The 1153433-nt window shown below is 44.7% G+C and overlaps 3 protein-coding genes and 3 long non-coding RNA genes across 8 annotated transcripts; 3 read left to right on the top strand and 3 right to left on the bottom strand.

Annotated features, from left to right (window-relative positions):
• Nucleotides 1-10358: 10358 nt before the first annotated feature.
• Nucleotides 10359-17378, top strand: LOC142775217 (THAP domain-containing protein 6-like). The gene is made up of 3 exons (XM_075876571.1): nucleotides 10359-10629; nucleotides 10786-10984; nucleotides 17238-17378. Exons 1-3 carry the CDS (start codon nucleotides 10559-10561, stop codon nucleotides 17376-17378), a joined length of 411 nt encoding a protein of 136 aa, XP_075732686.1. The 5' UTR covers nucleotides 10359-10558.
• Nucleotides 17379-122214: 104836 nt separating this feature from the next.
• LOC119162423 (uncharacterized) lies at nucleotides 122215-124643 on the top strand. 3 transcript variants are annotated; one of them, XR_005108605.2, is made up of 2 exons: nucleotides 122215-122360; nucleotides 123650-124643. XR_005108605.2 is itself a non-coding variant. In XM_075881472.1 (2 exons), exons 1-2 carry the CDS (start codon nucleotides 122352-122354, stop codon nucleotides 124516-124518), a joined length of 360 nt encoding a protein of 119 aa, XP_075737587.1. In that variant the 5' UTR covers nucleotides 122215-122351; the 3' UTR covers nucleotides 124519-124643. The 3 variants fall into 3 exon arrangements, 1 of the variants encoding a protein (XP_075737587.1); XR_012887943.1 differs by having other exon boundaries at nucleotides 122215-123865; nucleotides 124168-124643; XM_075881472.1 differs by having other exon boundaries at nucleotides 124168-124643.
• A 189193-nt stretch (nucleotides 124644-313836) lies between these two features.
• On the top strand, nucleotides 313837-1152146 carry LOC119162276 (phosrestin-2-like). Its single transcript, XM_075876569.1, has 8 exons — nucleotides 313837-313855; nucleotides 314476-314731; nucleotides 710544-710591; nucleotides 806676-806738; nucleotides 1024970-1025210; nucleotides 1030847-1031138; nucleotides 1137486-1137682; nucleotides 1144902-1152146. The coding sequence occupies exons 1-8, from the start codon at nucleotides 313837-313839 to the stop codon at nucleotides 1145451-1145453; spliced, it is 1668 nt and encodes a 555-aa protein (XP_075732684.1). The 3' UTR covers nucleotides 1145454-1152146.
• Nucleotides 414638-434244, bottom strand: LOC142777142 (uncharacterized). The gene is made up of 2 exons (XR_012887942.1): nucleotides 433783-434244; nucleotides 414638-415076 (listed from the first exon to the last, which is right to left on the bottom strand). It is a non-coding gene; the product is annotated as an uncharacterized LOC142777142 (long non-coding RNA).
• Nucleotides 617334-620285, bottom strand: LOC142776061 (uncharacterized). The gene is made up of 2 exons (XR_012887273.1): nucleotides 619978-620285; nucleotides 617334-619008 (listed from the first exon to the last, which is right to left on the bottom strand). It is a non-coding gene; the product is annotated as an uncharacterized LOC142776061 (long non-coding RNA).
• Nucleotides 858857-862137, bottom strand: LOC142777141 (uncharacterized). Its single transcript, XR_012887941.1, has 2 exons — nucleotides 861717-862137; nucleotides 858857-859043 (listed from the first exon to the last, which is right to left on the bottom strand). It is a non-coding gene; the product is annotated as an uncharacterized LOC142777141 (long non-coding RNA).
• Nucleotides 1152147-1153433: the final 1287 nt, after the last annotated feature.

The following is a 1153433-nucleotide window of genomic DNA, read 5'->3' as shown; positions in this document are numbered from 1 at the left end:
AAATCACGATGATGACTACCCCTGATCTTCTGTCCTGTCAGGCTGCGCAACTCCATCACGTTCTGATAACCTACCGGGATATTTTTGACATCGATGACCACCCTTCAAGTCAAACGTCCGTCGTGCGTCATCAAATACTTAGCAGTCACGCTAGTCCTGTTAGGAGGCGACCATATCGTGTCCGAACGCCAAGTCGTACAACGAGAAGTCGAGAAGATGCTCTCCAAAGGAGTCACAGAAGCCTCTTCAAGTCCATGGGCGTCACCTGTTGTTTTAGTTAAAGAGAAGGATGACAGTTGGAGATTTCGCGTTAAGTACCATGCCTTGAACTAGATAACCCGTAAAGACGTACATCCGCTGCCACTAATCGACGACGTCCATGACGCGCGATACTTCTCATCTATACATCTATGTTCGGGCTATTGGCAAATTTCTGCCGATGACTTAGACCGAAAAAACTGCCGTCGTCACACCGGACGGCTTTATCAGTTCAAGGGTATACCTTTTGGGCTATGCAACGCCCTGGCAACGTTCGAACGCATGAAGGACTCTCTCCTTGGTGGTTTTAAATGGCCCGTCTGCCTTTGCTACCTCAACAATATAATTGTTTTCCCCAACATTTGAAAGCCACCTAACTCGTTTGTCGACCATTCTAGCCATTTTTCGTCAAGCGGGACTCCAGCTGAACTCAAAAAACCCAACTTTGGCCAACGAGAAATCACGGTACTTGATCATCGTGTAAGTGCATGCTAGCGTGCAACCAGACAATGACAAGATTAATGCTGTCAAGAACTTTCTTTGGCATTCTTATACCAAATATGTTCGTTGCTTTGTGGGCTTATGTTCGTACTTCCAACGTTTTATGCGCAATTTCACTACAATTGCACGACCACTAAGTGATCTTCTCAAAACGAACGCACTCTTCACGTTGGGTCAAGACTAAGCAGCTGCGTTTTCCACGCTGATCGACCTGCTCACTTCACCACCAATACTGGCTCGCTTCGACCCGTCTGCGACGACTGAACTTCGCACAAATACCACTGCTCATGGCATCGGCGCTGTCCTCGCTCAACACCAGGGAAGCCAAATGCGTGTTATTGCGTATACCAGCCGCCTTCTCTCCACGTCTGAGCGAAACTATTCGATAACGGAGCGCGAGTGTCTTGCGTTTGTGTGGGCTGTAGCAAAATTTCGCCCCTACTTGTATGGCCGGGAGTTTTCAGTTATTACGAACCACCCACGCTCTGTGTTGGTTGTCGCCGCTCAAGGACCCAACTGGTCGCCTAGGTCGCTAGGCTCTACGTCTCCAGGAGTATAACTTCGACGTGATTTATGAGTCTGACAGGTTACACCAAGATGCCGAATGTCTCTCGCGTTATCCGGTTGACCCTGCTAGCCTCGCTGTTCATGAGAGCGATTCTTGTGTGCTCGCCATATCTGATTACCGCGACATCGGCACAGAGCAGCGCCGGCACGCAACACTCAAGCCGGTCACTGAACGAGTACCTTCAGGACATTCCGACCCTTCGCTCAGTTAATATGTCCTCCGAAACGAAATTCTGTATCGCCGCAACATGAAGCCTGATGGCCTGGAATTTTTGTTAGTTATTCCCCGACACTTGTGTGCCACCATTCTTCGGCAATCTGCACAAAGCTCTGACGGCAGGACACCTGGGTTTTTCACGCACCTATCACCGCGTGCGGTAACGGTTGTTTTGGCCTGGCCTGTATAAATTTTTGTGCCGCTATGTTGCTGCTTGCGAGCGCTGCCAGCATCGCAAACGTCCTGCTCTCCGTACGGCTGGCCTGCTCCAACCTATCGACATTCCCCCAGAACCATTCTCCCGCGTCGACCTCGACTTGCTTGGAACTTTTCCGACATTCATGTCAGGTAACAATGGATTGCTGTCGCAACTGACTATGTGACCAGATACGCTATAACTCGTGCCTTGCCAGGTAGCTGCGCTACAGACATCACAGACTTTCTACTGAATGACGTCATTCTGCGGTATGGGGCTCCGCGGGAGCTTCTGACGGATCGTGGACGCTGCTCCCTCACAAAAGTTATCGGCGAAATCCTTTGTAGCTGCTTCCCCGAACATCACCTTACTACTGCCTACCATCCCCAGACCAACGGTCTCACGGAGCGCCTCAACCGAACTCTTACAGATATGTTTACCAAATGCGTCTCCGATCACCACCATGACTGGGATGCAACGCTCCCCTACGTTATGTTCGCATAAAATTCGTCAAGGCATGACACCGCCGGTTATTCTCCGTTTTTTCTTCTGTACGGCTGCAACCATGTGTTGCCATTCGGCACACTTCTTTTTTTTAAAACTACCGAACCAACGGTGTATGTTCAGGACGTTGCTTCTCGAGCCCGCGTCGCTCGTCAAATCGCACAACTAGGCTCACTGCTTCTCAGACATCACAAAAAGTTCGTTACGATGACTGGCACCGTGACGTTGACTCCACTGCTGACTCTCTCGTCCTACTTTGGACGCCGTACCAACGTGAAGGCTTGTGCGAGAAGCTCCTCCCATAATAAACAGGGATCTACAACGTTTTTCGAAAGGTCACCGACGTCGACTACCTCATCACTCCCGTTCAACCACACTCATCTTCTGCCACACCACCTACTGATGTTGTTCATGTGTCTCGACTAAAACACTACTATACTGCCAGTCCTGATTGACTTACGGCGCCGTGATGGCGCTTCGTCCGCTGGAGGTGGAGGTACAAGGCAGTGGGCATGGCTCCGCCGTCGTAAACGAATCAATGAAGAAGAAACGGACTCGCCGCGTGAGATTCTGGCTGCCCTGGGGTGTCACACCTAGCTGTAAATACTGAAAAATACGCTCGTTTTTCTTTTCAGTGTGTTCGTAATCCTCGTAACAATATGTATTGATTATAAACTGGATATTGAGTAATGCTACCGCTATTGACGTTTTACAAGCATTACAGTCTATTTGAAAAGTAGTTCCGAAACAAGACGCGGCTCTGCGGCAGAATGATTGATTGCCACACAGAATGCTGGGGTTTGATTCCTGTTAGGACCGTGACATTTATTCTTTGCGTTCGCCGGGTCAACACTGCTGATGTCAGGATTTTCTTTACGCTCACGCGTTCAAATTGCGCATTTGTGTTCCTGCCGTTCTTCGGTAGACACTAAGTGTCAGTCACCTGTGGCACCGTTACGCGAAGCATGTGGAGGGAAGGCGACTGTGTTGTAATTTTTGTTACGCGACACGTTATGAAATGACGCTAAATCTATGTACAAATGTTGCCCACTCGGACATATCTTGGTAAGCTGCATGTAGTTTTATAACCGGTTCTTTGCACTTGCGCACACCCGTATACCAGTGCAACATACCCACCCGTGGTTGTGTGTCATTGTCTAGCAGAAAGTGTTTGATGACGTACGCGACGAGATTGTGACATTATTCACATCTTTACCAGAGCGTCATATTCGGGAAACCATCTTGCCCTCCCTTGCTCTATCTTTTGTTCTTGCCAAGTTAAGGGGCTATAACTAGAGCACCCAGCAGACGTAAGCGATTAGATAGATAGATAGATAGATAGATAGATAGATAGATAGATAGATACATAGAAAGATAGATAGATAGATAGGTAGATAGATATATAGATAGATAGATAGATAGATAGATATATAGATAGATAGATAGATAGATAGATAGATAGATAGATAGATAGATAGATAGATAGATAGATAGATAGACGGCAAAAGTGCTTGTATTATGCAAAGAAATGCTTCGCTTTTAAAATTATTCAGTCTATGGCAAGTAATCGCCTTCTGCTTCGCACGACATCGGCTCCGAGAGTGTGCGGGATCTGCTGAATTTTTCGCCCTCGAGTAATTTAAAACTTCGCACTAGGGGTGTGGGGGCGCTACACCTAACGTTTCTCGGTCGATGGTTCAAGTATGTGGGGTTACGTTTTATCTGCATTAGGTGTTACTTTTGCTTTTAACGCATTTTATCATTTGGAGGTGATTCGCGTGACTGTGACTTTTAGCTATACGTACGAACTTATCGTGGTCCTAATGTGCTTCCTCTCGTTTCTTTTGCAATAGAAAGTTCAATCATGAATATCCTGATGAGTGTCTTAGCCACAGGTCGGCATATGTTGCGGATCTTACTAAAACTCGCTCATGAAACATATTTTGCGCTTAGAGCTCACTCTTACTCAGACTAACCAAAATACTTTAGGGCCATACTCACTTCGAGTCACATTCACTATTTTTTATCAACCAGATTCACTCAGACTCCAACTCACCAAAATACTGCTCACACAAACTCATACTCAGATTCTCGGCTTTATATGAGTATGAATGAGTGCGGGAGAGTTGATTCGCCAGTCTGCTATCCTTTAATATGAAGTTTTCTGACCATAGTGTCGATGTGCTCTAACACCGTTATGTGACGTAAGTGGTGCTCTTTGTTTTGATTGTTGTGAACCAGGGTCTTACCGATGCATTCCCTTAGGTGTGGATTGCCGAGACATTAAGGCTACATTGAACCCAGCCTCCTGTGGTAGCGTGGCGCAACTTCGGGTGGAGGAAACGAACGCTGACAAGATGGGGAAACGAAAAACAAATAGGTTTGTGGCACTATTTACAACTATTTACAGCATAGACGTTGGGAGTTTCGCGAACCACGAGCGTATTGGATGAACGGTGAAATAATGGTTCAGAGCAACGTCACGCCCTTTCCAGCATCGTTTTTAAACCTGTCGGGCTCCTCCTCTTTGATTCAAACACCAATCACACATATCACTCCACCAACTGTGGCATAAGCCAATAACACACGACCACCGAATAGACTTCGCAATTCCTGATGCAATGCTCCTCCGGCCAATTTCAGTGAGGAGAGGGGAAGTGGCATCCTTCCTTGAACAAGGTGGCGGTTGGGTTTCTGCTGCCGTTTCTCCTTGAAAGGGCAGCCAAGGAGTAGAGGTTTTAATCGCTTAGACCCGATCTGCGTGGTCGGTCTGCTTCGCCGACTCACCAAACAAGCCATCAGGAGGAAATAAATACCCGTAGAAATAATGGCTCACGAACAGTTGAAGTTTGCCACATTATAATTCCTTTGTTACTTTTTGCTACTGAACTGCCGCCGAGAGGAGAACACGTGGGCTTCCTGACGTAGGAACGCCACTCGGCTCTGCTTCTCATGACCAGCATGGTGCCCACGGACGAGGTTCACAACATATATATCACCCCGCCGTGGTGGTCTAGTGGCTAAGGTACTCGGCTGCTAACCCGCAGGTCGCTGGTTCGAATCCCGGTTGCGGTGGCTGCATTTCCGATAGAGGCGGAAGTGTTGTAGGCCCGTCTGCTCAGATTTGGTTGCAGGTTAAAGAACCCCAGGTGGTCGAAATGTCCGGAGCCCTCCACTACGGCGTCTGTCATAATCATATGGTGGTTTTGAGACGTTAAACCCTACATATCAATCAATCAACAACATAATATAGTACCTCCAAGTACGAGTTATGAGTGGTTTAAAACAAGATATCTTATCTTAGAAGCCATGACAACATAAGATATATTTATCAAGAACTTTCCTGGAAGAGTAAGCGGCAACGAGGTTGAATCAACCGCCTAAGTAATTCACGCCTCTGATCAACAAAATATTGAAATGGTGTATGAACGATACTGCTTTGAATTAAGTGTGAGTAGACGTGAGTATAAAAGTGAACTCACGTAAGGCTGATAGTAATAGTAAAGATGAGTAGATAGAAGAATTTGTCGCCAAATCAAGTTTCACTCACTCAGACTGACTCAAGAAATGTACATTGTGCTTGGGACTCATTCGGAATCAAATTCAATAAACTTCTTCCGAGTCGCACTCAATCGGACTCAAATTCACGATGATTTTATTGAACCGGGCTCACTGAAACTAAATCACTAAACTGTTACTCAGCCGGGCTTACTTAGACTCGCTGTTTGATCTGAGTCTGGGTGAATCCGAGCGAGTCAACTCATGATTGAGTTTGCCAACCTGCTCTTAATTGCAGTCAACAATAATTCTTGAAATAACAAAAAAGCTGCACTTGCCATTGATTGCCAGATAACTGACGAGTACAAGCGTGGAACCGTGAAACTGCAAAACAACTCTAAAAGTGCAGTCTTGTACAAAGGCTGAACCTCATGTTAATCTGCCACAGAAAAACTAAAGCAGACAATGTTATGCAGGAGAGGCGACGGCTTACCACTTATTTTGGTATTGTTTTGGCATTGTTCTGATATATATGTATAGGCGGCTTCGCCAGTGCCTCCCGGTCTTTGGCAACATTATGCGTTCACCGAAAAACCACCCCTGGAAACTTCCGGTTTAGCTTGTTTGGTCGTGGTAGTAGCGTTTGTTGCTGACTTTGGCTGCTAGTTTTCGACGTTTGATACGGATACAATTATGCCGATGAAGCGCCGCCAACTCGACCACAGCTGTGTCAAGCCGGAGTGCTGTCTGCATGCTTGAATTAATTTTATACTCTAGTCGAAACGTTCCGTTTTCCACCTGATGACGATAGACAGAGCGCCTGCATTGCAGAGATCATGCGAGAAAACCGAATTCCTACTAAAAGTGTGTAGATTTCTTTTTCTAACTCCATCCAGCGGCCATGCTTCATCAAAGGCAATGCAAAACTCATCGTGGACTACTGGCACAGAGGCGATACTCGACGCAATAGACTAGTCGAAGGCCCCCAGTTAACGGGTACACACCAGCCACTGTCATCTTCAACCCGTGACAAATAATTATACTGACGCCTGAAATCGGTAGCAAAACGTGAAAGCTAACACTGAAAATCTATCGCAAAGGTGTGTATTTTATAGTTTGAGTGATATAAATATAGTGTACTGTTCGAAACAACATGGGACACAAAGCATAGCCGCGCTTAACAAGCATCACCGCATAAAGTACGTCGTGGTGTCCAGGTTTCGTTGTCATTGCATTTTGATTTTTTTTAAATCGACGCCGGTGAGTGGGCTCTCATCTGTGCAAATGATTCATCGCCTGGCTTTCTGCCGCTAATGAACATCACCGCAATCTAGCTAATTTATCTTTTGCGTGTGAACACAAACTGTTAGTTTAGCTAAGTTCAACTTAAAAGTTTGATTCATGAATAGCTCACTCGTAAATAAACCATAATGTTTTGCGTAAATCTGCAGCTGCAGTTGACGTCATGACATCAATATATTTTACACTTTCACAGTCACCCGACCACTTCGGATCGCGAGGAATTCTGATCGCCACTGATCTGTTTAAAAAGTGCCCGGTGGGACACAGGTACACAAATAAGAGTTTTATCCAGAGGTTATATACTTACTTGCAGCAGTGGCCATGCCTTTACCTGCCGTGCCTTACGTTGAGCCACTTCATGTAGCCGCTAAACGTTGCTCCAAACCCATTTCAAGGAATTCACCATATATATTAGAGCAGCAAAACTCAAACACACCACGAAAACACAACCAGAACAATTGAAAAAAACACTAACGGAAGTGCCGCAGTGGAAGTGTGTAGGGGTAGGCCGTTCAACGCAAGCCTATTTGTTTGTAAACACTGAAACTGTCTATAGCAATGGCTCACCCTAACCTAAATCTTGGCTCAATTTTTACTATGATTTACAATAAATATAGGCATGATCACCACGATGATGAACTACTCGCGTAAGAAAATTTACATTGTTTCATACTTTCTCGAAATCGTTTCACTTCATTTATGATGTATCAACATTAACAAGAGTCTGTGCCCTGTGACCAGCGCTGTCTCATCGCAATACGACAACACCAAAAATTATCTCTGGTTTCTGAAATGCATGTCGAAGGGGCCACTATCTTCAATTTTCGTGCTGAAATATCCCCCCCCCTAAATATAACTTGAGTGGTTGCTCCAATGGTGAAATCAACACGTGGTACCATTTACCGAACGTGCCAACATCCAAAGCTTTTTTTTCTTGTGTGCAATCACATTAGCTTCGCCTTTCATTACCGCAAAGAGGCCGCATGCGCAATATATTGGCGGCCACAGCAGCGCGTCAGACTATACAGTAGCGGTGTCACTGTCAGAGCAAACGAGCCTCCAAAGATGTTTTGCCAAAAACAATGCCCTTTTTCAATTTGCCGTGTCATAAAAATTATATAACCGAATATATAACAGCTGAAGCATAAACATCGATCAACGTACTTAAATTCACTTGACTCAGCAATGCAAAGCGAATATCCCGCTGTCACAAGTCCCGTTAACCAGGCAGGCAGTCGCCGGGATGTTTCCAAGGATGCAAGTGTTGGCCCTACGAATCAAGCCACGAAAGCACAGACAATTTAGAATGAGACCCTTTTAGTGCGCCAGCAGACGCCAGCTGTAGTCCAAAAAACGAGACAGAGCCGAGAGTATAAAACAGAACAAATATATTCTCAAAAATGGCAGAACAATCAACATACAAGCATGTACACTTGGCACTAATCTCATACAATTGATTGATTGATATGTGAGGTTTAATGTCCCAAAACCACCATATGATTATGAGAGACGCCGTAGTGGAGGGCTCCGGAAATTTCGACCACCTGGGGTTCTTTACCGTGCACCCATATCTGAGCACACGGGCCTACAACATTTCCGCCTCCATCGGAAATGCAGCCGCTGCAGCCGGGATTTGAACCCGCGACCTGCGGGTCAGCAGCCGAGTACCTTAGCCACTAGACCTCCGCGGCGGGGCGTAATCTCATACAATATTGCGCCAATCACAAAATACTCAAAACAATGGGCTACACAACCCGACAAGATACAGTCAAAACAATGGGCACAAACAAAACGCGCCACAACACAATCTCATTCATTAACTAACCAAGAAATTACAGACGAAAATGTTCCACAAACTCAGTCCATTATTCTTGGAAAAAGCTTCAATGCTTCTCTTCAAGGAAACACTCACTCAAAGACCAGCGCGAATGTTGAACCAAAGTTTGCACCAATGTATACTGGCCCGACAACCACGGTTGTCGTTCTATTGTGCCCGAGGGTTTTTTTTCAAAGAACATTCGCGTAGTCAAATGTTCGCACTTCAATAACAAAAGTTTTTCACCAGTAACACGTCGGCCACTCACGTGCTGCGACTGCAGAACACGTCTTCACCTACGGATGGTAAACACAGACTTATCTCTTGCTTGTAGGACAAGCCTTTTCCCACAGGTGGAAAACCTCTTCATATCCTCCTGCGGCTCCCTCCGCTGCTGGTTTATATGCACTAAATTCCGGGTTCCCCAAATTTATATGCGTTTGGTCGGCGCGCCGCACAGCTAAGGCTGTGGATAGGGCTCTCTCGTAACGTGACGCAACTCTGAAGCACCACGCCCCTTTCCTTCCAGAAGTTTCTACAGTTACCTTGGTGTTAGATGCGATCACGTTGGTAGGCGAGGCTACGGTACTTCCGAGGGGTAGAAGCGGCACGCGTGGGCGTCTTTTGATGCTTGTTTCTTCTTTACGGCGGCTTCTATCGCGTCTGATGGGCCACTCAATTTCACGTAACGCTTGGAATTTGGAAACGCGTGCTTTTTAAAGCGTTTTTTTGTGACACTGTTCCCCACATTAAGAATAATATCTCATAATATTCAAAATCACAAAGATGAGCACGAACATACAGCTACATTACAAAACTTCTACACGCAGAGTCCCTGACTGAGTTCTTTGCTCATGGCGCGCAATATTTACAATGGAACACTCAATACAACTCACATTGGAATTAAATTTCACAACACATAAATATAACTAGGTGCACGTGAATACAACACTTCATCACACATTTTAGACAATGCTAACGTACAAGGGTCTGCTTTTACAACACTTGTACAGTCATAGCGGTCATTTCACGTCACCGCAACAGACACCCTGGTATTTGAGAACGTCCCTACACTCAACATTTCACATTGCCATGAGAAAGCAGATGCGAGCGCCGTCTCTACGCAGAGCAGGTCACTGTATATCATAGATAGTCTGCAGTGATTCTCGAAAAGCGCACCGTCCTTTTTAGTCGAGTGGCGGCGCAGTGCTTAACGCTGTTAAGTGAAGGACGAAATTCAAGTGGAGAGGCGTTTGTGATTACAGGGGTCTGGCTCACTCACATACACGACATACGATAAAAACACAACGTATTGAGGTTCCACACTGCCAAACACATTCCCGTTTAACTTCAACACCTATCCTGTATGTTTCATGCACGGAGCAAGAAATACAGTAGGGGAAACTTCGGGTCGGCGCCAGCGTAAGCACGCTCCGCGATAACGTCACCCTGGGAGAGGAGGTCGGTAAACGTGCGTGTAGTGCAAGAAGGTTAAAAAAAAAAACTTCTGGAGTGGAAGCGCCTGCCCTCTGGTGACGCCGACGGCCGCCATGTTGCTCCAGGCAAAAAACGTGCCGTCGGTCGTTTGGGCCCCCGCCGTTCGCGCCACTAAACAACAGTTGTCGCGTTTGTCCCTCGTTCTTTTGTTCTGTGCGGATTTTGTGCAGTTCTAAAGGAAGTTGACACGATTCCGGACGTTATGGTGAGCTCGTGTGTCGCCTTCGGCTGCACTAATCGTGCGAAGCAGAAGCCAGGAATCACTTTTCACGTGTAAGTACGCGGGAAAAAGCGCTTTCAATCGCTTGTCTCCTTCGGCGCGCTACCTCATTCGAGAAGCGCCGTTTCAGCTGAAAACTTACTTTCATTAGCATTTTTCAGCTGGCGAGTAGAAGTTGAATAACCTATTTTGTGCGTGTGGTACCGCAGGTTTCCGAAAGACAAGACGCTGCGTGACGCATGGCAGCGTGCTGTTCGGAGGGATGGCCGGGAGCCTAAGAATGCGGACGTTCTCTGCTCGGAGCACTTTGAAGCCAACTGCTTTGACAGGATGGGCCAAACGACCAGACTGCGACCAGGGAGCATTCCTACCATTTTTCCTGCGTTCCCTGCGCATCTCCAGAAACCAGTGAGTACCATCACGAATGTACATTTTTGTTACGGTAAATAGGCTATAGATTTCCGAATGTGTAGGCACAGTTTTTCGTTTCCTACGTGCTGTTCAAAATCACACCACTCTCTGACAAAGTGCACGTCACGTACACTTACTTGTCCAACTTTTTTTTTCACTGTGCGTGCATAAATACGGGCACGCTAAACTTCCGCACCGAAACTTTAAAAAGATCCCCGAGGTAGTAATCCCGTTTCTAGTCAGTCTAAGCAGTGGGTGGGACCATTCTACCCGGCTTCTGAACTTTGGAGCATAACTGATTTTTTTTTCTTGCAAGCGAAAAGAAAGCGAGAGGCCCCTAAGTGTCGGACTGCGCTGTCACCTGTCGTCAGTGCTGAGGCAGCGGTTGAAATGCCATCTGAGCCTTCTTCGCCGGCGAAGGATTGGTACCGTTCCAAGGCAGAGGAGTCTGCACAAGAGGTTCTCCAACTAAAGAAGAAAGTTAAGACACTGCAGCAATCCAAAAGAAGGCTAAGCAAGCGGTGTGATGCGTCAGAAAATTTGATCAAGGAGCTAAAAGAGAGGAAACTTTTGTCAGAAAAAGGCCTTGAGGTCTTTGAAGCAACTTTCTCGCCTGAAATTCAACAGCTTCTTGTCCGAGCCCATGAAAAAACAAACAAGATGTACCCCCCAGAGCTACGTGCATTCGCACTCACTCTGCACTACTACTCTGCGGCAGCGTATGAGTATGTGCGGTCGAAATTTAACAACGCTTTGCCTTCGTAACGTACGTTGCGTGAGTGGTACAAATCTGTAAATGGCGATCCGGGTTTTACCTCTGAGGCTTTTGATTTTATTAAAAATTTAGCCAAAAGCCAGGACAAGCCCCTGATCGCAGCACTCATGATGGATGACATGGCCATCAAAAAACATGTTGAGCTTGTTGGGAAGAAAGTGGTAGGCTACATCGATCTTGGAACCGGTATCTTCGATGATAGCCTGCCCGAAGCAACAAATTTTTGCGTTTTTATGCTGGTCGGCATGAATATGCGACTAAAAATACCTCTGGGGTATTTCTTCATCGAGTCTCTTTCTGGATCTGAAAGAGCTGCACTAACACAAGAATGTCTGTCGAGACTCCCGTCAATAGATGTTGAAGTAGCATCATTAACATTTGATGGTGCCACCTCGAACTTCACTATGGCTCGGTGCCTAGGGGCTGATCTCAAGTACAGCTCCCCTAAATTTGACACAAGCTTTAACAGTTCAACAGAACAAACAGATTCTCCAAACAAGGTGTCTGTAATTCTAGATGCATGTCACATGCTAAAGCTTATCCGAAACTGCCCAGGGTCTGTAGACCACCTTGTTGACCTGAATGGATCAAAAGTCAGGTGGTCCTTTATTGAAGAACTCGAGAAGTTGCAACGGGATGAGGGACTACACTTAGGGAACAGGCTGACAAGAGCTCATATTGAGTGGGCAAAACAAAAGATGAAAGTTCGCCTTGCCGTGCAAACGCTCAGTTCATCTGTGGCAGACGCACTCGACTTTTGCGAGTCCACGTTAAAGCTTCCGCAATTCAAAGGCGCACATGCTACGGCTGAATTCATACGAATTTTTGACCGTCTTTTAGGGGCGAAGCTCCTTGGGGCGTGGGCTGTGCGTCCCCTGTAGCCTGTATGTAGCCACCTCTAGTTTAGTTCTTGCAGTGTTCACTAGATGGCGGTACCGTCCCCTGTATGTAACCACCTCTAGTTTAGTTCTTGCAGTGTTCACTAGATGGCGGTACCGTCTCCTGTATGTAGCCACGTCTCGTATAGTTCTTGTAGTGTTTACTATATGGTGGTACTTGTAGCTAATGATAAAAAGATGCAAGATGTTATAAACTAGAAAGCGGTACTTGTAGTTGATGAAAGACGCGAGATCTTATAAAATAGGAATGATGTCACATATGGCGCGTGTCATTGGTTGAAGGCAATCGTTCGATTTAGTGCGGTGACGTACGCTAGGGGGAGCGATGTAATAAAATCGAGTGGGCAAAATGTACAGAGGATTCATGGTTTACCAGGTTTACCTCCGGAGCTTCGCCCACTCATCATCATTCACTTCGTGGATATGGCGGAATATTTTTTTGATGTCCTCAACTCAAGAAACCCGTTTGGCAGGTCGTACAAGGCAGCTCTGCGAAAGGCAAATGAGGCGTCCATGAGGACCTTTTTTGAGAAGGCTGAATTGTACATAACAAAACTCAAGGACGCAAAAGAAAAACCAGTGATCGAGAGCCTCAAGAAAACCGGATTTGTGGGACTCCTGATCTGTATGCGCAGTGTCACAGCACTCTTCGATAGGCTTGTGGCAACAGGGAAGCTGCAGTACTTGCTCATCCACGAAATGTCTCAAGACCACCTGGAAACATTTTTTGGTTGCGTAAGAGGAAAGGGCGGCTATAACAACAACCCCACTGCCTGCCAGTTTATAGCTGCCTACAAGCGTCTTCTTATTAGAACAGAGGTCGCATCATCAGAGGCTGGAAACTGTTCTCGGGATATTGTGACTGTTCTCTGTCCCTCAAGTGACGTAAGCCTTGTTGAGTCACCAACGTCTCTGGCGTCATTAAGACGATCATCACTGTTGCAGCCACCCGACGATGATAACGATTGCACCCAGCGAGTGGACTTCCCCACAAGCCTTTCGCCTGTTGTCGGCGCAGTAGTGCCATATATAGCAGGATTTGTGGCACGGAAAGTCTATGGTGGCACATCTTGCGATGAATGCTGCTCTGCACTGCTCTCTAGTGAGCTGCCACCACTAACAGCTGTGAAAACAAATGGTGGTCTGGTGGCGCCATCGAAAGACGTCTTGAAGATCTGCCACACTGTGGAGAAAGGGCTTCGTGCCCTACAGGTTCAATGTAAGGACCTAAAATCGTTGCATGCAAACAGTGATCGCCTCATGGTAGAGGTGTTAACGGAGGTGTTTGAACAAGCATTATTTTCTGAGTTAGAGCCTCATTTGTTGGACTGCGATCCACTCGACAATCACATCTACGTTTTGGCGAAAAAGATTGCCAACCTGTATATAACAATCAGGCTTCACCACATTTCCAAAGAAATCAACCGCAAGAACTGGCGCAGTGCGGTACGAACCCAGCTGACAAGGACTATTATATTTAAAAATCTGTAAGGTACAGATGAGAACCAGCGTTGAAGAAAGCGGAGCAGCTGGTATATTCTATATTTTTTGCAATTTTAGTGTGTTGTTATAGAGTTGCCTGATATAACCTGCGTTTTGGGAATCAGGCCGTATTTGTGTGAATTGTTTCTGTTTTATTGTATGTGCTTTTGGAAATTGTATAAAGCCTTGAATGAATAAAAACTTATATACCCCTGTGTTGCTTCCACCGTGAGCCTCATTTCGAGAATGGCAAGCGAATCCACACTTACAGCAGCTAACTGTTGTAATGCATATTCGCTAATACGTAATCGCGTACGGCTCACGTGTAATATCGTAACTGACGGCTTTGTACAGATCTTGTTTATCTAACACGAAGAAAAAAAATGCGAGTGAATTTAATTACACTAAGTGCCCCGTTTCATTCAAAAAAGCCGCCACGGAAGCACGCTGGATACGTTATCTGCGCTCTCTCTTGCCTGGAGCAAGATGGCCGCCAACCGGTTTCCCCGGCTTCACCCGCTTGCGTAGGCGTGAATAGGGGACCTCCACTCCAGAAGTTTTTTTTTAAACCTCCTTGGTGTAGTGATCCTTGCAGTGACGAACAGAACTCTTCGTTTTCCGCCACGGGAGGAGAGAGCACGCGCCCGCGGTATCCGAAGCACCCGAGTGTTGTCTGCGACACCAGCCTCTCACTGACTCCATTATGCTGCTGGATACAGCTATTAAAGTTGTTCACCGGCGCGTTTTGCCAAAACAAAACGAAGCATGTACAGCGTCTTACTGTCAGCATTTTTATTTGTATATGTTAAATCAGATGCTCTTCGGACATCCAAAGGAATGAATTGGTATAATCACACACAAAAAACAGACCATCTGTAATTGTAGCTATAGGCGCGTGCTTAAAATCACTCATTGTGTAGCTTGAGAATATGTTTTGCTCGTTTTTCAATATAACAGTGTCATACACAACTACTGCGCGCAAAAGAAAGATATTGATGAAGCACAATTGAGCAGACGGCAGTTCATTTGAACAGAACAGTGGTGACTGCTTCGAGCTGTGAATCAATTCTGCGTCAAAAAAAAATCAAATTTTGAAAGCTCCGTCTGACCAAGAACAACAATATTGGGCGAGGGCTATATAAAGAGGTTTCGCAGCGGAATGGTTGACAGCCGCGACACTACACTAAGTTTGAATTTACAGACATCCGTGAGCAGCCAAACATCTTGTGACTCGCTGAAGCGGCACCTTAAAATATTGAGTGGAAGCTTTACTTACTCGTGCCTAGAATTGAAGCCAAGAACTGGTTGCAATATTGCAAAGATTACCCATAAAAGCAGCTCCACGCGGGAGCCTAGAGGAAACTGTTCACGAGTGAGAAGTAGTCGGCGAATATTTTAACCATTTATAAACTTCAAGTGCTTCAAGGTATGCTAGATCACGAAAGAAGCATGGTTTTCAGTTTTCCGTGTTTGGTTGTTGCAGCTTGGCATGAACGATAGGTTCTCGGGAAGTTCCAACATAATAGAATCTTCGGAAAAGAGCAGACAGATTAAAAATGTTTTTTTTCTGTTTTTTGTTTCAACTTTTAAATATTTCTATATGCGAAAAGGTCCCCCTGCATGTTTTCTTATTAGCGCATATTGTATGCCACGTTCCCACAACTAGTGTTTCTTCCCTCCCATGCGAAGGTGAAGGAGTGCAAGCAAATCTGTTGAGTGCTTCTGGACAGCTTCGGGAAACTATCGCGGTATGTTCTCTTTGCCAAGGCGCTCTCGCTAACTTAGCGTGAACTCGTCGTTGCAATTTTCCCTCTCGTTTAGCGAGCGTATCTAAGCTATGCTCTATTACACTGAAGAGCGAGAGTAAGCGTGCAAAAAGACGACAAGAGCGGGCTCTACGCTTCTCACGTCTGTTGCTCCGGTGCGGCAGTTTGGCTGCGATTCTGTAGGTGGTGCTGTCACGACATTTGATTTGAGCAGGAAATCGCCAAGAAAAGGATCTATGATAGTTCTCGGGGTAGTTCTCTACTCTTTGATACCAGCACGGGAGTATTGCGAACCAAGACTTATCGGGCGAAATACGAACGAGTAGACACGGTAAGCAGTGCATGTAGAGAGGAGGAGGAAACTCTCGAACACTTATAATGTTCTGTAAAGGACTTCACCCTATAGTTCAGGATGATGGTGCGAAATTTTTCAAGCACTGGGGTTCAAGGGACAGGGAGGGCAAAATAGACTTTAAGCTGGTAGAATTAACTAGAAGGAGGTCATATAGTTGGTAGCTAAAATAAAAGCACGAGTGAAAACTAAATCTTTCACTGCAAAGTACCAGCCCCGCCGCTCAGCTGCTGGTACTCAGCTGCTGGTACTCAAGGTACTCAGCTGCTGACCCGCAGGTCGCAGGATTGAATCCCGGCTGTGGCGGCTGCATTTCCCATTGAGGTGGAAACATTGTAGGCCCACGTGCTCAGATTTGGGAGCGTGTTGAAAAAACCCAGGTAGTCAAAATTTCCGGAGCCGTCCACTACAGTATCTGTCATAACCATATGGTGGTTTCGGGAAGTTAAACCCCACATATCAATCAATAAACTGCAAACTACCAGTCTTCAAATTCACAGTTTAAAAGGTGAAAAAACTCAATTGTAGTTTTTGGTTCACTAAGTATTACAGCTAGGTGGTGTTAGTCGCCGTCCAATCTAAAGGGTACAACCGTATCAATCCATTTATTCATCCATCCGCCACCCTGCAGATCGCGGGATTGAAGCCGGGCTGCAGCGAATGCATCTCCAATATAGACGGAAATGTTGTAGGCCCGTGTGTTCAGATTTGGGCGCACGTTAAAGAACCCCAAGTGGTCAAAATTTCCGGAATCCTCCACTACGGCGTCTCTCAAATTCATATGGTGGTTTTGGGACGTTAAACCCTACATATCAATCAATCAATCCATCCGCTGCTTCGTGGGGTGACACAATCACGGCGCGGAAAGGAGCCAAGTTTTCCTTCCTGTCTATTCTTCCTCCGTGGTTTGATGTGACGCTTGCGCCTTTTCTAGCGGTGCTCGTTTGATTGCTTCTTATTTTTCTTTCTGTTCTAGCGAGGCCTTTCCAGTGACAGTATCTGGGACGGCGTCTCTGCCATTGTTGACACTTTCGACGCTGATAAAGTGTCATCACATTCAACTGGTCATTTCTTGTTCTTTGCCAGGATGCCCACGTCGTGGCTTGAGCCTGGCTGACTGACTCACTTACCGTTTCACTCTTAGTTGATTGAGGTCGTTTAGCTACAGCTCCAACTGCCCGGCACGTTTTCTCGTCCAGGATGATGACGTCCATGTTGTCCTTTCTTTGCACCACAGCTCCAACTTTCACTCAGGTGAAATACTTCTCCTCCGCTGTATCTCCTCCGCTGTATCTCGTGGTTGCTGCGTTGACATTCTCCTCCGCTGTATCTCGTGGTTGCTGCGTTGACGAGGGCTGCATCTTCGGGTTTCCCCCCAAACTTTCTGGATTATTGGCCCTGGTGCTTTATCGACCGTACAAATAATGAGGTCGTACAGGGGGTAGTCATGCGCAGGGCAGTAAATTTCTCACTGAAGTAAGGTGTCTAAACCTATATCTCACCTTCAGGAAGCATCCGAACCGAACTGACAACTATGCAAACCTTCCTTGTTTTGCCTGTTAGCTCGCTGTCACGCCCTAAATTCTTCCGCACGATAACTGTGGAGCTTTATGTGTCTTTTAACGCTTTTACCTTCCTTTTCGCAGTTTTTCTAGGCAGCTTTGGCATTCCCGTCCTTACACCTGTTTGGCACATTGTCATGACAGAACCCACAATAGGAAGTCTCTTGCCGCTTTTCAGCTCCACAAATATGTCACTGACGTCTTCATCGTCATATTTCGGTTGCGCATGCATACAGGCTACTTGGTGGGGTTTACTTGCTTCGGTACGACACGTGTCTGCCTTTTGCCCATTCCGACAACATTTAAAACATTTCGTTACACTGCGACGCGCGAAGTTAGTCCGGCAACTGTTAGCGCGACGACTCACATGATTAAATAGAAATCATCGCGTAACACTCTCCGGTACATGCTTCGTTTCTTCGGGTGCCGATTTTCTCATATCTTCGGGACTTTCTTTTGTGACCCTGTATAGATCGTGCCACCTTGTGCTTCAAAAAATTGATCGGCCAATATGAGCATGTCTTCAAGCGACATAGCTTTCCTCTCTTTCAAGTACAGTGACAGGATGGGGTGGCAACTGATTAAAAATTTCTCTCTCTCTAACAAGGAGCTCTCTAAGCTCACCGTACTCCTGTACTGTCTCTAAAAACACCCTCTAAATGCCATAATAATGTATTAGTCGAGTGGCGTACCGCATGCGGTCTCACCATAAGTGGGCTTTCCCGCCCGAAATCTGTCTCGGAAGCCCCCCCCCCCCCCGCCTCCACAGTGATTTTGAGTCGCTTGAATAAAGCAGCTTCCACTTTTGAATAGGCAGCAGCATCAGTTGGCGTCAGTCTTCTGTACACACTGAGCGCTTCGCCACTCAAACAAGCAGTCGAAAAAGTCGCTCATTCGTGCTCCGGCCAATTCTGGCTCCTAGCAATAGTATCAAACCTGTGAAGGTACGCATCAAGGTCCTCCTTCCTGTCATCGAACGCTACGAGCAGTTTGCTTGGATTCAAGCGGAAGCTATTATCTGCCCTTTCGCTGCTTTTGACTCTAGGCTGGACAGAAGTTTCACTTCACTGCTGCAAACGGAGCTGTTTGCGTACTATTTCGAGCTGTCACTGCTTTTTCCTCTGAATGATCTGCACTTGCATCTCCCTCTCTTGCGCTTCTCTTTCTTCTTTCGCCCTGTCTGCTGCCAGCCTTTGTTCAGCTCAACTGTTATTTCCTCCCGCAACTACCACTCCTTCCCCTCTTTTTCTTCTTTCAGCCTCTTAGTTGCCAACCTTTCTTTCTCTAGCTCCAACTTCAATTGGTGCTCTCATTTTTCTGTCACCCTCCTGCCACCAAGCTCTCTTTTTTTCAGTTCAGCTGCATTTTCTTCGTTGGTTATCTTAGCTGTCAATCTCTTTTTACGCCGCATCTTTCACCTTCTGGCTCATTAACTTTCGTAGTACGGGGCCAAAAAGAGCTACCTTCTCACCGAGAGCAACCAGCTTCTTCAATTCCACCATGTCTTTCAAATACAATGTGACTGCGCGCAGAAAATATCTGCCTAACTCTACTTATCAAAACATTCTACACACTCGTTAGCGAGAACGCCATGCAACACACAAAACTGTTCCGATAGCAATATCAACTACTAGAGAAACTATCTCTCTACTTTGGACAAATTGTGCACTAAAAAGGTCCTCTCGCGGACGCCATCATAATTCTCACTAGAGCTATTATTTAGCTAGGCATTTCGTGGCCTTATTGCAAGGGCGGAAGTGTGGGCCACCCAAAAACCACCACGTGAGCACAAACAATTTAGCATTCATCCCTTTGAATGCAGTAACGGACGCCGGCTGTGGTCCAAAGAACGAGACTGAGCAAAGATTTTATAACAGAACAAAAATATTTCCTCAAATATGGCAGAAGAAACAACACACAAGCATGTACATTTGGCAATAATCCAATACTATAAGTCAAGAATCGCAAGATACTCATAACAATTGGCTACACGATACAAGACACACTTAAACAACGGGCACAAACATGCACCACAATGCAATCTCATGCATTAACTAATCAAGACACTTGTATAATAATATGTTCGTCAAACCGAATTAAGTTTCAAGCTCTTGGAACTTGGAAGTTAGTTCTTGGAAGTTAGAATGCTTCTGTTCAAGAAAACACTCACCCCAAAGTCCAACACTGGTTGTCATTCTACTGTGCTAGAGGTTTCTTTTCCAAGAAATCTCGCGTCGTCAAGCTTCCGCACTTAAACAACAAAACTTGTTCGCCGGTAACAAGTTGGGCACTCAGGCGCTGCGACTGCAGAACTTGTCTTCAGCTACGGGCGGCAAACACTCACTTTTCTCATGTTCGTAGGACATGCCTCCCGCCGCAGGTGGAAAACCTCTTCACCTCCTCTTGTGGCTCCCTTCGCTCCTCGCTTGGCTGCACTAGCTGCCGGGTTCCCGAAAGTTCTAGGCGTTTTTTTTTTTGACGCGCCACACAGCTAAGGCTGTTGAAAGGGCGGGACCTTTTTCATAACGTGACGCAACTCTGCAGCACCACGCCCCTTTTCTGCGATAAGTTTCTGGAGTTCGCTGGGTGTTATATCCGAGGAGGCTGGTCTGCGATGCTACGGCGCTTTGGAGGGGGAGAGGCGGCGCACGCAGGCGTTTTTTGATGCTTGTTTCTTTTTTATGACGACTTCTGCCTTGTCTACTCGGCGCCTAGATTTCACGTAGCACTTAGAATTCGGAAGCTCGCGCTTTGTTGAGCATTCGTCTGTGACACGCAGTTGTTATAATGCATTAGTTATTAAATTTTTTCTTCAAATGCACGGGAAGTAGTTTTTAAAAAAACATGTGCCCTGAGAAAGTAATCAAATGATCATAAGAAATGACAAGGAAAAAATTCGCTAGCTTACGCAGCAACAACCACGCTACTAGCCATGTACACGGAGACATGAATAAGCAAACATGCAGACAAGAGCAAAAGTAAAAAAATTAACATTGCTTAGATTTAACAGCGCGCGCAAGTAGTCAAGAAAAACAAAAAAGAGCAAGAAATTAGTAACAATCTCATTCAGAAAAAATTGCTGACAGCGTTCACAGTAAAGAAAATGCAGATTCTGCATGACTAATGCACATATTGTTCTTAGGTGTTACTTACTTAAAACAACTTCATCACCAACAACAAAAATTGGCCCCGTATCTGCATGTAATCTGCAAATGTTCTCGAAAGACGATAGTCTTGCGTGTGGGGGGAGTGAACAAAACATTTATTTGATGTTCTGCGCAAGGAAATCGGTTAATGGTATTCCAGAGGCGCTGCGTTAGAGTGCCTTGAGCGTGCAGCGGAGGCGAACGAGTGCATCAAGTCACGTCACACGTGAGACATGAGCGCCATCTGGCCGTTTCTTTTAGAAAACAAAGCGCGTGGCCGTGCACGCCCGTCTCAGAGGTGATAAGGTGTAGAACGTGAGGCGACGGCTAGGTGCCACCACCATCTCGTCTTAGCAAAGCGTGGGAAACACTCCCCGTTCCGTGCAAGCGTTGCATGGTAAGCGCAGCGTGATAAGCGCTACGGTCCTTAAAGTACTTATGTGTGCGTTTTCTAGTGAGAGATGCATATGCAGAATAAATGAGTGTTGTTATGATGCCCCAGACATGCGCAATAATTGTTTCTTAATTGACAATTGCACAAGCATGAACGCTCAACCTTGAGCAACATTGGTGGTCGCTGCGAACGGGGTCGGCCGTTTCAAGTACCTGATGCCGGTAAGAGTGGACAAACAGAAATATGTATAGACAGACAGACAGACAGACAGACAGACAGACAGACAGACAGACAGACAGACAGACAGACAGACCGACCGACCGACCAAAATTTTTGCGTCGAAGGTCCCCAAGTCTTTAAAAAAGTCGCAGCTTTGTTGCGAAGGCGAAGAAGCAATGAATGCGAGAGCAAAAAATTAGAAGGTCACACGCAGCATGGCAAGCAGATCGAAACCTGCCCCGCATTTTTCACGCACACAGGACGCAGGAAACGTACTCACAAGAACAGATTAACGCGAATAAGTGTCTCAGTGGTTACTTCGCTGTTTTTGAAAAGCACGCCCTCTTCGCATACGGAGGCTGTGCAATGATTGCAGTAATCTTTGTGCACGCGGCAACTACAACAGAATCTTTTTGACGAAACTCAAAGAATAGCCAAGACGTACGATTCTCCGCACTGCAAGATAAGGGCGCGTGATCGAGCGTACACCCCCTTATTCTCTACGCGGGCAAAAGTACGTGTGAGAGATGACAGTCGCCGCACGCTCACTGAGCCATCCTGCTGATAATGCTGAAAACACGAGAGTCCCCACCCCCCAACCCTCCGTAAGATGCCCGCCAACAGCGGTAAGTGGTATATATGGATAGCTTGCCGTTTTACCGCTAAGGGAGATACTTCTCTGTGGCTCAGTGGTTAACGCCTCGCACTCGCGACGCGGAGGTCCCACGTTCGACTCCGCGCGCTGGATTGTTGTTTTCCTCGATTTTTTTTTCTTTCTTGCGTTTTCATATATATTGACACGTATACATATACGGTGCATGACGCTGACGTCCACGTCGACGCCGATGCCCACGCTAGCGGCGAAATCCCGCCGAGTGTCCATATCATTGCTATCGCAATTAAAAAGATGTCGGTTTGCTTAAGCATTTGATTGATGCTGAGCGGTACACAGAATTTTTTATGGGAATGAAGACGCAATGCAATAGAATGGAAAGGTGGGCTAGTTGGTAATTTATGGTGGTTCAGCGAACTTGGAGCGTGGGAGTAACACAGACACGAAACAAAGAGGAGGCACACAGCACGAGCGCTCGTGCTGCGTGCCTCCTCTTTGCTTCGCGCTCATGCTTTGTGCCTTCTCTTCGCTTCATGTCTGTGTTACTCCTGCGCTCCCAGTTCGCTGAACCATAATGAACACGCAGTTTGTTGTTCATGGCTCATAAATAAAATAGTTCGGAGCTTGCAAGGAACAAATATCCGAGATCGAGTGGCCTCATCTCCCTCCACACCATCTCCTTTACGCGGCAGTCAGTTGAGCGCTTACTTATCTTCAGCGAAGATAGAGTTTAGAGAAAAAATTATCTTTATCTGTGTGTGCAATGCCTTTTCTGGGTTTGTTGGCATAGCGAAAAAGCTATACGTAACAATGAAATCGCAATACTGAAAGAAAAAAAAAACGGAAAGTATATGCTGGGCTTTGCACGACAAAGCTGAAAATGAAACTTCTTACTGCAATTGCATTTTACGTCAGTTTCAAGATATCAATTTTCGGTCACATCAGTTATCACTCTCTAACAAATAAGCAGAAAGCGGGTCTTTTACGTTGGGTCAGAGTAAGTAAATTTTTTTCGCTTTTAGGTAAAAAGAAGGCGCCTAAAGTTAGAGCAGTTGTCAAAATGTTTTTGTAGCTTGCAAGAATATTTATTTGAAATATTTGGCCAGACAGAGAAATAAATGTGTCGAAAATTCGTGGGATACTCGCGAAGGCTTTTGTTCCCCGCCAAGGCTACCTAGTGACACAGGCACAGCAAACAGGAAGCCATCAAGCACTTCCATTTTAAACAACAAAAGTGTTTATGCACAAAGGTATCTTAGTGCACTTTCATCGTCTGCATAGCGATCATTTGGCAAAGGTCTCAAAAAAATTATATTTTCACCTTCTGTGTAATTTGAGAACACCTCTTTTTGGATATACTTCTTGTTTCAATATTGGGTAAGGTAAGGGTAACTGCATCAAATAAGCAAGGTTGGTTTAAGTTATATTTACGTAGTGTTTGCTTCTTTCAGTTTACAGTCATGTGTCTTCTCAACAGCAAGTGTGAGTAAATATAAAGCTTGACCACGTGTCGAGTGGAAACACCCTTTCGGATCATTTACCTGCGATGAAACTTACACGAAACCCAACCTGCCTCCCGTGTCTTCACGTTTCGAAAAACGTATGCTCGAGCAAATGCTACACCGAGTTTCGATTCAAACCATTTTCCCAGGATCCGCGTCGATGTCCGTTTCAACCGCGTCAACGCCATGCGCATCGCTGTTGCTTCATTCCATCAGGCTTCCCTACGCGGAGATGGTTCATAATTTGTCTTTCATTACCACCGCAAATGCAAACATGCGCTTCTTGCGCAACGAATGTTCTTGCAGTCTTTCTATAAGCGCTTCTCACGTGCTTCACACTGTGTGGATGCCGTGGCTGCTGTAGAGCAAGGTCGTAGCAAACTTCTCTGTACGAGAAGCTCGGACCATCCTGAATAGCACCCCTTGCGTGCCGCAAGGCAGTGTGTTTGGTCTTCTTCTGTTTTTAACATACATTAACGACATTTGCTGCTAACATAAGTTCGTAAATCCACATTTTCGCGAAGATTCTGCTTTTTATATAAGAATAACTTGCCCAGATGACGTTGTGGATATACAAGAGGATCTTACCAGGTTAAGAGAATGGCGCAGCAATTAGCAGATGAAAATTCACGTGGAGAAAGTCATGAAGTTATTGTTTAGTAATACCACTTCTGCATGCCCTAGCTCTAATAAAATAAATGATTCTGTAATGGAGAACGTCAAGTTAATTAAGTATTGGGGCGTAATTCTTCCTTCAAATTCAAGCTGCACCGCACGCACAGAGCAAATTTCTGATAAGGCTATTAGAAAACTCCTTAAACGTCACTTTCATTTCACTAATAAGCATACAAAACTGCGCGCTTTCAAATATTGGATTTTGCTATTTCTAAAATACGCTTCAATCATATGCCATCTTCATTTAATTGGTCTTATTGCAATCCTCGAAATAGTAAAGAATAAAGCTGCTCGATTTATTTTGTCATTGTACTCACGCTACATAAGCGTTTCTTCACTAAAAGCAGAGCTTAGCTTTACCACTTTTGCCAAGAACAGATGCCGTACTCTAATATCGTTCTTCCACTCACTCTAACACCGACACTCATTCTTCGCCGAGTCTCACATATTCCTAGCCCCTCATACCTACACTCGCCTCGATCACGCGCATAAGGTGGCCCCTATTTTCGCCAGATACAACAAGTTTCAAAACCTACCATTATCATTATGCATATTCGAGTGGTACTCTCTTGCACCTTGGATTGAGGAGATAACATATCCTTTCATATGTCACTCGAGGCTGCAGGGCTATTGGCATAGCGAGTAACATATCTAACGTTTGTCTAATTGCCCTCGTTTAGGTTTCTATTCTCGTTCACGATATTTGCTCATTGTTCCTCAATGTGATTTTCATAGGTGTTTCTATCACTCTTTAAAAATGACAATATTTTGTAGTCATGCTATGCATTCGAATGATGTAGATGAACGCATTTGACTTGATGCTGTCCTTGATTTACTCGCTCTTTTTGCTTGCAATTTAGATATTTTTATTTCTATTTCCTCATCATCATCATCATCACCCTGACAACTTCCAGTGCAGGACAAATGCCTCTCCCAAGTTGCGCCCGTAAACTTGGTTCTGTGCTTGCTGCTGACAATTAATACCCGCAAACTTCCTAATTTCCTGTGCCAACCTAACCTCTTGTCATCCCTAACCCGCTTGCCTTTTCTAGAAATCCAGTTAGTTCCCCTAATGACCAGTGGTTATCCTGTCTACGTGCTATATGCCCAGTCCATGTCGGTTTCCTCTTCCTGATTTCAATTATGATACCCTTAACCTCGGTTTGTTCCCTAATCCACTTTTCGCTCTTCTTGCCTCTTAAGGTTACACCTACCATTTTCTTTTTCATTGCTCGCTACGTCATCTTCGGTTTAAGCTGAACCCTCTTCGTAAGTCTCCAGGTTTCTGATACGTAGCTATGTACGGGAAAGATTCAGCGGTTACATACATTCCTCTTGAGGGATAGTGGCAATCTAGATGTCATGATTTGAGAGTACTTGCCAAATGTGCTCCATCTCGTTCTTATTCTTCTAGTTACTTCACTATCGTGAATCGGGTCCACGGTTTTTACCTGTCCTAAGTAGACATAGACTTTTACAACTTCAAGTGCACTATTACCACTCACGAAGCGCTGTTTTCTTCGGATGTGGTTGTACGTTACTTTCCTTTTCTGCAGAATAATGTAAAGACCTACTTTACTGCTCTCCTTGTCTAACTCCGTAATCATGTGTTACGATTCATCCCCTGAGTTACTCAACAATGCAATGTTATCGGCGAAGCGCAGGTTTCTAAGGTACTCTCCATTTACTCTTTTGCCTAACTGTTTCCATTCCAGGCTTTAGATGACCTCCTTCCTCTAAGGACGTGGAAAAAAGCATCGGTGAGACTGCCTTACACCCTTCTTGATTGGTATTCTGTTGTTTTCTTGATGAATCACTATGGTAGCAGTTGATCACCTATAGATTGCTTCCAGGATGTTTATATATACTTTGTCGATGCCTTGATTCCGCAATGCCTGCATGACTGCTGATATTTCTACTGAATAAAACGCCTCGTAATCTAAGAAGGCTATGTAAAGTAATTTGCTATATTCTGAGCATTTTTTTATTACCTGAATGATGGTATGAACGTAGTCGATTGTTGAGTAGCCTGTTTGAAATCCTGCTTTTTCGTTTGGTTGATTGAACACTGTTGTAGTAATTGTGTTAGCAATTACCTTTGTAAATAGCTTGTATACTACGGAGAGCAAGCTGATCGGCCTGTAATTGTTTGAGTACTTGCCATCTCCTTTTTTGTGTATTGGGATGATGTTAGCATTTTTCCAAGATTCTAATACTCTTGCTTCAGGAGACACCTCGTAAACAGGGTCGCTTGTTTTTCTAACACAATCACTTCTCCATCTTGCAGCAGATCTGCTGTTACCTGGTCCTCATCAGTAGCTTTGCCTTTTTGCATGTTCTCCGAGGCTTTCCTGACTTCTTCTATCATTACTGGTGGGGTGTCATCTTAGTTACTGCTAGTTCTTATATTGAGAGAGTGATTATGCTGGCTACCGTAGAGATCTCTGTAAAACTCCTCCGCTAATTTTATCCATATTGGTATTTACTTTGCCTTACTTGTCTCTTAGTGCATACATCTGGTTTTTGCATATCCCAAGTTTTGTCTTCCCTGCTTTCACGTTTCCTCCGTTCTTCAGTGCGTGTTCGATTCTCTCCATGTTATACCTTCTTACATCGGATACTTTACGCTTATTTTTCAAATTGGAAAGCTCTACCAACTCTATTTTGTCTGTTGTACTTGAGACTTTCATGCTTTGACACTTCCTAATCAGATTCTTTGTTCCTTGGGACAGCTTACGAGTGTCCTGTGTAACTACACTAGCTTCAACTTCCACTGCACACTCTGTAATGATACTCGTCAGATTATCATTCATGGCGTCACCGCTAAGGCTGTTTTCCTCAATAAACGCCGAGTACCTGTTCGGAAGCGAAACTCTGAATTCCTGTACGTTTCATCTCAGTACTAGCTCATTCATTGGCTTCTTGCGTATCAGTTTCTGTCATTCCTTCTTCAAATCTAGGCAAATTTGGGATCGTACCATTCTAACGTCACTGCATCGTACCTTGCCACATACTTCCACATCCTGCACGTTGCCTGGTTGTGCACTCACTATAAAGTCTATTTCAATCTTATTTTCGTCATTAGGGCTCTTCTATGTCGACTTACAGTTCCCTCGCTTTTGGTAGAAGGTATCCGAAATCCGTAAATGTAGCGTTCTGCGAATTCTACTGATAGCTCCCCTCTGGCATTTCTAGTACCGATGCCATAATTTGCTACTGCCTGGTCTCCAGCTTGTTTCTTCCATACTTTGGCATTGTAGTCTCCCATCAGTATAGTATACTGTGTTTTCACCTTACTCACTGCCTATTCCACGTCTTCAAGGAAGCTGTCAACTGACGCATCATCAAGGGTGGACGTAGGCACATGAGCCTTTACCACCTTTATCTTGTACCTCTTATGGAGTAATTACAATACCTACCACCCTTTCAATATTGCTATAGTATTCTTCTCTTGTTTCCAGCTATGTTTCTGTGGATAAGGAGCCCCACTACATGTTCTCTGGTGTCAACCAAGCCCCGATATCAAAAGACGTGCCCGTTCGTTAGCACTGTATAGGTCTCATCTGTCCTCCTAACCTCACTGAGCTCTATCACACCCCATTTAATGCCCTCCAACTCCTCAAATAGTACAGCTGGAATTCTCTCACCAGATAAGATTCTTGCGTTAAACGTTGCCAAGTTCCGTTCCTAATGGCGGCCTGTCTGGATCCAGAGATTCTTAGCACCCTCTGCTGTGTTGCAGATCTGACCGCCGCCAAAGTCAGTCTTCAAAGCCGCTGGGGACTGAGGGCTGTGAGTTAATTGATGTATGCATGTGGGAAACAGTGGCCAGATGCTGCACCAGGGTGGCCAATTTTTTTTCTGGTGAGGGAGTGCGTTACCGGCGGTGGTAACAGATGAGACCGCACGTCAGGCCTCTTAATGCAGTTCCATCACCCCACGGACTTTTTTTAGTCTGGTTGAGAACTTCGCGGCACCGGGATCCGAACCATGGACCACTTGCATGCGCGGCGAATGTTCTAACCACTATGCCATCGATGCTTTTTCTATTTACGTTTTTGGAATGCATGTATTCACCCCATATTTAGAGCCCCATAGGGCCTTTAAAATATTAAAAAAATATCATCATCATCATCATCATCATCATCATCATCATCATCATCATCCTGACAACGTCCAGTGCCGGAAAAAGGCCTCTCCCATATCTCGCCAGTCAACTCGGTCCTGTGCTTGCTGCTGCCAATTTATACCCGCAAACTATAATCTAATTTGCCCACCTAACCTTCTGTCTCCCCCTAAGCCGCTTGCATTCTCTTGGAATCCAGTTAGTTACCCTTAATGACCAGCGGTTATACTGTTTACGTGCTATATGCCCGGCTCATATCCATCTCCTCTTCTTAATTTTAACTATGATATCCTTAACCCGGTTTGTTCCGAAATCCACTCTGCTCTCTTCTTGTCTTATAAGGTTACACCTACCATTTCCCTTTTGATTTCTCGCTGTGTAACCCTAAATTTAATATAAACTCTTTTTGTAAGTCGCCAGGTTTCTGCTCCGTAGCTAAGTATCGGAAAGATGCAGCTGTTACACATCATCCTCTTGAGGGATAGCGGCAATCTACCTGTCTTGATTTGAGAGTGCTTGCCAAATGTGCTCCATTCAATTCTAATTCTTCCACTTACTTCTGTCTCGTGGTTCGGCTCCGCGGTTATTACCTGCCTTAAGCACACATAGTCTTTTACAGCTTCAAGTTCACTGTTACCGATCTCGATGCGCTGTTCTCTTCCGAGGTTGTTGTACATTACTTTCGTTTTCTGCAGAACAATTTCAAGACCTTCTGTTCTGCTCTCATTGTGTAACTCCGTAATTATGAGTTGCAATTCGTCCCCTAAGTTACTCAGCAATCGAATGCCATCGGCGAAATGCATAATTCTAAGGCATACTTCATTAACTCTAATGCCTAACTGCTTCCATTCTAGGCCTATGAAAGCCTCTTTTAAACACGCGGTAAATAGACTTGAAGAGATTGTAACCTCTGCCTTACACCCTTCTTGATTGGTATTCTGTTGTTTTCTTCATGAAGCACTATGGTAGCAGTTGATCGCCTGTAGACTTTTTCCAGGATGTTTATACATGCTTCGTCGACGCCCTGATTCCGCAGTGTCTGCATGACTGCTGATATTTGCACTGATTCAAATGCTTTCTCGTAGTCTATGAAGGCTATGTATAGTGGTTGGCTATATTGTGAGTATTACTCTATTACGTGATTGATAGTATGAAGGTGGTCTTCGTGAATAGCCTGTTAAAAATCCTGCTTTTTTCTTTGGTTGATTGAATTCTAATGTTGCCTTAATTCTGTTAGCTATTACCTTTATAAATAGCTTGTACACTACGCAGAGCAAGCTTATCGGCCTCTAATTCTTCAAGTCCTTGTCATCTCCTTCCCTAGCTATTAGCATGAAATGTATAATACTAAGAAGTCCATTATATATTTTTATGTTTTCTTTTCAACTTCTCGAGCTACAAACCCTCATCAGGAAGCGATTTACAACTCTCATTGATGAATGAAAGTGCAGGGTCACTTAGCTAGCTTCATATGAAAATTGGGTAGGAAAGGCCAGCTACGCTCTGTGAGTAATGCCGATGGCACATGCAGGCGATGCTTTAGAGCAGTGGTTCAAGAGTGGGGTCCGCGAAACACATACTCGGAGAGAATAATCAAAGAAAAAAATGTGCTGGCATAGTTGCAAGCGCTATTCTGCAGTGTGAAAAGGTTTGGCGACAGAAATTGTTCTAGTTCTATATCTTAGGGAAAATCATCTCAACTTTTGTGATATATGAGAAAGTGTGTGTAGCATGGGCAATCAGTGATTTCTGTGCACACAGTTCCCCCTACTTTGATTACCAAACTGTCGATGGTGTGAATGCTTGAATTAAGCACGTAAGGTTTCCCGGCACGAGTAAAATGTCGTTATTGAGTTCCGAAAAGTCAATGTGCAAAATACGTGCAAGTTTTGCTGTGCTTTTAGACTTCCTGCTTGTTACGGCAGTTGAGATACGTGTCGACGGCAGCAAATCCCGTCAGGTTCTTTCCCACTGCAGGTGTAGCAACAAAGGTACCGGAAAAGCGCCGGTGAAAGCAACAATCGAATTCTTGTCAAGGGGGGTAGGGCTCTTTTGCAAGGCTCCCAAAACAGCTGCTTTTTTTTTTTCAGAAACGTTCTTAGCGTTTAGATTTACTATTTGCGTTTAGATTTACTATTGCGATTACCTCTTTGCTATCTGTTAATTATGTAATGCTAGACTTTGTTCGTTAATTTTAGCCTAGTTTTGCTCATTGCTAACCCTGCGTTGACCGCTTCAATTTGTGTGCGATCATGTCATACGAAATGTATGGATGAACGACAAGCCGCGTCCCTGAAGGTCTAAACGCTGAAAACGCATTCTTTGGAGATACACTATCTAACGCGGCCCCTTCTTGCTTTTGGTACGTTTCACCAAGAAAACGTTTTGCATTGCGTAGTAGCTGACTTATGTTTGGCCTTCTCTGCGAAAACGCTTTACATCTTTTGCAGCAGTTTTACGCCCAATATGCACATAAGCAAGAATAGCCAGAAGCATGTTGAATGTAGCTGCAGACCGTACAACTTAATGACAAGTTCTTGACATCGAAATGGCGTGGCACTTCAGTTCGACCATTTATTCTCAGGGAGAAATTAAGAGATTGATTGATATGTGGGGTTTAACCTCCCAAAACCACCATATGATTATGAGAGACGCCGTAGTGGAGGGCTCCAGAAATTTCAACCACCCGGGGTTCTTTAACATGGACCCAAATCTGAGCCCACGGGCATACAACATTTCCGCCTCCATCGGAAATGCAGCCGCCGCAGCGGGGATTCGATCCCGCAACCTGCGGGTCAGCAACCGAGTACGACAGCCACTAGGCCACCACGGCGGGGCAAAAATAAAGAGACCTACTTTACTTTGAATGTTTTAATAATTTGAAAACTTCATTTTTTGTTACATGAGGGGGTCTTCCATCACTTCCGCTGGTCTAATAATGGTTCCCAAAACATCCATGGCTAGGCCACTGATGTAGAATGACGTTCGACTCGAACCGTATTTTCTGCAAGGGCTTATACGTTGGGGGGCTCCACACAGCCACCATTATCGTATTTTCAGAAACCAAATGCACTTTTATACTGTGTTCATATACGCATAAAGTGGCAAAGAGAACGCAACCATTACTGTGAATCTGCCGCACAATACCATGCGTGCCACTTACTTATTATACTTATTACTTTATTACTTTATTATACTTATTACTTACTTATTATTATATTAGCTTTTGCAAAGCTGATATGGCGCCACTCACACTTTTTGGAAAATTGTTCATAGAAAAATAAAAAAGGTTGACTACACTTTCTGAGCGCATCGACGTGAGCTCACGCCAATGAACGCAAAACTTGTCTACAGGTCACAGCAGGTGACACTGGACTTGGTGAAGAATGCACGAGAAACTGAGGTAATACAAGTACTGACACTGGAAGCATGCGTATTCCATAACAAAGCAAACCCTCTGCGAGCTTCAATGTAATAAGATTTGCTGAAAAGGTGGTTTTTGTTTCCTCTTTGGTGTTCAACATCCCGAATTGTTTCAAATAAATGCGGCGACAAACGAACGTTTGCCCTATATATTTGGTCGTGGTTGTGTATAAAATAAAATAAAAAGATGCGGATAGCGAGGCCTTCGCTAAAAAGGGAAGCTGCAGGATGAGAAGTCGTAGTCTGGCAATGGCGAAACAAGAACTCAACTCAGCGTGCGTTTTACTAGAAAAATCTACATAAGCGCGTGTTCTCAATAAAATGTTACCTTACCTCTCAGCTTCTATATGTATAAAAAAAAGCCTAAAAGTCTTCGAGAAATTTCTAGCATAACAACCTCTCTGTGAGGAAAGCGATCTTCTGTTTTTGGTGGCTTTGACAGTGTTTAAGTTTGTGGCTGCTGTTGGACGACACGATGTCACGCAACCGCAAGCATGAAAAAAAAAAAAGGGGGGGGGGGGGGGCGTTACATTTACAAACTCAAGAATGCATCTAGAGAGCACAATTTTACTTCCGTTTGTTCTATGCAAATTTATGGATCGATATCAATCCTCGTCGAAGGTATAGTAGCTCTCGCGTTTAGTAAACAAAAAGGCCAGACAGGTACAGGGCTTTATACGCAAAAGTCCTGAACGTCGCGTGGTGCCCCTAGCGGAGCGGCTGCACACGCGACGAGGTTTGGGTTTGGCTGGAAGCGCTCTCACATATCTTTTGAGAACACTCGTGACCGCTGTAAACACACACATAGGTGCGCGCACACATGCAACCTCCCCCCACCACACTCACACACGCATGCACGCATACTTTCAAGAACTTGTCGACATTTTCCGACCTTATCGTAACGGTGGTTTCGCCTGGTCTATCCTTATTCCTGCTGCGCACTCTCCTTCACTCAAATGTAACATCTTTTACTTTGTCCTCACATTGTCTTGCTTTAAGTGATCACCTGTTTTTAATATAATCTGAATACCTTGGTTTTTGCGTGATTGGTGCATGCGCTACACTGGGGGGGGGGGGGGGGGGGCTTTCCATGAAGTTTGAACATGTTTCAATTTAATGTATCAGACGTATTCATTCAAGAGCAGAAAGAACTGACGTCTTGAAATATGTTTAGTACATTACGCTCAAGAGCTTGGATGCCGAAAGCAATTTTCTTGCTTCCGGGATAAAGTATTACTCTTATACTTGCCAGAAGCACTATTCAATAAATAACCCGATAATAAAACAACAAAAATGCTTTGAAGGGCGAGTTTAGGAACATAACAAGCTTCTAAACGAGGACCTCTCAGTCCAGCAATAAAAATAAAGAGTTCAGAATATCGGTGTGATTGCCACTCACGTGTCTAATATTATTCATTTATCATGATAACATGACAGTGAATACGAGTGATGGTCATTTATTTCTTGCCGTTCAAAGCAGTGGCCCTCCGCCTCAAAAAGACCCTATAAACATGAATTCAATCATTCACCCTCATGTACAGCTATGTGTTACATATACCCGTCGTTTTTAACGCTGCAAGTGTGCGCTCCGTCATCGCACAGAATTTGTTATAGGCTATATACGTCGTTTTTTTTCGAACAACGACGCCTAACTCAGGCTCGAAAGCATCCCCATGTCATAATATATCTTCCTTCAGTGGCGCTTAACTCTATAGATATACATGTTGGACGTCTCTTCCGAGTTGTGTATACGTGTTCGACCCGGTAATAACAATACCCGAGCAAAAACAACCCACGCCTGAAAAAAGCTCTATATCTTATGGCGGGGTGAAGGACGTGAAAAGGCCCCTAAGGTCAACGTTCTAATCACGCGAGGACGTGAACGTTTGATGACTGTGATTTCGGGCACGCTGTTTCGTGTCTGCGTGCAGCGGTAAAGCAACGCGAGAATCCCGGATAGGAAATTTCCAAAAGAAAGGGTTCTGAGCTGCATCAGTACTGGACAACATCGTCATGAAGGGAAGAGGGAACGAAATAGCACGGAGGTAAATAACTGCCTGCTGTTGCTATTTGTTGAGGCACAGAAACGTGGATGTCCGTACGCGCTTCGCGCAAAAGCGAAAATATTTCTTCACCATGGCCTAGAAGGAACTCTAAGATAAAGAAGAAATAAAAAATATACCCGAATAAATGAGTATACCAAGGGAGACAAAATTTGAGAGCATGATATGTTGTGTTTTGAAGAAGTAAAAAAAAAATGTAGTGATTGCTGGGAGCCAATTTTTTTTACACCCATCTCTTCAAAACGTACTGTTTGAAAACTCTGTCCTTTTCTTTGAACAGTCATTGAGGCGCACAAAGAAACGAAGACAAAGGCATTGGCTCCTCACGCTGCTGTAATACAATCTCAAACAAAAGCGTGACATCAAGCTGTAGTCATAAAAGAAAGTTAATCGGGTTACTTTATGTGGGTAGAACACTTTAGTAGCAATAAAGATTCAGGCCACTACGAACGAATGAACGACTTCTCGAAGAAATATATAAAATGAATTGTGAGAAAAGGCCCAAGGAGAAAGGAGTAGAGTGCTATTATTGTTAAAACCTCTTCAGTCACGTTGGGAGGTCAGAGGTAGCCACTTTTACTGATTTTCATGCGAATCTGATGCTAACGTCTGAGAAAAAGGATACCCAACAACTGGTAAGAAATTAATTTGCTTGGTTGTCTTCAAGATAGCAACCAATTATTAATTCTGGACTTTGTGCGAAGTGCACGCTAAACAATCTCACGTGGTCAAAATTTTTGGAGCGCTCCACTACAGCGTCTCTCATAATGACATCGTGGTATTAGGAGTTTAAGCGCCAATATTAGTTATTATAATGGACTTTGTGGGACGACATATTTATCTTTTTTACCAGTTATGGCCCCTCGATGGGGTATAACATGTGGGATGGGTAATTATGTGCTTGAAGTGTCGACTATAAGGTGATCATTATTTGATGCAAGCTGCAATGGTGTGTGGTGACAGCGGAAAGGTAATTTCAATCCCGCGCTTTCTTCACATAAAAAATCACAACATATCCAAGGAGTGAATGATAATTAGTGGGATGAAGCGCTGGAGGGTTTGATTGCTAAACTGTGAACCATCCGTGAATAGCGCCCACTACATCATCACTGACATGACAAACACTGTATATATTTACACAAAAAAATTTATTATTGTTAAGTGGTAGCTATACATCGCTTCCGTTTCTCCTTTGTTATAACGCCTTTATGGTCACTGAAGTGGTGGATAGGTGATGGGGCGTAGAGGGATCTTTGTGGGGACGAAGTAGTGGGCAGTTTGCAAATGTGGAACTATAGGCGGTAACGTAAAAGGAAGGGATGAACACAGTGGGAAAATCTATTGTTCTTTATTGCGCACTGTGATACAAGTTGACGACCATCTTGCATTTCATAATGGCTACTTTTAAACAGTATTGGCGTTATGGTCGCTGGAGTGGTGGATCAGTCATTGGGTGTAGTATGATGTTTGCAAGGTGGCAACATACACCAACGAAAGAAGGACAGAACCACACGCTAAGGAGCTTCGCCCTTAAAAATAAGATAAAGACTACGCGTGGCCCAGTGATGTGAGCAGGCAGTGGGTACAGACATTTTTCGTAACTTATATGGCAAGGTATGTGGTAGACTGGTGGAGTGACCAATAAACTGAGAGAATAATGCTAACATCAATGATAAAGGCGTAGCGCCAATACGTGATGCATTACAGCAATATTAGAAATTTCTGCCTTACTCTCCGCGGAGCGACAAAAGTGTCATACGATCAGTCAGAAAAACTAATAACTAGGTGGACAAGTGTACTTCGCTTTGAAGCTAACCGTGTTCGTATCGCCCTCTCAATCACTAGGCTTGCGTCACTTTTCGGTGGAGACATAGTAGTGTGTACATCCACCTGGTCCAGTATCTATGCATGCGGTGCAATGAAACATGACTACACGGCCACATGGTAGAGCAACGCCACGTAATAACGTAACCGTGAGCTGTTTGCGCCATTTAGCTTGTGTGTAGTCAAGCCGCTCAACAACATTCGAGATATTTGTACATACAACGAAAAATGATGCATACAAATAGCTCGCTGTAAACAAATGTGCGGTGGCCCTGTGCATAAACAGATCGTGCCACGGAGCAAGAAATCACAGGTTCAAATTCCTGGTTCCACTTGTCAAGAAGAATTTTATCATTTCTTTATTTGCATCGATGAGAGTAGGAGAATGGTCAGGGAAAAAGTCTTAAAAAAAAGGCTCATGATCAGGCCTTCGAATTTCGCCTCGTCGATGTGACCCAGTCTTACGAGAGGAAGGCGTATGCACTAGTGCGCATCAGCAATTAGGGGAGAATATAAAGAAAATGACGATGGTCCGGATTATGACGGCTGATTTAGCGGAGCAAGCGGCCATTTCGTTGGCCGTGCTGGACAATAGGAGGCCTACGGTTTTATAGTGGATGGAGATCGGTGGTCAAAGCATTTGCCAAGGCACCATCTCGGAACCGACCTTGCGAATCCTTCGAGAAACGAATATCACGCTACACACACTCGTCGGGTTACGAGCTCACTTAGAACGGATGAGGGAGCCACACCCAAACTCCATGAGTCGGCCCACATAGTTATGCGAGAACTAGTAGATCACTTTGCTACCACCGGCCACCACGCTGAGGCTTTGGAGAATGAGGACCCTCTCACCTCGCTTAGTGAACTCATAAAACATTCTTTTTACCTGTGGAGGAGACATCAACTACCACCACGCAGAAAATTAGGCAGACCATAATCTCTGGCATTCAGGCTACGTCAGGTTGGGGCGCACCCAAACTTTGCGCTATAGCACACGGTTTATCCGGAAACGGAGCCAACTAATGCATGTTCGTTCTTCGCTCATATAGCCAATCCATGGAATATATGCTGTGGTGGTACCCCACGTTACTCAGCGGCGAAGTCATCACTCATCACGCCATCCAAATGGGAGGCAGACTTTACCAGTTCCGAACTCGAAGAACATCTATTGATAGTTCAACCGGGCCCGCAACACAGCAAAGAGAATTTGTCTGTCTGATTTGATGTGGCAGTGGCTAGCAAAATGCTAAAGCTTGTTCTTAGGGACCATTATAAAGTTTTTCCATCCATCTATCTAGCTCGAGTTTTCACTCACAGACAATTGTGGTTTTTGAAATGATCTCTTTAACGCTACTGTAGTTAGACAAGCGGTGCGGCTTTGACAACTTTTATCTGCTTAGAAATGACAGTTTGGTGTAAGTTTTCAACAGGAAGTGCGTATTCAACCTTAGGCGAAAGTTAGGCGAGTTAAAAAGTTATAATAAACATGGGGTGGCAAAGCGAAAGTTTTAGAGGGAGTAATCAAGCTTCCAATTGACTTCGTTACTAGCGCTCGTAACACAAGGAGGTCAGAAGAATTAAGGTAAATTCTAAGTATTTGCACGGTTCCGCAGATAATACTTCCGAGTTGCAGAGAATTTACTTCATACTGCAGTGAAGCTATCACCGATATTAAGGTATATTAGAAAGGAATTTTTAGAGCTAAGTGACATTAAACACGATTGAGTGGAGCCAAGCAGTAAAATTTTCAATATCATTTTGTAATACGTTGCTAGCAAGCATGGCTAGAAATATGTCTAAAAACCGCAAAAAATACCAATGCTAGAAGACAGTTTAGATGGTAAAAAATAAAAAACGCCAGGCCTGCGCGGAAGGCGCAGCACAGTCACAGCGAAAGGTAGAAGAGCGGCCTATCAGAGCCTTTTCTAAATAATCACGGCGTAGCTACAGTACATTTATAGACACTGTAGCGTAACTGCTGCAAGCACTCATGCTTGATACCCACTACGGCATGAATAATAAAAATTTTAGGGTGGTAGGCCAGCAATCGTTATGCTATTTTTCGTGATTTTTCTGAGAAGCGTGGTATCCTAAACCCTTGCAAGAAATTTTCTGCCAATTGTTCATGCAGTGGCTGACGACGATTAGGAATTATGCCTGAAGTTGGTACGCGCCACAGTTATTAACTGAACAAGAACAAAATTTTGTAATGAGTTGGAGGATTGGACGATCCACTCGTTACGCTATTCGCATTGTGCGACGACTGGTTGTTCCTTCGCTGTTTTAAAAACTCTTCAAGGGTCGTATTGACGCGATTGCTTTCCTGGTATCAAGCCTGCATAAGGCAAGTTTGCGAACAAGTCCCCAAGCACTGATGTGGCCAAGTGGCAAAATACTGGGCTGGCGCTTAGCGGACCCGGATTCAAGCTCCACTGGGTCATTGGTGCTAGTTTTTTTTTCTCATTTCGTGCGATATGGTTACGGACACCGAAAGTGGCACAGACAGCGGCAACAGCGTACAACTGCACGTGACCCGAGTTGTGATATGATAAAAGCTTTCGCTGCATTATATACGTATAAGAAAGTTATGGGGTTTTCGGGACGATAGCATGGGTCGCTTTGGAGAGAATAGAGCTTCTAAATATGGAGTGGTGGATGGAATACACAAACTGGTGTCTTTTAGTCAAGAATTTACGCATCCATTCTAAATAAAACAAGATGACTAAGGTATAAGTCCGAAAGCTTTAAAAGAGGCTGTTGATGCTGAAATTTTTAAAGGAATTTTTCAAAATTTTGATAAAATGACATCTACTGGGATGTTTTGATAAAAATTAAGTGCTCTTTGGTTTATGCACATTTCTACTTGGGTATCCGAAAACAGGCAATTGCGCTTTGTACTGAGAATGAATAAAGATCTTCGTTTGAAGCACAAATCTTATGAGAGACAGTTTTCACAGTAGGTTTCATTCACTGTGAAAATGAGATAATAATAATTGATCAGCTATATAACCTCACACTCGCCACTTACATATACATAGAAATGCGAAAAGATAAATCCACAAGTATTTAACCAGGTATATATATAGTCAATTGTATGTATATATAGTCTAATAAATGGCCACTCCAAAGTTCCTCTTTTAAAAAACTAAATAAGGAACTGATCAACTAAAGTACCTAATGCCTTCTTTTTTGAAATAACAACCTGAAGTTCTAAATTATGCGAATAGAGCCATGTTGAAATCAGTGATTAAGCTTGTTGTTAAGTCTTATTTCTTGTCCTGTGTTCTCTCAGAGCATGAGCAGGGCCTCAAGCGCTCTATGGTGTACATTTGTAATAAACAAATAATCGTTTTTTTAAATTAATTTAGGTGTGTCATAAGCTGTTCTTGATAGTACTGTCGTGTTTTTTTCTTTTAGTGCTGCCACTTTTTAATTATTGTATAACTTATATATGTCCAATACCTCGTTGTACAGTGCTTGGGTGATAGGGCCATTGTTCGGCAGTTAATCTGCCTTTAGGCGTATCATCCTTTGACATGTAATCACTTCAGATGTAGGATGTTGAAAATGAATAATGCATTGTGTATTATATATTATATATTATTAACTCAGGAAGGCATTATTATATGTTACTAAGTCAGTGCCACGAACTCGGTTAGTGGAATTGCTCAAGTCGACACCAGTACGCCAAACTTGTTTTTAAGCAGTAAGGAGGAGAAGGATTAAAGGAGGAAGAACAGGAAGGTGAGCCGGTTCTCAGACCAGCCGCCTACTCTGTGTTCAAGCAGTAATGTTTCTTTTAAAGCAGGCGCGTTAGTTATTTCTGCTCCTAAACTAGGTAAAGCGTCGAATGTGATTTTATTTTGCTGGTAAATGTACTTCTTTGTTTTTTAACAGCTTATATATTTGGAACAAACACAAGTTGACTGCCTGAAATATCCTTGTTGAAGGGCTTAATAGAGTGAGTATCAAGGCATAAAACGTCGCTTAGACTACGTGCGTCGCACCTGTCGATCAGCAGTAAGTGCGGCAATGATTTTTCAAATAAGATCAATTGTGTGTACGACCCCTTAAGGACGACGGTTTTTTTTTTTCATACGGTTTCTTGGGTGCGAGAGTGAGAACATTCAATAAATAAAAAGAAACTAGGGAACCAACCAACGTGAGCAAGTAAGGCATGATATTTCTATACAATATCAGGGGTTCACTTTCTAGTTCTCCAGACGGGTTAGTGCTTGCAAATCAATATGCTGTGAGCGTTCTAACAAACTTTCGTACTACGGTAAATGATAAAGGCCTATTAAGATGAAAAGCATGGTGCTCTTGGTACTGGAATTGTGCTCCTTTACCAGATGTTCTTTGAATAAGTAAGCGCTTGGCGCGTGTTCTACGTCCTCACAATGTACGTACATGTAGGGCGTGTTTTTTTAATGAAGTGCTCTCTTTTACACCTAAAAAACAAGCGTGCCAAAAAGAACATTTACAGCTGTTATTTACACCATCTCGGGCTCTGTGCTCTGGCAGCGAACGAAGTTGCTTTCGGCTGGGCAGGCAATTTCCAGCAAAAGCTCAAACAGTGGATGTGCAGAGAAAAAAAAAACAAAAGGTCACCGAACGCTCAGGTCGAACTCGCAGAAGTAACTCGCTATCAAAGAGTCTGGGATAACTTAAAGGTAAAAAAAAAAGACAAACTGGACCTTTAGGCTGTCCCTCGTATCTCTGAAAATCCAGACCACTGAGCACGCACTGAATTGCAGTGACGGCGAATGCCCACACGCGTACGTGTTTCGACGCCACATCGTCAAGCAAACATAACCGGACAATTTCCAACCTCATACTCATTGTGTCAAGGCTCTCACTCGGGAGCTGAAGTGCCTTTGATTAATATAAAGTTTCTTAATTGGTATTCGTTTATATTGTAGCCCTATGCGATCCCAACCAGGCGGGTTTACGTACAACGTTTAACTTTAACCCTTTCGGCCCTGGTGGTGTCAGTTGACACCACCGCACAAAATTTCCCCTAGTATCTCGGAAACGTAGCCAATACTGCTCATTCTTGGGGGCATAGTTCTTCAATTATCCCCACTGCAATTGACGTCAATATAGCAGCAAGTTTGTGGAGGTAGCAGCCACAAAGAAGAAAAAGCGTGACCGAGGTCTTCTGTGAAGACGAGGCGCGTGAGTTGAGGCGGGTAAGCGCCATTTTCGGGACGACGTACCGAAGCTGTTTCAGTGAGTATTCGGCTAATATTAGGACAATAGTTTCCATTTTATGTACACCATTGATTGGCAGAAAAAAAGAAGCTATTTTTTTAATTTCCCAATCCCTGGGCCCAAATTACATAATTTGATGTCACGTTAATTAATCCGAAAATGCTTGTACCAGTGGCTCAATTTTTCGTTTGTTGACTTCTGAGGTCCTAACAACGAGGAAAATACGCACAGAAAGTGTATCTGACAAAAATAAAAAAACCAGGGCTGAAAGAGATGAGAGCATGGTGCACGTGTTCCGAGCGCATTATACGCTGGTTTCTTGATCCACTCAAGTACTAGACAGAGTCCGTCTATGTCTGCATGACAAGTGGCATCCTGCCAGAACACTAACCTGAGAGTACTTACGCACGCTGTGTTGAGTCACAAGTGGTGAAGAAGAGTATCGCTTCTTGTAAGTATGAAATCTGAAGGACGTTGAAGTTACTGGTTCACTGTGCGAACGACTTTGGTCTTTGCTGCTTTTCTTTGTTCTTTTTATTCGAATGATCTTAAGCGAAGTCTATGCACTTTAGGCGTTTATATCTATCTATCTATCTATCTATCTATCTATCTATCTATCTATCTATCTATCTATCTATCTATCTATCTATCTATCTATCTATCTATCTATCTATCTATCTATCTATCTATGTCTGGGTGCTCTGTCTCGTGCTCGTTCCCTTTGTGAGATAGTTTGATGAATATGCCTAACCCGCAATCACGTGAATAACTTGAATAACATTCCCGCCGCACACGTCGTCAACAAATTTCCTCCAGACACGTGGGGCTCATACCTGTGTACCATGGGCCGCGGTTGGGGGTATGCGCCACAGGTTATTGCCAGTTTATATTAACCCAGCAACGACAAAAACAGACTGGTAATTTGAACGGAAGAGTGTTAAGAGCATTGACATCGGCCCCGTTGACCCTACAAATGCAAAAAAGATATATCAGTGTCTCAACGTCCCAGTGGGAATTGAACCAAAGCCTGCTTCATGGCGATCAAGTATTCAACTACACAGCCACACCATGTCTCAAAACTGCTTTGGAAAAGGGCGCTATGCAGGCGTAATACTGGTGAAAAATCAATTGCGGTTGCAGTGCTGGCTTTCTTGATTCACATAGGTACTCCTACAATACACTAGATATGTACTCCTATGACACAGGTGCGACATCGGGTTGACGTAAATGGACCATTTTCACAATGGCAGCGTCACCTGCGCCGCAATGCGTAGCCGCCAGTCCCGCACAGAAGTGGCTCCTGCAGCGCACGGAAGTGACGTCACTTTTAAAAACTTAGCTAAAAGCTATATAAATATGTATAATATGGTATGTGATGCGTTAAATCTACAAAAATGTTAATAAATAGGTGTATAAAGAGTCAGTCAACGTTTATTTGTTAAATAAACGCATATCGCAAACACATTAAGTCTAGTGGGCGCCATGGGGCGCTTCAGCTGTGAAAGGTAACAGTACCAAAGACAGTAGCTGAGATGTGTGGTGGTGATAAGAACTTTATTGAAAACTGCCAAATTTGCGGCCTGGGACGATGTGGCCCCCGTGTAGGACCGAAGACCTTGTCTTCTCGCTGCATAATGGGCTTGCTGAATGGCCCACATTTGATCCTGGACGTTGGAGCTTCTCAGCGTGGCCTTCCACGGCACCGCAGTTTTATTTGAGTGTGCGCATGATGTTTCTGAGTATGAAGTACTAATTTTTGCTATTGGACGTACTGAATTTTCTACATTAGAATGTCAAAAAGTGTTGTCGTAGGTGAAAGTGTGCTTGCAGTCGAGTACATCATTTCGCATGTCTTGAACAGCAGGTTTGATGATGAAATAAATATTTTGCACAGTTAGAATGTGAATGTCCGGACGAACGAGAAACCCCAGTTTGGCTGCAAAGTGTTGCTACGAAGCTTGGAATTTCTGAAAGCCAATCCTCCTGCATTGCAGGCCTTTTCGTTAAGGGTGAACGAACATGGCTGCTCACATCATTGGGTAGGTAAATGCTGCCGTCGTGTCAGAGACCGTGCGTGTTATTCAGCAAGGCAGACAAACTGTTCGGCACTGATTTTGTAGGTAAGGGGCCTAACGCAGTCAGCAGTTGCCATTGGGCATCGTTTATGAAGTGTTGATCGCCTAGAGCATTGAGGTGGCCTGCCGATTAATTATTACCTCATGAGGTGGGGAGGGTACGTAGAGCGACGTAAAAAGGTTTCCTGTTGCATATTCAGCGTAGCTACGGTGCAATGCGCCCTTGTCATCAGAATTTTGAAAAACTGTGCATATCAACATTGGTGACACGTGTACCGGAGAAACTGATGCAGCCAGCCGCATTTAAATTCAGCGTGTCTTCCTGCGTCTCACCGATGAGGACGTTTATTTCGCAAAACAGTTTATCATACTAATATAACCAATTCTGCGAGGATCATCAAGAGCCTGTAGACAGCACCACCAGCAGTGCAGCAGCAGCAAGTCAGGCTGACGAGAGGCCGACGAGGAAGCACACTGATAGTCGCGTCGAGGGCTTGTCGTAAGCGGACTCGGTGAGTCCTGTCTGATTCGAACTATTAAAACTAAGTGCCTTACAAGAGAAGTGCACGGCGTCGCTTCCGTGTGGTGCAGCAGCCATTTTTGTGTGAAGGTGGCTCGTGTGCCGCACGGTGCAGCAGTCTCCACCTTTCAAAATTGGCAAGTGCGCTTCTATGCACTTCCTAATTTAACAACAAATGGCGGAACATGTGATGCTTCAAGAGGAAACGTGGTCTTAGTTGAATTTAGAAAAGGGTCCCTTTTCGAAATTGTGAGGTTAGCTTTCCTGCTATGCAGTTTGAACTCTTATGCCGGCTTGTCATTTAGTGCAAATAACCCCTTACGGAAATGCCATATATGGCACTTATAGGTTATATGTGGCCACTTATAAATATTTATGTCAGCATATATGGTTTCCATTCTCCATACATGGATGTATATCTGGCGGGGTTGGTTCATGTCTGTGGTTATATAGAGCCCTTTATGATGCGGTTGGCCCATATAGGGAGCCAAATCCGGACTTATAAGGCACGGTCACACCATATATAAAATATCATGTGGATCCTTATATGTGAAATTGCTCCCTTATAGAGGATGAACTACGTATATATTTAGCACGATGATCGCACAATTTATGCGAATTGTAATATATAACAATTCGCACACAAAGGTGACCTGTTTATTTTCTACAACAACAAGATTATTAATTATAGATAATGCTTATGCCATGAAAAAAATTTCAGGTCAGCTTTGTGAACGCGATAATGCATTCGTGTACTTTAATTTGTACAAATTTACCATGCAATTTAGGTTTGAAACAATTGGTTGCAGTTAATACGACGTAAATAAAGTATACAATAGCAGACATGGTTACAAGGAAGGAATCGTGTCTGGTCACAAAACGTATTGAAGCTCCCGAATCTCGTTATTATTATAGAGCAATCCTATATAGTAATATGTAAAAACGAAATGCATGCAACCTATAAGGTTCCCATTAATGCATTGTTTGGAGTAGCAGCACGAAATAGTAAGTTCAATACATTTTAGCTTCCTCATTGGTGGACAAAATTGCTGATTATTTGAAGGTTTTGATGGCTGTATGCTCCCTTCATATAACAAGATTTCAGTTAGTCCTGTTTACAACCAATCTACGATCGCTTTCAGCGACAATTGATCATAATTGCATGCGCAGCGCAATGTTTAAGGGACTATCTTCAAAACATAAAGAACCTATGTGAATTTAGCTCGCAGGCACTATTATGTATAAATTCAAAATGGTAGTTGTACTAATTTATTGCAAAAATACATCTTTCGTTTCTTTTGCCTACATATAATGTTCTTGGCTGTACAGATAGTAAATTTATTGAGCTTTTTATGACTGCACTAATAATAATTATTTGATGTAAAATTTGCAAGCATTAAATACATTTCACGTCATACACAAAGGCATTAATAAGGATGCAACTGACTCAAACGTGATACACATTTAATGGACCATGTATTGAAATGCTGATGAAGCATTATAGTAACATTTACCGTAGGCTGCCAAACTCACAAGACTTCTATTTTCTGTGGGTGTGTCACTACTTGGTCAAGGTCACTAATGCGCGCGTGTCATCATCTGGATTAGCTTAAACACTACCTTCCGAACGCAATTAGTACGACATTTTTGTGAATAAGGGCTAGCGTGATGCCTAAGCCTAACTCTACATTTTGTAAACAGCCCCCCACTGTGCAGGTGCATAATAATTAAAACTGCTTGCGAACATATTCTTTCAACAACAACACAGTGGTCTATTTACCTATAAAATACGTCTGCCGGTACATACCCATTAAAATGCGCAATTACACACTCACGTAAACAGATTCATGGGCACCCACACACTATCATTTTTTTCAATGTGCCCAGATATTCTCGGTCATGTGAGAATGATGTGAGTGTATTATTATTATTATTAATAATATTATTATTATTATTGTTATTGGTGTTGTATCTCGCAAAACGTCTAACGTGTCGGTTCAATGCTATGTCAATACACTGGTGGTATGTAAGATTGACGAGATCAGTAATCTTGGTGTTTTTTTTTTGATAGCATGCTAAATTTTTTCTACGTGTATTAAATGTGCTGCCACGCGAAGCCTTCATTCTCTCCCTGTTGGCAGAATATCTCTCGAGAATCCAGTTCTCCTACAGCCTTCTAAAATTGTACACCACAATTTGTCGTGCTTAACTTGAGTACATATGCATATCTGATCTGCAATGACCTTGCCAAGTCCAGCAGTAACGCCACTGAGTCAGTCCAGAAAAAATTCATTAGCATTTACCCCCATCGTTTCACTAAAACCTTTTGAAGACTGCTAGAATATTATCTTTGCCGTCACTTAATGGCTTAGAAAATCACGCTGAGGTGTTATTCCTTTACAAGCTAGTTCAGTGTGAGATATTCTGCCCTTCTCGGTTATAATAATTTTCAAACTCCGCGTAAGTTATCCAGAGAGAATCGACCATTGCATGTGCCTGCCAGCTTCTTCCAACACTCTATCCTTTACAGAATACCGAGTCCCCCCAACATCAACTTTCTTGATTCGTTGTGTTTTTTATGCTCTACAGTCATCTTTTCACAGTGAGGGCTGCCCTGTCCTAACATAGATTTGCGCATGCACAGATTCTTCTCTTTTCCGTCTTTCAGGAAGCCTTCAGAATGGTTGTGTAAATTCCACATTATTTTTCAGTTTAATTCCATGAATATCTACTCTTTTATTTGTTGTTCTCATTGTGCATTGATTTCTTTTCGACTGTTCATTTTTGCTCTTTTTGATTGATTTGCTTTTCTGTGGACAGTCTGTAATGTATTGTTTTTTAATTTTGTTTTATTTTTGCTCGCGCCAGCACGAAAGACCCTTAGGTTGTTCCTGCATACGTTGAAATGAATGATTGGTTGATTATTATTATTATTATTATTATTATTATTATTATTATTATTATTATTATTATTATTATTATAAATGCTTGAGAAATAAGATGAAAATCTGGCGAAAACTTGTCTTGGTAGCCAGCATACACGAAGCAGCCATTTCAGCTTCACTGAATGCCTGTCTCGAAGGTAATGCACGTGCAGCTCTCTGGGCCCGCGATGGAAGTTGAGGTCCATTATCCGAAAAAACTTGCCTGACTGCACTGCAGCTGTTGGGAAGTTTGCAAAGGATGCACACAGTAAAAAATACAAAAAAGAGCGCCAGTTGGAGGGGTGGAAAATTCGGAGAACTTTGTTCGAAGAAGCGCGCGTAGGTGCCATCAAGACCAGCAGTGGCCTACAGCAGTCGGTCGACACAGCAGGAAAGACAGTGCCGCAGTCCATTTCAAGTAACACCGAAGCAAATAGTTTGCGCAAATATTCAGTCGTATGGAAACAATATTGCGTCAATAATTGTTAAGATATTAAACTTCGTTCGCCAATAAGCTCAGAAAAATTTAGTTCCAGTCAAAAGCGCGTAAATCATTGATCTCAAGGGGTAATGTACGTTTCATTGTCAAGCTTGCACTGTATCCATCCGCGCAATTTTTGCTTTTTCGCTCGCCGGAGTGATGGGTGCAGTGCTGATTGAGTTTGTCACATTTCACTCCTCTTGCTCCTATTTGTGTGTTGAACTATTGTTCGAATTTACACAAGATAATCACGCAGCTCTCGTGAATCTACCTCGTGGTACGTGGTGAAATTGTGGACGCACGTGGAAGTGCTTTTGTGTGCGTGCACGTGTGTACTCCACTGGATCGGCAATAGTCCACTTTTCATGCAAAAGAAAATGGACACCCATGCTTGCGGAGAAGCGTTCCTTCACAACTTCTCCCAAAAGCAGTACGAATAGACGTGGTGACTCTAAGCTGTGAATAGGCTCTCAGGATTTACAGGCTCCTTGAGAAAAAGTCTCAGTTAAATGTTAAGGTAATTGATTTGTGGGGTTTAACGTCCCAAAACCACCATTTGATTATGAGAGACGCCAAAAAAGTTAAGGTAAGTTCATCATTTTCATTACCTTCACACGTTGTTCGCAAATATTATGATAACTCAGAAAACAAAGCACATTGCATGCTTCCTTAGTAAAGAACTTTATAATAATTGTGATTACGTCATTAGGCTGTTTTGTATCAGCGATAGAACACTTTTATTTTTATTTCTATTTTTATTCTTGCAGACAGCGCTCTATTTAATGGAAAACTCTACACCAGAAAAATATGGGTTTCGTGCTAGTTTACTTGTCACACACACACACACATATATATATATATATATATATATATATATATATATATATATATATATATATATACTTGTCTTGTATTTTTCTCAATTTTACACTTGAGGCGATACCAAGAATAAATTGCAACTTCCGCAATTACAAATAAAACACAGTTGTATAGGTCCAACTCCAAGAGTGTCATGAGATTTTTGAGCCCGTTTTCAAATTTGTCTTGCGTTTCAGTTTGTCTTTTTTCGTCTATTTTCCCCTTGATTTTATATTTACGTGTGTTTTGATAAGAACACGCAGCGAAATTTTTTTTGCTAGTTTGTTTTTTCAAAGCAGGGTGCACTGCTCACGGATTGAAACGGAAGAACTTAGAAATAGCGCATAATTTTGTTTCCACTATCTACGAGTTGGGTGGTATAGGTGTAGGTTTCACTGGAATGCCTACTTCACAGGCAACATTATCGTTACAGATGTCGCAACATCGCGTGGTCATCTTGAGGAACTGCACATACCCGCATACATAGTTACACAATATATTGTGATGTCACGTTTTTAATCCGTGAGCGCAGTATATAGTTTTACACAAGCCGACAAATGAAGAGGTCTGATGCTTTAGGGCTTGCTACTGTGTGAAATAACTGGGGAACTATTAAGCTTCATTTTTCAAAGTTGAACACGAAAGCAGTATGCTGTTTCTTGTGCGTGATTCAACCACTCATTGTGTACTTTTTACGTATGATGCGTCTTGAACAATTGTGGAGTAATACTGCGTAATTGAGAAAGTTCAAAGTGTCTTGTCTCAATGAAGGTTTTGCACATGGCTGCATTTTTTGTAAAAAGGGGTAGCATAGTTTAAAGCAAGAGCAATATTACGTTATTACTGCGTTGCGCAAAAAGATTTATATGCAAATGGAAGAAACCTGAACACAGCGCACACTGACAACTGAAACTTTGTTGGAGAAAACAGACATATAAATGCGGTTACGAGAACACGTGTGGTGAAAGAAAATGATTAGATAAACAGACTGATTGTATTATAGATGCACTTCCAGAAAAGCTACCTCAGTAGCAAGCAACAAAACCGAGAATTACGTGGCACATGAATCACCAGCTTTGTTTACCGTGTCCCTGAATTTAGTTTTAACTACCGTATCATCAAACAAGGGCGCGCAGCCACACTCTCTACAATGTGATGATTGGTTAGAGCATGGTTGTCCCTTTAAAGATGCTTTGTGATTCACAATAAATTATTGAATCCTAAATGACACTTCCCGCACGACAGCGCAGTGCCGTACGTCACACAATGTCCACACGGTGAAAGAAAATGATTAAATTTCTACTCATCTAATCATTTTTTTTCACTTCACATATTCTCGTAACCGCATATATATGTCTGTTTTTTCTAATAGGGTTTCAGTTGTTAGTGCGCGCTGTGTCCAGGTTTTTTTCCTTTTGCACTTCATATTTTTTCGCGCAACTTGGTTAAGAAGAATTAACAACTCGCCCAGCACACTGTGCTTCTCAATATTATGTGTGTAAAATGTTTTGGAACTTTATGCACCTACTACGCAGTCGTGAGAGAATATGCACAGTAACGTGTGTGCCTTTCGTGATGGTTGGCTGTCTTCAGACCGCGAAGTCACGTTAGTAATAACGTTTTGTGATGCCCGATGATAATGCACGCTTGTATCAAGCAATATTGCTGCGATATTGCATGTTGTGCTGTCAAACCTGCATACAAGATGCGTGTTTTTGTTAAGCATGACAGGTATTTTACTTGCATTTCCAACCAGGGCCACTTATTAACGCTTTATTTCTAAGCAGACACATAGCTTTGATGTAGACCATTTGCTTGTAATGCAAATGGCCTGCATGATTTCGGTCATCACTCAAATCTAAATATTTATAATATTTGTTTTATTTGCATTCTCTCAATATTTGGTCATGGACAAGACGATTTTCCACTGAGAGCCACCGAAGCCTAAGGCGGAATTTCTGCAAAACGAGCTCTTTACCGCTGTTGCGTCAATGATGCATAATTGGCAGAACGAAATGTGGGTTACGTTCACAAAAGACATTTTTTTTAGTTTCCCGTTGGCAAGAAATATCGCTAAAAGCCTCCGTTCCCACGCGCACAGAGACCTATAAACACAAATTTTAGCAGTCACGCTATAGGCCATTCCTAGTCACAATACTTGTATTTGACAAGCTTGTATACCAATTGCTTTTCACCCAACTCCTTAAAGGTGAATTATCAGCACATTTAGGTTATTCAATGCACACGCAGTTCATACGGTCAACAGCAAGTGAATATTTCGTTTTGACTCACTATGCACGCTCCATTGGCACGCCAGTAAAGCTTTATTTAAACACACTGTGAAAAATCTCTTTACGAAACTCAAATTGGGCTCTTTTATGCTATTTATTATTATGAAGTCAGAATCGATAAAGCAAAATATTCACTTTCCAAGTACTATGTCTCAGACTGTGTTGACCATAGGTTCAAGATAAGAAAAATCGCATGCAAGACTGACGTATATCAAATTGATTTTTCACCAAAGGAATACGAGAATGGAACCAACTGCCTTCTAGCCTTGCCTCTACTATTCCAAAATATTTGCTTTGTTTGATTTTAGAATTAATGTGTTGAAATTTTCTTGGTTGTGTTACGTTTTTATTGATATATGTATTTGTGTTGCAGATTGTGATGGAGGCAACTTTGATTATTTGTTTCGCTGATTATGTATCTTTTTTGTATTCTACTTTTTGCAAACACTCCCCCACTGTAATGCCGATTGTTGTTCTGGGAAAGGAAATAAATAGATAAATAAATAAAGTGTTGATAAATAAGCAATGAGGTTAAACACAAAGAATGGATCTCTTCAGAGAAAACGAACTTACAGTGACATGTGCCCATCAGAAACCTTAAATATGTTGCCAAGTTCCATTTGTTAGGAATTATTGTTTAAAAATAACTCGAGATATAATAAGGATAACTTGAACAAGAATGTTGAGGGGATATGTACTGCCTTTCTTTGGGAGATGATGGAGTGTACATGCAGAACTCTCAACAAACATGTGTATTTCTAGCTGAAGAATGATTTGTGGGGCTATAATTTATGCCGGCAACACAAGCTGAACTCGTATAGATAAATCATCTGAATAGCTACATATAAAGGTATCCATATAAGGTCATGTTTACCTTGATTGGATTGATTTGTTGGGTTTAACATCCCAAAACCACTATTTGATTATTATAGACGCCATAGTGGAGGACTCCGGAAATTTTGGCCACCTGGGGTTCTTTAACGTGCACTCATATCTGAGTACACGGGCCTGCAACGTTTCGGCCTCCATCGCAAATGCAGCCGCCACAGCCCGGATTTGATCGCGCTACCTGCGGATCAGCAGCCGAGTACCTTAGCCACTAGACAACCATGGCGGTGCCCATGTTTTACCTTATATGGATGCTTTTATCTATAGCCACATATAGATGACGGTCATAATTGGCTTATAAAGCAACAGCCATATATGGGTATATGTGGGATTACGTATATCAGGCTCTGTAAGGCCCATATATGGCTGCATTAGTAATCCGGCATATCAGGCGCTATAAAGCCCATATATGGGGATTCTATATAAAGCCTGATATGCCCCATTCCTGATGTAGTCATATATGAGGGTTTTTATATAAGTCCATTAATAGGATTTTTCTAAGGGACCTGTTCAAGCGCGCTTTGCTCACGTAATGTGCAAATTTTTGAGTTGCCTCACTTGATATAAAGACTCAAAACAGACAAGCTCTAACACATCCAACTAGTACCGCGTCTCTCCTTGCCACAATTACTTGTTCAATTATTAAGTGCATGGAAGCGTACTTGCGAATCAGGCGCCACGCCATCAACTAAAGTCGGCCTATGCTGCCCAGCCATGGATACACCCTGGCAAGTGCGCACAAGTGCTACATATCTGCTTACCACTCCTGGTGTTGGTAATATTTATGTATATTTCCAACATCGAATGGACAAACTGGAGGGCCAATGGTGGAAAAAATATTTGCGAATCCGTCGTTTCTCTGAAACCTATGACCCTTACATCGCGAACGGCGTGTGGCCTTCGCTGGACTACACAATAACGACATTCGTTCACACACTGGCTGTCCAACAAGGCTGCCTGCAACTTAACATTGCCGATGAATTCTGCATGAGAATTGTGGGTGATGTGGTCATTATGAGTGACACGGTTCTCGGTGATGCTCCTGTAGCGTGTGTCCTGGAAATTTATGTGCTTTTCTCACTCGAGGAACTGGACGCGGCTCTAGCCACCTGCAGGCGTTCATCGTTACCTGGGCTAGATGGCATCACGTATGCTGCTCTATGCCATCTTAGAGGACGGGGCCTAGACCTGCTACTGGAGGAGGAATAAATGAGGAAGGACAGGGAGGTTAGCCAGTACCTGCTACTGGAATGATACAATCAGTCATGGACTGACGGCGTCGTTTCTTATAGGTGAAAATCCTGCCTCTTGATAACGATCATCAAGCCTGGAAATTCGCCACTGGACCACGCATTATACTGACCTCTTGCGCTGTCCATTTTCGTGGGGAAAGTAATGGAAAGAATGCTGCTCGTACGTGTCAAGTAGTACCTACTACATAGCCACTGAACATATATCCAGTGGCTATGACTAGCTTTCGACTAGGCCGTTCCTCAATAGACATTGTCATCGACATTGTGACCTCTGTGCAACAATAGCAATCCTTCAAGCTCATATCTGACTATGTCCCTCGACGTGCGAAAGGCCTGCGACAAAGTAATGCAGTACGTAACTCTCGATGTTTGAGAAAATGTGGGAATTGGTAGAGAAAAATTTAAATAGATTCGGAACTGCCTATTGAAGAGATTCTTCTTCGTGCATATTGAAAAAGGCCGTAGTGTAGACCATCAAACGTACCTCTCGTGGCGTCCTACGGGGTAGAGTTCTCAGCCCTACTTTGTTTAACCTCACGATTATTGAACTTGCCAGGGTTCTGCCTCGATCAGTCAATTTTTCTGTACACACCGATGACATCTGCTTCTGGGCTTCGGTAGTGACGTGAACCCAGGTATTACGGGCAAGGCTCAAGAAAGCAGGGACAATAATGTCAAAGTGTCTCAATGCTCAAGGGCTGAAAATTTTCACCGAGATATGCGTCTTAGTCTCTGTCAACCGCAAGCCAATATTCTGGTATCCGGTTTCCATAAAGAATGTCAGAATTTTGTATATGTGTCCTCGATTCCTGGGCATCATCATTGGCAAAGATCTTTCGTAGAGTGCTCACATATCGCACTTGAAGTTCAGCTGACCTCTATCGCCCACGTAATGAAATGTCTTGTGATAAAACGTGGGGCACATTCCTGTCAGCCACGCTTGAGATCTACAGAGCGCTCCTCTTGGGATATTTGCGGTATAGCACACCCGCGCTTTCATATGCCGGAAAACTAACATTCTGTTCCTGCAAAGAAATCAAGGCCAAGTTCTTGGCACATACTTGGGATTATATAGCTGTACTAACACGCTCGCAACAATTGCCACTGCCAAAGAGCACCCAATTACGACATACATTCCTGTCGATACACTCTGGGCGCATGTTCGCCAAATATACGGACTGCGTGACTGCCCCCCCTTTGCTAGTCTGCCACTAGAAAGACCAAAAGTGGAGTTCTCCAGAGTGGTTAAGTCTAACCAGCATTCCATTTCCTGACGGTTTTCACCCGCAATCATACCACTATGCCAGGAGTGGTGCTTGCAGAGACCCCCTGTACACCTTCAAGTGTGGAGGGGGGGGTACACAAACAGGCTAGCCTATCATCTGCTACCCTCAAGCAGACCTCATTGGTCTTTTTCCAGATATCATATGATATGTGCCAAACGTATATATATATATATATATATATATATATATATATATATATATATATATATATATATATATATATATATATATCTTGGTCAATTGCAGTCAAGTTAGAGCCTTCACGCGACACAACACTTCTGGGTTCCGAGCCCACCGTCCTTCTAGCCACCATCACATTTGTAATGCAAGAATCTCCAGGTAAATGGGCTGTAATCTGTGACTCTGAGGTGGCCACTCAATGCTTGCGATGTCTATGACTCAGGAACTACTATCAGATGGTGTCTCAAATCAATTAAATATGTCATAGCGCCCTAAACAAGGCCATGACATTATCTTTCAATGGCTACCGGGTCTTTGTGGGATCAGTGGTAACCACCTTGCCGACAACGCAGCCCGCACGACAGGGCGCCACACTGCTTATACCACTGTTATGGGTCGACGCTGCAAGAAAACGTCACCACATCGCGCATAGTGCCACACCTATGCATTGGAATGTTCCACTGAATTGCACTTCACACACCCACAGAACTGCGGTTTATTATTCCAAATACAGCTGCTATTAAAGACTTCGCAACGTGAGGCCACGATGCTGTGTCGGTTGTGGGTCGGCGTTGCCTTTACCAATTAATACACTTATCGCATTATTGGCATGGGTGACCTCTCCAGCTGTAATAGCTGCCATTGCATAGAAAATCTCGGCCATGCCATGTTCCACTGTCCACACAATGAAAAATATCGCAGGTTTTTAAGGAGACTGGGTGTCTCAAGGAGACACCCAGTCACTGGGTGTCTTCTTGCGTGCAGTTTTCCACTTCCATATGCCTGTGTAATCTGGGTTCCTGGACATGAGGGCCTACAGGGAAATGAAGCCTCAGCCGGGCTGCCCTGCTCACGCCGCTGCCCGCGAGCAGGTCAGCCGGGCTGCCCTGAGACCAATCGATACCGGATCTTTGGCTGCAGAGATGGAGGTAGTGGAAAACACCTACTCTTCGCTACTTCAACACTACAAACTGGAGCGACAGCTGTACCCTCCACCCTACCCAAGACTAACCAAAGAAGAGAGCGTGATTTTCAGACGCCTACAAAGCAACACTTACATACATGACATAATAATGCACCGCCTCTACCCAACGACACATGGCTACATGTGCCCCCTCTGCAGCGTACCAGACACCCTGGTACACTTGCTCATGGAATGCCAGTGCCATGCAAACCATGACCTGCAACTGGAGCGGGACCAATCCCCAAGAACAAACAACAACCACATAACGGAAACGTGGGAGGCCAAGCTCATCGTCGAGGACCTGGAAGACCAGCGACAACTCTTCACCAGGGCCAAGAGGGCAGTCCAAGTCAGAGAGTTCCTAGACGAGAGAATCCTCCCACCTTAGGGTGACACCGTCCTCGCTCAGAACACTGTTTCTAAACAAACGTTTATTTCTCTCTCTCTCTCTCCTTCTCTCTCTCTCTTGCGTGCAGGGCGGGAAGAGAGAAAGTATGGTTCTTTGTTAGTTCGTTGTTTTTTCGTCTCTTCCTGCACTGCATGCCAGTTTATTATGAAATACCCACAATATCTCTTACCAATACCTTGCTCCATCTCGGAAATTGACCGCTTTGAAGCTAGCGCCAGAGTGTCTTTCTAATAGAAGCGTGCATAAATACGCAAGCAGCGAGTCACGTAAACAACAAACGTTCTGCAACATTATAAATATGTTTAATAAGCAGTTACGTCTTGAATGCAAGAAAAATGAAAACAAAATAATTGAAACCTCACGGGAGTTGTGGCATATACCGAGAAAGCGTTACGTGTATGTGCAACAAAACGCTACTCTATACTAACGAATAATCGCCCCATGCTCTTGAAACGTACCACCCAACTACAACAATAAAAATCATGTACATTATTGGACGTATATATAACGCTATACGTCCATGAAAGTTGCAGAAAGAAAGAAAGCAAGAAAGAAAGAACGAAAGAAAGAAAGAAAAAAGAAAGAAAGAAAGAAAGAAAGAAAGAAAGAAAGAAAGAAAGAAAGAAAGAAAAGAACAGAAACGAATGGGAGTTACCATATAAGGAGGCATGCCGAAAAGCAATGTGATAGAATTACTGCTGAACTCATTCTCAACTAACTTTTGCCCCCACGTGCCAATTCAAATTTTTCTTATGGTGATAACTTACCCGTACTCCTACTTTCTCACGTATACGGACCGAACCGGATGGCTCAGCTAGTGTGCGTGCCTTTTTGGCCACTTTTTATCGTGCTTTGGCGGTATTGCATGCTTCGGCTTGCGCTCCACTTGATAACATGTATTACTTTGTTAGGTACTTCTAAGGAGCGCTCCTCACCGGCATCGCATACCTTGTTTCTGCATTTGATTGATTGATTGATTTGTGGGGTTTAACGTCCCAAAACTACCATATGATTATGAGAGACGCCGTAGTGGAGGGCTCCGAAAATTTTGACCACCTTTGTTTCTGCATTTGCCGCAGAATCTCGCTCACTGTTTTTTTTTTCAGTCTGTTTTCACTTTTCTATCATTTAGCACACCGGCCTCAGCGCCTTTTATATTTTTAGGCACTAGTTCGTTGTACCTTGAACGATTTGTTTTAAACTTATGTGCCCTTTGGTGCACCTTGCACAATTCTTGCGATAAGAAGCATTGCGTTAAACTCTCGCCCGCTGCTTTACAGGGAAGTGTGGCAATGACGCGAAAGGGAGACATGAACGTTTAATATTTAAAAAAGCGTTATGTTATTTTCGCAAGTTGTCATTTCACCCTAGAGAGCCATCGCGCTTCGCTGTGGTCTGAGTTTGGTTTGCCAGCTTCTACTGAATCTCCGACACTCTTCCCATCTTAGTACTTGTCGTCTTCCTGTTAATTTTGATATTTGGACCAAAGGATATGTACAAAAACGTGACGAAAGTTGTAGGGGTTGTTGTAACAAGGGTTGAGGTTGGGCCAAGAACTCAAAAGCACACAAAACGCATTCAAGCAGAATCTAAGTGCATTCAAAAAAAGTCATGCCAATGCACTTAAGCAGCAAATTTGTAGCCATGTTGAACAAATGTGATGGCATTATTAGCCGTTCCTAAGAAAAGTCCATAGCCACTTTGAATTTTCGGAAAAGCGGCCACTCGTAATGACAGAGAAGCGATGAAGCGAGCCAAAGTTAGCTGGCGAAACCGAAACCGCCGCCCCAAACAGTGCATCTGCCATTCACTTCGACAACGCCCTCAGTGACGACACTGTTTCCCTCGCCGTTATCAACCGTCAAGTTAGACGCATCGCTTCGAGGCCACTTATCGACGCTTGCTTGTTCTTCTCCCCCAATGTGAGGGAAACAGTGTCCCCATGGAGGAAGTTGTCGAAGTGAATGGTAGATGCACTGTTTGGTGCGGCGGTACAGTTTCACCAGCTAAATTAGTGTCACTTCAACGCTCCGCGGTAGTCACCAGTGGCCGTTTTCCCAAAATTTGAAACTAGATATGAACTATTTGTGTGATGGTCTTGAATTCACCCATTTGATCTTGAAATTTTCGTGCAGGCACACAGGGACACAGAAAGGAAGACAAACGCACTCATTTGCCATCCTTTCTGTGTTCCTGTGTGCTTGCGCAACAATTTCAAGGTGGATATGGTCCAACAAGGCCAAATCACAGTTTTGCTTCACTCATTTGACTCGACCGGCTATTAGAAGTGGTTAAAAATTAATTGTGTTCATTCCTATAAAACTTTCGTAAATAATGTTTGTATCCATCTGAAGATTCATTCTGCCATATGAAGACAATGTCGCAAATAGCACGCAGATTCTTCCTTTTTTCATCTTTAAGGAATAATTGACACATTTCTTAAAACACCCTGTATATATGCATTGGATCTTCACCTCCAAGATAGTGCCGGCGTGGGATTTCTGCCGTACGTAGTTGTACCATAAAAATTCGCAGTGTGCGCGTTAATTTGAAGTGGAATATGGTTCTCTGTGACTAATTGGAGTCTTCTGTCTCTCATTGCCCATTAGGAGTGATTGGCCTGTTGCAGTAGAAAAAGTCACAGCTTCGCTGCAAAGGTGAAGCAATTAACGCCATAGCAACACATGGGAAGGCAATGCGTAGAATGGCATGCAGATTGCGGCGTTACCCTGGTTTCTTTTGCAAAATGACGCACGAAACATACTCACAGGTACAGATAACCGTGAATAAGCGTCTCTGTTATTACATCGCTGTGTCTGAAAAGCGCGCCCTCTTCCCCACCGCGAGATAAGCAAGCGCACGCATGAACTTGCAACCTGCCCCCTCTTTACGCGGCTAAGTACGCGTGGGAGATGAAAGCGCGTGGCGCCGCTCGGGACGATATGTCAACGAGCGCTCATTGCGCCATCTTGCTGGTAATGCTGAAACACAATAGTTTCCCCTCGAGATGCCCCTTACCAGCGTTAAGTGGTATATAAATAGCTTGCCGTTCGAACATTGAAGGTGGTGCTCCTTCGTGCCTCAGTGGCCAACGCCTCGCACCGTTCATTCAGAGGTCCGACGTTCGAAAGAATGCGCCGGAGTCTCTTTCCGGATCGTTTTTCTTTCTTTCATTTTAATATATATATATATATATATATATATATATATATATATATATATATATATATATATATATATATATATATATATATATATATACGCACACATATAGGGTGAGTGACGGTGACGCCGGCGGCCAAATCCGGCCGAGAGTGTGCATATAATTGCTATAGCAATAAAAAAGCGCTCCACCAATGCGTGCATTGCACCTCTCAAGAATTCTCTCCTGCGCAACGCCGCGATGAGTGCCAGCGCCAACGCTACCGCTAGAGCAAGCGTTAGCGCCTGCTGCTTCGCATCTACACATGGTTCCCTTTAGCGGAAGATAGTGTAATTTTATTGTGATAACAATTATATGGACACTTTCCGCTGGATTTTACCGCCGGCGTCAGCGTTGACGTCGGCGTCGCCGTCACTCACCGTATAGATATACGTATTGTTGCGACTCCGGGTCTCGCGGGTCTTAGTGTGGTAGGGGGCGCCCGTCTTAAAACCCATCGTCGAAGAAGTCGAATGAGGAGCTCGTAAAAACGACAACAATTTATTACATGGTTAGTAACTGAGAGTTTGAAAGGAGACGTCAAAAACTGTACAAGAGAACTGTTGAACTGCAGAGCTGGTAGATCTTCAAATACACGAAACTGTTCGGCATATATAGCGCCTCGTTGCCAACCTTGGGCACATTGTCCGCGGCTTCCGCCAATAGGGCGCTCCTTGTCTAGGTACTCCACCCACGAAGGAGAGGAGAGACACCACACAATGCATGAGGAGAGGGCACAGTCTACACGATGCCCAATTATGGTCACAAACGCACTGCACCGACGTTTTCGTACACGTCACCAAGTTTCGCGCACGTCCGATGATATTGGCTTCGAAAATTCTTCTGGCAGCTGGGTGAGGTTTGAAAAACCGGGTGCCAGTACACGTGTCAAACTTGCCTGACTGTTTGGGTAGGACAATGTAGTGGTGGGCAGCATATCTTCAAAATATGCCACCCCATTCAGCCGATCCTATGAAAAAAGGGGAAAAAAACAGTCAACTAATTCCTCGTCGCTGAGGTCGGCTCCGGCAAGGGCTGCAGCACATAGTTCATTATCCTTTTTTTCACCCCCACATTTTATTCCTGGTTGTTTGCTAGAAGCTTTGGCGTAGCAGCACATATCCCGGGGCTCCGCTTGTCCTCGCAAGATGCAGCCACAATCAATTTGGCTTTAGCTTGCAGCCTGAACTGCAAATACCATGCTGGTTCCGATATTTCCGAATCCTCGTTGACCTCGAAAATGGCCCAGCTGCCTCCGTGTCTGCTTCGAAAGCCTTGCTCGCAGCAAACACTATGACCTTTCTTGGCTTGTGTGCCTTCCTTGCGCAGACCGGTCCTGGCCCCTTTTCACATTTTGCGGACAGGAAACCAACCCGATTGATTGATTGATTTGTGGGGTTTAACGTCCCAAAACCACCATATGATTATGAGAGACGCCGTAGTGGAGGGCTCCGGAAATTTCGACCACCTGGGGTTCTTTAACGTGCACCCAAATCTGAGTACACGGGCCTACACCATTTCCGCTTCCATCGGAAATGCAGCCGCCACAGCCGGGATTTGATCCCGCGACCTGCGGGTCAGCAGCCGAGTACCTTAGCCACTAGACCACCGTGGCGGGGCGGGGAAACCAACCCGTCTTGACAGCACACCCTTCCTTGGAATTCATCGAAATATTTTCGTCCCATTCACAAAGGCCGAAAAACTTCAATAATGATGACGGTCGTAACAGTATGTATATATATGAAAACGCAAGAGAAAAAAAAAATCCTGCAAAAGACTCCGCCCCGCGGAATCGAACGTGGAACCTCTGAGTCGAGAATACGAGGTGTTAACTGCTGAGCTAACGAGAAGCACGAGCTTGAACGTTCAAACGGCAAGCTATTTATGTCTACCACTTACCACTGGTGGTAGACATATTGGGGGGGGGGGGGGGGCTATAGTGTTTTCGGAATTACGAGTGAGATGGCGCATATGAGCACGCGGTGGCCTGTGTCTCGGTGGGAACTATCGCGTTTTCTGCATTACCAGCAAGATGTCGCAATGAGCACGTGGCAGCTGCATTATCCTCCCCCACACAGAGCAGGCCCCGGAAACTCTCAGGTTCCAGCAATGGCCGTAAAAGGCGACAAAATCGACCATGGCGAGTTTCATCACGTGCGCGTATAATGGGACTATTCTCTCTTAGCGGTCGGATATGTTAGTGGGCATTCTCTCCTTTAGGGGGGCGCTCAACGCAGCTGAAATTTTTATTTCAGGATCTATTGAAAGACAGTAGGAAAAGTAATTACGGTATTGTTTTTTTTATAAAAATGGAGGAAACTATTTTTGTATTACCTTTATTATTAATGCGAGAGTGGTGAATGTTTGATTTCAAGTATCAAGGTTGTCCTGGTGCTAAAGAAGCAGCAGCCTATTAGCATCGATTGCGTATCTGTCGGTCAGTTTGATCAAATCGCACCGCGGTTAGCCGTGGTGCGATTTGATGTTTCAGATTGTTCACAGATTTGATGTTTCAGATTGTTCACATTGTTGTCACATTCACTGATCTTTACTGGTAAAATTCGTAACACAGATCACATCAACACAGCATAAGTTTCACCTCTTACTGCTCTAAATGAGTCTTCTGCGATATATGCTCATAAATTCAATGCAGGGTAGAGCCAATGTGAACCTTTAGTGCATATACGCGTTTGTACACTTTTGGTAAGTTTACAATCCAGCATATTACATTTTTCATGAAGCATGTAGTCCATCCAGTTGGGCATTTACCTAACTTTGTCCTAAGACGAGTGTCACTAAAACAAATTCTTTTATATGTCATCCACAAGAAAAATCCACTAAAACAGCAATATTATGTCCACACCACTTGCCATATATCCTATATACATTCTTCTTAGTCATGCATCACCAATCTGTTCACGCTTCTACCAAAGTAACCAGGACTGTTTCTTTTAACAACCGAACCGCAGCCTCCAAGGAACTGCTCATATCTGTTTGCGCTTGGATGTCTCATCACTCTGAACCTACCTCAAGTCAGCGGAGAATGTGTCATCACTGAAAGCAAGCTCATGGGCCAAAACCCTCGCAAGGTATGGTTGAAGACACTTTATTATTGCAGCTACTTTTTTGTTAACCATTTCTGTCTTACCCTCCTCGTGACTGTGGTTCTGGACAAATGAGAGACCATTGATTCTCAAGCTACCTCCATCAAGTCGTAAGAAGCTCAACAGCTGCAATAGTGGCAACCCCATGCGCGACCAATATAACAGGCTGAAAATGTAAGCCTTATATTGAACGGCAGGAATAGTGTATGGTATGTTGAAGCTGTACGAAATTGGGTTCACAAAAAACATTGTTCCTTGCTTTATGAATTACTCAGTTTACAGTAAATGTGCAGGCCTCAAATTTCTTGGACAGTGCATGTGATTAGGTGCACACCCTGTACTTCACTCTACGTGTCAAACTTTGCATAAAGTATTACATATAACTAGGTAGCAAACGGGCCTGTAGTAGTGATTATTTAGCAGCACTTGTTTTTCACATTGAGTATAGATTGCTGTGATTATGAAGACTGTCGCAACGCAGTGGTCGGTACAGCTACAGCATAATGCTAAAACAAAAGCACTGATACCGTGTGCATAATAGGAGTGACACTGTCAAAGCTCTAAAAAAGAAACTGAGCGAGAACTCATTTCTTAATTCAGGGAGACATGTTTTGCAGAGGTAGCAACCATGAAGCCGAACGATGAGAGTGAATTGACTGGAAGAATAAAAATGAGATGAATCGCATGCGGGAAGCACTCTCACATCTTAAGTGATAATCTGCCACTTACCTTCAAAAGGAAGGTATATAACAGCTGCATTATGCTGGTACTGACCTACGAAGCAGAAACCTGGAGGCTTACAAACAGGGTTCAGCTTTTATTGAGGATGACGCAGCGAGAAATAGAAAGGGAAACGATAGGTATAACCTTGAAGGCCAACTCCGGGATTTTCTGACTATGTCAAGATAAAGGTGATTTCATGTTTCTTAGACACCCTTCTGACGTGCCCGATAACTGAAATGCTCAATAAATTTGAAAATAATTTTATTTACTGAAAAACCGCGATACTGACACCGAAACCCATCCGAGTGTGCTTCTACATGTGACGTAAACATTTGCCTGCCGTTGCCGAAACCTGCCTGATTGCACGTAGTGCCCGCCAGATGCCACTATGTGTTCACGCTGTCCGCGGTGATTGGCTAAAACGCTTACCCTGTTATGGTGAATAAATGTGAATCGCGTCTGACTCACAACTCAACACCACCTGGCACCTATCGCACGCACACCAACATGGAAAAGGAAATCACACGCTCAACCAAGGAAGCGCCAGCTAAACCCACACAATTCATAGCAGACAAGCAGACGCTGCTGTGGCACATCAGTTTGTCAACCAAAAATCTAGGTTGCAAACAGAATGTTGCCATTGATTCTGGCAAGCGAGGCGAAGGTTGCGAGGCAAGCTATAAAATTTATTTGAAAGATATCTGCAAAACTTTCAAACCTACAATTTGGAATGAATGGCGCAAACGTGCAAATGAGTGTGCCCAGTAAATTTTATTGAGTTTCATTGACCTCGAAAAATCGCCAGAGTTGGCCTTTAGGAGACAAGAAGAGAGCAGAGTAGGTCAAGGAACAAACTGGGGTTAAGTATATCATTGCTAAAATCAAAAAAGAAGAAATTGACATGGGCTAGGCAAGTAGCACCTAGGAAGGATAATCACTGGTCATTAAGGGCAACTGACTGGATTTCTAGAGAAGGTAAATGCTTGAAGGAGAGACAAAGTTAGGTAAGCCGATGATACTTAAACGTTTGCAGGTAAAACATGGGAGCAGAAAGCACAGCACTAGGTTGATTGATGGATCATGGGAAAGGCCTTTGCCCTGCTGTGGTTGTGACCAGGCTGATTATGATGATACGCCAAAAACAAGTACCGACATTCACGCAAGCAGTGAGCCCTAATGTTGAAACGTATCTCAATATTTATGCTTCAAAACATGTTTTTTACATGACAGATTGAACGCAATCAAAATGAAAAGTAATCAGTTTTTTTTGCGTTCAATTGCATTTCTTCCGCTGTGACCCCATCTTTATCATTTGTAGCTTGCCCAAGGGCTCCAGTTCAGCATCCGAAATTTCATCTGCAGAGAGATGCTGCTATTCGGTTTGTTTTCTACCACAAGTAAATATAGTTTGGTTCAATTTTGCAAAATATTGTGATCACTCTGAGTAGACTTCTGCGAGTAACAACGAAAACAAAGGGCTCCCAGTTTGAATTAACCGTGGTGGATACCAATATCTTCAAAATATCGAGAGATATCCACCTTAAAAATACACAGGGCTTTGTGCTTTTACTTAAGCGAGTCTGAATAACGACCTTTTACTGTGATATTATTTAATCTATGTAAATTACGAGACACTTGACAAGGAATTTTCAAAGGTATGTTTATTTTCAACAGAACAATGTCTGCGTGCACTCACTAAGTATATTCAGAGTTGGCCAGTGTTTGTACATGTTGATAATTTGACTGTGAACCAACAGATATTTTCTTTATATTGCTGTGAAATATGTAAGCCGAACGACAAGTTTTCTATGACACCCATGTTAAGAGTGAGGCAGGCAGTAAGGAATTAATGAAGAGTTAAAGTGTGAATTTAGCTTCTGACATCGTCTATAGCTTCAGCAGTGTCTTTGATGACTATGAATCAGTGGAACAAAAAACTTACTAATTTATCTGTCAATGCAAAATTTTGAGATTCATTCGAAAAGTAAGGGTCATTTGGTGTCAAATAAGTGAATATTTACTAGCAAAAGCTTTTATTCGTGGGCTTAGTTTAGAGAAAACCTACTTAATTTTTGTACAGAATCAATGTTAACTGCTTAGTACTTTTCGTACCGCCGCATAGTTTCTTTAGTGAAATTGCAATAAAGAGCGCCACCTGGTAGTCGAACCTGTTAAGAAAGGTGATCTTGAATTTCTCACTGTCTTCAAATCATACCCCAATGCACTGTTTCCAGTGAAACAAGAGGAAATAATCACATTGTTGGCTCACGCCCATAGAGCGGGCAATCAGTGCCCCGAATCAAAATATTTGATCTTCCCAATGGTTCCAACTGTGGTGCAAGGATGTGTGTTGTCATGGAGGAGGACGATTCCGGATGAGAATTTGCGACGCCATCAATGTTAATCGTACTTTCTGCTCTCGTGGGCGTTCCAGGGAATACGTCAGCTGAGAATCGGGCCCACATTTTATGAATTTAAACGCTAAAAATGCCCGTTTTATCTTGCGAAATGGTAGCCTTCATTTTCTGACTGGAGTAAGCTAATTACTTGAATTTTTGCGTTTTCGTGAAAAAAATTGGCGGCACCGCTGTGTTGTTTTTGCAATTGCGTACACAATCAAGCATCGTCACTTGTGCAACAGTGTGCGAAAACAAGTCACCTCTGCCTTATTAGTAGCAATCAAAAAACGCTCGTCCATTTGACGTCCTTTGTCGTTTGAGTTGGTCGGTAAGCATTTTCGGAACCCAGATTGGTGATATCTAGCCATATCAGCTACAATTGTGCAAATTGTAGTGAGGACAACAAGGGGAACTTTGTCTTACAGACTACTAACTCTTAGTCGTCAATCAATTGTAATATCCAGTCCACTTGAACACTGGTTGGTCTGGATGCTTGGCGTGGCACTTCATGCTTTGTCGTACACATTGGTGCAGTGATTTTGGAAGGCTATACACCGTTTTCCAAAACTTGTTTCATTCCTCGCAGTTTGTCTATGAACTAGGCACAACTACAGGTAAATTGGAAAAGCCAGTGATTCTTTTGCATGCAAATAATGTAATTACAGTGAGTACCTCAAAACAAGTGGGAGCAACAATATTTGTCAATAATGTTGTCTGTGTTACCCGAGAAGCAAATGAATACTGATCCAGAATAATCACTGGAGATCTTTCGCGGAGAAATATCAGATAGTGCTGTGCATATAACTCTTCAGTCTGATGTGCGAATATTTATTTATTTATTTATTAGAATACCCTCAAGGCCCGTAGGGCACTACAGAGGGGGTGGGTACAACATTTTATAACACACAAGAAAAAAAGACAAAGAAAAGAAACAAGTGTCAGATGCGCAAATCACGAAGGCAACATAAATCAACTAAAAATGTATAAGTAAGAATTCAAGCACATACAAGACAAAGATAGATAATGGAAACTGCGTATAGTTACAAATATTGCTGAGAAATTGCAGTCTTGAATAACAAAGGGTCTGTTATTGTTACAACGGAAGAGGGAAGGTGGTTCCAATCGGCGGCTGTTTTCGGTAAGAAGGCTGCTGAAAAGAATTTGGTGCGGCAAAATGGGATGGCAACCTTATGCTGGTGATCAATGCGCGATGAGTGGTATGACGGTTGTGAAATGAGGTCTCACTTCATTGATGAATTGTGAAAAAATATCTTATGAAAAAAATGCAGTCGCACCAGTTTCCTCCGGACAGTTCAATTGGGCAGGTCAAGGTTAGATTTCATTTCTGATATGCTAGCAGTACGGGAATAATTAGAACAAATGAAACGAGCTGAGCGGTTCTGAAGAGATTCTAACGCGTTGATTTAATTTTGCTGCACGGGATCCCATATAGTGGACGCGTACTTAAGCTTTGGGCGAATTAGTGATCGGTATAGTAAAATTTTGAGGGACAGCGGAGCGCGAAAAAAGTTGCGGCGTAAGTATCCTAGCGTTCGGTTAGCGTTATTACAGATGTAGGTAACATGCGTGTGCCAAGATAGATTGTTGGTAATGTAAACGCCGAGGTACTTATATGAAGAGACATGCTGGAGGGGAACTGCGTTAATTCTGTAGGTACAGGGGGGAGAAATAGATCGCCGGGTTATTGACATGCATTTAGATTTGTTAGAGTTGAGAGTCATAAGCCATTTATTGCACCAGGTTGAGACAGTGTCAAGGTCTGACTGTAGAAATTGGTTATCTGATTCATTGTTTATTTCGCGGTAAATTACACAATCGTCTGCAAATAGCCTTATAGTGGAGTTAATGCTGTTAATATTGAAAGATTATAAAATGGCCCTTGCTTTATGAATAATTGTTTGATTGATTTTTGGGGTTTAACGTCCCAAAACTACGATATGATTATGAGAGACGCCGTAGTGGAGGGCTCCGGAAATTTTGACCACCTGGGGTTTTTTAACGTGCACCCAAATCTGAGCACACGGGCCTACAACATTTCCGCCTCCATCGGAAATGCAGCTGCCGCAGCCGGGATTCGAACCCGCGCCCTGCGGGTCAGCAGCCGAGTACCTTAGCCACTATACCACCGTGGCGGGGCTGCTTTATGAATAACTATTGTAGAAAATTTCACTGTACAGATTTGACTACAATGATTACTCACTGATTATTTTTCCAACATTGCTACCATGACTTCCAGCACTTCTTAGCTGCCTAGTGTTATTAGAGTACCATATGTCTCTATTGTATACGTATATGTGATGGGCAGTTCATTGCGAGTGCTGTACACTGATGTATAATTTTTTTTTACAAATTAGTGCTTCTGTGAACACCAACAGGCATTTTCTATCTCGTGTGTAAGCTGATCACTAGTGGGCGAGCAAGGGTGAGGGTAGCTCATTCAGTAAACTTGTCATCTGTTACAAATTGAACAAGAATGTTGACTTGCTGTAGTGTTTGACTTAGCCTAAGGTTTCATTATTCAGCAACTGTTACTCATGTCCCTGCAATTTTTATCACTTTTGAAACGCAAACTAAGTTTCTTTTGAACATCATCCTGTAAAGGTGTTTTCCCAGGATACATGTATTTAGCACAACGAGAAGTTGGTCTAGTTAGTCGTACAAATATTGGACGTACAAGCAAGAACACAGAATATTAAACACAATATCGCAACAATGTTCTATGCAGAAATATGCAGCACAACAGCTTCGGGTCATTTCTTGTTTTTTTTAAGCGACGTGCCTCTGGCCAATGTGTTTCAAATACCATATCGCGGCTTAGGCTGCTCGTACTGACACCGCACTTTTTTAGGGCATGTGTACTGAGAAAGACAACAAACAGAAAGTTACCGCTACTGTTCAATGGATGTCCAGTGTAAATATTATTATCTGAATGAACGAGACAAGAGACAAAGTAGCCCGATTTCTGCGGGTAATTTTTATAAACACATGGCTATTCCTATTTTTTAGCATGTATTGTTCAACTGCGTTAGTGACGGTGTCTCTTGTTTACATGTACACTGCTACTATTGCTACATTCACGATTCCCAATAAACGCCCCGCCGCGGTGGTCTAGTGGCTAAGGTACTCGGCTGCTGACCCGCAGGTCGCGGGTTCAAATCCCGGCTGCGGCGGCTGCATTTTCGATGGAGGCGAAAATGTCGTAGGCCCGTGTGCTCAGATCTGGGTGCACGTTAAAGAACCCCCAGGTGGTCAAAATTTCCGGAGCCCTCCACTACGGCGTCTCTCATATTCATATGGTTGTTTTGGGACGTTAAATCCCACAAATCAATCAATCAAACGATTGCCAATACACAATGTAAGCTTACTTGCTTGGCGTGTATTTTTGCCAGTTGAAGCTTCTTGCTCACCTGGCGACATAGTGGAAATATTTAGAGTAAAGTGAGTTTGTCGTGCGCGCGAATGCCAACCTGCAACAGCAGCGAATAAACGCCCATATACCTGCTGTCGCGCACCGCGACCACCCACACTCGCCACCAGAACAGACGCCATAATGGCCCAGCACAATGATGATTATAGTCTTAGCAGCACCATCTCTATGTCGGATAAAGTAGTTCACAACGCCACCGCTACTCTTATTTTTGTTGCAGTGTCAAAGGTATAGTTTTCCTTCTCTGAATGGTAGTATGTGAGTGTTCTGTGCGCATACTTTGCCCCTCAGAGGGGAGAACACGTGGTGGAGAAGGTGGATGCTCGTTCACGCGCCCTGGTCTCACGGTGAGACGATCGTACGTCTTGGCTGGCGTTGGGCTTTCACTAGAATGTTTCTGTTGTACTTATCGGGCGCCCAAATTTCACCAAAATCGTTTCAGAGCCTCTGTTTGCGAAAACGGCGCGCGTTTCATACACAGTGACGTAAAACTTAGACGCTTATTTGCGTTCATGTGTCCATGTGAGTGCGTTTCGTGCGTCATTTGTGCATGAGAAACGTGGTGCACGTTCCGATCGGCTTGCCATTCAGCGCGTGACCTTCCAATTTGTTTCTATCGCGTTCATTGCATCGCCTTTGTGGCAAAGCTGTGACTTTTTTCTTGCTTTTAAATATACGTCAGCCATTTGTTCTGATTCAGGCTTGTGCGGTGCCGGGCATGATCGAGTTCTTCAGACTGCCTCGCTTCGCCTTGAGCCTTGGAGATGCGTCTCACTCAGAGAGCAATCTAGGTACGTTGTCGGCGTTAGACAGCAAGAGTGGTTATTGTTGCACTTGACGGCACGCCGTGGTTGCTATGGCACGTGCGCTACGCAGCGGGTATAGCAAGCAGGCACATAGGTAGTTGCTGTGCTTGACGTGGCTGGGGTGCAATAATGCACGCTGATAGAGTTGTGTCTAAGCTACATAAGATTACCAGGGGTGGACTGGCCTCTTTGTGCACCAGCTTGTCAGACAAACCAGACTCATTCATACAGCGCATTTTCCTATGAATGGTTCGAATGTGTAGGTATTTGCCAACCACGTATGATGTTCATGCGGCCACCACGACTAGAATTAGAGGGCAACGAAGCGCTAAAATAACTTGCGTAATAAGAATGAGGTGCACATAAAACAGCTGGAGGTGGTCTTAGAATTATAACATAGTTTTCTGGTTGTTCATCTTTGTTTTTCTTGCATACCTGCATTGTATCTTCTAATATTTCTGTCTGTTTCCTTGTGCGCTTTACGTTCCCACCAGCGTAGAATACCGAACCAGACATTTCACTGCATGATAACGTCTGCCCACCTCACTTATTCCTCTATCTACCTTTCTCTCAGCACTGCGCGAAAATCCATACCTTACCTGTTGCGGGCTCGAGGTGTGTGTGGGCACGAGGCACACCAGGTGTGTAAAAAAGAGATTGCTGGTGCCGGTAAATGTAACTGTGAAATGGGAAACAATCTGATGCAGGGGTGACCATTTTCCTCGCAGAATACTTACAAAGAAAGGGACCGTCTCAGGCACGAATTGTTCGAAGGACCACTTATGTAGCATATCAAAAGCAGCCCGACGGGTCTATCAAACAAATCAAAACACTGATCAGACGTCCAAACTAAAAAAAAGATGAGAGCTTTTTCATCCTTATAAAATTATCAAGGAATATATATTTATCATTATTGTTTTACTCAAGGCTAGTAATGAAGTCAGAATTGGGGGATCCTTGACCTTTGCCTCTAAGAGTTGAACGCGAAGGCGATATCTTACTCGAAAATTTGAATTGTAAACTACTGCAATATAATCAACAAAATTAAAAGTGGCTTGTGTCAGTGAAGCTTTCGCATATGCATACATTCCGTATAAAAGTAAGCTCGCTTTAAATCATGAGCAGTTATGCGCCTGAAATATATTCGAGTTTCCTATGTACTCATCACGTGGTCTTAAGGGAATACGCTCAGTAACGTGCGTGCCTTTCGTAAAAGGTGGCTCGCCTTAAACAACTAAGCCGTTATGATAATCACACGTGCTGACACCCATTAGTGATGTACTCTTGTACGCCATGCACTAATACTATGGTATTACATGTTGTATTGCGAAGCCTGTATACATGAAGTATGGGGTGTTAAAGCATCAACGTTATCTTCACTTCATTTTCCAAGCAGATGAATCAAGTTACTTTAACTGTATTTCCAAGGAGACGCGAGGCTATGTGGTAGAACACTTGCTTGTCACTCAAGCAGCCTTGGTTAGATCCTCACTTGGGCCCAGAATTTTTTATTTTTATTTTATTTGCATATTTCTCAATTTTTTGGTCACGAGCCAGGTGGTGGTTTTTCGCTCACAACCAATGAATGCTACGCCTACGCTGACTCCAACGCCAACACCGGACTTTCAGCTAAACAAGCTCTTTAATGCTAAAGCGTTAATACTGCGTATGTTCTCGCTATACTAAGAGGTAGAACAGGACAGCAATCTTTGTAAAACTAATCCCTAATATAGATGTCCGAATACATCAGTTGGAAGCCTGAAATAGTGATACTGAAATATGTTTCTCGTTGTCTTATCTGGATACTACAGAAATTCTTTTGAAAAAAGTCGCAAAAGGTATTTCGGAATACAGCAATACATGTAAATACATAGTTTCTTTGGGGGTGGGGGGAGGTTGAATTACGCAAGGACAATAATTAGTGCAAAAAAAGTATTGTAAACAAAGCTGTAGCGCATTGAAACTCACAGACTATTTTTTGTTGATTACAGTACACCATTAGGGTATAACAAAGTGGGGGGCGAGAAAATCTGGAAAGTGCATTACAGGTAATAATTCCATAAATAAGGTATCAATTCCAGGTATGAAATGGCTCCACCGAAAAATTAGGCGTGCTGCACTGGCCTTGGGAGACAGTGACTTTAGGAGGCCGACAACACTACCTCCGCAATTCTGCCGTGAGTGGTGCTGCGTGCTTTACCACATAGACATTGTGTTCTTGAGGGGAAACCATCGCGGTCCTATCCAACGTTACCAGAGCTTATTCTAGTAACGTTGTTCCAACCTATGTCGCTGACCAGCGGCACGCCTTTGGTTGACTCGGCACTAAAAAAGGCGAAAAAGACGAGAAAGCTATTTTCATTTTGGAGGTACTGAAAAAGGCGCCTAGACCAAATTCTCCAAAAATAAAAATGAAATAACATACCCGTGCCCTACGAAATATTGCAATACGATCAGTAGTTCACAAAAGTATTTCACTTTACTGAGATACAAATGCATTTTTCAAATTTATGTCAATGCACAAATACAGTTACTCAAAAGTATCTCTGAATTACTATCGCGATACTGCCTATAGCCCTGCTAAGAAGTCAGCAAACACCTGCTGGGCTCGCCTTCTCTTTATAGTAGATGATGACATGCTGAAGGCTATGCTATGAAACCAAATGCCATTGGCTTGTTTGTGCGTCGTACTGTATAAGGGAACACGCAACAGTGAAGGGGCACAAGGAAAAGACACACACATCGGAGTGCATTCGTGATGTTTTTAACACGATACTCTGAATTTCCTGCTGCATGTACTGCAATATTATTTGCCTTGCATCCTGCCATTAGCCTCTTCTACAAATCGGCAACACATTTTTCCAAGCTCGAAAATTGAGTCAGCACTTCTTTAAGGATACGAGTCACGTGGCATCTGATGGGAAATCGTTTAAAGACTTGTGTACACGTATCTGATGAAACTTTATCTTTTGTAATTCATCCCTTTTTTTTCCTACCCATTACCTTTGCACATCGGAGAGTACCGAGCCAGAGCAACCATTGTGACTTGGTAAAAATTAACTCTTCTCTCTTATTATTGCTCTTTCTTTTGTCTATTTCTCCCCATCTTTGTATACTCCTTCCCTAATATATGTTATATTTAGTAGATATATATAGTTTATGTATTATATATAGTATAGTATATCCCTAATATATAGTATATGTTAGCCAACCGGGAGTTTTATAGAGGCAGGTGGGTAGACTCAAACCTACCTATATCTGTTTCTATGAAAATGCTTGAGACCCCTCTTCTTGATAGTGTGCTCCAAAATAATTCAATTGACTGTTTTCACAACGCTCTGCATAACGTAAATACTTATCTAATGCTTTGGTCGCAGCGTGTGAAATACAGTAATGATTTTGTGCTTATCAACCCATCGGCGGTACAAGATAGAAGCGATACCAAAACTGACTTGAACCAACCAACTACCTTTGTAGTCTGATTCGGCAAATCTCTAGACTCCACAAGCTGCCTGTGTTAGCTTGCAGTGATTGCAAGCCGTGTGAAGGTGCCTCTCTTGTCGGCACCTGGCAGCCACGTGCAGCGATCTGCGTTCTACGTCTAAAATACATCAGCCGCAGTGGCTGCTAAGTGAGATAAACCGCATATATTGTTTTGTTGACTTTACTGGGGCCATCATTCTTATTGGCCTCTAAGAACTGTTTCTTTAAGTGGAGCTATTTAAGCATTTAAGCTCGCAGTACCGGCGTTGCAGAAAACACTGCCGGGTGTGCTCCGCAGAAACTAGACAAGCCGCCCTACTTAACACAGCAGGCAGGAGAGGGAGCAAAGACAGTGGAGGGGAAAAGCGGGAGAAAAATGCTTGGAAAGAAGTGTAGCTCTAGGGCTGAGAGGGAATAAAAGCTTCGTAAAGTTAGAAGTGTGGAGGCAAGGAGCTGGTATGCAGGCGAGCGTTAAGTGAAAGCTGTGCTCGGCGAAGTGGAGAGGAGGAGTAGAAAAAACGATTAAAATAAATAAAACTGACTGGCGATGGGGGATTCGAACTGGGGAACCCACAGTCCGATGGCGAGCGATTGTAAACCCTCGGTTTTCTGGATGTGCTTGCTAGCACAGTAAGCATTTATGGGAGCCACACTATTGCGTTTTTATAGGCGAGAGACCGAGAAAAGAGTAAGAAAGGAAGAAAAAAATAGAGAAAAACAAAATAAAACAAAGAAGAAGAGAGAAATAAGTAGAGAGATACACAGCATTAACTTGACTTTCCTGGGCTCAACATGACCATGTCAGGTTTAACTGCTTCCTACGTGCACGTGGATATATGTATACACTTAATTGGCTATCTCTAGGCTAGGATTGGCTTGCATGCTAAGGAAGGTCGCGCAGCTCCGCTGCTCCTTCATGCTTGGCCCAACCAGTATACAAAGCTGCCTGATTTTTATCAATTTTTATTGCGTTTTTATTCTTTCATGATGCTTCTATGCATTACGTGGCTCGCAGTATCAGCCCATTTCAGTCATTTTGCAACCTGGGACCTTGATACTGGCACAATGCCTCTGAAGTCGATGTAAATGACCTTGAGGTGATTTCAAGGCTAAGTCGTTTCAAAGTGACTATCGGGAAGAGGCAAGCAAACACGTAAATTGAGACGGAGCCCTCCATATAAAAGCCAAAGGTCCTTAGCGCTTGGAGTTTTACGCGTGCTTCCATAAATGAGGCAAACATTCGGCGCCGCAAGACCTTTGTTGATGTTGCACTGCTAAGGGTTATCTTGTCTTGAGAGCTCGGCGCCGTCAACGAGCCATCAATCTCATGGCAGCCACAGGCACACGCTATTCCATTTCTCAGAGCCGATACTTTCAGGGAAAAACGGCGTAAAAATCTACCGCAGGCGAGACGAGGAGCAAAAGAAGGAAGACAGATACTTTGACGGCATCAAAAACAAAGGAAACGCGCCACCCGGGATCGAAGAGTGTGGCCGGCCGCCCATCTTCCTTCCGCACGAAAACCACGACGGCGTGCAGCCTTCATGCGCCTCTTACTCAAGGCCACGGTTTGCCTTCGAGGGTCGTACTTGAAGATCCTCGTGAGCCATTGAGCCCGCGGGTACGTGAGTAGCCTGAGATAGCGGTGCCGCCGGGACCTGATTCAATTACCTTGGCCGTTTGGGTGATGGCGGTGGCTGCGTCGGATTCGACAACGTGACTGTCTTAAGTGCAGCGGCTGGCACGCAAACGCGGTTCACAGATTGGTTTTCTACATAGGTCTGCGGTCCAGCCTTATCGTGGGAGCGCGCGACTTGTATGTGGCTATAGCATCGATTCAATCTACTTACGCACCCTTAGTCCATTCCTCAAGGGTCATATACAGACGAATTATATATACGAGAAGTGCTACGGTGACCGATGAACGAGCTGTGTGCTTCTGCTTCACCGTACGGCTGTAAATTTTTTCTTAGTTTTTTAACTTTTACGTAATTCCGTCGCCGTTACCAAACTACGGAGAGAATGGATGACTTAATCAAGACCATGGCATGGTCGATACTACAATCGGTTAAACAACTATTCAATAAATGAAAAATGGCCATATACGAATGTTTTTATACTAGTGACAGATAAATAAGAATTGTCTGTCAAACGTAAAAGAATGGTGATATTATCTGTAAAGAATGGATAGAAAGAAGACAAGCAAGTAAAATAGTAGCTGGAATAAATGAGTTAGATTTCAGAGTTTTTCTGTTCAATTTATTTGTGCAGCTTTGTTATCAATAGTATAGAAACACCGCTGACAAGCACGGCCACACAAGAATTCATACACAAAATAGTGAATCTACTATTGATACCAAAGACACTAAAGAGAAGAACTTTCTCTGTGTAGTAACATGTTAAGCTATAGCTTTTAGCTAGCAATTAAATCGTATCTTACTTGCCATGAGATATCCCGCTACCAGCGTCCAATAAAATCTCAATACAAACTATTGGTCACTTTTTAAATATAACAAGCAACATATGTGACTAAGGCATAAACCGATACTTTTTAATAGCCCTGCAATAGCCCAAGTTAGGGCTAACAGCATTCGTAAATAAATAAATAAATAATAACATGGTCTTGCTGCTATCGCGGTGGTTTCGTTTTCATTACAAATCTGGTATGGTACGATATGACTGAATGGCGAACATAAGTGACAGACCCTAACGCGGAAATCATGACATGCGTGTTATCTAAAACATGACTACATGCTAAAATCTTAGTGCGCTAGCGGTTGTTTTGCGAGCTTCATTTATACAAACTTGGGTGTTATGTGACGTCAATTAATGACGAAGCTTATGACTATTGGAAGCATAATTATGTCGAGCGTGTCATGTAACAACATTACAAAATACAAACTCATTACACGCCCGCGGTCATTTCGATAGCTTCACGTATACAAAATTTCGTACTGCGTGACGTGAATGGACGATGAAGGTATAAGACGAGTGCAAACATGATAATCATGAGATGCGTGTTACGTAAGAACATCAGTACATGCCATGCTAATGATGCGGACGCGTCCGTTTCGCTAGCTTTTCACAAACAAAATTTCGTACTAGGTGACGCTAACGAACGATGAATACATATATAACAAGTCCAAACATGATAATCATGACTAGATTGTCATGTAAAACATGCCATGCTTTTTGTGCGCTCGTGGTCGTTTCGCCCAGCTTCACGTATACCTAATTTGGTGTTACGTGACGTCAATGGGTGACGAATGTATATGACTGGTGCACTTAGGATAATCATGACACGCTATTCAAGTAAAAGTATGACAAGATACCACGCTCATGATTCTGTCGCGGCTGTTTCGATAGCTTCACATATACCAAATTGGGTATTACGTGACGTGAATGGATGACGAAGGTATATCAGTAGTGAAAACATGGCAATTCTTAGATGCGTGTCATGTAAGAACATGAAAACATGTCACACTCATGATGCACTCGCTTCGGTTTTTCCTAGTTCCATATCAAATTTGGTATCATATGACGTGAATAGACGATGAAGGTAAATGACATGTCCAAGCATAATATTCAAGATATGCGTGTTATGTAAAAGACGACTATATGCTACGCCTTTAGCGTGCTCGCGGCCGTTTCGCTAGCTCCATATATACCAAATTTCGTATCACATCACGTGAATAGACTACGAAGGTAAATGACACGTTTAAACTTAATAATCATGACATGGAAGTAATGTACGGCATGAAATATGTCACCTCGTAACACTCTTCTGAATTTAAAGTGACATAACAACCTTCCTCATTCGTGCTTTGCTTACGATCACTTCCCACTCTACGCGGGATCCGCCATTTTACATCAAGAGATAAACCAAGGAAAACGCAGTGTTTTGCTACTGACAATGCCATTGCGCCTGCTGTAACAATTCTGTCGCCAGTGTGCTCATGTCCACAAAATACCCCAAAATTTATACTGCGTTTAAATCTACATGTGTAGCCTGCTATTGTTGGTATTCAGGGGTATATTTAAATTTCTTTACCTTGAAGTACCTGGTAAAAATTCTAAATCACAGCGAATGAACAATATGGATACAATACACATTTTTGCTTCGAATATTAACTATACCTGAGTTTTACGTGCCCCGACCACAATATGAATTCAAGCCACGACGTATTGGAGGGCTTGGGGGATTTTCGATCGACTGGCGTTCTTTAACGTGCAGTGACATCGCATAGTACACGGGCTTTAACCGCTTTGGTCGGGATCGTTGTCTTTATTTCGTTCGTCCTATTCCTTAATAATGTGTGCCACTCGATCATCGGTCACTAATTTAAATAAGTGTGTGGGAATCGAGGCTAGCCCGCCGCCTTTGCGCGGGCTTTGCCACCTCTTTCTGCGTTCTCATGTCCCGACATGACTCTCCTCTCTTCCAGGGCCTGCTGCGCTGGGGGAGCGGGGAGTGACGTTTCATTCCTCTCATGCGGTAGCGAATGTCGACTTTGTGTCGCTGTGCGTGGAATCTCTCGGGACGTTGCACACGCGCCCGTCGGCAGCGAGAGTGCGCCTCTCCAGGACGACATGGGGTAAGCACGCATTTTGTTTCCGTCCGTCGGCTCTCTTTGTTTAGGGCTCGTTCAGACATCGTCAAAGGCGCCTTTCGCCTGTGGTGTACCCTTACTTTTTAGTCGCCCATTCCTTACGCTAGGCCAAAGAGCTGTGTGGCGTCCTATTACGTGGTCAAACTACTCCGATACGTACCTTTTGGAAGCTAGCACGAGCGAAGTTTTTGCCCTCGCATGAGCGACCGGGCCCTTTATCCTGGTGTCACCGTCAATCACTTTCGCCCATTTCAATAAACCCAGTTGCTTTCGCGCTGCCCTTTTTGCAACGGGCTCTGTACTGCGTTTTTGGTGTTGCCGCAGGCAATAAAGGGTTGCGACCTTCAGCAGTACCATGTTCTCGCCAGGTCGACGGTTAACGCGTGCCCGTCGGCCGCTAAGACCGTACCAACGCTAGTGGCCCTCCTCCTTCGGGAAGTCAGTTTGCCTGCGCGATTCGGGCTCGTCGCAACATGTCTGCTTCGCGGGATTTTCGTCCGCTGTCCTTTTTTGGGGATGCAGCGTTGCACAGGAAGGTCAATGCCTCTATTGACGGGAGCCCTTTGACACCCGTCCGTGTCGACACCGCCTATTGCGGTGAAGATACGATGCACCTATCCGCTCCCTCTGGAGATGGTGTGTAATTTCGGAATGGGCCTCTTCCCCTACTCGAAGGGTACGCACAAGCACCTCCGACTGCTAATGCGGCCTTCGGTATGTATGGCAGTTCGTCGACACAACTCTCGCAGTCGTTCTCTGCGTAATTGACGGGACGCAGGCTTTGGCCCTCGCCGACTTTTGCCCACCATCAGCCGTGTAATGGACACTTTGAACGCACGCTGAGCAGGCGCCTGAATTGTCGACGGTAGCCGCACCAGGTGCGCATTATCTTCGACAGCAGGCGAATCCCACAAGGTGTCTCTTTTGCTCTGGGAGTGGTGCGCAGAGCTGTGGTTCGTTTCAAACCGCCCCACTGATCGAGCTGGGAGATGGCTCACTTGCGCTTGAGCACGCCGCTAACGCACCAACGGTTTCCTGCAAAACTGGCGCGACGACGCAGATGTTGCTGCAAAACGCCGTACAGATGACCCAAGCACTCTCGGGAGCTTTGCAAACGCTTTCGGCTAGCCCGAAAAACGGTCACCCCGCTGTTATTTTGCCTGTGCCAATCTACAGCGGATAGAGTGAATCTGCTCACCGCCCGAGATCACCTCGATTTACTCTATCGCTCACCCCCGAGCCTCGAATGAGGAGGGCGCCGAGCAGGTGATACCGCAGGCACATCCGACTTTTTCGGCATACCCGCGCGGCGGCGGCTTCCGTGATTTGAAGGAGTCTGCCGACTCGCTTACTGGATTCCGTGCCGACCAGTTGTGTCCTCGCGATCTCCGGCGTCAGCGTACCTCTGGCCGACTGGGCTCACCCTACGTCATCTCCTGACGCCAACGACCTTCAACGACAGTGTAGCTCTGACCAACTGGACTTGCTCTACGCCATCTACTGTCGCCGACAAGAGCTCTCGCAAGTGGTGCCCCGTCCTCGGACTCCTGTGACCGTGTTTCCATCTTTCCTATCTCTCCTATCCCATCGATATGTCGTCGCTCTCACGCTTACCACCTCACGCCTCTTTCTTTATATCTTTTTTCCTACCCTTTTAATCCCTCCTAATCCCCATCTCTTGTGAGCTACTGTTGAGGTGTCGCTCGCTCAAGCAAATAGTTACCGGGCTCATTTTTCTTTTCCTTTCTCACTTAGAACCACTTAGAAGGAGTCGGCCGCTGAGGCGAAGCGCATTCAAGGCGACCTTCTCACTTCGCGTGCCTACCGCTCGCCGCCGCCAGCAAGCGATGTCCTTGGGCCGCGCTGCGCTTGGAGACGGGTCATGAACATGTCCCAATGGCAACAGCCTCATGGCGCTGCCTTTGCGGCTGCAACGGGCTGTGAGTGGGAATTGAGCGATCAGGCCCTTGATACTTCCACGCATGAAAGGTGGGCAGCCTGCGCTGCACCACCTGAAACCTCCACACAGGGAAGCTTTCTGACTCAACGTAATGTGGCAGGTGACGCTCGCAGAAACGTATCCTGCGATAACGTAGTGAGCCAATCACGATAGCTAGAGGCTACTCCGTCTGGGAAAACAGATCGTGGAGTGCGCTGTTACCGCTGCCGTGAACGAGGGTGCATAGCAAGGGAGTGCACCTGATCCAGGCCTCCTGCGAGGCAGGGAAACGAGTTTGTGGGTTTTTCGGGAATGCACGAGTGACCGAACCTTTGCTTCTTCCCTCTGAGTGCAGGGCAAGCACTCTTCTTGCTGATGTGCCACGCCGTTAATTTCGGTCAACGCGGCCGTGAATTTTCGGCGTTGCTGGACACGGGCGCTAGCGCCTCGTTTTTCGGCGAAAAGGTGTTTTCCCACTTGCAGACGCACTCAGTGCGCTTGCGGGACAGCCAAACTACATCCCCCAGGCGAAAGGCGTCGCCCATTTGGCGCGCACAGCAAGGTTGACTGTCAGATGGGGAGATGGAATCAGACGCTGCCGTCTTGTTCATCTTTTAGGGCTAAAAGTTTCACTGATTCTTGGTAGGGACTTCCTCCTTAAAACTTAGATCATTGTGGACATTGAGAATGGTGGCTATCGGGATGGTCCATTTTTCCACCTCAAGCTTCTATTAGCTCACCGGCGCTTACCGTTTTCTTTGCCGCAGAAGCGCCGGAAACCTACCCTGTGCAGAGTTCGGGGCCAAGCTCCTGATCAACAAATTCGCCCTCTCACAGTCCTCTTCGGGAACGAGAGGCACGGCACGAATTGTGGCACGCGCTAACTTCTGGGTCGTACCATGGCATTCCGCGCTTGTCGGCTCAAAATCCCTGTTTGGATAGCCTGAAATGACAGGAAGAGGCACTACATCCTTTGGTCATCTGCACGACTCAGTTGGATTACACAGAAGGCTCGCCTGTCGACACTGTTACGTCACTACGACGAGCTCTTCAGTGATCAACTGGTCGGCACTGATTTTTTCAGCTACGTGATCAAAACTGGTGACGCGCTTCCTTTAAGTGTAACCCCAGGCCCGTCAGCTTCGCCAAAAGGCAGATTATTGATGGGTTGCTAGACGACATGCTTGCGGCTGACATTATTCGCCACTCGTCTAGCTCCTGGGTGTCTCCCATTGTGTTGTTGTCTGAAAAAAATGGCAGTCAACTCTGTGCGTAGACTATCGCCGTCTGAATGGAGTGACTCGTAGGAATGCCTATCCGCTCCTCACAATAAACTCCATCTTAGAAAACTTGGTTAATGCATGGTAGTTTACCTCGCTTGACGCCTCTAAAGGTTACCTATAGGATCATATGGGTGATCTCTACCAGTGTAAAACAGCGTTCTTACAGAGTGTTGTTGGAGTTTACTCGTATGCCCTTTGGTCTTTTCAATGCTCCTGCAACGTTTCATAGACTCATGGATTGCGTCCTCGGGTAAGCAAAGTGGTAATACTGCATGTGATAGCTCGACGACATCGTGGTTTATTCACAAACCTCCGAAGAGCATTTGGCCCATGTTGCCGATGTACTCGAGAGGGTGAGGACCGCAGGGATGAGCTCAAAACCCGCTAAGGTCCAATTAGTGCAGACCCGTATTCAGTTACTCGGTTTTACGCTGGGCGGAAGCTCCATAAGGCTGGATCGGGAGAAACTTCGAGACATTATCAATTTACCCGTGCCCAAGAACGTACGTGGCCTTCGCCGATTTTTAGGAATGGTTAGTTTTTACTGTTCCTTCATTTCATTCTGTGCCTGACTGCACGCGCCCTTGAGCTAGCTCTTGGGTAAGTATGTTGAGTGGCGATAGGGACCTGAGCAGCAGGAGGCGTTTAGCTGACTGTCTAAGGCCGTGGCGGAGACTTCGCAGCTCAAGCTTCCCGACCTGACCAGATCGTTTGTTGTACAATCTAATGTGAATGATCTGGGTTTAGAAGTAGTTCTCCTACAAAAATACAATGGCGTGTTACAGCCGTTCGCCATTGCCAGCCACTCCTTGGTCTCTGCGGAGAAAAGTTATTCCGTGACCAAAAAGGAGTGCCTCGCCATCTTGTTCATCTTGTTTGAAGTGTGGAAGTTTGATGTAGCCTGTTCACGAAAGCGTGACAAAGCACTGATCAGAAACTAGTTCAACTAAATACCGCCCTCTGTGGCTGAAGAAGCTTAGGGAGAAACACATGCTTCGCTGATAGCTAGCACCATGGCCGATGCGGCGGGTTGAAAGGGAACTAGAGCTCTCGCAGGTGGAAGGAGCATTTGGCGGGCCGCACCAAAAGGGCTAAGCGAGAGGCCGTGGTTGTTCCTTCTTCATATGCTGATGGGAAGGAACTGAACCGGCTACTCAGGAGATAGGTTTTTCACATGGAGAAACCAGGCCACTGGGTTGCCCTTGTAGATTGTAGGGAGACGTGTCAGCAGGGGTTGCGCCAGGAATTCAACTGAAAGGGGAGGTGGAGAATGAATCCGGAAACGGACGATGTTGAAGTCAGGCGATGCTATTTTGTATTTTTTAGTATGGTGAAACACAGCTTGCCAGGATTATTATGTATATGTACACCCTGGTTTAGCAAATTTACAAGACGGCAGACAGGAACCTCTCGCTCATATGTATGACCCAGGTCACGCGCGCGCTGTTTTGATTCCAATAGCTAGTATAGGATCTCTTTCTCTCTCTCTCTCTCTCTCTCTCTCTCTATATATATATATATATATATATATATATATATATATATATTGTAACGAGGGCAGGGGGCATGGAGCTCGAGTATAGAAGTATAGAAGAGGAAGAAGAAGACTTGCTGTGATCGCAAGCTTGCGTTCAGTTAGCCCTTGTGCTAAATAAAGCTCTCGTTCGCCGAGTCAGCTCCTGCTTGTTCAACAACCCGTTTCAAGTGGTGGAGGATCTGGGTACATCTGGTCTTCACCCTGGAACTTCGCAGCCGCACACTCCAACGACCTCCTACAATTACTGATCCGGGACCATCTCATGCCGCTACTCCAGATCTCGCACCTGTGCCTGTCTTTTGCGCTGGCGCTCTCCGGCAGCGCAACCCCCCTCCCCTATTTGGTGGCACAGAGGAGCAAGATGTGGACAACTGGATTGCCGAGTATGAACTGGTGAGCGCATACAATAAGTGTATCGCAGCCGATAAGCTCACAAATGTGAGTTTTTACCTGACCGACGTGGCAAAACTATGGCACAGAAATCATCAAAGTGATTTCAGTACCTGGTCGGAATTGGCAAAAACCCTCGCGGAAGTCTTTGTCCGTCCTGCTGTCCGCCGCCTTCGTGTTGAACAGCGCTTGCGGGGCAGAGTACAGAGAGCAGATGAAACTTTCACGAGCTACATCGAAGATGTGCTATTTCTCTGCAAGCTCGTCGATTCGACTCTGGACGAGGCAGGCAAGATCAAGAACATCATCAAAGGAATCGACGACGGTGCACTCCAAATGCTGGCTGCGAAGAGTCCCCAGACGGTCGCCGAGGTGATTCAGCTCTGCCAAAGCTATTATGAGCTGCGTAGGCAGCGCGCTTCTACACGTTGCGCTGCTCAAGACACCGCGGACATCTCATCCCTCGACTATCACCAAGACACCGCCGACCACTCTGCGTTGATGCCAGTCATAAAGCAATTCATACGCGAGGAGGTCGCCCGGCAGCTATCTATAATCACAAGAACTACCGAGCCGATGGCACCCTTGTCGCCTTCGCTTCGCCAGGTCATTCAATCGCAAGTTGCCGAAGCATTGCCGCCAGCTCAGGCTCCACCAACTGTTACCGCACCACTAACATATGCAGCCGCAGTTGCTCGGCCACGTGCGCCAGCGTCTCCGGCCATCTACGAAGCTACTCGCCACGTTTATTCGTCGACGCCACCTTCCCGCTGGCTGACCGTCCCGTCTTCGGCTGTATATGAAACAGGTGAGAACGTTTATATGACGACGCCGCCTGCACGACCATTTACGGTACCTTATTCAGCGAACAGTGCCCCTACCGTCAGCCAATGGCGCACTCCGGATAATCGGCCCATATGTTTTTCTTGTGGCATCCCAGGCCACGTAGCTCGTCACTGCCATCGTCGCAGCTTCCCTTCTCACGACATTGCGGGGGCCTCACATTACATGTTCACCATGCCCACTCAGCCGCGATATCCCGTTCCTGCCGATTCACCTCTAGACGTTCGTCCCGGTCACCGACCATCCGGCGCAAGCCGTTCACCTTCTCCTCGTCGTCGAACTATTTCTCCGATGTTACGTCGCAACAGCCCACCGCGAGGGGAAAACTGACGGGCGCAGTTCCGGAGGCAAGAACTGAGTTGGCAGCAAAAATTTCAAGACCTAACTGCTGTCGCCCAAACGAAATCGAACTCTATATTGATGGCATTAAGGTGCACGGACTTGTTGACACTGGAGCTGCCGTATCTGTAATTAGCGAGAAACTGTGCCGAAACTTGAAGAAAGTGACCACGCAACTTACCGACCTATCTTTGCAGACAGCTACGTCCCATCATATTCAGCCTTCAGCTTTGTGCACTGCACGAGTCGTCATTCAAAGTGCGATGTACGTCGTCACATTTGTAGTTTTATTCCGTTCTTTGCATGACGTTATCCTTGGATGGGACTTTCTTTCGTCAAATTCTGCTTTGGTCGACTGTGCTCGTTCTGAACTCGCGATATCTGTGCCGTGCTATGACCCCGACAATGGTGCTTCGTGTGGAGTGTTTGCTGCTTCTGACGTTGAAATTGCGCCTTTCTCAGCTGTTGTTGTCTCGGTGTCGTGTGCCTGCCCTCCGAAATCGCCTGTGTTGTTTATGCCATCGGTCCCATCTGCGTGCCGTCGAAATAACATGCTTCCGTTTGCCGTCGTCATTTTTCGCAATGGTCACGCTGCCATTTATGTGTGCTATCCCTCGGACAGCCCGTCATCCGTACTACGTGGAGAATGCCTGGGAAGCTACGAACCTTGCGAGTGCATTCTTCCGGCTACTATAGCCGATTCAATGGTTTCGCTCCCAATTTATGCTGTCACTCCTACCAACGCGCCTAATGATGCTCTGGACGTATTCTCGGATGCCATTGACTCTGAGCTCGCACCAACTCAGCGTGAAGAGATTATAAATCTTCTTCTCCGCTTTCGTTCTTCATTCGATCGTGACCAGTCAGGCTTAGGCCGAACCTCTGCGGTCGTTCACCGTATTGACACTGGTCAACAAGCCCCGCTAAGAAAGCGTCCGTACCGTGTGCCATCTGCTGAACACCGTGTCGTCGACGAACAAGTGGACGACATGTTGAAACGTGGCATCATCGAGCCCTCCAACACTCCCTGGGCTTCACCGGTTGTTCTCATCAAGAAAAAAGATGGATCCATCCGGTTCTGCGTTGACTACCGCCGACTCAACAAGATAACGCGCAAAGACGTATACCCTCTGCCGCGCATCGATGATGCTTTGGACTGCCTACAAGGAGCAGAGTTCTTTTCTTCGTTAGATTTACGCTTCGGCTACTGGCAGGTGCCCATGGCAGAGGGTGACCGCCCGAAGACAGCCTTTGTAACACTGCATGGACTATATGAATTCACCATTATGCCCTTTGGCCTCTGCAATGCGCCTGCCACTTTCGAAAGGATGATGGATACCGTCTTGCGAGGTCTGAAATGGAAAACGTGCCTCTGTTATTTGGATGACATTGTGGTATTTTCAAGTGACTTTGCGACCCACCTCAGCCGCCTCGAGCAAGTTCTTACGCGTCTTTCCACGGCGAGACTTCAACTTAACTTGAAGAAATGCCACTTCGGTGCTCGCAAGGCTGTAATTCTCGGCCATGTGGTTTCTAAGAACGGCATTCTCCCGGACCCTACGAAACTTAATGCAGTCGCGGCGTTCCCAAAGCCAACCACCATCAAAGAGCTTCGAAGCTTCATCGGCCTATGTTCTTACTTCCGGTGCTACGTCCACAATTTCGCCTCCATTATTGCCCCCTTGATCAATCTTCTTGCCGGAAGTTCTGATTTGTCAGCGTGGTCGCAGGCGTGTGATGATGCATTTCAGGAACTCCGACGGCTCCTCACCACGCCTTCCATACTCCGACATTTCGATCCGTCTGCTCCAACGGAGCTTCATACGGACGCTAGTGGTGTCGGGCTAGGGGCCGTACTGGCCCAACGCAAGGAGGGCTTTGACGAGTACGTCGTTGCCTATGCCAGCCGCACCCTCAGTAAAGCCGAGAAGAATTACAGTGTAACTGAAAAGGAGTGCCTCGCCATTATTTGGGCAATCGGAAAGTTTCGGCCTTATTTATATGGATGTCCGTTTGATATTGTAACAGACCACCATGCGCTTTGCTGGATATCTTCACTAAAAGATCCTAATGGTCGGCTCCCTCGTTTGGCATTGCGGTTACATGAGTTCGATATCCGTGTTATCTACCGTTCTGGCCGGAAGCATTCCGACGCCGATGCCCTGTCACGTTCGCCATTGGCTTCAGAGCCTGTCGGCTCGCCTATCTCCACCAGTGCTGCCTTGGCCATCAGCATTTCGGACATGCCTTCCGAGCAACGCAAAGATGCTTGGGTTTCTTCTCTTTTGGACTTTCTCTCAAACCGGACGCCCGCTCCAGTTTCCAGGACGCTTCGCCGTCAAGCAGGACACTTCGCTATTTGGGATAACCTGCTTTACCGCCGAAACTACAGCTCGATCGGCCGTAAGTGGTTGCTCGTCATCCCCCGACATCTGCGCTCTGACATCTGTGCCACGTTCCACGATGATCCGCAATGTGGCCACGCTGGTGTGTTAAAAACATACACTCGCTTGCAGCTGCGGTACTACTGGCGCGGTATGTACCGTTTCGTTCGCCGTTACGTAAGGTCTTGCCTTACGTGCCAGCGACGCAAAATGCCCACTCAACATGCAACAGATCTCTTACAGCCGTTGCCATGTCCAACACGAGCTTTCGATCGTGTCGGAATCGACCTTTACGGTCCGCTTCCCTATACTTCGAGTAGCAACCGCTGGGTCATTGTCGCTATCGACCACCTAACGCGGTACGCTGAAACAGCTGCGTTACCTTCTGCTACCGCAAAAGACGTTGCGTGTTTTATACTGCAAAACCTGGTTTTAAGGCATGGAGCACCTCGGGAGTTACTATGCGACCGCGGCCGCATTTTTCTCTCCGATGCCATCAAAGCGTTGTTGAGCGAGTGTCGCATCATACACCGCACTACCACAGCCTATAACCCGCAAACTAATGGGATAACATAGCGTTTTAATCGTACACTTGGGGATATGCTGGCCAAGTACGCTTCATCCGACCAGTCAAATCGGGATAGCATACTCCCTTCTGTGACATATTCTTACAACATTGCAACGCAAAGCACCACTGGATTTTCGCCTTTCTTCCTTCTTTATGGACGCGAGCCATCATCAACAATAAATACCATTCTTCCTTATCGACCGGACCCTTCAGAGATGACTACTGTTTCTCGAGCAGCAGCACACGCTGAAGAATGTCGGAAGCTTGCTCGTGCGTTCACGTCACATGACCAGACGCGCTAAAAACATGGCCACGACGCGTCAACCACGCATATGAGCTTTGCTCCGAACTCACTGGTGTGGTTATGGATTCCTTCTACTCCTCCAGGACTCTCCCACAAGCTTTCGTCCAGGTACCATGGCCCTTATCGAGTTGTACGCCAATCATCCCCTGTCAACTACCTTGTCGAGCCGCTAGATGCATCTCCGGACAAGCGCCGTCGGGGACAAGAAATCGTACACATCTCTCGGCTCAAGCCATACCATGACCCTTCTGTGTACACCTGTCCTTAGGTCGCCAGGATGGCTCCCTCATCGGCCGGGGGTGATTGTAACGAGGGCCGTGGGCATGGAGCTCGAGTATAGAAAAGAAAGAAGACTTTCTGTGATCGCAAGCTTGCGTTCAGTTAGCCCTTGCGCTAAATAAAGCTCTCGTTCGCCGAGTCAACTCCTGCTTGTTCAACAACCCGTTTCAGTATATATATATATATATATATATATATATATATATATACATATATATATATATATATATATATATATATATATATATATATATATATATATATATATATATATATATATATATATATATATATATATATATATATATATATATATATATATATATATATATTTAAAGAGAGAGAGAGAGAGAAGGAAATGTACACTTGAGGGCTCGTTTTTCCGTGTTGGACGATACTTACGAGATTTATCAGACAATATTGCCAAGGAAAGTATAGGGAACATTATTAGGCCGAATTGTAATATAAATGTCAAAAAACAAAAGTGGGTGGAAAGATAACTTCCGTGAGCAAGAACTAAACCTGTGACCATCGAATAACGTTTTCGATGCTCTACTACTGAGCTACCACAGTGGCCACTCCCCTACCCAATTTATTGGGTATATATGCGTATTTAAACGTGGGAGTGTCAGTCAGTGCCACCAGTAGCCATGACAGTGAGTTCGGCACGCTATTTATGAGCCTGTTTGGCGTCACGTAGCACGTGAATTTATTACGAGCTGGCAGCTGACCAATAGTCCCTCGTATACAACCTAAAGACATCAAGTCAACCGGTGCAAGACCCTTCTTGATAAATAAGGAAAGATACGTATACTTAAGGGCTCGTTTTTCCGTGTTTGACACAATACTTGTCTAACAGAAAATAATGCCGAGGAAAGTATAGGGAAGCTATTAGGCCGAATTGTTATGTAATTGTCAAGAAAGAAACGTGGGTGAAAAGATAGATAACTTGCTGTGGGCAGGAATCAAACCCATAGCTAGAGCACCATATATATATATATATATATATATATATATATATATATATATATATATATATATATATATATATATATATATATATATATATATATATATATATATATATGGTCCCAGTGATTTTTAGCCAAAGTTTAAAATTATGCTAACCCGCACCATTACGACGCTACCCAATGTTTATTGCTGGCCATCGCCTGGAGTTAGACTATTTTTTGTGCTGTAAACTAGTGTTTAATTAGACCTGTTTAGTTAGCCATTAGCCAACTTTTGGAGCAACGAAGATACATAACACATTTCAGTGGGGAAGTTGTAGATCGGTTTGCGAAACCTCCCATTAGACTGTTTTGAACTTCATAACTGTCAAGTATTTTAGTTTTTTCTGCTAACTACTACTCCCCGCGATATAAAAATAGTGGCACGTGACAAACGCACTAGCGTACCTACACGCGCCATAACGTTTCTTAATATACACTAGAGGGAACTCTGGTGCTAGTGTTTATGGGAGCTGCAACACACGGCGCGTCAGCAAGCATGGCAATGATGGGTAGAACACATTTGCCTAAACTTCGTACTTGTGGCCTGCTTCTCGCTCCGTGTGTGTTCGTGTGGCTTGGAGCTGTTTTTTTCACGAAAACATAAATTAGCAAATGTTCACCATTCGCGCTTCACAACCTTATTCCTTTAGGCTTACCATTTCAAATCAAGTCACTAAGTTCAAAAGGGTGCGTTCTTTCTTTCAAAACAAAACTGAAACACAGCAATAAACGAAGCCGCAAGTACTATTCGCCGCCCGCAAGTATGAAGACTAGGCAAATGTGTGTACTACCCATCATTCTCATGGTCGCTGAACGATCGCAGCGCCACAGTGCCCTCTAGATAATTTTGGGAAACTCTATGACGCGCGCGGCGATTCTGGTGCTCCCTACCGCTCCGCGTACGAACGATGTGCTTCCCTCACACCGGTTCATGACAGTGATAAGGAGTCACAGTGGTGAGATTGTGACCCCCTACCCCTTCAAGGCGATCACGCGAGAGCCGGTAATCCCATTGACGGGGAGGGGTTCCAATGTTGCCATTCTATATCAGCAACGAATGGTTGTTTGGCTCGTCGCGGGATGACGTTAAAAGGGAGTGCGGTTGCTGTCGCTTCCGCTTGAACGCGCTGCCAGCAGCCGCCGGAGCGCGAAAGCCACACGTCGCCGTTTTCCCTTTCATAAAAATTGACACTGCGGCACATACCCACTCTAGAGCGGGTATGTGCCACAGATGATGTGAGATGGGAGATGGCGGTACTTGGAGCGTTCACTAGATGAATGCATGAACGCATGCACAAACAGAGACAGACTAGCAGACGGACGAACCGATGGACTAAGGCGCGAACGTACGGATATATGGACGCACAAACGGACGGACAGACGAATGGAAGGACTCACGCACGGACAGGCGAACGGACGCATGGATGGACGCATGGATGGTCGCATGGACGGATGCAAGGAAGAACGAATGGACAGACGGAAGCACGGACTGGCTGATGGATGCTTCGCTCCATTCGTCATCATTCACTCCGTGGATATGCTGTGATTTTTTGTATTTCGTTGGCATTTCTTGTAAGCAGAAAAACACAGATAAAAAACAGGTATTAAGTTCAAAGGTTTCTAATCGGACGTTTTTCAAACCGTTCTATAAATTTCTCATTGAAATTTTCATCCATATTCGTTCCTTCAAAAGTTAGTTAATTAAACATATTTATTTAACGAACATTTTAAAATACAAAAACAGTAAAACTTCAGGCAACCGTCAGCAACATGCTTTTGGTCGTGTCGTAATTGAGGGTGTCGGCATATTTTTAAGTTCTGGCTAAAGATAGATGGGGCACCGTGTATATATGGGTTATTCCATGCCAAGTGTCGCGGACGTGGCACTCGATCATGGCAGATTCTGCCGATAAAATTTACACCTTTTTCGTATACCCCATGGAGTTTTTTTGGCCAAAAAATGTTTGCTCAAACAATTTTTGAAGACCGTGGGGCCCCTTCAAAGTTGGCTTGCTTTTGCCAAAGTGTGCACAATAGAGAAATGTATATAAAATCACTATCTCTTAGTGAAACTTCCAAACAGCGCTTGAGCTACTAACTAGAATTTGTTTAGTTGTGCTACTTAAGCATTCAGAAATTTTTGCATTTGCTTAGCAGTTAGGCCATTTCAAGAACCAGAAACATTTTGAAAATTAGGTTTGCAATTTTTCCTTTGCTAGCGGGAACTATCTCTAAGATTCCATAATAATATTGCGGTTTTCAGAAAAGGTTGCTATCGCTAAAAAATGTTCAGCGGCAAAATAGACTTAAAATCTTCCAGGAAAAAAGTTTCAAAATGGCAGAAAGATCAGATTTGTCACGTAATTGACTGTGATTTTTCGTACTGAAACGGTCCAAGGAAAAATTATTTCGTAATTATCCGGTCCATGTATTAACGTGGCTCACGAGCGGCAAACCGCACAACTGTATTTATCTCTAATTATAAGGGCGTGAACTGTACCATGCAAAGCACTGCTGGCGTTTCATCAGGCGCATATAGTGCTGGCAATAAGTTCGTAATGGGCATCCGACTCGCCTATATTATATAGTAGTGGTCCGCAATAACACGCAGCTCGATGAACCCATAATATTTATTTTGTTGGCGAACATTTTGCGAACGCAAATTGGGAGGGGAGTGCTTATTTCCGTCCAGCCTAAGTCTCTTCACACAACGATGGCTTTTGCGAATAAGCTGCAAAATTGATAACACTTCAATACCAAAGCCGCGTACACTGCACCGAACAGCGTAGAAGCAGGACGCCGTGAGAAACCGTAGAATTTCTTAACTCGAGAGCACTAGCTCCTACTAAAATCTCGATTGATTGATTTGTGGGGTTTAACGTCCCAAAACCACGATATGATTATCAGAGACGCCATAGTGGAGGGCTCCGGAAATTTTGACCACCTGGGGTTCTTTAACGTGCACCCAAATCTGAGCACACGGGCCTACAACATTTCCGCCTCCATCGGAAATGCAGCCGCCGCAGCCGGGATTCGAACCCGCGTCCTGTGGGTCAGCAGCCGAGTACCTTAGCCACTAGACCACCGCGGCGGGGCCCTACTAAAATCTCAGCATCCAGCTATGTACAATATGAGAAACAAAAACAGAAAAACTTCGAACAGGCTTGAGCTTTTCCTTCAAGAGTAGGAGCTAGTCGATAGCGTGATTAATCGGGCCACAGGCGCATTGTCTTCTTATGAGGCATAGATTATTTTCGCTTCCCGTTGGACAGTTGAGCCACGCCACAAGAATAGGAACATGTGCGTTCGTTTTAAACTATCATGGAATGTCTACTGCACGACGACTAAATGCCCTTTATGCTGTAATAATTTCTTTTGCCAATCGGCAAGTTACCCATTATGCCTCTGTAAAGTGCTGCGTGCATCTGCACGATTTTTTTTTGCTGCTGATGGTGATCAAATATGTCTGAGCGTTTCATGTAGTAGATCAGCCATTGAAACACCCACTCGATGCGGCATTCATATGATTTGACACCTTGTACGATTCTACGTGTCTGCCACAAATTACCACTGGTGGCCCCGCCGCGGTGGTCTAGTGGCTAAGGTACTCGGCTGCTGACCCGCAGGTCGTGGGTTCGAATCCTGGCTGCGGCGGCTGCATTTCTGATGGAAGCGGAAATGTTGTAGGCCCGTGTGCTCAGATTTGGGTGCACGTTAAAGAACCCCGGGTGGTCGAAATTTCCGGAGCCCTCCACAACGGTGTCTCATAATCATATGGTGGTTTCGGGACGTTAAACCTTACATATCAATCAAATATTACTTGCGGTATTGTGGCTTCTCTGGCTACATGACATTCACACAGTTTTTCTCGAAGATTTTACAAGCGGTGGCGTGGCTGTTCTTGAGAACACCTGCTCGCCACGCTGACGGCGCGTGTTCGCATCTCATCATAGCAAAATAATGTTATTACTAAATTATTAAAAGTACAGCAGAGCTTTCAATGTCGAGGTTGATCATATGACGTAGATAAAAAAGGATCATCGTCATAGACCGGCACGCACCAACTTCGTTCTTTTCTTCCTCATCTTACTCTACTGCTTCGCTCCCGGAAGCTCTGCGCCAATGTTTCCAGCGAATGATGCATTTACTTGCAAAAGACAGCACTAGTACAATGAGAGAGGGAAAAAAAGCGAAATTCATGGCGAAAGACGTCATGTTTATTTTTTTTCTGTCGACGTGATCTTTTAACTCTCATTCCGACGATTCCAAGGTGTGCGTACGTAGCCGCTCGGCTACCCAGGCGTGCTAGCAGAGCGGAGCCTTGCATAGTATAATACAACAAGGTGGTGGGAAAGAGAAGTAAGGGTGAGGAGCAGAGTCGGCAAGGTTACCAATAAGAAAAGAGGATGGAAAACGAGTTCTGAAAGAAGGACAGGGAGGGAGAGACAGAGAAAAATATCAACAGAGAAATATTTTTCCACGGCCGCCGCCACCGGTGTCCATAACCAGTATTGCAAGAAACAAGAAAAAATACTCTGTAAATATAAAAAAAACACCTAGAACACAGTAGATATTAGAGCCCGCGTCCATTTCGTCCCAGCCCAGTTATCCACCACTGAGCCACGCCAGTGATTGGACCTTGTGTGCAAATTTGTTTTAGGCACGCTTGATGTCGGGAACGAAATCGCCTTAATATGAGTAATAAAGTGTTTTTCGACAAGAACAGCAAAGGAGCAACCAGGTGTCACACACTACGAATCGCGTAAGAAGTGAGTCGTCAAATGCTCTAACCAATTACAAAAGCTTGTTCTTGATGACCTAATACCTGTGGCACATACCAACTTTAGGCATTACTCTTTGTCGTCACCATTCACTGCATGAAAACTATTGCACAGAATTTCTAGCAAGTGTGCAGCGGATACTACGCTTCATCGATCGATGACAAAGAATAGCATAGGGAATGCCAGCCTACTTCACAAAAATTATAATTATTGATGGCGTAGTGAGTACTCAGCAAGTGTGTTTGTAGCAGTTACACAAAAAGTGTTTAGAAAGCGTTCTGGAAGGCCGCTCTTCCAGCTTTCACTGTGAATGTGTCATGCAAGCCTTCCGCGCAGGCCTGGTGGTTTTTTTAGAACGATTTTTGGTTAGGCGTATTGGTGCTACTCGCTTGCAACTATAGTACGTCTGAAACATCAGGGAAACAAATCGCTTTTGCAGACTCATGCGTTTCCGCTGTCGGTTTTTGATAATAAAGCATTTGTAACCACCTAAGGGAATGCCTATAGCGCTGCTGCTGCGCTGAAGGCCATCATAATATCCCCGTTGGTCGTGACACACCGTCGCGTACGTTCTCTAGAGATGACAAGCTGAGTAGAATTGGATATATGGTGCCCAGCCATCACGCCAAACACCTTGAAAATTCACTTCATTTGCTAGTTCGGAACTTTTCGCCGTTTCATTGAGCGAGTCTAAATTTTCAGAGGAAGCATTTAGCTTCCTTATGGACCCAACATCAAAAACGTTTACGCAACAAATTTTTTAGCAATATTTTTCTTGTGAACTCGTAAATATATAGAACAGAATATACTGGGACTTTAGCTATGAGCACCCTGCATCGCTTATAGCTAACAGCTATACCAAGTCGAGACGTTTGTACTGAACAGTGCCGCACTCGTTATGTCGCTTCTCCTGCGGCGTTGCCTTGACTCAAGTACACGTCGTGGTTGCACGTTTTAAGAAGAAGACTGTGCAATGTTTTTTGTTGTGATAACATGTGGCCCACCCACTCTGTGGGTCGAAGGATCACATCCGTCAGGTGTCACCAGTGCACCTGTGCAGTTTTTTATCCCGGCTGTGAAGGTCATATTTCGATGGTGGCACAGTGGTAGAAAAGAGTGACCTTAGATTTAGGTACACGTTAATGAATAACAGGTGCTTGAATTTTCCGGAGCCCTCCACTGCAGCGTCTCCTATCATGTGGCGGCTTTGCGACGTAAAACATCAGTTATGCGTTATTCTCGGTGTGGGAAAGCACGTTAGCAACGTGCAGACATATCGTAATAAACTAGGCAGCTTCTGGCACATACATGCAGCACTTCACGTTTTCGAACAGCCGAAGCACAGGGGTAAAGGTAGAGGTAATACAGGAAGACGTTATCTGTGAGCCACGCGGAAGACGTGTTAACGGGAAACAAAATGAACGGCTCATAAGATGTCTTAGGCAAAGTTTTCAAAAAGCTTAGTTATACAGGTTGCGTGTTGCACTACCTCGTTGAAGGTCCCCGTATCTACTGCACAAGGTGCAAGAGAAACAGGCAGTAAGAAAGCACCTCTGTAACGGCACACCTGCTCATTATAGATGCCAGCAGTTATGGATAAGGCTTCCTTGGCACCAATTACAACAGCTGTACTGTGTGCGCCTCGCTGGTTTTGGCAAGTTCATCCAAAACATCATCTCATGGTACTTCGCATGATCTTGACAAGAAAGTAATATTGGTGTAAGGTCACGTTGTAGGCTGCAAACTGGGCACGCGTTATCAATTTTGAGGGTGACAGTCTTACAGTCTGGCACTCAGGGGGCGCGCTGGATCCAATAAAATCTCTTTGTGATTTTGTTCAACGCAAGTTATCAAAATTAAGTTCTTCTGCTGTTGCAAAAGAAAATATAATTTTAAGTTTTAGTAGAATGCAGGCTCATGGACAAGCAGTGAGGGCAATGAACCAAGCACCCTCAGCAAGGGCCACTTTGACTCGTTCTTTTCGCGAACAAAGCAAATGAGGACTTTTAATATTGTAAATATATTTTGAGTGAATTAGTTGCACTTCGTTAAAAATTGTTGAAATTGGGACCACTTTTAATGATCATTATCAAAAATAGGCTTTTTTTAAAATACTCGCTTATTCAACTATTTTTTTCATTCCATGTCTAGACAAACAATCTTCTTCGGGAATGTTTAAAACACAATGTTTTACAGTTGTCACATTTTTTAACGCTTTTATGATCGCGAGAAATTTGGCTATTCTTAGGTAGTCCAGAAAAGCTAACTTATTATGGCACCTAAAGTTACTGATGTTAATGTTTATGATGTCAAATTGTGCAGTTAGAAGTTATCTTTCAAACACGGTCAGTTTGAAACCACCAACCTATCAACAACAGTACGAAAAAATCATCAAACGAAAAACATTGTAACATGAACAAAGAAATTTCATACAACCATCAACACTGCTCTGAGCAGGCCAAGCAAAACAAGCAACCGAAATATGCATTTCAATTGAAAAGAGCACATACAATTGTCCCGTAAATACAAGCGCTGTTTTTGTGTACATAAAATAGCCTTTCACGTAGAGTCTTTCATGCCACGCGTGCGAAACAGTTTCGCGATGCGGTAAAACACAGGTTTGCTACGCATGTTTCACAGAAAACACTTGCTTTCTGTTCAGCTTTTTTTTCCGTACCATTATATACAGTTGATGATTTTTTTTTGCTTGTCGGCTTCTGAAAAATATGCATCGAAGCATATTTATTTCCGCTTTTGCATAGCTCTTCAATACCTTGAATAGTAAAAAACAAAAATCGACAGCGCTCACGAAGCGCCACGCGGCACTACGTAATGGGGTTCCAAGGCTCACTCCTCGCTGCCTCCGCGCACGAAACTGCACTCTCTGCGCTGCCGCCGGCTAGTGGTCCCGCCAGAAGGGAAGTGGACGCCCTGCAGAAAAGAGCCCTAACCTTCAGAACGCGTCGGATCAACTTGCACCAACGCGCGCCGGCAATAACGCACCCCGAGCACAAAGCTAAACTAACCGGAGGACGACCACTGATGTTCCCTGGTGGTTTGACGAACTCTTGTCGTGTGCGCTGAAATCAAAAGTGTCAATGTCGTCTTCCAAGCCTGTGCTGTTGTGGTCATTTGAATATTCTAGCAAAGATGCACAAGAATCCCCCGTCATTGATTGATTGATTGATTGATATGTAGAGTTTAACGTCTCAAAACCACCATGTGATTATGAGAGATGCCATAGGGGAGGGCTCCGGGTATTTCGACCACCTGGGGTTCTTTAACGTGCACCCAAATCTGAGCACACGTGCCTACAACATTTCCGCCTCCATCAGAAATCCAGCCGCCGCAGCAGGGATTTGATCCCGCGACCTGCGGGCGTGCAGCCGAGTACCTTAACCACTAGACCACCGTGGCGAGGCCTAATCCCCCGACATTCGCCGTTTTCGTGAAGTGGCCACACGTGACGTCGACGCCATCATTGAAACTATGCATGCTCACTCGGGCGCATGAAAAGGCGCTTTAAAATCACCACACGGTGAAAAAGCGAAACAGAAAACCGAAACTAATAAAATACTTTTTCTTTTACGTGTTTTACAGCGCAAAGGGTCCGAAAGCGTTCAAAACAGGGCAAATATTGAAGTTGTAAACATCGAAAACATACTATCGATGGGGATAGGCGTGGTCACGAAAGTGTTAGGTGGTTGAGTCTAATAATAAAGGCGTCAAGGTGCATCAATTATGACAAGATTCTTTTTTGTTTGTCAATGTTTCAGATTTTTTTTGTTCAGCAGACAGCTTTAGAAAATCATGGATGTCATTTACTCTATTTCGTATCAAAACAACAAGAAAGAAATTTCGACACAACATTTACAGTGCGCATTTGATTCGCATGCGAAATCGGGACATGTGGCGGCAAGCAATAGCGAGATGCACGTGCTGCTAGCTTATATAGTTTTTGGCGCACTCGGATCACAATTTGAAAATATAATTTCTGATTCTGTCCATTCTGAATATATCCAATAACATATAAAAAACCTAGCCAAAAATATTATCCGCACATGTATGTTCGATCTCTCGAGGAATCTCCCCACAGCGCAAATGACGATGGAGACAACGAAGAGCATCACACACAGCGCTGTGTGTGCGTCGCCTTTCTTCATAACCATCTTCTTTTGCGCTGTGTTCCCTCGTATGTCTAACTAACATGCCCAGTTTTGATAGTGAAACTTCATTTAGCTGCGTCTTCACTTAGAGGCCGTAATGCGCACAAATCAGGCGTGCTTTTGATTACTCCGGGCTCTCCACGCGAATAAATTAACCAATCCCGAATAATTCAAGCTGTGAACGGCTTGTAGTTGCATCAATTAGACAGTAGCTGCCACATTTACAGAGATATGAAACGGCCGAAAAATTCAAAACACGTGAGGCCTTGTCGCTCAAAAATGAACTGCACAGCACATGGTGCGACGCCGATCACACGAACAAGCAAAATGAAGGAAACTATGATGCCTCGATTCAGCTGTAACAATGGCCTCTACCTCATCAAAGCTAAAAAGACTACGCATTTTACATCCTTCATAACATTATTTTAGCTGCCGCTACAAGTCATATCATGTTGCTTGCCCAGCCAGGCAGTTTGTGGCTGCCTGGCCAATGGCACCTAGTTACTTTCAGGCCTGTCTATACTGCTTCTTTCGTGAGCTCTGGAGTCACTCCGTTTAGACCGGTGTGTTTCGCTGCACAGACGTGCCTAAGCTTGCTCGCGTCGCTCGACAGAGATAGATTGTCAAGCCCGAAGAACGTGTGTTTTTTTTTAGCATGCTGGTTGGCGACTTGAGCAGACCGTGACTTTTTGTGTCGCTGAACTGCAGCGTGGATATGGGATGCTCTTTGTGCACTGGATATTCGAAATCTGTACGGCTGCAAATCTGAATGCCTGGACGATGCTGCGTGGCGAATCCTCCCGGCAAAAAGACCAAAGTTGCGAGTGTTCTCGTTTTCTAAGGACAACCGAAGAACGAAATGGGAGCGTGCGGTTCGTCAAGCTGACATCGACATTCTTTTTCTTCGGTACCCGAAGAAATATGTACGTAGTACATATTTCTACGCCGTTCTAATGGCACCATCTTCACCATGTTTCGTCCTTGCTTTAAAATAAAGGTGTCATGATTGCTTCTGGCTTGTTAACGTAAGCCCTGGCATTAAAATAATAAACGCGCGTGGCAGCACGTTTTCTGAACAGGCGTTTTTCTTTCAAGGTCAGTAAACATTTTGCTACAACCAATTAGCGCAGCGGACTTCTTGTATTGCCTTTGTTTACATGACCATCACCCTGACATTGTGCTGAATAACATACTTGTAGCAGCAGCACACACTCTTAATAACTACGTGTCTATGAAGACAGATGTTCGAAGACTACAAAGAAAACTGCAGCAACTTTGTGAACGAGTAGAAACAGTTTCTCTGCATGTTCTAGATAGTGTGTACATGTGTGTGTGTGTAAGTAAACACTGAATAAATAAAATTCACCTTACTTATTTCTACACATTCTTGGTCGATCAAACTTTGCTTTCTTATATTGACCACACGTGCGATAGCGCACATTTTCTTTAATTTTTCGCTGAAGAAATCGCTCACACATAAATCTCCAAACAGTTTCAAGCATAATGAATGACTTAAACCAGCGCCTTTTTTTAACGTAAAAGGCATAATAAAGATTTAGGCATGTAAATTTTGCCCCGAACCCTTCATCTTGTAACGGTAGACGCTGATGGCAAGGGATGCACACTGCAGCCTCCTGTACGGATGTTTCCTTTGGTAAAGCGAGTGACGTCACGGCGCCAGTGAGCAGGCCTAAAAATATTTATTTTTTTTTTGGTGGCATTGGCCTGGCATAGCCTGCCTTATCGTCGCTCGACGCTAGAGGCTTGTAAACGTAAGCAGTTATATCATGGCAGGTAGAAATGGTCTGAATCATCAGAGGTGAATTTATCGCTGGTATTAAAAGGTCACGAGACGATGCACACCATGCTAGATATAACTGGTAGCTAAAGTTCCATAGGAGCCCATACGTTCAAAAAATGGCAGCTCATCAGCTGGTAATGGAATAGAGCTTCTTGAAGGACCACTCACCAGGCTCCCAAAATACAACTAAGTGCAATGTTCTTTTCTGATATTTCTCGTTTTTGGCGCACTACTGGAACATAGACAGTAGTCTCCGCGACGTCTACAGCGTACATGCTCTCGATTCGTCGATATACGGGAAATATCAGATGTGATTTGTCTCCTGCACTGCTTTGCCATGCAGCCGCTCATCCGTTCTTTTTCTCGGATGGATATTGTGTACAATCAACAAATCCAACTTCATTTTCAGTGTTCACAACTGCGCAAGCGGCGATACAGCGTGCAGCCGAGAAGCGCCAAACCCTGATAGGCTCTAGTGCTCAGTGCTCATATTGTTCACGTTAATTCAAGAACAAAGGGGCGAGGAGGATGTAGCATGTGTATGAAGAAACGAAGAAAATCACCCCCTCGTCCTTAAACGTGGGGTGGTGTGGTAAGTGGCCCTTTATATATTTACTAGAGGGAACTCTTGCGCTATTGTCTATGTGATCTGCAGCGCGTGGCGCTTCAGCGAGCATGAAATTGATGGGTGGTATACGGATTTCTCTAATTTTCGTACTTCTGGCTCCATGTGTGTTCTGGAGCTGCTTTCTCGCGCAACAAAAATCGGCAAATGTTCAGCGGTCACGCTTCACCACCTTAATTTAGCCTCACCTTTTAAAATCGGGTCACAAAGTTCAAAAGGGTTCGTTATTTCTTTTGAAACAAAACCGAAACCCTGCAATAAACGAGGCCACAAATACGATTTGCCGCCCGCAAGTACGAAGACTGGGCAAATTTGTGTACTACTCATCATTCTCATGGTCGCTGAACAATCGCAGCGCCTCAGTTCCCTCTAGTTAATTTTAGGAAACTCTACGACTAATGGGGCTTAGCGGTATGAGTTGCTGATCATCGCCGAGCCGCTGTGAGGAGGGAACACTTTCGGCGGAACAAATAGGTTGGATGTGACGCAATAGCTGGTCAACAAGTGACGTCGTTTTGTTGTCACTAATGTGAAATTTGATCACAAAATACTTTTCATAGGCCCCTGATCGCTAACGACTCACACTAAGGCGATCGCTGACGAGTTCTCTACGAATGCGCTTCAAGTTGACCCCAGCTAATCTAATATCGACTCATGACTAGTTTGTGCTGTTTAAATATGCTACCTTTAAGTTTGCCTCTGTGTTCAATAAAAAAACGTACTTTTGAAACATCTATTCGGCGTTATTGGCATCTTCCGCAGATAGATTAAAACAACTAACAGTGTACCGGTCACATCAGCAGCGTTGCTCATTTGCTTTGCACATAGCCAATTTTCTAGCGTGCAGTATGCTTGTGTTCTTCACTTCTAACAGAAAAAAATGACACTTAGTCACGCCAAAATTATGAAATTGCAGTTTTAATCAGTGGTCACAATAACTAAAATTTAGTACTCTGCACACAATGGTAATGAGCACAAAAAATATCTGCAGACACTACAAGCGCTATGTTTATCGTTATTACTGTTATGTATTTATTTATTTATTTATTTATTTATTTATTTATACATACTGCAGCCCCAATTTGGGGCTATGGCAGGAGTGAGCATTTACACAAACAAACAGATCAACAGAGCAATAAAACAAAAGAACACTTAACGCAAATCAGCAAGGGCAAGTAAAAAATTTTCCAGCAAAAGAGAGCGAATATCACCGGACAGTTGATTCCACATTTCGGCAGTGAAAGGAAGAAAACTAAATTTGAATGTGTTAGTTCGACAATGGTAAGGCTTGATATTAAGGTGGTGATTACTTCTGGTTGTGGACGGCGAGGCAAATGAGATGTAGGTATTGTGGGACATGCGATAGACCGAGTTTATAAAACAGTAAAGCAGTTTCATAGAATCCTTTATACGGCGCATGCGTAATGTGGTTAGTTCAAGAGAAGAAAGGGCAAGGGGAAGGTGAAAAGTAGCGATCATAGCGGTTACAAATAAATCTGATTGCTTTTTTTTTGAATGGCCTCAATTCTATCGATTTCATCCTGCTTGTGTGGATTCCATACGGGGCATGCGTAGTCAAGTATAGGACGAATCAGTGTTTTATACATTAGTAATTTAGTGCTTTTGGGGGATTGGGACAGTGTTCGTCTTAAATAACCTAACTTTTTTAAAGATTTTGTGCAGATAAGGTTAATATGCTGAGACCAAGATAAATTGCTAGAAAGAACAACACCAAGATATTTGTATTCTGTTACTTTTTTTTAAGGTGGATCCGTTAAACGAGTACGTGAAGCAGAAAGGGGACTTACTATTCGTGAAAGACATAAGCACAGATTTGTTAAAATTTATACTCATTTGCCAGGTTGCACACCATTCACAAAATATAGTAAATGAGTCATTTAGACGATAATGGGCTTCAGGAGAGTCGATGGGTTCATACAAAACACAATCATCCGCGTATAGACGAATTTTACAGGTGACGTTATTAGGTAAATCGTTTATGTACAGTAGAAACAGTAACGGGCCAAGTACAGAATCTTGTGGAACGCCTGAATTAACACTAACAATGTCGGAGTCAGTTGAGTTATAACAAACGTATTGCGAGCGTTCAGAAAGAAAATTAGAAATCCAGGTAACTAGTTGCGGGTTGTTTAATATGGCATTTAATTTGCATAGTAATTTAGAGTGAAGTACAGTGTCGAACGCTTTCGAAAAGTCGATGAATAGTGCGTCAATCTGATTACCAATGTCTATATTACAAGAAATGTCGTGCACGAATTCGGTTAGCTGCGTAACAGTACTATAACTTCGTCTGAATCCATGTTGGAAGCTAGACAACAACTTGTTAGATTCGAGAAATGCAATATGTTTGTATATAATATGCTCTAATAGCTTGCAGGAATGAGGGGTAAAGGAGATGGGCCTGTAATTGCTGAAAGCTTGCTTGTCACCAGATTTATGTAAAAGTACTATTTTGCCGTTTTTCCAAGATCTGGGAACGGTTCCAGATTTTACGGATTTATTGAAAATTATTGTAAGGTATTGAGAGGTCCAAAGGGAGTAGCGAACGAGAAACATGTTGGGGATACCATCGGGTCTATTACACGTGAGGGCAGATTGGAGAATTGTAGCGCGATAGATGACTTGGCGATCTGCTCACCGATAAAACGAATAAAATATACTAGGGACCGTGGTTTCAAGAAGGAAGCCGGGCTGCAGAAATACTGACGTGTGAAGGCGCAGCCAGGGGTGCCTCCTATATTTATATATGCCAGCCAGATGAGCCCGATCTAGCTATTTCCCACCCCCTGCTCTGCCCTTTTCTCACTCTCTCTCATCACCTATAGCCTTCGGGTGTGCTTTGCGGTCATAGTGGAGAAACCCATCTTGTAGTGCCTCGCAACGGAAATCATGAAGTAATTTTTTTTATCAGTGGTGTGCAGATACATGGGCCAGCATCTTGCATTTTCTGTGTTCACAGTATTGGTGGCTACGCTGAAACTGGTAAAGATACGGTCTTTAAGGGGGGGGGGGATAGAATATCGCCGTTCTTGGCGCTAAGCCGGAACCCAATAGGAAACGTCACTGCAACGCATGCGCTGATTTTAGGAGCGCTGTGATGTGGCGGCGGCACCGATTCGAGCCACAAAGAAAGAGCACGAAGGAACAAATCTCGCAGATGTGTGGTATGGGAGTGGGAAAAACGTCTATCGCATATCCGGGTGAAAGCGCTAGGACGCAGGTCTGGCGAAAGCAGTGCTACCCCTCATATAGCGTCGCATCACGACCACTGCTCCCGCTGAGGAGCGCGCGTTTGCACTTGCATTGAAAAAAATAAAAGAGGCGTTGGTCCAACGATCCCCATATTTCAAACCGCTGCCCTTGATTCTTATCTAGAAGACATGAATCACAAGGCATACAGTTGTTGTTACTCCATCTTTGCACAGCACACCATTTTCTCAGGTACCGACGCAAGCACTCGACGTTAGTAGTAGCAGTCATATACTTTTATTCAGCCACAATTTACAGGCCAAGCATTTCGACCGCCTGTGCGACCAGTCGACGCTGTTCTTCTTCCCCTTCGGCACACCGATCCAGTCGAGCCAGGAGGTGAAGGAAAGGGATGGGGGATGGGAATAGCTGCATTACTGAGCAGTTGGTCAGTAAAACAGGCAGTGTGACAGATCGGCATATGGGGAGGGGCAATTGGGAGAGCAGGGACTAGACCTATATTTATAATCGAAAAGGCGAGAGAGGATTATCAGGAAATTCATTTGGAGGTGCCGTAGAGTTCAAGCGCAATGGGTGATGGATGAGGGGGAGGGTATAGACGCTTGTCAAGCCGGAGCTGAAGATATATACCTTCTTGATAGTGTGACGCAAGGAGATTTGCCCATCGTTATTCGCGGAGCTCTCACTGTCTTTTGAAGGTGTGTGCCAGGGACTGAACGGCGCCCGGCAAAATATATCGCGGGCAAGCTAATGAGCCAGCTAATTTCCGTTAATACCTGAATGCCCAGGAACACAGCAGAGGAAAACAGAGGAAGGTTGAAGAGCAGGGACCACTCGCTCGACCTCCTGCTGAAGGGCAGGGGGCAACGTGTTGTACTGTAGGTGACAGATGGTGGCGTGAGAGTCAGAGTAAATAATGTACTCGGGGATAAAAGGGAGGGAGGAGAATGATTGCATGGCGTGGACTACAGAAAGGACCTCGAGCGAAAGTACATTTGGCGGGTGCAAGTATGGCCCGCTGGTGTGCGTGTCAGGTGCCGAAAGGTGTGGATGGTAGATAAAATAGCCACACGCGCCCCGAGGAGCCATGTATGAGGCATTCGTGTTGGCAACTCCTGTGTAGAGAGAGGAGGGGAATGATGTTGTGCTGCTGCATGACGCCGGTTGGCGTGAAGAACGGGAGACATATTGGATGGGAGGGAAAAGAAGCGATGGTTAGAAGCAGGAGTGCTAGTGGCGGAAGGCAAGGTGGAAAGGGAAACGGGAATGTGAGGGATACCCGCTTGGGTCAATAGCCATTGGATTTGACGAGCAAAAGAAAGACCGGCAATCTGAGAGTCGTGGTGTAGACAAATAAGAGAACGTAATAGATGGAAGAGGCCTGTGGCAAAAAGCTTAGTGATTGGGGTATTGACAGGAGGGTTTAGAGCTGCCTTGTAGAGGCCTAATAGAGCTCTTTCGAGTATGTTCAGTTGCGTTTCGGTGAATTGAACGTAGGGTACAAAGTACAAGAACTTGTTAAGGGTGAGTGCATGTGCAACCCGGCGCGCATGAGCCTCGTGGAGCCCCGACTGCCGAGTGACAACGCGTCGCAGGAGGTGAGTCACCGAGTGGCAAGTCCTCACAGTGTGATGTTGGGCCTGCGCGTTCTCTGTCGCGTGCAAAGAGAAGCCAAGAACTTTGCATTGCTGAAGAGTGTAGATGAGAGAGCTAGAAAGATGTAGGAAGGTGAGGGTGTTGTGGGAGCACTGGTACGCACAGCAATTTAGCAAAAGTAGCTTAGATTTATCCGGTGCAGCAGGCAGGCCAGCAGTAGAGAGAAAGGAAGCAATAAGGTCCAGGCTACGTTGCAATGTACCCTGCACGTGGCCGGGACATCCAGACGTACACCAGAGACTGATGTCGTCTGCATAAAAAATATGGTGTAGGTGGTCAGGTATTTGGCACAATTGGGAGGCAAGGGGGGCCTTAGCCATATTAAATAGAGTAGGAGATTGTACGGCTCCTGGAGGAGTGCCGCGGGTGAAGGAGTGTGGGTTAGACAAAATAGTATCCACTCTAAAGCGAGCTATTCGATATGAAAGAAAGAACCGTATGTAGGAATACATGCGGGAGCCACACAGCAGGGAGGAGAGCTGAGCGAGTATGTGGTCGTGACTCACGCCATCGAATTCCTTTCGCACATCGATGGTTACAAGTGCATGGATCTGACTGCGAGAAGGTGAAAGAAAAGCGTGCTGAAGAACGAGGAACATGTCCTGTGCACAGACATGGTGTCGAAAGTCAATAAGAAAAGGAGAGAAAACTCTTTCGCCTCAATAAAATCAGACAGCCTAGTCAAGGCCATTCACTCAAGAGTTTTGCCAACGCACGGCGTGAAAGAGATAGGGCGAAGGTTAGAGAGAGATGGAGGCCTGCCCGGCTTCAGGATCATGCAAATTAGAGAGGATGTCCAAGAGCTTGGAAGACAGCCGCTGTTCCATGCTTGTAATGTGTGTAAGAGAAATTCCTTCGCGTTGTCGAGAAGATTACGTAGTGTAGTATACGTTATCTCATCCTCACCGGGAGCCGAGCGGGTAGATTGAGTGGCTAAGGCAGCTTCCAGCTCCCTGAGTGTGAATGGGCGGTCCAGGTCTTGGTTAGCTTCGCCCCAGTAATCTGGGTACGAAGGTGTGAGGGGGGTAAGAGATACAGAGATTTTAAATTGTCAAAAACGTCAGATGGAGTCCTTTGAGTGAGAGCTTTAGCTAGGATGGGAGCAATGACAGGCGTGGTACCTAAGAGAGACCTAAAGACCAAGTAGAGCGCAAGTGCAGTTTGGAGTCAAGGTCGTCACACAGCATGTTCCAACGAGAGTGCTCGAGGGAAGTGCCGTAAGCGATGATTTTAGACCTGAGAGCATCAATGCGTGAGGAAAGTTGGATTATATGTGGCTGGGAGTGTAGGGAGCGTTTAAAACGTTGATGACGTCGCCATAAACGGAGGAAGTGACGATCAGGGTCAGGAATGGGGAGTCGAAAACGAGTGTGTTGACTACAGGATGCTATTGCTGCGGAGATCCACGATGTCCAGTCATAAGTTTCAAAGGAATCAGACAAAAGGTTATTACGGATTGCTTCCCAGTCAGTGCGAGCGACTCGTTGTTTCAGCCTGTTGTAGGAAAGAGGGGTGGTGATATGTATGAGAAAGTGATCACTGAAACTGTTTTCAACAGACACCTGCCAGTGAAAAGGAAGGGAACTCCGAGAGAAAGTGAGATCGGGTGTAGTGGAGCACTGTGAAGCAGTGCCCGCTCGAGTAGTGGTGTCAAGGGTATTAGGAAGCATGAGATGGTGTTCCTGGGCGAGGCAGTGTAGAAGGCGACCTGGTTTGAGTGTTTGGGGGTAAGCCCAGAGCCTATGGGGAGCGTTAAAGTCACCCCTAAGGAGGATATGCATGGTAGATTGAAGGGAGTGCAGGAATTCGCCAAGAGCACTAAACAAACAGGATATGACAGGGGGGTTGTAAAAGGACATCAGAGCAAGAGAAATACGGGTAGATGATTGGTAATAGACAACTCGCACCAACTAAATATTTCAGGAGGGTGTGGGTGCGTCTAGTGGTTCAACGGGAACGTCATTGCGTACATAAGTGAACGCAAGTGGCGTTCCCATCGTAGTGAGATATGTATAGTAGCCCGAGACGGTAAGGGCCGTCCGAGTCTCCTGTATAAGGAGAAAATGGGGTAAGGTGGGAGCTGGAGGTTGGGGCAGTGAGGGTGGTGAGTTGCTTATTTAGCTTCGTGAGTTGAGAGGTAAGAGAGGATGTGGTAGTTACGAGTGTCTGCGTCAGTGCGAGTATTTCCTTTTGTAGCTTATCTGAGACGTACTTTTTCTCGCGCTTGTTGAGCTCCAACATAGCCAGTCGCCGATCGAAGGAGTGGCTCTCGTTAACCAAGGATGGTAACAGTGTGTTTGATGAAAAAGGGCACACAGGAAGTGTGCCCTTCACCTTAGCGGCATAGGAGCCCGGGGGGGATGTTGCTAGAGGTGAAAAGAACTCATGTGCTAAAGAGGAGGACGGCGAAGGCTGAGTGGCTCGGCACATGACTGTGCGACGGAGAAAGGCGGCTTTGACACAATCGCATTGCTTGGGTAGAAGGTAGGGGCAGGTGGAGTCGAGAGATGAGTGCGTGTTGACTTGGCAATGGGTGCACCATGGTTGGGCACAAACGTGAGCATCGGGATCTGCTGGTAGAGGAGACGCACAGCGGCAGCACTTGACCGGAACGCTGTGTTGAGGGCATTGATGAGAACGGCGCCCTATAGCAAGGCACCGAGTGCACGTAGGGGGCTTAGGTTTATGTGGACGGCATCGGAAAGAGACGCGTTTAAAGTACGCAAAGCGAGAAATGACGGTTCCGGCAAATGTTATGAGGACGGATTCACTGGAGCCCATCATACGTGCAGCGAGTAGGTGTGAAGTAAAAGATTCGAGGTCATGCAAGAGCTGAGATGATGTGAAGTGACCACCGACGTTCTGTGTGACGACGACACATTATATTGGAGGACTGGGGGCATAGGGCTTAATGTTGTCCGGCTTAACATTAAGTTCCAGACTTGTAAGGGACAGTAGGTGAGGGGCCGTGAGGGGCGAGTGCGATTTCACAAACACATGGCTTTGAGCTGCTTTCGCCTGAAGGGTGACCTCCTCCCCAGTCCTGGAAGAGAGATCAGCGGCGGCTATGATAGCAGCAAGCAGGTCGTACAGAGGCACTTTCGGCGTGAGTGTTCCGGGTGGAAGTTGGATTCCGACGGTGATGATCTGGGAGCAGGGGTGGGTGGTTGAGGCGGGTTTTCGAGTGGCACTAACGGTGTTCCAGCTGCCTTCAGTGGATGGCGTATTGTTTTTGTTAACCTGCGACGCCGTGAAGTCCATTTCCGTCGATGAGTCATCAGCTGAAGTGATGGAAGGCAAAACTTCGGCGATGGAAGGAACGATGCTCGCCGAAACACCCTTGTCGATGGACTCGGAATTCCCAATGGGTAGGCCAGGTGCAGATATGGTGGGAACAAAAGCAGGCGTGGTTGTTTGCAACGCCAACCCTACATTAAGGCTCTCGGGATCCGGCGTTTGCGTGGTTATCAAGCTTGGAGTAGCAAAGACGCTGCCAGCGCTGCACGTTACTGGACCATGCGCGCTGTTGAGGAACGCTGCCTGTTGCTGTATTGTAACCGGCGCGGGGCTGGTGACATTGCCAGTTGACAGCAGAGGCACGGCTGTATCAGCGGCACGACTGGAGGAGGCTGAGCTTACCGACAGGGCGTGAGTTGTAGTTAGTGTCGAGTGCTGGGCGGGATGCTGCATCGCGGAAGTGCAGGCGCGGCGCGTCAGGGTTACCGTGGCGCCGCGCCGCTTAGTACTTTGGAAGGGGCCTGGAGGGCCAGCCTGGGGTCGCACCGGGGTTCGGATAGTGTCGGCGTGTCCCGGAAGTCTTCTAGAAGGAATAGTGAGCTTGTCCAAACACAGGCAGGCCGTGTAACGGGCTAACAACACGTGAAAGTGGAGCACTGTATGCAGCCAGCCAAACAAAACGGCACCAGTCTCCCTCGACGTTAATTGTAAATGTAATCCGTGTCGTTCTGATACTCATTGGAGACAGCACTCGAGACATCCAACAACAATAACACGTGCCTCACAACGTTGCGCGCCGCAGATAACGCAAGCTGTGGGAATTGAGACTAGCCCACTGCCATTGCGCGGGCTTTGTTGCCTTTTTCTGCCGTTCTCTTGTCCCGACATATCTCCCCTCCTCGCTGTCTGCAGTGCTGGGGGAGCGGAGTGACGTTTAACCCCCTCACCCGGTAGCGGATGTTGACGGTAGCGCCGCGCGTGGAGTCTCCCGAGAGGTTTTCGCGCGCTGCGTCGGGAGCGGGCAGATAGATACTCTCCGGGTCTGCAGACGGTGAGCCACGCAACTTTTCCGTCCGTGGACTCCCGTCGCTCGGGGTTCGTTGGATTCGCTGACGGCGCCTCGCGCCCGAGGCGAACGCTCACCTTTTGTTTCCCCACTGCGTACGCTCAGCCGAAGGGTGGTATGGTGTCCTAGTGCGTGGCCTAGCTACGCCGACCCGTCTCCCTCCGAAGCCAACGCGAGCGCCTTTGCCCTCGCTCGAGCAACCGGGCCCTGGTCCCGGTGTCTCCGTAGATCACCTTTACCGCGGAGACGTGGTCGTGGAATTCTGTGTAGTACTTTTATGCCTGTGGCGTGGGTAAGCCCATTTGCTTTCCCGCCGCGCCTTTGCAACGGGCTTTACTGCGTTTTGGTGTTGCCACAGACAATAAAGTGTTGCGACCTTGAGCAGTATCGTGTTCTCGCCACGGCGACGGTTAACGCGTGCCCTGCGGCTCGCTAAGACCGGACCCACGCTAGTGACCGTACTCTTTCGGGATACGTGTCCCTACAAAGAAAATGCAGGAAACTCAAACACGTGAGAGGGTGTGACATCCCAGACGAATTTTTCGAGTGTACCTTTCTATACAGAGCAAGGGCTGCACTGAGTAATATTGAGGTCCATTCGTTTCACAGGCGCTTCGTGAACCGGTTCACGGAGACGATGCACTTCAGCATTCATTTCATGAGTTCAACAGGGCGGCAGCGGCACCACAGTATTTGTTTCGAAAAAGTGCAGCTGTCGTGCCAGGCTAGTTCACAAATTCCCTGCACCTTCTCTTAGGCAGTGCAGCACAAGATAGCTGCAGCTACAGCAGACGACATAGCCGACTGTATTCATGTCTGTTTCAATGGCATTCGACAAGTACGACAGGGAACGTTTGCCGGTAGACGTATGCCAAGCAACGTTAGTGGTGCCGTCATTACGAATCACAGCCTCCACAACCCGCGAGACGACAGACGAGTAGCATAGGACTTGCATGACATCTGCACTCCCGTATTTGTTTTCGCGTCTCGTCGCTGCTGCACTTGCTGAAACGTGACCTCGCAGAAAAACAACACCCAGAGAGCACCACCGAGAACCCGTTCTGGAAGTTCAGGGTGAATCGAATTGGCCTATGGTTCGGGCAGAGGGCGCTAAAAAAGATGTTACGTAATAATAAAAGCCGTCGTGAATTCTCTGCTCATTAGCTTACATATTATCTTGAGGAAAATAACTTAATTTATGAACAACAGCAAATGCTTGGCCTTTCAATAATCTTGCTTTTGAAGACGATAGTCTTTCTGCGGACCTTCGTAGCAAAAATTTTGGTCTGTCTGTCTATCTCTTTATCAACCCTTAACGTTACCGGGCACTTTAAATGACACCAGCGGATACATCACATGGCTGACCCGATCCGCAGCGCCCACCAAGGTTGCTCAAGATTCTGCGTTCATACTTGCGCGATTGTCAATTAAAAATCAATTATCACGCATATCTGAGGCACCATAACAACACGTATATATTCTGTATGTGCTTTTTTCATTAGAAAAGGCATAGATAGGTTATTCCAAAGACCATAGCCCTTTATTACGGGGCGCTGACCTTGCAACGCTTGCACGAAAAGAGAAGCGTTTCCAATACCTTGCTAAGACAACATGTTGTGTGCACCTATACCCATCGCCTTGTGTTTTACACTCTAAAAAAATATCGAGTAAAAAGGGTGCCTTTTTGTCCCACAACAATAGTCATCAGGCTTGCGTGCGCTTCCTTTCTTGAAAACTCGGCGCTGGCCACTTTCCTATCGAGAATGCAATGTAACCCTGATAGTGGGCATGTCAATCGTGACCGGGATGTACCAGGCGCGGGGCAATAGCGCAGAATGGAACGCAATATAGATGACGATTATTGCTGTGGGACAAAAAGACACCCTTTTTACTTGCTCTTTTTTTTTTATTGTACACGTTATCACCTCCGAGATGGGTGCGCACACCCGTCTCAGAGCCGCATATATTGATTCCCAAGATAACTGCCAAAAAGCGCTCATGTCTCACGTGTGACGTGACTTGCGCTCGTTCGCCTCCGCTGCACGCTCGAGACACTCTAACGCAGCGCCTCCAGAATATCATTCACCGATTTTCTCGTGCAGAACATCAAAAAAACATTTTGTTAAATCTCTCCAGACCCAAGACTATCGTCTTTTAAAGACATTTGTAGATTAAAAAGTGGATACGAGGCCAATTTTTTTGTTACTTGTCTTTGTTCCCTTCCAACATAGTCGCGCTTCAATCGCAGTACGCATAACTTCCCATGCTGACGTTACTGGTAACAGCTTCTGAACCGTCTTTCAATCGAACTTCCCCGGCCTATTTCAATATGCCATACGCATACTGTGCAGTTATGCTATGACAGGCGCTTGGAGAGACCAAGTCCAGCCCGCCAGCTGCCCGAACAAGAGGTTGTGACGTCGTACCTTACAGCTCGTGTTGCTCGAGTGGCTTGGCGAACTCTCGCAAAAACTTAGAACATAAGACCAAGTGTTTAGAAGTTCGCTATTATTTTCGATCAAACCAACTCTGAGAATGCATTTGCAGCATTTACACAAAATTTTAAGATCTTGGTTCAGTACCTCCTATAGGTAAAAACAGGGAAGACAGAAAGATAAAGTAAAAACGACAGGTAAATAAACAGAGTAAGAAAAATAGAAAGGAACAAAAAAAAAGACCAGACACAGAAGGCGAATGAAAGCAATTATGGTTCACTGTGTGGTGTAGAAAAAGTATCATCTTCATGAGGCGACACCCACTCTGTTCGTCATCTTCTTCACTTTGGCCCTCTTAATCCTCTTCCACCTTGATCCCAGAACAGGTGCGTCAATTTGTCTGACGAGGAATGCAATGTCTGATCAACGAGAGCATGAGTACGCACAGAGATAAAGAAATATAAAGAAAAAATTGACCCGAATCTACATGTTACACTGCAAATGTCGTCAAAAGACGATAGTCTTGCGTCTGGAGATAGTGAACAAAACGTTTATTTGATGTTCTGCGCAAAAACATTGGCGAATTGTATTCTGCAGGCGCTGCGTTGGAATGCCTAGAGCGTGTGGCGGAGGCGAACGAGTGCATCTAGGCACAAAAGACACATGTGCCATCTGGCAGTTATCTTCAAAAACGAGGGCGTGCAGCCCGGGGAGAAAGATGCGCGCCAGTCTCGGAGGTGATAAGGTGTAGAGCGCAAAGCGATGGGCAGGTGCCACCATAGAATTTCCCAATATACACTAGAGGGAACTCTGGCGCTGGTGTCTATGGGAGCTGCAATGCACAGCGCTTCAGCAAGCATGGGAATGATGGGTAGTACACACATTTGTCTAAACTTCGTACTTCTGGCCTGCTCTTGGCTCCGTGTGTGTTCGTTTGGCTTGAAGCTGTCCATTCATCTTTCTATCTTTCTATCTATCTATCTGTCTATCTTTCTATCTATAATTAACAAATAATAATTATTAAGTTATTATATAATACCTCAAAGGAACCTAAAGATGGAGGTTTTGCATGAGGAGTGGGCATATCTGCAAAAGCAGCTTTTTTTATGGTGTGTTTGAAGGTGTCTAAGTCGCATTGAATCATTGCCCTTTTCGGAAGGTCATCCCAGTCTCTTTATTTCTGGCTGAAGAATAAGGAGGCATGGGAAACAGTGTGAGCTTGTCGGTGTCTACGGCCTTTTTGTCGTTGACTTGACTTGAATGGCGATGTGCGGTAACAATGCTGTCGGCTTAGGGTGTGGCTTGTGAAAGAACTTGCGAAAGAGAGAAAGAAGACGGGTAACTCAATGGTGTGATAAAAGGCTGGGAAAGTAGGCTTGGCATTTCAGATTCAATGAGCTAGAGTGGCGGGAATAGTTCAAAAAAATAAAACGTATGGCGTGTAAGGTATAAAACGCATGAATCTGTACTGATTCTTGCACGGTAATGCAGTTATGCTTGTATGGGTCCCACAGGACACATTCATATTCAAGTTTTGGTGTGACTAAACAGCATGCAGTATAGGTTAGAAGTTTGAATGAAAGGCGGGGGGGGGGGATACTAAGCGGGTATTACGTCGCAAGCAACTGATTGATTTGTGGAGGTTAACGTCCCAAAACCACCATATGATTATGAGAGACGCCGTATTGGAGGACTCCGGGAATTTTGACCACCTGGGGTTCTTTAACGTGCACCCAAATCTAAGCACACGGGCCTACGACATTTTCGACTCCGTCGGAAATGCAGCCGCCGCAGCCGGGATTTGAACCCTCGACCTGCGGATCAGCAGCCGAGTACCTTAGCCACTAGACCACCGCGGCGGGGCGTGTCGCGAGCAGCTAACAACGAGATTAGCAGAATTTGGTATGCTGGTTATGTGGGTGTGCCATGAAAAATAAGAAACGAGATTTATTCTTGAACACTTCTATGGATCAACAGCATGAAATAAGGAGCCACATGTTATGTAATCGCGAGCAGGGTATGACTTATTTCGATGAATAGTAAGAAGGGAGGTTTTTGATGCGTTTGATCACTTGAGCCACTTGCGGCACCAAGCTTTAAAGCGGCCCTTTAATGCTTCAAAACATCGGTGCTGATCGCGTCAAGTCGTAGTGTCGCTCACCAGAACTATTGCGATCAGATATGACAATGGAGCGCGCAGGCTTGTGATTGGATAAAGGCAACGCTATAGTTAATCGCGGCATTGCATGTAAATAAGGATTACTATCTCGTTCCTTCTTCTTTGGCAGGGTTTTTCACTGAACTCGAAAGAGAGTAAAGCTCTTCGACTTTTTCAGCTTGAACACTGCAATGCTGGTCAAAGAATACATTGAACGCCACGTTGCTGGGAGAAACGCGCCGGGGCCGCTCCAGGTGCCGTTGTTTGAAGAAACTAAAAGAAAAAAATGCACGAGCGTTGATATATATAGAGACGCCATTGGAGGAAGCACGATCATTAAGGCTATAAAACATAAAATCTTTCGCGAGTTGTCTCGTTTTGCATAGGCCATTCACTCTTCAAGTACCACACTATTTGTTACCATCGCAGCAGCGTCTTAAATAGGTTTGACACATTGTTTGGAAATAACGGACAATACGGTATGCAAGCTTTCTGTACGATAGGAGTTTCAGTTCATTTCAGTGGGCAGCCATCCGACGTCCCAGGGCGAAGAAAACATGGTTAGTTGAGCCCGCGAAAATGGAGTTGAGGGTGGGTGTTCATTTCTTTGTATTATGATATCACTATGCTGAATATCTTTGAACGGCATGCCCCTTTTGCTGCCGTTCTTGTGGCGCTTAGATAATAATCGTTCAGTGTACGCAACCAGCTTGATGAATATATCAAACAAAGAAGTGTTGAAAAGTGTTGAGGGCCCCTTGAATTGGGCTTAGGTCAGGTTGTACCTCCTATTAAACGCGAGCTACGGATAATGAGTCCTTTTGGATGCGTAGGCCGCTCTTCCATGCTATTTTTGTACAAACGTTTCTGGCACACGTGAAAACCAAAGAAAGAAAAATAGTTGCGAAAGAATGACATGCCTTTCGAAAAAGAAGGGAACGAGGTAGGCAAGTCATTGAGTGTCACTTTCAGCCAGAGGTTGTCTTCATGAGGAAGTTCGATGTAGCCGCCATGGTATCCTTCACCCGGGTCTATATCTGAAATATATCAATGTAGGTGAGTACGGCCACATTTACCAGAGAAGCGACGGTGAATTCAGCGTACTAGATTGGGCGAATCGGTGCACTACATTGCTGGTCTTCTGCCGCCGACCAGCTCGTGTTATCTTTTTTTTTCGTGCCTCTTAGCAATGCCACCGAGAATCACGCCGATGCACTCTATAAGGTTTGAGTTGCTACACAAAGTTGCAGAAGCGAATCACCGTTCTGCATCGACCCGCAATTTGGTGATATCATGTTCGGCGGTAATGTCACCTATCGTTCAAGAGTGGCTACGTATAAGAAAGCTGGAAGTATGCCGTGGCATAAATTGTGTTAAAGTGGTCCTGAGGCACTTTTTCAAGTAATCATTGAATAACCTCTGTATAGGGATCAATCTCTTCACAAATCAATCGTCGCGAAAAAATTTCTCGACTCAATCAACAACGAGCGAAGTTACAAGTATTAATTGTACACTTTAAGCGTTTTCTCTCTTTTCTCCTCACAACGAGCACCCTGGAAGATACACAGTCAGAGTGCGTCATGTAGTTAATGCGGTCGTGGCGAAACGCGATCTTTCTCTACCGTTATAACCCCTGCGCGGGTAGCATGACTACCACGTGTAATGTTAGGAGACTATGCAGCACAGGGCCGCCTACGTGCGCCTCCCCCCCTTCTAGCTAGAAATGCACCCGATCCAAACAAAATTCTTGCTTTACGACGGCTATTGGCTAAAAACGCGATATTTGTTGTTCCTTGTCACACAGCAGGCGCCAGCAACTCTGAAGAAAGTGAGCACAGGCCTCTGTATGAAAACAGGGTGTCCGAAAAACTGGCAACTTCGAGCTACACTTTTAAACTCTATTTGACGCAAACACCTCCAAGATTAGGATAAAGTGTTGGTATAGCAGTGCATGCGTGCACAGCTGTAAGGTCCTGTAGACGCATACTGTGGAAAGCATGCTTGCTGCACCGTGTGTTTTCATCAACCACGAGTAATATTTTTAAAGCGATGAATGAATGACGATAAGTGAATTGTCTCTTTACGTTGGTGATTGAATGATTCATTTAAATTGATAATTTTGACAAGACTTGATATGAGAGAAAATAATGATATTTCTTCAAGACATGATGATGTCATGACATTCCTAACAAGGATCTGAAGTTTAGACAAGACAGTTGAAGTTCAGAGGAATGGGGTCACTTGAAATTGAAAAGAAAAATGTAAACAAGTAGTGACTCGAAAATATGAAAGTGTGAACAATTTTGGTCAAACCTTTGGATTGAGTTTTTCGACAAGTGATTTCGTTTTCGGTAAGACAGCACCAAATTTAGCACTGGGGCATGTGCGAGTCTGTTCAAATTTTTTATTGCTTCCCCCTTCAGACAATGTCACTTAGAGTATTAGCTAAACCTCCCGGTACAAACCGAGAACACATTTGCATGTACGTTACCTTGAAGCTCAACCAAGGTCAACAGTGGTGAAATACTAAAGTGGTACACTAGTGTGGCGCGCTCATCAAAACAAACCGTGACTCGTGATGAGTATTTTGTGCTTATAGAATTCATTCACCCTACACTCTGCGTTCGTGCCTAGAGAGCTGACGAGATTCAATACAACACGTCATCAAAAGACAATACGTCTGTGTGTTGCCTTGCAATGCAATCGGTTGGCCCCTTTGTTGCGGCGTGTAGTCGAATTGTGTAGACTGCTCGTCATCTTTCTTGAACCACTGCGTGCAATGAAATGCAATATATGAAGCAATGGTCTTTTTCATTACAAAAGCAAGCAAATCTGAGCTATCCCTTGATGAACTAGGTCTAACCACGTTCAACCATGATAACTTATTTATTGCGATAGCAGTTATATTGACCGTCATGGCTCACGGTAGCAGGTATATGAACCGTCATGTTCCACAAATTATATCAAGGCGCCCATCGAATATTGGATCCATCAAGCCCTCGCTCTTCAGCACCCTGCAATAACCAACTAAGCCACGCCCCTCATACTGTCCCTCTTACTAACGGAGAGCTATTTATATACACCATTTACCTCTAACTTGAAAGAACCTAAAAGGAACATTCCTCAAGAAAGCATGTACTTGCTTGGACAAGCCATAGGTGATTTCACTAAACATTGACTTGCCCGATGGTTTGATCAATGGAGGTGGTGTTTAGTGAAGCACATACTGATGGTTGAAAGGGGCCTGCTAAAATGTATCTGGTTTCACTTTCGTTCTAAAGCTACAGAAAAAAATGCTCGCATGAAGTGCCGGAATATTCGGCAAGTTGCTAGTCCTGTCATGCTGGTGAATATGGTTCCCATCGAAATGCGCACCGCCACTATCACTCCAGACAGACGGACTCATCTCACTGCCCCAGATGTGTTCCGGTGACAATTGCGCTGTTAAAACAACGCACGGCTGCGTTGCCCTAACAGTGTACATCTCACCAGAAACTCTGCGGACAACGTGGTCAACTTCTTGCTGCACTATTTCCGTGCAGTGTACTTACAGGATGTGCCGGTGATAGTTACTGGAAACTTCAACGTTAACGTATTTGGATGTGAAAACTAGTGGTTTGTCACGTTTCGCGATCCCAAAATCGGACTTCGCCTTCTGCCAGACGTCCCGCTGTCAACTATTCGCAATAGCTGTTTAGATATTATGGTTTCTGCATTGTGGTCAAATCACGCACAATCGATAGTATTCACTACAGTTCGTGCGGTTCACAACTTTTTAGACTTTGTATATCAGCGTCATGTGTTGCTATCGCATTCATTGATTTGGTCTTGTGCCAAAACTGTGACATTTTTTGAATTCAGAAATTTCATTAGGTATATGCATGATCCCTGTGTTGATAGAGTCTCACATACTGTAAGTGCTTGCTCACCTAGATATTTCTGTCTTTCTTGGTCTTATCTTCAAGTAACGCTAGTGCCCCGATATGGTTTCCTCTATTTTAACACAGCGCCCAAACTTCTCCTTGACCCATCTTCGTAGAAAGCGCAAAGCGACCCTAGCCTGATCTACGTGTTTATTCTTTTCACCCTTTCTTATTTTCGTTTCTTATCAACACTTTCTCATTTTTGCTGAACTGCTCAACAAGCCAGCGTAGTGGGAAAAATTTACTGAAGACACCTAAACTTGGAAATATTGCATGTCATCGTGGTCATCGACTGTACGTGCTTGACCGGTTTCTCTCGACCGGATTTAATTAATTCAGACTAGATATCCTGGCCAAAGGAGATCTAATTTTAATATACTGCCCTCGTCTTAACAATAAAATTTTGAAATTGTATGCTTCTTTAAAATGAACCTGATGCAAGAGCGTTCACTGGAAATAATTGCCTATACTGCATTGTGGACGCTATAAACACTGTTCAGCTTTCTGATGGCAATCGATATCTTTGACAGCCTGTTCGGTAAACGCTGCTGTGTGTACACGCGCATCACTTTCTCTTACCTCCTTTCTTATTGTTTATTTGTCTGCTTGCTGTGCCATCTGCTCCCAAAATAAAAATTTTAGCTTAGATTTCCTTTCTAGGACTAATAATCGAATATGCAAAACAACTTTTCAATCCCTATATCAAAACAAACTGTTTGAAAGTAGAGAAAATACAGCTTCTTAGTTCAATGTTTATATTCAATAAATACTGCCGTTTTTATTCACCTACTGAATTATGTAAAGTTGCAGAGCTTTCACGACTTCAAAAACGAACCAAAATTTAAAGGATTGACTTTCTATACTTAGTAAATAATATTCACGAGAAAGTAAGCTACAACAAGTATTTTGAGACCAAAACAATAGAATCCTTAGGACACAGACACTGTATATTCATACTGCCTCACAAACCTCATAACGACCGCTTTACGTACAGCTTCTTCCCTAGAGTGATTCAACCGTGTAATTTGTTGCCAAATCCAGTTGTGAAAACTAAATCCCTTACTGAGTTTTAGAAGCTATATGTTCCATAGTGTTTTATGAGTTTATGCACTAAGATTATGATGCCATGTGTGAATTACATGTCTTGTGATTAAACTACGATATTTATTACATGTTTTGATAAGTTGTACAATATTTGTCTCAACAGCGATGTGTTTTTTTCTTTTATTACTGATTGGCTTGCAATTATACTGCTTTTCTGATCTGAACTTTGATACATGCTGCAAAACGATGTGTTATAGTAACAAAGATTCTGTTCTCCTCTTGTTACTATGTTGTTGTTGTTGTTGTTGTTTCCCTGTGCAAATGGCTCGTACCCAAAGAAGGAGATTGGCCGGTTATAGGGTGAATTCGCCCTAAACTTTCAGCAATGCGTCATTCCTACAAATTTTTTGTAACCTAATTTTGATTTGAAATACCGATATCAAGTTGGCAGAAAAAAAAGAAGAAAAATAGTGAGACAGTAATTTAGCAAGAAAATCGTTTAGTCGCAGTGATGTATTCTTGAACAGCGAATAAAACATCTGTGGCTGAAACCCAGTGTAGAGGCTCCAAATGAAAGAAGATCAGGTTGTGATAGTTGCAAGCTCAGCCTTTGAAGATGTGGTGCTAGTATGCTTTGCCCGAATAAATTGAAACGGCGACAATGTAATAAAAAATGACTGATCGTTTCCTCTTGATTACAGTAAATGCACATAGGGGAATTCAAAATGCCTGATCTATGCAAGTAAAAATTGAGGGAAGTTCCTATGTACTTGTTTGGTTAAATACGACTTGTTTCTACTCCTGTATTAGCCCTCCGAAAAGGCTGACAATATCAATAAATTAAAATTTTAAAAAAATGAAATGCTTTCCTTTCCCCTTGTACGGTAGCAAGCTGAAAATATACAGCCTTGTTGACCTCCAGTCCTTCATTCATTATTTTTCTCTTTCTAATCTTCCTAAAATCATATTTACAAAAAAGCGAGACAACTTCCTGTCATGGTAATATTTTTTCAAACAAACAAGTTTAGGTCTTGAGGACCATTCATATGCATGGAATGATTCCACAAGTATCACATAAAATAGTTTACTGAGTTTACAAATGTCTCTTCGTTGGCTGGTTGCTGTTTATTTTATTGTCCTTAATGTACTTAGAGTTGATGATTTTAAAACGAATGAGCTTTACGACTAATAGTGATTTAAAATGCACGCCACACATTCATATTCTATGTTCTTGTAGGTTGCCCAGTGGTAACCATTGCAGAGTACAATAGAAGGTAATTTATTATTTTGGCCATCCATTGCTACTCACCCATGGGCTGTGACCTTTATTCATTATCGAGCTTCATTCCCGTTTCTTGTGATTCGTATGCTGATCTAGATATGTCTTATTACAATATATTCCTTGCACACCTTATGGATATTCTCCTTAATGGAATAAAATTTTACCAGGTCAGTACGCACTACAATTTCTTAATTCATTGCAACCAGTCTTTGCTGGTCAGGGTTGCCGTTGAGTGAACTTGAAAAATAACGGTAACTTAGTAAAAGATGCTTTATAGCCACACTTTTCCTACCCCAACAATAAGCTTTAGATGCAAAGCATCTAATGATGGGGAATTGTTCGTTCCTCCTTTCTGCCATGCCTACAACTCCCCTGAACATGCACATACCCCTGCCCCTCTATCCTATCTTTCGCTCCCTTTACTTCTCCTGAGTCAGTGGCAAAGACAATGAAACATGGCCTCAGAACACACGACTACTTCGCTGCCGTTGATCATCACTCTTGCAGCGTTCGACGTTACCATGAAGCAAAACACGTCTACTATGGTTAGCACGGGATTGCGTTCGACGTCACTGGCGTTGGCGTGGAGGAACCAACTGTTTAGCAGTGCTATAGTCAATTTCACCGGCAGCATTCACTGCATCGGTACCCGGCGGCATCAAGCGATAGTCACCAGCAGCGTTAGTCACTTAGAGCTTCTGAATGCGGGTGCGCCTGCTTAAGGCCACGTATAAGAGCTTCCGTGGGTGCTGTTCACTATCTCCCTACTGCTTCACAACCACACAGCTTTCCTTCAGCAGAAGATATGGTAATATTATAAATAACTATGATCATAAAAATAAGAGCGCAATTTTTTTTCACTTTCATTCGCGCAAATGCCAAAGAAAAGGTGCAAATAGATACATTTTAACAAATCCTATGCGCCTACGTGTAGCTTGTGTAGAATGATACAAAATAATATTGGAACTTTCCAGCCAACAAGTCAGTAGGACCGTTAAACGTCGAAGCAGTGCTTTTGGCGAAGCCATACAACGAGTTCAATTAACTAGCAGGGTTTCCTTATTACCAGTACAGCTACAGAGAGTGAAATGTATTGAAAGATGAAAAGTCTAACTATTATGCAGGCAAATTGTCAGATGCCTATGCGTTTAGATTGAGGTGAAATTGAAAAATATCAGAATTTTTAGAGCCGGCCATTACGACATCCAAAATAATCATGCTGTGGTTTTGAGTCCTAGATCTCCGAAAATTATCGTTGGGATGAACATTGCCTCTTAAATTTGTTGAATATATAATTTTCAATTTTTGTTTCTATTGTCATATTCTTAGGAATGGAGGAAAAGCAGAATAAAAAGTGTCACTTGAAGATTTGGACTCTCTCTACAAGGCCTACAATAAGGCGGCAATTTGTGCACACCTATACATAGACATAATAAAATATCACAAAAAATGTAGCAAATAAGGCACCAAGTTTTCGTCGCCAAATAAAATCGTAAAGTAGTCAATAGGGCTCAAAGTAGTCACTACTGGAAGCCAAAATTCCGTAGTACTCTGTGACGACCGCAGTGGAACCATACGCGATTACTTTTCGGTCATCACTGTCTGAATGAGCGGTGAATGATAATACCTATCTGTGTGAGCATGCGGCTTGTTCTTTCTTTCTTCCTTGCCTTTTCCATTCTTTTTTTCTCCTCCCGGCTAACAAGGTACCACCTTGTTAAACTCCCTACCTTCCCCCTGTCTCGTTATAGACCCTTTCACTGTTTACAAACACAGCCCTCGACGACATTTGATTTCGTGCCAAAATAGAATCGCTGGGTAAGAACAGCTTTTGAAAATCGCGCACTGATTTTCCTACACCTTGTTTTCCTTATTTGGCGAAATCTCTTTAAGTATATGTTTTTTGGAGGTACATAAAGATTGTAAGATATTCTTTTGAACTCTACGCACGTTTCTTTTATCGGAAAAACTAAGGAGAGACATTTCTTACATTTAAAAGAAACTTGAATTCGACGTTAGGAGCTGGTAAATGAGACCACCGGAAGTTCTCTCAGGTACAACGCTTCTGGCCTTGAAACCATCTATGATCCTTCTTACTAGAAAACAAATCCACTTTCTAACTTGGCGATGGTGCATGCCTCCGCACTCCAGCATACCAAATAACCTCACGTGAACATTCCATATAGCTAAATATAAACTATTCGCATCTTCTTGTCTATAACACCACTTTATATAAATATGCACCTTCATCCTGAAACCACACACACTTGTTTCCACGACATTGCTCCTTTTTTAGTACTGTTGTGTGGGCCACCAGCATAAAAATTATCTCTCTCCCCTGTTGACTTTGCTGACGTTCCACCGTCATTGCTACCTTTATAGACACATGACCCTCACAAATAACAACGTTGCCTGCTGGCTTCTTAAAATGACATTGCAAAAGGTCTACTTACATAATTTTTAAGTTTGGTTTTGATGGTGCCGGAGCGTTGTGTATTGTTGACGTAATTATCTGAATAAAAAGAACTCTGAATCAAAGTTCAACGGAAAGTGTTGGCTGCTTTTTCGATGGAGCCAAAAATGGTGTAGGCCGGTGTGCTCAGATTTGAGTGCGCGTTAAAGAACCCTAGGTGATCAAAATTTTCATTGCCCTGCACAAGAGCGTCTCTAATAGTTATATGGTGGTTTCGGGACGTTAAACCCCTTAAATCAAATAATCAAGGTTCAACGAAAAGACGCAGCACGTCGGATCCAATGCAACTTCGACTTCTACTTTATGATTGATATGATAAGCAATGCCGATAATGGGAGTTACGTGCACACTCACATCGATAACACTTAATGCAATTTATAGTCTTGCCATCATAATATTTGTGATAACGCCTACTGCGTGACGTTCCACTTCGCCATCAGCTGCGCTGACGCGGCAGCGGATAAGCGACCGCATGCCTATAAAAGCGTGGCCCAAGAATAAATCAGGGGATTCCTTGTTCTGCAACTGACACTGTTGTTCCTTTGAGTACGGCAGCTCGGCTGCCTAACTCTACTACACTGGCGACGAGGATGGGATCCGGTCGGCTTTCCACGTGCTTCTGTTGCTGCTGAAGTCAAGACGGCGGCTGCGTGGGCGTCACTGCAATGGCGAAGGTGGGAAAACTTGACATTTTTGATGAAAAGAGGGATAGCTTCGAGTCCTACCTGAAATATTTGAGCTTTACGTCTCGGCAAATGATGTGACAGAAGGCAAGAAGCTAGCTGTATTCTTGACAGTTGTAGGCCCTCGAGTGTATGAGGTCCTGAAGAACCTGTTAATACCACACTCGCCAGCCAGCAAAACGTATGACGAGGTGACGACTCTATTGAAAGGTCACTACAGTCCCCGAAAGGTCGTGATAGCCGAAAAATGCCGATTTAACCAAAGAGTGCAGTTGGAACAAGACACTGTGGCTGAATTCGTGGTGCAGCTAAAGCAGTTAGTCAGAAGTTGCGAGTTTGGAAAGTTCCTCGACGAAGCGCTTAGAGACAGACTTGTCGCTGGGCTGCGCTGCACCGATACACAACGCGAGCTGTTCGCAGCTAAAAACTGACATTCGAAGAGGCGTGTAAAATTGCTTTAAACCGTGAGCTAGCTTCCACACAAACCCGGGCATTGTCGTTGGAAGGACACCAAGGTAGTTCACAAAAGCGCTCCGGCCTAGAAGTTGATGCTCTCAGGCAAAGCAGTCGTCGCAGGGACAGCTGTTGTGGCAGAACGGAGTGCCCAGAGTGTTTCCGTTGCGGCAAACGCCATACTTCGGAAAGTTGCCGGTATCGCAAGTATAAGTGCCATAATTGCGGGGAGCAAGGTCACTTGCGAACAATGTGTAGGCAGCACCCCGGCAGAACAAACGCACTGAATGCAATCGATAGTCCGGCAGAGGATTCGGATGAAGAGCAAGAAATATACAGTATAAAAATCCATAAGTCTGCCTACTTTGTCCCTGTCAGGATTGAAGGACGAGCCTTCAAGATACAAATAGATACAGAGGCGTCCGTCACCATCATGCCGAAATCCGTTTTTCAGCGCAAATTTCCTCAACTGACTATCAAGAAAACGACTGTTCCTTTAAGGACATACACAGGGGAACTAGTGCCGGTGGTAGGATCAGTGAACGTGCGAGTTGAACACGGTGATCAGTCTGATACCCTACCTGTGTTGATAGTAGATGGTGGTGGTTGAGAGTTGCCATGTCTGCTTGGTCGCAACTGGTTGAGGAAGCTTAAATTAAACTGGCTAGAAGTTCGAGCCGTAGAGCAAGATCAGAATGTGGATCGAAGTGTTTCCTATGCAATCAACTACAGCCGCGAAGACTATTGACCACTTGCGGAGCTTGTTTGCTACTTATGGCTTCCCTGGCAAACTGGTTTTTGATAATGTTCCCCAGTTTTCTTCGCAGGAGTACCAAGACTTCTTCGATGCTTGCGGTATCCGGCGCACCTACAGCCCGCCGTACCACCCTGAATCAATGGGGATGCTGAAAGAGCAGTGAAAACTGTTAAGAGGAGCCTTCGCAAGCAGCTAATGCACGACAAGGGGAGTAACAGCAGGCTGCTGAGGGAGAGACTGGACGACTTCTTGCTTGCCTATCGGACCACTCCTAACACGGCAACAGGCAAGTGTCCCGCCGAACTGTTTCTGAAGCGAACGCTGTGCACGAAGTTGTCCTTACTGAGGCCATCGTTTCGAGACGACATGCAGAGAAAGCAGGAAACTTCGAAACGGCAGCATGACGGACGGAGATCGACTTTTTTTTGTATTTAGTGAAGGAGACTGGGTATACGTGAAAACTGTCGGGCCAGAGAAGGTATCGTGGACGGAAGGGCAAGTGGTGCGGCCAGTTAGTCCGGTGACCTATCTGGTAGAGACTCGGAACACAGTCCGGCACATTCATGTTGACTATTTGTGCTCACGCAGGTATTCCAAGTATGCAGGAGCAAACATCGGTACAGAGGCCCTGACACGACCCGCTACCGAGGACTCTGCAGGTCATCTGGAGGCTTCCACCACGCCCAGCAGGCGCATCCGGAGGCGAACACGGCAGAACATCTTCCCGATGACACAACAATGGTGGTCCCGCCGCCAACAGGGGGGCAGAAATCGCTCCTGCCTGTGGCTCACGACGAACTTCCTCAGACGCCAGCGGAAGAGCCTTCCGACTCTCCACCAGCCCTGCGCAGAAGCCAGCGTACACGAAAGAGCCAGATCGATACGTGCCTCATGATTTCCGTCACTGAAGATAAACAATCTTGGGGGGAAGGAATGTGATAACGGCTACTGCGTGACGTTTCACTTCGTCATCAGCTGCGCTGACGCGGCAGCTGATAAGCAACCGCATGCCTATAAAAGCGTGGCCCAAGAATAAACCAGGGGATTCCTTGTTCTGCAACTGACACTGTTGTTTGAGTACGGCAGCTCGGCTGCCTAACTCTACTGCAATATTGTACTTGTGCAACTGTATTGCGTATAAAAACAGCAATAGTAAGGATACTTGATGTTTCACATCTCTGAACAAAAATATGATTTTGAGAGGTGCCATAGTGGAGGGCTCTAGAAATATTGACCATCTAGTGTTTTTTAACATGTATTGACGTCGAACAGTACACGGGCCTGTATCATTTAGCCCTCATCGCTGCAAAACAAAGAGCGCATTCTCATAAAGAAAATGACCTTTTCTGTACAACTAAAGAAACAGTGTTGCGAAAGATTTCGAGGTATTACCCGTTATTTACAGAGTGCGGGTAGTTTGTGCACATGGGTGCAATGTGCTCAATTGGACCATAATAGGATTCCCTAAACGCCAGATATTCAAAATTAATCACTTCGCAGTTTTGATGTGCTAGTAATCACAATTCAAGATTGCCTTGAACACTTCTTTTATTGTTACTAGAGTCAAGAACTCCCACTTCCATCTTAAACAGTGTTCGTTATTGCGTTTTTGTAAGACAGCAACATTTCCTGGAATCTTGAAAGAAACTTCTAATGCTCTTGTCACAGATTTATATGTGGTAGTACGAAGGCACGGGAAGCATGACGAGTCAAAAGAAGGCAGTGCAGTAGAGAAGTTTCTTCATTTTCTGCTTTAGCAGAGCGATTTCTTCTAACCGGCGTGGCCCGGTTGTAAGGCGGCGTTCGCTTGTCCCTCGCATATTTACTCTCGCTTTGAGTCGAGGAAGCAACTTCGTTGATTGAAGCCATTTGCCATCGATCGAGCATTAGGGACACAGGTTCGGCCTATTGCTCCTCTTCCCGTGGAGTCGAAATGTCGATGGCATGCACTTGGCTGATTGCACCATCTCGCTCGTCCTCTCTGCTGCATAATATAGGCAGTGCAGCGTACATAACTATATTGCGCACGCAACAAGCATTCTCTGTGTACACGACTGCGTGTCGGGCCGTATGTCCGCTCTGCTTCTCGAGAGATAGTGCACCCACTGGTCTGGATAGGACATAGGTCACTCGTTACTAGTCTACCTGACAGGGAAAAAAAAGAAGCTGGCCATCGGTGTAGTGCGAGAATTTGTCTGAGCTTCACTGCAGGTGGTTGTTTTTGCGCCCCAGATATGCCTTATATATCTTCGCTAATGTTATACAAGGCACCACAGCGATCTTTTTTGAATACTTTTTTATTCTTATTTACTTGAAATGGTTGAGCTTAGCTGTTGTGATTTGAAAGCCGCAAAGTTACCTTCGCTTGCACATTGGGTCTTGAGCGATACATCTTGCCTACAGTGCAAAAAAAAAAACGCTTCAAGGACATTAAAAAACAAACAAGCAAACGAGAACTTTTGGTTCTAAAAGAGATGGGTCTACAGCAGCCAAAATAAAACAGTTCTCTTAAGTTCGCATGACACTAACCCGAATACCGACACGGTTTATCATCTTCGGGCTCTTAGAATAAATATTCTGCCAGTTAATTCATACTATTCGTCGTTTTTCCTAGACAAAACAGAGTGACTCTGCGGTACTAAAGATACATAGAGGTTTTGTGAATGCGAGTCGTGGTCTCATTCTTTGTCCGTGCTTCACAGCCTTACAACAGTCTCTAAAAACACGCTGAGCAAAGAGACTTTGCAATTGTATCGAGACAGGATACAAGAGGCAAAGATGGTAAGAATTAGAGATACAAATACAAGATATATATATATATATATATATATATATATATATATATATATATATATATACACGCAGAATAACTGTTTCTGATACGATACTTCCTGCTTTTACTTCAAATTACTTCATTGCAATGTTTTATTCTTTGTAGAGTTCCCTTTCTGCGGTTACAAGTTTACATCTGTTTGCTTCTTGACATCGCTCCTACAGACATAGTTTATTATTTCGCAAACTACAAGAGCAGGCACAGAGAGACGACGTTAATTCAATTCATCTTTTACGTTTGGTTGCAATTGGGGAAGCCGGGGCACAGCTACGCAACCGGTTGCTAGGCGACGCGTAGTCACGTAATCTGAACATCAACTTCGAATAGCTTCCCAAAATATCCAGGCTGGATGACATTCAAAGAAACGTGCTATCTGCTAAAAATAAATTATAGAAAAACCCCAACAAACATAACGTTCGCAAATGTATCTGCTATACTGCATATGTATCAATGTTAAACATCACGCATGTCTATACCGGATAACCACGAGGAAATTCAGCTACATTATGTCATAACGTCAAATCAAAAGTTAGAATTTGTGAGGACATTAGAAGCGCCGGATTCGTCTGCATGTTCAAACACATATAAACATGCATGCTTGAATATCCGCGTTTAGTGATAACGTAGAAAAGTTGGCGACAATGAGTATGCTTCGGTAGCTTCTGTAAATGGTGGCAAAACTTTCACCATGTTTTTAGTACGTATAACCGTTTATTCAGGAGTAATTAAGAAAAACGTACAGCGTCTAGAACCCCGAAATAAAGAAAAAAACCGTTAAATTGAAAGAAATTTCAAAACAGTTTACTTGAAAGAAAACAGCCGATAGGAAATACACGTGGTGATCTTTTCTTTTTGTACGGTACAGATTTTTATAAAAATCCCAAGACAGAGCCACGTTGTGGCGCAAGTAGGCTGTGACAGACAAAGTGATGTTGACATGAACAATCAAAAAATATACCGGTTGGATTAAGAGGAGACTAGTAAGAAGACTGGCCGCGCTGACTTAATAGAGAAAGTTGTAGGACGGTACAGTTCATGCGGCGCACTGTAGTTCGAAAATTAAAAATGTTCATATATATATATATATATATATATATATATATATATATATATATATATATATATATATAATCTGGAACGACCAAGGTTGCGTAAAAACACAGGTTATTATTCGAGAAACGTTAGCCGCAACAAGCTGGTACAGGCAGGAACCCGGCAAGCACGAGCCAAACACGGACGTCAACGTCTTCCTTCACGCTGGCGCAGGGCTGGCGCCACTATGCTTCGGTACAATTACTCCCCGCGCAGAAAGGAGCCAACCCTGCGACTTAGGGAAAGGACACGACAAGGGGGTCATAGCACGGTTTGAGGCGTGATACGTGTACTGTTTCACGCCCACGGCAGCGTTGGTCCGAAGGTGGATCAATGGGCTCAGCTTCATAGTTGACAGGAGATGTTTGCCGCACCACACGGTAGGGGCCATGGTATTTCGACGAAAGCTTCGGGGAAAGACCGGAAGCGGTAGACGGGACCCAGAGCTAAACCAGCATTCCTGGGTTATAGTGTACAGTAGACGCCGAGGAATCGTGGTCAGTTTTCTGGTGCCATTGGTCTTGTGCGGTAAATGAGCGAGCGAGTTGACGACACTCTTCGGCATAAGCAGCTGCTTCGGAAATAGGCGTCGCATCGGAAACATCAGGCCTGTAAGGGAGAATGGTGTCCATGGAGCATGATGGCTCACGTCCGTACAGGAGTAAGAAAGGAGAAAAGCCAGTGGTTGTTTGTGGCGCAGAGTTGTACGCGTACGTTACAAAAGGGAGCACTTGGTCCCAATTAGTATGGTCGTCAGAGGCGTACATGGCAAGCATATCTCTAAGGGTACGGTTAAAGCGTTCCGTCATGCCATTGGTTTGAGGATGGTATGCTGAGGATTTCCGATGGAGAGTGCGATATGCCTTGAGCAGCTCGTCGATTGCGTTCGAGAGAAACACGCGTCCACGGGCACTCAGTAATTCACGAGGTGCACCGTGTCGCAAAATGAGATGGTGAAGAAGAAAGGACGCAACATCTTTCGCAGTGGTAGCAGGCAGCGCAGATGTTTCAGCGTAGCGTGTCAAATGATCGACGGCGACGATAATCCACCGGTTGCCTCGAAGAGAGTTGGGTAGAGGTCCATAAATATCAATTCCGACGCGGTCGAATGGTCTCGCTGGGCAGATTAAGGGTTGCAAAGGGCCAGCAGTGCTGTGAGAAGGCGTCTTGCGTCGTTGACACGTGGTGCATGACCAAACGTACTGGCGAACGTGCCGATACATGCCGCGCCAGTAGTATCTTAGACGAAGGCGAGAGTAAGTCTTAAATACTCCAGCGTGGCCACACTGGGGGTCATCGTGAAAGGCAGCGCAGATGCCCGAACGCAAATGACGAGGGATGACAAGGAGCCACCTACGGCCGTCCGTCACGTAATTTCGGCGATACAACAAGCCTTCACGGACAGCAAAGTGTCTTGCTTGACGAGAGAGGGAGCGTGAAGTCGTTTCTGACGAACTGTGAGAGAAGACGTCGAGCAAAGAATTTATCCAAGGATCCTTGCGCTGTTCGGATGGCATGCCAGTGATGCTCAACGATGACGAATCGCAAATGGCAGTTGATAAGCAGGCAAGGTCAGGAGTCAGTGGAGAACGGGATAGTGCATCGGCGTCTGAGTGTCTGCGTCCTGAGCGATAAACACGGATATCGTATTCCTGAAGGCGTAAAGCCCAAAAAGCGAGGCGGCCAGTAGGATCTTTCATGGACGCTAACCAGCATAAGGCATGGTGATCTGTGACAACATCAAACTGGCGTCCGTAAAGGTAAGTGCGAAATTTTCCTATAGCCCAAATGATAGCCAAGCACTCCTTTTCCGTGACAGAATAGTTGGACTCTGCCTTCGTTAGGGTACGGCTGGCATAGGCGACAACGTACTCGTCGCAGCCATTTTTGCCTTTAGCGAGAATGGCACGGAGGCCGACCCCGCTTGCATCCGTGTGAATTTCAGTGGGTGCATTTTCAATTCAATTCAATTCAATTCAATTTTATTTCATCCCAAGGATGGGGGCAGGCTCGGGAGAAAAGTGACGTTTTGTCACTTGAAGAGAACCCGAGCCTCCCTAATACATGGCAAGCAACGTGGACATGAGTAAAGAAACATAAGCCATGAACATATAGGCAACGAACATAGGCCATGAGATGTTTAGCGCAGTACAAGTCGGAAGATGCACGTACAGTAATGCTATATACAGAGACCAATATGCGTAAGTAGTTCGGCACAAATTCCGAAGTACAATGCAAAATATGACGAAATACAGAATAATATATATATGACAACAATGCTATGCATAGAAATTGCGTGTACACACATACACATAAATATACACACACATATGGAGATGCATATACAGACACATATATATACACATACATACACACATATACATATATATATATATATATATATATATTTATATATATATATATATATATATATATATATACGCACATATGTACACACACATATACATATATAGAGAGTTCCATGAATGCCTGGACCACCATTTTCTCAATTTTCACGATAAAAGCACTTCCCTAATGTCACGTGCACTGCATTTCTCAAGGATTATTTTTGCCTCCAGTAATTTATTTATTAACAAAGGAACACTAAAACAAAACATTTGTCGCCCAAAATTTGTTCTACAGAATGGAAGGTTCCAATGTTGTTGGTGACGAGTAGGGTACGGATTAGCATGCCTTTCCAGTTCAAAAATATCTAATAAGGCACGATTGTTATGAAAAAGAGATTGCTTATATCTCATTGCTAGGGAATACTCGTAAAGTTTGTGAATTGGGACAATATTACAGCGCTGAAACAGTTCATCTGTGTGTGCATAGTAGTCAACATTTGCTATAAACCTCATCGTTTTCTTTTGTAGTCTGTATATTTTATTTATGTTGGTTGCTGTCGTACTTGCCCATACCAAAAGACAATTATTTACATGCGACAAAAACAAGCTGTTATAAAGTGTTAGTTTAACAGAAACTGGAAGAAAATAACGCATTCGTGCAAGTATGCCCACACATTTTGATAGGTTGGTAATTAGATTATTAATCTGAGGATCTCACGACATTGTGCAATTAAAAAGTACTCCTAATGTTTTAACGGTTTTTACGATTTCAACAGCCGCGCTACCTATAAGTAATCTATTGTCTAAGAAAATCAGTCTCCGCGAATGAAAAACTACAGCTTTTGTCTTTGTTGCATTAATAAGTAATGAATTTCGTTCACTCCATGTGTTTAAGCTTTCTAGCGTAGTGTTTATAAGTGTGGTCATGGCAGTCATGTCGTTACCTGTAAAGAAAATGCTGGTGTCATCCGCGTATATTATGTATTTAGCTTTGTCACTGACCTTGACAATGTCATTTATGTATAGGTTAAAAAGCAGCGGTCCTAGAATGCTACCTTGCGGAACCCCTGTGGTTATTGCCTGGAGAGAAGAAAGTGAATCCTTAATTTTTACACATTGTGAGCGGTACTTGAAGTAAGATTTCAAGAGGGAAAGTGGAATGCCGCGAACACCATATACTTCTAATTTTTCAAATAAAGTATGATGACAGAGACGGTCGAAAGCCTTAGAAAAATCTATGAAAACACCAATGCAAAGTTCTTTACTCTCAAACGATTTAAGGATTATTTCTTTTTGAGCTAGTAAAGCAGTCTCCGTCGACCTGCCCTTCATAAAACCATGTTGAGATTGGGATAATATGTTAAACTTCATACAAAAATTCATAAGTCTTTTAAAAATAATTTTCTCCAAGCCTTTCGAGAATATGGGTAATATAGAAATTGACCGATAGTTCGTAAGATCATTTTTGTCTCCTTTCTTATATAACACGCTGACAACGGACGTTTGCATTTGTTTTGAGAAACAGCCTGTTGATTGGGACAAGTTATAAATGTGAGAGAGCACGGGAGCTATGATATCGATTGCATGTTTGATCGGGGAAATCTGAATTCCATCTATGTCACGAGCGCTGCTCTGTTTTAGCGCGGAAAAAATTGAAACTATTTCTTGTTCATCGGTTGGTCGAAGAAAGATGTTCTTTGTCTGTCTTGTCATTGCGTCAGTTATAGCTGTCTGCGCTGTTTGCGTCGGCTGTGCAACGTTTGTGAGAAAATGATTAAATCTTTCTGCGAGTTCTAAGTCTGTAACCGCTCGACCATCTATATTTATTTCAGTAACCCCAGGAGAGATCGGTGTCCTGTGAAGCAAAGCGCTAAGTTTCCTCCACAGTTCTGCACTCCCTTTGCAGTTGTCTGCATGAAATTGTTGATTTAAGTAATTTCTTTTTTCTTTCTTGATAAAGGCGTTCACCTTATTGCGGTATTCTTTAAATGTGGTTAAGTCTGACGCATCCTTAGTTTTTAAAAACCTTCTGAATAACTTTGATTTCTTTTCGATCATTCTTAAATACTCACGATTGATCCATGGTTTGCGACTTCTACGGCATTTCTGTATAACTTTTTCTTTAAAGTGTCTAAAATAAACTTTTTTAAATATAATCAAGAATGTTTCATAGGCTAAATCTGCAGTTTCTGAGTGGTATACCGCACTCCAGTCTGTTTGGGAAAGGCTTGTGCTGAATGCTGTTAAAGTGTGAGGTGTGATATTTTGAACTGTTCTAGTGGGCAGTGTTCGGGACTTCTTGATTGCACTCTCCATAACAAAGTAGAGTGCAAAGTGGTCGCTGATGTCACAACATATTACACCATTCTCTACGTTATCTTTGTTTACGTTAGTGATAAATAGATCGATTAACGTTTGTGAGGTAGGTGTGATACGTGTGGGAGTTTCCGTTACTATATCGTAGCCACTCGACTCGACCGTAGACACAAATGTAATGGCGGCAGCAGACGACTCCAGTATGTTAATATTAAGGTCACCGCCAAGAATAAGTTTTAAATTGTTGTCATTTACATAATTTAATAGTTCTTCAAGGCTACTACTAAATCTATTCACAGATGAATCGGGTGGTCTGTACATGACAGCATATACGTAATTACGTGTAATCAAAGTTAAGCACTCAATGTCAGCACTGACATAAGAAAATTGTGGTATTATTTGAGCGTCTATACTGTTTTTCACTAGAACCATGAGGCCACCGCCTTTTTTCTTTGTTCGGTTAAGAAAGAAGGTATTATAACCATCTCGCTTAAAAATCTCGTCGTCTGAAGTATACCAAGTTTCCGTAATCATTATTACGTCGAAAGAAAAAGAAAACGTATCTAGAAAAATAGATAGCTCATCTTCCTTGTTCCGTGCTGAACGAATGTTTAGATGAAGGCAGCACAGACTATCGCTACACCGATTTCCTACAAGATTATTGACGTCACAAGGTGATACCGCCATGGCGAAACAGAAGCTGCACCGCTATTCCGGATAGCGTTTTTAGGCAATCTTTTCAATGACGCTTGCGTCGCGAATGTGCAATACATGTGAGCCTTCATCTTTTCGCGCGAGAATACGCCCATCATTCGTCCACACGAACCTCCAGTTTGCTGCTTTCTTTTTAGCTATTGCCGCTCCAAGAAGCTGTTTTAGGGCTGGGCATAAGTGTTCATTGATGAACACAGGTGTGTTTGAAGCGTGACCAAGGTCCTGTCTTGAGATGCGCGTCTTCTTTGCTTTCTCTAGCACCAAATCACGTTTTGAACGGCTGCGAAATTGGACTATTATGTTCGGTATTGAACTGGCATTCTTTGCTGGTACACGGTGACATTTTTCAACATCATCTTTGGTTACAGGCACATTCAGCAGTCCGCCGATCCTGTGAAGGGTATTTCCAAGATCTTCCTCAGCAAGTTTGGGTATTCCCTTAATCTCAAGGTTGCATTTGCGGGAGTATTGCTCAGATGCAGTTATCCTCTGCTCTTGTTGAGAAATTTGTTTCTTGCAAGCTTCGCACTCGGTTCTCAACTGCTCATTAGCGCTTCTGAGTGACTTGTTATCCCCCACTAGATCCGCATTCTCTTTCTTCATTTTCTCAACTTCGTCGTTCAAAAAACTCACACTGTTTTTCAGGTCTCTAATTTCCTTTCTTAGCTCTCTTTCAATTGACGACTTGAATTCAATCATCTCCTTTCTTATTTCTTCTCGCAACTTAGTCAAATCACTCATGACTACAGCAATACTTCACTACTTCACACAAGAAATGTATCACCACTTTAACAGCAGAAAGGCAGCAAAAAAAGAATAATCGTTGTTTAGTATGTAAAAAAAAATGAATGCAAACCTGAAATAATCGAACACAGACGTATGAGGAACAAGCTTTCGCTGCCCCCGCTGCTGCCAAGTGAAGTTCAGGCCTCCGCTGTCACTGGTTTTAAAGACGGTTTCCTGGTGTTGCTCCACGGCGGTAGCTTTTTGCTTCGTCAGGATTGGGATCGAAGTGGCGGAGAACTGGCGGAGACGTGAGTAGCCGGCGCAGCGCCGTGAATGCTTCGTCGTAGTGGGAATTCCAGCCAGAGAGGTCCGCGCTTCGAGAGAGAAGCTGAGTCAGAGGGGCAATTATAGAGGCAAAATTGCGAGTGAAACGCCGAAATTAGGAACACAAGCCTACGAAACTACGAAGCTTCTTTTGGTAGTAGGCTTGGGGTACTCGGCAACGGCACGAATTTTGGCAGGGTCTGGCGATATTCCTTCTTTTGAAACGACGTGGCCGAGAATTGTGAGTTTGCGGGCGCCAAAACGACATTTCTTGAAGTTTAGTTGCAACCCGGCTGCCGTAAGGCACCGGAGAACTTCTTCCAGACGGGAAAGATGAGTTTCGAAATTCACCGAGAATACAACTATGTCGTCTAAATAGCAAAGACAGATGTGCCATTTAAGTCCCCTGAGGACACTGTCCATCATTCTTTCAAAAGTCGCAGGCACATTGCAAAGACCGAAGGGCATTACATTAAATTCATATAAGCCGTGTCAGGGGTCACAAACGCCGTTTTTGGACGATCTGGTTCAGCCATTGGCACTTGCCAATATCCAGAGCGCAGATCCAGTGAAGAGAAAAACTCCGCACCTTGAAGGCAATCCAAGGTGTCATCAATGCGTGGCAGGGGATAAACATCCTTGCGTGTGATGTTGTTTAGTCGACGATAATCCACGCAAAACCTGATGGAGCCATCCTTTTTTTCGCACGAGGACCACTGGCGAAGCCCAAGTATTGTGTGAGTGCTGAATAACACCACGTTGCAGCATCTCGTCGACGTGTTGAGTGATGACGTCACGCCCAGCCTGCGAGACGCAGTAGGGGCGCTGACGAAGTGGAGTATGATGACCAGTGTCGATATGGTGAGCGACAACTGACGTGCGTCCCAAGGGAGGTTGTCCGTGGTCGAAGGAGGCGCGGAAACGGTCAAGTAGTTGAATGAGCTGATTGCGCTGGTCTTGAGTAAGGCCGGTGTCTACGCTGCGCAACGGAACGTCTTCATCAGGTAGTGCGGGCGCGGTGGCAGCTGTGACAGCATCCACGGACATCAGTGTCGCATCAGAACGGGCATCGAAAGGAAAGATGTCATCATAAGTGTCAAGACTCGCAATGCATTCGCCATGCAATAAGGTAGCGGGACAAGGGAACGGATTGCACACGTAAACGGCACTGGAGCCATCGGCAAGTGTTATGACGGCAAACTGGACGACAAGGTTCCGTCGACGAGCGAATTCTTGTGACGGCATAAAGAGGGCAGTTGAATCGAAAACGGAGTTGCACAAAAAAGATACCGCGGCGACCGAAAAAGCAGAAATGGCGACGTCAGCGGCGACGATCACTTTTTGGGTGAGCGAGGGAGATCTATGAATGTCGGGCTGAATCGAAACAAAACGAGTTGAGCACGAGCGCAGTCGACAACCGCATGATTAGCGGAAAGAAAATTTCATCCCAGGATGATTTCATGAGACGCATGCGGAAGGACGACAAATTCAACGATGTAAAGCACTCCTTGAATAACAACACGAGCAGTGCATGTGGCAGAAGGTTGGACGTGTTGCGAACTCGCTGTGCGTAAAGAAATTTCAAGCAGTGGAGTCGTCACTTTGATCAGTTTGCGGCATAACACTTCACTGATTATACAAATAGCGGCACCTGTGTCGACAAGAGCAGTTGTGGCGAAACCGTCCACAAACACGGCAATCTCGTTAGGGGGCGAAAGATGAGGCCTTGGAAATTTCGTCGATGGCGCCGCTCTTGCCTCAGGAACTGCGACTGTTAGTTTTCTTCCTGGGCGTGGTTGGAACGGCGAAGCATGGGGGAAGGAGACCGAAGACGGGGTGAAGGAGATCGGCGTCGGCTGAAGTCTGGTCGACGTGAGCGGGGGTCATGTGAATCAGGTGTCACATGCGATTCTGATTGCCGAGGTATGTTGCCGGAATGCGGAACATCATTTAAATAGAATCCACAGCGACGACAGTAGCGCGCGACATGTCCTGGAATACCACAGTTGTAGCAGACGGGCCGGTTATCCGGAGTACGACAAGAGCTTACAGGTGCTCGAGGTGGTGGAAAGGACCGATTTACCGGCTAAACCGAAACTGGTGACCTCTACTGAGATGGTCGCTTACGACTGCGGAGCTGCAGAACGTTACCCAGCACCTACACCAAATGCAACGAGCAAGGTTGCGTAAAAACACAGGTTATTATTCGAGAAACGTTAGCTGCAACAAGCTGGTACAGGCAGGAACCCGGCAAGCACGACCCAAACACGGACGTCAACGTCTTCTTTCACGCTGGCGCAGGGCTGGCGCCACTATGCTTCGGTACAATATATATATATATATATATATATATATATATATTGTCACGTGCGTCCCGCGAAAAAGACGAAGGCGACAGCGCATACGCGCATCTGCACGCTTTTATGCAGAATGCAACAACGACAAAGATGAGGAACTCTCTCTCACGCGGTTAACAAAAAGACCGACCCGCTGCTGTTTTCTCAGCGTCTTCTAGTACGACCTCTCTCTTGACGTCGGGACACTGGTGGAGGTGCTGGGGCCTGCAACCTGATGCAAGAAAGCGTTGTTCGGGACCGTACACCCAGTCCGGAGCCTCAACGTCTTGTTGCGACTCCAGTACATCGATTCAGCCGGCGCCTATTAGGCCTAAGCCCAGAACTCTTGACGGCATCTCCTGTTACCAACATGGCGGCCCCTTCAGCGTCTGCGAATCTTCCCCCGGCCCCGGCCCAAACGACTCACCCTTACCAGGTAACTTTTGAGACTCCTCGTGTTCCCGAAGTCTTCCGTGGAGAACCGTATGAAGATCTCGAGGACTGGCTCGACCAGTTCGAGCGGACCGCTGTGGTGAATCGTTGGAGCGTGCAAGAAAAACTTGGCCGTGCCTACTTCGCAATGGAAAATAGCGCTCGCACATGGTACGAGAACAGGGAGCCTACTTTCCAAACCTGGGACGATTTCCGCCAAAAGCTTCTCGAGACGTTCCTGAGTGCGGACCGACGGGATCTCGCACAACAGATGATCGAAGCCCGCATGCAAAAGCCGAACGAAAGCGTGGCCATGTTCGCTGAGGATATGGTCCGCCTATTTCGCCGCGCTGACCCTGACATGCCCGAGGCAAGGAAAGTTCGTCATCTGATGCGGGGAGTTAAGGAACCGCTTTTCGCCGGCCTTGTACGAAATCCGCCAACAACAGTGGAAGAATTCATCAAAGAGGCGACTGTCATTGAGCGGGCGCTCCGGCAACGATGCCGCCACTTTGACCGCCTGCCCGACCAAACGCCTGTTGGTGCCGCCGCTCAAAACGCTGCCGTTTCCGAAAACTCTTTACGGCAAATGATTCGACAAATCCTGCGGGAAGAGCTGCGGGCCCTCGGCCTTCCGTCTACCGATCCCCCAGTTGCTTCTGTTGCAGAAATCGCCCGCCAGGAACTACGGCAAGCCTTTCCATCACCGGCGCCACCACCCGAACCACGTCCACTGTCCTATGCTGATGCCGTGCGCCGTCATCCGCCTGCCCCAGAAGAACCACCCTTTCAGCCGCGGCCCGTTACCTTGCCGTGGTGGCAGCGTGAACCTGTGCGGCGACCACCAGTACGTCGGACCGACTTGTGGCGCACTGCCGACCGTCGACCCCTTTGTTTCAACTGCGGCGAACCAGGCCCCATCTCGCGCTACTGCCGTCATCGAGAAACCCGGTTTGGAAACTTTTCTCGGCCCGCTTCTTTTTACTCTGAAGACCCTCGTGACCATGGTGCTGATCACCTACCGACCAACCAAGCGTCTTCACCAAGTCGTCGCTGGCGGTCTCCCTCACCTGCACGAGGTCAGAATTCCCCGAATCGCCAAAGATACGCGGACGCCATCAGAAACCGCTCCCCAAGCCCGTGCCAGGGAAACTAACTGCCGCGACCTCCGGGGGCAAGGTTGCCAATTGCCGAGACGCCAAAAAGACCCCCTTGCCTCTACACAAAGACGACGTGACGACGGTGATGACGAAGACGATAACAACCACGAGTACTACTGCCAATGAATTTGTACGTGCCGACCTCAGCGTTATTATAGACGGACACCACGTAACAGCACTGGTTGACACTGGTGCTGACTTCTCTATTATGCGACAAGAGCTCGCCGACCGCCTTAGGAAGGTTAAGACGCCGTGGAGTGGGCCGAGCATAAGGAGTGCTGGTGGGCAGCTAATGACGCCAACCGGTAAATGCACCGCTCGGCTCGTAATCGATGATTCGAACTTCGTCGCCACATTTGTCATTTTACCGGACTGTTGTAAAGAGTTAATTTTGGGTATGGATTTTCTGCGAGAGTACGGTGCTATCATCAACATCCCAGAACGTATCGTCACCTTTTCCTCCCATCCTTACGTCGACGCCACCACTGAAGAACAACTGCAACGTTTACGTGTAGCCGATGATGTGATGCTCCTGCCGAGATCTTGCTGCCTTGTGTCGGTGTTGTGTGAATGGCCGTGCCGTAAGGAGGTGATAGCGGAGCGAATAGACACGCTATTGCTTACGCAAGGTGTTTCCATAGCGAGAGGCATTCTGGCACTAATTGATGGGCGGGCAGAAGTCCTCATCACCAACTTCAGCAACGAGCGTCGTCACATCCAGAAGGGCACCGCGATTGCCTACTACGACGACGTGGACCAAGCCAGAGATTGCTTCGCTTTGCAACCGGACGAGGCGACCATCCCAGCCTCGACACCTTTGTCTGTCAACATTTGCTCAACCCTGTCAGCCTCGGAAAAACAGCGCCTACTAGAGCTGATACACCAGTTCAAAAATTGTTTTTCGTGCACGTCGAAAGTCAAGCAAACACCACTGACACGGCACCGAATCATCATTGAAGAAAATACGAGACCGATCCGTCAAAACCCATACCGTGTGGCTCCGAAAGAACGTGAGGAGATCCAAAAGCAAGTTCAGAAGATGCTCCAAGATGACGTAATACAGCCTTCCAAGAGTCCTTGGGCATCCCCCGTGGTATTGGTTAAAAAGAAAGACGGCAGCTTGCGTTTCTGTATAGATTACCGCAAGTTAAACCAAGTAACGAAGAAAGACGTCTACCCACTGCCACGTATAGATGACTCTCTTGATCGGCTGCGGCATGCACGCTATTTCTCATCGATGGACCTGCGAAGTGGCTATTGGCAAATAGAGGTCGACGAGAGAGACCGTGAGAAAACTGCTTTCGTGACGCCCGACGGTCTTTATGAATTTAAAGTGCTTCCATTCGGGTTATGCTCAGCGCCAGCCACTTTTCAGCGTTTAATGGACACTGTGCTATCAGGACTTAAGTGGCAGACATGCTTGGTTTATCTAGACGACGTTGTCGTCTTCTCAGCTACATTCGAGGAACACCTAAGTCGATTATTCGCAGTTCTACAAGCTATACGTTCGGCTGGCCTGACTTTAAAGCCAGAGAAGTGCCATTTCGGTTTCAACGAACTTTGCTTCTTAGGCCACGTGGTCAGCCAAGAAGGTGTTCGACCTGACCCGGACAAAATCGACGCTGTCGCAAAATTTCCCGCACTGCATGACAAAAGAGCAGTGAGACGCTTCTTAGGCCTCTGCGCTTATTACCGACGATTCATCGCCAACTTTTCGTCTATTGCGGCGCCTCTGACGCGGCTCACACGAGAGAATGTCCCCTTTCTTTGGAGCGAAAAGGAACAAACAGCGTTCAACGAATTACGCCAACGCCTCCAAACACCTCCGGTTCTGGCACACTTTGACCAGGAAGCGCCAACAGCACTTCACACCGACGCAAGCAATGTAGGCCTGGGCGCCGTACTGATACAATGGCAAGATAACTCCGAGAAAGTGATAGCCTATGCCAGCAGAGCTCTCTCTCGCACGGAAGAGAACTACTCGACTACCGAGAAAGAGTGCCTCGCCGTGGTTTGGGCGGTTCTCAAATTTCGACCGTATCTGTACGGCCGCTCATTCAAGGTCGTCAGTGATCACCACTCGCTTTGCTGGCTCACTAACTTGAAAGACCCATCCGGCCGTTTAGCACGCTGGAGCCTTCGGCTTCAGGAGTTTGATATGACCATTATTTATAAATCAGGGAAGAAGCACACCGACGCAGACTGTCTCTCGCGGTCACCCGTTCAGCCTGCCGCTACTAATGACGAGTCTATGGACGCCGCATTCTTGGGAGTCATCAACGCGGCCACTATCTCACAAGAGCAGCGCCGTGACCCTGACCTGCTTTCGCTTATTGATTTCTTAGAAGGACGACGGGAAGACGTGCCGCGAATTTTTGCGAGAGGAGTGCCATCTTTTTGTTTAAGGAACGACGTCCTATACAAGAAAAACTTTCCTCCCACCGGCAGCCCATACTTGCTCGTCGTCCCTGCATCACTGCGAAAAGAAATTCTGGAAGCCTGCCATGATGAAGTCACCTCTGGTCATCTCGGTTACACTCGAACATTGTCCCGTCTGCAAAACAGTTACTACTGGCCTAACCTACCTGCTGCTGTAAAACATCACGTCCAAACATGTGCCGACTGTCAAAGACGCAAAGCACCACCCGGCAGGCCGGCAGGCTTATTACATTCCGTTCAAGTACCAGCAAAGCCATTCGCCCAAATCGGAATGGATTTCCTGGGCCCATTCCCAACTTCTACCACAGGAAACAGATGGATCATTGTCGCCACTGATTACTTGTCTCGCTACGCAGAAACTAAAGCCATGCCGAGAGCCACAGCAGCAGAGGCGGCTCATTTCTTCATAGAAAACCTCGTCCTTCGGCATGGTGCTCCAACAGTTCTCATCACGGATAGAGGAACTGCGTTCGTGGCAGAACTTTTGGAGTCGGTTCTCAGGCTCAGTGGTACAGCTCACCGGAGAACAACGGCGTACCACCCACAAACAAACGGACTAACAGAGCGGCTTAATAAGACCCTCGCAGACATGATCTGCATGTATGTCGACACAGAACACAAGAACTGGGACGAAATCTTGCCTTATGTGACCTTCGCCTATAATACTGCCCGGCAGGAAACTACCGGAATGACGCCGTTTAGTTTAATACACGGGCGCGAAGTCACTACAACGTTGGACGCTATGCTGCCGCACGAGTGTGACGACACTCACGCTGACGCCGAAGAATTTGGTCAGCGTGCCGAAGAAGCCCGACAGCTAGCCCGCGTGCGTATTTGTCACCAGCAACACAAAGATGCGAAACGGTACGACCTACGACATAAATTGGTAACCTACAAACCAGGCGACAAGGTATGGGTCTGGATCCCAATACGTCGACGCGGACTTTCAGAAAAGCTATTACGACGATACTTTGGCCCATATCGAGTCACCCGACGATTGAACGACATCAACTACGAAGTTATTCCTGACGGCAATTGCAGTTCCAGTCGCCGAAACTGCGCACCCGAAATCGTGCATGTCATCCGGATGAAACCCTACTTGTCCAGCTAACTCTCGTTTGTCCTGTGCGTGCCGGTGCATATGTGCGTTTTTATAAGTAGAGTGCCTTGGCTACGCATCGGGACGATGCCATTTTTGGAGGGAGGCAAATGTCACGTGCGTCCCGCGAAAAAGACGAAGGCGACAGCGCATACGCGCATCTGCACGCTTTTATGCAGAATGCAACAACGACAAAGATGAGGAACTCTCTCTCACGCGGTTAACAAAAAGACCGACCCGCTGCTGTTTTCTCAGCGTCTTCTAGTACGACCTCTCTCTTGACGTCGGGACAATATATATATATATATATATATATATATATATATATATATATATATATATATATATATATATATATATATATATATATATATATATATATATATATATATTGTCACAATGACGAAGGCTGGCCCACCAGCCGAAACGTATGTGATTATTAAAAGTGTTTCCTCGTTAGTCGTGCTTTTTCGCTTCCGTATATATATATATAAAGTACATGAAAACCAAAACAAATATACTCAGAAATAACAAACTAGAGGACACGAGTGAAGTCATCAAAAAATGCAACCAAAAACACACCCAACAACTTAATCATTGAATGCACTACAGTATGCAGAGACGAATAAAGCATTCATAATTACAAACGAGGATATGTACTAGGTGTTTTAAAAACATATCTATGGATGAGCTTGAAAGGGCTTCGTCGCTCAACGAATGCCATTCATTGATGGCTCTTGGGAAAAAGCTATACTTAAAACAATCGGTGGAAACAGCAGGTGCAGAATAAACATTGAATATATATATATATATATTTATATATATATATATATATATATATATATATATATATATATATATATATATATATATATATATATATATATATATATATATATATATATATATATATATTGTGAAGAAGAAGATGTGCCTGCAGCGAGCAGCATCGCCAACGCCCGGCTCTCTCGGCTCGTGCTTCGGTTCGTTGCTGTGCCGATCGCTGGACGGTTCTTCACGCTGTCTCGTCGCTGCCTTTAGCGGCTAATAAACCTCCTCACATTTGGTGGAAGGTGCTGTTAATCCCCGTTGCTACACCCTGGAGCTGCGAAGCCGCACGCTACCACCTGTCATGACTGCCAACGCCACTACATCGACGCCTTCGCTCCAGTTCAACTGCCCTGGCCATTCTACGCTACGGGAGCCGAAGGTCTTCAGCGGTGCGGATGGGACCGACGCCGAAGACTGGCTCGAGCACTACGAACTGGTGAGCGCCAACAATAAGTGGGATGAAGCCGACAAGCTGGGCCGTGTGATATTTTATCTCACTGGCGTCACCGAATTGTGGTTTAATAACCACAAACACAACATCCCCACATGGAGCGTCTTCAAGACGTCGTGTGCTGAAGTGTTCGGTCGGCCAGCTGTCCGCAAGCAGAGGGCAGAACAGCGCTTGCGCGTCCGCTCTCAGCAGACTGGCGAGACCTTTACCAGCTATATTGAGGACGTCGTCGACCTTTGTCGACGTGTGAATGACACCATGCCCGAATCTGACAAGGTCAGAAACATCCTGAAGGGCATCGACGACGGCGCATTTCGAATGCTCTTGGCAAGGAATCCAAGCACAGTTTCTGAAGTCGTCAGCTTGTGTCAGAGCTACGACGAGTTGAAAAAGCAACGCACTCTGACTAGGCAGCCTCAGCCTGGTGGTGAGTCGCTGTCCAGTTTCGACTCCATGCCCGACAATTCACCATTGCTTCAGCAAGTCCGAGCCTTCGTCCGTGAGGAAGTCACCCGCCAACTTTCCCTAGTGCCCTTTACTCACGAGACCACCACCCGTCTACCTGCCCCGCTTCGCACTGCTATAACGGAAGAGGTTGCACAAGCTGTTCCTCTTGCGCACTACGAGCCACCTCTATCTAGCCGTGGTCACTGCCCGGGTGTCGCACAGCCGGTAGGCGCTCCTGTCACCCATCCGCCAGCCGTTGAGCCTGTGGCCGCGCCCCTAACCTATGCAACGCAGCCTGTGGCTCCTCCTGTCGCATTTTCGCAAGAGATGCAGCCCGTAGCCGCGCCGCTCACATATGCAGACGCTGTACGTAGGCACCCGCAACCACCCTACACCACGCGCTCACAGCCCGCACACCCAGCTGCTTATACTGCACCTTGGGCGGCAGCACCAGTCGCCAATCCCTGGAGGACGCCCGATAACCGACCGATTTGCTACGCTTGTTTCACTCCCGGACACGTTGCTCGCTACTGCCGCCGTCGACCTCAGACGTTCGGCAACTATGCCCGGTCGTCGCATCCCGGCAGCCAACCCTTCGTCCAATACGGGCCGGTCTCGCCACCTCGCTATGCGCCTACTGACCACCTTGCCTTCCAGCCGCAACGCGCACCCTCTCCTCGTCGGCGATCGCCCTCCCCCATGCGTCGCCGGCCCGGACCCTCCGACCAGGAAAACTAAGCAACAACGCAGTTCAAGAGGCAAGAACTGCGCCGTTTTCGAACTGTCTAAGCCCTCGCTCCTCTCCTGCTAACGTGGTCGCAGTAACTGTTGAAGGTTATTGTACTTTCGCCCTTGTGGACACTGGCGCCGCTGTTTCTGTTATTGCCGCTAATCTCTGCCGTTTATTACGCAAAGTAACGATGCCGCTTTCGGAACTGTCGCTTCACACCGCAAGCGCACAGCAAGTAACGCCTCTCGCAGCCTGCACTGCAAGAGTCTCCATCGAAGGCATTCTTTACATCGTGGAGTTTATTGTTCTTCCTGTCTGTTCGCATGACGTCATCCTCGGGTGGGACTTCCTATCCCGCCATAATGCCGTCATTGACTGAGCACGCGCCGAAGTTGAGTTTTCACCCTTGTGTGATGTCCAATTACTGGACGCTCCTCATCAGCCGCCGAAGTTGCTCGTTCATAAAGATACCGATATTCCGCCTGGAAATTTCGCCCTTGTTCCCGTTTCATGCAACGCCTACACTGACGCTACAGTTCTTTTTATGCCTTTCGATATCTTCAAATGTCGTCGAGCTTTGCCGCTGCCTTTCGCAACAATTGACCTTGCCGCCGGAAGAAGCAACATGTTCGTAAGCAATCCGCTTTCCACACCTGTTACATTGCTTGCGGGGGAATATCTCGGCCGCGTGCAGGATCTCGACCCTTCGTTTTTGTTTTATGTCCCGGACGACTACTGCAACCACCCAAAAGCATTGTCGGCACTCGGGGAGTCGTCCCATGATACGTTTTCCAGCGCCATCGCCGACACTCTCACTCCCACCGAACATGCCGACCTGCTGCATCTTCTGCATGAGTTCAGGAGTTCGTTCGATGTGTCGCAACCTCAACTAGGCCGCACATCACAAGTCTAACATCATGTTGACACCAGCCTACACCAACCACTGCGTCAAAGACCATACCGTGTCTCCGCTGAAGAGCGCCGCGTCATCAACAATCAAGTCGAAGATATGCTTCGTTGAGACGTCATTCGACCATCTCACAGTCCCTCGGCGTCTCCCGTCGTCCTGGTGCGTAAGAAAGACGGATCTATCCGATTTTGCGTGGACTATCGTCGTTTGAATAAGATAACCCGCAAGGACGTCTATCCTTTGCCGCGCATTGATGACGCCATTGACACCCTTCACGGAGCGGAATTTTTCTCGTCGCTAGATTTGCGGTCTGGCTACTGGCAGGTCCCAATGACAGAAGCCGTTCGCGAAAAAACGGCATTTATTACACCAGACGGACTATATGAATTTAACGTCATGCCCTTTGGGCTTTGTAACGCACCTGCCACGTTTGAACGTCTTATGGATAATACGCTACGTGGACTGAAATGGAATATGTGCCTCTGTTACCTCGACGATGTCGTGGTTTTCTCCCATGACTTTCCTACGCCCCTCCTTCGCCTCAGGCACGTTTTGAGTTGTCTGACCAACGCTGGTCTGCGCCTTAACCTGAAAAAATGCCGCTTCGTTGCACGCGAGCTCATCATCCTAGGCCACATCGTGTCCAAGCACGGCGTATTACCAGACCCAGCAAAACTTCGAGCAGTCGCAGAATTTCCCAAGCCGACGACCATGAAAGAACTTCTCAGTTTTGTAGGCCTATGCTCCTATTTCCGGCGCTTTGTTCGCAATTTTGCATCTATCATGTCACCTTTAACCCAGCTTCTTCGCGGTGACGTGAACCTCACCTGCTGGTCCCCTGCATGTGACGTTGCCTTCACTACTCTGCGCCGTCTGCTCACTTCCCCACCTATTCTTCGCCACTTCGACCCGACGGCTCCTACCGAAGTGCACACCGACGCCAGCGGCGTCGGGCTAGGCGCGGTCCTCGCTCAACGAAAGCCCGGCTATTCAGAATACGTTGTAGCCTACGCTAGCCGCACTCTGACGAAAACCGAAACTAATTACAGCGTGACAGAAAAAGAGTGTTTGGCCCTGGTATGGGTGCTTGGAAAGTTCCGACCGTACTTATACGGCCGCCCGTTCGATCTAGTAACTGATCACCACGCGCTTTGCTGGCTCTCCACGTTGAAAGACCCTTCTGGCCGCCTTGCGCGATGGGCACTCCGCATCCAGGAGTACGACATTCGCGTCGTATACCGCTGCGGACGCAAACACTCTGACGCTGATGCCCTGTCCCGCTCACCTTTACCACCAGATCAGACGTGCGGAAACACTTGCCTCCAGACCTTGTCATCGCTAGATCTCGACTCGATTGCCACCGAACAACGTCGTGACCCGTGGATCGCCTCTCTTATCGAATATTTATCTGGCACGCCCAACCTTCCAGTATCTCGATCCCTCCGACGTCAAGCTTTCCATTTCGCCATCCGCGATGAACTTCTTAATCGACGCAACTACGCTCCCGATGGCCGCCGGTGGTTGCTTGTCATTCCACGCACTTTACGATCGCAAGTATGCGCATCCCTTCACGACGATCCGCAATGTGGCCACGCCGGAGTGTTCAAAACATATGAACGCCTTCGCCATCGCTATTACTGGCGCGGCATGTACAATTTTGTACGTAAATTCGTGCAGTGCTGTCCTGACTGCCATGCCAGCGACGTAAATCAACACTGCCACGTGCGACTGGCGCATTGCAGCCACTTTCATGCCCTGCCAAGCCATTTGATCGCGTCGGCGTTGACTTCTACGGTCCCCTTCCATTGACACCAGATGGTAATCGGTGGATTATAGTGGCGGTTGACCACCTGACACGCTACGCCGAAACAGCCGCTTTGCCGAGCGCTACAGCTCAGGATGTTGCTTCTTTCATTTTGCAACGCTTTATACTTCGACATGGTGCACCTCGAGAGCTCCTTAGTGACAGAGGCCGCGCTTTCCTTTCCGAGGTCGTTGAAACTCTGCTTTCGGAATGCCACGTCATTCATCGGAAAACGACAGCATACCACCCGCAGACTAACGGACTAACGGAACGGTTCAACCGCATGCTAGGTGATATGCTCTCAATGTACGTGGCACCTGATCATAGCAACTGGGACCGTGTTCTCCCATACGTCACGTTCGCATATAACGCCGCAATAAAAACCACTACGGGATTCTCACCTTACTTTCTTCTTTACGGACGTGAGCCTTCCCATACAATTGATACCCTACTTCCTTACCGTCCTGATGCTTCCGAGTGTCCACCTATCTCCGATGCTGCTAGACAAGCCGAAGAGTGCCGCCAGCTCGCCCGTGCGTTCACCTCGGAAGAGCAACAACGCCAGAAAGAAACCCGTAGCACCTCTCTTCCGGATCCCAGCTATGCCCCAGGGTCTCTTGTGTGGCTTGCCATCCCATACCAAACACCGGGACTCTCCTCGAAACTTGTCCCCCGGTACGAGGGGCCTTACACCGTTTTGAAGAAAACCTCTCCGGTTAATTTCCTAATTGAACCAGTTTCCCGATCGGACGACATGCGCCGGCGTGCACGTGACATCGTCCATGTTTCCCGACTGAAACCGTACCATGAGCCTTTGCCTGAAACTTCTTAAGTCGCCAGGATGGCTCCTTTTTCAGCGGGGGCGATTGTGAAGAAGAAGATGTGCCTGCAGCGAGCAGCATCGCCAACGCCCGGCTATCTCGGCTCGTGCTTCGGTTCGTTGCTGTGCCGATCGCTGGACGGTTCTTCACGCTGTCTCGTCGCTGCCTTTAGCGGCTAATAAACCTCCTCATAACATATATATATTAGTCAAATAAGCATTGGTGACTTAGTGCATCATTAGTGCATCGCAATTCTTACTGCACCAAGCGCTGACAATAGCTTACTCGACAGCGTTTATATGTGTGTAGCGCATCTCCCCATCTCTGACACAAGCAAGAACCCGGAATCAGCTTCAGGTGTTTGCGTTACGTCCAATAACGGATGACTTCACGTGATGACATCCATCTGACTTCCTTTTTCTCTCAAGGAATCACATCGGCAAAAGTAGGGATGCCCCGCTCTTCTCCCCACCTCTCTGAACCTTCCCCCTATTTAAACATAACTTTTAAGAAAACTAACGTGGAATTTCAACCAATATAGATAACAGAGCATTCGTCTTCAACTTCCTTCGTGCTTCAATCATCTGACAGTATATTTTATTGCATATTAATTCCTGTGCAATCGGTGGTGTCAGTTTGTCTTGTTCTAGGCTGAGAAAACCCAATCAAAGGTGTTCATACACAAATTGCTGGTCTTAACAGCTAACCAGGAGGGTCGCTTTGAGTTGGCAGCGTAATTTAACGATGCCCTTCATGCAGCCGTAGTATTTTTGTGAGAGGGCAAGAAGTCATTCATAAATGCAGGTAATGCGCTGATGTCTGCAAGCTATGAAACGTACCATAAGTAAGAAATAGTGGGTATAGACAATGCATAAGCATAACGTTTCGTGCTCTGCAAAAGTGCCATTGCTTATATAGAGCAAGCAAATACATTATCACGATTTTTTGTAAAGATGCGAACGCCACACGAAGAAAAGGTAGTTGAATGGTCGTCTCACGAAAAAGCCAAGTGGGTCAGCTGGCAGCAGACTTTCAATCATGAAAGTCCGAAAGGAAATGCCATATAGGGAATACAAAAAAAGTGCATTGAGGTCGCCATTCTATGTAGTTTGTATTGAAATATAAATTCCAGCAAACAAGCAGAATAACTTTCAAAGTATCCCTACGTCTTCTATATTGTTTTCCCGCTGGCCCCTCAGTGGTATATGCGCAGCAGGTAAGCGGGACCGAATGTTGTTAAAATGCAGACACTGGGTACTGCGCTCCACATTGAATATTCAGCGCAAGCTCCTTTTCATGCTTAGTGTATTAGTTCTATTTGAAGTTTTCTCTCATATATTTTGGCCCTGAAAGTTCCCCGCATGAAGGTGCGTCTTACGGTGCGTAGTCACCATTTCGCTGATTTTTGAACAACGTGCTTTTTATGGCTTTTTTCTCTGAAGTCTGCATTACAGTCGCCAGGAATGTATATTTGCCTCTCTGTATGCACCCTCTTTTCTTGCCCCTTCCGGCAAGAACCTCTTTTAAATTCAGCTGTACCGAAGTGAAAAGTCAGGGACAAAAATGAAAAAAAAAATAGCATACTATAAAGGGGTATTAGGCCAGCACTTCGGATGTTCGAATGCATCCACCGGCCTGGATATACACCATTGATGGTCGTCTTCCTCTGAGGCGCTTCTTTTTTTCTACCTGCAGGGCTTGTCCAGGAAACGCCGGCGGAAATTTTGCTGCTATAAAACGTGCTTCAGCGAGTCCGCGTGTCGCTGTGTTTACTCTTGCTGCGTTTTCATATAGGGTCGTGCAAAAGCAAAAGCACTGCAAGCGACGCTTTTATCTCAGCGGTCGCAAACATTGACTGCATAGTCGTTCGCTGACAAGAAATTCTTGTAGAAGGTCATCACGTGATCCAAAATGAGTATCTGGTTTTTGTGGGCCGTGTATTTCCGCAATTGTTGGGCAAGTTCATTTTCATATTTATCCGCATTTACTGCAGTTTGTCACTGGCTATACTGGGCTCTTGATGTGAATAGGAACAATATAGGTCGAAATATGCAAAAAGTTGAAAGAAACCTGTACTATATCCGTGGAAAATGAAAAGCAAGTTACCAGCTACATATAGGAAAGACGTTATGTTCATTCGTTGATTCTGTGACTGATGACGATGAAGAATAATGATTGAGCCCTTTGTAATGGGTGGGAAGCATTAATGCAACTCACCTGTTAAGCGATCGGCAAAGTGTGACGCTTGATTGTTATTTTACTCTTACGTCTTATAACATTATGTGAGCGGGACTCCCCACCCGACAGCTCCGCCGCGGTGGTCTAGTGGCTAAGGTACTCGGCTGCTGACCCGCAGGTCGGGGGATCGAATCCCCGCTGCGGCGGCTGCATTTCAGATGGAGGAGGAAATGTAGGCGCGTGTGCTCAGATTTGGGTGCACATTAAAGAACCCCAGGTGGTCGAAATTTCTGGAGTCCTCCACTGCGGCGTCTCTCATAATGATATGGTGGCTTTTGGACGTTAAACCCCACTTATCAGTCAATCCCCACCCGACATGATACTTGCATGCACTCTCAGTCAGATGCCGGATAACCAACGGCATATAGGCGGCGCGCTCCTGCGTACTGACTAAAATTCTTTCTATAGGGATCCCAGCAATAAAAAATACCCATAACAGCCGCGCGGCGCGGAAGTAACACCTATGACTTGTAAGAGCGGGTGCTATAAGAAATAAAAACAAAAAAACTGGCCCCATATATGCATGTTGCGCCGCAAATGTCGTCGAAAGACGATAGTCTTGCATCTGGAGAGAGTGAATAAAATGTTTATTTGATGTGCTGCGCGAGAAAATCGGTGAATGGTATTCTGGAGGCGCTGCGTTAGAGTGCCTCGAGCGTGCAGCAGAGGCGAACGAGCGCATCAAGTCACGTCGAACGTGAGTTATGAGCGCAAACTGGCATTAATCCTGGAAAACTACCTCCAATTATCGCCTCTGAGACGGGGCGCGCGCCGTGCGCACCGTCTCAGAGGCGATAAGGTGTAGAACGCAAGGCGACGGGTAGGTGCCACCACCGTGTCGTCTTCGCAAAGCGTTGGAAACACTTGCCGTTTCGTGCAAGCATTGCATGGCCAGCGCAGCGTTATAAAGGCTACGATCCTTAAAATGACTCATGTATGCCTTTTCAAGAAAAAAATACGCATGCATAATATTGTCGTGTGGTTATAGTGCCTCAGATATGTGCAATATTTGCTGTTTAATTGATAATCGCACAAGTATGAACGCTGAACCTTGGGCAATATTGGTGGGCGCTGCGGATGGCGTCGGCCATTTGGAGTACCGTTTGGTCGGTTTGATGCCGTTCAGGGTACCGTTAATGGTGGACAAACAGACAAATGTACAGACAGATGTACAGACAGACAGACAGACAGACAGACCAATGTTTTTGCGTCGGAGGTGCCCAAGAAACACTATCGTGTTTAAAGAGGGGAGAGCCGCTGTTTTTGTCGCGCCAGCCTGGCGTCAGGAGCCGGCATAAACTTACGCAGAACCGTTCAACGACAAACGTGAGCGCGAAAAAAAAAAGAAAGAAACGATCCCCTCCCCCCTCTCTTCTTGTCACTGCCTCCGCAGCTCGGCGTGGCGCCTGCATCACGTTCACAGTCGCCTGCATGCCGTGGCGTTTGTTTGCGCCGTTTCGTCCCGCTGTCTTGTGATGATTGTTTTTCTACAAGATGGCCTGGGACGGAAACATTTACAAGTGCCTTATGGCACACCTTATCCAAGATATCATACATCTCCCTGCATTTGGGCAAACACTGGGAGGTGCAGTCCCAGTGTTACTCTTTCGATTTCGATAAAAGAGTACAAACTACTTTCTGTTTCTCAGTTGTCGAGGTATGCCATTGTGTCTTGCACGGAATAAGAGAGTACTAGTGCATGCGTGACAGCTTACTGAAACACTGGCCTATGTATGGTGATGCTCGTGTTCTACGAAATAAGTTAAACTTATGATTTTAGGAAAGCATGACAAAAAAGAAACAAACCGAAGGCAGCGAGACAGAGAAACGTCAAAATTGAAAATCTAGTGGTTGGTGTTTGATTAGTGGTTGCGTAATTTGAGAGCAGACATCAAGTACAGAAGTCAGATGTCAGGCGCAAAAGTCAGCAGGAAAGCGTATGCCACCAACATTTGCTCACTCTTTTGATTATTAAGTACAGTTTTTATATTCCATCATGGATTTGTAACAGTGAACCGCTATCATGACAACCAGTGTACTGCTGTGGAGATAATGTATCAGCTAACGAAAATCCCTATTTTCTAAAGAGCATTTGCGTGAAGTAACAATAAAGATTTTGAGGTTCGTTCTGCACCATTTCTCGAACCAAACTGCACGCAGACGTTCACGGAAGAGATGTGCAGAAGCATTCTTTTTTTGGAGGGACACCAACCCGTCTGTCGCTAATTTGTGTACGTCATACTTGACCTAGGTGCGCGTTTCGGTCTTCACTTGAACAACAATGTGATGCTGATTAAAGGTAGGAGTAGGCACTCCTCATAAAAAAGATTAGTTAAAGAATAAAAATGAGTAAAAGCCACTCTATAAAGCGAAATAATGCGCATAAATTCTAATTGAACAAATAAGTAATCGTTGAAATGCTAACATGTGCTGCTGCCCCAGCGTGCAGCTTGCGGCAGGTCGCACGTACGAAATGCAAATGTTGGAGTAGGCACGCTAAAACACACATGCAACGCTTACGTGCGAAAGCGCCTTGTCTTCAAGCAGCTGAGAATAAATAACTGACATGCGTATACGTCCCGACACAAATCAGCAAAATTGCTCACAGCACACGCATGTGCAAGAACATACGTATGTTTTGACAGCCGAACACAGCCTCGTCCGCAAATTTCGGTGAGCGTAACACCCTCGGTTCACGGGGAAGCACTAAAACGACGCAAAAACACACGTTAATTGTTTTTGCGGAACAGCACACCACGAACCGAAGTCGGAGCCGAAATCGCTCACCGTGGTTGTCTCGAGTTCATGAAGCCCTATCCAAACTATTCGCGTATCAAATGCATGCATATGGCACAAAAACAGTTCAATGTTCCGCCGACGGATTGCGAGAAGCCCCTTGGTAAACCCCCGCAAAAATATTCGCTTTCATGCGGTGGCGCTGTGGTGCAAGGGGTAAGACGTCTGCCTCACGTGTATGCTGTCCCGAGTTCAATTTCAGGGCTGTGGATGCTTTGCGTGACAATCTCGCAAATGTAGATAATTGTGATACTAATGGTTTTATAATTACCTGTAGTCATAATATGCATCACGTTATCGGCGAGGAACCGCGCTAAAAAAGCGTAAAATAATGCTTTTTTTCCACCACAGCATCAGGGCCGGGCCGCCTACAGAAATGTCACGCCTAACCGCAGGCCTTATATTGCCAGGAAAAATTTGACCTAAAATGCCGGCTAATCTTTGTCCCGACTCTTCCGAAGGTCACTTCAAATTGGGCCTGTTTCTCTGGGACGCTGCAACGAAGCCGCGTAGAAGCAGCGATAATTTGACTTGATTGCCTGCCGGCAGTCACATGTAGTCTAGTCAGGGTTTGACTAAGAATTTAGGGTCTTTTCGCGACGAAGTTTAAATCATCACCATGGCTTTTTGGTAGAATACCTGACAGCCACGCAGAGTGCTCAGGTTTCAAAATTATTTGATTCTGAAAATTTTCTTCTAATTTTGCTCGTTAGTGGTCAGGTGCACTGGCGGCGGTGGACAGCTAAGACTTTGAAACCGATTGCTGTGAGTTCACAACAGAATCTACTGTTGAATTGTTTCAGAATTGCATGTTCATTGTCAATGAATGATAACTGTTCACTGAAATCATTATCTTCTGCTCACTCGTTTACTAGAGGAAATCGGCCTTAGTGCATATCTGCTGTTATGTTGTCAATTAATAATTATAAACACTTGAAAGAGCTGGTGTATCACATCATAGATTTTCCATCAAATCTGATGTGATGGAAAATTCAACTGATCCCCTTATAAGTCGGCCATAACATGAGAAATAGAGTGAGGGAGTAATGTAATAAAGAAAGACCGAAGGGATGTCAACCAGAAGATAACTCTCCGGTATGGCACCACCATCCTCTAGGGAAAGGGTAAGGGAAGACGGAAAAAGGAGAAAGAATCACATAAATATAAAAAAGTATTTTTTAAATCTGCCCCTCCTTTTAATGATCCTCAATAAATGTTTATCGATTTCAAATATATGCGACATATACTCCAGATAGTTCTGCATCGCAATAATTGTTGCGTGCTTTCTTTCATATTAAGTTGTGGATATTGGGCACGAGCACTGCAATTGCTTTGACGTGCATAGTTGGATCACGTGATCTCACCTTACTCTGGCGAAAGAAAGCTGGTGGTTAGATGCGTTTTTTTAGCGTGACTTTGTGGTGTTTTTTTCTTTGAACACCATTGCTTTGCTCTGGCTTCTTGCGTGCGGATTCCTGCAGACTACACAATCTGGAAAGTTACAGTGAAGGTTACCGGCGGCGTGCCATAGTGCGCCACGTACGTCACGGTCCTTGGCTGTGCTACTGTCACCTTTCTCTTTGTGTTTTTTTTTTGCGTTGTGGTCTTTTTGGGATGTGGTTTCTATTTCGAGCCTATAGGGTTAAAATGAGTGCCTACCTTGAAGGATCACATAAAAGTTTTAGAAAGCTTCAGTTTCTGCACGGGAGCCTCGTTCACAACGAAAAATGAACATGCAAACAGTCAGATTACGTATATATCGAAATAAGACGTAGGTGTGTACAGTGGGGGAAGTTAGTTGCCCTCATTACAGTCAAGAATGTGCGCCATTGTCTCGACTGTCAGAAAGTTAAGATATACCCCAAAAGTCAGTTCTTTTCCCTTTATTTTCGTTATTTTACCCTATTCTGGTCTATTTTGTGGCTAGTTACTTCTGCGTGTTTGGCCAGCGCTTTCGACGAAACCTGCGTTCTTACATCATGAATGTGCCACTCCAGTCTTTGGTGAAGCTTACTTCTCTCGCCAAGGTAACCCAACCCACAGTCTGTGCCATTCCCACCCTGCTCCTCGGCTGTCCACCTCCATATGTGTATCAGATCATAGGGGTTTTCATCCGCCAGTCGTAGCTAGTGAGTAGCACACCAAGCCCATGTCTCTCTCCCCCCCCCCCCCACCCCAAAGCACAAAATAACGGTCTATACCACATCTGCCAGACCGGGCCTAATTCTAATCAAGGTCGCGCCCCTTCAAAAAAAAAGAATTATGCCAAAGCCCAGGATGATTGCGACTTCATCTCACAGGGTTTCTCGCATATATATTATATCTGAACTAGGGAGCCTTCATGTGGGCGACATCTCCGTAGGTCGAGGCGCAAACATGAAGGCTCCCTATAGTCTGAACGCGTCCATAGCCACTGTCACTTTCTCTGAATGTTGTTTTGATCTACAGCTGTAAACGTGGTCAGCTTCGAAAACTGATTCATCTTCGAAGAGCTGTCGCGAAATATCACACAGCTTATGAATGAAGCGGTAAAAAAAAAAGAAATCTGGACACTGACAATTTCACTGAAAATTGAAATTGCCGTTCAGATCACGGTACGCAAGAAGTCGCAGCATGCTCATTCATGAACGCAAAATGATACGGCTGGCTGATGACATTTTTTATCACAATTTACCCCTTGGTAGAAGCTCTTGAAGTGAACCAATCATTCATATTTCTATTTTCACTCGTGTGTAGATCGATGTCGGTAGAATGTGCAACGTGTGACCACCATAGAAGTTTAGCATAATAAATTTTAAAATTGTGCCACAGATAGAAGTTACAACTCTGAATGAGGCACGCGCTTGCGTGGTTCTCACGTTTGTCCACGATCCTAACAGAAAGGTTGTGGCTGTAAGAATGTTGTGCTACTTCCCACACAAAGCGCTGTAATTCGTGGGGCTCTGTGCGCTAAACGAAAATGTAAATTTTCCCATGCCTGTCATGTCAACCGCGGCCCGTCTTTATATGCAAACCTACAATGAATGAAGTAGAGTAGTTGCATGAATTTTTCGCAGCAAAGATAAGTTTCTTTACCGTTATTACCTATTTTATGCTTCATTTCGACGCGGAATTTCTCGTCTACTTTTACAGAAGCAGTGCGCTCGGCCCCCGTGGTTTTCATTTCGGTGAGCACAGCAGACGACGCCGGCCGTCAGGCGTTATGAAAAGCGCAAAGCTTTTCCGGGGTAGTTTAGCACTTCGTAAAGTCAGGGAAGGAGCTCGTGTACTACTTTACTGATTTCGTTGAGTGAAGCACCATAAGAATAATAATAATAAAGTGAACGCGACAGCGGCCACGGGAGCGTGCAGGAGGGCAGCGGAGCTATCCAACTACGCACGTCACAGGGATGCTTCCCCACAGTGGCGCCACGGTATGTCCTCGCGCCCAATAGCTCCCTTCGGGTGACTACTGTGAACTATCCACAGCGAAAGTGTAGCGGCTACGGCCACTCGGCTGCTGACCTCAAGGTCGCGGATTCGATACCGACCACGCAGGTAGCATTTCGATGGAGGCAATATGATAGAGGCCATTTCAATGTGTGGGCCTCCAGCATATCACGGGGTCATGACGTCGGCGAAGGAAGCAGACTTTGAGTCGAAGATGAAACTGTTTATTCGGTTGAACCTGTAGCCGGTCAACAAAAAGTCACGATGCAGCGATGCATACAGCACTGATAGCGGCGAAATGAGCGTCGGCCATCGATCAACTGGCAATGGGCGAAGCGCGTCGGCAGTTATACGCATGCCATCAAAAATTCTAGCGTTATTACTAGCAGCCACGTAGGTTAAAGAATAATCTGTGATGTTCACGAAGTGGGCGTAGTCTTGATTGATTGATATGTGGGGTTTAACGCTCCAGAACCACCATATGATTACGAGAGACGCCGTAGTGAAGGGCTCCGGAAAGTGGGCGTAATCTTAACACAATGGTCTACTACAGTCCTGAAGCTTCTCGAACACTACAGGCGTGATTGGCGCTGAGAATTACTGACAGTGTAACAAAGCGGTAACATAACTTGAATAAGGAATGTCGCAATGTATATGCACGTTAAAGAACAGCGAATGGTTAAATTTCTCAGTTTCCTCCACTTCAGCATGTCTAATAATTACTATTTTATTTTTTGTTTCCTCATTTGTGCAGCAATAGATTATTGTCATGGTGCTGGCGGCTTGCCTTGATGTCGTGGTTTCGGTACGTAAAACACCAGATATTAATATTACAATAAACGTCAGTAAATCTTCACCTTTCCTACATTTTGTTATTTTAACATTTTCGAGATTCGCCTTTCCTGCCCCATCGCAGTGGTCTAGTGGCTAAGGTACTCGGCTGCTGACCCGCAGGTCACGGGTTCGAATCGCAGCTGCGGCGGCTGCATTTCCGATGGAGGCGGAAATGTTGTAGGCCCGTGTGCTCAGATTTGGCTGCATGTTAAAGAACCCCAGGGGGTCGAAATTTTTGGAGCCCTCCACTACGGCGTCTCTCATAATCATATGGTGGTTTTGGGACGTTAAACCCCACATATTAATGAGATTCACTTTTCTTTTGCTTTCTCAAGAACTTTCATTATTTGTCTTTGTGAATGTAGTCGTGTTAAGCTGTTTCTCTAGCTTCGGTCTATTTACCCGCTTATTTTCCACCCTTGTCATTCAACTTCTTGAAACTATTGAGTTTACTTATTACAGGAATAATTGCGTTGCAATTTGCCTTGTATCTCGCTTTGGGTCTCGGTATGAGAGCATTGCTCGCAGCAGTAGGCCAAGGCTTATCAAGTACACATGACTGATGAATCAAGAGTGCCTTATATAGCGAGCGATGTTCCGAGTGGTAAGTGCGTTGGGAGTGGTCTTTCGCCTCATCCAAGCGGCTCGTGAGTGCCATTCGCATTTGGTCCCGTAGCGACGGCCGTGTCAAATAAAAGTTATCGAATTCTAACTAGCTCTTTCTGCACCACTGACTGGTTCAGTGGCTAGCAACTCCGGTCACGTAGCTCAAAAATTTAGAAGTGACAGAGTGAGCCAAAATGGTCGCTTTTTTCAACGAAATATACAACCCCCTCTGTCACTATTCACGACAGACTTGGTCGCGGAGCCATATTGACCGGGCTATGCGTGTCCCTAATGCCACCTATTTTCTTAGTGAAGTTACCGCACGCCTACATCGAGAAGATCGGAGAGCGTGCGGGGCTCTTTTGATCTCCTAAGCTTGCACGAAGAACATCCACGCATAAATTGAGACATACTGAAACCTCTGCATTAGGGGTACAGTATATATTAATTCGTAGAAGGAACTTTGGTGGAGCTTATGACTTCGGCCGCCATTTAATTTTTGATGTCATGTTTTTGATAGCCTCTGTGCAGAATGCGCAACTAAAGTAACGCATGCCTGCCTGACTGATGTGTTGTCGTTGGAGACTTGGCAACTCGACTTCCGGGGTAATGTGATGGCCCTGGATTTAAGCGCGGGCGCTTCATTACTGACTACAGTTATGACCAATGGGTAGATAAATTGATGAAAAAACTTTATTATTGTACAATAGGTCACGCTAGTGTTCTAGCACAAAGTGAGCCACCGCCACGTTCAGACCGAAAGACCTAGCTATTCATCTGCTTACCGGGCCTGTTGGACAGTCCATAATCGTCCCTGTAACGTAGAAATACGTAAAGCTGCTTCCCATAGCTCTTCAATACTTTCTTGTCACTGCGTAACGCGGAACAATGCCAAAGCATATGAGAAAGATCTATGGTGTAATGGAATTTATTGCATATTAAACGAACAGAGAGCTCCAGGTAAACCATGGTAACAGTAGGTTCGGGTTGGTTCTTGTCTATGATAGCCTTAGACTAATAGCCTGTGATAGCCTTAGACTAATAGCCTCTGTTTAGTGTGCGCAGGGCGAAAACCCTGCATCCTAGATAAAAATTTTTCATTATCTCATTGTACGAGAGGATGTAGTCTTTGCATTCGAAAACTTCAGCATCTTTTTACCTTGTGGCTGCATGGTTGACAAGTCCTCCTGTAGCATTGTTGGCAAGTTTATTCAGTTTCGCGCGGCACCATTGATTTCCCTCACGTGAGCAGAAAACCAAACAATCGTCAGTGTGGCTTGATAACATCTCTGCTGAGCATTGTCAGTGCCTGTCTAGAGATTACTTCTTTGGCAAACGCTCGCGTGGCACCTCTGAAATCACTCTGGATCCTCGATCTATTTCGGTCTAAAATTGCCAATTCAATAGCTACTTGCTCGAAAATTTCTGATTTTGTGGTGTAGAGGGAAGCCAAGTTGACTAGTTCATCTTTATCGTTCACAAGTATGTTGTGAAGCTCGTTCATGTCGCATAGCTTTCACCTTGTTCTTTTGCAATACAGAACGAAACTGCCGCTTACGTGCATCAGCCTGATATTTGTGAATCTTGAAGGTGCACTGAGAAGAAGCGTTTGAAGTGGCACACTTCAAAAGATCATATAAAACTTGTCAATCATCGTGGTAAACACGCAGAATTCCTGTGGAAAATAGCGACAGGAAACGAAGTAAATACACGTTGTTTACCCTGTTCAAAAACACATGTTGCCTCGCTTTTTGTGCCGCGGAAGACGTTTCGCTCCACATTCATGATTCTAGTGCTTTGAAACTATCTGCGCTGGTAGCCAGCACAAACCTAAAAGCACCAACAACTACTTACACTGCACGGCACCCATGTACACTTTAGACCGAAGCATTGGGTTGCTCCATGTGAGCAATGGGGCTCAGAAATGGTCCTAATTTTTCAACATGCGCAATGTCACTTCCCATGTTTTCTGCGAGTATTCACGGGAGCCAGTTTGTTCACTATCTTGTGAGGTCAGGTGTACGATGTAGCTGTTTTCACACCGGAGTTTAGAGCCTTGAGGAGCACCAGTTGTCCTCTTTCAAATACAACGTCCTTGTGGTGCTTGTCAAAGAGCCACTTTTTTTTTCTTGAGCTAATCAGATGTGCGTGGCTGCGAGCTCCCTGGCTTTTTGTAGTCGTTCACACGCTACCGCGAAATAGTTTGAATCTTCTTTGAGCTCTTCAAGCTCTCGGTACTTGTATACAACATCTAATGGTAGCACCGGGTCCCTACCGTAGACCAGGAAGAAGGAAATTTGACAAACCGGGTCTTGGTACCCGGTGTTGTAACAGAATACAATATAAGGGAGGACATCGGTCCATTTTTCTCCCCTGGTGTTAATCATGGCAATCATTTGTTTTGTAGCATTGATATTTGGCACAGGCCGGAACGCCAGCTGAAGAAGAGAAGGAAGAGTGTTGTTGCTGCTCGCGCTCGCTCCGCTTGACAGCTGGTCGGTTCTACCGCTACGTTTTCCACAAAGTAAACGTCTCTTCTGCTCACCACTAAAGGTGTACTAACAAGTGGTGGAGAGTGCTGGGTACCTTTTTCCATCCTGGAACTCCGCAACCGAACTCTACCTTCGCCATCAACAATGTCCATCGACGCTGCACAGCAGACGGCTCCTACATCTCCACCTGTCCACTGTCCCGGCGTCCCGAGAGAGCGAGATCCAGACATCTTCAACGGCACCGATGAGCAGGACGTCGAGGACTGGCTCTCTTCGTTCGAACGAGTAAGCGTCAACAACAGGTGGGACGAAAACGACAAACTGGGCCGCGTCCACTTTTACCTCAGAGGAGTAGCAGAGCTCTGGCTCAACAACCACGAAGCCGAGCTTACCGACTGGGCCACTTTCAAGACCACCTTCGCGGACGTGTTTGGCCGACCGACAGTGCGCAAGCTCCGTGCAGAACAGCGCTTGCGGGATCGCGCCCAACTGTCGGGAGAGGGTTTCACGTCCTACATTGAGGACGTCGTAGGCCTCTGCCGTCGCTTTGATCCTGACATGTCGGAAACCGCCAAGGTAAAACACATTATGAAGGGCATCGAGGACGATGCCTTCCACATGCTGGTGGCTAAAGACCCGCAAACAGTTTCGGAAGTCATCCAACACTGCCAAAGTTTCGATGAGTTGCGAAAACAGCGCATTTCAACGCGACGGCCTACTTTCGACATGACCAGCACGCCAGCATTGACCGTTGGTGCAATATCTCCAGAACAGACTGTATTGACCCCGCAAATCCAGCAATTTATCCGAGAGGAAGTGGCACGCCAGTTGTCCCTTGCCCCCTTGCTTCCCAGCAATACGCATGGGCTGACCTCGTCACTGCGCCAAACCATCGAAGAGCAAGTCTGCGAGGCACTTCCCCCCACGTACCAGCCACCACATGTGTCCGCTCCCCTGACTTACGCTGACGTCGCGCGAAGGCAGGTACATGCGCCGTCAAACGTCGTCGACCCTGCCCACCAAGCGAACGCCTTCTACGCAACACACGTACCGGCAGGCTCGCATGTTCCCATTTACCGCCGTCCTTCAACGCTTCCCAACAACCCTTGGCGTACATCGGATAACAGACCTATCTGTTATTACTGTCGTCAGCCTGGCCATGTTGAGCGGTTCTGTCGCCGGCGCGTCCCTCACTCAGGCATTATTGATGGCACCTACGGCTACGCCCCCACAGAACCACCACAGACGCTGCCGTTCCATGCAGCTTCGGACACTTCTCCGCCGAGCCGCCGCGCCTTCAACCCACGCCGATCGCCTTCCCCGCGCCGACGTTCGCCTTCACCAATGCTTCGGCGTGCACCACCTGCCCAAACGGAAAACTGACCATCGCAGTTCCGGAGGCAAGAACTGCGCCACCGTCGAACTCCACAAGGCCTCGTTCTCTACCGAATAATGAAATAACTGTCTTGATTGAAGGTATCCCCGTTCAAGCATTAATAGATACCGGAGCTGCCGTGTCTGTATTGAGTGAAGCATTGTGTCGCAAGTTAAGAAAAGTTACGATTCCGCTTTCTGGTCTCTCCCTTCGTACGGCAACAGCGCATCACGTGAACCCTTCTATGACGTGCACGGCTCGGTTAATCATCCAGGGCGTTCTGTACGTGGTTGAATTTATCGTGTTTCCGCACTGCTCACACGACGTCATATTAGGCTGGGACTTCCTTTCCACACATCATGCCGTTGTTGATTGTGCCCGGGCCGAACTAGAATTGTCATCGCTCTCCGACGACGATTATAATAAGCCTTCTATTTCTCGTGTTGTCGTCGCCGCGGAGACTGATATTCCACCTATGTCTTCTGTTATTGTGCCGATCTCGTGCGACCATGCCGCTTTTTCGGACGTCATGTTCACGCCGTCAGAAGACTTCACTTCTCGAAAAAACGTTCTTCTGCCTTTTGCTCTTCTGACGGTCGAAGCCACTTGCGCAAACATTTATGCCACGAATCTCCTTTCTGTACCAGTCACCCTATTCCGTGGCGAATGCATCGGCCGCCTTGAGGACATCGATTGTGTTTGCACCAGTCAACTGCCCTATCAAGCAAAAAGCCTTGAGATCGCCAGTGTTACTTCCGCTCTCACATCCGCCACCTCTTCCCTCGACGTCTTCCTTCCATCGATTGATCCTGACCTTCCTGTTGACCAACGAACTCAACTCTTGACACTTCTCGACCACTTCCGCTCATCGTTCGACTTCAAACAAACCAGTCTGGGCCGAACATCTGCAATTGTCCATCGTATTGACACTGGCACCCACGCACCATTGCGTCAGCGTCCATACCGGGTCTCCCACGCCGAACGCCAAGTTATAGACGATCAAGTGTCTGATATGCTCAATCGTGGCGTTATACAGCCGTCTAACAGTCCGTGGGCCTCCCCGGTGGTACTGGTCAAAAAGAAGGACGGGGGCATCCGATTCTGTGTGGATTACAGGCGCCTTAACAAGATCACGCGCAAAGATGTTTATCCGCTCCCCAGAATTGACGACGCTCTCGACTGTTTGCAAGGTGCAGAATTCTTTTCTTCGCTGGATCTTCGATCGGGATACTGGCAGGTACCCATGGATGAAGCTGACCGCGCCAAGACTGCGTTTGTAACTCCGGACGGCTTGTACGAGTTTAACGTGATGCCGTTCGGCCTTTGTAACGCCCCAGCCACCTTCGAGCGTCTGATGGACAACATACTTCGAGGCCTTAAATGGCAGACGTGTCTTTGCTATTTGGACGACGTCGTCGTTTTTTCAAAAGACTTCGATACCCATCTTCTGCGCCTCGCAAGTGTCCTGCATTGCCTTACACATGCTGGGCTCCAACTAAATTTGAAAAAGTGCCATTTTGCCGCCCGGAAGCTCACCATCTTAGGGCATGTTGTCAGCAAGGACGGCGTTCTACCTGATCCTGGAAAACTCCGTGCTGTCGCCCAGTTTCCGAAGCCATCGACACTTAAGGAACTCCGGAGCTTTATCGGCTTATGTTCATACTTTCGCCGATTTGTCCGTAATTTTGCATCTGTCATGGCCCCTTTAACACGGCTACTTTCTGACACCGAGGGCATTTCGGCGTGGTCTTCCAATTGCGATAAGGCATTCGCGAAACTACGTCAATTGCTGACATCTCCACCGATTCTCCGTCACTTTGATCCTGATGCCCCTACAGAAATACACACCGACGCAAGTGGAGTCGGACTTGGCGCTATTCTTGCTCAACGCAAGTCTGGATACGACGAGTACGTCGTTTCTTATGCCAGTCGCACTCTTACTAGGGCTGAACAGAATTATTCAGTCACAGAAAAAGAATGTCTAGCCATCGTCTGGGCAATCACAAAATTCCGACCCTACGTCTATGGCCGTCCATTTGACGTCGTGACTGATCACCACGCCCTCTGCTGGTTATCGTCACTAAAAGACCCATCTGGCCGTCTCGCTCGTTGGGCGTTACGCCTCCAAGACTATGATATCCGTGTCGTCTACAGGTCAGGCCGCAAACATTCAGATGCCGACGCTCTCTCCCGCTCTCCACTTCCCCATGAACACGGAAGTACTTCTGTATCCAGCCTCGATGCTGTGGCACTTTCGTACGCGGACATGCCCTATGAACAGCGCCAAGACGCTTGGATAGCCTCTATGATAGAGTTACTGTCTCAGCCGTCCCAAGTTACGCCCAATCGTTCACTGCCGCGCACAGCTCGACACTTTACCATCCGCGATGGACTCCTGTACCGTCGCAACTACCTTTCTGACGGCCGCAAGTGGTTGCTTGTGATTCCTCGCCACCTACGTGCCGACATTTGCGACTCTTTTCACGCGGATCCTCAATGCGGCCACGCCGGTGTGATAAAAACGTATGCACGTCTCCGGCTGCGGTACTATTGGCGCGGAATGTACCGCTTTGTCCGACAGTACGTGCGTTCGTGCTCCAAATGCCAACGCCGAAAAAGCCCACCACACATAGCCAATGGACAACTGCAGCCGTTGCCTTGCCCCTCCCGCCCTTTCGACCGCATCGGAATTGACTTGTACGGTCCCCTTCCCTATACGCCTAACGGGAACCGCTGGGTGATTGTCGCCATTGATCACTTGACACGCTATGCTGAAACTGCTGCGCTGCCAGAGGCCACATCACGTGAAGTTGGCTTATTTATCCTTCACAATCTCATTCTACGCCATGGCGCGCCTCGTGAGCTACTCAGTGACCGCGGCCGTACGTTCCTCTCCGAAGCGGTACAAGCCCTTCTTCGCGAATGCAACGTTGTGCATCGGACAACCAGCGCATACCATCCGCAAACGAATGGAATGACCGAACGGTTTAACCGCTCACTGGGCGACATGCTATCCATGTACGTGTCCGCTGATCACACCAACTGGGACCGCATACTGCCCTTTGTAACTTACGCTTACAACAGCGCCACTCAGTCTACGACAGGATTCTCTCCGTTCTTCCTCCTTTACGGGCGCGAACCTTCCTCATTCATGGACACCATTCTCTTGTATCATCCAGACGCTTCGGAATCCACAACTCTATCTGAAGTCGCCACCTATGCAGAAGAATGCAGGCAACTCGCGCGTTCCTTAACCGCCCAAGATCAAGCGTACCAGAAGAACCGTCACGACGAAAACCTGTCTTCGCAGTCATACTCGCCTGGCGCCTTGGTATGGCTTCGGGTTCCCTCATCTGTTCCTGGTCTTTCCACCAAGCTACTGCCGAAGTACGAAGGCCCCTACCGAGTCCTACGTCAGGCCTCACCGGTTAACTATATTGTTGAGCCGGTTCAACCATCAACAGACCGACGGCATCGAGGCCGCGAGACTGTTCACGTAGATCGATTGAAGCCGCACTACGACCCACCCGTCGTACCCGTTCCATAGGTCGCCAGGATGGCTCCTTTTCTGAGGGGGGAGTGATTTGTAGCATTGATATTTGGCACAGGCCGGAACGCCAGCTGAAGAAGAGAAGGAAGAGTGTTGTTGCTGCTCGCGCTCGCTCCGCTTGACAGCTGGTCGGTTCTACCGCTACGTTTTCCACAAAGTAAACGTCTCTTCTGCTCACCACTAAAGGTGTACTAACAGTTTGATTGTCGTATTGGCTCTATCGCACAAGCCGTTTGCGGCGGGGTGATATGCGGTAGTGGCAGCATGTCTGATGCCCCGATGTTTTAGGTACGCTTCAGTAGAGTGTGTCATCATTTGAGTACCGCGGTCTGTGATAATTGTGGCTGGGCATCTGTGCTTTAGGATGATCCGTCGTTTGACAGACTTCTGGATGGTTGCGGCCTTTATGTTCCGGAGTGTTTTGCCTGCACAAACTTAGTGAGGTAATCAATGGCTACAACGATACACTTGTAACCACTTGAAGTTTTAAATGTCCCTATTATGTCCATTCCAACCGTGTGAAATGGGCTGTGGACTTCTCTTGTCTTTAATAGACCGTAAGGCACCAATGTCGACGTCTTCATTCTTTGACAAAAGTCATAGGGACGCACGTACCGTCTGACATTGGCATAGAGCTTCGGCCAGTAATACTTAGACCTAAGGGCATCGAATGTTCGCCTGATGCCCTTGTGGCCACCACATCGTCCTTCATGAATTTCACGGGCTGCCTCAGCTTGTAGTTGTGCAGAGAGGCCGAGGAGAAATCTATTGCTGTCTGGGCTTTTGTCTCTTTTGTACAACACGTCGTTATGAATGATAGACTTCTTTTGCACACGTTTCTGTTGCTTTTTCGTTGCCAGTGCACCCCTAAGCATATCCAGGACTTTAGCGCAAAATGCATCCTGATGCTGCCCCCTCCCATGTTGTCACAGAATCGCATTGATGACTATCATACTGCAAGGATTGCTTCAGCATCATCAACAATGGGGGGATTCCTGTAAAGACAATCTGGTGCACTGTGCAGAATTCCTTATTTGTAGATGACATCAAAGTCAAATTCCTGCATAATCAGTGACCAAAGAAGAAGGCGTTAATTTACTTCGTTGTAGCGCGCGACCTAGCAGAGTGCATGATGGTCGCTAACAACTTGAAATTTTCCGGCCAATCAGGTATGGTCGTAGCTCTTCTATAGCCCATTTTTCTTCAAGGGCTTCCTGTTCTGTTGAAGAATAATTAAACTCTGCGCCTTTGAGAGATCGACTCAAGTATAGCATTGGACAATATCAACGCTCTTCATCCTCTTACAGCAATAGACCTCCAAAGCCGAGCCGAGATGCATCTGTGTGTAATTGGACACCAAAGTGTGGTTTCTCGGAAAATAGCCTGAGGACAGGCGGCCCGCACAACGCGCGCTTGGATGTACAAATTACCCCTCACTGATCTCATTCCCATGAAAAAGTAGTGTTTTTTTAGGAGTGATCGAAGAGGTGCTGCGATAACGCTGTAATTCGGGATAAACTTCCTGAAATACGATGGCCGCCCAATGAATGATTGTAGTTCCTGAACATTTCGAGGAGGCCAGAAAGCCTGAACCGCTGCCAGTTTCGATGGGTCGGGAGATACACCGTCTTTTGTGACAACGTGCCCAAGGTAATTGATGGCAGTACAAAAAAAAAGAAACACTTCTGTGGCTTGAGCTTCAACGCAGCTATTTTGAACCTTGTCAATGTGTTCTGAAGGTGCTAAACGAATTCTTCAACTATCCGGCTGAAGACCACGCAATCCTCTATATGAACCAGGGCATGGTCGTATATATTGCCGTCAATGATCGTATCCACGGCTCGCTGACATGCTAATGGGGCACCTTCAAGGCCAAATAGCATCCGGAAGAATTCGTAAAGACCCCACGGCGTGACGAAGGCAGTCTTCTGTATGTCATCTGGATGTATGGCGATCTGTTAAATCCAGACACCAAGTCTATAACGGAAAAGTACTTGCTTCCGGTGAGTGCCTGTAGCACATCTTCAATTCTTGAGAAAGGATACACAATGTCCTCAGTGACGGCATTGAGACGTCGATAATCAACGCACATGCGCGTCATCCCGCCTTTTTTTTGCTATAAGGACAAGGAGTGATGCCCAAAGTTTGCGAGAAAGTCACACTATATTGGCATCGATGAGGTCCTTGATCATACTTTTGACGAGTTCACGCTGTGCTGGTAACAATCTGTGAGGACGTTGCGATATTAGCTTTGCGTTACTAGTTGGAATGCAATGTCGCTCAACTGTGCAAGAGCCTACATCTGTACTTGACTGTGCAAAGCAAACCGAATCTTGCACCAACAAATCCATCACGACCTGCAGCTCATCGGAAGATAACGTTTTTCCAATGTTAAATCTGACGTCTCCTGTTGCGATTGAACGGTGCTGCGGATCGATGACCGTATGAGCTGATGGCGCATCAAAGTACACAGGAGAAGATGGTCAAGTTCCGGATGACTGGGTAACTGCTAAAGTCAAGTCCCTACATAAGAGTGGAAATCCACATTCTGTTATTAACTATCAGCCAATCTCAATAATTTCAACTTCCTGTGAACTACTTGAGCATATAATACATAAGCATATTTCAGAATTCCTAGATAAGCACAATATTTTGTCAGGTTCACAACACGGATTCAGGAAAGGATTTTCTACTTGTACTCAGCTGGTAACTACAGTTCATAATTTCGCACTACCTATGAATTCCGGAAAACAGGTGGATGCAGTTTTTATGGATTTTGCTAAAGCTTTCGATACGGTCGCTCACAATAAATTACTCTTCAAATTGGGTTTAATTCTTAAGAATACTCAGCTTCTAAATAGGATTTCCGGTTATCTTTCGAATCGAAAACAGTACGTCTTTTTCAATGACCATTGTTCTCGTACAGTACCGGTTGACTCGGGTCTTCCCCGAGGCTCTGTGCTCGGACCCCTCCTCTTTTTATTGTTTATAAACGATATAGCACATGATATACCTGTAAAAGCTAAGTTATATGCGGATGATTGCATCCTGTACTCGGAAATAGAAAACCATACTGATCAAATTTATTTAAACGATGCATTTCAGAAGGTCATTTGTTGGTGCGCTAAATGGCAGATGTCAGTTAATTTTAAAAAGACCGTTTTCATGAAAATTTCTCACAAACGTAACACTCTTCATTTTGCATATTCAGCCAATAATGTTTTTTTTGCAGGAGGTACAACACTACAAGTACCTTGGTCTTTGGATTTCGAATGACCTTAACTGGACGAGACATATTAACACTGTAATAAGCTCGTGCAATTACAAATTATTTTATCTTAGACGAGCTCTTAAGCACTCCACTCCCGCCGTTCACCTTGTTGCATTTAATGCAATTGTTCAACCTACTTTAGATTATGCATTCATAATTTGGTACCCTTACACCAGAAAAAATATCAGCGAAATGAAGAAAATTCATAAGAAAGCTGTTAGGTTTATTTATAACAGTTTTGGTCGTACTTCAATAACATGTTTATTAGCAAAAGCTAACCTCCCAACACCTACACAAAGAAATAAAGTATTGAGATTGAAATTTTTCTTTCAGTTAGTTCAAGGTTATTTTAAGTTAGACTTATCACATATACTTCATTTGTCCACAGGATATACCACAAGGCAGAGGCATGCCTTTACAAGAACCCCATTTTCCACCCGTAGAGAAAGATAGAGAGAGAGTGAGAAAGGAAAGGCCGGGAGGTTAACCAGATATTAGCATCTGGTTTGCTACCCAGCACTGGGGGCGGGGAAGTAGGGGCAAGAAAGAGGGGGTAGATTGAGAGAGAAAAAAAAACGCACGCGCACTCATAAAAAAAACGAAAACACACACAGGATGGGCGTCCAGCTACAACCGTTCAGTAAGGCCGGTCGATCGCAAATAGTGCAGTAGCGCCCTCAGGGCCCTCTTCTGTGAAGTCGCATCCGGACGATACGGCAGAATTCCCTGCTCCGACAGAGGTTGATCATCTAATTTGTGGAGTTCCTTGCGAAGGCATAGTCGTTGTTTACTATACGCTAGGCACTCACAAAGAATATGTTGAATTGTTTCATCTTTGCCACAGTGGCCACATGCTGCGGTGTCAGCCATCCCAATGCGGAAAGCGTAGGCGTTGGTAAACGCAACGCCCAACCACAGCCTACATAACAGGGTCTGGTCTGCTCGGCAAAGCCTTGACGGGACTTGAAGACTTAGTGTAGGGTCGAGCGAGTACAGTCGGGCATGCTTGAAGTGTGGCTGATTCCATTGTGATGTGGTTTGCTGGCGAACAAGCCTGCGGAGCTTTTGTGCAGCATCTGTCCTAGAAAGTGGTAGTCGCAGTTTATGATCTGTGTGGGCTGAGCGCGCAGCTTGATCGGCCCGTTCATTGCCGATGATTCCGCAGGGACTGGGCAACCACTGAAATGTAATTTGGTGCCCTTTCTCAGTCAGGTGGTGTGTAACCTCTGCTATCTCTAGTACCAGCTGCTCGTGTGGTCCACGGCGTAAGGCTGATAGTAGAGACTGCAGTGCCGCCTTCGGTTGCAGAAAATAGTCCACTTGCGTGTAGGTTGATCAACTACAAATTGCAACGCGGCACGAAGTGCTGCCAATTCTGCTGCCGTTGATGTTGTTGCGTGAGATGTCTTGAATTTAATTGTCGTGGCCAACCTTGGTATCACTACTGCTCCTGTAGAGCTGTCCGGCTGAACCAATCCGTCAGTGTATATATGTGTGGAGTCTTGATATTTTTCATACAAGAGAAGTAGTGTGAGCTGTTTAAGAGCCGGTGACGACAAATTGGCCTTTTTCTGGACGCCAGGTGTGTTAATATTAATCATTGGTTGAGCGAGGCACCATGGCGGAGTCACAGGTCTAGCGGCAGGAGAGAACGAAGTTGGGATCGACTCACCATGTGCGGTCACTGTTTTGCAGTAAGATGTGTATAGTCAGACCACTGGTAGAGAGGCTAGGTGATGTCGAGAGGTTCGAGCAAGGTGTCGTATATGTGTCCTCAGCACTTCCACATTAATGTGGGTCTTGATGAGGTTGTCCCTTGTGATTGCGATAGTTGCCGCTGTTGACGCACTTTGGGGCAAGCCTAAGCATATCCGGAGTGCTTGAGCCTGGACACTTTGAAGCATTCGTATGCTTGTTTTACTTGCGTTGGTTAACACAGGTAGGCTGTACCGAAGTAATCCAAGGAAAAGAACCCTGTATAGTCGCAACATAGCAGTTGTGGACATTCCCCAGTTCTTTCCAGCGAAGAACTTGAACAAATTACAGATGCCTGTCAATCGCCTTTTCATGTATGATACATGTGAGCTCCATGAAAGATCTCTGTCAATTATAACACCTAGGAACTTGTATGATCGGAGGTGACGTATCCTTTCGCTGTTTATCACAACGCTGTAGTTCTGCATTGGTTTGCACGTAAATGCCACAAGTGCACATTTCTCAAAGGAAATTTCCAGACCTCGTTGACGGAGGTAAATAGCAACTTGAGTGGCAGCTCTCTGAATTTGCGCTCGCAGCTGTAGACGTGTTACGGCAGACGTCCAAACGCAGATGTCGTCCGCGTACATTGACAACCTGACAGTACTTGGCAGATGCTCATTGAGAGCTATTAGCGTCAGGTTGAATAGTACAGGGCTAAGTATGCCCCCCTTGGGAACACCACGGTGGCTGTAATGTAGCGAAGTGTCACCATCCTCGGTTCTCACGAAAAAGGATCGCTCAGAGAGATAGCTACGTAGACACTGAAACATCCGACCACCCACTCCTACCTCCTTGAGAGCGGTGAGGACAGCTTCATGTGTGGCGTTATCGTACGCCCCTTTAACATCAAGAATTAAAGAAGCGCAGAGACGCTTATGGCCTTTTTCGTGTTGCACGTAGCTGACCAGGTCTATGACGCTATCAATTGATGAGCCGCCACGGTGAAATCCCGTCATAGCGTCCGGGTAGATGTTGTGATGCTCCAGGAACCATTCTAGCCGTCCAAGTACCATCCTCTCCATCACTTTGCCCAAGCAACTAGCCAGTGCAATCGGGCGGTATGATGTGAGCACCAATGGTGACTTGCCAGGCTTCAGTAATGGAACCAGACAGCTGGTCTTCCAGTTAACTGAGAGGGTGCCCTCTCGCCACGAATCGTTGTATATCCCGAGGAGGGCAGTCCTCGCACACTCACTAAGGTGACACAGTGCTCTGTATAATATTCCATCAGGCCCGGGTGCTGATGTCCGTCTACACAAAGCCAGTGCTGCTTTAAGCTCATGAATAGAAAAAAATTGGTCCATGTGGTGATCGTGTGACGTCGTGCCACCACGTGAGAGCGTGGAGATGTTGGGATCTGCGAGTTGACCAGATAAGTTGGCACAGAACTCTTCTGCCACGTCGACCTCCGATCTCTGTTGAGAGAGGGCTAGAGCCTTGAATGGAGACCGCTGAATGGGAGCTGTCTGGAGCCCTCTTATCGTCCTCCACAAGTGTTATATAAAGGCTTGCGAGGATCTAACGAAGCGCAGAAGGCTGCCCAACGTTGTGACTCTAGCTTGTCTATGCGGCGTTGTATCTTCTTCTGAAGACGTCTAGCGATTCGTAAATCGTCGATTGCTTTCGTGCGTCGGTACCTTCGTTCCGCACGCCATCGGAGAGCCCGAAGTCGTTTTAATTCCACATCAAATGCGGTTACTCTCGAAGAGCATGTGAGGGTGCACACTGTGTCTTGCACTGTGGACTTGGTCACCTTTTCTAAGTCAAATGAGGTGTTCTCTTGACAGCGTTCTTCCATGAGAGATTCAAACTTGGTCAAGTCCACTCTTTCGATAGTTTCGCGTACCTTGCAAGGTGATAATCCTCTTATCTTGACATATGTGGGGATGTCGTCGCTCCCATGTGTTTCTATGTTAAAATTTGTATTGCCCCTTGATTGCTATTATTTATCATAATTCGTGCCCTCCTTAGTTCATTTTGACCTCGTAGCTTTTAAGGTGAGTTATCAGTAGCAATTCAGTAAGGACATTTTTATTGAAAGGCAAATCACATGCGATAATTTTTAATCAAAATAACGTCCTGTGAAAGAGATTGTAGGCTAAGGCCAAAAACCCACTAGCGTAACTTACTCCTCCTATGAACAAGTATTTAGATGGAGTATAAACTGTCATTAAATGAAGCATGCGGGTAGGCACAATCATTAACATAAGCTGCGATAAGACTGATAGTAATAAAGTTGAGTAGATAGGACTATAATTCCACAGAAAAGTGGAGCTCATGCATGCTCACTCAAGAAATATAATTTTGCTCATGGCTGACTTGAACTCATCCCCCAAATATTTCTGAACATGACTCTTTGACTAAAACTTAACAAAATGTTACTCACCCAAACTTACTCAGACTCAGACTTGCTGCTTGATCTGAATATGAGTTAGTTGACTCATGAGTAAGTTTACTGACTTATGTATATCCTACTGGTATGCCATATTATTTTGCACAAACCAAATCTTCATGGGGCGCAACACAGCTAGCCTGGACCAGGTGATTTTCATATCATCAAAGAACACAATACAGTCCTACTATTTACTGGGAACACGAAGTCTGTACACGTTGTGGAACTGATGACCGACAAAAGGTACAGAAACCGAAGCCATGCAGTAGTGTGTATACTTTATTTCAGAATACATAGTTAATTGCACTATACAAAGCTTTTCTGCAGCAGTTGATATGTAAAAGATACTACATAATGTAGTATACTTGGCCAACAGATACTACTAATAATAAATCTATTCGAAAATTCAACAGAACACGGTGCAAATTAGTTACTTCAATATGAGAGCACCTATATTCTGCATTGTATTATTTCGTAGCCTTCACTTAGCATTAAAGGCAAAACTAGATTTAAAGCGATAATTAGTACTAAGCTCATGTGTAAGTGTGGTGCATGGCAAACACATATCTGTATATATGCATGAGGGACAATTTGACATGGCATCCTACGTCCAATGACAGCATAAGGTGTTCACCAGTGCAGCACATTCCGCAATGCAAAGAGCAACCCAATTATTGTAAAAATGTATTAGTTCCTTTCAGAAAGTGAAGATTTGACTTCAATGGGCTCAAGGTCCTACTGACTGCAATGTTTACAGGTGATGCAGACTGCAAATAGTTTTATGAATTTCATCCATTTATACGTGGCTTCAAAGCTTGCCAAAACTTTAAAAGTACCACAAAAATGCTTTAGATTTTGTGAAATCTGTATTCAAAGGTAATAATGCAAAAACTACCAGTTGCTTTTTTTAGCTTCAAATACAAGACAAAGCCTGCAAGGGCTTTAGATAGCGCACTAGTGAGTACCAGTGCACCTTGAAAAATTAAGTACACATTAGTATCAGTTTCTAACATACTCTGACACCACGACATAATACAAGTTTTTCATCACATCTTCACTCAACTCAAGATATTTACACATTTTTATGGTTGCCTTTGTTGGTGACGTACAAGCAGCCATTTTGTTTGTTTTGTCTCTAACATCATCAACACTACCCATACTGGTGAACGGGGCCACCAGAACCACACTCTCTGGTCAACATCTCAACGTGCACCAAGATAAGTTAATATTCTCCACCTTTTTCATGTTTCGCACTAGCTCATAGTCATGTTCATATAAAGGAGATTGGTCTGGCAGAGTTGGGTCAGTTTTTAAAATTGGTGTTTGTACCTATTTTATTAGATGCAAAAAAGTTTTTCAAAATATTGCATTATGCAGCTTCAGCAAGCTATCCACCTGTTTCCGTCGCAGTCCAGTTGTTGAAACAAAGTCAACAGCCAGCACAAAGCTTAGAATCTACTTACAGTGAGGCCAGAAGGCATTACTGCTGAATTTTTTTATATAAAATTTAAGATTAGCATCCCCATCGATGACTTGAGCATCCTCAGGAGCTTTTTGACTACTTTCCGAATCGCCGTGAACTTCACTGGCTGTTAAAAAAAATCATCCCATAGACTTGCTTCATCTTCGAGCCCAACAATGTCCTCAACTAGCTCATTCGAACTTGCCTGCATAAAAAAGAGCAAAAAAAGAGCAGTAAGACAATATTAAGGATTTATCTATTCAAATGTTAGATCATGAAGTATAAGCCCATAAGCGAATCTGTAGACAACAGAACAAACGACATGAGAGCGACATGACAAAGTTAGCCGTCACCTATGGAAGCTGAAGCCCATGACAACGGCAGTTGTCGAATGTTGTCGGTGCGAAGGCAGCAGTACACACTGAAGCTGGCTTGACACATGCTCTAACAAGTTAACCATGTTTGTTTGTTTTTTTGCTCCTTCCATGTGACCACATGTATAGTATGTTAATAAAAAGTACATACTATTCAAACTTCGTGCTACTGACTGGTCTCTTATAGCAATTCTGGACAACAAGCAATATATTCTTGATTTCTGCAACTAAACAATCTAGCAAGGAGACAGGCTAGAGATCAGGTCATGTTATAGTTCATTTCGTTGCATGCCACTTTTGCATTCAAAAAAGCCTTCATGATATTTGGGCTTCAGTTGCACTCACAGCATGACAGCTGGCAGATGTGAAACTGAAGTGAGGAGAGCAAATTGATGCGACGATAAAGAGACCACAGAAGCTTTAATACCAGACAAGTCATGAGAACATACCATTTATGGTTCTGGTAAAAAATAGTATTAGTCTTATGCACACAATTTACTCTATCACTGTCTTTTCAGATGCTAAGCGTTTTGAATAACTAGCAAGACCGAATAAAAACGATAAATTGACAACCCAGCTCACCTAATATTCTTTACAACAATTTCTTATTAGGTTAGCTTTTTTTTACAGGAAAACATTTTTTACAGTTTACACATTAGCGTAAACTGAAACATTCCACGCCAGAATTCTTCCTATCTCAGCATTCACTGAGCAATAATTACTTCATTGTTTTCATTAAAGTAAACTTCATTAAAAGCTCTCTATATGGCTGCGGAATTCCCGTTATTAGACTAGAATTTTCATTATTACACTATTACGACCCCCCTCCTGCTCCTCGCGCTGGGCGCCCAGCTGATGCATAGATGTGAGACAGTTGACTGCATCGTCTCGCGTAGCAAAGCTGTCAGTCACGGCAAAAAAGTGGTTGCCTCACATGAGCGCGATCGTAACGGCTCCATGTGAGAATCGACATTGCCAGATAACAATAGTTACTTTAAAACAGAACCTAACTAAGTGGCATCTGGGGTAGCAAACGATCCTTTTTCTGCCTCCACACATTCCGCAGAGGAATTTTTATGAGTCGCTACGCAGCGTTGACTGTGACTGGCCAACACTACCTGTACCTTCACAGGCCCATCATCTCAACAAGTGCAAGGTACTTACGCAACAAGAAAAAACACCTGCGCACGCACGTATAAACAAACACACGCACACACACACACACCAAGCTATAGCAGTGAAAAAGCACTATTTTGTCGTGCAGTAGTACATGTGCGGTTATTGTACTTATCTGCTTGCCCTGCTGCGATAGATCAGTTTGTTGGCGCGGTGCCTCAGATTACATGACTCCTCATGTCGGAAGTTCAAATCCCAGATGCAGTAATTTTTTTAATTTTTTTTTGTCAACTGACGGAGAATTATCTTGACTGCTTCAAATAATTCATGAATTTTCTTTATAGGAGAAAATCAGGTGGAAGGCTGAAGTTGTATTTAAAATGCCCGACACATATGTCATTATTGATTTTTCTGCAGGTCCGTCATTTGAATGAGGCACCAGTGTGCATGATCTTGACAGCTTAATCTATTCCTAGGAGAAATAGTTTTGAGCCAGAAAAAAGAAAAATGGAAATACAACGGGCGATAATAAAAAAATCTTACTAGCTTTGGTGTCGTTTGAAACCGAAACTGAATGTACAAAAATATGACAACATAATAAAATATTGACAGTGTTTTTACGCTTGTTACTGCTATATTTATGGTTTAAAGTTCTGGTTCTTTTGGTTGACATAGCAAAGTAGATAAGATAAGAAGATTTATCCTAATACACCTTTTTTATCAGTGAAACATTCACTTTTACGGCTTTGTTAGCAACAGTGACGTGTTTTATTTATCATGGTTTCCTAAAAAAATATTGTGTGCGTGAACAATCGCTCGCATGTCAGCTGTTGCCGAGACGCAGTTATTTTGCATAATATACCAGTTTGAGAAGATCAATAAGGTTATAAGTGCGAAGAGCATGTGGTTGTAGTTGCCACCTTAGTGCGGCGATGATTGAGCCGCAAGGACGTTGAGTTCACCCCTGGGGACGCCAACAGTGCTTACAGGAAGCACCGATGAGAAGACCTAAGGCTGCCGCTACGACATCGTACTTCTGCATAAAACAGGTGTAGTAGAATTCGCAATTCCTTATTACATGGTTCGCGTTTTGTATGCGCATGTTTAACGTATTTTCTCGCTATAGCCTCGTCCAAAAAGAGAATCCCCCCCACCCCCCGTACTTGCGATGTGCTCAACGACGCCGTGTTTAACCAACGAGGTCATGTTCCATAGCGCTCGCTGACCAGTAGCTACATATAACCTGCGTATAAAATACCGTACGCAAAGCTTGCAGGTGTAGCTTGGCGAGCGTCATGTAAAGAGAGTTCGCGAGAGGTTGGCGCAGAACATACGAGCAACGCAGATGCGAAGCTTTGCGCGCGCTGTTCTCAAACTGCATATTCAACAGTATGTGCTTCCACCGACCTGCCGTGGACGCAAGAGAGATATGTCAGTGGATGCTATGCTTTGCACAGAGTGCAAATCCATGGAATCATGGTTTGTGAAGATTTTCCTACTTGGAGTAATCCTAAAATAGTGTTCAGGTGACTTGCCGAATACCGCAGTTCTTGGTCACGTGTTTTGTCCCAAATGGAATGTACGCGACAGGTGCAAGCGACCGATTATTATTATTGAAATATTTTTTGAGTACTGCCGCCGAATGCAGGGCTAATACAGGAGATGGGTCATAAATACAATAGGAAAGAATAGCGATAACAACACAAGTTCTTCAACAGAACAATTATTGTTACATACTAAGCACAGGGGGGTACAAAAAGAAAGAAATAAACCATATAGATCATTCTTGTAAACAATATTGCTCGGGAAAAAACTGTTTGAATATATTAGTACATGCAAAAAAAGCCTTAACATTGTGCCTACGTATCATTGAAAGAGCATCACCATACGCGATGTAATTATTATTAGCTAACGGACTTATGTTCTTCACTGCGCTGCCCCACAGTGCTCATGATTCAGGAAAAGCTCGAAACAAGTATGCGACCTGTGATGCCCGAGCTTACCAGCTTTTAGGTTCCTTTAGTACCACTCATACAATATTTCGCTCCGTGTGAATATAAATATTTCTTCAGGTGCTAGTTTATTAGCAATTATTGTCTGCTAGTGAAATGTTTCAAGCTCAAACGTGTAAGCTCCCCTGTGTGTCGACACCACCCCTGTTCGTGTGCTTCTTGTGTCACTGATCATGAACGCCTTATCTTTAGATGCTATCATCATTTCCTAATCTTCCCAAACAATGTGATAAGCGCATGCCAATCGCATGCAATTTAAATAAATATATATATATATATATATATATATATATATATATATATATATATATATATAATAACTTTTGTAGCTGGAGTTTAAAATATGCCGGAACACTTGTATACAACGCGACCAAATATATGTTCTTCACCGTTGCCTGGATTTAGTCAGACTATGTTTTGTATTCTCCAATATTGTTTATTAGATATCTTCAATAAGCAGCTTTTGAAGGAACAAAGATATTTATAATATTTGAATGAGAAAGTTGTAGATCGGTTTGCAATACGTCCAAATAGATAATTTTGAACCTTATAATTGTTTTGCTATTTGCAATTCCTGCGAAATACAAAAAATACCACTTAAAAAACCTGCTGTGGCGTCAGTGCGCGCGATGAATATAGTGCTCTCTAACGTTCCACGTACGAACGAAAGGCTTCCCTCACACCTGTTCATGAAAGCGTTAAGCAGTCACAGCGATTACCGTTTTTGTTGCCGCTAGCAAAACGTGTTCATAGTAAAGCCACCACCATCATTGCGGCCCTGCCGAGACAGAACAATTAGCAATGAGCCAATGCTATGGTCGTTCGTAGGCGGAACGTTCGATTGATTGATATGTGAGATTTAACGTCCCAAAACCACCATATCATTATAAGAGAAGCCGTAGCAGAGGACTCCGGAAATTTCGACTAACTGGGGTTCTTTAACGTGCGCTCAAATCTGAGAACACGGGCCTACAACATTTCCGCCTCCATCGGAAATGCAGCCGCCGCATCCGGGATTCGATCCCGCGACCTGCGGGTCAGTAGCCGAGTACCTTAGCCACTATACAACCACGATGGAGCATAGGCGGAATGTTCGGGAGCACTAAAATCATGGTGCGCACTGGCGCACGAGCGGGTTTGTCACGTGGTATTTTTTTGTTTCTTGTGGGCATTTGTTGATTGATTGATTTGTAGGGTTTAACGTCCCAAAACCACCATATGATTACGAGAGACGCCGTAGTGGAGGGCTCCGGAAATTTTGACCACCTGGGGTTCTTTAACGTGCACCCAAATCTGAGCACACGGGCCTCGACATTTCCGCCTCCATCGGAAATGCAGCCGCCGCAGCCGGGATTTAAACCAGCGACCTGCGGGTCAGCAGCCGAGTACCTTAGCCACTAGACCACCGCGGCGGGTTGTGGGCATTTGTGGTTAACAGAAAAACACTAATACCTAACGGTTATAAAGTTCAAAACTGTCTAATAGGAGGTTTAGCAAACCAATCTACAACTTTCTCATTGAAATTTCTATCTAATTTTGTGTCTTAAAAAGGCAGGTAATTAAAAATATCTAACTAAACTATTATTAGGAACACAAAAAGTAGTCTGACTAACTGCAGGCAACGGTGAACAACATGCATTTATTTGCGTCGTAATATTTTTGAACTCTGGCTAAATTTACCTACTATATATATATATATATATATATATATATATATAATGAGCTTCAAACAAACCAGTATGAAACTGTCGTCCAGGAAACTCTGACTGCAATCTTTGAAGACAAAGAAATCAGCTTCCTCACACTGAAAACATTTGTACGATTGTGTCCAGCAGCTGGCAAGTTTTACCTCCTTCCCAAAATTCATAAAAAAGATATTTCCGGTAAAGCAATCATTTCTGGAATCCGAACCGTGACAGAGAACATTTCTGTTTATGTAGACAGCCTTATCTGCACCCTACCATCTACATTTTCTTCTTACATCAAGGATACAAATCATTTTTATCAGATATTCTTGACCCACAGGTTCCTCAAAGTTTGTTTCTCGTTACGCTAGATGTTTAGATGTTAAGTCACAATATACTAATATACCTCACTCAGGTGGCATCAAGGAAGTCCTGTGCGCGTACAACGATTGCGATGCCAACAAACCAGTTTCCGCATCTACGTCAGCTGCAATGCTTCAGCTCATTCTGAAACTTAATCATTTCGAGTTTCATAGGACAAAATACTTTCAAGTTAGTGGTGCATCTATGGCCGCAAGAATCCGACCAATCTGTGCGAATTTATTTATGGGGCTCTTTGAAAACAAGTTTCTTGCGGACAACTTACATAAGCATTTTTGCGACAAGTGGTTTATTGAGGACATGTTTCTAATCTGGCATCATAGTTTACCACGGCGTCTTTCTTTCATAGCAGCTTTTAGCAACGCTCATCCAACAATATCTTTTTCATACTCGTATTCACCTGTCAGCATAAACTTGCTTGATGTCAAGGTCACTCTACGTAATGGGAAGCTGATAACTTATCTTTACAGGAAACCCACAGATCGGCAGCAGTATCTTCTTTTTAGTAGTAGTCACAGTAAGGACAATAAAACTAGTATTCCCTACAGCCAAGCAGCCCGTTTTTGAAGAATATGCTCTGATAAACGTGATTTATCCCGTAACTGCGCACAACTTCGTAGCACGCTTGAAAAACAAAGCAATCCACCCAGCATAATCACAGACGCTATCAAACGCGCAGAAGAGCTCTATCGTTCAGGTTTTTTGGCTACTGACAAAAGACCTAAAGTTACCTCACGTACAATCCTAATTTTGACACATGTGGCCTCGGCTCCGAATGTCAACCATATTTTAAAGAAACATTTCAACACATTAGTGCAGAGTGAGCAGCTCAAAGAATTCTTCACAGAACAACCTCAAGTGTTCTACCAAGAATAGCAGAACCTCCGCAATTTACTAACTTCATCCAGCGTTCAGATCATCAAGATCATCATCCCTGCAAAAAACCACGTTGCAAAGTGTGCGCGCACATAACCAAATCCAAAACAGTTTCAAGTAGCCCATCCAACTTTTCATCACCAAACAATGGTGACTACACATGTGACACTGCCAATGTCGTCTATCTACTAGAGCGTACAACTTACGAGGCTCAATACATTGGTCATAAAGAGACTAGTTTTCGAATTTGTTTCAATAATCATCGTGCACATGCCGTAAGCATCCCCGATGTACCATTGTCCAAGCATGTCAGTAGGCCTGGTCGTGGTTTTGTTAAAATTTGGGCCACCATTATCCAGTCCAGCTTCAAAACGAGTCATAACAGGAAAGTAAGGGAATCCATCTTGAGTGAGTGAGTAAAAACTTTATTGAACATGTCCGGCGTCATTGAGCGAGGTGGGGCTACAAGCACCCCGGCCCATCTTGATTCATAAATTTATTACCATTCGTTCAGGTATCATTAAAAACGTTGCAAAGGTCCCCTGTCTCGCAATAAAATAGCATGGCTTTTCCTATCATTAATTTCCTCTCATATATATATATATATATATATATATATATATATATATATATATATATATATATATATATATATATATATATATATATATATATATATATATATAACGAAAAGAAGTAAGAAGTGCATACTTAAAGGCTCGTTTTTTCGTTTTTGTGTGATTCACACCACCTAATGAGATATAACGAACATAATACCAACGAAAGTATAGGGTAAGTATAGGGGAAGTAATTAGACCGAATCGTAATGTAAGTGGGAAACAAATTTGGGTGAAAAGTTAACTTCCCGTGGGCAGGAACCAAACATGCGACCTTCGACTAACGCGTGTCATGCTCTGCCACCGAGATAACACGGCGGCCATACCCCCAGCCACTTTATTGGGTATACACTTGAATTAAACTTGGGAGTGTCAGTCAGCGCCTCCAGTAGCCATGGCGGAGAGCATGACACACTCTTTATGAGCCTGTTTTGCGTCACGTAACACATGAACCTACTACGAGCTGACAGCCGACAAATAGTACCTCATGAACAACCTAAAAGCACCAAGTCTGCCCGTACGAGACCCTCAGTAATGAATTAGGGACTGGTAATCACCACAGAGTGATGCAATAAGCGTAAATAAGCTGGCGAAACTGAAACCGATGCACCAAACAGCGCATCTACCATTCACTTCGAAAACGCACTCAGTGACGACACTGTTTCCCTCACCATTATCAACCATCAAGTTAGACGCTTCGCTTCGAGGCTGTTCATCCACGCTCGCTTATTCTTCGCCGCTAATATGAGGGAAACAGTGTCGTCATTGAGGGTGTTGTCGAAGTGAGTGGTAGAGGCTGATGCGTCGGTTCCGGTTTCACCAGCTAACTTGGCAAAATTTCAGAACACCATAGTGATTACCAGGGGCCGTTTTTCCGAAATTTCAAAGTGGATATTGATTATCCGTCGGAAGGGCTGGAATTCGCCCATATGAATTGACCATGAGTTACCACTGTTTAAAAAGGTAATTTTGTTAATTCTTGTAATTACTGCAGTAATTATTGTCTATAGCCATCTGAAGATGCCTTCTGCCACAGAAAGGCAACGCCGCAAGTATCACGCAGATACCTCCTTTCTGTAATTTTATAAAATATTGGACAAATTTCTTGAAACACTGGTATAAGCCATCACTTAGCCACAAAAAGAAATTTTTGGAGTTTCTTGACATTGTGTTATCATCAACTGTTCCCTGGAATACTCTTTGCATATAACCATGGGTGATATAAGTATTGACCTCTATCCCACTGACCCCTATGCCTAAAATTTTGAAACCCTCTTACTTACATATGGAAGTGCAAATTTTATATGTTTAGTATCTAGAGTTACATGAAGAGCAGGGTGTGCCCCAGGGCAGCATATTAGGCCCACTTTTGTTTGTTATATATATAAATGATATTGTGAATGTTGATCATTCAGCTATCTACATTATCTGCACGAATGACACCAGTTTTTTCGTTCCAGGAACTAAGGATGATGAACTTATACATCTGGCTAAAGAAATATTAAAAAAAATAAATAATTGGTCGGTGAAAAACTCACTTCATCTCAATTGCTCGAAGACAAAAGCAATACTCTTTAGAGCAAAATCTACGCCTTGCGATCACACAAAGTGTCTTAATTGCGCTAAATGACTCTAAAGTAGTACTCTCTGTGTCGTCTAAAACATTGGGTGTCATCTTTCACGAACTGGTAACTTGGGACCACCATACTGATAACTTAAAATCTAAGCTTTGCAAGGCCTTAGGTATGCTGCGCAGATGCCAGAAACTTTTATTATTACAACAGAAACTCATGATATATAATGCACTCTTTGCTTCACAACTGCGCTATTGTAAACTATTTTGGTCCAACTGCACTAAACAATCATTAGAAAATTTAGTCACACTACAGAAGCAAGCCCTACGGGCTATTGCTGGTGTACCTTATAATGACCACACGCGTGACCTATTTTTCAAGTTCAAAATTATCCGAGTTGACCACTTTTATGAGTATCAGCTTATAAGTTCTTTTAAACATGAAACGATTAAGGGCTGTACTCGCTAACGTGTCATAAGGAACATCGCTAACTTGTCAATAAATCAATTATATCGCATAAACCGACACACCAAACATTGGGCAGTTTCGCGACCATGCACAAACTATGATATTCAAGCACTCTCCTACCGCCTTCCTTCAATACTAAACAAATATAAACTAAGTGATGACAACATACGTCATATTTCCAAAAAGAGATTGCTTCAACTAATTTTATAAACACCACTGTTTGTTGTTTATGATTGTGTCTTTTGAGAATGTTTGTTTCATACTTTTTTGCTTCTTCTCTTATCGCTTTGCTTTATGTGTTTCTATTTTACTATTGTGACAAGTAAGAATGCTTGTTAATGTTTGCTGCTGCTGTTATTATTCTATAGAAGATGGGACTAGTCAAGCTGCCTACATGCAGCTTTTATCCCACCATCCTTGTTGTTTAAACATGTTTTGATATATGTGGCAATAAAGTTCACTTCACTTCACTTCACATTACCAATTACTACACTCCATGATATATGTGCTTCAGATTTAAGTTTGTGTTATATAAAAACCATCATACTTTCGTAAGACATATGTGATCATATGCCCAACGTATTGCTTGTACCACTTTTCAAAATTTTTCAGCAAAAGTCAAGCACATTTTGTTCATTAAGTTAAAAACATGTGGCGACTGCAATTCCGATGGAGGCGGAAATGTTGTAGGCCCGTGTACTCAGACTTGGGTGCACGTTAAAGAACCCCAGGTGGTCTAAATTTCCGGAGCCCTCCACTACGGCGTCTCTCATAATCATATCTTTCACTTTCACTTTATTTCCTTAAAGACCCCACAGGGGGGTGTTACATAAGGGTGGTTTACATAAGGGTGGTTACATAAGGGTGGTTACATAAGGGTGGTTACATAATGGTGGTTTTGTGACGTTAAACCCCACAAATCATCAAGTTAAAAACATGGACTGGACCACTGTGCATAGGCAAGACAACTCTGATAGTGCTTATCAGATTGCAGCATCTGTTGCGTACTACTTATGATGCAGCATTTTCACTTCAAAAGCGCTTGCATGATAGAAACAAAAAATGTAGAAAGACTTAGATGAATTCTTATCTTTACGGGCGCATTCAAGTAAACAATAAGTTGTACGACAATTTCATCCGTTTGTGGAACACAGATGCTTTACCTGAATATAGGAAGGGGATAGATATGTGGGGTATAACGTCCCAATATCATCATATGAATATGAGAGACGCCATAGTGGAGGGCTCCGGAAATTTCGGCCCCCTGTGTTGCACCCCAATCTTAGCGCACAGGCCTACAACATTTACGCCTCCATCAGAAATGCAGCCGCCGCAACCGGGATTGGATTCTGCGACCTGCGGGTCAGCCGCCGAGTACCTTCGCCACTATAAAACCGCGGCGGGGCTCCGATTCCTGGCTTCCGCTGTGCTGCGCAAACGTGAGTGGTGGAGAATATTCTCGAACTCAACCGTGGCCTGATATAAGTGGGTAGCTACGGAGAGTCAAGACGGTCAGTTAAGAGCGGCAAGAGCCATTTCCAGTGACGCAGGGAACAACAACCAGCGTGGAATCTTGGTGTTGCCTTGAAGATAAGCATTCGGGTCTCTTTTCAAGAACTTGTTGACTGGCGTGATTGGTGAATATATGAAGACTTTATCTGTTCTGAAGATTTTTAATGCATAGGATTGAATTATTTGCGTGACTGGTTTTACTTCCTGTTGTATTCAATATCATCTGCAGAGTGATATAGTGAATTCTATAGCAAATACTGACTAGCAGAGTGTGCATGTATGTTTATGTAATGATTGTACTGCCTTAAATAAGAATATATTTCGTTATTGTTGTCAACTCAGCTCTGACTTGGTCTCAGGAAAGCAACCGGCGTTTTCTCGCGAACCAAAGTGGCCTACCATCAATCGTCCAAGCTCTCGTGGTGCGTTGCGGGGGGCTGATACGTCAACCTTTGAAATCTGCTCAACGATTGCCTTCGCAATCACAAAATTAGTGGCAGTAATAATTATAACATGTGGGGTTTTATGTCCTCAAATCACGACGTGAATATGATATACGCCGTGGTGAGGGCTCCAAAAATTTTGACCATCTGGTGCTTTTTAACGTGCTCTGACATCACACAGTACATAGGCCTCTACTATTTCACCTTTATCGAAATTCGACCACCACAGCCGGGATCGAGAAAGTCAACTTCGGGTCAGCAGCTTAGCAACTTAGCCACTGATCCACCGAAGTGGACAATAAACAAATTTTCCTCACACTTATTCTTTCGTTGGCACCGAAACTTGTACCGTGTTCTCGCTTTTTCGCAAAGCCTTCCTGGCGCAAAAACTGATCGCCTAAACGCGGATGTGACTTTTCCAATCGAAAGAAGTCGAGACTGACTTCCTTCAGCGCTGAAAGGACAGCAGCTCACTTCAATCGAGCAGGACGACATTAACCCACATGTCACCTAGGCCTGCCTGGAGTCTTCACGCAGAACGGGGTCCGGCATCGACTGCAACGTGTTCACTTTATTTACTTGATAATATAGTCACCTGGTTTTTATAGTTAACGCTGCTACATGAAAGTATAGTGCCTGCGCTAAATTGGCAGAACGTGAACTTTAGCAAATATATGGATGTAGTCACGATAAGATTACTAACTAGGATCTGACACAACCTACCTATATGGTCTTTGCCGAGCGAAACTAGCCCTTTCGGAGTCAATTTTCAGAACACACCGTGTAATTTACTACAACAAAAGACGATTCACATAACACGTACGCTGAGAAGACAAAATCTTTTGCTGCTACGCCCATAATGAACTCTATCAGTGCATATACGGTCGTAAGAGGCAGCTCTGCATTGAAGTCCTTCAACAAAGGTCGCTAACGTTTAAAAATAACCAGTTATTCAATTTGCACGTGTATGGAAATAAAGCCTGAGCGACTAATCACAAATAATGTTGACCATCAACGTTTATGGCATGAAAGGACTGTTTTCTTTCTAGCATGACAGGTACAGGTTACATGTGCCTGAACTTGAAAAGAAAAGCACCGAAATGTAAATATCTCTATAAGCACAGCAATGAAGCACGGTTTTGTATTCATGAAATTAGTAAACACAGACAACTGACAGGGTATTCCTTACACTAAACTAAGATGACTCGCAGGTGAAAGCAATCTGGTATAGCTACGTTACAGCACTCATTTTATAACGTGGAATGCGCAATATAGAAAGTGACCGCATAGATAGCGGGCCAGGAGCGTGTTGGGCCAGAAAAGAAATGTTGCATCCCATGATGCTACTTTATTGTTCAGACTAGGAACACCAATAAGTCATTGTGCTTAGAAACCTTTAAAAAAATCATTTGTTTCAAGTTGTTGCATGGTTGCTGGTTGCTCCATAACACATCCTATGGTATGTGTTGGTATGTTCCACTGAGACTTGCATTCAAGTAGGCATTAGCCGCTGTCGCATTCACTGATTCCATGGTTAGTTCTGAACATACTCTTGCCACATAACTATGATCTGGTAAAAAGCAAGGCACTTGAAGGGACGTAGCCGAGTTGATGGAGATCTTAGGATGAGCTAATTTCTCGGTATTTTCGTGATTTACCTCCTATGCTCCTATTATGACGCGAGAAGCAGCAGCGCTGTGGCTAAATGCACAAGGCGAGATTAAACGAGAGTGACATGCAGTGCGCTGGTAGAAGCTTATCTTTTAAACTTAGCCTGAATAATAATTCGTCAAAAGAAAGTAAGTCATTTTGTCAAGCTAAAGTGAAGAGACATCGTGTTCTAACATTCGTTTTCACACAACCCCTTGGCAGGGTACTCAAATCGCAAGCTAAAACATGCGACGTAAATACTCTTCGAATGCATGATGTTGACGGCTCACATAAAAAAAAACTCTAAAATGTTTATAAGGAGGGATCTTGGTAAACAAAACAAAAAAGGTGTTTAGACGCCTCACTGAGTGCAATATGTTCATTTAATAGATCTGCTGGAACGGCGTGACGAATTAAGGTTCGGAGCCAATGACACTCTGCTAACTTCTTCACCAGCCTGCGAGTTCATATTCATGTACTCTGAGAGGTGGTGACTAGAAAGCACTCTGCTCTCGGAAACCGCAATTAGTGGGGCGGTTTAGGTGATTTTCGAGGTACGTTCACAATCCATGGCAGTATAGGGACTTGATCTCATCATTTTGCTTTATTGTATAATGCTTCGATTTCGAGGTCTTCCCCAAAGGCATCTGAACCTGCCTGCCGCAGTGGCCGTCAAAGGTTTCTATTTTTTGTAGTTTCCTTATAACAGAAGTTACTTGCAAAAATCAACCCCCCATAGAGTTGAAAGAGCGTCACTTATTCGCTCATTTTTGGGTGCAGCAGGTGTCCCGGCGCGTGCGTTGCAGCTGAGCGGCTAGCGCGTTGACAGGCACTCGGCTGCTGAGCTGCAGGTCGCGGGAACGAATCTCGGCTTTGGCGGCCGCATTCTCAATAGAGGCGAGAATGCTTGAGACTCGTGTGCCTAAATTTAGGTTGACGTTGAAGAAACCCAGGTGGTCGAAATGTCCGAAGCCGTTCACTACGTTGTCTTTCATAGATTGAGTCATAAAGGGTGCTTTTGGTACGTTTAACCCCAAAAATTATATATATTTCCGAAATTATTATGGTAAAATTGCCACACCCTGCATGTTCGCAGTGATCTTTGCCTCACAAGTTTTGGATCACGAGGTTGTGAACTGGCCTTTCAAGGCAAATTGCTTGGTGCGTACGCTCGCTCCATTATGCAGTTTCTTTAGACAGTGATAATGTTTGGTAAAAATCTTGTGACAATCAAGTTCCTCTCACCGCTAAAACAGCACTGAAGCGACTAATCATTAAAGAATATTTCCACAATTTTCTAAATGGTCAATTTACGCTGAGTACACTAGAAATTTGCAGTCTGTATGAATTTATGACACAGGCATTTCTTAGATATAACTACATTTACAAGTATTTAGACATATTCATATGCAAATTTTACTACTGAAATCAAAACCGATCACACATTGCGGGCAGAAAACGCAGCTACTCTGTTTCGTGAGATCGATTCCTCCCCTTACAAGGAAGTGAAGAAATTTGAACGAAAATAGGTTGGGCGGTATGTCATGATTGAAACCGGCAAGACATCTCACTAGCGTCAACGGGCCTTATCTTTGCGTGTTATAATCACTGTTGCTCTGTTTATTTGTGGCTGTGCACAAAGAAGTCATAGATTTGCCGCAAAGGCTACGCAATGAACGTAATAGCAACAAGTTGGAAGGTCACGCGCAGAATGGTGAGCAGATCGAAACCTGCGCACGGTTTCTCACGCACAAATAACGCACGAAATGTACTCACAGGTGCACAGATTAGAGCGAATAAGCGTCTTGGATGTTACTCCACTGTGTCAAGAGCGCGCTCTTTTCGCAAACGGAGGCTGCGCAACGAATGCAGTAACCTTTGTGCGTCCCGTAACTACAACAAAATTGTTCTAGTCAAGCCAAAATGTATGATTCTTTCCACCAGGAGATAAAGGTTCTCGAGAGATTGTCCTCTCCCCCTCCTCTCCGCGGGCCAAAGTAGGCGTGAAAGATGATGAGAGCCGCTGCACGCTCACTGCACCATCTTGCAGATAATGCTGAAAACACGATAGCCCCCCCCCCCCCCCCGAGATTCCCGCAAACAGCGGTAAGTGGTGGATATAAATAGCTCGCCGTTGAACGTTGAAGGATGTACCCTTCGGTTACTCAGTGTTTAACCACTCGCATTCACGGCGTGGAGGTCGCACGTTCGATTCCATACGATGGATTCTTCTTTAGGGGCGAAGCTCCTTAGAGCGTGGGTCTGTACATCCCATGGGGTTTGTTGTTGGTGATGTACGTAGCAACCGGTGGCAGACACCCGCTCTAGAGCGGGTATGTGCCACAGGGGATGCGAGATGGGAAATGGCGGTACTTGGAGTGCTCACTAGATGGACGCTCGGACGGATGGAGAGACAGACTAGCAGCCTGATAGAGGGCTAGATGGACGCGTGGACGTACGAACGAATGGACAGACGGATGGATGGATGGACGCAGATGGGAACATGAATGTATATAGTATGACCGTATGGAACAAACCACGATCCGAGGAACATGGATTGACCTTGTATTTGCAAATTTCCTACTGAAACTTATACAGGAACCGCTCACCATTAATTTCACGGACCATAAAGCCGTCATAATGAAGGGACATCGCAAGCCATCGTTCGTCTTTAGGAACAAATAAAAGTTGCTTTGTATATATATATACATATACAGTGTTCCTCATGATGTGTTTACACGATGATCGACTGGGTGAATTACAAATGGAAGATTCACGATTTTACCGATGATTCTCTTCGGAGCTTCGCACATTCGTCATCATTCACCCCTTGGATATGCTGTGATTTTGTTTCTGGATTTTTTTTTCTTTCTTGCGTTGTTATGTATATAAGTACTATAGATATAGGGTACATGATGCCAACGCCAACGCCGGTGGTGCTATCCAGCCGAGAGTGTCCATATAATTGCTATCGCTATAAAAACAACCAAAATGTGCTTGGCATTTTCCTACATGAAGCATATAAGTCAACGACAGAAACTGATGTTCTTCTTCTAGTATGGAATGATAAAACTGACCTTCGCTCCTCGTCATTATAACCACTACACATAGCACGCAAAAAATATTGGTCTGCTTGTGTATTTCAGATGAATTGCCGTTATCCTGCCCACAGTCTGCTTAGACGCGCCGTCATTCAAATTTGTTCACTTGTTTGTAACGTGAAGTTCCTGTGTGACGTAGCACAGCAGCCACGTTTCCCGTGCACCGGAAGTGGTCAGTTTTGATATCCCCATTGAAATTGGATGATGAATATCGAAGGGCAGCTAGCATATAAAAAAAACATAGTGGTTGCGCTATAAATGGTCTTTGACTACAACTTTCTTTATAACTGCCCACAAGTAAAGAAATATTTAGTTGACGAGTTTTTGATATTCAGCCAGCCTTTTTAGCATCAAATTAGCTGCGGTAGGTATTTCCGCCTGCACGTAGAGATATATGAGACAAAAGACGAGAAGTTTGACTCCCAAGAGCTTTTTTATGCAAAAAAAAGGTTGTGCAATAAAAAAAAGAACGAAGCGTGTGTGCAGTTACGCATGAGTTGTGCATGAAAAGCAGCTACGTGTTGTGTTACCTGTTGTCCTGTCTCCAATGATCATAGCTGTTAGTGTCTCAAGCCGTCAAACATGGGCAGGGTTTTTGAGCATGTTCTTTCCAATGTGACTTTCGTCAATGCCCTTTCTTCCCTCATGGTTTGATTTTTCTAGCCAGCAATCAATTATTGTCTTGCCAAATTGAAAAGCGCAATCCAAAATGGTGTCTTAATTGTCATAGCAAAATACGTCTTGATGTAGTGAAGCTGCTTAGCATTTCTGAAAATTTCATCCACATTTCACCTTAAAACTACATTTGGTTATCTATGAAATTATTACCTACAATTTATTTGGCGGCCTACAGCGAAACTAATCGTCTGCGACATTACGCTGTTTCTTTTTTTAATATTAATTCGATAGCGTTAGAGAGCGCGTGTCGCAGATATTCCACCGTCTGCGTCGGCACCGTTGGTTGTAAGCGAAAACTCGTTCGTGAGCACAAAATTGATGAAGAAGCAAATAAAGTAAGGGATAAAAATATTTAGTCCCATTAGGAATCGAACCCGCGTCATTCGCGTGAGAAGCAGCTGTCTTACCACAAGGGCACGGTGTTACTTGCAGCCACTTCGGGAACAAACACTACTCAAATGCCATGTAGTGGAAGGCGCTTCCATAACGCATTTTGTTCGACTGGTGTCATGACGAAAGCGAACCCATTCAGAGATTTCTAGGCACATTTGGGAGGTCATAAAACAACGTCAAAGAAGACCAGCATAGTGCAGTTATCACCGCTAAAAACACAAGTTTTTCAAACAGCTCTAAAAATAGACATTTATGTCCATCTTGTGGAAAACTTATGCCTTCCAAGAGGTGTTGATAAAGCAAACAGCAAATGCTAGATAATGTGCTGCCTGCCGTCTGTGTGGTGTTGTGAGACTATGTATGGCCTCCAAGATGGCGAGTCCGCGGCGTGTGTTTTGGAGGCCATGTGACTCTTGCTTTAAATCAAAGGTATGCACTTAGCAGTTGAAGGGCGCACTAGGGGCCGGATTTGGCTATCGCGTTCAACTATTGAAGGCGAAGCTTAAGGGTCCCCCCATTTTTTCGAAAGACAGGTGCTTTTAAAAGTTTCGAGAGTATACTGTCTGCCCGGCCGGATATTGCGGGCAGCACCGGAAATTACCATAGTGTCAAAGCGTGACCGCGCTCAGCCTGGTATATATAGGCTAATTACGGTCATCCCACGCTTGGTTCCTTTATACAATGCATTCAGCGCGAAAGCTGTCATGCTACACTTATACTTCTCCTACATTATATTATGAAACGGAATTAACGCACGTGCTCGGGGCACGCCGAGTGCGATTACATGCAGTGCTTGCGATAACAGCTTCCATGTGCGTATACATGTGTAGAAAGTACTGCGATCGGCAACACAACAAATATCTATTTATTTCATCTTAACGTTTCGAATGGCTGACCAACTTTTATCAGAAGACGTATGGAAATAAATGAAAGAAATCGTAGCACAAATCACACCAGAAAGGCCTGCAGTTTGGTCCGCACACGTTAAAATCATAAAACAAGAAATTCCAATAAGAAAGGACAACTTTCTCACTTATTTTATGTCAGAATGTATAATATTCAACGTTGAATCTAGAAGAAATTTGAGAATATTCAATATTTAAGTCCCTTCTATTAATTTCATTTATTAGTGTGGTGTAGAATGAAGGGCCGTCGGAAAACTGAAACATTCTGTGGCTGAACCAAACCAAGGGGATATCAATCAGGAAGCACCAATTTTAGTGAAAACTTCGTAGCATGTTTTATAAGAAAGTGACGCACCCACAAAGTAACGTTTGTTCGCATATATAGTTGTCGTGGGTTTCATAAAAGCTGGGTGTTTCTACCGGAGCATTGTATCATCGACGAGAGTGACAAATCCACGGCTCGTTTTCATCATTAAAGTGAAATGGTGTGACCCTGACAGTAAACAAAAAAGTAAAAAAGAAGCTCGAAAAAATAACGCAAAACTATGTCGCAGGCGTAACAAAAGAACAGAACAAAAATGTAAGTTTTTAAAAACGCTTACTTTTAGAAAAAATACTTTTTATTTCATTTCCCCGTAACATTGCAACTTATGCCCTATATATGACAAGTGGAATTACTTAGAAGTTATCATTCGAAGTGCGCATCATATCAAAAGTGACTCATGAGATGTCAAAACTGACCATACATCGCTTCCACCTAGATGTTCTTGCCCTCACGTTTAGTGTTTGGTGTTGGGAATGTTAATGCTTGATAATATAGTACAAAACTTTTCATGGTGCAGCTGAATATAAGTATAAAGTGGTCGCAAATGCACAAACATAAACCCCGAAAACAGAAATACACAGCGCCAGTGTGTGCCACAGATATTGGGCAAACTCCACAACCACTCAATAACCCAGGAGGGGGGAGGGGGGAGGTTCCCACCAGTGTTGTACACGTTTCTTTAAAACAGGAACGAGATATCGTTCCTCGTTTCTTGCTCATCTTGGAACGAGTTCCTGCTAGAACTTCCTGAAATGCAAAACGAACTTGTTACACTTGCATTTCGAAAATTGGAACATGTCGGTACATTAGCGTAACATCTCACTTTTTCCCGCCGCGCTGGTCAAGTGGCTAAGGTACTCGACTGCTGACTCACAGGTCGCGGGATATAATCCCGGCTGCGGTGGCTGCATTTCCGGTGGGGGCGGAATTATTGCGGGCCCGTGTGCACAGATTTGGGTGCACATTAAAGAACACTAGGTGGTCGAAATTTCCGGAGCCCTCCACTACGGTGTCTTTCCTATTTATATGATGATTTTGGGACGGTAAACCCCACCAATCAATAAATCAATCATTTTACTTTCTGAAAAAAATATGCAGCGTCAGACAAGCACGTAGCCAAAGGTTGTGCCCTAGCACACCCCCTCTTCTAAATTCATAAGGATGGGGGTGTTTCACCGAGAAAAAATAATCAAAATAGATGTTTTTGAAAGCACACAGCTACTGCCCTTCCCCCCTGCAAACAAAATTCCTGGCTATGGGCCTGATGCCAGATAAAGATGAGGCGAAATAAAAGCAGCAATTTAAAGCAGCCATGGAGCTACATATATCATACAAATTCAACAATATTGACACAGAATAAACATAAATAAAGGTTATCTAAATAAACACTTCAAGCCAAATATTAAGAGACAACAGTCCTTATTAAAGAAATGACTAACCACAAATTTCAAGCTTGTCTATTTCAAGTAAAACACACGTGGCACTGTCCATGACGACCTCCCAAGATGCAGCAGGGATGCTGCACCTCAAATCAATATCTCCACCTGTGCAGCAATCTAACTAAATTTCTTGCAATTGAAAGCATGCCCGAAATGACAATACTCAAGTGTTTATTGAGTGCTGATTCAGTATTTCAGAGTGAGTAGAAAATGATGTTTAAATGATGTTCGTTTAAATGATGTTCGTGGTTAAATGATGTTCGTGGTCAGCGAACAAAATTTTTGATATTTTGTTCTCTGTATTAGTATGTTTTTCTCTGTTTTTTTCTTTGTGTTTTTTCAATTATTCTTCATATATATTGTCCCCCTGTCTCTCTCTGTAGTCATTTACTCACGTATCTTTTCTCTCCCTCTCTACACTTGTATGCCACTCCTCTTTTTGCTCTTCCTCACCCCGGTGACTTCCCTTCTCCACCTTCTTCTTATACTATACTATACAAGGCTATGCTGTGCTTATGTAGCACCTGGCCATGTTACAGAAAAGCGCATATGCAATAATTACTTCCTTATCTGAATTTATTTGCATCATCCCTCAGCTAAGGGATGTATACGAGGAAATGGAAAGGGCCCAAAAGGCATATTGCATTGCTGAGGTGTTTGTACTTACCACCTCTCTTGTGTATAATTGGAAATGGCCGTAAGTTGATGCATTTGTTTTTGGTGTGAATGCGAATTTTTTAGTGCTCTGTGTTGCTCATTGGTTCATGGCACAAGCGAAATGAACATAGTAGTTCCCTGTGTATACTAACTGCTTAAAAATGCCATGCTTACGTTCAATATTTACCACGAAACAAAAATTGAATGGCCAAGCGGTTATTTGTAACGTTTGCCTTCAGATCATGAATAGGTTGTGTCGCGTCTCGTATCGCCGAAAGCTTTTGGGGGGCCAGCATTTACCTCTTATTCTTTCTCTACAACTCGTTATTTCGCTCTCTCTGTACTCGTTCTCTCGTCTCATAAGAGCCATTGCATCAAGCGCCGAACAAATCAGCGTCTTTTTGGGTACGAATCAGAAAAGAAAGTCGTGCCGGCCAATGATCATGTTAATTTTTTATTAGACACGCGCAAACCTCGAGCATAACAGGTGTGCTGTAAAAAGTGAACTGTTCCTGTCGCACCTGGTCCGTTTCAACGCATTTTGATGCGCCGAAACGCCCTTGGCGGGTGCCGTGACATCAAAGCTAGGGTGAATCATAGTCACGTGATAGACGAGTGCTACATTTTCGCCATGATTTTCGCGCTTCACATGCACGGTCACCCATCCATGCTCTTCAGCATGATGTGATGCGTAGGTAAGAATGTCGAATTCCTTGGAACGTTCATTCAAAGAACGCCGTTTGCACTACCATTCCTTCTTAAACGTTACGAGTTACCATTACAGCTCCAACGATCCTGAATAGATCGCTGCCATTTAACTGTTCTTCCCGAAAGGACCTAGTTACTGGAACGCCCTTTCGTACAACGCTGGTTCACACCCTCTCTGAATATCTCAGTTTTGCATGTGTAAAAGTGCAGGCACATATTCAAGCACACATAGGTAGAAACATAACTGTTGCTTAACCTCCCCCCTGCCCCTCCCGTTCTCCCGGAAAAAATTCTGGCACAACCTCTATCCGACCATTGCTTACCACTGGCCCACTATCAGCCCCGTATGCTATGAGCGTCCCTTTTAGAACGGAGCGGCGACATATGTGCCACCAGGCTCAAAAGAAATAAAAGAAAAACTTTATTTTCATGTTGGCCTAATGCCTTATCTACTTCAACTAAATAGATCCTATTATAACAAAGCAAAATATAAATTAATGATTCATATATCTACCTCTTCAGACAGAACGTCCTCATTTTTCTCAACTATTTCTGTCTTTTATATCAACTTTTCTGCCACCACTACTCCAGCCGTCTCTTACTTGCTTCTATCGCGGACGTGGTGGCTTTCAATATTTGTGCCTAAACCCAAAGCCTTATATAGGCTTGTACCCATACGTATACCTGAGTTGATACCGCCAAACTCAATCAGAACATGTTCCATTGTATCCTTAGCGCCCCATAGCCTGTCCAACATTGTTCTTCTTGCTTTATGGCTACGCGTTCTAAGGCAAACCGACGTCTCTTCGAACAGTAAAGCGTTTCCCTTTGAATTATTATTAAACCTCTCCCTCCTTATTTCTTTCTTGCCCTTTCTGTAGTTACTGCAATTGTGGTATAGTTTTCCTTCGCTGTCATCGAATAAATACTCTCCGCTTCTCTGACTTATAGTTTCTCTCACTTATATAGCCATATATTTACTCTGGAACCTCCTAGTTTTTCCTCTCAACTTGTGTCCAAGCTCTCTCTATATAAATACCTACACACTATCTCCGTCCAAGTACTCGCCTTTATTTTCCTGAGCCTCTCTTCAAATCTCATTTCGCTCTAAGCTTTCATTACTTTAAAGCCAGCCCATCCCATATTCCCCCTTACAGCCCGTTTTGTCGTCTTCCCGAGAGTGCCTACCGTGAGGCGTCCCACAGCACTTTCATTTACAGCCATTCTTGATTGCTCCCCTGTCTTCATGCACACCACTGAGTACCCGAATGTAAGCCCTGGAACCATCCCGCCTTCACACAGATCTCGAAGCACTTCGTACCTATTTTATCCCCAATACGCTCTGTTTTTCATTTTTTGAGCATTCCTTTTTCCCTCTGCTGCCAATGTTTTTTCCTGTACCTTCAAATATCTCTCTCCCTCATTTACCCATACTCCGAGGTACTTTCACTCGCTTACCCTCGGTATTTCTTGGCCCTGTATTGAGACTGCCTTGTCTTCGTGATCACTGAATACCATCAATTCATACTTTCTTCCTAGTCCTAAAGCATCGCCTTCCCTTCCGCATATATCTGCCAGCTACTGTATATCGTCTTGACTCTCTGCAAATAAGACAATATTGTAAGCATAAAATAGACCTGCAAGTTTCTCCTCAACCATCGCGCCGGCCTGTTTGGGTGACAGATTAAACCCACTGGCGCTTTATTATGGCGCCTTTTCCCTTCTCATCTGTCGCGACATGAATAACAGCGGCGACAAAGGACATCCCTGTCTCAGCTCCTTGCTAGTTTCAATACTGTCATTGCTACCTATTCCTTCCGATTCTATGCAACATGTATTTTCTCACTATATCTCTCTAAACCTGTATACTGTCGTTCACTATGCCCCCTTCTTTCAATATATCCTACAAAGTTCCCTGATTGACGCTGTCATATGCCCCAGTGATGTCCAGATAATTTACATATAAGGGCCTGCAAAAATGTTCCAAAAACCGAGTTCATAATTAAAACTTTATTCTGGCTTAAAAGACCAAATTATAACAACTGCACAGACGTTTCACCAGCTATGTGGGTGGCATTGTCATTATGCACTGTCATAATATGAGCGAAGGTCACCGAGTCTACTTCTAGTCACGCATGTCTCTGTAGACGGCCGGTAGGGAGCCACGGTTGTTGTTGCACGCAGACTTGTCGCGGAGAATGAACCATGACTTAAAGTTGTGTTCTATTTCACATATTTCTATACACTGAGTAAGAACAAACAGCTTATAGTTTAACCGCCTGTCGGTTCGGAATCTATTCTGATGTTCTCTCGAAATATCATTATGCTCTGCCCACATTTATGTTATAATTTTACTGCCTGCATCGCTAACCTGTGTAGCACTGATGTAATGGTTAGAGGTAAATAATCTTTTCTTACTTGCCTTTATCGATAAAGTTCAATCTAGTTTTTCGCCAACTGTCTGGTATTTCTCTCTCCTGTAAGCACTTCTATATAGATTTCAGCATTGCTTCTTTAGTGCTATATGTCCTAGTTTGTTAACGAGGGTGACGGGGACCCCATCTAAGTCTGGAGTGGTGCACTTGGAAATTTTTTTCGGCCTTCTTTAATTTGAAATTCTCATGTACTACCTCTTCCTTGGTTGTACTCTTTTTCATACTTTTACTCACCGGGGAAACTTCCTGGGCGACCTTTTTAAACGAATCTGCTGTCACCTTTCGCATGTAACCTAGAGCTTCGCACTCTTCCGATTTATTTCCTTTTTCATCTACCATATAATGTTGCATTTTGACAGACTTCCTACCGAGCTCTTCTATGTCAGTCCAAAATATTATAGGCACCATGCATGACCTTCTTTTCGTTATTCTTTTTCATCCAGCGTTCACTGTCACCCTTAGTTTTCGCGTCAATCAATTTATGCCCAATGTTTTTTTTTTCCTTTGAATGTATTTATCATATTTGGCGGACTTCATTCTTTGGCTGCATCTCCCTTTTTGCCTGTCTGTGCCCCGAGAGTTCTTTAACAGGCACCTTATTTAGGCACATGGGCCTCAAGACTTTTCACCTTCATCAAAAATGCGGCCACAGCGGCAGCACTTTCTACTTTGAGCCATATGTTAGCTACTTTGAGCCATAACACAGTAGCACCGTGCTATTACGCGAGACTGAATTCACTGCCACATTTCGATGGACGCAATCTTCTAGAAGCCCGTGTCCTCAGATTTAGAAGCACGTCCACCCCACATTTTCGAACAATGAAGCTCTCCACTATGACATCTCTTACATTCATATCGCGTTCCCTGAAAGCCAACCCACTAACATATATTTTAAGAAGTATAACAGCTTTCTGTGCAGCCAGAGAAGGCTAAGTATTGGAAAATAAAAAAGCTCGAAAAACATTGAGACGACAAGTTTACCAACTCTACAAGCTAAGTAACCTAGAACTCAACATTGTGAAATGCTTCCATTTGACCGTCAAGTCAATAAATGTATGCCAAGCCCTTCTATATCCGCCATCGACCAAGCCTTTCGACACAATAAAAATTTGTTCAGCTTTGGCCAAGTCGTACAAGGCTGGCGCGGAGCAAAGCTATAGTCGGCATTGGCTTGTCTAGGCCTGCCTGGCCACACGTTCTCTCACAAGAACATGCAAAAAATGTTCATACGACTAAGTATCGATCAAGTTCCATTGAGAATCGCTTTTCAATCACAGCCCCCAAGTACCTTGTTTCTCTAAATAAGCAATTGCCCGAATTTTCATATATAGGCTTGGTCTTGTATAGGTGATATTTTTGTCAACCTAAGTCTAATTAGCTAAATAAACGAATTAGCCTAAGTTAGACTCAGTCTTAATTAGTATTAGACTAAGCTCTGCGCATCTTACATTGCTCGGCATGACTAGGCGTACAAGAATCTCAGGTCGCCTTAATTCAGGTTTATTGCAGTATGATTTCAATATTGTACAACCTCGGAAGAAAACAGTGCTTCAAGATAGGTAATAGTGCACTTGAAGTTGTAAAAGAATACGTCTACCTAGGACAGGTAATCACCACGGAAGCGAACCATGAGACTGAAGTAAGTAGAATAATAAGAATGGGGTGGAGCACATTCGGCAAGCACTCTCAAATCATCACTAGTAAGTTACCACTATCCCTCAAGAGGAAGGTATATAACAACTGCATATTGCCGGTACTTACCTACGTAGAAGAAACCTGGAAGCTTACAAAAAGGATTCATTTTAAATTGACAATAACGCAGCGAGAAATGGAAAGGAAATTGATAGGTGTAACCTTAAGAGACAAAAAGAGAGCAGAGTGAATCAGGGAAGATACCAGGGTTAAGTTTATCATAGTTGAAATCAAGAAGAGGAAATGGACATGGCTTGAGTATGTAGCGCGTAGGCTGGTCATTCAGAATAACTTACTGGATTTCCAGAGAAGGCGAGTGGGTTAAGGGGAGACAGAAAATTAGGTCGGCAGATGAGATTAGAAAGTTTGCGGCTATAAAGTGGAAGCAGCAAGCGCTAGATCGAGTTGACTGGCGGAACATGGTAGAGGCCATTGTCCTGCAGTGAACGTACTGAGGCTGATTATGATGATGATGATGATTTCATTAGCCTAGTTACACGTAGCTAATAGGTTTTAAAATGCTCAAAATGGCTTTATAAGGCTTGCCTAGGTTACATTGGTTCAGCTAGGCACAACTGTTTTTAATTTTGGTACACGCCACCGCCGCGCCAACGTGATCTACAGTTTTTCTGTATGTCCCGACCCGGACAAATGGCGGGCATATCTTCGATGCTGTACAAAAAGAAAGATTACGCTTGGCTGCCTTTTCAGAATTTTTTATGCAGTAGTGTAGCGCTTTTTTTTTCGTCTAATACGTAGGATGATTAATTCGAATCGGGGAACGACTTGCCTCTTTTAGGGGCGAAGCTCCTTTTTGGTGGCACCCGTTCGTCCCTCGTAGTAGGGCGTAATATGTTTTACGCTTTCACCTGCAAGGTGGTGCCGGTGGGAGATTTCTTCCGTGCGTTGTTGAACAATAAAACATTCACAGCGTGCGCGTTAACTAAAAGCCAAATTCTCCTCTCACTCCCTAATAACAGCCATTGGCATGTACAATGAGCACTATCTGACAAGAAAGTGTTGCTATGTTATACTCGCTGGGCGTAACCTCCTTGGTTTTAGAAAGGTTTAGCGAGCATTGGGCCGCAGTGCCATGAATGCAGTGAACTAGTATATACCATGAACTCGAGGTGCTTAAAGGTGGGAAGTAGACACGAAGCTCAAGCCGTAAGAAAGTGTGCGTGTGCCACCTCTCGTTTAGTCTTTGGAAGTTCCGCTGGATGGCAGCGCTTCTATATGCGGAATATATGATGAAAAGATGCGATATGGTGGTGCTTGGAGTGTTGACTAGATGAACGAACGGACACACAGACAGATGCATGGACGGACGCACGGATGGCTGCACCGACGGATGGACGCATGGACGGACGCAGGGGCGGATGCACGGACGAACACATGGATGGACGCACGGATGAACGTGCGGACGCATGAACGATTGGAAGCAAGGATGCTTCGCTCCACTCTCCATCATTCACCCCGTGGATATGCTGCCATTTTTTTTACAAGTCGCCTATCATATCTATGTAGCCATTAGCGACAAACAGCGGCAGACCAAGCCATGTCTCTATCTTTTTTCTTTCTTTTGTTTCTTGTCACGACGCATTTCTTGACTTCGCGGTAGATTCAAAAAGGTGAAAGTCATATGGCACGTTGTGGAAGGCAACCTTACTAGATCCGTCTAAGAATCTAGGAACGTTGGTGGAAGGCACGCAAACAAAACGCTGAATATCCGTGAAAGCTGGATCTGTCCCGATGTTTTTGTTCCACCAACTTTTTGGCTTTCTCTTTCCTTTCCAGCACCTACAGCTGGCCGGAGTTTTTGATTAGATAATAGTAGAAACAAAAGGAGCATGAGGCCCTGCCACGGTGGTCTAGTGGCTAAGGTACTCGGCTGCTGACCCGCAGATCGCGGGATGGAATCCCGGCTCCGGCGACTGCATTTCCCATAGAAGCGGAAATGTTGTAGGCCCGTGTGCTCAGACTTGGGTGCGCGTTAAAGAACCCCGGGTGGTAGAAATTTCCGGAGCCCTCCACTGCAGCGTCTCTCACAATCATGTGGTTGTTTTGGGACCTTAAAACTCACATATCAATAAAAAAAGCATTAGTTATAGTGACATATTTCTGCATTTTTTTCGCGTTTCTATAAAGATTAATAGTTTGAAATCGTGCTTAAAATTATAAAAAAAACCGCTTTTGCGCTGCCTAGAAAAAGAGCCTTGAAGTTGGACTATGGAAGGTGTAGTCGATCACTTTGCTGAATGTGGTCGCCTTGCCTGATGCAGTCGTGCGTGCCAGCCCTCAAAAATAAAGTGTGTACGTTATTATCCTACCGCGCTCAATTTTGTGCTGTTTACGGCGTAAATTGAGTAGCATGATGACGAGCGGCGATGCCGTCGTGGCGACCTTTGGATCCAGTCGAGCCGTGGCGCATGCGCGCGGAGTGCACGCATACGTAGTAAACCACCACACGCAAGCACGAACCGTCCTTTCCGATGGAGTCGGAAATGTAGTAGGCCCGTGTGCTCAGATTTGGGTACACGTTAAAGAACCCCAGGTTGTTGAAATTTCCGGAGCTCTCCACTACGGCGTCTCTCATTATCATATGGTGGTTTTGGGACGTTAAACACCACTGTTACAAGCTGCCACTCTAGCGTCGCCAGCGCGAAGTCGGTGACGGGAATGACAGCAGGTTAGTTCGTTCCGTACGCAAGCAGAGACAGTGAAGAGATCAGAGACGTGAGAAAACAAAACAAACTTTACTCTAGTGATATTGCAGCACACGGGATCTAGTACAACACTTCGATACAGCTAACAAAACACATCAACACTTGATACAACAAAAAATACATATAAAAACAATAAATCAGCTTACGAGAGAGAACTATTACAAACTACACAAACTAACAACAATGGAACTACGGAGGAGAAAGTTCGAAGATATAAACCGGTGAAGGCATACGTGTGATGACCAGCAGCGTTGCGTCCGCGACGATCGGATGCGAGAAGTCGAAGAGAGTTCTGGCACGACTGCGATGTCGGCGGTGTTGCAACGCTGGTGGCTCCGGGAGGCTAGTGCTCGCAGGTGACCTCGGGCAGGTTGAGCTAACTCGAGGCGAAGTCCCGATGTCTGCGTTGCAGACGTTAATATCGCGACACAACTAGACGAACGGCTAAGTTTAGGTGGCCAGCCGATACAGAGCCACACTAAAAACTTCTAGAAGAGATACTTGTTGATCTGTTTCTAAACCATGCTGGTCAGCGGCTAGCCTGCCTAGCAGGGCAAAATCCTGCGCTCAAATCCCCCTCGTGTCCCCTCGCTCTCTTCCTTGGGGACAAGAGACTTCTACATGGGTCGAATCATGCGCGTTTCATTGTTGGAAACTCCGCCCCAAAAAATATATTGACCCCACCTCTTTTTAATTAGGAGAGGGCCCTCAACTAGCGAGAGTGACAACCTGTTGGGGTGCTGTCATACGGCTTGGCCACCAGAAGTTTTCCCGTGGGAACGGTCAGACTGTTTGGCTCTCAGCCGGTGCGCCCCGTAGTCTAAACCTTGTTCGGGGTACATCGCGGCCTTCCACGACCCTGCAGACGCCGCCGTAGGTACAAAGGATCAAACGTCGGCGGCGACGTTCGAAGAAGAACACCCCATTCTGCACTTCCCGGCTCTCTTTCATGCGCCCGCCGTTCCCGCCGGTCAACGGGGTAGTACGGCGCCCGTTAATTTCCGTGACGCCGGGTCGCAAAAATGGCAGTCCGTGACAACCACATATCAATCAAATCAAAGCACGAACAGTCCACACGCTCACTGTAGCATGTGAGCATACGACTTTATATTCACTGCAGATAGAAAAACTGCGATTACAAGTGCTTCACGGCGTGTTCCGCTTTACCATTTAGGGATGAGACTCACTGACGGGTGAGATTTTCTTCGCACTAAGAAAAATAGGCACTATATGAACTGGTTTTAGGTTTTTTTTAAACATACACAGCGCGGAAATAGAACGACTGCGCCACTGTACAGTGCTCGCAAACGTGATACTCGTAGCGCCTGGTTGTTGACACTGACGGTGAGACCGTATACGTGGTGCACGCGTTGTTACCCATCCCGTAAATAAAACAGTCGTTTAGTCTGTGGTCGTGGTGGTGCTGCAATCCTTTCTAATGCACGCCTGACAGCTCTGCCGCTGCGACAACAGTCACTGAAACTTTTGCTGCGGTGTACGAACTATATATAGAACCCTGAAAAGGCTAACTTCAAGCTAGACGTTTTCATTACCTTTCTATATTATAAGATTTGGTTTAGCTATTTTTTTCTGAATTTAGGCCTAATAAAAATCCACATAAGTTTTTTAAAGAACCTTTACTATAGTTATATAGCGTATGTCCTGCTGAACTACCATAGCCCATGTGTTCAAGCTGAGAAAGCATGTTGACTCATATATGACATAGTGAAAAGGAATTGAACTTACCCCAAAAAAATACGCTGCATGGCGTTCAAACATATATATTGCATTTATGATGCAGGCAGTATTACGTGGACCTCTGTCATGTTCGACACGCCTTACCTGATTCGATATTTTTTGCTTTTGTCAATAGCTACTTCTATATCTATCATGTGTTTTAACAGAAACGTCGGGATCTGCAGGCTGTTATGCCTAAATAACTCAATCTTTAAAGCATGTGCAAGCAGCATTCTATACAGAACGTTTTTTTTTTGCAAAACAGTTTTTGTTTTTGCTTTATTAAAAACGCTATAACAGTCAAGCTGCTGTCGTCTTCAAAAACGAAATGTACGTCAGTGTGCAAACGATATGCCAGAGCTAAAGTGAGTAGTTGAAATTGAATTTTTATTCCGCAACAAAGACATATTACAAGGAGGGCAGGTAAGAGCTGCTTTCCTCGTAATAACAAACACTCACAAAGAAACGTTTAGGTCTTCTTTGGAAAGCCATTCTCTTTATTATTTAGAAAGTTGTATTCAGTGATCCCTTTTGGTGTATTACTTTTTATTTCTGAAACGCGCCACGAAGGTGGAAGGATTATGGGGATTAAATGCGGACTGAAAAGTCGAGGTATAAAATCCCGAGCACGCCGGCTGCGTGTCGACAAATATTTACATATATTTTGCTCAGTCTACTACCTAGATGCCCTGCCGCCGTGGTCTAGTGGCTAAGGTACTCGGCTGCTGACCCACCGGTCGCGGGATCGAATCCCAGCTGCGGCGGCTTCATTTTCAATGGAGGCGGAAATGTTGTAGGCCCGTGTTCTCAGATTTGGGCGCAAGTTAAAGAACCCCAAGTGGTCGAAATTTTCGGAGCCCTCCACTACGGCGTCTCTCATAATGATATGGTGGTTTTGGGACGTTAAACCACACATATAAATCATGTACTACCTAGATTTCGGGGCACGTTCAAAATCCCCAGGTAGTCGATATTTCCGCAGCCCTCCACTACGGAGTCCCTTATAATCGCCCAATCGTGATTTGGGACGTAAAACCCCAACAGTCATTGTAAGCTGTTTTTTAGAGGTTACCAAAGCCTGGAATACCTCAGCTGCTGACCCGTAGGTCGCGGGATTGAATCCCGGCTGCAGCGGCTGCGTTTCCGATAGAGGCGGAAAGGTGGTAGGCCCGTGTGCTCAGATTTTGGTGCACGTTAAAGAACCCCAGGTGGTCCAAATATCTGGAGCCCTCCACTACGCGTTTCTCATATTTATATGGTGGTTTCGGGATGTTAAACCTCATCATCAATCAAGCCTGGAATATAATTTCACATACTTATAGTGTAAATCTAATGATGTAGAAATTTACTGTGAATGACGCACAGGAAACGCGGCTGCTCTGTTACGTAAGATCGGAACTGTCCGGGATGAAATTTGAATCTAAGCGCTTTGACACAGAATCTGGTAGGGAATATCAGCAAGTATTCTGAAATACACAAACAGACAGCTCTCTAGTTGCGTGTGATATGTGGTGCTTATACTTCTTTTGTTGAACGCTAATCAAGCACGAACAACTATTTTGTCTATCTGCCCGAAAATGTACCACGCGAAGTAGCAGCCCCAGTGTTTTATGCTTCAGGAAATAGGAAAGGTTCATATTGTTGTTTTCTTGCGTTTTCTTACGCAAAGTTTAGGCGGGCTGCCAACACGAGATTACTTGCTTTTTCAAATGAATATAGATGGTCACGACGTGCGTTCATTCAAATTTGGAAACTTTTTTTGGCAAGGAAAGCTCCGGCCTGACGTAACAGAGTTGCCACGTTTCCAGCGTCCCATGAGCGCGATCAGTTTTAACTACGCCTTTGAAATTGCACTATGAATATTTCAAATTGGTTTTATATATATGTGGGGTTTAACGTTCCAAAACCAACATATGATTATGAGAGACGCCTTAGTGGAGGGCTCCGGAAATTTCGACAACCTGGGTTTTTTTAACGTACATCCAGATCTGAGCACACGAGCCTACAACATTTCCACCTCCGTCGGAAATGCAGCCACCACAGCCGGGATTCGATCCCGCGACCTGCAGGGAATATTTCAAATTGCTTGCGACATCAGTGGTTTCCCACAAAAAACGGGTATGTCACAAATTGTGACAATTTACAACTTTCTAATATAAAGAGCTGCTCTGCAGCCAATAACTAAAAACGAGCCTTTGTAAATCAGTCACTTCGATGCCCTTTTGCCTGCGTCCCTCCGCGGCGATCTAGTGGCTGAAGTACTCAGCTGCTGACCCGCACGTCACGAGATAGAATCCTGGCTGCATTTTCGATGGAGGCGAAAATTCTGTAGGCCCATGCTCTCAGATTTGGTTGCAGATTAAAGAAGTCCAGGTAGTCGAAATTTCAAGTGCCATCCACTGCGGTGTCTTTCATAATTATTATGATGGTTTTGGAACGTCAAACCACACATATCAATCGTTTTGCCTGCGGTGACGTTTTTTCGCTTCGCCGTAAAGCTCGTGTGCAGAAATTACAAGATATTTGCTCTTTTATGATTAGATAAAACATCTGTATTATTGAAAAAATGCATCTGTAGTGCAATTTTCCTGGCATTATTACCTGTTATTACTGCGAGATCAGTAAATAAAGGCCACAAGCTGTGCGCTCACCATAGAATAGAGCACGAGTACGTCCTATCAGCGTGACATGACATTCTTAATACGAAAGTGTCGGGCTCCGAGTTTTCAAGAAAGAAAACGCAAGTTAGCCTGGCGACAGTTATTTTTACCACACAAAATGACACTCGTTTTACGCGGCCGTTTTTTTTTTCTTCCTTTCAAGTGTATCTGCAAGTGTGACGTCGAAAGCACGTGAATCGGCCACTGCTTCGGCTTCCGACGTTTTCCGTTTTCAGTGACACACTGCTTATCGAAATAAGCCAGACGCACGAAGCGGGCGCGTTCGTCCGTCGCAGCTAGCCGCTTGTCTCAACACCCGTTTCATCGTGGGCTCATGGCTACACGCTGGCAATCGACACCTCTACGGCCGAATGAGCCCTCGGACCAGCGACCTCCTGAAGACGGTGATGCTTGCACCTTGCGCCTCTTTGCTGCTGGGGACAGAGCCAGGCATGTGTCGGAATGTGAATGGAGCAGCATTGGAAAGGCTGAAACATGCACGCTTTCGCATCCCACTACGATGGACGCGGCAACAACAACAGAATCTCCCGAAACGGATTCTCTGGAAAGGATGAGCTCGGACGTGTACCTTCCCGATGTTTCGATAGGCGGTAAGGCGTTCGAGACCAGACACTACAGACGCCGACTCACCGCGCGGCTCGTGTGCGCCTTCTGCGTGCTGCTGCTAGTCGCCATCGCGGTGTGCCTCGCCTGCGTCGCAATGCTACTGCATGTCGAGCCACCTCGCGGAGTGTTGGTGGCTGTCGAAGGCTCCCTTGAAATGGCCCCAAATAACAGCAACTACTGCGTGGTGGGCACACCTGCTGCAATTTCGGCTTACAAGTTAGATACTGTCAAGAGCCTGGAAAATAAGCTGGATTCCATATACGGAAATAAGACTGTGGCCAGCAGGTACAGTGGCTCACTGGTTGAAGACTTCAGGTGCCTGCTACGTCCAGGACACGAAGGCGTACGCATTCAAGTGGACTTCACGCTGTTCTGGCGACGGCGGCGCAACCGTTATGGCGTGCTGTCACCCTACCCAAGCACAGACGACGTCGCCGACGCCCTGCACGAAGCGCTAACGCTGTCCGACGGTTGGCTGGCCGGGTTCCAGGTCGATCTGTACAGCATCATTGTGGGCGACAGCCGGACAATCGCCTAGCGGTCATGTCGGTGTACCGTATAAGGCCTTCTTGGAAGCCATTTTTTCACGTTATCAGGACCTGAAAAGGACACCGCAAACTAACACCAACCCACCATTTGATTTAGGGACTAATATGTGTAATAAAGCACCGTGCTTATAAAAAAACTGCACCCACCGGTGTGTTTCCTGTTTTCTTTTACGTCGGTTTGCGCTACACTGAACATGCTCCTCATATTTGCTTTTCGCGGACACAGGATCCCCCTCTTAACAAACGAAGAAAGGTAGAAATCCACTCCAGTTAATATTGATACGTATAATGCTACGTAGCTACGTTATCGTTTGCCTTGAACGAACAACCCCCCTTTGAGACTTGGTCACATACCCGGTCTTCAATTTGCATGGACGTTAGGGCTGGTGCGAACATTATAACGAACTGCGGTGATCACTTTGTGCTGACGCGTGCATGTCTGCAGCGTTCTTAAAGGGCCCCTCCTACCCGCGTTCAAAGACGAGAGAGTGGTTTCCACATCTCCTCTACTACCCTTCGCACATGCGAATGCATCCTCCTCGTCACTTATTTATTGAAAGCACGCGAACAATGTCAGCACTAAGCGCTCGAGCCTATCAAGATTTCACGTTTCTCGGCTACACGCTGCTATCACAGCTTGCACAGTCGTAAACACACAAAATCAAATGAAGTCAGCTGATCGCGCAGGATAGTCATGTGAAACAAGGTAGAACGAATGGGCAGCCGCATGGCAAGGCAGTGCCAGCGAAAAAAAAATATGCTTATGAGGAATACCGTAGTGGAGGACTCCGGAAATTTAAATCACCTGGGGTTCTTTAACGCGCACCTAAATATAAGTATACGGGTCTAAAATATTTTCGCCATCTTCAAAAATGCAGCTGTGATCTCATGTTTCGCTTACATGGACCAATCGAGAGCATGCCGCTAAGCGACGCCACAGAAAGTACAGTCTGCGTCATGATGTGCGCAATAAACAGGAAAAACGCCAGGAGTGAATAATGCGCTCGTTTTTTTTCTGTTTGAAGAGGCTGGGTGAGGGTTCTTTAGTGTAAATATTAAGTATATTTTAGGAGTTTCAGGCAATGCAAGCTCGATGCTCTATTGCACAACAATGGCCTTCACTGCTATAGAGGCCGTAATTACGCGCTGTGGTTTACCTACGAATATGTGAGCTTCTTCAGAGTGCACATATAAAAAAATTCAAGAGCTGTTTTACATTCCGGCCCCGCCGCCGTGGTCTAGTGAATAAGGTACTCGACTGCTGACCCGCAGGTCACGGGATATAATCCCGGCTGCAGCGGCTGCATTTCCAATGCAGGCAGAAATGTTGTAGGCCCATGTGCTCAGATTTGGGTGCACGTTAAAAAACCTGAGGCGGTCGAAATTTCCGGAGCCCTCCACTACGGCGTCTCTCATAATCATATGATGGTTTTGGGAGGTTACACTCCACTTATCAAATAATCATGTTATATATTCCGTCTCCATAGAAATAGGGCCGTAGGTTCCGTGCATCAGCGCGTTACCACGCGATGGCTTCTTAAGACGCTTTGAATAGCCTACAGTGCTTTAAATATTTTTTAATTATTCCTGCTGCTGCAAGTAAACCTTTCAATTTTCTGATAACATTTTTTATGGTCTTGACACTGGCATACTCTCCAGCAATATTTTGTGCTTTCGAGTAACGAACTCGTGCTCAATTGTCTCGCTCAATTTTTATTTTCCAGAGCATGCATTTTTAGGCAGCTTTGAAACCTGTCCATTTGCACCTCACTGGCAAAGTGAACCACACAAAACATAAAACATGGACCCTTCCTGGTTACTACGGCCTCCATTCAGACTTAGTCGACGCGAGTTCACTTCACGAAGGGATGCACTACATCGATTGTAAAGGCTGGCAGTGTTATATGCGACTTGCATGGCATCGAGACAAACAGTGACATCGACTATGTCATGTCCTCGATGTACGTTTGAAAGACAAGCAGTTGAGCATTATGAATCAGTTAGCCCGGTAACAAGTTTTTATGAGTGACAAGCACTTTTTAACTTGTTGCAAGGACTGAATGATCGGTCACTCTCCGTTCAGCTACTGCTAGTACAATGCTCCAATCAGCTACCGCGCCCCGAGTGTGCGAAGACACTTCATTGCGCATCTCGGGAAGGTGGCCTCTTGACAACGCTCTCAACCATAGCGAAAAAAATATAGGTTGAGGACACTCGGGCGATTCGGGCGTGAGGAAGAGCGGTCATGATTACCTGAAAACGTATTCTTACACGCATCCACTAGATGGTGTGAGTGTTGTAAAAAATATGTGCAATGTTAGGTTGATCATCAGTGTTAGACATGTAAGTGTTTGTTGCTCATCGGGCTTCACAATTTGTCTGAAGTATTAGGCTGAATACTTGTGACTGCACGTTCTTGTGGTTCTTTATTCTATAGCATAGAGTCAAGTCATGCCTTGCCTAGCAAGGAACCATTAGTGTTAGTGCGTTTCATGCTGTTTCGACTAGCTTTTTAGACAGCGTGAAGCCTCGTCAGATTTCCCTCGGGCTAATTTCAGTCTGTCGTGTGAAAGAAACTGCAAGAGATATATCCACCGAAACACACACTGACAGCCCCGGCAGAAACCTGCGGTAGACGTTGACTAGACCTACGTAGCTTTGTGAATGCCTTGAAAACTTGGGTTTAGAGCCGTTCAGCATGGCCACTGGCTCGACAGGGTTAAAAACCTCTGCTGCTTTCGTATCGGCATTGTTCTTCCGTCACCCCACCACGGTGGTCTAGTGGCTAAGAAACTCGGCTGCTGACCCGCGGGTCGCGGGATCAAATCCCGGCTGTAGCGGCTGCGTTTCCGATGGAGGCGGAAATGTTGTAGGCCCGTGTACTCAGATTTGGCTACACGTTGAAGAAACCCAGGTGGTCGAAATTTCCGGAGCCCTCCACTACGGCGTCTCTGATACTCATATAGTGGTTTTGGTACGTTAAACTCCAGAAATCTTCATCATCATTGTTTTTCCGTCTCTAACGAAATGTAAAACATTTTTTTAGCGCACAGCTCTTGTTTGTCTGTTGCACCCAATTCCAAGCAAACATGGAGGGCACAGACGAAAGTGCAAGCGTATGGCGCGAGTCTTGTGGCCGTGTAAAACTCAGATAATTCGCGACAAGCGTATATTAGGGACCACTGTAGAAATTAACCTGCGATTGAGTGGCCGACAGCACTTTCAGCCCCGCATAACAACCATCGTTGGAAACATTGCACGTGTCCTGCATGTGTCCTTGTGCCCTGCGATACGCTCTTAGCGTTGAGCATCATAGGCACGCCTACTCATGGTCTGCTAGCCATATTTTTGTCTGCTAAGCTGATGCATCCTGCATTTCAAGGTCCGTCTAGATTAAAATCTGGTGCGTGAGTGAAAAAAATGAGTATATGGGACAATTTATATTGGAACTCTTTACTGAGCGAAAAACTATAATCTTGCACATAAAGTTAAGCAAACGCATGACAAGAAAAAATTATGAACAATTCTAATATCTAGTCATTCTTGGAAACACTTCCACATGCCCACAATAGACAAGAAAAACGAATGCGAAAAGATAAACGGGCGCGACTTTCTTACAAATACATATTATCAAGTCATGTCACCACTGACAGCAACAACTGTAGCTGTTCTGAAGGGCAGTGAGTCAACTGCAGCTGTTCTGAAGGGCAGTGAGTCATAAAGTTATTCAACATATTTGTGGTGATCCTTTCGCATTAGAGGTTGACTGCAGCCCAAGTGGTGAGAAATTTAGGGATAGAGGAGATAAGGCAGCTTTGAAGTGGGCCCACATGTTTTCGATACCATTTAGGTTCACCCTTCTCTAAGGCCATTACAGTAAAGGTGTGTGCTGCTCCACCTGGAAGTCCTTTGGAGCCTGTGACGAGTGCATCGGTGACAGGTCCTGTTTGGAAAGATAATTGTCATCAGAAAATAAACCACTCATGTGCGGCAAGCACATTGTTCAAAATACTGCAGTAATGTTTCCACGATAAGTGCTCAGGTATAGGTTCCATGAAAACGTATACGTATCTCCGCCATAGAGAAATATACCTTCTTACAGAGTCGCCAATCGAATCTTTTCACGGCCGAGCAAGGAAGGGTCTGACCAACCTTTAGATTGCGCACCCATGCTCGCTTCTACTCGTTAGTCAACACACGTAATAACCACCTCAGAAGTACTATGAAGATCTACTTTTGCAATCAATTTTTTCCAAAGAAATAAATTATTGATTTGTGAAGTTCTCTATATCATCTCTACATCTGTCCTGCTGAGGACGTTTAATGCGTTACTACAAAAATAAGTCACGTCCGACAAGAAAATGTTGTCCTTTTACATTTTTTGCACAATGGGTGCACATTCATATATTTAGATGTAGTGTACATATATTCTCTTTGTGGAAGTATGGGTGTGTAGCCTAGTAAAGACACTCGCTTTTGGAGCATAAAAATACAGGTTCAAATCCCAGCATCGGAACAAAATGTATTGGTTGTTTTATTTGCTCCGAAGACAATATCGTGTCTGGCCTGCTGCTAGTGGCGCTGAAAGCAGTGCAGTAGCTCGGCCGCAAGGCCATGCGGGAGTGTCGGCTCTTTACGTAAGTATGTTTCTGTATGACTCCGCTGTGCACAAAGGCTCCTCTAGCGGCCACAAGCGCAAGCTGGGCGCGATGCTCTCACGCACTCGCATAGGGCTGTAATCACGGAACAATAACTTTTCGGATGCAAATGTTTTTTTCTGCTTGGCCTGTGGTTAGAGCGGCGGTTCATCCACATTATCATATAACGCGATCAGCCAGCCATGAGTGGCACGTTTATATTTTCCTTCGAGAACGGCATGGCAGTCACAGTCGCTCGCACGGATGTCCCTGCTTTCATCGTCATCGATCAGAAAGACAAGCACTATGCATGAACTATAACTAAAGAATTCACAGCATATCCACGGAGTGAAGATGATGAGTGGGGCGAAGCGTCCGTCCGTCCGTCTGTCTGCTGTCTGTGTTCTTTAAGTCTTTAATCCATTCTCTTTGTTCGTCAACCTTACGAAAACCACTGGCACCATCTAGTGGTTTTATTTCCTAGGGCATATACACACAACGTCATCTAGCGAGCGATTTGTAAACAAGAGGTGGGTACATACATACTACATAGGAGGGAACGACCCACACCCTAAGGAGCTTCGCTCTTGAAAAAAGCGAGACTCGAAACTTCAGACACATACTTCACTTTTCAGGAATCCTATCGGCGTGTTTATTAACGTCTGTAATAAGCATGTGCCCGTGATTGACGATCCGCCGAGCAACACCTCTTCTACGACGCCGTGAACATCCCCCGCTTCGAGAAGCTCTCCGCCCTTATTCCTATTCACTCCTCGGAAGAAACTGTTTACAGCACGTAGTTATCTGAACCGAAAGATAAAAAATAGTGGGTGCACTTTGCAGGGACATGGCTATAGCGAAACTCGTGCCGGGACAAGTTATGCTTCACTGGTTGACATCGCCACAATGAATGCAGTGCCACGGCCGCTCGACGGAAAACTTTTTTTTTTATTCAGTGGCCGTGACAGCCACTGGTGTCTATTACGAGCTGCCACCAAGTTTGCTGCCACGTTAGCCCGAGGGTGATAAGCTGTGATTTTTCAGTGAGCTAAGCAGTCCACGCTACACGCGTGCCGTTTCGCTCCACAGGCTCGTCGGCCCCGTTGCCGTCTTCCCCTCGGCCCATGCATTTTATGTTGCCGCGTTTGCCTGAGGATGCACGAGGTGCGGCGAAAAGAAGCAAACGCGTTTTCTGACAGCTGCTAACAAGTTAATGCCTTTTGAAAGCAAACGGGAAAAAGATAAATGCCTCAAGCGAAGCACCAAATCACGGTGCAGTCTCTTGTCGCCACTTGCGACGTCTGCTCTTATATGTCAAATTTGCTGCCATAGCCACTTTTACAATGAAGGCAAGCACGATATTGTGGTGCCTCCTAATGTATGCACGGTGCCCATACTTTACAGGGACCAGAAACCATATTTCGAAACCCCATCCCACGCGCTCACATGTGCACTTGGTCTCCCGCTGGCAGAAACGCGTGGGACTTTGCCCGGGTCGTAGTTGCGTGGCGTTCGTAAATAAAGCAGAGCACTCGTTCTTCAAAGAAGTAAGTTTACCTTACCGTGTGCATCGAAGTCTCTAGACACACAATATTTGGTCTTGCTGGATCGAAAAGGTGGAATCATCCGGAAACATGACATGGCTCCATTTCGCAATGATTTGGGCCGCTCAGCGAAACGCCATCGTACGTCACTGTTGGCAGCCGTAAGTACTGGCTTCTTTGTTGCGACGCTACTACAAAGGCCTGCACTACGAAGGGGACGCTGAACAGTGTTATTCCAAATGTCAAACTCTTTATTGATTGATATGTGGGGTTTAACGTCCTAAAACCACCATATGATTATGAGAGACGCCGTAGTGTAGGGCTCCGGAAATTTCGACCACCTGGGGCTCTTTAACGTGCACCCAAATCTGAGCACACGGGCCTACACGTCTACTCTTCGCGAACTGCTGTGATAGGCAAGAAGGGGTTTTAGACAACACCTGGAACCATGTTGGAGTCTTCGTCATCTGTAATAGCTTTAGGGCGTGGTGCATCATGAACGCAGCCTTCATACTTATCAGCTTGAATTATTCGATTCACAGCCTTCAGGTGCCTAATAGCTTACGAGCACACATATCACTGAGAATTACCACTTAGTGAAGGATAAAAAATGAGGATGATTGAGCTTCGCGTTCAGGAGCAGATAGTGCGAATCACCTTCTGAACTGGTATAGCCGGCTTCGGTTTTCGGTGCATACCTCAAACGTGGCGTATGAAAACGAACGTCTGTGCGCGTAACATTGGAAGTTTCATACTATTCTTTTAATGTCTACTGCAGCACAGCAGTCAAGTGCCCCCTTCGGCATCATTAATTCCTTTGTGGATCAGCGGAGGCATTGCTACGCGTCCATGGAGAAACATGCGAACCTATGCATGTACCTGTTCACTTTGGTGGTTCTACTGCTTCTGATTATTGAACACCTCTGGGCGTTTTTTAATGGGTACGTGGACCTTAAGTAATCCACTAGTGTCTTAATTCACATATTTTGATGCCCAGAGCAATTTTACGCTCTTGTCATCCAGTATATTATGCCACGCCACCGCGGTGGTGAAGCAGCTAAAGTACGGGCTGCTGACCCGCAGGTCGCGGGTTCAAATCCCAGCTGCTGCTGCTGCATTTCCGATGGTGGCGGAAATGCTGTAGGCCCGCGTGTTCAGATTTGGGTGCACGTTAAAGAACCCCAGGTGGTCGAAATTTCCGGAGTCTTCCACTATGGCGTCTCCCATGATCACAAGTTGGTTTTGGAACGTCCAACCCCACATATCAATCAAATCAGTACCTTATGAATTAGGGAGATTCTGTGCACTACATGACATCGATACTGTGTTCCGTTTAAATATTATGACCATGTGGCAGAACACCACCTTGCCGCGCAGACGACCTGGGTTAGTCCTTTACTCTGACTCGGAAATTTTTATTTATTTTATTTGCGTATTTATCTATTTTTCGGTAAAGAACAAGATGATTTTTTTTGCTCACCGATGGGAACAGCACCAAACTTTCTGTGAAGCAAGCTCTTAAGAACTCTCGTCTTTGATTGTTGGGAACGTAAGCTATAATTAAAACTGACGGCAGTATGAACGTCTGCGAAAGATCCTGCATTGTTTTATATGCGGCATTGCATGCGGAACAATTCTAAAAGAAACAAGTAGGCACGCCTAATAGTTATGCACGTTCTTTGATTTCTCTTGTTCTTTTCAAGCATAGATGTTCCATGAAAATAGTTTACTTGGGTACTGACACAAAATTTCGTGGCTGAGATAGCGGGCTGGATGAATTTGGGTGAGCATGCGTATCTCATCTACAAACTATCAGCAGTGAATGCAGCTTAGAAGATATTTTACATGAATTTAGAAGTTTGCGTAAGCAATCGAGTGCTGCCCCCCGTACCTCGTGACATTGGCGCCCTCAAAAGCTACCCCATGGTTCTTTCCCTACGGTCGCTTACCTGTACACGTGGGCTCGCGTGATCGATACTCTGTCAAGTGGTAAAATCGCAACACCCTCGCCCACAATGTGAATAAAAGTGCTTGGCACAAGTTCACTGGGGGCACTTAGGTATTGTTAGTTATCAATATGTTGCTGACACACGAATGTTAAAAGACTGTCGGCGTCTTCATGAGTGGAAGCCCCGGGACATGATGTAGCTTTTAGTGACAAGAGAGGGATTTTTAGGATGCTGGTGGACTGCCACAAGAAGACAAGTCTGTGAAACCATGCCGGCGCACTTTAGGCGAGTAGAACTATTCGATGAATCTTCAGCAGGTTGGGATAGTTATAAAGAACGCCTCCAAGAACTTCTTCTTGCTAACAAAGTCTCGAAGAATCACGAGGCTGATACCGTGTTAAGCTTGATAGAGTAGCGAAAATATACGTATTGTTGAAGTCGTTAAAATCTCCTGTGACTCCTATTAAAAATACGTTTGAAAAACTTCTCGGCTTACTGCGAACCACTTTGTTCCCCAACTGTCCATTATCGGCGAAATAGCCAATTTCATTGCCGCTAACAATTGCTGCAAGCGACTATTACTCAGTATGCCGCAGAACTACGTAGGCTCGCGCAAACAAGTGAGTTCGGCATACTTCTCTTGACGAAGCCTTACGGGACAGATTTGTTTGTAGTTTGCTGTGGTCTAACATACAACTCCGTCTATTTGCAGAAGACAGTCAGTCTAAAGTTTCAGACAGCACTTGATCGTGCGATAGCAACTGAAACTGCTATTCATAGTGCATATGCCACGCGCTCAACATCACAGGAAGAACTTCAGGTGCACAAAGTTAAAACAAAACTGGGCAAGTTTCTATTTCGTCATTGCGCATCAGCGAAACACTGCGCTAGCTTTTGTCAAGTTACTAATGCCAAATTCTTTCATTGCAACAAAAAGAGCCTCATTAGGAGTTCTTGTCGGAGCATGCAGCTAAATGAATCGAGAGGTATAAATAACTGGCATGTTAGTACCTTGTCGCTGCCACACAACAACTTGAAAAATGTAAAATCTGGTACAGACAGAAGACAAAAGCTAATCATGGTCGAGGTCACTACCGACGACGTACCATGGAACATGCATGGAAATCGATCCAGGAGCATCTGTATCCGTTAATTCTGTCTCATGGTTCAGTCTTATTTTTCCCAAAGCTCAACTACGCAGGACAAGTGTCACGTTAAAAATCTACACGAATGAACCCCTAACGCCTTGCGGGGTAGCATTTGTTGCAGTTCAGTACAACGCACAGTGCCAGCAGTTGCCACTGTACGTGCTACGCCAACACGACCAACCGCTGCTTGGACGCAGTTGGGTATACAATTAACACCTCCAGATGAGTGGGCGCAAATACAAGGTCTTCACCACATGCAGGTAAGAAACACAAGTTCCTGACAGATCTTCTGAACTCAAGCGCTTGCTAAACTACTATCAGGACCTCTTCAAGAACCAATTTCGTACAGTAAGGGGATAAAATTCTACGCTCTTCCTAAAGGGTGATGTGAAGCCAAGATTGTCAAAAACCTGAGTCATTACTATCACTCTAAAAACTTATGTCGAGCCAGAATTGTCCAAGCTGCAAGAGCTAGAAATAATTACACCCGTTATAGGAAGCGGCATGCTAAGCTTGTCGTGCCAATTGTCAAGCGCAGTGGTTCAGTCAGACTCTGCGGTGCTTACAAAGACACGCTTCGAAAGGTATCCTCTACCGAAAGCGGACGAGCTTTTTACCGTGCTGGCAAGCGGATAACATTTTTTAAGAATGTACCACAGAGCGTACCAGCAAGTTGGAATAGACTAAGAGTGTACACAATACTTTACGCTGACCCCACACAAGGGCTTCTTCTTGGTCAACCACCTACCGTTCCGCATTTCATATGCTCTCGCCATATTTTAGCGTATTGTGAACAACGCACTGAAATGACTAAACAGCGTATCTCATCACAATGGCATACTGATCACGGGCTACGCTGAAACAGAACAGTTGCTCAACTCTAAAGCAGTCCTGAAGCGGCTACCGGAACGTGTCCGGATTTCATGTGCTACCATCAAAATCAATTTTTTTTCGCAACGAACTGCAATACTTTGGTCATGTCATCACAAAAGGTGGTGTGCGCCCCACGGATGAAAAGTTGTATTTCCAAATGCACCAGCTCCAGTAGACCAACAGCAGCTGCCGTCAGTGCTGGGGCAACTAAATTTCTATGGAAAGTTTGTTCCGAACCTCTCACCAATGCTCTTCCCATAGCAAAAGCTCTTGAGTAGGGACGAACCTTGGCAATGGAACACCGCTTGTCAAAGTTCGTTTGCACAAGTAAAACAAGCTATGGTCGCCAAAGCTTATTCAGATTCCTCCCCTGTTTGCCATTGCAGTTGGCATGTGACGCTCTCCTACGTAATAGGGGTGGTTTCGTTGCACATTTTACACAACCTAGCTCATTCAATTGCTTATGCTTTGTACACGCGTTAACAAAAACTGAAGAAGGTTACAGTCAGAGAAAGAACATATAGCACTTGTTTTTGGAGTCAAAAACTTTTAATATATGTTTACACGCTTATAGGTTTGCATTGCCCAGAAACCGCAAGCCACCTGAGACAATCTTTGGCCCCAAAACAGGTACCCCTGCCATCTCGGCCACCAGACTGCAACGCTGGACAGTCATGCCTTCTGCATATTTTTTCTTGTTGCAGTTTCACCCTTCAGCGCAAAACTTGGACGCTGACTGCATATCGCGCCTCCCACTGCAGCGATTGGGAGCAGACCGGGCAAAAAAACCTCTTTAGTTTTGCATTTCAATCAATCAATAACTCAGTCAATCAATCAGCTCTATGTCAGACAAATGTATGTAGTGGGTGCAAGGACAAAAGGCAGGTGCGCTCTACCTGACGGGACCCCAGCACCCGAATGCGCCACTCGGAGCATGGTCAAAGAGGTACAATATAACACCCCAATAATACATGCGTCTCGTAAGCATGTGGGAACCACGACCTTAATACTATAAGAACTAGCAGTAACCCAGATTGCACCCCACCAGTAATGATAGAAGTAGTCAGAAAAGCTTTGGAGAGCATGCAAAAGGGCAAAGCTGCTGGTGAGGATCAGGTAACATCAGATATGCTGAAAGATGGAGGACAGATTGTGTTAGAAAAACTAGCCACCCTGTTTACGAGGTGTCTCCTGACGGGAAGAGTACCAGAGTCTTGGAAGAACGCTAACATCATCTTAATACATAAGAAAGGAGATGACAAGGACTTGAAGAATTACAGGCCGATCAGCTTGCTCTCTGTAGTATACAAGCTATTTACAAAGGTAATTGCTAACAGAGTAAAGAAAACATTAGATTTCAATCAACCAAAGGAACAAGGAGGATTTCGAACAGGCTACTCAACAATTGACCACATTCATACTATCAATCAGGTAATAGAAAAATGCTCAGAGTATAACCAACCACTATACATAGCCTTCATCGATTACGAGAAGGCGTTTGATTCAGTAGAAATATCAGCCGTCATGCAAACACTGCGGAATCAGGGCGTAGATGAAGTATATATAAACATTCTGGAAGAAATCTACAGGGGATCAACTGCTACCATAGTGCTTCATAAAGAAAGCAACAGAATACCAATCAAGAAGGGTGTAAGGCAGGGGGACACAATTTCCCCAATGCTATTTACCGCGTGCTTACAGGAGGTTTTCAGAAGCCTAGAATGGGAACAGTTAGGGATAAGAGTCAATGGAGAATACCTTAGTAACCTGCGCTTCGCCGATGACATTGCATTGCTGAGTAACTCGGGGGATGAATTGCAACTCATGATTACGGAGTTAGACAAGGAGAGCAGAAAGGTGGGTCTTAAAATTAATCTGCAGAAAACGAAAGTAATGTACAACAACCTCGGCAAGGAGCAGCGCTTCGAGATAGGTAATAGTGCACTTGAAGTTGTAAAAGACTATGTCTACCTAGGGCAGGTAATAACCGCAGAGCCGAACCACGAGACTGAAGTAACTAGAAGAATAAGAATGGGGTGGAGCACATTCGGCAAGCACTCTCAAATTATGACAGGTAGATTGCCACTATCCCTCAAGAGGAAGGTATATAACAGCTGTATCTTGGCGGTACTTAGCTATGGAGCAGAAACCTGGAGACTTACAAAGAGGGCTCAGCCTAAATTTAGGACGACGCAGCGAGCGATGGAAAGAAAAATGGTAGGTGTAACCTTAAGAGACAAGAAGAGAGCAGAGTGGATTAGGGAACAAACGGGGGTTAAGGATATCATAGCTGAAATCAAGAAGAAGAAATGGACATGGGCAGGGCATGTAGCGCGTAGACAGGATAACCGCTGGTCATTAAGGGTAACTGACTGGATTCCCAGAGAAGGGAAGCGGGTTAGGGGGAGACAGAAGGTTAGGTGGGCAGATGAGATTAAGAAGTTTGCGGGTATAAATTGGCAGCAGCAAGCACAGGACCAGGTTTACTGGCGGAACAGGGGAGAGGCCTTTGTCCTGCAGTGGACGTAGTCAGGCTGATGATGATGATGAATACATGCGTAACGTTATTTTTATACAGAGTAAATGAAATCCATACTTGTGCAGTATTAATCAGTAAATATTTGAGCAGCATGCCCATCTGCAATGAATATATCTTAGAGGAAACGCCACAGGATCCAACTTTCCGTCAAGTGGTGCAGTTGATCTAGTCAGGCTGGCCTTCTAATGCATCAGTAAATCTGAAACCATTTTTCTGCAGGAAACTAGAGTTTCCCTTATATCAAGGTTTTGTGATGTTGAGAAGGAGTGTGGTACCTACCACAGAAATTCTTTTAATTTGTCCTAGAATAATTACATGAAGGACATCCAGGAGTGGTGCGCACGAAAGAGCTTGCAAGAAGCTATATGTGCTAGCCGAATATCGATCATGACATAAAGACGTGTCGGGGATTGTCACTCATAAGCAGCAGTACGCAGTTTGCCAGTGAAAGGGCCACTTCTTTCTTGGCCGATGCGTCCGTGGCAACGCCTACACGTGAAATTCGCAGCTCCGATAAAAGGTATCATACTTTGTATTCGTCGACGCCCATTCCAAGTCCCCAGAGGAGTATCGCATGATCACCACTACTTCACTGCAATCATTGCTTGCATTTATGAACTGTTGTGCAGGGTCCAGATACACAAGTATGACAATGAAAGCCAGTTCATTTATGCAGAATTCATCACTTACCTTAAGCAAAGCAGCATACCACACGTAAGGACCGCAACCCACGCAGCAACAGACTGGTTGAGCGTTTCGTTCAGACATTAGACACTTTTAGTTGGGCGTACGGTGAAGTTGCGGACGCTGTGAAAGTTACGTTGCGCACGCTGCAGGTAAAGCGTGCAACGACACTTTTAGTTTAACGTACCTTGATGTGTTTCACTCTACTAGATGAGTTGTATTTGAGATGCCAGGGTATGTAATACTTAGAAGCGCCACCCACGCTAGAAGTATGCTATAGGTCTTAGTAATAACTTGGCCTTTGTGATCTGCGCAAAAACATCCTGACTTCCAGGGTAAGGGCCACCAGCGTACAAGTCAGGCCGTGGCGTTCGCTCAGTAGATATTTAGCATGTTCTTAGACTTGCTGTTTTGGAACTTCGGTGCACAATGTACGAACGGCGTCTGACAGGGCACGGCCACACTGGATCGACCTCAGCATTTTATCCAGTGCTGATGTGGATGAGGCTTAGCGTATACCCCACAGCAGGTGGTCGCGTTCCAAGTATTCATGACCTTACGATGTGCTACCAGCACATTGAAAGCATGAAATCTCGCATAATGTTCAAGGCTGTTACGTTGCATCATGATTAAAAGTACGTACAAAGCTGCCGTTTTATTTACGGGTTCATTCGCCGTGAGGCCTGGCAGAAAAAGACGCGTTCCCGTACACCACCTATCGAAGATGATTTTTGAGGATTTTCGTGAGACGCCAGGGAATTTCTTGTGAATCATCAGGATGCCGGAGCGCGCCGCTTGAATTTACCTTCATGAAAACACCGTCTTTCATTGTGAATTACACATGCCTTGAATCAGGTTCGCTGAAGCTGTCTGCGTCAAACGCTAATGCTGTCACCATATACTCTAATTCTGGTTTCTTCGAGGTCTCACGAGAACGTAACATAGTAACCATTGCGTTACGTACGCAGCATCTTGTTTTGGGCGTACGCGCGCATCTGTGAAATAGATACGTTACGAACTGCACATGCGCAGTTCTCTCCCGTGGCAATGTTGCGTACGTGGGCTCGTTACGTGCGCCCAACTAAAAGCGTGTATTGAAGTTAGCACTCCACAAGACCAGTCAGAGAACATTCCGTGAGGAGTAAATTGATTTAATTCTGGCGAGTCTGACTTGGAGAGACCCTTTCTAATTTGCTGCTGAGGAGACGCCTCCGGACCAGGCTAGACCTGATACGACCTGCATTTGTAAACATGGTGCTCTAGAGACGGTTTGTCCGTACAAGGCGGCACCAAAGTCACGACAATGTTTTCGCTGTTGGTGATGCAGTTCATCTTCCCAATTTCCGTCCTCACCCGCATGAAACCAGTGTCATATTTTTTCGTCTAGTGACTCCATGTGGTGTGTTCTAGTGGGTGCGTCACAAAAATCACGCCTGCACCGGTAACACTGACATCAACGTGGAGTTCAGTCTGTGACCTTTGGTGGAAGACGGCAAAAGTTTCCAGCACACCCCGGTTACCGACTCATCAAATGATGTCGACAGCACGCCCACCACATAAAGTGAACCAGCGGGCACTTATAATGCTGCTAGCCAACGACACTACCCGCAGAGACAGTGATCGCTTTGTGCCGTAAACTTTCCAGACAATGCTTGTAGATACAAATAAGTATGGGGAGCTGGGGGATGTCTCATATTGGTACACGCCCACTCACGTGATGCTCTGTCACACAGCAGCATCGGAACACCCTCACGCACGATGAGAATAAAAAAATATTTTGCCATCATTATTGCACCGCCTCTACCCAACGACGTATGGCTACATGTGCCCGCTCTGCAGCGTACCAGACGGCCTGGTACACTTGCTCCTGGAATGTCAGTGCCATACAAACCACACGTGCAACTGGAGTGGGACCAAGTCCCAAGAAAAAACAACGTCCACCTAATGGAAACGTGGGAGGCCAAGCTCGTCCTCGAGGACCTGGAAGACCAGCGACAACTCGTCACCAGGGCCAAGAGGGCAATCGAAGCCAGAGGATTCCTGCACTAAACAACCCTCCCACCTTAGGGTGACACCGGGCCTTGCTCGGAACACTGTTTCTAAATAAATGTTTATTTCTCTCTCTCCCGCCATCTCCCGCTAAAGGAAACCATCAGTCGAGGTGAAGCAGCAGGTTCTAACGCTCTAACTGATGGAGAGAAACCTGGGGAGGCAAAAGCATGCAATGTTAGACTGGTGTTTTTTAATGGAACATGCCAATCACTGCCAATAGGCCGTGAGAGACGGTAGACTCCGATTAGACACAGAGACCCGCAGCCCGCTACTAGTTAACGCGCCCGCTGCGTAGTTAACTAGCGCCCTGTAGTGGGGTAGCATTTGAGACCACATGTGCTCAAGCTTCAGCGATGCTGAACGTGCTCTTTTCAAATAGGGGGACCCACGGGCGATCAAAAATGAAATTAAATGAGTGCTTTGAACGTGTCTCCCTCAGAAGAAAGCAAAGCATGCCTGGTGTAAGCAGCCAAAACCACCTTGAAAGCAGCTAACAGAGCAAAAAGGGTGACGAAAAATAGTCCCTGCCAAGTGCTAGTTGTGGTATTGTGCGCATCCATGCTTTCTGAAGCCAACAATACTTACTTGGCCTCTTCAACATGAGGAGAAAGCCTCTGTCCACGTCAGGCTACAGAAAATATCGATGGGACTTGAATATTCGGATGAGGATACACCCCTACTGTAAAACAAAATTTAAATATGTTATAGGCAACGCTCGTCACTAATAATGGGTCAGAACTTAGAAGTGGCCCTGCATGCAGGACTATCCCTAACACAAGCATCTTTAGTTTTTATATTTGGTGTCAGGGGTCCTTTAATCAAGAAACATTCCTTTTTCACATACTGTATTGGGAGTATAGGGTTACCCTAAAGAAGCACATCTTAAAAACACTCGAGACATATTACAACACTTAGCCCCCGAACAGACTTATTCAAGCCTTTTTTTTTGGTTTGGAGTATCGTTGACTGCAATCAATTACCTCAATACATAGTCAAATGTTGCAATTTACAAAGTTTCGAACAAGCTCTGTCAGAATATTTGCAACCAAATTGCATTGCTCTTTCACATGCTTGTCCTTTAATTGTTTTGTTGTAGGCTGCTTACTGCTTGAATATGTTCAATGCACTATATAACTTTAAATCTTTTTTTCGCGGTGTCAACGGATTGTATTCAAATATTTTACTGTTTTCTTTTTGTATCAGTAAAGCTTTCACAAAACACTAATGGTGTTTGTGAAGATGGCACTTTCCCTTTCATATGAAAGTTCTTCTATGGAGTGGCATTATTTCTGTGCGCAAGAAATGCTTCGTGAGGAACATAAAGGTGTAGTCAGCTGTAGCACAATGTTAAGTGTACGCAGCAATGTCCTCAGGTGGTGTAGTTGCAGAAGATGGTGTTGCAAACAAGGAGGGTGACATTGTTTGAAGTGCAAATATTAGATGGAAATAAGCCTTGAAGAAGACAAAGAATAAACAATATGGCTTATCAGATAATGAAAGAAGGAAGAGAATTGTACTCTTGTGAAAGAGGTTGAATCACAAGAACAAAACTGATAGAAGACACTTTCCTCCATGGTCTCTACTGCTGCAGCAGCTGATTGCATCTTTGAAACAGTAAAGGACTTGTTGGTGCAAATTAGCCAACTTTTCTGTTTGTAGAACAACATTTATTGTATTTTATTGTTTTTATTTTAAAGGATTCTTTTAGCCTATCAGCCTAGAGGACATTATAAAACCGCATGATCTGATGTTTACGCGAGTGCTCCCTTTTATTTCTATTGGAAAGTTTTTTTCTGTGCTTATGGACCACAAATTAGAACCATTCTTGAAAACCAGGGAAAGTCAGGAAATTTGTAAGCATTTAATTAGTAAACACCCTGGTTTGTGTTTGTATGTGTTTTATGTTGTTTTGCCTCAAGTATGGTTTATAGTAGTCTGTTGTAAAACTTTCCTTGAGTTTCACATGCTTCAACTGTAGTAACGGTTCTACTCTGTGGTCACAACGGAAGACAAGACTAGGTTCCACTGAGCTTCACACCAAAAAGAGGCGCGTCAATATATTATCAGGACGGAGTTGATGACAATAAAACGTGCTTGATTGGACTCGTGTCAATATTGCATTTCTCCCTAGCAAGAGAATGAGGATACATGAAGGGAAATTTAAGGGCTAGCTAACGCCGGGCTAATCAGTCTAGTGGCTTGTCTTACATGGTGCATAGCTGAGTGTCATTCCTTAAGCCTCCAGTTTATCAGCTGCTTTACCGCAGCATGATTGTGCCAAGTAGTCTGCATGATAATTTGTTCACTGTTCTGCTGAATCTTCAGCGATCCAAGCACTGCGCTATAACTCTTGAGTACTACGTGCCTCATGTCATGTCCTGTGTTTGATGTGCTTTTTGTCTGCATCAACTTTGCTCTAATTACTCGTACTAATTTTTCCCAACTTCCATGTGCTCTCCATCATTGAGCCGAATGCTGTGTTTTTGCGCCTTATGTCTGAGATGGGGTGCATTTTGAATATTTAAACATGGAAACTGTTTACACCAGCCATAGTCTGTCCAATGCGAACAAAAATGTGTGGCGAGTATGAATCACAGAAATTGGGCAATCACAGAGACCGAGTACAGCAGATGCATGCATTAAACAAAAATTAACTCAATAGCAAAAGAGAAAGAAAAGAAAAAGATCAGAAGAAAGAGAAAATATAGTGAAGAGATGTGAAGAAAGAAAAAAAATGGAGAGCAATATAATGAATATAGAAACAAAGATACGCAAAAAGAAAAAGATAAAAACGGGTTTAAGAAAAAGTAAAACAACAGAGCACGATATAAGAAGAGAAAGAAGCAAAAAAAAAAGATAGGAAGAATGATACTAAAAAAGAACAAGTTAGAAGCTGACAAAAATGGGGTAAAAGAAGTTGGCATGGCGAAGCGGCAGGGAACATGCCGATAACCAAGCAATTCTTGTTCACTGTCCAGGTTTTTCTGCTAGTCATCTCAACCAGCACGTGTCAAGCGTTTCATGTGCATGACGCAAGATACTACAGCGTATTCTGCCGGAACTGGTCACCAACGGTTCTACATCTGATTGGACCTCGTGACCTACTCTCGACCAGGACAACACCACTGCTGGCTATAAAAGACGGCCCACAGCATTTCTTCTTCAGCAGGCACGGCGAAGTGGCAGGGAACATGCCGATAACCAAGCAATTCTTGTTCACTGTCCAGGTTAGTTCAACCTATTCCAAAGTACGCAGTGATGATCGTACACTCCTTGTTCTGCCGTGCCACAGACATGTGTTCTCATTGCGTATAGTTGTTTTCATGCCTGTAAACTCGCTGTCTGTGGTGACGTAGAAGAAAGTCCTGGTCCAACAGGCCAAGAAATGTTTGAGCAACTAATGACGGCTCAGTCATCAATTATAACAGAGCTTTCTGTTATCTGAAGTAGGCTGACAGACACCGAAAATGCTGTCACTTTGTTAAATGATTGTTGGACCGAACTGGATAAGGTATTACACGATGTACGCGAAAAATCTTCGCAAGTTGAGACGCTACAGGATAAAGTACTTTCTATTGAGAATATAATTGAGCAACAGATAAACAAACTGACCTTGAAGACCGCAGTCGATGGTCCAATCTTGTTGTCTATGGTATTGAGGACCAGGCTGATGAAAGTGATCAAGTGTTGCGTGCGCAAGTCATCGATAATGTGTTCACAAAAATACTCAAACAACCCAGCACATCTATTGCAAGAATTCACCGTCTCGGGAAGCGAGTTGGAAATAGACCAGTGATCATATATTTCCAAGATTTTCTAGAGAAGGAAGCTGTCCTACGTAGTGCCAGCAAACTCAAAGGTACGAATATATTCATCCAAAACGATTTCAGTCAATCCACACGACGCAAGCGCAAACTGTTATGCCAATCCGCGAAAGCCGACAAGGCAAACGGCAAAAGCGTCTCACTTATCTATGATAAGCTGAAGATCGATAGTGTAAGTTATACCTGGGATGACGCTAGGCAAGAACGCATTGCCTTGAGCACTCGTGTAACTCATGTTAAACCCTTTCCAGGTACTGCGCACATCGCATCTGCAAACAAAGTCACACCTGCCGAGCCTTGACGGGAAGCTTGCGGTGCACCAAAACAACTAAGGATCCTGAATGTGAATGCCCGAAGCATAGCAAATAAAACTGCTGAGTTAGAAAGTCTCTTGTACAAATATGATCTCCATCTGACGGTCATAAGTGAAACATGGTTGCACGATGGTGTCAGCAACGACTGTATTGTACCTAACTCGCACCAAATTATCCGTCGCGACCACTCTTCTCGGGGAGGAGGAGTTTCTGTCATATTAAAAAAAATCGTTCTCACTCGCTCTGCTTCTGCAGATTGATTCTCATGAAAGCCTCTTTTTGAAAGTATCTTTCTGGGGTCATGTGTTTATAGTTTGCGCAGTGTACAGGCCACCGTCTTCCCCACCCGAGTTTCTAACGATGCTTTTGGATTATATGACAGCAACAAATCTAGGGAAGATTATTATGGCGGGTGATTTTAACATGCCATCTATCAACTGGACGAGTGACCACCTTTCCCAAACAGATGATAACCCACTTCTTGACATAATGATAGCATGTGACTCGGACCAAGTGGTAAAGGAGGTAACCCGTCTGTCTGGTGATGGTGGCACAATTTTGGATCTCGTTTTTATCAGCAAAGCTACGTTACAGCATGATGTTTGCAAAGAAGAGGGTATATCAGACCATAAGGTCGTTTTTGTTACTTGTTCCGTTGAACACTGTGCTAAAAACGCGAAGCCCAAGCCAAGGTTCTTAGTAACTTTGCCCGTGCTGACGACCAGGCAATCTTAGACGAGCTTTGGGCGTTTGCCGACAACGTATCAAATGAAAAACCCCTCTCAATATAGCTTGAATTTAAGAGGATGGTCCTCGATTGTATTCGTACCTATGTCCCTCGTAAAAAAGTCAAAACAAACCGAGCTAGTCCCTGGGTAGACAGGAATATTGTTCATTTAAAGCGGAAACTGAAACGGGCCAAGAAAACAAAACCACCTAGAGCTGAACTAATTCAGAGTCTTAAAACACAGCTTTCAGCAAGTTTATCTACAGCCAGAAAGAAATATTTTTGACCACGTTGCCAAATTTTATAAAAACGCAACCACAAAAGTTCTGGCGCTATCTGGGCGGCAGTAAAAAACGCTTGAAACTAATTGAACAAAACAACGTCCTTATAACTCAACCGAGGACCATTGCTAATACAATGAACGAGTATTTTCATTCGGTCTTCTCTCCCCAGACTGAATAAAACGGGCTGTTCACGAATGTGACTGATAATGATCCTGAATTTATATCTTGCGAAGGCGTTCTTGCACTTCTGCTGGATATGAATGAAAAGTCCTCAGAAGGGCCAGACCTAATTCCAATTGCTTTTTTGCGCCGTTATGCCGAGCTGACATCGCACATTTTGACCGCCATCGTTCGTTTATGCTTGCGCCACTCAGTCTTGCCTGATGATTGGCGCCTAGCTCGCGTTGTGACTGTCTTTAAAAAAGAAAATAGCTTGAAAATGAAAAATTATCGACCCATCTCACTAACATCTACCTGCTGAAAATTTTTGGAACACATAATCGCCTCTTTTATTAACAAATTTCTGGAAACAAACAGCGTCCTTTCCGAGTTCAAAATGGGTTCCGCAAAGGCCTTTCTACTACTACTCAACTTGTTACAACCACTCGTGAAATCGCACAAGCTTTAGATTCATCCAGCCAAATAGATTTAGTCTTTCTTGACTTCAGTAAAGCCTTTGATCGCGTACCCCATGGTAAACTACTCACTAAGCTTTCTTCTCTGGGCCTTCCTGCGTTTATAATTAACTGGATCAAGTCATATTTAACAAACAGAACAGAGTTTGTGGAAGTCGATGAGTGCGCATCTGAAAGACTTGGTGTGACATCTGGCGTTCCACAGGGCAGTGTTTTGGGACCGATTCTTTTTTTAATTTACATCAATGACATAATTATGCTATTGACCCAAAAGTTTCCATAAAATTGTTTGCAGACGACTGTCTTATTTTCAAGGAAATCACGGGCACCGATGACCAAGTCTTGTTAAACAGCAGTTTGACGGGAATCGGTCAGTGGTGCACTACCTGGGGCATGAGCTTGAACGCTGACAAAAAAGTTCTACTTCGTGTAACGAAGAAAAAACAACCCTTTCAGTTTTCCTATTCATTAAATGGTGCACCAGTGGTAGAACAAAGCCAGTACAAATACCTTGGGATAACGTTCACCAATACTCTGTCGTGGTCAAAGCACATAAAAAACATCTACGCATCTGCCACACGCAAGTTAGGCCTTTTACGGCATAAACTCAAAGCGTCACCAACTCATGTCAAATTACTGGCCTTTAAAGTGATAATACTTCCTAAAGTGCAATACGCTTCGGTCGTATGGGACCCCTTCCTTCAAAAAGATAAGTACCGGCTTGAAATGGTGCAAAGACTTGCTATACGCTTCATTTTCAACAAATATAGGACCACCGACTCGCCAACTTCTCTAATGCTGGCGAATAGCACTTCAGCCCTGGAAGATAGACGAAAAACTGATAGGCTGAAACTTCTGTTTGCTCTTTATACTGGTTCCACAAAGGTAAATGCATATGTATACATTCAACCATTTCAATCGCGCCCCACGAGACATCGGCACACGCACAATTTGCTTCCGTATCGAGCCCACACAAACATGTTCAAGAATTCATTTTTTCCCACGTACAGTATCGGAATGGTACTCACTGCGTGAAGTGGATTTCACATCCCAATCTATTTGCCATTTTGAGCGTGCCATATTGTCTGTACTGTAGTCTGTATTCGACTTGCTTTACTGTTCATCGCAATTGTGAATGTATAATAGGGAGATAGACCCATCACCGTTGTTCTGAAGGTCGTATTGACCGGTGTTTAAGCTCATCTATATATCTCTGTATATTGTACTTATCTTCTCTATTTTGTGCACATCATTCATCTATCACGCTTACGTGTGTTTTCCACTTAATGTTTGTGCCTTTCCTGCTTGGTCTTTTTCAAGACCGCAGTATGTTGTAAATAAAAAAAAAAGTGCAGAGAACGAAAGAGGGAAAAAAATAAGGAAGGTCTTGAAATCCGCTCTTCTTTCAGGCTTTGCACTGATTCTAAAATATTTACTGTGCACTGTCATTTGAGACGCTCGTTAGAAATCTTCAATCATCTTCCTGATGACAATTTATGGGGTTTTGCATTGACTGTATGCTCAGTAATGCGTGTGGTTGTATCTGAAGTTCAACTAACTTTACAAAACGGACAACCTATATTTCACTATCATCAATTGCAATATGCTTGATTTCCATTTTGTATAAGTTTTTGCCAACGTATAATGTGGTAACGTAACATTTATACGCTGCAACATGCATTCAGTGAAAGCTACATTTCCAGAACATACATCGTATGGGATTAGGCATTCTGTTCATTATTAAATGATTCGTGAAGCACAAACTATGACACACACAAAAAAAGTAAGCACATGGTGGCAGAACCATGTGCTTCTTTGTTTTCCATTTTTTTATTTTGCTATCTACGCATTATTTCAAAATCATACATGACCAACAAGCCCAGCTCTCTGTTGTGTTATTCTGTTTTACATATTGTTTTTTTTTTGGAGCAATTGCACTTTCATATATACCGTATATCTTTATTTTTATTTTTGCTGTTTCATGTTGTTTTGTATTAAAACTTGAGAAAAGTACCCTTCTGGACTATTTGTGACCACACAATATTGTTCGTTTTATTTTTAATCCTCTGCAAGGTTATCGCAATCTCATGTGTAAGCTATGCAATAAAGTTTTGCTGTGAAACAAAAGTTTGAATGCTAATATAATTTTTATTCAAAATGTTCCAGGTAAAAGTATACCACAATGTGTGAATCACATGTTTTTTAGCGGATTTTGTCTCTAAACTGAGCGTCTAAACAATGTATAATACATCCGGCATTCAACTGTATACAACGTCCCTTCAGCCTAAAAGCGTATATTAGCCCATCTGCCGTTTTAAACATACAAGTTGGCTTCACCGCTATGCTGTACCGAGTGGTGGCAGAGCACATTCACGGCATTCGGAATTGTCAGCCCAAAGAGAGCAATAGTAATAGCTTTCCGGTAAATATTGAGGGCTGAGTGCCCTGGCTCTGCTAAAACTATATGACCAGAAAATAAAAAGAATCTCGAAAGCCCAGGTATGCCTGTGCGTAAAATTAAACTGCAGCTTCATAAATGCGCGCGAGTCAACAGAAAATAAACCACTTTCCAAAGTAAGTGGCCAGTGTCACCCTTTCCACGCTTGTTAGGCAAAAAAATTGAGCCTTACATGGCACCGTGGGTGAAAGCCAACGTTACAAATTTTACGGGTAAAGTAGCTCAAGCTAAGTTGGGCCACACCGCTTCGAAAGCGATTGTGAAACGTAGCGCTGGTAGAGCTAGGGCCACGTGACTAGGGACTAAAGGGACATCTCGCTCGGAATTTTCTAGGGACAGCACCAAAAAGAGGTCTAGCAGCTTGGGCGTGTTTTGGTGGCTTTCTGGTCGCTCCGTTTTTAAGGACTGTCGGCGTCCTCATTACCGCAAGCCCCAGGACACGACACCTTATGGTGTATCCCTATGACACAAGCTTCTCTCGCGGCATCACGCTGCACTTTAAATAACAAGTTATGATGATGTCACTGCCACCATTTTTCCTTGGCAGCGATTGCACCAGCCCTATATTTTTCGGTGGCTGCTTACGAGTTCGTGGCTGCTGCTACCACAGCGCAGACATTGAAAGCTTTTTTTCGTTACTCTGCTTTCTTGTTTCTAGCATTCGCTGCCGTGCGAGAAATTTTGAGGTGCGTTTCATTGTTGGTGAACGTCTGGAGTCCTGTGTTCAACGAGCAGCGGATCCCGTGTGCTCAGATTTGGGTGCACGTTAAAGAACCCCAGGTGGTCAAACTTTCCGGAGCCCTCCACTACGGCGTCTCTCATGATCATATGGTGGTTTTGGGACGTTAAACCCCACATATCAATCAATCAACGGGCAGCGGAACGATGCGGTTGACGGTTAACGCCGAGTGCTTTCGTCAGTGCCTGTGGAGACGATGTGCTGTGCAAAGATGTCGTAGCAACAAACTTATGCCTGGCTACCCATGTCTTCTAGATTACGAAACAAGGACAATACTTCAGAGAAAAGTTCTCGCTATACTTTCATGCGTCAGTATTCCTGCAGCCCGGTTTCTTTTTTTCGCATGCAGTGCCTACTATTATTGGCGTTATTGGCGATCATATCGCCACGTTATCTCTCGTGCTACTGTTCGCATAGCTGCATCCTATACGTAGGCGTAATTTATGTGAGCATAATTCAAAATAACATAACGCGTGTAGTGGCTACAGACTTTTGTGCGCTTATTACCATTGCGTACAGGGAAATAAATTTAAGTTATTCAGACCATTGTTAAAAACTGAAATGTCATAATTTTGGCGCAACTAGGCGTCGTTTTTTTCTTGTTGGAAGTGAAGAACACAATCAATGCCCCGCCGCGGTGGTCTAGTGGCTAAGGTACTCGGCTGCTGACCCGCACGTCGCGGGTTCAAATCCCGGCTGCGGCGGCTGCATTTCCGATGGAGGCGGAAATGTCGAGGCCCGTGTGCTCAGATTTGGGTGCACGTTAAAGAACCCCAGGTGGTCAAAATTTCCGGAGCCCTTCACTACGGCGTCTCTCATAATCATATAGTGGTTTTGGGACGTTAAACCCCACAAATCAATCAATCAACACAATCAATGTGCTTGCAGAAGAACCCGGGTATGCGTGAAGCAAATAAACAACGCTCCAGATATCACATGTATACGCTGTTGGTTGCTTTATTTTATCTGCGGAAGATGCTACAAACGCCGAATAAAAGTTTGAATAATAATTTTTCGTGTAAAGCAGAGGCGATGATATCGATAGTACACTTAAACATCACTATCTAATTTTAAGTTTGTATTATATTTGCTGGCGTTAAGCTGAAGCACACTCGTGGATGATTTGCAGGCTATTGCCTTAGCGCGAGTCCTTAGCAATCAGGGGCCTATGAAAAGCAATTTGAGATCACATTTCGCACTAGTCCACACAAAATTACGTCACTCGTTTACCATCTATTGCACCACATACGCCTTATTACTTGTTCTGCCGGAAGTGTTCTCTCCTCACACAGATGAAGCTAAGCCCCATGAGCTGCTGATGCCCCGCCATTTTCTGAACGTATGGGCTTCTAGTCATCGCTACGAGTTGTATCTACCTTGCGTTTACGCTTACACAAGGTATGCAAGGTAGATACAGGTTATTACAGCACCACCTGCATGCATGCATCAATGTTAGCCAGGAAAAAACACTGTCATTCGCAACTGTCGATAGCTGTTTTTACGTGCACTGTAGATATCTGGTCACCCAAGACACGTCACCATTGAGCTTATAGTTATCGTTCTTAGATGTGACAGGCGCTTTTTCAGTGACTTTATGTGAAGTCGGAACCACCAAAGAAGCAATAACTGCTCTTAAATTTCTGTTTATATAGCATAAATATCTCTGGGCAATTTTGGCGCTTTTCTTGTACTTCCAGGCTTTGCTGTAGGCTAACTTTCAAATATTTCATGTTTTTTTTTTTCAGGCGATGCCCTCTGGTATAGTTACCACATGTACGGCGTGCTCTGCTGTGCGCCATGGAGCCCGCACAGTTGACCAAGTGAACCTACGCCAAGCCCCATTACAAGAGCTCATATCTTTCTCATACCACGTGATACCAGGTTCGTTGGTTTTGTATGTAATCATTTTATAGTTCGCAGGTTTACGTGTTAAGATAAAAAAGATAATTCCCTATAGGCAGCATAATTTATATTGCCAAACCCTTGGTGGCTGTTGTCTAATCACCATCTCGCATTAGACGTGTGGATATTTAGTATTCATAGCAGTGCGACCACCCGATCACTGCACAAAATTGGATTGGCCATTATGTTGAAATCGTTGGGAACGTGTCATGAATGTGGTACATAAAACAGTTGTAGATTGCTCCTTTTCTTTCGCAACCGGGGAAATAGTGTCGTGTTATCACCAATCTTAGCAGGCCATTTGTTGTGAAAAAATTGTTTCATTACATTGATCACATATGCTGGTTGACGACATGGGTGGCATACACTGAAATAGATTACCTGAAAAAGAGCCAACCAGCCACCCATATTTATTGTGCCGGGTATGCAGCATCCATTTTAGCGAAGTAAATTTATACGGAATTTATATATCCGAAATATTTTAATGTTAAACATTGCAAAGAAAACTACAATTTCACTTTACATAGTTTCTGTAATTTGTTAAAGCAGTTCACTGTCTGTCTTTTTTTTGTCGAAAATTTTGAGGCGTATGGCGGCAGTCTGCTAACAAGTGCTTGTGTTTTGTTACACGCGTTGTCGGGTCGTCAAGGCATCTCCCACACTTTTGCATAAAGATTACGCGTATCTTCCGCAGGGTATTTATGTGTTTCCTCTCGCAACAGTTAAGGGAAGCCGCAGGATAACCACTACAAATGCTTTCGATGACGTTAAATCCAGCATGCCCACACCCAGTGTAAGGGTAAAGGCGGCACGCCAATTAAACGAAGAAATTCTGCGCGGCGTAAGGCTGCGAAAGTGATTATATTGCGCCTACCGTTTCGCACTAGTGGTTTTACTTGATTTGGCGACGTGTGTTTTTTTAAATCCTCTGACATTATTCTCTTCTATCGTTATATTTAAATATTTTTATTCATGAAGTATTGGATGCATATTTCAGCACACCACATGGCTAATAAAACAAGCTTGCCTGTCAAAATTTTCGTTATCTCGCTTTTCTCTCGCAAACTTCTTTAACACAGCCGTGAACTTTTAGTAAAGTTGCTTAGTTATCAAACGCCAGTAAGAGAGCAATACAAAAAGGACGGAGCAGTTTTGCGACATGTAGGGTAAACGCAATGCGTCGCTACCACTTCCAGTTGTGACGTCATATTTTATTTGTGTTTTGGCTTGCTGGTGATTGTTCCCCCGATACGTATATGGCACTATTCGCGGATTTCTTAACGCACAGATGTCTGCTGAAGCTTCGCTTCCAGTACACATATACCTTGATTTTAATGCACAGGTCTACATGGCCCCTGACCACACAAGGCTCACAAACATAACCGTGCTTGCAGCCTACAAGCGAAAGACATATAACGACTTCAATTTATTGCCACTCAATTAATATTGATTTATTTTTAGGTGTCCTTTGTATTTGGCTCCAAAATAGGTTGAACAGACAGCATAACGGATAGCATTGTCATGGCATTTGTCGGGTGACATTCCACTAACATTTAGGAAAATCGTTTTCTTTTAAAATCATCCTTCATTAAACCAAGACGGAGGCGATGTTAAAATAGCTCAACTGTCTAACAATCGCATAAAAGAGCATCAAAATACCATGCGGCTATCTGTCACTGAAAGCAACGCATTCCAGCATTTCAACTGTATGCTCTCAAGCTGCCCATTTTTGCCCCGCGCCGGTGCGGGAAGCAACCGTGAACCCCCGATTATGGTCATGTCCTTGGGTTCAAGCGGTTCGTCAGCGCCATCTGCAGTGAGCAAGACTCCAGCACACCAGGCCGCTTCACTTGCAGCAACGTACTTATGGTCCGAACCATAGGTTCCTCCTAGACTTCATGGAGGGAACGGCGCTGCATAATTTTGTGTGATATGTATCGATGCCATAGGGCAAACTTACGCTATCAAAAAACGGTGCTAAATGAAGTATGCTATAGGAAACCGTAATCAGAAGTTGGGTGTTAGTCTTCCGTCCAGCCACAATGTTCTATTGGAATGTTTATTTATGTTTTTCTAATACTCGAGTGGCGGAGACTAGCGTGCGTTAGCTCATTCAACACAAGTTTCCTTTTTTCATTCTTTTTACTCTTTCCGCCTTTTCTGTTCTCCTTTGTCATTTTCCGAGCATAGGGTAGTTAACCAGATGAAGAATAAGAACAAAACTTCATTTTATGGGAAGGGGTAAAAAAGGGGAAACTCACGGGCACGTTGGCTGGAACCCCAAGTCTGGAGCCCCGCTGGCTTGTGTCATTCGTCTAACATGAATCAGAAGCACTCATTGCGCTTATGGTTAGAATTTGGCAAATTGAGGCTTTCACCGCTCAAAACTGTCTACACTGTTCTTGCCTAAAAATGATTTTTTGAGGTTGTCTGGCTTTCGATCACACTCCCAAGTGATGTGGTACAAAGCTGGCAAACCACCACTCCACCGACAGGCGTCACGGTACAACGTAGGATATTTATATTGCTCAGCCCCCATCAATTTAAAAATACTCCCGTCTGTACCTCGCAGAGATCCTCAGTGTCCTCCTCTCCAAGTGATATATGGAGGGCGCTATATTTAATTGCAAAGCATTTCTTAGCAGACTTAGCGCCTTGAGCGTGTCTATCTATCTATCTATCTATCTATCTATCTATCTATCTATCTATCTATCTATCTATCTATCTATCTATCTATCTATCTATCTATCTATCTATCTATCTATCTATCTATTTATTTATCTACCTATCTATCTATCTATGTATCTATCTACCTACCTATTTATCTATCTATCTATCCTTCTATCTATTCGTCCATGACGTTTAGCTCTCCTGGCCTTTTTGATAATGGTATCTATCCCGAAATTGGCATGGCATAACATGACTGTTTGACGAGCATAAGTGTCTAGTCATAACATGAAAGTAATTACATTCATGTGATTGATTGATTGATTTGTGGGGTTTAACGTCCCAAAACCACCATATGATTATGAGAGACGCCGTAGTGGAGGGCTCCGGAAATTTCGACCACCTGGGGTTTACATTCATGTGATGAATGTCATTATTTATATTTCATGGTTTGCTGCTCTTGCGGCCGTTTCAATTACATGACACATTGCAAAACTGGTATCGGATAACATGACTGCATTGCGAACTTAAGTGACAGACCCTAACGTGAAAATTATGACGTGCATGTCATGTAAGGTATGACTGCATGCCACGCTCATGGTGCGCTCGTGGTCGTTTAACTAGCTTCACACCTACACAATTTGGTATTATGAAACGTGAATTGATGGCGAAGGTATATGACTGCCTCAAACATGATAATAATGATATGCGTGTCACGTAAAACATTACTATGCTATACGCTCATAGCATGCTCGCGGCCGTTTCGCTAGCTACACATATACCAGCCCCTGTGTGGCGAAGGCAAATGACACGTTTAAATATGATAATCCTGACATGCCTGTCATGTAAAGCATAACTACATGCTACGCTCATTGCTTGCTCACGGCCGTTTTTCTAGCTCTACTTATACAAAATCTGATATCGCGTGACGTGAATAAACGACAAAGGTAAACGATATTTTCATACATAATATAATCATAACATGGGAGTTATGTACGGCATAGTATACGTCCACCTCGTAACGTTGTGCTGATTTGACAGTGACGTGCCAAACTTCCTCATTCATGCTTCGCATATCATCCATTCCTACTGTACATAAGATCTGCCAATTTTCTTTTTTTGTCGTGTACGCAGCTAGTAAGCGCGAATGTCATTTTGGGGTCATTAATTGGGGTATGACTGTGGGAGGCTGACACTCCGCTCGGTTTGTCTAATTTCGAGCTAAAGCTTCCGCTCTCTCATTACCTTCTTGGCCAGCGTGTTCTGGGCACAAGATTAGCCGGTGTCTCTTGGTTAAATTCGGTTTCATCAATTCAATTATTTTGGCGGGTAAGCGTTCATTTATGTCAAGTCGGCACGCATCTTGAGATTCTTAGATCTTGAGTGATTGCTCTTTCTCTCTATGAATATGGTCACGAGTGCTTCTCTATACACTTCTTGAGTTGTCAAGGTTGAATCTTTTGACAACCGGGTGTTGTTCTGGTTAAGGTGTCTGCATTACTGCTTCCTTTCTTTTTTATATTACGACATGATAACATTAGAGTGTTCATGCCGCAGAAAGGTCGAATAAAGGAGTAGGAAGGAGAGGAAAGGCAGTGATGTTAAACAGTCTAGGGGTACTGGTAAGCTACCCTACACAGAGGAAAGGGGTGGGGGAGTTTTCAGGACGGGTCGTGTCGCAGGAGTTTCGGTTTCGGCTACGGCGTTGTTAGTTATGGGCAAAAATAGCGATGGACGCAAACAAAGGAAATTGCGGGGCCGAGGCGCAACAGAAGCCAGTGGCTTTTACGTGGCAAACAGTACTTCCCGTCAGAGTGACGTACTAATTCAACTCAGCGTCTGTGATAGAAACTGTTTTAAAAAATAGGGTGTGGGGAACATACATGTCTCATGAATTCTGAGGATCTACGTTAATACATGCAATATTGTGTTGCAGGCATTGGAAATTATAGGACTAAAAGGTACAGTTCAAGTAGCGGTCATGTTGTGTGCGTGATTGTTTCAGTTTTCGCTGCCATTCTTTTATGAAGCCAGACTTCTAGGTACGGATCTCTTGTTCGTGTTTCTTTGCGACAGGAGAGCATACAATCGCTCCCGATGTCAAGCATGAATTGTGTAAAAAGTGTGGTGGTGATCATAATCAGCAACAGCATCAACAAAGTGTCCAACTGCTTAGGCGAGCGTACTGCTCTACAGATGCGTAGATGGTACATCAGTAATTTACATGATGTAGTGCATTTTGCGAGAACCACACACGACCAAGTTCGAGAAACAGCGCCTCTGGCTGTGCAGAGGCCACGTACGTGGCCCAGATGAGTGAAAATAATAGGAGCAGCCTGTGCGCTGCCCAGGAGCGGGTTCTTTAGCGGCGCCGACGGACGGGCGCTGCCACTGGATTCAGCAGCGTCCGTCATCAGGGCAGCACTGTTCCCACTTCTTCGCCTCTCTTGTACTGTCTCGCGTCTGAGAGCTATCATGCTCACCTTTCCCTGTGAGCCGTCACGTAAACAGATTGTTTGTTGTGAAGCCTCCATCGTCCTTTGACTACGAACAGATGTAGCAATCTCGATAGCCGCAACTTGCAGCACAGGCATGTGTTCTGGTATCATTTAACTTTCACCGCCTAGAAAAGACGCTATAGTATAAATCTATTATATGGCTATTGTTTGGGGGACCGGACAGCCAACGCCGGATAGTGTGTCCGTCACTTCTAACGAACTGCGTAGTCTTTTCGGCTGCAGCCACTGTGTTGTCAAGGCTTTGCGTAGACGGTCATCGGCTCTACAATTTCTCAACCCCTCCCCCCTCACTTGGTGTGTGGTGTATTGTTGAAGGAGAAGCTTTGAACGCCAAGCATATCGTTTGCTGTGGTGTGATGGAGTGCACGCACAGTGACGAAACGATAATGGTAAGCCCACTTACTGCTCTGGCTTGTTTACTATTCTGAGGCGTATGCATCTTTCTGCGATGGGGGATTCTCGCGTGCTTTGCATGAGCGACTGCACCTATGGAAGTGTAGTTACTTTTTTCTACCGGCAGATAGTACATAAACACCTGTTTTTTATCCGACCCAAATACTGCGCATTGAATTAAGCACTTGCTTATTATGCATGTGGCATGGAGTATATGCACACAGACGGTAGATCTTAGCTAGATCATGCGAGTGGATGGTGACGCTCGTCTGAGGGTCAGTGCGTCTGAAACACAAAAGAAGCACAGGTATATAACAACCAGACGCTCCTGCTTCTTGTCAATGTCGTTTGGCTTCTGTGCGTGGCTATGAAAGAAGCAGTGAAGCTCTGAAGAGCGCACCATGATCTAGCTAAGACAGTCGCGACGTCGATGTTTGAACACTATGATCGATTTGCCTCACAGACTCTGCGCTCCTTTTATGCGCTTCTAAACAAAAGGCACTTGATTGTATTTGCCTACTGAAGCGTAATCAGTGAAGTAGCATAGCATGCGGCGAAACCTCAGGCATGCTTGGTTGGAAGCTCACTACATCGCTGTAGATGTAATAATTTTAAATAAAAGTTTACTATACCTTTATTTTCCTACAGAAAAAGGTAAACAACAAAAAATAATTCCGATAGGCTCTTCTCCTAATCACCAACCCCCCACAATAGTTGACTTGTGTGCAAAGCAATAAAAACTAGTTTATAAGCAAATGAAGATATGTGGTGAGTGCAGAATAAAAGTAAATAAATGTAAAGAAAAACGTATTTGATCGGAAGTGCTTATTGAATTCTATTCATACGAGTTGGCATGGTGTGAGCAGAAGGGGGGCTCAATGTCTTCCCAAAACAATGGTATAATGAAAAGGGGGGACGCATCGGTGAACCTTCACCCTCACCAGTAGAACACAGGGCACGCTTATGTTTCAACTGAAATGACATGAGTACAAAACTTTTTCTCTCTCCCACTCTTGCAGGGTTACTGCACGTGCGAAACAAGACACCTTGCATTTGACTGCACGCCTGTGCACAGCGACATCCAGCACATTTTTTTTGTTATTGTACCTGTAGCTCACAGTGAGAAAACAATAAAAATTATATCATTCCTACTACGACTCTCAGTACCTGTCCAACTTCGGTAGTTCACTACTGAATTAAAAAAGGCCGTCATACTCGATATGCAGCGCCGGCATCACCCAAACGACAGTTATGACGGCTGCCGCATGGTCACAACCATTTGTGAAAGTTACAAATTACGCGCACAGCCATTCCTTTCCTCGAGGCATGCCTGATGTGTCAACAGAACAGTGAAGACTGGCTATCCAATACGAAGACGATGCGGATGGTCGCTTCCTAGTCTTGGTGCCGAAGCTCAAGCATCCTAGAAGGTTTTGTTATTTATGGTAAACCCAGGGCAATCATTATAGGGTAGAAGGCATGAAAATGTAATATACAGAACGTCTATTCAGCATTTTGATATATTTTGCAGAGTGTTTGAGCGTTGTATTGACGTGATACGATATTACTGCGAAAGCGTGTATGGCTAATATCTGGAAAAGGAAAAAGAAGGTCTCCTAAATGTTGAAGAAAAAAGAAACTATGCGCGCAGAATGGTCGCGCCACCCCCGAGAGATGGCACGATGACATGTGTCTTTTATATATATATATATATATATATATATATATCTATATATATATATATATCTATATATATATATATATATATATATATATATATATATATATATATATATATATATATATATATATATATATATATATATATATATATATGTGTGTGTGTATATGTATATATTTATTTATATACACCACGCACTGTTTCGGGGTCCTCAGAGCTTCGAAACTTTATCACGTTTTCGTTATGAGCGGCCAGATTGTGCGACGGGCTCGAGTTTGCCACACTCTCCAAGGTTGTCGCCTCTACGAAGCGCGGCCAGATCCCAGAAACGTTCTAATTCCAGCAATGGCCACAAAGGCAAAAAAAATTGACTGCGTCAGGTTCCATCGAGATGCGCATTCATCGGAGCAACTCATTCATTTTTATTGCAATAGCAATTATATGAACAGCATTCAGTGGAGCTACTCATTTCTTTTATTTGCAACAGCAATCACATGGACTGTCTCGGCTGGTTTTTACCGTCGCCACCACCACTGTCGTGATTCACGTATATATATATATATATATATATATATATATATATATATATATATATATATATATATATATATATATATATATATATATATATATATATATATATATATATATATATATATATATATATATATATATATATATATATTTATGTATATGTATATATATATATATATATATATATATATATATATATATATATATATATATATATATATATATATATATATATATATATATATATATATATATATATATATATATATATATATATATATATATATATATATATATATATATATATATATAAGGCGAAGGATGCGCTAGCCTCTTCTTTCTGCGAAGCCAACATCTCCTTTCCGGCCGGGTTGCGCTTATTTTTGAGTGAACTCAGCGCATGGCTTGTGCCTCCACAGCAGGAGGGTGCTTCTACAGGCTGCGCTCTCAACACACACTCAGACAACAACAAAAAAAAAACTGTGCCAAAAGTCTACCTGGAGCGACCATGTTCTCTTACACCACCGTTTTGTAGAGTTACGTGAGATTGGATCTAAAAGAGTTGACTGCCAGCCTCACTTCCTATATCAACGCCTTGACTATGCACAAGCCTTGTTGTAGTCAACTACTGTGGCCGCGCTGCAGAAAATTTGGTTACTTTGCAAACGCATGTTTACTAGAATTACTATTGCTCCTAAAATTGCTGGCCTTGCTTCATAAAACATTCAAATATGTTGCTCTCGCACTGATTGCTTCAATCTGTTGGCAAAACTGTGACTTTAATTTAGGTGTATAAGTTAGGGTGTATTTTCCCTGTCAAAGGCGCTCAATGCGGCTAAAGTTTTCATACCAGGCTGTCTCAAAAGATCGTTAGAATCGTAGTTAAGCCGTCGTTTTTCATAAAAATAGTGGAGAATCCCTTTGAAAAACTTCTACTTTTAATACGAGAGCAGTGGTTATTTAACTTCAAGTATTGATATTAACCTTACGCTCAAAAAGCGTAGTGCAATGGCATCAATTGCGTTTCGGTTGGTTAAATTGTCCAAATCGTACCGCGGTATTTTTTTATCAATCAGAACTACGAAGTCTCGTTTTAAATCAGCTTTGGTATCTTAATGCGAGTGTGCCTGTCAGACGTTACGTGCTGCTACGACGAAGTAAACTTGTCTAAAGCCTGTTAACCACGTCAGATGCAGCATTTCACTGACATCGGGCTGCACAGCCTTCAGCGTAAAAATTCAACGCCGCTAAATTGCCTACGAAAACAGAATTATCATGGAAAATGTGGGTGTGAACATCAGTGAGTAAAAATTCACTGCTTTACAAGTAAACACGGCCCTTTTCTTCTGCATGCTCTTGAATTATTGCTATATATTAAGCTTTTTGATTTGTTCAGCTAATAATATGTACACCTTGCGAATGTTTGGCATTGTTATATTCTCTGAAAATATTTTTACTGCTGAACATTGCAACACAGATCATATTATCACTGCATACGTTTACCTCTTTCTCATCAAAATGAGTGTGCTGCAGTATATTCTCACAAATTTAATGCATGATAGAACCAACTTGACTTTTAATACATAAACTCATTTTTACAATTTGCATAAGTGTACACTAAAGCATCTTATATTTGTATGAACCGTAAAGGTCATCTGGTTGGGCAAGGAAATTAACTAACTTTGTCCTCTGCAGAACGTTATTAAGACAAATTTAATAAAATGCCATCCACAAGACAAATTCACAAAAAAGTAATGCTATGTTCAAGCTACCTTTCTTATAGGTAGTGTTTCTATATACATTCTTCGTAGTCATGCATCAAATATTCATTCATGCTTCTGCTAAAGTAACCATGACCACTTTTTCCTTCTTGAAGCCTTACCACAGCCTCTATGGAACTACTCATATCAGCGCACGCTTGAATGCGTCTTCGCTTAACCTACCCCACGTCAGCGGAGAATGTGTTGTCTCTGAAAGCAAATTAACAAACCGAAATTCTTGCAGGGTATGGTGCAAGACGCTTATTTATTGAACCTATTTTTTATACATTCCTGTCTATTGTCCTCAAGACTCTGTTTTATTTTCTTCATGGAAAAAAGGACAAAAGAGAAATAATTGGTTTTGACGCTAACTACTTCATGTCATAAGCTCAACGGTTGCTATAGTTACAACCCCATGCGATGTCAATATATATGCAGTGGAAAAATGGAAGCCTTATACTGAAAAGCAGTGATGGTGTATGGTATGTTCAAGCTGTACGAAATTCTGTGTACAAATTGTTGCTTCTGGCTCTACGAATTACTCAGTCTACAGGAAATGTGCAGGCCTCAATCTTCTTAGCACTGCATGTAATTGGGTTCACGTACCCTGTGTGTCAAACTTTGCATAGGGCATCACATATAGCTAGGTAGTGATTGGGCATGTAGTATTGCATATTTAGCAGCTCTTCTTTTTCATACTGTTGGTAGATTGCTGTGAATGTGAAGACGGTTGATAGGCAATGGCAGGCAGATCTACAGTATAGGGCTCAAACAAAAAGTTACTGATACCGCGTGCTTGTTAGGAGTGACACTGTCAAGGTTCTAAGAGAAGAAACTGGGCAAGCGTCTGTTCCTTCATCAAGCGGAACATGTCTAGCAGATGTCACCTGCAGGACATGGTATGGCTCACTACTCTGGAATGCATAGCGTTTGATGATGGGAGTAGGAGAAGTAAAGCGCGTGCATAAGGAAATTTTGGGCAGAGTTCTATGGAACATGCTGAGGAAATTATAAAGCGTATGAAATATTTATTATTAGCTCTGTTCACTGAACTTCGCATATACATTGTTAGGTTATGATAACACAGTCTCCGGAGAAGAGGGTACGTCACTGTTGCGTTTTCGTAAGCGATTTGTTTTGTATGTGAAGTTGAGCCACACAAAAAGAGAACGAAAAGTAAAAGCTCGTTCATTCATACTCGAAGGGGACTGTGAAAGTGTTCGAAATAATGAATCACTTCTATAATAAACGGACATTGCACCACAATGCATCGGCATAATTACAGGCAGTCACATCTTCACCTATTATGACGAAGCGCTATTACAAACTTGTAGCAGGGGAATTTTGAATTAGGTTCGTGAAGCTCTAGCAGTGCCCAGAATTGGCTTATCATTGATACGCCAAAAGCGAGCACAAACATGGACGCGAGCAGTGAGCCTGAATGTTGAAACTTCAGTTGATATTTATGTTTCAAATTATACATACTTACGTGACAAAGTAAGCGCAAACTGAAAAGAAATCAGCAATGTGCATTTGGTTTCATTCTTTTATTGCGACTCCTTGATCATCATTCATAGCTTGCCGTAGCGCTCTAGTTCAGCATCCAATATCTCATCTCCTGAGAAATGCTGCTGTTCTGGTGTTTTCCACCTCTAGAAAATTTAGCTTAGTTTGATTTTGCAAAATAATGTGATCACTCTTGAAAGACTTCTGCAAGCAGCGACGAAAACAAGGGGCTTCCCGTTCGAATTAACCGTTGTACATACCAATGCGTTCAAGTTATCAAGGTGAATTTATTCTCTGGATATACACAGAGCTGTGCTGGGACCTGGATGTCATTTCAAATTAGCAGTAGATTTAGTTAATATAGTTCAAAAAACGAGCTTTTGATGTGATATTTGTTTTATGTAAATGACCTGACATGACGATGAATTTTTAAAGGTATGTTTTTTAACAAACGAGTAATTGAGTACACTCAGTGGGTATAGCTGGAGTTGGCAAGTGTTTGTACGCGTTGATGATTCAATATGTACTAACAGATATTTCCTTAATATTGCTTTGAACTATAAAGCCAGAAGGGCTAGCTTTGTATGACACCCATTGTAAGAGTGAGACAGACAGTTATGAAGTAGTGAAGAATAAAAATGTGAATTCCGATTTTGCCATCGTTCATCATTTGAGCTGGGTTTTTCATGAATATGTACTACTGGCACAAAAATAGACTAATTTATTTATCTGTCCATGGAAAGCATAACAATTTTATGAATGTCGTTCAAAAAGTAAGGGCCATTTGCTTCCTACTTCCTAACAAGTAATTATTCATTAGGAAGGTTTTTATTCGTGTGCTCAATTTAGCGAAACTTTCTTCAATTTTCTGCAGAATCATTGTAAACTTCTTGGCACTTTTAGAACTGCCGCAGTAGTTTCCTTAGCTCCTCTTAATAAAAAATTGCCACCTGGAAATTGAACCTGTTGTCAACGGTGATCTTGAATTTCTAAATGTCTTCAAATCGTTGTACCCCGAGTCACTGCTTCAAGTGAAAGAAGAGGAAAGAGTCACATGGTGCTATGTCAGGAGAGTAGGACAGCTGATCAGTGTTTTCAACCAAAATCTTGGATCTTCCCATTGGTTCTGATTGTGGTGCAAAGATGTGTGTTGTCAATGAGCAGGACGATTCCATCTGAGAGTTCGCGATGCCATCAATGTTGATCGTACTTTCTACTCTGGTGAGCGTTTCAAATCAAAGAGAAAAAATGCGCTTTTTCACTTGGAAAATGGTAGCCATCAGTTTTGAAGTTGAGTAAGCTAATTGCTTGTGTTTTTTTGGTTTTGTGAAGGGGAGTGCTGGCAGCACTGCACTGATTGTATTAGAATCGCGTACACTATGAAGCTTCGTCCCTTATGCAACATTGTGTGAAAATAAATCATCTTAGTCTTATCGGTAGCAGTCCAAAAACGCTCGTCCAGTTGACATCCTTTGGTGTTTGGTCACCACTACTCTACGGATACGCAATTGAGTCAAATAGAAAGGAAACTACGAGACGGTTAAAACTATAGGATCTTCAGCTGTTTTCAATTTAACAGGTGGAATGCGCGGTCATAACGAAGGCCTTGTGAACTGTGGTGGCAAATAAGCTGGTGAGACTCCTGGAAGGTTCTAGAAGTCATGCACCGTCTGTACTTAATATATCGTCCGATATGCATAGTGTGCTATGCATAGCGCAAATAGATATGTGTCGTTTAGCCTACAAAAACCACCATAGGCATGTGAAAGAAGCCGTAGTGGAGGTCTCCGAAAATTTTGACCACCTGGGGTTCTTTATCGTGCACCTAAATCTGAGCACACGGGCCTACAGCAGTGTCACTTTCATCGAAAATTCATTCGCCACCGCTGAGATTCAATCTCGTGACTGGCGGCTCAGCAACCTAGTACCTTAGCCACTTGACCACCGCGGTTTGGGTGGCAAATTCAAGGAGTTGCCAAACTAGGTAATTAAATTGCAGATGCCAAAGACACACGCGGATGCTTAAGCAATGATATTACGTTTTTGTACAATACACAAGTTATAAAACATATTAGCAACTATGCACCTAAAAAAACATTGCAGGAACACGGGCTTCTCTACAGCGCTCCGCGTGACGAATACGGTCGTCAATAAACATGTTGTTTTTTATTTTTCAAGTAGCCTTTCTGATTGCGCAAGAATTAAAAAAAGCCCAGTGCACACATCGTATTATTTGCTGCTGCGAGATAACTGCTTCAAGGCTAACGGTGACAACTGCGCTTTCTGGTCAGCTCAGCTCACCGGCAAGGTGAAGTTGGCGGAGGCACCGCAATGCAGATGTCACGCTCATTGCAGGCTTGAGTCCACGTGATATCGGGTCATGGTAACTTGTGGCAATATCTTACTGCGAAGCTTGAAGAAACAGGCTAAATGGCGTGCGGTCATCGTGAAAAGCATTGCCTTATACGTGTGCTCTTAAAGAGGGTTTGCGTAATAAACATTAAGTATGTTGCTACTAATGTACGTTTGCATTTATATACTATGGGACGTAACTGTATAGCGCCAGTAAAAGCAGCGAAAGCAAAGTGTTTGATACATTAATGCATTGCAGATATTGATTTCCGCGCCCATTGCAACGTCGTACATAGAAAATTATTGGCAGTGCACGGGCAATGCTTTGTGCTGAAGGTGATGACTTTTCTCGAACTTTTGAAGTTTTATGCCCCGAAACTATGATTTAATTATGAGGAACGCCGTAGTCGAGGGCTGTGGAAATTTTGATTCGCTGGCGTTTTGTAACGTGCACCTAAATCTAAGCACATGGTCTAGCATTCTGCCTTCATTAGAGTGTGGCCATTTCGGCCGGAATTGGATCGCGTGACCTTCGAATCGGAGATCTTGCTCTATAACCACAAGACCGCCGTGACTGGTCATAGAAAGTGCACATCTATTTACCCATTATAAGTCGTATATTGAATTGCTTCAATGCAAGACAGAGAGAGAAAGAGAGAAATAAACTTTATTTATGGCCAGACGCGCGTTCTCTTCGCCAGTGTAGAAGTTGGTGACTTCCTTATTCCAGATAGCTATGGCTAGTCACACACAAAAAAAAAATGTTATATGCAATGTCCGGCTTACATGTCGAAAGCGTTACGCACGCCATAGTGGATCAGTGGTAAAGATGCTCGGCTGCTGACACAAAGGTTGCGGGTGCGAATTCGGCCTCCGCGGTTGCATTTTGGTGGAAGCAACATGGTAGAGGTCCGTGTACTCTTCGATGTCAGTGCGCATTAAAGAACACCAAATGGTTAAAACCACATTACCCCCCCCCACTTCCGCCTCACTAGGACATCTCCCATTTTCACATCGTGGTTTTGAAACCTAGAGTTCGGATATTATTATTAACCGGAGTTTGACAAAACTACTATCACTGACGCTCGCACCAAGCGATCTGTAAAATGAATCATTGAAGCGCGCTGAGTTAAGAAAGCAAGCGGGCATGCGCCACAGAAATTGAGTAAATCCAACTTCAGATATGTGTCCCTTCTCACTCTATTCTGCCAATGTTGTAGGCCCGTGTGCTCAGACTTGGGTGCACGTTAAAGAACCGCAGGTAGTCGAAATTTCCGGAGCCCTTCACTACGGCGTCTCTCATAATCATACGTTGGTTTTGGGACGTCAAAACCCACATATCAATCACTTTATACTGCCACAACTCTCCGCTACTTCTACCAATTTAATCTTTTACTTGATTCAGCCTACTTCTTTCAAATCCAACTTCATTCAACCAGCTAAGATATTTAGCGAAGTGACGGCTTATTTCTAAGCAACCAGCTTCGCTGTTTCATCAGTGTCCACCCAGCAGAGCTGCCTGAATTTTCTAAATTTATTTTCATTCTCTTGAGATTATTTATTCATTATGTTTTTCTTTTTCATTGAACGGTGATGTAGGCTATGTTTATGCTACGTGTAAGTGGGGCGTTGTTGCCATATAAGCTTTCAGTAGCTAGCAGTGCTTTGTCCCGTGTTTTTCTAATGCCTCCATTGTTAGTAGCGCAAACAGTCTTGACGCCGAGCTACAGGCCTGCCTGTTTTTGTGTTCTCCTTCAGGCTTTTTGGTACCAAATACATAGGGCTCAAGTTTGTGTTGTGGGTCCTGACTTGCCTGAAACGGTCTAAATCCGCTAAAACTGCTGCTAGGGCGAGTTAATTCATGATGAAGATTTACCAGCGCGAAAAAAACAGACGGAAGGTGTTATCTTTTTATTGTTTCGACGATTGCCTACAAAGAGGCCTTGCGTTCGAAATAATAAATTAGGTGCGAGTTCATCGCTGTATGTGGGTGTGTCCTTTCTAAATGTGCTGTCTTTTTTTTTGCACTGCTAAGTCTGTCTTTATCTATATGCCCCAATTTCACAAAGTTTGTGAAAGGGGCAAATTTTCTAGTTTTTTTTTTAGTCACTTCAACCGAACGTGCCGTAGGTTCGTTTTATTTATTTTTCAAAAAAAGAAAGGTGGAATGCGAGGGGGAGGGGGTTCAGGTTTCAAAGCCGAGTGTGCTTCCCGCCAAGTGATTGCGTTATAAAAAATGCAAAGTAAGTGAAATAGGTGCAGTTTTGGTAATGCCTCATCACGGAAACTGCAAGGATGGAAGGAGAGGGGGGCACTGGGCGGGGCGTTAGGATGCTAAGCATAAACAGCCTATTAACGCACAAAAAATAATCAGCCAAGCGTGTCTACCCGCTGAAGAACCTCCAGACTAATATTTATTGGACCTGCTGTTTGCTGCTGCTACAATCAGCTTATCGCTGCCATAATTAACTTAGTCTGCAAGAGTGGATCTGTATGTTGCGTTTTCCCTTGGTTATGTTGAGCAACCTCCCGAGTATAAAATATGCCTTCCTTCTATAAAAGCCTCCCTGACACCGGACAGCGGAACGAGATTTAATTAGAAGTCTCGTAAATACGGCTTTTTTCGTCACTGGAGCTGTCGCGTTTGAAACTCCCAGAATAAAGGTATTTAAGCAGATGCGAACGGGACAATAGCTTCTGTAGGTGCAGCCCTCCGGTGCTCCCAAAACAAACTAAAACACTTTTCAGTGAAAAGTAATTTACCTGTTTAGCGCTGACCTGCCATCAGTATTTTTTTTTCATATGCTCAAACAATTTTCGGTTAAAAGCAATTTACCTGTTGGCGCTCACTAGCTATCGGTATTTTTTAGACGCTGTAATCACCATGCCTCTTCCGGTCGAGAGGAAACGGCAAGCCGGGTTTCTCTCTTCGCTCTCACCCACACATTTTTTTTTTTTTTTGCAATGTAGAACGGCCCAGTGGCCATAATGCGGCTGCACTGAGCATAGCTAATCAACCAGTGTCAAAAGAGCACTCACGCGCGCTCCCACTTCAAAGTTGCACTCGTTTCTCGAGCGAGCAGAGATACCGCCTCACGTCGAATCGAATTAGCGATCCCGACTACAGCGTCCACTCGTGTGTATTTGTGCAGCACCTGACACACACACACACACACACACACCCAACAACCATCGGTGCTCCCTGCTTCTCTGCGTGCGCGGACAGCGCTAGGTATGGTGCGTGCGAGTCGCCCAGTGCCTCACTTGTCACCTGTGGCAATTGTTTCACCTTCTTTTACGCGCGCAGTGACGATTCTCGGTGAGCCCACAGGGGCAACTTGAGCGACTTCACGTCCAGTCGGCAGCAGTCTTTCTCAAAGGCAGTGTCTGCAGCCAACACCACACATCAAGGCGGTAGTTCCAGGCTACTCCAGTGTGATGACAGAAGCCGCAACAGTCGCACCTTCTGACAAATGATCCAGCTCGCAGGCGTCCTCGAACATCGCTTCCGAGGGCCAGGTAGCCAAATTACGATGCCTTTCATGTTTCTTTTTTTGTGTTCTTGTTCTTCTTACATATAACGATTTTACTTTTGTTGTCTGCTGCACGGGAACCCAACGCTGGAGACCACGCATGTCGTGAAGGTGATGGATCTTTTGTTGTAGCAATCTGTTCCCAGAACAAAGAAAAAACGCTTCCCTTGCGCAACGACAACTAATATACTGTGCAAAGTTTCACGCATATTTGCTTTTTTTTCTTTTAACTGGCAAGCGGCGTTTTACGGAAGACTGCATGGCTGACCAACAGGCTTTGTTGAAACAAGGACACTATTTCTCACTTTCTAATTTTGTGACTCAGCATCAGCTTTATCCTGACGAACTGGTGAGCACGTTTCGCTGGTTGGCCCAAGGGTAAAAGCCACTTTTAAAGACAATAGCCTTTCTTTGGGACCTTCGACGAAAAAATTTTGGTACGTCTGTCTGTCTGTACATTTGTCTGTTTGTTCACCCTTAACGATACCTCAAACGGCACTAATATGGCCAACCCCATCCGCAGCGCCCACCTGTATTGATCAAGGTTTAGCGTTCATAGTTGTGCGACTCTCAATAAAAAGCAATTATTGCGCATATCTGAGGCACCATAACAACACGTCGATGTTTTGTATGTCTGCCTTTATACTAGAAGAGGCACACACAAGTAGCTTAAAGGGTTGTAGCGTTTATCGCACTGCGCTTACAGTGCAACGTGATGCTCCAAAAGGAAAGTGTTTCCAACGCTTCGCTACGACGACACGGTGGTAGCACCTGCCCGTCGCTTTACGTTCAACACCTTATCACCTCCGAGATTGGCGCGCACGCCTTCGTTTTTGAAGATAGCTGCCAGATGGCGCTCGTATATAACGTGCCTCCGCTACATGCTCGAGGCACTCTAACGCAGTACCTACAGAATACCATTCAGCGATTTTCTTGCACAGAACATCAAATAAACGTTTTGTTCACTCTCTTCAGACACAATACTATCGTCTTTCGACGACATTTGCAGTGTAACATGCAGATTCGGGCCCCTTTCTGCCTCATGTCCTTCATGTTCGTCATACACTCACACGAGACAATACCATTTTTATTGTCTGACGTTTCAATGGCATACGACTGTTTATTAAAATATATTTTTTATTATTTATTTCTACACTCAACATGTTTCGGCCGTGGAAAGGACTGTCCTGAACATCGCTGTTTTTCTCGACAATCTCGCTCGCGGGGAAGTTGATGCAACTTCTTATTAGAAACCACTCATTTTTAGGTGATCTATATAACCGAGCAAACTGAATAAAATGTACAGCTTGCCACGCATCCTATCTGTAGCAGAAATACTATTCACCTGTCTTACTGCACCTCGCAGCGATCGTGAAGAACGATTCAGTTCCCTTCATTTACCAAAAAGACGACAAGTGAAAGGCGTTTGTTCTTTGCAGAAAGGAAAGGCCAAGAAAAACAACGAACCGGCCATGGAGACCTCACGGAATTTCTTTGTCTGGAATTTTGGAAAGCCAGGCGTTTGTTCTGCTCAAACTGACTTGCTGTGGAGAAGAAAGCCCTGCACGGAACCGGGCCGGCCCGAAAACCCGGGCCTGACCCAGGCCGCGGTTCAGGTCGGGCCGGGTTGGATCTAGCCCGGGCCAGGTTTGAGCCTGGAAGCTTTGGGCCTGGGTCGGACCTGGGAGCTTCAGTACCGAACCGGGCCCGGATCTCATACGAATCGGTATAACGACGAAGATACGCTGTTTCACTTTGGGTTGTGGAGTTTAACGTAGCAATATGACACAACTCGAAACGCTACATGTGAGGGTTTTAGGTAATTTAGAACACTTTAAATCCATGAGCCTACAGGGTAAATGCACAGTATTTTGCTCCATTGGCATGCTACACGTAGTATTAAGAAAATCTTAATACGACTTTATACCACTGAGTGAAAGACGCTCTTGAGTACCGTGTAGGGATAGGCTTGCCTGGTGGTATTGCTGCCAGTCCAACGATATATTGCCTAGAGTAGTGTACATGTTATGTATGCGTATCTCGGGAAACATTTCGAGTATGCAGCTATGTTTTCTCGCCCAGCGCTCCTGTTTTCAGCTGCGTGGCAGCGTAGACTTGTAAACACAATGATAGTGAGTAATTATTATATTATAAGCTATTTTTCGTGCACTTGAAGTGCAAGATGTCGAGTCACTCTTATCCCAGACGCGCCTATCGAAGTCACTGCTGCCAATTTGTTGTGTTAGTGAGGCAGCCTCATATATGTAGCATCTGGTAATTAGAAAATAATACTTAGCTTGCAGTCCCAGGTTATAGAGCATATCTTTTGGGTCACTTTCACGGCCTCCTTCGCCTTTGCCATGTTTTGTCTGTTATTCATATGTGTACTATTTTGCCAAAGTACAAGCGCAAAGAACGTAAAATCTTTCCCGTGGCGAAAGTGAGAAAAAGCTCTAATAACGGTGATAGTTATGATTATAATTTGCTTCAGTAGCCTTTGTAACGCGGAGTTGTAGTGTCATGGTGGTGTCGGCAAATTTTAATTCATAAATTTCTAAAGGCCCTAGTGACAACCCATGCTGAGGATCTTTTAATTCTTTGAAACTTTTTCCCGTAGCTTCTACCGTTTTTTATATCAATGGGAAAGCAAAACGTACCAAAAGTGGTGACAGGATCCCCATCTCTTGTAAAAAATTTACGTATACAGGTTGTACGTGCTTAGCTAATCTCTTCTTGGTGTGTGCAGAGGTCTAACTTGCTTGCTTCGCATAGTTTCGCAAGCTACATAGTTGCTACGTTATTGGGACCTGAGGGGACCGCGTGCACTGCATACCATATGTTTGTTAAAAATTCCAAGGATACCTGTCGCTTTGCAAGTCGAATTGTGTCTGGCGGACACGTGGCTTCAATTTGCGAATAATTTATTTTCGTGCTGCTGGCACCATTTCTCTATCTATCTATCTATCTATCTATCTATCTATCTATCTATCTATCTATCTATCTATCTATCTATCTATCTATCTATCTATCTATCTCTTGCACCTGGGTGCTCGCGTGACGAGACCTAATTCAAGTGTAAAGGCACACATACAAAACATTTACGTGTTTGTGGTGCCTAAGATATGTGGAATAATTGCTTTTTAATTGACAATCACACAAGTATGAACGCTGAAACTTGAGCAATATTGGTGGGCTCTCCAGATGGGGTTGGTCGTTTGAGGTATTGTTTGATTGGTGCGTTTAGGCGGATCATTACCACGGACTAGCAGACAAATGTACAGATAGACAGGCCAAAATTTTGGCTTCAAAGGTCCCCAAGAAAAACTATCGTCTTTGTGTGCAACACAGACACCTTCCCTCTGCAGGCTTCGCATAACATCGGTTGTTATGTACGTGGGATCTGCCAATATGTTTTTCTTTATTTCTTCCTTTTATTTCCCACCATATTTGCCACTTTTACTTTTTGTCACGCATCTCATTCTTTATTGTCTCTGCCGCGAGTTGCAAGTCTGCAACCACTATTTAGGCCACAGACAGCCATACTTCACTCCCCTGATCACACCGAGGCCTTCGGTCATCGGCTACCCACTCTCCAGCTTCCGGTCCTGGTGAGGAGTCGCACTCCGGACACTCGACACACTGCGTACTCCGGGGAGGGTAGCGCCAAAGATACCGTAGGCAAGTTAACTTTGGTGCCCTAACAGACATTTATTTGAAAAGCTGTTAATCTAGTCTTCCTTTGAGACATAACACTTTCGAAGATCGAATGTGGTTCAGTGGCTCGCTTTCACAGATCTATGGCAAGGCGGTGGCATTGATTCGGGAAAAAAGGGTGGGGTGAAAACCTTTCTTGTTTTTGGAGGGAAAACATAGTGTACATTGAGGATAGTTGCTTATCAAGGAGCCGACACGACAGCTTTATGTAATGCTACCCATCCTGGTGTTTCTCTGCCAGAAGCAACCTCTGCCAGAAGCAAAAAGTGGCTTCGAAAAGAGGAAAAAGGAAGAAATAAGCGCTGTTCCGTTACTTCCTCTCTCAATGGAGGGCACCTCCACAGTTCTGCGCAGGTAAGGGGGGAATGCGAATGAAAGAGACAGAAGAGAAGAGGTAAAAGAAGGTTAGAAATAGCATGCGCGCCGCATCACATATATCGTGCGTCCGAAACCACTGCGATGATCCGCAACCATCAGGAAAAGCCGCCGGGAAGGCCGGGGAAATAAATCACCGAAAAAGAAGAGGATGAGCCGAAGAGGCGCATGAAACGACGGTGAAAACACTCGCGTGAGCACGTAGCGCGAGCACAATAGGAAAAAAAAAACAGAATTGTTTCAGTTCAACACAGTTAAAGCGTGTTTTAGATGTGCACCATGTGCTTGTGTTAAAGTGTGGAGAATGCGGATTGATTGATATGTGGGGTTTAACGTCCCTAAACCACAATATGATTATGAGAGGTGCCGTAGTGGAGGGCTCCGGAAATGTTGACCACCTGAGACCAACGTGCACCCAAATTTGAGCACACGAGCCTGCAGGGCCTACAGCATTTTCGCCTCCATCGGAAATGCAGCTGCCGCAGCCGGGATTCAATCTCGCGACGTGCGGGTCAGCATGGAGAATGTGGAGCATGTGTTTTTATGTAAAGGGTGTGTTTAGAGCATGCGTCGCATGTGTCTCGCGTCTCGTGCCGGCCCATGAAAACAGCCGCAAAACTGTCGCTCCCCTGCCCCTCTCTCGCCTCGCAAGACCGACGAAGACAGCGTCTGCTAGTAAAAAATAAAGAAAGAAAAACGACTGCTCGTGCTCTGGATCGCGCGTTCGGAATTCAGTAAAGGGCGTCTTTACTTAGCTTTCACTTGACGTTGAAGGCAACGCTTCTCCTTCATTCAGTGAATAAAAATAATAAAGACGAAATAAGAACAAGAAATCGATGTGGGCCGAGCACGTTGCATGTAGGCAGGATAGCAACTGGCCATTAAGAGTAACTGATTAGACTCCCAGAGAAGGCAAACGCACGAAGGAACGACAGAAAAATAGAAGTTCACAGGTATAACTTGGCAGCAGAAAGCACAAGACCGGTTTGATTGACGGATCTTGAGACGGGCCTTGGCGGAGCAGTGGGAGTAGTCACGCTGATGATGCTGATGATGTTGAAAAATTAGGCATTCTGAAACCATACCCAATTACGCATTATTATCGCGATACCACCCCTCCTCCTGTCACTCTGCGATGCATTTACTTGAGTTGTTTCACTGGGTAGATACAGATGGGAATTTTCTTTTTCATTTCATTGTGCATTAAATGAAATTCGCAGGACACTTACTACATTAACTCAATAGCCACAGCTTATGCGCACTTCATGTAGAATCGGAGTATAAATGCCTGTCAATTTTTCTACTTTATGAGGGTTTTAAACTTTGCAGTCTTTTTTTTTTGAAATGCAAAATTAACGCAGCGTGGTTAGCACTGCATAGATAAGAGAGCCAGCTATGACTCCTGCTTTATTCAACCTTGCTCAAAAATTATTTTCCAAGAGTGTAACCGGTGTAATTAACCAGAAATATAAACAGAAACACTGAAACTTGTTGCCCTGAAAAAGATTCTTAAAACACTCTTCAGAAGATTTTTTTGTGCTGCAGTTATCTACGCAATAACCGAAGATTGGACAGTGCTTCATTCATGCTCAAGGCATATTTGGCTGAAACTTGCCGTGGCGGGCCGGGCGCAAACCTTCCGGGCCCGGGCCGGGTACGGGCCTTATTTAGAAACCTCGGGCCAAGCTCGGGCGGGCCGGCGCACGGATTTTTCGGGCTGGGCTGGGCTCGGGCCACAAAAATCGGCCCGTGCAGTGCTTAGTACGAGAAGTTGAAGCTTTTTACATCAGCTACTTCACGTCTTCAAGTTTCGCAGCACAAAAAAATAATAAATGGGCCAAATATGGTTACCAAGAAGCAAAACTTCATGAAAAAAAAAATATCCGACTGAAATAAGAAAAATGACGTGACAGCATGAACAGTTCGCTGGCAGTTTCATTTCCGATAGAGCGCACAAACACACACACTTTTATGTGAAGGTATGTTAGGACTAACACAGCATTTCGTCTAATAGCTACATGCAGCCGCTAATCCTAAGCGTTTATATCTGATCCAATGTCCACTTACAAGTATTTCAGGGAAACGTTCGCCTTTGCAGCACATGCCTTTCAGGCCACAGTTCGAGTAATTTACGTAATGTAAGAGGGAGTTTGTCACAACTTTCCTAATTTATGCATTCTACAGCCTTCATTTCGTCAAAGAGCGAATGAAAAATAAAGCGCGAAAAGGCCATCAGCTTGCAAATGTTAACGCGGGTCATTCTCTCAGTGGGAGAACGTCATTACCACCGAGTAGACCACTCGGCAACGGTTTGACTGGAACGATTGCATTTTGCATTTGCGACCGCTTACGGCGCTCGTAAGGACACGTGTCCAATTTGCATTATAGAACAGCAAAAGGTCCCGGTTGGTTGAAAATAACGAGCGTGATGGTCATACACCACACGGGAAAGCTTCACGACCCTCACCGAGTGAAGCCAGTGGGACTCCATTGTGGGGCTGCTTACTTATGTAGAGATTGGCACTGGGTACATTAATCGTTTGAGGCTTTTATTTCTTGTTGACGTACTTTGCTGTAAGGCCGTCAGCAGTTAATTAGTTGACCCCACAGCAAGGCAAGATGGCTATGGTAAAACATATTAGAAATCTTGTACACGCGCTGCTTTTGAAAGAAAAGAATCCAGACAACGTGCACTCGCGAGCATTCGAGGCTTCACTTACCCAGTTCTTCGTGATACTATTTTTTTGCATACCATCCCATATTCTCCATGCCCGAAGTACTAATGTTACAATAGGAAACGGGGAAATGAACCACGTTGAAATTTTCCTAAAAGCCTCCCTTGCGCATTGCGCGACAGAACGCACTTGAACGTGTTAGTTTGCAGTGATGTAGCACTGTTGAAAAATAAAAGTTTTTCATTAGGAACTTTTAACGCAACTCGGCTGGCGGGTCGAAGTCACCGAGTTTAATCTCTTGCAAGTGCCGGCACAATGAAGAAGGTTGGAGGGCAGTTTGAACGAAATGTTGGCCTATGTTGCCCTTTCGAAGAAGGTTTTTCTCATATCTTGTATACGGTCATTTTTGAAGGGAATCTGTCTGCAGGTTTTGAATAACATGTACCTATAATGGTTTCGCTTCCTAATTACAAAGGTGTGAACGGTGATTCGGAAATATGAAAGTTTTTTTTTTCGTGGTTATGTTTCAACAGAACGTGACCGCGTATACATATAGGGTGCCTCACAATATAAAAGCTATAGGCCAGACACGTCATTTAGCCTGTTAACATAGTTAGTAAGAAAAAAAACACGGTTGATTCTTTTTTATGAATCCGTATAACACACAAAAGAAATGCGTATTTAGCGAAATAGCTAGCGTTTATTTTGCATAGTTTCGCCACAAGAGCGAAGAGCTGAATGCCACAGCAACAAATTGCAATTTCATGTGAAGAACGGTAAGCAGCTTGAAACTTGCAGTGCGCACCTAGTGCCGAAAGCTCGCACGAAATGAGCATAGACAGTACGAGCGCGAACAAACAACTGTCTCACCTCCACATTCGAAACACGTTGCTCAAACATAAAGAAAGACGCATGAAACACACACAAATGTATACACAGGACGAGAACCAACAACTGTGACAATTCTCACTTCATCTTATGTGAGCAGCGTGCTTCTTCCGTAAAGGTGGCCACGGCAGCAAGTGAGGCGATCTGGCAACACTTTCTCTATAGGTCTATTCGAGACACCCTGCACTTCCAGAATTGGTTCAGGGTGGTGCTGTGTGGGTGTTCTCTTCGCGTAGGTGATGCTTCTGTAAATGCAGCTGCAACGAGACGCAGAAGCGAATAAGGGAGTGCAGATGTCGTGCAAGTCCTTGCTACTCGACAGCTGTTTCGCGAATTGTGGAGTCTGTGATTCGTCCAAGATGACGCCCCCCCCTTTTCATTTCTTGACATGTGTCTACTGGAAAATGTTCACTATCTTACTTGTTCGACGACATTAAAACAGACATGATTGCAATCGGCTGTGTCATCTGCTGTAACTGCAGCCATCTTGTGCTTCACTATCTCATGAGCAGGTGCAAAGAATTCGTGAACCAGCCTTGCACAACAGCTGCACTTTTCCGAAATGAATACTGCGGTGCCACTGTCACCATGTTAAACTCGTGAAACGAATGCTGAAGTGCAGCGCTTCCATTAACTGGTTCACGAAGTGCAGGTGAAATGAATGGACCTTATATTAACCACTTTACCAACGCGCGGCCTCTGCGCCATCTCGCTACTGATTACGAAAACGTGGTGAAGTTGAGAAGCTCTAAGGACAGGCAACGGTTTGTTGTGTATATGAATGGCTTGCCGCTAGCAAGCCATTTATATGTACGCTAAGCCATTTACAATGTACGCTCGGTGTCATAGTAGCTTGCGTGGCGCACTTCAAAGTGAGGTTTCTGGCTCGACATCACACTAGAAAGTTTTTCGTTCTCGTTTTTTCTTTGAAATCTCTTAGCGTATGTTTTTCTACGTCATATCCGTGACGGTAATACGTCAGTGGAGCAGTTATCAACTTCGACATAAAACACTTTCGTGTTAATGAAAAGAGCTAAGTGACGTATAACGACATGTACTACATGGCAGCTCTATTGACTTCCTCCAGCAACCCCCCCCCCCCCCCCTTAGCCGATTTGCTTCCACACTAAAGGGACCCTAAAGTCACATAACAATTTGCATTGGAGTAAAAGCTTAACGTAAGGCAATGTCTAAAACGAGAACATTATCAACAGCAGTGCCCTACTTACCGATAAATTAAAGTAAATGCACAAGAATACACGCGCTGTACATTCTCAAAATTATCGCGATGACATTAAACGAACCGTCTAGAATTATTCCCTTGTATTCGAACTAGCTGCACTAAATAAAGAGCCTTTCATGCATCAGGAGACGTAATAAAACGCTGCTTTTTCGTTTCTGTTTGATTTATGGAAAAAATAACCACCGGACGTTACTATGGGGAATTGCGCGACTGGTTCAAAAACTAATTTTTCGCGTAGATAAACTGGACAGGTCGTGCCATCTGGTTAAGCTTAGTTGAACCAATACTGTCTGCCATCTTAAAGGCATGAAATCTATGAATCACCGTTGTTGCTTCTGCGGCTCTTGCTGCTTTCGCTCAGCTGCTACTAGTGTAGACGGTCGCGCAGTAAAGCTAGGCAATGTTGTGCACAGGAACAGTGACGTGAGACGTTTTGTTTGGGCGGGTAGTTCGAAGTGCGCTAACCCAATGCGGAACACTAAAATGTGATTTTATTTCAAAATAAGCACTTCCTTCGCACAATCTTAACACTACGAGGTTTCTGAACCGCCATTTCCGCAATAAACGTCGACTTAATAATTGCCTTTAGTGTCCCTTTGAAGGGACTATAAAGTCAAACAACAATTTACGTGAAAGTAAAAGCTCAATGCATGACACTATCTAAAACGACAATATTATCAACAACAGTGCCCTACTTGCCGAAATGTTACGAAAAATGCAGAAGAACAGAAGCGCCGCAGTAGGACATTTTCAATACGGTCCCGATGACATCAGATGGACTGCCTACAAATAATCACTAGTAATCGATCTAACTGCACTAAATAAAGAAACTTCCGTAAATCAAGGGACGCAATAAAATACTGCTTGTTCGTTTCTGTTTCATTCATGAAAAAAAAAAAGAACCGCCGGACGTTACTATGAGGAACGGTGCGAATGGCTCATAAACTTAATTTTCGCGTGGTTACATGGGACAAGTTGTGCCATATAGTGAGGTGCAGTAGAACCAGAAAACGTGTGCAGTCTTGAAGCCAATGGCGGGAAATTAATCAATGGCCGTTGTTACTGCTGTGGCTCCTGCGGCTTTCGATCTGCTGCTACTAGCCCAGTAAATCCGAGCAACGTTGTGCACGGCAACAGTGACGTAAGTCGGTCCGGTCAGTCCGCTTCTGAAGTGATCTTACTGAATGCAGACCACTAAAACGTGTTTTTATTTCAAAATAGGCTATTTCTTGGCACAAAAGTAACACTACGAGACTCCTGGACCGCCATTTCAACAATCAACGTCGACTTAATGGTTGCCTTTACTGTCGCTTCAAAGCAAGATTCAAATAGGGTTCGTTTAACCAAGCAGCGGCTTGAATGTGCTGCATGCTGCGTTAAATACATAGTTCAGGCTGAAACACCTTTTAGGATACGCTTTCAAACCTTCCACTATATAAACCTGTTAACATATGATATCCCTCCTTTACCAAACTTAAGGTAAATATACTCGAATCTCTTTTCAGCGAAAGCCATGATCGTGAGCTTTACCAATCGTGTACCTCATTCATACGTTTACACGCTCAATGCCATTTCATATCAAATTAACCGCAACAAAAGAAAGCTAACCTGTCTAACACTAGAATAAGTCCAATTTACGGTTACTGTACCGTGCAACGCTTGTCTGGTGTTCTCCATGTATTATTATTTCTGGGTTTTCTTTCGCACTTGTTGTCTTTATATTTTCATTTTACTTATTGTGCATTTGATTAGCATTGACAGTCTATTTCCGACACTCATTTTGCTTCCACGGCTTTAGATCATTCACGACTGCACTTTAGAGTTCGCATACAGTGATTACTCTTATGCATGTGTACAAGTGTCATTCTGCTCTCACCATACAAAGTTGTTGGAGACTTCAGCTTTGCCTTCAAGTGTAGAACGCGATTGTGCAACCAGGTCCCATTCACTTTGCTTTTTCAATCACCGGCCTAGCTTCGCTTCTCGGCAGACGTCTACACCACGCCGCATCGAAAGGAGTGTCTGCGAGCGTGAAATGGGCCGTACCCGTATACAGTTGCAAAATGGCCTCTGCGCCATAAATCTTCCTATTGGTAATTGGCGAGCTACATACACACTTCGCGTCTGCATTGCAACACGCGCACCTACGCATCTGGCCACTTCGCTGCTGCTGTTGTTGATAGTGACGATTATTTGGCATTATGCTTAAAATGCTGCTGCTGTTGTTGATAGTGACTTATTTGCATTACGCTTCCAATGATTATTAGGTTTATTGGATCCCGGCCACGGCAATTGCATTTTAGTGGAAGCGAAATGGTTGAGGCACATGTGCTGTGTCATGTCAGTGCACGTTGAGGCACACCAGATGGTAGAAATTTCTGGAGCCGTCTAGGACAGCGTCTCTCGTATCCATATTATTGTTTTTGGACGTAAAACCTGAGATAATAATAATAATAATAATAATAATAATAATAATATTAACAATAGTAATAATATCATTACTCTCAGTAATATAAATTAATATTATTATAATAGTAGTAGTAGTAGTATTTGAGGTTTACATAAAACAGGTGAAACCCGCGACTTCAGTTTTTGTACCATAAGACATCTCTATCAAAAAAAGAATTTAGGTGACTTTACTGGTATATTTAGGTGTCCTTAATGGCTCTGGCCCTTATTTTCACCTGTACGTTAACATTTGTCAGCGAGTTCTATATCTTCAGCATAAAAACACAATCTGTTATTCATCCCGAGATCTTTGGGTGGCACCTTTTCATGTGTGACGCCAGAAGACTCGGGTGTCGCTTTTCGGGTGCGCCCTCGCTGCGCCAAGGCTTCTCGACGCTACCAGCAAGTATGTCCTGCTCGAGTTACTGAAGCATTATTGGGCGAGCTCATGAATTGATTTCTATTCAATCTTCAAGTGGAAATTTCAGCGAAGTCGAGTGCATGTTGCCATCAGGAGCCATGTCGATTTCTTATGGTGTCGTCTGCCAGCCATCATTGTGTGCATCTTCATGTATGGCGAGTATTTATTTTGTTGACTGCTTTTATGACCGCTATGCACTTGAAATAAATTTCCGGTCTATTTGAGATTACAAACTTCAACGTTCAGGCTTCGGGTTTTGTGTCTGTGTTATAGCACAACGTATGTATACCACGATAGCTGCGCGTGTACGGTTGCAAAGCCTGCTCCTTTGGATCAGTTCCGTTGTTCGGAGTTTGCAGTGCATCATATAGGATATGTGATGTCATTCACACATATTAAGGGGTCGTTTCGGTCAACAACCTTTTATTAGATCTATTTCTTTCAGCATGTTCTATGTAAGTGCATCGTAAGTACCTGAAATTTAAACAAGCAATAAAAAATTGAGCACACGACGAAAAGGGGGATGCACGACAGTGATATGGAATATTGGCAAGTTGTGTGAAGTTAATTTTTGCAATATATTTTAATACCCGCGTTATTAAATCGGCGTTTGCTGACTCGTCCTTGTTCGTCTAAAAGTACGCCTAATAGAGTAACTTTATTCATAATAAATATGATAGATAAAAAGCTGCCGCATCAAAATATCATAATATGATCTGTTTGCAATTAAATAGTGTAAGTCGCTTTCATTGGCCGACTGCTGAAAGGGTGAGGGGGGATAATAACGCTAAAATGTCGCACAGGGTCCCTTATGCATTCATCGAAGAAAAATTGAAGACGAAAGCCATCAACTTCTTTTTCTTCATTAGATGTGTTGTCCCTCCCCCTCCCCTTCACCCGTGCCCCTTCGAATGTTTTCTCGATCTAACGTGGTTTTGGCCCTGCCTCCGGGTTTGCAGGCATTGCAAGCTGCCTACAAATCACCTGGCTTTGCAATGCTTCTGTGATCGATGGTCAGATCACGGAGGCAGTGCCAATCGATGATTTCGTGTAGTGACGTCATTATGAGACGTTACCAGATTTCTCGGTTTGTGATGTCATTAAAACGTCGTATGGTGCGTCATCAAGCGTGTTGATACGAACGACGCGGAATGCCCGACGTTGCAATACGGGTAGAAAAGAGCTCAATTTGTCTTGTTCCTGGAACCCTTCGGCAATTTTCTCATTGTTTCCCGAGCTCTACTCTCGTTATCGAAAAAGAGTCAAACAGTGGTGCGCATTGCCGAGACATATGGAACTGTATAGTACGTGCTGGCCTGTCATTACCACCGGCAGGCCCACACACTAGATATGTCAGCACTCCGCAAACGAAAGCATGAATGTGGCTCAGGATTGCCAAACCACCGGAGTGATCAGTCTCTAACCATAAGGATGTGAACTGTATCACGCGCAGCACTGATTGAGCTTCTTTCTGCGCCAGCTTGTAACAAAGGCGAATGCGCATCCAACTTGCCCAATCTACGCTAGTTATCCGCAATAACACACAGGTTGATGACCCTTTGAATTTCATTTCGTTGGCAAACTTTTTGACTACCAAGTTTACATTACTACAATCAGAGTCCTTCAATGCTTTTCTGGTCACGAAACTCCGCCCGAAGGTTGATATAGGGACAAAATCTGTCGCTAGAGGCGCCACCCGTCGTATGGGGGCCACAAGCCGCCGCCACTGCTGGGCTTGTATGCGCACTGCGGCCGACGTTTTGACGCGATTATGTGCGTGCTGTTCTTCCTGTTACCTTTTTTTAAACGTCTCTGAACGCATCAATGCCACCAGATAAATAAGTTGAAACGGGATCCAGTGTCGACAACGAATGAGAGCTGTTTACTTTGGAACGCACGCGTAGTTTACTTGGAAGTGCGGGCCCACCTTATAAACAGCAGTGCATTAAAAGTGTTCTCACACCGCGCGATAACGCATTGTGTCAATAATTGTCTCATAGCCCAATTATATGCATACTTACGATGCCTCGAAGCGGTACTTGCGAGCTATAGCTCGCAAGTGGTGAAAGACTATGCTTATGCTCCATGCTCTTGATGCGAGCAGCTACTGCTTGATCTGCTCGACAACATGTTTGTATTTGCGCCAGGCCAAAGGGCGATTATGTTTATGCGGTAGGTGAGCTGTATATTCTGGTAGGGCCGATAATAGGGGGAGGAAGGTGAACGAAATGAAACACGACTGGTAGTACAGGAGCAATCACATTGGTTTATATCCGGCTCGCCTCTCGCGCGCTACTACCCAAGTATTCAAATGAACTGAATGGTTGAGCCAGAAGTTTTATTCCAGACCTTTAAATTGAGTTTATACTCAAATGCGCAGTTGTTTTGGACACACGTTTGTGAGCGCCGATCGCTTTTTTGACGCGGGGACTTTCGATGCCGAGGGCTTTCGCGACCGCTCTAAACGTGCCCAACATTTGATTGATCACTTCTTTCCACGCAGTTTACACGGGACACCCGCCGCTTGACGTTTCCTTGTGTTTACTGTTTAGGGCATTATTATTTACCGGCCGACAACCCATGATTTCTCCGGGAACGGAAGTACAGCAGCCTAATCTGGAAGTTCCTTTTGATGCCAGTGCTAGCCGCTTGGCCGCCTCTGCCACTACCAAGGTACCTCATCACACATTTGTTTTTATTTTTTGGGTGGGAAGGGGGAAGGGCGGTTATGATTTAAGGCATGCAGATATACAACACTATATCAACACTGGCAGATATACAACACTATATACAAATGGGAAGGCGTGGTCACATACACAGCCATTATGCTTAACACTGTGGCTTCCGTCCACCACTTGCAGGCCGTGAACGCGGTTTCGGCTTTGTCAGGTACGCCGGGAGCCCGTCAAAAAATTCTTGGAACGGCGTTCGTGCGAAGCCTCGGTCTCTCTCGCTGAAGCGACACGACCACCCCGTTCACGATGTGCTCGTCGGTTCTCACAACGTCGCTAGCATCAAAATGCTTTTCGCACACCCAAACGTTCTTACTTTCGAAGCTGAAACCGCCAGCTTCCAACCGCGGTATAGCTCGCTTCCATTTCTCTCGAAATTCGGCGCTACTTGGGAAACAGAAGAGCGACGCCTTTCCTTTGTTGCTTCGGTATCCGGAGCTGCAACCCGTCACACAGCACGTCTTAGGCATTGTTCATTCGAATTTTCATGCCGTCCACCTTGAGCACGGTGCACTGGCACATGAAGTTCGCGTTTCGCTGGTGATAAAACCGCGAGCTGCCACCACACAACGCCGTCGGGATGCCGCCGCGGCCAGTGCGTTCCGCCGGGCGCAGCGGGGCGATGGCCCCCCTAGGACGGCTTGCGCCGCGTAGCGGCCGCTCTTAGCACCATATCAAGCTCTCCCATAGAGTGACGGAGAAGTTTCGTGACCAGAACGGTATTAAGGGACTGTGCTACAATTAAGAGTGGAGTGTGAACTTTGGTTGCACTGAAGGTCGTCTAGACAAATGTACCTTTTGCAAATAAGCCGTAAAATTGATCTCGATTTCCTTTCAAAGCAGCGTAGACTTTCGGTAACTTCATAAGACGGACTTTGGTGCCTTTACCAAAGCTGTTTCAACGCCATCCAGCTCTGTTTGTTACGCTACTAACTAGGGGCATGAACCCAACTTGGCGGCGGGGTATATGCAAGATATGTTAAATGTGAACATTTCTTAACCTCTTTTGATACTGACAACCATCTAAGAAATACCACTCGAAGAAAGTGGAGCTAGTAGAAAGGAAGGAAACGCAACGCGAGCGAAATATAACGAAAAGGTTGCTGTTCTAGCCACAGCCTTGCAGACGCCCAAAGCCGAATCCCCCTATGAATCCCCTTTTCAGCATCCCCGGAACGCCGTTCGCAGGGATGCCATCGGTGGCACACGAGGTGAATGGAATCATCTTGTTCACCGTCGTCCACTTGAGTCAGTCAACTGATGCGTTAATGAACGTTCTGTGCATTCTTGCCACTTACAGTGCACTGCGTGCGCTTGCTTCCCTCTCTTATTCGTTGTTGTCAGAAAAAACTAGACTTCGTTGCAGAAAATGCCTGCCTATCTCGTGCAGCCCGGCTGTAAAGCTCATTATTGACTTCAACTTGTGCTCTGATAGTATAAGTGCGCTGTACAACTCTTAACTTGAACCATTATCTCCTTTCTATATGAGTTATAATTTTTCTTGATTGGCGCTTCGTAACATTGGAGCTGTTGCTCAATGTTCGTTTGGCTGGGGGCTAATTCTGGCATGATTCTTGAGAAACATTATCGCCCTTTGTACATACCAGTGTTACAATACCAAAAGTATAGATGTTGTGGAAGGCTTGTTCAAACATGCGTTACCTTACACACTGAAAACTAGAGAAGAAAACAATTTGATTGTGACAGGAAAGCACAAAAATTATCTAAAAAATCATTGTCACTATATAGTAGACAGCAAGCCTAAGCCACAGTTCACAATGAAAGAAACTGCATTGCACTTTTCAACAAAAGTGCTACAGACAGCAGACTAATATTTCTGTAGAAATGTTAGCTCGCTGTAGTGACCTAAAACGAAGGAGTACTCAGTTGAAAGGCAGAGAATTTAGGCGGTGTATGCAAATCGCTGACTAGCTACTTGACGCAGATAAGGGAATCAGGGTTGGAAAAACATGAAAAGGAGGTGAAAATAAACAGATAGAAAAAAGTGAAAACAGGATGAAAAGTATGTAGAAATCAGAGTTTCGGGATGCTGGGCGGGGACGTGCACTGATAGGCTCTCATTCAAGGTGCTACTAGTGTTCGTCGGGCTCACCAATACTATCAAATGTGTAAATAGAAACTTCATCGCACGTCCGTATTGCGTGAGGCAGGCCAGTGATAGATTTGTCTGGTGCTAAATGACTGTATCGCTAAATAGATTACATAGAATACGCACTAAATCCAACCACGCTAGATTTTAAACGCAGAAACAATGTCCGCCTTGATGGAACAGTGGCTAAGGTGCTTGGTTGCTGACCCAAAGATCACTTGTACGATCCCGACCATGGCGGTCACATTTCAATGAAGGCGGTATCGTAGAGGCCCTTGTGCTGTGCGATGTCATTGACATTTAAGAACACCGGACAGCCAAAAATTTCGGAACCCTTCACTACGAGATTTCTGATATTCATGTGGTAGTTTTGGGATGTACTAAAACTCAAGATGGTACTAGACATAGATTAGGGTTGGAAAAGAGAGTGGGCTTGGAGATAACGTTGCTTCTTTGCGTCTATACTTCCGCGGTTATAGCCAATCAGCAGAATTCGAAAATACTGACTCAAAAAGCAATCTCTTCGTGGTACCATACAATCGCTGACGCTCAGACCTGCTAAATTTACGCAAATAAAATAGCCTGAGAAATTCAGCCGCGTGCTTGGCGTATCTCTTGTGTACTACCGGGCTCCAAATACCAACTTATCAATTGTGAAACAGAGAATCAGGATGACGTGTGTGTGTGTGTGTGTGTGTGTGTGTGTGTGTGTGTGTGTGTGTGTGTGTGTGTGTGTGTGTGTGTGTGTGTGTGTGTGTGTGTGTGTGCGTGCGTGCGTGCGTGCTGCAAAGACGAGTATTGTCTCTAATATTATACTGTATCACAGACACTGCGTAGTTTCGGCGGCTGATAAGCTCAAGGTGAAGGAATCTATGCACCGCCGCTGCGGCAGCCATAGGTGTGGACGAAAAGAAATAACCTCTTACTTCAATTTAGGTGGCTATGAAAATCTCAGGTGTTCAAAAATAACTCCGAAGTCTCCCTCTTCAGCATGCTTCTTAATCAGATGCGGCTTTCAGCTCCTAAAAATAGAGTAACGTTTACTTTTTGATGGAGGCAAAAACGTTGTTGGTTCGGTTGCTCAGATTCGGGTGCACGTTAAAGAACCCTAGGTGGTCGAAATTTCCGGAGCCCTCCACTACAGCGTCTCTTATAATCATATGGTTGTTTGGGGACCTTAAACCAACATATAAATCAATGAACAGTAGCGTTTATTAAAGTTTAGTACAGTTTCTCACAGTTGAAATGTTTTTGCAGATCAAGTGATGGGCGTATGAAGAAAAGAGTGATTTACGCCACAGAAAGCACGTACAGAGCCAGTCCTAAGTATAGTTTAGGTAGAAATAATGTTAAATTGGATAAGTGTAACTAGAGGAAGACACAAGATACCGTACTAAACTTCCTAGAGGGACGACCTCATAATGATATGTGGGGTTTAACGCCCTGAAACCACCATACGACTATTACAGACGCTGTAGTGGAGGGCTACAGAAAGTTGGACCACCTGGGCTTTTTTAACATGCACCCAAATCTGAGCACACGGGCCTAGAGTACTTTCGCCTCCATTGAAAATGCAGCCGCTGTAGCCGGGATTCAATCCCGCGACCTGCGGGTCAGCAGCCGAGTATACCCTAGCCACTAGACCACCGCGGCGGGGCAGGACGGCCTCAGGTTGACTGAGTTTCGGCAAGCAGCTTTTAATAAGTGCCGTATTTTAACCAAGAGAAATAAACCAAATGCAAGCCTGTGCGTAACTTTCATGAGTTCAAATGTTTTGCCCTTGCGAGAGATGCTTCCGAGTGAGACAGCACCGACAGAACTTCTAACTACCACAAAGAAACAAGGTGACTCCAAGAGGAACTTTGCCAAGAGTGTGTACGTGCTGGAGCGCGCATGCAAATGAAGCAGATCTTCGTGGAGAGAACAAGACAAGAAGAATGAAGACACGCCGGTTCGCCCGAACGGTGTTGTACGTCGACAGCAAGTTTGCTTCGCTCGCAAACAAGGAGGTGCCCTCTTTGATCCTGTTTGTGAGGGAAAGAAAGGAGAAGCTAACCACACGTGAAAGTTGCCACAGACTCCAACCAATTTTCTCTACAGGTCTCGGAGCCGGCGATTAATTCAAGCTGTCGTAGAAACCCGCGCTGTTTGTAGACGACGAGTGTTTGGCATGGAATGACGAGAAAATGTTTGACGAACACTTTTCGACACCCGAGAGATTACTTCTTTTTTGTTGTTGTTCTTGGAGCCGCAAATTCGGTGGCATCGGCTGCGGCCTGTATGCTCGAATAGAGCGAACTGTTCTTGACACGAAGGGAAAGCCAGGCTGTATAAATTATTTATGACAGTAACTTGCTGCCTGAGGAAAATGGGACTAGATTGGTACAAGCTGTATGGTAGATAATAATGCTGCACGTGTGGACTTCTGTGGCAGCGCTGTGTTAACTGTGTAGGGGAGGCCGTAGTTCACTATATAGAATTCCACGCATTTGAATCCATTACACTATATTACCAAGGAAGATTTTGTGCCCGTGAACTTGCCCCACCGCGGTGGTCTAATGGCTAAAGTACTCGGCTGCTGAGCCGCAGGTCACGGAATCGGATCCCGGCTGTGGCAGCTTTTCCGATGGAGGTAGAATTGTTGTAGGCCCGTGTGCTCGAATTTGGGCGCACGTTCAAGAACCCCAGGTGGTCGAAATTTCAGGAGCCCTTCACTACGGCATCTCTTATAATCATATGGTGGTTTCGAAACGTTAAGCCCCACATATCATCTGCCCGTCAACTCCTCTTATCCTCCATCTTCACCGAGTAAAATCGTTTCTGGTTCTTTTTTGCATAAAATTTGTCCAGTAAGTAAAAAAAATTCTTCCTTGTCAGGAATCACGGAAAGAGAACTTTCGTTACTTACGAGAATGGTTTTTAGATTCGGAGGCCTATACTGGGTAATTTTATCAGCTTCGTGCTCATCAGCGAAAGACTAAAGACTATTTCAACAACTTTAAGCATCACCCCTATGCCGAAAGTTTTTTTTTTCAAGTCCGGCTGAATTAACTTATCTCTCTATAGATTAGGACTTATAATTGAAATTGGTATGTTATTGAGTCGTTTTCACCCGTGCAAGCGCTTTATAAACAAAAAGATAAATTGATTCATAACCGTATTGATGTGCCAATATTCCATTCCTTTTTCTCTATAGTTAAATACAGCCAGATACAAACAGATTCAGCCGACCTCGCAGAGTTTCCTCTAAATACAAGGGAAGGAACTCTGGCGCTAGAATCAATGGGAGCTGCAACGCACGGTGCTTCAGCGAGCATGGGAATAATAGTAGGTACACATATTTGCCTAGTCTTAGTACATCTGGCTCCAATTGGCTTCGCTTGGCTTTAATCTGCTTTGTCACGAAACGACAATCAGCAAATGTTCTGCTGTTGCATGACCCCTTAGCCTTTTAGGCAGACCAATTCAAATCAGCTCACGAAGTTCAAAACAGTTATTTCTGTCATTCATTATAAAACCACAACAGAACAATAAACAAAGTCACACGCGCACTTGAAGCCAGCAAACACAAAAACTAGGCAAGACTATGCAAATCTGTGTAGTTAATTTCCATCATGCCCATAGTCGCAAACAATCGTAGCCCCAGAGCCCCCTCATTAGGAAACTATGGCTGACACAACCAACTTGTGCGCTGAATATGCAAAGCTATACCACATCAAATGGAGAACGATATGGAAAGTATGTGTCCAGAAACCTCCATCGCCACACAACTAGGAGACTAGAATAAAATATTTCCGGTATTTTAAAGAAAGAAAAATAAAAGAAGAGTATGAGCAAGGTTAACCAAAATGAAATATCCCCGTTCTGAGCCAGTACAACCGTTAAACAAAAGAATTCATGACACATCAATGCGTTCGACAAGTTTAGGCATAACAACATTTACGAATGTCGGGTTCACTTATGTTTGCTGTGAAGTTCCCGGAATTATGTGTTGTACACGAATACGTCCTGTAGAGTACAGTAGGGAAAGAAACGTGAACCAGGCTGCATTACAGCCACCAGGAACTGCCGTCGCCCTAAGATGCCTACCTGATTTGACTTCTGCGCTGTTTATAAAAGTAATGAGGTGCGCCATGTGATTGGGTGACGTGATATTCAATAACCATTACTAAACAAACATCAGCGTCATTTTTTGATTAGTGGCCCTCAGATATAAAGGGCTCGGGCATGTGAAAAATAAATATGGTTTGAAAGATGTAGCTATAGTTTGCCTACTTTGTAAAAATGGAAGATCTCGCACTAAATAAATAGTAGCACTCACTGAAACCCAATTAGTCCTCTAGACAGCTGCTACCTCTCTCACTGGACACTGCATGCTAATGTGATCTGCTTGTTCCTGGCAGTATGTTGTTTATACTGCGTCATTAGGCTACTTAGAGACAACCTAATACCAAATCAGTGTCTACAAGTTTCTTATCATTCCTGCAAGCACTGTGCCCCTCCTCGTTGCAGGTGCCATCTAGATCTTTCTCATCTCTACGATTGCTTCTTTCTGTACCTCCTCGCAGGGGCATCTGAGCGAGCAGGTGTTTGGTCAGTGGCGTCACCGCGGACCCGAGCCAACAGGGTAGTATTGATTCCCCCCCATGCCTAGCCATGCGTGGCTTAGCTGCATCCGGGGAAGGGGTTCTGGGAAGGGGTTATAGCTGACGCCAAGTCATTGGACCTATAAGGCCCTCCTGCAGAGGCAATAAACCCCTTTGACCCAGGCTTCACGTAGACGGCACTCCTGGGCTGACCCACCCCCGGGTAATCGGCAATCGCCTTTCGCTGCCTCTCCATATTTTTCTTTCCGTGCATCTTCATCTTGCTCTGTTCGGTCTTCTCCTCTATTCTGCTTCAACTTTTTCTGGTGGCAATTGTTATCCGTGTGTAGATGACCCGCCTTAGCTCATGATATATGGTTAAAGTGGTGCTGTATGGCTGGCGCTGGCAGACTTGTCTTCAAACATTTTCTGTCCCGTCCCCTTCTTTGGCTCTATGGTGGGTGGTTGGCAATGCCACTGAGACGCTACACGCATGCTTTGTTAAGAACATCTTTTTTAAAATCCCATCTTGACCTGAAAAGGATACGAAACGAAGTATCGCTCTTACTATTTTCTAAAACCCACGAACATTTCCCCAAGTACAACGTTATTCACAGAGAACAGTCAGACGAAAAATCACGAACCATCTCACCGTTTCTCGTGCCGAAAAGCTAAACGGAAAAAATGGCGAATCCCACGTGTAGTAGAGATCGATACTATGTGAAGCACGAATGAGGAAGGTTGATATGCCAATTCAAGATCCCCATATCATTCCGAGGCGTATGGATGTAGTACACAGTACGCAAGTAGAAACGTTATGCGCACTCTGGTATCTAAATAAGATGCAAGTATGTCGTTTATACTCGAGTAACGATGGCACAACTAACGTTTGTAATACCAGCTCCAGCAGTGGTAGGCATATAAATTAAGCCGTACATGACTTCCATGCCATGATTATCATGTTTGCACGCGGAATTCGTGCTCATCGTTCATTCACGTCACGTGATAGTAAATCTGGTATATGTGAAGCTAGCGAAACAGTCGCGAGCGCGATATGAGCATCGCATGTAGTCATGTTTTACATGAGATGCATATCGTGATTGTCATGTCTGGACGTGTCATTTACCTTTGACGTCCATTCCCATCTCGTTATACCAAATTTGGTGTTTGGGAAGCTAGCGAATGGCCGTGAGTGCATTATAAGCGTGGCATGTCGTCGCTTTTCTTCATGCCACGCGTGTCATGATTATCATGTTTTCACCAGTCATATACCAAAGTAATTCATTAACGTCACGTGATAGGGAACTTGGTATATGTGAAGCAAGCAAAAGAACCGCGAGCGCACCATGAGCGTATGACGTTTATGACTTACATGACATGAATATCCTAATATCGACGTTAAGACCTGTGACTTATTTTCGCATTGCAGTCATGTCCTACCATACCAGTTTTGTAATATGTCATGTGAATGGAACCACCCCAAGAGCAGCAAGACCATGACATGTAAATCATGACTTTCATGGCATATGTATCATGATTTTCATGTTATGATTAGTCAGTTATGCTCGTCATACAGCCATGTTATGCCATACGAATTTCGGTTTAGATCCCATCATCGAAATGGCCAGGAGAGATAGAAGTCGTAGGCGGCAAGATAGATAAATGGCCAGCCAGCCAGCCAGCCAGCCAGATGGATGGATAGATGGATGGATGGATGAACGGACGGACGGATGGATGAATGGACGGACGGACGGATGGATGGATGGATGGATGGATGGATGGATGGATGGATGGATGGATGGATGGATGGATGGATGGATGGATGGATGGATTGATGGATGGATGGATGGATGGATGGACGGAATTTCGATAAGAAATGCTTCGTATTTTAAACTAGGGCATGGTACAAGGTTTCTAAAGGGGCTAGTGGTTATCTGCTCCGTGATCTCAAAGCGGAAAGCAATACAAAAAGCTCTCCAGTTTTACATCATTCGGTACTATCCCTGTCACAGTCACCCTACACAGGTCCATGAACACTATTCGTGGTGTCATCTCACATCAACATCTCTTGAACCTCTTTGAGCTTGATTACCTTGATGGATGAAAACAGCAAAACGCCATTATTGCAAAAATAATAAAATTGGAAAGGTCAATGTAGACAAACTAACCAAGCACTCAATACCTACATTGAGATTGAGCAAACTATCAAAGACCAAAAAAGCAGTCTTCACAAATCTAAGAGTCTGCCCATACAATCTGATTGCACGATGCCTTAACTGCCAAAGGTACGGCCACAGCATGCAAGGAACAATCTACTTGTGCCATGCGTGCCTCTAAAGACCCCATGCCCGACAAGTGAGAGGCTGTGGCTCACTGTGTGAACTGCGGTGATGACCATCTTGTGTACTCAAAGCCACGTGCTACGTGACAAAAAGGACATTACTTGATTGAAAGTGAGAGGAAACATCTGTTTTATGGAAGCCAGAGAGAGATGTTCATCATTCTGTATCACAACGTATATGAATGCGACGTGTCAGGGGGCAAGGTCGCACCAGCCTACACACTTCCCGGCCCATCCTGAGTGGACCATCGCCTGTGGCACCATTCCAAGACGGCCATACTTCACGCTAGAGCACTCCACGGGAATGATTTTTCGGCCTGAGCCCGTTCCAAGCCCGTAGTTCCAAGCCCGGGCCCGGGAGCTCATTACTAAACTTACTTTTTTACAATCGCTTCCGCCAGTCTCACTCCCTGAGAGAACTAAAAATCAATAACAAAATTCCAACTTTAGAATCTCGAAGAAAACTAGCTAGACTTAAATTTCTTTTTCACCTATCTAAGAAAAACACTATCATAGATCTTTCGCACGTCCTCACTCCGTTATCTTCCCGTCCTACTAGAGGATACCATTCTTACCAATTCATACCTGCCTTTGCGCGCATTAGCAACTTCAAGTACTCTTTTTTTCTCTCGCACAATAACAGACTGGAACGAGCTGCCGCACCATAATTTCGAGTCTGCAAATGTACTAAAATCTCTAGAAATTTACTTTGAGGTGCGAGTTATGTAACCCGCGAATATATTGTACACCTGTTTGGTTTATTTTTTTCTGTCATTGTTGTTGTTTTGTTTGTTTCTTCTTCACTCTCTACACCTGTACATAAATTAAATGGTCATACCATTATCATTGTGCCACCTCCCACTCCTGCTTGGGCCATTTTGATGGCCTGCAGTACTTTATAAATAAATAAATAAATAAATAAATAAATAAATAAATAAATAAATAAATAAACATATGGCGCATGTCGTCACGACCAGGGGCCCTATGCAGGATCGGCCGAGTTCCGCCCAATTTTCGCGAAACTGGGGATCTTTCAAGATCTGGCGACAACCCCTAAAGAACGAGCCAACAGTACGAAAAAGTCAAATCCACCTCACACCGCGCTGCATTTCATTGCTTACGATGAAAGCAGTCATCGCGTCAAAGATGGTCGACTAATTTGGGTGGTGTTTTCAAACCGTACGCGTCTTCTATCATTTGTTTGTCGTTCCACTGAGTGCAGAAGTGCACCCATGCATTAAACGTGTCAGAAACTTTCACGACACTGTTTTTTAAGGACACGGCGTCTTTAAATTTATTTTGAAGCTAATATTGCCTGCACTAAATCTGTTTTATGATATTCAGCATGGTTGTCTGCTAAATCAGTACCGGCCGAGTGTCTTACAACATCGCGACCGCAGTTAAACACGAGGTCACGTGTTAAGCATCATGGTCAGCCTGCACATTCTAGCGCACTACTCAGCCAGTGCACGTAGTTTTTGTTGTCATCGCCCACTAGCGCCCGAGCAGGTGCGGCCGGCTAATTACCCATTAGGGGCGAAGCTCTTAAAGACATGCGTCTGTCCTTCGAACCACCTAGTTCAATGACGCACTCAGGAGGTGCGGGCTGACGGACGGACAGACAGACAAACAAGCAAACGTATGGACGATTTACGGTTCACTGATAAAACCTTCGGAAGCATCGCCCCCCTCATCAGTATTCGCTCCATGGATATGCTGTGATTTTTTGGCTGAACGGTATATTTGGCTAGTTAGGCTAGAACATTCCATGGCCAAGCTAATCACGCCAAGTCATGGTAAGGCTGAGGTAATTACGCCACATCTTGAGGTCGTGCTAATGAAGCTATAGAAAGCTAGCACAGGGCTAACTAAAGCATGCTAGTTGTTGAGGTAACTAAACTATGGTAATTAATGGGACGTTATTTATGAGGAAGCTTAATAAAACCTTGCTAATGAGCCCTTACTTACACGTTGCCAATTAGTACTCTGCTAATCAATAATACGTTTAATAGATCCATACTTCTCATCACCTTCCTCTTTTCTCCAAAGATAATTGCTTTTTAATTGAAACCTCATCAACGAAGATAAAGCAGCTCAGTGTAGTGGTCATTAGGCCTCAATGAATTAGTAAAATCAAATTTAAGACAGAGCTGGTGCGGTCTTCACTTTGAAGCCGACCACTTCACACCTAACGAGCTGCTCGAAGCTTGGTTATCACAAGCTTCTCTATGACTACAGCCTTGCAGAAGTAGTGTTAGCTCACTAAATTACTTTATATGCAAAAAAGTTGCCACTTAATGTTCACCGCATCAAACGCTTTACAGTCAAACCAGCACCATCACAGTCACGAGTTGAACTCGGGCCTTCCCAGAATCAACGAGTTTTTATGTGGGTTCACGCGTCGATCATTTTGATTGACAGGCGCCCGCGAGAAGGATCAGGTACGTCCACCACGTTTGCTCTTGCTGAGGAGCCGTACTCCCGTCGAGTGGCGTGTATAATTTATGAGCTTTATCTCGTAGACTATGCACATACGCACGCAGACCTAAAAGTGATATCACAACGCGGCTATGGTGTCTCGCACTCGTTTTCACCGCACTCAGAACATATCCAATCACAGCCACGTGGCCGCCATGATGCGAGTGCCCTTGATAACCGCCTGTCCTTAAAATTATCTGCAATAATCTATAGAAGCGAAACGAGCAGCATGAGAGTGCGTCGTGAGCACCCTTGCTGCGTTCGGAGTGGAAATTTCTATGCTTCAGGTGGCATAGAAAACCTCTTCGAAAGAGGACAAACACCCACGAACACCCCTGTGCGAGGCGCGCGTTGAGTTGGCAAAAAGATAGCGTGACAATAACGCTGCAGGACGTCGCTGCACTGTTAAAAATGTTTGACTGAGTGGAGGCGCTGACGTGTTCGCACGCAGCGTTTCTTTGCTAACCACCGCAAATGTCCCACATGCGTTTCCAATGCCCCGCGAATTCCTGTATCTATGCTGCTATCGTGCGCTCCACACTGTCTTAATGCCACGGCCGCCGCAAAGTGAGCTCAAACACACTAGTTTAACCAATAAGCTCGGGCCATCCTGCATAGCACCCCAGGCCCCGCCCGGGTACGCTAGAGAATATTATTAGTAATTATGAATAATAATTATTTGTTGCGCTTTGTAGTGGCTAATCGGACGGAAATATCTGGTGTGTACATGCATAGAAATGTCGCTTTCGGCTTGGGTGCAGCTCTGCGGTTGAGTTGTTTCACTCTTGAACTTGAACTTAGTCATTTACTTTCCAATACAAAAATGTTGGAAGTTCCCCGGCAAAAAGCTGTGAAAAACAACTTGAAGAAACTGGAGGCACTTTAAAAGCAATGAGTAAATAGTCACAAAAAAGCTATGTTCTTAATATGGTAACTAACATAGCTTAGAATACAAAGGAGGACAAACTTAGAATCTCACAATAAAAATAATTAATACAGTTTGGTGTGCACTACATGCATGAAGATACACAAATAAATAAAAAATGAAAAATATATAAAACTGCACATTCAGGTAATGAAAACTTATGTCTCTCCGCTTGCATGAAAAATAATAATGGTTAGTGTTTAACATCCCAATACCAACATATGATTATGAGAGATACTGCATGAAAAATATAAATACATGAGCAATTTTGTAGTGATGTAAATGGGCTTATATTTACGGCTGTAGAATGATATACGAAGAAAAGTCTTATTTGTTACTTAAATTTAGGGAGTGGAACTTCAAAGATGATTTGGGAAGACACACAATATATAGCTGTATTCATGCGGGGTATTCAATGGTGGACAGGCCACCATTGGAATCTGTACTTGGCTGTCTTTAACACTAAACCACTACTAGGTGAGGCTAGTCGATCTGTGATATTAGAGAAATCAGAGGGTGGTAAATGGGTGTTAATGAAATGTAATAGGACTCAGCGAAGATAAGAGGACACAGGGACACCTGAGGCTTATACAGTGCGGAAGAACGGACATGCGCTATGGTACCACGCATTATTTGACAGAAAAGAACTAGGAGTGGGGTTTATTTTTACAAGAATATCGCTGGCAGCATAGATGAGTACTACAACATTAGTGAGAGGGTGGCAGGTACAAGATGAAGGTACAAAAGGTACAAAATGTACATTTGTACAAAGGTTCTTTGTGTAAATGCACAAAGGTGCATGATGAAGGTGGTACAGGTCTATGCGCCTTCATCCAGCCATCATGATCATTCGGCTGAATGCTTCTATGAAGACGTAGAGTCAGTCATTATAAAAAACACTGTATACTACTCCGATGGGCAGCTTTGATGCCAAAGTAGACAAGAAACAGACTGAATGCCATGTAGGGAGGGGGGGGGGGTATATGGCATCAACTTTAGAAATGCCTAAGGGGAGTTATTATTAGAGTTTGCAGAGCGCAAATATTTACAGATCTTGAATGCGTTCTTCAGAAAACGGGTTAACCGTGAGTACACGTGGTGAAGTCCTAATGGCGAAACTAAAAATGAAATAAACTTCCTTCCACGTGCACACCCATGCATTGTACAGAATACAAATGTAATTGGCAAGATCCGATGCAGTCACCATAAAATGGTTAAACCTCGTATTGACCCACATTTATGAAAGCAAAGACAAAAAATGATACGCAAGAAGCCAAAGAATTAACTATCGGTGAAAGAGAAAGTACAGGAATTGAAAGTTTCACTTCAAAATAGATTCAAATCAATAATTGAGGTTACCGACGTTATCATTGACATAATGAATGATAATTTTACTAGTATCAACAAATAGTGGGCAATGTCATCTACAGGTACAATCTCTAGACAGGACACTGACAAATATCTCAGAAGACTAAAAATCCTAATAGTAGGCGACAAACCATGAAAGCCACAAATGCAACCGACAAAATAGTGCTAGTGGAGCTTTCGAAGTTAATGAATAGGCGTAAGGTAGCCTACATTTGAAGGTATAACATGGAGAGAATTGAGTTTCAAGCTGTAAAAGTGGTGGAAGGCTAAAATCTGTGAACACATACTTGTGCATAGGCGAAAATCGGATGTAAGCGTTAAGGAACAAGGAAGCCAGTGTCATAACCAACCTTGATAGGATAGCCGAGGTGGCGGAGGAGTACTACAAAGAGTTGCACTGAAGTCAAAACAACCATAATGATATATTTTGAAGCAATATTGGCCCAGAGCAATTCGACATGCCAGTAATGACAGGAGAAGTAGGAAAAGCTCTTGAACAAATGAAAAGAGGCAAAGCTGCTGGTGAGGATAAGGTAATAATAGACCTCCTTAAAGATGGCGGAGAAATTGTGTTACAAAAACTGGCCACCTCATATAGGAAGTGTCTCTAGACGGAAAGAGTACCAGCCTTAAAAGAACGCCAACCTATCTTAATGCAAAAGAAAGAAGATGTCAACAACTTGAAAATTACAGGCCGATCAGCTTCTTGTCCGTTATCTACCAACTATTTACAAAAAATAGTTAATAGAACTACGGCGATATTAGAGTTCAGTCAACCAAAGGGCCAGTCAGAATTTCTTACAGTCTACTCTACAATAGACAATATTCATACTAGCAATCAGGTAATCGCGGAGAACAACCAACCCCTATACATAGCCTTCATAAATTACGAGAATGCGTTTCACTCAGTCGAGGCATCAGCAGTAATGCAGGCACTACGATATAAGGATATCGAAGAACCCTAGATAAACATACTGGAAAACATCTAGAGTGGATCCACAGCCACTATAGTTCTCCATAAAGACTGCAACAGAATGCCAATGAAAAAGGGTATAAGGCGGGGAGACACAATCTATTGAATGCTATTCACCGCATGTTTACAAAAGGCTTTCAGGTCCCTAGATTGGGAAAAATAAGAGTAAATGGAGAGTATCTTTGTAACCTGCGTTTCGCTGATGACATTGCCTTGATTGGTGACTCAGGATTGAACTACAGCTCATGATCACTGTACTGGACACGGAATGCAGAAACGTAGGTCTGAAAATGGTTATGCACAAAACTAAAGAAATGCTCATTAGTCTCGACAGAAAACAGCACTTTGCGATAGGTGGAAAGACGCTGGAAGTTGTAAAGGAATATGTTGACTTAGCAGGGGTAGTACCTGCGAAGCCGAATCATGAGAGTGAAATAGCTAGAAGAATAAAGATGGGGTGCATCACATTTGGCGAGAATTCTCAAATCATGAACGGCAATCTGCCACTAACCCTCAAGAGGAAGGTATATAACTGCTGCGCCTTGCCAGTACTTACCTACGGAGTGAAACCCAGGAGGTCTACAAAGAAGGTTGAGCGTAAATTGAGGACGACGCGACGAGCGATGGACAGGAAATTGATAGGTGTAACCTTGAGACAGAAGAAGAGAGCAGAGTGGGTGAGGGAACATACCGGGGTTAAGGATATCGTAGTTCAAATAAAAACAAATTGGACATATACCGTGCACGTAGCAGGCAGGCCGGATAACCGCTTGTCAACAAAGGTAACTTTTTAGACTCCCAGGGAAGGCCAACGCTTGCAGGGAAAACAAAAAGTTAGGTGGGCCGATGAGAATAAATAATGTTCGATGGTATAACGTGGCAATGAAAAGCATATGACCGGGTTGTTTGGCGGTCCATGGGAGAGGCCTTTCCACTGCGGTGGGAGTAGTCAGGATGATAAAGATGACAATTTCTTAGGGTGGGTATCTCATTAGTTAGGGTCGATATTTCATAACTTGTGTCTGTTGGGGGTATTGATATTTCCTTTTAACGTAGGTATATCGTCCAAATGTTTTTTGAGTCACGTTTGACAGAATATGTTTATGTACGTGCAGGAGAAGTTCTTAGTGGTATAATTTACTCGACTAGAGCAAATCACCTTTAATAAATAAAATATTGGTTAGTAAGCCAATTGGTACACAAAATAATTCTCAAGCAGCCTGAGCACTTTCTTTTACATTATCTCCAGTTTACTGTAAATGGTAGTCGTTTTGGTGCCCCAAACTACTGCGCACTAGTGTATGACACGCTGCAGTGAAACTTCGCGTAATATAGGGTGATTCCACGCCAAATCATCCAATAGTTTTCCGACCATCACGAATATAACTGAAAATATTCCACATATTTTTCGAAGGGTGAAACTCGTCCTGGGCATTTATTTCTGTAGCCATAAATTTTCTTTCCTAATAATAAGAGTCTGTAGTTTGGCAATGACTGAGCTAGAAGGTGTCGAAGAAAGACAGAAGTGAACTTTATTATATCTCTCTCTGACACCCTCTAACACAGTCAGTGCCAAAATACACTCTCATAAATAGGAAGGAAAAATTTTGGCTACAGAAATAAATGCCCAGGATGAGTTTGGCCCTTTAAAAAATATTAGGCATTTTTAAGTCACATTTGTGATGGTCGGAAAACCCAACAACCATTTTTAAAGACGTTTTCAAAGACACTAAATAAAATGGTATTTGCGGCGAAGTGATGAAAAGATCTAACATTATAAATATTGATTTACATGCGTATATCATTTCTTCGAGGGCTTTTTCCACGAACAATAATGAATGAAGTTGAAAATTTTAGAAGTTTTAGAGAAACACAGCAAGCTCAAAGAACACAAATAAATTATGTGCTGGTGGCCTGTTTGCCATGCTATATATTAAAAATATATTAGGTACTAAAGTGATAGAAGATAGCCTGAAAGAAAATTTTTTGCGCAAAAGTAAAGCATTCAATGTCACATAACTTGCCTTGTTGGTCGGACTAAAGATCTGATCGGTATTTTGTTTGAAAGCTCTATGTAATAACAAAAAGTACCTGAAGTCACTAGAAGGTATTACTTCCAAAGAGCTTTTCACCAACGTCACTCAAGCAGCAAGACGCACTCGCAAAGGCAATCTTCAGCATAAGCCCAATGAACTATGATACAGACAGCAAACTTGCCTCTCTCAACAAAGCAATCAAATTAAGAATAGGGTTATCATATACGTTCTGATTGTCAACATAAATACACTACAAGGAATGTTGCCAGAGTGTGGAGACCATTAGGGTAGCAACAAATATTTTTGGGTGGGAGGAAGGTGGTTTCGAGCATGCTTTATGAGCGTTCGCATGTTGATGCATGTTTACGCGCATCCGTGCACATGCACAACTGAAAAAAAAAATTCGCGGATCCTACGTACAGTGGGAATCGATGATACGCAAAGAACGAATGAGGAAAGTGGATATGTCACTCTAAAATCAGCACAACGCTACCAGGCGGATGTAAATTATACCGTACATACCTTCTATGTCATGATTATCATTTTTGGACGTGTCATCATTCACGTCACGTGATACCAAATTCGGTAGATGTTGACTTAGCGAAACGGCCGCAAACGCGCTATTACCTTAGCATGCAGTCATGTTTTACATCGAACGACTACGATGATTATCATGTTTAGACGTCACTCAATACCGAATTTGGTATATGTGGAACTAGCGAAACGTCCGCGAGCACGCTATGAGCGAAGGATGTAGTCATGTTTTGCAAGGCAAGCATATCATGATTATCACGTTTGGATGTCTCATTTACCGTCGTCGTCCTTTCAAATCACGTCGTCCTTTCAAATATATCAAACTTGGTATATTTGAGACTAGCAAAACTACCACGAGTGAATCATGAGCGTGGCATGTAGTTATGTTTTACATGACAGGCGTGTCATGATTATCGTGTTTGGACGTGTGACTTACCTTCATCGTCTATTCAGGTCACGCAATACCGAAATTAGTATATGTGAAGCTAGAATTAGTATATGTGATGATTGTCATGTTTGGTAATGTCGTTTACCTTCGTCGTGCTTTCACGTGACGTAATACTAAATTTGCCATATGTGAAGCGAGCGAAATGGGGGCGAGCGCATTATTAGCGTGGTATGTTGTCGTGTTCTCACATGACAAACACACCGTGACTCTCATGTTTGCACCAGTCGTATGCCTTTGTCTTGCATTCCCGTCCCGTAATACAAAATTTGATGTATTTGGAGCTAGAAAACGGCCACGAACGCATTTTGAGTGTGGCATGTAGTCATGTTGTTACACGACACGCATGTCATGACTATCGTGCTTGCACCAATCACATACCTTTGTGATGCATTTACATCCTGTATTACGAAATTTGGTGTATGTCAAGCTAGCGAAACTCCTTCCTTCCCGAGTACGCCGCTGGTGATGACACCCAGATGAGCCTAGCCGCTAAAAAGTATACAGTATACAATACTAAGTTGCACACAACCTAAACGAGATTGTCGGCTCGGCTACCAGTTCGTAATATAAAGTTGTTTTTGACTTGTGTAGTCATATGACTGGCTTTGGGTCTCAGAGAACGGGGTGTTCTCCTGAAAGCCGCATAAATTGAAACATTTGTATAAAGACGGATTTTACTAGTGTATTGCGTTTATGCTACTAGCGCGCTGTATGATTTATGTACTCAATATGAATAAACATTTGTTATAAGTGAACAAAAGACACACTTTTAGCATTCGCAGAACTCCACAGGAAAGTGGAATTTGTGACTTTGAATCATTAATGGCGAATTCCACTGGTGAATCCGGAGCGGCCGCTGAAATCCTGGAGTGAGCACTCGGATTGCGACAAGCCATATGTGCGAGTGGAACACGTGAATACCCCTTGTGAGGTCGCTGAGGAAGTGTTTCGCTCATACGTGAATAAACCGGCACCGGAAATTCCCCCGATGTAGCCGATTATCTTCGGCCGTTCACCGGGCGGGCGAGGAAACATTTCTCTATACAAAGTGGGAGCTCGCAGTGGGAAACGCCACTCTTTTAGAGTGAATGGACACAGCAGGCGTAGTCGGAACGAACGAACCAACACACATTTAGTTAACTACCTTTAAATCGACGATATCTTCACACGAATTAATAGACATCAATTCTGATCAACCCGCTAACACAGCCTTACACAACCTTACACAACACTCAAAAACATGACAAACACAAGAAAACACACAAGGTGGCTTCGCCAACGCTTGACTTACCAAGAGGGCCCACGGCAGACGGCTCGTGGTGCCGTGGCACCGGAAACACACCACAAGAGACAACCGTTCGCGCCAACCACCACTCGCCAAAGAGACCCGCTAAAGCGCTCATCTCTCCCCTCATCTCCCCCGTGCCGCTTCCCTCCTCCGGCTTACTTCCAGGCGTCACCATTCGAACAATTACATCATTGTGGTGTGGGTCATATACGCTCACGAGCACAACACCATCTACCGTTCAATAGTTGTGATCCCTTAAAGGCGGCCTCAATGCGAAACACTTACGCCACGCGACGTGAACAACTTCACAAGGCGTGTCCGCATTCTCACATCCCTCCAACCTTAATTCAAACTATATCCCCAAAAGAACAAAGTAATCCGCTACAAGCTCCAACAAACGATGACAACACAAGTCAGTAAAGAATTTCCGGGCACTACAACAGTGCCGCGGGTTGATACGGCTGCACTATCCGGCTTAACGACTGCACCTCAGTACCGGTCCCGCAACGGCAACGTTGCCATTGAGGCGAGGAACCGTGACTCGCCCCCACACGTATTGTGGTTATGACCATCACTTATGAGGGCACTAAACTGCAGGCATCTGCGCAAGTCCCAGACATGTTCATCGCCCGATCTCACGAACGCATTCCTGGCCAACGGCGCTGACGATGTCCTGAAGACAGCCAGCCGCAGGTTACATCACTCCGGCTGCGTACACTCAAAACATTAGAAAGAACAATGCAGTGGGCCAAAGGGAAAGGACCCTCGGGGTCCTCGTCTACGTGGTACGTTGGTCAGTACTGCTAGAAAATACATCGGCGGTGGCCGAGACGCCCAGCTCAAATAAAAGAGTCACTTTTCTTAACTCATGCATCGCAAGATTAAAAATGAGAGAAGCAGAGTGCAGCGCGTCAACGTCACGATCCACCTAGTTGTGCCACGTGCGACAGGAGCCTTAGGCCTAATGAGTCTTTTGACAACAACTGGTATCCATCCAGCAGCCAGCCTAGGCGCAGAAGAGGCAGCTGCAAGGAGACATCTACTCGGTAAGGCGGCATAACTCACTCGCCGCACACAGCAGCTTACCGAGCGATTGGCGCCCACCGTCGTGGACGGTGTCACGATGCCCCGGTGTCGAGCCGCAAGACATGACAGCAACGACGCCCGGCTTTCTGAGCCTAATGAGATATGAGAAGCTGTTTACAGATATTCGGACCACCCACGAGGCTTCAGTACTCATTCGCTTCGGGCCTGGCCTACCATCCACATGATCTAAGCTTTGGTCACCCCAAGATCCAGACCACATGGCTCTCGTCCCAACTGAACAACGTTCTTTAAAATCAACCACAAAAAACACTTAGGGAGAGAAGCAAACTGAAGGTGCAGACAAGCTCAAACACGTCACAAAAACAGAATTCCTCGTATCAAAAAAGCACAGCGCCGACGTTCGATATGGAAGTCCCCCTAAGCAAACTCCACGTACCCGGCTCAAACAAGAGCACATACCGAACCACGAGAACTGTTGTCCGATTCTCCAAGAGCCGCATGTTGGGCAGCCAGTGTTAGATCTCACTGTGGAAAACGTCAAGCTCTTGGAGTGAATGTACACAGCAGACGTGGTCAGCACGAAACAAACAACACACATTTATTTACCTACTTTACGATCGACGATCTTTCTTTCAGCCGCATAAACATACATCAATTGTGATTAACCCACTAACACAGCTTTACACATTATTACACAACACTGAAAGACATAACAAACACAAAAACACACACACGGCTGCTTCGCAAACACTTGACTGACCGCGAGGGCCCACGGCAAGTGGCCCGCAGTGCCGTGCACTAAGGCCCACCGCGAGACATAACCATTTGCACCAACCACCACCCACCAAAGAGACCCACCCAGTGCGCTCCTCTCTCCCGTGCCGCTCTTCGTCTTACCACCAAGTGTTGCTGCCGGCAATGCCATTTTAACAACCATGATGATGATGGTGTTGGTAATAAACGCATTTGAGCACAACGCCACCTACCGTTGGCGTTGTACTCACCGGAAGTCGGCCATGTTGACTGGGCAAATTTTCCTCTTTTTTGTACATCCGCATGTGAAGCAGACGGCGTGACTATCACTCCGACTGAAAAAGCACATTTGCTGCGCGGCGCGCGTGTTATGTTGATCCGAAACCAAGAGAACGGGGTTCATCATGCTGGGCCAGCGTGATGTCATTAGCGAGATCACTTCGTCCGAGTATTAACAGTGAGTATAAGCTTGTCGACAACGACGCAAGCACAAAAGAACGCAAACAACGCGCTCTAGATGCACTGACAAAGGTTAGTCTGGTGTCAGTGTTTGGACGTCATTAATTCGCGCACTGTACAGACAACATGGTCGGCCGGGTGTCGCCTTCTACGGTTGCATTCCGTCTCTCACGCGGCTTACGTGGCACCCGATTACGGTGCCCGTATTTCACGTAAAACCGACCGGCGTCAGCATTGTGCAACCGCAGTGATCTTGTACACGATAAAGTGACACTCGAACGTGGTTGCCCTCATGCCGAAGGGGCGAGCATAGCAAGTAAAGAAGGCAAGGTGTTTTAATGCGCACGTGCTAGCTGTTACTGTGCACACATCGAACACAAAACCACACACATGCGCATAACGTCCTCAGCAAAATGTTTCGTCCATTGTCCCAAGCAGGCATACTGCACGACGTTCACAGGCTGGCGAGGAGGTCGTCGTAGTTCCGTTTTGTCATGTTGCCCGAACGCAATTTCGCTGAGCATTTCAATTACTTGATCCGCCACGCGACACACGTATATAAGCACTCGTTCTGTTCACTGTTGAGGCCTCGTGGCAAAAAACAGGTCGTGTAAACGTTGCCAAAGAGCACGGCGTAGCCAACAACGCGAAAAAAGTACGGATATTCATCGCCGCGCCTCAGTACGGGACCTATGGAGGTGCACATGCCACCGTCACACCCTGTTAGACCAACTACACTGCACAACACGTAACTATAGCAATGCCGCCATGGTGCCCTGTAGATATTGCCACGTCTCTTTCGTCAAGTTTTGTGATCATGCCCCGCCACGGTGGTCTGGTGGCTAAGGTACTCGGTTGCTGACCAGCAAGTCGCGGAATCGAATCCCAGCTGCGGCGGCTGCACTTCTGATGGAGGCGGAAATGTTGTAGGCCCGTGTGCTCAGATTTGAGTGCACGTTCAAGAACCCCAGGTGGTCAAAATTTCTGGAGCCCTCCACTACGGTGTCTCTCGTATTAATATTGTGGTTTTGGGACGTTGAACCCTATCAATCCATCAATTAATCAATCAATCAAGTTTTGTTATCATCCTGTTACACTACGTTCAGTGCGAACCGCGCCTACAATGTTCGAAAAGCTTCGAGGCTGTAGTAGATCATAGGAGTGTGGCAGCTTGGGCTAGTTGGTATGACATGACAATAGTTATAGCGCGAGAACAGAACGACGACACAGAGAGAAGAAAGACACGAATGACACGAGCACTAATTTTCAACTGAGTTTATTGCGCAGAGACCGAAAACATATAGAGGAGACAGTAAATCATCTGACAAAAACCATGTGGCACAAAGAGCAATACATGGGTGAGGGAAAAAAAACAAAGCACAGAAAAAGGCAGAGAAAAGTCTATAAGGAAACGAAACAGAAAATTAAAAGTAATATAACTACTTGCGCGCACCGAAACCTTCGAGGTACCTTAGTTCTTTTTCGGAAAAAGAAACGGAGGGCTTGCTGATGTATGACATTTCTTCGCGTGTCATCTGCTCGGCCTCGACGATGACTCGGATGCGCTCATCCCTGTGCTTGTAAATTGTCACTGTGTCTTTGAAAAGGGGCACACAGTTGCACTCAATGCAGTGCTGAGCAAGAAAACCATCTTCTCGTTTCTAAAATTATTAGCGTGTTTTCTCAGTCGATCGTTTAGACATCTTCCGGTCGTTCCGGCATAACAAGCACAGCAGGCGAGGTAGGTCCTATAGACAATTTCTTGAGAGGATGCCACGTACCTGTTTCTATGCTGAACTCTACATTCATTTGATGATTGCGTTTTCAGCGGGGTTGTAGATTTGGTAAGGCTGAATAATTTGAACGATGCAGAAAACAGAACACGAACTCCCACTCGTTTTGCGATTTTCTTGAGCCTGTGTGATATCTAGTGTTTGTATGGACCACAGCTATCCTTTCACGCTCTGTATCCGTGCTGCTCAGCACTGCCTCTGCTCTGCCCCATTAGTCCCCAGGATAGTCTCAGCAACGGAAGCAATAAATGGCTCAGGAAAACCCGAAGCCTTAAGCCGGAAAACTTGAGCTTTTGAGCTCGCAGAGATGTTGTGAACGTATGACCTGTGTTTCTCTTCGTCAATCAGTCCCCATAACCCTCATCGCAGTCTCCATTTGCCGTGCGTGAACATTTACCTTCTGCATTTACACCAAGCACCTGCCTCTGGACGTTAAAGCCTTGTTGGGAGGTTACCACCCCTCTATCGGCCATGGTATGCGGGTGTGCAAAATTCTGTGGTCTGATTGGCACTAACAAGAGCACACGTACCACGACGCCCTCTTTTTAGAGCTTCAACAAACAGATCTTACACCGGGAGTGAAGAAAAGAAGATGGCGAGAGTACTGCGACCAAATCGAACACACTGCAAACAGCTTGTGGTCACGTGAGCTAACTAGCCTTCGTGCGCAGTCCCCAACGCAGTCACGGCAATCGTGTGTGGCCCACACCTGCAGTGATGTCGTCCTCCCAGACTACGTTCACAACACCCTCGTCTTAGGTCCGAAGTTCGCCGTCGACCGAGAGAGGTCCGCACCCGAGCTTCTTTCAATGCTGCGCTCTGTTGCTCGCCGCGCCTCACCAGATGATTCGGACAGATGCACCTCAGAAGGCATCGACCAAGGCATATATATATATATATATATATATATATATATATATATATATATATATATATATATATATATATATATATATATACATATATATATATATATATATATATATATATATATATATTAAGGTGCTTATTAGCTGGTGGGTAGCTCCACTAGAAGGTACTCAAGAGTTTGACCCATTTCGGAGTTCCAAGGCTTCGCTACAATAGAAACAAATATAGACCATCTCTCTGAAGGGAACCTTGATGGGATGCGAAACAGCAGCGGTGTGCACGGCGTCGACCCGGTTGAAATGGTCGTCGACGTGGGTGCGTTAGGCCTCCCTAGCTTACGCCCCGTCGGTTTCATGTCGCCATTCGCTAACGCCATTGGCTTCGCTAAGCATCGCAACACCCGTGACCGCCGGGAAAGCTACGCGCCCACGAGCGGGAAGCATGCCGCGACGGCGTCCCGCCATCAGCGCAATCACACGGCAAGCAGCGGCGCGCTGTCTACATTGTTGACGCCGCGAGATTTTTGAGAAGCCCACCGCGCACATACCCACCGTCTCGCGGCTTCTTCACGGTGACAGATGGAGAAAGGAGGCGCGGGTGAGATGATGCGCAAGTGAGGAGTGTGCTCAAGCGTTGCGAGTGGTGGAGAGGGTGAAGCGAGGGTGAACTGACATATGGGGTGAGCGCGCAGCAGGCGAAAGGGAGAGATGTAACCGGGTACTGCTAAGAGGGCGTGAGCTACTTGGCACCGCTCCAACACCGGTGGTGAGGAAAGTGGAGCGGACGAACGGACAGCGTTACACAGGTTAGTCGAATAGTTGCTTCGCATCTAAATATACCATGTATAATAAGAGACCTCAGAACCTCGAAGACATACGGGAACTCCTCCACGAATTTAATATAAGAATGAGGTGTGTACAGGAGACACATTTAAAATACAATCATACTGTCTCCGTTACTACGTTATTTATGGAAAAGGCTGTAATAAAGCTGTGGCGTGATTGGGTGACAGCTATTACAGAAGTAGGCCAATAGAGTGAATTTCCTTTTCTAGGGGGGGGAGGGGGGCTTGTTGAAGGCCTTAGAAGACACCTATTTTCATCATATATTCTCGGTATAGCTCGCCTCTCCATGCAAACTCGTGAGGAGAGAGGGGCCAGGACACCTTTTTTTCTACGAACCTAGACGGAAGGGTATACTGCGTACTCATTTACTACTTCAAACATGCCTTCAGGCAGATGTAATTCAAGCCATTTTTTCTAAATAAACTCACTACCATTTGCTCACTGTACATACCTGCTCATTGTCAGCGGCACTAACGAGAGCTCAAATAAATGATATATGAGCTCCCAGAGCTCTGTGTCTTGAAGACTACGAACCTATGTGAACGCCTTTGACAGTTTCACAGTACCACCGCTTTGTACGCGCCAGCCCAAGTACTGACAATTTTCTCCACTCCTTCTCTTCTTTTTCGTCTCTATCTCTCTCATCTTTATACCACCCTTTCCCATTCCCACAACGTAGGGTAGCATACTGAGCATGTGCCTGGTTGACCTCTTTGCCTTCTCCTGTGACGCTCGAGGCACTTGACGCAGCCCCTTCAGAATATCATTTACCGATTTTCTTGCGCAGAACATCAAAAAAATGTCTTTTTCACTCTCTCCACACTCAAGACTATCGTCTTTCGACGACATTTGCAGATTACGTGCAGATACGGGGCCAATTTTTTATACGTTATTGTCCTAATGTAAAGAGACCCACATACTTTACCTTCGCAAACATTCCATACTCCTCCATCAATATTAGCATTTCATCACCGTCGCTTTTAACCTATAATAAATGAATTGTTCTTGAAAAACCTTCATTAGAGCCACCATTTCTCGACAATCCGTAGAGCTCCGAACCAAAACAAACTTCTTCCCCGGACTCTGTGGTGGAACCTCGACTCGATTGATTGGACACGGTTCCGAACTATTATTCACATGATGTGGGTTTAGATGTCCGGACTGACGATGGAAGTTGTGGTGAAGTATTTAACAGCTCGTTTGATTGATGCTACTTCTCAAAGTATTCCCAAAGCGAGCTGCTCAAGTTCTAAATAACATGTTCTCTGGTGGAACAATGAATGCTAGAAACCGCGGAACCAGCAAAGCAAAGCGTGGAGGTATTTTGAGATTCTCCAGCAGTGGAGAACCTACCAAATTTTGAAAATGTAAAATACCAACGAAAAAGGATACGCCACAAGACTTTGAGAGAATGTTCGCAAACGTTCTTGTCAGGAATTAACTCATACAAAGACGAAGGCAAGGTCTGGAACAAGCTTAATGGGGTACATGGGCGAGAAACTCATCAACTTTGTTTGAGTAATATGCAAGGTGTTAGAGGACCAATTAAACTCATTGGGCTCTAACTTCGAACACTTCCCGAGCTCAGTGTACAATTCGGAAATAATTGAACGCCATAAAGCAAGAAAAGAAGGGCACAAACCTGAACGCAGGTGGAGAAAACAGGAAGAATAAAATGAACATTTCTGCTTAGATGAGTTGCAGGCGTCGCTAAACAGCTGCTACAAATCCTCCCCATGTTCTCAACGTGTAAATTATGACATGCATACACCTACTTCTTGAAACGCAAACTCTCTTTTCCCGCTACAATTCCATATGGTTTCCCGTTGTGGCTCCTGATTTCTGGACTCGGATATTCTACTTTCTATACCATAGCAGGGCAAATATCTATATTTTGTTTCGAGCTAGAAACCTGCAGCTCTGAGAAGTTGCCTCTGTGATATTTTCGAAAAAATAATCAACTGTCAACTGTTACGGAAGGACGACAGAGACCGCAGAACCGATACATCTTCGGTTGATTGTTGGCAGAGCGAGAATAAAAAAAAAAATGTACAGAGCATGCCCCACACCACGTCTTTTTTCTCGCCTTTGAGTTCCAGCTTCAACCTGTTTTTTACACCTTCACGCCGGCCAGATGTAGCCAAAGCAGCCTTTGAGCAAATACAGCAGTTGAATTGGCGTCTTGACCAGTTTCCTTCAAGTGTCTGAAACAAGCATGTTCTCACTCGTCCATCGTTGCCTGTAAAAACGTCTTGGACCTCGCATGGTTGCCATTGTGGTCTGTTTTGCGCTTCTCCAAGCAGCAGTACATCTTCTTTTATAGTTATGGAAGCTTCTGTATTTCTGCCGGCACATTTATTCTCCTTTAGATACTCCCTTTTCTATCTTCTCCACCATATTTTCAGTGTCTGTTTTCTTGCACTTCAGTAATTAAGCAAACTGTGTTTTCCAAGTAGGTTGTGTTCCTGCTTGGTAATTTCTTGCCTGCCTTCTATAGCATCCCCTGGTGTGATGGGTTGGGGCTCATTAGGATCGTCATACACTCAAGTAAGAGGCCAGTTGTTAATTACTCCTTCTGCTTCAACAACCACAGTCCGCGGTTTTTCAACGAAAAGTCGAGCTCCTATAGTTTTCGCCATGGACGTTTTAGAGCTTCTGATCGGCCTTTCATAAAATCCTCCCCACCATGGAGATAACTCTGCAAGCAGGTTACTGGTGGTATACCAGGCTCTTGGTAAACTGTTGCACCTTTTCATCGGTCACACTTAATATCTCGTTTATCTCTTTGTCAGATTCGAAGTGGCTTTGAAAAGAGCAAAATGGAAGAAAAAAGCGCAGTTCCGTTACTGCCTTTCTCACTGGATGGCACCTCCACAGTTCTGCGCAGGGGATGGGGGAATGCGAATTAAAGACAGAAGGAAGGGGTAAGAGAAGGGTAGTGAAAAGCATTCGATCGCTCGCATCACGCACGCACGCGTAAGAAACCAAACGCGGCCCACGCAATCCACCGAAAGACCGCCGAGAAGCCGGAGGTGAAGCAATGCGCCCGAGAAGGAAAAAAAAAACACCGGACAAGTAGAAAGAAGTTATGGCGCTTCCCGGCAGTGAGAGAAGGGGAGAGAGTGTCTGCTCTGACGGGGCAACGCGCCCGTGGGGGAGAAGGCAAAAAAAAAGAAATAAGCCGTCAGGCAGCTTGGAGCAGCCTACGTAATCAAAGTCACGTGGGACTCCGAGGAGGCGTGGCACGCGGCGCGATGTAAACAAACGACAACGCGTGTGTAACGGGCCTCTTTGAGGCGCGTAAAAAGATATGCGTCGCCGAAAAAGTCAAGCAGCGCATGGAACGCCCGGCGGAGTGTGGCAACGTTAGCCGAGGGGAACAACAGGTGTTCCGGACTCACGCGTGGCAGCCCGAGTTGCGCGTAGCCGTTGGATTGACGGCAACGAATATCTGCGTATCCCGGGAACTGGCACAAGATATGTTCGACCGTCTCGTCTGCCGGACCCTGCACGCACGAAGGGATGCCACTGCCACTCTGTCTGAAGGGTTGATGCGCTGTTCGTGGTCATCCAGGTCGAAGGCGCAGCAAGAAAGCCCGAGCACGCCGACCAAATCCTGTTGACGGCAGGCGTGCGACAGAATTGCCGGTTGCTGTGCGGGAGTCCGGGTGAAGGTCCGGACGTGGCGGGCGATAATCTACCCCACCACATCGAAGCTGTGCACGAAGTTCGTCGCGGGTGTGGACGGGTGGGGGGGGGGGGGGCGTTTTTTGCCAGCGCGTCGGCTGCCTCGTTGCCGCGCACTTCGACGTGTGAGGGCACCCACTGGAACGACACATCACACCCACTTCGCACAATCACTGTAAACTTGCGCGAGAGGCGCTGCGCTAACAAAGGGCCATTTTCACAATTCGCTAGGGTGAGGAGCGCCGCCCGAGAGTCCGAGGAGACGACGGCCGATGGCGGCAAGAGCTCGGCCAGCTCATCGGCAGCTAAGTTCAGTGTCGCGAGCTCAGCGGTCGTCGATGACGCCGGGAGGGGAAGACGCCACTTCCTCTCATCTCGGAGCGCCGGAATGGTGCTGGCGGCAGCAGCCGAGCTGTCCCTATTCACCGAGCCATTGGTATGCAGATGCAGGTGGCCGGAGTACCGCTCCTTGATCAGGGCGCAGGTTTCTTGTAGTAGACCAGCCCGAGGTGTGTGCCCCTTGCTGCGTATGCCTGGAACTCTGGTTGATATGGCCAGCCAAGTGTTTCAGTGAGGTGGAATTAATAGGCCGGAGTCAGGCGACAAGGACTCCTGAGATAAGGCCGCCGTACTCCAGCGCGCTGCAGCCCATGCCAGTGTTGGACAGCAGCAGAAGCCGAATAACCGGCGCCTTGCCCCCTCGCGTCATGTGCATGTGCCTTGGCTCTGTGCGAGAGGGGAAACTGGCTGGCTTCGGCGCATGTCATGCCCACTGGGGAAGATCGAGGCATTCCAAAGAGGTGGCGTATGACGCCGCGATGTTCCGTTTCGAGAGTCTCCCATTAAGACGCTCGCAATGTGACCAAGGAGAACGCATAGAGGGCCCTGGCTCCGGCAACGGCGTTGTAGATCCTCAAGGCGATGTCAGGCGAACAGCCTTTGCCCCGCGCGAGGAGAGAGGATGCTGCTCCAGCGACTTTGCGAGAGCTGAGCCGGTGGCTGGCAACTGCTGGCTTCCAGCTCAGGCGGTGATCCAGCATGCTTCCGAGGTATCGCACAGATCGTCGCCACGGCAGAACGCGTCCCCGAAACATGAGGCGGCCAACCTCGTATCGCCCCCTGAGGGTGGGGTGAACGAGAAGCACTTCGGTCTTGGCAATGAAGAGCTGAAGCCCAATGCTCAAGATGAAAGCATCCACGGCCTCGAGAGAGCGCTTGATGCTCTGTCGCACCTGTTTTCCACACGAAGTGGGTCCACTCGCGAAGAGGGTGACGTCGTTTGCATAGATGGCAATGCGCGCCGCGTACTGGAAGTCGTGCGGGATGTAGTCGACGATGCGCGCGAGGGTGAGATTGAACTGCATGGGGCCCAAAATACTGCCCTGCGGCACACCATCAGTGGATGGGCGAGGTGCGCTGAGGTCACAAGCAATGCGGACACGGAAGGTTCTGCGACCGAGGAACACCTCAAAGTACCCGAGAAGCCTGCCGCCCACACCAATTGCACGTAGAGCGTCCAAAACGGCCGCATGAGGCAGGCAATCGAAGGCACTCTTGATGTCGAGGAGAACCAAGTATCCAGCTTCACCGCAGAGCTTTGCATCCTCCTGGGTGGTGACAACGTCGTAGATGTAATCCGCGGTGGATCAGTGGCAGCGGAAGCCGCTCTGCACGTCCGCCAAGAAGTTTAGGGCCGCAGCTATCTATTCGATACGCTTGAGAGCGATGGCCTCCATCACCTCTTGCATTGTCACTGTATGTTGTTGTACAGAATCTTCTTCTAGCTACAAATCTTCCAAATGCTTGAATAAACGTTTCCGATGACATCCTCTTGACCGACTCCAGTTGTACAGCTCTTGTTAATGCACACGCATATATCACAATGTAGAACTTTCTGACTTAGCTGTCTCTCGAGCATTGAGCAGTCCAGCAGAGACTATACCAACTATGTCGAATGGCCTCGTCTGCATTATCCTGTCAGCCGGTACTGATGTTTCTTGCGCCATTGGTCTTGAATTAAACACACTACATGTGATGCATTTGTTTATAGCTTATGTCGTCATCTCTCAGCCACGACCAATCATAAACATTGTTCTTAAATTTGTCAATGTTGCCAAGACGCCACCATGCGTTGTCACCTGATGCGCACGAAGAACTGAGAGTTCTGACAAGCGACTTTCTCTTGGCAATACAATAGAATGCCTCTCATCAAAGCTCAAATAACTCCACTGAAGCCTCTCTTTCACTTTGTTTTCGAAGATGTTCATGCTGTGTGGATTCATTGTCATATATTTGTGTCGCTGCATTTTGTAACGTCTTCTGCTCCCGCTTTATCAGCACAAACTTTGCCTTGTCCAGTTCTTCTCCTGTGAGCGAACATGTTTTCCCTTCTCATATTTCTAATGTAGTACATCACTCATGCTGCAACTCGTAACGCTTTCTTCTGCGATCTCAACATGTTCACATTGATTATCTTTTCTTGATTCATGGTGGTAGCTAAGCTTGCCATGGTCTCTCTATTGTCTTTGTTGCCATCATTGTCCGCTTTAAGCGCGATGTCACAATATGGCTTTTGTTTTTCATTCCTAATCCACGTGGGGTCTTTCCACCATAATTCACTGTTCAACAAACGTTTCATCTTTGTGCCCCTTGTCACCAAATCTAGAGAATTTTAATCAATTTTACATAGGTCCATTGACTCTTGTTGAATTGCTGTTTATCCAGCATGATACGATTGGAGAGTCAATCCAGAATTTAACGCTTCTTACTTTCCTGATAAAATTGTATGACTGGCCAATCTGACTGATATGATGGCAGCCACCAACTCCATTTTTGCTTTGATATCTTACTTTGCACCCTCCTTGTTGATCCCTCTACCTAAATCTTCTTCATTGTCAAACAGTTTTCTAAATTCAGCATCATTTCCAGTCCATTTCCTTAAATTCATTCTCGCACAACGATAAATGTCCTTTGCTTCTTTGTATAGCTTTGCTGATGTCGAGTATTGGTTGGCTCCTAGTAAAGCGCCATCGACGTAAATTATTTTCTGGAGTTTCGCCACACTGCACGATATTTTTTATGTATCTAAATATTGATGAATTTTGGCCACTAAAAGAAAGATACTTGGTGTGGTGCCGAAAGTAACCCTCGTCATCCTCCATGTTATTATCTTCAGGTTTAGCATATATTCGTTGAGTAGTCGTTCCCACTACAGAAATCGCAGTGCGTCTCGGTCATTTTCGTGTATTCTGATCTGTAAAAATGCTTTTTGTATGTCGGACGACAACGCTATTTTGTGTGGTCAAAAGTTCATCAGCAACCTTATGATGTTGCGGTTAATGTTTCGCTCATTTTCTTAAGTTGTCATTCAAAAAATCCCCTGGTTTCTGGCTTGCCAATGCGTCAAAGACTATCTGTATCTTTGTTGTTCTTTGGTGTTTCTTGATTACCGCCTGATGCGGCATGAAGCACACAAATTTGTTCGGTATATCTGATCCGACCGCTTCTTCGACGTTTGCTGCTATTTCTTGCTCGAAGTATTCTCGAATAGACTTGTCGTAGGCTTGGAGGTAATTATTATCTTCGCACAATCTTTTTCTCGCCTGAATAAACCTCTTTTCTGCAATGGTGGTGTTGTTGCCCAACGTTACGTTTTGCTTCCTTGGTAGCCACCCATGGTATCTTCCTGCTTTGAACTCTATTGTTTGTCGAACGTACTCTTGCATATGATTATCGCTCAGCTTTGTTGCTGGTTTCTCTTTGATTACCATGGTTTTCAAGTCCCAGAATCTCTCCAATTCACCGACGATCGTGTCAGCCTTGGCACTCACCTTGAGTACCACAACCGCCGATCATTTCAGGGGAGCACAAGGAGGTTCTCAGAAACTTGGACCGTCCATACCAACATCATTTCTATCGCCATGACTTTTGAATGTCTATCGCGATTGCGATCATTGACAGCAGTCCAGTAATGGTCTGTTCCAGTTAATATTGAGACTTCCAGATTTTTGCTTTCATTCCCGTATTCTCGTTATCATCAGCATAACAAATTCTTATGGATCTTGATTATTCGTGTATTGTCAACGGTGGCAATGAGATTACGTCCCAGGATATGACTTCTATCTCCAGTGCCTCAGTCGTGACGTGTTCCATTGTAGGATCCCTTTTTCACGTTAACTTCGACGACTTTCATGTCGAGTTCTGTCTCTCTTCCTCCAAACAATGCAACTGTGATGTTTTCGGATTTTTTTTACTTTGCACTCCAGTTCCTACGACAATCTTTTGAAAATAAATGTCTTCTGGCTACCATTGTCCGGCAAAAGCCACGCGTAAGCACCCGCTGTCTTTTCTCTTCCTCCACGGGACGGCTGTCAGCAGTAGTATGCACTTCTGTTCTCCAGGCTGGTGTGCGTGCATGTTGAAGGACTTCCTAGTGTCTAACCGGTCAGGTTTCGCGCTTGTACGTACGTTTTCATCAGCGCCGCTATGCTGTTGAACAGACTTTCCTGCAGGCGTACGTGGTCGGAAGATGGATGTCGCGTACCTCCCCTTGTACGTCTTACAGCGTTCGTTATCACGACATATCTCCGTCATATGGGGAGGTCTAGTGCATCTCAAGCACCTTCACTCCCACAGCATGACTTCTTTTTTCATTGCCATATTAATGCTTCTGCAATCTTCTGTGTAATGTCCAGTCATGTCACAGAGTATGCATTTTTTAAACGACATGCTTTGAAGCGTAGACGTTCTAGTCCGCGGTGTGCTGTGCGCTGACTGCAGTAATGTCAAATTTTTCCTCACCAGTTTCTTCTGTGCTCTGTTTAGGTAGGTTTATTGACTCCATAACTTCTTTCGAACTACGCTATTTGCCTGTAGACACTGAGTCCAACTCTGTCGTTGCTGGTCTGTTGGCGCCTTTCTCTATCCCCTTCATCTTCATCTCAATCCTCATGCCATAGGTAGCGCAGATTTCGCAACAGGAGTTATCACTGCGGCGTAACTACTCATTTCCACTCCTAACGACTGCAATGCTCGTGTTTTCACTCGCAACTTTTGGAAGAGTTGCTTCAATTAATGTACATTTTTGAAACTCTTCACTGCTTCCATGTTTACTTGCTCTTTTATGTATGTCTCTCTTAAAATAGTTTGTGTCCGAAGTTTCTTTCAGAAGGGATTGCATGCTCGTAATTCTGATCAGAAAACTTCAAATCTTCAGCTAGAGACGCAGCCTGTCTACTGAGAGACACCAGAAGGTGTTTGAAGTTCCCACTATTCGGCATGTTCAATCTGTTAAGCACCGATGTCTCGAACAGATGCGAAAACCTCGACCACGCCGTTCCTTTTCTTTTTTCATTCAACTTGTTCTTCACAAGACGTGGCAATTTCATAAGCTCTTACGTCTCTGAGATGTGTTTAGTAGCTTGCACTGAGCTCGCCTGTTCCGTCACTATTATCGTATTCAGTTGCGTCACTTGTTCTAACTCTCGTAATCGCTTCTCTATCTTTATCGCGGTGGTGATGATCTTCATCTCATACTGCAAAACTCTTTTAAAATCTGCCTCCGCGTCTTCTTCTTCGATGAACGGTTTCATTTGTTTGTTAACATGGCTTAACATCTGTGACACGTTCTTCATTTTCTTTTAGAAGCATCATTAGTTGCTTTCGATGCGTGTCTTCTTCTATCTTCCTATCAATTCCTCTCGTAAGCGTTGTCACATTTGCTCGAAGCGTCTTCCGAATCTTCGACAGCACCTCTCTATTCATGCTTAAAACTTGTTGAAAGAGCTCTTGTCCTTGCATGTGCGTCGCGAACAGTCATCTGTCATGATCCTTCCTGTGGTGGTTGGTCGTTGATCCAAACGTCGCTGTTTCGTTCTTCAACCCGTTTTTGTGAAGGTGTTTTATGTCTTGGCGTCTGTCCTCAGGTATCCTGGTCACGGCACCACGTTTCAGAAGGACCAGAGAGACCGCAGAATCGATATCTATTCGGGTTATTGTTGACAGAACAAGAATATAAAAAATGTACAAAGCCTGCCACATGGCACCTCTTCTTTCTCGCCTCAGCGCTCCAGCTTCAATCCCTTTTTTTACAGTCGACTAATGCATTTCCTGTAATCAAAGTGTCTGCTTGATCTGCATCAGTTTGATTTTCGACAGGTATGGTAAACCACCGTTGACTTTTTCATACGGATTGAAACACACATTCGTGATCATCTTTTGCGACGGCCCTCGCTACAATGCGCAGAGAAAATCAATCACGGTCGCTCTAGCTCGCATAAATCACAGACTGATGAGGGCAAAAGCTATTCTGTAATGTCGTCCTGGGAGGTCACTGCGGGTGGAGGCGATGAAGACAGTGGTCAACCTGTCATACTTTCACAGGCGGTTGCAGACTAATGACGTTATTATGACTGTGAGGCGTTATATTGTGTGTGCGAGCTTCCCCTTCTCTTCCTCTCTCTCTTTCTCTGTGTTTAACACTTCCCCATTTCTTTCCCTAGTGTAGGGTAGCATACCAGCAATTTTGTATTGGTTATCATTCTTGCCTTTCATTTTTCTACTGTTCCTTCCTTCATTCGTAATTCTCTCATTCCCGAGCAATTTTTTCTGTCTGTGTTTCGAGCCATGGAAATAGCGTATGATATGAAATACTCAGAGACCTATCGTAAGTGGGCATTCCTAGTAAAATGTTTAGGTTAAAATGAGCTGACACACAAATGTTGGCTTTGCGTTTTTTTTCTTGCTGAAATGTGTTTTTGGAGGCCTGTTGGTCACAAAATGACACATTGTTTCCTGCAGTGCGTGAAAAATAATAATTGCTGATTCCTTACTTCCAACCGGTCTCACTTTCCGTTTGAGAGAGCTCCGAAAAGCGAACAGCCACCGGGTGCAGCTACCACCACGTCGAAAGCTCAACGCTCGACCTAGTCAGCACAGAGAACTGTGACGCACGTCCACATACTAAGCGTCAAGAAGTTCGTTTCAACTGAGGATAAGACATCAAAGCCACGAAACACAAAACTTTCAACGCGTGCGCTGTGGCCATGGACTCGGGAGCACCCACCGAGAGGTAGTCTGCTGCAACGAAGCGGGGCAAAAAAAAATGCCTACTAAGACGTCTTTGTAACGTGTTGTATTGACTGCTTCGTGGTGACGTGATGCAACTTAGATGGGCAATGATACATTGAAATTATATCGCGATACAAAACAGGATACTCAGGCAAAGCGTTTTCGTGATACAAATACAACATACTGCCACCAAAAGTGTATTCGATACGACACTTGCAAATTGTACCTTAAGATGCTTCGATACACTCTCAAATTTATTGTTATAGACCCCGACAATCTAGTAGTTAATACGTATGCAATTTAACAACAGCTTAAAAATTTCTGAAATGTGTCCAATTGTATTTTAATGACATGTTCGTTGGTACCTTAAAGGTTTTTTTCCAAAATAAACTAGTTTACTGCCTAAGAAATTATCAGAATTTGCTTTAGCGGCTTAACAGGACAGCTCTGCCGACCTTTCACTGACAGCAGTTTTTGCTTGTAATTTCTGTAATAAATGGGAGTGGCTGCTTAGATTGCCGATCAGCTTGCGGATTACCATCTAACATGAGCTTCAATAAAAAGCATTTGCACGATGGCACAAGTACCGGTGTGCAGTTTCAGCTGGTACATAAAATATTGTTTTGTAAACCAAATCACCGATGCACAGAAGCACCAACGTTGGTAACGACCATATTGTGGAACATTGTATACATATGCCTGCATTGATCGCATAAAGCTGCTATTACCTTTCTTAATCTTCTTATCCGCTGGCTTAGAATATTCGTTATCTCTATATTCTCTAACGTGCAATCAGTTTTCTTGAGCGAGAGACTCACCTGTGCACCTAAAATTTCTGAGAGCTATTGTATTCTCACGTGGTGGTGACAATGAAGCAATTGGTTGTGACTCTGATAGAAATGAAACTCACTAAAAAGCTATTTACGGCCCAGAAAACTAAGTAAGCGTAATTAAAAGAATCAAAATGCGCTGCACTCTGATAGTGGCTATAGGTGTCGTCAGTCTTCGGTAATCAGATCATCCGCTGAACGCGTCTTGTATTTATACAGCAGTGATCCCACTTTCCAGCGTTATCGCTGGTGCACGCGTAGGCTTGCAAATTGACATTTATCCTCACGCTGTGCGTAATCTGAATAACACTTACGTCCTAAAACTACGATATGATTATTAGAACGTGGAAATGGAGGGCTTCAGAAATTTTGACAATGTGGCGTTCTTTCACGTGCAATACAATCGAAGTACATGCGCGTCTAGCATTACACCTCTATCGACATGTGGCCGCATTAGCAAAATTTACGCGCAATGTTATCAGCCTAATCTCCTACAATCTCCAAGTTTACGAATAATTGTGGGTGGCTTACGCCAATCGGTTGTAAGTGTTTTGTGACTTGGACCCAATCACACAAAAAAAAAATCATAGCATATCCACGGAGTGAATGATGGTGAGTGGGGCGAAGCGTCCATCAGCCCGTCCGTGCTTCCGTCCGTTCGCGTGACCATCCGTGCGTCCATCCGTGAGTTCGTTCATCCATCTGTCTGTCTGTCTTCGTGCATCCCTCCGTCTGTTCGTCTGCCAGTCTGTCTGTCCGTCCATCCATGCGTCCATCTAGTGAACACTCCAAGTACCACCTTATCCCATCTCGCATTCCCTGTGGCACATACCCGCTCTAGAGCGGGTATATGCCACCGGTGGCTACGTACTACTACATACATACAAGGGATGGACAGACCCACGCCATAAGGAGCTTCGCCCCTAAAGAAAGAAACCAGTAATGACCTGGATAGGCACCTTTAATATTCTCGCTTCATGATACCATATCGCGAGAACAGTTTCAATTGTCTTTTTTGTTTTTTTTCTTTTTTCGCTTAATCGTTCAAAGCGCTTTGGCGGCCAAAGTAGTTGTTGCATCCACGGTGATAAACAGGGATCAGTATTGCAAGCCAGGCACATCACTGGCGCCGCGCAAGCTCAGACGTGGCGTATATTCAACTGCAGATGTCGCCCGTGCTGTTTTGAGCGCGATGCTTCGTCGTTATAAACATGTGAGTTGAGCACTGTACTGTACATCAGCTCAACAAGACATCACGTCTGTCTTAATTTAATTACACTGATTAGCCAGGGCTCAATGCTCATAACATAATATAATTAATTGTTGCGGCTTAACGTCACCAAATCCCCGAATGATTACGATCTGGAGTGAAGGGCTCCGTAGTGAAGAGCTCCGGAACCGCCGGCTTCTTGGCCCATCCCTCTTAGTTGATGAGAGCCAAAAGAAAAGATCAAGCACGCAAGCAAGCAAGCAAGTGCGCTAAAATGTACAGAGCGACCGTGATACTTACACACGTGCTCTGCCACGGTGGTCTAGTGGCTAAGGTACTCGGCTGCTGATCCGCAGGTCGCGAGATCAAATCCCGGCTGCGGCAGCTACATTTCCGATGGAGGCGGAAACGTTGTAGGCCCGTGTGCTCAGATTCGGGTGTACGTTAAAGAACCCCAGGTGGTACAAATTTCCCGAGCCTCCACTACAGTGTCTCTCATAATCATATGGTGGTTTCGAGATGTTAAACCCCACATATCAAATCCTTATACAAGCGTCCTCGGGTTTAAATCAGGTTTCGATGTTGTATGGCGCTTGGCCAAAATAATTTGAGAGGCCACAGTGCTCACTGTTTTAAAGGATACTTATTGCAGGCACTAAAAGTTTCAAAACTAGTTTAAAGAGCCCGTGCCTTTTTTAAAAATTATTCTCAGGGAATGTTCGTGGGGCATTTCATGCGTGGGTAAACTTCTGCTTTTAAAGGAACGACAAACAAATGAAAGAAAATGCCTCTGGTTTGAAAACACCGTCGGCCGTCCTTGACGCGAAGCCACGTTTCATTGTAACCAATGGAACGAAGCGCCCTGAGGGGTGGATTTGACCTTTTCGTACTGTTGGTTCGTTCAAAAGTGGGTGTCGCCATAGCTCAGAAAGTTTGTAATTTTCACCAAGCTTGGGCCATGCGCCGCCCTCCACTACCAGGTGTCTCATATTCATATCGTAATTTTGGATCCACAGTGGCAACGAACAAACCATTCGGCATATAATTTGTGACTCCCTAGAGCATATAGTGCACAGCGACTATGCCTTCGCAAAGAGCTCAGCAAATTAGATAATCAACCTCTGTCGGAAGAAAGAATTTCACACCAGGTTCAGGATGCAACGTTACACCAGTGTCCTGCAAACCCTACTGCTCCTTTTGCGATAAACCAGCTTTTCTGAACGGTTGTCGCGAGAACACCCTTGCTGTGTGTGTTTTAGATGCTCTTTGATCTCTTTGAAGAAGCTCTTTGATCAGCCTGTGTAACGTTGTCCTTCCGTCCGCACCACTTCCCTTGCCGCAGTTGTTGGAGCGGTGCCAAGTAGGGCACACCATCCTTGAAGTGCGCGGTGACGTCTCTCTATCTCGCTCACCGCGTGTCAGCTCTCTCTCGCTTTGCCCTCTCCACCGCTCTCAGCCCTCGAGCCCACTCTTCACGAGGGCGTCACGTCACCCGTGCCACCTCTCTCCATCTGTTGGCGAGAAGCAGCCGAGAGAAAGTGGGTGAATGCGCTGTGCCTGCCTCGAGAACCTCGCGGCGCCGACAATGTCGACAGCGCTCCGCTGCTTGCCGCGTGCTCGTTCCGACAGGTGGGAGGCCATCACGGCATGCTTGCCTCTAGGGAGCGCGTACCTTTCCCGGCTGTCGCCGGCGTTGTGAGAGATAGCAAAGCTGACCGCGTTCGTGAATGACGACTTCAAAACTGACGAGGTGGGAGCCAGGAGTCAGGGAAGCCGAACGCGAGCGTCGGCAGTGGAAAACCAGTGACACTGACGAGGTGCGAGTCAAGAACAACGATAGCGTTCGAGAATACAGACGGCGAGCAGGTAACACCGACGAGACATGAGCCAAAGAGGCCGAGCGCAAGCGTCTTCAACGCGTCCCACCTCCCATGTCCTTGCGTTTTACACAAATGTTTACTTGAATAAACGCTGCATTGAGTTTCGCTTCAAACCATTTCTTTAGCAGCCACGTAGACGCCCGTTTCAACCGGCTCAACGCCGTACGCATGGCAGCTGCTTCGCATTCCATCAACGTTCGCTTCGGGGAGATGGTCTATACTTTTTTTTGTTTTTTCCTGCGTGCATAACGCGTTTTTTCTCCTTTTTTTTCTCTCTCTCTCTTTTCACAATCTCTTTCTTTCACCTATTTTCCCGCCTTCAGTGCTTGGTAACAAACCAGATGCCAATATCTGGTTAACCTCCCGTGCTTCCCCCTCTCTCTCTTCTGGATATGATTATAATATTATCAATATTATAATAATATTATTGTTAATCTCTCACTCAACTACAAACACTACTATAGTTTTTGAAATATGCGCATACTTTTAATGTCATATGTCTAGGTAGTCGGTACCACGTCCTTTCTTGGGGCTTCTGCTGCGATACTTGCATTGTAGAGAGCGTCTGCACCCCATTCCTTGGTCTCAAGGGTATTGACAAGGTATTTGTGCTTATTCAATATTGTCCCAGCTTTATTCACATCAGTAATTTTCGTTATGCTCCCTCATGTCACTGTCATGAATTTATAAAGAAATATATTTTCGCACACCTTATATTTGCGTAGAATTTTAGGCCGCCATACACCCACTTACACTATCATTGTTCACATGTCATATCATCACTGGCGCTTTGTGGCCACCAGTGATCCTTGCGCCATAAAGCACCATTTATCATCATCAATTTTCTATACTTGGATAACCAGTAATCAGTAATATGATGCGTGCCACTGACAATTAGTAGCATTCTCGCAGAATTGGTCATAAAAATTAAAATACCAATGGAAAAACTACGCAACGACGCACTGCAATGTTAAAAAAGTAAAAACAAAAAGCTTGTATTGAATTGCAATGACTTGGTTGCAATATCAAACACAGAACCGCTCTAAACAGCACATCGCACAACCACTCTAGCCACGCGCAATTCGCAGAATTTTCGTGCTCGCTGTTCTCGCTCTATCTCTTGTTGTTCGCACGCTTTTTGCTCTCTTCGTGCGGCGACAGGTCTGAGCACGCATACACACACGCTGACACACCCTCTAGGGTGCGCGTACCTTTCCCGGCTGTCGCCGGCGTTGCGAGGGTTAGCAAAGCTGATCGCGCTCGTGATCACATTACACACTGACACCCACTAAAAGTTTCACGAAGTCGGAGGGCGCGGTTTTTTGCTTCACCATTCGGGAAAACCTATAGTGTCAAACTCCCTCCAGGCCACGAATGGCCCAATTGTCATCTTTCATCTCTCGCATTCGAACCAATAAAGCGCAGAGAAGTGGGGCTGCATCTGTCGTTCTGCCCCGGCGCAACGCAGCGACGGAAGGCTCGCCGATCTTAGCCACCCATAAACAACAAGGAGGCTGCTGAACACACACACACACACACACACACACACAAACACACACACACACACACACACACACACACACAAAGAAAAAGGTTATGCGAAGCATGCAGAGGTAAAGTGTCTGCGTGGTAACTTTTTATTGAGGGAAACGTTACTAAATGACGTTATAAAGGTATACGTACCAATGCTGTACGCACAGATATAAGTTGAACAGTAGCATGTTTACTGTTACGTAATGATACAAACAACAACATAGGTATTTGAAACAATAGAAGTCGTAAGCCGATATATAGCGCTTGTGCCAATGAGGAAGGCGGCCCTGGACACTGCTCGATAAATGAGCTTTAGCGAACGGCGCTTTACTACTATTGCCGTTAAACCGACGTGAAAGCTGAATGATAGAAGTACGTATGTGCTGTTTATAAGATTAGATAGCCACCACTGCAACCACAATTGACGTTTTATGAAAATTAAGGTCTACTTAAAAAGCAGTTCTGAGACCAGGCGTGGCTCTGTCGAAGAACACTTGATTGCCCCGCTAAATGCTGGGGCGCGATTTGTATTGGGACCATTATATATGTTCTATGCGTTCGTTTGGTCAACGCTGCCGATGCCAGCTTTGGAGCCAAGATTCTTAGAGCCGACATAGTTGGCGTCCACCACACCCCACAAAAACTTAACCGAAACTGAACACTTGCACAACAACAACAACAACAAAATACGGAAACATATTCTAAACAGCCAACCTTATGTGTAATCAACTATACGACCACCCAATGCATGATCACCCGCGCCGCCCGTCGGTTCGTTCATCCATATGTCCGCGCGTCCATCTATGCATCTGTGCATATGGCCACCTGTTCGTCCACCCGCGCACGTCCAAATTTCCACCTGTGCGTCCATTCAATCTTTATACTATTCACTGACTTCAACGTAGACATTATATATCTTAGGACCTATACCATTGTCCACTGGTCGTAATTCACTTAGTAGACATTCACTGATAATTTTAATGCCCTAAAATAAAACTACCAGTGTTTGTTCACACCGTTACTTTGTTTTTATAAAGTGTGAAACAACTTCAGTGCATTGCGCTTAACTACAGTTCTCAACCCGATCGAATGGCTGTATCGTAGGAGTACACGTGTAATGTTTATAAATATAAATACCCATCACTGCATCTCAATTACGTTTTACGAACGTTACGGTCGTTTTGAGAAGCAGCTGCGCAATCTGGCATGGCTCGGTGGTATAAGACTTGGTTACCACGCAGAATGCTGGGGTTTGATTTCTGCTGCGACTCTGGTGTTCTTCATTTACATTCACCGCGTCAACGAAGCTGATGTGCGCTTTTTCTTAACGCGCACACGTTAAAAATACCCATATGTGTTCTCAGCGTTTCTGAATAGATATGAAGTGTCAAGCACCTGCGGTACATACCCGCCCGCGGGTATGTGCCACTGTCTGGCCGGAATTGTTTGACGACGTATGAGACGGGATTTCGACGTTATTCTTGTAATGACCACGGAGTCATATTTGTTGAACTATCTTGACCTCCTGAATTGCCCCGCCGTGGCGGTCTAGCCACTAAGGTACTCGGCTGCTGACCCGCCGGTCACGGTATCGAATCCTGGCGGCAGCGGCTGCATTTCCGATGGAGGCGGAAATGTTCTGGGCGCGTGTGCTCAGATTTGGGTGCACGTTAAAGAACCCTAAGTGGTAGAAATTTCCGGAACCCTCAACGAAGTTGGGGACGTTAAACCTCACGTATCAATCAATCAATCATCAACCCTCCAAAACTAATTTTTGTTTACCCCAAGGTAATGTGGTGATCACGAGAGCGCCCAGACGTAGGTGCATAGATAGATAGATAGATGTACAGAATGTGGCTGTACAGAACAACTTCAGCACTGCGTACTGTAATAGCGGCATGCGCTCACTCTAAGTATCCCATAATCAATGTACCGAATTTTTCTAAAAGTATATAGTGTTATATGGCAAAATAATGTTACAGCTTCCGCCATGAAAGACTTGGAATAGGGCGTGTTGCTGGAACCGACGTTTAGACAAGAAGACCTTCTTTGTATAGCCTCGCCCTCGACTTCTATCTTGTTTAGAGCTCGCTGTCAGTAAAAGACACCTATGCCAACAACGGGTCCTTCAAGTGAACAGCTTTTGCAACGAAGTTGCAGCCAAAATAGAGAATACCTAGGATGATGATGGGTTCCCTAGGAAATATAACTGCTTCAGTGATAATAATGTCTATTGTTTTAGGTGCCTATGCATGATACAATTAGAGACGCTGAAATTTTGACCACCTAAGATTCTTTAACGTGCATCTAAATCTATGTCCATGAGGCTCAAGCATGTCGCCTCTATTGAAAGGCAGCCGCCACGGCTGGTATCCAAAACAAACCTTACGTACCAGCAACCGTGCACCATATCCACAAATTCACCGCGGCGGCTGGGTTGCAGTGATCAGAATAAGGTGCTTTATGTATAGTAGTATTATTTTGCGTTGTGTTTGACATGACGTCCACTAGTCATGTGTCTGCTGATGTGACCAAAGAGTCATTCCAAGCCAAACGTCCCAGACATTTTGGCAACTCTCTGAAATGTATTTGAACAAAATCCTGTTTATTTACAGCATCGGAAACAGCGAACTGCAAGATTTCGGAGATAAAACATTTTTCGTCACGTGGCTGCCTTCTGCACTTCCTGAAATGTCCTTGGGCTGTTTTTTTTTGTGAAAAAAAAAATAATTGAAAAGTGCCGCTTCTCTTTCCTTACCAAGTTTTATATACAGGTTAAGTAAAGTTGCTTGTGTAAGGTGTTTGAAGGTCAGTAGTATTAGTTCAACTTTACTGGCACATACGTCTCCAAGAATTTAGCCAAGATGTGTTACGTTTGCAGTTTTTTCTATTGCGATACTGCACTTTGTAGGAACATCTGAGTAGTAAATACTTATGTCACTAAAAGTATACTTTGAGAAAAAAATATTTTTATACCTCTACAGCAGTCTAGTTTTAAGAAAAAAAATCAGAAATTGCATAAAATTGCCATTTTTGTCCTTATTAGGAAGCAAGTTGCGCCATCTGGTAGTCTAATTGAAAATCACCTTTATACCTAAATCAAAAGCTAATAAGCAGTTCATTTGATATGGTAAATCTAATTATTACCTTTTTTTCCTTTTAAGAGGGAGAATAATTTTTTAACGTTTCCATTGGCGCCTATCTTCCCATTTGATATATATATATATATATATATATATATATATATATATATATATATATATATATATATATATATATATATATATATATATATATATATATATATATATCCTAATCAGATAGGTCGGAGAGATCAGTGGCGTTTCGTGCGCGAGACATGACAAAATGGGCAACGCGTTACATAGGTACCGATGGGAATTCTCGCATAGAGGTTCGCTATATCCACCTTTGTTTAAACAGCCGTATGAAGCAGATCGTGGTTAGGACAAATAAGAACGCTTTAACTTCGCAGCTAAAGAGCATGTTGATACTGTCAAAGAACGTAGTATCAAAGAACGTAAACTACTCTAGGCACCCTAAAGAGGCCGGGAAAGAGAAGTAGCGTAGTTTTCAGCGTCGCTACGAACAGGGCGACAGGGGCGCGGCTGGCATTGTTCTGGCTTGTGTAAACCCCTCGTCATGGTCTCCATGTAGGTGACAGCGGATGCTCCCTCGGTGCTCTGTGGCACGCAGTCGTCACACGTAGAAGCTATGCAACGCCAGCAGCAAACGAAAGGTGAAACATTTTCTTCTTTTTTCATGAGTGTGGGCTTGTAACGAGCAAGATTGCGCTGCCTGTACATGCATGCTGTTCATAAGAACTGTGGCACCACAATGGGCTCTGCGTGTCGGAACGTCAGCGCTGTACCGCGGCTCCACATCGTTAGAACACTCGAGGACCAGGAATCCTGCAAGATCCTTGTTTCGCAATGGGTCGGAATAATAGGATACGTGGTGAAGTGATATACGAACGTAGCAAGTATAATCCTTCATGATCTTCTGCAGAGCGGAAAATTCAGTTTTAGCACCCACATTCCTAAGCAGAGATTTTTTTTTACAGACTGAATGTAGATCTTTAAACTTGACGCGCTTTGCCCTTAGCCGAAATAAAGGTGTCGCCATCATCCTTCTAATATATCATGCGAAAAAGCTTTCTGTTCGGTAATGCTTGCGCAGAAGTTTATGTAATATTGCTTATACTTCAACGGTTTTAATCATCGCAGGCATGCAAGAAGGATGAATGAATATTATAGCAAATGTATGTATAGTTCTAGAATGGTCTTACGTTCACCGGTAGGGTACTGTTTTTACAGGAAGCAATGGTATTGTGCGCATGTCAGCGCATAGCCAAATTCACTTACGCAGTCCCCCCAATTAAAATTGATTAGTCTTCCAGGAAGAAGCATCAGTAGCTCCTGGAAGTCTCAAATAAAACCTTTACAAGTAATGCGTGCGTGAACTATATATTCATTTCCTCATGTAAAAGAGAGGTTTCTGTGCAGCATGGTACCGATAAACAATCATTTTCTGTATTGTTCTGTTTCATTATACAATAATGAAAGCTTGTGGTCCAAGTGCTCATGCGCTCTGCTGTTCTACGTATTAACTTCTCTTAAAATATTTAACCTGATGGCGTGGTGCTATAGCACAGGTCTCTAACACTTTTGATTTCCATGTTCGACGTTCTGGGCATTCTAACCATTCAAAGTGTGGATCTCGTCGTTGAGTGAAAAGAATGGTGGACCTATGTGATCATTTAAAACGATCATGTGGTTTCAGAATCTTCTCAGGATACGAATTAAATTCTTCGATATTGCTTCACGCAAAAAGTGTTCTTGCTAAGGACGAAAGCGTGTTACTGCTTAGTTCTTTTTTTTTTTTTTGCGCAAGCGTTTTAACTGCCTGTGTAAGCTTGCTTGTGTACGCACGCACCACTTTGTCGGAGTAGGATGATTCCTGTTTGGCAGAACTTCCTAAGCATTTGTCCAGGGAAAGTATCTTCGCAGCGTTGCCTAGCAAAAGCGGTCTCACTGGAAGACTATGTATGTATTCTCTTCTTAGGCACGCCTGCAGAAAAAAAAAGTGGCTTATCGGTGTCGTTCAATTGCGAGCCGCTACGCATCGAGTTTATTATTGCATATGCTTCACCACTTGTAGAAGTGTGCAGCGCACTCGAAGAAAAAAGTACGCGCCATCTTCTTACGCGCTTGGCAGGACAAACAGAAAGGCCTATGAGTTTTCTCCGGCATTTATGGACCCAAGCTTCTTTGATGAATGAATCTCACTAATATGTGATGACGCACGCTACCTACTGCCAGTGGGCCTGTTTATGCCTAACAAGAGGCTGCGATGCCGCTGGTGTGCGCGGACGTGATTTTAAATTGATTATTATTCAGGAAGTCCCATTTAAGCTTCTGCTTTTAGTATCGTCTCAAGCCACTATATTCAAGAATGATCTTATGCAAAACGTGTATAAGTAATCACGTAGCCGTCACTATGCGCTCGATGTAGCGTACATGTTTTGGAAAATGACGAAGAACGGGCAGCTACTTGACGTGCCTTGTGAAGTTTCACTTGAAGCTCTTGAGCGAGAAGTTGAGCATTATGCCGTCGCCACACGGCAGAAACAAAGCTGGAGTGTGGGGTGCAGTTTTTCCCGACAAATCTCATTGTCGATTTCAAAAGACACATGGTTACAAAAAATGCATTCATAATTGCACGTGTAATGAACGTTCTTGTTTGCGTGATTGAGTTTTAGTGTATTAGCGGTATTTCAGCATTTCCTGAGCTTTATTTTTTGATTGTACGGCTCACATTTTTCTTATTGGAGACCAAATCTTTAGCTCGTGAATTTTCGATCACAAAGCACGTGTTCATCTCATCGAACAGGGCGTGTTGTCGATGCGCACTCCTGACATACTCCGCTGCAGATAAAAATTGAAACAAAAAACACAAACAAGTAATACATTTCTGAAACAGTCACGATTTTGCTTCACGCATACCCGTAGTTTCCTCTCTGATATTCCAGTGCAACAAGCGCCCGGGAAAAGCATGAAATTCAAAAACTTCAGCAGCGTTTTTCACCAAAATTGCCACTATTTCCATACGCGACACAAATGGGCACTTTGTTCCTACAGCATGCACTTTTCATCTGAGAAAAAAAAAGTGATGTGCAGCTCGTTCAGTCTTTGAATAAATCATGGCACTTTTCTCTAGCCGTTCAGTCAAGTCTAACGACAAGTTGCACTTTACTCTTTTATTCCTTTCCTTTGCACTTTCAGAAACACTCGCAAGGAAACATGGACTCTTGTTCTACCAACCTGCCTGTTTCTATCGCGCGGAGAGGGTTGTCAGAGCTGCAGGAAACAAAGCACATAATTCTTGAGAAGTGATAAAATAAATAGAGGGCAAAGAACAAAGACACCAATTGGTGGACAGCGAGGTACATAAAGAAAGGGAAGCGAACCGGCAGCGGCCAAGTAAACCTGTCGCACCGCGGAAGGAAGGGGAGACGTTGCCGACAAGGAGGACACGCGGGAATGGCGAGGAAAGTGCTTTCCCTCTTCCTTTGGAGCGCCCCTTGCTCTCCTCGACGTGCGCATGCGCCGGACGCGCGTCCGATTTCGCCCCAGGGCCGCGTGTGAGCGAGCCGCGGGCTCAGTGCGATCGCAACCGCGCCGGCGAGCAGGTGAGCGGACTCGAAAAACACGACGCGGAGCGAGGCCGCACGACGCTTCGAATACGACGACAGTGAACGCAAGTGGATTGTTTTACCTTGTTTCGTGCCACGAGTTCCCTCACGTTTGTTCTTATTTCGCGTAAGTTGTTCGCCATTTGTTGTTCTTTGCACTTGGCGCATGCGGACGGTCAACAGCACGCGCGCCGAGTTTTCGATTGCATTTTCATCACCCGCTGCGCGGCCACTGCCTTCAAGGCACGTTTCAAAGCTTTCGTGGTTCTCCGCCGCCGTTCGCGCAAGTGCGCTCAACACCAGCAGGTGGGCAACGCAAAGTTTTACCAGACGTATCCACGTTTCTCGCATACAAGAAGCGTTTCTCAATCGAACGAACGGACGATCGCCCCCACACCTTCTACAGTCATAGCATCATCGGGACCAAGACAAAGGAAGAAAAGGTGAAATTACTAAGGCTAAATGTGTCGTCACACCGAGGGATCATACAGCGCACAAACCACTTATGCGACGCACAGCACCCGCTGCTCGTCCACTTTATCTCTTTCAAGAAAAGACACCAACTGACTGACAGCCTCGAAAAAAGAGGATCACCACACCACAAGGGAGATTGCCAGGGAAAAGTTCAAAGCGTCACCGCTATTCGCCACTGCTGACGCAAGAGTTGTTGTGTGCACGGACAACGTCACCCAGTGTTACAGCGCACTTTGGACTCTGTACGTGCTTGTACTGAGGGGGTTGCACGCATGTGGTGCTCGTGATTGTCGCTACGCATCCCGTTTCCATTCTCTGTCGCTGCCATCAACGCTGAGTGCGCGTTTGACAAATACCGTGACTCTAAATCTCTTTCGCCCACCTTGCAGGAGCTTCTCAGAGTTATCCGAGGTGACCAACTGTTAGGCGCCGTCCTCAGGGCTTTGACGTCTGGCGGTTGTCACCACGTGATCTCGGCAAACTTCTGAAGAGTTCAGGCGCAGTAGGAGAAGTGTGGCCTTTCAGCTGACCACGCGGGCGCGCATGACAATCTCACCGCTGTAAGCTTTCACTGGGGTGCCACGTTTGCGATAATTGTTTTTTTAGCTCTGTTTTCCAGAGCAACAATTTGAAATCTTCGCAGTTAGTATAACCTTAAGCACAGCGTTTCTTGACATAGTACATCACTGTGGCTTGAGCGGGCCTAAGAACACCTTTCACAAAACTGAAGCGAGCATTGACTGCGGTGGGTGACATTATCTTCGTAATAGGGCAACATCACGCCACATAATACTATTGCTAAATTATCTACTGACAAAGTAGAAGAGTTACCGTACGACTCTGTCAATTTTAAATGGTGTCCTGAATCATACAAGGTGCTTCTATAGAAGTTGTACATAGGAACATGGCGCCAATTATAAGCTGTTAAAGTTGGGTAAGGCAACATAGATACTGCCTTCAGTGAGCTTAGAGCTCAACAACTATTCACTGGAGTACAACTGCATGGTCTAAATTAGGCTATTTGCCAAGAGGGCAAACATTACAAATAAGACAGGTATTTTGAGTCATTTGATTCTCCATGTGACATCACGGGAGAACATCGAGCACTTTTTTAATGAGCTACTAAATACAATACTTTTACTTTTTTGTGTGTGTGTCCTCCCTGCAGACAGTAAAGAAAAAACGTTTGGCGCAATACCGTAAGTGGCTGAGAAATCGAGTATAGTTCTCTCAGGCGCATTGGGCCTTCTGCACAAAAAGCCGTTTCATTGAAGTGGGTGGCAGGCACTTTCCGTTTGGTCAACAAGTGCTTCGAGTGACGCCGAGTACAGGAAGGTCGCTAGAGGCAAGAACGCCGCGTGCACCTCACGGCCGTCGCAGGCCATAAACCTGCGCGATATTGTGAACTTTCCCTCATCCTGTCGTATACTTGTGCGCCGGACTGGAGGTGAACCATTAAGTGGTGGCAGACTTTTAGGAGAACAGACTCGTCCAGGAACACAAGTGTAGTGTGGCGGTGGCCCCGGGGAAGACGTGTCTTAAGCGCATGGTGCGCGTTCATCCTACGAAGGAGTGCGCGTGACGGTGGACGGCGCCTTGGATATTCTGGCCCAGGGCGGGATCTCGCCGCCGGGCCACGGTCGCGACGGCGCGGCCGACCCGGCCGGCCCGGCTGGTCCCTCGAAGGATGTGGACACCACGGTCACCGATGCGGCAACGGCGAGCACATCGCGCGAGGACACAGTCGTTGCCGAGACACCGCTGGAAGAAGTCGATGAGGATGACATAGGGACCCAGACGTAAGTACCCCACTCCTAATCTGCGGCACTTCGCCAAATGGAAAGGCATAAACATATTGCATCCTTTATAACTTGTATTAAATTCGAAAGAAAAAAAGGATGTTGCGACAGAACATGAGCCCATTTCTATTCAAATAGAAATACCACGTTGCCTAACATTACAAACACATTAGCTAGGCTATGATCTGCACACGTCGCTGATCAATATGCCTTCATCTGTTTATCATATTTTTGTGCTTTGTGCCGGAGTTGTTCTTCTTTATTGCACGTTGATTTTTGTTTGAGCCAACAGTGCAAATACTCCGGAGCTAAGCGATGGAGTCATTGCGCCTTTGACTCATAAACACAATTGAATAAACCTCTGTCTTTGCCAGTCATTCTTTTTTACTAAGCCATTGAAAGCGTTCACCGAAAGGAGACTGAAGACTGGAACATTTTTCTCGTGACTTTTTTTTTAATGTGTTATTGTGCGAATTCCCACGATGACTTACCAACCAAGATGTGTCACTGACGACACGCTGCTAGGAAACAGTGTTGCATTTTCTCTATTTCGCTATATCAACTGTCAAGCTAAATAGAAAGATCTGCTAACCTTCAGAGTGATCACTTGCTACCTGAACGCCCGCGTGGTGTAGCATGCAACATTTAAAAGCACCCTCACGCCGTAAAGACAATTTAATTCTCCAGTTGTCTTTGATTTTTCACTGGCTTGATTCTATGTTAAAAAGTGCCCATACAGACAAAAATAGGTCTTACAGGTTTTAGGGCAGCGTTTAAATATTGTGGTTTCATTGCAGCGTACAGCTTCATTCACGAGGTGCCATATTTTTGGCGATTTTGCTCGGGCAACGGGTTTACCCACCACTCTTATTATAATCCTCTTTTCATTATTATTGGGGGTGTGGAACATGTCAGTATAATTGCACTTGCACTTCAGAAAGGGCGCCAATAAATATGTGGATTGCCATTGAAGGTTACCATAGCCTGGATTCTCATAACTTGCTGAACTTGACTACCTTCTCCTATATTTACTTGTCTTTTTTTGTTTTCACCGAGTAGCGAGTTCGAAAGCACAAAGTAAAAAAAGACAAGAACGTCTTGCTACGACTAATTACAGATTCGCTTATTTCACCAAAGCTTGACTCAGCAAGCGTACGTCAAGAATAATTTAGCCTACCAGGAGGTGACCAGAAATGTGGAAGTCGCTGCCGCGAAGTCTGGTGCATGACGTCACGGCGACTTCCGCATTTTAAGACATCGCAGCTGTGAATAACATAGTGCATATTTGCAGCTTGTAAACTGTAGCGTCATAGAATTCCTCCGGCAAATACAGCAGAAGTGTACAGAGATTATTTTACGATCTTTATGCGGAAACTATAGCAAAAAGCATTGAAGCATATTTAAAAAAATAGTGTCCACTGACATCAATATAATATATACAGCATTAAACTAAGCGAGAAATGAGAGCTTTAATTTTTATCGCTTTTATTACGCGATATTTTCTTTTTTTTTGCTAATTTCAAGTCCAATTTGCTCATACAAAGTTTCCAAGCTTTGTGTTGTTGATTATCTTTTATGTATTTTTAAGGCTCCAGTTTGGTTACTAATTTACGGAAATTTTCTGTCAATAAAGTATGCCTCCACCATTATAGTTTTTGCAGCACTGACATTTTTAACATTGTTGGAAGGATCGCCAGTTTGTACATGATTGAATTTTTCTCCGCCATTGTGTTTTTCTTTTTCTACGCCAGAATAACAACAATATTCACAAGCAAGTTCAAGGACACTTAAAAGTGCATTGCTAGAATTTTGGACCTCAGCCAGGTTTCACTATGTGTGGTGGTTTTCACACATCCGAATCAAATAACAAGGATTCATTGTTGAACTACCATATACCAGTCGACCTAAATTCAAGTGTGTCTTCAATATAAGCTTATCACAAGCAGGAAAAAAACTATGGACCATCTCCCCAAAAGAACCCTGATGGGATGCGAAACAGCAGCGGTGGGCACGGCGTTGACCTGGCTGAAATGGGTGTCGACGTGGTTTTTAGAAGAACGGTTCGAAGCGAAGCTTCATGTAGCGTTTACTCGAGTAAACGTTTGTTTGAAACGCAAAAACACAGAAGGCGTAACGCATTGAAGACGCTTGCAATCGGCCTCATTGGCTCGCGTCTCATCGGTGTTACCCGCTCGCCATCTGTATTTTCGAAGGCTATCGATGTTCTTGACTCGCACCTCGTCAGTGTCGCTGGTTTTCCACTGCCGACGCTTGCGTTCGGCTTCCCTCGCTCCTGGCTCCTGCCTCGTCAGTTTTGATGCAGTCATTCACGAACGCGAGCGGCTTTGCTTACCCTCGCCACCCCGGCGACAGCCGCGAAAAAAAACGCACAGACTAGCGGAAGCATGCCGTAACGCCATCCCAACGGTCGGCACGATCGCACGGCAAGCAGCGGCGCGCTGTCTACATTGTCGGTGCCGCGAGACTACTCGAGGCGCGCGCTCCTACCGGCTCGCGGCTTCTTCGCGCCGACAGATGGAGAGGTGGCGCGGGTGAGATGATGTTCGCATGATTGGGTTGGAGCGTTGCGAGCGTTGAGGAGGTTGAAGCGATCGAACATTGTGAGCGGTGGAGAGAGCGAAGCGAGTGAGATGACACGTGGCGACAGACTAGGGAGATAGTGACGTCCACGCGTGCACACTGCGAGGGAAGGCATGATCTACTTGGCACCGTCACAACATCTGCAGCAAGGGGAACCCAGTGCGGACAGAGGGACGGCGTTACAGCAGCTATTTAAAAAGCTGCTTCACATCTGAAAGCCTAGAACATGAACGAGGAAACGCAGACATGTGGACTATTCGGAACAAGCGATAAGCTTTCTATCGCAGAAAAAGCTTTATTATGCACATTGTGACAAAGAATTGTAGGCCTCCTTAATACCGTTAAAATCGGACCCCTGGTGCGTGTTTTAGAATAAATTTTAACGATTTCTTATTATTTCTCATTCATGTTCTCGCTTTGTTGGTTTTACCAGTCCGATGGACACGTCGCCTGTTTCAAGACTTCATAATTTTCGCCATTGAAGTACAGTTTAAAGTTTGTGATTATGAATGTCCACCATACTCTGATAGTCAGCGCATGTGTGTGTCGTATATATATATATATATATATATATATATATATATATATATATATATATATATATATATATATATATATGTATATATATATATATATATATATATATGTGTGTGTGTGTGTGTGTGTGTGTGTGTGTGTGTGTGTGTGTGTGTGTGTGTGTGTGTGTGTGTGTGTGTGTGTGTGGTCATAAGTCTGGAGCGTTTGATGAAGTGCTAGTTGACATCCTTATATTGTGCGTGAGATCATTAGCTATGAAATTGAAACTACATGGGCTGCCATCTCAAGCGTCGGTTGCGTTTGTTCAGCTCTGTCATGAACAGGCGCAAGGCATATGGTCAGTTTCAAGCTATGCCTTTTAACTGGGCTCAAACTGCAGAGCGAAACCAGCTCCCTTTATATTTGCGCATGCTGTATAGGTGCCGTGACGTATGGAAAGCTAATGTCCGAGAGGAAAGTCGCGGAAGTTCTACTCTCGAGTCATTATGGGAAGATCGTGCTGCGACGAGGCAACTGTATCCACCCTTTCACCTGTCCATTCTCATTGATTGCACTATCAAAAACAAAACATCTCTTCATGTCAGCGATTTACCTTTGCCGAGAAAGTTTTTTTAGTTTGTGACGTTGCACCGAAAAAGCAACTACAATAAACGCGCGAAGCATCAAAAGATACAGAAAATATTTATCATTCATTGCATGAGGCCGCTCTTTTTTTCTGAGTGTCTAAATTATCCTACAGAGCGCCGAAACGACCACACATGGTAACGTGGCACTGTGAAATGTATATGGGCATTGTACGAGCAAGATTTTCGGCTCAAGATTAGGAAACGACTGAAATAAAATGCAAGAAATTAGACAAAATGCGACAGCACAGAAATGTTACTGTTCTCGGTTATTGTCAATGCCAATTGCATTTGGATAACACATTGGTAATACATTCTTTAACAGACTACTAACGTTTTATGCAATGTATACTCGCCTTTCTTTAGATATCTTTCTCATATTTCATTTGTTCAATTATTTACTCTAAGTTATTTTTTGCTTTAATATTACTTCCTCAAAACGGATATTTTATTGTGCTTCTACGTTACTCATGATGCTATTCCTGCACCTGTTGCTTGAATCACGATTGCCATTTAGAAATACGCTAACTATCGACCGACACATAGTGCAGTAAACGCTTTCTAGTGATCGAGGTTCTCGATCAATGACGTGGTCAATGACGCCTCTCTGTTATGACACATGTTCCGAGCACAGCTGCGCTGACGGCTTGCTCGTAAACACCCTGATAACAGCAGACATTTGTTGGCGTCACACGTGTGGCCACATCGTCCTAAAAGCCACTCGTGCTAAGAAGGTATTAGCCCCGTTGAGCACTCGCTGCCTACATCGCGATTCGCTGACGTTTGTATCAAGTCTTCTGCGCTGTTTCTTGCGAAATGTGTACTCCTTCATGATATCGCCACGCACTATTCTCATTTTCTGAGTTATTCGACCTTGCCTAGTGCTCGCGCTGTGTAAACTGGGCATGCAGAGGAGAGGAGTATGTTCGCGTGTGTGGGGGGCACATGCGTGGCGTACATGTCTTATTTCCGACGTCGTTGTCTCTAGTTTCTATTTGTCGCACAAGTCATGCGCGCAATATTCTGCGGCACTGAAAGTGAGAGAAAAAAAAAGTAATTCCTTATTCACGAGCCCCCCCAAATTGAGAATGCCTCAAAATAAAGGTCTTCGAATATGAATTGTTATGTTCGCAGAGAAGTACTGCACTACACCTAATCAAATAAATAAATAGATAAATAAATAATAAACACGACAACTCAACAGCAGATGTTTTGTGCATAAACTCCTGCCAAAAAATGTGTCAAATAAGCACCATTTTCACTAATTTTGATGATGGAATGCTCTACAAAGAAGAGTGTTTCTTCACCAAACGCTCTTCTCTAGAAGCCTGGATTCTATAAGGTACGAGTGGTGGTGTAGTGCACGTGCTCAAGATACGTGCATGACGTGGTTATAAGAAGCGCAAGACGTTGTGGGCATAGGACGGCAAACTCACTCTTGAGTAGACTCACTCGGACTCACTCAGACTCGCATTGATCCGCGAGTGTGAGTCTGAGTGAGCCCGGGTGACGAGTATTATCGTGAGTCTTAGTCCGAGTGTGTCCCGTTGAAGAAAATTTTCATGAGTGTGAGTCCGAGTGAGTCCAAAGCTCAAAGTATATTTCATGAGGGAGTCTGAGTAAAGTCCACAAATTTTGCCACCCTATGATTGTGGGACGCCTTTTTCATAGTTGCTCACTACCCCGATAAAGTTACTGAAAACTGACTGGTCGCTGCCGTATTAGTTCTCTACCGAGGGCGCATTGTTCCAGTTCCCGTGGAACAAAAGTAAAAAAAGGAAGCCTTAAAATCGAGTGTTGCAATCGGGCTTCATGTGAAATATGTTGTAAGACATCCGCAATTCCGGCCGTTTTGAGCACTTGTTCACACCAGGAGTGACTTCGTAGATCGTCACTTGGTGGACAACTTCACAGAGACCATAAATGGCTTTTCTTTTTGGCAAATAAAAAAAAAGTTTTTTTGACAAACACGAGAGCACACTGGTGCCCATATTCGCATATATTCTTTATCACCTAGCTAATACTGAACACAACGTGATTATAGTTGATAGTCGACGTTTATGTTGTCTGGTTCGATTCTCACCCGCCGCGGTGGTCTAATGGCTATAACACACTTGACTTCTGATCCGCAAGTCACGGGATCAAATACCAGCCACCGTGGCCGCTTTTTCGTTGGAGGCGAAAATGACTTTATGCCCGTGTGCTTAGATTTGTGTGCACGTTAAAAAACTCCAAGTGGTCGAAATTTCCGGCACCTTTTATAGGCACCTATTATATTCGTATGGTGATTTTGGGTAGTTAAACCCCAGCAATTATTACTATTAAATATTGATGTGGTGTAAAAGAGAAGAATACAAGATCAAATTCCGTGTCCACCACCCTTGTGTGGAGAACGGGTCATTAATTGAAGCTGGTCGCCGTAGCGGAGATTCAAATGGAGCACAATTATTATTATTATGATACTGAATCTTTATGTGGCGCAAGCTATAGTAGTTGGAGTCTCTGAATTGTTATTGGCGTATTGTCAGCCTTGATAGATCAGTGGTTATGGTGTTTGGCTGCCAACGCGAAGGTATCATGTTCCATCCCACCCGTGGTGATCGCATTTTGATTGAGAGAAAGTGGTGGAAGTCCATGTGCTGTGTGATGTCGGTGCACGTTGAAGAACACCAGATGGTCCGAATTTCCGGAGCCCTTGTAATCATCCTGTCTGCTCGAGACGTAAAAATATTATTATTTTATGAATATATTCGGCATCGAGCCAGCTAATGGTTTTTATTTTTACTTTTTCAGAGACTCAACAGCATCGCATAGCTGTTACCGTTAGCCCATCATCCAATGTCATTATGACACCGTGGGCGCCAACAACACTAAAGAAAGAAGGGAAACGAGTGTTGTGTTGTGGAGCTTGAACTGTGTTGAAAGAAAGAAAAGGGGGGAGGGAGACGGGATTTAGTTGCATGTGGCATATATGCTCGATGTCCATATCAATGAACAGCATGTCAGCAAGGGTCCGCTTGGTATGCCGTGCTGCTCCTCTAACTCGTGTGAGTAGGGCTTCAATGTCATTCATGTCGGTACCCGTTTGCATAAAAGATCAAAAGAGGACTACTGAAAGGGTGCGATATATAAAAAGCTGCAGCTACGTCACTCTCAACGCTCTTGGATAGAAAGATTAATAATTAATATCTGAGCTGTAACGTCTCACAACCATGATATGATTATGAGAGACGCCGTAGTAAAGGGCTTCCGAAATTTCAACCACCTTGGGGTTGTTTAACCTGCACCTAAATCTAAGTACGCGAGCGTTGTATAGGATGATTGGGTTGTATAACCCATAGCTGGCTTATTCAGCAGATCACAAAGTTCGCACCGTCTTTCTATGATTGGTGTCATAAAGGTGTACAGCCGCGGCCAGGTCTGGGTAGAGTACGCGAGCAGCCGGTTTTCGCTCTGCAGGGTGAAACCTTGGGGCAGTATCAGGCTGGCTTTGACGTGGGCAGCCGGACAACTAAGCCGTGTATGCTTCTGATACACCACTTCAGAGCCCGAACCTGCCTCAAGGTTTCGGCCCGCAGAGCAAAAACCGGCTGCTCGAGCACTCTACACAGTCGTGGCTGCGGCTGTACTTGTGCAGTTTCGACGCAGTGTGCGAATTGGTATTTAAATGAGAAGTATGTGATGGGCAACCAAGACAAAAAACTTCACATTACTGTTACGCTTTGAAAAGTGTCATAGCAAAACCTCTGTTTAGGCCAGATGGAACGTGTGAGGTGAGTCTCCTGGAGCAGTAAATCCCACGTACCTTTTTATTCTGCCCCTTTGTCCTGCAAATGAAATTGGTGTGCTCGCATGTGCCATCAGTCTCCCGTGCTATGTAGTGTGGCATACATGGTGATCCCCTCAAAGGTCAAACACCAAAAAGTTCCATACATAGTTATATATGCTATTGTGTACTGTAGCATTATTTGTCGTGAATATGTTTTATTTCCGAAGTATTTTACGGTGAAGACCTCAAAAGAGAACTTCCCTTTGCGTGTCATTATCAGGTTCATTCTGTTTGCAAATGCCGCCTATAACACCGCATATGAAAAAATAATTAAAGCAATTTAGGTGCTATTATGCTTTACCAATAAGGAATTTTGATGGTCCATCACGCAGGCTCATAAATCCTTAAAAAAAGGGAAAGGGAACCCGGCAACTAGGTGAAGAAAGACGGCACGTGGCTGTAGGAAGGGCTTCGTTTCAGGGAAATAAAATTGACGGAGGTGATCACGACCATTATTGTACAAGTGAGGTCTGAAAAAAAAGTGTGGGGTTTAACGTCCCAAAATCATCAGATGATTATGAGAGACGCCGTAGTGGAGGGTTCCGGAAATTTCGGCCACCTGGGGTTCTTTAACGTGCACCCCAATCTGAGCACACGGGCCTACAACATTTACGTCTCCATCGGAAATGCAGCCACCTGCAGATCAGCAGCCGAGTGCCTTAGCCACAGGACCACCACGGCGGGGTTACAAACGATGCCTGTGTGATGACACAGCTTCAGTATAGAGAAGCCGAAATGGTTGAAAACATGATGGCAGAGCGCACGCTGCAGTTTCACTGGCAGTTCGATCAACCATCCTGTATATCACGCCCTCCCCGGCTGTGCTAATTGTGGCCGCAACGGTCTGACTCTATACACAAAGCACCGCTACGTATGCGCGAGCTGATCGAATTATGGTGCTGCTGGTAAACCATTGTTTTACCTCAAACAGGTGTACATGTATATGAACCATCTGTTCTGTTGCCCGGCGGGAATCTGTCATCTACATAGAGATTCGCGTTGAAGCAGTGAGTTCTCCTGAATGTCTGTGTCCCTATATTCCCACTCTTTCTTTTCCCGAAGACACGGCTTACGGGGCCACCTCTGATGAGACTGTACCGGGCCCATTTCTCTCTCTACAGCACTCTCCCCTTTGTTAATTATTACGCAGTGTATACCCCTTATTAGAGTGACATGTTTTGCTTGACTGGAAAAAGGGAAGGTTTCGTAAACCCTGCCGGCATTGGTCGCCGAAATTATTTATCTTCACCCGAACAGTGTATATTAATGCGTTTTTGTTTCTTCTCACGAACGCAGTCCTGGCTTGGGAATTATTGGCTCAGAGGTTTCTTTCTGTCGACATTTTGTTTTAAGCGAGCATGCCTCGTCATCCCGCGTCGCCCACGATGTCACAATGATAGCGCCGGATGCTTGACGTGTTTTGCCGTGCGCGTCTATGAGCTTGTTGATCCGTGAGGCTACAGTCGCGGGTGCGTGATTCCTGTGGGATCAGTTCATTTGCTTTCGCACATGCTTTGTGGCTCACAATAGAGACATATGAGCTCATCCCAGACTAGTAAACAGCCGCACACAGCTCAATTATCAAGACACAACTGCTGCTGACTGCGTGTGACATGAGAGGTCTGCATATTCCCCCCCCCCCTCCCCGTCATTTCTATTGGGCTCAAACTTGCAGGCGGTCCCTAGAGGGACCCCTTGACTCAAGTCCGACACTCAATGTAGCATGAACGTTTCAGCAACGGCATGCATTGTGTACCCTGTTGCTCGTGCGGAAGTCGCCTTCATCATTAGTAATCAGATAACTTGATGCAGAGTAAGCTGCCATACCCCTATTTACACTCCATATACATATTTAACATTTTAATATCAATTTCTGTTCCAATATAAAAGTGCCATGGCTTAATCCAACAATGACACATTGACAATCAGGGGCACAGTATTGGCTTTTTCAGATATATAACAGGACAAAATACCAACGCGTGAAGAGGTTTATATTTATAATTAGTTCTTGAAAGCTTTCTAAAGATAATTCACTCCAACTTGCAACTACATAGGAAAAGCCAGATGTATGGCAATCTGAGCAACTTGCATCACAATGAAGCTTTACACAGCTGAGTTCTCGAGCCTTTCCGAAGTTATTTGGATCGGCATCGTCGCTTCCCATGTGTTTCTACCCCTTTTGAAACCCTTCAATTCAATTCAACTTACTTCCCAGTATAAACATGCTGGATGGTTCCGTCAGGTTAAAAGCTAAATAAGTAGCTTGACGGCACCCAACAACCCGACTATACTATATTACACTGGGCAGTAGCAACAAGCAGTCCGAAAAAAAAATTGGAATGGAATATTATAAGTACATACACATCGAGTTACATATATATTCAGCAAAAGAACTGCACGAAAAAAAGTGAGCATAAAATAGTTACATGTGCAGGAAAAATTTGAATAAATCTTACATACAATAAAATACTGCTTTGGCATAAGCAATAAAGAGAAGAAGTAACAATACAGAATAATAACACCCTACTACATTGCAATACTAACTGTTTACTAAATAAAAAGTATTTCTTTCACTGCATGTATCCGGTGCATCTTAGAAGAATGCATTGTGCCCGTGTTTGGAATGTCTGTATATCCGCAGCCGTATCTGACGAACGCTCCTTTGCGTTGCACAGTTTTATTCACGCCACCGTCAGTATGTGGTGACGAACGCACATAATGCGGCACACCAGACTAGGTATCATTGCGTCATGAGCGTGAATGTTTGATGATTGATATGTGGGGTTTAACGTCCCAAAACCACCATATGATTATGAGAGACGCCGTAGTGGAGGGCTCCGGAAATTTCGACCACCTGGGGTTCTTTACAGTGCACCCAAATCTGAGCACACGGGCCTACAACATTTCCGCCTCCATCGGAAATGCAGCCGCCGCAGCTGGGATTCAAACCCGCGACCTGCGGATCAGTAGCCGAGTACCTTAGCCACTAGACCATCGTGGCGGGGCATGAATGTGAATGTTTAAATTCACTTCGTTGAGTAATCGAATGCCAAGTGAATTCGCGACAAGTGAAGACGTCATCAGACACTGCGAATTCGAAGCTTCTATTGTGAGCACCTCCTCCCCCTCATATCGTACAGCACCAGCTGAATTGACACCAGGCTTAGAGAGGCAACATTGATGACAGCAAGAACATTTTGCGTGTACTTCTTTTGTTTCTTCTAAAGGTATAAAACTAAGTGAAATGTGTATACGGGTGCATTCTCAGTTGAGTGCATCCCTTTACGCGCGGTGACTTATTGCTGCATTGATACCGAACTAACTTGATGTATGTGTTTTTACAAACTCGCATGCTTCCCTTTTATCCTTAAAATCGTCCCGTGCAAATGACCAGATTTCTAACTACGCTATTTTCAGCAACGTACTTATTGTATGCCCCCCCCCCCTTCCGCCCTTTTTTTGCTATCAAAAAAAGCCTGTGAAACCTGAAAAATATTACGTGACTGTACTGCAGCAGGCATTAGGAAACAACGCCCTATAAAACAGGATCACTGTCAGGTATAGCAAGTCGGGACTATGCTCCCACTTTTTGCAGGTGGGAGTGCAGTCACATGTTATTTTTATATTACGCGTGCTTTCTTTGTCAGCCAGAAATAGTCAGCTCACTATTAGTAGGTTGTTAAATATAGCGCAGCTGGACCTCTCTTTAGCTTGCCCAAATCTTAATACGTGTTATTTCATCACTTTTTGTCTTTATACAGTTGTTTTTCCCATCGCAGCTATGCGCTTCATGTATTCACAGTACCAAAACGTGTTTTTTTATTCATTTTGCATCAAGTCTCTTGAATTGATGCCTCCGGTCAGAAAGTATACAGTTCAGCGCCGTCTGTGTTGCTTTCATGGTAGTTTTATTGCAGAGCCTCGGCGCGACGTTTTGTCAAATTTTCAGACAGATTTCGACACAGGAGTATTATTTGCGAAATAGCCCGCTCTTATGTCTGTGTGTGAAGCAATGTTTGTTTGTGCTACTGTTGTTTTTTCTTGAAGAGGGTGGGGTGAGGCAAAATATGGATTTTCTTTGCAGCCATATACTCTTTTAGCCCAGTGACGTGATATGATAGCTGTAGTTGCGCGTGTTTGCTTTTATCTAACTTGCTGTCATTTCAAGTTTTCCAGTCGGCCGCCCATTGGTCTTACCACAGTTGAAACAGGGGTGACGCTGTAGCCTGCCAGCTGTCTGTATGACACGGGACATTTAAAAGCCAAGCTTAATGTGGGTATTTTTTTATTATTTTATTCGAGAAAGGGGACGTAGATTGTAGATACTGCTTTCGAAAGCGTCTCCACTGATGACAGCGAGGAGGTGTAAGGGATAGTGATGCAAAATATTGTTCCGTGTTGGGCATTATTATCATATAAAAGGATGATTTCCCTTACAATGTCACCCCATTCTCAAATTTTATTCCAGTGTAGCTGGTTTCAAAATCTTGGTTTGGAACCACCACGGTAGTCTCGACTGCTGACTCGCAGGTCGCGGGATTGAATCCCGGCCACGGCCGCGAATTTTCAATTGAAGCTAAAATGCTTGAAGCCCGTATACTTAGATCACGATGTACGTTAAAGAACCCCAGGTAGTAGAAGTTTCCTCAGACTCATATTATTCTCGCGGTCTTGGCACGTAAAATGCCGGGTATTATTACTATTTTTCTTTCTTTTATTAGTGCGCACAAGGATCCAGCTGCTGCTCCATTACTACTGTTTAAATAATAGTATTTATCACTCGCTGTTAGGCATGATTTCTATATATGTAAAAGTTGCAGGTCCACTCAGAGAGACACAGTGATTTTTGTCCTCAAGAGATTTTGTATTTGTGTGGTATTAGTTTCAAAGAATTCACAATTGTTTTAGAGGTTGGAGAAATGTCACTGCTTGTTCGCGTTCTTGATACACCCTTTGCAGTGTGTTTCTTTTTCACCTTGAACTCACCGCAGAAGGAGGTGTATGGACAGAGGTAAAGTAAATGGAAAGAAACTAAGAAAGAATGAACGAAAAAGGAAGATGTGCCAACATGTTTTCATTGCTTTATGGTATCGGGCAATTCCTCATTATTTGTGGCAGTGGCAGCGTCTATACTGTGAGACTAAAGAGGCTTAGCGACTGCCTGGTCTGAACTGGACAGCGGGACCGGCGGATTTTTGGCGATGGGCGAACCGACGTCATTTTATAAAAAAATACAGTTGAATGAATTGTGGAAGAAAAGCAAGGTAGGCAATCACGCCTGATGCCACATTTTTATATTGTTTACCTAAAATATTGCCGTAATTACTCGAATGTAAATTTTTACAGCGAAAGCTGTTGAGAGATCACAACTCGGGTTACGCGCAGTTGTCCACCGCTGCCGCGGGTGTCCGTAACCCTACCGCGCGAAACTAGCAAAGAAAAACCTAGCACCGACGACACAGTGGGGCTCGAACCCGGGTATGCTTGGCGCGAGCACAGTATGCTATTACTAAGCTAGGCCGGTGTTCGCGACTTGTTGCCAAACTTGCCTTAGGCAGGCTTCATGTCTGGAAAGCAATAGCGTTATTGCGGCTTATGAAGCGTTTTAAAAAAGCGAAAGAACAACCAGTCGTCCCTCAATGCAATTAGCGTAACGAGTTGGTCGTACAATGCTCGAACCCTTTACAAAAGTTTGTTCTTTTCCCCTAATAAGTGTGGCGCATCCCCACTTCAGCCCTAATTACTCATGGTCATCAGTCACTGCATGAACAATTGGCACAAAATTTCTTGCATGTGTTTAGCGGATACCAATCTTTTCAGTAGAAGGACAGAAAATAGCATAGCGATTGCCGGGCTACTGCCTAAATAAAGTTGTTATTAATGCCCCAGTGAGTATCGACCAAACGTGCTTTCAGTTACCCAATGAGTGTTTTGAAAAGGCTCTGAAGGGCCGCTTTCCTAGCTTTCACTGTGAGTGTGATGCGCCTTGCGGGCAGGCCTGACGTTTTTCCCATATTTTTGCTACGTAAAGTCGACTTCCGCGTTATAATCGAATACCGAAATGACTATTTTTTTTTCTTACAGGAAGCAACCAAAGGTCATCCCTCGCATTACAATTGTGGTCGCGTTACAATCGTGTAAATACGGAAATACGGTATTCTGAGAACGTTGAAAAGAGGAACACACAAAATATTAAAACAAAAGGAACCTTTGGCCGCTCCCCTTGTAAGCCGCCGTAGTGACCTAATGCTTCCGGTGCTTGTCTGCTTACCCTGAATACGTGGGTTTGATCTGGACGACGGTGGTCGCATTTCGATAAAGGCGTAATGCCAGATCCCTATGTATTGTGCGATGTGAGCGCACGGTACAATGACACTAAAGTGAAGCAAAATATAGGTTTATATTCATTAGTTGTACTCGGACAACAGCAATGGTGTGTTTCGGAGTAAACTTTGCAACTTCTCTGTCATTGCCCTCGCTACAGCCTGCACGGAAAGCCGCTAGCTGCTGTGTTAGCCCACCTTGACGACAGACCTTTGTCAGAACAGTCAGTGCTCAAAAGCTGACACGATTTGTCTTCGCGCGGAAAATCAGTCAAGGACATATTAAACGTTCTGCGTGGTGGTGGTCTAGTCCATAGGCACCCCCGCTCTTTTTTTTTTTTGCTCTTCGCATTCTTTCTCATCTTTCTTCCCTTAGTCCAGAGTAGAAAACCGGGTGCCCTGATTTCTGGTTGACCTCTCTGTCTTTCTCTCATACTATTTTCGCTCTTTTTTACTAACCGAACATTACAGGAAAAGAAATGTTAGAAAATACTCTCCAGAGTCTAATCACGCTACCTTCGTCAACCGTTCAAAAGCAAAGACGTAAGGAGAAATAATAGGCGGCTCACCTAAGAAAATATGCTATCAGGTGTGTAAGTACGCAAAGTCTGCATATAAGTAACAAAGAAATGCAGTTTCTGTATGCTCACCCAGGATGTTTATTGAGTTGTTGATACGTGAGCATGTGTAAAAGCGGGCTTAGTGTTTTGTAGTATTTAGGTAGTAAGTCAGCGTCAGTCTTTGTTTTTATGTGGCTTCTGTTGGCTTTGCTTGTTTACGCTGTTCCTACTCAGTATACATCAAGAAGAGAGATTTCGATGGCCTTAAAGTGTGGTACCAGTCTGCTGCTTTGTTTATTGGGTTCTCTGGGTGAAATATAGTAAGGTTAAATTTAGGAACATCAAGTTTGTTAGGCAGGCATGCGAGCCTTTTCGAGATCAATACAGAATTACAGCAGATGGTATTTGTTCTAGAAGAATTATTTTTAACCTATATGATTGTACATAATTGGCTGTCACACATTAACGAAAGAATATGACAAGTACAAAAAAAGAATTTGATTGATTAATATGTGGGGTTTAACGTCCCAAAACCACTATATGATTATGAGAGACGCCGTAGTGAAGGGCTCCGGAAATTTCGACCACCTGGGGTTCTTTAACGTGCACCCAAATCTGAGCACACGGGCCTACAACATTTCCGCAAGTACAAAAAAAAAAGACAAAGACAAGCGCTGCTCACAACAGCTTATAAATAGGAAATAGTTACGCATAAAATCTAGACATGTAGGGACCGCACAGCATGCAACTGAAAGGAAAGTGTTGGGTGTAACTCCAGGAGCTGGAGAAACTGCAAGGTGAATCAGCGAACAAGCATGGGTAGCCGATATCCCAGCTAATTCTCAACAGGAGCAAACGAACTCGACCAGATCACGCTATGAAAAGGACAAATAAATGATGGTCAATCAGGTGGTCAGAATGGATACTAATAAATAGGAAGCGTGGCTGAGGATGGCAAATAGTTTGGCGAGTGAGGAAATTACGAAATTCGGGGGTATAAAATGGAATCAGCTCCCGCAGGTCAGTATGTGTTCAAGATATCGGGCGAGGCCCTCGTCCCTATGTGAACGTAAACAGTCTGATGATAAATAGTAGACAATCAATGGTAGCCAGCACTAGGCACTATTAACAAGAGCTGATACTATGCGAGAAAATACAATGAGCTAAACACCTTAAAAATGACGTGGGACAATATCAATGTTTCTGTCTCGATTATACTTTTATATTAAAATATTATTTGCTGCTATTACATCACTACATAGTTTATTTACTCATTTATGGCTTCGAAAAAAAATTCGTGTTGGCGTGAATCTGAGATTAGTGTGCAGCTTTAACTAGTTAGTGGTGTAATGCTCAAACTGACAGTGGAGTTCTGGTAGCAATGCTAAGCTTTTGCTCGATTTTCTGAGTTTTAGTTAGTGGTACTAAGAATGCGGGGAATTGGCGATTCTCCTCCGGTTTCCGTCGGTTCTCCACAGTATGCATGGCTCACAGAGTTTTAGAGGAAACACGTTGCGTAACTAGTTACGTTTTTTAATGTCAATTTAGTCACGTGACTAATTTTAGTTCTTTAACTAACTATGTGGTTTTTGACCGGAACGTCTCAGGTGAATAGCTGTTACGTGCCTTTTGATGAGATCGTGCCACGTAACTAACTCTTCTCTTAGGTGAGAATACATAATTTTAGGCTCATCACCATTTGTCACGTGGTTTATAATTGTAACATGTCACGTAAGTAGCTCTTACATGATGTGAATTCAGTCATATGTCTTCTGGGAGGAATTCGTCACATAGCTAGTTGATACGTGTTAGCACTCGTTTTGGTGTCATGATTACCTGTTACGTGATTTTAGTGCTGTGACCAGCTGTTATGTGATCTCACTTGCCTGAGAAGGGACATGTTAGGTGACCTTTAGTTACGTGAGCGTTGATACGTGATGTTGCATGATTTCAGTAACGCGATTAGATGCTACATGATCTTACGAGACTTTAGCCGCTTGACTAGCTGTTACGTGATTTTACGTAGTTTTTAGTCACCTGTATTTAATGTGGCAGAATTTTTAGTCGGTAAAATTCTCGCCTATCATAGCTTTTGCATCCAACAGCCGGACAAATCAGCCCACTTGCTGTGGGAGTGAAGCAAAAGTTGAAGATGATGAAGCGAGCACGTACCGGTTCATAATGTTGATAATTCCTGCTCGTACTACACGGGTCAACTGAGCTCCACTTCTAAATTTCATTTTAAGAAGAGTTTCGCACTAACATGCGGTGCACAAGAATAACACCTGCTTACTCTTAGACCAAATTTGCAAAAAATTTTATTCATGTTGCTGCCAAGTGATTGAGGCTTCAACCTCTAGCACAAGTATTGTGCGACTGTGCATGTGTTCCAACAAAAGACGCCGACTTAAAATTTGGTCGGCATTGGTTTGAACACTCTAGGTAAACTAGCTTATTGACCGCAATGTCCAACCAAACAGTATGGATGGCCAAGCACATTGTGATTACCAGGATCTGATGACAACATCAGCCCGGTGACAGAGCACAAACGAGCGTGCCGATTCAATAGTCTGCTAACAGCCACAATGCTCGTTTATGTTTTGTTATTGAAATTTAATATAAGTTTTGATGATTTTCTGTTCAGTGAAAGTGTCTAGTTTGCATAGATTTCTACGATTCGTACGTTCCAGCCAAGAAAACATCGCTTGTATGAGATTAGTAGAATGTGGTCATGCACAATTAAGCTCCTCCCCCTACCTTTCAATAAAACTTTTCACTGAGTGCTCATTAAGCGTAAACGCTAGTGTATTTTGAAAACCAGGTATGTTTCAAGCACTTCATTGTAAAAAATTGACGTCTCCAATTTATTTACACGTATTCCACACCTTTTGCACTAGTTTATTGCATATCAATGTTTTATGTCCAACAACTTTTTAAATTTATTCTTGAAATAAACCTCCTATAAATCCACTTCAGTCAAGGCATACATACTTGTGTACGCGAACTTTGAAGGTGCGTCACATATGGCGTATTTCTTCAGATAGCCTAAAACTCGCTATGCACATTCCTGGTTTCCTGAATGGAGAAATATTAGTCAATTATTTCAATTTGCTGCCTAATGACGTAGACGATGACTTTGCTAGAAACACTCCCATGTTCGATAATTGTTTGACGCGCCGCGTTCCAGGACCAACGTGAAAAGTATCTTTTTTGGCACTTGCATTGAAGACAATCAATCAAGAAACTCTGCAAGCGTTTTGACTGAAATAGCTGAATCTCTTTTTCAATTACAGAACCTGACTGGTGACAGAGTTGTAAGATAACTAAGTACGTGATAATTAACTTTAATTTCTAAAACTGACACAGAACAACACATTTCTTCATTTTTTTCTTTGCATGCAATGCTGAGTGCTTTGGAATTATATGACACAAATTTCATGCGTTTTTGACAGTCCTCTTTAATTCGTGGATGAAGGGGATAAAATTTATCGCTTGAAGTGATATATTTAGATACGCATATGAGTGTCCAATTTGTTTTCTCCGCCTTTGTTCTTGTCCATCATAATATAACATGAGTGGCCACTGTGGCCATCAATATTGACATCCGCTTTTATTACAGCGAAAGCAGTTTCGAGATCAAAACTCGGGTCTCGCGCAGCGACTTAATTGTCCCCCGCCGCCACCACCGGTGTCTGTCACCACATCGCGCGAAATCAGCAAAACAAAAAACTAGCACCAATGACACGGTAGGGCACGAACCCGGGTCCGCTGGGTGCCAGCCTAGTATTATACCATAGAGCTACCTCGGTGCTTGGGACTTGTTGGCAAACTTGCCTTAGGCAGGTTTGATGTCGGAAAAGTAATCGGGTTAATACGACTTATAAAGCGTTTAAAACAACGAAAATACAAGCAGTCGTTGCACAACGTGAATAGCGTAACGAGTGGGTCGTCCGTGCTCCAACTTATTACGAAAGCTTGTTTTTGTTGAGCTATTGGCTGTGGCACATACCCACGTCAGGCATAATTCCTCATCGTCATCAGCCACTGCATGAACAAGTGGCACGAATTCCTCGCAATAGTTTAGCAGATACCACACTTCTGAAAAGAATGACAGAAAATAGTGTAGCGAATGCCGGCCTACTTCGCCAAAAATTTTTATTATTATTGCCGTAGTGGGTATCAAGCAAGTGTGCTTGCAGCAGTTACCCAATGAGTGTTTAGAAAAGGCTGTGAAAGGCCGCTCTTCTAAATTTTGCTGTGACTGTGATTTGCCTTCCACGCAGGCCTGGCGTTTTTTTTTTCGACATGAAATGCTTCTTCTTTTTTCTAATGTCTCCTGGAGTATGTAATTAGGACCCAACTAAAGCGAGTTCAACGCGAGGTTTAAGCTATCGCCAGTATTATTCATTTGCCGTGACAGATGCTAATCAGTTGGCTCGAATAAAAGTAATTCTTAGATAGTGCAGCCCCGGTTGTTCTAAATAATATGAACCTTCCAAGCCCTAAGCAATCGCCGCACAAACACTATTGATATTCTTAAACGCAATAAGGCAGCACAAACTTAAGTAGACTGCAACTCATCCGACGCATCACGAACGAACATGCGGGCATGCGCGAAGGCAGCGTCATACGACTCATACAAGCCTTTGTTATTTCACAACTAATGTACACGGCACGGTTTCACAAATGGACAGTTGCGGAAAAAGACGAGCTTAACGCCCTTATACGCAAGACGTACAAGTTCGCGTTGGTACTGGCGCCCGGAGTTAGCACCAGCAAACTCCTAGAGCTAGGGTTGCATAACACCCTCGAGGAACTCGTGGAGGCGCAACAAGTTTCTCAGCTCGAGCGCCTATCCAAGACCCGCCCAGGCCGACACCTACTCGACAAACTTGGCATCACGTACCATATGCAGCACGGCATCAAAGTCGAAATTCCAAGATCGGTACGCGAGCAAGTATACGTACCCCCATTGCCTCGCAACATGCACCCCCCCCCCCCCCCACCATACGGGACGGCGTAAAGCCAGGGCACAACGCATTACTCAAAGCTACTCCGACGACACTGAAGCGGTTTTCACTGATGCTGCGTGTTATACCAATAAAAACAGTTTCGTGGCGGTAGTTACCGGCCATCGTGGCAAGTACATCGCAAGCCTCACGGTGAACACGGCACACGCTGAAGCGGCAGAGGAAGCGGCTATAGCACTGGTCCTCACACAGACCAATGCCACATACGTGATTAGTGATTCGCAAACAGCAATTCGCAATTTTGCCAACGGACGCATCTCGCAAGAGGCGTTTCACATACTCCAACGACATCCCATACATCCAGGAGAGGTCGACTTCGATAACCGAAGGCACCTGTTATGGATCCCGGCACATACCGGACTGAGCACCCCCAACGAAGCGGCTCACCGCGTTGCTCGAGGCCTCACTCACCGAGCATCGCATCGCCGGAGGACGACGAGCCCCCGCGGGGAACTGCAGACATCTGGGCATGGGAGGATCGTATGACCAGGTTTCATGACATCGCCACACATTACCAGTTACAAAGAGGCTTATACCTATCTCCTGACGAAAGGCTAAACAGAACGCAAGCGGTACACTTCAGACAATTACAAACATATTCATACAGAAACCCCACACTCATGCACGCCATGTATCCAGACATATACACTACAAACAGATGTACGTCATGTGGCGAGGTTGCCACCCTTAGTCACATGCTGTGGGCGTGTCAGGGCCTAATAAACAATTCAAACAGTGCCGATTCATCTCACTCTTCCACCGCCAGCCTCCACTTGCGTTGGAAGGCCGCACTGCTCAGCTCGAACCTGACAGCACAACTCTGGGCAGTCCAACGGGCCAAGGAAGCCGCTTCGAGACAAGGTCTCGGAACCGCATCCGCGGTGGGTGCCCAGGCCCACTAAAAAACGCCGGACTCGAACCGTCTGGATTCGACAAATAAAGTATATGTTCTTCTTCTTCATTGGCAATCCCTGTGCTGCACGTGTTCCTTTGCTGTGATAGTGCGTGGTGCCAATTGTACAGGATCACGTGTCTTTGCTCTTTGTCTCTCAGTAGTACCTTCTTATCGTTCTCGCCTGTTACCACTGCAAGGTATTTAAAACCGAATATTCCATTCTAGTTGACCTGCGTGACATTCTTCCTCTTTTTTCCTCTCCCTGTTCCTCTCATTCGGATTGTTGGAAGTCTGTTTTAACTTATTAAGAACGCGCCAATTCAGGTTTCGAAAGAGATGAAAACTTCAAAAATTCTAGTCCACATAATAAATTCACTGCATTGTCTTGGGTGTCTGTGGTTTTACGAGTGCACAAATAAACCTGTTGTTTCACCTTGCTGCCTTGCGAAATCGTAGGTAGGTAGCTCAGTAGTGCAAGTAGTTTTGACAAAGATCACTGCAGGAAAAAGCTTTATTGAGGTACCTAGTTCACTGTCACACACCGGTTTCATTCTTTCTTTAGTTCCGTTTTTTTCCCAAGTTCTCTAAGACTATTTCATTCGTATTCTTGTATTCTTGCCTGTCAAGTGTGGAAAGGGTGCTTCAGCTAACTGCGAATGCAATGAGGTCGGTGTTGATTGTTCTTCAGCATTTTTTAACGTTCCACGCGGAGCCACCATTATGTTTCAACAAGAATTAGGCCACTTTTTAACTACTGACTTTTACGACAAACTTAGGTGATGTATTCTGCTTGCCGTATACTCGGATGGTGAATTCATACTTTCACCACGTAAATTTGACGTTGAATTCTTGATTTACCTTGTTTCTAAATAAATGAAAGTGCGTAGGGCCTAAAAAACTGTTGATTTACACACACACACACACACACACACACACACACACACACACACACACACACACACACACACACACACACACACACACACACACACACACACACACACACGCGCGCGCGCGCGCGCACGCTCACAAAAAAAAGGTGATCATTTGGGTTTGTGTCAAATAGCTGAATCTTCCTTTGTTTTTGTGGTCACCTTCGTCAAAGAAAGAAATCACAAAATATGAGCCCGGAAATTCGCACTCAAGTTGAAAGGGGAGGTTCTCGCTGGTTTCCCTAGCGAGCTCCAATTTTATCGCTTCAGCGTCGGTTGTGTACACGAGCTCTTCTAAAGTAGAAGGCACTCGAGATAACTCAATGTGTCACTAAAGCTCTGGTCCCGCTTTGTGTGAATTTATGGCGTCCACCTACTCTGGACATTCCAGGCGCTATGTCGGTCCAAGACAAAAGAATGCGCGAAAAAGCTCAATCAGTGCCCATCCGTTTGGGGCAAAAAACGCCCTCCCAAGGAAACAAAGAGAGGGACATGTCCACACACTCGGGAACCGCTTCGCGCTTGCGCGAGGCTATTTTCATCGGGTCACAACGTGCTCCGCATGATGGGCTCCCACGACGAGTCTTTGCGCGCCTGTGCTAATGTCGTAAATGGGCCCACACTGCGCCCGGAAAGAAAGGAAGGAAAAGAAAGGATAATGCAACTGCACTCTCGTGAGCTTGCTTCATAGTACGAAAGCCACTCTGGTTTCCAGCTCGTGCTACGCTACGGAGAAGAGAAAGGAGATGTCCACCATGACTCTGACCGCGTAGTTCGCTTTACCGCTGTCTCACTCGCCACACGTTATTTGGTTCATCAGTGTCCTAGCGTATTTATGCATTGTTACTTCGGTTGTTGATATTAGTTCCCCCCTGACGCCGGGCGATGACGCATCCTGTGGGAGGCGGCGTACCTTTGCTGCTCACTCGGCACACGGTACAATGTGGGAAAAAAGCTCGTGGGCTTTCTCCCTGAGGAATGTGCCGCGTGTTCACCGTTTTTCAGGCTTCGGTGCCATATAAGACGTCTTAACGGTCCTTGAAAAGGGGGGGGGGGGCAAGGGGGTGTGAAGCTTTATTGACGTCATGCTGCAAAACACGCATTGGCGTGCACTGGGTGACATTCATGTCGGGACCGTCAGGATAAGCCCACTGTGCCCTCCGCAGGTCTGGGTCTTTGACCAGTATCCAGGAAAAACTGATATTTGCTGGCATGTGTCGAAAATATTTGCCATCTTGAACAAACAATTCTATCGAGCAGCGCTCATTCTGATTATAATTTATTCAACATGTCCTCTCGACAGCATACATACAAAGCCAACCCACAGATGTATGGAGGGTTGCAATAATGAAAGAAATTACTATATTTTGTTGCCACCTTTTTACTTTTCATCAAGTACCGGCTGATCTTAAAAAGCTCATCTTGGGGGTAAAGTATTAATAAAAATGTCTGCTATACCAAGAAGAGAAGCTGAATTGGTAGAGAAGGCATCACAGGGAGGTGAACCAGTCCAGGAAATTTGGTTTGCTACCCAACACGTGAGAACGCGAAGGGCGAGATTGAGGCAGGTAGAGAAAAGAGTGGAAATAGGGAGCAAGAAAACACAGCACATGCACAAACATGAAGCCAGTTACATGTCCATCACGCTCGCGTGGTACGAGACACTGCTGTGATAGCCGTTTCTCCCAATTAATTTTAAAGACGATTGTCTTTCTTGGGGACATTCAACGCAAACATTTTGATCGGTGTGTCTGTCTGTCTGTCTGTCTGTCTGTCTGTCTGTCTGTCTCTCTGTACATTTGTCTGTTTGTCCACCCTTAACGATACCGGGTACCCTGAACGGCACCAGCCGAAACCCCAAACGGCCGACCCCATCCGCAGCGCCCACCAATGGTGCTCAAGGTTCAGCGTTCATACTTGTGCGATTGTCAATTAAATAGCAATTATTTCGCGTATCTGAGGCACAATAACAACACGTATATATTCGGTATGTGCGTTTTTTACTAGAAAAGGCATACATAAGTAATTATAAGGACCGTAGCGTTGATCATGCTGCGCTGACCATGCAACGTTTGCACGAAACGGCGAGCGTTTCCAACGCTTTGCTATGACGACATGGTGGTGCCATCTACCCGTCGCATTGCGTTCTACACATTATCACCTCTGTGATGGGCGCGCACGCCAGTCTCAGAGCCATGCGCTACGTTTTTCAAAAAAAAAAAGATGCCAGATGGCACTCATGCGTCTCGTGTGACGTGATTTGATGAGCTAGTTCACCTCCGCTGCATGCTCGCGGCACTCTAACGCAGCGCCTTCAGAATATCATTCACCAATTTTCTTGCGCAGGACATCAAACAAATGTTTTGTTCACTCTCTCCACACGCAAGACTATCGTCTTTCGACGACATTTGCAGATCAACATGCAGACACGGGGCCAATTTTTCTCAGAAATTTTAGAAAATAGATAGATAGATAGATAGATAGATACATAGATAGAGAGATAGATAGATAGATAGATAGATAGATAGATAGATATGTGGGGTTTAATGCCCCAAAACCACCATATGAATATGAGAGACCCCGCAGTGGAGGGCCCCGGAAATTTCCACCACGTGGGGTTCCTTGGCGTGCATCTAAATCTGAGTACACGCGCCTACAGCATTTTCGCCTCCATCGAAAATGCAGTCACCACAGCCGGGATTTGACCCCAAGACCTGCGGATCAGTAGCGGAGCACCTTAGCCACTAGACCACCGTGGCGGGGCAAGTCTCTCAACATTGTATACTGAACAGTCACACAGCATGTGGTGTAGCAGCTCCTCGCAACGACCGGCATCGCAGATCGCGTTGTCGGCCGTCCCAATGTGAAAGGATTAAGATTTGATGAATGTCACACCTAACCACAAGCGATAAGTAAGTATGGCATCACTGCGGTGGAGACCAGTTGGCACATGGATCTTTATCAAAGAACACAAGTGGTGTTTATGATGAACTGGTCTGGTTGGTCAGGCTGCTTGTTGAGCACCATAGAGATGGTGTGATGTCCACTGCAAGCCTTCGAAGTCTGATGGCAGCGTCAGACCTTGAAAGTGATAGGGTATGTTCCTGTGTTCCTTCAAGAGCATCCCGAGTGGCATCGTAGGCTCGTCTATGACGCCAAATGACCTGGAAGCCACTGAAGGTACAACTACTTTATCGTTACAAGCAACATTAAAAAAAAGCTTAGTACCTTCTTACCTACCGATCTACCAACATTGCTTTGTAAACTCGCATAATATTGCACTTGTATTAACACTCTGTGTCATAATCTTACTTTTTTGAAATTTATTTATGTTTTTATTCTTAGTTTTGGATTCAGTGTGTGGCAAAGCATGAACGACGAGCGTTGAACGACAACAGCCTGAGAATATAAGTGTCCTGCTGTGATTGCCCAATAAATATGATGATTATGGTGGTGCATTTGTACGCAGTTGATTTCAGAGAACACAAATGTGTATACGTACCACTCAAGAATTGAAAAGCGGCATTTTTTCAAACGTCACGACTGCTATAAGCGATTGCTCGTGATAACCGCATCATGTCGCTAGAAATCTGCCTGTAACGGCATTATTGTCGGTGATGCATGTGTTCGAGTTAAAGCTGGGCTGATATAGCAACAAACGTACACGCTGAAAGCGAACGTGCACTGTAAACCAGTTTGCACCCTTAGGGTGCTTTGCGCGCCTGTAAGTAACACCCTACAATAACAGTGTTTTAGTATGTCAAAACACCCTTATTTCAGGGTGTTAATTATAGACACGCAATTCACCCTTAGGGGTGCAAATTGGTTTACAGTGTCCAATGCTTTATGCACACTTCTCGGTGTGGTGATTCATGAATAGCATGCTTGTAGTCCGCCACGGTTTAGCAGTGGGTACGGTGCTCACCTGCTGACCTGGAGGTCGTGGGTTTAATCCCGGCCTCAGCGGTCGCACATTGACGCAGGTGGAACGGCCAAGGGCCGTGTGCAGTGCGACATTAGTGCACCTCAAACAACGCCAGACTTTGTAAACTATCGGAGCCCCCCACTATGGCGTCTCTCATATTCATATCGTGGATTGGGGACGTAAATTTCCTAGATATCATTAATAGTTGTGAGTGTAGTAATGTTTTTTCGTAATATTCTGGCGTTGTGAAGTTGTGTCATACGGCAACTGCCCGCCTTATCGATTGACCTGCTCTATGTTCAAAATACCACGGCGGGCAGTTGCACATGTTTCCAGTGAAATTTAGTTTCTCCATTTGTGTGCCCTGTCGACAAGCATTACCACTCTTTGTTGAAACATTCAATATTTAGTGTCCATTAGATGGTCGATATAGCTTTTGAAGCCGTATAAGAGTCAATATTGCTACTTGCCTAATGAAAACAATCAGTGACGCAGTGACGCCGCTTATTTTTTTTGCTGCACCAACCAACTGCGGGAAGAAAAAGTATTGCACTGAAATAGTTGTGTCATCCGCGAAAGATCATCGTCGTCATCATCATCATCATTATCATCAGCCTGACTACGTCCACCGCAGGACAAAGGCCTATCCCATGTTCCGCCAGTTAACCCGGTACTGTGCTTGCTGCTGCCTATTTTTACCCGCAAACTTTTTAATCTCATCTGCCCACCTAACCTTCTGTCTCCCTCTGACCCGCTTGCCTTCTCTGGGAATCCAGTTAGTTACCCTTAACGACCAGCGGTTATCCTGTCTACTCGCTACATGCACGGCCCATGTCCATTTCTTCTTCTTGATTTCACCTATGATATCCTTAACCCCAGTTTGTTCCCTTGTCCACTCTGCTCTCTTCTTGTCTCGAAATATAGTTGTGGCAAATTGGCTGCGTGGGCACTGAAACATGACACCTCCATGAAGACAGGTTGATTTCTTGCGTAATGCGTTACCACCTGCGCAATAATTAGATTTAAAAAGGAAATGAGAAAGAGAGAGAGTGACACGCGGAAAGGAAAGGCCGCGGGAGCCTCGTCCCCTTAGTCTTCCTAGTCATTGGTACACGGATAAACTGCAAGTTTGCTGCCTTGGGGCAGAAAAACTGAACTACTTGGTATGGATTCTTATGACGAAAGCATTAGGTGCCTCATCAGTTCCGAAAATTTAACGGCAGTGTCAGCGGCATCAACATAATTGACGCGAAAAATCACCACAGACGTGATGAGGCCACCGCATAAGACATCGTCGCTTGGTAAAAGGTGAGCCGATCTTGGAGGCCGTGCGAAAACCAGCTGAGATACAGAAATCTTGCAATGAATCTGATCCTGGAGGCAAGAAAAAGTACGCTAGCTGCAAAAAGCGTTCGTGGAGAGGTAGGAGGGGGTAATTACTAATCAGTTCATTGACTCAAAAGAATAGAAAGAAGTAGTTGGCTGTCGCCTTGGAGTCTTCTGAGGTATAAATGACGGTAGTTTTTGAAGGTTGGGTAGCACTCACACGTAGACGAAGGACACTATTGTCCTCCTCCTGGTCCTTCGTATTTATGTGAATGCTGCACTACATTCAAAATTATTGCACGTCCACCGTTTAACTGACGTGGGCTCGTATATACTTGCTTCTTTTTTATGTTACCAGCTGTAACCACGCATAGTAAGCAGTAAAAGTTATTTCTTCTTATGTTCTGACAGTAAATGGGCCCAACTTTTACCTAATCACTTCAACATACCGCGTTGCTTCTTCGCTATATATGGTTTCTCGAAATCGTTTTTTACCTATCATGTAGAAGGGTAGCAATAATTACAGCCGTACAGGAATGTTTATAAGTTGATCCTTGTGTTCTATCAGTATGTCATTGTTTCGGGCTTATAACAATATTTTAGGGTAATTGACAAAGCTTTAAACAGAAGACTCAGGTTAAGCTCTATTCTACGGAAATTGTTATCCTCGTACAATACCAGCTACGGTATTTAAGCGTGAGCGGCTTGGCATGGCTGACTTCTCGCTTGCACTCGGAAACCTCGACCGAAGTTAATGTCGGGGCGAAATTCAAGAATACTCTTTCACTTATGTTTCTTCGCACTTTATGGAACCCCAGGTAATATTGTCACAAGCAATTGCAAGTGTGACACTACGCGTCTCTTAATTAGAGTGCATTTTTGTCTCGTGGATGGTGATACCATTCAAAACAAATATTTATACATATTTATAAATCTTTCAGTAAATTAATTGGAATGTATCGAATTCTCTGTTTCAAATATAAAGAAAAAGCTGTAGCAGAACAATATGGAAGTAAAAGAATTCCAAAGTACCCAAGAAATATAATTTTCATGAAGCAAGTGCTCAGCATAAGTCAGTGCTCATTGCCGAAATGATTGTGCGTTGATCACAATATTTCAGTGACCCTACGTCTTCATGGAGCAGGATAATAACAAAGACAGCACCAGTTGATTGTTTCAGAATATGCAGAAGATGAGTGGTTAGCAATATTACCACAATTACTATTATCATATGCATTTCGGTGTATTTTGCATCTTTGTACATAGTAGCAATCTGAAGAATATATATTTATTTCTTTACCTAATATTTCTTGTGAATTTCATACCTTGCCTTTTTTTCTCATGGTATATTTTTGTGCTCAACGGAGTTATTTAAATATTGCTTTCGTGTTGTTCTACCGGTACTTTCAATATTTTTTCAAGGCAGAAATTTTCGAACTGCCGGCATTTCAGTCACCAAGCTCGCCATGTTTTACAGCTTATAAAAAAGAAAAAAAATATTGATGTGGTATGCAGCAGACCTGCGATTGCCTTTATAGGGTCATTTCGACACAGCGGAATGTTAGAATGCATCTTACTGATAATGAGGATGTTCGCCAATCTGACAGTTTCACCACGTTTCAAACATTTCTTCTGTCGTCTCCAAGTTATTATCACCTAAACCCATTTGGAGTAAAGACACCTAGCTATCCTATTCGGTTTCAGTAGTCTTTGCCACTCGGAAGACAAAGGAATTTGCCATCACTGCTGTTTTGACGAAAAAGTTCAAGCTATATTGTTTATACTTATAGCACAGGAGGAATGACTTCAGTGTAAACAATTATCTAGATTGTTTCCACGGGAAAAGAGGAATGCATTGAGCGCGCCAAATGTATAGTATTTTCGCCATAGAGGCAGTCATGAGCTGACACTATCATCGGTGCTCGTCAAAATTTGATTGTATCAAAATTGCCCGAATGATTTCAATTTTCTTTCATTGGTTATGCTGATGTTAACGTTTTAGAGAGCAGCTACACAACGTACACGATTCTCTTCACTTTCCCTCTTCGTAACATTTTTTTCTGTCTCTTTAGACAAAGACAAGGTGGCCAAAGCAAAGCCGTCTCACCAAGAGGCGGGAAACGCAGCGCGAAAGCCCAGCTATAAGAATCACTCCAGCAAGCTAAATAAGAAAAACGTGCGGCGGCGGAAGGAAGCGACGCTGCATAACAAATAGCCTGCGCGGCTACCAGTGCTTGCACCAGAGCGTAGCAGGCTACCAGGTCGTGCAGGAATAAACTGAAGTGCATTACGCTACAAAGCTTTGCCTGCAGAGCGTGAATAACAAGAAAGAACAAAAAAAAAAGCCAGGCAGACAACCTTGTCATCAGCAACAACAAACGCTCCACGGCAGTGCCAGTCTGGCTTTCGTGTTTACGACTGGTGTTCGTGGCGTGCCTACGAACCATTTCAGTAGATAGGTTGCCTGGATTTTCGGAAGGCTCGCGTTCAAAGGCAGACACGGTGGCCTGTTCGTGACATGCTAGTGGCCAGCCGAGCCCGCGCTCACTGTATACACTATGGCGGGCGCACCGGTGGTCCCCAAAAACTGTTTAGTGCGTTCATTGACCGTCGCTTCAAATATCCCGCCCCCGCCCAACGTTGCTGCTGCTCTTCTACGTATGGCAGTGTTTTCCACTTGCTGTAGTCCATTAATCTAACCTTTCCTATACGCGGATGTTCGTGTTTGCCTACAGTTGCATGTGGGCTGCATATCCCAGCAATATGCATAACACGCGATTGAGGATGCTCACCGACCTATACAGTACTTCCGGTTGTCTCAGTGGCCATAAAAAGCAATGCTTGTGTGTGCTATTAGTTGGCCGACGGTGCCCGAAACACTATTTGTGATGACGACGCATTTGAAAGAAGCGAATGCTTATAAGCGTCTAGTGCGAGTGCGTTGTGCGTGCCGCAGTAACTCGGTTTCCTCAACAGGTCAATGAAGTGCGAATTTTGTTTGCCTCTCCGAGGAAAAACAGCGGTGAGAATTGAATGGCTACTAACATCGCACGTTTGGTAACCTTGATTGATGTGTGGGGTTTAGCGTCCCAAAACCACCATATGATTATGCGAGACGTGACGTTGGGCAAACTGTCAATGGTAAAAACACTGGCTGTGAATGAGCAACATTCACCAAAAAAAAGTGACAGCTCTGCTACAAAGGCGAAGCAATGAACGCGATATTAAATAATTGGAAGATCACGTGAAGAATGGCAAGCAGATCAAAACGTGCCCTGCATGCCTCATGCGCAAATGACGCACGAAACATAGTCACGGGTGCCGATGAACGCAAGTAAGCGTCTCAGTTCTTACTTCGATTTGTCTGAAAAACGCATCTTTTTTTCAAACGGAGACTGTTCAACGATTGAACAGACACATATAGAATATTGACGTGTTGTTATTGTGCCTCAGATATGCACAATAATTGCTTTGTATTGACAATCGCACAAGCCATCATCATCATCAACAGCCTGACTACGTCCACTGAAGGACAAAGGCATCTCCCATGTTCCGCCTGTCAGCTCGGTCCTGTGCTTGCTGCTACCGCTTTACACCCGCAAACTTCTAAATCTAATCTCCCTACCTTACTTTCTGTATCCTCCTAACCCACTTGGCTTCTCTGGGAATTCAGTCAGTTACCCTTAATGACCAGCAGTTATCCTGCCTACGTGCTACAAGCCCGACCCATGTCCATTTCCTCTTTTTGCTTTCAACTATGGTATCCTTAACGCCGGTTTCTTCTCTGATCCACTCTGCTCTCTTTTTGTCTCTTAAGCCTACGTCTATCATTTTCCTTTCCATCTCTCGCTGTGCCGTCCTCAATTTAGGCTGAACCTTCTTTGCAAGTCTTCATGTTTCTGCTTCATAGCTAGGTACCGGCAAGATGCAGCTGTTATATATTTTCCTCTTGAGGGATAGTGAAAATGTACCAGTCATAATTTGAGAGTGCTTGCCAAATGTGCTACACCCCATTCTTATGCTTCTAGTTACGTTTATTTCGTGGTTCGGCTCCGCACTTATTACCTGTCCTAAGTCGACGCAGTCATTTACAACTTCAAGTGCACTGTTGCCTATGTTGAAGCGCTGTTCTCTTCCGAGATTGTTGCACATTACTTTCATTTTCTACAGATTCATTTTAAGACCTACCTTTCTGTTCTCTTTATATAACTCCGTAATCATGAGTTGCGATTCGTCCCCTGAGTTACTGAGCAATTCAATGTCATCGGGGGAGCACAAGTTACTAAGGTACTCTCCATTAACTCTTAATCTCAACTCTTCCCACTCTAAGCCTCTGAAAACCTCCTTTAAGCATGCGGTAAATAGCATTGACGAGATTGTATCCGCTCCAACTTAGACCCTTCTTGATTGTTATTTTGTTGCTTTCTTTATGAAGCACTCTGCTGGCAGTTGATCCCCTGTATATTTCTTGCATAATGTTTATATATGCTTCTTTGACGCCCTGATTCCACGGCGTCTGCATGACTGCTCAAACTTCTACCGAATCAAACGCCTTCTCGTAATATATGAAGGCTATGTATAGTGGTTGGTCGAATTCTGAGCATTTTTCTGTTACCTTATTGATAATATGAACGTGGTAGATTGTTGTGTAGTCTGTGCGAAACCTTGCATGTTCCTTTGGTGGATTGAATTCTAATGTTGTCTTAATTCTGTTAGCGAGAACATTTGTAAATAGCTTTTAAACGACGAAGAGTGAGCTGATCGGCTTGTAATTCTTCAACTCCTTGTCATCTCCCTTCTTATGTATTAGGATGATGTCAGCATTCTTCCAAGGTTCTGGTACTCATCCCGTCAGGAGACACTTCGTGAACAGTGTGGCTGATTTTTCTAGCACAATCTCTCTCCCGTCTTTCAGCAGATCTAATATTACCTGGTCCTCACCAGCAGCTTTGCCTCTTTGCATTCCCTCCAAGGCTTTTCTTCTTCTATCATTACTGGTGGGATGCCGTCTGGGATGCTGCTAGTTGTTTTATTAAGTTCCTTGTTGTGCCGGCTACTGTATAGCTCTCTGTAAAATTCCTCCGCAATTTGAACTATCCATCTCCATATTGGTACTTGCTTTGTTTTCCTTTTCCTTTAGTGCGTACATCTGGTTTCTGCCTATCTAAAGCTTCCTCTTCGCTGCTCTGACGCTTCCTCCGTTCTTCAGATCGTGTTCAATTTTCTCCATGTTATAGCTTCTTACGTCGGATACCTGACGCTTATTAATCAAGTTCATAAGCTCTGCCAATTTTGTTTTGGCTGTTGTATTTGAGGCTTTCATGCTTTGACGCTACTAAATGAAAGTTTTTTTTTCTCCTGGGACAGCTTTCTAGTGCCCTGTCTTAAGTACCATACCTCCAACTTCTATTGCACACTTCGTAATGATACTTGTCAGATTATCATTTATTGGTTCAACGCTAAGGCTGTTTTTTTTTCGATAAGAGGCGAGTACCTGTTCTGAAGCGAGGATCTCAATTTCTATACTTTACCTCTCAGTGCTAGCTGATTGATTGGCTTCTTGCGTATTAGTTTCTGTCGTTCTTTCTTCAAGTATAGCCGAACTTGAGACCGTACCATTCTCTGATCGCTGCATCATACCTCACCAAGCAATTTCACATCCTGCACAATGCCTGGTTGTGCACTCAGTATAAAGCATATTTCGTTCTTACTTTTGCCATTAGGGCTACTCCAAGTCAACTTACGGTTCCCTTGTTTTCGGTACACGGTATTCAAGACCTGCAGATAATTACGTTCTACAAATTTTACTAATAGCTCTCCTCTGGCATTTCTAGTGCCGATGCCATAATCTTCTACTGCCTGATCTCCAGCTTGCTTCTTCCCTACTTTTGCAATGAAGTCACCCATCAGTGTAGTATACTGTGTTATTAGCTTACTCTTTGCCAATTCCGTGATGCGGGCAGTTGATCCTCTGATGGTGGCAGTGACTTCATAGGAGCTTTTAACTCACACGTCTTCATGGCTGGACGTAGGCGGAGAAGCCTTTATCACTTTCATCTTGTATCTCTTAGTTAGTTTAATTACAATACCTGCCACCCTTTTATTATTGCTACAGTATTGCTATATGTTGCCAGGAACACCACGCCCAGTTTTCTTCTGTTAGCCAGCCCACGATAGCAAAAAACGTGCCTAATTTGTAGCACTGTATTGACCTCATCTGTCCTCCTAAACTCACTCAGCCCCATTACATCCCATTTGATACCATGTAGCTCCTCGAATAGTACAGCTAGACTCGTCTCTCTAGGTAACGTTCTAGCGTTAACCGTTGCTAACTTCAGGTTTCGATGGTAGCCTGTCTACAACCAGAGATTTTCAGCAGCCTCTGCTGCGTTGCAGATCTGACCGCTGCTGTAATCTGCTTCGCAGACGCTGGGGACTATGGGCCGTGAGATAATTGACGTATGCATGTGAGAGGTAGTGGCCAGATACTGCAACAGGGTGGCCAGTCCTTGTCTGGTGAGGGAGTGCGTTACCGGTGGTGGTCATCATTGAGGCTGAACGCCAGGCCTTTCAATACAGTTCCAGCACCACGCGTATTTTTTTTCAATCCGGTTGGAAACTGCACAGCACCGGAATTCGAACCACAGAGCTCTTGCAGGCGAGGCGGTTGCTCTAACAACAACGCCATCGCTGCTACATTGCACAAGAATGATTCCTGAAAGTTGAGCATTATTGGTAGGCGCTGCGGATGGGGTTAGATTCGGGCCGTTTCGGTTATCGTTTCGGCAGACATACAGACACTTCCACCGACAGACAGATAGGCAGACAGACAGACCAAAATTTTCGCGTTGAAGGTCCACAAGAAAGACTACCGTCTTTAAAACACGAAGCGAACATTTCGAGATTATGCCCTGACAGGCTGTTCGTTACCGGGAAAAACTGTTTACCAAGGCTTTGTAGTCTAATCGCAAATGAAATCATAGTTTTTTTTTGTTCCAAACATCAAAGCATACTTGTTGTTGCCGTGTTCTTACGCTTTCTAAATGCATTCGACGAAATCACTGCTCAAGTTACTGCTTCTTATAAAACTTTCATGATTAGATCGCAATTCTCCTGTTCATGAATAGCTATGTAACATTGTAACCGTCAGAACTTGGCTTACGCTAACCAACACTTCTTTCCTTCCTCACCTGTTTTTCCGGTGTGCCACAGAGCGCTGTTTTGGAATCATTGCTTTTTTATACCAATTGACGACTTATTCAATGGTTGTTCTAGTAAGATCCGACGCTTTGGCAATGACTGTATAAATTACCATACCATATTGGTGCAAGCCATGATGAACATCAAGGAATGGTTCATCAAAGCGACGACCCCGCGACAATGTTTACGCATGCATGATAGCTGTATCACAAATATTTACTGTTACATCGTACAAATACCTTGGTGTGAACTTATTGCGTAATCACCTGCTCAGTTCAAATTTCTAACTTCAGCAATGCAGGTCATCATGTACTTCACTGTCTGCGCTGAAATATCTGCCGTCCTCCTCTATTATCGAAAAAATATCACAGCATATATAAGAGGTGAAACATGATGATTGGGGCGAAGCGGATGGACGGATGGATAGACGCAGGAACGGACACACGCACGGATGGGCGCACGGACGGACGCATGGATGAACGCTTCACCCCACTCATCATCATTCGCTTCTTGGATATGCTGTGACACCGTTTTTTATTGACATGCAATGCGTTTCCACTGGCTACTACGACTACGACGACTACGATTGATATGATGAGTGGAGTTTAAAGTCCGAAAACCACCATATGATTATGAGAGACGCCATAGGGGAGGGCTCCGGAAATTTCGACTACCTGGGATACTACGGGTGGCTATGACAGACGCAGGGAGGACCCCAACGCCACCCACGAAACGTGAGCCAAGGAAGTCGAGCGCAAGCGTCTTCAACGCACCCACCACTCTGCTTTGCCATTGGGAGAAGCAGGGGTGGTTACTATGATGGACGCAGGACTAACCGACAACCTAAGGTCTTCGCCCTTAAAAAACCACTCTCCTTTTTAACACTTCTTCAACCAAAACTCGACTACGCATGCTCAGTTTTGTTTGCACGTTTTTCAAACGAGTTTGTCTACAGCTCTGGAGTTCGTACGAAATCGAGCAGCTAGGCTTATTCATTTGTATGACTCTTATCCTAGTAGTGTCACCGAAAATAAATTGTCACTTCAAAGTCACTATAAAACTGATAGCTGGGCAAGTTGGTACGAATTCATGTTAAAAACTTTGTAGCAAGCACAAAAGAAGGAGACACAGAGAAGAGGCCCGAACGAGCTCTCACTCACGACTGAGTTGTAAGTATATGCACTCATTTGGGCCTTCTTTTTGTGTAAGACAGGCACAAGAGCGCTTCTTGCCTGGTGCTTGGTAAAACAAACTGCACATATAGCCACTTGAAAGGGCACCCACCCAGTGCAAAACTGGTGGCATGAGACCATCAAGTCTTTTTTGTGAGTTAAAATTGTAGCCCTGCCACGGCATGACGGCATGGATGTAGCTGGCATCGCAACGCTTGTTCAGCTATGTCACACTGAAAATAATAGAGGCTGCGCTTTCACAGGCTGAAGCCACAATATTATGTGACACATGTGGGGATCTTTAACGTTCGCGTAATTCGAACTTTATGGGTGTTTCTGCACACCGCTCTTATCGAAACGTGGCCGCCTTCGTCGGCAACTCGAAGCCGTGTCGTACAACTTCACACCGCTGCACCACACACGCTAAGCTATACCATGGTCGGTGATGATCGAATGGTCATGCAACGATGCATCACAATGAATAAATAAAATAAATAAATAAATAAATAAATAAATTGCAGGAGAGCATACTGGGCTATAAAGAGTAAGCCAATTTGAATACTATGTGATGACAAAGATGGCCGTTTCACTGTTTTTAATGACAGCAACAGTTTCGTCTCCTTTGTATATTATACAGGCTCTCCTGCGGGGACATGCGATGTGGCTTTGTAAAGCAGGCCCTTGCTTTCGAGTTCGTCACCTGATATATATACAAGCACTGTGATTTAATCCCCTTTTCTTCAAGTGTTCAAAAATAAATAAGGTTGAGCGAGTCAAAATTGCTGTATGGGTGTTCTGCTATTGCATAAATTATGTTTTGCTTGAGCAACCTAATTATTATCCTTATTGACTTCTACCAACCTTTTACTTTGCACGTTCTATGACTGAGATGTCTTCTTCTTCTGTGTTATCACATTTAACAAGCTCTGTGTGGTATGGCTTAATTGCAATATTCATGTCTGTCTCTTTTTGCATTTGTGATTGCTGCCTAAGAAAGAAGCGTTTGCGCAAAACTCGTGCACAAAGTGATGACGCATTCATAGAGAGCCTTGCCGGAACTGGTATAGGAAAAAACATTGTGACGCGAAAGTGTTTCTGATACTGTTCTTTTCATATACCATGCGCACGTTGCTGAGCAGTTTTAAAAAGCTAGGAGGCTTATGAATGTTTGGTAAGCTTTTCGGTCAGCATTGTGACGTGACACATGCGTGAGTATATAGAAGAGCGGGGCCTACTGCCCCATGCCCATAATATAAACGTATGCAAAGTAGCAATTTTCCCAGTGTTTTCCATACGTATATCCACATTGTACAAGTGCATAACTCTGTAGCCCGGTAGCCACTAAAGTTGCCTACGGTGCGCGGGGGCATTAGTTCAAAGCCAGCCACATCGTAATTTGTGTGTGTGTTATAAATTCGTTTTTCTATGGTAGTGATAGTGTTCCGTGACATAGGAATAGACTGATGGATGGTGTTCTCGCCAAGTCGGCGCACAAATAATAATAATAATAATAATAATAATAATAATAATAATAATAATAATAATAATAATAATAATAATAATAATAATAATAATATAATGCAGTGTGCAACTCGCCACGGTGATCTAGTGGCTAAAGTACTCGGATGCTAACCCGCAGGTGGGGATCTTATCCCGGTCGTAGCGGCCACAATTTCTATGGAGGCCGGTGTATGTACTGAGATTAAAGTGCACGGTGAAAAGCCCTAGGTGGTTGAAATTCGTGGAGCCCTCCACTACAAAGTCTCTCATAATCATATTGCGGTTTCGGAACGTTAAACCGCAGCAATTATAACACTTATTATTAATTAGGTGTGGTGGTCGTGGTTGTTGTCCCGCTCGCACGGTAATAATTCATGCACCTAACGCAGGGTAATCGACATTTGCTGCAATGTGACCTTGCGGAATAATATGATGGACAACACGGACGGAAAGAAACGTGCTCTATCGTACAACAACCGAGTGAATTGTAATGAAGGCCATTTGGTTGCGGTGCTATACCCACGCGGGATGCCTTATTCAGTTTGCGATCGATCAAATCATGCCCTGAAAGATTTGCAACAGGCATAGAAATAGGCCTTCTCGGGTTGAACTGACTGGTTGGCTACTGCGCGCACTTGTTTCGTGTGTGACAGGAGTACTTGGGTGGAGCTTATCTCATCTTGAAATGGAGCGCTGACATCGCCGTTATTGTCATGTTCTGTCTCTATACCGTGTATTCAAAGTTGAGCTTTATGATTTTTCTTTTTTAAGTTAGGCGCTTGAAGGCACGTGAGAACCACTTGTACAAATAAGTTAAGTGGCCAGAGGGACAAAAAGTTAGATAATAATTATCGCTGTTAGCAGCCCAATTACCTAAAATGAACTAAACTTTTTACTGGAGGCGGTAAGTTGCCATGTTTATATTGAAATAAAAATGTAGGCATTGGTGCTCGTACACAGTTTCAGTTCGAAGATTTGTTTCTAGTGCGCCTGTGCTCCGAGATATCTGGCCCCAAAGTTTGTCTTTCGCATGATTACGCATTCAAGAGGGTGCGGGTTCGCGCAAAAGTCCTCCCTAAAGTGACGCATTTGTTGCGTTAGGTGTTTAGTGCGTGAAGAGGGTGGAAGTGTTGGCAAACGTGATAACAATTACCCTTGCCCTCTTGGCCAGTGAAATGACAGCGCGGTGTGCCTTCAGCCTTACACATGATCCTGATGAACTTGATAACAGTAGATTATTTTTCACTAAGTTTTATCGCAACTTTACATCACACGGAGACATCTTGTGAACGTGTTACCTTGACCGTCCTGTACAAGGGCGCCTCCGGTAGCACAGCTTCTCTGCGTTGAAGGTCTACCTAGGAAATTCACGTGGAGTCCTTTTGAGCTAATATGGCTGCTTCTGGCTTGAGGTATTCTACAAAAAAAAAATAGACGTAGTGCTTGCAATGGCTGAAATGAATGGCAACGTTTCGTTAGCGATGGAGCTTTACGCGCCTCGCCACCCACACCGTCCCCATCCATCAAGGCCCACTTTCATAACCCTTTTTCGACGCTTCTGCACAACATGCTCTGTCCGCCTGCCAAGACGGACCATGAAGGCAATTGTCGAGGAAGACTTTGAAACCGACGTTATTGTGTGCTCAACCTCGATGCCAGAACTCGGCATCCGAAAAATTGCCTATCAGTCCGGTTGAAGCGTCGGAACAGTCACAAAAGTTCCTCGGAAGTTGAGACAGTATATCAATTGAGACAGAATAACATCTGCCTGTGCGAGTATTCCTGCAGAAGTAGTGCGCCGAGTCAGCTGAAGTTAACAACATATACGTAGACGCATATCGTGCATCCCACGCAAAGATAGCATCAAGAAGCACGTAATAAACAATGTTATTCGATCGGTGTGCATTCATTCAAAGCGTCATCAACTGAGCTGAGAAACAGCATGGTTAGCACTGCCAAGCAATGCATTTTCTTTTAATAATAGAGTCATTTATGCTTGTGCACCTGCATACACTATACCACACTGGATCTCAGTAATACAGTAGGTAGAGGTTCGTAGCTGCAGTTGTGAATGCGCCGAAGCGTCCCGATTTTCGTGTGCATCCGTCTAACTCCACCGAGACACAACATTCCGCCGTCAGCATCGTGGCCCTTCTGCTGCGCTTGTGACAGCAGTCTTGATAGTTTGTTCTATCGCACTTGAAGCAGTAGGCGGCTCTGAATTTCCGAGAACAAGCCATCACACGCTAACACGAAGCGAAATGCAGAGAACATAACGGCGTCTAGGACGACTCCTCGATGCTAGAGTAGTGATCGTTCCTCGGTGACATCGAGTCGCTTTAACTGCGTCATCGCTGAATCGCTCCCGATACTTCCCATCACTTCACCGCTCACACACGGCGGCATCGCCGCGCCCCGCCTTGACGTCCAAACGGAGAGCACAGCGCGAGGAAGGACACAAAGGATATATAAGACTTTTTTGTGGCGCCTTGAGTGCGTTCTCCCATGGCGCAGTTGATACAGCACTCTGTCTTGTCGTCACTGACGGAGAGGTCGTGGGTTTGATTACCGATGGCGGAAGATTTTGTTCTAGTACTTTGTTTCGTGTGTTTGTTTCTCACCCATTAGTGTGCATTTGACAACGTCATATCGCTACAGAAATACCTCAGCAAAATCTTCGTGGATCCCGGCATAAAACGTTTTCGGGTTAAAAAGAAGATCGAATGAAAACTTGCTATAATAACACACGTTGCTAATTGCAACCAGAGTGACTGGTGGAGGAGAGAAGCATGCCACAGCCACATCTTAGCAGCAGGATGAGATATGTGTCTGCTGCAACAAAAATTTGCGAACTATCTAATACATTTTATTTATCCTCATATTCATTTTCGTACAACGAATTACGTCGTAGCCTTTAGAGAATGCTGGGGTATTCCGCTAGCAACACTTCTAAAAGGCGTCCGCCATTGAGAAGCTCTCATTTTTGAAACGGATGGAAGCATTAGCGGGTCATCGGTTGCGACAAATGAATTATGTTTAGAGAACATTGTTGGACAAAAAGTGAAGACGACATAGATGAAAGCCGAGGCATTACAACAGAATACAGTAGCCCGTTGAATAAATATGGGCTTGGATAAAAAAAAATGAATGAATGAGCCATCCCGCTTTGTGAAGACGAATGACACGCGAATGGCGCGCGCCAATGCACTTAGCCGCACGCACGCACACACCAGCTTATTCTTTATCGGCGGTCATTATACTTGTCTTGAAGTTATATTGAATATGAAGAATGGCAGCTTGTTTTTGTGTTCAACAACCACGCAAGCAACCGAGACAAATACGAAAGGAAGAAGGATGAACAAGGCTCTCGCTCGGCAGTCGGTAAGAGGAGGGTTGCCTCGGAAACCAGCCTTTCCCTCTTCGCTCCAGCTGCAGTTATGCACTTCAACAACCACAAATTCTACCTAAATATTTTCCATCATCTCCAGCTATTTGACACGTTCGCATGCCAGGCCACTCTTTCGACCAGACCAAAAGCAACCATTCTTGAATATGGTTTCTGCTCAAATCATAATCGGGAGGGCCGGGAATGGTACCTGATATTCAGGACTAGTATAATACTTTAGCAGATGGTATCAATGTGGATGCAGGCATATTGACGTGTCTTTCTTTCACGTAAGTTATCTTGCTATACAGTAACAAGTGTACGCTAGCCTCCTTCTTTATAACAGCCGAGAATCTTGACAGGGGAACACTTCTTTTGAAAGTAAGAAACAGTTATGTCTTTTGAAATGTCGCGACGTACACGTGTATCCTGTAAAGCCGCATCACTTGCCAATGACTTATGCAGGGTGATACACACAGTGCTGTATATATATTTTTATCAGTGAAAGCCGTTTTTGTGCTGACACAGAATAGTCTTGTTCATATACTGGCAACATGTTTTTTGGGGGTCTTCGATCATTGATACATATGTAAGTACGTGAATTTTTATGCTGAGGAAGGCCGGTCCCGCGGCCAGAACGTCAGGCGTGATAACTCCTATACTTTATATATATATATATATATATATATATATATATATATATATATATATATATATATATATATATATATATATATATATATATATATATATATATATATATATATATATATATATATATATATATATATATATATATATATAAGAATTGGTAGGCTTTGGGAGCCCTATGAAAAAACGTATGTGAGGTGGCACTTATCAGGAATCGTGGCACTTGCTGAACCAATATATACAAGTATATAGCTGCATAGATTTTTTGAGTAAGGACTTTCTGACTCTAGCTAGGATCGTCCTCTAACTGAACAGCTTTGATTTTGACAACCAATATTTTCTTTAAACAAATGGAACGGCAATGGAAATGAGCATGGAACTGAATTATGCCAATATATTTAGGTACAATACCGAATCGAGGTTTTCTGTTAAGATATACCCCGCGCTCCGCCTTCTATGAGCGGTACCTGAATGACATCTTCCTAATTTGAACGGACACTGAAAAAGAGCTCATTAGATTTATGGACACATTTAACAATGTCCATAGCGAAATTTCTTTCATGCATACCTATGCTAGAACTGAAATGAACTTTCTTGATGTTAATGTTAGGATGGAATAGATTGATAGGATAACTAGTCCTTGCACGAAATCTACAGACGCGCAACAATACCACCATTTTAGAAGCTTTCATCTGCAGCATTGCAAAACCAGCATCTCATACTCCGATGCACGCCGATCTTAAGAGAATCTGCTCTGAAACAAAAGATTTCACAGAGAACACGGACCGCCTATGCAGCGTCCTTATAAAGCTGCATTATCTTCCTCCAAACATTGACAACACGATGCAAAAAGCTATAAAGCTTAACCGCCACCAAATCTTACACAATCAGAGCAAAGAAAGAAAAAAGAACGGAGCAACCTCAATCTCCCATTCACTAGTAACTAGCCGAGTGTCAACAAAATCTTAATAAAAACCTTCACTTATTATTGAAGAAAGCAACCGCCAAAAAAAGCGCTTCCCACTTCTGGCGCAGGTGGTATACAGGCTCCCGAAAAATTTTAGCAATTACGTCGTGCACTCTCAAACGAACGAAACAGGACAAGCAGGTTGTCATCCCTTCGGGAAAAGTAGATTTGAGGTGTGCAAAGCCAACGCAAATAACCACTATAGCTGAAACTACGCAAAGTAACTTTACACAAAAAAGGCAACCTTAACTTTGAATATGGTCTGCCCATTGGAATGTGGCGTCTGCGCTAAATAATGGATTTGACAAACTTATACGCCTTTTTGAATCAGATTCAACGACCAGCGCTCGTGGGAAGATACAACTGAACCGTTCCGGTTACAAACATATAAGTCAGAAAGTCACAGCTTTGATTCCATTAAAATGTTTCTATGAAATTTCCGCTGGCAGAGAAAGCAGGAACAGGACGAATCATATGTTATAAAAAAACTCAACACCGTTGAACATGGGATGAATGATCGTCCGGGTGCTGTTTTACGAGCCTATTTAAAGAGCAAATAAACTCAAAATGCCTAGCAAGATGGCCAGCAAAGATACATGTGCGAGCCAGTGCTTTCGGTGATCGCACCTGAAGTGTTTTTTTACCCTTTCAAGTATGCCGCCTTTTTCATTTCACTGTGTTGTATTGTAGACTCTTGGGGAGAGCCATTTTCGATCATTTAAAGTGGGAGCTCCTCCCCCCCGTCACTCCTTTTTTGACCAAACCTTTTTTTTATTTTTTTCTATACTCCTCTCAGTAGTTCCTTGACCGGAAGTTCCTATGCCGCTCAATGCATTCTTTCTCGCATTACAAGTGGGCATCGCTTGTCAGACAAATGAGCAGGCCCAGCAGGTGAAGCTGTAGAGACGACTCTCATTCTGCATTACCCTAAAGGACAATACATCAATACATCATAGCAACAGATCTCACCGACACCAACTTTCCGATGCTGTGTCTACAGCTGCATCCACTTTAACCCCTACTTTCTAATCTGCCGGTTTGAATTGCGCACCGGTTGTTTTTCAATTACGCCAGCTCTTCGAACTGCCCTCCGTGACAGAATAGAGCGACGACTTTTACCGAGGAGTAATAGCCATCGCAAAAGTAAGATCTCTCGCGAAGTGCTCCGCTGTCGACGGTGTTGGTTGTGATTAGAGGAAAGAAAAGACGCCTAATTTCTGCAGCCTGTCAGGGAGCACGGTGCAGTATCTAAAGTCGGCGCCAGTGTCTAACTTCTGGTCCTTTCTCCTAATATCTACTAAGCAAACTTTCCCTCTACCTATCTCTCTCACACATTTTCTCCTCCTCTCGTTCATTACGTATATAAGAGTGATAATAAATACGAGTTTTATCTCGATAAAGGTTAGGCACTGCCCGAAATGTCGATGCAATAAATGAAGCTTTCTTGAAGTGCCACATCTCATACGTATACTTTCAGCGGCTGTGTGTACAACCGTAAACAAACTTCTATGGCGCATCACACCCCTCGTGTTCTTCAAATAGCTTGAAACGCATTGTAAACAGTCGTGCAGCTTCCTGAGGGGACATCCAGCAATAATTTAACTTCATTGCCCAGCGTATTCGGTCATTCCAGCGACGCAGGCGGCGCCATGCGGCCCGCATCCCAAGATCCTACACGGTGACAACAATCTGCAACACGGTTTGTTCGGCGTTTGGTCTCGCTCTCGCGGTAGTCATGGGCGCTCCTTCGCGCGCTGATACGCTCAATCCTTGCAGTGGGCTCATGACCACGTATTTATCTGCGACATACATTGTCGGGAATCGTTTAATATGTAATATAGCCTTCCCCCCCCCCCCCCCCCCCCGCAAAAACAAGCGCAAACAAAGGCGAGCTCCGCCGCATCCAGACGATAGCATCAAGCCACCATGGTGACCATTCCCCTGAACGGGTGCTCGCAAGGGGAAAAACCAGAAGCATCAAACGGCACCTAGGATGTGCCCTTACCCTCTAGCACAGTGTAAGATACAAATTGTTTATATTTTACACCGTACCCTCTACACACGCGACTGAGGCTGATTCCCGCGCAGATTGGAAGAATTCGAGACATCGTGGTTGGGCGGGCCGGCCTTTTCCGCAGGCGAACCGCCAACACGAATTCATTTTTCCTATGTAGCTGTCGCTGTGGTACGTGCTACGCGCCCGACAATCATTTATATGTTTGTGCAACCGAGAAGGGATCAAGGAGGATTGGATGGAGGGCAGGGCGAGTGGTGAACTCGAGCAAGAAGTTTTGATGTTTCGAGTGGTTCGTGTGAGCCGTGCAGTGTGGTTAGTCGATCTTGATGAATCGAGTCATGATGCCGTACGTGCACTGTTGTGAAGAGAGTCGCCGAGACAACGATCAGCTCTGGCGTTTGTTTGAGTGTTTCTGGATCAGGGGCCGAATTCACAAAGCTTTCTCTTTGGCTACGCATTTTCTTAGCCAAAAGTTCTCTTATCTGGAGGGATTACTATAGCGCGGGTATGAATTTAACTTATTCGCCACTTAAGAGGGCAAGGAGGACACACGATAGCTGATGAAACGATAAGGAAAGAAAGAAGTGTGTGCCGATAATATCAAGGTAGCACGCAAAGCGTCTAGCATCGAGAGTATACGATGACAGCCAATGATTTGCTGCATCTAAGTTTCAGTTCCGCGAGCGTCTGCTACAGCGCTTACGGGATGCCGCGTACGTTGTAATAGGCGTTTTGGCGGGCTGTGCAAAGCCAAGCACTCGCCTTTCATCAACGACTGTAGCTAAAAACGAAATTGCTCGATAGCCTTAGGTCATCGAGCAATCCATGCACTATCTCGCCAAGTACAAGTAAACAACACTCCAGGTGTACCATATAAATGAAACCACACATAAATCGATGCATGCAATGTTTGAAAATGTGCCTCGAATGTCTTCCCCTATTTAACGCGACCAGTTACCTTACATTTCATTGAAGCTGCGCTGCTACTTAACTAATTTGGTGCAACCTACCACGGTATAGTGGTGAACGTAAGGGTGTTTTGTACCTATAGTCAAAGGTAGCCTTTGTTACAATATTCTTATTACAAGACACATGAGCGACTTTAGTGCCTGCAGACGAATTGTGCGGAAATAGATAACAGCAGTAATCAAATGAAATTGTGAGCGCAATTTCGCTGGTTCCATGCACCGCAGCATTTTTATAAAGCCGGAATGCGAGAACGTGCATACGCTTACGCTTAGATATATGTCTACGTAAAATGAGGGAGACTTGTCGGGAGGTGTCTCAGTGCTAATGCTTTTCACAAAACACGGTGCAAATATTTCGCCCAGCGTTGTTTGAGTGCACAAAGCAAGGGACGTGTATACGAGTCTTGAGGTGGAGAGACGTTATCACACGTGCGAAAAGGATGAAAAGAGAGAGAGACTCTCGTTTCGGTTTCGCGAAAGCTTGAAATTGATAGATTATGAAGACAATTTTCTGGCCCAGCAGACGTCAGAGAAAGTCTCCGCAAAACAGGGTCAGATGCTCGGAGAGCATAAAAAAGTGGAGTACGCATTATATGAGAGTGACAGCCACTCAGAAAGCGAGATGAAGTGTGACTGTTTAGGTGTGAGAATCTATGCTAATTAAGAGAGTTGAGTTAATGAGCCAAAGCTTTCCTAAATAACGATAATGAAAGCAAACTGAGCATTCATCTAGTGAAAGTGACACTAGTGACAGTGAACTCATAATTGTTGATTAGCGTTGTCACAGGCCGATATATATTTTTATTTTCTTATCTATTACTGGAAAACTATGAGAAGGTAGCGTACGTTAGAGCCGGCTATCCCAACGTCATGACAGTAATGTACAAGAATAAATAGCGCACGGTTATACAATCACACGTGGCGGTTTCTATCTTCTAGTAACCTTGGGAAAACGCATTCTAACTATTTTTTCTATTTTTGACAAAGTTTCACGGGACGTTTTTGCATTTGGCTTCACTCGAAGGAATGACGATATATCAGCAATAAGGCGAACACAAGCACTGCTGCAGTGGACGAGCGGTTACAGCGCTCAACTACAATCTAGGAGGTACTTGGTTCGATTCGCAGAATCACTGAGCACTTTTTTTTTTCAAGAGGTTGCCCGGCCTGACATTATGCGTGGTGGTAGGTACTAAGTTTTTGAGAAGTAGGCTTTCGCACTTGCTTCTTTCACTCCCCTTTTGATCCAAAAGCGCTGTACTGTGCTCCTTCAAAAATTAAACAATTCAGGGTTCATAATTTTCTCCTCCATCCTCTCTTATCGCAAAAGTGTCCAGTGCTGAAATACCAATATCATACCGGGTATATTACTTTTCACGTGTTTGAATATTCGATCAGCAATCAGTCTTCACGGTGTTTTGAAGAAAATCTACACATGCAGTGAGCTAACTGCTTGCAGCCAAGTTGACTGCCTTTGTAGGGACACGCTTTCGTGCTAATTTGGTGGGCATCATCACATGCAGCAAGACGAAAGAGCACGGACAGTTAGAGCTGATGCAAACAGAGTGATTAGTTTGTGTCTTCTCTCCCGCTATTTGTCATGCTGCACGCTTCAGTGTAATGTCGCTGTCAATGGTTAAAATGAACTATAGCAGTTAATCGAGTTCTGCTGAGAGGGTCCCGTATTGTCCAGAATGAAACAGAACAATGGCAATTTGATTTGTGTGATAAAGAGATACCCTGCTTTTGGCTACTAGAATAAATTTCTAAACTGAAGTTTATTTTTTATTAACAACAGTTCCAGTGCAGATGAAAGGTGCATGGACAAAAATCGTGTATTCAGCTTGACTAGGTTTGTGACCTTAATTGTAATTGCGAACCGGTATCACAGTATGCATAAATATCACACACATATACAACCACAGGTGATAGCTTGCTTATTCTGATTAAAATTGAAAGGTTGAAATCGACATATTCAACCAACGCAATGTGTACGAGATATGCCATGTGGAGTAGCTATGCTCGAAACTAATCTTCGCAGGTTCGTTCCATTTTACCCAATTTCTTGCCCATGACTGTAGGTTGGTAAATGAAACTTCTTCGAACACACATATTCTGTGTAAGGTTACATTTATTTTTATGCAGTACAAAACAAATTGAAATGTATAATGGCTCAAAAGAGAAATAACTAGAAACAAATTCCGCCAAATCATTACCAAACTTACTCACCAATGATAAACAGATTCTCATTTAAAAGATGCATACATACATACATACATACATACATACATACATACATACATACATACATACATACATACATACATACATACATACATACATACATACATACATACATACATACATACATACATACATACATACATACATACATACATACATACATACATACATACATACATACATACATACATACATACATACATACATACATACATACATACATACATACATACATACATACATACATACATACATACATACATACATACATACATACACTCAGGTGTAAATATTAAAATGAATGGCTATAAAACAACAATTCTAATACACTCATTTTGAATATACTACAGAAAGTAACTTACGAGAGATATCCACCGGCACTGTTATGTCTGAACATGGTGTTTCTCGAATCATCTCGCAAAAGCTTGATGCATAGTTTTCTGCTGTTGCCCAGTGACAAGCAGTTTTTATAAAAAACACAAGAATAAAGCCCTTGACAATGTCATGCTAAAGAATAGGGCTGTGCATCAATATTTTGTACATGTCTGCAATATCACTCTGTTTATTTACATAGCTTGGCTCATTCACAACCTACTAACAAAGCATGTTAGGACACTTGGGCTGAAAGTTGGCACAGCACGAGTAAATTCTAGACAAAACATGAATAATACAATTATAAGCTACTAAGCTCCTTGGTGCAAACAGCGTTTATATTGACAGCTATAGGTGCCATTTCGTTTCCCCAAAACACTTCTCAAAAGTAGAATCAACTTTATTTAGCTAAAAGTTTCTATTCTGGTGCGTCGTGGTGGCTCAACGGTGGAAGCGACTCTTTCGGCCAAGAAAGACCAATTATTTTTCCAGTTCGTGAATTCACCCCATGCTAACATTGAGGCAGCTGGTAAGAGTGCTTTTGGAGAGAGGAAACCACCACATTCCCACCAGTTGTGGCCTTGGGTAGCTACTTCACTTGGACAAAAATGATGAAAAACACTCCTCAAGAAGACTTCAAAGTTTGCACATCAACACAGTTCCCATACAGCTGTCTATTAGTCTGCTTGAAAAATATTGAGTTTACTGGTGGGCAAAGACTGTACACTATGTGAGGTGATGCTCCAGTGCACTGCATGTATGTCTTGCTGCTGGCCTCAACTGCGATGTTGCTCAGCACATATGTGTAAAATAACAACTAATACTATGCCACTGCAAAGTAATTATGTGTCATTTGCATGAAACAGGGACCACAATAAAAGAACATAACAACATTTGCCTTCACAAAGTTCAAAAAATGTAAATAAATTTCCACAGAGTTTTCACAGTTCATCTGAGGATAGTAATATGGATTGTAAACACATTCTTACTTCCACTAACAAACTGTTTTAAGATGCCAGATTCAATATTAGAGTATACCAGCACTTTTGTAGGGCTAAACAATTGTACAGGCACCTAGAAAAACACAAGTGAATGCATGGTATAGCTACATATAAAAATAAGTACTTTTATTTTTAGTCTGAGTAGAGCTGCATAGATGATAAGTCACTTGCATTACATTATGAACAAATCTATCCGAGCAAAGTATACATTTAAAAAGTTACACTTACACAGTAGATAAGTGGACTGTTGAAGGACGGACAGGCAGTGGGATAATACCCAAGCACTAAAATTTTATGTTAAGATATACTAGGAGTGGTGATGATCTACTTCCTTCCAAATAAAATAATCCACATAGATTCACTTCCCAGAGCTTATACACTCATAGCATCATTGGTGCTATACAAATGAGTGTACACTGAAGGATTACATCGACTAAGTACATGATTACTGCATCCATGGCTTTACTTCTTGTACTACAAAGAATGCAGACACAGTTACCATTGGCGACCATGGATGCTGTGATTTCTGGCATGTAAATGTAGAGGCACGCAGGCACTTAACACACATGTTAAAAACTTCAGCTCAAAAATATTTGCCCACTAACACTACAGCAGCCTTTAAATTAGTGTCATAGTTTGGTATCTTCCATGCAAAATTTAAATAATTTTGAATGCAAGCAAATGAACTGCTGAATAATGCACTGCTAAGAAGTTAAGCAGCAGCTGCTCCTGACATCACAATGTGCTCTTTCTGCTGTAGTAAACTTTGAGCAGGAGAACAGTCACTGGCAGTCCCTTTATACTTGTTGGTCTTCTGTGCTCTGTTCTTGATACACTGTACATGACCGTGGAGCACCAAACCCCTTCTTACTGCTGGAACTTAGAAAAATACAGATCATTGTTACAACCATGCTACATGCAAGAGTGTATAGTTGTCAATTATGTGCTCATATTTACAGATATTGTATTTTCAGAAGCCAATGACAAGCCTCAACACACACACACACAAACAGTGAAGACTGAAAATATATTTATTAAGATACAAGAGCAAAACTACAACGTTATAGATGAAGGCATGAAACTTCTGCCAGACATAAAAAGCCAATAAAGTTTCTTCTATTTTGACTTTACACTAGGTGCGAGAAGCAGACCACAAATAAGTTCACTAAGAAATACAAGTTAGACTGCATTACAACGCAACAGCCAATGTTCCTAACTTTAAGGCTGTCTAACATAGCCAGCTCACCGTACTGCGTATAGGAGCAAATGGGCAGTCTAGAAGACACAAAGAACTTGTGGATTATGAGTGTGCTTGTTGCTGACATCTATTATTCTAAATGAAGAAAACCTTTCAAAAATGCACTTCATCAGGGGAAATAATCATATGCAACAAACACAACGGGCTCCTACAGGTGCCACCAACACTCACCATTATTGTTGATACCAGTGTCTTGCCGGATGGATATGCTGCGTCCTGCACAGAACACCAAAGGAGCGCTCCATGACTTGGATTGCATGTGTGCTAGCTGCATCGCTCTGCTGCTGAAATAGGCTAGTCACAGACAAAGAAATGAGAAGCCATGGCTTTGAAACACACTGAACGTCACCTTTAGAGATCAACAATGCATACTTAGGTCAGGTACAATTTGTAGAAAAATATATATCACTATGCAATCGTGGTGAACATGTTCGGCTGAAACATAAGCAACAGCACTGAGAGAGAAAAAGCTACATTAGGTAAAAGATGCAGTTACTGGCCCTATGTCATCTGAAGCTTCTTCAATAGGTCTTTCTCCTTACAAGTTGTCAACAGCCAGGAAATTTTCACCCACTTGCTATTTCCTTCCAGAGCACTTGACCCACAGAGGGAGTCACAAGCTCGAGAGCTCAATAAGGAATCAAAGTATTTGTGCTCGTTTCAAAGCACAAGCTTTTGAGTCTCAGATTATTGGAGTTTCATTCATAAGCTGCAGGCTTTCAGCTTTCAACATTCTCAATTATCTTGCAATTTAGTTCTATAAATGTTGAATAAGAATTATGTGTAAGAATAGTACAGGTATCCACTGAAAGCGACCATGCTTGGGTTTTCAATTTGTGCACACTAAGTGGTGCTCACGTAATCGTATGTATTAAAGAAAAACTAACTTTGAAGCCAGCCGTTAAGCAGTTTTGTGCCCTTGAAGCTCCCAAGCAGATCGCAGTCTTTCCAGATGAGGCTGCCTTGCATGCTTCCACGCCACATCCGCTGAATGATAACAGTCCCAGCAGTGACATAGGCTTGCATAGTTAGGGAGAACGTGTCCTTCCTATTTTTGTACAAGTGCTCCAAGTAATGATGAGGATCGATGTGCCATAATGTGTAACCGATGCATCACAGGACCTTAACAAACCATACTCTGCGATCTGTAGAGAGCCAAAAACGAGATATTTAAAAACAATCATTAAAGCACTCACTTCTAATACTTATTTGAGGAAGCTATCACTTCGTTTATGTGACCAAAATCTGCTATAATCACTTTGAAATAAACTGAAGCCTCATGTAAAATTTACGTACCGCAATATTTATGTCCTACTGAAGTATAGTACTAGCACAGTGGTAATCGTCTATAGAACTAATTTTCCAAAATAACATAAATTTTTTAAGCGCAACCTGGCTTCTGAAGAATAAATTCACATTAACTTTCCAACTATCAAACGTGGTTAATCGACAGGCCCAACCTCATAATCAAACAAGAGCTCACTTGTGTCAAATCACAAAAAACTTTTTATGTATTTGCTCCATAATATACGTATGTATATGACAGTAGTAGTATATTTTTCATGCTTCAACTTACCATAGAGAAACATTACATCTGATGGGCTTAAAAACTTGCACACGTTATAGAACTGCGTGAATTATAGTACTGGTGAAATTTAGTTCTGCAAGGTGAACTCACCGATGGCAGCATTTAGTAGCCGTCGGTGTCATGAGGAACCAAGTACGGCCAACAGGCAAAGGGCATCTGCAGACTGGAAGCTGCCAATGACAGCAATGAAGGGCTGGCCAGGCGTGCACGTCCATTGATAAAGTGTAAGAATTGGCCATGACCGGCTGTTGTCAAGGCTCTAGTGCCGTGAAAAACGATGGCCAGACGAACTCGGAAACGTGTAGTTAGGCGATATTGGCCTACAACTTCATCCAAACCAAGGCACCGGTGAAATCTTTGCTTTTTCTGGGGGCCGAAGGGAAGCTTGACGTTCACGGGCTCTCGCTGCCACATAGAACTCTCAAGTTGTTACCGAAGAACAGTCTAGGCGCGCTTCCAAAGCAACACGATCCACAACAGAATGTAGCATCTCGCAGTTTTGGTTGATCACATCACAGCGCTAGGACTATGGTTATCACAAAAAGGAGAAGTGACGACTTAATAAACAAAAGCGCCAAGCTGCCCTACCATAACTTCGCCGGGCAAAACAGTTATCAACGCTGTCTTTCAATTTTCGGTCACACGAGCACAGCTTGTTCACAAGTCTTGGAACGTCAACACAGCACCACTGTTCACAACGAACATCGTTTCACTTCCGAACAGTACATTGCTCTCAAGTAAATAGAAGCGTACGGGCTAACTAGTGGCGAAGCAAGAACCGAGCGCGTAGTTCATACGTTTCCGTACGTACTTGGGGTCACTCAAGTAACGTGTCAAAACGCTGTCAATCCGAAATGTCGCACAGCACCCAACTGAGAGACTGGAAAGTCAAGCGAACGAACTGTTACCGGCACAAAAACACACATTGCAGCCTTCTCGAGTGCTAGTTGCCGTCGATACATCGACGCCGATCCCCGCTTGATAATCACACCGACGCACAGGCTTCGCTGCGCTTCACCGTACACCATTGCACTGCCACAGCTTTCTGCACTGCTCACACGCACTGAAAGAGCTGCTGTAATCACAATACATCCGGTCAAACGCTGAAGTAACTCGTGTGAGAAGCATTTGCTGAAAGTCGCACCGACCGATATGCTGTTTACGACGCCATGTTGTTTTCGACAACTGCACCGCACGTAAGAGAGCTCTTAGAAAGTACTTGCACTATTTTCACGGCGTAAAAAAAATTTCTCTTATGAGCGAGGGGGGTAATATGACGAACAGGACAGGCGTGCCAGATGAAAGAAGTGTTTTGGCAACGTCACGGAGTGAGCTGATGTAGAGGGCATTGCTTCACAACCAATCACAAGCTGTGCCTGTCGGCCAAGCCGTCGTCTGCTCGCGTTTGTCGTCTGCTTCGATCAGAGCATGCGACAGGGGATTCGCCTTCGCAAGGCTATTATTCTCAGGTCAAGTGGCCGCTGCGTCGCACAAAATACATGTCAGTGGCTTGCTCTACCTTTGAACGATGTTCGTGCGCCAAGTTAAATGGCTGGTAATTGACGCAGGGATGAATTCAGCCAAGGTTTGCTCCAGAATCATGAGGGTTTGCATATTTTCGGTGTCATACAAAGTTACTAGGGTCATTTTATTCCGATTGCTTGCCATATTATCATGGTGCATATCGGTGTCTGAACAGTGAGGGTGAAGATGCATGATTTGTTTGTAGTTCCATGCGTAATCACGCGCACCCCTAATAGGCTTTGGTTTACAAAGTACGCTTTGTTCCAGATCGTCCCAAAGTGTATCGACAGCTGTATTTCAGAGATCGCAACCATTGGACAGTTGGAGCCAATGAAAGTACACTAGAGCACAAACTTTATGAACCACTCACTGAAAACTTCCTCTCATTTTTATTTCCAATAGCGTGCAAAGAATGTGCTCCCATTAACTTCTTTGGTGGTAATTTCCACCAATGAGGCAAGGATCTCAAGTCGCACTTTAAATTGGATGAGATGGGGCGCAACACAACAACATAACAAATAAGGTTGATCCTATGTCATGTCGCGTTCGAATGCACCGACCATTCACGTATCACATTGGTTTTCATCCAACCACAAATCTTTACATGCTTAGTTTTATGCCATTGACGCCCAATAGAATTCTTCAATTACTGCGACTTCGAACTTATTGGACGGTGGTGGTTGTCAACACCATCCACTGCGTACAAGGGAAACAACACGCGAAGCTCAAAGCGCCGAAAGAAATAAAAGCGCACCAGCAGTCATCAAGCAGCCCTTAATGGGCGTGAAATAACTCAAAACCAGCCAGGGCACCAAAGTATACCGCTGCGGCAGCAGGTTCTAAGTAGCCACATTGTTCCTAAGAGTGGTCCGGACCACTCTTGGGATTTTCTCTCAGCCATGCTGTTTTTACGCACAATTTCGCTTCGTGAATCCACTTACGAGCACTTTTCAGTGACGTAAGCAAATATAGCAACTGCATCACCATCGCTGACATGTTCCCGGGCAGTCACAGCGCGCTTTATTTGCAGTGGCCGATGGGACAACTATGGCCTCTTACGACGTTTTTTCGTTTCGTGAATCGACTTACGCAACAAAATTTCTCTTGCGCAAAAATGTTTTCGTAAGTGAGTTTTGTGAATCCGGGCCCAGAAATACTTGAGAAACGTTCGGAGAATTGTAGGCGGCTGCCGCGCTGGTCCAGTGGCTAAAGTACTCAGCTGCTGACCCGCAGGTCGCGGGATCGAATTCCGGCGGCGGCGGCTACATTTTTTATGGAGGCGAAAATGCAGTAGGCCCGTGGGCTCAGATTTGGGTGCATGTTAAAGAACCTCAGGTGGTTGAAATTTATGGAGCCCTCCACTACGGCGTCTCTTATAATGATATGGTGGTTTTTGGACGTTAAACCCCAGATTCAATCATTCAAATCTATCAGAATTGTGGGCTACACACACGTGGTAAATATTCGAGGCCTCGAAGTGTTCTTTACTGTGCACCTAGACATGATTACACAAGTGTTCTTGCGTATCAGGCCCGCCGAAATGTGGCGATTTCGAGTTAGTCACTCACTGCCTGTGCCAGTACCTAATGTTAACAGAACTAACAGACAATATAGTCAAGGAAAGTATAGCGGATGTCATTAGTAGTAATTTAAGTGTGAAGAAAGAAAATTGCACGAAAAGATAACTTGCAGCTTGTAGAAACTTTACCTGCGTGTGTTCGCTTTACACAGCCTCGAAGGGTCCCTCTATAATCTTTTATATATGTGATTCTATTTGTAGCACGGTAAGTTTGTTCGTGTTCTGTCAAATACCCTGAAAGTGATATTAAATTTGTAATTTCTATCTGCTGAGTGTGCAAATTTGTGTAATACACAGCGGGCAGGAGGTAAACTATTGGCCCGAGACACCGCTTCGGTGGCCCGTAAAACGTCAGGCCTTCTTTTTTTCTTATCCAGCGGTAGGGCAAATGATGTGGCTGATTTCTTCGCCTTCATTCAAACATGTATGCGCCTCTTTATAGAAAGAAAGTATGGTCTACGGCGAAACTACAGGGCCTGAAGTCCTTTGCTAGCCTTGACGCGTACGCTCGCGAGATCGCCTCATCAACGACTCGTGTGCCATTTTAAACTACCGTTGCGCCGCCTACAGTCGCCGGTATGATCGAAATGCTGCAGAGGATCGCTTCGCTGACGACACTATATACCATGCTCGACAATTCTTTGACGTGTCACATTCAAGGACCATGACATATTGATTCCAGGACATGACATACTGCAAAACTGGTAGGGTTGAGATGACTACATGGCGAACATAAGAACAGACCCTAACGTAAAAATCATGACATGCATGTCATGTAACACATTAGTACATACCACACTCATGGTGTGCTCGCGGTAGTTTTGCTAGCTTCACATATACGAGCTTCGGCTAATTTACGCCACGTGAATGGATGACGAATATATATGACCGGTACGAACATGATAGTCATGAGATGCGTGTCATCTAAGAAGATGACTACATGCCACGCTCATGATTTACTTGCGGCCGTTTCTGCAGCTTCACATATACCAAATTCGGTATTGCACTGCGTGAATGGGCGATGAAGGTATATGAAATGTCTCAACATGATAATCATGATATGTGTGTCATGTAAAACATGACTACATGCTGCTCTCAATACGCGCTCAAAGCCGTTTCGCTGGCTCTACATATAAAAAATATGGTATCGCGGGACATGAATAGACGACGAAGGTAAATGACATGGCTAAACATGATACTCATGAGATGCGTGTCATGTAAAACCTGACTACATGCTACACTCATAGCGCACTCGCAGCCGTTTCCCTAGCTCCCTATATACCAAGTTTGGTATCAAGTGACGTGAATAAACGGCGAAGGTAAATGACACGGCCAAACATGACAATTATCATATGCGTGTTATGTACAACATGACTACATGTTACACACTAGGCGCAATCGCGGCCGTTTTGCTAGCTCCATATATACGAAATTTGGTATCACATGACGCGAATAGACGACAAAGGTAAATGACGCGTCCAAACATGATAATCATGACATGCGTGTCGTGTAAGAACACGACAACATACCACGCTCATGATGTGCTCGCGGCCGTTTCGCTAGCTTCAGATATATAAAGTTTGGTATTACGTAACGTGAATGGACGACGTCCAAATATGATAATCATGACATGCGTGTCATGTAAATCATGACTACATGCTACGCTCATAGCATGCTCGCGGCTTTTGCGCTACCTCAACAAATAGCAAGTTTGATATCACGTGAGGTGTATACGCAACGAAGGTAAACGACACGTTCAAACATCATAATCGTGACATGGAAGTCATGTACGGCATGATTTACGTCCACATCGTAAGGTTGTGCTGATTTGAAAGTGACATATGTCAACCTTTCTAATTTGTGCTTCACATATCATCGACTCAAAGTGTACGAGGGATATGGCAAATCTTTAAATTAAATACATGTTAGGCATGAATGCACGCACAATTTGAGTGCGCATTTCAGACCTGATATTTCTATAATTTCAAACTTTTTACAATATTGTTGCCATCGAATTTTGAGCTGGCTTCAATCGACGCTAAATTGCACGGTATTAGAGATTCTTCAAATTTTATAAAAGTTATATCGCTCTGAAAGCAAGTTAACTTTCGAGGTTACATTTAGGCACGTTTTTCAGTTCCGACTCGTACTGTAAAACTGCAGCGCTGCTGCCACTCATATTCCCACACATGGTCGAAAGAGCCTAGCTGCTGCTCTAGTTCAATTATCAACCTTTCGCAGAAGCTTTATGACAGGTAAAAATATTGAAGAACTCTGGTAAGGGTACGGGAAATCATTCTGTCAGTACCCAACATCCCAATTTCGTCTGTAGTATTCATGACCCCATGAACGTAAATCTCAATCTGAAAGAAATTGTCTATCCAAACCTGCCTCACGCTAACCCGTGTATAGAACGGTGATGTCAGTGCAAAGAGTAAAGTTCTGGCTAAACGTTTTATATATTGTTTCAATGTTTCCGTGCTCTAATAATTTTGTCTCAACAGCAGATGTTGTTTTTTCTGTATGCGTATAAATGATACGAGCTATCCAAAAGATTTCGGCCAAAACAAAGTTTTTTGTTGCCATTACTCGTTTACCCGGTATTTCTAAGAACAGTATGTAGTGCGCTGCTGATTACAGATGCATTAATAGCCCTCAAATACCTTTCTTTATTCTGGCGTTCATCCCATGTTCAAATATAACGAGACTTCTATTTTCCTTGGCAGCAGCAACCCCCCCAAAAAAAGCGCCGTTTGTGTCCGCTTGAATATCGAGGTACACTCGGATGGATGGTTTGCAAAGATCATCTTACCCAATGACAGTGGCCGCTGCTCACTGCCGCAAAGTAAAGCACTCTCGTAAAGGCGCCGCATACTGCAACTCTATATAGTGCACGCTATATATGCGCCAGCTTTGGGCGGGGACCCAGCAGCAGTGGTGATGCAGCGGGCCAAATCGGACCCGCCTGCACGCTCGACAAAGCGGGTTGGTTCGTGTGGCCAGAAGTATACGCTCGTTTATTGAAGGCGCCCCAGTACTGCGGTTGCGTTGCTGATGTTGCGTTAGCGTTGGCATCGTCAATATATGAGGGTGCAGCGCTTCGGTAAAACCGAAGAAATGCGAGACAGCAAAAATACAGGACCCGTTTATTTTGCTTTGCCTCGTCGGCGTGCTCACGGCCGTTACCCAGAGTGCTAATACGCCGGCACGAAAATGCGCGCTCCCTGTCGGCGACGAGTATAAAAACGCTAACCGAGAGTTTATGAGGCGTTAAAAATGATGCCTCTGCCGTCTTTGGTCGGCCTGGTTCACGCCGACGCAAACACCCTGAATACCGCCGGAAAACAGCGAGTAGGTTCCGCGAGCTGCCTGTGAGGCTGAAAAAATAACTGATCGGCACTCGCTTGAGCACGTATGTATATACACCGATTGCGGTTCGCAAACAGCCTGCACACGCGCGTATATATATATATATATATATATATATATATATATATATATATATATATATATATATATATATATATATATATATATATATATATATATGTGTGTGTGTGTGTGTGTGTAAGTGTGTGTGTGTGTGTGTGTGTGTGTGTGTGTGTGTGCTGCAAAGCTCTGCCGGCTACTGCCCGTTTTCTTGGTGGATCGGAAGTCCACTTTTGTTCACGTCACGGTTCTTGCTATTCCTGTCTATCACTACCTCGGCATCGTGTAGTCAAATATGGCTCCATGAAAGTGGTTATATGTAGTAGTATCCCATTTCTTGATCACATGCTCGAGAGAAGCTGTGTGGCCAGCGTATTATGTGTACTTGCCTTACGAGCCATCGTATAAAGCAGAACAGGGTGAGTGAAACAAAATAACACTGAAAATGTACTACCATCTGCGAATGGAAGTTATTCTTTTCGTGTAGGTTATACGAGTCAAGCAACACCTAGTGAGCACTTATCCGGAAGTTTATTTTTGGCACATGCAAAATACTGCAGATACCTAAAGGGCTAGTGCCACCAAATATTGCTGGGTTAAAACAAGCCTCTTGTGTGATATGTGGTGTTTAACGTCCCAAAACAACCATATGATTATGAAGGACGCCGTAGTGTAGGGCTCCGGAAATGTCGTTCACCTGGGGTTCTTTAACATGCGCCTAAATCTCAGCACATGGGCCTACAGCATTTTCGCCTACATTCAAAATGCAGCCACCACCGCTGGGATTCGATCCCGTGACCGGCGGGTCAGCAGCCGAGCACCTTAGCCACAAGACCACCGCGGCGGGGCAAAAAACGAGCCTCTTGGGGGTTTCCTCTGTGTGCTATGGACACTCCACTCGTACTGTCGGATACAGTAATCACTTGGAATATATTTACATTTACCTCCAAGGTGTACCTAAAAGCTCATTGCAAGCACGTCCAAAATGGTCAGAGCTCTCGAGGTAGGCCAACGAAAGTTGCAGTGGCGTCACAGCAGATCTGCAGTGTAGTGAGCGACGCGTAAGGGGGAGCAGGTTTCTTCATCAAGGGGAAGAAAGGTTCGTCCCAGCGCACCCCCTCCCTATTATGTCAGCCTATGAAGCTGATTTTGCCCCCCTCCCCTCGCAAGTCGCAGTGCCCCCTACCAACTATGTCAATGCGCGGGGCTGTGTTTGCACCCCCTCGTATTTGATTTTAAAAGTGGCCACCCCCTTATCATCCTCCCGTGCGTACGCCTATTGTAGTGAGGTGAGGAACCTCTGGAGACCAGAGCTAAGCACGTACCGTCGATTCATCGCGACTGCTGTACGTCTGTTCTGCAGATGCTTGTGTGGCAGATCTCTGCGAGAGCACACAATAATCAGCGTGACGTGCGTTAGATTCTTGTGTGGTCACGGGACCAAGTCATCTACACTGCAACAACACAGCCCATTTTGGCGTCCAGAAACCGAAACTAAAAACTGTCCGCATCAAAAAAGTCGACATTAATTTATTCAGTGAGAATAAATTCAACTTGGTGCGTGTATTTGCCCTGGAGCCAAAAAAAAAACGCTTACAGCAAAGAACACGCAAGCCACAAATATAGTGGCACCATGCCCTTATCATAAAGTACTTATTTTAGTGACGCCATACTGTTTTGGTCAGGTCGAAGAAAAAAAGCAGTACTGTGTCATAAAATGTTTCTTTAATTATTTATTCAGTGCTACTTTGTCAATGTAGAAGTAAAAATCGTTTTTTTAAGTGCAAAAGAAAGAATAGTAAGATCTTGCTAACATACAATTTGCTTTTACGCAAGATGTGTTCCTCAAAGGCACACTGCACTCATTGTCCCCCATCGTCAGCCGACGTTAAAGTTTGTATCATTGGAAATAATGATTATGTGTTGAACTTACTTCGATGCTTCCTTTATAAGAAGCATGCTATAAAAGAGATTCGCATCAGTTTTTCTATTGATTGATTGATATGTGGGGTTTAGCTTTCCAAAACCACCAAATGATTATCAGAGACGCCGTAGTGGAGGGCTCCAAAAATTAACAACACCTGGAGTTCTTTAACCTGCCCCGAAATATGAGCACACGAGCTTACAGCATTTTTGCCTCAATCGAAAACGCGGCCGCCAAAGCCGGGATTCGATCCCGTGACCTGCGCGTCAGCAGCCGAGATACTTAGCCACTAGACGACCATGTTAGAATGGCTACCATTTTTTGACGCTGCATACTCGACCGCCAGCAGTTATAACATCAAAAGGTACTAATAACTTCTTTAGAGTGGCATTGCTTTTTGTGCACCCTACTTTGATTTGAATCGCGGCCACAAGAAAGTAGCCTAACACTAGCCAAATAACCAAGGAGCTTATTCTGCTCCCCCCCCCCTCGCCTGCATCCTAAAAAAATAGTCAAATTGGCGCAGAGTAGCCAAACCTGACAACCCTGAAAACCAGTCGCATTAAGCAATAAAAGCTGCAATCAAAATTCCAAAGTTTTGCATTCAAACGGCCGTAATTCATTCTCGAAATTATGGAAGGAAGCTTCATTATCCACATGTCGAGTCAAAGCAGAAAACTTGACAATGACGACTATTCGTGTGTAGCATCTGGGAGTGGCATGACGTATATTAACGCATACCATGAAACTGTTCAAAATGCGCGTGCCCTTCTAGCAGACGACGGCGCGCTGTAGCTACAAAACTGGCCACGACTACACGCGTCTTCAACGCGTGGGATTAGGTCGTGGAGGGCTGTGGCCAGAAAAAGAAAGAAGAAATGATGAGCAGATGATTTTTTGCTCCTTGGTTGTGGATTGATCATCATCATCATCATCATCATCACCAATCGAGCAAGCAATGTCACTCTTCTTGGTTTTGCCTTGTGTTTGACTAGTTAGCACAAAAAAAAAAACGTTTTCTGCAGACTACCTGAATAGTTCGTTACAATTCTTGTGGAGGTGCTGGGTAGTGATCTCAAACTCTATTCCATTTGAAAAAGGAAGCACGGAGCCCCGTCGAATGGGACCCAACGAGCTCACGCCTGTTCATCAGCGTACCAGTCGTGGTCTCTTGATGAGCTTCCCAAATTTTTTCTTCGTCTGAACCTACTGGGCAAGCACCAGCTCTTCTAGGCAATACTGAAATGGCCCCACCAGCTGCTGTGACCCACGTCATCGTTGAAAAACCGCGAATCTATGAGCCTTTCCACGGTGAAACGTTTGAAGACGCCAAAGATGGGCTTGCGGGTTTCGAGTGGGTTGCGATTGCAATGAATGGGCTGAAGACCGGAAGCTAATGTGTGTTTACTTCGCTTTAGAAGACAGTGCATGGACATGGTTCGAAAACCATGAACGTGCTTTCTGGTAATGGGACGATTTCTACCGGGAGCTGCTAGCTACGTTCCCATGTACGAACTGCAAGAGCTGAGGCCGATCTGCAAGTGAGAAGCCAGCGGAATAACGAAAACGTGGCAATGTACGTTGAAAATATGTGTCGCTTGTTTCACCGGGCTGACCCAGCATGAGTGAAGAGAAGAAGCTTCGGCATCTGATGCGTAGTGTCAAGCAGGAGCTTTTTGCCGGTCTGGTTCGAAGCCCTCCACCCAACCACTGTCGCTGACATCCCTCCTAGGTGAAGAGTATAGGGAAAAGACCCTCAAACATCGTGCAAGGCTGTACAACCCACAAGTGAGCGTCGCATTTCCAAAGGAATTGTCCGCATTATTAGGAAAAAGCATCGACGTCTAGCGAGTACTCGTGCGGTCAGTAGTACCAGAAGAGCTTTAGAGGCAGCAGCTAAACACCAGCCCACCAACGACCTTCTCATTGGCTGAAATGGTCTGTGAAGACGTCAGGCACATGAACCATGAGTAGCAGCCTCAAAGGCATCCTCAAGCGTCGTTATTGGCGCAGCCAGCAATCTTGTATGTCGAGGTGCTAAGGGGAACATCTGGACGTAGCTTTGTCCCAAAGCCTACACATCAAACCGAACCGCGGTTCACGCTGCCCTCGCCTGAGCCAAGAGTCTGGAAAACAGGCATATGGTGCACTGCCGACCGAATCCCACTTTGCTATCATTGCGGCCAACCTGACCACTTCTACGCGGTGTGCGAATACCACCGAGCAGTGCTTCGGAGTTTCTCCGCAAATGCTGTCTGCCCACGAAAGGCAGACCATCCTTGCGCAATCTAGGAGTACTTGTTTACTGGCCAGGGCTTTCATGCCACACAGCAGTATAAGCTCCGGTCAACAGCGCCCCTGAGGCTCGCAAAGTCTCCGCGAATCTTCAAGTTCCCTCAGGTGACGCTCCCAAAGTCCGCTTTAGGAAAACTGAAATCGGCAACCTTTGGAGGTAAGGCAACTGTCGATAAAACTGAACCTCCAGCGCTAATTTTGCAATATCACGACGAACGCGAGCAAACGTGTGGGAACAGTAACATTGCGTCGGATTTATACGGGCTGATAGAAGGCTGTGAAATTTCCACTTAAGTGGACATAGTTGCAGACAATTCAGTTATAAGTAGAGAGCTTGCCCGAAAACTGAAAAAAGTGCTGACTCCATGAACAGAACAGCAAGTGCGTACCGCAGGAGGACACCTGATCTATACAGCTGGCAGATGCGCTTGTAGAATTAGAATACGTGGTTTCACATACGTCGCCAATTTCATTCTCCTCTCAGAATGCTCCAGATATTTATTAAATGTAATGACCTTATTGCAGATAAACGGTGCTCTTATAAATTTGTTTGAAGCATTGATGTCGTTCTCCACGAAGCACGTCATCGCGAAATTTGAGTGTGATGAAAAATACGACGCATTCTGGATTCTGGACGACAATGTAAAGGTTCCACCAAGATGCAGCATAGCTGTTGCCTTAAGAAGTAAATCATTCAGAGACCATGAAGGAATGGCGGAAAGTAACTCTGCGCTCCTGTTGAAAAAAAAAGGAGCTTTGTTGCGAGAGGTCTCGTTCAGCTGCGCGCGATAGGTGCGCGAATGTTTTTTGGACTAATTTCAGAAATTAGGTGCAGCATATCACCGAAAAACCGTAAACGCCCACTTGACAAATTACAATGAAATTACAGATTCGAATATGGCACCACTCAATCTTGACAACGTATACCACACACTTGCATCCATCGACACAGCCCTGTCACCAGGTCAGAAGTGGTAGACGAGAACCTTGTACGAGAATTCGCCTCCCTCGGCGTCATCGAATGTCCAGGGGACATCTATAGCCAAACACAGCATCATAGTTGAGGAATCGGTGAGGCCTATTTGTCAGCACCCTTATTGGGTATCATCAAAAGAAAAACAGGTCATCAGAAGCCAAATTGAAAAAAATGCTTCGAGTCGATGTCATTCAACCGTCAGCTGAAGCCCGTGAGCTTCACCTGTCGTGTTAGTAGAGAAGAAGGACGGCAACACTGTGATTTTTTGTAGATTACAGAGAGTTTAACATCAAAACAGGATATCTATCCACCCCCAAGGATCGATGACGCCCTTGAGAGGTTACGAGACGCGAATTTTTTTTCCTCTTTGACAAAAGAGACCACGAGTAAACAGCGTTTGTCACTCCAGATGGACTGTACGAGTTAAAGGTACTCCCGTTCGGCCTTTGTTTTGCACCTACCACGTTTCAGCAGATGACGGACACTGTGCATCCAGGTTAAAATGACAATCCTGGCATGTTTATCTGGATTATGTCGCAATCTTTTCGATCACTTCCGATCAGCACGTGAAACGACTATGGACTATTTCTCAAAGCTATTAGTTCAGCAGGACTAACAATATATTTTTAGTCTGGTAGATTAAAAACCAAAATGGCCCTTTGGTGGCTCCATAAAGCCACAAAAGTACCACTTCGGTTTTCGCCAACTCTTTTTCCCAGGCCACGTAGTTTGTTCTGAACACATCCGCCCCGACCCTGAGAAGACTGCCGCAGTAAGAAATTTCCCCAGACCCACGGGCAAAAAAGGCTGCCATGTGATTTTTAGGGCTTTTTGTCTATTACAGATACTTTATCAAATGTTTTCCAAAATTGCGGAACCATTAACACGACTCACAAAAGACGACGTACCCATTGTCTGGACGAGTGAGCACCATGCGGCATTTCATAAGCCACAACGGCGGCTTCAAAACGACCCTGTACACGCACACTTTGATGATGAAGTGGAGACATACATACACGTGGACGCAAATAATTTGGAACTCGGTGCTGTCCTCATTCAGTGGCAAAATGTAAAAGAACGAGTGATTGCTTACGCTAGCCGCACTCTTTCGAAGGCGGAAACTAACTACCCAGCGTCAGAAAGAGAATGCGTCACAGTGATTTGGGCCATAGGAAGGTTCCGACCATACCTATACGGCAGATTATTTCGTGCCGTGAGCGACCATCACTCACTCTGCTGCCTAACAAACCTCAAAGACCCGTTTGAGCATCTTGCAAGATGGAGCCTGGGGCTGCAAGAGTGCGACATGGCGGTCCTGTGTATGTCTGGCCGCAAGCACAGTGACGCTGACAGCCTGTCATGCGCGTCTGTCCAATACGCGCCTGTGGAAGGGGCAGATGGCTGTCCGTTTCTTAGAGCCGTCACCGCATCATAGATGGCCGAATATCAGCAATCGGATACCGAGTTGCTTTTGCTTATCAGGTATCTGCAAGGAAACCCTGTGTGTCTTCCACAAGTGTTCACGCGGAGATTGTCAGCGTATGATCTCTGAAATAACATCCCGGTCTAGAATAATTTTGAGCAAAGCACCGAGAAATTGCTACTCCTCATCCCTTTGACCCTACAATCCGCAATCTTAGAAGCCTGTCACAATGCCCCTCGTCAGGGCTCCGAAAGCGATTCAAACCTTCGCTCGCAATCGGACCAAATACTATTAGCCAAGGTAATTGAATACAGTACAGCATTTTACCAGAACTTGTCGCAATTGCCAAAGACTCGAGACGCCTCCAGTGAAACCGGCAGGCCTCTTCCATCCAATTGAACCCCAGAAGCTCCGTTTGAGCAAAGAAGAATGGATCTGCTTGGTCCTTCCGACATCATCCTTAGGGAAAGGATGGATTGCAGTAGCGACGGTTCACTTGACAGCCTTTTTGGTCAGAACGACAGCCATCAAAGTAGCAGAATTCTTCGTCTTCTCCATAGTGCAACGACATAGTACCCGTTAAGTTATTATTACAGACCGAGGAATGTCATTTACAGCAGATTTGACGCAGTTCATTGTGAAGCTTACCCATACCTGCCACAGGAAAAAACTGCTTACCATGCACCGCAAACAGTCTAACCGAACGTCTTAGCGGAACACTGACCAATATGTTGTCAATTTACGTAGAGTTGGGGCACCGTACATGAGACACGATACTACTGTATGCCACATTCACATACAACACCACTTTGCAGGAGACTGCTCAAGTGAGGCCATTCCAGCTTGTTTATAGCCGAACAGTGAATACAACTCAGGATGCAATGCTGCCCGTTAGCGACAGCACTGACCACAAAGCTGACGTCAGAGATTTAACTCAGCGGGCCGAAGAAGCATGTCAGCTGGCACAATACCTTCATTCAACAACAACATCGAATCGATGTGGACCGATAAAACTTGTGGCAATGAGAAGTCGAGTATGCACCAGGTGGCAGAGTATGTATATAGACCACCGTGCGAGCACCTTGCCTTTCCGAAAAGCTTCTCCATCAGTACTTCGTTCCTTACCGAGTACTCCGCCGAATTAGCCCATTGAGCTTCAAAGTTTCAACGGAAGGAAAATTTAGTTCATCTAGGTGCCGACGTCCCAGGAAACTGTTTACGTTGTTTGAATGAAAGCATACTACGACCGGCAGTGAACATTCTTTACTGTGTTGAATGTCACTATTACGGACGCAGTGATACCAGCATTCAGATCACACCATCTAACTCACTGACGTACGCATCAAGACAATGCGTTTGGAGGGGGATTAATGACGAATACCATAAAACTGTTCAAGATACGCACGCCCTCGTTGCAGACAATAGCGTGTTGTAAATGCAAGAATCAGCCATGACTTCACGTGCCTTTTAGCGCACGGGATCGGATCGTGGAGGACTGTGGCCAGGAAAGAGAGAGAAGTGTTGAGCCACTCGAGCAAGCAATAGAACGCTTCTTGGTTTTCCTTGTGGTTAACTAGTTAACAAAGAATAGTTTTCTCCAGACTACGTGAATTGTTTGTTGCAATATTCACCAGATGTTTTTTTATTTTACTAAACCATTCATAACGCGGTCAAAAACGGCATAACTGTTTTCAGGCTCCGGCGTTAAAATGTAACAAAACGGAAGCAGTCTAATGATAGAAGAAAAGGAGAAGACCAACTCCGTTTCGCGGTCACCGATAAAACTGGCAAGCAGGGAGCGTTCCCTTCGTCAGGTCGACGCATTTCTATAGTTTGCAAGACTTGTAAGTATTTTCATCTGTTGTATTACTGCTCTTTATTCAACACTTTTGTTAAGCGGTCAGGGGGCAGCATAGCCATCGCCTTTATAGCCACATATTATCGCGATACAGTGTTGTTGCTATGGTAACGCAACACACTGGGAAACCTTATGCTAACAAACATGCCTTTTGTTGGGCTATAGCTGGTGCCATTTTCTTTTAATTGGAAGTTGTGGGTCGCATGGATTACCCGATTTTTGTGGCACACGCGCGTTTGTGATAGCCACAGTTTTATGATGGACCACACAGGTATATCTGGTATAAATAAACGTGAGTTGGCTGAATTGTTGCCTTCATCTTTAGTGAACCAGTAGCAAGTACTGAGCCAAGCCGACTCTTTCACACTCCTTGCTTTTCTACACTAATAAGCTTACTCTCTTTCTTCTCTATCTTTTTAAGCCTACTTCTTTTTTGTCTGCCTTTGTTCCCTTTTTTTTCGTTTTCTCATTATCTTTCTTTGTCTTTCTTTCTCTCTACCCGTTGTCCTCTTTTCCTTTCCTTCTTCTTTTTCCTCAGTTCCCATTCCCACTTCCTTGCTTTAGTAGAAGGCTATGCGATTCATAGCTTGTGTGCCTATTGAAGACCTTTTCTTGTATTTCTTGACTTGGCTAGTATATGCGCATGGAAGCCTTTCAGCGCTGAAGAAGTGCTCTGTCATTGTTATCACTGAGTGAATACATTTCTTGGCTTGTATAGTATAACTGCATGTAACCCTCTAAAGGCATGTGCAGTGGTTATGCCATGGTTGTCATTTAGTGAACGCATTTCTTGACTTGCATTGTATATGTGCACGTAAGTCTTTGAAAGCTTATGCAGTACTTGCGCCATCGTAGTTGCTGAGTGAATGTATTACTGCGTCATAGCATTTGTGATAATTTTAGATACGCATTATAGTAAATGCCATGAGACAAAGAAAAAAAAGAAAAAAATTCACATCTCCAAGGAGTGTATAATGATGAGGGGGCAAACCTCCGGAGGTACATCGGTAAACAGTTATTCTTCCGTAAACTTCGCCCAGTCAATTATGAAAGACGTTAGACACACTGTATATATAGACAACGTATTTCATTCGTAAGTGGTAGCGAGACGTGACTTCCGTTACCCCTTCACTATAAGGGGTTTGTGGTCGGTAAAGTGTAGGAAGAGTGGTTCTTGGATCGGCCATAGTAGAAAGTTTGCAAAAACGAGATCGATTTGGGTTCCTCGGATAGTGGTTGGTTGCATGTAATCGTACGATATTCACGTGATAGAATATCGAGATGCTCTGTGCGAGCGCGTGCTGCAGCAGCTTTCCGAGTCCTCCACCCCTCATACACCACTCATACACTAAGCGTGCTGACTGCCGAGCGAAAGAGGAAGCGTGCCAAAAGCTAACGCAGTTTATAGCTGTGGTCCCTAGCAGTCACCTATCACACATCGGAGCGAGCACATTCATTCATGGATGTATAGATGCTATAGGAACGTCCCCATTAAAAAGAGGTGGTGACATATTTCCCACCAGGCTCACAGAAGAAAACAAAAACTTTCTTTTCATGTTGGCCTGATGACTTCGATTAAATAGATCTTACTTTAACAAAAGAAATTATAGATTTATGGTTCATCTCTCTGCCTCTTCACACAGAATTACCTCATTTTCCCACTACTTTTGTTCTTTATTTCTGATTTTTTGTCAGCAATACTCTAACCGTCTCTTACTTGCTTCTATCGCGAACGTGTTCAGCTTTCCATGGTTGTCCCTAAAACCAAAAGCCACATGTAGGCTCGTACCCACACGTATACCTAAGTGGATATAGCCACATTCATTCAGAACTTGTTCCATCATATTCTTAGCTTCCCCACAGCATGTACATTCTTCTTCTTTTTTACTGAATCTCGCTTTATGACTATACGTGTTATAAGACAACGCGACTTTGCTTGAAAAAGTAAAGCGCTCCCCCTTGAATTATCATAGAACATCTCCCTCCTTATTTCGTTTTTGCCCTTTCGGTAGTTACTGAGAGCCCGCTTCTTTCCACCACAGTCATTCGAAAAATTGTCTCTGCCTCTCTGACTTTTCGCTTAATTCTCCCTGTTGCCATATTGCCCACACTGCCAGCCATATATTTACTGGTGAGCCTCTTAGTTCCTTTTCTCCTGTTAGTGATCACGCCCTTCCTGTACAAATTCAATGAGAGTGAAGATCCGCTAACTGCTGGTCTCCTATCACACTAAAGCACGGATCTCCTACGTATCGGAGTTGAGCGAGTGCCGAAGTGTGATCTAGTGAGCTCTCCAAATACTAGGGTTGGCTACGATAGAAAACGAGGGACTGTCCTTTGCCCTAATCAGCTTCGCGCCGGAATGTGCTCGGTTAGCCGAGGGGTTAAGACGCTCACCTTCGGATCGTGCGTACGCGAGTTCGAATAGCCCCTCGCTAAGAAATTCTCTTGTTATTCCTTCCTGCCCTCGGTCTCTTCTATCATTCTTCCTCACTGTACTTGTTCTTTCTCTTTTCACCCTTTCGGCCCTGGTAACCTATAAAAAAGACACGAAGAAATCTTGCTGTAAATTATAACAAACTTAACTTCAAAAGTGAAAAAAATGTGTCTAAGCTATCCTCACAGCCCCTGTGCCAACATAGACAATAATTTTTTTCCTTATTGTTTTGTTCAGAACTGTGCAAAGTGGAGCGAAAGATGGGGGAAGGCGAAAAAGACGACACTCGACGCCACCAAACATTTCACAACTGCCTGATTAACTATATCAATAGCTGTCGTATTTTTTTATACAATGCTCAACTTCCTATCTACAAAATGAGCCTTCCTTATTATGAACGCATCACCCGCACGAATAAAAAGTTTTCAAGTAATAATATAAATAATATTAATTATTAAGGTTTAACGTCCAAAAACCACCACATGATTATGAGAGACGTGGAGGGCCCCGGAAATTTCGAGTGCCTGGCATTCTTTACCGAACATATAAATCTAAGCACATGGGCATGCAGCATTTTCGCCTTCATCAAAAATCCAACTGCCGCGGCCTGGATTCACCTCCTAAACCTGTGGGGAAGCAGCCGAAGTAAAATGTTCATGTCCTAAATATAGGACACCAGCGTTCAGTTGTTCGAGTTGTGACTGCACTTAGGGTAATTCAAAGCTCTAGCTGTTGCGACAGGCCCAATTTCTTGTTACTCTAGTCAAGAAAGCTGTCCAAATTACTTAAGTACTAATACGTAAGGGGTCTGCCTCAGCGAAATAGTGCGTGATGATTTAGAATTCGTTGAGGCGAAGATAATATAGGGGTGATGATAAAATTGGGGCGTCAAAGCAGGATTCAAAGATCTTTTATCATGTTGGAGCTTTCATGGTATAGTTTTACGATATTTGATTTTACAAAGCGTCAATCAATTAGACGACCACCACGCAAATGAAATGAGGCGCTGTGTATCAAGAGTGCGGAAGCTTGATTTTGGACTTTTTATGCGGCGTGACTTATACATAGTTGCTGCACGCTAGTTTGCCAACAATTACAAGTGTTAAAAGAGTAAAAATAAATAGAACTATTCAATTTCACCGTATTCCTTTTTACAATCACTAATCCCTGGTATCCCATATATACGAGATGGCAACCTATGTCTTGTATAACGACGGGGTGGTCAGAAAACATTTCCTTCACACTCTTCAGGTTGTAGTAAACCCAAATCAATAAGAAACGAAATTTATGCCAGTTAAAAACGCCAAGCCTGCAAGGAAGGCTGCAACCAATCTTGCTGGGTACCCACCACGGCAATAATAATCGCAATTTCTGGGTAGTAGGCCGCCATTCGCTATGCTACCCTTCGTCATTTTTCTATCAAGCATGGTTTCCGCTAAACAATTGCAAGGAACTTTGTGCCAATCGTTCATGCAGTGGCTTACGACAATGAGAAATTATGTCTGAAGTGGGTATGCACCCCAGTAAAAAAGTGATCAAGAAAAAGCTTTCGTAATAACCAGGAGCATCAAATGACCCATTAATTACGCTGTTTGCATTTTGAAACACCAGGTTGATGCTTTTCTGTTGTAAAACACTTTGATACTCATAATTTCGCGATTCTTTTCCCGACATCACGCCTGCCTAAGGCAAGTTTGCGAACAAAACCCAAGCACTGGCGGGGCTCAGAGGTAGAGTACTGGGCTGGCACGCACAAGACCCGGGTTCAAGCTCCACTGTGGCCTTAATGTTTTCTTATTTACTCAGTTTTTTTTTCTTATTTCATGCGATACGGGTCACGGACACCGGCGGCAGTGTCGGCGGTGGTGGACAACGAGGGCGCCACGCGTGACGAGAGTTCTGAACTTATAACAGCTTTCGCTGTAAAAAATGCAGGACTCCAAGGTTAAGAGTTATTCTAATCAACGCCGGACAAGTCAGTGCACGCGTTCTGGCAGCGAAAAAAAAAGAGAGCAAGAAGGAAGACAGAGAGAACATGTGGCAGATCATGATTTTGATAATTTTTTATCTGCGATGCCCGCCGAACCACAAAAAGAACAGCTTTGCTGTGATACGCATTGCCTAAGATGGCTGGAGTCCGTAGGCGTAGACTCTTGAGCTAATGCTAGAATGATGTAATCTAGCAAACTGTTTTCCTTTATTCAATAGTGACTTCAAACAGCAACTGACCTAAAAGAGAGATCTAGGTAAAGACGACCGAAGTACCCCTGCCAACCGAATAAATATAATAATACATTGCTTTTCTCTTCAGCACCGGCATGCTTTGTAAGTTTTGAATGGTAATATGAACGGCATTGTGTATTTAGCTGGTAGCGAAAGAGCTCTAGCAAAGTTCAATCTAGGTACCCAATATTTTCAAGGAAATATATTTCTCTTCTGTATAAAAGGTATCTCTAATTGGCAATGTATTTCATGTGGGCTACTTAGCCATAACAGAAACTTCGTCTATGATCGACAACGATCGTCTGATTATATGGGGCACCTCCTAAAGCAGCACGCACACCAGCGTGAGGCGAGAGGATCGTTCCCACCCTGTGTACTTACTTGGTCGTGGATTGCCTCGCCGTTCCAGGGCGCTCTTTTAAAAGATAAGACCTCGCTGCGTGGTGGTGCACGAACGCTTACACCGTCAAGAATCTCGAGACAGTCTTTTGTGTGCATATTGTGGCTCGTAGGAAACATTCGAGCCCGCATTCATTTCACAGCGGGCTTTGCTGACTAGGAGTATCATTTTTTTAGATTGAATCGAGTGACCGTTCCCAATCATTTTTTCAGAAAAGGGTGTGCTTCTCGAGCAAACTAACACTCTCGAGATTTGCCGACTTTTTTAGACCAAACTAGTCTGGCCACTCGTATACACTTTTTGCGTGCGGCAGCTTGGGCTAGTTGGTATGGCATGACGGTAGTTAGAGCGCGAGAACAAGTCCTTCTTGTCTCTGTGTCGTCGTTTTGTTCTCGCGCTATAACAATCGTCACACTTTTTGCGTATTTTTACTCATTCTTATACGTCTTTGACATTTTCCCCTTTCCTATAGCTTTCTTGCTTTTTCTTTGCTTTTATCTTTCTAATCTCTTTGTCTTCTCTCCTCCAGAAAAAGTAGGCAGGTGGTGTCTCTTTAGGTGGAGCTTACTCTCGGCCTATTTTTCTCAGTGACCTTGTGTATGTACTGAATGCGAAGCTTTGCTTAGCGAACTTCGGCAATTTTGAATCTATCTATCTATCTATCTATCTATCTATCTATCTATCTATCTATCTATCTATCTATCTATCTATCTATCTATCTATCTATCTATCTATCTATCTATCTATCTATCTATCTATCTATCTATCTATCTATCTATCTATCTATCTATCTATCTATCTATCTATCTATCTAGCCGCCTACGACATTTGGCTCTTATAGCCGTTTCAATAATGGTATCACTACCAAAACTGGTATGGTATAACGTGACTGTGACCAGCATAAGAGACTACTCATAACATGAAAATCATGACATGTATGTCATAAATGTCATCATTTACATTTCATTGTCTGGCTGCCCTTGCGGTGGTTCTGTTCACATGACATGTTGCATAACTGGTATGGTATGACATGACTGCATGGCGAGCACAAGTGACAGACCCTAAAGTGGAAATCATGACACGCATGCCATGTAAGTCACGACTACACGCCACGCTCATGGTGCACTCGTGGTCATTTCACTAGCTTCGCAAATACCAAATTTCGTGGTACGTGGCGTCAATTAATGACGAAGGTATAATACTTGTGCAATAATGATAATCATGACATGCGTGTCACGCATGAATACGAGCACATGCCACGCTCATGATGCGCTCGCGGCCATTTCGCTAGCTTCACGTATACCAAACTTGATACTACGTGACGTGAATGGATGACGAAACTAGATGACACGTCCAAACATGATAATCATGTCATGTGTGTCATGTAAAACATGACTCCATGCTACACTCAGAGCACGCTCACGGCCGTTTTGCTAGCTCCGCACATACCAAATTCGGTACCATGTGACGTGAATAGACGACAAAGGTAAATAAGAGGCGCATACATGATAATCATGACATGAAAGTTGTGTAGAGAATTATATACGTCCGACTCGTAACGTCGTGCTCATATTAAAGTGACATACACACTTGCCTCACTCGTGCTTCGCATATCATCGATTCCTATTGTACTGCCAATTTTCGTATATGCAAATAATAATAATAATAATAATAATAATAATAATATTTCATGCAGCATGGCAACTTGTTGGGCTAACTTTTTGTTATGATTCAACATTTCACATGTGAATTACAATTAAGAAAAAAAGCCATACAAAATATCCCAATAAGAAGTTGTATTACCCCACTAAGTCACCTTACCTCTTTGCGACGACATGGCGGTCTCATTCGGAGACTGACTTTTGTCATTTCTTGTGCAATATTGGCAAGAAAGACACGGAAAACACTGAGATAATGGTCAAGTAAGCATTCTTCCCAGCCAAGGTTCTCTTTTATCACTTCCAATTTAGTTATTTTGCAGCACATCGCCACTTTGGTGAAGGCAGTATCGTGGTAAACGAGACTTCGGACTGTGCGTATTTTGGCAGGAATCGCAATCTATTTTTACCTCTCTAGGCATGCTTGCTGCTAGCAGACAACTATCGCATGTAATTGGAGTTTGTCATTGAATTCGGCTAATGCAGAAATATAGCGTGAGCGACTGTACAATAGTGAAAACATTTGCGTCGTAGTTACAGTTAATTGCGTACGATCACTTATAGTTTATTCCAACACTCTCGCTTGCTTTATATTTCCTCTCTGAAACATTTGAATCAACTTATTCCAATTTGGCGCGTTTATAGACAGTCTATCACAACGTGCATTGTGAAGGGCTACCGTAGTTTTCAAGCATCTGGTCCTCCTGCTTTCTTGAAGGGGGTGGGGTCTTGGAGTAATTGCTCGTCGTTTATTTCTGTCGCTCTTCTAGGAATAAAGTGGCCGTGTCCACTACCTCGACGAGTCGGTGTTCTCTTAGCACATTGCAGTGAAATTTCTCTCCTTCCTCTTTCCTTGAGCCGGCTTACTGAATGTAAGCGTCGTTGTTCGTCAACTTGCGGCGCTATTTGATTTTGGCCTTGCTTCTGCATAAAACTCGGTTCCCAGGCTGTCTACATTTGTACGTCTTGACTTCGCTAAGTCGAGCTTCCTGATGTATTCTATACCTTGAGATGCAAAATACTTTGTACGACGTACCGAAAATACAGATGCCCATACACTCTCATCTTATGAAGGTGCCGTTACGCACCTACAAGATAACCAAAGAGGGTTCACTACATTATATGTGACGCATACTCGGCAGTGCTGAGTAGTGTCTTCAGCATACATGACAGTGTAGTGGGCAGTATACGCGGTATCTTCGATACTCTACTCCGAAGGCTATCCCAAAACTTGAGTCTTTCCTACCAAGTTTTTGGCTAGAAACGATGTGATAATACCGAAGTTTTATTTTGCAGGATTGAACGAAGTCTTTTGAAACGTCTAAGAGAGTATTCAAAAGCGCTAAATGCGCTAGGTACACCCGTGATGATGTTAAATAATAATAATAATAATAATAATAATAATAATAATAATAATAATAATAATAATAATAATAATAATAATATAACAACCATATAATTATTACTAATGTGAAAAAGATGAGCCACACCACACTACACCGTGGTAAGTGCTATTACCTCTTCAGTGCTCGGTGCAGAAATGCCCCTTTTAAATTAAAGAAAAAATATATCCGCTGGAAACTGAGTCCTTGAAAACAAACCTTTTAAAAAAACCCAGGTGGTCGAAGTATCCGGAGTCCTCCACAATGGCGTTTTTCCTTATCTTATGGTATCCGGGACGTTAAACCCCATCTATCAATCAATCGTCAATCAAACAAATCTTAGACGCGCTGGTCGTAGTTCGCTTACATCCCAAGTCGTCCACTGTCGACACGTTGGCACTTTGTCATCGTTCGAATCTGATAAATTGGAGTGGCTATGGAGTGTAATGCAGTTGCTGCCACGGACATTTGTTAACTGAAATTCATTCGTGAATCTATAATGAGCAAGGGCATTTTTTCTTAACAAAGCTTTTCCGGCACGCGCGTATAGGATGGCGTTATTTTGTATTGTTTCACTTACGTGAATCAAGTCTTCCTTCGACCAAAATGTATTCTTCGAGCATGTTTGTATCTTTTTTTCTGAAGCCAAAGAGAGCACGGGAAAATGTGTATAATTAGTGCAGCTCCTCCGAATGCTTCTTTCATGGGAAACGAGCCCAGCTTGTCTTCGATAGGAGCGACTGTGTGGACCAGCTCAACTCGTCTTTCGTGAGGAAAGGGTTGAAGCGACAACAAATAACTTGTAATATTCTATACATACAAGGTGCAATGCCAATAACCCACGGACATGACGTTCCAATAGCAGTAATTACTCGAAATAGAGAGAGAGAGAATAAAACTCGATAAATTGATTGATTGATTGATTGATTGATTGATTGATTGATACGTGGGGTTTAACGTATCGAAACCACCATATGATTATGAGAGACGCCGTAGTGGAGGCTTTCGGAAATTTCGACTACCTGTGGTTTTCTAACGTGCACTCGAATCTGAGCACATGGGCGTAGAGTGTTTTCGCCTCCATCAATAGGAGGATAAAGCTCCCTATTTAAAAGCGGGATGGTTAGCTGCATAGATTAGCTTGCTTGCTCTTCGACTGGGGATGTGGAAGAACGAGGAAAATGCCGAGGGAGCAGGTGTGCACAAAAATGTGCTAGGAAACAAGGTCAATAAAATAAATTAAATCAGGTATATAAAACGTGCAAGTATTGTACCAGATATTCTAGGTGATCAAGCAAGGGGTCTGAACAGTTTATGTAAAGTATTTAGAAAGTCACGATCTAAGCGATCCGTACAGGTGGTTAGCCACTGAAGCTGAAACAAGGGGCCACATGCGGTTGCAGACGTCAAAGCCTTAGCAGAAGTGCCGCTCGGCAAACTCCCGCTGTAAGCGCGCATCGGCCCAGGCGAACTCGTTTTCGCCATTGCCACGTTGACGCTGCTCTGCATGCAACATTGCGTCTTCGGCTCACCGTTGTCTTTCGCAATCGGTTTGAAAGGCTGACGGATCCTCAGTGCGCAGTGACTGCTTGCTTGCACTTCGCCACCCGGTCTTGTTCGTGTTCCCGGACTGCCGCATCAACCCGATGAACATTAATGCTCTCATGTATCAGCTGTCGACGCTCTTCTTGGAAAATTGTCTGCTGTTCGAAAGGTGGAAAACGACTTCAATGACGGAGCAGTCAATAGAGACCATCATCGCATCTCGCGGCGAACCGTTTCTCGTTTCTCCTAGCCATTGGCAGCTTCCGCTGTAAAAAATTCCAAGCCTTTTTCGTAAACACAAGTCCCTGAACTCCAAGTTACTCCCGTGAAAACTGAAACAAAGTGAATGTCTAAAGCCAGCAACCACTCTGCGAACCCAAGAAGTGAACCCAAGAACTTCTGAGTGATCCAATGAGATGAGCCTGATTTGATGTCTTGTTTAGTATTGTATTTCTTTAACGTTTAAGTTGAATGACAACACGTTTCGATAAGCTGCATACCTTTATTTGAGGTCTGTAGCCGTTGATTACACGGATTACACTTGCACCGTGTTTATTGCTTTATAATCGCTCTGATAGACGGTTGGAGGCTCTGCCGTAGTAACGGGGCCGACTCCTAAATATGTGCACAGCAAGCTACCTACCTAATACACAGCGATTGCTTGCGTCTATTCTCGGATGCCCGAAGGTTTGCCTGAGCCGCGGAAAAGCGACTGGTTGAGCCTCGACTGCCGTTCATGTGCATCCGGTGCTTGGCTCACATCCCCGATACAGGTATGGCAAGAAGAGACAGATCGTTTATCGTTCACGCACACAATAACATACTTTGGTTGAGGCGCAATCAGTCGCGATCCTCCGCAGCGTTCAGCTTGTGTAGAGCTTCGGGCATCCCAGAATACATATAACCATTCGCGGTGCTGAAGGTAGATGGCTCGCAGCAAACAAAGGTGGCCTTGAACGTGCCGCACATTCGAAGCCCACAGAGGTCACCAAGATCCGGATGGTACTCGCGAATTCCTCCGAATGCCTTGCCATGCTGTTCGTCTGACTGAATTAATCTCGATTGCAAGGATTCCTGATTTTCGAGTGAAAGTCGATGGCAAACGACGCGCTTGACGCAATGCAGATATATGCAGTTCGTCTGGGTAGCGTGGCGTTGCGATTTACATTGTTCCTATCGATACAACGACGAATGTAAGCTGTAGTGTTCTGTGATGCATATGTCGTGTACTGGTGTTCTCTTGTGAGAACAGATGCGCAGATAGTTTGGTCATATATGTGGCGCTTTCTTTCTGTTTGTCAAAAAGAGAGAAATGCAGAAATTGAAACTGTGCTGAATTTCAAGGGAGTGTACAGAGTGCCTCAGTATCTGTGATTCCTAAAACACATAAAATCAAAGTGGTGTGATTCCTAATTGTAACGTCAACTCGAAAAGAAAGGTAGTATCTAATCAAAAGTGTGCCAACTTCTGCACCTGTTTCAAATAAACTGAACCACAAACCTGCGCTGTGTCAATAATTGTCACCGAAACAGCCAACATTGTTTCATCTAGTTTGTTTCATTTGTTCTCTAGTTGCTTTGCTATCGCGTTTACGCTTAGCGATTTTAGGGCTAGTTGGCACTCAGGACGAGAAGGACATGACGTTGTAGGGCAAAACTCGAATATAATAAGTAAGAAGCCAACTTTCTTACTTTTTGTCCTTTTAGTGCTTCTTTTGGAGTGCAGCGCTACAGTATCATGTCCTTTTTTTGCTCCAAGGTGGTATCTTCCAAATAGAAGACAAATAAAATGAGGATACATGCGCCGACACGTTCCCTGCAGAAGACTTAGTTCACAATGGCACAGCATGAAAAAAGCTCTGAAGAAGAAGAAGAGTTGCGCTTTTCAAAGCCTTCAATAGTTTATAAGTCGTAGCTATGTCTGTAAGAAAGAAGAGATGATTTGGCTGCTTGCTCAGCGACCATTTTAGTTTATTCGCAGTATTATCTCTAAACTAATTTTTCGGATTGGCTTTAATTTCATTTTAGTTTCATTTAAACATCCTGCCGCCCGGTTCATGGCCATCCGCCCCTCTGTGTGGGAGCGCCATCCATCTGAGGTCATCAGCATCAGATTCAAAGAATAAGAAAACGCTGCCGACAGTCCGGAGTAGTGCGTCTTTTGCTAGGAAGGACCACTCGCTCTTCAAGTCTAGTTATCGTCATTATGCCAATGAGACGAATTATGGCACCAACGGAAGCACGTGGATGGTGATAATGTTATGGCAAAATGTTGCTATACCGCACATTCGAATTCTTATAGACGTCTTTTACGAGCTAATTCATGCTCAGAAGAAGTGTTCCAATATATAAAACCAATTACCAATTCTACTCTTAGGTACCGACAATTGTAGGCTATATACTTTAACCGTGATATAGATTTGATGACTTTTTGGCACAGGAACACAATAGCAAAGGGTTGTTGGAGCAGGCCTGACTTTATTGTCACTGGCCAAAAAGTTTGTTTATTCAGTTTCAGTTAAACTTCACTCGGTTCTTCCAGAAAAGAAAAAAAGAAAAACGACACTACAAGCCCTGTGTGCATCTTCTTAGTTGTCGTGATGTTCTTTTTTTTAGTTGCTCATCCAAGTATCACTTGATGTACTACGACAAGAGAAATGCATGAGACATCATCAATCCTCTCGAAGGTATGCTGGCCTCGCGGTGGCCTGTAACTTAGCTGAAAAAACACGTGTGGCTTGCCAGCCAGATGACGTGGCAAATGCAATTAAATTTTTTAATGAATATATTTAATTAGTTTACATGCAGTATTGGATACAAAGCAATGGGATAAACAAATCGTAAGCGCACTCATCACCACAGAAAGGGTGAATTCTTGTGCAGACAAAGGCGGATTGATGTGATTTGTGGGGTTTAACGTCCCAAAACCACCATTTGATTATGAGAGACGCCGTAGTGGAGGGCTCCGGAAATTTTGACCACCTGGGGTTCTTTAACGTGCACCCAAATCAGAGTACACGGGCCTACAACATTTCCGCCTCCATCGGAAATGCAGCCGCCGCAGCCGGGAATCGAACCCACGACCTGCGGGTCAGCAGCCGAGTACCTTAGCAACTAGACCACCGCGGCGGGGCGCGGATTCATATGTGAAGTCCGGGTTTTTTCTTTACGCCCTAGGAGAATGAGCAGAAGTGGTTCGTAGAGTGACGAGCAGCGTCGCTCAGCGCATGGTGAGGGGTCGCCTCTAAAGTTCTCGGAACCATCAGGGACGCTGAAGGCACCCTGCTGTTCAGGAACCACGTAACGCGCAACACTAAACACATACTGACAAGTGCTCGCGCGCACACAAAACCCCACTACTCGTCATTATGCACCGCGTCTGCTCCAATATGATAATGACAGAAAAAAGTTGGCGCATCGACGCACAGTGTGCTATGCGCGCAGAACGCAATGGTGCAAGCACGGCAATGAGGCAGTGCACAGGAGTGACTAAAACGATGCAGACTCCCGGCTAAACACATTGTACTATATATGTGTTTGCGTCAGGAATGAGGCAGCCCGCCCTTTCCTAATTACTGAAACGAACAGACAATCAATTTGACAGCGCTCGAAAACTCCACTCGTAAATCTCGTGAATCAAGGAATTAGCTGACGCTGTTCTTGAAACTCCGGTTTACGGCACGCGCATGCCGTACCTTGCGCATTTCACAGAACGTTCAACATTAAAATTGAATCTCAACTGAAAAAGTTTAATAGTTTTTTGACGCGACGTTTATTGTACAGAGGTAGTAAAAATTCGAAGTCACAACACAGCGCGTAGGTAGCCAAAAAAAAAAAGATATTGGTTAAACGCGTACTCCACATTGGAGCACACACGCAGTGCAGGCGAAGCTGTGGCAGCGCGTTACAATGAACACTATCGGCCAGTATATTGAATCTCAAAGGCCACATGTTGGGATTTAACTACCTAGTAAAGAGCGAAGAAAATGGCCTCACCGATATTCACATTACAAGGCTGTCTTTGTATGCTTTCTTGTACTGAGCATCCCACCTTCAAGGAGGAATACGTTATTCAAAGCAAACATGCTTCATTACGTTTCTAGTGCACTGTTGGAGCCACTACTATTTGTTTTTTGAATGATATTTCATTTGTGAGCCGTAATCATATTTTTAAATTGACAAATACTTCCCTGAACATCAAGACGCAAATGAGGTATTTCTAAACGTATTTTCAAATAGCATCTACTTGCGCTAATAATCAACTGAGTGTGCTCTTTTTTTTGTATTGATAAATAAATGCCGCAATATCTAGAAGGTGGCACGAGATTAGACTGTTTCGTGCCTAATAATGCGGTGCTCTCAAAGAGGCTCACTGTAAGGCATCCAGTATAAAGGAAAAAGTATAGATTGCCCCACCTGCGATTCCAGGGGCGAAGAAACGCACCGACTTTGATCTCAGAGAATCAGAACAGCGCTCCTGCGGGGTTATGAATGAGAACAGTCGTCTGTAAAATCAGGATAATGATAGCGGCTTACAATGGAGTGGACTAAATCCCTACAGGGAATGTTGGCGTTCGTCTTGCACCCTTGCCGAAAAGCGGAACGCTGTCTTGCAACCGACAAAAAGAAAAGCACTGCTTCCGTAAGCTTATTTGAAGGCGCCCCATTCCTTTGTGTCTGAGAGTGCAGTCAGGTGTTATTTATCATATTTCGCAGGCTTTCATTATCGACCGCAAAAAAATGAACGCGCAATTCGTACGCTGTTAAAAGTAGCGCTACTAGATGTCATTTCAACATGCCTACGTATGCGTCATTTAAGCTTTGATAAATACGTGATTAGCTTGTCGAGTCATCAATACAAGTATTACAAATTAATTTAACTTCATCGGGAATAAAAGTAGCGGTGTCTACTCCAGTGTATCGGAAACAGTATGTACTAGGTTTGATTCACGTAGCGCTGTTTGCCTATTTTAAAGTAATTTGCGTGATAGTTGGGACACCCTGTGTGGTTTACATGCTTGTCCTTAAGGTTACTTATTTTTTTATTGCTTAATCTGGCCTGCTAAAGAAACTTTCTGATTCAGGAGAGTTAGGTTTCTACTAATGGCATGGGTAATGACCGTGTAGTGAACTGCATGGCACAGCAATGTTTCATTAGGCTTGCCAAAAGCATGTGAAATCAGACATATGATGCAAACTTCGTCGCGAGAATTCACTTGTTTTTTATCTTTATTTGACAATTTATATCATTTGTAAAAATCACCTGTGTAGATAGCATAGCTGCGGTCTTTTAGCTCGGATACTCTAAGTGATCGATATTAGTGGCGCTAGAAATCTGAGATACCTGATTGGCTAATCAACAATAAAAATTTGCCAGTTATTTTTTTATTCATTACATTTGCACGTATTATTCTTTTTTACGAAATGAATCCTTTAGGTTCGCAAAGTGTATTCACTTCAAAAATTTTGAAAGGAGGGGGGGGAGGCGGAGTCATCAGCTTTGAAATATTGATTACCAAGGTGAACGTAAAATATGCCTGGGTACTATACTTACTTTTGTCCTTCCATGCACAAAAGGTTCTTTCATTAAAACAAAAAAACAATACTTTAAAAACACTGAATTGCAAATGCGTGTTTAGAACGCAAAATCACCACCACTCTCAGATTTCAACAGAATATATCTTGCAAGCTCAGCGGCTACAATTTTATTAAGAAATGTATATCGTAAAGGGATGAATCAGTCGTTAATCACAGAATTTACCTTATGAAGACAAACTACGTATTTCGGTCTTCCAATTAGTGTCCACGGTCTGGTATAACAGCTTTACAGAATAAATTATGCCGTTTATCACAAGCAATGTTTTGAAAATTTTGTATTATTTGAAAAAAAGGGTAAACTATACATGCTCGGTTTTGAAGAACACTGCATCATCTGGGGCTTCGAACAAAAAAAAAATAGGGTTGGGTTCTGGTTTGTGGTCAAAGCACCCCATTTCGCTCCAGTTCGGTTACGGTTCAAAGGTGGTTGGCAAACTTGCTCGCAACACCAAACAGATTAATGATTCGGTGAAGCAACGGCCACCTTTTTTTATATGTATGGCACAGTACTGCTGACTTAAACAAAACGAGTTGAAATCGAGACAGCAATGCTCAGGTGACTTTCGTCTCCGATACAATTCATCAGGAGTGGCATTTGTAGCTTTTGATCTAACTTTTTGTCTCTATGATGATATGATGCACTGAGTGCACGCACTTGTGCATGTTGTGTAAGGAAGTGGAAGAAATTAGCCCGTTGGAAATGTTAGGAGTAATATCAAGATAATGAAAGTTAATAGAAATGACGAGAGAATAAGAAGGCCTAGTTGATAATACGATTGATATGAAGGAATTGAACCTTAGTTCGCCCCGTATGGCGTAAAACAGGTTACCGTTGGTCAGAAGAGCAACGGAATGTATACATTAAGAAATGGAACACGCAGCCAAACCTGACAGCTAGTTAGATGCAGAGAGTAAATTATGAAGAGAACTGGCATAAACTGAAATCAGCTCGCTCAAAATAAGGTAGAATATAAATAAATAAAAAATGTTTTCATATTTGAATGGACCAAAAATAGGTGAATCTATGTTGATTATCATGTAGTCATACAACAACTTTCCTCCGTGGTGTTTCTCGCTGGTGTGCTTCGTCATTTGCATATTAAATTTCGGAACGCTTTGTATCTTATTTCTTGTAAGCTTATTTTCTGTTGTTTTTCTACCTTTCTTCATTAAACGTTTCTATCTGTCATCAGACTTTTCTAAATTTGCATTTAATAACGATGAAGAATTTTGCTTCACTTCCCATCTTTGTGAACTGTGGGTGAGATTCAGGTAGTCAGGAAACAAATCAAAATCACATAAAACTATTTTATACAATGTATAAGGCATTTCTTACCACTTTCATAACATTCCCATCAGTTCAAGCAGTAAAGTGACAGGAGTGGTAGGTCTTGGGCCTAGTAAGCTAGATAGAGGTTAGCTGCTTGGCCAAGTACTTAGATCCTGCCCATGGTTATGCAAAAACTAGCGCAGGTTTGTTTCATGGTCTAAAAATGTCATTTTTTTCTGCCGCGGTCATCTGTGATCCCCTGCGTAGGTCAGTGAGGTAGATGCTCGATTAATTTGCTCCGACAGCGTCACGACAAGCTCGCCTAAAAGGATGATCACCTACGTGTTCATTCCACTGTGCGCTGCTGTCAGCTCGGTTATTACGTCATCGTTCAGACAAGGAAGCTGTAACCAGCTAATGGAACTGCTGAAGTGGAATTGACAGCTTGTCATGCTTGCTTTTGCGCGTGCAAGCTTTTGACGGTGCTATCAAAAAAAGAAGACGAATGTCTAGGCCCACATGACGAGGTACATATTCTCATAAGAATAAAAAATTGAGATAATGGATATGCCTTCATTTTTTGTTGGAGCACCGCACATACGACGAGTACAAAGAAGTAAGAAGCATGGGGCAGGCGCTGACTCGCAACTACATTTTTAGTAAAAGGCACGCATAGCGGTATATATTGGTAATGTACATTGTAACAAAGAGCGACAAGCAACATACATAAAAAGCATCTTATGAAGTAATTTTTCTGGTAATGAAAATTAGTTGCATGTCGGTGCCGGTCCTGTGCTTCTTTTTCTTCGTACTCCTCCTGAGCGCTGCTTCAAACATGAAAGGATGTTCAGTACAGTCCGTTAACCACTGATATGTCCTTAATCGTTGAAGCAAATCAATAAAATTGCTAGAAGTTGGCTCCAGGTTCGCCTGTGCTAGTTCGCTTTATATGTATTGCTCTACTCAACACAAACTATTGACGTAAACTATTTTTGGCTAACTCCTTTGCCTTTAGGTCAAAGTGCGAAATCAAAAAGATAATCGTGGACTATGGCAAGCACCTCATGTATAATTGATGCGGAGCTGTAGAACAATATCGAATGCCTACCCGCAACATTGATGTAGTAATCGCATTTTTGATTCAGGCAAAGATGTCAAAGAGCCGCGTACTTAAATTTAGGTTCACGTTAAAGAACTTCAGGCGGTATAAGTTTCCGAAGCCTTCCACTACGGCATTTCTCTAAATTGTTTCGTGGTTTTTGGGGCATTCAACCCTAACAATTATAGAACAACATCAATTGCCTAAAATGTTTTAAAAACAAAGCCAGAGCGTGGTAACAGAGTGGCCACTGCTTGTATCTGTTGGTACCCATCAGATTGGGGGCGTTCAGGACAGATACCAAGCGCATGCCTCCGTGCCCTAGATCTCGGCACTGCGGCGGGTACGGTACTGCGGGGCTTTACTAATCCCTTCATATCCCTCATAATTACAAGTCCCTACCGATTGGCTCTAACAAAAAGAATAATGGCTGCCATTCTACCTACCACATAGCTTCGTGTTGTGCAATGAAAAAATACCAGACAGTCGCACTGGCAGTCTCTGTCAATGTGTTCTACCTAGACCCAACTGGAAGAAAATAAGGCAGAACAAGAGCCAAGCATAAAAATGCAGAAAATAAGCAGGCAGGTTGCAATTTTACGCATGCTGGCTGTTGTAGGTTCTCCGAGCATTGGCTCCCCTTCACCAATCAAGAGTACACGAAAGAAGAGCTCAGGGAATCGCGCCTCGCTGCACTGGCAAATCAAGAAGTTCTTTCCGAATCAGGGGATGGTTCAGATAGCCCGTTATGAATAGATATTGATCTCATGCCATACGCGGCGACTGTGAGCAGCCGAAGAATCAAGAAAGAAGAACAACTATGGAAAAGATTGGAGAGACAGGACGAAGCTTTTTCGATAGGTAATCACTGCTGTGCTCACAGATCGTGTACCATGGCAGGGACTTCATTCCAGCTCTTCTTATTATGATATATATATATTTATCTCCAACAGGAAAATCTACGAATGGACGAGTTCGCTGCACTCCTGCCGCAAGTTTTTGATATTCCGCAGGCAGGGTATTCCAGTTACGGTTACTCTTTGCTAAGACTGCGCCTGAATATCTACGTAATACCGGTAGCAATATACGACACGAGAGGATTTTACCAGCGCCTGTCATGCATTGTTGCATTTTCAACTTCATCTCAGTCACCTCCTATGCGGAACGATTAAGAAAAGCGTGCTTTTTTTCCTTGTCCTTTTGTGGCCAACACAGTATTTTCTGTTGTCCTTGTCTCAAGATCGCTAGATATTCCAACCCCGCCGTGGTGTTCTATATAGTGTTTAAGTTGCTTGGCTGCTGACCCGCCGGTCGCGGATCAAATTCCAGCTTCGTCAGCTGCATTTTCAATGGAGGCGAAAATGCTGTAGGCCTGCATGCTCAGGTTTGTGTGCACGCTAAAGAACACCAGATGGTCCGAAATTTCCGGATTCCTTAACAATGGTGTCTCTTATAATCATCTGGTGGTTTTGGGATGGTAAGCCTCTCATATCAATTGATCGATCGCTGTATATTTCAATATGAAAAGTTCTTTTGTTAAAACTTATTGTGGACATGTAGTGAGCTTGTGTCGCAATCGCGAGCGTCCTATTTTTGAACAATACGCACAGGCATCCACAGTTGATCAAGCTTATTATCCGCAACAAATGCCAGTTTTGTATGATTCGTTTGTGAGGAACACATATTAGCTTCCTTCAAATTGACCCATGTAGTTAACCAATAGCTTTTTAACAGCCATTTATTCCCACAGAAGTAGGAAAGGCTGCGACATCGCAATCAAAGGTCCGAGTGATGAAGTCGCATAATGTCATAGAAGCTGTGGCCTCAGTGACAGTGACCAATTGCCATCTTTTGGTCCTGCAATCCCTTTCTTCCTTCCTAGTTTCATTTCCTTACCCATAGTGCAGAACCAGACGTGTGCCTGTTTTTCCGTCCTGTTCTTCACCTTCTTGCTTTCTCTATCTCCCTTGATCCGCCCATGAAAGCTTGCATGTGATGCCTGCGTGCATAGTGAAGCGGCAATGTCTGGGCCACTGATGCATGCACTAAAGTTATCTGTAAGAAGTACGAGAGAAAACTCTAATCCATCCACAAGCTCCCAAGCCTTCGCCCTAAAACAGGAGCCAGAAAATAAACACAAGTTTGTTTGAAGCAAATCCATGTACAGGCGAATCCCTGTGCAGCCTACAGCATTAACTGAGCATTCACAGCCCCGAGTAGTTCTAGAAAACTCAACGGTGCATGCAATGCGTCAACGTAGTTAGTCGCGTAAATTAGCGTAGCTATACTGTCAGTGACAAAAGATAAATTCAATGGCTGCAGTGGCTGCGCGTTTTGTGAGCGCCCATGCTTGCACGTCTGTTCAGCAATGTCATCGAAAAAAGCATATCACAATTTACGCTCAGATCAAAAAGAAAGAAAGAAAAATAGGGATAGCCAGATTAGCTCCTGGGGAAGTCTGTCTTGACTCTGGGGACAAAAGACGGCTAGTGCATAGCTCATATCTAAGGCCACAAGTATTTTAATATTTATAAGCTTATTTCCTAAAATATGCAGGCCTCAGCCTTCAAATAGAATGCTAGGAGGAGTTTCTTGTTCTTTCCCACCACCCCCACGCCATAGTTCTATATCCTATCAGCCCTTTTCAAAAGAATAAAGGAAGTAGGCTGCATTAACATTTTACACTATACGCGTACACTACCCTATATTTCGACGCCACAGCTGAACCTCTGGAGTTGAAATTTTTAGCTTCAAAAAGAGACATTAGAACGCTTCAAATATTCTAGTTGTGTCGTGAAGAGAGAGAGAAAAAAAATATTAGATAGGTAGGGAGGTTAACTGCTTGTGTGATGAATAGATACGACTGCTATTAAACGCATGTGAGGGAAACTCACGAAAAAAATTAAGATATATCACTGATGTCATGTAAGTGATGATACTTATAAATGCAGTTGCGAGTGACTGGAAAAAAAATTTCCTGTAACGCTAAGGTTCTCAGGCTGAGCACCACAATATTTCATTCCTAGTTTTGACAACCAAGTTCCCTGGATCCCTGGTGGATCAAGGAACATAGGCGAGATTTAGGGTCGCAACAATGCTGACAGGAACTCCATAGTGTTTCAGAGCAGGCTGATGCTCACTATGACAGACGCCTTGAATATATTTGTTGAGTTATTTTTTACTGCAGTTTCACACGCGTGTCTGTCAGAATGCTTGCATGCCATTTTAAGAAGAGGCAGCTCCGCGTCAAGGACTTCGGGCTAATAGGCTGCTCTCTTGGACAAAAGTGTCACCATCCGGAACCCGGCAAAACGCCGCTGACTTTGGCGCGCCCTGATTCCGGCCAGGGCCCTATATACCCTTCGGGAAAAGTTGGCAATGCTTTCATCTTGCCGCTGGGTGCTCCTCGCCACAGCCCCACCCACTTTGCGTGACGTACCACCACTCTTCCTAACGGCCATGGCAGCGCCAAGAGGAGCACCGGATACGAGCCCGCATATTAACACGACCCAAGCGCAGCGCGCCTAGGGCTTGTGAATTCAGCCTGGCATTCGCGGGTCAACTGGTTGCGTGGATAGGTTGTGGCACTCTTGTGTCCTAAAATCGCAGCTCTGAAGGAATCCGATCGTTTAAGCTTCAAAAAAAAGTGAGGGGAGTGGGGGAGGGAGCTCAACAAATAAATAAAGGTCGACGAAATGCTACGAGCTATGCAACGTAATTGTGCCGTTCACTTAAATATATCAGACAATTATGATACATTGTATATATGACGCGATCCCTTCGTGCTCACAATCATTCAAAATCATTTCGGTACGCTGAAAGAAAATTGTTACCGGATTCCAGCGTTTAAAATGTGTGCACAGCTTTCACCATAGTGGTGCAAGGCTGTAATCAACAGCAGAGGTATCAACGTGACTACCTCTGCTGTTGTCAAGGGACAAGGGCCTTTGTCAGGCTGTTCACCTTTAGCCCTTTGCCCCTGCAGTGAACTCTGTATCCGGCTTACTGTAAATAAAAGTACTACTACTACTACTACTACTACTACTACTACTACTACTACTACTACTACTACTACTACTACTACTACTACTAGTGTTATGTGATCTTTTAAGCGGGAACACGTCACGTGGCTAGTGTTACATGATTTTCGTTGGAGCATGTGAAGTGACTGTGTTGCGTGATTTTGGTGGGTATAGTACACATGTAACAAACACGGGTGGGCCCGTTCTGATCACGCGATATCGTAATCGGGTTTCATCCCCTCACCTTCGCAGCCGCCACTCGAGGTTCGCTTCGCGGTGACAACACAAGCGTGCCGTGATTGAAGCAACGTATGTACGCGGAACATTGGCCATTTTATACTCTCCTACATTTCCTATAGTGTAAGTACAGTGGAGAGGATCCCACAATGCCATTATTCATCATTTTGTGAATTATCGAGGTAAACACCACTCATACGTTAGGCAATACCCGCACGTACATAGCTGCACAGCTGAGATTGTACCTGTTATTGTGGATTGTCATTTATAACTGGGTGCCCTGGGTGGATCATCAATCCATACACTCGTTGCGCACTTCCCTTGGTCTGCAGCCCGAGGCAATTCTACGCGTTCGCCACGCGATATAACTTGCGTTAACGTGACTACTCGCCTTGCGTCTTACCTGTAGAGAATACTGAATGAAATGAAGCTCAATGAACGGGGAAACAAAAGAAAAGACACAAAAAACAAAGTACTTCAGATACAATTTCTTTTTGTAGCTGTTTCAAGTCTGATTGAGCAAAAAAGGCGTGCTTGTATCTTCACTTTTTAGTCATGCCTGTGACGTTCCACATACTATATAGAACATGGCCTACGTCATTGCTTTCTCCCATGCAGTACTTGCCGAAATTTTCTCTGACCCACAATACTGCCAGAGTATTATTATTTATTTTGAAAATATGACTTCTCTTCTTCTTTTTTTTGTGTTGATAACGATGGCGTAGTTTTAGGTCTTTCAAGTGCACGCAGCTACCAGTTTTTGTTCGCAAGGCACAAAGCTTCCACCATATTCCAGCCCATTCTCAAGTTAATTTTCAATAATGAATGTACATATAAAAATTACAAATCAAAGCAGACTTCAGATATTCAGCAGACTTCAGATTCAGATACTCATGCATAGAATATGCTTTCGCACAAGTTCAGTGCAAAAGCTCCATCTCTCGTCTGCCCACGTGAAGGGGCAACTGCTAAAATATGCATTGTAGCCACTTATGCGGCGTTTCCGTTCGCTCTAGAGGGGCACGTCAGCTATTATGCTTGCACGTATTGGTAGCATAGCTGATGCACTGCTACCTATTTCTGTGCCATTGTCGGCATCATAAATTTAAATGCGCTACCTCAAAACTTGTTCCCTTTCGCTTAGAGTGCATGTTTTTTTTGTAAGGTTTTCCCTTTCTCTACATGCAAAACTGTTTCTTGCTTCTCGGCTCTTCACATCGCAAGGCAGCCATAAGAAATACACATTGCTAGCTAGCCACCTTGCCATTCTTTTCTTTATTCTTTACTTCATTTGCAAGACACTTTTAAAGCTGTAGAGTGCGCTTTTAACAGTAGAGCTGGCCATGCCGACTGTTGAGAGAAAACCGTCATCATGAACGGCTCCTACCTTCGAGCTTTCATTATGACGAATGGTTTCCATCGTCAAAGTGCCGAACGTTAGCAGAATACACTGCGCGGTAACGTCCAGAGGAAAAATGACGAAAAGAAGAAAAAAGGCAGTTCTCTAGAAAAATTATAAAATAAATAAAACAAATATTTTTGGCGAGGCAGGATTGAAAACCGAGTACCCAAAGCCGGAAGGCTAGCACCATAATCAGTGGATTGTGAAACACGCTTGCTCAACATGCATTTATGAAAATCATGTGAGTGCTTTGCTATATTGGTTCTAGGGAAACGTTACTATAGTACTATTGGCGAGAGAGAGAGTGACTGATAGCGAGAAAGAGAGATGCAAAAACAGAGAGTACCAGAAAGAGAAAAAAGAAGAAAAAAGAGATATATATATATATATATATATATATATATATATATAAGTCAAGTAGATCCTCCAAGAGAACGGTAACAACGGAAGTGTTTAATTCGACAGTTTCGGCCAGAGTCTGGCCTTCATCAGGAGTCATGGTACATTCTGTTTGCGCTCACATTTATAGTATTTTGGGTAAAAAATGAGAGGGAAGGAACGAAAAAAAACAGAAAGAAAGAAAGAGTTTGAAAAACGAGAGAGGAAAGGATATCCAGAAAGTTCCAGGTTCCACTGTGCTTCGCGAGTGGCGTCGTCAGTGTGTATTTTCTTAGTATTGCGTTCAGTGCAGTTTGGTGGCGGTCCCTTTATTGTAGACGGGGCCTGGCTAAGGTAAGGGCTTGCGTGTCGCGAAAAATGCTTTTTTTATTATTATTTTTTATTTTTTATTTTTTAAAGACCGTCACTAATTCGGCGTCGGGGACAGCGTTCCGAGGCTCCAGGAAGTCGGCGCGGGAGAAAATGTTTCTTAAGGCGCTGTCTGTCGTTTTGAATGCTATTTTGCTCTGCGAATCCGCGTTTGGGGGTTTTAATTGTGTATGGGGTGGCCCTTCTATATGTCGGGCTTTGTTGTCGAAATGCGGGAAGGGTTTCCAAACTGCGAGAAAGGACTGTTTGAAGTGATTGCTATTTTGTACTGGGAAACCGCGTTCGGGGCGTTTAGTTGTGTATGTGGATGTCGGGCTTTGTTGCCAAAATCGGGGAAGGGTTGCCAAAAGGCGAGAAGGGGCGTTTGAAGTGATTGCATTTTGTTCTGGGAATCCACGTTCGGGGCTTTTAGTTGTGCATGCGGTGACCCTTCGACAAGTCGGGCTTACAACTATTGTTCGGTTATTCAGAGAAATAGAAATAGACGACAGTGGTTCACTGAAACACGCAAAGATATTTGTAGTTGTCCAGTCCTCGTCGCCGCCACAGTGCCGCGAAATCTTGAACTGTTATGATTACAATTATAAACTTACATATACACACATACACCCCCATACATATGCGCATATGCATAAGTACATATACACATATAAATGCATATGTATATATTATAGTGCTTTGATTGCTGCAAGTGTACCCGGACTTTCATTTATGCCTTTTTCGAGGGTGTTAAATCGGTGTATGAGGTATGATTCACGTTGTTCACGTTCCCGGTTTGATTTAAATCCTGTTTCTAAAAGTGTGACTGACAATTTGTCGAAGGAGTGGCCGGGAAGGTTAAGGTGTTTTGATAGAGGTAGATTCGGCGCTGATTTCGCGTGGGCTCTGTGATTATTGAAACGAATCCTAAAGGGTGTTTCCGTTTGTCCGATGTATTGCATGCCGCACACGTTGCATTCAAGTAGATATACCACATTAGGGGAATCGCATGTTAGATTTCCTCGTATGTTAATTGAAAAGTTGGATTGTGTGCTGCTTGCCTTGCTTGTATCTCGCATCGCTTTGCATACAAAACATCGAGGCTTCAGACAAGGTCGGCATGAACTGTCGGAAGTCACTTCAAACGCCCCTTCTCGCCTTTTGGCAACCCTTCCCCGATTTTGGCAACAAAGCCCGACATCCACATACACAACTAAACGCCCCGAACGCGGTTTCCCAGTACAAAATAGCAATCACTTCAAACGTCCTTTCTCGCAGTTTGGAAACCCTTCCCGCATTTCGACAACAAAGCCCGACATATAGAAGGGCCACCCCATACACAATTAAAACCCCCAAACGCGGATTCGCAGAGCAAAATAGCATTCAAAACGACAGACAGCGCCTTAAGAAACATTTTCTCCCGCGCCGACTTCCTGGAGCCTCGGAACGCTGTCCCCGACGCCGAATTAGTGACGGTCTTTAAAAAATAAAAAATAAAAAATAATAATAAAAAAAGCATTTTTCGCGACACGCAAGCCCTTACCTTAGCCAGGCCCCGTCTACAATAAAGGGACCGCCACCAAACTGCACTGAACGCAATACTAAGAAAATACACACTGACGACGCCACTCGCGAAGCACAGTGGAACCTGGAACTTTCTGGATATCCTTTCCTCTCTCGTTTTTCAAACTCTTTCTTTCTTTCTGTTTTTTTTCGTTCCTTCCCTCTCATTTTTTACCCAAAATACTATAAATGTGAGCGCAAACAGAATGTACCATGACTCCTGATGAAGGCCAGACTCTGGCCGAAACTGTCGAATTAAACACTTCCGTTGTTACCGTTCTCTTGGAGGATCTACTTGACTTATTGCAACGCTACGGCCATTTTCGCCACCATGCCTGCCTATATATATATATATATATATATATATATATATATATATATATATATATATATATATATATATTCCTATTGACCGACACGTCACTTCTCGGTCAAAAATGACTGCCTGTCAACAAACCTTTACAAAAAGCCTACAGACCATCAAATGTACCTACGTTTAAACCGCAGCCATCCAAAGCATTGCAAAACGGGCATTCCATATTCTCATCTTGGTAGTAAGCGCAGCAACTATTATACAGAACACACAACACGCGGCTTGTGCATAGCTCATATCTAACGCCAGAAGTATTTTATTATCTATAAGCTTTTTTCTTGTAATATGGAGGCGTATGCATATTTTCAGGCCTACCGGTACCGAAGAATATGCACCAATAAACGGGAATTCGACAAACACGCAGAATACCTAAAGCATTCCCTATTATAAAAAAATTATCCCGAAGACAGTAATGACGATGCCATACTACGTGCTCTCAACGCGAACGGGAATGATGCAATTAAGCAGCCAAGACGAGTAGCTAAAACGACTTCCCAAACAGAACTCGTACTAACTTACTCTTCATCAGTGCCACGAGTCAACAACATACTATCACGCCATTTTGACGTAATCAGCAAAGCAATTGACTAATTTCAATTTTCGTGGAGCGACCTCATGTGGTGTATCACAGGGATAAAAACCTGAAAGACATTCTTGTCAGAGCAAAAAAAAACGCCTCCAAAATTCAGTCAGGGTGCCATCCCTGCAGAAAAGCTTGATGGAAGGTATGCCCAGAGATGGTCACAACAGGTTAATCAAAAGCGAACTTCTCGGATTTCAAAATCTGCATAACTGAAAGCCTTAATTGTGACTCCAGTAACGTAATACACATGCTACATTGCAACATCTGCGGGCAAAAATAAATCGGCAAAAGAGACACGCCATTTCGGCTGCGGTTCAATAATTCCCGGTACCACGCCACTTCACTGCTGAAGCTACCTTTGTCTAGACATCTGCGCCTGCCAAGCTACAGTTTTGAAAATATCGGCGTAAGTATTTTACAGTGCGGTTTCTCAAACAGGAGTGTGGTAGCTTGGGCGAGTTGGTATAATATGACGATAGTTATAGCGCGAGAACAGAACGACGACACAGTCTCCTTCTTGTCTCTGCGTCGTCGTTCTGTCCTCGCGCTATACCTATCGTCATCTTAAACAGGCGTGAGCGCGAACAGCGTGAGGCATATTTTATTTTCAAATTGATAACATTAGTAGCCGGCATCAACGAGGACCCCGGAAGACTCTCCTGCCTCCGGGAAGTAAGCCACGAGGAAATTGGCGACAAAGATTCGTAACTGGAGACCATGCTTGTTTTTTGAGTGACTCGTACGTGTACAGTGCCCTTTATTGTTTTTTTCTTTTTCATTTTCACGTGTACATACAAAGTGAAGCGTTTACGCTCCCCTACCACTTGAGGGCCATTGAGAGGAAACGGGCGAAGATGAAAGGTAAAGAGCCGACCGACCCATTAGGGAAACTCTTCTCTTATGCACGCTGTCGTCGGATCCTTCCGCCACCGCGGTGACAATCTTGCGTGGCCCGATACACGTCGAGGAACTGGCCAGCACAAGATGAGAACCAGATGTGGACTTTCATCGACATTTGGATGCGCACATTCTGGTTTTTTACTCAGCGTTTAGAGTGTTTTTTGTTTTGCTTTTTTTCTCAGTCCTTTCTCAATCTCGCAAACATCTTTCAAGGCGAGAGGGACGCGGCAGCAACAAAGTTTGAACGTCTACGTTAGTCTAACTCATCCCCTGACGAAAGAAGTACCCTTCCCAAAACTGTTGGGAAATACATACATTTATCCTTGTTGACAACGCTGTCGTTATGCTATATCTCATATCTTCACGAAGGCAAACTGGCCCATTGCAGTATTCCTCTAAGTATATATTGTCACGTGATGTCAGCTGACTGTAACACGGCAGGGTCGAACATACCCAAAAAGGGTGCCTCAGACTGAGAGTGAAGAAGTGGACGTTGTCGGTGAGCTGTGTTGTGGCTGCGGACTGACTACTGTTACTTTCCACTTAACAATTTGGTGAAGGTTCTCGGTGCTCTTTTGACAACGGAGCTACGCAGTGGACTGCTCCTTAAGTCTCCTCCCATGGCTCTGTATGAGGATACGCCTTCGCCACCTACCTCGGAAACGACAGCAACACGGTACGTCACCCTAACGCAACCCTGTGATCCAGGTACTTTTACTGGAGAGGACAACGCGAACGTGGACAAGTGGCTTAGTATGTACAAGCGCGTCAGCATGCAGTATGGCTGGGACCCAACCGTTATGTTTGCGAATGTCGTTTTCTATCTTGACAAGACCCCTCGCATCTGGTTTGATAACCACGAGCACGCAGTCCCAAGCTGCGAAATGTTTAAAGAACAGCTCGGCGACTTTTGGCAACCCGTTTGGTCAACAGCTTGATGCCCGAAAGCAAATGGGCCGTACGTACACAGACGTCCACCGAGCCCTACTTGACTTATATTCAAGACGTATAAGCGTTGTGTCAAAGGGCCGCTCCCAACATGAGTGAGGCTGACAAGATATCGCACATTTTAAAAGGAATCGTCCACGATACGTTCAGCCTACTTGTATTTATGAACGTAACGACCATCAACGCCGGGATCAAAGAGTGCCGCCGTCTCGAGCAGGCGAAGAGTCGACACATTTTACACCAGTTCCAGCGCCTACCCAACACCACTTCAACGTCGTCTTGCGAGGCCGCACATTATCAGCTGTCTACAACCGAAGACGTGACGCGCATCGTCCGACATGAACTCGAGGCCGCTTACGCGGCTGCCAACAAACCGACATTGTCCGACGCCTCAATGCTAGTTGTCTCCTTGATCCAGGTTGTTGTCCGCCAGGAATTCGCTAACCTGGGTATTCTATCCACTGCACCCACCCTGGATAATACTGATGCCTTGATAGCTTCTGCGGACATGAGACGTCGCCATCCGTACTATCTTCGAACTGAGAATCCGTCTGAATGGCGAACAGCAGATGATAAACCAATCTGTTTCCGCTGTGGTCGCATGGGACACATCGCTCGTTACTGCCGCAGCCAGTGGCCATCTATGCTTTCTGGCTCGTACGCCACTTACAGTAACTCATTAGTCCACCAAACCACCGTTATCCGACCCGCCTGAAAGCCGCCCTTCTCGTTCAAATACGCGTTGCCCTCTCCCTCGCCATCGTTTAACCGCCGCATGTCCCCGGAAAACTAGGCTGCGCAGCTTCTGGAGGTGAAGCTGCCCTGTCGACCTTTCCCAAAAGTCATCTGTTGCCCTTACGTTTGAACCGGAACACTCTTAAAGTAAATGTTGATGGCACATCTGTAGAAGCTTTGATTGATACGGGCACTTGCATCTCTACTGTGAGTTCGCATTTTCGTCGTCGCACGAAGAAGGTCCTCACGCCCCCTTGACCAGTGTCGTTCAAGTTGCAGATGGCGCAACAGTTCCTGTCGTCGGTATGTGCACAGCTCAACTTACCATAGCCGGTCATGAAGTGGTCGTCCTTTTTACCGTTCTTACAACATGTCCCCACCACCTCATACTAGGCCTCCATTTTCTGGCCGCCAACTCTGCTCTGATTGATTGCTCTGCTGGTATGCTCCACCTTGAACTGCCGCAAATCAGTGATGCCCCTTACCAACCTACATACCGATTACAATGCAGCGACTTTGTTCACCTGTCCTCCAAAGCTGTGGCGTACATCGATTTTCTGTGCTCACCAGCTGTGCCCAACGGTGACTATTACGCTACGCCTCTCACCGACGTACTCCTTGGGCTTAATGTTGCAGTTCCCTACACGGTGCTCAACATGACAGATAACAGAACTTTTCTACCACTTGTAAATTTCGGCTACATGAATTAAGTGCTTGCACAAGCCATTTCTGTGGCCTACCAGTGTCCGCTGCTCGATTCACAAACTGAAGTTCTTGCCTTAGACACCATTGTTTCAACGCAGCGCACACCACTCGCAGCACATTGTGGCAGCCGTAAAATTGTAGACATGATCACCACTGATCTTCCACCTCCGCAAGTTGAAGCCCTACAACATCTTCTTGAAGCCTACCAGGACATTTTCGATTTTTATGACTGACCTTTAGGGCAGGCGTCCCTTGTCCAGCATCGCATACACACAAGTGATGCCACCTTGTTCACCACCGTCCCTACAAAGTGTCTGGCTCTGAGCGAAGCATCATTCAGGAGGAGGTGAAGAAGATGCTAGGGAAGGACGTTATTGAACCATCCTCTAGTCCTTGGGCCTCCCTGGTGGTACTAGTTAAAAAGAAGGATGGATCGTGGCGATTTTTTGTGGACTATCACTATCTTAACATCACCAAGAAAGACGCATACCCTCTGCCACGAATTGACGACGCCCTTGATTGCCTCCATGGTGCCGCCTACGTTTCTTCCATCGATATTCGTTCTGGTTATTGGCAGATTGCCGTGGACCCCATGGACCGAGAGAAGACGGCTTTTGTAACACCTGATGACCTCAACCAATTCAAGGTCATGCCTTTCGGCTAATGTAATGCCCCCGCCACCTTCGAACGAATGATGGACTCCCTAACCATAGATTCAAGTGGTCTACATGTCTTTGTTTTCTGGATGACGTGATTGTGTTTCCTCCCACTTTTGAAGCGCACCTTGAGATACTGTCTAAAATTATTGATGTATTCTGTTTCGCTGGCCTTCAGCTGAATTCATTCAAATGCCGGTTTGGTCACCGCCGCATTACAATACTTCGGCCTATTGTTGACGCTTACGGCGTACTGTCTGAGCCAGAAAAAGTTCCAGCTGTGAAGGACTTTTCTGTGCCAAAGACCACCAAAAATGTCCGCAGCTTTGTGGGGCTCTGCTCCTACTTTCGGCGGTTCATGAAGAACTTCGCGGAAATCGCTCGGCTTCTAACAGAGTTACTCAAACCAGATGAGACGTTTACCTGGGGTCCCTCGCAAGCAGCAGCATTCTTCGACCTCACCACTTTGCTCACTTCCTCTTCTGTTCTGGCTCACTTCGACCCTATGGTACTCACCGAAGTCCACACCGATGCCAGTGGTTATGAAATAGGCGCTGTGTTGGCTCAGTGACAACGTGGGCAGCATAGCGTGATAGCTTATGTCTGCAGGCTGCTGTCTCCCTCAGAGCGTAATTATTTCATCACAGAGCGCGAATGCCTAGCGCTGGTGTGGGCAGTCGCGAAATTTCGCTCTTATACGGTCGACCATTTATGGTTCGCACTGACCACTACGCTCTCTGCTGGCTCGCCTCCCTCAAAGATACTACAGGTCGTCTCGCCCACTGGGCTCTGCCTACAAGAGTATTCTTACAACGTAGGGTATAAATCAGAAAAACTGCACTAAGATGTGCATTGTCTGTCACGTGATTCTGTGGGCTGCGTCCTTTCCATCTCCCAGCTGCTTCATCTCGGGGACAATCAGCGTCGCGATCCGGATATCAGCCGCTTAATACAACAGCTTGAATCATCACCGGAAGACGCTTCTGTTCGCATGTTTACCTTAAAGGACCACGCCTTATATCGGCATAATTTATCTCCCAATGGTCACGACCTACTTCTGGTCATACCAAAGCACCTGCGCTCCCCAGTCCTCCGCGAGCTCAATGACGTGCCAACCGTGGGTCACCTTAGTGTCTCTTGCACATATGACCGTGTGCGCCACTACTTATACTGGCCCAGCCTTTCACGCTGTGTACGTTGTTATGTCAACGCTCGTGAAATTTGCAAGCGCCGCTAGAAGCCGTCGGGACTCCCTGCCGGGTATCTTCAGCCCATCGAAATCCAATCGGAGCCATTCTTCCGTGTTGGTTTGGACCTTCTCGGTCTCTTCCTAACGTTCGCCTCCGTAAACAAGTGGGTCGCGGTTGCTACAGATTACGCGACCCGTTATGCAGTTACGCGAGCCATGCCAACAAGCTGCGCTACAGACTTCGCTGATTTTCTACTACGCGATCTCATTTTAGTGCATGGAGCCCCTCGTCAACTGCTGACACTCCGAGGCCGTACGTTCCTTTCGAAAGTGGTCGACGATATCATGCGTTCCTGCTCTACCCAACATAACCTCACGACATCGTACCACCCCCAGACAAACGGGCTTACAGAACGTTTAAACTACACCCTGACGGACATGCTGTCAAAATACGTCTCGGCCAACCATCGTGATTGGGAACTTGCACTGCCCTACGTGACGTTCGCGTACAATTCCTCCCGGCATGACCCTGCTGGTTACTCGCCATTTTACCTTTTGTTTGGACGCGAACCAACATGGCTGTTGAATACCTTCCTGCCAGCCGCTGCGCAGTCTACTTCTGAATATGTACGTGACTCTATTGCCCAAGCTGACCATGCTCGTCAGCTTGCCCGCAGCAGATTACAGCGTCCTAAGACTCGCAGAAGCATCGTTACCACGAGCGGAATCGTGACGAACACTTTCCGACAGGTTCTTTCGTTCTTCTTTGGTCCCCTACGCGACATGCAGGCCTTTCAGAGAAGCTTCTCTCTCGTTTCACGGGCCCATACTGCGTGCTTAGACGAGTGACCGACACTACATATGAAATTGTGTCTGATGATCCATCAACCTCTTCTGCTTTGCTGTCCCGGGACATCGTCCACATATCAAGGTTCAAGCGTTACCACACTGCTCCTGCTGTGGCCCCGTAAGCTCGCCGTGATTTCAGCTGACTGTAACAGGGCATAGTGGGACATACCCAAAAAGGGTGCCTTAGACTGAGAGTGAAGAAATGGACGTTGTCGGTGAGTTGTGTTGTGGCTGCGGACTGACTACTGTTATTTTCCACCTAACAATATATATATATATATATATATATATATATATATATATATATGTGTGTGTGTGTGTGTGTGTGTGTGTGTGTGTGTGTGTGTGTGTTTGTTAAGTGAAGAAGTGTATACATAATGACAAAAGGGCCGTTTTTTCGTGTTTGCCACAACAATAATGAGATCTAACAGACAATAGCGCCAGGGGAAGTTACTAGATGTACATGTAATGTAAATGTGAATAAATAAAAGTTGACAAAAATCTCACTTGCCGTGGGCAGCGACCAAACCTGTTGGCAGCTGCCAGCTCATGAGAAGTTCACGTGCTACGTGACGCCAAACAGGCTCATAAAGTGTGTGCTACACTCGACGCCTCGGCTACAGGTGGCGCTCACTGACACTCCCACGTTTAATTCTTAATATAAACCCATTAAATTGAGTTTAATTACGATACCTTACACCCTTTTCGTTAATGCTATAGTATCCCTCTATATTGCCAGCTATGTTTCTGTGGATAAGGAACCCTACTCCCAGTTCTATTCTCTCAGGCAAGCCTCGATAGAAAGGACGTCTCCATTCTGTAGCACTGTATGAGCCTCTTCTGTCCTCATAACCTCACTGAGCCCTATTAAATCTTATGTAACACCCTCTAGCTCCTCAAATAGTACTGTTAGACTTGCCGCACTACATAAGGTTCTCACTAGATAAGGCCCATCGTCCCGGATGGTGTCACGACGCCCCGGCGTCGAGCCACAAGACAGCAACGACGCGCGGCTTGCTGATCACAAACAGATAGGAGAAGCTATTTACGGAAATTCGGACCACCTACGAGGCTTCCGTACTCACTCGCTTCGGGCTTGGCCTACATTCTACGTGCTTTAAGCTTTGCTCATCCCAGGATGCAGACCGCAAGGCTCTCGTCCCAACTGAACAAGGTTCTTGAAAACTAACCACAATAAAAAACCACTTGCGGTTAGAAAAAAATAATTTAACGTGCCGAAAAGTTCAAACGCCTCACAACAACCGATCTCCTGGCTCTCTATAAAGCACACCGCTGACGCTAGCAACAAAAGTCCCCATAGGTCTACGCTTCGCCTGCTGAAAAAAAAATGGTTTCTCTGAACCGCTAAAACTGTCGTAAGATGCCGCAAGGGCTCCACGTTGGGCAGCCAGTGTGGGGTCTCGAAATGGAGAGCTCGCCACGCTCTTGGAGTGAACGGACACGGTAGACACAGTCCGAAGGAACGAAACAACACACATATATTTAACTGCTTTTAGACCGACAATGTCGCCAGCTGAATCAATACACATCAATTGTGATGAACACGCTAAACAACCTTAAACCATATCACACAACACTCAACAACATACCAAACAAGAACACACACAAGGCGGCTTCACCAACTTTTGACTCGCCACGAGGGCCCCCGGCAGACGACCAGCGGTGCCGTACTCCGCGGGCCCACGTGAGACACAACCATCCGCACCAATTGCCACCCACCGAGCAGACCCGCTCATCTCTCCCGTGCCGCCACCAAGGCTTGCCGCCAGGCGTCACTCCCGATGCCACAGTTCTATCCATGATGATGATGGAGGTGATAAATGCTCTCCAGCACAGCGCCCCCTTCCGCTGTCACCCCTGAATGCGGCTTATGCGCAAGACACATGGGCCATCTAAAGATAGAGAAAAAAGAAAAAGGTTTGTTGGTGAGAAGGCAGGTAAGCCCGGCTGTAGACACGGTATTAGGGCGAGCACTAAGAGACGGCACATACAAATAGTTAGCTGCTGAAATTAGGTTTGGCTTCGCCAAACGATATCTTCTTTGCTTCACTTTGCAAATGTATATAGGCACCCGAAACTCGGCTGGTGTCTAATGTTTGCGGTAGCAGAAATACGCCTTTTTTGTCATGAGCGATAGCGCTTACTCGTCACCGCACACTATGTAAAAATATAAGAAAATAGCAATCGCAGTGCTTCTGCATCACTCACAAAAAAGGTAAGTATGTTCCCGCGTACACAATGTTCTCACTTTTTCTACTCTACAACTGTTCGCACGGGCCACTGCCATAACACTACGATGTTTAACATGCGTTATACAAAAAGTATGTAGCTTATCTTGCTCCAATATGCTTTGCATATGTTCACATTTAGGACTAAGAATATGTTCACGGCCACTGAAGATGTTATTGGGCCTGAACCATACAGCACATTTTGGCTTGAAATATTATTTTGCATTTAACTAAAAACTTTGAGAGAAACTGTTTGGTTGATTACACCAGCTGGTCATACAAGGCAATGTAGCTGCTAGACGTTCACTTTGAAAGCGTGTTAAAATTTTGAATAATAGAAACAAATTTGTTCAATGAAGTATTGGCCCTATTTATTTATATATTTAGAGCGAAGCTCCTAAAGCTCGCGGTAAAGCATTGGGTGTCCGCAAAAAACCTTCTACATCATTGCCTATCAGCGGCACTAACCAACTGGGAAAGACCATACAGCCGCCAGCCGAGTTTCCTGCCGTGGCACGAGCTGATGAGAAACGACGAAAGAACCGCGCTTCTACCGGGGGCGCCACAGCCTGCTTTGAGCATTAGTTTTGGGGCTGGAGTTTGGACGTTCTTGCCTAATCGGGGTGCAGGTTGTGGTACGACTCTTCTTTGTCTACGCCTAACAAAGACCTAGCATCAGCCAAGAAGGCCACGTAAGCCTTTCCTAAGACCAACCAGCCTCTCTTTTAGGCTTTACACGGCTAGTGTAAACTCTTTGCTCTTATTTATTTGATTTATTTTGACATACAGAGAACACAAACACACAAAGGAACTAAGGATAAAACAGGCTGATAACTGTCGCCTAAATGAGCACAAAGCTTGCCTGGTCTTTCGGAAAAGAGAAACGTAGAGGAAAGGAAGATAGGAGGAAAGAAAACAGGCAAAAAAGAAACGCATAACACACATGTAAACCAAAATAACAAGTCACATATAGAAATCTGACAGTGTAAATGAAACAAAGCAAATATAATGCATTTCCTTTCACAGTTTAACATTAAGATATTGCACACCACCTGACTTATAAGATATTATGATGTTAACTGTAGCTCTCTGCGGGCAGATGCTCTATTCAGAGTATTGGACACAGTGGAAGCATGTTCAGCAAGGTAAACTAAATGTACTACGTTTAAAGGTGTTCAAAGAACATGATTTGAAGCCGAAATAAACATTCAGTTATTAGGAGGCGTTCTGAAATGTGTCTTGTGGCAGTTGATTTCGCAGAACTCTTTATTTACAAAATAGGCCATAAATTTCACACAAAATAGTTTTAGAGAACAAGCAAAGGTGGACGGCCAGTACAAAAACAACTGACCCGCTACGGTGGTCCACTTGGTAAAACACTCCGCTGCGGACCCGCACTTCGCGAAACCGCATACTGGCTGTGAGCGCGTCTGCATTTTCGATGGAGGCGAAAATGCTTGAGGCCCATGTGCACGATAACGAACCTCAGGTTGTCAAATTTTCAAAGCCTTCCACAACGGCGTCCCTCGTAATCATATGGTGCTTTCGCGACGTTAAACTTCAACAATTATCATTTAGAGCACCTGAACTAACGAAAACCTGCGAAATGCAACTGTTTATGGCTTTATTTTTTATCACGCATAAGCTTTGACCACTCACATACCCCAAACTGTCGCCAATTCTCGTTTTTTTCACTTTCTTGTATGAATCAATGGGTTTCTGTGTTTCCTTGCATTAGTGTCATTATACACATTCAGTTTGAAAAAAATAAACATGGCTGATCTTTCTGTCTAGGAATGCGTTAGACACGAAAGTGAAATTTGTATTATGACATGCCGTTGAGCGTTTATACAGCATTTTTTTTGCCACAATAGCAAAGATATGAGTGCGACAGCAACAAATTGTTGTCACGTGAAGAACAGCAAGCAGCTCGTAACTTGAAGCGCGCTCCTCAAGCAGAAAGCACGTACGGAATGAGCATATACAGGACAAAAACAGACTCAACAACTGTGACAGCTCGAAACTTAAATGCGCTGCTCTAATACAACAAAGACGCATGAAACCAACGCACAAGTACACAATCTAGGAGCGTGAGCAGCTGATATAATTCTTACTTGTTCGTGTGTTAAAAGAGCGTTCGTTTCATAAGCGAGGCCGCAGAATGGTAGGATGCCACCTTCGGGCTCTTTTTAACGACTATAACTTCGAAGCAAACTTGTGGTAGAAGCAATAGACGCACGAAGCACCGAAATCATGAGATAAGCGCAAGACAGACGTGCAATTTTTCAAGCGACACAGCGTGCGGCGTCGCATGGTGCTGCATGCCGCATGCAATGTTTCGGGACACACAGGGGCGAGGAAGCTATCAGCGGCAGGCTCTACCCCCAAGTGGCGCCTCGGCATGCACGCTCGGACGACTTCGTATCCTCGTAATGAAGCTCGAAACAAACAATGCAAAGTCACGTTTCGTTCTATAAAACATAATTAATGAAACGCCTTCGTTGACGAAAAGCACGTCGCAACAGCGGCAGCAGTTGATTATTCACGACTCCGACAAGTAAACCTAGCCTGGCGGACGCCGGCCGTCGCCTACGCCAGTCCCACGCGAGCTCGTCATCAAGCGTTTGTTTTTGACAACCCTATTAAGCTTTGCACTCGTATGTAATGCGTTAGCATACGCTTTTACTTTCTCAATGTCATCGATGGGAAGCAGCAAAGATGGAAGCGAAGTCAGCCAGCGTAGATAAGCCGGTAGCCTTGTTAACCTGCGAACTGACCTTGCATCGCTGCTCACAATCCATGATCTCGCTAACGGTTTCGAAACGGGCGTTGTCGTGCCGAAATGGCGCACTTGAAACATCACTTTATTCAATCCGGAATAATACCACTTCGCCAGGGAAATGTACTCGATGTTTGTCACGCCACCGAAAACGGTGATGTCAACAAATCCACGCTCACAACGCTCCATCGACTCGCTTGAACTGTCCTTGACCACGCGTGGTGGGAGCGGTGACAGGGATATGGCGCCACTAGCGGCGTGACGCCACTCGTCTGCTCGCGCTGTGATCGGATGCAGTGACGAAAATATCTGGCAGGTTTGATGCTTGCCGCACCGGCTATGGGGCGGTGCGATGTGGTGCGATGCGGTGATACGTCACGAAACCTCACCACTCCGGCTGCTGCATTGTCGCACCACACGCTGCATTGCACGGAAAATTGCACCATTTGTTTCGCGCTATAAGTGCACGAGCACGAGCGATTCCTCCTCGTCGAGGCACGCGCGCCTCAAAATGCACTGGGCGATGACCTTAAGAGGGCGCCCAACGTGCGCCGTTTGCGCCATCTCGCTACTGATGACGAAAACTCACTGGAGTTGCTGAGCTCTGAGCATTGCCAACGGTATATAGAGTACATAAACAGCTCACTGTTAGCAAGCTGGACAACGTACGCTTTGTGGCTTAATTGGCATGCTTTCTTTTAAATACTGCCTTATCAACTAAGCCACAAAGCATACGTTTCTTGAGGTAGTAAAACAAATGAATGTGTTTCTTCATAGTTAGAAAGGGTAGAAGCCTTGCTTATTAAAGCAGTTTTAAGGTGTGATGTGCTTTAGCAGTGCTTGACAGCCGTAGTAATTTTTCTGTCATGTTTGTTGTGTATTGCAATGTAATTACCTCGTTATCTTGTGCGAACTTTAGCCGGAAATAGAGAAAAGAAAACGTTTTGTGGCTTAGTGGTTTTGCGCTGCGAGCTGTGGAGCTAGAAGTCACAGGTTCGATGCCCCCGAAGAAATTTCAGGTTTTTTTTAATTTGTTGGTTAATATTTTACGGCGTCATATCTGTGACGGAATTACGTCATTGAAGCCGTGGTTAACCCCGGTGTAAAGCACTTCCGTGTTAAAATTGAGCCCCCATTTCATTGTCGAACTATATATTTGTACCGAAGCGGCCAAGCAACATCACCGCAATCATTTACGTTGGAAAAGCACCATCACCACAATTTTGGTTAACAGCCGACGCTCCAACTGCTGCCTTTATTTCTTAATGCAGTAGAATAATTTTATTTGTAGTCACCCTGCGGGCACTGTGATATAATGTGTTAGATTAAGTCATCAATTTCGATACGCTTGTGAACAATTAAGGCCACCGCATCTAGCCACGATGTGCGCAGATTGGTTGTTTGCTGTGGGTCGTTTCTATAATCGGTATACTAGCTGAGAGCTACACAAGGAAGAGGATGACAAGGGCAGCAAGAAGATGTGTTCGCGTGCAGTGGTGTTTTGGGTACTTTTTTTTCTTTTCTTTGAGTTCGCCGCTTACTCCCAATGTGGTCTCGAGCAGGCGCACTGGGACGTGGCAGTACCTCGCGGCTGCCGCGGTAACCGTGCAGCTCGTGATGCTCAAATTAGCCAACAGCCGTAGACTTCGGGTACATGTCGTGGGCATTTGGGCGTAGACCATCATTTGTAGAGAGAAGAGCGAGTGATTTGTGGTCGACTTTGAGACTTAAGTGTAATTTTCAGGTCACTTAGTGTGCTATATGGTTAGCCTCGCGTGTTCTCGGGAACCTCCATAAGCTGCTGATAGGTAGCATTTTACGACCATACTTAAGTGGTGTTGTCACGTTCATTTTAAAGATAAAACATACAGGGTAGAATATTTATTCGTTTTTTTTTGTTCTTCTAAGTTGCTTGCGTGCGTGTTAAGCTCCAAGTCGATGACGGCATTCATTTCGCAATAAAAAAAAAACTTTACCATAGTGACACCAGGCGCTGTGGTACTGCCCAGAGGGTAAAAAAGAGCTTACAACATTTCAAAGCATGAAGCACTCAGGCCAGGTAATTTCGAAAAGTGACAATAGTGCCGATGTTTCCAGGAGAAATCAGGAACAGCCACATATTTGAAGCGCCGCTTTGCTTAACGGAATCACGAATGTCGCTAATGAGCATGTTAGTCTGAAAGCCTTTCTATCGGTTTGAAGCTAATGGCTCTCCAAGCAAACTTCGGGTATTTTTAAAAGGTGATGCTGGTCGCAACTTTACAATTAACGTCACAGACCTCGTTTACTGCCCTAAAAGGTAACCGTGGCTGTGAAGACGGCATTATTATTGTAAACTGTTTCTTTGATTCCTCGACACGTGCGGAAATAAATAACTTTGCTAAAATAGTTCGCAAAGAGACACACAGGCACGCAATATATATATATATATATATATATATATATATATATATATATATATATATATATATGTGTGTGTGTGTGTGTGTGTGTGTGTGAAGCGTAATACAGTAACAATGCACGAAGAAAGAAGGTGGGAACTTCTAACTATATCGCTTTTTCTTGTCTTGTATTTATCAAAACCTCGCTTAATCAAAGTTTTCATAGTTTCCTTTTGTCTTTTTACTTTTTTTGTATGGAGCCTCACTTAGGTGAGAGTTCATTGAGAAAAAACACAGCCGCGTTAAACATGAGGCTCTGTAGTTCGCCAGTCTGGGTGGAAACAAATGATGTTACACTCAACGGGAAGCAAAAGTGTAAAGGCGAGACAAAGGAAAGACAAATTACGACCTCAGGAGCTTGGAAACCGATTGTGAAAAAAAAGAAATGAAAATTTTTGGCGCAAAAAAAAAAACACGAACGGGAAGAAAACGTTTCGACGATGAGGGAAAACGAGGCGCCACAGCCGTCATCAATTAGGAGCACAATGAAGAGTTTCGCGTCCGTCGGACTCCACGCGGATCGTTCGGCTGTATCCTTTGCGCTTCCTCTGCTCTGTCCGCTTCCTCTCTCTCGGCGCTGCAGCTGATCCTTTCTCTCGGCCAATCGTCTAGCTCCCTCAGTCCTACTGACGCACCGAATGCCTTTATACCCGAGCATTTCATTTCTTTTGCTCTCTAATTGAGCTGTGTTTATTGTCGAGTTATGCTGAACGCGGACAGCGCTCAGAGTGAGCAGGCCTTGAGACTTCGTGAACTTTCAAAGTGTAACAGTCAGACATTTCATAAATATGAGAAAACAGAGAAAGGCGAGCAACAGAGCCTGCGTACGTTAGAAAGACGTTGAAAAGAATGGGCATTAAAGCGTTTCAGCCCGGCCCTGCTTTTTACCGTTGTGTTAGCTGTGTTTCACAATTTAACTGGTTTGGACTCTCACTACTGGACGGCTTTGCATAATACCGATTTAGAAAAGCAAGGAAGGTCTATACATTTAAATCGATAGCGTAAAGAGCCTGTGGAACAGAAAATCTGGTGTAGGTGGCGATGTTCGGAAGTGAGAAATTCTGATGGTTGCAATAAATTGGGCTTCGAGCGGGAATGAAACCAGGGTATTCCTATTGGCAGTTAAATACTGTCAAACTCATATGTACTAAACTAGCGAAAAAAACAGAAAAGACTTTGATATATCCGACAAATGAATATAGCAAATTGTATGAAGATTTCATAATTGCTCTGCGAATTTCGGTGCGGAAGTGTGCTTCACAGCACTGGCCCATGATAATGTACAGAATACTCTCATTTGCGGCAATACACCTTTTCTGTTTATTTCGCATTTTTCTTTTGTTTGTAGACGGGCATACCGGGTTACATGCAGAGGTGGGTAGTACGAGACAAAGATTCTACGATTACTGTGGTCTCAGTGCCCATAAAAAACACCTTAAGTTACTCTGCAATACGCAACAGTATGATATCGATGTAGCTATTGCCTTAGAAGCTTCTTGCGTAGCTGTGCGTATTCATCGGGCACCGGAAGCGTCTAGTCTGGCTAGCCCCTAACGTCGGCCTTGTTTTTTAATATCATACTCAGTGTGCTTCTTGGGACGCAAGACGCAGCGGTGAAGTATGTCTTCTTTTCCACAAGTTCAACCGTATTAATTTTCGGGGACTACGCGGTGAACAGCAGGTTTTTCTCTTTTACGGCATCCATTGAGTTAGAGCGCAGAAGCGAATGGGGAACCCGCCAAACGCGTGCCAGCGACGCGACGACGAGGAATCATGGGCGGGTAAAGCATGTAATGGCAAGTAGCGGTTTCCTGCGCAATGCCCTCCTAACCACAGCACAAACTCCCCTAAATGCACGCGGGAAAGTCCCCTTCCACCAGGTGAAGCCGAAGGTTTGCGAAGGAAAACTAACGTTTCGAGGCATCTCCCTCTACTCGATGTTTCATATATATATAAAGTGTTTCGGCAGTTTTTGTTTGAAGTACTAGTAGATTTTCCTTAAACCTTGACGTTAAATAATTGCTGTGATCTAAAATGGTTTGATATAATTCATCATTAGATTCAATCTAGTTCGATATATTTAGGTTCGATTCTATCACAAAGCCACGCCAATGCCTGGAAAAAAAATCTAATACAGGCGTCATTTCGAGTTAGCGATTAGGTTAACAGATGCAATACTGCGTGGAAGAAGTGTGCAGGACAAGTAGCCTAATTAAGGCACCGTGTAAACAATAAAATAAAGAGATAATCTTCTTAGGATGTTTTCAGAGCCTGTCTCGATGACACGAACTGACTTGGTTAGCAGCGCTTGAGCCAAAAGGTGTTCCTTATCAAAACCTAGGAAACGAATGAGTTTGTTCTGTTTCACAGGTTTTTATAAGAAACAAGATAGCAAGTTTAGTGAGTTGGGAAGACTCGCTTCAACGTTTCATCAAATAAACAAATTAATATTGGCAAAAAAAAAATGCTCAAGGTAGCAGCAAAAGGGGCAAGCATGATGATCCCTTCTAAATGCGAAGCACTTTCTAGCGAGCATCGCTGACTTTGAGAATATCTATCTATCTATCTATCTATCTATCTATCTATCTATCTATCTATCTATCTATCTATCTATCTATCTATATATCTATCTATCTATCTGTCTGTCTGTCTGTCTGTCTGTCTGTCTGTCTGTCTGTCTGTCTGTCTGTCTGTCTGTGTGTCTATCTGTCTATCTATCTATCTATCTATCTATCTATCTATCTATCTATCTATCTATCTATCTATCTATCTATCTATCTATCTATCTATCTATCTATCTATCTATCTATCTATCTATCTATCTAGCCAGCCACTTACTACTTCTGGCTCTCCTGGCCGTTTCAATAACGGTATTAATACCACAATTGCTTTGGCGTAACATGACTGTATTACGAACATAACCGACTAGTCAAAACATAAAAATCATGACACATATGTCATGAATGTCATGATTTACATTTCGTGGTCTTGCTGCCCTTGTAGTGGTTTCGTTCACATGACATTGCAAAACTGGTATGGTATGACATGACTGCATGGCGAACATAGGTGACAGACCTTACCGTAGAAATAATGACATGCATGTCATGTAAGTCAAGTCTACACGACAATCTCATGGTGCGCTCACGCTCGTTTTGCTAGCTTCCCATATACCAAATTTGGTATTATGAGACGTGAATGGATGATGAAGGTGTGTGACTTGTGCAAACATGATAATCATGGCATGCGTGTCATCTAAAACATGACTAAATGCTACTCTCATGATGTGCTCCTGGTCATCTCGCTAGCTTCACATACACCAAATTTCATATTACGGGACTTCAATGGATGACGAAGGTATGTGACTGGTGCAAACAAAATAATCTTGCCATGCGTGTCATTTAAGAACATGACTATATGCCACGCTCCTGGTGCGCTTGCGGTCGTTTCACTATATTCGCATATACCAAATTTGGTATTACCTGACGTCAATGAAAGAAGAAGGTATATTACTGGTGCAAACTTGATAATCATGACATGCCTGTCATCTAAGAACATGATAACATATCACGCTCATTATGCGCTCGCGGCCGTTTCCCTAGTTTCACATACACAAAATTCGGTATTACGTGACGTGAATGGATGACGAAGGTAAATGATACGTCCAAACATAATAATCATGACATGCGTAGCATGTAAAAAGTGACTACATGCAACGCCCATAGCTTGCTCGCGGCCGTTCTGCTGGCTCCACTTACCCCATTTCGCCTCACGTGATGTGAAGAGACGACGATGGTAAATGACACGTTCAAACAAGATAGTTATGACATGGAAGTCATTTACGCCATAATGAGCGACTAGTCATAACGTAAGAATTATGACATGTATGTCATGAATCTCATGATTTACATACCGTTGTCTTGCTGCCCTTGTGGTGGTTTTGTTCACAACACATTGCAAAACTGGTATGGTATGACATAAGTGACCAACCGTAACGTGGAAATTATGACATGCATGTCATGTAAGTCACGTCTACACGCCAATCTCATGGTGTGCTTACGGTTGTTTCACTAGCTTCACATATACCAAATTTGGTATTATAAGACGTGATCGGATGACGAAGGTACATGACTTGTGCAAACATGATAATCATGGCATGCGTGTCATCTAAAACTTGACCACATGCTACGCTCATAGTGCACTCGCAGTCGTTTCGCAAGCTTCACATATACCAAATTTGGTGTTACGTAACGTCAATGAATGAAGAAAGTATAGTACTGGTGCAAACATGATAATCATGACATGCCTGTCATCTAAAAACATGACAATATATCACGCTCATGACGTGCTCTCGGCAATCTCGCTAGTTTCACATAAACCAAATTTGGTATTACGTGACGTGAATGAATGACGAAGGTAAATGATACGTCCAAACATAATAATCATGACATGCGTGACATGTAAAACATGACTACATGCTACTCTAATTGCTTGCTCGTGGCCGTTTTGCTGGCTCCACATATACCCAATTTCGCATCACGTGACGTGAAGAGACCGAAGGTAAATGACACGTTCAAACATGATAATCATGACATTTAAGTCATATACGGCATAATTTACGTCAGTCGTGTAACCTCGTGCTGATGTTAAAGTGACATATCAATCTTCCTCATTTGTGCTTCGCATGTCATCGATTCCTACTCACGTGGGATTTGCCAATTTTTAAAACACTGTTTATTTCTTCATTGTGGCAGCGGCAATAACTTGACCTTCCAACTTGAAAATAATTCACTCAGGGGATCTCAAACTCATCTCAGATAGTAAGCCACAATCACGAAATGTAGTCCTGCAAGGGACGAGACTGCGAAGAAGATCGGAGGAGGGAGGTGAGGTGGGGTGAACCAATTCCACGTTTATTGGAGGCAAAATGTTTGATCCAGGCAAAAATATTTGTGGATTGTGTGTTTATATGTAGGCCGATGTTAAAAAACTCTATGTGGTCAAAATTTTTGGAGCCCTTGACTATGGCGTTTCTCATAATCAAATGGCAGTTTTGTGACGTTAAACCCCAGCAATTTTTCATCTATTTTTCTCTAATACCAACGCCTATACACGCCTACATCTATGCTTTCACGACATTATGATAAAATAGCAATGTCATCACTTGAAGGCTTTATACATTACCAGATTAGAAGACAAATGCGTCAGCCAGGTGTCGGTTACCGTCCTACCAAAAGCACTTGAATACCTCATCAACTAGCATGTAGCTTAGGGCCGATTATAATGTAGTTTGTAGCCGTGTATGTTTTTCACTAGGATATGTCCTTTCGGCTGATATCATCGTGATGTGGTTCGCTTTGCTCCTGCAGTTATGTTTATATTTGTGTGATAATTCTGTTTGCATATAACAGACCTTGTTTTTTCAGTAAAACCTCAGTGGTAAGTACAGCTCATGTCCTGTCTTTCTCGTTTGCTGTATTCTCTTTAGGCACTACTTTTTTACATAAGCATGAACCCAAAGCAACACGCCCACCGATCTGTCAATCTGCAACACTGGTTCCGTGTCAGGCAACGTTTAGCTTCAACAAGTAGAAAGCGTTCGCATTAATTTCTTGTCCGTAAACGATCATCATGTTCGATTGCAAGTATCCATCAGTTATCCTGGATTGGAGAGCCTACTTGTTCACCATCAGCAAGGATAGCAGGTTTTCGCACAACTAGGTACTTACGAACATGGCGATAATCTTAACAGCCTGTCGACGTAACGCCTGTAAGCTTGCAACATCAGCAAATTCAGAAAAGTCTGGCACACTCATACAGCCATGTGCGTCCTGAGCCACGATCGAAAAATCAGGGAGCCGCAAGTTTCAGAATCCTAATGATGATATATGAGATGGTAGTGCGTATATGGGTCAGTGATGGCCAAAGAGTGCCATGTTTGTGAACCCTACATTATGGTCTTGCTCGTCTGTTAGGCGGATTGTACGTTCATTACCTGTTAATTTCCATTCTACTTGATGGTATCTAGATCAGTGTAAAGTAATACATAACTTAACCGAATGATAAAGCCCTATGTTCATTGGACTGTTCAGTTTCTGTCTGGTGTGCCTTTCTAGCTCTAGACGATGTTTTTTCGATTCTTTGTAGATAGATGATGGAAGCCCTGTAGGCTAAATAATTACCGTCATGACGGTAAAGAGCACAAGTAGTCGAATCGGCAAAGAGCAAATTATTTATTGATCCAACTTGTTACCGACCGAAAGAACACTTATAGCAGAAATAACACTCGGGAACAGAGCTAGCGGCTAGCGCAACTGCCGGCCACTGGATTGTTGAGGGAGCACACATCGGCTTTCAAACATGCATGATGGAACATTCTAGCGCGAGGGTACTTGCGTTAGCTCCAGAACAAAGCCAACAACTTGCGTCGTGCACTCAATCCTAAATAAATAGTGAAAAACATTGGCAAAGTTCCATGCTCATTGATGGTCACACTTGCAGCAGTCCTAGTGGGCAATCACGTGAAAACCAAGAAAAAAGCGTGCGTAATAATTAGACCTTATCAACAGAAACACATTCTTTCGATTGTGACATGAATTTATTTCTCGTTTGGTCATTGCGGATGATCACAGGCATCATGTAACTAAAATTGGGGCAATTGTACAAATATGAGCAATAAAAAGAGAGGTCGTTATAAATTTAGGAGTGTTTTGGTGGCTACAAATGCTAGACCCCGCCGTCTACTGGTAATTATCTAAACATAATGTTCAAAACGTAAGCCTAGGCATATGGGTGCAATTTAGAACTTCGAAATAGAATTTTACTTGCCATAAATCATCCCCCCTTTCTTTAATTTTGGCAAAAATGCACGCAACCCACAGATGATCCTACGTCTCGGCAAATTCCACGCTTATTCGGGAAAACATTAGAATGGCAACTGTGCGTGCCGCATATAAGGTAATCGATTTGTGGGTGGGGCAATATGTAAGTGGTCACGTGGACAGTAATGATTTAGATTTGGCTACCATTAGGTTTGCATGTAGGGTATGCATCGTTCTTTTTTGTAATACTGGTTATTAAAACATTCATTGTTAGTTCTTTAGCCTATCTGCCACAGACTTTTTGTCAAAAGAAGGCGTGAATGCCAACAGGAAAAGATAGAAAATAAACAGTGACATAACAATGAAATTATAAAATTTAAATGTTTCTGGTGAGATGCAAATGAGAAAATCCGTCATAGTCACCCCTTTTCAACTACAGTGGCAAACATAGAAACAAGAGCCTCAGAGAAATCGGAAGAGAAAATGAACCCCCAATGAATAATAAAAAGAAGCATAAAAAAGATTCAGAATTACTCATTGAGGGAAGCATCAGCTGAATAAAATCGTGAACAAGCTGCCACGTGCGCACCTGTAACCGTTTTGTACCCCGACTGTAAGCTTGCACTAGTTGCATATGCACATTTGGGAAGTGGAATAAAAAACCTCACAAGCAAATCAGTTCCGCGGACGCTTCAAAGGTGGAAGAAGGATCATGAAAGCGAAAAGTTACCGTTCACTTATTTGTAGCGGAATCTACAAGAGAATTTTCCCGAATTTATCAGTCCTCTCGAATAAAGCTTTTCAGCCAACCAAAAAAAGAAAAGGAAGCTTGTCCTGGTGTTCGAATACAACCCTAGTGACTCTCCAGTACAGTCGATATGCCAACTAAGCGAACCAAGAGGCTGTATTTGACGTCAGCAGTACCGTTATGTATCTCACAAATATGAGCGATCATTGAAACAGAACATATTATAGTAGTTTTTGAAATATTTGGTTTGGAACTTACGTTGATAGGCAACCAAAAATCAACCCACCATAATAGCCATGTGAGCATGGCCTTTATTTTTTTCTTTTATTGTGACGAAACTTTGCATTCAGCGCCGGTCCGACACTGCGAAGAACGCCACTAATTTCAAGGTACTTTTCTTTCTTTGAAAGAGTTTTCACTCGTTAAACGTTACCAATAATAGCCGAGTTCATTTTTTTTATTTTTGACAAAAGAATGTAGTCTGAGTTGGACGACGGTAATTTAATTAGGCCCGTGCAGGTGTCCTGCAATCTGCCAAAAGCTCGGTTTTATGGAGGCAAGTAATACGCGTGTTAAAAGCTTAAGAACAGACAGTTGAGTGAAGTTTATTTCACAAAGCAAAAGCACGTTTGGCAGCTGACGGTAGATGCATGTTATTGTCGGCGCAGCTGCCTCAATACCGATAAAAAGCAAGGCATAGCGACCCTGGGGCGAGAGTAACTGGCTTTCGGAAGTGAGGAGTCATGGACGGTTGCTAAATATATGATGACATGAGCCGCAGTTCTTATGGTAGCTTCTACGTGGTGTTGTCAGCCCTATTTCATTTTTTTCTTGCTTTGAGCTAGCTATCAAGATTCTCTTAACGATAAACGTGGCTAATGTTGCTACTGAGCTATGGAAATTTTCGACTACAGCTTTACTCACTTTTCTCTCAATTACTTTTAATTTGCATGTGCAGCCCTTCACATCAGTTTGGGCTGCGATTGTGTACCCAAGGTGTTCAATGGGATGCCACTTAGCGTGAATATTCTTTCTATGAGTTTTTACGGTCCAAGTTGCGATGTTTTACATATAGGCAGCCATTTCTCAACATTTTACAGTGCTGCATGTCTATCCTGTTCCGCGACTCTTGTCTGTATTGAACGATAATCGTTCTGCCGCACAACATAACAATCTATCTCAACGGGGCAATGTTATCTGTGTCTCCTATCCTCTGTCTTTTCGCTTAGACAGCTATCGATAGACGTGGCATATTTTAAAACATGTGCATCCACCACCCAAAGGTATTTATTCTTTTCGACCCGTGCATGCTATAAAACGAACAGAAAGAAATTTCGCTGCTGAATGTGACAAAACTAGGTGATAAATTGAAAAATAAGTTGTCTCAACTATCTTCGGTACACCTGAGCAAACATAGCTAGTAATTTTTTGTCGTTGTTTTGATTCGAACTCTTCAAAGCGGAAAACAAAATAGGGGAATCCAATAAAAACGGCACTTGCTGCAATAAAATAATAAGATATGTGAGGCTCTATGTCCCGAAACCACCATATGGTTGTGAGAGACGCCGTAGTGGAAGATTCCGGAAATTCTCACCTCTTTAGGTTCTTAAACGTGCCCCAAAATCTGAGCACACGGGCATTTTCGCCTCCATATCAAATAATAAATAACACTAAGCGTTAGTTGTTCTTCCGCATAACATAACGAAATCTATCTCAACATGGTAACGTTATTTGTCTCTCATATCTTCCATCGTTTCGCTTATGCAGCTTTCAAATGGCATGACTTATTTTCAAGTATGTATTTACACCAAAAGTACTTTATACGTCGTATTATGTCACACGTGTGACGTCAACAACAGGCCACACGGGTCAACTATGAAAAAATTTGAGAAAAAGTCTGAAATTTAGCAATACTTGTCCGAAGAATTCAATTTCAAACACGGAAGCCAGAGATGCTGACCGGTACGCCAAAAAAAAAAAAAAACACGCGACCAGTGTTCGTGGCGCGAACACATGGTGTTTGTTTCCTGCTTTCACAGGGATGGTGCCGCCATCTAAGTGGCACAGCGAAATATTGTACTGAAGTACTGCGGGAGCACATTGGCGTGGCCCGGGGCACTGGTGACGGCGTTGAACAAGCGAGATATGCATGAGCAGAAAACACAACGCTATAACGCATTCGAGAGGCACACACTTTAGGCTATGCCTTTCGTATTCGCGAATATAAGTTCGTAGAAACCTAGCGAACTGATAAAAAAGCCATGGAGGGGCACCAAATTGACCAGCGAATATGTCCTAGTACGTGCCAATATGAGTTCACTCACATCGAAAGCTGCCGACACAATACAAGACAAACTGTGGAAATTTCATTCACGTCTAACACTGCTATAACTTAAAATATGGAGACACGTTTTGCTTTCGGGTTATGTACGATTGCTATAAACGACAAATCAACAATCTCTTTTTGTTATTTTATTCTATCAACGCAGAAGAAGCAAGCACACATTTGTGCATGTTTCTTAGCAATAAATGACAGCTTATGTTCTGCGTTTACGTTTATTTATTCTTCACTGCCATGCTTGTATTCATCTGCGCTGCCATATATCATTACTGTCTAGCCAAAATCTGTGAAGCTCCGTCTCAATAAACGACTGTATTTAAATAATGGTAGCAGTTATTTTTGAAGAAGAGCTGCTATTGTTGGCTTAGCACCAGTAGTGGTTAACTATACTTCATTAAACATGTCTTTGTCAGCACACGCCTCTAATATCAATGATGAATATACTAACTGACAGAGGCCTGTACTAAAGAAAAGGAGTGACTCGTAGTTATAAAGTAGTGGCTTATGCGCTGCTATAGCCCGGTATATTGTAGGCGTGAATTCTGGCTACGTGGTAATGCGGTTTAGTGAGTTGTAATTATGGGCATTCTTTTTGGTAGCGCAAAGAAAGCTAAGCAAGCAAACACAGGAGAACACACATAAACAGGATGGGTGTTAGGCATCAAGTGGTTTTACTGCCAAGAGATACATAAAACCTAGAACCCATCGGGCAGGCGCGCACGCTCAACAACACGTTTTGGGGAGCTCTCATTTTATCACTTTGTCCACGTCATGACTTTGCATGTTCAAGAAACTTGTTTCTATAGCAAGTCTTTTTCTGCGATAGAGCACTGAAAATACGCTTACGCAAATGCTCTTATCAATGCTGACTGGAAACGCTTCGATAATTTCTCGCGTTGCCTGGTCTTTGCCTCCTCGAAGAACACGTAAAGCAATGAATTGCGGAGCGCAGGCGCACCTGCAGCGATATAGTCCACAAAAAAGGCTACTCTCTTGAGCAATATGATCTCGAGCATGCGAGGGCGTGGCAAATAGCATGAAAACCGTAATAACGTGACACGTGAATGGCGGTGCCGAAAGAGAGGAAAATTACAGCATATCCACGGAGTGAATGATCATGAGTGGGGCGAAGCGTTCGTGTGTCTGTCCACCTAACCCCCCTTTGATCATCAGCTATAAGAATACTTTACCACTTCCTATTGATCTCATTCACATCTTTACTTATAGACACCCAACGTCTTCTAGTGAGCAATTCATAAGCTAGAGCTAACTTCATACAATATACGGAGGAGAGAACAATACACACCCTTAGAAGCTTCGCTCCTAAAAAAGCTTGCTCTTCTGCCGACTTTTGGCACTCCCGCATGATCGTTGTTGTGAAATAGCAGCTTATCGCACGCCATCAGCTGTCAGCAATAATAACACTAAAAAATAGCCCAAAAATATATCTGAAGGATGCGTACCAAAATGCTCAGCGAGCGCTATAATACCTGGATATAACAACATACTATGCACGGCATCTGTATCAAGGCCGCTACGCCACAGACGATATTTTTGCAGCTCCATGCATAGCCTGCTGGGTCATTCGTGGTGGCTCTGCACGTTAATGTGAGTTCATATCACCGCTAGCAGGCACTGACCAATTCCCCCTAGATCATTTCAGGCCTGCATGCTCAGTGTGCCTGCCGTGGGCTCTGACGTCACTCCGTTTTGGCGGTCGTGTTTTGGTTTGATTGATTGATATGTGAAGTTTAACGTCCCAAAACCACCATATGATTATGAGAGACGCCATATCGGAGGGCTCTGGAAATTCCGACCACCTGGGGTTCATTAACGTGAACCCAAATCTGAGCACACGGGCCTACAGCATTTCCGCCTCCATCGGAAATGCAGCCACCGCAGCCGGGGTTCGATCCTGTTACCTGCAGGTCAGCAGCCGAGTACCTTAGCCACTAGGATACCATGGCGGGGCAAGAGTCGTGTTTCGATGCACAGACGTGCCTACGCTTGCTTACGCTGCTCGACCGGAATCGGCTGCCAAACTCGACGAACGCTTTTGTTTCTCTCTACGAACTGCGGTGTGGATATGTGATGCGCATTTTGCACTGAATATTCGAAGTCTACGGCTGCAAACTCTCAAGATGGGGCGATGCTGTGAGCTGAACTTTTGCGACAATTACGACAATGGACCGAAGCTGCGAGTATTCTCGTTTCCTAAGAATAACTGAACAACAAGATGGGAGTGTGCCGTTCATCGAGATGGCGTCGAAGTTCGTTTTCTTCGTGACCCGAAGGTAAGCACAGTCACATTTTTTTTTTTTTTAGTAAACACGGAAGCGCGTTGTTTTTGGAGCTCCCATTGCTGTAATAAGCGGCAGCGGAGGGAAGCATCGCTCATACGCATTGTAGCCGGGCTGCGAGAATTCTACCATCGGGGAGGGGCCCACCATGGCGGGGCCCACACCAGGCCAAGAAGGCCCGGAAACGTATGAAATATTTTCTCTAATTGTTTTCGTCGTTTATTCCCTGTCCTGTTTAAAGATTTGACAATCAGTGTAGCTCGGAAAACTGGTACGAGTATTTTGGGACCAACGTTTCGATATCGTGGTGCATCAGTGCTTTCGCAGCGCGTGAACCATCCACGACGGCGTTTCCCTAGAAACACCACGTTTCTCTTCGCTAAACGTGAATGAAGAGTAAAGTTCTAAAGAAGTAATCTTGGTGAGCGGGAAGTACGTGGGCACGAGGACTGCGCGGACTCGTATGTGCACGGCGCACTAGGTTTAAGGTCTTTAGCCTGTTAGCCCGTGGGCGCAGCAGACGTAAAGGGTGGACTCCTTCGTATACTCAGGAGAAGAAAACATGAACGGTGAGGGAAGAAAATTGTAAAACTTGGTGAGACAAAAGGAATCAGCCAGGCGTCCGCAGACACGGTACTCTCGAAGGCCCGGCCACATCGATCGTGTGTTCGTGTTTCGCCGCTGGGCTTCTCTTGACTAGCATGGGGAACTTGTGTTAAAGAACCATTGACGAAGACTTCAAGTGAAGACGTTAACAAAATTGATAAAATTTGGGGCGTGGATGAACAGCGAACACCTGGAGATGAACGCAGATTCCTTTTCACTTTTCAAAGGCCTCTTCTCTTATTATTATGCGTAAGAAATTCAAAAGTATTTCAACTGCTCAAAGAAAAAAATGATTGCCTCCACTTTACGCGTCACCCCAGCTGCTGCATTTACTTACCTTGTATCCAAGCCACTTGGAGCAATAGAGGGCTGGTGTAGTTCCTTCCGAAGCAACGCGCTTCACTGATTTTCTGTCATTTGCATACGAAACAGGAGATTGAGTGTCTAACAAGTACTGAAAGAATTCAATGAATCGAATCTCTAAAGTACTCTATTCTTCTTCAGACGTTTCAACGTTCACTACACAAATGCACACTTCCATAAATACACGCATTAAGGTAAGCACGCTTCTGTTGGTGCACCAAGTGAACGTTCTTATTTTTTACAAAGGGAAAGATTGAGAGACCATCCAATTTGCTAAAATAATGGGTTCGCTGTCAACTCTCCACTTGATGGCTATTTCACGCATATATATCCTCACAATACCGGAAAAAAATAACGTCAGGCGTTCCAATTACGAACTCTTTTCCGAGCATGAAACATCTTTTCTAACTTTAGGGCCTGAACACGTGCTACGTGCACAGCCGCACTGCACGTGGTGAGACATCTGCCGCACGCAAGCGGATGGCGAAAGAGCGTCGCTGGCTCGCCCTTTGGCCCACCGCTTGAGCACGGCAGGTGTTCCGCGGCGTGCGATGCACATGTGCGGGTAACGCGTGTACAGGCCCTCATAGGTGCGTATGTATTAGCAGATGAAAGCGCTCACGTTTTGCGAGGCCACATTGTTTCTGGCTATAGATTGCCGCAGGAAGCCTGGAAATTCCCGGCGTCGGGGCTGCTGTGTGGAGTATTTTGTAAAGAGTTTTTATTTCTGTGCAGCGAATCATCTATTGTTGAGCCGTACGACCCCCTATAGAAAAGATAACGCAGCGGAAAAAATGCAAGTAGAAGGATGCGACCGTAAATAATTTTATCTTTAGTGACTTTCTGACGAGGAGGATTACCAGGGATTTCGAGCTGCAGACTTCGTGTCACCAGGAAAAATCGTAGCATCGGCGTTGGAAGTAACCATGGCCTAAATGTTTCTTCTCCTCTTTAATTGGAACTATGAATAAGTAACCACATCTTTTTCCTCAAGATCTACAGTGGCGATGAAAACAAGACAATGTAGTAAACTGCGAAAAAAAAGTTGCTAAACGAAGATAAATAAGTTCTATGTCACTTTTTTTGGCCAGTGTTGAGGTGATTTGTGGGCTGTTTTGTGCGAACCAAGATTGGGCTATGTGCGTGAAGTCCCTACTTCGCAGTAGTAGCTTAGAAAAAAGTCACAGCTTTGACGCAAAGGCGAAGCAATGAACGTGATAGCAACGAATTGGAAGGTCACGCGCACAATGGTGAATAAATCGAAACTTGCCCCGCGTTTCTCGATCACGAAGAAAAACGCACAAAACTTACTGACAAGTACAGATGAACGTGAATAAGTGTCTAAGTTGTTACTTCGCTGTGTCTGAAAAGCGTGCTCTTTGTGCCAACGAAGACTACAATGATTCCAGTGACCTTTGTGCGCCCGGTAACTACAAGGGAATTGTTCCGGTAAAAGCTTAAGGACAACCAAGATATAACATGATCCTAACGGCGATATATGTGGTCTCGAGTGTGCATTTACGGGCTTTACGACCAACCGCTCATCTCCGCGAGGCGAACTACGCATGGGAGTTGAGGGTGCGCTGCCGCGCGCTTATTCTGCCATCTTGCTGGTAATGCTGAAAACACGATAGTTCCCCCCCCCCCCCCCCGAGATGCCCATCACAAGCGGTAAGTGGTAGATATGATAGCTTCCCGTTTGTACGTTGAAGGACGTCACTGATTGGGGGCTGAGCGTTTGACGCCTCGCACTTATGACGCAGAAGTTCCAAGTTCGATTTCACGCGTGCCGGAGTTTTTTTTAGGATTGTTTTCTTCCTTGCTTTTTCATATATATATATATATATATATATATATATATATATATATATATATATATATATATATATATATATATATATATATGTGTGTGTGTGTGTGTGTGTGTGTGTGTGTGTGTGTGTGTGTGTGTGTGTGTGTGTCAAATGCGTCAGAGCAGCTTCCTGGTCATCCGTCGAGACCGGCTCTGCCATTGGTGGTGGTGGTGGTGTCGGTTAGAAGACGAAGGCGCCTACATTCTGCAGCCTGTTAGCGTGCACGGCGCAGCGCCTAATTGTGTCGAAGCACCCGCACTGTGCCGTGGCAGAGACGATGAGCCCAGTGGTTTTTGTGAGGTTTCTCAGCGTTACCAAGAGTCACCACATTTGGCCGGTCGGCGAATCATTGTCCTCCGGAACCAGAACCCCATTTTCTGCGGTACCCGCCACTGTGGCACGAGCTCACCCTCCCCGACTTGACTAGGGGAACATAACGCAACACCAGTTTGGTGTATTACATAGGAACGCTAGGCAGTTAAAACACTAGACAAACAGATTCAAGAGCTTTCCAAGTAAACAATAATTTTATTTACCCAACTACCTTGAAAGCAAAAAAAAGATTACAAGTAATTGACAGCACTAAGAATAGAGACACAGAAAGAGGGTGTCTACCATTTCTTGTAACAATTATTATAAGCATGTTCGTATGTTCCTCTCTGACTAAGACCCTTTCTGACGCCCTTTGGACTATTTTTGAAATAGGAAAAATAATGAAATATAGGCGTGCGAAAGTTGCTTATAACGGCGTCAGGCTGAATCACAGCGAAGCTGGTAGTTTCTTGCTCTTCCCGGCTTGGGTAAGTTATTCTTGGGTTATGCTAAGTTGCTGTGAGGTTCTGTTAAATTATACCAACTGATACATCACGCATGAACACAAAGTCGCGGTGTACAGCTTCTTTGATTATACATAATTATCATAATTGGCCAAATGTATTCCTAGAATAGCTGTTGTACCAGGCTCAATCATACACAACTCATTTATTTTCCCATAGCCTTAATTCACCAACCTATTAACTGTACCCGACCTTGTGAAAAGTAATTTGCGTCACCTTGTAGTTGGTTTCACTAATTTAATTATAGTTTTACTTGGATAATCTTTACTAAAGATTATGGGTTATTTACTTTTAATTATAGTCGGCTTAACTAAGTGATACCATACTCAAACATGCTTATTATTTTGGTTACCCATACGCTGGTTCAACTAGTACAACCTAAGCATAACTATGCTTAACATTGCAAAGGCAAGATGGGCTTAGTTTAATCAAGCTAGTCCTAAATTAACCTATTCAGGCTTGCCTTAAGATATATTAAGCTCATCTAAGTTAAACCAAGATTGACTATATCCTCGCATTGACGTAACTAGGTACATTTAAATTAGAACTGGGCCCAATGGGGCAAAAGAATGCAAGGCTGAGTTTCTATTCTCGCGACGTGGTATAACAAAAAAAAATTAACAAAATGCTGCGATGGAAACAGGACAGCGCACCCTCCTGTTGTTCCGTTTTTCTTCGCTTCCGTCTTTGGTGCAAAATATTGTTACGGGTAACTTATTTAATAAATAAATACGATGCACCGTGCTCTGCGAGCAAGATGGCGACAGTTCATCAACAACCAGCCACCAACGTCGTCTTTCTCTTTCTTGTAGCAAGGCTGTGCTGGCTGTTGTGTATCAATAATATGCAGTGCTGCCCCTGAGATGATTTGAAGTTACATAATGTGACGCCTACATATAATAATAAGCAGATTAATATTAGGTTACATGAAGCTTTGACTTACCCTTTGTCGTCAGCGCTCATGCATCATCATCATCATAATCATCATCATCATCAGCCTAACTACGCCCACTGCAAGGCAAAAGCCTCTCCCATGATAAGCCAATCAACCCTGTCTTGTGCTTTCTGCTGCCACGTGGTATAACGATAGCTATAGCGCGAGAGCAGAACGACGACAAAGGGACATAACTGCTATAACTATTGCATCCCTTTGTCGTCAATCTGCTTTCGCACTACGACTATCGTCATGTCAAACCAACTAGTCCAAACCGCCACACTTCTAAGCCATGTTATACCTGCAGAATTTTTAATCTCATCGACCCACTTGACTTTCCGTCAGCCCTTCGTGTGTTTGCGTTCTCTGGGAATCCAATCAGTTACCCTTAATGACCAGTCGTTATCTTGCCCACGTGCTACGTACCCTGCTCATGTCCATCTCTTATTCTTGACATCAACTATGATATCCTCAACCCCGGTTTGTTCCCTGACCCACTGTGCTCTCGTCTCTACGCTGAACCAGTTTTGGAAGCCTCCAGGTTTCTGCTCCGTAGGTGAGTACCGCCACGATGCAGCTGTTATATACCTTCCTCTTGAGGGTTAGTGGCAAATTACCATTAATGATTTGAGAATGCTTGCCATAGGTGATGCACCCCATCCTTATTCTTATAGTTTCATTGCAATTTCATGGTTTGACTCCGTGGTTACTACTTGTCCTAGGTAGACATATTCCTTCACAAATTCCAGCGTCTCTCCACATATTGTGACATGCTGTTTTCTTCCGAGACTGTTGCACATTACTGTAGTTTTGTGCATGTTTACTTTCAGGCCTACATTTCTGGTTTATGTGTCCAGTTTTCTCATAAAGAGCTCTAACTCGTCCTCTCAGTTACTCGTCTAGGCAATGTTATCACTGAACTTCAGGTTACTAAGATACTCTCCATTAACTCTTATCCTTAACTCTTCCAAATCTAGGGCCCTCAAAACCTCCTGTAAACACGCGTTGAATAGCGGTGGAGAGATGGTGTCCCTCTGCATCACACCCTTCTATTCTAAGATTCTGTCGCTTTCTATATGGAGAACTATGGTGGCTGTGAATACACTGTACATTTCCTCTAGTATGTGTTCGTAGCCTTCATCGATGCCCTTATTCCGTAGTGCCTGCATTTCTGCTGATGTCTCATCTGAGGCAAAAACCTTCTCGCAATCTATGTAAGCAGTGTATTATCATTGGTTATATTCCTCGCAATTCTCTATTACCTGAGTGATAGTATGAGTGTGGTCTATTGGAGAGTAGCCTGTATGAAATCCTTCTCGGTATTTTGGTTGATTGAACTCCAATGTCCCACTAATTCTATTAGGTAATATTTTTGTGAAAAGTCTTTAGAGAACGGTAAATAAGCTCATCAGCCTGTATTTTTTCAATTCGTAGACGCCTCCTCTCTTCTGTATTAAATTGATGTTGTCGTTTTTCCAAAATTCTGGTAACCTTTTTATCAAGAGACACTTTGTATATGAAAGTTCCTATCCCCCCTTGGCCCTCGATTCCCAGCTACTGCAAAGCAACTGTCCAAAAGGGTATGCATGCATCATTCCCAATCCTATTGGGCACCCACGTCAAGAAACAAAATAATAAACCTACGCAACGACCCCCAAGTTCACGCACCCTTTTCTAAAACGGCCTATTACCCGCCGCGATGATCCACCCCTCATGCATGGTGTTAGAATGCTGACCCACGTGTCGTGGGATTGAATCCCGGCCACGGCGGCCACACTTTCAATAAAGGCAAAATTGACCAAAGCCCATGTACTTCGGTATAGGCGTGCGTTATAGAATCACAGGAGGACAAAATGTTCGGAGTCATTGACAACGGCGTCTCACATAATCATATTGTGATTTTAGGACGTCAAAGCCCGTATATTACCATTAAAATTGCCTATGGTGGTAAGCGGATATGTGGCAGCTACAAAATGACGGTGAATGACCACAGTGATTGTAATGACGGGTATCCTTCTCTAAAGCGTGCAACGTTTTGATTATGTGTCTTTAGGCTATAATTTATATAGCGGCCTATATAATTGTGTATCCGATATACAAACGACACCTGCGCAGGGTGCGAAATGCTCCTGACATTTCCTTTCAAACCCCCTATGCTTTTCATCTTCAGACTCAGTGATTTAACACATCTGGCTTAACTTCTCTGGGGCCAAAAAAACCCCTTGGACGTTTACTTCTGTGGCCACCTTAATTTTTGGGATCTTGCATTCAGCGCTGCAAACTGCTGTGCAAGGCGCACGCGGTCACTCCGCTCATCGGGGTGACTGCTGGGTACGAGCTTATGCATCAATGGGCTTGCGTTCTCTGATAATCATACATAACTGCTTTTTTGACAGGATGCTTAGTTAAATGCAGTTTCTAACATGCACTATGACTAATGCCACTTTGCACCAATGATATAAACACTGCAGCGTGTGTTTTTTTTCAAAACGAAGCACTTTTCAACCTGAGCGCGTGCGTCGCAGATTATGAGCGAGCTTGGTTCAAAAACGTTGTTCGTCAATAGCTCGATTTTCACAAGTTGGGCAACACGTGAGAAGTTTGAGTACATGCGGCCCATATGTCTAATACGTTAAGATGATATGTGGGATTTAACATACCAAAACCACCATATGATTATGAGAGACGCCGTAGTGTAGGACGTGAGACATTTCGACCACCTGAGGTTCCTAAAAGGCGTACTCCGGCGATTTCTTGATCATGTCAAGAAAATAATGTTTCTACGTTCCTTAGGCACTCTTGTCACGAGCGGAATAGTTGAAATGCTCAGGAAACTCGACAATGACTTTTAATAAGCAAAAAAGTGCAATACCAAAACCGAAACCAAACCAGGCGCCCTGTCTGCATATGAGGCACTATTTGGTAAGAACAGGAGGTCAAATCCTGGTCTCGGCGGCGCGGAGTATGAAAACTGTGAAAGCCAGACCAGCGAAGCGCCGGCCAAACACCACAGAGGAAGTAAGAAAGCTTACCCGTGCTGAAGCCGTGTTAAAGACCTCCACCGTTGCTTTGTGGCCAGCACAATAAACGCTGTAGCGGCCAAAGTAGCGATGCCATCGGCTGCGTCACTTCCGTTGACATGTCAAACATGACGTCACAGAGTGCTGCCAATAATTCTAGCAAGTGAGGTGAGCTTTTTGAGGCAATCTCTAAAATTGTTTTGCAACTCATCAGTGCATCTCTCAAGCCTGTAATTTGGCATAAATGATGGAATTGGGCAAAGAAACGTACCCAGCGAATTTCATTGACATCTATTGACCTAAAAAAATCGCCGGAGTTGGCCTTTAACGTGCACCTCAATCGATCACATGGGCCTACAGCACTTCAGCTTCCATTGAAAATGCAGCCGCCGCAGCCAGGATTCGGTCCCGCGACCTGCAGATCAGCAGCCAAGTACCGTAGTCACTAGACCACCACGGCGGGCCCATGCAAGGTACGTTAATGGATGCGACCACATAAAGAAAAATAAATCACTTCACGTTGTTCAATCTTTGTTGGCTTAAAAGGGCTCAATATATAACCTGGGCCAATGTAAAATGACCTGTTGCTAAAAGTGACCACTGAATTCGTAGTCCCCTAGGCATCGGAAAGGTTTTGAGCAGCCCATGAGTGCGTCTTCCCCTTCTTTTCCTTTCGTTTTCTCTTTTCTTCCTTCTTTTCTTTTTTTAATATGAGCTATATTATTTTATTTTTTATTATTCAAAGAGCATGTCTTTTACTTACATAAAGTTTATAATTTATGTACGTATATAGCAAAGACCTCTTCTCGACAGCTTGGCCCACAGCGAGTGAGAGAATCTGTTGACTTTGATCGAGCAGCCAAGGCGGGATACATTGTTTCTGGCAGGCATGCTGTGAACGTCATATGAGGCGCCGTTTTTGTCAGACAGGGAATATTTCGAGCATATGAACGTTGCTAATGAAACCACAGTAAACCCCTCGAAGTGATTGATTTACTCCGAGCGGTTTGCAGTAGCTCCATTAGCAACGTTCATCAAATGTAAGAACGCGCAAATGTAGGTTTTCCACAAAAACTACTTGATGAAAAATTAATACACCGCAGTGTCCCCATATTGCTGGAATATTATGATAACCTTAAGCCACGAGCCTCTACCTTAGTCTCATCAGTGACGTGGCCTGTACGCTTTCAAGCCTTCATTTATTTATGGGACTTGGTACTTCTTTCAATAGGGAATAATATTCCTCTTAATGTGTTTCGGGGCGTAAAGAAGTAGACATGAACTCATAAAAAATGTTGTCGAGATTCCACTATTGATGACATTGGCACATTTGCATGTCATTATGTCACGGCAATGCAAAAAAAACCGTGAGCAAACAATAAATAATTATCTTATCAGAGACGTATTGCTTGTCAAATTTGATCACAAGCCTGACACGCATATATTCAGTGGGCCTTTTTACCGAATAGCAAATCTTAAAAAAAAACATGTTCATCATTTCATTTGACTTCTAAAAAACGTGAAATTGAATTTTTCACAAGCTGGGAGAAACAGGGCAGGCGCCTGTCCAGCGTCTCTCGGCCTATATATTTAATGCCTGTTTAGCGCTTTATTTTTCCCCGAAAGCAGTTACCCTCTTGCCTGATAAGGTTTTCTTAAATTATCGTTTTACTTTACGCAGTGATTGCAGCTTATTCTGTTCGATACCATATTTAGTAATGCTGGAACAACTGAAATGTATAGCTATATATGCCAGTTCTCTCTTTTTTTCTTTTCTACGGCAAAAATTGCTTATAGAAACAGTGCCCCTAACTAGCAATTGCGTTCGATTTGTTCCTTGCCTCCAAGTTACGGGAATAATGAAAGTGTTTCGTCATTGCCTGCACCCACACTCTCACTAAAGCAGAGCGCGTACTGTGTTGCCCAATCAGTACAGCTCGTCTGTCACTGCCTTTGCGAGATTGCGCCTCTGGAAGACAGAGTACGACGCGAAAAGTAAACACAGCTTAGACAGAGCTGCCTTCAGGAGAGCAACAGTCGATTATAGTCACTAGACAAACGCTCACACCTACAGCAGGCACCTTCTCTTTCTTTGTTGCCCGTCTTCAAGAGGCTGATAAATAGTCGGAAACAACAGGTGAGAGAATAAGGGGCTTCGATCACAGAGCGTTGTGGTTACTGCTACTGTATGTTGCTCAGTTGCGGATTCATTTGAACACGATAGCGCTAAATAGCTCATGTCGCGGAAAACCGTGGTGTTCGTGTAGGCAGTAAGTTTCCTGTACATCGGTATGTCGAGTTTATTCTGTCCTTGTGAGTAACTTGTATTTAAAATCCTCGTTACTGAATACTTTTGGTTGGAAACAGCATACCGAATGACTTTCGAACAAATTATGCATGGAAAGGTGTTACTCTCACATTCATAAGTGTACCTCATGAACACACGTATACACTGGGCCCTTCCACATTGCTGACGTTTGCATTTGTGCTTACCTTTTCGCTTTTGAGAGCGAGCTCAAGAGGCTGACCGCAGAACATGACTGATCACGTTCAGGATGACTGTTGATGACGAACATGCCGAGGATACCCAGGGTCAATCGGCTGCCTTGGTGACAAGTTGCTTCTTAATCACCTTTATTTGGGACCTCTTCGCGTTCTCATTTACTGTCCTCATTTCCACGATGAAAATAGCGTTAGTGAATTCTTGGTTAAACACTGCAACAAACACTTTGTCTTGCAAAAGCCCGCTACAAACACTGTCAAATGTTTATAGGGATACCGAAGTGAAGAAATAAATCAATTTAAACTGATTTTTTATTGTGTGGCAACTATATTATCGATATTTTCACCATCTGCTGGCTCTAAGATCACGGGGTCGAATGTGATCACGGCAGCCGAACTTCAACAGAGTCAGAGTGCTGGATAGACTTAGGTGCGCATTAAAGCACCTCAGGTGTCCGAATTTCCGCACCTCTCCATTACAGCACCTTTCATGATCATATTGTGGTTTTCAGATGGAAAACTACAAGGGTTATCTTCGCCATCATAGGTTTATTGAAAAATAATAGTAACAAATCTTTATATTCATTTTTAAATTTCGCAAAGATAGTTCCTGAAGCTTAGTTTGTTAAGAATCGGTACTTTTCAGAGCACAATGTCCTTCATTTGCATCAATTCAGAACTGTGCAGGCCCTAGCAAACGCAGTGCAAAACCTGAGGCATCACGGTGAGTTTGCGCGAGAACTTCAGGGACGTTTCCACATGATTCACATAAAAAACAGCGCCAATAATGAGGGACAAGAAAAGAAGGAGACACACTGAAGAAGCAGTTCCGCTGTCTGTCTGCTTCTTTTCTTGTCCCTCGTTATCGGCGCTGTTTTTTACATGGAATCATGTCGTACCAACTCGCCGAAGCAACCACGTTAGTTTCCACATACGTTCCTCAAAAACAGCTGCTCCCTCAGCTGTTTTCGCACAAATTTTGGGGTTTTGGCCTTGTTTAAAAGTAACTTACTATAAAAGAGAAAACTGTTTTTTTTTATTTAGTGTCTCTTTAGCAAGAGTAATGTAGACGCATTGATACATTCCCGGCACTTAAGTGAAATATAGGAAAGAGCGGACACAGTAAAAACGTCTAGTGCCCTAACTGTCCCTTTATCTTCCATTATCTGCAATTTTTTTCCTATCTAGCTTTATGCACTGGAAATGCATTCAAGTTCAGTGCTGTAACAAGCACAACAAAATGCTTGCAGTCAGCCCATTGAGTCCCGTTGCATCGCGAAGCCCAAAAGCATGCGCTGTGCGAGGAAGGCCATGCGCTATAATATGCTGAAGTGCTGAAGCATCTGTATATATGCTAAAGGGCTGAAGTGTCTTTCTTGAACCACAAATTCCACAAGAAGGGCTGTCCATGTGTTCATCTTTATGCAAACGTCCAGAAACCTGGACACAGCCAGTGCTGTTCCTTGTGCAAATGCACTCTAGCACGATCAAGTAGTCATCGACCTCGATCACAGGGCGGAAACTATTCTTGCAACTCGCTGGTCTATGTGTACTGCTCGTGAAGGTAGCGTCTTGTCATCCTAAGAGCCTCGTAATAGTTACTCAAACTCACGGGCACTCCTTTCAGTGACTACGTGTCGAACCTCGTTTCTACATTTCTGATTCCCAGTATATACGTGCTACGACACCTGCTGCGGCGAATGACGGATATTGCAGGAGAATAAATGTTTGGGGAAAAATCAATAACGTGATGTACAACTATTGTTCAGTGTAACTGTCTTTAATGATCTGCTAAGAGCGCCCTGTGATGAGGTTAGTTTTTCTCGTACACCAATCCCCGCTTGCTCCACGGTTGCTGATGATGCCGGTTACGGAACAAGAAGTGCCTATACCATAATAATAGTGGCCTGTAAATTGCGGAAGCACCTCAAATATCCAACAAAACATTGAAAGCAATCAAAGCGCGAACGTAAGTATAATGCCAGAGCACTAATAGGACGTGGGCAAGAAACGTAGCCATAGGTAATCAAGTTTCCATAGATCACCGTAGGTGTGTAGGTTTTTTCCGAGACCCTGTGTAGAAGATGAACCGCAAAAGCACTACAGCCTAATTATCCACAAGGCCTTCATGGCGTGAGCAAACAATCTAGGAGGCGGTGTTACTAGCAGAGTGTTACTAGCAGAATGTTACTAGCAGATGTTTCTAGCAGAGATGGACGCTCAGATGACAGGCGCGTGTCACGATCATTATGGGACTTGGGAGTACGACGCCTGACTATGCCACTGCGGCTAATTTTACCTGCCCTTTTTCCAAAGCGGAGCATCTGTTCTGTGAACATGCATTGATGCTCACAGCCGAACGCATATTAAGAAAATTATTTGAGGAGGGTAATGATGATGATATAGGGTGTTTCTTGGGGCAAAGGCCATGTGATAGCCTAAGAGCGCCAGTTCATCATTTAAAAAGACTACAATAGATGCATCGAACAGCAGCTGAACAGATGAGTTGGAACACTTTATTATGCCCATATGCCGCTATAGCATCTGCGTAGGCGCATCTTTAAATTCATTTCAATTTACGTCACAACTATTACACCACAGGACAAAACAATAGTTTTGTCCCCTCTGCTTCCCGTTGTTTAACTGTCTTTTGCGTTCATGTGGTTGTATCTAATATAAAAACGAGCCCCTGAAAAAGTTTATTTTGTTTCTTTCGATGCCATGGCAACGTGGTGACGCCTTAGATATCATGAAGTCTTACTAGGTTTTTTTATTGTACTTTTTTGCTTCTTCTTTACTCTACGTCCGAATAAAGAGTGTTCGCGTCAAAAAATCATAAAGTGCACATGAAATTACTTTACTGCTAAGTTACTCATCTTTGATAAATAGGTTGCTGGGGAGAAGTTGAGGTTAAAGAGCCCCTAGCTAGGTATACGAACGACCAATGCATCTCTGGACTGGCAACTTCAACCAGTATGCGTAGGGGTTGTGCCTGCGTTCACAATTCTCTTTCCACCACCACCCCTTCGGCTGTATGCTCTGTTTATGTTGCGCTGAAAAAATGAAAGGATAAATCTCTGAAGCTGCTCGCAAACTTATGCTGGTTAAGCCAAATTAAATCGCGTTAACGTATAAATTAAATTGGCCCTAAAGACGAAAGGTAAACGAAAGTTGTGCTCATTGTCTTTTTTTATATAGCTCGTCATTATATCATAAGTATTTATGTACAGTTTTCTGGACTTTGTTGCAATCATTGAGGGTGTTGTTATATTTTTTTCAGCCTGTGTGACAATTCTAACGCGTCAGCGACCCTTATAGTATATCAAAATATGCACTCCACGAAAATTCTAATGGTCCTGCGATTCAAGAATAGTTTCAATCAAAGGGAATAAATACAACTCAGGTGCAGAACCAAAACGCGTTGGAATGACATGCAGAGCTCATGGCGGTAAAATAAGACAGACGTGAATACGACCGAAATAAAAAACTATGCTGTTTCGTGAAATGACTTGTGGTGTGAATCAAAACAGTTACTTTCATTATCTTCTCTTCATATTATCAAGACAACGCCACCTAAATTGACATCCAATACACTGCAAGGTGATGAATGCCACCTTTGGGAATATGCAGAAACCTTTCAGTTTGACATCTGTGGTTTCTCTTGCTTTCGCTTCGCTATATGAGTCATTTATGAGTGTCAGCATGCATAGCCTCTGAAACTCATTTTCATTATCAAAGCATCGACGTTCATGCGGGCGCTGCATGCAGAAAGAAGCGTACTGAAATATACCGGTTTTTTAAAGAAGTGTTTCTAAAATTTTCACAAATCAGGGAAATGTTCTGATAATTCGATTCCTTGCCCCGCCGCGGTAGTCTAGTGGCTAAGGTACTCGGCTGCTGACCCGCAGGTCGCGGGTTCAAATCCCGACTGCGGAGGCTGCATTTCCGATGGAGGCGGAAATGTTGTAGGCCCGTGTACTCAGATTTGGGTGCATGTTAAAGAACCCCAGGTGGTCGAAATTTTCGGAGCCCTCCACTACGGCGTCTCTCATAATCATATGGTGGTTTTGGGACGTTAAACCCTACATATCTAACAATTCGATTCCTTCAAACTTACTTTTCCTGTTCTCTCATGCATTTTGAAACAGCTAGAGACATCACTTATAACCGTAATTCAAAAAGTTTATTTATACTAGACTTTGAATTAGTTGAGTTAGGTGGTTAGTAAAATAGGAGAATCGAATATCTTATTGCGAAGCAGCGATTGCTGCTTTAAATTAATGAAAAAACGTCTTTTAGTAATAATTGCGAGGTAATGAAAATAAACCCGATTCAGCAGAGAAACCGAAACTGGAAGGCGGAAAATCGCAATTGCCGTATTCTTCTGCGAACGCCGAAAAACTAGACCTCGGTGATCACTGCCGTGAACAGTGACGTTTTTCTGGTCATCTGCTTGTTGCGGTCATCGGCCCTTCGGTGTCGCTGTTGAAATTTATTACGCCAAAATCATTGCTAGAGATCAATTTTTTCATGTAATAAAGCTGTCATGGCTTCTTCGCATGAAGTATACTTCTACTCTCCCATTGGACATAATCGCTTGGCTCCAGAAATTGAACTGTTAATCAATTTGAATTTGTTATTTACTGAGTCTTTCACCATCTTAATATTCCTGATTTTCCTGATTCTAGAAAAAGGAATGGTAAACACGGGAGAAAATGTGCCCTTTTGCCGTTTTTCAGGATTTTTGGCACATTTTTTGAAACACCCAGTATATAGGCCTAAGGTATTTGTGCTTTTAGCGCGAAGTTTGAATAAGTGATAGGTACATAGATAAGTATGTGATGTTTAACATGCCAAAACTACCACATGATTATGAGAGACGCCGTAGGGAAAGACTCCGGAAATTTCGTCGAGCTGGGGTTCTCTAACGTGCACCAAAAGCTGAGCACACGGGCCTACAGCATTTTCGCCTCCAACAAAAATGCTTTCGATACGTGAATTACTTGAGAAGGCGTGGCCTTTACGTCATAGGATGCGAGTGAAGGTTACCCCTCACTACATATAGGCATTCACGTGGCAGCGTTAAAGAGCTTATTTTACAGAAATTTTGGTGTTGGCGTCGTTGGTTTTGAGCAAAAAGTTTAGGCATATGTATGTAAAAATCAATAAAAATATTTGGTTTGAGTGGAAGCGGTAAATAGAACCACTCGGCTGCCACGCTCACAGCTTTGAGCAAACTGATCTCGAACAATTTACGGGTGGCTTTTCACAAATCTCGCTGGTGCTTTGTAGAAGAGGCTTGACTATCACTCGCACGATTGCTCAAAGAGCCTACGGGCGCGCTTTAAACCAGAATTATTTATTCATACTAGTTTCAAAACTCTCTATAGGCCTTATCTGGGAAAATCCGAACTCCCCATTGGATGAAGTTTGCGTCAACCGTTGACTAAAACAATCACTGCCCAAGCACTCCCTACAGACGGTTGACCAGCGTAGTAGAAACGTGCAAGCTCAGGCGGTTGTGGACGTCGCAGTCGAAACCGAAGTGCCGCTAGAGAAACTTCCACCGAAAGCTGGCGTTGGCCTCTGCGAACGCGTTTCCGCCATTGCCAAGTTGACGGAGCTCTGCCCACGACGCCACTTCCCCGATTCGCTGTTGTCACTTGCATTCGGCTTGGTAGGCTGTCGGATACTCGGTTCGCAGCTGGCGCTCCACCACTCGGGCCTTTTCTTTGGCTTGGATGGATGCGTTTGCTCGGCAATATGAATTATCTCATGAATCTCACGTCGGTACTGTCATTTGAAACTTCTTTGTTGTTCGGGCGTTCATGCGATGCGTGTCGTCTCTTTGTGGAAATTTTAAGTTTAGACTGCTGCGATTGGGCTCTGTGGCATGGCTGCTAACAAATCAACGGCGTAACTGACGGCGCAGCCAATGGTACGCGTGTGAAGGTATGGCAGACAATGGCATCACTATATAGCGGTGCTGCCGATGGCGCGTGCGCTTGGGTGAGACGTAGATAACGAAGTAACCGACGGCGCAGCCAATGGGGACCATTATCTAAGCCCACGGTAAACGGTGTTTCGTTTTGTCTAGCCTTAGACAGTTCTTTCTATAATAAAAAAAACTAATTAACTCTACATCTAACGTCGCGCAGCCGTGGGCGCCACTGCATACAGCCAAACAATATGGCAGCGCATGGGGCAGCGGCGTATTTGTTTTGGTGCGTCCACAAGGCGCCAAAATCTGCAAGCCCCCGCAGAATCAACCAGTGGCATTTCTGGGTTTCAGCACGCACTTTAACAACTGGTATCATTGAAGAAGACTGCTTTAAATGGCTGCGCCCCGCCGTTTTTTTTTTTGTGGGGCCACCTGCATGAATAGATGAACTGAAGGACGTCCACACTTTCGCCTACGTTGGAGACTGGCTTAGCTGTACACCGAAAAGCGAAGCCAGGCCAGCAATAGGAAAGGCAATAGTAACACGGTCAGATCACGCTACCACGTAAAACTCTTGAAAGTAAAACTCAAGCGTCCTCCAAGTTTCAGCGCTCGATATAGTCGCTCTCATCCTGTCGTGGCGAACCTTTTATATGCCCTTTGGGACGTTCGACATGAATGATGCTCTGATTGCTAAAAATTCAATGAAAGTAATGTAGCTGGAAGAAGCAAGAACAAAATAATGACGTGAATGTGCAGGAGTTTCCCGGTCTACCTTACAGATGATCGGGCCGGCCGGGGAACCCTTCCTTCTCTTCTCAACCATCCACTTTCCTTGATGCAAGAGCAGCGCATATTGAATTGTAGGGCACTTGCGGCATTCATTTTGTATTCTCCGTACAATAAGTGCTTTCTGTGCTAAAATACAGCACACAAACAAAACGACAAAAACGCAAATGGTGTTCGCCAGCATGCGCGCTCGCTTATTGGTCGATGCTCCAGCCTTGTTCTTTTTCGTTTTTTTTTTCTTCTTACCTTTTCATGAATAATGTGACGTCTCTCTTTGTGCTTGGCTGTCGATATGTATACGTACGCCGCTTTAGTACGATCGCACGTTCCCTGTTCACCTTTCTTTTAAGTTCCTATCTCTCTACCTCCCTTTTTGCTCCAAGTTCCAGAGACCATCATTGCTATAGTGGTTTGAAGCGCCCGATTGGAAGTATAGCACTGCTAGGCAAACAAAAGCAAAAATATAAACCCTGTAACGCTAAGATGAAAAGCACGTCCGAATTTCTCGGGCGTGATGGAGCGCCTCAAGCTTTTCTCACTTTCTTGGCACCGTATCTATTTTTTTGAGAGTGTCATGAAAAAACTTGGCGTCGTCGCGAAGTGCAGCCTGACGAAGGAACTAACCGTCTCGTGCCCACTACTCCCCACGATTCTCTCAGAAATGGTGCAAAGTGGCAACAAGACAAGGAAGTGCCGAAACAAACTCTAGTAGCACAAATTACTCTTACACATATAGTCACGCAAAATGCCGATTGAGGTGAGAGCGTGCATGTAGAACGGAAAGAGTGGTCTGTTGAAGAATTTCAGGAATGCTCAAAGTTTTGCAGGTTTGACTCATCTCCTCAATGTTAACTTCGAGAGCTGTAAGAGACTCGGCTAACTTACAAGCTTATTATACAGTGTCGCAACTATATGTTCTCCTAGAGAATTCAAGCAGTTTTTTTTTCTACAGCTGTAGTACGTCCAACATTTATTCGACAGTTTTTTTTTCTTCGTAATAGTACTTCATACGTAAATGTAATAATGGTTTAGACAACGAAAAAATTTACCTTACTTTCAGCGTTTTTTAAATATTCCTTTTGTTGTCGTTCTTCACCGATGTCGTTTGCAAAATATCTATCCAACGCAATTTAGAGAGTACCCACTACTTGCGCAAGCGCAATGTTCTTGCATAGATGAAAAAAATAAAGTAAAAGATAAATGCACTGGTGTCAGCAATTCAACTTTCTAGCAATGCGTCATCGAGAAAGCTTTTATATCCCTCACCTTCCCTGTAACTTCCGTATACTTGTACATCGAACACGCTGCAGTGATAGGCCTACATATGTTGAACGAATGATTCGCAACCACACTGTACTTCAAAAGTATTTTGCAAGAAACAAATTAGTGGACACATTTAGGCAACAGACCCTGGAAAAGCTAGCATTGCAGCTGCGGCAGTTCGTCGCTGAGCGAACAGTTCATATAGAAACAAAAGCTATTAAATCATCAAAATTAGTCTCATACATTGCAAATAAAGACGTATTGTGCACTACGTCAGAGTATCAATTACACAAGTGTTTAAATCCATTCAAAGGGACCATCTGCCAGATTTTTAGAGCAAATTTTTTTATGAGATTACAACTCGGGTCTCGCGTAGCGCCGTAGTTGTCCGCCGCTGCCACTGCCTCCGTTGTACGTAACCACATCGCGCGAAATTAAAAAAAAAATAAACCAACGACACAGTGGGGCTCGAAGGCTGGTTCACTAGGTGCCAGTCCAGTATTCTACAACTGAGCTACGATGGTGTTTGGTACTTGTTGGCAAACTGGCCTTATGCCATCCTGATGTCGGGGAAATAATCGGGTTAATACGACTTATAAAGCGTTTTAAAACAGCAAAAATACAAGCAGTCGTCGCACATTGTGAATAGCGTAACGAGTGGGTCGCCCAATGCTTCAACCTACTACAAAAGCTTGTTTTTTGTTGAGCTATTGGCCTCGTGATCCTGTAGTGGCTCCATCTAGCGTGTGACGTCAGTTTGTAGACTCCACTCTGAGCCGCGCTGTTGCAGCCGCTGCTCCTGTGTGTGATTGTCTCCTTCTGGCGAGAACTTTGTCGAACGAACTGCCTCGCGAGGGTCAAATAACACCCGCAATGAATGTTTCGTCCGCAATTATAAATTTGTTTAAGTTGCGACCTAATGGGGAGGGCCAAGAAACCTTCCACATGTTCCGACGAGCACAGTAATGCCGCCGACAGCATGGCTGGTAAGAAAGTGAAACCATGTGCGAATGTTCTCGGTCGTCGAGTCGTCACCTTCAGTTACCCCGTGCAGTACTAATTAATTCGGGTGTTTCTTTCGAAATTTGAATGAACGTGCCTTTTTCCAGCATCTACAAGCGTGTAGATACAGCTTGCAAAACGTTGAAGTATCTCATTGACGGTGCGGTAGTGTACGACGCCGGCCGCGTTGTTGAATACGCAGTCGAGGTCATCAGTAGAGATCGCATCACCGTCGCAGTTCATCAAACACGGGGACTTGCAAACCCGCCACACAACGTCCCCGTGGCGATTGAGTGCTGCGCAATGGTGAAGTACTGCTCTGCGCCTCAGTGTGTATCGTCCGCCCGTGAGAAAGACATTAGCTTTCACAACAACTCTAAAGTGAAGGGCATGCCTGCCCTTCTCTTTAGGACATTTTTTCTGCAGTGTAACGATAGTGACAGTGGACACGAGGACATCAGTGAGAATCTCTGATTTCTGCCAGTCTGTGATTCGCTATCAACGCAAGAGATATTTACTGAAGCAGCTGTTTAAATTGCTGCTTCGGCAGTCAGTCGACCATTTGTGGCCTCTACTAGAAATGGAAAGCAGCATCTAATTGCCAAATTTGACATAATCGTCCTTGTATTGCATTTATGGGCTTCGGCAAAGCGCAAGTCCGTGTTGTATCTCAGTAAGAGGAGTCTTGAGGTGCAAGTGCTGGTGTGACTCAAGGAGGGGGCAAGTTTCGCCCTAATACACACCCTGACCAATGTAAATGACTGCACTTTGTGTCAGTAATGTTTTTTCAGTGAGAGCGACATCACTAAGTAGTTGATATTCATACTGCACAGGCCTTCGCTTGGGTACAGGAATAGAGCAAATAGTTATCGCCGATTATATAACGGGCTAAATACCACAAAGGTTAACATTACAGAAACAAGCTGGGTGAGGTACCATTCACGCACGTTGCATAACAAGAAGCTTAAGTAGCTCCGCTTAAAGTGTCTGTTTTGACTTAGGTGACAACCTTTAGTGAATGTGCACTAAACAGCAACAACATGTTTCGCTTAAAAATTTATGGTGAGCAGTGCGCTGGCGCACGCTTATCTTTTCCGGAGCCCTTCACTACAGCGTCTCTCATAATCATATGGTGGTTTTGGGACGTTAAACCCCACATATCAATCAATCACGCTTGTCTTGATCAGCATACTACGTGATATGTGCGTACAGCAACCAAATAAAGCCGTACTTTCAGATATTCTGCGGTGCACAGCTGCGCTCACGAGGTGCGCTGAGCCGACGCGATTCGGAGGCTGCGTCGTCGGCTCCCTAACTGTTTACGGGTCTTCGTGGTAGCTTTTAGAACGGCACCTCGCATGGTGTGTGTCGCCTATGCTTGTGGCCGGCGTGCAATGAATGACTGAAATACTGGCGAGGCACTCAAACACTGTTGCCAGCTTACCGAAGAGTAGCGCCTCGGGCGTGTATATTGCAAAAGTCACTATCAGCGAAGTGCTTTTTGTATATTCGATGAAGGCGTGGGGCAGTTTCTCTAAGTTTGACTATCCACTTCTTTTCCAGCCTCGAATCCTTAGAATAGTCGTGAAAGCTAACGCCGTTTTCACGGGCGGATGATCATATATAAAGAAGCATAGAGCAGTATACTTATCCATTGCGCAGCGCTCTCCGCGGAGACAAGCGGCCGCAGTTTTAAGAAACAAAACGCTGTGCTTTTAAAATGAGCGTTAAAAGCAGACACCCGCGGTTGTTGGAACAGCATCGGTAGCCACCAACACAAAATATAAACAATTGAACTGCTTCTTTGTCAAATTTATCTCGACGGTTGTTCTACACAGCGCCGCATCTCGAAAGAGGGTGAATCCTCAAAGTGACATATACAGGCGCGGTTCGCAGCACCGCCATCGGTCGCACACCAGGCCAAATAATTGTGGCACATACCCACTTCAGGAATAATTCCTCATTGTCTTCAGCCACTGCATGAATGATTGGCACAAAATTCGTCGCAATAGTTTAGCGAATACCACGCTTCTCAGAACAATAACGAAATATAACATAAAAGATGCCAGCCTACTACCCTAAAATGTTTGTTATTAATGCCGTAGTGGGCATCAAGCAAGTGTGCTTGTAGCAGTTACCCAATGAGTAGATAGAAAAGGCTCTAAAAGGCCACTCTTTTGAAGCTTTCACTGTGACTGCGCTGTGCCTTTCGCGCAGGCCTGGTTTTTTTTTCAATATGGCGCTGCGCATTGTGCAAAGTAGTACTGAGCTGTTTTTACACTTTAAAAGGTCCTTTGTTCGCGTTTACACGATACTATTATTTGCAGCTATGCATTTGTACGCAAGACACATATACTTCCACTTGCTATAAGTTTATTATTGTTACATACCAAAGCCATAGTGTAAATATAAGGCATGTCAGTGCGGGGGGATTAATATCTGAGCACCTAGCTATGTTTACTTAACATGTAAGTACAAGGGGCTTTATTTCACTTCCAAACGAAAGACAGCGGACGTGACGGGAACGTTACCGTTACGTTTGTGTTCAGCTGCGCGACAACTTAGCCCCTAAGCAACCAAGGCAATCGTATAATATTTTAATGGCTTTCAAGCCTTCATGTCAAACATGTGTTTCGCGTTGAAAATATTGAATGTTGTGCTTTATAGGCTGTAGAAGTTTTCTCCCAACAAGGACGCTGATGAAATGAAGTTACGGAAGCATTCAGCTCTGTGAAGATCAAGGACCAGTGAAACCAACACCTAAAGGTGGTGTTCACTACTGAGTAACCCTGTGCTGCCACAGCCTACGCCTCAGCATATCCGCACAGTATGCGGGTAATGCGGAGAAAGCACTACTTCGGGCTGCCAGGGTTTGTGCATTTGCGTGATATTAAAGTTGAACCGTTTCTTGCACCAACAATCCGTCATCACGTTTGATTGTGCCGTATTTATGTGCAGCTATTGAATGCAAGGGTCACGAGCCTGAGAAAGCAAAGCTGGTTAGGTTTTGTTCCTCGCCGAATGTTATTCGCGGTCAATGTAGCCATACACTAGAGGTGGCGGCGAAGCGTTGCGACGAACGATTCAGCCGTCTTCGCCAGGCTGATTTTAACAAGGCTGTGGGGTGAGTGCTCGAGAGTGGCTTACCTGCGAATTGAAACTCAGTTAAGTTGGCATTCTAACAGCTTTGAGTAATTCAGTCATGAACAAAACACTAAAATAAATAATTTGCAATAACACAGTATTATAAATGCAGTCAGTTTCAATGCTCTGGCGGAGATGTCTACGAAAAGCACAACCCAATGGAGGACGTCTGCCCATATTAACACAAGCACGGTACATTGTGAGCTAATATGAGACGCACACATTTTTGTTTTTCTAGCTAAAGTGACCTGGCTAAGTACACTTACGTCAAAGCAAAGGTGTACCCTTAGTCTAGTAAATAACCTTACGCTACAGATACTTTCCATTCGAATAATCGAAGCTGCGGGTGAGCCAACTGCACCAGAATTTCAGTCTCGTATGCACTCTACGAAAATCGAATGGGCCCCGTGCAACGGCAGTTTTTCTTTCATAAGCGCTTTTTTAAGCTCGCAGCTTCGAATAGATTTTTAAAACATCGCACTAGTCAGATTTTTAAAACATCAAATCAATGGGTGAACTCGAGTTCACCCATTGATTGTGCGCGTGATCGGGGCGGTTACATAGAGAATACCTTCTGACTATCTTATCTTGCGCGCACAGCGATGCAGTCACCGTGACATTTCAGTGAGGGTTTCTGCACAAACCCATTAGCCGAGCATCCAAAGATTTCTTAGCTTTCAGTCGTTCGTGCGTCACAAAACTTGTAGTGTGCACCTATATAATAGTCCTTTATTAGTCAGAGTTCTGCCTTATAGAGAATTCCGGGGTTGAAGGCGGCTTCTTCGCTCGTCAGAATGAGTGGGTCAACGCACACCGCAGAAAGCCACTTATCCGTGTATTGATATTCAGCATCGGCGTTCAAGTTCTCGGCGTACGTACACACTTATGTGAGCCGAGCATGCCCATGGCTGCAGCAGCTTCACAAATGGTAAGCCTTGTACCTTTTAAAGCGAAATAAAATTAAAACAAGTGCATCGTGCCCGCAGTAAATTGTGTGCACCTGTAGGAACTGCCGCTACAGTGGCCTTCAAAATGGTTGCCACGCGGTTGCCAACGCAGCTGGCACACTTTTTGCTACCGCGCCCGCTGACCTGACGTCAGGTGAATGCAACATATAGGTGACAAAGAATTTTGATAAAAGGAACGCACGCACGGATGCACGCTCACATACACGCACGCGCATATACACACACACGTGCGTTTTTTTCTTGTCTTGATCGGGGCGTTGCTGCCCGTAAGAGGAGCAACGCCCCGATCAAAAAACAAAAACACTTCTACTACTCATTGCGCTAAGTGAAATTCAGCATAGAGAGTACCAGGCCAATTACTGTCGAAAAAGCGTGCAAACAACCGAGACCAACACAGAAAGAGGACGAACGAACAGAGCCAATGCTTTTCGTGGCACGCTCGTGCCGGCTGGTAGGAGGAAAGTTGCCTCGGAAATTCTTCTTTCCCACTTCGCTTTAGCTGTGAGTGAGCGACTGTATGTATCTTTAATCAAAGTTTTTCCTTTTGGATTTGGCTTCTTAATTCTCATGTTGCAGGGAAGAGTTTTAGGGCACCGATGCCTTAAAATCCCGTACCCTATCTATAAAATGTTTCACTGTATTAGATGTTTGTTCATTGCAGAAATACGCTGCGCGTCTCTAGACTGGTCTTGCTGCTCTTTTCGCATCTTGGTGCCATGACGTAAAATGTGTGCCAAGTGAATTTTGAGCACATTGTGCTTTGTGATTGAAGGCGTTTTAATACCGAACAAAACTTGCACGTCCCCTGCATACTTTGCCATGGTTATTGAAAGCTTTTTCACGGAAATCTTCAGGGCGTTTTTTGGCTTGTTTCCTTTTGTGTTGCTGGCTCATGAAAGCTTCATATCGACAGAGTCGTGCATTGTGGGATTTGATTTGTTTTTCTTTCCATTGAAGGAATTAATCTTTCCGTAGAATCCTATTGTATCGCACCATGTACCAAAGCGGCTGGGTGAGCCAACCAGTGTATCTGTCTGATAAAAAAAACGCCTCGGTGATCAGACGGGTGATTGTGTATGCGGTATTATGCAATGGGCAAGCTGCAGGGTCAATTTGCGCAACCAATAAACCCACAGCATGCGCATGGTGTTGATTGATATGTGGGGTCTAACGTCCCAAAGCCACAATATGATCATGAGAGACGCTGTAGTGGAAGGCTCCGAAAATTTCGACCACCTGGGGTTCTTTAACGTGCACGCAAATGTGAGTACACGGGAGTATAGTGTTTTCGCCTCTAGCGGAAATGCAGCCGCCGCAGCCGTGATTCTAACCCATGACCTGCGGTTCAGCAGCCGAGTACCTTAGCCACTAGACCACCGCGGTGGAGACCACAGCAAGGTCAATAATAAAGTGTTTATTCCTTTACATGTTCTTTAACAAAACCGGTATTGTAATATGCACTCCTTGTTTTAGTGCCAGATAGTTGCTTCAGTCGTTCACATATATAAAGAAACTCTAGAGAAATTACAAGAAATAAATGGTTCTTTTAGATTATGTGCTACCAACGTTGAGGGACGTAAGCGGGTGCACAAAGGACCTAACTGAAGATGTGGAAAATCGTTTGGGCAAAGTTTCTTAATGTTACCGAAGGACGCAAAAGCCTTAAAGTACGGAGGAAGATTGAGGTTGTGTGACAAAACAAAACAAAAAAATTATTGCACAAAAAGTACAACGATACGCCCGAACGATACCATATCTTATAAATATGCGATCGAACGTAGCTTAGTTCTGCTTAGAGCTGCTATTGTTGCACATTCTACATAAGACAGCATGAAAAGCACCGCATGCCATTCACCTAACAGGCAGATAATTCATCACAGGTGCTCTGTTGGTCACTACGTCATAGTGAGTCATATCGAAAACGGAAGGAGAAGACAGGCTGGTAAACGGATCAAGAAAAACAGAGTTCACAATATACGCTGAACCAAAGCAGAAATTAAATGTCGCCTTCAGCACCTATCAATTAGGACTGGGAAGAGAGGGTAAAAGGGGCTCATTTGGATTTTTTTACAGCGAAAACTGTTATGAGATCACTTTTCGGGTCACATGCAGTTGTTGTCCGCCGCTGCCGCCGACGTGGGTTTCGGTAACCACATCGCGTGAAATGGAGAAAAAAAATCCTTGCACTAATGACACAGTGGGGCTTGAACCCCGGTCCGCTGCATGCCAGCCTGATATTCTACTGCTGAGTTACGCCGGTGCTAATAACTTGTTGTCAAACGTGCCTTAGGCAGGAATGACTTAACACCAATGGCACAGTGGGGCTCGAACCCGAATCCGCTGGGTGCTAGCCCATTATTCTACCACTGATCTACATCGTACTAATGACTTGTCAAACTTGCCTTGGCATGCTTGATGTCAAGAAAGCAGTCGCGTTAACACGACCTATAAAGTGTTTTACAACAGCGAAAGAAAAACCAGTCGTCGCACAATGCTCCAAATTATCACAAAAGCTTGTTCTTGTTTCCCTAATAATTGTGGCGCATACCAACTTTAGCAATAATTCCTCATCGTCGTCAGCCACTGCATGGACTATTGGCACAAAGTTACTTGCAAGTGTTTAGCGGATACCACACTTTTCAGAAAAACGACAAAAAATAGCATATCGAATGCCTGCCTACTACCCAAAAGTTTATTAATAATGCCGTAGTGGGTACCAAGCAAATGTGCTTGCAGTAGTTACCCAATGAGTGTTTTGAAAAGGCTCAGAAAGGCCACTCTTCCAGCTTTCGCTCTGACTGTGCTGCGCCTACCGCGACGGCCTGCCGTTTTTGTAGCAAAGGCAAGGTGCATAATGTTGCAAATTATATACGAAGTCATGGAAGTCATCGTTGGACCAACAATTAGGTAGAAAACTAGGTGGGAGCAGAGTTAGGCAATACTTCCGGCAAATACAACAGAAGAGAAGGCAGCAAAAAAAGAGGTATCTTTTCACGCTTTTGTTGCATAGATGACGATGTATAAAATGTACAATTTGCTGAAGGCACCTAAGTTAAAAAGCTGAAAGAAAAAAAGTTTGACAGATGTTACTAGTGTAGAACCGCTTGCAGACACGGGCCACTCCCCACCGCCTGCTCTTCAAGAAGGGAAACGAAATATATAAAAGCGTAATGAAGGATGTGAACTTTGCTGCAACGCTTTACAGGGTAGCTGCAAAAACGGCATCAACATTTGGGCTCGAATGATCTTCGCCGGAAGGGGTCTCGGACATCCTTGAGTGAAGATCGAAAGCCGAACGGCCAGAACGTAAGACCCATAAGCTTTACGACGAAGCCAAACTGTCAGCCCTCGGGGGAACGTCAAATCGTAGATGAAGTCACGAAGCGGAACTAAGACACGATGAAAGACGAAGAAACGCAAAAAAAAAGCGGGCGAAAGGAGGCCGCTGGTAAAACTACAAACGATGAGATGAAGACTTGATTGACCAAATTGTCGAGCAACCATCAGTTTTATTTTACAATAGTGGCTCTTGAAGTCGTGGCGTTTGACATCAGTGCGTTCTTCGTAGGAGAGAGAAAGAAAAAAAACAAAAAATAAAAAATATGTAGGTAAGTTAACCAGACGAAAAAGAACTGCATCTTCCGCTACACTAAGAAACCGAGGAGGGAGAACTTGTGTGACAGGAGAAAAACGGAAGCATCAGACGCAGCACTCGTATCAGTTACTATTGCCGTCTAGCATGCCCCGGTGCAATACCACTTCACTATCAGAGCAAGGAGCAGTTGAAGTTCAGTCTCTTGTGCAAGTATGTTGTCCTTGAAAACTGAAAATTGTAGTTGCGTTCCCTGAAACGTGTACATAATGCACAATGCGTCGGTGCCCATTGGACCCTTCAAGATGGAACAAAAGGGGTATCAGTAAATGAGTGCATGAGCATGTTTGTAGACATAGACAAATTCATGGTTTTCTTATATATATATATATATATATATATATATATATATATATATATATATATATATATATATATATATATATATATATATATATATATATATATATATATATATATATATATATATATATAAATAATGATGTAGCGGACAATAATGCAAAGGAATATATAGGGAAAGGTTTTAGACCGAATGGTAATGTAAATGTGAAGGAAGAAAAGCGAGTTAAAACATAACAAGATAACTTGCCTTGGACAGGTACCGAACCTGCGACCTTCGAATACTGCGCTCGATGCTCTTCCGCTGAGCTAATACGGCCACCATCCCCTCAGCCACTTTATCGGTCATCTATGTGATTTTTTTTAAACGTGGGAGTGTCAATCAGTGCCACCAGTAGCCATGGCGCTGAGTGTGGAACAATCTTGATGAGCCTGTTTGGCGTCATGTAGCACGTGAACTTATTACGTGTGGGCAGCTCACCAATAGTCCCTCGTATACAACCTGAAGGCACCAAATCTGCCAGTACGAGACCCTCGTTAATGAATTACCAGCCTCTCTATTGGCTAGAAATCTACTAGGCATGCAGTGCAATTTAAAGTAACCTTAATTTTATTTAGTGATTAAAACCTTAAAATCGACCACTGAGAATATATGCAGAGATTCTAGTTTCTCCAACAAAATTCTCGTGATTGGAATGACGCTTTTTTACTAATAGTATGTGAGCTTCTGGCTATTTCTCTGAATGCGCTTCACTGAAAAGGAGCCACCTGTACTTCATCCGTAAAGACCTCTCTCTTCCTTGCGTCTGAATGCACAAGGCAGTGACATTATTGATACAAAAAAACGTTAAAGTGTATATATAGAGTCCAAGTGTTACAAAATTTAAGGATATTCATGAATACATAGACTTGCAATAACATTCGTTCCAATGATTGCTGTGGCTCAAACTGGAAACCGAAAAAGTGACATTGTTGCTAACCGCATCGACATCGACAACGCGCGAATACAGAAAGCTGGTTTATATGCAAGACTTGAAGATGGGTGATCGTGATACTTCATGGAAAATAGAGTCTACAGGCACTCATTCACAAGCGGGATGGTTAGTCAGTGTAATGGGGCATCTGTTTACCGCTGAAATATGTATGAAAAAATTTCTGCTTGTGCATTCGCCTAAAACGCGTCTCGCAGATCAAAGTCATTTGATTTGGCTATTTTAGCGTTGACGTTATATTGCGCAAACGCCGTTTTATTTTTATTTTAGTCACATGAGTGCCGCAAAAATGATTTGAATGTCCAGCTTCCGCGCCTCTGCAGCTACGAGAACCGTGAGTGGCCATGTGCCCTTTTGTAAAACGTGCCGGATTTTTTTATCATTTATTTTATTTGGGCATTCTTACAAGAATGCCCACAAAGGGGGAAAAGGAGAGAGCGTCTCTTGACTAGGCCCCCTTTTCGTGAGGCACCTCGGGCAAGTACAGCAAAACAGTACATACAAAATTCAAGATTATACATACAAGTTATAAAAAAAGCAATGATCATTACAACAAGCGCAGAAAATATCGGTTGAAGATTCAAACAAAGCTGTTCCTTAGCAATAAATACAAAGACGTTAAAAGCAATATTAATAAATATTGAAATACATACAATTTGTGCGTATATGGCAAACAATGATAGAAAACAAAGATTACAACAGATATATTTGATACATTACCAATCTTCAGCACATGCGCCTTATAGAATGTTTTGGATGATTACATTCGTAATTTGTTTTTTAAATTTGTACTCTTTTTCGTCTCCCTAGCGTATTCTATTACTTAAGGAATCTTGTTGCACAGTAAAACAATTTGGTTATCAATTGACTGTATGCCATTGTTTCTTCGACAAATCGGCCCCACGAACGTACAGTACGTAGATTGTATGCAAGATCTCCGCTTAAGTATATATGCATCAGAAAGACTCTGAAAGTTGTTCTTAATTTTTTTATAGATTAACATGGCTAGTTGTACCTTGTAGCACTCTGGGAATGGTATCACATTGTGCAGGCGAAAAAAAAAACGTATTTGGGGGGACCGAGGTACTTAGCCGACTTAGTGCACGTTTTTCTAGAAGAATATTACTTTCACTGTTTGTTTTGTTACACGAATCGCTGACTAGAATACGATATATGATTTTCGAGTTGATAAAAGAAAAGTACAGCTGCCGTTTCACTCTCCCTGGAAGTAGACGCTGCAATCGTCGAATTAAACCGATAGAACTTGATATCTCATGAGTCGTTCTCATGAATCGTTCGAATCTTTCGCCTTTCAAACTGAACACGTCTTCACTTTAGCTCCTCAGCCAAGATTCATAATATTGACTTGATTATTTGATATGCGGGGTATAACGTCCCAAAACCACCATATGGTTATGAGAGATGCCGTAGTGGAGGACTCCGGAAATTTTGGCCACCTTGGGCTATTTAACCTGCACCCAAATCTGAGCACACGGGCCTACAGCACTTTCGCCTCCATGGAAAATAATAATCATAATGTAGCTCAGTCACTGTTATAGTACTCTCCTCGTTTGTTGGAGCGAACACATTGCTAGCAGAGAGAAGCTTGTCAGTGACGAATGCTTCTCGAGAGTGACAAACACCATGGTATTCCAGCGGCGATGGCTAACATTCTCGGGATCCCACGTAGAGAAATACCCAAGAAGGGACATGATGGAGCGGCCACCGCTACAGCCAGACTTCACTACACGCGCCACGCGAAAGTAGCTTATATATGGTGCCCACCGCCAGCAAGTTATTTTTAATCTATTTTCATTTATCTTGATCTTATAATAATAGACTTTTTTTAAAGCTACTAATCACGTCCCTTACACATTCTATCGCTTCACTGGGTTCATACGGTTGTATTTATTGAGAAAATGGGTACCTTGTACCCATTCCCTTCTATCGTGTATTTATTTATTTTTTATTTATTTATTTATTTATTTATTTATTTGTTTATTAGCGCAACCTACATCAGCCAAGTGGGTAATATTGTACGGAATAAAGGAAAAAAAACTGTTCTAATTATGAAAAGGGCTAACATTTTTGCAGTCGGAAATTGCATACAATTGCGTTGCGGCGTCTGCGCATTCACAAAAAGCACACATCTTGTAGTGACAAACAAAAAGCATCGCCTAAAAGATCAACAACACATGCATCTAACTTATTCCGTTCACATATAGTAAAAGGAAAGAAAGAATTAGCAAAGACACCAGTAAGACAGCTGACCTCGAGGATTTGTTGTTTTTTAGTGATTATCTTTATGGTTTATTATATATAAACACTTCGTAATGCAAATTTCATCACAAAAAACAGAAGAGAGAAAATTTAATCGCAACAATTTTTTGCGCTGCTCAAGTGATTTGCATCCTAAGCTTTTTTCCGAATGTCTGCCCCTGGGCATAATAATTTTTTATTGAAAAATACACATACAAGTTTATTCATGCACAACGTCTAGTAGAGAACGGCGGTGGTCCACGAAGCCAGCGGCTACAGTCTGGTGGTCGTCCAGGCCTGAGACCAGTTGCACGGGGGTGACGGCGACAACCTAATTGTAGACCAGTACAGGTCCACAGTAAGTGTGAGGCAGTCACATATTAGATTGGGACATCACAAAATGGGCATGATGTGTCGTGCGGGCCTCAGTACTATTGCACCCAAAGGTGGTCACGGATGGGATAAGCGCAACCCCAACACGTAGCCTCCGCAACGTAACCTCCTCTCGGCGGGTTAACCCACCAGGGAGATCAGATTCACACGAAGGTATAAAAGCTCGTGTGGCCCGTCGGAGGCTTTTTTTTTTCCCCGGAGCATCTGTCCTTGAGTGTCCTCAGGAAAACGCGGTAGCGAGTACGGTGTAACTTGAGGGTGGGTTGCCAAATCAACTTTGACAAGGTTTGGCAAAGCGGCCCGTGGGGCTCACTGAACACGTATTTGCACAGATGCGGAGGCAGCAAAAACGTGAACAGTATCCGAGAGTGAAGTAAAGCGATATACTTGTCGTATATCGTGAATAGCTTGTGTCGATTCCGTACGAATGATGAGCTGAGAGCGTCTGCCTGGTTGTAGAAGCAGCAGCAGCGCTGCCAGTCCATCACGTATGGCGGCCAGCTTAGCAAGGTGAGCCGGTGGTGCAGGATCCGGAAAATATGAGCATGTCTTGGCCAGCCTCTGGTATTAGTTGACATACAAGGGCGGTATGAATGGTGGTGCCACTCATACTGGCATCCGTATAAGCGACGACAGCAGTGGTGTCTGGGTTATCGGTGCGAAGCAGGCGAGATACTTGGGCGTTCACCTGAACCGGGCTGTAAAGGCGGCCGAAAGGTTTGTTTTCAGTCAGTTGCATTTTGTTCCACGGGAAATAGTGGTCATCTCTGAAGGTGTGTGGTGAACTTCTTGGCCCATGTACCACGCCTATGCAGCCACCGCACAGAACGTTGATGGCTTGAGGTTCCGCGAACAGCGACGCTGATGTACTAATTTATCAATTGTGTTCAGTTGGGACTCCTGTTGAAGAACTGTCAGTGCAGATTTGGGCGCACGTTAAAGAACCCCAGGTGGTCGAAATTTCCGGAGCCCTGCACTACGGCGTCTCTCATAATCATATGGTGGTTTTGGGACGTTAAACCGCACAAATCAATCAAGAACTGTCAGTGGAGTGATGCGTGGCAGTCCAGTTGTGGTGCGCATGGCTTCGTGGTTGATCTCCTCTAGACGTGCCAACTCTGCAAGCGTGAGGTGAAGAAACTGGGATCGGTAAACAAGCCTTGGCTACAATATCGCACGGACAAGGAGGCGAGCCATGTTGGACCACCAGATTTTTTTCGCAATCCTTCGTATGACGTGTATTGTTTCTGATGCCTGCTGCTTGGCACTCTTGTTCAAAGGTCCTGCAGATCCGGTGGCGTGAATTCCAGGCCAAGCACGCGGAGATTTGAGGCTTCGTGTAGTGGCTGCTGATCCAGAATTAACTGCAGAGGCCGGACTTCCAGTTTACGACGTCCATACTTGTTCGCAACCGACATGAACTTCGGTTTTTTTTTTTAGATTTCGAGACCAATCTGGGTGCACAAGTTGTGGGTTATGTCGAGTGCCTCTTGCAAAGCTTGCTCTTGACAGCTAATTTCTGGGTGTATTGTCTAAAGAGTGATGTCGTCTGCATTCATAATGTATTTTGCGTGGTGTATTACCGCTAGCTTTGATGCCAGCGGGAGCAGAGCCACGTTAAAAGTACTAGTGCGAGCACAGATCTTTCTGGGACACCTCTATTGGAAAAAAAAACTTTCCAACTAGCTGACCAGTTAGGCGAATGGAGAAGCTAAAATTGTGAAAAAAATCTTCGATGAACGCACACACTCTACTGGGAAATTCGAGCCAGTGGAAAATTTCTAAAATAGCATCATGACTCTCATTATCTTAAGCTGTACAGATGTCCATAGACAAAATGGTGCGAATCTGTCGAGATCGACCTTCAACGAGAACCGTGTATGAGAGGTAGGCAAGGCCATCCTCAACGCCCAGATGCGGACGGAACCTAATTTTGCCAGGATGATACCAGGAGTATCTCTCGAGCCACGACGTAATGCCTGTCGCTAGCATACGCTATGTCTCTTTGCCCAATGTTGACGTGAGAGCTATCTGACGCATCTGTGCGATATTTTCTGGAAATTTTCCTGGTTTAGGAATGGCAACCAGTTCTGCATGCCGCCAAGAGTCAAGAATGGTTCCAGTAGCCCAAGCTTTGTTTATGACCTTTAACAGCACAAGTAGAACCCTGTCTTCCGTGTAAAGTTCATAAGGTTTGCCATCTGGTCCCGGTGCTTTGTTCGTTTTGATATGTCTATTGCTGATAATGCTAAGTTGCTTTTTAGGCAAGTACACGGCGGTAAAACTGTAATTGGCACTGACAAAACGTGTTGCACGGTTTGTATGCGTTCAAGTTTATGGGTTAGAGTTTGACCATGAGGTTATCCCACATTGAAGGATAGTTCGGAAATTTGTAACATACAAAACTTTTTTCAGACTTTTTTGGGCACACTTGAAGTTGCGTATACACACTGTTAGCTTTGCAAGTTCCGTAACCTACATGTTTATTCCATGAGAAATCCAAATAAATGCTTGAAACGCATATACCGTTTAATTAAAATAGATCACGTGACTGTTTTTTTTTTCTTTTTATGGGAGTATTGTGCGATCCCACGAACACTAGTGAAAATAAGAGTAAATGATAGGAAAAAGTTTAGCCTAGCATCAAAATTTTATGATGGAGGCGAAAAAGCTGTAGGCCCGTGTGCTCAGATTCAGGTGCACGTTAAAGAACCCCAGCTGGTCGAAATTTCAGGAGTCCTCCACTACGTCGTCTCTCATAATCATATGGTGGCTTTGGGACGTTAAACCCCACAAATCAAATCAACAAATTTACTATGATTTGTTGAGTCGGAGGCGTGCAAGGTATTTCGTTCTATGTCCGCTTCCTAGATTTGATCGATACTTTGCTGTTTAGTGATGATATCGCATGCAGCCGTATCGTTTGGTAGTTCAATATGAGCCTTCATGCTGTTAAGAAGGAGAGGTCAACGGCAGGTACGGTGGGTATCGTTACGGAAGCTGGCTCCCCGCCGTCGTCTTCATAGCCAGTGAGGAGACACGTTCTTGAAGACAGAACGAACGTTTATTTACATGATGGGAGGAGATGTAACTGTACACTGATTCCACTCTCATTTACAAAAGTATTTGGCTTCTTTAGCCCATCGTTTCCTGTAAACGACCGTCCGTAGAAGGCGGTGAGCACCGTTGCCGCGAATCAGGTGACGTGAAGTCTCGGTGGTCCGCCCACCAGAAAGGGTGCAGATATTGGACCACTCGGCTGATTAGAAACACAGGCGAAAATTTCCAATGCGCAGCACGAGCGCACTTCACAAAAACGCATGTCATTGTGATTTCTTGAACGCCCACGCCTTCAGGACATCGCTCCAGCTGCGAACTCGCCACCAACTCCCAAGCCACCCCACAATAATCGACAACAGCAAGACAAACCACACAACACAATACCATGCTGCAATCAAGTGCATTGGACTCGCATAAAAATCCTCCAGGCTTCTCAAGAAAGAGAAATTAATGAAAAACCCGCTACTCTCAAATTTTGACATAATTTCGTGCCGCCAAAGTTACAACACTCATGCATGTGGAGATGCTTACTGAAGATGGATCAATTTTTGTGCGATTGATTTATTGATATGTGAGCTTTAACGTCCCAAAACCACCATATGATTATGAGAGACGCCGAAGTAGAGGGCTCCGGAAATTCGGACCACCTGGGGTTCTTTAACGTGCGCCCAAATCAGAGCACACAGGCCTACAACATTTCCGCCTCCATCGGAAATGCAGCTGCCGCAGCCGAGATTCCATCCCGCGACCGGCGGGTCAGCAGCCGAGTACCTTAGCCACTAGACCACCACGGCAGGGCAATTTTTCGTACGAAAAAAGCACAAAGCAAATACAATTTTGCCCCAGATAACCTTTAACAACTTCTTTCAAAACTAGCTATCTCCTATCGTCCTCACTACTATGTTGTCATTCACATCTGTCATTCTGATGACTTAATTTTAATAAACACAACGAACTACAATGGTTTCACCCGAAAGCTGCCAGACCCCATACACAAGGTATCTGGGCGAATTGTTTATTTTTTTTTTCAAAACATACTGGAAACGTAGACACCTACCTATTTGTGGGACACCTTGACGCAAACGCAAACTCTCTCAGAATAGTTCAAACTGCGTCGTTTACCTCCTTGAAATGTATCCCTACCCTCATCCATCGGTGAAGCACTAATACTCATCTCAAGTGATCACATGACCCCGATAAGCACTCACTAAGATAACAAAAGGTAATTGACATCGTGTACTAACATGCTAATTTTTAGTCCATGATTTTAAAGAACGCACAAGACTCAGCTATGCGCTCTAGCATAACATCATACTCCTATTCATAGAGCGGTAACACACCTAACCATAAGCCATTTCTCTTTAACTCAACTAAGCTGAACTACACATGCGTCTGAACGTAAATGTTCACAAGGAACAACATGCAGAATAACACTAGATGCCATACACGTCAGGAGCACCTTACAAAACCTGCGTAAGCTTTGTGTTAAAAAACTTGTTTTCGATGTTTTTGAAACATGAGCATTTCGAAAATCGTTTTTAGTTTTATCCTAAAGCTTTCCTTGAAATGCTCATTTAGTCCTTTAAGATGGTATACAACTTCGCGCTACACCAAAAGGCACGAAACATACAAACTTCGGCTCCACTCGACAACGCTACCCCGCTTTCAAAATTAGCGATCGTACAAATCTTCATTCCTGGCTAACGTGTTTTTTTTTTTTTTAAGGAAAAACTCATTTAACGTAGTCGGATGACTGATGCGGGTGACTGCTTCTGCATAACGCCTAAAAATTTAACTCAGAACTCTTACAATGCTTTCGAAAATTCAAGAAGGGAAAATCTGTAAATAAACAAACCAACTGCCGAGATCACACAGAAAGGTAACTTCAAAAAAATAAACAAACAAACATGGTTTTAAGAAAATTCGTGCGTCCCACTCTTCAATCGTACCCGCGGCAGTCGCGGTCTTGGCAGATTTCGGAAACATCCGAGACAACAACGTGTGCGTCCTACCAGCTGAAATGCGCAGTCACGCCTCATTCGTGATTTCAGCCTGCTTTTGTATATATGGCCGAGGGGACCCCAGCTACGCGTGGGAAAGAGGCAATGCCCTCTCTGTGCTCGCTCTCGCGCAGTGTTTAGCTACTGTGGCTTTTCATCGAGGACACTTCCGACACTCGTGTCCACGCAAAGCTGGAAATTTCCGGCGCACATTTCGTGGCGAGGATGCATGCTGTGGCCCGTCATTTCGTCACCGGCACCTTACTGCATGCCACAAAGTTTCTTTCGTTGAAATGGCCGATGATCTACCCTTCTTTCTTTCGCCCAGCTGTTCACCACTTCTTTCGTGCCTTCGCTTTGTCCCGCGCATACCCTCCACTCTTTTACGGGTACGTTTGCGACTGACCTTTCTCGCAATGCTGTGAAATTTGTCGTGATTTGAGTCATCGAGGGTGTTACAGCTCAAGGGCGCCCCATCAAAACTGCTGTTGATCGAACGGGAAGTCTGGTGCTTTCCACGTGATTTCATTTGCAACCCCACTTTCTTTTTACTTTTCGTCAGGCGGCTCAGACGCATGAAAACCGACTTTGACGCCGATGCAAAACACCTAGTCTTGCTAGCTAATTTCAAACGATTCGAGCCTTTCCTAACACGCGTAGGGATCTTTGTTTCACTCGTGACTCTTCGACATCTCTTTCGTCTACGCCGCGTCTTGCGGCTCATGTCCAAGCTTCCCAATCGCATCTCAAGCTCGCCTACCCTCTCACAGAATTCGTAAGCTTTCAGAAGCGCGCGCCATAAATGATTTTTTAAGAAATCACCCTTTCACTCTCCAGACTGGCGGACGGCTTAACGCGCTTAGGAACAGTGCCGCTGTTTCGCTTAGAACAATCTAGCTGGCATTGCTGGAAGCTGTCTACAACCACACTGTTCTCCTCACTCTTCACTTTCGCTGCTTCTACTGAGCTTTCTCGGCTGTTCTTGCCTATAGAGTCAACGTACCTTTCAACTTCGTTTGCAAAATCCACTGTTGCGACAACCGCACTTGAGGTCTGTACCAGATTGTCTACAGCGATCATAGCTGTTTCACTAGCATTCAGTTGGCACAGCATCTCGTCGCACTCACTCTCGCCATCGGCGGTTTTTCTCAATAGAACGGTGTCTTTCGCAGATCTCACATTTGGTTCATCTTTGAACCTGCTGCTGTCTTCACACGTGCTAGCCTTCTTTGCGGCTCTGAACTGCACTACACTCACTTGTTCATCCCACGCCTCGTATGCTACCCTTGCGGATGGCTGAATCTTCCGCCGCATTGCTTCAACTGTTTGTTCCGATAGTTTAATCTCTAGGCCGAGTGCTCACTCACGCTCCTCACATCACTCCCGTTTTTCTGTCTCCCATTTTCGCTCACTCTCCACCTTGGTGCTATCGGACACTCACGCTTGATTTTACTACGAGCATACTGTCACGCGTTCTTCCCCGCAGGAGCGTTCGTGAGCTTGTCATACTCGATAGGCTTACTCTTAACTCTGATGCTGAAGCACCCCCTTAAAGCTGCCTTAGCTACTTCACATTTATTGAACTATTCCTCGAGAAGGTACCTTATCCTACCCATTAAGTCACACGTAAGGACGCTGAATAAGCCAATAGACCAATAGTCTCCGTCGAGCTGCAGTATGTGAAAACCTTCTCGTAGGAGGTCAGATTACACTCTATATTATCGCCCTCTCTGAATGCATGGATCCTCAAACTAACATGAGACTATCTAAAACATTGCATTTCTTGTCTTTCTATTTCCTTCTCCTCTCTTTCTCTTTCCTTCTCTCTTTCTCTCTCCTTCTCCTCTATTTTTCTCTCCTTTTTTTGTTCCTCCAACCTTTTTAAAGCTTTTAACGCGCATTCAATATTCTCCTCAATGTTTTTCAAAATCAGCTTTAAAATTTCTGACCCAGCTGCCCATTTTTTCTTCAATCTCAATACGTAGCTCTTGACGAATAAACAAAAGATTATTTTTTAGCAGTATATTCACATACATGATTGCTGTTCTACTTTGGTACAGCATATCACATATTCAGGAGATTCCGCTAACTTACTCAATACTCACAAATAGGTGACCTCCCTAACTCACACACCATCCAGCTTCTAAACAACTCACACTCACAAGATGAAGCCTGGAAAGTCAAAGCAAAGACCATGTACTCAGCACAACAAAGCACAATGTCGCGAGGTCCATATAACCGCTGCTCACCACTAGTAAGGGGTATGAGGTCGATGGCAGATACGGCGGGTATCGTTACGGTAGCTGGCTCCCCACCATCATTCGCATAGTCAATGCTCGCCAGTGAGGAGACGCGTTCTTGGAGATATAACGAAGATTTATTATTATGGTGGGAGGAGATGGAACTGTACAGTGATTCCGCTCTTAATTGCAAATGTCTTTGGCTTTTATGGCCCACCGTTTCCTGTTTATGACCGTCCGAAGAAGGTGGTGAGCACCGTTGCCGCGAATCCGGTGACGTGAAGTCACCGTGGACCACCCACCAAAAAGGGTGCAGATATTGTACCACTCGGCTGATGAGAAACATAGGAGAAAATGTCCTACGCCTAGCATGAGCGCACCTCACAAAGACGCACCCGGTCCAGGCCTTCAAGACATCGCAGGACGAGGAGGTAGAGTCTGGTGGAGGGGGAAAGTTGAGCTGCTCTGGGTAGGAGATGGCCGCTGACACGAACGTCCACCGCGGTCGATGGCTGCGCTCAGCTACAGTGTTCCGGAACTTTCTCGAACATGGCAGTCTAGGTGCTCAATCCCTAAGAACTGCTACTGCGACGCCTTCCCACGCGTCCGAACTGTTGGTTCTCTGTCACGACCTCGCGTAGGTGACAATGGCTGTGGGGAGAGGTTAACTTCATGAGAACTGCAACACTGTCACCATCTCATGCTGTTCGACCTCGTTCAACAAAATGCTTGTTCGCGAAGCTTTTGTCGAGTTCACTGCAAATCGACCACAGCGAACTGCCTGCTGGCCCATCTGCAGGAGAGCTTCGCGCGTGGTGCTACCAACCGGTGGCACTGATATAGGGGTGAAAGCATTATTAATGGCGTCGGATGCGGTGAACTGCCGGGCCAAACCTAACAGCGCGTAAGTCATTTCATTATTTTTTAATGCGTATTCCTTTCTTATGAAATAGCATTGTAACTTCGCCGTAACGCATCTATATTACTAAACCTTTTGTTAAATGCAAGCCCATTCTGTTAGTCTTGTGGCTAATCCGTTAACACCACCTCTTCATTTTCTCCATACACTGCTAGCTCGATATACTGGCCTCACTTTGAATTTGGTGCGAACACAATTCATTCCTCTTATTAGGCTTATCAGAGAGTTCGTCTTAAGATATAGTGAAATTACTGGAAGTCCACGCGAGTACACTCTCCAGTGGTCAATATTTATGTTCGAAAGAAACGTGTTATTGACTATCATTATGTAGTGCTCAATATAGCTGTTAATACTCTATCTCGAAATCTAATTTTCTCATAGTTATTTTCGAACATCACAACTGTCCTCCACGAAAGTTCTATCAAGTATGAGTGTCGTGTGCGATTGGCCGTCACCGATGTGATTTGCTCATCATCAAAGCATTCACTATCATGAAGTGGTCACGGAAGTGCCAGTTAAAGACAAAATCTTCTTGCTTATAAGAAGTGTATGCTTTGACAAGAGTAACGCAAATAGAAAGAAACAGAAAGGAACCATATGCGCAGCTATTGCGAGAGCATCAATCGACGTTCACAGGAAGATAGCGGCATTCTGAGCAGTGATGAACGCTTCATTTCCTTTGCCTCTCAAGCTTCTATAATGCTCTTCCTTACGTTTGTAGGTATACACACACTGATCCACTTTGGGCAAGAACATTAGCGAATGCAGTAAGCACACAGCCATCAAGCCGATTCCCTGAGCATCCTCCGGAAATCCACTGTTTTTGATCATGTAATATAACCAGGTTTATCTATCTTTTGCGCATTTGTGTTTTACATTCCAGTCGCATGACTGCTGTTATAGTGTGTGTGTGTGTGTGTGTGTGTGTGTGTGTGTGTGTGTGTGTGTGTGTGTGTGTGTGTGTGTGTGTGTGTGTGAGAGAGAGAGAGAGAGAAAGAAAAGAGATCTCAAAGCCTTACATTGATATCGTGTAAAAAACAGTGCATCTTGAATTTGTGCGGCGCGAGTATATGGACTGGCTACTCAGTCTTAAATTTTCTTTCTTTTTTAATTTTCTCTCTTTTTCTACCCTCTCCCTTTTCCCATCGCGTTGTGACTGACTCTTTTGCCCCCAATGAGGCAAGTGACCTATCTCTTCTGCCTACCATATCGGAGGTCATTTATTTTCGCATGATTTGTGTAGTGTCTGTGTGTTTGCATGCACGCTGCACGCAACCAGCCAGATGATGAATGTTCATGGAGTGTACACGACATGCACAATACGTCGCCGACGTACCGACTACTTCGTACATGTGATCATTTTCTTCGCTACACCCTTGACTATTGTTTCAGCAAAAGGATGCGCAGTCTCGATGATGAAGTGCCCACAAAAGTTGAGTGGCGAACACTTGGCTCAGGAGCGTAGTGAACGATGTCTACTTCCGTGCAGACTAAAGCTAGCTGGGAAAGAGATTTAAGGTTGAAGTATAGCGTGTTCAAGCCGCTTTTTTTTTCTTGGTTCACGAGGTATATCTTGACAAAGCTCGTAATGTGAATTCACAAGACTGTTTATATGCTAGCAGCTGGTGTGCACCTGTCAAACTTATACGCAGAGCTATAACAGAAACACTGAAGATATTGTAATAAATTAACTTCCGGTTGACTTTCCCCGAAGGCTTTAAACAAAGGGGCATAGCAATGTTTGTTGTAACAAAATTCTGAATAATGATGTCAATCCACTTTGTATGAGCTTTATGTGCGTACATATTCTGTTTCTTAGAATGATTGTGACTAATCAGAAATAGATATTTTCAGATTCCTTCCTTCATCTGATTCAATATTAAGGCTGTTGCAGATAACGTTCTGGGGGACAAATGGTAACTTTTTCTTGTTTCATATGCCACAATGTTAAACGCAGTCGTCGAACTGGTATCTGTCACCATATGCCACCCAACCCCGCCACGGTGGTCTAGTGGTTAATAAGGCACTCGGCTGCTGACCCGTAGGTCGTGCGATTGAATCCCGGCCATGACGGCTGCATTTTTAATGAAGGCGAAAATGCTTGGGACCCGTGTGCTTAAATTTAGGCCCAGGTTAAGAACCCCAAGTAGTCGAAATTTCCGGAGCCCACCACTACGGCGTCTCTCATATTCATATGGTGGTTTTAAGGCATTGAACTCCGTTATTTTTACTATACCGTCCATCATATCAATCACAGTTATTGAACATAATCCAACATATGCTCACGATCTGCGTCTTCGTGCTCTCTCTGGCTGTGCCCTTGACTGTATAGGCCAAAATCAGCATGGGAAGATATCATGAACATGATTAGTCGATAATCATATTAAAAACGATTTGTGATTGTCGCGTATGCAATATGCGCTTGTACCCTTTCCCTCGCTCTCTTGTGGCACATACCCTCATAAAACTGCTTAAGCAATGCGTGTACGTATGCACCACAGGTGATTGATTGATTGATTGATTAAAACTTTATTTTTGTCCTGAGAAGACACAGGGGAGACCCCGCGCCACCCGGCTAATCCCACGTTGGGACCGTCAAGCCGAGCTTGGCGGCCCGTTCGCGGGCACTCTGGACGGCCAGGGTTTGATCCTTAAGTTCGGGGCTGCGTAAGAGCGCAGCCCACCTGTCCTCGCTGAGGGCGGACCGATGGCTTCACATTCCCACAACACATGGTTGAATGTTGCTAACAATCCACAAACGGGGCAATCCGCACTTGGATACCGTTCAGGGTAGATGGCATGAAGAACCACAGGGTTGGGATACGCACTGGCTTGCAATAGTCTTAGGGTGACTGCCTGCGCCCTGCACAAGGCCAGGTGTGGGAGAGGGAATACCCTTCTTGACAGATAGAAGTGCTTTGTTATTTCGTTGACGTAAGTAAGGGTTCCCAGCGAGGCAGAGGGACTGTTGAGGCAGCGCGGTCAGTGAGTCCTCGTGCGGCCTCGTGGGCGCCCTCGTTCGGGTTAGAGGTAGGGCCCTCAATCGACCCCAGGTGAGCGGGAAACCAAGTGAGAGAATGGGGCGTGATACTCTTGATGCTTTGGAGAATGCGGAGGGCGCACCACAGGTGACTCACAGTCTATATCAACTCAGGTAGAGCCGGAAGACTTGGGAAATATTAACACAACATAGAATGGAGTAACCCGAGTTGTAGAATTGTTCTGCCACACAGCAGCGCCAGTGCATCAAACTGCTTCAGAAAAACACCCGTCCGGTCAACGTCAGTTGCAGTATCATTGTTGAGTATCTGATTTTGCGATATTATAATGAACATTACATGGATACTCCCGTTACTGGGAAAGCTATTCGCGACTCCAGAAAACGCTTTGTGTGCTGGCCACATTGATCGAAAAAACAAAGATAGCTACGCTGAACGGGGCCAACACAGCACTTTCACTTGGCGCTGTGCCGAAGTTTGTTGATTGTGGCGTCGGATCGCGTTGCTTCGTCAAGGCGAAAAGGTGCTGAGCGTGGACCGTACGATTCTCATAGGCATAAAATATTTCATTGGCGAAACAGCGGAAATAGTTGCGCTGTGCGCGAAAACATCAAGTCTCTTTGGCAAACCGCATCATATTTAATCACGGTAAACTGAATAAGCTGGCTGGCTAGCCCGCGGAGTTGAATAACGCAAATGTTCATGCGTTGCGGGCCTATCCAAAAAGGACTAGCACTTTTGCCCTGCGTTGATGCACTGCTTCAGGCAAGGCATTGACAGTTTTTGAGGCGGCTTCACTACGACTCACGCTGCAGATTGCATGTATCCCATTCAGTTCTGTTGTGCAATTAAAAGCTGAAAACGCATGCCGTTGACTTGATTACATAACGGAGCATTGCCGATTGTATCTTGAGATAGGGCAAATGGTAGTTTTGATTGTAATAAGAGTGCTCCTTTCTTTTGTTCGCCAATTCATGTTGTTAGATTTCTTTCTTCTGAATAAGGCCATGTGCTTCCTTACATTCACTTGTTGTGTTGGCATTAGTTGATATTCAAAGGAGATATTTGCACGCACACTACGCGCGCTTCAAATGCACGAACGTGATATACATATACATGCATAAACATACATACGCGCACGCGCGACCTTTGCGCGCGCGTTTATGTGCGTTTATATATACACACATGCAAATGAGAAAGTGACCGCAGCTTAATTTCAGAATCGATAGCACTGCGACTTGTGCAGAAAAGGAACGTATGCGAAAAATACACTCACACACGAAACGCAACACATATCATCAAGCGTTTGCTTATATAAACAAACTATGCTCCCTGCTTAGAGAAGCCCGAATATTGATAAGAATGTACACGCGCTACGTAATGATGCACTCACCGAGGAGAATTCAGTTGCCGTAAGCGAATTGAATAGAACGAACTACTGTAGTGTCTGTCACCTGCTTTCGAATGCGCAAGTTTTGCGATTTGCGCTGTTCTTCGCCGCACGTCATCTGCAACTTTTGGAAAGTGATATATCGATACGTTGAAATCTTTCCACCACGATGCCACGCTTTGCGGAACACTTCAATGGTCCTTGGACGTCGCTCTCTTCTTTTTTATGCTTACGCGAGCGGCATAATAATTTATAGGCACTATGCAGCCGCTTCTCAAAACGCGCAACGTGGTAACCTAGCTGCTTTCCAGGTTGACCAGTGTTGCCAGCTGCCGCCGAGCAAACAAGCAAACAGTAATCCCAAAACAAGCCCCCCCCTCCCACCCCCCCCAAAAAACAAAAGCGACTACGCTTCTCCCAATAAGCACGAAATAAGTGGAAGTTAAAGAAATGTTTCTGTTCTTGAACATTTTGTTGTAGTACAAAAATTACTGTGAACACATTTGGAAGGTATGCAAATATTAATTTTGCATAATAAAAATAGGTGCACTAATAAAGGTGAGAATTGCTGTAGCCTTACACGCAGTCATTATCGCTGATATCTGGCAGATAAGGATGTGTGCGCTAAAGTTCCAATATGCTGTAAGCGCCGACTGCTGTAAGGAAGCGTAGTATAGCAATGTTTTTTATAAGAAATTGCGTGCTGGGCGATCCCACAATTTTTTTATTTCAGGAAAACTCAGGTCAGCCCCAAAACACGCGACAAGCGACCATGAAAATTTGCATGCGTACCGGAGAAAAAACAAGCCCAAATACGCTTATAATGGGTGGAACTCTCAACTCTGAGGTTGACCATGTTAGCGCCATTTCCAGGCGCAGCCGCTAGGTTTCGTATATGATTCTTAAAAAAGAAAAGAAGATAAAAGTTAGCCCCATAACTGTATCACAGTGCGACACCTCAACAGTAGCTCACGAGGGATGGGGGTAAGGAGGCAATAAAGGGATAGGATTAACGGTATGGACATAGAGAGAGGGAAGGACAGAGCGTGGCGCAGGAACACCTACACCCAGAAGCAAGGAGAAGATAAGAAAGATAGACATGGTCGCAGGAGTCTGAGGACGGGGCACTACTCAGCGAGAGCTCTTGTCGGCGGCAGGAGATGGCGTAGGGCGAGCCAGTCGGCCAGAGCTGAGCTGTCGTCGGAGATCGCGGGGGCACAACCGGTCGGCACGAAATCCAGAGAGCGAGGTTGCTAGGTGGTTCGATCAATCGATATGTGGGGTTTAACGTCCCAAAACCACGCTATGATTATGAGAGACGCCGTAGTGGAGGGCTCCGGAAATTTAGACCACCTGGGGTTGTTTAACGTGCACCCAAATCTGAGCACACGGGCCTACAACATTTCCGCCTTCATCAGAAATGCAGTCACCACAGCCGGGATTTGAACCCGCGCCCTGCGGGTCAGCAGCCGAGTACCTTAGCCACTAGACCACCGCGGCGGGGTGGTTTTTCACTAGGTGGTGAGCGTTTAGTTGGAGTCCCGAATAAACAAACGTTGCTTCACCTTAAAGAAGACCGCGACTTGTATACAAAATGCCAAACATCGCACAATAGTGTGCTGTTAATTTCAATGAAATCGATGCCTAGCAATAAACTGAAGTCTGTTGTGATGATATATCGCCTCGTAAGCTATTGAGGTGCCAATATAGCAGGCATGCCTGGAATGCACTCGATGTGCCCACAAGGACGCAATGTGAGCAAACGAGTCAGTTCACCTGGTAGAACGTTGCTTCAAAGAAACAAGCATAAAAAATATGCTGTGTGCGAAACTGTGTGATTACTATCGGTTTATACAATGCGTGGGGTCGACAGCAACTTTTTTTTCACGAGTACGCAAAAATTAAAATAAAAACTGCGCGTAGCTTCTTTGTCTTTACACTCGTTTATCCAACAACGTAGCCGTGGTTAAATTTTAGTAAAATGCTCCTAGTGGCCTCTTATCCCTCTATAGTAGCGAAACCGATGGTCTCCTTGGTATATCGTGTAAGTTCTGCTTCACGCGCTGTTATTATATTTGACACCTACGTAGGAAGGCTGATATGTACGTGTAATGAGGCATCCACGATTGCTTAAAAACGTGTATACTGGTTCTTAGAATCTTCGTATAAACAGCACACAAAAAAATCACTAACCCCGGAATGACTTTATGGCCAAAAAGCGACTTCTTTCAGGCACGATTCCGCTTCTTCTCGTAGACGTAAGCTTCGTGGCATCAAAACGTCCTTCATATCCCCTAGGACAGCTCGTCATCGGTCATTTCGTTACCCGTTCTTTTTCTTTTCTTTTTGATCAAAGAGAGAAAAAACATCAGCGTAAGCTGCAGCGTAGAATAGAAACTGAGACCATCGAGAAAAAAAGCAAAATGCGTATCAAGGTTTACATAAGTATCTATGCGTTACATAAATGTATGATTGGGAGGCGCCGCTATTTATGACTGGCGTGCCCTACTCAATGCCATGCGCATACTTACAGCTTCACAAGGAGCCGCCACATTCTCGGGCTTATGCCACGTTTTGCGATTCATGGGCTGTCAACGAACAAAAAGAGAGAACGAAAAGAGCATCGCTGCGTGACCTTCCGCCTCGCTCTCCTTGTCAAACAAAGCACTCTGCGGACAAATGTCCGGCTGTCATCTGTCCCCTCCCCGCCCTGATTTCGCACTCTGCTTCGCTCCAGCGCACCACTGACGACGGCTCTCGTTTCTTGAGCGGCGTCCGGACGAGAAAAGTGCTTTATGTCAGCGCGGCTTCGTCCGCGTATTGCGAAAATCAAGCAAGCAGTTCTTGAAGGCGTCAAAAAAAGAGAATAAGTGCACTTCCTTTCCGAATGCGTTTTTATTTTGTCACAATGTGTACTTTCTGAAAGCGTCCATGTTGCTGCGGGGCCTGCGGCATAACACTTATGTATAACAAAAATTAAGCTTTCGTGTCTTTACGCCTTTCGCTCTTGCGGTAGCCAGTCAATTTCTTACAGGTTGCATTACAAGCTGCAAAAGATGGTGCTAAAGCAACGTGCAAGAAGACTGATACAGGGCAGAATAAAAAGAATGCGGCAGATTCCACGTACCTGGGAATTCACGTTATGTGAAGCATGTGGAATAAATGTGACCATGTTGAAATTTTTCGATTGAGCGACACGTCATAAAAGACGCTAAATTGTGTTCAAATTTCGCATACACAGATACATGTTGAGGAGTTGCAGATGTTTATATAACCAGTTGTTCGCACTTGCGCAACTATGCCAACTGGAACATGCGTATTAGCAATACCAGAAGCTGATATGAAGCGCTGATGCTCGCGAGGATGCTGGTCCTAGACACGGCGGCTACATCAATCAACTTCAGCGCATGGTAACTAACCACAATTGACGTTCACCCGACGTGACGCCTGTATGAAAAGAGTACATATGTAATGTTTATAAAATTGGGTAGGCAGACTGCAACCACTATTGACGTTCCACGAAGATTACGTCTATTTTAAAAGTAGTTGCGAGACCTGGCGTGGCTCTGTGGTAAAATGCCCCATCCGTGCCCAGAATGCTTGGGTTCGATTCCAGCTGAGGCTGGACGGGTCAACGCTACTGACGTCGGACATTTCTTAACACTCACGCGTTAAAATTGCCAGTGTGTGTTCTCGTAGTTCATAAGCGGATACTAAATGTCAATCACTTGTGGCAAATACCGCATACCAGTGGAACATACCAGCCAGTAAGTATGTGTCACTGTCTGGCGGGAAGTGTTTGATGATGTACGTGTCGGGATTGTGATATTATTCATGTCTTGACAAGCACGACAAGCGCGTCATATTTGTCAAACCATATTACCCTCTCATGCTAATTTTGCTTCACGCGAAGCAAATGAGATGACCACGAGAGCACCCAAAGGTAGGCGGCTAGATAGATAGATAGATAGATAGATAGATAGATAGACGGGCGGATGCATGCGGTCTAACTCGCCGAAGTTCACTAAATAATGCTTCGCATTTATTATATCGTTGTTATTCCCTATATTATGCCTATATTATTTCATATATATATATATATATATATATATATATATATATATATATATATAATGAAAGAAGTGTATACTTAAGGGCTCGTTTTTCTGTGTTTTGCACAATATTATTGAGATCTCACAGACAATAATGCCAAAGAAAGTATAGGGGAAGATATTAGACCGAATAGTAATGTAAATATGAAGAAAAGCGGGTAAAAAAAATGACTTGCCGTGGGCAGAATCCGAACCTGCAACCGTCGAATGACGCGTTCGATGCTCTAACACTGAGCCACCACTAAAGCTATTCCCCCAGCCACTTTATTGGGTTTATATGTGAATTAAACGTGGGAGTGACAGTCAGCGCCACCACTAATATATATATATATATATATATATATATATATATATATATATATATATATATATATATATATATATATATATATATACATACATATATTGAAAGTGTGCACCATAATGCTACACTGAATATAAAACCAGGAGATTTGCATATAGCTCAAAAAGCAATGAGGAATAGAAACGATAAATAAAGACCACAGACGATGTCCAATAGCTACATTTGTTTTGTAACTCCGCATACGCCAACCTCTCAGGAAGAAGGTTCCGCTGCCGATTAGCTGCTAAAGACCACCTCATGCTCGTATTCCTAAGCTTATAATTAGGTAATGTCTTAACTGTTAAAAAGTACAAGAAATTCAAGGTTAAAAAGTTGGTGAACAATAATATTGCTTCACAATTACGGGCTTATTCACCGGAACTCTGGAAGGGCACTTTCTTTTTTTTTCGGCTGCGCTGATTTTTTTTCCTGCTTTTTATCAAAAGATAAAGTTGACTCGGCAAGTAATATTAGCTAAGCGTTCAATAACTTCGGACACGGTGATTTCTACACTGCTGTGGGGGCACAGATGAGCCACACCAACCATACGTTCTCTCTGCTCGAAGTGGTCACTGGAAGTGTTACTAGAGTCTTCAATAGCTTGTACACATTTGAATAAAACCTGCTGTCGAAATGAGAGAGGGTATCTGTTCCTATATTGGGGCGCTAGTTTGCTGCTTTGTTCTGTCACTTTCTGCACCATGGCTCGAGTTCTCCCATATCTCAAAGCAGCCCTCATCTCGACATCATGTGCAAAAATGGTCAGGAGATTTTCTGCTCCTTTCTTTCAATCATCTTGCCTTAGTGGTAATCCGCATAATACTATTACTGAGAAGTCCTTTAGGAGTGTCCTGAGTTTTTTGAACCATTGGTTTAACTGGGCTATTAGCCCCGAGAAGGAACACCAGCATCGCTGCGTTCACGCCGATGTAACGTCAGGGCAAGGACTCACTTTCTCCGCCGCAGCTTGTCTCCATTCTCAGCGCCTGACGCGTACGCGCTCATTAAAGGTACGTTTGATACGTTGGTTCCTCCTTTGGGCGACGCATCTGGTCGGTGGCGAATGAAAGCACGAAAATTTGAGGAGGAGGGGTGGTCTGAACCATCATAACATCATCCTCCCCTGTGCCTATACGCCGCTGCTACTTTGCACATAACTTCCAATATCTATGGCTTCACAATCAATTAATTGGGCAGTTCCCATAAAAATGATAATACATCAGCCACAAAACCAGTTGCCACTCGTGGATGAAATCAGAGTTCGTGAATTCTGACTTCATCTGAACATTTCAATCAGTTTGTACATTGGGCGTAACAATCTGCAATCGAACACACACACTTGTGCAGCCATTTAGAAAGTGCTGACCCCAATGGGTAATTTTTCCTTGAATCATTACCACAACTTCACAACAATTTCCGCCTGGGATGCTTCATTTTAACACAATCGTTTGTGTTCAAGAAACTGGCGACAATTCAAACTGGCCGGGATGGGGAATGCGTGGACAGTTGTCTTCAATCGCGCACAAGGCACGAAATACCTAGTTACAGCAATACTTCAGTGCTATCAGTATGACAATTTATGCAACACTTTGTGTGCGTCAGTTATTCTTTGATTGTGCAGATTCTAAATATGGTCATATGGCGCTTACTTTTTGATTATTGAGTGACGTTGCTACGCAGAAAGCTCAAGAAAAAAAACCTGTACACGCTTCTTGTTTCAATCAAAAATATTAGGTTAAACTTCAGCTATGCTGAATATCCAGCACTCAGAAGAAACAGAAATCGACTACATATGAGTTCAGAAATGAAAAATACCTAATTATTGGCGATACGTAAATGAAAAGGCGGACTACACCTGAGTCCTCTATTATCTCTACATCCGCTTTATCATTTCTAGATTTTAAATAAATGAGCTTTTTTTCTGCGCTTTCCTTGGCCTCTTTTTTGTTAGCGTTTTTTGTGCATTCTTGAGGCTGCCGGAAATAACAGTACTTTCTTGCTCATGCACGCACACTTGCTAACAAACAAGAGGCCAAGTATACATGGAACCTACAAAAAACGCAACGCACAAGAAGCGCGTATCGCCCAAGTTAAAAAACTTTCTGCGTGCATCAACACTTTTTACGTGCTTAGGGGAGCGCGCTGTGTATCATAGAATAGTTACGCCACGCACGTGTGCATCCTTACGGATGAAGAAAATCAAGCCTTAAGGAAAATGGCATCTCAAGCAGACAAAGGCAAAAGAGAGACGGCAGACACCAAGGTGCGCTTTTTATGACGCCCAAGCAGCCTTTTGTCCTTATCTGCAGGCGCTGGAGTGTTATCTATAGGCTTGTCTGCTAACACACCCGAAACATAGCCGAGCTATGTTTTTTTTTTATCAGGCTAGCAGATCAGAGCGTTTTCAGTCAAGGCATGGCCAAAAAGTTACAATATAGTTAAGTATAAAAACTCAACCACATAGCAGCAACATTCCAAATCCTCTCTTGCGTACCGAGTCTTTGCCATCACCCTTCCCGTTACAAACTTTGCTCCATCGTCACGGATTAATCTTACAACGCCGACAGAAGTCTGTTTGCTATTGGAGAGGAACTGCGTATTAGGGATATGCAGGAGAAAGTAAAAAGAAAACAGTAAAGGACAGCAAAGTAATGAATTTCTTATGGCATTGACTAGGGAGGGTCAAGGACATTCGCGTAGACACAATAAAGTAGGGAGAAAAAATTGACCCCTTATCTGCATGTTTCACTGCAAATATTGTCGAAAGACAATAGGCTCGGGTATGAAGAGAGTGAACAAAACGTTTTTTTTTTACGTTCTGCGCGAGAAAATCGGTGATTTGTATTCTGGAAGCGCTGCGTTAGAGAGTCTCGATCTGTGCAGCGAAAGCTAACGATCGCATCCAGGTACGTTAGACATGAGCGCCATCTGGCAGTTATCTACGAAAGCGAAGGAAGGCGTGCGCGCCCACGAAGAAAGATGCGTACCTGTCTCGGAGGCGATAAGAAGTAGAACGCCAAGCGACGGGAAGGTGCCACCACCGTGTCGTCTTAGCATAGCGTTGGAAGCACTTGCCTTTTCGAGCATCACGTTGCAATGTCAGCGCAGCGTGATAAAATCTATGGTCCTTAGAATTACTCGTGCGTGCCTTCTCTAATATAGGTGCGCAGATACAAAACATCGACGTGTAGTTATGGTGCATCAGATATGTGCAATATTTGCTTTTTAATTGACAATCGCACAAGTATGAACGCTGAAACATGAGCAATATTGGTGGGAGCTGTGGATGTATCAATATTGATGGTAGCAATATTGGTGGGAGCTGTTTGAGGTATCGTTTGGTCACTTTGATGCCATAAGGAATATCAATACCGCGGACGAACAGACAAATGTAAAGACCTACAGAAAGACAGATAAATCAAAATTTTGACATCGAAGGTTCCCAAGAAAGACTAACGTGCTTTAAAAAACTTGCATTATACTAGGTTAATGGGGCCATCCTCATAACAATGTAGAATGCGTCGAGTCTTGCGTGCGTGATGAAGACACTGCGAGAACATACAGCTTCACATAAAGACCAGTTTAACTATAACCGATATCCTGTACTGGCGGGCAGGGACAGCGTACAAGTAATAAACGTGTAGAATGTAGAACAACTTTACTCCACCAATATTGTAAGAAGAGAGATGGTGTTATTTGTGTGGTATTGCTAGCAATCAAATAAATAAGCCTAGTATATTCTTGCATGGAATTCACGAATAAAACATAAGCTGACATTTTCTTTTTGTCTTATACCGGTGTCATACGGGCACTTTTAATTGCCATCAGGGTGATCCGGATCGGAATTCTTGATGGCGATAAACTGACCGCTGCTACACAACCCAAGCTAATCCGGCTCAATCTTGGGTCAGATTAAATGTGCCAGGGGGCAATTGCATTGCGCAAAACCTGTCATTGACAAAATTCGGGGTACGATATTTCTATGGAGCCCTTTATCGGCTATGTTATTTGTGCAAGAGCCGCTCGAACGTCAAAAGCTTTGCGTGCCACTAAAAAGTATTTTTATAAATCTATCATTCAGTAGAGTTTTTTTTTTGCACTTACCCGTGTTGCTGTGTGAGATTCATACCATTCGCTTTCATTTCTGACGGCCCCCTATCGTAGCCGTCCAGTCGCAGCGAAGCGTCAATCTCATTGTGCATGCCATAGTTTCCCTTCTGGGGCCTCATGTCTCTCAGTTGCTCCCGCCAGTGGTCAATTGCTATTCGTGATCTCTCCGCCAGATCGCGATGCGTGGATCGCAATAGTCTTGATGTCTATCGCGTCAGATTGTGATTAAAAACGACCGTGTAGCGCAACCTAATCCGGGTCATTGTTAATCCGCATCGACACTGATCACGAATAAACGTGCCTGTGTGATACCGGTATTGGTATCTGGGCTGTCACGTGTGAAAAACACGAATGATTATAAGGGACACCGTAGTGTATGGCTCTAGAAATTTCTGCAATCTAGTGTTTGTTAACGTGAACTGGCGTACATCTCACAGTACAAGGGCCTTAATCATTTCGCGTCCGCGTTCGATCCTACGACGTTCGTGTCAACAGTTGAGCACTGTAACCGCTGCACCACCGCGGCTGACAGCTACCAGTTTTAATGCGAAAGTCTTTATTGTCCCATATACTCCGTCCATTTCTCCGTCCATTCGTGCCGTGTTGCGGTGCCAGCTGTCAACTCTCCCCCTCCTTCTGAGCCATCACGTGATGGCATCGTGGCGCATAGCAACAGTCGTACCAGTCCAGCTTTGGCCTCTCCCCTTTACATTCCCTTATCAATCAAGCGGTTCCTCAGAGTGTGCAGAAACAAAACAAATAAAAAAGACTTGGCACAGTTAATCGAATGGCCACATGGTTTCGCCGTGCACATATTAAATTTTACTAATTTTCTTCAATTTTTATTCAGAATTTCTGTAGGTTACGTGACACAAACCCAAGGCCTTGGAAAACCCCATTATTAAGGTTAGATTAATTTTTCTCCACAGCAAGCACATCAGTCAGCTCTCATCAATGATTGGCACACAGGCGGTCTTTCTTCGCGTCCCAGTCAGGTTGAAGCTATTGTGACCCACATTCCGTATCATAATGCTGCAATCTGTTTCATAACATCATAGATACTAAATGTCCTGGCATGTTCCTGGCATGTTCTTTTAACGGTGAACTTATATAAACGTTTACCTTCAGTGCACTTAAAACACGCGCTGTTGTAACGCTCACCAAGATTTTGTGCAAGCCTACATTTTCGTGCAAGCCTACACGAAAATGTATTGTTACGTAAGTTTGAAGAAAAGAAGAAACGCGGGCAAAGGCACAGCTAATTTTAAGGGCTTGTTTACTGCATCTCAATAAATGTTTACATGCAGCTACCTCACCGCATAGCAAGACGATGCTCGTGCAGACATTTCAGAAATATAGCTTAGCAATGTTCGGTTTTCGCGAATCAATCGTTGATTGATATGTGGGGTTTAACGTCCCAAAACCACTATATGATTATGAGAGACGCCGTAGTGGAGGGCTCCGGAAATTTAGACCACCTGGGGTTCTTTAACGTGCACCCGAATCTGAGCACACGGGCCTACAACATTTCCGCCTCCATCGGAAATGCAGCCGCCGCAGCCGGGATTTGAACCCGCGCCCTGCGGGTCAGCAGCCGAGTACCTTAGCCACTAGACCACCGCGGCGGGGCGCGAATCAATCGTTACCCACTCTTCAGACAGAATTTCCTCAAGCATATTTTTTTATACCGAACGTTCAGAATGGAGACATACTCCGCGTGGTGCAGCTCGACATCGACTTGCGCGAGATGTCTGCGCACTGCGGCCACTTTTCATAGGGCAGCTAGTGCGCGTGCTCATGTGCGGCCGAACGCCAAGTGCGGAGACTGACTAAGTCTGCAGAAGCTGAACTTAATGAGGTCTCGACGGTCCAGAGGTTCTGTAACGGCACGTGCGATCCACTTACGCGGTCTCGCCGCTCAACGCTAGTTTCTTCGGATGTTGGCTTAGCGTGCTGTAGCGAACCGTGTGCGGCGTCTGTGGGCGGCCGACACAGCGAAACTATAACGACGCTCGTGATAAGGGGGCTGTGTTGGCCATCTGGTACGACCTTTTTCTCTTTGTGCGAGGACGTCGTGTAATCCGCTCGCGGCGCAATGACGCCCAGAACGCGGCGCGCTGCGTAAGCGGATGTCACTGTGCCGACCACATTGTTTTGTTTTTATGCGCTGCTACAGGGTAGCTTTGCAAGGTGCTCTTGACATGAAGGAAGTGCCCTAACAATATGTATGGAGAAAGCCTGCTGATGGGGTAGCGAAACAATCGCTTTATTTTTATTTTTCTTTGTTCTTTATTCACGCGTATGTCACGTATGATTGGTATTCTATAGATAAATTCCACCGTACACACATCACGAAAATGAGGTGGTGCTGTTGTCGCGCGTTTGGTTTCGCTTGCTAGGCAAAAGCCACTGCGCTTGCCGCAGTAACTGCTGTGTTTTCGCTGGTGCGTGCGCTATTTATCGTTGTGCACAGAAACAAAAATGGCGTGTTCACGCGCTTTCACGGGGATTTGCGTGGTAATGCTCAAGAAAGATGTGGAAGGTATTTTTTTCTTTTTTTTCAGTTTTATGCTGACGAAAACCGTCACAGATCAGACGCAGCTGTGAAACGCGAGAACTTGCCTTCAACGTCGCTGCATCAGTTATGTTTTGGAGCGGCTTACTCAGAAAAAACGATTAGCTTTCTCAGGCATTATAATAAGCCGTGAAGCCTTTTTTTTTTCAAATAAGCCACGGAGGCGTATCGAGCACGTTTATTTTAAAGCACGTTAACGTTCTGGGTAGCATTGCCACGAAGCATTTTTCACTGTTGCCATTTCTCATACAACTGCAAAAGTTTTATACGCGTGAAAACAATTTCGTAGTACTCGCATGAACTAAAGGTGTCACTCGGTCATCAAGCATTTGTTTCTTTCTGCATGGGTACGGTTCATTAAACTAGGAGTGAACGAAAGAATTACTTAGACTATAATTTTTCTGAATATATGAAGCTGCGATGACACACCCGACAAAAGAATATCGGGCAGGCCTGTTCTGGCTGTGGCACGCTTCACGAGATTTTCATGTATGTGTGAACTCGCAGAAAAACAACACTCTGGAAACTTGCCCAGTCTGTCTACGGTCTGTACACATTTCGCGGCATCGGCTGGAACGAACTAAATGAGCCGTAGGCTTAACAGGTACGCAACCGTATTCTCCACAGCATGTTGTTGAAACATTATCGCAAACGTATTGCGGATGTAAGTGCCGCCGTGGTCACCCTTGTTGCTCGCATGAATAACTTGATTGATTGATTTGTAGGGTTTAACGTCCCAAAACCACCATTTGATTATGAGAGACGCCGTAGTGGAGGGCTCCGGAAATTTTGACCACCTGGGGTTCTTTAACGTGCACCCAAATCTGAGTACACGGGCCTACAACAATTCCGCCTCCATCGGAAATGCAGCCGCCGCAGCCGGGAATCGAACCCGCGACCTGCGGGTCAGCAGCCGAGTACCTTAGCCACTAGACCACCGCGGCGGGGCTCGCATGAATAACTTCTCCGGCACATTTGTTCCATGCAAGGTTTTACCATAATGATTCGTAGCTACGTATTTTTACACCGCGCATTCGTAGAATTTACCCTAGAGCCTCTTGCGGAAGGAGGTTTCTCCTTGCGTTAGTACAAATAAAATGTGCGCGTGTGACGTAGGCTACAAGAATTAGGATGAAATTTCTAAAATGAGCTACATTTCTGCCGTTAAGATATCTCATGTGTTTTGTTGAGGTTCTGAAAGCCAGAGCTACACGTCAACATAAGTCACATGTTCATCTCAAAACCTATCTACAGCAACTGCAACTTCCTTTGTTGCAGCCGCCGCTTGTAAGCATACGAGAGGCATCCCGACGCGCTATTATCGAAGGCAGCTTGTGCATTTGCTGCACTGAACGTCACGTGATCATAGAGGCTGATTGCCTGCTTCTATAGCTGGGACGACTAGGCAGAAACAATGCACCGTGACGTCACTCAGCGCGCCTCGTGTCTGCAAACATGGAAAAGGTTTATAAGAAGTTATTGAGTTCATTGAACTTTACGCATCGCTCAAGCGAGAAACTTCGCAGTTGTAATTGTATAGTTGTAGACTTGAGCTTACCGTATCGGGGATGGTTCTCGTCGTCATGAAGATCACAATACGTGAAGAACTTCACGCGAAACATTGCGTCAGATTTCTTTAAATAATGGATTCAACGGACGTGAAAACTGATCAACATTTTAAAAAATGAAATTCCTGTTGTTGCAAATAGGCAGCAGAAAATTTGTAAGCACTTCTGCACTTGTCCTTCAGTGTTTAGAGAGAGAATTGGAGAGGAAAGGCAGGGTAGTTTGTCAAGCTTTGTGTTGATAGGCTACCCTAAACTTGGGGTAGGAGAAAAAGGAGTAATAAAGAACAGAGATAGGGAAAACGCTAAATTAAGAATAAGAAAGAGATGGATAAATAGGGATAAATAGTCAGCTTGGGACTACAGAGTCCAGTCTCGCGACGTTCATTCACAAGTGCTCGAGAAGTTCGATGGTGCTCAAGAAGCGCATGAGAGCTTCCGTCGTGTTGCTCATGGGAGACCGTCAGCCAAGGTCCTAGGATCTTGCATATTCCTTACAGTTATCACTAGCAATTTAATGAAAAGGAGGGGTCGTAAGGGATATTTTTGAATAGGTTCTGCCACCAATATTCAACTCCGATATTGAAAAGCCAGTGGATTTACGAAGCTAGTGAATGCATAATTTGTGGGCTCTTGAAAAAAAAAAGATATAGTGGAGGGGGTATTTTACCTCTTCCGGCGAGTCCTGACTTTTCATGTATGTGACTCCGTTTATAAGCACACAGATTGACTCTATTCAAGCTCTCACAAATGCCCTCCGCCGTGATCTAGTGGTCATGCTGCTTGATTGTTGATCTGCAGATCGCGGGGGCGAGTCCCGGATGTGGTGGCCGCGTTTTGGATGGAGGTGAAAATACTCGAGCGACGTGTAGTTAGGAACGCGTCGAAGAACAGGTCAAAATTTCTAGAGTCTTCCAGTGCGGCGTCTGTCGTTATCATATCGTGATTTGGGACGTTAAATCCCAACAATTATCATTATTAGGGTACCCCAATTTTTTGATGAGAGTGTAGCTCTCACCGAAGATTGTTCATGAGGCTCTTTAAAGAGAGTAATATAGGTGACTATTCCCGACTAACAAAGAAGAGTAAAATGATTCTTTCTTAGTATACGGCGCTTTCGTTCCACCCCACACAGAAACACAGGCTGCCTCAACTCTTGTGTGATACTGCATTCGTTTGTGAAACACATTTACCAAAATGTCGTTTTTATGGGAATTTTTCTATTAGTATACTATTATTATTATTATTATTATTATTATTATTATTATTATTATTATTATTATTATTATTATTATTATTATTATTATTATTATTATTATTATTATTATTATTATTATTATTATAAGAGATTGTCCATGAGTAGTACTGTAAGACTGGAAAAAGAAGACACGTTAGAGTTATAATAAGAGAGAGCAGCACTAGTTAGCAAGCATTCCTTCTTACTATACAATCCTATAGAAAGAAAAAGAAATGATCAGTTAATACTCACAATTCGCATATCTAAAGATATGACAGCTGATAGAAAAGCTACACTTCAATTAGGACTTCGGTAGCGCCAAGGTCCTATGCATTATTCAATACCAAAAAATTGATATTGAAAGGAGAACTTATTTTAAGCCACGCATGTTCTCTGTTCCTGCTAGTTGGTCTTCTATTCCTCATACATACCATTAGCATAATAAAGACCATCGACCTTAATCCTATAAGCTTTTTTTGAGCATAGCTTTCTAACTTTGTTTAAGTGCATATTCCTAGCTTGCAACTTCAGGGTACAGCCTCCAACCTCATCTACGCCAGTAAATTATACGCAGTTCTTTTACCAACTCGTAGCTCTATCCTAACATCTATAGCGCTCACTGTTTCTGACGCGAATGTAGGATGAGCGTCACATCGATCGGTGGCCAAGATGTAAAAAAATGATTGGAATGAAAGAGATACATTAACAAAACTGTCATAGTGTGCTAGAAAATTGTTTTCGCAAGGCCTCAGTTGTAACTAAAACTGCAAACAGACTAATGATTTCTACCCTGACGAAACTCCTCCAAATACAGTGATCATCTCATTAAGCACGAGACTACAAACACGAATCGAACATTGTATTTTTAGGACGTCAGACGTGTATACAACGATCTTCTGACAGTGAGTTATTGCAACTGGCCTCAGCCACACAGCTTCACCCATTATATTGTGCATTGTCCGAAGTTATGCAAATGGCACCGGCCCTGAGTCAAGCCCAGACTATCCCGCCGTGATTACTTTGCACATGAGCCTAATTTTTGGAATGCTCATTCCTCGCTAACGGAAATAGTCGAGACATCAAACGTGGATTTCAGCGCGGATACCAGGGCTAAGCAGTATCGTGATAGTATTTCATAGATAGTTTTGAGTATCTCCATTTCTGTATCAAGACAGAACTATGGTGTTCCTATCTAATAGGTTAAACGATTACAAAGTGACGGTGGAAAATGGTATATCAGACCACAAGATGATCTGTCTTGAGCTTCCTGTTCGAGCAACGCAATATGTGAAGAGCTGCACACAAGTAAAGGTAAAAACTATGCTAGGGCGGACGATGCTTCATTTCTTGACTATATGGAGGTCCAATTTGAAAACTTCGAGGTCACCTCTGGTTTGAAATCGGTAGAAGAGCTATAGCAAGACTTTAAATGTGTTGTAAGTTACTGAATAAACAATTTTGTTTCATCACATGTTAAAAAAACAAAACAAAGAACTCCTTGGATCATCCGAGATAATTCATATGAAAAGGAAAACTAGGAGACTGCGTAAAAAGAGCAAGTCGCCAGTGGCTCTGAAAAATCTAAAAATTGATCTTAAGCACGCTTTGGCTGAATAAAAAAAACATTCCTTAAAAAAACTTTAAGTGAATTCCTTATATCTTCGCCGGAGAAATTCTGAGGGTATTTTAGCGATAGGAAAGAAGTAGTCAACGAAATACATGTCGGTAGTGATATTATAACAAATAAAGATGCGATAGCAAACAATTTTAACCAATTTTTTAGTCAGTATTTAACCTGCCAGAAACTAAAGCAAGTACAGAAGAAGCCTTGATTGGTTCTACTGCTTCAATGGAAACACTTGAAATAGCTAGGGAAGGGGTATTTGAACAGCTACTCTTACTAGATACGAAAAAGTCGAGTGGTCCCGATGATATACCAGCTGTGTTCCTCAAGTGATACGCAGAATAGATGTCACATTATCTGACTATTATATTTGAGAAATCTTACACAACGCACTCACTGCCACGATATTGGCGCACTACATTCGTTATTCCTGCATTTAAAGGTGGCAATCGCAAACTGGAAACAAATTACCACCCAGTATCACTCACTTCCATTGCTTAGAAAGTGTTTTAACACATTATTGCAAAACACATACTCGCATTTCTGGATCAGAACGCCTTGCTATACCCTTACCAACATGGCTTCAGGATGGGGTTCTCAACAATGACCCAGTTAATTGAAACAATTCATGATTTTGTGAGTGCCATAGATATAAGACAAGTTGATGTGATATATGTGGATTTCGCGAAAGCGTTTGATAAAGTATTCTATGTACAATTAATCGTCAAATTACGTCATGCAGGAATAAATGAACTTGTAATAAAATGGATTGAAGCTTATTTAATACATCGTACGAAGGTAGTGAAACTGGATGGTTACTTATCACAACCCTTGGCGGTACTTTCGGGAGTGCCCCAAGGCTCTGTGTTGGGACCACTATTGTTTCTCCTGCACATCAATGATATCAGTAGTGTGGCAGAAGAGGGTGCTCATGTTAAACTTTTCGCAGATGATTGCTTAATCTATGCCGCAATTATTAACTAGACGACCAAATCAAAATTCAGAACTCTTTGCATAACTGGTGCAGGAAATGGAAAATGACAATAAATTATTCTAAATCTACATTTACACACATCAGCAATAAGAAAACAATCCATTCCTTTGTGAACACTTGTTGGTAAATATGACCCGCTTCAAGTACCTTGGGGGAAGAATTACGCAAAAATTAACATGGAATGAGCATATAGATAACGTTTGCACGAAAGCCTATCAAAAGTTGTAATTATTGAGGAAAAAGTTGCAGGATGCATCGCGCGACGTAAAACATATTGCATACACCACCTTCATTAGGACAGTACTAGCATATTCATCAGTTGTTTGGAGTCCGCACCAAGTTTTTCTTAAGAAGAAGCTAGAAAGAATAGAGAGCGCGGCGCACTTTATTTGTTCAACGTACTGAAGGAAGGAATCAGTCACACTGATGTTACGGAGATGCAACCTAGATTCTCTTGAACTACGCAGAAATATATGTATGCTGAAAGTACTGTTTCAAATATGCACGATCAACTGAATATAGATAAGCTCAAATATTTACATTCTCCAGGCAAAATAAATCCGCGAAATAACCACGTTTGCGTCTTAAAACCATACCGTACAAATACTGACACATTTCGATATTCTTTTTTTTTAGATGTCATAGAAATGTGGAACAAATTGCCGAACAAAATTGTTGTTTTAAAAGATGTCACTGATTTCGAAAATGCTGTAAAAGCGCATTTACGTGATAGCTAAATTAATTTTTTCAGTGCCAAGTGATGTAAGCGACTTCATGTTCATAGCAAATATTTTGAAAAATGACTGTGAATTTTGAATTGTTCTTGAATTGTTGTTTGATTGTTGAGTTGTTAAGTAAGAAAATACCAATTTTCAATGTGAGTTTTCAAGGTATTAACAAAGTTTACGAACATTGTACCTTCTTTATGTATGTCGTCTCTGTTATGACCCTCCATGAGGGTTGACAGTATTACCAAATAAATAAACAAAATAAATAAATAAATAAAACACAATTGAAAAATGTATTTGTGTCTCTGCAGTGAAATACCTTTATGATGTATCGGTATTATCGCAATAAATTGAAAGACACATGTACAGCCATCATCATCTTTAACTCGAACGCTCCGACGCATGGCCTCGACTCACTTGGACTTAGGTCAGCGCCGTCAAGCGTTGTAAATCATATGTTTGCTGCAGTTAACGGCAGATGGAGCACGGGTCGGTTTCGCCAGTAAATTTCTGTTTTCAGTATGCCTGACCAGCAGGTCACACGCACTCACTGGGCATTCCGTTTCCGCTACGTTTCGCTCGTGTTCTATACGTTATCGCGCTCGCCTATGGTGCTCATTGTCCTATATGTACATCAATAATGAAGCCCCGCCACGGTGATTTAGTGACTAAGGTACTCGGCTGCTGACCCGCAGGTCATCTCGGCTGCGGCAGCTGCATTTCTGATGGAGGCGGAAATGCTATAGCCCCGTGTGCTCCGATTTGGGTGCACGTTGAAGAACCCCACTTGGTCGAAATTTCCGGAGCCCTCCACTACGCCGTCCACCATAATCACATGGTGGTTTTAGGACGTTAAACCACTCATATCAATCAATCAATCAATCAATCAATTGATCAATGAACCATTGCGTGTGACAGCTTACGCACCTTTGGAGTTAGAATTTCCGACTGCTGCTCAAAAGATATCACATGTATAAAGACCAGAGTAAACACACGTTCATAGCTTTTGTAAAAGTTGCACAATAGATAAATCTGAAATACGGTGGCGTTGTTAATGTTCTGACTCACTAATTTTCAGACAGCGTTAATCGAACATTTCTCGCTATTCAGAGTGTCCCTTCTTGTTCGGTTCACACTGCAAAAAAGAGCTTGTCTTGGACCACAAGATTTGTGCGTGTAGTAAGTATTACCTTAAGTTTGAAGTCTCACAACCAGGATTTAATTATGAGAAGCGCCGTAGTTAAGTCCAACTGAAATTTTGATACGCATTAGGAAAATGTGATAGGGCAACGACTTAGTGTATGTGCACATTCGCACTGCTACTGTCTTGCATATTTCATTTATGATCAGTATTTTTCTTTTCCCGTGAAGAGTTAGTATAGTATTGGCTAAGATGGCAATTTGAACTTTTCTGCAATAACTACGCATGAGAATTGCTTTTTTGCGTTGTATTCACACGTCTTCATGCTGAGAATGCGCACAAACATTGCGCTCTAAGACCACCTCATTAGTGCAGCGTGAACCAAAAAGAAGGCGCACTTGTAAATTGCGAGAACTGATCAATTCACGCTGTCAGAAAATAATGAATCGGAGCATGGAGAACGCCGCCGCACTTCAGATTTATTTATTGCGCAACTTTTTACAAACGCCATGAACGTGCGTTTGCTCTGCCTTTTATACGTGTGATTTTTTTAGCAGCAGCCGTGAGTTTAACTCAAAAGGTGCGTAAGCTGTCGCACGCAATGGTTCAGTGTCGAGATAAGTATACGACAACGAACGCCATGGGCGCGCGTGATAAAGTAGCCACGAGCAAAACGTGGCGAAAACGGGATGCCCAGCGAGTGCATTCAGCCTGCCGGTCAGGCAGACTGGGAATGAAAATGTACTGGTGACAACGACGCACACTCCATCTATCATTAACAGCAGCAAACATATCATTTTCAACGCTTCTCGGCGCTGACCTCAGTCCAAGTGAGCCAAGGCATTGCATCGGAGCGGACGAGTTAATTGTGTTGACGGCTATACCTCGTTACTTTTTTTTTTTTGGAAATGAGCTGAGGAGTGTTATAAATAAACAAAAACATACACCAGTTGATGAAAAAGTGAGAGCCGCTATGGCTTCCCACAGGCACAGAATGACCCACATGCCAAAGCACCCGATGTCGCGGACAGCAGAACTACGGAGGCCTAAACGGCCTCTGGCGAAGAAAGTCGCTCTCTTGGCCAACGTTTATAGAACCTATTAACGTTAGTCTTGAGTGTCCGCAGCATGACTCCTCTTTTTTTTAGTTCAGTGGCCAGCCTTTTGTTCATTCCTCTTGAGAGGATACCCTCTTGATACACAGGCAACGCACACGTTTCAGTTTCTAAGTTGCGGCAACCGGTAGGCGCCATCGATATATGAAGGTTTGTTGTAGCGACGTCTCGGTGCGTAGGCTGCGCCTGGTCGTCCCAGCCAAAAGTGCGCTAGTACCCTCTCTGATTACGTGACAAGTGGCGCAGCAGAGGTAAAAGCTGCCTGAGATAATGGTATGTTGGCACGCCTTGCGGCCGCAGCAGTGGCAGTTGCAGTAGGAGTAAGAGGGGCTCTGAAATGAACACACAAGCCTTGTTGACGTGTAGCTCTAACTTTGAAAACCATATGATAACGACGCTTATGAAAACACGATGTATCCTAATGGTGGGCATGTGGCTCAATTGTGAAATGTCATCGCCATTGCGGTAGTATATACGTCATACGTGTGCATGTTGATTTGTTAACTAATGCAAGAATGACAAACCCAGTTCAGCAAGAAGCTCTACGGTAAGATATGCAAATGCGTGGTGTAAAAATGCATAACCACGAATCACAACGGCAAATCCTAGCCTAAAACAAATTTGCCGAAGAACTTATAAATGCCAATGGCCAGGGATATCTCGCCGACACTCATCCTTAATACGCTTGCGATAATGCTTCAGCTACGTGGTGGGGAAAATGTGGTCACGTATCTGCCAGGTCTGCTACTCGATTCGTACGCTCAAGGTTAGCCCTCGAAATTCGTTCCTATTACTGTTTCTGTTTTATGTGTGTGAATTTTCACAGACGTGAAAAGCTCGTGAAGCGCACCACAACCACAACGGGCCTGACCGATACATGGGATGTCAGGTGTGTCATCTCCGCCGCACCGTGTGACACATTTAGTTCACGGAAGTATAACGAAGTCGTTTTGACGCGTCAAAACTTCCGCATTTATATCAGCAATGGCAACTGCCACATTTTTTTGCGTATCTTCGCATATTCCAATGATATCTATAACGACAACGTGATTTGAGACAAGCATGCTTGCTATGCCTCCACTCAAGGCTCATTCAAGGAAATCTGGCATGGTACATTACAAAGAGAAATGCTTGACAGGGCTAATCATTTCGCTGGGTAAGCCGCTCCAAACAGAACAGATGAACCGGCGTCGAAGATAAGTTTTCGCGTGGATAATCGTCTTGCGATCGTTTTTCTGAACAAAAACAGAAAAAAGACCCCATATTTTTTTTTGCGCCTTCCGACGCAAAATAACCGTGACAGCTCGCCGGTACACCGTTTTTTGTTGTGTTTTTTTGCACGGCGACAAACAGCGCACGCACAAGTGAAAACACAGCAGCAACTGTGGTATGTGCACCGGTTTTTGCCTACCACACGAAACTACACTCTAGGGAGCCTTCACCTGGTTTCCTTCAACGTTGTGTCAATTCCCACAAGTGTAACCATAGACATGGCCGTGAACGTGTGTGTCACCGCACTTGACAAGGACCCGACATTTCCTGAGAGATCGCCCCACGAAGTGCACGACCTAGGCAGGCTACCAAAGTTTTGTCTGCTGAACACCTATTTAACTTTTCAGAAGAAGTATTACCGCCAGGTCTACGGTACGGCAGCGGGGGCGTCATTTTGGAGACTGTCGCTATTCTAACAGTGGAGGCTGGTGAAGCTCGGGAACTCTCCTCGTTTACGCCAACATGGTGGTCTAGTGGCTAAGGTACTCGGCTGGTGACCCGCAGGGCGCGGGTTCGAATCCCGGCTGCGGCGGCTGCATTTCCGATGGAGGCGGAAATGTTGTAGGCCCGTGTGCTCAGATTTGGGTGCACGTTAAAGAACCCCAGCTGGTCCAAATTTCCGGAGCCCTCCACTACGGCGTCTCTCATAGTCATATCGTGGTTTTGGGACGTTAAACTCCACAAATCACATCATCATCGTTTACGCCAAAAGCGAAGTGCTTTCTGAGGTACGTCAACGACGGCTTCAATGTTTTGCAGTGGCAGAACCTCCCCCTAGTCACGGTTCACCTCAACAGTATGCATGAAGCAATTCACTTCACAGTCGAAGCAGAGTCTGAGGACTAGCTACCATTCTGGACGCCCTGGTGAAATAAGTTGGACCCTGGCTTGTCTTTCGAGGTGTTTAGAAAGTTCATTCACACTGGACGAAACCTTCACTGCAGGTCGGTGCACCCGGACTCGCAAAAGCGGTTCGTTGTCGGCTCTGTGCTTCGTCGCGCGGAAAGAATATGCACGACAGGGGAAGACCGTGCGGCTGACAATGCACTGATGCAGCAGGAGCTGATGGCGTGTGGTTACCCGGAGCACCTAATTCACTTAGTGGGGTGGCCTTTGAGTCGCGTAGTGCCCGCTCAATCTTTACTCCCACAGAGACGGACCGCACGAGGTCTGCGGTCATACGACGTGCAGGCTGCGCACGTCCCATCTAGCAAGCTCCGCCATGACTCCTATGTGTGAAGGACATTCTTGATAGGGAAAAGTACCTGGGTGTTGTGTACGTGATCCCCTGCGCGGACTATCCTTACGCCTACATGAATAAAACCGCTCAAGACAAGAACCAACTCGCTCAAGCTTCCATTCTTATTCAAAACAAGACTTCAACAGCACCAGAATGACGCCAAGAATAAACTTGCGTCCAATTCTGTGGCCGAACACTCTGCAACTACGTCACACGCTATCACCTGGAGAGATACCCGTGTGATAGCCAGTGAGAGAAATCATGCTATACCCTTTTATTTGGTGTCCCTGATCATCCAAGCCACACCGCACACTTCTAATCGCAGCGAGGGCGATCTTCATCCTATGTGTCCTACGTGATGGGACGCACTTGAAAAAAAGGTGAACTGCTGTGCCGATCTGGTTTTTGTGAACATGGTTCCTGTGGGGGAGCCGAAACGTCAAAATACATTCGCTTTTAAATCAAGTGGTTGGTGTCCGGATTCCTTCAACTGAAATCTCTGAATAGTGCAGTTTTCACATATATACTGTACTCCACTGCACGTATAGACCTACTCTATGTTTGCAAATACGCTAGGCGCCGAGTGGCATCACGGTGCGTTGGCTCCTCCCAGTCATCCTAGCTAAAAAAGCACCAGGAGCCTCTATGATCACGTGACGACGAGCGCAGCACGTGCACAAGCTGCCTTCGAGAAGAGCACGTCGGGACGCCTCTCGCACGTTAACAAACGGCGGCCGCACCAAAGGAAGTTGCAGTGGCTGTCGAGGAGTTCGGAAATAAACATATGAGCTATGTTGACGTGTAGCTGTAGCTTTCAGAACCTCATCAAAACATATCAGGTACCTTAAAGGCCAACTCCCGCGATTTTTTGACCATGTCAGGATAATGGTGCTTTTATATTCCTTGGACACTCTTATCACGTGCCCGATAACTGAAATGCTCGAAAAATTCAAAAAATAATTTTAAAATTGAAAATTCGCAATACCGAAACCGAAACCCAACCAAGTCAACACCACCTAAACACTCAAGGCCTCACTACGCCACCGTGACGTCACGGAGGGGAGGTAGGCCTGGCAGTCGGCTTCACTGCGCCGAAACGGTATCGAGTTCGCTGCCTGTCTTTTCACATGCGAACAGTCCGTGAACCTAAATTTACCCTCAGCATTGGTTTTTTTCTTACGCAATGGTTTTTGAATATAACAAATTTCAAGAATGTCTTCTTTCTGATTCTCAAACTGAGCTTCGGTAGACCAGTGGATGTCGGCACGCAAGCAGGCCATCCCATTTTTTTTTTCAGGCATTTATCTAAACAACCCTAAGCTTTTTTTGTTTTGTCTTTCCTGACAACCGTTACCGGTGGGGAATTTAGTAAGCACACGTATGCTGACTTCGATACTTCAAGATTGGATGCAGAAAGTATTTCGAACTTGACTAATGCAGCATTATCTAGTGAGACATTTAAAATTACAAAGGAAAGTGCACATTTTCATTCTATCATTTATTCATTACATCCTACAACACCTCAAAATGAACATAGCCTACCACTACCTAGAAACAAAGCATTTAAATTGCAAAGAAACAGTACAAATAAACAACAATATATTCTGGTATGCATGAGCAGCTTCTTACAAAACATCCTGGTCTGAATTTGCAGCTAAAGAAGGTGAAGGTTGCAGTTTTTTTAGCTTTTGCTTTTCTTTTCTTGTTTACTGGCCATAAACTTGTCATTGTTCTGTTTGCACAGATTGCTTAACAAAACATTCGAAGGAGCACTAAGACTGTACTTCATGACGTGCGGTGATAAATACCCCGGGTCACAAGTGTCAAGGTCTTCATCATTGTCGGAAAACGATGCTGTCAAGGCAACAAGGTCTTTTTGCTTCGGAGAACCATAAAACTCGGTTGCATTTTTCTCGCTTACTAGTTGCTCAAGAACTATTTCTATTGTCAAAACTTCCTGCGCAACTACAGGTTGAGGAAAATTGAGGACAGCTCTCGGGGCACTAGTGATAAGCGAAAAATCATCATTCTCACAACTCTCGTCTTCTAAAACAAGATTGTCCTTGCAGGAGGTACATGCAAGCTTTTTTACAGCTGCATGTGCGCAGTAGCCGGCCACATAAGTAATGGCAGGGGGCATCGGCTGCTTCTTTGTGATGTCGTGCTCCCTTACGGCAACACCAAACTGTTTCATATACTGTGGATCATGAAGAGAGCCACATGTGGTGAGAACATCTAGATGAGAGAGTTCGGGGAACTCGAGCACTTTTTGCAATTTGAGCTTGTGCTCTGACTGGTACATCTGCCTTATAGACACGTGGTACTGCGCTCCTGACAATTTCCGATGTTTCCCAATTCTGTCCTCTAGACAGTCTGTCTGAAACTTCCCCAGCAACACGTGCGAGAAGCCGAGCTCTTCAATGCCGTAGCGGGTTACTTAAAGAGCAATGTTGCTGTTTGTGGCTGTACGTGTGCAGAAACCACCTTTATATTCGAAGTAGGAGCGTAAATGAATCTCGTCTATCATGAGCGTTACAGTCCGTTCATGGTCCTTCAGTGCTAAGGTCATTTTTTGCATACGACCAGTACAAATCATCTTGTTGCTTCAATGAAAGACTAATGCTGTATCCGGCACAAACACGCCTACTAGTGTTTGGATGTGAAAGCCTCAACTGTGATGTACTTCGCATAATCTTGTCAGCGTGCGGTTATATTTTCAACATAATACTGGCGAATACAGGTATTTAGGCTGGATACCCCGCTTTATTAGTCAAACCAATCTCAACTTGGTGCCTCAGAAACTTCATGACTTCTGCGTGCCAGTCAAATGGAAACTGTAAGGATGACAGTTCCTCTAAGTGCGCAACGAAGCTAAACAAAGAAGCTCAACAATTCCCTTAAGATTTTGGGAGCATTTTACTTTTATTCTACACTGTTAATTGTAAAACCCAGTTGTATAATGTCCGAAATCTAAACGGGGAACACAACGGTGCCTACCTTTTCAATCCGTGTCTCTCCAAAGTATACTTTGAGGCAGAAATCAGCACATACAACTACAGCACAACGCACTACCGGCGCATGTAGGGGCATAAAGTTCAAGAACCACACATTGCCTTTCACAGTCGCCTTGCTTCAGAAGTCTCCCACCAAAAGCTTGTTCGTTTGACACAAGAGGTCCTCGAAAGAGGAGATAGCGTTGCGCTTCTCTTTCTCTTAAAGTGTAACAAGTGACTCTTGTTACACTTGCAGTATTTCGGCCTCCATACGAGCCCATCTTTTTTCTGGGCATTCGTGAGCCGCACTTTGTGTTGAGAAAGATACGTGGGGCAGCCAGGAAAAATGCTTGGAACAGTTGCTGGCCTTAGACGCCTGAGTTTAAGCGGAACCTGAATCACTTTGACAGTGACCGTGTCCGTGTAGCTCGAGGTGAAGAAGTCAATTGGGTGAACGTACTTTTTCACAGAGCTACAAACAGACAGAACGTTATATTTAGGTTAATGGCAGAAATATTGAGCAGTCTCATAATAATGCGACAGCGAATGCAAACATGAAAACAAACTGAATGGAAAGAAAATGCCGATTTCCTTACCACTGTGAACTTTGATAGCGCAAAGTCCTTACGTGGCACGGCGCGCGTCCACACTGCTCTTTCAGTGGCGTTGGCGGGGAACCTGTAGGCGCGAATGGTAAGTACTCCGGCATAATTAGAATTGGTAGTCAGCGCACAACAACAGCCAGGCATAGTCCTTGGGTTCTTAATACATTTTGTAACAGCAACAGTGAGTGGCGCGAAAGAGGCAGCTCGTTTGCTTGCAACTGCCAATAAACGACCTTAACAACGAGTTTTTAGTGCAATGTTGCCAGAGCACAACATACTTTCCGCTACAAACAGAACTTCAAATTTTCAAAGGCTGAAATACAGCGCCTGTTGTAAAATGTGTCATGCACAGTGGTAGTATTAAAGCCACGAAGCAAGAGAAAAACCTGTTTAGCGAAGGAAGAGACTATGGCAACAGGTTTTTGTCAACTTTTCTGACAGAAAAAAAATGCCGCTACATGCGATTGGCTGCACATTAGTTCGCAGCCATAAGCCGTAACAAGCCTAGTCGTTCTTTTATCGTTTTGGTTGGCTCTCTCGACCTCTCCTAACCTCCTCTCAATCCGCCCCCGATATCACTGTGGTGACGTAAGCCTGTTGAGGGGAGGGCAGGGGAAGGCCTTGTATAGTCTAGGTACTGTTGACCAAATGCGCTTCTACATGTGACGTAAAGACCTTCCAGATGGTGCCGGAACGAACGTTTCTAGAACTAGGTAAGTTGCAAAACTGAGCGATGTTGCGCGGCGCCGCCGCTGGCAGTGACAAATGTGGCGCTGCTGTCGCATCCGGATTATCTCACTGAAGTCTCACTCATGTCACTCCCGTAACCTTCGTCGGCCGTGCATGTTGCAGTGCGTCAATATCCGTGGAGGCTTTTTTCTTCGTTAACAGTTTTGTGCTTCGGCGGGCGCTGTTCTGCTTTGTATGCGTTGCGTGTTTTCGTCATGCCCAGATTTTGCGTTCCCGGCTGTACGAGTGGCTACAGGAAATGAGAGACACCACGACATTTCTTTTGTGCCCGCGTGTACTTGGGCAGTGAGAGCTATGGGACCACGCTATTCCTCGTGCGGATAAGAAACTGCCCAGCACATCACACGTTTGTGATAGGCACTTTCATGAGGAGGACATCCTGAGACTTTCACTCACGTCACCAATGGTAAGAAGGTACAAATCGCCAGAGGAAAGTGGGACCTTGTCGAAGGATGCGTTCTACGAATATTCCTCAATTTGCCCACTTACCTTTTAAAACTCGCGATAAAGAAGCGAAAGCTGCCCGATAGAAGTGGGGTACATTCCAGAATACCATCGATGAAAAAGAATAGACTATTTCCGAGCACTAAGCTCGTAGAGAGTGAAATAAGTCCCGACATGCCATCAACCAGTGGCGTCATGTCGCTTCAAGATTTGGAAAACGTTTGTTTGCCTAGTGCTTGCTGGCGGAAAGTTGTTGAGAATGGCAAGACAAGACGTGGTGTTTCTAGTGCTCAAAGAATATAAAAGAGCGCTATCTGTGGAGAAATGCGTCGTCGTCGCAGAAGACATGACAGTCATCATCGCGTAGCCAAGTTGCCCGGCAATGCAGATACCACCACCCAATTGGGCGAACTTCTGGAGAACATAGAAAAGCTGAAAGTGTGTTCAAGTTATCCCAATGCATCAGTAGATAGCCTCGTGCATAATGACTACGAAGTACTCACCGATACCCCAAAGTGCAGTCCCTGCTCGAAGCTTTGGCTACAGCTGTGTTAACAGGTTTTATTAGAGGAACTCGAGAAGAAGCAGAAAGAAGACATGCTCATAAAAAGGGCGGCGCGCGCAGCTTTTAAACGGCCTAAGTTGCTAAAGATTTTGACTGACCTGGAAAAAAAAAGCTGACCACAGAACCTGACAAAATCCACGAGATTGCGCCAAATAGTTCTAATTTACATTAAGCACGAAAAACACAGTCATAAGAGAGGATAAAAGGCATTGTAATTGGGTTTCTCGCGTCTAAAAATCAATAGTGAACGTGCACCAAATAGCAACTAACAGACAGACTCGTATGTTATGCTATATATATTAGGCATCGTTAATTCTGGACAGTTCAGAAAGCCATAATTAAACTGTATTTTCCTTACACCACTAAATATTACGCAGTATTAAGTTTCTGCAGCAGTACACCAAATCTCGATAATATACTGTTGGCAATGCTCTTTCAAAACGACCGCCCGGTGTCTTGCCACCACGACTACGCATTTTCGTCTGCTAGCGGAAGCTTGGTGCGCCGCCAGCGCCACCAAACTGGAAGCTCTACCGGCACCATGTGACGAGTAGTCTGACGCGGGGAGTTTTGCAACTTACCTAGTTCCAGAAACGTTGGCCGGAACCTGCCTGATGGCACCTAATGCCTACCAGAAGGCACTACCTATCCACGCCGTCCGCGGTAATCGGCTAAAACACTTGCGCTGTTATGGTGAATATATGGCGAATCATGTGTGGCTCACAGCGTAACACCCCGTGGCACCCATCGCGTGCCCACCAACACGGAAAAGGAAATTGCACGCTCAACCAAGGAAGCGCCGGCCAAACCCACACAATTCATAGCAGACGCTGCAGTGGCACATCAGTTCATCACTTCGCCAGACAAAACTCAACGTCACACACAATGTTGCCATTAATTCTGGCGAGCTAGGTGAGCATGTCGATGCATATTATAAAATTAGTTTGAAAAGATTCTGCAAAAATCTCGAGCCTGCAATTTGGCACGAATGGTGCAAACGTGCAAATGAACGTACCCAGTGAATTTCATTGAGATCCACTAACCTAAAGAAATCGCCGAAGTAGGACTTTAATGGAGGAAAGATAGCTCATTTGCGAAATGTCATCGCCATTGCCGCAGCTTACGTCACATGCGCACTGTTTATTTCTGCTAATACAGGGACAGACCCGGTTCAGCAAGAGGCTCTAGGGTACAATATGCAAAAGCGCTGTGTACAAATACGTGGCCACGAATTGTTAGAGCAAATCATCGATTATAACTAATGTGCCGGAAAAGTTACTCATGCAAACGCCCAGAACGACCTCGGTGACACTTACATCCGCAACTCGCTTGCGGTAATGCTTCGACAATATGCTGTGGACAATGCGGTTACGTACTTGTAAGGTCGGCCGAATAATATTAGGTTGAATAATATTATGAATTATGTTAATAATTAGTTTCCCGAATGATGTTATCCTGTAAATTCACAAAGACATCAAAAGATTGTGAAGCGCACCACAGTCAGAACAGCACTTCGCAATACACTTTTGTCAGGTGTGTCATCGCAGCCGTATATAATCAGAAAAACAATAGTCTAAATCATTCTTGCTTTCGCTGCTACTTCAATTAACCATAGTCCCGCAGCAAGAAACACATGCTTGATGACCGAGTGAGAGCATTAGATCACGCGAGTATACTACGAAATCGTTTTCACGTGTTTAATACTTTTGCAGTTATAACAATGGAAACCGTGAAAAATGCTTCGCATATGTCAATACTATCCAGAACGTTAACCTGCTTTCAGGTAAAGGTGCTCGATACGCTTGTAGGCCTCATTAACAATGCATAATTCGGTGACTTATTCCAACACCTGAAAGAGCTTATTACTTTTTCTGGATAAGCCACTCCAAAACGTAACCGTTGAAACGCGTCGAAGGCAAGTTCTCGCGTTTAACAGCTGCGGCTGATCTGCGACGGTTTTTGTCAGCAAAGAACTGAACCAAAAAAATTGCCCTCTTTCTTGTGCCTTCTCTCGCACATAATTGTGACAGCTCCTCTGTACACAGTTGCTCTTTTTTTCTTCTTCTTTGCATGACGACAAACAGCGCACGCACAAGCGAAAACACAGCAGCAACTGTGGTAGGCGCAGCGGCTTTTGCCTACCACGCGATGCCAAACGCCCGACGAAAGCGCCATCACACTGTTGTGACGTATGTCAGGTGGAATCTGCAACCGTCTGGCCCTGCTCCGTCACAACTCGTGAGGCGGCTTGCATGGTTGATGTCTTCGGCCGAAAGGAAGTCATTTGTCACAGAGTACCGAAGCGCCCATGTCGTACCCGCCTATAGTGGTGGCCCTTTGCTATGCAATCGTGGTAAATGTCTGTGCGTATGGCCGCTGGGTGCGGCGCCCTTCGCACCGGCGTCCACATGCCCTCCAGTCACTTATCGAGTCACAAGATCTGCCGTCTTGGATAGGGCGACGACGAAAAAGGCACCATGGAAGCACACATCACAAGCCCGAGCAACGGTGAATGGTGTAGACCGCACACACGTTTCGAACCCGTAAAGGACGAATCCTATTCTCCGGTGCCCAAAGCAGACTGCAGACCTTAGGGAAAGGTACTTTTTGGCTCGCAGACATTGACGTCAAACTTCGAAGTACCTCTCATGGTAAAAAACACGTATCTTTATCCCCGTTGGTGTAGTTTTCTCTTTGTAGTTGTTATGCGTTCCTTTGCGTTAGGGTACGTTTTAATAATTCTTAAACAGCGCATTCAAATCGTGCATCAGAATATGAGCAGTACTTCAAGACGCTACGATGGTGCAGTTCTGTGATAATTTCCACACTCCTTTCTCAGTTTTGTTATCGCCCCATTTCAGATGTGTGTGCTGCAGTTGGCGAACCACGCTGATAGGCTAAGAACCATCGAAATAATAGGGAGTTTTATAATAGCGCACCGCGAGCCCTTGTGGTGCTGTCGCTGCCAATGTGCATGCGTCGTAACGCGAACCGCCGTTCACGTTCACGGCCCACCCGCAGAAAATACGAAATAGCGTGCGGCGATTGCGGTCCGTGAGGCCCGCAAAGTGCTTTGTGTAAGTTCCGTGCATTTGGGTTTGCGGTCGGGGCGAAATTCCCTAGACTATTCGCTAGGGGCAGTAAACGGTATTCTAAATCTGATATGATGCCCTATATGCCCGCAGCGCCTGCAGACGTTATTTTAAAGCTCCCTATTCTAAAGCTTCCTCATCTTAGAACCTTCCGATGCGATTACGAGGTCAACATGGACATTGCACATTATTCTGTAACTTACGTAAGCGCTAGCGATTACACTGGAATATTCGACGGTACATGCATATACGCCGACGCGCGTCACCGCTTGTCTGATCATCGAGGCTAACGCTCTGTTCACCGCTCTCGTTGTACAGTGTTTTGCTGTAGTCTGACTTTTCGTTACTCTGCCATTAGTTGGGCAAGCTACTTTGACGTGCCCACTTCTACCTTCGCCAATGTCACGACTATGCGACAATGAATAATTGCAAGTTTTAATTGCCGAAATGACTGCAATATTATGCTGCACGTAATAAATATTTTTGCGGAGTATGAACATCCCCAAAGTAAAAAAGTAAAAAAAAAGTATTTCAGTATCTGAATTACGGAACAACATCTTTCGTCTTTGTTGAAGAAGTGTATCCGAAATATCCCACAACCTTGAAGACAGATGCATCTCAGTATTTGTATTTCAGGCTTCCAACACGTATTTCGGTATGTGTCCCGGAATACTTTTTCGAGTATCTCTGCGCAGCTGTGCTGGATACTAATTTTTCTGTGAGCTCCCAAACTTCGAAACTAACCTCCCATTGGTGCAGTCAGCTTTGCTCCTACGGTAGAAAGAAGAGTGTGATGAATGAGACATTCTCTTCTGCCGCGACCTTTCACGCAGCCTCGCCTGTGAGTGAAAGCGGATCGCTGGTTTTCAAGAGCTCGCATTTTTAGGTGAAGCTTGCTCTTCTTTCTCCACCCACCAATAAGTGGCATCCCTCCCCATCCGGCTTCGGCACGTGTATTGCTGCTGCTGCTGCTGCTGCGCTGGTCAATTGGTATCCAAGGATCTTATTTGCGTCAAATGCAAGCTGCAGCGAACAAAATTTCAATATTTTCTCCTGCATGCCGACCCATAGAGTGGGGGCCTATGAATCCTGTTTTTTCAACCATCGTGAACATTTTGACGTAATGCCTCATATATAACGTCGACTCGTATTGCACACCTACATTGTAAAGTACACCTACTTCTAAATGTAACAGGGATATCGCAAAAGGACAGCGTAATTATTTCCCCACTTCGCAGACGGTGTGGCACTGTGCACTATACATCTGCCTTACTTTGTGCCTACATTTCAGAGAGCTTTAAATGGGACTGTTTCTTGACGTGAACATTGCGCGTGTTTAAGGAGTTTATTATTATAATTAAAAGTGAGGTTAACATCATGCGTGGTGCCTACTATGCCTTCTTTCTTAGACTAGCTGCATGTAGCAAGGATTGCATGACTTCAAAGAAACAAGTAAACGAGGCAGGTACAGGACCCAGCAAATAATCATTCACCCAACCAACCTCGCAAATAAAATAACAGAAAAAAACCCGAGTCTCCTTTACTTTACTCTTAAGGGCGGATGCCTGAGTGGCGATGCTTAGTAGTTTGTTACGCCAGGGGCACGTCTTCTTTACCTCCTAAAATGAAGGCAGCGGACGCACGGCCTGAACAAGAGACAAGGTGAAGACGATGAAATGTGACTGCAACGCATTTCGTCTTTGCAACAAATTATCCAAACCAGAATATAATTATTGAATATGCTGAAATGTCTTTCTTAAAGAACTAAATTGCGATATCTCAGATTTCTAAAAACCGCTCACAAGGTTACCTCGTTCATGTACAAGCAAAAATGACACCTGCTAATGACGTATTTGCGTAGCATGACTCATACGTGAATGTCATCTTCCTTTTTTGCGTATTCTTGTTCTCAGTTGGTTATATGATTCTATTTCAGCTCCTCTCAAAGCTTTCTGCAGCTCACGTGGTTTTGCCGCGTTGCCTCCCAGAGTGGCCCACGTTTTGCCAAGCAACTATGTCGTCGGATGATGTCATTAATTTTGGCACCCAGTGACCCAATGACTTCCTATGATGATGTGACCGCAAGGCAATTTTTTTTTTAATTACTTCGTGCTTGCACCAACAGCGATGGTCTATAGTCACTCTTCGAGCTTGATAAGGCAACTAAGGCCTTTGCCTGAAACTGTTATAGTCCAAGACGCTTCCGTGAGAAAAGAAAAGGCAAGCATAAAAATCACTTTTCTAAGGTAGTAATTCTTCTTTAGGCTCCCAGGTTTCACTTTCGTTTTTGAAGCTGACATCTTGGCTACTGCTCTAGCGTGGCGAAAACTCCTTTCAATAGCAGTCAGAGGGATTATCGTAGCAGAATATTTTTAAGATTTTTTGTGAGTCCTAAAGAAGTGGCTCAAATCCATGCCTCCACAGCTGATTCTTGTAAAACTGTTGTGGGCTCAACGATACTGTAGATTGGAGATACAGAAAAGGGCCTATTTATTACATGAGCGTCGAAGAATATACCAGTAATATCAGTTCCTATGAGTGAACAGGTACAGACTATTATGAATTTTTTAGATAGTATAGAAACAGCAAAAAAATAGACATGATGACAGTGTACCTAAACGTTTAGTAGAAGCGGTGGAGGGGTCAAATTAATTAATCAAGACCTATAATAATCAAATTTCGTTGCGTATATCTTTCCAACTCTTACACTGCGTTGTTTACTGGTATTATCCGTTTGTCGCTTCTTCACAGAAGCAGCAAATATTTAACGTTACTTCAGGGCATATTTATTACATAAATCACTCGGGAAACGATTGTTTATTGTTCTACTTCCGAAAGTACAATAAATCTTAACATCAGAATTTGTATCGTACATATATACATTCTGTGATTCAGTGCACAAACAATGCCGCAAGGATGCCATTGTGACGGTTTGACATTTTATTCAATAAACTCAACGTACGTGATCTTAACGTTTACTTTTGGAAATATTCAAAATTGTTCTGATGAGGCTCTTGATGAAGCTATCTCGTTTGATTGCGCAATTGTACAATAATTGCATGTATTATTCCATATATTTTTTCCTCATTGCATTTGATTGTCTTCAATCATTGTGTACTGGCCCATTGAACATATAAATATTCAGATGACCAAATCTTGGCTAATATCCCAGAATAGGTATATGCCGTGTGTATCGAAAAACAAACAAACGAATTAACTAAGTAACTAACTGACCACAAACACGTCTCGCGTCTAGTTAGCGCTTGTGGTTTAGGCGAAGCCGGGCTCACTTGAGAAGACTCATATGAAAGCTCTTCCTTCTGAACTGGTGGAGATGCAGCTGCTCACAAAACAGCTTTCAACTATGAAGCGCACAGCTAGCAAAAACAATTTTTATTTATTGTGGAAGAATGTTCGTGTCCCTAAATAAGAAAGGTGATCATCTGTGGTTCATCCTGTGCCTTTTCAGGATTCTGAGAATTCATGAAGAAAAGTAGTGTTGTTTCACAGTTTTAGTGGTCAGACAACGCGCACAAGGACATCATATCACCAAGCGCACGATTATTACCCTTTGTCATGCTTTTAATATGTGGATAATGGTAGTGTGGTATATGATTAACACTCCTTCAGCAGTGCTATGATAGGGTCGGAATAAAAACGTTAACATTGTTGTTTTCTTTCTTTAATGGCTAAATGAACACCGTTACAGTAAACCTATATGCATAAAATTGATTGAGTTGGTGCATACGGTGTTTCACGGTTTTGTTAATTCACGTCACAATACACACATAAAAAAAGAAAGCATATGCTTAATAGTCCACGATGGTGGTTGTCACGTGTATTAGGTGAAATTTTCTATAGGTGAATGCCGGCGTCGTTGAAAGCTTGGGTTGGACCCGGCAAAGGTTTCAAGGAACCGGCAGTACGTTAAGCGCTTGAACCGGCACGTTGGACATGACCTAACTCACTCGTGAACTAAAGGGTACACTCCTGTCTTATTACCTTGGCTACGCGTGAGAGGTCATTTTAGTACCATTTTGTGCTCAGTGGCTTTTTGCTCAGACCCACCTGTGGATGAGACCTATTTTCTCTGAATCTACTATAAATCTAAAGCGTTCAGCTTTGTCTCATTTTATTAGTCGGCGTCTCTTTTTGCAACGGAACTAGAATTGGCGTTGTATTTCAAACGTCGACTTTTTGCCAGTTTTAGTAAAGCCATTGTTTCTTTTTGCTTTTTAGGAAAAAATGTCGAAAGATGACAACTATTCCGTGTACTCACACCGTCCTAGTTCAGCAGCTTTGTATTTATGTTTCGTTTACTCTGGTGAAAAAAATAAGCGAAGTGTTTTTTCACTTTCTTTTGATAATGGGGCAAACGTAACAAAAAATGTATTTTGTGATATTAAAAGGTAAACAGGAATGTATTAAATGTTTCATTCAAAAATATGTACTGAACAATTCATTTACTAGCACTGTTTCTTATAGTGATCAAACAAATAAGCTTTTCGTTTCTTTATATTTTTTCTTGGCTCTCTGGCTTATTTTGTTATATCGTACATCTATCTAAAGACCAAATGCTCTTGATGGCGGTTGATCTCGTCGAACAGTATAGAAGTGTTGCGTTTCATAGATACACCAAATGGTCTATAAAACGTTTAGTCAGGCCATGAATGTTTTTTTTTCAAAAATTAAAAAGGTTTCAGAAGTGGCTGGCAATTCTGGCGGTTTTCATTCCAAAGAACAGGGTTCATGGTATTCGTGGCGAGTGCCACCATTTCTCCACATTGCGTGCAGGCGCAATTACTCGTATTTCTGTTTAGTTGAAGCTCCACAGCAATAAAAGCGTACAGTGCTTTTAGAGTTAACATGTTGTTCTTGCAGCCACGTGTGATGCGGACAAAGATTACTTGCGGTAGTGCTCGCTCAAGACCTCTCAATCTGCTTTTCGTTTGTATCCGAAGCGTGAAAATTTCCCATTATGCTGCGCTTTTTCACCAGTTTCTTTGACTCTTTCACACGAGAGTATAATTTCTTGCAAACTAAATCAACAAAGACGCAACTTGACGCAAAATAAATGCACAGAACCACGTCTACGTGTGCATCTGACACAAACATGGCAAGTAGGCTCGGTCAATGGCAAACATGTTAAAAAATGCAAATGATGCTTTAAATAGCCGGAATACTTTTTTTCAAAAACGTGCTAAGGTCAAAGACACTGCCAATTTCAATTTCGCGCGATTGCACTGAGACAGAAAGCCGAGGTTGTGCCAGAGAAAAACGTGCTTGTATGCTGGTGAATTGGTCTAAAAATCTCGGTATTGTTATCTCAGTCAAAACACTCCAAAAAATGTGGAGCACTGACTAGATAGTCTCAAGAAAGGCCTTATCATTCCAAACTAGCAAGAAACTGGATATTTAGTTTTTTTTTTCAAACAGCTTTTCCTTCTTTGGGAGGTTGAAGTGAAACATATCAGTGTTCTTACGTGCCAAGGCTTGGATAATTTTATTAGGGGCACCATAGATGAGTGCTACTAGAATTTCGACCATCTGGATTTTTTAACGTGCACTGACAGGCACAGCACACGGGTCTCAGCACTTCGCCTTCGTCGAGATGCGTCAGCCGTCGCCGGCATTGAACACGTGACTTTCGGATCAGGCGCCGAGCACCGTATTCGCGACACCACCACGGCGGGCTCGCTTGTACTGTGTAGAATACAATATGTTCTCTGCATTTTTCATAATGTGGACTTCTATATAGAAGAGATTGGACAGTAAGGCGCAGAACCTGTTTCGAAGTTACCTTGAAGAGACTTATTACTAAAACATTGTTAATCATCATCAACTCGAGGGCAGTTGTTCATATGGTAAAGCTTTAGCCCTTCACAACTCAATGAAGGATGATTTTATCATGCAGCTTGAATGTTTGTCGTGAGTCAAAAGCTATCATCATCACAAACAGACATGTGCCTCAGAAACCTTGCGCAAATCTTAAGCTCCCCGAACGTATTCGTCCGATATATAGCAAGGGAGTGAGAAAAAAGGACAGAGAAATAGAGAGAAAAAGAGAAGTTCTCATGAGGCGGTAGTATTGCAACGTGCGCACCCACTACCCGAAGATGAAGGTCCAAGCCATTCGGCTATCTAGACACTTTTTTTGCTTTATTGCTGGCAAGTAAACTATTACACTTGGATCTACGCCTGAATATTAGTAATAAGGCCTAGTTAAATGCAAATAAAACATGGGAAACCAGTCTATAGCGTCACTAGAGCGTTCGTATATCCTGCTATTTTGTTTGTTTTTTCCTGAAATGAGTGAAAGAATAACCTTTATTTGAAGCTCGGCAGTGCGCTTTTTTGTAATGCGGTGTGTTTTTGAAATATTCCACTGTGAACAATAAGTTCCTTGATATAAGAAATGGCAGGGCACGACCAACTAACGTTTTTTTTCTCAATTCCTGCATAGTATTTTGAGGAAAATACTGATTGACAGAAATGCTGAACTTCTGCGATTGTGTATCTGGACACGCTGTCAGAACATAGCATAACCTTTTATGGTAGTATACCAAGGGGGTAGGAGAGAGGAATTATGGTTAGGATGTGAGATACAAACAATAGGAGGAAGAATATAAAGAATCAAACAGCAAGAAACCGAAAGAAAGAAGTGCAAAAAGAGAAAGAAATAGAGATTCAGAAACAAAACAAAGAAAAAGGAAGGATGACAGGAAAACATGAAGAGAGACAAAGAATCGAATGAAAGGGGAACATGAGAGGAGCATGAAAAAAAGAGAAAGCGAGAAATAGAAAAACAAAAAAGTGACCTAAAATATAAAAGTAAGAGGGAGGAAGAGAGAAAAAGCAAACTTACGAGACACAAAGAAGGCCAACAAACTTTGCCGGCTTGGTAGTACTAGTGCGAACAGCAACTTTGCTCTCTTCAGCTTTACAGCTCCAGTGCAAACTACGCACTCTTTTTTAATCCAGAAAATGGTTCCTAATTTGGGTTAATAATTATTGAAGTTCACTGGCGATGAACGCGCTGGGCACCCAGGAAAGGCGGCCACTCTGTCACATTGGACCAAAACTTTGACGAAATTGGAATAAAGGCGAATCTCCAGAAGAGTACGTCACTTAAATAGCAAGTAATCTCAAATACAGAAGTGAATTTCTTATTCATTGCGTGTGATTTACAATTTCCACTACTTAAAAATAATAAATAGGCGCAAAGTACTCTTTGGACTGTCACACTGTCTGCAAAACCAACCGTGTGTCGCATTGTCTGCAGCGACTGCCCCTGAGTAATGCACGCTGAACAGTTAAATAAAAGCGGCCAATCACGGATTTATTGTGCAGAACATAAAAGAAACAGGGTAGTAGCCAAAATGTCGCATGAAGAGGCAAGGTTATCAGCTAGTAAAGTGGTTGCTTGGGTGTGTTGGTACGACATAGTTGAAAAAACAAACAGCGCGCAAAACGACAGACCAGACGAAGAAGTACACATGCAACGCTCTGTATGTGTACTTCTTCGTCGGGTCTCTCGTTTTTCGCGTTGTTTGTTTTTTCAACTATGATCAGCTGGTGCCATCAGAACAACTTTCAGCTTTTTACGACCACATACAACGCGTCTTCATAAAAAGTTCGTCACGTTTTGTTCCGGGAAGATCTGGCCCGACGTAAAGCACCAGGCGCTTTTTTTTTTGCGCACCAGACATGCTCAGTATTGATAATGTTTTTGAAGTTCCACGGTAACATATCAAATTTTGTGCAATTTTTTCAACCTACAAACGATTATTATACCATAAATTGTGACCGCCTTCCAGCTTGCTACGTGAAGAACTATTTAAATTATTATTAAATAGTTATTTACAAAGTCTTGTTTATTGGTCTCTTTGAAATGTCGTTATGGCCAATTTCACGTTGAGTGCGAAGAGGACCAATGCCTTTCCGTCAAGAGCTTGTTTGTAAGAAAATTATAACGTGTAAAAAATTTTGTACACGAGGTTATATACATTTGACCTCGTGCTGCATAAAGTTAAACATTGCATGAGTTCACACCTTGAATAGGGAAAAAAGCAAACATAAGTATCGATTTCGTCATTAGTCAAATTTTGTTTTCTGAACCATTTCAACAATACCATGTTCGTCACGTTATTCCGAAACGTGCATAAAATCCTCGTGATCAATTTTTTGTAACTCTAGCCGTGTCCTCATCTTTATCTTCAACAGGCTGTAGTGATCTTGAAGTTATCGCTAACTTGATAAAATATATATAATACAGTAAAATGTTGGTGCTAGCGCCGCCAATGCGTGGTACTTTCTGAAATACACACAGAACACGCCACATACTTGCGCTGGGTAACATTTAGCACATGTTTCTCTCTCTCTCTCTCTGTTTTCTTAACGCCTTATCCGCGATCCACTCATAGCGCTTCCTTTTTTTCCCCATCGTGTTCCTCTCTAGGCGCCGAATGTAATGGTGGTTGAGCTACTTTATTTGTTACTTTGGATAGATGTGCTACTTCCCAAGATTTATGTCGATGAACGGTCGGCGCGACGGGCTTGATTATATTGAAGGAAATAGTGACTACGTTGCCAGACCAGTGAAATAGCGGCCACACCGAAGCACCATGTAGCAGATGCGGCTTGCACTGAACTTATTTTTTTTTCTTCCTCTTCGCTACGTTTAGTACATTAATCAACAGATCGTTACTGCCGTATTGCGCTCGTGCGTTTCGGTTCATTTCCTTCGCACGGTGTTGATGAAGATCCTTTCTCGTTCTAGATATTTTTTCCTTATTTTTTTCTATCGTATTTCCACGTTGATGACGACCGTCATGGTCTATCCTTTTTTTTTTTGCACCCCACATCTTTCCATACGAAATGTTAGACCTTAGATCTGCAAGTTTTTAAACATTTTATTTTCTTATCGTGACCGGTGTTGTATTGTGTGTGGGACGATATTTTCGTTAGGCAAATGACATCAATCATGTGTTAGGGAGCATACGGATGCGACCCAAGTGCGAGAAAAAAGAAACAGGTCCTTCTTTGGGAAGAAGAGACAAGATAAATGACAGAGTTCTCGTGCTCGTAGGTTCGAGATCGTGAACAAAAAGTTCAAGCGAAGAAATATTCTGAGAAAGAGGTAGATATTTTCCAAATGCGAAATGTATACGCTTTCATAAAACAGCTCTGAGCACAGGTAGGTAACAAGCGACATATTGGCGAAGAAGCAGCGAGATATTGATGCTTGCGTCACATTACATAGCAAAAAAGTATCAGCAAGTGAAATATTTACAGGCTTCAGATTTCTGACAACACGGCGCGAGAAAAAGCAGTTCCTTGTCCTGCTTTCTAAATGTTTATAATTTATTCATTTTCCTATTTATTTATTTATTGGCCACCTTTTTATTATTTATTTATTTTTATTTATTTTTTATGGTATCATGTTGTGTTTTGGTGGCAGGCTTAGCCTGAGTATCGAATTGCTCTGCCAGACCATTTCTTGAGATTTAGCTGCCCATGGAATTATTCATTTCTCGAATAAATCAGTGTCTCCTAAAAGTGAGAGAAAGGTGCGAGGCTTTCTTGCATGCTAATGGGAATGCTTTCGTGAGCACATGGTTCTGCCGACACGCATGCGCAAGTGGCTTTTTTTATTCTAGAAGCATCTGTAGCTTGCCCCCCTCCCCCCGGTTTACAGTATTAGCATGGGCACAAACAGTTTTCGTGACGTCTGCATAAAGTACAGAGGGGAGAATTGGAACGGATTCACTAGAATAAATATGCAGAACTATGTTCTCTCCATATCCCTACTCGATGCAGCAGAAAACCACCTTATCCGTAAGCACTATGTAAGACTCTTACAGTAACGAGGGATAGACACGTGTGGGAATTGTGACGAATAAAACAGCAAGACATAGCGAACAAATAGCACCTAATTTGTGCGCCAACATCTGCTTACGTTACTTCAATGAAAAAAAAACATTGCCAATCAATACGCATGCGTAAAGAGAGTTCACTTAAACCGTCAGCAAGAAAGTTCCATAAAAACGTTTTCTTTCGCAAGCAATCACAAAATGCGCATGAGCTTTTTTGTATGGCATGCTCATTAGCATACAAAGTAAGCCTCCACAGTGGCCACATATTTAATACCTTTGGTTTTTCGGCATAGTTTTAAAACTTTTTTACAACATTTTCCTTGCAATGAAAGTACTTATTCCACGAACAGGAACCATCACGTCATGATCAATAATCTTTCCCAGAGAGGGAAGGAGTGTGTGTGTGTGTGTGTGTGTGTGTGTGTGTGTGTGTGTGTGTGTGTGTGTGTGTGTGTGTGTGTGTGTGTGTGTGTGTGTACAGAATACGAGTCCTTCTTTGCAAATTTAGCTGATTTTGAAACGTTCTGTATAACTGAATCGTTGGATCTTCAAGTAGGTTTGTCTAATTAAGCACGCAAGAAAATTTTACTGCGAAGTCCTAATTAAATAAACGCACAAAATGGCAACACAAGCACAATTACGCGAAAATTGTGATTATGGGACTATTCATTATTCTAATACTTACTAATGACGTCTCCCAGTTACTAAGAAGCTACGTTATGGTTTTAGTTTTAATGATGATGTGACGCTACTTAACATTACAAGTTTAATTACACTAAACATGTTTTTTTGCAATATCAGTTGTTGTATCACGATATGGATACATATCAAGGATATTTATCTGCCACTGAGCACATGCAAAATAAAGATAATCTTGCAAATACATCATTTATGTCCGATTCATCTTATACTATCAAAAGTCATGGTCTTGGTCTCGATGTCTTACCCCTGTATTCACAAACGCTACTCGACACGACCTTCATTTTTCACATTTTTCACTTGACAGAGTTGAGCAGTGCGCCACTGCTCGGTTGAGAATGACGCTGCGCTACTCGAGAATCGCAGCAGAATATTGCTGATATGCAGTGACTTGTCGTGCCTACAGGCAGCGCTCCCATCGTCATTCTCAATTGAAGGTGAAGCGTTGAGTGAAGGGACGTTCTTGAATACGGGGGTTAGTCTTGGTGTTTTGGTGATCATTATAAGATTAACCTCACAATGTGTAGCTTTGATTCCAATTGATTTTTTAATTCTTGTTATGCACACCTAATTATGGATAACTATCTCTCTCTTTTGATGATACATTTAGAGCACACGTGCTCTTATCAAATGCTCGGCATCAATTCGTTTATACACAAAAATTGCTTCTTTGCGGAAGGACGAGGTATGTAGTCATTTTATTGAAAATTTATTTGTTGCTGTGGTCTTTCTTTTTTTTTCAATTTTGACAATCCCCTTGTTTTGTTACAAGATAGTAATTGGGTATTTATATGTTTTCTGCAAACCGACTTACTTTTTTGTAATTTTTGATGGGTGGTTCCCAACAGCATACAGTGCTATCCGACCTCCTTCTGTATATTTTTTATGTACATGCTGTTGTGTAAGAGCTTCGCACGTCTGAATTTCGCTCATATATATTAAAGTATTGCCGATGGGTTCTTTTTTCGCATGCCATCTCAATTCTGGCGTGCTTGCAAAACAAGCCACAAAAACCGTCCCTCCTGTAAAGCAGAAGTAAACTTCACCTTTGAAAGAGTGTTTGTGCGGCAAAGTATGCTTAACGAGCCATGTAACACCATTTATCGAAGTGCCTGTATTTTATTAGGACGGCAGCCTTAGACGCAACATCCGACGTGAAATGTGACCATCGGTGTCGGTGGTGTCATCGCCGTCGGCATTAGTGACGCCAAAAATCCAGATTAGAATGACGTCATGGGTCGCTGAAATCTGTGACGTCATCAAGACTTACTCACGACGTCACATACGACATCGTCGCTTCAACGGTAGGCCCATCTCTAAAGCGCTGCATGTGAGAGAGGAAAGCTTCCAAAACCTCGATCCCGGAGGCAGTGCGAACAACTAGGTTGTCTGTGTGAAAGCGTCTCAGTTAGGGGAGGGGGTACTAGTACATTCGACTGAGAGCAATTTTATGAGAAAACTTTTTTTTTTCTTGCGAAAGAAACTATGTGGACACTCCAGCGGCATTTCTGTAATAGTCCCACGCGTTGTATTTTTCATGTGCGAGTTAAAGCACTGGAGGGCAGCTGAAGATCACGGCTCCAATGGAGATGAAGTGCGTCGGCCACCTTTCGTCTCGCAAAAAACCAATTGTGACTCCCGAAGCGGGTACTGCATCGGCCCGGCAGACACTCTGTTGTCTGAGCAACTGGGCGCGGTCTCTCGCGATTGCGCGCACCCTATAATTACAGGCACCAGCAGATGACTCATAGTTTTCTGCATGCTGTGTTCTCCTCACTTCAATTACGTTGAATCGATGAACAGCACGATGACCACTGCACTTACTGCAGCGTCCACGTTCTCTTAAACCATCGTTCCTGTGTTGCGCTTGATCGGTTGCTAAAATGGTTAGCTGCTAACATTACTTCATATAATATTCCAGATATCGCAATAATTCATTAGCTTTCGCAGCAAAACTGCAATTTCTTTTTATTTATTGACATTTTCAGGGCCCCTGTATGGCGTATTATATGCGGGATGAGTAATTACGTTAGTAAAATATTGACTATACCGCTGTCTATTGCTTCACTCATGAAGGTTGTTCATATTTGAGTGCATTTTAGGTGCTTGTTTTGGAGTTGAGTAGGGCCGGAGTCGGCGTAACTGATAGAGCAAACGAGGACAAAGGTTGATAATGCGGGATCTCTCGATAGCACGGGCAGCTTTCCTTTAACCTCGCTTTCTACCTTCATCACGCTCCTGGACCCTCATTGGGAGCTTGTGCGCTAGCAGCGTAGAAGCACACTGCGCCGGACTAGTCAGTTCATATTCATGCACAAGCACGTAACACAAAAGTGCGGCTGTTCTTTGCGGGACGAAATAACGAGGGCAGTGGTCAAGGGGAGCACAAACTTTCGACGGTTTATTCATCGTATACTCCAACGAAATGTATAGGCACATACATCTGCAGCAAGCTAGTTACAGAGAGAGAGCATACCACTCTAATCAAAACCTGTGATCCGAAAAAAAAAACATGTCGTCTGCCGGCGAGATTAACAATGAAGTATTACCGATACAAGAGGAACGTCGTGCTTTTACGTGGAACGCCTCCTACAATTTTCGAGCCGTGGTGTTCTTGCTTTTACTGAGAGTCTCAATATTATCCAGGCATGGCTCACACGTATGTGAATTGCAGTGGGTCGGCGAATGGGCCTCATATATACCTTTAGCAAAAGATCACGTTCCCGCGTGCGCAAATTGATGCACCGTCCTGCCTGGCCGACATATGTCTTGTCGCAAAAGAGCGGTAACGTATAGAAACACAAAAAACTCCGGAGGCTATTTATGTACGTGTAGCACACTTCGTAGTGAGGCCCTGCCGATATAAGTGTGGCGTGCCGCAGACTAGCAGGCTTCCACTTTACGCTTCGCTCTGCGATGCCTGAAATTCCTGCGAGTAGTAAATCTCAAATTTATGTGCTGGCCAGTCGACCCGTGTGGAACGGCACGTGTAGTAGTGTTTAAGTCTGACTGGTGTACCTATAGAGCAGACATGGACATTTGATTAGGCACAAATATGCTCTTGATTAACACAAGGGCAAAGGCAGGAGTTATCAAATGTAAATTAGAAAGAAAAACACAAACAAGTGTGATGAAAACAACATGCTCTAAAAGAGCATTACAAGTACAAATATACAAAGAAGAAATTACGAAAATACAAAAAAAGAAAAGAAGTCGTGCTCACGCTTCTGACGTACTTTGTGCGACGCAGCGAACACTAAAACAATTATTTAGAAGCTGAGAATAATTAAAAAACAGGTGAAAAAAACACAGCTTTGGCGCAGAGGCGAATCAATGAACGCAATAGCAACAGACTGAAAGGTCACGCGCAGAATAACAAGCAGATCGAAACGTGCCCCGCGTTTCTCACCCACAAATGACGCACACGAAACGTACTCACAGGTACAGATGAACGCGAATAAGCGTCTTAGTTGTTACTTCGCTGTGTCTGAAAAGCGCGCCCTTTTCGCAAGCGCAGGCTGTGCAACGATTGCAGTGGCCTTTGTGCGCCCGGTAACTACAACAGAATTGTTTTGACGAAACCCAAAAGATAGCCAAGACGTACGAATCTACCCACTGCAAGATAAGGGCGCGCGATCAAGCGTTCACACCCTTATTATTTACGCTGGCCAAAATACGCGTGAGAAATGAGAGCAGCCGCGCGATCACTGTGCATGCTTGCTGATATTGCTGAAACCACAATAGTCCCCCCCGCCCCCGAAATGCCCACTAACAGTGCTAAGTGGTAGATTTGAATAGCTTGCCGTTGGAACGTTGGAAGAGATGCCTCTCGGTGGCTCATTGGTTAACGCCTACGCAGGAAAAACAAATCCCAGAAAAAAGACTCCACGACACGCAAGCTCGAACGTGGGACCTCCGTGTCATGAATAAATATATATATAAATATATATATACATATATATATATATATATATATATATATGTGAATATATATATATATATATATATGTGAATATATATATATATATATATATATGTGAATATATATAATATATATATATGTGAATATATATATATATATATATATATATATATATATATATATATATATATATATATATATATATATATATATATATATATATATATATATATATACGGTGCATGACATCGACGCCGGCGGCGAAGTCCAGCCGAGAGTGTAAATATAATTACCATCACAATAAAGAGTTCTATACGGACCAGTTCAGCTCGCGGTTCACCTAAGGGAGTTTACGGGGTGTCGCCAGCAGGGTGCCCGGTGTTGTGGCCATCTCAATACATTGCGCGGGAGGCGCCATGCTTGTCGCCTCCTCTCCTCTCTCTCCTGCATTCCTGCTTCCTTCATTCCTCCTCACCCCCCCCCCCCCCAACCTCGTCATTGAGGGGACCTCCTCGAGGGAGATAGTTACTAGGACGTGCTTATCTCTTCTGTTCCCTTTTATAGGAACCTCCACATTTACGTGAGACTCGCGACACCGATGACCGCTCTTCTTGCTGGTTGAACGTCAACTGCTGAAGCAAGTCTATTTCTCTTCGAGGTGTACGCATCCCCTCGAGGTCACTTTCCCAGAAAACTTTCGCGCCCCTTTTGCTGCAGGGGCAGGAAAGATGCGACGGCGTCGTTGCGGAGTCGTTAGTTGCCGGGGCGCATATAGAAAAATGGTAGACATTTGTGACAGTACGACTTGGCGGGATTCTTGTACCTTTGTTTCTATCATCCGTGGGCAAAACTGAGGCAACTTTCGCGGCACAGAGAAAAAAAAACAATTGGCGCGCCGTATCTGTTTGCAACACTTTTTTACGTTGTGTGCGACCCGGTGGATTTACGTCTCACCGTTCTCGCTCTTGCTCTACCCCAGTCGCTGCTATTCACTTAAGTGTCAACCGTGCATGAATAAGATTAAGATTCTCGGTAAAAGCAGGAACACCACGTCTCAAGAATTGCAGGGGCATTCCATATAAAAGCACGACGTTCCTTCCGTATAAGTGTTACGTCGGTCTCCTTCTCGCAGGCAGAGAGTAACGTCCGAGATCACAAGTTGGAATTAGGGTAATATGCGCTTTATGTGAGCCTAGTTCGCAGCGCATGTTGGTGCTTATGCATTTTTTTAGAGTACACGATCAATAAACAGCCTAAAGCTTGCTCCTTCTTTGACCCCGTTCCTCGTTGTTTTGTGGCGCAAAAAAATACCACACCTTTGTATCGCTGTTTCAAACACAGCAAAGACTTCCAACGTGCAAACTTGGCTTGATGCCAACAAAAAGCTGCACTAGGAATTCGCATTAGAGCATATCGTAATCTTTGGTGAGTTTTTATGTCAATCATCAGTGTCATGAAGTTCATTTATACTACGTAATCTTCATTTTTCATTTTCTTAATTATTATGATTTCTCTCTATTTGATTGGCCCGTTCACCGCTTTCTCGCCTCATCTTTCAACCAGAGCTTAGCTATATTTCTTCTTTTGAAATAGCAGTTTAACAAAAACTCGCGAAACTTGAACTCGAGTAGCGGTGCGTCTTTGATTAGAAGACACTTAATCGCATTTAGAAAAGCAACGGAGACAGCACTTTCACGACGGGGTGGTTTCAAAAGCAGTTTAAGACATGAAATGCGAGACCGCATTGTACAAAATGTACTACCCTCGGCATTTGTGTGTCTCGTAAAGGCAGCACCGAATCGAAAGTTATTTCAATGAAAGATTTGAAAGCAGCTTTAGACAAGATTTCGAGGCTGAGCCTCGGGATCACGAGAAACTCGGGGTCATGAATCACTAGGCCACACCATGGATCATTAGCCGAGCGTTCACCGCTGCCCTCGTAAGAACTGGGCACCCCTCATTACCGTCTTCTGAAATTCCCCTCGAGCCTGCTCTGACAAGATATTGCTTTTTTTCTCTCTTAGTAAAAAACGAATGATGCGGACGTCAGTGAAAGTATTTAATTGAAAAACATGCAAGGGAAGATATTTCAACCTCTGTTCCTCGACAACCGCATTCATGTGGTATATCTTCTTCGTGTAAATTTGACAAGAAAAGAACAGTTTGCTGTGGGGCGCAAATAATTCACGGTTCTGGGCAACAAACAGAGTTCCTTGTTTATGTCGTATCAATTTGTTTTCTTTTAATGAGCAAAATACCAGATGTCAGGCAGCTTTGCGAGGGCTTTTATTTACACTGAAAACTTTAGTAGCAACCGAATCATTTGAAAAATTTTGTAAGTATCAACGTTCCTTCAATGATACTTCAAAAACACTGAACTCTTTATTAGAAGGTGTACACACTTGCAGTGTTTATATTTTACCTTCAATTGCTTCAAGTATTTTTCAAAATACATCAATATTTGGTGGCAAGTTTTCTTTTCGTCCACTTTTTTCACAGTTATATTATAATTACTACTAATAGGGTACTCTATACTTTCCTTGGCATCATTGGCAATTAGTTCTCATTATTATTATTTATAAAAAAACAAACGAGCCCTTAAACTTACTCTTCTCTCCTTCACGTAATATTTGCCTATGGCTCAACTGAGTTGTTCCTGGGTGTGCGTAGCGAGAGGTATGTTTAGCTTGGTTCTCTATACGTTTACACTGCTCAAAGCGGGCGGCTTGTACTTCCTCCCTTTACTCTTGTCACTGCCTTCTCTCAGTTTCGTTCCAATGAGAAAGCCTGACTTATATCGGAATATTGGACTCGCTTCATGTATCTGCCGACGAAGCTGAAAAGAAACGCCGACTACTGCTCTGTCGGTGCTGCGCGGTTTGACCTGCTCCTCCTTTGACGTCCTGACAGATGGCACGGCGAGCGAAGCTGCCAGCGCTTTTATGTGCACACCACATTTAAGCATGCAATTTATTCTCTGACCTTCTGATCTGAACCACAAGCGTGATTCGCCAGGTAATCTTGCTGTCCTAAACTACATTGGCATAAAAAACTTCAAAAACTAAACATTCTGGCGATACCATAATAGCACTGAGTCATGGCTGGTTATACTTAGTACTTTGAATTTTGCAATCTATGCGTCTATGGCAAAACCTATAATGCGCGTGGCAGAGGAGTCATCTCTCTGGTTGACAGTATAACTTAAAGAACTTGAGTAGTCATCGGCAACCATCATTATCAAATTGTCATGTACATTCGAGTTTCTTATACCAGACACCTTCCTTTGAATTGCTTTTCTGATCTTCCTATAACAGGCACAACTCGCGCCCTTGGAAGATTTGCCTGGATCCAATACATTAATATAGGCTTTGAGCACATTGTGTTCAAAGATGTTTTCCGTTATCCAGACAGTGAATGTAAGTTGGAACCACGTTTTTCATTAGTGATCTAGCTTATAATTCACATCAAAAGCTTATTATTAGTCATCTATAGCAATAGTTTAAGATGCCTTGTATAATTTATATCGGATCAATATTTCTTGTAATTGCTCCACTATTTATAAAGTCAAATGGAAATATTAGAATTATAACTGGGATAAGTGACGACGAGATAGTTGTCGGAAATATTGTGCGCAAAGCTGTTGTTTAACGATCATGATGGCGATGTTTTATAATATGCAATGACAACTGCAATTTAACTGTGCCTTGTTTTCATATGAATGGCATCCGGGAGATCTTGTTGGACATTGGACAACGTCAGCTCGAAGCGCTCTCAAAGTACTGGACGCCTTAAGCTCAATACTTGAATCGCTCGAGTAGAAATATGGCTAACGATCGCCATAATTTCTAAAAAGTCAAGGAAGCATCCGTCATTCAGTGAAACGCCATTGGACCGATATCGCGTCTTTTCCGACTTTCGTCAGTTAGCTCACGTCCACATGTTCCAAGTCTTCAGCATTTGTGAGCCCAACGTGTGTGCGTGCTCTTCTATCTATCCCTTTTTCCATGTTTCAAACTTCCTCATCCCTATTCCCAGTGTAGGGTAGCATAGCAGTCGCTCCGGAGGGGTTAACGTGCCTGCCTTTCCTTTCCCTCCTGTTCCTCCTACTAACTATATTCTCAAGTTCAGAAGCTGTATGTAAGCGAAAACAAAAAGTTATACCAAAAATTTCAGTGTCTTTTGCTGACTTCATGCAAGAGCTGTTCTCTAGGCCACGTACCATCGTAGCCTCCGGTTATAACTTAATGACACCTCAATGCGCGATTGAGAATTACAGGTATTTACAAAATATTTGCAACGCTTCTAAAAAATACTCAGTCATCAAATGTAAATTGTGGTAGAAGACAGGTACATACACGCTCTATAGGTACCATATGGCATCAATGCTGTACACACTAAGCAGTGGTTACTGTAGATATCTAATACACACGCAAATGAAAACCACACCAGAGAAGAATATTCCACAACCGATAATATTTGTATACAATATTATGAATGAACGAATCAAGCAGCCAGTGTTGCGAACTGACAAGGTTAACATTGAAACAGCGTGCTCACTGAATGTACAGTATACTTACACAGTCAAACGGTACATGAGGTTTTTTCTTAGTATAACGACTTGTATGTGTGATAGCTCGAGATAACCACATAATGTCACCACAAATCGTGTATCTAAAGTTAATGTAGGCTCTTATCTATGCGTTCGAGTAAAATTACACTATGACCTGAATTAAAGGCGGTGAAAATGGTATGTTTATTGCTTAGCCCTAACTTGTCCTGTTTCATTGCTTGAATATATACACTGTTTCAAACAATTTTTGGCATATTCTTACTTTTATATTCATTCATATTATTCCTTATCATTCGGTTCCGTTCAGGATATTTTACCGCGTGCATCTCGCGAATTTCTTTTTCTAACATCACCGAAAGTCACCTCAATTGACGTGAACGCTTTGGTCTATGAATATAGATTTTATTAGAGATAAGCAGTGCATCATTTCATGATCTACGGAAAGGCAGCGCAAATTTAAGTCACAAGGACAAAACGATTCGCGCACAACATGTTCCTCAACTAAATTTTATTGCAGCGCGAAAAATAATTGTAAGTGCTTCTTGAGATAAGCCACGCAAGTGCCGAAGAGAGGGGTGGATGAGGAAGATTAGGGGCATCACGTGGAAACTGATATCATCTGGAAAGGCCCCGAAAATGGTATGCTTGCTAGGTTATATATTACATTTCATCAATAAAACTAATGAAAAGGCACACGCCCACACAACAAACACAGTAATAGCGTTGGACAGATGACCAATTAAATCTGATGACTTCGGGTCGTCAGATACATAAGAAGTCATTCCCTTCAAAAGGCAGTGCATGGTCGTGTCTTCGTCTTCTTTGAAATTTCATTCGTGCCCTATATTCCTCCCGTTAATTTTCCTCTTTCGTGCACATAACTTCAATGTTTTGTGCAGTTCACTTACAAATACAATTGTAGAGTGAGCTCTTTGTTTTATACGAACGTTGGTGTGACGAATATTTCAGAATAACATATTTCAAAACTCTGCGGCGATTTTCTTGCGCATTTTATGAAAAAATGCTTCAGTTAAACAAATTGTTGAATAGTGAATATTTCAATTGAAGCAACATTATATGCGGCTCCCGGCTCATTTCTGAGATCAATTCAATGCAGCTTTCCGCATTGGAGTACTGGCGAAGTCGATGCGTGCTGCCCTAATCAAATCACCTATCAGTCGGCTGTGGGTAAGCGAGCCACATACTAGAGAGTTGCGAAACTTCATGTCACAGTAGCAAGCGCACCAGAGGCAGTACACAGGAACGTACTTGCTCTGGACAGATTTGTATTTGATGGGCCAATTTTAAGCGTGCCAGACCTAATAAAAATTATAAAATTCTTTTCAAAATGATCTCTATTTCAAATTTTGACATTAATATTTGTAGTGCCCATCATGCTCCGTATTTTAGTGAATATTCAGTTTAGTGAGGTTTCAGTTCAGTGAACAATTTATTTAGGTTCCTTGAGTTTACTAAATTGAGAGTTCACAATTTGTCCGTCCTTGGAATTGAAACTTGCACTAATGTTTTAGAGATGGTGTGCAGCCAGTCAGTTCGCCAGTACTGTTATGATCAGCTTCCATGGCTTGGCGCAACTTGAACCCGTAGGATCGTTTCGGCTAAATCTACCCTAACTCATTCCCGCTCCACACCCTCCAAAGTGTCCAGAAGCGGCGACAACTAGACAGTCGTACTTCGAATTATCCAAGCCTTCGAATTAGCACGGTGCAGCACCTCAGAGAATGACAGGTTTTGTTAGCGTTGTTGCCACTTTACTTTCTGCTCGTACACTGTAAGTAGAAACTGTCCAATTTTAGCGTTTTTGTGGCACGTGACCTTCGAAAACTCTTTCGGATTTAAAATTACTACCTCGTGTTGGAGTGAAAGGCATGCAGTATTTATAACACAGCTCTACTCTGATGGATGGGGTAAAAGGATGTCAAAATGCCGTTTTACTTTGTGGGGAGTTTTCTCTCAGGTGACTTTTAAGCACAATTTACGAGTTTTTCACCACATGACGGCAAGTTGCGGCTGCTTCGGTGGTTTTTGACCACTCCTTCTCCGAGTCGTGGGCAGTATCGTCAATCGCGAACGTATTAGAGTGCCACAGATTCTTTTTTTTAATAATTGGTGTGGCATTGTTGCACCTCACGGCTGAACTCGAGACGTTCAACTCATCCCTTTTCGTAAAAAGTTACTTTATTTATTAGCAACCTCTTTGGGGATTACTTCATCCTAGCGAACAATGTTTCGCGCATGGTACTAGTTGCATTCAATCAGCTGCCGCTTGCAGCGATCGCCTCGGGAAGGGGGTCGAGTACCCGCTATGAAGACACTCGGTCACTGATCAGCCAATCTGCCGTGCTTCAGCAATCCTGTAATTATGCACTAGCACCCTAACATGCCATGCATACAACACAAGAAAAACACGTTAAGCAAGAAAGCTTGCCGTACTTACCACCCTGTTCAGCTCTGTTTATTCGTCGCACCCATTCCTGTCGGAGCTTCGTATCCTTCGAGAACACAAAAAGAATGGCAGCATATCCATGGAGTGAATGATGGAGAGTGGGGCGAAGCATTCGTCCGTCCATGCGTTCGTCTGTGTGACCGTCCATGCGTCTGTTCGTGCGCCCGTCCCTGCGTTCGTTCATGCATCCTCCCCTGCGTCCGTTCATGCGTCCATCCATGCATCTGTCTGTGTGTCCGTTCGTCCATCTATTCAACACTCCAAGTCCCACCATCTTGCATCTTTTTATCATATGTTCCCCATATAGAAGCACCACCATTCAGTGGACATTCCAAGGACTAAACGAGAGGTGGCACACGCACACTTTCTTACGGCTTGCTCTTCGGGTCTACTTCCCACCTTCAACCACCTTGAGTTCATGGTATATACTAGTTCACTGTATTCATGGCACTGTGGCCCAATGCTCGCTAAACCTTTTTAAAACCAAAGAGATTACGCCCAGCGAATATAACGTAGCAACCTTTTCCGGTCAGATAGTGCTCAATGTACATGCCAGTGGCTGCTAAGGTGAAATGAGAGACAGGAGGATTCAGCTTCTAATTTCTTACGGCTTGCGCTTCGTATCTGCTTCCCCCATTTAACCACCTCGAATTCATTCATGGTATATACTAGTTCATTGTATTCATGGCCCTGCGGCTCAACGCTCGCTAAACCTTTCTAAAACTAAGGAGGTTACACCCAGCGAGTATAATGTAGCAACCCTTTCTTGTCCGATAGTGCTCAATGTACATGTCAATGGCTGCTAATGGGGATCACAGCGTGTGCGTTGACTAAAAGCCGAATGCTCCTGTCTCTCATTCCCCATTAGCAGCCATTGGCATGTACATTGAGCACTATGTTAAACAACGCACAGAAGAAATCTCTCACCGGCACCACCTTGGAGGTCAAATGTTATACCTGTTTCGAGTATGTGCCACTGGTGGTTATGTACTACGAGGGACGCACAAGCCACGCCATAAGGAGCTTCGACCCTAAAAATCTCGTGTCCTTATGGTTCAGGCTCTTCTTGTAGCGTCCTGGCACGCAGCAGGTGAGCCCACTCATGGCGGTCAATCTGTACAACGCGATGAGACCTCAATAAACAGCTCTGGGAGGTAGCACCTATGCAACCGCAACGATGCCACCACGGCCGAGAACTCCAACTACCGGCATGCACTGCGGCAGCGGTCGTGCAGAGCAACTTGTGGTGAGATTGGTCTATTGCAAGGCCCCGCCGCGGTGGTCTAGTGGCTAAGGTACTCGGCTGCTGACCCGCAGGGTGCGGGTTCGAATCCCGGCTGCGGCGGCTGCATTTCTGATGGAGGCGGAAATGTTGTAGGCCCGTGTGCTCAGATTTGGGTGCACGTTAAAGAACCCCAGGTGGTCTAAATTTCCGGAGCCCTCCACTATGCCGTCTCTCATAATCATATAGCGGTTTTGGGACGTTAAACCCCACATATCAATCTATCAATCGGTCTATTTCAAGGAATCTTGGGAAGACGCAGGCTTTCAAACACGAGCGCTGAGACTTTCTAAAGGTGCTATCATCATCAATGTATTATCAGGCTACCGTCACTAACTAAATACTGTAAGTAAACGTTCCTGTTATCAGCTTCGGCTCATGTGCTCATCTTCGCCTCGAGACTTGGCTGGCTCCGGTTCGGACACGTTCCCCTAGTTACAGTAGTATACTCTTAAGCAAAATTGCGAAGTGTAACTTTTACCATTAGACTTGTTAAAATTCAACGCTAGCTTCGTTCATTAGAGCACGCGCCAGCGATAAAATGAGATAAAATGTTTATTGAACAAAGAGCAGAACTTAAAAAAATCTCGTCAAACGAACTTGACTAGTAAATACGATGTTCTGAGTGTTCACTCGGAGGTTTGAAACGCATCATTTCCAACATTTTCGATTGATTGATTGATTGATTTGTGGGGTTTAACGTCCCAAAACCACCATATGATTATGAGAGACGCGTAGTGGAGGGCTCCGGAAATTTCGACCACCTGGGGTTCTTTAACCTGCACCCAAATCTGAGTACACGGGCCTACAACATTTCCGCCTCAATCGGAAATGCAGCCGCCACAGCCGGGATTTGATCCCGCGACCTGCGGGTCAGCAGCCGAGTACCTTAATCACTAGACCACCGTGGCGGGGCAACATTTTCGAACACAAATCGATTCACTTTATACATTATTCCTTGATAGTGATCCGTCTTGCGTGACGGATGGATAGACGGATGGATGGACAGGTTTCCCGACTGGGTCAGTATAAAATAAAGAAACCGAACTTCCAATAATTTATTGCTTATGTGTAAGAAACAGACCATGCTCCTAATGTATTTGTCTCTGCTGGCCCTATACAAGAGGCTTTCGTGGCTCCGTTTTCATTGGCTTCGTATATATGTAAGGTCAGTGTCATGATTCCCGCGATTGACCTTCACGTAATGATACGAAAGCGTACGTAGTATTCTGTATTCTGCCTCGGTGCTTGTTCTCCGTTTCGATCACTTCTTCCTCAGTAGCAGCAGGAATGGTTCGAGAGTCGTGAATGAAAGACCAGAGTAAGGCATTTTGGGACCCCTCTCGCCAGCCAAGCGAGGCGGCGTAAACGGCCCGCGGCGGCTGCAGTGCCACGCCGGCTGTTCTCGAGTAAGGAATCGCCCTCCCCCGGCTTCCGTGCGCTTCGGCCGAGCAGCACAGGCGGACGGTGCGGGGTCATTACGGCGGTCTTGTTTTCGCCTCCGACGGCACGCGTGCGTCGACAGTAGAGGCTCGGCGAGCCGCGGCCATTACTCGTCATTCAAAGGAGAGGCCTGCGGCGGGCGCCTTTGCTTCCGTGTCATTTCTGCGCTTGCGTGTCCACACGTTCTCAAAAGTGCATGGTCAGTTGGCGCTTGTTTGAGCACTTCCATCCACCATTATGCAGACGTCCACCCGTCTCCCACGAAATCGTCTGAACGTCACTGCGGCGGTGACCACAAAAACACGTTGGTTGTTTTTGACAAGTAGCACGATGGCTCGTGCCGGAAAGTGCATTCGGTTGCCTCTCCTCGAAAGACAAAATAGGTATACCTTCCTGGGTTGAGATTCGGCGCATGTTTTTCTACGTGAGATTCTACATGCCAAGCGTTTCGAACAAAATGGTGGGTTTCTTGGTGATTTCATTTATGGTCGGTGTGTCGGCAACGAATATGACTGAAGGTCATGGATTTTAGGCGCGAAGCTCCTTAAGGCGTGGGTCATGCGTCTCCTGTATGTAGTACCCACCTGTCGTTTGAGTCTTTGGAAAGTCCGCTGGATGGTGGTACTTCTATATAATGAATATTTGAAGAAAGGATGCCAAATGGCGGTACTGTGAGTGTTCACTAGATGTACGGATGGATGGATGGAGATAAATACAGATAGACTGACAAACCCGTTTGCAAGAACGCCCTATCCTCCCTTCCAGTACTGCGTGAATTGTTGTGTTCTTAATCATATCCCTACGAAAAAAGATCTGTGAGATTAAATTCTACACGAAAGCAGCAGTACTACGCTTCAATAAGTATCGCTTATAAAATAATACCGTGAATAGCTGGTTTTCTGCACACACACATACACACACACACACACACACGCACGTGTGTGTGTGTGTGTGTGTGTGTGTGTGTGTTTAACATTGTGTGACCTTTTCTGAGTTCATGAGTGTAATATCAGTCTGAATATATATAGAACTGCGCGTGGTAAATTGGGCCTGTAGCTTAAATATTCTCACGTCGCTAATGAAGTGACTTGTTTTTACTTCTACGCTCTTCACGTGGAGTTCGCAATACTAGACAGATCGAATGAGAACTGGCCATGATGGCGAAACAGCCCCGACAACGAAACAAGGGAAAGTGCCATCAGGAGAAAGAGCCGACTATCACTTTTTTGTGTAGCTTAGTACATAAAAAGTAGAGAACGAGCACTGCTTTGGCTAGCTCATACTTTTAGTTCTCCCGTCTTTTTCACTGTTTCGCCATAATACACCTAAGCCAACTAGTCTGGCTTGGAACTCTCAGCCTATGCAGCTCCGAACGGTGAATAATCGTAGACGTCTGGAAGATTAGGTTCGGAGCGCAAGGACATGAGCTACAAAAGCTCTAACTTGGCAAGCGTGACCTTACACCATTACTCTCCCGAGTCCTTCAGCGGAATGTACTGTGAATGTTGTACATGTACTTGTTATCGCCATGAAGCTGTATTTGTTTGCTGTTTGTAAGATGATCGTCTGATATTTCACCCGCAGGGAGATTCCTCTAACAAGCACTTATCCACGTGCTGTTACTGTGACTATTTTATCACTGGTTATGGGCACAACTCAGGCGATTTTCTGTGCTTCTGTCTCTGCTTCTTCAGCTTTTCAATTTGTACTTTAATTCATTTTTCACTGTTTCGATAGCCTCCTTTCTAGCGGCGTATACCTTTTTTCGAGAGTTCATTATGTACTCTAAAGGAAACAGCACTGCGCTTTTGTGCCTCGTTCACTCGTGTGCTGGAGCATTGAAGCTGAAACCATATTTTGCTATTAGAATTCGTTTTTCAAAACAATGGCGTTCGGTGAACTGAAACGTAAAAATACATTTTTGTCAATAAAATGGGAGCGAGACGCCATCTGCTCATTCACGGGTGAAATAGCAAGAGGTATAACCAGAGGCCGAGGGAGACACCTTAAGTTATTCTATTTAATGAATAACTTAATTTTAATGGCTGAGAGCTTTCGTTCAGCGCACCCACACGCAAGACAGCGTAAATTAGAATGCAAAATGAGCCCATGAATTAACGTGCATTTACACAGATCAATAATAAAGAAACCCTTTTATACACGGTACATAGGCAGCAAATGCACGCAAACACTTCTGGCAAGAAAGAAAAAAGGACGCTATATAAGCCGTGATATGGCATCACAACTCTTTCGTTACTGCTCTAAAATGGCTACTTTTCATCGGTCTCGGGAAAATACACTTTACCAGTTTGGAAAGCACTTCAGCACGCATTGCAGCATACCTAATCTTCCACAATAAAATGTTCTTTCCAAAAAATACGCGTTTTTAGCAACATAAATGTTTCCTAATGAAGATAAAAAATGTGAAATTTTGGTTTCTAGCTGGAAAACAGGGCCATGAAAACACTATATATATATGCTAAAATAATCAAAACAGAAGAATTTAGATATCTAGAATTTAGAACCTTTGAAGATAAGTGACCCAGAAACAGTATAAAAATAATAAATTTAGTACAAAATTTTTCTACATAACCGAGGCGTGGCTTCGTTGCCCATGCCATGTCGCGAAGCAATGCTTGGCTTTTCATTAGACACAAGTGAACTTGTACAGTTTTTTCAGTAATTGTTTTTTTCTGGTGATAATAGCCTGCAGGAGTTCTACTATAGAAGAATGCCCGCAAAGTAAATATTCTCTCTTTAATTCAGACGTGAAATGAACTTCGCTATTTCATATAGTGTCACTTCTTTCCGTGAGCCACTTCACTCCGCATAAGTTGGCGTTTCAATATGTGCGTCCAAGCATTATTCTTTTCATTTTTTCACATCTGATTAAAAAAAGAACAGTGTGGCGTGCAGTCGTCCTAAAATGTTTAGCGCTGCTCCTTAGTCAGGGCCAGGATGTGCTCCAGTCGCCTTCTCCCGAGGAGAAGCCCTGCAGCCTGCGCCAGCATACCACGCAACAACGACGTGAGGACCTCACGCCATAACTAAAGTAGCTATAAGATCGTGCACAAAGGTCAGCAGCTAAACACTTACGGCGGAATAGGCAATTTGAGACTGTAAACAAAACAAAATCATGAATGGCTGTGGAAGTCTCAGGCTGACTCATCATCGCCATAAAACGTGAAGATGAGGTGCTGTCATCCTCGGACTCTGAGCTCGTCGTCATTCACTTTAAGTGCGATTGCAAGACAGTTTCAAGCGGTGCGTGCTTTTGTGCAGTGCTGCTGGTGCGCATCTATGCGCGCGTGGTGACGCCATAGGGGCGAATAGCGAGACTAGATGCGGCGCTGTGTCTGATGTAGCAATACAAGCGAAACCAAAGCTACTGTAAACTGGCTTAGAAGGCCACCTACACACGTTTTGCTGCGGCGCACCTTCCGAAATATTTTTTGTGAAATATATTTTCGCTAACTCTCAGCAACAGCTCTCTATTAAATAGCTGGCAAAAATTTCTGGCAACTACTACTCGTCAGCACCATCAAGTTGCGAAGCTGACATCTTAATTTGATATTAAACTTGCAAAGGTTCCTTTTATTACAGAACTTGAATTTTACTGTAGCATAAGCACGAGGGGCATGCACTTCTGTGAAGTCTGCCAGACATGTGCATTTTCTCAACAACACACGCCCATTCGTTTTTGCAAAGGTCTGTCAAAAATCACTATGTTGCTAAAACGGGTAAATTCTTTTTGGTTCTGACAGGTAAGTGGCTTAACTAATTACTAGAAAGATCTGGGCGCACCAGAAAAAAACTCAACATCCAAAAATTGACGATTCAAAGTGTCGATTCCCGTTGAATAATTTGAATAGGCGCGGTAACGGAAGATTTATTCTGTGTATACTTTTGCTGAAAACATTATTCGCTTCTCGAAATTCTACATGTGCTCGCACTCAAACGCGCTGCCCTAAGGGAATGCAATAACTGAGAAATGGTTTCAGGTGAGGCTTGAGGGCGTGTTCAACACGAACGTTCTTGGTGGATAACTTTTGGGTGCTTAATCCCGACCTTCAATTTCGTCTGTCAGTTTTGAAAAAAAATGTGCCACAAAAGCTCTATATTGATCGGTTATCGCTTCAAGACGAGATCCCGGGGGTGCCTTTAGCGTGGTGCCTGAAAAAACTTCAATTATTGCTCTGGTGCCTCAAACGAAATGACGGAAGGCACGCCGCTGGATTCATCTGGTTGACACCTCAGGAAATTGTACTCACGTAAGGCTGCCGGAGGATCGTTACCTGTCCAACACGGTTTTTACCTCTGGTGCTACAGAGCCACTCGACCACCCTGTACTGCACAACCGACTTTTTTCCCCTGCTGGGTCTCATTGCAGAATCCTGGGTAATTTTCAAGTAATAATGTGTCTACACTTATCCAATGTTGCTCATGCAGCGCACACTTCACGGTTGCAGGTCAGCGACGTGCTTTGTGGATATCTTCTTGTCGGACTGCAATATTAAACTAAGAAAGGAAGAAACGTATTATATTTTCTTAGACAGCCCTTACTTCTTTTTTTCAGAAATGTATTGATTTATTGTTAGGGTTTGACGCCCCGAAACCACCATATGATTATGAGGGATGCCGTCATGGAGGTCTCCGAAAGTTTCGAATTCCTGGGGTTCTTTAACGTGCACCCAAATATGAGTACACTGGCTTCAAGCACACAAGCCGCAAGCAAAAATAACAGTAAACGCGGCCGCCGTGGCCGGGATTCAATCCCGCGAATTGCGGGTCAGCAACCGAGTACCTTAGCCACTAGACCATCATGGCGGTTTCAGGAGCGTATTCTGGAACTCCAACTTACAGTTCTTTTTATTCTATGTCATCATGATGATCATCGGCCTGACTATGCGTTCAGGAGCGTTGCTTGTCGGGCAAGTTGGTACACACTCAGTTAACTATAAAAGCTACAAAACGTCGAAATCAGAAAAGGCAAAGAAGCAGAAACAGAGACAGAGGGCAGAGACGTGGTAATAATCATTAACACGAATTAGTGCTCGTCCTGTGTTTTCCTACTTCTCTGTCTTCATTTTTCGCGCTGTTTACCTTGAAAAATGAACCGTTACCAACTTGCCCAAATTTCAATACCACTATGTGAAGGAGCGAATTTCAATGGGAAGTGGAAGCGCCTCCTCTATTTTTAAGGCTCGTTGAAATGATTTTGTTTGTAGGTAGTGGTAGGCTATGTTCATTTTGAGGTGTTGGAGGATCTAATAAATAAATGATAGAATGAAAAGGTTGAGTTTCGTGTGTAATTATAAATGTCTTACTAGATAATGCTGCATTAGTCAAGTTCGAAATACTTTCTGCGTCCAATCTTGAAGTAGCCCGCCGTGGTGGTCTAGTGGCTAAGGTACTCGGCTACTGACCCGCAGGTCGCCGTATCGAATCCCGGCTGAGGTGGCTGCAATTCCAACAGAGGCGGAAATTTTGTAGGCCCGTGCGCTCAGATTTGGGTGCACGTTGAAGAACCACACGTGGTCGAAATCTCCGGAGCCCTCCACTACGGCGTCTCTCATAATCATATGGTGGTTTTGGGACGTTAAACCCCACATATCTATCAATCTAGAAATAGCTTGAAAGAGAAAATAAAACGCGAATGCTGTAAAACTAGAATGAATATATCAAACCGGTAGCATGGCCTGACAGGCTGCCTGTGGAATACTTACAGTGCGCATGCAAAGAAACGCGGACATGCTCTATCTACCTCTTATTTCTGTTTCGCAATTTTTTAAGCGTTTTCAGCCTGTATGATTGATAAAAAGACAGAGTTATACATGTGACAAAGACCATATAGCATTCTTTTTGTTGTTGCAACTACAGTCAGAGCCTGGTGAGAACAGCGCGCCGCTATGTTCGTGTTACTTTTCATCCCCCCTGTACCCGTGAAAGCCGGGGGAACCACGCATGCAAATAGCTTTCATAAAAACATGAAAGTGTGAGCTTATACACGTGGTCGTTCAGCGCCAACTTCCCGTTGTCTACTGACGCAGCGCTGCCATGCGGCAGCGGCGAGCGGACGCGGAGCGCTCGCTCGACGGCCTGAAGAAAGCATTCGCCTAGGCAATGAAAAAAAAATATAGAGGCAGCGCTACCCCGGTTTGTTCCTCGCATAGAGTTTCCTAAAATTAACTAGAGACGACTCTGGCGCTGTGATCGTTCAGGGACCTTGGAGATGATGGGTAGTGCGCAGATTTGCCTATAGTCTTCGTATTTGTGCGCGGCAAATTGCACTTGTGGCATCCTTTACTGTTGCTTTTTATTTTGTTTCAAAAAATAGAACAAACCCTTTTGAACTTCGTGACACGATTTGAAATGGTAAGCTTAAAGAAATAAGGTGGTGAAGCGAAACCACTGAACACAAAAAAACAGCTATAGGTGTTTTTTGTTTTGTTTTTTTGCGAGAAAATAGCTTCAAGTCACACGAACACGCACGGAGCCAGAATGACCAAGATTAGACAAATCCGTGTACCACCCATCGTTTCCATGCTCGCTGAAGCCACCTGAAGCGCCGTGCGTTGCAACTCCTATATACATTAGTGCAAGAGTTCTCTCTAGTGTATATTTAGGAAACTCTGTGGTTCCCTGACCCACTCAGCTTCCTTCTTGTCTCTTAGGGTTGCATCTATCATTTTCTTTTCCATCGTTCGCTTTGTCGTCCTTGAAGCTGAACGCTCTTCGTAAGCCTCGAGGTTTTTGCTCCATAGATAAGTACCGGCAATATGCAGCTGTTATACAGGGTGCTATCATTAGCCAGCGTTTAAAAATATGCCGACACACGCAATTACGACGTGACCAAATGTATGTTGCTGGCCATTGCCTAGTGTTAGTCAAACTAGTTTTGTGTTCTGAAATATTCTCTAATTAGATCTGTTTAATTAGCTAACTTTTCAAGGAACAAAATTGATAACAACTTTCAATGAAAAAGTTGTAGATTAGTTTGCAAAACGTCCGAATAAACACTTTCGAGCTTTGTATCTGTTAATTATTAGTGTTTATCTGATAACTACAAATGCCCACGAAACAAAAAAAACTACCAAGTGACGAACCCGCTCACGTGCAGGTGCGCACGATGATTTTAGTGTTCCCTAACGTTCTGCATACGAACGACCATGGTATTCGCCCAATTTCGCTGCCTCGACATGGCCGCAACAATGGTGGTGGCTTGGCGATGAACATGTTTTGCTATGGGCCACAAAAGCGATAACCACTGTTACTGCTTATCACTGTCATGAACCGGTGCGAGGGAAGCGTATCGTTCATACGAGGAACGTTGCAAAGCACCAGAATCAAGGCGCGCGTAGGCACGCCAGTGGGTTTGTCACGTGGTATTTTTTTTGTATTTCGCAGGCATTTGTAGGTATCAGAAAAACACTAATAATAACAGATATAAAGTTCAAAACTGTCGATTCGAATGTTTTGCAAACCAATCTCCAACTTTCTCATTGACATTTTTTATCCAACTTCGTTCCTTCAAAAGTTAGTTAAACATATCTGATTAAACAATATTTAGGTGCACAATAAAGTCTAACTCCAGGCAACAGTCAGAAAAATGCATTTGGTCGAGTCATAATTGCGTGTGTCGGCGTATTTTTAAACTTTGGCTAAAGAAATCTGGGGCGCCCTGTATACCTTCCTCATGAGGGTTAGTGGTAGATTACCATTAAACATTTGGAAATGCTTGCGGAATGGAATATACCCAACCTTATTCTTCTAGTTATTTCACTCTCATGGTTCCACTTCGCGGGTACTACCTGTCCTAAGTAGACATATTTCTTTACTACTTCCAGCGTCTTTCCACCTATCGCGAAATGCGGTTGTCTTCCGGGATCGTTGCACATTACTAGAGTTTTGGGCATGTTTATTTTCAGACCTACTTTTCTGCTTTCCGTGTCCAGTTCTGTCATCATGAGCTGTATTTCGTCCCCTGAGTTACTTATCAAGGCAATGACATTAGCGATTCTCGGGTTACTAACATACTCTCCATTCACTCTTATCCCTAACTCTTCCAAGTCTAGAGCCCTGAAAACTTCCTGTAAACACGCGGTGAATACCATTGGAGAGATTTTGTCGGCCGGCCTGACACCCTCCTTTATTGGGGTTCAATCACTTTCTTTATGGAGAACTATATATATATATATATATATATATATATATATATATATATATATATATATATATATATATATATATATATATATATATATATATATATATATATATACGGTGGCTATGAATCCACTGTAGATTTCCTCCATTATGTTTATGTAGCGTTTGTCGGTGCCCTGATTTCGTGGTGCCTGCGTTACTGCTTATGCCCCCACTGATTCAAACGCCTTCTCGTAATCTATGAAACCTATGTACATGGGTTGGTAGTATTCCGCGCATTTATTTATTACCTGATTGACAATATGGTAATGGTCTACTTTGGAGTAGGATGCACTAAATCCTGCTGGGTCCTTTAGTTGACTGAACTATAATATTGCCTTAATTATATTAGCTATTATTTTTGCAAATATTTTGTAGAGAACAGACAGTAATCTGATCGGCCTGTATTTTTAAAGTCCTTGACGTCTTCTTTCTTATGGGTTAAGATGATGTTGGCGTTCTTCCAAGATTCCGGTACTCATCCCGTCAAGAGACAGTTCGTGTTACGGTGGCCAGTTTTAAAAGCGAAGCATTTCTCAGTGAACTTCGGTGACTTTAAGCGTATACCTATCAATCTATCTAGCCGCTTACGTTTGGGTGCTCTCGTGGTCACCCCCTTGACTTGGGGTGCACCAAAATTAGCATGGGAGGCTAAGATGGTTCGACAAATAAGACGTGCTGGTCAAGACATGAATAATGGGACAATCTCGTCGCGTATGTCGTCAAACACTTCCCGCCACACAGTAGCACATACCCACACACCGGTATGGGCCGCTGGTATGTAGGTATGTGCCACAGGTGATTGACACTTCGTATCTACTATGGAACGACGAAAACACACATTGGCAATTTTAACACGCGAGCGCTAAGAAATACCCGACATCGGTAGAATGCAACGGTCCTAGCTGGAGTGAAACCCAAGCATTCTGTGTCCCAATGAAGCATTTTACCACAGAGCTGCGCCAGGTGTCGGAACTACTTTTTAAATATACGCCAATCTTCGAGACATCAATAGTGGTTGCAGTACTGCAAACCCACTTTTATAAACATTACTTATATACTCCTTTGATGCAGCCGTCACGTCGGGTTAACTTCAATTGTGGTTAGTTACCATGCGCTGAAGTTGATTTATGTAAAAGTGTCCAGGGCAAGCATATTCACGAGCATCAGCGCTTCATATTAGCTTCTGGTGTTGTTAATACGTATGTTCCAGTTGGCATCGTTGCGAAAGTGCAAACAGCTGTTTATATTAACATCTGCAACTCTTCAACGTATGTCTGTGCATGCAACACTGGTACATACATTTAGCGTCATTTTATGACGTGTCGCTCAATAAAAACATTGCAGCACGGTCACCTTCACTCCACTTGCTTTCCATGACACCGATTCGCAGGTACTTGGGATCTGCCGACTTTTTTAACACAATTTTCGCCATATTTCAGGAGGTCCGTTGTTACCTTCACCTCACCAGCGCCTTTCCTTTTTTGCATTATTTCTAGGGCTTTCCCTACTTCCCCTGTCGTTACTCCAAAGATGTCGAATTTCTGTTGGTGATTATTGCTTCTTACGATATCATCCTAACTGTTCCGACATTTGTACACCTCTCTGTACAACTTTTCGCCACTTGAACTATCCTTTTTATATTGGTTATGGCATTGCCTCCCTTGTCCCTAATGCATATATCTGATTTTGCCTATGCATAAAATTGCCTTCGCAGCTTTTAGGCTTTTGCCGCTTTTTTTACAGCCTGCTCAATTCTCTCCATTTTCTACCTTTTGATGTCGGCTACCTTACGCCTATTGATCAACTTTGAAAGCTCCAATAGCTCTATTTTGTCGGTTGTATTGAAGGCTTTCATGCTTTGTCATCTCTTAATGAGATTTCTTGTCTCATGAAATAGTTTGTCTGTCTCCTGTCTAGTGCCTGTACCTCCGACTTCTATTTACCACTCTCGGATGATAATAGTAAGAATATCGTTCATTGTGTTCACGAACATATCTGCGTAAGATCCAATGTTAATCTCTCCCTGACACGGTGGTCTAATGGCTGAGGTACTTGGATGGTGACCCGCAGGTCATGGAATCGAATGCCGGCTGCGGCGGCTGTGGCGGCTGCATTTTTGATGGAGGCGAAAATATTGTAGGCCCGTGTGCATAGATTTTGGTGCAAGTTAACAATCCCCAGGTGGTCAAAATAGCTGCAGCCCTCTTCTACGGCATCTGCCATAATCATATGGTGGTTTTGGGACGTTAAAAGCACTTATCAATCAAATCTATACATATGTTGATCTCGCCGTTTGTAGGCATGGGTATCTATTATTTCATTCTCTAAGGGCTGTCATGTGCTACACACACACACGCACGTGAACACATTCACGCACATGTAGGCATGCACACACGCACGAACACAGGCCTCCAAAAAGCAGTTTGAAAAGTTTGGAGTAACGAGATACGAAAACGGAACAACAGCATTTTATACTTCAGAAGCTTTCCTGAAATTTCTGCATAGCTAATTATTTGATGTCATGCATTATTCATTCAACACTTGTATCATTCTGTAACCTGTATCGTTACATTGTGCATAGCACTTGAAAACATCATTTTCAATTGTTTCCCCAGCTCACTACTTTCTCTGTAAAATATAGTTGTTTATCACTTTCCAAGTCGCGACGCAAAGTTCCAAAAATAAGGCGAAGAGCTTCCACGTAATGAAGTCAGCGCATCCTAGGGTTTCATTTTACTTTATTTTATTTTTCGCTTTTCGGGCGTGCGTGACCACCGCGCTGTTGGGAGGAATCACAAACACTAACTTCATTTATTTGCTCGCTCACTTGGTGGCAACGTGTAAGCGAAAAAGCGGTCATTTGTGTAGCAACAATCATTACCAACGTACCTTATTCATTTATTTATTTAGCTTCGTTTCAGTCGCACTTTAATAATCATGGCCTTAAGCTGGCACGCACGTTCTGCTTCAGAATACAGCGTCAGATGACTGTTTACTCGGGGCATACAGCAGTGAACCACCATGCCTCACCGCTTTTTTTCACTCTAGCGGCATCAGTCGTTGAGTAATAATTTATTTGTTTAAAACCGCTTTTCGGGAGCGTTGCTCACGCACGCACGGCACGTGGATGCCCGCTATCATTGCCCCCTTGTTGGGGTTTCTGGCGCTATTTAAAAGCACGATATAAGAAAACAAAAAGACTATACGAAGCGTAACAATATATGGTGGTATTTTGAGTGTGACTCAATATTAAATATTACAATACACAGAATCACGGCAACATGGATAAACTACTAACAATTGCTAATTACTTTTTGTTGAATAACACCACCGTCTCTAGAGCATTCGCAAGGTGAGTGCTGACGTAACAAAGTTACTAGAATAAACTCACTTTCAAAGCTCCGTATCTCTGCCAGCGGAGGAGGGTGGGCCAAGCGGCAGTCGCGAGAACTAGTGGCGCTGCAGTCAGATCTTGAGCTACTCTCAGCGCATCGTCTGCTACGGTGGCGTAACGTGCGTTCCGCCACGCTTTTGCTTATGCCCACTTTGAAAGACAATGGTCTTTCTTGGGAACCTTCGACGGAAAAATTTTGGTCGGTCTGCCTGTACATTTGTCTGTTTGTTCACCCTAATGGTACCTTAAACGGTACCAAAGTGACCGAGCGATATTCCAAACAGCCAACCCAATCCGCAGCACCCACCAATATTGCTCAAGGTTTAGTGTTCATACTTGTGCGATTGTCAATTAAAATGCACATATTGTGCATATCTGAGGCACCATAACAACACATCAATATTCTGTGTGTCTCTTACTAGAAAGGCACACATCAATAATTCTAAAGACCGTAGCGTTTATCACGTTGCGCTGAGCAGACAACGCTTGCACGAAAAGGCAAGTGTTTCCACGCTTTGCTAAAAGGACATGGTGGTGGCACCTACCCGTCGCCTTGCGTTCTACACCTTATCACATCCGAGACAGGTGCGCAGGGTGCGCGCGCTTCGTTTTCCAAGATAACTGCCAGATAGCGCTCATGTCTCACGTGTGACGTGACTTTACGCGCTCGTTCGCCTCCGCTGCACGCTCGAGGCACTCTAACGCAGCGCCACCAGAATACCATTCACCGATTTTCTTGCGCAGAACATCAAATAAACGTTTTGTTCACTCTCTCCAGGTGCAAGACTATCGTCTTTCGACGACATTTGCGGTGTAACATGCAGATACGGGGCCATTTTTTTTGTTGTACTATCATAAAACATAAACATTGATCATTCTTCCAGTCGACATTCTTGCGTCAAATTTGTGGGCTGCTTATGCGGATACGCACAAAGTCGCCTTTATAGATTGGGCCGGAGGCACTGCCCATTACAAGTTGGCTGACACTCGATGTCCTTCCTATATTTGAGCTCTCTGCATTGCATTTAACCTTAAAGTACACTCGGCTCTACGTACGTGAATGAGGATTTTCAGCGTATAGTTTTTATGACAACCACTACCATTTTAACCACAGTCATCTGGCCTTCACGAAGAAAGACCGAAGACGTCTGTAAAAGCCTCAAACAAGTTGATTTACTTGAATACAAAAAATACTTTAGAAAAACACCACTGATGTTTTCTAGTAGTTACAAAATAAAACACTCTTGAAACAACGGTACTCATGATTTACACTCTTGCTCAGACAAGTCTTCGCGATGGCTATCAGTCGAGAGCACAATCTAAATGTTGCAGCAACTTTCTCGTTCTTTCCCATATTTTCCACATTTTAAGAAAGCTCCTAATTAGTTTTCTTGCAAAATAAAGGGGGAAAACGATATTCTCGTCACCATGTAAGACATCAGTACTCTAGCCATCTCGTTCTCATCATGAGCGGTATAAATCAAACGATGCAGTGGCAATCACTCCAGCTTTTCAAGTGCAACCCAAAAAAGGTCACCAGCTATGAAGTTTTCATGAAATGCCTCTAGACACCTTTCTCAACTGCTTTTAATGTAGAAAAAAAAGGCTGATGTAAGCAGTCTGCTTGAAAATACTTCATCTGAGTGAGTGCGCTTTCCTGTGGTTTGAACGCGGTGGCCCCTGGGGTAATGTGAGAGATGCAAGGCACTTTTTGCACGTTGTCACTTATTCAATATTTTTTTTTTTTTGCTGACAAACCCACATCTATAGTACACTCATGATGTGTCACCTACTGGGGCACTTCGTTGCTCCCGGAAGAAGTGACGCCGACATGTTCCACACTTCTTTAGCTGCTCTAAGGTTCAGAAATGAGAACACTACTTTTGAGAAAAATATTTATTGCTGTGATATCATGGATATGCAACAAAATGAGGCTACTGGTAAAAGATGGCCACTTAGATACAATCGTGTTGGTTCATATTGAATATATATATATATATATATATATATATATATATATATATATATATATATATATATATATATATATATATATATATATATATATATATATATATATATATATATATATATATATATATCAAAGGAAAATATCCAATGCCTAAAAGACAGTTGACAATTGATCGAATATCAATGTGATGCAACTTTCTCAGCTCGACAGCGTTGCTCGTCGGGAGCCTTTCGTCTTGCCCTTCTATTTTTGGCGGCTCCTCCAAACTGGGTACTGGGAATTCGTGGGGCGCCATGCGTTTTCGGGAGTATTGGAGCCTTGGTTGTGAGCATTTTGGCTTCGATATATGGGGTAGAATTGCTGTCAACAAGCGTGGAAGAATATTGGGCGCGAGCTCCCACTTTCCACGCGAAATCCATGGGCGGTGCCAGCGGGGCCCGGGGCGTGGGTGGGCTGGAGCCCCACCAAAATTCACATTTGCCCCCCCCCCCCCGCCTTCACCAGCCCCGCAGAAGCAAGCATATTCAAAGCACAACACATAGGTTCTGTGCCTCCCTGCTCACCCCTGAAGTAACACAATGGTCGTTGGTGCCCCCACCCCCACGAAGAAAAATCCTCGCACCACCCATGGTTAGGTCACAACTTCTTGTCCAGTCAAACATAGCGGCAGTGCGTTACGATGTCATCATTCTCAAATTGAAGATCATACACCGTGTGATTGGCAGTGAGCTTTCTTTCTTTGACGACGCAAAGCTTGCTTCCACCTTATGATTTACGTCGGCTTTCTTTGGAGGTCTGTCATGGTCAACATTAATTAGGTTATTTCCAATAAAAAAATTATGGCATGCAAACGGATCACTTGAACAGGCCAGATTTCAAAACGCGGTTATAAAATCCTGGTCTCAACGTGTTTCCTGGGTTATTTTTGTTCGAGGCTACACCTTCCAATACGGGCCTTGGTCATGCTTTCAAATTACAATGCTGGATAAACTACTGTGTCTTAACCTATACTTATATTTATAAACTTTACACGGTGTATATTACGCAATGGTGGTCATGTCACAGAAATTCCGGTGTCGGCGTCACTATTGGCGTTTCCGGTAGTGAACGAGAAACTACCATCTTGTCTGTGACATAAAAAGAAGCCTATCAATAAACTAAATAATCTAAAATTCAGTACGAACGAGAATCGAATTCAGGCTGTCTGCATGGCAACCATGTGTTATACCACAGAGGCGCGCCAATGGTCGAGACTGACTTGGTAAAGAACAATATTAATGTCATGCAGTAGACGTACTCATTGATATTGTGTAACCGAAAACGTGAGGCCTTATGTCTACATTTCTTTTCTTCGTGTAGTAACAGGAATCTGTTTAACGCACGAAATATTACGTGGTAGAAGCGTAGAATCGAGCCAGGCGTCTAAACACGTAAAATGTGTGACGAGGCAGTGTTTGAAAATCCCACTCATCACAGAGCGCTCAAATATATGTCTGCGTGTTGCCGTACGCACGCGTGGCCCTTTGTTGATTAGCGTAAAGAACAGTTATGACGCAGTTGGCCCTTATCAATTGTACTTGCAGTAGACATGCTACGACAGTTGGGAACGACCAGTGTTGCACGCGCAATTGTTGCACGTATGTCACGGCATGGATGACGCATACACATAGACCAAAGATAGGCTAGTACTTGAGAAGGTGATTCGCGCAGGGCTCGATTACGCTATCATGGTCTACTCTTGAAGGTGAAGCTCAAGCACCGTCCAAGTTTTGTAATTGTTCTGTTTGTGTCCTGTAAATGTCAAATAATATACACAATATACATATATGGTGTCACCTCTGCCATATCTGCTAATTGCTACCGCATGCATATTAATAATAATAATAATATTAATAATAGTAATAATAATAAATTCAATTTGCACGACAATATGAACTTTCGGGTAACACATAAAGTTGGGCAGGAAATTTTCATATGATCGTCCGTCTGCTAGCCCATCACTACACGCCGAAAAAGACAGGGAGATTTGCATATGAAGTTCTCAAGCTGATTATAGCAACTTTTATCTTTACACTTGCTAATGTGTAAGCATGTTTGCAAAGAAAAGAAATAAATGAATAAACGATCAAATAAACGAGTGGAGTCGTTATTGCGGTCAATACTGTTGGAGCCCTGCGCAAAGCATGTCGGCGTACCCCACTGGAGATAAATCTGCTCCTCCTCGTTACGCTTCATACATAACAAACGCGTTTTCAGTAGGGTTGAGAGCTGGGCTAGTTGGTGAGACATCATTTAACCATATGGTGTAGTAGCGCAAAATTGACGGGGACGAAGAGGACAAGAAAACACGACACTCGCTACACTCGCTTCTGAAATAAAAATTAGTTGCGAGTGTAGCGAGTGTCGTGTTTTCTTGTCCTCTTCGTCCCCGTCAATTTTGCGCTACTACACCATATGGTTAAATGAAACGCGTTTTAGTACAAGAAACTACACAGTCCCAAGAACAGTCTGAGAAGGGACGTGTGAATACAGCGCACCATTCGCATATTCACACACAATGGTGCGCTGTATTCGCTGTGATCGGTCGCGGCGCTGGTGCGCCGCCACCGATCACAACACGCGTGCCCAGGGCCGCGGGACCAAAATCTGACAGCAGCGCCACTAGTTCTCGTGACCGCCACGGGGCCACCTCTCTGGCAGAGCTTTGAAATTGGGCTTTTTCTAGTAACGGTTGAACGAAACACTATTGGGGCAATGCGCGTGTATTATTGGTACCCATTGGAAGTAGGTTGGTCCATGTCAATTGCGACGTGTACTTTTTTCTTCTGTTCAGTGAACAATGTAAAGAAGCAAGAAATAGAGATAAACTTGTCACCTATAAATATCTTTCACGTTTGATTGATATGTGGGGTTTAACGTCCCAAAACCACTATATGATTATGAGAGACGCCGTAGTGGAGGGCTCCGGAAATTTAGACCACCTGGGGTTCTTTAACGTGCACCCAAATCTGAGCACACGGGCCTACAACATTTCCGCCTCCATCGGAAATGCAGCCGCCGCAGCCGGGATTCGAACCCGCGCCCTGCGGGTAATATCTTTCACGTTAGACATGCTTCCACGGTGATGTCAGCCTGGGCGTTCGCTTGGCTGGCTTCACCTGATATCGAGTGAGGACTATAGCATATACTAAGATCACGTGTGCGCACACACACGAATTAATATTTTTTAAAACCTTATTGTCCTTAGGTATATCAGCAATTCTTTCGTGTTGCCCAGAGCACGAGTGGTATTCTGCCACTGCCCGACTCCGAGAAGGTAGCTCCACGCAGTAGAGTAGCGATGGCGTGGCCCTTCCCCTTTCCCCCGCATAATTTTTTTTTGCCATAGCCTACAGAGCAGAACATGACACTCGACCGAATCTCCCTGCCTGGCCACCCTTCTGATCAAGCTGATGCCTCCTCACCCCCCTCGAAAAAAAATTTTGCTTAAGCCACTCCCTCCACGCTTCAAACTCTGGCAGCATTGGAAGCGCAGTACTACTTGCAGTAAAAGCTGCGTAACGTCTGATCCACTAAATAGGCCCGTAATCGTGTGTGCGTAAATATCGCGGCATATATAAGCTACAGCCCCGCCACGGTGGTCGGGTGGCTGAGGTACTCGGCTGCAGAATCGCAGGTCACAGGATCATATCCCAGCTCTGGTGGCTGCATTTTCGCTGGAGGTGAAAATGCTGTAGGCCCGTGTGCCCAGATTTGGGTGCGCGTTAAAGAACCCCAGGTGGTCCATATTACCGGAGCGGCGTCTCTCGTAATCATGTGGTGGTTTTGGAATGTTAAACCACACATATCTATTTCTATCGATATAAAAAATACAGAATGTGTTTTTTGTGTACCTGTCCGTACCCGTTGCTTGCGCTACACCATCAAGACCGCTGCATACGCTCAGCAATCGTGGTTGCCTGGGCATGGTTGCGCCGTTTTATGAGAAGAGTGCAGGGATGGTTGCCCCCACCCCTAAAACAAAAAAGAGAAACACGCCTTAACATGTGCATACTGCCACGGGATATTTTATATTTTGTTTATTTTATTTGCATCGTTCTCGATTTTTTTTGGTCGTGCATAGGATGATAATTTTTTGCTGACAACCAACGACGCCGATGACGGAATTTTTGCGAAACCAGCTTTTTAACGACGTTAAAAAGAGCTCCCAAGTGCATGGTATTGAAAAGACTTATCTGTTTCTGTTCTCTTGATCTGTGTGTTGTAACCTGTGTCATGACGTCGCTTTTTTGTATGCAAACGTCATGCAAGTTAACACGAACATCGGTACCACCACTCAATCAGATGCCACTGCAGAATTTTCGTCATCTTATACCCTTGTCACACGTGGCACAGGAAGTGCACTTTGAGCGAGTTTACTTACGCTCACAAAGTGTCATTTTGGCGGTTCACTGCTGCATGAGAAAGTGAAGTGTACTTTAGAAATTATGACAGTGACAATTGTTGAGTTTGTAGCGCAATACATATTTGTTACTTTTGCACTCGTGTCTCATCGTCGGAACACGTTGTCTTCGTCTAAGTAGCAACAGTGGCACACATTATCGTAAACGGCTAAATATGACTCGCCAACACATGTGCAAGTGAGCCGGGAAGTAAACAACGTGACAGACGCAGCCATTGCACAGCATATGCTGCCGCATCCCCCTAGCAGACAACTGACCGAGGGTTAGATTAGCGACAATATTTGTTGATTTATTCTTTGTTTATTAGAGAGAAGTATTCACTATAACGAAAACAATAGTTTAAAAATTATATGAGTGCCGCTTTAGGCAACCGCGTATTTCTGTGCAAGCCACTGGTACCGAAGCTACGCACTTCGTCACAGCCGTAGCAGCGAAGGGAGGTTGGGAAACACACTAGCTGGCAAGTGTAGCGAGTGACCCGAAACTTTCTTGTGTGACCGCACGCAAGTGACATTCGCGGCGAAGTGTACTCGCTCAAAGTGCACTTACATTGCCACGTGTCACAGGGATATTATTTACATAATTGTATCTTAATAAAGAAATTTTGATTATCTCCCTAAATATCGCACCCATATCGTGGCCGACGAGGCAGTTCAAGTGGCTGAAGAGTAAGGAGAACGGGAGGAACTAAAACAACTGGTATATTAAGGCGATAGTATTATGTGACTCATGAGTAACGGAAAAATAATGCGGGGCTAGGCATTCGTGGTGCGAACTCGCAGAACGCTCGTTGGGCACACGAATTATACAGAAAGTCAGTAATGCAATTAGTGTCTCGTGAGATTGTATACACATATATGCTTACACCTGAGCTCTCCATCCCGTTAGCTAAAGGAACTCTTGACTTTTATTGCACGTATAAAAGTTCTTTTCTTCACTCGTTATCTTGCATAACGCCAATAAAGAGATGGTAAAGCAAACAAGTGCATAATGTTAGCAAATATGTGTGACGACAGCCTCATGTAAGCGTGTAGTAGAGCTTTGTTCGTAATTTTATTTCTTTTTGTGTACTGATTATCCAAATATATGGCACGCCCAGCTTGTATGGAGAACGTGCTTTTGATTTTTCGCGGACATGGAGCGCCACCCTGTCGAGCGCGGCCGAAAAAATTTGGGTGTACGAACAAATACTAACGTGAACCATGCCGCCGTGTGCGATGATCGGACAAAAAAAAATGACGCCAGGCCTGCGCGGAAGGCGCAACAGACTCACAGTGAAAGCTACAAGAGCGGCCTTTCAAAACCTCAAAACTACTGCAAGCTCACTTGCTTGATACCAACTAAGGCATTAATAATAAACTTTTGTGTAGTAGGCTGGCATTCGCTATGCTATTTTTTGTCATTCTTCTGAGAAGCGTGATATCCGCTAAACACTTGCAAGGACTTTTGTGCCAATTGTTCATGCAGTGGCTGAAGACTATGAGAATCATGGCTGAAGTGGGTATGCGAAGCTTTTCTAATGAATCGGAGCATTGGAGGGCCCACTCGTTACGCTATTCATATTGTGTGACGACTGGTTGTTTTTTCGCTGTTTTTAAAACGCTTTATAAGTCGTATTAACGCGATTGCTTTCCCGACATCAAGCCTGCCTAAAGCAAGATTGTCAACAAGTCACAAGCGTAAAACCCCTCTAAACTGGGACCTATGGAAGCTTAACGTACAGTTGTTGCGCGAAGATTGTTTTGTTAAAATAGTAAAAGAATCGGTACAAGAGGTAACACAGTGTCGACAGCTGCCAATTTTCGCTCAATGGGAAAGGTTCAAAGAAAGAGTCAAGTATCAGGCAATTAGTATTTCATGCGAAATAGCACAAAAAAAGCTGAAAAGCGCTATCTTTATGAATTACTTCATAAGCTCCATACTTTTGAAAGTCAACAGCCGGGATTGTACGGGGACGAGATAAATGTGATTCAAGCACAGATACAAAAACATGATACAGATTTATACAGAGGAGCTAAGATTCGCTCCCGTGTTACCCATTTCACTGTAGAGGAACCCACTAAAAAATCCCTCGGGGATGAAAAGAGATATGCACTTTCTAAAGAGATACTGCAAATTGAGTCGCGGGGTTTCCTTTGCACAGAGACATGTGAAATAAGAGCCGCATTTGAAGATTATTACAAATGTTTGTTCACCGCGACTGAGCTTCAGGAGAATTTTGAGGAAGAAGCTAACCACTTCATTGCCCTTGTGCCTCAGTTACAAGATGATGATAGACTCCCCGTAGAGGGGCCAATAACCAGAGAGGAAATTAAATTTACAATAACAACTTTGCAGAAAAACGAAACTCCTGGCCCAGATGGCCTTAGTGGCGAATTTTACATAGCTTTTCAGGAACTTCTGATACCTTTCCTTGAGCAACTTTTTAGAGAGGCTTGTGACCGTGGTCAACTTCCTCCTTCTTTCTATCAGAGCCATAGAACATTAATCCCAAAAAGTGCTGATTCTAACGCATTAAAAGGAGTTAACGAATACAGGCATATATCGTTATGTAACATTGACTACAAAATATTTGCTAAATTGTTGACAAATCGGCTACAGAAAGTGATTACTAAAAGTGTAGGTGACCACCAAACATGTGGAATTCGTGGTCGCTCTATACAGACAAACATTCATATTGCACGTTCAGTTCTTGAGTGTATAGATGGTAGCATGGACCAAGTAGCCCTCCTTCAAATAGACCTTGCTAAAGCATTTGATAAGGTACAGCATGCTTTTTTGTTCCGGCTCCTAAGACACCTGCAGTTGGGTGATGTACTATACAATGGTATCTCACTCTGTTATAAGAAGTGCACAACTAGGCTAATTGTAAATCGCACACTTTCCAATATAATAGAGTTAAATTCATCTGCACGTCAGGGATGTCCGCTGTCACCTTTCCTTTTTGCAATTTATCTGGAACCATCATGTTTAAGTGTGCTTCTAAAGTCCAGCATAAGAGGCTACCGATATGATGCTGAGGAACTTAAAGTTCTAGCTTATGCAGAGGACATTGCCTTCTTTTGCGCGGATAAACCCAGCGTTCAAGAAGCAGTCAACACTACTTTACGTTTCTGTGAAGTCGCTGGCGCCAGCATAAATTTTGATAAAAGTAGTGGATTCTCGCTAGGCATGTGGGCTACAACTCCTTCGGTCTTCGCAAATATTCATTGGAATGCGACTCCTATGAAATACCTTGGTGTGCCTCTTGATAACTATCGTAACAGCGGCCCACACTGGACCGCTGCGATAACTACGATCCGCCGAAAGGTGGCAACATGACACAGACGGGAGCTTTCCATCTTTGCCAGAGCAAAAGCGTGCAATATATTCCTTGTATCGAAGCTTATTTATATTCTACAGGTGTTGCATTGCTCTCGGGTACACATTCAAGCCTTTCATAGGATATTTGCCTGCTTTATTTAGAGCTCTTCCCGGGAACCCATGAGAAGAGACAATCTTTTTCTTCCACTCGAAAAGGGTGTCCTCGGCCTTGTGCATTTGTTCGTGCGACAGTTGGTGTTGCGATTTTTCTACCTCAAGGATGTGTGCCACCCATTTTTATTAGCGGTTCTTCGTAACCGTTTATGTTACCACCTTCATTTTATTCATGTCACAACAAGCGTTGCTAAGGAATTGCCGTTGCAGGGATTCCTAAAAAAATTTTTTGATACTGTCAGTTTTTTGAAAGCCAGGTTTACCTTAGAGTATTTGTATACTATTGACAGAACGAATTCAACCACTGCGCTTGTGAATAACATTTTCCCCGAACCTGTTTATCGAAAGCCATATTCGCTTCTGTCTGGTCACGATGTATTATTTCATGTACGTAGAATGTGTATATCTCCTCCAGCCAAAACTTTTTTCTTTAAACTGCACACTTCCACGATGCCAGTGAAAACGTGGCTGAAGGAAAAATCAATATACGTACCCTGGACAGCGAATTGTAGACTCTGTAACCAACCTGAGACTATAGAGCATTGTTTTATTCATTGTCGTGATGCTTTTTATTTTTGGGTCATTCTAAAAAGAACGTTAAGAAAAGAACTTCCAATCACAGCCCATGGTATTAGGTTCCTTCCGTTCAAAAAGAGTCTTACTGATAGTACTCCTTATGACTTGTTTATGTTGTTGGGACTTTATTCATTATGGAAAAGTCGCATGATCGATAGACACGCCGAACCACCACGGTCGACGAGATCTGTCTTCCGAGAAGCAGCTGCTCAAGTGCGCAGTGTTGTCGAGACTTTTGACCCCGTTCCGGAGTGGCTTCCCGTTCTTGACGCGTGTGTGTGTTTGCCTGACTTCTGATGACGTATGTTCTGTGTACTTTACTGGTGACAATGTCATTCATTAAAGAAAAAAAAAGCACCGGCGTAGCTCAGTGGTAGAATACTGGGCTAGCACCCAGCGGACCCGGGCTCGAGCCCCACTGTTTCATTGGCGCTAGGTTCACCAATAAGTCACAAACACCGGCGTAGCTCAGTGGTAGAGTACCAAGCTGTCACCCAGAAGACTCAGATTTCTGGACTCACTGTGTCTTTAGTGCTAGGTTAACTTTTTTTTCTACTTTCGCGCGATGTGGTTACGAACTCTGACGGCGGCGGACAACTGTGCGTGACCCTAGTTGTGATCTCATAACAACTTTCGCTGTAAAAGAAGCTCTGAGACCAGCGTTATTGTTGTATTCACGAATGCCAACAACCACAAAACGTTTTTAATCAAAGAAAAAATTATCCAGAGGACGCATAGTTGACTCTTCCCGGCGTCGATTTCCACCATTGCGCAGGGATTGGTGCTCTGGAAGATATCACAAGTCTTTTAAATAAAACTTGCCTTGAAAACGTTCAAAAAAGCACATGAAAACTTCGGTTGCGTGAGCATCGCGCCGTTTATTACACACACTGTATGTATTAAAGAACCCCAGGTGGTCAAAATTTCCGGAGCCCTCCACTACGGCGTCTCTCATAATCAAATAGTGGTTTTGGGACGTTAAACCCCACAAATCAATCAATCAACACACACTGTATGTATTAGATTGTAACACGACCACGATTTTCTCATGAGCGGGGAAATTTCGTTACGTCTAAGAAGGAAGAAAATAGAATGTCGATACTCGGTACGCGAGGGTCGGCTTTGGTCGTAAAAATTTTAAAAATGCCCCTACCTCCCCGAAGGGAATCATGAGGAAATCAGAATGCATTGCATAGCGTTCATTATGGCGTTTCGCACATGAGAACCCAGCGTTAGAGAATAATGTTTAACTTTTTTTCTTCTTACACCGTGCAGCCAATAGCACCGTCTGCCGCACGTTGCGTTTTTCTGTCGCGTAAAAACGCGGTATGCTTTTCTAGCTCTATTAGATCGCGTGCACGGTTAAAATAAGCGCCTGCGCCCGCAGCTGTTGCTGACAGCTGCCGACGCCGAAGCGTGACATGGTGGGGGCTCCGGTTGCTAGGAACGCACGTTACCGCAGCTGTTCCTATGGGAGAGGGCGGTGGACTGCGAATCCCGACGGACGCCTGACAATAGCCCGACTAAGAAATGCACTGGCAAAAAAAAAAAAAAAAAAAACTCGCGTCACATTAGAATGAAAACGGTATTACATGCTACTTTCACGTGCACAGTTCCACACCGGCTACCAGACGAAGACTGCTAGAAAAACCGTGATGATCTATGCCTGGTGCATTACTGACCACACACTACATGTAAACCACGGAATCACCAAAGCCAATTACCCCCAGGTTGTTCAAAGGCATTGTTTTTTTGTGTGTAAGGCATAGACGAAGGCTCACCGCAAGCTTGCGAATGGTCTGCGGTTGACGGCGAGCGACTTCGTTAAAGCACGACCGCTGCGACATTTGCACTAAAATCATTATTCTCCTCTTTGCACTAACCTTTCATATGAAGGTTGCCTTGGACATTAATTTCACGGTTCACCATCAGATTCAAAAACTTATTTCAAAGACTACAATACGAGAATTTTGTGGGTTCACGCTAGCAGTTGAACACACCATAAAGGAAAGCGCGTAGCGAAACAGTTTTTGTATTATACATATAGTGCAACAGCTGCGACTACCAACTACATAATGTGATGTTCTCGCTCCAAAGAGCTGTCATTGGGCCAGATGCCGCCTTAGTGCTGCCTGAGAAACTACTAATTTTACTTCAAACTGAGCGCATAACGAGCAACTTGTCTACTGCGTCAAGCTTTGCAAGCGCTATATTTCAACACACTTACCTGTAAGTTTACGCTGTACAACGCTTGGCACTACGTCAAAAGATCACTCTGTTTATTCCGCGGCACATTGACGTACTTCACATCAGACAGCGTACGTCCTACCGACAACACATTTTCGCGAAAGTATCCGACCGCGCACACCACATCGCTTAAACCGTAGCGGAGAATAATCGCTGGCATGGCTGCTCGCCCGCCGCGTCGCAGTTTTCAGTGAAGTGTCCAATTATTCGCAGGTCTTGCACGTTCCAAAGTACCTATATACAACACGACGCACGTCGGGCGAGGCCGAGGGCAGTGCCGCACGCCGTTCACCATGCGTTTCAGCGTGCGCGACGTGTACGATGGAAGTTAAAACACGCCCGTGTATAGTACACCTCGCAGCAGTTCTGTCCTACTAGCTGGTTCTCAGCCAGCTTGCCAGGGCGGGCATCGTGTAAATTTTAGGCGCGCATGGAGAAAGTGTAGGTGCGCCACCAGGGCAGCACTGGCTTCCCATAAGCAATTTATAGAATGGCGTGGAATGGTATGCGAGTTACCTATATTCGAAGCATCATATTTGACGCCTGTCGTATATTGTTACAAGCACCGTGAAAAGCAGAATTCCTGAAAAAAGAAAACGCGATTGTTTTGGCTTATCGCTCACGAGAGACCACAAATTAACAAACAAAGCTGAACCAAAGAATTTGGCACAAAGTTCGCATATTTTTAACTGTTTTAGTGCAGCCAAAAAAGCCTGAACAGGGAATTTCTGTGGGCCTTTATTATGTCAGTTATTCAACTTATCTCTATGATGCATACATACATCTGTTTTCGTTTTGTCACCTCCTTATAGTATGTAGTGCACAGCCAGGCACGAATGCGCTTTCGCATTTTACACATATAAAGAAGCACGACTACATGCCCATCGAGTGCACGAGAGCGATGCTCTGTGCATCGATCGATATGATTGCAAGAAAAGTGAATATGGTCATGCACAAGCGCGTCAATCCATGAAAATTGAATTTGCGTTGTAAGACGAGGCGCGCGGCAGCGAAGGGATAGGAAAGCAATTTTGCCTATGCCGATGCGGCGATTGCCTCGCTCTTGTACTTGCAATGACAGCCTAACCTGCATACTTTGCTGGTTCTTCAAAGGCGCTTACTTTAGCAGGGTGATCTTGTCGCATTTCTTGCTGCTGCCTTGTGCTCTCATTCTCATCCGTAAATATTTATTGAAATATGAGGAAAAGTAGCAGGTGTGTAATGCTTCTGAATTGGGAGCTCCACGTTTAGGCAACGAGGTTTACGCGATCAATTTCGTGTAAGTGCACGCAGGTGGGCGAGTGTGAACAACATAATGGACAACTGGCGTTCTGAACACAATGGTGGGCCTCCTGCCAGCTCTATAGCGTGTTTAGGTAAACACGAGTTCCTAAGAAATCTCCGCGGCTTTCTTAAAAATATATATCGTGAGAAAGTATCCCAATTTCTTTATGCATGCAGTGAAGGCCCGGTGAAAATATGCGTTTAAAGACGTTGAGATGAAATGCTGATCTATGCATCGGATTCCACGCATGCTTAACAGTACTTAGCAAGGAACGATGTAATTAAGGCACTTGTTGAGGGGAAGTAAAGGAAGTGAGCACTTTAAGGGAAGCGAGCAGGATTCTACCCATGTTTCCCGAGTCGAGGATTAGGCTTGCCACTAATGCGTAACACGCAGTTGCTCCCCTCAATATCGCGCGCGCACACACATGCACACGCAAAACACATGCATGTACTGATCGAAGAGCGATTGTTTATTTACACACAAAAACACGCATTGCATATCTGTCATTAAATACAATCTCGTCACTGTGTGTTAAAGCGCATCACTTTTTCGGGCCCGATGTGAACATGCGCCTAAGTTGTTGTTTTTTTCTAGCCCTCAGCGACCACCGCAAAGCAGAGACGTTATACGGCGCAAAATATGCTTTTCCGTGCATTTTATGCCGTGCTTGGGAAACACTACTTGGTCTCGGGAGGATAAGCTCCGGAAATTGTAATCTTAAGAAAAAGAAAAAAAAGACCATTTCTGCAAGCTAGTCTGTCTGATGTTTGGGAAGAAAGAGAAAAGTTAGCGAGGCTACCGAGAAACGTGGATGCGGAGTGTGCCGTAAAGAGGATTGTGTATTTCATACGTCCTGTGTGAGACGAGCGGAAAATCGGAGCGATTTCTGAGGCTGAAACGCGCCAAGGCAAATGTTCGTAATGCTTTTATGATTTCGTTTTCGGATGTCGCTTTTCTGCTGGCGTCTTTAAATTAACACAACTGGATGAACAGCGAAACACAGCGACCACATGTGGTACGTGAGAGAGTCATCACTTCCAATTTGTTGCGTTTGGCGCAAAGTGCCTGACAATCTAGTTTCCAAAAAACGTTTGAAATACGGCAGGAAGCGTGATGGGGCGCGCTTCTCGGATTTGTAATAAGAAGAGTAGTGACAGCCAGTCTCGCAAGAGAAGAGAACCTGGCGTGCCTGTTTTCTCCGGACAGTTCCACTCTTATTTAAGGTTCACAGTGGTGCTTAAACTGAGTCCTTGTGAATTTTAACTAATTAGGTTGGATTTAGTAATCGCAACTATGGTCCCTTACAACCTCAGAGAATTGAAGTACCACCAAAAGTGGTGCCGCTACCTTTTTACTACTCTGTAAGGGTGTCGTGCCAGCTGGTTTCCTTTCGTTCAATGTAAGTACCAGGCGCACTAGAAAATAAACGTTGGTCATTTGCGTGTGAACGAATTGTTTGGCTGAGCAGTGATCTAATAATTTAGGACAAAAGCTGTAACGACGTTTGAAAATTGTCTGAAGCCAACGATTCAACTGTATTATCTGTATGGTGAAACCAATCGTCTCGAGTACTCAGAGGTTCTTTACGCCACGATATTGAGTGGATGTAGTTAAAAAATATCATAGGGTAATTCAAAGTCGCTTGTGAGTCAACCTAAGGCAGTATGACGCATGTTGGCCGCATGTTTGAGTACGCGCCTAGTGGCGCCAACCAAGTGAAGTGTTTGTTTCAAATGTGTGCTTTTTTTTCCCTTAAAAGTAATCCATAATCTATTACTTTAAAAAAGTACTTAAAGTACTTATTACTTTAAAAAGTGCCACAGACGAGATGGTAACTGTCGTCACGTATGTACACTCGCACTCGCTGTATGCAACATGTGTCTGTTATCACTTTCTTCACGCGCACAGACACACACACAAACATATATATATATATATATATATATATATATATATATATATATATATATATATATATATATATATATATATATATATATATATATATATATATTATGTCTTTGCGTCGTCGCCACGACTTTGCGTCGTCCGACTTTGCGTCGATCAGATGAGTCCATCATGCGCACATCAGATGCGCACATCAGATGCGCACATCAGATGAGTCCGACTTTGCGTCGTCGACAACGACTTTGCGTCGTTGTCGACGACGCAAAGTCGGACTCATCTGATGTGCGGTCTGGAATACCACAGGGATCAGTCTTGGGTCCCCTGTTTTTTCTACTGTTCATTAATGACATAGTGCAACACATACCAGTTAAAATTCGGTTGTTTGCAGACGACTGCATACTCTACAATGAAATCCACAGCGAGGCAGATCAGGCTATCCTAAATTCATCGTTATCAGTTATAGCTACTTGGTGCTTAGAATGGCAAATGAGCATTAACCTCAGAAAAACAGTATCGATGACCATAACACGCAAACAGAAGTCATTACCTTTTGTGTACAGCATTAATGGCCATAACTTATCGTCTGTCACGCAATATAAATACCTCGGTTTAGTGATCACGTCGGACCTTAGGTGGAGTAACCATGTAGCTCACATTAAAAATAAGGCCATGAAGAAACTTGGATACCTGAGAAGAACCTTGGCTAAATCTACGAGCAATATAAAATTGTTGGCCTACAAGACATTCATAAGACCATTACTAGAATACGCTACTCCTGTCTGGGGCCCTTACACCCAATCAAACGTAAGCGAAATCGAAAACATACAGCGGAAAGCAGTCAGATTTATCTTTAATTCTTACCGTCGTCATACATCCGTCAGTGCTCTTTTACAGGACGCGAACCTCGAAACTCTAGAGGTACGACGCTATCGAGACAGGCTCAAGATGTTATACCTGATTTATCGACAACATGTCAAAATAGATAGGGAATTGTATATTAAACCGTGTAGTAGGCGCCCAACCCGTTCATCTCATTCGTTCAAACTAATCGAATACTCGTGCCGAACCAACATGTTCAAAAAATCGTTCTTCCCTCGTACAATCCATGAATGGAACGCATTGCCTGAAAATGTATTACAGAGCCCAACCATATCGTCGTTTATGCACGCTCTCGCTCATCTATGACCGAGATGTTTCCTGTGGCGTCTGTCGCTTTCCAGATGGCGTGCGACATTGAAACAAAATCATTACACCCTTCTTATCGTTGTCGAGCAGACTACTGCGTGAACATGCGCTCTTTTGCACATTCTTCTCTTTTTTTTCCCCTTGTAGTTATTTTATTTGTCCTAAACTGAAACATTTTTTCACCCTGTGGTCCATGTATTTTCTTACCAGTATTTTCAACTGTATTATCGTGTGTGTTTTACTGGAACCTGTTGTTTCTTGTTTCACATACTGAAAAGATTGTTCAACACTGTTTTTAGTTTTATTCCACAGATTTGTTTGGAACCGTTCTCACAGATTGTTCATCATTTTCTTTTGTGTACAATCCACTCCTGCCTATGGCTTGTAAAGCAAGTTGGCAGTATTAAAATAAATAAATAAATAAATATTAGAGCAGCGTGCATGGTAAAGCCTACAACCAGTTGCTGATCTCTGTATCTCTGTCCTGCGTAATGTTTACGTCGTTCTCAATATGCAAAAAGTTATACGTGATAGCTCGTCCCGACACCAGCAGTGCTAAAAAATATATAGAAGGAAGTGGGTCTGTATTAAGAAATGAAATCTGTTGGTATTATTGTCTCTGAAAACAGTTTTGGGCAGGGCACATTTAAATATGATGACCGCTCCAAATACTTGTGTCCTTGCGTTAATACACATACATAAATTAAGTTTCCACACTCTGCAATGACATCTGATAAGGTTGGCTTGCATAGGGCGAACTTGGTTTTTGAGATCACACGAGTATTTCACACACTGTTTCTTGTTGGACGTTTTTTTTCTGTTGTTATTGATGTTGTTTATATTAAACAAAGCTACAAATATTTGCCAGTCTTGCTGGCCATGTGAGAGCAATCACAAAATGTTTTTAGATTCGTGTAGTATGCAAGTGCAGCTGGGGCCACGTTTGTGTAGAGCACGCGAGCAGCCGGCTTTTGCTCTCTGGGGCGAAACATGGAGGCAATATTGTGCTCCGACTTAGTCAGCCTGACAACTAGGCAGCTCATGCTCCTGGTAGACCACTTCAGAGCCAGAAACTGACTCAAGGTTTCGCCCCGCGCAGCAAAAACCGGCTGCTTGAGTGCTCTACGCAGACGTGGCCGTGGCTGTACATTTTTATTTGTTTTCAGAGTGTTCTGTTCTTTTCGGCAGGATAAGAGCACCTTGTCATAAGAGGCTCAAATTAGCCCAAAAAGTGAGGTAAAATTTTTCTTTTTCTTTCATTCTTTCTGTCCAGGTGGCAAAACTTTTCTGACGAGAGAAAACATTATTCCACACAATCGCGCAGCGTACATGTTTCAATAGCTTCGCTAAAGTTAGTTGGGACATCCTACATACGTAGAAGCCCTGAAAACGTTATCAGATAACGCAGCTGTTCAAAAGAAATTACAGTCAGCACGCAGATTTCCTCTCAAAAGGAAGGAGTCGCTCCAGGGCTGGACGTCTGGCCTGACCACACGCCCCCGTTGCAGCGCGTCAGTACGGGGCTTTCTGGCGCGGCGCCACGCCCTCTTTCTATAGCGGAAGAAGGCGCTTGGCTACGCGAAACTGTGCGCTTGGGCTCTCTATAAGTAGAGCGCGCATACAACGTCATAATTCCACGCGCTGACACACTAGAACGGCTGCGTGTGGTCAGGCCTTTACAAAACCACCGACGCAGAACGTCTATGGCCTACAGTGTAGCTTTGGCAATACAGTCTGATGCCACTTGCTGGTTTGGGTTTGTGAAGACAATAGTCTTTCTTGGGGACCTTCGCCGCAAAAATTTTGGTGTGTCAGTCTGTGTGTCTGGCTGTACATTTGTCTGGCTGCTCTTAACGGTACCCTAAACAAAACCAAAGTGGATAAAACATACTCCAAACAGCCGACCCCATCCGCAGCACCCACCAATATTGCTCAAGATTCAGCGTTCATAGTTGTGCAATTGTCAATCAAAAAGCAATTATTGCGCATATCTGAGGCACCATAACAGCAAGTCAATATTCCGTATGCGTGTCTCTTACTAGAAAAGTCATACATGAGTAATTATAGAGACCGTAGCATTTATCACGTTGCGCTGAGCAGGCAAGGGTTGCACGAAAAGGCAAGTGTTTCTAACGCTTTGCTAAGACGACACAGTGGTGGCACCTACCCGTCGCCTTGCGTTCTACACCTTACCTTCTCCGAGACGGGCGCGCAGGGAACGTGCGCCTTGTTTTTCAGAATAACTGCCAGATAGCGCTCATGTCTCACGTGACTTTATGTGCTCGTTCGCCTCCGCTGCACGCTCGAGACACTCTAACGCAGCGCCTCCCGCATACCATTAACTGATTTTCTTGCCCGGAACATCAAATAAACGTTTTGTTCACTCTCTACAGACAAAAGACTATCGTCTTTTGACATTTGCAGTGTAACATGCAAATACAACGACATTTTTTTTCCAATTTGACATTATTGAATCCGTATTTGCATTTCATAAAAAAGTGATTAACTTCCCTGGCACATTTTTTCTCATATATTTATAACAAATGGTTCCTAACTCACGCTCTCAGACGTGCAGAGTTTATGCCTCAAGGAGCTGTGCGCACTCGCGTGCAACATTTGACTTTTTGCTCTCCCAGGACGTGATTTAAACTCGGAAACTGGAAACACTTTCAAACTAATCTAACTTAATTCTAAACAATCTTAATAAACGAGAGACGCATCTTTGGAATCGTTGCTCAAGTACACATCATGCAAAAACGTGCTGTTGTTTACAAAAGCATGAAAATCTGCGCATGGATTTTCTACGAATCTCGAAAAGCCTTACCACTCACCTTAAAGCCAAGCCGCAACTTTCTAATAATATCGAGCTTTTATATCGACACGTTCGCGGAAGCTCCAACAAAGAACCAATATCAATATTTAATGGTTGTTCGGGGATATTTTGTTGAAGAGAATAAGGTAAATGACTCGCCGTGAAAGCAGCTGGCAGGGCACGGTGAGTTCGGTGGCAGTTCATGATGTTCAAAAAGAATGATACGATACACACAGTGTACATCTCCCTAAAGTTAAAAAACATTTGTGCAAGCATATGTGCGTGGGCTCACTTGTATTATGATTTGTCGCAATTGTTGCGTGAACAGATCCTATATATAGACGATCAATGAGGAAGTTTTACATCCTGAGCTATGTAATAGGTCAAGTGTCCTCCTAGAACTAAGCCATTGCCAGTGGATGCAGACAAGATTGGAAGAGTCCTGCATTCTTTCAGCGGCAAACATGAAAAACTACGGGAAAGCATTGGTCATACATTGCCTCCTTCCCGTATAAACCATAGTATGTTCATGTTATTCTTCACTGTGTGCGTGCCTCTTTGATGTTTACGGAACAGCTGGGGTGCGATCGATTACCGGGGAGTACTCTCCAGAATCTCTAGCTTAGATGGGTAGTATTTGCCATTCGTCCGTTCGTTGTTTGCCTGTCCGATGTCTCTTCCGTGCACAATACCATAGTCCCTCACAGAATGAATGTGTCGGCTCAGAGTGCACAGCTAAGTTGGCGCCAGCCCTAAACGAAAGGACAAAAACACGAATAAATGCGACTGTTGAGTGTGCAAGTGAACTTTCTCTGAAAGCCTATGAATTCACTCGTAGATAGACAGGACTTACTTTGTGATAACATCGAGACAAATTTGGAATCAAATTTTACTGTAGTCACCTGTGATAGCTCCAAGTCTTTTGTTTAGTGGGATAACAATATATATGTCATCTTGGTTCACACTGTTCATACACGACTAAAGGAAACATGCATGAAGTGATCCTGGAAGTTGTGTATTATTAAACTGGGGTTCTGTATTACGATGACACGTGATGAGTGCTCGCAATGTTTCAAAATAGAGCGTATAAGATCAAAATATTTATTGTAATGTCTATAAAAATGAACTTCAGCCCTTTTGTACCTACATGAGAAGTTATTATATTCTTAGTTTTGCGGCATGCGAAAACCATGATATGGTTATGAGTAGCGCTGTAGTGGAGAATCCTGGTTTAGTTTTTTCCGCCTATTGTTGAATAGCGGGACCTTGACGTCTTTACGTTGGCGTTTGTGCTTTTCACTCCCGTCAAAATGCGAACACCGTGGCAGGGCATCAAAACCAAGCCCTCGTGCTTAGCCATAGCCGCAAAGCTACCAGGGCGGGTGAGTAGCTAACACAAAACATGCGCCAATCGTGAAGGCAAAACAGCCTAACAAAATATCCCAGAGTGATGCAATGGGGTAGAATTGCCCCGCCCCGGTGGTCTAGTGGCTAAGGTACGCGGCTGCTGGCCCGCAGGTCACGGGATCGAATCCCGGCAGCGGCGCGCAATATTTTCGATTTAGGCTGAAATGCTGTAGGCCCGTGCGCTCAGATTTGGGTGTACGTAAAAGAACCACAGGGGGTCGAAATTTCCGGAGCTGTCCGCTACGAATTCTCTCATAATCATATGGCGGCTTTGAGACGGCAAACCGCGCATATCGAAGCCTTAGTTTGCACATCAGCTAGTGTCTTTTTCTGCAACACCAAAAAAGTTTTTGCATAAAGCTTTCCTCTAGGGGCACCATGTAATAATATCCAGCAAACTGCGTCAGCCACAACACCAAGAAAAAAAATGGCTTCTTGGCAAGACGACTATATCCTGACTGCTAATCAACCTAGAAAAATGGCTTGCGCTATAATATATACACACTTTGTTCATGGCTGTGTGTTTGTGAACGTTTTATACCGATAGCAATTACATGGACACTCTCTACTGGATTTCACTACCGCTGTCCGCGTCGATGTTATGCATCGTATATGTATACGTATTTATATATACGAAAAGACAAGAAAGAAAAAAAAAAGACTCCAGCGCACGGAATCAAACGTGGGACCTCCGCGTCGTGAATGCGAGACGTTAACCACTAAGCCATCGAGAGGTTTTTTTTCTTTATTACTAGTCAACCGAGAGGTACCTATTTCAACGTTCAAACGGCAAGCTATTCATATCTACCACTTACCGCTGTTGGCGGGCGTCTCAGGGGAACTATCATGTTTTCAGCATTATCAGCAAGATAGCGCAGTGAGCGCCTGGTGGCTCTCATCTTTCACGCGTACTTTGACCCGCGTAGAAAATAAGGAGCTGTATGCTGGATCACGTGCCATTATCTTGCAGTGTAGGGAATTGTACGTCTTGGCTAGCCTTTGAGTTTCGTCGGAACGATTCTGTTGTAGTTACCGGGCGCACAAAGTTCACTGCAATTGTTGTACACAGCCTCCATTTGCGAAAAAGGCGTGCTTTTCAGACACAGCGAAGTAGCAACTGAGACGCTTATTCGCGTTAATCTGTACCTGTGAGTACGTTTCGTGCCTTCTTTGTGCGTGAGAAACGCGGTGCACGTTTCTATCTGCTTGCCAATCTGCGCGTGACCTTCCAATTTGTTGCTATCGCATACATTGCTTCGCCTTTGCGGCAAAGCTGTTACTTTTTTGTGAAAAGCAAAAAGCTGTCTGCAAACTTGTCACTTACGAGTTGTCTTCTTGATTTTTTTTATTTTCATATCATTATTTTTTCGTGAAGGTAAACATTCATTTCTCTATTTATTTTTCACAGAAGAACTCAGAAGAACGAAGTAATTGATGTGATTTGTACCACAACCCCCCCCCGCCCCCCCCCCCCCCCCGCGGTGTTCTAGTGGTTAAGGCACTCGGCTGCTAACCGGCATGTCGATGGATTGAACACGGGCTGCGACGGCTGCGTTTTTGATAGAGGCGAAAATGCTGCAAGCATGTGTGCTTGTTACACACTTCGTCTGAGGCCCCACCGATCTAACATCGACGTGCGGCAGACTCGCAGGCTTCCACTTTGCGCTTCGGCCTGCGACCCCTGAAAGGCCTCGAAGTGGCACATTTCAAATTTATTTGCAGGTCGTTCGACCCGTGTGGGGTTGCTGGTGTGGTGATGTGTGAGCCTGACCGACGTACACATAGAGCGGGCACGGACATTTGATTAACACACAAACAAGCATTTAATTAAAACAAGGGCGAAGGTATGAGGCCTTTCAGGTGTCGCAGGCCGCAACGTAAAGTGGAAGCCTGCGAGTCTGCCGCACGTCGATGTCAGATCGGCGGGGCCTCACCCTAATTGTGTGACAGTGCTCAAACTTTAGTGCTCGTTAAAGAACTTCAGATGGTTGAAGTTTCCGGAGCCCTCCAATACGGCGTCTCTCGTAATCACATGATGGTTTTGGAACGTGAAATCTTACATATCAATAGATCTATCTATCAATGCAATGGGGTAGAATGCAGGAACTTGACTCGCTATACAAGCACCAGGTGCTTGCAAATGCGTCCTTCAAAGAAATGGTGTGCTATTGTAACCTAGTGGTTGGAGCACTCAGTTACTGAGTTGGAAAGCAGAGTGCCGAACAGAAAAATTGACTAGCATCTTTTTATATGAAAGCAATATTCTCCAACCTTAGATTAGAAATAAACAAAATTTTGTATGTGTCGAGCGCATAGAAGTGCGATTGAACGGTGCACACAATCAGCATGTACGAGGTGCGAAGTGCACAGGATCATCACATAGATAACTCCGAACGTGCACTGAAGCGCACGTCTATGGCAGTTCAAAAGTATCGATCCAAGTATATATGTTATCGAATTTTTCGGAAGTTAGCGGTGCGAAGTTCAAGTTTACTTCTTTGTTATTTTCTTGCTTTGTCTAACCAGACAAACTTTATTTGAGAGGCAAGCACAAATTGGAGAAATGGCTTCAACGTGACAATCAGCTCACCGAGTGACCAGGGGCCGAATTCAAGAAACTGATTGATCGAGAGAACTTTTCACCATTGATCAGCAGTCTTTTTTAATACCAAAATGTGCCGAGTTAAAATAAACTGAAATAATTTATTCGAATGCTTACATCGTAGACAAAGTTTTTTAAAAAATATATTGCTTTAGTTCAGTTATTGAAGCACCTAACTTGCATACAGATAATACATACGCATTAAAAATGGTAACATTTCCACGCTCGCACAACTCCCCTCCTGCGAAATGCATTAAAACCACTGCACCGTTGGTTTACTGTGCAGTTCTTGGCATGGTATGTTTACAATAATTACAGAGAAAACACAAGGGATCAAAAATATTATGGTACTGCAGCGCCGAAAGGATTTCTCTAAGTGTGTCTGTCTTATTGTGCCTATACCTAAAGGTTGACATTTTCAAGGGTCATGGACCTGATTCGCTAATAATCAAAGCTTGCACACACGTGATTTTTTCAAAGTGAACTGCTCCTACTATGTGTTTGACGCATACATTTGTCCTGTGCCCCCTTGCACGGTTAACACCTATTCTCAACTTATTTTATTATTGCTATTCCGCAATTACAGATAGCATTCAGCCCTGAATAAAGTTAGTTTCATCGTCTTCCCAATCATTTTCGTTCATGCTCGTACGACGGATGATCGGTTGTAAGTTCTCAAAGACGAGGATGTTGGTGGTAAGGCGTTACGAGTAATGACCTGTCGCCATCCATAACACATCAATTTTTATTTAGTAACTGAATAACATACTCCAATCCAAACTGCTAGCGGTAGAGTATTTGGGTTGCCATTTTTCGGTAACGTTAATGATAGCGTTACTGCATACATTACCCTGAATGGAAAGTTCGCCACGTGTTAGGCACCCGATCCTATAAATTCAAGAGTACGATCAAGTGGGTCTGTCGATAAATTATTCGGCATTGGTAGGGACGTGTTTAGTTAAAAGCAAAGTATGATATGTACTGACAGTTTTGAAATACCACTCCTGCTCAAATTCAACACCAAGTGGTAGGTATATAAATATATCATGCGCACAATGCTGCAGCACTGCCCGTGAACATTGTTTTTACAAAAGACTTCAGTTCTGTTTAAATGAGGCTGCATTTGCGGTTATTCGATTCTTGGGCAGCCGAGGCTGGCCATGAACACCTTCATATAAGTACTCGCGAGTTTTGCAATAATCATGGCGCTCAAAATTTATAGGAAGTTTGCCTGCGCTAACATTTTTGCAACAATGTCACCTAAGCACTTATTTATTCTTGCAAGATTTGCAACCTTGTTTCGCTAGTAGAAGCACTCTGAGCATTTTGTAAGATCACTATTTTTAAAGGATTACGTACCATAAGTTTGTCAATAGTTCATCAACACTTGGTTAGCAATTTCGGCGTGGAAGAAAGTAAGACGCATATACCTGGACTTAACAGAAAAAATAACAGACAACGCAAACTGTCTAGTTCTCAGCCTCAGAGCTCAACTCTTAGATGATAGTTTTGTTTTGTGCTTTATTTCACGCCGTTAAAACAGCTTCACTATCTGCCACAGAAGTAGAAGTATAATCAAATATAACTCTAAAGACAGCCACATAAAGCCACCAACAAATATTACTAAAATAATGCATATTTCTGAAAAATTGTCTGGTTGATTCAGTATTAACTGTAAAAAGATGTTGTTTGAGAGAAGTACTGTAGATTGGGTGAGTTAGTGCATGATGAGATTATACATTTTCTGGTAACGTGTGCTGCACCACACGCTTACGGTTTTTATCATGTGCGTGATACACGTCTACAACACGTTGAGCTATGTAATGAGCTGTAGGGTCACACACTAAACAAAAGTTTGAAGTCTAGTGCTCCTCCTGTGGTCTGTATTTCCCTTCTTCACTGGCTTTTTTTCTTCTCGCGTAAACAGAGCTGTGCTCTAACCATAGGATTTCATCATTTTTTGAGACAGAATACGCATATAAAATGTGACATTTTTGTAACATACATTCTCAAATAAGTTACCATTGTGACCCTTCTGGTCCCGAATGTTATACTTTTGGATTCCTGCAGTGATGACAGACTACCCAAAATGTTTAACTAAAGACGTACGTTACTTTCATTTTTCGAAACGGCAGTGGCAACATTTTATCCTAATCGATAGATAACGTTGGGAAACGTTGCATTACTTTTTGTTCATCATGTTGATTGGTAGCGCGTTCTTTTTTTCTTTTTCACTAAACCCTTTATACGGCACTTTGCGACACACCAGAAGTAACAAGTTCTGCTGTCCGCAGCTCTCTAGTTGACGCCTTTCGCCCGGATATTGCGGAATGCTTCGAAACAAACTTGACCACCCGTATCACTTGACAGCGCCGCAGAGGGCCCGTCAATTATTTTACAGACACTGAACAACGGTAACAAACGGGGAGAACGCACTAGGTCGATTAGATAATGCTCGGTACACAAAGGCTGCAACAGGCGAGCGAATCACGAATAAAGCAGCTGTCAGAAGTTCATTTTTTTTTCGCTATGACAAAGCGATGAATAATCCAAACGCAATCAAGTGGAAAGAAAAAAAAAGATCTACAATAGAGACGCTAACAGAGAAAGAGTGCAAAGGTGCCACTCGCGATGACAGGCTTTCACTCGAGGCGACACAAAACAAGTGGAGATGCACGAAAGCAAAACGAGCGCTACATCACAAAGAAAGGAAATCGTTTATTTACTTGGGGACAACGTGTCATGTCACAAGCTATGGTCCATTGAATATGTCGCTGAAAGGGTTGCGAGCAAGCCATTAACAGAAATTGTTGCCGCAGCCACATCAGCGCCTGGCAATATAGTTTTGTTGACGCGCATACACAGCGTGCCTTCAGTATCCATTAAAGTAAATGCTCGTGTAAGAAGGACACAACGGGATATTGTCGTGTGCATATGACAGAAATTTGTTATGTAAATAGAGAAATTACTGAAACTTCCCATATAGTGTTCAAAAATATCTTTTGCATATAATACATTAGCGGTGGCAAAGAAAGATGATCCTATTGCTTGGTTCCGCAGCTCCATGTAAACACTAAGGGACTGTGGTCGAGCAAGATGTTACAGTGAATAATAGGAGAGAGTACAGTGAATAGAGGAGAATACAGTGAATACAGGAGAATACAGTGAATAATAGGTGTCTGGTCGACACAGCCCTGTCCACAAAAATGCGAAATCTCGAAATATATATAGTATATAAAAGGAAACTACGGCTAAAAGGATCATTGTAACAGCGCACGACTTAGTTCTTGTAGACTCCGACAGATAATGAGGCCAAGTAAAGCATAGTAACCTCTGCTGCTTTTGGCTTCATTATCTGTTGGCTTTATACACTCTTAAAAAAATAGTGCTACTTACTTACACACATTGTGTGAGGTAGTAAATATCTGTTGTCTACTACCTGCAGTTACTACTTAGGTAGTGAATGTTGTAACAGCACTTCACGACTTCAAAAGTTAGTAAGTAGGACTACCAATTTTTAAGAGTTTATGGACATGTCTAGTAAGAAAAGTGGGCCCCTCGGTTCTGTCCCCCTTTTAATTTTTGTTGTCTGCAGTTTACGTACTGAGGTATTGAGGTGAGTTATTTTGCCGATAGCTTTCCGTATGACACCAGAACAAGTTACATAGGATTACGCAATTAGGTCTCTTGCATGATATATATATATATATATATATATATATATATATATATATATATATATATATATATATAAAGAGAGAGAGAGAGAGAGAGAGAGAGAGAGAGAGAGAGAGAGAGAGAGGCTAGCGAAAAAAGGTAAAGGTAGAGAGGTTAACCAAATGCATCTCCGGTTTTCTATCTCGCACTGTAGGAAGGAATCTGACAAAATAATCGAAAATGTTCTGTGCAGCTGCGCTAGCTATGACGCCCAGCGATGCCCACTATGGATTGTTTGAAACCAGCTGGACTCCAGACCACAATCTGTAGAGAAGATTCTAGGACCCTGGACATGTGCTTTCAGAGCACATAATGCAACTAAAGCGCTACTGAAGTACCTGAACTCAACAAATCTGAGTGGCCACCTGCCTGTAGACTGAATGTATTCTGCCAAGTGCACTCACAATTCTAAGTATTTCTCTCACGACTAAAATCTACAAAATACATTTAGATTGCACCATAGAGTCAATCCTGTAGCTTTCAACATTGTTGTGCTCTCGCTGCTCATGTGCCGCTGAAGCACCAGGACAAAAGTGTTATGCTGCCTAAAACGAGTACGTTCACTTCAACCACCAAGACCGAACATTGATGAGATTGGAATGTAAAACGTCATCGCATACCGTGCCTTGGGTGTCCGCTAAAGTACCACCGGCAAAGAACAGCCATCGGATAGCCTTCACTACGATGTCTTTTCTACATATATAAAGTAAAGACCTTATACGTTTAACATCATAAATTCAGTCATTTTAACACGCCTATGCCGCGCCAATGACAACCTCTTGCTCTGTGTTATGCAGACATCTAGAGGCTGTGAAATGAGCACCTAAGGCAAAAAGGATAAGATTGTCTTCTTTTTCATCTGCAAGCTGAAGTCCGCTGGATGAAGTTGACTCATTACCTGACAGTAAGTGAATAACCCGCAGAAAGTAAGAGAGAAGGAAGAAAACGGAAAGGGAGACGGCAGGGAGGTTCGCTAAAGAAAATTCCCGTTCTATACTAAAAGATACATAACAATATATGTAAATTTGGTGCAGCATGTGACACGGCATGCATAGATCAAAGAGCAAATGACACACATGGGTATACGTTCAAGCAGCCGTATATAGTCAACACTTTCTATTTGTGATAAATGAAAACAAGCCAGCAATTAGAACTGATGCCGGTCTTCGGAAGTAGTAGGCAGAAAATGCTGTTACTGACACTGTAACAGACATATGGACCTCATTAAACCCTCGGCCAGCGAGCTGACTCATTAGAAACCAACGAAAACACGGTGCAGCTAGAGAGGTCTAAAGAAAGGCAAGTAACGAAACAATAATATAGAGAATACGCTGATTCAAACGGAGGGCAACAGGGCAACGTATCCGGTTTGGAAATACAATGCAAGCAGCCCTGGCCAGAAACTTGCGCATTCAGAAAAAAACAAAAGAGCTAACCGTAGATAAACTAGCCGCAAAGGGGGAAAGTGAGGTTGAAAGACACACAATCGATTGGTGAATAACAACGCGTAAGAGGGTTAGCCGGGCACCATAGATGCCTCACTGGATGCTGGAGCCGAGCAATTAACGGGATTATGCAGTGATCTGCGAGTCCAGCAGATTTGGGGACTGCTATGAGCAGTGGGCCAGAAGTGGCGAGAGTAGATGGCTGGCAGAAGCGGCATGGAGACATCGAGATGCCCCGCGGACTCGCGAACGGATCGACTGTATGAGCCAGACGGTGTCACGGCGGCCACAGAAACGGGTGGTGGCACGCACTGGCAGTTTACCCGAACCCACTTCTTGACGAACCCGCAGCGAAGGACGCCGAGTACACCGAGTTCGAGCTTCACAGGTCTGTTCTTGCCTCAAATTACGCTCTGCGCAGCCGTCCGCACGGATTAATTTAGCCATTTCTTTCCGCGGAAAAGAAAAAGGGAAATTGAGAAAGAGAGGAGAGTTGCGAGCCTTTTGAAGGTTTAATATTATTATATGCGTAATATTGTCCATTTTATGCATGCGAAGTTTGTTCCTTAGTTAAAACAACACACGCTGCTTAATAAGTCTCTTCTTGGGGTTTACTACTTTTCATTATTTTATCATTTTCGCACGTCCCATGGTTTGTATTCTGGAACGCTACCGTTATCGCCGCAATCGGCACTCGGGACACGTCGCGACGAAAAAGCAACGAAGAGCATAATACAAAATGGACCTACAGAAAATGCGGCATCTGACTTAATTCCTATGTTTTCGTCCTAACGCTTTGGTTATGTAGTTTCTAAGAGAGCTCTTGTCGTTTTTGCTTCCCTTCTTCAATTATCTGGTCTGTGCACTGAGTGACGAAATTTCCGGCAATTACTTTTCGCTTAGTGGGACGGAAACAGCTCTCGTTTTTTGCCCTTGTTTCTGAAGTTCGCGTCAATGGCGGTGTTTTTTTTTTAAGTGCTATTCTGTGCAATTTATTCGTGTGATACATCTAGTTTTGTTTTGTTTTTCTCTCCCTCTCGTTCCCTATCTTCTTCAATCTCAGTGTGTCTATAAAGTAAGCGGCTTTTTTTTTTTTTTTGAAGATAGCAAGAGCTGTGTTCCGCATGCAGAAGCAGTCAAAGCACCTTCTTTCCATTTTTCATTACTGTTGTACACCATTGAAGTTTTACATCGAATAATGGCCTTCGTCGTATTATTATTCATAATATTTATTATTATAGCCCCCCTATTATCTGTGAGGTCTTCGTCATGCAAAACGTGACATCGGTGTCCATTGCCAAGTGATACACTTGTCACTGAAAATGCCACCGAACATAATTTCTATCGCCCCTTTCATTTCCAAGATCCTCGTGACCTACCTCAACAATTCCTACAAAAAGGCATGCACAAAAATGGGTACCGACACCATTTTAAGTAGTGTGCTTACGCTACAGTCATACAAATCTATTGCATACAGATAGATTCGGAGCAAGTGTGAGGCTCCGCAAATGCTGGTAAGATATTGTTGCGGCCTCAAGTAAGCGTTTGGGGGTTTATTGGTGCACGGTTTGGATTACGAGCCGTGAAGGACCAAGATGCAAGATATATATTCTTTCTCGTTCATCCCCCTTTGCTTCTTCCTTCTTTTCTAGGGCGGAACATACGCCACGTAACACTTCCCTTTCGCAGACGAAGCGTGCCGCGCGTTTCATGCAACGTCTCACTGACTGAAAGTTTTCAGGCGAGCCACATGCTTGACATCTGCCTTGCGTGAGCGTCTCACACTAGCTGTGAGGCGTGTGATGCCGTAGTCGACGGTGCTCAGGCGGTCAAGAACAACGAAAGGTGCGGTGTAGTGGGCAAGGAGTTTTTGGCACAAGCCACGCTTGCGCAAAAGTTTCCACACCAACATGAGGTCTCCCGGATTATACGTGACTGGTCCGTGCTTGCTGTCGTAATAAATTTTCGATCTGTCTTGCGAGGCTATTGTGCGTAAACGGGCAAGGCGGCGAGCTTCTTCGGCGAGACAAAGAGCTTATGCTAACGGCGTAGCGTCATAGTCAGAAAAGAAAAAAATGGTATCCAGAGTATAACTTGGGGGTCGAGCATAGAGGAGAAAGAACGGGATGTAACCAGTGGTCTAATGTTGGGCAGTATTAAAGGCGTACGTGACGAACGGTAAGACGTCGTCACAGTTCTTGTGATTCGAAGCAACGTACATTGAAAGCATGTTCACCAGTGTTCGAATTCTTCGCTCGGTGAGGCCGTTGGTCTGCAGTTAATACGGCGTCTAGTATATGAGTTTCGAGCCACACGTATGGAGAATTTGCTCTGCAAAGTGAGCCGTAAACTAATGTCCACGGTCGCTTATGATGACGCGGGGAGGTCCATGACGCAGTATGATGAATTGAAGAAGGAAGGACGACACTTGACCAGCAGTCGCGGATGGCACGGCGGCCGTTTCGCTGTACTGAGTAAGATGGTCAGCACATACCACAATCCATCTGTTGCCTTTCGATGAGAGTGGAAAGGAGCCAATCAAGTCCATGCCAATTTGTTCAAACGGAGAACTAGGAGGCGTCAGAGGCTGTAGGTGTCTGGCTTGAGCCGCTGAGAGGGATTTATGCGTCTGGCATTGGGAACAACTGGCCACGCACAACTAAACCAAGCAGCGCATGCGCAGCCAGTAAAAGCGTTCCTGTGTAGGATGAAGAGTGTCCATTGTTCCCAAATGACCTGAAGTGGCGTCGTCATGCATGGAGTGCAACACAGATGAACGTAGTGCCTCTCGAAGTACCAGCAGAAAACGGGCACCAATGCCGGTGATGGTTTTCTTGTACAATAAGCCATGATGAACGCAAAACTGGCCTTCCAGAGTGGATGCTCGTGCAAAGACAAATAACGGACTCACGCGCACGTCCTTCCATTGCTATGTTTCAAAGGTGTCTTTATCTGGGAACGTTGGTGCCACGGACGCAATGAGATGAGCGAAATTGTCAGCGTCGCAAACTGTCGTATCAAGCGGCATCCTCGAAAGGCAGTCTGCGTCAGCGTCGCAAACTGTCGTATCAAGCGGCATCCTCGAAAGGCAGTCTGCGTCAGCGTGTTTCCTGCCGCTCTTGAACATTAATGTGAAGTCGTATTCTTGTAACCAGAGAGCCCACCGTGCAAGACGGCCTGACGGATCCTGAAGGTTGACCAGCCAGCACAGGGAATGGTGATCCGTAACTACTTGGAAAAGACGACCATACAGGCATGAGTGGAATCGTTGTACAGTGAAGACGAGTGCGAGACATTCTTGCTCGGTCACAGTATATTTGTGTTCCGGCAATCTTAATGTACGACTGGCATATGCGATCATATGCACGTGTTCCCTTTGATTATATCGTTGTACCAGGACTGCACCTATGCCGATGCCGCTTGCGTTGGTGTGAACTTCAGTCGCCGCAGAAGGATCGAAGTGCTGAAGTATAGGCGATGACGTGAGCGAGAATTTTAGTTGCTTGAAGGGAAATTCGCAATCAGCAGTCCAATAAAAACTAGCACCTTGGCGGAGAAGACAGCTCAGGGAAAAGGCAGCTTCAGCAAATGCGGGAATAAATCGGCGAAAATGAGAGCAGAGGCCCAAGAATCTCTGAACTTCCTTCGTTGAGCGAGGTGGTTTGAAAGCTCTGACAGCCTCTGTCTTATTTGGGTCAGGCCTGATGCCATCCTTGTTGACGAGGTTTCCAAGCACCAATGTTTGTCGTGCGCCGAAATGGCACTTGTTTGCATTAAGAACCAGGCCAGCATTTTGAATACACTCCAGGACAATCTCTACCCGTTCGTTGTGCTCGCTGAATGTACACCCGAAGATCACAACGTCGTCAAGATAACACATACAGTTGCTTCACTTTAGACCTCGCTCAATAGTGTTCATGAACCTTTCAAATGTAGCGGGCCAATTACATAGACCTAAGGGCATCACAGTGAACTCATATAGTCCGTCCGGAGTAACAGAAGCCATCTTTACTTTGCCCTTCAGATGCACATGTATTTTCCAGTAGCCTGTACATAAGTCTATGGACTAAAAGTAGGTTGCTGAATGCAGGCAGTCTCGAGCATAATCGATTCATGGGAGAGGGTAGACATCTCTCTTTGTGATAGAGTTCAGAAGATGATAGTCCACACTCAATCTCCAGCTACGATCCTTCTTTTTGACGAGAATCACTAGAGCTCCCGAAGGACTCGATGATTCTCTAATGACGCCCTTCTGCAGCATATCACGAACTTGTTCGTTTATAATCTTGCGCACAGAGGGCGAAACTCGGTAGAGTTTTTGACGAATGTGGTGTGCTGTTCCTGTGTTTATCCTGGGGCGAGTACGAGACGCGGGAATGAAGGGAGTTTGGTCACTCTGGGAAAAAGTGAAAACTGCCACGTAGTTTAACAGAACATCTAAAAGCATTCGGCGCTTGTCGTTGGAAAGTGCTTTGACAATCATAGGCGAAATATTTCAATTGTATGAACAAGCATAAACTGGTGCCCCACTTACAGCACCACTGAGGGCAGCCACGGTCATCGGCGAGTAAGTTTTGAACACGGCAAGGTCCAGTCCTCCTTATAGAACCATTGACTCAGCTGAACAGTTTACCACCCATAGTCCTGGGCGTCATTGAACGACTCTCGCCATGCAATGTGGCACCGATGTGTTTTTTATAACGCAACTGAAATGAAAAGGCTCCACTAATGCATCGAACACGGTGTCATTGTCTTCGATGCGTGAAAAATATACCGGAACATATACTGCAGAGACTGCCGGGAGAACGCTAGCTTCACTAAACCAGAGCGCGCCGTGCTTCTTGTCCGAATTCTCTAACAGTTCTACAGGGACAGCATCACATATTTACACTTCCTCATTTTTACAATCAACAGTGGCGCCACACATTCGAAGCGAAACAGCCCCCCCCCCCCCCCCGGATTATGTCATGCGTGCTCCTTGGAAGAATTGTGAATTCTGTGGCAAACACTTTATTACCCAGGGGCACTTCTACCCTGCAATCTCCAATGGGACACAGGGCGTTTCCGCCAACGCCACAAAATGTTGTCACCTTCTCTCATAGAAACGTCACCTTGCGCCCTAAACGGTGTTTAAAAGTAGTACTCATAATGGAAACAGTAGCACCAGTGTCCACCAAGGCCATCGTACGCTCGTAAAAAGCCGGACTTGGCGGCTGAATACGCCGGGATCCTGCAACCTCCGCTGCGTTGACGGATGGGTGTGCACGAACCATAAGCTGTGGGGCAGCAGCTTCCTGCGGAAAGTAGGATAAAGAGGTGGCAGCTGCCATTTCGCGCGTCGTTTCTTCATGTCTAGGCAACTCCTCCCGAACAATTCGACGGATGGTTGCCGAAAAGCCAACCATGTAAGTTATGTCATGTAAGTCATGTAAGTTATGACGACATGTAAGTTATGACATGTAATGTCATGTAAGTTATGACGACACGCCATACGCTCATGATGCACTCGCGGTCATTGCGCTACCTTCACATATACCAAATTTGGGTTTTACATGACGTGAATGAATTACGAAGGTATATGACTGGTGGAAACATGATAATCATGACATGCGTGTCATGTAAAACATGACTGCATGCCACACTTATGAGGCGCTCGCGGCCGTTATGATTGCTTCACATATACTGAATTTGGTATTGCGTGACGCTAAGAGTCGATGAAGGTAAACGACACGTCTAAAGATGATAACCATGCCATAACTGCCATGTAAAATATGACTACATGCTTCGCTCAAGATGCGCTCGCGGCCGTTTCGCTAGCCCCACAGATACGAAGTTTGGGACTACGTGACGCGAATAGATGGCGAGAATAAATTATACGTCCAAACATGCTAATCATGACGTGCCTATCATATAAAACATGAGTGCATGCTAAGGTATTGATGCGCTCCGGTCGTTTCGCTAGCTTCACGTATACCAAATTTGGTAATACGTGACGTGAATAGATGACGAAGGAAAATGACTGGTGCAAACATCATAATTATGACATGCTTGTGCGCCATATAAAACATGACTACATGCCACGCTCATGATGCGCTCGCCGCCTTTTCGCTGGCTTCACATAACCAAGTTTGTTGTTGCGTGATGTGAATAGACGATGAAGGTGAATGGCATGTCCAAAGTTGATAATCATGATATGCAGGTCATGTAAAGCATGATTACAATCTACGCTCATAAAGTGCTCGCGGCCGTTTCGGTAGCTTCACATATACCAAATTTTGTATTAGGTGTGAATAGATGACGAAAGGAAATGACACGTCCAAACCTGATAATCATACATGTGGATCATGTAAAACATGACTACATGCTACGCTCATAGTGCAGTCACGGTCGTTTTGCTAGATTCACATATACCAAACTTGGTATACGCGACGCGAACAGACGACGAAGGTAAATGATAGGTCCAAACATGATAATCATCATATCGAAGTCACGTACGGCATAACATATCAACCTTCCTCGTTTGTGCTTCGCATATGATAGATTGCCGCTGTACGTTGGATGTGCCAGTATTTAGACAGCAAACCCGACCACCAATACTATAACACTACTCAGTGCTGCACTTATATGTCGTGGTACAGTTTGAACAACTGCGTATCACGGTTTATTTCAAAAAACCAGTGCGGCACCTATAGCAAACTTGGTGGTATTGTCATGCTGCTAGAGTTTGAAAGCGTGAATATTCTTCGGCTACTTCGCCAGTCGAATTGGAGTAAAACCAAGCCCACAACGTGACACATTTGGCAACGAAGTTTTAAGGGAAGGTATGTGCAATTTGGCACTGTCTGGGAAAGTCTTGTCAGGATTTAGCAAAAATTGCTGACCCGCAGTTCATGGGATCGAATCCCGGTGGTGGCGGCTGCATTTTCAATGGAGGCGAAAATGCTGCAGGCCCGTGTGCTCAGATTTGGGTGCACGTTGAAGAACCCCAGTTGGTTTAAATTTTTGAAGCCCTCCACTACGACGTCTCTCATAATCCTACGGTGGTTTGGCGACGTGAAACCCCACATATCAGGATTTAGCAAGAGTATCTGGAAAACATAAAATCCCCAATATTTACTTATAATAATAATAATAATAATAATAATAATAATAATAATAATAATAATAATAATAATAATAATAATAATAATAATAATAATAATAATAATAATATTAATAATATGGGAAGTTTGTGAACACTTAGAAAATTGGTAAAATATTGATGTGTACCCGTTAACCAACATTAACGAAGAATTACAAAATAGTTAGCAATGACGATGATTGGAAAAATTGGCATGGTAGGATCAAGTTTGCTTTCTTTACCAAGTTCCGGTGAGGTTTTGACGGATTTAAATACTCATTATACAGGAATTTGTTTAACTAAATTTTTTAGAATGCATGGGAAAACTGCCGCGAATATTCGGGAACGTAAATAGATCTTCACACAAGTGTTTTTTACAGCGACGTTCATATTGATAACTTACTGTATACATGCTCGGGATAGACGGTTTTGGTTTAGTTGACGGTGGGCTACTTGATTTGATAAGGAAAGATACTCCGCTATCTGCCTGATTACTTGCATACAGCATCCGTAGCGGTGCGCTCACGTCTGTCCTTAATCTGGGTATGCTATAGTCGCCGCTGCGGATGCCTTAGCGAATAGCAAATGGGCTAAGCGTAGTATCATAAGTGCGTTTAGGCAACAACAGTTCGCGAACTCTCTTGCAAATGAAAGTGTGGTAGCTTACGTGCAGGTACCGGAGTATCTTTATCAGATACTAAGAAAAATTTGAAGGAAAATAGTATGTTTCCCTACTGCAAAGGATATAGGTTCGAGCAATTTCTTTGAATAAAAGGGGCTCGTGCGGGAGCCTGTGATGCACAAGATGGCGAGTTTGAAAACTTCAGTCCTCAGGCATGCATGCATAGGCGATAAAATAAAATAATTAAGTAGTCAGGTCGTTGAGAAAGCAGAGCTGTAAATGTAGGCGTCCGTCTGCAAGCCTGCGCATCTCACTTCTGGACCGCGAAGAAGAAAAAAAAAGACAGCCGTGGGATTGGGCTTTGTTATGCACTCGATGCGCATGTCTCCTTACGCCATGCCTACATATTTGCTTTTATTCCTGCTTTCTCTCTTGTCTTTGTGTCGTATGCTGATCGCATGCACAGAGCACCCAATCGAGTAAATACTATTGACTTACATGTCTGCGATTGTTTCTGCATTTTACATAGGACGGAATCAAGGTATACAGCGCCTATAGCTAACACAAGTACACGTGGGTGCTGTTCTGCAAGACATGACGCAATACAAAAGAACAGTTATTTCTCCAATACTTCAATATTGTCTATTTGCGCTGCTCGCTTTGTGTATTCAACCTCATACACAGTGGCCTAGCAGTGTCACAGCCAGTGAAAGTGTGCACTCGGGTACAACAGCACTCTAATATCGCAGACGGTAACCTCCGCTGGGAGAAACAGTCATGGCGCTGCAGTATTTTCTTCGTTTTTTTTATTTCAAAACCATTCCGTCTATCACAATGTAAGAAACGTCATGCATCCATGACTAGGAGGGTGGGGCAGGGTTGTGGCTAAGCACTTGAAAGGAACGTCCTTCATTTATTTTCCAATGACAAAATATACATCTGAAATTATTGCAAACATAAGGGCGTGATCATTTATAAACGGTTTATTTCAGCGTATAGCTCAAACATATTCGTGTTTTTCTCCGAGCGCCGTGTAGGCGGCGATGAGCTGGCGGTATCTGTTGGCTCCTCTTGACGCAAGTGAGTACTTTACGAAACGCGCATCAGAGTGCCACGCAATGATTAAACTCTGACCGTTTTCGCTGCATGTAGCGATTTCCAAAGACCGATGAAGGCATTTCGCCGCGAATCGAGTAAGATGAGGTATTGGGATGCGCGATGTCGTAACACCCTTTAAACACTTTTGGGATACAAATCCAAAACAGCATCATGTTCGGGTCTCGCTGTTTGCAATGTAGTCGGCATTTTTCGCCCTGACATGGTTAGCGCTATTGATATGTTTGCTGACTACCTAATATAATTAGTCATATGCGAACAGTAATATTTCCTCTCGGATAGAATTCGAATCAGAGTGCCTAATAGTAGCCAGAAGTAAGAAGTATAGAATAGGTTATCGAGTGCAAAAATAATTAAAAACTGAAAAAAAAAACACGAATAACGGCAATGTTGAGATTCGTCGCCAGAGAAGTTCCGGACCTCAAAGTCTTCAGACGCCCACTCACAGCAACGTTTCAACTGCGTACGTGGACGATAGGTGTTTCTGATTGAGTATAGTGCACTGCGGCAGTGCCGGCTGTATCGCGTGGACCAATTTTCAATTGTGGAAACAACGAGGGCTTCGCGGGCCAAAGAATGAACTTTTTACGGCCCTTGTGGCATACGTGACCGAACTAAACAAACTATACAACCGAACTAAGTTTGTCTTCGTTTCTCAAGCGAAGTTTTGAAGGACTTGAGTTTTTTACTGCAATTTTTGCTTGCGGGAGTGGCGTAATCTTCTTTAAAATAAACCTAACCTCCCTTTTCAATCAGTATATTGGTGAAACTTTTGACGGAAGGCATACTGTAGTGATCTTAGTGTTAGTTTTAGCCGCCCTATATAGAAGTTGCACCATGTCGCGTTTTAGGTATACTTTCAGTCGAATTCTTTGAAACTTCCAATCCCAGCTATTCAAAAGTGGATTCAAACAATGAAATCAGGTAGTCTTTGGTTAGAATTCAACATCGCATATTTTCGCACGCCTTACATTATAGCTTCTCGGCTTGGTGTTCATTACCCCGATTAAGCTAAGCAACACCTTCGGTGAGATAACAGCCGTATAAAGCACTCCTCAGAATCCCTGAGAAGCACTGTGCAGTTTCATCACGGCGTATTCACCGCTGTTCCCTTGACTTCATCCATGACCTAATGCGCACGTGTGCGGTATACCATACAGTCGGGAAAAATTTGTACAGCAAATAGCTACAAATACTTCAAGCGACTTATTCGCAGCAATTTCAACTTGGTGAGTTACAAGGCGGTGGCGCATAAAAAAGCGATTAACAGCTCTGGCTCCATTTGTTGCTACCCATATATAGAAACTCTAGTGACGGATCACTTTGCACACCAGCTGCAGATCAAGAGTACTGCTAACAGACTTTTCGTTGAAATGTTGGCTCAGAAACGAGTATGCCATCCTGAGGGTTCGCCAAACGTTACACGTGGCATTTTCTTCGTCTATCGGGGCGCATTGAAACGCAGATGAACTAGAATGCTCATCTTTCCTTCACAGTTAGATGAGCCGATTTTTTAACACAGGTACCAGATCTACACAACCTGCCATAGAGACCGCCGTAAAGATGTATACGTTCCGAGAGAACTTTGACCAGCTCACATTTTTGACACCGTAAAGGTATATTGCGAGCAGTCTGGCGATGAGCCGGTGTTCTGCTCGCCGTGAGTCGGGCCCGAGTCTGCTGCCTCGTCGTCAGCAGCAAAGCGGCCTTGAAACCGGCTGCTATGCGAGTATATCATGACCAATCAATATAATTTCCCGAAATTCTCTGTGTCATGTTGCTAGTAATTTTTTCCATCGCGTTTTTTTTCCCTTTTGACTGAATGCTCCATATGTCTCCAAATGCAAGCGCCACGCATGCATCGGAAAGCAATAATTAGTTACGAATTTCGTTATTTAGAACCGGCATGGTTTTTTTTCTTTCATTCCTTTCTTTTTTGCAGAATATGAATCACTACAAGGCGCGTTCACAGCGGAGCGACCGCTTGTAAAAGTCTATTTCTACCGCTTCACAAGCAAAGCCACACTGCGCGTTGCTATCAGACTTGATTTTGAAACAGCGCCACCTTTACCAAACTTGTGCAACAAAAGTGGCAAGTGCTGTGTAACGTCCAATTTGAAATATCGGTTCTGTATGCACACAAAGCCGCTCTCTCTCTCTCTCTCTCTCTCTCTCTCTATATATATATATATATATATATATATATATATAAATATATATATATATATATATATATATATATATATATATATATATATATATATATATATATATATAATAAGGGAAAGAAGTGTATACCTAAGGGCTCGTTTTTCCGTGTTTTAACACAATATTAATGAGATCTAACAGACAGTAATGCCAAGGAATGTACAGGGGAAGTTGTTAGAACCAATGGAATGTAATTAAGAAGAAAGAAAAGTGGATGAAAAAATAACCAACCGTAAGCAGAAATCGAACCTACAACCTTCGAATACCGCGTTCGATGCTCTAATCACTGAGCTACCACAGCGGCCTTCCCTCCATCCACTTTTTTTGGGTTTATATGTGAATTTAGAAGTATGAGTGATAGTCAGCGCCATCTATGAGCCAAGCGACGAGTGTGAAAACACTCTTTTATGCGCATGTTTGGCGTCACGTAGCACGTGAACTTATTATGAGCGGGCAGCTGATTAATAGTCCCTCGTATACAACCTAATGACGCCAAGTCTGACAGTACGAGACCCTCGTTTAATGAAATAAGGGAAAGAAGTGTATACCTAAGGGCTCGTTTTTCCGTGGTTTCACGTGCTACGTGACGCCAAACATGCACATAAGAGTGTTTTCACACTCGTCGCTTGGCTTATAGATGGCTCTGACTGTCACTCCTACTTCTAAATTCACATATAAACGCCAAAAAGTGGATCTAGGGAAGGCCGCTGTGGTAGCTCAGCGGTTAGAGCATCGAATGCGTTATTCGAAGGTCGTAGGTTCGATTCCTGCTCACGGCTGGTTATTTTTTTTATCCACTTTTCTTTCTTCTTATTTACATTCCATTGGTTCTAATAACTTTCCTTGTACATTCCTTGGCATTACTGTCTGTGAGATCCTATTATTAAATATATATATATATATATATATATATATATATATATATATATATATATATATATATATATATATATATGTATATATATAAAGGAAATAATTGTACATTTAAGGGGTCCTTTTCTCGTGTTTTGACGCAATATTACTGAGATCTACCGACAATAATACCATGAAAAATATAGAGGAAAGTATAAGACCGAATTGTAATGTAAATATGAACAAAGAAAAGTTGGTTAAAAGATACTCAAGTTTGTTGCATTATAATACGGAATGTCTTGCAATAAAGTTATGTATATTGGATGCCTTTCTAGGCAGTCCGACACCCGCACTTGAACGAACAACGAGATCGTTTTAGCTCTTTTCGATCATTTTAGGTCTTCTGAGTGCAATATTTCAATTCTGCATACGATGTCTCAAGTTGCCGTGAATAGTATTAGGTCAAACATCGTGTCAAAGTTGCCGCATACTTGGCAAGCCTTCTCGGCCTTCTTCCAGGTTTTCACGGCATCCGCAATCAGTCGGCGCACGATATCATCTGGCGTGCATGGTGGCATCCTACGCAATTGCAGCAGCCTACGCAAGGCGGCTGTTGCTTCGCCAAATGCTCGGCATGCTCCTATGTCGTGCCACTAGGTGAAACACCTCACTTGTAGCGGTGTGACACCTTCAGTAGTTGTAAACATCACGTCTTAGTTTTCTTTTGCATGCACTACACGGTGTCTCTCAATCATATATTGGTTTTGGGACGTTAAAGCCCTTGAATTATTACGTATATTTCCATGTACTATTACGTATTACATACCATTGCATTACGTTATTAACAGTCCTTATACTCTTCTTGGCATCAATGTCTGTTGTTTCTCATTAATATTACGTCTCACGAAGAAAAGAGGCGCTTTCATTTGTACTTCTTTCCTTCATATATGTACCGCGAGGGCGTAAACTACGCAGTACGTTATGAACAAATTATCACAATCTCATTTAATAAGGTCACATACGCTGCACTAAATGCTTGAAATTGCCGCATAGTAATGCTGGTATCGGCGCTGCCCAACACGCTCACATGAATGCGTTACAACAGTGGCTCCTTAATTGCTTCTATGGGACAGAGGTAAGTAAATAGGGACATTGCCAAACCGGCACTGCTACCAACATCTACGCAACCACTGCACAACGATGCTTTTTGGCTGGCACTCACGCATTGCTCTATCCACTGCGAAGAATTGGCAGCCGCGCGCTCTTAGGCTCATTACTTTCCACACCCACTTTGCGCCCGCGCAGCTTTGTGCTTAACCTATTTCTCGCAGCCGTACTTCTCTGTTTCTTGTTGGGAGAGTGAGTTCAGTGGGTAAGTTCAAGTTGTGAGGTTCTGCTCAAGCAAACAGAACAGAAAAAGATACACCAATGGCGATGTTGAGCGGGACGACCATTGCACGCCTTTCCGCTACGTTTTTTGCGCGTGCGCGCACTTGCTGATTTTGATTCTGTGCTGCCAGGGGCGCTGGCATAGCGGAAAGTCGAAGTTCGCCTTATATTACGTTCGTTGCTCCGAAAATAACGTCGTCTATTTTATTATTGCAGCCCTCCTTGGAGCAGGCAGCTATCGACGGTGTGACAGCATCCATATTGCCCCTATACTGGCCAATATTATGTAAATTTTGCTGTTGTGACTTGCAAATCAGCGCGGATGTAGCAGGTCGGTAATTCGTTGTCGAAAGATCAAACGCAAACAGTAATAAAAAGAAAGTGTGTAACAGTTTCTCCCTGGCATGTAGAAATAATTAGGCGCGTTCATTACCACGAATGTTTGCAAAATGTTTGTTTCATTTCACTTACCCTGAAGACCCAACGCGTAGGTGCTGATGGAAAGTTTTATTGCAGTCAACACTAAAAGTTTAATGCAGAGTATAAAATAGACAGCATTTCTAATAATAGTTTTGTAAGCAAACATGTATGCAATCAGTACCGACAGTGAGCTTGTGCAAACAAAAAAATAGTTACAGAAAAAAAAGCTTGTGAAGTAAAGTATATATCACTGATCCACCAATGTGAGAAAAAACAAACAAAATAAAATGGAAAAACAACAGTGATTCAGACATGTACATATCCATACGTGGAATAATTTCTTTTATGAACTGCAATACTCCGTAATAGAGTTAGAATCAGTCAGTATCTCTGAGAATGTTGTGGTTATATTAAAATATTGTGCTAATAAATAGGACTTGTTTCAGTGCTGAAAATTTATCAGAATTCGCCTATTGATCTATTCGCAACTCCAGAAAATGCTCCGTGGGCTGACAACACTGGTAAAGAAACAAACATGGATACGCTAAACAGGTTCGACGCGGCACTTTCGCTTAGTGCTGTGCTGAGATTTCTCGATTGTGGCGTCGGTTAGTGTTGCTTTGACGAATGCGAAAGAGTGCTGACCACGTACTGCCTCACTCGCATGGGCATAAAAGATTTCACTGGTGAAACAGTGGAAATAGTTGCGCTGTGTGCACGAACATCGAGCCTCTACGGCGAACCGCATCAGATTTACTTCAAGTTGAAGAACCTGTCTAGCGAGCCCATGGTTGAAGAAGGGAACTAATCATGTGTAGCGGGCCTCTTCGAAAGATACCAGCACTTTTGCGTTGCGTTGCTACACTGCTACAGGTAAGGCCTTATCATTTTTCGTGGTAACTTCGCTGCTACTAGTGCTACCAATTGTATCTGTCCCTTTGAGGTTCGTTGTCCCATTAAAAGCTGAATGCGCATGCTGTTCACTTGATAACAGAATGGAGCTACGCATAGTACAGTGTATCTTGAGATAGGGAAATCTTAGTTTTGATTGTTAAAGGACTGCTCCTATCTTTTCGTTATTAGGCTTCTAATAAATAAGGTCGTGTGCTTCCGTACACTTGTTTGTTCGTGTTAGCAGTAGTTTATATGCAAAGCACATATATGGACGCACTCTACACACGCTACGTATGCATGGACGTGATATATATGTGCACGATCATTTGTGTATACAAGTACGCAACAGACCCGCGACCTTCGCGCACACATTTGTGTGCGTGTATATACACACATGCAAAATGGAAAATCTTCGGAAGGAAGGATTACAGCAGGTTAATTTGAGAGGGGATAGCACTATGACTTGCGCAGAAAACACATCCGAAAAATAGTCACACAGAACAAATTTCCTCAACTGCTTGCTTATATAAACAAAACGAAACACCGCGCTTAGAGATGCCCGAATATTAGTAATAATGCACACACGTCAAGTAACGGCGTATATTCATCGAGGAGAATGAAGTCGTCACGAGTGAATCGATAGGGACAAACTAGCACAGTGTTCGTCACCTTCTTTTCAATGCGTAAGTTTCTTGTATGCGCCGTTCTCCGTCGTGCCTCGTCTGCATCCTTCGGAAAGTGATGGAATTATACGTTAATTTTCATCTTTCAACCACGATGCTCCACATTAAGGCACACGGCAATTGTCTTTTGACATCGCTTACTTTTTTTCGGGCTCACGCTGGCATGGCGAAAAAAGAACGGAGCGTATGTGGCACTTTTAGCCTTTCAAGGCCGACCTTGTTAGCACCATTTCCAGGCGCAGTCACTTAGTGCGAGTGCTCAATTGGAGCTGCGAATTGGTTGTGGCAGTTGATTTCACTCCTGTAATGCCAAATACCAAAAAAACGAAGTAGATCAATACGGGTGATTAATTAGTGAACTTGAAAGAAGGGTTACAAGCGTGAAAACGTTGCATGTGAAGTCCTTAATAATTAGGTAGTATGAGTTGTAGGATTGTGATATAACTTATCGGATAATATTAAGCGAGAAACCTTCAGTCTACAGTGTGGTGTTGCAGGGCCAAGGCAGTGTTCTATTTTAGATGCACTCGAATAAGAAGAGTAATCTAAGACGATGAACCTAGCAGCTTTGTTTTGTAACAGTTGTACCATCCATTATGCCTCTTTAAGGGGTATGATGGGTGAGTGCTCAAAGTTATTTTGCAGTATTTAAGTTTGGAATACACTGTGAAATTATTGACATGAAGTTCTGTTTTTTATTAGCTTGGTGGAGTGTTCGTCGAAAGAAACGGATAGCTCGATTTGATTTACCAAATAAGCCGTTAATATGTATGCTCTTGGGGAAGTGAGAAGGTAAATAAACACCTAAGTAATTAAATGGCTCAACTGGTTCAATTACATTATTATTACTTATTTCAGCGATGTGTAGCAATTAGATGCTAGCAATCAGATTTGTTTTTTATTGTCAATGAACACTCTCTATTAGCTGGAGGAAATTTTGCGAAATGGTGCACCACTTTTTTCCGGAAAGCGCAACAGCAGCACGAAGAGGAATTGTGAGCGGGATGTTAGGTCAGAGCTCCTGCCATCATCGCGATTAGGACGATGCGAAAAGGCCCCACAAATTGTTATTGAGTAGATTTGTCCGACGCCTGCAAGGAAAAGAAAATAATGCTAGCGCTATTTTCTCCGCGCAAAAGCCGCATGCTGATTCTTGTACATTGCCAGGGAAAGTACATCGGACGTTTTGTGTCTATGAAAAAAGACTGCAATATGCTGCACTGTTTACTTTACTGCTGTTTATTAAAACCGACTGTTTTCTAGCACAAAAAATAATTCACAGAAAAAAGAAGCTGCTTTATTCGTTGTCAGTGGCGTCGGTTTGTCAGCTGTCGGGCCTTTAGACTCTAAAACGATGCTATATCGAGTGCTCTTAACACTGTAAGCACTCACTCCAGGAATACGTGAATTGTACTTTTCTTGCTCGATGGAAGGAGAAATTCTGAAAACTCGTTGCGCGTTCACCGCTTCTTTTCTTTAGAGTTTCCATCAGCTCGCTTATATATGCACACAGTCAATATGCAGATCTAGCCGAGATTCGGGTGAAATTAGATGAAATCGTTTAGTACTAACAAGACCACAAATATTCCAGGAAAACTTTCTAGGAATCAAACATAACATGTGATGCAAATTTAATATTAAAGCACGAAAAGCATAGTCTTTGCTATGCTTTATTGTCATCCACGCCAGAAAGAGAACCGACAAAGAAGCGGGATTCGCAGTGAGTGTGTGTATGTATGTATGTATGTATGTGTGTGTGTGTGCATGTGTGTGTGTGTGTGTGTGTGTGCGTGCGTGCGTGCGTGTGTGTGTGTGTGTGTGTGTGTGTGTGTGTGTGTGCGTGTGTGTGTGTCACGTATACCTGAATGGACGCGAACAGTTTTAATGTGACGATCGGAATAAACTGGCGTAGAGGTGCCCCACTCACTAAGATACAGTCTGTCACTAGCTCATGCACAGCGTTCCTTCCTTTTGAACATCTGTCTACGTGAGGTTGACACAATCATGGCTCGTCAGACATAAACGAAGCTGTCCAAGTAGCAGATGCGAGTTGAGGTCGTCTTGTGCATCATAAATGGGCTGTGTCCTAGTTGGCTCGAGACGTCAGCACAGCACAAGGTATACGCCTTGAAGGAATGCGAGCTTGGGCGCTATTCACCCGGAGATTGAGCAGAGTCGCTGCGTAGTGGTCACTGGCTGAAGCACGCCTAGTGTGCATTGATCCATGCGTCGTCTGTTAGCCACATACTGCTAGCATGTGAGAGTTTACGTTATGTTCATCATCAAGGGGTGGTTTTTACCACTATGTTGGTGCAAGCTTAACTGCTTGTACGCTTGTCTAGGACGATCTACAGACACATTTGTCCATGCTATGATGTAAATGCACTGCAATAGGATCAGTTGAGGCACTTGCCGAGAGGGCTGCGTATCGAGAGTGCTGTGTCGCAGCAAGCAGCTGTACATGCCTTCGTGCGTGAGCGCGCAGTAGCGATTTCATGATGGCGGCATTTGTATCTTATTCACACACTGTCACTAGTGTTAAAGAACCCCAGGTGGTCTAAATTTCCGGAGCCCTCCACTACGGCGTCTCTCATAATCATATAGTGGTTTTGGGACGTTAAACCCCACATATCAATCAATCAATCAACTGTCACTAGTGGCGTAAATAGGGAGGCGGTCACTGGACTAATTCCAAGGCTGACTTATCGGTCCCCCAAAATGCGCGACGAAAACGCGGACAATTCAGTGTTTGTCCTTTTGGTGCGCCAGCTAACGCCAGCTGTGGTCCAAAGAGCGAGGCAGAGCTGAGAGTTGAAACAAAACCAAAAATATATCCTCAGATGAGGCGCAACAAAGAACACGCAAACGTGTACACTTGGCAGTTACCAAATACAGTACGGCATCACCCACAAGGTACTCAAATACATTGAAAACAACGGGCACAAACAAAAATACGCGCTACATTGCAATTTCATCCATTAACAAATCAAGACACTTATAGACTAAATTGCTCTTCAAGCGTATTCAGTCCAATGTTTATAGATCAAAGCTTGAATGCTTCTATTTAAGGAAACACTCACTCAAACTGCAGCGCTGGTTGTCCTCTCCCTGCGTCCAAGGTTCCTCTTCCAGGAAACTCTCGCGTTGTCAACTGACCACACTTCAATAAGAAAACTTAGCCGGCAACACATCAGCCACTCACGCTCTGCTACTGCAGGTTCCGCCTTCTTACATTAGTGGAAAAATACCCACTTCATCTCCTGCTTTGTCATTGTAGGACAAGCCTTCGCCTGCTGGCGGAAAACACTTCATCTCCTGAACGCCACCCTCGACAAGTGGCTTTGAAAGAGGAAAAAGGAAGAAAAAAGCGCAGTCCCGTTACTGCCTCTCTTAATTGAAGGCACCTCCACAGTTATGCGCAGGGAAGGGGGAATGGGAATGGAAGAGACAGAAGAGAAGAGGTAAGAGAAGGGTAGTGAAAAGCATTCGCACCGCATTACATAGCGTGCGTCCGAAACCACTGCGATGATCCGCAAGCATCAGGAAAAGCCGTCGGGAAGGCCGGGGAAATAAATCACCGAAAAAGAAGATGATGGGCCGAAGAGGCGCATCAGATGGGGAAACACACTCGCGTGATCACAAAACGCAAGCACGAGAGAGGGAAAGAAAAGCCGAATGGTTCCAGTTCAATGAGAAGGAAAAAAAATCAGTTGAACTCGCAGATTGGTGTCATAACATGTTGTAAGACTTTTGCGTGAGCACGTAGTGCTAGCACGAGAGAGAGAGAGAAAAAAATCAATAAAAATGGTCCAGTTCAACGAGAAGGGGAAAAAACTGTTGAACTCACAGATAAGTGTCCTGTTGACCTTGGTGGAATAATCCAGCGGGTGCACAGAACACTGGCAAGGGCGCGTAGCGCGAACACGAGAGAGAAGGGGAAAAGGAAAGGAAAAAAAAGTTCAGTTCAGCCAAAGAAAAGGAAAAAAAAGAAAAGAAGAAAAAGAAAATAATGTTTAGCTGAACACACAGATGCGAGTCCCGAGCAACTCAATGTGTCAATCCCGTCGCCTTAGTTCGCCGGAACGATCGCTTCATGCGCAGCGATAGCCGCCACACACAGACCACAAACCGGAGAATCAGGGGGCAGGAACACCATCACACCGCGGATAGCCGCAACAAGTGCAGAGATCACCGCGTCCCTCGGGTCTGCCTCGGAGAACGCCACCCTCGAGTGCTTGCTTATACACGTTTGACGTGGGTTCTCAAAGTTTCCAGGAGCGCCGCACAGCCAAAGTTGTAGAAAGGGCGGGACCTTTCTTGAAATCTCCGTGACCTTTTACGCAACTATAGGGGGTGACTCCCTCCTTCCTTCTCTAGTGGCTAAGGTACTCGGCTGCTGACCCGCAGGTCGTGGGTTCGAATCCCGGTTGCGGCGGCGGCTGCATTTCCGATGGTGGCGGAAATTGTTGTAGGCCCGTGTTCTCAGATTTGGGTGCACGTTAAAGAACCCCAGGTGGTCGAAATTTCGGGAGCCCTCCACTACGGCGTCTCTCATAATCATATGATGGTTTTGGGACGTTAAACCCCACATATCAATCAAATCCCTTCTTCCTTCTGAATATTTATAGAGTTCGCTCGGTGACAGATTCGAGGAGATTGGTAGGCGTGGCAGGCGCGTGCGTAGCACTTGTTATGCTTGTTTCTTTATTGTGCCGGTTTTGTCACGTACGCCCGGCGCCTGGTTTTCACATAGCTGTTAGAAATCGGAGGCACCCGCTGTCTTGAGCGCTCGTTTGTGACAACACGGTTGTCCATTATTTGCTAGACATATCATGACCCCTTATCACTCGATCGTTTTTCGCCAACTGGTCTGTACTGAATTCGAACTGTTTAGAGGGAGGGGCTGGTACACAAGAAGCGATGCTGATGTTTAAATGCCAGCGCGCTTCTTTTTTTTGTTTTTTTTTTAAGAAGTGGTGTTTCATTACATTGCGACTTGGATAAAGTGAAGATAGAGCTCATTCTGTCTGTGAGACGCGAAGCGCTCCCGGGCTTCAGCCTATGATTGACATAAGAGCCATTTTGTGTTTGTTCTTTATTATAACTTTGTCTACCATGTTGTATTGCTTTTATGAAAACTTGGCTGTCGTTCGCAGAACTAAGCAGCGAAACTGACAGTTATAGAAACGACAACGGCAACCACGCTTTTTTTGTTTTGCTCCTAAAAGAGAATTAACTATTGTATTTTATTACGCGGCTTGTCAGACACGGCTCTTGACCACGCTAAAAATTGTCTTCTTGAGGTAGTTATTTTTAACATTAAATGACAAAAATCCTTTTTGTCACTATTCAGGCTTTATATCGCACATCGTGCACGATATATTCCACTGTCTTACGTAAGTTGTACACTTACGACAAGGATTCTGCCACGGCATTTTTATGCGAAATTCAGTGAATGGTAGGGCTTCACAGGCGCGGAACAAATGAAATGTGCCATGGCGGTAACCCCTCTCTGAAGTGAGGGGTTTCTCGTTCGTGTTATTACAGGTACATCAACTACATTAATCACCATATTAGACCGAGCTACTAAGCTAATTCTTTTGACCGAGCCCATCTTACTAAATTATAATAATAAAACGAAGGGAAAACAATTGTGTGCAGTGGTGGTTAGATGCTTTACACTTTAGCGGACACATTTAAATAAAATAACGGCAAGTTATTTTTTCACCCACTTTTCTTTCTTCTTATTTACATTACATTGGTTCTAATAACTTCCCCTACACATTCCTTGGCATTATTGTCAGTTAGATCATCTCATTAATATTGTGTCAAACACACACACACACACACACACACACACACACACACACACACACACACACACACACACACACACACACACACACACACACACACACATATATATATATATATATATATATACCGGGTGTTCAAAATTAAGCTTTATGATTTTTTTAAAATTAGGCGCTCGAAGGCACGTGAGAACCACTTGTGCAAATAAGTTAAGCGGCCAGGGGGACAGAAAGTTAGATGATAATTATCGCTGTCAGCAGCCCAATTAACTAAAATTTAATAATTAACTTTTTACTGGCTGCGGTAAGTTGGCATGTTTATATTGAAAAAATGTAGGCAGTGGTGTTTGTACACAGTTTCAGTTGGAAGATTTTTTCTAGCACGCCTGTGTTCCGAGATATCCGGCTCCAAAGTTTAATTGTCTTTCGCACGATTACGCATGCAAGAGGGTGAGGGTCCGCGCAAAGCTCCTCCCTAAAGTGACGCATCTGTTGCGTGTGGTGTTTAGTGTGTGAAGAGGGTGGAAGCGTAGGCATAGGTGATAGCAATTACCCTTGCCCTCTTCGGCCGGCGAAATCAAAATGTGACAGCGCGGTGCGCCATGAGCCTTACGCATGATCCTGATGAACGCGATAACAGGAGACCATTTTTCGCGACGTTTTTTCGTGACTTTAGATCACACTGAGACATCTTCTTGTGAACGCGTTAGCAGGACCGTCCTGCACTAGGGTGCCTCCGGTTAGAGCACAGCGTCTCTGCATTGAAGGTCTACCAAGGAAATCCACGTGGAGTCCTTTCGAGCTAATATGGCTGCTTCTGGCGTGAGGTATTCTACCAAAGTAAAAGTAGACGTGGTGCTTGCAATGGCTGAAATGAATGGCAACGCTTCGTTAGCAATGGAGCTTTACGCGTCTCGCCACCCACACCGTCCCCTTCCAACAAGGCCCACTTTCACAAACCTGTTTCGACGCTTCTGCACAACAGGCTCTGTCCACCTTCCGAGACGGACCAGGAAGGCAATCGTCGATGAAGACTTTGAAATCGACGTTGTCGCGTGCGTAACCTCGATGCCAGAGCTCAGCATCCGACAGATTGCCGATCAGTGCGGTCGCAGCATCGGAACAGTCACAAATGTTTTAAGAAAGCACAAGTTCCATCCATATCACGTTTACCTTCATCAGGACCTAAATGAGGCGGACTTTGAAAGGCGAGTTGACTTCTGCAATTGGGGCCTCATCAAAACTGATCAAGAAAATGACTTTTTGCACAGAATAATTTGGACTGATGAAGCTCGGTTTTGCCGAAATGGAAGTGTTAATCTTCACAACGCCCATTATTGGGCACAAGAAAACCCACACTGGCTGAGGCAGCACAAGCATCAAGTTCGCTGGAGTGTGAATGTGTGGTGCGGCATACTCGGGGACAGGATCATCGGACCTCACTTTTTTGAGGACAACTTGAACGGAAAGATGTACACAGAAGAAATATTAGGTGTTGTCATTGATGATCTTGTCTGCAGTCTTTCCCTGAATGACCTGCGCCAAGTATGGTTTCAGCACGATGGAGCACCACCACATTTTTCTACCAGGGCGAAGAACTGGTTGGACAGACGTTTTCCACAACAGTGGATTGGGCGCGCAGGAGCGATGTTTTGGCCACCAAGATCACCTGACCTTTCTCCGCTCGACTTTTTCCTTTGGGGCTACGTTAAAGATCGAGTTTACGTAACAGAGCCCAGCGATGTTAATGACATGAAGGACAGGATAACATCTGCCTGTGCGAGTATTCCTGCAGAAGTACTGCGCCGAGTCATCGAGTCGACGCGACAGCGGTTCATGCTTTGCGTTGCTGCCGAAGGCAGGCATTTTGAACACTTTTTGGGGCATTGACGTCTTGAGAGGTGAAGAGTTTCGATGAGATTTGTGCATGACCGAAATATGCTTATGTAGCAGCAGGAAATATGCGTTAGCAAGGATAAAACTGTTTCAGTTATTATTGGTGGAGTTGTTGCTCTTGTTTCAATAAAAGTTACAGTACTCGGACATCAGCAGTCACGCTATTCGCGTAGCCCAGGCAACGACCACGCATGCTTCTCTAGTGATTATTACGCACGCGCACTGGCATCCAGATTCTCCGCTCGCACCATTATCTCGGCATGGTATCTGCCACTATCGTTAGAGGCTCTGCAGTTGCGTGTTACGACACTGGTTGCAAGCGTTCTTCGATTTTTGATTTCGCCGGCCGAAGAGGGCAAGGGTAATTGCTATCACCTATGCCTACGCTTCCACCCTCTTCACACACTAAACACCACACGCAACAGATGCGTCACTTTAGGGAGGAGCTTTGCGCGGACCCTCACCCTCTTGCATGCGTAATCGTGCGAAAGACAATTAAACTTTGGAGCCGGATATCTCGGAACACAGGCGTGCTAGAAAAAATCTTCCAACTGAAACTGTGTACAAACACCACTGCCTACATTTTTTCAATATAAACATGCCAACTTACCGCAGCCAGTAAAAAGTTAATTATTAAATTTTAGTTAATTGGGCTGCTGACAGCGATAATTATCATCTAACTTTCTGTCCCCCTGGCCGCTTAACTTATTTGCACAAGTGGTTCTCACGTGCCTTCGAGCGCCTAATTTTAAAAAAATCATAAAGCTTAATTTTGAACACCCGGTATATATACAACAAGAGTTTGTACGCTACTGCTGATGGTCCTGCCTGCAGACATTTTGATAGTGAATGCTTTTTGACCCTCGCAGTATTGGCTATTTTTAATATGATAAACTGCTCTGCGAAAATTGGTCTTCATCGGCGAGACGCAGGAGGACACGCCTAATTGAAATGCAGCTCGCTGCATCGGTTTCTCCGGCACACGCGTCAAGAATCTTAATTTGCATGGTTGATCAAAGTTCTCATGACAAAGGCACACTGCACTGTAGCCACGCTGAATATGCAACAGAAAACCTTTTCACGTCATTCAGCATACCGTCACCACCTAGCGAAGTAATCGGCAGGCTCCTTCAAAATGCTGATGTGCCAGCGTAATGCTCTAGGCGATTAGCGCTTGATCCTGAGCAAAGCAAATCCTGACCTGAGCAAATTATGGGTGGAGGGACCTCAGTTAGGCAGAGGAAACTTGCCTTTTTAGTCCCTTCAACCTAGGCAATCTTTGTTTTTGTCTGAATAAACAGTGAATGAATGAATGAATGAAATAATGAATGAATAAAATAAGGAATGATGACCAAGGGCAAGTGCCGACTGTGCTTGCTCACCTACCTACAAAACAGTGCCAAAGAGTTTGTCTGCCTTGTTTAATAACACGGACGGCCTGTGACAGTACGGCAGAATTTACCTCGCAATGGGTGAGCACAGCCGTCGGTGCTCGCACTAAGCGAAATGCCTGCAATGCAAAACTTTGGCCTTCAGAGATCACAGGCACCGTAAAAACACTCCGCAGTCAAACTGGGGTTTCATGGGCGTTCGGGCATTCACACGTGAACTGTGCAAAAACAGGTCGATGATTTCCTTGTCGACCTTGCCCTTCGCGACAAGCAAAATGAAGTACTCGGCAGTAAGGGCACTTTCACCTTCGACAATGCCACGTTGCCATTGCAATCTAGAAAATGCAGTACATCCAATAGCACTAATTCACTTTTCAAACTGTTAAACTTCATGACGCAATAATTCACTTTTCAAACTGTTAAACTTCATGACGCACACACCCAGATGAAGCGGCGCTGCGGCATATAGACGGCCGCGCTGCGCAGCTCGAGCCTCCAGGATCAATTGGGAGCCATCTAGGAAGGCCGTGGGGCAGCGAGGAGACAGGGTTTCTTGTCTTTCTCGGAGGCTTCCTAGCCCGGGCACCGAATTTGCCGAAGTTTTCATTAAAGTTCTGGCGCCGTATACAAACACACACATATCTCTGTCTTTCGTTGAAACATGGCATTCACCCCGCAAAGTACAGCGATAGCTGCCCGTAGTGCGGAGGCAAGCCCACTCTCTCCCGCATAGCGTGGGATTGTCAAAACAGGCCCACCAGTATTAACTCGCCACAAATAACCTGCAAAATTTTCGCAAGGGAGCATTGGAAGACTTAGGAACTACGGGTGCAGCTATAGCACTCCTCGACCAGGCGCCGCGGGACGTGACGCTCGGTCACGGGCGCGCGCTCGGCTAGGAGAAGACGAGAATGATGGATAATAGAACAAATGGCCAACGAACAGGCGTTGTGTCTATTTCTCTCGTTACAATGGCGCAGTTGTCGAAAACTGCCTTGAACCAGACGCCACCAGCGCTCGTGCGTCCTTGAAAGCCGTCCGCGCTCCTGGGCCATGGAACCCGTCTACCAACCTTAGCACCCAGTAGAGTCCAAGACAGCGTATATGCCTCATTGTTACGTCTAAACCATCGGGCGCTGCGAAAGCCATCCGAGGATGGCGTTCAGGCCTTCTCGGCAACACCACTTTCCTTCGTCGGCGCCGTAACACCAGTGCATGCCAGGGCACCGACTGGGCTCCTCTCGTCTGGGACTGCAGCCAACTCTCCCATCTGCGTGTATCCTATGAACTGGATTCGATCATCTCATCAGCCTCTCACTGACGCCGTCCACATGTTCTTGGCTTTTAGTTGTGCCGGCGTTAGTACAGAGGTTGCTCTACCTTTCGCATATGCTGGTTTTGGCTTTCCATTCGAATCATCCGACAGCGCCGCGGAGTTTCAGGTACAAAATTGCAACTCCGCGTAACTACTAACACCTTAATAGAGTCGAGCCCCAAGCTACCTACAGCCACCTTACCAACATTATACGCAAGCAACGCCTTGCTTACTGCAGCCGTCTCACAAAACCAGCATGAGAGCCGCCGTGTGCTCCGGCATTCTCTCACGGAGCTATCGGAGCAACTATTGACTGCTTGGCACGCGTCCTATTCGGACTTTTGTTCACTGCCCCGCCATGGCCGGCTCGATACGATTTAGCATTGTTCCGTGGTATCCAGGAAGACGTGTTTAAGTGACTCAAGACCACGATTTACTCGGCACCCTCCATATCTGGCCGGAATATCGGAATTGGGCAGTTGCCATCGACAGCCTATGTGGTGCTGCCAACGTGTGGCATGGCTACGAAGGCATCAAGCAACAATCATGGACGGAAGGGTGTGCCCGACTGATTACTGTCTTTAGACCACTGTCACTCAACAGCAGCCGTTTACTGACCAAACTAGTATGTACGACTCATAGGAGCTGCGAAACGCCCAACCTCGACGGTACAGCCCCTGCCATTAAGAACCGGCTCTCCCTCAGAGACCGAGGTCAAGAGAACAGTCACGAAGCCGTCACCGTGCCCTCCACAAACATCCCTATCTTTAGACGTCGAGCTCCTGAGAAGCCACCACCTGATGCTACAGCTGTATCTTGCAACTCATTTATGGCAAGCAGCGCGGAATGCGCCGCGACAGATACCGATAGAGACCGCGAGGTGTGTTTCGTGGCCGAGGTCCCAAACTCGCTAACCACTCTCAGGCCAGAGCAAGCAGAGGTGCAGACCCCAGTTTCGCCTTCGCGGGAACAGGCACCGGTGGCAGTTCCTATGGTGCTCGGCATGCCATCAATGAAGGCACCAAACCAACCTACGGCATGCATCGCCGTACTCAGCGACAAGGTGTAGCTGCTTTCACAGCTTCGAGAGCCACCTCCAGAGCTGTCAGTGGCACGTGATCATGCCCCGCTGAGTGATACGGTTGAACCTCTGATTAGCTTAAACCACTGCCAGCCAACGTGCCATATGAACGTTGTGTTATTGAGGTAGAAAATATTGTTGCAGGAAAGGCGTTCTCCACTTTCGCAATGCTGAGAATGATTCATAAAGAAGCTGATGATATTCCCCCTCCCGTTTGTGACAACGATGTAAATTTGAGCAAAGTCGAAAAGAAACATCGAAAAGCCATGCCGACACTGACAGCTGCTCGGATGCTGTTTAGGTGCCCTCCTCCAGGCACGCCACCGTCGCCGTTACCACCACGACACCGCCGAAGCCGATCACCAGAACCATATTTCGCAGCCCATCAAGTCCAGTCGCTGAGTCCGGCACGCAACAGCCAAGGCCGCCCTCCTGAGACATCTGAGGGGTTTACAGTGACAGACAACATAGACACCGACATACGCGCGTCTAGCCGACTGGCTAGGACTCCAGAGGCCAATAAGGCAACAATTTCGCAGCGTGGCCGAATGTAATGTGGACGAAGCGATGCTCGGGCACGGGCACCCGCTCGGATAAAAGAGGACGAGAAAGACGAAGGAGATTACATAGCTTGCACGTGCCGTCACTGTTGCTGCGGTCCTATTGCGGCGGCCATCTCTTTATCTCGACAGCCATACGATTGCAGTTTTCAGTACGAAGGAGCCACACTGCCACGGTCGCTATCTTCCTTGCGATCGTTTTTTTTTTTTCGTGTGTGTGCATAATGCCGCCGGTTGGCACAAAGCAGCCGTTAAATGTGGCGTACTACTAAGAGATGTTACGAGAAGCGCGTACTCGCTACGAGGAGAAGGTGCACTCATGCGACAGATTAAATCCGTACACACTCCGACCCTGAACAGACACTATATATTTTTTGTTTATTTTTATAATAAAAGTTATATAATAAATATAATAATATATATATATATATATATATATATATATATATATATATATATATATATATATATATATATCACAAAAAAGCAGAGGTGTCGCATGGTGACATCGTGAACTATTTGGCTTTTAGCGCCAATTTTGTAACTTAGGCGAAGTGAAGGCTTTCAAATCAGTGGATGCGCACAACTACTTCCCTAGCGGCTGAAAAAAAAAGTCTGTCTACTAAAGAGCTTCGTGACCATAGAGTGATGGTCATCGCAGAGGTAAGTTCAATGATTTATTAGATCTACACATACACCAGCTCCGAGTTATAAAATAGCGATCTATGTACGCTGCCTAATCAAGAAATGTGGATGCTTGCGCTCAGTTCTCACGCGAGCACAGCGAGCTGCTCACGCGGCAGCACGTTTTTCGATCGCGCAGCCCCGTTTGCGTGTTGCTGCTTCCTTTGTCATGAACATCGCCGCATGTACGTACGTGTGCGTGAACGTAATACTGAGAATTTAGTCACTGCATGTGGACTGTCGATAAGAGGGAGCCGCATTTAGATTTATTTAGACGAACGAATGCCTTGAGCTTGTTCAGCAGCAGATATGCGCGATGACATTTCGAAGTGGTACAGGGTAAAATTAAGTATGAAAGTGCAATGTACTCATTCGCGTAGGTCATGGAGGATTTCCTAGAGACAGAAAGGTTCGTAATGCAGCATTGTTTGCTTTTTCGTTAAAAGGTGAACGGGCAGCGGCGACGTGGGGACACCGGTGGCAGCACACGTCTGCAACGCCGGCTCAGCTGCTGCGTCCACGATTGCCGGGTTGGCATGTCGTCGGCACCGTTCGAACTTGATTGATTGATATGTGGGGTTTAACGTCCCAAAACCACTATATGATTATGAGAGACGCCGTAGTGGAGGGCTCCGGAAATTTAGACCACCTGGGGTTCTTTAACGTGCACCCAAATCTGAGCACACGGGCCTACAACATTTCCGCCTCCATCGGAAATGCAGCCGCCGCAGCCGGGATTCGAACCCGCGCCCTGCGGGTCAGCAGCCGAGTACCTTAGCCACTAGACTACCGCGGCGGGGCGCGCCGTTCGAACTTAGCTTTCCACTTATCGGGGCGCTGCTTTTCCTCGCACTCGTGCCACGCAGCGCCTGTATGCTTGGAGCCATAGCTGAGTTTCAGAAACGGCACACCCAATCTGGGTTCGTCTCGTCGAACAACGTGGACGACTTTCCTATGGTCACAAAAGCATCCACGTTAATTATTGTCTGTATGCTTGCTGTCTCTGTCGCTTACTTGCTACGAAGTGAGCTCCACACCACCGAACGTTGTCGTTTTGTTCATCGGAATGCGCATGCTTTATGCGTGCCAGCCAGGTCCTCCGATAGTTCGTGCTGATCATTTTCGCCACACTCGCACTGGTTTTCAATAACCTTCGTCGGTATTCGAAGGAAGCTCGTACTTGTGGGATCCTTTTTTTTCTTCCGCAACTGTCGCTACCATTATAGCATCCCACTATTGCGCAACTGTTGCGGAGGAAGAAACTCGTAGGTCTTACGAGACGCGGCTGACCAAGGCCTGACCGCCATTCATAAAAATGGCCAACTCGCTCCGAGCAGTGACGTCGAGTGACGTAGGTGCAAGCTATGTATAGAACAACCGGCCAACGATCAGGCGTTGTGCCTATTTGTCATTTGTCTCGGTACAATATATATATATATATATATATATATATATATATATATATATATATATATATATATATATATATATATATATATATATATATATATATATATACTACAGATTGCAGCTCTCGCAGCTTCTGTTTTTACGCTTGCGATATGTTTTCAATACACTTGATTAGTAACATCATTGTAGGTTTAACGCAATGTACAATAACAATTTACACTGTAATCATATTGTTAGACGCCATGCCGGGGTAAGGCAACCGTTTAATGTGCCGAGCAGCAGCAGCAGCAGCGGCAGCAGCGGCAGCAGCGGCAGCGGCGGCGGCGGCGGCCGCCTCCGCCTCCGCCACAACAAACGTCTTCTTCGTCGTTCCTATAGCAGAGCCCGTATTTGTCGCTACAATGACTCCCTGGTGCAAAAGTAGCCATCCTGGCGACCTATGGAACAAACAGGACTGGTGGGTCGTAATGAAGTGATCGTTTCATTATTATTGTTAGCTTTTCTTTTAACTTGGCTCTGTTCCTATGACTCGGTATATGTCCGTGTTTACATCCCCAAGTAAAAAGGAACGCATTGGGGAGGAACGCATTTTGCAACACCTTTACTGGCCACTATTCTAATGTCATGCTCAAATTAGTCATGTAGGAGGGCAGGTTGTATCGAACTCGAAGGCCACAACGCATTCTCTAGGTCCATGTTTATTTCGCTAAAGTGAAGGTTAGGCGTAGTGCAAAAGTCTGAATCATCTGCCAATTCGTAAAAGAGAAACCAAATCATAAGTTAGCTAGAAACAAAGACATTATTCCAACAGATACTGAAGGGAGATACGATTGATCCCTGCACGTTGGTTCTCATTGATATACCCGTACACACAAGTAGTGAACACTCGATACACAGCCTGGCCTTTATCTTACGACAGGCTTAGTACATGACACACATAACCTTTGCGACAAGAAATAGTTCCGCACAGGCGAACACGAAATTCTCCTCACTCCGTTCATGCTGGCGAGGCGCGCTTGACAAGCGTGACTACTGACGAGCAGTGTGGCCCAGTGTTCTGCATTCGATGCAAAGGCAAAAGGTACCCGAGTAGTGGAGCAGTGTTCTATCTAATACCTGCAGATCTAGTGCTTTTGGCTCCATTAACTAAATTTTTGTTTTCTGCGTATTCACAACTTCTCCTGACACGTGCTGAAACTGCTTAGTCTTCTTAAACACTAATTTTGTTAACACAAAATTACGCTATCATTAACAAATGTAAGCTTACACAAGCAAAACATCGCCACTCCTTGAAACATGCTGAAAACGAAAATGCTATATGTAGCGGGAGAACTGATCATATGGAAATTAGTTGGGTGGTTTTTACTGCACGAGATGTGCACCAAGCTTCTATCCCTCGATCTTGTTAACGTGTCTTGCGTACTTTTGCAATTCTTCGTGCGCCTGATGCCACCATCTTTGTGGGGCGTTTATTTTTAGCTCAATAAAACTATCAAGATGTATTTCCAACACTGAGGAATTGCAGTACTTGAATTTAACTGCCCCGCCGTTCCCGGAGGTGAAATGGACCAAGTTTTTTTTTCATTCTTAGAAATTGAAAGAAATAGAATTGCGGCTAATCATAATTCCCCCGGAATTGAATTGGAATGAAATGGAGGCGCCTATTCCGCAGCACTGGTTGCGAGAGATTGTAAAGAGAAGAACACTGTGGGTGGTCCCACGTGATGGCATCTGAACAATACCGACGCGCCGGCCTCGGAGAATTCGGAGGAGGAAGAAAAAAGAAGAGGCAACCGAATAACAACATACGTCCCTACTTTACGAAGTTTTATGGGTTTGAAAGGACCCGTAAACCACCCAGAGGTCGAAATTCAGTTACAGTAGGGAAATCGTGCGTGAGCGTACGACGAACACGCAGCCGTAAAAACTTTTCGAAACGGTGCAGTAATAGCGCATTTAGGTGCGACTGATAATCAAAAACGTGCCGGCCACACATTTTGCTTTCTCCTGCGCATCCCTCCGCTGGTATCTTCTCCCACTCCACTTTGCCCTCCACTCCCACTTCACTTTGCCCTCCACTCCCACTCCACTTTGCCCCTTCATTACCCCTTCCAATCTCTCGTGGCATACGTCATCACTGACTCGCTGCTTAAAACACCGTCTACTTCCGGTTACCGCGACTCCGGCCGTTGACTCCGTCAGTTCCGAGCTTGTTGGCAAACCGTGGCTGCCGTAATAGTGCCGGTATAAAACCTGCGTTGCGCGCACGCCTTCAAAGGGTTGCCAACGCGGTGAACTCGTAAGAGGACACGCCATGCCCCGCACGTGTTACATGCACGCGGTGTTGCGACCGGGGTTTGCAGACACCGGAGGTCCGGGATGAAGTTGTCGAGGCAGGAGGAAGAGAGACTTGAAGAGGGTTTATTTACATTATATATAAGGTGAGCTCTCGTACATGACGAGCTCTTTCTTACATGGCGAGATTTCGAATCTGGCGTTCCTCTACATGGCACTCCTTCGAATGAGCCGGGTGGCTCAATGAGCCGGGTGGCTCAAGTTGTCGAAAGCCCCGTTAAAATCAAACTTTTTGCAGACGATTGTTTAATTTACGCTCCTGTAACTAACGCAAACGACCAAATCAAAATTAATCGCTGTCTGCAAGCCTTGCATAATTGGTGCGCCCAGTGGGGGATGGAAATTAACTTTTCCAAGACTACGTTCACCCATATAACCAAGAAAAAATCCGTACTCGCATATGATAATAAAATCGGAAATAGCCTTCTGACCAGAACACACAGCTTTAAATACCTGGGGGTGACTATTACCAGCGATTTGGGGTGGCACACTCATGTTGAGGAGGTGTGTTCAAAGGCCTACAGGAAGTTGTTTTACTTGAGGAAAAAACTCGAACATGCCCCTAGAGATGTCAAATTACTTTCATATAAGACATTTGTTCGCCCTATATTGGAGTATGCGTCTGCTGTATGGAGTCCTCATCAGCAGTCACTGAGAGATAAAATAGAAAAAATTCAAAGGCTAGCAGTGCGCTTCATTTGCTCGCGGTACCGGAGGACAGAATCCGTGACAAATTTGTTAAAATCATGTGCGCTAGAACCCCTGCAAGTGCGCCGCGAAAAGCAAAGGTTAAAACTGCTGTTTCAAATTATAAGAGGCGAAATGAAAATAAATAAAGACACATACATACAACCTGCACCCGAACGAGGAGCTCGGTTGAACCATAGTCACCCAATAAGGCCTTTTTGGGCGCGTCTGGATGGCTTTAAAAATTCTTTTTTTCCGTATAGTATCGAAGTGTGGAATAGACTTCCAGAGTACGCTGTTACTAGCGCAAATGTCAAAGCGTTTGAGTGTTCGCTAGAATTGTACTACCGGCAACATGAAACGTAGTGTCTGTTTTGTCAATATGTATTGTTTTTGTTTTTGTGTTTATATTCCTCCCTGTAATGACCCTCAAGTGAGGGTTACAGTATAAATAAATAAAATAAATAAATAAATAAATAAATAAATATAAAGGGTATGTACTCCCTAGATCCCTATATCAGGGAACACGTGCAGATGGTACTGTCCAATCACAGATCACACACAACTGGTGAGGGGGACGAGCATGCACGGCCCACGTGAACGTCCAATATTGAGGCGTGATCACTGTTTTCCAAGGTGGTGCCAGCGGGGCTCTTCCTCGTCGTGTGTGTGCCGCTGGTCGAGGGGTCCCAAGGTCATGACAGCGTACTTCAAAGGGTCCGCCGAACTGCTCGCTTAATTAGCGGGGCGATTTGCGGTGGCCGCCGCGGTCTCTTCTAAGGAAGATGCTGTGTTTGTTGTCCTCTCTCGAATGGCTTATGGCATCGTGGTGACACGACGTCGCACCCTCCGTCTAGGAGGGACAATGCCTGGCGGACATAGGCAGCCGGCCGGTCGGCTGCTTGATTGAAGATCCAAAGAGCGCCGCTCCCCTGTCAGCTCTGGCACCAGTCACAACAGCTCGTCCGCCGGCGGGAGATTCGACCTTAGAGCAGCACAGGTTGCCCGAAGTGTCGTAGGGTGGTGCATCTTTCAGGCCACTGCCGATGACGCCAAGCCAAGGACTCTTTCCTGCTCGTTCCTTGTGGCTCTCTTCTGGGAAAAGCATTTATACAGACCACCACAGGCACGGGAGAGCACCCTGCCCGCACTGAGACACATCGAGTCCTCAACATTTGCAAAAACAACCTTCCTTAAATGGTATTACGAAACACAAAGCAGCAATCACAACGTTTTTCTGAGCTTTCACCAAAACTCCCCATCCCGATTCGAGAATATTCTTCCCATTAACTGCTTTCAAATAAACTGTCAAGTGATGCGTTTCTCGTGGCATACCCGTGTGCAAGTGTGAGTAATCCGCTGTAAACTAGCAGGCCTTATACTCATAAAATGAAGCCTTTTGCTTCACGCTATATTTAAGTTCCCAAAATTTTGTGCCGCCAAAGCTAATCGTCAAATCCCTCAGAGCTGACGAAGAGACAACTGTCATGCTGCACCTGCGTCAGGAACATCCACATCCGCTAATGCACGTCACAGTGCTCCTGCCTGGATAAACTACTACTTAACTTCTCCTTGCGGTTTCTGCTGTCACAAAGCATGCACTTAAGCTAATGACTTAGCTTTTCTTACTCACACACCGGACACATGCGAACAAAACATTATATTAACAACAAAAAAACTTTCGCATGAACTCTGAAAAATTCCCAAGGAATATCTTTGCGTCTCTGCGCTCAGTCCTACTTAGTTCCTAACGTCGCCCCTGCTCATTTTCACGTATCTACCATGACGCAGGCTCCTATGCGTGTCGTTTATGCAATCGCACAACGCTTATTTTAGTGAAACGTACAACGCCTAAAGAAATTAACAAAACCGAAAATGGGTTACCTAAACATTATCTAGTAGCCGAGATACCTAAAGAACACATTCTAAAACCCAAACAAACTTAAATCGTCAAAAGCAAATGTCAAATCAAAACAAACACACTAGTGACCATCGTCAAAAGCCTACGGTTGTCTACTCCCTTTTCAGACGAACGCGCGGTGTCGCGTCCTGCATGTGGGTGCTTCTTGGCGAACGGGAGATGGAACAACAGCAAAACCTATTCGCTTCGCCTCCGACCCTCGCAAAGCTCCTCGCTGGCAACCAGAGTTCTTACTCTTGCTCAGTTAGTATTAGCGAGCCACGGGCCTCGGACTGATGCGGCCAATCAAACATGCTGTCAATAGCGCAACGAAAGGCTGACGGTACCCTTTCTTCCGTTTGCCTTTTTAGCCAACGTGCTTTTTCTCTTTCGTTTTGTCCGGTGGCTCGAACGCATACAAAGCAACTCCGGCACCGATGACAAATGCCTAATTCTGTAAACTGCCCTCTGAACGTTTACCAAGTTTCTTCAAGCCGGCTGTGCTCTTTGTCATATCCTGTGCTTTACGACGCCACTTCCGTCTACGCTTCTTAAGGGGAACCTCTCGCTCGCATCTTCTGTGCACTCTGCTCGACCGAAGCTGGTGTTTTTGCCCAGCGGGTATGAATCCACCTGAACCCTATATGCACGATTCACCATCGGGACAGCCTCACTGTGTCTGTGTCAGATGTTCTAAAACTATCTCAGCTGTTTCGCTAGATTTAACCTGGAACAGCACCTCGTTGTACTTCTTGTGGCCTTTGTCGGCTTCTTAGCGTACCAACATTCGCAGTTGTCAAATTCAGTTCATTCTGGAACCTGTCGTTACCCTCATGGGTGCCAGACTCTTCTCTACGGCTTCCATCTCAACTGTAACGTAGTCACTGTTCAACTAGTCGTACAATATTATGATATTTCTTTGTTTCAACGCATTACACGCAACGGAAACACCATACACTAATTTCCGTCAGCTGCCGTCACCTTATTTTGAAGTAGCTCATCTCTTAAGTACTGAAACTCGCTGTAATGCGTATCACTATCCTTGCGATAGATATATATATACAACGCATATAGGCTACCAAAACGATAGAGCGCTAACGACAACAAAGTTCAAACTACTTATTTACTTTTAAAATCACTAAAGTAAACAAACTATTCTGCTCAGCAGTTCTGAGTCAATATTTTTGAGAAGCTAACAGCTGTTCTCAACAACTTTGTGTCGAACTCGTGGTGGTCGTACCCGGAAAGCTTTTCTCGTCAAGCGGGGTGTACAACACGCGTAAAGGTAAATCCCATTGTTACTGAACCCCGCGACATTCCTCGAAACAGACTTGCTGTCGTTCCTTCTCGCCACTTCGTGAAAACCACTGACCTCTGTGTTGCGCACCCTGCCCAATGCACCCTGAAAACAACAAAAGGGTCCCCTGCCCTTCGACCGCTTACGCACACAATGAGTTTCTCTTTTGTTTGCTCCTCGGCCGGTCGGACGCTTCTGATACGGCAACTTTCTCAAAATTTAGCTCCACCATTCGAACACATTACTCAAACACGTCACGATTTTCACCTGCTTGTCTTTAGGACGCTTTCTCCGTTTTGCACTCTTTTCGGTGCCGTTTACGGAGCCTTTCGCCCACCTCTGATGCTCATCAGCACCCACATGCTTGTTAGCTCTTTCGCACGCACTGTCCTGATGATTGCTTAGCAATTTATCATGCGAACACGGCCGCGTACGATGTGCTTTTCTTTTCCGGCGGCTCGGACGCATACGATACAGACCCGTCAGAGATGACAACGGCACTTTCTCGCGATTTCACTCCGCCGTTTGAAGCCCTTACTCAAACGTGTTGTGTTCATCGCGAGCTTTGCCTTACTGTTGCCCTTCGGACGCTTTCTTTCATGTGCACGCTTCTTTGCGTGGACCTGGGAGCCTTTCGTCCCACTCTGACGTTTTTCATCATCGATATTCTCCTCCGCTGTCTCGCGCGCACAGTCCTGATGATCGCCTATTAGTTCATCGTTCGACCGCGGCCGCGTAGATTGCGCTTTTCCGTTTTTTACTCTCCGGCCGCTCAGACGCATGTGATTCAAGTCAGTCAGAGAAGACAACAGGCCTTTTCTCGCGAATCCGCCACGCCGTTCGAAGGTCCTCGTCAAACGCGCCGCACTGATCGCGAGCCTCACCGCGCTTCCGTTTTTCGGACGCTTTCTCCGTTCGGCACACTCCTTGGTACCAGCTTTGGGGCCTTTCGTCCGCCTCTGACACTCATAAACATCGTCTATAGGGCTGGAAGGTTCAATTCTCCTGGAACACTCTGTTAATATTAACTGCAGTTCCACAACCATGGAACCCTCACACCCTGCTTCGACCGCGAGCTCTTTTTCTTCGGAACGGGTTTGAATCTGAACCTTGTCCTTACAGTTACTAGCCTTCTCTTCGGCCTCAAATGGCACCGCCACTACATCGCACCATTCGTGCGCTACATCTCCGGATGTCTGGCCTCTTTGCTGCAATGTCACCCCCTTGCGATGCATGTTTTCTAACTCCTCATCTAATTCCGGCATCTTCTTCTTAAGTTCTTCCTTTCTACGCTCGTTCTTCTCTTCCTCTTCCTGATCCAATAAATACATATTCACGAAGTGCTCTATTTCCGCCTTTTCAATTTTGCTTTCAACAATTATTTCACTGAGTTGAGATGCAAGCATATCGTCGTTAAAGTTTAGGTCAAGATCGCAACACAGGTTCAGCAGGTTCTCTCTTGTCAATTTCCTGAGGTCCATGACCACTACTTTGTTTTGGCTCAGCTGTGACAAAACAAACCCACCAGCGTTTCAATTCTGGGTCTGGAGAAATTGAAGCCTGTAAAATCCCACAGCAGAGACCACAAGCTTAAACACACAAGTAGCGCTACGTGGCCAACCTCCCTATCTAACCTGTTTCCTGTTTATCTATTTATTGATTTTTATAACATCCAAAATTTTTCCGCAACGTACACTTAAAACTCCCACAAAATTTAACACTTGTTCCTACCGAATTACCTAAGCTTCTTTTCATTAACCTACTTGCTCAGATAAACATTCAGTGCTGCTCTGTGCCGAGATAACAATCACAGTGGCCAGGCAGTTGTTGGCCATATCTATCTTTAATTGGGTCTAAGCTAAAAGACTCGATATATCTCAAGCACAAAGCGAGGCACTCACTCCATTACGTGTAGTCGTGCTACGCTGCGCCGATCCAGCCAAACTCCAGGGCTTTCGGCTGTCCTCCGGTCCATGTCATAAACCGTCGCTGAGTTGTATCCCAACGCTGCCAACCAGTTGTTGCGACCGGGGTTTGCATTCACTGGAGGTCCGGGATGAAGTTGTCGAGGCAGAAGGAAGAGAGACTTGAAGAGTGTTTATTTACAATAAATACAAGGTGAGCTCTAGTACATGACAAGCTCTTTCTTACATGGCGAGCTTTCGAATCTGGCGTTCCTCTACATGGCACTCCTTCGAATGAGCCGGGTGGCTCAAAATAAAGGATATGTGCTCCCCAGATCCCTAGATCAGCGAACACGTGCAGATGGTACTGCCCAATCACAGATCACACACAACTGGTGAGGGGGACGAATATGCACGGCCCACGTGAACGTCCAATATTGAGGTGTGATCACTGTTTTCTAAGGCGGCGCCAGCGGGGCTCTTCCTCGTCGTGTGTGTGCCACTGTTCGAGGGGTCCCAAGATTATGAGAGCATACTTCAAAGGGTCCGCCAAACTGCTCGCTTAATTAGCGGGGCGATTTGTGGTGGCCGCCGCGGTCTCTTCTAAGGAGGATGCTGTATTTGTTGTCCTCTCGCGAATGGCTTACGGCGTCGTGGCGACAGGACGTCTCACCCTCCGTCTAGGAGGGACAATGCCTGGCGGACATAGGCAGCCGGCTGGTCGGCTACTTGATTGAAGATCCAAAGAGCGCTGCTCCCCTTTCAGCTCTGGTGCCAGTCACAACAGCGGGCAACACGACAAACAACAAGCAGCGCGGGCAGCTGCTTGCAGACTGACCGGAATTCGTAGGCTCTTGCTCGACCAGTCACAGCATATTTGTTTGGCATATTTGGCTCCGCACGTGAGAGATGTGGCACGGCGCGTCACGCGGAGGCCCGAAAGGCCCAGAAAGGAGGAAGAAATGTGTCTTGGAATCGGTGGCGCGCAGGTGGCTCGTAGCGCTGCCGCGTGCAGAATCGTTGATCGCGGCGCATTCTGGACACGATGTGTGCTTTTATTTAAAATTCTTGAAAAAATATCACAGGTAGTTTACGGGCCTTTTAAGGGTGCCTCGATGCACGCTTCCTCGCAGGGCTAGGACAACCGTGTCGTCTGCTAGCGCGTCCACCCCATGTTCTTGCATCCGCTGGTCGCGAAGCAGGCGTTGGCTGCAAGACGAGCTTCGATAGCGGTGGTTCCTGCTCGCAGTCAGTGCTTGCGCTGTACTTTATCTTTTATAATTCATTCATTCAATAGAGTAGGTGATAAGCAAAAGTAAAGATTCAGTGACGCGTTCACTATCGCGATTGTTAGCGAATGTATAACGATTATTATTCTCTCTGTTGCAACAGCTGAAAACGGTGGGAACTGCTCGCCGTTGTTGCCACACCATCGCCGTGACTGTTCTGTCGTTGTGCATACGCATGGACATCGGCTTCTTTGATTTCATCAAATCAGATTTTCACGAGCAGTGTCAATAATGAAACACCGTCAAACAAGCTACACAACTTATATATAACAATCACTCCCATAGCCACAGCAAAATGTCACCTATCATGTCAAGGTTCAAGATACCGTTGAGCATTTCTGTGGACGTGGCATAACTGTATTAGCAAGACCATTTACATTGCTCCAGATAATGATTGCTTTTGTAAGGCTGTCTTCAAGGTAGAATGTACTTTAATTCGAGTATTATGAGGATGTGACGCAAGGTTAGGAAATCATTTGGCCTGGCCACACTGCTGCACATTTTCCATATGTAGTCAGGTTGAATCTTCTGGCAAGCAACATTGTATCAGCTGATAACAAATAACATGAGTATACACTTCTAATTTGCCCAGTATTCAATTATTTCAAAATATATTACACATTTCAATTTGGCTTAACTGATCAGCTAATTTACACCATAGGGTGTATCAAGATGTTTTTTTTTTTGTTGGTGTTGTTGTTTTCAGAGGAAGGGCTCTTGCAACTTCACGGTGCGCAGTGCAAACGCGGAATTTTTTTTTTTTGCCAAAAGCGCGCACTCTTTATTCTCCTTCTCTTGATCTGTAACCCTTAAGTGCAGCTTTCAACGCAAGTGCTGATTCCACCAAACCAAAATTATAAGTTCGGCCCGCGTTTTCTAAACTCTTGTTTAGGTTGCTGCACATCTGTGTATGGCTTCGTCCTGTCCCACGGGTTCAGCTGCATTGGACTCTTGAGACCATTGTCGCGACAGCGTCTGCACCAGCCCTTTCGATTGAGGCATCTTGGCCGACATCTGAAAGTAACGACATTATTAAACAGCGAAACAAGCCCGAAGCTAGTGTCAGTATTCGTGCTTGGAACCTGTTGTAAAAGAACCGCTGTTTTGTTTGGTCAATCTAGACACCTCTTCCACTTGTTATTTTCAATAACGAGAACACGTCATCAGTACCATTCTGATTTTTGATAGATTCATCCGTGTCTAGACTTTTATCACCAATATGAGAATGCTACTGGCTTGCAGTTTTAGGGGCGTAGCTTCTTATGGCGTGGCTTGTGCGTCTCGTAGTCGTAGCACGTAGCCCGTGGCCCATACTCGCATATCCACAAGTTACGAAAAACGTAGCAGGGCATCGTTACCCCGCTCTCGGTGTTGACGAAGCGCTAACAGCAGAAATGTGGTACATACTCTGGTTTAGTCCTTGGATTGTCCGCTGGATGGCAGTACTTGTATATGATGAATATATCTTAAAATGAAGCGAGATGGCGGTACTTGCAGAGTTCACTATATGAACGGACGGACACATGGACGGACGCACAGACGAACAGACAGATAAGCAGACAGACAGACAGACAGACACACAGGCGGATGGATGGACGAACAAACGCACGAATGGACGCACGAACGGGCACGCGTGCAGACGGACGCACGGAGGGGAAGCAAGGACGGATTGATGGACGCTTCACCTTACTTATCATGATTTATTCCGTAGATATACTGTAATATTTTAAATGAACGCCTACTTCGCACACTTACCCAATATCGCAATTATGTGAAGTGACCAACAAAAAAGAAATTTCTCGGTGGTTCCGTTGGAATTGCACGGACGACTTTCTTTGGTTGTGGGTGGTGCTGCGCAATCCGGAATGAATTTAGATTGGAGAGCATTTTTAAATTACAACACATGCGGGCTCTTCGCCGCCGTTGATGAGAAGATTACATTATCATAATGGGCAGATTGATATATTACATATGGAGAAGTTGATGTCGGCTGAAAGAACGGCAGCAAGCAAACGTGCGTGCGGTTGCAGTGGCTGAGCGAAAATCACAGACCATTCGCAGCCTATGTGAAACCAAACCGCTATTATAGGCGCTTATGAAGAAGGCGATTGGAGCATTTTTTCTTTTTCTGGAATCGCAGCCTTCAAAAATTGTCGCTCTTATTATTGGCTCAAGGTCACTGTATCCTGCACAGTGTTGAGAGAAATTCTAGGATGGAGTATAGTTGTTTAGGATGTTCCAATCGCTTCTTTTTGTATAAATGAATGCAGCTCACCTCTCAAGTTAGGTATACTGCAGCTTCATATTAGCAATGCAACAATGAAATATTCTGACCGAAATAGGACAGAAATGTGCATATGCCTTGCGTCCTATGTTTAATAATGTATCCCGAGACAGTTCCAATATGTTCGATTTTTCTGGCGGAAGCTGCCTGGGAGTTGAACTTCTAATGCGTGTCTCTGAAATAGAAAAATAAAAAAGAGAAGGGAGCAGTTCCCTTTGATCTCACAAAAACGAAAACAAAATCAAGGCTTACTGCCAGCTGGATAAGAATAGCAATAAGAAGAATAACTGGAGCTTCTCACTTGATATTGATGGGATTCACTTTGCCCTCTTCTTTATTATTCAGAAAGAAAGCTGCGTGGGTGGAACTTTATTTGCTCAGCGAGAGAACTTGGAAGAACGAGGCGAAATGCAACGTATGCAGTTGGCTTTGAGGCTTCTCAAACTATGGAGTGTGCGAAACAAAAGTAATCTTGGTAAAAAGGATGGGGGAAGAATATAATGTTCACACTGAAGATCAACAACAGATATGCCCCTGAGGGGCACATCTGTTGATAAACTGGACGAAAAGTTGAAGGTTTTGATGACAGTTCTAGCTTCGAAAAAGCATGGGCAGGCTCTGATGAGGGCGAGATAAGATGAAAGTTTCCAGGACATGGTTGATCTTTTCAGAAAGCGGTCGCCTGAATTTAGAAATTGGCATATTTAAAAGTGAACCACAGCACGAAAAACAAGAACGCAGAAAAGAACTATAGAGACAACACGAGAGCTGAACCATTTTGGAGAACTTGGCCTTGTAACTCCTTTGATTTAGGGTCTTTTTTTGTTGTGGAGGCGGCCATTCATTATGACCGTTGGAGATGCTTAGCGGTTTTCAATAAATACGTGTCGAAGTGTCCCAATGAGAAATGACCCCATTAAAATAAACTGGCCTGGGGTCACAGACAGGGGCGTAAATTTAGAAAAATCAGAAGAAGGGGCACGCAGCCATTGTGACGGTCGTTCGTCTATCTAAATATGCGCTTTATTTTTGTCTAAATCAAAATCTAGTTTTTGCTTTGGAAGAAAATGATGAAAAAAAAACTGTGGGTTCCCATCCCACGCAATTCCATTCATTGTTATTCTATTGAGTCTTCTCGGAAATCTGTCGAACTGCGCTTGGCGATTTCGAAACATTCTCATGCACTTTAGGCCTATTGAACATGTGAAACTGCCAAATAAACAGGCGTCAAAATTTTGCATGCGCCCCACATTTCTGTCCAGCAATTCAAATATATAATGTTTGAAACATAACTCAAAGCCCAAAGGAGGGGGACTTGCAATGGGGCTCTCGTGATTTATTTCACTGGTGACAGCCACAAGTTTCAAAACCACACATGCATTTTTCGTTGTTGTACAAATGTGTTAGTGGAGTAGTAGTTTCGGGTAAGTTGGTGTTAATGAAGGTGGTGAAGCGCAAAACGAACAACATTGACGAGGCGAGAGGCTCCTACTTGCAGCTGATGTATATTTCTGAACGCAACCGAGTACATACGTGAGAGCAACAGTGTCTGATAAGTAGAGACCAGATTATAGGAAAATGCATATTTTGTTTCTTGCGTTCCTATGGTACCATTGCAATATGTGAGCATGAATTGAAGGTTAAGAAGGGTTCTTATAATGTTTTTGTTGCAATAGCAACTATGGGGACACTCTCAGCTGATTTTTTCCGTCGCCGTGGCCGTAGCATTGCAAGTAGTCAAGTAGATCATCCATGAGAAGTCACAACCTAGCCCCGCCACGGTGGTCTAGTGGGTGAAGTACTCGGCTGTTGACCCGTAGGTCGCGGCATCAAACCCCGGCTGTGGCGGCTGCATTTCCAATTGAGTCGGAAACGTAGTGGGCCCGTGTACTCAGATTTGGGTGCACTTAAAAAAAACCCAGGTGGTCGAAATTTCCGGAGCCCTCAACTACGGCATCTCTCATAATCATACTGGGACGTTAAACCCCACAAATTATCAAGTCACAGCGTAGTTTATCTTTCGACGTTTAAGGCGGTTTGGCCTTCATCACGATAAAGGCCAGACGCTGCCTGAAACGTCGAAAGAACTAACCTGCGTTGTGACTTCTCATGAAGGATTTACTATATATATATATATATATATATATATATATATATATATATATATATATATATATATATATATATATATATATATATATATATAGTCAGGACAAAACATTCTAAGACACCCACTGTGGATTCAAACCAGCGACACCTCTCTCCTCAGCACGCTGCAATGACCAGCTAGGCCACGCCGATCATACTGTGCGTGACCCTAACAGCGAGCTATGTATATACACCATTTACCACTGGCTCATTGTCAATGGACTCTAAAGTAACATACAAGCCATACATGCTTTCCCTATGTATTGACACGTCCAATGGCTTCATATATAGAGGAGTGGATTCACTGAAGCTCATACAGTTAGATGAAAGGGGCTATCCAAAGGTCTTTGGCTCCGTTTTCTCTCTAAAGCAACAAGAATATTGCTCGTACGAAGCCCAGGACTATTCCGAAAGTTGCTGGTATTGATTGATATGTGGGGTTTAACGTCCCAAAACCAATATATGATTATGAGAGACGCTGTAGTGGAGGGCTTAGAAAATTTCGACCACCTGGGGTTCTTCAACTTACACCGAAATCTGAGCACACGGGCCTACAGCATTTTCGTCTCCATCGAAATTGCAGCCGCCGCATCCAGTATACGATCCCGTGACCTGCAGATCAGCAGCCGAATACCTTAGCCACTAGTTCACCATGGCGGGGCAGTTGCTGGTCCTGTCGCGCCTATGAATTCGGATCACAACAAAATGCGCATTGTCACTTTTGTTTTAGACGGACAAATTGAATTCGCCGCACCAGATGAGTTGTGATGATGCTCGAGCCGCTAAAACATAACACGGCTCTGTCGTCAAAACAGTTCGCATCTCACCCTGAACCTTGCGAGCAGACGTTATAGACGTTTTACTGCACAACTTCCGTGCGGTGTGCCTACATGATATGGCAGTGATAATCACTGAAGAATTCAAGTTAATGTACGTCGGTGTGAAAACCTGTGGCTTGTCGCATTTTTCGATGCCAAACTTGGACATCGCCTTCTGTGGGACGCCACGCCGTCAACTGTTAACAACACCTGTTTGGATGTTGTGGTTACTGCATTAATTTTAATTCAAGAACAATCAACCATGTTCACTACTTATATTATGGCTCCTAAATCTCCTAGTCTTACTTCGTATAGAGCCCGATGTGTTGCTATCGTGTTTATTGCTCCGTACTTGTGCCGAAACTGTGAATTTTTATAGTCCCTCGGCGTTTATAGCATGATTTTATAGCATCTCGGCGTTTTGCACTGTCGACGGAAATGTCCCACTCGTTTGCAACTAAGACACAAAGGAGGCCTACCGGGAATAAGCTCGAGGCACTGGTGGCGATAGATTGACTGAAGGTGTGGTATTCAGCTCATGGTGATGGTGTTCTTGAGCTACAAGGCAACGTCCCTATTTTTTGTCACCCATTGTTCCATTTCTGCAGATGTCCATGCCTCTCTCTGAACGGACTTCACAACACCGTAAGCTTGGAAAGCCTCTTCAACACGTCGCAATTCAAGATGAGGTGGAAGCCAAAGAACTTTCAGCCTAATATTCTTTGTTTCCGGATCTAGCACCATACACTCTAAGCCAAAACGGAGCAACAGGGGTATAGGGGTTGCTCCTTTCAGGGAGCAATTGCATTGCCACTCCCATTACTCTCCTAAAAGGAGTAACTGCAGAGGGAGGAACCGTTGCTCTCCTTTCAGTTCCTCCTTCGGGGGATGAACAGTTACTCCCTCCAGTTCCTCCCTGCAGGCCAACAGTTACTCCCACCAGTTGCTATCTGCCGACCAACCATTACTCCCACCAGTTGCTCTTCTAAGAGCAACAGTTACTCTTTACCGTTCCTCCCACGTGTTCGCAGTTACTCTCTGAAAACCAACTGCACATGCTTCCAGTTACTCCTTGGGGAAATGAGTATTTATCTCGAGTATGCTTGTCACACGCTTAACACATGGCGAGAGCTCCTTGGAAGAGCACTGCTTGGGTGCTTCTAACACAAAAAATGGACAATATTGAAAGGAAAATAAATGCTTTATTGTTCTTTTTATAAGGCGACGTTTGACCACACGTAAAAGTAGACTTCGCCACACCACAGCCAGCACTAAACAAACACCATAATACATCAAAGGTTTTCTGCGTCATCCGTGGAAAAACAATCTTGAATTTCTAGCATAGGGCAGTCTGTGTCATCATTGGTGAGAGAGGGGCAACTTCTCCAATTCTGAAGAACTCAAGTTTCGCAGCTGGTGTTTCCATCAGGCTAGCGCAGCAGAACGTCACCGCAGGCATATGTGAAGCATCTCATTGCTGCAAGAAAAAAAATAGAAGTGTGAGATTAAACATGCCAGAATCAATTCATAACAATGAGTCACACACACTGCAGCAGCGCTTACATTCTAGGATGTCTACTGCAAAACGAAATGTGAAAAAAAGGAAGGTTCGGCCAAATGTTACTTGGCAAGCCATATAAATGCTGATGTGGTAGACGCTCTTCACATGATGTCTCAGACAGCAATATTCTGGAAGAAAATGTGCAGCACCTCAACAAGGCATATTTGTAGTAGCTAAAGATACCCTTAGGTTCAGTTAACTTGTTTCCTATACACAGCTGAGTGACATTTCTATGAGCCCATTCACCAATGGGCATTCTAAATGAGGTAATGTGTGTGGCAAATAACACGTACTGTCCGCTCATGTTAAAATACTTATTTAGCTCGTGCACATAGTTGCTCTCGATTCTACTGTTCTATCATACGCTGCTGCGTCTTGAATTGTGCAATACCTGTAGGCGCAAGCCAAGCATGCAAAGCCTGCTTGAAAGCAACCATTTGCAGAGGCTACATGATAATCTTCAGTATATTTCTTTGTACCTAATGCAATTGGCTGGACAAAACTATAGACAAATAAATGTAGACCGTGCTACCTTCAAAATGCTTTAAATTTAGAAAACTAGGGTGCATTTGTTCACTCGGTTGACGAGTCACAGCCACGAGATATGTAAACGAAGCAATATATCTTAAGGCACGCAGAGATATTCTGATTCTTTCTTTGACAGTGTCACAGATAGCTTGCCAATACATATATATTTGAGAGCAACAAGATGTGAAGCTTTTATTAGTTCAACGTCTTGTTGGTTCACAGCCAAACAGGTTACTGCTTGTTAGACAAATTGGAATAAGCACACCATGGTTTCCAAAAAAAAAAGCATTATTAGAAGTTAGCTCCCGGTGTGAATGTCTGCCTATTTATTTTGTACTGCCTTCTACATGTGCCACAAAGACATTTGTTGAGGATGTGCTACCAGTCAAGCCAAGATCGCATACTTGGTCAATGTGATGGAAATACAAACATTAGAAACACTGCCACCTCTAGTAAGAGCATAACACTTCAGTATCTTGGACTAGCAAAGCGGTGCACAAGAAAGTTAAGCCCATTTTTGCGGAACTTTGAACGCGAATATTTCAGAGTGGGGGAGGTCAACATGCTGTGGCACTTTTAAACCCACGAAACATCTGCAGAAAACAGGGTAAAGGCAAATCAAGAAACACTGTTATGAAGGCCTGCGCATGGACAGCTTTGTGAATCTAGGCCCAAGTGTTATGCTTTGTGCAAGCCAAAATCCATGTAAATAGGGAAAGCATACTTTTAGGAGTACCAGCGTAAAGAAATCTTGGCAGTTGGCTTTTTAGTACAAACAGCAATCCCTGCAATGAAAACAAACATTTTATCTTAACGGTAACAGTGTGAGCACACACACGGGCCAGCGGAGCCATGTCGAATTGTCAGTGCCAGTGTAACCATGTGGCATAATGAACTATTCTCTGGCCAACACATGCACAGTTTGCCCCTAAAAAGCGATGCTTTCATATACGTAGTACAAAAAGTCTGCACTTACCAAAATTCACTTGCTTTCGGTACTTTAGCATCGTGGGGAGCATCTTTATCTGCAGTATAACCAAATTTGTGTCATATCCCTGAAAAAAAAGTAAAAGACATGCATCAAATATTGTTTAATTTGGTAGCAGTGAAGTCAGGTTAAGAACAGCCAAGTGGGAATCAGCCTAATTATGTGCATGCGGCAAATCCCAAACGGCGTTATTGAGGTTGTCGAAATTTTCATCGATTGGTATTAACGTCGATATGTGACTTCAACGGCATGCCAAGTTTTCACAGCGCATAAAGATTTCATGATGCAGAATAATGACAGCGCTAACGAGAACATACAGCATTTATGATTGTCTTTTACAATATTCAGTTTTGCTAAGGTTTTGCATCACTAAAGAAATCTGAAAGATTTGGGTCATTCTTCCTCCAATTGTTCTGTCAATATGTAAACTGCTCGCTTGATGGTGCGCTTATAAAATAGTACGTTCAGCGCAGAGGTGAAGCAAGTGACGCAGTGATGTGGGCAGATTTTTTTTTTTTAGGCGTGCGGGGGGGGGGGGGGGGGGTCCGCTTATCTGAATAGGCCGGGCAAGCGAATATGGTCGTCAATTTGGGCTCCCTACGCCCGGCCTAAAAAAATTCTGTGCGCAACCGCCTGGCTATGCCAGTGAAGTGATGCGACAATGATTTGTTCACTTACTGATTTACATACACTTTACATCTCTAAAAAATGCGGCCCAAGGCCCCAACACTCAGCCGTTAACAGTACATAAAGCCAATGGTAGAAAAGTGCCAGTATGAATGCAGCTACAACCCCGCCCCAATGTTTTTTCAAGCGAGGTAGTGTTGCGGAAATGAACTTTTAACTGCAAAAGTACACTGGCACTGCAGTGGTGACAGGGGAAGCAAGAGTGTATGCAGGCGGTAATAGAGGTAATTTAGTCCGATACGGCTAGCAATGGATACGGTGAATAAGAGCAAATCATTTCTCTTTCAATAGCGCAACCACTCAACAATGTATTGTAAGAGCATTAAATGTTGCAGGAAATGCCACTCACCTGCACGCTGATGCATGCACAGTCCTTTGTCCGACGAGCGAACAGGCTTGCAGATAGCTGAAGACGTATTTACGATGTGTTTGTTCCACCCAGCAGCAAAATCCACAACTACTTCGCGCTCCATAAAGATAAATATACACTAACCTTCATCACGAATAAGTAGAAACGCAAATCTGCGACACACACACACGATCAAAACATAGCTCACAAGCCCGCACGTCCATGTGCTCGCCAACCACAGACCATATGAAAATGAGTAAGTAGTGCGAACGCGAACCTAGTTGCGCCGAAAAAAAAAAACGTCGAGCAGTGGCAGCACAAGCGTCAGCGCAATAATTTCAGTGTGTTCTCTTAATACAATTATAAAAAAAAACTGAGGTACACTAAAACTCATAAATAGATATAAAAAGTTGACTGTAATTTTTATTTAGAGCTAGTCAACATAAACATTGAATAAAAATTACTTTGTAACTTACATCGTTTGCTACACTAGCGCCACACTTGTCGTGCGGGCGCAGATGGCGCAGATTTGTCATTCTGCCCTCAAACTACACGGTGAAGCGTGCTACTAAGTGTATGGCTGATGAGAAGCGCGTCTGGGTCCGCTTTTTTTTTTCTTCTCTGATATATCTGGGCGGGGGGGGGGGGGCTCCTTATGCACGTGTTTCGGTGCTTGATCGACTTTGACGCCCTTACTTCGCGGACGAACGGCGTGTCTAGGCTTTTTTTATCGTTGTTTTGCACGTGTTTCGGCGTTCGGTCCGCTTTGACGTGCCAACTCTCCATTCTGCTGCTGCGTGTGTTAGGTATTTGCCGTACTGTATTCTCAGGCCTTCTGTGTTCAGCCAGCGCTGCTATCTTATTATCTACGGATGCTAAAATAAATCACTGTATTGGTTTGGTGAAGTTTGGCACACAGAACAAACAATAATCTGGCCCATGAATATCAATGTGGGCGGCATGCATATTTGTGTGCGGTGTCCTGCCGGGGAGTAACCGTTGCGTGACGAGAGCATTTACAGCGGTTCCTCCTTCCGTTGCTCCCTTACAAACTTAAGATGAATACAGTTGCTCCCCCATTCTCGAACAAGTCGGCCATCTTGTTCCGCTTGGTCTTTTCGGAGAGTAACAGTCGGTCTGAAGGAGTAAAAACAGCCGTTGCTCCCATTTTGGCCATTTTTGGCTTAGAGTGTACACTTCAGCCCTTTTACACAGAGCTCTCCACAAGTGACAAGTTTCTGTTTCAGCATTCTGCTTTCACACGTAACAACCCATAAAAATCTCGTTTGATACTGGCCAACTCCTATGATGTCCGCTGTGCTCACCACTTCGAGCAACGCGTCATGGAAGTTTGGGCAACGGTACAGCCTACCACTCACGTCGGCATGAAGGAAAATGGAATTCAAAGCGTCGTTACCGGTTGGAAGACGTGACAGGACGACTTTATAGCTTAAGTGTTCATCATGAAACGGAGTCGATGATCTTCGGCCTTCGGCCGATACACTGTTCCCAGCAGAGAGCGTTTTTGAACACAGCCGATCAGTGCGGCTTCTTCTTCTTCTTGCCATAGGCAGGCTTGATATCGGGAAAGCAAGCGCGTTAATACGACTTATAAAGCGTTGCACAACAGCGGAGGAACAACCCGTCGTCGCACAATGCGAATAGCGTAACGAGTGGGCCGTCCAATGCTGCAACCTATTACAAAAGCGTGTTCTTGTTCTCCTATTAACTGTGGCACCTACCCACTTCAGCCATAGTTGCTCATTGTCATCAGCCACTTAATCGACAATAGGCACGAAATTCCTTGCAAGTGTTTAGCGGATACCATGCTTTTCAGAAGAATGACAAAAAATAGCATAGCAAATGCCGGCCTACTACCCAAAAGTTTATTATTAATGCCCTAGTGGGTACCAAGAAAGTCTGGTTGCAGTAGTTACCCAATGAGTGGTTTGAAAAGGCTCTGAAAGGCCGCTCTTCTAGCTTTCCCTGTGATTGTGCGGCGCCTACCGCGCAAACCTGGCCTTTTTGTTTTGTTTGTCATTTATTTCTTAAAAGGCGCTTCACCAGGTCACATGAGAAATTCCAGTTAGACACAGGAAATTGCTCACGATGAAATAAGCGCTAAATAATACACACACTCAGAGTGTGTATTTTTGAGCGCTTGTTTCATCATGAGGTTATACCAACACGCCCAAGGGGCAGTAATCCAAAATGGAAGTTTTTCTGAGCCACCGCTTTGTTCTACCAGAATTCTTCAATTGGTTCATTACGAGCCGGAAAAGCATGATGTCGAGAAGAAAAGCTTGAACCATTTGCCACTCGCTCGGCGTAGACTTAAGTCAAATTCCTTCCTTGTCATTCTTGGTATTGACACAAGCGCATCAACACGTCGTGTAGACGCAAGGTTACGTTCGCCTGACATGTCCTAGTTGTTTCGGCGTTCTCTGTATTGTACTTACTGCCAGTTTTTGTTAGGATGGATCCCTGTCTGTGAGCACGTTTGGAGAGGCTGATATGGATCATGTATCCTTACCACAATACACCGAGTCGCTCCGCTGCAACTGCTTCTCGGGACGGTGCACCAAAACTACGCCAAGCACTGTCAGAGCTGGCACCGGCACGATTCGAGAAGGGTGATAACAACAACGCAGACGACATGGAGGCTTCTCAGCCTCACATCTCGCTCAATACGAAGAAAAAAAAGGCACACAGATTCCGTTCTAGTGTGTTAATATTTTTTTCAACTTTTATTTTTCTATGCTATCAACAAATCGCACAAATTCCACTCGTCGCCTCGAATAATTTTGGCAGTGTCACGTACTACTTCGAAGCACGTAGGACGAGTCCTTGTTGTAGGTCGTTTCCTCTATGTTGTGGGCGCGCTATGAGATAAAAAGCAAGCCGCGTTCAGTCTGCTATATGACCTCTTTCCTGGGCGCTTAGCGTTCCAAATCTTGGCTGACAAGATCGTGAGTTCCCAGCGCATACGTTTCTCTTGCCTGCTCGAAATGCTCAAACCTGGTGAGTGGCCATGTGAGATGTTCACATATAAAGGAGAAATTTATTCCGTGCGATGAGACTCGGTTAATACCAGCCAGGCTGCTATAGTGGTCTGGCGATTTTCTCCTGTGGGCCCTTCTCAGCCATGCTGAAAAGCACGCCAGAAGCGTGTTTGTTTTAGCCCGCAAGAGTTTTAAGCAGGAGCCCACTACGGCTCCGCTGACGTACTTACGTCACGGATGTGACGCTGAAAATGAATGCTAAACAATTGCAAAGAAAAATAACCAACAGGTCAGCATTAGTCACGCGAAATAAAATCAATTACGTCTCGCTTCTCAGCTCCCCGTGCTAACCACTGCACCACAAAGCGTACGTTGGCGGGAGGGCGGGGAGGGAGGAAGGAAGTTAACGACAAGCTATTTAATACACCATGCACCGTTTGGCAGTCTTCAGACCTTCGAAACTTCAGCGTGTTTTCGTTATCAGTGGCGAGATGGCGCGATGAACTCCTGTTGGGCGTGCTCTAAAGGTCGTCGCCTCCGCGAAGAGCCACCTACACCGAGCGTAGTCTCTTCGGCGCACGTGCTTATCAGACTTATCGGGAGCACACTGCTGACACACGACGCAGGAAATGTGTGACAGTTGTTCGCACCTGTCCTGTGCCTACTTGCGCACTCATTTTGTGCGTCTTTCTCTCTGTTAGAAGAGCACACTTTAAATGTCAAACTGTGACTGTTGTTCGTCCGCGATCGTCCTGTGTATGCTGATTTCGTGCGTGCTTTCTGCGTGAGGTCTGTACGGCACGTTTCGAGCTCCTGCCCCGCTGCGGTGGTCTATTGGCTATAAGGTACTCGCCTGCTGACCCGCAAGTCGCGGGATCGAATCTCAGTGGTGGCGGCAGTATTTTCGATGGAGGCAAAAGTTATGTGGGCCCGTGTGCTCAGATCTGGGTGCACGTTAAACAACCTCATGCGGTCGAAATTTCCCGAACCTTCCACTACGGCATCTCTCATATTCATATGGTGGTTTAGGGAAGTTAAACCTTAAAATCATTCAATCAATTAAGTTTCAAGCTGCTTGCCAATTTTGACGTGGCCTAGCAATTTGCTGCTGTTGCTGAAACAATGCACAACAAACGCTCAACTACAGCTGTAAAGACACGTTTCACTTTAGTGCTGTACTGATTGCTGTATACTATAGGGGGATCAGCCACGTTTTTTTTTTTTTTTGGATGGTGGACACCTAAGTCACCATACTGGAAAATACAGGGAGACACCATGTTCTACAAACCCTGCTGTGAAAAAATTGCATGGCTATGTTAAGTCATTGGTGCCTTGTAATCATCATAAACTAAATAATTTCTTATTGCTTGCCTGTCGTGGAAACAGGTTCCACACGCGTGTTTTCGAAAACTTGTAAACATTTATTTTGCCTATATTTTATATTTCAGGGGCCTAAATCTGTTTTGCCTGCCAATTTAGGCACCTTAAACCCAATTTTTAGTGCTTATAAATTCGGCCTCTACTTATAAGGTACCGCTAGCAGTTATTCCACAAGTTCATCGCAGTTTTCGGCACCATTCCTCTCGTGTATGTATTCTTTGTGTGTTTTCGCAATAAACCTTAGAGGAGAGTAAATGCCTCGTGTTTGTACACCCTCGCCCGCGACGTCCGTTTAGCGCTTCACTACCAGCAGTAATAGGACTATAATCGTATACGTTTTTCAGCTTTTTAATACTTACCTCTTCCAATGAAGTGACGGGGTGCTAGCTAATTTCTCTTTTCTGTTTATGAAGTTAATTTTAAATATTATACTTGTCTACTATTTGCGCTTCTATGTACCTACAAAAGTTGTCGGTGCAATTTTTTATTAATATTTAACAAATGGTTCAAATGGTTTGACAACTCTTTTCTCTTCGCAGATGTCATGCTATGCAGTGATCATGATCTAGCAAACCTAAAATGCCTGCTTCAATATTTAATCCTATTTTTGGCCCTTTATTGTCCACGTATTGTGCAAAGTTGGTCGGTTTTCTCGTCTTTTGAGCGCTTGGCGACCTTTTAGAGAATGACCATTGGGTAGATTGAGTGGTGGCGCTGAACCGTTAGCATGCATTCAAATAAATCTTACAAGAGACACGAATGTAGAATCTCAGAGAAGCCACTCGTTTCATATTAGTTGCGAGAGTTGTTGACAATTTCTGTGTTCCCTTACTGGTGTCACTTTCTCTAAGAGCATGCATATTTTGCTTGTTCCATATGCAGATTGAGTGGCGGAATCGTAATGAACGCGCTTGAGTTCCACTCATATAGCCTCCAACAATGGGACCATGTTCACTTTTTTCTGTGTGGTATAGCTGTGAAAGAGACTTCAACTGCCAGCGTTCGAAGTAATTTATGTGACAACTTATCCGAAGAAGCCGATGTACTTGTAAGCGCTTGCATGTCTAAAGATATCACATCTTCAATTAGTTTTTTGTATAGATGCTGTTTGAGATTTTGCTTCACGCTCCCAATGATAATGATGACCTTGGTAGTGGGACTGGGTTGAAAATCTCGTCAGAAGTGTTTTGCTGCAGGGGCTCATGCGGCGGCTTGAATTATCGGAGGTGTAGACATTACCCCAGCACAGAAGTGCGTGCCGCAATTTCGGCGTATTCGCGTGATTTCGACACACATTAGCGTGCCTCTGGGCAATGAAAAGGCAGCTCGGTTGTTTATACCTTGGAAGCTCTGATAAATGAAAGTGCTAGATTTTACATCTCATGCAACCACGCGTACGGTATATCTGTTATGTAACGTGCAGACACCGGTATGGTTGAGAAATAACACGCTGTCTTCATACTTGCGCTTTGTGGTACCTGTGCTTATAAAGGTGCAGGCTAGAGCAGAATCTCAATTGCACAATGCTAAAATAGGACACAGGAGAAAAAAAAACATAATTTCTTCCACTGCTGGTGACTGTAATACCCGCGGGCGCTGATAACGATTCTGAACACGGTGTTGCAATTCGCTTGGCTGGTTTTTATTAAACGATGCTAGAGGACTCCGGCCAACACGTGGACGTTCCATTTGCATACCCGCCGTGGTGGGTGGTTGTGGTGTGCGACTGCTGATGGATGGAACCCTGCACATAGCGGCCGCCTTTCTTTGGAGGCCTGATGCTCCGAGTGCACGTTAAAAAACCCAAGGGGGTCAAGACTTCCGGAGCCGTCTCCTACGGCTTTCGTAAGTCATTATCATAACGTAGTTTTCATGTGTGAAACTGCGGCAATTATCGTTCTTAATCCCTTGACAACTGAAAAAGAACGTTTTGAGAAATAATGTCTCAACTTCTAGAACTGTCATATTCGTTATTTAGAAAACGTAATCCTATTGTAAAGCAAAACGAAACTTTACTACAATGTGGAGTTGAGAAGAACACTCTAGAAATATTTGTAATTTGTTACGATTTGCCATTAGATGCACAGGGAAAGGTTTCAAGTCGTAGCTTTATTGATAAGATTTTTAAAAAAAACATCAAACTGGAAGGGGGGTGACAGGAGGTATATGCAGTTGAACAGATACTCAACAAAAATTGGAAAAAATTTACGCAGCTTTGAAGTTAGGCTCGGAAGATACCACCGTTTAGAAAAATGGAGTTTATTTCCTGTATTTTTTGAATTGTTTGTTGTATATTTGATGTAATGTCAGCGTGCAGTGGCTCCTATCGAGCGTGAGCCGTGACGTCAAACTCACCGACGCGCGTGCAGGAAGCACTATAGTTTTTGCCCTCCTCTTCCTTTTCTCCACCTCTCCTTTCATCCCACTCTTTCTCTTCCACAAAAGCGCTGGTGCTTTGCGCCAGCCGGAAGCATCGTTCGGTGCTGTTGATGTTCATACCAGTTCTGGTAACCGAAGTAGAAGATGAGCGACCGAAAGACGCAGGCGATGGATGGCATTGTTGGCTTGCCAGCTTCGGGTGAAGCGGACATCACCAAACGTCACCTTCTCTAGTTCACGGTGCCACCGCTAGACGCAGAGTTCATGAAAAATGCATTAAATTCATTATTTTTCTGTAGTTTCTGCTTGGAATGAAGGTTGTCTTTGTCGTTTTCAGGATCCCATCTAAGAATTTGGCTGAAACATTGGCGGCAAAACTTTTTTTTCATTATCCCTGTAACTTTCCATGACTCTCTTCAAGCGGTATCTTTGGACTACCGGCTTTGGCAAGTTCATATAATTTGAAGAAGTAAGTATAGGTGGCATTGAAGACAAATAAAGTGCCGAGCTTGCGGCGCAAGAATGTTCACGAAGATAAGAAACAGGGGGCTTTGCCCCACGCAGTGATTCTGTAGACGTCTAGCCCAGCTCCATTTGTCATTTGCGCAGCGCATATTTCTGCCGACCAGCCTTGCGAAACGGCGACAACCCGCCTGGGTGAACGAAAATCTCGAGCGGAGAGAGCCATACTTCATCATTTACCGCCATCATTATTTCCGCGTGGCTGCCAACGAAGCTCGCCACTGGTATGCGTAAGTCCTCTGACGTTGTCGTCCCGCTGGCTATACCTCGGATTGAGTCCACCTGCCCAGCATCCCCGCTGTGGCTCCATACATCTGAATGCGCTGACGCGGCAGGTCCGAGAAGCCAGCTTCATCTGCATACTTCTAACGCCCCGTTCCCAGATAGCCGGAGGAATTTCTTGCACATATACGCTTTGGTTGACGGCGTCCTCTTGAGGGCCAGGTGATAAGGCTGTGGCATACAGTTTGCCCACCCGCTAATGGGAACAGCGTACCACGGTTGCGTAGATTATATAAATCGGCACGAAGTACACTTTCCTGGAGCATTCATCTCTTCCCTTTATTTTTTTCGGCGACTACAACTGTTATAAAAGCAATATGGTGATAATTTTTTGTCGTTGTCATTCAAATTTTCTGTCATCGTCCATCTCGTTGTCTATTCGAATTGACCCAGGTCTGTCCTTCGAAATGTTGTTAGACCATGTATCTGTTTCAGATTTCAGCTTGGGCTTGTAATTATGTCGAGCAGTTAGAAAACCTTAGCGTAACATCAGCGAAGTTATGTCTGAATGAAAGTGACGCCTAAAGGGCTCGTTTCTCTTCCTGTTAAACACAACAATAATAAGAACTAATCGACAACCAAGCCGTAGCAAGTAAAGAAGATATTATTCCCGGTAATTATGACGGTAAATGTGAATAAATTGAAAAAAGATAAAAAGACAACTATCTGTAAGCAGAGATATTATTATTCGTACAAATACCATCACCTACACATTCCTTGGCTTGGTTGTCAGTTAGATATAGTGAATGGTGTGTCTAACTAGGAGAAAAAAACGAGCCGTTAGAAAATTTTGTTTCTGTTCGTTCATAGCGAGAGTCTCATTCAGGTAGACTTGATGCCTTCAAGATATGCGAAGGATTATTGTTCAGCTGCCGGCTCATAAAATGATCACGTGCTAAGTGATATCATTACGAGCCGACAGCTGACCAATAATCCCTTGCATACTATGTGAGGGCATCAAATCGTCTTGAATGAGATTCTGAGAGACGCTTCCACGTTCAAAGGCGTGTATATATCCTAATACGTGAAAACTTCAGCCTATACGACTCTCATGAGACCTAAATTAGAATAAGCCTCCATTATTTGGGATTTTTTTACCGAAAACAGTATTCATGCTCTTCAGAAAACAGAGAGAAAAGCCATGCGACTCATTTTCTCTAAATACAGCCGCAACGATTCTGCAATTGAACTTTTACACTCCAACAGATTTATCTTTAAATGAGGCGTAAGATTTCCCGACTGAAGTTCCTCCATTCTTCTTCGGTGTAAATTTTTCATAGATCCGAGACCTTACATAACCCTTTGTGAGACTAGCAAAACTCGTCGTTCCCACTCCCTGACACCCGCTCCTTATCTTGCCAGAACTGAACTCTTTTACTATTCTATCTTTCCCTGAACTATTGAAGAATGGAACCTGGTACTTTTTCAGCATATGTACTCGCGTGAATAAATACGAACTTACGTCCTCACTGTTTCCCAATCCAAAGAGGACTGAAGGGATGGTAAAAGGGAAAAAAAATTAGGTAAAAAAAACAGATATGAAAAGAAAGAGAAAAACAATGGACCATATTCCTGAAGGGAACCCTGATCAGCTGCGAAGCAGCAGCGGGGCGCACGGTGTTGCCCCGGTGCAAACGGGCGTCGATGCGAGTGCTGAAAGAACGGTTTAAAGCGAAACTTTGTGTAGCGTTTATTCGAGTAAACGTTTGTTTGAAACGCAAACCGGCGCAAAGGCGGGACGCGTTTAAGACACTTGCGCTCGGCTTTCTTGGCTTGTGTGTTGTAGGTGTTACCCACGCGCCATCTGTATTTTCGACTGCGATCGGTGTTCTTGAGTCGCAACTCGTCGGTGTCGCTGGTCTTGCACTGTAGACGCTTGCATTCGGCTTCCCTCGCTCGCGCCTCGTCGGTGTTGACGTCGCCATTTGCGAGCGCGATCGGCTTCGCTAACCCTCGCAAAGCCGGCGACAGCCGGGAAAGGTACGCGCTCACTAGTGGGAAGCATGCCACGACAAACGGGACACCGTCGCGGCATGCTTCCCGCTAGTGTATACACGGTAAAATGAGGTAAATAAAAAGGTGGGAGGGGGTAAGGGGGCAAGTCAAGGAGGAAAAAAAATTTGCGTAATGGAAAAAAAAAACATCCGGAGGGTTGCTTGGAGAGAGGGCAAAGCGGTTTTGCGAGAACGTACACTGCAATGGCGACTTCCACTGGTAGATCCGGAGCGGTGCCGCAATCCATAAAGTTTCCCAAAATTAACTAGAGGGCACTCAGGCGCTGCGATCGTTCAGTGACCATGGGAATGATGGGTAGTACACACATTTGCCTAGTCTTCGTACTTGTGGGCGACGAATCGTACTTGCGGCTTCGTTTATTGCTGGTTACTGTTTTGTTTTGAAAGAAAGAACGAACCCTTTTGAACTTAGTGACTTGATTCGAAACGGTAAGCCTAAAAGAATAAGGTTGTGAAACGCAAACGGTGGACATTTGCTAATTTATGTTTTCGTGAGAAAACAACTCCAAGCCACACGAACACACACGGAGCCACAAGCAGGCCAGAAGTACGAAAATTAGACAAATGTGTGTACTACCCATCATTCCCATGCTCGCTGAAGCGCCGTGTGTTACAGCTCCCTTAGACACTAGCGCCAGAGTTCCCTCTAGTGTATATTAAGAAACTCTGTGCCGCAATCCTGGAGCAAACACTCGGATAGCGCGAAGTCAGATTGGCGAGTGTAACACGGGAATGCCCCGCGGGAAGTCACTCAGGAAGTTGTTTACGTATACGTTACTAAACCGGTAAAGAAAACTTCCTCGACGTAGCCGATGATCTTTGACCGTACACACGGTATAACACGTATTGCTCGTCGTCCTCACTGCTGCTACTGGTAGCAGAACTAGTGCTCTCGCTGTCGCACAAAGGGAGACGCAAACCAGAAACAGCACGTCCAGAAGAGTCAAACAAACGATGCCATTTTACAATGCACACAAGTGGACAGGGTGACTAGACACCACCTCAAAAAAAAAAAAAAAACAACGCTGAAGACAAACAACCTAGCCGACCGACTGTGCCGGAAATGACGGCAGCGCATTCTAGGTGTTCCGGCGAAATCCGTGTCCGCAAAAAAAAAAAAAAAAAACACGCCGAACTCTCTATCGCGGAGTGGGCTGCACCGAATCTGACAGGAGAAAATGCGAACTTGCTCCGAATCTACCAGCGGAATGCAGACTCTCGGCCATGGAGCAAAAAAACTTGATCCTGCTCGACGAGTGGAATTCGCTATATGCTATACAGCTTATTATCTTAAAATTAATAACTAACTATGTATAGGAAACAAGCTTCTCTCTTTTTCTCACCATTAGTTAAGAAATGGGCTATTTACTGTCCCTCAACTCACAGAGACTATACATAACTGTAGGCTGACAAAAAACGAGAAGTCACGAAAATCTTTTTAGACTTTTCTAAGGCCTCTGAGCACGTGTCTCAATCAAAACTCATCACTAAACTCTTGAAAACGCTAGGCAATGACCCAGTATTTGAATGTATCAGTGATTATTTTTTGAGATCGCTACCAATGTGTGCACTATAATGGGCATAGTTCTAACACAGTTAAGGTACTTTTAGACGTGCCGCAAGAATCTGTTACCTACCCGCTCTTGTTCCTGTTATTCATAGAGGACATTGTTGAAACAGTAAACCGCTAAAATTGTGTTGTTTGCAGATTACTGCATATTTACAGTAACTTTCGTTAACTTCATCCCAGTTACTGCATTCGTCCAAAGCGGCTAGCTTGATGTACTAACTACGCGCTTCATTTCACACACTCGACAGGTAACGCACGGACACACAACGCATCGTTGCTCCAAAATATCGCTCCCAGTGTTCACCGGCCGCCCAACCCCCATACGTGGGCCGGGGTCATATGTGTGTTGCTGACGGTGAGATCCACGTGTTTTATGCTAGGAAAAAATCAGCACGTTTCTGCAGGCAATGCCGCAGTGTCCTGCGACTTTAATCAAATGCTGCGTGGCGTTGGCTGCTTATCTCACACACTAAGACAGAAGTATGGCTGGATGTCGCACGCGAGTCGTGCAATATCGCGCCTTTCGGTAACAGTGACATCCCTATACCGATTCCCATCGTTATGTTGTGTCTAGGCTGTTGTTTACGGCCTCTGGTGTATCCTTGTCGGTATTGATAACCCTGAAAGAGAAGCCCCGTTGTGCAACTGCTTCGCGTAGGGCAACGTACTATACTTGCACGAATCCATACGTAAATGGCCACAATATAACATCTGATAACATTTAGCAATTCAAGATAACGTGTGCATCGAGTTCAGAATGCCGTCGTGATTAACAATACCAAACGCAACAGCACTGTGAGCCTCGGACACGCCTCAAATTTTGAGAAACAATTCTGTCTTCTCTTCAAGCCTTTCTGTAATCCCCAGCGTTGAAAGTGGCCCCAACGTTGGTGTCTGGTCATGTGATGCACAAAAAGAACTTGTCTGCCCACTCGCAGGTATACCTGCGCTTGCCGCTCGTCCTCCTCGTACAGCGAAGGAGAGCACTCGGCCAGGAGGTGGGACGAGCCGATGAACGGAGCCTATAGTGAATGGAAGAGCGAAACGAGCGCGTGCCTCTTTGAAATCATCAAACGCGTTTGGAAACATTCTCGCGGCAGCGTGTTTGCTGAAAGCTACTGCAATACCACAAGTAAATTTTGACCTCTGGTTGGCTCAGAGGCCCTTTAAACCTGGTTCAAGAAACATAGCACTTGTGTCTACTTCTAGGGAACACCTTGAAGTTTCAGTGTAACACATAAAACGTTGTGAAGGATAAAGAGAGCAACGTGGACTTTAAAGGGTTACTGAAGTGGTTTTGCATTCGCGATTTTTAGCGAAAATTGGTTTTGGTATTTTTTCGCGATTTTAGAATAAACAGTGGTGGTATACGCGAACTAACTTTAACCATAAAAATGAGCCCCCCCCCCACCCTCTGGCACGCACGGAGCGAGTGGGCGTAGAGCGGGAGTATGGCGGGCTCGAGCCGGCCGCCATGCAGGGCCGCTCAGCCTGTTAGCTTCGGGATTGTGCATTCTTTCTGCTGCGATCTGCTGCCTAACAAACCACCAGTTCTGCCGATTCTTAGAAGTTTCTTGTCTTTGCATCGTTCTCTTCTGATCATAGAGTTTTATCATTCGACATTCACTAGTTGTTTTCGTGCGATATCGAAATGGACTCGCGATGCCGAATTTCTGTGTGACATATGGCTACTGCAGCACTTTCAGTCGCGATGAGGTCGCTTTTTACAAGTTTGATCGGGATCAGAAGATGGCTGCAAGATGAGTCACTGCAGTTGAAGCAAAAAATTTCAAGCCTACGAGAAATCTGCTGGGATTGAAGATCCATTTTGTGCGACTGAACAGCGACGTGGTTCCTTCTGTGTTTCCGCACCTGCGGGGGCTCTCGCAGCTACCGCGAGTTGCCATCGTGAAAAGCAATGAAAAACGTGAGGCAAGGCTGTAAGACTATTTGTGTGCCATAGCAGCGCGTTGTTAGTCGATGAGCACGCGCTTACCGCAGCCGCGATCAGCTCACTGTTCTGCTTCACTTTCACGACGCTCACTTCGAAACTCTGTGGAACACGTGGATCGCGAGTCCTTAAGCACACACCGTTCATCGTAGTTTCGATCTATCGGGGACCCAGTATATTTTGCGATCTCCCTGTTGTAGCGACAGCTCGCGATCACGCCTTTAAAAGATTTTTTTTTCAGAGCCAGTCTTGATCGATAACGAAAGGAATCGTGTAACACGGGCGCTTGATTTCGATTCCTGTTCAGGTAATACTTTTCAATCACTATCTAGAATCATCAATGGATTGATGCAGCAGTCACTTATACGATGATTCAGACAACATTTAATAGCCATATCGTAACATTCGATCACTACAGAATGCCACCACATGAAGCAAAATTGTAGTCCAAGCTGTCCGCGTATAGCAGCGCTTGAGCTAAATAAAGGCTTTCGCGATTTCGATCATTATATGTGTGACAGATTTGATAACAGTGAATACTTCCGAATGCGCATATTATAAGCGAACGTACTCCTGGCACCTACAGTGTTCATGCCCCTAGCTTTCTTGTTCAGAAGGTCGGCCTGCATGACATTGTTTTTCTGCTTGGAATCTACACTGTGCTGAATGGGACTCGTCGTGGCAGTAGCGCTGAGATTGATTTTTGCAGACAAGCTACATATCAGTATATTTAAACGAAGGTGGTGTTATTTTTATTACACTGCGCAGAAAAGAAAATAATTGGGCTACAGCAAACAAATATTACAGCACGATTCTTCAGGAACCTTTTGTTTTGTCGATCCTCCTCTTTCCTCATTCGGACTGCCGGCGAGACTCGCGATGGCGGCCGTTGCACCTGTTCCTTGTTTTAGGCAAAATAAAGTTATTTGCGTTTGTTTATGGAAATTTTTTACTTGATCTCTTCGTTCACCGCACGAAATTACGTAACGTGACTCCATAACCTCATTTAAAAAAAACTGTTCAGTGTTTCTGACTTTATTGAATGAGTTTGAAAAGTATGTATAGCAATGGAATGCAAATAACGTTTGGTGTACGTTTCTTGTATTATTTACAGCAGCTAGAAGTACTGCTCACATGACAAAAAACGTGTGGTGGTGGGTGCTCTCACATACACCCGACGCACCGAAGGTACGCAGCATTAAAAAGGGGCCCTGAAACACATTTATAAACAGTTGTCCAATGACATCACTGTCAGGGTTCATGGCTCACGAATCAATTGCCACAAAAATTTTAGAATCCGTCAAGTCCCAGTCCAAATACAAGAATTTTCGGCGTGCATTAGGTGCTTTTTCTTCTTTTTTTGGGGGGGGGGGGGAAGGGCGAAGCTCCTCTTCGTCAAAGCTTGTCATGCGTCACGCGTTAATGAGAGAAGAAGAGACGAGAAAGAACAGAAGGCAGTATCTCCTGAACAGTATAATAGATGACGCTGTCTCATAGAAGTACGTAGAAACTGCAGTTCAATGAGAATATTCTAGATGGCACTGTACTGCTACTCTCCGATTGGCTGCTACGCGAGCTGTGCCTCGGTACGTGGAGTGCCTGGCTCAGAGTCCTGGATAGTCTCCGTACGTGGCGGATTGTTGGTGGGGCATGGACGAAGCAGAGCGGCGGGCACGTTGAAAATGCTTGCGCTCGGCTTACTTGGCTCAGGTATCGTCGGTGTTACCCGCGCGCCCTCTGCATTCTCGAATGTAATCGGACGCGTGGACGCATGCATGACCGGATGGACACATGGATGGATGGATGGATGGATCAACAGACACGCGCTTCGCCCCCCTCGTCATCATTCACTCTGTGGACATGCTGTGATGTTTTTGTCCCGACGGGTGCGCTAGAAGCTACACCTGGCAGAGGGTATGACAAAGAAGCAGGAAGCTACGCCAGCTCACCATATGACTTCGAGAAGGCTTGCGCTTATCAAACAAGCCAATGGCCGTGCCCTGCCTTCCAATGTTGCAGTCGGACCCGTCAGAGATGTATATTTTCAACGGAACCGCATCTGATTTTCAGATAGGGATTCGCTTGCCATGCTTCGTGGCGAACGGAGGCGCTGTGAGCGCGCTCCGTCGTTATCTGATTATCTGGCAGGCGGATGCTGACTGTTGGCCTCGAGCAATTAAGTGATTGCTGTGCAGTCAGGTGAACTTTTATTCGCAGTTCGGCGTTTCGAAAATCTGTCTTTAAGAGTGTGTATTGACCGGGCGAGTCAAATTACTTGAACCACCAGGAACCCGAATTCCACGGTAGGGGACCACTTGTTCGCAAATTAGAGGACTTTGTTATGCCCACGGAGAGCGCCCGCGCTGAGACTAACAGCGCCTTCGGCCCTGGCCAAGAGAAGAACTAGGTCTATCTTGGAACCCGGTGACACGTACCGCTAGCCGAAGATCGATTCTTCAGTGATCACGCAAGCGTGCAATTACCTACAATGTCTACCGCTATGCGAGTAGAAGTGGACGGCGGAGAAATTTCGCCGGATCAGTTCACTAGAGGGCAGGGGTGGAAAACCACTGGCAAAAAAGTGAAGCAAGATGACGTGGGATTGTTAAACGTAACGCCCGCAACCAAGCGAGCCAATATGCCACTCAGGCCACGACTAACATCAACGGTCGGGGCAATGAATTCGGTGGAGCTATTAGCAACGGTACGTCGGCAGAGAACGAAGAAAACGAATTAACATGGGCAAGGTGCTGGAGGGCGCGCGCGCATGCCACACCTGCCACGCGGAGATATGAAAATCATCATGTGGCCACGAGATCGGCTCCGCATAACAACGTGACCAGCGAGGAAATTAGCCGAGCTGTAAAGGTGGCGGCGCAAGTTGAAGCAATTGCTGCGAAAGAAGATGTAATATATGCCTAAACCACCAGCAAAACAACATCATAGTCATGAGTACCTTGAAGAGGGAGCATGCAGACATACGCCATGTTTGAAGCGAATTGACATTCGGGGAACGACCCACGAAGCCACCGCGTATCAGTCGGCCCTTCACAGAGCTGTTGTTGGAACCGGGATTGACCAGGATCCCACCACTGTAATCCGTTGTTGAAGTGCGAAGGCTTTGACAGCGATCCCACCACTGCTATCGGTTCTTGAGTTGTTGGGACTTTGCCGTTACCGGCACCAGGAACTCCAGAAAAAGACGCCGAGCATGATGAAAACTGGTGAGGAAAGCTGTACAGAGGTTGATTTTACAATATGTACAGGCCCGCATTTCTCGCCACAAGACGAACATCTAGACGAAGATGCCGCCCTAATAGTGACAGTCCCATCGAAGGCTCTCGCTGGAGCCCACGGCGGCTGGTTATCAAGAGCTCTTTTTCCCCTTACCTTTAGATGTGTTAAACATTGTGAGAAAGGCGAGTAACGGCTATCACCATTAGGTTGAGATCATGTCGGAACAAGAAATGAAGAAGAGATGGACGGGTGAGCTTCGCCATGTGGGCGGGAGCTCGTCCTTTTCTTCACATTTTGGTGCCAAAACCCGCGAGAAAAGGCCTAAAAGGTGAGACAGAGCGAACTTTCACGACATCTCGACCACATCTGCAGCCTGCAAGACTTTTGTTGAAGCCACCGGTGAGTGAATCTCATGGTCTAGGCCTAATCCTGCTCGTGACCCAGACCGTGAAGCGTGACATGTCGACGACGCCCGGAGCTTCATCATGCGATGCTTTGTGACGGATAGCACGGTGACGCCTTCGCCTCGTGGCGTAGCCGGCCAGTGATTTTTTCACGTTTCCCTAAAGTGTACTGTATTATTAAGGCCCTAATCGGAAGGCATAGTCACGCACGAGAGACCGTCAAGGAAGCTATCGCCAACGTCAAAAGTCTCCTGCATCTGGATCGCCCGCCAATAAATGAGTTGACAAATTTTCACCGAATTTCGACTAACGAGTATAAGAATCTCAAAGAAATTGACAAGGAGGTAGAAGATCTTATTCCCATTAAATGTTTAGAAGTAGAGATAAAGGAAGCAAACTTTTCAGTTTACCAAATTATTCGAGTGAAAGTCATAGCAGAGTACAAGATTGAAGACGCATTAAAAGCTCGGCAAGCTGTTCCGGAATCAACAAAAGAGCGGATTAGAACAGAAGGTAGAGGGAAAATGGGCTCCTCGTCTATAGCAGTAATCACCAGCTAATGCTTCTTCAAAGATGATATTATCGCACAGACGCTTGATGAGTCGACTTCACGACAAATAGAGAAACACACGGAAAGCTGACAGGCAAGAATTTCTTCTGTAGAGAGTACAATATCGAATATCAGCACCGAAAGACTGCTTCAGAGGCTAGAGACCCCTTCCACGACTTTAGAAGTCTCATCAAACTGCTGCACTAGTGAAGAGAATTACAAGATATAGCATCAGCTATTCAAGTGTACTTGGTGGGAGAGACCTGTATGAAGGAAATTCAGAAAGCATTTGAAAATCAAAACGACGACCCACCAGATCTTGAAGGTGAGTGCCCGCCGAAGACGACAAGTCGCCGTTCTGGTAAGTTTTTACAGCAATGCACACAATGGCCTACAGATAGTAAAACAAAGCCAGCTAGTCACTCGAAAAGAAACGGAAGGAAGACTACCAGAACGCCGAAGGAAGCCCGCTGTACTGATCGTAGCTGATGCTCTTCGAGAAATCCGCATACGTCAGGGTTGAAGGAAATGCAGATCATACGTTTTCTTTCGTCTAAGAGGAAAATTACCCATACAGCGTCAAATTCAAAAGCAGGAAAGCTCCGAATAATGCAAAGGAAGAAGGCCGATGATACCAAGGCCTCTGTAGACAGGACGAACTACTCGAGAAAGCTTCTCAGAATAGCTCCTACAGACCTTCGTGAAACAGAGAGCATCATCTATTTTCATAGGAACAAAAACTGCTAATCCACCACACAAGTACATCAAGGGGAACACGTTTAAAGGTACGGGAGTGAAACAAACGTCGGAATCAATGCTGGAAGACCAAGCACCGGTAAGCAGTCTGACTGACCTAGATGAATTAACTCAGGTCTGATATAAGAACTCATGAACAAAGTATGTACTTAGAAACTGTGTGTATTAGTGCTCTCCGCCGTCACTCGCTATTGTTTGGGCGCGAAGGATGTTAAATATTGTGAAAAAGATGACGTGTGACGGCTATCATCTTTAGATTAAGATCATATAGGAACAAGGAATGAAGAAGAGGTGGACGGGTGAGCTTCGCCATGGGGCGGCGGCTCGTCCTTTCCTCCACATTTTGTCTCTGTGCAACCACCCGACCACGATGTTAGCACCAGACACATATCACTTTTCACGATGCTGCCCACACCCACCCACGTCAATGTCTTTGAGCGTGACGTGGCCACCACACTCCCCCTCCGGTGCCAAGTCGTCTCTTCCTTGGGGTAAGAATGCTGCTGGGCACTGGGTCCCTCATTCATACTACCACATCAAAGAACCCCCGCTCGCCATGCTCATTTTGCGGAGTTGCTTGTCAATCATTATGACGCGGCCGTTTCTTCAAGAAGGCTGTCGTGACCGAAACCATTTCGGCCACCCCGTTACACTCTGCTGTGTCGCGCCTGCAGGCGCCTCGCTTCCCGACTGCGAGGACAATAGACAAATTCGGATGGCTGTCCGCATGCCCGCATTCTTTCGGGAACTTGTTCACAGAGCCGTGAACACCTTTTACTTGGCTGCAGCAATGATCCTAACACCGTGAAAGGAGTAATAAGGGGCATCCCCCTGGAGGACACCACCCAGGAGATACAAGATTTGGTCGTGCACAGGCACCATCCGACGACGTCACAAGTGAATCGAATCGGGAAGACCCGATCGGTGGTCATCACCTTCAAGGGACACAAAGTAGCCAACTACGTCCGGTAGGGAACTTGCTGATCGAGTGCACCCTGCATAGGAAGCATATTGACGCGTGCTACACATGAAGCCAAGTGGGGCAAAGTATTGGCGTGTACCCAAACATTCAAGGCAAGATTTGCCGGGGCTGTGGCATCGCCAAGCCAGGAAAAGACCACGAATGCGAGCATAAGTGTGGCCTGTGCGGGAGAAACATCTCACCGCCGACAAGACTTGCCGGGCGCATTTCAAAACGTCTTAGGTCGTCCGTCGCTGGCACTGGCAACGTCACCGGGTTAAATATGGCAAGGACTTCAGAAATAAATTGAAAAGGGTTTTTTTATGTTGAAACCAATGTAACGCCTTTACGCAGCGGGGTCAGTCCCAAACGCCGGTTCACAGCAGTAACGACGGCGGCCATCAGAGCCGCACTCGATTGAAGTCTCCATCTGAGAGGGGCGGCGGCGCCAACCACCGCGAAGAAACAAGTCAAGGCTCGAGAAGCAGATCCGGGTCCCGGACCAAGTCTCGTTCGAAGTCGAGGGCTGGTTCGACACCACGGGCCGGGACCAGACACCAGGTCGAGTCAAAGTCTCAGACCGAGTCTACCAGACGACGTGGGATAACCGCAGAGAAAAAGGTGGGCTGGACCAACAGGTCTTCCATCGCTCAGGTTAGCGAAACAAAATTACCGCTACTCAACACCTCCCAACCTCCTAACCCAAGCGCTAGCACACAATGTGCTCGTAATGAAGTAACATAACCTAATAAAATCATTGAACAACAGGATGCTCAAATAAAAAATTACAATATCCAAATAAGGACCTTAATGAGGAAAACTGATGCGCTAGCGAGCGCCAGCTCAGCAAACGCGGGACCCTAAGGTAGGAACAACGTAAATGAGAACGGCGGAGGAAAGTGCAAGGCGCCGCGGAGGAACTCCTCTCACCCTCGACCCACTTCACTATGATGGGCTTGAAAACAATTCCCGATGTAATTGCATTACAAAAAACGCACGGTTAGTCGAGACTCCCGGCGTATATGACTTACACGGACCCGACAAAGGAAGGGACGGCGGTGCTTGTCCGCAGCAACGTGGCGGCAACTCAACATGTCACGGCACAGGGCCGATGCGAGGAAACGCTCGTCGAGATTCACAAAGGAACAATTGGCAACACAGGAAATCTATACGTCATGAACGCATACTGCCGCCCGTCACAGAGAGTGTACGATTTTGATCGAGTGGTTAGCTAGGCGAAAAGGTTGGCGAAAGCAGGGCGCTGCTGGTCCTCGGCGACTTCAACACCACACCACGCAACGTGGGAATACAAGTACAAATCCAAGAGGGGCAAAACATTAGACAAGACATTGTGGGACCATGAGATGGCCCTAGTGAATGAGCCGGACGTGGCCACCAGAAGGGCAACAGTACCAATAGGGACACAACACGGACTTGTCGTGGGTGTCAGGGACACTGCATGTGGCCTGGAGAAACGAAAACGTGGACCTGGGCTCCGGTCACACCATTATCAGCATTATAATCCCGGAAAACCAATACTGAGCTGTGCTTGGGGCGGCACGTGTAACGGACTGAGAGAAGAGGCGGAAGTACACGCATGAAGCAGAAGAGACTACAGAGAACGACCAGGGAGACAGTAGAAAGCAAGTATACACCGAATGGGCGAAACATAAGAAAAAGGCACCCAAGAAGTTTACGCAGGAAATAACGACAACGGTGCCAACACGTTTCGTGGACGCCATGCTGGCACATATGTGGGCGGCTCGGCACTCGCTAAGCGCACGCGTCACAACAAGAACTGATCAAAGTATCGCAGCCTTCAACAAGGAGATCACTGAGCACGCGGCCAAGTTGTATTGAGAGACCTGGCTGAGCACTCGGGACGGCTTTCAGGGCAAACTATCGGTACGGAAGACGTGGTGCCCACTCAGGCACCTAATTGACCCGCTAAGTAGGAAGACCACATCCAACCGAAACCTCACCAAGGTCCTCAACACGTACAAGGGGGATGGCCACGAGCTACTGGAAGACCTGACGAAAAAATGACTCAAGACAAAGTGGGGTGACTACCCGGTGTCTGAGAGGTAAAAAGGAATCACCAAGGCGGCACTCTGGTCCGTTCACCATGGCGGCACTCTGGTCGGCCATTATTGAAGGCAATAGGAAGGGTGCTCCCGGAGGGGACGTGATTGCGTACAAGTTACTCAAAAACATGAGTGAAGTGGTAGCCAGTGACCTCCTGGGGCACATCAATGAAACCTGGGAGAGCTCCCGGTTGCCGGAAAAATGAAAAAGAGTCCGAAGTTCGATTCATCTTAAACCTTGCAAAGCGCTGAGAATCAACAGCATGCAGCCCGTATCATTCATGCCGTGCGAGGGGCAGGTCATGAAACGTATGGTCTTCGCAGACTCAAAAACGCTTGGAAGGAACAAACCAAATTTCCGCAACCATGTATGGGCTCATACAACACTTGGGTACCCAGGACGTCTGTATCCAACTGCAAGAACTCGTAGCCAAGAAGGAAACAAGGAACAAGCCACGGGGTATACTCGCCTTAGACCTCAAAGGGGCCTTCGATCGCGTGTCTCACGCGAGCGGGTTTTGAAATCCAAACAAGACGGGGTGCGGTCAGAAAACGTTTGGATACATTAGGGACGCCCTAAAGAGAAGACAGTGATCATCAGGATCGGGGAGAAGAAGTTGGAACTTATCAAGCTCGGTGAGAGGTACCCCTCAGGGGTTGGTCCTGGCGCCCCTCCTATTCAATCTGGTTTTCGGGCCCCTACCCAATTTATTGCAGCGAATTGAAGGCGTGGACCGCGCTCCCTATGCTGATGACATTGCGATGGGAATTAACCAAGCGGGGTCTAATGCCTGGGAGGAGGGTGTATTACAGAGGGCGGTAACGACCATCCACGACTATGCAAAGACCTGCGGACAGAGCTGCGCTCCAAAGAAATCTGACCTCCTCATGGTTCAGCCGGGATGACCCAAGAAAGAACAACCACTGGATGTGACCATCACTATCAAGGGAGCAGCTGTCCAACCATTGCAAAAGATAAGAATCCTCGGTCTGCTGCTGAAAATTGACGGACGAGTGCGTGCGACCATCACTAGCACTGAGAACACCTCGTAGCAGATATTAGGTATGATTTGAAGGGTCTCTAACCGTAACAGATGCTGAACTTATCGTTCCCCTGTAATAATCCCCATGGGGGATTGACAGTATTCTGTAATTAAATAAAATAAATAAAGGAAGACGATGCAATGCGCTTCGTGCGGGAATTCGTCTTGTCGAGGGTGACCTTACTCTGCCCCTAACTCCAGCTAACGAAGGCAAACAGAGACACCCTGAACACGATGCTGAGTAAAGCAACCAAGCAGGCAATGGGCCTGCTGATGTAGTCGTCCACGCAGAAACTGCTTGGATGGGCGCCCACAACGCTGTCGAGAAGCTGATCGAGGCTCACTTGTCGAGCCAAAGGGTACGGCCAAGCCAACCGGAGCATGGGCGGGCTGTCCTACGAAAAATAGGACGGCAGATAGAACCACAGCCAGCCAGGACGGCCCTTCCTGAACAGTGAAAAGAGACCATTCAAGGCAAGCCAATCTGTATAGAACATGTGACTGGGAATGACGCAGGGATATGGACAACGTGAGCCAACTGGCCCGACAGATGGAGGAGAACCCTAGCGTATTCTACGCGGATGCCTCGCTCAAAAAACACGATGACCGAGCAACGGTGGTAGTCACGTGCATTGGCAAACTTATCGTCATCGCGCCGCTGCGGATGGCAGATTCATCCGTTGAAGAAGAAATGGCTGTGGCCCTCACACTCGTACAACCCAGCGTGGACACCATGGTCACACTTTCAAAGTCAGCATACAGATGCTTCCGCAGGGCAGTGATCTATCCCGCGGCCTGCGCCATTTCCTCCAAGCACAAGCCTCCTGAATATGCCAATAATTTCGTTTGGGTCACTGTTCACTCAAAGGTGGATGGCAACGCCCTCGCCGACCACCACGCTGGAGGACTGTCCATTCGAGCTGAGGTTGAGACGGCTAAGCTAACACATCCCGTGACGAGCTTTAATGAGATTACTCAGATGTACAAAGAAACAAGGCGCAAACTTCCCGAGCCAGACCCGCAAATAACCAGGCAACTGCAAACAATCGTGCAGCGTGCGCACGCGAAATGGCTAGCACATCCTGTTCTGTTAGACCGAATGTATCCGGCTGAGCCCGATACGCTCTGCCGTTGATTTAAAAGGGAAAGATGCACTCTAGCACACATAATGGCTGATTATAAGGACCTTAAGAAGCCTTTACCTCCCCTTCCCCTTAATACGCTATATCCCCCCCCCCCCCAACCCGAGTGACGGGAGACCTTGTTGTGCAGCCCCGCCCTGCCAACTCAGCTTGCATTGACGGCCAGGGGCACGGGATTGCTGAAAACGTATGGCTCCCGAGAATAGAGAACCACCCCGTCTGGTGCAAACACGCACCATCGAATATTTGAGCTAAATGAAGTTGATTCTCCCTCCCTCTCTTTTTCCAGCTGTCTTTGAAACGCAATTGTGAATTTCTTGCTACGTCCAGTGCTATGTTTCGTTCAGACGTTCACAGAAGTCTAGACTACCGATCAAAAATATTTTCTGGCCTAGTTAAAAAAATGTTGCAGGGCTATTTTAAAGGGTAGATGGCTGCCCTTGTATTTGCTCGTGCCAGCTATGAAAACATAGAAACAAACATACAATGAAAGTGCGGCGCCTTCAGATGGAATAAAATATCGAATCAAATCATTTTTTTATTTCCCAGAAAAAGACAGGTTCTGGAGAGCTTCACTAGCTAAAAGCTGTTTATGGGTAGGTTGACGAGGACAGTGAACTCCATTTAAGCAGTTGGCACGATGACAAAGATGTGTAACAATACCTTATATATATATATATATATATATATATATATATATATATATATATATATATATATATATTGCTACGAACGCATACTGCCACTAAACATAGCAGAGAAGATAGTTACATGAACGCGAGAAAAAAGAAAGAAAACGGAAAGAAAAAACACAACAGAAAAACCCAACAACCATAACACAACTATCGCGAAAAAAGTAATGACAAACTTCCAGGGAAGGTATATACAAAATAGCTTCGTGTGTACGACCTGCATCATACCATGTACATCAAATGTCAGACAACAAAATTACACACACGTTATTATTGTTATACGTTTTCCATCATAAAACCTACTTTGTATGGTACGCATGCACATACTCGAAGATGAAAATGAAATCGTACAAAAACAACACATATCACAACGTCAAAAAGTTAGCCTATATTTACAAAAAAAGGATCGCAGTTCTTTTAATGAGAAGATGGTTACGTGACTGTAATTAATGAGAATCATTCATGTATCATATATCATGCATGTATTGAGCATGAAATACCCCATTCGAGCGACTGAAGAAAATGATCGCAAGTATGTAGGAACCTAAATGTCTACCTGTGTTGCTAAACTATTACCGTGCCCCTGATGACGGTGATATGAGAAAATGGCACACACAGTTTGGGTTCTTTTATCGTGTATCTCTTGTGTGTGCTCAGCAAATCAATTAAGGTCCTTCCCATCTATCATTGATCAGAAAGCTTGTATAGGTGGTTGGGGGAGCTGCTTTCAGCGACTGCCTTAAGGGAGCACTTTCGCTCCGTGTCGCGGCGTAACAATAAAGAAAACTAGGTTTTACCAGCAGCGCGTTCGTCTCCACGCACGCCACATTTCCTCTCGAGAGGCATGCACACTTCTCGGCGGGGCTACAGGCATACGCATTAAGCACCATCCAGTGCATGTACAGACCGCTAGGCGCCATCCAGTCGTAACGAGAGCTAACCATCCGCGAAGCAGAAAAGTGGGCGTTCATGGGGACGGATGACGCCTGCTGCTCGCGGCTGATGTGCCCGAAGGGAGCCGCTCTGAGCCGTGTGGTTAATTAAAACAACCATTACGACGAGTGCTTTTGCGGCCGTTCTCTGTGCCCTTGGAAGCACGCGTTGAAAGGGGAGAACCAAGGGAATTGTGAAGCTCATTTTGAGATGTTGTCCTCTTGAAAAGGAAAACAAACATGGGCTCACACCGTCATTCTCATGAATGTTTCGGATGACGTACGCTACACACACACACACACACACACACACACACACACACACACACCGACTAGGTCTCAAAACGTTGGGACAGTTTGTATTATAGTATTAAAACGCTAGACTAAATGTGGCTGGAAAGCTGCTTGTATTCGTACCTCTGTCATATATGTTTCCCTTAAAACGTGATTGATTGATTGATTGATTGATTGATTGATTGATTGATTGATATGTGGGATTTAACGTCCTAAAACACAATATGTATATGAGAGTGGAGGGCTCCGTAATTTTGATCACCTGACGTTCTTTAACGTGCACCCAAATCTGAGCATTTCCGCCTCCATCGGTAATGCAGCCGCCGCAGCCGAGTACCTTAGCCCCACTAGACCACCGCTGTGGACGGGGCTACCTTGAAACATACACACCCTTACAATATATATATATATATATATATATATATATATATATATATATATATATATATATATATATATATATATATAAAGGAAAAAAGTGTATACCTACGCGCTCGTTTTTCCGCGTTATGACACAATATTAATGAGCTCCAACTAAAACTAATGCCAAAGAATGTGTAGGGGAAGTTATTAGAATCATTGGAATGTTAATAAGAAGAAAGAAAAGTGGGTGAAAAAATAACTTGCCGTGTACAGGAATCAAACCTACGACCTTCCAATAACGCGTTCGATGCTTTACCACTTAGCTATCATGGCGGCTATACCCCCCAGCCACTTTATTGGGTTTATATGTGAATATAAACGTAGGAGTGTCAGTCAGCGCCACCTGTAGCCATGGCGGCAAGTGTGGCACACTCTTTTTATGAGCCTGTATGGCGTAACGTAGCACGTGAACTTATTACGAGCTGGCAGCTGACCAATATTCCCTCGTATACAAACTAACGGCACCAAGTCTTCACGTACGAGACCATCATTAATGAATAAGGGAAAGAAGTGTATACCTAAGGGCTGGTTTTTCCGTGTTTTGACACAATATAATGAGATCAAACAGACAATAACGTCAAGGAATATATATGGGAAGTTATTAGAACCAAGATAATGTAAATAACAAGAAATAAAAGTGGGTTAAAAATAACTTGCCGTAAGCAGGAATCGAACCGACGACCTTCGGATAACGTGTTTCATGCTTTACCACTGAGCTATCACGGCGGCTATGCCCACAGCCACTTTATTGGGTTTATATGTGAATTTATAAGTGGGAGTGCCAGTCAGCCACCTTTAGCCATGGCGGCGAGTGTGGCACACTCGTTTTATGAGCCTGTATGGCGTCATGTATATTTATATATATATATATATATATATATATATATATATATATATATATATATATATATATATATATATATATATATATATATATATATATATATATAATGTTAATATGGGATCAATTTATCACAAATAAAATTTGGGGGACCCTAAGGCTTCGCCCTTATTAGTTCAACGCGCAATAGCGATATCATGTTTATAATGCATACTTCAACCACTGCATATTTTTATTGTATGCTGTTATTCGAGAAGTTTCAATTGTAGACTACTACAATGCAGTCGATTGGGTTGAAAGTGCCTTTTTCGCACATGGCTTCTTTTCTGTGTATTGAGTATAGCATGCTTCAAACCACAAGCAATCATTCGCGTAAAATATTCTCGAACTTGCTATGTCCCCGCTACGTTGCCTTAAGGGAACATGTGCTGTAACGTTTGTTCCTCTTGTAGTTGATATGTGGGGATTTACGTCCCAAAACCACCATATGATTATGAGAGACGCCGTAGTGAAAGGCTCCAGAAGTTTCGACCACCTGCAGTTCTTTAACGTGCACTGAAATCTGAACACAATGTCATGCAGCATTTTGGTCTCCATCGGAAATGCAGCCGCTGCAGCAGGAATTCGATCCCGCGACCTTCGGGTCAGCAGCCGAGTACCTCAGCCACTAGATACCGCGGCGGGGCGTGCCTCTTGTAATGAATGGCTGACTTTAGACCATTACGTCATTATGGTAATCACATGTGCTGGCGCTCACTGCAAATTATGCTTGCACCACGCACTATTACTGTAATATTACATGTTCTATTGTGAACCATGCATATAGGAAGTGTGTGTTAGGGGGTTAAGCATGAAAGTTATCTTTACTGCATTTTCAAGCAGAGGGGGTTGTTTTTACTGTATTTCCAAGCATACACTTGGCTGTGTGGTAGGACACTTGCTTGCCACGCAGACGACTCGCTTTCAATCCTCACTTGGACCCGCAATTTCTTATTATATACTAAATTTGCATATTTCTCGATTTCTTTGTCCTACTCAATGTAACAATTTTTCGCTCACAACCATCGACGCTGACGCCGGAATTCGTGCGGAACGAGCTCTTTAATGCTATCGCGTTAAAGTCTTCCTAAGTTAAAAGCAAACGCAAGAATTCGTCTAACCAGGCACAGAGAAATGCGGACATTACCCCCCTCTTACGATTCTTTATGATGAACAATGTTTGTTATTCAAGCCACCTTCACGGCTAAGCTTGTCAGCCATTGAAGATTTTCATCGTTCGTGTTATTGAAATGGTCGCATGAGACACTTTGCTCAGCCCCCTTTTTTTTTCAGAAAGATGACATGCATGCTATTTCTTGAATATGTCAACTGGTTTGTCCATATTAACTGGTATTTTGTTAAATAAATAATGTTGTGTTCGTTGATGCTATGTAATGCCTGAGTTTATGCTCTTCGCGCATGAGTGACCGTATGCTTGCTGCTTTTTTTTGCTTGTAACATTGTGAGGTCCTCGTCAAGCTTGTCGAGCTTTTAGTGTCTTACTTGACCTTTTTAAATGAGATCAAATGGATTGATTTATTGTTTGATAGATATATTTGAAAATTAAAAATAGGAGAAAATTATTGTTCGGATCTCCTTCATTCAAGTTATTGATGACATGACAGTGAAGAAGTACCCTATAAAGAGTTATAGCTTTATTCGGCATTACGCAAACACCGTTTGCGCAGTGTGTATCGCTATTTGGCTGACACAGCAGCTTTTGACGCTTGTGTAACCACGTTGATGCTGTTGTGCCACATGTGCCTCTCCCCAACGACATTACATTAAAAACGATCAGTAACCTCTTTGTTACAGCTGAACATAGTGTATGGTGAATCACTGTCGCTTGCAGAGCGTGAGAGTGAAACCGAGACGGTTGATTGTAAATGGCTTGTGGAATATCAATCCGCGGGTACGAAAATAACACTATCTTTTGGTTAGTGGCCACTCCACTAAGGTGGTGATGGTGATGCAGTACTATGGCACACCACGTTCATACGGTGGGGCCAACGTTATCAATAGCACGAAGCTAAATATGTCGTCCGTATCTCAGTATTATATACGTGCAGCAGCGGTTTTAATGTTAGACCATCCGGAGGCTCTGGTTGAGGAAATATATGTGTTTGAATTTATATTCCCAGATAAGACGTGTAAGACGACCTTTCTCGTCGCCACCTCTTGCTGTTTTCTTCTACTGACGTGACCGAAAAGACTCGAATCAATTCTCGAAGAAGGCTAGATCTCGAGCATGTAGTACTTTCATCGGAAGTATGAATTCTTAAAAACCGCGTGACATATTGCTTTTTCTGTTGACTGGTTACCTGCGAAGTCATGTAGCAAGCCAGCATAAAAAAAGCGTTCGCAACTAAAATATTGAATTTGGACTCACTGGGCCCAGTCTTGAATGTATTAGTTTTCCCAATTACTGCACGTATGTTGCGCCGTATTTTTTAAAATCTTTACACTCTGTCACAATCATAAAAAATGCTAGCTCTGCCCACAGAACTGTGGCTCTGCTACCCCTCATCTGCGAAAGGCAGCCATGCAAGCTGGTTTCTGCTCGGACTGTACGTACCCTTTCTCGGCTGAAAGAATTACTATACGCATATGAAGAGTAAAGCGCTAGTCGTTACTACCTTAAATATAATGTTTGACTGAGCAGTGATGTCAGAATCCGGCCTCGATGAAATTCGTCAAACGCTGAAGTTTCGGCCTAAAACCAGAGACACACGCGCGTCCCTGAACGCGAATGTACGGCTGAAAGAAGTACGGCAAAAGTGTACGGCGTCTCTGTATGGCAATGCATATGAAGAGTTAAGCGTTTGTCGTTACTACCTGAAATATACCATTTGGCTGAGCAGCAATGCCGGAATCCAGCATCGATGAAATTTACCACTACGCACAAGTTTCGGCCTAAAAACAGAGGCACAAATGCGTTCCTGTACCTGAAACACACAAGAAGTCCTTGATGTCACAAAAATCAATGGGCCTGCTTGGGCAGAGAGTTTATGAAAATTATCTGTGAGAGGGACAGTGGTGGTAAGAAGCGAAGCTGATGTGTTGTTTTTCTTTTATAAGGCTGTATAACCAGTAATGATGATACTTGTTTTAGGTGCTTTTTGATTATTTTGCCTCTTAGCATTGTTTAGCGAAGCATCAATTTTTTGTGCTTTAGTTACTTTTTTTGTCTTCTCTTTGTTTATTGCGCTATGAAATCGGGCTTCGCAATACTCCATCAAAGTATGTGGGTGTAGGAGGGCTAGAAAGGACAACTTTCTTTCAAAAAATTGAGGTTTTGATTACTCCGAAATATCACCATATTAAGCATTGCACACATGATATCAGCCGCGTTTTGTGAAACGGCCTACGAAGGTTTTATACCCAGAATCATCCTGCGGCGGCGCAGTGACAAATACGTGTAGGTGGAGGTTCTGGCCATGCGTTCAACGATGCGACTAAGCTGCAATATTTTCCTGGCTGCTTCGGTTTCACTAATGCAGCGCACTTAGCCTCATCAGCATTTTTCGTCACATGCGTGATAGTTTCCGCATGCGCTTGGTCGCTTCAATGTAACCCATACAAGAGTGCCGCCGTAAAATCTTACATGTGCTTCGTCTAAAGCAATATTGAATAGCAGTATATTTATCAGCGGCACTCCGGAGAAACAGATACCTATAATTTGGGGACATTAGTCTGTCCAACACGTTTTACTTTAATATATCCTCTGATATTGGCTTATCCACCCGCTGTTCAACTATGTACGCTCTCAATTTGCGCGCAATGCACAGTAGTGAATGTACTCTGTAGCAACCCATGCATTTCAAATTGTGAAAAATCATTGCAAGCACATTTACTGAAGTGAGCCATATTATATTGAAAAAACATTGTCCACCATTGAAGTGCGCACTTATGTATTCCACATTTAAAAAAAGAAGCCATTTCGAAAATTCCGAGGCGTACCAAGTGGACGCTGCACTTTTTATGTGGAAAGTGAGCGCAAATTCATTAGCGAGAAGTGATGATACATGAAAGTAATAATAATAATAATAATAATAATAATAATAATAATAATAATAATAATAATAATAATAATAATAATAATAATAATAATAATAATAATAATAATAATAATAATGATGATAATGATAATGATAATGATAATAATAATAATAATAATAATCGTTTTAAGTGGAAATCGAACTCTGTACACTTGCGTGGCAAGCTTGTGTGCGCGCTCGTGCTCGAAATCACTTTAAAAAAAACTCGATGCGAATGTTATTTAGTGCGAGGAGTTTTATGAACACTTACAATAATGCATGGCAGTAGTGTAGAAAAACACGAGGTGTTTTACTGTACAACGAGTGGCTGCTCTAAAGATCTACCAATAAAGAAGTACAAAGTCATAATGGCCATTATAAGCAACAGCAACCAACGTGTGCAGCTGCGCACATGCTGATGTTGTTGGCAGGCGTGTTTGTCACTGATCCGCTCATTGAGAAGGTAATTTCCAGACATATTCAAAGGGCCAACGTCTGGTCCCCTAAAACACACCACGGAAGCTTGGAAAATGAAGGGTAGGCCCCCTTATTGAGCCAATAAACGCTGGTTCTCATCCAAAGACTGAGTTAGAGCCAAAAGTAATTAGCAAGAATAGATACATCCTTTGTTCAGGCAGTACAAGCATCACATACTCTTGTGCACAGTTACTTTCGGCTGATCAATTCACTATATAACTCAGAATATTATTAAAACAGTGAAAACAATCAAAGCAACCGCGCTACAAATGCAGTCTCATGCATTACAAAATCTTTAAAACACTTCAGATCTTCAAATATTTACCGATCATGTCCAGTTCTTAATTTCTTGGAATGTTTCCCGAATGTTTGTACCCGGGGGGGGGGGGAGGGACTCCAGCACAGATTGTCGTAGTTCCCCCTATGGCTGACAGTTACGTGAGGGTGATTCCACGTAAGATCGAACAAAGCACGGCTGATCAACTTCTTGGATTTCGTTCAAAAAGATTTGGTATTGTTTCCTGATTAGTGGAAAGAAGATCCGCAAATGGTTTTCCGGAAAAACTTTTTTTCGAAGCGAAATAAATCAATAATGACGACGATGTGAAGTGCCACGCTTACCTGCACTGCTGTTTTTTTTTTCAAAGTTGACGATGAAATAAACAAATTATACTAGAAATACGTAAATCACATTTGTTTAGCTAAATATAGGTATGCATGCGTTTACGATCAATTATATTTCAATTCTCTGCGTAGTGTACACATTTTTAACTGAAAATTTACCAATTTGAAATAAGAAACGTTTTTTTTTGCCTAGTTTTCAGGATTTAATTTCAAAAAGGGTCTATGACAGTGCAGTAAAAATTCAGCTTTACTTTCTAAGCATGTTTAGTCATATAACTGCCAAAACTGATGTTAATAAAGATTTTTGAAAACAAGATATAATCGCGCTTTTTTCAAGAAAAGAGCATGCAATCGAAACTTCTAACGACAAATAAAAAGCATTTTTGATATGTTTATACTTTCCCCACTTATTCTCCTGCACATATGCTTTCACAATCAATAAAAACATGTTGCATAATATGGCTTCACTTGCAGTTACGGCCCGTCAAATAATTTTCTTGCGCAAGGATACGCAATGGTATAGATCAGGCTTCCTGCCCGCTAAGTATGAAATGCAGGCCTATACTTCAGTTTCTTAAAAGGTAAGCAGCGCTGAAATAGCTGCCGACTGCACCAAGGACGCCTCTTTCGGAATGGTTTGGTAACGGGAGCGGCCATGAGTGCTGCATTGACGAGCAAGCAAGCGTGCACAGTCGGGCGTGTTACGGGCCAAAGAGGGCTTGGTTTTGTGTTCTCAGACGGATAGATTGCGATACAGCTGGGAGGGGGAGGGGGGGCACGCGCTGTTAACTTCGCAGACGTAGCAGACATTGTTCGCTTTTTTCGTGTGCCCAAAGTAAAGGCGAACAAAAGCACATCCACAACACTTGCTTGTATATTTAAACAAAAGAGTCCTGGCGGGACTTGTCTAGCTTAGGCACGGCAGGATTCTAATGCACGCGCTTCGTACGAAAACAGAGGCAAACGGCCAAGGTAACAAATTTGCTTTCTCTATAGAAACACTTCGAGGCATAGGCGTGAAAGTTGAAGTTCGACTGTGTTCGCTCTATGGGAAGCCCCTGAAAACTCTTGTCAGTGTGTTGTGAGTGATCGCTTTCCGCATGCGGGTGACAGCCGCTTTAGCTATAGAGAAACTACGCTGCACGAATTGATCTCAGTGAAAACAATAAAGGCCGTGCTCCAAGAGCCAAATCGAATGGGAACAAATGCCAAACTATAGACAACAGAGTGAGCCCAGCCATCTCGGATCGCGGCAGCCAATGACTTGTACTGGCCGTGCGCAGTCCTCTGCTCACAGTTAATTGGACACTGATAGTTCTCACGCTTTATTCTGCTTGTGCGCGTTTCGTGGCGGCAAAATATAGCTCCTAGCAAAACTATTGTGCAGACTACCATTCGAATCACAAGAAGCTAATTTCAAAAAGACAAAATTTTCGCAGAGTTACCGACTTATACATGAGAGCTTGATGTCGCACTGCCTCAATGAGCCCCACGCGTACAAAACTAAATTCTCATTATTAACTATTGTGTTTATCACTGCTAATTTGCAGTGGCAAGAGAGAATTACGTCGTACAATATCACGCGAAATTGAAAAGCCGTACGCGATCACAAATTTAATACAACCTTCAGACCCACATGTTGGGCTCAGTCATGCGCAAAGGACTTATTCGACGGGCGTTCCTCACACCGGAACACGCCGGACTGTGCGCGCTTGCTTGCTCGGTAATCTCAAACTGATGGCCGCTCCCGTGACCCAATCATTTCAAAATTGGCGTCCTCAGCGCAGTCGACAGCTATTTGATTGCTGTTTGCCTTTTAAGAAACTGAAAGGTCTGCATACCATACTTAGCGGGCATAATGTCTGATCTACCATTGCCTATCCTTACGCAAGTGCATTATTTTACGGGCCGTAGCTGCAAGCGAGCCGTATTATGCGACCTTTTTTTTTTTCGATTGAGAAAGCTGGTATGGAGGAGAATAGGTGAAGAAAGTGTAGAAATTATAGCACCGCCTGTGCTCCTATTTTCCCAGACTACCACAGTTTTAAAACAGAACAGTGGAAGGAACCTAAATACGCGACTTTTTGTCGCTGCATCCGCTTCTATTACTGCATGCCGCTTCTCTATGCATAGTAGACTATTGTTCAAGAGGAACCTCTTCAGCAGTGGCATTCTGCTGGGGCCAGAGAGCCTGCGAACTGTTAGTGCCATGCGCGACGACCCTACATATGGACATGATAGTTCGCCATGAACGCTTCACCGGACTTAAGAACGCTTTTGTTGGCCTGGTATGCAAAAAAGTCTGCTGATATTTATGTGGCAAGCTGCAATGTCAGCGTCAAAAACATCCATTTACTGCTCCCGCTAGTCTTCTGCCGCCAATGCTAACTCCAAGCACGCCTTTAGAACAAGTGTGGATTGCCTTCCTGGGCCTCTTTCCAAAATCAGCTAAGGGCAACCAGGGGATAATTGTTTGCATCAACTACGACATACGCTACTGCAAGACGGCGGCCATCCACTCCGCAACTGCCAGTGACGTCTCGTTATTCTTGCTACAGTACATCATCCTCTGACACGGCCCACCTCGCCTGATCATTAGCAACTGTGGACGACCATTCACAGCGGATGTCGTGGATAAGCTGCTTCGTTTGTGTCAATCCCGCCTGTGTCGCTCGACACCCTACCACCCCGAAAAGAATTGGCTGACGGAGCGTACCAACCGCACATTTATCAACACGATGTCTATGTATGTTTCATCTGACTACAAGAGCTGGGATGCCGTACTCTCGTTTATTACGTAAGCGTTCAACACCACGAAGCACGAAACTACAGGTTATTGTCCATTCTTTTTGCTATATATGCATGTTCACCCTGACACACAATATGATTGGCACAGCCTTACCTTTCTGTGATCACGACAACGTCACTGTCGCTGAGACGCTTTACATCGCCTAAGAGGTGCATTGCATAGCTCGACTACGCACATTGGCATCGCAAGACAAAGCGAAAGCACGCTATGACACCCACCACCGACCAGTGACTTATCGCCATGGTGATTTGGTGTCATTGTGGACTCCCATGCGCAAGCGCGGGTTATGCCAAAAGTGTTTGACCACTTATGATGGAGCTTTTGTCATTGTCGACAGACTTACAGAAGTCACCTATATAATAGCTCGCCCCACGGCGAGTGCTCGACGAGCTGCCAAAACTCAAGTGGTTCATGTTGCTCGCCTGAAACTGTACACGCCATGACAACTCGACTGACTTGTCCGGCGGCCTTCGTCTTCGCGGAGAGGAATGTTGCGCACATGGCCGAAGACAACAAAGATTGCAGTGAATGCACTTGCCACTCCGAGTTAGAAATGAAGAAGGGGATTAGGAGGATCTCATACTAGTCGGCTGCTTCTGAGCTCACCATCACGACCTAGTAAACGGCCCCTCTCTACTATTGACCGTATCCTTCAAGCGTAACAGAATCGTGTGGATGGTAGACAAAGACAATATAAAGAAATGTTTCTTTTTTGTCGTCATCAGAAGTTTCCCTTGCATGCTCCTTTCTTAAAGGTAAAGCGAAAATATTTTTTTCTTGATAAGTGTTAATAATATGAGCTTTGGCAGTTTTATGAGTAAGCATGCTGAGAAAGAAATGCCGAATTCGTACGCTCTGTTATAGACTTTTTTGAAATAAAGACCTGCAAACTAGGCAAAAAAAGCCTTTGTTAAGTTGTATTTGAAAATTCTGATAAAAATAGCTACACTACGAGGAGAATCGAAATATAATTGAACGTAAGCGCAAGTACGCTTACGTTTAGGTTAACATATTTGAGGTACGTAGCTTTAAAATATTTTATGTAGTTCTTCGCCAAATTGAAAAACAACCAGCAGAGCAGTTAAGTGCGGCACTACACCTCTTCGTCATTATTTGATTAGTGTGCATCAAAAAAGTTTTTTACCGCAAAAGTAATTCCGAAACTCTTTTTTCTTCATTCATCAGGCCACACTATATAAAATTATGAAAGACGTTTAAGATGTCAACCAGCCATGTTTTGTTTGATCTTACGTGGAATCACCCATGATTGCTTTCCCACTTCTTCACCAACTTCCCTGACTCTCCGTTCGTGGCTGCGGTCGAGTATCTTCGACAGCACTCGGGTGTGCGCAGCACAGTGAAGGCGAAGGAGTAGACTAGATCCTTCTAGAATGTTCTACTGAGCAGCCGGATGCGCGTCGTTGGCAGCCGAATTAGCTTCTCGAATTCTATCAATGTTGCCCGGTGAACGCTCTCATGGCGTGCGTTGTTCTTGGAAGAGCTGAAGTTGTGTACGGTTTGGAGAAACGACCGTCGCTGGTGCCTTGAATTGCGGTGCTTCATCGGTTTTGACGCACTTTTGAGGGTGGTTGCAGCGCTCGTTTGAGACAGTGTCACTTTACGGACACCTTTAGTCTGTACCTCGCGAGCTCGAAAAACGTACAAATACGTCGTAGTGGGAACTTCGCCCAGTAGTTGCAGTAGGCATTCTAGCACATAATATGAAAACGCCAATTCAGAGGCACGCAGACGTTTCTTACCTTCATGCATGGTTTAGGTGGCCACCGAAAATCAAGCGAAAGCAGTCTATAGCGATTGACGAGGCGATGCGATCAGAATCTATCTACTACCCTTGTCACACATGATGCACTTTGAGCGAGTACACTTCTCCGGGAGTGTCATTTGCGCACTGCCACACGAGGAAGTCAAGTGTAACTCGCTGCAAAGCACACTTGCCAGCAAGTCTGTCTCCCAACTTTATTTCGCTGCGACGAAGTGTGTATACTCGGCCCCAGTGGTGAGCACATAAATGCACTGTTGCCTAAAGCGGCACTCATATTATTTTCTAACCACAATTTTCATTATAGAGAATACTGATTTGTATTTAAAAAACAAGTCATAATTCAGCACGAACCTCGCAACACTCATCCTCGGGCAGTTTACGGCCACCTCCGTTAGGGAGATGTGCAGCACATGCTGTACAATAGGTTTACGTTCGTCATGTTTTAGGGGCGAAGCTCCTTATAGCGGCACCCGTTCGTCCCCCGTAGTATGTAACAAGTATAACATTTTGACCTCCAAGGTGGTGCCGGTGAGAGACTTCTTCTGTGCGTTGTTGAACAATAAAAAATAGTGCTCAATGTACATGTCAATGGCTGCTAATGGGGAATGAGAGACAGGAGCATTCGGCTTTTAGTTAACGCGCAGGCTGCGATCACCATTAGCAGCCATTGGCATGTAAATTGAGCACTATCTGACAAGAAAGGGTTGCTACGTTATACTCGCTGGGTATAACCTCCTTAGCTTTAGAAAGGTTTAGCGAGCGTTGAGCCGCACTGCCATGAATACAATGAACTTGTATATACCATGAATGAACTCGAGGTGGTTAAAAATGGGAAGTAGATACGAAGCGCAAGCCGTAAGAAAGTAAAAGCCGAATTCTCCGCCTCTCATTTCCCATTAGCAGCCATTGGCATGTACATTGAGCACTATCTGACTGAAAAAGTTTGCTACGTCATACTCGCTGGGCGTAACCTCCTTGGTTTTCGAAAGGTTTAGCGAGCGTTCGGCCGCAGTGCCATGAATACAGTGAACTAGTATATACCATGAACTCGAGGTGATTAAAGGTGGGAAGTGGACCCGAAGCGCAAGCCGTAAGAAAGTGTGCGTGTGCCACCTCTCGTTTAGTCCTTGGAATGTCCGCTGGATGGCGGTGCTTCTATATGGGGAATATATGATGAAAAGATGCGAGATTGTTAGTACTTGGAGTGTTGAATAGATGGACGAACGGACACATAGACAGATGCATGAATGAACGCATGAACGGACGCAGGGGCGGCTGCATGGACGAACGCGGGGACGGGCGCACGAACAGACGCACACACGGACGGGCTGATGGACGCATGGACGGTCACACTGACGGACGCATGGACGGACGGATGCAAGAACGAATGGACGGACGAATTCTTCGCCCCACTCTCCATCATTCACTCCGTGGATATGCTGCCATTTTTTTTACTTCGAGGCCCACTTGCACATGTTTGAGTTGTTTTCTAGTCATTTGCGAAGGCATGTACCGCTGGTGCTGCTTCTACGAAGACAACAGAGTCCAATGATCAGACTCGGGCGCAAAAATAACAAATATATCTTGCGCTAAAAATGCGCCGATTGCCACTGCCATAATTTTCAAAGTAAACATCGCTTGCTCTCTTAGCAGCGAACCGCTATAGTGACACTTTGTGGGAGTAAATACACTCGCTCAAAGTGCACAAGGGTCCGTAAACCCTTCAGAGGCAGAAATTCAGTTGTCGTGGGAAAATTGTGCACGAGTGTACAACAAACCCGGAGCTGTGAGAATTGTTCGAAAAGCCCCCGCTGTGGTGGAATAGTGGCTAAGGTACTCAGCTGCTCACCCGCAGGTCGCGCGATCGAATGCCAGCTGTGGCAGCTGCATTTTTGATGGAGGCGAGAACGCTGTATACGCCCGTGTGCTCAATTTGGGTGCACGTTAAAGAACCCCAGGTGGTCAAAATTGTCGGAGCTTTCTACTACGGCGTCTTTCATTACCATATAGATTTTTGGGACGTTAAACCACACATATCAATCAAATCAATCATTTTTTTTAAACGGTGCAGTCATAGCAAGTTTGGACGCGTTTGATTGACGAAATCACGACGATTACTCCTTTCGCTCTCTCCTGCGCTACCCTCCTTGGTATCTTCTCCTAAGCCGCTTTGTCCTCTCGCCGTGCACCCCTTCCATGCCCCTCCCAATCTCACCTCGCATACGCCATCGCAGACGCGCTGCTTTAAACACCATCTACTTCCGGTTGCCACGACTTCGTCCATCAACTTCTTCATTTGCGTTGTAGCTGCGTTCTTGTTGGCAAAGCGCGCCTGCTGTGCCTATACCAATCCTGCCGGTACGAACACTGCGTTGCGTACACGCCTCAAAGGATTTTCAACACGGTGGACCCGTACGGGGACACGCGTGTGCCAGACAACCTCTGCAGCTGATTCGTGAGCGGGCGCATGTACGCGGGCAACACTACGGAGAAACAACAAACAGTGCGGACAGCTTCTTGCAGACTGACCGGAAGTCGTAGGCTCTTGTTCGACCAATCACAGCATATCTTGATCGGTGCATCGGAGATATTGGAACGACGCGTCACGCGGAAGCACGAAAGGCCTAAAAAGAACGAGGGATTGCTTCTTGTTAATTTGTGGTGCACTGGCGGCTCGTAGCATCGCCACGTGTAGAATCGTTGATCGTGACAGCATTCTGCACATGATGTGGGTGTTTGCTTTAAATGTTTGCAAAAAATATCGGAGCTGGTTTACGGGCCCTTTAGGGTGGCACGTGTGACAGGGGTGTCAGCTATCACGGTCTACTCTTGAAGGTGAAGCTCAAGTGTCTTCGAAGTTTTCACACTTTCTTTTGCGTTTGATGCTGTAGGCAAAACTTTGAATGGGCAACAGTACGCTCGTATTCAAACAGTGTTCTCTCAAAAACTGGGATCTATCATTTATACCCGTATATGAACGTCAGTGCAATGTACGCGTGAGAGGTCGCCAAAGTGATTATATCTACTGGAGTGAACAGCCGAGAATGCCCACCTATAGTATTCCATGAAATTTCTGGAAATGCTCTGTTTCTCTAGGGGCGAAGCGTCTTAAAGGCGAAGCTTACATGTCCATCGACTGTGTTCGTTATCACGGCTACATTATGTGGGTAACGTACAGTACAGTCGAAACATTGAGACAAACAGAAAGTTTAAGTATTGACTATAGGAAGAATCATAAATGGGACAGAACAATAATAAGTACCTACAAGCACTAACTCTCTCAATTAGGTCGGTGACTTCAACGTAGACATCATGGACCTTAGGACCTAGCTTTGTCATTCACTCTTTATGCCACTTTAGGTCAAATCATATTTTAGAAAGTGTTGTTATAACGGGAAACAGCAAATGTAACGATTTAGTGTTAGCGTTCACGTTGCGTGCTCCGAACTGAGCATGTGCAGAACGTTAACGTTACCCGAACGCTTTCGTACGAATGCTACTTCTGGAATATAGCGGTCAACGCTAACGCACGCAAGAAATCCCGTATGTAGAAAAATATGCTACGGGGCCTGTTGAAGCGAGATTTGTCTCTCTTCGAATCTTTCTAGTCATCGGCCTGCATTGTTAAACTTCATTATTCCTAAATACTTGCCGTATTTGATTTAAATTTAAGTAATCAGGCTTCGTCATTCTTATACTACTGATAAAATAGCTACGATTTTCAGATACACAGTCGATTTGGCTAACATAACGCTTAATATAACTTCTTCTACAATGCTCGCTCATGTATTGGTAGCCGCGAAGAGAGGACGACGCTCTATTCATTCGCTTGTTTCCAAGACGAGGCGAATGCGGTCATAAGTCAAGCTGAGCGAGGTAATAGTAGTTTTGAAGAATACTCTAATACGCCATATGTTGAAAGAACACGATGTGTTTTGGCCCGTCAGACGCAACACTGCACGAAACATGGCATGGATGCGTAGCAACGGTGACGCCGACTCAGCTGAATTCAGTGGCGTACTTGAGGTTTCTACAGTGCATATGGCGTTTTTATAACTAGATGGTGCCGTATGTGCTGCTAAAATTTCCGAAGGCTACGTCCGGCCTTCCCGCCGTACAGACGCCATCGAAGAAGTACATCTTGGCCACTCAATTTCACTGGTAGAGAGAAGGGCCGCCAACACAAAGCCGACAGAAGCGAAGGAGGTTTCACCCGCACCATTCCCACGGTAGTCTTCGTGGGACCGGTTCCGATATTTTCTTCTTCCTTTTCTATCTATCTCTTTTTTTTCTAACCTTCTAGTCACATTCAATAAACTAGTCTGACGCCAACGAGCTGAGTTGCTCCTTTTCTAGGCGCGCACGGCCCCAACCGCCCTGCTACCGCGCAGCGAAGCATCCGCTTTTCAATTAGAGCCAGCCGACCAATATTAGAGCGCGAGTAATAATCTACAGGCGTTTGCATTACCAAGAACGCCGCTGTGCCAAACGCCCACCAGTTGGCATGCCACGCGTTCCCTTTTAGCGTTAGCGGTGAAACGCACGATAGCGCTGCCGTATATAGGCCATTTCCGATATACTATACTCTCTATTATATGGGGGACCGCTTAATCACCCATACAATAGCCAGAATTTCGCCCACTCGTCATGGTTCACTCCGTGGGGATGCGTGGATTATTTTTCACCTACTCGTTTTGGTTGCAGTTGTGTTTGCACACTGGTGCCAACTCGCTGAACAAGGCCATGCACCCGACAGCAAATTGGTGCGTCGCGATTTCATATGTGGCGCCCATTTCACGAAACACAGAACGATGCGTCTCACGTTATAGTAAGGAGCCAACAAAACATCACACAATATGCCACAGTTTTCACTCGCTTCTGTTGGAAGCATTCAGGTTGATGTACGAACAGTCTCCCGTTATTCTTGCTAGCTGAAACCCAGCGACGCCATCTTTATTTACAGGAGCAGGTAAACAGCAGACATGGAAACTGGGAAGCCAAGAGACTATATAGAAGCAGCGAAATTCCTCTCTTACCCACATTTCTTTTTTGATTACGGGCTGAAATCTTTCAGAAAAGAACACATATATACACGTGTTAATTTTTTCCCGCTAAGTCTGTACATAGTCTATCATAGCAGTCGAAACGGGCTGCAGGCATATTCACATGCGTAAACAAAGTGCACTTCGGCTGCGCGTTTGGCTACTCTACCAAAGAAAACTGTCGGGTATACAGAGCCAACCTTTTGTCTTTCTTCGACTCGTCTATACAAACAAAACCTCTGCTCACTCTGACGCTTTTCTACATGGCGCTCTGATTGGGCTGATGAGCCGTCAGGGGCACGGTAACATCTCCCCCACCCGTGCAGCTGTGCACGCGGAGATATGTGGACGATTCATCGCCAACTCGTATATATACAACTTCCCTACTACCCAGACAGTGCGTGTCGCTGTATAGGCTATTAAGGCTAAACAACAACCACAAAAATGTGCCTCGTCGAAAGCACAAGCACACGGGCAGGTCATTACAGAACTCGCGAAGCGCTCCTATAGCTCGGTGCTCCATGTTGATGATGATATGGAATAGCTTAGGCGTCTAGCGTAGTGCACCGCTTTCGTTAGTAGTCCATCCCGCGTGAAAAGTTTTGATATACACCAACGGAATTATTCAAAATGACTGACAAATAAAAAAAAGCTGTACATATTAATATATATATATATATATATATATATATATATATATATATATATATATATATATATATATATATATCACAGCATGCAAAGGAAACGTGAAGGTAGCACATAATCCGATCAACCCAACAGACCAACACTGCAGAGGCTGCCACGAAAAAAAATGCACTTATTCATTTTCCGCCACTCCTCTTATTCTTGGAGCTCCTGTGTTAATTATTTATTACCAACTAGTCCATCAGTCTATCCTCTTGAGCGAACACTTACAATATAACCTCTGCATCTTTTTCAACGAGAGCCTCACTCCTCCACCTCGGTGAAGGATTCCGCTTGGCAGAGGGAAAAAAAATAAAATCTTGGCGTGTGACAGTGCGTTCTCACACAACTGATTGTTATCATTTCTTCCAGTAACTTAGCCTTCAATTTCACGTTTCGATTATCCCCAACCTTCACACCCATCTAAATGTAGGTTAACGCGGACAAGAGCAGGGTCGATGTACTCGACTATATGCGCAAGTACTCTTGTTGATGCATGGAAGGGGGTATCTACAAGACCTATAAATAATGCCTTTCTAAGCGTGAAGCTGTTTAGTCTCGCGAGTCAGTCGCAGGAGACTGCCAACCTCTTAACGGGTATTTTACACTGAGCGGCCTACCATTTAACTATCATCAATCAAAAGTTAGCCCAACAACAAATGGCTGTAAAGCAATGGTGATCAACCCAGTACGTACAACGGGAGAGCACTAGGGAACAAGAAAGGCAACGGCGACTGGCAGAAGACGCCGAAGTGATGAAAGACCTACTACAACGACGACGTGCACGTAGATTTATGAGAGGTGCGAACGCTTGGTTTCAGCAAGGGTTTCTATCTGTGACTGTCAGCGACCTAACTCCAACCTCTCTGCGCTGAGAATCAGCGTAGACACAACCTATCATCCCCTATACCTATAGCTACAATGCAGAGGCAACCTAGAACCTGTATCATCATAGGCAAACAACCTTGAAGCAACCAGATTAGAACTCAGGATCGTCCAGTCCCGCTGCGTCAACCCTTCCACGGCATTCTGCACGCTTCGCAATTTTTTCCCTTAGGTCCTCTGCTGGGAAAATGTTTCAACACATGGTCAACTAGCGGCTTACCTTAAAACTCAAAGAAAATGGTTACATTCCTAACACCATGTCCGGCTTCCGTCCAATGCTCTCCGCACAAAACGTCCTATCGCGGTTAAAGGAACAAATCCTTCTCCGTTTGAGCAAACACAGTAAGTCGTCAATTCAAGCTCTAGACGTAAAAGGTGCCTTTGACAACGTGAGTCATGAAGTCATCCTTCGTAATTTAAAAGACATTGGCTGCAGTGCCAAAACATAAGCCTATATGCTCGCTTTCCTCACCAACCAGCCACGGTGGGGATAGCCAACATCAGGAGCAAGCTTTTTCACTTGCCTAACAAAGGTACGCCACAGGGTTCGGTGGTCTCACCACTCCTATCCAATGTGGCGCTCCTCAAGCTTCCCCCTCTCTTGAATACTGTCCCAGAGATACATCACATGTTATACGCTGATAACATTGCTCTGTGGACGAGAGGCGCGAGCACGGGTGAACAGGAGGACCACCTTCTGAAGGAGGTTAACATCATTCAACGACACGTCAAGACATGCGGTCATTAGCGTGCTCCGGAAAAATCCATACTGTTAGTCCTTGAAGCACGCACCCGGGGCAGACCACCATGTTACGTTGCACCAAACAGACAAATTTTCCTACAGTGCAGCCAAATACCGCATGTTGACTCGCTTCAAGTGCTTCGGCTCTATATAGACAAGAACGGGTCCGGCTCTGCTACCCTAAGTCGGCTTCAGAACACTGTCGCGCAGCTCACTGACCTCATCCGACGGATGGCCAACCGCCACAGTGGCTTCAAGGAACATGACACCTTGCGAATGACACAAGCTCTTCTATGTAGCCGCATAACATACGGAACTCCTTATCTGAATCTAAAAACAGTGGAGAAACAAAAACTGAATTCATCTTATACGAAAAGCCACGAAGCTATACTGGCTGTTGACGTTTTGCACGCAAGTGCTTTGGGCGTTCTACGCAGTGTAACTGACTTGGATGGCAGTCAGCTCCACTCTCATGTTCCATTGAGATTTGATGTAGTAATCGACGTGATCTATGACATATATGTGGCTATTTCAAATAATGACTTACAATTTCTTGTCAAGTCAACAGCTGATACTACAATTGTTGATTTCACCCTGTTGGACAAGTCTCGCTGTGTGAAGATTGCGTTTAAAAGCGCACCCCTTCCCTTTTATGTGAAGGTGTAGTATTTCAGACATACTGTGCGGCCTTTCATTCCAAAGCCTCTCCAGTGCCGTAAATGCATGAAACTTGGACATGTGAGCAGCGTCTGCGAGAATTCGGTGGTATACCACCTCTGCGCCGAGCCCCACGCAGCGGATAAGTGTGTCGCTACTCTCAAGAAATTCTCGAATCGCAACGGATCCCATGAAGTAACATCGATGGACTGCCCGCGTATTCAGAAAGAAATTGCTATCTTGAAGGAGATGGTGCGCGATCACTCATCTCATCGAGAAGCCGCAGCTAAAGTCAAAAGGCGTCGTTCACGTCCACGTCGGTCTTCAAGGACACCCACTACCTCCTCGATGCGTTTGCCAGCTCTCTCATCATTACCACCTCTTTTACCTCCCAGACCACATGCTGTGGAAAAGACTGTGAAGGACAAAGCCATTGAGCATACCCCAACTGCGACAGAGTGACCTGCACTTCAAAGGGAAGCAGCATTAAGCGAACCGAAGGAGTTTCATGACGGCCAGCCCGGGATACCGGTTCGAGATCTTTCCAACCAAGACAGGCAAGTGACTGCAATCATGCAATAATTAATTGCCACGATTCACGCGCTACTGAGCAGCATACAATCTCCGTCTGCTAAGGGTGCACTGCAAATACTGGATGCACTGAATCCAGTGCGTGCTAACGTCGTACAAGCACAATGGCTCAACAAAATCTCATTTTCCGCACTGAAGTTAGAAGTGCGTCGATTTTTCAATGAAATGCCAAAGGCATGAAGTCCCGTATCTTGGACTTTCGCCAATTTGTTCGAGCCAATCAATGCCCTATACTTGCCATATGTGAACCAAACGTATCACCGCCTTATATATTGCCCAGTTATGAAGCTATTTGTTCCACCGCTTGCAAAGAACGAAGCAAAGTAATTGTTTACATCCGCACGGACTTTACTTATGTTTCACACCCAATAAGTTCAAATGACGACAATCAGTACGTGCGTCTTCGTTTAAAGAAGAATGTTGTTCCGTTCACACTTATTGGTGGATATACATCTCCGTCATCGCGATATCACTGCGACCGAATAAAAGACATCCTAATGAGGACCGATGGGCCTACGGGTGACTTCAACGCCCATCTCATGCTTTGGAGGAGCACTAGGATGAATGCCAGGGAAGGAATATTGTTACATTCCCTTCCGACTACGACCTTTCCATCATGAACGATGGTACCCCAACATATCTGCGAGGTCTCACGTATGACAGTTGCCTTGACCTGACATTGGTGTCCCGGTGCTTCTCCCACAAACTTTAATGGTTTTGCAATATTGAGACTCATGGGAGTGATCACATACCCACCTACATGAAGATCGATGGTATCAGAAAAACTTTCTCTTCGGTGTTGTAATTGGCACTGACTGGTCGACTTTTACATCGCGTGTTGAAGACGCTTGCCAAGAAGGCCTTGCCTGCAGCCAGGAAAATACATCGCGGAAGCAATGCGAGCGTCCAAGTGTAAATTATCATTCTCGTTTAAAATAACCCAGTTCGACATCAAAATGGAAAGATTACGAGCTATACGATGGCGTGCTGAACGACGATACAGACGCACAAGATCAATTTACGACCTGAGGGAAGCAAGACGGCTCCAGAAAAATATTCAACGACGCATTGACAAGCTAGACAGCGAAAGCTGGAAAGCAGTCTGCGAATCTCTAAACCCTCATAAACCGCTGTCATATATCTGGAGAACAGTTCGTTATCTTCGCTCCTCTCCGCAACAACGGCACCCTTTTAAAGCTTTGGCACTCCATCATGAAAAAACAGATCTCGAGGTGACTGAAGAATTTTGCACAAAAGTAGCTGGGGATATTACGAACGAAAGCAACGACGCCGTGATCGTTCCTGAGACGCGATTACCAGAAATGGACATTCTATTCACCATGGAAGAACTGGAAGGTGCGTTAGTCGCTTCTATAGGGGCACGTCATCGCCAGGTCCTGATGGTATTACTTATAGTGCGTTGGGACATCTTGGACAAAAAGCCAGAAAAGAGCTTTTAACATGCTTTAACAACTCCTGGCTCAGCGACAGTGTTCCCCAAGAATGGAAAATAAGTCCGTTAATACCACTTCTGAAATCTGGAAAATCACCATTCGACTTGACAGCGTATCACCCTATTGCTCTCGCAAGCTGTTTCGGAAAAGTGATGGAAAGAATGGTTCTATTTTGTCTCTAGTGGTACTTGGAACGATACACCAACTACCCTTCCCGCATGGCACGTTTCCGTCGGGGCCGCTCCTCCATCGACTGCGTCCTTGAATTATCAACATTTGTTCAGCAAGAAAAAAGTCGCAAGCGCATATCAGTGGCACTCTTTCTTGACGTGAAGGGTGCATATGATAATGCAGCTCACGATGCCATCCTCACTTCTCTCGCAGCAATGGGCATTGGTGGACGAATGTTTCGAGGAATAAAAGATTATATAACTGGCAGGGGTTTCTTTGTGCAAACAGTTGAGGATAAAACTACTGAACATTACACCTACTGCGGAGTACCTAAAGGAGGTTTTTAAGCCCAACATTGTTCAATGTGGCCATGATTGGTCTGGCGGAGGTTCTGCCGAAGTTGGTGTGCCTATCCATATACGCCGATGATATTTGCCTCTGCAGTGCTGCAGTTACTCGCCCTCAGGTGCGTGCATGAATACAGCGAGCAGCAACCCTCACAACAGCCTACCTTCAGAAACAGGGCCTAAATATATCAACTGTGAAGTGCGCGTTGATGGCGTTTACACGCAAACCAATGACGCCATACCCTCTTTACATCAATGGGCAGAGTGTCAAATATGCACGGACGCATCATTTCCTGGGCATAATTATCGACAGAAGTCTTTCGTGGAGCCCACATTGTGCGTACTTGAAGAAGAGACTGCTATCTATTGTGCATATCATGAAATTCTTGTGCGGTAAAGCATGGGGAACTTCTGTGGCCTCCATGCTACAGCTGTACAGGGCCCTATTTCTGGGTCTATTGCGCTACAGCTTGCCGGTACTGACTAACACTTGCAATCGAATACTCATTCATTGGAGAGTTTGCAGGGTCAGGCACTGCGTATCTGCCTAGGAATGCCCCGATGCGCTTCTACTTATGCCACAATCATGCTTGCCAAAGACCATTCAGTCAGGACATATATAGTTGTGGATTGCCTCAGAGCGCACATTCGACATGCTAGCCGTGTCCCCGACCACCACGTGGCCCTTCTACCTTCCGGAAGACCACGTGCTACGTTTTCAGACGTCATAGCCAAGCACCTAAACAGCATTCCATCAGGACATACGCCAGCTGCGAGAACGGCATGCCCTTTGTGGTGCCTCGACCAGCCGCAAGTACGTCTAGAAATTCCGGGAATCAAAAAGAAAAGCAGTCACTCCAGAGTAGCATTGAAGCAAGCAACACTGCTATTATTACATGAGTTGTACTTAGACAGAACGCAGATATACACTGATGGGTCCGTCTCGTCCAGCAGCTCATCAGGTGTCGCTGTGATTTCGGCTGCAGCAATGACAATTAATTTAGGTTGTCGCATAGGACTACGTCTACGGCATCAGAGCTTGCTGCTATAAGAGCTGCGTTACAATATCTTGTTCAAGAGCGTCCAGGAAAATGGGTCGTATTCTGTGATTCGAAGGCAGCACTTTGGAGTTTGCAGTTTGCCATGCGTAGGATGAATCATGAACAATTGGTACATAAAATAAGACATTGTCATCATCAAGCTCTAGCTCGAGGGCATGATATTATATATCAATGGCTGTTTGGACATATCGGTATTACCGGAAGTCAATTAGCTGATGATGCAGCCCGATCAGCCCATGAAGGAACCCGTGTGGTCCCGATTCCTCTATCAAGAATTGATGCAGCAAGGCAACTTTACTTGCTGGCTGGAGATCTTACACGCACGTTCTGGTCGCCTACCAGCTTCCAAAGGTGTCACTTATATGAACTGGATCATTCACTCAAGATACAGCTACCATCACAACTTTCTCGCTCCGATGCGACACTGTTATGCCGCCTTTGGTTGGTTGTTGCATTCACGAAGGTGTACTCCTTTCGCATTGGTATGGCAGACACCTCTACATGCGACTCCTGCGGAGCTGAAGAGACCATTGAACTCGTCCTGTGCAGCTGTGCTTGCTGCGACACGCAGCGATGCTTGCTCCGGATGGTTTTGAATCAACTTGACTCTAGATCATTCTGTGTGCAGAAGATCCTGGGACCTTGGGCATCTGCCTCAATTGCGCAGAAAGCGACTAAAGCACTCCTACTTTACTAAAAGACAACAAACCTGAGCGACCGCCTGTAGACTGTGTGTGCTCCCCCAAATGTGCTCGTGATTGTCTGTACCTTCTTATCTCTCTGCAACCTCTTTTCTCCCCTTCATTCCTTTCCCAGTGCAGGGTAGGAAACCGGTTGTGCGTCTAACCTCCCGGCCTTTCCTTACACCTTTATCTTTCTCGCTTGCGCTAGGACTGCCACCAAATGTTTGAACAGACCGATTACTTTGAATGAGTGTTCAGAACACATGAGGAGAGCTCGCCGAAGCACACCTCATCATCCAGGTCGAAAGGCTCAAGCTCTCATGCGCTGGCCGAGCAGTCCTCCAACGCACAGAATACACAACCATCCTAGAACCCGACGATGAACAGAAGTGCCAGATACCGCCACAGATTCACAAGTGCCTGGAAGTTCAGTGCATCCCTCGCAACATGCACCCTGAACATCATCGAGGAAGGTGACTTGCCAGGCTAACCAATGTCTTCAACAAACACTGCAATGACCCACAGGTACAATACCTGGACGCTGCCAAGTATCCGGGACGTAGCGCCTTCGTGATTTGCGTCACGGATAAGGGGACGACTATCTGGGCCAAACGTGCGCATAAAACTGAAGAGAATGCTATAGCACTGCCTGTCTAAACGAGTGACGATCCCGTAGTCGTCTTCACCGACTCCGAAACAGCGGCACACCAATATTTGAAAGGAAGGATCTCCACAAGAGCGATAAAATTTTTGAAATGCCTCGACACTCCTCTACCACACCTGCATAATCTGGGTTCATGGTCACGAGGGCCTCGAGGGAAATGATGCGGCACATGCAACGGCCCACGAATACATCAACCGGGCTTCCCCACTCGAAATTCCAGACACCTGCCACATCAAAACACTAACAGTAAAAACCGAAGCGGCGACTTTAACTTATCATGAACTGCTGCAACACTATCGGCTGCAAAGCAGGTTCTACCCTCCCCCACATCGCTATCTTTTCTCTCTATCTCTGTACCAACATCTTATTAAGCGGGCATGTTAAATCGCTCATTCTCCATAAATTATCATCTAAATTACGTTCGTGAGGTGTAAAATTTTATATATGAGACAAGCACAGAAAAAATATTGAACCATAATGAGCAACGAGGGGAAGCCTGCATCCGATCGGCACGTGACAAACCCCACTAGATAGGCTTCATGTGTTTGTTTATTTCGGCACGCGACTAAATGTGTGAAGTGATTGTCACCTCCATAAGCCATTAAAGTATGCGGTAAAGCCGCAGCAGATGTGTGAAGCATTCATGTCCTTCGAGATGGTGCGCGAAAAAGCGCCATTTTCTCCTACTAAACGAGAAAAAAAGAAAACAAAAATTGGTGAGCACCGTGTCGTGGACAATTACACCAACTGAACAGAAGAGAAACGACTCTTATTTAACATGTGCTTTGTATATGTTTTCCTTCATTCATGTTTCGCGAGGTTTTACAAGAAACAGTGGTCAGGAATTGTTGGTTTTAAGCTACACCAAAAATTATATGGGAATGAAGATGGAGTAATTGTTTTGGAACGAATATTGCAAACTATTAGATGTATTACTGCCTGCGCTTACTAACGCGTTACGACGAAATATTTACCTTTGCGAGTGCTCCGCTGTCGTGTAGCGGATACGCTGCTTGGCTGTTGACCTGGAGGTCGCTGCTTCGATCCCAGCCGCGGCAGTCGCATTTCGATGAAGGCGAAATGGTAGACACCCGTGTGCTGCACGATGTCCGTGCACGTTAAAGAACACCAGATGGTCCAAATTTAGAGCCCTTCACTATGGCGTCTCTCATAATTATATGTCGGTTTTGGGACGTTAAACCACAGATGTTATTATTATCATTCTCTGGGAACACGTTTTCCAAGAACTCATTACACTGTATGCTTCGGCGCCTAACATGTGCCATGTAGGAAACCCATTTTAGGCATATAAAGAGATGTGTGGTATGGCAGTCGGCTCTCTTTTCATACTGCATCAGATGGGGATGTTTATTCATTTTCAGCCGGCTATAAAGGGATGAAGTAGTTTAAATACTAACAAAGTACTAAGTATAGCGCTCGGGTTATTTGATGGTTTTCAGTTTGTCCTCGTTAATGTAAACTCCCGTCGTGATCTCCACACGTAATTTAAAACCCGACTTCACTACATGCGCTGTCTTACGTTTCACAATAAGGGTACTGCAGCTCATGAACAGCGCAGTTCTTTTTTTAACGAGGTGGACATGCGATGCATTTCTTGCAATGATACCCGGAAAACCTAACGTGCTCCCAATGGCCGAATGATAGGCTTTCACCGAACATTCTCCGCGTTGACCGGACTCGAGCGGCTGCAGGGACCTTTGTCATCTTACCTGCAATTGGGCTAATGCAGGTATGCGCGTCCCGACATCCACCCTCCCCCCTAAGTTTACTCCTATACCACGCGTATTATGGTAATGGCAACGAGTGTGGGCTCAATGGAAGTGGCTCCCAAGAAGAATAAGCCCCATTGGAGAGTTGCCTGTTGTGGACGATGATGGACTGGCGTACGGCTCTCGAGTTTCTTTCTATACAGGCTTGCAATTAGTGTGGAAAGAACTAAGCCGTTGTAAGGTCACTCGTGGCCCCGGCGGCCCGGGTTTAACATGTAAATAGGATGTCGAATGCATATCTCAGTGAGCGAGCATTAGTCACTCGCAACGCACCAGACCGTGTGTCGTCTTTTACTGAACCGTATCTAAGCTCCTTAAACTGAACCGCAGTTAACAGTTCAGAGACTTGTCCTTCGAACAGCTTCTTGCTATTGGAATTTTCTAGAATATCGTGACGGAGGCATGGTAAGCTCCCGCTATGCCAGGCCCGCAAGGGATATATACCTGGGGCCATGAGTTCAGTCAGGTTCTCGGAGTCTGATTGACACTCATGGAAGTCCGAACGAATGATGAGCCGCGTTATGCAAAATGCTGCGTTCATCTTGCCTATATTTCTCATTGTCGCTGGTGCACACTGCTCATTGTCTGAGAGCAGAAAGTTGTCGCCACGTGTCACTCGCTGATACTTCCGCTATACCTGGGCGACATCTTTTAGAATTGGGACTTTTACGACAGAGCTATTCAGCTTTTTTTTATGCCGTGTGGCGACACCAGAAAACTATCATCATCATAGATCAGCATGCGCTCTCTTCATCTTCAACGTCATCTCCTGCTTAACTCCCAAATACGGGCGCCTATTTGTCCGGCGTGGGATGCCATAACTCTTATGGATGAGAGAATGCGTTCAGAGAAAGAGAGAAATAAACAAAAAACTGAGAGAAAAATGAAACTATGGGAGAAAATGATAGAAGGTGAAAGAACAGAGAGGGAACGGGAGACAGAAAGGGATGAAGAAGATGCAGATAAAAAAGAAACAGTCACCGGAAGATAAAGAAATTGACAGACACATAAATGAAATAAAAAAAGAAACCGCAAGCATAACCTTTACAGTATAACAAAGGGGGGCGGGGAGTGCGAGTATGGTAAGCCCATATGTTGTAGATAATACGTTTCTTAATTATTTTTACTTGCCAGCAATCTCGCTGTCTTCTAAAAAGACGTTTCCACGCTTTAAAAGCGTACGTCTGTAAAGCTGTAGCTAGGCACCGGCCCAGGAATTTCTGTATACTGAACGGTCGGTGGTTTAACACCATTAGTTTCGATTTAAGACGGCGTCTTGGTGTATCATGACGTGGTCAGCTCCTGAGAAGGTGGCATACATCTTCATGTGTGAATTCACATTCAGAAGTATCCGTTATACCAATCCTGTGCTCGCAATCCCGGCTGCGGCGGCTGCATTTCCGATGGAGGCGGAAATTTCGTAGTCCCGTGCGTTCACATTTTGGTGCACGTTGAAGAACCCCAGGTGGTCGAAATTTCCGGAGCCCTCAACTACGGCGTCTCTCATAATCATATGGTGGTTTTGGGACGTTAAATCCCACAAATCAAATATTTTCTGTATGCGGTGCCTAGTCTTAACCGGTGAATAAGTGTTTGCTATACTTCTACCTAATGCTAGCCCCTGCTTTCTCAGTTCTCGTACTAGTGGGTGGCTGCTCCCATTTCCTCTTCTTGTCAGGGGCAACACAAAAAGGAACAACCCCTTTCGGGGCCCGTGAATACTTTCTCATGTCCTTTCTTTGTTTAATATCTTTAAATGCGAAGCATTTTTTAGCGATCTTCGGCGATTTTGATAGTATCTATCTATTATCTATATATCTATCTATCCACCTACGTTTAGGTGCTCTCGTGGTCACCCCCTTAATATGGCGTGAACATGGGTAGGTAAGATGACTTGACGAATATGACGTGCTGGTTCAGACATAAATAATGTCACAATCCCGTCGCGTACGTCGTGAAACACTTCTCGCCAGACAGTGGCACATCCTCACGGGCGAGTATGTGCCGCTTGTATGCGGGTATGTGCTATAGGTGATTGACGCCTGGTATATACCCAGGAATGACGAGAACACCCAGGGACTATATTAACGTGCGAGTGTAATGACAATATACCCGACATTGGTAGCGTCGACCCGACGAATGCAAAGAATAAATGTCGGGGTCCCACCTGTAATCGAACCCAAGCAATCTGCGCGGCAATGAAGCATTTAATCGAAGAGCTACGCCAAGTTTCGGAACTACTTTTCAAATAAACGCTAATATTCATGAAATGTCAATAGTGGTTGTAGTGCTGCCTACCCAATTTTATAAACATTACATATTTATTCCTTTGCTACAGCCGTCACGTTGATTTAACGTCAATTGTGGTTAGTTGCCATGCGCTGAAGTTGATTTATATAACAGTGTCCAAGGCCAGCATCTTCGCTAGCATTAGCGCTTCATATCAGCTTCTCGTGTTGCTAATACGCATGTTCCAGTTAGCATCGTTGCGCAAGTGCAAACAACTGGTTATATAAACTTCTGCAACTCTTCAACATATGTCTTTGGGTGCAACATTTGTTCATATATTTGGCGTCATTTCACGACATGTCACTCAATTAAAAAATTGCAACATCATCGCCTTCCCTCCGCATGCTTCACATAACGACGAGTTCCAGGCAAATAGAATCTGACAAATTTTTCGTTTATATGTTTTGCATTAAGAATAAGAAATACATTCAGATTCTTCTCTGTAACAAAACACATGTTTAAGGATGGGGGTATACATGCTTGTTTGTTTGACTAATAATCCACTTCCCAGTGGTGCAAGCTGACTATACCGGTATATTGCAAGATCGTCCCGTAGATGGAACACGGTTTTCTGTTTTTGTGTGACCTACCTAGTGAGATCGTCCGTAAAGGAGCAGTAATGCAGACTGAGGCGGTATCAGATGGCTTTCTCGTTAATTCCGATCTGAAGGTTGCCGGATGAAATATTCACCGAGCAACCACGTCCGCTGTATTTCTTTTCTATTACGGAGAAAGGAAAGCGGGCTGCGAGAGACGGTAGGCATGCCGAAGTGAGTGAGACGCGAAATAAAAAGGCAGTGAAATGTAAAATGTGTTTCCGGCAAGATGCCTCGGGGCTGGTGGGGCATTTGCATACAAACGACACCCGTGTCGGCAGGCGCTGAACTTCGCTTCCACGAAAGCAGAGGGAACGCGGCAGAAGATGCACGCCAGCACCAGATAGGCGTTGTGGGGAGAAAATGCGACGCGAATGCGCTTTCTCGCGCTCTCCATCAAGATATAGGATGCTGCACAGATCGTGAGTCGTTGCCTGCTCGGAGACCCCGAAACGCGGCTTTGATGAGGGCGAGGCAATTTCCTAATGCGGAAGAGCCCGAGCACCGAACGACCACGAGGCGGCGCCAGGAATGAGTGGCAGCGGGTGGGCACACCCCAACAGTGGTAGCCACGCACCGACGCCCTTAGTGCTACGTTCTCCATTCGATTTCTTCGACGGGCATTGCGTCGAGGTTCATGGAGGAAGAACAAAAGTCGCTGTTATGGCTTCTTTTGTTCTGAAAGCAGGCCACAATAAATAACGCGTTGAATAAATGGAGAAACATACATCTTAAGATGATTAAACGTATGTGCTGGCTGAAAACGACGCACGTAGAAAATAGAAAAAACAAAATCCGCTCATCTCCACGACGGCTAACATGACGAGTGGGTGAAGTTATATGGCTTAATGTTCGTAATGTCAACGTTCAAGTCACCAACTAGCATAAAGGGTTTGTGCTTTAAGGTGCTTTATATTGTTCTGTCACAATTCTGATTCATGTTAGTCAAATGTTGAACCATTTTGTGGCTCACATATGTGACATGAGCGTTGCCCTCTGTAATGCTAATTGACTGACAGAAAGGGACATAATATTAATGAGAGCTAACAGACAATGATGCCAAGGAAAGTACATAGCAGGTTTTATTAGAAGTAATTGTAATGTACATGGGAAGAAAGAAAAGTGGACGAAAGGGTAACTTGTCATCGGTAGGATCCGAACCTGCGACTTTCCAAAACGCATCCGATGCTCTACCACTGAGCTACGGTCATGGTCATTCACGTTGTCCACTTTTATAGGGTATATATGTGCATTTAAACCCACCAATTTTGTCTAGTGGCTAAGACATTCGGCTGCTCACCTGCAGGTCACGGGATCAAATCCCGGCCGCGGCGGCCGCAATTTCGATGTAGGCCTAAAAACTCGAGGTCAGTGTGCATGCTTAACTTAGATTTAGGCGCGCTTTAAAGAACCCCAAAAGGTCGAAATTTCCGGAGCTTTTCACGGCGTCTCTCATAGTCATATGGGAGTTTTGGACGTTAAATTCCGATTATTATTATTATTATTATTATTATTATTATTATTATTATTATTATTATTATTATTATTATTATTATTATTATTATTATTATTATTATTATTATTATTATTATTATTATTATTATTATTATTATTATTATTATATGTGCATTTAAACGTTCGAGGATCATTGAGCACCATCTGTTGCCATTGCATTGATGTGGAACACTATTTTTTTTTGTCTATTGACGTCCCCTAGCACGTGATCTTATTACGAAGTATATTAATATGCCACTCCGTTCAGTCTTCCCCCGCGATGAATCCCTATAAAAAGACTTCTACGCCAGAACGTATACTAATAGTGTGTACTACATTTGTGACGTTGTATCAGCCCCGTGCTAACGGATATATGGCTTGCGCGACAATGCCTTCGATTACTTATATGTGAACGCACAAGTGGTGATAACCAGTGATACCCGACTAAGATGCTCATCAATGTTATATTTTATCTTGGCTTAAAACCGTGAGTTAGATATCGGACCCACGAGGCTGATCCTACCAGCTGGCATATTTTCAAGAAAGATTGCCTAACACGTTCTTATTGGGGCAAAACTTGGAACGTGAAGATGTCTCTTGATTTTCGGCTCTTCATGTTCCAAGCATTGCGCCACAAATAACATGTTCAGCAAACTTACGCATGAACTCTCCCAGAAAAAAGTTTTAGAAATTCAATAAAGACTTCCGCGGCCTCTTCAGCAACTCCTTCGGTCATCACCGTGCTGCTAAAAAGGAATTCATCGACAAGCGAGCAGACTTTGCCCGCACAGTATTGCTGTTGTATTCAAGATGTTTTGGCTCAATATTTTAAGATTGGCAGTAGAATGACCGACAAAATAGACCATCTGATAAATCTCGCAGGATGAGCTTGACTTAAAGTGCTTCTCACGTTTAGCTAAATTGCAACATTAAAACCTTATTAAAGTAATGTCTCCTGTTTCAGCAAAAGAAAAGTAGCCACCACATTCATCGCTTTGCGCGACTTCCTAACGCTGCCGCGACGTAATATAAGGCTTCCATTCAACTCCTAACTTGCGGCATCACCGGCTTCAATCGGCGGAAACAGAAAGCGGCATATCGGATGCTTTTACAGGCAGTGTACCCTGTTCAATGCGCCAAGACATCAGTAAGAGTTTTTTTTTGGGGGGGGGGGGGGTGGAGTACCGTCAGCGAAAATTTCACCAATCACCTGTGTGGTGCTGTGATTATAAAATGTAGAAGGTTGGTCGCACTCTACCACGCAAAGTAACGTAAGAAAACGAGCGATCGCTATAGTCCTCTTACGTTTTTTGTACTTCTACGTAACCGTCATGCTTTTTGGAGAACTGCCGACGAAATGCCCAGCTGTGTCACGTGAAGCTGCATTGGTTGATTTCATCGGCACTGCTGTACCTTTGTATAATAGAAAACCGCAACAGAGTAATTACTTGTACTGATCAAGTAAGCATGGATATGAAGTGCAAATATTGACTTCCCTTTGACCATTGAATTTTCAACGCCCAAGTCAATGTACCATGACCAGCTTGTTGCAAGGGCACAGGTGGGACAAAGACACGAGGAAAAAAACGTGGCAAAGACGACTGAGAGCCTCGTGGTGAATGAGACTGCATTTTTTCCTGGCACAGCATATATAAATAGTGTCAATGTAACTTTTAAATAGTCTCGCATTTGTGATTCTACGTAGCCTTATCACGTGGTCTCACCAATACATCATCATCATCATCACCACCAGCATCATCATAATCAGCCTGACAACGTCTACTGCAAGACAAAGGCCTCTCCCGTGTTCCACCAGTTAACTCGGGCGTGTGCTTGCTGTTGCCAATTTATACCCGCAAACTTATTAATCTCATCTGCCCACCTAACCTTCTCTCTCCCCCTAACCCACTTGCTTTCTCTGCTATTTACCGCGTGTTTACAGGAGGTTTTAAGAGGCCTTGAATGGGAACAGTTAGGCATAAGAGTTAATTGAGAGTACCTTAGTAACCTCCACTTAGCCGATGACATTGCATTGCTGAGTAACTCAGGGGACGAATTGCAACTCATGATTACGGAGTTAGAAAAGGAGAGCAGAAAGGTGGGTCTTTAAATTAATCTGCAGAAAACGAAAGTAATTTACACCAACCTCGGAAGAGGGCAGCGCTTCGAGATAGGCAATAGTCCGCTTCAAGTTGTAAAAGACTATGTCTATTAAGGAGAGGTAATAACCACGGAGCCGAACCACGAGATTGAAGTAACTAGAAGAATAAAATTGGGGTGGAGCACATTTGGCAAGTACTCTCAAATTATGACTTGTAGATTGCCAATATCCCTCAAGAGGAAGGTGTATAACAGCTGTATCTTGCTGATACTTAGCTACGGAGCAGACACCTGGAGACTTACAAAGAGGGTTCAGCTTAAATTGAGGACGACGCGGCGAGCAATGGAAAGAAAAATGGTAGGTGTAACCTTAAGAGACAAGAAGAGAGCAGAGTGGCTTAGGGAACAAACGGGGGTTAAGGATATCATAGCTGAAATCAAGAAGAGAAAATGGACATGGGCCAGGCGTGTGGCGCGCAGACAGAATAACCGCTGGTCATTAAAGGTAACTCACCAATACAGGTAGCAGAAAATACAACATCAATGATTCAATTAGGTGAGTGCAGTGCAAGTTGTTCGTTGGCTTTGTATTTCGCAACACGCGGCCGATTTTCACACCCGGTAATAACGCCGCGGCCGGTTTATGCATGCCATATAGCACTACGCTGTCGAGATCTACTGAAAACGGGAGATCGAAAGAGAAAGAAATAAGTGGAAAGACAGGCAGCTTAGCCAGTTCCCAGACGGGCTGGCAACCCTGTGCTCGAAAATGTGGTAAGGAGAGTAAAATATCTTATATTAAGAAAACGGTAGTAGTATGATGACCAAAGGGTCAGTGTAGATCGTTCTGTTATAGGATGAATACATTTGTTTAGAACTCGCCATTTTTGCAAGAGGTTTCAAAACCATTCAGATGACAATGGCTACATTGGCGTAAAATGGGTCCTTTTTATTTGTCTTGAAGACGCCTCTGCGTAAGTTGGCTGATAGAAATAAATCCCATCACTATACGTTTGCCCATTGTAAAAAGTCACGTTATATATAAGTACAGAACGTTGACCATGTTGGCAGAGTCTCATGCGAACAAAAAGCCAGGTCTTCAGCTAAGGGCACACGTGGAGTGAACACGCAGACACTGGCGTTCAGCCGAAACGTTGTACAGCAGCACGATAATAAGGCCGTCGCAAAACTTGCTCACGCACCCGCACTCAAGCATGGTATAGCGCTACCCGTTAACCAGGAACCAGAGTGGATCCTCACAAAAAAAGCACTGATTTTTTTAAGACATTTCCTCTTTATTCAGGGTAACCGAAGGCTTCTAGAGTTGGTACTTCAAGTCAGCCATCATCTTTGTTTTATTAATCTTTTCAGCCTTTTCACCTATATGACTAACGATTGGCGCTTCCATTTTTGATCATGCAAACATAAAATTCTGATTCTGGAATCTCTTTCACACCTCAATGACCTTAAGCTTGATATTCGGATTCCGTGGCAGTGCTGTATTCATATATAGCGAATAAAATGAGAAAAAAAATGTGAGGACAAATTACAAGCACTTGAATATAATTCTCGAAAGGCGCACTCGCACAAACATGCCTGATTTTCAAGCTGCTATTTTATATTCAAATATTTTTCCCCGCTGTAAAAGGTAGTGTCTTGTTTTGTTTGTTTTTCTTTATTTACAGGATTTCTGCTGGCTTCAAAGTGAAGCCATAAGCAGGAGTGTGTAACATATAAATATTTGGATATAGGATATAGGGATCTTGTTTGTAATTATAAAACACAGAACGACAATAAATATTTCCGATTTCTGCAACACTATTAAGGAGGGAAGGCAACAAAAAGCAAAAGACAGGATGGCTAATCAGGAAGTCTTCCATACACTGGAGCAGCACCTAACTGGGAATTAGGGAAGGGGATTAGAAAGATGAGGGACAAAGAGAAAGAAGTCTTGCAGAGGAAAATGGGCAAAATTCACTGAAATGGTCGAGACAGTACCACCAGTCAGAGGTGGTCACCCAGATCTATCACACTTAAATAGTTCTACAGTGCCTTCAATGCCTTGTAAGCCGACGAGAGATGGGAACGGTGTTATGTTACTATACTGGCACCTGCACGGAATGTGGCCGATCATTCAATCATCACCATGCGGTGTAAAGTAGGGCTACTTGTTCCTGCGAGGCAAATCGAGGGCAATAGTATAAAAAGAAGGAGTTAAATAGTAAAAGTAGTCAATAGTAAAAGAAGAAGTTGCGTTCTATCACCGGGATATAAAGATGCGCTGGTTGTTAGTTCATATTCGCTCAGCGAACTGGGAGCACGGGAACACTTTCGCGAAAGGAGTCTTTTGTGTGTTCGCGCACTCCCAGTTCACTGAACGAACATGCGCACCATCAATCAGTCCGCAATCATCTTTTCCTTCCAAGTATGAACCTGATACTGAGGGGAACAGCGCAAAAACGGGACGGAGAAATATTGAACACATGACTGGCCTTACAGCAGGTATTATTGATTGTCGTATATTGATTGATTGATATGTGGTGTTTAACGTCTCAAAACCACGATATGATTATGAGAGACGCCGTAGTGGAGGGCTCCCGAAATTTCGACCACCTGGGGTTCTTTAACGTGCAGCCAAATCTGAGCACACGGGCCTAAACATTTTGGCCTCCATCGGAAATGCAGCCGCCGCAGCCGGGATTCAATCCCGCGACCTGCGGGTCAGCAGCCGAGTACCTTAGCCACTAGACCACTGCGGCGGGGCTGATTGTCGTAGAAAGTGGTTGATTTTTTTTTCTTCTGTGCCGCAACTATCGCTGGCCACACTATCATTCATTTCAATTATTCTTCCGTGTAATATCACACCTGCCAAGCCAGGAGACTCCAGAACTTCGACCCTTTCTTACGTTTGTGCAGTTGTCATTAAAATCTCCCGGTAATCGAAATTTTCGTGCGAAGTCTGGCCGCACTTACAGCAGGTCAATCCTCTCCTCACGTTTTGCGAACCAACCACATTTGATTATAAACAAATTTATGAGGCGTTCATCTGAACGTAGAGTAGAATCGCAGTAATGACAAAATGTGGAAAATATGAGTTTGTGAAATTTCCCAGCCGCCCCGCCGCGGTGGCCTAGTGGCTAAGGTACTCGGCTGCTGACCCGCAGGTCGCAGGATCGAATCCAGGCTGCGGCGGCTGCATTTTCAATGGAGTCAAAAATGCTGTAAGTCCGTGTGCTGAGATTTGGGTGCAGGTTAAAGAACCCCAGGTGGTCGCAATCTCCGGAGCCCTCCGCTACGGTGTCTCTCATAATCATATGGTGGTTTGGGGACGTCAAACCCCACATATCAATCAATAAATCAAACAATCAATCGAAATTTTCAACCAAATTACACTGTGTTCGTTGGGACAAAAATAGAATCTTCCAAACACTTTTCCTAATCGCGGCGGGTGATATGAACTTCCGTACGGAAACCATCGAACGAAGGACAAGAGCAGCGTTCTTCGAAAATACGCGTGCGACCAACGCACGCACTGTCTTCTACAGTGCGTGTGGTGGTCGTTGCCACAAACGCTGCAGACGAAACCGCGGTCGATGTTGACAAGGTCATGTATGACGATGACGTAACTCACTGAACTCCGCAAGTGTGCTCCAACGCTCGACCAGTCAAAGCAGCGATGCTTTATGGAGACTATGAGCACAAAAACGTGGCAGATGCGATGATACATAGCCCAAAACGGCTTAGTTTTGAACGCACGTGCGCGTGCACCCAGCTCACGCGCATTGAAAATGAAACTATTGTGATGATTAATTGATATGTGGGGTTTAACGTCACAAAACCGCCATATGATTATTAGAGACGCCGTAGTGGAGGGCTCCCGAAATTTCGTCCACCTGGGGTTCTTTAACGTGCGGCCAAATCTGAGCACACAGGCCTACAACATTTCCGCCTCCATCGGAAATGCAGCTGCTGCAGCCCGGAACTAGCAATTGCCGCAACTCTCACCACGCGCAAAACAGTGGTCGCAGCGACGAAATAGTTTAAAAGCAGCAAAGACGTACAACGCAGCGGTAGATTAAAGGCAGCAAAGACGTAAAAAAAGCAGCATTTTGGCGTTCCTGTTCGAAGTAGTAGCGAGCAAAACTTTGACCCGCGCTTTCGCAGCAGCCAGCTGTACCGTCCCATCCGTTCACGTGTCCCAGAAAGACATATGTGAGTTTTTTTGACGGAAATAGATTTTGCTAGTTGTTTCGATGACACAAAATTTTGGAAGTGTTTACGCTCTTACTTTGAGACTCTCACCTTAGTGGACACCCTACCCTCGTTTTTTCCGCCACTCCAAACCATTAGAAGACCCCAACCAGTCAACGCCGATGATTGCGATTGAACCTTTCCCCCTCTCTTATTTTTTGCGATGTTATTTTTTCTGTGTGCCAATGAATAGAAGAAAATAATTCCGTGTGACGACCCCCCCCTTCTCCTTCCGTTGCGGAAATCTCCCGGAATGAGAAATATTTGAACTGGGCAGGTATGTAATATGACGAAGGCAACTCTCAAGCGAAGCCTATATAGAAATGCAAAACTAGCCATCTATGAAGGTCGTATGGAGGTCAGATAAAGGCTGGATAGAAGCACTGATGTTCTACAGCTCCAATGTATGCAATCTGGTATGCCTCATATTCGGCATGTTCCACTCCGTCAGCGTGCGGCTGCGGGCCAGTCGTCGAGTCTACCTTGCGGCATCTGTTCTTGAAAGCTTGAGATGGTGTCCACTTCTTGATGAAAGGCTCCGCACGAGATTTAGTGCAACTATCTACGTACACGGCTCATCGTTTACGACGGGATACGCATCTGCGGCAAAAGCCAGCGTCTCGTCCATGGTGTGTGAGTCGCCCGTGAGTTCACTTCATGTCTCCAGGAGTGCCGAGAAGGACAAATCTGTTGGCACATGCACTAAAATAATTAACCGTACTCACACAGTACGAAAGCTACAGTAACCACGTTCACATCAAAACCGATGGTTGTTTATGACACCACAAGGAGTGATGCTACCGCTGAAGACATCCCATCCATGCGACCATTCATGCTGGCCGAATCGCGGCTCTGCTCACTGCACCACGATTCACTTAATTAGAGACACCAAGTAAATGGGCCGTGTTTTCTTAGTCAAACTGATGTTACAGTGCATGCAGCCAGTTCTTCGACGCTGATGTCACGAAGAGTTGAATTACGAAAGCATCCAGCTTCATACCGACGTAAAACGAAAAGGTTACGAGATCCCAATTTAGTCGTTACCTTGTCATTGCACTATCGGGCACAATGATTCCACAGATAACGCTTATCGTGCATCACGTGAAGACTAGCAAGATACGGCGCTGTTTATACAAGAGAGAGTGTTTTTGTGTTTGACGTATATTAATGACAGAACTTCTCTGGTTTCAAATAATATGCACGGGTACCTAATTGTATGAATGCTACATATTTGGGTCAATTTATAATAGGTATTATTGTGCTACACTTTTTAACACCTCCTATTGGGCTTTGGAAAATTATGTGGGCTTGGTGGTAGTACACCTTGACTAGGTATTTTTTTCGTAGCGTGAATAAGCACAACTCTAACGAAGGGAGATGGACACACAGGGCGCTTTGAGAGCATTCTGTTACATGTTCTTTGCAAGGGCGTTTGTGGTAACCATTAGTACCTAATCATGTGCCTTTGCATGTAGTCACTCGACAAAAGTATTGTGTCATGTAATGCCGATATAGTGGGCAAGGAATCAGTGCCTATGATTCCTTGAGATCTCGCGCGTTCCTCTGGTGTATAGCAAGTGCCACAAATAACATTCTAGCTTCCAGTCCAGCTCCATTTCAACCGGCTAATTTTGTTGCTAACTTACCATATATTTAGGCAGAGCACTGGGCCACTGCTTAAGCACTCTAAAAACTAAGAGAGTTCTGGGCACATTTTTCGGGAGAGTATTTTTTCTTCCCATATTTCACTCTATTTTCCAGAGTAAATCACCTCTTGTTGAGGCAGAGTACAGTGATTCTACCGAACGGGTCAAAGCATTCCAGCTGAACAGAGTAGCATAACGCTGCCCGAAGCAGAGAAGCATGACCCCAACACAATGAGTAGCAGTACACCTCACGAAAACAAATATCAGAATGCTAACCACTGCACAACACTAACAAACGCCAATTAGGCATTTATTTCTTTATTCATAAGTAATTTTGGTGAAATATCTGCAATTTCTTGTTTAGACGCATAGATTGGAGTGTCTCAGCGCCTCTCAAAACCAGCCGGACTGTAGTTAATGTGTTTACTGTGTTTGTTTTGTGCTTCGTGCGATTACAACGTTTATACTACACGTTTTTTTACACTAGAAACAGGAAGATTAGCGCAACCAATTATATGAACGTCATTTACACTATACATCTCGATAAGTGGTTAGTCATTTCTGCGTACGAAACATTGTGCTTCTGAAGTGTACACTAAACAATTTTGTTTTTTTCACCACCTTGGACGTATTTTCGGTCATTCTTGTTCACCTTCTACGACTAAAGCCACAATACTTCATTGTAGCCGTACCGTACGTTAGGCTTACGGCAACATCGCCCGTGTGCAATGCTCGTAGTGAAAAACCATGAATATTAATATAAAGAGTATGTCAAAGCCGATTGCGTTGAGTTGAAAACATGAACTATTGAATGAGATAGTATTCGCTTATTTCATTACACATATCCAAAGCTAAAAACGTGGATATTAAAAGTTCCAAGTGCCTTCCAGTGCGCGTAAATTCACTGGCGCGCGCTGGAAACGCTGTTATTTTGTGAAAACGTCTCTAACGCCTCAACAAACAAATGCAGTACGTTTTACTGCATATATGTGTGGTTATTAGGTAGTGTTAATGACTCATGGTGTGCGGACGCATCTAAATGTAATCAAGGGCAGGAGTATAATCACGTTTTGCTCTCTTATGCCTGATGAGTATACGGGCATTTCACTCTCTCATAGATGGGAAGAGTAGAAAGCTGTTTCATTCTCTCGTTTCATACAGAGTGAAAATTAATTTTACTCTATCTGATGTTTCACGAGAGTAGAAGAACACTTTGAAGAGTAGCTTGGCCTTTCTACTCCAACGATACCCTCCACAGTTTTTAGAGTGCGCTCTTTTTGGAATGTCTGGTACTGCCTCAAAGCTTCTTTAAAAGCGTTCGGAGCAGAGTTTGCTAATAGATAATAAGGTCCAACGTAATTAGCCTAAATAATTACCACGTCAGCAGACACCATTGATGCACTGAATTTCAGGAGCAAACTTTTTGTAAAAGCATACTTGATCTGCTTCGAAAAACGAGTGGAAGCTTGGTCTTTTGATAAAGCAGAAGCAGCACTACAGAACATTTGTGCAATGCATGCTACGCATAGGCGTAGAATAAGTTAGCATTTCCATGTGTCGATAAAAGCGAGCATATACAGCGAGACTGAAATGACAAGGCGTACGTGTAATATATAGCGGGCTTAGCAGCTCTTAACGGCTTCAAGGCGGCTTCTTCCGAGGAAGGTCATGACAACGACGGAAGCGCATTAAGGCACACTATAGCTTCCGTGAACTGGTAACAGCTTTGCTAATGCCTTTCGCGGGCAGTGCAGAATTCAAAGTCGTGCCACATTTTTTTTTATTTTTTGAGGAAGATAATAAAGAAGGCTTAGGAGCATAACGTGTAGCGAGATTTCTATAGTTCGAAAGACGTAGTCTTCTGTATTGGCCTTTGTTTCATTTTTGCCATAAGGCCATCTTTTGCACATCAAAATTCCTCGAAACCTTCAACCAGGAATTTCGTAATGCAGGCTTTTGAAGAATATATACAAAAACGAAAAGTGTATTTTCCCGAGGGCACAATGTCAGTAACATATTCTTTTCCTACTCACACCAAAGAGGTCCAAAGTTATAATGTACTTTAATAGGTTTTTTATAGCTATATTGCTAAAGCGCCTGTGCGTCATTGAATAAGAAGTGAAAATTATAGGGTATATAAATATTGCAAAGTAACAAAAACGCCGATCATGCTAAAATACACAAACAATAAAAAGACGTTTCGGCTCCCTACAGCATTGTTCACAGTGAACAAGGCTCACGTTTGAAGAGCCGAAACGTCTTTTTAATGTTTGTGTATTTTACCTTAGTCGGCGTTATTGTTTGCTCAATGTTTGTTCCCGACCAGACGGGATTCCGTCGGACTCTTGACTATAGGATATATAAATGCCAGGAGTTGTGTGTTGGTTCCTATAAAGGTGCAGCTTTTCCTTCTGTACAATACAAAACATTAATGCCTAGAAACAGATTTTGTGCCGCTTCCAAGGAGTATTACGCTTTCTCAAGCAAGGTCATAAACGCTGTCAAACGCTTTCTTGACATTTAGCGTTACCTTTTGCGGCAATGCGTAGCAACTGAAGCTAGAATTAAGAAACAAAGTCAAACCAATACAACTGTACCAAGTGATACTAAGAATAAAAATCCACTGTCTATAGGTGCAATTTGAACCCCAGCCTTTTGAGTGGGAAGTGGGCATTTTATCCCTGAACCACTCTGGCGGAGCAGCACGCAACTCTTAAAACGACACATTGCAGACCACCGACAGCAGCGCCACGAGTTGATTGAGCCTGTTTGGGCTTCATTTTTTGTACATTGTGGCGTGGTTCTTCCGGGAACTCCCCTGTTCTAGTGCACTCCAGTTCGGCGTTTCTTCCCTTTATTACGACATACGCAATGCATGCAGCCGGAGGCTTGTCAAATTGGCATGTCTTCTCTGCTACGGTGATCTTTGAACACCGTTGTGGTTTAAGCGGGCTATAATCTGTCCAACGGGAACAAAAAACTGCGCTTCGCGATGACGTCACCTCGCGATGCGCAGCAACTAGTTGCAGAGCTTTACACCTGCTGCACTATTCCATACAGAGCTCCGCCAACAGCCAACCTGCCGGGACACAACGAGCCACCGCTCGGTCACGCCAGACGTCACGTCGTGGTCAACTGTGCATGGGCTTCTTTATTCCTTGTAAAGCCGGTGCGTGAAGGCGGCGCACCAGACACATGAATTGGTTCGAAATGTCGATAAAAAATCCGCTTACTGCGAATCACGGCATGCTGCTGAGTAAATACGAAATAGACGCTACACCGTCATATCGGACATCCATGACTTAGTACGGTCGAAACAGGGAAAGGCGACTGTGCTGATCTCGACTGGAACTTGGCACCACTTGGAATAACCTTGTATAATTATAGATGATTTTCCTCAGCGTTGAGCTGGTGCTGCCAGATTTGAACACGTGATCTATTGGCCTCCTCTTTTCCACTTCTTCACCGTCACTGATGGCCGGCCGATTCACCGCCACCACTCCCGGGTTGAAGGCCTGCAAAGCGGGTGCAGCGCATAGTCCACGCCATCTGTATCTCTCTCTTTATTTTTTCTCTTAGGCAATTTCGTGTCGCCTTATGGCTGAAAGAAATTGGGTACCTTTTTTCGTCTTCAAGAATGACTACCACCACCGTTCCTCGCCGTAGGCTGCAGGGCAACACCCTCCACACACCACATCGCGGCCGTGCCACTGAGGAGAAGCCCATGGTTGGATGGATGGATGGATGTATATGGCTGTACCCTTTAGATCGGGCGGTGGCTAGCACCACCAAGCTGTAATACTTAATGAACCAAAAACTAGATTTATTTTTTCCCTCAAATAGTGAGGTTGAGGATTCGTACTTTGCAGTGAAGGGTTTAATTTTCACTCATGCCTTGACTTTAGCCACCAATCAGATAACCTCCTTCTAGTTAATTATACCCACTTAAAGTCTATTTTGCCCTCACTGTCCCTAGAGCCCCAGTGCTTCGAAAAACTCTGCGCCATCATCCTGAACTATAGGGTGAAGCCCTTTACAGAACATTATCATGTGTTCGGCAGTTTCTTCTTCCTCTCCACACGCACTGCATACCGTGTCCCCCGTTAACCCCCGTTTGTCCCCTTGGTATTTGGCCCGATATGTCTTGGTTCGCAATACTTCCGTCCTGGCCTCAAACAGTAGAGAACTACCCCGAGTATTATCATAGATCCTTTCCTCGGCAATTTCCTGCTTAAAAGTTCGATAGATCTCTAGTGCGGACTTCTTAATCATGCCAATTCTCCACATATTGGTCTCGGCTTCCTTCACCTTTTTCTTAACCAATAATGCTTTTTGGTTTGGCCCCCTGCGTTTTTCCAAGTATTTACCAGTCAATTTTCTGGTTCGCTTCCGCCATTTTTTATCGACATTCTTCATGTACAAGTAGCTGAATACCTTCCTAGCCCAACGCTTCTCCCCCATTTCTCTCAATCGCTTCTCAAATTTTATCTTGCTGCTAGCTTCCCTGCCCTAAAATAATGTCCATCCCATATCACCTTGTACTCCCTGATTTGGTGTATTCCCGTGAGCTCCTAAGGCAAGTCTACGTATTCCACGTTGCTTAATTTCTAATCTTGCTTGAACTTCTGATCTCACGCACAAGACCGCATTGCCGAACGTCAGACCAGGAACCATGACCCCTTTCCATATTCCTCTCACAACATCATCATCATCATCATCATCATCATCATCATCATCATCATCATCATCATCAGCCTGACTACGTCCACTGCAGGACAAAGGCCTCTCCCATGTTCCGCCAGTTAACCCGGTCCTGTGCTTGCTGCTGCCAATTTATACCGGCAAACTTCTTAATCTCATCTGCCCACCTAACCTTCTGTCTCCCCCTAACCCGCTTCCCTTCTCTGGGAATCCAGTTAGTTACCCTTAATGACCAGCGGTTATCCTGTCTACGCGCTACATGCCCGGCCCATGTCCATTTCCTCTTCTTTAATTCAACTATGATATCCTTAACCCCCGTTTGTCCCCTAATCCACTCTGCTCTCTTCTTGTGTCTTATGGTTACACCTACCAGTTTTCCTTCCATTGCTCGCTGTGTCGTCCTCAATTTAAGCTGAACCCTCTTTGTAAGCCTCCAGGTTTCTGCTCCGTAGCTAACTACCGGCAAGATACAGCTGTTATATACCTTCCTCTTGAGGGACAGTGGCAATCTACCTGTCATAATTTGAGAGTGCTTGCCGAATGTGCTCCACCCCATTCTTATTCTTCTAGTTACTTCAATCTTGTGGTTAGGCTCAGCGGTTATTACCTGCCCTAAGTAGACATAGTCTTTTACAACTTCAAGTGCACTATTACCTATCTCGAAGAGCTGCTCCTTTCCGAGGTTGTTGTACATTACTTTCGTTTTCTGCAGATTAATTTTAAGACCCACCTTTCTGCTCTCCTTGTCTAACTCCATAATCATGAGTTGCAATTCGTCCCCTGAGTTACTTAGCAATGCAATGTCATCGGCGAAGCGCAGGTTACTAAGATATTCTCCATTAACTCTTATCCCTAACTGTTCCCATTCTAGGCTTCTGAAAACCTCCTGAAAGCATGCGGTAAATAGCATTGGGGAGATTGTGTCCCTCTGCCTTACACCCTTCTTGATTGGTATTCTGTTGCTTTCTTTATGAAGCACTATGGTAGCAGTTGATCCCCTGTAGATTTCTTCCAGAATGTTTAAATATACTTCATCTACGCCCTGATTCCGCAGTGTCTGCATGACGGCTGATATTTCTACTGAATCAAACGCCTTCTCGTAATCTATGAAGGCTATGTATAGTGGTTGGTTATACTCTGAGCATTTCTCTATTACCTGATTGATAGTATGAATGTGGTCAATTGTTGAGTAGCCTATTCGAAATCCTGCTTGTTCCTTTGGTTGATTGAATTCTAATGTTTTCTTTACTTTGTTAGCAATTACCCTTGTAAATAGCTTGTATACTACAGAGAGCAAGCTGATCGGCCTGTAATTCTTCAAGTCCTTGTCATCTCCTTTCTCACAACATCATATCTATTGTAATTCCACAGTGCCCTGATTTTCATTACCGCTGCATTCCTGTTACCTTTAGTCGACACGTATATTTCGTGCTCCCTTAGGTACTCGGCCCCATTGCTTATCCATACGCCCAGATATTTGTATTTATCTGTTATCTCTAGCGTGACCTCCTGTATTCTAAGCTCACTACCTTCATTGTCATTAAAAATGATGACTGGTGATTTTTCCTTACTGAATCTGAAATCTAACCTATCTCCCTCATTACCGCAGATGTCCACCAATCTCTGCAAATCTTCCTTGTTGTCGGCCATTAGCACTATATCATCTGCGTACATCAATGCTGGTAGTGCCTGTTCAATGAGTTTTCCTTGTTTGACGAAAGAGAGGTTGAACCCCAGTCCACTTCCCTCTAATTTGGCCTCTGATCCTTGTAGGTACATCATGAATAATAAGGGTGACAGGGGACACCCCTGCCTAAGCCCCCGTTTTACCTCTGCAGGCTTGGATACATGTTTTTCCCACTTTATAAATACCTTGTTACCCTTATAGATATCTTTTGAAATATTAGTGACTACATCATCTACGCCTAGTGTGTCCAGTATTCCCCACAATTCCTCTTGAACCACGCTATCGTACGCTCCCTTGATATCCAAAAATGCTAGCCACAGGGGCCCGTGTTCCTTATCTGCTATTTCGATGCACTGCGTCAGTGAGAACAGATTGTCTTCCAGCCTCCTGTGTTTCCGAAACCCATTCTGCAGTTCCCCCAGCACCCCCTCATCTTCTATCCATGCCTCTATCCATCCTCTATCCGTGCTTTGGTGTTGTGGCGCCCTCTAGTGCTGCTTAGACAAACTAGCTGAGGAAAACAATCTAAATGGACTGGTCATAACAGCGTGTAACTTGGCATCACATGACCTTACCTAGCATCACTTGATATGGCCAGCACCAGCTAGGAAGCGATCAGTGTGCTGCGCCTTTAGCCTTGCGCCATGAGTTCAAGCTACGCCAGGTTCTAATTTGCACCTTCGGCACATTGATAAAGTGAATTATTTCATGACATAACAAAGGCACCTTGACCGCATGTCTGGGCCAAAATTTGCATGGCATGATCTGATTGTAAGACTAACACTAACACCAGCAGTAGGCGACTAAATGAAGGGCGTGAGGAACAGGTCACGTTTGTTACGCCTCAATTATTGAGGGGATGTAATGATGCTTTGGGGGCTGTTTCACTACCTTGGTGTGTATCAGAATGCATACCACTCACGCACGGGTGTGACTTGAATGGCTTGGCATGCACGTCATCCCTGTCCTGAGGTGAGGGACACAAATGACAGTGAAGCCACCTTGGCTGCCTCTTTACCCGGGTATTATACCAGGATGCGTATGCATGCGTGACAGACATGCCGTAGAAAATAGGATGTCACGATATGAGTGGCACACAGTGCATGTCATGTGTTACATGACTACAGGCGTGCGCAAAGGGGAAGAGGGGCAGGAGAGTCTTTTAGTGTGCACCTTGATGGCCGAATTGATGTTTCGTGGTGGTCTGTGCATAGTAGTTTTTGCTTTAGGTGACACGTGAGCAACCTGTCCTTTGATACCAAACTTGCGGCGATCCAACATCTCCCCTTGTGTGACTCGTGTGCTAAACAGCTTCCCTGGTAATACAGCTTCACCAAGTGGAATGGCGTAACTTTTTTCGCTTCTTGAACAGGAAGCTTTCAATACAGTTATATACTATAGACACAAATGTATGACAGTTATATATGTGTAAATGAAGCCGAGCTACGATACCTGAAAGTATATTGTTCGCTCACTGCTTTTTTGCAGGATTGAGAATCAATATTCAGGTTTCTCAATTATGTTCATGACGCTAAATAATTGTAAAAGTGCTCAAAAACTATGACGACCATCGAATAATTCTGCATTAGTCGACAATTAATAAGTTTGTCTAAAACGAGAGATGCTACTAATACTTTTCAAGGCGGTGTTTGTGTCTTATGCCACGGAGTGTTATGTGCGCAGACACATACTTTTTATGTGAAACTCTCAAGAAGGTTATTTTAATTTCGAAGGAATATGAAACACCGTTGAAAATAACGATGAATCTAATACACCCGAATCTTTCACTTTTGTTTTTTTTTGCATGCCGCATTCAAATGTGCGAGATATGTGCGCAGTAAAAATCCACATTGTTTTTACTGTAGGTAAACTTGATAAATTGACAGTATATAAAAACCTGCTTGGCCTTTCATATTTTGAAGTTGTCTATATTATTGAAGTCTCTGGCAGGCTATAGCACCTGTTTATAACAGGCAAAATAATATCTTCGTCAATTGATAATAATATAAATGTATATTTGAATATAATAACCATATATCGACAACACAAGCCGACCAACAACGTGAAACTTGTGCAGCATTCTAGTGACGCGTGGAATCACACCGTATTGTCACATCAAATGACGTGTCTTAAGATGATACCTTTTCGAGTGTTTGATGTTCTTCGAAAGGACATTGAGGCAAACGCTGGGTTAGTTTGATGATCTAGTTTGTAATTAAGTTAGAGCTCTCATTTTACACTATCTGTAAAAAAACTTGCTGTTGGGCTAGTTGGGACAACATTCCAAAAATTTTATTCAAGCGCAAGCACATGACAAGATCCCCCCCCCCCACACACACACAGGTTTCAAACACGCGTGCTTGATGCTTGGATGTGTGTGTGTGTGTGTGTGTGTGTGCCTGTGTGTGTGTGTGTGTGTGTGCGTGTGTGTGTGTGTGTGTGTGTGTGTGTGTGTGTGTGTGTGGTGTGTGTGTGATTCTGTCGTGTGTTTTCGCTCGAATTAATTTTTGAAATGCATACTACCTACCCACCGTAAATTTTTATCTGGTAAAGGAAAAACACATAATTGAGTGGATATATGCACAAGGATTACTTTATCCTCGTGTCAGGCCACTGAACTTCCAAGTGAATTTGGTCTTTTTATGACGCTTGATTTTGTTATTGGTCTTGCGAAAACAATTTCATGCTCCAGGCGCATAGGTCGGCAAATTCATTAGTCGACTCACTATGAGTTACTCAGACGGAGATCTGGCATGCACAAGATATTGGTGTAATCACTACATTTCTCGAAAAGTGAATGGGAAGCAGAAACTACGGGAAAAGTAAACGTTAAAAACTTCAGGGTAACACACGAAGAAATATAAGAACCATGTTTGCTGGCATCTTCGTGAAATTTCATTTGAAAAACTACAAATCGCAGATTGCATTCTTAAACTAGAAAGTATAATAACAAAGGTGAAGAGCCTTAGGAGAGAAAACACTTAGAAACTGGTTTTAACACGAATTGATTATTACGCTTTTGCCCTCGTATAAGACGTGTTACCTGCATACCGTATCTCCACAGCCCTTATTAATTTCACAAAGAATGTGCTGTTTCGCTACAACGAAGCGCTTCACGTACTCCACAGCGGCTGTTCCTTAAGCAGTAAGTGACGCGGCGAACATTGGAGAGTACTGCTTATGCAACGAACTGAAATTTTCGTGTTATATATATATATATATATATATATATATATATATATATATATATATATATATATATATATATATATATATATATATATATATATATATATATATACCTTAATGTGTGTGCGTGTTCTTGCAGAAAACACCTCCAGCAAGCCCAAAGAGGCCGCAGCATATATAGGCGCTAGATAAACGACCAGAAGCCTGAACGGGTTTTTATGAAGCAAGATTTATGACCTGCGGCGCATTAAGCGCTAATGCCAATGACACGCGCCCTGCAGAGACAAAAGCAAAATGCACCATTTTTCTTTTGATTCGTGTTTTCGACGGCTTCTCTTTTTTTTTTTCTTCCGCCATTTGCGCCACCACCAGAGCGCCTTTTTATTACCGCTATAGCCGGTGTACCTATATGGCCACCGCTGACCCCAAGCCGTCCTTTATTGCGTCTCCAACTGCCAGGAGAAGGCCAGAGCAAGGTTTCTCGGAAGTGCGCATTGCAGCCGGGAAGCCGTGGTGGGCGATACACGTGAAAAAGGTCGTACGCGTTAGTCTTCTCTTGTTCTCTGCACGCTATTAGCTTGGCCGCGGTACTCATGTGCACGGTGGTTATGATGCATGGATGTTGGAGTCAGACAGCCGGCAATCATTCTCATATCATGAATGATACTTTATCACTTTCACCCGCCTCGATGGTCCAATGGTCACGGTGCTCGACTGCAGACCCGCAGGTCGCGGGATCGAAACCCGGTGGTGGCGCCCACATCTCCGATGGAGGTCAAAATCCTCGACGCCCGTGTGGTTTTAAATCAAGGTGCACGTTGAAGAAGTCCAGCTGGCCGAAATTACCGGAGCTCTCCACTACAGCATCGTTCATAATCATATGGTGGTTTTGGCGCATCAAACCCCTATAACTTTTATTATGATGATGATTAAATTGGGGACAATGCCACGAGCATAAGGGGTATGCAATTGACGTCATCCGCAAGGGTCATCTTGCTGGTCATATTACCGTCATCTTGCTGGTCTCGGTGGTTCGATGCGCTTACAGAAGCTGTGGTGGCATTGTGGAGATATATTTATTAACGCGACAGCGTTAGAGAGCTCGTGTCGCATAAATTCCGGCGTTGGCACCACTGGTTGTGAGCGAAAAATCGTCCGTGAGCTATAAATCGAGAAAGAAGCAAATAAAATGAAATAAAAATTTCGGTCTCATTGAGGATCCAACGCGGGCTGTTGCGGTGGCCACCAGGTATTCTACCACAAAGCCACGACGTTACTCGCAGCTGCTTCGGGAAAAAACATTACATAAATGCCATGGGGTGGAAGAAGTTTTCTTAACACATTTCTTTCGACAGGTGTTACGACGAAACTGATCCCACTCGGTGATTTGTTAGCGCATTTGGGGGACCATCAAACTACGTCTAAAAAGGCCGACATAGTGCAGCCATCGCCTCTAAAAACACACAGTAACTTTTAAACAGCTCTAAATATGGACAACTATGTCCATCTAGCGGAAAACATATCATGCCTTTCGAGAGGCGTTCATCGAGCGAACAGAATTGCTAAATAATGTGTGTCTGTGTGTGTGTGTGTGTGTGTGTGTGTGTGTGTGTGTGTGTGTGTGTGTGTGTGTGTGTGTGTGTGTGTGTGTGTGTGTGTGTGTGTGTGTGTGTGTGTGTGTGTGTGTGTGTGTGTGTGTGTGTGTGTGTGTGTGTGTGTGTGTGTGTGTGTGTGTGTGTGTGTGTGTGTGTGTGTGTGTGTGTGTGTGTGTGTGTGTGTGTGTGTGTGTGTGTGTGTGTGTGTGTGTGTGTGTGTGTGTGTGTGTGTGTGTGTGTGTGTGTGTGTGTGTGTGTGTGTGTGTGTGTGTGTGTGTGTGTGTGTGTGTGTGTGTGTGTGTGTGTGTGTGTGTGTGTGTGTGTGTGTGTGTGTGTGTGTGTGTGTGTGTGTGTGTGTGTGTGTGTGTGTGTGTGTGTGTGTGTGTGTGTGTGTGTGTGTGTGTGTGTGTGTGTGTGTGTGTGTGTGTGTGTGTGTGTGTGTGTGTGTGTGTGTGTGTGTGTGTGTGTGTGTGTGTGTGTGTGTGTGTGTGTGTGTGTGTGTGTGTGTGTGTGTGTGTGTGTGTGTGTGTGTGTGTGTGTGTGTGTGTGTGTGTGTGTGTGTGTGTGTGTGTGTGTGTGTGTGTGTGTGTGTGTGTGTGTGTGTGTGTGTGTGCGCGCGCACACGCTCACTTAGTGGTTGTTGGGTGCACTAGGGGCCAGATTTTGCTATCGCGTTCAACTCTTAACGACGAAGCTTAGGGGACCGCCAATTTTTTTTCTCACTTGGTGCACCTGGGGACTGCAATAGATGTAAGAGAATACGCACGTTTTTCAGGTAAACCTGTGCGACAGCGCTACTCGGATAAAGTGCACCTGTGCGGTGACGTTCCACTTTAACTTCAAAACACTGTTGTGATCAGCCCCCGTGTCTTGTCTCCGCTTGTACGCATGAAAATATTTTGACTTTGCCGCGCTTCCGGAGGTATCCAGAAAGTGACAGCACGAAGAAATATTTCGGTCCGTCGGCTGGCCTCAAGCCCTTTGGGCCCGCATGGCCAACGGATTATCTGGAAAGTACTGTTTTGCTGTCTGGGCTGCTTAGAAAGACCAGTCCTCTGTGCGTTGTTGGAATCGTCGTAATGCACCTGACAATGAACCGAGTGCCGGAGGAACCGGAGTGCCTTGAGACATACTATTTTCTTGCGCTCCACGGACTGCCTGGGGACGAGGCCTCCTCCATGAGTGATCCTTGAACCTTGCCAAACCAGAGGAATCTACTCTGCGCGTGAGCTGAAGGTCAACGCCCCATGCCAGCTGTGTCATGGTTTTTGTGCGTACTGCCCCCTTCCTGTAAGACATCAGTGTGTGCCTTTCCCTCTTTTCTGGGATGAGCTTGGGACTTTTCCTCTTTGTGAGCGCAGTGAAAAATGGTTGTTCGCGAGCACAGTGAAGGACGACAATCTTATTGGAGGATCCTGGACACCATTGTCTTCCCTCGCACGGAATCTTCAAAACGGAGCTTATAAACAGCGAGCGTAGAGATGCTCGGGTGTGCTATTCTTTTTTGTACTTTACCATGCTACCTAATCTTTTAAATACCGTAAATAAACGTTTCAAGCTTTCAACTCCGGTGCTTCGGTTCATCTTCGCCCTGACTTTTGGATGGCCCCGTGTGCCGACTAAAGTGCCCCAACCGCAACAACGCTTAACTCCAACGTGATGTTGAATGGCGGCCGTGGGTCGACTTCAACGACATATTGGACTACCTTGTTCATGCAAAAAGCCCCACCGCGGTAGTCTAGTGGCTAAGGTACTCGGCTGCTGACCCGCAGGTCGTGGGATCGAATCCCGGCTGGGGCGGCTGCATTTTCGATGGAGGCGGAAATGTTGTAGGCCTGTGTACTCAGATTTGGGTGCACGTTAAAGAACCCCAGGTGGTCAAAATTTCTGGAGCACTCCACTACGGGGCTCTGATAATCATAAGGTGGTTTTGGGACGTTAAACCCCGCATATCAATCAATGTGTATGTCTCTCTTTTTTATTCCGCGTCTTATGCACTACCCATTCGAAGTTATCTACCGCGAGGATTTAACGCTTGTGACTCGCTTACGTATAATCTGGGGTGAATGTCTCCTGCCACCCCATCTCGCTACCTGTGATACTCGACATTATTTTGATTAAAAGGCTGACCTTTCTTTGCTTACTGTGGTAACTAAAGCAATCGAGGCTAGTTCGGCATACATCATTACTGTGTGCACGCTATATAAGCACTCCCGACAGTGCTGCGTGCAGCCAAGAGAGGCTCGGTAATCGTTTGCTCGAATGGGTGTTTGCTGTCCGAATACACCTGCGCTTCACTCTTTTCAAGAAGGCACGCCATAGCGCGTGCTCTCGTACTTTGCTTACGTATGATCAGACGCGCACGCTCGACGTACTTGGCAGAGGCCCGGCATACCTTCTCGCTCTGATTGAAGGCTCTGCAATTTGTTGCACGATAGGGAACACCGAGAATGCGAAGCGAATGCGCTAATGGCTACGAGCCTTAAAACAGCCGTGAGCTTGTGCTTGGTGTTTTTAATACTACACCTACTAAAAACAGTATTATTGATGTGCTCAAGCGTGCACTCGCATCGGATCTTAAGAACGCTATAGCTTTGCTGAACAGGAGAAGCAGAAACAAGGCTTCACAAGTGGCCAGTGACGCACCTGAGATCTCTTCACTCCACCAGGCCGTCTTCCTTCGGGTTCAACTCTACCGACCACAAAAACATCCTCTATAGGATCTCCTCTGAAAGTTGAAGCAATGCTTAAGCGTTAAGTACTAATTACCCGCTATTTAATGGACGTATAATGTTGTATGGCCACCCTTTGTTTCCGTTGAGGTACAGTATCACGTGATTCTGTTCTTGTTGCAGCCTTCTATTGGGGTGTTTCTGCCGGGAGGCCTGGTATCTTTGTTCTTTCTAGTGTTAGCTTCTGAAACGACTCAATCGAAGGCGCGTCCTGTGACCTCCGAAACGTGCTAGCTATGGTGATGTTCGGCATGATATTGGTGGCTAAGATATATGTTCCTGATATGCGCAATGTTCTATGTCGCCTTTACAGATGTCCTAGAGCGGAATGTTATTATTTTTACTATCTTGAAATATTTTACGAAGCCTTGTTAAAAAGTGTTCTTTTAAATTTGTTTGATGCCATATGTACAATATATTTATATGATTCACATACACTCACATTTTGCAAGCTCGGGTGTCTTGCCTTTTGCGTAATACGCTCGATCAGCTTGTGATCATAAGCCATTCCATATATACATAGTTTCAAAGCCTAAAACAAGAAATTGTTTGTTTAATAGATTTGTTTTATAGTGCCTCGTTTTACTAGACAGAAGGATAAACAACTTTTTTTAATTTACACAGCAATGTTTGAAATACTGTCAGCGTAGAAATGCATGAACATGGGTGGTTATAACACGATCATACAAGCACGCCTACATATCTTGAGTTTCTTGCGTTTTTACTGTCAAATAACCAGTTGTAGATCTTAAGAAATCATCTGTCAATTTTTTGACACCATACTTCAATGATACGAGTGGAAGCGTTCACTAAGAATAGTACCCGTTTGAGCTTACTGTCCCATCTAACACATTGAAGGGAGCCAAGACCAATAATCTTTCCCGAAAAACTGCTGATCATCACTAAAATTTCTTCATATGTTTACTGCGAAATCTGGTATGATATCTGAACATGGGTCACGTGCGGCGCCGCAGTTGTCCGCCACCGTCGCTGCCGGGGTACGTAATCAGTATTGAAAGGAAGAAAAAAGAACTCAGTAGTTAAAAAAAAACTTCACAGACACAATGAGATTCAAACCCAGGCCCGCTGAGTGCCAGCCCAGTATCCTAACCCTGAGCCAGGCCAGTGCTAGGAACTTATTTCTAAACTGGCCTTTGGCAGGCTTGATGTCGGGAAAAGAATCGTGTTGTTAGGAGTAATCAGCCGTTTTAGAACATCAAATGACAGCCAGTCATCAAATAATGCGAATTGCGTAACAAGTGAGTCGTCCAATGCTCCACCCCATGAGAAAACTTGCTCTTGATCACCTATTAACTCTGATTACCTATTAGCCCACTAAAAGCACATTTCATCATCGCCGTCAGCCACTGCATAAAAATGCACAAAATTGCTAATAAGTGTGTAGCGGATTCCACAAAAGCTTTGTGTGGGAACTGCGCAGTTACCCCTGGAAAGGGCTTTTTGCTCCTCCTCAAGACGGAATGCGCACAAAAGATTGCACGCGGCACGGCAAAAGGGGCACTTTCCTCCTTGTGGAGTAAAGCACCTGTTTTTTGGAGTAACTGCAGGAATGTTTGCGCCGTGTGCAAACAATCCATCGGTGTCTACACAAGCCTGTTTCTTTTCACATGGCGCCGAAGCGTGGTCTAGTGCAGTGGTTAGTGTACCCGCAAAGTGGTCGTGAGTTTGAATCCCCTGTGTTTGGTGCAAGTTTTTAAAAATTTACTTCCGATTGAGTTGCTTGTATATTGATATTACATCTAATCAAATGTCAGCGCGCACTTTTAAAGGCTGGTTAAGCCAACTAAAAACCTGATTTTTCTTTTGCTAACAGTTTCACCTTTTAGGAGTAACTGCGAGACTGTGGTTACTCATTCACAGTTACTCCCAAAATGGTGTGATGGGTGTGGCAAATTAGTTACTCCTCTAAAGGAGCAACCTCGATACCCCTTTTCCTCCTTTACTTCTTAGAGTGCACTCTTATTCAAATAGTGACGATCGAAAATCACAGTGAATACTAGCCTACTATAGAAAACTTATGATTATTTGTGGCGTAGTGGGTACCCAACGGTGCGCTTGTAGCATCCCAAAGAGTGTCTGAAAGGCCGCATCTTCTAACTTAGGCTATGACTGTGCTGCGCGTTGCGCGCAGACCTAACTTTTTTATTGCGATAGAAATTATATGAACATTCTCGGCTGGATTTTGCTGCTGGCGTCGGCGTCGCCTTCCCTCACCGTATGTGCTTGCGTATCTAGATATATGTAAACGCAAGAAATAAAAAAATCCAGAAAAAAAGACTCCGGCGCTGAATCGAACTTGAGACCTCTAAATCGTGAGTGCGAGGGGTTAACCACTGAGGCGTTACCGTTAAATCACCAGGCTAACTACATCTGCCACTTACCACTGCTGACAGGCACCTCGAGGGGGGGGGGACTGTCGTGTTTTCAGCATTACCAGCAGGATGGCGCAATCAGTGCGCGTTCCCACATCGTCACGACGTGACGGCGCGCGCTCCCATCTCTCACGCGTACTTTGTGCCACAGATAGGAGGAAGGCGACGCTCTCTCGCGCACCCTTATCCCGTGGTGGGAAGCTTCGTACGTCTTGGCTGGCCTTGGGCTTTCATTGGAACAATTCTGTTGTAGTTACCGGGTGAACAAAGGTCACTGCAATAGGTGCACAGTCTTCGTTCGCGAAAAGGACGCGCTTTTCAGACATATAAATTGACAGCTTAGAAGCTTATTCGCGTTCATCTGTACCTGTGAGTACGTTTTGTGCGTAAGTTGTGCGTGAGAAACGCTGGGCAAGTTTCGATCTGCTTGCCATTCTGCGCATCACCTTCCAAGTTGTTGCTATCGCGTTCATTGCTTCTCCTTCGCGACAAAGCTGTGACTTTTTTTTTTCATTTTGACTGCTTCCATTTTGTTCTTTCAAATCTCTGCGCTGGCTTCTTTCATGTGAAGAATGCAGTGTCGTGCTTAAAACGCAAATGCATTTTGTGACCTGGGTTTACCAGACGCGCGGCGTCAGAGTACGGAAACGCACGCTAGATGACGATTATTGTTTGAGGAGAAAAAAGAAGACCTCAGAGGGTGCGAACTTTTTTAGTGCTGTGGAGAAGTTTGCCACCCGTGGTCGCGTGTAATACCGACCACTGCATTCTTCAGTTCATTAAAGACACTCTTACACTCCTCGGCCAACACCAGGACCATCTAAAAATATTGTTTCACGCCAATGCCTTGGTTGACCCATAGGCAGACGCGATACGACATGGTGGCACGCTAATCTTTTTGGTCACGCATGGCTGTATGACGAAACCGGGATATAGATCGAGCATCTAGACAACTGTTCTCATGGGACTTAAAGTATATTACATGTTCAAGGTGTTCAAGTTGTCATATTCTTACATGTAAATACGCATCCTTATTTATTATGTTATTACTGGCGAAAGTAAATAATACATGCTTTTAGTGTAGTTAAAAGGTCATACCAACAGCTGACTAAGTGCAGCCATTGGCGACACTGACAGACATACAGCTTGTTCCATGGCTTCATTTATAAGTCTCTTTGAAGTCTCCCGCGGGCTGTTGACGTAACGAACCAAAACGTTCCCTTCAACACGATGAGGTTAAGCCGTCCAGTCTCGCTGAAGAGCTTGCTTACGAGAACTCTATACCCGCTCTGTAGACGGAGAAAGAGAGAGAGAGAGAGCTACTAAGGCATAATTCAGCATAAATGTATAAGGTTACAACCTAAAAAAGGCTGTGGTGATATGAAGTCGCTTTCTTACACTGTGATTTCATATTGCGCCAGCGGTAGTACTTCATTCGTTGTGCCGCATGTGGTTCAACGACACGAGTCACGCACTTAGTATTAATGACATAATTCTATGGCCGAAAAAATGGCATGCGGAAAAGGACAAATAAAAAAACGCAGCGCCTTCTCCTGTTCTCTCTCAGTAGCAGGGAAGGAGTGCTGTTACATGCAGCCGATTATCACGTCTTTTTTTTTTCTTTTAGGACTTCTTACTATCGATGTAGCAGGTTTCATCTATGTCCGAACTTCTGTCTTTCAGTGCATAGCTTACTGAGCGCCTTACAGAAATGACATGCGTGACATAAGTAGCGAATGCGAAAATTGCGGAAAAGCTTTTTGGAAGGACTGTACTAACTACAGAGTTTCCTAAAAGTAACTTGAGGTAGACTCTCGCACTGCGATCGTTCAGTCACCATGTGACTGATGGGTAGTACAAAAATCTGCCTAATCTTTGCTTGCGCGTTTCGAATGCACTTGTGGTTTTCTACTGCTGCGTTTTGGTTTTGCTTCGAGCAAAAGGACAGACCGTTCTCAACTTCGCGAGCCGATTTGAGTCGGCGAGCTTAAAAAGGTCGTGGTGGTGAAACGTAACTACTAAACTTATGCTGAACTTCGTCTCGCGGCCACACGGAACCATACGGAACCATACGGAACCTAAAGAGCAAAGATTAGACAAATTTGCGTACGCTGAATCACCGTGCGTTGCAGCTCTCATGGACACTAGCACCAAAGTTCTTTCAAGAGTATTTATAAAAAACACCACAGCTCGAACTTCTCATGGAAAAGACCGATACACATTCGCCCGTATCCAACACTCTCGCTAATTATTATGCTGTGCTAATCCGGTAATTTTCGGTTGATCGACTATGAATCACTGCTTAGGGACTTACCAAAGCTGAAGATATCTACCCATCTGCGCAGGCTCCAAACCATGTCGAACATCTGCCCATGCATGACGACCAAATTAGACGCAGGAAAAGTTAGCGCAGTGTGTAAATTCTGTGGCAGCCAGGCTGACTTGTTTTACGCATGGTTTGGTCTTGCCAGTCTACTAGAAGCATCGCACCACTTACGCAGTTGACGTGGAGGCTTTGTCTAGCCCAGTTCTCGAGGATCACTGGCGTCTCGTGAAACGGTTGGGGGTTGCCATGCAATTTGACGAAGTCCGGAAATAGGGACCCGCACAACCCTCTCTAACACTGATTCTAGTATACCATTATCTGCCATTAATTTTTTACTCATTCGTTTCCGTTTCATACACCGGTTTACTAGTAAATTGTTGTACTTGACAACAGTGATTAAAAATAGCACAGTTTATGCGTGAAAGAATTGTAGTAGATGCATTGCTAGAGTGCGAATTCGGCAACTCAAGTGAGGCCCTCTCTGAAGTCAAGTGTATTCTGTGCCCGTGACAGTCGCTGCGACCGCTACTTTGTGGCGTCCAGCAAGCTACGTCAACTCTGATATGACAATTCTTCTAGCAAGCAATACTAGTGGCCTCTGCTATGTAGTAAGTGCGTTTATACTTAGGGAGGTTCAACGTCAAGATTTAAGTTCGCCATATCGTTCGGAACATTCTGGGGTGTTTCGGTATTATGAAGATAACAGTACAATTGCAATTCAGCTTATAGCATCGTAACGCAGTGCTGTTGCTTTTAGAACAGCAGCAAGATAGCTCCAATGGAACACTCTTATTGCTGCAGGTTGTTCTGGGTGCATCGAAGGTGCATTGAGACATTCGCATTTTCTTCTGCTTATGGTGAAGAACTGTATGCTAAGTTACCATGTTTGCTGCTACCATTTGATAGTCTACTACATCCGTCATGGAATACACTGATGCAGTGACCGAATGTGATAGCCACTGAAATATAAAATTAACTTTCATCAGAAGAAAGAATATTGCGTAAGTAAAATAAAATTACATTATTAGGGGTGCATATAGCGAACGACATGCTATGCAGGACTTTTCGCGGCAGCGGTGAAAGCCGAATGTGAAGAGGCGAGTCATCATGAAGTGAGCGAACCTATTTATAAAATAACATCGAGACTTCGGTGCAAGTGAACGGAAAAAATAAATCAATTGATTTATTTTTTGTAGTAAGTGACCTAAGTCGCTTATTTTTGCAGCCCCATACTACAATTGCGGTGTTTTGTTTCTGTTTTTGTGCACGCTAGCATGTTTTCACAGCACGTATAGCCTAAATTTAAGAAACTAATTAGACAGGTGAAAAAGCGTTGCTGCCTGTCATAAATAAAATCGTGGCCTTTTGTGATTGTGACGCCCCTTAGGGTAATTCTGTCTGTTTCAAGGGTATGACACTACAAAACTTTAAAAGTACAACTGAGAATGTTTCAATAGTTTGGCAATTAATTTGCCTCACTGGAAAAATTCCGCCAGCTACGCTTCGCGGACACAGATGAAACAGCGAAGCCAGCTGTCTCTCTTCCGAAATGCTATCACATTTCTATGTTTTGCAAGTCTTTCAGATACGTTGCCTCAATGCTTTTTGTTGAGCTTAGAGGTGGTCGTATTGCCACCCTTTCATAACAACAATGTATCACGTGACAGTGGTGTGACTATAGTAACACGCACGCCAGTCGTTGGGTTAGCTGTTGCCTTATTCTTTTTTTTGTGCAAGTTCGGCATGGCGCGATTTATTCAGTCTCTCTAGCACACACCCGATGATTATTATGATAGCTTTCCTAAAGGCTTTACATATTGTTACGAGTAACATGTTTAATGATCTATATACAGCGCACAGAACTCGACGAGCAAGATGGCGCCAGAGCAGCATCCAACGAAAACTCACTTCGTCCTCCTCTTTCATGCAGCCGTGTTTAGCGGCTGTTTTGTATCATAACCCCCGGCGGTAGAAGCACCGTCCCAGTGCTAAATTTACGCAGATGATGTCAAAGGGGGGTAATAAGGCTTTAGCCGAGCCACGTGAACGGTGTCGCTCGGAGCTGACGATGACTTTGTTGGATCGGTTGGAACAATCTCGTAGGTGACGTCTGTCACTTGGCGAACGATACGGAATGGTCCAGTGTATGGCGACAACAGTTTTTCAGACAGTCCCACACGCCGAGTAGGTGACTAGAGGAGCACGAGAGAACCCGGAGAAAAGTGCACGTCCCTATGGTGAGAATTGTAGAGCTGTTGTTGGCGCGCCTGTGAAGCCTGTAGATGGTTACGGGCGACTTGGCGCGCGTGGTCGGCGCGGGCAATGGCTTCCCCAGCATATTCAGTGGCCGCAGGTAGTAAAGTGTCTAAGGGTAGAGTTGGGTCCCGGCCATATAGTAGATAGAAGGGCGAATAGCCGACAGTGTTCTGACAAGATGAATTGTAGGCGAACGTCACATACGGCAAATGAATGTCCTAATCATGGTGGTCTGGCGCAACGTATTTAGCAAGCATATCGGTTAGGGTCCTCTTTAGGCGCTCCGTGAGGCCATTTGACTGGGGATGGTACGAAGTAGTAAATTTGTGCTTGGTATGGCAAGACCTCAGGATTTCATGAACGACGGCTGATAAGAACGTGCGGCCACGGTCGGTGAGAAGTTGACGGGGAGCACCGTGCACTAATATTATGTCGTACAGCAGAAAGTCCGCAACGTCGGTAGCGCAGCTGGTCGGGAGTGCTCGTGTGATTGCGTACCGCGTCGCGTAGTCCGTGGCAACAGCAATTCATTTATTTCCGGCTGTGGAGAGTGGAAAAGGGCCCAACAGGTCGAGACCAACTCGAAAGAAAGGCTCGTTGGGAACGTCGATCGGCTGAAGGTAGCCGGCTGGGAGGGCAGACGGCGTTTTGCGACGCTGACAGGGCTCACAAGCGGCGACATAGCGTCGAGCAGAGCGGGCAAGTCCAGGCCGAAAAAACCGACGTCGTTCCCGATCGTATGTGCGAGAAACGCCCAAATGGCCCGTCATGGGAGTGTCATGAAGTTGATGCAGGAAAGTGTAACGCAGGTGCGCTAGGATGACAGGAAGTAAGTCTGATCCGAAGAAATCAAGGTTACGGCGATATAGGATCCCGTCTTTCACCAAAAACATTCGTAGGGACGGGTCGCGAGGCGTTGACTCCAGTTTGTCAATGATGGCTCGTAAAGAAGCATCCCGACGTTGCTCTTCGCCAATGTTTAACAGCTGCGACACGGAAAAAACGTCCGTGATAGCGTGAGTATCGGTTGGTTCGTCAACAAGGTAGCGGGATAAACAATCCGCATCCTGATGTATTCGCCCTGTTTTGTACATTACAGAGAACGTGTACTCTTGAAGGCGTAGAGCCCAGTGAGCGAGACGTCCCGTGGGGTACTTCAGGGAGGCTAGCCAGCAGAGCGCGTGATGATCCGTGACAACACGGAATGAGCGCCCGTACAGGTATGGACGAAACTTGGCGACTGCCCATACAAGGGCGAAGCACTCGCGCTTCGTGATGGAATAGTTGCGCTCGGCTGGAGATAGCAGTCGACTTGCGTAGGCTAAACACGGTCGTGTCCGCGTTGTTGCTGCAATAGCACAGCTCCTATGTCGTGTCCACTGGCGTCCTTGTGAACATCGGTTGGGGATAATGGATCGAAGTGAGCCAAGATTGGTGGCGTTGTAAACAGTGTCGTAAGTTGCGAAAACGATGGCGCTTGGTCATGGCCCCAGGTAAACGAGGCGTCGTTCTTCAAGAGGTCTGTGAGTGGGCGTGCAATGGTCGCAAAGTCCTTAACAAAGCGTCTGAAATATGAGCACAACCCCACAAAACTGCGGACATCCTTTGTGGTCTTCGTAGCGGGAAAGTTCGTGACTGCGCGAATTTTTTCTAGGTCTGGACGCACGCCTTGGGCATCGACAAGGTGACCGAGCACGGAAATTTGACGACGAGCGAAGCGGCACTTGGAGGCGTTAAGCTGGAGTCCGGCTCGACGAAAAACGTCCAGAATGGCTGACAAACGATCAAGATGCGAGTCAAATGTGGGCGAAAAGACAATAACATCGTGAAGGTAACACAAGAAGGTGGACCATTTCAACCCTTGGAGCAATGAGTCCATCATTCTTTCAAATGTGGCTGGTGCATTGCAGATACCAAAGGGCATCACCTTAAACTGATAAATACCATCAGGAGTGATGAATGCGGTCTTCTCGCGGTCCATCTCGTCGACGGCTATCTGCAAGTACCCTGACCGAAGGTCAATAGTTGAAAAATAAGTGGCACCGTACAGGCAGTCGAGGGCGTCGTCGATGCGAGGTAAAGGATAAACGTCTTTTTTGGTAATTTTGTTAAGGTGACGGTATTGGACACAAAAGCGCCATGTTCCATCTTTCTTTTTAACAAGGACGACTGGAGAAGCCCAGGGGCTGCATGAAGGCTTGATAATATTTTTCGCAAGCATTTTGCTGACTTCATGTTGTAATATTGCACGCTCCGACGCAGACACACGGTAGGGGCGTCAGTGAATGGGGTTTGCGTGGCCAGTATTTATGCGATGGGTGACAATGGTCGTTTGGCCTAAAGAGTTGCTGGCAAAGTCGAAAATGCTATGATAGCCCTCAAGAACGTGGCAAAGCGCTGCAGCTTGCTCAGACGTGAGTTCTGATGACACCATTTGCTCGATGTCGGCACCCCAAGAACGTGATAGAGTGGAACCACTGACTGAGCTGCAGCAATCGTCAACTCTGAAGGGCTCGACATGGTCATCTTGGAGAGCAGTAATTTTGGCCAGGGAGATACCCTGTGGCAGAACTTGGGTGGTGAGTGAAAAGTTGACCAGTGGAAGGAAGATGCGGTTTCTCTTAATCGTCAGAATCATATGCGGCACAGCAACTCCATGCGTAAGCATCACGGCAGGAATCGGGGCCACCATGTAATCACCATCAGGTACTGGCGGCGTGGAGGATAAGTCGACATGTGTGACAGAGTTAGGAGGGAGGCGGGTGAAATCAATGCAGCAGAGGCTGGTTTGCGGTGGGCTAGGCGGGTCGGAAAAGAGGGGTAAATCGAGATGGAGAGAGCCAGCTGAACAGTCTATGAGGGCAGAGTGCATGGCTAGAAAATCCATACCGAGAATGAGTTCATGAGGGCAATGTTCGATAACGGCGAAAAGAACGACAATGCTTCTTTCCCTAATAGACACTCGCGCAGAGCACATGCCAAGAACTGCGGCAGTTCCTCCATCGGCGACTCGTACAGCTCGATTGAGGGCGGGCGTGATAACTTTTCTAAGTCGGCGGCGAAGGTCAGCACTCATAATGGACACATGCGCGCCAGTATCTATCAATGCACTGACACGAACATTGTCGACAGTAACGTCCAAAAGGTTCCGGTTCGTTGTTAATGTTAATCGAGGATTTCTTACGAAGGTCGTCAACGCGGCTCCACCTCCAAAAGCTGCACGGCCTAGTTTTCTGGTCGGAGATGCTGAGAATAGGTCGGGGAGGCAGCACGGCGTTGTGGGGGCGACCGAGACTGACGACGAGCAGGGGACGGTGACCGGTCGTAGCGAGGTCTGCTCAGAGGTACTGTAGGAGTGCAAAATATGGTCGGCGTTGATGGAGAAAGTGATAAGGACGACTGGCGAGCAGAAGTGGCGTGATACTGAGGTGCATAATGGGACGGTGGAGCCCAGCGGCTGCGGCAGTGACGAGCGATATGACCAACGCGTCGACAGTTAAAACATATGGGCCTGTCATCAAGAGTACGCCATGCGGACGGATTGCGTTGTATGCGAGGCGCAGAAGGGGTACGATAAGAAGGCTCAGCAGAGTATACGGTAGGAAGAGGATGTAGGCTGACATTCGATAGCTCTTGACGAACGACCGCTTGTATTAAAGAGATCGTGGTCGGGGAAGGCGCAGGCGTTCGTAATGGCGTGGCTACCGGTTGTGCTGCCTCGACCTCTCGACGAATGATGCGTGTAAGGTTGTCACATCGAGGGGCTTGGTGGAAGACGTCGTCACACGAAGAAGTGGCCGCTGTGTTCGGAAGGCGCACGATGCTTTGGGCTACGCGGCGGGCTTTCGCTTGTTCGAGACGTCGGCATTCTTTAAGAATTGTGTCGATGCTCGAGAGGTTGTTAAAAACCAGCAGGTTGAAAGCATCATCAGCAATGCCTTTCAAGACGTAGTTAACCTTTTCGTCTTCCGACATGGACTTGTCGGCCTTGGAACAAAGAGCCAAGATGTTAAAAATGTAGGAGACGTACGGTTCGGTAGAAGACTGGGCCCATGTGGCAAGAGTCTTCTTCGAAGCGAGCTGACGACCAGATGAATCGCCAAAAGGTCACGTATCTTTACTTTGAAGAGATCCCAGCTCGTTATGTCGGCTTCGAGGCTTTCAAACCATGTTCGGGGAGTGCCGTCCAGGTAGAAAAACACGTTGGCGAGCATGAGCGCGGGATCCCAGCGGTGAGTAGCACTGACGCGCTCGTACCGCTTCAGCCAAGTGTCAAGATCGATCGTACTATCACCGGAGAAAGTGCCGGGATCCCGGAGGTGCGGGAGTGTGACGTAGGTGGTGGCTTGGACTGATGAGAGCGGTGTAGAGGAAGTACCAGCATTCGCAGCAGTCGAAAGGTCGCCGATGGTGCGACCGCTGGGCGTCTCCATTGAGGTACGGGGATCGGCCACCTCCACCAATAATGTTACGAGTAACTTGTTTAATGGTCTATTTACAGCGCACAGAACTTGACGAGCAAGATGGCGCCAGACCAGCATCCAACGAAAACTCACTTCGTCCTCCTCTTTCATACAGCCGAGTTTAGCGGCTGTTTTGTATCAATATTTTTGCGGCACATGTCCGTTTGTTGCCTTCATCTTTAGAGGACCAGTGGTGCGTTCTGTATATTTACCTAATGTCTCCGACACATACTTGTTCATGATGACCACCTGCGTTACCAACAAACCCGGACATGAAAAGCTCGACCAAGAGCAGTTCCGCTGTTAATATCAGAGGTACAAATCAAGATATTGTCACTTTCTGCTGAGTCCCCTCGAATATTTTCTTTAAAATTGCCACCTTTCTGAAGGCCTTCTATGTGATGATTGTGTACTTTTGCGTGTATTGCTCTATAAACGTGTCCGATTGGTCTCACAACTACGAAAAAAGGATAAAAAAAGTCAAGAAGAAGTAATACTCTTTCATTAGAGCCAGAATGCTGTAGATAGAAGTTGGACAGAAATGTGTGCGTGTCAACTTTTCATTACAAAGTGATCTGCTGCAAGCGAACTTTACATTGCCATATTTTTTACTGTTTGTTCTATGTTTTTTTCGTTACCATTCTTGATTTATGCTATAGAGCAACCATGTTTTTTCCTGCACTACAGCACTCATAAACATATAGTAGCTGAGGTGATATAAACCTCAAGCTTTTTAAAGCGAGTCAGTTCGAAGAGAACAACTACACCCTTAGTACCTTGAAGATCCTCGCAGTGCGTCACAAGTTTTTGTCATAATACACAACTGAACGATTTATGGTGATTTGTGTGGCATATTGCACTGAGTGGTTATGTCAGATAGAAACCTCATTTCTAGCACATTGCGTCTGGAGAGAGTGAACAAAACGTTTATTTGATGTTCTGCACAAGAAAATCGGTGAATGGCATTTTGGAGGTGCTGCGTTAGAGTACCTCGAGCGTGCAGCGAAGGCGAACTAGCCCATAAAGTCACGTCACACGTAAGGCATGACCGCTATCTGGCAGCCATCTTGGAAAATGAAGCTCATGGCGTGCGCGCCCGTCTTGGAGGTGATAAGGTGTAGAACATAAGGCGATGGGTAGGTGCCACCACCATGTCGTCTTAGCAAAGCATTGGAAATTTATGCCTTTTCGTGCAAGCATTGCATCGTCCGCGCAGCGTGATAAACCCTACGGTCTTTAGAATTACTTATGTATGCCTTTTCTAGTAAAAGATCCACATACAGAATATTGACTTGTTGTTATGGTGACTCAGTTATGCGCAATAATTGCTTTTTAATTGACAATCGCACAAGTATGAACGCTGAATCTTGAGCAATATTGGTGGGCGCTGCGGATGCGGTCTGCCGTTTGGTGTATCGTCTGGTGCCTTTTAGGATACCAATAAAGACCGACAAACAGACAAATGTACAGACAGACCAAAGTTTTTGCATTGAAGATCCCCAAGAAAGACTATCGTCTTTAAAAAGAGAAGACAAGTAGACAAGAATGGGCGCCCGTTCCTGTTTTTCTTTGCACTCTACTATTTTTTTACATTCTATCTATGTGGTGAACAAAATGCAGTTCCGTGAAAACATTGGGTAATCGGGCTTGTTGCTTCGAGCATACAGATCTGTAAGCTGTGCAGGAACTGGACACACATTGAAAGTAACGCTACACGGTGCCTCTACCGTGTGTTTTTTATTTAGTGTCCCGTTTTTGCACTCTTACAGTCGCTGGCACTGTTATATCGCTTTGAAGCGCATGCACTCTTCAACACACGATGTTTGTTTCTTTTTCTTTACGCAGCGCTAAGGACGCTGGATTGACGGCGGTATCGTCGTCACCGAAGACATTGTAAGCTTCCTCATTTCCATTGCATGGTGCTCGCTTATTCTTCCTCTATGCATGAACCCGAATGTGGACATGCTATGCAGCTTTCATCTCTGATGTCGGACTTATATATGATCATCAAACTAACAGTCCGACGCCATGCTGACTCATTGCGCGGCAATGTCTAACCCTATATCCAAGTTAAGATACACGTTCACAGATATATATATATATATATATATATATATATATATATATATATATATATATATATATATATATATATATATATATATATGAAGGTATGGGATATGGCACAACGGAAGCGTTGTCAACAAATATAAATATATTTATTTCCCAACAGTTTCGGGAGGGGTCCTCCCTTCATCAGGGGATGAGTTATACTGACATGATCTTCCAAACTTCGTTGCTGCCGCGTCCCTCTCATCTTGAAAGATGTTTGCGAAAGTGAGAGGGAACTAAGAAAAGAAAAAAAAACAAATACAAAAAGGGGAAGAAAAAAGACAAAAAAGAAAAAGAAAGTAAAAATGAGGAAGAGCCACTGTCAATACTGAGAATGAAACCAACTGTCCGTGTACGTCAACATACGGTTCTTATCACGTGCTGTTCAGTTCTCGACGTGTGTCGGGCCACCCAAGATTGTCGCGGCGGTGCCGGGAGGGTCCGTGACGGCGTGCGTAAAGAAAGGTTTTCGCCGTAATGGGTCGGTCGGCGTGCGTAAAGGAAGGGTTTCCCGTTAATGGGTCGGTCTGCTCTTTACCTTTAATATTGGTCCGTTTCCCTTCAATGGTCATCAAGTGGTAGGCGAACGTAAACACTTTGTATGTGCATGTGGAAAAAAGAAAGAAAGGAAGAAAAAAAAAGAAAAACAAAAAGCAAGAAAGGACAGTGTACACCCACGAGTCAGTCAGAAAAAAGCATGGTCTCCAGCTATCAATCTAATATATATATATATATATATATATATATATATATATATATATATATATATATATATATATATATATATATATATATATATATATATATATATATATATATATATATATGAGATCTAACAGACAGTAATGTCAAGGAATGTACAGGAGAAGTTATTAGAACCAATGGAATGTAAATAAGAACAAAGAGAAGTGGATGAAAAAGAACCAGCCGTGAGCAGGAATGGAATCTACGACCTTCGAATAACGCGTTCGATGCTCTAACCACTGAGCTACCACGGAGGCCTTTCCTCCATCCACATTTTTGGGTTTATATGTGAATTTAGAAGTAGGAGTGACCGTCAGCGCCATCTATAAGCCAAACGACGAGTGTGAAAACACTCTTATGCGCATGTTTGGCGTCACGTAGCACGTGAACTAATTATGAGCGGGCAGCTGATTAATTGTCCCTCTTATACAACCTAAACACACCAAGTCTGCCAGTACGAGACCCTCGTTCAATGAAATAAGGGAAAGAAGTGTATACCTAAGGGCTCGTTTTTCCGTGTTTTAACACAATATTAATGAGATCTAACAGAGAGTAATGCCAAGGAATGTACAGGGGAAGTTATTAGAACCAATGGAAGGTAAATAAGAAGAAAGAAAAGTGCATGAAAAAATAACCAGGTCGAATTTCGTAGGTTCGATTCCTGCTCACGGCTGGTTATTTTTTCATCCACTTTTTTTTCTTCTTATTTACCTTCCATTGGTTCTAATAACTTCCCCTGTACATTCCTTATTGTATTGACAAATAAATTCTTCACAATGTCATCCGGAAGACGAAACCACATTTAAAAGTGAGTGAAAATATTTTTCAAACAGTGCCCGCAAGGTGTATGATTACTGTTGAGAGGTTGAGAGTATTGACTGGACATCTTCATGGGCCCATTCAAGCACAGAAAAATCGCTTGACAATATTGGCAATATTTAATCAAGAACATCATTCCGGACAGGGTATAAATACCGACAGCAAAGTTTCAAGAGAGATCAAGTCATTTAATAACCGTAAATTAGTGGGAGCGTAGACAACATTAGGACCAGCTAATACAATGAATAAAAACAGGTCCACACCCCAACAAAAAATATAAGGAGGGAAGCACATATAAAATAGACTTCATGAACAACACTATAAAATGTGTGTCCTTATGCTTCGTAGTTGAAACAGTCAGAAAGCATACATGTGCCCAATCATGAGTGCTAATTACTTAAAATAGGTACAAGTAACATGTGAATTACCGCTAGTAAAAAGTATTTACAAAACAACATAATCACTAATAGATAGATAGATAGATAGATAGATAGATAGATAGATAGATAGATAGATAGATAGATAGATAGATAGATAGATAGATAGATAGATAGATAGATAGATAGATAGATAGATAGATAGATAGATAGATAGATAGATAGATAGATAGATAGATAGATAGATAGATAAAAGGGTGGACGTAAGTGCGATGGATGGATGGATGAAATTTTAATGACACTTATGGATTTGCTATACATGTTTATCGCCTGGTTTACTACGCTAGGTGCCGGGTGCAGGCTATGATATAAGAATTACCACATGTACATAGCAAATGCTACGTAAAGCCACAAGCACACATATATCTTGTATTTATGACCCATTTATGAAGTTTCGCTAAGGTGAGTACTCAAAAAACACCAACAGTGCTTTTGTGTTGTATATATACAAACGCTGCTCAGCCAGGGGCCGAGCAGCACAAACAGCCTTCTGAGGCAGTCAGAAGGGCTGCTTTCAGATTCTGTTGGTCGGTGTCGTGACGGAAACTGTTTCACTGGACGTGTTTTAAATTCTTTTGAGTGTTACATGTGGTGCACGTAGGAACGTACACCCTTCGTGTCGGTTTTTTATGCTACAAGGAGGCAAGAAGAGCCATGCATTCGCCGGCTGAGCCTCGATGTAGCCTTTAAAAACTTCTTCAAGACAAGGCCAGTAAGACTGACTATTACAAACTGTTGGCTTTGTCTTATGACAAGTAGAATTGGCAGTATAATTACATTATCACTTTCCACTGTCTAGTTGCCTGACGGCGTCGAGCCTTTCGTGGTCACACGAGATGATGTCGTTTCGCTTAGTTATACAAAAGTAATCCCTCTCAAATAATTAATCTTCCCCGTACGACTGGTTGCCGGGACACGCCAAAAAGGATTGAGAAATTATAACGTGCCCACGTCACGTCTGTACTTCCTGTATATTAAGAGAAGCCGGGCATATCTATTTACACTTGTCGCTAAATTTAAAATGCAAAGACACGGCTTTTTCTGGCTCAACTGAAATGACATCTATAAGTGGGCTCAATAAAGCAACGTGTGACGGCACGTCGGCCTAGAAGCTTGACCTTATTTTCGAATTCTTGTTCGGGACACAGTAATGCAGCGCTTCGCACACGTATGTCAATGCTCAATTCAATTGGCCTATCATGTATTTCGGCTCTAGATTGCGAGCAATATTTGGTGTGATTATTTCAGAAGTGCATGCCAGGTCTCACAGATAACTTGCCTCAAGGATATCATCTTTCTGATTTTAATAATATATTGAACAGTCCTTTTCTAACCAGGTCCAGAAAAAACTAGCGCCCTTGTATAGGGTTGTGCTAGTTAACTCGCATAGCTTTTGTGATGGGCAAGACAATAATATATACAAACAGAGTGCTTGGAAACAAATGGGCTGCATAGAGCTACACATTAAATTCTATGTATTGCCGAATGATTCAGTCGTTTTTATGTGTTTTAACAATTAAGAGTGCAACTATGGAATTGTAGGAACATGTCCATAGTATATACTGGTGGTATAGTTGGTTCAAGTTTACGCCTTTTCATTAATTCTATAGATTATTTGCCCAGAACACTTTGCCGAACACTAACGAGAACACATGGACTTTGTTCCTCTAGTTGAACCAGTGTGAAGCACGGAGTGAGGCAGTACACTTCTTCGTGAATACCTACAGAGAAGCAAACTTTCTTATCGGTCGAATAGGGGATACATAGCACGTAATAATGCGACCCAAGGCGTTCGCATAAGCCCCAGAAGGGGACTGTGAACTCACTTGCCGAAAGTCTATATAAAACGAGTATCGAGTGAATATATGTACAAATATTGGGTCATATTTGTCCTCATATCTAAACAGGAAAGGTTTAAATATAGTCTATAAAAACTCCTAAAGCTAAGAGTGTTAGGGGAGTATTAGGGAAGGTGTTGCGCCCTATGTAGGGAGAAAAAAAGAGCAGAAGGGGAAGTCACGTGATAGACAAACACTACTATTGGTCAGCTTGTTTTGTTTGCGTCTGCGATTCGAGTCTATAATTTCACCAAAACGGCTTCGCGCACACTGGGTACCGAAAGCGGTAGGCGCGGAATCAAACGAGAATGGCTTGTTGATGCTGGCAGATCCACGTGACACTCGCTCCCTGTCCTTTTATTTCGTTCATGGCATGCACGAAGCCACCGTCCTAAGCTCAACCTCACGTGAATTTCATCGTACACACAGCGTGCGGGCTACAAACACTTTTGAACTTTTGACGAATGTCATGGAGACGGCGACGAGAAAAGTTTGTAGAAAGCACCGTGTTCTAAAGTTTCCATGTATTCGCTGAAAAGACCGACCTTAAGCGACAATAAATAATTGTCTGCTCTTATTAAATGCGCAGCATTTGTCACTGAACTTCGACAATTTTGAGCGTGTCTATCTATCTATCTATCTATCTATCTATCTATCTATCTATCTATCTATCTATCTATCTATCTATCTATCTATCTATCTATCTATCTATCTATCTATCTATCTATCTATCTATCTATCCACTTGTGACTTTTAGCTCTCCTGGCCATTTGGATAACCGGATCTATAAAATAATTGTATGGCATAACATGATTGTATGACGGGCATAAGTGACTAGACCTAACAAGAAAATCATGTCATGTATGCCATTAATGTCATGATTTACATATAATGGTCTTGCTGCTCTTGCGGTGGTTTCGTTTACGTGCTGAAAACTGGTGTGGTATGACATGAGTGCATGGCGAACACAAGTGACAGACCCTAACGTGCAAATAATGGCATGCATGTCATGTACGTGCATGCATGTCATGACGCATGCCTATGCACACCATTCTCATAGTGCGTTCGCGGTTATTTCGCTAGCTTCACTTATATCAAATTTCCCATACGGGACGTGAATGAATGACAAAGGTTATGACTGGTGCAAACGTGATAATCATGACATGCGTTTTATGTAAGAACATGACAACATACCAAGCTCATGAAAGCTCGTGGCCGTTTCCCTAGCTTCGCATACACCAAATTTCGTAATACGTGAAGCGGACAGAAGACGAAGGCAAATGACACGTCCAAACATGCTAATCATGACATGCATGCCATGTAACAACATGACTACATGCCACACTCATAATGCGCTCGTGGCCGTTTCGCTATTTTCACATATACCAAATTGGGTATTACGTCACGTGAATGAATAACGAAGGTGCATGGTGGGTGCAAACATAATAATTGTGACATGCGTGTTATGTAACATGACAGCATATTAGGCTCATGTTGCGCTCGTAGCCGTTTCGCTAGCTTCACGTATACCAAATTTGGTATTACATGACATGATTCGACGACGAAGGTAAATGACATGTCCAAACTCGATTATCACAATATGCATGTCATGTTAAACATGACTAGATGCTACGCTCTTAGCGCACTCGCGGCCATTTTGCTAGCTCAGCATATACCGAATTTGGTATCACGTGACGTGAACAGACGACAAAAGTAAATGACACGTGCAAACATGATAATCATGATATGGAAGTCATGTACCGAATAAGTTACGTCCGCCTCGTAACGTTGTGCTCATTTTAAAGTGACATATCGACCTTCGTCATTCGTGCTTCGCATATCATTTATTCCCACTGTAAGTGGGATCTGCCAATCTTTTGTAGTCGACAATAGATTGACTCATAACGTGCGCTGATACCATGCCAAACAACACTGTTATGTTCAGCCTATGCTACATTTTTTAGTATGACTATTGGACTGACTTTGAGCTTCTTCGGAACTCAGGGTAGTGATCATTAAGGAATTCGGCCTTAATCTTTAACTTGCAAAAAAGTTAGCTCCGTCACAACTCTCCATCCGGCGATTGCTGTTCCTGCTGAAAGCGTTTCATAGTATTTTAGCTTCTTAGAGTGAAAGTCAACTTGTCTGCGACAGGAATGAGAAACTACAAATATACTAACTAGAAGAGTGCAAAAAATATTATGGTGGCCTATGCGGGCACTCTTGGTAAAACTAATAGAATGAGTGCGTCGGCAATTCTAAATCCATGTTGATGCAGAGTTAAAATGAACATGTCGGCATTTTCTCATGTATTTTTAAATTTATTCAATACCGACAACCTTTTTTTGGCATCGCGTGCTCTCTGCTGAACATTGCTGACAAGGACGGAAGGCAACGATTTGTACGTTTGGGCCAAAAATACAACCAGCCATCCGTACCATCCTGTGCGCGGCAGGCACTGGAAAGCATCCCAATGTGAACATACCCCCGATTAGTCGTTAAATCATGTTGACCCTTGGTAACATGGGGCTGGAGGAAAATGAGGTAGTGGGTAGGGTTGCTCGAGACATACGAGTCGATAATCTTCAACTCTTGTTCCAAGGTTTCCGTTACCTGGTATTTGGCCATATTTCATTACTACAGGGGCTTTTGGCGAACCTACTTCCTACCCCACGAAACTCAAAATAAAGTAGAAATGGTTGCCACGAGGCAAAGTTTACTGGAATATATCCCAGAGGGGCCCTCTTACACTATTGAAGAACTTATTTTTAAAGACGATATTCTTTCTTGGGGACCTTCGACGCCAAATTTTGGTCTGTCTGTCTGTCTGTCTGTCTGTCTGTCTGTCTGTCTGTCTGTCTGTCTGTCTGTCTGTCTGTCTGTCTGTCTGTCTGTCTGTCTGTCTGTCTGTCTGTCTGTCTGTCTGTCTGTCTGTCTGTCTGTACATTAGTCATTTTGTCGGCGCTAACAATATCCTAAACGGCACACGAGGATATGTCAAACGGCCAACCCCTTTCGCCGCACCCACCAATATTGCTGAAGTTTCAGTGTTCATACTTTTGCGATTGTCAATTCAAAAGAAATTATTGCGAATATCTGAGGCATCATAACAACACGTCAATATTTTCTATGTGTGGCTTTATACTAGAGAAGGCACATACAAGTTTTTAAGGGCCGTAGCGTTTATCACGCTGCACTGACAGTGCAACACGATGCTTAAAAAGTCACGTGTTTCCTACACTTTGCTAAAACGACGTGGTTGGGGCACCTCCCCGTCACTTTGCATTCTACACCTTATCGCCTCTTTCTCCGTGGGCGCGCACGCCTTACTTGGTTTTTGAAAATAACTGCCAGATGGCACTCGTATCTAACGTGCCTCGATGCGCTCGTTCGCCTTCGCTGCATGGATCTAGACTCTCTAAGGCAGCGCTTCCAGAATACAATTCACCAATTTTCTCGCACAGAACATCAAATAAACGTTTTGTTCACTCTCTCCACAGACAAGACTATCGTCTTTCCACGATATTTGCAGTGAAACATGCAGATACGGAGCCAAATTTTATTTGTGGTTTGCGTAGACAGACAACTGGAAGCAATTTTAGCCGAGGTATAACCAATGACATCAAATAATTCTGTATTTTAATCATGCAATAATGTCACCACAATGCTGCCGACCGCATCACCGCGTAGTGGAGCTTATCAGAACCTTGCGGGCGGAAATGGCACTGGAAGATTGCCGCCATATAATTGGATAAATATAACGTTAGAAGCGATCGTGGTGTAGGATAAAGAAAAAACTCTGATTACTAATCTGTTTGATTTTTCGTCACTGTGCTTTTCCATCGAACCCCGAACAAACGCTGCCACAACAAAGAAATTGGGGGACCCTTAAGTTTCGTCTTTAAGAGTAGAACGCCGCAGCAAAGTGCAGCCCGTGGCGCGCTCTTCAACCGCTAAGTGCATACTTATTATTATGTTTGGTTACACACACGCACAAACACACACACACGCACAGAGCAGATTGTACCAGCGCATGAACGAATGGTACATACAGGTTTTTAATCTGAAGCAACAGTCTCATGGCCTCCAAAATACACGCCGCGCGTTCGCCATCTCGGAGACCATAAAGAGTCTCACAATGCCTGACAAATGGCAGTACAATATCTAGCGTTTGCTGTTTGCTTTATCAATGCCTCTGAAAAAGCATCTTATGTTTTCCGCCAGATGGACATAGTTGTTCATTTTTAGAGCTGTTCGAATGTTCTTGTGTGTTTTTAGCGGTGATGGCTGCACTATGGCGGCCTTTTTCAACGTAGTTTGATGGCCTCCCAAATGCAACTACATATTGACGAATGGGCTCGTTTTCGTCGTGACACCTGTCGAACAAAATGCGTTAAGGAGACTCCTTTCACTACACGACGTTTATGTAGAGTTTTTTTTTTTTCAAAGCAGCTGCAAGTAGCATCGTGGCTTCATTATAGGACACCTGCTTGCTACGCGAACAGCCCGGCTTCGATACTCAATGTAACCAATATATTTATTCTCTATTTTATTTGCTTCTTTCTTGACTTTTTGCTCACAGACGATTTTTCGCTCACAACCAACGGTGCCAACGCTGACGGCAAATTTCCACGACAAGAGCTCTCTAACGCTATCACGTTAAAAGATTGCTGTGACTACAAAGCACGGCAAAGATGCTGGCTGCCATTTCACCACTGGATTTTTGGCTTTTGCGTGTTGGATGTCCATACGAAAGACCTCTTTCTCTCTTTCATCGATTTCTTCCATTTAGCTTTTGGGAGCTTGCGAGCTGTCTCTTTCTGCACAAGCGCTATTGAAGGGATGCAGTGCACCATTGTTATTCGTTGGGCGGCTCACCGAACAACGTTCGAGGGACAACAGCATTTCACTGTCCTGGTCGGCCAACGGGTTCCTTTAAGAGAGTGGTTAGGAGTGTTGTGAAAAACAGCAGAAAACACCTCGCTTCGACACAGTAGCTCTCGCTCACGTTCTGGCACGCCAGACGTCAGGCACCATGTTTGTTACTGTGGCAACAAGGTCAACATAACTTTGAAAAAAAAAACAATGGAGTGCGAGCTTCCCCTACGTAGGCACTTCCAGCTTATTTTATTGTGGCATCCCTCCGACGTCACGGGTAATAAAATGTGGTTGACTGTCGGCACTTTTTAACTCGAATAACTTCAGACTGCATGCCGTTATCACTGCCGTTTCAGTTGTATTAAATTGTTTGTACTTCAGTGTACACTGTCCACGAATAAAACACGGGGAGTTAAATAATGTTGGAGGGCCCTTTAAATTGAAACGCTCAAAAAGTTCATCCTTCGGCTCTGCCCGTAGTGTTAAGCTAAAGGCACGCTATATCACGCCATATGGTCAAGTTAGGCGACCACTGGCATGCCACTCATACAGCAACGCACAACTGAGCGACGAAAAGAGCTAATTTTCAGCTAGTGCTTGGACGATAAGTCAGGTTTATTGGACCCGCAGACTGTCAGTCACAAGTGAAGCCCTAGATTGACCCCCCCCCCCTTTCGCACACAATATCAAAAGAACTTTCGACAGCCTGGAGTTTCTTCACGACAACATTACTGCCAGTAAATATTCTTCCACCATCACTCAGCCCATTCTCTTATGCCACAAGGCTTTCACAACTAAATTCATGGTGGTACGTTCTGAAGGAAATCAACTAAGGGAACATGTCATGAAGTTATCCTAACACTCAGAGTCGAATGGTCCTCCCAGCAAAGTCACCATGGTACTCATGACTTATAAAGAAACTCAAAATGGCCTACAATCTTGCTGTATATATGTATATGTTGTCAGGAAAATGTCCCGATAGCTTTCTTGGCAAATAAAGCATATACTTGTCCCAATTACTCACAACGTACTAACATAAAAAATTAGTCCTTCATTTCTAGTTTATGCTCTAGTGCAGACGTTGTATAAGGTACACTGAAAATCTCTTCGACGTGTTTGATACCATCATTCTTTGGGGTGGCGTAATACGATTATGACTCTCTACTGCTACTCCTATAGAATTCCTCGTCCTGCTTACATTGAGAACGCCGAAAATGTGGTGGCAGCCCACTGCATTACAGAGTGCTGTCTGTCGGCTTTGCTGCTATGTCGAAACACAATCTCTTTGATGTGCAGGGCTTTTCAGGATGAATACACGTTATATGCGTCCCGAGGCACTGGCTGGCCACAAACGCTGCTTACTTCTAGCAATTCCACAACTGCCTTGCAAGCGAATTTCGTATTCAATACCTGTTATTACTTAAGACTAGTCATTGTAGAGTACTGATTAGATACAAAAACAGTTGGAGCTCACAAAGTTAATCATAAATGTAAATAGGTGGCTGCTGCTTTGGCAGAATATTCCAATTATGTGTGCGTCTGACATTAGGACAAACGTTGCCTTTTGGAAAGCTCCAATTAGCGCTATTTAAGTTTCCTCCTGCCTAAGTCGGTGAAATTTACTAATCCCATCAGCCCATGTAATCTTACACCTTACTCGAGTGTGTTTCTCTTTTCTCGTTCGTCATTCATTCTGCAAGGAGCGTTGAAACGAGATGCAGGAGGGAAAACCCTCCTCTTACTGCGTTACACAACGTCTCTCTTGGTGCATGTTGCCGCATCACCAGTTTATAAAGAAAATAATGGGATGCAGGTGGGGTATTAATTCTATAAGTTTTCAAAGTACAAACTTCAGCCATCGCCGCATATTACTAGGTTGTGCAGTCCAGTGCGAGTTGAACTCTGCAGCCAGCACTAGCTATTCATCATATTCGGTTATTCTGGCCCACTGATGCATTCGCTATTCAATTAACGCTTGAGCCTTGTGTCTAATAAAACGTAAGCCTTTTTAACGCAGTTCACTAACAGTCCTCGCCCTCGTATACACTCTCGGCAAATTCACGCCAAATCCAACAGGCTTTGCGCTGGTCTTCAATCTGAACCACTTCGCTGCTGCGCACGCTACGGCTTGAGTTTCTTGGAGAGCGCCCGCATTAATTGCGTTACTCGCACGGGCTCTGAAGTTGCTTGCATTATTCATAGCCCGGCACGCTTTTCTGGGGATCTAGAAGTCTGGCCTTCGAGGGCCCGCCGAACAATGCCTTAGAAGCAGCAGTTTTTGCGTGATGTAGATACTCTTGCACCACAATCTAGCGGCTGAACATGAAACGGGCTAGGCTGTCAGTGTCGTCTAGCCACTTGTTACCAACTTAAGGAGGATAAATTGAGAAAACAAGTAAGGAGGTTTCTTACTTTGCCCAAGTGTGGTGCACTGATATAAGAGAAGAGAGAGCGGGCAGTAACGTTAAAGTATAAAACACTGCATATATAATGAGTACCCGTTCTTTCCATGTCACTCTATCATTCTCCTTTTAAAAAAGGGCCGCCTCAAAGCACATCTTGCCAAGGCTTTTTGCTTTTGCTTTTCAGGTGTCCAGCGTTTTCTTTTGGTTTCATGAATTCGGGGCCACTGCGTGCTCATGAAATGAGAGACAGCAGATACACTTTTTTTTTGTACGTTCATGTTCTTCTTCAGTCAATGCTTTTCACGAACGTGTTCTGCTCTAAACATCTGTAGCCCTTGGACTTAAATGAGCTTGTGGTTCGTCTCCCGAGATGCTTCGACACTTGTCAATGGCGCAATACATTGCCACAAAGAATTGCGAAAGATCGTATCGCAAGAAAGGCGTTATAGAAGTGGTCTGCAATACTTCACCAAATTATAATTTTTTCACTTTGATGTGATGGGAATACTAGTGCAATGAAGTCTAGAGAATGTCACCGACGACGCACGCTTTTTATATGAAACTCGAAAAGCAACATAACATAGCATACAACACTTACTTAAGGCCAGCAGATTACTAAACAGTAGGAGATATATTTTGCCCGAGCAAACAAAAAATGAATATAATAATGATTACATTGCAATAAGCCCTTGTTCTTGAAGCCTGTTTGGCGAACTGAGGTTGAAAACTGCTATTACGTTTTCCCGTGTGAGGATTTATTAAATAATAGCGGTAACTACAGTATATAGCTCAATACTGACTACTTTTCTCGCCCTTCTAAAAGGTATTCATTACATTAAAATGAAAGTCAACAAATCATGCACGTGGGGCATAGGGCCTTTGAATCCAATCACACGTTGCAAAATGCATTTTTACAAAAAAATTCACAGCATATCCATGGGGGAATGATGGAGAAAATCATCGGTAAACCGTGAATTTTCCGTGTGTAATTTGCCCAGTCGATCATGATATAAATACATCATGAGAAACACAGTGTGTGTATATATAGAAATCACCTTTTATTTGTTCTTAGAGACGATAGTTGGCTTGCGATGCCCCTTCATTATGGCGGCTTTATGGGCCGTGAAATGAAGGGTGAGTGGTTCCTGTATAGGTTGCAGTGGAAAATTCGCAAATACTATATCAATTCATGTTCCTCGGATCGTGGTTGATTTCATATGGTCATACGATATACATCAAAGTGAATATCTAAAAGCCACATGTTGGATAAGCATATTATTGGTCGTGTCTGCGATATCAACGTTGAAATCACCAACGAGTACGAACGGTGCATTTTTGTATTCTGTATTGTACTCTTTTAATTCCTGGTCTATGTACGCCTTGACATTTCCGACCGACAGGTTAAGAGCTAAATACATGGCCTTTATACATTAATACTATACAATATTACGATTCCAGACTCAAGGACTTCGATGGTGCCAATGATACGCGCCATATGTGACATTCTTATTATAACATCAGGCATCTTTCATCGACTGCAAGTAACGCCATGTTGTTTCAAATTTATCAAGTTTTAAATTTATCAACTACAAGTATAGCTATCTAGTTTAAAATATGTCAAATACAAACATTATCAAGTACATGTACCGCCATATAGTTACACATACAAGTACCGCCATTGGTGGCACATACCCGCTCTATAGCAGGTTTGTGCCACCGGCGGATAGGTATATCACCAACAACGAACCCCATGAGATGTACAGACCCACGCCCTAAGGAGCTTCGCCCTAAAAAATTTAATTACTTGTGTATTTCGAGGTAATTTCAAAATAGTGGTTGTCATGGGCACTCCGCTTGTCTACATTTGAATATCTCAAAATATAGGCTCCCTAGGCTACATGCTCAGACAGAGTTACAACCCAGCTTTTGAGAATCTGTATAAAAGTGAAAAAAAAAAACACAAGGATTGTAACTTGTTACGGAGCATTTCATTGGAAACTTTACTCAAAGTAACGCGACGTCTCGTCCAGACAGCCAAGTTTGTAAGGCTTTTTGTGCAGCGTCTCCCCTAATTGACACTCCTGAACCAGAGCATGTGATGAATATCAGAGGCTAGAAACTTTTAATATACGCTGTCGTTATTTGGGAGTAAATATAAAGCTCGAATAGACTTAATCTGCTGCCCTATGTGAACTGTGCCTTCCCAGATATTCTGCCTGATTATTTTTTCTCTGCACGAATACAAAGTGAAACACCGCGTTGTCATTGATTATCAGCTCAAGAAGTATACGTGGTAAAGAGTAGAATCACTCGAAGGTAATTCAAATCTACCTCTCTGTACCTGTATGTTCAGGGTTTTGTGTGTTCGGCCCATCTGCTTGGTGGACCTTCCACCAGTTAAGTGTTGCACATGTCTAAAAAAGCTAACTGTGGGGGCCACTCTGAATTCTCGTTCTCCTACTCAATACTGAATACTTCTACATAAAAGATCGCACATCGAATCGAAGCACAAAGGTGACGCCACAACATTTCACTCCCCCTGTCTGCTGAACCATTTTATATCGTGCATCAAGCAGCCAGACCCACTTGACCAATCATCAAGACCACCTGCGCTCTTTCATGTATCACTATTCGCCAGGTGGACTCCACCGAAGAGAGGCCACACTGCTTCATCGTTTAGGGTTAGGAGTGGCATTTACGAAATCATATTCCTTCCACAATGGAATGGCCGACAATGCTTTCTGTAGTGCCTGTAGTGAGGAGAAGCTACGCCAAATCTTGTGCGACTGTTCGGTCTATAATGTGCGGAAGCAGTCACTGGCGTTTTTTTATAGCGTGCCTTGACAATCAACAAATGTCTGTTGAATCTTTTCCAGCGTGTCGTCGATAAAGGAAGTTGCAGCTGAAGGCAACCAAAAATCTGGTCGTGTTTTTTGAAAAAAAAACTGGCCTGGACAAGCGGCAGTAATAGTGATGTAGCATTTGCATGCCAGGTTGATGCACCGTTACTGCCGTGCTTGTGCACGTGCTGTGTGACGTGTTATCTATCCGTCTCTTTCCGTTCATTTTTTTCATCTCTCTCTTCCTATTCCATCGTGCAGGGTAGCAAACCAGTTATCCTCGACTGGTTGTGCTCCCTACCTTTCCTTTTATCTCTACTTCATCATTCTCCTTTCTAGAGAACGTGTCGGCATAAAAATCAAGGCAAGCGTCTTTGTATAATTCTACAATTGTGCACGCAAGAATTCCCACCGCAACAATACACGCGAAATTGTCATCCTCTATTTTTGTTTTGTTTCTCGATACTAGTACAAAAGCTTCGCCGAGATATGAAAGCCATCATGCGCGACTCACCGTTCATATGCACGAACAGTCACAACAGCCGTATTAAGCTGAAAGGTGCTCTCGGTCATATCAGGCTTGGCCGCCCTTCATCCAACTCAAAGAAGTCGCCAGGTATATGAGGATCACAGTACGAGTGCAGCGCGATGCTTCTATTCCTTCTATCTTACGCAACCTGGGTTCTTTATTGTCATATAACTTTTGTCTGATCAATACTACAAGCTCCTTGCGAGCTAAGTAAAAGCCAAAGAAAATGTACAGATAAATTAACATTGAACACAGAAACGGAATGAATCATTTAGTTTCGTTCATTATCCTACGTTGAGTGGTTCTACAAATATGTAGGTCACCTTGTCTGGAATGCCACGCAGTGCTTTTCACGTATGTATAGCCATATATTTTCCTAAATATACACAAGAGGGAACTATGGCGCTAGTGTCTATGGGAGCTGCATGGCACGGTGATACAGCGAGCATGGGAATGATGGGTAATATACAGATTCACCTAATCTTCGTACTTCTGGCTCCGTGTGTGTTCGTATGGCTCGGAGCTGTTTTATCACAAAATAAAATCAGCAAATGTTCAGCGGCTGCGCTTCACCACCTTATTATGTTAGGCTTACCATTTTTAATCGGCTCACGAAGTTCAAAAAGGTTTGTTGTTTTTTTCTTCGAAACAAAACCAAAACCAGCAATAAATGAAGCCGCAAGTCTAATTCACCGCCCGCAAGTACGAATACAAAACAAATTTGTTTACTACCCATCATTCCCATGGTCACGTAAAGATCACAGTGCCAGAGTCCCCTCTAGTTAATTTTAAGAAAATTTATGGGTACAATGAAACAAATGAAATTTTTAAGGTTGATACGCATACGAGACAAGCGTCATAGCATATTAGAGTTTGCTCTCACATGCAGTTATTCGACTTCTGTGGTAGTCTTATTGCGAAGCTATGAATTTTAGAATCAGGCATGCAAAGGTTTCAGTGTTCCTTTTATAGCAGGTGCGTTTTCCTAAATGATGCGTAAACTGTCGATAAATATAGTTTTCAGACCCACCATGATGGCGCACTTGATTATGGCGTTGCACCTACAAATGTAAGGTCGCGTGTTCTATTCATTTTTCGAGGAGGGTTAAATGTAGGGATTCCTTAAGCATTTAGATGCACATTATGAAACCTCGGAGTGCTACATAGCGCCATAGAGAGGTATCTGTTGAAGTACATAACATTGCACCCGTCCAATCGTCGATCACAAATGACGAGCCACCATCTTACTACGCACAAAGATGAAACTCTGTGCACAGTGACCTGCAAATCGTCCCGGACTGCAACTCGACTTCGTTGGACGTGTACGAGTTATATATAGCTAGCTTGACGTAATGGCATTTTCGCCGGCATTACTCGTGCGAAAATCACAGTGCATAATCAACTAATGAATAAAAATGTGCTTAATAAAGTTTAACTGATTTTTTACTGTGCATTACAATGTACCTCGTGAACTTGTAATGCATATTGAAAAAGTTTCAGGGTCACACCATTTCCTAGATATTTAATCCCGAAGAACATGGACGTCCTATTACCTCATGTGCTTAAATGCACGCCACATCGCAGCAAGGAAATGGATACTCGTTGAAAAAAAATTTCATTATATACAGCTCATGCACGCCACTCTCAGATTTAATTTCAAGTTCATCTTGCCGGCTCAGCAGCTACAAACCACATTTCGTGATATCTGCCATAACACGACTAATATAAAAGCTAAGTTGTGAACCTTAAGTACAGCTTATTTTAAATATTTAAATATTCTGAGCGAGTGATGTTCTTCAAGTGTCGTATTCCAAGTCAAAAACTGCAGTTGTGTTATCTGTCAGTGACAATTTTTCATTAGTGGTTATTGATTTTTAAAAGGCGATAAGTGCTACATATATTGTTTCTGTAACGCTGATTTCTCGTCTTCTACCTCTAAACCTAACACGAATGAAACAAAAACCACATAACCAGGGCAATGCTATATCTATTTATTCAAGTGTACGTGGGTGTTTCTTTTTGTTAGGAAAGTGCACTTGTACTGACATCTGCATGATTATAGTGTGCTTCAAGTGGATTGCGATCGACATGCCACCAGAACTAGCGCCAAACGTTTCTGTTTTGAAGAAACTCACTACACAGTTGAAAAGTCTGGCTTTCCACTTTTAGTACAGCGATGAAATATGCTCTTGGAAAGTCGTGCCCGCATCGCATGCAAAAAAGCTTTGATTGGCAAGTGACCCACATTTAAGGGTATACGCTACCTTTCGATGACCATTGTAGCAGTCACCAAGTCGCTCTTGCAAATATCCAGACATGAAGCTGAAAAAGTGAGTACTGGGGTTCTGAATGGGAGGCCAGAGGTCATGCCTTTCGTGCACATTTTGTCACATGGTCTAAAAAAAAACAGGCCAACAGACATGACGTCCCTTTGGTTTTCTCGACCCCCATAAGCTACAAAAACTGCCCGTGAAACTGCGTACAAAGCAAAGGAGGACACACCATCGGACATGAAAACACTTTCGTTGAATACTCTCTTAGTGTTGTTTACTCCATGCTCATGTCGTGAGGAAAATTGTACATCGGTTAGTCCGAAAGATACATCGATGACCGACTTGGGGACCCGACGACAAGTTTGTGCATTTAACGCGTCATCTCATTATTTCGGTGTGAGGCAATTTTCTGTGGTACCAAAATACTTGGAAAAAAGAAGAACTGTTCGCCTCGATCTGCTTTCGAAGAGTTCTTTATAAAAAAAAAACAATAGTTCCTGCGAAAGCGATGCTTTGATATCCTTGCATGTTTTTTTTTTAATATTCATTTCCGCAGGGCTCTGTTGCCATGCGCAACAGCTGCTTTTGTAAACTGCAGGTGCACCCTCCCCCCCCCCCCATATGTATATTTGTATAAAATTTGTTTTTTTTTTGTTTCTAACGAGATGTTGCGCATGCGCAACACCATGAAAACGCGTAATTAATCTCGGTGAAAACGGCTCAGTTGTTAGTAGTGCTGCCCCGTAGTCTGCTTCCTCTTTGTGTGCTCGACACTTTTTCGCGCTAAACTCTTTTAGTGTTCATGTCCGCCGCGTGGTGAAGCTGTGTCGGTGCTTGGTTGCTGAGCCGAAGGTCACGGGTTCGATCCCGGTCGTGGTGGTCGCATCTTGATGGAGGCGAAATGCTAGAGACTCGTCCCTTTGCGATTTCAGTTCATGTTAAACAGCACCGGATAATCAGAATTCCCCGAATGCTCCACTATACGACATGCATCAAAATCATATCGTGGTTTTTTTAACGCAAAACTACATATATCATCTTTTCATGACCATGGGTAGCTAACTTGCCCAACAGTTCGTTCGGCTAAATTTCAAGCGCCGCTTATTGTGACCGTGACGAAAGAGCGGCTTTCTTTGCATCGATGGTATTCACGGGCTTCGCAGTTCAAATAGGCTTCACCCACAGGAATAGATTGTGATGCTGACGATGCTGTAGTTTCATTGTGTAAATATGCAAATGTATTATTGCTGGAACAGTATAGACACACTTGGACGAGTTGGTGAGGTTTTGTGTTTGACAAATTGCATCGCTAGAGTGCAAGTGATATTCAAAATAGGTGGGTCACTACAATACTCAGTCTTTCATCTGTTTTTTTTTCGAACGACAAGATGATACAATAAGCAATTGCCAATCATTTCAAAAGTAAGCAGCCATGTTTATACAAGACTGTTTATAGTTGATACAATTGGCAAATGTGCACTAGTTGTTTCGAAGAACCAGTGTAACAGAGAGATAACGGAATCGGTACACACATCGATTGCAGGGGGTAAAATACGTAAACAAACCGTCTATCGCAGAAAGCAAAAGGAAATGTACATTTTCGAAAAAAGAGCACAGCGCCTTAGCTTAGAATCAGTATTCTCGGACACAATGTTTTTAATCGGTTTTTGTAGTGATATGTAGCTAAACTTTTATTTTGTTGAATTTTATGGGACATTACGCGGGGGACCCCCTTATTTCTTTGTGCACTTGTGCTGATGTTAAGCAGATAATAATTCGCAGCATACTCCTGTATTAATTATCTGTGTGTGCCATTGATTGCACTTGATTAATTTTATACAATCATTCAAGTTGTACTGCGCAACCTTCTGCAATAAACTTCAACTTGGGTTTTGAAATGAATTATGAAAGTGGTGCACACCTGAACAATAGGTGGTGTCTCCACCCGACTATAGAGGGAGGCGCTACTGACGACCACTGACGACATCGAGGCACCCTAATTCAGAAAAAAGCGTCACGCCATTTCGTGGCGTCGTATGAACTGTCACGGCTGGCAGGATTTTGAAACTTAGGATTGTAAAAACCGCGTAGCGCACATCGCTTCTCGCTGAACCACACGTTTTGCTGCTTCATTGTATGACATATAACTCACTCTGCGAATAGCCAGCTGATCGTGTCCGTGCTAGCAAAGCAAGCACGCTGCGATTGGCGAAACGGCCTTTAGTCTTAAATACGTCACATTAGCCAATCTTATTTGTATGTCCTATCGTGACGTAAGAGATTACGCTAACGACGTGTTCAATTGCTTTTAGGGACGAAGCTCCTGTTAGTCAAACCTTGTCCTGCGTCAGGCGTAACAGGCCAGACGGACAAACAGATGGACGGATGGGCAGATAAAAATACATACAGACATACAGACAAAGAGTCATACGGATGGGCAGACAGACAGACTAACTGACCGACAGACAGACGGACAGACTGACAGACGCTTCTTCGCCCCAATCATCATGATTAGCTCCGTGGATATGCGGTGATATTTTTGGACTCTCCAAGGGTTGGACTAAAGCTCCTAGAAATGTTAGGTCGGGCACCTGTCGTACATTTTAAAGAGGAGCAGTGGCGGTATGAGGAACGTTGGCGCGCCCAGAAGCGCGAGTGTGCACGTTGCGTCGAGCCAATGCGACCGACGACGATCAGGCAAGCGCAGCTAAACGCATGCGTTACGCCACGCCATCAGCGCGCTTCCTTGGCATTAGATGCGAAGCATCTCTTTCACTCAACGTTACTAGAATAAACTCAGTTTCAAAGCTCCGTTATTTAGCCAGCGGAGGAGGATGGGCCGAACGGCGGTCGCGAGAACTAGCGGCGCTGCAGTCTGATCTTGCGTAAAGTTACTGTATTTGATCCCTACCTAAAGGTAGCATATACAGTATCTCTAATCTTGCGCTACTCTCGGCTCATTGTCTGCTACAGCGGCGTACCGCGGCGGTTCGCGGTGCTGTTCCTCACGCCTGCTTCCCTGTTGTACTGTTATCGAACTTAACCATTCATCATGCGCTTCCTGTCGACATTCTAGCGTCGCACTTATGAACTGGACAAGGTCTCCTAGATAAATTGGTCCGGATGTGTTGCTCACTGCAATTTGGCTAAAAATTAACGTCCTGCCTATATTTGCGTTGTCTGCATGTGGTTTAACCTACACGTACGAGAAATTTCGCATGAATGAGCATTTTCAGCGTGAAAATTTTATGACGAAGCTCAAATTTTAACAACTGTCACCTTGCTTAGACAAAAGACAGCCCAAAACGTCTGTAAAAGCTTCAAACAAGTTGAGTTACTGAAACACAAAGATGCTCTATAAAAACAGTACTCATGTTTTCTACTAGTTACGAAAAATTAAAAAAAAACTTTCTTCAAGAAACACTACTCGTGCATGAATGAGTCAAGTCTTCGCAACGTCTATCAACCGAGAGCAGAGGGCAAAATGTTACAGCAACTTCACCTTCTTTCTCGCATTTTCCACCTTTTCAGAAAGCTCCCGATTGCTTTTCTTTGACAAAAAAATGAATATTCTCATCACAATGTAAAACATAACTCTCACGTTCTCATGATGAGCGATATAACTCCAAAGATGCAGTGATAACCACTGCAACTTTTGAAGCATAATCCAAAAGAGGCCCTCAACCAGGAGGTTTCGTGAAAAGCCTCTCGACAGTTTTCTGAATTACTTGTAATGTAGAAAGAAGGCCATGAAAAGGATCATCTAAGCAGCCTTCTTGAAAAGACCTCATCTGAATGAGTGCACTTTGGTTTGAGCACGCCTGCTACAGAGGTACTTGTGAGAGATGCTAGATGCCCTCTTTGCACGTTGTAATTTATTCATTTTTTCGCAAAAGTACCCACAGATGAAGTACACTCATAGTGAGCTACTTCCTGGTGCATTTCACTGCACCGAGAAGTGACACCGGCATGTGCCACCCTTACCTGATATAAGGTACAGAGATGAGAATACTGCGATTGAGAAAAATGCAGATTGCTGAAATATGAAATAAATGTAACGAAACCTGGTCACTGTCAGAACACCACCACTACAACCGTTGGTGGTGATTAATAAGGCAAATATATATTACAGCAAAAATATCCACTGCTTTTAGGGCAGCGAGATAGTTGGCAATTAATCGAATGTAAGTATCAACAGCGTTGCTCGTCGCGTGCCTTTCATCTTGCTGTTCTATTTGGGCGGCCCTCCTATTCGGGCCCTGAGCATTCGAGGGCCGCCATGTGTTTGGGGGTGGGGGGTGGGGGGGACTTGGGGCTTTGGTTATGAACATTTCGACTTCAATATATGGGATGGCACCGTTGCGTACAAGTGCGGATGGGTACCGGGTGCGAGCTCCTACTTTCCACGGGAGATCAAGACTTGTCCGCCAAGACACTACGGTTGTGGATTAAATCATTCTCACACTGAACGTCATAGACTTTGCATTTGGCAGTGAGCTTTCTATCTTTGCGACGCAAAGCTTGGTACCACCTTCTGAATTGCGCCGAATTTCTTCGGAAGTTTGTGACGGTCAACAGTAATTGGTTTATACCCCAATAAAAACTAAATGATGGTGTCGAATTGATTCACTTTACTACAGCTGATTTAAAAGTTCTACTATAGTAACATGGTAGTAAATTGTTTTGACGTCACCACTGGGCCAAAGAGATCGGAGGCTACATATATGAGGTTCTCAAACTGCTTATAATAGCTTTTATGTTGGTCTAAGCCACTGTGTAACCGTGCTTACTCAGAAAATAGATATTGAATAAACAAACGAACAAACAAGTTGCGTGAAGAGGAGTTGCCATTGCGGTCACCGCTGTTGCAGCCAGGAGCAATGCTAGTCCGCGTTCCTCAATGTAGATAAATCTGCTCCTCGTCGCTACACCTCATATATGACAAACGGATTTTCATACAAGAAACTACGCAGTGCCAAAACAATCCCAGAAGTGACGTGAAAATACAACGCAGCGTAGCCGCTTGCACGTCGCCGCCGCCGCCGATCACTACAAGTGCGCCCGGCGTTGCTGGAGCAAGGTCGTACTGCAGTGCCACTAGTTCTCATGACCGCCACGGGGCCCGCTTCTCCGGCGGAGCTTTCAAACCGAGTTGTTCTAGTAACGTTGCTTTGACAAGCCTGTGTAACACTGTGCCTGCGTCCGCACCGCTCACCTCACCATAGTTGTTGGAGTGGTGCCAAGTAGCTCACGCCCTCCTAGCAGTGCGCGACCTGCCACGCGCTCGCCGCGTGTCAGCTCTCCCTCGCTTCACTCTCTCCACCACTAGCAACGCTCGAACCCACTCCTCAAGGGGGTATAATTTCACCAGCGCCACCTCTCCATCTGTCGGCGGCAAGAAGCCGCGAGCTGGTGGGTGCACGCGCTGCGCACGCCTCGTGAATCTCGCGGCGTTGACAATGGACAGCGCGCCGCTGCTGGCCGCGTGAACGCGCCGACTGGCGGCACGCCGTCGCGGCATGCTCCCCGCTAGCTCGCGCGTACCCTTCCCGGCTGTCGCCGGCGTTGCGAAGGTCAGCGAAGCCAATCGCGATCGCAAATGGCGACGTCCACACCGACGAGGCACGAGAAAGGGAAACCAAACGCAAGCGTCTTCAACGCGTCCCGTCTCCGTTATCTTCGCGTTCCAAACAAACGTTTACTCGACTAAATGCTACACCGAGTTCCGCTTCAAACCGTTCTTCCAGTACCCACGTCAACGCCTTTTCAACCGGGCCAACGCCGTGCGTACCGCTGCTGGTTCGCATCCCATCAGCGTTCCCTTCAGGGTGATGGTTCATAGTTTCTTTATCCGATATCCCCGCCTGAGTTTATCGAGAACCTTGTGTTGCTGCGTTTGTAGTTCTAACAGAAGTGTTCAAAGAAACATTGAACTTTCACTGTATGTCTATTTAATTTCGAAATGTAGGCAAACGTAGTCTTATCAGAGTTCCAAAAAAGTACAGACCCAACAGCTTCGTTCGTCTTCCTTCTTCAGGAGCAGTTGAAAGGCTCTATTTTCTTTAGACAAGAAGCGTCTTTTATGGTCAAGCTCAATCTGGTGTGCAACGTGACTACACCCTTACAGCCATGGTGTAAGATTATTCTTACACTGTGCTTACCGCACGTCTCATCCCACTCTCTCCCTCCTACGCATCCCTCTCTCTCCTCTAGGCATCCCTCATAGCAGCGCTTACACCACACCCGCATTGCGCATTCGCGTCCCCTCCCCTATCTTTCATTTTTTATTTTCCTCCTCTCTCACCTCAAAACGACGAAGGAGGTAGCGTGTGCTAGCGAGTTTCTTGATTGACAAAAAAACGACGGCTCGCGCTGCACCTACGTTCACTGGCCACCCCGATCTTGACATTCAAAGTAATGCCGGTGGGAGATTTCTCCTGTGTGTTTTTGAACAATAAAAATTCGCAGCGTGTGCGTTAACTAAACGTGAACTGTGGGTCTCTATGTGCAATCGTAGTCTTCTGTTTTTTAATGCCCATCAGCAGCAATCGCCATGTTCCAGTAGTAAACATAGATCCATCACCGCGTGCTTGGCGCCCCTCCCCCTCCCGAGGTTTCTCTCCTGCGCAACGCCACCATGAGCGCCAGCGTCAACGCAGCCACCGGTGTAAGCGTTAGCTCTCACTGCTTCGCCCCTACACATGGTTCCCTTAAGCGTGACATTGAGTAATTTTTTGTTTAAGTGCAGCTGCGAGAGTACTACATGAACGTGTGAAACTGCTGTATGCGATTTACGTCACGTAAGTCACTCGTTAAGGTACACTGAAACGTCACCTCCTCACGGGTTAAATCAATTTCAGGAATTTCGAATAAAAAAAGTGGTTAAATTTATTCGTTTGTTCCTCATACATATCGCGAGTCACCATGTAAAGAAAAAAACGTGATTTATTGGTCTTAAGGATGGTGTCGACCACTCAAGTTCTTGTTTGTTCGAACAAGATGCAGAAAATAGTAATTGCCACCACTGCATCATCAATGTTTCATTTTTTTGTTATTGGATACCGTTTTTGATTACGCTAGCGAAGCAATCGACATCGCAAACCGGTCACGCAAACTCTCAGTGCCCGCGGGATCACCGTTCAACGCACCGCTCGCGACAAGTGGCCCTGGGGCACCGAAGTTGTGTGGCGAAGAGGGGGGAGAGGCATCGCAGAATGGAACTGCGCGCGCTCATTGATTCATTGTTCGAAGGTCGAGACAGCGAAGTGCGCGGAGGCCGGCACACTGTCGCGCTTATGAAAACAAATGAGCGAAGTAGACGGGCTCGGGAGGGCACCAGCTCCTACGCTGTTTCCCTCTACTTACCCAAGGCTGAGCGTAATATTCCAGGCATCATAAAATAATAATAACTCTGGTACAGAACTGGACGACACGCTGGCTCAACTAACTCCGTTCTTTAACGAGATTAGCAGTGGCAGGAACACCAGATACCTTGTCTCTAAGTAATTGAGTTTCCAGGCGCTTGCTTTCACTTTCTTTGCGGGCGTTCCTCAACCTCAGCGGGCAAGAAAATATCATTCGTAAATACCCAAAGATAAGCTCAATGTACAGCTGCTACTTGGAGACGCCGCTGCGGTATTTGGTATGACGGCGTGCATAATATATCTATACGCTTTTTATTCAACTATACTTAAAACAAGTCACAGCTTTGTTGCAAAGGGGAATCAATGAACACAAAGCAACAAATTGGAAGGCCACACGCTGAATGGCAAGCAGATCGAGACGTGCCCCGCGTTTCTCACGCACAAATGACGCTTGAAACGTACTCACAGGTACAGATGAACGTGATTAAGCGTCTCAGTTAATACATCTCTTTGTTTGAAAAGCGCACCCTTTGCGCAAACGGAAACTGTGCAGCGATTGCAGTGATCTTTGAGCGCCCAGTACCTACAACAGAAACGTTCTAGTGAAAGTCCAACGTCAGCCAAGGCGCACAATCGTCGCCACCGCGAGATAAGGACACGCGAGCGAGAGTCCACCTTCGCCACTCTGAGGGGCAAAGTACGCGTTGTCGATAAGAACGCGCGCCACACCGCGCTCATTGCGCCATCTGACTAGTAAAGCTGAAAGCACGATAGTCCCCCTCCCCCCAAGATGCCCATCACCAGTGGTAAGCGGTAGATATAAGTAGCTTGCTGTTTGAACGATGAAGGATGTTCTCCTGAGTGGTTCAGTGGTTAATGCCTCGTATTCATGACTCAGAGGCTCCACGTTCCATTTCGTGCACCAGAGTCTTTTTCGAGATTTTCCCTTTCTTGAGGTTTCATATAGTCATGTTACACTGTAACTGCAACCTGTAGATAGCAGCTCTCGAGGACGTCAGACTCGATCGATCAACGGAAATACAACTTTATCGTCTTTTCCGCAAGCGCATCTTCGTCCTCTTTTAAACAGTGGCACATACAAGCTTGCCAGCATCTATGGAAACAATACTTGTAGAAAAATTTGTAGGATTGACGCATTGCTGAAAGTTTAGGGCAATTTCACCTTATTATCGGCCAATCCCCTTCTTTGGGTACGAGCCATTTGCACAGGGAATGAACAACAACAACAACTTGTACTAGTGGCATTACCCTCTTCCCAAAGAACATCGTCCCAATGTCACAACATAATTTCGAGATGAAAAGAAAACACATACAATAACCAGTACACATGGGGTGTGTTCACAATCGCTGTAAGTCAACTCAAGGGAGTTTGACGAATAGTCCGCGTTGGTAAAATGGTTAAATTCTCGAAACATCGACGACGTGTGGCTGTTGTGAGCGGCGGGGTCAACGAGCCATGTCCTCGTCAAGAACTTCGTAGTTCACTTTGCTGAGACGACGGGGAACTCTATAGAGACCAAAATAGCGGTATAGCAACTTTCCCGTCCGGCCCTGTTGTCGAATGGAAGTTCACAACCGTGCTCGTTTTCTGGGTTGCTAAGAGACATCGCTACGACGAGCGTTGTACCGCAGCGATTCGATGCGTTCTTGCTTATGAATTCCTTCGACAGCAAGCTTACGAGCTGCGTCCGCTAGTCTGGCAAATTCGTTCGTCTTGACACTAATCTGGTGCCTGTCTGGTAGAAGCATGGCATCCAGCATTGTAGTGACCTCCCTGCCGTAAAGCAACCGGAATGGTGTGAATGCAGTTGTTTCTTGCACAGCGGTGTTATAAGCGAATGTGACGCAGGGGAGGATATTATCCCAGTTTTTGTGGTCTTGGTCAATGTTCATGAATTAGTCACTTTGTAAGGTCATTGCTTTGTGGGTGGTATGCAGTAGTTGTTCAATGTACTGTCCCTCTAAGCTGCATATCGTCTAGTATTAACCAGGTGGTAAAAGCTATGCCACGATCAGTTACGACAACTGCTGGTGCTCCATGTCGGAGGACGATGTTCTCCATAAAAAATGGGCAGTTTCAATCGTGGTGTCACGCTTTAATGCCTTCATTTCGCAGTACAGCGCCATGTAATCACTAGCGACTACAATCCAGCGGTTGCCATCACGAGACCGGGGAAAAGGTCCGAGCAGATCTATGCCAATTTGTTGAAACGGTTGTGTCGGAGGAGCGACGGGCTTCGAAAAGCCGGCTGGGCGTTTATGTGGTGCTTTACGACGCTGGCACTCATGATACGCATTCACATGATACTTCACATCCCGGTTGAGCTTAGGCCAATAATAGTGTTGGCAAATCCGGCCCAAGGTACGTGTAAATCCTAAGTCGCCTGAGGAAGGCTCATCGTGACAGGCGGACAAGACATCGGCTTGTACCGCTGGCGGGACGAAGAGCAGCTACTCAGTCGCGTAAGGGTCGAAGCTTCTTTTATAGAGGATATTCCTGCGAACGCAGAGTGATGATAGCGAGAGTGCAAATGCTGGTGGTGGATGCGGACTGCGGCCTTCAAGATATTCAATAAATTGTCGAAGCTCGGAATCGTTCTTCCGGTGTTCAGCCAATACGGATACACTAACGGCGCAGAGAAAACGGCCGTCGAGATTGCGATCACCTGACGCTGTCGTAAGAGAAGCTCGGCAAAAGCAGTCCGCGTCAGTATGCTTCCGACCAGACTGGTCCACGACTGCCAAATCGAGCTCCTGAACGCGTAAGCTCTACCTGGCCAGACATCCGGAAGGGTCTTTGAGGTTAGCCAGCCGGCAGAGCGCATGATGATCTGTAACAACTCTGAACGGGCGATCATGCAGGTACGGTCTGAATTCAGCAATTGCCCAGACAAGAGATAGGCACTCCTTTTATGTGGTTGTGTAATTCGCCCCCGCAGATGATAAAATCCGGATCGCATAAGCAATGGGCCTTTCGACGCCGCCTTGCCACTGAAGGAGAACTGCACCAAAACCGATGTTACATGCGTCTGTGTGTAGTTCAGTGTCGGCATCTTCGTCGTAGTGTCCGAGTGACGCCTCAGTCTGGAGACGCTGCTGGAGCTCAGAGAAAGCGCGTCCTTGCTCAGGGCTCCACACGAAAGGAACATCTTTTGTCAGACGAGTGAGGGGTTTGGCAATGTTTGTGAAATTTTGCACAAAACGTCTGTAGTATGCACAGAGGCCTAAAAATTGACGCACAAATCTGCGACAGCCAATGTTTTGCATGGGTCCGGATGAATACCTTCGTGGCTAACAAGGTGGCTGAGGAACTTTGGTTCGTTGTAACCAAAGTGGCATTTTTCTGGTTTCAGTGATAGGCCTGCCCTGCAAATTGCAACAAACACAGATCTAAGTCACTGCAAGTGCTGCTCAAACGTTTGTGATAAGACAACGACGTCGTCTAAGTAAACAAGGCATGCATCCGGACAGCACTGTATCCATTATTTTCAGAAATGTCGCAGTAGCAGAGCACAGACTGAAGGGCAGCACCTTGAATTCGTACCAGGCGTCATGAATGCTGTGTTTTCTCTGTCGCGTTCATCAACTTTTATCTGCCAGTAGCTGCTGCGTAAATCTATGGAGAAAAAGTATCAGGTGCGTCGGAGGCGGTCTAGTGAGTCATCGATGCACGGAAGAGGTTAAACGTCTTTCTTTGTCACTTTGTTGAGTTTGCGGTAATGGGCGCAAAATCGAAGAGTGTCGCCCTTCTTCTTTACTAGTACGACGGGATACGACCATGGACTGTTCGAGTGTTGGATTACGCCATCTTCGAGCATGTGCTTCACTTGAGAACGTATCGCCTCTTGTTATTTTTGTGATACTCGGTAGGCTTGCTGACATATGGGTCATTCAGCATGGTCTTTGACAATGCGGTGCTTCATGGTCGGTGTTTCCTTTATCTTGAATGTAGACGCGAAACAGTCGCTAAACATGCCGAGAATACAGCGTATTTGCTCTTTCTGCGCATATGACAGCTTCGGATTGACATCGATTGTATCGGCTACCGTGGCGTCACTTTCAGCGGCTGCAGAAGTAGGAGCCATTGTCACACACGCTTCATCGTCAATGGGTTCGAAATGAGCGATAGGTGTTCGCTTCGCCAAATGTTGGTATGTTCCACTAAATTGGTGACAAACAACTCCGTCATTCCACGTTTAAATTGGATTATGCCGCGGGCAACGCAGATTTGCTGAGAAAAGAGCACTGAAAGGTTGGCTTCAGCGATACTACTAATGTCATGGTCTATGTCACCCTGCACAGTAACGAACATGCTGGTTCGTAGCGGAAGTGTGACGGTGTTATCTACAATATGAAGCGCAGTCCTCTGCGGATCGGTATCTCTAGGCTTCGGAGCATAGTCGTCAGCAAACAGGCAGTCTCGAAGATCTATAACAGCACCGTGCTCGTAAAGGAAATCTATGCCAAAGATAACTTTACGGCAGCATTCAGCATGCACAACGAAAAAAGCAATGAACGTCGACTCACAGATTTGCAGCCTTGTGGTGCATCTCTCGATCGGTGGCAAGAGATGACCATTGCCGTCCGAAGGTTAAGTCCATGCCCCAAAGGAGTCGTAATCTACCTAACTCGAGCCACAAGTTCAGCGCTGATAACTGAGTAGTCGGTGCGTATGTCGACCAGAGCAGTTACCGGATGGTTGTCGACAAGAACGGCAATGTCATCAGAGACGGGTTGGTTGGCGATGAGAAGTGTTGGCTTAAAGGAATCGTTGAAGGTCGGCGGATGGGTCAGAGGAGGCTGTTTTGACAATACCCTAACAGCGGTCTCACCCGCAGAGGCCACTGATCCTAGTTTCCCCTGTGGGGGCTTGCGGTTGTTTTGAAATGAGAGCGCACTACTTAGATGCAAACAGAAAGACAGGGACGAGTGCTTACTACCAACTGAAAATTTATTCGGAAAACTATAAAATATATACTAACAGATGAAACAGTGTCATGGCAGATACGATAAGGAAAAATTATGGACCAAAGTAACAGAACCAATAAAAGATTTATGTACGTCAGCCCCACCTTACCAACGCCTACTGTTCCTTAGAGTGATTATTTAACTCTTATGGCATCTGCTACATTCTAAAAATGCTAGCTCCTTATTGAACAGAACTACTGTTAATTTGCTGACGCAAGTCAAGTGTTCACGTGCTATGTATGCTGCTTTATTTATAAGCCTTGTGCACTCATCTTTGCGTTTGTTAAGTACGACTGTGTTATCAAACTCTACTTCATAGCCACATCTTGTGGCATGCTGGGCCAGAAAACCATCGTTGCTGCTGCGAACATTGCACGCATGCTCACGCAATCTGTCGTTGAGGCATGTTCCAGTTTGCCCAATATAACAAGCACCGCACTAAAGTATGATCATGTAAACAACGTTGCTAACGCAATTGACAAAACGGCTTTTGTGCTTTATTTTGCACAGCTAGCTGTGCAAAATAAAGCACAAAAATAAAGCACGAGACACATGAAACAGCTGTTTCATGTGTCTAGCGGCACATATCAGCCAAGCTAGCTTAAAAAGTTTGCGTGGCGTAAAGGAAACTACACGGACTCCCATGCGTTGCCCCACCTTTTGCAGGCGGTGGGTAATATGATGCATGTAAGGAACAACAGCTATTTTTTTCTCTTTCTTTTTTCGCGATTGCTGTTGTCACGTCCTGCTGCATCATTTCTTTGGCCACCTCTATCTCTCCGTTTTCTGAGGATACTTTCGGCCACGGAATCCCAGACCGCCTCAGAATACCCAGTTGACTTGAGCCCAGCAACTTGATTGTGGAAGCTGGCTTCCATTGAATGAACACAAGAATGGTCAATTGCATTAGTGAAACACGTACTCACTATGCCTCTTTTGACAAGTTTGCTATGAGCCGACGTGCACGACAGCAGTGGTTTTCCCGCGCGTGGTTCATACGTCGAGCAGCTATGTTCTGCCCTGAACGTAAGCCTAAACCCAAGAAATTTGATGAACGAGTTTTCCGGCATTTCAAGGGTTAATACAAGTGGATCAAGACATTTCACAGAGAGCGACAGCACATTAGAGACCTGAGACACAAGACCTTGCGGATCACACTTGACTATGACTAAAAATAACATCAACAAACCTAACACTTTCTTTACTGCAGAGATCACTGTTTTTTCATTAACCACTCTGTTCAACTTAGCCAACAACAAATCGCTCAAAAGGGGGACCTAGCCTATAGTCCCGCAACAACATCTGCGAAAGTGAAATATTGATTCGAGGACGTAGAGCGTCGAGGGGACGGAGAGCGTGATTCGCGGCGCTGAGTAGCCGGAGACGGTAGGCTTGCCGAGTATTCTGCAGTGGTGTGGGGTCGTTCTCCAACTCAGGGCTGATGAGCGTCTGACCGAAATCAAGACAGGCCCATCTGTCTGTGCGAGCACACTCCCGGTACAAGTCACCTGGCTCACCACAGAGGTAGCGAAGTGGCCGATTGTCGGAAGCGTGCCACACGCTTGATTTCCGCACATTAGGTCGCAGATTCTCATAAAGTGGCGGGCTCGAGAAGTACTGTGGCATCTGCAGGCTCGTCGGTCGTGGTTTTTTATTGTGCGGCAGGCCCTAGAAGTAATGTGGCGTCTGCAGGCTGGTCGGTCGGGGAAAATAACTAGCTACCGGCGCATGAGTGCGTACAGCTTCCGCATACGTTAGCAGAGGAGCTTCGGCTGGATGCGCCACTAATGATCGTACCAGCTGCCTTATCTTTTCACGGACGACGTCTGTCAGAGCAGCCACTTGAGACTTTGAAGGCACTGTGCAAAGCTTTTGCGGCTCATCGTGTACAATTCGACAGACTAGCTCAGCAAGGTCTCTCACGCTCGTGACGTCGGGTGTTGCCAAGGGTGCTGACAGACATGCAAGGTTGGTATAACTATCAGTTAAAGCGCACGAGGGTGCGGCAATGGCGTAGTGGTTAGAGCATCCGCCTCGCATGCAAGAGGTTCGTGGTTCAAATCCCGGTGCCGCGCAGTTCCCAAACGGATTTTAAAAAAATCTGCGTGTTGATGGAACTGCATTAAGAGGCCTGGGGTGCGGCCTCACCGGTAACCACCGCCGGGAACGCACTCCCTCACCAGAGAAAGATTGGCCACCCTGGTGAGTATCTGGCCACTACCTCCCACATGCATACGTCAAATAAATCATGGCCCTCAGTCCCCAGCAGCTGCGAAGCAACTGACCACGGTGGCGGTCAGATCTGCAACGCAGCAGAGGGTGCTAAGAATCACTGGATCCGGACAGGCCGCCATGGGAACCTGAATTTGGCAACATTTCACGCTAGAACCTTGTCTAGTGAGGGAAGTCTAGCTGTACTGTTCGAGGAGCTAGAGGGTGTTAAATGGGATATAATGGGGCTCAGTGAGGTTAGGAGGACAGGTGAGGCCAATACTGTGCTACAGAATGGGCAGGTCCTTTGCTGTCGGGACTTGGCAGACAGAAGAGAACTGGGAGTGGAGTCCCTAATTCACAGAAACGTAGCTGGCAACATAGAAGAATACTATAGCATTATTGAAAGGGGGGTAGGTATTGTAAATAAACTGAATAAAAGATACAAGATGAAGGTGGTACAAGCTTACGCGCCTACGTCCAGCCATGATGGCGCTTCAGCTGAAAGCTTCTAAGAAGACGTGGAATCGGCAATGATTAAGGTAAAAACGCAGTATACGATAGTGATGGGAGACTTTAAGGCAAAGGTAGGGAAGAAGTAGGCTGGAGACCAGGCAGTAGGAGATTATGACATCGGTACTAGAAATTCCAGAGGAGAGGTTGGCAAGGTGTGATGCAGTGACGATAGAATGGTACGGTCTCGAATTCGCCTAGACTTGAAGAAGGAACGACAAAAACTGATACGCAAGAAGCCAATCAATTAGCTAGCACTGAGAGGGAAAGTACAGGAATTCAGAGTGTCGCTGCAGAACAGGTACTCAGCTCTTAGTGAGGAAACCAACCTTAGCGTAGATACAATGAATGATAATCTGACGAGTATCATTACGGAGTGTGCAGTGGAAGTTGGAGGGAGGGTAGTTAGACAGGACACTGGCAAGCTTTCCCAGGAAACGAAGAACCTAATTAAGAAGCGTCAAATCATGAAAGTCTCAGGTACAACAGACGAAATAGAACTGGCAGAGCCTTCGAAGTTGATTAATAGGCGTAAGGTATGTGATGTAAGAAGGTTTAACATGGAGAGAATTGAACACGCTCTGAAAAACGGAGGAAGTGTCAAAGCAGTGAAGATGAAGCTTGCGATAGGCAAAAGTGAGATGTATGCACTAAGGGACAAAGAAGGCAAAATAACTACCAATATGGATAGGATAGTTAAAATACCGGAGGAGTTTTACAGAGATTTGTACAGTAGCCGAGACAACCACGACCTTAATACTATAAGAACTAGCAGTAACCCAGATGACACCCCACCAGTAATGATAGAAGAAGTCAGAAAAGCATTGGAGAGCATGCAAAGAGGCAAAGCTGCTGGTGAGGATCAGGTAACATCAGACCTGCTGAAAGATGGAGGACAGATTCTGTTAGAAAAACTAGCCACCCTGTTTACGAGGTGTCTCCTGACGGGAAGGGTACCAGAGTCTTGGAAGAACGTTAACATCATCTTAATACATAAGAAAGGAGGTGACAAGGACTTGAAGAATTACAGGCCGATCAGCTTGCTCTCTGTAGTATACAAGCTATTTACAAAGGTAATTGCTAACAGAGTAAAGAAAACATTATAATTCAATCAAGCAAAGGAACAAGCAGGATTTATAACAGGCTACTCAACAATTGACCACATCCATACTATCAATCAGGTAATAGAGAAATGCTTAGAGTATAACCAACCACTATACATAGCCTTAATAGATTACGAGAAGGCGTTTGATTCAGTAGAAATATCAGCCGTCATGCAGACACTGCAGAATCAGGGCGTAGATGAAGTACATATAAAAATTCTGGAAGAAATCTACAGGGGATCAACTGCTACCATAGTGCTTCATAAAGAAAGCAACAGAATACCAATCAAGAAGGGTGTAAGGCAGGGGGACACAATCTCCCCAATGCTATTTACCGCGTGCTTACAGGAGGTTTTCAGAAGCCTAGAATGGGAACAGTTAGGGATAAGAGGTAATGGAGAATACCTTAGTAACTTGCGCTTCGCCGATGACATTGCATTGCTGAGTAACTCAGGAGACGAATTGCAACACATGATTACGGAGTTAGACAAGGAGAGCAGAAAGGTGGGTCTTAAAATTAATCTGCAGAAAACGAAAGTAATGTACAACAACCTCGAAAAGGAGCAGCGCTTCGAGATAGGTAATAGAGCACTTGAAGTTGTAAAAGACTATGTTTACTTAGAGCAGGTAATAACCGCAGAGCCTAACCACGAGATTGAAGTAACTAGAAGAAAAAGAATGGAGTGGAGCATATTCGGCAAGCACTCTCTAATTATGACAGGTAGATTGCCACTATCCCTCCAGAGGAAGGTATATAACAGCTGTATCTTGCCGGTACTTAGCTATGGAGCAGAAACCTGGAGACTTACAAAAAGGGTTATGCTTAAATTGAGGACGACGCAGCGAGCAATGGAAAGAAAAATGGTGGGTGTAACCTTAAGAGACAAGAAGAGAGCAGAGTGGATTAGGGGACAAACGGGGGTTAAGGATATCATAGTTGAAATAAAGAAGAGGAAATGGACATGGGCCGGGCAAGTAGCGAGTAGACAGGATAACCGCTGGTCGTTAAGGGTAACTAACTGGATTCCCAGAAAAGGGAAGCGTGTTAGGGGGAGACAGAAGGTTAGGTGGGCAGATGAGATTAAGAAGTTAGCGCGTATAAATTGGCAACAGCAAGCACAGGACCGGGTTAACTGGCGGAAAATGGGAGAGGCCTTTGTCCTGCAGTAGACGTAGTCAGGCTGATGATGATGATGATGATGATGAAAGCGCACGAATAAACAGAAAGGAAGAGAGGACAAGCGCTTTCTCGCAACTAAACTGTTTATTTGAAATGGCAGAGTATATACACGGGCAATTAAAAAACACCACGCATGCGTGTGCAGGCAAAAAAGTACATCCGTGGCACATCGAGAACACATAGTAAAAGAAGAAAGATTATCTCGGAACATAATCTAGAAAAACAAACACTTTATCATGCAGCAAAACCGAAGGCTGGCTGATGCATTGTTCCCCTCTTTTTCTTATGTGAAAAGCTTCTGTCAACTCACGAGTTAATTTATTTTTAGACCGAAAAACCACTTCAGTATCCTGAAAAAGTGGATAACAACCGCACTCTCTGCAATGAGCCGCGAGATGCGATGCACCCAAAGATTTCAAAGAAGAATCGTGCTCTCTGAGACGAACATTGACGCATCTTCCCGACTGACTGATATACACTTTACCACAGCTAAAACGAGTCATGTAAAGAACGCCCATTGCGCAGTCCACGAACTTTTTGCTGTGTTTCATGCGACATTGCGGAGACTCTCTGCGCATGCGTGAACAAATGGACTGCAGTTCGCCTTTGGCTGAGCAAAGCACACCGAATTTATATCTATTAGCTAGTTTCTTAAGTTCACGTGATGTCTTTTGAAAGTAAGGAATCACTGCTATCCTCCTACCTTTTCTACTCTCTTCACGACGACCCGAGTGGTTCCCTTCAAATTTAAGTTTCTTAATCATGTTGTTACAAACGGACGTGATGACATCATTAGGATACCCTGCTTGTACTAGTTTCTTTACATCACTATAAAAGCTCATTTTCATTCTGTGTTGACAGGACTCTTTTAGAGCAAAACCCAAACTCGTAGTAAAGATACCTCTCTTCACCAGCTTACAGTGGCTCGACCTGTAATTGAGTGTAGGCTTTACGGATCTGGGACAATAATACCAGCAAACATGCTGGGGTTTGAAGACCAAGTTAAGGTGGCGGTCCCACTCCAGTGGCAAGAGCTCGACATTTTAGTCGTTGTTTACTGGCTCACTGTGCTTGCTCTGCTCAATGGAAGAATATGAGTTCTATTGCATTAGAAAGTTTACGTTCTCCGCTTTCTAAAGACAACTAGTATTTTCGCCTAGTCTGGAGTGTTATTTCATGGCAATTAAAACAGTGTGAGCAAAAAACAGCGTTTTTGCTGTACAAGCCTCCGTTGTACTGCCAGTGCAGCAAAACTGTCCAACATAACAAAATGAAATTTGCTGAGCCTTTTAACGAAGCGTTATGCAAGGTTTCTATGAAGAGATATTGCCAGTAAAGCAATTAGAAATTGATGCACGCTCTAATAAAAATGGGCAAAAGAGTGAAAGTTTATGAGTAAATAACTTTTTTTCTATTTTGTGCAGAACAACAATATTGAATGGGTTTCCAGGCTACAATGTACATTATGTGTATGCGAAGTTGTTTTGTGTTCTGATGAACAGTTCTTGAATTATTACTCCTTCAATACGGCAATTTATGGCGCTACTTGGTCAGGCATTACTGACGAAGGGACAAAACTATCCAAGCTGAAACTCTGAAATCTTCAATAATAAATCAGCAAGCCTTCCCCTGGGTTTCTATGAAGAGAAAATTGTCGTAAGTTAATTAGAACATTTGTAGGACAGCAGTGAATTTAGCTCATTTTTCTGCTTGCCAGGTTCGTGCAAATTTCCTTTTTTTGTCTTTTGTAGGCTAATTCACAACAAGTATTGCACATTAGCAGGACCATGTAGTGTCTTGTAATCACCAGTACTCACTAACTTTACGAAGCGGTGCTTGAAACAAAAGATTTTTCAAAAATAATAAAGCTCGCAAACACTTTTTGATGGTGGCGCCATCTGTCAAAAAAAACATCAAGTTGTTTCACGTCAGTTCCGACGTTCGTCAAAAGTGGCGCGTCTAAACATAACTAAGCCGCCAAAACACGGATGGACTTCTTTAGACTTCACTGGCTAAATCCTGCTGAAAAAGAAAGAAAGAGAAGGAGAGAGAGAAAGGAAGAAGGGAATAAAGCGTGTTGCACTGTACATCAGGAATGCATAGCCAGCAGGTTAGGCTATTGTGCCAAAGATTCCAGGAATTGCTTGGTTGCTCGCCTTTGTACTCAGGTGACTGTAGAAGCGTTTTTGAAGGACACAAAGAACTGGACCTTGCCTCCCCATATTTTTGAAGCCCGTAGGACATTATCTGAAGCGCGCTTTCCCATCGCAGGGAGGTGACGAGTGTCTGGCAGTGTATGTGTGTTTGAATATTTCACGTGACGCCGGTTGAACTAGGATAACAATGGACTTTTTTTCGGGAGACTAGCCTGCGCATGCGAAGTGGTGCAAGTGGTGGTGACTTGACGCCATGTTTTGGGGGAGTAACAGAGCCAAACAGCTTCTATAAACGTTGCACAGAGCGGCGACAGGTGCGAACTGAAGGGCACCTGGCGTCGTTTGCAAATTATCCGGAAAAATACCAGGCCTACGAGATTTTTCTACCGGGCCGTGGCGGATAACTTCGGAGGCCATGGACTCCCAAGGCCCGTTTACATTGACCCGACGATGGCGCGTTGAGACGAAATAAACAGGTTTTCTGGACTCGCCCTCCCCATGTATAAGCGGACACGTCGGGGCGGAGAGTCGTCGCGGCGAGTCCCGTCGACCCGGAGACAGGGGGTAGGTTCACCGAACTCGCCGCGCTGAGAAAGGGCTTGTATAACCAGTCGCGCTGAGTTGACGGCTCGTGACCTATCCCGCCCGTCGCGGTCTCCGCTTCCCCTGTCCCCATCACTCCGACGTTGCTCTTTCTCTGTCGGCCGGTACGCGCGCGCTAGGCGCGATGACATCCTTACGGGCTCCACGCACCATGTGGACAGATGATTAAATAACGACGATGCTAGCTTTAGTCAACGAGAAAAAACTGAGTGACTTGCTCGATAGCAAGCGGCAAAAAAATAAGGACATATTCATGGACCTGGAAAGATGTTTGAAGGAACAGGGCCTGACGTGGACATGAGAGCAAATAAGGACCTGTTGGAAGAATTTGAAGAAACGCTTACGTAAGCCGATAAAAATTTTACTCAAAAATGTATATTGCATTCCAATTGAAATTACAAGCCCTCAGTTTAAAAATTCATCGTGTAAGGATCTCACTGTCCAGTCCAAAAGCCACAGAAATCAGATTAGCCAAACAGGGTGAGCGTATGAGGCAAAAGGAACACGGTGCACTTAATTGTGGTGGAACTGTACACTTTAATCCAACAATTGATGAGGGTCTTTAGTCATTTTCATTTAAAAACTGCTTATTGCTTTCAATTTAAAATTTTCAACGAGGTTCAGGGCGCCGCTTAATTCGTATTAGCGACAAGCCACAAAAAGCGACAAGAAACCAAGACAATCATAAAGTACAGCTGGTGCAAACTGAGAAAAAATACCAAGACAGCCATCGCAGTGGCGGAGCGACCACTGCGTAAACAACCGCAGCCCACAGCGGCGAGAGCGCAGGCTTGGAGGAGCGGAAACCGGTACCGTAAGACGGGCTTTCGGCTCGCCTCGACGCAAAGCGTCGCTGCGATCACCGCTCACCTCAACTCGTCCGTGCGAGTTCATATAAACTCGGGCGCGTCGAGGTAAGCTGAACCCGCCACTCAACTCAGCCCGCCCCCGTCGCGTCCATGTACACGGGCCTCCAGTTTCGAGTTCGGTGATCTCCACTGGAGGCGCTGTTCGGACCTGAAAAAGGCCCATTGACTCTGATGATTTGAGGCTGATCCCTTTGTATCGGGCGGGCAAGATTAATTCGCCCTAACCAGAGAACAAAAAAAAAAAACACCTATCAAGTAAATAAACTAAAACACTCCACAGGCGTACACACCCCGTACCAGTTCGTATAGTTAGTCTGCACGCCTTCAATTTTTGTCCACCTCTGCGTCGCGCGCCACCACTGCAACAGCCTTGTTGGATGGATGGATGATATGAGCGTCCCCGTTATAATGGGGTGGTGACAAGTGTGCCACCTGGCTCGACAAAAAATATTTCTTTTTTTCTTTTTTTTTATGTTGGCCTTTGCAAAATAGTGAGCGACCCCTGGCCAATACCCTCTAGACTAGCTGAGGCCTCTTGACGTCATCACACTACGACGGGAGCGGATGCCGCATTCTCAGAAATGCCCATTGCTATGCGCTCGTTGTGTACTCAACGGCGCGCTGCGAATCCATTCGTTCATGCTGTCTCCCGTTTCCCGAAAGCGCCGACAAGGCAACTCCCTCGTAGAGGGTGTTGCACCTGGCGCCCACTTTGCAAACACCTGTAAAACTTCTGCTCCCCTGACTGCTTTTCTCGCTCTAAACGTGTTCACCACTCCACATTCATACGAAGGGGCAGGATCAGCACCAAGACTTCTCAAAACGTACTTCAGGAATGTCACGCCTCATTGTAAGTTTCCTCTTCCACTGAGAGAAAGGAGAAAACGAAAGAAAGGAAATACAGGGATTAGTGGTAAATGGAAAAAAAATTATTCGTCTGCTAGTCTGTGGTTGAGGCTTTCGTGTGGAAAACAAGTTTACTCGCATATGCGCAGTAACTCTTTTGCAAGCCGTTAGTTAGCGAGCCATATTTCCCCGACTGCAGCGAAAAGTGCGGATGGCTGCGTGAACTCTAGCGTTCCCAGCCATCCGTTCTGTTTATTTATCTCTTATTTTACGTTGCTGCTATCTAGACAGCTGAAAATAATGCACATTGCCCAATGTTGCCCGACTTTGCCATTACCAGCCAACCTGCGGGATGAAATTATAATTTTAGTACAAGAACAATCGCTTCCGTGTGCCTTATTGGACAGCCTCTTGGAAAAGCTGAGCTAGTTTTCGGGTGTCGACTCTAGGTCTATACAGATAGGTTGGGTTTCGCTGAGAAAGAGCCCTTACGCATTTTATTATTCAATACTCCCAAAAGGACGCAATTCGCATTTGTGTTACGACTTGCGCTCTTCGGTGCGGTGCAAGGAGGACTCGTTTTATAGATGAAAAAATTGTCTCTCATATGTTTCGCTAAAGCTGAGCAGCGCATTCGTGTATACGCCTTGTGCACCGCCTATAGAGGCGCCACTGATAGCCACCTGCGCCCCATACATCTGTTTACAGCTGCGCCCCATACATCTGTTTTGGGATGCATGAGGCTCATAGTGTTCTCGCTAGCAAAAAGGCAAAGCCCTTATGTCGTTCATGCATACAAAATCACCATTTTTTGCTCACTGCAAGGCACGGAAAAGGGGCTTTGTGTAATGATAGCCAGGAAGTAGTGGAAAGGAGCTTCCTGGGTAGCTTCTGAATGTAGCGACATAAGTATCAAGCGGACCATGCGCGACACCCACGCTACATTCACAGTCGAACCAAAGCTGCTGACAGTGGAGAAATCTAAAATTACAATGCACGTGCACAAGGTCGGCGTTGTTCCACGCGACCCAACACTGCCGGTATTCAGGGCCACTGAAGAACTTCCTCGAGAACTACTGTTTTTCTGCTCTTTTTCTTTCTACTCTTTTTTAGTGAGGAAGAGAAAGAGTCGGTTCAGAAACCAAACCATTATTTCAAGCAACCCTTGCGGCAGCGCGGTTCAGCGCTCTATTGTAAATAGTTATACGTCACCAGGAGAGAGTGAAGCACCTCTTTTCCAGACAGTTGCACGGGAGTACAAAGGCTCTCGGGTCCCTGCCTTTTTTTGTTGCTGTTGTTGTTATTGGGGAGCGGGGGGAGGGCGTCACGCACATTTGAAACGTTTCAAAGGAGATATGGGAGCAGCTGCACCCCCGAAAAGAATGGATTAGTTCCAGCAGGAACATGCTCTTCGCCACTGCATGCTACGACGGCGGAGAGTGCATTTTCATCCCTTTTTTCCAAACGTGACTTAGTGGCGTCTTCTGGTGGCTCAAGCAGAAACTACTCGCAAGATGGCGACGGTGGTACCGTCACCTTAAGATCTAGAAATTGCAGTTGATATAGACGCGGCAATTCAAAAGAAAAGTTTAGTTTCTTACCTGTTTCTTTAAAAATCTTGAAAATATTCACATCTCGCGTAAAATCTGAGGACGTAGTGAACACAAGAAAATTGTCGAAGTATAGGAATACGCAAAGCGGGAGTCCTGAAAAATGATTTTGAAGTGCTACATCAATTTTTGCGAGAAAAATTTCGCTTAAAATCGGAGCTACTGAAGAGCCTATGCATATTCCTGATCTCTGGACAAAAAGATTGCCACTCCAAGCCACAAAAGTTGACTCCAGGTAGGAGCTAAGTAATTCTAGAAAACTGGATATAGAAGTTCCACACTTCGGGCTGAAAGACAATTCATCATCATCTTGCACGATGCAGCTTTGAACACTTGCCATCAGCTCATCTTGAGGTATCGAATAGTACAAGTCCTCAATATCTATACTGGAAGCCCTGCATTTGCTAGAACTATCGGTGTCCTCTTCCTTTCCTCTGTCCTCTCTTCCTTTCTGTTTATTTGTGCGCTTCAACTGATAGTTATACCATGCATATCCAACTAGCCCAACTTTTGATTCTGATGCAAGGTTGTCCGACCGCTCATACTGCGAAGACCACTGTCTTAGCATTCGCTCCATTGTTGTCACTTCACGGAGGAATTCCGCCACAGTAGCTGGTGGGCTTCGCACAAGTCCAGCAAATGGCTGCTTCTTGACGTCCCGCATCAGAAAGCGTACTTTCTAGTCTTCAGTCATTGCGGAATCAGCTCGACGGAACAGACGAGACATCTCCTCAACAAACATGGCCACGCTTACGTTTGGTATATGATTGCGAGAATCGAGGACACATTCTGCTTCTTCCTTCCGGTCGGCACTGCTGTACGTGTTACGCAGTTGAATGCGAAACACCGGCCAGGTTGTCAGGGCAGCCTCGTAGTTGTCAAACCAAATACGCGCTGAATCCTCCAGGTAGAAATAGGCATACCGGAGTTTCCGGTGCTCGTCCCACTCGTTGGTGACGGCGACTCAATCGTATTGGTCCAACCAGCCTTCAACGTCTTCGTAGAGCTCCTCATGGAAGAGCTTTGGGGTTCGAGGGGCTGGTGGCCATGGAGCTGGTGGAGTCAAAGTCTGTTCAGTCTGGCTCGCAGTAGTCGCACTTTTCATGGCTCAGGAGCGTTCCGGTAGGGGGCCGAATCGGGGTGGTAGGCCTAGTTGCCACCGACTGCGCCGAAAGTTGGCTGTTTCTAACAAGGCGTTGATTTGGGGCTGAGTCTTTCCGCGTGGTAACAGTGCGTAGACTGTTACCCAGCACCTTCACCAGTGTCACGTTAAACCGTAACTGCAACCTGTAGATAACAGCACTCGAGGACGTCAGACTGGATCGATCAACACCAATACGACTTTGTCGTCTTTTCCGCAAGCGCATCTTTGCCCTTTTTTAAAGAGTGGCACATACAGGCCTACCAACATTTTTGGAAACAATACTTGCAGAACTTTTACTAGCGGCAATATAGGTACATATATATATACGGTGAGTAGCGGCGACACCACGCCGGTGGCAATATTCAGTGGAGAGGGTCCATATAATTGCAATCGCAATAAAAGTACACAAAAGATAGCCCGTCCTGAGCAGGCCATATATAACCCAGCCCGTTTGATGTACCAGATATGGCGAGGTCTATAAAGTAAAGCTGTCTGTCTCACCATGAGTTTGTTCAAATCTCCTGGCGGCAAGGTTTTGTGACTGCGAACGCGATCATTTACAAAAATCCTCCAGCCTTTCTGATCACTTCAATGAAAGCTTTCCCTCGTCTATAGGTGTCCCAAGTTATTTGTTTTTAAAGCTATAGTAGCATTCATTCGCCTCACCGGCTGAGTAGAGTAGGGGAATGCGCCATCACTTCACTGCTGACTAAATCGCGCGGATCTGGGATTTCTTTACAAGCTAGTTCACGGCATGCATCCTACCCTTAACTCCTCAGTTGTATTAAAGTTGGAATTCCACCTCAGTTAAACAGGCAGAACCTACCATTTTATGTACCTTTCATTATCTTCCACCACTCTACCATTCACAGAATACAAAGTCTCTATAATGTAAGCTTTCTTGATCTTGATGTTTTTATTATTGCACAGTCATTGGTTTTACCCAAGCTGAGCACTGTATTAACTTGGTTTTGCACAATGTACAGATTCTTCCCCTTCCAATCTTTCAGGAATTCTTCCCCATAGCATCTATTTCATATTATTTTTCACTACCATTTCATGATTGCAGTGTTGTCTGTTTATCCTTGTCATTTCGCTGCGATTTCTTTTTGTCTGTTCGTTTTCGCCCTTTTTATTTGATTTCCTTTGTTGAAGCCTGTCTGTATTCTATTGTTTATTTTTATTGTTTTACTTTCGCGTGCGCCTGCAAAAAGACCTCATGGTTCTTCTTGGGGACGTTAGATAAATGATTTATTTATTAATTATAATTTTCGCATCTGTGATTTGGAATTATATTTCTGTAGAAAACAGTTATACTAATGAGCGGATCCAGAAAAAGTAATAAACATATAAAACCATCGGTCAACTAGAAATGACCTCGGATTTCGTCCTAACGCGTTTAGCTTAATACCATTGCCATCTCTTGACTGCCAACAAAATCGAGTGGATCAGATCATACTTTTGAAGCTTCTTCGCGGTATTACTACCAGGCCTTAAGTTCTCAGCCTATTTTGTGAATTCTGCGTAAAATAAGCTGAGAGCACAGACCATCTTGTGTACTCACCTGCCTCACTCAGCCTTCAACCAGCCACCGAATGCAAAGTCTGTGTAGTTCTTACTTTCTCCATCGCGATGTTTTTCATTTCTCGCAGTCGTTGTTTTCCTGCAAGCTTTATGGTTTGTTATAGTGTCACACATTGTGGAAATTCTTTCCCTACTTGTCGTCAACCCACTTTACACCTTGTATGTTGTTATTCCCCTTCTACAATTTCTTGTGTTGTGTTGGTGTTTTCCCTGTTGTTCCGACTTTTTAGTTTTATGATTTATCTCTTTGGTCTTTATTTTTTATCCGGTGGGTACTCTTCATTATATTGTTTATTATTAGTTATTATTTTTAGCGTGCCAGTGTGGAGACCTCACACTGGTTCAGGCACATTACAGAATTGATTGATTGATTCATTGATTGATCGATTGGTTCTGATAGAATTAAAGCACACTGCTGCATCTGGCAGTAACGCTGTCACTGAAGTTTGCACACTGTAGTCATGTTACGCGTGGCTCGCATCGCGTAGAAACATCCGTAAAGTACTCATTTGTGCATAGTCAAATAGATTTGCGCTCTTCTTTTTGTTGAATTGCGAAAAAAACAATGCTTCAAGTCTTGCCAGCCGATGAGCTTTCGTGGTTCTTTTTTCTTTTTGCTCACACTAATGTCACAAGGATCGTTCTTTTCTAAAAAAGTGACAGCTTTGCCTCAAAGGCGAAGCAATGAACGCAACAGCAACAAATTGAAAAAAATCACGCGCACAATGGCAAGCAGATCGAACCGTGCACCGCGTTTCTCACGCACAAATAACGCACAAAACGTACTCACAGATACAGATGAACGCGAATAAGCGTCTCAGTTGTTATTTCACTGTACCTGCAAAGTGCGCTATTTTCGCAGACGGAGATTGTGCAATGATTTCAGTGACCTTTGTGCGCCCGGTAACTACAACAGAATCGTTTTGGTGAAAGCCAAAGGCCAGCCAAGACAATCCTCCCCACCGCAAGATATGGGCGCGTGACTGAGCGTTCACCCCCTCCTCTCCGTAGGACAAAGTACGATGTGGCGACGCGCACTCATTGCGCCATCTTGCTGGTAATTCTGCAACCGCAATAGTCCCCCCCCCCCCTGATTCCTTTCACCCGCGGTAAGTGGTACATATATTTAGCTTGGCTTTTGAACGGTTACGGACGTTCTTCTTTGTGGATCAGTAGTTAACGCCTTGCATTCACGTTTCAGAGGTCCCAAGTTTGTCTCTGCGTGCCGGAGCCTTTTTACAATTTTTTCTTGCGTTTTTGCGGTGAGTGATGGCAACTCCCACGTTGACGCCGGCAGCAAAATTTAGCTTAGAGTGTCCATCTGATCCCTATCGCAATAAAACTTGAAAACGTCAATGACGAAGCTGCGAGTGCCTTATTTACACGCTTATCGCATTTTCTGTCCACGAGTTTATCGCTGAACGTTACTTGCAATAGGCGCTTCCGAGAGACTGCACCATGACTACAGTGCACTATAAGGGGGCAGTGGAATGAACGAGGCGGCCGCACCGCATCTAGGCTGATTCTCCGTCGGGTGACAGTAGTGGTGGCGCTGTAGTTTCATAGTGCTGAGGTAAAACGGGGGCTTAGGCAGGGGTGCCCCCTGTCACCTTTATTATTCATGATGTACCTACAAGGATTAGAGGCAAAATTAGAGGGAAGTGGACTGGGCTTCAACCTCTCTTTAGTCAAACAAGGAAAACTTATTGATCAGGCGCTACCAGCATTAATGTACGCAGATGATATAGTGCTAATGGCCAACAACAAGGAAGATTTGCAGAGATTGATGGACATCTGCGGTAATGAGGGAGATAGGTTAGATTTTAGATTCAGTAGGGAAAAATCAGCAGTCATGATTTTCAATGACAACGAAGGTAGTGAGCTTAGAATACAGGAGGTCACGCTAGAGATAACAGATAAATACAAATATCTGGGCGTATGGATAAGCAATGGGACCGAGTATCTGAGGGAACACGAAATATACGTGACGACTAAAGGTAACAGGAATGCAGCAGTCATGAAAAATAGGGCACTGTGGAATTACAATAGGTATGATGTTGTGAGAGGAATATGGAAAGGGGTCATGGTTCCTGGGCTGACGTTCAGCAATGCGGTCTTGTGCATGAGATCAGAAGTTCAAGCAAGATTAGAAATTAAGCAACGTGGAATAGGTAGGCTTGCTTTAGGAGCTCACGGGAATACACCAAATCAGGGAGTACAAGGTGATATGGGATGGACATCATTTGAGGGCAGGGAAGCTAGCAGCAAGATAAAATTTGAGAAGCGATTGAAAGAAATGGGGGAAGAGCGTTGGGCTAGGAAGGTTTTCAGCTACTTGTACATGAAGAATGTCGATACAAAATGGAGGAAGCGAACCAGGAAGTTGACTGGTAAATACTTAGAAAACAGCAGGTGGCCAAACCAAAAAGAACTATCGGTTAAGAAAAAAGTGAAGGAAACGGAGACTGACATGTGGAGAATGGGCATGATTAAGAAGTCCGCACTAGAGATCTATCGAACTTTTAAGCAGGAAATTGCCAAGGAAAGGATCTATGATAATACTCGGGGTAGTTCTCTACTGTTTGAGGCCAGGACGGGAGTACTGCGAACCAAGACATATCGGGCCAAATACGAAGGGGTCGACACAGTATGCAGTGCGTGTGGAGAGGAAGAAGAAACTGCCGAACACTTGATAATGTTCTGTAAAGGGCTTCACCCTATAGTTCAGGATGATGGCGCAGAGTTTTTCAAAGCACTGGGATTTAGGGACAGCGAGGGCAAAATAGACTTTAAACGGGTAGACTTAACTAGAAGGAGGTTATCTGATTGGTGGCTAAAGTCAAGGCACGAGTGAAAATTAAACCCTTCACTGCGAAGTACGAATCCTAAACTTCATTATTTAAAGGAAAAAAAAAGATAAATGTAATGGTTAGTTCACTAAGTATTACGGCTAGGTGGCGTTAGCCGCCGCCCGATCTAAAGGGTACAGCCACATCCATCCATCCATCCATCCAGCTGAAGATCTCAGGAGCGCCTCCATTGGAAGCGTGCACGCCGTGGTCTACGAAAACATGTAATTGCTCGTTTTTAGCGCGTTTCAAGCGTTTCTAAGCCTTTATCAGTGGACGCATCTGCTACGTGCCATGGTGAACGATTGAATATGCAGGCACGCCGAGATAGCGTCATTACATTCACTGTTTCAAGAGCCTGACAACCCACAAAAAAAATGTCGATTGGGGTTTGTACGAATACGCCTAGCTTCTCACTCAAACAGAGCTTTGAGCTGTAATACATTATAAGTGGCTACTGGCGAACTACAAAGAGAGGAGAAGTATCGAAACCGCAATTAAATTATACGCTTGATTGGTCGGCAGTCTCTACAATATCCAGAGCACAGTGTTCCTCATATGAGGTGACATGCGCTCAATTGTTTCATAAGAAACCGTAATATAAGTAACGTTGTTATAACATTTATGTCGGTAACGACTAAGTTTTATCATGGCAGTTTTGCGGAAGATAATAATTATTGCTTACTGAAAGGTTTATTACATAGTAAACCTATTAAAACACACAATCATATTAAAAAGTGCCAATTCTATATGTAGTCCATCTGTTGATCTACGTAAATTCATTGTAACCAGTTGTAATTTTGTATCGACAGCCTAAATTGGGTCGCTTTCTAAATACCCTATTGGCGTAATGTCATTGCAACCCAGCAAATTAATGACGATGTTTTGTATTGTAAGTGTAGGTCTATTATTAGGTGTCAAAACTGTAGGCAGGCACTAGTGATTTTTGTTTTGAGAAATTTAACTTGTATATGTACACAGTAAACATAAAGACACCACACACACACGCATACACGCACACACATACACACACACACACACACACACACATATATATATATATATATATATATATATGCCAATTTAAAACCGCAAACTTTTAAATCTCATCTGTCCACCTAACCTTCCGTCTCCCCTAACCCGCTTGCCTTCTCTGGGAATCAAGTTAGTTGCTATTAATGAACAGCGGTTATTTCAACTATGATATCCTTAACCCACGTTTTTTTCCTAATACACTCTGCCCTCTTCGTGTCTCTAATGGTTACACCTTCCCTTTTTTCTTTGCATTGCTTGCGACGTCGTCCTCAATTTAAGCTGAACCCTCTTTGTAAGTCTTCAGGTATCTGCTCCGTAGCTAAGTACCGGCCAGATACAGCTGTTATATACCTTCTTCTTGAGGGATAGTGGCAATCTACCCGTCATAACTTCAGAGTGCTTGCCAAATGTGCTTTACCCCATTGTTATTCTTCTAGTTACTTTAATCTCGTGGTTCGGCTCCACGGTTATTACCTGCTCTAAGTAGACATAGGCTTTTACGACTTGAAGTGCACTATTACCTATCTCGAAGCGCTGCTCCCTTCTGAGGTTGTTGTACATTACTTTCGTTTTCTGCAGATTAATTAAGACCCGCCTTTCTGCTCTCCTTGTCTAACTCCGTAATCATCAGTTGCAATTCGTCCCCTGAGTTACTTAGCAATGCAATGTCATCGTTGAAGCGCAAGTTATTAAGGTACTCGCCATTGACTCTTATCCCTAACTGTTCCCATTCTAGGCCTCTGAAAAACTCCTGTAAGCACGCGGTAAATAGCATTGGGGCGATTGTATCCGCCTGCTTTACGCGCTTCTTGATTGGTATTCGGTTGCTTTCTTTATGAAGCACTATGGTAGCAGTCTATCCCCTGTAGATTTCTTCCAGGATGTTTAAATATGCTTCATCTACGCCCTAATTCCGCAGTGTTTGCATCACTGCTGATATTTCTACTGAATCAAACGCCTTCTCGCAATCAATGACGGCTACGTATAGTGGTTCGCTGTATTCTGAGCATTTCTCCATTACCCTATTGATGGTATGAATGTGGTCGATTGTTGAGTAGCCTGTTCGAAATCTTGCTTGTTCCTTCAGTTGATTGAATTCTAATGTTTTCCTAACTCTGTTAGCAATTACATTTGTAAATAGCTTGCATACTACGGAGAGCAAGCTGATCATCCTGTAATTCTTTAAGTCCTTATCATCTCCTGTCTTATGTATTAAGATGATGTTAGCATTCTTCCAAGACTCAGGTACTCTTCCCGTCAGGAGACACCTTGTAAACAGGGTGGCTAGTTTTCTAACACAATCTGTCCTCCATCTTTCAGCAGGTCTGATGTTACCTGATCCTCTCCAGCATTCTTTGCCTGTTTGCATGCTCTCCAAGGCTTTTCTGACTTCTGCTATCATTACTAGCAGGGTGTAACGTGGCGATAGCGTAGTGATTAAAACATCCGCCTCGCATGCAAAAGGTCCGTGGTTCGAATCGCGGTGCCGCGCAGTTCCCAACCGGATAAAAAAATCCGCGTGGTGATGGAACTGCATTAAAAGGCCTCGGGTGCAGCCTCCCGGTGACCACCATCGGTAGGACACTCCCTCACCAGAGAAGGATTAGCCAGCCTAGTGCAGTATCTATCCACTACCTCCCACATGTATACGTCAATTAATCGACGGCCCTCAGCTCCAGCAGTTGCGAAGCAACTGACCACGGCGGCGGTCAGATCTGTAATGCACCAGATGGTGCAAGAATCTCTGGATTTAGACAGGCTGCCATTGTAACCTGAACTTAACAACATTTAACGCTAGAACCTTATCTAGTGAGCCATTTCTAGCTGTACTATTCGAGGAGCTAGAGGGTGTTAAATGGGATATAATAGGGCTCAGTGAGGTTAGGAGGACAGATGAGGCCTAAACAGTGCTACGGAATGTGCACGTTTTTTGCTATCAGGGCTTGGCTGACAGAAGAGAACTTGGAATCGGGTTCCTAGTTCACAGAAACATAGCTGGCAACAGAGAGGAATACTACAGCAATAACGAAAGGGTGGTAGGTATTGTAATTAAACTCAAAAGAGATACAAGATGAAGGTGGTACAAGCTTACGCGCCTACGTCCAGCCATGATGGCGCTTCAGCTGAAAGCTTCTAAGAAGACGTGGAATCGGCAATGATTAAGGTAAAAACGCAGTATACGATAGTGATGGGAGACTTTAAGGCAAAGGTAGGGAAGAAGTAGGCTGGAGACCAGGCAGTAGGAGATTATGACATCGGTACTAGAAATTCCAGAGGAGAGCTACTAGTGGAATTCGCAGACCGCAATAATTTACAGATTTTCAATACCTTCGACCGAAAACGAGAAAACCGGAAGTGGACATGGAGGAGTCCTGATGGCAAAAAGAACAATGAAATAGACTGTATAATGAGTGCACACCCAGGCATCGTGCAGGATGTGAAAGTGGTTGGCAAGGTACGATGCAGTGACAATAGAATGGTACGGTCTCAAATTCGCCTACACTTGAGAAAGGAACGATAGAAACTGATACGCAAGAAGCCAATCAATGAGCTAGCACGGAGAGGGAAAGTACAGGAATTCAGAGTCTCACTTCAGAACAGGTACTCGATTCTTAGTGAGGAAACCAACCTTAGCATATATACAATGAATGATAATCTGACGAGTATCATGACGGAGTGTGCAGTGGAAGTTGGAGGCAGGGTAGTTAGACGGGACTCTGGCAAGCTTTCCCAGAAAACGAAGAATCTCATTAACAAGTGTCAAAGCATGAAAGTCTCAAGTACAACAGACAAAAGAACTGGCAGAGCTTTCGAAGTTTATTAATAAGCGTAAGGTATTCGATGTAAGAAGGTATAACATTGAGACAATTGAACACGATCTGAAAAACAGAGGAAGCGTCAAAGCAGTACAGAGGAAACTTGCGATAGGCGAAAATCGGATGTATACACTACGGGGCAAAAAAAAGCAAAACGACTACCAATATGGATAGGATAGTTAAACTAGAAGAAGAGATTTAGTTTTGTTTTGCAGAGGTCTGTAGAGTAGCCGGGACAACCACGACCCTGATACTATAAGAACTAGTAGTAACACAGATCACACCCTATAGTGATGTATATATATATATATATATATATATATATATATATATATATATATATATATATATATATATATATATATATATATATATCCACAAGCACAGGCATTTAAGTCACACGTCACCGCCACATTAACTTGAACTAGTTTTATGACGTCACACTATCGAAAAAGGGAAAGTTGCAGTGCGCATTTGTAACAAAGACACACTTTATGCAGCTTCGCCAACTGTGAACGTTCAGCGCCAGGCTACCCAGATTTTTTTTCTTTTTTTTGAGTGTGGGAGAGCGTAGCGCAACGAATAACTTTGGCAATTGGTGTTCACTGTGGATGAATGTAAATGTTTTAGTATACCCTGAAAAGTCAATTGAAAAGAAATTTCGTGGGGCAGGGGTCTCATAATTCCTTCCTCTCCCCTCTCTATTTACGGCCTCCTGGTTCTGAGTGTGTTTGAAACGGTATTTTTATCAATCTCGCAGCTCTCTGAGCAAAGCTAATTTCCAATAAATCGGATCAGTTATTATGAATATTGTAGACGCCTAACCAGCGAAGAAGGAGTCAAGACAGAAGAAATCAGTATAAGACACGCCCTTTCAGAATTATTTTCGATCTCTCACAAGGGGTTTTATGGAGCTTAAATTCGATAGATTGGCGTGTCATACTTCAAGAGCTATGGCGTAATGTGCTAGACATGAATGATGGGCAGGTACGAAGAAATCTGCATCGAGAAAGCGCGAGCGAGGAGCCGAAGCACATAGTAGTTCCTGCACGGGGCGCGAGGCTCTTTCAGTACTATTCAACTGCAGCGCTGCCTCTACGGGCAACGCGGAACTGATCTGGCGGCGAGGCGGAGTCACCACACTCAACACATCTAGTGCACTCTACTGTGACAAGATGAAGTTACTGTTTGCGGTTAGAAGGCATCCATGAGCTTCGGCGCTGCAGTTGAGTGGACATAGACGTCGGAGGCTGATGCGTTCGCGTACTTGTCCCTTCACTGCAGTCTCCTTTACGCCATTCGGAGCCCGTCATCTCTCCGCTGTAAATGCCACCGCGAGCTCATCATAAGTCGTAGATCTTTTTTCTCTCTGTCATTGCCGTCATCACCATGGTTGTGACTTCGCGTGTTCAAAGCCGCGCTAGTCTGGCCGTCTTGTAGAGCTGCGACCCCTACCCTCCGTCCATTTCCCTGTGTCATTTCGACACAGCTTAATTTTGACCCAATATAGTGCCGAGTTCTGAAAGGCAAGCCATCACATCTACCCAGCCACCGCACTACCACTCTCGTTATTACATCTGAAGTCTGCTCATTCTTTCGCTGCCTCTTATATTCAGTATGCTTGCAATGGCTTTCTTATAATAATACTGCCTGACGTCTTCTTGTTTTACGGAATTCGCATTGCTGCCAATTGCATTTTCTTTATATATCTGTCGTTGCACTTCTGTTCCAGAGTGTCTTCGGTGGAACAATGTAAGAAAGAAAAAAAAAGCTTCAGCGGACAGTGGGTATGCTTCTCCACTGCTGACCCGAAGGTGGTGGTGTCGATTCCGGCCTCGGTGGTCGCATTTCGATGGAGGCTGAATGGTAGAAGCCATGTACTGTGCGATGTCAGGTAACGTTAAGAAGCACAAGATGGTGAAAATTCCAAAGCTGTCTACTATGGCTCTCTCATAATGATATTGTGGTTTGTGGGCGTAAAACCCCAGATATATTTATTGTTTCAGACCGAGTAACCCCAACACAATACCCTCGGTACATGGGCAACTCATTAGCATCCAAAGCGTGAACCGGTGTTTTGTTTTCTGGTTCTGCTTTTATTGTCACTTACAACCTAGAAATATATCTAAGCCCTACCCACAACCGCAGCTGCACCACGCAAAGAAAAAAAATGATAGTGCACGGTCCCCTCCAATGTCATTTACTTATTTCCCGGACGTCAAACATTGTAGGTGTACTTCAGGTCAGTCATTTTCTTATACATACACATGTTTGGGTCACTGGCTCCGCCATGGAGGTATAGTGGCTGAGGTACTCGGCTGCGGACCCGCAGGTAACGGAATCGTGCCCCGGCTGCGGCAGCTGCAATTTCTATAGAGGCAAAATTGCTGTAGGTCCGCGCACTCAGATTTGGGTGCACGTTAAAGAACCCCAGGTGGTCTAAATTTCTAAAGCCCTTCACTGCGTCTTTCATAATCATACGGTGGTTTTGGGACGTTAAACCCAAGATACCAATCAACCATCAAATGTTTGTGTGACTGTTTTTCGATCGAAAACGCTCAGGCGAATTGTAGAAAAGGTTTGTATATAACAGCTTGGGGAAACCTAACATTTTAAGTAAGTGACGACGAACTCTTAGATATTAGTAGGCGTATTGTTTACATTAGCGGCAGCAAGCCCCGCCGCGGTGGTCTAGTGGCTGAGGTACTCGGCTGCTGACCCGCAGGTCGCGGGTTCAAATCCCGGCGGTGGCGGCGGCTGCATTTCCGATTGAGGCGGAAATGTTGTAGGCCCGTGTGCTCAGATTTGGGTGCACGTTAAAGAACCCCAGGTGGTCGAAATTTGCGGCGCCCTCCACTACGGCGTCTCTCATAATCAAATGGTGGTTTTGGGACATTAAACCCCACATATCAATCAATACATCAGCGGCAGCAAAGTACTAACCCATACAGCGGCAACCACATAGCACGGCTCTGTTCCACATATGAATGGCAGGGGGAGGGGTAGACGTATTTATGTTCAGATTGTAAGCGACTAAACCGCTGTAACATTATCACATTTTGAACAATAACTTTAGCTCGGTTTCATTTTTCTATGTGCATAATGACTGATGTTTGGTACGATTACAATCTATTTTAAACTTCTAGCACACATCCTGCAAAGTGACGCACGGAACCAATAATCGAGTACATCCCAATAGGTGCATCACATACACACCCACAGCAAAATTACCCTGTGACATGCACGCTTTCGCGCCGTACAGCATTGCTCATTAACGTTCCGCGTGAAAACTACCATAGCATTTGGGCGTGTGTGTGGCTTCGACAAAGCTATGTAATGACCCACGTTTTGCTAGCAGCAACACAAGCGATAACCGGCTTATCGTTGCCAAGAACCCCCGTGAAGGAAGAATATCATTTGTGTGCGGAACGTTAGGGAGTGTAGCGGAAGCTGCTCAGCACCACCGCATTCTTTTCTATCCCGTCTGCAGCCGGCCGTCGACGGTGCGCCTACTCGCGGCGCCAGCGCCTCCTCCTCCGTGTTCGGGGAACAGCGTGTTGTCGGGGCCAGCTCCGGGGATTAGCAACGGCGGCATGCTACGTCTGCTCGCTCGGGGGCCCCCTTTTCCTCTTTCTTGTAGAAGAACGCGGGGGTGCCTTCTTCTCTCCCTCGTCGAGGGGAACTCTCGTCATTCGCACGGTGTGGAACTAAACAGTCTTGCCCTGCAACTCCAAACCAGCTTCACGTCTCCTTTCTAGCTGCCTCCGGCAGCCGACACTCCCGGCCGCTACCAATTGGTGACCCGAACGCTTCAACGAACACGCCGCGATGAGCTCTGACGACAACGCTGCTGCCTCCACGCCTGCGGTCATCGCCACAGAACTGAAGCTACCAAATTTTTGGCCGAAAAATCCAAGAGTTTGGTTCAGCCAAGTGGAGGCCCGTTTTCAGCTCCGGCACATCACCTCGCAGTCGACAAAATACCTCGATAGCGTCGTCGCAGCCCTGCCCCCCGAAATTGCCGACGCTATTGACGACATTTTGGTTTCACCCCCCGCGCAAGAAGAATATGACACCCTCAAAAAGACGGTGCTGGACCGCCTCGAGGCGCCTGAAGAAAGCAGACTGCAGCAGCTCTTGTGTCGCGAAGAGCTGGGCGACCTACGACCTTCCCAACTGCTGCACCGTATGCGGCAACTACTCGGTGTGCACGCGCGTCAGGACGGCCAGCTCCCACTTCTTCGTGAACTTTTCCTGCAACGCCTCCCCCAGTCGGTGCACGTGGTTCTCGCGGGTTCAAATGAGACGTCCCTTGATTGACTAGCGCAACTTTCCGATCGCATCACGGAATACTCAACTCCAACCTTTGCGCCCATAGCTGCTGCAAGAACACATGAGCAACCAGATCGACTGTCGCGCCTTGAGGAGAAACTGCAACACTTTACCGAGACCATGCAGAAACTTGTGCTATCTGGCGCTCCCCAACAGGACGAGCAACGACGCAACCGATCCCCTTCAAGACACCCAAGCTCTTCCCAGAGAAGACAGGCACGAGATACACAGGACGGAGTTTGCTGGTACCACCGTCGTTTTGGCACGGGTGCTAGCCCCTGCACTCAACCTTGCTCGTTTCCGGGAAACGCTCCGGCCAGTCGTTAATGGCGGCTTACGACATCGGCCCTCCACCCAGCCACCTGTTTTTTGTAGTCGACCGCGAAAGCAACTCGCGCCTGCTAGTCGACACGGGAGCCGAAATCTCTATTGTCCCGGCAACCCCCGAGGATCGCCGACGTAGCAAGAACACATCGTCGCTGCAGGCAGTGAACAACACTGCCATCGCTACGTACGGCTTCCGCTCACTGACAATAGACGTCGGACTCAGGCGCCTGTTTCGCTGGGTCTTCGTGGTGGCGGAAGTTAATTTCGCCATACTCGGAGCAGATTTTCTCAGCCACTTCAACCTGGATGTGAGCGTACGTGACCGTTGCCTCAAGGATAACAACACATCCCTTAAAGTACGTGGTTTGGAGTCAAACATCTGCTCATCTGGCATCTGCGCCTTCCAGCCAGTATCAGCCTACCACCACGTCCTGGCCGAATTCCCCTCGCTCACCAAGCCCCGCAACATGGAACAGCCGGTGAAACATAACGTGACTCACCTTATCGTCACCACCGGGCCGCCAGTCACCGCCCGGCCACGACGGCTGTCCAGCAAAAGGCTTCAAGCTGCACGCAGGGAGTTCGAGCATATGCTGCAGCTGGGAAATGTTTGCCCTTCGTCTAGCAACCATTCATCGCCGCTACACATGGTGCCTAAGGACGACGATTGGCGCCCGTGTGGGGATTACAGAGCCTTGAACGCATCGACAACGCCGGAACAGTATCCTCTGCCACACATTCACGATTTCAGCACGCGGCTGGCAGGTACGAAAATATACAGCAAGATCGACCTTGTAGCGGCATACCACCAAATCCCCGTCGAACCGCAGGACATACCAAAAACAGCCATAACAACTTCGTTCGGCCTGTTTGAGTTTGTCCGCATGCCCTACGGCTTGAAAAATGCCGCACAGACCTTTCAAAGGTTCATGGATTATGTCACCCGGGGTCTTCCTTTCATCTTTGTCTACCTGGATGACATTTTGGTGGCCAGCAGAACGCCTTCGGAGCACGAAGAGCACCTCCGCCAGATATTTCAGCGTCTGGATGAGCACGGTCTGGTGTTGAAACCTCAAAAGTGCGTGTTTGGAGTAGAGGCGCTCAACTTCCTCGGCCACCACATCACTGCTGAAGGCATTATGCTATTGGAATCGAGGGTGGAATCCGTCAAGAAGTTTCCAGCTCCAACATCTTTTCGCAAGCTGAGGGAGTTCCTCGGGCTCTTAAACTTCCACCGGCGGTTCATTCCGTCTTGTGCTCGAGTGCTCCAGCCATTGACCGACCTGCTGCGCCGAGACGACCAAAAAGCACCAGAATTTTGTTGGTCTGACGAACACCAGAACGCTTTCCAGAAAGCTAAGGACGAGCTAGCCGCGGCTACCCTCCTCATTCATTCACGGCCTGAAGCTCCTACACGCCTCATGGTGGACGCTTCCTCCACATCGGTCGGAGCAGTGCTGCAGCAACAGGAGGGCGCCCAGTGGAAGCCACTGGGCTTCTTTTCGAAACGTCTGAAGCCTGCAGAAGCACGGTACAGCACTTTTGGAAGGGAGATGCTCGCAATCTATTGTTCCATTAAGCATTTCCGCTACTTCCTCGAAGGCCGTGAATTCTACATCTTGACAGACCACAAGCCCCTCACCTACGTATTCAAAAACAATAGTTCCTCCTACTCAGAACAAGAGATCCGTCAGCTCTCATTCATCTCCGAGTTTTCTACAGACATCCGCCACGTTCCCGGGGTCGAAAACGAAGCAGCTGACGCCTTGTCTCGCGTCAACGCTTCCGGCACAGAAGTCCTGGACTTCGAAGCTATGGCCGCAGCTCAGCGGGACGACCCCGAGTTGAAAAGACTGAAGGGAGGGGGATCTTCACTCGTGCTCTCGGAGGTTGCACTTCCCTACGTCCAGAGCACGATAACCTGCGATACCTCCCAGGCAGCACCACGACCTTTCGTCCCACTGAACTTTCGCCGAGTGGTATTCAACACTTTCCACTCCATCAGCCACCCAGGTGTCCGCGCCACCCAGCGGCTGATAACGCAACGCTTCGTTTGGCCCGGAGTCAACGCGGACGTGCGACGATGGGCTCGGACATGTGAAACGTGTCAGCAAGTGAAAGTGACTCGCCACAATCGGGCTGCACTACAGGAATTTCGGACTCCTGAGTCGCGGTTTGACCACGTTCACCTCGACCTCGTGGGACCATTACCGCCCTGCCAAGGCTTTAGGTACCTGCTCACATGCATCGACAAGTACAGCCGGTGGCCCGAAGCTATACCAATTGCGGACATATGAGCTGAGACCGTCGCGCAGGCCTTCATTCAAACATGGGTGTCCCGCTTTGGCTGCCCCGCCCGCATAACAACTGACCGGGGACGGCAATTCCAGAGCAACCTCTTTTCCGCACTTTCAACGCTCCTCGGCACGAAGCTGCAGCATATAACCGCCTACCACCCCGCCAGCAACGGAATGCTTGAGCGCTTTCACCGGCAACTCAAAGCCGCACTGGCAGCGAAACTCGACCGCCAGCACTGGGTGGAGGAGCTCCCGCTCCTTCTTCTTGGCCTACGCTCAACGGTGAAGGAAGACCTCGGCTTCAGCGCAGCGGAAATGGTCTACGGCTCAACAGTGCGCCTCCCGGGAGAATTCTTCTCCGACCAGACACCTTCCGCCCGAACAGCCTCCGATCACATCGAGAAGCGCTGCGCGCATGGCTCGCGCAACTCAGGCCAACAGCACCTCGCGTCGCCCGCAACAGGAAAGTTTTCACTTTTCCTGACATAGACTCTGCTACCAATGTGTTCGTGCGACACGACGCAACGAAGCCGCCCTTTACTCCGCCGTACGATGGCCCATTCAAAGTTTTGGGACATACTAACAAAACCATCGCAATCGACGTGCGGGGGAAACGAGAAGTCGTCGCCGTTGACCGCGCCAAGCCTGCTCATATTGAGGTTTCCATTCAAGCAGCCTCTCACGTACGATTTCAGTGCTAACCATTGGACTGTGACCTTTCACTATTCAGCCGGTAACTGCTGTCCTTCTTTAAAAGCTCCGCAATCTAGGGGGGGGGGGGGGGAGCCTTTGTAGCGGAAGCTGCTCAGCACCACCGCATTCTTTTCTATCCCGTCTGCAGCCGGCCATCGACGGCGCGCCTACTCGCGGCGCCAGCGTCTCCTCCTCCGTGTTCGGGGAACAGCGTGTTGTCGGGGCCAGCTCCGGGGATTAGCAACGGCGGCATGCTACGTCTGCTCGCTCGGGGGACCCCTTTTCCTCTTTCTTCTAGAAGAACGCGGGGGTGCCTCCTTCTCTCCCTCGTCGAGGGGAACTCTCGTCACTCGCATGGAGTGGAAATAAACAGTCTTGCCTTGCAACTCCAAACCAGCTTCACGTCGCCTTTCTTGCTGCCTCCGGCAGCCGACATTCCCGGCCGCTACAGGAGCACTGCAATGACGGCGTGCGTCGATGCGCAGACAGACATGTATTGGGGTTGCTTGTTTTCTTTCTTTTTTTTCGCAGGCATCTGCAGTGATCAGAAGGACACTGATATTTAGTGGATAATGAGTTAGCAACTGTCTAACCGTAAGTTTTGCGAACCTAAACAACATCCTCAGTGGAAGTTCTCGCCCAGTTTTGTTGCTTTTGAAGCTGGTTAAATAAGGTGGCTAATTTAAATAATTGATCAAAACAAAGGAAATCTGTCTCACTTCATGCAAGCCGCCAACAACTTACATTAGGTCACGTCGTCAATGAGAATGTCCGCATACTAAACTAGGGCCAGAATTAGCTGGTGCACCCTGCACAGTGAGATATTTACACCTATTGCCACACTCTTTTCTCAACTTTTCTTATCGCCTCTTCACACGTGAAAGTGATGCATTGCGCCAACGACGCTGACTGATTCAGAAACCTCGAGATAACCTTGGCACTTTCAAATTTCATTACACTTACAACGCGAGCATGAAAGCCTTCCGGAAACTACGTGGCCGCCAGCGATAACACTGAAATATTTGATGGCACATGTAGAAATGCCGACGCGCTTGATTACATGTTAGTCTCTTCGACGGCCGACGCTCTATTCTGCGATATCAGTGTGAAGCGCGCATTGCTTGCTGTAGTTTGAGCTCCCGTTTTCCTGGCCACAATTTCGGCCAAATTAAGGCTTTTTTCGGACACGCCGTCTCTGCCTTCGTCAGCGTCATGACCCCGTGACAACATCACACGCGTGCCCCGAGAAAGAAAAGGGGGAGGGGGTAACACAATAATTTTCTATAGTACTAGTTTCTCAGAGCTCATTCATTTTTCAGTTTGCCCCAATTTGAGAGACACCAGAAGTTAAGAACTCAATACCGTCTCTCTTGCAAAGAATAACAGGCAAAAAATAAAAATTTTTGGTCATTTTTTTTCTTGAGAACCACGATATGATTTTGAAGGATGCCGTAGAGGAGGGCTCCTGAAATGTCGACCACCGGGGGGTGTTCAACGCGCACCCGATTCTGAGTACATGGGCCTCAGGCATTTCCGCCACCATCCAAAATGTGGCCATCACGGCAGGGGCTCAATCCCCAGACCTTCGAATCAGCAATCGAGCACCATAACCACCACATCACCGTGGCGGGCCAATACACAAGAAAGTATAATTTTTAGGCTTTTAGGTTTCATTATATGGCATACTTGTATGAATGAATGAATGAATGAATGAGCACGGTTTATTGTAAAGCAGACATTGTACAAAAGGATATTGATAACGCATATAGATCTCTAGTCAGGTAGGTATAATAATGAATGTATTACATGATACCTGCAAGGGCATAAACAAGCACGTCGAAAAGCTCTAAAACGTGCGAATACATGTATATATATATATATATATATATATATATATATATATATATATATATATATATATATATATATATATATATATATATATATATTAATGAGGCGTTTTAGAGTGGCACTCTTTTATAAAACAGGAGAGCGGTCACGACACCTCAAGCGGTAAGGGCGGAACTAGCCTCAGTACCCAGCCAACCAAACGTCGTCTTCTTCACCGACTGAGTCATCCCCCCTGCCGTTCTGAGTAGCACTCATCCTCTTCACTACATTTTCCTCCCCTCCGGAAAAGAGCCATCCTGGCGACTCATGGGCAGGAGACAATAGAGGGATCGTAATACGGTTTTAGGCGGTCTATGTGGACGGTGTCACGTCCACGGCGTCGTTGATCATGGGGCTGCTCAAGCGGCTCCACGATGTATTTGACGGGTGAAGTTTGTTTGACCACACGGTAAGGTCCGTCATACTTGTACATCAGTTTCGTTGAGAGACCAGGGCTGGTTGAAGGGATGCGAAGCCAGACAAGGTCATCTGATGCATAAGAAGACGGAGGCGTCGGGCTATCTCGGTGGTGTTTCTGGCGTTGCTGTTCAGCACTTGTGAAGGAGCGGGCAAGCTGACGACACTCTTTCGCGTATTTAGCAGCTTGTGACATCGTCGTCGACTCAGCAACATCTGGGTGGTAAAGAAGAATGGTGTCTAGCGTGCAAGAGGGCTCGCGACCAAAAAGGAGGAAATGTGGAGAGAAACCAGTGGTTGTCTGGACAGCAGTATTATGCGCGTAGGTTACAAAAGGGAGAATACTGTCCTAATTGATGTGATCGGTTGCGACGTACATTGACAGCATATCTCCTAATGTACGGTTGAATCGTTCTGTAATGCCATTAGTTTGAGGATGATACGCGGTGGTGGTGCGATGAATGACTTGGCATTCCTTGAGAAGCGATTCGACAGCGTCCGATGAAAAAAAAACACACGCCCTCGGTCACTCAGGAGTTCACGTGGTGCACCGTGACGTAAAATGATCTGATGCAGTATGAAACGACCAACGTCACTGGCTGACGCAGAAGAGAGTGGTGAAGTCTCTGCGTAGCACGTAAGGTGATCGATAGCGACGATTACCCAGCGATTTCTAGCCGGTGTAATCGGAAGAGGCCCATACAGATCAATACCAACACGGCCAAGCAGACGGGCAGGAGAAGGTAAGGGTTGTAGTGGAACCGGTGACAAAGACGTGGAAGACTGGCTCAACGAATACGACCGGGTGAGCAAGCACAATAAGTGGGACGATGCGCACAAGCTTACTGTCGTCCAATTTTATTTGACCGACGTCGCCAATTTGTGGTACCGTAATCACGAGAGAGACCTCCCCACCTGGTCGGCCTTCCGAACGGCGTTTGCGGACTTGTTTGGCCATCCAGCGCTTCGCAAACTACGGGCCGAACAGCGCTTGCGTACTAGGGCTCAGCAGAATGGTGAGAACTACGCCAGTTATATCGAAGATGTGGTCGACCTTTGCCGGCGTGTCAACTCGGCCATGACAGAAGCCGAGAAGATCAAACACATCTTGAAAGGCGTGACTGATGACGCATTTCAGATGCTTGTCGCCAAAAGCCCGCAAACGGTAGCGGAAGTGATCCAACTTTGTCAGAGCTATGATGAGCTCTGGAAACAGCATGACACCACTCGTCGTGCCAGCGCGCCATGTGCAACAATCTCCGCTTTAACGTCGGCTGGCACTGCTATAGACCACACCACTTTGCTTCTCGAGATCAAGCAATTTGTACGAGAGGAGGTCGCACGCCAGTTGTCCCTCGTGCCTTATACCTCCGAAGGTGCCCCATCTACTTTAGCGCCATGAATACAGCGAGTAGTCCAGGAGCAACTGTCCGAGGCGCTACCAACAGCTCACGCACCACCTGTGGCTGCTCCATTGACTTATGCCGAAGCACTGAAAGGAACCCGACTTCCGCCTGTCACGAACGGTCACGTTTCTTTGTCGCGAACTCCTACGTCCACGCGTTCTGTGTCCTACCGACTGAGCCTATGTACCAGGCTGCCCTTCCTTTCTCCCGACCACCACCTTCACGCTTTCAGAACCCTTGGCGCACTCAAGACAACCACCCCATATGCTTCGCCTGTGGAATTGCGGGTCACGTGGCACGATTTTGCCGACGGCGCGAGTTTTTCTTGCGTGACGACGTCAGGCCCAACAATTACGATTTCCCACCACGATCGGAGCCTGTTGTATATGGCGACACTGCCACCTTGGACACATTTTCACCTCGCCGGAACTTCAACAGACACCGGTCGCCTTCACCCCAACGCCGTTCTCTTTCCCCTATGCTACGTCAACCTCGCCCTGTCCCTGAGGAAATAGGAGCCGCAGTTCCTGGGGCAAGAACTGCGGATCTTTCAAACTCCACAAGACCTTGTTTTTCGCCGTCCAACGTCGTTGCTGTCTCCGTTCAAGGTATACCTGTTTTTGCATTGGTCGATACTGGCGCCGCAGTGTCTGTAATGACTGAAAAACTTTGCCGTCGACTAAAAAAAGTCACAATGCCTCTTCACGACTTTGTTTTGAGCACTGCGAGCGAGCAACAAATTCGCCCTTTTGCTGCATGCACAGCACGTGTCGTTATTGCTGACAATATTTATGCCGTCGAGTTTGTAGTGCTCCCGCAGTGTTCCCATTACATTATATTGGGCTGGGACTTTCTCTGCACTAATCATGCCGTCATCGACTGTGCTCGCGCCGATGTGGAGTTCGCGCCGTTATGCGACGCTGCTTCACTCGACTCGTCCCTTTCACCTGCAAAAGTTTTCGTTGCCGCCGACACTTCGATACCCCCGTTATCGTCCGCCCTAGTTCCGCTTTCCTGTGACGTCTCCAGTAGCTCAACTGTTCTTTTTACGCCTTCTGAAACCGCTGTTCGCCGCAAGTGCTTCCTGATTTCTTTCGCTGTTCTGAATGTTCCCGATGGATCAAGTGTAATTTATGTTTCAAATCCGTTCCCTCACCTTCCAAGTTAATGTGCGGAGAGTGCCTGGGCTTTACCGATGACATTGATCCCTCGAGTGCACGTGTAGTTCCTGACCACTCGACTACGCTACCTATTGACGCTGTTGATTGTTGCGCGTCATCCTCTTCCCCATGATTCACCGACGCAATTTCGCGCTGCATCGACACCAACCTTACGGCCCAGCAGCGCACCGACATCATCGCCCTCCTCGAGCGCTTCCGCGCCATCTTCGACCACCAGCAACTGACTTTGGGCCGTGCTTCCACAGTATCTCACGAAATCGACACTGGCCTTCACGCTCCTTTACGTCAGCGTCCGTATCGGGTATCGGCATCTGAGCGTCGCATAATCGCGGAACAAGTTGACGACATGTTGAAGCGAGGTGTTATTGAGCCCTCTAACAGCCCGGGGGCCTCCCCAGTTGTTCTAGTCAAGAAAAAGGATGGCTCAATAAGATTCTGCGTCGACTACCGCCAGTTGAATAAGATCACGCGCAAAGATGTTTACCCGCTACCTCGCATAGACGATGCCCTTGACTGCTTACAAGGCGCGGAGTTCTTCTCGTCACTAGATCTGCGTTCAGGTTATTGGCAGGTTCCCATGGCTGAGGCTGATCGCCGCAAGACGGCTTTTGTTACACCTGATGGCTTATACGAATTTAATTTCATGCCATTCGGGCTCTGCAATGCGCCTGCCCTTTCGAGCGCATGATCGACAACATCCTCCGTGGCCTGAAATGGCAGACATGTCTGTGTTATTTAGACGATGTCGTGATATTTTCAAGCGACTTTTTAACGCATCTTCAGCGGCTCGAGACAGTGCTTACTTGCCTCGCCGCCGCCGGTCTACAGCTCAACTTGAAGAAGTGCTGCTTCTGTGCTCGAAAACTCCTAATTTTGGGCCATGTTGTGTCTACAGATGGCATTCTTCCGGATCCGATGAAACTCCGTGCCGTTGCCGAATTTCCTAAGCCGAAGACCTTAAAAAAACTTCGCAGCTTCCTCGGTTTATGTTCATATTTTCGTCGTTTTATTCGCAACTTCGCCTCCATCATATCGCCCTTGACTGACCTTCTTGCCGGCAACAACGACCTTTCTAGTTGGTCGTCAGCTTGTGATGATGCATTTGCCACACTCCGCCACCTTCTTACGTCACCTCCTATACCGCGACATTTTGATCCTCTTGCCCCGACAAAAATACACACGGATGCTAGCGGAGTTGGCCTCTTTGCTGTGCTCGCCCAGCGTAAACCTGGATTTGATGAGTACGTCGTCTCTTACGCCAGCCGTGCACTCACAAAAGCAGAAGCCAACTATTCAGTCACCGAAAAAGAGTGTCTAGCCATCATATCGGCCATAGGCAAGTTTCGACCCTACCTTTACGGGCGCCCATTCAGCGTGGTTACAGATCATCATGCATTATGTTGGCTCTCCTCGTTAAAAGATCCCACCAGCCGGCTCGCCCGTTGGGCGCTTCGGCTACAAGAGTAAGACATTCACGTCGTTTACCGATCTGGCCGAAAACATTCCGACGCAGACGCTTTCTCCCGATCACCTCTACGATGTAGTGACAAGTCGCCGTCTTCGCCTGCCACCGACGTATCTGCACTTAGTGTCAGCGACATGCTACAGGAGCAATGAAAAGATCCTTGGATCGCTTCACTCATCAACTTGTTGAGCCGAACTCTTTCGCAAAATATCCCTAGAGGTATGCGCCGTCAAATACAGCACTTCGTTATCAGAGATGGTTTGCTATACAGACGGAATCATCTCTCCGAAGGACGCCAATGGCTCCTGGTCATTCCCAGACGTCTCCACTCAGACATATGCGCCTCCTTTCACGCCGACCCACAATGCACCCATGCTGGAGTGTTAAAAACCTACACCCGCCTGTCCCACCGCTACTACTGGCGTGGAATGTATCGCTTCGTTCGTCGCTAAGTACGTTCCTGTCTCGGTTGTCAACGCCGGAAGATTGCCACTCCAAGTTCTCCAGCTCCACTACAATATATATATATATATATATATATATATATATATATATATATATATATATATATATATATGAGGCGATAATATGTTATTAATAATAAAGATAAATTTTAACGGGCTGTGCGTACCAAAAAAGGCCAAGTGCGATTCCAGGATATTTCTGAAGTGCGCCCATACACTTACTTATAAACGTGCATACACGCATCTATGTAGAAAAGTTGAAATCTTACACGTAGCTTTATAGTTCACATTGATCACATCATGTTATGTAGTATTTTTCAAGCAGTTGTTAAATTCCGGTATTGCCTAATCATCAGAGGTAGTTTGTATCCCACTTCGGGGACCACAAAAATCATCACAGAATAGCCGGGAACATGATTTCTTTGCCGACCTGGCCATGATTCATCAATTTTCCTTCGCTGATATGTGAGTGCTGGAATAAACAAGCAGTTTGCGTATTCATTTCGAGGTGTGGGGCAATATAAAATAAAGGAAGAGGAGAAGTGAGTCGGAAAACTGCCACGCAAAACTGTTGTAGATTTTTCGCAATGAAATTGAAACAATTGAACATTCATTTCATTCTGTAGTCGTTATTCTTATCAGAGAAAAAAGATTTTTAGTAGCCTCATGACAGAAGTTAGGAATACAAGTAAATTTACACCAGTACTTTTATTACTTGGCGGCACTTTATTTGGTGTCGGCCACAGGGATATATGCTCCACTGTGTTTGACTTCATTAGGTAAACAAAAAGATTACCATGCTAGTGAATCCTAATCTTTTCAGATCTTAAATTTAGAATTTGTAGTTATGTCCGTCAGGAACAAGAGATGGTTTGCCCAGTTGCTCAGCAACCATTTTTGTTTATTCGCAGCTTAATCTCTAAACTAATTGTTCAGATTTGTTTCAGTTTTATTTAGATATCCTGCCACCCGGTACTTGGCCCATTCCCGTTTGTGGGTGAGGGCCATCCATCTGAAGTCATCATCATCATCATCATCATCATACAAGCTCAGACGTGCGAAAGATGCGGGCGCCGAAGGGCGAGTTTTTTAGATTCGAGGCCCGTCGTTTATGCGTGTCGTCCGCCTCCGTCCAAGCGTTGCGTGCAAGGGGGTGATAACCCGTGATGGGCCCAATATTGGGCAAGGGCGAAGCGAGCCGCAATAACCAAAGACGGAAAGTATCGAAGAGAACATATTAAAAAAATGTCGAAAGAAACTGGCCTGTCTGTCGTTCCATCACTTCGCTTGCCTGCAAAATCAGCGAGTCCATAGGATAGGATTGAACGCCACACGCCGTGACAGCGTCAAGCGAGCAGCGCCGTGTATATAAATACGCCTCTCTGGTAATAAATCGTTGATCGAAGCAGTCGCGATCCAGTTGAGTTCCTCCCAGGGTTTTTGATGCAGTGAGCGGGCAAAGCCTCAGTGGCCCGCACGCGGCGGGGACAGACTTTCGACTTGTTTCCGTTTTCGTCTTTATGTGTGCGTGTGTGTCTGTGCGTGCGCGCGCGCGCGACAGTGGTCCACTGTGGACCGCGGCATCCTATCACGCGCCGCGTCACGGATGCCTCCGTCTTTGGTAGGTGCATTCGCTTTGGCGCTCTTTATTATTACTCTTGCGTTTCATTTTTCACCACCCACCCGCCCCCTGCCACTCTCGTCGCTCGGGCTTCATGTTGGGGGGCTGGAATATACATGGACTGGTCTCCACTCAAGAAATAATTTCTGAAGCAAAGAGTTTCTCAAGCACGCGGCTTGTCACGAAACCCGTCGGGTGTTCTATGGTGTACTTTACTGCAAGTTTCGAATTTCCGTGCTGAAACTCAGCTTTGAGGTCGTTGCACTGAACACCAGCACTACAGTTTCCCGTTAATTTCCGATCGCTACTTTCAGCTACGTTGCAATTCAATTTTGTTTTTTTTTTCCTAAAGTGAAAGGGTGTAAAATAAAAGAATATAAATAGCATCAATTTATTAGCAATTTTTTTGAAGTTGCACATAATGACTATTTTAATGCACCAAGAAAATACCAATATTCGCGCGCGTAATCTCTGAACTTCGCCTGCTGTCACTAGCACCATTGGGCACTAGTGAACGATGACCATTTAGAGGAATGTCTGAGTGAGCGCGCCTTCGAGGCTTCAGACCCGTTTTTCTTCTATTAGTTCTAAAAGAGATAGCAGCCTGTTGCAGTCTCTAATACGCATTTTGTATCACACATTGGTGGTCCACAAATTGGAGGGACCTTGTGCTGACAAACTGTGACACAAACGCAACAGAACGTTAGCACTGCTCTGCACTACAGTTAACTACCTCTATGCTATAAAGTGAGAGAGAGAGAAAGAACACAAGCGGCTTACCTAAAGGAGAACTTTCCCTTTGCTCAAATGTTGAAGTGCGAACTCGAGAGAGGAGGAAATTGCGTAAATTTCAGTAACTACTTGGTGAACAAGATAATTTACTTTTAGTTGGCTAAAGGCACCACCTGCTACGACATCAGCCTGAAATATTTCAGATATTGCCTACCAGTAGATAGCAAGTCTCAGTTACGCAAGAAATATTGTAAACAACGAAAGTGCACGTTGAAGAATAAAATTATTGCGTTTTTTTTATTCACCAACAGCCATTCATTTCTAAACCACCCTAATACTTTACAAATTTTCCCAACATTTATGTTTCTGTACAATCGTAGATCATAAATAGAGAAGAGTCGAAGTGTATGCTTACATAAAGATGTAGGCGCGCCTAAAAATTCACTTTCACACCAACACACATTCGTAAGCATGCACAGCTATATTGACAAATCCTTCTAACTATAGCTGACGCTCACACGCACGTGTGCTAGCTTGCAAACACTACTCACGCGTAAAATAATTCACGCGTGGAAAACGCGGGCCTAGAAGGCTGTCAACAAACGTATAGAAAATAACAACTTGACAACAATAGTACAGTGCAAGTTAATATATATCACGGGAAGCGCAGTCTGGACCAAATGACTGGAGCACTAGATCCATGGACACACATGCTGACTCGCAAGTCGCGGGATCCAAATCCCGACAGCGGCGGCTGCCTTTTCGACGCAGGCGAAAATGCTGGAGTACCGTGCTCAGATTTCGGTGTACGCTAAAGAACCCCTGCGGGGTGATCGAAATTTCCGTAGCCCTCCACTATGGCGTCTCTCATAATCATACTGGTTTTGGAACATTAAACATCGCATATCTATCGAATTCATTTACACACACTCCTTTCCACAGTCCGCCGTGCGGTTACGGTGCTCGGCTGCCGACCCGAAGGTCGCGGGTTCGATCCAGGCCACGGCGGCCGCATTTTGATGGGGGCGAGAGGTTCGTGTACTGTGCGATGTCAGTCCACGTTATTAACTTATAAGGGGACAGGGTGAGCAAATATATTGATTTTTTTTTACTTTTTGTGTTAGTTAAAATATGCAGCCTTTTCTGAACCAGAATCAGGTTGTTTGTCTTAAGGCAATTTTTTTTCTCTAAAAAAAACATATTTCAAAACTTCTGCAGTGGCCTGCCATGCCCCCACTTCTCTTACGTAGCAAAGGATTCTTTGCAGTCGAGGCGTCATAGCCATATGAAGAGGTTACAGTTTGCAGTCTGAAGTGCATTGGGCACATTCAGAACCGAATGAGTCCCAGACTGCGAAAACGAAAAAAAAAAAAAAAACAGGAGCATCAAGCTTTCTATCGAGAACCCTATATCTGGCCGGTGACTTCTAGGTGGTTTCATCATTGGCAAGCCTCAAAGCTATTATTGATGGACAAATTAAAAAAGAGAGCTAATTTGGAGGAAATCTTTTCGGTCCACATAATTTTTTATAAATCAAAGGATACCAATTAGTCACACTGTGTTTGCTCGAAGGACGCCAAAACTTGGTCAAATTCAACAAAGCCCAGTTGAATTATGAATCACTCGTTCATAAAAATACCTTCTAGAACCTTTTATTCAGGCTGTTAAGGCAAATTGTCTGGAACAAGCTCATCCAGAATTGCTTGCTCATTGCCTCCTTGGGTAAACTCAAAAACATAATGAGTCATTACATTTCCGTGAGGCAGTGCTTTTAAAAAAGCGTTTCACTTGGGTACCAGACACTGCAGATATGCACCCTTGATGCTGTGTCAACTTTTAATGATGGCAATATAGGCAGTGTGAAGGCGTTGAGCCATTTTAGAATTTCGCCAGAGTACTGCAAAGTGCAGGACCTGCGCACCTTTTAACTCTGTCGACATTACTGTGTGGACATGACTGCATAGCAGGCGAGAAATGAGCCTCGTGAGGCAAACGTTTCAACACAAGAACAAAAAAATATAATAATGGTGATGAGTATACGGTTTCTGTTTATTGAACTGGTTTGCCAATTTGCTATTATCTTGTTGTACTTCTGAAATAATCCGGATTGTGAACTTTAAGTGCGATTATCTCGAAACGTGCTTTTTTCATATTGGTGTTCTTTTTTTATAAGCAACCACAGTATCTATAATCATTGATTTATGGCCAGTATTTAGATAACGTACTAAAGAATATGCTCAAGCAAAAATATTTTTGTGTGAGTGAGTGCTTTTCTGCAACACGACATCTAATAGGTATTATTGTATGATACTTAGATAACTGAAGTAAAAAATTTACAAAAAAATGAGTCTTATAATTTTTAGTCCAAAATCTGCTTCAGTAAGAAGAAGATTGGCTCATTATCGCAGAGATAGTAAAATAATTATTGTAGCTCCTATGCTTGTGGGGAGAACGTAAATAAAGTTCACCTAAAATAGATGGCGGGTGTAGGGCTTACCCTACTTTTTTAAAGAACGCAAGATGCAACACATTCTCAGTGCCCTACTACGACATTTCTCATAATCATATCGTAATTTTGGGACGTACTTATACCCCAGATAATATTAATATTATCATATTTATCATTTGAATGCTACTTTGGCAGGGCTTTCAGCAATACTACCTTGCATCTTATGATAAACTGCATGAGTGAATAACATTTTAGGAAACTTCAAAAATATTTTTAGATGTGCAAGTAAACAGTAAATTACCACAAGGCACAGTGCCGCACTTTTGCATTGTTGGTGGCTGCCTATGATATTTGCTTTCAAGAACAAAGAAAGGGAAGAGAGCGAGGCTATTCACCACAAAATTATACTGTGAAGAATGTATTGGAGAACAAATCTCGGCGTTAGCAACGTACTAGCAAGGTGCTTTTTATGTATTTCAATTTTTATTTTTATTTGTAAAACAAGTACAATTTATAAAGGTTATAACGCAGTTTTTCAGTGCCAGCAATACGACATGGTTTCGGAAACGCCGCAGATCGCGTCTATGCCGCATCTGTAGCGTTCTTGTTCAGAAAACCCGCAGCGAATAGATTTTTTCGTTGTCCCCTACATTCAGTCCAGCGTGACATTCAAGCTTGATTCTAGAGTGATAATCTGAACACTATACTCCGTAAGTGCCAAGCCCAGCGAAAACATCGCGAGAAAGAAATGTAAATGTGAGTACAAATTACAGACTCACACCATGCTTCAACTACCCTCAAAATAAGCTTCTCAATAATTGATTCAGATTTTTCTTCTTGCTTTGTAATCCCTGCTTACAATTTCTCAATGCAGCTTCTGCTTATCGATCATTTCATTTTTTATTCAATCAATCTTTTTTTCTTTTTGCTTCATTTTTATCGCTTAACACCTCTAGGGTAATTTAAAATGTTCAATTTAAATCTACAAGACGGGAGTATTTGCTTTAGTTCGTGGTTCTACAACGTTCATCCGAGGTGCTCTCCCGCATTTCATACATGCTTGACAGCGTGCTTAGAATTATCGAGTTTAAGCGCTTTAGCGTATTTTATTGCACTAGTTTCCTCGCTTTCAATAAGATAAGCAGATTTCTGCTGCTGCTGCAGTCTGTCCTGGCGTTTCACATTCATGGGAATAAAACTTGTTTGCATCGAAAAGTAATGGAGAAGACAAATAGAGAAAAGTGACGGGATTGAAAGGCAGCGTCACATGCGATTACATTATTCAGTATCCGGAGCAAAAAAAAAACATGTTTTTTTTTTCTCCTTTCGCTCAGCATTTCCGTTGTAGAACGCCCCGTATCGGCTTTTACAGTGGGACTGCTTTCTATACGTCAACTTACGTTTTCTAACCCACTGTTTGCTGAGGAGAGGTTGAGGTTTACATCTCCTGATGTACTACATTTGTATTTTGTTTTCTTAATACATCATGTCATATTGAATTCTGGCTATTTTATAAACAGATCTTGTTATTCTTTTTCTTTTGTTTAGTTTTAATTGTATACCTAAGGAAGATGTTCTGTTTGATGGAGGTCGAGTAGCGCATACCTGAATGAACTCACGGAAACACCTCAACGGCTACGTTTCTTGTGTGGCTCTGGGAAACAACGGGTGGAAATGATTTTGCGGCGCAAGTTGTGCTACCACCGTGGTATCGTTACAAACTTTGGTTCGGGACAATGTCAGCTGGCCTTTGATGCTTTTGTAAATTGTGAATGATTACCATCGCGTGTCCTAATGGAAGGTGTGGGCTCGAACTGCGCTACTGTGAGGAATGAGCGTGTGCTCGTATGTACATTCTTCGTCTTTGTCAGTGTTGCGTTACGGAATCACGAAAGTGTCATGAAAAAATTGTCTGTAAGTTTTGCTGCGAAATGAATTACTGCTACGGCAATCTGTTGTTGCATTACATTTCCCCTCCATTGACATGTAGTACGTACGTTGACAGAAATCGTCATGTATTTTTTCTACAAATTTTCGGGGCCTTTTGCTTTTCAAACTGCCACTATATGCAGGCGTTCTTAGGTCATTGTTCTGGTACTAACATCCTGTGGTTCGGTCAATATACAAATAATGTTTACGTATCAAATAAAGAGGCAATCAGAAACATTATTTAATCTGTACGCGTCGACAGTTACCACGAAAATTGTGCCGCCCATTATATACTACTTGGAGCTTGGTCAACATAAAAGTGGACGCAAATAATGGATGCCATCACAAGTCATTTTCCGCCTTCGGTTATTTAGCTGTTGCCGAATATATTGTCTTCTCACCATCATTCGTAAAACATTTATAAGTGTGGCGCCACAATAACTGAAGCATTCTACTTGTATATGGGTGATTGCAGCTGCCTTTCTGCATGTACTTCTGTGCGTGATGCAGTCAAAGAAATGAGGTGATAGTACCGAGATTGGGCATCGCAAGACGTTCGAGTGTTTAACATGCCAGAACCTTCCTGAACTGGTAATTTAGTTAGTCGTGTTTTGTATTGAGATATCCTCAGTTTCACTTGTGTATGGGATGTTCTTGCAATGAAAAGGTGCAAACTTTCAGCATGTGAGCTGTTTACAATCGATAATTCTGCCCGAGTACTGTGCGTCAGTGTTGAAGCTTGCGTGCAAGAAACGAGAAAAGAGATAACTTATACTGGCTCTTTCAATACATTTACTGGTCGTGAAGCTTCTCCGTAATTCTCAAGAAGAGCTTTGTGCGTTGCGAGCGGAATCCGTGGGGCAGCGCGGCATTACCACACGGGGCATCAGGCAGACCGGAAGCAAGCTGGCTGCTGGTGCCTCTACTGGGTCAATCCGTAATATCGTGGCATGCCATCGCGTAGTTTTTCACCTTATGATTACCATTGTGCCTAGTGTTTTGTGCCTGAATATCGGGAAAGATATTGTGTATTTTCGGGGTACTTGGTTGTCGATCCGGATACAAAAACAATAAAAAAAGTCTCTGAGTTCTCGCTGCCTACAGTGATGAGCGGGAAAAGCGTAAGCACGCAATGCAGTGACAAGAAACTGGTGGTTCCACATTGTTTTTCCCGAATTTGCACATGTAGGAAAAGCAAGTAGGTTATACGGAAGCCCCATGAGTGAAATTCTTACCATTTTTGTTTATACAGACACTGAGATTACCAAAAGTCATATGCCGAACAGCCTAAGCTACATGCCGCTCCTCACAGCTTGAAACAATCAAGACACACATTCGTTGCATAGAACAAAGACTTCAGCGCTGCCAATAGATGTTTGCTAGGGTGATGGCGCAAGAGCCGTTGTACCACAAGGATGTACGAAATTTGCGTAAGCTTTGAAAACGTGAAAGGTTAATTTTCAATATCAATGCGTCATGAGCACGAGAAGGTAACTTTTGCGTCACATGTTGGCGCCTCCATTGTGGGGCGCAGTCGGTCAATTTTCCCTTTTGAGGAGACATGTAAAGCTTTCGCCTTTATAACTAGAACAATAAAGAAGGAAAGAGAAAACACAGCATTAGTAAGCTGCACAACAGAATAAAGGACCGACAAACTACATTGCATGGCGAACCGACCTTAGAATGCGCTACGGCACCGTAGTGATAAATGAACACAAAACAAAGCACGAAAACGAGGCAAACGTCCTATATATATATGAAGTATTGCTTGATCATCATCACTTGCTAAATCAAAAGCACTGATTCATTTAAACTACCTGTTGATTTATTAAGTGCGAGGCAATTTTAAGATATATATCTTCGTAAGTAGAAACATCGAATGTATATATAACCTGGAAGGTTGGATACGCGCTGTCAAAAGTTGCAACCACTGCACTTCTGCGATGAGTTAAGAACCACCAGAGTCATTGAGCAACTCTGCGTTGTACACTAATGTTCACTAGATGTCTTAGAGAAAAAAAATAAGCACGCTTTTGTAGCGGTAGCATATCTTACAGAGCAATCAGTGTTCTGTCGAATTTCTCGCTTCAAGGCCTCATTCGACGCTAAATTTCACTGTATTAGAGCTTTTCCGTATTTTCTTGAAGCTAACACCACTCTGAAGAGGTATTCAACCTTCACGGCTACATTTATTAACGTTCACAGCCCCGGCGCGTGCCATACAGTTGCAGAGCCGTGGCCACTCTAATGCCCCGCTGTGGGCGAGGGCGCCCCTATCGGTTGCTCCTGCCTTATATCAAAGTTTAGCCGAAGCTTCATGAGCGGTAAAATTATTGAATGACTGTGGTCGTTTGATCTTGACGGTGGACCATTGCTAATTCTTTAATTGAGTTGATTGCACTTTACAGCCTCAGGCGCACGGCTGGAATCTAATGCTCTGTAAAAATAATAAAATGCCACCCACACAATCTTCACCTCCACCATATGAATGCAACAATAAGGAAGCGAAGAAAATTACATGGTGGCGTTATTTGTATAATTTTGTTTCGTATTCACAAAATAAAGAGATACGATCGCGATCGAAAAAGAAAACTTTCTGTCGGTTGGGACTGCCAACAATTTTCGCTTTCAGAGTGCAATCTTCTACCAATTGAGCTAAGGCGGGGTTTGTTCCAAGAAAGCGAGGAAGTGAACTATTGGTACCGTAAAGTACTGCGCTTCAGAACTGGAAGTTGCGTGCAAGGAAGGCGCGCGTGCCCCACTGTGCGTGTGGGGCATCCTACGCACAAGTGTGAAGGTTTTGGGTTTGGTTCACGGAGACGGCAAGGTTGCATATTTATTTCCCTTCATTTTTCAACTACTACAAGTGAAACCTACAAATAACGCACCCTAATCATCTTTTCTTCCCTTGATTACTTGATGCCTTCATATGGTTGCGTTCAACAAACCAAAACAAATCAACTTAAAATTGGGCCTCTTGATCTATTCATTCTCATACCAACGAAATATCACATCAAAGGGACTACTCACCATTATAAAGAAACCTATAAAAAAGCATTTCCAGTCAGTGACGCTAGTAAATGCAGTTTCGTTCTGTTCTTGCTAAGTGCAGACACTATTAAAATGAAAGTGGCGGATACTTCTTAAGGTCTAAAACCGCGTTGTCAGCAACAGAAAATTCCAATTTGTGAAGCAAGTTGAATTACCGCATCCAACACTACAGCTCAACTGCTCTTATGGATGTCATTCTGACAAGTGACACGCACTTCTGCCTCGTTACAAGACATCTAAGAAGCTGGCTTCTTCGCATTGAGGCCGTTCGTGGGGATAAGTCCGCTTCTGTGGGCTGTTCCGTTTTGATTTGCTGGATGATAAACGAATAGGATATGTCTTTTGTCCGGAAACTTCTGTCTAGTTATAAACACACTACAGTGCTAAACTGCTTACTGATTCAGACTTTAGAAGCATGCTTAAAGCACCCACAAATCACTGCAGACGGGTACTTCCATCTTCAACAAATTCTGCCTCGAGATCACCCATTTAGATGAAAGTTCCTTCGTTAACGTCGACAAAACATCATTAGCGACGAAAGTTTGAGTGGCGCCCTTTCGCAAGGGACGTCAATTATAGCTGAGATGGCTTAGCAAGCTGTTGCATTAGTTGGCTGCTATGTTTTACCCCCATTTTCATCCCTATTCACAGCGAAGCATGTGTGCGCTAAGCGCGAGTTGGGAAGGAAGTTTTGGCTGCTTACTTCCGTCGTGCTTGAATCGCGCTCCACATTTGGAAGCCTCTTAGCTCGTGAAAACTTGCGACTCGAAAATTTCAAGCTAGACTGAGGCTGACGTCTATATGTTGTTGTTGCTCTGCGGGGTTTTTTGTTTGTGACGATGTTTTGCTCAAGATATCTTCACGTTGTTCAAGTATCACAGATACTGAAGTCGACCGATACTATTACTGTTTACTGAAAACGTCTGAAGGTCGACATTATATAGGTAATATCCTCGAATGTTTTGTCGACCCTTATTCCTTATTGTGTTCTTTTAGCAAAAAGTCTGCCATTGTCGTGCTATTGACCAGAAGGTCGCGGGTTTGATCCCAGCTATGGCGGTCTCACATCAATAAACATGAAATCTAGACGCCAATGCACTGCGAGACGTCAGCGCATGCTATAAACACAAGACAGCCAAACTTTCCAGAGCCCTCCACTACAGCGTGCCCCACAATCACATCACACTCGAAACTTTAGACATATAAATTTTATAAAAAGTGTATAATATAACGACGCATAAACCGAAGAGGTAAATACGCATTTTTAATGTTTTTATTAATGCGTTTGCCACCTATGTCGCAGTTCTCTTGAACAGCCCCGCTGGTGTCTTAACGTGACTGAGCGTCATCGAACCTGCATAACAACTACATACAAAAATTTTAGAGCTGAGACGGGAGAAAAAGTAGCTAATTTAAGTCACCAAATAAAAACAAAAATACGTTTCTGAATCGCTAAAAATCTCTCATACACAATGGAAACATCTTGACAGGGAAGAATAACAGGCTGCTTTTCCGTGACCACATGCGAACAGACACTCCGTCGAACACTCCGTCACACCAACCAAGAATGAGTGCGCATCCTGAAATGTGGTAATGCATAACCGCAACATGGAGCGGCCGAATTCAAAGTCTATCTCGAAGCATGTTTTCTTTGAATTAGAGGCCTAAGAAGCCGCATCAATTTACCGAGTGGAGAACGAATTCTATGTTTGCGCACATGTAAGCGGGGGTGAGAAACTACATGTATGACCAATACCTGTTCTCTTTTCCTGTCCATTCACAGCACCACTATTTTGCAGCTGCTGCTGCATCAAAAATCACAAAAAATCGATTTCAAGCGCTTGAAAAGTGTGAGCAAGGCTGCTTAGGCATATGTGGCATGACTGAGCAAGTGCCACCACTATCGTGCGTCGCGCACGCCGCCAAAGTTTTCACCATGTAAAATGCTCGTTGAGTGATAGTGGGACAAAAAAAAGCAAAGGTGAAAAAAAATTATTCTGAAACCTTATATTACGAAGTGCTCATATGTGCGTGGCACTAGTGGGAGCTGCTTAGAGGGTTTATGTTGTTTTGGTTAGGATCACTGCCATGGAAACGTAGTTGCAATGCGAGACGCGTAAAGAATACCACTTACGCTGCAAGATATGACGAGCCTCCAGGGAGACCGTTTTACGACGAATTGCGTGTTTGGCGACATTAAAGCGGCACAGGCTGGTGTTCTCTGCTGTTCTAATAGCGCTTTCTTCAGCGTAAAACCTGACCATTCACGCGATAGCTTTAGTTTTAAGTGCGCAGCTCGGTCTGTAGTGGCCACACACACACACACACACACACACACACACACACACACACACACACACACACACACACACACACACAACACACACACACACACACATACACACACACACACACACACAGAGAGAGAGAGAGAGAGAGAGAGATAGCCTTGCATCCATAATGTGTCCTCACATAATGTTTCTTCTGAGCTGCGTGCCATCAACTCCTCCGCAACACCTGTCTGCTGTTGCTGCACTTTTTCGCATGGAGCATAAATGTGCAAGCGTTGTTCCACGTTTCGAGTTTATTGTTAGACGACACAACACAAGCGGATCCGAGGAAATCGGCAGACACCTCCACAAAACATGCTCCAGAGTTTAAAGGACATGGGCATCTGTGGCCACTGGAACAGTCAGAATATTATCATCTTCCTAGATGAAGAAATTTTGAATGAAACGTTTCATCTGTATCTCTTCTCGCTCTCTTTTATTCACCTTTATTTATAAATAATACACAATACCAAGTTTATTTTTTTCGGGGGGGGGGATCATCATCCCTGTCAGAAATCTCGCTGGTATCTAGACGCTCATTCGGGAGAAAACTGAGATTACACTTTTTACCAACGACTCTTTGTTCGACCTATCTGTGGCAACAACGCACAATCATGAGGTGTCATTGAGAAGAATTTTGTCTTTGATCGATACTCTATTAGAACCGCTTACATATCTTGCCTTTTAGGGACGAATTTCATTAGAACCCAGCCTGGGGTTCATGTTGGTCTTGGTATACAACCACTGCTACGATCTAAACTTATGTGACACACAAAAGAGGGTTTTGAAATACAATTCAACGTTGATATCGGCTAATTATTGTGTAAAATATTGCTGTTCCCGTTGAAAATAACCCATAGAGAAGAGAATATATGAGTTGATTTTTACATAATTGGGCCTAGAGGCTGACGCTTCTTGAGGAAACTTGTAACACAAAGGCACAAGTAAAGCAGTTATATGTCCCAAGGAACTACCCATATTAAAATGGTATCTTGCCACCGGTAATATCACGGGTTCTTCAGTTCACTTTCGAGACATATCTTCAACTACATAACTTTACTAAATCCTCCTTCACTTGCGAGAGACGACTGGAAGAGGAAAAAAACTTACATTTCAATATATATTTTATGTCACTCAGTGCACGGGTAACGTACAATTACTCACCGATACGATATCCAGAGCTTCGCCCAGTCGTCATGATTCACTTCGTCGAGATACATGGATTATTTTTTTTTGTATCTTGCGGCAGCCTATACTATATTGGTGTTGTGTCTGGTGATCTGTTAGGCATAGGTAAAAAACAAAATGATTTTCGTCACTTTGACAGTATTTATTTTTGCTTTATACCCCCCCCCCCCCAAAAAAAAAGGAACTTTTAAATCTAGATCAGATACTGTTGCTTGAATCAGTGCATAGTGCAGAAATGAGGAAGGGTTCTCCATGGAAGCAAACACAAATGCAGTTAATGTCCTTTGCTGATTGTCATCGAATCAAGTTTTAAACAGTGGTTCACGCGTTTATACAGGCCAAGGGGAGGATATAAAGAAGAGGCTGCGAGTTGAGCTGGGGAAGTGTATAAAATTGCTCGATGAGATTGATGTCTGATATGCGTGCCAGCGTCAACAGCCGCAGAGAATTAAGAGGCTAACGATCCTTGTAATTCATCCATATCTTCTGTAGCCGTTATTATAGTGTATATAGAAGTGATCATTGATAGGAAGTAGTTACGCAACAAATAATCACTCGAAGTACTTACGTTATAAATATGTATAGGTTAGCGATGAACAAACCCAAACAACCATGTCGTGTATTTGCATTTTCTATCCCCCCCTGCCCCCTTAACTATCCTATTCGTGCACAAATATCAGTTACATGCCTGTCTTTTTTCATCCCGCCAATAGGGTCTTTTTATGCTCGGTTTAACAGCTCCAATTAGTGGGCCTGGATTTTCGACGCTCTTTCAAGTCCCCCCCCCCCCCCAACCACAACAGTAGATCGCTGCATCACGCCTCGCCTGCGTTCGCTACCGCCGCATTTCTGGCATCGGCACTTTAGTGACCATCGCCGAATATAAAAAGCAACTCCTCGATTAGACGTGTGAAAGAGGCGTCTTGCCGATCTGGCGCAACACTTTTGGAGGCGCGCTCATTGGAAGAGCGGCCTACAGTGCATGACGGCCACTACGGCGCCCCTGAGAGGCTTCAGCAGAAAGTGCGCACTGATCCACGCAAACAAGAGGCACAATCTTCGGGACTCGCTCCTTTCGGCCTCGTTACAGTATAGCGCCCCCCAAAACATTACCGAAAGCATCCGGGCAGCGTCGGCCCGACAGAAGCGTTTGCTCAGGAAACGATCCACTAGCTGACGGAGGAATGAGCCTTTTACTACTAGCACGCCGCTCCTTCTGGCGCAGTGTTTATTATGAGGCGCAGAGACGGTTGCTCCGAACTCCCGCTCGGTGTCGTTAATTGTAACAGGCAGGGGATGGGGGTCACGAGATGCTCTCGCTTGCATGCGCGCGACTCATTTCCGTGCGGCGTGTCGTACGGAAGCCACACGAATTCCATGTCTCACGCGTGTGCCTGAGTATGAAGATCGAGTGAGAGCCACAACCACAACGCCTTTGAGTGCGACGTCTGATTCGATTAAATTGCACATAGTTTAAACTATGGATGTACTTTTGTGCTCGTTAATCCTCGCGCACAGTTCGTTCCTTGAAATGAACGGCTGTCTGTGCGCTTGCGCGAAAGCATCATTTTTCCGCGTCATTTGATCGAGGCAGCTTCTCCGGCTGTTCATTGCTATTTTTTTTCTCTGCGTACTGCGGCAAGTCCATGTATGCGCCCTATTGATTGGTGCTCGTGCGCACGCTAAGCTTCTTTCTGGCCATGTGGACAAACATAAAAGCACGCATGGCAAAGGCGAAGTTGTGTAGAGTTAGCAAAGATGACGCATTCAATGCTATGACAAGAATATCTATTTTGGGTCAATTTTCTTAACAGGATTATTCTATCCGTGAATCTTCTACAAGAAATAAAGAAAAAAGCATAAGTCATTCTCATTTTTTGGGGGTGTAGCCTTTCCTCACATTTTTTCCCTTCTAGTTTTTGGATGTGTAACTCTGTTGTGACCATAATGTCACAATTATTGTTAATTAGCATATTTCTTTCATATTTTTTATTCATTCATGTGTAGATGAGTTTGCCTGTGTAGTGTGACTTCTATCGAAGGACCCGAACCAAGTGTCTTCCTACCTGCTGTAGTTTCGTGTGATAATTTGTTTCTTGCTTTCGAGCTGTTTTCTGTCAGTACTAATCCCACATGCTTTAACTTCAGGAAACCGGATAGTGGTAAACATTTCACTGATCTAATTTCTAATGCTTTGACGGGAGCTAATTGGCACGACATCGTTTGTTTGCTGTGTTTTACTGTTACACCCGGAAATCTTGAAAAGACCTCGGCACATATATGTCTAGTTTATCCATTTTTTCCGGCGCAACAGCATGTGGGAGAATAATAATAATAATGATAATAATAACATGGGGGTGTTAACGCCCGCAAACCACCATTAGCTAGTGAGAGATGGCCAGGTGGGGGGCTCTATAAATGTTGACTATCTGGTGTTCTTAGACGTGCACTGACATCGCACAGTACACGGGCCTCAACCATATTGCCTCGATAAAAATATGACCGCCGCGGCGGCCATCGAACCCGCGACCTTTGAGTCAGCAGTCAAGAACCATAGCCACTGTTTGACTGAGGCAGGCTGTAGCAGAAGAGAGATGACCAAATTAGAATTGTGAAGTTCAAGGTGTCATGAATTACTATACAAAGACAGCGTCATGACAAGTAAATTCGCCTAGTGAATATTTGTCAGTAGTGTTCTTACCGCCTTGCTTTTATTTTTCTGGCTGGTAGTACACGTGATACGATAAACAGTTTATTTTTTATTTATTTGATTGTTTATCAAAGAAATTTTTGGGACCCAAGGCAATACAGAAGGCAGTGGGAGAAAGAACAGAGCATACGCATTTGGTAAAATGACAACTGTCGGGTTTAAACGTTCAAAGGCCACTCACTAATGATTAGCAGGGATGTCGTAGTTGAGGTCTCCGGAAATTTCGACCATCTGGTGTTCTTTAATTTGCACTGACATCACGCAGTGTAGATAGGGCTTGAGCATATTCCCATCGTAAATGCAGCTGCCGCGGCTGGTGTTCGATCCTGGGACATTCGGCTCATCAGCCAAGCCACGCAATCACTAATTTACCAGGGCAGGTGCAGTTGAAACAAAAATAAAAGATGTTACGAAGCATTTTGCAAAGTGATCTTGAAATCTTGATGATTCATTATGCTGGCAACTGAAGAGGGAAGGTGGTCCCGGCAATGCTTATCCGACTAACGAGTCATGGCACAATTTTTCGTGACGTGGTGGTGGTATACGACGACCGCAAAGTAATGATCCCTCCTTCACAATGTGTAACAAAGTGGATAAAACAGGACATCGTTCGAGTAGTTATTAGGGCAATAGGTCTCACGAGAAAAGACAAAGAAAATAGCCTTTTCGGGGCAACAAAATATTATGTGATTTCCGGGCGTCCTTCAAAGACGTGACACTGAAACGACGTGAGCAAAATAATATGAAGCATTCTCTATCATTTTAAATAATTTCCATAGTTCGAATGAGAGAAGTATGAGTAGGACCACAAGGAACGCGTCCGTGGACTAATTTAGAATGCATGTAGTCAGCCCAATTCCTAGCTAGTGCGCATGAGTGTCACTTTTTCCTGCGTGTATTCTAATTATGACTGAATTGAGTTCTAGAAATGGTAAGGACAAGTGAAGACCCACAAAACGCATGGCAAAAAAACAACTTTTTTGCGACTTCGTTCCATCATATGGCGCTCACACACAGAAATATCGACGTCGGGCATGCTACATACATATTTAAGTTTGTGTACCGAGGTTTTCTAGAGTGTTAACCTAGAGGACGATGGGGCAGCGGAAAAATTTTGCTAAAAATATCTAAGCATGCAGTTCGCGTTAGTATTCACATATTCTGCATGCATAATCTACAAAATATTGGTTGTCTTGTGTCTTCAGAAAACACTGTTCGCCTGTTCTGTTCATCGGCACATCCGTGTACCCTAGAAGGCAACGACCACGCAGCGGTCGCATTTCGGCTGAGGTCATGGTGCAAGAATGCTTTCAAAGGTGAGCGAACGCCACGAAGCGAGCGCTTGGCGGGGAGGGACCGATTATGTTCTCGTTCAACGTTACTAGAGTAGAATATAGTAACGTTGGTTCTCGTTTGCGGCATGCCGATGGATGGCTCGCCGAACTGAGGACCGCGTCGGGCTGCTGGTGAATTCTGCTAAGCACATCCGTCACTTGGGCGATGGTTTCCAAATCTTAGAAAACCGGGATATCGCGCGATGTCAACCACGCGACACGCATTGAGTATCGCTGCGAAAGAGGGGGTTGTGGCGGGGATACATGAGCGAAGGGGAAGGGGAAGCAGGGGCAAAATTTATAGAGCTATCTCTCAGGCTCCTTGCGAAGGGGAACATAATCGGGCAGCGGACAGTCCCGGAGTTCACTCACCTAAAGTATTCTTGCCCCGTGGCTGAGCTGAACTGCAGAGTGGTCGACATCATTAGAGGCACTCCTCTGCAGCTTCATTCATGCGTTGCTTTGGGACGATACACTGTATAAAACAAAAAACCACAAAATAGTACATAGAGAATGGTGATCTTACTACATTTCTAACAGCGAAGCATTTTAAGATGTGAGTAACTTGTAATCCTTCGTGCGAAACTTCACAGAGGGATATTCGTCACAGCAGGGTTACATGCCGAAGTTCTTTGCTTTTTTTTAGGGGGAAGGGGCAAGGAAGCACCTCCTTTATCTGAAGTGGTGGCCGGGCAGGTAAATCATCATTTTGCGCTGCGTATGCATGGCGAAAAAAATTTCGAAGGGGGGGGGGGGCGGTTTTGGATTGTCGTTCTCTAGCTACTCCACTGCGCCACAGGAATTCGGCAAGACCCACTATCGAGTACTGCAGGTTCGAAAGTTAGAACTCTCTATGCGAATTAAAGCCCGTGGAAACACGGAAAAGAGGAAGAAAGAGAGAACAAGATAGATATAAACAGAAAAAAGAGAAAAAGAAGCAAAAGATGAAGAAAAAGAGAGAAAGCTATAGAAAGTGAAAACAAAAATTGAGAGAAATAAAGATAATGAAGACATGAAAAGATAGAGATATAGAGAAACAAATTGAAAGGAGAAATACAAAGAAACAGGTAGTCACAAGATACAAAAAAAGAAAAAAAAGAAATAACGAGAGACAAAGAAAAAAAGAGAAATAAACAGATATAGAGAAAGAGAGAAGAAAGAAAATTGATGACTGAAAGAACAAGGGAAAAAAATTGAAAAGAACAAGTACAAAATTAAGTGCAAGAAACGATGATAAAAATAGGAAAGAAAGAAAAATAAATAAATAAAGACAAGGAACGCCAGCATGCTTTGCTCCTCCTTCAGGCTTCGCAGTCAGGCTTCGCACCTCTAGCGCGAGGCTGCTATAATACTTTTTAAAGAAAATATCTGGTAACACACTGATGATTCAAAGAGTTTAATAATTTGCAAGGTTTACTGTCGAGCGCATTCTGCTGCTTGCAATGATTGTCTATGCCGTTAGAAGAAGACTGCAGCTGTCTTCTGTGGTGCGTGCGGCACATCCTAGGGGAGGTGTTGTTTTCTCTTCTCTGCATTAACTAAATTTTGCTCAGAGACCAAATTTTTATATTTCCTCAACGTGAGATGCTTGTCAGCTTAGTCGAAGCTTTTAAATGTCAAATAAGGTCATCTTGTGCAGGTAATGTGCGGGTGTAGGTGTCAAGTATGTGCCACACTCGTGCCTCTGTAAGTTATGAGCGATATCCTGTATGTGATCACTTTTGTTGGGAAGATTCTTGTGTGATAACATTTCTTTGCAAGTTTCAACGATTCCTGAATTAGCCAGCACAGAAAAATTGAAGTCAGTGCCTAGCCTGAAGGAAGTGCTCAGCTGGGTGGCCGTATTTGTTTCGCTTCAGTTTTCTCTTTCGGTCCTCCTCTCTTTTCTATCTTTTTTTCTATGTTTCGGTTTATTTACATATTATTTCTTTGTTTTCGCTCTCCTTCTACTTCTCTTCTGCTTTCTGCGTTATGGGAAGGGACGTCCGTGTTAATGTGCGTCCTTCTTGAAGGTAGGGTGATCATTTATGCTGGTCACAATATGTTTTATACGGCGCCAGACAATCTAGAGACAACACTTACAGCTACGAGCAAAATCAAAAACAAAAGGAGATGTCATATCTGTCCGAGAAACGAGTTTAGGGACTCGGGTGCTGTCACACTTTGCAGTGCAACAAAAAGGAAGCCGTGGGCAGCCAGAGCCCTTGCCGCATGAAAAGGCCACAATCACCACTTTGATTAAGCCGTGATATTAAGTGTAGCCAGGCATCGAATAAAGTAGACGAAGCGGAATACAAATACACGAGTGCCGGTTTCAAGTATTCGCGGAGCAATATGGGCTAAATACAATTAGGCTGCCTTCGCGAAGCGGCATGCATCGAAATCTCCGAGATGTGGGCTTTTCCCCTCCCCTCTTCTCGCGTAGAACGGATTACGAGGAAGATAGGATCTGCCTTTTCGCAACAGTGAAGTCGTTATGCTTCGCTGTATTCTCTGAAATTGGGTGATGGCTTGCAGCCGCGTCGTTGCTAGTCAACTGAATGGAAGAGAAGTTATCAGCGATAGAAGCCACTTCTTTGATGCGGATTGTCAACGAAAAAACATTCTTAAAGAAGCATAAAAATGTATTAAATCATTCCCAAGGAAGGAAAGTAATCATGTATCACTATCATTGTTTTGTGAACACGCGGTAATAACAGCAACTATTATAGATAACTGCCCCCGGGAAGCGGGCGGTGAAGGACTACGAAAACTTATAAATGTTGGTATAGAATCAATCTATAACGCGTACTTTCATATCTGTTGGCTCTCGTGTGTGTTTGTGTGCATGTGTGTGTGCATGTGTGCGTGCGTGTGTGTGTGTGTGTGCGTGTGTGCGTGCGTGTGTGCGTGTGTGTGTGTGTGTGTGTGTGTGTGTGTGCGTGCGTGCGTGTGTGTGTGTGTGCGTGGGTGTGTGTGTGTGTGTGTGTGTGTGTGTGTGTGTGTGTGTGTGTGTGTGTGTGTGTGTGTGTGTGTGTGTGTGTGTGTGTGTGTGTGTGACAAAGCTTCTTCGTCTTGTTACCCTTATACTATTGCCCCGCAGGGCGTTGCCGGTGGCCTGAACATTATCACCCCATTAAGAAGAGCTTCTTCAAAAGTGCAGTACGAAAAAAAGAAGACCAGAGAAAACGCACTTCATTCTCAACGCTTGTAATATGGTTGTACGTTTGTCCTTGTACTGCTTTAAATGCGAAGCATTTTGTAGCGAACTTCTTCGATTTTTGCGGTATCTATCTATCTATCTATCTATCTATCTATCTATCTATCTATCTATCTATCTATCTATCTATCTATCTATCTATCTATCTATCTATCTATTTATCTATCTATCTATTTATCTATCTATCTATCTATCTATCTATCTATCTATCCATCTTTCTTTCGTTCTTTCTATCTATCTTTCTATCTTTCTATTTATCTATCTTTACTTCCTTCCTTCCTTCCTTCCTTCCTTCCTTCCTTCCTTCCTTCCTTCCTTCCTTTCTTACTTCCTTCCTTTCTTACTTCCTTCCTTTTTTTCTTTCTAGCCGCCTATATGACTTTTAGCACTCCTGGCCGTTTGGATCATGGGATCTATACCGAAATCGGTTTCGCAGAGCACGACTGTATGACGAATATAACTGACTAGTCATAACATGAAAACCATGAAATGCATGTTATGAATATCGTGATTTACATATCATAGTCTTGCTGTTCCTGTGGTAGTTTCGTTCACATGACATATCACCAAGGTGGTATTGTACGATATGACTTCATGGCGAATATAAGTGACCGGCTCTCACGTAGAAGTCATGACATGCGTGTCATGTGAGAAGATGACAACATGCTACGCTCACGATGCACTCGCGGTCGTTTCGCTAGCTTCACATCTACCAAATTAGGTATTACGTGATGTGAATTGTTGACGAAGGTGCGGGACTGGTCTAAACATAATAATCCTGGCATGTGTTTCATGTAACAAGACTACCTGTCACGCTCATGATGCACTCGCGGTCTTTTTGCCAGCTTTATATATACCAAATTGGGTGATACGTGACGTGAATGAACGACGAAGGTATATAACGAATGCGAACATCATAATCATGGCATGCGTGCCATATAAGAACATGGCTACATGCCACTCTCATAATGCACTGGCGGTCGTTTCGCTAGCTTCACATATACCAAATTTGGTGTTACGTGACGCGAGTTCAAGACAAAGGTATATGACTGGTGCAAACATGATAATCATGACATGCGTGTCATGTCAGAACATGACTGCATGTGACGGTCATGATGCGTTCGTGACTGTTTCGCTAGCTTCACATATATTAAAATTGGTATCACGTGACGTTAAAGGATGACGAAGGTAAATGGCACGTTCAAACATAATATTCATGACATGGAACGTACGCCATAATTTACATCCACCTTGTAACGTTGTGCTGATTTCAAAGTGACATATCAACCTTCTTCATTCGTGCTTCGCATATCATCGATTCTCACTGTACGTGGGAACTGCCAATTTTTGTTCGCAGTGCGCTTCTTATGAAGTATAAACTAAGCCCCACATTTCAAAGCTGTTCTGGGATAGGGTAACTAATAGTATTTTTGACCTTCTTAAGGTAACGGCAATTATACCATCCAGAAGCGCCTCTGTCACTCATTTGATTCTAGAAGTGTCAAGAAAATTGGGCGACAGTCCTAAATAAGCCGAAGTCGAAATACTGAAACCCAATATCAACCAAACGCTACTTCTTTGTGTGACTTGTGTGCATACAAAAGCTCGGACGGCCCTCAAAGCACGCTGGTTTGGTGTGTTTAGAGAACGAAAACATGAGGAAATATCTAGCAAACAGGTGGCACATTGGTGGCATCTGCGTATGACACCATGTTTTGAAGCTGTCAAATCAAAACAGTAACCGAATTCGGCAGTTATTGATGTATTTTGAATTCTCACGACCTCCTGCCAACAGAGCTCTTTGATGACAACGCGGGTAATTCCGTCCAGGCTCCTGCACATCCAGCTGAAACATTAGGTATAAGTACAGCGCTATAACACTGATTATTCTCCTATTTTTTGAAGGCTTGTAATGCTCAGTAGGAGATGTCATAAATCGCTGCTTCTCTGCTTTGCATGTTTGCCCTGTAATAAAGCCAGTGATGGTTGATGGTACAAACCAAAATTCGCTGAATTTTTCTACAAAGTAGAGTGACTGCTTGCTGTTCGCATGGAATGTAATAAAAGCTGCATCCCAGTGACTTTAACTAATGCCAAGACACGGAAAAACATGCTTATGTTGAGGTGTGAGCCCTTTAAAATATGTGGGTCTGCTGACCAGCCACGGCTGGTGCTGGTTACCGGAGGAAGTTGAAACAACGATCGGCTGACTAGCGTAGAATAGTACGCGTGTATACTACGTTACAGTACGCGGTGTTAAAGTTTGCCTATTTAATATTCTTCGTATGACTGACAAAGAATAGGACAATACAAGAGGTGTGTACCAACTAGCCCAAATCGAAGCATTGCTGAACCTATAACTTAGCTAACACAGATAACTTGTTTGATTCAGCAGATGGAGGTAACTATTTTCGCGTATGACCGCTCACCTCTAGACCACGATGAATTTGCAGTATCACTTGCATACCAGCATGGTGCCGCGCCGAACACTAGTTGTGTGTGATTCTTAGGAAAATCAGAAAGAATTGAAGTACGGATTATTCCGTGCTACAGCCTGCTTAGCTGACTGCGTCAATTACTATTCGAAGAACTACATAGGAAGAGGCACACAGATCCAAACGGCCTGTGGGGCTTACGTCAAGAATCAGTGAATGCCTGCTCAGTATGGTAATCTACTCGATGTCGTGAAAGCTAACCATGCATGGCTGCCCCCCTCTTTTACCATTTCTTTTCTCAGAGATAGCTTTCAGAAAGGAGGCAAAATAGCGCGTTGATAGTGAACTTCACGTGCCGAGCTCTGTGACAAAATTGAGCTTACGTGTTCGTAGCTTTGTCTTCTTTCGATCCACACAATGTGTTTGCTCATCAAGCCTGGTGAGTATTTCAGGGCAGCTAGAATAAATATACGTAAATATAGACACCTTCTTAGAGAACTGACAAAGCATGCAGAGAAGGGTACTCCCGCAGAAAAAGCCAACTATTCACCGCCAGGCATGGGTGCGAATGCTAATTCAATCCCGGAAAGAACAGGTTATAGGCTTATAATTTGCTCTCATTCTGCCTCAGATCAGCTCAGGAAGGGCGCGATATGTGCATTTGTTTCCGTCCTGCCTAGTGGCCATATTCTGCGGATGTCCAATATGCTACCACTCGTGCACTGGCATCCTTGGGACATCGGTGGTGATCGGGAGCCCTGGGCAAACACCGGAGCTAAAGCATCAATAGCCACTGGGTCTACAACGATAGCACTCCGAAAACGCGGCAAGATCACAAAGGAAGGAGGTGTTCCCGGTTCCAGCGGAAGGAAAGTGCTGGCCGTTAACGAAACTGTGCAGCCACGACTGGGGGCAGCACACTTCACTTTGCTAGTGGTGGCTGCAAAGAGAGAAGAAGAAAAAGTTTCGCACCGGAAGCCAGTTACGTTTTCACTTCTCCTTTATCAAATGCTTTATTTTCCCGAGAAATGCTAACTGTTACCAGAGTCTGTCGTAGTAAAAAAAAAAAAAGGCAAGACATAATGCAAGTTCGGTCTTGCGGTCTCAACAAAGAGAATAGATGGAGCGAATAAAGCAAACCCGCACGAATTCATACTGGCGTTCTATTGTTTCCTTCATATTGAGTTAACGAAGCGCTTCCGTTTGGTATGTTCTAGCTAATGCTACCAAAGCTTTACGAAAACAGGAGAGAAATTGTCGTATTCGTCATGCGTTAATTTTAGCGTTCACACTCTATTATTATGCACTGAATATCGGTCTAAATAAACATAGTAAAAACAAACAAATAGTGACTGGATTACACTAGCTGGGATGCCCCTATTTAGGTAAATAAATGATTATCAGCCACTTGTTTGCTTACTTTTTGTTTATAATTGAGAGACGGCTATAAAAGACTCCACAGTTGTGGTGTCCAGACTAATTTGGACGAATATTGTTTTTTTAACCAATTCCTCTTTTTTTGCCACACCACAATTTTGAACGCTCTTAGATTCTAACCCCACAGAAATTGAGTAGTTTTGAATAAAAACAACGATCTCATCGTACTTAGTAGCATAACGCTCCAGCCACTCAATTATACCAAAGAGATTATAAGAACTAATTCATTCGCCTTATAAGCCGAAGGATCAGCGAGAAACTGGTTCTTGTACCCACGCAACGTTGTTTTACTGTCTGTGTCAGTGGCTTGTACTTGCAAAAATATATTCTCTCAGCATCCTAACCGTTGACTTTGAGGAACGGAATTAACTACCTAACGCAAAGTGCCAACCTATCTATATCATAGAGTTTTCTGCAATATTTACTGGAGGGAACCCTGGCGCTGCAATCGTTCAGCCACCATGGGGATGATGAGTAGTACACTGATTACTTATAGTCTTCGTGCTTGGAGGCTTCGAACACACTTGAGGCTTCGTTTATTCTTGTGTTTTTAGACTTCTGTTTCAGATTAGAGAAAGGATCGTTGTGACCTTAGGCAGCCATTTTGAATTGGTAAGCCTGAAAGATCAAGTTAGTGAAGTGGAACTGCCGAACGTTTGCTGAGCTTCGTATGACGACAAAGTATCTCAAAGCCACATGGAACCAAACTAAGCCAAAAGGAGGAATTTTAGACAAATTCTCGTACTAATCTTCATTCCCATGTTCACTGAATCACCATGCGTTGCAGCTCCCATAGACACTAGCGCCAGAGTTCTCTCTAGTATATTTTTAGAAAACTCTATGCTCCGAATAAAGAAAGAGATGAAATAGAGGGCAAGCACACACGTACTTTAAATTTCCCCCATCCTTTCCTCCTGTACAGAGTAGTATACCGTTGTGCCAAACTGGCCAACATCCCTCCCTTTTGTCTCTTTCTCGTTTTCCTTCCTTCTATGCTCCCAATGGCTTTGAACCAACGGGAGTCACGACCGCCACCAAAAGCGAAGATTATTCTCCCATGTGCAATGCTGGTCGCTTTCAGAATCTGGGAAGACGCCACTATGGTGCTGAGTATCGACTGGTCTTCACTACTGTTTATGGTAGTGATAGAAGTGCTGCTCCAATTGCTCTAAAATTCTCCAAAAGAACAATGCTGCTATATGCTGCTTCAAATTGTGGTTTTTTTACTACCTGCTCTGAACATGCTCCGAAATGTCACTGAGAAATTGAAGATGAGCAAATTTATCTGTGTTACCTACTTGTAAGCGCCAAGAGAACTATGATCCTGTAGCATAATACGCAACTTTGTTGGCTCTTATTTTTGCAACAAGAACTGGCATACTAAGCTGTCAGATCATTAAGCTATTTTAAATTTTACATTCAAGCTATTGCGGGGATATTTAAAACTGAACGACATTGTAGTTTAAATATATAGATCATACCATGGGCATTCGATAAGCAACCTAATGTTTCCTTGTTTACTACGTTGATTATCGGCTGTGCAACATATATTGAAATAAATATAATATTTATTTGACACTACAGTGACGCTTTGAATGATAGGAGTTGTATGGCATATTTTGAAATCTGCTCCTAAAACACCAATAGCCGCTCCAAAGTGCACTTTTTTTGCTCCAAAATTCTACTACAGAAAGTAACAAGTCATTTCCATTGCTAGCTTATGGACTTGACCCGCTCTTTCAAGAACGCGCGAAACTGTGGTTCTGTCTCATATCTGCTTCGTCTCTTTTTGCCCCTTTACATCTTTACCTAAATGAGGGGTAGTGAACAAGACAACCGTCAGTTTACCTATGCCTGCCTTCTAGTGTTTTTTGAAACAGGCAGCACAGATTAATTGCTTTTGTTTTTTCAGATTGTTTGGTGTGCTTGTTCAAGCTTGTTATTTCACTGAACTTCATCAATATACTACTAAAGTCGAAAGTGTGTTCCTACAGCCATTTCAAAAGTTGCTTGAGTAATATTGTGCAGTCAATACCAGAGAAAATAAACAAAATATTCGTGTCTTTTTGTTGCTCAATCATACTGAATTACATGCCCAACACTCTTAAAAAACAAGGTTGTAGTATACTCTAAAAAATATTGAGTGAAATGTTGTCTTTTTGTCACACAACAATAATCGTCATCAGGCTTGCCTGCGCTTCCTTTCTTGAAAACTTGGCACTGGCCACTTTCCTATCGAGAATGCAATGTAGCCCTGATAATGGGCATGTCGATCGCGACCGGAATGTACCGGGCGTGGGGCGATAGCGCAAAGATGGAACGCAATATAGACGACGATTATTGTTGTGGGACAAAAAGACACCCTTTTTACTCGCTCTTTTTTTAGAGTGTATACTTACTAAGTTCGACTCACTAACTACTTGTCACATTTGTTACTAACCGGTTAGTAAGTGAAGTTAGTAAGGGAGGGGGGTTAGTAACCATTACTACCTTTTTGTTACTAATGCAGTTACTCATGGTTACTAACGTAGCTAGTAATGGTTGCTAACAAAAAATGTACTAGATGCGACCATTTCGCCTGACGAATCACCTTTTTTATAACGGCCCCATTCGCTAGCATCAATATATTGATATATCACTGAGTAATTACGCACATAATGTCATAAAGACGAACAGCACACATACAGATATCCACGCGAGAAGAACAGCTCCTAAGTGTTTCCGAGAGTATTTATAGCCCTAACTTAGGGAATGCAGCTGGTGTCAGTGGGTGACTATGCTGTAGGATGTATATTGAAGTTCGGCGCATTTATTTGTACAAAGCACAGTTTTTTTAGGTGCGCGAGGTAACGTAATGTAAGACTTTTAATTAGGCATAATAATAAAAACAATTAGTTATGTCTATATTGCCCAACATCACCTCAACACGGCCTATTATACAAGACATATGAATGGGTATTAAGCTTACACATATTGCCTCAATGAACATGAATGCATCGCCGTGCTACTAAATAGGCTGTTAGACGCTTGTAGTAATAACTTCTAAGGTTTTTTTTAAGAAATTCAATAAACGCGTACATGACAAAAAGTTAATATTGGTGCGCAAAAAGTAGTATAACCGTTACAACCTTCAAGCGTCTGCTAACGTGGGTAGTAAAATGGTGTTAAAAAGTTAGTAATGACCCAAGAATGTTAGCAAAAGCTGCTGTTACTAACTTTTTGCTCGTAGTTAGAAGCTTTTTGCAAACTTTTTTCAAGAGTGAAAATTCTGCTTTGATACTTTTCAATGTTTGTTTAGAGCTTCAGTTTAGCGGGAGCCTAATTGTGTTCGAAAAATTCGAGCAACTTGAAAAATGCAACGTCCTTTTCTGTAGCAGTTTTTCTTTGAACATATCAAGCACTAGGTTGTCAAATACCTGTGATTATGATGGTTCGTGAAGTGCGGCAACTAGCATCAGATTTGCAAACTGTCAGCAGCTCAGACATGAGTCTTAACATGGTGCCACCTGACAGAGTAGCACTCAAATAAATTACCTCATCGTGTTACTTTAAACCGGTATTTCTGACAACGTACGCGCTTATGATATAGTCAACAGTAGGGCAAATGACGTGCTCCCCCTCTCCCTCACTTTATTTAATGCTGTTGTGAATAACTGCACCTTGTCATTCGCGGCAATGACACAAAAAAAAACACGCTGAAGTCACTGCGGTTAGAACTGCTGTGCATGGTTAATGTGACACGTTTTCTCAAAAGACAACTTCCTGGCTTACGGATTTATTTATTTATTCATATACCCTAACGGCCCATGTGAGCATTACCATAACGGTAAAAATAAAAAAGATAATTTCAAAAAACACAAGAAGTTTGCATCAAAGAAAACATGGTAATGCAATGCAGTACTCGATACGGCATGAAACGAGTTATGCAAAAACACAAGTATTATTGGCACTAGGCTAAACAAAACAAAGCTACAAAATGTCACAGTTCTATATTTCACATTTCCTTTGGTTTTCTAACAAATGTGTCGTGATCGCGCACAGTTGCAACATCGCTTGACAGTTTACTTCAATGATAAATCGCAAGAAACAATGGTGAGTCATGAAAGAAGTTAGTATGGGCCAACATGTGCTGTATTTCGTAAGCACGATAGAGGCGTGGAAAAATGCGATGAGCTGGTGTAATAGGTGAATTTAAGAAGTATGAACCACTGAAATAAAACATGTATAACTGAGACAGTAGTACGATAAGCCTGTGCTTTTCTAGAGTAGGTAATTTCAACGACGTTTCATTTGCTGGTATGCTATATTACAGAGAATATCTTACTGTGATAAAGTGGACTACTTTTTTTTAGGGGCGAAGCTCCTTATTAGGCGTAGGTCTGTCCATCCTTCATCGTTGTCGTATGTAGCCACCTGGATGGGAGATCGCGGTACTTGGAGTGTTCATTAGATGGACGCATGGAAGGGTGGACAGACAGACTAGCAGACGGGGTCGCGGAGCGGGTATGTGCCACAGGGGATGCGAAATGCGAGATGGCGGTACATGGAGTGTTCACTAGATGGACGCATGGATGGATGGACAAACAGACTAGAAGACGGATGGACAGATGGATAGACGTGCAGACGTATACGGACGCATGGTCGCACGGGCAGGTGGAGGACGGACGCATGGATGGACGCACGCATGGTCGCGCGGACGGACGGAAGCAAGAATGAACGGACGGACGGAAGCATAGATGGGCTGACGGACGCTTCACCCCACTAATCATCATTCACTTCGTAGACATGCTGTGATTTTTTTAATGTCCTCAAGCTTATGAATGCGGTTTTGTTGCTAAGGATTCCAAATAAGGGCGACGTATTCCATTTTTGAGTGAATAAAGCTACGTAAGCGAGAAGTTTAGTGGACTGATTAACAAAGTGAAAATTACGTCTATTGAATCGTGAGATTTTGAAGCCTTACTGTTTGTTGCCTCAACCATTTCATGAGAGGATGTGTGAAAAATGAACGCCTAAGTATTTTATTGTGGGCACGTTCGGCTAGTCTGTCGTTAATCATGTAAGAATGCAGCTAAGATTTCGCAGGTCTTGTAAAGTGAATGTACTTCGTTTTTATGACATTAATTTTCATATGCCATTGATAGCACCAGCGGGTGATTTGATTAATGTCAGACTGCAGCGCACTCACATAAATATGGTTAATAATTTGTCTGTAAATTACACAATTGTCAGCAAGAAGTCTGATTAGTGATGACAACTGGTTACTTATATCATCGACGTAAATGATTTTTATTTACTAATGGAAACAAGGTATTATTAAGAAAAGCAGACTGATAACAATCAGACAAGAAATTACCAATTCATTTAGAGATATTAGGGTTGATGTTCCGGGCGCTCAGTCTCATATTTAAAAGGTTATAGGGGACCTTGTCGAAGGCATTGGCGAAGTCTATAAATAGAACATCAATGTCTGCCTTATTGTGTATGGCTTCGTGAATATTGAATATTGTGAACTTCGCGTTGTAGAGGCCTGTTCTTTAAAACCTCTTGCTTTCCTGCATTGAACAGTTCTTTGTGTACCTTGTGAAAGCCTGGTTCTACAGCCAGCATTCCTGACTGGCACCTCTGTGATGCTACACACTGCATGCTTTGCCTGCCCACTATTGCACGCAATGCACAAACGCACATGCGACATGTGTTCGCATTGTTTTAAGGTGTAACGAGAGTTTCTAAATGATTCAGGTGTTTTTTTTTTTGCAACTTTGGTTTCCAAGGTGTACCAACATTGCAATAAAACTTAAACATGCACCTACACTTGTAGTGCATAGCAATCAAACTTCTGGATTTCTAAAAAACTAAACAAACAAGGCCTTCCTGCAAACGACTTAACATTTGACTCTTGAAGCATTTGTCTATCCTGGTAAAAGAGAGTGGGAAGCCGCTTAGCGAAAAGAAAGAGAGGGAGATTTTTTAGGATGTTTACTACCGTAGCAGTGATGGGCAATGTTTAAGCTTTTAGTTACCTTTATACATTGCTCTGCCAAACGCTCCTGTTCAGCGGGAGCGTCACAAGGTGGCGTTATAGTTGGTCGCCACCTAAAATTAAATATAACCTCCTCCATCGTGGATCTACTGTGCCTTTTTTGCGTACATCTGCACTGCAGAGCAAGTATTTCACAAAAAAAAATAAATGTGAATTTGGTGATTTCAGGGCGAGACCATTGGTGCGTCTGAGCTGTGAAAAAAAAAATACATGTGATGTTTTCCACTTGATGCTGCCGGAACAGTGGCACTCGATAGACACTCTGAACAGTGCCGTAGGCAGCAATGTTTTTCGGAAACGCGAGGGGGGGGGGGGGAGGCGGTGGGGTGCTCTACTTTAATATGAAGAGGAGGCCAGGCAGGCAGGTGTGGCAGAGCGTCACTTTGTGCTCTATGTGCCACGGCAAAATTATTTCAGTGGGAGGGGGGGGGGAGGCACGGGCCTGATGTGCCCCTCATTCTAAACTTCAATGTTTCATTTGATAAAAGACATGCAAACATAAAGCTGCGCGAAAATTTTTTCCTGCAATAGCATACCAGGTTAAAAGCCACTGCGAAATAATCATATGGTGGCGTTTAATTAACACCCACTGCCTCTCCCCCACCGACTCCGAGCGTCCGCTTTTACTACATAATTCGAAAGCGGGGTGCAACCACAAACTTCTACTGCTTAGAATGATGACTTGACTCTGGGGTACGAGCGGATAACAGTACAAAAGACCTTCTTCCGGACGAAACAAACGCAACAAAATTCGAATTGTGGCTGCCGGTGCAGTGGTCTCTTGCCTCCTGTCTCAATAAACGACTTTATGGCGCATTTTTTATTGCTTCTTCTAAACATTTACGTCATCAAAAGGAGCGGCTGCAATTAGACGTGAATTTTACGCATGCACATCGGTACATTTTACGTTTTATTCTTTGGCTGTCGCCGACTATTGTTTCTCAGCTGAACTCAGAGATAACGCGGCTAGAATACATTGCGCGTGGCATTTCGAGTTATGGTGGAGATCAAGAGAAGCTTCGGTAGCCTCTATCAGACGTTAATCAACAGCCAATCGACGTTTTATTGGCATTATCGCTTAGCCTGTGACGCAAACGGTAGCAATGTACTGTCCACCAACCATGGTCACTAGCCAGAATAGTTGAATAAAGGAAATATAGCGTGCTTCGTTACTACAAGAAAAGACCATACGAAAACCCTGAAAATCCTACACGCCCGTATCCCCGACGTGCGCCTTCAATGCACTGACGTTCTATGCAGACGCTTTCTAAAAGTGGCCATCTGATTTTCATCAATGCAGGAAGCAGACCGAGGGCAATGTGCAACCTGGAGCAAGTGCCATTGAACGCATTCACGGATACAGGTGAACTTCATTGACTATACACCAGTTCCCGCATCTATTGATTCCGTGTTTACTGTGCGGCGCGCTTGAAGACGTACTGCCACATTCATCTTCTTAAGCATTGGGGGAAAAACGAACACAAAATGCATAATAAGCCACGTAAGCGTTTTCCCGGATACACTCCTCGAAGAGCCCGACGAGGCAATAAGAAGGAAATCCACCGCTAAAAATGAGGATATGTAGTGCAGGTGCCTTCTCAGCCAGCAACTAACCTAATTATTTTTCTATCAAATTTTATTCATTATATACCCTTTCCACGGCAAACGGTATCCAGCCAGCCTGAGCACTAACTCACGTCGCTGTCCGTACGTCCATGTATTCTTTATTTCCTTCTTTCCGCCTGTGCTGCTGTGCGGTACGGAAGGTGTATGCCTTCTCGCAAACCTGGGACCATGAGACACACCGGAACAGTCCACTGATCTGGGCGCAAACAACGTTTTACACTCCTCCCTCGGCGCATGCCTGCTTTTCACGGCGCTTCTTGCATATTGTTGATGGTTATTACAGTATTTTATTCGTAATGGATGTGTGTCCGCGAGCGTGAGTGCGTGCATGTGTGTGTGTGCATGCATGTGTGTGTGCGTGCGTGTGTGTGTTCGTGCAATGCGAGAGATTACATCGTTCATCTTCTCGAATTTATCATGCGTAAGTCAACTTCGTTGATAACATCAGACGTCTCGCTGTCTGTAATACAGTCTTAAACACATAACAAGTGGGCTGAAGAGTGCATATGGGCAATGATGCATCACGCTCGGATTCAAAACTTGAAGGGCGACTGTAATGAAAATGCTATACTTCTGTTTTTTTTTTTTTTTACATGTACATCGCGTGAATGCTTGCGCCTGTATTGATCAGCAACAGTTCATTGGAGAACCACTGGCGCTTCGTAAAACAGAGTTTTCTCGGTGAAAAAGTGCGGAAAACCCCCGTACAGCCACGTTGTCTTACAAAAACTGAAATTTCGGCGAGTTTTTAGGTGTTGAACAAGGAGCACAATGAAAGCATCTACGCACGTACTTGTGTGGTTGTTTTATTGCACTGAAGCACTCACGCTGTCCTAATGGCTGTTTATTCAGTTCGTAGCGTAACGCTTACAAAAAAAAAAACACATTGCCAACCTTTGAACCATGCGCTGAAGCCTGTGGCTGCTTCTCACATTGCTATCGAAATTACTGCTACTTTATGCATTTGACTTAGAATGCTCAGTGTAAGCGAGAATTCAATAGAAATCGAAGTTCACCGGTGTGCGTTCATCTCCGAAGTTTTCTTCACGTTGACACTGTGGCACATACTGTTGAGCAGGCTATGTCTTGCAATTCAGCATGTTTATTGCTAAATAGAATTTTCAGTGGCACGGTAAACATTGACGAGGAACTGAATGACGAGCTCGTCAATGAAATATACAGTGCGTTTGTTACCGTAGCGCGTCATTTTGCCTTGCTAGCTTGTGTAAATTTAGCGTGCATCAATTCTCACAGTAGGTGGGATATACACAATACTTGCTGTCACATGACGTAGCCATAGGCTACATTAAACTACACGACACGTGGCTATAGATAACATGTGCAGGGATACAATTTAGAAGTCGTGCATCAGGTTGGGCAATTGTGTAGGAAGAAAATTACGTGCACAACGAATGAAGTGTCTAAAGAAAGATACTTCATCGAACAAAAACTGTACGTGTTTCAACTAAATTTACGTAGTCATTCTCCGCAAAGTAACCATCATACGAAAGCACCATAGAAATGTCAAAGTTTACCAAGAACACATTATAACCACAAATCATGGCGGTACAGAGCAGGAAACAAGCTGCTGTTAAAAGTCAGGTGTGTGAAATCACAGATAAATGTGACATCAGAAATTCGGCTCACGAGTCAAGAAAGTCGGAACACTTTCGTACTGAATTGTTCAGCTGGTGAAATACAAGGGAATATCTCCTGTGTTGAAATTCGTGATTGGAATGCAGTCGCTGGGTAAATTTGAAGAACTGAAAATTATGTCTCCCGAAACGCCCCTAGAAAGCGCGAGCAATCTACGCTTTAGGCTGTGTCCTTCACTGCGTTAGCGGTTTCCGATTGTGATTTAAAGAACTAACTGAGTATCTAGGGGCTGAGTAAGGCGGATGAGCGAACTTTAAGGTGCCCGCAGATAGGCACTCTACACTGTCCTTAAGTTCTAAAACACTTTGATCCGAACACGAATGGGTGGTACCGACGCAGTAGGGAGACCTGTGGTATTATCCGCAAAGTGTGGGCTGGAGCTAGAACTTGCCAGCTGCCCCCTTCTTCTACCCCGTCCAGGTATGCATGAGAGACTGCACGCCCACCTCAACTGCTTCTCGCTGAAATCTCAACTGACTCTGGTGAGACGGGCGAAAGTCGGGGCGTATGGTGGTGCCACGGACTATATAGGGACACACCGACCATGTAGCAGTGCCATGCTTTGGCCCTCAAACTGTCGTCTTATTTATTCACAAATGATGTACCTATATATATATATATATATATATATATATATATATATATATATATATATATATATATATATATATATATATATGTATATATATATATATATATATATATATATATATATATATATGTGTGTGTGTGTGTGTGTGTGTGTGTGTGTTTGTGTGAAATTAGATGCGCTTTCACGTAACATCTGTTTATTGTGCCGAAGTTTCGACGGGAACCCCGTCTTTTTCAAGGCATTATGCCTTGAAAAAGACGGGGTTCCCGTCGAAACGTCGGCAGAATAAACAGTTGTTATGTGAAAGCGCACCTGCTTTCATATTTATAACCTTGCGGCAACCGAAGTTATTCTTGTTTATATATATATATATATATATATATATATATAGTGTTCAGACAACAGAAAAACAAAAATACATTTATTCTGAATTCAGATTTTAGTACATGCGGTTAACAACACAAAAACTAAAGATAATTAACCTGCACAAATGTTGTTCCGAGTCAGGAGTTCCCGGCGTTCAACTAGTCAGCGCCTGTTCTCACTTACAGATTGTATCTTGCAAACGTTCCCCTTCCTTAGTTAGGCTACTCATATAGCTGTTCTGACGGAATCAGCGACTGCCCTCGCCTCAGTCTTCACTAGCTTATATCGACTTCCATCTGCAATCTAGAAATTTTGATCGTACACAAAACGTGGGAAGCCGGGGAACGAGCGAAGACTTTCTTATACCTTTCCTTGGCGTTAGTTCGTCAACCATCTCAAGCGTGCTGGTTATGCAGTAAAGTTATTTTAAGTGTTCTTGAGATTCCACGTTCGGTTAGTAGATGGGTTGCCTCTGTTGCGAATTTACGTCTTTCCAAGAATATATATATTGTACTGTGACGAAGGCAGGCCCTCCGGTCGAAACGTTAGTAAAAACCGAGTTTCGTACGTTTGTCTTCTTTTTTTTCGACGGCATTTTCTACCGAAACCATTGAACTTATTACTCGCATATATATATATATATATATATATATATATATATATATATATATATATATATATATATGCAGGCTTTCACATCTATGCAGCCGAAATTTCTGGCGCATGCATGCAGCTGGCGCAAGCCTCATGAAGCAGATAAAAGGCCTTGGCAGTCAGAGTCTGGATGAAAGCCACAAAGTGACACTTATGCCATATTACACACGCTGTCACATCAGCCAAATAAGACAGCTCAGTGATTTGGGCTCAAAGTAATGTTTTTTTTTTGCAACTAATAAGCTAAGTAGGCTATCTTCGATGGTCGGCAACGGGCTTGATAACGTTGTGACACGAGGTTGCGCCAATAACTACGCAGTTAGGTTGGTGGCTTGTGGAATGAACGTCGTATATTTCATACTTCTGTCCTGTGGACATACGTGTCTACGTTGGCCAGACAGGCCGAGGAGTGAGGACACGCCTAAGGAGCCACCCAGTCTGCCTTGCAGGGAAGATCACAAACACACTTGGTGATGCACTGTGCCGAGTTCCGGTGCTCAGACATCAATCTTCTGCGACACGTGAACTTGTGGAAGCTTTCCATATTAATACTAGGTCGTTCATCTTCATCAGCCATGCATAATTGGCCATATCTGTCAAAGAAGTCACACTACTCGAGGAGAGGAGATCGTTCGAGGGGAAGAGCATGCTAATGTATATTCTGTGTTTCGCTTCGACTGACCGTGAGCATGTGCACCTACTAGGCGACGATTGATTTTAGGTACATACTTTCTTTTGGTGAAATATTAATTGTGGTTGTTCGTAAGCGCTTCTGTTGTGCCTTTTATTATTTCTGCCATCATAGTTTTTTTATATGTTAGTACGAGCCACTACCAAGTAGCTGACCTTTCCGTTTCGTTTAAACTTACTGTTACGTCAGGCTATCTATGGGCAACAATGCGTTGCTTGGCGGACTAATGAAAACCGAAGATATGTGGGGTATTGTTTTACCAGCAGAACTGTTTAAGCTCCGGAAGTATAATGTGTCACTAAATTTGAAATCTATGATCATGATGAACCGGTACATTCTGTTTTTTTTTTCGTAGCGTGGTAGGCATTTCAGAGATGTTCCAGAGTGCGGCAGGTGTTCTATACTCTATTTCGCCACTTTGGTTTGGCACTATGAAAGCTACGGGGTTCTAATATAAGCTGTTCCTATATAAGTACAAAACATACCTTTTTATTTCTTGTAAGCTTTAGATAGCATGTTCCACCATTCATTTATTGCTGTCATGGCACCGGGCGAGTTCGGGTCGAAGCAAGTGATCACGTCTACATGGGTGCTGTAATGTTTTTTTCACCATGCACCGCACCACATTAGGATGGCCGACGTGCACCGCAGCTTGTGACCACTGTGACAACAAAGAAACCACTGGGCATATCTTTGGTGACTGCCTGCGGTATGGTGCACAGAGACTATGCCTTTGCAACCATCTCAACAAATTACATGCAAACCTCTGTCGGAGGAAATAATTTTACATCATTGTCAGGATGCAACGTCACAAAACAAGGCCCTGCAAGCTCCACTGCGCTTTTTTTGATCAACAGAACTTTCTGAACGACTGTAGCCAGAACGCACTTACTGTGTTTCTGTGTTTGTGTTTCCTTCTGCGTGAACATGTGTTCTTTTTCTCCTTTTTCTCGCTCTCTGTGTACAACCTCTCTTTTGCTCATATTTTCCCACCCCCAGCAAACCGTATGCCAATATCTGGTTAACCTCCTGGCCTTCTTTTTCTCTTTTTCTCGCCACCACCATTACTGGCATTTAATAAAGATAGTTATATGACGTACACGTGAATCGCAATTGGTGTATCACGTATTATTGTGACATGGCACCGACCAAAGAAACGCAGTTGTCGTAACCTTGCCACTTGTAATGCAATTACAAACATGATCATGTTTTGCTGCGCAAGCAAGTGGCTTGCATGCACCTCGTAGCGCCCACTCTGCTGCAACCAATGCTTGTGAGATCGAGTGCAAGGGAGGCACGTGTCGCGAAACCTTCAGTGACGTACATGCTGCACAAAGAGGCTTGATGGGTACACACCACCAAGCTAATCTGTCTTCTCATTCCTAGTTTTTTCACCACATTATTATCCGATCACATATGTATCGGTCGTCTCTATAAAATTCTCAGCTGATAATTTGCGCTGCATCGTGACTCATATTTCTTGTGTTAGTATTCTTTTTCGCTCTTACCCCTCCACAATTAATTAGCAACTCGCCCAAGTGTCTGTCTTTTTTTAGGAATTAAGTATCGCTATATATTGCTAAATGTACAAAAACAGGGGTGCTATCAGATTTTTTCCCCTAGAGGTATCGTAAATGGTCGCAAATCCTCAAGTGCATGAAAAAAATCTAGGCATGCATGGTGAGTTTAAATACATTTTTTTTCTACAATTGGATGGGCAATATTTGCAATTGTCGCTGGATCCTAATTACCGAACAACTGCCGCTGTGTAATGAAAGAAAACTACACGTGCGCAAGTGCTCACGACCATGGTGCGTGCTACAAACTTTCGCTGTTCAGACATCTCGGAGAAAATCGTGGAACACTCAGTTTCAACAAACCCTCGATCGACAGAGTGTCCAGAATCACTGTTCTTGAGAAAGAACGCCATTTAACAGAGAAATGGTTATTTCGAACGGCTGACTTATTGCCGGTGAAGAAGGCCTTCCACGCTTGCCTGTCTCACGCATATTTTTTTTTGTTGCTTTCGTTTTACACGTTAAACGAAAAAAAATTATGGCGCAAGAATTTCGAAGTGGTTACACGTTGTCTCTCGAATAGGCAGGTAAAACTTTATTTAACCGAGAGATTCGGGCTCACACATCGCAGGATCCCCGCATGGCCCCCCTGCGCTAAGCGTTCATGAGTTCATGTACTTCCATGACGTGGGCGGCCAAGCTCAACGTTCTCATTATCTCCCCCTCAATCCGGCCGCCGATACAGGGCCACCACCACCTAAAGTTGTTTTGTGCATAACCACCAATAATACAAAGCGCTACGTAAATTCTGCGAAGCACAGGCGTGGAATGCAAAGTTATATGTCTTAATTTAAATCTACATCGACATGAAAAAGGAAGGTACGAAGTAAATGACTACTGCAGATACACTTATGGCCAAACATGTATTTTCTCGTGTGTTTTAATGCCCTTTCCAACCTCGCGCATTGACGATGTGCAGAAAAAATTCCACTAGGTCATGAACTGTAAGCCGAAAAAGAAAACCACGTTTGCTATCTAGCGTTGAAACAAAAAAAAAACAACATTTTGATACTGTCATGCGAGCACCTTCGTCTACACTCAACTTCTCAGCCATCCTTCAGCGGCCGCCTCACTTAATGAGACAGCGGCGCATTGGATTTCAACGAGCTGAAGCTACTTCTACGCCAGTGCTGCTCATGCGGTGCGTTGCGCAAGCGAGCGGCAAGCTTCGTTTCCTTGCCCCCTTCTTCTGAATATTCAATGTAAGATATAGGATGCTTCGCTAAGCCTATTATTAGCTCGCTTCCACCAATTTCGCGGGCTCCTTCCTTTTTAGCAATCGTTCAATGGCCACACGCGCTGCGTTAGCATCCAGATTAGTACAGGCGAAAATGTCACTGAGCTGTTCGTGCGTCACAGACCCGTGGGGTGACAAAAGTACTGAAGTATACAGAGAAAGTTGGAAACAGATGGATGAAAGTTGTGCGAGGAAAATGAGGGGGGAGTTAGATAAAAGGAGCCTCGATTGGCTGCCGCGACTGGCTTTTATCCACGACTGTGACGCATTTAGCACGGCCTGCAGCGCCTGCGGTCTAATCACGTCTGGCCCTGTCGCCATGCATAACTTTGGCGATTCTGAATCAATTACTCGCATGCGGATCGCGCCTTTTATTGCAACCCTCGCTGGCTATGCGGGCTTCATTCCCGAGCGCACCTCGGAAATTTGATTACCGGAACGCGCTTTCATTGTTCTGATTTCTGGTCGATGCATCAATTCTTGCCGTTGCGAACGGGCACCGTTACCAGCGAACCTCTGCAAACAAGAAAATTGGGTATATCACACAACTTAGCCCCAAGCTAACCAGGTTGGTCGTCAATCTTTTCGTTCTCTATACGTATATACGGTATATCCGGGTAAACTTGATCACACTAAAAGCCCGTGCTTCAGGCATAGCAAAAGTGAGTGAATGCGTGCTGAGCCACTAATGGCCGCACCACCGATTTCTTTTTATTTTAAAATAGACCTATGGTATTTGAAGTAAACGTATTTTACACTGGTGTGGGGCTGGACAAGGAGAAAATTGAAACTCGTATGCACGCTTATATTCGCGGGTTTCAACGCATTGACGGTCGCTCACAATCTTATAAAGTGGCCGTCAAACACAGCATCTGTTGTCAACACCGCACAGCATACGTTTCAGTTCAACCAATTAGTAGCCCTAAGTGTTCAGCCCAAGGGTGGAACACTAAGCATGATACCTTTCCCTCGTTACCCACCCAAAAACTCTGCGTCATCACAGTACAACATCAAGCATTAAATGACATAACAGCCGCCTCTCCAATGTAGTCTTCCCAATCAAGGGACTAATATCCTCTTGATTGAAATATTTAATGGGAAGCGGCCTTTCGTGAATAGCCGGGACGCCTCTTGCGAATCTGAGAGTATGGTGATGTACGTCTGGCCGTCGTTGCACTCTCGACTTTTAATCGCCAATGCAATGGTGAAACTCTCGGCCTTGGTGATCGATGTAGTGTACAGTGATGCGCTGGACGCCATGCTTCTCGTGTCGCTGCTTACCATTGTGACGACGCAGCGCTTCCAGTTATACCTGGAAGCGTAAACGTATAGCACGTTCTCATTGCCTCTGACTAATTTTCTGATCCATTTTACACGCTCCTCTCACCTTTCGTGATGCCACTCCTTGAGTCATGTTCATGGGAATAGGGGCGATCGAAATATGCCGTCGTACTGGGTCTGGTACGTCTACCAGCTCCTCGTCTAAGTTTTGGGGTTTTGGTGGTATGCCCGCCCTCATCAGTATCTCTCTTCCCGGCTTCGTCAGGCTGAGGCGGTTCCGCAGTGAGAGCAATGTTGCTGCTTTCAGTTCAGCGTACGTGTTATGCAGGCCGATCTCAAGAAGCCTGTGTGTCGGAGTGCTTATCAGTAAACCTAATGCTGCCTTTTAAGCCCCTCTGATGATGGAATATACTTGCTCTTGCTTGCTCTTGTTCAACGTGTGGAAAGGCAAGCTGTATGTTAATTTGCTCATTAAGAACGCCTGCACTAAACGGACAGTATCACTTTCTTTCATGCCCTTTTTGTGGAAGGTGATCCTCTGAATCACCCTAGCCACGTATTTAGTTGCCGATTTAAGGAGACCGATAGTGTGATTTGCCCTACCATTGCTTCGAAGCAAGAAACCCAGGATGTGGGCGCCGGTGACTTCTTTAATTTTCTGCTTTTCAATTTTGATTTCTATTCTAGCATTACTTTTGTAGCGTTTGCTGTGTATTCTGATCACCTCCGATTTTTCGGGTGCGCAGGTGAGACCACTGGTTCTGGCAAAGTTTTCTACAGCCAGTGCCGCCTCTTTCAGAGTCTGCTCTTTGCTGGCCAGGGACCCCCGTGTGGCCCCTAGAGTAATGTAGTCCGCGTAGAGGGTATAACCTAGCTGTGGTACACATTCCAAGACCCCAGCGAGTCGGTGCATGGCGATATTAAACAACAGAAGAGATATTATGGCTCCTTGAGGCGTTTCCTTGTTTGTTATTCGGAATGGCTCAGACCTAACGCTTGAGATACCAATTATCGCCTCCCGATCAGTGAGAAAATCCTTTATATTATTATATATCTTTTCCCTGCAACCAATTACATTTAGCTCTGAGAGTATAGCTTCATGAGAGATATTGTCAGAAGCTCCCTTAAAGTCTAGAGACAGCTGCAAATGCTCTCCACCTTTGGCAATGCCTTTGAGGACCTCTTCTTGTATAAAGATGAAAGCGTCCTGTGTTGAAAGATCACTGCGGAAGGCCAGCATGGTGGCGGGAAACAACCCCCTGCCCTCTATGAAATTCTGAAGTCTGGTGTGACCGACCCCTTGAAAAAGCTTCCCCATACATGACGTAAGTGATATAGGTCTGAGCGCCTGCAGGGAGGGCTTTTTTCTGGGTTTCGGAATGGTTATAATTTTGGTGGTTTTCTATTTTGCAGGGACCTTCCTTTTGAGCTGATAGGCTTCATTTAATTGTTTTGTCAGGCCTTCGATGGCTTTGTCGCTAAGGTTTCTTATCATTGCATTCATAATTTGGTCTTCACCGGGGGCTGCGTTCGTCTTGGCTGCCTAGGCTGCCGCAAAGACCCCCTCCTTTGTTATCGGCTCGTCTAGTTTCTTATTTCTAGCTCCGCTGTAACTAATGTGATTAGCCGAATTACTTGGTGAACTATCGCCAATATATCTCTCCTTGAGGGCCTTCACGAGGTCCTCATTCATGCCCGGAAAGGTTTTTGCAGTTTTCTGCAGTGTTTTGCTTGTTGTGGATTTGGACTTGTCTGGATCAAAAATATATCTTAGAATGGACCAAGGTTTCGCGGTGCTCAGTGTGCTATGAAGCGAACTGCAGAACTTGACCCATCTCTCGGTAGCCAATTTGCTTGCATAGTCGTTTGCTTCTTCTGCAAGAGCAGCGATCCTACGCAGCAGTGTCTTATTCAGGCGTTGGCGTTTCCAACGCTTTAGTAGGCTGCGCCTGTTCTCCCATAGGTGTAGCAGGTGGCTGTATACTGCTGGCGTCTCTACGGTTCTGGCTATTTTTGTAGTGATTGCGTGTACCTACTGTATGTACTCCGACCATGCCTCTATTGAGTCCGGTACGAAGTGTGGTGGAGGATCTCGTTTCCTGAACTCAGTCCAATCTGTAATCGCCACGTCGCCTATCAATCTGCGCAGTTTCGGAGTCGATATAGAGACGCTTATAATGTAATGGTCGCTTCCTGAATTTTCCTCCAGGTTTGTCCGGAATGCGTCTTTGAAGTTAAAGGCGAAAGTGAGGTCCGGGTACCTGTCTCTACATACGCTGTTACCCACTCTCAAGGACGTGATCGGGAGAGTTATTAAACTCAGGCCGAGTCTAGAAGCATTATGTTCGAGACGCGTTTTCTTCGGTGAGTTTTTTGGGTAACCCATGTGGCGCTGGGAGCATTAAAATCATCCAATATCAATAGGCGGTCTTTGTTGCCTGCGATTTTAACCATTTCAGCAAGGAGCTCATTGAAGTTTTCGCCTGTGTCTTTTGGAGGACTGTATAGGTTCACTATTATAGTTTTTGCTTTGCCTCTCTTTTGGGGAAATAAACTGATAATTTGGTGATTGATCTGTAGCGTTTCCATGTACTCATCTGTTGCCGCAATCATCTTGCTCACCAGTGTCTCTACGCGGGGATAATTTGGGATTCAAAAAACATAATAACCCTGAAGCTTCATTATTCTGGCACCGATTTCTTGGAAGCATATAATGTCGGGTTTAATTGTTGCCATATTGATACAACTCTGGAGTGCTGCGGCACGTTTGGGAAAAGCGCGGCAATTCTACTGCCAGATCGTTAATTGTTCCACACTTCCCTGGTTATTTTTGGCCATGATGTATGGGTGCTTCAACGTCGTCGAGATTCCCCTTATATTGTTTGCTATTTCTAGGGGAGGTCGAGCGAGAGCGCTTGTTTATTGCCCTTCGCAAGCTGCTCACAGCGTCGTTCACGTACTGTCTTTGAGATTTGAATTCCTCGCCGACGAAAGATTTTATCTCAATCATGAAATTCACTCGCAGTTTATTAACGTTAGCTATACCTTCCCTGTTTTTGTCTAACTGCGCCTGTATTTGCTGCGTTATTTGGTCGTGGTTATTTACTGTCGTGCTTGGGGTAGGAGTAGTTGTACCTGCGTACACCACCCCTTCCTCAACTTCAGCTGACGCCGCGCTGCCCCCCGAAAAAGTGGGTTTTATTTACTGTTGATATGTCGTTTTCCGACTACATCCTCCAGCTATTCCTGTCGAGTTTTGTGGTCGTAGTTTAGCCTCTAGCTGTCTCTCTATTGAAGATATTGCTGCCTGTGAGTTTTTTCGCTCTTCGGTCATTTTTTAGCTGTTTGATCTCTTGAAACAATCTCTTATTTTCTTCCAATATTTTCTTATATTGTAGATTTTCACTTATAGGAGCATTGGAAGGCACTGCCCCCGCAAAGCTCACCTGATTTATGTTTGTCCGGCCGGCGGCTAGGGCGTCTTGTGATTTTTGGCAGAAACCCATCTCCTCCGGAGGTCGGTGGTGCTTTTGTTGGTTCTTAAAGCTGGATTTCCCAGGTGCCGTGTTAGTGTGATGTTGACTGTCACTCCTTGAACGAGATCTCGATCGCGACCTTGACTGGGATTACAATCAGGACCGTGAACTTGACCTTGACTGGCACTGTTCCTGCCGGTCCGAGCTGAACCATCGAGGCATGCCCAGCCTTAGTGGAGGGGATTTTTCGGACGACTTGGCATCGCCACTACATTCAGGTTCGCCTACCCAGCCTTTTGGCTGATCTGTCCTCAATTTCTTGAGAGGAGTGATGTTCTTAAGTTTTTTCTTGCACAGACTATCTCCTGTGGGTTGTTCACCATCACAGATGACGCACTTGGGGATGCAGTCGTGTCCTTGCATTGGTTCTCTTGCCCCGCACCTGAGGCATACATTGACATTTGGAGTTGGACAGACGTCTGTACGGTGTCCGGTCAGGAGACATATCTTGCGCACCTGTACTGTTCGCTTGTATGGGTAGCATATTAACTCGGCACCCATTATGTAAACATGGCACCCATTATGTATAGCACATTACCCGTGAATGTGATAATTGACGTTTTAGAGGAGTACAACATTCTTGCTCTCTCAATATTCATCTCTTGAGTCCGAACACGTAGGTTCTCCACTAGTTCATCTTGCGAAGTCCCGGCCAGTATTCCCCATAAGACGCCTTCAGGGTCGGCCACCTATGCATTGAAAGCGTAGATTGGTCCTATGATCTTCAGTTGACAGATACCTCACAGCCTACTCACTACCTTCATGCTTGGCGTAGATAGGATTACAATGACCCTGGGTGAACACGCCACAGAAAGTCATTGCCATTGAAACTTCATTGGCAGGCATCTGTCACAGCCCTGGAGAGTTCCAGTCCCAATATGTTTTTAAATCAAAGACCCTTTTATGCAGCCTCAGAACAATCTTGATGTCCTCTTTCGCTAGAGCAAGTGGGCCGCGTCGCTTTCTCCGTAGGAAACCCTGCGTTAATTCACGTTTTTGTTTTTCGGCGGGAGGATTGCTTTCCAATCTCTCGTTGGCTTTCACAGCCTTCTACATCTGGAATTTCTGCTTTTTAACTGTTTTTTTTCTTTTGCCTGCGCGATAAAACTGTATGCCAGGCATCCTCAGTCCATCCACGGCGTTCCGAACAAGTCTCGTCGCCTGTCTCGTTTCCGAGAGTCGCGTCAACAAACGCCGGTTCGTCATCCTTTGCCTGCCGAGACGAGACGCCACTCGCGTCCATGTCAGTGGCAAGGGGTTCCGGTGCCCGAGAAGGGCCAGGATAAGCTTCGTCAACTTTCATAAGGCGAGAAAAGGCGATCGGCCCCGGCCAAGCAATGCTTGGCAAAATAAAGGAAAAGTGACCGCCGCTCCTGCCAAGTTAATCGGAGCGCTTAGGCTGGCGCAGCTTTCCCGCCGGCATTTTGTCGTGTCAAAAAACAGGTCAAGAAAGTGAGGTAAACATCGCTCACCTTCAATCATTGTCCCGTGGCAGCAAAGCAAGTTCCCAAAGTTCACTGCTTGCTAGTCCGTGCTCCCGCAAACGCACAACACCATCGTGTTTCGCACATTGGAGTGCCTTCCAAGACGCGCGACGCCGGCCGTGGTGGTTAAGTTGAGCGTCTCCAAAAGGTCATCCAATCTGCCTGCGATGGTTTCTTCTCGTGAAGTTGATTCTGGCACAAGCTTTGGGTACCCGTGGAATCAGCAGAACCTCACAAAGTAGACTATAAAATTGTTAGATGAGTTTGCGTAAAGTTGCTCTTAGAAAAGCTTCGAGAAAGCTGAGCGCACTGGGAGCTTGCCTTCACAGCTTGGCGCCTCCTGGCGGTCCCCGAGCATAGCAGAATTCCTGCCGTATCGCACGTAGCATCCATTAGGGAGAAAGCCGTAGGGGCCTCATGAAACGCTGAAACAGCTTGATGCTCCACACTGAAGAATCATGCGCTGTCGTTATAAATGGAGGCATCACGATGCATTGATAATGAACACGTCACATGGAAATGAACCCCGAAGGCTCTCCGGAGAGCGTGCTGAATATGGTCAACATAATTTAAAAATTCAGGGCTTTCACGTTGGAAATCAGTGACATGGTTCTGAAGCGCGTCGTATAGAGTGGTTTCTGATTATTCTTGCTCCCCTGGTGTTCTTTTACATGCACCTGGGCCTGATGACACATGCGTCCGTCTTCCTTTATAATGTGGCCATCATGGCCGGCAAGAGACTCGGTGCCTTCATGCTTAGCTCCACAAAACTCTAACAGCTAAGCTATAAAAAACGGGTGTATTTCACCTGCTTACAACTCAGTGTAGTTTGTCTACATAGAACGTCTGTATACACCGCACTACCTCAAACTTTGTGGCGTTCCAACAGCCTCATTAGCTGCCTTAACGTAGATTGACCAAAGCTTTGCAGGCTAGAGACGGTTGGGGTAACTTAGGATCCTACGTAATGTCCGCGCTCACGTTAGCACAGAGACGTCAGTTTTATCATCGCGAAGTACAAGATTCGGTGTGATGATGATGTACTTGCGCAAAGCTTGACTATACTTTTCGGAGTCTTAGTTGTACGTAAGTAATGTTTATTATGCTGAGAAGCGGACACTGTAACTACGTTTAGCTTTGTCTTGGTATGATGCTTGTATTGAACTTTTGTTTGCCAAACCTTTTGATGCGCTGACATCGCTCTATAGTAGAATGCTTGACTGTTATGCAGAATTCTTGGGTTCAATTATGGCCTGAGTCATTGATCGATTATGGCCCAAGCCGGTTGTCTTCGCATATGACCGAACCCCCCTCTTTTCTATAAGAAGTAGTTGATGGTATTTAGGCCCTCTTGTAATGCTGTATAAATGAATAGAACATTAGTTCCAGATGTCCAAATGCACACATCTTCATACTGGGAGAATCGAAATGAGTTGGCAGCCTCCTTGCTTAATCAGTCATGGCGCAGTTGATTAGAAAAGGGATCAGGCCACTTTCCTGCGTCAATCCCGACTTGACATCGTGTTCTGCCTCTTTCTTTCACCTGCCTGGACAAATATATGTAGGTGCATTTGTTAAAGTCCACTTTCTATAACATAACTGAGGCTGAAGGCAGAGTAAGAAGGAAACTGTTGAGGTATTTATTTATATATGCTTAGTTTATTGAAAATGGTTCTATGGGTTGTTAAGTAATAAAAATTTTATTAATAAAACTACTCTCATTATACTTGCAAACAAATAAACAAATCTGGAGATATAGAGATGAAGTAGCATGATTACTTAAAGATATGAATAAACAGAATTGGAGCAGCAGATGGGAGGAAAGAGACTGCTTACACTCCCGCTGGCGCACGCGTTGCGTCAGGAAACAATGTGTACAAGGTGGCGTGGTGTAACTGTAGTATATCACAGTAACGCCACGTCACACTTGCTCTCAGAATCCATGAGCTATCAGCGCAAGTTCCCACTTGCACTCGACCTTCACCTCGGTAATAACCAGGATGAAAATTACTGCATAAAAATTGCTGACGCTTCAGAGGCTAAAAGTTGGTGAATTTTTCTCCGTGCACTTTAACCACCTTCAAACATTGTGGCGACTTTAACGTGCTAGCACCGCGCAGTTGAGGCCACACTCACACGTTTGACGCCAGTGCACCCCCCGAACTTCAACCGACACCCCAAAAGTGTCGAAAACTGGGAAAGCAAATATGGGCCTTCAAAACCAGTCTTCTGCTGGTTTTCATTTTCAAAGCATCCCACTGGGCGTCTTGGCGCCCGGCACTGCGGCTTCAAGAATATGACTATTCTGCCTCCTACAAATGAGGTTGATTGCACCACGACGCTCACCGTTTGTCCCGATATTATTCGATTCTCCTGAGGCTTTGTATGCAGTGCCAGCATGTCTACTTTTACTCTCCACTTAAAGCGCTCCTAAACCACAACGAGCTCAAATGCAGGTAGGTAGTTCATTTCTCGCCTTTACTACAATTCCTATACAAGCGTGGTCTTCTCGCCAATTATATTGTAATAAAACACGTGGGATGTTAGCACTAAGCGTTCAGCTAGCTATGATTTCGTGCTTTCTAATGTCACGTTGCTATCTTTGCTTGCGCAACCACAAAAGCATGAAACAAAGTGAAATCAATTTATCGCTCACGATATCCGCATCAGACAATGCCAAAAGGCATGTAACTGCATGGAAAATCAGAGCAGGAGGCAATTCACAACAGATATCTTTTAGACTGACCAACTGAGACCCTCTTTCATTCTAAGGTTAAGTGAGCAAAGTGCTGGAGCCATGAATTGTGCTCCAAAGACAAGAAAGGCAAGGAGTGATTAACGCACTTGTTTGTTTTTTTTTTGTATTTTGAGAGGCTGTTTCGTGGCCCTTTAAAGCCGCATTTATGATGGACAGCACCGAGATGCAGTCTTATGCCAGTTTATTCAGAAGCTGCATTCCGCAAACCCAACCCGCCCACTCGCTTGTTCGTGTTAATCGACGGCACCTCAAGCACCACAACACTGACATAATCCGTCGTTGGGCCTTCTCATACGTTCGAATGCTATCGGCAAGTCATACATAGGAACTCTATTACCACTCACCTTGTCACTCAAACGTGCGACAAGTCTACCCTGCCGTCGATTTTATTGATCTGGTTTTCATCGGTTTGTCCGCTGTTATGCAGACGCATGCGATGCGTGTCAATGCCGAAAAAAAAAAGAACATTAAAGTATATTTTCTGCGGGATCCTCCAACCACTCGACTTTTACTTTGAAAAGTACTTCCGGGTTGGTTTTGACCTCTTGGCGTTTTTCGCAGCCTGCGCTTCAAGGTGGAAGTAGATTGCCATGCGAACAGACCATGATCATACGGGTAATTTCGCTGGCTCTATCAACCAGCTGTGCCACGGTAACTGTCAATTTTCTGCTACACGACTATTATGGTGCATTTTGTCAGCTTCTGACATCTTACACACTCACATTTGTTTCTTTCTATATTTTATGTTCCCGGCTCATTGCACGCGTGGATGCTGCCTTGCGCAAACCACGCTATAATGTGCCTGGTAACATTCGAGATCATTTTAGGATCATCTGTTATAGTTTGAGCGCGAACAGCTCACGTTATTCTCGAACGAACGCGGCCACCAGTCACCACGCCAGAAAGTTCAATGCCGCACGCATGAATGCCGACCCGCCTTGCCGCGTATCAGATTTTCAACGACCCACGTTCTGTTCGCTGTCCTCCGTCTACAGCGTGTCTTGCTTTTAGAGAGACGTTTCGTTTTCGTGGCACAGGTTTGTCCAAATAAAAAGTTTATTTTTGAAAACACTGACTGCTGCCTTCGTCAAACGTCATCTCTCCTCGACAATACCGTTCTCGCTACTTTTACTCCTTAGTTATTTCGCTCCTACTTTCTCTCCCGAGTTGATGACCTGTCTCGTTCTTGAGCAACAAAGCAGAACCTCATTATGGCTTCCCACCCACAAATGCATGGCTTGACCGGAGAGTGACCAAAATGTATTGTACACATATATACCTACGTTTCTTATGACGATCAAATTTTGCACGCTGCGTTAGCCTTTGTTACAAATGTGTGCCGTTCTACCCGCCACGATAGACTTCTATTGTTACCACTGTGATGTTTAGGACGGTTCGAGCGCTTCCACTACTGTGCAGCAGCGCAGGATATAGACAGAGAGACGTGTTGAAACGCTTATATACAAAAGAAAGAATATGAAAAGTCGGTGATGTGGGCGCCGTCGGGACGACCACCATGGCACATGAGAAAGAAGAGTCCCGTGGTCTCACGACTGTCGAGCAGCGGTGGCGTTGTCTAGGAGATGCCTGAACCAGTGTGACCTCGGACCTCGTTTCCAAGCTCTTGATCACCGCCCGGGCGTAGCGGTTCCACGTGCGGGTTCTGGCTAGCACAGCACCGTCTGTGCTGTGCTGAAATGCTGCTCGCCACAGCTGCGGTGCGGCAGCTCAGTCACCGGCGTTCCCCGGCTTGGCCAGGGCACCGCCAGGTACCTTCGGGTGCACAGCTCATGAGCTCGCGGCCCACGTCCGAACGTGGCGCGTCGCTCGGTACGGCTCGGCACCACTCAGCGATCCTCGATTCAGCCAGCAACTCCCCTAGCACCTGGATCTTCGGCCACTCTGGACATCGCACGGCTCCGTGGTCCTCCGTGCACACTCACGCGTCTCGCCCGGCAGAACATCTCGCTCGTCCGAGCTCAGAATTGCAAGCCTTACCCGAACACTGCGAGCGCGCCTCGTGCCACCGTGCTCTTCGTTTTTGTCTCTCAGTGTTCGGCGGTCCGCGTCGACGTTTTTGCGGTATTTAGACGAGACGATTGAGTGAGAACTACTTTATAATGGTCCAGTGCAGATGCTGGGGTGGCCACGCGTCACTCGGCTACTTCCACGTGGGGACTCTAGCCTGACGGCCGTGTCGCGGGTACACTGGACAGCCAGGATTTGGTCCTGAAGTTCTGGGCTGTACAGAAGCGCGTCTCACTGGGGTTTGCTATAAGTCGGTCCAAGCGACCCGCACTCCCAGAGCATGTGTGCTAATGTAACGGTCTGGCCGCAAGCGGCGCAGGCAGAATCAGGAAATTTGTGAGGATAAATTGCGTTTAGGTATGCTAACGACGTGTACGAATGGGTTTGAAGTAAGCGCAAAGAGACGGCCTGGGCTCTATTGAGTTTTGAATGTGGCATTGGGAATGCCCGCCTCGCCATGTAGTAATGCTTCGTAATCTCGTTGTGTGTAGTAAGTATGTCTTCATGTCCCACGTCGTCGGCACTGGAGCCGTCGCCCAGGTCGAGAGCAGCGCGGTCAGTGAGCGCGCGCACTGCTGAGTGGGCCGACTCGTTCGGGTTATGGGCAACGCCGTTTACGGAGCCAACATGCGCGGGGAGCCAATGTATGGTGTGAGGGACAATCGTATCACTGGTGGAGCTGCTCAAGATCCTGGCTGCCTGTGTTGATATGCGGCCCTTTTGAAAGGCTCTGACTGCGGCTTTCAAGTTGCTGTACACATCTTCGCACTGATCATTTAGCAGAGCGAGTACAATGGCCACTTGTTCGGCCACCTGGGGGTTCGTGGTGCGTACCGTGGCGCAGTTCGTAGTCGAGCCCATCTGGTCCACGACCACCGCTGCGAACTTTTTGCCGTCTCAATATGCTGCAGCATCAACGAAACTTGCATTTACGCCACCTTTTCCCAGTTGCTTCAGCAGACCCGTCGCCCTTGCCCGACGACGTCCCTCGTTGTGTACAGGGGAAGTGTGACGGGGTATTGGGGCAACAATGACGTTTTCCTGTATATGTTTTTATATACGCACGCTATTTGTTTCCAGCTCCATAGGGTTAAAACCTAGCTCTCAAAGTATGCGCCGACAAGCCGTCGTAGTGGACAAGCGAGCCAGCTGCGAGCGTTGCTGCGCTTTCGCTATCTCGGCAGCAGAGTTGTGCACACCGAGAGCGAGCAAGTTCTCGGTGTGTGTGCGTACAAGAAGCCCCAGTGTTTTCTTGTCGATCTTTCTGATAATCACGTCGAGCTCGTCCCACTCCAACCTAAGCCAGTTTTGCAAGGCAATGTAGGTAAAATGGCAGAGCATAAACGCATTGATAAGCCTTAACAAATTGTCTTCCTTAAGGCCTCTATGTCTCCCAGAGACTCTTTTGACGAGTCGAAAAGCGTTGTCAGTCTTGGCGACAATCTTCCGCAGAGCGGTGCCGTTGCCACCCTTCGCTTCAATAAACATGTCGAGGATCCGGATGGTGTCTACCCTCGGGGTTTCCTCCCCGTCACTCATGTAAATGTGTATATCGCTTTCTTCGACGGGTTTCCATCACTTAGGTGGGCCACCTCGTTCTTTTCTATAGAGCAGGAGCTCCGACTTGGCGGGTGAGAATCTGAGTCCCGTTTGGTGCAAGTACGATTCCACCTCGGCGACTGCTTCTTGAAGGGCATCTTGCACCCGGCCTATGCTGCCGCCAACGCACCAGATTGTGATGACGTCGGCGTAGATGGTATGCTTGATGCTCTCCACGCTAGCCAGTCTTTTCAACAGCCCGATCATGCTGAGATTGAACAGCACCGGAGAAATCACAGGCCCCTGGCGCGTGCCTCGTTGTCCGAGTGGTACGTCTTCAGAAAAGAAGTTCCCGATGCACAGCCTCGCTTTTCTTCCAGACAAGGACTTGATGTAGTTGTACAGCCTGGGCCCAAGCTCGAGTTTCACCACCGTCTCCAAGATGAATTCGTGCTTGATGATGTGAAAGGTTTTCTCTAGGTCTAGGCCAAGAAGAGCCTTTGTATCTCTAGAGTAACCATCAAGAACTTGGTGCTTAATAAGCAGCATGGCATCCTACGTTGAAAGGCCGGCACGAAACCCGATCATATTGTGCGTATAAATCTCATTTCCCTCCAGGTAGTCGTTAAGTCTGTTGAGAATCGCGTGCTCTGCCACCTTGCCCACGCACGACGTGAGGGAGATCGGGCAAATATTCTCAACGCTAGGAGACTTTCCTGGCTTGGGAATCAGTACGGTGTCAGCTAGCTTCCATTCCTCAGGAACCTTTCCCGTTTTCCATGTTTGATTGATGAAACCAGTTAGACGTTCTATGGATGCGTCGTCGAGGTTTCTGAGGGCTCTGTTCGTGATCCCGTCTGGCCCTGGTGCCGACTTACGATTGAGCATTTGTATCCCTCTCCTGATTTCAGCCTGTGAAAAGTCTTCGTCTAGTTCAGATAGAGGAGGGCCGCCATACTCTGGGAACACGCCGTCTTCGTCCTCTCGTTCAACCGGCAGGTACTTGGAAACTAATTGGGTAACGAGTTCATCAACCCCCTGTTCTTTGGTGGCTTCGTAAGGGCACGGGCTAAAGTGTGTCTCTGGTTGGCTCTGGTGGTGTGCTCGTCCAAGAGGTGCTTCAGAAGGTGCCAGGACTTGCCACGTGACATTTTACCCCCCCCCCTCACTTTAGAAAGTTGCTTCTCTTCAACAACTTTTCTAAGCATGATGATAGAGAATGTCCACAGCCTGAAAGGTGGAAAGTGTGTGCTTGTTAACAGTTTTTTTTCACACGCATTCACAGGTTGGTTCACATGCAGTTCACGGAGTTTACATCGAGTTCACAGTGTCCAGAAAGAAATAAATGCCTACATGTGCGTAACGCTTCAAGTTTACACTCGGCTCATGTAGTCAGCCCCAACGTTGTCACTTCTTTTGATATATTCCAAAATGAAGTCGTATTCCGTAAGTGTCAGACTCCAACGCAGAAATCGGATATTTTTCTGCTTGGCCGAGTTAATGTAGCGCAGCGGCTGGTGATTGCTCGGCAGTACAAACTGCTTGCCGAAGAAATAAGTGTGAAATTTTCGGACAATCCACACAAGCGCAAGCCCTTCTCGCTCTACGGTTGGGTACCGTGACAGTTGCACGGTCCATCGTGTCTGTCAAAGGTGGTCTCTCCTCGTACTTCTTAAGGAGGTTGATGTGAAACAAACTGGTTATGGTTCCTAGATCAACGACATAGTCGTTCTCGCTCCGCTTCTCTAGTACAGTGAAGGGGCCTTTAAAGTGAGAATCAGTTTGTTAGTGTCGGCAGGTAGTAGCTGTAATACATTGTCTCCGACGCAGAGCTGACGAGGCTTCGCTTTGCGATCGTAGTATTTCTTTTGTGTCAGCTTGGCTTTCTGCAGCTCTTCTTGCGCAATTTGCCACGTCTCATACAAACGATCGCGAAGCTCCATGACGTAGCCGTATGTATTCTTTGTTTGGGGATCTAAGGTTTTTCGTGTCCATAATTCGTTCAGTATGGACATTGGACCTCTAATGTATCGTCAATACAGGAAGTCGAACGGCGAAAAGTCGATGCTCGACTGAGGCACCTCTCTGTATGCAAATAATAATGGTGCCAAGTACCTGTCCCCGTTTTTTGGACTTTCGTGGCACATGCACCGTATCATTTGCTTCAAAGTACCATTGAAGCACTCCACAAGACCATTTGCCATATATAGGGTGGTATGGGGAAGTTGAAAACTGTCGGAAAGACAGTATTATGCTGACTTCCTGCATTAGGCGTGATGTAAATTACTTTCTGCGGTCACTCATGGTTTCTCGTGGTATTCCAACTCGCGAGAACATTTCCACCAACGCTTCTGCTATCATCTTCGTTTCTATGCTTGGTAATGAAACAGCGTCTGGATATCGCATTGCGCAGTCGACCATTGTTAAAATGAAACAGTTTCCTTTGGCCGATGTCGGTGATAGTGAGTCGATTATGTCAATCGCTACACGTTGGAATGGCACGTCAATCACCGGCATTTTTTGCGAGGGGGACACGTCCGACTAAGTGCTTTGGCACAGTGCGCTGGCAGATGTCACAAGAGCGCACAAATCGTGTCACCTCAGCCTGCACGCCCGGCTAATAGAATTCTTCTAGAATCCTATCAGTTGTTCGTTTAATACCTTGGTGACCTGCCATAACTCCCTCAAGCGCCACCCTAAGGACAAACTGGTGGAGGCTTTGCGGAACAACCAGTTGGTCAACTTCCTTCCTCGTTAGCGATCTGTAGTGTCGGTGAAGTATTCCCTTAAGCAAAACATACTGTATGCTTGCTGATGGCTTCGCCATCATCTTCCCGATCGCCGAAAAACAGCTCTCCAAGGTGCGATCTTCTCTCTGCAACTTTTCAAGAACTTGTGGGGCTACATATAGTTCATTAGATGCCGACACAGGCAACTTCATGTCCCTGGTCCTTCTTGTTGTCGCTGCAGTCAAAGTCGGTAGGTCCGATGACACGCTTGAATATGGAGCAAGCTCCCCGGCTGGTGCCGACTCCTTATGCAGTCTTGTGACATCCGACAGGTGTTGTGACGTGGTAGAACCAGAAGGGAAGATTACCCCCTTGATGTTGCCGAGAACGACGTCATAGAGTGGCTTTTCGATGCAGAGTGCCAGTGTCGGTCCTCGGAAGAACGGAGAGTCGATGTATACCTTTGCCTCGGGAAGCTGCCTCGATGAACCGTCGAGAAGGTGTACAGTACGTGTGATACCGGTGAAATTCTTTTCCGGTACCAGCGAATGCTTCACCACCACGGTATTGCATCCTGAGTCTCTTAGCACCGTCACAGGCTGTCCCTCGAGATATCCGGTTGCCGTTGGCATCTCTTGTCTTAGCAGACAAAGACAAATATCTCGTTTATCCGATGGTGCATTTTCCTCTGTTGATGAAGGGGTACAGTCCAAGTTCTCCTTGTTTCGAGCAAAACGTGCATGGTCATAGTCGGCAACAGCACTTGACGCCTCCTTGTTGTGGATCTTTACATTTGGACACTATTCCGCTTGATAACCGTGTTTTCTGCACTTCCAGCAAGACGAGGGCTTCGGGCTTTTTGACAGCGTCCAAAGTCTGCAGCGTGATTACCTTGCTTGCCACATAAAAAGCATTGCACTTTTGCTTTTCCGGCCTCTTTATCGCGGCTCTTGCTCACCGATTCTGCTTTTTCGTTTGGTCCTTCCTGTTTCCCTTTCGAGATATTTGTCAGGTCTTGCGCCTCCAGATAATGGTCAGCCGTTTTGGCTAGCTGATCGAGCGTTCAGCATCCTCGCTCTTTCAAGATGATGGCGAGTTTCTCATCGTAGCTTAGCAAAAACTGTTCTAACACAAGGCTATCTCTCAATGCGTCATACGTTTTTTTCTGTTTTCGCCATCTGCTGCCAATGATCCAAGTAACCGAGCCGCCAACCAGCAAATTGTTGTCCTGTCTCAAAATTCTCAGGCTTAGTTTTGCGAAACTTCTGCCGATATCCCGCTTCTGTGTACCGAAATATTTGCAACAAGGTTTGCTTCAGCTTTTCGTAGTCTGTGGCATCCTCCGCAACCGTATGTCCTACAATACTCAGGACTTCACCTAAGAGGCATAAGCTTAATGAGAGCGCCCACCTGTGCCTGGCCATCCCTGGCTCGTGGCTACCTGTTCGAAACGCTGAATGTACGCGTCGAGTTCGTCGCGGCCCTAATTATAGGGAAGAATAAGCTTGTGGGGGCTTCTGAACGCTTCGCTGCTGGCTTCCACGCTCTCTCCACCGGTTCCCACCGTCCCAGCCGTGAGCTCATCAAGACGATACTTAGCCTCCAGCAGACTTTGTTCCGCCGCCAGACGAGCAATCTACTCTTCGTGCGCTATTCCCGACGCGTTCCTATCCTCAGCTCATCTGTCATGCTCTTTTTTCCGCTGCTCCTCAATCCACTCCTTCAGTTCGTTACCCGACAAGCCAAGTTCCTTGCAAATCGGAATATACTTCTTCCAATCCATTTCCGCCCACTGCACAAAAGAGAAGTGCGGCTCTGGAAGTTGGAGCTAGAGTTTGGTCCTACGTCGTGGACGCCAGAAAATTGCGATGTTTAGGACGGTTCAAGCACTTCCACTACTGTGCAGCGGCGCAGGAAACAGACAGGGAGACGCGTTCAAACGTTAATATACAAAAGAAAGGGTATGAAAAGTCGGTGATGTGGGCGCCGTCTGGATGACCACCACGACACATGAGGAAGAAGAGTCCCGTGGTCTCGCGACTCTCGAGCAGCGGTGGCGTCATCTAAGAGATGCCTGGACCATCGTGACCTCGTTCCAGAGCTCTTGATCACCGCCCGGGCGTAGCGGTTCGACGTGCAGGTTCTGGCTAGCACAGCACCGTCTGTGCTGTGCTCAAATGCTGCTCGCCACAGCTGCGGTGCGGCAGCTCAGTCACCGGCGTTCCCCGGCTTGGCCAGGGCACCGCCAGGTACCTTCGGGTACACAGCTCATGAGCTCGCGGCCCACGTCCGAGTGTGGCGCGGCGCTCAGTACGGCTCGGAACCGCTCAGAGATCTTCGATTCAGCCAGCAACTCCCCTGGCACCTGGATCCTGGCCACCCTGGACCTCGCCCGGCTCCGTGGTCCTCCGTGCACACTCACGCGTCTCGCCCGGCAGAACGTCTCGCTCGTCCGAGCTCAGAATCGCACGCCTCGCCCAAACACTGCGAGCGCGCCTCGTGCCACCATGCCACCGTGCTCTTTTTTTTTCTCTCAGTGCTCGGTGGTCCGCGTCGACGTTTTTGCGATACTTACTCGTGACAACCACTTCATTATTCATTATTGCGATAACAATCACGCGGACACTCTCGGCTGGATTTCTCCGCCGGGTGTCATGTACCGTATATGTATACGTGTCTACATATATATGAAAACGCAAGAAACACGTTCACAAAAAAGACTCCGCCGCGCGCATTTGAACGTAGCACATCCGCGTCGTGAATGCGAGGCGTTAATTACTGAGCCACTGAGAAGTACGTCCTTCAAAGTACACAGCATTATCAGCAAGATGGCGCAAAGAGCGCACGGCAGCTCTTATCTCTCTCGCGAACTTTGGCCCGCGGACAGGAGTGGAGTGGACAATCTCTCGTGTGCCCTTATCTCCCGGTGGAGAGGATCATACTGGCTGTGGGCTTGACTGGAACAATTCTGTTGTAGTTAAGGGGCACAGAAAGGTCACTGCAATTGTTGCACAGCCGCCGTTTGCGAAAAGGGCGCGCTTTTCAGACACATCGAAGTAACAACTGAGGCGCTTATTTGCGTACATCTTTACCTGTGAGTACGTTTCGTGCGTCATTTGTGCGTGAAAAAAGTGGTGCACGTTTCGATCTGCTTGCCATTCTGCGTGTGACCTTCCAATTTGCTGCTATCACGTTCATTGCTTCGCTTTTGCGACAAAGCTTTGACTTTTTCTTTTTGTTTCGCCGTGAGCCAACGTCACCTTTTCACACCATGCATCTTTCAGGCCGCCGTTGATTAACTAACTGAGTGCGCATGTTATGCCAGTTTCATGGCTCGAACAGCACGTGAAATTGTTCGTAGTCACCTTATAGTATTGGAAGAGCACCACAAACTGCATTATGTCTATTGTCGCGACGTTTCTTTCTCCAATGGGGCGCTTGTACATTGGTGCACTTTGACTGTCTCAGATATTACTTTCCCGTTAAACATGACTTTATACCATGCAATATACCAGATAGGCCCACCCGAGTCTTCATCTCCCTACGACTCAGCGCCTACATATGTCATTCATGTATCCCGCCTTAACTATACCGCCCAGCCACACCATATAAACCATTGAAGGTGCGTCAGCAGCCACGTGACGTTACCTAATATGCATGATACTGAAGTACAAAGAGTGGCTGTCAGCCATCTTGTAATTTATTCATTTCTCCATGAAAAACACCGCAAGGTAGGCTACGTTAGAGCTGGCTATATATCTTCACCATGATTTCAATATTGAACGACATATAAAAACAAAAACTTGAAATAATAGTAGGCGCTCACTGCACACCCATTTTGTCCTGGCGAAATCATGGAACAGAGGTGATAAAGAAAATACCGAAGACGATTCCTTAGTTCACTTCGCTAATGTAACGAAGACGATCCCTCAGCTTTTTGTTCACATATACATTGACCGCCGACTTTTAGGCCAATCCTCAATAGTGTGTAGAAGCCATATATAAATAACTAGCAATCAAGCAAGCAAGCGGATGTTATGAAAACATTCCTTGCTTCCAAAATAGACAAAGAAACGGCGTTCGCACGACTAAGCTGCTTATTGATGTATATGGTAGCGAAAGCCATACAAAATGATGTCAAAGCGTCATTGGCATGCATATGAGGGTAATTAAAGCAAATGAAGTATGCAAGATTATTGAGTGAAAGGTTGTAAAAACCAACGCCCCTTTCTTTAAAAAATATTGTTTGGCAGGAAGCTCTTTCTTATGCAAACTTAAAAGAAGACGAAGTGCCCAGCCAGCGACCACGAACAAAAGCAGGAAATGCTGTACAACCCGACGGGAGGCGTATGTTACTCGGTTGCTTGTATAGTGTTGTAGTTTTTAACATTGAAGTTAGATGTAGACACCCTTCGATAAGCTCAAGAGCGTTCGTTTTAGATCAGGTAGTCATTGATTACACGCACACTCACGCAATCACAGGTTACCCTATACACTTATTCAGTGTTGCCTTGTGATGGCTTTGACAGACGGTCGGAAGCTCTGCCATCGTACCAAGGTAATTTTTTGACGAGGTGAGCGGCAAACTACCTATTTTACGCACCACATCGGCTGCCTTTAGCCCCAGATGCCCGAAGTGTGCCATCGGCTGTCCTATAGTTTACCTGAGGTAAAGACCGCGGTAGAGCAACTGGCGGCGCCTCGGGTGCCGTTCATGTGCATTCGGCGCCTGACTGACAGACCCGGTGCAGGTATGGCACGAACGGACAGACCTATCATTATGCGCACCTGGCAACACACATGAACGGCAGTTGAGGCTAATCAGTCTTTATCTTTCAGAGCATTCAGCTTGTGCAGAGCTTCGGGAATGCGAGAGTACACGTAACCATTCGCGGTGCTGATGGTAGGTTGCTTGATGTCGTTGCATGTGTCACACAATCGAAGCCCGGCTAGATCGCCATGACCTGAATGGTACTTGCAATTTCCTCCAAAAGTCCTGCCGCACTGATCGTACTAGTGTATTCCCGACAGTGAGAGCACCTGAATGTCGAGCAAAACTCAGTCGCAAAAGTCGCACGAAACTCACTGCATATATATGCGGTTTATCCTGGTATCTTGGCGTTGCAGTTTTTATTGTTCTTATCTGCGAATGTAAACTGCATATTGCTTGCGATGCATATGCCGGGTACCGTTCTGCTATGTGCGCAAGTAGTTGGTAGTTGTTCTGTGAATTGGTTTTCTTGCGTTTTATATATATATATATATATATATATATATATATATATATATATATATATATATATATTTATATATATATATATATATATATATATATATATATATATATATATATATATATATATATTTATTGCTACGGGGTGCCACAAGTGAACATTGTATTGTAGGAAAGAGGACGATGTTTAGGGCGAGCTCGTGCAGACTGGACTCCATTATGTATGCCTGCCTGTTTACCAAAAGTAAAGGTATTTTTCAGACGCCTTCTCGCCGTAACATTTTGGTGGAGGTGCGGGTCTTCCCACAGTCAACATCCACGACGATTCTACGCAGCGGACGTTCCTTGGCTGCCTGTGCGATGCCTGATCAAGTCGAGAACGAGGATTCTTCGGAGACTACCCCAACCGTGCTTCGTCAAACTACGCAGCAACCAACAGCACCGCATCCAGCTGCTACTAACCACACCGTCGTCCTGACACAAGATATATATATATATATATATATATATATATATATATATATATATATATATATATATATATGGAGAGAGAGAAATGTTTTGGAAATAAGAACTAAACGACACAAAAACAGTAGCCTTCCTATGGGCTAGCTGTTCTTATTCTGACCTTCGTCGTTCTCAGCTCGCCCAGCGCGCGCCCTTGCAATAGCGGAGCTGTCTTCTTTTACACGCGGCTACGTTGTGACACAGCATGGCGATCGAGCTGCAGAATTGTTGCTGGTGGGCGAAATCGACTATACCTCGGTGGTCGGTCTCCACCACGCTGCTACTTGATTTCGAGATCGGTCAGAAGTGTGTCTGGTGGGTGACACTGGGTGTGACGTAATGAACGTCACACGCCTTGTGTGCCCAAGTGTGGCGATGCGGTAATTACGCGTGTGAGCGGGCCAAGCCAGAAAATACATGGGCAACACAGAGTGAGTGTGAGCGTGGGAAGACTGCGAGACGTGATCATGGTGCGACGCTGCTGCATCTTGCTTTCTCTCCTCACTCTCCCTTGTTCTGTGGTCACGGTAGTGAGAGATGACGTTTCGTGGCTCAATACGACGTATCCTTGAACGCAATCATTCCTCGAACCCACTCCAACGTTGTTAACGTATTCAGACGAAACAACGTCGTTGCTCTGGTCAACCTGATCGCTGTCCGCTGTCCAAACGATTGGTGATTTTTTGTGGTAACAACAAATTTGTTGTGATTTTTAACAACAGATTCGTTGTGATTCGCCGGCAGTCAGAATAGTGTGCTTGTAATTTCAAGCAAGTTCGCATGTCATGTTAAAATAGCCAATGTTAGCTCTATCTGTCTAGGCTGCGATGGAGCTCACACACACGGCCAATGACTGCTACGAAGTCTGCAGAAGTGGTACCGACCAGTATGAGAGAGTCTTCCTGCTATTAACGGTTAGATGTTCTTGTGGTGGCTGAAGGTCTACCCAGTTACCGAAGTTCACTCGAAACGCCAATGTCTGGTGGGATACGTAAACCATTGTTTGGAGCATCGTATCTTGATGCGAAAACAAACTGCGGGTATGGGACTACAGGAGCTCTGGCTTGGTGGTAGTGTTGATCGCTGGCAAGAAAGTTCGTGAGATGGTTCTCGAAGCTAAATCTGATTTCAGTACCAAGGTGAGTAACTTGCCACCTGTATCCGTGTTCCCCGTGAGTCTTTTTATCAGTGGTCATCAGATAAGCTGCACGTCGAGGTGATTGTCTGCGGCTGCGTCATTGGAGCGATGCCCTTCACGAAGTCTGTCTTGGGTAGTGGTCTCTGGCCGTGCTGAACTTGAGTTTGGTACTTGAGAAGAGTCGGGAAGCTCCGTTGGTGAACTGAAGCACATAGCTGCAGTCTCGAGATAAAACCCTTCTTGCACTCCAATCTCGGTACTTGTCAGGTTGATATAGGTGATGGCAGAGAGGTGGAAGGGCGCCCCGCAAAACGAGTGATGAGCTTGAAGCTCCATTCCGTCCAGGATTGCTGCCGCATGCCTTCCTACTTATTCCACGCCGCGGCAGCAATCTGAAGGCAGTTTATGGCCATACATCGCTTCTTTTGGCTTGTCCAGGCTTCGCGATCTCCGAAAGCGTTCGCGGTCTCCACTCAATTTTCAGCGTCCTCCTGGAAGCTGTGAAACTCTGGTAGTTTGAAGGCAGCCAGTGGTGGTGACATGCCATGCGAAACTAAATATATATATATATATATAATGACGCCACGCAGCCGAGTTGGTGAGAGAGCGCTGCTAGGGAATAACGGAGCGTCCTGCGGCTTTCGCAAGAACTTTCTCTGTGGACTTGTGAGGTGGCTGCGGGCAACACCTCATTCATCGCGTGCAGTCTTGGCAAGACCACAAGAAACAGGGCAGACGTGGATGCTGTCAAAGCGTTGACAACGACGAGGAGTCGGGCGCTGGATCGGGAGAGCTCGGTGGGGCTTTCAGCCGATTGGCATGCGGAGCCAGAGGTGACGACCGAAGATATGGAGTACTCCTCGTTTAGCGTACTCACTTTGGTGGTATCCTTGGCTGAGGCAGCTTTGACAGCCCCTCTAAGCAGCTAAGGGGCCAATGGAGAACTGAGTGAAGCACTATAACGGCGGGAAGCGTGAATGATGGCTTGATTTGGCGGCATCGCCATCCTCGAATTGTGGCATGGGTGCTCCCGGCAGTAAGAGGGTCGTGGGCTCCATGACCGTGGCGCTGTGCATGGCGTTCGCTAGTAGGCAAGCCCACGGCAGCGATAACCGACGGGACACACTTTTGTGTCGTAGGTTGTAGACTGCGCTATTGTAGAGATGAGAAGAGACACCAGAGACAGCACCCTTGCTACAGGCCGTCTGTTTTTATGCTTACACACACACACACACACACACACACACACACACACACACACACACACACACACATATATATATATATATATATATATATATATATATATATATATTGTCACGGTACAGCGTGAACCAAAGGCAGATAAACGTTGACACAGGGACTCTCAGCAGCCAAACAGCAAGATCGCCTTCTTTATCTACAATCAGCCAGAGCTCCACTACCTGGTGTCCGCCAAATCACCTTATTGTCGTTTTGGTCCACCAGTACACACGCGTCATTTGCCCCCCCCCCCCTCTTAATGAGCAAAGCCCCAATGGTAAACCAGTAGTGCAGTTTTTTTCTGTTCTTTAAGAAGTGTCTTGCGCAGTCACTACCTTTCGTAAGGCTTCATGCGCACAACGTGAACTAGTTCAGGACGGTGCTGGCTAAGCCTCGTACTATGTGAACTGTCGGGGACGACCTCGTAGGTAACATCACTCAGTCGTCGCAGTACTAGATATGGCCCAAAGTATCTCCTTAGGAGCTTTTCAGAGAGTCCTCGTTTCCGTGTGGGCGTCCAAACCCATACTCTGTCGCCGGTCTGGTAAACGGCTGTTCTGCGGCGAGAATTGTAGCGGCTCGCGTCGTACTCTTGTTGTTGCTGGATTTGCAGGCGTGCTAGTTGTCTTGCTTCTTCCGCCCGTTCTTAAACATCTTGGCGTCCGGTTCGATGTCGTTGCATTCGTGCGCTAACATGGTTCGTACTTCCCTTCCGTGAATTAGGCTGAACGGGGTCATCTGGGTTGTTTCTTGCTTGGCAGCGTTGTATGCAAACGTGATTTATGGCAAGATTTCGTCCCAATTTTTGTGTTCGACGTCTACGTACATAGAAAGCATGTCTTCAATTGTTTTGTTCAGGCGCTCTGTAAGCCCGTTCGTTTGCGGGTGGTAGGCGGTGGTCTTACGATGGGTTCTTCCACTCAGCATGAGGACTTGTTCCAAAAGAGCTGCCGTAAATGCGGTTCCTCTGTCTGTGATTACGACGCTTGGTGCACCATGCTGCAGGACAACGTTCTCGATGAAAAATTGTGCCACCTCCGCTGCTGTACCTCTCTGGATAGCCTTTGTTTCAGCATAACGGGTAAGGTAATCAGTCGTGACAATAACCCAGCGGTTCCCAGCAGTAGAAGTAGGAAGTGGGCCCAAAATATCCATGCCAATCTGGTCGAATGGTGTTCTTGGGACCTGCACGGGCTGCAGGAGGCCAGCTGGTTTAGTCGGTGGTGACTTCCGTCGCTGGCAGTCGAGGCAAGTACGAACATGGTGTTTTACGGCTATGGTCAGTCTTGGCCAGAAGTAGCGCTGCCGTACTCTGGCCAACGTTCTTGTGTAACCTAAGTGGCCTGAAGTCACCTCGTTGTGGCATGCTTCGAGTACTTCGGAGCGAAGGGCTGCTGGGATGACGAGCAAATACGCAGATCCCGTCGAAGAGAAGTTTCTTTTGTACAGTACTCCGCTCCGTAAGCAAAATGATGACAGCGCTCTTACGAAAACAGTTGGTGCCTTCTGAGATCTTCCCTCCAAATAATTAATTAGGGCAAGTAACTCAGGGTCGCCACGTTGTTGCTGTGCAATAGCGGTTGAGTCAAGCACCCCGAGAAATGCTGTTTCCTCCTCATCGGATAGAGTTGCCGATTCAATGGGTGAGCGGGATAGACAGTCGGCGTCCATGTGGCGCTTTCCTGACTTGTGTATGACAGTCATGTCGTACTCCTGCAGCCTGAGACTCCAACGCGCTAATCTTCCGGTAGGATCTTTAAGATTTGTCAACCAACACAGTGAGTGGTGGTCGCTGATGACTTTGAAAGGGCGGCCGTATAAATACGGACGAAATTTTGTGACCGCCCGTACCACGGCGAGGCATTCCTTCTCAGTCGTGGAGTAATTGGTCTCGGCGCGTGTTAGTGTTCGGCTTGCATAGGCGATTACTCTTTCTGTGCCTTCTTGCAGCTGGACAAGCACAGCTCCCAAACCAATATTGCTGGCATCAGTGTGTAGCATCGTTGGGGCTTTCTCATCAAAGTGGGCAAGCACTGGAGGCGTCTGTAGTCGCTGGCGGAGGTTCTTAAAAGCAGCTTCCTCTTCGTTGCTCCATTGGAAAGCAACGTCTTCTCTCGTGAGGCGGGTCAACGGTGATGCGATGCGTGCGAAGTCTGCGATGAATCGCCTATAATACGCACATAGTCCGAGGAATCTTCGGACAGCCTTCTTATCAGTCGGCACCAGGAACTGTGCAACAGCTGCGATCTTTTCAGGATCAGGACGAACGCCTGCGTGACTGACAACGTGGCCAAGAAATTGCAGCTCTTCCTGCAAAAGTGGCACTTTTCAGGCTTCAACGTCAAGCCCACAGACCGTATGGCTTGTAAAACTGCCTCAAGTCTATTAAGGTGCTGGTCAAACGTTGCGGCGAAAACTACGACATCATCAAGGTAGACCAAGCAGGTTTTGCACTTCAACCCAGAAAGTACGGTATCCATAAGTCTTTGAAAGGTAGCAGGCGCTGAACATAAAGCAAAGGGCAAGACTTTAAATTCATATAAGCCATCTGGTGTCACAAAAGCAGTCTTCTCGCGGTCTCTTGGGTCTACCTCGATTTGCCAATACCCACTCCTTAAGTCCATCGATGAAAAGTAACGAGCATGTCGAAGTCTGTCGAGAGAGTCATCTATACGAGGAAGTGAATACACATCTCTCTTTGTCACCTGATTGAGTTTTTGGTAATCTACACAGAAGCGCAAGCTGCCATCTTTTTTTTAACGAGGACTACAGGTGACGCCCAGGGGCTTTTTGAGGGCTGAATGACGTCACCTTCTAGCATTTTGTCGACTTGCTCTTGTATCACTTCGCGTTTCTTTGCAGCCACACGATAGGGGTTTTGGTGAATTGGTCTCGCCATGTCCTCGGTAATTATTCGATGCTTGGTGAGAGGCGTGCGGCCAACTCTTGATGTTCTCGAAAAGCAGTCTTTGAATTCGGCCAGTAGCTCAAGAAGCCTCTTTCGCTCGTTCTTAGGCAAAGCAGTGCTAACGTCAAGGACTGGTATCGAATCAAGTTCTGGCGCCTCGTCGACTACTGCCAAGCAGCCTTCTGCGTCTGTGATATCGTCGAAGTAAGCGACGGCCATGCCTTTTGGAAGGTGCCGGCGCTCATCACTAAAATTTGTCAGAAGCAAGTCCGTGCGTTCAGCGGTGACACTGACGATACCTCTTGCGACGGAAATGCCGTGTGTGAAAAGCAGCGAGGTTATTCGGTCTGCTACTCCTTCGCCGTCAAACTGGACAGCGGCTGCCACATAAACAAGCGTGCATGACCGAGGAGGGAGAACCACATCGTCATCAGTTAGACGCAATTGGTTTGGTCGCGCCTGTGTACAATCAGGTGCGCCCGAACTGTTGCGGAATGTAATCAAATGGTCTGGGATATTGGTGACGGCGCCGTACTCTCGTAAGAAGTCCATACCAATAATTAGATCCTTGCAGCATGCGGCGAGAACGACGAACGACGCAACGAAAGAAGAACCTCCTATGTCGATTCTCGCTGTACATCTTCCAGGGCGCATCAATAACTGACCACCTGCTGTCCTTATTTGAGGGCCTGTCCACGGTGTCTTCACTTTCTTGAGGCGGATGGCGAGGTCCTGACTGATGATAGAAAAATCGGCACCGGTGTCGACCAAGGCTGTCACTTTCTGGCCGTCAAGAAAAACACTCAGGTCAGCGGTCACAATGTCGTCACTCTCACGTCTTGTCGGATTTACAGCGTCGTGTAATGGGGGCTTTTCGTCGTCATCTTCATGGCCTGCAACCTTACCCCCGGAGGTCGCCGCCCTCAGTTTCCCCGTCGCGGGCTGGGTGACCTTCTTGCGTTAAGGTCCGCGGAGGTACATCGGTGTGACGAAGGTGAATGAGCAGGAGAAGGAGAGCGGGATTGACGTCCCAAACCTGGCTGGCAGGTAGGTATTGCCTCCTCGTCAGTAGTACGGTATTCGTAAAATTGAGAACGGGCTCCATGGAAAGAGGCGTCCTCCCGGCGTGGTATGTATTCTTCGTTCGCACGTCGATCGTCAGACTATGTTCAAAGAGGGCGGAACGGATCACTGCGGTGCCAGCAATGACGGGCAATATGACCTGCACCTCCGCAGTTAAAGCATAGTGGACGTCGATCGATTGTGCGCCATGCGTCTATTCTTCGGAGGGGTGGACGTCTGAACCTCCCTTCTTGCGATGATGTCCATGGTGCTGCCGTGGACGCCTGGTGGTACGTCGGTTGGCTTGGCGGTCGGCTCAGGGTCTGCTCTTGCCGTGGTGACGTAGGGGCCGTCGGCACTGGGTGATATGGCGGCGATGTACCAGATGGTGAACGTCGCAGAGCATCGGCATAGCTCATGGGACGGTGCTCGTCACCAGGACCAGCGGTAGAAAATGCGTGGCGGATTTCGTCGCGTACCAGTTCAGCGACGGACGCAACGGAGGTTTGAGCAACTGGATTTCAGAACTTTTGCAGCTCTTCGCGAACTATCTCCCTAATGAGGTCTCGCAGGGAGCTTTGATCCACAGGTATGGCGGCAGCATTCATTGAGGCGCTGCTAGACATTCGATGATACTGCCTGCATCGTTGATGGAGCGCACGCTCGATAGCCGTAGCCTCCTTGATGAAGTCAACTACGGTACTTGGAGGGTGGCGCAGTAGCCCGGCGAAAAGTTGCTCCTTAACGAGGCGCATGAGGTAGGTCAACTTCCTATCTTCACTCATGTTCGGGTCAGCTCGACGAAAAAGACGAGTCATATCTTCAGCAAACATAGTAACGCTTTCATTGGGTTTTTGAACCCGTAGCTCCAACAGCTGCTGCGCACGGTCGCGTCGATCGACATTGGTGAACGTATCGACAAGCTGTTGTCGGAAGTCGCCCCAAGTTAACAGACTGGCTTCTCTGTTCTCATGCCAAATTTTCGCACCGCCGTCAAGGTAGAAATAGGTGCGTGAGAGCTTTTCTTGTTCAGGCCACCGATTAATTTTGGCGACACGCTCATAGTGCTCAAGCCAGTCGTCCACGTCTTCATGGGCGCCGCCACTAAAGTGATAGGGAACCAGCGGTTGAAAGATGGTTACCTGTGAAGGCTGTGTTGGCAGGGGGCCTTGGGGTGCCGGTTGCGGACTGGCGTTGGCCATTTGGAGAGGTAATCGGCACTTGCGAGGTTCCGTGGAAGGCGTGAACTCTGGAGCGAGGCCTATCAGCCGCCGACTGAACCGGTGCACGGGAGTTGCAATGGGTGACAATGCGTCCGAGCTAGAGGAACGGCTCCCAGTGGGAGTATGGAGCATTAGGTAGGGTTGCGTCCCAGCACTTCCACCAGTGTCACGGTACAGCGTGAACCAAAGGCAGATAAACGTTGACACAGAGACTCTCAGCAGCCAAACAGCAAGATCGCCTTCTTTATCTACAATCAGCCAGAGCTCCACTACCTGGTGTCCGCCAAATCCCCTTATCGTCGTTTTGGTCCGCCAGTACACACGCGTCAATATATATATATATATATATATATATATATATATATATATATATATATATATATATGTGTGTGTGTGTGTGTGTGTGTGTGTGTGTGTGTGTGTGTGTGTGTGTGTGTGTGTGTGTGTGTGTGTGTGTGTGTGTGAATAAATGGATCTTTCAATGCGATATCAATCAGATACTGCATCTATATACTTGAATGCTCAGCTTGAAAATTTTCATATATAGGTCCCACTGATTGATTGATTGATATGTGGGGTTTAACGTCCCAAAACCACAATATGATTATGAGAGACGCCGTAGTGGAGGGCTCCGGAAATTTGGACCACCTGGGGTTTTTTAACGTGCACCCAAATCTGAGTACATGGGCCTTCAACATTTCCGCCTCCATTGGAAATGCAGCTGCCGCAGCCAGGATTCGATCCCGCGACCTGCGGGATAGCAGCTGAGTACGTTAACCACGAGACCACCGCTGCGGGGCATATAGGTCACACTGAAATGCCATTTGGATTACGTTTCAATATCCACAAGGCACACGTGACCACATATCCTAACGTGCCCTTTTTGAAGCACGTCAGCATACCGGGGCATTCGGTGGACCAACTTACAACAACGATATTAGAATGCAGTTTTCGATGAAACCACGAAAGAGAGGTGCGCGAATCCTTCCTTATCTATTTATTTAGGGCCGTATCATTTGGTAATAATAAAAGCGCTGCAAAAGTGACATTCCTGGCCACGTAATATATCAGCCATTCTTGCATACACCTGCTAATTGACCGCATTTTCACAATTTCTCTGTTTGTTTAATTCCTATTCCCACCGGCTTTTGTGGCGCATCTTGCTCAGTTCATTTTCATAACTTTCACCATTTATATATTATATATTTCTAGATTTTATAATTTACCTTTTATTTTATTCTTGGTCTGTTTTTTTTTTCGCTTCACACTTTGTGACCGCCTGCATTTTCCTACTTTATAATGTTCTTATACACACGAGAAAAACTCTCTTTTCGCCCTTTATTATCCTGTATTTCTTAAACAAGAACAAATTGCTTTCTGCGCGCTGCTCTAAAATATTTTTGGCTACGTGTGTGCTAGGTGTTTTTTAGTAAGTGTATTGCGGATATTTGTTCTCCTCCCACCAGCAATGTTCCGATGTCTAACTTCAAATGACTTTTTGTACATTCTCTCTTTAGTGACATATAACGCGTTATTTTTTGTTGAGTTCTTTCAAAGTTTGATGTTTCCTTACGGTTTTGTCGCGACACTCACCCTTTGTTCCCCCCTTACACAATGCCCTGCAACAAGGGCCTGTAAGGTATTTTTAAATAAATAAATAAATACCCTTGCTACCGTTGGCAAAATACATTTGTTATACACCTTTATCGCTCATCTTCACCGTTTTATAATTTACCTTTTGTTTTCTTGTTGGTTTACCCTTGTTACCGTTAAAACACTTCATTTGTTATTCGTGTTCACTACCCATTTGCACCACTGTTGCTGTTTACCTGCGTGTTTTGTTATTTTACACTGGTTTGTGTTAGCCTTTCAAAACGTTTTCTTCTTTTTTTCTCCACTTCATTTGTCGTACATCTCTCCTGTGACGCGCCCTGGTGCACCTTGCTCACTGCACGTATTCAGCGCCATGACAGTGTAAAATTCTTTTTGATTGAATCCTTTTTATTGATTTCTTTCCTTACGTAATTTTTCGTGCCCACAAGTAAGCCTGTACATGCGCATAGCCCACACTTTTGATTTGAAAACTATCTCTTGCCCACAATTTTTTTTCGTGAAGTCTTAACCATATCGTCTTAACCATATTGTGCTACAAAAACCACCCCGTTTACGAGGTGTCTCCTGAGGGGAAAAATACCAAAATCTTGGAGATCCCAACATCATCTTAATACATAAGAAAGGAGATGACAAGGACTTGAAGAATTACAGGCCGAGCAGCTTGCTCTCTGTAGTATACAAGCTATTTACAAGGGTAATTGCTTACAGAGTAAAAAAACATTACAATTCAATCAACCAAAGCAACAAGCAGGATTTCAACCAGGCTACTCAACAATCGACCACATTCATACTATCAATCAGCTAATAGAGAAATGCTGAGAATAAAACCAACCACTATACATAGCCTTCATAGATTATGAGAAGGCGTTTGATTCAGTAGAAATATCAGCCGTCATGAAGGCACTGCGGAATCAGGGCGTTGATGAGGTATATATAAACATCCTGGAAGAAATCTACTGGGGATCAACTGCTACCATAGTGCTTCATAAAGAAAGACACAGAATACCAATCAAGAGGGGTGTAAGGCAGGGCGTCACAATCTCCCCAATGCTATTTACCGCGTGCTTACAGGAGGTTTTCAGATGCCCAGAATGGGAACAGTTAGGGGTAAGAGTTAATGGAGAGTACCTTAGTAACCTGCGCTTCGCCGATGACATTGCATTGCTTAGCAACTCAGGGGACGAATTGCAACTCATGATTACGGAGTTATACAAGGAGAGCAGAAATGTGGGTCTTAAAATTAATCTGCAGAAAACGAAAGTAATGTGCAACAACCTCGGAAAAGAGCAGCGCTTCGAGATAGGTAATAGTGCACTTCAAGTTGTGAAAGACTATGTCTACTTAGGGCAGGTAATAACCACGGAGCGCAACTACGAGATTGAAGTAACAGAAGAATAAGAGTGGGGTAGAGCACATTTGGCAAGCAATCTTAAATTATGGCAGCTAGATTGCCACTATCCCTCAAGAGGAAGTTATATAACAGCTATATCTTGACAGTACTTAACTACGGAGCAGAAACCTGGAGACTTACAAACAGGGTTCAACTTAAATTGAGGACGACGCAGCGAGCAATGGAAAGAAAAATGTAGGTGTAACCTTAAGAGACAAGAAGAGAGCAGAGTGGATTAGGGAGCAAACGATGTTAAGGATATCATAGCTGAAATCAAGAAGAAGAAATGGACATGGGCCGGGCATGTAGCGCATAGACAGGATAACCGCTGGTCATTAAGGGTAACTAACTGGATTCCCACAGAAGGCAAGCGGGTTAGGGGTAGACAGGTGGGCAGAGAGAGAGAGAGAGATAAATAGAGAGGAAAGGCAGAGAGGTTAACCAAGCTTGGCTGGGTTGGCAACCCTACACTTGGGGTGGGGGAAAAAGAGAATAATAGAACGAAAAGGGACAGAAAAGAAAAGGAGTAAGAAAGAGAAGCATAAATAGTCAGCTCGAGACTACTCAGCACGGCCTCGCACAGTTCTTTCACAAGTCGTCGTGAAGTTTGGTGGTCCTTAAAAAGTACAAGAGGCCTTTCGTGGCTTTGCGCGTATGGGAAGCCGTCGGCCAAGGTCCCAGGATCTTCTCTTCTGTAAGCGGCCGTGAATCCAGCTGACAGAGCTTGGCTTCCATAATACGTCGTTCAGTCTGGTATGCTGAACAATGACATAGAATGTGCTCAAGCGACAGGTGGGCAGATGAGATTAAGAAGTTTGCGGGTATAAATTGGCAGCAGCAAGCACAGGACCGGGTTAACTGGCGGAACATGGGAGAGGCCTTTGTCCTGCAGTGGATGTAGTCAGGCTGACGATATATATATATATATATATATATATATATATATATATATATATATATATATATATATATATATATATATATATATATATATATATATTCATTCATTTATTTATGGCCACGAGGCTGAAGCGTCCCGGTGGTGGCCGCATGCGAACAACTTATCTGCCAGCGCTTTCTGTACACCCAGGGGACTGCACATCCACAGACACACGGCTGTCCTCCTCATCTGCACGGTTAGCTGGCAAAGGCCAGCGTGGTTCTACATCCCTTTGCTTCACGTTCATTTTCTGCGCATGTGTGTGTTACTGCTAGTAATATATACATGAGGTATAAAGGCTTGATATCTTGTAACTTCCGTTGTCTTTATGCGTTTCACGCTCGTATACCAAAACTGAAACGACAGTTTACCGATACATAAGGTCGTCTCTAAATCTACCAGAACACGCTTGAAGGAATGTAAATCGCACCTGTAGACTTTTGGATTCTGGAGTCTTCATTTCCTGAGGCAACTAAGGGCAATAGAAAGGTTATTCTATGATAACTTGGAAAGATTTTCAAGGGCCTACTCATGTTTCTTCCTCAATATTTCAGTGCCCCCACAAGTGCAGGCGAATTTGAAGCTTATGCACATTTTACAATTTACTTAGTAAAACTTTTACGTATTGCCTTCTGGGTTTAAACCTCGCAGTCAGAGCACTCTGCGCCTCAGAAGAGCAGAATGGAGGACTACGAAAAGGAAAAGGTTCGCACCGCTGACGTTAAGAATTATGAGCGCCTACACAGGAACATCTCACTCTAACAAAGAAAGTGTGGGATTTCTACGAATGAATAAAAGAGGGTCACAAACTTTTTCTGCGTGACACTAATTTGACACTGTGGTACGTGCTTCGCAAAGAAATGCTTCGCACACGTCGTGTGTTTCAGACATGTTTCAAGTAACAGCAGCAATTACAGGAAACAAGCTACCATGCCCTCTGTAGTTGGCGGAATTAGGAAACCCAAAAGAAACCGACTGGGGCGCAACGTGTCGAGTAGGCGGCTTTCAAGCGAACCACTCACGCAAGCATAAGGCCCAATTTTCGGGACACTCGAAAGTCCGTGAAGACATCTTTCCGGTCACGCGTCAAGGAGTCAGTTTTTGATTCGCGGAAACGCTACGAACTTGTACTATCGCGTTCAACTTTAGTGAAAAAAGAGAAAAAATTAGACCTTTAAGTTTGAGTAGCATTTGTAAATAAGAAAAAAATTGATCTTTTTCCCTCTCATCTCTTGTCGTTACGGTTGTGAAGAAATTCATATCAATTTGAATGTGAAGCGTTCTTTGCACTACAATATGGAAGCAACTTTGTGTACTAAGGAGGGCTTAGGCATCAGAACATTTCTTTCCCAAAAGAAACCTACAGAATAGTGGGCTACACACATTTTATTTTTTTTCCAAAGCATTACATTTGATTTTTGTAAGGACGCGCTGGTTTCCTGATGTGCACTTTCAACCCTGATGTTGGTACGTCTGATTCAAACACCTCTCACATATATATATATATATATATATATATATATATATATATATTTATGTATATATATATATATATATATATATATATATATATATATATATATATATATATATATATATATATATATATATATATATATATATATATATATATATATATATATATATATATATATATATATATATATATATATATATATATATATATATATATATATATATTGAAGTAGTTCGACTGCACTGCTGACCCGCAAGTCAAGGGATTGAATCTCAGTTGTGGCGGCTGCATTTTCAATGGAGGCGGAAATGCTGTGGGCCCGTGTGCTCAGATTTAGGTGCTCGTTAAAAAACCCCAGGTGGTCGACATTTCCGGAGCCCTACACTACGGCATCTCTTATAATCATATGATGGTTTTGGGACATTAAACCCCACATATCCATCAATCATAAGAGGATGGGCAGAACGAAAACTTTTTCCTACGTTTCTGCCGGGGACCAGCTTTCATCGGGAATTTTCCCTGTTGAAGGCCGGTCTCTGGCTGATTCGTAAGAAAAATAGAAAGTTTTCGTTATGCCTGTCCGGTACTTCATAGTATTGTTGCACTAGATCAAAGGGCACCTCTTTTTTTATATAGACGATTATCCGCAGATGATTTGCTTATTTACAACTAGATGGCGCAACAACACCATGGACGTCTCCTTACCATGGCTGTCTTTGTGCAGTGGCCTTCTGCTGCACAGCTCAGCAACCACTTCACGTCGTCTGCTCAGCGTCCCATTAACGTCTGCGCCCACGCGAGTAAAAGCAAAGCAGGCGCTATATGGGGACGCCGAGCTGATGACGCGACGTGGATGTTCAGCAGCGCTGCAGAATGCCATGGCAGAAAGACGGCCACGATAGGGGGAATCAACAGGGCGACACTGTGGGTGCAACTTAATTCCACGTCGATTCATATCTTGTCGTTGTCCTGCGCTGTGTGGCCCGTATGCCCGCAACGCACGCGTTTATTAGCTTAATATTTACGTCGTGAAGCTTCTACAGCAATGTATTCGTCGGTATTTAGCAGTGTTTTCTAAATTTGTTTTCAAATTTTTGGAGACAAGGCTTAGTAGGCATGGCTCATTATAAACACAGCTAATCTCCCCAATGAAGACAGTACGTACCTGATGTCTGGTGCCCATCGTGAGATGTTACGAAGCGGTAGCTAATTTCACCATTTATTTATTGCTGTGACGACAGTGGTCAAGTAGCAAGCGTGAGTTACGATTGAATCGGGAGGTCGCGTTTGCATGGCTGCTACCATGTTGGCTTCTAAACCTAACTACCGGTGCTTATGCCACGGCCGCTTCGCTCGCCCAATGCGTTCGCTTAGGGAACTGGCTTGGAGAAGGCCAGTTTACGGTCACGAGATGAAACATGGCAGCGTGCGGGCGCTGCTGCGGAAAATTCTTCATATACATTAGTTGCACGTGCCTCACATCCGGGAACAAGAGAACCGAGAACCGCCATGTTTGTCAACATATACAGCTGCTTCTAAGCGTAGGCAGAAGCTTTGAAGCAGCTAGAGCTGGTCTTCGCTCACGCTACCGGCTTCACCATGACTATTTGTGTTTTTGGATGTATAATAATACTCGCCATGGTGGTTTAGTGCCTAAGGCAGTCGGCTGCTGACCCGCAGGTCAGGACATTTATTCCCGGCCGCATTTTTGGTGGAGGTGAAAGTGCTTGAGGCCCGTGAGCTTGGATTTAGGTGCATTTTAAAGAGCTGCGGGTGGTCTAAATTTCCGCTGCCCTCCACTACAGCAATTCTCACAGTCACAGGGTGGTTTTGGCACGTTAAATCCCAACAATATATACTATTATAAATGCAGAACAACAAGTGCAACTTCTGCTTCTAAAGGCGAGGCTCAACTACGCGTTAGAATGTTTAGTTTCTCCGTGGTTCTTACAAATAAGTGCGCTCGAGCAATTATGTTGATCAAAAAGGGCCGTATCGCTTGAGTAGCACGTATTAACCAAGGAAACCTGATGAAAGCGAAAGACCTCTATGACTACAATAATCACTTCATCATAGGTAAGGGTATTTTCGAATTATGTCCAGGTTGCCATGTTTACTGACGTGATCGCGTCGCTTTCTCCAGAAAGCCACCTAGATTCACAGCAATATACAGACGACCATTACCCTTTGAATAACTGCGTACCATGTTGTTAGATGAGGTAAACGGTGCAGCGTATGTGAATGTGTCTCATTTCACAGGACAGCCCGCAAAAATAGCGAATGAGATGAACCCCGACTGGGCCCCGAGCCTACTACGGAGCCGTAATGAACTGACTGCGGCCGCAGTAAAAGCGCATTTTCACCACTCTAAAAAGCGACAGACGAACACGCTGGATGCAGTCGCAGCGGGCGCGCCGTCTAGGAGTCTGGAACATTGCTCAAACTGCCTGCCATAGACGCTGAACCAGAGCGTGATAAGCCATCGCTTGTAGATCTCGCAAAACCGTAGCTTATGAGATGAATGTATACCAAGCATTGCGACACTACTAAAACAAGAACAACTGCGGTGGTGTCTGAACATTGAGCGTAAGCAGCAGCATACAAAACGGGCATCAGCGGCTCCCAAACAACATCGAAATTTTCCCCACCACGATGTGACACGGGTTTGCACTCCTCACTTAAAAATCCTATAGAAGCCCATGTGCCTTGAGAAAGACGAAGTTTTACTTCGACCATGCATAACGTAAAAAAGTGTTATAACTATCCTCGCTTAGAACAACGACCCGCTGTTATAGAAGCTGCTCTGCAGCTATGCTCTTCGCCCATCCACTGGTGAAGCAGTTGTGGCCATTCTGCGATTTGTAGGCCTTCATTTGTTGCAGCGTGACATGACTTGTTGAAGGCCCCACCAGTTCACGGTGTCTCCGTGCGTCACGGAAGGCAGCAGATCAACGTTCGGTGTAGCATCCTTAATGATGCGCAGCTCGTACGGGTCGATGCCATCACACCATTCAACTTTTGCTCAATACCATGCAGTATTCAGTCCCACAAGCTCTTTGAAGTACGACGGGCAAAGCGCCTGCATGTTTTCTTTTGCCATATCGCACGAATGACACCGACAAGCTTCTACACCGCGGTAAGTTGCACGCACAGTCTGGCTGGCCAGACTAGCCCAACTCATCGTGGACAAATATGGCGGTCGCTCACTTTTTCAGCCGGAAATTATGTCACGTGAAATCTACGTATGGTTTCCATCTAGCTGGATACCAAGACTCTAGGCATTATATTAACAGATATCTGTTGTTACCTTGGATAATTGCGGTGGGCTCTCTGTGCATTTCATCCAAGCTAAATAGCATGCATACATGATGTTGTGAACGGTGCAAGTTTTCCTTTTGTTGTGGGGACTCGGCGACTAACCCTTTTTCTGCTACACCACTTCAGTGGGAATGCTAGGGGTATGGGGGCGCCTATGGGGCGAAAGGGGGCTGCTGCAGAGGGGGGACAAGTGGCGGCAGAGCAAGGGGTTGAAAAGACAGAGCGCTACGAACGTTCCGTCTCTCGTGTCTCGTTCTGTTTTATTGTGATAGGAAATATATTAGCACTCTTGGCTGGATTTTGCCGCCGTCGTCGGCGTGGGTGTCATTCACCGTATACGTATTCGTATCTATATATATGAAAACGCAAGAAATCGACGTAATCTAAAAAAAGTCTCTGGTGTGTGGAGTCAAACGTCCGACCTCTGAATTGGAAGTGCGAGGTGTTAGCCACTAAGCCACGAAGGAGCACCTCCTTCAACGTTCAAACGGCAAGCTGTTCTATCTACCACTTACCGCTGGCGATGGGCATCTCGGGGGAGGGGGGGCTATTGTGTTTTAGTATTACCAGCGTGATGATGCAATGAGCGCGCGTTGCCGGATCCTCACAACGCGGCGGCGTGTGCTCTCATCTCCCACGTGTACTTTGCCCCGCCGAGAGGAGGCAGGGTGAATGATCACGCGTGCGCTCACTCATCTCGTGGTGTGAAAATCGGAATATATATATATATATATATATATATATATATATATATATATATATATATATATATATATATATATATATATATATATATATATATATATATATATATATATATATATATATATATATATATATATATATATATATATATATATATATATGTTTGGGAAGAAAATACTGGAGGGTCTTGGTGAGAGGTACTCACGTTGTAGTGAAGCCTAAGTGGCTGAGAAAGAGTGGTTGCAGAAGCGGACGCGTTGGGTTCCGCCATCGCTGTTGCTTGAGGGCATAACCGTCGACCAGACCGGAGCTGCAGGGGTGACGGGTAGAGCAGGAGGACGTGGGAACCAAAGCACGCTCTTCCACTTATGAGACGACGTCCGGTACAGCAGCAACCAAGTTATATTTTCAATGCAGATGCACGATCCGAAGAGACCCAGCCCGCGTGACATACAATTATGATCACTACAATGTGGTTTGGTTTTGTCATACAGATGAAGATGAAGTACATAGTCAGCGCTCACAATATATATATATATATATATATATATATATATATATATATATATATATATATATATATGTTTCCGGTTCCACACCCAAAGTCTTCCGCCCAGCGATGGCATCCTTGCCGCAGGCCAGCTGTTCTTATTTTCACTTTGTTTTTCTCGTCTTCGCGCTAGCCGAGCTCAAGCCCGTGCCCGAACGCCGCTTCGTCTTTTATACATTCGGCCACACTGCTAAATGGCATGTGAAGTTGCCGGAATTCTCTCTGGCGTGCGGCATGTGGAACCGAAGCTGAAGTGTACAACGCAACGACAGCGTTGCATTACGGCTCTGGAGGCACGTGCTGGTGAAACTGGGAATGGTGTGGCTGACCATGCATGTTTCATGACCGACAGCGGCGGCACAATTTTCAGTCGATGCGGGGAACTTAGGCCTCCGTGCCTAGCCATGTCGTCTGCTTCGCACGCTAAACCGAAAGGCTTGCCCCCCGCAACATTGCATTTCCGCGACGGCAGAAGCAGCCCCTCAAAAGAGGAAGTGAGGTCAGAAGTATTGCTGTGTCTATAGTTACATAATAACAATGCAGGCAACCCCAAGACACGCTATCCAACTGTAAAACTCAATCAGTTCTCGGATAAGTCGTTTGAGGAACAAAGGCGACAAGTGTGAATTGCCGCACTTCAAAGAATGGAGTAAATTCTAGCTCTGTCTGGCCTTGTGTTTTGACTGTCTCAATTCGTCGCTTTCGTTTGTTTCAACTGCCTGAATCAGTAGGAGACGCGGCGAGTAAGTGCAACGACTGCAGTAGTCTCCTAGACATGGAAACAATCAAGTTTGTGCTTTGATTGCTTTCGTTTGTGAAATTTAACCATCCTTGTTCAGTGTTCCCACTCACACATGCCGTATGCAGCTAGCGTTGTGCTGTTGGTTGAATTTAGCTGTTCTCCGCGCATGGTCAAAGGTTCGTCGTCCCCAATTCGCTCGTCGGGAAAGCTGCTTTATCGCGCCGGAATAAACGTCTGTACATATTTTGTTAGTTTCCTTTGCATTTTCACTTTATTATAGTGGTACTACTTAAGCCGCTAAGTTTAATGTGCGCTAAGACATGAGTTTTAGTTGCCACTCTCAAAGATCACTTTTTTTCGTGCATGCACGTATCCATGAGTGTTAAATTAAGGCTCCACACAGTGCTTCAACTGTGCATATACGAGCGCGCTAATTGCGTGACTCGAGCGCATAGCTCCCCTTGTACTACATCGCATTTTAAAATCTGCACTTGGTGTGGAGCCACGCTTGCGCAACAAATCTACGATAGGCCTGCAACGTCAATATTTTCTTTAAAATAGTGCAATAATGACTCGAAAACCGAAAACAAATGAGGCGAGCAGTGCAACTTCCCTCGCAACTGGTGGCTAATGAAAGCTAAGTTCGCTGCTTCGCGGCTGTGTCAGCAAGTGATGCTGCAGACGCACAGAGCACCTGACTTGAACCTTCTCAGGGTTTTTAGTGCCATAGCCCTATTAACTAAGTTGTTGTTTTTTCTAGCTCAGCACACCTTCGTTCGCCATAGTACGCAGCTGCTGCTTCTAGAATGCCACATCAAAACATTAATCACATGTTTTTCATTGTCGACAACGCAGAACAATGAATATGGGGTGCGCGGCTTTATTAGGTATAACAATTTATGACATATTGGAATTTCCCTAGAATAGACGTATTGTATACATCGTACGCGGTAATATCGCGGACTTGGTAAATGAGTTTGGCGCTAAGTCGGCTGGGTGTCATGTTGTCTTGCGTCGGCTCTGAATAATCATCGTGATATACACACTTTTCTCTCTTAAGATCGTTTGTCGGAACTGCCCGTTGAATGGGGAGATCTTTTTGAAGTCGCACTGCAGGTGGTACATCGTGAGGCACCGCAAATGGACCTTGAGCATTAGTACTCTCACAGGGCCAGCTCACGCTCATCAGTACTGACTCGTGTTTATGTATGTAAGTTGCCCACTCGTCATGCATAAATCAAGAGAGGCAGATATCACCTGACTAAACTGCAGAAAAGAAAGCTTGGCTCTCTCCTAACTTCTAAGTCACTATGATCTTAGAAATTTTGACTTGTTCAACTGTTCATATCGGGATGTTCCAAAGTTATTTTTCTGGGTGTGAAACTAGAGTTCAGCTACATAGCACTTGTTTTCGGTTACGCCACTTGTTTCAGCGTAAAAATTAAAATTCTTGTGTCTGATCATTTTGTTTTGACTATATGTAGTAGGTTTTTCAGGGAAGTAGTATCAATACTGCTTTTGTTGAGTATGATTATTTCTATATATTAGTAACTGAATAACACTTAAATCAGGATGTCACGGGAAGCCAAGTTATGTTTAAGTTTTTTATCAGAAATACTACACAGTCGGTTTGAACCTTAGGTAATGCAGTGAGAAATGCATAATTTAGTTCTTTATTGAGTATGCATTGTTGAATTATGCTATCTGTAAAATTTCTGTTTATCTTTCTGTTTACAATTGTTCTGTAGCCATTACAACGTTTCTTTTTCTCTTTTTTGTATCGGGCTGTAAAACAGTAAAGTTCTTCGAAAGACAGCTTGTTGTCACAGTTCTTCTTTCTGTATTAAAAAATCAAAATAAACTTGATTTGACTCGAAGAATGCTCGCGCCTACTCACACTCGTGGTTGCTCAAACCTCGCTACGCACTCATACTAACCATGTCTTTTGAATGAGTATGATTTAGTGTACTTAAGCTGCGAAGCTATGCTGCCAATCAACAAATGAATGGTAAAACAGCACAAGCAGCCTGAACTGCCTACATGACACGTACTTCATGTATTTTTTTGTTATGATACATATTCTGAATATTTGGAGCAACTAGAAAAGACCAATTATTTCACACTATGAGAAATGTGTCACTGCACTGTTGTCATTAACAAAAAAAAGTGTACAGCTGTCAAACTAACGAGTTCAACTTCTCGAGGCTTAGCTAAATATATCGTGCTTTCATGCCACAAATTAAGTAAGGTACTCATTCAAGCTGTACAAGCTCAGATTAAGTTGTGCATGTCACTCAGATTTTGTTTACACTGATTTGTCTGCAGATAATATCATGGCAGAGTATTTCTGTACAATATGTGCATTCATTACCATATGCAAAATATCTGTACGTATTTTGTGTTTGTAATCACTTGTATACAACGTATTTGTTTTCCAAAGTAATCTGTAGCATTCAGACCATCTATGATGTTCGACAAATAATGTTTTGGGTTGGTAACACCGCCATTTAAACCACTCTTTGTATCACTTAGTGAGCCCAAATACTGGTGTTGCTGGAACCCTTCTTCTGGAATGTCCTCAAGTGAAATGTAGGTAATGAGTGAAGAAGTAAATAAACAAGGAAAGAGCACATGACTAATGTTACTTCATAACATGTTATACATTTTATTCTTACTGATTAGGTGAATCACATGTAGACACGTGTGCTAGTTTGACTGTTAAAATAGGACAGACTAATTTTCTTTAAATACTAATGACTGTGATTGGATTTATTTGTGGTTGGCTGTGATAATTATCATGTTCTTTATGCAGATGTAGTTCTGCAACAAAGCGTGTACTTTATAAAACAATATTGGAACAAACGAGAAATTGTACCTGATGTGTTATTAAATGTTTTGTTAAAGAATACCATTTTTTTCTTTGTTCATGTTTACTTCGTGAAGCAATTTTATGTTCAGCACGTACTTCTTTGCTCAATCTCACAGTACTCATGGGGTATTCTCATTTCCTTCGGTAGTTGTGTGGTGACAAGGTGATTATAGAAGAGGTCCAGCTTACACGTTTAAACAGAACATAATGTGCATTAGTCTCAAAGCATCGCTTTGTTGTTTTGTTATGAAAGTGAAGAATGGCAATAATTGTTTTCTCAGCCTCTTAGCTTACCTTGAGCTGGGTGCTGGTTGAAGAATAAACGCAATTTTACGTGATTTGAATGATTTCTTACAAACTATTATTGATTACACAAACATTTCACGTTATAATTATGAAGATAATACTAATATGCAAGATGCATTGATGCAAAAACTATTTATTCTCTACACATATACATCACTATGATCTGAATCTGGTGTGACACCTGGCACTACTTTACGCTTCATCTTCTTTCTTGTTTCGCATAGTGTGAGACAACTCTGTCTCATTGTACTCAGTGGAAAGCTCAGTTACATTGTTTGAGTGGGCTGTGAGATAAAATACAGGTACCTGGGTGCACTAGTACCTTAGGTAAATGCTGCTATATATATATATCTGTGAACACTGCTTGCCCAACACGACTAAATCTGTAGTGAAATCGATCAAACGAGAACATATACGTGGCTGCTTTTAACAGCTTAACAATCATTAGTCAGTCATTCTAAGATGCAGAAGTGCAGTCGGGCAGTTTTTTTAGCGGGGAGGGGTGGGTAGGGGGGGGGGCTGTTTAACAATACATTTTGGTATACCCATGCGTGCGTTTGTATGCTTGCGTGTATATATACACACACAAAACTGAACATGTTTGGAGGACGTGGGGAGAGGTGCTCAGATGTCATCACTGCAAAGAACAAGAACATACATGTCATGGCACAGCTCTGGTTCAGCACTTTGGTAATGTATGATCCATTGTTTACTTGTTTCATGAAGTATAACTAAGTGAATCAAAGGGACAGCATAATAAGCCAACAACCAGAAATATGAATTCAATCTTCACTGCAAACCACTATTGTAGTAATAACTCAATGTAATTGCTTTATGTAAGTACTATATATTTGAAAAGGTCTGACAAGCATCTATGTATAAAAAGTAACTAAATAAATTGCAAGGAGTTACATGCGTAGGCAACTTTCACTTAATTACTCGATCAAACTTACATTAATATAGAACATCTTTATGCACAGGCAAAACTGCAGGCATGGCGAGAAATATTTTGTGTTCCTGGTAGAGTAGAATTTTTACTTATTCTGTTCAGAAAGAAGTGCCCTAGATCAATCCACCAGTAGAGCTACGGGACAGCATTGGACGCCAAGGGTGTAGGAAGACATTCTTTACAAAAAAAAAGGGGGGGGGGGGGGGGGAGGGCACCTTCTTGAACTGAAGTGCTGACTGGGCAGGCAGGTGGGGTCAAGTGTCAATTTGTGCTCTGCATGCCCCAGTCAAAACAAAATTTCTGGAGGCAGGAGGCACGAGCTAGGTGTAGCACTGTCGAGTGCATATTCTGAAGGTTGGAGGCTTCAGTCCCTGCTAGTGGCAAGATTTTTTTTCCGGCTACTTTACTTTCTTCACATCAGTGTAGCAATTATGACGCATTTGAAACTCTACATTTAACGTTTCTAGTACTTTATTTTGCCTCATTGTCTGGTGGCTTTTATTAGGGTGTTGTCAAAAAAAGAAATTAGCCCCGAAGGATTTCTTGTTTTATTGATTGCATATTTGGCTCAATGGGAAGCCAATGCGCCCCGCCATTGTTGTCTATTGACTAAGGCACTCGGTTGCTGATCCGCAGGTCGCGGGATTGAATCCCGGCAGCGGCGGCTTCATTTTTGATGGAGGCGAAAATGCTGTAGGCCTGTGTGCTCAGATTCAGGTGCACGTTAAATAACCCCAGTTGGTCGAAATTTCTCGACACCTCCACTACAGCGTCTCTCATATAGATATGGTGGTTTTTGGATGTTAGGGACGTTAAACTGCACTTATCGACATTATCATGGGGAGCCAATGCAGACATGGTGAACAGTTCATCGCCTCTGTAGGTGTTTTCAGCTCGCATTGAGCCTGCCACTTTCAAATCACCATCTGTCACAATGAGCACGTTGCAAAGAACTATCTGCATTGCCACAACAGTGTTGTCTGTTTTTTGTGTCAATTTGAGTGAATCGTTCTAGGTAGAGGGAATATCTAAAGTTATTGCCAAAAATTATGGGGAATGTTTTCCTTTATGCTGTGTAGTTTACTTTGTCAAGCGTATTGGGTGTGTCTACCAATAAGACTCGGTGTGAGTCGGACAATTGTACTATTCTTAGTGATCAGTATCCATGACGATCTTTCCTTGAGAAACCAGTTTGGTAGGAAGTTGCATAGAGCACAATAAATGAAGGTCTGCAATAGGCATTGATGTAGTCGGTTTTCTGTCCAGAGAACTGGAGCCAGCCAGAGTCTCGGGGATGCCCCGCCGCGGTGGTCTAGTGGCTAAGGTACTCGGCTGCTGACCCGCAGGTCACGGGTTTGATTCCCGGCTGCGGCGGCTGCATTTCCGATGGAGGCGGAAATGTTGTAGGCCCGTGTACTCAGATTTGGGTGCACGTTAAAGAACCCCAGGTGGTCAAAATTTCCGGAGCCCTCCACTACGGCGTCTCTCATAATCAAATGGTGGTTTTGGGACGTTAAACCCCACAAATCAATCAATCAGAGTCTCGGGGAGATGTCGATGAGAGGAGCCCGGAGCTGTTAACAGTATCTTTTATTTTCAATATTTACAGGTAGCATGTTACATGATGGTGGTAGCATTGAAGCTCTCGATGGAAGCATGATGGGAGCTTCTCGGAGCTTGTGAGAGCTTGTCGGGAGCGCCCCGGCGCTTGCTTTTTATGTCCTGGCCTTCTTAGGCTTCCCTAAGAGGAAAAAAAAACAATTTAAGCCAGGACTGTTCAATGAATTTTGTCATCTTCACTTCCACCCCCGAAAGGAGAAGATGAAACGCTACTTCTTCCCAACCCACGAAAGGGGGAAGAGGTACGCACAGTTCAGCCCATGGCGACGGAGAAATCACTGCACACCACGTGCGACACAGCACCACACAGAGACGTTGAGGTGTTTGCCGGCTATTGAGTTCTACGGCATTTCATCTGATTCTGCCTGCATGAGTTGCTTGACAGGGTATGCACGGCGTATATACGAGTATGCACGGCGGGTATGCACGGCGTATATTTGTATATGTATAGTTTTTGCAGCTTCGCTATTATGTGTAACATTGTCAAATGCCGACATGAAACCAAGTTTAAGGATAACTTCGATATCTGCAGTGCCGCGGGCATTGTTCAGTTCAGTTTGTATAACAATGTTGTGTCTGGACCAAATTGGCCCTAACCTGATCATAGTATGCAGGTACAGATTCCTGTCCCAATGTCACTTGAATCTACGTATGATAGCTTTTAGCTTGATGTGCATTTCAGCATGTCAATTAAACAACATCTAGTCGATTTGAATGTAGTCCGTTATGTGAGCATTACATGATAAATAAGCCGCGTGCCTGTGCACGTTGTTAGTGAAATGGGCTCGATATTATCTAGTTGGCCCTCCTTTTTTCGCTTTGGGATTTTTAGCATGTGTGCAATTTAGCAATCATGTAAGCAGCTGTCCTTGCCAGATTTCAATCAAATACCCTGTAGAAGTCATAATAGAATCCTCGAAAAGATTTTTCTACTTCTAGGTAATGATTATGAGGGGCTCTGCGTGGATCGCGTGCGAAACCTAAGAAGCAATAACCTGTCAATCCTCAATAATCGAACTTTCTATAGGTGCCTCTATTTCTGCTCTGTTGTACATAGTATTGTGCCTTGGTTGTACAGCAAAAGTATCATGACTGTTTTTCTAAGAGTGTCATTAATGTTCAGAAGTAAAAAAGATCTTGTGTATCTGTGCATTTTATGTGGGCAGGGTAAGAGAACATGAATCTCAGTTGCTCACTGGCTTGCACAGCTAGGTGAAATAAACAAGATAGAATGACAATTTGTTGCTCTAACTTCTAATAATAAAAGTCACTACACCGGATTATCCCACTTGTTCCACTTTTCTCAGAAGTTCATATGTCTTTCAGTGAAATAGGACAGCCGAGCACAGTGACAATAATTTTAGCAGGCACATGGTCTTTGCTATGGCCACACATTTATGACGCAAGGTTGAACTGAGCTGTAACACAAGTGTGCCTTATGAAAATTCTACAACTTGCAGCTTTTTAGCATCATGTGTTTGTTACTAACAGCGTATATTTTGCTATTCTAGCAGGAAAGGGAGCATATAGTTTGTGCAAGTAAGCGTTTTTTTGACAGCGCAGAGCCAACCGGTGTCGTAGCGAGAAAATTTTTTTCGAAGAGTCGGGTGGAGGGTGGTTCCACCATACTGTATGCGTGTTTGCGTGTGCTTTCATGTATGAGCGTACAGGCATGTGCAGGATTCCCCATCAGGGAGACCAAAAGTTCAGTGCAGCACCCGCCACTTAGCTGACTAGGGGGCTCCCCGCACCCCTCTCCCCACCGTGAGCACGCCTATGTGTGCGCGTATATTATACGTGCGCGTGTATATATACGCATACCAAATTGATAAAGAATTTGTACTGTTTTTATTGTGCACTAATGATATGTTTTTATTTGTTAACTGTTTTCCTATTCTCTTGGCCACACGCCAAGCAGGTTTGGCTACGGACTTAACCGCCTCTCGGTAGCTTTTTTTTTTAGTTGCCCTTCATCTGTGAAAATGCACATGGTGCAAATAAATATGTGATTTGATTAGTTTTCTTTTAGGGGGGGGGGGGTGTCGAACTTTTATAGCAACCCTTTTGGCTATGTACTTGAGGCTAAAGGTATGCAGGGGTCCGCCGTTACTTTATGGTGCTCTACCACCCTGATCCGGCACTGCACACATAGGCGTGAGCAGGGTCCCCTTCACAGAGGGGGCAGGGGGGACAGGCTCATTGTACCGCCCCCATTCCCAAATTAAGTCAGTGTACGAGACAGACATTGCACCCACCCTTTCAGGTAACAAAGGGGGGTGGCCATGCCCTTCCAAACCGTACCCCCCCCCCCCCCCGCCCCTGTGCAAACGCCTATGACTGGGCACATCTATGACATAAAGAGCTTGAAATTTTATTCGTGACCTATGCGTCCGCACCTCGTGAATGATGGCGTCATCGTTGACAGTGAGCAAGAATGTTGCCACGGCCGGCTACCTTAATCGTCTGGTTACATGCGTGTGCGGGGACGCCGCCTTTGGTCTAGTCGACGCACTCATACCTTCAAACGCTTCCGTGATACCCCGGGTGTGATCTAGCGAAGATAGGTTGATTGATATGCCACGAGATGTGGCAGAAATAACTGAATGTGAACTATTTCACAAGTTGCTAATCCTCTTTGTGCAGCATTTCAGGCGTCCGTGAGCGCAAACATGCCATTTGTGTTGCTGCAGAACAGAACGTAGCAGGGATAATGCTTTGCATACGCCACAACACTGAAAATTGGACTCACATGGGAAAAAAGGGTAAGTTTGTGTCGTCCGCTAGTATTACTCACCGCCATAGAACTCTTCTTCGCTGCCAATTGGCTCTCCCTTATCGTCACCAGCACTTCGGAAACGCCACGCCATCCAATCAACATGCTCACGCCAGCCACTCCGAAAAGTCTCACCGAGAACGGCCGCCGCCACCGGACCGGTCAAAAAGAAAAAAACAGAACGGTATACGAGAGACAGAATGGTCGTAGCGCGGAGGGTGGACTCGCTCGCTGGATTCCGTGCCGACCGGTTGTGCCCTCGCAATCTCCGACGTCAGCGTATCTCTGGCCGACTGGGCTCGCCTTACGTCATCTCCTGACGCCGACCTCCGACGACAGTGTAGCTCTGACCGACTAGACTTGCTCTACACCATCTCCTAACGCCGACAAGAGCTCTCGCAAGTGGTGCTCCGTCCTCAGACTCCTGTGACTGTGTTTCCATCTTTCCTCTCTCTCCTATTCTCTCGATATGTCATCGCTCTCTGGCTTACCTCATCTCTCTTTCTCTCTCTCTAGACCTTTATTTCTATCCTTTTAATCCCTCCTCACCCCCATTCCTTGTGAGCTACTGTTGAGGTGTTGCTCCCGGAAGCAGACAGTTACGGGGCTCACTTTTCTTTTCCTTTATCTCCTAGAACCACTTTGTGTGTGTTTAGCGCGGAGAGGCCTCAAAGACTCATGGACAGCCGTTCAGATGTTTTCCTTGTGATGTTCGGAAGTGCCTTTTTTAGGGCCTGTAAATAGTGCAAATAAATCCAGTGTACTCTTACCGAACAGGGATTTGCCTGATCGACATCTTGTACAAGGAATTCACTACACATGATGCTTTGTTTCGACATCCAACGCTTCGTATTCATGAAACCAGAATTCCACTCATCCTTCGTCTGCAGGTACAAAGTCATCGGGACGCCGTACGACTCTGCAGTCGCACTTCAGCGGGCATAATGGAGCATTTGAAATATTGTGTAGTAGTAAAGTGTGTTCTCTTTAAGTCATCCTCATATCAGTGTCCAAGCAGCTAGCGCAGCGTTTGTCTTGCGCCTGCGTTCAGAGCGCTCACCCTTGCTTCTCGAGCTGTGCCGCGATTTCTTCTGTGAACTCTTTTATCAGGTGATCGCCATTTTCTCCTTCATTCACAATTTTTTTTTTACTTTCCAGTTCGCGTGAACACCAGAGCAGTGGATTATAGTAGAGCTGTCCGCAACATCTGGACGCAAAAGAGACTAGAGTAATGCCGACGCGTGGTATAATCTGCCTTTGCTTTTAAAAAATTGGGCCGGCTAGTTTGTCTCTACATTTTAGCCTTTACAGAGCTGCTGGTCTTTCGAAGGACTTAAAGGTGGCCCAAAAACATTTTCCTCGAGGGAACAGAATCAGTCAGCCTGCTTGAGTTAATTAATGCGCCCCGCAAACCGGCCTATAGCCTGCAACCCTTCAGCTGCGTTTGACAGCTAGCGGATAGCGGGGAGCTTTTCTTCTGGCTGCTGAGACCGGCTCGCTGTTGCTCAGCGCAAGTGAAATATGGCCCTCTAACTTAAACTCCATCATATTTTGACCAGGACTTAGCTCGACGAAATCTACTTCCGACGGGTTTACGAGGCACCACTCTGCGCAATGTCCTTTGCAATCCGACTCGCCATTCCAAGGAGTCAAGTCACGCGAAAATGAAATAATGCGAAATATGGGTTCGAGAGAAAGAAGTAGTAACACCTGTAGATGGCGCCTGTCTTAAAATTTATTTTCGCCAAATGGCTCGGATAATTCGTCAAAAAGAAAAAGTAATGGACGAGAAAATATCAGACGAAACATAAAACCGACACTCACTTTTGGAGTTCCAATAAGGAAAAAATGAAAGTTTCATTTGAAATCCCGTTTCCCGTGCAGCGCTTTGAGTAGAGCCAAACTAATGCCAAATACATCGTATAGAGTGCATACTTTTGTCTGTTCGAGAAACGTGACGGTAGTTTTGTTAAAATACAACGAGTTAAAAAGGAGAAAACACCCAGTTCTTGACCCATACCTTGAAACAGTCTTTCTCGTGGAAAGAGAGATTGATGCTGAAGACAAAAGCACCTTTCCAATTGCGGCGCAATTCGAGTTTATGAATAATCTCTACCGACACCATCAGTGTACTCCGTGTTTTTTTTTCATTTTCATGCGTGGTTCTACCTTTCTAATTTTTACGTATTCTGGCCAGGCGAAATAGGGCACAGCCACCAAAACTAAAGCCACATATTATACTTAATAAGTTTCCAATGTTTTTTTTTTAAGGATTAAGCTTCATGCCACCGTTGCCTACAGGGAATTGTTTTACTGTTCAAATTTCAGTGAAAGGAAGTTGCTCAGCCTGAGTATCGGCGTGCGTGAAATTGTAGGGCTGTGGGCTGCGTTATCTAAAAGCTAGTCATGATGCCACTGAAAGAACGTTTCTATTATTTTATTGCGACGCGAATTATATGGACACTTGGCTAATGTTTGCCATCACGATCAGCATTGCCGTGACGCCCCGTGTGTGTGTGTGCATGTGTGTGTGCGTGTGTGTGTGTGCGTGTGTGTGCGTGTGTGTGTGTGTGTTTTTGTGTGTGTGCGTGTGTGTGTGCGTGTGTGTGTTTGTGTGTGTGTGTTTGTGTGTGTGTGTTTGTGTGTGTGTGTGCGTTTGTGTGCGTGTGTGTGCGTGTGTGTGTGTGTGCGCGTGTGCATGTGTGTGTTTGTGTGTGTGTGCGTGTGTGTGTGTGTGTGTGTGTGCGTGTGTGTGTGTGTGTGTGTAAGTGTGCGTGTGTATGTGTGTTTGTATAGTGGTGAGGTTTATTAAACTAGCGAAGCCGCAAGAAGGTCGGGACGGAAAAGCACAATACGGCAAGGCTAAAGGTGGCGGAGGTTCTCGTGCAATCATAACGTGGGGTTTTCTTCCTCTATCGCAGCACATACACGTTGGTTATATATATATATATATATATATATATATATATATATATATATATATATATATATATATATATATATACGACGCCTAGGGGATAGCGATCGACGACGATGTGGTGGAAAACAAGCACTTTCTGAGCGGTGATCCGAGTTGGAGTGCCTGAGTTCAGATGCACATGTGGTGGCACGTTGCAGAACGTAGGTGTAGGCAGGAGTTCCGAGGGAGGTGTACGCAGGTTTCCGCGCGCGATATGGCCAGCGATGTCACATGCAAAAGGGCGGTTGTCATGGTTGTGCCGCTCATAAGATGGACGGAAGAAGCGTGGCGGATGGGGTGGTTCCGATATATAGCCTATGCGGAGGGGTGAGCACGACTGCAGCTGCGAAGCTGAGAGGTGGACATCGAGCAGGCGGTGCCACTCGAGAGAGGAGACGGTATGGAAGAGTACGGGCTCGAACTGCAGGAAGGGCATCACAAATTTATGTGCGATGTCGCCTGCTGCAGTGTCGGAGGCAGGCTTGCCGTGAGTGCGTCGCTATGAGACAGCAAGGAAAGCTGTCGGGTCACTTCCCCTCTGATAGAGTCCTTGATCTGATTGAACTAGTGTTACCTGGCGAACGTTGCCATTTGTGACTGTGACGACCGATATCGAATCTGGTGGGGGACATTTGGCGAGGTGACGGGACGCTAACGGCGCTATTCGTCAAAGCTCTAGCACAGGCCTTCGAAGACGGCCACAGTGTCGGACTTTTCGCCAGCAACATCTGGAATGCACCCTCATCGATACCCTTATGAATGTGTCGGATGTTCCTGTTTTCAGGCATTGATGGGTTAATCCGCCTGCAGAGGTCGAGCACATCCTCAATATAACTGGGAAATCTTTCGCCAGGCCACTGTGCTTGGTGGCATAGACGCGGGTCAGCGCGGAGCTTGGGGACCTATGGTCGACCGAATGCTTCTGTCCCGAGAGTCTTGAAGACTGACCAATTGGCGATGGCGGATTCACGGTTGGTGAACCAAAATTTAGCTGGACGTCAGCCAAGTAAAAAATTCACCCCGTATCAGCATGTTACACCGCAAATGTCGTCGAAAGACGATAGACTTGCGTCTGGACAGAGTGAACAAAGCGTTTATTTGATGTTCTGCGCAAGAAAATCGGTTAATGGTATTCTGGAGGCACTGCGTTAGGGTGCCTACAGCGTGCGGCGGAGGCGATAGAGCGCATCAAGTCACGTCACACGTGAGACATGAGCGCTATCTGGCAGTTATCCTGGAAAATGGGGCGCGCGCCGTGCTCGCCCGTCTCTTACATGATAAGGTGTAGAACGCAAGGCAATGGGTAGGTGCCACGACCGTGTCGTCTTCGCAAAGCGTTGGAAAAACTTGCCCGTTTCGTGCAAGCGTTGCATAGCCAGATAAAAGCTACGATCCTTTAAATTACTTATGTATGCCTTCTCTAATAAAAGATACACACACAGAATATTGACGTATTGTTATAGTGTCTCAGATATGCGCAATAATTGTTTTTTAATTGACCATCACACAAGTATGAACACTGAATCTTTAGCAATATTAGCGGGCGCTGCGGATGGGGTCAGCCGTTCGGAGTATGGTTTGGTCACTTTGGTGCCGTTTAGGGTACAGTTAAGGGTGGACAAACAGACAATTGTACAAGCATACAGACAGACAGACATACAGACCAAAATTTTTGCGTCGAAGATCCCCAAGAAAGACTATCATCTTTAAAAATAACGTAGCCGAGCTTAGAGTCATCGTCCCACTTGTTGCTTGCGCTTACGCGTTTGTGTGTTTGCGCTTACGCGCGTGCGCGCGCGCGCGCGCGTGTGTGTGTGTGTGTGTGTGTGTGTGTGTGTGTGTGTGTGTGTGTGTGTGTGTGTGTGCGTGCGTGCGTGTGTGTGTGTGTGTGTGTGTGTGTGTGTGTGTGTGTGTGTGTGTGTGTGTGTGTGTGTGTGTGTGCGTGCGTGCGTGCCGAAGATGGCATCAAAGGAGAGCCAGTCTTCGACGTCTTGCTCACCACAGCCGCTGTAGTTGGGCTGGTCCTGTTGATGGGTAGCGCCGGTGGTGCTTGCTGGGTGGCGACTGCGTTAGTCATGTTACCTGGTGGTGTCTCAGCCAACTTGCGAGAGTGAAGCTCCAGGTCTGTTTGGGGATCTCAGAAACCTCCACCAAATGTGTTGAGATTTGTTGAACTACCAAATTCGCAATCAGGTTGCAACGGAAAGAACGATACGGCAAGGCTGGCAAAGGTTCTCGCGCAATCAGAATGTGAGTTTTTCTTCCTCTTTCTCATGCACATTCACGTTTGTGCACCACTGCATTATATAAATGACACACAGAAAAATAAATTTGAAGAATCTTTCTTCGACGCATGGATTGAAATGGGCGACGTCTTCTCGCTCCACACCACGGGGCGTTAGACAGCTCGGTCATGAAAGCGAACGTTCATCAAAACACTAACGGCGAGTTATTTATATACACCATTTACGGCTGGTGGTAAGCGAATCCTGGGAGCTTTTCAGTATGTTATCTGCCTTATTTGCGAGATGTCGAGAAGTGCGCTTGAAAGGTTGATGACACACTTGTTGCGATGCTTGTGCAATTCTCTTTGCGGTGATTTTATGTGTACTTTGCTCTATGGGGTGTGGTCGCCTGTGTGCGCGATCTCACCTCGTGATGGGGCAGGTTTGTGCGTCTTGTGCTTTCACCGGAAAGACTGCGTTGGTGTTCCAGAACACACGAGTGTCACATGGCCTGCTGAAGGGGCTCCGTTTGCGAAAGGCGCACGCTGTTCAAACACAACGAAGTTAGAAATTTCAGAATTGCTAGTTCGCGCTCATCCTGTGTATACCTGTGCGTTCGTTTCGTACGTCTCTTTTTGTGTTTGAGCAGCGCACTGCCCGTTTCGAACTACTTGCAGCTCTTTGCGTGAAGTTTCAAATTGTTGCTTTGGCCAAGCAGCTACACTGTGACTTTTTTTTTTGCTGTTCGCGAAAGCAGAACTTTCGACAAAGGCAAACGAAGCTATGAAAATGTGGTAACCCTATTGAAAAAAACGTCCACCATAGGCATGGTGGATTACACCATCCACCATTTTGGTGGGACATGACGTATGGTGATGTATGGTGGCGTATGGTGGCGTATGGTGGCGCATAGTGGCGTATGGTGGAGCGGATGGTGGATGGTGTGCTTCAGCCGGCCTGCAATGCTGGAGTGCGAAGCAGCTTCAGAACCACCGGGACGAGCTGTCACTAAAGAGATATTAAAAATAATTGTATAAAAAACAATGTAGAGTGCACCCATAAAAACAACATCCGGCAGCGCGAAATCGAACGCGTCGCCTTTGGGTTCCCAACTAAGCACACTAACCATTGCGCCACACCGACAGATGGCACCGTCGGTGTTAAAGAAAGAGTCAACTCACAAACTTACTGTTTAACTTCAGTTCTGTTTGTCGCTTACTTGAGATGGACGGGATCTCCATCTTCTACTAAAATTTGCACATTTGATAAACACAAACAACTGCTGCCTGTAACGATTGCCACTTTGATTGATTACCACTTCAACTGCCACTTTAATGTTTTTGTTAGAACTTACAACCGCAAGAAAAAACAACTCAGTTGACGGAGAAGCAGGTAGAGTTTATTGGCGGTTTCTGCCAAGTTTAATATCCGTTTCTCGCTCATTCCAAAGGGCGAGATCTGTTCAGGCTTTATGAAGCTTCTACGCTTATTCGATAGATACGCCCACAGAATTGATTGTGATGTTTTTCTCGCAACGCAGAGTGCAGTCGTCCCAGCGCACCGCTGTTGCTCTGTAGTTAAGAGAATCTACATAACGGCTTGGCCAAAACAAATGCAGTGTGCCGGAAACATTATGCTATCATATTGATTCAGTAAGCATACGAATTGACGAGTCTGTGTTCTCACATAAGAGCCCGTGAAGTGCCGGCGAGTGCGGCCGGCGGCTGTAGGTAAGGTGAGGCGTACATTTGGTGGAATTGCTGCAAGCACGTCGTATCGGTGTTTGTCGCTTCTTGAGTGGACACCATACTCTCTTAGGCAAAAGGGTGTCAAAAGGGTGTGCGGTTCGTCCTTTTGTGGACTAATGGGGCAGCCACAATCATTATTCACTTTAAGGACTAACGGCACTAGGTCTAAGAGTTAGTCACCACAGAGGAGCTCCAAGGACTAACATTTAGTCCTCACATTTACAGCTCAGTGAGTAACCGTTAGTCTCACAATTCACATCAAAAGACTAACATCTTGTCCTCACATTTGCACATTATAGAGCAGCTGTTAATCCCCGCATTTACACCTTACCGGGCAACCATTCGTTCTCACAGTTGCACCTCGCTGCACCTGGTTGATCCACTCAAATACTCCAATCAAATGAACTTTTTAACCCCAGTTCAAACATTGTTTTCTGTTTATTTTCCGCCAGGCTTGATACTTTTTTCGCGTGTTTTTCTGCGCAGGAAGCGACAAATTGTGCAAAAAAGAACACGCAAAAAGTAGTTAACCACCTAAGTGTAACTGTTTTCACAGTCACGGCAACAACAAAAGACAAAAGTGAGACATCGAAATCTTTTATTTTTCTACATACACATGAAGTTTCTCCATTTTTCTAAGTGAATGCATGGTCAAGTGTACAAGTTCAATCTCGTTGTCACATCTTGTTCACTCCTTGTGGAGCTCCTCCGACGGAAGCGATAGATGGTAGGCATTGCAGACGCCAGCGCGCGCAGCCTTCACCCTTTTGTGTTCCCACGGCTGCACGTACAATAATATAGTAAAAATAGTTAGACACACGTGGCACAAGATGACGATGCACGCGTATGACAAGTATGTGCACGTTAATAAAAAAGCGTGCGTGTAAAATATAACACACAAATAACTTTACCTTCACATATCGCACAGTCCTTCTGAATCTGCTCTAACGAAAGAGATGGATCACAGGCATCGCAGACGGCAGTGCACAGTCTTCTGCGCGGTGTGTGCCCACGGCTGCACAATAATTATCTGAAAGAGTGAGTCACACGTGACAGAGGATGAATACAAATGCATATCAGAAATACGTGCAAGGTGAAATGAAAACATACGTGAGATATGACATGCTAATAATTCCACCGTGATGTCAAACATCGTCAAAGACTGATTTCGACTCCCGTAGCGCAATAGCTTAGGAGCGGCGGCCGCAGGTACAACTCCGCGAACCACCGTGCCGCTAACAAGTCGGCGAGTCTTAAGCGAGCGACGTCGTTGAGCTCGAGCAAGCGAACGCGAAACCAAACATGGCACTGCACGTGGAGTGTCTGCCGCCAGCGAACTTCGAACAGGAGAGCGAGCGAGCTGGTTTAGAGTTAGAGCCGAAGAAATGGACGGTAATGCGGCCCTTTTCCACAAACTCGAGCGAGTGCAGCGCACAAACGCGAGTCCGCCGCCGCGGCCAACGGACAGCGCCGAGCTGCTTGCGACCGACTAACGGAAAAGCCAACTGTAATGGCGACCAATTTTCAGTGAGTTCCGACGCTAGCGAAAGCCCCGCCAGCCCATGCTGGTGCACTTACAGCGCGCGACACACTACAACCAAGCTTCTTACGAGAACCCGCAACGTGTTTTCGACGACTCTCAACACAGCGACGAGGTCTCAGCCGAATATCGTCAGCCCGGAGCTCATCGCGGCGGCGAAGACAGGCGAGCACTCGATGAGCGAGCGTATGGGAGGCCGACGGCATTGGCGGCTTATTTCCAGGCGATCGCAAAGCACAGGCGAACTGCAGACGCCCAAGCTGCCCTTCGCGGTGCATTTCGTGCGTGTGATATACAACACGACCGAGTCCATTGCCGGCAAGTGCGATCCGTATCGCACACGCGACACGTATAGTAGAACAAAGAATGATAACCTACTTGCTTAATATTCTAGCGCTGATTTCTGCCCTGAGTTGGACTGAAGTATATATCCGATAGGCCTGCTGTCTTCTCGGCCGCCATATTAGCCTTCCCAACTGTTGCTGCAGTGTGTTGATTGTGGCTATCTTGAAGCCAGAGATATACAGCGCGGCGTGGTGACGTGTAGAGACTTGCTCCAGACTTCCTGGGTGCAGCGAAACGTAAAAGAAGCAGCCGACGCTCATCCAAGTGTACACACAAGCACCACGTCGGAATTCCTAGATCATCGAATCCAGGCGGCCATGTCGAGCACTTTGAGCACGACGCAACGCGAACCGTCGCCAGCAAAATACGGGGAAAGACTGAGCCAGCAGAAAAAGAGAAGGATGGCTAGTCACCTTGTCAAATCTTTTCGAACTGCCTGCAAGCCGCGGGTGGTTCATCTCTTTGGAGCGTGTTTGGAGAATAAGTGGTTTGCGCGCGGCACGTTTCCCTCTGTGGCTGTTCTCAACGGTCCATCCGTTCATCGCGCGTGCCTATTGAGCTCCGTTACTCCTTTTTCGGAGTAACGGAGCTCAATAACAGAGCACTCTGGAGCCTTAAAGTGTACACAATAAAAAAAGCTTCATTTAGGTTAAATGAAGCGACAGGTGTGCTGTATTGTCATTTTTACTCGTCAAAATTGTGTATTCTGAAACCTAGAAGCGCTGTTAAGCCTTGTAGGGGCTTGGTCGGTAGGACTAACCTTTGGTGGAAATCATGGTAGTAGAACAGAAGGGTGAAAGACAAATTCACTGGGGCTCGTCTCGACGCATGTCGAAAGTGAAAGTTTATGTCTATTCGCACGCACTTTGTTAACTTGACGCATGGCTGAAGGAATATAGTGTGCAATAATTGCCAGAGTTGCGTTTCTAGCGTGGTGACATCAAGTGACCGCCGTGTTCTGCTCTAACATTGAACAGGGCAATTGTGAACTGGAGCTCATTTATTTCTCGACAACTGCGCGCCGATGTAAAACATTTATTGTCACTGTTCACAGTGACACCTCTAGTCTTCTAAACAACACAACAAAGAAACACATCGTGGATGTCAAACTGATGTAAACACTTGCGCGAAATGTAAACATATTCACGGCCGCATATTTTACGCTCTAATAAAATTGAAGCGTTGTTGACACCACAGGATTTAAAAAATAAACGTGCTAGTAAGCGTATTGAGCAGCGTTGGTTTCTTTTGACCGTAAACATATATCTCTGGGCATTCAGAAACACTACAAATAAGTGATTTCACATACTGTCATGTGCTTTTTCTTCACGCCACCATCATCTACCAAGCTTCCATTACGCCACCACATTCCAGCTTGCTCACCAAGACTTCCACCAATTACGTTTTGCCTCGTCACCATCAGCCGGCGTTTTCCACCGTCACCACCATTGGCTTGCCACCAAGACCACACTCTGCCACCATTTTTTCCACTCTCGCCGTCATCAGCCATTACGGTCACTACAGTTTCCACCATATCTACTATTCTTTGCACCATATCCACCAATGATTCCACCATCCACCAACCCAGGATTTTCAATGGGGAAGGAGTGAAAAATTTAGATCGAATGTTTTACAACTGTGACTGTGGCGTCAGTAATGTCATGGCGTAATAACTCTAGCGAGAGCTGGGTTTCGCATTGTAGCGCACACACTCTGTGGAATTCTTACGTATTGTCGTTACAGATACTACGCCCGCAACTTTAAGGCTTTCTATTTACAATTAAATGTCACGCAGCTTTGAATTACCGGGGAATGAACCACCATGGCATTTTTTTCTAGCATTATCAACGTTTAGTCAAGATTCCTCATGCATACACTGTATGACAGATGTGTCGTGAGCGATCTTTTATTAAAGCCAGTATTATTAGCGCGAAATATATTTCCCGTATTTGTCTTATCCTCTTAGATGCGCTCAGCTATGTTTTCAGTCTGCTATGTTTTTTTTTTTCTTATTACCTCTTTCTGCACTTGTTTGCTCGCCATGCGCATCCGCGTGATGTCCTGCTTTTTGCGGTGAATAGCCAAGTAGACGTTCGCCTTGATCTTTTCACCCATCTTCAAATAACCTTGTGTTCAAGCCACTTCAATGAATTCCGATTGGTAAAGCAGTATGTTAAGCTCAGTTAATTATAAAAAGGACAAAAACTGACATTTTCACATAAACAGGTCTTAAATCTGCTTATATGTTATACGCATTCAATCAATGCAGCCCCAAAAAGCACCATGACTCGCTGTACCCTTGTCTTCTATGTCACTACGTCATTTGTTTTAGAGCAGAAAATAAAAAAGGGGCACAATTTTGTTTTTGAGAAAAATTTCTCAAAAACAGCAAAACAGCGCCCGCTTTGACGACGTCATATCCGGCGACTTGTGTGCCAAACCTATCCATTACCTCTCAATCCAACAGGATAAAGCTGAATGCCGGCGGGCACAAAACTACCATGTTGAATTAATAGCAGCATAGGCTTTTAGAGCCATAAAACATCCCGGGCGCAGAGACTAGACAAGCGAAGTGGCCCTGACTTTCCCTCGTTTCTCTCATGGTCGGTTTTGGTAAAACGCTGACTACTTACAAGCTTAGAAAAAGAAACAACTTCTTCGGTCCTGCTGTTTATTTCCATGCGCTCTCAAGGACGCCTAAATGATCACAATGAAGAGATGAAGAAGTGGTACGACCTCCTTTTCATGATCTCAACGTTCATTGAAATTGAGTCCTTAGAGTCTATTTTATGCCCAACCGCAGTGGTCTAGTGGCTAAGGTACTCGGCTGCTGACCCGCAGGCCGCGGTATCAAATCGCAGCTGCGGCGGCTGCATTTTCGATAGAGGCGAAAATGCTCTATGCCCGTGTGCTCAGATTTGGGCACACGTTAAAGAACCGCAGGTGGTCGAAATTTCTAGTCCTCCACTACATCGTGTCTTATAATCATACGGTGGTTCTGGGACGTTAAACCTCACATATCAATTTGAGTTTATTTTAATCACGGGCTTTATTGCGATGCATCCAACTTTCCATCAAGGTACCACTGTTCTGTAGGAGTCAGAAGAGAACAGTGCTGGTAAGAAGAGAGAGAGAGAAAGAGAGAGAAGTAGACTTTGTTTTGCAACCAGACGCGCGTTGTCTTGGCCCAGAGGTGCGTGACTTCCTCATTCCAGGGCACCATGGCTAGCCACCGACGCCGAACCCTTTCCGCCAGCAGAAGCTGGTAGCTAGGTATTTGCGAATGAGGGTGTTCAATGAGAATAAGCCTTTTGTAGGCTTTGCGTATGAGGATGTTCACTTTGTTACGCTGACCATTCTTCGTGTCCACGTACGGGGTCCCGTATGTTAAAGTGCTTGTACGTATTGCTTGAATCATAGTTATGAAGTCCTCTGAGGCCATGGCATCTGCTTGCAACTCACTTGATAAGATACGTTACTTGCTGAACGGTTGGTTGTAGCTTTTCTAGCTGCGCTCCACCATTTCCACCATTTTGAATAAAAAGGCCGAGAATACGTAGTGTCGAGACTTTCAAAATACTGCGTCTCCCAAAAGTCACTTCAAGATCCAGAATTTCCCGTGATGGGCGGCCTCGCGTGCGTTTCCTAAAATCGAGTTTTGATTTTTCTGGGGCGCAGACGTGGTGTTTGGACTTTAATCATTTTCTTGGAGGTACGGGGTGAGGATAATTGAGAATCGTATTCTCGTAAAGTCAGAAATATGGGGAGAAGATCCTAAATAGTCAAGCGCTTGTTCAGTTTAGATATTATCATCATCAAACTTCATCATGTTTCCACTCCGGTGGAATTCATCATATTCGTCAAGGTAGCGAATAATTATGTTGATTTGATCCTTGCCCGGAGCACTCACGCGAGTAAGGTTGCTCAAGGCCATGCAATTTCTGCTGCAGTAAAAGCGCGTTTATTGTTCATTCTTTCTGTTGCGATCACCTTTCTGTTGCGATCTGTTCCAAGAAACTTACCCACGACTTCATTTTCTGTGCCCTGCTAATTATATATAAGCCGCTGGCCATTCTAATGGCTGCCCTATGTTTCTTGTTCGCGAGAAGCATTTTAAGAACTGCTCAAGTACGTTTGGCACTCAACGTTTTTTGCATGCTATGGTAGGCTTGATGCCAATTTAGCCTTCCTAGTTGATCGGCGTAGTCCTCCGCTTCTTTATCGATGTTCGCAATCCTAATCTCGAGCTTTCAGTTGCATTCGTTGCGTTTCTATTGTTTGGCGAGTCCTCGGCAGGCTTCCCGCTGATGGAGTAAGTGAGGGTCAACGACATGAATATCATGTATGACCTAGATCATTTTCGTATGCTTTGCTGCCTGGCTGAAATGTTCTTGGTCTACTTTTCAATGATTTCAAACGTTGCGCTTGCTGTTTCGGAGCGAAAGATCTGACATTCGGTAACTTTTGCTGTTCCAATCTTTAACCTGGTTGTTCGATGCAGTTTGATTGCACTATGTGCTGATTACTCCCTAAGGTTTGGGTCAGGCAACTCTATTCATATTTCTTTATTCCAAGAGTGGATGTAAGATTACCGCTTATGTTTCTGCGCTAGCTATTTCTAATGCGTGTTGGCACTTGAGGGTCGTCGAGCATAGTGAGTTGATGATGCTGAGCCAAATTGTGAACTTCCTCCTCATTCCTGAGGATCGAAGTGCAGGCCCAGGCTACATGAGAAGCATAAAGTCTCCCGCGACAATCAGCTTATTTTTCTTAGCTATATGCTTCATTTCACAAGAGAATATATCGAGATCTTTTAGATAATCTCGTGGAGTGCTATATATATTCATAACAAAAAGACTTTGCTGGGCTTTTGTTTTGCGCACAATTTCGATTAATGTTCGACGCTGTAGTAGCGCCATGCCAGTTTTGGCCAGCTGGACACACAAGAAAAACAGTGAGCTACGAGGCTCATGTGGCGCGGGCACGAAAAATTCAGAACGGCTTAGCTCCTGGCTTGGCTGTACGCTGCAACTGAGACTTCGTCTACGCTCGCGTCCCAAATAAAAGCTGCGACCACGGCATGGCCTCATCGTCACTGTCTCGTTTCTTATCTTCAACACTTGGTGACCACGTACCAACGGACAAGCTACCAGCGTTGCACCACTGCCACTGAGTTTCGTGGCCATGTTCCAGCCAGCTCAAGCATCGCAGCCACCCTTTGAAGCACCTTCATCACCGTTTCGGAACTCCGGCATTGAGTCATGGCTCCAAGAGTTCGAGGCTGCCTTGGAGCTCAAGCTGCTTAATAGCATCTGGCTCCATGAATTCATGTTTGAGGTCCTGGAGTGTGTTGTTTCACCTGACGTGAAACAACGCCTCACCTACTTCTCTTGGAGACCCCGCCCATGTGCCCGACTAGGGGACACCGTCCTACAGTTTGGAGGTGCTGAAGAGCACCTACGACAAGATACTGACCGAACGAAAGGTGCTTCTCTACCAACCGCGATCCAGCCTTTTTCATGCATCTTCACCGCATCCCGTCAAGCGTTGTACCACAGCAATGAGGCAGGTGACCTTTCTACCACAACTGACTCCGTTGACCTATCACAGCGTACTCCGCCCAAAGATCGGCCTTTGCTTGAGCGGTTGGTGCCTATGGACACGTCGGAAAACACGAGAACTTCCGCGCCTACTGACGCGGTGTGCGACACCCAAATCGGCGCCACTTGTCACCTGTTCGCTTACACCACGTGCCGCACGATAACCAAACCAGCTGCCATCTCCCACGCCAGCAGCAAAGCTATCATCAGCATGAAAATGCTGCGAACGATGCTTCAAGTATTCCCAAGGTGAAGCTCCCATATTGTCATGCACCAGCTACGCAAGCATATGGCCAGAATGCCGTATCACACCAAAGTTCTCCTGTGCCGGCGGCAGAAAGTGGTTCTCTATCCACATACACGCCGCACCATGCCCTGGCACAGCATGAGCCTTCTGCTTTGCACGATTTGCTGCCGAACGCCTCTGAAGACAGCGTGGAGGACTTTGAGCCATATCAGCACTCCCCACATGAACTTCAATGACGCAGTCGCTATCACGAGTGCTGCACGATTCCAGGCCACAAAGATGTGCCAAGCGTCGTTACCTTTTAGGTGAATTACGAGCTCCTTGCACGAGGCCATCTCTGTTCAACGCGCCTGCCTGCCGCCTCCTCTACAGCCCGTCGGAAATCGCAGTGTGCATTGCAGAGCCTTTCTTTCGGCATGCCGTTCCAGGGACCATCGACCAGCGTGCTTATGACCGCAGCTCATGCAGGCAGCGTCAATTTCTCAACGACGCTCGTGCCTACCCCGATCATGCAACGCTTGCGACACCTGCCCTCATGAGGCATCTCCGCGCTCCGCACTATACTCACTGAGACGTTATCTGAATGGCGACCACCTCGCTGCGGTGGTCTGGTAGCTAAGGTACTCGGCTGCTGTCCCGCAGGTCACGGCATCAAATCCCGGCTGCGGCGGCTGCATTTCTGATGGAGGCGGAAATGTTGTAGGCCCGTGTGCTCAGCTTTGGGTGCACGTTAAAGAACACCAGGTGGTCAAAGTTTTCGGAGTCCTCCACTACGGCGTTTTTCATATTCATGTGGTGGTTTTGGGACGCTAAACCCCACATATCAATCATGAATGGTTAACAATGGCTCCAGCGATGTCTGCGGTCACAAGGGCATCGGCGGATTGCGTCAATTCAACCTACAACATCTGTTTGGTGCGCACCTCGCACAATCCACGGCTCCCAGTGTTGTCCACCGGAACGTTCGGATGCGCAACGTTTTTCACGCTAAGAACTTGGACTTTCCCACGGACAAACCATGGACTGCCGCTCATATGCATAGCGTCCATTTCTCTTGCTTTTTTCTTTTCTACATGTTCGAAATCGCGCAAAGCACTAGGAGGGGGGGGGGGGGAGCCTATGTAGCTCAACGCCAGTTTTGCCGACCTGTACACACAGAAAAAGAAGTAAGCCACGTGGCTCATGTGGCAAGGGTACGAGGAATTCAGAACGGCTTAGCTCCTGGCCTGGCTGGACGCTGCAGCTGCGATCTGGTCTAGGCTCGCGTCCCAAATAAAAGCTGCGTCAATGGCACGGCCTCATCGCCGCCGTCTCGTTTTTCATCTTTAACGCTGTGTTCAACGACGTCATGGTGGGTGATGATGCTTTTCTTCAATTGCTGTTTTGCTTTTTCCATCAGCGATGTGAGTATGGTACCCTCGAACGTGATTTTTTTTGCTTCTTTAGTTTTTTAAAAAGCACTTATGCCTGATTCCCATTGTGTTAACAGCTGTGGGAGGTTCTGTCCTTTTCGTGGAATACATTGACAACATCACAGACAAATCTTGGTGTACTGTAGTTCTTTTGAGAGAGACAGAAAGATAGCATTTATAGTGTAAAGCTTGTGATTGAAGGTGGGAGAGTCCCTTATTCCAGGAATACCTCTGCTCTGGATCACCCACCGGGCTCGAGTGACGAGTGGACGCTGGTCGACCAGGTCCGGCTGGGAGATTGCAGCATCCCACGCTTCGATTAGTGTGCTTGGATCCACATCTGTTCCTGCTGATTGTAGCCTTGGGACACTTATTCTGCACTGCTGTAGGACGTGCGCCAGAGTGTCTGCCACATTTCAGTGAGAGCGGATAAGCTATGCAACACTGGCCTTATATGGTGCAATAGTATGCCATGAGTAAACGTGTTGCTTTGAAGGCGCCTGTAGTCGGTGCTTTCGTCTCATGTGAGCTTTGGATGTGGCGGAGGGTATTACCTGAGTTCAAGCCGGCAGTGTTTCAATAATGCATGATACGTTAGAGGTACGGTTTTTTTCACTTCTGTTTGTGTTGTTGCGTGGGAAGTGTGTCGGATCTCATGCGGGGATTCCCTGTGGACGCTCGCGGTGTGCTGTGTGTGCCGCTTCATTTCCCTCGAGGACTTCATGATCCGAAACACCCCGCCCCCGATGAATGTGTAGGGTTAAGAGTGTCCATACGTCTTTGTGCATTATTCGTCACCATGGATACCCTGCCTTTTAGGCAGTTCCGTTCCGTTGTTTGTCAGTCGGTGAAGACCACAATGAATCCTGCGTATTTTTGCTGCCATATCAAGTGCCGACAGTTTCTTGAATGTGTGTTTCACGGGCTTCTTACGAGCTTCTTCCTTTTCGCGTTTCAGTGTTAGGATGCGTTGGCTCAATCCCTCTAAAATTTGTGCAATTTCAAGCTTGAATGACAGAACAATTCTTTGCACCATCACTGTCACTTTTGCGATCATTGATTCGAGGCATGCTTCGAATCTTGTCTGAATTTCTTGAAAGACATTTTGGTTTTCCGCCACTGTTTTGGTGGGGGTGTGGTATGTGTTTTCTCTTGCTGAGAAGATCCAGCTTCCTTTGTAGATTAGCCTCTCGTGTGCTCGTTTCTCTTGTTTCTCAAAGAGGTGTTTCAGGTCTTCATTCTGTCTGTAGTGAGGGAAAGATTAGGTTTGTGCGTTGAGGGTATTGTAAAAAGCAGAAAAAAACGCCAGGCCACGCACAGAACACGCACCACTGTCAGAAAGCTGCCTCTCTAGAGCCCGTGATAAACGCCCTCGGGACGGCTTCTTTAAAAGTGTTGTTCACAAGGTAAAAGAGTGAGAGTCCTTCAATACTTTTATTGGCCATGAAGCTTCGGCGAAAGTTTGATATAGAGACAAGAGCAACCACTAGGGTCAACCTTGCCCACGGTGGACTATTGGAGCGGCCACGGCGCTGCAATTGTACGGAACGCGCCGGAGATTTTAAGCGTTATTCAATGTAGCCGTGAAGGTTGAATACGTCGTCAGAGTGATGTTTGCTTCAAGAAAATGTTGGAAAGATCTACTACAGTGAAATTTAGAGTCAAATGAGGCTCCGAAGCTAGAAATTTGACGGCATGCTGGTTCCACTGTAAGATATGTTACCGCTATAAAAGCGTGATTTTTTTTTACCTTGAGCATCTAGTGAACATTTGTGAACAATACAGAGTTATTCAATGACTCCGGTGGTTCACCGAGGAGTTATTTAATGACTCCAGTGGTTCACCGAGGAAGTGAAGTGGTTGGAATTTTTGGCAGTGCAAATGCAACCTACCAGGTTATATGTACATTCGGTGTTTCTATACACGAAGATATATTTGCCTTACACTTAATTAACCAACGCCTACTTTGAACGAATCAGTGCTTTCAATGTAGTGATGAGTATTAGGTAATACTTCATATGACGTTTGCCTCATTTCCTTGTTTTGTTTTGCTTTCTAAGTTTGGTTTGCCATGCATTGTAGTTTCTCGGTCCTTTGCTCTGCTGTGTAGCTTACTGATGTTGTGTTTTCCCTGTCGTTCTTTATTGTTTTTACTGCAAAGACGAAAGCCTTACATGTATTCACTAATGTGAAAATTGACCGACTGCGACTCGCACCGGAGGCGTCAACGTGTGACGCAAAAAGTTACCTTCTCGTGCTCATGACGCATCGATATCGAAAATTAACTTTTCACGCTATAACAGCTTGCGCAATTTTCGTAAAGCGTTGTGGTGCAACGACTCTTGCGCCGTCACCCTAGCAAATATCTATAGCAAGCACTGGAGTCTCTGTTCTGTGCAACGGATGTGTGTTTAGATTTTGTCGAGCTGTGAGGAGCTGCATGTAGCTCCGCCTGTTTGACATATCACCTCTACACTTTTGGTCATCTCAGTGCGTGTATAACCAAAAACGGTGAGCATTTCACTCATCGGGCTTCGGAGTTACCTACTGGCATGGACCGAAGAAGAGGTGGCTGGTATGCTCACCTTCATTAGGTGCCTCTTTATCTATTGCAGCTATGTCAAGAGGGCTCATGCACCGTCCACTGTAGCCTCAACAGTGTCCAGCTCGCTGACGGTTCTCGTCGACGCTTGTAGGCGGGCGAGCGCGATATTTTTGTACACTATAATAATACGCCAGGAGGCCGTGGAAAACTCTTTGCACAGCGTCGGCAAAATTTTTGGTACGTCGCGCAGTGACTTCACAACAACAGCTCCGATTAGCCACTATTCCACTCAAACGATGTCACTCTCATCGAAGTGCTCTTCCCACATGCTCACATTAGGGGAAACTAATGTGAAACCACCAGTTTCTTGTCGGGGCATGGCACGCTTCAACTTTTCCCGCCGTTCGCTGTCTGTAGGCACTTGGAGACTTTTAAAGACGATAGTCTTTCTTGGGGACCTCCAACGCAAAAATTATGGTCTGCCTGTCTGTACATTTGTCTGTTTGTTCACCCTTAACGTGAACCGGGTGCTCTAAACAGTACGAGCCGACCCCCCAAACGGCCGACCCCATCCGCAGCGCCCACCAATGTTGCTCATGATGCAGCGTTCATACTTGTGCGATTGTCAATTAAAAAGCAATTATTGCGCTTATCTGAGGCACCATAACAACACGTATATATTCTGCATGTGCGTCTTTTACTATAAAAGGCGTAAATAAGTAATATTAAGGACCGTAGCGTTTATCACGCTGCGCTGACCATGGAACGCTTGCATGAAAAGGCGAGTGTTTCCAACGCTTTGCTAAGACGACGCGGTGGTGGCACCTACCTGTCGCCTTCCGTTCTACACCTTACCACCTCTGAGACGGGAGCGCACGCCAGTCTCAGGGCCGTGCGCTTCGTTTTTTAAAGAAACTGCCAGATGGCACTCAAGTCTCACGTGTGACCTGATTGATGCGCTCTTTTGCCTCCACTGCACGCTCGAGGGACTCTAACGCAGCGCCTCCAGAATACCATTCACCGATTTTCTCGCGCAGAACATCAAACAAATGTTTTTTTTCACTCTCTCCACACGCAAGACCATCGTCTTTTGATATTTGCAGATTAATATGCAGATTCGAGGCCAATTTTTGTCATTTTTTGTAACCAGATCGACAACCAGGTACCCAGCAGGTATACGGTATTTTTCCGATCTCCAGGCACAGCACAATAGGCAGAATGGTCATCATACGGTGAAAACTACGGGATGGCATGCCATTATAATATGCATTGACGCCATAGTGGCACTAGCAGCCGGCTTTTCTCCGGTCTGCTCGATACCTCCCGCGCGGTGATGCAGTGCCGCCGCGCAGCCTCCGCTCGCAGCGCACAAAGCCCTCCCATTGAGATACGGCGAATCTTAACGACCAGTAAAGGAATTGAATGACTTTGGTATAGTAGTAGGAGGTCTTGGAATTCGGGACACACACCCACACGGGGTGACTGGCCAAGAACCGAGTTGTTCTAACGAAATGACTCATTGCGTCATAAATAATTGCAACTTGTGAAATAGGGAAGCGCTCAGCGTGTATTTGAATAATTTATCATCCTACGGCAAAGCGATGTGCCGGCTGCACATCTGTTAGGTATTGCGCGCACTTTGCTGGTGCTGTAACTGATGAGGATGAAGAATCCTGACTGAACCTCTTTTGCTGAACGGAAAGCTTTCAACTGCGCCCTCACTAGCGAATTCGCCTTATGTGACACGTGGCTGCTATTTTACCCATTTACCGCTCGATATTACACCTGTCGACATGATTCCCAGCCCGACGTAATGCTCAAGGGGTTCCACCCCAAGACATTGCTTTGCTGTAGAATGCTCGCCTGCCACGAAGGTGACCTGGGTTCAAATTCCGCTCGATCCTGGATATATATGCAATTTTTTTATGCGTAGAGCGGGGGACAGCAGCAGTGGCGTACAACTACACCACCGGATTTGGCTATTGTTTTGATCTCATAACAGCTTTCACTGAATATTGTGCCGAGACACGCAGGCTGAAAAGTGACCGCACGTATTGTGCAACGAAACAACAAATCGTGCCCCAATATGCCCATGGCAATGAATATACATTTGCAAGCGTATTATTCCTAATTGAAGCTAAATGAAGCGTTCTCGGCCTTTCCTTCAAATGTTTGGACCTTTGCTTGCTGATTTCTGGCCAACTAATCAAAGGAGATCCATATAGGGGCCTACTTCGTAGACGTTACAATGAAAACTTGGCTGGTCTCATATTGTGGAAGTCTAAAGGGGTTAGGTATTGGTGATTATAAATCTGTTTAAAAATAACCTTGTGTGAGTGCACGTGCGTGTGTACGTATGCGCGTAAGTTTTTGTGTGTGGGTCGGTTTGTGTGGGTCGGCTTGTGTGTGCATGTGCATTTGTGTGGATGTGATTGGACATTCCCTAAGAAGACAGTTTGAGCGCGGATTCTGTTTTTTGCGTGGCAGTAGCATTCATCCGTGACGGCACACGTCACAGATAAATACTTCATGGGTTCAACGATATTCTGCATGTCCGTTCGTGAGTTTGTAATTATGCGTGTTTATATAAACATTCAAAATAAAAAAATTATAGTAACCCCCCTCATCCTCTAGGCTACGCCAGTTTGTTACAGGTTACGCAACGGGGACTACAAGCGTCGCACAGCTGCCTGACTTATCTGACCATTTAAGCACCGTTCCGAATGCACCACGCACTGATAGGCGCATTTCACGACTCCTGTTAATCAGTAGACACCCTAAATCCTTGCGCTACCAATAATATCAACAGGTTTGCTTTTTCATCTGCTAATTATTTTGTTTTAGCGTAGAGAAAATAAAAAATGAAAGATATACGATATAGACTGACAAATGGGAGAGGCTCCCGCTTGCACGAACGAGCAAAGTGCCGGAAAGCCAAGAGTTGAACAAACTCTCGTAATACTGCATGCACAAAGAAACAGAAGCTTGAATCCTAATGGTTCAGTTTATTTCATTTGTCACCTAAAAAGCTGTTTGAGAGCCTATTTAAAATAGTCGAAAGCATATCCACCTGCAGTCGATTTTGATATCAATGGGCAGATTAGACTCGACATGAATCTGACATTTTCCAAACACTATTTTTTTTAAATCTCAGCAGTTTTATTTGCTGATAAAGGTTCATTTGGGTGAAAAGAAGTAATATATCATAGCTCTGGTTGGGAGGAGAGATATAAAAAATGGCACAGAATACGTTTTCTCTCTCGGCCTACATGCAAAAATGTTTTATTAGCATGTCAAAGCCATTTCCTTTCAAAGCGATGCTTCGGCACAAATGTAAGGTCCGCAAGACTTTGTGTGACGTTCAATGCTATTTTGTTTCTCATTAGTTTCGGACTTATTGTACTTAGGCAGGGGCTTAGAAAAGGTGCTTATGACATTTGTTTTTGATTCCAGGCTCTGTACGTCATTGTATCAGCTCCGCGTTTAAAGTCAAAGCTGTTCGCAAACTTTATCTTTTTTCTTCACTTGAGTAAAAAGGAGAACTTGCTCTTTTGTACTATTTCAATCGATTGGAAATTTCCGAATTTGAATACAATTCAGGAGTCGAGAAGAAACTTTATTTCATTCCATAAGTAAAAAACAGCTTGAGAGTAATGATATATATGTGGGTTTAACTTCCCACAACCACCATATAATTTTGAGAGATGCCGTACTAGAGGGCTACGGAAATGTGGACGACATGGGATTTTTTAACGTGCACCTAAATCTGGGCACACGGCAGCTTAAGAGTGAATCACAATATAACATAGAAAAGTTTCTTTTTGAAAACTGGTGGCTTGCTTAACATCTCTTTTTTCCTTTGTACCTATGTTGTGGCATTGGCATTTTTATGCCATTTGCTTTGTATTCCTTGTTTTTTTTATTGTTGTGCACGCCCTTCCCCTCTGAAATGTACTGTGTACCCTGAGGGTGAAATTAATAAATAAATAAATAAATGTAAGCTTGCAAAGTCTTTCAATACCTTGAAAATTTATATGACCTGTTTCGAAACGTAGTTTCAAAACTGACGTACTGCCAAATTATTTTCCTTAATGTGTGCTGTTAAAAGAGATCAGATACCCTAACTAGATTCTAGATACGAGCAAGAAAATGGATAGCGAGAATGTTGTCGTAATAGGATTGTTCGTTCGGGGCAATGGTCAAAGACGTTACCAATCACTGCCATATTATTGGTTTGTTTATTCATTTCGTATGCAAGAGAGCAACTTAAGGCTGTTAGCCATTATTTGGAAGCAAATACAACTGTTCCCGAGCGCACGTGGTGTGGGATGTTTGCGCGAGTTGTATTTTAATTTATAACACTGCCTTTACAGCGCTCTAGCTACATTTTACTGCGCATACAAAGAGAGCAAGGTTATTTAAAAAGCTCATATAGTATATGGCGGCTATATTTCGTGCATCAGATGAACTATATTTTAAAGTAAACATTTTTGCCAAATGCTTGGCAAATGGGAGCACATTTGGCAAGCACTCTCAAATGATGACTAGTAGGTTGCCACTATCCCTCAAGAGAAGGTATATAACAGCTGCATCTTGCTGGTACTAAGCTATGTAGCAAAAACCTGGACACTTACAAAGAGGGTTCAGCTTAAACTGAGGGCGACGCAGCGAGCGGTGGAAAGAAAAATGATAGGTGTAACCTTAAGAGGCAAGAAGAGAGCAGAGTGCATCAGGGAACACACCGGGATTAAGGGTATCGTAGTGGAAATGAAGAAGAGGAAATAGACATGGGCCGGACATCTAGCGCGCATACAGGATAACCGCTGGTCATTAAGGGTAACTGACTGAATTGCCAAAGAAGGCAAGCGGGTTAGGGGGAGACAGAAAGTTGGGTGGGCAGATGAGATTAAGAAGTTTGCAAATATAAAGTGGCAGCAGCAAGCACAGAACCGAGTTGACTGGCGGAACATGGGAGAGGCCTTTGTGTTGCAGTGGTCGCAGTCAGCCTTAAGATGATGATGATGATCATGATGATGATGATTGTGGTGGTCGTGGTTTGGCGTTGGCTTTTACCTGTGCGCCGCTGCGTTCAATTCGGCCTTGGAATGGAGTAAGTCATAATCGCCAGCGTAAATATTTCTTCTATAGAAGGCACTGGCCACAATGAACCTTTCGTTTGCTTGTTTCATTTGTTTTTTTTTTCTTTTCATACGTTTTATGTTATGCGAAGTAATTTAACTACGAGTCAGTATACGACTTACTATCGTATAACGCAAGTTCAACGGAAATCATGATAAAATGCGCTTTATTGGCAGACTCTACGTATGTATATATTTCGCTATGTGGCAAACTACTCAGATGACCACCTTCGTCTGAATGCATAGTGTACATGTGTTCCTCTTCGCGCAAATATTGTTCTCAACATCACGCAGTGCATACTATTTCGTGTCGTGGTTATCGCTATTTTTAATAGCAGAGTTGTTTGTTTTCTTCTTTTTAAATGTTACTCCAAACGCGTGCGAAGAATGGCTGCACTGTATTTCGAAAGCGTCTTCGCTGTCTATTCGTGTGGCATCCTGTACACCTGGGAACTTTCACCGGGTGTGAAATAATATCCGAATCGTTCTTGCGCAGCCTGGTACGAGGCTGCTACTTTGTCTCATGTGCTAATTGGATAATAGGTCTTTGGCCGGAAGTTCACCGAGGAACAGTGGGACGCACTTTCGCGAAGTCCCATGTATGAAAACCAAATACAGGCCGTCAAGCGTGGCATTGACTAGGCCGTCAGGAAACCTGTCGGTTCTATCGTGCTATTGGCCAGGTGTGTTTTTATTATGTTTTGCTGGACCCCAAAAATGATTTGACTCACTCACCCCACGTGCATTACACCGGGTGTTTCAAGAAATGTGTCCAAAGGTTTCGAAATTCAGACATGCTATGTTTCTTCGATGCCCTACCTATTTCTAGCCGCATGCATAACAATATGACTGAGGATATCGTTTGAAACAGCAACTAAGAAATTTAATATATTAACCTAATAATTAGTGGAGATAGACTGATGTATGAAAATGGATATTTGAAGTGCTTCATGCAAAGACCGCATTAGAGTTTTGAGATTTAGAGAAAGCGGCCTCTAGTAACGATTGCGAAGTAACGAAATTCACACAAATTGATTGTCGAAAGCGAAACCGGCAAGCGGAATAGCGGAACAGCCACATTTTTCTGAGACGACCAGAACGAATGAGCGTTGTTACATTAATGACCAACCGAATTCGTTGTGTGAGCCTACGGTCGTCTTCTGCAATTATAACACGCATGAGGCGAATACAATAATGAAGGTGGAAGAATTGCCTTGAGCAGTGACATCATTCTAGTCGTCGTCTTGTGGCTCTTATTGGTGCTTCAGTTTCAGTTTCGCTTTGTATGAGGCTGAATATTATTGCGTCGCAATGAGTACTACAGCCCACTTTTTCTGTTTAAAAGCTGCGATCGGTTCTTGTCACCGATCAACATGCAGGTGACAACGCAATTAGAAGCGTTGTCACCTATTTTCTATATGACTTTATTTCTCCTATTCAACTCGTACATAACTCGCAAGGTCTTTCCTTATACGGGCGCCCTCGCAAGATTACTGAAAACCACCTTTTTAAAAAAAATTGCTTCCGTAGTATTATTTTTTTTTTGCTGGAGTTGAACATCAAACCCCAGCGCTAGCTTATTAATCCCGACATGTAACTTTGTGGTATCTCCAGAAAGTACTTTTAGCACAAGTGAAAGAACGTTTGGAGGCATTCTAAATTATCAAACTTATAAACTTATTTTTGTAGACACCAATACACCGGAAAGAAGCGCCGTTCAATAATTACACACACACACACATATATATATATTTATATATATATATATATATATATATATATATATATATATATATATATATATATATATATATATATATATATATATATATATATATATATAGAACTTGAAGGGAAGGCACGACAGGTCCGGGTATTTTCTATATTGAATTAACTTGAAGATAGCACATAAGAAAAAGATCGTATTTACTAACGTTTCGGCCGTGGCACGGCCTTCGTCAGAGTAAGTAGGTATGATACAATGCAGCCGCTTTTATAGGCTCACGTGATGAACTCTCGGTATAGCAGCTAGGACAATCAAAGTAAAAAATGGTAATCTGTCAGAACCTTGTGTTGACATGACTGACATGTGACGGGTGCATGAATATAAAAGTTTCAAATTTCTTTGCGCATCGACACGTGGGGCACAGTATGGTTGGCAGGACATGTAAAAGAGCTCAGAAGTAAAGAAACCACGGTTGACTAATATACAATTTATTATACACTAAAATATTTTACTAATCTAAGAAGTCGTGTTGTTATAGTGCGAGGCAGGTGAGCTTTCCTACGTTTTCATTGATACCTGAATGAATGGTGTTAAATTTGTGGATCAAGAAGGATTCCCTCACTTCCCTATCGTGATTTGTCTTGAAACCAGACTGAATAATCGTGGCCCTAATTTTGTCGAAACCATGGCCAGGCATACTGACGTGCTTCGACAGCGGTAGATTAGGGAGGCTTACGGCATGTGCACGGTGATTATTAAAACGAATTCTGAAACTTGTCCCTGTTTGACCTATGTACTGAGCACCGCAAGTTGAACACTCGAGAAGATAGATGACGTTGATACTATCACACGTGTAGTTCCCATTTATCTTTAAAGAAAAACTGGACGATGTACTTGAAACTGTTTTAGATGTCTTCATGTGCGCGCACACTTTGCAACGTGGTTTGTTGCAGGGATGACAGCCTTCATGATGTGAACACGTGGTTTTAGATGAGGTTAGTAAATCACGAAGGTTCCGCGATCGTCGGTAGACCACGCGTGGTTGTTCTGCAAAGATTCCTTTGAGCCGCTCGCTCTGTATTAAAATGTTAAAATGTTTCTTTAAGATATGGTTCACATTTGGAGCTGAGGCCGCATGTGTCAAAATTAGATTAGTCCGCGAACAATCTTTGGGTCTTTTGTTAGTACTCAGCAGGTCTGAACGGTCAAGCTCTTCTGCACGTTTGATGGCGTCTGTGATTATGCTGGCCGGATAGCTCTGTTTTTCGAGCGCGCTCCGAAGTTGTTCGCAGTGGCGAGAAAATTCGCTGCTATCAGAGCATATTCTTTTAAAACGGACTGCTTGGCTGTAGGGAATACTAGTTTGGTTGTGTTTCACGTGACTACTACTAGAGTGAAGATATTGCTGCCTATCCGTGGGTTTCCGGTAAAGATTAGTTATCAGCTTCCCGTTACGTAGAGTGACCATGACATCAAGGAAGCTTATGTTCACAGGTTAATATGAGTGCGAAAAAGAAATCGCCGGATGAGCGTTGTTAAGATCTGCTATGAAAGAAAGAAGTTGCGATTCACTATGGTGCCAGATTAGGAAAATGTCGTCGATGAACCGCTTATAGTAAAATGGCTTATATTGACAATTTGCAAGAAATTTGTTTTCAAGGAGCCCCATAAATATGTTTGCGTAGTTTGGTCCGATTCTTGTGCCCATAGATGTACCGCTAACTTGAACATAATGTGTCCCATCAAAATCGAAATTGTTAAGTTCAAGAATGAGCTTAAGCAACGTAGCTAACGTAGATGCGGAAACTGGTTTGTTGGCGTGGCAATCGTTGTACGCGCAGATAACTGCCTCGATGCCATCTGAGTGAGGGATATTAGTATACAGTGACGTGACATCTAACGTAACGAGAAACAAATTTTGAGGAACCTGTAGGTCAACAATATCTGATAGAAAGTGATTGGTATCTTTAATGTAAGAAGAAAAGCTGGACGGAATGGTGTTGATGAGGCTATCTACATAACGGGAAAGGTTCTCAGTCACTGTTCCAATTCCAGAAATTATCGGTCTACCGGGATTATCTCTCTTATGAATTTTGGGAAGAAGGTAAAACCTGCCAGCTACTGGGCTCAACGGTATGAGGGATTTCAGAGTGCCATAGCTTATTTCTTTATCATTAAAGAGCGCAGTCAAGGTATCACGAACAATATCTTTGAACTCGTTTGTTGGGTCATGATCTTTCCGCTTGTAATATGATGCATCACTGAGAGTAATATGATGCATCACTGAGAGCTTAAGCGCTTCGAATGCGTGCTGGTGGCGTCGGGAGGAATGAAAAAGCAGGTGATTCAGGCGCCGCCATCGATGTTAATTATATGCAATGGCTCCTTGTCAGTAAAGGAACAGAATGTGCGTTAAAAATTGAAGAAGAAAAAAAAGAAAAGGGGGCGGGGGACTGCAGGACATCCGGGACAGTCACCACACAGTTGCGGCTCACTGGGAAGATATGCGCGCATGTATGATAAAGTTAACAAAACCACCTAGCTGTCAGCTCCTTGTTCGTGAAGGAACAGAATATGCGTTAAAACTTAAAGAAGAAAAAAAAGAAAAAAGAAAAGGAAAGGGGGGGACTGTATGACATCCGGGACCACTTATCTGTGCGTTCCGGCTGTGCTTGATGAGGCAAACCATTTCTATGTTGTCAGATGCATAGCCTAAAAGCTTTGTTAGCGGGTAATAGTATTGTCGTAATGAGATCGGACTGATTAGAGAGAAGCGTTTGCGTCTTTTAGCCGTCGTAACGCTGACAGAGTGTCTCGGTGTTCATTTATTCCGTATTTTATTGTGTTAAATCTGTAGATAAAATAAGATTCCCGTTGTTCCCGTTCTCTGATTGTTCGAAAGTTGTTTACTAATTGTGTAACCCTGATGTCGTCAAAGCTGTGGTCTTTTAATGTGCTGTGTTTTGAAAGTGGAAGGCCTGGCAGGAATCGTACATGTGCCCGATGGTTGTTGAATCTAATTCTAAACGGAGTGTCTGTCTGGCCCACGTATTGCTTGTTACATACCCCACATTCCAGGAGGTATATGACGTTGTCTGAGGCACAGTCTAGTGCACCTCTTATACTGTGTTCAAATTCCGAGTGGGTGCTTTTCGCCACTGTCGTTGTCTGCATGTGTTTGCATACCTTGCATCTGCTTTTTCCGCAAGGGTGACACCCAATTTGAGATTTCACGCCTATCTTTGAATGTATTAAATGGTCCTTCATATTTTTCGGCCGTCTGTATACCACACAAGAAGGAGAAGTGAAAATTTTGGATAATCGCACGCTCTGTTCCAATATGTTAAAGTGTTTCCTTAGGACCTTGTTTATGTTCGGTGGGTTGCTTGTGAAAGTTAATAGCAAGTTTTTGTTGCGGTGTTGGTCGGCGTTTTTCTGGTGGTTGAGAAGAATCTGGCGGTCCAGATTTTCAGCTTTTTTGATGGCGTTATCGATGATAGCTGGCGGGTATTCTTGATTAAGGAGTACTTCGCGCATATGTGTGCTGTTTTTGTGGAAGTCCTCGGTGCGGGAGCAGATTCGTCGGAATCTGTGTTCTTGGGAATAGGGAATGCTGGTCTTGCAATGTCGCGGGTGGCAGCTTTTGAAGTGCAGGTATTGTTGCCTGTCCGTAGGTTTTCTGTATACGCTAGTTACCAACGCACCATGGTCAACTCGAATTAGTACACCAAGAAAGTTTATTTCAGTGTTAGAGTAAGAGTGTGTAAAATAAATGCTTGGTGTACATGGTTTAATGCCTGTATGAATTTGAGGAGCTTGTTTTCAGAACGCACATTCTGTTCCTTCACTACAAGGAGCTGACAGGTAGGTGGTTTCGTTAACTTTATCATACATGCGCGCATGTCTTCCCAGTGAGCCGCAACTGTGTGGTGACTGTCCCGGATGTCCTACAGTCCCCCTCCCCCCTTTTCTTTTTTTTTCTTCTTCAATTTTTAAGACACATTCTGTTCCTTGCATATAATTTTTCAATTTTAACGCACATTCTGTTCCTTGCATATATATGCCTTTGCATATAATAAATATTGATGGCGGCGCCTCAATCACCGGCTTTTTCATTCCTCCCGACGCCACCAGCACGCATTCGAAGCGCTTAAGCTCTCCCCATTAACTTGTCTTAAACTTCAAAGAGGAACGAGCCGCCAGCGGATTACACGGAAAGGTGAAATACAAGAACGGTGGCACACTGCCCACTTGGGGAAGAATGGGTGCGGGGGAGGTATTGTTGACAATGATGGCATTGCTTATCTACCTCGGCCCTACTCTGTTGAGATGCTGCCCCTTTCTAATTACGCCGTGTCGGTCTTGCTTCTTCTCCTGGATTTTCTATAATTGTTTAACATTTCTCCTCCTGTATCGCTGTTTCTTTTTTCTTTTTTTACTTTTCTTTTGACCCTTTCCCTGCTGTCTGGACAGGCTATAAGAAGACACGGAACATGTGTAAATATTATTATGCCTTGAAAAAGACGGGATTCCCATCGAAACGTTGGCAGAATAAACAGTTGTTATGTGAAAGCGCATCTACTTTCATATTTATAACCTTGCGGCAACCGAAGTTATTCTTCTGCATATAAGCATTAGTTATATATATATATATATATATATATATATATATATATATATATATATATATATATATATATATATACATATATATATATATATATATATATATATATATATATATGTGTGTGTGTGTGTGTGTGTGTGTGTGTGTGTAATGCCTTCATCGGTGGACATAGGGGCAAGCAAAAAATTGCTTACATACTTGCAGGATGTTGAACGCACTGTACACTGTCGTTCTTTATGAAAGGAAACACGCGAACGCGTGGCCTGCGCTCTGCGGCGGCTGCCTACAGCACCATCAACCGACAAGTGAAGAAAGCACATTTGTTTTTGGCGTCATCTATGGCAAAGAAAGATAACGAGTCATGGCCGGTAGGCAAGCGCTTCTAGATTACGTTCCCTCACCGCTCGCGCGGCGAGTGATATCGGGCGATTACTGCAGCTTGCGCCGACGTAGCGCACAACGTTCGATATGTTGGTAGTGGACTACGCACGTCAGGCATCACCCTTTGTGCAATCTAGCCACGCGTTCCTGATAGCCATCACTCATTATTTGTTTTTTGTTTTGGCAACATATGACGCTGTAAGCGGACGTGTTTTTTTTTTTGCTGTCTGTGGATGGTGCTGAAAGCTGCCGCCACAGAGCGCAGGCCACGCGTTCGCGTGTTCCCTTTCATAAAAGACGAGAGTGTAAATTAGTAGTTATCAATAGCTGTACGACTAGTCAGTGCCTCGATGACACTGACGTTAAAAACGGGACCGAACGAGCTAATCATATGCTTCCTGCTGGTTTAATTTTTGCACCCTGCGCAGGTTACCCGTCATGCCGAGAGCCAGCGCAAATGGCTTCGGTCAGGAGATGCATGCAAATGATCCGCAGTGCGTGTCTCAGATAAGGAGACGACGTCTGAAAAAAAAAATGGCCCCGTATCTGCATGTTAATCAGTGAAGGTCATCCAAAGACGATAGTCTTGCGTCTGTGGAGATTGAACAAAACATTTACTTGATGTTCTGCGCAAGAAAATCGGTGAATGGTATTCTGGAGGCGCTGCGTTAGAGTGCCTCGAGCGTGAAGCGGAGGCGAACGAATGCACCAAGTCACGTCACACGTGAGACATGAGCTGTATCTGGCAGTTATCTTGGAAAACGAAACGTGCGGCTCTGAGACAGGCGTCTCAGAGGTGATAAGGTGTAGAACGCAAGGCGACGGGTAGGTGCCACCACCATGTCATCTTAGCAAAGCGTTGGAAACACTTCCCTTTTCGTGCAAGCGTTGCATGGTCAGCGCCGCGTGATAAACTCTACGGCCCTTAGGGCGTATTCGGTTGGGCGATTTTGAGCGCTCTAGAGCGCTCTGAAAAGGAGTTGTACCTTCGAGTGGTAGGATTCGAGCGCTCGGACTACCTTCGGTTGGTTTTTCCAGAGCATCAGCCTCTGACTCAGAGCGCTCCCGACCGCTCTGACTACGAAGTGAGAGCGTGGCACGATCTGACCGGGAGGACGGATCACGTGACACAAGCCGGCCAACGACGTAGCTTCCGGCAGGTGAACCATGCAAGTTAGGAGTGAGAGCGTGCATTTCGGAAGGAGGCATCGTCGGGCTCGTAATACTTCGTGCACATGCGTTGTTGGTGGCGTTTATGACTGTGTGTGGGGCAAGTTGCCATCTACGAAGCCATATACGCACGATGTCAATAACGAGGTGGCTAGCGCGAAGGTGGAGGAAACATCAATGCTGTCGCTACAGCAGCTCGCAGGCAGCGTCGTGATTTGCCTTGAGGACAGCAGCTCAGAGGAGGACGATCGCCAGATTAGTGTGCTGAGCTCAGAGAGCTTTCGCAACAGCCAGACATGTGCGGGTGAGAGAGAAAAAAATATAAGATAGGTAAGACATATCAGCGATATTCACTGAACTGATCGGCCCCATTTGTTGCCGCAGCGCAGGAGCAGCACTGTTTACCCGGTAGTTTCTCGCGCTGGCGGCACCGTGGCACTACAAGCGCGCTGCTCTGGATGCTCCGAGGTCACCGATGTATTTGGTTGGCACGCTGCCTCTTACCCTCCGATTGCGAGCTTCCTCTGCATCTGGTGACTATGAGTCAGAGGACAAGAGCAGCCAACCGAATACGCCATTAAAATAACATATATATGCCTTTCCTAGCAAAAGACGCATATTCAGAATATATACGTGTTGTTATGATGCCTCAGATATGTGCGATAATTGCTCTTTAATTGACAATTGCTCAAGTATGAGCGTTGAATCATAAGCAACGCTGGTGGGCGCTGCGGATGGGGTCGGCCATTTGGGGTATCCGCTGTTGCCGCTTAAAGTGCCCGGTACCGTTAAGGGTGGACAAACAGACTGACAGATCAAAGTTTTTGCGTCGAAGGTCCTCAAGAAAGGCTATAATCTTTAAAAGTTACAGCAGAAACTCTAGTGACAATGCAAATAGCGTATCGACCCTCCATCAGCGTTTGCGAAAGCGTACTTAGCGTCTCACTGCGCTGACTGGCACGGCTGATATTCTTGAGGATGCTATCAGCGCTGAGTAAAATATTCCAAGCTTCTTGACGCGTTTTCTTGCATGCGGGACGTGCTTAAACTTTGCCTGATGAGGCGTGCAAGTTAAACCAAAACGTACAGTCGGCGAAAACGTCAGCCATTGTGCGGAGTGGTCACTTTTTTTGTCTCTCAGAAGTTAGAAAACAAATGCTTCGTGGATACGTGCTTTGTGGCATACATTTGTCTTCAGCTGTCCTGAAACTTAATTAGTCGTATGGCAAAGATTCACAAAAAAAAGACTGCCACTTATGCATGATAGCTAAAGATTTATCTCACTGTACGTTCTAATTTTAGTGCCTATACGGACGTTCTTATTTTACGGTGTAGCGACACTCTCAATGATTAAATGTTCTTTTTTCACTGGTGAGTGACCGCACGTGAATTATCTTTATTCCCTTTCTGTTGTGCTCCGCGTGCAGACGAAAGAAGAATTGGTGGTGCAGGAGTCAAGAAACAAAACACCGCTCTTCGTACAGCAGATAAGAATGAGAAGATTCGAAAAAAATACCAAATGGGTGCCGTATTAGCACCAACGCGAAGCGCGAATATAAACTTGGATTGGCTTATGCGTGAAATTACTCGTGCAGAACTTCGCTGAGGCGGGCGTACAGAAAACGTAAAGTGGCAGCTGCAGCACCAGCGCACTTCAGGACATGGAAAGATTATAGCCAACGAGCTCACATATATCAATGTACCAATCACCGTAGCCATCGTTTGAGCTACAAAGCCGCCTGGCTTCGTAATTAAACGTGTGGTGCCTTGTGCTTGTAAGAAACTTGGTGCTCCAAGTCCTTAAGTCATTTGTTACCCAATACTTCTACATTGTGCTGCTTGAATCACACCACATTGTACGCGTTCGCAGATAAGCTGTAATGAAGCGTGTGTAGTCTAAAAATAGGGACCTCATGAACCATTCAGTGGGAGCGGAGAAAGTGCGGAAACATTTTTTTACAAGAGAGAGGCAATATCATAAAATTGAAATTGCTTAATATTTCTGTGTAAGGCAGCACTCATTTATAATACAGCGTTTCATATTTTTATTTGTGTTTATAAAGGTACACATGGAGGTCCGCTCCAGTCGAACAGTGGCTAGGGTGCTCGGCTTCTGACCGCAAAGCTCGCGGTTTTGATCCCAGTCGCAGCAGTCACATTTCCATGAAGGCGAAATGGCAGAGGCCCATGTACTATGTGATATCAGTGCACATTGAAAAACACCGGATGGTCAAAATTATCGGAGCCTTGCACTACAGCGTCTCTCACAACCATATCTCGGTTTAGGGACGTAAACCCCAGATTTTATTGTAAGGTACGCATGGAATATATTTGCTTTGTAATGCCCTTTGACTCTGCTAATTCTATATAAGCCACATATCGTACATGTGCAGTATTCAGCTCCTAGAGGGAACACGCCAGCGCGTGGCCGTCTCTTTTTGGAGCGCTAACTGCTGGCGAGATTTGTAAATGCAGCCCATGCATTCACGAGGACGGTGCGTAGCCCGCGTTGTCTGCTATACATGTGGGCATGCGCCAGCGCTCGGCGTGTGCTGTGAACGCTGGTCCTTGCAGCTTTTGACGCGATAGCGTTTAGTGAGCTAGCGTTAAAGAGCCCGTTTCGCCAAAATTCCGGTGTCGGCATCGGCGTCGGTGTCGCCTTCGTTGGCTGTGAGCGAAAAGTTATCTTATGCGTGACCAAAAAAAATCGAAAACGACACAATTAAAATAAATGATGAAAAAATCCTGGGTCAGAGTGGATGCCGAAGCGGGGCCGTTTGGGGCCGAGTAGGGATCAAAACCGCGGGTCGTCTGCGTGGCAAGCGTATGTTATACAACATGGCCACGCGTCTGCTTGTGAATACAGTGAAAAGAACTGCTTGGAAGTACTGCCGTGAAAGTAGCTTTCATGCTTTACGAACACACGCGTCCTGTATATATGCTTCACAATGGAACAATAAATATTGCAGTAATATTTCACGGTACAAGCGCCTATTGCCAGCGGGCGTAAGAAAATCTGATTTTTAAAATTATTTTGTGGTTTAAAGCCGGTCAATCACTGCAAAAGGCACACACGCTTTTGCGCCTAATCCCTTGAGGCCACGTAGTGGGAGCATAGCAAGTACAAAAAGGTTTCATGCACTAAGCGCTAAGTGTTTGAAGTACGCACTGTGACCAGGATATGTCGCATTCAACGCCTCAAGGTGAAGCACTCCTCTAATTTCTTTTTCGTACTTAGAAGAGAAATATTTTGCAGTTGTTGAATGGTGAGCATTGTCGCAACGACAAATTTTGTGTGCTCGCTGCATCGGTTACTTTTTTTGTTAAGAGAAGTGATCAGTTGCCGCAGCAGTATATGAAAATTAGTACACCTTCCTTATTTGTCAGCATTGATACAGACTTGCGCAAGCTGATGGTACTATGTTTCTTGTGCAAGTAGCGTTGATTTCTTTCATTTACAAAATACGTACGTGTGCTAACACCCCAGCTTTGCATTCTTCAAAATTCGTTTGGCTAGTTCTTGTCGCATATACCCTCCGTTGCAGATGTACAATCACTGACATTTCTCCACCAAACTATAGCATCTTGTGTCATTCTGTACACGGAATATTTTCATTGTGCCTATGTATTACCATAACAGAATATTTGATTCCAGGAGCTACTGTGTACGTTGCTTAAGTGGGCTTAGAAACCAGTCGAGTCAAACCTGTCAAAAGTGCATCAATAAAAAAATGAGGATATTTTTTCCTTGCTGAGTATTCAATGAGCAGCGTAGTCACGGCTATGCAAATCATACCATCAAATAAATTAGGCGGATCGCCCGCATTGTCGAAATATATTTCATGTGAAACTGTCGGTGAGTCATTGTCTACGCTGAATTATATTTTTTTTACTTTGAGCCAAGCATTGCGATGTGCATCGAGGTGTATTTGTAGGTATAGAAGTTGTATGCACATCGTCGACTTCCAAGAAACGTCTGCTACACTGTAATTTAAAGGGTAACTGATGGCGTGACGTAATGTCAGCACTCAAGTTTCAGCAAGAATGCCAGCATTATCGAAATGAAGTTGTCATGAGAATATGTTTGCACAGAATTTTGTGACCGTATTCTACCGGTGTCAATCAATGCTTGAATACAGTTTGGCGAAACATTTAAAGATCTAGTTATAGTTTATTAGATGGTTATACAAGCGGAGCCAACACTGGAGCCATAGTTGTCAATTATTTATGGATATGTGGGCTTTAACGTCCCAAAACCACCATATGATTATGAAATGCGCCGTACTGGGGGGCTCCGGAAATTTCGACCACTTAGCGTTCTTACTGAGAAAACTGGCCTCGCAGTTGTCATTAACGCGATAGAACCTTTATATTATAGGAGTACAGCCATCAGTATGGTTAGCACAAACGGTCTGACGCGTGGCGTCTCCTAGCTTTCATCGACGTCAGTGCCGCCAAGCGTTGGAAGCAGTATGTTTGTTGCGACTAATGACAGATGAAGTGCACGTGAATTTCGCTAGTGAAATTCTCTTCCACTTCCGCCCATGTGGCGGGTCGAATACACAGGTTTGTTTTCGCCGTGTTTCTGTCAGGGCTGCGTGCCCGTTAAATTCATTGCCATACGCTTATCTCAGCAATGTCTGGCGTGCGATGTCTCCCGCACTGTGAAGTTTCAAATCGCAGCTTTCGCTCCAAAGAAAAATGCGCCAGCTGTGATTTCAAACTTAGAGAAATATTTCTTGGGAGCAGACTCTAAAGGTGCGGGAAATATCGAGTGAAATAATTCTTTGCTGAGATAATCACACGACAACAAATTTTTTAATGACCACGCGTGAATCCGTATGCACGTCACAAACGTAGCGAAAACGGACCTGCCAAACGAGTGTATTCAACCGACCACACATACAGATGTCAAACAGTGATTTACCGGCCAAATTAATGCGTGCTCTGTCTACTATTAGTTTCAATAACCACGCTGCGCCCAACGCTTGGCGGTGCGCACGTCAATTGAAGCAAGGACAGGGCATTCGTCGGAACGTGTGTTTTAACCATGCTGACTGCGGTATACGTAGGATCTGCCGTTTTTAAATGCGAAGCGATGCTTTGCGCACTGCGACCACTCTTCGCGTCAATATGTGTATCTATCTACCTATCCATATACCTATCTAGCCGAGTACGTCTGGGTGCTCTTAGGATCATCCCCTGAACTTGGCATGAACCAAACTTAGCATGGGAGGGTAAGGCAGCTTTCTGAATATGACGCACTAGTCATGACATTAATAATGTCACAATCCTGTCGAGTACGTCGTCAAACATTTCTTGCCAAAATGTGCCACATACTCGTGGGTGGGTATGCGCTGCTGGTATGCGGGTATGTGCCAACAGGAATTGACACTCGGTATCTACATTATCTACCAAGGAACGATGAGAACACACATGGGCAACTTTAACGCATGGGCATCGACAAAAAAACCTGATATTAGCAGTGTTGACCCGAAGAATGCATAGAATAAATGTCAGGGTCCTTGCAGGAATTGAATCTCGGTATTCCGCTTGGCAGACAAGCATTCTACCATCGAGCAACGCCAGGTGTCGGACCTACTTTTCAAATAGACCTCATTGTTCGTGAAACGTCAATTGTGGTTGAAATGCTGGCTCTTCAATTTTGTAAGCATTACATATGTGCTCCTGTAATATAGCAGTCGCGTTGGGTTATCGTAAGTTGTAGTTAAGTGTCATGCGCTTAAGTTGATTTATGTAGCAGTGTCCAAGGCTACCATCCTTGAGTGCACAAGCGCTTCATATTATCTTATTGCTTCTGGTGTTGCTAATACTCACATTCCTGTGTGCATCGTTGTGCAAGCGCAAACAACTGTTCACCATATGTCTGTGCGTGCAGGATTTGTACATAAATTAGGCAGATTTTATGACGCATCGCTCAATAAAGAAGCTACAACACGGTCACCTTCCATCCTCATGCTTCGCATAACTTCGATTCCCAATGTACGTGGGATCTATCAATTTTTTTTCTGTTTTTAGACAATGCAGATTTTTCAAGAAATATGCTGATTGTCGCGCCACTGTTGCCATCGCAAGCGAACTATATGCTAGACGGAAAAACTTTGTCGCGCCTGAAGTTTCATTGAACTGAGTATTCAACAAAAACTTAATTATTAACTTGTGCGCTTAAATGGCCAAGTTGTAAGATGTGAGAACTTATGGCACAACCATTTTATTTTGAAATATCTCGATAATTCACGTATTTGGCTGAATTGAATAATCGACATTCAAAGCCCTGATTCTGGCGATATCGAACCTTAGTGCACCAGGTGCGCGAGAAGGGCGGCTGGTGTGTTCTGTCAGAGTGGGCGCTGACGTGACAAACTTTGAAAACAGGTGCGTGACAGCAGAATTCGCTCAAAGGAAACGACAAATTGCATCAAATATCCAGTTTAACCACTAACTTTTTGCGTGTGGTGCGTAGCACTTATTAGCTTTTTTGTTTATTTTTTTAAACTCCGAAGATGTGCCAAGAATTCTTTCACTTGTATGCGAGAACAGTGGCTGCCGCCTATTTCCACTTTGCACAGTGAAAGAAAACGTAAAAATTGAAGTTTTCTTCGGTATTGAACGAAATAAAGTAAAGACCACACACCAAATGCAAAGAATATGCGTGGTCCACTAAGGTGCGTAGGACGAGTGGCGCCGATTTTCCTGACGAAATTCTCCTTCGACGCGGCTTATTTTTTTCTTCTTCTTTCTTTTAAAATTGTCACGGGGGCTTTTCATCTAGCGTAACACAGCTGTGGACTTTCCCGCGCGCCCGGTGCACTCAGTTTATATCGCCAGGACCAGGACTTCAAGTTCGATGAGTAATATCTCGAATTATTTGTCTTTTGAAAAATTAAGAGTTAGTATGACAAAGGGTTGCGTCCTACAACTTTTTCGTCTAAAGAGCTAAATAAAGTTAATGGGTTTTTTTCTAAATTATTCATATTATTGCAACTTTAGGTGGAATAATCATTTTTCACCTCAAGGCAGAGTTCATGCGCGAAAATGACAGGGGCCTCTCTTGGCGTCCTCATAAGAAATTTCTATTGTTTTAAAAAAGCACCTTGTAAATTTAGACATGGTGAAGGAATAAGAAGTTCCGCCAAGCGGCCGCTACCTGTTTGGTACATCCGCTGGTAGTAATCAAAAGACAAGCCTTGAGAGTATGCTTAGGTCTCCCTAAGTTTGCAGCAATCAAGGTCTTGTAAATGAAAACTGGGCTTCTCTTACTTGCTACCTGTTACAAATTATTAGCTGCACAGTCATTCTTCAAGCTGTATGAGTCACCGGCAAGGCTCTTTGACATAATTTTTCTTGCCGGTCCTGACTTGTTTTTTGGACAATACAGGTCAAGATTTAGTACGCCTCAATTTCTGATTACACAGCGCTTTCTGGATTAATTAGGCGTTCAAGATGGTGTACCTTTAAGTACCACTCACAATTCTGTTAAAATACAGTTTATTGATATGTTCAAAAAATTCAAAATCGACGCCGCTAAGTTTTTTAGAAGGTATACTAAGAAATTATCTCGCACATACGTCAATACAAGCAGTCACATTGACTGATGCGCCACAAAGTAAAAAAAAAATTATGGAATTGGTATTTTTTTTCTCCTACCCCAGACTGGTTCTTTTCTTTTCGCCTTCCAGATTTTGTGGCCGTTTTTGAAGCAGAATGCTTTGCGATAATTGTGGGTCTCCGTAAAATAACGACAGCAGTAAGTTTGGCAGTCATTTTGACGGATTCACTATCAGTATGTGCCTCCCTTACTGCAAATGAGAACTCACATGCTCAGAGTGCTCTAAAGGCATTAGTTTCCCGCACCTCAATATGATCAAATTAGTGTGGGTTCCTGGACATGAGGACCTATTTATGAACAAAATTGCAGATCGCTGGCAAAGTCGCCTTTAAATTGGACTGTTCTCGAGATATCACCAGCATCCAAATCATTATTAGTTGCTAGTTTAAGAAGTAAACTGATGTTAAAAGAATTTTTCTGCACCTTCACTTACGGTCCATCAAAATTTAAGCACTTCATGTATCATTCAATTAGTAAAATATTTCACACACGAGCAATAGAATTAAGACGCAATCACTAGACGGCGTTATCAAACTTTACAGCTAAATTTATATTTACACAGAGCTAGTCTGGCAGCCTCCCCTCATTGCTCTTTTTGCGGAGTAAATCAGTCAATCGAACATTACCTCGTTTCCTCTAATATATACTCTCTCCTTCCTGCAAAAACACTTCAGGTGCCGTTTTCCGCCTCTTCAAAATGGACTTAAATTCGTAAAATGTGCTTTATTTCAAGGCTTTGTCTCTTAGCCCCAGCAACGGGAAGATTACTGACGCATTGCAGGAGTTCGTCAAAGTTTCAAAGAGGTTTAAGTGTTGAAATCATTCTTCGGTAGATTTTGTTACTTTTTCAAATTCATTTTTAATTCAAATGCGCTGCTTCAATGCATTACACTAGTTTTTTTATTATTCCACTATCAAATTCGTCTTGTTTCATTGTTATTTTTCTTTCTTGTAAATAGATCAACCGTAACTTAGTATTAAAGAAGTCTTTTATGAAAACTATTCCGTTCTTGGCCAATCCCCTAGCGTGGGTGTGCGCTACATCTTCAAGAAACTTGACTTGACTCTTTCGTGAGCCATTCTTTTTCTGTTTTTGAAGGACCAGTGTTCGTTTGAGGCTTTCCTCTGCTGGCTAGAGGGACGAGACTCTCCGGAGAATACGTATTCATTGAATGTCCTGTAATTAATCGTGCAGTTTAAGGGCGCTCACGAAGGGTGTTTCTATCAACTACGGCAGTAGGCAGCGAAAAACGACGGCACAAGCCATGTGACCGGCAGCGCGTTCTAAGTCACGTGGGTGCCACAGAACCAGCCCAGCATTTGAGAATGCCCTAGCATGCGGACCACGCTATCAAACCGGCGACGCTTGTACTAAACGCTGCAGCTCATGCCAGCGTGCCTTCAGAGACCGTGACTGGCACAGGCTAAAGAAAGACGAAGAAACTCGCGTCGACAGGGATAGGACATTTACCAAAGACTTAAGCGATGAGTAAATTGAGTGTGACGACACGCCGTTCACCTTCATGACGAAAAAAAAAAGAAAGACCGCAAGGAATTCCAGTGGTCTTTCGACTGTCAGAGAAAAGTGACAGCTTCTGAAACGTGAATCCAGACCGCGCTGCGTCAGAAATTGTCTCAGTGGCCAGGGCAAAATTCTAGTCGTTCCGAGTAAACAGAGACAACTCATTTTCTGTCACTATTTCTTCTTCTTCGTCGACAAAGCATCTCTTATCGATTAGTTTAAGTGGCTGGTTTGGGAGTTAAGCCTTATATTCCAGCATCTTATCCGTGAAAGGTTGGCAAGAAACGCAATGTCCCACTTCAATACATCGTAGAGCAGCTGGTTTATTTCCTGGAACATTTCGGTGTGACGTCAAACGACAAGATGGTGCGATATAATCCCATCCTCTGAGAGCTGTTATACTGACTTCATAGAAGACGGGCCAATGCCAGAAAGGATGCATTTGGGCTTCACAAGTCACCCTGATGAAGAATATCTGGCCCCTGCCCTTAAATGCTACAACTGCCATAGACTGGGTCATTTAGCATAGAACTGCCACAGACAACGCCACTGCAAGATATGCTTAGAGAAACATGACCACTCGGAGTGCAAGTCTGTTCTGCAGCCAAAATGCGCCAACTGTGGAAGACATAACACGGCTTCCTACTCTAAATGCCCTCAGAACAGAGCTGCCTCAAGATTACGCTGGTACGAGTGGATACACGGAAAGTCACCACCACACAATGCGCCGCCACCTAACCCTGACACTCTAAGACATGTGGTTTCAAGTTCCCACAAGGAGCAGGACCAAGCGGATAAACTGACTTATTCTGCAGCTCTAAAGAAACCACGACGACAACCTCCAGTCAGTGGATTACAGGATCCGCCATCAGAGCAGCGGGCTCATCTCTCGTAGATGCCACGGCAGATACCTTATCAAAAATTATCTCAGCGACTACATCAGCATCCACTCCTGACACAGAAACCATCTCAGCGGCCATCTGATACTCCTCCTCAACGGTCAGCAACCATTACGCATGAAGCTGCAGCGCTGGTTAGTGATTACCCGTCTGCACCTTTGGTTGATGTGATCCTATCGATGCTATTCAAAGCTTTTTGTGCAATTCTCAGTGCTCTTCCACAAGCAAACAAACTACTGGAGGTAAAAGCATTATTCTCAACGGCACCGCTGCAGTGCTCACACAAACTCAGTCAGCCTCACGGCAGGCTTACTATAAATTGTCGCTATAACAATGTCTTCATATATCAGTAGAATGCTAACAGCCTTTGTAATAAGTCAGCTGTTTTCTCTAAACTCCTTGCTGAACATAGCTTTCCTGTGTTATGCATACAGAAAGCAGGTGTGCGAGAAGATTTCTGACTGTCTAGCTGCGTTTTATATAAGACCTCGCGCAGAGCTTGAAATAGCAGAACAATGCTTTGTGTTAGAAAGGACCTGCCATCCTATTTAAAACAATCAAGTGACTCAGATATACCGTAGTTTGTGGCTGGCAAAATACCCTTAAAAAAATAAAAGTGTCACTGTGATGAGTCTTTATCTACAAGTTTCTATCAAAATATCTTTAGACGGTTCAGTTAATGTATTTATAATAATATTAATAATATTATTAATGTTTATTTTTCATCAATAGCTTGATGAAGGACTGCTGCAAGTAAAAGCTGCTCTTCAATGCAAGAGAGGCAGCTTGACAGAGGCCTACAGCTACCTTTTAGCACGACAGCAGGGACAAACTATCAGCAATGTAAAGTCAACAAGAATAACAACAACACCAAATAGATAAATAAATAAATAAAATAAATATATACCAAGTAATTTCGAATTCCAAAAACAAATATAGCAACCCTAATATTACAGCAACTGCAAAGAAATCTCAAAATCTAAACATGTGTATTTCACGCAATTGAATCTGCGTACAGTGTAAAAAATCTATGCCAGCTTTCGCATATTTATTAAGTAACGTAGGAGCTATGTAGGATAACTTTATCTGTGGAGTAGTTTGTTCTCGAAGTTTTTATTTTCCATGTTTCTTTATTTTGTGTTTCAAACAATGTAATGTTCGGCTGCAGTTTTTAGAGGTCCTACAAAAAATGTCGACTTTCTTTAAATTCACGCCTGATCACCAATGTTAACTTAAAATTGTAGAGACGATGTACGGGTAGTATTCCAGCCTGTTGAAACAATTTGCTTGAGTGAGCATCATACGGCAAGTTAAAAATGATTCTAATATACTTCTTTTGCAACAGGTACAGTTTTTGCAAGTTCGTGTAAGTTGTAGTCCCTCATACCAAGAAGCAATAGGTAAGATGTGAATAGAAAAGTGATTTATAAAGTAAGAGTTTTACCTTGTATGATAGAAATGTTTGTCACTGTACGCCATACCCACTACGCGAGATAACTGACTTAGCACAATGTCAATGTGTTCGCTCTAAAGCATATTGCTCGAGAATGTAACTCCAAGAATTTTTATACTATTTACAAGCTCAATATAAGTATCGTCATACTTGAGATGTATGTTTTCATTAACGGACTTATTTTTAGGTCGGAATAGTACCGCCTTTGTTTTACTAGTGTTTATGCTTAAATTATTACAGCATGACCAGAGCTTTAGTTTCACAATGAACTGGTTGACTTTTTCCTCAAGCGCGATACTATTTCCAGCTGAAACAAACATGCTGACATGATCGGCATATAAGACGTATTTGGCATCTGGGTAAATACGAGTTAAATCATTTATATAGGCTATAAAAAGAAGAGGTCCAAGGATGCTTCCCTGAGGTACACCTTTAATAATAGGCTTCAGCTCTGAGAATTTGCTATCTATTTCCACCACCTGTTTGCAATATTTAAGGTAACTTCTTATTAGTTCTAGTGTATGACCACGAATTCCATAGCACTGCAACTTTTCAAACAACGTGGAATGCTGAGTGTTGTCAAAGGCGTTACTAAAATCAACAAACATACCGAAAACAGCACGTTTGTTTTCAAATTCAGATAATATGAACTCTTTTTGTTCTAATAATGCCATTTCCGTAGATCGATGTTTTCTGAAACCAAACTGAATTGGGGAAATTACGTTGTGTTTTTCTAGGAATTGGTACAATTGATGGTGCATAAGCTTTTCTAAACCTTTCGAAAACACCGCAAAAATAGATATGGGTCTGTAGTTCTGACTATCTTTTTTGTCGCCTTTTTAAACAAAACACTGACTTTTGCTATCTGCATTCTTTCGGGAAACGTTGCACTTTGAAAAACAGAGATTGAATATGTGCGTGATATAATGAACAAGAAAATCTAGCGCTTATTTATTGGGTCTAATCTGCATACCATCGACATCACGAGATGAAGTATTTCTAAGTTTCGAGAAAACGGAATAAACATCTTCGTCCACTACAGGCTCAAAAAATATGGGGTATGAATTTGGATCTGGTAGAAATTTAATAAAATCACTAGACATTTCATTATGGCTATTATTGACTAAGTGTTCATTGAATATATTTGCAAGTTCTGCTCCAGATACGCTGCGCCCATTTATAGTTAGATTCTCCACACTTGCTTGCGTTGTACCACGGTTCAAAAATAAGTTCAGCTTCGTCCATAAGGCGTTATTCTTATCTGCACTGGTTTCTATTTTGATATGCATGCAGTGCAGTCTGCGCTTGCTGATTTTCTTAATTAATCTATTTCTGTATACTTTATATTCTTTTAAAATGTCGGAATTTTTATTCTCAAGAAATTTGTGATAATGTTCATTTTTATGTTTAATTTTGTTGAGCAAGTCAGCGGTCATCCATGGTTTACGGGTTCTCTTGTTCGAACAAACTTTTTTTTCGGGGAAGTTTCGTTTATAAATATCCAAGATTTTGTTTAAGAATATATTGTAAGCTTGGTTCGTGTTTTTCATTTAAAGGCTCTCAGTAAGGCTACTACCAAGCAGTTCGTTTCTAAAAGTTGTTAGGCTAGATTCAGAGATATCTTGAATGGTTACCGTCCGCTTCTTACGTTCTTGTGAGGTGCTTCTTTTAATAAAGAGGATGATAGGAAGATGGTAGCTAATATCCTCAGACAAAACTCCTGCCAATATGTTATTATCGTTGGCATTTGTAATGAACATATCTAGTAAAGTTGCACTGTTTTCTGTAATCCTGGTCGGTGAACTAATGACATTTTTAAAGCCGTTTGATGCAGGAATTTCGTTCATGGTTTGTTGTGGTGTAGAGTTGCATAACATATCAATGTTAAAATCCCCTCAAATACGCATTATCTAATGAAAAACGTAAAAGCGTCTTAGAGAAACAAAAGAAACCATCAAAGTTTCTGTCTGGTTGCCTATAACACAAAGAAAAAAGATATTTACCAGAGCGAACTGTAATCATTTCATAATCTTCACACATAACACAAAATTCAGAAGGCAGTTCACATTGCGTGCCTTCCTTCAACCGTAACATGACACCACCCCCTCGACGCGTTCAGCGATTTAAACAAAAAGACTGATAAGAAGTGAAAGGGAGGGCTTCATCCTTATCTTTGCACCACGTTTCAGTAAGCAGTATGGCGTCGAACATGAATGAAAATGCATGGGTGAGAAATCGAATGTCGTCTGTTTTATTTTTAAGAGAACGAACATTTAAATTCAAACATTTTAAGGATTTTTTTATGTTCAGTGGAGCCAATGACATTTAGTTCTTGCGAAGAAATAGATCAATTTTTGTTTCATCCAACACGAGAATTTTCGCAAGAGTTTGCAGTTGAACAGGACAATATTATGCAAGAAAGTCGTTCACGCTTCGCACAAGGACAGCTTGCTCGCCATTGACTCTACGCACGAAGACTTTTCTGTTCCTGTGCCACGCATACTGAAAGCCATTGTCTTTTGCCCACTGTTTCGTGGCGTTAAGCAACTCCCTGTTGTAACTGGTCAAGTGCTCCAGCACAACCACTCTACAATTATTTTTTCTCAATTTGTGCCGCTTTTCTGACCACTGGTTCCTAACGGCCTGCCTTGTGTACCTCACAATTATACCTAGAATTTTTCCTGGTCTCGCTTGCAAGCGATGGATAGCAGTGATTTCTAGATCGAAGAGTCTTGGCAGACTCATCACGTCAGCCAAGTTGTTCACCTTCGGCAGTAGGTTCTCACATTTAGTTACCTGAATTGCATGAAATTACAAAGTTAGCTTTCTGTTTCGCCACTCAAGGTCATTCAGTTCCGTTCGCAGCAAGTTCTTCTCATCTAAACTTTTTTAAATTGTGTCTCAATCACGTCCATTCGTTTTTTTTTAATATCGCGGACTCATGTGAGCTAGTTTGTGGTGACATTAACGCTCATAATGTGATCTGGGGCAGTGAACATACTGATTCTCGCGGAAATGTTGTCGAGTGTGCTGCTGAGAAATGCCATTTCACAGTGCTAAATGACACCTCTTTACCGTCTATAAAAGGATATCATTACGCCAGTTGTGTAGATGGCACGCTATGCTCCTCAAGACCTTCTTCAGAGTTCTGAATGGTCAATGGGTATATAAACGCATGGCAGTGATCACTTCCCAATTCTGGTTGGACATAGACTTATGAGAAGTACAGAAACTCAACTCTACTCAAGATATACAAACTGGTCGCATTTCCGTCATCGCATAACGGGTGCAATAGGTGAAAAACCAAACATAGAAGCTTTTACAACTATATTGAGCGACTCTTACAACATTAGAACCAAGCAAGTCAAAGTGCCAAATGAGTATACTGCAGTTGACGGGGAATACAAACACTTAACAGCAATAGAAGACGACAAAAACGCGCTTACCAACGAGGCAGGAAACTCTAGGACTAGAAGATGGCGCAAGATAACTCACACATCACACCGTCGCTTACAGAAATTAGGTAGCTGACGATGGCGACAATATTGCTCATCTTTGAGTTCTTTCACTCCGGTTCCTAGAATGTGGCTGATCATCTGATTCTTCAGTGGTCCTGTTAACCAGAGCCACCCTTTTCGAGCTGTTGACATAGCCCAGAGCACTCCACCAACAAATGTTGCTGATGAATTCTGTCGGCTAATAACCAGACCAGGAATCACATTTACATGTCCACAATTTGCAAGTTCCACCGCACTTGCTACTCAAAAGCTGCGGGCTTGTTTTATGTCGGAACACCCTCCACTTGATTGCGAGTTTTGCTTAGACGAACTTAAGTGTGCTCTTGAGTTATGTCATACAAAAACAGCTGCGAGACCAGATGGCTTTACGTATATGATGCTGAAAACCTTGAACCAGCAGATAAAATGACTTTCCTACAGCTATTTATTGATATCTGGATATCAGAGACAGACTCTTCCAGATACATGGAAATTAGGTCGAATAATTTCGCTCCTAAAATCAGGAAAGACCCCTTTATGTCTCTAATCATTCCACCCAGTCTGTCTCACGAGCTGTCTTTGTAAGCTGATGGAGAGAATGGCGTACAGTAGATGTAGACTTCAATGGTGGTGTGAACATACAAAAGTGTATTCAGACTTTATGACAGGTTTTCGTGAAAAGCGTTGCACAATGCATGAAGTATTATATACTGTCACATGTGTTAAACATCAACGCAGGTGTAGCAACATCACTTTAGCGGTATTTCTTGACATTCAGAAAGCATTCGACTGAGTCACACGTTCTGGTGGGAATCTTACAACTTGGACTACATGGTCGATCACTGTGATAGATTTCAAATTTTCTGAGCGATAGGAAAATATACGTGAAAACAATTGAAGGCCAAATTATTATCATTCCGTTACACACAGCGTCCCTCAAGGGAGTGTTCAAAACCCACTCCTCTTCAACTGTGTTATGGCGGCGTTACCGTTAAACCAACTGGATTGAGCTATCCACTCTCTCCAGATGACATCTGCATATGGGCATCAGGACCAGAGATATGCGAAGTGCAAGCAGTGCTGCAACGTGGTCTTGAGTTTGTCAACAAGTTTTTGAAGAACAGAGGCATGCGCCTCTCGTACATGAAAACAGCGGTATTATCTTTCACTAGATGGTAGATGAACAATAGGAAACTTTTACTGCATTGACACACCTTAGTGAAAGAACGTAAATTTATGGGCGATAGCTTTGATAAACACCTGTCGGGGGCGTCGCACATTCGCGCACTAAAAAAGCAGGTCAACATATATAGTTATAAACGTACTATGTCGAATCGCTGGCACAATGTAGGAGGATCAGTCTCTGGACTACTGCAAGTACATAACGCACTAATAAAGCAAAATATTGCTTATACGGCACCGATTCTCCAGGAATTATCGCAAACAACATAGGAGCGTCTTCAAGGAGTACTGGCAAGGGGGTTAAGGGTGTGCATGGGAGTCCCGTAGGCCACATTGAGTTCTCGGGTAATCGCCGAAGCTCGTCACCCGCCATTCTCTGTAATACGAACGGTCAAAACTTGTCGCCATGTTTCCAGTATTTTCACTCAACATGAGATGCAGCCAATGAACGTCGCACTTACAGAAATAAATAAATTTAAAGTACATATTATTGTTCAAGAACTTGAAGGATTAATACTGAGTTATGAGAGAAACAGAGTAGATATTTTTCTCCTTGAATGCTGCCAAGACCAAGAATACATTTGTAGGTCGAGGGAATAATATCCAAATAGGACATGTCTGTGACAGTCAGGCCATAACTCGCACTACTCCACATTTATTTTCTATATACGCAGTATATTCACGTATATAATGATGGTTCTTGCCATGCTAATTTCTCCTCTTCAGCTTTTGTAATTCCATACTTGGCAATAGAGCAAACATTCAAATTATGTCAAGTAGCGTCTTCTACTGTTGCTGAATTATTTGTAAATTTATCTGCGCTATGCTTCATAGCATGCGAAGAAAAGACGCGAAAATTGGTCATTTTAGCGACTCACAGGCTGCTCTAGCACCACTGAATAGCGATAGAAAACTGTTTTTAAACGCTTTCTTCTTATATGAGACCTTAAAAAACACTCAAAAACAAGAGAAATGAACCATGTGATTGCATTTCAATGAATTCTAGATCACTGCAGCATTTCAGGAAACAGTGCAGAGGACACTGCGGCAAATAGAACCCACAATATCGTAGGGACAACAGATCTGCCAATTTCAAACACTTAAATGCGTCTACTCCTCAGACAGATAACATATAGTGTCACCAAAGACAAATCGTTTGAGAAAAAATCTAGAAGTTCTGACTTATATTTAATAGTCCCTTGCATAAAACCAAGCATTTTATTAGGGTTGAGAGAATATAAGAGGTTTGAAACATTTGTCCACAGCCTACGGCTTGGTACAGCATTAAGGTGACACTTCTTCCTCAGAAAACGTGTGCCTAGTTCAAAGTGTTCCTGTGGCCAACCTAACAAAGATGTACTTCACCTGCTCCTGTGGTGCCCGAAGTATGACACTAAAAAAAGTACTACGAGCAAGTTTGCAACTTTTACAAAGTGGGCCTTTCACAGTCGCAAAAATACTAGGTCCTTGGGCAACTTCAGGTCTTCAGAAGAGAGGACTTGTCACCTTTAAGAAGTTTCTTGAAGAATAAAATATTTTACGGAAATATTGACCTACCGTTTGCGATGTCGCCTTCATAAAAATGAAATGTGTAATATTTGGATAGCGTGTTTTATATGTGTAATCATTTATCTCACTGTAAACTGACCTTGTGTATGACAATCGCGCACGTATGAATATATGAGGCTTATCTGAACCGTCATGTGAATTGAACAGACCTTGAGCGTAGAACATAGTAACCTACTAGCCGTACCTGTGTTCTTTCTGACCTGTGAGGTTTCGATATTGTGTGCTCTCCCACAGTTTCGCATTTTTTGTTCTTATGGTTGATATTACGACATATCTTGTCTACTAAGGGAAAAGTAGTAACCGGTGCAACCATAATGGTACCAATTTCTCCTATTTCAATATTTTATTAAAAAAACCTTGAACAGAGATGTGATCACTGTAATAAAATTTTCCGGCAAAAAACTTATGCCCGTTACACTGTCTACCTTATCATTATGAATAATATTTCGTTGAGTGTATTGACCGCATGGTGTCAAAACACTTTCCAGTGGAGAACACTGACATAGAGAGCAGGAAAAGAGACGCGTGACATACCAGTGAATGAAATATAGCGTTGGATGATGGTTCACCACCAATCAAGTGTGTCGCGTCGCGTCTTGTTCTTGTCTTGCGGTCCATGTCCAAAATGTTTTTTTTTTCAGCCACTATTTATCGGACTGCTCTCTGTCACATCCGGCACGTGACGAATGCGGCTGATCTGTTACGTCCCGCCAGAACTTCCGGCAAAGAGGAAATTATTAATTTTGGAACAACGTGTGTCGTAGCAGACACTGAAAATCCGAAGTCGCCTCAAATACACAAGCAGGTCACTCATTCTATACGTGAGATTGTGGTACTTATCTGCTTATTCCTGCGCGTGCTCGAAGCAGCCAGTTTCGCTATCATCAGTAAGATTCGATTAGTAATATTTCTTAGTGTGTGAAACTTTGTTATTTCTAAAAAATAGCCATCAGATGAATGTTTTTGATTAGTTGTTGGTCACTACAATGTCACTTGAGCTGCGACGTAGTTTATCCGCCTCTACGTCGAGTTCATAAGCAAAGACTACAAGAGCCTGATTGTCGCAGCTATTTCATAAAAAGAAATTGCATGTTTAAAAATTCATATTATGCTACAGCGGGTGCATAATTACCGCCTTGCAAAATATTGATTACTTTTTATCTCTGCGCTAAAGAGTCACTGGAAATCAGTTATTTTTTACCATGAAAAAAAAAGCGCTACGCTGTTTGTCAGAAGTCAGGAATCACTCAGATTGTACTACACATCTACTTGACTTCTGACATTACGCAACGCCTGCTGCTGCCTCCGGAACGCTTAAATACTTATATAGAGAGGTGCTAACACCATTAACCACCAGCATGGGCTCTATATGCCTGTATATGTTCTAAATATTCAGGTGATTTCCGGAGCAAGTAGCTTTTCCAAAATAGGTACTTGCAGTACAATACTTTACCACCATATATTTCCCATCGCCGAAATGAAGACTCATTGCCACTAGAATAATTTTTGTGTGGATTTTAACGTTCCTAAACCACCATATGATAATGAGAGACGCCGTACACTCTAAGTCAAATTCTGGCTAGACTACACGCCCGCAGGCACGAAATCAAGTTAAAAGAGAGAGAGAGAGAGAGAAAGGAAAGGCCAGGAGGTTAACCAGGTATTGGCATCTGGTTTGCTGCCCAGCGCTGGGGGCGAAATCAAGTCAAATTATCGCCGCTTCTAGGCGGCTCCGTAGCTATGTTTAAGAAAAACCGGCCCGATTCGAAGTGGCCTTCAGAATAGCCGGCACAAAGATAAGCCGCGATTTTAGGTAAAAATTTTTCTTGCAAGATACGGCGTGACTTTCCGTAGGCGGCCCGGCCTTAATGCGGTGGCGGAAAGAATTATTATTTTACGCTTTTCAGAGCAGTTTCTCTCCGAGAATGCGGCGGATATTACGACTACATGTAGTTAGAAATCTATTAGTATCACAATCACCTATATTTGTGAGAATAACAAGCAAAGCACCGCCCTGGAATTGAACTCGTGACCGCATACACGTGAAGCCACGGAGGAAGGAAAAAGGTAAGGAGAGGGCATGCCTAGCCGGCGCAGGGCGTAAAAAATGTGGCGGAAATGACATCATGGTGGCCATATTCAGTAGGCACAATGGCGGCGTTGTTATGGTTACGTGTTGCGCAGTGAGGCTGGTCTAGCAGTGAGCGGCCGCGGCTGGCGGCGGAACGTGTGCCTCCCCAGGTCTCGTGCTGAGCCGTGGCGGACAATATCTGTGCTCTGCGCCGCGTTATTGGTTACGCAGTGTTCGTCTGGCTGTTACATTACTCTTAGCAACGTTTACAAATCTCTTTGTCCATCACGGGGTTTCAACAGTGCGTAGAACAAGTGCATATCCATGCGTCGTGGCGTCGTGCGGCGGATGACGCGGATGAAGCAGTTAGTGTTCAGCGAAATGGCATTGGGCACCATGACGAAGCTGAATGACGACGAACGCCTTGCAGTTCAGTGACGGTTGAGCAGTGCTCCTGCTTGTGACAACGGACGACGCTGTTGAGCCCAGCAAGACGCCGTGAGGACCATGTGCACATACGTAGTTTCGTGTTGTGTGTGTACAGTAACAACTTGCATGTGCGTATTAAAACACCTTTTCTGTTCCGCTTGGTACACTCTCCACCAGCATTGCATGTAATCTCAACGTAACAGCAACCACGTTCAACTGTCACTAGCACCGTGCTCAAAGTAACCACGGTCGCAGAATGCTGACGCCGGTGATTTTCACGCGGAACACGGACACAGTGGCATGACGCTGCGTCATTCGCGTGGCGGAATGCAACCGTAGAAGGCGCACGACCGATCGTGTTGTCTGTACAGTTGCTGAATTAATGACGTGAAAGCACTCGCCGTTGTCAGTGCATCTAGCGCGCGTCCTTTCGTAGTTGCTTCGTTGTCAGCGAGCTGTTACTCTTTGTTATTACTCGGACGAAGCGATTTCGCTGAAGGTGTCCCGCTGGCTCACAGTGATGAGCCCAGTTCCATTAGTTTCGGATCGTCACGACACACGCTCTGCGCAGCCCACGTGCTTTCCGAGCCGGAGAGGGAGTCGCGCCTTCTGCTTCGCATTCATATGTGAACAAGAGAGGAGAATTTGCCTGCTCAATATGGCCGACTTCCAGCTTCATCGCGGCTTCACGACGAGTGACGTCAGGGCCTCTCCTTACCTTTTCCTTCCTCCTTGCGTGAAGCAGATGTCTTACCCATTGCAGTGCCACCGCATGGCGGCGACTCTTTTTCGGGTATATGTCTACCAAGTGGGTTTTTACAAACCGTTTTCGGAACCTTGAACTGTTTTTGTGCCATGTGCATACGCTTGATCGGTGAAGAGTTTGTAGGGATTCATGCATTCGAGACAACCACGGTAAGCGCTTTCGCCTCTGACTTCGGTACATGGTGCGCCGTTCCGCAAGAACGATTAACGTGTGTTTTAGCGCCGTTTTAGTGTTTCCCCGTGAACTGCGGGTGTTACGCTCACCAAAATTCGCGGACGAGGCTGCGTTCAGCTGTCGAAACCTGCGTAGGTTTCTCGCACATGCGTGTGCTGTGAGAATTTTGGTTGATTTGTGTCGGGAGGTACACGCGTGTCAGTGACAGCAGCCCATTCTCAGCTGTTTGAAGACAATTCGCTTTCGCACGTAAACGTTGCATGGGTATTCTGGCGTGTCTACTCTAACATTTGCATTTCGTATGCGCGATCTGCCGCGAGCGGCACACTGGGACATCAGCGCTTTTTTAGCATTTCGACGATTACTTATTTTTGCAAGTAGATTTTATGCGCATTATTTTGCTATATAGAGTGCTTTTTACTCATTTTCAGTCTTTAACTGATCTAATTTATGGGGAGTGGCTACTCCTACCTTTCTTCAACATCACATCGCTGTTCAAGGGAATGCCGAAACACGCGCCAAGGTCAAGTTTTACGTGCACAAATTAGCGACGGACAGGTTGGTCTTCCTCCAAATAAATAATGCCTCTGCAAATCTTTTTCGCGAACGTCGGCGTGCAGGTGGGGTCAAGAAATGGTGCAGAACGAACCTAAAAATATTTATTCTTACTGCTATCAGTTGCTATTCAGAAAATGGGGATTTTTATAGCTGGTACATTATTTCACAGTGGCGGAGATAATGCACCTAAAATCCCGGCTAATCTTTGTGCCGGCTACTCTGAAGGCCACTTTAAATCGGGCCGGTTTCTCTGCAACGTGGATTAGGAGCCGCCTAGAAGCGGTGATAATTTGACTTGATTTCCTGCCTGAGGGCGTGTAGTATAGCCAGGATATGACTTAGAGTGTAGTGGAGGGCTTCAAAAATTTCGACCGCCTGGTTTTTTTTTAACGTGCACCCAAATCTGAGCACACGGGCCTACACCGTTTTCGCTTCCTTCGAAAATGCAGCCGCTGCAGCCGAGCTTTGATCTCGCGACCTACGGGTCAGTAACAGAGTACCTTAGCCACTAGACCACCACAGCGAGGCCACTGGCCCTTTAAGTGTACAATCGGCCGCAGCAGTAAAGGTCCGAGCAGCAAGGTTATCGCACTAGGAACTGTGGCAAGCGTTGATCACGTGATGGTAGTCCCTGCGTGCGCCTTACGTAATATTTTCGCAAATTTCGTCTATTTCAGAGAAACGCGTCTCCTTTTGGCAATTTCGATAAGTCCTATCTTTGATTTGGGGTTCTTGGGTAATCTCGTTTTACGCAAGCAGCGGACGCTGTGAGCAGCCCTATTCGTGCCCGTTCACTCACGCGAGTACCATTTATTCGGTCATTTTTTCGTGTCGTGTCATCAAGCCCGATGGCTGGTTGCCGTCAGGCCAATGCCCGACTAAAATGTGCGCGCTTTGTTCTCGTTAAATCCGCGGAAAGGCCGTCCGTCATTCCCAATCGTCCTTTCGTTCACATGCAGCAAAGTAACATGGCACATGGTGCGCATTTTCAGACAGGAATATAACGTTGCCAATGGCGGTAAGCAAACCCGTGGATGCACGCTGTCAGGACGATTCGGTTCGTTGTCGAAGTGGAAAGCTTTATTTCTTTTATATTGTCTTCTTCCTAGAGATAAAGTCACTCCTTGCAACATTTGCTCTTCTACAATATTTCCTCGTATTGCTAAATATATATGGGCTTCTGCGACCAAACATAGTCACCTACTTCTCTTAAAGTGTTCTGCTAACTTACGTGTCGAAGGAATATTTCTTCTTCCTCTTTTACCAGACTCTCGGATGTTTTAATATGTATTTTCTTCTTCGCACGCATATAGCATTTTGGTTAAAAATGAGACGACCGACGTTCAAAATCACAAGAGGTGACCGTTCGAAGGAATTGCGTCACAGTGAGATTCCGAAATTTTACGAATACGACGCAACCATACTGTTTATTTTTTTCGCTTTGCTGTTAACTCAGTTCAGTACTGATTTATTGTTAGCGCTTGACAAATGTCATTGCTATCGGAGTCAGTCCACGTCGAAGCGCCGGAAGTACCGGGCACTTTACGGATTTTCTTTTAATCCATGCCCAAAATAATAATACTCATATGTACGTCAATGATTGCTTATAGCAAAGCCACCAATACCGATTTTGTAATCCCAATTTGACTACAGTGGTTTGCTCTCTTGTCGTTGTTCTGTGCAGAGAACATTTCGAGATGGCTGCACGCTAGTTTGAAACTTGGTTACGGCACTGACACGCAGTGAAATGGAATGATATTTCTTTTTGGACCTCCTTTTGCGCGCTTCGAAGTGCCTATACATTTTCTGTCACCACCCTGAGAAACGTTTTGTCATGGCGCCTTCGCCTTTCAAGTTTGCGAATAGAGCAGCAGCGGAGTTTCCCTCCAGATGTGCCGACGTGGCCCTCGTCCTAATTTTCAGTTTCGATATATATCAATCTCTTCGAATGCCTCATAAGCACTAAATATATAATGACTGCTCTCAAAATTCATCGCTACATTTATTTAGCGCTTTGATGGTACACTCGATCATTGTGCCGGCTAGGCTTCCAGTTAACACGATCGTATAACTTGGTTCCATGTAGTGCCGCTTTCCCGATAATTCAGCCGTGAAGAAGCAACGAGGAAGGGGGAAGTGCAAAATACAATCAACTGTGCCGAGCGTGTGCATCCCGACTAATCTACTGCAAATCTGATGAGCGAAAGTCCCGAGGGAGCCGGTCGGCGAGTCACAGCCAGGCGTGCCAGCTCCGGCTGCATAGAAGAAGGTAGACAGAGAGAAAAACTAAAACCTTGAAGCGCGTGATACTTGTAAGTCCTCTTACGGTTTCGAGTATCACAGTGTTCTTGATTAGGAAACTCGTTTTTCAAACTGCATGTATTTTCGCAAACGTTTTTCTTGGCTTCCTAATCAACGCTTTTACTTATTTTTATTTCCCGTAATTAGTGAGTAGGCCACGGGGATCACTGTATTCATGGACGAGGCTTCAGTGGTTTTTTCCTTTTTTTTTTCTTAGAAATGGCTTCCAACCATGATACATCGTTGAAGCGGAAGAATCAGGAAACAAAAGGAAAGAACATTAACATTTTCGAAAAATTCCAGTGCACTTCCTCACCGTCTTCTGTTGTGCGATCAGAGTTGTTTAATAAAATCAGTCAAAGCGGTTTTCACGTGCTTCGGGAATCATAATCAGCTTGAATATGCGTCTCGTATTTTGCATCACTCTAGCTTTATCTAGCTTCACTTATAATCAGCTTGAAATTGCATTTCGCATTTTGCGTCAGTCAAGCTTCATCTAGCTTCACTGCCAGAATACTGACCTCATGCTTCATTTTGCCAGACAGTCTTGTCATATCGCACACGCATTCCTACGGAATATACAACTCCATCCAGAATTTCAACTCCCCCATGGAGTATGGCTTATGCACATGTTGAACTCATGGTTCCAGGCATAGGGTCAAATGCCCGTCTCTCATCTCCAACGCTAAAGCAGCTTTCTCTTCTCTTGTTTTATGAGAAGTACAGTGAGCATACTCATCTATATACTGACGCTTCAACTAAAGTGGATGGGTCTGCAGGGTCGGTGATCTTTCCTGCAACAGCAACAACGGTGAAGTTTCGGTTATCCCACCAGACATCATCGACAGCTGTGGAACTTGCAGCTCTACGTAGCAGTGTTAAAATTATTAAACACCAAGAAGCCAAGAAATGCAGCGTGTTCACGGACTCTAAGGCAGCACTACAGTGTTTGATATTCGCCTTACGCAGAGGACCTCATGAACAACTAGTGCTGGAAATTAGAGAGCTGCTTCACCACCTCTTCGACGAAGGACACAGAATTACGTTTCAGAGGCTTCCAAGTCACTGCGGCATATTGGGCAACGAACATGCCGATGCAGCTGCTCGATCAGCACACGAAGATAGTGAAGAAAAATCTGTACTATTTTCAAGGACTGATGCTGCAATGACAATCCGAAAAATCGCTAATGCAGAATTAAAATCCCTGTGGAACACCGAGTGCTTACGGCACACGCGATTGCATAAACTGGACACGTCTCATCGACTCCGGCCTCCGTCTGGACTCTCTCAACTCGTGACAACGGTGCTTTGCCGACTATGGCTTGGTGTCGCCTTCACCAAAGCTTTCGCCTTCCGAATCGGCATGGAAGACAGTGCTGCTTGCGGTCATTGCGGCAGCGATGAAACTATAGAGCACGTTCTCTGTCACTACTTTCGTTACAGCGTGCAAAGACGGCTACTAGCTGCTGCGTAAGCTCGCCTGGACGACAGGCCTTTGTGTGCACAATCAGTGCTTGAAAGGCAACACGATTTGTGTGCTCACAGAAAATCATTGAGGGCCTTACTGAACTTTTTGCGTTGCAGTGGCCTATTGTATAGACGATAGCACCCCAGCCCCCCCCCCCTTTTTTTGCGCGCGTCTATTTCCCTCTTCACTTTCTTTCCCATCTTTCTTCCCCACTCCCCCTTTCCTGAGTGCAGGGTAGCAAACCGGATGCTCCATTTTCTGGTTAACCTCCCTGCCTTTCCCTCATTTTATTCTCTCTCTCTCTCTCTTGCGTCAGTCGTTCTTATAGGTGCACCGCTTCAGCAAAATGGGGGAAGAAACTGAGAAGAAAAAGAAACCGTGAACTTCCGCATTACAATGAACCCTTAACAAACACCTAACAAGTCGAAAGGTCCTACACTATAGCTCTGGGTGTTTCCTTTGGCACATGACAGATAGATTAGCCGCTGCTGCACGTACTGCGCTTAAGCGACCCAATTTGGCAAAATTTATTTGAAATGCGAAGCATTTCTTGCGTACTTAAGTGAGTTTTACCATATCAGTGTATCTATCGATATAGCTGCCTATGGCTTTTAGCTCGTCTGGCCGTTTAAATAATAGAATCTATACCAAAATTCATATCACATAACATGACTGCACGACGAGCATAAGTGACTAGTGATAACAACATGAAAACTTTGACATGAATGTCATGAATATCGTGATATACATGTCGATGTCTTGCTGCTCCTGTGGTGGTTTTGTTCACATGACATATCGCTCAACTGGTATGGTATGACTAACTGCATGGCGAACATCGGTGACAGACCCCCACGTGGAAATCATGGCATGCGTGTCATGTAAGAACATGACTACACGCCACGCTTATGATGCGCTCGTGGTCGTTTCGCAAGCTTCACATACACCAAATCTGGTATTACATGACGTACGATGAAGGTGTGTCACTGGTGCAAACATGAGAATCCATAGCATGCATGGCATGTAAGAACATGACTACATGCCACGATCATGCTGCTCTCGCAGTCGTTTCGCTAGCTTTTCATATATGTAATTGGGTAATACATGACGTCAACAGATGATGAAGGTATATGACTTGTGGAAACGTGATAATCACGACATGCGCGTCATTTAGGAACATGACTACATGCAACGCTCATGGTGCCCTCGCGGTCGTTTCGCTTGCTTTGCATATACCAAATTTGTTATTACGTGGTGTCAACAGATGATGAAGGTATACGACTGGTAAAAACATGATAATCACGACATGCGTGTCATTTAAGAGCATGACTACATGCCACGCTCATGGTGCCCTCGTGGTCGTTTGACTTGCTTCGCATATACCAAATTTGGTATTACGTGACGCCAACTGATCATGAAGGTATATGATGGTGTAAACATAATAATCACGACATGCGTGTCATTTAGGAGCATGACTACACGCCACACACTCTTGGTGCCCTCGTGATAGTTTTGCTAGCTTTTCATATATCAAAATTGGTATTCATCTTCATCATCATTAGCCTAACAACGTACACTGCAGGACAAAGACCTCTCCCATGTTCTGCCAGTCAACCCGGTCCTGTGCTTGCTGCTGCCAATTGCTACCCGCAAACTTCTTAACCTCATCTGCCCACCTAACCTGCTGTCTCCGCCTATCCCGCTTGCCTTCTTTGCGAATCCAGTCAGTTACGCTCAATGACCAGCGGTTATCCTGTCTATGCGCTACATGCCTGGCCCATGTCCATTTCCTCTTCTTGATTTCAGCTATGATATCCTTAACCCCGGTTTGTTCCCTAATCCATTCTGCTCTCTGCTTGTCTCCTAAGGCTACACCCACTATTTTCCTTTCCATTGCTCGCTGCGTCGTCCTCAATTTTACCTGATACCTCATTGTAAGTCTCCAGGTTTCTGCTCCATAGCTGAGTACCGGCAAGATGCCAATGTTATATACCTTTCTCTTGAGGGATAATGGCAATCTACGTGCCATGATTTGAGAGTGCTTGCCAAGTGTGCTCCACCCCATTCTTATTCTTGTAGTTACTTCAAGCTCGTGGTTCGGCTCTTATTACCTGCCCTAATTATACATAGCCTTTTACAACTTGAAGTGCACTATTACCTATTTTGAAGCGCTGCCCTCTTCCGAGATTGTTGCACATTACTTTCGTTTTCTACAAATTATTTTAGTACCCACCTTTCTGCACTTCATGTCTAACTCCGTAATCATGAGTTGCAATTCGTCCCCTAAACTACTCAGCATTTCAATGTCATGGGCGAAGCGCTGGTTACTAAGCTCCTCTTCGTTAACTCTTATTCCTAACTGTTCCCCTTCTAGGCCTCTGAAAACCTCCTGTAAGCACGTGGTAAATAGCATCGGCGAGATTGTATCCCCCTGCCTTACACCTTTCTTGATTGGTATTCTGCTGGCTTATTTATCAAGCACTATGGTAGCAGTTGATCCCTTGTAGATTTCTTCCGGGATGTTTATATATACTTCATCAACGCCCTGATTCCGCAGTGTCTGCGTGACTGTGGAGATTTCTAGTGAATCAAACGCCTTCTCGTAATCTATGAAAGCTATGTATAGTGGTTGGCTATATTCCGAGCCTTTCTATATTACCTGATTGATAGTATAAATGTGGTCGATTGTTGAGTAGCCTGTTAGAAATCCTGTTTGTTCCTTTGGTTGATTGAATTCTAATGTTTTCTTTACTCTGTTAGCAATTACTTTTTCAAATTGCTTGTATACTACAAAGAGCAAGCTAATCGGCCTGTAATTTTTCAAGTCTTTGTCATGTCCTTTCTTATGTATTAAGATGATGTTAGCATTCTTCCAAGACTCTGGTACTCTTCCCGTCAGGAAACACCTCGTAAACAGGGTGGCTAGTTTTTCTAACGCAATCTGTTCTCTATCTTTCAGCATATCTGATGTTACCTGGTCCTAGCCAGCAGCTTTACCTCGTTGCATTCTCTACAAGGCTTTTCTTACTTCTTCTATGATTACTGGTGGGGTGTCATCTGGGTTACTGCTAGTTCTTACAGTATTAAGAAAGAAGTTGCCCTGGCTATTGTACAGGTCTCTGTAAAACACCTCCGCCATTTTAACTATCCTACCTATATTGGTAGTTATTTTGCCTTCTTTGTCCCTTAGTGCATACATCCGATTTCTGCCTATCCTAAGTTTCCTCTTCAGTGCTTTGACGCTTCCTCCGTTTTCCAGAGCGTGCTCAATTTTCTCAATGTTATACCTTTTTACATGGAAGACCATACGCTTAATAACTTTGAAAGCTCTGCCAGTTCTATTTTCTCTGTTGTATTTGAGACTTTAATGATTTGACGCTTTTTAATGAAGTTCTTCGTCTCCTAGGACAGCTTGCCAGTGTCCTGTCTAAGTACCGTACCTCCAACTTCCACTGCACACTCCGTAATGATTCTCGTCAGATTATCATTCCTTGCGTCAATGCTAAGGATGGTTTCCTCGATAAGTGCAGAGTACCTGTTCTGAAGTGAGACTCTGACTTCCTCTACTTTCCCTCTCAGTGCCAGCTCATTGATCGGCTTCTTGCGTATCAGTTTCTGTCGTTCCTTTTTCAAGTCAAGGTGCATTCGAGACCGTACCATTCTATGGTCACAGCACCGTACCTTGCCAAGCACTTCCACATCCTGCACTATGCCTGGGTGTGCACTCATTATAAAGTCTGTTTCGTTCGTATTTTTGTCATTAGGGCTCCTCCATCTCCACTTATGGTTTCCTCGTTTTTTGTAGAAAGTATTCAAAATCCGTAAATTATGGCGTACTGCGAATTCTACTAGTACCTCTCCTCTGACATTTCTAGAACCAATTCCGTAATTTCCCAATGCCTGGTCGCCAGCCTGCTTCTTCTCTACCTTTGCAATGAAGTCTGTTATCAGTATAGTATACCGTGTTTTTACCTTACTCATTGCCAATTCCACGTCTTCATAGAAGATTTCAACTGAAGCATCATCATGGCTGGATGTAGGCGCGTAAGCCTGTACCACCTTCATCTTCTATCTCTTATTGAGTTTAATTGCGATACCTACCACCCTTTCATTAATGCTAAAGTATCCTTCTATGTTGACAGCTATGTTTCTGTGAATGAGGAACCCCACTCCCAGTTATCTTCTGTCAGCCAAGCCCTGCAGCAAATGACTCACCTATTCTGTTGCAACGTATAGGCCTCATCCGTCCTCCGAACCTCACTGAGCCCTATTATATCCCATTTAACACCCTCTAGCTCCTCAAATAGTACAGCTAGACTTGTCTCACTTGATAAGGTTCTAGCATTAAATGCTGCCAGGTTCAGGTTCAAATGGCGGCCTGTCCGGATCCAGAGATTATTAGCACCCTGTGCAGCTGTGCAGATCTGACCGCCGCTGTAGTCAGTTGCTTCGCAACTGCTGGGGACTGAGGGCCATGAGTTAAATGACGTATGCATGCGGGAAGTTGTTGCGGCCAGATACTGCACCAGGGTGGCCAATTCTGCCCTGGTGAGGGAGTGCGTTACCGGTGATGGTCACCGGTGAGGCCGAACCCCAGGCCTCTTAATGCCATTCCATCGCCACGCGGATTTTTTTTTATCCGGTTGGGAACTGCGCGGCACCGGGATTCAAGCCACGGACCTTTTGCATGTGAGGCGGATGCTCTAACCACTACGCCATCGACGCTATTCTCAAACTTTCGGTTATTAACTGTTTATTACCTACCCAGGAATGTCCCAAGAAGACCTGAGTAATTTTTAGGCGTGAGCGTTAGGCTAAAGCTGAACGTTGCAGCGTTGACCCCGCGAATGCGAAGTATGAATGTCAAAATCTCAGCAGAAATCACACCCCGGCAGTCTGTGTGGTTATCAGGTAACGTACAACATAAAAACCCTAGGTCTCGGATGTAATTTTCAAAGGGCTTGAACATTTGCGAAACGTCAATTGCCTTGCTATCTATCTATCTATCTATCTATCTATCTATCTATCTATCTATCTATCTATCTATCTATCTATCTATCTATCTGTCTATTTATCTATCTATCTATCTATCTATCAATCTATCTATCTATCTGTCTATCAATCTATCTATCTATCTGTCTGTCTATCTATCTATCTATCTATCTATCTATCTATCTATCTATTTGTCTTTCTATCTATCCATATGTCTCTCTATGTATCGGTATATCTGTCTAGCTGCCTACGTCAGGGTGCTCTCGTGATCACTTCATTAACTTGAACAAATCCAAAATTAGTGTCCAAGGGTAAGATGGTTATGATTGTGCCTCACTGATTACGACGTCACGAATGCCACAGTCACTTCGAGTGCGTCATTAAACTTTTCCCGCCAGATTTGCGCCACATACATGCAGATGTGCCTGATCACCTACACACAAAAGTATACTTCAAACGTAGGAAAGAATATGATGGACAGAAACAAGTCTGGCACCGCTGGCACATGTTCAAGTGTGCAAACATCACACAGTGAACTTTGGAAGTGGAAATTTTCAACTTCAGCGCTGTTAGGAACACTGGAAAGTGATAACACAGAGCACATGCATAGGGATTTTCGGTTTAGGGAACAATGTTTATGCAGCGTACGTACGGCATGTTAAAAAGAAAGTTTTCATTTGACCTTCACCACCGAACTCTATCTGATACCTCCCCCCCCCCCCCGTGATGTGAATGATACAAGTAAGTAGTCTACATAATTTGCAAACAACGAAATAGAAGGTGCCTCCTCCACAAGATTTAAGCGGAGGTACGTTCGGCTAAGCCACTGAACTACTACAAAAGATATGCTCGCAATGAATACTCGATGCTAAGATGCATCTGTTAAACTCTTTGGTTGAGACAGGGTTCTTGTTACAAATACAGCAGTGGAATAATCGAACCTTAGCTTTCTGGAGCCAGCCAATGCGGTAAGCTTGTTTCTCGTTGGCTGCTGTGGCTAAGTAACATAGGAATTTATGCCTTGCTAGAGAAGTATCAAATGTCTTGGATTTTTACTCATCGTTTAGTTTGCCTTACGCACAGTTTTTGTTTTTCCATTTGCCTCTGTCTGCTTAAAATAAACGTGTCTGTTAAACATCAATTGATAAGTTTTCATGCGCCAAACAGGATATAATTTTGAGGCACGCTGTAGCGTGGTAATCAGGAAATATTATGACCACTTGTGGTTCTTCAATGCGCTGATATATCTAGGTTCACGGTTGTTCTTTGTATCGTGTCCCTATTTAAAGTGGCTGCCGAGGTCGAAAATCTTCCCCGCGCCCCACCGCGATGGTGTAGCGGCTAACGTACTCGGCTGCTGACTCGCAGGTTGCGGGTTCAAATCCAGGCAGCGGAAGGTGCATTTCCGATGGAGGCGGAAATGTTGTAGGGCCGTGTGCTCAGATTTGGGTGTATGTTAAACAACCACAGGTGGTTGAAGTTTTCGGAGCCCTTCACTATGGCGTCTCTCGTAATCATATAGTGGTTTTGGGACGTTAAACTTCTCATACAAATCAATCAATCTTTCCCGCGCCATCAAGCATAGGAGCGCGACACCACCCGTGCTATGCTGTCACGGTGGTTTGCTTGATCAACGTCCACATGCATACATTACGCGGACAGCATTCGCATATGGCGGCAAAAGCAAAATTAATGCCGCAGCTACAACTTTGTCTGCTTCTTTGTTTCTTGATTGATTGATATGTGGGGTTTGACGTCCCAAAACCACCATATGATTATGAGAGACGCCGTAGTGGAGGGCTCCGGAAATTTCGACCACCTGGGGTTGTTTAACGTGCACCCAAATCTGAGCACGCGGGCCTACAACATTTCCGCCTCCATCGGAAATGCAGCCGCCGCAGCAGGGATTCGAACCCGCGACCTGTGGGTCAGTAGCCGAGTACCTTAGCCACTAGAACACCGCAGCGGGGCTTCTTTTTTTCTTTGAAACAGCTTCAAGCACAGGCGTGGCTTCATGGTAAATCACCTAAATTACACGCAAAAGTTATCAATTGATTCCCGCAAGAACAGCTATTCTACACTGCTGTCACTAAATATTACATGGGTTAACAGGGCTCCCGCACTACGGGACAGTTGTATGAGGCTGTTTTTAAAGACAACAGTCTTTCTTGGGGACCTTCGACGCAAACATTTATGTATGTCTGTCTGTACAATTGTCTGTTTGTCCAGCCTTAACGGTACCCTAAACGGCACCAAAGTGACCAAACGATACTTCGAATGGCCGACTCCATCCACAGCGCCCACCAATATTGCTCAAGGTTCAGAGTTCATACTTGTGTGGTTGTCAAATTAAAAGCAATTATTGCGCATATCTGAGGCACCATAATAACACGTCAGTATTATGTATGTGTATGTTTTACTTGAAAAGGCATAATTGATTTTAAAGGGGTCGTGAAATGCTTGCTCTAAAGCGACAATGTGAAGCCACCGGCGTCCACACGCACTAACTAGGTGACGTCATCATAAGTAATTATTTGCCTATCGAGAAACGCGGAACTTTTCGGTTTAGCGAGTGCGTGCAACTGGGACACTCATCAGCGCCTTTGTAATATGCAATCAGTGCTAACTTGAACGCTGACGTCATATTAAGTAGCGTCCTTGTGGGACGCGGATCGCGTATGGCAGACGCCGATGAGCGCCTCTTGCGCGCGCTCGATATGCCGTAGAGTTCCGCGTTTCTCGATAGGCAAAGGCTATATGCAGGTCTATTCGGCCTGATAATACAGTTAGCGCATGTGGCTGCCGATGGTGCCGCATTGTCGTTGTAAAGCGACTGTTTCACGACTGCTTTAAGTGACATAGTCTTTATGACACTGCACTGGCCATGCAACGCTTGCACGAAACGGCAAGTGTTACCAACGCTTTGCTAAGATGACACGATGGTGGCACCTACCCGTCACCTTGCGTTCTACACCTTATCACCTCAGAGACGGGCGCGCATGGTGCGCTCCCTGTTTTCCAAGCTAACTACCAGATAGCGCTCATGTCTCACGTGTGACGTGACTTGATGCGCTCGTTCGCCACCGCTGCATGCTCGAGGCACTCTAACGCAGCGCCTCCAGAATACCATTCACCAATTTTCTTGCGCAGAACATCAAATAAACGTTTTGTTCACTCTCTCCAAACGCAAGACAATCGTCTTTCAACGACGTTTGCGGAGTAACGTGCATTTACGGGGCCAATTTTTTTTTCTTCTTTTCTTTCGAAGCAGTTTCAAGTACAGGCGTAGCTTCGTGGTAAATCACCTAAATTACACGCAAAAATTTTTGTTTCATTCCCGCAAGATCCCCTATTATACAATGCTGGAACTAAATATTACATAAATTAACAGGGCACCCGCATTGCGGAACACCTGTATGATGCTGTCTTTTTTTTTCGAAACAGTTTCAAGTGCAGGCAAGTCGTCCTGGTAAATCACAGGAATTCCATGCAAAAGTTACCGTTTGATTCTCGCAATAAGTGAAGATTCTTGGTATTTATTAATTTGGACCAATCTCGATCTTTTATAAATAGAGCACACCCGCAGACGAAAATTAATTTTTCGCGAACAACAAAGACGCCGACACTAAAACCACCGCCACATGGGCCATTTACGATATCGCATCAATATATAAAAGCTACCACTACTACGAGAATGTGTAATAAGATGAGTTGCCTGTATGCATGGTGATATAAAAACAGTAATGGTCTCTCACAGATCATCATCCAACATTGTTTACTGTGTGATGTGTTCTCGTTCAAGTTTATTGTTTCTTGAGGTAATACCCAACAAAAAAAACTATGCAGAAAGAGATCCCACAGTTAAAAAGAACTGTAGTGAGACCTAGCTCTTGTTAATAATTACACACAACAGAATTATAAATGCATTGGTTGAAAACAGAAATATATATAAAGGTACATATTCATTTCAATGATAAAGAAACATGTGGCAGCACTTCATTTCATTGCATGACACGACTGATCGAGATAAAGAAATACACTGAAAGGATGGAGCTTAGAAAGAAATAATGAAAAAAACAACCGAAAATTTAAAACAAATAAAGAACTGCTAGAGCTCACAAAGAATTCATATACCCTTCTTAATGATATTTGATATAAAGACTAAGTGAGCGAAGATTTTAAATGCGCAGGTAGAACATTCTATAGTTTGACACATTCAAAACCAACAGTTAGTTTTCCGCAGTTGCTTAGAGATTTCGCCAGTAATACGTTATTTCGTGAACGGCGTCTAGTACACGTAATAGTCGCAGAGGAAGCGGAATCACGAAAAAAAATTGATACAAAGATAGCGGCTGTTTCTATAAAATTGGTGAGGAAAATAGAAAATGAACGTTTTTTAACATTGTAATAATATTGTTGCCAGCCTGGTGTGTAAGATATCTTATGCTTCATATATCAGTAACCCTACCAAAACAGACTGAGCTTCAAAGGGTTTCTTCGAAGCGTCGGAGGTCATGCTCAAGCATTGAAGTTAAGTGAATAGTTAAGCAAGTTTCACAGTAATAACACAATTAGGCTAGCTTTGATTTCAAGTTTTCAATAATATGTCGTTTTAGAATCACGTGCCACATCCAGATGTCAGACGTGAGCAATACGGGCAAATAGTTTTCTTAGAAAGCAGAGCAATTTTTCTGACAGCGTGACTTAGAAAAAAAAGCCTTCAACATTCGCAGCTCAACAAGCATTCTTTTTTTTTTCATGGCACGAAGAATATTTTGTTGTTCGGTGTTGTTTATGGCGGTCGATTGACTAAAGCGTTTGCCCCGTTCCAACAACGAACGCACTCCGTATGCAAGCAACACTGACTTTCGTTTCGAGACCGCATTGTGAAGAAATCTGGAATTCGTGCTTGTACTGAAAGTGACCCCATAAAGTGCCTGATTTCTCTCGAGCTGCGAGAACGTTGCTTTCAGCAAAAAGCATATAGAACTACAGACAGACCGTTTTATGTGCCGGTTTACACGTTTGCACGCATCTGTCGAATGTGCGCAAAGTAAGCCATTGAAAACTCTCAGCTGCAAGTTTGGAAGCGTTAATTGGAGGCTGTAGGCGTCCAAAAGCGCCGGCGTGGTAGGAAATCGCTCCGGGTTTTTGACAAACTTGCTCAAGAACCGGAAATGCAGGCTTGTACGGTAAACAATACAGGCATCGCTCTAAGCAATGGGAACCGTTTGGCTGCAACTGTGCACGGCTGTGAGACTCATTAAAGTAATTAGACCGCGAGGCGTCACACTCTGTTATGCACACACACACACACACATGCAATCATTCTAAACACTCAGAGGCGCTTTGATTGCGCGTGTGTGAGTGGGCGTGCATGCAAGTTTGCCGAATAACATTCTGCAGATTACTTCAATTAGATGAGTTGTCTGCTCGCCTTGCTGCAAGCATTTATATGATGCACGAGTCTGCATGTCTTATTAATAATGTTTGAATACTCTGCATGCCCAACTGTTGTCATTCAGTGGCACGAATAAGTATGCACGATTGCCTCATTCAGCAGTGTCGACTGACAGCTAATGTCTATAATGCATTTCCGTTAGTGTCACTGTTCACAAACAATAGAGAACGACGAATATTAAATGAGCCACCGGCATTCACATTATTTTACCCCACTCAAAATCAACTTCTTTTCTATTTGCGCAGCATATAATCAAGTGTGATGAAAGTGAACGAAACAAGTCACCGTCAAAATTTCCAAGCACTCCGTAACGAACATGGGCGTAGCCAAGGTGAGGGGGGGGGGCGTGTAATTCAAATATTTTCTAAAAATTTCCGCGTGACACCCCCCCCCCCCAATTTCTTTTTTTCGTCGCTTCGCGCGGACATGATTTAGAAAATAAGCGCTGATGCTACATCGTAATATTATTCCTGGGCGCTTTTACAGTGGATAATGTCTCCATAAGAAAAAACTCAGTGTCGCGGTGTTCGGGAAGGCTGTGGCACTCTGTGAGATCTTGGGCAGGAATCTCGACCGCGAGGGTTATAATTTAGCTCGGGGACGATATAATGTTGCAGCGGTGGTCATACTTGGACCCGCCGGAATTCAACTTGCCGCGGTCTGTCATTACAATAATTTTCACTGGGCAGAACTTTGTTTTAATGATAAAAGCCAGACAGTTGTAACATCTGACAAGTCACGTTCAAGCATATTACAGCGTGACTCTTCGAACTTGAGCTAAAATGTACTCAATCCAGACACTTGACATTTCTACTGAACGTTAGCACGTTCTGCTAACATCTAAGCACACACACACACACACACACACACACACACACACACACACGCACACGCACGCACGCACGCGCACACGCACTTGACAGAATATTAAGCTCATCCAGCGACCTTCACTTGTATGTTGGTGTACAATATATTGATAGATATCTTTATTATGCCCTAACGGCTAAAGGCACTCCAAAGTGATGTGTGTTGAAGAAGGTGCAACACAGGCAAACGTGCAGGTCAATCACAACCTTAGAAAGGTCTACCAAAATACTCATACTGTAACTTAAGCTGATGAATTCTGGTGCTCTTAACGCGTAGCGTTAGGGAGCACTATAATCACGGCGAGCGTGGGCACGCTAGTAGGTTTCTCACGTGGTATTTCTTTGTTTTTGCGGGCATTTGTAGTTAGCAAAAACGCTTATGTTTAACACGTATAACATTCAAACTGTCTAGTCGGACGTTTTCAAACTGATCTACAACATTTCATTGAGCTTCTTATCTATCTTTGTTTCTTGAAAAGTTAGTTAATTAAACATAAACATTAGTTTAGAGCACAAAAAATAGTCAGACTAACTCCAGGCAATGGTCAGCAACACGCACTTGGTCGCGTCTGAATAGCGTGTGTAGGCATAATTTTTTACCTCTGGCTAAAGATAGGCGCAACACCATATATATATATATATATATATATATATATATATATATATATATAGCGACGAGTGTAGCACACTCTTTACGATCCTGTTTGGCGTCACGTAGCACGTGAGCCTATTACGAGCTTTACGAGCTGGCAGCTGACCAACTGACTAAAAGTCCCTCGAATACAAGCTAAAGGCACCAAGTCTGCCAGTACGAGGCCTTCGTTAATGAAATAAGGAAAGAAATGCATAGTCAGTTTCAAGATTAGAAGCAATTTACCCCAAAAAACTTCATTGGTTGATATGTGGGGTTTAACGTCCCAAAACCACCATTTGATTATGAGAGACGCCGTAGTGGAGGGCTCCGGAAATTTCGACCACCTGGGGTTCTTTACCGTGCACCCAAATCTGAGCACACGGGCTTACAACATTGCCGCCTTCATCGGAAATGCCGCCGCCACAGCCGTGATTTGAACCCGCGACCTGCAGCTCAGCATCCGAGTACCTTAGCCACTAGACCACCGTGGCGGGGCCCCAAAAAACGTCCGGTCACCTTATTTACCAGCTTCTATCGTGGAAACTGAAAGCACAATTTCAAGCGTTTTCCAAGAGTACGGAAATTTCATCTGGTGTTTTGAAGATAAAAGGAACGTGTGTAGAATTCAAGCAAATTTCTTATAACTCTAGATAGCTCATAAGAACCTTTATTTGAATATATTTAGCCAAATAAGGAAGAAAGGGTAGAAAGTCGGCGGGATTTTTCTAAAGATCTTCTTGCCCACCGATGCTACTAGGGCACCTCGGTGGACGAAACCGATTGTCATTAAGGGCCTGTGTTTGCTAGCAGTGAAAGAATCCATACTTAAGGGCTCGTTTTCCCGTGTTTGACACAATATTATGAGATCTAACAGGCAATATGGCCAAGAAAAGTATAGAGGAAGTTATTAGACCGAATTGTGTTGCGAATGTGAAGAAAGAACATTGGGTGAAAAAAGAACTTGCCCTGGTTAAGAACCAAACCTGTGACCTTCGCATATATATATATATATATATATATATATATATATATATATATATATATATATATATATATATATATATATATATATATATATATATATATATATATATATATATATGCCCCGCCGCGGTGGTCTAGTGGCCAAGGTACTCGGCTGCTGACCCGCAGGGCGCGGGTTCGAATCCCGGCTGCGGCGGCTGCATTTCCGATGGAGGCGGAAATGTTGTAGGCCCGTGTGCTCAGATTTGGGTGCACGTTAAAGAACCCCAGGTGGTCTAAATTTCCGGAGCCCTCCACTACGGCGTCTCTCATAATCATATAGTGGTTTTGGGACGTTAAACCCCACATATCAATCATATTTATATATATATATATATATATATATATTGGAAAGAAGTATACTTAGAGCTCATTTTTCCGTGTTTTGACACAAAATAATGAGTTCTTACATACAATAACGCTAAGGAAAGTATAGGGAAAGTTATTGGACCAATTTTAATGTAAATAGGAAGAAAGAAAAGTCGGTAAAAAGATTACTTGCCATGGGCCTGCAACCTTCGATTAACGCGTTCGATGCTCTGCCACTGAGCTACCACGGCGGCTATCTCCCCAGCCACTTTATTGGGTGGGAATTGAAACGTGGCAGTGTCAGTCATGTATATGCAGGCGCATATATATATATATATATATATATATATATATATATATATATATATATATATATATATATATATATATATATATATATATATATATATATATTGTCGCGAGCAAAAACAAGACCTGCAGCCAGGAGTTCACCTGAACACGAGCAACGAAAATGTTCTCTTCCTCTTCGCAGCCCAAAACGGGCATGAACAACAGCGGCTCGTTCATCAATGGTGGCATTCCCCCTCTCCCGAGAAGCACCGTCTCGATGCTGTATGTACATGAAGGCAAAAGAAAGAAAATGAGATGAAAATTACCGTGCAAGCAAAATCAATGGCGTAAGGCGGAATAACATAGTTGGTTGTGGAGCCAAGAGTTAAATGAGAAATAAGAAAAATTGGAAAGAATGTCAGGAGGAGACGAATAACGTCAGTCACTCACTGGCAATTCTCAGCGCAAAAAGTATGGTTTGAGCCGTGAAACGTGAATGACTTCAGTTCGCGGGGTGAAACGGGAACGTCTCGAAGTGCCTTCTGGGAGAACCTCGTATGTGACGTCGCTGAGACGTCGTACGACCTTGTAAGGGCCGAAGTAGCGGCGAAGAAGCTTTTATGAACGGCCACGTTGTCGGATAAGGGTCCACACCCAGACTTCATCACCGGGCTTGAAAATAACTTCACGGTGACGAAGATTGTAGCGGCGCGCGTCTGCGGTTTGGTGATGTTGAATACGGTGACGAGCAATTTGACGGGCCTCTTCTGCACACTGCGCGAATTTGGCGGCATCGGTGCAGTAGATCCCTAAGTTGTCGCGCAGGAGCATGGCGTCGAGCATCGTCGTGACCTCGCGACCGTGGACTAAGCGAAAAGGTGTGAAACCAGTACTTTCTTTAACAGCAGTGTTATACGCAAAAGTTACGTAGGGAAGTATGGCGTCCCAGTTCTTGTGAGTGATGTCCACATACATTGACAGCATGTCTGCAATTGTCTTATTGAGTCCTTCAGTTTGCTTGCGGATGTTAAGCCATTGTTTTATGGTGTTCCGTGCCACTTAATCGCAAGACTTCCTGCAGCATCTCTGCGGTGAAAGCTGTCCCAGATCAGTTATGACGACAGCTGGAGCACCGTGACGTAAGACGATGCTGTTCATGAAAAATTGAGCGACATCTGCTGCGGTTGCTTTTTGAAGTGCCTTGGCTTCACAGTAGCGTGTTAGGTAGTCGGTAGCGACCACAATCAACCGGTTTCCAGACGAAGACGTGGGAAATGACCCCAGCAAGTCCATGCCAATCTGATGAAAGGGCGCCTTTGGTGGGCCTATTGGTTGCAGGTTGCTGGTCGTAAAGGTGGAATCATACGTCGCTGACAGTCGCGACATGTGCGAACGTAGTGCTTCACAGTCTTTGCGAGACGTGGCCAGTAGTAGGAGCGTTGAATCAGTTGCAGCGTGCGCGTATAGCCGAAGTGTCCGGATGATGGCTCATCGTGACACGCACGTAAAATGTCACCACGAAGCGTAGTTGGCACAGCAAGCAGATACATAGCTTGTGTAGGATGAAAGTTCTTTTTATAAAGCACTCTATCACGGAAACAAAAGGAGGATAGTGAGCGTGAAAAACTTCGAGGAGGGTGGGAATTGAGTCCTTCCAGGTAGTCAATGAGCGGAATGAGCTCCGAGTCGTGACGCTGTTGTTCAGCCAAGCGGGTCGCTGATACGGCAGGAAGAAAAGTGTCGTCGTCTTCAAGGTCAGTGTTGGCATTTTCGACCGGTGCACCTGAGAGACAGTCAGCGTCGGTGTGTTTCAGCCCAGATTTGTGGACGATGGTGACATCGAAATCTTGTAGCCGAAGGCTCCATCGTGCTAGACGACCTGAAGGATCTTTGAGATTTGCGAGCCAACAAAGGGAATGGTGGTCGATAACTACCCTGAATGGGCGGCCATACAAGTATGGGCGGAACTTTGTTATGGCCCAGACAACAGCGAGGCATTCCTTCTCGGTTGCAGAATAGTTTTTCTCTGCTGGGGATAACGTTCTGCTCGCATAAGCGATCACACGCTCTACGCCATTATGCCACTGAACTAATACCGCTCCTAGTCCAACGTTGCTGGCGTCGGTGTGTAATTCCGTGTCAGTGCTTTCGTCAAAATGACCCAATACAGGTGGAGCCTGGCGGAGGTTTCGGAAAGTTTCGAACGCATGACACTGATTCGGACCCCAAACAAACGAGACACCGTCTTTTGTAAGCTTGTTGAGGGGTTCAGCAATCTTCGAAAAGTTTTTGACAAAGCGCCTGTAATACGCACAGAGCCCCAGAAATCGGCGTAGGCCGTGCTTATTTGTCGGCACGTGAAAGGCGGCAACAGCGCGGGTTTTCTCCGGATCTGGGCGGATGCCGGCATGGCTCACAACGTGACCAAGAAACTTCAGTTCTTCCTATCCAAAATATTATTTCTTGGCTTTGAGAGAAAGCCCCGCTGTTCTGATTTCCTGAAGTACTGCATGAAGGCGTTGGACGTGTTGTTCAAACGTATCTGCAAAGACCACGACGTCATCAAGGTAAACAAGACATAATTGCCATTTGAGCCCTGTGAGAACCGTATCCATCATTCTTTGGAAAGTAGCTGGCGCTGAGAATAGACCGAAAGGCAACACTTTAAACTCGTACAGGCCGTTGGGAGTAATAAACGCCGTCTTTTCGCGGTCGCGCTCATCCACTGCAATTTGCCAGTAGCCGCTACGTAAATCCATAGAAGAAAAATATTTAGCATTGCGTATACAGTACAACGAGTCATCTATCTGGGGTAGAGGATAAACGTCCTTTTTGGTGACCTTGTTCAGCTTACGGTAATCAACGCAAAAAACGCAACGTACCGTCCTTCTTCTTTACTAGCACAACTGGCGAAGCCCAGGGACTGGTTGATGGCTGGATGACGTCGTACTGAAGCATCTGCTGGACTTGGTCACGTATAGCGTCTTTCTCTTTTTGCGACACCCTATAGGCGTGTTGTCGGATGGGTCTCTCGGTGGGTTCCGTGATGATACAGTGCTGAGCAAGTGGTGTCTGTTTAACCTTTGACGTAGTGGCAAAGCAGTCTTGAAATGAGCCGAGTAAACGCAAAAGGCTTTCTCGTTGAGACGAAGGTAGTCTCTCGTTTACGTCGAGAGTGCTCACGAAGGCCTCGTCAGGGTGGCCATTCGATGAAAATAAAGCTAACGTGGACGAACCAACAGCATCGGCAAGTTCTTCACAATTTGAAATGGCAGTGTGTCTCGTTAGGTGGTGATATTCGTCGCTGAAGTTCGTGACCAGCAGGTGAACATGCCTACTGCTAGGCTGAATGATTCCTCGGGCAACACAGATTTGTCGTGAAATAAGGAGAGACAAATTGGCCTCTGCAATGACCGCGTCAGACACGTCCTGTCCCAATTCTACTTCGACAAAAATGCTGCTTCGAGGTGGGAGAGTCAGAGAATCGTCGGTGACATGGAGCGCTCTTTTCCGGAATTGTGTACTGTCAGTTGCAGTGCAAAAAGGATCCTCTAACGACACAAGTAATTCACGGAGGTCGATGACGGCACCGTATTCACTAAAGAAGTTCATTCCTAGAATGACTGGCCAAGAGCACACGTGCAATACGAGGAAAAAGCCCGCAAATGTCGATGTACGTATACGAATGCGTGCCGTGCACATACCGGTAGGCATCACCAGATGGCCACCTGCCGTGCGCAACTGGGGTCCTTGCCATGGTGTGGTAACCTTCTTCAGTTCAGATGCCAGTGTGGCGCTCATTACGGAAAAGTCGGCACCGGTGTCGACGAGGGCGTTGACAGCATGATTGTCAATGAAGACGGCCATTTCGGCAGAAACGATCTTTCTGCTGTCAGAGAACACTGCAAAACCGGAATTGTCGTTTTACAGTTCGCCTGGCCGCGACTTCACCCCCAGAAATCGCCGTTTCTAGTTTCCCCTGCGGGGACTTGGTGACCGGCTCCTGAAAGGAGCGGAAGACGATGAGGGCAAACTGGGTGACGTAGACCGGCGAGGCGACGGTGATCTCGACTGGTGGTGCTGAACAGTCGAAGGTGTTCGCTGGCCCGTGAGATAGGCTTCGATTTCGCGGGGGCGCTCACCGTAGCGCGGGCATCGAGCATCAAGATGGAAGCCTCGGAGACTTAGTTGCCGGTATTGACAATTTCTGTATACGTGATCCGCTTCGCCGCAGTGATAGCAGAGCGGACGGTTATCCGAGGTGCGCCACCTGCTTGCCTTGCTACCACTTTGTCTTGAGGTAGACGGCAGATAGGTGGGTGTGCTCGGGAACCTTGAGCCGAGAGGCGGGCTCGAAGTAGTAGCGTGGAATGACTGCATAGCCTGGTACCTGGGCCGCATAGCAGGATCTGTAGCCGGTGGCGCAGGGGATCACAATGCCGCTGCGTATGTCAGGACTGGGGCCTCGGGAATCGGTGGTGCGATTGGGGTCAGGGGTGTGACGGCCTGCCGGACTTCTTGTCTGATTACATCCGCGAGGGCTGACACAGGTTGATGGGATCCCACTGCCTAAATGTCGCAGTTCGTTCTGAACAATACTTCGAATGAAGTCTGCGATGGCCTGTCTCTCGCTGTCAGAGCTGATAGAGGCTGCGGTGGCCGGAATCTGGCGTTCGTATTGTGGCGACCACTGCTGCAGCGTACGTTCCATAGTGGTCACCTCACTGATGAACTGGGCGACTGTCGTTGGTGGATTGCGCACGAGCCCAGCGAAAAGCTGTTCTTTTACTCCGCGCATCAAATGCCGCACCTTCTTTTCCTCGGGCATGGCAGGATCCGCGCGCTTGAAGAGCCGAAGCATGTCCTCGACAAACATGGATATTCGTTCGTTCGGCCGCTGGTTTCTGCAGAATATGGCTTGTTCAGCCCTCTCCTTCCTCTCGCTGTTCTGATAGGCGTCACAGAGCTGATGGCTAAACTCTTGCCAGGTTGCAAAGAAGCCCTCGTGGTTCTCGCACCACGTCTTCGCAGAATCCTCCAAGCAGAAGTAAACTCGGCGCAGCTTGCGAGCATCGTCCCATTCGTTGATACTGGCAACCCAATCAAAGTGGTCGAGCCAGTCATCAACATCCTCGAAGATGTCTCCATGGAACGGCTATGGTGTCTGTGGCGCATGAAAAACATTGGCGAGAAGAGAACCATGGGCATCGCTGGTTTGGACCGCCTGGCTTGTCATCGAAGTTGCCATCTTTCTGGGTGTCGATTTCAAGGAACCAAATTCAGGGGATAACCCACGCAGGCGGCGGCTGCTTCTTGCTCTGGGAGATGTAGCTGTCTCTACGATGGCCGACACAGCCGAAGTACGCGTACCCAGCACCTCCACCAGTAATGTTGCGAGCAAAAACAAGACCTGCAGCCAGTAGTTCACCTGAACCCGAGCAACGAAAATGTTCTCTTCCTCATCGCAGACCAAAACGGGTATGAGCCACAGCGGCTTGTTCATCAATGGTGGCATTATATATTTATATATATATATATATATATATATATATATATATATATATATATATATATATATATATATATATATATATATAAATATATATATATATATATTGATTCGCTTCATCTCCCATTACAATGACATAAATAGCGACTACCGCGGAACAATAAATGAGCAGAATAAAGAAACATGGGTGAACATGTTGTCACGTAAGTTTAAGAACAATATACATAAAAACCATTGTTTTTACAAGAAATGAAACAAGCTTTGTGCAAGCAATCTTTCACGCGGAAAACCGACACATTATATACCGGAATACGGTTTATTATCGTCTTCAATTGACACGAAGATTATCCTGCGCATTACGTGTGATTATATGCCACATACGCTACCCAAAATTTTCTAGAGTTGTTACATGCAAACATGAGTTGTTGCATTGCCGTGCATGCCTTTCGTATCTGCCAAACACGTCTGCAAGCGAAAGTTGCCACTGAAAAGCAATGAGTAGGCAACCAGATAGAACGGAATCATTCTGCCAGGCTGTGAAAGTTATTTTCAGCCATTTATCTCAATCAGTTGAATTTCTGCCCTTACAGTTGGGCGAATGTGGTACATAGTGATTTCATCAAAACCATTTTTTTACTACCCGTTGCAGTAGTCAAATGGTTATGGTGCTTCATTTTTGACCCTCAGTTCGCGGAACTGAATCCTTGTCGTATTTCCCCGATGTAGGTGAAAATGATGGAGGCCTGTGCACTTGAATTTAGGTGCATGTTAAAGACCCAGAGTGGTGAAATTTCTAGAGCGTTCCAATATAGGGTGTCTCTCATATTCATACTGTGGTTCTCCTAATCTTCTCTCATAATCACCTTATTGCCTAGAGAAGATCACAGTTTTAATGATGCAGGTCAGTTCTTTTTGTGCTGGCGCTTATGACTCCATACTTTGAGCGATGGACTCACCATGGATTGCTTCTAGAAAATTCGTCGTGTATAAATAGTGACACTCGCGTCACGCTGTTCCCCTTCATCACTTCTGGAATGCGCCACCGACATGCACGGATACCTGTACCGACTCCGTCACCGACCACTGCCGTGTTGTTTACTCGTGCTTGCTCTCGTTCAGTTTTACTTCATGATGCAAGTTTGAGTAATTATCAGCGGCTGGTGAGAGAAGCTGATTTAGCGGCCCACGAAGAGTTACCAGAACGTCAGGGTGTTTTCTTTACCAAAATTTATTACGTAAAATTGAGAACGCACATTGTGGTTTTTCTAAAGAGCACCAACGTGTTTTGCTAGCACAAATTAATAAAAACTACTTGAATAACCTCGAAGATATTCGCGTCTTCAGATTTCACTTCATTACGGGTAAGTGCTATATCCAAGCGCGTACCTGCAAATAGCTCACCGTGGTTACTGTAGTTAGAAACTTGTTTGCGACTACTGCACGCACAATAAGCGTGTAAGTAACGTGGTTGAAATTGTGATAATTCAGGTATTGCGTTGAAACAAGCTGTCAAAAAAGATGTAAAGTGATTTTCGTTCACTCACTGTTTCAAGTATGGCGCAAGTAAGTTTCCAGTATATTAACATTTCAATCGGTTCGAGTTGGATGGTCAGGTTCTTTTTAAACATTGGTCGATTTATTTTATATAACAGTCTCAGTCATTTTCAAGGACTCCGCTGTACATTAGCGCACAATAACAAAAGTAAAATACAAGGTAAAAAGTGTCAAAGCACATGCAAAAAAGTGGAACAGTATTACCGCAGTATGCACTACGGGAAGCTTCTCTACTTCGCACAATTTTTCTCTGGGCAGTTTCCACTAATTCCAGTCAAATAACCTCAACATCAGCACTTTTTCACAGTTTAAAATACTTGGTATACCACGCTGCATGAGCTAGTTTGGTGGCGTGAGGCGCAGTGATATAATAAAACAATTATTGCTGCTATATCTCTTGTAAACTTGCCTATTTATGCACGATGACTCGTTTTCGATGGTAACTGCTTCGCTTCGCTCATATACACTCTTGAAATTGCGGCTCGAAAGACTTGGGGCTTGCACTTGTTCTTGGGCAGCGAAGTTTGCAGTGAATGTGAAGTAGTGTGCCCTCGTATATCAGTGGCGGGCAGCCGGAGTACGCGGTGGCATCGCTGTTGATGGAACTCCGGTATAGGTCGGCACGTCACACCTCCTGACTTTCTGATCTTGTACCGAGTGAACAAGCGACGCCTTCCTGATCCGAAGAGCTCGTTAATGTAAGGCAAAAAAAAGCGCACTGCTCCCCTTTCAACATCGCAAATAACAGCAGGTGACAATCGTGCTGCAGCACGCGAACTGCTCTAGGTACCCAGCGAGGTACCCGGGCATGGCGGGATAGGGAGACAACGGCGGAAGTGACATTACATGAACACTTTGTATAGAGTAGTGGTGTTTTAGTAGTCACTTCATTGTGGCTTCTGAAATATTTGAGTGTGTTCTTCCAGCGTGTGAACGGAGGGAAGACCAAGGCACCAAGAACTTGGCGAGTCCCCTGGCCTGAGCTTTTTTTTTTTCAAAAAAAAAAAGCCCACATGTCTTGCAGAGAGCTTCCTCCTGATATTTCAAAAACAGCAATCAGGAAAACATTTCTTGCCAATAAGGTCGGAACTTCAGTTTGTGTTTACCACCTGAGGGAAAGTTGTATAGTTTGCGCCTGGTTTCCGCAGTGTCATCAGTAAATGTCGCCTAGTCTCGTCGTCCTGCAACTCCTCGCGTCTTGGCCCATTCAACACGTAAACAACAATGTGGTTGTCAGGAATCACGGTCTCCTGTTCCGATAGGTTTTCAGGTGTTCTTTCGGCACTCGAGTCGAAATCAGGCAGTGTAGAACTACAACTAGGAATCGTTTCTTCGGCTGCTGTAGCGTTTTCTACAGTGGTTGGTATGAACTGGGAGCAGCGTAGCCTTTTGAGAAATAATCATCAGGTGTTACCTTACGCGTTTTCGGCACAGCCATCGAGTCTCACTAAAGGGCGCTGATTGACACAGAACATGAGTGGCCCAGCAATACTTATAAGCAGCATATTCAGCATATTTTAAGGGGGTGACTTCTCAATGTAAGAAGCAACGCGCTCAGCAAAGTTCTAACAGTGACACAGCATACGAGAAATAAGAACTTTAGCGACGATACATGTCGGCTTGTAAAGTTCTGCCTTAAGCACTAGCATTTGTTTCTCCTCTGGCGGAAAGATTCGCGGGTATACCTTTCCCCCGCTTACTTTCAGGTTCCGGTAAAGTCGCGCAGGTCCAGTATCTTACTCTGAGTGAGAAACGTCTCGCGTTTTTGATTGCGCCCCTACGAAAAGCTGATAGTTTCTGTTGCGTTGTGATACCATATCACAAACGTGAACGAACGCGAAGGAATTAATGGCAGGGGTAAAATTGCATATATTCGCATGAAAATGCCTAAAACAGACAACCGACAGCCATGAATGGTGCACAGCCGACAGTAAGTAAGCTCATCTTCCATGCGGTGGCACGAATCGCGAAGTTCATCGAAATTCACGCGTTCTGAGAAATTGATTATGGTGCTCTATGCTTTGAACAAGACCGGAGTTCATTCCTTCGTCATAAGTTAACCGATCACTCGAGATTTTGTGTAGTACGATGCTGCTCCTCTTCGCACCGGCGTAAGTGCTGCAAACATGATTGGACACACTAGTTAGAGCAGTGTATACATGACATGTCTACGCTGCGCGGTGAACTATTCTGTACAGTTTTGAATCAGTTGACGTATAAGGGAAATTATGGCTGTACGTTTGAAAACAACGGAAGACACCGTGGCGCAACTCTATCGTTTCATGGAGCAGAGTGACGAAGCTACAAAAAAAGAAAAGAATACGCGTTTTGGCGCGTATTTAAATTTTCTGGCGCATATACGCAGGCAACAAGCTATCTTTATGTGAGTTGACATAGTCTGATCCCAGGTGAATTTTTGAATGAGAGCTGGTGAACAGTTGTCAACCACAATTACCTTGCCCATGCAGATTGCACAATTAAACCATTACGATCGGAGTACTTACTTCATTGCTATAAAAAGTCACACTGCAACTGTAATGTCAACCAAGGTTTTGAGGAAGTCTGCTAAAAAAATAACGAACACGAAATTGTGTTTCTAACGCGCAGCATAACTTACAAAAAATTACTTACTGATTGTCGCAAACCTACTTGGATGCGCGCAGTGAAGTAAAAAATGTCGACTAAAAGCTATCACTGCGACTAGATATGCTTGACATATGGAGCTTAAAGTAAAGACTAAATCGTTCTTATAGGAAGGCAGTGACAACCATTCACATAAAGAAATTCCCTCAACCGTGTGAGCAATACCGAAACGTAATTATGAAAGCACAAGAACATGCTGCGTATACTTCTCGTTCCGCGTTGTAAGCGGAGCCTATCTTGGCTTGTGAAACGCACTTGGCCTCGACGAGGACTGCGCCATCTACGCCTAACAGAGGTTAATGATTAACTGTCTTCACCGATCGGGTGGGTTGTCGCAATGATCCGTTTTCGAAGCCTAGTTCATTCAATGTTGCGGCGAGAGGCCGTTGCTCCAAACGGCCACTTTACCTGTCGTTTATCGATTTTATTCCGATTGCTTCACATTTACTTACTCTCTTCACAAGCATAAGCATAGTAAGGGGGGGGGGGGGGGGTCTCATGACTTTCATATAGATGAAAAATTCTGCTAAATCTACCACCGATAGTGACATCACCGAGGAAAACTGATCCGCCCCTCTCCCCGTCAGGTTGGTGTGTCCGCCCCCCCCCCCCCCAACAAAAAATTCTGGCTACGCCCTTGGTAACGAATATGTTTGTTTTTCCTCGTTTGTGATTGTGTGTCTTTTTGTTTGCTTTGTACTTACTTGGCAAGGACCCCATAGAGCAAGAAAGGAAAAGCAGTTGCCGGAACAGCTAACACTTACTAACACCATGCTTACACTCACAGGAAAATAAATGAGAAAGGCCGCAAAAGAAGCTTACGAGGAGAAACAAACTCATTGTGAAAGTAAATGTATCCTAATTATGCGGAGCTTTCGGAATGAGAGCCTCGCGTCTATGCAGTATTAAACATACGCTACACGAGCACTTGCCTGCCGTGCCTGAGTTGCCTTGCGCTGGCAGCTGTGTTCGAGTCGGTTGCATCGACGAGGGCGCTAATTGGAGCGCAGCACTAGGGAACCTTTATGTGCGCACGTCTCCGTTTTTTACGGTGGTGACAAGTTCGATCATGGTTACTTACAACAGGCTAAAACGGCCGAAATACTTGATGATCCGCCGGGTTGGTTTTCAGTGGTCACTCATTTAGGTTGAAGGTAGCGTAGCTTTCAAGAAGCAGGGGGTTGGTTTTTTTATAAATATATTGAAAGTTCTTAAAGCTGGAGAGTTGTTTTCTGAAGTTAGCCAGTGTTTTGTGGAACAAGGAAACAATTACAGCATATCCACGTAGTGAGTGATGATGAGTGGGGCGATGCGTCCATCAGTCCATCCCTGCGTCCGTCCGTCCATGCTTCCGTCCGTCCTTTAGTTGCTTCCGTCCATTCTTGCGTTCCTCCTTGAGTCTATTTGTCCATGCATCCGTGCGTGCGAGCGTGCGTTCCTCCGTGCGTGCGGCCATCTGTCTGTCTGTCTGTCTGTCTGTCTGTCTGTCTGTCTGTCTGTCTGTCTGTCTGTCTGTCTGTCTGTCTGTCTGTCCGTCTGTCTGCCCGTGCGTGCGTGCGTGCGGCCGTGCGTCCGTCTGTCTGTCCGTACGGACAGCATTTCTGTCAGCTAAAGCAAGTCGGGAAGGGGAACAGTCTCCAGATGGTTTTCTATTGCGGCACGCAGCATCCTGACATTTACACTCCAAAGTTCTTGTAGGTGCGCTTAGCGCTAGGATGGTGTCGTAGCGGAAGCTAGGTCTACGGTGTAGTGAAACGCAGCTCATACCGCAGCTTGCACACCTGCGCCAACATGCAGCACGGCGCAGTGCGACGGAGCAGGAACACTTGGCAGCGCGAACCAACATGGAGCTTGTTGCCATAGAAACAGGGACTGACAACATTGGGTTTTAGCAGGTGGCGGCAAGTGGTGGGTCAAAGGCTGACACCACCCTGAAAACGGAGACGCGCGCATACAAAGGCTCCCTACGCCGCACACGGACATTGATCCTCATCTTGGTTGCATAAATCCTCGGTTCAGCCTTAGAGTAGTAAAACAATACTGCAGTGATGTCAGGTGATTAACCGTTATCCTCTACTGGACGCCCTGTTCATGACATGGCGTCGACTATATATTGACCTCGTGTGCTCGGCGTTGTCGTTTGCCACAACACTGCTGATTTGGGTTACCACAATACTGTTAAGGCTGGTTCTTATTGATTCTCTGTATATCGCTTTTTCACCCAGAAATACCATTTTCGTTGCATTAAGTTTGAACGGCCATGGGCTGTGGAACCAAAAACTATTGCGTGCATGGCTACACACAACCTTCAAAGGACGGACTTCAAAGTGTTCTGCCACTCGGATACCAACAAAGTGAAAGTGCACTCATGGGTGGCAGCCGCCAAATAGATAGTGGGATGACTTGATACGCTTCCATGGATGTAATCAGGTCGCAATCAGTGTTCAACACAAACATACACACGCACACGCACGCACGCACGTCTTTAAAGCGATAAAGTGATGGGATATGTTGTAATATTCATCGTGGAACTAATTCTATTCGTGTCTGAGTAACCGATTGTTGAGATTTCAACAACTGGTTTGATTAAACACAGTACAAAAACACTGATAATTAAAATACAAAGCAAGCCTGGTTTCTCCTTATCAACAACAATATGGGCTGACAATGTTTTCATGGTTTGTGGTCAAGCGCAATGACCAGAATGCTGTCGTACACTGTAAATGTTTTGCGAGTTAAAGGTCGTAGGACAGTCTGAATAATTATCAAGTTTTCATTCACCGCCAATCGACTACAGCCCATATTTCAAGCGTGTTTACATTACAATGCCATGAAGAAAGAATCACATCAATTATGGTCACATGTGCTGCATTTTGGTTCTGCATCACTAAGGGATCGTATCTCATTCCACACTCACCAGAAATCTCAGCAGTTGTCCATAAATTTAACTGGTTTTCAGTGGAATGGTACCTTTGCAACTAAACCTCAACTTCGGGCAAACAGCTTGTGTATTCGACTCCGGCTCTTTCAAACTATGTATACAGTGATTGTACTATAGTAATCGACGAAACAACGCATAAAACCGCGCAAAGCAGGTACTATCAGTAACCAAATATATTTTGAGTTATGTGATCAGTCGTCACCCCTTTGGATTGACGAATCAGTTGTAACTACAAAAAATGTATAATTACATCCTAAAGATTTGCGGAAGCGCTGGTTTCGCTCTTCAGTTCACAAGAAGAAAAAAAACATCTTAGAAAAAAGACCCTTTCTATACAGTGTTGAGGCAGGGTGTCATTTAGGACTCTCGGGACGTTCCAAAAAATGATGATTCTGATCACCAAAGCATTTTCAAACCGAGAGGAGCAAAAATAAAAGTATATAGAGCCGGTTCTAGAACCCATTGATCAATTCTCGACAGAAACGCTAATGGTCACCCGGCATGAAGGTGGGTACGCTGTAAGGGGTTGTTCATGGGAACTCCGGCTCGAAAGCAAGTCAATAGCTGCCTGACCAATGAAAACGCTGAAGCAAGTTCCAAACACTAGGAAATATTAGAAGTGACCATTCTAGCCCTAATAATAGAACCTATTCGTAAGAAATGGGCGCGAGTTCTCGGTGGTCCTTTTCGAAGAGATTCTGAAGGAATATTAAGCATCGTTTCGCTGTCTTCTGTGTAGTGAGAAATGGCTTGGTTCTTCACTGCATACCGTTCGATAGAAGCGACGGGGAGTATAAATATGTACGCACGCTGCCATAGCACTATGTCAGGCACGGGTAATTGTTAAAAAAAGACTTCGCGTATCTATATTGCTTTTCTATTGGCTTTAATTTTTATTTTTAATATTTTATTACTTTCCCATAATTTTCTTTGTCCGGTAGTGTTGTACATCCTCATTCAATGTTTGTTTACATTATACACCTGTAGTAGCACCGTACTGCTTTATCTACAGGATGGGCCTCTGCTTTCTATGGCAGACATCTATTGGGGTAGATACGGGGACAGACATATATGGAAATCATATATGATGATGTAACAAGAATACTCCAATGTTTGGACGCAGTCAATTTAAATATTCCTACATACCTCGTATTATGCCTAATGTTAAGTTATAAAGACCTGTATAAAATGCAAACGGCTCTTTTGTGCATCTGTAAGAAGTATTGCTTGGAGTGATGTCAGCTTGCTCCTTTTTCCGCCCTACTCTTTCATTGTGACAGAACAGCGCTGCAAACGGGACAAAGAGCATACAGGGAACAGCGCTGTCATTACATTCTGGTAGATAAGTGCCATGTGCTTTTCTTGATTTGAGCGCTGTTCTGCCCCAATCATCATGAGCCAAGGAGCCCCCCGAAGAAAGATTTTCTCTTTCATCTCTTTGATATACTGCAAAAGCGGTTCAAGTGTCTGCTGCATTTGCAATATTTATATGTGTATATCACACACAAGAAGAATTGCAAAAACTGTATCAGATACCAGTGTACACCTGTAAGCCCAAAGTGGTTGAAATGATCCTGCGTATAGGCTTTCCTCTGATCATGTGTCACTGATGCTTGGCGGCTTAAGTGTTGCGACCTTAAGCTCTAAGACGCGAGTCTACTGTGCTCGCTGGACTTTCATCTATCACTATTCGCAGTTTCTTTCTTGAGCATGCAGTGCCTACTATAATTCGCGTCATTGGTCCTGTTTCTCAGATTTGCAGTTTTTCTATAATAAAGGCAGATGTTAACATATGGGCTTAAAATTGTTTTTTGCTTCGGCGTTATGTTCTGTTGGACCTTACGCTACAGGTTACTGCTTGAACTACTGTGGTGTGTGTGTGTGTGTGTGTGTGTGTGTGTGTGTGTGTGTGTGTGTGTGTGCGTGTGTGTGTGCGTGTATGTGTGTGTGCGTGTGTGTGTGTGTGTGCGCGCGCGTGTGCGTGTGCGTGTCTTCCGAGTCTTTGTCGTTTACGGCCCAGTCTACGTACACATATATATACACTGGTCTCATGCATCTCATTCAAGACCATGGCACCTTATTTTATAAGCTTCATGCATGCAGGTATAAGTGCAGTGGGTGAGACCAGTATCTTCCTTCTTCCCTGTCAGCCGCAGAGAAGGTTCATATATTCTTCTCCTTGAGAACGATTGAGGCTTGGGCCAGTTGGTAATGCATATTTGATGGAATGAAGTGCTGTGAACGGCTCTCCTCAACACACAAGACTAAGCGTCACCTCCTGTGTCTCTGCTTTTGTTGCCCGTTAATTGCGCTTCATTTGATCAAGTATTCTCATCCATATAACTGCCATTGTTTCAAGGGGGTTTTCAGTGTACACCCCACTCGCATGGGTGTAGCATCATTCAACACCCACAGTTTAGGGGTGTTCATAAACACCTATAAAGTAGGGTGTAACGTTTCTTTACACCCTACGGTTTCAGGGTGTTTCCAAACACCTTATTGTTCAGGGTGTTCCTAGACACCCTAAAAGGGTGTTCCCCTTGGGACAAAACAAATAGACCCTCATGGGAGTTAAATTGTTTAGAGTGTGGAATGCGTCATAAATGACTTTTCGTCCTTGCTGTCGCGCTTCCGTGTGCATGCGAGCCCGATCATGACACCGGGATAGTATTGAAATGTATTCTTCGCTGGAAGACGGAGACGAGTTGACGCCACTGTTGAAAAAGGAAACGTCGAAGAAGAAAGTAGAGGAACGTTCATAAATGAGGTAGAACGGTGAATATCCGCTAGTGCGCTGAACGGCCGTGTAGTAGGCAAAGGTGAGGAATGGCAGAAGAGTATCCCAGTTTTTGTGGTCTGGGCTGATGTAGACGGCTATCTGATTAGCAAGAGTACAGTGAAACGTCTCAGTGAGACCGTTGGTCTGAGGCTTGTAGCTCGAAGCTGTCTTGTGTGTTATTCCAGAGGCGCGCAATACTTCATTTAGCACTTTTGACAGGAACACCCTTCCATGGTTACTCAGCAATATACGAGGAGCGCCATAGCGCAGAATGATGGCGTGCAGAACGAAGTCGGCAACTTCCGACGCAGAGGCAGTAAATGCAGAGGTTGTCTCCGCGTAGCGTGTCAAGTGGTCTACTGCGGTCACTATTCATCGTTTGCCAGTAGATGTGACGGGAAGAGGGCCGTCCAAGTCGATAACTACAACCTCAAATGGCGTTGTGGGGCACGTAATTGGCTGCAGAGGCCTGGCAGGTGCAGTTGTCTGGATTTTACGACGCTGGCATGGGACAGAGGAACCGACGTAGCACGCGGTGCTAGTAGAAATACCAGGCCAGTAGAAGCGACTTCCAATGTGGTCGTAAGTTTTTTTATACCAAGATGTCCGGCAGTCAAGTCATCGTGGAAGGCTTTAAGAACGTCAAGTCGAAGAGCGCGTGGTAGCACGGGAACCCAGCGTTGACCATCTGGGTGGTAGATGTGACGGTACAGAACTCCTTTCTCCAGCTTAAATCGCAAGAGTTGACGACTACGTCGTGCGTTAGGTGGATGGGAAGCTCATGACGGCTGGTCCATAATACGCCTACAGTACGGATCAGACAACTGGCAGGAGTGAAACGTGCGCTTGTCATCCGAGAATAGCTGGTCTATTGAGGCGAGCGCAGGCGCTGCAGTAGAAGTGATGGCCGAACTTTGACCGATGCTGAGCTGGGTATTCGGTAGTGGGTAGCGCGAAAGAGCGTCGACGTCTTGGTGTTTTCTTCCTGGCTTGTAAGTGATATCGAACTCTTACTCCTGTAAACGTAGAATTCACCGACCCAAGCCTCCAAACAAGTGCTTCAGCGGGGAAAGCCAGCATAGGGCGTGGTGTTCTGTAACGATCGTAAAATGACGGCCGTGAAGATAGGGACGGAACTTTTGCACTGACCAGACCACAGCCAAGCACTCCTGCTAAGTTATGGTATAGTTCTTCTCGATCGCAGTTAGAACTCTACTGGCATATGTAACTACTCTTTCTTGGGAAGAAGTGTCACGTTGGAGCAGAACAGCACCTATACCACGGCCGCTAGCGTCCGTATGTAGGATGGTCGGTGCAGTCTCATCAAAGTGGTGGAGTACAGGTTCGGACGTGAGGGCACACTTTAAAAGGTCGACTGCTGCTTGACATTCTTCCGACCACAGAAAGGGCACGTCAAAAGCAAGAAGCTGTTGCAGTGGAGCCGCTATTGATACGAAGTTGCGTATAAAACGGCAAAAATAGGAGGCGTGACCAAGAAAACTTCGCAAATCCTTCGGCCTTTCGGGGCACGGAAAGCGAAACACCACAGCAATTTTGTTCGGATCCAGCTGCATTCCGTCTGTTAACGACGTAGCCCAAAACCTTGATAGGTTTTGTTGCGAAACGACATTTTTTTGTGTTGAGTTGGAGACCAGTGGCGGCAAGACACGTCAGAACATCATCCAAACGTTGTAGATTCTGAGGAAACGTTGAAGAAAAATGACGATGTCGTCCGAATAGTAGAGGCTGGTCTTCCATTTGAGGCCGCGCAGCATGGTATCGATCATGCGCTCAAATGTAGCGGGCGCGTCGCACAGCCCGAAAGGCATAACGTTGAATTTGTATAGCCCGTCGGAGGTTGCGAATGCTGTTTTCTCTTTATCCTCTTCGTGCATAAGAATTTGCCAGTATCCGGAACGCAATTCGAGGCTAAAAAAGTATTTCGCGCCTTGTAAAGAATCAAGGGCGTCGTCAATGCGAGGTATTGGGTACAGATCCTTGCGAGTGATTTCGTTGAGCGCCCTGTAATCAACGCAAAAGCGCACGGAACCATCCTTCTTACGAACCAGAACCACAGGCGACGACCAAGGGCTAGATGAAGGGCGAATTACCTCTAGTTTGAGCATGTCAGCTACGTTTTCTTCGATAATTTTTCTCTCAGCAGGAGACACGCGGTAGGGCCGGCGGCGTACAACAGATGTTCCGACTGTGTAGATTCGATGCGTTGTAGTAGTTGTGCGGCCCAACATCGAGGAGCATCGAAGGAACTTGCGTGTTTCTTTAACAAAGCAAGTAACTGTTGCGTCTGTGAAGGTGTCAAGTCGTCGCTAATGGCGGCAATAAAGGCGGAAGAAGCAGGCTCAGCGCTAGGGTTGTTGTTGGAGGAGGCGGCATAAAGTGGCACGATGCACGCAGGCTCGGGATCCGTCACGCAGGCCACCATGGTGTTCTGAGGAAGTAGAATTTTTCGGATGTTGTATTCACGGCGGTGACAAGTGCGGAACCATTGAGAAACCGAACTACACCGGAAGCGAGAATGGTGCCTTTACTGACGCAACTAAATGATGGTGAGACCAAGACGTCACCATGGTCGACGTCTTTGGAGGTAATAATTACAATCCGCCCTTGACCTGGGAGTAATTCGGTATCTTCCGCAGCTGTCAAACGAAGTGGCCTCTGGGGGTCGTCGTTGAGCGTGCAGTCTGTGTCGGTGAGGTGGAGGACACGTTGGCCACAGCAAATAGCCGCGGTAGCGACACTGTCCGAATTTGTTATATACCGAATATATACCGAAATATATATCATATATACCGAATTTGATATATACCGAATATATACCGAATTGGATATTACGTGACGCGAACGGAAGACGAAGGTGAATGACGCATCCAAACATGGTAATCATGTTATGTTTGGCATGTAAAACATGAATAGATGCTGCGCTTTATACCATGCTCGCGGCCGTTTTGCTAACTCCACATATAGCGCCCTGTCCTGTTGTCCTTTCTTTTTTTTCTTGTCCCGTCTTTTTAGCGCTGTTTTTTAACTTCTGTGAACATGAACCAACCAGCCCAAATGCGTACGCTTCTCCACATATACCCAACTTGGTATCACTTGAGGTCAATAGACGACGGAGGTAAATGACACGTCCAAACATGATAATCATGCCATATGGACGTCATCTACGGTATGATTTACGTTCGCCTCGTAACGTTGTGCTAATTTTAGAGCTACATATGAACCTTCCTCATCCGTGCTTCACCTGTAATCGATTCTCAGTGTACCTGGAATCTGTCAATATTACTTGCAAGATAGCGCAATTGGCTGGAAGGGAGCACTTAAATAGACCGTGCAACACTTTTTGAGCATGGTCAGGAAAGGCTCCCGATCGGTAGTAGAGACTCCGGACAACACGCAAGCCAAATAATATAGCGCATCATGCGGCCAGTAATTTACTCTAAATCATCCAAGTCAGCTAAAAATATATTTTTCTCTCTCGACAAATCACGCGATACGCCCGAAAATAACTCGTAATAAGTCCGTCTATCTGCTATTGGCTGATTTGAACATGGTGCACTCGGTTGTTACAGAGGTCGCCGTGAAAGGCTGTCCCTTGTCCACGCCTGCGCGCGCGATCACTCTGAAAAAGCCGTCTATTCGAAGAAAAAAAAGTGCTCAAGGTCACCAGGCGCGAATGACGTTTTTTTTTTTTTTTGTCCTTCCCATCCCTCTCTGCTTAGCTTCCAGCGCTTTTGTCGGGACCAGAAAAGAGAGATTGCAATTGCAGCGTGTGACAAATCTTTGTAACTCTGCTCGTAAAGGACGGAATCTTAAAATTACTGCGGCGTTGAATTTGTGAAGTATTACGCTTTTTCAGTGAAATATTTCCATGGTTACTCAAAAAATAGTTTAAGGGCCCCTCCAAAGGTCGTCTCCCCGTGCTCTGCGATGCGCGCGTGCCTCTAGTGGGCGGCGTCGCTCTTGCACGCGCGCTTACCTCTCTGTAGGGGTGATTTGTACGTGTTGTGTTTTATTGCGATAGCAATTATAGGGACGCTCTAAATTGGATTTTGCTGCCGGCGTCTGCATCATTCACCATATATGTATACGTATCTATGTATATAAAAACGCAAGAAAGAAGAATAATGCAGAAAAAGACTCCGCACGCAGAATCAAATGTCTGATCTCTGAATTGTGAGTACAAGGCAATAGCCACTGAGCCACGAAGGAGCACCTCCTTCCGCGTTGAAACGGTAAGCTATTTATATCTACCACTTACCGCTGATGAAGGGCAGGTCAGGGGAACCATCGCGCTTTCAGCATTACCAGCGAGATGGCGCAGTGAGCGTGCGTTGCCCGATCGCCATGACGCGGCGGCGCGTGCTCTCATCTTCCACGCGTACTTTGCCCCACGGAGAGGGGGGATTAGACACTCACGCGGGCACTTCCTTATCTCGCGATGGAAACAATTGTACGCCTTGGCTGGCTTTAGGCTTTTACCGGAACAATTAGGTTGTAGTTACCGGGTGCACAAAGGTCAATGCAATCGTTGCACAGTCTCCGTTTGCGAAAAGGGCCCGCTTTTCAGACGCAGCGAAGGAGCCACTGAGACGCTTATTCGCGTGAGCACGTTGCGTGCGTCATTTCTGCGTGAGAATCACAGGGCACGTTTATATATGCTTGCCAGTCTTCGCGTGACCTTTCGATTTATTGCTATCGTGCTCATTCCTTCTCCTTGCGGCAAATCTTTGACGTTTTTGTGTTTCCGTACAACTTTAAGAAGTTACAATGAGCACGAGAATCACTCGCTTTTGGCAGCGGCTGCGTTTGCAAAACGAGCGCGCTGCTGAAACATGAGGAAATAATAAATGTGGTGATTGTTCACTATCGTTCTGAGTATACCTGAGCGTTCGTTTCGTGCATCTTTTTTTCTGTTTGACCAGCGTGCTTTTAAGTGCCGAGCTGTGACACTTGGCGGTTTGCGCTCGTCATTTGGTGTCCTTTTTGCTTGTGGAGCAGGTTGAAAGTTTCCAGCTGCTTTCCCTATTCCTCGTAAGATTACAATTCGTTGCTTTAGCATTTATGCCTTCACCCTTGTGGCAAACCAATGCACAGTAAACGCAAAGCTACTCGTGTGAAGAGACGTTTCGCTTTCTTGTTATGAGGATTCCTGTGAAGGTGAAGTCAGCCATGTTTTCTGTTTCTTTTTCTTTTTACACTTTCGAAAGTCCTGTACCCTGTCGGAGCTGATGAGTGGATGGGTTTTTTAAAGCTGTCATTCCACAGCTGTTTTGTCAGCCACATTTCTGTTTTTAAATGTTTTAGTAACAATGAAGGGGTTTGATTCATTGACTGACTCATTGAATAGATATATTGAATGACTGACAAACATTTTCTCGAATAAAGTGAGATTTGTTATATAAATGATTGACTTCATGAAGAATTTTTTGCATGTGCCATTCACCCTTGACTATACCATTGTGTTAAATTAAAGTAAGCGTGCGCGACACTCAGAGTTTGTTTTGTAGCATGTGTAGTCAATTGAGGCTTTGGCTGGCTTTATATTCACTTTCAATTTATTAGCAAATTTTATATTGGCTTTTAAAGGTAATCAGTGCAGCCTGTTGAGAGAGAAGAAAGTGTGTAACCAAAATTGTTAACTTCTGGGTAAGGCCACAAACACCAACTCGAGAAGGGTTATCAAACCAGGTCGTCCCAACAGGCACTCTCGAAACTGATGAAGTTCAATGTTCTGAGGTGCTGTCGTGAGAGGTAATTCAAGAATGTGGCTATAAAGAGCACATCATAAGGAAGCAGCTTCTGTGGTTTTCAAGTCTCTTCAAGCACTCGCTTCTAAGTTTCGCAGTGATATAGCGAGAAAACTATTGCATGCTGCAGAATCTTATGGGAGCCTTTCTTGCGAGCACTTTCTCGTCAAAATACACATTTTACTTTCAGTGTTAGCATTTTTTTGTGATCTTTGGAGAAACCCCTGGTTTATGATCCCCAAGGCAGCCTAACTTGCAGTCTTGAGCGCGTATACCACTTTTTTAGGTTGTACAACTAGTTGAATTGTTAAAAACTATAATGAAGCGTACTTTACTATATCTTTCGCTTTATTTGCTGGGTCGTCATTTGAGAGAGTATACTAATTTTGTCAACTCTTTACAGCGTTATATCTGCTCCAAAGTGGAATGACACCGGATTTTTAAGGTAAATAGGCTTCTCTCCGAAGAGCGTCCTCCACAGGACTCAGCGCTCCTGGACACCTCCATCGAGTCAATTCCGGTGACAGCACTGCGAGTTCCCAAACGGCATTCGCTATTGTGAAGTAGAAAAACAAATCTTGAGCCCGCACCATATCAATATAGCAGGCGATTCCCAAATAAACGAAAAGCTTCCCATCGGCGCTTTCTCCCGAGCACTACGCGCAAATCAACTGCGGCAATAATGGGCGCCTCGGGAGAGAGACGCACTGTGCGCCTACCATGTGAGCGACAGGAAGTGTAAAAGAGGGACAGGAAGTGCGCCTGTGCATTAAAGCGTATTGGCCACACAAAGGGACGAGTGTGCTCGAAGGAAGAAGCCCGGCGCGCACGCTTCCTTTGCGGACAAGGAAGGCAGCGAAACAGTACCCCGTCAGTCTGAGATATTGACTTCACGGGGACACGTTTGACAGGGTGTGCGCACGATTGTCTGTCTGGCTTCACTTCTAACTCTTTCCCTCTGAACAAAGCGATTTCAGATTTCAGATTTCAGATTTTTTATTGGTACGAATACAAGAATGTGAAATGTGTTTAGTATACAAAAGGAGGTCCCGAAGTCAAAGAGTGTATCGGGACCTCTTGTTAAGGGCAAACTGAGGTAAAACAATGTTAGAGGCTACATAAGCAATAATCAAAATTATAAACTAAGCATAATTGCAACAGAGCATTAATATATATATATATATATATATATATATATATATATATATATATATATATATATATATATATATATATATATATACAAAATTGAAATGCTAACGCTGCTAGAAAACCACGCAACAATTGGTTGATCGGGTGAACAAAAAGTTTAACACTTCAAGAGCACGCCACATAAAAGCGAAACGTGTGGAGTGATTTCAGCGTCAAACGAACGACGGCGGAGGCAAGGGACACACATACAAGCGCCGTGCCCCTTCTATGCTTTTGTCCTCGTTTTCTTGCTGAAACCACTCAACATCTTTCACAACGCCAAACTCGCCCAAATTTCAGTTCTGCCACGTAAAATCAAACTGACATACACACGTGGTTATGTGAGAATATTTCGTTCTGAAGCCCTAAGATAGACGTAGCAAAACAACACTCGGAAGGTCAACGAAGGCTTCTTTGCTTAAAAGTTTAGTTTTTCGTCGTTCAATTCACTCATGAGTGGACTTCGTTTTACGTTCGCACATGCGCTCATATCCGTCTTGAAGCTTGGCAAGTTGAGATGCGTGAAGAAACAATCATTGTAATTACTTCGAAACATTACACTTACCCTCAGTGGTAGTCTATATAGTGAGGGTATACCAGCCGACTACTTGGGTGAGGACAGAAGGGAGGTGATGCACCAGCAGTGTGTCGTCTCTCCTTCTGTCCTCATCTGAGTAGTTCGCTAAAACCCCCTCGTTATGTGTAACCAAAGAGCTCAGGCAAGCATGAGTATATTGCGACAAGTATACGTTCTGCAAGAATTGTTTCTATTGATGCTGGCGGGCTTATATGTGCGGCTGTTAAAAAGAAAACGAAGAGAAGCTTGCGGGAAAGAATGTAAAATGAGTTGCAAGTGAGTTACCTACTTTTCTAAAAACTGTTGCTCAAGGACTGGAAAGCCGCTTCACGGCTCCTTATTTTTACCACTGGTCGTGTCCTGTTAAAAGTGATGACTTTGAAGAGCTTACAGCATCGGAAATAGCACCTGCCGTGAAAATATTTCCGAATTCTGCTCCAGGTCCTGAAGGAATAACTGCATCGGTAATAAAAATTATCCACAGTTTATCACCTCAGCATTTACTTGCAATAGTTAACCACTTCATTAGACATTCGTGGACTCCACCTGAGTGGAGAATCGCGAAAATAATTCCTTTGCTAAAAAAAAACATGAAGCTGGTTTACTTTGGATAGCATTAAGCCTTGCCCCGCCGTGGTGGTCTAGTGGCTAAGGTACTCGGCTGCTGACCCGCAGGTCGCGGGTTCAAATTGCGGCTGCGGCGGCTGCATTTCCGATGGAGGCGGAAATGTTGTAGGCCCGTGTGCTCAGATTTGGGTGCACGTTAAAGAACCCCAGGTGGTCAAAATTTCCGGAACCCTCCACTACGGCGTCTCTCATAATCATATGGTGGTTTCGGGACGTTAAACCCCACAAATAAATCATCAATCAATCAATCAACATTAAGCCTATTTCACTCACATCTAATCTGGTAAAACTAATCAAAAAAATTCTACACAAGATAGACAACTGGTTGGACAAAAACACAATTTTGAGCCCATGCCTAATTAGATTCAAGCGTGGCTGCCCCATTTGGTGGCCCATGTTGATGTGAAAAGCAGAATACAAATAACTTGTTCTAAGAAACAGGTTGCTGCCTTAGTAACTTCAAATATTTCAAAAGCTTAAGACAATGTGGAACACTTTAAACTACTAAATTTGCTAACGCACGTCAGTTTACCAAATTACTTCATGGCATGGGTTTACTCCTTTCTGAAAAATAGAAAATTATATTGCTCTCAATCTGGCATGTCGTCTTCAAAGTATAAACAAACTATAGGTCTCCCCCAAGGTTCGGTATACTGTCACCATTAATACTTATTATATTATTGTGCACAATTCCAGTACAGCATGATGTACAGGTGCCCGGCCGTGGTCGTCCAATGGCTGAGGTACTCGGCTGCTGACCCGCAGGTCGCAGGTTCAAATCCCGGCTGTGGCAGCTGCATTTCCGATGTAGGCGGAAATGTTGTAGACCCGTGTGCTCAGATTCAGGTGCATGTTAAAGAACCCCAGGTGGTCAAAATTTCCGGAGCCTTCCACTACGGCGTGTCTGATAATCATAGGGTGCTTTTTGGACGTTAAACCCCACAAATCAATCAATCAATGATGTACAGGTGTATGTATACGCTGACGACATCGCATTTTTCACTACAGCCGTAGATATACATACAATATATCCAATATTTTATAGTTTTATATCAATGCTCTGGACACATGATTAGACGACATTAACCTATCATTAAACATCGAGAAAAGTGCAATCGCAGTTTTTTCGTTAAGTGTTCGAGTGCAGATTTCCATACTTTACAGAGAGGACTTCATCCCACAGGTGAAATTGATTAAATACTTAGGAGTGGTTTAAACTAAAAACCTGAATTAGAGTCCGCGTATAGAAAATATGGCAGCTAAAAGCACGGGTGCTTGGGATACTTCGTAGACTCAGCAATAAACGTTCTGTTTTACGTCATCATGTGCTGGTCATAAAATATTGCATGTATATTCGCCCACTATTGAAGTTTGGCTGTGTCTTGTTTTCTGGAGCATCCGCCTACTAAATGAGGCCACTGGTACTTCTAGAACGCGAAGCATTACGATTATGTCTTACGCTTCCTAAATTTGTCACAATTAGTATTTGATATAAGGAAGCGCGCCTGCTTTTTTTTCATGCTAGGTTCCGAATACTAGCAGTTCGTACCTTCATAAATATATATGCATCTCCACAGAGGAGGTTGCAATATGTTTTCAATAATGAGCCGTCATCCTTTTTTAACCAACAGTGGTCTAGATTAAGGCGCCCGCAAGTCGTCGTCGTACAGAGGCTCTTGGAAATATTGCAAGTTAACCTTCGAGAGGCACTGGTACTAAAAACACCTATTCAAACAATGAAAATAGAATTTGACAGTATATTTCCTATTAATTGCGAAAATTTTCTCATAGATACCTAAATGCAGTTTCAAAAGACTACCTGGCAAGATTATGAATAACCCGCAAGTCGCGGGTTTGAATCCCGGCTGCGGCGGCTGCATTTTCGATGGAAGCGGAAGTGTTGTAGGCCCGTGTGCTCCAATTTAGGTACACGGTAAAGAACCCCAGGTGGTCGAAATTTCCGCAGCCCTCCGCTACGGCGTCTCTCATAATCAAATGGTGGATTTGGGACGTTAAACCCCACATATCAATCAATCAATCAAGATTATGAATAAAGATTGTAATAGCAATTGATGCTTCAGATTGCGGTGAGAAGGCAGGAGTCGGAATTGCATCTTCAGTGTTGGATTGGTCTTTTGCAGTTCGTTGGCCCGATTTTACACCTATTTATTAAGCGGAATTACTTGCAATTCTTTTAGCATTACGTAAAAAAACTCCAATCAATAACAGATCCCATCATTCTTTCAGACTGCCTGTCTGTGTGTAGTTCATTAACTGCGCCTAATATATCCAATGCTTTAAAAATAGTTTATGCCCTTGCCCCGACTCATTCGCTTGGTGTGGATACCAGGGCATACAGGTTTAACCCTCAATGAATATGCAGACGCACTTGCAGTGGCCTCACATAGTTATCCCATAATTTCTATATTGCTAACGCTGGCATTTATTGCCATGGCACGCTTTGAAAATTTTGTCATATCAGATCATTTTCATAAATCTCGCTGGGCAACACCGGATTTTTCTTATCATAAGTACCCCTGGAAAAATTTATGGTGCTTCTCTAGAATGGCGGAGATATCAAATTACGAGATTACGATGGCGAGCCCCCCCCCCCCCCCCCATGTATTTTTATCTACACAGCTAGGTCTGCTCTGCCACAGTCTACCCTATACCTCCGCTGCAACGAGGGTGAATCCTTTCATCATTTCCTCTTAACATGCAGGGTATATACAAATCAAAGAAAGAGACTGTTAGAAAAACGTCTCTGTAGGTTGGCTCTAAATTTATCTATTTCGGTAATTCTTTGGAGCAACTGAAAAGAGGTTTAGCCACAGGAACGTTTGCGAGGCCTTATGCATTTTTATAAAGGCAACAATATGAATAGAATGTTAAGCTGTGGCATAAATTCACTTTAATTAAAACCATATCAGCTTGCTCGTTTTTTATTACCTCTATTTTATTTCTAATGCGTCGTTTACCAATCTGTTATTTGTTTAAACGTCCCTATCTAACTAACCTGGCTGGTAAAACAATGCGATCTCACAAATGAGGTACCATCCGTTTCATGGCTGATCCCCCATGGTGGGTCGCGCCAGGACTCTGTGGAACAACCAACCGACAACCAACAAATAAAGTCGTATTGTCGACGTCTTTGTGCGCTCTTAACTACACGTTGAGTTTACGGTATAACGTTACAAAGGTGGAGGTACGGGGTAACAATCTATGCCCTGTGACCCCGAGGAAAATCTTAATGCCAACATAGAAGCCTTCGAAGAAACAGCCGGCCTTCAGCACAGTCAGAGGCAACTAGGCCTACCACTCCAATTCGGACCTTTTGCGGAACGCTCCAGAACCATGGAAAATGCGACAACTGCACGCCACACAGAACAGACACTGACTCCACCAGCTCCATGGCCTCCAGCCTCTCGAACCCCGAAGCCCTTCCATGGGGAGTCCTATGAAGACGTTCAAGACTGGCTGGATCTATACACTCGAGTCACCGTCACCAACAAATAGAACGAGCACCCGAAACTCCGGTATCTGTATTTATATCTGGGGTATTCGGCTCGTATTCGGTTTCAGAATCACCAGACCACTTTGACAAGCCGGTCGGTGTTTAGCGCTCAGCAGTGAAACGCGTATGCCAGTGCCGACCAGAAAGAACGAGGAGAACGTCTCCTCAAGTCTCGCAAAGATCAAACGAAAGCGTAGCCATGCTCGTTGAGAAGCTGTCTCGTGTCATTCGTCGAGCAGATTCCGCAATAACAGAAAACATGAAGGTACGCTTTCTGATGCGGCGCGTCAAGGAGGAGCTTTTTACAGGACTTGTGCGAAAGCCACCAACTACCGTGGCGGAATTCCTCCGTGAAGCGATAACAATAAAGCGAATGCTAAGACAGTAGACTTCTCAGTATGAGCCGTCAGACAACCTTGCATGCCCGTCGGCACCCTTGGTAACACCCGACGTCACGATCGTGAGAGACCTTGCTGAGCTACTCCGTGGGATTGTACGCGATGAGCTGCAAAAGCTTCGCGCAGTGCCTTCACAGCCTCAAGTGGCTGCTCTGACAGACGTCGTCCGTGAAGAGGTACGACAGCTGGTACGACCATTAGTGACGCCTGCAGCAGAAGCTCCTCTGCTAACGTATGCGGAAGCTGTACGCACTCCTGAGCCAGCTATGTTCCCTGACCGACCAGCCTGCAGACGCCACAGTACTGCTCGGGCAGCCACACTATGAGAATTCAGGACCGAATGTGCGGAAATGTATTGTATGGCGCACTTCCGACAATCGGCCACTTCGCTACCACTGCGGTGAGCCATATCACGTGTACCGGGAGTGCTCGAAGCGACAAATGGGCCTGCCTGCACTTTGGCCAGATGCTCTTTGGTGAACAAGCGCGCGCTATTGCAGAATACTTGGCAAGCCAACCGTCTCCAAGACTTCAGCACCACCAATCACGCTCTCCGTCTCCTCAACGCTCTACGTCCTCGAATCAATACTCCGCTTTCACAGATGTTGTTGCGCGATGATTGGCTAGGTCCCCAAGTCCCCGCCACGGAAAGTTGGATCAGCGGCCTCCGGAAGTGGGACCGCTGTTCAGCTATCGTCAAAACAGCCTCCTCCGACCCATTCGCCAAACTCCAACTATTCCGTTCAGCTGACAGCCCTCCTCACCGACACACCCATTCCTTCTGACATTATCGTTCTTGTCGACAACCATTCGCCAACTGCTATGGTCGACACTGGTGTCGACGACTCCGTTATCAGCGCTGAGCTTATGACTGAAATCAGAAAGCTTAAGACTCCATGGGCGCATGGACCAAACCTTCAGACAGCAGGAGGTCACCTCTTGACACCAATAGCAAGACGCACCACAAGGCTACAAATTTGTGAGTCGATGTTCATTGCTTCTTTAATCGTGCGTCCCGAATGCTGCCAGAAAGTTTTACTTGGCATAGATTACCTTCACGAGCACGGTGCTGTTATTCATCCTCGAGACTGCCTCGTAACATATGCTAGCGACTGCGCCCCGAAGGCTGGAGATACCAATCTGCAGAGGACTCGACTTCGTATTGTCGACGACACCGTCCCACTTCAGCCACGAGCCAGCATGTTCTTTACTGTACAGGGTGATATAGATCATGGCAGTAGTGGTATCGCCGAAGCGAACGTTTAGGTGTTCTTGACTCGGAAAATCTGCGTCACTGACGGCATAATCAATTTTGAACGTGGAATGACTGAAATGCTCGTCGCCAATCCAAGCGGGCAATACCAACATTTTGCCAAGCGAACAAACATCGCTCATTTCGAAACCATTGACTATGAAGCATGTACGCTGATTGCCCTGATTTCTGCAGCCGTTAAAGGTGACAGCACGGTAGCCGATGCGCTCGATGTCTATCTTAAGCTTTCATGTGCGCAGAAACAGCGCATTCGCTGTATTCCGTGCATGTTTAGGGGCTGTTTTGCGTCAACATTCAAAATAAAGCAAACACCGATCGTAATGCACCGCATTGTAACAGACCATGCTGAACGGACCATAGGTCAGCACGCGCCTACCGAGTGTCACTAAAGCAACAAGAGGCCATACGCTCTCAAGTAAAGCAGACGCTCAATGTTGGCGTAACCTAAACCTCGAACAGTCCTTGATCGTGCCCCATCGTACTTGTAAAGAAGAAGACCGGCACTCTTTGATCTTGCGTCGTTTAACGAAAACTCCACAAAGTGACAAAGAAAGACGTGGACCCTCTTCCGCGCATCGACGACTCACTAGACCACCTCCGACGGGCCCGATACTTCTCTTTTATAAATTCGCAGCGGCTACTGGCAGATCGAGGTTGGGGAACGTCACAGAAAAAAAACAGCATTCATTGCTCCTGATGGTCTGTACGAATTTAAGCTGCTACTATTCGGTCTGTACTCAGCTCCTGTGACACTTCAGAGCATGAAGGATACAGTGCTTTCAGGTCTCAAGTAGGAACCATGCTTTGTTTACTTAGACGACATCAATGTCTTTTCAAGATGTTTGAGGAGCACTTGCCGCGACTTCGATCTGGCATTGTTGCAATCCACACGGCAGGCTTATTGCTGAAACCAGAAAAGTGTCATTTTAATTACGATGAACTAAAATTCTTCAGCCACAATTTTAGCCACGATAGTATTCGGCTGGACCCAGACAAAACATTAGCTGTCGCAGATTTTCCACCACCTGTCAACAAACGTGATCTGCGTCGATGTTTGGGCCTCTGCGCATACTACAGACGTTTTGTGCAAAATTTCGCAAACATAGCTCAACCCCTCACTCGTCTGACAAAAGAAGATGTCCCCTTCGTGTGGGTTCCTGCGCAAAGCCGCGCTTTCTTCGAGCTCCAACGTCTCCAGACTGAGCCCTTACTCGGACACTACGACGAATATGCCGACACTGAACTACACACAGACCCCAGTAACATCAGCCTCGGTGCAGTCTTAGTCCTCTGGCAAAGCGGCGTCGAACGTCCAATTGCTTATGCCAGCCGGATTTTATCATCTGCGGAGGCGAAGTACACAAGCACTGAAAGGAGTGCTTATAGCTGTTGTCTGGGCAATAGCTGAAATTCAGACCGTACCTGTATGGTTACAAAGTTGTTACCGATCATCATGCGCTCTGCTGGTTGGCGAACCTCAAAGACCCTTTGGACGTCTAGCCAGGTGGAGCTTATGCCTTCAGGACTTCCATTCGACAGTCATGTACAAGTCTGGCCGGAAGCATACTGACGCGGAGTGATTTTCCCAAGCTCCTCTTACGACGGCATCAGGTGGTCATTATCTCGATGGTCGTTTTCTCTGTGCCGTTAGTGTATCCGAGTTGGCTGAACAGCAGAAGAATGGTTACAAGCTTCGACAAATAATCTTGCAGACTGCAGGCCGTATCTACCACTAGTATTAGCAGGCTCGCGATCCTTGTTAGCAATATCCTCTATAAAAAGAATGTCGACCCTTACGCAACTGAGCCCCTCTGCTTGTTTCCGGCCGATGTCTTGTCTGCCTGTCACGATGAGCTTTCATCCGACCACTTGAGATTCAAACGTACCTTGGCCCCGATTCACCATCACTGCTACTAGCTTAAGCTCAGTCTGGACGTGACGCAATACGAGAAAATGTGTCACGAGTGCCAGTGCCGTAAAGCACCACACATGGTTGCACAGCCAGCTTTTTTAAGCACGTTGCTCCCCCCCCCCCAACGCAACCATTCCAACAAATGGGCTTGGACCTGCTCGGTCCTTTTCCCAAGGATCACGATAGCAACCGCTAGATTGTAGTCGCTGATTACATGAAGCGTTACTGCGAAACGAAGACATTACAATGTGGCTTGTATATTTACACAAGACTTTCGTCGAAGTGGAGAAGAGGAGAAAGAAGTGACAGCGCTCTGGGCTGCCCTACTGCTGCAACAGCTCCTCTTCGTCGATAAGCCACATTAGTCCTCATTCGTCATGCAGGATGACATTCTTTACGAGCGAAATTTTGCTGCAAATGTGGCCCGCCTACTTTTGGTTGTCCGCAAATCTTTGCGATTCAACGTGCTGCAAGCTATGCACGACAATCCAACATCTGGGCATATGGGGTTTGCAGAGACCTATCAACGCACACTTGAACATTTCTACTGGCTCCGCATGCGTCCGGCTACAGCTAAATACATGACCAGCTTTGAACGTTGCCATCGGTACAAGAGTTAAACAAGCGCGCCGCAGGAATTCCTCGATCCCAAACCATCTCCATGTTTTCTCATTGAGGACTTCAGTATTGAATTGACGGGCGGTTTTGCACGATCGCTCACTGGGAACCCCTGGTTTGTAGTCTGTGTTGACCACCTCACTCGGTACGCTGAAGCCACGGCAATCTCTGCGGCAACAGCCGATCATGTTTCTGGCTTATTATTACGCTACATCATCCTCCGGCATGGATTCCCTCGTGCCATTATCAGCGACCGTGGCTGGTAGTTCGTAGCCGACGTCGCGGAAGAGTTGCTTCGCCGGTCTGCTTCCCAGTTTTGTCATGCTACTTCGTACCATTCACAGATCAATGGCCTGACTGAGCGTGCCAACAGAACGCTCATTAACATGGTCGGTATGTACAGTGTCAGTTATATAAAAAAGAACACACGAACGCGCCCCGACGTGGTGGTCTAGTGAATAAGGTACTAGACTGCTGACCCGCAGGTCGCGGGATCAAATTCCGGCTGCGGCGGCTGCATTTTTGTTCGAAGCGAAAATGCTGTAGGCCTGTGGGCTCAGATTTGGGCGCACGTTAAAGAACCCCAGGTGGTCGAAATTTCTGGATCCCGCTGCTACGGTGTCTCTTATAATCGTATGGTGGTTTTGGGACGTTAAACCCTGCATACCAACCAACCGAACACATGAAAGCACAGCGCGCGCGCTCCAGCAGCTGCTTGTAGTGCGTTAAAGCGGTAGCAATAGCAACAGCCTCTATTCTCGTCATCTGGTGGCGAGTGAGACAACCAATCATTGGTGATTTGGAACCGGTGGCAAGATAGCAACCCCTTCACCCTTCCAGGCGATTACGCCTGGCCTCTTAAGTTTCTTTGTCTTCAGAACGCCAAGCCTAATGACGTCACTGCGAATAGATATTCATAAAATTAGCGTGATTGATAATATTTTTAATTTTAATTTATACGCGCGAGGCGGTTGCATTAGACAAGTTTGGCAGGATTTGTTGTGAACTACCAACATGGCGCGCTATTATTCACCGCAACCATTTATTTCACAGCTACAGAAACGCTGATGTGATTCCGTTAGGCTTGGGTACTCATGAATCCACCTCCAAAAGCTTTATCCACTCTTTTGTGGGTGTGTCTGCCCGCATTTTCAGCGTTCAGAAGGTGGTGGTGTCACTAAACATGCACCGGTTTAGTATACCCTTGCCGTGCGCTCTTATGGAAGGTAGGGAGGAGAAAATGGGAACTGATCAGCAACATGAGCTCATTGGTCGTTTTTCCATGTAACTAGAACCACATATCTTTACGAAGCGGTTAACTCTATCTCAATGGGACCAACGACATAAGCTTTACCAGCATGTGGCACATTTTTATTGCGTATAATTAGATAAATTACTGAGATCTCAACATTACTTTAGGGCCAAGCGCGTTTTGCTACGTTGTAAGCTGCTACATGCTTCTACATGCTGCTAATTAATTTTGGGGGGGGAAACATTTTTCGTATTGTGACATACAACCACGTGCTATGCCCCTGCGCTACCGCACAGCAGCGCACTCAAAACGGGCTTCGAGTGAAGAAACCATGCATGCGGAGCGTCAAGCTATCGCTTATTCAGGACCACAGTGCTTTCTTAATGGGTTCAGTTGTCGAAACGTTAACACATTGTGACGCCGGTGCCCAGAGCCATGCCTGCACATTTCAGTAAGTTTAAGCTCGCTCGGCTGAAAAACTTGCCTGTGTTATGTTTCCTAAATAGAGAGTCTGGGATGAAATTGCGATGCTCCCCAGAATATAATTTCATTAAAGTGCATCACACAGAAAAAAAAATTATGCAGTATTTTGGCTATACACAAGAAAAAGCTTTCGCTTGTTTGGCACCGGTTGCTACCTATAGAATGAATGGTTTCACACATTGCCGAACTACGTGATGTGCTGGAAATTAGAGGGAAGGCAGCAGCCAAGCGGACTCTAAAGCGTTTCCCTAAAGTGCGAAACATTTATTTTGGCCAAACAGCCCGGTTTTCTCTCTAGGTGTTTTAGTATATGTTTTCACCGCCCATTTAGGTTGCTTTTGGGCCAATATACCTTAAAGAATTATTATTCTGATATAACACCGTGTTAATGAAACAAACAAACAATTGATGGCAGAACCCATCTCAGAATAGCTAAAGTAGTCAATGTTATTATCATGTAGACGTTGTATAGACAGAAGCAACATAGGCACGGCTTGACGCGACGTCGACCTATTTATATGATGTCTATAATATGTGGCGTCCGACGCACTTTCATAGATAGCGGCAGTTGTTTGAACAGCAGCAACGAAAGTGGTCACAGCATCGTAGCTCTTGTTTCCATCTGTGATGGCACAGGCAGGAGCGCCACAAAAACTGGCTCTATAACTCCGGGCCTCCTCACTGAATACCATCGCAAGTGTCTGGAAGACGGCACGAACATTAAAAGGGGGGAGAATCCAAGGAAATCCAGAAGATCGCATTCCTTTTTATTACGGCAACGCGTGTGTATACGCCGATCTCCGAGCGTCTGTATAGCCGTCTGTGTTTTCGCCCAGCGGGTGCGCGTCTGTTCTGAAGACGCTTTCTTTTATTTCTTTTTTTTTGGGGGGGGGGGGGAAGCGAGCGCAGAAAATGAAAGCATGGAAGCGTCATTTATACTTTGAACCTAGTCTTAGTATTTGTGGCACATAGGAGCGCGAAATTGTACGAGAGACCAACATGCCGCCTGTGGGATAAAACCCACAGCCTTTTATGAACTTTCTTAGGCAATAAGGTTTGCACAACCGTGGTAGTCTTAGCCAGCCTCATTCGTAGTCATGCCGGCCAATGAGCAACGTTCATGGCTTTATGCATTGTACGTGAACTCTGCGAGCTGGAAAATGACCTTGCATATAACTAACCATGAGCCTATCTGGCTGGAAAGCAAACAAAACTGATAGCCAGAATGAATGCCCCAGTGGCGCGAGACAAAAGAAGGATAAATAAGCAAAATACACTGCACGTAGCAATTTCGCGGTGCCAAAAGACGAGTGAAGCATCAAACGAAACATAAACAAAGTCTTCATTGCATTTTTTGTCGTCGAATGAGCAATGAACTGTTTCGTGAAATACTACTTATTGGCCTTTGCATGTGGCGTGAGTACATGTGCCACAGAACAGACAATTTCAGCCAACTTTTTGCAATTCAAAATACTCGACAAACCTCTTTTAACAACGAATACTCTGAAAATTCGTGTTTGTAGATCTGATTTACCGGGTCGCCGGTTTTCGGGACCAGGTTCGCTCCTCGCTGCTTAAAGCGGATAATGGTTTGATGAATGTTTTTTGGTAAATATTATTCCGAGCCTTAATTACAGCATGCTTCATTATTATAACGAGATTTTGGCACGTAATATAGTGGAGTTTATTATATGCTTTTTTTACCCTATCATTCGGCACTCTAAACAAAAGCCACTCCAGAGTTCCCCAAAAAATGTTTGCTGGCTCTGCAGCATTTGCGTATGCTTAGTCCCGTTGTAAGAATATTTTTATGTATATTCTATTTCCGAGTTATGCGAGGCGTGTGATAAATTTCAATCTGCGCGTTGGTGTTCATTAAATCGAATAGCTGTAGCCAACAGTTTTATTTGATGTATTTCAACACTGATCACGACATATAAAAATAAAAACGTAATTGGATCAAGACCCTTTGGTTGTCGGAACTATAGCTATGTAGAGCTCATTTCCTTCACAGTAAACAGAATTTATCTCCCTTGTCATTCGCACGGAAGCGGGAAAAGTTTGCCTAGATGCCCTTGACCACGCTAACGCAGCAGGAGAGCTTCAGCACATGCAGTGCGCTCTTCTTTTGTCATAATTATGTTTTCATACTGATCTCGGTTGGAATGTTGGAGGCAAGAGCAAAATGCGCAAAACCAAGCAAGCAAGCACGTGATTAGAGGGGCATGCGAACAAGGCTGCCGAGACTAAGTATTGACGAAATGATATTTGGAGCATAACTACGTGTACGCGCAATTAGATGTGATCTAAACTGTAACCGTTGAAACGAAAGCTGACGGGGGGGGGGGGGGGGGGCTGCAGGAAACAAAAAAAGCTTACGAATAAAAAGGAACCGAATAGAGAAAGCTACACTTCATAGTGCTTCACGTTAGGATTCGGCATTCAAAATGCACACGTGTACAGCGTAGTGACTCGATACAAGTAGACAGGTTCAGCATTACCGCAAGCTATAAATGGGTAACTTCAGGAGCGAACCTAAAGCTTCTACTTCTCTCAGCGGGGTCCTGCTCAACACGCAAGCGGCATTAGAAGAAAACAGCACGTCAAAGCTATTCGGGCACGTATAAATACGACGATATATCATGCGTCTGTCACCTCCCTTCACGTGATTCGTCCAGTCGGACAAGGACCGTGCTGTTATGAACACGCTACACGTTGTGCAGCACCCCCCCCCCCTCCCTCCACACGCTTGCTTGCCTTCTTCTAAAGGCCTGACCCCATGTATCCGTCGTAGCGCGTCACTGTGAGGCTTTGTGACGCGGCGCCGCGCCCTTTTCATGTTGAGAGAATGGGCGCGTGGCTACGCGAAGCCGCACGCCCTCTCTCTCCATGTGAAGGAGGGCTCGATGCTGCGTCAAAAAGGCACGCGCCGACGCGCTACGACGGATACGTGGGGTCAGGCTTTAAGAGACGCTAGATGCAGAGAGAGAGAGCAAAAACTTTATTATATCTATATACAGGGAGTATGTGAGTGGTGGCCCGGTGCGAGCCACCCCTCACAAAAGCTAGATGTCCTCCTCATTACAGAAGCCCATCGGCGTCCAATGCGACTCGGGCTCAGTTGACCAGGGCCTTCTGGCTTGCCAGGTTGCAGCAGGCGAGCAGGACCGCCTCCCAGTTCTCCCGGGTGGGGTTTGGTTTTGGGTTAACTGGCATGCCCATACCATGTGGAAGATGTCCGAAGAATTCTCCACACAGTGTGGGCACTTTCCTGTACAGGCACGATCGAGATATTTAAAAACTGCTGGGCACAGCAGTGTTTTGGTGCAAAGGTGGAGTAGTGGACGCGCCTCCGCCTTTGTCAGGCCTTTTACAAAGTTTAGGATAAATTGAAATGCCAAAGCGGTAGAATTCAGTAATTTCTCAAAATGTTAAGGCTGGATTAGGTTCGAGATCCATTTCGGAAGGGCCTGAAGGCATTACCGGGAGAGTGAGCGCGTGGGCGGTGGCATCAGCCGTTTCGTTGCCTTTGAGGCCCACGTGAGCTAGAGCCCATATGATCCTTCGGGACGTGGGGGCCCCGACGTAATTGCTGTTTTGTAAGATGCGGTATGCTGGGTGTGGTACATACCCGCGTTGAATATTTTGGCAGGCCCCTCTCGAGTCAGTAATGATGACGCGCGAGTCCAGGTCTGCGGCAACTAGTGCGCATAAGTCATAGCCTGTGCTTTGAATGTGAGGCCATTCACCACAAAATTTTGCTGTACGACTGCAACCGTGTACCACCCCCCATGGTTAGGGTAGGAAGCGTCCACGTAAAATATGCCATGTTTGTTCCAATAGTAGCGAGCGTGGCAAGTGCCTCCGTCCTCTCAAGGGGCCTGCCACTGTGGCCGTCACGTGTTATGTTAGCTGGAAGAGGGTGCACATGCAGGGCGTATCTCCAGACTTCTGGAATGCGTACGTGCTCCTCCGTCTCTGTTGGAGGGTGAATGTGTAGTAGGGCTAATAGGTGGTGAACCGATGGAGTCTTTGAAAGTCTCATGTATTGATTGGTCAATTGTGCCTCCCAGAGCTTTGCAAAAGTGTTTACCATCCCCAGGCTCGTAAGACGCTGGTTGGACGTGGTTATTGGGAGATCGAGGGCACTCTTTTACATCTTCCTGATAATCACCTCAAGGGCGTTCTCGTCTAACTTGTGCAGGTAGAGATAAGGAGCCGAGTAGAGGACTTGACTGTTTACAAATGCATACGCCAGCTGCAAGGCGCCTCTGCAACGTAACCCCCCCCCCCCCCCCCGACTTGTTGGAAACTAGGTGGACCCTACGGCCCACCTGGTTCCCCACCTTACGCAGTTTTGTCAATGTTGTATGACATTGGTGATTTTTGTGAATAAACAGACCCAGTTCCCATCTCATCGTGTTTTGGGATGGGTCTGCTTTGCAAAGACAGGTCAATTTTGGTAGTGCACTTTGGCGAAGAGCGAATGAGCACAAATGTTGATTTGGTCGGCGAGCAATGAAGGCTTCAGCGGCGGGCGTAGGTATCCACGATCTCCGCCGCTTGCGGCAGGTTTGCTTCTATGTCTCCTACCGATCCGTGTTTAGCCCATATGGTAGTGTCGTTGGCATAAAGTCATGTTGTACGCCTTGAACACTCTCCAGCATTGCTGGTAGGTTCATCATAGCCAGAATAAACAGTAAGAGTGCGAAGACCACTCCATGTGGGGTACCTCTCGCTCCTAATTGGTAGGGGCCATGTTCTTCAATTTGTAATCGGATGTATGACTGTCGGTCAGAGAGGAATTGTCTAATATATCGAAACGTGTTGTGTCCAAAGTTGGTTTGGGAAAGGAGCGTCAGAATGATGTCGTACGTGACATTGTCGAAAGCTCCTTTCAAGTCGAGTGCGAGTACTGCCTTGTCATTACGGGGGTATTCGACGGAATGAAGAATTTCATGGTCTAACTGAAGCAATACATCCTGTGTGGACCGGTGCGGGCGGAACCCGAACATGGTGTCAGCAAATACGTGTTGATTCTCCAAAAACTCGGATAACCAATCTCGCTCCATAGTCTCCATCGGCTTTCCCGCACAAGACGTGAGAGAGATGCAGCGAATGTTATCCGTGTTCATGGTTTTGCCAGCTTTTGGACTGAAAGTGACCAGGGCAGTCATCCATTCAATAGGGAGGGGTGTCCCACCAAGCCAGATAGTGTTTATGTACGCGAGGAGTGCGTCGTGCGCCTGGTTGGGGACATTGCAAGCAATTTCAATGTTACTTTGTCTCTTCCCGGTGCCGTTCCTCGCTTCATTTTAGCCAGGGCCGCCTTCAGGTCATGGAGCCGGAACATCTGATCCAGCTCTTTGTTCTCTAAACCTGCATACGAGTACGCTGGCCCTTGTATGTCGCGTCAGACACAGAGGTATTTATCGCGTACTTTGCATGCTCATTTTGAAGTGTCTCTATCAAACACATGACTAGCCCGTTGCAGATGTTTTTTTGTCATGGCTCTGGTTTGGTTCGGATCAACCAAGGCGCGAATGAGACGCGAAGTGTTCCGGCAGAAAATTTGTCTAGCAGCCGTGTAGCATCGTTCCATCTAATTCGAGTCGGCGAGCTGGGCTGCGTACTCAACCGCTCGTTGGGTGAGCTCGGCAATGCGAATTTTGAGCTTCCAATTGTGTTTTTGGTGGCGCCATCTGCGGAGGAGGCTGTGCCGCACCTCCCAGAGGTGAATAAGGCATTTGTCCACCCCTGGCGTAGCCTCTGACAGTTGAACTTGAGTTTCCGTCGAACGAAGGTGGGTAACCAATTCTTGTGACTACGCCTACTAACCTGTTTCGTGAATCTGGGCCAGATTGGTGCAGTTTTTCCAGAACTTTGTCCAGTCTGGTAGGCGGGCTTGGGCGTGGGGTCTTGCCAGTGGTGCGGTTGTGATGGTTGTGTTTAGTATGCAGTGGTCACTGCGCTAGATGCATCCATGACGGACACCGGAGGCGTCTGTCAGAGACGCTGAACGTCTCCCAGAGACGTTGTGTGTGTCCGAACAACGCAGCTGCGCCCTCCTCCTCGGACCTTTTTGTGCTTATAAAAAGGCTAGCGCATCTGGCGTCGGCAGCTTCTTCGTGCATGTTTTCTACATACATTGTGAATTAAATGTTTTTTTTTATTCTGCCTGTCTTTTGCCTTGCCACTACCTGAATGCTTCCTGCCTGGCACTGGCCCTCGCGACACGCTACCCAACAGCGCCTTCTTGACACATCTATCTTCTTGTTGTACATAGTTCAATGTTCCCTCTTTGCCTCTTCAACATTGACCTTTTCTTCTCCTTTGCCCTTTCCTGTTTCATTGCTAGACAGTTATGTTAGTAATGTGAGAGCCCGTTTTTAGTCACAATTTTATGTGTTTTTTGAAATATGTTCGTTTTATGTCTTGGTTGATGGCTACTTTGCGCCGAATTTACTATACTTTATGATCTTGCCAAGAAATCAAAAGCCCAGATTCGTGCCAGCCCCATTTTCTCGGTACTTGTAACATTTATTTTGCCGCATTTACAGATCATTTTTTCTTAATATTCATGGTTATGTTGCGCGGACGTATAGAACGCCAATGACGAAAATAAGCGGAAGTATGCATACTGTTACCGTCGCAATAAAAGTACTCCTCATTGATTCGACATGGCGTGAGACCCAGGCATACATGCTTGCGCTAAATATAGTTCATTGCAAAAGTTGTAGATCAAGCTATGGGCACGAATTGCACATATACACACTATAGTAGCCCTCGTCCTTGTGTGATATATGGCTTGCGCGATATATCTTGTGTACAGCAAGAAAGCGTACGCATACTGCTGAGGCTAAAGTTAAGGTCATTCTTTTTAATTTTCAGTTCAACACCAGCGAAATTACCACCGCTTGTTACTTGTTAGCTTGCTAAACAAAACGTTTCACAACGTACAGTTTCAGTGAAGTAGATCTGCATTTACTCATTGAAATACATAATCCTCACTTCGACAACGTGCCACGTCTACATTATTTTTTATTTTTTATTGAAGACAAAGTTGTTACACTTTGCTTTGGGGGACACGACTGAAGGCTGAATAAACGCCTGATAAGGTCGTGCCACCCTGGCAGCAAAAGCAATGACACACCAACAAGCATTTGTCGTACAGAATACACTGGTACATAATGATCCAGAATGATTGCGGTAATGAAGAAAATTGTAAGTCCACAAAGATATATGCACAGGTATCTCAAAGTGGTTCGATACAACGAAGGTGTACTCATTTTGAGCCTCAAACAAAAGAAAGGAAATGAAAATAGTTTCTCGCCACTATTGTGAAAGAAATGCACAAAAAAAATAATCAACATTCACTAGAAAAAAAACGATATGACTGGGCAAGCTTATGTACAGCAGGAGAAACCTACGAACGCACCAATCAGAAATTTTTAAAAAAGAGGGTTATATTTAACTCAAACATATCATTACAAAATTTAATAAACAATTACAGGTCATTAGAAATGGGTGTACACGAATAAAATACATATTTAGTCACAAAATTTTAAGGATCAATGGGCTCATCATTTTTGTCTGTTCAGAGTTCTTTTGTTATTTTTAATGCACTAACTGATGTTCCATCCTGAAATAAATGAAGTGTGGTTGGGTCTTGATTTAGGATGTCTGGTGTACGTGACCTTAACGGTTGGTCACCGTAGTTTGTGCGTCATCTAGGTTTGTATATTAAGTTCTTACGTAATTCATATGCTATTTGTTTGACGTAATATGTATCCAAGAATGGAGATGTATTTACTTTCTATTGGCGTTGTATCTCTAAGCATAGCTTGTGTCGGTATAACTGATTAATAGGCAATATTCTGTGGCTTTTGAAATGTGGTCGAGTGCTTTCGAGGAGTGGAGTGTTAGATATTGCACGTATTGCATGCTTTTGTAACTCTAATAGAGAAATAAGGTCTGTGATAGTTGTAAGCCACGCTAAGGAACAGCATGTTAGTCGTGACTGTACTAGAGCATAGTAAATTAGTCGCTTGATATTTGTGGGTACGTAGTACCTTTGTCTATTTAAAATTCCGATTCTTCTCCACAGATCTTTTTATCGTGTCTTTGTGAGGGGTCCAAGAATGTTGTTCTTCAAATACAATTTCTAGAAATTTTATTGTTGTTGTTCGCTGAATCTCAGTGCCCTGGAAGTAAATCGGTGCGCATGGAATGGAAGTTACCCCTTTCGGTTTGAAGAGCATATATTTTGTTTTAGAGATGCTCAGTTGAAGTTGTTTACATTTACCGAAACATTTAGCTTATTCATCTATATGTTGGCTTCTTTATATAATTCACATTCGTCTGATCCTGCAAATCATACGCTGGTTTAGTCAGCATACAAAATTGTTTTTATAACCCTCAATATTTACAATATCATTATTGAACAGCTGAATAGGCCAGGTCGAAGGATGGACCCTTGAGGGACACCGTACTTAATGTGTTCGACTTGTGAGTGTATATTGTGTATAGTTTTATATTGTTTTCTTGATGACAGGTAACTTTCTATTAGTCGGACTTCAGTACCCCGAATACCGTAGTACGGAAGTTTACGTAAAAGCAGATTGTGTTGTGTGCTGTCAAATGCCTTCCTGAAATCCAGAAATATTCCTATTGTATAGATTTTGTTTTGAATGTTCTCAATGATGTGTGTTTTATTACTGAGTAGTGCCGATTCAGTAGATTGATTTTTGCGGAATCCATATTGATTTTTTTTTCAATTATATTATTTGCTGTTAGAAAACCTGTAATCCCCTTATTGACAATGCGCTCGGCCATTCTCGCGAATACTGAGAAGCAAAACGTTCCAAGATATTGAGCTCCTTTTACTTTGCTGATTCAGCAACAATTCATAGTGAACATCCACTCTTCGACATTTTCGTATAGTGATCACCCAAGTTAGTATAGTCTTAATATTTCAAGCGACTGGTGTCAGTGGTTGAAAAAATTGCGCTACAGTTGTTGCGGTGAATGAAGTTACTTATGAGACCAGAAATAAAGCGGACTGTACAAGTACTAAGTATCAACTCGAGTTTCTTGGAAGAACTTCGAAGAAAGAAGCTTCCAGGAAAAAGAAAAATCAGTTTACGAAGAGGTTGGGGTGCGGCAATCTTGCTCCACTGTGTCAACTGTGATGAAAAGACAACTAGCCCAATACCTCACTTAGCTTGCGTCAGTGGCGAATCCGGAGGGGGGGGGGGGGGCTCCATTCAAAGCCTGGTTCAGCACACCCACCTTCTCCTTTCGGTGCTTGTCCTTCACCTATTATCGTCGATCAAGATCAATGGGTGGGACCACTGTGAGAAATTACTACTATTTATAATGTAATGAGGTTCTTATTATGCTAGCAATTACTAAAACAACAAAACCACGACCCCCTCTCCTTCCCCGCTTTGGTTTTACTTCAAGCGACCACCCCATTTCCCCCCCCCCTTCAGGTGCACCTAGCACCTGAAGGGGGGGGGGAAATGGGGTGCAAATGGGGTGCAAATACAGGTGCACCTAGCCTTAATGGCTAGGTGCACCTGTATTTTACGTTGCAGACTCCTGCTCGTTAAATTCTCAAGTTCGGTGAGAAAGAGCGCAAGCCCAACAAAAGGGTTCTCTTACGAAGGCTTTTTGGGAACTCGAAAGATGATAAACCTCAAGATGCGGTAATACATGTACACCGCCATACCTTTATGGAAGCTTTTCAAAGCGCCAGCATGCAATGTGTTCGTCTGGGGAGTAGTTTCATTGATACCTTGTCACGTCTCTACAGTGCAAGGAAATAGGGTCACGCGAAGATGAGAAGACTCAGAAAACTGGAAACGGTTGCTTTGATGTTTTTAGTTTCAATTACATCATGTTTTCTGTACTGCCTACCAACATAAATAGCAACTTCTAGTTTAAACAATTTTTTTGCAACTCTCTATATTTAACATTTCCGCACACTTATTTGCAACGCTGTGTAGCATGCGTGCCTCCGAAATCGCTACGATAAGGACTACGACCGCCTAATCAGCTGACTTCCTAAAAGAGGTCGCTTTGGTGTTCTTGGTTCATTCATATATAATCGCTTATATAATTATTGAATAACTACCATGTATCCTTGGTGCTATCAGATGGGTGGAGCCTGTCAATACTTTAGGTGGTTTTAAAGTACCCCTTTTCAGCTATATGCAATGTTTTATTACGGCTACAATCATAATATGATGATTATTCCCGTACATCTCGGTGATCGCTGGAAGAGGCTTTCGTCCAGCACGAAAGGCACCGATCACCATCACTATCTCCGGTCGGGTAAATTGTTTTCTGTCAAACTGAGGACACGAGACAGGCTAATGACATAAATAGGACATGAATTATACGTAGGTTGTAATAGAGATGCAAAATATCTTTCGTGAATGCAGGTATATTCACTGAGTGAATTGTCTTTTTGAGGTCTTATGAAAGCCACACAGAAAGATTTGTTAAAGTCAACCAATTTACAAATTACACCACTGCTAATGTGAATGTAATCAGCAGTAAACTCTCCCTTGTCAAGCCAGCCTCTTCGTTAGATAGATTTAAATTACGCCAATTTTTACATTGTTATCATAATGCTTAATAAAAAGATGAATTTGCAAATAAGTTTAGCTTTTCTTGACCTGAATTTGGCGACAGATGTTTTATCGGAAGTTATTGTCTAATCTAGGGACATCTATACGGCGTATACTGAGGAATAAACGAATCAGTTGTGCATCTGAGGTCCTATACCAGGCGGCGTAAGGTGCTCCTTTCACCGTCTTTAATAATTTATTTACTGTTTCTCACGAACCAATTGGTGTCTTAAATGACTAATATCTGTTGTTGAAATAATGGCTGATGACCATAGCCATCAGTACTGTTGCACAACTGTCATCAGTACTGTTGCACAACTGTGTTATTTTTCAAAAATAATCACATTCTGAAAAGCAGGAAGGCAAAATTTTCCTTCATGAAAAATACTTCTTTTTTTTCAGTTCAATCAAGTTGCCTCTCTCTTATCACATCAAAGAAGCTAATGACAACGTTAAGCAAGAGGCTGTTCTCCCTCGCCGCTCTCTAAGAGATGGGAAGGGGCGATCGGATGTTTCACTCGAAACATACATATCTCTTCATGCTGTCGTTTTGATGAACAAAGAACAAGCACATTATTACGCATTGCAGCTAGAGCGGCGCATTCCAGGGGGTGTTCTCAGCCCCACGTTACTTACGCTCACGCTAATTTCTTTCCTTGAGCACCTATCAAGCGTAGTTAGGCTGTTTAAGGCTAAGAAGACTTTGCTGCAGGCCGAGTTGGTTAACGCTTGAGGGCATCTTGATTTTATCGCTGAAATCAAGATGAACTCAAGCGTTATAGGTACCCCGATGACATCCACGTTTTAACGTCAGCAGCATCCGCCTATACTGTGGCGAATGATAATTCAGGGAGCGTTAATAAAAAAAAGCTGTGTCACCTTGGTAATTGAACTCTAGAATTCATTTTTTTATTTGCACATGCACTTACGACATTCACGCGGAAGCTCAAGCCGAGCTACAGCATATAATTAAGTTATCAGAAGACACCGTTAATTTGATCATAAATGTTTCTGCCCAGACGTAGTGGTCTAGTGGCTAAGGTACTCAGCTGACCCGCAGGTCGCGGGATCGAGTCCCGGCTGCGGCGGCTGCAATTCTGATGGAGGCGAAAATGTTGTAGGCCCGTGTGCTCAGATTTGGGTGCATGTTAAAGAACCCCAGGTGGTCGAACTTTCCGGAGCCCCCCACTACGGCGTCACTCATAATCATATGGTAGCTTTAGGGCGTTAAACCCCAAATATCAATCAATCAATCGTGAAAGTTTCTAAATGACATATCTGGAAAAGACACATCGTTCATGAAACCCGGACGTATCGTACATGAAAATGCTATCCACGAATATCGGTCACCTGTTGAAGTAGTTTACTGGAAATTGCTATGGTACTACAGAGTGCTTTTTCTCGGCTTCCTGCAAGAACAAAGAGGGAGATTGGTGATTCATGATCGATGTATACTGACTCCGTGGTAGAAAAAAAGAACATCGAGCAGATGGGGACAAGCGCAGACCGGCAACTAAAGGTTTATTTTTCACATACCACATATTCATGTCTGAAACAGGAAGACAAAAGTTATCTGTTAAAAAGCATTATAAAGTGAAATTCGGTGATACCACATACCTTGGATATCGACGTCATGAAAAGCATGTAATGAGAAGGTGATCATGTTTCAATCATTTTATTGAGCAGCACGTCATGAAATTACGCTAAATATACGTACAAATTTTGCACGCATAGACATAAGTTGAAGAGGTGCAGATGTTTATATAACGCGTTTACACTTGCGTAATGAGGTCAACAGGAACAAGAGCATTAGCAACACCAGAAACGATAAGCTGATATGTAGGCCGGGCTGGGTAAAGATACTTTAAAATAGTATTGCAATTCAATACAAGATACTCAGACAAAAAGTATTCAAGATAGAGATACAAGATTATGCCAGAAAAAAACAGTGTTCGATACGGTATTTGCAAATTGTATCTTAAGCTACTTCGATGCACTCTCAAATTTGTTGTTATAGACCCCTACAATCTAGTAGCAAACGCGTATGCAGAAAAATGGTGGCTTGAAAATTTATGAATTGTGCCCAATTTCATTTCGATGTCAAGTTTTTTGGTATCAGAAAAGTTTTGTCCAGAAGTAATTTTGTTTACTTCAGAAAAAAACTTATTAGGATTTATTTCAGCTGCTTAACAGGGCTGCTCTGTAGACACTCCGTGGACATTGGTTCTCGTTTGTCATTCCTGTAGTTTATGGGAGTCGCTGCGGCACTTGCTAGCGGGTCGCTGTCTAAGCACAAGGACTTCAATAAGAAGCCTTCACGTGATGGGGCAAATACCAGTGTGCTGTTTCAGCTTGTCCATAAAAGACCATTTCGCAATACCGGATCATCGGTGAACAGCAGGAACAACGTTGCGACGTTTTCGTGGAACATCATGTATATAGGCCTACATTAAGACCGCACTAAGCTACTATTACGTGGCTTATTTTTCTTATCTGCTGACATAAACCATTCGTTACTTATATACTCACTAGCGTGCAGTCAATTTTCTTGAGCGAGAGAACATGTGCACCTCAGAAACTCCACAGACCTATTGTATGCATTGTCACGTAGTGGTGACTATGAAAAAAAAGTGGGATTCACTCTGGTAAGAACGAAACGCACTAATGAGCTAACGTGTTGCCAGAAAACTAAGTAATTCAAAGTGCAAGCAACGCGCGGTATACTCTGATAGCGACAAGTGTCGTCGGCCTTCGGTAATCTGATTAACGGCGGAACGCGTTTTGCATTTATTCTGTGCGCAATGATCACACTTTCCAGCGTTATCATCAGTACGCGTACTGCGCACAATCTGAATGGTTATTGTTCAGTTTTTACACCCTAAAAATACAATATGGTTATAAAAAATGTAGAAAGGGAGAGCTCCGCAAATTTTGACCAAGTTTTTTTTATAGTGTGCGGTGAAGTCTATATAACACATGCGCCTCTTACATTTCACCACCATCGCAATGCGGCCGCTGCAGCAGCGTTTCTGCGTAAGCTCAGCACCACAATCTAAGGCAATGTCAAAGTTTACGAAACATTGCAGGTGGCTTGCGCTGAGCGTGATATGTGCCTAATTCTGCCAGAATGAAAAATAATATAAAAATAAGAGTGCATAGCAGCATAGCAGCATAGTTGTATAAATCATCGCAGTACAACGCCGCTATTCAGGTTATGGCCACCTGTAGCAATGATTACCTGGCAAACATTATTAGTAAAAAAATGGGGAAATCTAAATAAAAAGAAAACACTTTCAACTGAGGTAGGTAAGCCCTTCTGTTTCAAGCACTCATGGTGAATAAGTTGAGATACACGATAGAGGTGGCACTCCTGATAGCTGTGACAATTGCCTGACATGGCTCTTGGCACCTTGATAAGGAAAACAGACCATTTGACATAACACTGTTTCTCTAATCCCCTAAAATGATAAAGATGGCTCTTGATTATTCTCATAATATGATGCAAACTCAACTTGGTCATTTCACCGAGCAGTAACCACATTATTTGCTGCTGTATACTGAACGCACGCCTATGTAATGACACATTTGTCTCCCAAATCGCTTCGGCAAAAGAGTACACTCGAGTGAATATAAAGATGTGAGTAGCAGCAAAAATAAAGCAGACAGTTCAAGGTAAAGATAAAATAGAGAGCCTCTTTTGGCTGTACTTTACAAAAGACATAGCATTCACTAGACCAAAAGAGAAAGTTCAGAGCAGCGCGTGATGCATGGGATACAAAAGAAAGACAACTGGGTAAGGACTTGGGCTAACAATGCTATTATAATTTCCAGAGTCATTTGAATATAGAAAAAGCAGAAAGGAAAGTGGAATGGTACGCCATGATATCGTCTGACAGGCAAGCGCTTGCTCTATCAAATATATACACCATCACTAACCAGCGTTTTTACAGTTTCTCACTGGTGAGTGGCCTCAGAATTTGTGTGGTCATCGCCGCATGCATTGTGGTACTTGTGGTACACGGCCCTTGCAAGTGACTAAAGGAGAGTGCCATGGCTCCGACACAACTAAAATGAGAAAGAGTCTCGTAAACAAAAGGCACGTGGGCAAGCACACGAACGTAGTTACTGTCGAGACTGCGCGAGCTCTTTCGTGTTGCTCTGCTTCACCGAAAGGGACGCGCACACCTCATCGCCTGCCCTGAGTGGTGGAGTCTCACGAAAAAATAAAGTGTCCCTCACCTTAGTTTTATTCGGGCAACTTTGTGGAGCCAAAACCAGTCTGAGCAGCGGAGTTGTGATTAATGTTCTGTACAGTCTAGCGTTGCGATCGTCGTATCTCGTATCATAAGATACACGATAAATTAGCGAATGTAACGTTAATACAAGTACAGTTATACCCCGGCCACACGGCCACCACTAAACTCTGTTAAACTCCATCAACGCAAATCTCCCCTAGGGCGTTCGACGGAGATGGATTTGTGGCAGTATCACAAGGCAATAACAAGGTTGTAATAGTTGTCGTGAGGGGGCTCTGTCGGCACTCTTAATTTTTGCAGAGGTATCCTAATTCCATCTCTAGCTGTTTTTAGGGAGAACCTTTGATATGCGGTTTAAAAAAAGACAACATTAAGTGGGTCTGAAGCAAAGATAGCAATGAAGCTTACTTTAAATGAAAATGCATTCGCTAAACGTAGCGATGCTGGCAGCGATGCTGGCCACCTTGTGCCTAACGCTGTGTTTGTTTACGATTGCACCATGCTCGACGACTAGTTGTTTTTCTAGCCCGCAAGTTACGCTTGAATTAGATCGGGTAGCATCACCCCTGCAGCCGTCGAAGCAGGTGACGATGATGCAACACTGTCAGTCATTCCTCCCACGGGCAAACGCAAGCACGGCGACAACAACCGCACGCACGGACGAAATGGCAGCGCCTGACAAGCGAGGCATGGTGTGGAGGGTATCGGTGTGGAGTATAGCTGCACTCCGGTGGTCGTATATTTATATATATATATGTAAAGAAACACACGTTATGCCTCGCCGTGGTCTTCTAGTCACTAAGGTACTCGGCTGCTGACCCGCAGGTAGCGGGATCGAATCCCGGCTGCGGCGGCTGCATTTCCGAAGGAGGCGGAAATGATGTAGGCCCGTGTGCTCAGATTTCGGTGCATGTTAAAGAACGCATAGGTGCTCGAAATTGTCAGAGCCCTCTACTACGGCGTCTCTCATAATCATATGGTGGTTTTGGGACGTTAAACACCACATATCAATCAAACACACGTTATAAATGAGTACTGTAACAAAAAAACGTTTAATATTGCCAAAATGGAAAATTGTTCTCACTGCGGCAGCTTAGTGCTCAAAGTATTCTTGTAACCTGCATATACTGGGGACGAGAGTACCTCGTTCCACTGCGAAGGGAGATCGTCGAACGTCCTTTGCGAAATGCTCGGTTTACACTCGTTTGCGTAAGGGTCTCTCTTGTCATAAGGACGAGGGAGTTAAACGGTGTTCGCGAGTGCCTATGTGACAGGGGTATTACTCGTCTTGCGTGACATATCATGATACGGATACAAGATACCCAAGTGGTATCTAAGATAGCATCTGAGATACATGCATCTTCTATACTGCCCAGCCCTGCTGATATGAAGCACTAGTGCTCGCGAGGATGCATCCCTGTGGACTGCTACATAAATCAACTTCAGCGCAAGGCGCCTAACTACAATTGACGTAAATCCAAAGTAATGGCTGTAGGATAGGAGTACATATTCAATGTTTATAAAAATTCAATTAGTGCTTCACGAACATCAGGGTCTATTTGAAAAGTAGTTCTTAGACAAGGCGTAGCTGTGTGCTAGGATGCTTCATTGCCACGCAGTGTTCGGGTTTGGTTCCAGCTGGGACCATGACATTTATTCTTTGCATTCTTCGGTTGACGCTGATTATTTCAGGTTTGTCTTAACTCTCACACGTTAAACTTACACATGTGTGTTCTCGTCGTCCCTGCGTAGGTACTGTCAATCACCTGTGGCACATACCCGCATACCATTGGCAAACATCTGGTCGCGGGTATGTGCCACTGTCTGGTGAGAAGTGTTTGCCGACGTACGCGACTGGATTGTGACATTATTGATGTCTTCCCCAGCGGGTCACATTCGTTGAACCATCTCGCTCTCCTATACTAAGTTTTGTACACGCCAAGTTAACGGGCTGATCATGAGAGCAACCATACATAAGCAGACGGACGGACGGATGGACGAATGGACGAATGGACGAATGGACGGATAGACGGATGGATGGATGGACGGACGGACGGACGGACGGACGGACGGACGGACGGACGGACGAATGGATGGATGGATGGATGGATGGATGGATGGATGGATGGATGGATGGATGGATGGACGGATGGACGGACGGACGGAGTTTGAGTGCACAATTGGGACGCATAAGGACAAAAATGATCATACAATGAAACTATACTCTTCCGCCTCGGGCATGGGGTGTACATATTTTTCTACTTTATTATTTTTTAACTGCTAACATATTTATTTTCTTGTTACAATTATGTATATGTAGTATGGGAAAAATAAACCTCCAATTGCTAGTCTGCTCTTGCTCCGACCGCTTGTAATCATTCCTACCTTGCAGTATACTAGTGGTTGCTAGTGCTAAAATGGCCCGTAAAATATGCAATCTTCTGCGATCCGAACGCGGAACTGTGAAGGGCCCCGTTCGATTCGCAGAAGAACATCGGATCACTTTTCAATGGCTCATAGGTCACTGCTATGGAAATGGTGAAGAATCCACCCATCAAGCTGCCCTTTCAGCCCATAAAAGGTCACAAACTGCCACTACCAGGGCTGTCACTACAAAGACATTCAGCCACTCTTTTGCCAATCCTCCACCTAGCTGTCTGACGAAGCACTTTTCAAAATGCTGAGTTACACTTTCTTGATCCAGACTTGAAGCGTTTCATTGATGTCCTGTCAAGATATCACGTGAACAGGGTTATGAACTTATCCAATCTACCGTGTATGGTAACCAATTAAACTAATACGCTAAATATTCAGTAGGGTGTGCGAGTATTAGAATTTTTAATTCAAATCGAATTATACGTTACCTAATATTCTGATGCGAGTTTTGATTAGCTAGTATGCGAGGTTTTGAAAAAGTCTACACGTGAATATTGAAAAAACCAACAGGCCTATTGATGCAACTTTGTTAAGGTGCATGGGCTGACTAAAAAATACGAACTTTGTTAATACAGCAACGTTTCATTAAAGCTTTTTTCCAATACTCTGGTTCAAAAGCGAACACGCGGTAATTGCAGATATGAGTCCTATTTTCGCGCAACAACAACAAAAAAAAAACGCTGGTGAAAACTGCCACGCTCTTCGCAAATTCACTTCCGAAGCGAAGACACGGACCTCTCGCGCAGTTCGGTCGTGTTTGCAGTAAGCGCCTTAAAGCGTCCCGACTTTGGCCCACAATATATTTCGTGATCGGCTTCACTTGTGAAAATTTGTTCACGCTGTGCAGTCACCACTGCTGGACCACACCAGTCACTCAGTAACTGCCATCATTCCGGTATGCAGTTAAAAGGCTGCTGATCACGATGAAGCACAACATTAACGTTGTAGTCTTTTCGTTGCAGCACCTTTTGTAGTTTTTCGGCAGCATTCACTTACTGCGTTATATGCTGGAAGTTATGAGCAAACTCCATTTCTTCGTTTCACGAAGAAATAGAGTCTGTTATGAGATGGACGACACGGTTCACTTGCAGTGCTGTAATTTTCCGCTGCTGCCACCGCCGGTCTCTGTAACAACTATCGCACGAAAAAAAAGAAACTCGGTAAATAAAATAATATTAGGGACACAATGGGATTCCAACCCAGGTCCCCTGTGTGCTAGCCCAGTGTTCTACTACTGAGCCATACCTGTGCTTATAACTCGTTTTCGAACTGGCTTTGAGCAGGCTTGATCTCGGGAAAGGAATCGCGTCAGTAAGAGTAATAAAGCGTTTTATAACATCAAAGGAACAACCAGGCGTCACACATTGCGAATTGTGTAACGAATGGGTCGTACGATGCTCCAACCCATTACAAAAGCTTGTTCTTCATTACTTATTACCTATAGTGCACACCCTCTTAAGGCATAATTCTTCAGCCGTAATAAGTGTGTAGCGGATACCGTGGTTCTCCGAAGAATGACGAAGGATAGCAAAGTGAATGCAGGACCACTACAGAAAACTTATGTTTATATGTGGCGTAGTGGGTACCCAGCAAGTGTGCTCGTAGCAGTGACCCAAATAGTGAATATAAAAGGCTATGAAAGGCCGCGTTTCCAAATTTTGTTGTGACAGTGCTGCGCGTTCCGCGCAGGCCTGGCGTTTTTTTTTTGTTGTTGTTGTTGTTGTTGTTTGTGTTGTTGTTTTAATGTTTAATGAAGTACTTCGTGTTCAATAGTCAATTTGATATTTTAAACTTTGGGCTACTTTACGAGGCAATCCCGTTTGAATTCAAATAAAATTGAAATTTCACCATTCACACAACCCTAACTTTCAGCACTCTAAACTCCCATGCCTCCAAAGGCAGAAAAAATAAATAGCCGGTCCGCGTGCATCAGTTTAATCCATTCCATTCAGTCGATTTAAGTGCTTCGCAATGATCTAAAACTTCTCTCAGCTAGAGGGCAGTACTTACAATATTGAGCCGGACAAGTGCCATAACAGGGAAGAAAGATTGTAAAAAAGGATGGGTGGGGGAAAGGGGGTAGGCAGATATATCACTTCGCTTTGCTACTGAACGTGAGCTTTTGTATCACATATATGAGGCAGGTTTTTATAACCATATGTATACATATTTCCACAGTGACTAAAGTGTGGGACGCTGATTCGGAAATATAGTTTTATTTATATATGCGGGTGGTGTTTCAACTTTTAGTGACTGCATTGTTATCTTCGCTAAAAATAAATATTTGAGACCACTCCTGTTTTAGTAGCTTACCCAAACACATAGATATAATTTAAATAGGCGAGGAAACAGTGCGAGTGCTATATATTTAGCAAAATGGCAAAACATTACTTGAAGTGGAACTGTGGGCCATTGGATAAATGTCAGTGGGCTGCGTGTTTGAAACCTCTAAGCACTTCAATTTGCGTTACGTTTTTCTGTCCGCCAGGTTCGGGTTCCTCCCCTGCTTCTCCCATTGAGATGTGGGGGGGGGGGGGGAGCGAGGCATGTGTGCATAAAACCACTGCTAAGAAAAGCAGTTGCTTCCATTATATTCCTATCAAAGCGTTCGCCATTCTCATTTCAATGCAAATCGCTTGAAGCCTCTTTTTTTTTTATCGAAAGCATGTTGATACCTCAACAATAGCTGGTTTTAGTGCCAAAGTTACCCACCACCACCGCCGCTGGAGTCTGTAACCACTAAATGAGAAAAAGAAATGTCCAGAATCGAAAGGAATGTGAACCCGCGTGCACTGCATGGTAGCCAAGCATTCTGCCACGGAGCCACGCCGTTGCGTGAAACTCATTCGCAAAAAAAAAAAATATCCTAAACCAGCGTCATGTCAGGCCACATATCGTAGTAAGGTGAAAGCGAAATAACAACCAGGTGCCACACATTGCGAAATACGTGACGAAGAATTGTTAGACGAGTCCAACCTGTTACAAAGGCATCAGCCATAGTGCTTAATTGTTATCATCGGCAACATACACAAAGCGCGGTGAATGCCTTAGAGATGTGTAACAGGTACCTCGCTTCTCCACAAAATGAAGCATAATGACGTTGTGGATGCTTCCCTACTTCGGAAAAATTATATCGAATTATGTCGTAGTTGGTACCCAGCAGGTGTATTACTTGCCCCAAGAGAGTTTACAACGAGTTCTTAGCAGCCTCTACACCTTTCTGGGTGTATTGTGTATTCCACGCAAGCCTACTCCTTTTTCTTTTACAGAAAAACTTGTCTAGTCTTCGTTGTCTTCAATTGCGAAAAACACGACCGAGAAACACGATTTGCTGGTCCCTACTTCCGAGTGCTACTCTATACTCTGTATACCTTCTATCTCTGTATACCCTTTATCTCTGTATACCCTTTATCTCTGTATACCCTACTCTGTATACCTTTATACGTGGTGGGTCGGGTGTGTTGCAACGCGGCTTTAATTACGACTTTCCACGGCCCGATGTTTTTACCACTGTATAGGAAGAGTGATCTCGATTGCCCCGCCGCTTAAATCACGCATTGCGTTAGCCTGTATGGGATAGTCGTGGCCAGTTCAAACTCAGCGCGTTTCAAGCGCTTTCTCTACCGCCCCTGCTTACAATGTACGAAGCTGTTTCATTCAAGCAGCAGCACAAGAGGCGGGCAGATGTCGCTCACGCAGGGGGTCTCTGGGTCCGTCCATTCGCATCATTTCCGCAGCGTTTCGCGCGAAGCCAGCGCCCGCTGCCTTCGCTGCTCTCGAAACATGGCTGCGTTGTCACATGGTGCGCGGACGCAACATCGATTTGGGTTTTACGCCGTCGCCACCCCTGGCTGTGGACGAGGTGGCAAAAAAACAGCATTCGAAGCGTGTGCCGCATTAGGTAAAGTGAAAATCAGCAAAAAAAAGATTAGCTCGTGACCCGCTTTAGTTATTTAAACAGCGAACGGGCACCATGTGCTGTGCGCGCTCCTGTCTCGACCCTTTTCACCTCGAACACCCGTTCATGCGCCAAAAAGCAGGCTCGACTCTCTTGCTGTCCAGACTGCTTTCCAGACAGGCGTGTTAACCAGAACCGTATCTCATTCTAAGAAACATCGTGTTTGTGTCTCAATTTAAATGCGCTATATACACAGAAGAGAACGTGTGGAAGAAGGTTCTTTTGGGTGATGTTTGCAGGACTGGTACTCGTGTGGTGCATGTAATCACTGACAATCTTGGGTGTCTTTCAAACTTTTTTCTTTGTAGTCATAGTTCATTACTTCCATTATGTTTTCTTGTCTTAATCACGGCCACAGGATGCTACGTTGGTGCCCCTGCCATATGGGACTCCGGTGCACATGTAAATTACCCATTTTTGTATAGCACAATGCAAGCGAGCGTGAATCATACCGTGAGCACAAATTACGAATATGCGGAACGTAATCACTACCTCGTTCACGAGAGGGGTCTCACGTATCTGTTTCATATACTACACGTTACTTTCCTTGTCCTACGGTCGTTCTGCTGCACTGCGTGTTATTGCGTCAGGTTGTGTGATTTATACCTTATACAGGACGCACAGCGCTTTAAGATGAGACGTCTTTATTTTTCGGTGTTACGAAAAACGCATCAGCCGGGTTCCATTGTACTTAGAACCACTGTTTTTCGTTGGTGATAATACGAACAGAACGTATTTTATTCATACTTTTTTTCTCGTCTAGTACAGTGCTTCACGACGACGTTCATATTGTTCGAGTGTCGAGGAAAAAAAACTGAAGAAAAAATAGACGCGGGATTTCTTCCTATTCCACGTACTTTCCGGCTGTATAAATGTGGTGCAGCTCCGAGCGAGCCCAACGTAGCATCACGCAGGCGCCTCCCGCAACGACTCATCATCTCTCTTCACCAACAATTTGCGGCAGTCTGGTTTCGGTGTTTAAGCAGACCAGGCACGTACTCTAACCAAACCTGGAAACGCATAAAGTACGCTAAAGATTTACAACATGCAGTTGAGACAAAAGGTGGCTAACAAAGTGCTATAGAGATTGCTTAGGAATATATACAGCCTGCAAAAGAAAATTGTTATGCTTTTACGATTCAGGATTATGAATGATTCGGGAACTTTAATTGGCAATATTAAAGAAGGCAACCACTTTTCTTAACAAGGTAAAAATTTAGTTTTGCGCGAACAGCAAAACAATGACTGCAATGATAAAAGTAGAGCCATAACTTTTAATTACCCGAAACGTAAGGAGAGTCTCGGCGATGGAAGTTAGTAGGAGATTGGGAAAGCCTGCTTGTTGAAGGTGATGAACTTGGTTTGAAAAACTACATTCCACCTGGCGGTTACAAGAGCGAGTTAGAGCTGCCTTTAGGCAAGAAAAAGTGATACCATGCTTGACCAACTTAGAATTGGCGGACGTAAAAGGAACAAGGCTTTTCTTTGAGCGTGGCTTGTACCGCCAACAGACACGGTCATACAAAGAAAGCATTTCTAAGAAATCGTAGCTTGTCATCGAAAATAAGCTGCCCCACTGCGGTGGTCTAGTGGATAAGGTACTCGGCTGCTGACCCGCAGGTTGCGGGTTTGAATCCCGGCTGCGGCGGCTGCATTTCCGATGGAGGCGGAAATGTTGTAGGCCCATGTGCTCAGATTTGGGTGCACGGTAAAGAATTCCAGGTGGTCGAAATTTCCGGAGCCCTCCACTACGGCGTCTCTCTTAATCATATGGTCGTTTTAGGACGTTAAACCCCTCATATGAATCAATCAATCAATCGGAAATAAGCTCCAACGTTAGTTGAAGTTGCTTCATTTTATGCCGAAATGCGTCAAAAATCACACCGGTGGTTCATTGAGGGTCAAATTGGTCGATGGGTTAAAACACTAAAAATTCGTCAACGTAGCGGAACACTTTAACTGTGCTTGTCTAATGAAGGTTAGCCATGAGACTTCTGTCATGGGTAACCTTCATGCACTGAGAAACACACTACGCGCTATGTTGAGTGTGTGTAAGCGATTGTATACAAGGTATTGTTTACATGTGGGCTCTGTTACACTGGCCAAACAGGCCAATGCATTAATGGTCGCTTGAAGGAGCACGCTTACTCTCTGAAAGGCTCCGTTCCCAGCCACTTGGCGGACCATTATAAGAAGTTTGGCAGTCAGCCAATTTCTGTCAAGTGTATGATTATGCGGCCATGTAAGAATCAGCGTGAGCGCGCGATTTGCGAAGCCTTCCATATTCAACAATTTGGTGCTTCCTGTGTTAGCGTAGGTACTTTCGATTTTCCTTCACGACTGTGAATTTCGTTATCAAGGGTCCCCTGATATGACTGGCTTCTGATAACGTATGCCGTTTGGCACATGTATGCCCGATTTTGTGGTTGTTACGTGGTTATGCGCAGATTCTGTTTTCCTTAATATTGCAGTTGGATTGTAATAAACTTTGGCTGTTAGTTCAGCGCTCTGTACTCGTCTCTTCTATCCCCTCCTGTCGTTTGCACGGTGTCAGGAGGAATCATTCCTTAACAGGCATGGCGTTTACTTACGTATCCCAGACCGTCTTCGTTTCTTTTTTTATGCCTATTCCTTTCTGCGTAAGATATCTATCGTTTGTTCACACAACCTTTGAAAAGCATAGCAGCATATAAAACGTGGCAATCAAAACTTTGGTCTGCGCATGCCTGCTTTGAGACCCCAAAAGACAGAAAAAGTTTGAGGACGCTTGAGGCTCGTCTTCAAGGAGAAGTCAGGCCCCGGGCGCAGTGACTACAACGCTTTGGTTCGTGGCGGATGCCACAAGCAAATGAACGTCTGTGCGCCAAACGTTGGTTGCTTCAGACTATACTAGAACGCATATTGCGAGCACAGTTGCGAGGCTCCATAGTTCTTTCTTCTGAGAAGAAAAAAATTATCAGCGAAGGGCCCCCTACGCGTCCGTAAAGCAACACACGAGCCTACGCAGCAGCCAATTTCAATGATGCTTTTGCCTATAATGATGATTAAGTATGTCTGAGCACTGTTATAATTGGCGGGCCTTTGAAACATTTACTCTGTACAATTCACATGTTTTCAAACCTGGCACGCTTTCAGGTTCGAGTTTAGCAGAAGCCTGAAAGCGTGCCAGGTATGAAAACATGGGAATTGTACAGAGTAAATGTTTCAAAGACCCACCAATTGGCCCACTACTGCTGCGACATCGACACGTTGGCGCGAGGCACGAGCGAGGACTGCATGGTTGCTGCTGCGACGCTGCCCGTATACCCGGCCAGCTCTTCCTGCGTCTCTCCCGACGCTGCTGCCGCTTTTGACTTTGCATTTACATTATATTTTGGTGGAGAGTGTTGCGGTTTGCCCCGACCCTGGAACTGCGTTGCCGAAAGCTGCTGTCTATTATGCCGGACGACGCTGTCTTCAAACCCCCACCGGCTTCGCCACCCAGGGACGGTCCTGGTGCCCAGCTGGTGCGAGAACCCGACACCTTTAGCGGCACCAACGAGAAAGATGTTGAGGATTGGCTGGACTCCTGCGAACAAGCCAGCGCTGCCAACAAATGGGACGATACTATGAAGCTTGGTACCGTGATTTTTTTTATTTAACGGATGTCTCCAAGCTGTGGTACAAAAAACGACGAGGCGGATATTCCCATTTGGACGACCTTCCAAACCTGCATCGCTGCTGTTTTTGGGCACCCTGGGGTGCGCAACTTTCGCGCAGAACAACTTCTACGAAGCCGGTGCCACAAAACTGCTGAGACATTCACCAGCTACATCGAGGACATCGTAGACCTCTGCCGGCGTGTCGACCCGACGTTGGCGGAAACTGACAAGATACGACACAGTATGAAAGACATTTCCGACGACGCCTTTCAAATGCTGTTCTCGAAGAATCCTGCCACTGTCTCGGAGCTGTGCCAGAGCTTCGACGATCTCCGACTACAGCGTCTTCTCACGTGACGCCCTGACGTGCCGGATGACACCCTATCAAGTCTGAATACCACCTCTGACCATCGCGGGTCAGGGAGTGTGTTCGTGCTGAGGTCGCTCGTCAGCTATCGCTCCTATCAACAGCCGGCCAACCACCTTCACCTCTACCAGCAAACATTCGCCAGGTCATTCAGGAGCAAATTGGCGCGGCTCTGCCATCTGCCCGCGACACTTCACCGTTGCCGACTCCTGTTGCCAGTGCCGAGGGGAATGCACCTCAAAGCTATGCTGAACCACCTCTTCAGACTTTTACGTCACTACCATCAGCCGTGCCAGTGCGACCCACTCCTCGGTTCACTCAGACAAGGTCCGTCCAGAGTAGTGGACGATGACGTGCACTCGACAATCGGCCAATATGCTTTGCCTGTGGCTTACCTCGCCACATAGCACGATACTCCCGTCGTCGCGTCCCTGTCTATCACCAGAGCTACCACCACAGCTTCGAACCTGCCCTTTATATGCCACCGCGCCCTTCGTTTGCAGCATCTCATCACCCAGACCAGATGTCATCGTATGCCGATCATCGCCCGCCTGTTAACCGCCACTCGCCATCACCGATACGTCGTCTTCCTTCATCGCCAGAGCGGGAAAACCAATTGCCGCAGTTCCAGAGGCAGGAACTGCGTCACCTGCGAAAAGACCAAGGCCTCTCTTTTCACCGACGAATGTTCTTGACGTATATGTGGACGGCGTCACTGCACTCGCTCTTCTCGACACTGGTGCTGCAGTTTCAGTAATCAGTGCCAAACTCTGCCGCTTGCTCAAAAACTTTATGTCGCCACTGGCAAGTATATCGCTTCGTACAGCCAGCGCAGAGCACGCCACGCTGGCCGCTCCCTGTACTGCTCGCATTGTGATTGATGGCCTCATCTATGTCGTCGAATCGCTAGAGTTGAATTCCTGCTCCCATGACTTCATTTTGGGTTGGGACTTTCTGTCTGCTAATAAGGCCGACATCGACTGCTCTCGCACTGAGGTTGCATTTGAAGCGTTTGACAATGCTCCGTTATATGGCAGAACCAGGGACAAACTATTAGTTGCTAAAGACGTTCTGATGGTTATCTTTTTCTGGGGCAGCTTCAAGCAATGATGCGCCTTTGCAGTGAGACGCCTGCTTGCTGCACTGAAGGCCTGGGCTCGATTCTCACTCGAGACGATGAGTTTTTACGGTGAAAGCTGTTATGAGACCACAACTCGGGTCAGTATGGTGCCGTAGTCGTCTGCCACCGCCACAGGTGTCCGTAACCAGTTCGCACGGATAAGAAAAAAACTAGTATTAAGGACACAGTGGGGCTCAGACCCAGATTTCCCATGTACCAGCCCAGTATTCTACCACTGAGCCACGCTGGTGCTTTGGAATAATTCGCAAATTCGCCTTCGGCAGGTTCAATATCGGGAAAGGAATCGCTTTATATGAGTAATAAAGCGGTTTAGAACAGCAAAAGAACAACCAGGTGTCACACAATGCGAATAGCTTAACGAGTGCGTCATTAAACGCTCCAACCCACTATAAAATCTTGTTCTTGATCACCTATTTACTGTGGCGCATACCCACTTGAGGCATAATTCCTCATCGTCGTCAGCCACGTACTGCATGAACACACAAAATTCTGTGCAAGCTTTTAGCGGATACCACGCTTCTCAGAAAAATGATGAAAGATAGCATAGTGAATGCAGGCCTACTAGAAATAATCACACTACCCAGAAATTATTATTATTAATGCCGTTGTGGTTACCCAGCAAGTGCGCTTGCAGCAGTTACCCAATGAGTGTTTAGAAATGGGTCTGAAAGCCCGCTCTTCTAACTTTTTCTGTGACTGGGCAGCGTCTTACGTGCAGGCCTAGCGTTTTTTTTTATTTATGTTCGTCTTACTCAACTTTTTGGTCAAGCACAACGCTAGTTTTTTGCTCACAATGCCGACACTGACGCCGGAATTTCAGCGAAACGAGCTCGCTAACGCGGTAGTGTTAAAAATGTTGTCTATGTAGGAATAGTTCAAACATTCGTGGTCACATTAACTTGCAACAAATACAGACAATGGCAGTGTTACCTAAATGATTAACCATCATGGCCTTATTATACCTAAAGCGAAATGTTACGAACTAACATTAAAGTACCTGCATTAGTTTTTTTTTTAATTTTAATGAATTTTAACAATCACAATTACATTACCCACTATATGCTCTCGACAAGCGCGCGTTTGGGCAACGATAACATATTCCATGAGTACAGTGCAAAACAATGTTTATAACTATCCATTTTTTACTTTTCTTACTTTGTTTTACTATTGTAACTGCCGCATCCCTTTCTCCAGTGTAGGGTAACGTGCCACTTATTCTAAGCTTAGTTAACAACCATGCTTTTTCTCTCTCTCTTCAGTTTTCCGTTCTTTTTTTCGAAAACGACAAGCGGTGCGAACTAACTACTAAAAGTTATTATCTATAGCACTAGTGAGAAAATGTTGTTTATTGGATACTTCAGGAAAATTCTTCATTGAAGTCACATTCGCTCTTTTGTATTCTTTGCGATGAAGTGTTCCATTGCTTGATTTTTTGTGTATGGTTGTTGTTAAAGTTTTTGAAAGTTCTCTTGATGCACTTTTTTCTTTGCGCCCATTCTGGATCAGTGTCAAATTAACCTTAATAGTTGTTGAATTATTTAGGACCACGTTTAATAATAATAAATAAATAAATAAAAGGCAGACAGAAATGTGGGAGAGAGTAGAGGCAGATGTGTTAGCCAAGTTGGGAATAAAGTAGCCAGTTTTTGTTTCAAAATGACGTTCGCTTAGGTCCACCACAGAGCTATATTTAGTGATGTCACCCAATATGGTCACTGTTGGTAATTCACCTAGCACTTTATATAGTCGCGTTGTCAACGTCAGTAGCGCTTTTGAGAACTTCTGGACATTTTTCTGGTACTGATTGGCTTTTTTAGGAAACAAAATAACCAAATATATCCGAAATTTTATTACTTGGAGGAACAACTCTCATGCTATACACTGCAGACGAGCGCTGAATGCACAGATGCGCAGAATATTGAGAAAATTTCTCCGTAGATGGTAGGTTGTTGTGATAACTGTCGACTGCAGATATCCTTGTATGAGCCAGCAACGTGCATGATCCACTGGAGGCACTCTCGAGAAAAAAAGAAAGAAGGAAAGAAAGAAAGAAACAAAGAAACAAAGAAAGAAAGAAAGAAAGAAACAAAGAAAGAAAGAAAGGAAGAAAGAAAGGACAAACGTTTTTGCTTTGGGAATGCATCTTTGAAGAGACGTCCTTAATTCAATTGCCTTGAGCTCGAGCCGCGTTCATGAACCTCGCGATAGAGCTTTTCTAGAGAGACTTGCCAGCTCCGACCTCGAGGTACTGTCGACTCTGGTCGCATTTTGCGGCGCCCTTGCTTCATTGTAGTTCCACAGACACGACATGGTGATTGAGGTATATTTAAACTGAGCAGTCGACAAACTCTGGCCTTACGTAATGAAATATGTTCCTTATTGCCCTCTCATCATGCAGTCTATATATCGAGTGTTTTCGAAGTTGAGCTTTACGGTTATGTTAAAATTCAGCGCTTGAAGAACGTGAAAACCGCCTTTTCAAAAGTTATGTATCCAGGGGGACACAAAGTAATACTAACTCTCGCGATTAGGCACTTAATTGACTAAGATTGATTGATTACCCTTTCAGTGACTGGAGCAAGCTGGTAAGTTTGTAATGAAAAGTCGGAGGCAAACGTGGTTCTACGCAGTTACACTTCGAATACTTCATGTGGCGTGTCTGTGCCCCAAGATATTCCACTGGAAAGTTCAATTGCAGTATGCATTACTACGCATGCAAGGTGGAACTGATCCGTGCTATGTTATTTCCTACTTGATGTTACGAGCAGTCATTTGTTTGCTACCACCAGCCGGCAGCAAAATGGTATACCTTATCGTCTTTTCCAGTGGCTTCAACTCGTTGTCAAATTAAGCAGCGCACTCAACTGCCGCGGCACATCTGGGAGGAGCTTTGTGTCGGTGCACACTGTCTTGCATGCGTTATCAAGCAATCAGAGATTAAATTTTGCAACGAGATATCTCGAAGTACAGACATGCTAGCAGAATAATTTCAAGTGTAATTGCGTAGAAACGCGACCACCTCCAAATTTTCTATACAAACATGGCCGCTGGCTGCAATTGCCAAATATTTAAGTATTCAAACTTAGTTATTTGTGTCAAAAGTACTTTGGATGCTGTCATGCATGCAGCTACAAACAGCATGGCAGCTTGGCTCACCACTGACGTTCTTCTTCAGACGTTCTGCACTTGGCTGATGACACCGTCACATAAATGGTTTTTCACACTTTCTCGCAACCAGCAAACGGTCCTTGTCGAACTTTTTCGGAGCCAACAACTAAATGGTTTTGCATGACACATATAGGTTTTCTACTTCTTAGAGGTTCTGAAATGCTCCTTCGAATTTCTCGATATCTACTCGCTTAAAATGTTACTATTGGGAATTCTTTTAACAAATAAAAACATAACAAAGATACAATGGTGACAAACCAGCGTGAAGAAGTTGGATAATAATACTGGGTGCTTTCCTGAGGGGGGGGGGGGGGGGTCACATTTGGATGGACACGAAATGGTATAGAAGCCCCTTGGCCCTGCTGGTAGAGAATCTCCTTTGCCCTGCTGTCAGTATTTTAGAAGTTTTTTCAGTAGATTTGTGGTAGGCATCATTCCTGTGACTGTGGGGATGGACGTGGATCCGCCTGGTCTTCCACCCCAACCATCCACGTCGTCTTCAGCTGCTACGAGAAAGAGTAGCTGCCACCCGAGTGATGCCGAGAGCGAGAATACGCTGATTTTCTCTACGGCCAGTGACGGAAGCTACGACGAGGGTGACTTCGTGCCTGTGACAAGGCGTCAACCAAATAGAAGACTGATCATGCCATCTCCTGCAAGAAGTAACAATGCTACGAACACGCGAGAGCCTCTGATTCAAATGAGCCTGTTTGTGCCGATCGATACGGCTCATAGTCTCAACCGGCTCAATCGTCAAGTTACGTTTAGGTCTCTTGAAGCACTCGCCCAGGGACAGATCGCGGATGTGTGGATTCATGGCCGTAAGAATATTCTCGCCATAGACACCACTCAACGACGCACACTGGAAGTTTTGAGCAACGTCAAGGTGTTGGAGGGCATCAACGTTCGCTCCTACAAACCTGATGGCCGCGATTTTACAGCAGGCGTCATTTATGATGTCGACAGTGCCATCAGCGAAAGTGGCTTTCCAGTTCTCATCAAACCGGTGTCTGTAGAACTTACCATACTGCAAGCCCGTCGCCTTGGCAAATCACGCTGTGTGAAACTCGTGTTCAAGGGAGACAACCTTCCATCGCAAATCAAGGTCGGTCATTTTTGACACGCAGTGCGGCCCTTTGTACCGAATCCGCTTCAATTCCTGAACTCCTGTAATATGGGACACGTCAGTGCTGTTTGTACAAACCCTGCTGTGTGCTCGTGGTGCTCAAGATCACACAGCGTAGACGCTTGCCAGGCAGAACTTCGTAAGTGTGGTAACTGTCACGGCCCTCACGATGCATCGCCGAAAGATTACCTAAGCATGAAAAGGAAATGCAATTGTTGAGACAAATGATCCGGGACGGCTCAACCAACAGGGAGGCCGCTGCTAAAATACGACGCCAGCGGTCTCGATGCTGGAGGCCCCCGAGGAAGCCCAGTGCCGAATCAAGGGCTGCGCCTGATCAAATGATCACTGGCATACCACGTCAAGCATGCAGTGAGGCTAACGACAAACCATACAAGCCAGACACGAGCATCACCGGCTCACCTGACGCATGGCCAGCGCTTGCGCCGATAGATCCGCCGTCTGAACCGCCACGTCACTCGTCTACAACCTCTTCGGAACAAGAGTGTGGCGATATTCGAAATAAGTAACTCGTAGCCATGGTAAAGAACCTCATGAATACCATTCGTATACTCCTGACTATAGCATTACCATTCCAGCTGCTAAGAGTGCACTTCAGTTATTAGATGTGTTTAAACTAGTGCTATCAAGTCTGGAGAAGCACTATGGCTCATTCTCTGCAAGCCTTTTGTAAAGAAATTGCCCCGCCGCGGTGGTCTAGTGGCTAAGGTACTCGGCTGCTGACCCGCAGGTCGCGGGTTCAAATCCCGGCTGCGGCGGCTGCATTTCCGATGGAGGCGGAAATGTTGTAGGCCCGTGTGCTCAGATTTGGGTGCACGTTAAAGAACCCCAGGTTGTCGAAATTTCCGGAGCCCTCCACTACGGCGTCTCTCATAATCATATGGTGGTTTTGGGTTGTTAAACCTCACAAATCAATCAATCATTTGTAAAGAAGTCAAAATAGCTTCGATTTTTCAGTGGAATGCCCGGAGCCTCAAGCCCCGCATTTCTGATACCCAACCATTTGTGTTCAAGGACCAATTTCCCATCATTGTTATTTGTGAGCCACGACTTCACAATGCGATACGGCTATTCAAGTACGAAGCCTTCAACTCCGCTACCTGAAACGAACAGAGTAAAGTCGTTGTTTATATCAGGTGTGAGCTTACCCATATCGAGCACTCTGTAATACCTCACGATGACAACCAGTATAGCTGCTTGACAGTAAAACATAGAGACCTCACTTTCACGTTAGTAGCCGCATATATATCTCCTTCAAGTCGTTTCGAACCTGAAAGACTATGTGCGCTGTTAACAGCCACACTTGTACCACCAATCATCACCGGAAATATCAACGCTCACCACTCACTGTGGGGAAGCAAGAAGATAGATCGCCGCGGGAGGCAACTTTTCTCCATTGCTTTGGAGCAGCAGCTGCTTTGTGTAAACGATGAAAGTACTACATTTCAACGGAGAACGACATATAGCAGCTGCCTCAATTTAACATTTGTGTCAAGAAGCCTAAGTGGAAAGCTTCAGTGGTTCGCGGATTACAAAACTTATGGAAGTGACCACATGCCCACTTCTTTTAAAATCAAGGACCTGGAAAAATCACAAAACTGCAACGGTTCGACTCGTATTGATTGGTTAAAATTCCGGTTACTGACGAAAAAAAGGTGTCACGAAAGTGAAGCGCCTCCTCTTGACACCCTCAAGGATATGATTAGAGGGGCTGCTCATAAAGCGACTTATCATTATGAACCTACTTCAAAATATTCTCAATATGAAACGGATATGGAACGACTCAGAGAAATCCGTCGTCGTGCACAACAAAGATATTGACGCAATATATCCATCTACGAATTGAGGGACGCAAGGCGTCTACAGAAAAAAAAATCAGTGGCGAATGAAGTCACTTCAATCATTTCGGTGAAGATCTCTGTGCGAATCACTGGAACCACACAAGTCTTTGACGCAAACATGGAAGATTGTTCGTGGCTTACGAACAACGCCACATTAACATCGCCCCTTCAAGTGCCTATCTCTCCATCAAGGCCACATGGAAGTTGAAGTAGCAGAGAATTTCTGCATGAAAGTTGCCGGTCAGGCGTTTGCGTCCACTACGCGTCACCTAGAAAACGCACCAGTCTCCGAAGATTCAAGAATGAACACCCTTTTTTCTTTAGACAAACTTCAAGTGGCATTTACAGCATGCAAACGATCATCATCACCTAGTTTCAATGGGATCACGTGCATGGCTCTTTGCAATCTTGGTGAAGCAGCTTGACGGGCCATTCTATCTGTGTACAATGACTCGTGGAGCAGCAAATTGGTCCCTCCTTCGTGTAAATCCAACCGCCTCGTCCCTGTGCTTAAACAAGGTAAATCTCCTCTACACTTAACCTCTTATTGTCCCATCACGCATGCCAGCTGTTTCGCGAAAGTGACGGAAAGGATGATGTTCACTCACCTGTAGTGGTACCTGAAGCACCATAAGATGTACTCTGATGCTATGACGGGCTTTCAGCGTGGGCGAGCCGCTATTGATAACGTTATTGACCTGGTCTCGTTTGTGCTACACCAGAAAAGCCTGAAACGAATATCTGCAGCATTGTACTTCGACGTGAAAGGTGCATACGGTAATGTATCACATGAAGCCATTCTGTATGTCTTGAAAATATCGGGTTAGGGGTCGAGTTTACCAATGAATCGACAGCTATTTGAAGGGCAGAGCCTTCTTTGTGCAGACTGGGGATGGCCCAACAACGCACCATTGCATCCGTCACGGTGTCCCTCAAGGTGGTGTTCTTAGCCCCAGAGTTTTCAATCTAGCGCTCCTCGGCCTGTTTGACGCACTTCCACGATCAGTTCGTCTGTCAATATATGCAGATTGCATCTGCATTTAGGCGTCAGGCGTAACACGCCTTCATTTGCGTGCCAGGCTTCAAGGAGCGGCTACACTGGCGACAAAGTACCTTGAAGGATGGGGACGAGAGGTGACGTGAGAGAAGTGCTCGCTTATAGCAATCATGCATAAGGTGATAGACCCGTGTGTTATGAAATTCAACGGACACACGATCAAATACGGGAAGACCTACCGATTCCTCGGAGTGATAGTTGATCGCGACTTCTCCTGGAGCCCTCACATCGCGTAAATGAAAAGTAAACTCACCTTGATCACCCACGTACTGAGGTTTCTTGCAGGTAAAAACGTGGGGTGCACCATACGACTGATGCTTCAACTCTACATTATTCTGTTCCTCCGTTTAATGCGCCTCAGCTTACCTATGTTTTGCGGGATCCGAAGAACAAGCATGTGTGTCCTCCAGTCGACTCAAGCCCAAGTACTGAGAATAAGCCTCGGCCTTCCGATATGCACATATACAGCAGCGACAGTCGTCATCGCACGCGGTTATTCTGTGAACACATATATACATCCGCGTAGACGCTTTGAGGATGCACTTAATACATTTCGCTCGGATTCCGTCGCATCACCTCGCCTCACTCAGCGTTTAGCGCAACTGTAGCTCAGCATTGCGCAATGCTTCTATCGCACTTCACGCATGCAACACGGCCGCCGTTATTATTGTGGTACCTGCACCCACTAAACGCTCTTCTTACCATTCTTGGCATCAAAAATAAGAAAACAGTCGTCGAATCTAGCCCTGAAACAGGCCACATTACTGTTCCTGCACGAGACGCACAACGGACGCCTTGACATTTACACGAATGGCTCTGTTTCTTCAGTAGGTATTCTTGCAAAGTTCATCACACTTAAATTCAATACATCGCATTTAACGTCATCTACAGCTGCATAACTCGCCGCCATACATGCAGCTCTGGAGTTTATAGTTGAAGAACCTTCGGAAACTCGGTCCATCTTCTCGGACTCGAATGCAGCTTTACAATGTGTCATGTCACCCTTTTGTCATGGACCTACTGAATAGTTAGTAGCTGATATAAGGCTTCTTCACCACCAAGCTATCGAAAGACAACACAACATAGTGCATCAGTGGATACCAGGTCATTGCGGCATATGGGGCACCGAGCATACGAGGCCACTAGGTCTGCACATGACGGTACGCAATACACAGCCATCCCGTTTTCAAGAACCGACGCCGCTACAAACCTTCATTCGCTTGCACGTGACCTCACTCCGATACAGTGAAACTCGGTGGAAATCACAAATGCTCGCCTGCATAGCTCGTATCCCGATCTCAAGGTTCGTCTTCCCGCAGCACTATCTCGAACTGAGGAGAATCTTCTGTGCCGCCTGTTGCTTGGCGTGAACTTCATGAAAGCATACTCATTTGTAATTGGAATGGCCAGCTCTTCTACATGCAATGACTGCAACTGCGAAGAAACAATCGCCCATCTTCTGTGGGAGTGTACTCATTTCAACGCGTCAAGACAAGAACTTACCGAAGCTTTATAGATAAACTAGATGATTTACCTTTGCCGGAACAAAGAACTCTGAGACATTGGCTGAGTCAATGGTCAGCCCAGAAGTCTTTGAATGCTTTATTGCGTTTCTTTTTTTTGTGTGTGTGCACAACTGGCCTTAGAGACAGTCTTCAGTGTCGTATTCTATTTGATTTTGCTTTTTCTCTTTTGCTATCATTTGTATTTTCTCTCTCTTTCTCTCTCTCTCTCTCTCTCTCTCTTTGTAACGTCTCTTTTCTATAATCTTTTATTTCTCTACCCTCTTTTGCCAGTACATGGCTACCAGCCACTCTAATCACTGGCTAGCCTTACCGTCCTTCCGCTTATTTCACTCATACAGCCTGATAGTCGAGAATTTCTGGGACCTTCCCTACGGCGTGCCTTATAATCCCCGCCAGGGTTGTGGTACAACCAAACTACAGATATTATGTATTTTACTTCTGCACCTAAACTCTGGTCTTCGCAGATGTCATGTTAGTGTGCGTGTTTAACAGCAAAAGAAATATTCCCAAAATGGCACTTGAACATTGTTCCCTTCATCATATTTTCGCAAGCTGCAATGCTCTCTGACGTATTTTTGCTGACGAATCTGGTACATTTGCGTCATTTGTCATTTTTTCTCGCCATATTTATTCTACGATTGCGCTGGGGCAGTTTTAGTTGATTTTAAATACAACAAAGCTGAGTCACCAGTCGCCGTGGTCTCATGAGTGACGCTGCGCACTCTGATGTTGCCACGCGTGCATGAACAACTGGCCACGAACAGACGCCTATGTACCTAAGGCTGTGAAGCGCACCGGAGTGCAAGATTCTCGTGTCTTCTATCCCTAACAGCAACAAGCACAAATGTTAACGGCGACGGGGGTGAAGAAAAGACAAATTCTCTATTTCATTTGAGCCGTTCTGTTCTCTCACATCCACTTTACAGTTTATGCACATTGCTCTTAGTCTTCAAGTATGTATAAATGGTCCCAACAATACGCATTGCGAATATGATCGTTCATCTTATTTGGCGCCATAAAAGAAGGTTTCACAGACCCATCGCGTAATTCTCCTTGCAGCCAGTCATGCATGAACAAAAAAATGCAATGACTAACCGATTATATCTTTATAGTGGACGTGTCGCGAATATGTATCGTCACTCATGGAAGCGAATTGCAGTCAGATCACGTTTATACAGCTCTGCAAAATATTTTTTCAGAATAGTATGTTTTTTCTTGTCGTTGTAAATACTGTTCTTGTTGTTTCAGTTGCCGACAAATGTCCCATTTAAGCACTGTTTTATACGATTAGTTATGCCAAGTTTTCACTGCAAATTGAATAATACGAAAGCAGAAGCAGGTTTGCATTTCTGAAACTCATGAAAATAGAGAGTGACACAATCGAAGAAAACACAGTGGGGTTATCTAGCACCGAAACACCAGGTATACCATGCTACACTAAAATTCGAAGCGTTACACTCCGAACTACTAGCTTGTAGACCACATCAACAAAACATAAATAATGGCTTGCACGCCGGACCACTGTGTATTCAGCGCAGCAGCATGAAGGAATCGCCACCGGGAGAACACGAAGACACTGATGGCCATGCTGCCGGGTCTACATACATTGAGCGGAAACAGTGTGATTTTATTGAGATAGCAATTCTATGGACACTTTCGGCTGGATCTTGTCGCCAGCGTCACCGGCATTCACCGTATATGTATACGTATCTATATATGTGAAAATGCAAGAAAGAAGAAAAGCAGAAACACACTCCGGCGCGTGAAATCGACCTTGGATCCTCTGAATCGTGAGTGCGAGGCGTTAACCACTGAGCCACCGAGTGGCACGTCATTCATCATTCAGATGGCAAGCTATTTATATCTACCACTTACTTCTGCTGACGGCCATCTCGGGGAATCGTATTTTCAGAATTTTCAGCAAGAAGCCGCAAATGACGTCGCCACATCGCGTGGCCGTGCGCGCTCTAATCTCCCACGCCTATTTTGCCTTGCTTAGAGGACGGAAGTTACACTCCCCTGCGCACCTTTATCTCGCGGTTGGGAGGAGGGGAAGATTGTACGTATTGGCTGACCTTGGGCTTTACCTGGAACAATTCTGTTGTATTTACCGGGCACACAAAGATCACTGGAATCATCGCAGTCTCCGTTCGCGATAAGCGCGCGCTTTTCAGACCCAGAGAAGTAACAACTGAGACGCTCATTCGCGTTAATCTGTAGCTGCGAGTGCGTTTCGTGCGTCATTTGTGCGTGAGAAATGCGGGGTGCGTTTCGATCTGCTTTCCATTCTGCGCATAACCTTCTAATTTGTTGTAATCGCGTTCACTGCTTCACCGCTGTGGCTTTTTTTTTTAGGGGCGAAGCTCCTTAGGGCGTGGGCTGTGCGTCCCCTGTAGCCTGTATGTAGCCACCTCTAGTTTAGTTCTTGCAGTGTTCACTAGATGGCGGTACCGTCTCCTGTATGTAGCCACCTCTCGTTTAGTTCTTGTAGTGTTTACTAGATGGTGGTACTTGTAGCTGATGATGAAAAGATGCAAGATGTTATAAACTAGAAAGCGGTACTTGTAGTTGATGAAAGACGCGAGATCTTATAAAATAGGAATGATGTCACATATGGCGCGTGTCATTGGTTGAAGGCAATCGTTCGATTTAGTGCGGCGACGTACGCTAGGGGGAGCATTGTAATAAAATCCGTTCGCTGTTGGCGCGCGCTCGGAGTCGCCGGATGGATAAGGCTGCACAGCGGAGAGAGCGCAAGGCGGCAGCAGCGCGCGCTCGCAGACAGAATCCCGATGTGCGAGCGCGCGAGGCAAGGGACATCGCAAGCCATCCATCGTCTAAGAACAAATAAAAGTTGATTTGTGTATATACACACACAGCGTTTCTCACGTCTTTACGTGATGATCGACTGGGCGAATTACACGGAAGATTCACAGTTTACCGATGAATCCCTCCGGAGCTTCGCCCATTCATCATCATTCACCCCGTGAATATGCCGTAATTTTTTCCACACGGTGACAAAAGTAACAAAACGGAGGTGTTCTACCTCTGTGTGAAGGAGCCACACTGTTTTCATTCAGTATGTAAAGCTAGCCAGCTAGCCCAGAGCTTCGTTTACATTCGAAACTCCAACAAAATAGTTGCATTTGAGGTTGTCAGTGAGCGTGCCGATTATCATACTTTTGGTGGCATAGTTTGCATATTATGATTCTTTTATTATCAATGTAATTTTTGGGATACACTGAACATTTTATCAACGACAATCCATTGGAGGCTGTATATGTTTGTCGTAAATTGGTTGGTACCCTCGGAAGAGAAATTTGGTTCTATTTCACGCAAGTAAATTCAACTTGAATGTTGGCTGGCTCGCTCAATTACTGCATATTTTGTTACTGAAATCAGTTGCTAACCACCGTGGTATCTCTGGTGACAATAATATTGAAATGTATAGGTTGTCTGTGATTTAACGGGAAATTTTATTTTTGCACTTCATAAGCTCGTTCTTCGAAGATTTAACTGAGCTAAACCAAACTAGAACACAATAAAATTAGAATACAGGTCGTACGCACGTGCTGTCTCCCACTTCTCCTTTGTAATTGTTGGATTCAGCGCGGGTAAAAGTTAGCAGAACAAATTTCAATCAACTAGCCCAACTTAGTGCTCTTCATTACCTTGTTTAAACAAAAGTAAACTGCAGTGCGAAAAGACAGATTGAATATTCACGCGCATACAATCTATCGAATATTATGATCTGCGCACAAAACAGGATAAGAAAAAAAAACAGGGGGCAGAGATGTGTAGAAAGAAAGACATTTTTTGAATGCAACGTCTTCGTTATCGTCAAAACAAAAGAAAACATGCGGAGCCATAGCCCTGGAACTGAAAAAAATTACATTTGTTAGTTTGTTAACTTATTTTTTATAGATGCCGCAGTTCATCATCGGCTATGGCAAGAATGGTGATAACGTACCATGTCAAGCACAGACAAAAAAGTGGTCACTGGTAAAGCATGAACAAACCCAGGCAAAGCATTCCAATGATGAATTGTTGCAGGAAAGTAGCTATATTTGTACAAATCAGTTCTAGATTTAAGCAGCAAAATATTAGGATTATGCGAGCGACGAATGCAGGAAGGTTGAGCAAACAGAAATGACAGGTTTAATTGGGCACGCCGTGGGGTCTCAATCATGGCATGCATGAGCTTTCGTTGTGGTCACGTGTTGCCAGAGTGGTCAGACTAATCTAAGTTCGGAAGAAGGTGAAAATTGCCTATCGCAGCAACGGTAAATAACACGAATAGCTTTTTTTGATGGACTCAATCCTGTTATTATCGTTTCTGTGAAAGGTCCAACTGAGTAAACCTGTAAGGAGGAGGATTGGCGCCCCCAATTAGGCGACCAGGTGTGGGGGGGGGGGGGGGGGGAGGCAAAGACACAGCCATAAGATACATGTAGGAGAAATTTTAAGGCATCAGAACACAAAGAAAATTTAGCTTCAAGCTAATGAGAAAATACCTGTCTAATTTCGGTTGCCGACAGACTACTGGGATTTCTGTGAAAAAGAACAAGGCTGATGCAGTCAGTCGATCTGCCCATAAACGCGCATAATTCGCAGCTGTTTCAGTTTCAACAGTTGATGCAATGGCAAACCTTACACAGAGTTAACATTAGCATAATTTAAGTCAGCGAACATTGTAAAATAACGCCTATACAAATGCCAATGCGTTATTGAATGTGAATTTGTCTACATTAGTTATAAAGGAAACATCTAAGAGGACGAATACCTAATGAGGAATTGCCGGATATCCAACGCTTGGAAGAGTCATTTTGCCTATAGCTAAGACGGTGACTGATGATAGTCTTTGTAGTCCATATTAAGTTCTTGCGTGAGAAAGTTTTCAGTGCTGCTGATGGCGTTGAGGTTAGTGCGACTCACGCAGGAGTAAAGAACATAACCTTGAAGTAGTGAGCGAAATAGCTTTATTGATACGTCGCATCTTCACAGCTAAAGCTTCGTGTTTTGGCAGAATATAATTGTGTACAAGTACAACTGTGCGCACAGCTGCACGAAGCTCAGCTAGTGTTAAGCACTGCAACGAGGTCGCTACCCAAAGCTCCATGGCCAGTTTTTGTTAGGTTCTTCTCGGAAGGAGTGGTTGCATTCCCAAAGTGCGGATTAATTTTGACCCTCAGAGCTCAGAAGGCTAAAGCAGTAATCTGTGTCAGATGGCAAAGTAGATAAATAAATAACAATGAAGCTTAGTCCTCCTTCACAAGTAGAGATTCTGTTCGGATAGCATAAAACTTAGAAGATGGTGTACTCCTAACCACGAGGAAAGTTTGCTTTAAAGTTTAACGTCTTTTAGCACCCTACTTATTATACCCGATCCACTTTGTTGCGTACGCTGTTCACGATGTGTCTCCCTCAAAGCCCTTTGTTGAAGCGTGCTAAACGCCCAGGAGTCGAAAAAAAGGACGCACACGCTGTACGCGTGTACATGTATTGCTTTGAGTCGCTCGATGTCTGACGGCATTGTTATTCTATCATCATCATCATCCGTCACCGCCTCCTTGCGCACGGTCTTGGTGTGTATGTAGGGTAGGTCTGTGTGCTCAACGTCTATACACTTCGTTCGCGAAACATTCTGCCTCTCGAGCATCTATGTTCGCGTTATCTTTAATATGAGCCAGAAATACCAGACTCGAGTGACGCCGTAATGGCATTGCAGCTCTGCGTCGGATGCAGCGCGTGTGAGCTGTTATCGCTTTGTGCAGAGAACGACTTCGCTGCTATGATGCCGTATCGTGAATGGCGTTGTTGTGCGACCGGCATTCGCTTCCAAATTCCGTCCAGCTACTTTGTACAGACGAAGTGGTCGCTGTTTCTTCGCTTATTCCCTCTCTCGGCTTCCCGACTTTATCGTAATGGCGCTTCAGGAGCTTCGCTAAGGCACTGATCGTTAAGGCTCGTAATTCGACTGGAGCTCAGCTTCCTTGTAGTCGGGAATGTTTGCTAGATTTTTTTTGGAAACACAGAGTCGTAAACAGATCGCAACACGTAAGACGTCCAATGCATTTGTTTATAAAAACGGTGGCAGGGTATTTGTTTACTATAAATGTGCCTGCATACAAAATTGCATTTTTCCCGTTTCCTCTTTTTTTTTCATTGTTCAACATGTCTTCACTATATCGTTTGCATGAAACAATTCGACAAAATATTGTCTCAGCTGATCTAACTGAAACTCTACAGGAATGAGCTGCATGCCGTACCTAAATAATACGTTCCTGAAGCATGCAGTTGTAGAAATTTTAGGGAAATATGAAGACGTTAAAATAGTTTGCCAAAAGCGTGATTTGATAATAAGTTTCCAAAACATAAATTAATTGATGTAAAAGCAAACCCGTTGCATACGGCAGAACATTTGTAACAGTAGACCCTATAAAAAGTGCCGTTGCACTTTCAAAATTAGAAGAGTGAGAAATAATGGAGCAAAAAACAAAGTCAAACAACGCGATAATAATTTTTTTCGGACGTGCTGATAAACCCGGTCAATCTAAAAAAACGCACTTAAATGTCTGCGTTTCCGGCTGATGCGGTATGTGTCATGTCTACAACGCATATCGTACGTTCCGATGGCAGTAGCCTCTCCCCTCTCTCTCGCTCTCACTCAGACCCACAAACACACACACACACATATGTGAAACTTGAAAGTACTTGTAGAATATTAGTAAGCATAAACTTATGAGATTAGGACGTGAAAGCCTTTTTTCTTCCAAGGTTGCTTTCAGCAAGTGGTGATGCCAAACGGTATTACCGGCTAGTTTTATAGAGAATAGGGCAACGTCTTCGTTCTCTTTCGGTTTTTCCTTTACTCCACATATTTGACGATTTGCATGTTGAGCATATACGTTTCAAATCACGCTCGTCTTCTGAGTCCTTACTGTCAAAGGAGCGTTTCGTCGACGAGTCTTGTGCCAATTTCGACGCAGGGGCTACATTGTCATTGGACTTACTGCAGTTACTCAGACTCACTCTATTCTGTGGCAACCCTACTTCCCCAGTAGTTTAAGACCAACTGATGCGGCAGACAATAGTATGCTCCCTTCGAGTCGGGACTTCCTCTTGTGCTGCGGCTGTCCGACTGTCCAAATACGCTGCTGCAAGTTCCTGTGGCAGTTGTTGGCACTGGCGTCCATCAGTTCCGTTGGTAGACATCGCGTGCTTGTAAGCTTGTAAATAGTCAAGACAAGCGCAAAGCTCGTGCTCAAGACGTTCACGAGCCTGACCATGCTCATGATTCGGACCAATGTCTTTGAAACCAATGAGGTGCGCACAAGGCCTCGTAGACATAGCACGTAAGCAAATGCGGTGATTCGCATATATCTCATGGAGTTAGACCTTGCGGGAAATACATAACTTTAGCCATTGTTTCCTCGTATGCGGAGGTTTCTCTACCATCTGCTTTATTTTAGTGATCCCACGTAGCGTTTTGTAGACCGCGGCGAAGCATTGCACTTGTAGTCTGTCGGGAAAGCGCCAGTCACCACATTTTCTTTTTTCTCCCGTCTGACGCAAAAGTATCTTTCACTTTTCTGAATAGTTGGTACGTCGGACAACGTTTTCTAAATAGATCATCAGGCATATGTGTCTTCGCGAGAGTTGATTTTCTTATGTCGCCAGGTTTTACAGGTCATAGCTTGTAGATTGTTATCAAAATTGTATTAATAAATAGCGGGCATACAGCAATTAAACTACGTTATGAGCAGTTAAGCTGCATAACAATCAGCGCAACTAAACCTACGAAAAACTCGTAAGAGCTGTAGCACAAATAGTTTATACTATTTGGTGCATTTCAGCAGTTCTGTTTCAAAAAAATCCCCCTGGCCGTTATAGAAGCAAGCTGAAATGAGGTCGGCCTGAGAACGGCGCCACGTGTGGAAACCATGGTGTAACTTATTCTTACTCCGTGGTGGAAACGCATCAAAATACCCACTGAGTGTCCAGTCGAATAAAGCATAGGAAAATGGGCAGAACTAAGCGGAAAGATGAGAACGTTTTGAAAAGAAACGAAACGACAGACAGCGCCCGGGCATTCCATCAACGTCAGGAAGACAGCACCACTCCCAAAATCGAATGTTCGCTGATAATGCATCAGATATTTCGGGCACCAAAGATGATGCTACAAGATTACATTAACGTAAAAAACGCTGCGAAATCAATAAAAAGTTTGCACCATAATAAAAGTTTTGCACTGGCTCGATGCTCTATTCATTTGCTAATGCTTTAAGGAAATGAAATTTTCTGCTGCATCATTTATTACCCTTTTTTCTTATATTCTTCATTGCGGTGGTGACCACAGACTGCGTATCGTACACATAGAGCAGCCACGGAGTGATGTGAGGTAGAAACTGCGCATGTTGTACAACACTTGCAGGAGGCAGCGAGTTACATAAAGTATTAAGACGTCTAACCTGCTCCGTTCTGTCGAAAGGTATGTCCTATTCGACAGTCATTTTTTTTATTTCCTTGTCGAAATGAAAGAAACTCATGTAAGTGGGGGGAGGGGAGGGTTCAACTTTATTGGCAGTTGTCACACTCTAACAACACCAATTCTGAGCAGTGTTGAAATCATCAGACTTCATTGTGCAGACAGAGCACGTATGAACGCAAACACTTTGTTATGTTTAATTACTTATTAAGTTATTTATTTATTCATGGTACCATACAAGCCCCGACGAGCATTGAGTAAAGAGGGGAGGTTGATTACAGAAAAATGACAACAATAAAGCATAAAAAGAAGCTACATCAAGGATGAAACGAAAAAAACTCTTCAATGAAAGCGAAAAGAACAAACGTTATAACATAATGCAGTACAATATAAAATAAAAGAACCTCTTTATACGAAAATTAATGGAACATATAAACTTTAAATTGATCATGAAAATTTTTAGGGTTTCATAATAAAAGAATTTCACCAGGAAGACAATTTCAATGTGCTCGGCTGCTGACCCACAGGTCACGGGATCAAATCCCGGCTGCGGCAGCTGCATTTCCGATGGAGGCGGAAATGTTGTAGTCCCGTGTGCTCAGATTCTGGTGCACGTTAAAGAACCCCTGGTGGTCGAAATTTCCGCAGCCCTCCACTACGGCGTGTCTCATAATCATATGGTGGTTTTGGGACGTTAAATCCCACATATCAAGCAAATCAACAATTTTAATGTGTGTTGGCGTGTGGCGAAACAGAATTATTGAAAGACCGTGTGTGCCTGAAGATGCGTCTACAACTGAGATCATTATGAAGACGACGTGACGTACGTGAAGGAATTTCTATCGAGAGGCGACTGGACCACGAGTTGTAATGGTACTTATGGAAGAGGCATAGAAAGGTGACAGAGCAGCGGGAATGCAAGTTAGGAAGAACGGTATCGCGTTTGATTTGGGTGATGCAGTTACAGCGATTGTACTTTGAAGTTATAAAGAGGGCTCCACGATTTTGGATGGATTCCAGTTTATCTATTAGGTATTGTTGATGAGGAGACCAGACTGATGAAGCGTATTGTAATTGAGGGCGCACAAACGTCAGATAGGCCTGTTACGGATATAAAATGGAAAATAGTGTAGATGCAGGTGCGAAAATCCCAAAGTTCTGTTAGCTTTTGCGCATACCTTTTGGACGTGACTACACCTGGCAATATTAAAACGAAGATGAACGCCGATATATTTGTAAGTAGATGAATGGATAATTTCAGCAAAACAGACAGTGTAAAGTGAGGAAAAAAAGAGTTCTTACGGGTGAAAAAAAGTGTGCATCAATTAGATGTGTTAAGCGTCATTTGCCAGCGGTCACACCACTGATTATTTATGTCGAGGTCCTGTTGCAAACTTACATAGTTACATGACGAAGCTCCGACAAGCGATCGTCAAATCGTTCCAATTCTGCGATATATTGTGAGTGTCATCAGAGGTGTTCTGACAAGCATTGATACGCCAACTGCTAGGAACAGCCTACAAGTGCAGGACGCGTTGAGCCCAGTCCTTGCAAGCCTCCAGTAAAGCCATGGCCAACAATCCCAAGTTATTTTGACAAGACGTCAGAGAATCGTTGATTTTTCAGTGAAACGCAGGAGCTTCGTCAGTTATTTCATCTATATTTATTGCCTACCATGATTATATGTGAACCCAAATTATCGCACCCAATCAGACTATCCGGCTACGAGTCATTTTTCTCATCGAGTGACATTGAAAGTAGTAAGGTTTTTGTATTTATTCGTCAGGAGCTTACCTACGTCGTCCAGCCAGTGCAACCTCACGACGACAATCAGTGTGTGTGCTTAACTGCTAAAAATGGAAAGCTGACATTCGCACTCCTGGGTGTATATATGCCCTCATCAAGTCGATTCGACGCCAAGAAACTGGACGGCGTATTAAGGACACCTTCGTGTCCGTACGTTATTACCGGGGACTTCATTGCGCACCAACTTATCTGGGGAAACTCAAGGGTTAATTCAAGAGGACGATGTCTTGCATCATTGGTTTCCAACCATGATCTCGTCCTTCTAAATGACGCAAGCCTGAAGTTTTTGCGAGGCACCACATATAGTAGCTGCCTAAGATTTGTCTTTTGTGTCACGCCGATTCGCTACACAAGTAAAGTGGTTTTTGGACATTGAAACACGCGCAAACGACCACATCCCCATTTACCTAAAGATCAAAGGTATTTCGAAAACGTACCCATCTACCTCGACACGATGAATAGATAGGACTATGTTCAAAACTCAACTTGAAGATGCTTGTGAGCAAGGCCTCTCCTATGGTTTTCAGCAAGCAATTAAGGAAACTGCACATGTGGCTAGGCTCCCAATACTATACTCTCCGTAGTACTCTGAATTTGACTTTGAGATACAGAGACTGTGCAATCCGCTATCGCACCGAAAGAAGATATCGATGCACCAATTCTACAGACGATTTACGAGCATCCCGGCACATCCAAAAGAAGGTACTACGGTGCCTAGACAAATTAGGGACCTAGTGATGGAGGAAAATCTGGGCGTCGCTAGATCTTCATAAACGACTGTCTCAGCTATGGAGAACTGTGCGAAGCTTACGTTATGTTCAAGAGCAACGCGTTCCCTTCAGAGCCCTTGCACTTTTTCATCGCCGGCGTGAAACTGAGGTGGCAGAAGAGTTCTGCACTAGGATTATGGGCCAGAAAACGTACACTAGCCTACTTAGAGTGAACTAAATTCTTAACTCACAGGACCCACGCATGGATATACCGTTTACATCACAGGAATTTGATGCAATGCTCCTCCTATGTGATAGGTCGTCGTCGACTGGCCCGGCTGACATTTCTTACCGGATGTTGTGCCACCTTGGTGAATGGGCACTAGAAGCGCTCCTTAATATCTTTAACGAATCCTGACAAGCTGGCGTCGTTGCGCAAGATTGGAAGACTAGCCGCTTGGTACCGCTTTTTAAGCCTAGTGAATCTCCCCTGGACATTACCTCTTACCGACCAATCGCACTTTCAAGTTGTGTTAGAAAAGTAATCGAGAGAATGATCTTGTCCATACTTGAATGGTACCTTGAATACTACGAGATATATCTGAACGCTATGGCTGGTTTTCGCCGTCACCGATGTTTCATCGACAATGTTATAGATCTTGTGATGTATGTCCAGCGTCAAAAGGCATGTAAACGATTAACTGGGGCCATGTTCCTTGATATAAAAGGAGCATATGACAATCTTCATGACGCTATCCTCGAAACCATTAAGTCAGTGGGCCTAGGTGGGCAACTGTATTGTCGAACACACAGTTATTTACAAGGGCGGACCTTGTTTGCGAACACTGCAGATGGTCCAACCTCCAAACACCCCACGCATCATGGAGTTCCGCAAGGTGGCGTCTTGAGTCCAACCCTCTTCAACCTCGTTCTCATTGATTTTGTGGAATGACTGCCCTGTGTGGTCAAGCTATTTATGTACGCTGACGACATCTGCGTCTGGGCTTCTGGCGTGACAAGACCTCAAGTACGCGCAAGACTTCAGAAAGCTGCGACGTTGCACGTAAATGAACAGGGTCTGAAGATCTCACCAGCAAAATGCGCAATGATTGCTTTTAGTCGAAAGCCAATGAGATCATACGCTGTATCTATCGATGGCCAAGACATACCGCATGTCAGGACGCCCAGATTTCTAGGCGTATTCATTGATAGAGACCTCTGTTGGGGCCCACATGTGGCCCACTTGAAGAATAAGCTGACGGACATTGCCAACTTATTCAAGTATCTTGGAGGGAAAACGATGGGGACTTCAGTACATGAAATGATGCAGTTGTACACGACGCTTTTTCTCGGCTATTTGCGATACAGCTTCCCTGTGTTGACAAATACCTGCCGTACCAGCATTCTCACTCTCGAAGGCATCCAGACTATGGCTCTGCGAGTTCGTCTGGGGCTACCGCGATGTTCGTCAACAGCTGAGACAATTGATATCGCAAATGACTACCCGCTCAAGACGCATATTGTAATGGAAGTGCTCAGAGCACACGTGAGGCATCTTACTCGCACCCCTGCCCGTCATCTAGCCTCACTGCCAGAAGACCGACCTTGTGCCTCATTTTGCAAGACAGTCTTGACATATCGTACATGCATACCCATGGAATATACAACTCTGTCCAGAATTGAAGCTCCCCCATGGTGTATGACTCATCCACATGTTGAACTTACAGTTCCAGGCATACGGTCAAAAGTTGGGCTCTCATCTCCAGCGCTAAAGTAGCTCTCTCTTTTCTTGTTGTATGAGAAGTACAGTGAGCATAACCATTTATATACTGAAGCTTGTACTAAAGCAAATGGGTCTGCAGGGTCGGTGCTCTTTCCTCCAACAGCGACAACGACGAAGATTCGGTTATCTCACCAGACGTCATCGACAGCTGCGGAACTTGCCGCTCTACGTAGTGCAGTTAAAGTTAATAAACAACAAGAAGCCAAGAAATGGAGCGTGTTCATGGACTCCAAAGCAGCACTACAGTGTTTGGTGTTCGCCTTACGCCGGGGACCTCATGAACAACTAGTGTTGGAAATTAGAGAGTTACTTCACCACCTATTCGACGAAGCACACGAAATCACGTTTCAGTGGCTTCCAAGCCACTGCGGCATATTTGGCAATGAACATTCCGATGCAGCTGCTTGATCAGCACACGAAGATTGTGAAGAAGAAAAATCATTCCATTTTCCAGGACTGATGCTGCAATGAAAATCTGAAAAATCGCTAATGAAGAAGTAAAATCCCAGTGAAACGCTGAGTGCTTACGGCACACGCGACTGCATAGGCTGGACACGTCTCATCTACTTCGGCCTCCGTCCAGACTATCTCGACTTGAGACAACGGTGCTTTGTCGACTGTGGCTTGGTGTCGCTTTCACCAAAGCTTTCGCCTTCTAAATCGGCATTGAAGACTGTGCTGCTTGCGACCAATGCGGCAGAGATGAAATGATAGATCACGTTCTCTGTCACTGCCCTCGTTACAGCGTGCAAAGACGGCAGCTAGCTGCTGCGTTAGCTCGTCTTGGTGAGAGACCCTTGTCAGAGCAGTCAGTGCGTGAAAGGGGACAAAATCTCACTTCGCACAGGAAATCAGTGAAGGCCTTATTGAACTTTTTGCGTGGTAGTGGTCTATTCAATAGACTTTAGCACCCCAGCTCACTTTTTTATCTTTTCTCTTTCATGCATCTAGTTCACTCTTCGCTTTCTTTCCCATCTTTATTCCCATTCTTCCTTAACTAAGAGCAGGGTAGCAAACCGGATGTCCAATTTCTGGTTAACCTCCCTGCCTTTCCCTCATTTTATTCTCTTTCTCTTCAATCTACGTGACTATTTTCACAGTGCCCTTGGTTTTGTAATTATTGTATTCGCCATCACCAGTACTGAGGTGGTATTCGGTCCGTATTGCAGTTTGTTGGACCCTCTAAACCACTTGGATCAGGCCGTTCTGACTTCCATATAGAGCAAGTGATAACTGCGTGTTCGGCTTCGTAACGAGCGGTTCACAATAATTTGTGAACTGGAAAGCTTGTATGGCCATTCACTTTTTATCAAATTTGGAACACTGCCACAGTGAGTGCACGGTGAAGGTCGGCGTGGCAGCGCAGCCCGCCTTGATTGCACGTAACTGTCGCAATAGCCGGTGTTCGCCATTTGCTAATGAGCATGGTGTGTCTGAAGAATTTGCGTAGACGTTATTAAAGAAGACTTCTTGAGAGTGTGAAAGCGAACACTTGCTGGAAAATGGGACTAGTGGTGTAACAAATTTTTTACTAGCATGACGTAGGGACTTGTGCACGTAGTGCATTATTGTGGCTATCGAGGGAGTCATTTGACTCAAGAGCTCATACGGAATTCTAGTTATCCTGAACAGACGTGTTGGTGCATGAGGACAGACAGAAATGTATTGTGTAGGAAGACAGCGTTTATTTTATTGTAATTTGCATTGCTATAATCCCTGATTACCTTACACTCTGCACCTGTAAAGGTTAGTGGGATATTCATTGAAAACTATAGAATGTTGTGATCACTAAAGCTATCTAATATGGGCTATACGGAACCTATGGTATGTGACTATGTTGCGAGAATGAGATCTGAATATTCTCACGAGTGCACTCGAAACAAGCGGGGTGATATTGAAGCCAATATTCAGCTCAGTGAATTCACATGACGAGCTGCACGATGAAGACATGCATGACCAGTGAATGATAAGAAAATCAAAATCACCAATTAAGTAAATTTTTGCGGGTGAAAAACAGATAAAGAACCCTGGAAATACTTTTGTGAAGCTCGGATACGAAAAGACGGTCAGAAGAAGGTGGGCGATAACATACGCCCATCAATAATTTTGCATGCAAGCTTCTTCAAATGACGGGTATTTAGGTCAATGCCGTATTCGTAAACACAGGAAAATGTTATGAAGACTACTTGCGCAAGCTTGTTGGTGTTTAGCTCTGCGAGAACAGTGGGGATTATATTATATCAGTGCTCTTGCTTACATAACCACACAAAAAAATAAACTCTTTCGCGGTGAGACAAGGAAATAATTGTGTGGGGTTCGACAAAATTGTTCGTACGTCTCTTCATCTCCTTGTTCAACAGAGGCCGCAGATTTAATGCCGGTTATTATTGACACTTACGGACGTGATTAAAACCGGTAATCAATGCCAAGTCTGTGACGCTGGGCATTCGGACTTCATTGAAACATTAATCAGGCGACCACAAACCTACCCTTACTTGGGTGACAAAAGCTCATATTTTTCAACGACGTGTGCAATGTGTAAAACAGCGTGAGTAATGCCCGTTCTCAGAGCCTGTAAAGATGCCGCTGGTTTAGCCTCGTCCGGTGTCTCTAACCTGCTGTGTAACGAATACCAATGAAAGATTTTTCTAAACGTTGAGGCTCCTCTGAACATGCTGAACATGAGAGGGAAATAATACCATGTTCGCCGATTTCTTCGCCGTGAAATGCGATAACCCTGATGGGCGAGTCTAGTGCAGAAAAAGTGAAAGGGACACAAAGAAAGAGAAAGAAAGAGATAGTCTTGGCCAAAAAAACGTCATGGCGAGGTGCTACTCTAATGACCTGAAGGCGAGCGCCGTAAACTCTAGGCTATACAGGCTTTCTTGTTCGTTATTTTAGACTATCAAGGTAGGCTAACATAGCATATTGTAACCTTGTATAGTATCGAATAACGACAGAGTGGTAAACGAAAGTGAGGACAGATGCGAGAGTGGTAAGGGAAGGAGGAGTGGAGATTAAGTGCACAGGAAGAGAGAAAAACAAAGAGACAAAAAGCGAAAATAAGAAGAAATCTTGAAAACGACTGAAGAGAAAATCACTACAGAGTTATAGGGAAAAAATTTTGAGAAATAAAGTAAAAGAGACAAAAAAATACAAAGAGAGATGAACACACGACGTTAAAAGGAGCCAATTCAGAGGGTGAAATTTTAGCCAAGCCCGGACCAGTTAGATGCCCACACGCTCTGCTGTGAAGTGCCCTGCGTGACTAAGTGTGAGCTGTGCTAATTTTTTTGTACTTTAGTTTCAACTGTGCTTAAGTAGAGTGTAAATGAAAGATGAAGCCAGTGGATCTATTTTGCCTGAGCCAGTTTTTCTTTTCGCCTTTCATTTGCATTCTTGTGGTCATAAAAGCGCTATACATTTTTTTAATATATAACATACCATTCATTCTAATTTTAAGATAGCCCTTGTTCTAAAAAATACCTCGATAGCATAAGTAGCTGGTAAATAAAAATTAACGCCTCTAAAAGAAAAGTTACAACTTTTACGAATGAATTCTTATCTGATAAATGCAATGGCAATAGAACACGTTTTATCAATAATGTACTTATGTGTCCATGCACCTTTCCACTGACCTCTCATGGAGTGCCCACATTGACGCAATCACATCTAAAACATCTAAAATACTTCGATTCATTAGACACCAATTACATGAAGCTAACTTTAAGACAAAACTTACAGCATGCACCTCACTTTTCGGTCTAAAATAAAATATGCCTCATTAATTTGGAACCCAGATCAAATATACTTAATTAGCAAACTTGAGTCCATCCAAAATAAAGCTGCCTGATTCATAACCCAAAACTATTTTCGTGATTCGAGCATCAATAATATCAAAGCATTATTGAGCCTCTTATTACTAGAAAAAAACAAGATTGCTGGCCCGGCTATCCAATTTTCACAAAATTTATCATAATGATTAGTCGATTGCCAGCACTTACATATTACCTGCCCATCGCTATTTTCCGCACCTAGACCACCTCTTGAACGTTTTAGTTCCATGTGCACGTACTAACATCTTATATAACTCGCCTCTATTGTTCGCACTCTGTCTTTGGAACGATTTACCACACGGTGTTGTGTCTGTAAAAAAATGACGACGCGTTCATAGAAGTGTTAAAAAAGTTAATTTAATTGTATGAAAAAGGTAATCTGTATGTCGAAACCGTGTGAATTATTTTGTGCGCGATAGTGTTTTCTTGTTACTTGCTCTGTTTATGCCGCTGTTACTGTATATTTGTTCCAATGTAACTTCACTCCCAGCCTGTTTACTGTAACCCCCCCCCCCGCCTATGTAATGCCCGGCAAGGGTGTTTATGGCATGTAAATAAAAAAAAGAAAACGCTCTTTTTCAACACACTATACTTGTTGAAGGATGGAAATTAAAATGTTGAGTTTGCCTGCTGCGTATCGTATAAAAGTATTCAAAACGTGAAGCAAAGAAAATTTGACCCAGTCAGGTTCAACCGAACAATCGAGAGAAACACGGTACATCCCTCCAGGGCAAAAAAGTTGGGCTACTTTTGACAGCCGCCGTCTGAGAAGCTTAATTGAGAGGCCACGTCTAGTAGAAGGCCAAAGCGGCCTGACGCACTCCAATGGGCTTCGCAACGCCACTAGATCTAAGTAAAAGAAAATGAAGTTACCCTCCAGGAATGATTTTGTTTTTCAGCGCACATTTATTGTAAATTTTTCACCAAATTTTCCTTCTTTATTATTATTTTTTCTCCTGCCCTGTTGACCTAGGTCACCTAGGACTCTGACATTTCCTAAACGTGTGAATACACTGTCATGAGTATAGTTTAATTTGCGTTTTTTTTTACTTTCTGAGAAAGTTTGGCTTTCATAGACTTGCCCTTGGTGCCAAATAAATCAGAAGTACATTCTTGGGAACTCAGAAATTTTTCTGCAGTCACTTTTACGTTTGCCTGAAGCTAAATTAAGGTATGCTACGTCCGTCGCGCTCCACTAATACAATTCAGTTTATGACCGTGTTGGTTTGTGTGTGCGTCTTTGCTGGACTTGCTGATATACGACAGATTTTATTTTTTGCGCAATGCGTCATGCGTAGCTTGGCTTTTACTGCAGGCCACCGTTGCTGCTACTGAGATTGTTGGTATCTCAGCAAGTACACGTTTGTTGATACTTCTTTGTATCTTACATCACCTGTTCCAGGTAGCACGATCTAGTACTTCAACTGCATTATTCATACGAAAGATGTTACTTGCCCCAGATATGAAAATGCATAATAAAGGGACTAACAACTGATTTCTTCCGACCCAGTTTTTTCTGGCGTGACAGAAAGCTTACCCTTCGTTGTGTTCGTAGCTGCAGTAATTAATCTCAGAAGCATGTAGTTATCTTATAGGCAATATTTTTTTTATTTGGAAGCTCTGAGCACGGATGAGCCCTTTTGTCCAGCAACGCTAAGAATCTATAGTGATGCTGGTAGGACTTCTAGCGACTTGTGCGCGCTGTCGTTCTGCTTTCGCAGGAGTTCCTGTAACTATGCTTAACCACGTTTATTCTAAGCTTTACAATCATTTTTTAAATAACAAGCCGTTGCAATGAGACGATGTGACTTTCACAGCTTCTCAGTATTTGTACCATGTTGCGTGCGCCTGCGTCCAAGATTGTTGCGCTTGTGTCCTAGATGGCTTGTCTTGTCTTCATTACTTTCTCGACACACGAGCCAAGCCAAGTCACCGAAAGCGTCAATGCGCGTTTGCGCGGCCATATTGACTAGCAATATACGTGTCACACACAGGTCCCGTTAATTAGGGAGGCGATCGCCGGGCTAATTCCAAGGGCCGAAATATCGGCCCCCCGAACCGCACCACAAAAGCATGGACAATTTAGAAGTGGTCCTTTTTTTGGCGCGCCAGCGGACGCCGGCTGTGATCCAAAGAACAAGTCAGAGCCGAGAGTTGATAAACAAACAAAATTATATTCTCAATAAGGGCAGATCGATACAATACACAAGAATGCACACTCCACAATAGTTGCATACAATATGTCACCAATCAAACAACGTACTACACAGTACAATCAGCCACACTCGAAACAACGGACACAGACAACAATACGCACTACAATGCAGTCGCATGCATTGAACAACCAAGACACTTAAAGACTAAAGAGATAGAAAACCTATTCAGTCCAAAGCTCTTGGAACCAAAGTCTAGATGATACTCTTCCGAGAATCACTCACTCAAAGTCCAGCGTTGTTGTAGTTCCGCAGCCCCTGAAGTTTCTCTTCCAGGAAACCTTGCGTCTTCACTTGGCCACTCTCCAAGCTTCAACCTTCCTTGTCGGAAACACGTCGGCTTAACACACGCAGCTGTTGCCACGCGTCTTCGCTCGATAGCGGTAGACACACGCTCTTGCCTGTAGCTCGAGCCTTCACCCCTCAGGTGGAAATCCTCTTCATCTCCTGCTTTGTCCCTACGGACAAAACCTTCGCCGACTACACGGCGGAATCCCTACGCGCTCTGGCGCTAACTTCCGTCTTCTCCTCCGAAGTTTCTCTTCCAGGACACCTCACGTCTTCTCCTGCTATGTCCCTACGGACAAAACCTTCGCCGACTACACGGCGGGATACCCTACGCGCTCTGGCGCTAACTTCCGTCTTCTCCTCATCTCTCATCTCCGCTGCTCGGTTAAATACCTTCTGCGCGAGATTCCAGAAGGTTCTCGTCATTTCGTCGGCGCGATACGCAGCGAAGGCTGGGGAGAGGGCGAGACGGTTGGAATGCCCTCCGCGATGGATGACTCAACCCGGCGTGACCACGCCTCTTTCGTTCTAGAAATTTCGCGGGCTTGCTCGGCCGCCGACGTGGGGTGAGGAGGTTCGTCGGCGAAGCCACGCTTCCGAGGGGAGAGCGCCCGCCCGGGGAGCCTTGGATGTTTGTTTTCTTTTTTTCTTTTTTTTGACCTCCTGGCGTCTCTCCCGCGCGTTATCGCAAGAATTTGGCGGCGCGCCCATTTTTAGCGCTCGTTCCGTGACAACACGTCACATCTGAGACAAATTCTAACTAGAAAATTTACGTCACTCTGAAATCATAGCGACCCGGAAGCTGCGTTCGTGTTTTTATGAGCACGCAGGCAAGTTGCTCAAGAGGCGCGGACGAGCATGGGATGAATACGTCTTGCGAATGCAGCGCAACTTTAATGCGTACTACTAACGCAGGCCTACATGTACAGTTTTAAGGAGTCATATCTTTTACTATAATGCAGCAAATAATAGTTCAATGCTAACAGAAAAATTGTTCACTGCATACACTATTTTGCAGTCTCTGACAGGCCAGCTCGGATAATTCAAGTTTCAGCCACGAGGTGGCGTTACAGGCTATCTTCGCGATTTTCAATGAAGAAATAAAATTTAACTCCACCTTTCCGAGAAAATTATGGTTGGTTTCAGTCACTATATAGAGACTATCTTTCCTTCCATGCAGTCATTTTATTTCATGTTCTGGGCAGTTGTCGGTCTCTAACGCAAAAACGCACAACTAAGTATATGTCACGGACGGTGGTGCAGCCAGGGGGCACCACATGTGGCCCGTGCCTCTCCCCACAAAACAACTGAAATATTTTGTCGTGGTATACAGAAAGAAAAATGGCTATTTCAAAGATTTGAACCCCTTCCCGAAAAATATTTCTGCCTCCGCCCATGGACATGGATGAATATGTCGCAATCTGTTATAAGTGGTAGGCCTAACTGCGATGTGCGTAGCTGCAGGAGGTGAGAATATGCGATTGCAACTTGTTTACTCATTCTGCTTCGAAGCGCTATACCTAAGATAAACAACTCGGGGAGTAATAGGTGCTTCCCCACTGCGTCATACATTTTTCTTTTTTTAAGACCACATAACGTTAAACGCACATAAATGAAGCCAACAAGGTGCTATATTCCCAGACAACTTTTTTTTTTCGGAACGCAGTCACGGCTACAGTGATATACCGCACGTATCCTACCCACTCGCCGAATTTCGTGCCGACCAGTTGTGCCCCCGTGATCTCCGACGACAGCGCAGCTCTGGCCGACTGGCTTGCCCTACGCCATCTCCTGACGCCGACAAGAGCTCTCGCTGAGTGGTACCCCGTCCTCGGACTTCTGCGACCGCGTCCATCTTTCCAATCTTCTCTCTACTTCCGTATCTGGCTGTCCCTGCGCCTCTCTCTCGTTCTGCTCCTCTCTCTATCTCTATACCTTTATTTCCATTTTTTTTGCATTCTTACCCCCAGCTTTCGTTACGTACTGTTGAGGTATCCTCCCCCTGAGGAGGCAGTTACGGGCTCGCATTTATCTTCTTTTTATTCAAGAATAAGCTCTTCAAGCATTGAGTGTAGTCCGACAATTTTGTCGTTATTTTTTTGTGAGATAAGAAAAATACCACCTTAAATTTTCGCACGTAGCTCTTGAGACAGGATGCAGCTCACATCAGTAAGATTTTCGTATTTGTTTTAATTTATACGTTGTCACTTCGCCTTTTTGCACGAATTCGCAAGCCGTGTCTTTTACGTGTATCCCTAACGCCAAGTGGCATCGCGGTCAATACGAAACGCTGATCGCGCGCAGCCATCCCTTTCCATACCAGTACGGAACGCGTGCCATATCGGACTACTTCGCGTAGTAGTATACCCGTGCAGAAGCCCCGTCCCCGTAGCTTTCCCTTCATTGCCAAGAAAGGTTGTCCGCGATTATAGCAAATGCAGAGGGGCGTCGTATATACGTTTGTTTTTTGTGTTTTTATGATGCTAAGGGTACTCTTTCCGCCTTCTAAACCTTGAGGTATTTCATCTGAGACTCCTGGTACACCACGAACGCACGGCTACACATCCACTTTGGAGCTCTGTGCACGAACACGTGGCCTTCAGTGGGGTGTATATAATTTCTCGTTGTTTGCAAGAGCATAGCTTGAAAAGCTCCCTGAGACCAGTGCACCTGGTGCGTGGGCAAAAAAGATGAGGCAAACGACAACTGAACCACTGATACTGAAGTTAATATACGATCGCCGTTCGTTAGTGGTTAATATCCTTTCGTAAGTATCTGATTGCGACCCCACCAAAAATTATAGGTGCATTAAGTGGAGACCTAAGCCGAGTATTGTTAAGAAAAATTCGCCTGTACGTCTCATGCGTGTTAACAATGCCAATGCGAAAGCATATTGAGAACTCGCTTGAAGGCTGTTTCACAATTTTGTTCCTGCTACTTCCGTCATCTTTATTAGTGACCCTAATTTTAGTTACTTGAATTACGCTATTTTAATTTGTCTATCTTCTCCGTATTCAGTGAGATTCTATTCACTCGTCACCAATGATGATAAAATTATGATGTAGGAAAGTGAATGTACACGAGTACAGAATTCCCTCAACTTAGTTCCGGCAAAAAAAATGGAGTCGCTTATGCATCCTGCACTTGATAAATTGTCACAAACGCGTGCTTCACCAAGCAAGCAACTGCCGCCTTCAAACGACAGCACACAATTACGGCGTCAACACAACCCGCACCTCGACGACAGCAACAATCACTTCTTGAAAGCACACCCCCTAGGGAGAAAAAAAGCAGTCGAGACAGCAAGCTCTCACGCCAAGACCGCAATCGTCAAGAATCGAGACACGATTCCATGTTGAGCAAAGCCGCCGCAGTAGACGCGCCTGCAGTACCGAGAAGAACATTCATCAGAAAACTCACTCTTTTTTTTTGCTCAAGCCTCCGCTGTGTGGTGAGCAGATGAGTCACGTCGAAAATTCGCGAACCCGTGCGGACTCAAAATAAGCGCAGGGCGACAGTAGTTCTTGGGTCAGGGAAAAAGGAAGTGTATGGTTCGGTCTGCCAGTGAGGACGGCTTAAGTTATAGTGTAGTGCCGTCAGTCGGTCTTTGAAGGGCTGAGAAATTACGCCGTGCGATCAGTGAATTGTTTTGGAGAGTGTCACCGAAGAGAGATATGCGATCACTAAATGCCTCAGAGGAACCGCTTGGTCAGCGCTTTGATCTACACAAAGGTACTCGTCGAGCCAATGAATATACAAATACTCTAAATACTTTTGGATATTATCGAGTGCTTCTGTTTGAGCTTGACTGAATTGTTTCTTCTCCGTTGCTGTTAAACGCACCTGAGTTCTATGGTGATTGAATCAGCGAAGTCTCTATGCATGTGTGATGTTTGTACTGCCTTCACTTAGAATGTATTGTTTTTGCGTTATCAACTCTTTGCTCTGACTCGGTCTTTGGATCACAACCACCTACGTTCACTGGGGCGCTAAAAGGATATGCTCTTGAATGGGCCAATATGCCAGCCCTAGGAATATGCCTGGTGATTGCCTCCCATAAACAGGGTTTTGACGGGTGGGCACTATGTCTGCGCTGACGGCACCCAAAACGAGTATCTTCTTCATATTTAAGGCAACCAACTATTAGCAGATAAATTTAATCAAATTCAGTTAATGCTTAGCTTTTTTCAGCGGAGAGGGAAGGAGATGCCACACAAGACGCGCTGCATTGAACAGCTTGAAGGCGTGGTTGTCCCTTTTGCCCTTTGTGGATAGATGCGGACATGGTACAGTTGAGATTATTTGCACAATGTTAATACAGGTGCAGAACACTGCGCATCGGTAAAACAAAAATCTGAACGTTTGTCATGTAGACGCTTCAAACAGAGGAAAAAAACAGTAATTAACAAAATACAATTTTGTAGTGGATTAATACATATTAAAACGAAAGTATAAACCATTTTAAAGTCACCATATGGAACGATTGCCATCAAGACGTGTGAAATTGAAATTTTTATTAATATTCTTGGAATACATCTTGAAAAGCATTTATGGTAGTAATAGTCGAATAAATCGCACTGTTTAACGCTAATTCACCGAGTGTTTGAAGGGTGAAGTGTAGCTTCTACTCTCGATAACGCTACCCATTGATAATTAAGGTGTCATAATCGCCGTCGTTCAGTCATAATCGTCACATTATTGCAGTCGCATACTTCTCGTTACAAAATTGTACGCGCATCACACACGTGTTCGTTATGCCCTCACCGTCTCAGTATTGTATCTGGTGGTATAATATTGTATTTACAATTATTCATACAACTTTTTTCAAAGTATAGTCACACAGAGGTGCTTCCGAATCCATGTGTTTAGCTTAATTCTTAAATGAGAAAATATGCGTGCATTTTGGTGTGACATTTGCCATCCTTTTTATTATAACAATGTCATAAACATGCACATCAATGAGAAGTTGTTGGGCGAGGTGGAGATTACGTAACACGGTGAATTTATCGCTACAAAACACGTACACATGTGAGAGACAGATAATAAATAGGCGCCTGTCTGTCGTATGTCTCTCACCTGTGTACGCTTTTTGCAGCACTAAAATAATCATGTTGTGTAGATTAACTTCGTAAGCCTTGGTAGTCAATTGCCTGGGTAAACAATGCGCTCATGGTAATGCAGGGTGTACAAGAAGCAGAGTCCCAACAGCCGACTGACGCTGTACCTGAGCACACGAGAGTTCGTGCACGCGCCAAGCCAGGCCAGTGTGAGTGCCATAGATGGCGTCGTGCTAGTGGACCCAACATACCTCAAAGATCGGCGCGTCTACGCCATGGTGCTGCTTACATTTCGCTATGGACGAGAAGACGAGGAGGTCATGGGACTCAAGTTCTTTACCGAGGCCATTCTGGACTTTAAGCAGGTATTTATATCGGCAATCCAACGACATTCTGAATTTTTCTCGGAGTGCCTGTTTCATGAAAAATGCCTTCTTGGGAAAATGTTTGTTTAATTCTCCAAGGAATATATGTATATACACTTATGTGTTACCTTCAGGCTCCACTGTCCTCAAAGACATCATGCGAGAAGAAAAAAAAAGGACGATTACATTTAACTTTTAAAAGTGCATGGGGTGTTGCTATCGAAGGCCAATCGTTTGTTTTTTATTAATTTTATGTGGGGTTTAATGGCCTGAAACCACGATATGAATAATAAAAACACCACAGTGGTGGACTCCGGCAATTTTGACCACCTGGGGTTCTTTACCGTGCACCCTAATCTGAGCACATGGGCCTACAGCATTTCCGCCTCCATCAGACAATCAGCCGCCGCTGCCAATTTTTTAGGTATGTGACAGCGAATCTTTTATAACACTCCAGTTTCCGAGGAGATTTTATACTAGTTGTCACAGATGATCAAGTAGCAAAGCGACACAACCTAAGCGCTCACTCGTAATCAGACCAAGAATAAGAAGTTGCATTAATCAACTCTTAGCACGTTGATCTGTCGACTGAGATCCGAGCTGGTCGGCTCGTGTAAAGGACGTTGCTATGAGTTCGTCAGAAGAGTTTTTGCATGAAAGAGCGCGGGTGACGTGTCACACACACAAAAAAAAATCCTTAAATCTTGTAGTACGCAACGATGATGACCACGTGATGGCATGAAGCTTCAGCTTATAATGAGGTCATTTTAAAATATAGCAATCTACAGAGATTATGGCTACAGCCAGCTACAAAGATTATGAGAATGACAGCGGCCGCCAGGGATGAAGCTTCCCACGCAGGACAGCGCGGTCAGTTTCAAGCACGCCGAAGTAGACTTTGTCGCTCACAAAGGCTTATTGCATGCTTAAGATGTAGGGTCGACAAGCTGTCGAACAAGGAATATCGCCGGTAACAACGCCCTGACGAGAGAAATTGACTTCTTCGAACACTTCATCAGAGAAAAAAGCCCCCTAGTTGAATTGTTCGCTCAAGTTACACCTTTCTTGGATGATTTCTCAACGCATGTTCTTTATCATCACAGAACGTGTTGCTTATTTGGACGTTTGACATTAGGAGTTTCATAGAAAACTCTTGTTTGGGTGTTCGGTGTTTTAAACCTTTTGTTTGAGGTCAGAAAGAGGGAAAGAGAGAGAAATGTTTAATGCAATGCTGGTAAAGTATTAGCTTGGCTATGTGTCTCGCATGCTACTGCAGTTGCTATTGCAGTGATTGCTATGATATCTGCACTCATCATCCCTTAGCACGTACAGCTACACACACACACACACACACACACACACACACACACACACACACACTCACACAGACTACACTCTTTACAAAGTCGCGTTCCGTCTCGTGGCCCGCAAGAAAGACATAAGTGAGTTTGTGTCAAGTAATGCATGGTTCTTGCTTTGTTATACGGGCCGGATATGTCGCAACTCCAAGTTGGTGTTACATATATGCATACGCAAACTTCTTGGCACCTTTCTGCAGTGTCCTCTCTATCCTCCTTTGCCTTCATGTGCTATACGCTTAGGTGTCTGGATAACTTGAGTGTCTCCTATTTATACTGGCCGTATAGTAAAAGAGTTTCATCAGCTAAGAAATCATACATTGTCAATTTCACTAATATTTCTGAAGAGTCAGCTATTATTATTTGGGTAGCAGCGGTCTACAGCTGAAAAACCTAGCCTGCTGAACGCACGTAGTGTAGGCGCTGGCAGGGTCTCTTATGAATACAATCCTGCACCGCAGTGTAGAACAGTATACTTGGGAAGTAGAGCCAAAATTCATGCGCCCATTTTACAGCAGCATTTAGCACTCATAAACACATAAGATTGCGATGCAAGTGGCCAATTCCTGAATAATAAGGACTTGATAGAACTATTCATAGTGGCACTTTTCAGCCTGAGTGAATACTCAAATTAAGCATAAGTTGCATTGTCTGCTGTAGCTGCCGCTTGTTTTGCTCGGATGGTGATGGCAACCAAGAGGGTAAGATATTACACAGGTAGAGGAGGTCCTTATAGGGTTAGCTCTCAAGCAATGCGTTTCTAACGTAATTATTACCAATTCTCGAAAAGCTTGCGCCAGCTACTTGGCAGGGGAAATGTCATAACTTGCCTACGAAATACTGCGTGCGAGCACGAGAATCGCCCTCCTCCCTTTTTAAACGCGTGGTATGGACTCCATGTTATAAGGGACTTCGAGGGAATGACCCGAGTGTTCATTCCCCGGGCACCTCATTCGAGCTCTGTGAACTAGACCCTGCAACCACCGTTGCTCAGGTACAAGGAAATTGTACAGTACTATCGCTCCCATCGTCGCCGAGGGTCTGGATAAGGCGAGAGAAAGATTTCTACGCCGCGGCTCCAAACAAACGCGTTGCTATGTTCGGTCATATTTTAATATTTTGACCCGAAAGTTACTGCGAGCAGACAGCCGATTTATTCCGCATGGTGTGGGCTTGCCAGCTGACTTGGAGGCCACGCTGCTTAGCTGCTCCGATCTCGGGGTCCAACGTGTCCTGGTTACTTAAGCAAAGGTAGCAGTATTGTCCAATAACGTCCCGGACTCCGCACGTCACCTAGAACCTAACGAGCCCTTTGCGAGGACTCGTACGCTCTCTTGTATGATAATGTTTTACAGCGAAAGCTGCCATAAGATCAGAACATAGATCACGCGTGGCGCCGTAGTTGTCCGCTGCCACCGTGGCCGTTGTTCATAACTAGTATCAAAAACGCAGTAGATAAAAATCACCTATGATACAATGGGATTCGAATCCATATACGCTGCGTACGAGCCCAGAATTCCATCACTGAGCCACGCCACTGCTTGGAACTCATTTAAACTGGACTTAGGCAGGCTTGAGGTCGGGAAAGAAATCGTGTTATCATGAGTAATACAGAGTTTTAAAACATCAAAGGAACAGCAAGGCGTAATACAATGCGAATTGCATAACGAGTTGGTCGTTCGATTATCCAATTCCTTAGAAAACTTGTTTTGATCACTTAATAATTGTGGCGCATACCCCCTTCCGAATAATTAATCATCTCCATGAACCACTGCATAAAAAATTCCACCAATTTCTAACAAGTGTGCAGCGGATACCACGCTTCTCCAAAAAATGAAGAGGAATAGCTTAGTGATTGCTAGCCTATATATATATATATATATATATATATATATATATATATATATATATATATATATATATATATATGTATATATATATATGTATATATATATATAGTACAGAAAAAATACGATTATTTATAGCGTAGTGGGTACCCAGCAGTCTGCTCGTAGCAGTTTTTCATTTGACAGAACAGTCAATGATTGCGGAGCATTGCCCAATATATATATATATATATATATATATATATATATATATATAGTACAGAAAAAATACGATTATTTATAGCGTAGTGGGTACCCAGCAGTCTGCTCGTAGCAGTTTTTCATTTGACAGAACAGTCAATGATTGCGGAGCATTGCCCATTTCGCTGCCTTCATGTCTGTGCTATAGTTTAGTCACTGTAAGCGATAAGGTAAAAGGAAACGGGCTCTTTTCTCTTTATTACGAATCTGACATTTGCTTTTACTGGTGACTGGTGTTTTTTAAGCCTGGCTTTGTTGTCTAAAGTGTATATTCCTAGACAGTTAAAAACTTGTTTTTTTTCTTGCGACTGCCCCATAAAGACCCAGAAAAAATTAACTTTACTATTGAATATTTAATGGCGTAATTCTCAACGCATTTTATTTTTTTTTCTCGCGTCAGTGCCACTATTTTTTTGTTCGCTGTTAGACATGGTGTCGGCCGCCATCATTGGGGTGCACCCAGATGCCAGTGAGACTATAACTACCTCATAAACAGTGAAGGTGCAGTCGGGCCAAAAATGGCAGTCATTGTGGTGTGATGCATGCTATCTCGTATTCCCAAACCATGCAATATAGAGCAGCACACAACGGGCTACTGCTCGCGACGACTGTGCTATATCGTAGTCGGGAAGCCGGTGTATAATGACACTTGTGTAATCGCATTCCAACCCGTACGGCTCGTTCAGTTCCCGAGCGACGCTTCCGCACCCTCGTCCCATGGAGCGCAGTGCAAGAGAGGTGGGGGCCGCATTCCATGGCGAGATGCAATACGACCGTGGGATGTGTTCTTGCGTGCTAAGCTAGAGAAAGGAGGACACCACAAGTTTCGCTGCATGCCCTCTAGCGAAATTGTTTTTAAACATTTTCCAAGGACAAGGAATTATTGTCTCCTTATTACGCATTATTGTGCTGTTCATCTCCACTTGCAACCGACGAGGATGGGCAACAGTTCTAAAAGCGGGTGTGACACACATTGCGAGATGTAAGCGAGCATTTGAAAGACCTTTACACCGACACTGAGCTGCTGTGCGCACACGCGTTGCGCAGCCTCGTCGGATACGCGAACATATATGGCTGCTTGCAGCTATACATGTTCTATATAGCTGCAACTTATTTAGATGCAAGAACGTCAATGTCGCGCATAAGTCGAGACGTGGATAGTTTCTCAACTGAAGACAAATTATTTATAAGCGGTTAAGAAAATGTGATTATTTTGTCCTTGTTATGATGTTATTCGCTGCTTATTAGCAAACTGTTGTTTCTATCGCATTTAAAGCAATACTCACGTAGACTATACTTAGAGGTTACTACCTGTATTCAGTGCGGACCGTGAACGCACTCCCGAGGACAAAAGTTGTAAATGCTGATTGTGATGCCGCTAACAATAATGGCTATTTTCTAGTTATCGATTCAATTTCGTGATGACCCCTTGAGATGCATAAATACGTGGGGAGAATCAGGTTTTTCCGTGGTAGACGCAGAATAAAACTCGTGTGCTAGTCACTACAAAAATTCAAGGAGGCTTCATAAATTCGAAATTTTGTTCGACGAAAGCCTGTGGCTATTCTACTGGGTATGAATGTCATGTGTATAATAATAATAATAATAATAATAATAATAATAATAATAATATTATTATTATTATTATTATTATTATTATTATTATTATTATTATTATTATTATTATTATTATTATTATTATTATTATTATTATTATTATTATTATTATTATTATTATTATTATTATTATTATTATTATTATTATTATTATTATTATTCACTTTGTCAAACATCGCGTGATTGCAGAGAGAGCGTAATGGTAAGACTCTACAGCTGGCACCATTTTACAGCACGTACAGATGAGCAGATGGACCCGAGTATGAGTCTTCAAAGGCTTCCTCTTTAATAAGCACGTGCAAGCACCGCATCGAGAGAAAACGTTTGCTTTATGCTATACTCTAAACTAGTCGGGCCGACAATTGTTGGCGCTTACGTTGGTATTCGCGTTGTCCATAGAGACCTGTTAGCTCAGCTGGCCAAGAGGCCACGGCCGTAGTTAATTGTGGCATTGGTTGATAGTTGGTTCGATGAGGAGTAAGTCCCATCCACTGACTTATATAGCTTGTGTTCCATTGTTCTGTCATATTCTTTCATCTTTGAGTGTTTTCTGAAGTGTATGCACGTATCGCAGGTCTATCCTGAGCCAACCACCACGTCGACGAGTGGCAATGCAAGTGGCGCCACGGGCGGCACCGATGGCAGCGTGGCGGCCCGCGCGCTGGGCTGCGCCAGTGGTGGCACCGAGACGACCGAAGATGAGCTGACGCCGTTGCAGCGTAACCTGCTCAAGAAGCTGGGCAACGACGCTTACCCGTTGACGCTCCGCATCTCGCCGCAGGCACCGCCTTCGGTGCGCCTGCACCCGGCAAGGCCGTACCAGGGAAGCCCCCTGGGCGTCTCCTACGACCTCAAGGTTTACATAGGTCAGTGCCGAGTATTCGCAGGTTAGTGCCCGCCCAGAGCAGATTTCAGCAACAAACCACTTCAATCTAAACAGTCCACACTTTGTCATGTTGCCGGGTGGACGGATCAGTATGAGCGCAAAGAAACAGCATAAAAATGTTGTTCTTTCCTCAACCTATTACGCTTCAGCTCTTCACACCATCTGTCCATTTCTTCGTATCTCCGTGATATTTTTATTGTGAAAGCAACTATATGGGACAAGCCGACTTTGAGAATCGTACCCATCATCAAAGTTTGAGAAACGTATGGTGGCTAACATAGACGATCCTCCTTTAATGAAGCCGCTCCCCCACCCCCAATATATATGATGACAACACTGATGAGCAGAGCTGAGCAAATATATACGTTAAAGTTCTATTGCGATACAATACAAGATACTTGCGCGAAAACTATTAGGAATACGAGTGCAAGATACTACCGCAATCACTTTTTAATTGTGTCCTAATATATTTCGATGCATTCGAAAATTTGTTATATATATAGAAGAAACACAACTTAGTGGTTGTCTTAATTTTATTACCAACGGTTTGGACCGGTGGACCGGTCTTCGTCAGGGTTTCCGAACAAAGGTGATTTGTTCGCAAACGAAACCGTTGGTAATAAAATTAAGACAACCACTAAGGTGTGTAGTTCTGTCATATATATATATTTATATATATATATATATATATATATATATATATATATATATATATATATATATATATATATATATATATATATATATATATATATATGACAGCAAACACCTAAGCACAGCACCATCTTCTTAAAATTTTCTGAACATTGACCATGTTTCTTGACAATAAAATGTGTATGTCTATCTCATAAGTTTTGCAGTTCTTTTCCAAATTATGTTAGTTTCATTCCGAAACAGCTAAGTGAGATTCTTTTGACTGCTTGAAGGAGTACTGACAAAATTTCCAAGGCGAGATAACTTGTGGCTTATATTTGTGTAAATAAATACGCATCGTCTACGTAATGCAATGAATTATTTAGCCTAGAACATATTTAAAATCATCATTCAAAGTGCTTGTCACGCCACTGCACGCAAAACGGGCCTTCAGTTTTCGAGTGAACAACCAACCGCATCCTGCACCACGAGGTTTTGTTGGCTGCAACGATTCTTGTGGGCGCTCTCTCTTAGCACACCTTTCCAACGGAAAGAAGAAGCAGGCTTGCACGAAAGTACAAGGGCTGATGTTCTTGTTGCTGCAGTGCATTTGGGCAGGGAGGAGGGGTGTCACGAATATTTACGACGCCACAGAAAGAAATATAGCAGCACCCACAAAGCCCTCGTTCAAGAGAGTTGTTAACAAAGTGCTCGTGCACGTGTTTTTGTGTGCCCACGTACTCACTCTGTTTAACGAAAACCACCCTGGGTGCCCTTCTTACTCCGTGCTCTTTGAAACATAAACTGTGACTGCGCTCTCTAAAACCGTCTGCAAATAATGAACCACCGCGCGCTTGAGCAAACCAGCTTTCCTGTTGTAATAAGCGGGTCATTAGCTACCAATTGAAAAAAAATATATGTATGTAAAACTTTTGTATCAGCGTTCTTTTAACACGACCGCACATTATACACTGTGCTGTCTTCGGCACAGTGTATAAAGTATTTTCTTTTTGTCGCTTCTGTAAATGTTGGCTGTCGCTGCTCAGCCTGTTGTCCAGCTAGGTTGCAACATAGGTACAAGAACTTCAATAAGAAGCCTTCGCACAATGGCGAAAATGCTGATGTCAAGTTTTACCTTGGCCGCACACATATCCCCGTTTACACTACATCGGATAACTGGACAGGTGTAGAGCAGCAACAGTGCTGGCAGCAACATTTTAAATGCGAATCCAATTCTTAGTCGGGCTACGTCGGGCATCCGGCGTTGTCCGTGGAGTCCTAAGCGGTGTCCACGCCCCAGCAGGAGTTATCTCTCCGCTCTCACTCCCTCTCCGATAGCAAGAGCTGCGGGCGTGTGCGCTTATCCTCGCCCCTATCATGCGGAGCATGTGGTGCGAGCAAGTGTAGGAAGGGTGCAGCGCTTCGCCGCTCCTCTCGCCGTTTGCTGTCTCTCTCTCCTCCCTGCGCCCCACTTTCCCGTCTGCTCGCGCCTCACTCTCGACCGTTCGCTGGCTGGGCGCCTCTCAAGAACATCCAGAACTGTGTGCTTAAGACGCCCCTGTAAAACGCCTGTGCCAAGCAGAGAAAACGTTGTTTGTTTTGTTCACTTCATAGTACTTTTTAATCACGCTCGATAGCTACTAGAGCTGGAAACGCATACCGCGTTTCTCGCGACAGAAAAACACCATATGTGGTGAACGGCACTATTGGCTGCACTGTGTAAGAAAAAAACAAAACGTCATTCTTCTAACACGGGGTTCTCACGTGCGAAACGCCGTTATGAACGCTGCGCAACGCATTCGCATTTCCTCACGAATCCCTTCGGGGAGGTGGGGGCAAATTTTGTGATGCATCGTCTGTACCCACACAGTCCATAGGTTTACGGGATATATACCTGCAGTGACATTCCCTATTGTACTTCAATTGGATAAAAACCAACAGGAAACACACGACACAGTGAGAAGAAAACGACCGGACAAGCTGGCACCAACCGACTCAATGCACAATCTGTTAATTTAACCACCTAGTCCAGTCCAACGCTTTGTTTCATATTCTAGCTATCTGCTGGCGTAATGCATTCTTTAGTGACATTCTTACTAACGAGCTATCTTTTAAGTGGCGCACGGTACTATGGTGGGGCAAAGAGGTACAAGTGCCCCGGGCGCCACTTGGGCGGGGTAGCCGAGCCGAGCATCACCCAAGATGCGCTCGGGGGCTTCCTGATAACCCAAAACAGGCACTAGCACCCTGCGTTCCCTAGAGAGGTCACCTCTGCAGGCTCAAAACCAGTGTGGGCATGCCACCACTCAGTTTCAACGCCCACTTTCTCATTTTCCCCTTCTTGATACCACCCGGGAGGCGAGAGACTCCTTTCACGATTAAAATATTGCTCATGTCTTTTAATAAAGAAAACACAATCTTCTGTGAGCCTTGGGCTCCAGGGAACCTATGGCTCATATAACAAAGGAGCCCATAGCTCCTAGCTCAGAATCAAGCCCACGGAAAACAAGGAGATAAGAAATCATGGGTCATCTATCCGAAGGGAACCCTAATGGGATGCGAAGCAGCAGCAGTGCGCACGGCATTGACCGGGTTGAGACGGGTGTCGACGTGGGTGCTGGAAGAACGGTTTGAAGCGAAACTTGGTGTAGAGTTTACTCAAGTAATCGCTTATTTGAAACGCAAAGGCACGGGTGGCTGGTTGGATATCGTGTAAGTTTCATCGCAGATCCACGAGCCGAAAGAATGTTTCCACTTGACGTGAGGTCGAGCGTTGCGGGTGGTGGAGAAGGTGAAATGAGAAAGAAGTGTGTTGCGATTGGGCAGTAGAGCCGGCAGCTGTGGGTGCTGAGGGGAGCATGAAGTCAACGCTGAGCTGTGAAATGACCTACTTGGCACCGCTCCAACACCTACTGCAAGGGGAATGCGTTATCGCGTGTTTGTACAGACGTACGTAAGCACGATGTTTCACACGTGTGTCAAAGAGCTCCTTCGCACCTAATAGGTCGATGTAAGCCTGTTCCCACATAAGCAGGATTTTAATATTGAACATATGTATGCAAGGTCCTGGAAAAAAACCTTCCTTCTGGTTCTATGTTTGCTTTATTTGTGATACGGCATGTGTTTATACGTTTGTGGATATATGATTGTTATGGCATGATTGTTATGTTAGGATGTGCCGTTTACCGTGGTCATTCATTCACGTCACGTAATACTAGATTTGGTATATGAGAAGCTAGCGAAACAATCGCGAGGACAGCATGAGCGTGGCGTATAGTCATAACTTACATGACATTCATGTCATGATTTCAACGTTAAGGCCTGTTACTTATGTTCGACATGCAGTAGTACCATACCATACAGGTTTTGCAATGTTAGGTCAATGAAACCACCGGAAGAGCATCAAGACCATGGCATGTAAATAATGGCATTCATGACATACATGTCATGATTTTCATGTTATAACTAGTCACTTATGCTCGTCATGGAGTCATGTTATGCCATACTGGTTTTAGTATAAATTTCATTATCGAAATGGCAGGGAGAGCTAAAAAACGTAGGCAGATAGATAGATAGATAGATAGATAGATAGATAGATAGATAGATAGATAGATAGATAGATAGATAGATAGATAGATAGATAGATAGATAGATAGATAGATAGATAGATAGATAGATAGATAGATAGATAGATAGATAGATAGATAGATAGATAGATAGATAGATAGATAGATAGATAGATAGACAGACGGACGGACGGACGGACGGAGAATGGATGGATGGATGGATGGATGGATGGATGGATGGATGGATGGATGGATGGATGGATGGATGGATGGATGGATGGATGGATGGATGGATGGATGGATGGATGGATGAGCGGGCGGGCGGGCGGGCGGACAGACGGACGGAAGGATGGATGGATGGACGGAAGGACGGATGGAGGGTGGATGGACGGATGGATGGATGGATGGATGGATGGATGGATGGATGGACGGACGGACGGACGGACGGACGGACGGACGGACGGACGGATGGATGGATGGATGGATGGATGGATGGATGGATGGATGGATGGATGGATGGATGGATGGATGGATGTAAATGTCGCTGAAGTTGGTTATAAATGCTTCGCATTAAAAAAAAGTATAGGCTTTTTTGTATTGTTTGTTTCAATCGTATCTTTTTCAAATCAGAAACCCGTTCACATACTTCTTCCATCAAATCGCAACACCTCTCCAGGTTTTTTTTTTTTTCTCTTTATCGGCAATTTCCCCATGGCATTTTCTTTTCGGTAAACTTGCGTAGGATGGGTCTCACTAAATGTAATGACGTCCCCGAGAAATCTTTTAAAAGACTTATAGGTGTTTAAGTCTTCATGTGGAGAGGGTGTGTCGTGGGTGGACTCACTGTCACTCATTATATTAATATTTGCGTTCCAGCACAGACAAAGTCGCCTTCTCGGAAGGGCTTGCAGCAAACAGCCACGTGGGACTTTAGCTCATTGACTCTTCTAAGCTAGCTTTATCAGCCAGCGCCTTCATGTTCGTTGTCTAGGAAGTAAAGCTGTAATTGTGAATAGACTTCCTGCTGTTTTGCATGTGCGGCGCATAAACTGTGGCAGGCAGCCACAGTGAAGACATTGCCCACGCTTTCCAATTTCTTGTTGCTTCTGGATACAGTGCACTTGAACTGGTTGTGAAACTAGGCTAATTGCAGGGGGAAACGCAGAGAAATTAAAGTGCTTGAGCCGCCGGTGGCCCGTCTTTATAGTAAGGTGGCATTACGTGATCGTGATCTAGCATATGTTGACTGCAGCGCCTGTGTCTCCAGTTATGGGCCTCGTGCACACTAGCACTAGAGAGACACAGAAAGTAAAACTGCAGGGGCAAATCATCCTATTATGAGCACATCCATGTCATTATTGCTGTGAACAGCGCTTTAACAAGAGAAAAAATTGTAAAAGATAAAAGGATATGTACTATCGGCGTTCAATGAAGTACTATCGGTAAGTATTAAAAATTGTGTAGTGTGCACCCTCCAGTTATCACCATTGATAGGTGCGCATCAGCCCTACTTGGCATCACTGCGCATGTCCATGGGGATGACTGGATGATTACCAGACTATTGCTGATGGGTACCTTTGTTCGCGTTACATTTGACGCCGATGATACTAATTTCTCTTGACGCTTGTCGTAATGGTCGCAAACGCCGTGCAGCCATGATTTACTGAGCGCCATTCATCTAGGTAAATTCCTCATTCATTTTTTTTATTTTCTCTCTTCTTCCGGTGAGCGCGTTGGTAATAACCACATTAGGTCTAGTCTGATTCCAGTAATGTTGACGTTTTTTGTACAAGCAAGCGTCGTAGCGATTCAGCGTCGTATTTCAAATGTGTTCTGCCACTTTGCACCAGCAAACTAAGGGGGATTCGATGGTTTTGATCTCGTCTTACGTTTCCTCTCAATGATACCTTGCCACCTGCTCATCGAATGCGTCACCGTTCTGGGGGTAGATTGAGTAGCCCTGCATGGCTCTGCTCTCACTGTTCTGCCGCTACTCTATTCACGGCACGGTGCCTCGGCTCAAGTTCTCCAAAGCATAAATGTCATTATTGAAAACGAAAAAATAAATACGGGAGTACGTAAATAGCATTCGACAATTGGACGTCTCGTGTATGTCGTCGACGAAAATGACAGAGCCACCCTTGGTTCGCAGAAAGAGCTGCAACCGCTCCCAGAGCACGAGAGATCAATGCAGACTCACTGAAATGCAATCCTGCTTTCATGTTAAATTCTTCGCTGCGAGGTTCAAAGTCTGCAACCACATCTATCGCGCCAATTGTGAAAGTCATGACTTCACGGCCCCACGGCCAATTGACGCGTGGTGAGGTGTGATTGCGCTTCCTAATTGTGTGGGAGCAAGAAATTCGGGACGACCTGCCTTCAGCACCGAATCTGAGGCGAGAAAAATTGAGTATAATATATACGGTCTGCACTATATCTTCTATGTTAACTTATCTTTGCACACCCACCCAGAACTACACGCATTCTTCAATGCCCCTGTTCATTCCACGTCAGTTACATGTTACTTTAAAGAGACCCACAACTGGCTGAGTAGATTCCGGTGGGAAGGAAATCAGCGTGAGTTATGGCGACAGGTGGCAGCATACTTTTTTCTATCTGAGTAGGATTTATAATTTTAAGTTGCATTCAAAAGCAACCAAAACCAGCATGTGAGGCCCCTAGCACTCAACCAGAAATATCTAGTTCTAATAAGCCCTGCCGCAGTTATTTAGTGGCTAAGGTACTCGGCTGCGGACCCGCAGGTCACGGAATGGAATCCCGGCTGCAGCGGCTGCATTTCTGATGGAGGCGGAAACTTTTTAGGCCCATGTGCTCAGATTTGGGTTCACGTTAAAGAACCCCAGGTGGTCGAAATTTCTGGAGTCCTCCACTACGGCGTCTATCATAATCATATGGTGGTTTTGGGACGTTAAACCCCACATAGCAGTCATCAAGTCTTAATAATTTTTGTGTGGTTATTTAAAGCACACCGGAATATGGGCTTAAATTTTGAATATGTATTGTACCATAGTCTTCTGGTCGCTATTTGGTCACCGCCGCAGGGAGGATCGACATGTACACACAAAAGATCCACACACTTTCTCCTGAACTGATTTATTTGGCTGAAACACTTTTGATTGACGTTGTACACACTTGTACGCTACATACCTGAGACAACTCTGCGCAGCACAGGCTGCGACTTGCTTTCGCGGCGTCCGCTGTGCGACTCTTCTTCGGCTCCCCGGAGACCAGACTGGAAAGAACCGCACAAACGTCTTCGTTGACGACTCAAATTGGGTGGAACGAATTCAAACAGGTACATCCAAGTGCGGGGGCCTCCACCGAGTTTCACCACGAGGACTGCTGTCAGCCTAAAGACTAATGACCTAAACTAATGTAAAAACACTCAGGTAACTACCGCGACGTCCGTTTGGGCAGAGTCCTTCAATGCTTTGAAGGACTCTGGTTTGGGCTTCCACTGTACTGCTCCCCCGCAGACTGTCTGGCGCCGTAAACAGTCACTGTCGACCCCTCTACATGAAAAACAACCCCTCGTAGGAAAGGAAGTATTGCTCGCAGAAGAAAGCCAGTGGGACCACCACAACCCTACTCTTGGCCAGCCCCGTGACATTGAAACGAGCCAGAAGTTAAAAGAAAATGGTTACATCAACGTTTGTGCGACAGTATCTTATTGTGCATTTTTGTTTGTTTCTATATGGCTTACAAGGTGAAAGAAGTAGAGCATGAAAAGTGGCGCTGCTTACGTGGCCTCTGCAGGGAAACAGGTGCAGTTGCGCATGTGCGCGGCGGCGCGACGTTTCCAGAGTAGCTCGATTTCTGTCGCGTCGGGCGCGTTGGATGAAGCATGCGAGCTTGTGAATGTGATCACTGCGAAATGCCGTCAACCTACTGCTCCATGGAAAATCACCACCACTTCATGCGTACTGCTGGTGGTGGCGATGGTGGCACTCCGTATAGGATTCGTTGCTACCGCTGCCGTCCGTCGAAGCATGTCGCTCGGCCGCTACTTGATAGGGGTCCTAATTTTGCGCTTGCATGCGAGCCAGAATTCATTCCTCTTAACTCACTCAAGTTTTCAAGCGATGCCATATCGAATCCGTCCAACTACAGCCGCACATGAACTGCTATCTGTGAATTGTCGACCACATGTAAACGCGAATTGTTTTTGAATACTTCGCTTAGCTCGACTTGGATAAAGTCGAAAAAACGACCTGTTAACGGCCAGAACTACTGGCAAAAAGAGCCCCGGGAAAGGTTTGTAACTTTTTTTAAATTATTTAACACACTAGAAAGCAGAGGTCGTGGGACTGCATTCTTGACATACACAAAATTACGAGTTTGTACCTAGGGCTTCACTTTTCATCACTGCTAGCGTTAAACGGGCATATAAAGGCTATCACAACCACAGTTTGCAGCATGTTTTTCATTGAAATCATATCAAATCAAATCAAGTTTTATTATTTCATAATAAAATGTACAAAAAAGAATATAAAGAAGGAGGTCCCGTAGTATACACTGAATCGGGACCTTCCACAAAATGTAAACTTGAGAATTTGCTTGGCAACCACAGTGGCAAAAAATAATGGAATACAACGTTACAAAATATCAACTACAGATACAATTAACACTGTTTAATCACCGTAAATAAAAAAAAACTAATCACAAATGTTCTACGGTGTTTTCCACTTTACCATTCCATGATACAAGCTCTGACCGGTAAGTTTTTTGTTGCACTCAAGAAAACGGGTACCATAAATGTTGGTTGTGGGTCCCTTTAAGGTCTCTTAGTGTACATATTGGACACCCAAGCAGAAGTTTTACACCGCAAAAGATCTATAGGCTCATTCTTTACCCACTACTTTGAGAGAGAAGGCAGTCATGAACATCCACTTCACAGTCGGCTTTAGTGAGTCGGTAAGCTACAGTGACACTTTATTTTCTGCTGAAGAGCTCAATTTTTTCTTTCGATGTCTCATGTGAACGTGTTATGATGGCTACATGATATAGTAATAGCGTCATATGGCCGATATAATTTCCGGATGGGGCACAAAACACACACTAAAGAGGCTACGTTTCAAATGCCTAAAACTGCCATTTGAAATACCTTTGTCTCCTCTAAAATTTTAAGTAATTTCTTCAGGCGATTTGGCACCGGAATTCTTACAACACAAACGTATCCCCAAAATGAATTAATTTTGACGACTTTTTTAGAATATTCGGTTACTTTTGCGGTGATATACCAAAACTTGTTGACACCAGGGATTTTCTAAAAAAAACGCTCCTGAAGAGTAATGTCTGCTCAGCTCATGGCCGCTCTTACTAAGTAATAAAACGAAGAAAAGAAGTGTTGTGAAGATCGCGGTTCGCTTCCGAGAGGTGTGAAGGCAGCATGATTGAGACGTCTGGTCTAGGGCAGCCAAGGGCACAAATGTGAGACCGAAGAGCGATATCTCCTTTCGTAAGACGCATGCATCATGTTATAGGTCAAATATAGATAACGTGTTTTTTACAACTATCGATCATCAAAATTAGCACTTGTGTCGCAATAGGCATTATATTATACATGACAACAGGATTTGACGGAAGCAGTTTTATAATGCATCATTAGCATTAATAAAACAGTAGGCATAGCATACAGATTTTATAAACGCAACAAATAATTTGAACAATAATTTTTATGGCTATGTAGCCAAAAACGGTAACAACCGTTTACAGGCCTACATCGTCGTTTGATTTCGAGTGAGTGTCTGTAACTTACGAACTTGGCATATTTCATGTAAACCGAGAAAAAAAACGTGACTATATAAGGTGAATTTCTTCAATCACGTCTTTTCTATCCTTGTGGACATTCAGTGCGTCGTAAGATCCGCGGACGTTCAAGACGGCTCAAGTTCACTGTAGTGAACATTCAATCAACCAATATATCGCTCATTCGCTTCCCCAAAACAGCTAAATGGCTTTTTGCACAAGAACAAAATTACTAATCAAGAGCACAATGATCACGGTCATTACCAATCTGAGGGGCGCGGAAATATATTTGGCATTGGTGCCATTTTACCTAGTTACGCCTCTGCACCTTTTAACAAATTACCATCTACGAACGAACGTGTGCAGCCCAGAAACAGTATTATATAGTTGCGGAACGTTTTGCAGTACACATCCGCTTGTCATTTTATTGTTCCTTATAGCTGTGATTACGTCGTGATAAGTAACGGTAAAAGAATAAGACAGTTATTTATGTCTAAAGTGTGAAACAAGTATATGAAGCAAACTAAATAAAAGTTCTGTTTTAAAAAAACGTGACTGATTTCCCTATCTAGGAATAGGAAAAACACGAAAGTGAAACACGCCTTCAAAAAGGTAGTTCGGGTTTATTGTTCATTGTTTCAGAACAGCAACCAATTTCAAAGTCACGTGAAGAATGGCAAGCTGCTCGACAAAACTTTCAGCGCACACCTCAAGCATAAAGCACGCACGAAGTTAGCATACACAAGACTAGCCGACGAACAGAAAGAAAGACGCACGAAACGAGTGAACAAGTGCACTCAGGACATAGGCGGCCAGCTGTCTCAATTCCTACTTCGTCATGTATCCACAGCAAGCTCCTTTCTTGCCGTTGTCAGATAGGAAGGAAACGCGGTGCCGAAGACACTTTCTCTCAGAGCCACACATAACTCATCAACCCATCATCTCCTTTCGTAAACGCGGTCGTGAGGCGAAGTGACCTTCGTCCTCTCCCGAATTACGAGATTTGATAAGCGCGCGCGTTGGAGAGACCATGCTCTGCGGAGGAAGCGACCCCTAGAGCGCACACGGATGGATGGATGGATGGATGGATATGGCTGTACCCTTTAGATCGGGCGGTGGCTAGCGCCACCAAGCCGTAATACCTAATGAACCAAAAACTATATTTATTTTTTTCCTTGAAAAGTGAGTTTGAGGATTCGTACTTTGCAGTGAAGAGTTTAATTTTCACTCGTGTCTTGACTTTAGCCACCAATCAGATAACCTCCTTCTGGTTTAGTCTACCCGCTTAAAGTTTATTTTGCCCTCCCGGTCCCTAAACCCCAGTGCTTTGAAAAACTCTGCGCCATCATCCTGAACTATAGGGTGAAGCCCTTTACAGAACATTATCAAGTGTTCGGCAGTTTCTTCTTCCTCTCCACACGCACTGCATACTGTGTCTACCCCTTCGTATTTGGCCCGATATGTCTTGGTTCGCAGTACTCCCGTCCTGGCCTCATACAGTAGAGAACTACCCCGAGTATTATCATAGATCCTTTCCTTGGCAATTTCCTGCTTTAAAGTTTGATAGATCTCTAGTGCGGACTTCTTAATCATGCCCATTCTCCACATGTAAGTCTCCGTTTCCTTCACTTTCTTCTTAACCGATACTTCTTTTTGGTTTGGCCACCTGCTGTTTTCTAAGTATTTACCAGTCAACTTCCTGGTTCGCTTCCTCCATTTTGTATCGACATTCTTCATGTACAAGTAGCTGAAAACCTTCCTAGCCCAGCGCTCTTCCCCCATTTCTCTCAATCGTTTCTCAAATTTTATCTTGCTGCTAGCTTCCCTGCCCTTAAATGATGTCCATGCCATATCACCTTGTACTCTCTGATTTGGTGTATTCCCGTGAGCTCCTAAAGCAAGCCTACCTATTCCACGTTGCTTAATTTCTAATCTTGCTTGAACTTCTGATCTCATGCACAAGACCGCATTGCCGAACGTCAGCCCAGGAACCATGACCCCTTTCCATATTCCTCTCACAACATCATACCTATTGTAATTCCACAGTGCCCTATTTTTCATGACTGCTGCATTCCTGTTACCTTTAGTCGTCACGTATATTTCGTGTTCCCTCAGATACTCGGTCCCATTGCTTATCCATACGCCCAGATATTTGTATTTATCTGTTATCTCTAGCGTGACCTCCTGTATTCTAAGCTCACTACCTTCGTTGTCATTGAAAATCATGACTGCTGATTTTTCCTTACTGAATCTAAAATCTAACCTATCTCCCTCATTACCGCAGATGTCCATCAATCTCTGCAAATCTTCCTTGTTGTTGGCCATTAGCACTATATCATCTGCGTACTATAATGCTGGTAGTGCCTGACCAATAAGTTTTCCTTGTTTGACTAAAGAGAGGTTGATGCCCAGTCCACTTCCCTCTAATTTTGCCTCTAATCCTTGTAGGTACATCATGAATAATAAGGGTGACAGGGGGCACCCCTGCCTAAGCCCCCGTTTTACCTCTGCAGGCTTGGATACCTGTTTTTCCCACTTTATAACTACCTTGTTACCTTTATAGATACCCTTTAAAAGATTAGTGACTACATGTTCTACGCCTAGTGTGTCCAGTATTCCCCACAATTCCTCTTGAACCACGCTATCGTACGCTCCCTTGATATCCAAAAATGCTAGCCACAGGGGCCTGTGTTCCTTTTCTGCTATTTCGATGCACTGCGTCAGTGAGAACAGATTGTCTTCCAACCTCCTGTGTTTCCGAAACCCATTCTGCAGTTCCCCCAGCACCCCCTCATCCTCTATCCACGCCTGCAGTCTTTCCTTTATAATTTGCATCGCCAGCCTGTAGACCACTGATGTCACTGTTATAGGACGGTAGCTGTTTATGTCAGCTTTGTCCCCATTTCCTTTATAGATCATGCTCATCCTGCTAAGTTTCCATCCATTGGGAACTTCACCATCGATTATTATTTTGCTCACTGCCTCTCTCAAAGCCTGCTTAGACTTCGGACCTAATGTCTTTATCAGCCTAATTGTAATGTCATCTGGGCCTGTTGATGTACTACCAGGAACCCTTCTCTCAGCCCTTTCCCACTCTTGTTGTGAAAATGGAGCCATTGCACTACTTGATTCGTCCTTGTCTATTGTGGTGCCTAAAGTACCTCTTTGTTGAAATTTTTCTGTCACCCTTGTTCTTATATATTCAATAACTTCGTCCCCTTCTAGCCTAGCACCTTGGGCTGTAGTTATAAAACTCTGCTCTAGGCTCGTCTCATTTCTTAGGGAGTTTAGATGGTTCCAAAATTTCGCAGCTGCCTTTCTATCGTTTTTATGTACTTCTGCCAGCCACTGAGCTCCCTTCCTTCTAATCTTTTCATTGATCAGAAGGGATGCATCCCTTCTACAGCTTAGAAGATTGCCCATTTTCTTTCAGCATCATCTGTCGGTTCACCCCGTTGCTTAGCATGTCTGTGTTCCCTAGAGGCTTCCTGACGTTTTGCTATGGCTCTCTTAACTTCCTTATCCCACCAACTTTTGGGTTTGTGTCTTCTTTTCCGGGGTGATTTGTCACGCGTCTTAGCAAGCTCTAGCTCAAAGAGCCTAATTAGATTCGTGTATGTCCACACTGTCTTATTATCCTCCGTGATTACTTTCTCGATTCGTTTAGTGGCTATTTCAATTTGCCTTTCTGGATAAAAATTTTCCTGTAGTTGCTCATCTTGTCTCCTTCCCACTTTCACTGCTCTTCCAAAACTTAGCTTGATACGTTTGTGATCGCTACCCAGACTTCTGGAGCCACCTTCATCTATGTGCATTCCCCTGAGCTTATCATACATCCTATGTGACATCAGTGCATAATCTATCGTCGACTGAAGCCTTCCTACCTCCCATGTTTTTTGCCCTTCACACTTCTCGGTACTGTTGCAAATGATCAAATCAAGCCTTTCACACATATCCATGATCATTTTGCCTGTCGGGTCGGTATACCCATCTATATCTTCTATGTGCGCATTCATGTCTCCTAGTATAATTATCTCGCACTCTCTTCCTAACTCCTGAATGTCCTTTGATATACACTCTACCATTGCCTGGTTTTCCTCTCTGGCCTTTGCTCCCGTCCACAAGTACACGAAACCAAGGAGTGTCATTTGACCTGCCACTTTCCATTTTAGCCATAAATGTTCCTTGCACTCCTGCTTGACCCTTTGCCAGTCTGTACTTTTATGAATGAATGCCCCAATACCAACTCCTTTCTGCTGCCTTCTGTTCTATTACAATATTCCCACGCGTAGTCCGGATTGTTCGGAGGTTGTTCCATGTCCCTGAGATGTGTTTCTACAAAACCGTATACCATCGGCCTCTCTTCCCTTAGCTGTTCTTCTATCTCTTCCCACTTCAGCCTGTTCTTACCACCCTGCATGTTAATATACCCTTTGTCTGAATTGGCTCGGCGCTCGTGGCTCCGTCTATTTATGCCCCGGACTCTACCTATCTTAGATATTGGTGCCACTTTGGAATCGTATCTGTCCATACCACCTGTCGAAGAGTCTCCCTGGTTGTTTTCCTCGTTACTAGCTATCCTGCACCCCGAAGGGCTCGCTTGCCCCCCAAAAAAGCTACTGCGCGTCCTGCAAGTCGCCAACCCACCTCATGACCTAGCCGCCCATCGAAGTGAATTCTGTCTCGTTGAAAACCCCCCCACCTACGCACCTCTCTGTTTATTTCCACCACCTCAAAGCATTTCTCTCGACTCATCCACCATATCTCTTGGTTTGCGTTGACCACCGCTCTTTGCAGGTTGCTATCATGCACCGGTACCTCCGATATCGTGCATATAACTACCTGTACCTTAGGAGAAGTGGCACGCATGTCATCGACGCCTTTCGCCAGTGTGGCTGCTAGTCCTTCTGCATCTTCATTGAGGACATCGTTTAAACCGCCTGAAATTATCACGAGGTTTCGTCTATCAGCTGTCGTTTTAAGCTTTGCGCTCGCTTGCCTCATGACTGCTTCCAGCTTGCGTCCTGGGAACGCCCCTACTGCAACCCTCTTGTCACCTCTTACCCTCTCTTTGATGGCTTCTGTGCATCGATTTAAATTAGAGTCCCCGGCGATTATCACATGCTGCGACTTTTCAGCTGGAGCGTTCTGCACCTGGGGGCTACTTGCACCTGTGACGCCGGCTGCTTTGTTCCCTCCCTGCCCCACCACTACCTCGCTGAAGCTGGGCCTTGCGACAGTTGAACCGGCTAAACCTGTTTTTTCCAAACTTGCTTGCTTTTCCTTCTCCACCGTTCTGGTTGCCGGTTCCCTACTGTTCTCTCGGTAGGTCGCTTCTTTGTTCAGCTTCGCTAGTGCTTCCTCGGCGGACTTCAGTCTTTCTCCCATTGCCCTCGTTTTCTCTTGCTCTGTCGCCAGCGCAGTCTCAAGCTCGGTGATTCTCATCAGCAGTTCACTCTGGGCAACGCGAGCCCGTCGCGCCATCTCACTGCTAATAATGGAAACGCACTAAGAAGTTTCGGAGCTCTGAAGCTCACCAAATAGTGTATGGTGTATATAAATAGCTTGCCGTTAGTATCCTCGACAACGAACGCTCCGGGGCATATAGTGGCTAGTGGCGCGTTCTGCGAATCGAGAGGTTGCTGGTCTACGACGCGCGACAGCACCTTCTCGTTTTAAGTGTGAATACACTTTATAAGCGACCCCAAACCATCCACCGCCGTCGGCGGCGTCCGCAGTCTTCTCTCTATCTTTAAAAGAAAGAGGACTTGGCGGGCCACAGCGCGACGCTCTACCGAATAAGCCACGGACGCGACGCTGATATCGGTGTCAGTAACGTGCCTTATACCCCCTCCCCCTTCACTCCTCCTCCGCTCTCTTCGCTCGCTGCAGCTGCGCGCGCACCCCTCTCTCTCGCGCGCCCGCCTTCTCTCTCAGTCTCCCGTCGAGAGCGGGTCATGAGGGGGAGTAAAGTTAAAATCCGTTGGCATTCGCCAGTGAGTTAACGTAAACTCCCCCGTGTGATCAAATTGCGATTCCCAGGAACCATTACACCATAAAGGCACCATAGTGTGATTAATAAATATAATAGTGCGAATTAATAAATACCCCTCATAGCATCACCCCGTGTATTCGCACTTAACCATGTTCACCCTCGGGGAAATGCTTGGGAGTTTTTTAAAGACGATAGCCTTTCTTTGGGACCTTCGATGTCAAAATTTTGATCTGTCTGTCTGTCTGTCTGTCTGTGCAATTGTCTGTTTGTCCGCACTTAACGACACCACAAATGGCACCAAACAATACCCCAAATGGCCAACCCCATCCGCAGCGCCCATCAATATTGTCAACTAAAAAGCAATTATTGCGCATATCTGAATTTTGACCATAAGACGTCAAAATTCTGTATGTGGGTATTTTTACTAGAAAAGGCATACATAAGTAATTCTAAGGACCATACTGCTTATCACGCTGCGCTGACGATACAACGCTTGCACGAAAAAGCAAGTGTTTCCAATGCTTTGCTAAGACAACACGGTGGCACCTACCCGTCGCCTTGCGTTCTACACTTTATCGCCTCCGAGATGGGAGTACACGCCACGCACTTCGTTTTCCAGGATAACTGCCAGATAGCGTTCATGTCTCACGTGTGACGTTACTTGATACGCTCGTTAGCCTCCGCTGCATGCTCGAGGCACTCTAACGCAGCGCCTCCAGAATACTATTCACCAATTTTCTTGCGCAGAACATTAAATAAACGTTTTGTTCACAATCTCCAGGCGCAAGACTTTCGTCTTTTTATTTTTTGCTTTTTTCTCTTTTTTTTTCTTTTTTTTTTGGAGGGTCTTTAAACTGTGAGGGTGACCCTCTGCTACGGGAACTTGTATCATTTCACTTACATCCTCCGAAGAAGGCTGGTCCACCAACCGAAACTGTTAGGATTAAATAAATATTTTATTGTTTTGTTTCCTATACTGCACTATTCTCGAAGTTTATAACTTTTTTACGGTAGCCGGAAGAAACTCTGATCATCTATTTCATATATATATATATATATATATATATATATATATATATATATATATATATATATGTGTGTGTGTGTGTGTGTGTGTGTGTGTGTGTGTGTGTGTGTGTGTGTGTGTGTGTGATTTGGTTCCTGCCCATGGTAAGTAATCTTTTAAACAAACAATTTTTCTTTCTTCTCATTTATATTACAGTTTGGTCTAATAACTTCCCGTATAATTTTTTTGACATTATTCACTTTTATATTTATTAATATTATGTCACCCTACTTCACTAACGAGGGTGTCTTACTGGCAAACTTGGTGCCTTTAGGTTGTATACGAGGGACTATTGGTCAGCTGCCAGCTCGTAATAAGTTCACGTGCTACGTGAGGTCAAAACAGGCTCAAAAAAGAGTGCCACACTCACCGCCATGGCTACTGGTGGCGCTGACTGACACTCCCACGTTTAAATTCACATATATACCCAATAAAGTGGCTGGGGCGATAGCAGCCGTGGTAGCTCAGTGATAAAGCATCGAACATGTTATTCGAATGTCGCAGGTTGAGTTCCTGCCTAGGGCAAGATATCTTTTTACCCACTTTTATGTCTTCCCATTCACTATGCAAGTCAGTTTAATAAATTACCCTATACTTTCCTTGGCATTATTGTCTTATAGAATGTCATCAATAAAGTTTCAAGCACAAAAAATGAGACCTTGAATATATATATATATATATATATATATATATATATAACAACTTCATATCCGTAACTGAAGTGAGTCAGCGGAGTCGTGGTTGACCCCGGCAAAAACTCTTTCGTGTTAAAATAACACAGTGAGTTAGAATAAGACAATGGTAGATAATATATACGGTTTTACGTCTCTAAACCAAGATACCATTATAAGAGACGCCGAAGTGGAGGACTACGAAAATTTCGATCATCCGGTGTTCTTTAACGTGAACTGACAACGCACAGTACACGGGCTTCTACCATTTCCGTTCCATCAAAATGCGACCTCCGCGGCCGGAGTCGAACCCATGACTTAGGGTCAGCAACCGAGCACCCTAGCCACTGATCCTCCGAGGTGAACAGAACCACGCTACAAGTGGCACCGCCTAATAGTTGTGACAATATTATGCGAAGTATTGCCAGGTTACTTGTTTTAGGTACAATATTATTGAGAACAGACAATAATCCAAGGATGTATGGGGATGTTATTAGTGATTATTGCAATGTAAATGAGAAGAAAGAAACTTATCGCGCGCAGGGACCAAACGTGCGACCATCGGATAACGCGTCCGATGCTCTACCAACTTAGGTACCGCGGCGGCCATCTTCCTTTCCACTTTATAGGATATACTATATGTGCCTTTGAACGTGGAAGCGTCAGTCACCGCCGCCATTAGCCATGATGCCGAGTGTGGAACACTTTTTTTTTCTGCCTGTAGGCGTCGAGTAGCACCTGATCTTAATACAAACGGGCTCTAATTTGCATATGAAGCCAGAGGATGTCAATCTGTCGCATTTAAGTCAAACTTACATCTACAACATCCTTCAACTCGCTGATGTGTGAATGCAACTAGGCGCAAAGCAACCATTCTTGCATTCTGCAGAATTCGTAACGAAGCATCACGCAATAAAAATTTTGATAACGATTCTTTAGCGGAATATTAGTTTGTGCAATACGATCCGCACGCATTCTAGAATGCGAATTCAGTGCGGGACAGTGGTTAAGGGCAGCTGCCATAACAATGCCAGTACTAAAAAGCAACAAAAAAGTGGGGCATCTTCAAACAATGAAGTATAGCAGCAGAACTAGCTGACGGCGTTTCTCTTCACCTCACCCTCACCTCCCCGTTTCTATCTCGCTCTCTTTCGCTATTTTTTTCTCGTTCTCGGACTTTCCATTTATTTTCTCTATGCTTCCATTCTTTCTCTCTGTCCCTCTATTGCTCGCTTCCACTTCCATTCTTTCTCTCTGTCCCTCTATTGCTCGCTTCCACTTTGAATCTGTTTCTCTCACAAACATTAGTCTTCATCTCTTTTTTTTTTATTCTCTCTCTTTCTCTTCACCTTTTTCTTTCTGCCTTTCTTTTTTTTTCTTTTATTATACTCTTCCCTTCTTTTCCTTCCTCTAGCATTTCCATCGCACATCCTCACACTGACATTCCTTTTCCACCACCTTACTATAGTGTACTGTACAAGGCTATGCTGTAATCTGCCAGAGTGGCTGGTTAGCCGAATGGTTAAGGCGCTCCTCCGTCTTTGAATGATGTGCACATGATTTTGTTTCCACTGGAATTCCTGTCTTTCTTTCTTTCTATCTATCTCTCTGTACTCATGGCCTCACTCATAAGAATTATCGCACCCCGCGCCAGAGCAATCGGCGCTTGGTTTTTGGGAGCGAAGCAGAACAGGGAGACGACGATGACGAAGAAGAAGAATAAAAGGACGAAGAGAGTGCATGCCCCTTCATGATAAAGTTTTGTTTTTTTTTGTTCTTTTTTGTTGCATTGCTCAAACTACGTTGAGGTACAACCGTACGACAGATTCGCTGTTAAAATCGGGAGAAAAAAAATGGCACCATATCCACGGGGTGAATGATGGAGAGTGGGGTGAAGCATCCGTCCATGCATGCGTTCTTTCTTCCGTCCATCCATGCGTCTGTCTGTGTGACCATCCATGCGGGCGTCTATTCATGCGTCCACACGTCCATTCGTGCGTCCGTGCCTGCGTTCGTCCATGCATCCGTCCCTGCGTCCGTCCAAGCGTTCGTCCGTCCGTGCAGCCATCCATGCGTCCGTCACTGCATCTGTCAGTGTGTCCGTTAGTCCACCTGGTACCAAGTACTCCAAGTACAATCATCTAGCATCTTTTCATCATATATGCGTCCGTCTGTGTGACCGTCCGTGCGCCCATCCACCCCGTGCATGCGTCTGTTCGTGCGTCGGCACGTCCATCCGTGCGTCTATCCCTGCGTTCGTCCGTGCATCCGCCCTTGCGTCCGTCCAAGCGTTCGTCCGTCCGTGCAGCCATCCATGCGTCCGTCACTGCATCTGTCAGTGTGTCCTTACGCGTCCATCTAGTCAACACTCCAAATACCACCATTCACATCTTTTCATCATACATTTCGCATATAGAAGCACCGCCATCCAGCGGACATTCAAAGAACTAAACGAGAAGTGGCACGCGCACACTTTCTTACGGCTTGCGCTTCTTGTCTACTGCCCAATTTTAACCTCCTCGAGTTCATGGTATATACTAGTTCACTGTATTCATGGCACTGAGGCCCAACGCCCACTAAACTTTTCTAAAACCAAGGAGGTTACGCCCAGCGAGTATAACTTAGCAATCCTTTCTTGTCAAATATGGCTCATTGTACATGCCAATGGCTGCTCATTGAGAATGAGAGACAGGAGAATTCGGCTTTTAGTGCGCTGCGAATTTTCTTATTGTTCAACAACGCGCTGGAAAAATGTCCCACCGGCACCACCTTGCGGGTCGAACCGTAAGACATGTTACGTACTACGACGAGGGACGAACGGGTGCCGCTTCAAAGAGCTTCGCCCCTAAAAGGTCGGTTAACCGTAGATGGTGCAAGTGGTACCACATGATTCTGCTCCATCAATTGGAAGAAGCATTCTTCATCGCTTGCCCTCGCTGCAGGACTGAGGCTCAAAAATAAAGTGGTATCACGGTCTCTATTTTTATCGCGCTGGCTTAGTGACAGCAGTATCGACTTGACAAACGTAGTTTGCCAACATTTGTTGTTTAGCACGGTGGTGTTGTGGCCGTGGTATCTTCTATCTTAAAATGCAGGTTTAATTATTTCATCTATTAGAACTACAGATACTTATACAAGTCTTGCGAGACGTACTGCGATACATGATACAAGAGACCCATAGAAGATCTAATATGGTGAAATCCATGTATTTCCTTACTGCTCAGCACTTCCCAGGAGGCATCTAAGGCTTTCGGATTGTTGAAAGTGTTTCAACGCCTAGATATATGAAGGCTGGGCCTCTAGCCCCGACGCCCGATGCTCTGTGGTGACTACGCCACAGGTCCGAGCCTTGTTAGTTGGTAGAGAACGCTTTTCCAAATGTTCCGCACGCAAGCAAGCCCATGCAGACACTCGACCCGTTTTCCACGAGGCTGATACAAATTTCCTTCGGGCAAGTCAGCCTGTTGAGGCGCTTGGAACGTGTTCAGAGTGCTGAAGCAGCTTCCTTGACTCGAGGTGAATTCTACATTGTGGATGGGCGTAAGTATTCTAAGAAACAATTCGTTATTGATAACTGTGTGATTTGGCCTCATTAGTATCGGTCACATGAATTCAATGCACTTGAATGCTATACATATTGACTTTGACAACATATGACAGCTTTCTCTGCTCTAGTTATTTTTCTATCACATTTAACAATCGTTGCTTTGTATGAGGTACAGTGATATAATCTTCCTATGACGTTTACTGTTCTTCAATCCAATCCTTTAAAACAGTGTGTCCTAATTTTTGAGGAGCAACAGATCAGTGGCCGGGGGAGGGAAAAAAAGTCACATGGTCCCTAAGGAATTTGTCTAAGACGGGTCCAAGGCGAAGGCTATCTCTTTTTTGGTGTTCTTAGTGAAAATTGTACTATTCGACCATCACAACTGAAAGTTTAGCACCCAACGTGGCCTTGCGCTGCTTCCGGGGTCACCTTACGTTTGACCACGAGATGATGCTTTGTCATCAAGATGACGTCACAAATTTTGGTGAATTCCTCACATGATAATAATTTTTGCATCCCTCGTGTTGATGACGATGTGGACGGTCACTTTTGGCATTTCATGAGGCTGTTAAGGCTTTCAACCAAAAAATGGCAGATTCAGCTGTAGTTGACATTTACGTAACGCGAGACATTTTTGGTGTATCTTGCTTACAGGGCAATACCAACACACGCGTCGAGAGGCTGGGATCCTTGCGGGCATTGAGCATTTGAAATACGTCAAGCGTCTTGACGTTTCATAGCTGCACAAGTATCGGCAAAACTATGTTTTAATATTTGTTTCATCTTTCCAGTTCACTACGATGTATCTGCGCGATCGATGGGTCAACTAGAGTGCATGTGCTAATCCTGAATAACGTACAATGCTAAACCATGACGGCTTGATAAAAAAGGAAATAATAAAGGTACGGCTCATTTCATGCTCAGAAAACAGCGGGAGCTGACTATTGAACCTGTTGCCGTTGTGGTGCCGCAGGACAGCTCGTATCAACGTGGTTTAAGAAACGCACGACTGTCTTTGAGCTGTTTTTTTTTTTTTGAGGAACCTCAAGCTTGTGACAAATACTACTTGAGTTAATTTCATCAACGCTCTTTTTGATGCACTATTTTCTTCGAAAAAAAGAAATTGTATACTATTTTATTACAAGCACTTTAGCGCCATCAATGTCTCCAGGAATTTTTTTCGGCTCTGAATCAATATTGACGCCTTTGGAGGTCGTTTAATGACACCATAAAAGGAACCGACTCCTCGGCTGCCCATACATTGTGGGGTGCAACTTCTAGGGCACGCCACAGCTCTATTGCTTTGTTTCTTCTTTATTTTAAACGCGCGTGGCTGTACATCTACGAGAGATAGCATGGAAAGAACTATTGACAGAGCGCCGCAACAGAGTGATACAACAGGTGACACTTCTTTTATTTTTTTACCGAGCGGTCGTTACTGAACTGCTTATTAGTAGTGAGAACAATGAAGCAGCACATACCCACCTGTTTTCTCCACATACGCACACGTGTATCATCAGGCAAACTTATCCAAGTTCATTTCTATTTCAATTCAACTATCTCTCTCATTTGGGCCACAAAAATTATTGCTTTCTGTCAATACATCTGTCTTCTAACTGCACATCATATGTTAAAATGGCCACGTGGTCAGTGGCGGCATGTACACGTAATAGAAGTACACCCCGAAAAATAGAAGAAAGTACAATGAAAGAGGCGAGCTCAGATAATAATAGAAGGAGAGCCTAGAGTTCTATCATGCACGTCGAAAACCATGACAAAGTTACACATCTACCTTTGTAACACTAGCGTCTGTCATTCCCTGCGCCTCCTCATTTAATTCGTGAAGACGCACATCATTTGTTCCCCTGCTAAGTTTTCGTGGCACTTAAGCTCTCTGAAAGAATTGTTCTCTCACTTCAGCCCTTTTTTAATATATTATAACGAAATTTCTCCACACAGGTCATCTAAGAAAACTGTAATCTTAAGCTTAGGAGGATATTAACCCAAAGTATTGTGTAGCATAAAGTAAGCAACAAGACAGAGAAAAGGGGAGAGACATACCAGCAGACATCTTGAAAGGCTTCCTTTAAGTGAATATATACCTGTCAGAAGTTCTAAATATCGCAAGCGAGCCCACAAATGTTCTCACTTCGTTGCTCCTGCGCTCTGAAAGTTTCCATTAAGCTTTTCTGTGCTTACAACATGCACAAAGATCTCATATGACCAAGGGAGTGTTCTTCTTTCTGCACCCCATATGCTTTCTTTCTCTTGTTTCTATTACTCTCAATCGACACGTGCGTACGTGCGCACGCACGCATGCTATTCGATGAAACTAGTTCTGCCATCACACACCAAGTAAGCTGCCTCATGGTTTATGGTATAGCATCACGACACAGCGATCTCTATGCCAGTAGTTGTGAAAGCGATGAATAAGAAATAAATGCATATCCATATTGATTTTTTTCGCGTGTAAGCGCCGACGCGATGGGGACTGAAAAATAACAGCAAGCTTTAAGCTACGCGCAACAAGACAGTCAAATGACGCGATTCTCCAGAGAGTGCCGGCTATGCAAATCTAGCAACCGTAATTTCAGGTGCTCTACGAAGGCGTCAAATGCGAGTAAATGTGTTACGAGGAAAAGGAATTGCTAATTGTGCTTTTTTGATGAATAGAATAAAAATGAAAGGTAGTAATTTAAGTGCATTACGGAAGGAAACAAGAATATGACTTTTATAAACACAGGCGTTGGCGACGAGCTTCATCTCTAAAGGTGCTGGCGCTACCAGCTAGGTGTCATAAATGAAGATGGTGATAGACTAAAAGAGATTGGAAAACAATTCTGCCATTGACAACAGCGATAACGATTAAGTGTGAAGATTATCTGCTCAGTTTAAAACGTGAGTTTGACTCCTTGCCACGGCTGCTGCAACTCGATGAAATTCCAAAACGCTTGCGCTCACAGATTCAAGCGCATGTTAAAGAAGCCGGTTTGATTTGAATTAATTTGGTTTTGATGGCGAAAATAAATCCGGGATCTCACTCTACTGTTTCTCATAACCGTATAGTGGTTTTGGCACGTAAGACCTCGGAAATAATATTGAGAAAAGTGTCTTGTTTGCGAACACACTAAGTTCTTTTCGGATATGTGCAATTGTGATAGTGTGAATTATTGACGTAATAAATAACAAATATCGTATTTTCTGCTATTTGTATTGTTGGTTGCGAGATGTACTAGTGTTCCACATGAACAATTGCAATTGGGAATTGGAGGATGTTTATCATTAAATTATTTTTAGCCACGTCATGTGACCCGATTTAGGAAGTCTTCGAAGAAATACCTTCGTGCAACTGCTGGCGAAGTAAAGATAATCTATTGCTGCACAAAAGTTGTCTCTCTCCCGCTAAGTGCCGCCAAGCGTTCGTGAACTACGCATACCGACAGTGGAATTTCGGTATTTCGAAAAAGGTATTGAACACCTGTTACGCCACTGCCCTCGATTTGCCTCTGAAAGACGTACACTTTCTGATGTATTCCGACAATTGGACGATCGGCCACTTTTCATGCAGGTGCTGCTGGAGCACCGCCCCCATCGCTCGTCGGCCAACAAGGCAGTGAAAGCGCTTGTGTTTGTTAAAGCACGGTCCCTCGTGAAAATTTGTGGCTATTGTACAATGCCAACGCCACATAGGTGTTGGAGTATTTGTTGATCATTTCCTGTATCTTTTCTTTTCGTATATTATTTTCTTGCGCTCTTCTCTCTCTGTCTCTCTCTCGTCTCTGCATTCCCATTTACCTATTCTCTGTCGTACGGTAGCCATCACAATGCTGTCTAGTTATTCTCGCTGCCTTCTCTGTTTAGTGTTTCTTCCTTCGGTGAATATTGCATCACCCTCCGAAGCTCCAAGTCGTGTGTTTTATTGCGGCCACAGCGGCTTAATTCTGATGCAACCGGTATGCTAAAGCCCTCTTTTTCGCACCTCGGCTGGACAGTCAAGAACGTAGAGCAATAAAAAAAACTCAGGAACCTCTCTCCCATCGGAACAGTGTGGGCGAGCACAGCTTGGTATGTGCATGTTTGACGAACATTTTTTCTTTCTTTTATTTATTTATTTATGTATTTATTTATTTCGTTCGTTTGCTCGTTCGTTTGCATGTGTCGCTCAATGCTCCCTCCCGACTGTTTACTTCCTACATCCCCGAAATCTTACCTTGATCCATGAGCTTAAAACTACTCGTTCTTGTTTCACACGCTTCTTGGCACATCACTTATATAGGAAGCCCAAGCGACGCATGGTGGCGCTGTCACTCGGGACAGGCAGCGCCATGTCTAGCACAAAAGTAGCAATCGGGGATGTATATCACGTGTTTTTCCTTCCCGCCAATGCGCGGCCGCTTGCTTACGTGCTCGTGCACAAATCGCGCGGTGCGTTTGAGTCACCTCACAATGTACCGCCTGCAGTGCGGCATCATGAAGGTCTCTGAGCTGGACAAGCACCTTCGATGAACGAATTTAACGAAAGGAGTAAAGCTGGTTATAGTCAAATCTAGGATGTGGAGCAGATGATGAAAGACGTGCGCGTCACTGCAAAATCTATTTCTCAGGTTCGTGACAATACCGTGTACCACGCATGCCTCGAGGTCGACATAAAGACGCGTACTCTATCAATATGCTGCCTTGATGTTTGTGTTAACTATATATTTGTTGTTTTGATGTGCTATCTAGCAGTAACAGTAACATTTACTGTCATGTACAAACATTTTGGCCATGCTAAAAAAATTAAATTAAAGCGAAGGTTATATGGACATGGCAATAAAGTGTCCGAGAAGCTTTAGAGTCATGTCCTCCGTGCCATGGGAGCATAACCCGCTGACTTCACCGTAAAGCTTCAAGCTGAGCTTTAACCACAAAGAGTCAAGTTGCAGTGCTCGCCTCGTTTTTTTTTTTCCGGCTCTCGTGTCAGGCTTGCTCGCTCTTTCGCGAACGCGGCAGTGTTCGCCGGCTATGACTTGCTGGGAAACTGATACAGCTTTACACGCGGAGAGCATCCCTTAGTGTTGTCTGCGTTGTTGTGGCAGCCCGCAAAACAACAATACTTCGGACCTCGCAGACGCTTCCGTCGGGCCGCTTCTTCCATCGTGGTAAGGTAACTTCGCACAGCGAGCGCCTCGTTTTAGCGCGCCAAGCTGACAGCACGGCGCCGAAGTTCCCCGCACTGACTGCAAAACGCGTTCCGCGCGGGTCGCATGCGCTCCCGTTTCAGCGAAACACACTGACTCGCCTGCGCCCTCTGCCACGTCTATCCTCATGCTTTCTGGAGCTCGCCGCCAGAGCCAGGTGTGGCGTTGTCGTCGCTTCGCAAACTTGAGCTTCGGTTACCTATCGCTTTCATTGACATATACCGCAAGATCTGCGTTGCAGAGGACCTTCTCATTGATGTGGGCAACACTGTTTGTGTTATAGAATGCCTCTCAGGTTTCCATTTGGTTCTGCTCAATACGTGGGAGTTACAGCGCCGCCCTCACTGAGCGCGAAAAAGAACCTGTTCAGCGTCGGCCAGTTTCTGAAAGACGGCGCTGAGGTCTACACATTTAGAATTCTATTGGGGCAAGTCCGACCAGCGTATTTGCGGTGCTGGTCTGGCTTACCCCAATAGACAGCTATGACTGGCTGAAAGAGCAATCGACTCCGTTGTTCCTACCCGACCACCAACAAAGTGGTGTTCGTATCAATAAAAAGAACTTTTTCCCTCTGAGCATTGTCGCTTCTCAACTTATTCACGTTATGTCACTATAAAATACTTCACGGGCATCAATAAAGTGACGAGAGAGAGAACACTTTGAGTTGACAGATATTCTAGGCTCATGGCACAACATCGCCAGTGTGTTACACGCCACAAAAGCGTCACTGAGATTCTTGCGGGCCACAAACCTGAACGAAACGTTGTAAATAATATAATGCGTGTGAGTGACTGTATGTGTTATGTGTTTCTCACTGTATATATCATAGTCATCCCCCGGTACATGGAGCAGCATGTCAGGGGAAAAGCCAGGCAAACTTCTTCAGCTCTCCATAAAAATAATTCTGTCTCTCTCAAGTCAGCTGTGTAATCCCCACCGTGACGCTGATGTCATCACCCAGAATTTTGAAACTGAGGAGGCGGTTTTAGTTAGGTGTATGTATAATGTTATATACAGTAACTCTAGGCCCAACAGCTATTTCCTATGGATAGTGTACAGCTTGTAGTAGAAGGTTTCTTGGAAATATATTCTTTCACATAGACGCCAATCTTGTAATGCGTAACATCTTTTTTCAATTCGTTTCCATTAAAATATGACGCGCGCCCGACGGTGCGGCTGTGCCTCAGCTGTCTAGTTCCGCTGTTATTAATATGCTGTCGTGGTGGGGTCTTACCTGCGTTTCTTAGCGTTATCTTGATTTCACGAGTTTTTTCTCAAAACCACTAACCACTAATCTCTGCCTGATGCGGATTACCTTATTGCGCAAACTGGTTGCGGTAACCTGCATCGATCGGTTTTTGGCACGAATGGTAGAAAAAAAAGAGAGAGCAAAAAAGTAAGTGGAAGGATAGTAAAAAAGGCGCGCTCATTTAACGTACGAAGGAATGACAATGGTGCCAAAGTGACTGAGGCTCATTTTTCTTGTGCAAGTTTGTTTGATTTACGTTTTTCAGGGTCCCTTGTTTTGTACTTTCAATTACCGCATTGATTCGCCAAACTTTCTCGTTTATTTGTCTGATGCAGCCGAGGGTGTGATGAAATCTCGTCTGGAAGGGATGAAACCTTGATGAAAATTTTGAAATACCGTTCTGAACATTCATTGTGAACAAGGCAAAGCAAACATATTTCACCTTCTTCGGCGTCTTTCGGAATCCTCACGAAAGTTCGTGTATCTGTGCATGTCTTACATATATATATATATATATATATATATATACGAGATATAACAGACAGTAATGCCAAGGAATGTACAGGGGAAGTCATTAAAACCAATAGAATGTAAATAAGAAGAAAGAAAAGTGGATGAAAAAATAACCAACCTGCTCACGGCTCGTTATTTTTTCATCCACTTTTCGTTCTTCTTATTTACATTCCATTGGTTCTAATTACTTCCCCTGTACATTCCTTGGCAATACTGTCTGTTAGATCTCATTAATATTGTGTTAAAACACAAAAAACGAGCCCTTAGTTATACATAACATATATATATATATATATATATATATATATATATATATATATATATATATATATATATATATATATATATTCACGTACACACGTTGTGCCTGTGTAGAAGCATTAAAACCTTTAGGATTAAATGCTTTAGGTCGTTTTTGTAATTTTTTACTATATATGTCGTTTGTTGGTTAACACATATTGATTTGTAATGATGAAAGGGCCATGTATATTTATGCACTTTATATGAACGACAGTGTTAAATTTATTTTTTAATCTAAAGTAGCGATTTCATGTGGGATTGTCGTGTCACAATTTTTAGTTTCCTGCGTTTTAATAATGGCTTGACGCAGCACACTTGAAACTAGGCTCAAGTGTAAGAAGTAGGCGTACGCAAAAAACAAAGAAGCAGTACTCGACAGAAATGCACAAAAAAGATCATACGGCTGTCGCAAACGAGATGGTTGTGTCATAGAGTAATATAAAAGGTCAGGAGAGGACACTTTCATACGCCCCTGCGGCTGATTTAAGTTCGCAGCGCACCAAACTGGTGTGCTGAAATTTCGGAGCCTCGTAGATGGCATACCGCCGAAAATACTGTCTCGAAGGCCATTTTGTAGTGACTATGAATATTACACAGCCTCCGAGACCACTTCTACGAGCGTGCCCATCTCTGAGACCATAGTTTATTTTTATTTTTTTAACGCGTCGTTTGCATGCATCGATGAGCTTTGTGTAAGCTGCACCGCTCGAGCAGCAAGCACACAATGTCAATGTGTGTCTATGCACAGAATTTAATTAAAACATGAGATTTATTTTTAGCTAGCATACATTTTTTCTAGATTTACCACTTCTCTTATTGTGCTCGTTCGAGCTTCAAGCAATTTGCGAATGGCACAGATAACGATATTGAGCATGGCTGTACTTTTCACAAAATCTCACTCATTTAGTGACTTCGAATACATGACGCGGCACAATAAAGACCTAAGAACGCGAGTGGTGACTCAATATGTTGAGCCAAGTAAGTATTTTCCCGCAAACGTGCTGCGAAGCATTCCAGGCAGTTTTGTTTTGTGTGAAGCAATCCACGAAAACAGTACGTGAAGTGAAGAGCACGAAAAATATCTTTGCGCCGAAGAGCAGAGTTCCAGAAATGTTAGGTTAAGCCTTCAATGACAAACGCAATGCGCACTTAGCAAAGCATTGATGTTGTTGGCACCTATAGGAGCAGCCAGGCTGAGAGGCAGCGAAAATAAGCGAACACCACAACGCATGCCAGGCACGTTATCGCACATCTTTTATGGCATCGCCCTGCTTCTGCCCTTTCTTCATTGCCGCAAGTGCTCATGAACATGGAGTGTGACAACGGTGCCGTTGCGTCGACGCCATGTGCACTTCTCTCGAGTCCGATTCATGCCTTGTCCCAGCCCGACGTTATCGCACCATACAATCGCAAACAATAAAGGCGGATTCAGGCCACTATCACATATGCAAAAAAACGTAGACGTATAATGCACTAGAAAAGTTACTGTAGTAAATAACTAGTGCGCGTGTTTCCTTGAAGCGGTAAGTGATGTGTTGCCATCTTACGGCTGGGGTAAAGCTGCGTAGCTCAGCCGCTTTTTGGCCCGAGTGACCTTTTTGTAATTTTTACGTTACTCTATGGTTGTGTGACAGGAAAACCTACAGTTTGCACTTGGTGTTGTTACACTTGCTTCGTTTCAAGCCAGGAATTGTCCATCGGCAGATAACAATTTAATTTATAAATCTGCCATTTAGTAAGCAGGCGACTACACAGCCACTCTGTCATAATGAGCAAGCGCGGTTTTTTTTTTTCCTACTTCTTCCTCTACCTGCGGATATGGTGATGAAAGTCACTGGATTTTGTCTGCAGCTGCGTGAGATAGAAGCAAAAAATTTGGGAGGAAAATGTCTACTTCAAATTCACGACGGGGGACTTCGGTGCATGGTGCGTATTTTCCTTGACCACCAAACCAGCTGTGTCACAAATAGAGGGAAAGCTTTGTAGAAACAAGGTTCCCGCCTATAAACCTGACATGGGCGTACTTTTTGTAGCGAAAAGATTCTTCCGAGATGCAGCGGAAACATCCAATTTCCGGCTTTATCCGCCGGCGCTTCATGTCTCGCCGGATGCTTTCCCTTGGAGCGCATCGCAGAAAGGTTATATGTGCGCACAACACGCACAGCCCAATGCGGGACGGAATAGTTCGGGGCATGGAGCGCAAAATAGATTTGACCAGGAATGATGTTTTTTGTCGGCTCTGTAGTCTCTGGCCCGAAAGAAAATTGTGCAAGGAGTTCTACACGATGTGAGCCGGTAGCATACATTCTTAAAATATGGGCACCTTTAGTGCTATCTTTTTGTCCACGAAGCATGTCATTATAATATCTTGATGTATTTCGTTCACATATCGCTTCGATTAGCCTATCAGGAGCATCATGCGCGCATCGTGCAGTCATAGAGTTTTTTGTAGAAACAGAACAGGAACAACTCTTGGAGTTAAATGTTTGCAAGATTGAAAGGGGTTATTATTACTTATTCATTTGTATTTATTATGCAACCACACGACAGGGGTTACAAATTTGTTTAGAGAAATTTATTCTCACAGACAGTGAAGATCAATTACAATCCAACAGAACATTGCGACAGAACACAACATCCACAGTCAAGCATTCTTCTTTTTGAATGCACCATGAATTCTTGCTCTTTCCTCTCCCCCTTCTTTTTTTTTACCCTGAGTCATCTTTCCGACAGCTCTTTTGCAATGTTTCTCGTCAGAATGAATAAACGTGACAAACTCAGATCTGAAGCACACTTTGCTGCAACGTCTGTGAACACTGTCTTGATGTGGCCTCTTATGCATACATACGATTGTCGCAGGCGTGAGCACTAACAAATGAAACAAAAGACCCATTTTTTTTCTTTTGGTCTGCTACGAATCTCTTCTGTGTATCTGGATAATGGTGATATTATACTTGAACGACATATGAATGCGTCGTATCACTTAATGCACTTTCTGGTTGTACAGCAGATGAAATCGGTTCGCGTCTTTTATGTGTTGTGGTGTCGTGCATTTTCATATACAATATCATGAATGAGAATTACCAGACAATCAAGCCCGGGAAAGTCTACGGGATGTTTATGGCAGTTATTGTGATATAAACGGAAAGAAACTGAAGGGGGCGAAAAAACAGCTTTCTGCCGGCAGGCACCGAACATACAGCCTTCAAATAACGCCTCTGGCTGTCCAGCAACTGAGTACGGCAGTGGTCGCCCTCCCGACGTCAAGTTGTTTCTTTGTCTTTATTTTAATTTCTTCAAATTTATGTTATAATTACCCAAATAACACTCTCTATATTTCTCTTGACTTGATTGTCAGTTAGCTCTTGTTGGAATTCTGTCGTACGAAGAGAAAGGGGCTCTGAAATTCCCCTTTATTTGGTAATTCGTAGCGATGGTATCATTCTGGCAGACTATATGTCTTCGGGTCTTATGCGAGAGATTATGGGTCAGCTCTCAACTCGTTAATAGATCACCGGCTCCGTGATACAAACAGGCAAACAAATAAAAAAAGAGTTTTACAAACTCGACGTCACAGCTGTGAGCGACGCTAACACTCGTAAGTTTAAATGCGCAGATATATCCAATAAAGTGTACAAAAGGACAACCGTTGTCGCATCTCAGTTAGTAGAGCACCTCACGCGTTAGTTCAAGGTTGCAGGTGATGAGCACCGGAGATGAAAGAAGGAGAAAGGTGAGAGAGGGGTGCGAGCGTTGATGCTGCGAGGATCTTCTAAGGTAACGATGGCTGGGAACAGTTCTAAGGAGCTTCGCTCCTAAACAAAATATTCCACGACTTTGTAAACTCAGGCAAGTTTGTATACAGAAGTTAAATAGCCTTAGACATGTTATGTCACTGCGGGTTTAAATACCGAATTGACTATAATATTGAATGGTACTTTGTCAACAGCATTTAAGTAAAACGGATATATAAATATCAAATTAACAATATTATTGCGTAAACATTGTAACAAATGTCATGATAAAGATATTGATGAATGTCGCTTCGGCGACGCTGGAGTTTTAAGCAAAAACGCCTTCATCGTGTATATAAGCAATATGCCTCGGTAACGTTCCTTAAAACATAGGGCTGTGTGCATCTCAATAATTCCATATTTAAAACAAAAAACGTTACCCCTCTCTGTTCGAGCGTTTCGTTCCTTTGCGATTACTGTCATACGTGCTTATTATTCAAAAAAAAACATCCAGTATTTATATTATGTACCACTCGATTCGATTTCTTCGTCAAAAGTTTTTCGAATATTCGTAAATCAGAATTTTCTACAAACGGCTTGCCAATCTGCGAAAGTTACTCTTATTCACAAGTGTACAAACACATAAAAGGACCGATTGCTGCTCTGGCATGGCCGCAGTATGGAAAACAGCACGGTGCGCTTTTTCATTCAGCAGTTGTGGCTTTGAAAACGGCCGCGATGTGCGACCTTACGACACCATAGTAAACCTAACTTGGACACATCGTGGTTTGTTTCTTTCCAAGTTCTAGAGCAACGTTCTGTGTTTCAAGCGATATCCTTGGCGTTGACAGGATACACCAAAGAAAGGTGATGGGTGTTCCAGCCACTTTTCTCGAGTTCGTCTTTTCTCGCACCGTTTTTTTTTTCGTCTTGTTAGACTCACGTTCACAGCCTTAGGTATGTACCGACTAGCCCGACAACAAGCCTTACTACGCTATCTTTTGGGGCTACCGATGACACTTCCGCTACCAACCGTCAGCATAGCTTTTTCCACTCCTGCCTGAGCTAGATGGGTCATTCGTTCCTCGGTCATATATACTCGGTTTTCAGCAAGCATTCTTTGAAAATACTTTGGGTCCTTCGAGCACCTGTAAACCGCAGCCTGAGTCACCTGCCACGAAGAGAAGACACATGCACGGACCCGCGGAATACAGTGTGCGTGGCAGTCGATTGCACAAATTAGCATACGATCCTGGTCACTGCAAAGCATCTCGGTGCATTCCTGAGGGCTACGCCGAGGGTGAGCTGAGAGCTACAGAGTGCTTTCTTGTCCGGTGGAAATAAAAACTTCTTCTAGGAACCAGCTTCTTGCGTGATCCCTGTAGAGAGATCACCAATAAAAAATGCCTCCCGTACCTCTTTCTCTTATTCTCTACCCGCTTGTTATTTTGCTTTGTTACGGTACCTTGCAGCCGTAACAAACGACGTCTTTCGACGTCGGTAATTCCTTGCCGTGAAGAGTCCCCAGAGATTGCTGATACCTTGGTTGTTGAAGCTTCCGTGCACGTTCCTTGCAAGTGCACGTACCACGCACACAAAAAAAGCATTTCTTGGTAGTTTGCTTTTCTGTCTACTGTGAACCTTCAGGTCAATGTACGTGCTTTAACGCATGCGGTGGTGCCCGGTGTTGCACGAATAGCATCTAACTAAACAAACACTTGTGAGAACTCGAAAAGAAGTGTATAGGGCCTATTCTTCCGGTCGTATCAAGAACAGGAAGGAAGGAAGGAAGGAAGGAAGGAAGGAAGGAAGGAAGGAAGGAAGGAAGGAAGGAAGGAAGGAAGGAAGGAAGGAAGGAAGGAAGGAAGGAAGGAAGGAAGGAAGCAAGGAAGGAAGGAAGGAAGGAAGGAAGGAAGGAAGGAAGGAAGGAAGGAAGGAAGGAAGGAAGGAAGGAAGGAAGGAAGGAAGGAAGGAAGGAAGGAAGGAAGGAAGGAAGGAAGGAAGGAAGGAAGGAAGGACAACAAGAGAGAAGGCAGGGAGATAATATTCAGACTCTACAACTTCGAAGGAAAATACACCAGTTAAAATTTCTTTTCGAACTTAAAAACAATTGCTTCTCTCTTAACCCACAGGCATATATGTACCCACTTACAGCACGTCGAAGAAGGCATCGTCAAGATCTTTCTCTAACGCCATACAGCACCAGAACTAACCTATTTAAGTTTTCCTTCTTCCCACGAAATGTAAACAATTGGAATAACCTCGAGGTATCGCAAATAATGAGCGCAGATTCTATTGAATGTAAATCTATTTGCCCCGCCATGGTGGTCTAGTGGCTAACGTACTCGGCTGCTGACCCGCAAGTCGCGGGCTCGAATCCCGGCTGCGGCAGCTGAATTTTCGATGGAGGCGGAAATGTTGTAGGACCGTGGGCTCAGATTTGGGTACACGTTAAAGAACCCCGGGTGATCAAAATTTCTGGAGCCCTCCACCACGGCGTCTCTCATAATTATATGGTGGTTTTGGGACATTAAACCCCGCATATCAATCAATTATTCAATCAATCGTATGTCTACCTAATGTTATCAACAATGTCACATTGATCTACCCTTCGTTCCTTAGTTTTACTGTTACTGTTCTTGAGTATTTAAAAAGTGTTATTGCTGTCTTCGATCTTGTATGAGTATTATTTAATGTTCATGCGTGCACATTATGTTCTATACTATTTTGCTTTGTTCTGATGTCATTGTTATTCTTTTTTTGATCTTTTAAATTTGTCTTATTTCGTTGTGGTTTCTGTGAATGTATGTATTTATGTGCAGCCCTCCTACATGGACCCAAATAAGGTCTGCAGTATTATGTAAATAAATTTAAAAAATTAGCCAGGCAAATGCCCAGTTTGCTAACTTACACTACGAGAATGGGAATGGGAATAGGGAGTATAAATATAAAACAGTGAACAAAGAGAAGAAAAACAGACAAAATATTGTCAGTAAATGAGCTGACGCATATGCAGTGGTGCCACTGCACTAAAGTTAAAGGCGTTCACATTGGCCTGTAGTTAACAGAAAGCGCAAAAGCGCTTTGACAGCCTCTTGAGCCTACGAAAAACGAGGACGGTGCTCCAGCAGCATCTGCACAGAGAGTGGTCGATCGTCTAATCGTCGCAACTAAAGGCACGAGAAGAGGAAAGGAGTTCCCTGTTGTTCCCAGATAACAAAGCAGCGAGGCAGTAACATGTTATTAGTCTGCCAAGATGGGCTATTTTGGCTCAAACCGGCACCTGCGTGCACGAAGAAAAAAATGTATCATGATAAAAAGTATAAAAGAACGGCAACAAAGGATGCAGTAATTACATCGCGACCAGACAAACTGGTTAAGAAAGCGAGATATGCTGCTGTTTTCATCGTGAAAATGTGCGGGATGTAAGAGTGAGAACTATTTTTTTTTGTCTGGACCCTACTGAATGATCCAGAGCCTGAATGTCCAACGAGATGGACTGTCCAATAGGTCATATCTCCAGCGAGACTGAATGTCCAACGAGACTAAATGTCCAATCAAGACGGAATGTCCAACGAGTCTGAATTTTCAAAGAGCCTGAATGTCTACTATTGCACATTCCGTCTCGTTGGACATCAGGCCGCAACCGTGTATGTGCGGGTTCGTTCTTTCTGAGCTACCGGCTGTACGGACTTACGGAGAATATTCGTTGCTCTTTTACACCTCACGCTCTCCTTATCGCTTGTGGCCTGAACGTCCAAGTAGACTCAATGTCCACCGAGACGGAACGTTCAATAGTGGACATTAAGGTTCCTTGGACATACAGTCTCATTGGACATTCCGTCTTAGTTTCACATTCAGACTCGTTGGACATACAGTCTCCTTGGACATTCCGTCTCGGTTTGACGTTCAGACTCGTTGGACATACATTCACTTTGAACATTCAGTCTCAGCTGAATATTGCATCTCGTTGGCAATTCAGTCGCGCCGTGAGCTCATGATCTATGGAACATTCCATCTCAGTCGGAAAACGAGTCTCTCCAATCGCAGGAACCAAAATGTCCTGGCACTTCTGGGTTGTTTTGGAATGTATGTTCCTGGCACATAAAATGGAAGAATTTAGTTTAAAACTAAAAATTCCTCCCTAGTTTTTTCGACCAACATTCTTTAAAAGGAAATAGTATAGTTTGGGAGGCTCATTTTTTGGTCAGAAAACCAACAAACAATCAAGCCAAAGAAATTATAGGAACTTTATTGTTCTTTTTTTAGCTGCAGTGTAATGAATGTGAACTAAATTGACTGTATGAAGGGTGTGAAAAAGCGTCCTGTCTGTCACTAAGATCTTAACCCCCAACTTTCCTATTATGCATCTGCAACTTTAATGAAGTGGCGATGGAGGGTGCTCCCGAGTTTACTTTGTTGAGTATATATGCAAGTACGATGCCTAGAAGTGTTAGCCAGCTGAATTCATAGCCGTAAGTATAAGGTTGTGGGTTGGGAACCTCCACCTCCTTCCTTCCTCTTTGTGGGTTTAGAATCCTACCAAGAGAATGGGTGCTTTTTTCGTCTCCTGAAATTTCTTTTGAAATAGATTACAATTAATACACTACAGTGGCGTAAAAATGCCAACAGCGTTTGATGTTTTCGCTTTGCGCAAGATATCCACTATGCCATAAATCATCGTTTTTGTGAAGTAGGACAGCACTCACTACGCCCTTATTTTTAATGATGCGAATAAGTGAGGTACCCTCTACACACATCTTTGTAAGGCATGTTATGTACGCTTTGTTGAAGCTACGTTCAGGTGATGACAATAAAGAATTATGGCAGAGCACTTTGCAGTAAGCGTAAATCACACGCTCGTTGCTCAGCTAGCAGTGTGTGATGATTGGTTGTTATTTTCTGCAACGGTACATCACGTATGTTAACGCGATTTCTTGCCGGTGATTTTTTGCCCGTGTTAGATATTTTTTCAAATAAGTTAGAAGGACCATCTGGGCTCTGTGGTAGAATACTCGACTGTCAATGCGAAATCCCGGGTTCAGCTCGTATTCTTTACAGTTGTTGTTTTTTCTTTCTCCCGTTTTCATGTCTATCAGTTACTTTTTCATGTCTGTCGGGCACGCAACCAACTGCAATGGCGTTGCCGCTAAATGCAGGAACGGGCACCAAACAGCTGTGCTATAAGCAGCCGCAAATTGTGTTCGGAATGATTTATTTGACTTAACTAGCAGTTGCTTTTCTAACTAATAAACGAGTGCTTAGAATAATTATTCTTTTTTCGCATTTTCATAGTAAAGAGCTTCCACACGGCAGAGTTGATGCTCTCGGTAACATCTAAGGGTTCAGTGACCCGCTGCCTTCTCGTGTGAACATCACGTGCCTCGTCCGCTTTCTGGCAAAAAAAAAAAAAGAGTTCCACACTCGCCTCCTTGGCTATTCGCAACCCTAAGTGAGCACTCGCCACCTAGCGGCCACGCCTGGAAATGGCGCTAGGGGCTAAGAGAGCATAATCTTGAATGTATCAGAGAACGTCATCTCGCGTAAAGGGAGAAGGAAAAAAAAGCCACTAAACTGTGAACGCATTTATTATTTAGTATAAGGCAGTGTTTACATTCACTATACTGACATCAACATGGTACCTAAATAAATAATTCTACGAGGTGGCAACATGAAATCAAATATATGGATGTTTCATGATGCTATGATGGGCAGAAAAAGATTTATGCGAGGGAACACACGTTAGAGTAGCCTTTGCTGCAAAACAACATGTATGCATGTGTCCGGAGAAGCATTCTGCTTGAATAAAAAATGACCACTCGTACCATTATAAATATCTCGTCGTAACTGCATTTGTTATTTATTTAAGCTGCATAGCAGTGCAACGTATAAAGCAGCAATTTGTGAGAGACCTCCGCGAGCACCAAGTGGAACTCGCAGAATGCGACGGACTAGCAAGAATGCCTGTTAGGCGGCACGGCATCTCAAACCAGAAGTAGGTTCAGATGAGTGCCGTAGCCCACAATTTTTGCGTGAGCCATGGTTTTGCTATCCACCTATTGGGAATGCATTCTCAACTGGCCCCAGTATCGAACTGGGAATGCATTAACTGGTCCCAGTTACCAACCGGGAACGCATTTCCAACTGGAAATGTGTTTCTTAAACCAGTTGAACCGGGACAAGTTGAAGCCAGTTGTATTCAACCTTACTAATTTTCCCCTGAGAAGCAACGTGTTCCGACGTCACAATCAAGAAACTTCAGCACAAAGCCAAGCGAAAGTGTCGCGTTTACCCTGTTAGACGTAGCTATCTTTGTTTTTTCGACCAGTGTTCCCAACACACGGAGGGTTTTCTAGAGTTGCGAATTGCTGGCGCTGGTAAGCACTCTCGGGGACTAAACGCACATAAATTTAACACAATGTGGGTGAGGGAGCACCCTCTCTCGTAATCATTTAGAGGACGTGATGGAACGTCACAGGAAAAGGAACAGCAGAGCGTGCAAATAGAAATCCGTAGATTTTTCGAACTTTAAGAATCGATGTTAGAAGAAGAATGTGGATGGAAGCTGGCTGCACTGTAATTTTTTATTCAGTGAAACGATACGAGATGACCTTAAAGATATGTAAAAACAATGCACGCTCACAATACGCTGGACATTTGCATATGCTATATATGAGCAGTTGTTTACAGTCGCGTAAGAATCTCAACAGCAACATGGATACTAACAAGACCAGATGCGTTTGGATATGTAGCTCATGCGCTCACGATGATAGTAGCCCGGGAAACGACTACTAAAGCAACTTCAGCAGATGACGCTTAACTACAATTGACGCTAACTAGATGCGACGGCTGTATCATTGAAGTGCATATGTAATTTTTACAAAATTGGATAGCCAACACTGCAACCACAATTGACGTTTCAGGAACATTTGAGTCTATTTGAAAAACAGCTCTGCGGTAGAATACTTGATTGCCAAGCTGAATCCTGGGATTTCATTCCTGCTGGGACCCCGAAATTTATTTGTCGCACTCATCGGGTCAGCGCTGCTGATGTGCGCTTTTCCTTAATGCTCTCACGTTAAAATTACCGATGTCTGTTCCCGCCATTCATGGGTAGATATAACCGGTTAGTCACCTGTTGTACATACCCGCATAGTTGTGGCACATACCCACCCGTGGTATACCAGTATGCACACCACGTGTCTGGTGGAGAGGGTTTGACCATTGATACAAGACGTGACGCCAACACGGTCCCGAAGGCACCACTGCTCTGAAACTCGCCGCTGCCGAGGTCACTGGCTGTTTGGTAGCATGTGTTTCTCAGCTCGCGTCTGCTTCTGCACAGAGCTGATAGACGAGCGGACAAGACGACAGTGAGTTAAGGCCAGGTTTATGTACTGCATAGAAATAGAGGTGTTACATATTCGGCACTGAGACCGAGAGCTAAGGGACTCGAAGAACCGAGATGTCTTCTCTCTGACGCATACCCATGAATCGTGTAGCATTCGCAGTGGTGTTCTCAAACTCCTGCCATACACTAGCTCTGCAGGGCTAAAACCAGTGCTCTCAGAAGGAGCTGATCTCAAAGCGAACATAGCGGTAGGAATACACGCCTCCCAGTTGCATTTGTGCTCGTAGCAAACAGCTCTCAGCATTCGTTTCAGAACGGCATGCATATGCTCTACCGGATTAGATTGCGGCTGATTGATTGAGCTGTGCACTACTTTTATTCCGCAGTTATCCAGAAAGGTAGAGACAAGGCAGCTGGTGAAGACACTACCGTTGTCGCACTGGATTTCCGAAGGAAAAAATGACACGTGCGAATATAGAGCAGAGCATCCACGACAAGAGGAGAAAGGAGCTTCTTAAGTGGTATCGCTTCTGAAAATTTTGTAGCTACACAGAGGGCTGTCAGGATGTACCGACAACCTTGCCTTGACTCTGGCAATGGCCCGACGATATTAATTACTAGGCGCCGAAAAGGTTCTGTGATAATTGGCACAAGCTTCATGGGTGCCTTCCATTTGTCCGTGGATTTTCCCACTCTCTAACAAGTGTCACATGAGCGTACAAAATCTTCGTTATCCCTCCAGCATTTCGGCCAATAAAACTCAAAAGAAACTCTAGCCTTGGTCTTCTTTATGCCGAGATGCCCTGCCCACGTGTTTTCATGCACCAGTTTCGATAGTTGGGACGATACTTTTGCGGCACCAAGAGCTGCTCAAACTTGTGACCTTGCACATTTGTGTAGCTCCGATACAGAAGCCCTGCCTTCTAAAAAAAAGAAACATTCTTTTTCTTTGTTCCCAACTTTACGTTTTCCATTAGCGCTTTATTCGTGAGGTTCTCACGCTGCCCTCGAATGAGTGTTTCTCGATCAACCCTCGACAGCTCACTCCAACTTTCCGCTACAGGCGAGAGCGTTGCCCCTCTCTCGCTCTCACACAATGATGCCATGTCGTCTACTCCACCAACTGAGACCACATCAGTCGTTTCGGCGACGGCCGCTCGAGTGACTGCTCCAGTGACTCATTCGGAGTATGTCCTGTCCGAGGTTCCATCGACTCACTGCCAAGGTCACACTGATCAGCAGCTTTTGCAGGTGGTGTTTCACCACATTGCACAAGATCAAGTTCTCGTGGAAACTTCTGCGCTTGCGATCACGTGAGGGCCATGTACGCTAAGTTGGAGAAGAATGATTTACCCTGCTCTTTGAAAAGCTGCTGAGAGTTATTGAAAAAAAAGATAAGGAAAACGATCGGGAAGCGCGGCAGACACAGCCGCTTCGGTGCGAAGCTTACCGAACAGGCCCTCAAGAGAACCGTAGCGATTGGTAATCAAGTACTCTGCTCCTCGGCGACTTGCCTGATCCACGCTCATTCTCCTGTAAAGTCGTCCGGAGACACCAATGAAGGATGGACAACATCCATGGTTGCCACTGAGTCTCGCAGTGCTCGACACGTTTTTCCATTCACACTAATTTCTTGGAGATTTGGTTCTAACAACCGCATGTTCTTTTCCGATTCTCGGATTGTTGCGAAAGCAAACTTTTGCTTTCGCAACAATCCGAGAATCGCAAAAAGGAAGGCCACCACGATGTGGCCTTCCTTTTTGCAGTTGTAGCAGATTAGCGGCTTCCGTAATTTCAACGCCCGTGTGGTATCAGTGCGTTGTTTAGGAACCTCACTCGATTTCTCCGCTTCCGTTTGCCCTTCCCCTACAATTTTCTTCATAAGAGACGGGTACTTCCTGAAATTACGGTGTGGAGTGGGTTTCCGTTGATCAAGTTTCTTTGAAAAGCCCTATTTTCTTTCATTACCCTTTTTTGCATACCAGAACCTTTGCCGGAAAAACTCGGGTGACAACTTATAACTTCTCAAAAGTACTTCCTGAACTTCGTCATAGCTCTCAAACGCTTTCCTCGACAAGCACGTTATCACGACAGACACTTCGCTTGGAAGTAGAGCTAACCGGTTCTGCGCCCAAAGAGCCGCTCCAAAGCATTTCACTCAGAGACGTGTTCTAGCTTGAAGAGATACTTCGCCATGTCCTCACCTACTACTAACGGTGCCAGTTGGTCCCGAATTCTATGACCGCTGACCTAAACCGGTGCAGAAGCTACGCTAGGCACCTGCGCACACTGTAGGATTGCCAATCCTGTTCTTTTCAACTCGAGGCGCTCCTGTCTCTCGGCCTCCTCACGCTCACGACGTTCGCGCCTTTCTGCTTCTTCACCTTCGCGAACTTCTACTTCTCGCCTCTTATCCTCCTCATGGCGTGCTATTATCCACCAACCCAGGCCTCATCGACTTCCCCAGCCGACACACCTTCATCCTTCATGATCTCAAGGATCGCTTGTTTTCGTTTCGCATGGCCGAAATTAAGGCCAAGTACCTCACAAATTTCGATGAGTTCCTCTACCTTAAGGTTCTTCATCGTTCACACTAGCCCCTTGCTGTCTGCTCCTGTTAAGAATCTACTTGCCGTACCCCCTATAAGTCTACTAGCGAGACGCGCAAGCAATTTTTAACACTGCCATGTTTACACCCTCTGCATTAACTTTCGTTTCAAAGCGCTCCGACTTGGCTTGAAACAATCAAAGCTCACTATAATGTTCCACACAGCCCTTCTCTAAACTACTATAACCTGTGCTAGAGTAGTTTGGTGAACTGAGGGGAAAACGTCAGGCACTCACCGCTTCGATGTCACTGACGCCGGCCGATCCCGCTGCTGCCATCCACTCTTACGAGGCGTGACGCCAACGCGGTCCCGAAGGCGCCACTGCTCCGAACTCCGCCGCCAAGGTCACCAGCCGTTTGGTAGCGTGTGTTTTTCAGACTGCGACTGCTTTTGCGGAGAGCTGATAGGATAGACGAGCGGACAAGACTACGGTGAGTTGAGGCCAGGTTCATGTACATCATAGAAATAGAGGCGTAGCATATTCGGCAATGGCACCCACAGCTTAGGGACTCGAACAGCCGAGATTTCTTCTCTTTGACGCATACGTCGGCTGCTTGGCGAAGCGCCGCTTGGTTCTTTACAGGCCCCGGGTTGATACCTTACGTCAGCAACGTCCAATAGGAACTGCCGCTCGGTCACGTCAGAATCGTCCAATTGAGACCCACCGCTGCGTGGCGTCATAATCCTCCAATCTGGAGCCGCTGCGCTGGGTTGCACCCAAAGGACGAGTGGCATTGCCACGCATTGCGTAAGGCTCACCAGACTAGATGGCGACGATGCACCATCTGGTTGGAACTGAACCCGTGCGTAGAGAGAGCTTGCCAAGCGTTGCGCAAGACGCACCGGCGCCACTGGGCTAGGTGACGTCGTTGACGAGAAGGCATCAGGCGGGCTCGCTCTCTGGCATGGACTCAGATTGCCTTTGCAGATGCAATGACGTTCGGTCTGGGCTCTCAGGCGTAACACCACGTACGCGACGGAATCGTTACATTATCCATGTCATGACGAGCAAGACATATTCTTTGAACCATCTTAACCTCCCATACTTATGTTGGTTTACCCAAGTAAATGAAGGGATCACAAAAGCACACAGATGCAGGTGGCTAGATAGATGGCTAGATAGGTATTACGCAAATAAACGCTAAAGGGGCCTGCAGTACGCAAAGAAATGCGAAGATAAAAGAATAAAGTAGGTATTCATTATCCACACGAAAACAAAAATAGAAAAAATAAGAAAACTAAAAAAGTTGAAATAAGGGGGAATACCGCAGAAAAATGAATTGAGAAACAAGAATACGACACCCGACGCCACAAGCAGCCAATAAGTCCAAAGGGCACGCACCAAAAAAAAACTTCTTGCGTTATGCTATCTCCACCCATTGAATCAGTTGTCTGACAAATTTCGAACTAATGTGCATTCTTCTCTTCAAAAGTGAATGTTCTGTCACGGTTAGACATTCCATCTCGTTGGGCATGCAGTCTCGGTTGGACATTCCGTCTCGTTAGACATTCAGTCCCGTTAGACATTCCGTGTCTGTCTCGCTGCTCACGTACCCCATGGGAAATTCCGTCTCGTTGGACATTGAGGCTCTGAATACTTACGATGTATACGATGCAGACGAGGTGAACGTTTCATGTACTCAAACCATTCGAATGGCCAGATTTCAATATATATATGTAGCCTGCAACCGACCCACTGCTGCACTTTCCTTGGTCGTCTTGCATTATATTACGCTTTGTTTACTCAAAAGGTTTCAAAAGTTACTACCTCCATACGTACTCTACTCATCCTCCCTTTTTTACCTTTAGTAAAGTGCCTGTTAGAATTCGCTGCTTGCACAGGTTGAATGTGCATTGTAGAGAAGGTACTGCTACGGAAGTTGGAATTTGGTTAGCTGAATTAGGATTTTGACGATAACCGACTGGAGTCATTTCATAAGGTGGTACGGAAAAGCGTGCTGTCACTCTTAGTAACAATGAAACAAACATGTGACAGCAGCACTTTGACGGCAGCAAAGTAGCGCACGCTAAAAAAACAAAACAAATTTAAAGCGTCTCCTGTAGGTTTCCTTCACCTATACTTTGGCTGTTTTTCGGTAATTTGTTTGAGATTAACTTTTGATTATTTTAATGCCCCTTTAAGAGCAGGTTTGAAGCATAGTTTGCGTACATGACAAAAGTAGAAGAATCTTTTCGCTCGTTAGCTGGAGAAAATATATATATATAGTTTCAATTGTTGCCCCCTTGAACAGCGCTGGTGACTTAGTATTCTGTTAGCAACGCAAAACTCCACTGTGCTATCGTATACTGTAGCGATGTTTTCCGATCTGATTCTTTGTTTCTCTTGTTTTCTATATTATTGTTCAGTTTTGGTGTGTTTTTACTTGTTTTTACTTGTTTTTGTGTGAGTTATTTGCCCTATTATTAGCATTGCGTTACTGAAATTCTCCCGGCTAAGCCCTTGGGTGCTTCTTTTGAAAAATCACTTTTCCGTGAAATATAATCAACTCTTAGCGGGACTGGAATTTTAAACCTTTTCTGCATGAAGCCTGATTATAGGGCGCAAGAACGCACACCTCCTGTTTGTCTTTTTTTTTTCTATGCCACTAAGGCATCCTAATGCAGGTTGCTATTCGTTGTGTAGATTAGCACGCCTGCCAGAGACTTCAGTCTTATGGCCGCCTAGTCGTTATCATTTCCATAGGGCAAGAAGTGCGGCGAGGAGCATTTGAAGTGAGATTATCGCAATGATTAGGTAAAGAAAGCAAGGTAAATGAGTGTTAGAAAACGAAAAAAAAAGAGGGAGAAATCTACGCGACGTAAGTAATTTCTTATCGATTCTCTGATGGCAGGCGCTCATACAATTAACTATCGACAAATTTTTCGTCATTCGCAACACGGCGTGGCTCCGGTAACAAGATGAGCAATCGCCACACCATTCCCGCACAGCGAACGTCGCATTATCTAGGGTGCTTAAGAAGGCAATAGCCAAGTTCCGGAATAAAGTATAATTGGCACAATAATTGCAACAATAGAGCGGGAAGTTTACATGGAAGAACATACTTTGTCGACATGGTGCTCTTAATTACCTGTAGTGAACTGTACCGTAAAACTCTATAGTGGAAATGCTTTTTGGCGGGAATGCTCGCGTGTAATGTGCACACGACGTTTTCGATATGCGGTGTTCCAGACCACGTTATAGTATCGCAACACGGCATGTCAGGAGAATCGCTGCGAGGTTTGTGTAACCAAGCTAACTGAACTATTCAGTTTGGTTGAAGGTGCATCACTTGCATTGGCAGAATCAAGTACCTCGCTGTAAAAAAAAGTGCCATGAATACTTTTCGCAAGGACGCACGCACACGGCTTTCCACTACATAGTTTGGTTGCCTGCCCACATGGTCACATACGTTCACTCACAGCAACCACCCCAACAAAACAGCTCATGACCGAGTGCGAGAACTCACCTGCCACGACGATCAAGCAGCCAAACGAAGAGCTAGTCCCAGACATACAGCTTAACGACCCCTTGGTAACCTTTCACGAAATCGCCCCTGGATACCGAAACAACAGAAGTCAATACCCCTTACCCCATGCAATGATCGAACGCGTGCAAGCAGTAGCTTTTCGTATGCTACAAATAAACGAAATCATATACCCATCACGGCGCCAACTCTGTCATTTCAACTCAGACATCCCTACACAATGCCCATGTTGCACAGAACATTATTTTTCACTCTCCCACATGCTTTCGCAATGTTCGGCGTTACCTCAGGGACCTCTCACCAGTGAGTCCGAGAGGGAAGATGCACTCAGGAGCTGTTAGCTCCACTACCAGCTACAGGCAGTCCAGATGGCACAAGAACCGGCAGAACGCCACCACGTTTCCGCCACGACTGCGTAGGATGTCGCCTATGGTAGCGGCTACTATAGAGTGTCCTCCAGTGAATTAAACTTTCAGGAGCTTTCAGTATGGTTCTTGAGTGACTTGCCGATGAATGTCTAGTTTTTTCTTGTTGTTGTTTTTCATAAGAGAGGCCGGCAAATTTAACCCTTGTTTAAATCTGATATGAGGATTACGAGCAAAACAAAATACGATCTAATCATTCCTGATCACGTTACTGATTACTCATCAATACATGAACACTTTGATTTTCAAATTGCCAAAGCGCCTTTGACCCGGGAAAGAACTACAAAACATCGATGGCACAGCTTTTTGCGGATATCGAGATCGTGATGAGTATGCACAGCTGGGGGAACTAACAACAAACCCATCATACAGACGGGCTTAAGTTGCTATTTCATATCTTCTTATATACTTCTGCCCCACCGCGGTGGTCTAGTGGCTAAGATACTCGGCTGCTGACCCGCAGGTCACGGGATCCAATCCCGGCTGTGGCAGCTGTATTTTCGATGGAAGCGAAATTGCTGTATGTCCATGTGCTTGGATTTAGGCACACGTTAAAAAACCCCAGGTAGTCGAAATATCCGGTTTTGGAAAATATAGTGATTTTGGGACCTTAAATCCCACATACACTGAAAAAAAAATTACTCCGAGTTCAGAGAAAAACGCTTGTCCACTAGCGTCCCCCCTATTTGGAGCAATTTTTGCTCCGGCTCGCCGCAGGAATTGCGTGGCGCCACCGGAGTACTTTTTACTGGCATTTTCCTCCGGCTGGCTGGACTGATTACGTAGCACCTCCGGAGCATTTTTCGCGGGTTTTTCACTCCGGCTATCTGGAGCTTTTTTGTGGTACCTCCTGAGTATTTTACGAATGTACTTACTTTGTCCGGACAGAATTTCAGTTAGGTAGACCAGTACTTTTTTTATTTGCTCCACTCTTTATTAATTGTATGCTGATCAATTCACGCATTGTTTAGATGAGGGAAGTCACTATTCTCATGCAAGCACTGCAGAGGTACTGTGTATTCTTTTCCACAGAGCCGTAGCAGACGAAATTCAAGGAAACACTTGAGTTTTTATTCTTTGATTTATTGAAAATACGATGCCGTTTCTGTATGATTACCTAGCATTTAGAAAAAGGAAACATGAATAAACAAACGTGCAAAAAGCCACTAAAAACAAAACACAATAGGAAAGATCACATGAAATCAACAGCACTCAAGTTTGAAGCGCAGTGCTTAAAATGAACCCCATAATGCTGCAAAACGATGCACGACAAACGAAGAAAGCTTGGCCACCGAGAACAATTCTTCACCATCCCCGAAAGACCATCCATCAGATTCATTGATGACGCAAAGGTTGAGCTGATTGCTTCCTGCATAATTTAGCAAAAAAATAATTATGCATGAGAACTGCAAATCATGCGAGAGGCACGGAAACTGAGCCAAGGACAGTATACACTCTGTGAGCCTATGAGAAGAAGCAACTTCTAAAACTGACCACACATGCGCACGCACGCACGCCACAGGCCACAGACGCAGGCCACAGAAGATGATGCACATGCAAGCGTCACGACGAGCATCCCAGGTTTGAGGAATTTTTTTTTTCCCTCTTCTCTTCACAAGCCACTGTCGTTGCATTTCTCAGGTCAAAACTACGTCTGAGCACTGTTCGCACTCCCGTCTTCCGCTAAAAAAACTGCAGCCACAGCCACAGCACCACGACTAAAAAGAGAAAAAAAAATGCAGCAGCAAGGATAGTAATCTCTCCCATCGGCAACACAGAAAATACGGCTAGTTTTTCGAAAGGGTGCCTTCTCTTTTCTCTCTTTCTTTCACTACAATGTCCCCTCCATCTAAGAATGTTGAGCTGGGCTATCCTATGGGTTAACTTTACTACCCATCCCCCTCTTTTCACAGAAACGTCGAGCGCTGCACAACTCGTTCTGCCAAGCAACTCCTCTTCTTTTTTTTTTTTTGCATTCCTCGTCTCTAGTATCGTCAGTTTGTTTCGACCCTCTTTTTCTTTTTCTGAAAGCACCACGTCTCGCGAAGAATCAGTATACTTCTAGATTAATATCTCAGATACCACTTATCTAACCAAAATAGCTTTTTCACAAGTATGAGTGCATGTATGCGTTCTGAAAGCCTGTACTATTTACAATGCCTTACCTCAATTTACTGCATTTGTAAAAAATTAACACTGATTTTATTTTTTCAAGTTTTATTAGTTCAGCTTACATATTCGATCGAAAAAATTTTTTAGTTGTAGACCTCGACCTGGCATTTATTGATATTGAAAGCGGACAGTTACCGTTTATGTGTACTGACAAGAACAAAAATATCCTTAACCAGTTAGTTTTACCTTTAACACTTATTAACGTTTGATAGAATCAACCTAAAACTATTATATTTTAATCGTTGCGTATCTAAAAACCGCTCCAAATACTACAGTAACGCTATTCAATTTTCCGAAGGTATTATGGTGTTAATGCTGAGAAAAACAGGACGAGTACAAGAACGTGAACAACCAAAAGCACTTGTGGTGTTCCCTTTTTGCGCTACATTCATGCCATAATGAATCAATACCAACTCGTTCACCTCTCCGTTCTGCTTTACCGAAGTTATATTAAGAAAAAAACACGTAGTTCAAACAACACATTATCGGAATTCCGCTAATTTTTCACTGACGTCTTGTGAATTTAGCCAAATATTGACCACACGTTTGGTTTATCAACCCAACGTTATCCAATCTCTGCACTACCTGACAAGAATAACACAGGTAATTCAAGGAGAGCTCACTCACCATTTTTTCACCGCACCAGCAACCGCCAGGTCCCTCAGCACTCGCGAGATCACAATGTGTCGTTCACTGCCAAGAACCATCACACGATTTTCGTTCGCACAACTCCCTTCTGTCGTTGATAACCTTCGTTGCTGCTTGTCGCTTGTGATATCCTGAAGGTGCTCAGAACGATTTTAAAGACGATAGTCTTTCTTGAGGACCTTCGACAAAAAAACTGTGGTCTGTCTGTCTGTACATTTGTCTGTTTGTCCACCGTTACCGCGAACTGGGTATTTTAAGCAGCATCAGCCGATACCCCGAATGGCCGACCCCATTTGCAGCGCCCACCAATGTTGCTCAAGAATCAGCGTTCATACATGTGCGATTGTCAAATAAAAATCAATTATTGCACATATCTGAGGCGCCATAACAACACGCATAAATTTTACATGTTCGGGTGTTACAAGAAAAAGCATACATAAGTCATTCTAAGGACCGTAGCGCTTATCACGCTGCGCTGACCATAATGCTTGCACGGAAAGGCGAGTGTTTCCAACGCTTTGCTAAGAAGACACGGCGGTGGCACCTACCCGTCGCCTTGCGTTTTACACCTATTCACCTCTGACACGGGCGCGCATGCCCGTCTCAGGGCCACGCGCTTTGTTTTCCAAAAAACACTGCCAGATGGTGCTCATGTCTTACGTGTGACGTGACTTGATGTGCTCGTTCGCCTCCGCTGCACGCTCGAGGCACTCTAACGCAGCGTCTCCGGAATACCATACACCGATTTTCTTCCGCAGAACGTCAAATAAATGTTTTGTTCACTCTCTCCACACGCAAGACTATCGTCTTTCGAAGACATTTCCAGATTACATGCAGATACGAGGCCATTTTTTTCTCCAACGTGGCTGAACATTTCGCACAATCCTCAATGCACCGGCTTGGTCTGCGCCATGTTGGTTTGTGGTGAACGGCCTCACGGTGGCGAGGCTGTCCACGTCACTCCTCGAACAGCCAATGAATGACAGTGAGCGATGACCCAGAGCAATTCAGGAGCATCCATCGAGGCAAAAGCGCTGCGCGGGAGCATTTCCGGGAGAACTACGGGAGCATAATCAGGGGATTGGCCCGTTTTCCTCCGGTTTCCTTTGTCTGGCGATCACCGGAGTAAAATGGTGGAAAACGAATGTATTTGTTCCGGTACAATGCGGTTTGAATGAGGTCACCGGAGCAGAGCGGGTGCATCCTTCCCCGATACCTCCCAGCAGGGTATATTTTTGTTTACAGAGTATAATCAAATCTTATAGCCTACTTTTTACAATATGCCCTCGGGTTCCTTGTCATACCTTCCCAATAGTGCATATAAAATTGAGTGGGAAACACTGATCAGCGCGTGCTCGCGTAAATACGAGCAAACAAAATGACTTTGCGTTTAGTTCACGTACCTCGACGGAGCAATAAAGTCGCTGCACAAGCCACCTCGCTAATTTTTTTTTATCGAGTTGACAGCTTCCTTAGTGACTGTCAGCTTAATAAGCAGTTTTTTTTGTTTTCTCAGTGTTGTTCTTTCTCATTTACATTATGAACATTTCTTAGTGAGTCGTTTTTATGTAAAACGCCCTTATAGCACTTCGTTTATTAAAGGTGTAACCTCTACGCCACCTTCGTGCTTAACAAGCCAGAAGATTTTTTTTCGTTCCTCTGTAGAGGAACGAGTGACGAGACGGTGGTGATGAACCCGTGTTGAGGTGTCAGCTTTGTTTTGGGATGCAGGCGTAGGCGGAATCGCCACTGCGGCATCCAGCCAGGTCCCCACGCTGGGCAGTACTGAAAATCCCTCGTGGCTCGCTTCTTTTTCGGCGCAGCCCACTGGCAAAATCTATAGCGGGGCGCTACATTGGCTCCCCCTAGTGCTTTGCGCGATCGAAAACATGTGTACAAAAGGAAAGGAGGGACAGATGCTATATACATGAAAGACAATCCGTAAAGTGTCAATTTGGGAAGTCCAGGTTGTCCACGTGTATTTAAGCCATGGGGAAGCAGTGGGTCTCCGGCGGGTGACACTGGAAGAAACGCAGTGGACGGAGACGAAAGCGCCGGGTCGCTGTGGTCATAGACGCGTGCGTTCTATGACGACTCGGTGGGAGAATTTGAGAGCGAATCCAGTGGTTGGAGCGGACACGGCTGACAAATGTGCCCCCATCTGAACGCGCTGAAGAACCCGCGTCGGCAATGTGGGGGAAGCAGTCTGATGGATCAAAACAGAGCCATGATGACCGAGGACAGAAATGTAATGGTGGCGGCGGAGTCTCCGACAGCACACATGGCGCCGACAAGGCAGTCGACAAAGAGCAGTTGGCTGGCTGTGCTGATGCTGACGCAGTCATCGACATAACAATGACCTCAGCGTTACAGTGCGGCTGCCATAACAGCGCGAGAGGCTGAGTTGACGGACGTGGAAAGGCCGTGCTCGAAGAAGGGCATGAAGGTCACGCCAGGCAAGCAGGTCTACAGCGACTGGTCGGCCGATGCGCCGCAGAGAGTTAGCGGACACCTGGGCCGTGGCGAGGGGCACGTCTGAATTCAAGGTGTATGGTTCCGTGGTCTTGTCACCATTCGAAGACTCCGAAAAGTGGTAATTAGACCCAGAAGGCATGGGCTCTACTGGAAGGTAAGCTGAAGTACACGTGCTCGTCGGGGCAGCCGGGTGGTTGTCCGCCTGTGTGGGTAGTACACAAGGTGCGGTCTGTTGTGTCATAGGTGGACCAGGCACGTTGTACTCAGGAACGTCGGTCATGGACGCAGCATCTCGGAAGCTTAGCCGTACTTGATGGCTGGTGGCTTTAACTTCGTCTACGGGAGATGCGAGTGCGATGCTGGTCGCTTCTGGCAGGACACGCAGAGCGTTGTGGTTGGTATAGAGTCACCTTCGGACTTCAGGGACGGTGAAGGTTCCGCGACTGAGAGGTGAATAGGAAGTGCAAGGATGCCTGCGTCAGCCTCCAGCAACGTAGCCGTCATGGAGTCGGGTGGGGCCACGCTACCGCGTGTCGTTGATGTCGCGGAAGACGTGCAGTTTGCAGGCACGTGCAACGGAGCTGCGTACATGGACTCCGAGGAATTGCTCCTGCCGGAGGGGAGGTTAGTCGCAGTAAGGGCATCTTCTACCTCGTGGTCGTGGTCAGGTGCAGGATTGGATGCTCCTGCGACTGGATCGGACGAGCAGGTGGCGAGCGTGCCTGAAGGACCACTGGCCGAGGACTTTGAAAAAAGGCACCTCGTGGTGGACTGGTCGTCGGCAGCAGGAACGTCTGGAAGAACCTTGTCGGTTCTGTGACCAGGAGCAAGAATCACTGCGCTAGTGGCCGGACGAGAGACGCTCCTCGTGGCCGACTGGTCCAGCGCTGCACGAACGTCCTGAACCTCTTCGGATGGGCAGTCGGGTGCGGGAATCGAGTCGCCAGTGGCCGGACGAGAGGTTGAAGGAGACGTATCCGGACAATCGAAGGCTTGGTCAAGGCAAGGATGATGGCCAGTTGGCACCGCTTGCTGTGACTCAACGGAAACCAGTTAGTCACGGGTGAACAGAAGCGGGCGGTAGATGAGGCCATAGGAGGCCTGCACCGAAGAGCAGAGGTCATCGTACGGCGACGGGCTTGAGTAAGAAGTGGCAGCGATATGACACAGTTCTACCGGAAGGGCACCGAGACGAATGGTGTGCATCCGCGACTGGTCTGTGACGCCATTCACGGCAAGAACGGCGTCGAGCTGCATAAACCATTTCTGAGGGTTGGTCGATTGGAAGGGTGGCACTGGCGGGCAGAGTCGTGGGACCATGGCAGCCGATGACTCGTCGAAGGGTACGTCCTTCAGATCAACAGGTCCTTCAGGTCAGGAACGGAGGCGGAGGTGGTTTGAAGTGCAGCTGCGAGGCGTGAGCTGGCTGGAACATGGCCGCGAAGCCCAGAGGAAGCGGTGCAGCACCGGTCGCTTGTCCGTTGGTCCGGGGTCACCATATGTAGAGGAACGAGTCTCAGCTTTATTTTGAGATGCAGGCGTATGCGGAGTCACCACTGCGGCGTCCAGCCAGGTCCCCACGCTAGGCCGTTCTGAAAATCCCTCGTGGCTCACTTCTTTTTCGGCGCGGCCTGCTAGCCAAATCTAGTGGTGCGCTACAACTCTTCTGGTTGATACATCAGCTGCTTCTTGCCTATAGGTGATGCGCTGACACTCTTAGTATCAGAATAAATTGCAAATTTCATCTTATACTCTATATTGCATGCGTTGCTCGACCTACCCTTTTTACAACTTTTATTCACATATATTTTTGTCACTGTACCCATCTGCTGAATTTCACCACTTAAGGGCTTTTTTTAACGACCAATTACTTTTTTTCGAAATAAAATTAAGGGGCCGAAATATGATGAGTTGTATGAACTAATTGATAAACAGATATTTGAAGAAAACACAGGTTGCCTCCGTCATCTCAAGAATAAGCAGACTAATTTGGCAGTGGAGTCGACACGAAGCTGGCAGGTGCTAGGTGGCCTTGTTGACGTTGAGATTCCATGCAACTGTGACTGCTAATTGAGGCTTTTACAGTGTGCTTTCCATCGTACCCACGGAAACTTTCTTTGCCAAAGAAGACATTCATAAGAAACACAAGCACATCTGCAGCTTATCGTTCGAGTTGGTGTTGTTGCATTGTTATCAAACACGTGCACTGATGTATAACAAGAGCAGTACTGTTTGCATGTGCCGTACTATTAATTATCATAACGAGCCATGTGACCTTTTCTGTGTAGTTATAAAGCCCGTAACACCGAGCAATAAACGTTCTTTCGTTCTGCCCCTTTTGCCGGCTACGTCCTGTTACTTCAGTGGTGACGAGGATGAGATAATTCCACAATGACAGCCAGGCCAACCGAGTATGACGACACGACCAATAGCTGTAGCACTTACCGTGTCCGTTTGGAGGCCTTTTTTGAGGGTCATGGGATCACAGATCGAGGGAAACGGAGTGCGCTTCTGGTATCGGCACTAATTGACAGCGTTGTTCACGTGTTTCAGGGGCAGTGCCAGTCAAAATCACTGAACAGCCTGACCTATGATGCCGTCGTACAGTTGCTGGACAACCACTTTCATCCCCAAGCTAATGAGATTGCAGCGAGCTACGCTTTTTTCATGCGAAATCAAGCAGAAGGCGAAAAGGTGCGGGACTACATCACTGACCTGAGACGTCGTGCAAAGGATTGCGATTTCAAGAAGTTCTTGGACCGCATGTTGCGGGATCGGATTGTCGGTGGAATTCATGACGAACAAGCTCGATGATCCATGCTGTCGCAAAGGACGCTGAATTTGGTGGAGGCAGAGGCTTTTGCGCTAGCTGCAGAAACGGCGGAAACAAATGTGCGGGCCATGCAAGAGAGGGGCTTCAACGACAACGGTGTCGCCAGTTTTGTACAGAAGCACAGGATGAATCTGCAAAAATTCGGACAATGATATGCACGACCGAGTCTATTCAATGCTGGAGATTAGGCTCGAACCATGCTTCGGAAATGTGCAGGCACAAGAAAGCGACGTGCCACAAGTGTGGCAGGAAGGGACACATGGCAAGAAGGCGCTCCAGTGGTCGCGGTAACCCCTCTGGAACGTACGCTGTGAAGGAGCTAGACCAATTGATTTGATTGGTATGTGGAGTTTAACGTCCCAAAACCACCATATGATTATGAGAGACGCCGTAGTGGAGGACTCCGGAAATTTCGACCACTTGGGGTTCTTTAACGTGCACCCAAATTTGAGCACACGGGCCTACAACATTTCCGCCTCCATCACAAATGCAGCCCTGCAGCCGGGATTTGAACCCGCGACCTGCGGGTCAGCAGCCGAGTACCTTAGCCACTAGACCACTGTGGCGGGGCGTGAAGGGGCTAGACTGCAGTGAAGAAGAAACGTTCTACACTTTGGTGGCTCACAGCTACAGTAGCAACGAATTCGACCATTCGAAAGAGATTTCATCGGGGAGGACCGGAAACTGCGCATGCAGGTAAATACAGGGTCCACTATCAGCGTAATTCCAAAGAGGGTATTCGAGAACTATCGTGAACTATGGCCGACACTGGAGAAGACTTCACTGCGCCTGACGTGCTTCCTGATGCCACTGCCGGTCCTTGGCCGAGTGGCCATGACAGTCAAATGCGGTAACGCGGAACTGGAGAGCTCGCTAGTTGTAGTGGATTACGATGGGCTTCTGCTGTGCGGCCGCAACACCGTCCAAGCCTTCCGGAATGCTGGCATGGCGCTACTGGAAGAATGTGCGCCGGACAACGTAAATATGGTTCGATGCGACGCAGCCACAGCGAAACTTGTGGCTGAATTTTCAAAAATTCTTGAGGAGAAGTTGGGATGTTTCAAGGGGGCGCCTGAGAAGCTACACAAAAAAGAGGCTGCTGTACTACGCTTTTGCAAGGCTCGACTAGTGCCATTCGCGCTTCGAGATAAGGTGTCGGCATAAATCGACCGCCAAGTACAGGAAGGAGTGCTTTCACCAGAGAGAGTATCGGAGTGGGCTACGCCTGTCGTGCCCGTAATGAAACGTAACGGGGATATAAGGCTGTGCGGGGATTTCAAATTGACCTTGAATCCGGCAACACATTTGGAACAATATCCGTTGCCGAAAATTGAGGACATATTCACATCTCTGTACGGGGGCGAGGTGTTCACCACTTGGATTTATGGCACGCCTATAATCAACTTCCACTGGACGAAGAGGCAGGAAAAATGGCTGCGTTAAACAAACCTGAGGAGCTTTTTTCTTATAACCGCCTCGCTTTCGGCATCTAATCTGCTCCCGCTTTGTTACAGCGCCGCTTCGAGTCCATTCTGCAAGGCCTGCCTTTCGTCAAGGTGTACTTGGACGACATCATAATAGCCAAAAATCAGAACGACGACTCCACTCTGCAGCGAGTCCTTGAGCGGCTACGGGACAATGGACTCAAGTTGAACCGTGACAAATGCAGGTTTCGCGAGAAGCAAGTATCGTTCCTAGGCCACAAGATCGACGCAACGGGTCTCCACCCCCCTGACAATATAGAAGCCAATACCCCGGCACCAAGCCCAGAGATGGTGAGCCTGCTGAAATAATTTTTAGGACTGAATACATATTACGCCAAGTTTTTACCTAACCTTGCCACCACGTTGTATCCACTCTATCGGCTGCTGGCTAAAGCAGCGCGATGGCAATAGAGAGCCGAACACGAGGAACCTTTCAAGGCAGCCAAGCGCGCTATGGTGGAAGCGGAACTTCTCGTACACTACCATCCCGAAAAGCCGTTGCGGCTTGAATGCGATGCTTCACCGCTTGGGGTCGGCGCGGTGCCGGCACACCTTATTGGGAACCGAGATTATTCCATATCTTTCCGCTCGAAAACCCTGACAGCTACTGAGCGAAATTATTCGCAATTAGAGAAGGAATCGTTGGCCTTGGTGTTCGGCGTTATCAAGTTTTGAGATTACTTGTTGGCGAAGGATTTTACTGTGGTGACAGATCACAAGCCACTGACAGGACTGTTTCACCCAGAGAAGCCCATTCCGCATATGGCAGCTGTGAGAATTCAACAGTGGGCATTGCTAATCTCGGCTTACCGATATGACCTCGAGTACCAACCAGGACAGCTAAATGTCCGCAGTGGTAGACGCTCTCAGTCGTCTACCATTGCCGTCCTGGGAGGATCGAGGAGGGCAAGAACCCATGGAATACGTGCTCTACACACGAGGCCTAAATTCCATGGCACTTTCCACTGAGCAATTAGCGGACCTGGGCCGTACGGACAATACGCTTCATCAGATCAGGGTATTGATAACGCACGGCTGGTCACGGCGCTTATCTTCAATACAGCAACACCTTACGCCGTGCTTTTCTCGCCGTGACGAGCTCGCGGCCAGTCATGATCTGATTTACTGGGGCCATCGAGTAGTGTTGCCAAATGCGGCGTGACGGTGCATGCTGAGGGAACTTCACGATAGTCATCCCGGTATCAGCACGATGAAGCGCACAGCGCGTACAATTTTTTGTTATCCTGGATTACAGAGGGACATATAACTGTTGATTCAAAGTTACCCACAGTGTATACAGTCCTGGCCCATACCTGCCGCCAAAGTTCCATCTCCTTGGCCGGCGAGCAACAAGCCACGGTACAGGTTGCAGATGGATTTTGCGGGCCCCATCAATTTTTGTGTTGGTGGACGTCGAGACTCAATGGATTGAGGCCATACCGTTGAAGTCCACCATGGCGGAGGTCGCCATTCACATACTTTAAGGTAATTTTGCAAGTTTTGGCCTCCCGTACTGCTTAGTATCAGATAACGGACCACAGTTTTCAAGTGCCACCATGTTAAGTTTCTTGCAGGAAAACTACGTGAAACTCGTGAGAACAGCCCCATATTGTCCGCAGTCAAATGGGTTGGTGGAACGGGCCGTGCGGACCATAAAGGAAGGGCTTTGAAAGAATCTGACAGCTACATTGCAAGAATGACTGATGAAGTTCTTAATACGTTACAGAATGGTCCCTTTGAAAGGAGGGCAATTGCCTGCAGAACTGCTGTTGGGTATTCATCCCCGAACCAGGCTGACGGCCTCTTTCACAGACAAAAAGGTGACCGGAAATGGTGGTTCCGGCCAACCTGTACAAGCAAAAGCCCAAACGCTGTTCCATCCAGGAAAGCGTGTATGGTCGTGCCAGTATGAGTCTGGTCTGAGATGGATTCAGGCGACAGTAGTGTCCACGTCAGGAGCACGCATGGTTACACTAGAAACACCAGAGGGACCATAGCGGTGCCACGTAGATCAACTCCGGCCACGCCTGGACTCGACGTTTCCCCCAACAAGCGGAGCCAAGTCAACGACGAAGCTCGGTGTTCTCCCAAGCAGGCAGACGCTCGTCAAGATACGGGCGTACGAGAAGTCAACTCTCAAGCCGAAGACCAACAACCGCTACGACGTTCGACTCGCCAGTGGAAACCACCGGATCGTCTCGCCTACTCTAGCTTAGGGGGAGGGATGCAGTGTTATCAAACACGCGCACTGATGTATAACAATAGCATTACTGTTTGCATGTGACGTACTTTTGTTTATCTTGACCAGCCACGTCACCTTTTCTGTCTAGTTATACAGCCCGTAACAACGAGCAATAAACGCTCTTTTGTTCTGCCCCTTCTGGGGGCTGGGTTTCGTTACTTCAGTTGTGATACTTAACAATAACTTAATTTATTGTATTCTTTTAGAAAAAAGTGCCTATTGAAGAATGCACAATGCAGCACTTACCAGTGTTCAAAGATTCTACTGAGCGCAATTGCTTCATTTTTTTATTGCTTTTCTTTTCTTTCTAAAAATGCTATACGTGCATCGTAAAACTGTATTGTTCGAAGAACTCATCGATAATAACATGGTAAAGTTTATCTGAAGCGAGTCGTCATTGTAAATAGTACTAACTTCTGCAGAAGCACCGCCTTTCTGCTCCCACACCACCTATCCTGTAACGCAAGCCTTGATGAATGAGCCAAGATAGGACTCGGGAGAAATATCAATCACTTCAGCAACTCTAGCCGACGCTTACTCACAGTGTATTTCGCCCCGCCGCGGCGGTCTAGTGGCTAAGATACTCGGCTGCAGACCCACAGGTTTCGGGGTCGAATCTCGACTGCGGCGGCTGCATTTCCGCTAGAGGCGGAAATGTTGTAGGCCCGTGTGATCAGATTTGGGTGCACGTTAAAGAACCCCAGGTGGTCGAAATTTCCGGAGTCCTCCACTACGGCGTCTCATATGGTGGTTTTGGGACCATAATCACATGGTGGTTTTGGGACGTTAAACCCCACATATCAATCAATCCCAGTGTATTTTGATGTCTTCCTCATTTCCGATGCTGCCGCCATTTCTCGGAATACGCACGTGCCTACTGTCTAATTTTCTTCCAACTCTAGTTATTTTTGCCCCGAGATATTTTCTGGTTCTTTTCCCGCACCATCATTCTTTGGACACCGGGACGTGAATCTCTCGCGGGGAACCAGGCCGCGTACGCCGCGGCTCGAGATCATGCACGCCGAACCATCTCCGACATGCTAGGAACACATACCGATGCCTGTCATGACGAGTATGAGCGCATACCGAAGAAGTACGCTGACATTTTGGCACACTACAGGAAGCAGAGGTAGTGGTACCCGCCGGCACACAAAACTCTGAGTAGGGAACAAGCAGTGATATGGAGAAGACTACAAGCCGGAACTTACCCGCATAGAACAATAATGCACGCAATGTATCAGAGACCTTCATGCGGGATTGGAAGTATTGCCCTCCAGACACGCGCAACGCTCTGCGCCACATGGTGCTGGAATGTCGCAACAATCTAGACATACCACCGTCGTCACCGCCAAGTGCAAACGAAAAGAAAGAAACGGAACCAGAAGTAGCATTCGAAGACTAGTGGGAGGCTTTGCTGGTCACGCAAGACATTGACAATCAGCTACGATTGGTGAATTGGGCTCGGGCGGCGGCAGCAAGTCATGGCTACCTGGACTGAAGAGGCCACCCACGTTAAAGCTTAACTACAAAGAGCCTGGTCCAAATAAAGTTCATTTCATTCATTTCATTTCCTCGCGCCTGCTTTCTTTTCGTTGTTTTAGCCAAGACACCACCCACCGCGATCGCGTTCGAACGCGATTCCCCTGTCGGCTTAGTGAAAAAAAGAAATAATTGAAAGAAACAGATGCAAGGGCGCAAGTGGAAAGGAGGAAATGGTAATTTCAGTTTTATCGCTTCAACGACTACGAAAACTACTCTTTGTATTTAGGTAAAGTTTTACTGCTTTAGTGTCTGACGAATCGGCTGGAATGCCGTTTTTATAGTAGCCTGTAAAATCGGTGCATAAGGCTCTTTTTTTTATTTTTTCTCCTCTGTTTGAAATTTCTGGTCCCCAAAAAAGCGCGAGTCGTAATCGCTCATTTATATCTCCCTTTGTACATGCTACCGCAAAGCGTTAGAGAAGGTCGTGTGAACTAATTTGTGTATTTATTTGCAATAGGCTAGTTTAACGAGAGCTACCTTACACGTGCTGCACGCTCACTGAAAGGCCGCCAAACTTTGGCGAATTCTTCTTATTTTGCTTAGCTTGAGTCATCCTGTGTTGCCCGCTGCCTAAGTTGACAATGTAAGGCCTCATTAATGAATTTGGCGCCTTCTTTCCTGGTAGAAAAAAAAAACAGCGTAAATAATCGAAGCAGTACACCTTCGGGAGTGTTTGCCGAGAACATTCCTGCGTCGTCTATCATTAGTTTCTCTAACATTGGCTTCGTTGGAGCTTACTAAGCTGCAGTCTCGTTACCGGGTTTTTGCGATGTGGTCTGAGCTATAGGCTGGCAGTGCCACACGCGTTCACCTATAATGCACTCCATTCGCCTGCTTACAGTCGCAAATGCTATTTTCTTTTTCTGTTCTACAGGCAGCCTATGCTTTGTGCGACACGTACTGGGATCGATACCTTGCACCCTCACTAAATGTGTCGAGGTTTATCCCTTCAAGAATGAGAAATGACGGCATGGTCAAGCACTGCAAGGTTCGCACACGCACCAGAGCGTGTGCGCACAGCACACGCTCTGGTGCAATCGTAGCACTGGTCTTCGTCGTCCTCTTCCGTGGGCGCATATGCATTAGTACATCTGCCCTATAACAACTCCTCTAACTTTTCGCAAAGCAGTCAGTCAGCATGCAAGTCAGCTCTTTTCTTAGAGAGCAACAACAGGATCTTTCCTCAATTTAGGTGCAGTTAACAATTATTATGAATGAAATAAAACATTTGTTTATTTTCTGCAGTATAATTACAACATGAAAGATATGCATCCCAGTTGTTATAAGAATCACAGCTGAAAAAATAATACTCCTTCACAGCAACAAATCTATAGAACAAGGCTTCCCTTCCAAAATGCCACACCAAGGCAGATGAATTCAGGACGGGTCGTAGGCAGAAAGTGCTATTGAGGAAAACTCATTGGAAAAACACACCAAGGATAGTGTATCCTTGCAAAGATGTCAATGGGAGGCGAGGGTACGCAATGAATACAAACACGCACATGGGCTGCATTTATAAGGAAAGCTTTAAAAACGGCATCTACAAGGACACCATAGCTTAACTAGTTGAACTCATGAATTGCGAATGTTCCTGCGGCAGCTGAGCTATTTTCGTCTCGGCAACATGTGACCTTATTGTAAGCATATAAGCTCGATTGTGTGACAGAAATGAATGTCATATTTCATTGCGACAGCAATTATATGAACTTTCTCGGCTGGATTTTGCCACCGGCGTCGGTGTGGTCATTGACGTCATGCACCTTATATGCATGCGTATCTAATATATGAAAACGCAAGAAAGAAAAAGTTCCCGAAAACACACTCCGACACGCGGATTCGAACCTGGGACTTCTGCATCGCGCAAGCGAGCCGTTAACCACTGAGTCAACCCGGAGCACATCCTTCATCATTTAAATGGCAAGCTACCTATATCTACCACTTACCGCTGCTCACTATCATCTCGGAGGAGGGGGGGGGGGATCGTGTTTTTAGCATTACCAGCAAGATGGCGAAATGAGCGCGCGTCGCCACATCGCGTGGCGGCGCCTGCTCTAATCTCCTACGCGTACTTTGCCGGGCTTAGAGAAGGGGAGCGACGCTCCCTCACGCACCCTTATCTCGCGGCAGCGAGTAGGGGAAGGTCGTACGCCTTGGCTGGCCTCGGGCTTTACCTGGAACAATTTCGCTGTAGTTACCTGGTGCACAAAGGTCACTGCAATCATTACAGTCTCCATTTACGAAAATCACGCGTTTTTCAGACACATCAAAGTAACAAATGAGACGCCTATTCCCGTGCATCCGTACTTGTGAGTACGTTTTGTGCATGATTTGTGCGTGAGGAACGCGGGGCATGTTTCGATCTGCTTTCCATTCCACGCTTGACCATTCGATTGGTTGCTATTGCGTTCATTGCTTCGCTTTTCCAGCAAAGCTGTGACTTTTTCAATAACAAAACTAAGTGCGTGGTGCTGCTGAAAACTTGTGCTTGTTGAAAAAAAGCTGTGGTGTGTCCTGAAATGCTCCTCTTTCACATCCCAGTAAAAATATTAATATTAATAAGAATTAGCGTTTTATGTCCCAATATCTCGATATCATTATGAGGGACGCCGTAGAGAAGAACTCCGTAAATTTCAACAGTCTGGTGTTCCTTAACGTGCACTGACATCACACAGTACGCAGGCCTCTACCGTTTCGCCTCCATCGAACTGTGACCGCCACAGCCGGGGTCGAACGCCCGACCTGCGGATCAGCAGCTGAGCACGCTAGTGATCCACACAGAGGTGGTCCTAAATATCACAGTGGATTCACTGGAAGGGTCAAAGGAATTTTCCTATTTAAGCAAACAAGGCTTAAGCAATGAATGTTTTGGACTTGATTCTACTTAAGCTACAGGCCATACGTGACTCTAATGAGCAGTGTCCTGCATCTAGAACGGCGCAGATATTATAAACACGCACTGATCCGTTGTGCACCTCGAGCATTTGGACAATGACATCAAGCCAACATGCGACGAAGCGAAGAGAGTTATAGGGCAAATTACCTTAGAAAATATTGAGATCATCGTAATATTTCCAACTATAATGTATCCGGGCATGCTTATGCAGAATGCTTTGAAAGTATTTTGAGCCACTAAGGACAAATGGACTTCGTAGAAACATTGAAAAGCGCCGTTCATCACGTGACACTCATGTACACTTTTCCTGTCCTACTCTCTCTCTCTCTTTCTCTCTATCTCTCTCTTTCTTGCTCTTGTCTCATTTTTCGCTATTTATGCGGCTAACTATAGCGGTAGGGTTCTGCTTTCGCGATCCCGAATCGTGAAAATAAAAAACATAGAAAAAGTGGCAATTGTTCTATTTAATGGTTTTACGCGATAGATAGGTTAATGGAAATTTATTTCAGTGCAGAAAATGTTTACTTAGCCGTATGAATACGTGATTAAAACCTAGTTAAAAGGGCTACTTGACGCTGACAGCACAAAAAAGGCCTATATATCCTCCTTAAGTTAACACAGATTAGTAATGTGTCCAGGAGTTGGCCCAAAAACGCATACTGGGCCCATGTAATACTCCACAAGAAGCGAAATTTTTGTTGGTTCCTAATAGTTCATTTTTCGTTAACTTACGGCGCAAGAAAGACGAAGATGCAGATGAAGGATAAAACAACACGAGCGCTGACCTTCAATGAAAGTTCATTAAAAGAAAAGGTCTGAATATATACACAGGACAACGAGCTTCGACAAAGCAACTGCGCATGTGCAGCAAAGTCATTCAAGTGACAACCCTTTTTCAGAACACGTGGAGCATTCATGGGCGTCAAAAAAGAAAAACATATATACATATATATATATATACATATACATATATATATATATATATATATATATATATATATATATATATATATATATATATATATATATATATATATATATATATATATATATATATATATATATATATATATATATATATATATATATATATATATATATATATATATATATATTACCCATTATATCAGGCACGGGAACGTTAACGGAACCCAATTCCAGTTATATTGATTCTTTAATCAAAGACATACCACCCACACATGAGTCCTTCTTGCGTGACACAAACCACTTCCTTCGGAAAATAGCAGACGTGAAAATTCCAGACGGTGCATTTCTCGTAACATTGGATGTTAGCTCACTCTACACAAATATCCCACATGACGATGGTGTAAGGGCGCTTGTTGAATCGTATGGCACACACAACCCTGCCGCTTATCCAAGCAAAAAAGTAATTGAAATCTTCACAAGACTTGTACTCGATTTGAACAGCTTTGAATTTAACAACCAGTACTATCTTCAAATCAGCGGTACGGCAATGGGTACAAGAATGGCCCCAAACTACGCTAACATATTCATGCACCACATAGAGTCTAATTTTCTTTCATCTTGTAATATCAAACCATTACTTTATAAACGGTACCTAGACGATATATTCATAACTTGGACACATTCGGAAAACGAGCTCCTCAAATTCATACCGGCATTCAACCAGGTACACCCCAGCATTTATTTTACACACACCTACTCTAACACTGAAATAAACTTTCTTGATGTACTCGTTCGAGTTGACGATGGTGCGTTGGTAACTAACGTATACAGAAAACCTACGGACAGGCAACAATACCTGCACTTCAAAATTTGCCACCCGCGACATTGCAAGACCAGCATTCCCTATTCCCAAGCACACAGATTCCGACGAATCTGTTCCCGCACCGAGGACTTCCACAAAAACAGCACACATATGCGCGAAGTACTCTATAATCAAGAATACCCGCCAGCTATCATCGATGACGCCATCAAAAAAGCTGAAAATCTGGACCGCCAGATTCTTCTCAACCACCAGAGAAACGCCGACCAACACCGCAACAAAAACTTGCTATTCACTTTCACGAGCAACCCACCGAACATAAACAAGGTCCTAAGAAAACACTTTAACATATTGGAACAGAGCGTGTGACTATCCAAAATTTTCACTTCTGCTCCTTGTGTTGTATACAGAAGGCCAAAAAATATAAAGGATCATTTAATGAATTCAAAGATAGGTGTGAAACCTCAAATTGGGTGTCACCCTTGCGGAAAAAGCAGATGCAAGGTATGCAAACACAAGCAGACAACGACAGTGGCGAAAAGCACCCACTCGGATTTTAAGCACAGGATAAGAGGTGCACTAGACTGTGACTCAGACAACGTCATATACCTCCTGGAATGTGGGGTATGTAACAAGCAATACGTGGGCCAGACAGACACTCCGTTTAGAATTAGATTCAACAACCATCGGGCACATGTACGATCTCTGCCAGGCCTTCCACTTTCAAAACACTGCACAATAAAAGACCACAGCTTTGATGACATCAGGGTTACACTACTAGAAAACAACTTTTGAACAATCAGAGAACGGGAACAACGGGAATCTTATTTTATCTACAAATTTAACACGATAAAATACGGAATAAATGAACACCCGGGCACTCTGTCTGCGTTACGACCGCTAAAAGACGCAAACGCTTCTCTTTAATCAGTCCAGTTTCATTACGACAATAATATTACCCGCTAACAAAGCTTTTGGCCTATGCATCTGACAACATAGAAATGATTTGCCTCATCAAGCACAGCCGGAACGCACAGATAAGTGGTCCCGGATGTCGTAAGGTCCCCCCCCCCCCTTTTTTTTCTTCTTCTTTTTCGTGAAGTTTCAACGCACCTTCTGTTCCTTCACTGACGAGGAGCTGACAGCTAGGTGGTTTCGTTAACTTTTTCCTACATGCGCGCATGTCTTCCCAGTGCGCCGCAACTGTGTGGTGACTGTCCCGGATGTCGTACAGTCTCCCCCCCCCCCCCCTGTTCTTCTTTTTTGTTTTTTTTCCTTCTTTAATTCTTTAACGCACATTCTGTTCCTTCACTGACAACGAGCCAATGCATATAATGAATATCGATGGCGGTTCCTCAATCACCGGCTTTTTCGTTCCTCCCGACGCCACCAGCACGCACTCCAAGCGCTTAAGCCCTCCCCATTAACTTGTCATATACTTCAAAGAGGAACGAGCCGCCAGCGGACTACACGGAAAGGTGAAATATAAGAACGGCGGCTCCCTGCCCACTTAGCGAAGAGTGGGTGCGGGGGAGGTATTGTTGACAATGATGACAATGCTCATCTACCTCTGCCCTACTCTGTTGAAATGCTGCCCCTTTCTAATTACGCCGTGTCGGTCTTGCTTCTTCTCCTAGATTTTCTATATTTTATTTATTGTTTGTCCTCCCATTTCGCTGTTTTTCCCCTCTCTCTCTCTCTCTTTTGACCCCTTCCCTCCTGTCTCGACAGGCTATAAGAGGACGCGGAACATGTGTAAATAGTATTATGCCTTGAAAAAGATGGGGTTCTCGTCGAAACGTCGGCACAATAAACAGTTGTTATGTGAAAGCGCATCTACTTTCATATATATATATATATATATATATATATATATATATATATATATATATATATATATATATATATATATATATATATATATATATAAAACCGGTCGTACTAACAAAACCAGACATGTGAAGCATCCTAAGATAAGTGACACTTTAGAAATTGCACCTTCTTTTCGCTAAAGGCAACACACTGATGGCTAATGCACCTTTCACCTTCTCTGTCGAAGAACAAGGCCTTCATTAACTCCCTTGTGTTCTGATGCTTATGGCAGAACAAAATACCTGCTTCTCTCGCAATCGGCTTACAACCACATTCTCTGCAGTGTAATGGCAGGTGCGAACCACCTGTCACCCTCAACGATGTCAAATGTTTCCTCAATCAAATATTTACACATCGTCCGGTTTGACCAATATATACGCGCCCCCATGACAACGGAACCTGTTCACAACACCTGACGTGCATCTACTGTATCTAGCTTTCTTTTTCTCTGAACATGAACCGCAAGCCTTACCAACACCCGATAGCTTCCTATGCAAACAGGAGCAAATAGTGGCAAGTTTATTAGGGGAGGAGAAAGCCACGCTCACCCCATATCGGTTTCCTACATTCTTCAGGCAGTACGAAAACTTATGTACATAAGATATCACCACCAGCCTTATTTTTTTCCTTTCGTTCTTGCTCTGTTGTCTTTTTTGCCTTATTGGCACCCTTAACCCACTTGACCAGGTTATGACAGGCTCTCCCAATTTTCATTCCCGGGTAGCCGGCCGCCTGCAGTTTTTCTAACTGGCTCAGAAAACTTCCTTCCAGGGAGTGGGTGCAGTTTTTTTTTTTTTTGGAGCACGACACGCAGTGCCGCACACACGATATCGAATTTTACCGTCTTAGAATGACCAGACAAAAAGTTTGAAATCGCCTTTACAGAGCGCGGTTTATATAGCCAGCACAAATGGTCATTCTTGAATCTGAGTTTAATGTCCTGGTACTGAAGTTCTGCGCCAGCAGGTAGCTCACACGTAAACTTCAATTCCTCGCCGTATGCCCTTAATATGTTTAAAATGTTATCCACCCTGCTATGCTGACTGTCGTCCTCCGTGATGACAAAAATCATCAATGTATCGGAAGATAAGTTGGCCAAGCTAGCTAAGCTGTGAGCGACCTCTTTATTAACGCGGCTGAGGAATATAGAGCTTAATATCGGGGCCACCCTTGACCCAATACAGATTCCGGACTTCTGCGCAAGAAGGTTCCCGTTCTATTTAACAAACATCGGGCACAAATTAAACGATAACATTTCTAAAAAAACTTTCCAAAGAAGTACCAGATTTGTCTATAAAAACAACCTCGTCATTATCGTCAACACTGCAAGACTCAACAGACATCATGATTTTACCATGAGGTAACGAATAAAACACGTCTTCAACATCTATGCTAAAAGAAACGCAGGAACCAGGATTATGATCTTCAAGAAAATTAACAATATCTTTTGAACCCTTCACTGAAAACGAATCATTGACAATCAAGGACTCAAGTTGTGTTTGTAGTTAACGAGACATGTCATGCTGCTTTATTCCTCTTTCTGAAATAATAGCCTTATACGGGGAATCTTGTTTGTGGATTTTCACCGAGAAAAATATCTGTAAATTTAAGCCTTTCGCCTTCATAACTCGGGACGACAGACGGGAGAGATTACATTCTTGCAGCATAGTGAGCGCTCGCTGTTTCACTTCTGCTGTCTTAACTTCAATGCGGTTATAATTTTTCCAAAACAGCTGCTTCCGACTTCTTATTGTATACGCCTCCTGGCATTACTTCGAACATCCCCTCTTTGTCCGACACACACACTCTCAGCCCCTCGCGCTCCAAAAACTGTAGTACAAAATTAGCGAAAATTAAGTGCAATTTCAAAAGTGTCACTTATCTTGGGATGCTTCGCATGTCTCTTTGTATTATTAGGACCGGTTTTTTGAACATATGTTTCTTTCTGTTTTTTGCCCCGCGTGAATGCTCCACGTGTCCTGAAAAAGTGTTGTCACTTGAATGATTCTGCTGCACATGCGCAGTTGCTCTGTCAAAGCTGCATTGTTTTTTGTGTATATTCGTGCTTTTGCTTTTAATTAACTTTAGTTGAGAGTCAGCGCTCGTGTTGTCTTATCCTTCGTTTGCGCCTTCGTTCTTCTTGCGCTGTCAGTTATCGAAAAACATGTAATACTTAATTAGAGGAATAAATATTGGCCTTATTAGACGATCGAATACCTATGCTGCAAAGAGCTAGGTGGAAAGAGCTAGCGAATACTTTGCTTCGAAGAGCTAGAGAGACGGGATTTGATCTGTGAGAACATGTCCAACAGTAGACTACAATAGTGCGCTCAACCTTTTGTCTTGATCCGCCTTTTCTACAATTTGCCATAGCGCATGCGCGCTTCCCCAGCGAAAACTCGCGAAACAACTCCTGGTCTCGGAGGCTCTCGTTCTAGAAATGCCGATTCTTCCGCCCCCACGAAATCGCTAGAGGGTAGCGCAGAAAAATGGAAAAGGCGGATTGTAGATATAAAAAATTGGGGGACCCTTAAGCTTCGCCTTTAAGAGTTAAACGCGATAGCAGTATACGGCCCCTAGTGCGCGCTTCAACCGCTAAGTGCATACTTTTTTGTTAAAAACGAGAGTCGCATGGCCTGTAAGATATACGCCGTAGGCTTGCTATCTTGAAGGTCATATATAGTCTCACAATGTCACACAGACGGCAGGCAGCCCATTATCTAGCGTTTGCTGTTTGCTAGATTAACGCCTCTGGAAAGGCATGATATGTTTTCCACTAGATAGACATAGTTGTCTATCTTTAGAGCTGTTAGAAAGTTCCTGTGTGTTTTTAGTGGCAATGGCTGCACTATCCATGCCTGTTTTGACGTAGTTTGATGACCTCCCAAATGCACCTACAAATCGCCGAATGGGCTCGTTTTCATCACGACGCCTGTCAAACAAAATGCGTTGAGGAGACTCCTTTCATTACACGGCATTTGTGTAGGGTTTTTTTTCTGAATGACGTGCAAATAATATCGTGTTTTTCTCATAAGACACCTGCTTGTCACGCGAATGGCCTGTGTTCAGTCCTCACTGGGACCGAAAGTTTTATTCTTTATTTTATTTGCTTCTTTCGCGATTTTTCGCACACAACCAACGGTGCGATGCTGACGGCGGAATTTCCGCAACGCGAGCTCTCTAACGCTATCGCGTTAAAAAGGTGACGTCACTCGCTGAGCCCAATACTAGCGTGCGCTCCACCTACATCAGGCTCGCGGCACGCACGTACACGGCCGGGCTGGACTGCACCTGCACGCTTCCTTCTTATCGCTTTCACAACCGGTGTAGTACAAGCCTTTCGCCACTCCTTTGAGGGGGGGGCGCTGCAAGCCTGCCATCTTCCACTGCTCCGTAGAGCGCGCGAACACATGAGTTCGGGCGCGCTTCTCCACATACCGCGCATTGAAAAACAGGTTGCTTAATCATTGAAGACGCACAAACGGTTTATGGGATTGCTCATACCTGATGATGCTGGGCTTTAACCTATACACCTCTGAAGAGTGCACTTTGCTGGCAGTGTCACAAGCCCCGAAGTGCGTGCATGATAGTAGTCCCTTTGTGACAGTAAGCGGCATACCACACACCCCTTACAAAATTGTCTAGGTACGCTGAATGCTTTTTTCCGTCAAATTCGATTTGATGCAAAAGAAAGACGATCTTTTTTTCTCCTTTCTGTGCATCTGTAGACATGCTTGTAACGGGGTAGGTCGCAGTTATATATAAAAAATAAAAAACAAGTTCTGGGAACAAAAGTGATTCGTATCCTGTTGTTGAGCTTGGTAAACAAGACAGGGGAGTCAGAACGTTGCCCTGGGCGGAATTTTGTCTCGCGGGTTGCAGGAATGTCTCGCTGCATGACCGTGAAGGAGGAGGCACATGATCAAGAAACCCGTGATAACCGCACCTATTTTGTGTGTGTGTGGCATTTTCGTAGCGTTGTGCTGCAAACGACGCCTTTCTTAGCGAGAAGCAGCGCCCTAGATGGGACGAAAGGATAGACGAGGCGCACAGTCACAGCGCAGAGTCAATTTTGCGCCGAAAGATACGGAAACGACGGAAAATGTCGTCATGTTTAGAAAAACAGAAATAGCCTTTGCGATTACGGAACACTCGGCATCGTCACCACCGGGGCTATTAATACATACGTGTGGGCAGTCGACACATCCCGTAACGCCAGAGAACTTAGCCACTTCACAAAAGTCCCGCATAACTATAGAAAGCGCCGCCGGCAGCGGAAAGCGCACCGGCATCGCGTACAGGTGTTTTGCGATGAGTAGCATATCTTTTCCTACTGCACGGCACCCTGTCGACTACGGAATTCGGACGAGATACTCGGTGACTGTAATGTGCCAGTGCCGTAAAACCTGAGTGCCATCAGTAGCTGTAACACTGGATGCACAGGCTGTCTTCGGTTGTCTTCACCTTCATGGAGCGGCAACATAGCCAGCAGCTCCCGCACGGCGCTCTTCGGGAATCTGTACCGAGCGTGGAATTGTTGCTCGTCGTATAACTCTATCGGATTTCCTCGGTCACGTAAAGCGGGTCGATGAATCTTCGGCAGACAGTGCGCCTCAGGAAATGCTACGCTTATGGCGGGGCAAGCAAACTAAAAAGCGGCCAATCTCCACGCGGCGTCCCTTCGAGAGGTGGCCATGTTGGAATAACGCCTGAAGTTGCTTTCAAGCTAGTGCCGCAGCTGACTTGAAACTTGTCCTGACTTCGACCGAGCTAAGCCGCTTTCAAGTTGTCCGCAAGTTTGAGAACGATTTATGGCGAGCGGCAAGACTGTCTTGAGTTAAGAACGAGTCAAGTACGAGTCAAGTAACATCTCTGCATTTGGGGGTTAATATCATCGGCCCAACTAACTTTCTGTCTCCCCTTCGTGCGTTTGCCTTCTCTGAGAATTCATCCAGTTACCTTTACCGCCGGTTATCTTGCCTACGTGCTACGTGCCTGGCCCTTGTCCATTTCTTCTTCTTGCTTTCGACTATGATATCCTATGATATTCCTATACTTGGGCCTGCAGCTCCGGCACATGCAATATTTTACGCGCCAAAACCATGGTATCATTAGAAAGCACGTCGTGGTGTGAGGCTCCAAATTACTTCCGGCCACTCGATGTTCCTTTAACGTGCATCTAAACTAACTTGAAGTGTAAGGCGTGACAAGGACAACCGGCAGAGGGTGGTGCGCACACTCCGAGCGTCACTTACATTGAACGTCATGCTATCGTACACTTGAAATATGCAAAAGCGACACGCCCTGCCTGCCATTGTTACACATAAATCTAAGCACAATGTTACTATATTTCGCTACCGTGGAAATTCAGCTGGCGTATGCGGGAATTGAACTCTTCACATCGATTCTAGCATCGCAACACCTAAGCCTCCTTACTTATCGGTTGGTGTTGCTTGCAAGGCCTGTATCCCAAACACGCAGCAAAACTTTGTTGGCACTGAGCGGTGCCGAGACGTCTACAGCCATGAGCTGAATAAAACACTTTCAGGACTCACGATACGGTATTTTAACAGTGGTGTATTAAGCTAGCAAGCTCCGCTGCTTTAGCATTGCAGATTGTTGTCTCGGAAAGCTGGTGCCCAATCTCAAAATGTACAGCGGGAGTCTATTTGCTGTAGCTTCAGTTTACAAACGCACTTTTTTTTCATATGAGTTTGCCCATCACGTTTCTCGCCGTTAATGGTTGGTAATACTGTGCACGAGAAAAAATTCTTTAAAGTGACAAGACCGCCAAAGTATCGACAAACTGCCGTACTTCACTCTTTTACGCCTGTGCGCCTCGCATTGCTTGCATTGGAAACAATAAAACTTCACGGGCAGTTTTCAGCTCCGAAACATTTTTAAACTTTTGTAGCACAATACGGCAGGAGTGTGTGCCTGCTGTACTTTCCAGGATGGCGAAAAACCGGCGCCAATATCGTGCAAAATGCGACCTAAAAGTCTCAAGGAACACATTTTTCGTGCGCGCAATGGAAAAACCAAGCAAGCGCACCCCGTCCGAGAACCGTAGCTCTGCCCTCTCTCCGCTGTAGGACGGCAAACGGTGCTGCACAAATTTGAGCCTGTCTTTTTTATGCTCAAGTTAGCTTCCTTGTTTTTCCCGCTGTTTCTACGCCTCACCGAGCATGTGTGTGTGTGTGTGTGTGTGCGTGTGTGTGTATGTTTGTTTGTTTGTTAATAAATGCGACGAGATAATATTACTAACACTTTACTGTCGGTGATATTATCATACATTTCATTTTTGCGTCTACTCTTAACTAACCTAGACCACATTAGTAAGCAGTATGGGTTATTCATCTACAGGGATAAGAAACACTAATTATTTGCTACTTTATTTCATTATTCCAAACAAGTATAATTAAACCACACCTACTCAATTATCATTTCACAAAATAAATTCACAACTTTCATTCTTACACGTGAAAGAAGAGTAGCCCTGCGACATTTTCACAGCATGCCAGGAGTTATGTATGAGAAATGCGTTTGCTTGCACTCATGTAGCGATAAACAAATATTATCACTGAGAAGCACGAACTGCCGGGCGAGTTAGTATAATTCATCTTGACTGTGTGCGCGAAAAAAAAAATGATGTACAAAAGGAAGACACTTGGACACAGCGCACACGAACCACTGAAACTTTATTAGAGAAAATAGACATATATATATGCGGTTACGAGAACACGTGTGGTGAAAAAAGTGATTAGATGAGCAGACAGATTGTATTAATGATCCGCTTCCAGAAAAGCTACCTCAGCGGCAAGCAACATAACCGAGGTTTGTGCGAGACATATGTCACCAGCTTTGTTGATGAGACACGCCTCTGCAATTTGCCGCGCTACCTTGTCCCTGAATCTAGCTTTAACTACCGTATCATCAAAAAGTGTGTCCAGGTGTCTTCCTTTTGTACTTCAATTTCATTGCGCACTCAGTTAAGATGTTGTCGTTGAGCTCTTAGGGCTTGCATTTGGTTTTCTAGTTGATTTGAGGTACTCTATGGCTATGTCTCTCCGAACTTCACTTACGCCGACGCCACCCTATGTGAGCACCTTTTTTTAGATGCGAAGAGTCTTATGGTCGAGCTCAATCAGGTGTGTGGTGTGACCACTCTTACAGTGCATAAGCGCCCCTCCCACTCTCTTATCTCTTACGTTCGCTCCCTTCTCTAGGCATCCCTCCACGTGGCGTTTATACCCACATTGCGCATGCCCATCTCCTACCCTCTCTCTCTCTCCTCTCTTAAGCTCCACTCTCTCTCGCCTTGCAACGCCGACGCAGACAGCGTGTGCTAGCGAGTTTCTTGATGGAAAAAATTAACTGCTCGCACCACACAACCGTTCACTGCTCCCCCCCCCCCCGTACTTATTGGCACTGGATCTTGGCCTCTAAGGTAATGCCGGTGGGATATTTTTCCTGTGCGTTGTTGAGCAATTAAAATCGCAGCGTGCGCTTTAACAGAAAGTGGTCTGTGGGTCTATTTCTTCAATCAGAGTCGTCTGTTTCTCCTTCCCTATTAGCAGCGATGCGTATGTCGCAGTAGGAAACACTGGTTTCATCACTGCGTCATTTCCACCTCCTTTGGTTTCTCTCCTGCGCAACGCCTCGATTGGCGCCAGCGTCAACGCCGCCGCAGGTGCGTTAGCGTCCGCTGCTTCGCGTGTACACATGGTTCCTTTTAGTGGGTAATGGTGTAATTTTTCATCTGCTCTGAACTTTATTTATATATTTTTGTAAATTAATTATAGTTTATGTGTAATAGATACTTCGCATATTTACAATGCAGTCTCTTTTTTAAGGGCAACTTTGTTACATTAAGGCTCAGCGTGTGGTAAAGCACCCTTTACAAAAGGGAAAATCACCATTCACTAAAAAGAACGACGGCTTTTTTGCGTAATAGTATATTACAACCTTCTGATTCCGAAAACACCACTCTTGCCGCAAGACGACGCTAAACGCGCTAAAATTAAATGCAGGTGCATACGTCATCTTGAAATTTCCGCACCCAACACCATGACGTAATGGATTTTGATTGGGTCCTACGTAGTTTCTAATGGTAAAAATTAAATACTTTGTACTTTGAGAGGGCAATAGACCTAACACATGAATTAAAGAAATTTATTGGGCCGATGTTGCGGAAATACAAGAAAATATGTTTTTAATTGATGGATGTGATGTGCGGAGATTTTGGCGCGATATTTAAAAATGAAACCTCCACCTTCATTTTCCCCTCTAATAAAGAACTTCTGGTAGTGAAACTTACGACTTTACAGCTCTTAAAGTACAGTGTGTCTATCTAAACCAAATCATTGTTTCACTTTATTATCATTTTGAAGCAAAAGCCTTACATGCCTCATAAGACGCGAATTTCGACCCTACACTCTAAGCCGCAAAGAACGAAAAGGGGTTTGTGGTTCGTCCCTTTGGGGGGTAACTACGTTGCCACATTCATTACTCTCCAAAAGATGAACGATTCGTCCTTTCGGCAGTAGCTGTCAGGAGACGAAATGTTTAGTGCTCAGTAGTTTTGAGGGACGAAATGTCAAGGAGTAAAAGTTATCCATTTACGGGACGAAGTTACTGCGTAGGGACAAACTCATCAGTCGCTCCTTCTCGTAGGAAAATCAATTTATTACAATTTCTGATTGAATGACTGAAAAATTGTGTGTTTTTAAATTCATTTGATGACATTTACAATCAATACACAAGAAGTAAATTCCGAAATAAACTACAGAAAATTCACAAAAAATACACACAATTTGAACTAGTGGTCATTGTATCAGCAATCGCGTACGCTAGCCACTATATCACACTCCAATAGCGGAGTGAAAATTACCTGGGCATACGTAGGCACCGTCTCGACACTGCACTGTGTCATGTTGTTTAAACTAGATATATTCCTTATATTAAACGTAAGGCTTCACTGTTTAGCAAGCAACCATTCGGTGATCCCGTTCGTGAAAATGTAAAGTGCATTTAATAGGAATTTCCACACGCGTGGCTCGATCGCGTTTGTTTGCTCGATGACTGTATGTATTTATAAATGTCCCCGTGTATGTTACCGTCACGGTGTCATGCTTGCCCGCTTCTTAAGGTACGCAACATGGTTGGTAATGTCGTTTAGCGAAAACGTCTGTTTGACGACAAAGAAAAAACGAAAGCATTTAAAGAAACAGCCAAGTTTATTCAGCGACTCGTCTCAATTCTGCACCATCACGCGTACACATCAAATTCGGCAACATTTATGAGTACAAAATACATGATAGCTTCTCTGCACTCTAGGAAATACAATAAAATAAACAATGCTTTATTGGAATGGATACTGTCCAGCCGACTTCAAGAAGTGCAACCGCACCATCGACAGCTGCTGAAAGCGTGTTCTAGCTGCAAGATATTGACTTTCCTCCGAAGGCGCAGTGCTTTCAGTCATCAATTTCTTGAAAACTTAATTGCAGAAGCATTCATTATGTCATACAGAACTGTTCGTGTACTTGTAGTCACGTCCAATTACAATAATATTCGAGAAAAAAATGCTTTTTTCACAGAACACGTCATAACTCAATGAACACTTCCCAACGTGTTATGAATTTCAAGAAGCTCGTTTTCGAGTTGAACGCTTCAAGCTTTCACTGTGATACACTTGTGGGCCCAATTATTTACCAATGAAGCTTGCGCTTCATTTTAGAGATACAAAATTAAAACATACCTAGCATCGCTACAAACGAGCGAAATCACCAACGTGGTCACCGACTGCCTGTGTTAGCGGTGCCAAACCAAGCTAGACATGCAATGTTAAGAGCTGACTTCCCTAATTAGTTGTTTACTTTGTAAAAAATTGACACTGTGTGGAGTTTAAGTGAATTTTCTTCTTAAAAGGAGCGAAAATCTCCAATCAACAATGCTTATTCGTGCTGCACTGAAAGCAAAACAATTTTTGAACAGCTGTACTTGCTACAGCTAATGGCTACCACGTTTCAATGGCCCAGCCATCACATTTGTAATTCTATAGCAGATGGGGCAGCACTCGCAATGCTGAGTAGCGCAAACTCATTAACTTGGCGCGATTTGTTCGCGAACAACGTGAGTGTTAAACTGTGCTCGTTACATATCAACAGTACCGAGGCAAATCTCGTGGAGTAATGGCAGCCTCACCTCTCAGGCGATATCCCAGTCTGCGCGTAGCATTTCGATAGCGTAGCACTTCATTCCAGTAGCATATCACGTTTTTTAAATCGCAGAAATTATCCAGTGCACCACAAGAAACAGCAATCACCACCACGTAACGAAAACACATCCACAACACATCGCTACATCAACAAGGGTTAGCTCCCCGAGAACACCTGGCCGCGCTTTGATGCAACTTGAGCGCAAGCATTCTGTTTTTGTTTTTGTTTTTTGAGGAGGGGAGGTTTGTACGTTTGATCATAATTATTCCATAAAAACCATATTACTTTGCTCCTGACGTAGTTGCCGTATTTCTTATGACCATTTACACTAACTGAAACTGTTAACAGCTCATTTTTTAGGGCACTATTTGAGTACGCGCATGCTGACCGCCACTGCACCGGCAAGTTCCGCGGGAGTAAACTTTGCTCCGCATGGTGTAACAGTTCATCCCTCTTTTTGCACACGGCACTCTCGTGTTGCAGTTAATCCCTCCACGGACTAACTGTTGGTTGCAGGGACGAAATGCAGCACCTAATTACTCCCATTTTGCTCCCTTTTCGCACCTTTGCGACTTAAAGTGTAGGTGTCGGCATCAGCGGCGTCAACCCGCGAGCTCAAAAAAATCATCATACCGTGATGGCATAACCATATGACGTTCGTAGTTGCCAAAATCAGTGAAGTCATTGTGACGGCAATATGATATCAGATGATGTGACATCATATTATGGCATAATCACATGACGTATTCGCTTGGTAAAGAGTGGTTTGATTATGGGGTCAGTGCAAAACTAAGCTTCCCTTGTCCCTGGCTCTGGAGGCCTTGCAAGTGCACATTTGGTGCAGGAAGCTTTGTGAGAGGGAGGGGGTGGGGCTAAGGCAGTGATTGATAAGATGTGTTTCGCCTTGCATACGACTTAGGCGAATGCATCAGATACCCTTTGAGTTGCTTTTTGTTGTTTCTTTTTGCTTGGTAGTTGTTTTGTTGCTTGTTAGTTGTTAGTTGCTTGTTAGTTGTTAGTTGCGTCCCACTTGAAGAAATTCAGCCAATCCAGAGACAAGGCGACAAACGCACCCTGCCCCTTCCCCTCTCATTTTCACGATACTTTCGCCATATACACCACGCGTCATAGATCACAAAGCCATCTTTCTCATCCACCCGCCACAGTGGGTCTTGGGGTTATGGTGCAACACTGCTCTCCCAGAGCCCGCGGGATCAAATTTCCGCCTTAGCGGAAGCATTTTCGACGCAGGCGACTAGGCGTGAGTCTCGCGTACTCAGATTTAGGTGCATGCTAAAAAATCCTTCGTAGTCAAAATTTTAGGAGCCCTTCACTACGGCATCGTGGTTTCGGGACGCTAAACCACAACAGTTATTACGTCTTTCTTGTTCGAGTAACGTTATCATACACACTTTTTATCACTTTTCATTACCACATATTATTATCGACCACACGTGATTAGCACTGCCGATTTTCGAGCTTACATACACACGCACTTTTTTTGCATGATCCCACGTAAGATTGAACAAAGTATGACCAGCCTACCTCCTAAAGTTATTTCAAAATTTTATATAGTATTGCCTTATGAGCGGAAAAGAGAGATCAGTGATTTGTTTGGTCGAAAAACATTTTTCTAAGGACAATAAATAAGCAAAGGCGAAGAAATAGAGTGCCACGCTTAGCTTCAGGGCTGTTTTTTTGTTACTTTTGACAATGAATTATACAAAACATAATAATTGATTGATATGTGGAGTTTAACATTTCAACACAATATGATTATGAGAGACGCCGTAGTGGAAGGCTCCGCGAACTCCGGGGTTCTTTAACTTGCACCCATAAATTATAATAAAGCAACGTCCCTAAAATTCGTTTAGCTAAATATATGGGCATTTTTGCCTACGTTCAGTTATTTTTGCTTCTCTGGGTAGTGTAGATATTTTTATAGAAAATCTCAAATTCAACCCAGCAAACGTTTTTCTTTGCCTGTTTTTCAAGCCTTTACATAAAAAGGGCCTGCGACAGAGTGGTGAAAATTCCGCATTACTTTTTCAGCATGACTATTTATAGGACTGCCAATACCTATATTAAGAACACTTCAATAAAAAAATACAGTTGTGCTGACTTCAAGAAAACAGCATGCAATGCAAACCTATAACAACAATTAAAAACACTATTTTTGATAATTTTTTAAACTTGTCCAACTTATTCTCCTCCACATCAGTTTTCACAATCAATAGAAACGTATTGCATATTATCGTTTCACTTCCAGTTACGGCCCATTGAATAATGCCCTTGCGCAAGGATAGCCGACTGTAGATTGGACTTCCTGCCCGCTAAGTATGGAATGCAGGCCTATACTTCAGTTTCTTAAAAGGCAAGCAGCACTGAAATAGATGTATGATACACTGAGGACGCCAATTTCCAAATGATTTGGTCACGGGGTCGGCCATCAGTGTGGGATCACCGATTAAGCAAGCGCGAACAGTCTGCCATGTTCCGAGGCAAAGAGGACTCGTTTTTGCGTCATCAGATGGAGAAATTGTGATATAGCCGGCGTTAACTTCTACGCATATGCAATGAAGCGTCGCTATTTTTTATCCACCCTTACCTCGCACCGGAGCCATGCACTGTTAACACGGTGGAGATAGAAGTGCAGACGTAGCAGACATTGTTAGCACTTTTTGTGTGTTCAAAGTAAACTCAAACAAAGCACGTCGACAATACGTACTTGTATATTTTAAAAAAAGAGTTCCCAGATGACTCACGTAGCTTGGTCACAGCAGGATTCCAAAACACGTGCTTGGCGCGTAAACAGAAGTGATTGACCAAAGTAAAAAATTTGCTGACTGTATCTCAAGCTCCCCGACCGCATTCGAAGTCAGCACAAAAAAAACACCTCAAGGCTCGACGTGAAAGTTGAAATTTAGCTGTGTTCTCTTGGTGGGAAGCACTGTGAAAACTCTTGTCAGAAAGCAAGCGCTCGCTTCCCGCACGACGTGGATGACAGCCGCTTTTGCCGGAGAAACTGCGCTGCGCCAATAGATCTCAGTGAGAAACCTAAAGGTGGCGCTCCAGGAGCCCAATCAAAAGATAGAAACGCAAAACTATAGATAAGTGGATGCGCCTACTCATTTAAGATGGCGGCAGCAGACTACAGTCCGCTGCTCACTCTGCATTTGACTCCGGTAAAGCTTGCGCTTTGCTATGCTTCTGTGCATTTCATGGCAGCAAAGTATAGCTCTCAGCGAATTTATTGTGCAGGCAACCTTTCGAATCACAAGAAGTTCCTTTCAAAAAAATTGCCCGCAGCTTCCCTCGGGGGAACACTGAGGAGGATGCGGAGCATATAATTGGTTAACGGGGTGTTAAAGTGCGACTTACTTGGGTCGATGGCTAAATTGGTTAACGTGGTTGTGAAATGGGGTGTTACATTGCGACTTACTTGGGTCGATGGCTAAATTGGTTAACGTGGTTGTAGGAGGGGGTGTTAAATGAGTGAACACGTACACACGTATGCGAAAGGGCGGCGCTGGTCGAAGGGACGTCGATCATTGTGTTTGTGGATCCGTTGGAATTCATTTCACCGCGACCTTGGACGTCGACGCGCCGTACAAACCAACCGACGAGCGGCAACTGAGCGAGCGAGCGCCGACCTTGAGTATATATACAGCTCGACGGCGCATGCACTGTCAGCTGTTGAATGTTCTCGAAGCGCGACGCCACATGCGCGTCCACTGGAGAATCGGGAGAATTGTAGATGTCGAACGCGGTGTGTAGAGGAGGAAGGGTGCACAGATGGTGGAGGAGTGAAGCACGCGCGGTGTGTAGAGGAGGAAGGGATGCACAGATGGTGGAAGAGTGGGCGACGGCGCGACGGCGCATGCGCGCGCGTCAGCTGTCGAATGTTCGAGAAGCGGTGCGGACGGCGCACTACAAGGCGCGAGTATAAGATGCTCCGCATCTAAAACGAAATTTATGCACAGTTACCCACTTATACATCACACGTTGATGCCGCAGTGCCTCAATAAACGTCCTGCGTACAACACTGATTTCTAATCATTCACTACTGCGTTTATCACTGCTAATTTGCAGCGACAAGACTTAGTTACTCACACAATAACATGCCAAATTAAAAAGCAGTACGTGATCACAAATGTCATTCAAGCTTCTTACCCACATATTGTGTTCAGTCTCGCACAAAGTGCTTATTCGACGGACCTCCTTCACACCGGAGCACGCCGGACTGTGCGCGCTTGCTTGCTCGGTAATCCCACACCCACTTCCATGATCAAATCACTCGAAATTAGCATCCTCAGTGTAGCAGACATCTATTTCAGTGCTGCTTGCTTTTTCAGAAACTCAAGTATAGGCCTGCATTCCATACTTAGCGGTAAAGAAGCCCGATCTATACCGTTGCGTATCCTTGGGCAAAGGCATTATTTGACGGGCCGTAACTGCAAGTGAAACCGTATTATGCAACATGTTTTTATTGTTTGTGAAAGCTTATGTGCAGGATAATGAGCGAGAAAAGTGTAAAATTATGAAAAATGTTTTTAATTGTTGTCAAAAGTTTGCATTGCATGCTGTTTTTTTGATGTTAGCGTGACTGTATCTTTTAGTGAAAAGTGTTCTTAATATAAGTGTAGTGTTCCTACTTAAAATAACGGAACAGCATTAAAGCTTCAGTATGGAACTGGCGTCCATCTTAATTTGCTTTATTTTTCACTTCATCCTCCTCTTCTTTCCTGCCCCGGCCCTCGCGCTTCTTCATCTTCTGTCCAAAGGCTCATACCGCTTCACCCTTCCCGCTTTCTTTTAATTACCCCTCCTGGGGTAATACTTGAAGACATTCCCAATTGAAGCACATTCAACAGATCCACGTTCACCAGTGTACCAGACAGTCTTCAAAATTCCGTTCTGGGTGGCTGTCTTGGTCACAAAGTAAGGCCCATAAAATTTGGCACTGGAATCTCTTATTCCTTTTCTCACTAGTACGAGGTCGGTGACTTGAATGTCTGGCATGTCTGCTCGATGCCTCTTGTCGAAATTCTTTTTCATTCGTTTTCGGTACCTCTCCTCCTGTGATTTTTGTTGCCTCTCCTCGACAATCTTGAGGTTTTCCAAGAGTCCCAACTCACGGTCTGCCTGCAGAATAGGGGTCTCTCCTGTAGAAGCGTACTGTGGACTGCACCCCAAGCCACTGGTGTAGGATCGGTTATGATGTTTTACGGCTGCTTCTAAAGAACATTTCCATCCCCCAGGAAAACTATCGTACATCTTGATGTATTGTTTCACGTCCCGTATGGCACGTTCTGCAAGCCCATTCGCCGCAGGATGGTATGGCGCACAGAACTTGATCGATACATTGTGATCTCGAGCCCATCTTACTAGCTTTTCACTCTTGAACGCGGGGCCGTTATCGCATACGATTGTCCGCGTAGTTCTAAACATGTCCCTTTCGAGAAGGGTTATGACGCTATTTGCATCTTCTTTTCCTGCTCGTGCCGCGACCATCCTGGTGCATTCATCTATGGCCAGCAGAAAAGCTTGCGTTTTTCTGACTCCTTCCCGTTTCTTGTTAAGTTCGGCGAAATCCAGGTGAACTACTTCAAAAGGCACGTTCGAGTGGCAAGGTAGTATCATGGTGTCCGTAGGCTGTTTATACTTGACTTTGTGTACTTGACACACATGGCATGAACGAACGTACTGACTAACGTCTTTCTTCATGTGAGGCCACGTAAACCTCTTGACCAACTTGTTGTAGGTACGCCAAAAGCCGTCGTGTCCTCCAGATTCTGGGCTATCGTGGTACAAGTAAAGCACTTTGGAAACAAGAGTTGGTGGGACTTGATACCGACCTTCCGTAAAAACCAGTTGTTCTGAGCCTTCCCACAGCTTCACTTCATTGATTTCTTCAGATTTTTCTGTGTTGTTTTGTACCATCAATCTTGATAGAGCATCTGCATCGGTTAAAAGCGGTCCTGGTCGGTGCGAGATGGTAAAGTCAAATTGCTGCAAGTAATTCACCCATCTGGCGATACGCCCTTTAGTTTGGGTCATATTCAAGAGATGAGTGAGTGCCTGGTGATCGGTGAACAAAGTGAACTTCGTACCTTCCAGGTACGTGCGGAAGTAGTCAACGGCCTTCAGAACCGCCAGTGCTTCTTTTTCCGTAGTAGTGTAGTTTGTTTCAGACGGCTTGAAAGTGTAACTGTAGTAACCGACTACGTGTCGCTTTTCTCGGCCAGATGCTTCAATACATTTTTGATACAACACTGCACCAGTCCCATAATGTGAGGCGTCAGTGTTCAATTCAAAGGGTAAAGTGAAATCTGGTATACGCAGAACGGGGTCAGAAGAAATTCTGTGCACCAAGTCACGGTAGACTCTCTCACATTCGTCACTCCATTCAAAGGGAACTTCTTTCTGCGTTAAGCGCGTGAGGCATCTAGTTTTGACAGCAAAGTCCTTTATGAAAGATCGGAAATGTCCTGCCAATCCCAAAAACACACGCAGTGAATGGACGTCATATGGTTTCTTCAACTGGGAGATCTTCTCGACGGACTCTTGTTTTGTGCTTTTGGTGTTCCCATCGAAGACTCTTCCAAGAAACACCACTTTTTGTTGAAAGAATACACTCTTCTTAAAATTAACCTTGAGATGTGCCAAGCTCAAGGCGTTTAACACCTGAGACAGATGGTCCTGATGCTCAGCCTCTGTTTTGGAGAAGACTATAATGTCGTCTATGTACACATTACAAAAAACACCAAGGAATGGCTTTAGGACGTCGTTCATGATCTTCTGGAACCACGCTGGCGAGTTTTTCCAACCGAAAGGGAGCCGGTTGTATTCGTAGAGATCGAATGGCGTGATAAAAGCGGTGTACATTTTTGTTTCTTCGGTTAGTGGGATCTGCCAGAAACCTTTGCATAAATCGATGCGGGAAAAATGTCGGCAACCCCCGGTCTCATCTATAATTGTGTCGATCTTCGGCATAGGAAATGGTATGAGTTCTGTCTGACGATTGAGAACCCTGTAGTCGGTGCATAATCTGAAGGTTCCGTCTTCTTTCGGTGCGATCGTTATGGGAGAAGCGAAGGGTGATACCGAAGCTCGTATGATATCAGCATCTAGCATCTCCTGCAACTCTTTCTTGAGCCACATCTTTCGCTCCCTTGACATATTGTAAGGTGCTTTCCGGATGACGGTCTTGTCAGCGAGTTCGAAAGGAACCTTGTGGGACTTCATCGCCTGAGGATAGCTTCCTATGCATACAAGTTCAGGGTAGGTCGTTGCGATATCCGCCGCGCACTTGACAACTCGTAGATTATCTTGTCTACCTTGATTTGTCTCGTTCCTTGCTACTCCTTCTACTAGAACCACATCGTCCCAGTACACGTTGATCTTTAGTTTCTTTATATCTGGTCTTGATAGCAAAAAGTCGTACGTTACCCCCTCTATCACCAACACTTCGCTCTCTATTTGCTGACCCTGGAACTCGATGTTTACCAAGGCCCACTGATCATGCAACGTTACTTTTCCATCATAGCCTTGTACTCGTAGAATTCTTCCACTATGCAAGCGATTTGCATCCACCAGCTTGGCATTTATAATGGACACAGAAGCACCGCTGTCTACCAGAGCCATCATATGTTTGTTTCCTACTTTGACGGGAATGTGAAGTAGGCTAGAGCAACTTAAATAAACAGTCTCATTTGGAGTCATCGGGTGGGACTGATCACCCTCGTTTATTAGTTTTTTTTCTGTCGAATACTCCTGAGCTTCAGTGTCGATATTATTCACTCGACCTCTTGGAACACGCCAGGGCAAGTTATCTGTGCGAGTTGCGAGGTGGCTCGGTTCTCGCTGAGCGCGGCTTGACCAGTCCGATTTACTCCGACTGAAACAGCTGCTTGACTCGGCGGTTATGCTTGTTTCCGAAGCTGATGGTATGTTCTGAAGACACGCGAGGAGGTCATCTAGAGTCTTTGGTGACAGTATTTGCACTTGCTTCAACACGTTAGTGTGCAATCCATGCATTATTAAGGCAACTACGGCCGTAGATGGAAGCAAAGGCTCCGCCAGCTTTAAAAGACGGCGTTTCTCAAAGAAGTACTCGACAAGGCAGCTTTGCTCAGACTTGAAATTAAGCGCCGTGTTCCATCTTTCTACTGGATTGCTTCGGAATGCAGTCAAAAACTTTTTCCTCCACTGGCTCCAAGAGTCGTCACTGTCTTCCAGAATGCATGTTTCATACCACTTTCGCGCAACACCTCTCAAGTAAACGCGCATGTTGGTGATTTTAGCCTCATCAGAGAGCCACTTGTTTTTTCCAGCGGCATATTCGTAGAAATCAAGCCAACTTTCTGGATTTGAAGACACACCGTCGAAAGCATCAGGTTCTACGAAATTAGGTGTCGGTCTCTCAGCATTCAGAGAGCTTATAAGAGATGTCATTATTTGGTTTTGTTGAAGCATCTGTTCCTGTTGCAGCTGAAAAGCTTTCAAAACGAGGCTCACCTCTTCCGTCGAAGATCGTGATCCTGAGTGTTTTCGACGCGCTGGTTCAAGAACTAGGTCGTTGAAGGTCGCCACACGCAAGTTCACTTTCACAGCACCTTTCCGTCGTAGTTCAGTAGTGTCTACGGCTGCCTTTTCCACAACCAGGTTTACGAGTTCTTCCGAGCTGAGCTCACGAGGTAGGTCTACCGCTGCTTCGTCTTGAACTTGGTACTTCGAAAAGATGATCTCCTCGGAGGTCTCGTCTATGAAGAACGTCACCCACATGATGGCTTCGATGGCCGGCTGCGCCAAAATAATGTAGTGTTCCTACTTAAAATAACGGAACAGCATTAAAGCTTCAGTATGGAACTGGCGTCCATCTTAATTTGCTTTATTTTTCACTTCATCCTCCTCTTCTTTCCTGCCCCGGCCCTCGCGCTTCTTCATCTTCTGTCCAAAGGCTCATACCGCTTCAATAAGCATTGCCAATTTATATATAGACATGCTGAAAAAATAATTCGTTATTCCCACAGTTCTGTGATCACCCCTTTTTGAAATAAAGGCCTGCAAATTTGGCAAAAAGCATCTTCTTGGTCGAATTTGAGAACTTTTATGAAGCAATGCGCCCAGAGAGGTGAAAAATGATTAAACGCAAGCAAAACTACGCTTGCATTTAGCTAAACAAATTTGACCTACGTGGCTTTATTATTTTTTGTGTAATTCATCGTCAAAATTGAAAAAAAAACTGCACAGCAGCTAAGCATGGCACTCTACTTCTTCGTCATTATTGATTTACTGTTCCTCACACAAAAAACATTTCCCACCTAAACCAATTGCGGATCTGTTTTTTTTTTCATTCATCAGACAACAATGCATAATAAATTTTTCAAATAAATTTAAGAGGTCGGCCAGTCATGTTTTGTTTGATTTTACGTGAAATCACTCTTCTTTCAATACATAATCAGCAAGCATGTCCGGACACGCGCCACCACCAGGAGATGACGTCATCACTAACCTCTTTAAAACTAACACGCCAAGGATGACACGGCGCCTTTGAAAAAATAGGCCCTCCTATCGAAACGTCGGCCAGCAAGTCTGAGGCACTTCCACTGTTATTCCTGATTATCCCACAGCGGTGATTATAAAAAGTTAAGGGAGACAACGTCCACAAAGTGAAAAGGTAGGTCGCGTGTCCTGCCGCTACAGTGAGTGGAGAGAGCGCGTCGCATTTTAACATAGACGTGGTACGAGTTGCATAACAACATGCAGAATTGTGCAGACTGACTATGTTCCACACTGGTCTCGCCCCTCACAAAGCACTGGCACCAAGAGTCTGTTCGCCGAAAGCCTTTCTCGCAGAATCTTCCTAACACCGAAACGTTGTAATAGTCCGGTCTCCACGCTCCTGCTGAGAATTTCCTAACTTTGATTCATGAGTGTGTTGCTCCTGTTCGTGGCTTCTGCCTTAACGGGTACTTGTGAAGGGAATTGTATATAAACCACTTCTGTGCCAATACTCTCCGGCGCCAAGCCATTCAAATAAGTCGCTGTTCCACATGTAGCCAAACACCACTACCTCACAAAATGACGGAACAGTTTGAGGCGTATAATGCATGACTTTTAGGTACATTTTCGGCACTCTTTTTATTCAATATTCATGGCAAAAAAACGAAATGTATAGCTAATTTATATTGTGAAGCTTTTGTAGTAAGAGAATCATTAGAGGCAGGGAGGCATAGTGGTACAGACAGCCCACAAGGCTGCGAAAGCGCTTTTGTGTCTTTTGGATGACGACGCGTTTGTGTCAACGCCTCTGACTTGCGGAGGAGTTCTACACGCTGCAGGGAATTTACCAACGGTCTCTCCGTCTTTCCTCTTTCTCACTTTTTTTGTCCTCTTCGCTAAACCCCCAGTGTAGGGTAGCCAACCGAATGTCTTTCTGGTTAACCTCCCTGCCTTCTCCCTTTGTCTGCCTCCTTCACTTTCTTCCTACCCATTATTCATTATTCTGTTGTATGAATGCATAGTGAACACTAGTCGGCGACAATATTAGGCCGGTAAGTGGAAAATGCTTCACGCAAATTATTCATGTTTTTAAAGTTGAAATTTAGTAGATACTTCTGTTAGAGACTTTTTCTTCAGTATGATTTTATATATGACGGTATATGTATGGGCAGTTTACATCACGAGAAAATCGTTTATCAGAAGTCATTCGTGAGTTTTTTTTTTATGCTGATCAGCAAACTACTGAAACTCCGGTTCACTTCAAAGGGAATGCTCGTCGCTAATGATGATAATAATAATAATAATAATAATAATAATAATAATAATAATGTTGACCTGCTCGGACCTTTCCGCGGTCAACGAAGGGCAACCGATGGATTATTGTGGGCGTTGACCACCTCACACGTTACGCCGAAGCTGCGGTGATTTCTGCGGCAACGGCCACTCAAGTTTCACAGTTCATCTATGGCGTTTCACAGCATCTATGGCGTTATACTACGCCATAGATCCCCCGTGTCATCATAAGTGATCGCGGGTGGCAATTTGTTGCCGATGTAGTTGAACATCTCCTTCGTCTTGCTTCGTGCCATTTTCGTCACACTACCCCGTATCCCCCGCAGGCTAATGGTTTGATGGAACGAACTAATAGGACTCTCGTCAACATGATTTTCATGTATGTTGACTCCAGACACAAAATATGGGACGCGATCTTGCCATTTATAACTTTCGCCCACAACACTGCACAGCGCGAAACAACGAGATACAGTCCATTTTATCTGCTCCACGCACGCCAACCCCGCACAGCTCTTGACACTATTCTTCCTTTTTCCGAGACTGATAAACCTACTCTCGCCGAAACCATTTGCCACGCAGAAGAGGCCCAGCGCATCGCCTGTCTTCGAACTTTCATCTCCTAGAAAGGCTCTAAGATCCGTTACGACAGAAGTCAGCAGCACGTATTGTTTGAAAAAGAGGATTTGGTGTGGCTTTGGACGCCGCTTCGCAAGCGCGGCCTTTACCAGAAGTTTCTGGCCAACTACACTGGTCCGTTTGTTGTCCTGGAACGCCTCAGCGATGTCACGTACGTGATATCTCAGCTGTTGTCAACTGGCCGCCGCTCAAGCAAGACCAACGTCGTTCATGCTGCCCGTTTAAAACGCTATCATCATCGCAACGAAGCCTAACTCGCCCGGTGGGCATCGTCTGCAAAGGGGGAATTGCTACGATACTACGGGAACACGTGGAAGAAGATGAGAACGAGGTTGGCACGAGCGGTGGTCGGCCAGATCCCTGGACTCTCCCATTCATCATCTCTTGTAAATAAAGGCATCTCGCCGCAACAAGATTATTATTATTATTATTATTATTATTATTATTATTATTATTATTATTATTATTATTATTATTATTATTATTATTATTATTATTATTATTATTATTATTATTGTTGTTGTTGTTGTTGTTATTGTTATTGTTGTTGTTGTTCTTGTTGTTGTTGTTGTTGTTGTTGTTGTTGTTGTTGTTGTTGTTGTTGTTGTTGTTGTTGTTGTTGTTGTTGTTGTTTTAGCCCCGTCAATACATCATGAACCAATGAAGTCGTACTAAAATAGATTATACAAAATAGCAGTAAAAATCTCATAATGGTGTTGGCGGCATTTGTGTACAATGTAACATGTATCTGAGAAAAGAAAGAACGTATTAACTTTTATTTAAAGACTGCTGCATTAGATGCACAAGTAGAAGGAGGGAAACACGTGAAAATCCTTTGGGGCGTATAATTTTTCGGCTAAAAAGCTTCGATATGCAAACCTAACCTTGCTCGCCGTGATTCTGTAAGGTGCCGGGTTATGGTAATTTGATGCGGCAAATATAGAGTTCAAAAATAGAGCACTGCGGCCAAAATGCGATCAACGTGAGGGAAATAAGGTACAGGTGTAACACACATGTCAGATAAAAGTAAAAGATTATGGTGTTTACGGCGGAGGTTGTCCTTCAGATGTGGACATTCTCTTTACAGAGCCCCGCCGCGGTGGTCTAGTGGCTATGGTACTCGGCTGCTGACCCGCAGGGCGCGGGTTCAAATCCCGGCTGCGGCGGCTGCATTTCCGATGGAGACGGAAATGTTGTAGGCCCGTGTGCTCAGATTTGGGTGCACGTTAAAGAACCCCGGGTGGTCGAAATTTCCGGAGCCCTCCACTACGGCGTCTCTCATAATCATGTAGTGGTTTTGGGACGTTAAACCCCATATATCAATCAATCAATTCTCTTTACAGAAGTGCGAGAATTCAGTAAAAAAAAACACTGTGTAACAAACCGTACGAGCTCGCTGACGTAGAGAAAGGGAAAGAAAACTGGAACGAGCCCACCGCCGCTGCCCCCGAAATAATGGCATTGGTAGAGAGGTGCACACAAAGGACGTCATATTCAGTTCAGCGCCTATTGGTTTCTTTCGCAAATATTCAAACAAATGAGTGCTAAAAATTTCAGCCAAGGCTGGCAGCAAGCACACCTTACCCAATGTTTTAAACGGGCACGCTAGAGCATATCTGCTGTGGGGTGAATCAAAATAACCAGAAATGCGGCTGCCAAAGGTAGAAACTAAAACATCAGGTTTCCACACTACTCTCCTAATCACCGTGCAATGCGTAGTATACAAAATCTGAATAATAGCAAAAAAAATGCCCCAAAGTCGCCCAAGTAAGTAGGCTTGGTTACTTCTGCAACCCACCGTGGTGGTCTAGACAATAAAAAAAGCCATAATGGTCTTGTGGCTAAGCCACTCGGCTGCTGAACCGAAGGCACGGGATCGAATCCCGGCCGTGGCGACCGCATTTCTGTTGGTGGTGAAAACGCTTGAGGCCGTGTGCTTAGATTTAGGTGCACGTTAGCGAACCCCAGGAGCTCGAAATTTTTGGAGCTCTTCACTACGGCGTCTCTTATAATCATATGATGGTTTTTTGGGAGGTTAAACACCAACAAATATTATTGGTTACTTTTGCGCCCACGCCTCGTTCAGTGCGATGCAAGACGAAAAACTGGGGTGCCATCGTACCAACCACCTTGCCAGTCGAGCACACGAGGCAGAATTTATTCTCTGAAAGCGTTCGGTCATACAAGCCGCTGAAGACGAAGCGGAAAAAAGACGAGCGGAACATTCTCAATTATATAGGGATCTAACGCCACTCTGTGGCTTTTGCGTGCCTCTTGGCCGTTCTAATTTATGACAGGCCATCAGATCGGAATGGGCCGTATCGTATAGCCGGCGCTTTTATCGTACACACACACAGGGCCTCGTCGTCACGCTGCAAAGAGCTACGCCTAGATACAAAAAAAAAATGGGGTTGTTGCTGCACCGTGCATTTCCGTCGTTTGGCCCATAATGGCGCAGCTTTAGCAGACGCCTTTGAATGGAAAGGAAATGGAAAATACGGCAAGATTAGAGTAGCAAGTCATATCTGCTAAGTGATATACTAGGCTATGCAATTGCGCCAAGAAAAGACAAATTCTGGCTCAGTCGTAAACATGATACGAAAACTTATTTATTTATTTATTTATTTATTTACTTATTTATTTATTTATTTATTTATATTCATATTGAGTATGGTAGCCAGCACATTGTTTGAGCTCGTGGAGGCAAATCCTAGCATGCGTTTTATATGCAAGCAGTTTAAACGAGTTCTTGTCCAGTGCTACTGTTTTACTTCTTTTGTGTGTGTGTGGGGGGGGGGGAGGGGGGAGGGCCTGTTGCAGCATGCATCCAATGCGTACCCAAAATGTGTGAATTCAACCGACTGTTATGATCGCGAATTTTCTGAAAAGTTGCATTATAAATGTATTGGCGTCGGTGGCCGAAGATGAAGTACTGACAAGGGATAAATTCGACCTTGTTGGTAAGACAGAAAATATTTATTGCAAATTAACATAAGGATAATAAGGGGAGACGTAACACCAGCGCTACTCAAGCGCGCACTCGCCTATTTGAAAAAAAAAACCTTCCCTGCGCATGCTTCCGCTGTTTTCACCGGTGAGATGTGCAGTGCGAAAGCTTGTGAGGCACTCTCAGCAGTCGTCTAGCATCGGTGTCGTTGTTTCGATGATCAAAGTTCAGAGCTGCGCTAAAGACATGTGTGAAAGAATTCAGCTTTCTAAAATGAGATTTAGATTCGATAAAACAAAAACAGAGATTTTTTCCAAGTATTTTTAGCACAAAGACGCACATACCAGAGGATCAGTTCCGTTTAATTGTTTCTGAAAATGATACGCGGCGAAAATTAGTGGCTCTGTTTATTTAAACTGGATAAGCTGAAGTTGTTGCACATCGATGCCCCTTTCTTAGTGAAGAATTGCAATGACGTGCTCAAAGCTATCAGTCCCCTTAGTAACGATGGCATTTACGCCTTCTTCATTCACATAAAGGATCTGTGCTACTCCTTACCTCATGACTAACTGCTGACATCCATTAGTGAGAGTATCAAAAGCTTTGAGTGGATTGACTTCAAGGATGAATCACCTGTGTCATCGAGAAGCTTCTTGGAACTTTCATTGTTTATTTTGAAGTCAACGTACATCGTCCCAGAAACATGGAGTCTGTATTGAGTCATGTATCGCTCCGCTTCTCCAGGACTTTTTTAGCCCAGCTTGACAGAATGCTACTCAGCTTGTCCTCAGGCTTGGTACTTGGTGAATTTTTAGGTACGCTGACATCTACCTCATAGCTAACCTAATGAACTAGCTGACGTAATAAACTTGTTTCAACAGTGCCTATACTCTTTATCGACAACGCATGGACTACTTACTAATGATGGGAAGCCTCGCTTCCTTCATGTCAAGTTCGCGTTCCTTCGTAGAAGGAATTGCTGGCAGTATGAACCGAGACGGAACAAACGATTCTCGCCGTTCAGCTCAGCTCGCACCAAGCTAGTCGAAAGACGCATCGTTAGGTTCTGCTGAGATAGCGCTATCAGTAAATCTGGTGAACACTCTGTAATGGATGCTCTCTGAAAGCAGTCCTCCCGCCTCCCGGAATCCAGCTACTTCGTAGCCGTCCAACTGTCGATCACCAAGTCCTTGATAAAGAAATACCAACACGCTGATCAAAGTCAGTCTAACACTGTCGCCACACGAAACAGAATAGCTGTGGTGACGGGCATACACAAAATCTCGCATAACATAACACGAGTGGCGTCACGTGCTAATGTTCAGCTAGTTTTCTCTATGCCATGCATGCTTAATTCAACGTGCAGTCTTAGTAATTCTGCTCCACAGAACGCTTGTGCTTGCAAGATAAGGTATAGGACTCGGATAGCAGACTCCAGAGAGGCGGTGGTGTATCAGATTCTCCTTTCTGGCAGAAAGCAGTACGTCGTACAGACAGGGTGCTGTCTGAATTACAGGTTACGAGGGCACTGCTACAACCTTGTAAAGAAGAGTAACGATGGCAGTCTCGCGATGCATTGTAGAGTTTGTGGGTGCACCCCTTTTTTTTTTTTTGAGAGCACCAAGGTATCATTGACCAGCCGTGATGAACGAACCACACTAATAGTAGAAACCACCAGAATCGCTAATCTGGGTAGTGAATGTGTAAGCACGCTATCACTTCCCCTGTCGCATAAAGAATTGTATTTTTCGAACATGGATTAGTTTTGTGATTTGTTCAGTATATTGCCCCGCCACGATGGTCTAGTGGCTAAGGTACTCAGCAGCTGAGCCGTAGGTCGCGGGATCGAATCCCGGCTGCGGCGGCTGCATTTTCGATGGAGGTGAAAACGCTGTAGACCCACGTGCTCAGATTTGAGTGTACGTTAAAGTACCCAAGGTGGTCGAAATTTCCGAAGCCGTCCGCTACGGCGTCTCTCATAATCATATGGTGGTTTTGAGACGTTCAACAGTACGTATCAATCTATCAATATTCAGCACATTTTGAACGTGCATTAGTTTGCGATTTGTTTCGCATATCTTGTAAAAAAAAGAGCATTGGAAAAAGTGCCTTTCTCGGCGGATATTTTGTAAAAAAGCATATGATAAGAAAAAAATTCACTCCTCTGTGCACGACATCTGGCTGTAGCGTATGAGATTCAGCGCTGTATATATTTGCACGCTGCGTGCAATAAACCATTTTGTTGAAAGTTGGCGCACGTGTTGTGGCCCCTTCTCGTCCTTGTGTAACTTTGAACTAAATAAAAACTCGCGTGGTTCTCATGTCATCCATTCAGGATATCTGCATTATACGCAAGCGCTCACTCCTACCGACGACTATCGGAGGTCTCGTGACAAACTTGTCCGCAAATGTTCTGGTACACAAAAATCGCACAAAGACCGTCTGCAGGGTATAGCTTTTTGTAAAAAAAGAGATACAGGAAAGAAAGAAACAAAGAAAGAAACAAAGAAAGAAAAAAGAGAGAAATGAAGAAACTGACTGTTTTGGTTTGCTGCTCAATGGGGCATTGGTGCGACTGCATCATCACGCGGCTATTGATCAATTCAAAGAAGTCACTTTTTTCGACTGCATTTGCGACTATTTGCAACAAATCTCCTCGTGACTTGAAGTCATCTGGTACATTTGCGACTAACTTTGCGTGATCTCTGTGCTTCGCCAATGTAAATGAGCCCTAAGTATCGAGACTGACACTCCACACAATCTCGAAAAAGCGTGTATACACGTACTTACATCGTAGAGTATGAAAACGAAACAAAAACGTGCACTATATACACACGCAATCACAGTTTAAGCTCTCGCCTCATATTTCCGTTTCTTTTACAAAATGGCCAACCCTCGTGAATCATAAACTACACCGATTGAGAGAAAAACCACAAACTCACAAAACCGCCGAATTTGGGGGATCAATATCACCCCTACTCACACTTTGTAGTGTACACGTATCCCGAAGGAGCACGACCACTAGCATGGGTCTGGTTTTAGCGAGCCGCAGGGCACGCATTAACCGTCACCGTGGCGAGAACACGGTACTGCTCAAAGTCGCAACACTTTATTGCCTGCGGGAACACCAAAAACGCAGAACAGAGCCCGTTACAACAGGGGCGGCGGGAAAGCAAATGAACTTATCCACGCCCCGGGCGAGAAGTACTACACAGAGTGCCGCGAGCACGTCTCCGCGGGCAAAGGTGATTCACGGGGACACCGGGAAAGAGGGCCCGGTTGCTCGAGCGAGGGCAAAGGCGCTCGTGTTGGCTTCCGAGAGGTATGGGTTGGAGAAGTTTGACCGTGCACTAGGACATAGCACACCACCCCGCTCTTCGGCCTAGCGTTAGAAGGGGGGGGGGGAGCGACAAAGGTTAAGTGTTCGCCACGGGCGCAAGGTGCCGTAGGCGAGGTTAGAACGAGCCCCAAATAAAGGGAGTCAACGTACAGAAAAGAAATGCGTCCTTACCCCATGTGGTAAGGAGAGGTTCTCCCGGAGAGGTTCCCAATGCGTGGCGCGAAACGTCCCGAGAGATTCTGCGCACGGCGCCACAGTCGACATCCGCTACCGGGTGAGAGGCGTTAAACGTCGCTCCCCGCTCTTCCAGCGCGACAGACCACGGAGGAGGGGAGTCTCGTCGGAACATAAGAACGCAAAAAGAGGCAGCAAAGCCCGCGCAAAGGCGGCGGCCTAGCCTCGATTCCCACAACTTTCGCGCCTTCACCTCGTAAAGTCCCCACTCTCAGCAGCTTGGCAGATGGCGATGGCTGCCAGAATGGTGACCTCTGCTTATCTTGGGAGGCCGCAGCTCCCGTGTTGACCTTATTATGTGAGGAAATAGTTACAAAAAGTCTCTATACTTCAGCCCTGTTACCAATATCAGCAGCTGGAGCCACTCTGTCGAAACAGTCACAACAGAGATAAGAATAGACTAACAATCGGTGGTGTTGGTTTTTATTTCGATTTATCAATAAAAGCATGTGGTATGCAACGAATGTATTTACATACCTCCCGAAGGCTTATTGAATTTATTTATCGCGCACCAATACTGAAGAACACGGTAGCTTTAACACTTCTACACTATGTGCAAACCAGCGCTCTATGAATACCAAAATAACTATAAGAAGCTTGGGGTTAGACATATAAAAATATTTATTTTACTTTATATTTTCATGAAAACTGTGATTAGACTTGCTGCGGTTTTTTATTACGGCTCATTGTTGCTTTGTCCTCTTGATTCTGCCTATAGGAATGCCAGCCATGCTGTCTGTGATTGCATTTTGTGCTTTTTGTGCATGTTACGGAGAATAGTGTCAAATATCGGCATGACAAATGCGTTTCTAAGTTACCTAAATTTAGGCCTCAGCGTGCCGAAGTTCTGAGTTCACATGGCACGCAAGCTCTCTGAAGCTGCGAGCATGAAACTCATCTATCCCGCCACCGTAGATCAGTAGGTACGGTGCTGGGCTGCTGAACCAAATCTCACGGATTCGACCCGACCTCAGGGGTCGTATTTTGAAGGAGGTGAAATAATAGATGGATTTATTTGTGGGGTTTAACGTCCCAAAACCACGCTATGATTATGAGAGACGCTGTAGTGGAGGGCTTCAGAAATTTCGACCACCTGGGGTTCTTTAACGTGCACCCAAATCTGAGCACACGCGTCTACAGCACCTTCGCCTTCATTGAAAATGCAGCCGCCGCAGCCGGGATTCGATCCCGCAATCTGCGGGTCAGCAGCCGAGTACCTTACCCAATAGACCACCGCAGCATGGCGTTGGTATGCACTGCTATAGGCCGAGCTGGGTGAGCAGGTCGCGCAAGGAATATAAGCCACACGCGTCCCAAACAACAGCTGAACTTTTATTTTCCTTGAACGGCACGAAGAAAAGTCACATGGTTCCTCGTGCTTGCGCTATTGGAATTCGCACAAAGAAGCGCCCCTGCAGTAACTCGCCCCCCCCCCTAGTAAATGGATCAACACCACGTTGTAGTTCGTAAGTTCATTCGCACCGGAGGTCTTGTACATCGTCCACCCCACGTGAACCATTCGAGTAATGGTTGGGTTGGTTCAGTCGGGTGTACTGGTAGTCTTGCTGGTTGTGGAACCTAAGATGGTGCACGCACATCACTGTTGCTTACCACGTGTGCTGGTTTTACGCCGTCAAGTGAAACCATGTCATTACGGCCACATCTGTCGATCGTGATGTGCTTTTCTCCTCGTTCCACCACCTTGAAAGGCCCATCATAAAGAGTCTGGAGTAGACGCTGTACAGTGTCGTGCCTAACGAGCACGTGAAAACAAGAGGAGAGATCACAAGGGACGTGAACAGGCCGTTGTGCTGGCATACGCGGAGCGATAGGGCGCGGCTTGCTCATAATGTCCTCCAGTCGCAGGACGTACTCGCTGTTGACCTGGGCATTTGCGTTTCTACTGTAGGTGACAAACTCCCCCGGAAGGCTAAGTTTTGTGCCGTGTACGAGTTCAGCCGAGCAGCAGCCAATGTCCGCTTTCAGAGTCGACCTAATTCACCATAAAGTCAGGGGTAGAGCCTCGACCCAACTGTGACTTGAAGTTGCGGTCAGGACAGTCTTCAGTTGACGATAGAATCTTTCCACCATATCGTTGCTGATGGGATGGCAGGCCGTTCTTCAGATGCGCCGAATTCCTAGGAACCGGGTGACGTTCCCGAATTGGGCAGACTCGAATTGCATTTCCGCGAATCGTTGTCACGGTCGATGGAACTCCGAATCGCACTACCCAGTGGCATATGAAAGCGTGGGCAACCGTTTCGGCAGTGATATCTTGGATGGGGACGGCCTCCGGCAATAGCGTGAAGCGGTCGACGAAAGTTAGCAAGTAGTTTTGCCCTTAGAATAAGGCAATGGTCCCACAATGTCCAAATGCACCTGGGAAAATTGAGTGCCCGGCTCGGGGAAAGATCATAAGGGGGTCCCAGTATGACGCTGGACTTCACAGTGCTGACAGGATTGGCACTCGCGAGTCCAACGTTGGACATTCCAGTTTATTCTGGGCCACACGAACCTAGCAGCGCGGAGCCGCTGAGTTGCTTGGACTCCCGAATGCGAGAGGCCATGCGATGATTCATAAGTGTTGCGACGAAGATCCAGGGGTACGAATGGTCTCGCCCTACTGGTTGGAATGTCACAACATACAAATCCGGTCGGTTCATCGACCCATTGCAACTTCAAGGCATTGGTTGTGGACTTCAGTAAGTACTTCAACTCCAGATCACTGCGTCGAGCTTTCGTTAGTGTGGTGAAGTGAACGCCGCTTGGTAGACTGACAACGTTCACTGGGCTGCGCGAATTAGCATCTGCCGCTGCATTGTTCTTGCTGCTGACATGGCGTATATCTGTCGTGAATTCTGCTATGTAAGACATTTGGCGAAGCTCCCACGTGTGCACCCGTATCTGAGTTGATCGCACGCAATGCGTAAGTCAGTGGCTTGTGATCAGTGAGCCCGAAAAATTTCCGACCTTCTACATAATGGCGGAAATGTAGTTTAACCGTGAATATGGCCAAGAGCTCCCTACCAAAGGTCCTGTATCAGCGTTCGGCTGGGCTGAATTTTCGGAGCACGAAATGGGTTGTCACTTTCCACTTGACTTCTACTGTAGTACGGCTTCAATATCTGCGTCTGAGGCGTCCACCATTACGCATTGCGGTACCCCAGGTTTTCGGTATGCGAGCAGGGCGGCATTCACGAGAGACTCCTTATTATGCCGAAACGCATCTATCACTTGGTTGTTCCACTGAATGTCGCTAATCTTCGTTCCTGGAACTGCTAGAGGCTGTGCAGCGGGTGAAAGATGTGGGCACACTTCAGAACGAACCTATGGTAGAAGTTTATGAGTCTTAGAAACACTCGAAGCTGGAGAATAAGTTTGGCCTGTGGAAACCACGGTATTTCTTTGACCTTGTCTAGATGTGGTTGCAGTCCCGCGCTTCAAATGCTGTGGCCCAAAAATGGTAGTGATGGTACCCCGAACACGCATTTGGCCATATTGATCATGATGTCATGTTCTACTAGTCGCTGTAGCACGCAGCTTAGATGACTTTCATGTTCTTCAGGTGTGTGACTAGCAATCAGCAGGTCATCCAGGTAGACTTTGCAAGAGTCGAGGACCCGGACAACGTTATTCATGAACCACAGAAAAGTTTGGCCAGCATTGAGTAAGCCAAAAAACCCCTGTAGATATTCAAACATTCCGTATCGCGTTGGTATTTCGGTCTTGTAAACATCCTCTGGTGCTACAGGTATGTCTCACCAAATCTATTTTTGAGAAGATGTTCACGCCGAGCAGGCAGGAGGTCATTTCATGGACATGCGGCACTGAGTACTGAGTAACAGTCTGGCACAGTCACACGGTTTGAACCTACAAATCTCTGCAAGGATGCCAATCGCCACCTGTTGATTTGGGGACCATGTGAAGAGGCGATGCATACGGGCTGGATGAAGAACGTACTATACCGATTTCCATCATATGTGATGACACCTGCCGGGATAGCCGTAGCTTCTCGGGTTAAAGACGCCGTAACCGTGCGTATACTGGTGAACATGTGGTTTCTATGGGATGCTGAACATCGTGCTTTACTTCGGCGAATACCTGTTGCTGTTGCGACAGCTCTGGGAACTTTTGTACTATGGCGCTGAAGCGCGATTCTTTCGACGGACGGAGTAAGGTCTGGTTCCGCAAGCCCGACCTTACTTCGTCGCAAACACGGCTTACTTTGAACTGCTGCATAGCATAGAAGATTCTGAAGCCATTTGTTTCGAACATCAACCATGAGACCAAAGCGTTACGTATGTTTTTCAATAGGAAGGTCGAGTAATAACTCCCGTATTTCACTGGATATGAGCAGTGAGAGGTTGGTCACGATGTAATGGTATTTGGTGAAATCTGATTTGATGCGTCGCGCTGCGAACAAGGCTTCTACTTGAATAAACTAGATCGCAGGGTCGGAGGTCGAAAAGGGTGGCAGCTTACCATCGACCGAGAAGACTGGTCGGTGTAGCGTCCATTGGGGACGTCTAAGTCATAGTCGCGGAGTCAGTCGCCGACGTCGCAGTCATTGCGACGTTCATGCTCAACCCCGGTGGCTGCACTACTATTCCGGGTCACCAATGTAGGAACGCACTGCGAGGCCGAGCTGGGCGAGTGGGTCACGCAAGCGAGATAAGCCACACGCTTCCCAAACAACTAAGCTTTTATTAAATGTGAAGCATTTCTTAGCGAACGTTAGTGACATTTAACTTATCTGTCAATCAATCTAGCTACCTACGACTTTTAGCTCTCCTGGCTGTTTCGATAATGGTATCGATACCAAAACCGGTATGACATAACATGACTGTATAACGAGTACAAATGACTAATCATAACATGAAAATCATGACTTGTATTTTATGAATGTCATGATATACATTTTATTGTCTTGCTGCTCTTGCGGTGGTTTTGTTTACAAGGCATGTTGCAAAACTAGGGTATGACATGACTGCATGGTGAACATCAGTGACTGACCCCATCGTCGAAATCATGACATGAATGTCATGTAAATCATGACTACACGCCCTACTCATGGTTCTCTCGCGGTCATTTTGCTAGTTTCACATACACCAAATTTTATAGTCAAGAGCCCGACAGAATCCCGTCTGGTCGGCGACAAACATAGTGCAAAGTAACAAAAACGCCGACCAAAGTGAAGTGGTCGGCGTTTTTGTTACTTTGCACTACGGAATTTTATATTACGGGACGTGAATGGATGAAGAAAGTATATGACTGGTACAAACATAATAATCATACGATGTGTACGTGTCATGTAGGGACATGACTGCATTCCACACTCATGATGCGCTTGCGGCCATTCCGCTATAGCTTTACATATACAAAATATGGTATTACGGGACGCCAACGTACGACGAAGATAAATGGCGCGTCCAAACACGATAATTGTAAAAGAGAGAGACGGACAGCCTCCCTGCCTTCTTTCTCTGCGTTCAATTGCACACTCCATCGTAATGACGATACCAGGAGTGCATTGCGAGGCCATCTTCCTCTTCCGTTTTTAACATATTCCCACCTGCGACAAAAAGCACAAAAATAAAATATTTGCCGCAAAGGCGAAACAATGAACGTGATAGCAACCAATTAGAACATCACGCGCCGAATGGCAAGCACACCGAAACGTGCCCCGCGTTTCTCACGCACAAATGACGCACGAAACGTACTCACAGGTACCGATTAACGTGAATAAGCGTCTCAGTTGTTACTTCGCTGTGTCTCAACTCCGCGCCCTTTTCGTGAACGGAAAGTGTGAAACAATTGCAGTGACGTTTGTGAGCCCTGTAACTACCACAGAATCGTTTGAATGAAAGCCCAAGACTAGCCAAGACGTATGATCCTCCCCAAAGCGAGATAAGGGCGCGCGAGGGAGCATCCATTCCCTCTTATCCGCGGCACAAAGCACGCGTGAGAGGTGAGAGTACGCGCCACCGCGTCGGGACGATGTGGCGACGCGTGCTCATTGCGCTTATTTGCTAGTAATGCTGAAAACACAATCGCCCCCCCCCAATATGCCCGTCACTATTGCTAAGTAGTAGATATAAATAGCTTGCCATTTGACCGTTGAATGAGGTGCTCCTTCATGACAGTGGTTAACGCCTCGCACTCACAATTCAGATGTCCCAAGTTTGATTCCGCGCGCCGGTGTCTTTTTCTGTATTAATTTGCTTTCTTGCGTTCACATGCATATAGATATATATACATTTACGGTGAGTGATGGTGACGCCAATGCCGGTGTCAAGATCCAGCTGAGAGTATCTATATATTTGCTATTGCAATAAAAAGATAGTATGACACACAAGCGAGAAGAATGGGATAGCAGAATACTACACAACACTGCGGAGCCACCACACTGGCCATGGGTAGTAGTTCAGATTTACGTACCATGTACGATGTTGTTCCATTCTCCCATTCTCTGCGTTCTCTGGCTACAGAAAAGTTGATGCATGATGCACTCAATGTCTGGCACTAACTCTCACATGACGTCAAAAGTTACTCTCACATGCACCCTTGGTTTTGTGTGGGCAGTCAAATGTGGTTCACGATAGTCCCAATTCAGTTCAAGGTTGAGATCAAGTGGAAGCTATCCGGATCTTAGCGACGACCCTTTCTCTTTCATCTGTATTTGAACTGCTTGAAAGGATTTCCAATTCTAGTAGCCCTTCCGGCATGACCATGCTGTTTACTTGCGGTCGGTATTACATCGCATGGTCGGTTAGTCTTTGCCTCAGCCAACCTTGGTCTAACGCCGTGTCTCTGGAAGTCTTCGCGGGCTCGCACTCTATTTAGTTCCCGGCATTCTTCAGTGGTCACATGTGAATAGCTTCTTTTATTTTTTTCCTTGAATTCCTGTTCTTTCGATGCAGTTTTTTATTGTTCCAAGCTGTTAGGTGCTTTCGTGTGATTATTCTGTCCTGTATGCCTTCAGCACGACGGCTGTGTCTCTTCAATCGCATACTGCGGAAAGGCAGACTCTCCTTTGGACTTGTCACGTTGATGGCTGATATGACGATTCGTTTGACTCGTACTGACTTCGTGTCATCTTTGACGGTGTTTGCTTGTATGCTCACCCGTGAACTTCGAATTTTCTGACGTTTCAAACTCTTCCCTTTTTCACACACTTTTAGGGCTTTCTTAGCAATTGAGTTGGATCTGTCAAGAGCTTCAATAACAGAACAGCTTGAAAAATCTTCAGGCCTCCCGGAGCCGACAGATGATAGCGCAACAAACACTGAGACAGCATTTTTGGCCAAACTCTTGGTTTCAAAGCACTTGTGCTCAATCGAAGCTAACATCCTCTCCTCACCTTCACCACTACTTACTCTGAGCATCGCATTGCCAAGACCATGTTGCGAATCCACCATGGAACCCTCTACACTGACACTTTTGTCTCCGTTGCTATCGTTGCGCATTCGCTCACGGTGCACGTAAGTGAAGCTTGGCTTGGATGCCGTCACGGAACTTCCTGTAGATTGTGCAAGTGCACGTAATGGTCTTTTTGTTCCTCTAGTAGAACCTCGAGGTTCGATAAGGTTTTAAAACGTCAAAGTCAAATATTGTTAGCAATGAGGGGTCGAGACATGCCACCACGTCCATGACTGTGGTGACCTTGGGTATTGTGGTCCTGGTTGGAGCCATCCGAGTCTCACGAGAAGACGAGCAGAGCAGACGGAGTTGGTAAAAAGAAGTGTTTATGTACAGTGTTCACATGTTTAGAGTAAAATGAAACGACATGACAAGAAGCACAACCGAGCTTCTCTGTGCTAATGTTTTATATCCTCCGTCTTTCCGAGATTCCTTGCAAGGCAAGACAATTTAGTCCAGGGCCCTCCAATAGGATCGTCCTCCTTCACTCCACTCTCGATAAGGCAAATCGCCTCCTTCTAGGAAAGTGCAAAGGCACACACACCACGTTGCACAGAAAGAGGCAACACGGCCCTACCGGCACGGTGTGACGACCTGAAAGTTCACGTGCAGAGACGGTTCATCCGGTGCTGCTAGCTCCTGGCAGGCCGCGAAGACGAGAATGCACCAAGACACGGCCGCGGACCCTGGAATGTGGAATTCACGGATCAAGCCGAGATGCTCGGCCCATTGCCTGGCATGACCCGAGGACCCGAGCGATGCAGAGAAGTCGGCAGCTCAGACTAATTGTTCCTTCGGGCAGTCCATCGGCCAGGTGGGTCTAAAAGGTTTTTGGCCTGCGAGCTAACGGCCCAGCAGAGTTCGCTGCATTACTACTGGGATGAAGCCACTATGGAATGTCGCTTTCAGGACGACGAATGCCGGTAGCGACCGGCAAGGCCGGGGCACAACAGCGTTCACAATTTTCGACGTCACTTTCTAGTTCTTCAATAGGTATAACGTCATAAATCTGGCGGTCAACGTTCTGCAATTCCTGCTTTATCGATTCAACATATGAGCAACATTCTCCGAGCTTGTCAATTTGCGGTGGTGTAGACGAAAATAGTTCATAACTTTCTTTCAAGGCTTCTTTAACAGCTGTTCACACTGGCGTTCTGCTATATCGGAGTCACTTCGGGTCCTCATTAATTCTTATGTGCATCTCATTTGTGCTTCTCGGTACATCTGTGTTATTGTTCTAAGTCAACAATGTTGCTGCTGTGCAATCTAATCCATGGGTAGGGCTTCCGTAACTACTCTCACTTAAAGGCTTCAGCGTTTCGACTTCAGGACCCTTGAACTGACTATCGTCGCGCAAACACGGCGGGTCTAGCAGTGAACAGTCGGCTTCCAGGGCTAGGCCTGCAAGACGGGTGTCATCATAGTAAAACTTCGTTGTCCTGGCCTCCCGAGCCTCATAGCTGTCGCGGAAACGAAAATGAAGTAAAAGGGGAGACATACCGTTAGCTGCACCGTGGGCTCGGCTGACAGGATGCGGCTGTCCTCTCTCCATTGGGATCCTAGCCTTGTGAACCTCGGGTCGTCCTCTTGAAGAGCAACGGCAGAGCAGAGCCAAAGTAATCATGATGGGCTCCCGCCTCGCAAACCTCCCGGCTACGGACGCTGCTTCCTCAATCTATGACTCGCCGTCTCGGTCTCAGTTCCAGATGGGGTAGTATTCCCGAGCTTCACGGATGGCATGCCTGCCTTTTTCTTCTACGTTTAGTCTCACACTCCATCGTAACGAGGGTAGTAGGCGCGCAGTGCGAGGCCATCTTCGTCTTTCATTTTCAATAACAGTCATGACATGCGTGTCATGTAAGAACATGACTGTATGCTACGCTCATGATGCGCTTGCGGCCTTTTCGCAAGCTTCACATATACCAAATTTAGTATTACGTGACGTCAATAGATGTCGAAGGTATATGACTGGTGCAAACATGATAATCATGACATATTTGTCATGTAAGAACATGACAAGATACCTTGCTCATGAAGTGCTCGCGGCCGTTTTGCTAGCTTCGCATATACCAAATTTGGCATTACGTGACGTGAATGGACGATGAAGGTGAATGTCACATCCAAACATGATAATCATGACATGAGTATCATGTAAAACATGACTAGAAGCTACGCTCATAGCTTGCTCGCGGTCATTTCGCTAGCTCCACATACATGAAATTTGGTATCGCGTGACGTTAATGGACGACGAAGATAAATGATTCGTCCAAAAATGATAATCATGATATACGTCTCATATAAAACTTGACTACATGCTACCCTCCTAGCGCGCTCGCAGCCGTTTCGCTAGCTCAACATATACCAAATTTGGTGTCACGTGACGTGAATAGACGACAAAGGTAAATGACACGTCCAAACATGATAATCATGAAATGGAATACATCTACGGCATAATTTACATCCACCTTGTAACGTTGTGCTGATTTTAAAGTGACATATCAACCTTCCTTATTATTCGTGTATCGTATATCATTGATTCCTCCTGTACGTGGGGTCTGACTATTTTTTTCCTCTTCAACAGCACGGAGAAAAGTCACGGGGTTTCTCGTGCTTGCATTGCTGGCATTCACACACAGAAGCGTCGTTTCACGGCGCTACAGTAGCAGTGCTGAGTCTATATGCATTCGCTGGTGAATCTCCACTCTTCGTCTCTTCCTTTTTTCTATCATTCAATTGCTCTCCCCGGCGCATGGTAGCAAACCTGGCGTGGCTCTGCTTGATATATTTGCCTTTACCTTTCCTCGTCTCTCTTTTTCTCTCTCCACAAAGTGCGCTATTTTCAGTGAGAGGTAGCATTCAGTACAGTATCTATAGCATATCCTCTGAGGAAAAGAGCAATTCTGAAATCAGGGCTTCCACGACAGCTTGCTTGCATGCAGTGACGTTGCACCTGGGTGATTCAGAAAAGAAAAAAAAAAGAGAATGTGTAGACTTGGTATTTCTCCCCTCAGCTGAGTTGTACTTGGCTCGTCTGTGCTCTATAGATTGCGAGTGCTCTCCGAGATGACGAGAGGTTATGCTCTTACACGTGCTTTAACCTCTAATGTGAACAAGTAGCCGTTTCGGTGACCGCGGGGCAGTTCGGCCTCTCAAACACTCGCTCAACTTTTTTCTCTCCTCATACAAACGCTGTGAAGCTATATTCGTTTGTGTAGGCTTCTTCAGCCACGCAGATGGCCCCGAAAGAATGCATACAGGAATACACAATGCCCGTTCCCCATTCTCAGGGGGGGGGGATGGAAATTTTTAAAAATCAGTGCGGAAAACGGGGCGAAAACGTCACTCGCCTCCGTCAATGTACGCCCCGCACAGTGCTTGGACTGCTACTGGCTAACAAGTCCTTCCAATAAATAGGAAAAAGGCTCACCTGCAGAGGCCCCATCACCTTCCCAGGGTATCACTATAAATGTCCACGAGCCGCAAACACAGGATATTGCCGGCATTACAATATTCAAGTGAATAAAACTGACAGGATATTGCCGGCATTACAATATTCAAGTGAATAAAACTGACTTTTAACAGTGTTTCCTACTTGGGCTGCAGAAATAGCATCTTTTTCTGTCCACCACTTCACGTCCTCCAGGGCGCTTACAAATTTTGCGCTTCTCATAGTTGCAATAATACAAGATCATATTGGTGTTGAGGCATGGAGAGGAAACTCCACACTAATAAGCTCGTCTTCCGCTACGTCTGCCATCTAGATAGAAGTGATTATGCGGTACAACATTTAACGCATGAAGAAATATACAAAAATTGCATTGATAGAGTGTCCATTGGTGGTTATGGCATCAAAGATTAATACAAGAAAGGTATGAAGTAATACTAAAGCTCGTTTACGCCAGGTAGTAGAAGGTGACCGCTGGAAAAAGCTGTTAACACAAGAAGCCCTTTAACAATTTCTTATAAAACAAAATCAAAAGAAAGTATAATTGCACGAAAAACATAAAATCGCACGTCGTCCCGTAAAAAAAAAGACATTCAAAGTGGGAGCATCTTAGAGAGGCAAAGCATATTTTTTTCTTTTTTTATTGTTGTTTTCGCGCATGAAGCTGAAGCGTCCTCCAAATTTTTTTTTGTGGTACGTTATGTTTGCTATATTGGTCACACCTATTTTGAAAGTGTTGGGCACCCGAGAACAATTCCATGAACTACGCAAGATGACACATGCAAATAATTAACTGTGACTGTCCCTCAACGACGATGAAAGCGTGATATTAGATGTGCTAGAAAAGTACCTCTAAAGCCATATCAGCCACCTTTCTGGCAGTCAAAAGCAGATAATTGTATTTCTTACTGCGCACTCCACAACGACATTCTGAAGATGTGCAGCCCTCCGAAGGAGATAAACCGAAGTGACGGTGCAGCTTAAGGGCGCGCATGTAACGGTGTCGCCTTTTGTTTGTTCGTCCACCCCACCGAGGTGGTCTAGTGACTAAGGTACTCGGCTGCTGACCCGCAAGTCGAGGGATTGAATCCCGGCTACGGCGGCTGCATTTTCGATTGAGGCAAAAATGCTGTAGGTCCGTGTGCTCAGGTTTGGGTGCACGTTAAATGACCCCAGATTGTTCCCGAGCCCTTCACTACGGAGTTTCTCATAATTTTAGGGTGGGTTTGGGACGTTAAACCCCACAAATCAATCAATCAGTTTTTTTTGTTGTTGTTGTTCGCAGGCGAACGGTCGGACGAGAAGCCGCACAAGCGCAACACCGTGCGCATGGCCCTCCGCTGCGTGCAGTACGCGGACGCGGCGCCCGACGCGTTGGCTGTGCAGCCGCCCTCAGCCAGCGTGCGCAAGACGTTCGTATTCTGCCCCGGCCGCTTGGACCTGCAGGCGTCGCTGGACCGAGAAACGTACCACCAGGGAGACGTGAGTGCCACGCGAGTCTCGGGAGTTTGCCTCTGGCGCTGACCTTACACAGGCGACATTGTTTCTGGCAGTTATATACGCACATTCTTTCCCTCACCTCTTCTGGAAATATGCAGTTTTTTTTTCACACCAGCCTTACACACCAACATAAATTGTGTTGCTTTTCTAAGTAAGTAAAACGACGTTTGGTGCTTTTTGTAACACCACCATCGTCGAACAGTTCGCTGACTGGCCGATGGGCGTGCCATTCACCAAATCGTGTACAGTTGCTTTGATTTCTAACGTATACCTAACTTAGTGCCTGGATGGCATGACAGTCACAAAGTGCTAGGGAACACTAGAATTGTTTTTAATCCCCCCCTGCACCACCAGAGGAGCTTACGAAAAATTATCGCTCTCAAAAAAAACTTCGGAAAGCCCACTCCCCTTAATTCTTGCTCGTGATTGAAAAAAAGAAGTATGTCCGGGCCGTTACCATGAGCACTTTTACTATCGCACCTCTGTGATGCGCTGCCTCTGTGAATATACTTTCTCGCCATGCACGCGCTTAATTTTTTAGTCTGGCTGAGGCAGTACAACAATGGCACCAAAGGAAAGGTACGACAAATTTGTTAATGTATTCAACCTTCACCATGGTTGCTACAGCGCACGTACATGCTTGATTTACTGTCTCATATCACCCCCGAGGTAATATTTTCAACTTCCGGTGGTGCTGGTATTCGCATTACTGCATGACACAAGTACTAAGCTTAAGAGACAACACTCGCAGATAATTCAGTAGTCGGGTGAACACGCAATCACAACATTTAATATTATGATTGAACAGAAGCTTTTAAAGAACCTCAGGTGGTCGAAATTTCCAGAGCCCTGCACTAAGGCGCCTCTCATAATCATATAATAGTTTTAGGACGTTAAGCCCCATATATTAATCAATCAACAGAAGCTTCTTATCTTATCCCGTCGTCTAAGTGTCAAGCATGACCACGGTGATTAACTCTGGCAGAATAAAAAAAATTGATAGAATAACTAATATGAAGCGTAAAGTTTGCTGCGTACCTCAAGGACGCTAGTTTGACTCCTGGCTATGGCGATTGTGTTCCGATGGGGGACACACGCAAAAACCGCACTGTACTTTTCGGTATACACGTGGACGAATCCCGAGTTGTCGAAATCAATTCGGAGCCCACCACTACAGCGCATATTTATCCTGTAATGCTTTGGTCACGTTAACTTCTATAATTTTATTTAATTGCTTGGGTGGAAAGCTTCTAAACACGCTAACTTGTCCGAAACACAAAAGATATTTCCCAGTAAAATTGAAAGACACCAAATTCTTCTGCTATATTGCGGGTGTTCCATGAAAACCCTTACCAGAGTTATCCCACAGCCGCCGTCTTTTTTTTTTTTTTTGCGTTATGCATGGTCTCCCAGATGCTGGGCGCGCGGCGTGTTTTTCTCACGCCGTCCCATTCACATGGAGAGAGCATTTTTCCGGAGGTGGGCGTGTCCTGCTCTTTTCTCCGCACCGCGGGGCTCCCACAGAAGATTTAATAGAGAGGTGCATAGGTGGGGTAGTATTGAACGAGACAGAATTCACTTCGATTTGTGGCCCTTCGGGGTTCAGGGTAGCTAGTAACGAGGAAAACAACCACGGGGACTCTTTGACTGGTGGTATAAGCAGATACGATTCCAAAGTTGCACCAATATCTAAGACACGCAGAGTCCGAGGGAGAAATCGACGTAGGCACGAGGGCCGAGCCAATTACGACGTGGGGTATATTAACATTCAGGGTGGCAGGAATAGGATGAAATGAGGTGATATAGAAGAACAGCTAAGGGAGGAGAAGCTGCTGGTATGTGGGCTTGTAGAAACACATCTTAGGGACATGGAACAGCCACCATATAGCAACCTGGACTACGCATGGGAATATTGTAATCGAACAGAATGCAGCCGAAAGGGGGGTGCTGTTGGGGCATTCATTCGTAAAAGTACAGACTGGAAAAGGGTCAAGCAGGAGTGCAGGGAACATTTGTGGCTAAAAGGGAAAGTGGCACGGCAGATGACACTCCTGGGTTTTGTATACTTGTTGACTGGGGCAAAAGCCAAAGAGGAAAACCAAGAAATGGTGCAGTGCATAGAAAATGACATTGACGAACTAGAAAAATGCAAAAACTAGAGGAATTCAAGAATTCATTAAATGAATGCGCACATAGAAAATATGGATGGATATACGGACGCAACGGGAAGAATGCTAATATGTGTGGAAGGCATGATTTAATCCTTTGCAACAGTACTGAGAAAAGCGAAGTGCAGATAACATGGGAGGTGGGAAGGCTGCAGTCGTCGATAGATTACGCAATGATGTCACATAGGTTGTGTGATCGGCTAAGGGTGATGAACATAGACGAATACGGGTCCAGAAGCATCAGTAGTGATCACAAACGTATCAAGCTGAGTTTTCGAAGAGAAATGAAAGTGGAAAGGATGCAATATGAGCAACCACACGGTAATATTTATTTAAAAAGGCAAATAGAAACAGCAACTAAAGAAATTGAGAAAATAATCACTGAGGATACTAAAGCAGAGTGGATGTACACAAATCCAACTCGATTGTTTGAGTTAGAGCTTGCTAAGGTACGAGTCAAATGAATCGGAAAAAGGAGAGACAAACCCAAGAACTGGTGGGATGATGAAGTTGAGAGAGCCATAGTAAGACGTCAGGAAGCGTCCAGGTAACACAGGTATGCTAAACATAGGGGTGAACCGGAAGATAGTGTCAAAAGAAAATGGGATAACTCTTTGAGCAGCAGAATACAAGTGTCCGATCTTATCAGTGAAAAAATTAGAAGGTGGCCCAATGTATGGTGGAAGTAAGCAAAAAGCACCAAATGCCACTGCAAAGTTTTGGAACCATCATAATTCTCTGAGTAATAAAACAAGCATTGGGCAGAGATTTATAACTAAACTTCAAGGGTTTAGACTAGAATGGGATGAGAGAATGAAATATATAAAAACAATGATGACAAAAAAAATTGAAATACCAAGAAAGCTCTGCATACATCGTACCAGATGGGGATAAACCAATCAGCACAGTGGCTTCTCTGGGACAACAACAGTGGGAAAAGGCAGAGAAAAGGGTTCCTAATAGCACATCAACAGTTCCTGACAGCATCGCAATTATGCTAATAAAAAACTAGAACCCAACTCTAAGCAAACATTGAGAGAGGCAGCGAGCAAAGCAATAATGGATGGTGAAGCTAAGCAGGATGAGCATGATCTATAAAGAAAAGGGGGACAAAGCTGATATAAACAACTACCGTCCTGTAACAGTGATATCAGTAGTTTACAGGCTGGTGAAGCAGATAGTAAATGAAAGACTACAGACATGGGTGGAAAATGAGGGGGTGCTGGGAGAACACAAAATGGGTTCCGTAAACAAAAGAGGTTGGGGACAATCTGTTTTCATTTATGAAGTGTATTGAAATAGCGGGAAAACAACACAGGCTCCTGTGGCTGGCATTTCTAGATATCAAGGGAGCTTACGATAGTGTGATTCAAAAAGACAAAAGACTTGCGGGGAATACTGGACACACTAGATGTGGAAGATGGAATTACTAATCTTCCAGAGGAATAATATAAAAGTAACGAGGTAGTTATAAAATGGGAAGAACAGGTATCTGAACCTATAGATATACAACGCGGGCTTTCACATGGATGTCCCTTGTCACCTTCGGTATTTATGCTATACCTCCAGGGACTAGAAGCCAAATTAGAGGGAGTCGACTCGGCTTCAGTCTGCCTTTTGCCAAGCAAGGAAAACACATCCAACAGTCATTACCAGCATTGATGTAAGCAGATGATATAGTATTAATAGCCGACAACAAGGGAGATCTCCAGTGGTTCATAGACATCTGTGGTAATGAGGTAAATAGGTTAAATATGAAGTTCAGCCGGGAAAAATTGGCAATCACGATCTTTTGGGCGTATTACGAATATTTGGGCGTATGGATAAATAACGGGGCTGAGTGCCTAAGCGAGCACGAAAGATTTGTAATGACTAAGGGTAACAGGAATGCAGCGGTAATACAAAATAGGGCACTGTGGAACTACTATAGGTATGACGTTGTGAGAGGGATTTGGAAAGGCGTCTTGGTCCCACGTTTGACGTTCGGAAATGCGGTCTTGTGCATGAAATCAGAGGTTCAAGCCAGCTTAGGAATTAAACAACGTGGCGTAGATTGACTTGCTTTGGGAGCACACTGGAATATCCCGAATTAGGGGGTACAGGGGGACATGGGATATACATCGTTTGAGTGCAGGGGAGCTAGCAGCAAGATAGAATTTGAGGAGCGATTGATAAAAATTGGAGAGGAGCATTGGGCTAGGAAAGTTTTCAGCTACTTGTGCATGAAGAATGGTAATACTAAATAAAGAATGCGAACTCGAAAATTGCCAAGCAAGTATTTATACAACAGCAGAGTTACAAGCCAAACGGAACCATCGGTTAAGAAGAAGGTGAAGGAAACAGAGGGGGACATGTGGAAAATTGGAATGGGTATGAAATCATCACTAGAGACATACCAAACTTTCAAGCAGGAAATTGCAGAACAAAAGGTCTGGGATAACTCTCGGGGTAGTTCTGCGCTGTTCGAGGCCAGAACGGGAGTATCGCGAACCAAGACGTACCAAGCCAAATACCAAGGCATAGACGGGGCATGTGGTGTGTGTGTGGAAAAGAGGAGGAAACGGCTGAATACTTGATTATGTTCTGTAAAGAGCTAATGGCGCCAAATTTTTCAAATCATTGGGGTTCAGGGAACGTCAAGGCAAAATGTGCTTTAAACGGATAGAAATAACCAAGAAGAGGCTAACTGATTGGTGGCTACAATCAAGCCGCGAGTGAAATTCAATCCTTAAACACATAGTGATAGTGCTTAACTTTATGGCTAGGTGGCGTGAGCCACCGCCCGATATACAGAAGACAACGAGATACATCGATCCATCGAAAAGGCTGCCGCGCTTTTGGATCGGCGAAAACAAAGGTTTCACGCTTTTATATAACGTCGTGCCCATTTGCAAATGTGGGATCAAGGTGTACGAGAAACAAAGTCAGTGCTGCAGCGTGTATATTTTCTCAAATGGTATTTGCTTTTGCTGTACATTTGCGACGCTCATATTGGAGCACTTATAATTGCGATGCCTCTGCAAGAGGTCCGCATGTGCTGGAGACTTCCTATACTTAAAAGTTTGAGGGCTGTATACTATTGGGGCACTAGCGAAGAGAAAAAAAGTGACAGCCCAATCCGTCACCGAAGTCAGAATATCAAGTTCCGTGTTCTACGCTCACAAAATACACTCGAATAAATGGGTTCCTTTTTCTTCCCTCTCGTGAAACAAGCGCTGTTTTTATTGTAACGCCGTTTTAGGAATTCTCACAGACACGCTGATGTAATCACAGCCGCGAATTAGTCACAGTGCGAATGGTCGCAAATTCTCACTGCGAGTTTCACGGTGTTCAATGGTTGCCCAACGTTGAAATGAACACCGAAATCTTTAGCTCAAGTGTTCAAGACGAACGCAACACGCGTTCAGAGTTTGGTGTACCTGGTATGAAAAACTGCACGTTACGTAGCAGGGCCAGTAGTCTATCTGGATGAAAGCGCCATTCTGCTTCATGTGCGACCCTTCGATTTGTATGCAGTCGAGAGCCACAGTAAATAAACCCGACACTGATATTGCCATTGTGCTACCAAAACATAATCAAAATCCAGGTGACGAAAAACCAGACGACGACAACTCAGGCACTTTCACCGTGAAAGACGTGGGGAGTGAATGTAGGTAGGCTAATCGAAGCCTTTATTCAGGCAAAATCACTTCTCACGTACCTTATTTCAATGACATGATCAGGGCACTCAGTTATTTAGAGCGTAACGGCGCTTCGGTTCACCATTTCATAAATATCCGTACGGATAGGCGAGCAATGCGATTCAACGACGATAGTTAGCCCAGTTTTCCCCTATACAAGTCTCTTCAAAGTAGTAATGCAGAAATGACTCTATATTTCTTAAATCAAGTTGTTTAGCGCCGAGAAAAAATGGACCGTAATAAGAAAAGGAAACTTCAACAGACTAGTTGATACCTTCTTACAAATACCTATCAAGAATATGCAGCAGTTTCCATGCTTTTTTTTGTAAATTGGACCAAAATAAATGCAGTAACAGAAAAAAATGCTTTCCTTTAGCTCAGCCAGAAATTTTGCCGAGTATTCTTGCTCGTACACAAAAAAAAAAAAATTCGCATGCTAGAATCCCATGCGCTCTGCTGTCTGCTGCGCTCACCACCGCCGGCGGAATACGCGCCCTCTCGCAGTAGCCGGGCGAGCGAGGTGATACTCGATCATTTTTCTGTGGAGCGCGGCGATCGGGACGGCCGAAGAGAAACACGCCACGCGCACGCCATCTCAGAGGCCATGCGCTGTGATAATGAGATTTGGATTGAGCTCCTTGTGGTCATGCGATATTTTTTTTTCGTTATTTTCTGGTCTCCTCCACTTTGTCGGATGGCACAGAGTGGTTCAGGTTGTAAGAATGCTCAAATTTGCGAAGCCTTTGGGGTATTTATGAAGCATCATATTGCTGTTGAAGCGACCAGCTTCAACAGCAATATGATGCTGTTGGGTTACCATGCCCCGAAACAGCCCTGCGAGAGTCGCATGCTGTTTCGGGGCATGGTAACCAAACCTTCGGATTGAGAAACTAAGTCGCACTTTGAGGACTGTCCTGAACAGATCGATACAGCACTTGTTAGCTTATCAGCCTCTCGGGTATAATGCCCAGCTTTTGAGCGAGCACAGGCAAAAAGTTGAGAGTCAGCCCCTGCTGACTCTGCCTAGGCTTGTAATCATTTGGTCAATAAGAAAACTACCAATGTCAGCAGTATAGGTAGGTCATGATGAACTGATTGAGCTGTTACAACTACCATGTCTGCAATAGAAATATTCTTCTTAAAGGAGTCTTTGTTAGAGATATTTCTTAGTTTTTTTTACTTAAAGGTAAAGTAGCAATACATACTTTCAGTTCCAATGAACGAATACATAAAGTACGGCTTCGAACTGGCAAGTTCCATCAAAGAATGGGAATGGCGAGAGGAATTGCGTAGACATGAATAAATATGGGCATGGCCATTATTCGTGGCTGATGACGCATTGTGCTCTCACAGGTGGTGCGCATCCACGTCACCATGAACAACGGTTCCTCCAAGACGGTGCAACGTCTTAAGGTGGCCGTCCTGCAGCACGTGCACGTCTGCATGTTCACGCACGGCCGATTCAAGAATCTGATTGGCAGCGCAGACACGGGTCCCGGCCGCACCGTGCTTCCGGGCACCACCGCGTCGCGCGACTTCGAAGTGCGCCTTCAGAGCTGCGAGAAGTTCCCCGTGGCGCTGGCCGTGGAGAGCGAGTTTCATGAGGACGACGTGAACACGTACAACCTTTCGTCGACCACAGTGCTACTGAACCCACGCGATAAGAACCCCTACGGGGTCAATGTTAGCTACGAGGTCAAGGTCAAGGCCATCCTGAGTTGTATCGACCGGCCCCTCGTGGTACGCTTGCCATTTCGAATCATGCTCCCACGGCCTCCGCAGCATGGTGCGAACCGCACGCCACTCCCCTCGGCACTCCAGCCCGACGACTCTGTGGACTCTGTCGCCGACTGCGTCTCCGAGGACATTGCCAAGCTGACCATCGACAGCCGAGCCGACACCTAGAGACAGTGCGTGCGCTTGGAACCACCCTCCGCTTGAATGACCGGTGTTGGTTTCGGCTCGTCAGAGCGGCGTGGCTTTGCCATAGAGTAATGTAAAAGGTTACTCTGTTGCCTTGCTTGCTCAATTCGGGTCAACGAGTTGCATGTAGTCGGTGTCAGCTTGATCGCGCGGAAGCTGGGAGTGATCCAACAGGAAGCGATTCCCATGGCGTGGTGTTCCTTTTGCATGGGTGCGGCAATCCTGAAAGCGCTTAGCTTCAGGACTACGCCTGTAAAGCACGTTCAGTCTGCACTCAGGAACACAATGAAGTCACTAATCTCCATCCAGTACAATTGGTAATCGACACTGCAGTGACGATTGATCTGAATTCAGCGCGAGTTACAGTTGCATATATGACGGCACTGCTTTTAAAGGTTCCTTACACTTCATTATATAGAATTGCTACTCAGCTCTCAGCAGGACACTGTTGAAATTTTATAGAATATTTTTATGCTGCTTTATCTTAACCAAGGTTATTTTACTTTTTTTATTGTATGCAGTCACCAAATAAATAAACAAAAAAATACAATCGTTACCCGACCACCATGTGTCCTAAATCTGGAGTTTCTACGCACTTCAGCTTCCTCTCTATGAACCACGAGCTTCACGAAATTTTGTATTGTGTAAATACAGTAAAATAGAATTGTGTGTGGCAACCACAATGAAAGATTCTCATCTGTGGAGTAGTGGCCTGCCATTTATAGTTTTTTAAGTGGCACTCAGTTACTTCTTTAGTGGTAAACAATTGCTGTAAAATAATGCTGCTTATAAAAAACTCTCATTGCGCTACCAGGGATTCAATTCGCATCGTTTCTGAGATCGCAGGTGCTCTTTGCCATTGGCTTTTATAAATGATATATCGAGCATCAAGAGTGGCGCACATTTTCTTTAACTAAAACTTCCAGCCTAGTACGTGAGTATTGAATACGGGCCCAATAGTACCGAAAGTGTTATGAAACAACGCGTTGTTCTAGGCCAAGACTTTTCAAGTGCCACAGAAGCTGCGTAGTTGTAGAGACATCAGGGATATAATACTTTAAAGCGTAAATATTTTTAACATAGAGACTGACCACATCCGAGCTGTGTAGCACCACAGCAAGACTGAAATTCGATGACCGCTGGCCACACATTATTATGCAGGTCCAATAAATTGAGCGGCATCAATTGCTTCAGTAATACATGCTGGATTGTTTATTTTGTATTATTGAAAAATGTTAGCCTCCCACGTACTACTACAGATATGAAATCTGTATTCACGCGAGACTACTAGTTTTGAATGTTACCCTCTTCGGAATAATTGTTCACTCGTTATCTCTAACGAGCCCACTGCTGAAACCACTACACTACATAGTGCATGGAAAATTTTCGGTATATGTAGGAAACCCTACGCACATGCAAGAGGTCGCCGCTTACACATGCGATCAATGAAGGGATGGTAAAAGTAATGTGTATTAAAGAATATTTATTCCGCAAAACGCGATAAAAGCGAGACACAGCATTAAAATAACGCGCACCGAAGAGCCGCAGTGCCGTTGGAGGGGAGTCTTAATAACTCAGCAGCGAAAACAAAAATATGCTGCGTGTCTTGCACAACTGATGTTTCGCGTCTGCCCACCCATGCAATAACGTTTCGGACAATCAAGCTGGCACCGCTCGTGAAAACTTTATGGGCAAGCAACTGTCAAGGGGACTCTGAAGTGTGCTGCAGAGGCGTTTTCCCACCGGCGCCGCGCCGGCTTGTACAAATAAATGCTGCCACCACGTTTTCTTAGCGTGATACGCGTATTATCTCATGGCTGTGCACCACAAAAAGCTACAGCCACTAAACGGCCGCAAATTGATACGGGAACTAGTGACATGCATTGAAAAAATATTCATTTTGTATGAATTTCATGTTTTATTGTTTTTTTGTCTAATATCCAGTAATGTCGTGGGCGCTATGTCATATGCGTAGTATTATGAATGTCGCTTTTGTCATTACAAGTTCGTCGCTATGCATGCGCTGGTTCAGACAATTTTTTCTTATGATCTTTCGAGGAAGCCAGAAGTTATCAATAATTCATCATCGGCAAGTGATCACGTAGGTTTGTTGCACTAGCTGTGCTGAGCTAGTCAGGAAAAAAAACTGCTGTTGCCATCCTTGGTCAACATTATTGTTGTTGTGCATTGTCAAGTCGCGAGTCAAACCAATAATTCCTCATATGGACGACCAGATTGAATGGTGGGACTGGAGCGCGAAAGACCCACAACAGTACAAAACAACCACACTCACCATCTGAGCGAAATAATAAAACCAAACAAACTATATACCTGAAACTTCATGTTTTCAGCTAATTTTCTCCCCAAGGCATTATCCTGTGGCGTTACAATATAAAAAACATTCACTCTATGTTCACCTGCGTTGAAAGTTTCTATGTGTGATTGATTACACTGTGTTTGCGTCTAAGAAAAAAAAAGAAATGACAAGTATTGTGGTTCTCTCCAATCTCGACTCTCATATCGGCACTTTTCGTTAGCCTGAACGTAAAACACGAATGGTTATACAATTAGTATGCCTTAGAACAAAATACCCGTTCGTAAGCAGTTATTGGGCGGCGTGTGCAAATACCTTCGCCTGCGCATCAACGATTTCAAACATGTTCCCTGCCTACAGTGATTGAACAAAAATGTTTCTGTTTGTATGGTTGTACGTGCGTGGTTGCGGCGCGCAAAAAGGTTCTTCGCATAATTATATTCTGGTAGAAGAAAGGAATAATGTCATATACGTTCATCTTTTAGGAGTTGAGCCTTACAGGCAGTGAGTGGCTGCCGGTGCTGCTGCTTTCAGGTCGCCGATCGATCACGTGTTTTTCGTGCGTCGTGGCGCTGTGGGGCGTGATGTGAAAGTTCCGAGTTCCATTTACACTTTACCTGTAGTAAAAAAAAACTGAGCACCTCACCAATTGCCATGCAGTCCTTATTGTTATGCTTTTGTTTCTCTTAAAGGGGCCCTGAAACGCTCAAAGAGCTCATTGCCTAACGAACTCAACCCTGCAAAAAATTTTAAGAATCCAGTACGAGCGAAGTTACAATGATTTGTCACACGCTGCAATCGCATTCTCTCTTCTCTCGTGCCCACGAAAACACTGGAAGCTAAGCAGGGAGTACAAAAAAACACGTCAAGTGCACCTCATGACCTTGAGCACTTTTTCTTTTTTTTTCTTTGAATATGCGGCCTTTTCAGAGTGATCGCACGCGCGTGCGTGGGCAAGTCACGCCCTCTCGCGGCGATCCCTGTAACGACTGAGCACACCATGTTCAAATCAGCCAATGGCTGATAGACGGCCTTCTACCAGTGATTTTCGAGTTTCCTTCGTCATTCGTCGAGAAAATAGAAAGAAATTTTCAACTGGCTTTGATAATATATTGTGAATTCCAGGCCACGTGCGGCGCTATAACATCTCGATCACGTGTTCTCGAGGGCCTCTACTACTAATCAGCAGCGTTTTCTGACCATGCTCAAACAGCACTGCAGGGCCCCTTTAAGTTACGCCATCGCCGGTTTAGTTGTCTGGCACCCTATGGTGCGAGCCCATATAGGAAGACGTGTGCAAAACTTACTCAAGAGACGTTTTAAAGAAAGAACGTAGTAAACGCAACGATATGAAAGACAACCTGAATTGGGATATGTCACCCATTATATTACCGGGTTACCTGTACCGTATATGTCTTACATAACAAGTACCGGGCTCTTCGTATATGGGAGATTCAACTAAAAGCGTGTCAGTTTTTTCATTTGCTCAAATTACTGCACTCGAGCATTGCACGTTATGGATGCTTTCATCAAAAACGTGTGCCAACCAATTGGTTAACTTGCAGTTTCGATCTCATTTCTACATGAACATCTGACTAAATTACTACATTACTCTCGTCAAGCTTTGTGCCTGTACTAGTACGGTCAACCTATTAGCCGAAGAACTACAAATACATTTCTAGTCATCCCATTTCCTTTCCCTTTTCATTTTGTTGCGTGTACATTCGCTGCGCGGAGCTTGAAGCTGCTATTTGCCCTTCGTCACAGCATGTGACCTAAAACTAGATGTAGCTATAGTCACGTAATGACAATGTTGAGAGCAGCAAAATATTTACCTTTAACTTCGCTGCACAAAGCTTGTGCAATCTGTCTTGAGAGATGATCACATTAATAGAAAAGTGGAAGTCATTCCTTGGAAGGCCATAAGGATACCTAACCTACGAAAGAACGCCCACACCGTTGTAATTCTCTCGCAGCTCCGAATAAGTTTATTGCGAAAGTCAGGTTTGCTTTAATATTATCGCCGAAGAAACAAAAAGAGGCTTAATGACGAGAATGAGGAGAGGTCAGTCTGGAAAGCAGGTTTCTAGCTTGCGAAACTCGCTTTAAAACTGAAAAATGCAGAAAAACGTGCCATGGCGTGACTGTCTACTTCTCATGGGGTATATGGGGAACGAGGAAGTGAACATAGTAGTTGGAGGCCTTGTAATCTATGGGAACTGGGGAATGAGTCGGCAGCACCACCCGCTCATCTGGTGTCTGCCACTCCAAAAAACTTATAGGCCGCCTTTACCATTACTACGTGCGGTGAAAACATGTCACAAGAGGAGCGCGAGAAAATTTGCCAATCCTAAAATACATTTCTGAAACGTCTTAATAACATGTATGATTTTCACGCTATCAAATAATATCTTTCTAGCATTTGTAACCCACAAACGAAATTTTATACAACAAATTATAGATAGAATTTCTGTACTAGACAATCACATATACGGCCCCCGCATTCATGTTATTTTTGTGGTGGCATTGGTGTAGCCACCAAAACACATTAATTTGGTGTCCTTATAGTTGATCGGTAGTTGAACCCTATGGAGTAAGAGTCCCAGGCTAGAAATCCAACCATCGAATATTGCGAATCGCGATGTGAAAACATCCACTACTTCGGTATCGCAGTTTGGGCACGAGACTTGACTTTGCATGACCAACTCCGCAGTGCTCTCGATGACTTCAACTATGTTACATGGCGTTTTAAAGCACTTCAATATCCGGCACTCCTCGTATAACCTGTGTAGCGACCAGCAGTTTAAAAATAATGTTCATGTTAGAACATTCGTAACGAACGCACCTTCCTAATAAAGGTGACACTGTGGCTTTGCCCGGCACGTGAAATGGATACACCACACTATAGGAGTCTGTTATGTACATCAGCTATGCGTCTCTGCTACAACTGAGATGAGCAGCAAATAGCAGACGAAGAAGCACGCTTGCGTAGTTTATCGCATTTTCTGACGTCTGGCGCTTGTAAATTTCAATGCGGACCATTACGCTTCATTCCATTAACCTTTGGTAAGACCTTGGCAGACGGGGGTGGGAAATCGAAATGCCCACCCCCTCAACAAAAAAATGTTTAATGTTTCATGTGTATATATACACGCACACATGCACACGCACGAAAATACATAAAAAGTGGTTGACCTCGCCCCCCCCCCCCACTTTCGAAAATACATTTTCTGGCTACGTCTCTGAACCTTGGCGTCAGCATATTCTCACCGGGTGCACTAAGTGAAATACAACCGTGGTGGGCAGGCGTGGTTCTACTGTATGAGGACCAAACACAGATTGGTATATTTTTTCAGGTGCACCTCCCACTATGACACAGGGTGCCCAGAGGGGGGTGCATGCAATCGAATGCTCACTTGCCGAATATGCGTGCGTGAAGCGCAAGCTAAAAGGTAAAAGAAAATGCACTGCTGAATGATTTCTTCGAGCTTTCTAATAAAACTGTCGCCATGAAGCGGCACAGAGAAGGTTTAGAATAACACAATCACCTTGGCTCATCAGATGGTTGAGAAGAGCACTTATGTTTTATACTTGTTGCCACTGACAGCGCCTCGTGGCCGCACAGCGTTATATCTGCAGTCGTTGTGACGTGTTAGGATTTTTTTTCATTTCCAGCTTGTTCTCAAAGGAAGTGTGACGTGTTGGAAAAATTGTGCTTGTAACTGTTATGTAGTTCTAGGTAACATGGCTGCTGAATGGTAACAAATAACGTCTTCGTATGGGAGCATATCCGTTTTACCCTTTTGTCTTTTTAAGTTATTGCAAATTTTTGTGTGTCTTTGTTTTATTTTGAGCTGCGAAGCAGACTACCACAACTAAAATAACTTGATTTTTCTTGTTCTCTTTTTAATTATACCCTATGTATGCCCAGCCATTTTGGACATTGCTTCTTGCGCTGCTTGTTGAACGTCAACGCAATTTAGTGAAATGAATTGAACTGAGCTGGTTGGATGTGTAGGAAAGACCACCAGCAGTAATTAAATTGGTATCATTGAACACATCCGATCGCACAAATTTTTAATGCATTATTCAGTACTGCCTGCTGAGTTACCTTCGTGTATTGCGGTGAAGTTTAAGAGGGCACTCCCCAAAATTACAGAGAATAAGTGCCCATTACGTAACCCTGCTTTTGAGAAAAATGCTTTCTTTCTACGATACACAGGTGTTACTTTAAGTTTTAACCATTGGGATTTGAAGGTTCATCATCTGTTTTCAGAAACTTGTTGTGAGCTTGGACCGCATACCGGACAAAAAATTTTACATTGTGTTCACTTCAAAATAAAAATTCAAACCATAACACATTCTGTGTGTGCTGTTCCTCTTTGAACATAACACGTTTTGTGTCTGTCCGCAGGACACATATTTTGAGCAGACATTGAGCTGGCTAGTTTCCCAGTGCAAACGCACACTGTAAAACAGTATTGTGAAGCTATCAATACGTTCTATCAAAATGTTCCACTGAGTGATTTTTAATTTATTTATTCAAATCATATTGTGGGCACTGATGACAAGACGAGGGGGAAGCAAACAGTAAGCAAATATTCAAAAATAAAAAGTACTAACAAAAATCCACAAGACTACACAACAGATGATGCAGTAAGAAAAGTACAACAAAAATATGTAAGAATAAACGGGGATACAAATGAAGCAATGTGTTGAAGTCCAAAGAAAATGAAAATTCGGATAAATGGACACATTGTATATATATGCACAGAATTGTGTAAACGTTCAGAAATAGCAGTTCGAACAAGTTATACTAAATAAAGACAAAGCAAAAGGAAAATCTGTAAAGAAATCGAAAGATGTGCTGAAAACCTTCAAGTTATGTCGAAGTTCAGATGCTCCTAGCAACGCTCTTTCGAGTAAGTTCGTGAATTTACATCAGGTAGGAAATTATTTTACTGAATAATTGTTCTGAGAAAAATATTTAGGAAATATTAGTCCGATCGCTGTATAGAAGCAGGTTATGCATATTGATAGCGAGATGCGCGAGAAGCAAATGACTATGTATTCTTGTGCAAGAATATTCAGCTTAGCATCATAAATTGAAAGCAAGAAATCTAGGCATGTGATTCTACAATGATCTTCAAACACAGAGCTGTCATTTTCTCTTATTAGTTTTGTGGAAAAATTCAGTCGATTTGAACTGAAAAACATAAAACCTACAGTGCATCTTTGGACTACCTCAAGTTTTGATTATCTTCTGTAGTTTTTTAAGTTTTGAGTGCTGCTGTCGCAGTGAGATATTTTTTCGCACTTGGTCTAAAGATCTTGTTTAAAATGTAAACACGTACACTCTACACGTTAGTAGAATATGGTTGGAGAAGTTACCCTCAGAGCTGCTTGTTACGCTGTTATGGTCCTATAAACAGTCACTTCTTAAAAACAATAATATTTGCTGTGGGTTTACGTGGTTTATTAACGACATGATTGTGGGGCGGGCCGTGGAGTGCTTTGGAAATTTCGACCAGCTGAGGTTCTTCTACGCACACCTAAATCTCAGCACATGGGCCTCAAGCACTCTAGCCTCCATCGAAGTGCGACCGCTGCAGCCGGGATTGAACTCTCGCCAATCGGGGCAGCAGCTG

This window comes from Rhipicephalus microplus, chromosome X (genome assembly GCF_043290135.1).
Source record: "Rhipicephalus microplus isolate Deutch F79 chromosome X, USDA_Rmic, whole genome shotgun sequence".
Lineage (NCBI taxonomy): Eukaryota > Metazoa > Arthropoda > Arachnida > Ixodida > Ixodidae > Rhipicephalus > Rhipicephalus microplus.
The sequence above is the reverse complement of the archived record's forward strand: the minus strand, read 5'-3'. Positions and strand labels throughout refer to the sequence as shown.

Excerpts from the sequence above, each read along its gene's own strand:
- LOC119162276 (XM_075876569.1), top strand. Across the intron at positions 314,732-710,543 it reads GATGACATAGGGACCCAGAC|CGCTAAGGACGCTGGATTGA; the intron begins GTAAGTACCCCA and ends TTCTTTACGCAG. Across the intron at positions 1,031,139-1,137,485 it reads CGACCTCAAGGTTTACATAG|GCGAACGGTCGGACGAGAAG; the intron begins GTCAGTGCCGAG and ends TGTTGTTCGCAG.
- LOC142775217 (XM_075876571.1), top strand. The coding sequence starts at position 10,559 with ATGGTGAGCTCGTGTGTCGCCTTCGGCTGCACTAATCGTGCGAAGCAG. Across the intron at positions 10,630-10,785 it reads CCAGGAATCACTTTTCACGT|GTTTCCGAAAGACAAGACGC; the intron begins GTAAGTACGCGG and ends GTGGTACCGCAG. Across the intron at positions 10,985-17,237 it reads CTGCGCATCTCCAGAAACCA|CGAGGCCTTTCCAGTGACAG; the intron begins GTGAGTACCATC and ends TTTCTGTTCTAG.